This window comes from Apis cerana, linkage group LG7 (assembly GCF_029169275.1).
Source record: "Apis cerana isolate GH-2021 linkage group LG7, AcerK_1.0, whole genome shotgun sequence".
In the NCBI taxonomy this organism is placed as follows: Eukaryota; Metazoa; Arthropoda; class Insecta; order Hymenoptera; family Apidae; genus Apis; species Apis cerana.
Genome location: NC_083858.1, coordinates 1,215,910 through 2,171,021, shown reverse-complemented (window position 1 = coordinate 2,171,021; position 955,112 = coordinate 1,215,910). Strand labels below are relative to the sequence as shown.

Below are 955,112 nucleotides of genomic sequence, written 5' to 3'. Positions count from 1 at the left end.
CGGTTTCCGTTTCGAGCGTAGGCGGTTTTATTGAAAAACCACGCGAAGATTCTAAATAACATTTATAAACATTCTTCGATACGTAATTTCGTAATCGTTTCAATCCTGCTTTAATTAAAACGCATTATTGTAGAAGAAGAAGAAGAAGAAGAAGAAGAAGAAGTTTGGAATAACATTATGGTTAATTCAATATCGGATATTGAATTTATATTCAGGGTGTTAATATATTCGTGAAACATCTTTGAAAAGCAAATTCTAGAAGCCAAAATAAGCATAAATATTAATGCACAAAAATGTCGATTGAGGCATATTTATTAAGTTATGCAGCAATTTGAGTTCGATGGGGCGAAAATAGAATGCAATGAAAATTATATAACGGAGATAGAAAAAGGTTTTAATGTATTTCCGGCTCGCTTCGTTTAATTTCCATTAATTATAACCTATGAATCAATCGAAATTTTTGTATAATTTTTATTTTTATTTTTATTTACCGATTTTTCCATGAATACATAAACACTTTTATATAAATACAGCAGAATAATATAAATTATGCTGTATATATTTGCATTAAATAATATATACAAATGATTATATGTGCATGGCAACACTATGTATACATTTTAGAATGAAAAGACATTGTGCGCTTGGAGCACTACTATTGCACGTGTATTGTATTATTCATACAACTAGGTCAACTTAGACGATGCAGAAAAAAAAAAACAACAAAAAAAAGATAAATTTCCAATTTAAAAAATTGTAACATGAAATCTTCGATATATTTTCATAGTCTGTATACACTATGCATTAAATCTTTTATATTTTATTAAATTATAAACCTTTTTTTATACGAAGCATCCTTCGTAAATTAAAATAAAATTGATAAAATTTCCATCGAAGATATTATTATTACCATTATCCATTCGAAGATGAAAGATTAGCCGCGATCTTCAAATTTTCAATAAACTCTACGCCCGTTTTTACAACGGCCCGTTGCTCGAAAAGACTTTGTTCAATGAAAAAAAAAAAGAAGAAAAGAAAGAAAGAAACAGGAGCCCGGCAACGAGGCTTCTTTCTTGCGCATAATAATCTGGTCGCATCCACGGCCCCAACAATGAAGATCGATAATTCGAAATGGTCGAGTAGCCGTGCCGTTGAAAAAGGCTCGCGGGGGCTAACGGAAGTCTTGCAGCCCACCGGGCGAAGAAACACACCGAGGCAGTGCAACCTCGTATTTCAAAGGATTCCATGACAATTCAGCCTTCCCGCGAGAGCTTTGTTATCGCCTTTTGCCTCCCTGCGGGTACCTGTTCGCTTTCCACCAGACATTCTAGGTCAACATTGGTCAAACTATGATCCTCGCCCTCTGTCAATCGAATTGGAATAAAGTTTCTTTCGGGGATCGTAATCGTGTTTCTGTCTAGCATATGTAGAATAAGTAAGAATCTTTTTTTTTTCCTGTTCTCGATAAATGGATATTTTTATAACTGTTAAAATAAGGATTTTTTTGATCGAGAAACTTTACGACAAGACACTTAAAAATTATTGTTTTTGTTAATTTCATGAATTTTTCGCAATTTCTTTTTTTTTTAGAATTTATTTATTCTTCATATTTTACAAGTAGTTGTTTAACTCTTCCTTACAAGTACAAGTCTTCGAATTTCGAATTTCTATGTCACGAGAAATCAAATATCTTTTCAACTATTAATTTTAACATATTGATAACATATTCATAGAATAACTTTTTTCTATTAATTGCTACGTTTACTCATTTAAAATTCCATATATCACAAGGAAACCAAATATTCGATTATATACATTTTATTCAAATAAAAAGAAAAAGAAGAAGAAGAAAACACTCGTTATCGGTTTACGTTGGTCAGGAACGAAGAGATCTCTCTTTTTTCCCTTCGAAAATTTTCTGCGTCGAATATGAATCGATGCTCGACGCCCGGAGCGCCCTCTAGAAATCACTAAGTCTGGGAAAAAAATCTCTCGATGTTTCACATATTATTGAGTGTTAAAGCAGCCCGGTGAGAAAATTCGAGAGCACAGTTTCGTGGACGTGGATGAAAATTCGATAAATTTCAATTTCCGACAAATAGCCTCGGCCAAGGTTCATCCACTTATTTTGCCTCCGATAAATTTTCAATATCCACGCCTCTATTGTACGCCAAACGTCCCGTTCCATCCCTTGTACCACTCTCTCTCCCTCTCCTTCCCTCCCTCTTTCTCTCTCTCTCTTTCTATCGCCTATTCTGACCCGTATACGGGACATTCTCATTCGTTTTGCACACGTGCCCGGATACACGTGTACACACGTTCGTTAATGCCGAAACGTTGTTTTGCATCTCAAACGTTGCTTACATCACGTTCGCCGACGATCGACAAGATGCTGATTTGCCTCGAAAAAGCGAACTATACACAAAGTAAACACGTCGAATTTGGAGAGACGTGTCTGATCCGATCGTTAGCACGCTTAATTCGTCGTGATAACGAAGCAAGGAAAAAAATGCTACGTTTTTAAGATTTAATGAGACTGAAATGCAATATTATTTGTCTATTGTTTAAATAGATAATACTCGAATTAATCGTTGTTATAATAAGTGGAATAAGTAGTAAGTAGTAATTCATTGTTTAACATCTTTCTTCGTTATGGTAATTAGAAATTTGTCTTTTTTCTTTTCTCGAAAAGTAGAGGCATAGGTCAATTAGTCTTTAAGAGCATTTGCTTTCCAAATTATACATTATACAAAAGATAACATATATTTTGTCAAAAGAACGTTGCTTCGTATTTGACGCGACAAATTTTTGTATCAGATATAGGCGGCATTTTGAACAGTGTTAAGTTTCCTGCCATCGATTTTCTGGAAATCGTAATCACGCTGTCAAATATCTTTAATATTTGACGTATAATCTGTTGTGCACGAGACCATTAGAAACATCAAAGGCGACGCCACTCTCGCCTTTACACAGCTATGATAGGTCGATGTGCAAATAAAACAACGTGACCCTCTCCCTTTCCTAGGAGAAATCGTTAGCGAGTGTCGAGAGGCTCCAGGAACGCGTTATTAGTGTACGTTAATTCGCGTATAATAAGCTCATTAAATCTTTTTATTCGAGCAAGTTGAAGAGACGTTGCTTTACTCTGCGTTTTATTTTCACTCTTCTTCCTTTCTCCTCCCCTCACACCTCTTTCACGAGACTTTTTGAATGGCGTTTATTAGGGCCACGAGTCCGCATCGAGAACTACTTCGAGGCTATAGTAACGTCGCGGAAGGATCATTAAATGAGGGGAGAAAAATTTACTCAAGCGTGATGAACTTTCACCGCAAAATTCATTTTGTTCCCTTATTTTTCTTTTTTCCCCCCCTCCCTTTTTTCCGCTTCTTTTTGTTTTCGGTCTTCGTTTCGAGCTGCCTTTTTTTTTTTTTTTTTACGATTCTCTTTTTCGATTAACTTTTGATTATGTAACTTCCTCGTTACAGTTCGATTCATTACCTAGTTCATTCCCGAGATACTTGACCTTACTTTGTAATTATCGACACTTGTTATATCGCGAATTTCCTTTAATACTTTATTATAAAAGTGAATTATTCAATATCGTTTTTTTGTTAGTGATTCTAATAAAATTTCAAGTTACGATTTTAAAGAGCTATTGGATGATATATATTTTTTCTTACTTTTAACTACATCTTTAATTTGTTCGTTTCATCCAGTATTAGTCTTTCTTTATTTTTTGGAAAATTATTTATTTTCGTAAATATCGATGTTTTCTTTATTAATCGGTCTCTAATGCAATCTCTCGTATTCACATTGATAAGAAAAGAATTTTCCATGTTAAAATTTTTGTTTCTTAATATCTGTGTGATCATAGATGTGCGCACAGATCATCAATCAGTTAGGATCAAATATTTTCATTTTTTAATAACCATTATGATGCCATACAGTTCGATACTAAATTATAACTAGGTGAATTCATTCGAATCACAGAAAAATATACATTATAAAGATTACACGTATATAAATATCAATGTGAAACGGATGTTCGGATAACAGAACTTTTAGATAATAGAATATTCGGATAATGGAAGTGAGGATTCTATTGTACCGTATTTTTTTCATTTTATATTTCTATATAAAATTTAATGAATGATAATAACAGAATTAAAATGACAGATATAAATATCATTATACGTATATCTACATGTATATATATATATTAAATTTTCGAGTCTTCGTGACTAAAAAAGCTTCCGGCGCAATAGCTTTGATGAAACGAATTCATATCTAAGATCGAATTTATCGAGAGGAACGTAGGCCAAGAAAAAGGGAAATTCCTTGGTAAGGTTAAATCGGATATCACTCGAACGTATCCTTTTGTCGAACGTCGACATTCGCAATCAAGTTATTTACAGTTCGTGGAGCAGAGATCCATAGTCATGGATAACCTTTTCTCTCGGTCGTAATAGGGTTTACGTAATCTCTGGTAATAAACGAATCCACTTTCTCATAAATAGATTTTTCCTAACCTTTTCGTTTTTTTTTTTTATTCGCTTAATATCCTGTCAATTGGATGAAATTTATAACGCAGCTAAAAATCGCCATACGATGATGCGCCATCCTGTCGTTCAATTGTCGCGTTAATCTCGACGATTCATCTCGAATTCATCTCGAATTGTTTTATTCGAAAGAAAAATGAAAGGGAACGATCTGATCCGAGAGTGGATGGAGTTAATGAAAATGAAAAAATTTTTTTTTCATTTTTTATTTCCTTCTTTGTGAAACGGACGGAATTTCTAAGGGACGCGATTCTTGAAATTAAAAATAATAAACAAAATTGTATTTTCAATCGATATATCAAGTGATCGAAGAATTCGGCTATCGAATACAAATGATTGTATTTCACATGCCTAGTTTATTGAAATTTGAGCCGATCGGAAATCGAATTTCCGAGCATTGATTCAGATTAATTGATTTGGAAGGAATCCAAAGATATTCATTTCAAGCATTCGACAGCAGATGTACAGAGCGTTTTAACGAAATTTATGAAATTATTTCTAAGAATTTATATAAATTACATCCAAAACCAGCAAAAATCGAATCAAAATTAATCGTAAAAATGATCGATAGCTCGTTTAATTATCAAGCGGAATTTAATTCTTAATTATTTTCCATTAAGAAAATGCATTTCTTATTAAAAAGTGTATTCTCTTTTAAATTTGAAAAATATTAACTTTAAAATTTTCGAATTTTGCATATGTTTTATACGAGGCTTGAAAAAAGAACGAAAGAAGGGAAAAGATTGATGACTCAGGTGTGTCAAGAAAAACAGGAAATATTAAAAAGAAAAGGACTTTTTTATGTACGTGTGAAATAAAAAGCACTCGAGCGATGAAATCATAATGGAATAGAAGATAAAACCTTCCAGTGATTTCGTGAGAAAGAAAAAAGGAAGAAAGAGGAAAGCATTGAGAGACAAATTCAAAGAAAATTACAGAGGGAAACATTGAATCGTGCGAGACACGCATGCGCTAAGAAGCTTTCTATAAATTTATTTGCTTGAGTTACCGACTGAGAACCATAATGTTGCTATTCTATATAACATTTTATTTCATGCTTATATTTAGGCTCTTCTTATATCGTAATTTAATAATTTAGGAATTGGTTTCCAAACAAAAATAGTTACTGATAAATATTTTAAAAATATTTAAAAAAATCAAGAAGAATTCACGATACAACGTTAGAAATTTTAGATATTACTCTTTTATCAATAATATTACGTAAAATAAGAAAAAAGTTTTTAATTAAATCTCACGATACAATTATATATTTTGATTATCACTATTGATAAAATGGAAATATTTATTGGTAAACAATATACATTAACGTGTAAATTTAAATTTTTTGAAGAAAAAAGTTTAAAAAACAAGTTATAAATAAAGTTTCTATACTTTGACTTTTAAAAAATATATATCCCATGGCGAACCGTCGATTATGCAGAACTTTACTTAGAAAACTTGTTCGAATCGATCAATCCTCTCTGCACACGTAACCATGAAATTTTAATGGAACTTTCGTTCAGTTCCAGATAGAATGTTGGAACTGAAAATGTTTGAAGATCAAAAAAGAAATTGTCGAAGGAAAAAATGAGCGGATAGGAAATAGGAAATCTTGTTAAAATTCTACAATAGCCTGTAAATTTCATAATACATATAATTTATTCATTATTTTGAACTGTCATTTTGAATATATTTAATTTTCAAGAAAGATTTAATTATTATTCCGAAATGAAAGTGTCGCGTCACAAGTGAACAAGGGTATGATTATAAATTCTGTAGAGAGCGTAACGAACCGTATTATCACCTTAACATCAAGTATCATGTCGTAAGCTCGTGGTCCGTGTAAAGTTTATGTAATAAATTCAACTTCACCATCCCGCAACAACTCATAAAATATTCAACGATGACCTACAATCTGTTTCATCATTTGAATATCGTGTCACGGACATAACAATATCCACTTCTGCACGGATTTCGTTATGATAATTCATGATTGTTGATACAGATAACAGATTTAACCGGGCTGACCATTCATACCGGTTATTAAGTTCGATGTAACTCGAAATATTATCACGCGCTGACGAAATATTTCATCGATATCGGCCCAATTAATCGCCAGTTTCTAACTAAGTTGAGAAATATTCCAAATATCTCGATAATTTGAAGAAACAAAATTAATACGAATATTTTCCACTTTTTCATTAATCTTATTTTCTTCATAGCCTCGCACAAAGGGTGTCTACTATGTTTTTAATCGTACAAGAGATTTATAAATCAAAATTTGAAGGAAAATTATACGCCACGTGTATTTTATTCTATTATTTGATATTAACTTTCAAAATCACAAAAAATTACTCTCATAACTTTAATCGTGCTTTTAAATTCATGAAATAATTAATTCTCAACTTGCTATAAATTTACCTTCCACAAATTAATTAATATAAATACAATATAAGTACAATATGCGATAACAAAGTTACATATTCATCTTAACGATACAAATTTATTCAAAATATATTATATTTATGTAATATCGTAATTCTCAATGATAGCGATATTAAACGTAAGATGGGCACTTCAAAGCCAAATTTAAATTTTCGAAAATCGAGCGGAGTTTCCTGATAGTCTTTATGCGCGCTTAATGTTTCAATGTTGGAATCGACGTATTGCCGACAAAGGTGGCCAAAAGTGCAAAGATACGTACGGCGACAGGAAAGAGAGGGGTTAAAAAGAAAAAAAAGATTGACCAGGGGAATTTGTAGTTGGAAGAATACAGAAGATATCTTTGGTATAGATCTGGCCACGGGTGACAATGGCGGCCACAGCTATTGGCCCGTTTCACAAGCACGGTCCATATCAATACCCCTTTGTTGCACATGACTGAGTCCGGGATAAAATCCTCCCCCTCTCTCTGTCTCCCTTTCTCTCTCTTTCTGTACCTCCTCCTATTTTCTTCGTGAAGGCAGAAAGCCGAGAAATAATGCGCAAACTTCTACGGACGAAATCCTTTGGAAAAATATTTCTTACGCTTCTATGGAACACTTGGAGCGTGCCGATGCGTTTTTGTTCGGAACGCTATACTTTCGACTGTGCGCCCTCTGGTTGTCTGACTCTGAAACAATAGGGATTTCCAACGGTATGATGTTTCCTCTTCCTTTTATTAAGTTTATAAATATATTACTTGGGGTATTGTCTGTAATAATAATTGAGAATTATGAAAGATGAGATGAAATGTTGTGTACTTACTTTAGTTGATAGGTGAAATTTTGTAGTTTTAGTTTTGGTAGTTAAAATAGATAATGAAATAGATATTTTACAATGTAAGAATTGTACTTGTGTGGTTAATACGTATAGTATACATAGGAAGGAACAAAGTATTGAATGATTCGGTTAACTGCATTTATATATAAGTAGAAGGAATTATTAAACAGAATTAAATAAAGAAACTTGTGAAAAAATTGTGATAGAATATTTAATTGTTGTAAAAGTAGTAATATATTTAAATTTTATTTTAATATTTCTTTATGCTAAAAATTCTTCTATTCTTATTATTTATTATTATTATTATTATTCATATGATCATTTTTCGCTTTCGTGGTTGTCTATATCTACCAATAATAAAAGAGGGATTTAATTTTTTTGAAAAATACAAAAAAAGATTCCTTTTTTTTTTTTCAGTAAATTTCAATTTAAAGAAAGGTTTCGTTGAACTTTTATTTTTCAAAAATTCGAAATTTGATGTTTGAAAATTCATTTGAATTAAACAGTCAATGATTACTGCATATGATTATATCAATATTAAATACTCTGATCGTCATTAGCGATAAGAATTTTTAACATTTGAAAAATATTTTGTAAAAAATTTAAACATAAACATTTTTGTGATTACGTGCCAGTGATTCACGTTTTCCGAGTAACGGAGTCGAATAAATCGCCTCTTTATTTCGTTTCGTGATTCAACTGTGAAATCGCGAGAATTCGCACGGTACGGCAAGCTGTTTTCAAGATAATTCGACACGCGCGCGCGCGCGCGCGCATTTAATCGAGCTTCGAGAAATAAAAAACGGAAAGAAATTTCTTAGTAAAGCAGGGAATATAAATGCATTTTTAATAAAACTTCTTGAATTCATGTTCTTATTTATTTATCGTTATTTATTTACTGTTAATGGCGAATTATTGAACCGAATAGCTGATTCAAGAGTTTATCTTTTTGATAAGATATTTTTTCCTTATTTAGAAAAATATAATTTAAATATACTTACGTGTACACGCAAAATGCAAAAATACCGATTTGCATTTTTTTCTTCTTCATGCGCTAAATTAAATTACAAAATTTAAAAAATTAAATTTAAAATAATAATTCCAAATTAATACAATTTTATAAATCGGATGGAAATAATTTTGTATCGAAAAATATATGGTTTTTTTTTTTTAGAAAAAAGTTGATTTCAAGTGATATTCCTTTGGAAGAAAGTAAATTTCTATTAGAAATATTTGTTGGAATAGTTTAAATTTTTTTTTTTTGCTCAGAATTATACAATATTCAATTTGAATTAGCTCATCTTTTAGATATTTAAAAATATTTGTACACCATAGAATTTGCAATAGAAGATAAACAATGGCTTGAAAAGTACAAATAAGAATTTTCAATGTCAAATGATATTGGTAAGATGTTTTTATTTTTTTTATTTCTTCGGTGAATTCCCAATAAATGTTTGCGTATATGTAGACAGGATGCATACGATCTTATATCATCTAAATATCGTCACTGGATATAAATAAAACGCAAAATGTAAAGATACGAAAACAAGATCTCACGTATAACACTAAAATATAAATTTTGTTTTAAAAATACTGTTAACGTCTGATTTTAAAATTTTGTTAAATTAGAATAAAAATAATTAATAGATAGTTTCTTAGATAAAAATTTCTCACATAAAAATAAGTATTTAATCAATACTGATATCATAAAACTGTTGATTGGCATTGAAATATTTTATGGAATTATATAATCCTAACACTGACAAATTATTAACTACTAGTTGAAGAGATATCTGTCTTAGTTTATTTCCGGTGATTCACGTCGTAGAAGATTTCTATTAATTGATATTTTTTTTCCCATTATTATTGAATTTATCTTTCATTATCTCTTGTCAATTGTAGCAATTAAAATATATCATCACTAAGTAAAGGATTAAAAGTAAACATTGATTTTCAAATTTCCTCTGTTAATTTTATTTATCATTAAGTTTCATCATGTATCATTAAGTTTCTATATGCAAAAAACTAATTAACGATAAAGTTATCAGAATGATACTTAAGTATAAATACAATTATAATATATCAATCATTCGATATAAAATAATGTTAATTTTTAAAATTCTCTATATAGAAAAATTCATATGAAATAATTCATAAAAGACCGAGAAACAAATTGCCTCAAACAAACATGGCTTCCCACTGTTTCAACGGACATATTATAAAAATCTTCCTCGATATTCTTCACATTCTTATCAAACTTCCAAACAATAGAATAACACTTGTCCGTAAAATCTCGGTATTGCATTTCATTGCACCCGTTTCAATACGTATTTTCCTATATCTCGTGATCCGTTAATAATAGGTTAAGTGTACCAGCGGAAGAAATTCAAGCGTGAAACCACTCGTTACACCATACTATATACTAAATGTTCCTTAATTTCCCAGCAGCCATCGGATTTGTGGTTTTTTCACGGGCCGCTAGAGGAGGCTATTAGCGGCGTGTCAGTGTGTGCACGTTGCCTCTATTGCATGTGTTGTGTAACGTTGCTTACACACACACACAGGTATACACATACACATATACGGTCGCATTATAATAACCGTGTTACCACAAAGGCGACAACTTACTTGCAGATTAGAAGAAGAAAAGTAGTACTTGAGCGGACTCTTGAGGCGTGCTGGTCTTTACCGTGGCGTGTTAAAGTCGACCGCACATATTTAAAGAGCGGCCGGTAAACTTTGCGAAAGGGAAAACCGTGTGAAAGCTCGCGAACCCCTCTTTTTTTTTTTTTTCTTTTCTAGTTACCCCTTCTACTAGGCATGCCAATTCACGTCCAATTAAACGTAATAACGATCCGTTGGCTTTGAACGCGAAAAGAACAACCGCACTTTGGATTACACGTTTTTACATCACGATCGTCGTGAGTGCTTTTTTCTCTCTCTCTCTCTCTTTCTCTCTTGTAAGGATACTTTTTGGGATGTTGTGTTTGGAATTAAATTTCGGTTCACGATACTTCAAAAGCTTCGATTTTTTTTTTCTTTTTTATGCTGGCGAAGAATAAAATGGTGGTAATTTTGAAATTGTTTTGTAAGTCGAAAAATTTGGATGAAATTTTTAATCTACACGTTCCATCTGTTGAACGAAATTTTAATTATAATTGTATCATATTTTATAATTCCGTAGGTAATTGATTAAATTATTTGACAACTTGAATGTAATTTTTAATTTAGATTATTTATATAAATATCTTCATTATTTATTTCCCAAGTTTACGCTATCGAATATTATCTGAATTATTGAATAATTCATCTCGATTCAAACACAATAAGATCTTTTTTATATTATCTTCCAGGTTAGTTTATAATAATAAGCCAATGAAAGCTTTCACGAATAACATCACCATTATAATATTATCTCCGTATTGCACAATGGACAGATATTTCACGGATATTTTATCTCCCAAAAGAAATTACTACTTCACCTAACCTAACAACCACACGGGGACATCGAAATCCCGTAACCTCGCAAAGCCTCGCATTTTTTCCATTTTCACCATTCACATTCATTTCAAAGAATTATATTGGAAAAATCGGCTCTGAAGATATGTAGGAACAAATAGCTGACTACACGAATAGATAGCCTAACACGTGATAGGCTGGGAATAGAATAAGAAAGAGAATTCGATGACAAAGCGGGTCGTGGGAGATAAGAATGATTGGGAAACGAGAGCAGAAATATATCTGGAAAAACAATTTATCGCGAAACAAGTTGCCGTGGCAAATAACGGAGTGCACTCTTGACCCAATAAGAAATGATACGCTTTGACGAACGAAACTGTGGGATTGGTTACCATCTTCTGGTCATCGTTGTTGCGATTCTCGTCAGATTAATCGCGCTCTTTATACTCATCTGCCGACTATATTGCATTCCGCGGATTTATTTCGCTTCACGATATCGACGAGTTATAGGGATGTTATAGTCTCACGAGAGTCGTATCGAGGATACGTGAATCGAGCGTCGTTATTATTTGTTTTCGTGTTTCGCGGACGTGATGTCTTGGTAATGAATAATTATTCAACAATGGAGTATTCACAACAGTAATTCTATTCGATCTTGTAAAGTTTGTTCGAAAAATGAATAATTCGTTAGATTTTTAGTTTTTTTTTTTTTTTTTTTTATATATCGTAGTATTGTGGATTGTTTCATAAACAGTGAAAAGTGAAATTTGAGAGAATTTTTTGGAAGCAAATTCGAATATGGCTGTGAATGATTTTATATATTTTTTTTTAATATAGATAGTTTCATAAGAAGTGAATATCAATTTAGCGTACAGAGATATATTTAGTGGAAAGTTTGTCAAAACGGTTTATGTAAATTCTTTTTGCAAAAGAAGTGATTAATTATTTTTTTATTAGTTATTTATATCCTGCAATTATCTCATATTTATCTTGTCTAGAAGATTATGGGTTGTACAAGTTTGTAAATTTCATATTTCATTATACAGATTTCCTTAAAAATGATCAGCAATTTCAACTTGATATATTAAAAAAGATCGAGATAAAAGAAAAGGATCTTCAATTTAAAGAATTTTCAAATTGAAAAGGTAATCTATATTCAGATTATACATTGTAATATTGGACATTTCACGAATAAACAAAGACAAATAGAGAAACATTACACTCATAATGATATATTTCTATGTTAAGGTTCTCGGTGATATCACAAAGATGAGATTTCAAGTTTATATTCTTCATCTTTGCTTCTTTATCCTTGTTGTGTTGACGTACCTTTCCCAGGGACAGTCCTACACCACAACTACAACCACAAGCACAACCGAGCAGCCTACTTTTCTACAAAAGATCCATGAAACGTTCAAAAAGGTGAAGGAAAACGCAAAAATTCATAATTTATATATTTTCGACCCGCCAACTTGGATTTACACAACAACTACGGAAAAACCAGTAGAATCAACTGAAAATTTTGATATAACGAACAGACAACTCATTACAGTACCTGTCAGATGTCCTCCCAATTACGACTTCATAAAGGGAAGATGTCGCGAGAAAATTCCATAAATTTTGAATTCTTTATTCCAATTTTTGATATATTTATCGTCATATAATGTATAATAAAATGCTAATTCTCATTTCTGTTTTATAAATAAGCCTTCTATAAATCGTAGAAATACACACGCAGGAAAAAGATAATTCTGTAACAACTTGTTATTAAATAAAATATAAAAAAATCGATACATTATTACACACACAGAGTTATTATATCATACGCAATTTCATTTTTGTTTTGAAACCTACGGTATATGATGTTATCGTACGATCGTACGATCATCACGTTTGATCATCCCGAGGGAGATTGGCGGCGAGATGCGACGTAATTATCGAACGCTTGTCTCGCGTGAGTTTCGTGGAACTTGACAGCAACGATGTAACTACGAATGAGATGCGAAAGGGAAGGGAAATATCGGGTAGAAGGAGGTAAGTTTACGAGGGCCGATGAATCTTGCGTGAAATGAAATGTGAAAAACTTATCGAATAAAGATTCCGTGTAATTTTACGGGGGCCAAGGAATCCTCCGCTAAATGAAATGTGAAATGACCTCTGAATGAAACCGTTTCTACTCGAGTAAGGCTTGATCTACAAAAGTTCCCACAGCCGATCCCGAATAACAACGATCGAGTAAAATTGGGATTAGAAAAGTTTCATTTATTTTTCACTTAATTTTTATGAATCTTACCTTTAATTTCAAGTTAACAAGCGAGCAGAATAATTGAGTTCCACGAAGCAAATGCACGTAACAAGTCGAGAAATTAATTAACAAAAATGAAATAAAGTTACGTAAAATTAATATAACTATCCTATAAGACTTCTTAAAAGTTATAAAAAAATATAACATAATTTATAATATTAATCGTTCATCAATTTGTGATCCGTAAAATTGTTGAAGTCTTATCTTTTCAAATTTTCGTATTAATCTAATCCACCTAATCCGATTCACGACAATTATAAAATCCCGCGCAAGAACAACGAATTCGATCAATTACCGGGTAAATTAATTCAGTTTCTCATGTTAGTCACCAGAACGGAGATATGATCTGATCCGATAAGGATCGAGGTCTGTCGGCAAATGCGACGAAGGCACGGAAGAAATGGCCGAAAATTCGCCGGTCCCACGCGCGACAACTTATCGTAATCGTTCATTAACCAAACACCACTTTTCTCGGCCAATTATCAATTACGATCCTTGTAACTTGATTCATGCTTGTTTCGCGTGACACACGTTTCCGCGAACGTGGCGCAACAAACTTCGAATTAAAATTCCACGATTACACGCCGATAATAACAAATACATATAGTAAGTAAATGCACATAATATAGTTTTGCACGGAATATATATATATATATATATACGCGAGATAGAAAAGAATGGCGAATGAATGAAAGGGGAGCAGCCGAATTTGCGTGATTGCTAATTGTGAACGTAGAACCTTTGGCGACGTACTCTCCCCTCCTTTTCCTCTTACTCGCGTATTCAAGTCAGCCAGATTTTGTACTCATTGTCAGAAAGTAAAGACCTCCTCGACACTTGTTGCTCGCCATCGACATTTGTCTGCGCGTTCCACTGTTATATACGCGTGTGCATTTCGCTTTCGCGGTTGCATTCTTTGTCGAGTTATATGTATAAATACGAATGACTCGAACATGTACGGGTGTACAAAGAAAAAGATGGAGAGAGAGAGAGAGAAAGAGGTAGTTAGGACGACTTGATAATACCTACTTGGTATTCTTCGTTTCTCTTATTTTCTCTGAATTGTGCGACAAATGTCTACGAAATAGGTATCCATTATTGTCAATTATATGTGTATTGTATCTCTGAGTGTTTAATTGAAACGATTCTTGGTGTGAAAAAAAGAAGAATTATATATATATATGTATACGATGAGCGAATTTTTCTGTATGTGGAATATTTTATTCTTTTCTTTTGCATTTTCATTTAATCGTCAACGAATGCAATTCCTTTTTCGTGTTTGAGGGTGGTTTAAAAGTGATAACGTTTGTTGGATTTGGGTTAAGTGTGAATCAAGAATAGATTAGATCAAACTTAACTAGTGCTTAGCTATGATACAGTTTCCTGATATTGCTCGTGATCACGTAACTGTAGAAAAATAGCAGAAGCAAACGATGAATAAGATCCATTACTTGTAGAATATTAGTTAAAGCAAATTTTTGGAATCTTTCTTCTTATTCCGTATAATTTTTTTAAAAAATTATACGTTTTTTATAATCGAATGGAATATATTTTTATAGAAGTATATTTACAAGTTATACTTACAAGTTGATGGATATAATTTGAAAGATATTCGAACTGAATTCGTCTGAAGCCCAGATCTGAAGTTAATCTAATTTAGAATATAATGGGAGAGTTAAGTATAGATTAGCATGAATTAGTAAGGATTAGACATAAATTAGATCTGGCTTAAGATATTGATCGCCTAAATTTCAGACTAAATTGTCCTAATAAAATTTTTATGCCGTTAAATTTTATATATACTTAATCAAATTATACGCTTGATCAATAAGCAGTTTCGCAAGATCAAGCGTTCAATTGTGTAATAACGGCTGACAATTTTTCGCCCGTAGGAAAAGTCATAAAATTAATTCGTATTTATTTTTAAAACAAATGAATCGAGCGAAAAATTTTATTTCTGGTTTATTGGATTTGGCTTCAATGTTTCAGAAAGATAACGTTTCGCACGCCAGAGTATATTTAACGAGGTGGTAAATACACGAGAGATATACAATATTCGATTCTATATAAACGCGTCATTTTCCAATTTGTCGATACGATATTTAAAAACTATAGTTTCATTAAACTTTTTTCTCTCTCTCTCTCTTTCTCTCTCTCTCTTTCCCTTCTTCTCGTAAATTCTATACATTCAATTCGGTTGATCCCAGTGTAAAATTTTCGAAAAAAATGCCGTAAGTGAAGGAAGCATTAAGGGATCGTCGTATGAGTGAATTTCAATTGAATTCGTTTAAATGGACAAAATTTTCTTTCGATCGCCATAATTTTTCAAATTATTATCCCAGTGTCGTTCAAAATTGCGAACACGAGGTAACGGTGAAAGAAAGAAGAAAAAAAAATAAAAGATTACCCTACGGTCGATGATTTCGTCGTGCCGTTTTCGTCGGGCACGGTTTGAAAGCGAGCCAAAAAATTTGCTCTGGCCAGCGTGGAAAAACACATAAAAATTCCGACAACGACGTAACTTCATTTGCATCACTAATGCCGTTGTCGAAACAAATTTCCTCGTTTTTCCCGCCTCTTTGTTCTGTCTTCTCTTTTCCGTACATTGTTTAGCCACGATAAAAAGAAAAGAAAAGAATAGAAGGGGGAGGGGATCAAGTGAAATCACATATAATGAAATTGAACGAGAATTCGAATGATCTTAATTTATAATTATATAAATTAATAAAATATCTTAAAAATATGCGAATCGAGTCTCAAATGGTGAATTATTGTCTTCTTTCTTTTTTTATGGAGGAGTATACGACGAAGTATCGTACTTTTTAATCAAATAATTTTATTTTGCATAACCAGTTCCATTTTATTTAATATCTATCCTTTTAAATTTATTTCATAAAATCGAAAAAATCCTTTTGTATTGTAAAAGAGTACATTTTGTTTTATAAAAAAAATTATGCATCACTTTCAAGATAGATTAATTTGAATCACAATTAATAAGGATATTAATTCAAATATTGAATATAAATTCAATATTAAAAGTTAATAAGAATCAATTTTATTTTATATTACATATATATATATTTTTATCGAAGGTGCAAAATTTTGGAGACAATTTAACTCGTGACGGCAGGAGAAACAGATGGGAGGTTATTGCGCTCAGAGCTGATAGTCGGATAATCCATAGTCGTTACTTTGTTACAGCGCACGTTATTGTCGTTAAAAGTAAGAATCTTGATACTTTTGTACTTTTATGAGACGCCATCTCTTTTTATCGGACGCTACGCGATTTTTTATTACTCCGCGAGAAGACAAATTTACTCGCTGTCTCAGCGAAAATATTTTCCTCGTCCTTGCATTATTCTCATTTTTTTTATTATCATTATTATTATAGTAGGTGAACGTCTATTCTTAAATGATAAATTGTCACAGTAATATTATCAGTTCCTTATAACACTTTACCTTATGATTTTCCCCATTTTAATTTCATTGAATCACATTTATGTTGAATTAATTCAAAAATCTTTTCTTTTCTTCAATTCATTTTATTTCTTATTTAATTTTGTTTTTAAGATTTTCGATAGTGAAAAGAGGCTAATTTCTTTTCAGGTTTATTAACTTTTGCGTTTGTTTCGGCCTCTAGAATCGGATCGTTCGAAGTTACATGAATATATTAACATCTACTAAAAAGTATTTTTATATTGTTATTAATTCGAGAATTTCCACTTCAGAGTAATCAGTTTATATAATTCTGTCAAGTTAAAATTTCAATAAATTTTGTTACAATTTTATTTTGTTGAAAGAAAGAATAAATATATAAGAAACAAGCAATAATTCGTATTAACAATGCAAATATTGTGAAATAAGAGTTTAAAGAAAAATTTAATAATTTTTTTATGAAATATTTGATGATATAAAATATAAATGATCCATTTCTCTTTCAAATTACATATTACATAATTTCTCGATGCTAAATGAACTCGAAATATTTCCTCCTTTTCATTAATATTTCCCTTTCGATATTAAAAACCAATCAAACCAACGTTTCGATCAATCAATTCTCCCAATTCAATATCAATGATCCGGCGTTCTTTCTCTAACGCTAATTTAAATATTTCCTCCTTTCGTTTTTTTGTGGTCGACATCCTTTCATAAAACATCATTGATTCTAAAATAATGAAAAATTTAATTAGTTTTTTTTTCATATATTAATTATTCGTGTGCATATGCAAAATATTCTAAAAAAAATTAAATACGGATTCCATCTTCTAATATGAATGTTGAGTCAAGATAAAAAATTCATAGAAAAGTATTAGGAGTACTTTAAATGAGGCAACTGCAAAAACACGAATTTTATAATTTAAAATTTTTTTAAATATAATAATTTAAATATATATGTTTTTTAATAAAATTATTATCATAAAATTATAATAATAATATGTATAATATATAGCTATAATTTATTCCAGATATTTCAAAAGCTTTTCTTCTTAAAATTAATTTTTAAAATATCGTGGTTATCCTTTCAAAAGTTGCAAAATAAAATTACCAGAATTATTTTTCAGAATCACTTTTCTGAAAGAATGGACGATCAATTAAACTAAAAAAAAAAAATAAATATTTCAAATATTATTCCATTTCGTTTAAAATGTTTATTCGTATCTCTATTTTTGTAAATATTTTTAATGTCACATACAAAATTTCATTAGAAACAAAAGTTTAATGAAATTTACACACGATTCTCATATCACGTACACCACACTCAATAAACGTGAAATTTTTAAAATATTTGCAATTTCTATTCGTTTCAGTTACGAATATAACATACAAATATCTCTATATATCAACTACACGCACACATACACACACACACACATATATATATACATAGAAATCAATATTTAACAATTCTCATATTGAAACACCTCACAATTCCAATCTCAACTTTTGAAACATCCTGTAAATACATATTAGGCAACTAGCGTACACAACGTCAATCAAAAAGTGCGGAAATAACGGAGGAGAAAAAGTAACGAGTAAATAAAAAAAGGGGAGGAAGGGAGGGGAGGGAAGAAAAAAGAAAGGGAGGAGGAAGCAAAACGAAAAATTACTCCATTCGATTCGACCAACTAAATACATCGGCCACGGTTGAAAGGGGATTCGAGAGGTAGAAAAAGAGGGTTGAAGAGCGTAGAGAGAGAGATAGGCGTGACACGAAAACGAATTCGTCTGCCCCCTTCTCCCTCCCTCTCCGTACCACTCGTCTCGTCAAACACCGGATTTTTCCTCTGGGCCAATATCGCAGGGTTTTTTGCATACCCATAAACGATCGCGACGTCGAACAGCATCGATAACCCATAATCATTGGTGTCCCGTCAGCCCGCTCCTTCTGGGCATGAATAAAACAAACATAAGTTTCGCAGCGAATTCAATATCCAGCGCCCCTATAACACGCCACGGTGGGGATAGAACCGCGATGGGACGAGCGGGAGCAATCAGTTGCACCCGCGTGCATAGACGTTCGAATGCATGGCGGTCAGGGTCCGAGTTGGGGCTCGAGTTTGCCGAAATTTATGACCGATTTTACGACGTGTTTGCGAAAAATGGCGGCAAATTTTTTTAAATACGAACTTCCAAATAAACGAACTTTCCGTTTCGGGCAAATTTTGGAATCATTTGTTTATTTCAATTAGATTTGTAATAGGATCGGATTTTAGAAATAGATCGAGATTAAACATCATTGAAATTTTTATTCTTTGTACGTGATATTTTTTGTTAGCCTTTATCGTTAATAATAATTGTAAAAATAAAAGTGTAACGGTGTACATAAATTACGCGAGTATAGATTTAATGAGGCACTCTTTATTCAGAGTGCATAGCTGATAAATCAAACATCACGACATTCACACGTGGAATCGTTGAATCGAGAATCAAGGTTCGAAAGGGATTTTTCCAGATCCAGGCGTGAAGGATCACTCTAAATTTCTTAGAACACTTCATTCCCGATTCGGAAAAGAACGGATTTCGTAAGAGAGAGCCGTGACATTCGCGATGATTGGCCCCATTATTTTGGAAGGATTGTTCAATCAGCAACCTAAAGGATTCTCGATCAAAAGTTTTGTCTTTTGGAGCAAGGAAGAAATTAGTGAGTCAAAGGATAAACGATTTATTAGAGATCATAAGAATTCTACAGTTAAATCTTAAAATCTTACTCAAGTCAGATTTTCAATTAATTCGCTTTCAATTGGAAAATTTCAGTTTTTCAACGAGTTCAGTCGGTCGGTTATCCCAATCGGAAGATTCACATTTTTCTCAAATCAGAATGTAGGTGATTGTTTAAAGGATTCTGATTTTAACAATTCTACTAATTTTACTTTTTTATATTATAGATTTATTGACATCTATATTTTGAAATGTCGTATAATAGAAAATATTATTTATTATGTAATATTGTGTTAATTATGTAAAAAAAAATTTTATGATAACTAGAAAAATTCGAATAGTAAATTTTAGGTTCATTCGGATATAAAGTTTTAAATATTTTAACTGCATTATTTTTCTTATCGAAGAAAAAGTTTTTTTTTAATAATTACTTTAAGAATTTATTGGATAATAAAGTAAAGATGATTAAAATAACTTAGGATTTTTTTAGGATTCTTAAAAATTCCAGAAAATATTTAAAGACTTTGAGATAGATAAAATGAATTTAAAAATGTTGAATTATTAGTAAAAAAAAAAAAGAAAAAGAGATATGATATGAAGAAATATATGCTACGACAGAGGATAATTTAATAAAAATAAATTAATAAAGGAAACGATGAGAAATTAATAGTTATTACTTCAAATAATTTTTAATATCGTATAACATAATTATTTATTACATTCATTATCATAAAAATCTAAGATTATTAGAAATAATATTTACAGAATAATATTTCAATTCTGTAGTAAACGAGCAGGCTGATTTGTTGATTATTTTTGTGTTTGATCAAATTCACTCTGTCTGGTTGAACTTTGCTAGAATTCTAAGTTTAGTATCTTGCATCTGTATGCAGTTTACGTTACTACACACGGAAGTTGATTGTTTGGAGGTAGCGAAGGTTTACGATGGAAACTCGTAATTCCAATTACTAATATCCGATCCGGATGGAAAAGATGGGAACTAAACCGCTCGACTTGTGTCTTCTGGCTTTATTAGAAATCGATATTTATTGTTCGGTATAATTAAACGCGCTCGTCTTGCATCTTAACCCTTTCCAAATTAAATTTTTTTTTTGTCAATAACTTCTTCGTATATTTCTTAATTCTGAAACGATGCAAAAATTTAAAAATTATTGAAAAAATGATCCTCAAATCATAAACGATCGCAGTTGTCGTCATTGTTCAGTATCTTAAAATTATAAGGTATAACGATTCGCTTTTTTTTTAGAATAAAAACTATAGTACAATCTGAAATTTTCTTAAAACTTTTTCCTAATTACGAACAAAATTTTAACTAATATGCTACGTTGTTAGAAGCCGCTGACTGGTGACTGGGTCAAAAATACGACAAATATCGTTAATGGGTATATGTTGCTGTGTCATACCGTGTTTCAAGGCCACGATCAACTTAGAATTCTCCATACCTTTGGTTCCACACGTTGGATATGGAATAGGGAGGGAAATGACGAGGCCTGGAAAGCGGCGTTTCGGGCAATGCCGCTTTGAAAATCGATAAACGGCTCCGCGTAGTCGACCAGTCAGGAGCTTTTCGGTGTATCCGCGCTGGAGATCCTGCCCTGGTCACGTGGCGCTGCTTACGTCCACGGAAATACCAGCCATCAGCTTAAAATTGCACACAATGTCCCTATCGACACACGGCCATCTCGAAAAGATCACGGACACGAATTGATCGTCCAGGGTCGAGTTAAGCTTAAGGAGATTAGGTCACCTATTTTGCTCTGTTTTTCTCACTGTAACGTTCGTACACGTATATATTGATTGCTGCTACGTTTTATAGGACGATTCGAAATTTAGGATAAACATCTATTAATCGTTTAAGGAATAAAAAGGCAATTTCGCTTTTTTTCAATGGACGATTAAAATGTGCGTGAAGGATTTTTAGGAAAATTAGTATTTAATTTTTCACGAATGATTAAAGTTGAAGAGTCATTGATTAATGTATATTTCTTATAAAGATCAAAGTTAGATCTTTATATTTTGCGAAAGAAAAGAATTTATAGGAGAATTCGTACATAGGATAATAGTATAAAATAAGATTTTGAAACGAAGGATAAAATTAGATATTTGTATCCGGAAAATAATTTAATTTCGAGAATAATTTGGATATATTTTTGTATCGCGTATCTCAATTAAATGATCGAAACGACGTTACAACTACGATTAAATTATTATTAACAAATACATCTATCGTTATTTTTAAAAATAAAACCTACAACTAGATCGCAGTTTCTAATTCGAGAATTGCCATTCTGTTTTTAAGGATTACAAAACGGTTCTCGATCGTTTCAATTGGTAGAATTGATCCGATTTATGATTCTCGTTGATTGAAAATTTTGATTTGTTTGAATATCGGTGAAATTGACACCACTCGTGGACAAGGCTGATCTAAGTGTGACAGTTTCTATCAAGCATGTCCTCTTCTATGACTCGATTACACAGCGTGTTGTAGAGATAGATCCGATTAAAACGTCCGATTAAAGGGGCTGTAAGTAATTGCATCCAGCAGATGACGCGGGATGATTGATCGAATTAATCAGCCCGGGTACTCGAACATCGCTAAAAAGCAACTGGCAAGTCGCGATAAATGGAACATGGACAACTCGAATGCGAACGAAACAACTGCATCGACCTAACTTATTCAATTTCAAAGTGAAAGCAATCAGTACTAGTATTTGCCTGGTTAAATTCGACAGCCTCGGTACTAACCATTCTGAATTTATCGACTCGGTGAGAGGGAAAAGCCTCTGGAAAGGAAACCTAAAAATGGGTCAACGGTGTGTCACTCAATCTAATCCTACTATTTTCACAGTCAATTTTAAGAATTTTAGATATTTCCAACAAGATGCTTAAGAGAGAGAAAAAAAAAATCTTGGTTAAGTGAATTTCATAAAAAGTTTCATTACTACTTAAAATCCTGAGCGAGAGGATCGTAATAAAATCTTTATCAAACCAACTTGGATGTTTGATGTAAGTATGAAAAAATTCGATTACATAGAATTATGTAATTTGAAGAGTAATAAGAGTAATTTGAATTAAAAGAAGATCATTTGTTAATTTATATGAGATTAAAAACTTTGGATTGTGTGATTACAATTGAAATATATCAAATTCAATGAATCAAAAAAAAAAAAAAGGATTTAAAATGAATTGAAAAATTTCCAGATTAAACGTGTGAAAATTCGCTAAGCAAATTCGGTATAATTAAATAAAAATTTGTAATTAAATTCTGGATTCAATCAGATTAAAGCAAAATGAAATTTAGAGTAATAACATTCTATTATTATAATTTATTGGTTCTAAAAAATTATTGATCACATTATAATAATAGAATAGATAAGAATATCATTCGTTTTACAACTATATTTAAATACATCTTGAAGGATGATAACATTAAATAATTTTAATCTGATTTATTGAATTAGTTAGAATTAGTAGAACGTAAAATTTAAAATAATTCATCCATTTCGAATAAAAATATAAAAGATCACTAATTGAATATGAAATAAAAATCCTAATGATATAAAATGGAAAATGGATCAAATAATTACGGTAATTAAATTTATAACGATTCAAATTGAAACTTAGATGAGAGTAATATTTAGAAAGAAAAAACTCGTCGATTTCAAATAAAAATACTTAATCAAATCCTATAAAAACGCCAATAATATTTAAAACCCAGAATTTCTTTGTACGATAGTACATCAATCAATAATAGTGATAAATTGTCAAAACACGAATTTTAGACTTTTGTTGCGCCAATAGTTTTTACAATTTTAAAATCCTACCTTGAATGGGACAATCAATTTTACCAATTTGTAATTGGTAAAATTCATTCGTAGAATTTTATTTGTTTCGTTATAAAATTTTATTGCTAGAAAATGTTGTGCAAGAAAATTTATTACTATTAATTTATCGAAAATAAATAATTATTAATGTTACTATATAACTTCGACATTATAAATAATAATAAAAATTATAAAAAAAATTTTCTATAAAAGTAATAAAAGTAACAAAAGTATTTTAACAAAAAATTGAACAAAAAATCAATTACAAGATATAATATATCTTTTTCCCATAATAATTGAGCTTGGTAATTGAAATTTTTTATCAAATTCGATCAAATCAAATTAGTAATTATCTAATTGTCTTATACAATTACAACTTAAAAAAATCTACAATCTACGATATATTAATCATCAATCGATCAATTTAGCAACTTATTTCCACGTAAAAAAAAAAAAATAAATAAATAAATAGAAAAAAAAGTTATTCTAATTTTAAACATTCCCTTTCACTTTGAATACTAATTCTATCGATGATCAACCGATTTAACCAATTTAACAAATTCGGATTAGGGAAGGATAGTAGAAAAATCGCGAGTAGGTCGCGGGCAAAGGGCACACAGGTGCGCCAGATCCCGAAGGAGGCTTCCATCCTCGCCTCGTCCTAGCCCGATAAAGTGCGCAGACGTCCTCGCACGCCGACGAGGATGGCCGAGTGGAAGAACAGTGGAGGCGCGAAACGCTCGTTCCCCCGTGTCCGGAAGCATCGATGTGGCCTGAACGTCGCACGAGGAGAGGCTGCCAGAGTGGGATGGAGCGATGGTGGAAACTAGCCTCATTCCCTATACGGCCGCGCGCGATGCGGGTGGGTGAGAGCGAGAGAAAAGGATAACGCGGCCGCGCACGCGCGCCACCAGCCTCCGGAACGGCCGACGAGAGATCTAGATGGAGTACGGATCGGGTGGGAGCGCGAGGAGGGGCGGAGAGAGGGAGAAGGAGGAACGTATACACTGGTCTCGTAGGGCAGTCGTTCCTCCTTCGTCGTTCCTTCGCAAAGGCGCAGACCGCTTTTAATAAAATTATTTTGCGCGACAGGGAGATATAAAAAAGGAAGAAAAGATCGCGAAACTATCCCTACGACCATTGTACGGTATTATATCGTTCAACGATACACATAAAACCGGTGTCTTTCGCTCGTTGCAGTATTATATCGGTCGCGTATCACGGTGTCGCTGCTCCCTCGTACCAGCAGTGCAAAGTGGTGGTGCCGGTGGCTAGACGAGAGGAGCAGGCGGAAGAAAGGCGGAGGAAGCTACGAGACGAAGCTCGTCGTCCTTTTCGTCGTCGCCGTCGTCGTGCACGGGGTCAGTATCGGGCCGAAGGAGCAAGTTGGAACTTTCCTTTTTCCTGCGATTTTTACGTATCTGGTACACGATATATAATCGGAGGAACCAAGTTCTCCGAGCAAAGTTAGTCCTGGAGGAGTGTTTTGGGGGAGAGATCCATCGCTAGGAAGGAGGTATCTTCTCCACGTCGCGTGTGCTTCAAGGAGATCTCTCCGACACGGTGGTCCTGATCGCCGTTTATTGATTTCAGCCAGGAGGTGCTCATAGCCTCTGCGTTTACTCGTCACGCGAAATTTTTGGCCGCACCATCGCGCGTTTTGCCGATCGATTCGCACGCTCGTCCTCCCACCAAGTCTCGCTCGCTCGCTCGCTCGCGACCCTATACGCTCGCCTCTCTCTTTCCTCCTCGTCCACGCTTTTCCATCGTTTCTTCGTTTGCTCGTTTGATCTTTCTCCGTCACCCTCGAGAGTCATGAATCGGTACCCGTGACGTCACGCGCGTCAATCGGCCGCGACCCGTGCCCTAAACCAGGGATCGTCTCGATCTAAACCACGACCCCACGATCGATCGTTTGACCGGACAGGATACTCGAACTACCCGTACATACGTACGTATATATATCTATCTATGTATGTATATATGTATGTATGTATGTACATTTTCGCGAGTGTGTGCACGGATAATGTGTACGATGCACCGTCACGATATACAGTGATATACTCGATTCATCCTTCTTATACGTGCTTATTCCTTCTCTGTTGGCCATTTTCCAAGAGTAGAGGAAGAACAAAGGATTGATCCGGACGCGGTACATCATCCATGAGGACGAGACGACGTAAGGATCGGAGGAGGCTAAACTCGTGAGTCGTCGAGTCGTTGCACTCAAGCTTGGGGTAAGATTTCGCTAATTGTTCCCTTTCGTTGTCTCAAGCGGGACCCGTTTCAGCCGCTACTCTTCAGACACACGGGTTAAAAAGGGTCTTCAGTGTTTTTTTTTCCCCTCCTCTCTCTCTCTTTCTCTCTCTCCGCTCTTCGGGTAACGGGTATCCCCAACGAATTAAACCCGGTGGTGGTAGCATTTCGAGCGTGAATCGAGCTCCCAACGAGGCACCACAAAAATCCATAGAGTTGATAATTGTGTTCGAGAGGCGCAATCGAACGAGAGGAGAGGCTCGCTCGATTAAACTCCGTCGACTATCATAGGGTCTTTGTAATAAATCCAACGGGATCAGTCGTGATCCGATAGGGTCTAATTAAAGATGAAGCAAGAGACGCTCGAATCCCAATCCCTGTTTCGTTACGCTTGATTCATTTCCGATACGAGATTTGTGAAAAGGTATTGGTACGTCGAACGTATACGTCGAGTTATGATTAATTTATTTAAACAAAATGCGATACGCGTAATATAGATTGAGATGTAGAAATTAACGTAGATATTGACTAATTTATATTTAAGGTATTTATTTATATATTCGTTTTAGAATCGATGAAATAAACGATTAATGATTTAATAATTGATGATATTTCAAGAATAGGTAGAAAAGGTGTCAACGTGTTAAGAAAAAACTTTCATACGAAATTGAAAAAACGAGATGATAAAGATTCTTTTTCACACTTAATCGAATTTTAAAAATTGGTCAACGATAGATAAACACGATAGAATAAAATAAAATAAAATATAGTGAATAGCAGAATTGTAATTTCAAAAAAAAAAAAGAAAAAATTTAGAGTACGAATATTAAATTTCGTTTCAATTAAATATATTTATTTCGTATTAAAAATTTAATCGAAGTTATAAATTTTTGTTTGTTAGTGTTTCGCCATCAACGAAACGTGATTATTTAAACTAATTGATATGATGACTTCGCTGTATGCCTGCTGTGTCGTTTATCCTGAAGGAATGTAGTATTCGTAATCCCACTTTATTCATAAACGACTAATGGTCGTTGGTCGAAACAGATGCTCTATTTCGACCATCTTCAAATTGCTAACTAAATATTCTATATATTCTATAATATACAACGTAATATTATAATATTACAAATATTCTGTTTGAATATGTAAATAACTTTTAATAATTTTCAGAATCTTGACTATTATTATACTAATTCATATAATGCCTTATTAAATGATCATTTATTATATTCGCTATTTCTTCGAGGTCACGTTATATCCATTTTATTTTTTTCCATGATATGGTAAAAACGAAAATTAAGGAAGGAAAAAATTTTAAAAAATAATTATTTTTTCTTTCTTGAGAGATTTGCTCTTTTAGTATTAGATGGAATACGTACTTTCAACTTTTCATTCGATACTTTTAATGGTTATATTATATATAATAAAATTTAAAGTTTGGAGTACTATCTTCAGTAGCTGGTATGATACTCTCAGAGGATATATATACTGTGATAATTTTATGAGTCTACGAACTTTGGGAAATACTCGATGCAGTAATGCCTCGTTAACTATCTTCAATTTGTATCTGTATAATTCAATATCTTCTATATTAGTGATCTATATTCATCACGATTACATTTGATCAATTCTCAATGAAAGAGATCAAGAAGAAAATCCTAACTTTTTCATATATTTTGAAAAAAATTAATGACAAGAAAGTATCGCATTCTTCAAAAACATATACATTTAAAGAAAGATACTTTGAGAAAAGATAAAATGAGAATGTGGATATAAATCTAAAATGAAAGTTAACACTAATCCATATAAACGCAGTGTCTTCTATATATCTTCTCCATTATTACAGAAACCTGACATGTTGTTTACCTACTTGGATACCTAACATCAAAGACTCATTTTACGAGTTTAGTGAGAAAATTCTTCGACGATCCATTAATGCAAAAGTCGATTTTGAAAAAATATTGTATTTCATCTCAGGTACGGATATCTCAAAAAAAAAAAGAAAAAAAAATTTTCTAAAACGAATACATTATAGATATCCTAAGCTACAGTCAGTTAAAGACTGATATGAATGAACGATACAATTTTGAGATTTTTTAAAAGAAGAAAAACACATGTGTAAGAACAAATTAGGAAAAATGTAAGAATTATTGAAGAATAAATTTTAACGTTTCAAAGAATCGAAACTAATTAAATTGTTATCCTTTTATTTTAATTATTAAATTTTGCTCGAATTAGGAAAATGACATTTAGAATCGAGAAATTATATTATATTAATTAAATGGAACTACATAAATTTAAATATTCAACACATGTATTCGAAAAATATTTAAATATGATTCTAATTCATTGATCAAGCTAGAACGTGTACATTCTCTTCGATACTAATTTAGCGGATACTGAACAAGCATTATCGGATTATTTTAATGTATATCGATTAAAGATAAGGGAAGAGACATCGATCCGCGATAAACTCGTCTTCGCGTTCTTGAACACAATACAAAATAATATTTCGTGAGTGCGTCCCTCCTATCCTTTATCCGGACACTTACGTTCCCTATCTACGAAGAGTCGCATAAAAAATGTGCGCGCTTTGATTCTATCCACGAAACGTGACGTCAAAGACGCGTATCCATTACTTTACATGGCCCTACGGCAAAGAGGCATCGCAGCAAGTAACGTTTCGTCGCGTACGCCTCGCTAATGCGACTCCCCGTAGATACCGAATCTCGTCGTGGAGGTTATAAAAATTCCAACGAACGATGGAATAACACAGATCGGATACACAGATTCTGCGACAGGAAACACGAACTCGTCAATGAAACTATGAAACTCCATGAGCAGAGATGGAAATAGAGCAAGATTACTCCGTTTACAAGTATCTTTCGAGATGGTAGAAATATTCTAACAGGAGAGGAGTAATCTAAGCCGGGTAGAAAAGAGAAAATTAATTCCAGCGAGACAGAGAGAATGGAATATAAGGACAAGGGGTGTTTCACCTCGTTATACATCGATCGATAATGTGGTGGTAAACGAAACATTTTGACCAACGATCGTAATCGTGGAAGGGAATGGTGGTTTGCCTGGATGTTCCCCGGGAAAGAAAAACGAGAGGCATATCCCAATGAGAGCCGAGTCATCGCACTTGCCGAGTGCCTCTTATCTTTCCGGCTGGTGGAAGTTCTGGTTGTAGGTTAGAGACACTCGTGGTGGATCGGAGAGGAGAGCGCGAGGAGAGCGAGATCGAATCGATCGATCGACGACTTTCGAAGGGAGCCTCTACTCGAGTTTTCCTGACCTAAGAACACAGGCCTGGTGTAGAGTGGCGTTGGAACGGGGTGGAGTGGGCTCTAACACAGAATGGGCCACCGGAGTGGGGGAAAGATGTTCGAGTGAGAGAATCTCACGATCCCCTTTCGAGCATCCTTCTCCCCTGCCATGCGACAACGACGATGACTGCAGATTTGTCTTTTCTTTCTCGTCCCGTGGATAGAGAACCTCGCGGCCTCTTATCACCCACGACACGCGTCCCCTCCCTTCCTCCCTCCCCCTCGTTGTTACGCTTAAGCCGGCTTTCTCGGATCGCGACGTGATGGCTAATTAAAAGTCCAAAGACATCGGCCGGATCGATCGAATCGCGTTCTTATCGTTCCTCGTCGAGAGACAGGATACCTTCTCACCTTCGCCCGGAAAGTTCGTTGCTTTCCTTTCGAGTGGAGTCGTCTGGTTGCTTCTGGATCGATCCGATTCTCGAGGGTCACGAGGAAGAGATAAATACGAGGTGGCTGGCAGGGTTGAGATCGCCACGTGGGAGGAACGATTCGTGCGATGATCGTATATATACTTTTGTCGAAGTGTGACGATCGACCGGTATCGTGTCCTCTCTCTCTTTTGCCCCGTAGAATCGAGCCGAATGATGCCCAATTGACGAAGACCGCGCAGTCCTAGGAATGGCCCCATTCAGTTCCGTCTTCCTGGGCGTCTGGGGAGTGTTCGTGATCGTCCTTATACAAGGTACACCGGCTCATCGTGTGTTTTTCTTTTTTTTTCCTTGCGTCCAAAGTAGTTCTTAACCTCTCTGCTCGAATTGCTTCGAATTCTTTCTTGCGCGTCGAGAACGAACGAATGAATAATTATAATAATGTAATTAATACGAATTTTTATCGTACTTTGATCTTTCGTTTGAATCGTTGACCATGCGAACACGTGTTCAATTGTATAACGAATGCTGTAGTTGGCGTTAATTGACGTCTCAAGGTCGTTGGAAGATAATTGGAAAATTTCAGAAATTCCTTCTTATTGTTATTGCTACCTTTGGCTCGTTTCCATCGGGACGAAGTGTATACGAGATGTATACTTTGTATGGAAAACGTGTCTTGAAAAAAGAGAGTGGAAGTGACCTTGAAGCGGACAATTGACTCGAGACAGACTATAGCAAGAAAGTGTATAATTGAGACGAGTGGCTCGTTATTCGGTGGAGTGTGGCCGAATATCCTTGCCACTCGACTCGCTGCAACTAGTTCTAGGTTAAGGACTGCTGTCGCATAAGTGACATCGTGCGGATTCTTGATAATGAACTATTTGCAGAATCTAGGCCCGTCAGCTGGGAGGAATGGTGGACCTATGACGGTATTTCCGGTAAGGGATTCCATACTCATGTCAATTAATAGAAAGACGTTTCGTTGTTCTATCGATCGACAATTGTATTATCCTCTTTTGAACTATTTATTTTCACTTTTTAAACATTCTCATCCTTCTTTCTTTCCACTTTCGTGTTTCCTTTTCTTACTTTCAAAATTTGTAAATCGTTTCGATCTGTTGAATATTTTTCAAATTTGGAAATTAGAAATCGTTCAGGAATTCTTTTCTCGAATCGTTTAAAATAATTGATATAATTATTCCTCTTCTATTTTTTTCTCTTTTTATCCTCTGAAACTCTAAAAATCCACTTACTCATAGAGAGAGTTACGTACTTCTTCGCACATCTTCACTACCAAGATGTCTATAAACCCAAACTTTCCAAAACATGACGAATCACACATTTCTTCTCACAAATACTGACCAACTCGTACGAATTATCTTTCCTCCAATGTTTTCCAAACACGTCCAATTTTTCACCGACTCCACACAAATCTAACCTCCCCCTATCCTCGATCCGCTAATTCTTTCCGGTTAAAGTCGAAAATCGCGTTCGACGTTTCGTTTAATCGATCTCGGGGTTCGAAGGTCCCGGGTTCTGGGGTCTGATCAATCCGGATTGGTGGCTGTGCCACAAGGGCAGACGTCAATCGCCGGTGAACCTGGAACCGTCCAGGCTCCTCTTCGACCCGAACCTGCAACCCCTTCACGTGGACAAGCACAGGGTAGGTGGTGTGCTGGCCAACACCGGCCACAGTGTAGTTTTCGCCGTGGACAATGACACGCGCCATCCGGTCAACATATCTGGTGGCCCGTTGAGTTATCGGTACCAGTTCCACGAGATACATTTGCATTTTGGATTGGATGATCGGACGGGCAGCGAGCACACCGTGGACGGACACGCGTTTCCCGCGGAGGTGAGTAACATTTTATTCCATGTATCAGTGTACAAAGTGTTATGCAGTGATAAGATAAGATAAAATCGTTGTAGCAACGATGTTTTCGATTAATGATCACGCGTGTTTGTTCGTGTGTGGTTTTATTTGAGGTATCATTTGTGGGAAAAAGAGTAGTGGAAATATTTATTTTTTTTTAAATTTGTTCTAAATTTTCCTTTTAAACGTATCACGAAAGGGAAACAATTTGTCGAATTGAACTCTAATTGCTGTTTAAATTCTTTTAAAAAACATTTTCCAATTTTCACTCATGACCGATTTCACGGCCGTATCGTCCAATCGATTTCGATTTCGAATATCATGCATGAATTATGTATTATGTATCGGATTGTATCACTATTCACGAATATCTTATCATCTTTTTTTTTTTTATAATCCAATCTTTTTCTTTTTCCAAAATGAAATAAAATTTCTTTCGTATCTCGTTAAAATCTTAGAAATTCTCTAACGATAGAAAACGTCTGAGACGTGATTTGGTTGTACTACTTTTCGCAGTAGTAAGATTCTTCTTCGAGCCTCGAAGAGCTAATATAACTTTGTTTGAAAATTGCAATAAATATTTGTTGTTAGTTGGAAATAATTGATATGTAAGGAATTGGGCTATCATAGTTAATGCGCCAAGTTTTCCCCTCCCTCTGATATAATCGATAATGTACGTGAATTTTCGTTATTGATTAGAACTGTCACATCTAATTGGATTAGATGTAACATGGCAAATAGCATGAACAGGACATAGACTGAATGGGATAATGATATATATTGATGATGTAGCGATAGTGCCAGCACATTACTAATTATTCGTGTTTTGGAGTTTTAAATAGAATTATATTTTAAATTTAAATTCAAATCTAATTCGAATCTCTTCATGGTGTGCCATATAATGAAGTTCAGTAATCCTGTACAGAGATATAATTTATGAATTTTGTTACGGTTAATGAGACCATCAATTCATTATTATTGTTGTTATTATTATTATTATTATCATTAATAGTGGATGAGTTACGTCAATAATTTAATAATGCAAGCGATAAACGCCAATACGTTGTAATTACTAATACAAAATTTCTATGATTTTACGAGGTATAAAATATTTTAATATTTATATGATAAACTATTTGTTTTCCTTTTTTTAATTTCGTTTCTTTAAGTATCTAAAAAAAAAAAAAAAAGAAAAATGTAAAAGATTCAGAAAGAAATAGTACAGATGTGAAAAATAATTAATCTTTAGAAGAGCTATAAAGTAAAATGGATAAAAATCCAAGTATGCAAATATTAAAATACGCATTATCCGTGAAGCGATATAATGATAAAACTTCCCCCGAAAAATCTTCCACGTACCAAAGATCCCGTAGCTAAATTCCGGTATTTATCTATCTTATTTCCAGGAAAAATTGTGCTTGCTCCAATTTTTTAGCGGTAAAAAATTTTTCTTACATGTATATTTTTTAACACATAACAGTTTCACGTTATTAAACCGAGGTAGGGCGATTCAATTTCGAAGAGATAGAAAAATAAAAGGAATGAATGAAGGGAACGAATGTTGCCTTGAAAAAACTCGAACCGACGTTAACTACTTCGCTCTATCTAACTTAACTTCGATAATCCATGGATCGAGTGGCCGAGGCTATCAGTTTCTATCGAAGGCCTAGCCCTACCAGACATCCATTATCGATCATCCACGATACGTATCCGAACCGTCTATCCAGATTCTTATACTCGTCGATTAGAACGACTTTTATTCACTTGATCACGTAACTGAAACTGATTAACGTGAAAGCACGTCTTCTATTTTTTTCCCCCTCCCCTTTCTTTCTTTTCTTTTCTTCTCTCTCTCTCCTCTCTCTCTCTCTCTTTTTTTTTTCACTCCCGTTCGAAGTATTAATCTTCGAACTGGGTCAGAACTAGCGAACTGGGTTACCGGTATACAATCGCGATATACGTGCAGCCCGCGAAAACGTATAGCTTTTAACAGTTTGCCAGTCTGCTACATCGACGTTGGGGAAAAGTTGGCCGACACGGAATTTGAAAAAATTATGAAACTTTCCCAATATATATGGGCCGGTTTTTTTAATTCGTCTCGCGTGTTCCTTTCCGAGTTTCTTTCTTTTTATTATTATTATTATTATTATTTTTGCGCGCGAAAATTTGGGCGCGTTTTCCCGCGTCGCGAAGAATTATTTTTTATTATATTTGGAAATTTGTGGAAAAATCGTGCGTCGAGAGAATTTTTCGAAAAGTTTTATTGTTATTCGCCGGCGGAAAAACGTTTCGAAAACGTGCTCGAGGCAACTGGGCGAGATCAATTGTCGAAACGATAAAATTTGTTTTTGTTATGAAGAACGTCCCTTGTAGCAGGAGGCGAGTAAAATGTATCGAACGTTTCAAAAAGTTGGGATCGAAATCCGGAAAGAGGCAATGTATAATATTTATTATGGACGGATGGAGAAAAATTTGTGATAACCGTGCATCGAGATATTATTTGTATACCTTTTTGCAGAGATTACGAAATAAAATTTTATAAAACGCGAGAGTGAATGGTTTTGAATCGATGCATGGGGATAGAGATATTTCAAAAATTCCAGAATCGTTTTTTACTTTTTCGAAAAGTTTTTTTATTAAATAAATACTTTTTTTTTTTTATTAACATAATAATAAAACGCATATATAATTCTATTCGAGAAGGTAAAAGCGAAATCTTAGAATTTATTTAGAAATTATGGATGGACGTGTTGATGAAAACTTTTACTTTTTTACTTATTAGTGACTTTTATTATTAATAAGATCATTTTCTAGTTAGAAATTCATCAGCAGTTAACGATTTCATCGCTTCACATTTAAGTAGAATGGATCCTCTTAAAGACAGCTTTTACTATTTAATCTGACAGAGTTATACGCATCATCTATTAAGCTGAATATTCCTTTGAGGATTTAAATATTTGAGCACTTTATTTTATTATTTTAATAAAACTCAGGAATCGATACTCGTATTAATCTTTATTCGATTTGTATTATAAATGACACAAAAGCTCAATTAAATTATTCACGCCTCAAACTAACTTGAAACTTTTATTATATTAAATGTATCACTTCGTTATTTTCAAATGGAATTACAGAATAATTCTATCGTGTTATTTACTATATTATTAGTTATATCCCAAATATCAGATTATTTAAAAAAGTTCCTTAAACCATTCATTTTTTGATGCCTGTTTTAAAATATTTCCATCCCATTACTTACTTTTCTACTATGCCTGACTATATATACCGTAAACTACTTGAAAGCTTTACATTGCTCAAGTCTCAATTTACCATTTTATTTACTTTTTCGGCACACTATTCATTCTCTGAATTACACTTTAAAAGACTCTAAATCGATGCAGCATAAAAAAAAAAAATAGGAAAAACATTCCACAAGTCATTCAAAAACTCATTTCAACGATTCACAATTGAAACTGTTAAATACACCATCAATTTTCTGTATCAATTTCTTACTTCTACTCATTTAATTATTACAATCAATCACTCATCGTTTACTCATCATAACTAATTCGATTATTTAATTTTTGTTTCGAAACAGTTGCAAATATTCGGCTTCAACTCGCAACTCTACAACAACTTCTCGGATGCGTTACAACGGGCACAAGGGATCGTGGCGTTGTCTCTTCTTCTCCAGGTACTATTAATCTGGTACTAATATCGTTCGTGCTCGTCGTCATGCTTTCCACGCCTTTCGTTTCGCGAAAGATCGAGCCGCGAACGTAACACGATCGAAGTAAGCGATACTCGATAGATATATAACCGATTCCGGTTACCTTTCAGGTTGGAGACCTCTCGAATCCAGAGCTTCGAATATTCACCGAGCAGCTGGATAAAATCAAATATGGAGGTGAGATCAACAGTAATTTAATACATTCAGCCGGACTCGAATTTCTCGACGAAATCGAGTTTCTCCCGATGTACTGTGCATGTGTCTCAAATGTATCCTTGATTGAACACGTTTAAGATATATATGTGTATATAGTTTCTGGTATAATGTCTGTTAATTAACAGATAGAACTGTTGATTGGATGGTTAAAAAGGGATTCGGATAAGAAGCTTCTTTTAAAATACTTTTAAAATTGATGATTGGATACGCGTACGGTGGAGGTTTTACAAAAGGGATTTTAGTCATTGAGTATAGAGTATCGAAAGAGGGGAAACTCGAACGTAAAAATAAGGTTGTTCGATCGGATTGTAAATCAAATTAAAGATTTCAATCGTCTTTCTCTTTTTTTCTTAATTTAAGTATTTAAATGGTAATTGGACGATATTTTGACATAAATATTCTTATTCTTATTAAAATTATCTTATTAAAATTAATATGGTAGGTTTAATTAGTTTTTTTAAATTATATTCGGGATAAATAGTTTAGAAATTTCATTCTTCTTCATGTGAATCGAGTTGGAGATTTTAATTTCGATCATGTTCTTTTAATTGGTAAGAGTGATTGATAAATATTGTAAAACAATATGTTTCAATTTAATTCTCCGATTATTATTATTATTTTTTTCTTTATTAAGATAATTCGCGAAAGAAATTTGATTAAATCATTTGAGGAATAAAATGTATCGATTTAATTAATCCTTTGATTAAATCCAAATACGAATTATTTAATTATCTTAAAATTATAATAATTTCGCAGAAAGTAATTTATTCAAAAAATAAAACTTGATTGTCGCAATGATTTTCGTAATAAAAAAAATTATAAGAAGAACTATATATAAAATATTATATATTAAAAGAAAAATAAAACTTGATTGTCGCAATGATTTTCGTAATAAAAAAAATTATAAGAAGAACTATATATAAAATATTATATATTAAAAGAAAAAAAGAAACTCTGAACGTGATTTTTAAATTCATTTATAGTTTCATACCATTTTCTTATATCTTTCTATAATTTTACATCGGCTTATACGAATATTAAATTAATAGAATAAAAAAAAAAGTGGATTTAAAATGTCCTTTACAAAATTAGATAAATATGCTCGAAGAGAATCTTTATCATTTTTTAATCTCTCACATTTTCAGGATTAATTATTTTATTAAAAATTTGGATCCAATCTTCTTTTTGTTATTTTTTTCTTCTTATTAATTTTCTCCTGAAGAGAAAATGTTCTCTTGTACATAAAATAAATGAAATCTATTTCGATTCTCATAAATTATTTTATTAAATTCTATGTTTAAGTACAGATTCCTCTCGTAAAATAATTTATTACCGTAGAATCTCTCGTATCCTTGATAACAGAGAAAAGAAATATCTGAATAATAAAACAATCTCGAATTTTATTTATTCCGAAAATTAACAAAATTGACTTTATTCCTTTTCTGCCGCGTAACTTTCAATATCATATTTTTGTTTTTTAATGTCTGTGGTTCTAGATAAGCCGATACCATATATTTTCTTATAATTTTACTGCATTTTCATACTCTTTAATTATTTTTATTTAGGATAGTTACAAAATTGAACATTTCCATTTACTTGCCATTGTGACACTGTACAATTTAACTTTATACTAAATTGTAATGATTACATTCAATACTGAAAGTGTATAATCGTATATAAATATCAAATTGATGAAATTCAAGTAACAGATAATACTTTATCGTAATTAGAATAATGGGACGTTTCAATATCAAAATTAACAATGATAACTATCACGACGAAAGAATTTTTTTTATAATTGATATCTCGTAATATAATTAATCTATATTTTTTAGAAAGAGTAATACAAGAATAATAGTTAATAATTGAATCTCTCAAATTTTGCTACTGATATCAGTTCGATTGTGAAAGGGAAAAAGTCAAAACGTGCGAGGATTAAAAATAAATAAAAAAAAAAAAAAAAAAAAGAGGAAAAGAAAATAAGAATTCTTATGAATTGTAATTAAGGCAAAGTTGCCTTTTCCACGATAAAGGATTTAATTGCAAATTAATTAACTTTAATTGCCGAGAGAAAGATCATCTATTTTTCGGAGATATATTCAGATCAAACAGAAAAAAAAAAAAGAATAATACAGAATTTTCTTTCGTATCAATTAATTAAAGATATTGTTTGATTAGACACGAAATGATTATCGAATTCGTATTTTTATCGATTTGGAAATAAATTTGTTTTTTTTGGCCCATCCTATTTATATTTTTCAGCACTTATAATTGGCTTTTGATCGAAAAAAATTAAACCAGGAGAGAAATAGAAAACGTAAATTTAAATAAATAAAATATAATAATAAAATATCTTGAAATTTTAAATAATCAACCATTTCTATAAATATGCGAATTTCAAATAAACACGTACGTTTTATGCACGTTTCATTCGTTATTAATTTGTATTATTAATTAAACATTTATAAAGGATAATTCCAATTACATAAGCTGTAACTGTTATAATTGATATTCTATTCTTGATTTCGAGGAAAAAATACCCAAATTAAAATTATGATCAATTGATTCTTTGTGTGCTTTATTCGCGCTCGTTTCGAAATTAAAATATATACATTTCGTGTATATATTTGTTTCAAATGATACTCTTTAAATTTTATTTTTAAATAATATCGCAGAATAAACACGTAAAAATTTAAATAATTAATCTTTCAGAATGCACATATTCCAAATGAAAACACGTTTTGTGTATTTTATATAACTTTATGAGGTCACAACAATAGCTTAAACATACATGCAATAATTAATTAATATTTTAAACAGCCATCAAACAGAAATGAATATTTTATCACGGTACATGCGGGATGGAACATCAGAAATTCTAACTAATCAATCCTTTATTACGCTTAAGGATGCTTAGATCGGTTCGGTGAATTTCATAATATGTTACATATACATACATTTACATACATACATAAGAAAATTTTAATTTTACCTAGTTAATTTAGAAATACGTTTTAATCGAAAAAAGATTCGATCTTTGCTCGATACAAACATGTAAGATAATTAATTGATATTTTGAACAGCATGCAAAGCAGCATATTATAGCCGTGATAGACATTATGAATTGCGTGTCGTCTACAAGTGATTCACGTCAGATTATTCAGCACACAAGGAATTAATATTTATGCATTAAAAAACAGTCGAACGTAACATTGACTAATCATGTCTTCTTAAACAACGTTCCAATATTTTATACATCACAATCAATTTCACCAAAAAATTCGATATATACAATATATCAAATCAAATTGAATCTCAACCGAGAAACGAAGATAAAAATTAAATCGATATTAAAATTAAATTACTTTCATTTTCTATATTCCATCTTTTATACGATTATAAGATGTCTTTCATATCTTCTTTATCCATCCCAGTGAATCGATCGAGCTTGGAACTTTATTCTCGGCTATATTAAAATCGCATAAAGTATAAAAGTAAGAATAATAACGTACGCGTGTGAGAAATATCGATGTTAATTGGGGTACGTATGCGCGTCACGGTTATTGTCGGATCATCACGTTATCGATCGAACTGATTGCACGCAGGCCAGGCGATGGAGATTAAACGTTTCGTGGTGCGGGAACTGCTACCGGACACGAAATATTACATGACGTACGACGGCTCCATCACGATGCCAGCCTGCCACGAGACCACCACGTGGATCATCCTGAACAAGCCGATATACATCACAAAGCAGCAGGTGAGGGAGAAACTATCTTGAAATACGTGTAGCTTATATACGTATGCGCGTTTGCGCGTGCGCGGATTATTATTCCTTTTTAATTTTCCCGCCCAATTTCCAATCTAACCGGATTCAAAGTAGAATAGAATTTAACAGGTTATTAAGATTATTTGTTATAGAAAGGATATTTTTTTAATTTTGTCTCAAAATTTCATCTTTTTTTTTTCTAGATACTTCAAGATATTTATGTTAACGAGATGTTAATATGTTTATTCGTGGAACAATTTTGAAGGATTTTAAAAGTAACACAAACTAGTTATAACTTCACGAATAAGCTTCGATATTTTTTATATATAAATGTTTGTATTCGCCTTTAGAATCGATTTTTTAAAATGGTATATTTTTTTTCGAGTGAAAGAAGACGTAATTTTACATCAGTGACAATTTAATAAAGTCAATAATAGTAAACGTATTATCATGAAATGCTAGTTGTCGAATATCACAAACTATCAGTTTACCAGAACTTCGCGAGAACTTACGTTGTTTACTTTGAACTTTCTATATAGGTATGCAATTTCTGCTGATCTCCATTTTCTATGACTGAGAATAAGGGTTAGTTTACAATTGTTCGATGACTAACTCGAAGTTGGCCGAAGAAAGGTTCTGTAATATGATTGTCGGAATGAATAGATGCTCAAAGATGTTGCGATATCGGTTGTTGTGCCAACATGGAAGAATTGAGGTTAGAATCAATTAAAACAAAGAAGAATACTCCGTTTTACCAAATTGTTATTTTTTTCGTTATTAACAAAATGTTGTAGAAAAAAAATGGTATTTAATCAACTCACAATTATTATCATTTTTATTTTATCCATGTTCCTTTTAGCAACAATTGAAAGTTTAATCGTTTTTCCGCAATCTAGAACGCTATTTCGTTTTCGTGGCTGTCACAGTTGGGATTCGTATCCGACGTTGGCACGGTTTGAAGAATCGCAGTAACTCACGCACGAAACCAGTTTCTGATGTTCTTTTAACGATTTCGCGTGGCCAAGGGTGAGCGAAATTTTGTGAACACGTAATGCTCACGGACCGAGGAAATTGGTTTACGGGTTGGGTTTCTTATCGTCTCGAAGCATATAGTGCTTTGATGTCTTAATACGTTTTCTTTTCATTCTTATCTCGTCTTTTATTTTGATTTTTCTTTTTTTTTTCGTTTTTCTAGGTTTAATTATAAGATGAACGAGAATTGGCAAATTGTATTAATTAATAATTTGATTGTTAATAATTTGATTAAAATCTTACGAAAAGAAGTGTGATAGCCAATTGTTAATCAATGATACTTAAAAATTTGTAAGTATAATCGTGAAACCATTTGGAATAGTTAATTCTTTTAATAATTTAACAATAATAATAATATCATAAAAAATAATAAAATGAAGAAAAATACAAATTAAATTCTATCGATTATAGATTACATTGAATTAGATTACTTTTAAACAATTTACTTTATACTTAAAAATAATGTAACCTGAAAACTGTTATTAACCAACTCGTCAAAATCCGAAACATCAGCAAAATTGAGGTTAACCAAACCCATTTGCCATTTCGGTTTCGTGAAAACGCATGGATACCGATCTTCGTTTCTCGCATCTTGGTCATAGATAATTTTTCAAAACATGCCAACAATGTGGTATCTTCATTCGCGGCATAATGGATCTGTATGGCGGCGGATCAATCAGCCAAATGGATCGTTTACGCGTGTGTTTGTACATCTCTCGAAAAACGGAAACGGAACGCCGTTCATCTCTTTTCGCCGTTCGTCTCCCCTGTTTTATCACCTCGTGTTTTAATATTACCGACCGAGGAATCGATGCGCGTGAGAGAAACTCGGTTTCGATATCGATATAGGGAGGGAAGGTAAACGTGCGTTTTGAAAAGAAAAAAAGAGAGGGGAAAGGAAAAGGGAAGAAAAGGGAGGGGGAAAAGGAAAAACAAACTCGTCGAGAAACAGCGTCTCGGGGAATAATGAACAGGGATCTATTGACTTGCCGGCGGAAAGGTCGTTTTGCCGGTCGAACGATTTCGAATTGCGCTCTTTAGAGCGGAGATTAATCTCGATGCCTCGGTGTACGAGATATGACTTTAATTCCGTTTGCGCCCGGGATAGAGCGCTCGATATGTTCAATGATATAAAATGGCGCTTTATTGGAGGGTAAAATTGAAAAATGGGAGCAGTGAATTTGTCTTTTCATAGAAGAATGGTATTTGGGGATGGAAGGGGAGGATGGACGAAAATGTGTTGTCGTTTGGGGTATGATAATTCGATGATTACGATACATTTATTATCCTTTGAAAATATATAGAAATTTTGGATAAAGGAGTTGCGTGTGCACGATCGCAATGGAGATAATATCGAGCCAGATGAAATGCAATTTTTCTAACGAAATTTTCAGTTTTTAACAGATTTATCGAAAGTAATTATGTATTAATTAAAATATGATTCAACAGGTTGTTTTGATCATAGTAAAACAACAATATAATTATTGTAAAAGTTAAATTTTTATTTGATTTTTCATTTTGTGGTAAAAAAAAATTGATGAAATATAACTGATTAATGTGTAATAAAATAAATATTATTCGATCAAATGTTTACTCTAAGAAATTAAAAAATTTTGAATAACGTTACATCAAATAATCTCACAATATTTTTTGAAATATGATTTAATCATATATTTTTTAACCAAGTGTTAATTTTAACGTTAAATATTACTTAAAAAAATAAACACCGGGTTACTTTTGCTGCGAAACACGATTCGAAGCCGAATAATTCTGATTTTAATAAACAGCAGACAGAAGATATCATGAAATTGATAAACTTTCGACATATCATAATACATGAGTTATCAATTTTGAATTTTAAGAATAAATAACTAGATATTGATTATAGTTATATAGGATATTATAAGAAAAATATAGGAAAAATAATATCATATATCAGAAACGATAAATTTTAAATTTAAATTCATCTATATAAATTTGTAATATCTCCATTAATCATAATATACTAAATAAATCCATAATTAATTCTACCTATTAATTAATTTCACTTGTTCTTCTTTCTCAACGGAGAATTTCATTGACGATTAACATAATTGATAACATATCGACAAGTGACCGAACGTGTAATTTCCTGATCGAGAGAACGAGAATATTGTTTTCTTATAAAATATAAGAAAATATAAATTCGATCGATCGTGAATTCTATTAATTTTTATTAATACTAATTACTCGTTCTAATATTAAATTCTTTCTCTTCTCTTTCCCTCGACAGTAAAATAATTTATAATAAATACCAATAAATATCAATTCCATACCGATTTTCACACCTACTGATCTAAATTAAATTTTAACAAATTCCAAATAACAAGAATAAAATGTTGGAGCCTTAAAAAAAGGAGAAAAAAAAAAGAAGAAGAAGAAGAAAAACCTTTAAAAGTTCTATGATCGAAAATTTCACGCGGAAAGTTCCGTGGCGAAACTAATTTATCCGCAACGATATATCGGAGGTCCACGAGGGGGTGGTTGATCGATGATTTAACAACCACTTTTCGCAAGATGATTTACGTATACAGGATGGCGGCGAATGCATTTTAATAAATTTATCGGGGACAGCGGCGGTGGCGTGCGAGGAATTATACTTGCTAAAGCGGAGCGTCGAGATTCCGCGGCTAGTATTTTTCGGGCCAAGTTGGCCGGCGGATGACATCAAAGGGATGCAAAATAACCGGCACACGAACGTTCACGCGCATACGGATGAGGACGTACACGCATGCAACGTATTGTTCGTTACCCTGAAAAGGAAAAAAAAAGGAGAGAGAGAGAGAGAGAGAAAAGGGGCAACCGAGGAAACCACCGGTGTGCACACAGTGTATCGAATATTTTAAAAAGCTTGCCCCATCCTCGTGGGCCTCCGTTGGAGCGAAAAGAGCGTCTCGGGATGTCAACGAGCCGATTATTAGCCAACGTTTCCAAACTTGATTTTTCTAATTTAGATGCAATCGTGTGAAACGTGTGATTACTGCCTCTTGTTCATTTTTCATTCGGATTTTTGGGTCAGTGGAATAGATAAGTATCTAGAGAGGATAGAGATAGGAGCGAATTAATGTTGGATCATTATTTTTTAGCATTTTTTGGATCTTTATTATTCGCAGGGTTTTGCTTTATGAATTTTTTTGTATTACTTATTTTGTATTTCGTCGTATTGTAGTAATGATAAGTTTATTTTTAAACAAATATGATTAAATTGACGTTAATAATATGTTGTTTTGATGTCGTTAAACAGTTTAGATTAAATTACATAAGGATATTTAATTTTAATTTGCGTGCTAATGTATTTCAAAGAGAGAAAGGCGATAACTTTGATCGTGCGAAATATAAAGTAGAAAATAAAATTATGAAGCAACGATAAGAAAATTAAGGATTAATATTTCAGATTTCTATCTCTAACTTTTTTTTTTTTTTTTTTCCTTTTTAATTTCGAACTTTTTCGAGTTTTCTCATTAATTCAAATGTTTTTTTATTCTCTTAATTTAATTTTTGAACTTCTTCAATCTCCTTATTTCTCAAATTAAAAATTAAATTGTAAATTGAAATTAAAAATACGATATTAATCATTCATACAGCTTTTACGATGTACGAATCTGTAATACCTGTTTTATTAAAAATTTTAACACATTTATGGAAAATTTAAATAAAACGAATCCATTTTTTCATCTGTGGCCATGAGAATATGAATTTACAATGAAAGTCCACAATCTAGAAAAATGGTTATCTATAAATTTTATTTAACGTTAATAAATAAAAATGCATTTAAAAATTGTCTATACTTGAAACTAAGTGGATTTTATTTAATTTTTTATCAGCTTAATTACAACTAACTTTACACCTGATTATTTAATCAAACGAGATTAAAATGAAAATTTAAAATACGAAAAGGGTACGTCGTCAAATATTCCGATGAAAATTTAAAGCGAGTACCTTAACTTTCAAGCAATTAAGCTGTTACGAGGAAAGGCCATTTCAAAAGAGCAGAATGCAAAGGCAATGAGAATAAGGACTTTTATCGTTGGCGTTAGAGTTTCTCAAAATTGAGGAATCGATAAATCAATATCTATAATGAACATTTTATTGGAGTTGTTGGTTCATTACAGATGCAAAGATGAAGGAAAAAACAGGATTTTTAATTTGTATTTAATTAAATTTAATCAAATTAATTTGCATTTGATATCTATAGTTATCATCTAAAATTCAAAAAACTTTTATTTTACATTTGTTTCTTACATTTAAAACAGAATGTTAAAATTATTCTGCTCGTTGTTTCAATGAAACTTTTATATGTGTTGTAGAATAAAGATTTCTGTTTTTAGATTTAATTTGATTTCTTTCTTTTTTGTAATAAAAAAAAGAAGAATTTAAATTTAATAAAATAAAATGAGAAAATACTAATTTCATTGATTATTTTAATATTTCTTAAAAATTGTTTTAAAATTAAATATTTATAGATTTTTTATTTTTTAAATTTTTGATTTTCAGATTATAAGAATCATCGAATTTTCACCTTTGTACAATATTTTGTAACTACAATCTATCAAAAACAAAATTCTAAGAAACAAAGCGCTCCATATTTCTCCAACTTTATTTCAATGATCTAATTAAAAATCCATTGCCAAATAACAAAAAAATCAATTTCCATGCAATCTCCTCCTTGCAATCTCAACATTCTCTCAATAGTATTGAGGTGATTTCATCCGAGTAAAGGAAAATATAAAGATATAAAGATGCAAGAAAGATTTTGAAGATATTCATTTCATTCCTTTGCAGCTTCTCGCGTTACGACAATTGATGCAAGGAGACAAGGATCATCCGAACGCGCCACTAGGGAATAATTTCAGACCGCCGCAGCCGCTTCATCATCGTCCCGTTCGAACAAACATCGACTTCAACGTTCAGGTAACCTTTCTCCCTACATTGTACGTATACACGAGCTTTTTGAACCTCACGATAACCCCGTATAATTGTCTGGAAACTTTTTCCTCTTCAGGGACCGAAGAACTGTCCGACGATGAATAGGGACATATACTACAAAGGTATGAAAAGCTGTATCCCACCTTGCTTCGCCACGTGAAATGGGAAAAGTTCGTTCGGATACAAAGCTCGAATGACTGTTACTCGCCCGTTTTGCCGACTAATTTTCTATAGTTTTCCAACGGGCAAAAGTGATCACAGAGTTGGCCGTTTTGTCTCGAGCCAGGTGATAACAGCTGTTGATGGGAATGGTAACAGTGGTGATACGGTTATTAGTACAGGATATGGATAACTTTTCGTGAATAGTGAGCTACAAATAGAATTGTCATACTGAGTAATCAAAATTTCAGTGTGGAGAGCAAGGAATGACAGAAAGTTTGATTTTAAAAAGACAATGAAAAGATTGAGCTTTTAGTTTTTATATTGTAAGGAAAATAATTTTTGTTGTTGGAGACGACGCTAGTTTATTAGAGGAGATTTAAAAAAATATCTATCAGTGTACGAGCTCTGGATTGATATGATGATCTTTGAATCGTAAAATTAAACAATCTATTTATCGTCAGAATTTTAAAAAGATGGGGATAATTTCACAATTCTTATACTTTACTTTTTATTCGTTTCTTATTCGAAATCAAACCATTCTTTTCGACTAATTTTTAATCTGACCAATTCTGGCTTTCGTATTCTAATGAACTTGATCTATTTTACCACAAAATATTCCATCATTATTCCTGTATTTGTTGCAGCCAACAGCTGGAAATAACCCCCTTGGCAAGTTATGGGGGTGGCTGGAGGTGAACTACGCTTTCCCTGGGTTAAACTGGAGCCACGCAGTTAAGAGGATAGAAACCCACTGACATATCAATTAATGAGCGCGACCAGTGGTCATCGTATCGATCAGATCGAGCAGAGGCCATCGTGGCGCGTATGGTTGAGAGGAAGAGTGAGAGAGCGAACGAAAGAAAGAGAGAATGAGAAAAGAAGAGAGGTCAGAATGTCGAGAAAAAGAGAGAAAGAGATTAAAAAGAAGAAAAATGCTTCGTTGTACTATTAGACGTGAACTGCCAAGTATGTTTCCAGTAACGAGAAAAAAAAAAACACACGCAAAGAACATGCAGATACACAGACAAGTACACAGAGAGACACATACAGAAGATATACCTATATATAGATTACAATTTAGCGGAGATAAGGTTAAAACAAAAAAAAAAAAAAACGTAAGATTAACACAAGATATATTATTATACGTATATCGATCAACTATCGAAAAAGCTATGACTATCGTGGCCTGTGTCGAGGTCGTTGATGACGATGATGAATAGAACTAGGGATGGGGATAGAAATGAAAGACACGAGATTTCTTTATGTATAAAAGATATTAAAAAAAGAAGAAGAAGAAGAAGAAGAAGAAACTAAAGATTCGTGCGTGATGGATGATCATGCGTACACGCCCACTCATTCCACCACTTGCATATACATGAATACATACGACATACATGCATACATACTATACATATACACACACATATCGAACGAAAGTTTATACTATATTCTTGTAATAAAATGCTGAAAAACGTAGACGGAAATGGCGACATCGAAACCCTATCTTCCGTGTACACATTCGTCCATGTAAGTAATCCCATCGATCTATTCCACATCCCTTTGCTTCACGCGCTTCGTCGACTTCGGGGATTCCCCTCCGAGTCTCGCACGCAGCGCCACCATTACGCATTACTTAAGTTGTTACTTCAGCCATCGTTGTGTCGATAAGTTAGAAATCGACCGTAAAAGAGGAACTAACGATGATAAGATGCTCCTACTTCGTACGCTCAGAATCGTGACTGAATATCGCCGCGTATTCCATCTTTTAGGTTATGTCTTCCAAAACAAAATTTATTCACGAACCGATATTCGTCGCCGTGTTTCCCTTGCAACGCACGATCGACGAAAATCGCGCTGCTGATCAAACTTTACGTTCAATTCGATGCTTACGAGAAATTGCAGCGAGCGTTGGTCTAAAGCGAAAAGGGAGGGGGGAGGAGATTGAGAAATTGTAGAGGTAGGCCAGAAGAGGGCGGTAGCGTGAGGAAAAGGAGAAATGGAAGCAGAATTCGACAGTGCTGCCCACGGATGGTTATGCGGCGCAAGAGGAGCAAAAGAGGACAGCTATGGGTAACGAGGAAGCAAGAGGGCGGTGAAACGACCGTCCACCATGATGGGCGAGGAAAAGGAGGGGGTTCTGATGATAGAGGGGTATGAAAGAGAAGGGGAAGCAAGAGGAACAGATACCGGGGATACGGAGGCACCGTGTCTCTTGCCTCTGCGGCAAATCTGCAGGTTTCGTGTGGCGTGTGCGTGGCATCGAATCGCGGGGATTTCGCAATCCTGGAACGCGTATGGTCGAAAGGGAGAGAGGTGTTCTCCCTCTGAATCTCCTTCGTGGTGAAAATCGTAACGCGTATTCGTGCATCTTTCCCTTGTTCGTGTGCGTGTGTCCCTGTGTACGTGTATGTGTGTATATGTGGGATCGTACTTGCCACCTCGTCTCTCGTGTGCCGTAGCGAGAACTTGGGGGATGAAGATCCTCAATGGAGCGGCGTGGTCGCTAGCTCTTCCCTCTCATCATCCCTTTCGAGATTCGAGGCTAGCCAAGAAGGAATAACGATAGTGGACTGTTGAGATGGTGGCTCGTTCTTATCCGCAAAAGGTCTTACACGACCGGATTGATTGATCGGCCGAGAGGATAATAGAAAAGAGCTCGTCGATGCCAGTCGACGACCCCGCGTACCAGGTGGGGGGTGTCCTCCCGTGAGAACGGGCGAATACACGTTCACGCGCCTCGAGACTACGCGTGGAGAGGAAGCTGACAAGTGCACCGTGTCGCTCCGTTTCTCGCTTTTCTGCGGGCTTCGTTTTTATTCGTTCGATCGAAAACCCAACACACATCAATCCTGTAAATGTGATCCGTATGCGTGATCTGCTCTACAACAGTGCGACTGTTCCCAACCGTTTGCTTATGTTTTTCCTCGATTTTCATCCGCCAGTGAAACAAAGCTGTTCGAAACGATTGTTCTTTGGTGCAAGTATAAACAAAAGGACGAGATTTAAGGAATAAAGGAGGAGGAGGAACAAAGTAAAGAGATACGGAAAGGGAAGGAAAGTGGGAAGACGGGATGAAGTAGGGATACAACGGTGTACAGTGTGCTCTCTCGCGTTTAATTTTTCAACGAGCCAGTGAACGGCGCCACGATTGGTCAGGCCAGGTCGCGAGGAACGTACGGATTTTTCGTCGCGTCCGCAGATTCTCATGCAAGTACGTGGTATAAGCGAATTTGCCGCGGTCGATGCACTCAAAAGCTCGCTCGGGGGAGTCGAGTGACACGTACATGACACCGTGAGGACCCGTGGCACAGTCGATTCGAGTAATCGAGCGTCGAATCGAGCGTCGAACCCGAACAGCCTGTGGCCACCCCTGCTTCCTGCTAACCAACCTGTATCAACCTAACCACCACCTTTTTAACGACCAGTACCATATTTTTCGTTTCACGAGTTTCTCTTTTTGTGTAAGATGCCGTCCTGTTTTAAACCATCGAGTAAGAACAGAGATGTAAATTTTATGAATTTGACGAATTCGACGCACACGATTCGATTCTGACGCGTCATACGTTAATTGTCATTTTGTCGCCAATCGTATTTTCGATTTGACAACTTTCGTCTCGTCGAAATTCCCATTGATATTGAGAGTTATTGGCCGGCTCCTGAGCGACTTTCCGACTAATTTATGATCGATATAAATTTTGCGGCGCATTACGCGTGCATGCCATTAGCGCACGTCAGCAATTAATACGTCTCTCAGCGGTGTGTGTTAGCTCGAAGCCGGGGTACACGTCCGTGGAATTTCTGCTTTTCGCCAAACCTTCAAAATTCCTCGCGAAAATCCCTCCTACAATTATAATTTCTCTGATAAATTTCTCCTTCTACGAGGGGGAAAAACCGCGTATATCGAAATTTTCATTTCGGTATTTCGATCAGAGGGATGGATAGAATGTTCGTTGACACGGTTCCTCCTTTTTTGTTATCATTATTATTATTATTATTTTCCAAAACTGAAATATTGCTTTACAGAGAAGAAACGTGTAGAGACAATAAGAAGATGCGCATAATCGTTGCAGGACGTGGATTTGTTTTCGTCGCAGATTAATCCTGGGGCCGGTGTGTGCGAACAGAGTTGTAATTGGAAAAGTGGGCCAGCGTGGAACGGTCGGCGCGGCTTAATCAGAATGAAATCTAAGAAGTCCCGGGCAACAATGGCTTTGTGATGCCCGAAGGAGGACCGTCGGCGAAATGAAAGCCCCTGAGAAACAATGGAAGCGTCCACGCAGGCATGACGGCCCCATTCAGATTCGCAGACGGCATGCTTAGTGGCGGCCAAAGGAGACGCTCAAGTAAGAATAAGCCGAGCATCGTTAGAGAAAGAGAGTGAGAGACTTCCGCTTTCCCTTGGATCGAATATCACGATATACCTCGTGGGCCTCGGTGTCTGCATGTATTATTTCTCTTGGATCATCCTCGTCCACGTTTCCTGTGCACACGTTTCCCTTGTAAACGAAGCCTCGTGTTTTTTTATTTTTATTATTCTTTTATTTTTGGGATACTCTCTCTCTCTCTCTCTCTCTCTCTCTCTTTTAACTTTATGCATAAGTTATAGAAAAATATAGCCGCAAAAACAGAATTCTGTGTGCAGAATATCTCATAAAATGTAGTATTTATGAATTTTTCTTTTACGACTCTGTTTTGAGGATTATCTATATAAATTCGTGTGAAAATTTCAATAGATGGATTTTTAAATTAAATAAAATATTAAGAATAATATCGCAGCATGGTGTGTATTCTAAATATATGCGACAATTTAAACGAGAAGGAAGTGACGCATTTTTATGAGAATTGAAGTCATTTGTCTAGTTTGCGTTAAATTGGGAGTTGTAACACGAGAAAGCCTGGGAAATTATTACACGGAACTGCTACTGCAATATTAGCAAAAAAGATGAATTAAAAAGACGAAGGACAGACTTTCTTTAAACAATTTTTAAAAACAACATTCGCGAGAATTGAATCATTTGAATTTAGACAAATAAATATAGACAATTGCTTAATTTTTATCCATTCACAAAGCGACGAGACGTTTCCTATTTCTGAAAAACTTTTATTTAGATACATCAAACACCTCGAATTGTTACCACCCCCAATATGACCCAACGCGATATCAATTCAGCGCTAAGAACATTCCCCTGGTATCGACGTTCCTAACTAAGTTGAGAAATATTATTCTTGACGAGTGTCCTACGCAGTGGTGGATCCTCCCCCCGCGGTTTGTTTCGAGAACAATATCCCACGTTGCCCGACGTAACGGCAAGTTGGGATTTGTCGGGGACAAATTCGATGCGACACGATGCATTTCGATTTTATGCTCGAGTCCATCCCATTCGAGCAACACATGTGCGACGAGTAATAAAAGGCAAAAGTGCTTCCAGGGATTCCGCGAGCTTTGATTCATCGATGTCGTTGCACCGCGAGTTTTTTTGCCACCTTTAATTCGATTCGTTTTCACGCTCGGCAACTTGGCTCCGGGGTGGAGGGGAGGGGGGGAGGGGGCATAGAACGAAAGCAGAAACGTTTAAAATACCTCCGGTGAACACTTACGGGGAAATTTCCATTTCAATTGCGATCGCATTAATATTCATAATCGTGTAAATAAATTACATCGGTTGTGTTACCGATGTAAACGATTAAGTATTTATTAGGTGTGCCATTTCATGGTGTATGGCTCCCTGGCCGTTGATTATCTCGCTTTCGACCAACCTCGAAAATTAAGTGTTAACAAGCTGTGTTATATCGTGCGGTTAATCTATGAGGTGGAGTTTGGAGTTTTTTTTTTTTTTTTGAGGTTTCTTAAATTTGTTTAAAAGGATAATATATGCGTGTGTAATATTATTATGATATTGTTTTACTCGGTTTTTAACCTATTTGCTATTTTCATATGAACGTTCTTACTTTTATCGGAGACACAATTTGTAGAACTTCTCTTTCTCATCAATTGGCCAAATTGATCCCCTCGATCGATAATGTATTATCATAAATTTAATGTGATAAAATTAGAAAAAAGACTTCGAAATCAAGGCTTGACCGTTTTTTTTAAAAGAATTTAAAATAATTTTAAAGTAATTTCAACCAGGTATATTTCATTCGCTAGATATTTTAATTTTGATCATATTCTGAGAAATTTAATTATGCAAATTTTGATATGATAAAAAGAGGGGAAAATTGTGAATATTTTTCGAACAATAGTAGTAGAATAACGCATTAAGAAACGGCCGTTTACCCTTAACGAGCGTAAACTATCCCGGAGAGTGTGTTAATCCGGAAATTATTACGCGTAATTTTATATACTCGTTACATACGTGATATTGTACCAGTTTATTGTACCATTTTGAAATGCAGAAAAATGATATTAGAAAGAAAGAATCTACGAATCTACTTTAAGAATAAATAATATTGTTTTATTTAAAAACTCAAGCGAATGTATATTTTTATTTTAAAATTCTAAATTTTATATATACATCGAGTATATATAAGATGAAAGATTCGTATGTAAATTGAGGTTTTCGGAATATTTTATAGAGGAGTAGTGAAGGATGTGAACGGTTGCACGTTACATAAAATGTTTGACTCATCTGTATTGCGTGTTCTTTTAATATATCTGCGAATATAAATAACGACATAAGAGATAAAATTTTTCAAATGCAATATACAAATATTTGAACGTAGAAATATAAAAATCTATGCGCAGAATCTTTCTTTTTTCTTGGACAATATATATTTCTATTGTTTAAAATAAGAAAAAAAAAGATACACGCTAGTAGAATTATTCTAGTTCCTTTCGATCGGATCATTTTACGCGCGCTTTTCAAATCGTGTTCAACGTGTATCACGTGTGCCGTTCGATCATCCCAGTAACTCACTCCTTCTTGAGCTCTTTTCCTCCCCTCATAATCGATAGATTCTTCTTTCTTTCTTTCTCTTTTTTCTTTTCTTTTCAATTTTCTTTTTAACAAATGTTTCCTTCCTTTTATCTTCCTTTTCCTCTGCCCCCAGTTTACACGGGGAAAAGAGACGAATTGTATTCGTTAATTAGCCTCCTTATTCTCATGTGAACGAGAAAAACAGGGGACGATGGGGATGAATAGAAATATCGGGGCGTTTCTCTCTCTTTCTCTCTTCTCTTTTTCTTCCTTTCTCTTGTTTCCTCCCGGTTTCCTGAAAAGTTCCGTTCGGTCTGTTTCGCGTTAGAGTCAACAGGTTCGAAGTTGTTTTTTAAGTGTGGCGGAGAAAATGTTTCGGGAGAATAATGCAGAATAATACGAACATACTGTAACAGGAACCAAGATCCCAGTCTTGTTTTCGTATCTTTCACATATACGCTCCAAGGGTTGACCTATTTCAATTTATGCGAGAACTTGGTGTTTTCGGCAAAAGTGAACTTAGTTGCGAAAGATTGACTATGCGCCGGTTAAAGAGGAAGTTCTCGAAATCTCGTTTGTTTACCCGCCATATAATTTATGACTTCCGATCATTCGAATCGTACAATTGAATATTACTGATTTATTAGTCGAGTCAGTAATTTCTAAAATCACAGTGATACGAATAAGTGAATCGTTCGAATCAACGCGATCATTAAAAATTCATTTACTTTTTTTAAAAAAAAATGGGAAGCTTGTAAATATTTAACAACGATTAACGAGATTTCGATTTTTGAGATATAAATATTTATGCAATTAAAATTTCGTCATTTACAATTTCTCGTTCGTTAATGTTATCAGTTTAAATTATTACACCGAGAGAATTAATTATTATACCGTTGTACGATAAACGAAGTAAAATCATTTAAATAATCGATATACTCGTCTTAATATCATTTAACTTCGATTTTTCCCTTTCCCCCCTAATCAAGTTTAAGGGCGACAGTGACGCGTAGATAACGGAAAAGTTTATGATTTTGCTCTTGTTAGGAATACGATAGGGGAATTATGTATTTTGAGGGAACCTTCGCTCACACGTATACACACGTATTTCCAACGGTCGAACTTCCTCGTTAATATTCTGACGCTCCCCTAGACCTTTAACCCCCATGTATCCACTTCTTCGACGACTTCGATAGAATCTGTAATATATTCGAAGACTGCCGCTTATACGGTGACCTTTAGAAAATCACCTGAACGTATGTCGAAGCGAAGAAATAACAAATTCGATTCTCAAATACACGAAGAATGCAGCGTGGCGGATTATAGGCAGAAATCGGTCGCCAATTGAGAGATTTCGAGTACTGCGTCGGGTAACGATTAAAAATAGGCCGAGGAAAATCGTTGAAAGATAGCGAAACTCGCGGTGTATTACTTCGATTCCATTGTCCTAATACCAGATATATATAACTGTTGATAAGAAATATATCGTAGTTATTTGAACGGATGTTACACGTTATTTTCTGTGTCTCAGGTTTCTAATCGACGGAGGGACCCACTAGAGAGGGACGACTAGCAGTAGCGGAAAGAGAAACGGATAGTGGCATGATAGGGACAAGGCACCACCCTCTGCGAGGGCGCATCCTGCTAGCCCTCTTCTTTCTACTCGGCACCCTTGCCTTGCTCTCGAAAGCGGCCGCGTTCCCAGACTGGACCGATTGTCCAGCCGTGTGCCGTTGCAAGTGGACGTCCGGGAAGAAATCCGCCTTATGCCCTGACGCCGGCCTAACCTCGCTCCCGGCCTCGCTGGACCCGGATATGCAGGTCCTTGACCTGTCCGGGAACAAGATCCCCGCGTTACAGTCGGAAATCTTCAAGCGTTCCGGCCTGCTGAATCTGCAGAGGGTCTTCCTGAGGAACGCCGGCATCTACAAGATCCACGCCGACTCGTTCAGGGACATGAGGATATTGGTAGAGATCGATTTGTCCGACAATCACGTGGAGATGCTCGAGCCGGACACGTTTCTGGGCAACGAAAGGCTGAGGATCTTAATCTTGAGCGGGAATCCATTGACGCGGTTGAGAAGCCATCAGTTCCCTCTGCTCCAACACTTGAGAAATTTGGAATTGCAGAGGTGTTCCCTATCCGAGATCCACGGGGAGGCGTTCGTCTATCTGACCGGTCTGGAGTCGTTGAGGTTAGACAAGAACGTTCTCGAGTACCTGGACGTGTCGGTGATATCGAGTCTGCCGCGTCTGAAAACTCTCACGTTGGACGGGAACCGGTGGAGTTGCGACTGCAGGCTCAGAGACTTTCGCACCTGGCTGATCCCCAATGGGCCCAGCAAATTGTATTCCGTGCCTCAAGCGTGTTCGTCGCCGATGAGATTGGAAGGTCGCAAGTGGGAGGACGTGAAACCTGTCGAGTTCGCCTGCGAGCCGGAGGTGTTCGTTCTGGCGAGCAGCATCCAAGAGGAGACGAACGGAAACTTGAGCCTGGCCTGTTTGGCCACCGGTGACCCGGAGCCCGAGGTTTGGTGGCAATTGAACGGAGGCCCGGTCAACGCGACCAAATTGACCGAGCAAATTTACTCGGGAACCTACGTAGGTTACGCGACGTCGGACGTGGACGCAGTGGCGTCGTACAACGAACGGCCATCCCCGTCATCGGGTAGGCTCGTCGACAGGTGGAACAACCTGACCGTCTACAACGCGAGTGACGGCGATGCCGGGGAGTACTCTTGTTTCGCGAAAAACATCGCAGGCCTGGCCAGGGATACGGTCAGTGTGGCGATCCCGCGCGTGTACACGGCGCCCACCCTCTCCCAGAGCGACAACTGGTTGCTCTGGGTGAGCCTGGCAGGCGGTGGCGCGGCCGCGTTGTGCGCTTCCATTTCCGCGGTTCTTCTAGCCCTGTGCGTGTGCGGCGGGACCAGGCGGCAGAGTGCTCGTGAAAAGGTGAAGCTCCAGAGCAGCACCAGTTTCGGTGACCAGGAGAAGAAGCTCCTCGACCTGTCCGTCACCACCACCACCACTCCCGGGAACAGCAACGATCGGGGAAGCGGGCACGGGAGCATAGTGGAAGGGTGCAGCACGGCCGACCTCGAGCTGGCCGAAAGGGGATCCATTTGCGATCCTATGAGCGCCGCCACCGTCACCGTAGAGAGGCTTCATCCAGAGATGAGCGGTGGCCCCGTGAACGCCATGAGAACCGTGCCGTGCGTGTTCCCGCCACCTCCGCCAGAGTTCACCAGCGGCGTTCTGCCGCCCGGGATATTCGGGAACATATTCATCTCCGTGGCGGTGCCGCAAGATGCCTCTGACCGTTGCTATCCCGATCTTTTGGACATTCCAGTTCACGCCACTGGCGGCGTGGTGAACAAAACGGCCCTTCCCCCGGCAACCAGCGTCTCCAGTTTCGCGACGCTGCCGCGACGAGCGCTGCGCTCCAGCGACCTCTGCTCGCCTTACGACAATATGGGGCCCCGTGTCACGGCCAACGGGAGCTCCGCGTTCTCGCTCACGGACGTGGACCTCAGATTATCACCGCCCCCGCCACCGCGAATCATTCAACCGCCTCACGAGTTCGTGTCTCTTTAAGGGATTCTGGAATGGAGATAGTCGGTATACTTGTCGAAAGCTCGTCCGTCGCTTCTTCCCCCCCCACCTCCTTGAAACATACACAACAACCGTCGTACTCAGTCGCGTGTGTCCTCTTCTCTCCCCCCTCCCCTGGATCTTGTTCGTTGTGTTCGTCGTTGATAGTACTTCACACTGTATTCGCATTTTATACAGTGAGCCGTGTGCCTACCAGGTGAAAAGAAACACTGGCGTTTCGATATACAGGAATTGTATAATCCAGAAAGGTAAAAAAAAGGTGTTTGCAATTTTTTACTGGTTGGCTTGTTCATAGAGCTCGTAGTTTGATTTTTATCGCCTGTGATATTCATCGTTGTTTTGTTCCTTTTTCTTCTTCTTCCATTCATTTTTTTTTTTTCGAAGTAATTTCGAAGTTGATCGATTCGCAAGAACGTTTTCATGATAGAATAAACATGGAAGACCAATAATCCCGTTGCCAAATGTAAGTTAAGGTAAAAAATAGGAGGAACACTTTTGTATATCTTGTACTTATATACCGTGAATGCTGTAATATACTATATGTAGTTAAGAATTGGTATCGTCACTTGGTAAGCGAATGGCTCACGTTTTTAAATCATCCGAAATCAAATCCTCGAGCGTACATTGATTAAGGTTGTATACATACAGGGACCTAGAAAGTTTGTATCTCATTGATATATTTAAAAAGACGTCCGGAGGTTGTCGAAAGTAGTATACAGTTATGTCTGTCCAACAACTTATTCGATTACGACGTCGAGTCTCGAAACTGCACGTTTCTTTTTTTCTTCCTTTCTTTCTTTCTTTTAAGAGAAGTTGTCGACACTGAGCGCCAATGATCGACGTCCGCCATTTGGAATTATCGACGAAACGAATCTTTTTCACCAATGAATCGAAACAATTTTTGTAGATAGCTCGAACAAATTAATTCGTTCGTTTGCTCAAGTATCAGAAACGAAAAGTGTCAGAAAGTTAAAACAATTTCTGATAGAATTCATAAGACTTGTGACTTTTTATAAGAAACGTAATATATGTACAGTCGATCCAATATTTTTTGATGTTGATCCTTTTAGAAGCTCGCTGTGCAATAATTTTAAGAATGTTATTCAGCATATATACTCGTATATTAATGGTTTTAGTTGAGCAGCAATTATGAGCAGCGTAGTTCCAATAGAGTATTGCGGTTATTTACTTTTCATTTAATTCTTTAATTAATCTTCGTTAATTGATTTCCTATTCTGAAAATGTTTAATTTATACGTAAATTAGTTTTCTTTGTGTATAGCGTCTAACTAACATCTTCCCTTATTATTCCAATATTTTAAATATTTTTTGCCTTTATTTTAAGTATAAGAATAAGATTTTCTCTAAGTTTTAATTTTAACTTAATTTTAAAACTATTAGAGATATTTGCTAGTAAAAAAATACTTCATTGATAAAATTCTCTTAATATTCCCTATTTTCCCAATTTTACTTTTTATCTTTCTGTTGCTTTTTCTTAATTTCAATTTCTATTATTTGCTCATGAAACACAATCCTCTTCCAGTTTCTAAATGTACAAAACTTCGCACAATATACGCTATTTAGTTATCCTTTAGATCTTTCAACACTCTTAATTTACAATTTCCAAAATTTTATCTCAAAATCCAAACCCAATTCCTCATCGAATTTTCTTACCTAATTCCTAAATGTATTCAAACTTCTTTTTTAAATAATTCTTTTTTAATTCCAATCTTTAAAATCTTTGCCTAACGAAAGTCATCTTCTCAATTTCCAAATTTCATAAAATCATCGTCAACGTTCCTCCAAATCATGATGATACAAACAACGTGGACACGTGCAGTTTCTAAGACGAGCCCCCTCGTGTCTGTATGTTCGCTTGTCTAACTGGCTTGCATGCTTGGTCGGCGTACAATGGCTGCTCGTACAATGACGAGTGCGTGTGTGATCGTTTTAGGACATAAGTCTCTCCTAGTTGCCAATATCCACGGATTCTGGTGGTTTGTAAATAATGATTAATAAAAATCACAAATCAGAAATGATAAATGGACGGAAAAAAAAAACGAAAAGAAAGGAACAAAAATAGAAGAAGATAAGGAAGAACGAGGGATATCCTCATGGCGGATGCAGAGGACGAAGTAATGTTATCTCCCCTAATCATTCTCGAGGTGTATCACTAGTTTGTTACGTACTTTACGTGTGCATGGTTTGTGGTACCGATATGGCGAGATCGTAAGAAATCGGTCAACCGTTAAATCTCGCGTCTCTCGAGCAATTTCGAAATATATAAGGGAAAATTGAAAGTTAGAATCTCTTCAGGGCTGTGCGACATTGAATTTTACTTGTTTCTTTTTTTTTTTTTTTTTTTTAGAATATTGTTGTATATATATATATATAATTTTCATTTAAAAAATTTGACATGATACATAATTTGGAAGATACATTATTTATTTTTCATTTAAGGATATCATATACAATAATTGGATCGTAAGTAATAGTTTATGTTAGAATATGTTTAATCGTTAAAAAGTACAAAATATATAACACGATAAGATATTACCTTTTTAATTCAAACTAATTTAAATTTCAAACAAACAATTTTATTGACAAATATATATTTATCCTGTTAAAAATGATTTTAAAATTTAATTTAATTCGAACTCTTGAATTATCGAGTCACGATTTTACTATTAAGTATTAATTAAATTATTCAAATGAAATATTGAACTTTTTGTAAGATATCCGTACAGCCCTGTACATGGTCACATCATTAAATATCATCATCACGTGTAATGTTTTTATTTGCGATTTCACCATTTCGATTCCGCCAACTGTACATATTTGTTATCGCAGTACACGTATTTAATAGCGTGGCCGACGCGTGCCGCGTCGCCGCCCATTATGAACACTTTGTCAATTAAATAAAACGATTGAATTTTACACATCATCGAATTATTGTTCTGACTTTTATTCCAACGAACGATCGAATGGAAAATCCGATCGATTCGGAAAGATTTTATGGGAGATGCTGGGGGTTGGGAGGGGGGGATGAAGAAGATTATAAGCGAAGGAACAGGTTAAAACAGGACGAGGGTCAAATGTTCAAATGTGTAAATTCGCGAGGAGAAATAAAATTTGAAAACTTAGTCTGGTAATTGACGATGACTGATTCTTGAGAAGTTCTTGCGAATTCCTTTTGAATTGTTAAGAAATTTTGAACTTTTTTCTTTTTTTTTAATTTTTGCGTCGTTATTAAATTTTGAAATGTTTCAAAATAAATTTTATTTTGTCAGTTTGTTAAATATAAAAATTTATAGGATCTCGTTGAGAAGAAATATTCTTTCAAGGTAAAAATTTTATCACGTTATTATTACGGAGATATAATTTCAAGTAGAGTAAAGAAGTATATTCAAATGATAATAGAGCATGATCGAAATAGGAATATTTTCTATTTCAAACTCCAAAAATCCAAATATTAAAGTATTAAAAATTTGTTTAAATTCAAATTGTCGGAATTAAAAGTATTCTTTTTTTATATTTAAAATTCTACATTTTATACATTGAAATATTTATTAAGAATGGTAAATTTAAGATTTAATTCTAACAAAATTCTATTAGTTTATGTAAATAGAATATTCATTTAGATTTTAATTAATTTAATTAATCTCTTAGAAATTCGTTTTCAAGATTTTCTTTTTTTATTCCTTTAAACTACATCTAGAAACTCTTTGAATAATGAAAATAACTATTAGCGCAAAGGCCAATCGTATCATAAGAATATTCAGGAGATTAAATGCAAATTGGCGAATCGACGGGCTGATTATAATCATTCACTCGTATCCATACAAATTAGAACTTTGAACTTGCGTAAATAACATGTGTATTGTTCGTTAAATCGACCCATTCTGTTAATTATACGTAATATCTAGAATTGTATCTGTGAATACAATTCGATTCGAATAGAGATGGGGATTATAAACATTTACAAATATTTGCTCAAGGAATAATATCTCGGAGGATAAATCGTATTTTCTAATTCTTGAATAAACAAAGGATGTAAAAATTCAGAGACTTTTGTCAATTTCGAAAGATTTCACTTTCTTCTACGTATCTTTATGTGTTTCACGTAAGAAGTGAAACGAGTCAATGATCGATCAGACGGGTGGAAACGATATTATAGATATTGAATTTTTGAATTTGAATTAACAATTTCGAAATGGATTTATAAGAATTATCTTTGTAAATTGGAAAAAGCACAAGAAATTTGTTTTAACTCCTTAATTATTGACTACGACTCGATTATATGTAAAATTTTTTTTAAAATATTGGACAATTTTTAAGACCATTATGAATACGTAAAAAGTTAAAGGAATTTTTCATCGTGAATTTCGTTGTATTATATGAATTCTTATCTTGAAAATAAACAAATTTATGACAAAAGTCACCGAGAACTCGTCTCGTATCGTTCAAAATTTTTAATATTTCTATTATATGCATCGATTGTATTTGAACGAATCATAAAAAAAAAAAGAAAAGGACCAAGAAAAAAGACAAAGATAAAAGTGTACACAGATTGATTTCATAAGGCAAATTAATCGCAAGAATTAAACGAACTTCATTACAATCCGAGGGGAGAAGCTTTTCCGCTTGAAACTTGGCCAACTTGGCTATCTTTCTATAATTTAATCGGTCGATTAACATCGATACAAAATATCCTCTTTTTCATTTGAAAACACGATTCGCTTATTGCGATGATCAAAAGAGGAATGTTCGTGTATTCCATTTTCAAACGAATAATTCAATAAACTACGAAAGGGAGGATATGAGTTTGTGACTGTTTGAAGAAAGAGAAAAATTTCTTCTTTTGAGGAGAAAAATTCTTCTGTTATAAAAAGAAAGGGGAAAAGAGAAGGGAAATTCTCGTATTTTACGATTAATCTTGGAACGTGAACCTTGACCATCGGTAAAAGAATGGATTCCTCTAACTTGCATTTATTATAATCGTTTCTGGAAAAAATTGTGTTCCAAAAATATTTTATAATACTTAAATTTTTTTTTACAAAGAGGAATTATTTTAAATCTTTCGAAAGAAAAAGATTTTAGTTGAATTTTAATTCACACAAATTAAGGAACAGTCGAAGGATGTTAATTTCAAAATTTTTGGAAAAATATTACAGATCGAGTAACGATATAATGAAAATAATTTATTCTTATAGAAAGAATATTTTATATGAAAATTTACATGATCGATTTCGTGTTAACTTCAAATTTATTTCATCGAGAGACTTGTTGTTGGTTATTTTCTTTTAATATAGTATTTTTTAATCAAAAGAATTCCATCATAATCAATATTCGGAAAATAAATAAAATGATACGTGAATAGCAATTTTTTATTTTTCCAACGAAGGAAATCGGCTTCGATAAAATAAGAAAAATTAAATTTAAGAAAAGATTACAAGAAAAGAAACTTTATATGTATATATATATCAATAAAGAAAATAATTTATCACAATCTCTTAAAACCACTAATGTCATCAATAACGATATATTTTTTATTTCAAAGGAGAAGCACGAAAATACGAGAAAAGTCGAAATCAACGCAGGGAGAGAGAAAAGAAAATTCGCAGGAGCAGGATGGATTTATCCAAGGGAAAAAAGTTGGTGTTCGAAAAGAAACATGGCCGTTTCACCAGCTTTATTACTCTCGTTCGTATGTCAGTGAAAATTCTACGGACCGTGTACACGTGGAAACTTCGATAAATTTTCTACAAACAATGGTTCCTGAAATGCTTCGCGAAAAAATCGATCCGTCCTTTTGTTATATACTCGACTTCTCCTCGTTCAAAGAAAGTTTCCTCCATTGTAGTAAGTAACTGGTTATTGGATAAAGAGATAGATTAGGTCAAGTCGCATGAATTCCGTTGAAGCGAAACCTGAAGGTCCTCGGTGACGATCATTTGCAGAGAATTCGATCAGCATCGTTCCCCCGGCCGAGTCTCGGCGTGTAACCGTTCACCTGACTGTTTCGAGAATCTGAAATTAACGAGGATACAGAAGATGGCATTATACGTGATTCCCATCGTGGAAGATTCGATTAGAATTTAACTGAAATTGTTCGAATTGAAATTGGATGGAGCACGATCTCTCGTATCAATTGTTCAGTGTTCTTGTTAGATTTAAAATATTTTTCATTTATATAAGTAATATTAATATCGTTATTTGTCTTCAATAGGTAAGTATGCGCCAATATTTACATACGTATTTTATTCTTTCCGTGTTATATATAGAAAAATAGTGTATGGAAAATTAGAATAAATTGTCGTAATTTGAGATGAATATGAAAGAAGAGTAATTGAAGTTTTATACGGATGGAATGAATGGATTCTAGATGTTTACAAGATTTTCTAAATTCTTTTTCAATGAGAGAAAGGATATTTGGAAGTGCATTGCTGAAGTGGATATAGAAAGTAATTTGTAATTTGAATGGAAGTAAGAATTAATTTATCTTGCAGAGTCTGTCTTCAAACTTCGCTTTAATTATCATACTAAAAGATGAACACTTTAGAGTAGAATTTTTATAGAATAATTCAAAAGGTAAAATCTTTTTATATTTATAATTCGTATAATTAAAAGATTTTCAAAAGTTGTTCAAATTCGCAGATTTACCTTTTGATAAATCACTTTTTATCTCTTTATTTATTAGCGAGCCAAATAACACGTAACTAAAATTTGTACGGGAAATCTAAAACGTTAATTGCTGTGCAGAATAAAATATCGAATGAAAATAAAATAAAATTAAATGGGTTTATAAAAACATTTTTTCGGAAAAAATTGTACTACAATTCTATCGTGACACCTATTCAATCTATTCCATTCAATTCAAAATTCGATACGAAACAAAACTTCGTAAACAAATCATTGTTCTAATTAAGAAATAGAGATAAACTCTGAAACATCTTTATCCATCCTAAAAATTAAAGCCTAAAAAATCAATACATCAAAACTATCACGATCAAAGCTTGTACAACGAAACTGGACAAAGATAATATTTCATCAAAATATTTCACATATCCAACTTAAAACGTATAATCAAAATAATTTTAAAGAAATGACCGATATTTCCTCCCTCTTTAAAGCCGGAACAAAAATTAAAATTATAAAACTCTACCCATCCCAACATCAAAAACCTGCCATAATTGTGAGACGGGCAACCATTTCATTATTGAGTTTCAACCGATATTAACGCATTAACGCATGTTTTATTCACCGCCACGAATCCGCTTTGCGCGTTACCATTCGGACGATGACAGAGTTGAAATAATACGAGGGGAAAAATTAAATTGGCATTTAGGCCACGTGTCAACAGAATATTCCAATATTTCGCGCTTTTGTTCCTCGTAGCCATGGCGTTCAACTTTCACTATATATATATATTTAAATGGCGAAACGTTGAAATAATAAAAATATTCGAAAAACGATCGAAAAACTATCGTTCAACTAACTCGAATAAATCAATAAATGGGGGAAAAATCACGTGAAATAAAAAGAAAATAAGAACGATAAACGTTACAGGATTCTAAGAAGAAAAATATCTAAACTTGTTACTTTGATCGATTTCATACCTGAATTCAATAGGAACGCGGCCGGATATACGGATCTTCCCTCGTCGATCTTCCAAGATCCATCTTTGGACGAACGAGGACGATCTGAGATTAGCCATGATGCCTCCTTAGGAATTCTGTCTGCGTGTTTAGCGTGCATCGATCTCCCGAGAGATTTTGGAGCTGGGGAATCTGGAGATAATTATGGTAATTTATGCCAACTCGAGGTAGCGATTTCAATGATTGTTGAAAATGAAATTGAGAAACTATCGTGGGACACGTTGTATAGAAATTGGATATCGAAGTTTCCCTTCTTCGATCTTTGATTTCGAGTCGTTGCCGAATTATTGATGCAATAGGGGAGAGTAGGACAAGTTACATTATTATTTGAAACTCAATGGAAGATCCTACTTCACCAAATTTGGGTACAGCAATTTCGATCGACGAAGAAAATATGTAACGAGTTAATTGATTTTCGTGGCTCAAAGGGAAAATAAATACTTTTTATTCGAATATCTTTTCAAATATATCGTGAACCGCGTCAGAAATATAAATTTTTGTAAATAACTACGCTGCGTTCTCGAGAAATTTTTTTGGAAAAGTAATTAAGTTATTAAACGATCATCCCTTTAATTCGATTAAAATACTTTATAATAAAAAATCTCATCGTAGAAATTCGCTACCTTTAAAATAATATCGGATGACGATTTATCATCCTAATTCCATATTATCGCATGACCACCAATCATCCACCATCTCTCTTCCCACCATCCAACCCCCAACTCCCTAACAAATATTACACTCCCCCTATTTATTTATAATCACAGAAATTATCACCCTACCCTCTCGATGTGTTCCGACAATTTTCAATCTTCTCGACGATCCTCGAAACGATCGGTGAAAACGTATAACGGGAAGATTGACGTGGAACGATTGGATATAAACGGATTATAAAACGGGATGTGAAAAATCGAGAAAATGGAAGGAAATCCTGGCCGGTTATCATTTAAGTGGGCCACTCTGTACGCAAAATGGCGCGTGACGGTATTGGCCATCTGTCACTAAACAAGACAAAGTACACGTGGAATGGGATTGCGGTGTAGGGTATGCGGGGGTGGCACGTTTCAATGTTATTGGCGATACTTCACCTTCGTAATCTTTGTCCGGGGCCTGGTCCAACTCGGCGCTGTAAAATTGAAAATCTGTGTCCGATTCCATGCCACGTCGGTTGAAATTCAGATTCGAAACGGGCGCATTCGATCGACCGATCCTTGGATAGGACAACAAACCGGACGCCCGTCTGATATTGGGCTTTAACTTCTCTCCCCCTGCGACATAAGTTTAAATCAATTTTTTCCCGATATTTCGATCGATGAGCTTCGAAAGGGAGTGTATATATATTCAATGATGATACGGTGATGAAATGTATACTCGTTCATCGTTGATCGTTGAGTTAAATATGTATGATATTACTGCAATACCATCTTTGAATTTCGTTATCGTCCGCTAAATTTAAAAGTGCGCGTGATAAAGTAGATCTCGTTTCTTTCGAATACGAATATTTGTATTAGGTTCATAAATAATTTTATCGATTATTATTATTATTAATATTCGAAAATGTGGTATATATATATTTCTTTCTTTGAATCTCGGGTAAAGAAAGTGCTTACATTCGCGCATAGACGAGTATTGTAAATAATAATTTTGATTTGGGGATTAAAATTACATGGGGGGAAAGCTATCTTTTTGTTGAAAATATAATGGAATTCGTATGTTGCAGCAAATAAAAGTACATAATTTTGATGAATATAATTAAACTCACGTGTTCAAAGAAGATCATTTCTTTTCTTTACTTTTCTTTTCTTTTTTTCTTTTTTTTTTTTTTCCTTCTGTTTATAACTTAATGAATGCAGATCCAATTAACCACAGTATATTCGAATATTTCTACTTCATTCCGCGGTAACTTTTTCTCCGCGGACGTGTTTTCCTTTCTAACAAAAACGTCAGAGAATTTCGTTTTTTCCTTTTTTTGAGAAACATGATCTTTTTTTTCTTCCCCTTCCCCCCTCCCTTTTTTCCTGTTTTGGTTTAATTAGAAATGAAAAAGGCGGAAAAGTAAAGGTCGTAGAGGGAGTAGATTTTTGTAAAATGTTCAAAGTGTTGCCGAATTTTTGGGATTAAAAAATTTTTGACCGGTCGATTTGAAATTTAATATAAATTAATAAAATGAAATATTCATTTGCGTATCGCGATTACACTCACTATCGATGAAACGAAATACGAAATTAGGGGGTTATATGAATTATCCGGTGTATTACCCTGTTTTATATTAAAAACTGTAGATATTATTAAAGTGAAATTAACGTTATTACAAAAAATATGAAAAAATTTATTTTCGTATTAAACTTAATCAAGAAGATAATAAATTGGTATTATAAAAAAAAAAAGAAAAAAAATTAGATATCGAATTTTCGAAATTTTTATAAAGAAGACAGCCTATTTCCTAAAATTGCCTATTATTAAATTTTACAATTCAATTAGTAGTGAAATTGTGAAATTTAAACGTCGACAAATTTTATCAATGAATTGATTTAAATGCAATAATATATTAAATTGCAGAAAAGAAGAGAAATATAAAACAAAATTCAAAAAAAGTGATATTCGTGCCTCTTTTAAATTCCAACTTGCGATCTTGCTCACATTGGGATACTAAAAAGACAAAATTCTTAAAAAAATTATTATTTCTCGCTCCAATTTTACGAATTTATAAGCTGCTTTCGATTAATTTAATTAGAATAAAAAAGAAAGTAGCATTAAATAAAAAGAAAACGTGAAATATAATAAGATGAGAAAGATCAATTAGTTCATAGAAAACCGGTTAATAAAATATCGATTGAAATTTAATTTTCGTTAATCGAATAAAAAGTTCGAAAAGATTAAATACAAAAAAAAATACAAAGAATGAAAAAAAATTAGTAAAATAAAAATTATTGCAATAAAGAATCTCAATAAAGAAAAGATATTAAGAGCTTAAGAAGAGGAATATTATCTTAATTATTAAAATAGGAATAAACAAAAAGTTACTGCAAAAGTTACTGAAAGGTAAAAAGCAAAGAAGAAAAGAAGCAATAAGATATAATACCGGCCCGTTTCTATAATAAACTAAGAATCATTTAAGAAGAATTTCCTAAAGAAAATGAAACATCAAGAAGAAGAAGAAGAAGAAGAAGAGTAATTTCACCATGGAGACTAAAACAAAAAATAATAAATACATCAAACCAGTATGCAAACGTTATAATACTAAAAAAAAAAGAAAGAAAAAGAATCACGGATCGCCTGCCTCTCCTTTAATAAATTAAACATCATCCCTCTTCGAACATTTCTCCCGTTCAAAGGAAGAAAAAAAAAAAATTAAAGACGTTACGAAGGGAAATAATTTCACCTCTCGAAACCAAAATAAAAAGGAACGCACGATAAAAAAAGAAAAACAAGATGTCATAATAATCCCTTTGGCGCGAAAACGAAAAGGATCCACGAGAAAAAAAAATACCCCTCTTCCAGTTCTCCAACGGACTGGAAAACGGACTGGACTGTTGCACTTACGGTTGAGAGAGACGGAAAATATTGAGAGGACGACGAGGAATACGAATAGATGATTTCTCATCGCGTTCTGATGGCGTGTACGGTCGCACGGAGATCAAGATCCAATGAAGTGATGTTGAGCCGAGCACGGGATCCGGTCCAACACTGAATAACCCCAGGTATCCGACGTCTGATTTTATACCTTGCGCCTCGGCCAGTTATCGGGGGGGAATGTGCAATCCAACCCCCCGGTCGGCTTCTCAACCCTCTCTTTTCGCATTCTCCGTACCCAACACGCCCCGTTTACCCTCCACGCGATCGGTGGTGATTCGATCCCTCGTCTCTCCATCCTGTTGCTACTTTCGATGCTGTGCATGGGAGGGGGAAGGTGATCTTGGTTCATCTTCGTTAATCGTGGCGAGGGTGGGCGAGGCTTTTTATTTAGGATTCGAGGAAAGGGAGGAAAAAGACGATGGCGAAAATCGTGCTTTCCAACGATTTCCAAGGGGAGAGGATGGGGAAGATCAAGCTAAGTTATCGATTATCTTTCTTCTCATTCGTTTTTATTTAAAGTGGATGACAAATCGAGGGATAAATAGTTTCTGGTTTCAAGATTGGAGAGAGAGAGAGAGAGGTGTGAGAGGTGTTTTGGGAAATTAAATAGTGGATATATTGGTAAATTATGTGTTTTTACAGTAGCGTAAAATTTAATAATTTGAAATTTGAGAATGAAAGAGAAACGGAAGAATATTTAATTGGGAAATTTAAATCAAATTTTCGACGAAGGTTTCATGGAGGCATTAGATAGATTATTGAATGTAGATATAAGAAATAGCCTGTGATTGATATTAATACAAATATTATAGTTTTTTAATATTATTTTATAATAGAATCTAGATAAAAGAAGAAATAAAAATGAAGAAAAGAAATATAGAGGGAATTCTTATATAGTTATTATATTACTAATAAATAAAATTCTATAACATAAAATGATAAGAGAAAAAAGAATTGCGAATGAAATGTCGCTTTAGCTAGCCTTTGGTTTAATATTCAGAATCATCGAAGTTTGATTTGAATTAAATTAATTTTTTAAAGGATATACCAGTTTCGAAGGATTTTCAGAAATTTTTTGAGATTTTAGGGCTGGGCGTGGAATATTGACGAAGAAAAAATGAGATTTTCTCATTATGTACATTTTTATATATATATATTTGTATTTAATTTATATTTAATTTATCTAAAATATTTATTACGAAAAGATATAATTCATAATAAACGGAATAAATTGAACCGCATTTGAAGATAGGAAATTCGAGATAAATTTTCAGTTGATAGAAGGAAGAACGTTTACTTTTTACTATCAGTTGATCGGAATCATATTCCACGGAATACAAATGTAAATATTGAGAGATATAAGAAAAATTTTTCATACATTGGAACGATATTTTAAATCATTGAATCATGAAAATTCTGCGAACTATACGATCTAACCAAAATATTTTATATATTTTTAACAAAATTTTTTTCTTTTAAAGTAAATCTTCCCCTATAAATGTTGTAACCAGTTGTTAATAATTAAAACATTTCCATGAATGATATATTTATACAAATTCATTTATATTTTTTAAAAAAAATTTTTAATTTTACGAATTAGAATGTCAAAAAAAATAAAATTTTGACGAACAAAATTTCATATTCTAATTAGAATATCTTTATTGTAGATTTTTTTTTCTTAATTTACACGAAATCTATTTTCCATTTTCATTATTTTATATATTTGTGTCATATATCGAATTAACTGAATTAATTTCATGTAAAACATTGTTTCTCTCGTTGTTTGTCATAAATTTTAATAATCCGTATTAAAATATTATCACAAATCCCGAAAATTAACATAGAATCAAATATTAAATTCACGTTTCGATTATCCTTACATCTTTCAAATTCAAACACATAAAAAAGTTATGCGACTATCATGAAGTATCATGAAGATTGTTTCATATTTAACTTGATAAATTTCTTTTCCCTTAATATGGCTTTCGATGATCGAGTTTGAAAATTTAAAGATACTTATGCTAATTTCAAACTTTGTAACAACCACATTTCACATGCACCATTCTGATAGTAAGAAACCAAATCCCTGGACGTCAATTTAAACGACTTAAATTGCAATCTGGAAATCTAATCTTCGTAGTTGAATTAAAATCAATTTTCTTACTATTAAAAAATTGAAAAAAGAAAAAAAATTGCGAATGAATTTTCACTATTCTCAAATAATTATTATTAACTACTTCTCTAATTTATATAAAATTGCAGGTATCGATGAAGATTCCTTTCAATTTAGATAGATCTTTTACATTAAAGATTAAAAGTGATCGTTTTCATAGATTCTTGAATTTTGTGAAATACATAATGATTTTAAATACGATGAATTTGAATTCAAAATTAATCTGAACATATATCTCTGAGATAATAAAATTTCAAATCAAATTTTTCTCTTAAATTCTTGGATCCTTGGAAAATTGTCATTCAATAAAATTTGATAGGTCTCTGATTAAAAGAAATCTTTTCTTTCCTATCCCAAATTTTCATCTTCAGCAATATATATGTGTACAAAATTTTAGGAAAATATTAACACAAATAATAAAGATTCTCATCTCATTCGTGATGTGAGAGAAAATAATTAATTAGAAAACTAAAAAGGAAAGGAAAAATGTGTAACAGATTATATAGAATGACAACGAGATTGGAAATCGAATTAAAGTTAAAACCGCTTTAATTGAGGCAACCGGCTATTACATATTTAAAATTTGTGGCCGCGATTTCCATAACGCGAAGAGTTGAATTAGCTATATCTGTCCGTTCGTGACGTGTACAGTGTCGTTTTTATTTTTTGGAGCAATTAAACCGCAGTCATTCTCGTGCACAATGGTGTTTCCCATTACGCGTTAGGTAACGGGCAAACAATTTTACGAATTATTTCGATATCGGATCATATTCACTCGTTTTCAATTTTCCTCCTGTTTAAAATTCATATTGACCATTTCTTTTCACGTTTTCTTTTTTTTTTTTTTTCGCGAATTAGAAATAAACTTTCAAAATTCGATAAATTTTCCAACGAATTATATCCTTTTTATTTATCATTTTTAATTGTTCGATCAAGTCTTTCATTTCAATTCACGAATTTTTCTAAAATTTATCATTCAAAATATAATATATTCATATTAATATTAATGTAAAGAGATCAAATAGTCGAGGAATGATATTAATTTTTATAATTATGGCAAAAATAAATTAGATTATAATACAATTATATTTTTTGAAATTTGACAAGAATGAAATATTTGTGTCGTTTTAATATACTGAGAAAAGAGAAAAATGTAAGAGAAAAAAAAAACAGAGAAGAAGATTCATAAAGAAAGTTAAACAAGAAATAAGATAGTTCTTTACTTCCTGAATCTATTTCCTTCTATGACTTCTTTTCTACCGAAAGAAACATTTGTAGAGTCCTACTTTTGATAAAGAAAACGACAGCTTTCAGTCTTGGAAACAAATGGATATGGTGAAAATTATGAAAAGAAATGAAGAAAAGAAACATTTTTAGCTGTTAATGTCGATTGTATAATGTTGGTAATGTATAAATATCGAATGAAAAGTAAAGATTTTTGCAAATATTAGTAGAAAAATATTTCTCAAATTAAAAGCAAAAAAAAAAAAGCAAATTAAAAGAAATAAGTTAATAAAAATGTATATTTTTAAAAAATAATTGCAAATATTTCTAATTATTATTTAATTTTTAGTTATGTTAGTTAACATCGTTAAAATTTTTTATTCTATATTTATTTATTAAAACATATTTGAATTTTCTCATTAGATTTTATTGCAATATATACAATTTCACGATCTCTTCTGTTTTTATAATTTATTTCAATAAAAAACAGCTGTTTTTATAGAATATATGAAAATTTATCGATAATTTATCGATAATTATATATTATTAAGATAAAAGATAAATAAGGACAAAAGAAAAATATCAAAATTACACGTGATTATTTTTTAATAATAAAGATGATTTCTCTTTAATCTTCTAAATTAGATATACAAAAACTTTTATTGAATTTTTGAAACAAATAGAAATAATTTTTCCAGATTTTCTTTATATTCAATTAAACGGATTACATTTAATAAATATCCTTTTCGTCAAAAGAGGAGAAAAAAGGCATCAAGTATCACGTTCGAGAGAAACGTAACGCGATTTTATAATTTATAACAACTCGAAACTGGTGACAGTAAAAGTCAGTGGAAACGATATTTTATCGTTGGCACGTTTCGTCGGCCAAAACTGTTCGAAGTTTCGCCGATGCAATTATATCGTAGCCGTAAACAAAAAGTTTATTCTTGGGGCAGTAAAGGCAGCGTTTACGAGTCGAATTGCGCTGGTTAATTACTCGAGAAAAATCTTAACGTGTTACGCGAGGATTTTCGTGGTGATCAACGGTCTTTTCGGCAATAATCATTCGTTTCGTGCCCCCTTAAAACATTTTAATCCTCGTCGTGAATTTATTTAAATTAAGGATTTTAATATAGGTTAAGTCGACGTAAGACGGACATGTTGTTCATTAAAGGATAATGGCCGATGTTCTTAAGAAGAGGCTTGTTCGCATCATTAGATATTTATGCATATACTTTGAAATTATACGTATGTTACGTAGATACATGTTAGTAGGAAAAAGAGAAATAATTTGATACGTATTTTTAATAAGAGATTTAATAAAAAAAAAAAATTTCTAAAAATGTTAAATATTTAATATTTAATAAATGCAAGAGGAGAAGAGAATAAGTGAGAATATAATATTAATTATATTCCTTTTAACTTTATGCTCTGTGCAGATAAAAAGTATGTAATACATGTATAATAGATATAATTTATTTTAATAAAATTTAATATTAATTTTATTAAAAAATCATGTGAATAATATTTAATTTTATTTTTAATTTATAATTCGTAGGTTTTCTCGTCTAAATAATATTAATATTAATAAAATTTATAAGGTATAATTCCAAAGTTTCTTGGTAAAAATTGGTAACAAGTTTTTTTGGTAAAATAAAAAGAATTTTTTTATATTGAGTTTGCTAAAAGTTAATATTTTATATTTCACCTAAAATAATAAAATTGTACTCACATCAAACTTGTTAATTCGATAATGATTTAATAAAAGATGGTGCAAAAAGGGTTCAATAATCTCTCGTTAAAAAATAAAACTATCTTCCATTCACTGTTGGTCACTTAATTCTTTCAGCTTTCTGCAACTTCTCGTTGAAAAGACATTGGTTTCAAACGATTGAAGAAATAAAAGAAAATAAAAAGACTGATCTAAAATCGATTCCTGAAAGTGCTTATAAAGAGAGCTTCCATAAATGGAAAAGCATTTGGAGTCGTGTATATTTACCGAAAGAAACCACTTTGAATGCGACTATTACAATGCAGATTTTCCAAATAAAAACGTTATACGCGTACACCTTTCTTATCAAGTCTCTTATTTACTACGCTAAATGATAACATAATAAAAAAAATTTGCAACTTAACAGAAATTAAATTTCAAAATAAAATTTATGAATATTTCTGATAAGAAAAATAGATGGAATAATAATAGAATTATCCAACACTGGTGTTCTCGATCAGGAAATAAAAAATTAATAATAATTATCGAATAATAATAATTTGTAATTTAAGAGAAATTAAATTTCAAAAGGTATTTGTGAATATTTCTGATAAGTAAAATAGATGGAATAATAATAGAATTATCCAACACTGGTGTTCTCGACCAGGAAATAAAAAATTAATAATAATTATCGAATAATAATAATTTGCAATTTAAAAGAAATTAAATTTCAAAAGGTATTTGTGAATATTTCTGATAAGAAAAATAGATGGAATAATAATAGAATTATCCAACACTGGTGTTCTCGATCAGGAAATAAAAAATTAATAATAATTATCGAATAATAAGGATTATTCTATTTATAAGACAAATGAATGTAATGATTATCCAGGATAATCCAAGTATACAATGACGCGTGTTGCCCGATCATGGGATCGTACAAGATTTATAAACGCGTGATATGCGCATAATAACGCAGATTATACTGTATTAATCGATGTTGCATATCCGAGTTCCTACGTATCAAGATGTTTTAATCTCTTCGATTTTTCATCGATAAAATCTACAACAAAGTACGATATTATAAATTTTTCTTTTTCGATGAATTCATTCAGTATAATATCTCGAAAAATCTTACGAGGATGGGAAAAAATAATCTGAATATTTTGTACTATAAATATACCTATAAATATTTCTTATTAATAATATATATTTTTATAATAACTTTTTTTTTTGATTTATTTCATTATTCAATCTATATGAACGAATTCATCTTGAAACGCGTTTTTGTTATACGATTGTTACATGATATGCAAAAATATGATTTATTCGTTTTAATTGCGTTTCATGTGTGAAAAATGAAAGGAAAATTGGGAAACAGAGAAAAGAAATAGATCTTTGAAGGGGATTCGGATTTTGTAATAAAAATGTCATATTTCCTGATCTATTTCGATTCATTCGTCGAATTCAATCTTAGTTTAGGCATATATTTTTCTCTTTTAAATTATTCTTTTTTTCAATCAATAGGGCTATACATCATCAAAATCATTATGTATTTTGCTTCTTAATTTGTCATAATCTAAAGCACTCATAATAAACGTTAAAGATTTTTAAAAAGTTATTTTCTTAAAGAAAAATGAATTATTTTGAAGCAGTTCCAATCTAATTTCCTTTTTACTATGTTAACGTTACGATACGTTATCATATTCTTTTTTTCTTAAAGGAACAATCCAAAAGACGCTACGAAATGCTACAATATTGTTAGAACTTCCTTGTTTCACATCATGAATCTTCAAGATAATCGTGCAACTTTCTTATGAGCTTAAACTCGCGAGAGAAGTTGAAAATTAATGATTAGAAAAAATTTATGCAAATCTTAGTATCGTTATCGATTTAAAAAATAAACTTGCTTAAGCAACAATGTATTACTATATAACGTAAACTAAATTACGAAGAATTATTCGAAAAATTAATAGAATTGATAAAAAAAAAAAATTAAATTTATAATCGATCGAACAACCCTCATGAAATGGAATCATTTTCGAATGCTCATTGATCGGTATTGTCTCTAAACTTTTAGATTTTTCTCTCTCATATTTTTCCTTCATGGACGCAATCTTCAAAAAGATTTTATGCGTCAACAAATTCATCGCCTCTCAATAAACGATCTCTTGACATTACTCGAAACATTACACACGAACAATATCTACTCGAGCATACCTGTTTTATATGTATATATATATATATATACACATATAGAAACACTCATTTCGGATGCAACAGATACACGTCGATACTCTAGCGGAGTGGCATCAATTCAGCTTGGATAACGCCGCGTTTCAATCTATTCCATACAAAATAATACTTCACCGATTCGCCATCATCCTGTACCTGATGCCTGTGCTTTCCTCGAGAACTGAGCATAGTAAAAAGTATCAAAAACCGTGCCGATCGATATGCAACGTGCCGATGTCCGCGGCATACCGAATAAGAAGAAACAAAATGGGAACAGGAGAAAAAAAAAGAGAGGGAAAAGTGTAAGAATGATGATATTTTCGTTCGACATTTTGAGTAAAATTACTTGGAAAATTATTATTATATCGGAATTGCACTGTCAGTTGTAAATAGAGGATTTGGATTTCAATATCGATTGAACGATAAATTCTTTGCTCAATTTTTCGGATGCTTATTAAAGAATAAAGAAGAATCTGTAGAAAATATAAAAATTCCCCAAGGTCGTCCTCGATTCTCCCTTATATATACTTACGTTCATCCCGATGGAAATTGTTTTCTACGGCGAAAGAAGCGCTCCTTATCCTTATTAGAGCGGCCATCCTAGTCCTAATTTATTCTCTCACGCATCGGGCACGCGTTTCGTTAAACAGCCCCCTCCTCGTTTGCATTCATTCGCGACTCATTTGAATACAAACTGCATTGATAATGGCGATGTGTTCAACGCCGCGTCCAAGATCTAACATGTTTTACGTTTTAATTAAACTAACTGGGATGCTGAAGAGATATTTCATGGTAAAAGGCCTATGGTTCTATTGGAATTATATATTTCAAATTTTTCACGTTTGTTCATTTATCTGTTTTTTTTTTTTAATAAAATTCGAAGGATTTGGAATGAAAGGAAAAGGAAATATGGTGAAACGTATAACAACAAATGGTTTATTAATAGAGATATTATACGTATATTTATACTTTAGATTTTATATTGGGTATTAATATTCCAATTATAGGCGAAAGGATCAGTTTCAGGGACTAAAACAAACACGAAAGTCAATATAGAAAAATGTTATTTATTATTAAAGTTGTAAGTGATTGAAATTAGATGAAAAGTGAGAAAGAGAGTGAGAGAAGCTTTGATTTCGTTACACTACTCGTTGTTGTACTTTGTTCCCACTTTGCTTCATTTAACTTAATTATTTATTACTTAATGAATAAGTTTTAACTAACGTTACTGTTTACCCATTTTGTTTTCATTTTGGCCTTTGGAATTAATCCTTCAAAAAATATTAATATTTTATGTAACAAATTAATTGATACATAAATAATCTCTTAAATATTTAATAATAAGTTGGCCAACCAAGGACAATTTGTCATTTTGATACAAATGTGTAAGAATCAAAAAGATATTTTCCTATTTCGCATAAACAAAACTATACTTTTGAACAACAATCCTTTAAATTTTTCTTTAACAAAAGTCGTAGAAATAAAGATTTTTGAAAAAAAATTAATGAAAAATCTTTAAAAAAGATCGTTATTTAACAGATCAATAATACCAGCCATCTCATTTTATTGGAAAATATTATACGCGTCAACCCTTGGAAAACGATCGAAAAAATGGAATATTTTTCTCTGTGGTCCGATTTCGAATTCCTCTATTTTTTTCCATCCCCCCCTCTCGTTCCCTATTTTTTCCTTCGACGAAAAACAGGTCGATCATTGTGTTAGGCACAATGAAAAGATCTATTATTGTTAGCAAAGGATCTCGTAACCGAAGCTTCCAAGCATGCAACGAAACAAATTTACGACGAATAGTAAATTCTCTGCTCTCCTTAATTTCGAAGCGGTAAGGAAATTCCGTTTATTCCCGTGCATCGTCAATTTCTTTGGATATTATAACCCATTACTTAGACAATGTTCTAATTACAGCACGCTATAAGACTCTATTAATTCATTTTTATATCAATAATATATTCTTTCTTATTCTTCCAAGTAATTTTTTTTTTTTTTATCTCAACAAAAATATTATTTCCATAATTATTATCTTTAATGCGTTGTAGTATCTTCACATTCATAATCGATAAAATCAAACGAAATCGCATCGAAACAAATTTTTACAAATTTTAAGAGAGAAAAAGGAGAAATTTCATTTATAATTTTAAAAGATTAAAAAAATTTTTTATTAAAATATAACAGATTCAAACAGAGAATTCACTCATTGAGAATCACTGTACTGGTAAAGTAGAGATATTAATAAATAATTTTGAATTGTTTCTAGAATTTTTGAGAGCGTAAAAAAAAAGTATTGTATACATTTATCGCGTAACACGACTCAAATAAATTTTATTTATCCGCGTTAAAATAATAAAAAAAATTATTCAGATCGTTAAAGTGAAATATATGCCGTACAATAATAATTATAATATTATATTATAAGAGAAAATGGTTTAAAAAAAAAATAATAAAATAATAATAATAAAATAAGAATTGGAAACGATTGATAAGAAGAAAATGGATTCGATCGATACGAACAGAATTTTAATCTTGGAACATAGTAAGTCTAATGTATAATTACGGATTCATTTCACTGGTATATATAATCCAATTGATTTATCCCAGCAACTTTCTGTGCACAGATATGAATCGCGTAAATTCATTATTATTCGCGTTATTTGCTCTTTGAACAGGAAATACGGATTCGATTTTATTTATTTCAGCATAATAAAAGTCTTCGAATATGTAAAAGATCGTTTCCGATATGATAACAGAAACTTATCTTGAAAATTTTAGAAAATTATAAAGCGACATTTTCTCGTGAAAAATGTTTAAAGTAAATCGATATCGAACATTCGTTAAGTATACTCGAGAATAAATTATACACGAATTATTACGAAATGTAATTTAAATATTAAAGAAATATTAAATATTTAATTTTTTCAAAAAGATGAAATATTATAATTTAATAAATATAAATATCAAAGTATCTTTGAATATATATATATATATATATATAGGTCGTAATGGTAAGATAACTTGAAACATGTTCCAATAAATTTTCAAAACTGGATCGTTCTTTGCTTATAAATATGTTCTGTGAATGTTTATGTATTTATGAGTATTTTAAAAACGAGAAAAAGAACAGGATGTGCATTATATGGAATCGATTGCAATTTTTTCATTCTTTAGATTAAAAATTAATATAATAATTATATAAACAAATTACTTGTACGTGTGCAATATAATAGTTACTAATTAATAATTAATTGTTGTCTATAAAATTATTTTTTCATTTAGTTCAATTCTGTTTTTTACGAGAATATCAATAAAAAATGTCTTTCCATTATTGATAATAAAAAAGAAAATAATAATAAAATTATGTAGCGTAACAATGTAGCAAATATATAATAATTTTTAGAAATAATTCAAATGTAAAATAATTTTACAATTTAAACGGAAAATTATTCTTTCATTCGAACAGATGAAAATACTCTGAAAAATATTTACAAAAGCGTAATGCATAATTCCTATTATATTATAATTATGAATAATTAATTCTATAATAAATATATTTATTATATAATATACTAAGTTATTTTTACGTAATATTACAAAAAAAAAGATATTGTGAGAAATCATTTTAACATTTTACATCAGACAATTTATTTTTTACTTCGTTCAAAAGTAATTCAAGTAGTTAAATTACAAAAAAAAAAATATGTCAAAAACGATACAGAAAATAATTTTCGTAAGAACTAATCTTCCATCTTAATTTTCCGAGATTGGAATAATTATACCGACAGATCTCTCTTGAAACACGAGATTACTTCGTAAAAGATGAGTAATTAATGTAAAATTCTAATTAGAATTTACTGTGAGATAATTCGAACTTTTCGATTCTGCTATGTCAACAAGGATTAATTTCGATACTTTTGAAACAAAATGTTAGACGGTAGATAATGACCACAATGAAGTAAGCGGTTTAGTAGGAGGTTACTAGTAGTCAGAATGAAAAATACCGCGGGGAATCCCGTGATTTGTCCGATGGAAAACTATATTGCATCGAGCAAATTATGACTAATGCCAAGAGAATAATTAATCTCATTTTTCTACGGAATCACGATACCATGATGTTTTATGATGGAAAAAATAAAATAATGATTATCTTAAATATTTAAGTGGAAAATTTACTGTAAAAATAAAAGATCTCTCAATTTTTAAAATAAAAGAAAGACACGTGAATAAAATTATTAAAAAAAAATTATGAAATATAAAAATTCTAGTGAAAATATGAAATTTAACGTTTAAATTTATAAAATTATTTTACAATAAAATGATATATTCGTTCTTTTAAACAAGAATTCCAAAAACAGACTGATTTTAAAGGTATGAAAGTATGAAAATGAAAATGAAAGCTTCATGTAGAAATTTTTCATATAAATTCAAATTCGTTCAACTTGCGACCAATTAATATCGTAAATTTGTTGAAAATATTTTATCCAAATGAACGGAAAATAATTAAAAATGAAGAGGAGAAAAGAACATATTCGTGTATGAAAATCTTTTGATTTTTTCCTCCTTTTTTTTTTATTCTCATGTAATATAATTCCCTCGTGCATAACGCGAGAATTTTATGCATGGCTACTTCAAAAATTCGTGAAAAAGAGATTAATCTATTCAAATGAAATTTGTGGATATTCATATAAAATGATAATATACAGGATCATCGACATATTCTATTCTATTGTGTTCCATTCGAACATAAGCTTGAAAAAGTTTCACTATCGATTATCTCATTCTCTCTATTCCTTCAAATATTATTCATATTTTCTGGCCTTGTTTAATATTTTTGCAAACTAATATTAATATTGTCAATGTTTTGTATATGATAAACGTTTGATTAAATTCTATTTGTAAATAATAGAATTATTAATGGAATTATAGTAGAATATTCAATTATCAACATATAATAAAATATAATAAAAAATAAAAAGATATTTTTTTATCTAATAAAATTGCAAAGCAACAACAAAGATAGTAAAATAAATTCTAAAATTACAAAATTTACAATAAATTTAAATAAAATATTAAATATTCTATAAATATTTTTATTTAAAAAAATAGAATTCCTATTTAAATTATAATGACAATATATGCAATAAATTTTATATAAATTTTTTTTATACTATTGAAAAGGAGATCACATCCACTAATCAATTAATATTTTCAATGATAATTTTATATTATCAAAAAAAAAAAAAATAAAATAAATTATTATATGTAAATATATTAATAGATATTATCATGTTCAACATCTTTAATTCGAATATTAACTTTTCAGATAATTATAAATGAAATATTATATCATTTGTATATTTTGTAATATATACATTTCATTTTATTTAACAATTTATATCATAACAATTAATCATTTTATTGTTACATGATATGTTATACAAATGAATTATATGTTTTATAAATATTTTTCACTCTGATATAAGATGAGATAGCCGTATTAATTTCTCGTCATTATTTCCATTTTTTTTTATAAATAATTTTTAAATTTTTCCTGTAAAATACAAAAATTTATCTCTCTAATATTATTAAAATATAAATTTCACGGAAAATATTTTGTTCTTACATTCAAAATTACAAACATATCAATTTTTCTGTATTTCCTGTATTCTTTATTTTTCTTTATTTTCTTTATTTTTTAAAAAAAAGAAACGAATTATACCTTTTGTTCTCAATTTTATTAGTGGCATTATAATTAATAATTATTTAATTAAAATTCATATAAATTATACATATTTATATTCAATTATGAATTACCATAATTTATCAAATCATGTTTATGATATTAATATTTATAAGGAAACATTACGCATCAATTTTCGCTTGAATAAATCCCCTACTCTAGAAATGCTGAAATAAATGTTATTTGTTAAGTAACAAGTTAATATAATTTTAATATAATTTTTATTTTTTATTTTAAATATAGCAACATTTTATAATTGTGAGATTATTCTAATCAAATTATTAATTTAATCGTATTCAATATTTTTTAATCTCGTTTATTAAATAATAAAGAAAAAATGTAAATCTAGAAGATATTAATGCAAGTCAAACATTGAGTAATTATATATTTGATAATTATCACTATGTCTTACTACAATATATCTTACTACAATAATCGTAATTACAATAATTTAATACTTTATATTATATATTTTATTCGCGTTTTAACTTTCAAAATACATCAAGAAATGAATCAAGGTAAAAGATAAAAATAAATTCATTATTTATAATATGCAAAAAGTATTCTTTTATTACTATCAGTTTTATAAAAATGACATTTATGTAAAAAATTTCTTAAATAATCTAACAATTAATATGTGATATTTAAATAATTTTCATACGTACAAATACGTACAATACGTTCAAACTGAAGATATATTTTCATTCGATTTATTCAGAATATGTTTTACGCTGTATTGATAAATAGCAGTATTGATTTTCTTTAGTCTATCAATTTCTTCCTTCATCTCAACAAGTTTCTGCGAATTTGAATCCTCTAATCTTGTCAGATCGACATTTTTTTCTGTATATAATTCAAAATTTAAAATATCCGCCAAATTTTGATTGTTTGAAATTACATCGATAGAACTTTCTTTCCCAGTATCATCAGATATTCTCTGTAGATTACACAATTGCAAGCATGGTTTAAGATTAGTGACCCGGAAATTCTCATAATATTTAGCAAAGAATGCTGCAGTGATTGGTCCCTTGTGATTGATTGTTCGAAGAATCTGATGACTGGCTATATCCCAAACATGAACCTCACCGCTTATCGAACCTGACAGCAGATATCGACAGTCGATCGATATCGACAACGATACTACGGTCGATTTGTGTCCCTGGAAAACTATCACGCCCTCCGAATTTCCGTCTTTCCGTATCTGCACATGATGTTCTATTCCACGTGGTGGCTCGTGTAAATTGAATCGATATATGTCACCGTCGGTACAACCCACAAATAAATCACTTTCACGGATGTTCATGGAAATGGAAGTGAGCGGTACGTCGAACACAAAGGTGAGCAATAGCGATCCACTACTAGGATCGTAAATGTTGCATGTTCGATCAAGAGATACGGAACACAGTCTTCCTCGTGATCCGGCATGACCGAATTGCAGATCTTTTATTGGTAACGAATGATGAGAGAAAGCATGTAATGGCGTAGGTTGTTCGTCATTCAACACGCGATATAACGACCAAACAAATACTAAACCATCTTCAGCACCACTGGCAAAAATTGAACCATCTTTAGTAAACGATAAACAACTCACTGTTTGATAATGTTGTGATAAGTTTCTTAGCAATCGTCCATTACAAGATTGCCAAATAAATAATTTTTCGGAAATTGCTGCAACAATGTAGGCACTATTCGGTGTAAATTTCAGAGCAGTAACTTTACCCGGTGTTGTTAATCTGAGGTTAGAGACAGGAGAATGATCGTTGAGTGGCCAAACGTATATACGCGGTTTTGTTAAATCAGCACCTACTATATAACTATCATTTAAAAGTTGAAGAGTTCGATGACTAAGAGTACCAGCATTTTTGTAGGTCGATAAAATAGAACCTGTCCGATGATCCCACACGGCAGCATTCCAATGTTCATTATTACTGTCACTAGTCACTATAATTTCCCTTGTATCAGCAATTCGTGACATTTTTGTAATATTATTATATTTAAAAATTATTAGAATTATTTTAACTTTAACATGACTTTTTATATATAAACGTATTCTTCTTTTTCTTGCTTTTTAATTGAATTTTAAATTTTCCGTAAAACACGTGTATTAACACTAGGTTAGATTTACAAAGTATATAAAGTATAATACGCCATAGAATATAACATTTCTAGAGCAGTTCATCGATATATTTTTTACACTAGAAAAACGATTAATTAATATTAATAATTTTATGAAATATATAAATTAAATAATAATGAAATATATGGATTAAATAATATAGACTAAATAAATAATTAAAAAAAAATTTTTTATTATATTTTTTTTATGAAGAACCTATGTGTGTATGTGTATATATATGTATATATAGTATATGTATAACAATTAAAAGATTAACTTTCAATTGATCATAACTTAACCTTATTAATTTATATTATTTATATGAAGTGATTTAAATATTTTAACAAGAGAAAGATGTAATGTAAAAATTCTTCAATAACAAAGTTTATAACTGAAGATATATATATATATATATATATATATATTCACTGTATGTGTATATATTTTATAACGATATTACAATTTTAAGTCTTCTATATTTTAAGGATATTTAAAATATTTAAAAAAAAGACATTATTTTTTATATAGTTTATTCACATTACAAATATAAATTATTTTAGTGGAATAAATCTTGAAGAATGAGTAGCACCAATACCCGGTCTACCGTGCTTTACAGGTTTATACGTAACAGAAAATTCTCCCAAATAATGACCGATCATTTCAGGTTTAATTTCAACTTGATTAAATGTTTTACCATTATAAACACCAACAATTGAACCTACCATTTCTGGTACAATAATCATATTACGTAAATGAGTTTTAACAATTTCTGGTTTTTCATTCGGTGGTGTTTCCTTTTTTGCTTTACGTAACTTTTTAACCAAAGCCATAGATTTTCTTTTTAGACCATGAGAAAATCGTCTTCGAGCACGGGCATGCATTAAAACCATAAGCTGTTCACTGGAGTAAATATGTAAATAATAATTAAAAAATAAAAATACATATATTTTATGAAATACAAAATCTTACTTTGGCATATCAAGGAGTTGATCAAGATCAACTCCCCGAAAGGTGAACTTTCGGAAAGTCCTCTTTTTCTTTTGAGTTTCTTCTGCCTGAAAATTATGAATATATAAGAGGTTATGTTATGAAAATATTTATTATTTTAAAATATAAAATATTTTACATATTAATATTATATCTTTCAAACAAAAAAAATACATATATCTTATTCTAAGATATTTATTTCTATTTTTTTATGCTAGATGAAAAAGATTTTATTGGATATATTCATCACATCATACCTCAGCCATGTTTTCAGCTCTTGAAAGAAACGACAACAAGAAACAGCGCCCTTCGTTCTATATTGTGATCGATTTCGGCACTAACTAAATATTACTAGATAAAAATCTAATGTAAATTTATAATATATATTTATTGACTTCTATTTTTTAAATATCTCATTTAAATTATATTATGAAATTAGCTTCATACGTTTGTTTATTTAAAAATATTTTAATGTTACTTCATATTTTTTATTTTTTTTAAATAAAAATATACTATATACCTCTAGCTTTTAGTAGCATATAGTATATTATTATAAATACAATATTTATTGTTCTTATTGTTTTCTTGTTCTTTATTGTTCTTAAAATTATTTACGATTTAAGAAAAAACTATAATTAGAGAAATAAAATCATATAATAAATTATAATATAATAAATTTTCTGTTATTTTATTATTTAAAATTTCATTTTCAAAGTATAAATAATTGGAATTTTGAGGTACGCATGTTTAATGCGTAGTATTTAAATATAAGTATTTTTTATATTTATATATTATAATTGTCATATTTATATGAAATTTTTAAAATAAATATTTTTCATCAAATCCTACAATTAATTATATATACATACAGTACACACACATTATTTATTAATTTTTATTTTTAAAAAGTATAAAATAAGTTATTATATTTTTTAGAAGATTTTAATAAAATATAATTGATATACTTTCATTACAAGAATTTTTTATAAATAGTATCATTAGCATATAAAAAACTATATATTTTTTCTAAATAATTATCTGTTTATTTGCATATAATGAATAGATTTCTTTTTATTTTTGTTTTTATGATGTATGTGGATAATAATTTTCAATTATTATGTCATATTTACTTCACTTGTTATTTCTAATCTTTATTATCGAATCAATATTAATTTTCTTCTAAATTATTTATTTAATTAAAAGACTGATCGTTTGAAAAATATTACATATTGGAATATATATGAGATATCAATGTTAATATATTTTATAGAATAATAATTCTATAAAAAATCTATAAATTTGATTGCATATTTCAGATTATGAAATAAAATAAAAATATTTTTATTTTTTAAATTTTTCAATAAATATATTAGATTGTTTTTTAACTTTGTTTAATTTTTGTTTTTTTTATTGGAAATTATTCATATAAAAAATAGATATATATATATATGTATATATATATCACATTTATGTTATTTATTTATTTTTTTAATAAGTAAAATAAAATAAAATTTTGTACATTGAATGAAAAATAAAATAAAAAACAAATGTAGAAACTTTCAGTAAATTATATGATATTATGATATTATATTATATAATATTACATTATAATAATGTTATAAAATTAAAAATTATAAAATATATGCATTTTAACATGTAATATATAATTAGTTATATATACTTTACAAACATTTTATTTTAATATTTGCTTGTAAGCAATAGATAGAAATTGTTTTGAAATATTTCCAAATTCAAAGTAACATGTGCTGCAAAACTTTATTTTAATTTTTATTTTTTTATTTTTCCATCATTTATTACACATGCAATCAATTTCATTTTCTGTTTTCTATCGTTTCTATTGTTTAAAAATTTAGATCTTCTTTAACTTGTAAATTTAATGATTTTATTAATAAGAAAATTGCTTATATAATATAATTTAATAATAACTAATTTAACTAATTAGTTAAATTTCTAAGATTCTTTAAATCATTTGCATCATTTAACGTTATTTCCTTTTTTATAATTTATTAATTTATGTATAATCATCCATATATTGTATGTTTAATCAATTACTTTTTTTAATTATTATTCAATCAGATTTTAATATTTTCAAAAATCTAATTTTGTAAATGAAATTGATTACATAATTTCATATTGATATTCCTCATGCAATTATTTCATCAAGCAATAAACTGTTGCTTTAACTCGTTATATGTTGTTATTGTAATGTTAATTCTCATTTTTTATTATAATTTAAAAAATAAGAATAGAAAATTTAAAATTATGATAAAATTGATATCTGTGCATTTATTATAAATAAGTGATTTTATAATATGAAGAACATTTAAAAAAATATTTTAAAATTAAATGTAACAATTTTTAATTAAAATTATTATTTTATTATTATTTTAATAAAAATTAATATTATTGAAACGTATAATTATTATTTATTATTATTTATCAATTTATTTTACACCAAAACTTTAGATGTCAATAATTTTATAATTATTTTTTTTTTAAATTTCATCCAAATTCAGAAATGATTTAAATATTTTAATAAATATAAAAATTACAAATTTATCAAAAACAAAATTTTTTAAAATTTCGAAATTTAATTTTAAATTTCTTATTTAAATAAAATTTAATTTTAATCTTCTATATACGAGGTAATATTATATGACAATAATCTTCTATGTACTAAAAGAGTATTTAAATAAACTTAAAATATTTAGAAAAAAAAATTTATTAATTTTTATACATTTTATTTATATTACAAATATAAGTTATTATAGTAAAATAAATTTTGAATTAATATTTGATTTATTCTGCTTTATAAGTTTGTAAGAGAAAATTCTTTGAATTACTTTGGTTTAATTTAATTAAATGTTTTACCATTGAAAACAGCAATTAATCCATTTATAATTAATTCATTTTTGGTACTATAATCATATTACGCAAATAAGTTTTAACAATTTTCGGCAATGTTTCTTTTTTTGCTTTACGCAACTTCTTTACTACAGCAAAACTGCATAAAGTAAAAAAAGAAATATCAACGAATGGATTTTGTTTTTAAATCATGAAAGAATTGCCTATGGATATACAACATAAGCTATACGCTGAAGCAAATATTATACAAGTTAAATAATATAAATTATATGTTACTTAAAGATTCATTGTTTTTTTAAATAAATTTTTTAAAACATAAAATTTTTATTTTCGAAATTAATTCTTTGAAAACTTTTCTCTTTTTCTTTTAACATAAGAGGTTATGTTAAAACCGGAAAATATTTATTTTTACACATTAATATTATATCTTTCAAACGAAGGTATCTATATATTATTTTAAGATATTTATTTTTTATCTTTTTATATCAGATTAAAAATATATTGGATAAATTTATTATTTTTATTAGGCATAGTCATATATTCAATTTTTCAAAGAAAAAACAAATAGGCACTTTTCGTTTTATGCGATTGATTCCGGCACTAACTAAATATTACTAGATGAAAATCTAATAAATAAAAAATTTAAATGTTGACTTCTATTGTTTAGGAAGAATATCATTCGAATTATATTATAAAATTATATTAATTGAATTTCAGTTCTAATACATATACATAACTTTAAAAATTTTTTCTTAAATTGATAAAATTTGATGAATAAATTTTAAAAATCATAATTTTAATATGAGGAATATAAATAATACATAGAGTAGAATCGAAAGTTATGCATGTTTAAAAATACTTTATTTTACAGGTTACATTGATTTATAATAATAAATATATATAATCATTAAGTTTAAAAATATTTATAATATATATTTTTTTATGAAACGATTATATATATTATGAAATTATTGAAATTATTATTTGATAAATTAATATTTATATGAAATAGTATTAGAATTTATAAGGAATATATTTTTATTTATACCATACCACATTTATACTATATAATATTGAATATAAATCATGTAATTTTATACGTTTCGATTATTTTATATATATATATATATATATATTTCATTATAATGAGTAAAAAAAACATTAATAATGAATTGAATTATTTTGTTTCTAGCACTTCTTATTTCATAATATTATTCTATTACTTAATGTTACATCATGGAGAAAACTATGTTGTTAATCTATGATCCATGTTTCAAAACACAAATGTATAAATCAACCAGAAGTTTCTTGATTGACCTTGATAGTGATTGTATATTATAATTGTAATTTTCAAGAATTAAACTGAAACACGACGGATTGTCTATATTGCCTTTTTTTATAGAATAATTTAGTTTTGTTATATTGGCCTTTTAGATGTTTGATATTTGATAACATAACCAATAAAAGGCTACTAGAGTGTGAAACAATATTTGTTTCATTTTTCTCATGGGCTTTATCGATGATGAATTGCAAGAAATATCAAAACTTTGTCAAAATGTTGTTGATGGTAGTCGCCTCGTTTCTTGTGTACGCACGATGGTGCGAGTGGAAATAACGTACGTTTAATTTTTTTAGATTATATCTATAATATAATTTATAGATAATATTATAAATTTTTTAACTTATTTGTAATATTTATCAAAATCACAGAAAAACAAAGTTCAAAACAATTGTCGCGTGCATCCAATTTTCTAAAGACTATCCCTATACTCCATTATTAATTGAGTTGAAAAGCAAAACTCTATCTGTGAAATTGCTTGATGGTTTAACAGAAGTCTGTGAAAAGGAATGCAAAAAATTATTAGGAAAAGCTCAGGTAAATAATTGAATTTATTAATTGAAACAATGTTTTCTATATGAATTTGTTTTCATAGGTGTTGCCAATATTAAAGTTCATTCGTAACTTTATTGATGAAAATCCTTTAATTTGTTGCTATGATGAAATCTCAGGCATAAAAAATATCTTAGAAAATAGTGATGAATTAAAATTGAAACAGAAACATTCTTGTATTGGTTTGAAAGTTCAACAAGGATTATATTATTTCAAGGCCAAAATTGAAATACCAGATAATTATCCAGTTGCTTGTGTAAAGTGTGTGTCAATGATGATTTAAAATATTAATTTTAATAATAATAAGTAAATAATTTAAATAATAATTAAATAAAAGTACATTTCTTTAAATAATTTTTTTCATATTTAGATTGGAAGATGCAGATACAAATTTTCCTCCATTGTTTACACGTCACTTCATTGGTCAAGGAAAAGAATTAGCTAGACAATGCGTAGAACCACCACTTAACAAAAAACAACAAATACCTTTTACACCTTCACCATCCTTAAAAGTTGTTACTACTTTCCTTATAAAGTATGTTTATTCGTTAATATTTATAATATATTAATATCATTATTATTCTGACTAAATTTTATTATCCAGGTGTGTAAAAACATTACCACAAGAACGTTGTCAATCATGCAGACAAATATGTTTGCCAACCAATCCAGAAAATGCAGAAATAAACGAAACTGCAAATATGCATGTAGAAAGACTTTATTGTGGACATTTATTTCATTTACAATGTCTTGTAACATTCATGAAGACTCCTCCATTCCATGGTAATTATTATTGTCATAACTAACTTTCATTTTTATTTTCATGTTATTAAAATAATATTTTATATTTTATTATAGGGGGTAAAAAATGTCCAACTTGTGGACAACGTATTTATCACGAAAAATGGGGAGTAAGCGATAAACTTGCGGAAGAACGTTGGGCACATCAACAAGCCCGAGCAAGAGAACTAGCAGAGGTAGAAGATTTCTTCAATTGAAATCGATAATTTTATTTGAATCATCTCAATAAGTGGTATTCCTACATAAAATGCAATATCATAATAATCCATCATCATGGATAAGAGTTTAAAGAAAGAAAGAAAAAGTAAGACAGGAGTGTAGGAAAATATCAAATTTTGTAAAATATTATTTATAATTCTACGCGTTTTTTAACATTCGCGATTGAATGTATGTAGGCCAGTTAAGAGAAGGTATTTTTTAATACCGTTAAATCTCTATTATAATATATACCAAACAATTTATATTTATATTACACTTTATAATAACTTTTCCTTAATATGGTGCTATTACTTTAAACTATTCATTTTTTATCGAATTAATATTTAAAAATTTCGTAATAAGATTTTGACTAAAAAATTCATTTAATGATTTTTTATAATTCTCTATGAATAATGTAAACAAAAATTTACGTGTTTAATAATTTTTTATATTGTGTATTTGAATTTGTATTTCGAAATAATTATAGGATAGTAAATTCAAATTAAATATTTATATCTAATTAAGATATTTGAAAAGACTAACTCTATCGAAAAAAGTGTTAATTTATAGTGTGTTAAAGTACTCACACAATTTGGTTATCAAGTGCCTTTTCATATTTTATTATTATAAGAATATTGGATATTGCTTGTAGAGTATTGTGAAGTGCGTTTTATGATTTTGTTCTCAATATTTGATATTAAATTGAATTAAATTGAATTAAATCAAATTATTGAATTAATTATGATTTTAAAAAATTATAATACAATTTTTTAATGATAATATCAATTTTCTATCGTTAAAAATCTCCCAATTTTTAAATAGAATATTCATGTGAAAAAATATTATTTAACATATTGACTGCAGCGCCATTCGCGTGGCAAAATCGGTCGATAATATCGAAAGCGACAAATGTTGCTTTTCTTGTAATGATAAATTTAAAAAAAAATTACAAAATTACATATAACAAAAAGAAGAAATGAATAAATATTTAATTTTTAATAACGGTAATAAAATGCAAAAATTGTTATTGTTTTTTTTATATATGATGTTTTGAAAGTACTTTTGCTTATAAATTTCGATATATGATTTCGATAATAAATAAATGCGAACAAACAAATTTTATTATATTATTAATTTTATTTCGAGCAAAAAGTATATATTTCATTTTTCGAAGTTAAAAAAAGATAAAAATTACAAATTATGTATAAATTGCAAATAATACTTAAATTATTTTTATCGTTCTGAATACAGTATTTTTTTATAATCGATAATCGAAAAATAATCGATATAGTGTAATAAATACATATCTATCGATTATGTATACGTATGTATTCTTCTGTATTTGTATTGTGGTTGTGACATATTGATCCTCGGTACCGACTACGGCGATCCTCTATTTATCTCGGTTCTGTGTTAGCTTTCACGGCCCAGTTTGTGCGAATATATTTTCATTTGTTCTGTAGTTTGTCTTTCTGGCTGACATTTTTTCCTTACATATTTCAAAATGATACGAACAATGATGTTTATGTGAAATCAAAGAAAAATAGAAAAATAAACTTTCACGAATGAACTGGTTATGATAACCTAATTTTAAAATCGTTTATTTGTTCCGGATTTATATCTTCATTTTCTGTTATAAAACTATTGATCGAAGTTTATTGAATTTTAATCGAAGCTAAGCTTTTGAATTTTTTTAAAAGTATGTTAAAAAACATTAATTTTCATATTAGTTATTTATTATTTTACCATATTATTTTAAATATAATGTAATGTATAATTGTAATTTAAAATATACATTTTTTTAATTTATAGGTCATACTTTAGATAAGGATCTCAATTTTAATAGTCTGTACATTAAAATTAAAAAATAAAATCCACAAGTTTACAGAAGGATTTTAATCTTGATTCGAAAATGTTTTTGGAAATTTATTTAAAACAGTCGATAATATCAAAACTGAAAATAACGACATTATCGATTTTTTAAATAAAAACTTGTCATTTATTCGAATAAAGTACTTTATTATTAAACTTAATATAAAAGGAAAAATCAAAAAATAATATTAATCTAATGATAATTTTCAGTCAGTAAGTGTGCATTAATTATATTTAACTTAATTACTTGCATGTTATAATTATTTTAACATGATTGGCAAGGTTTTTTTGCGTAGATGTATGTAAGTACATACTTGGTTCTGGCAGACAGCCTGTCAGACTAATTCCCAGTTATCGATTCCACGTATACGTGGAAACGCATCGTTGTGTTGCATTCATAGGGTGGGTGAACTGTGTCTTTCTTACATGCCACTTTACTCAAAATATATTAGAAATAATTATTACAATAATAATTTTATATTTTGCTAATTTATTTCACAAAAATTACTCAATATAAATATTTATATTTGTTCAATCCGAATGCGTTTACTCAAATAATAAAATAAATAATAATATTTCAAATTATACGAATCTCTAAATGAAGTTTTCTTAACAATTTTAACTTTAACGAATAATATATATAATTTAAATTCAAATTTCATTTTTTCTCATGTTAAATCGTGTCTAAACTTGACCAAATAAAATATAAATATTTTACAAATTCATTACATAAATTATATAATTTTATTATTGTCAGCATATAATATGTATAATATATGTAATAAGTATATTCTACTACAATGTTTACTATATGAAATTTGACCCGTTTTTCAAATTCTCCTAGGTGGGACAATTTTAAGCAACAGTACAACTGTCCTCAATAGCGCGTTTCTCAAGCGGCTATCGAAGAATTCGCGATTTCGATGTCGCGGCCAAATTTCGGAGATCGTCCTTGTACGCCGACGATCTATCCCCCGGCTATGCATGTACCAGGGTCGTATTATACACACGATACACCTATAATTGCACGTAGGGCGCTTCGTCGTAACGCTTCGTGGATCGATAGCTAGGAAATGGCCGGAAGCCAAGTCCGACGACGTCGTTTCGAGTTTTGCCGTTGTCACCGTATGGGACCTAACCCCTTTCTTGAATGTCCCACTTGTATCGGCCATCCCCCAACGCGGAACCCCTTCTCACTGCCCTCTTGTTTCTTCTTTGCGCGAGAAGAACTCGTATTTTCTTGTCATTCTTCCACGTGGTCTCTTCGAGGATACATGGAAGGGTCAGTGCATTAGATTCGCTTCACAAATTTATTTCGTTTATTGTCTTTCTTGATTCTTTTTAAACGAACAATGGACAACGATAGAATAGTTTTTGACATTATCACTTTTTCGAAAGTTTGATTCTACGGAAGCTTGAAAAAATTGAAATTGAAATTTATAATTTTTAAATATTCTGAAAATGATTTTTAATATATTTTTAATATAGATGTAATTTAATTTTAAAGTATGTTTAAAAAAATATTAATACTAAAACTTTTACCAACAATCGAATGTGAGCTCAAGAGCAGCAGTTATTTCACCTGTTCCCCCCAAGAATTCGTTGTTTGTCTTCCTTTATGCCTTCAATCATCGAGGTTTGAATCGCGATCCGGGCTGTGCAATAGGCGCAACGTGGGGTGCCGTTTATCCCAGTTTCTTTAAATTCTCAAGGGCAGCACCGGGGAAAACACCCCCCGGTGAAATTGTGATATCGAAATATGATGCTATATTTAACCAGTAGGGTATACTGCAGAATAATATACGCATTGTTTCTTTTTTCCTTCGCCTCGTTTGTTCCATCTATTTATTTAATTACCAGAAAATTTTACTCTCCTTTTTTTTTTTTTTTTTTCAATCGATACAATAAGCATATCGCAGAAATAGAATTTAATTATTAGATTTACTTTCAAAATTAAAAATATCGTTTATAGAAAATCAATTATTAAATATATTATGAGCTTTACAATACTTTGCTCCACATTGAAATAACTTTATAGCAAAAATCTTTTAATTTGCAATTAGATAATATAAGTACATCTCCAAAAATACATTAATCATCGAATCATCAATCAATTTTATATTATACATATCATATATCTATAATTATCAGTATTAAAAATTTTATAGATCTGCATACCACTCCAAAGCCAATTCCCAAGCAAAATTAACCATCATCAGTCGAAACGAATTTTACATATAAATCTTCCTTGACGTTATTCCTTGGCAACACCATTGCCAAAGTTGAATGGACACCACGACGTTCGATAGCCCATGGCCAGTGTTGAAAACAACATCAAAGGCGCCGTAAGATCTCTCTCTCTCTCTCTCTCTCTCCTTCATTCGTACGCAGAACGAGTAACATTCTAAAAAGTTCCCCCGCTCGCAGTAGGGAGGATTCCTTATCCGGGGGATCTGAAAGGCGACGGCTGGCCGCACGATGAAGAAAAAAGAAAGGTGGATCGTGGCGCGTGCCACACGAGGGGTGACCACACCGAGGCTCCTTTTTATTTTGCGGAAGATCGTCCACGTATACCTTTCACCGTGGACAATGGGGTCGTGGCTGAAGGACGTATCAGCTCTCAGCCAAGGGTAACGGGCATCGTAAATGATCCATGGAAAGCAGCTGCACATGTTTTCCCATTTTCACAAACTTTCTTGCTTAAACACGTGATAATCATGAATTTCGAAGAATCTTGTTCATATAATCATAGTTGTTAAAAATGGATTGTTTTATGGTAAATCAAAAATTATCCTTATGTCTGGCTCTCTGTATAAAAGCTTTCATCATTTATTCTATTTTCAGGCCGTTAAATGAAGCAATAAATATTCGTTAAAAATGGACAAAGACAACTTGTTATAAAATATATGTCGAATATTTAACGTGATTGGATATGAATTTTTCAAATCGATTATGATAGAAAACTATGCACATAAATAAAGCAAGAAAAAGGAATAATAAATTTCTAATTTCTCTGATCGTAAGTATATTTTATTAAATTTTCTGGATAAGAAAAACATCTCTTTTTAACTTATTATCATCGCGATATTAATCTTTTAAGAAAATATCACCAATATTCGATGAGTAACTAAAGCTAATTTTCTGTCTGATTTAATGTCTCTTTTCGATTTTCTTTCAGGATAAAAGGACACGATATCTCGCCAAAGATACGTTGAACCACTCAATGTATTACTAAAAATAAACAATACACAAATTAAATTACATACTAAATACCAAATTAAATCATCGAAACCAGCAAAAGTTGTTAATTAAACATTAATTAAACAGTTTAATGGTAACAAGTCAAGCACTCGAATGTTGCGACACCATAGAGACATTGGCAGAAAGGTTTCGGGGAGCCGCAACAACAAGTTGCAACCACCTGGCGAGGGCAATGCCGGCCACCCAGCGGCCTCCAGGTGCTCCCAAAACCCCCTGTCTCGTCCCGCATGCCTGCTGCCGACGTGGACGTCGTCGTTCATGGAAAAAGGAGCGCGATCCCGTGCACGAGACGCCATGCAACATCTCCCCGTGCCTCCCTGTCCAACGGGGGGCAACAGTGTCGTTCTGGAACACGCGCGAATCAACGTTCCAAAATCGATACGTACATCTGCCGCAACGTAGAGTCTATTGACTCCTCTGCTCGGAGCATCTCCAAGGCGACTCAGGATGGAACGCGCGGCGTGTCCCGCTTTCCACGGAAATCTCGTGGGAGAGCAGACGGTTCTCGTGGCGACTGGCGACTCCATGGTTTATTGATACCATTGTAGAGTGATCTGGAAGCGTTTCTGAATTTTTTTCACCATCCTAATTTAGGACAAATGGATTTTGGAAGGGAGCCGTCGTGGTGTGCGCCCGGACGACTTTGGGCTAGTTCGTCTTCAGGTTTGGATTATGCAATACGCTGTTTCGGATTGCGTCAGATGGATATTTCTTGCCGTTATATATCGAAGATTTGTATTAATCTCGTGTTCGTGATGAAATAGATTGTTATTATTCTCTTTTTTTCAGAGTCTTTAATCTGGGAGATGATTGATAATGCTCGCAACGTTCCAAGACTGGCCTGTATACGTACGTACTCTCGATTCGGTTGATTACTTCATTTTATTCCGATGGAGTCATTTTGTAGAGGCTTGGATATATATATCGGTCGAGTAATCCAACAAAGGGGCGTTTTACGTGTTCCGGGAGCCGTGTGCCAACTTTAAGAAAAGTGGACAAAAAGTCGCGATAAATTTTTATGGATCGCATTTACTTCGAATTATTTACTCCGCAGTAATAATATTATATCACCTGAATACATACATGATTATGTACATATAAGTGTAACGTTAAAGAGATATATTGTAATAATTGTATTTAATGATAATCGATTTCCAGGGAACTTAAAACTTTTGCGAATCCCAACGATTGTTTTATATATTTTTTTAAACTAGTAAGAAATCATGATTTTATAATACGAAAATACGACCGAGTTGAAAATGATTTAAAGAGAATGAAGAACGAAAGCGAAGCATGGCATTCGTTGTCGAAAAAGAATTTTGTTTGAATAATCGACGAGCGATCGACTGATCACTCTCGAAACAAGCGTATTTTACAAAACGCCAATTTCAGTGCAATTCCCTCATCGATGCAAGCTATTAGTTTCCGCGATCGATCCGTGTCACACGACACCGCCGTTCATGGTATACCATTCATGCAGCCCGCTGTAAAAAGAGAATACGTATCCGTTCGTCCACGGAGGAAAGATGCGATCCCCGATAAAACGATCAAAATTATCGCACTTATGCATCTCGTGAACCCAAACAAAGATTTATTATCGAACGCAATAAATAAAAAAATAGATTAATAATCAAACAACTTTTACAATCTCTTTAATGTTTTTCATCATATCACAATCTTGTTTTCATAATTCAAAGATTAAACTAGATTAAAATTTATCGTTTCGACAGTTTGTTTGCGTTACATTTTCAAACAGTTAAAGTATAAATCAAAAGTATAAAAAGATGGAAATCAAACGATACAAGGAAAGAGGAAAAATTAAGAATACCATCCAAAAAAAAAAGAAATACACGATCTTAATATAACAATCTCAGAAATATAACGAAATAAAAGAAGCTAGCGATCGCGATACAAAAGAAAAGATAGATGCATCGATTGATAGATAGAGGCAGCACCGCCCAAAAAGCGAAAGACCGACGGAAAGAGGCTTAACCGACACAGCGTAACGAGAAGGACGAGAAGGAGAAAGACACTGGTCGCCGCAGAGTAAAGAAGAGAACGAGTGGAGGGGGGCGCAGAGCGAAGGAGGGAGGAAAGAGCGTGCGAGCGTAGCAGCGCTCCGTTGATGGCACAGGTCGGGCAACGGGGGGTGGTTTCGAGACGTCGCGTTGCGGGGCATCGATTTCGGGCCAGGCCGATGGCATCGGCGGGGTATCGAGGGGCGTCCCGACGTGGTGGCGCGTCGCGGCGCTGCTGCTGCCACTGTCGTACCCGAAAGCTACACCGGCCTTCCAACTACCACCGCGGCTCTGCCCTCTCCTACCTCGAGGCTCCGTCCTGCTCTGCCCTCCTGTCCCCGCGGCGGGGCAGGGAGGAGGCGCACGGCTGGTATAGAGCGCGCTCGCGAAAGCCGGCTGCGCGCGAGTCGGCGGACGTGTGCGGCGGAGAGCGTTGCGGGCCGCACGAGCTCGCCACGGACGTAGCCGAACAACCGCTTGGCAGTCGCGCGACCAGAGACCACCGCGTCGTGGTGCTGCCAGCCTCGAGTGCCTCAGCTCAGAGCGCGAGGAGACTTGGCCTCTACTACTCTGGCTGGCACTGACGTACAGACACGGGGGACGACGCACGCGGGACCACGAGGTTCAGTACACGCCGACGAGTCCACGAGGACGGATCTATCCTATCCATCCGCGTTTCCAATCTTTTCTCTCCCGCTTCACACCACAATCATGAGCGGATACAGCGAATTTTCGGAGTCGCTCGTAAAATAGAAAACGATATATATTTGTATATACATGTATATGTATATATATATATATATATATATATATATATATATATATATCTCGCGTTTCTTATTAATTTTTTGTAATATTGGATTACGAGTCAGGAGTATCGGAGAGAAGTGAGAAGACGTGAACGGGCAGATACATATGGACGGAGTAAAAGTAGCCTAGGACGTGACTGCACGTTTCGTACACGAATGCGTGGTGTAGCCGGATGCGCCGGTGCACCACCAGCTGCAGCTGTCAGTGCCGCTACTACCACCACCGCTACCAGCACCGCCGGTGCTGCCTACCGCCGCCGCTGCTGCTGCCGCCGCCGCCGCCGTCGTCGCCGCTGTCTCGCTGGTGCTGCTGCCGCTGGCGGAGGCTCGCAGAGGTGTCCACCTCGTGGCAGTCGACACTTTCTGCCGGACGGTAGTGGTGTCCAGGCGCGCTGGACATACGACGAGCCGCAGCCGGTTGCCGCTGCGCCGTTGAAAGAGCGCAAGGACTAGGAGCGCGACTCGACGAAGGAAGGAAGGAAGGAAACAGCGGAGGGATAAGGTGCGGCGCGAAGGTGGTTGGTGGCACACGGGTGCTGTTCGCCGCTGCTCAATGGCGAGGACACTGTATTTTTGTCGGTGTTAGAGCAAGGATCGGCGGAGCGGGAAGAAGGAAAGGAAGAGGAAGGAAGGAGAGAAGGGCTCGGAGAAGGAGCAACGAGTGCGACGAACCCTTTCGTTACTCCCTTACACGCACGCAGGCTGCACACTCGTGCACGTACGCCGCGAGAGCCGCGACGTGTCGCCGGTAATACAGCGTGTACGCTTTCGTTTAAAGGGTTTCTTCCCTCCGACGTGAACGCGCCTAGGAGTGCCGGATCGCACGCGGTTCCTCCTCTTCACGAGTCGAGTTCCGTCGGGGTGACTTGCGTCGCGTCTACCTTTCGCGTAGTTCCTGTCCCTTCCTCCACCTCCCATTTTGCGATGTTGTCCAAGTGAACAGGACTGAAACAAAGAACGAAGAAACGGAGAAATGAAAGCGCCAGAGATCTACCGACAAATCTTACCTGTATAAACCACCTGTATAAACTACATACACACACACACACACGCGTATAACCGAAGAGGAAGAAAGTAATCTTCGCGAGAAACAACGAAGTTAAGAAAGTACTCCAAGTTATAAATTATTCGTCTCGGAAGAGGAACGAAGAAGAAGAGGGAGAAAGAGTCACGAGTTGGTGATCGGTGGCGGGCGTGTTGGTGGTGATCGGTTCGGCAGGTCGTGGTGATGCCTCTTAGCCGCGGATCCTCGAGATCGCTGGGTGTCGTAGGTAAGGACGCCGCAATCCCGGTCGCATACGGCGCCGTTGCGACGAGGACACGCTGACGAGTGCAGCACCCGGTGGCACGGCGGTGGTCGCTCCTCCAGGCCATGTATTACGGTCCGGCAACAGAGCATAGAATCGGCAGCAGCTGCAGTGTCAGCGACGTTCACAAGCCACCACGTCCGAGACGGCGTAGACGCGTTGCCGCGGCGTCCCGCGTCGCGGACGACGCCGAGAACGAGGACGAGCTCCCGTACCGAAGGGACGAACCACCGGCTTACGTGGTCCTCGACGTGCAAGCGAAGCGCGGGGGAGAACACGGGGATGGATGTCACGTCGCGCCGAGGCCGGGCAGAAGACGGGCTCGCGGAAACGCGATTAGGATACTGCTGCTCGCCACTGCCGCTGCCTTCCTCGCGCTCGCCGTCTCTCCTGGTAAGTTTCACCGGTTTCTTCGTAAAACCGCCGTAAAATATCTTTATGTATTTTTGTATCTCGTTTTGTATGCACGAACGTAAGTACGTTTGCTCGATCGTGGATTTTGACGAAAGGTTTGTTGTTGAATTAATTGGAATAATAAGGAGAAGGGTTAAAGGGTGTGGAGTGGAGCGATTCGCGGAATCAATCACCACTCAAGGCCGCTGCCCCACCAAAGGGTCGCGAACCGTCTCCACTCTAGCCATCCTCGATATTAACGCTTTTTCCCTCTCGATGTTTCGAGATGGTTTCTTCTTTTTTCTTTTTTTATGGCACGTGTACGGATGCAAATTACACGTTACAAGTACGTAATTAGATGTCGAAGAATTTTTCGAAGAATGTTTTTTTAGCGTCGAATTCGATGCGATTGAATAATTTAAGGATCGTGGTTTCTTTGTAATGTGAAGGTAAATAGAGGTACATCTTAAGATTAAAAAATTTTGTTTTTAAACAATTTTACGATGTAAAAAGTAGATTTCACGTGGAAAAATTTACTAGGTCGTTATGTAACGTGCGATACTTTAATTCTCTATCATCTTGAATATCTATTCATCTTGAATAGATTTGAACTAGTCGCATCAAAAATTCATTTTTAGTCGAAACGATAAAAAAAAAGAGATAAATTATCAATTAACGTTTGCGTTTACTTTTTAAGAATAACAATTAATAAGGAAGCGGGAATACTCAAAGATAAATAAAAACTAATAGTCAGAACGGAGAAGTAAATAGGATAATTGGACAATTTGGCAAACAAAACTATTAATTTTTCAATTGACAAGTATCGTCGATGCGAACTCGATTCGCTCGCAATGGAACAGTTACACCGTTTTAAACGTCGAACAAATTTTCTTAGATATCTCGTCCGAGAATTTTCTTCGAACAATAATAAATTTACATTCAGATTGATGCGAATCAACGAAGAAATCAAATTAAGTTAATAATTCGAAAGGAAAAATTCCAAATATATTCATTCGAGTTTATTCGAAAACTCTTTTACCAATCGCGCCTCGAAACCTCGTTTCGATTCATCTTTTCCGATCGTGAAATAAAATTTCGTCAAATAGAAGATTCACGGGATATCATGTTACATCGAGTGTACGAGATCGAAGAGTATCCGAAGTCGAAAAGCGCGAGGCACGCTGTCCGCCTGGTTGAAACGCGAAAAGTAAACAGCGCGGGCCTGTCTGCCGGGAAAATAAGAGAAATATTCACGGCATGTTGGCGCCTGCAACGTGTCCACTCGCGCGCGAGAGCATGCAGATATGTGTATTATTAAAATGCTGCTGCTCTGTTTCGCGATTCGTTACGCGCCTCCCTCGTCCTTTCCTTTCTCTCTCCCTCTCCCTCCCTCCTCTCTCTCTTTTCCTTCTTCTGTTTCCTCTTTTCGCGCTTCCTTTCATCCCGTCTCATTCGTCATGCGCGTAAAGAATCGGAAGAAATTAAGAGAGATTAATTAAGAGAGAGAGGGGAAGAGAGGGAGACAAAGAGGGAGAAGGCAGATGGGCCAGAAGCTAGATATGCATTCAGCGCTTTTTAGGTCGACTTTTTCTTCGGAGAATAGTCAAGTGGTGACAGTAACTATGTGACGCATTGCGTCAAAATCCAGTGTCGAGGAAACTGTTGCACCGAGATTCGTTAGGGCTCCCCAGTTTTTCCCGTTCGTGGATCGAACGAATCCTTCTTATTTCGAAACAAAGGGGAAGTTTCGATATATATTTTTAAATCATATATATATATATATATATATAATATCAAATTCTTACGTACAAAAAGTATCGCACATAAACGATAAGCTAGATCTAACAGGCTTGAATTTAATCGATACACAGCTTTTTCGCGCGTAAGTGAATACCTAAGATCTTTTACGAACGCAATTTTATCCTGGCTTCTAAACACATTTAGATATATAGATATATAGGTCCAGCGCACACGATGTACAATCCTGTTGGATTTACATTTCTAGGTTTACGACACAATGCGCAGATATCCAGGAATCTACGTGCGATAGCAATAAAAATGCCAAATTGTCGCTGGAAATCCGTATCTCGCGTCATATCGTGCAGACGTATAATATTTGGAGCGTGAATATATCCGAGAATTACTTTGGAAACCTTTCTATCTTTCCCCTCGAGTTTTCCAACGTTTCGTCGAAAAAGTTAAACTCTGGAAATGGATCTTTGCTTGGCCATTGTTCCCCGGATAATAATACCGTCAATAACAATTCTCTAAACAGTTCTTTCTTTTTTCTCTCTCAAACAGATCACACCCTAGGATCGTTTGCACCCTGAACGGGAATGCAGAATGTCGTGCACGATGTATAACAAGAACGCGCTACATTGTTTCCCCCCCGATGCGTGAAAAAGTGTTTAGGTGGCACGGTACGTGCTTGCAACTTGGCTTCGTTTTCCTCGGTTCCTTCTCATTCTTTTCGGTATTCGTGGCTGACTCGTTCCGGTGGAAACGTGGCGTGTGGCTCCGTAGACATCGGCGAGCCGCACCCACGCGCGCTATTTATCCCGTGGTGTGCCGAAGCCGAGTGCCAAGAGCGTATTTTTTCGCATACCGCTACTCCTCGCAGTGGCATATCTCCTCCTCTCCCCCTCTCGCCCTCTCTTTTCACCCACATCTTCCTTCTATTCGCCTATTCGTCTATTTCTAACGCCCGTGTAACTTCCCCTCCCTCCGCCTCTTTCTTCATTTTCCTCTCCTTTCGTTGCTCTTCCTCGCCTTTTCGCTCGATGGTTAATCAGGCTAAAGGGATAGCTGTGACTTACATTGGAAATGAAAAGAAATAAATAATCTTTTCGCCTTTAATTTCTTTTTTTAAAAGGATACTTAACCAGATACGTGGAGAAATATCGTTTCTTTCTCAATTTATTTTTACGCGTTCAAGAATCATTGGTTAATTGATCGCGCCACCCGCTTACCCCTCCTCACCGCGTTTTCCACGATTTAGAAGGATGGTGGAACGCGTGGTCCACAGAAACGAATCGTATCGAAGGAGACGTTGGTGGTGCCACTTCTTAAATTTAGATATCGTAGAGAGGAGCAATCTATCGCTCTCTTTCTCCCGTCGCCGAGAAACGGATATAATAGATTTTCTGCGTCGTTTCAACCGTCGTCACCTGGCTGCGATAAATTTTTGCTCGTTTTTTCATACACCATACACCTTCCAGTGTATCGCTCCACTTCGCGTGTGTTGGAATGAATGATTATGGGGAGGGGGGAGGGAGAAGTTTATCGAGCGAGAATTGCAAGATTTACGAAGAGGTAGCGGGTCGAGAGAAGTTTTACGTAATGCATCATTTTTTGGACGGCCCCTGATCGATAGCCACCGCTGTAGCGTGCGAAGTAGTTTGCGAACCTACGCTTTGGAGGGGATTGGGTCTAATTGGACGAGGGTGTTTTCTTCCTTTTCCTCTTTGTCTCTGTTGATTTTTTTAAACGATAAATTATATCTTATTTTCTTATTCCATTAATCATTTCTATCTTACAATTTTCTTTCTCCAATAGAATAGAATAAAATGCACGTTATTAGAGCGTTAGAGAAAATTATCTTCGATGGATCATAGAGAAATTGAGATTAAAAATTAAACTAACCAATCGTTGTAAATTAAAAGTAATCTGCATTTGTTATCTATGTCACGAGGATAATTTCTGTCGAATTAATTATTTTTCATGGAAATAGAATCTGCAGTAATGGAATTCCTAATTTCTCGATTCTTATCTTACACACGATTTATTCATATCCAAGTACGAGAAAATTAAAAAAGAAAGAATATTGTATCGATTAAAAACAAATTCTATTAGACATGCAATAAGAATATCGATTCTTTCATCATCAACGTTCGATAAGTTGTTGAGAACCAGCTTACTTCTATTTTCCCGTTTCTATTAGCGCAAACAATTTAGACAAAAAAGTGAAAAAAGTATTTTCTTTTGTTAAAACCGTATAAGTATAAACAAATGTTTGATATCCGTCGCGTTTCCCATTAGCATTATGCAATCCAAGTATCCTGATTATAAGTTAGGGGTCTTCCTTCCGTCTTGCGACGAATCCCACGAGACAAACGCGGTGTAAATGTGGACTTCTAAGAAAAACCGGGGACTTCTATGAGAGGTCGAACATTCGACGCTCGTAATTCTTTCTCACCGAGGGGTGAGTCAGAGACCATCACCGTCCCCCCCCCCTATCTTACGAGACACGAGCCGGTTTCCCGATTTTACTTTATCGTAAATTAGATACCCTTCGACGATAGATCGATATACGCGTTTCTTACGTATATGTTATTTAATATACGTAATTAATAATTAATAATTAATCGTGCGTTTAATTTTTGAGCCTCGTTTTAACGATAAATGGGATTCGATAGTTTGCAGTTCGTCTATCAATATCTCTTACGTTACGTAGAAAAACATTTAAAATTTACTCCAAGAAAAGAAAAATGAAATTTCATAAGAAATTTATGTAGAGGGGATTAATTCGAAATTCTTCTTATTTATTGTGAAGAGATGATTCGACGTGTTGCCAACTAGTTTATTATATAGCATTTTATTAAGTTCTAAGAAACATTGCGTTATAAATTAATAACGTAAGAGAAATCGAGGTTAAACGTAATCACCCAAAGTTATTATAGATCAAAGTTTCCTAGAATGAAATATTTATTGTGAATGGTGACGAATAGTTGGCAATGATTTAATTTTTAGAGCCACCCAAGCTCGGCTAAGTTCTCGATTGTCAAGGCCACTCAACTGCATCTCATAAATTTTATCGAAATAGAATATTGAAATTATCCCTCGCGGTGTTCGTGTCGGATCGATGAGCAAATTTTCTCACACCTTTTCATATCTTCCATTTATTCCCCCATATTATTTATTGCTGGTAGCGATAAGTGTTTCAGATGAAAGTTGAATGATGTCAAGAGGTGCATATTCTTATTTGTTCTTTCGTGGGCGGATGTGTGAGGGCTATATACGAAGATCAATATACTTTTTAATCGCGCCAATCGATACGCGGCTCGATATCCCCTGTAAAAAATATATAGATTACACATAAATTAGTTCAATAGTTTCAATTTGAATTTTTGTATAAAAATAATTGCACGGAAAGACAAGACATTTTTGTATTTCTTTCTTCTGTCGTGTAATAAATTTTATCTTTACGTGTCCATTCTCGAAAAAATTAGCAATTCCTTCAACTTTCGTACGAAACATTTTTCGTTACGATATTAATAATATCGAGAAGATGAAAGAAGATTAAAGATTCACTAGAATCACGAATAAAATGGTACAAAGTTTCGATTACGCCTTCGATTTCATCTCTCTCTCTCTCTTTTTCGAAATGTTTCATCATAAGTTATTCTGCGTCCATCATTCCGAAAACCGTGGCCTCGTTAAAATTCGCTCAGCGAAAAATTTCGTTCCTCCAATTATTATCCTATTTTTCCCCCAAAAATCTATAATATAAAAGAGTCAAATTAAATTATTATCATTATAGAATTTTCTAGGCAAATCATGTAATTATTTTCCAAATTGTTATTTCTTTTTTACAATTTTTTTCACTTAAAAAAAAAAATTAAGAATTAACTTGGCGCTATAAATAATGTTTTTATCGGGGATTTGAAGTTTTAAAAAATTCCATTAAGAAGAAAAATACTAGTGAAATTAATTGTGATAAAACATTTCTTATTACTACGTAATAACGAACGATTATTATTTAACAGTGAAATAATTATTACACGCTCCTCATGAGGAAATACACGCCATTAGTGTCACGAACATAATCGTAAAACGGTTAGGTATATATAAATCAATGTTTTTCTCGAATTATCACGATCGATATATTATTCAAATAAGTGGATCGCGCGATCATGATCCAGTCATTAAGTGTCTATGACAACCGACAAATGTTCCTTGTTCTTGAACTCTTTGCGACAATCTTAAGGGCGGTCTTTGTGAGCTTAGGCGCCAGACACCAGGCCAATGGGACCGGTTTATTGTAATGGGTTTGTACATTCACAGTATGATCATTGTACGCTTCCGTCTGCCATGCACAATAAACCGGTGGACAAGCATAATTCAGCCTGCAATAATAGGCACGATTAGATATGAGCCCCAAGTGTGAATAAGCCTTAATTTCACGTGGATACTTGCGAATCTACTCGTAGAATCGTTGTATGTATATACAGTGTGTCGAAATATAGAAAGACAATCTGGAGCTCTATCGAAAAGTGCTCCAAATGCGAAAAATGAATCTCGACGTTAAGAAAATTTACAGGGAATATTTATTCGTACGTAGAAATGAAGAGAATTCTGATTTTTGGATTCGAAAAAATATTTAATTTTCGCGTATCTTTTTTCTTTCTTTTTACAGCTACCGATATTTAATCCGATCGAATAATATTTGCATTTTGGAATATTAAAAATAATTTACTTTTGCGACTTCGTTTTTCTTCCTTGATAAACGTTCATATTTGAATTTTTTTTAGTTGTTTCATAACGTATCGACGAATTCGATTCTTCCCCATCGATTATTCGAAGAACCGCTTATCCGAATGGATTTGTCCTCAATTGCTTCGGCGATAATCGACGTAATTACCGTATAATTCCAGTGTAATTACGGTTCTAGGACGTTTGATAAACTAATTATACCTTTCTTGAAAATTTACAGCATTTTAACCTCAGACATAATTTGTTTTTGCTAAAAAAAAAAAAGAAATCTAAGTCTAATCGCATTGTTGCGATTTCTAATTTTAATTTGAAAATATTCGAAATATTAGTTTTCGAAGAAATGCTCGAAATGCTTCAGACTGATATTCAGAATTAAATAAAATAAATTTGGAAAGTAAAGCGCTTCCTCCGATCAATTGAGAATTGTTGTGCAGATTCGGAGATAAAAATCTTAGCTGGAATAAAACAGCATGGCGGTTGTGTTGGATATCAAGATAGCTGAAATACTGTTTTTGAACTGTTTTTCGGGGTTGCTGTGCTTTCTCATTCTCTTTCGACCCTCTTTCCACTCACACAATCTCGAAACACACACGTCTTGAACCAACGAAACTTCCCACGCCACAATTTCATAATACTCCTTCTAACTTTCTAACGGGATATATATATATATATATATTTTTTTCATTTTTTCCCTCACAAATTAATAAATCTTCTCAGACTATCAATTTATAAATTAATTGTTCAACGTATTTCATTTTCACGAATTTTTTCCCTTCTTTGTTAATCTTGTTACATGAATTAATTAAGAAATATATTTAAAGGATTGAGAGGATAATGTACAAAATTGATTAGAGAATAAAATTTCCGGATGCGAATTAATATTGTGATGATTTCGAGTGTTCGAGTTACAGCGAATGGACAAATTTTTGTTGTATAATCAAGTCAATCTAGATAGTAGTAGCCTACGTTTCAATTACTGTGTCAGCAGACGTCATTTCAAATTACATTAGGTCCGCTTAAGCTTATCTTTCAGCTATTTATCAGCACTTTTAGAAACGTTCGACAGGAGTGATATATATACTTTCATTGATAAGTAAAATATAGTAATATCGTTTCGAAGAAAAATAAATTTTCGAAATGTTTTATAATTTCCCTCGTGTTGGAAAAAGAAAAGAAACATTATTTTTAATTTCGATCAAATCTAAAAATCTATTAATTAATCTGAATTTTATTGATTTCACACGAAATGTCTTTTTTAAACAAAATCATCGAACGGAATAAGAATCGACGTAACGATTCATCCCCCAAAAATGAAAATTCCTGCGCGTTCAGATCTTTGTGGAGAGGATAAAAGCGCGTAACTTTTGCCATGTGGAAAGGAAAGGGTACACCACTTTCTCTGAAAGAGGCATTATCGTACCTGTCATCGCGGTTTTCACTCCATTCGAAAGGGATACGATTCTTCTTCCATTGTCGCGCCGCTCAGGTTCCCTCTGAACTGGTTTCAAAATAATAAAGGGCAACCCTTTCCGCCTGTACAAAAGACAGTGACCCAAATTCACTAGCCGAATCATAGATTTACGCGACCTCGAAATGGAAGAATGCAGTCTGCATCGTTGACGAGACGTCGAATTGTTTCTCGATTCGTCATCATAGAAATAATTCTTTTATACTACGAAACTTCTCTACGTAATTATAAAAAAAGAAAATTTCTCAAATCAAATTATTCTATATTTTCTACAATACTGATTGAACCTTTCCTAGAAGCTATGCTAATACAACACCACATAAATCACGTTACAAAAATTCGCATTATTCCAAAACTTGACAATTTCATTTCCAGTTAAAAATAAAATATTCACAAATCAACATCACGCGATTCCAGCATTATCGCAACCTTCCTCCCCTCTGAGTTATTCGCAACAATTTCTCCATTCTTCTCATCAGTTCCCCATAAAATCAATCCTTGTTGGAAGAATCGGTGGTGCCACGACACTTGGACGCATTCGAGAATTTCACCACGGTTCTCGGGGCAAACGTAGGTGAGCACATGGTCGAGGCACGATCCGTGACAGCAGCTGTCATGTACCGGTCGCACACCACCACCATAAACCATAAACCATGCTCTCCCACACCACGATCGCCTTTTTCTGCACCCTTGCATTTCTTTTCCCAACCATTTCTCTCTCCAATTCGTTTAATTAATAACGCGGACACGTAAACGCGAAGCAAAATGTGAATCACTGGCTAATTACGATCGAGAGATATAAGCTGCGCGACAATTGGGGTGGAAGATTATTTCTTTGGGGGCGGATAATTAAATGGAAGCGCGTACGGTTGATGGAGATTTACGGTGTCGGCTGGTGAAAAGTTGGGGGACGATATCAGGGGGATGAATGCTTTGGTGGAAGGATTGGAACGATCTGTTGTTTGGACGGAGTTGGAAAAAGGGGGTGCATTTAAGGAAGATTTTTATTTTGTATCGCGATATCTAAGAGCCAGAGTTTTCTGAATAATTTTATAGCTCGATTGGAAATTGGGAAATTCTCCAATTCATCTAATTTTTGTTGTGCAATGTCGAGTTTCTTGTAATTGCAGAGTAATTCTTTCAAACAATCTCCATAACTATTCTCTCTGAAAAGAAGAAAGAACACCCTTAAAAGCAACGACCTCAACAAACTTGATCGAAACTTTCTTCCCGAGCAAACTTCGTCGTAAACAAGGGAAACTTGTAGAAACTTGAGGGATCTTCAAACTTGAGAGATCCTCGAATGGCCAGAAATTGGATCATCCCTCCAAAGGGGAAGGAAAAGGGGAAAATAAAAATTTACAGCGAGGCTAAATCGGATCAACGCGTACTTTTCCTTTTTTTTTCCAAGAATTTCGAGGTGTTGGAGGATTACTCGGGTTGGCCACGCGGTCGCTAAAGTCTAAGCTAAAGTCTTGGCTTGGTGATGGTGGGTATGCCGGTGGGGGTGGCGGGAGGAGGCGAGCGGTTCGAGGGTTGCATAACACGCAGCGAGCATCGAGCTGGCAGGGCGTTGACTTTGCGAGGCGTTACGTTTCTTACGCTTTGCTTCTCCCTCTCCGTTGCTAATATCGCCGCTCGTCTCTTCGTTTCAACCCTCTGGATTTACCGCCCAAGGAAACCCTCTCCCCGCTTCCTCCTTTTCGATTATCGCGTGCCATGATTGAAAAACGAGTCTTTCCTTCTTACCGCATACGTGGTGGAACGGAAAATTGCTACACTAAAGAGTGAGAGAGAGAAAGAGAGAGAGAGAGTATGGCAATTCGAGGGAAATTGCGAGGAACGAGAGGAAATAGGGTAGGGGGTAGTTTGTGTACTTCAATGCGGGCCTGGGTTATTGTTGTTTGTCGAGGGATGCCGGTGAAATTAATGGGGGCAATTTTGTCTGGTTTTTCGTGAAGGAAGTGAAAAATGGGAAGGTCTTTTTTGCTTACACCTTTCGTGGTTACGATATCTATTTAGAAATGGTAAAAATGGACGAGAGCTTTTTCTTCGTATCTCTATATACGATTATTATTTTGAGATTTTCCAGTAGCTAGTTTCGAATCCGTACGAAGAATCAATAATTTTTATAACTTTTGGTTCGAATTGAAAAAGATTTCGACTCGTGTAATCTTGGAATCTTCGTAGAGAAAATATTTTCCACGGATATGTTCCAAGATATTTTCATTTTCCTCTGTGAATACTTGTGAAAAAAACGTATGATGGAACGTATTATCTCTTTTGGAAAGTGTTTGATCCAATCAATCTCGTTCACCTCGGAACCAACTACGATGGTTAAAAGAGTTGTGAAAGAACGTGGCCCTAATCGTAAATAACAAGCGAGTTTCGTTCCTATTTCTTCTCCTCCTTCTTCTTCCTCTTCGTGCCCATTCAAATGGCGCCGCGTAGAAGAGTTATAAATGTACGTGTCTTCGCGCTCGCTAAGTGCATTAAGGGTGTGCAAACAGAAGAAACGAAGTGGCAAGAGGGAAGGAAAGAGAGAACGAACGGGTATACGTTGGACTGAAGGCTCGTTGCTCGTTACACAACCCTTATTCGACAAACAGTCGCGTTATTGCCACCCTCCGCTGATGTAACTTTGTTGCAATTCAAATATGCCTCGACACTGCCTTTGCGACCAATGGAAATGGAATTAAATTCATTGGAACTCAGAAAGGAAAAAATGAAATTACTCCGTCACGCGTTGTCTCGTTTAAGGTAAACTTCCATTCCTTAACGAGCATATCTCAATTGATATTTTATTATTTTACCCGCTCTTATCTTCCGTTTCGACCTCTTTGAAACCGATTTCCCCCAAAATTTTCTCCTCGTTTTAACCGTTCGATGATACGTATTTGATTCGACAGATTTTAATTACAATAATCGACAGAACGAAGTTTCTACGGATAATCCAATAATTTCTAGTAATTTCGATTCTCCATTGATAATAATAATCATTGAAGCTTGAGCTCGGTATCGATCGACGATGACGTATCGAGTTTCTTTTATAGCACGCGATAGAATTAAGGTTTTCTTGGCCAGAAAATCGGTCTGTCCATTAAGCTCGCATGACCTGTCGCTTTTTCCTAATCCGAAAATGTAGAGCGAAAAACGCTTATTTCATTCCTTTATATTTCGATGAAAACGAAACACGGTGTATATATATAAATACATTGGATATTATTTTTATCCAATTATATAATATCTTATTTCTTCATACATATATACATACATAATTTCTCATGCGATTATATTTATTAATACTTCACACTTATTGTTATCCGTAATATATCAGATTTAACAGGCTTTTATCGATTGTTATAAATTTATTTCATGTTTTTTCACGTCGTTAAATAATTATTCTAAATTATTGTAAATTTCGTTTTCATCCGAATAATTGAAATTGCACCAATTGATCCCGTACGTCCGCTATTCATCCCTTGGAGGGCAAAGCTGTCCGCCGAGTCACGGGTTGCGAAACGTGATATCACACGGTCGATTTACAGGCTCGGAAGCGATTTGCAAGCTCGACGAAGTCAATGCCCTTCCGATTACGCTATACAATACCGTTTCTTGGAAAAGAATCTACGTAAATGGGGCGTCATTTATTTAAACGATCCTTCCGCTTTCCTTTCTCCGTTTCTCTCCATTTCTAACTTCTTCCGCGTGTCCTTTCTTCTCTATTTTTTTTTTTACCTCATTCGTTTGGATCTTTTATTTGTATGCCATATTTCGTAATCCCTTCAAGGGATTTCGGGATAATTTGAGATTAAAATTTGATGATAAAGCGAAGGATGAAATTTATTTTTCGAAAACATCGGGTTTGATGGAGAGACTTTTCCTTTTCAGTGGATGAATCGCTCGAGGGAGAATGTTATTTTTTTATAAGGAGAAAGAGAGAGAGTTTGGCCGATAAATTTCTCTTCCCTGGGCTCATCCTCTGCCATCCATGACTCTTATCCTCGTCCACGAATCATATCGTTTTCCGGTCAAACAGTTTTCTCTTAATTTTTTCCTAGCCAAAGTTTCTCGATGGAGAAATTGTAATCAGGAAAAAAATATATAATATATAAAGTTAACAACACTTACTGTCTCAAATCAAATATCTTCAACCCATCGTTCGTGTTTACTTACAACGAATCGTGAGATTTTGAATTTAAAAAAACCCCCGAGAACTGAATCCTCGACGAAGTTCGATATAGAAAACAAATTTTTACGAACGAAGAGAATCCAGAGAGAAGAACGAAATCGATCTCAAACAGGCTCTCTCACGATCAATTGATTTCCGATCGAATCGATTAGCACGAGTTCCAAACCCATCGAAATCGAGTCAATGATCAACTTGGCTTATTTCTTCTCCCACGAGAACGCGTTGGCGGCCGAATGGTGGATGTTCTCACGGGCTGGCGAAATTGCCAATATAGAAACGCGAGATGACGTGTGACATCATCAGCGGGGAATTCGAATTCAAAACGTGCGGCAACACACGTACAGAAAAGAGGCTTGATTCACCGCCAGGCAGCGTTTGATCTGCTGCCAAATCAGCCGGCCAATATTACTTCCATTTAAGAGTACCGTTCACGGCCGTTCCACGAGCATCGGATTCCTCCGATATCAATAAGTAATATGACATCCAGGCGAGGACGTATGTATACGCGGGGGTCACGGGCCCGGGCACAAAGGTCGATTGTTGCGTGCGTCTGCGTCCATTTTTCGACGGCCACCGAACTTCGCTACTCCTTTTTAATCGAGAGGGAATCTCGGGCGGCCACACACGCTGACCACCGTCCATCTTTTCATTCCGTCAAATTTGAACGATGACAAGTTTCGATTCGTCCGCACCAATTTTCTCTCGACTCGATTGAATCGACGGATTTTTAATGCGACAGGACATGGAGGGTGGTCGTTGGCGAGGGATTGTTGCTGGAGATTTTTTCAGACTCGTTTCAAATCGCTTATTAGTTCCACGTACGCGTCAGATTCATGTTTGTTTGTCAATCGAACGATGGAGTGGTTTCATTCAACAATTTCTGTTCGTTGCTTATCGAATCTTTGATATTTTTACTATAAGATATGTTATATAGTAAGAAGGGTTATATCTCGACTAATGCTTCAATATTTTTAAAATTCATTCCTGTCAGAATCTTGCTCTCGTTGCATATCACGTAATATCAATGTATCAAAAATTATTTAGAATCAAATCTATTTATTAATTATCAATGGAATATCTCTTTAAAAATGTACAAAGAAGGAAAAATTTGACGTGAATTCGAGAGAAATTCGCAAACTGAGATCGCACTTTCGCTCATTAACGATATTGGAGTAGAAAGGAATTGCAGAGGCGATAGGTGTGTAGCTAAAGTCGAGTGACCTGCTGCCCCCAGTCTATCACCCCTTACATCCACCGTTCTCCTCGTGGCACCCTCGTGGCGTACACTCCCCTCCGCCCCTCCCCCTGCGGCAACGTCCCTTCCACCTCCGCCGCCCAGCTTTTTCTCGGGGGTTCATCGATCGCCCCCAATCACCCACACCTGCCATCTTGCCTCTCTCCATCCCCTTAAAACCCTGAACGCTTTCTTACCTCGCTTCTTTCTTTCTTTCTTTCTTCCTTTTTCCTCTCTTCTTCTCCCCTTCGTGATGAAAATTTCTTTATCGAGCCTTCTACCAACCGCGAAACCTTCCTTCTGCCCCATTTCATATTTGAAGTCGCGACGTTTACTTGAATTGATTTCACCATTATTGATGTGGAGGAAGATCGTGACAAGTTTTTCAATCGAATAATTTAAATATCGGAATGATTCATTAAACCCTTTATTTATCTTTTGAACTTGGTTGAATCTCATTCCTTTTATATTTTATATTGTGATAGCTGTTATCGAAAATTTTTTAATTAGCATTCTTTTTTTATTCCAACATCTTCGTCCTTCGCATTCTTCCAGTTCTTTGAGCAGCCAAACCTCGGTTGGCCTCTTTATCTCGTGCAAACAGTGAGGTTTCATTTCACGGCTTTGTTCTCCCTCATCCCTTATTCCATTTCCGGTATCGGTCGGGCGTGAGTCTATCTTACTTTCCATCGAAATTAGTTTTTCTTCCAGATCGTTCACACTCCATTCCTCATTCCTTTCCACGATGAGAAAAATAAATGTTTGTTTGCCTTCTTTCGTTTTTCCTCCCCCATTATAATCCCCTTAAAATCCTCTACAATTATGAAAATTCCGAAGAACTTAGTAAAAAACAAAAAAGAAGCTTAAATCACGATTTAAAGTTTTGATAAATCCAATTCAAATTTTCAATTAATAAATGAAATCCTCTTTATTCGACTCTTTTAAAATCTATATAAATTATCCTATATTCTACTCTACTATATATATTACGAAGATGTAAATTTACACGAAGATTTGCAATCGATTAATACCTCCAGCCATAAGAAAAAAATTTAGGGAGCACGTTCCATTCCATTCCAAACGAAGAAATATAACATCCATCATCTATTATTATTCCAGCAATCCCTGTCCGCCATTTGTTTCGCGGGCGCCGCCAAAATTACGATCGATGGGCTTAGAAGCCGACCGATCCCGAGGGGTCACGGGGATAATATCGATGAGCCGAATATTAATGTCTGTTCGTCGGTGACGGCAATTGGTGCTAATTAGCGGCACGCATCTTCCTCAATTGAGGCTCGTTTCGACCGCCACCCTTCAGCCATCGCGCTTTCGACACGATGTTCGGCCTATACGTTCGGTAAGGTCACGGTCATTCCGACTAGCCTTAGAAATTTCAAAGTAGACCTCGTTCCCTATTCTTCTTCATTTCAATTTCTTTTGTATTCTTTCTTTTAAACGATTTCCAACGGAAATTAATCTTCGAAAATGTAAACTTTGTCAATTTGTTTCTGTTCAGTGATAAGGATTTATATATTTTCTTCATTTTCGTTCTTTTTCTCGCTTGTGTTGTTCCATTTATCATTCTAATCTTTGTAGGTAAATCGTATCGTATTGGGATGTAAGTGATACTTTCTTCTTCCTTCATTTTTTTCATATTGGAAATATTATAAAATTGTTCGTTTTCTTATGTTATGTTCTTTGTTGAAATGAATGGAAAATCAAAATTGGATTGTCTAAATATTTATAAATTTACATATATTTCAATTTGATATTTTCGTGTGGTGGATTTTCATCGTATTTATACGTCCAATGCGGTCGATGCATTATACATGTCATAAGAGTTCGATTTTGAAAGGTGTGCAAGTATCGGAATTGTGGTCGCATAAAACGATGAGAAACGGAAACGCCACGTTACCGTGATAACTTCTTACATATATACATACAACATTTACACCAGCTATTAGCGTACCCACATGTTACGGAAAGAAGTGATGAATTTACATGTATGGAACAATAAATATCCTATATCTCTTAGTTCCCTTCGAAGTATCGTAGATATGCAATGTGCGAATAATTTTCAATACATCACAGTTACTTGTTTGTAATTGTTTACATTATATTCAAGAATTGTCGTTATTGATGTTAATTTCATTGGATTTTTGATAATGTTCTGCATTTTAAAATTCAATAAAAATTGAATTTTGATTAACGAGAAGTTTTATTATGTTCTTATCTTATTTAGATGTTATTGGTTTTGAGGATCATTTGCGTCTTTTATTCATACTTATGTTTTTATTAAATAAGGAAACATCATTGGTAATTAATGATCATTTTTATTGTATATGAATTATATAATTCCAATTATACAATTAGAAGAATTATCATTATTTTATAATAAAATTAATTATAAATCTGACAATTGAATGTAAAATATTTATAAATATAAGGCTCTAAATAATACAGGAAATCATAAAATTATATTATATAAATTTCAATTATAATTATTAATTGTTTTCCAAAGAATTTTAATAGAAATTCTATTCTAATGAACAATTTGTATTCCTATTAAAATGTAATGTAACATTACATTTAACATTTTTTTATCATTTTAGATTTTAATTAAAGACTTTAATTAAAGACTTTTCTATTTCTAAATAATTTAATTACAAATTTTTACAATATTAATCAATAAATTTCTCTAGTTCCAAAATTATAAAAAAATAATAAATATATTTCTTGAATATATCCCTTGAATATGAAATTATATTCGTATATTTCCTTATTCAAAATATTTCAAATTCTAAGTTTTAAATTAATAAATGATCTTAAATTTTGAGTTCTGAATTAAAGATTTTTTTAAATTTTAGTTTCAAAAATTTCTCAAATCCTATTTATATATTCTCGAATCACAGACTTTTCAAATAGACGTTAGATTTTTTTTTTGAATCCCAAATCAAAATTTTGCATGATATGTTATCACGTCATTTAATATTTCCGGTCACGATATTCAGTGGAATAATATAACATATACGGCTCGTTTGACACGCTGCGACGAATATGACGCACGCAATTTTCTAGGTCGTCACGACGCAGCAGGGAAGGTCAGGATTGGTTCAAGTCCAAGCGAGTCGTCGCGGCCGTCAACGTCGATGGTAACGCGTTCGCCTTGTTGCTAGTTGAACTATAATTAGCGAATTTTGACACGGAGTTTCTTCAGTTCGCTGGAAACAGACCAAAGAAACATGCCTCTTCGATTTATCGTCATTGCCATTTCTCGTTAAATAGATATTGCTGTAACACGATGAAGATGTGAATCTTTCGTTAAAAGATATAAACCTTCTACGAGGTCGTTGCCAAGTTTAATAATCTGGTCATCTAGCAATTCCCATAAATGAATTTGATGTGTATCTTATCCAAAAATATGGACAACACATAAATATCATAAAACTGTTGTCATTTATTTCAACGTATTACACATTACAAATCATAAACATTAAATTTTCCTTTTTTTCAAAATAAATATAATAACTAGTCTAAGATTTTTGATTAGAAATATTCTTTAAAAAATTTGCTTCAAAAAGCATTTAGCGTTTTATAAAATGCTTAAAAAACGAAATGATGGAATAAATATAAATATTTTGTAGATAAAAAATATTTCTATGTATTTTTATATTAAATTGTTAGAATATGTGTTACGTTTAAAAAAAAAGATAAATTTTAATTAAATATAATGTAAGGTGTAACAGTATCATCGATAGTTTCAAAGATATTGCAGGGAATCGTAGATCTCCTTTGATTTATGTCTATTGCTTGGCTTATAATGATTCTATCCCACTGATTATTCAACCGTTCGAATATTATCCGACAGTTATACCATCTAGAATACCATGTAGATCCGATTTATCATAACAGACTTCGTTTTCTATTACAAATTATGTGTTATCTTGAGAATTCTTTAAACCTAAAATATTGTAAATAATTCAAATTGATTATTGATGATATTGATTAAAACTATAATAGAAATGATTATTAATAATATAATTATCAATAATACTCATCTTATATACGCAAATTAAGTCGTTGACGATCTGTGAACAATTTTATCCGTAACATTTTTTCAAATGTTTATTTACGGCAGATTAATAATCATTAGTATCAGAATTTTGAAGTGAAAAAAAATCTAATACAATATCTATCAGCATTACCATATGCGTTGACGTGTATACTCATACTCGAGAGCTTCACCCTTGACACCCCTTCTTCTTGCACTCAGCAGCCCACGCTCGCGATGAAGCTCCGCAGGTGGCCGGACGTCTTTAAAACGGTGTACCTCTATCATTCTGCGCTTTGATAATCTCAAGTTTCGCGAAATCATACTTTGATCTTATGATATCTTTTGATAATCTTCATAGATCGTTTTAGAAACTGTTGCTGAAATCTAATTACATCAAACATTAGGTTGTTTAAAATAAACTGTTTTTGAGGAAGATTTAATGCATTTTTTTACTTTTGATAATTATATTCATTCCATGAAAAGATAAATTAATATATAAAGTCTTGAAACATTTGTGATAAATTTTGATTTTGTAATTTGTATTTATACACAATTTATGTATAATTTATGAATATTTATTTTCGATATTTGCTTATATTTCTCGAAAGAGATAGAGTGGAAGTGTTTGCGAAGAAGAACAAGTTATTCTAGTTAACAACTAGTTGTTTAAAAATAACCTCTCAAAGTCGAAGGACAATTCAAAAATCGTATCGAATTTTCTTTATTTTAAATTTTTTAATTTCAAATAAATATTAATAATAAAACGAGGGATTAGTTCTAAACCATAATAAAAATTCAACTTCTTTCATTTTAGGTTAGGTTAGGATTCGCTTTTTTAAGGAAGCGAAAAGAATGAGATTCTGATACAAATTTTATGATACAATCTCGACAAACTATATTTTTATGTATTTAACTTTATTTCGATGCTTGTTTATATGTAAGTTATGATAATATTATCATACCGGAAGTCTTCGCAAACAACAACACATAATGTTTTTACGCGAAAAACGTTGCACCGTAACATTCGACTTCTGGCACGGTTGTTTAGTATCGAACATTGAAAAAATTCTAGCATTGCTTCAGCCTACGTGGTTTCCAGCTAGGCTAATAAAATATAAATATATAGACCTGGCCACCCTGTGACATTCTTTGAAATATTATTTTTGAGAATTTGTTATTTTCTAGTTCTAGTATTACTATCGTGTACACGAAACGATGATAAAGTGAAAAAATTTATTTGTGAATAAGAATTATAAGAATCAAACTAGATTCTAGATTATGCAATTATATTATTAAAATTTTAAAGATAAAAGATAAAATATTCGAAAGAAAATTAAGATGAGATTTAAATCTCGATTATCCGATAGATAAGACAAGCGTCATTTTTATATTATAATATAATTATCAATTGAATTACAATTTTTAAAGAAATTTTAAAATTCTAAATTTTAATTCGTAGAAATTAAATAATCATTTGTTGGCAATATTCTCGAATCTGCAATAACTAGCAGACAAGAACGTAAAGTAAAACGAACAACTTACTTTCTTCATGTTCCATACTCTCGTAACGAATTTTCAATTGCCATTAGAAGAAAAGCAGGAAATCGAAAGATGTATTTCGAGGTTATGTTCACTGCGTAACATTTGCAACGAACACTGCGACATGGAGGACGATCGAAGGATCTCGAGACTTACGTAAAACCTTTCGCGCTCGATCGAATTTCCTGACCACCCGGCGACAGTCTATACGACCATGTACGCCTATTACGTCGCCTTTACGATCTCCTCGTAAACGTCCAGGCCCGCGAAATTGATAGACCACTACGTTACACGAACGAACACACCCGTACACGCGATAGTCCCATCGTGGCAGCACGTACGATGTCTTCTTTCGACTCGATAGATCGTTCCTCTACCGTATTCTCGATTTCTATCATAAAAGATCGATAATCAATAGGACAATCGATTTTTCAAATAGATCTGAAACGAGTCGCATAAAGACATTCGAACAAAATGGCGTTTTGTGTTGTAACGAAAGTTATCTTGTCCATCTATTCAAAGCTACGAAACGATAGAAAAAGAATATTTCATAGTTCGAGGTTATTTGTTTCCTGTTTCACGTTGAATTATATAAAAAAAGAGGTTAGTATAAAATAATAAACTTTTACTAGAAATACTAGAAAACTATTGATACAGGTAATATCACATCAATTTTTCGTTAATTTGCTATTTTAAATAAATTTCGTTTTGGAATGTAAAAAATTATTAGTTTTTTTGCATCTTTTTATAGATATTGTATATCAATGAGAAATTTTTCGTATATATGAAAGATTATCGAATGATTTTCAAATCTTTTAAAATAGAGGTTAACTAGAGAGAGTAGAATAGTAAAAACAATTTTCATTTGAGAAGATTTTGATACTTACATTAATATAAAATATTCTGATAATTCTACATTATTCCATCACTTTTATCATGCAATGAGAATTTTGTACGTCAAGTAGGAAAAATCGTGCCAGAATATATTGCGTAGATGTATATAGATCACATAGTTCCGTTCTACATTATATAATAAATGATATTGATCAATCTTTGGATTGTGTGTGTCAAAGGAAGTATTAGGATAAACAAGTAAAAAAAGAAATTTCACTTTCAAGAAAAGAGATTCTCACAATTTACACAAAATATTCTGTCAGTTCCTCGTTAATTCGTCGCATTTATCGCGTAAATGTGAATTTTGTTTTGCCAAGGGAAAAGAACTGTGTCACCGGTGACAGCATCGTACATCCACGTTACAATGAAGCTTTCGAAAATGAGACAACACGAAAGTCAAGCGTCGTAAAAAGCACGTAATAGTTTCAACCGACCAATTCTGTAAGCGACTGATGACTTTACGAGCGAGACGCGACTCCAGACGCCGACCAGACGCGAATGGTTCAGCGCGAGTAAATCTAACCTCGCCTACGCTTGCTAAAACGGCGCCGGTGTCACGACGCGTAAAAATTATTTGCTACTAGTAGACAGCTACTGTTTTAAAAATACAGCGTCTAACTAACTGTTCTCGACATGGAGCACCTAGGATTTTTTATGGCACTGTGTGGATATGCAAACTGCTTTTACGATATGAAGTTTCTAACCAATAACATTTTCATAGTTTTTTTAATTTTTTAATTTGATTTTTTAATTATTTCAATTAAACAATCGTTTTAATTAAGGCAAAATATAAATATTTTAAAATCAAATTAAAATAAGTTAGGTTATAAAAAGAAAGGTAATGATTAGCGATGATCTATATATTTGATAGAGAGTCTCAGATTATACTTATTACTATGAATATTAATTAATCAAATTCAAATTTAAATCTCAAAAAAAAACACACACAAAATAAATGTTAAATTTAAATTTCAAATTAAATATAATAATTCAAATTATATATTAATACCACAATATTATATAAATTTCAGTTCACTATCGATGATGATATAAAGTCACTTGATGTTTTAATCGTTTCGATAATGATTATTGAATAACCAGTCGTTACTCCGTACGCGCGAAATTTAAATTTGCCAGACGTTCGTAGTAAAAAAAAAAAGTCAGAAGAGATGACGGAGAAGCGAATGAAGTGGCAGACGACGCGGACGACAAGAAGGGAATTGTAAAGTCGTCATAATTGATTGCATCTTTCGCAAGTAGAGAGGCGAAGCTCGAAGAGGAGGCTGAAAGGAAGAAGACAGTGGAAGAGGACGAGTGGCTCTCTAGCTGATACAAGAGCCGTTGACATTACCGCGTTGCTCCTCGTCGCGAAACCACGCGCCACCCACCGAGCACCGTGATTTTTATTTCGGCTGGCAATAAACAGATCCATCGTGACTTTTTTCTCTCTTTCTTCCTCTTCTCGCTTTATGATCTTTCTCCTCTTCTTTTCTCATTTTATTCTTTTTTTTTCTCATTTTCTTCTTTTATGACGATCGTTCTTCGACAACAGAGGATATTATCAATAGTAAAAGATGTATTATTTATAATAATTATAATTTCAGAGAGGTAGTTTATTATTCAATTATTCCACGAGTAAAGTGTTTCTTTCGTTTGAATTATATAAGTTGTTTCAAAATTAATATTAACGAGTTAATGAATGAAAATAAATTATCTTTATAATTTTTCCCCTTTCAATCAATTCAATTGAAAAATGAAAATGTTTTTGAAATGAAAATAATTTATTTGTAACATTATAATATATTGAAATATTGATTTTTTCTACTCTACTCTTTGTTTTTTATTTAATAAGTTTAATAGAAGGAAATTGGCACGTTTTAGTAGAAGGATTTTTCATTATGTGTTATTTATTTCAAATAGTAAACTTTTATAAACTTTTTGAAATCGTTATTTCAATAGGTGACAAAATCTAACTTAAAGTTTCGTCGAATATTTTTCTAATGCATTTTATTGTATCAATTTTCATTTAAACGTGCAGATAACAATGCCCGTCGAGACGAAACGCAATCGATGCCAGGCCACTGTTTTTCTCCTGTCTTTGAACGTGTGAATGTCTTCGCCATATCGCATCAAGGACGGATTGTCTCTTTCATAGTGTTTTCGTGAGACGAATTTCTGGAACGTTGTCTCTTTACAACCGTGTGAAAAGATCGAAACGGAAATAAAATCCTCCTCACTCCTAAAAATCGATTTTACTACCGTCCATGTTGGAAATTCCTTGCACGGAGAACAATGAAAATCCTCAAATAATATTCAAAAAGGTAATATATTAAAATATTTATTACTTGATATTTTATTTTATCATTGAGACATTTTATTATATGGATCTTCCACTATTCAAACATCTTGTACATTAGATTCTTCTTCTAAATAATCATAAAGCATCCAAAATTTGCCACTTATATTCGAATTTATTTACAACATATTAGATCTCATTTATATTTTATCCATGTTCAAGGGACGAAAGTTGGTATTACAAGTCCTCTATCTCATCAAATAGCCATAATAAAAGAAAGCTCTCCAACTTTTGGTCACATCGATAACCTTGAAATTCATACTGTTTTCCCTTATTACGAGCAACTAAAGAGTTCGTCAGAAGTTGTTATGATTTCTTTTAAGAAGCCCTTCGGAGAAATGGCGGGTGATTGATGTGAGACACACACAGATCACCCTGGGGGATCGACGATCCCGTTTCACCAACGACCTCGACTCATCAAGGACAATCCTTATCGGGGGTAATAGACACGAAGGATTTTCAAGCGAACCTACAGAAAAACAAAATCTAACGATGAATCGAGAGTATCCTCGAGAGCAAATGGGAGCACCCTCGTCAACCACAATTTTCCATCGAGTTCTTCTTACTGTCAAGGTCGAGGCAGATTGTCACAGCGAGGAGGGCACGATGATTATCGCGTATTACGAATCTCTCCACTATGGATCTGTCGACTACTGAGAAAATCTTCTCGAAGGGATGCCAGATTATCGCGATTGTTGCTCGAATTACTTCTGTTGAGCAAGAAGTTTGTCTGGTTGAATAATAATGGCTGCCAATGTTTATAACATTTCAAATATTACGTTATGTCGTGATACGGTTTGAACGATTGGATGCTTATCTTTGATCATTTTATCCTGGCAATTTCGAATACTACGTTTCGTAGAAATGTTGAATTGTTTATCGGCTTATTCTTAATGTTTCCTATAGTGTTTAGAATTTTATTTTATTTTTATTATATTCTAAATTCTAATTCCAAATTATGAAATATATAATTTGCTTGAATGGAGGCTAGAATAACGTTTACGAAAATATTATCATAATGTATGTTTATAAATCAGGACATTTAATTCGAGATAAAGATAAACGAGTATTAACAATAGTTACAAATTGAAATTGAAACTTATCAAATAACTTATATGTATATATATATATACTTTTTAAATCGTTACGTAGAAAACATACATTTTTATAGTATTTTTGTTTCTACGCTTAATGTAGGAATTACTAGAGAAGTTGGGAATCTAAGTTTAACCTTAAAATTTACTTGGTCCTACGGAGTCAAAGTAATGGGGAAAAAGATGATAAATAAAATAGAGAGAGAGGCTGTAAGAAGGAAAACGGCCGGTAGACGAATTATGGTCGAACGAAAGCGAATGCAATTAAGGGGGCCGTGGAAATGGGAAATAATGAATTCAAGCCCCGTTTCTGCCCGTGTGCTCCCGGGGGATTACCGTGTAGCCGTACGATTCAAGGGGTGGGAAGGAAGGTGAAGATTATTCCGGCCTGCAAAGGGAATCTGGAAGCTATGACCTACTTCAATTTGCCTTCTCCACATTCGTAGGCACTCCACGTTCTTCACTTTCCTCGTAGTTGTCGTCGTGCTTGTCGCTCGCCTTGTTGCTCTGCTCCCCCCTCCTCTCCCCTCGCCGCTTCCTTTTGCCACCAGGCAGTCGGAAAAAGAGAAAGAGAAGAAGAGTGGCGGTGGAATCGAATAATAAATTCGAGGGAACATTATTTTTGGCTCCCTGTTTCCTCGCCCAGCCGAACTCTCTTTTCACCGATTGTTGCTTTTAGGCTGGAGGGCTTGTTATATATGCGTTCGATAAATTGAACGCGATTCCCCCGTCCTTGTCGATGTTTTCGGTCTACTTTAAACTGTTTTCCTCGAGCAGTCTTATGGGGGATTGTTCCGCGGGGTTCCTTAAAATAACCGAATTTATCTTGTTCTGTGTATATTGTTGTATGTTGAGGATATATTTTCGAATCTTTGGGCAAATTTATGGGATGTGTATGTTTTTTCTTTCTTTTTTCTTTTCTTTCTTTTCTTTTTCTTTTTCTTTTTCTTTTTTTTTTTAAACAGAACAATCACAAAGAATCGTACAAGACGAGTGTAACACGGATACGTAACGATATAGTGCGATGATTATTAAAAAAATGCGATCTTCGAACCGTTTTTATTAAAATTATTAAAGAAACGTGATTTATTAATTTTTTTCTTTGTGAAGGAAGTTTGGAAGTTTGGAAGTTTCGAAGGTACTTGAGTTTGTTTGTTGGTTAGGGGGTGATTATTTCAAGAAACGTCTAATTTATGTGAATTCCATGGATATACCTCCCGCAAGGCAGGTGTTGCACAAGCAGATCGCGCCGCAACACCTGGCGCCCCATACATTCCCCATATGACAACTTCCCTTCCTCCATTTACCGCTAAATATAACAGGAACTAGTATTTCTGCCTCGTTAGAGGACTAATTACGAGAGAAATTCTTAAGTCTTGTTGGAAAATAAATATAATTTTTGTCTACTATAACTCAGATAGTCTAATCCCCTTAATGAGCATGTTCTTAAAACAAGCTGTATCGCTATAAATAAAAATTTCAAGGAAGAACAGGGAAAATATTATTTTACACTTACCATCAGTACTATCTTTTCATAATCATTAATAGATTATCAGTAATTTTTATTGAATGACTCTTACAACTTTATGCGTTAATATATTTCACTTGTAGATTTTTTTCTTTCTTAATTTAAATAATTTAATAATTATTTTATATTTATTTAATAGTCATTTCTTTTTTCATGCGGTTCATATAATTTTGAAGTTTGAATAAAATCTAATAAATTTTCAAACTTTAAATAATATCTTATTTTTATTTTATTACATGATTTTTTGACGTGTTATTTCATTGAGATCATTAGATATAAAATAATCCAGGATCATGACGTGCAAGGTAAAGAAACGTATCCTGGACAAACTATCTCCGTTGTGCTCTTGTTTGCTCTTAAAACAAGAAAAAATATAGATGAAAATCTATTCAGAATTCCATTGGCGTAACAACCCGTCCCTTTAACCGTATTAGTCTGTTTGCACCCGTTAAAGCTGTGACATCGCAGATCGGCTGATCCAACAAAATTGATTTCAACTGCTGTTTTCGAGAGAAGGTGTTCTAGAAACCGACAACGATCGTTCACGTTCAACCTGCATCGCTCGGAAGTAGGCTGAGGAAACGAGGACGTGTCCTGTAGGTGGCTGCATCCGCAATGAAAAACTCGTAATTGTGTCGAAGGAAATGAGAATCGCGCGTTATTGGTGCATCGATGCAGAGAATTTAGGGAATTTTTACATTAATTATTTGGATTAATTAGCTTTCGGTTTGTGAGTTAGAATTTTTTCTAATTCTGTAACGTAAAAAGCAATCGATGATCTCGAGAGTAACTATTAATTATTGAATTTTAAATTAATATAACTTCATTTGTCTGAATTCATTCGACAGTTTCCTCAGGTCAGATATGATTACTTGTTCAAATAGTAGAAATTCAGATAATTGAATTCAACGAGTAAAGAGTAACATTCAATAAATGTGGTTTTATCGTAAAACGAGAAATCGTGATCAATTATATTTTCTTTCTGCAAATAAAATTTTAATCGTAAAAATTAATATAATCTAATATCCGAGGGCAACTAATAATTTGAATAAATGTTATTTGAAGGAAAATCTTCATCAATCATCATATACAATTATATTTATTTATGTAGATCTTTTGCGTGGTTTCCACTCATATATCTTGAAAGCAACAAAACAATCTAAGCACTATATCTGATGTTTAGATGTTTCATTTATACTATTTATCGTTATTCCTATCTCAAACTCATCATCTTCAGTTCTAAAATATTATAGTAGTATAATTAGACGTGATAGACATAAAGTAATTTATTACATATCACTCAATAGTGTTTTTTTTATTTATATAAATAAGAGATTTATAATTTTCAAATATTTTCTATAACAATAATGTTATTATAATATTCAATATTAACAAAATTATATAATATTCATCCAATTTCATCCATTAATTCTGTTACTACTTTGTTTAAAAAACTAAATTAAATTAAAGTTTCCTTGTGTATTTTTCACATTGTTACGACATTTATTACATATTAAGATATAACAATATAACAATATTGACAAGTGTTGATTATCGGTTGCCTGTGGTTTAAACCTGTCTTCTTATATTATATATTCAGATATGTATATCGTAAATAGAAAAGATAGATTCGTGGAGGGTTCAAAAACTATTAAGCGAAAGATATGGGCGGCCGTTGTGTCCGGATTTTGCCGAGTTCACTGGCGCAATGCGGGGCGGCCAGACAACATGGCGCATCCTTTTCTGACGCGTTCAAATTACACGCATTCAATCGCAAACAAACACGTGTATAAAGATGCATCACGTTATTTGTTTCATCGTTCCATTGATCGTCGTGCAAAATCGATTAGCTGCTGATCCGTTCGAGTAACGATGACAAATTTATCAAATCTGATAAATCGATAAATTAAATTATTATGCATTCCATTGTGCGAACTTTGAATTCTAATTTTCTAATTTGGCCTCCATTCGGATTTGTTAATCTAAATTATATTTTGATGCACGCTAATCCGCTCCATGGATTAATTAATTTTCTAGATTATCGATTGCTGCGTCATTTCTTCTTTAAATCGATTTCGTACAGGTATTAAAAATTTGGGATATTTTTTTAGAAAATTGTTATCCGATTAGATGATTACGAGTGTCGAAAGATGAGGAATGAAATAAATGTTTTAAAAGAAAGGATTTTCGAAAAGGAAGCATTTTCATGATCGATGAATTAATATGGTCCTTGACCACGGATACAAAGGAACCCAGCTTCACGCATCGTTACCTTTCGAGCACTTTCTTTTTTCTCTCTCCTTGGCACGTGCCTGATGGGACCTTCTGTTCCCTTCCTGTCACGAATCATTTTTCTTACGCGCCACTACAGTAATTCGGAACAGGTGTTAACTAAAACGGGTTATTCACGCGTATATCAATTAGGCTTTTTCTTTCGAAGCGTTGGTACTATTAATTCAGTAATTAATTTCTTCTAATCAACGTGAAATTAAAATTTTTGCCAAATTAAAATTAACATTAACGCACTGTTATCGTGAACGAAGGATTGGATAGGACAAGAAGGATATTTTAATGAAAATATCGATTAAATCGAATTTCTCCTTCTTTTATTTGCATATACTCGTATTGGCGAGATTTTTTAACGAGAAAATTTGCTGGCTGCGAGGCTGAAAAGGCCTGTGCGCGCAATTATCGAGAGCAGTTCGAATCCTTTTCATCACGAACACCTGTTTTAACCAATTATTTCGACCTTGACCCAGGTTTAGGTTTAGCGGCACTCGAATTCTTCGACACGGAGTGGCGTTCTTCAATTTTCCACGCTACTCCTCGCGAATTTCGTTCGCTGCTTAACCTCAAATTCGTTTTGCACTTAAACCGAGGAAATGGCCTCAGATTTTATTATGTAGATATGTATATAAGTCCTCGTTTTCTCTTTAAAATTTATTTTAAAATTTATTTAATTTTAATCAGAGAAACATTTTGCCTCGATTTGAAATACGCGAATTATTATTCGAAGACGATTCTTCTCAAAGAAAAATGAATATTGACGAATAAAAAATTTCTTTTCTTCTTCGACAATAATTTTTAAATTATCTTATCCGTGTCCATTATCCGTAAAAATTCGTGACACGACGCGAGTATTCTCGATTCAAGTTCAACAATCGAAATGGGCCATTACGATTTCACGCGGGTATTTTTGGCACATTAAATCTAATTTGATCTCGATAAACATCTTTCATGAACATGCAGAATGCGGGGACGGCATCGATTATTTGAAGTTTGTCGATTATTTAAAGGGCGAGTCGCGGTAGCGTCCTCGAGTGCCTCGTCAATCGTCCTCAATCGAGTCTGGAGTGTGCAACATGGACGATGATTGACAGTTAATGGAAAAGGGTGGACCAAATAAATGACAACTATTCAGTTACTTCAATGTAAAATTCATATAACGAATCGCGAATTGAAAAAAGATTTCGAAGACTATATTCTCTAGATTTATATTCGATTGATTTAAACGATTACATATATTTTTTCCCTCTAATTTTATAAATAATAAACTTGTTAAATGTGTCATGACGAGTTTTCTATTGATTATTATTTACTTGGAATATAAATATAATACGTTCTTGGAATACTTCAATATTTATGCAATTTTTATGAAAAGAATATCAAAGAAGAATGGAATACGTCACGGAATATTCAAGTAAGATTCTTATTAATTCATTCGTTTAAAAATGAATAAAATAATATTACAAAAATTCCCAGAAACTCGTTTACAAAATTCCATCCTTTTACGTCTAATAATCATTCCCTATTATTCGTTGATTAGGCTAACTCAAATCAACACCATTATTAAAAATTCAGATTCGCTCCCAATCTTGAGAGAAACATTATCATTTCTACTCCCCAAAAAACAAGAAGAAGAAGAAGAAGAAGAAGAAGAAAAATCCTAATTTCCAGGAATTTCCATCTACCAAAAATTCGTGGAGAAAATAACCTCTGGCAATGACCATCCAACAGGATTCCCGCTGATCCACCGAAATTCAGTGAGCGCCACCCCAAAACGAGACGAAGCAGGCTAACGAACATACGGCGTGCCCCGGGAGAAGCGTCGCAGGAGGGGTGTGGAGATGCGGCACGCGTCAACGAAGGGTGGCACAAAAGGCTGGGAAATGGAGAGCGAATTGCTCATTATCGAGTGGTCAGGATGCGTCGAGGGGATTTCATCTAGGTTCCTCCTGGAAGGATAAAGAAAGGGGGGCTCGAGGAGACTTGGATCCGTCGGCGGAGGGAATGAATCGCGTGAAAATTGCCCACCCCAGTCGCGTGGGGAATTTTCTTTAAGGGAAAAGCTTCAAGCTTCCACTCTGTTTCATCCTGTGGGATCAATCGAGCACTCTTCTCTTCTATCTTCCACTTTCGCTCTTTCTCTTCTTTTTAACGAATTTTCGAAAGAAAAATTGCAACAATTAAACTTACCTCACGCGTTTCTTTTCTTTTGCTTATTCTGGGTGTCGATAGAGGAATTTGTAAACAATAATGTGATATAATTTTATTGATCGGTGCTGGATATTTGTAGCGGAATTATTAATTGATTACATAATGGAAAACAATAATTTCTTTTAATTTATTGGACGAGCGGCAGCATCAGGAACGGCGGAATAGCGTAATCGCAGAGAGATTTTAAAGGAATACCGTGCTTCAATTTCCAAGCAGGCTTTTAGCAAGCTTCCGGATTGACTCCTTCCCCGGAAGTTCTTTCCTTTTACGCCACGGACGAGTTCCAAATGGCCGTACTTCAGCGAACTGCTTTCTGAACACGCGTATCTTTTCATGTACACTACTCCACTTCCACCGGTGTTACTATCGCGATAATGTATTCGCGGTTCAGTGTACTCCAAGAGGAAGAAAGTAATTTGTCATTGTCTAGTTAATTTTGCCAATGTGAAAAACATATTTATCACATTTGTATCTTTGATAGCGCAATCTTTAATATTTTTATATGTTTGCAGGGAAATCAGATTTGATATGAAATATATAGATCGTGTGTTACAGTGATGCATGATATATATATAATCTATAATTTCTTCTTAGCTCGTGAGAAATGAGTGGCACGAAATCAACTTCGATTTCGGAAGGTAATTTTTTTTCTCTCTCTGAAAAATTTATTCCCCTATAATTAGATAAAAATCTTGTAATTTTAATAATAAAATAAGTCTCTAGAAAGCGGAATTGATTAATTTAGTGACTGAAAGTAGCTCGGTGAGAAGAGGAAGACAAATCGATTATTCGATTTCAATAAAAATATTCTTTTTCATCTTGAATATATTTACATTTCGGGATTAATGGGGGTATTTTAGTTACAAACTACAACGAGAATGGCTCTCGTGTTTCGTGCAAGGCCGTGGATAAAATCAGCGCAACTGTCGGACTTCCATCGTGGTTGTCAATATGCATTACGTATGCTGCACGATTAAATATTCAAGACACGTTTAAAAATTGACCGATAAAGATCGATCGATGTGAACACTTTGATCCTGTAGTTGGAGAATTATTTAAATTCACTTTTGAATTCATAAATTCGATCGGGCATCGATCAAAAAATTTTAGAACATCAAGGTTGAAATATCGAATTTCATTAATCATTAATCTCCACAGTTTCCCAAACTTTTTCCCCAACATTTTTACAACAAATTTTGGAAATCAATAGGTCGTCTTAATTATTTTGTAGGATGAATAAGTGTAAGTAATATTAAATATTTATTCTCGAGTGTTAATTACTTAAAATAAAACACAATTTTGATTTGGTTGCAGCATAACACGAAAATTCTGTCCATAAAAGTATGTAAGAAAAGTAAAACAATTGAAATACTCTTAAATTGATTAAAACTATTTAATAGTTGTTCCTTGTTTTCGTTTTCAGAGTCACTAATTAAACCAATTAAGAGTTTTCATAATCATGGAACAGTTGTTCACTTTTCTAATGGAACATCGGTACTCCATCGAAAATAGTTTGGTCTAGTTGAAAATCATTAAGTACTTTTATCTAAATGAAGTCACTTTCTAATCTCAAAAATATTGGAGTGTTAAAATATTTCTGCCTTTAAAGAAAAAAAATAAGATAATGCAATTTATAATACTTAATATCCATTCATTATAAGAATAAAAAAAAAAGTTTATATTCAAACCTTTGCAAAAAGGATGCTCATTATTTTTATTCCAACATGTTCCAAGCTTTGCTTAATCTCTATAGGCTCTTATCACAATAAAACACGATAACCTTCGTCACTTTGAATGCAATGAATCCTCATTAAAAGATTTTTCTGTATTTTTATTTTCATAAAAAATTTCAGTCGTTAGCCACCCTTTTTAAAATCGACGCCAATATTACATTCCTTTCGTCGCCTGTGTGATTCATCGTTCGAATGATCGAAAATAAAGTGAAATTGACGAATAAAAAAAAATATTTCCATCTGAAAAGTATTTTAGTCATAAATTTTTTAATAAATTGTCGTTTTTTCTTAATATTTTTCACGAATTTTTATTATGAAATAAATTATTATTGGTATTATTAATATTATTCCCGAAAGACGTACAAATCATGTGAATTTTATCGACTGATTTTATTATAAGTCAATATCTTGTTATGACTCTTCGTTACGTATCCCTATAAAATATTTTCGTGGTATCGAACATTTAGATGTGAACGATCTACGTGTGTGTTTTCATAAGGGGAATCATAAATTATCACTTATCATCAGCCAATAATTATATTTCCTATAAAAAGATTTGATAAAACTTCTAAATTCAATTTTATAAATTTCCAACGAGGATATTTTCCACTTTCGATGTAATTTCAGATTAGGTAAACATTTCTGTTACGTTTCTATTCTTACATACACTCTGTATTAACTGAAACATTAATAACAACACAGCAAAAGAAATATCAACAGTAACGTAGAGACAGGAACAAATAAATACACATAGTGGAAATGTGAAATGAGGGAATAAGGAAGAAATTGCGAATACAGAGATGGTTTGGTCGTTGCCAGTGACAAGCACGAATTTACGATAACTCGTTGCTGTTACAGAGTTGAGATTCTGAGCGTAACACAGGTCAGCCAATTGCAACAACACGTGCACCTGACGCGAATAATGGATAACTGGTATACATGGATTCGTCTCTGATTATGACGGAACACGAATGCCAATAGAATTTTATTCGTTTAATAATGCTTTTGATATCTTCTCTAGAAGTCTGAACGAGAGTTGTAAAACTTGTAAAATTAATCAAGGATAGATAATTATAGTTTCTGATAATTCTGGACAATTGAAACGTGGATTGACAATGATCTAATGAACCTAACCTTAAAGTTAAATGGTAATACAGTAAGTTCTATTTTTATAAACTTGAAGCGAATGATATCTCATGATATATCGATATATCTTGATCAATTACAAGACGATATTTCAATGTTACACATATTGATAGTAAAACATAGCATTTGATATTTTGTGTTTAATTTATTTTTCCGAAAGTTTCAAATTTTATTATCGTTTCGTTAGATGTATATGTAACAACGAGATACGTGTCGATTTAATTGTTGTTTATTCAAGATGAAGATTTTATTTAAGTTTTCCGATTCTTTTTTTCTTTTGAAGAAATTCAACGTCCAATCATCGAATCCCGTCAGACCATATCAATACCTTATTAATTCCAATACAAACTCCATCAATATCCATTGGAAGTACAAATTGCTCCGCAATCTAATCTATTCAGACAGTTAGAAACATTTATGAAAAGGAGAAATATATTATTCCATTCGTACTGTTAGAAATAATCCAAATTGATGGAACCAAATGTCAAAGGAATATACCAAATTTGAAAGAGATACGATAGATCAAAGGAGTTGCATTGGTGCAACATTGTGCACAACAGTACGAAACGGTTCGAAACGGTACGAAACGGTCGTGAACGGTACGGAAATGGAAAAGAGGCGGGATTTTCTCGATTTCGTTTTGGAGAATAGGAAAGAATCGCGATATGACTGGTCCTCTCGTAAAACGACGCCGTTCACTCTTGCGCGCGCGCGCGCGCTCCTCGAAAATAGTAGTCAGCTCGTAAAGTCTTTTGTTGCGACTGTGAAACATGCATTCTCACTGTCGTCTCTGCCGCGTCTCGTCGCCTTTCTTTTCTGTCTGACGGCCAGAGTCTCTGCCATTGGCGCCACGGTGACTTTGACCTTTCAACCCCATCGAGGAACTCACAGTTGTAACCCCTATATCGCAGGTATTTTACTTGTCATTATGATTTTAACGTGACTTTATCATTATCCTCATAATTACGAAATTCTATCGTTTTATGGGAATATTAACTAGATTCTTAAAGTTAATATGACGCGAATTTATAAATTAACACGGTTAATTGTAAAGAGAGAAGAGATTTATAAGGTGTTTACGAATTATGAATTGACATATATTTGTGTGATGTGTGATCAGATTTGGAACATAGAAATTAAGGGATATTTTATAAGAGAGTTTCATTAATTATGAAACGGATTTAATCTATTGAATACTAATGTGAACGTGTTAATCTCGATAATGGCGGAACGATAAAAATAGATATAGGGAAATAAGGATAGGTTTCATTCTTGGAGGAAATATAGTGTTTTGTGGGCGCAATAAAGGTTAATGACGGTTTCGAAACAATTCTTGAAAGAGAAGTTCTCGTGTATGGGTATTCTATCGATCGTACAGACAAAAATACACCGCTGATTTACGTAACGACGTACCATAAATTTTTCACACAGAAAGTTTTCATGTTACTTTGTAACGTAAATGCGGCACGCGACCGCAGAGTGGATTGCACGATAAAAATTTGACTCTGACATACAATGTTGCTTGACAACGAGCAACCTTGTCGTGAACCAATTCATTCTGAACATTTTTCCGAACAATGTTTACGATACGATATTTACATACGATGTACATATATGTTATTTTGATTTTTATTTTATATTCCAAAAATATTTATAATTTAACTTTAGTTTCGATAGTCAATAATTTTTCACTGTCTACTTGCACATCATTTGTACACAAAATTTATCGGATTGTTTACGTAAAATTACGATTCGATTCAATGCAACCATAGAAAATGTGAGGTTAGGTCGAGCAATGGCTCGAAATGCCATGGAGCTCAACACCAAAGGAACGACAAAGGCTGAATTCTCTTGCGACTGGTCGATCGAGCAACACCTCCATTAAGAATAGCACAGGATGGATTTAAATATACGTGGGGCTTTCGTCGAGGCGCAGCACCTGACTGTAACTCGCGAGTGAACACTCGACCACGGGGGAAAATAGCCTAATCTCTTTAGGCAAACGTGTGCACAGGCACAGGCGACTATCGCCAAATATTGACACGTCACGTTAATACTTGTCGTATAAACGTTGGAACAGAGTTTCCACGGGAAACATTTATATATCTCTTCCTGCTCTCCCTTATCTTTCACTCCAATCTCTGAAATCTTAAAGATCTTGGATCCAGATCTTTATCGCTGGTAGATTTTTGTCAAATAATATTTTTCGAACGCTGATAACATTTCTTAAAGAAAGGTAAAGATTTCATTTTATTTAATTGCTTAACTTTTCATTTTGGAGACTTTTCATTGTCACTGGTAAATAATTCTTGATACTAATTCTAAAGTTTCTCAGTATAAAATTTTTCATTAAAAATATTTCCTTTTGTTTAATCTTAATTTATTAATATTATCAATTAATCTTTGAAAGATTAGGTTATGTGAAATTCTTTGATAATACGAGTATACAATACTTTAAAATAAATTATTATATAAAACATAGAAATCGAATATATTAGAAAGTTTAGTCTTTGATTTTCGATTACATAGCAATATATCTCATTTAAATGTTTCCATGCCCGAAGTGTTCGACAATTTAAAATAGTACCTACAAGGCCGCAACCAACTGGAACAACCCTGTCTAATCGCCTTTGCGCGAGGAAGACCGCCTTAACACTGATACTTTTCCTCAATCACTCTGCTTTTATGCAGTGCATTGTCATCGATCGTCTTCATCGCGAAAACACCATTTCTTTCATGATAATTTTGCAAACTATCAAATTTTTATAGAAATTATTATAGATAATAATCACGAACTGATAACAAATATAAATATTTATATTTGTTTAATACATCATTATAAAATATTACATTTCATATTTTTAATCTTTTTTTATCTTCCGAAAAAAAAAGCGTTCGTATAATCATCGATATCATAATTCGCATTCTTTTTCTTATATAGAAACATTATAAACTTTAAGATATAAAAGATAAAAAACATATAATTTTCTGGAAATTTTTTATCTAGAATAAATAGCATTTTTCTCTCACTTAATTACTTTCAAGTTGTGTATTCAAAAAATTTAAAATTAATATTCCTAGAATTAATAAACACGTATTTATTACTATACATATATTGCAAAAGGGTTGAAACTCATAGGGAAAACCATAAGGGGGATACGAAAGTCACGAGAGGTCGCGGCAGAAGTAATATTCCAAGTTATCGACCACGAGTAGTTAACCACAACGACCTTGACCCTGGTCGTCAATGATCGAACCTCGTATGTTCTCACAAGAGGAGGCTGATTTTTTTTTTATCGGTATGATAGCAATTCTACGGGGGAAATTCCATTGCCGTTGACGGAAATCCGATGTATACCGTCTCTCACGTGTTCAGTTACGAGAAATTTTCAATGATCGCGCGAAATTCAGCGCGTGAAATCACGCCATAACGAAATGGTCGTCTTGAAATTCAATCATTCGATCGTGTCGCCACGTGGAATGAAAAGGAGGCGCGTGCCACTGTAACCGATGATGTTTCGCGTCTCGATTCCGGTTGATCAATGTCGCATTTGCCACGGAAAAGATTATGTCTGTTGGTTATGTCGATTTTATTTGTATTGATGATCAGCGCCGTCTCGTGTTGGTTACTTTTCATACTAATCGGTTTGACGCTTGGGGGCGCGCAGACGAGACATAGAACGATTAGAAGTGAGTAATACTTGCTTGACAAATTACTTATGGTTTTGAATAATAAAGTGATTGGATTTAGAAGAAAGAATACTTTCTTTTGTACGAATATATATTTACGAGATTAAAAATTATTAGTTAAATGTTGTTAGTTAATTGTAGATTATTAATGTGTATATTTTATCGGTTTGAAACATAGTAATAATTTTAAATTATAAATAGAAACGAAGAAAGTTGGCTTAATTAATCGAAGGCTCCAAAAAGTGATACGATATTTATTAATTTGTTCAAGATTTTTCAATCTAATGTATTTATAATATAAAAATTTCTATTTCCAATTCAATTCAAATATTCTAATATTCGATCTTTTTCTAATTGTTATGAAATATTTTTAATAATTGAGGAAACTTTTGTATTATAAGTATATTATCTATACGTGTAATCGTGAATTCAAATGAATAAGTGCATTAAAAAATTGTTATAAGTGGAAATAATATAATCTTGAAAAATAATTAAATAGAAGACTTAATACTATACGTTCTTGAAATATTTTGAATAGCTTGTCATCATAACCAAGTAAGTACTACTGTATATGCGGTTGTGAATAATTGAAAAGTATTGAATGAATTTCTATCGTGAATAGTAAACTTGAATCGAATAAATTTTCTTACTATTTGAAACATTTAACTATTCGTCGTGTTAAATTATCAAATGGTTTTTCATTATTTAGTTACTAAATAAACTTCTATTTTTTTTTATCGATTTTCATGCAATTGTCAAAATCATAATTGACTTCTTCAAATTTGCGTGTCGAATAAATTGATCCAATTATCTTTAATAGATTCTTTGAAGAAATTTCACGTTCGTGCATTCAATTATTATTATCGATTGCATGAAACAATAATAGACGAGTCGAATAGACTTTATATATCGATTCGTAAAACTAAAAAAAAAACTAGTATATTAAACTATGTAATAAATTATTAGAAATCTAAGATCTCGAAAGTTTTGAAAAATTCAAATTTTAATTTCATATAAATGATGATTCATACATGTGAATTCAATTCACATTTGAGATTCTGGGATTTTTCATTAAATTTGCATATCATCAAACTTACAATTTTTTTTATTATCTTTTAAAATATTAAAATCACTTAAAAAAATTTATTCTTTATTCAAAGATTATTAAAATCTTATATATTGAAAACTTAAAATACACAATATTCAATTTCAATTTCTTAAAAATCATTTTTAATTTAGTATTACTCAACTTTTCAAAAATAATTAGCCAAAATGAAGTTAGCTAATAATTTAATTTGACTATAATTCAGTTAATGTATTATATATTACAAAATAATATTAATAAATTAAATTAACATTTTATTCTAATGGTAAAATTATTGCAATATTCTAATTTGTAAATAAATTATTATTATCGACTATTTTTTTTATTATCCAAGAAGCATCTTTTGAAATATTGAAAAATATATGGATGTTTTGTCCAAGAAAAAAATATTTCGATAATTTACTTGTTATACTTATACTTCTAAAACTAATTATTCACTAATCTTTACCCACCATTACAACGTATTCAAAAGTTTTCAAAAGTTTCAATCCTCATTTGTGATATATCATCAACTCCAACCTCTTTCAATCAACCTTTTTCATTCTTCAAGTCTTAAAAGTATCTTAGAAACCGTCCATTAACGTCCAATCCTAATTTCACTAAAATTCTAGATTCTTCGATGATCCAAAATTACCCTTCGACTAATGACGATAATCACCGACGTCTGTCGGTCGCGTGATCGAGGGTGCGCGGCCTCGAGATTCTAGGAAGCCGCGAGCTTTCCAACAACGCGTCCAATCCGTGTGACGCGCGTATCTGGCAAAATTCATCGGCGTTTCCGGGGGCTGCGACCCCCATAGCCGTTTTCGACCGTAGCTGATCGATCGATGGAACACAGGTCGTGGAACACTATCGTCAGTGTACACGACGCTGACCGTCGCGCGATATCGATTCGACGATGCCAGTCCCTGGCATTCGTCGGAAGCGTTTCGTTTCTTTACTACGTTATGTGAATGAAAAATGCGGCGCGCGTTGCACGCATCGTGCTTAAAATAGAATTTCACCCTAAGAGATGGATGTCTCGGACTCGCGATTAGCCTCCATGCGGATCAACCTTTTTTCCAACGATGTCGATAATATGGGAATTGCGTGAGTTCAAATCGGGATGGAAGACGATTTATCGAGTTTTGAAGGTGAATTGAAATAGGAGGATCTTGTATATTTAAATAATTAAAGTTACTACGATAAAGTACTTCGATAGTTTATTATTCGAAGCATCGAATAATCGCAAATAAGACATCGAAATGAGGTTATAAAGTAAATATTATTCGAGCATTTTAAATAAATTCGTTACTTAAAGTAATTTTATTTTAAATTTTAATTATTTAATCGATTATTAGAAGATACACTTTTTTTAACTTTCATTATATTTTTCGGGTTGATTAATATGGATTGTTTCTATTCAGTAAAAAATTTTGGAAAGAAAGTCGTCAATATTGAAGATTTAGAGTCGAATAATCTACTTTTATTAATAATTTGGTAATTTATTGAAGATGTTTCAATATTCCAAGAAATTATTCATCTTGGAAATAATTCAATTTCGAGTGGACAGCCTTGAGTATCAATAACCAATAATCAATGTTCAAATTTATCAAGTAATCACGATATTGAAAACGGGACTTTAATGTCGCAGTAAAATCCCGTTTTATGCAATAATTGTCGTAATGTTGTTGCGGTGTGATTATGACGAAACCAACTAATCCGCAGAGTGTACCGGTTGGGAAATTCGATAACGTTAATAAAGGTTATATTAGGAACGTGAATTGTATTGTAAAGGGAGCGTTATGAATGATAAATGTGGGTGTTTGCGCGAGAGAACGTGAAAAGGTCATTATCCTCGCGTGCGGAACGTTTTCATTAAAAGGCATTCGCGCGATTCATTCGGTTCACGTGTTGCGATATATTGTCACAATCTTTGAATTCGCTTAATAATCGAAATAATAGCATTAATGATTTAAGATATTACCAAATATTTACGAATTTCATAAATCGTGATACGTGACTTTAATATTGTTTCATCGTGCATTAAATGAATCGTACGTGACGCGATCCAAACTAACCTCAAATACGATATTAATTTAAATCATTGGATGAAACGATTCATCGTTCAATGTATCTTAAATGTATCAAATTAATTATCCATTTCTAAATATCATTTGTAAATATAATTGAAAGAAATATTCATTTATATCCAATCCAAACCAAAAAATTATTCAAGCACGTTCCACGAAATAAAATTGCAATCGACTATCACGCGCATAGGAAGCACTTTGCCAAAATAATATACGACTTTCATGCCACTTCATCATCATCTATCCAATTTTAAATTCTACTCGTCGTTCCATCAACATTCATAAAAAAAGAAAATTCTAATCTTTAAAACCGTCCAACGATCCTCTCGCTCCTGACATCTACAAAAACTCCCGATATTGACACGGCCGTTAACATCAGCAGCGACATCTATTCAATATACAAACGACGCAAGGACACGTACCGTTAAACGTTCTCTCCACGATCATTTCTAAAAGAAACATATTATCCGAAAAAGAACGAAAAACGGGAAAAGTGAGAGAGAGAGAGAGAGAGAGATACTGAGGATAATAGCCAAACGAAACGATACAAGACCCATTGAGGCTCATCAGCGCTCACACTGAACTTGACATCACCACCACCAATCATACTCGAAACCCATCTTCACACGGAAGTCGAGGCATCTCGGGTAAGGTGCAGTCGTAAATATCGAAGGAATCCGTTGTGGTCAGGCTCGTTAATCATCATCACCAGCATCGAGATATTCGCACTGGTGTGTGCACGTGTGTCCGCGTGTGGGTGTCGTTTTACGAGTTATGCACATCCTCGTGCTCCACCCTGCTCTCTCGTCCCGTCTCTGTCGCTCAAGGCGGACGATAATGCCGCGTACGGTTCGATAGCGGGCGTCGCGACGCCCGGCAGTCTGCCACCGTCGTTCCATTCCATCCTTCGTTTCGTTCGGCGTCGGGCGACTACACACACGCGCGCGTATACATATACGCAAGGTATAAGCGCACATCCACGTGCATCCCAAGCGAGTACACGTATACGCACACACGGTGGCGCATGTTTTCGGTCGCAAGAAAGCATGGTCGCTCTTAGATGGGCATAGGCGCCGCCTTGCAGAAATTCGCCCGGTTCGTTAACCCTTTGCGACGAGAATGACAAATCGATGGGGGCTTGCGCCACTTTTCCGTTCTTTCCGCACTGTTTGCGACGACTTTATGCGCTCTGTTCTCGGTTAAAGGGAGGGAAATGGGAAGGAATTTATGCATGTGTCGGGATTTTTATGCGAGATGCATCTTAGGATTGATTGGAATCTTGGCTTTTTTTATTTATCGTCGGGATTGGATTGTCAAGCAGTGATTGGTTTTCGATAATGAAATAAGTTTCAAACGGTTTGATTCGAAAATAAAATTGAAAAAATTATATGTACGAGGGGAGTCTAGCGAAGAGGGCGAATTTTTGAATGATTGTTATTTATTAATAAATTATGTTCTATATTTTGAACAAGTTGAATATTTTTCTGTTATTTTTTTTTAAACACATTAAACACGTTTTGCTAAATTATCATTATTCTTCTATTTTCCAATATTAAATTTCTTTCAACAAAGCAGCTCCTATCTATAAAATAGAAGAATGGGTCGTTCCAATCTCAATTTAATCTGTTCTCAAATTATCACCTCGGAAAAGCAATTAGAAAGAGAGGTTCAATTTTCATTGAGAGGATTTTAGTGGAATTGATCGGGGAATCGGAGGTCAAAGAGGGATCTTTTCGTCCAACAAAAGGATTACGCCAATGGATCAAAGATGCAGCAGGCATGCGTTTGGCGGAACGGGCCGCTTTTAGCCGAGAATATGGCTGTACCAGCAGCGCTATTAATTTACCAGACGATTTGCCCCGATTAATGTCCACGGGAGTGTTCCGCGCGCAAAATCCTCCGATTGTTCCACAACTGGTGCGGAGGGAAAACGGTACTTTCCGCGTCGTCTCTTTTCGACGTCTCGTTACGCAATTAAAAAAAAGTTTCTCCGCTGAGCAAACCGATTCACGGACCGTTTTAGAAGCGTTCGCGGTGTTGTTTACGTTTTGTTGGTCCCGTTCCTCAACGCGGCTCCTCAATGGCCCCGTTGATTCGTCACTGAATCCCTTCCCTCTCCCCGAGTCAATTAGCGAACGAGCCTTTAGAATTCGAATTGGAATTTTTAAGTAGCTCGTTTCTTCGCCTCTTTGTATTTTTGCCCTTCCTTTTCGTTCCTTTTCTTTTTCCTTTTTCTTCTCTTTCTTGAATTCGTTGTATACGAAGTTGCTGAAGAAGTTTGGTCGAAAAAGCTCTTCTTTTTGAAATTGGAATGTGGAGAAGGAGATAGAATTAATTTACGATTTATCCCTTCGTTTCTTATCTTATCATTTATCAAACGATAAAAATAAAATTATAATTATGAAAATTTTTGACGAGTGATATATTTATAAATTTTTCTCTCTACGATTATTAATTTTTAAGCTACATCGAAAGTGAACCTTTCTATAATTACACGCATGGAATGATATTAAGTTTTATAGAACTTTAAGTACTCTAAAATTAAATAACCTAACCTAGATCCTTATGAATCACTTAGAATCAAATTGGATTAAAAGAACTCTTCAAACCTTACCTTTACAAAATCTTTCAAGAAATTCAATATATAGAATCAGTACTTACAATAGTTTAAAATGATTTCATTCTTAATTGCATTAAGTTAGTTATATTACCACTGTAAGGTTCGCAAGCTATTAGCTATAACCTATGTGGCGCCAATTGTCGACCTTCTAGTCGCACATTTAATATCTATAATATACTTCAATTATATTTCATTTTCAATGAGAAACATTTTTCCATGTGAAAAATTTCACGATATTATTTTTATCCTACGTACTCTTTCATAGAATAAATTATTATTTTCCTATTTCTATTTTACTTCTTTTCTATTATTCTCATATTATTATAATAACTCATACGATCATCTTTTTTTCCATATTAAAGCTAAAATACCTTTTTTCGAAAAAATTCTCGTCAAAATCAGAACACGACGTACATTTCCAACAACTACGACTCTTGGATGATCCATTTCCCGTTACTTATTATAAACTATAGAACATTCGATTTACCCTTACTCCTTCGTCTCGAACGAGCCGGTTTCACCACTTGAACAGCAATAAAGTTCAATAGCGTATTTCCACTCTTTATCCCTCTGAATAATGTTAAGTGCCGTTCGAGAAGCATTCATCCTCGAGGCGAGAGAATGGTAAAGAGACAGGAACAGAGAGAGAGAGAGAGAGAGAGAGGGAGGGAGAAAGAGAAGAGAGGAACCGATCGAACGGAAGAAGCAAGAGATAAGGAAAGAATAGGAAAAAGAGGCGGCAAGCTAACCCTCTCGAAGTAGCGTGCCGGTATCGATCGACTCTTCACAGTCGACGCTCGTTATCGGTGTTTCCATGCTTTTCCTCGTTTCCTTCAACCTTATCCTCGATCCCTCTTGCCAAACTCGTCATATCCTCTTCTCGTATTTTTACCTCAACTCCGTTCCCCTCGTAAACAGTGAACTATTTTGCTCGAACTTTACATGAAAAATTCATGTCGTGTAACGATGGCAGAATTCCTTTTGGAAAAAAGTTTTTCCATCTATCTTGATTTTTATTTTTTTTTTTTTTTTTCGTTTCACTTGTTTTCGTAAACCTGTCAATATCCTTTTATCTCAATCGGTGGCGGGTTATTCCCCGATGGATGACAATAGTTCACTGTATTAATAAAAGTATCTTCTTTCAACGAATGGCCGTCAGAGGGCAGGGGAAGCGGTTCGTTTGGGGAATTGAAAGTTCTGGCAGATAGATTGATGGGTTATTTTTTCTTTTTTTTTCCCCCGTTGAATGTTTTCTCGTTGTAGAGGTAAATGAAAGATCGTTTACAGATGGTATTGTACAAAATGTTTCAGTTTGATCGATTTGGGAGTTGGTGTTGGTGAATGACGGTCGTGTCAGGATTGCTTTTATTTTTTATAGCAGATTTGTAACAATTTCTAAGATTCTCCATTTAATTAATTCTCTTCAATTTTTTTTAGATTTCTTATATTTTCGTATTCACTAGTTAGAATTTCTTTTTTAATTACTACAATTCTTAGATAATAGATCAAAAATTTTTCTCTTCAAAATTTAAGAATTTTGAAAGGAACTAGAAGTGGAATTTAGAATATAGAATCATTCCAAAGATATATTAACATTCTGTATATAGATGCATTGGTTTGTAAATCAATTTCATGTTGTGGTTAATCTTTACAGAGCGTTGAGAAATGTTTAACGAGCAACGTGTTTCGATTTTACAGTGTCTGGCACGACAAACAAGAAAGAGGAAGAGACGGCGGTGGCTACTGTTGGCGTCACAGAGGAGAGCACTAGTGTCCTGGGCACGAGATCCAGGACAGGAAGCGATCCTGGTGGAGGTATAGATTTGTTGGCAGCGTTACAGCTGCACAACACAACACGACTGGGTGTTACACAGGTGCCAGGACTGGTTAGATTAAAACCAGCCTATTATCTTCAGGGTAAGTGTCATGTTCTTTCTTTTTATCTTTTATTTTTCTCCAAGTTCTCAAAATATAATTTTCAGATTAATTTCTTAACAAATATTTCACTAAGCAAGAATTACAAAAAGATAAAATATCACAAGCGGATTTTTAAAATTAGAATCTATATAGATATATTTAATTTTACAAAATCAAATAATATATCTAATGTCACGTCGTTGCCCAAGATACGTCATTTACATATCAAATCTTAAAAATTATATTCATCTTAATTTTATCTAACTACACACAAACAAGATAATTCACAAACGAAGAAGATGAAGCTATATATCTCAATCTTTAAAAATCTGAAAAAAATTGGACAGCTCGTATCAACATTGCTCGAAAGAATAGTTCAAAACGAGGGTGAAAAAGACGTAAATCATTTCATGCTATTTACATTGGGGTATGGCGTGCAGATTGTACGAGGCGCAGTAAATTTCACGAATAGTGTAGGAACCGAAACCTGTTTCTGCAAGGGGTTCTCTTAACCTGAATATATTCCTGTTTGCATATCAGAGGATCGTTTCGAACTGGCAGCTATCATCCTCTGGCGTTTTGAGACTGGATCGCCGGCTATAAAATCGATTATTCCTCTTTGCGTGTTACTTCCTCCATTTTCTGCATTCGTAATTAGATGTCTAAATAAATTTTCGTTTTGTTCGCTTTTCATTTTCGTATTTCAAACTTAGAAATTCATATTTAGAAATTGCAACGGGACAAAAATGATTGAATTGGAATATGGGGGGAAAAGTGATGATTCTAATAATCAGGAATATATATGATCGTTAACACTTTCCACTTTTAATTAAATAATCCTTTATTGCCAAGAGATTATTAAAATTTAAGCTTATTAAGATTATAAATTAATTTTATTCGAATTTGTATATCGTATTTTGTATTTTTAAAATTAAAACTTATTTTATTAGTAACATTATTATATGATATTTATTATACATTATTGTATGGTATTTTTAATGCAGAATTTTTGCAAATTATACATATATTAATCAACGAGATTTATAAAATAACTTCAAACGATATAGGGTGTGACCATATGGTACATCTTTGAGATTACGTGATAATTATTATATCAGAAATACTAATTATAAATTATCCAATAAGAATTCATAGATTTTATCTTTCTTTTTAAGTGTTTATTCGTTAATAAAAAATTGTTTCATACGCGATATACTTTTCTTCAATGATTTTCGAAAACGATGTTTTAATTATTTGTAGTAGATCAGTGCAACCGAAAAAGAAAAAATTGGCGTTGATCAGTTGAACTGTGATAGTTACATAACAACTGATTAATCGATATTACGAAAGGTCAGTTTCATAGCTGGCTTGTCTCCATTGGCAAACCTCTGGAGGGAATTCCCTCGTGGTCTAGTCGAGTATCGATTGTCCTTTCGAATTTCGAGCGAATTGACCCGGTATTTTCGCGGCATTTTCATTTTCTTGATTGTACGATTATATCGATTAACAATTTTAATTTAAGATACATGCATACGTTACGAAATCGCTATATATTTTATAATAAAAATTATTGTTTTAATATTTTTACTTTAATGAATAAACAATAATTAATTTTAATTATTTCATATACAAATTATTACGAATCAATTTCAATTTAAGCAAAAAAAAAGAAAAATTTTTTTAATAACAAAACGAAGAATACATTACGGCTCGAAAAATGTAATAAAATATTATAATATTAAATTCAATCTGTGTATCAGGAAATAATATAGTAAATATACTTGCTGATTCGTTTTTGTAAATAAAAACTCTCTCTTAAAATAATTAACAAACGATAAGAAAGATCTAATAACTTTCTCTTCTTAGTTTCAATTTTGGAAGAAAATCGTTCTCGATATATTATTTATAATCAAAATCAAATATTCTGTACACACCTACAGCAAACGAATGACGTATTCTTTTTCTTTTTTTTCCTCACGAATTCTCGACCCCAAAGAAACGTAGACGTGGTTAAAAGCGTGGGCGACGCGACAGTGCAACGTTCGCCAAAAGCGGGGGTGGTTGGCCCAAGGGCGTCAGCAGGGGTTTCCCCGAAAGAAATTTCAATTACCAGTCCGAACTGCACCCCCTGCCAATGGTTTCGTGGAAGTAACAATATTCTCTGCGGTTTGAAACGGTTTCAGCTAAAAGGGACCCCACCATTTTTCTCCCTCCCCTGATTTCCCCGTCATTGCAATACCTTGTAGCCTTATTTTCGCTCGTTTCTCTGTCTTTACGAGCTGAAATCGTTGTTATTCGAGTGAAATTTTCTTCACAGGAGTGTGAGTTCTTGGCAAACGATGATCACTGTTGTTTCCAAAGTGCCATTCGATTTGCATTTTTGAGATGAGGTTATTAAGTTGTAACACTATTGGATTGTAAAACTTCACATTATATAATGAATGGTTTTATTATTCTAGAGGGATGAGATTCGTTTCTTGATGTTAAAAATACTTTGTTATGATAGTCTGTGATAATGTCAAAATTTATAGATACGAAGGGAAATATTTTTAAATGTGTTCAATCATACTTGTGAATAATTATTCATAGGAATTAATTCATGGAAGAACAGTCGTCGATGCTTTATTATTTTTTCATTAATGTCAGCAGACGTATTTGTTCATTTCGCTCTTGTCTTCTTTGCCTCGATAAATATCCCTTTGAAGAATCGATCGAGGAAGAGGAAACGTCCTCGAAACTCGGTTTCATTCGGCTCGAATTGGGAGAGCATTGTAATCACCGAACAAAAGATACGAACGTATATGCCTGCACGTGTCAGAGTTTTCTCTGAACACGGAAAATAAGATTTTGCGATCCCCCTTTTGTAGTCTGATGGGGAACCAGACCTCGCTCCAGTCCTGAAATTGCTCCACCCTCCATGTCTCTCCCCTCTGTGGGGAACGCCCGATCTAATCTGTATGCTGTTTATTTCCGAAACGTATAACTTTCTCGCCGAATCATCCTCCATAGATGCTAAATTAATGCCACTTTTCCAAAAATTTCAATCAATATTACCTCCCATATCATCACAAATCAACTCGCCAAAACTTACAATTAAACCTATTTTCAACGACGAGCAATGTCGACGAGGAGTCATCGATATTTGTATCAATTTGCGTAGAAACGTTGATACCCGTTTCGAAGAGATCTGTTTACTCGTTAAGAAAATGTAGATACGGATAATTAAACAGCACGCTTACAGAGCTGCTGGTGTCTTGTTACCTTTTATTAAGCCTCTGAAATTTGAGGCCCCTGCAAGAAACCTGGCGCATGCGTACCACTTTCACGCGTGACAACGCACCGCTCGCGAGGGCAGTGAACAATTGGTCGTGGGTCCTGTCTTATTACACGGCTCGCTGGTGAGACCCATGCGAACGACTAATGCACTTAATCGACGAACGAAGGATCACCTTCACGCTAGCATTATGGCGCTTTCAGCGAAATTTCATCGCATGTGTCTTTATTGACGGAGTGCAAAGAGTGTCGTGTTACTGACCACGCGGCTAGATGACTCTAGTGTTCGATTAACCTAACACGAGAAATGAATAGAATAATTGTTGTATTATTATAGAAATAACTGTAAATCTAATTATAAATATTTATATGTTATTTTGTTTAGATATATAGAAAAGAAATATTTTATATAAATTAAAAATAGAAAAATAGAAAAAGATTGTGTTTTAAAATAAGAACACAGAAATTTTGTTCCAAGTTCTCGGGACGCTACGGAGCCAGCAAATGCGACCAATCGAATTTCCATGCCGACAGGATTACGTAACTGTACGAGTAGGAACCGTAAATTGGACAAATCGATGCAACCCTACCAAAAATTTTGTTTGACCTACATACGAGATCTGTGAAATCTTCAGCTGAACTTTAATTTTCAGAAGTTTTCAGAATTCGAATTTTTTTATTTTTTTAATATATTTCTACAGATATACAAATAATTCAAATTTTTGGATTGGTTAATTTTAAAGCATCGAATATCGAATTGGATAAAAAATTGGTACAATTTGTAAGAATTTTATTTTTAAACTATTAAATTCCAACAATTAAGATTATCATTCTCGAAATCTATAAAAGCATATAGAAATCCGAGAAATTGAATACGCCGAACTAAATCTTCCATCGATAAATTGAATAAGTTTGTTCCTGAACTTGTGTAAACTTCTTCGAGTTTCCATGATTGATTGCTTCCATTGAACTTAGAACTTCGTTTTGTCTATTGCTTGTGAAACTTTGAAAAGGAAAGTATTGAACTATTAACTCAAAACTATTCTACTAATTTCTGATAAATCATTAATAGTACAAAGAAGACGTTCAAGATAGTTGAACGTGCAATAAAATGGAGAGAGAAACTAGATAAGTGAATTATTCTGCAGACTATATAACATAACACCAAAAGAGAGATTATCAAAAAGAGATTATCTCTGTATCATTAAAATTATTCTACAATACGAGAAGACGTTTTCGAAAACTTAGTAATTTATTACAAAAATATCTGTATCTTTAATTAAATGATATATTTTTTAATAAAGTCCAAAATCTAAGAATACATTCACTTCTGACTCGACAAGAGTCTGCCCTATTTTTTGTAAAAAAAACAGAAAGAGAAATTGTTATCTCAATTTTTCAAGCTCTTCGAATAATCTGGTAAAAAAATATTTCGAACAAAAGAGTAAATCGATATAAATTGTGATAAAAAAAAATTCAAAAAAAATCGTTTGATCTTTTTCAATTGATATCGACAGACGTATTTTCGATTTCACGGTAATTTAACATCTGATACCAAAATGAAATTCGTAATAATTTTTAAGAACAAGAGATACGAAGAGATAATTAAATTTGATTACGATTCAACTGCAAATTAAATTACATAACATCCTTTTCCGAAACTAAAATGTATTGTTGGTATTATTAGTGACGATATTGTAGAATGGTAGAGTGGGGCGCAGAAATGATCGAGTTTTACTACTTCAGGCGAGGAGAGGGAGCTCCGACTGAACGAGGCGAGCTTCGAACGAGCGGCCACGCTACTCCGGCGGGTTCCGGAATTCACTATAGCCGCCGCTCTACGACAAGAGGAGGCCAATTCCGGGACAATCGTCGCCTTTTCACATGGGAACAATAGGTAGGAATCATGTGTGATTTCGTTCGATTCGAGAATTCGAAGCGACCCTACCGCTGTGGCGTTCGAACAATGTGTAAACAGGAGAAAATTTTAAAATGCCTTCCATTTTTCCTTTTCTTCTTTTTTCTCTGTACGTAATTTTTTAAAGAACGAAATTATATTATGTAAATTCGTTATCGATGTAAAGAAGAACAATTTTATTTTTAAAGATCACTTTTATTTATTATTTAAATTACTTCTCATTTCCATCTTTTCTTTCATTCTATATATATATATATGATTAAAATAAAATAATGAACGAATTACTTAAGCGATTAAATTACATCCAAACAATTCTAGTCTCACTTTTCTATTTATGTTTGTAAATATGAGAATCTATCTTCACGAACTCGCTACGTGTTTTTGTTTTATAAAATACAAGGAAGAAGAAAAGTATTAGTTAAATATATTAATTTCGTTCAATCCCAATTTGATTGTGGAATAATTACGATTGGAGAAATGAGTTGCCTTTAATAGAATTGACGAACTGAAAAAGGTAGGAGTCTTAAGGAAGTTACTGTGTCACAATTGTTGAGTTGGAACGAAGAAGAGCACTTAACCTCAAAGTAGTCACACCCTCTGTTGGCACACGAGTAGTGCAATCTAGTCGTTTTAATCTGGCTGACATAAATTAGATGCATGTATCCGCGTATTTAATTTACAATAATTAACACGCTTCGTGAAATCAGAGAAATCATTGCCAGAATTCAAGGGGAATTAAATTTAATTCGATATTCCTATGAAATGTAAATGTTATAAGTTGTAATCTTAATCTCGTTGATATATTTTATTTTATTCTATAGTATAATTTTATTCGAAGGGAAATTAAATTAGAGATGAATGTGGGGGATAAAGGCGATATTTATTAGAATTGGAATATCGATTGCATTTATTATTTTCAGGCTTTTAATCTCGATGTATTAGAGACGTGTGATAGATGGTAAAACGGAAGTTGCGATACGTACATACGCCATCAATTTCCTTCTCAATCGCGTAATCTATTTAATTCTGTGTATATGTTTCAATTAACAAGCTAAAATGGTTTTAATCGATACACGGTTGTATATCACGTTGCTTTATTGAACTTGCTCCATTAAATTGCTAAACAATTTCATACCAGATTAACCAGATTCTAGTAAATTTCTGATGATATATAATCTTATAATCTTATTCAAGTTCAACCAAGTTACACCTCTGTTTAATAAAAACGTAATCCAAGACAGAAAATTGGAACACAAAGTAGTAACAATAGATAAAAAATGAATAAATATTTCTAGAAAATTTATATTAATTTATCAAAAATGAAATAGCAAGAGATATTAATCTGACGAATAACCTAAACGAAATACGATATTTTTACTGAAAAATTATTTCGAATTTAATTAACGACAATTTAATAATTTCATAAATAATTGGAAACTTGTGAAATTATTAATTTAGAAAAATTTTTTTTCAATGTATTCAGATATTTGGAGCTGCAGAGCAGCGGCCGTAAAGACGAACTTCGACTGCATTATGTATCACGCCGGGACGGTAGTGTCCACGTGGAGGCGTTCCCTTTTCGTCTGGCCGACGGCGCTTGGCACAGGGTCGCCCTGAGTGTAAGCGGCTCGCAGGTCGAGCTGCTCGTCGACTGTCATCCTTTATACAGGCGGTTACTTAGGCCTGGACCACCTGACACCAATTTCACTTTGCCACAATTGCAACTCTGGGTTGGCCAGAGAAATGTCAGGCACTTTCTCTTTAAGGTACGATCTCCTCTTCTTAATCTTTCTTTATCTATTTCTCTTTTTAGCAAAATATTAATGATCGTATAAAAAAAAAAAAAAAAAAGAAAAATGAAACGCGATTATAATCTTTCTAAGAGTTTGAAAATTTTAATCAACTGAGATAAGTTCGTACGATTTTCGCGCCACAGGGTGCTTTGCAGGATGTGAAGCTGATACCAGGCCCCCATGGCTACCTTTCCCAATGTCCCCAACTCGATTCGTCTTGTCCCACTTGCGGTCAATTTTCTATATTACAAAACACGGTGGAACAGCTGATGCATAATCTGAACGAGCTCACGCGTAGGGTGAGTACATCTCTTCACCAGGTTCTGATTTACTTTTGACGATTTTGATCAAGTTTTTAATCATTATAAAAAAAAGAAAAAGTAATTGGATAACTTTGGTTTTCTCTCATTCCCATCCTTCCTTTTAGCTAGCCGCTGCAGAGGGCAGGATAAGCAAAGTGGAGGAGTGCGAGTGCCAAAAGTCGTGCAGGGCAAATGGCACCGTTCACGAGGATGGTGCGACCTGGGAAAAGGGTTGTCAACAGTGTTCCTGCGTTCATGGGGAGATTGAGTGCAGGCCGACACCCTGTGCGCCTGTAACCTGCAAGAATCCCGTCATTCCTCAAGGACAATGTTGTCCTATATGTTTAAGTAAGTATTACTTTTTTAAATTAAAAATTATAATCTCAAATTGTGCGTAAATGATCGAATTTTAATTAGAGGATAAAAGAAAGAAAGCTCAATTTTTATTTAGTCTGTCTGATTAAAAATAATTTGAGAACACTTTCCAAATTTTTTTTAAATGTGTTAATTATTAATATTAATATTATGCGATCAATAATTGCCTCCAGAGCAATGTTATTTGCACGGAGTAATTTACGATCACGGTGAGAAAGTTTCGCCGAAACAGTGCGTAGAATGCGACTGTTTCGATGGCAGCTTCACTTGCCAGAGATTCGACACTGAAACAAGATGTCCGCCATTGCCCTGTCCGCCGAGCGAACAGATCAGCGTAGCCGAAGAATGCTGCAAGTTCTGTCCGGGTATGGTTATTTATAGAAGCATATTTCAAATCATTAAATATTTTATGGTACTCATCATCGTGATTAATCTTCTTCGATGTTTACAAGAATACATCAACATTCAGTTGAGAGTGAATCGCAATCGTTCATACGTATGACGATAATATTTGATAGCTTAATCATTAAGTATTACTAATTTTAATTAATTTCGAAAAAGAAATCATTCATAGAAAACAACCCATAGCAAAAAATATTCACTAAGACAAAAGTCTTAAGAGATCAATATACTGAATCTATTCAATTTGTCATAGATTTTTTAATTGAAATATATATATATATTTTTATATATATTAAGCAAAATTTTGCTAAGGGCTGGATTCGATATTATGATTGAAATCGAATGAAAAGAACGATGCATGCCATTTTATGGTACTCACATTAAAAAATCCCTAGGCGAAATTTCCTTCTTTTCCGCTATAATATAATATTCGTATCCTAAATGGCATGGCAGACAAGCAATATCTAAAACCAAGAAAACGATTCTAACCATTTGATCCAACGCTAATAATTAAATTTTCTAACCATCTCTGCATTTTCCTGGCTAACCCAATTTAACCAGGGGTGGACTACTGTGCGAAGGGCCACAAGTGTCATGCTAATGCGTCCTGCCTGAATCTGCAGACAACGTACGCCTGCCATTGCGATATCGGTTTCCAGGGGGACGGTCATAACTGTCACGGTATCTAATGCTTCTCTAACTTTGCTCTCTCTCTTTTTATGTGTGTGTCTTTTCTTCTCTTTTTTTCTTTGCGTCGATATTTAATAGCCTTTAATTCAATTAAATCCACTGAGATGGCGATCGTGATATTTCCGTCGGTCGACCCTTCATCGTTAAATATATAGAAGATCGATGTTAGTACACACATAATCATATAACATGTGTTTGTTCATCCGTGATTTTATCGATAGTCATGTCAAAGAAATAAATTTTCCGTGATTGTGGTTACCAAAATTAATAATGCGTGCGTTCATGTTTCCGTAATATTTAGATTCAAATCGATTTGTTTGCGGATAATCGTTTGAGATTCGTGAAATAATAATTACTCGAATGAGTTTAAAGTCCTCACGTAACGATATGCATTAAAACAAAGATGGTTTTCGCAATTATGTAATAGAAATAAAAGCATATTTTTTTTTTTCTAGAATTATATCTTTGCATCTCAAAAATTATTCTCGTCGTTCTATTTATTTTAGTAGAATGTATATTTTTTTGACCTTCAAATGACCTCAAATAAAATGCTATTTTATTTATTTAATCTACATAGTATAGAATTGATCGGTTATTCGGATCATTTGAAGGTCTGTCTATTAAAGTAAATTAATTTAAAATAATTGATTAAATACGTTAACGTCACAGACATAGATGAATGCAAACAGCAAGGTGGCTCCGAGGGGCATCATTGTAACGCAAACACTAAATGCGTGAACGTGAACGGCTCTTACACGTGCGAGTGTCTTCCGGGTTACCACAGAGTAGACAAATTCAACTGCGCCGAGTTAGACGAGTGTGCGACTGGTCATCATGCGTGCGATGAGCACGCCACCTGCGTGAACACAGCAGGAAGTTACTATTGCATCTGTGAAGATGGCTACACTGGCGATGGTTACACATGCAAACGTATGTTTATTCTCTATAATGTTTTTCTCATGTCCTAATTCCGTCTTCCTGTTGTTTTAAATTAAAAAATTTTTTGTTCATCTTCTTTAGCTGTTTGCAATCAAACCTGTCAAAATGGCGGTGAATGCGTGGCGCCAGGAAGGTGTTCCTGTCGGCGTGGCTACATAGGCAATAGTTGTGAATTAGATTTGGACGAGTGTGCGAGTGATTTACATCGGTGTCATCAATCATCAACGTGTTTCAATATGCCCGGTTGGTATTATTGTCGTTGTAAACCGGGTTACAGAAGCGCCCTCCATGATAGTACTCAGGGTACACAATGTCTCGATATCGACGAGTGCAATGACCAAACGATCGAGAGGAGGCATACCTGTCATCCTAGCGCTAAGTGTGTCAATACCGAGGGTGGTTATGAATGTATTTGCCCGCCTCAAGAGGAAAATAGTACTATGGAGGAATGTAGACTGAGTAAGTATATATTTTTATATCATAACTCTAGGGATTTTTCCATTATCGAGTTTTAATGGTAAGAACTAGAAAAATATTTATAAGGGAGAAGTAAAGATATTGTATGGTTAATAGGTTGTTGGTTCGAAAATCAAGAAGTGAAAAACGGAGAAACTCTAGCACCAGCCGAAAATCCCTGTAGGAGATGCACTTGCAAAGATGGTGTTGTTACATGTAGGGACCCGATTTGCGATTGCAGCGCTCCGGGAAGTCATCGGGATAAATGTTGTCCGCAATGCGATCCTGCGGCTTCCTGCAGGCATCAAGAACTTCATCATCTAGTCTTCAGAAGTGGCGAACGATGGATATACCAATGTCAGACTTGTGAATGCCTGGTAATGGCGCTAATAAAAATGATATAGTCAATTTCATTTTTAATAACATACACTTTTAATCTTCTATGATCTAATCTTTGAAAACCATAAATGTTTATATTTATTCGGAATCATTATCTTAATTATAAAATAATATCGTTGCTCGATTTACAACTTAATAATTTTCAATTCGAAAACAAACTTAAGCCAAATAATATCTAAGCAATTCTGAGCGAGTTTTTTATTTCGGAACAACATTATATTCAAAAATAAGTGATCTGGATCATAAAGTTTTATCTTTTATTTATAAAAAATTAGATTCTATGTTATTTTTAATGATCATATTTAGTAGATTTTTTTATAATTTGAAATGAATTTAGAATTATTTTACATTGATTTATTTCAGTACGGCGAAGTAGACTGCTGGCAAATGGAATGTCCACCAGTGACTTGCTCAAACCCTGTGACAGAGGATGGGGACTGTTGTCCTCGTTGTGAAGACGATCCCTGCGCGAGAGAAACGTTTGGAAATGACACCTCTCTCTCGGTATTAACTAGGCCACAACCTTGCAGCTACTCTGGAATTATTCACGAGAGTGGCAGCTCCTGGCAGGATCCTCATGACAAGTGCACCACGTGCGAGTGCAAGGTAAGAAGGATGTCCGGCTGTGGTAACATCGGGGGACCGCAGAGTCGTTCGTCTCACAAGATACGAATAAGATAGGGGGGTTCGTGAGGAAAGAGAGACACGAATCGTTATGGAGAAACTGTGCCTTAGACAATAGATTTTAAAATTAATAATGTATAATCATTTTTTAGCAGAATATTCTTTTTTAATTTCTTTATGCTGATGAAAGAAGATATATTCTTTGTAATAAAATGTTGTTTAATAATACTTGTTTATAACATAGATAAACGTTAGAAAGAATTTCTTTTTATCGTGTTCTCTTTTCACATGAAATCAAGAACTCAAGGTCAGTAAATAAATAAAAAACTAAATATCGCCTTCATTTAGCCGTGGATCTGTCCTGCGTCTGATCAATTACGTTTACTGTGTTCCTACGAGGTGCGACCAGTTGCTGTGCGGGAAGCGATCATTTAAAATACATTGATATATTTACATACATGTGGCGGATTATAATATTGTACTCGAAATAATTTTATCTATATTTCCATAAGTTTTTAATCGCGATGACTTCAAATTCCGAAGTAAACTTTTAACATTATTTGCATTTTGTATGAATAGTAGTCATTAGGATATAATCATTTAACATATGTGTTTAGATAATTGTAAATATATTTGTTGAAATTTTTGAATTAATTAAAAAATGATATTTTATTATATAACTTTTTATATTTGTATTCCTTTCTTTTTAAACAATTTACCAAGTTTTTGTAAATTATTTGAAAATAATACCTATTATATGATCTTTAATTTATAACAAATTATCCGCCACATGTTTGATTAAAATCACACACATTAACATATAAATTTGTTTTTTTTTATCGTTTTTTTTTCCTCTTTGTTTTCGTCTCACTGTCATTTTTTTATCGTATTAGTAGGTAACCCTCGTATAATACAAGGTACCTATACATATATTGACTATCATTTATTTCCAGTATGCCATTATTTGCGGTGTGTATAACGCGAGTCAACTTTTTGCAAGCCTAATTGCGCTAAAATTTTATTCTTTATACGCTGAGAGAAAACTTGATTAAATTCTATCTCGGAATTTTCCTTAAAGTCTTTGAAGTACATATGAGCGATGACTTACGAATCATATAATAATCTCACTTATACACATAGTATAGTTTTAGTTCACATAATCATCAGATTAATTAGAGTAATTTAGAATGAACAATATAAAAATATAAAAATTAGATAATTATTAATATAAATTTAGAATGAATTGATTTAAGATGCAAGCATAGTTGCAAGCATAATTTAACCTTAACATTTAGTAGAATAAAATTTAAGCATAGAATAAAATTAAGCTAGGCTTAAGTTGGCATTAGAGTACTTAAAACTGATTAAGACTCATTTATATATATATATATATAGTTTAATAATTAAATTCGAATCTATTCGAATCAATCGAATTTAATCAAATTTAATATAGTATATATTAAGAATTACAGATAACCTGCTTCAAAGGCTGAACGAAGTCTTGGATTAAATTAAACTTATTTAAAAATATGTTCTCTCGGCGTGAGCTACCATTGCGTCGTGCTAATATTATGCAAATTATCTGATGCTGTATTCACCACTTGTAAATTATTTCAACTCGGATATCTGTTTTATCAATACTAGCGTACGAGATACGTTCAGGGGCGTCCCTAAGTTAGCGTAGACTATTATGTGCAATGTTTTTTCGTTAGCTGCCTTGCACGCGGCAGTGTTCATTATTGTTATTATTATTATTATTATTATTATTATTGTTATTATTATTATGATTATTATTATACTATTAATCTTTCACTTTAAGTAAGAGAGTAAGACATTTCTAATTCGGCACCGTATATTCATATGTGTATTTAATATGCATGTTTATTCGTGATCAAAATAATCACGTATTGTACGTAACGTAGAAAAGAAAATTATCGTTGTAATCATTATTATTATTATTATTATTATTATTATTTTGTAGTAATTTTTATTTAATCAATCGTACAATTATTACTCTCTTTTCTTTTCGTTTCAACCCTTGCTCACTGTATGAATCAGATATTAAATAGCTTGAACGAAAATCAAGAAAAATAGGTATCGATGGGTAAATCGTAAGTTTTATCGTATCGTTAGATTTTTCGCATATCACGGTGGTCATTTACATGTCGTATAAATACTTTTTTGAACACTGCCGCGTAGTATATATCGACCGAAATCATGCGCGCAAAACGTAAACCTCTGATCAATATTGATCATATCTTTTCATTATTATGATTCGAGTTAAAAAAAAACTCTTATTGCTTCGGGTCGGCCCTGCATGGATCGTGTTCAGTACGTATGTTCGTCTAATAACGACTAATTTTCAATTCGATTTCATTACAACTAAGCGTAGCATGACCTCCACCTCGTCAATTTATTACAATCTACATTAATAAATGAAAAAAAGGAAGAAAGAATCTATAGCAAAAATATTGATAATATTTAATATTTAATTTCCAAATAAACTTAATAGTAAATTATAAAATTGAGGAAATTATTAGAGGATAAATAAATAAACGAGTAAAAAGGGGGAAAAGTAATCCAGGATCTATAAACGGATTTTCAAAGAACAAAAAATATAATCAAGTCGGATATACGTGTTCAAACGTGAACGTGTGAAATAAATGGACGAGGAGAGATGGGCTGATGTGTTAAAATAAGATAATTAACATAAAAAGAGCGAACCAAGTGTTGTGTAATCATGCTGCGAAATTCTTAATCTCATATCATTTCATAACATGAACACACATCAGCCGTGAATGTCTAACCTGACTAGCCTAACGATGGGTATCCTTGCAGGTGCCGTACTGCGCCCAATTGGTGAGCAATAGCGCGTGTTGTGTGCATCGGTAATCACGTCACTTCTACCTCACCTATAATCTTCTCTACCCGCCTTTTCTTCTCTTTTATTTATTATTGTTAATGTTTGTTCTTTTATTCTTACTTCTCACTTGTCACTTCAGCTCGAATGCTTTTATTTTCTTCTATCCGCTTATTTCGAATAGCACTTGAATACCTACTTTTCTCTCCTTTTTGGCCATTGGCCAAATTAATCGCTTCTTATCTACAAGTCCTCGTTTCGATTTTACTTTCTCTGTCGTAATATCCGTTTAGAATCCATTAGAGGAAGTAATCTAGTAATATGTCCCTGGTTCATTCGTTCGTAGAGGTCTCTTGCGTTCGTTGATCGCCGCACGCTGGTCACCAGGCATGAACCTTTTTGGACGTTTTCTTGCGTTAGGTTACATGCACTGATCGTTTATGCCACGTGTATTTAAAATTCGTTTAAGTTTTTGGATAATGATCGGTGGAATTTTTTCTTTTCTTTTTTTTCTTTTTTGATTTATTTGATTCGTTTGAAATTTTTCAATAAAAGTGATCGTGATCGTGTAAGAAAAGAAGGTGGCGTTGATAAATATATTTATCATACGATCTTTTTGACAGCGTGTGGCATAGACAAATAGACATTGACACTGCGCAAGAAAGTTTTAACTCTAAGAGTAAATCGCGAGCACGTCGCATGTTTCGTATTAAGAATTATATTCAGAATTACTCTTGATCGATCCGAAGACGATTATTATCTTATTATTTAACGATTGATGATATATATTTATAAATATTCTGTATCGCGTTTAAGTTAATAATCAATTAGTGCTATTAGCGTTAAATTCAAAATATCAAATTTATTTATTATTAAAAAAAAAATTGAATGTTAATTATTTTTATCATTAAAAGTATAAAATATTTGTGCAATGGAAAGAAGTGAAACATTATTATTTAGAATTATATAAAATTGATTCCAATATTATTGATTGCACTTTTTTTTTCTTTCTCAAAAATAAAAGATAAATTTAAATCTATTGTATTATTATTGTTTGAATATTTCTTTCCGTCGATCGTTCGATCAAGAATGCTCAAATACGATCCTCCACTTTAATTACAGTGGTTGAATGCACGTTTACAATGATTCGCATGTACCGATTCATCTCACGTTTTTTTTTCTGACTAAAAAAATATAGTTAACGTCTCGATTCATTCGATTCAAAAACGCACATTAAAAATGCACTGTCGTTAAATTGAAAAAAAAAAAAATGAGATAAATTCGGATTTCTAAAATATTTGATATCGGTCGGGTGCACGACGCACGTGGTGACAGACACACGCTCACGTACAAATATACGTACACAGAATTGCATTATAATTCATTTTTTGTGTTTCCTTTATTATTATTGTTATTATTATTATTATTATTATTATTATTGTTATTATTATCATTATTATTATTATTACTATTATTATTATTATTACTACTATTATTATTATTATTATTATTATTATTATTATTATTACTATTACTACTACTATTACTATTATTATTATTATTATTATTATTATTATTATTATTATTATTATTATTATTATGATTTTGTTACATTTGAGCCTCTTTTGCACCCTCCTCTGATCTGCATTCGAGATTCGATAGAAGCACCAAGAATCTCTTTCTCTATCTATCGAGTATTATCTAGCAATGATTCTGGCAAGAAAAGGAAAATAAGATAAAAAATTTACTCATTCTTAAGAAAAAGATAAAATCTAAGATATAACGTTTGAAATAAAATTAGATTTTAAAAAAATTTTTTTATTCGAAAACTGCATCATTTTCTTTGTGAATTTTGTACAAATTACTGGTCAAAAGTCATAAGACTTAATCATTTTGCTAAAATCATTGTTGGAAGTAGTGATAACCTAGATATGGTATCCTCAAGGTATCAGATACATACTATGAAAATTCATTGTTTTGTTTCCCGAATGTCAGAGCATGATTGTTATGAGTCGAGTTCTTGTAATTTGTGCTTGTAAAAGCAATATTTTTATTAATCGTGCACGAGAAAGATCCATCGAATCTGGGTCATCATCACATATATAAGGGCGCAAATTTTCATCGCAAACGGATTCATCGTGCAATCGTCGTACGTGATATCGACGAAACAATGAATTACATATTATGTGGAGGATTACCTGAGTATCCCCTTCAGCAATGCGAAAAGTCTTGGGCCAACGAGTTACGAGTTAATCGGGATTATTACAATATCCGCGATTATTCTTCACACGCTTTCTCATAATAAATCAACGAATACCGATTCATATCATATACAACGAGCATTAGATTCATATAATTCGTTCTAAAAGTGAAGCGATCCTGCACGCTCATGAATTCAAAATCAGATGCACTTCCCTATGTGTCCCTAGGTTCTCTTATATAAATATAAATTAATAGATAAAATAAAATTATTATATCCTCTCTTTGAACTCGCAAAAGATATCTCGCCAAAATATTAAAAAACGATCACAGAATTGCAGATCACGCTAGATTTGTAAATCATATTTTATACAGTTTCAAAATTTCCCGCTTCTGACTATAACGCATCACGCACCCGATAGATGGTAGCACGCACGCGTATACCAAGACTTTTCGCGCGGGCAAGGGAGTATTCGCGTTGAATTTTGTAAAGAACGGAAAGAAAATAGAAATAAATTGATTGAAAAAGAAACGGAAGAGGGCGAAAGTCAGGCGAACACGATACAGTCGCTTGGTCCCGTTCGTTTCGCCGTTGGCTAACCCAGTGTCCAACGAACCTCTCCGTAGGACGGGCAGCTATGCTGCAGCTACGATTACGGCTGCGCTGGCGATCTGGGCAGCAACAAGCAGCAGCAACGTCCTCCAGTCGTTGTTCCTGAGCCTGTCGTACGCAGTCTACCGAGTTCTACGCGGTCACCGATGGTCGATGGTGCATCGGAAGCAGCTGTATCAGCGGTTACCGCTTCCGCTAGTGCAACACCAGTCACCAGCGCTCACCTCCTGTCGGCATCGTCTTCTTCCTCCTCATCCATTAACAACGCCGCCGCCGGTGGTGGGTCGACCATCAGAAAAATTCACTGGAACGTACAAAACAACCTGCCAAAACCATCCCAACAACAGAGGGACGGTCGTCACGTCAGAGTGCAAACACAGCAACAACAGCAAATTTTACCGACAGCCAGGTACCAGCTGGTTTCTGGAGCAGCGACGACGTCGTCGTCGGCGCCTGAACGCGTTGCATCCGCGTCGACGTCGTCGACGACGACGATTAAAGCTCCGAACACGAAATACGAGGGCAAATCACAGACGTCTGCATCGAGGCGTCAACGCGCTAAAGCGGCCAACAACAGTCTTGGGAACCTGCGTCAGCGCAGCAATGTGTCCTTCGTACCCTCCCCCTCCTCCGCCTCCTCCTCTTCCTCCTCCACGTCATCGCTATCGTTCTCGTCACCTCTCGCAATGCTGGTGCCATCTGGAGCAAACCTCGAGCCGCGAGCCGAGAACATCTCGGCCAGTAACAGCAACGGTACTAGCGAGAATGTGGTCACAAATGGTTACCGTCAGCCGGCATCAACAGGAGGGCACCATCGGCGTAGCGATGGCGGAGAATCCGTGGCGCGCAACAGTGGTGCCACCTGAGGCTGACGCTCGCGTGGACAGTTAGAAGAGAAAGAAATAAACACTGGCAAGGCATTCCAAGGGGTGTAGCACGGGAACTGGGCCGTGGCCCGATATAGGAGCGAGTTTGGAGAAGCGTTCTCTCTCTATGGTCATCTATGATCGTCTAATCGAGGGTGTTGTCGAGGGAAGCGAGTGCACTGAACAAGAGGAACGCGACCACGGAGTGAAACACTGAAAAGCACAACAAGGGGAGTCCGTTTGGATTTGATTGTTCGACGATCATGGGCAACGAGCGTGATAAACACGCTAAGGATGAAAACGTCCAGTTTCCTTGACGAGATCGATCCTCGTCCAACTTCCAGAAATCGTTGCGTATCTAGATCGTCTATCAAGATACATTTCTTATTATCTGTGGTCTGTGCTTGTCCGACTTGAGTCACGATAGGACGTGGAAAAAGCTATCGATACTCGAGTTTGGATATAGATTAGGTCAAGCTTGGCGCTTCGAGGACACAGTGTTCAGCGAGGAGTAATGATTGACCGGGGAAAGTTAGGTGTGCCAAAAATGTGAGCCAGCCAACATCGAGAACGAAGTTGAAGTTTCTGTTTGCGACGGCATACGCGGACTCGATATGTTCTCTCTGATTACTTTCTTTCTTTTTAAACTTTTTTCTTTCTTTCTTTTTTTTTCTTTTCTTTTCTTTTCTTGTCCCGAAGAGATCGAACAATCGAACAGAGGGCGGGTCCGTCATTGTCGTTGATCGTTGATCGGACGAAATGTCTTTCCTCGCGTTTTGAGCTGGGTCAAGCATAACACAAGTGAGAGAGAATCGAGAAACTGAGCCCGTGACGCGCGGTGTCCTTCGGAGCGTTCTCTAATAAAAAGCAACACCGATCACACGCTTTCGCGATTCCTTTCTTTGGCATAATTTCCATGTTGAACAGGTAGCGCACAATATTTGGGCCTTATAAAAATTATAAACAGGAAAACGAAAAAATAAAAAAAAATAAAAAAGGAAGGGTGTCTTTCTTCGTCTTTTCGCCAACGGAAAGGCTAATATGAATCGTGTAATTTGAATCGTGTTCTCTGTTTTTAAGGCAAGATGAGAATATAAAAAAAATAAAATGATAGGAATTAGTAATTTACCGTAAGGAATTGAATATCCCAACGAGAAGGACAAAGAAATAAAAATATCGAATTGCGTTAAAGAAGAGCTCCGTAATATACTTATTAATATATACAAATATATATATATGTATATTATATATATATGTATAAATATATATATACGCGATGTATATTCAATATACGGAATCATGCGTGAAACATAAACGATTCTATTTATAGAGTAATGTGAATCGAGATCGATCTTGTCGATTATAAGATAAAAAGAAAGGAAAAAGTACGTGTACACTTACATATATATATATATATATAAAAAAAAAAGAGTATTCTACAATGGATCATATCTCGACAATATAAGGTAAACGCGCGATATACACCAAATTATCATAATGCGGACATTATAGAGATCGTGTCTTCTTGGATAAAATGGAAGCGATTAATTAAAAGGGCAAAAAAAAAAAAAAAAAATAAAGTGGATAAAAAGTCGTATAGTCTTTACGCTTGAAACGTTAACGTTTAAGAGTCATCATCGTTATGTATTAGGATAACGCGAAGATTCCGATTCTCGTGAAGATCTTGAGAGAGAGAGATAGCAACACGCTTTTTTGTAGACAGCCAATTATAAGCCGGTTCAGTTTCTCTGGTTCTGAAACGCTGAATGGTTTATGCCTGATCCATATGTGTCGAATCATAGAGCGCGCAACCTGTGCCTCCGAGGATTCAACATCCATTTAGTCTTCACTATTTATATACAGTGAAAAATTAAACGTGTTCGTTCGATTGTTTCAAACAAAAATTACATTTCAGATATTATATTTGTACTTTATTACAATATTCTTTGATAATTGCGTATAAATATAAAGTCACTTGAATCCGTTAAAAAAACAGGTTAGAAAGTTTTCAGATTTGGTTTAGTTATAGTGACAAAATAAGGTGAGATGCTCAAGTAATATTTTGAAAAGTGCATTGTTATTAATTGAATTTATGCAATTTTTTCGGTTGAAATTAAGGATACGTTTAATTTTTTACAGATGTAATTGGGTATTCTGTTCAATTATAAGTTGCATACCGGACGATGAACGTGCCGGTTTGCTTGAACGATTCTTTATCTCGCTCAACCCAATGCGATCACTACGACTACATTCCTCCTTGATTAACAATAAGTAGGCACTAAAAAAATGAGAGAAACATATAAATATATATATATATATTTATATTTATAAATATTTATATATATATATATAAATATATAAATAAACGAAGAAATAAAAATGTGGATAAATTAATTAAGTAAAGAAGCAAGGAATGGATGGATAAATAAAATAAATAAATAAATAAATATAATATATATACACATATGTATATATAAATATATATAGTGTTGTATAAAAGTTTTAGGTCACTTATCAAACAAGAATATTTCGTTTTTATGATATTTAATATTAATATTATTTTAATTTTATCATTATTATTTAATTAAAAAATGTTTGATGCAAGAATTATTAATTAGTTTGAAAAATATAAATTAATCTAAAAAATAAATATTCTGTACGTGTTACTTTTATTTTTCTTTGCAATTGTTTTTTTCTTTTTTTTCTCTAAAATTGTTCTCCATTTTTCTATTTTATTGTAAACGGTATCATTTTCTATTATTTATTTTAATATTTTAATATTTTTGAATTAATATATTCAATAAGATAATGAACAAATATAGAAATTTATTTTCATGTGATAAAATATGAAATATTTCATATGTATGATACATATTTAGTTAACAATAATAAAATTAAGTAATATAAATGATCTAAGACTTTTTGTATAGTACAGTATATATATATATACAGGAAAAGAATTAATATAACATACATGTACGTATATATATATTTATATATATATACATATATAAAAATAAAGATGAAGCATTCAAATAATGAATCAATTAATGGCAAAAGAAGCGTACATTCGTAATCGTTTATTCGATGTGCAATAACGTAACGGTAACGGCTTAATTTGTAAAGAAAGCTATTAGATACGCGGAACCAGTGTTGCTCTATACATAACAAGGGAGGATTTTCATTAGTGTAACACGAACATTTGTTAGTCACAGTCGCGTGGCGGCTGTTACCCTCTAGTATTCCACTATGCTTAAACCTTTGATTTCTTTTTTTTCTTTCTTTCTTTTTTTTTTTTTTTTAATATATATTCAACGAAATTTCGAGGAATATCATTCTTAGGCATTTGAACTGACTCGTGGAAAAATTGTGGCGCGGAGGACAGCCATTTTGTATTATAAAAACAACGAAGAATTGACGTAAGATGGCGGCCAGTCATGCGACTTGGAAGTTCAGAGCACTCGTACGAAATGACGACGATTCGTTTCAATTTTTTTTATATATACAAGAATATATAATTTTCCATCGCGACCATTGAAAAGAAACGAAGAATAGAAAAGGTCGCAGGTAGTTCCTCAAGTTAAAGAAGAATTGAACAACGAGCCTTGTGCACTTCGTACGTGTACACGAACAAGATATATACACATATACACACGCATAAATATGATAAATGAGGGGGAAAAAGAAAACGTGCATTGGGTAGTAAATTAATCATTATTGATCGATGAACACGCTGCGTTGCTCTGATTGTATATAGGATGTGTAATATTAGACAACATATTAGCGAGGCGTACACACACATACATACATCAACAAGTTATAGAGAACCAGAAGGCTATTTCCTTCGTGGAAATTTAATTAACGAACGAATTAACACAATTTAATGACACCGAGTCAAAAATCAAGATCGATACATGACACGAATTTATTGATGTGTGACAAAAAGGATGATGATGAATGATGATGGATGATGAAGAGAGAAGGAAATTTTCTCCGATTATTTTCGATAAATTAACCTTTATTGCCACGTGAAATTTTCAAAAATTAAGACCAACGTTGAATTTTCTCTCTCTTTAAATCGTTTTATATATATTTATCGTTTTATACATTTTCTCTCTCTCTTTTTCTCTTTCTCTTTCTCTCTCTCTCTCTCTCTCTCTTGTTCTCTTCGCAATGTTTTTCAAAATTCCAAGACGAGAACGGGACAAAGAGATCGGCGCATCGTATCGTAAACTAGCATACAATTAATTGATAAATAAATAGAATTGTATTAATTATTGTATTATCGATAAATAATCGTGTTAAGCATTTACGACAAATTAATCTCGAGGAGTGGGGATAAGAAGAGGAAGGACGAGTCTAAATATTATATAAATGTATAAGTGGAAACGAAAGGAAAAAAAAGGACAAAAGAGGAAATATCAGAATCATTGAAAATTAGAGGCGATATTAATTATTAAAGATGTACTATGTTAGATGTAACGTTGCGTGGCCGGAAGAGGAGAGGAGAAGATGAATAGAATGTTCCGTTGCCAGTTTTAGTTTTCATGTAATAATATTTTCATATTATCACACATCGTAGTCTCTAAGAACATTCAACATTTTTTGAACGGACAAAAAATAAGGGAAAATTGATGAATTACCTCGTATTTTACGTTTGAGAAAACCGAAAATTATTCAACGAACTTCGATTTCGCCATGGATGGAATCATAAGTCTCCCCTTCGAGGGACAATTAAGAATTAACTTATTTCTGGCAACGTGGCATTTGTCCGCCATCATTCGTGCGTTGTCCTTTTATTCGATTAGACAAGATAGCCAAGACAGATCTCGTTATGAGGTAGATAGGACATGTAAGTATAAATCGTTAGGTAGGGTAGATACCTGAAAGCAGGGCGGCGATAAACTGAGCCAATGTCGCGTGCCATAGCGAGTTTAATCGTAATAGCATTCACTCGTTGCTCTTCGTACTTTGGATAGATTTGAAAACTCAGAAAAAAAAAAAGAAAAAAAGAAAAACAAAAAAAAAAGAAAAAAGAGACGAAATAATCGATAAAGGAAAACGACGAAATATGGAAAAACTTACCTACCTTTCACTGGGAAAATACAAAAAGGGAAACGAACTCTAAAAACTGTTGATAAAAAAAGAAAAAGGAAAGAAATAAGTAGTTAAGAAACAGCGAAAGAGATCAGCTGGAAGACCTCTTTTATAGTGTTACTTAATTATTAATAACAATTTACCACGTTATTCCTGACTATTGTTAGTTAAATGCCTAATTACTTATTATCGAAGTAATTAACTACACAACGATTAACTAGTAAGCGCTTTTAAATTAAAGAAATATTAACGAGGATCTAATTACAGCCAGCCTAGTCTCAGTTTACTCTGTGCTAACACGTAGACGTTTTTACCGTTACTATCTACTGGCACTAACTTGTTACCGTCATCATCATTGTTTCGTTCGATTTCGTCATGTACATGTGCGATCAGCGGAGTCTGCATTAACTTTCGTGGCCTAACCTTTGCAAATACGAAACAAATACGAAAGGGAAATTATTTTTTATCTTTTATTTATTTTTTTTTTTTCTAAGAATTGAATACATCGAGCAAATACTTTCTTAATCTTAATTTTCTCGATCCAAGGATTTTTTCCATTTTATTTCCATTTCTTCTATTCATCGCATTGTTATTTTATGGCCACAGAAGTGGCTGCAGCATCCCAGTCTATCTGGTACAACATCGAACCGGACGAATCAAACGAATCGTTGCTAGTATTATACTTGTCTCGATACGCATACTAATGGCTGGCGCAATCGTCACTGCCGAAATTATCATCGTCATCTTTGTTCATTTTGATTATATCCTATCAGGGTACAGGCGGTCGACAACTGAGCGTCGAGTTTGTAAAATTGTTAACCACGTGCTCTTTAAACTAACTAATTGTCATAACTATTGTCTAACTATTTACTAAACTTAACGCTGTCATTGAAATGGTCACAACTCGCGATATATAAATAGGTAATCTTGTTTCTTTTTTTTTTTTTTTTTCCGTACAAATCGATCGAGATTGTGAATCTTGGATCGATACACGAGCGTATTGAGACCGACACGACCGGGAAAAGAAGACGAAATCGAGTGTTTGCGTCTGCGCCGCCCTCTGCATATAGGTGTACGCTACCTGGTGATGTGACGTCGGTAAATTCAATTAGACTGTACGAACGTGGAAACGTGAAATTTCGCTCTTCCAAATGTGTATGTGTACTGATCACTCTTCGACTGCCGTACATTCAAATCCACTGTTTCGTCGAATCAACTTAGGCAAACGTATCGGGATACGTTTGGTTAAGGGGCAAATATAATCTTCGTTGATTTTTGAACGTTTATTCCAGCTACATGGAATTGTGAAACGATCAACATCACAATCTTACGATTCTTGTACCATTTATTCCATTTATGTGGGATGGGAATCGTTATGCGGGTGAAGTTCGCGCGAAATAGGTTAGGTCGACTTATGTTTGGTATATACGGCGAATAAAAGAAAAAAGAAAAAAGAAAAAAGAAAAGAAAAGATCAAAATAAGTAATTAATATCATAATCATCGGGGATTTATGATGTTTTGCCGATGTCATGTCACTAACATCATATTACCCCTCGGTATTTCCGCCTACCTTGTCCTTCCTCCTTCCCCTGACTCTTCCTTCAGTCGCCAGTATCAAGTCTCCTCGAGCGAACGAAACGTTCTCTGACCGAACTGAATTCGTTTCTACCCATTGCTCACGATTAACCCATGTATAATCATGAGACTGTTGACCAATACGAAACCGATCGTGTTGTCCAAGATGATTGACTGACTGAAAATTCTTGTTAACCCTCTATAGACAACATATAGTTCCTAGCTTAATTTCATCCCATCCAAAAATATAAACCATAATATAAGCCCAACTTTCTCATTCAGATTTAAAGGTAAAGGTTTTGAAAGGTAACGATGAAGTTGACTCAGGTTGTTTAACTAACGATGCGATATAGACATAGTCTATACTGAAACTTGTAAATTCATCCTAGATGAAATTCGTTGTAGTTCGGGTATAACTTAACATAACCTTAATCGAAACAACTTCAGAGACTTGTTATAGCGCTAGTTATATCAGGCCTAGCTTTAATCTCGGTATAATAGCGTTAATCTAACGTTAATCGTTATAAGGTTAAACCTATAAAAGGTTACATATGATCAAGGGTTAACGAAGCAACGATTCTTGGACTCGATCGTTTCCTGTTGGTCGTGCAAATCGTTTGTAACCGCGTGCAACGATTATCTTGAGCGTTTTATGTCGGTCATGGACTGAAGCTGGGTGCGGAAAGGAAGTATAAACGAATATTATATATGTAAATCTCGAATTTTTGGGATCCAGAATGCTATGATAAAAAAAGGAAAAGAAAAAAAAAACGTGTTTTCGAGCGTCGCCCGGATGAATAAAAAGCAATTACTATATCTATAGCTTTGTTTTTTTTTGTCTTATTAATAGTTAACCAGATTCACGTTCCTTCTCGAAAGTCTCATTCAATTTTTCATCAAAGAGTTTATCATCGAGAAATTTGATCGAAAGAAGAAGAAAAGAATAAAAAAAAGATAAATTAATTTATCAAAATTTTATCATCACATCAATCATCACGTTCCCATGCTTGTTGTGCGGCGAATGTTTTTACATATATGTACGAGTTCGATTCGATAGCCTACGAATCAGGGACGGATTCAGATTCGTAAAACAGGAGATCGCAACCTAACCTCTAAATCTTGATTACTAGTACCATCGACGAGTCGTTAGAAACGTAATATACTTACGTACGATTAAATTTCGTTTTCATTAAATTTAGTCAAATATATTTTATTTTTCGTTTTTTTTTTTCGTTTATGTTAGTTTTAAATAGCGCCAACGTTTCTTTTTCGCTTATGAATCCACTGGATTTGCTCACATATTACGTATAGTTATTGTACTGATTTATTGTACAGCTGTGTTATCAGTATAAAAGAATTGATTTTCTAGTCAAATCATGATTACGAATAATTTTAAGTTGGCAATCGATAATTTTTATACCGTTGTGAATATAATGTAAGATATTTTTCTCCCTCTTTTTCCACACTCTCTTTCTTTTTCTTTCCTTTTAATTTCTAAGTCGCACGCGGCTCGTCGTTAAAGAAAATTAATATTCATAAATAATATATCAAGAAATGATGAAGAGGATAATTATGAAATACGATTCAATGTATTAATCATTACGAATCATTATTATAATTCTTACAATTATGATTATCATTATTATTATTACGATGATTTTAATTATGATTATTAATTGATTGTCGATTATTAGTTATTACTACAATTATATAATACCTTTGTAAATGAGAATCAAGACATTGACGGATAGGTGAAAAACTTAATAAATTGAAATTCTATTAACCCAAACGCGTTCCATTGTTATTCCAATTCCCGTTGAATTATTTAATAACTTTTTAGAGATTGATAAATGAAACTTTTGTTTATATAAATTAACGTCTTTCCATAATGAGTAATATTTTTTCTATCAATTGAGAAATCTGAAGACAAAGTTATAGTATTATTAAGAGATATTAAGACTTTTATGATTGGCAATGTTTCAATAGAAATTGCGTAACGAATATGCAATGTTTTATTTTACTTTCTATTGTACTTAAATCTGAAAATTGAATCAAACAAGAAATTTTAGAAAAATTATTCTTGTTACATATTTTATTACATTCTTATCGCATATTTTATTTGATGAAACATGTTTTCGTATATTTGCTTTGAAGTATATGGAGAAATTTTAAAATATTAGTTAATAATTAATGGAAAGTGATACAGTTTAAATTTTATTTTTATATATCTTTTATTTTATTATTGTTTTCTTCTAATCTATATTTGAGATTCTGGTAAATATCATGGTACACAAATGAAATAAATAATAATATGGAAATTATATCTTTTAATTTTTTTATCTTTATGAAACCATGTTTATATATAAAAATTACGATTAATAAATAAAAATTATAAAATACACGAAGAAAATAATTGTTTATATATATAGTTGCAATAAAAGTAGAAATTTTATTACGTAATAAAAGAATAATAATTAAATAACAAGAGATGATAGAATTAATTAAAATTTCATTTTTCAACGTTTCATTTTTTTCATTTGTGGTATAGTTCTTGCATTGAACCACTCAATTGTGATCCATATATATGTAAACAAATCTACATATTCTATCGTTTAACTGGTATCGGTTTGGGTTATCGTTTATATTCTTCCTTATTGTTAAGCTGCTGAAAGAGTCGAATTCGTAAATTTTATAAGGCCACGACACTAGTTCTTTTGTGCAGCGTGATTTTCTAAATATTTTTTAGCCACGATAATAGAAATAAAAATTCAAAAGTTAAAATTTATTCTAAAATAAACACTTTTCCATGTTAATCTGTATTTTTACTATGCACTGTATAATAAAATTTATTGATATATATTAATTTATCGATATATATATATATTTCTGTTAATCACTCTTGAAAAAATAAATCAATGCACTTCATATTTTTGAATATAAATCAATTATTTTTAATGGATCATATATTATATAATAAAAAATTCTTCCATTATGAAAATTCCAAAGAATTATGAATAAATATTTAAAGAACTTTTAAATATTCACCATTTTGAAAATTCTTCAAATTTTTAAGAATCATAATTATTATAAACGAAATTAAGTAAATAAATAATAATTTGAATAAAGAATATTCAAAAATGATGAAAAATAATATTAAAAATTAATTGATATATAAAATAAATATATTCAAAAATTTTTTACTTGTTATAAATTAAGTGTGTGAAAAAATAAAACGAATTAAGTAATGGTTAAACATGATATTTTTCTTTAAATTTTATTATATCCATAAAATATTTTTGTTTTATATTTATTAAAAAAAAATCAGATTGCAAATATTTTAATAAATTTAAAAAGCAACATATATATACTTAATAATACTTGATAAAAACTTTTATCAAACTGTATATATATGTTGTATAAATATAAATAAATAAATATATATTTTATATTACATACGTAAATAATAATACTAATAATTATATATGATAATGATGTTATAATGAGTTACTATATCGTAAAAATACCTTAATTATAAAGTAAATAAAAATAAAAAATAAACATTAGCATATTAGTAAAAAACAGAATGAATAGAAAAATATTTAAATATTATTGTAACTCATGATGCAATTATCGATAATGCAAATTTTTTTATGGAACAATTTTTTTTCTAATACCAAATAAGACTTTTTACTCACATAACTTCGAGCACTCGATATAGTTCACAATGAGTTGGTTCACTATAAACTAGCAACGATCAAGACAGTCCTCTTCAAGCTACGATTAAGTCAATATGGCGATTCCCCTGGATTTGAGGGAAGCGACAACGGAACAGATGCAAGACTTCTTGAATTCGTTTGACATCATCTTCTGCGATTGCGATGGCGAGTTATCTTATTAATTTATTATTATTTATCATTACTACTTACGGTTGTTTATGCATTTATGTAAAATGTACGTACAATGAATGTAGAAAAAGATTTACATAATGCATGACATTCAAAAAAACACGAAATATAGAATTCAAACAATAAAGTATATTTTCATAAATTATATTTATAAAAATTTTGCATAAACATCCGTAATCTAGTTATTATCTTAGATATAACAATAGATATTATTCTTTTTGCATGTTTGATTCATTATCTTGCATATTTTTTTTTTTGTGGTGAACCAAAAGTAATATTAAAAAATATACGTGTCATATAGGTGTTATTTGGTATTTGTTAAACCCAATACCTGGAGCGATTTTGTCGCTTAGGAAGTTACAAGATTTGGGAAAAAAGCTGTATTTAGTGTCGAACAACAGTAATATAAGTATAGATGATTACATAAAAAATTTTAAGAAATATGGATTGAGTGTCGAGCCGGTGAGTTGATTTTTATGACGATGATTAAATTTATGTTTTAAAACTCTACAAAAATGGATTGACAATTATATTTTCCTAATAGAAAATCGAATTTTTGGCCAAAAGTTTCGATAGTTCGAACACTTGGAAATTTCCAAGAATCCAATCAGTTCCAAGAAATTTAGAGATTCCGAGAATTTAATGTCATTTCTTGGAAAAATTTTTCGATCGATCTCCTATCGTATCATGTTCTCCTGATACAAAGTCGAATTTTTGGACAAAAATTTTGCTATCGCTCGGGAAGTTTCGATATTAATCTTTTTTCTTAAATATCTCGTTTATCTTTCATAATATTAAAAAATGCTTCGAACAAAAGTTGAACGGTTTCGAAAGGACTATATTCTAGTGCTCTCAATTTTTTTGTAGGTGGACTCATAAAAAACTTCTCAAGCTTAACTTTATTTTTTTAAATGACATCATACATGTTTTAAAGTACTAGTAGATGTATTATACTATTTCCTATAAAAAAGTACTAAACCATAGCAAAAAATCATTAGATTAAAACGATTAGATAGATAGATTAGATTAAAAGATATTTGATTAAATTTATTTATTTTCTAAATTATAAATTTTTTGCTATATATGGCTTAATACTTTTTTATAGAGAATGCTAAGAGGCATCAACTAGTGTACAAAAAGGTGTCCTATTTAAAAAAATAGTCCTATTTAAAAAAACAACGTTCATTTTTATAAATTTTTTATGCATCTTTTTATAAAAAAATAAATAGCAACAGTATGTGCCCCTCTCGAAACTATGTAATTTTTATACGAAACATTTTTTAATATTTCCAAGAATTAGCGATATATCAGAATATATCAGATAATACTATTCGGACACCCGGTATATAATATATTATTCAATCGGATATTAAAAATAATGAAAATATTCCAAATAAATAAAATACAATGCATTTTTTTAAAAATTAAAAAACTGATAAAAAATGCATTTAAAATGATTAGTCCATAATTAATGGTAAGTGATGCAAAGATAAGTGTGCAAAAAATTATATCTCTAATTATATAAATTTAAAAAAAAATGTTTTAAGACTCTAAAAACGTAACAACACTAAGAAAAATAGTAAAAAAATAAGTATCAAAAACGGTATGATAGTGTGTAAAAACTTTTTAAAAATTTAATTTTTTTATTATATGAAATTTTTTAATGAAATTTTTTAAATTATATTCTCCTAATAGAAAATCGAATTTTTAGATAAAAATTTTATCACTTGGGGAGTTTCGACATTAATCTTTTTTCTTAAATATCTCATTTATCTTTCATAGTATTAAAAAATGCTTGGAACAAAAGTTGAATGGTTTCGAAAGAACTCTTTTCTTGTTTTTTTTAGTAGGTGGATAATAAAAAAACTTCTTAAAGTCAACTTTATTTTTTTAAATGACATCATAAACTTTTTAATACTATAATCTATGCATTCTGATATTTTCTGTAAAAATAGTGCTAAACAATTTATAGCAAAATATCATTGGTTTAAAAGATATTTAATTAAATTTATTTATTTTCTAAACTATAAGTTTTTTCCTATATATAACTTTAGGAGAATATAATAATGCAGTGACACTGGAACTTTTTGGTAAAATTTAAATTTTTAATGATTCTAGCTTAAAATTTTTACTTATTATTAAGAGAATATTTTTGCATAATATGTGGCACAGTAAAATTTTTCAGAATTTATGGGATAGGAATTTTTATTATATATATTATATATATTACTTAGCTGTAATATACCTACCTTTTGGATGCTTAGCCATTATAGTTATCATTTTTTGGGAAGATTTTTAATACTTTTTTATACAATTTTTTTAATTCTAGAAATACTTGCCTGTTTACTTATATATATTTTAGAATAAAAATTGCTATTTTTTTCATTAAATTTATATATTTTTTTCTATAAAATAAAAAATAAAAAGGTTTTTATAACAAAATTTTTCCATATATAAAAATTATAAGTGTAAGAAATTATTATATTATATACAGCCATTTTTATTTTGATAAATAATATAAATGTTAATGTACATGTATAAGAAGTTGAATTTTATTTCTTATTTTATTTCTTATATACACAATTTATGTTTACATTAGATGAAGAGGAGGCAGTATGTATTATCCTATTTCATCTTATGTAAATTTAAAATTGAAAATGAATAAGAGATATAGGATATGATATTTAAATATCAAACAAGAATATTTAACAAAACACATATTAAAAGGAGTTTAATATAATAATAAATAATATATAATTCATGTCTTATTAATAAATTAAATATAACATTATTTGTATCTTCATTTGTATCATCATTCAGGTTTTTTTCTCTATTTCTTTTTTTTTTTTTATATAATTTGAAATTATATTTCAGGAACAAATAATAACCAGTGTGAAGGTTATCAGCTCGCATCTGAAAAAGCTTAAAATTTCAGGAAAAGTGGTAGTTTTAGCTACATCACAGTTCCGAGAAAGTTTAAACAAGGATGGGTTTCATACAATATTGCCATCTGTAAGATCCAACAAAGATTTAAAATTTTATTATTTTATTTTTTAAATTCAAAAAACAAATAGTATAAATAATTATAACTTTAAGATAAAAGGAAATAAATTAAATTAATTCTTGAAATAAAAGAAAATAGAAATAATTGATAACACGTAAATAAATGTATTTGGAAGAAGTTAGTTTCTTATGTTAATTTTAATCACAATAATTTTTTTATCACAGTTTGAAATCAACGAACAAGATCCATTGAACACAATAAAAAATATTCATAATCAAGCATGTGTTGATGCAGTCGTTCTCGATTTTTGTAATTATGACTGGGGCTTAATAGTATTTCTTCTTAAATGCTTGAATAACGAATCTGTTCATTACATCACTGGTTGCACAGACGATTATATTTCTTACAGTTACAACGAGAAGATAATTGGTAAAAAAGTTTTAAGTATACCTAATATTCATAATTCGATTAATAGATTAATAGATTTTTGATTTACCCGATAACAATAATGAAAAAATGAAAATTGAATAAATTTGGATTTATTGATAGGAATATTTATATTTTAATTTAAACGTTATAATTTTAATTAAAATTTAACTTTATAATTTTAATTAAATATTGATTTGAATACTAATTATTTTATTTAAATATCGATTAAGATTGTCAAATATTTAAGCATTGACTCGAATATTTAATTGCAAAATAATTTTTATCAATGATTTATTTTTAATGTTTACAGTTATTACTTAATTTATAGGTTCTGGGCCCTTTATCGATATAATTTCTAAATACAGTAAAAGATCACCGATAAAATGCGCTAAACCTAGCCAAGTTTTAAAACAATATATTTTTGATACTTGTAACGTGCAAGATCCAGGAAGATGTTTATTTATAGGTGATTCGTAAGTGGATTTTAAGATTAATAAAATCAAGAATTTTTAAATCGATTCAAGATTAATAAATAAAACAAATTTCATTTTCATTGTTGTTTCAGAATAAAAACCGACATGAAATTTGCCCATATGTGCGGATTTAAAAAAATGTTCGTCGATACTGGTGTAGAAACTATAAAAAATGCGATAAAAAATGAAGAAGGTTGCCCGCATTTCTATCTCCCTAGTTTGGGGATGCTATACCCTATTATCGATTCATTGCAGAATATTTCTACCAAGCAGAATATTTAAAGTTAACACAAAGATAATACTGAAAAAGAAAAAATATCGAGAAAAAAATATGTATTAGCATGAATATACGAATAAAAATCATAATTAATAACCATATTTCTTACTTTTTTCAACATGTGAATGTAAAATATTAATATATCATCTTTGGGAGATCAATTTTTGAGATCAAAACAAATATGAATTATTATAATTGCCAAATTTAATTTTTTTAAATTAATAATATTATTATTGCTGCTATATATTTGCTTATAGCTTATTGCTTATATATTATATACTAATTTATCCATGACCAATATTCATATAAGTATTTTCTTGCATTATCCCATTAGTATAACAATTATCCTTATTAGTGTAACTATCATAATTTCTTTATATAGGTTATACACTAAGAAGCCAAGTAAATAGAGAAAAAATTAATAAAATTTTCGTACTGATACTAATCACTATTTATATTGATTATATTACTATTACTATTTTTTAAATAATCATTTAAAAAAATTGATGTAGAATAAATAAAAATGTATCACGTATTATCAATACAATAATAAATGTATTCTTTAAATCTTAAAATTTTTTTATTGCATTAACTATTATAAATATCATTTACAAATTATAAATATAGATAATACTATCAATAAATAACATCTAATTTCAAAATGAAGGAATTATTAACTTACCATTAATCCCACATACTCATCTATTATACAATCATCACAATTTAAATCTATTTATCTTTACAGTATACACTTATACAAACAAGTGTTTCTAGACAAGTCACTTTAACAATGTAAATGTAATAATAATAATAAATAAGCAATAAACAAATTCGAATATGACATTTATAAAGATTAAACTATTAATTTAAACGATATCTCTTCGATGATAAGTACAATCTATCAACCTTATCATCGAAACCAAAATTTCTTGGTTCAAGTATGATACTCGAGAGGAGCATTCGATCGTGGACAGAAGAAAGAAAAAAAAAACATTATCGGTCGAGGCGAGATAAAAACGTTCGTTCATTAGAAAAATGAGTTCCCATGTATGGCTTTCACACGTTCCAGACAACGACTGGCGCGCGCACAGCGAGTAATTGGCGGCATCATAGACCTGCGCCCGATAAATTCACGGACAGGGCGGAAAGGGGGCAGCACTAAGCCGGGTCATTGCATAATACCAGCAGCGACACGACACGGAGACCTGGTAATGATCGAGGAACGCGTCTGAGCCTGGAACGACGGTTTGCACGAGTGCCGGGACGAAGATCATGCAAGGACACCCGGTATGTATGTACTTTTACAATAATTCTTTGGATTGTTGAAGAGATTATACATTTCCTTTGAATTTCCCTTAATTTTGCCTATAAATTCTTCACACTTTGTGTGACGTTAAGTCAAAGTTGACAAGGATCATTTTAAGTGCTGAGATTGTGAATTAGAGATGAGAAATTGACAACATTCAGATCGATGAATAAGATATTATTTCGACTTAGAATTATTATTTGACGAAACTTCGATGAAAGTTGTGATAAGATAATTGATCAAGATATTTTATCAGACACGTGTAACGCGATAGGTGATCAGGATGGTAAGGCAATTTTTCAGTGATATTTTTGAAAAATATAATAATAGATCAGAATTCTCTGATGGGGTGAGGAGGGGGGAGGGGAGATGATCAAAAAACGGCGAAGAAATGAATAAGCCAAGTTAAGCCTGTTTGGAGCAAGAATTCGATTAGCAAACAATGACACAATGCACGATTGTGATGGCACGTGTTCATCGCGGTTTTAACTTCTCGAATGGCAAGTTTGTTTTGTAACAGACGTACAAATGAACTAGTTACATAGAAGGTATTAGAAGATATATGTATTTCGCATCGAGTTGTATATAAATGCACTGATAGTAAAAAAAGAAAATTGAAATAAATTAATATTGATGCTTATCTAATCTTCAAGAGGAAAATCACTGATGAACATTTCTATTTAACATTGCTTTAAATGAAAGAGATATAAAAAAGTGATTAATATAACGTAATATCATTATATAAAATTATTACATTTAAAGAAAAGGATGGAAAAAGAATAATTTAAAAGATAGAAAAAAATTTATATATTTAATTCAAAATACCATTGAAATTTGATTTATTATTTTATTAAAATTTTCTATAAAACGATGCACATTTTTTTATATTTTGGAATTTAAATTTTCCAATTAAATTATCTTTTATCTCTGTTAAAAATTTCCTAAAAAATTTTAATCTCTGTATTAAAATCCAAAACGTTCATTAAGAATATTTTGAACTGAATCATTTCCACATAAATTAACAGATACCTTACAATCATATAGTCTCATTTTAACTCAAGGTTAACTATCTTTTTCTAGGATTGGCGTTCGGCCGTTGCTGTAACGTGTAGCTTCATAATTATTCTCGTGGCAGTGGTATGGACCGCGAGAAAGACTTCCTATAAACGAAAGGAATCCCGAACAAATGAAACAGAGGAATCAGAAGAATCAGAGAACGTTGAAAAAAATGTCAATTGTGAGAATGATAACGTAAATCACGATAATGTAAATGACGATGAGAAAGATTGCAATGATGACACGATCCCCGAACTATCAAATCCAAACTGGGTAAAGGTGGGCCAGATTCAAGAATTGTACATGTATCCTCTGAAATCTGGGCGTGGAAAAACTTTGAGGGAATGTGACTTCACCCAATATGGAATTAGTTTAGAAGACAAGGGTAGATTCACCCTTAGAGACAGGTAATCAGACTTTTTATATCTATCTTTCCTCTTTCTTCTATTTCCATATATTTATTCTCATTTTTTATTTTTAAAAAATGAATTTTCTAGTAGTTTGTTAATTTATCCTACAAATATATTTTCATTTTTTTAAACTCAATATTAGATTAGATTGTCGGTCAAAAATAGTAATAATAATAATCACAATCTTTGTTTTATTTTACATAAGTTAAAATAAAGATAAGATAATTTAAGATAATTCGTTTTAACATTGACTGTCCCTTTCTTATAGCAAAAAGAGATATATACACGATCTTATCTATACTGTTCAGTAAATGAATCATATTATATAAACAAACGAAAGTACTTATAGTAAATACTTTATAAAATTAATACGAATTATTAAGATTATTCTTCGTTCTTAAACACAAGATTCATTTTACCTTACGTTCTTCATTCTAACTAATGAATAATTAAGATCATTTCCATCTTACTCGACCTCTAATAAAATTTTTAATAAAAATTAAAGACACACTAATTATTTCAATTATTTCGTAATAAAACATTTATTTTTTCCATATCACGAAACACCGTCAAATTTCCCCCACGTCATACTTTCACATTTTGTTTAATTTCACGTTTAAAAATATTAAAACTTGTTTACAAAAGAATTTCAACGTGATAGACTCAATAGACGCGATAACAAGAACCCAACGCCTCTATCCCAAAAGAACCAAAGATGAATCCCCATGCTGTTCATCAGAATGTTTCTAGTGTACAACGAGGAAACTGGCCGATTCCAGACCGGGAGGCAATACCCAACCTTGATCCTGATAAGTTTATCGGCGGTGGACGAGACCAAGGTGAAGCTGGAGGCCGTCGGGATGCCCAGCGTGATTTTCGAGGTTCCAAATTCATCTGAGAATGCTTCTGAAGCCGTTCAATGCACCATGTGGTGGGGAGAGCCGGTGAAGTGTATCGATTGTGGCACAGAACCCGCCGAATGGTTATCAAGGTCTCCATTTGTATCTTCTTATTCGATCAATTGTATATTCATTCTTTCTCCCCCCTTCTTTTTAACGAGTCTGTAATTTGAAATTGGATTATATAATTTAACTCTATCTATTTTCGGAATTAATAAGAACGAGAGTCAATTGCCATTCTTGATATTTGTGTTTGATATGAGTATTTTTGAAAAAATTATTTAATTTTATGTATAATGATTGTATATATGTATTGTTTTATATGTCGTGGTTTATTTCTCGTGAAAGGGGAAAATGATATGACAGAAGAAAATATAAGATCATTGTATTAGTTGTTTATTTGGAAAGCATGAAATATAAAATGTTCATTGATGAAATTTACGTTTTCTTCAGGTTTCTGACTGGAACCACTTCTGGCCTTCGATTAGGATGCACAATGATGGACAAAAGGAATCTGTTCGTGGAACCATGGAAAAAATTCACCCAAGTGTATCAAAAACTCAGGAACAAAGACACTGTAGTTTCTTTCGATATTTGACTCGATTCTTTTTCCCGTTTCGGCGCAATTATTTTGACGATCGAACAAATGTTTTCCAGGGATTGTTCAGTGATTTAACCAGTTATATGTTAATGACCACGCGATCTGTTGAAAAATTGAACGAAAAATTAGAAAGACCAGTTCCTACTCTACAATTTCGTCCAAATATTTTGGTCTCCACGCAACAACCGTTCGAGGAGGATAATTGGGAATGGATAAAAATTGGGGAACGCGTCGTGATTAGAAACGTGAAACCATGTTCACGGTATAGTAAAAGTATTTTCGATATCACAGATATATATATATATAAAATAATAAATAAGTAAAATTGAATAGTTATGATTCTGGAGATCAAAACAAATATAAAAATTGATAGACAAAAATGTCGATTGATAATGAGATTTATTTATTTTTATATTTAAATTACAAGCGTATATTAAATAAAGCAAAATGGAATCAAAACAAATCGATAATGTGTGATAAAAATAGACCTATCACATTCTAAACTTAATAAATAAGCTTTAATCGATTATTTATTATTAATATTTGTGTTCGTTGAGATTAAAATTTTTTTTTTAAAGTAGAATGAATTAGAAATTATTTCAATAATATAATTGGTCTTCTTATAGATGTAAATTCGTGGGCGTGAATCCAGAAAACGGAGTAATGGACAAGGAGGAACCGCTAAAGACTTTGAAATCGTACGAAAATCTTATCCTTCCTGAATAATATAAAGAAATCGAGTGTTATGGCATCGAGTATAGGAGTTCGCTTTTATGGAATTAGTTTTTAACTTTTTTTAGTTTCAGAGAACAAACTGATCCAGAACGGATTTCTCTCGAAGGAAAAGCGCCTGTTATGGGAATATACTGCGGATTATACATCCCTGGAAAAGTAAAAATCGGGGATGAGGTTTTTATTCATTCGTCCAGTGATTCAACTCGTCCAATGGTGGAATTGAATCATCGAGAAATAACAAGCTAGATAGAAAAATATTGAAAATTAACTCGCTTTGAATGGCCTTTCTTCATTCGAAAGTAGAAGTTTATATATAAAAAAAAAAAAAAAAAAAAATGAAAAGAGGTCAATGTACGTTTACATTTACAGAGGATAATTATGAGAAATAATATTTTGAGATGAGCGAATTAAATGATTCTTCGGATATTCATAAGACTTCGAGACAATATAATATTATATATTGCGCGATTTTTATGAGATTATATGAGTTAATTTCAAGCTATATGTAATTGTTATGATACGTTATATAGGTGTGATTGAAATAAGTGTGGCCAGTTTAAGTATTTCTGGTGTTACATATTTTGAGACATGCTATACATATGTTGAAATACTGTTACATTAAATAAAATTTTGATTGTTATAAAAGTTTTATCCTATTATTTCCTTAAAAAAAACAATCGACTCGTCTCGTATTTTTAATCAATTAATTAAATTAACTTTGTCAAATGTTATATCATGAACAACAATCATCTATCCCCATCATACAGCCATCTCTCTTTATTTAACATAAATTTAAATTATTTATAAAATCGATAAATAAACTTCACTCGACATTTACACCAACCTTTCTGTTTTGTTTTAATCTCTAAAATCAATTCTACTCTGTACGATCTCCTAGCTTCTCTCCTCTCATGATTCAAACGATGGGAGAAGTGGGGAAATAAGTCGTGAACAAGTTGTCCAGTCTTGTTGCAGATGATTGATAATCGCAGTGGTCAGAGACCTCATTAGATAAGGAGAAATGGTATAAGTGTAGGATGATAAGTAATGCGTTCACGACCTTCATCTCTTTCAGTCGTGTATATCTTCGAGGAGCGATACGTGCACGCAAGATGTTAATCTATTCATTACTCGTAGTTTTCCTTTTTGGATCTTTAACAGTTTTCTGTAACAATACAAATTCAAATGGTGAGAAGAACGATTTTTTTTTTCTAAATCTTTATTTTTTACATTTCTTTCTCTTTAATTTTTTTTTCTTTTTTGAATCATTTAAATTATTTCGTTGATAAATCGTTTCTCTTTTTAATTTAATGATGGTTTTCTGTCAGAATTCAAAGTGAAGTTGGCGAGCATCTTTATTTTTATATTTTTATTTTTTATTCAATATTTTAATGCATTCTTAATTTTAAAAAAATTATCTTTTAAAATTTGTGATGGTTAAAAATGAATAAATAGAATGAATTGAATTTTATATATGTAATTTCAATTTCATATTTTGTTTTAATCCAACATTTTTCAATATTTTTAATTCAATTATATTTTTAAAGTTTTTAAAGTTGCTCTTCTTTCTGTGATAATTTTTTGTAAAAATTTGAAATCAGATGATCTCCATTTTATACTACTCTGTTTTTTCTTTTCAGTTTAATATTTCTCGTTATTTTCAATTCAATAAACTATTATAAATTTTATAAAAAATCGTAATAACTACACAAAAAGTAAAATATTTTAATTATTAGCACGTGTAAACTGTTTTGTTTCATATTTCTTTGGTAATAAAATTAAATGGAAAATTTTATTTCTTGAAGTGATGATTTTTATCTGTATTACAATATCTGTAATAATATAGATAATATAATACAAATAACATTGTTTATTGATTTTTATCTAATTTCAAGAGATTTTAAATAAAAAGGAACGCAAATTGAAAAATTATTATTTAAAAGGACAGAGGTTTAAAATATTCTGAAACTGTTTCTTGTGTAAATTTTGTGTTCAAAAAAAAAAAAAATAGAAATATGAACAGCATTTCAGAATACTCTGAGTCACATTAGGCCTCGGATTTCATCGGAGGAACAAGCTGATGCAGCAACAGGTGTCGTTGAAAGATTATTGGGACCTGAACGTGCTAAAAATTTCGTAATGATGGTGAATCCTAATTTTACTTCTCCTGGAAAAGATTCTTTTTTGGTAAGTCGTATTTATAATACAATATAAATAGTATATACATTAAAATAATCTTGATTTGATTTGATTAAATATACATAATTCTAATTTTTCGTTCAGATGAATCCAATAAATTTAATCAAATTTCTGATGATATCATGATAAAAGAGACTGATTAGAAAATAATATACAAAATATGCATATGAAAGAATCTTCGAATTCGAATTCACATGAATACATTACATTATTATAATGTTTTAATTGAGAAACTATTCGAATCATTGGCAAAGATCATTGATCATTATCTCTCCATTAATGAAAAAGGATTTTCAAAATATAAACTCGAATGTATTAAAGATCTTTTCTATAAAATTTCAATTTTAAACAAAGCTATTTCTTAAAGTGCAATTATAGAGAAGTGGCAAAGAGATGAGAGAAGAGCAGGATTATCAGAAGAAATTTCTCAATGAAAGATTTTTCTTATATCATCTCACCATTATTATTATTACAAACATTTTTATTTTCAATTATATTGCATATAATACATCATCTTCCTCACAGTTTTCATCATTTCACTTGAATTTAGATTTTGGATTACTTATAAGGGATACTTAATCATGCCTTTTTCCTCTGAAATATTTAAGAAACAATAGAAAATATTAAAATTGACTCTAATACATGACTCGAATTTAAATTTTTCTAATTCTACTATCTTTCATATTCAATCTCAAATCAATCAGAATCTAGAAAAACTATCTTTAACTTTCTATATTCGATAATCTTATCTTCAACCAACGCTATCAGATAAAGAAAAATTCCATGGGTCAAGTCGAAATCCTTGGCACTTCCGGCGTGGCTGCAGCTTGGGGTCTACACTATTACCTCAAAACCTATTGCAACGTTCACATTTCATGGGAAGGAAATCAAGTCGAACTTCCTGATATCTTACCTGATGTTCGTGTAAAGATCAGCTCTAACGATAGGTACCAATATAGTGTGAAGTTAAAAATGCGAAAAATTTCTCTCTTTGGCACTCTACTCAATCCACGAATTGGACAGATTTAGATATTATCAGAATGTGTGCACTCTGGGTTATACTTCTGCATGGTGGCAGTGGGAAGATTGGGAAAAAAATATCGATTGGATGGCTCTTAATGGAATCAATTTGGCGCTTGCTTTTACTGGACAAGAAGCTATCTGGCAGAAAGTGTATCTTCGATTGAATTTCACTGTAGAGGAGATTAATGAACATTTTGGAGGGCCTGGATTTTTACCATGGTAATAGTTTTCAAAAATTATGGCAGATTCCTGTGAGATAAACTTGTGATTTAAGTGAAACGGGATTTTAATCTATATTCATTTTTTATCTATTCTTGGGGAAAAAGTCACATACTTGAATCTCGCTTTCTATCTCACGAACGATAACAATTGTATACAATAATTTTTTTTTGACTTTAACAATATTTACAATTGAATAATCAATATTCAATTCAGGGAATATATCTCTGATTTATTAATTTGATTATAAAAATAAAGAAAAAAAGATAATTAACAAAATAATTAAATGGTAGAATGATAATGTGAAATAAGAAATTACAATATAGTTTAACATGAAACATTGTATCGTATTAGCACATTAAAAAAAATAATTGGAATAGATGAAAAAATTTGTATTTTCTCTAAAAATATTCTTAATTTATTTTTTGATCAATTAAAATTCAATTCTATTGATAAAATTAAATCCAATTATGCCACTAAAAATACAAAATTTGATCAATGCTATTTTTGAAATTGAATTTATTACTTAAATATATTCAATAAAATTCTCATTGCAATTGTAATTACCTATTTAGGTCTAGAATGGGTAATATGCGAGGATTTGGAGGACCTTTAAACTCGAACTGGCACGAAAAATCGATTCGATTGCAACATCGAATTCTTGAGAGGATGAGGGCGTTAGGAATCATACCTGTTCTACCTGCTTTCGCGGGTCACGTGCCTAGAGCCTTCCTCAGGCTATTTCCCAAAGCTAATGTAACCAAAAGTGCGGTCTGGAATAACTTCTCAGATAAATATTGTTGGTAAGGAAATTAGAATAAATAGAAATTTATTCTATACGAGATTAATGAATAATGACCCGCAAATTACATATTTATCACTGTATTATAATTATTGATGACAATTATATTATTTTAATATGTTAATATTTTCTAGAAAATATTCTAGAAAAGAAGTGAAGAGTGAATTTACTTATTTTATAATCTTTGGAACTGGATAATATTGATATGATGAAATTGATTTATCAATACAATAAGATTATTGATAATGCCAATTAAAATATTGTTTATTTTTGGTTCTTTGATATCATTCAGAGATAAAATTAGATTTATTAATGACAAAATTGATATTTTGTTATTCTCTTTCTTCGCACTTTAAATTTCAAGATATTACTTTTGATCTATTCAATCTATCCATCAAAAATTATAAATTGTTATTCCTTGAAAATTCAAATCTTTATATTTTATTATTTTAAATAAAAGTGTATATATTTTTATCTCAGCCCTTATCTTTTGGAGCCTACAGATCCTCTATTCAAACAAATCGGGCAACAATTTTTAAAAACAGTAAGTAAAATTAAAAATCATAAAGAGAATGTCTATATTTGTCTATGTGTTTATATTCTCCAGTACATCGAAGAATTTGGGACTGATCATGTTTACAACTGCGACACTTTCAATGAGAATGAACCCTACACCAGTGAACTCAAATTCCTGAGGAACATAGGACACTCAATCTTCGAAGCTATGAATAACGTTGACTCAAAAGCGATATGGTATTGTAATTAGATAATTTTGTCTTCTAGATACTAGTAAAATAATTTAAAGACGAATTTGAATATTATTAAAAATTGAATATTATTGAATATTATAAAGATGGTGTATTGGATTATTCTTCAAGGTTAATGCAAGGATGGTTGTTTTATCACGATTCTGTTTTCTGGACAGAGCCAAGAACTCGAACATTTTTAACTTCAATCCCATTGGTACTGATCGTTCAATTAAATTTGAAAATTCCACTTAAATTAATATTAATTTTTAAAATTTTCAGAATTAATAGAATATTCATTTTTCTTTATTTAGGGAAGAATGATAGTACTGGATCTTCAATCAGAACAATTTCCACAATACAAGAGATTAAACTCTTATTATGGTCAGCCATTTATCTGGTGCATGTTGCACAACTTTGGTGGCACCCTTGGAATGTTTGGTTCTGCTGAAATTATCAATCATGTGAGCTTTTCATCTCTAAACAATACAGTTTTTTTTCTTCAGATGTGAATCACCCTATAAATTTTGATTTGAGAAAAAATCTCTTATTCTTAGATATTCGATCATCAATAATTTCCAAGATATCGATTTGAATGAAATATATTTTAAAAGAGATTTTCTGAAACTGAAATAGATCAGATACCGTATGAAAATCAAAATTGACTAACTTCCATTTTCCAGCGAGTTTTCGAAGCTAGAAATATGAATGGCAGCACAATGGTCGGGACAGGTCTAACACCGGAAGGTATAAACCAAAATTATGTCATCTACGAGTTGATGAACGAGATGGCTTATCGTAAAAAACCCGTCAACTTGGATAAATGGTAAGATTAAACGCTCATTATAGGAACGCTCCATAATAATATATTAAAACTGTATTTTTATGAATCGTTCTAGGTTCGAAAATTATGCCAATCGAAGATATGGCGATGCCAAAGGGAACGAACACACGGTTACAGCATGGAAAGGTTTTAAGAACACCGTGTATAATTTCTCAGACACCAGGAGAATTAGGGGGAAATACGTGATTACCATTCGACCAAACTTAAATTTCTTACCCTGGGTGAGCTATATTGATTATCACATCTGTTTGATACTTTTCTTTACACGTGGTGTCCTAATTTAATTTGTATAAATGATCGAGGGAGGACACTGTTTCTTGCAATTTTAAAAATAATAACAACGTAATACTAACAAAAGAATATAATTAAGTAAATTTATTTATCTCACAATAATGTTGAGTTTCTGTAATTTTTATGAATCGTTTCACTGGTATTCGATCGATTAAGGATAATAGTACATTTTCATGTTAAAAGAAAAGTTTTCTCGATTAAATTATTTATTTAATATTGACATATTACTGCTATTAGAGATGGTATAATAAAGATGCATTTATCTACTACTGGTACGTGTTGCTACAAGCGAGAGACTTGAAACGAAATAGCACCCTTTATCGACACGATGTTGTTGACGTTACTAGGCAGGCACTTCAATTGATAGCTGATGAAATTTATACTGATTTGATAGAATCGTTCAATAAGAAGAATATAGATTTGTTCAAGTAAGTTCTGGATCAGAAATTTACAAAGATTCGTATATTTCACATTTATCTATAACAGAATGTAAATCAGGCTTACTATCAATAATATATTAAAGCTAATCTATAATAAATCATAGTTTAATTATAAATCCAAGATAAAGTTCCAAGAGAAAGAAAGGTGGATTCTAAATATAAAATTTTTCAGCTTCAGCCAATTATTTTAAGATGGATAAAATAAAACTTTCAACATTTATTACAGAAACATGGTAACAATTCTATAAATTCTATAAATGTCATATATAATTCTATAATGCTTATCGTTGAAATTTTATGCGAATCATCCTATAAATATTGAGGCTGATATTACTGTAATTGTATTAATAACGGTTGTATCTGGATAGATAATATTTATAATTACGATGATGCTTTTTATTATTATTAATATCTGGAAAAATAATAATTTATCGAAGCTAAAAGTTTATACTTCGTGTCCATCAATCTTTTTGGAACTATATATCCAAGTATCTAATCGCAAGTTTTAATTTTAAACTCTGAAAAAATTGCATTAATCGCGATAGAATCGAAAGAGAGAATCCTAGAATTGTTAAGCAATTGTGATATTTCTTTGTTTAATTTTCAAACATTTGATCGCACAGGCAAAATGCCAAGCTGTTGCTGGCGTTATTCGACGATCTTGAGGAGATTTTAGCATCGAGTGAAGATTTTCTATTAGGAAAATGGTTGAAGATGGCGAAAGATTTGGCTACTGACGACGAAGAAGAGACATTGTACGAGTACAACGCGAGAAATCAAATTACATTGTGGGGGCCACTGGGAGAGATAAGGGATTATGCAAATAAACAATGGTCAGGAATTGTGGTGGATTATTTCAAGCCCCGTTGGGCTATTTTCTTGAACGAACTTGAAATTAGTTTGACCACTGGAACGAGAGTGAATATGACGGAGATTAATAAGCAGATATTCGAAAATGTTGAGAATGCTTTTACGTTCTCTAGAAAAATTTATCCGACAAAAGCAACAGGTAATTAACGACCTTAAGTTTTTTAGATCAGAATTTCTTGATATTATAATCAGAATATATTTAAAAAGAATTCAGATATAAAATTTTATCATGGTGTTTTGAAATTTTTAATTTTTACAATCTTTTCTTTTTCTGCAGGTGATTCAATCGATATAGCTGAAAGAATTCTATCCGAATGGTACGATCCGCATCTTTCTTTTCATAAAACTTTTCGTCGTAACTATAAACAGTATTGGTTGGATTCTTACTAATCACACCGATCATAAAATTAAAATCATTAAAATATCTAACGAATAATATTATTGTAAATACATTTTTAATAAAATTGTGACGAAATTTATAAATATTTCTAAGAAAAAAAAATATATGTACTGTAATTCTAGAAATTCTATATACGTTAAAAAAGAGAATTACAATATACAATCATCCATCTTCACGTTCTCTAGATTCAATGTTTATTGAAAAACCGAAGATATCTTGTATAAAGATCATTATTATTGATAAAAGGACATTTTACAACAATCGAGTAGAATTACAGAATTGGAAACAACGATAGATTCGAGCCAAGAGCAAAAAGAGAAAAATTTGACTACGAGTAATATAAAAAGGAATTATTACGATTCACGAACATTACTCACTTTATCAAGTACCATCGGCTGGAATAGAGGTGAATAGAAGTACATCGCTCCTTGCTCTCATCTTCGCTGGTCAAAATTATGGCAGTAGACGACTAAACGTAATCACTTTCCATTTAACTCTTTTCCTTTTCTCTTCGTTTATTAAAGAATCAAAATCGTCTATGAGACTGATTGTCGAGAAAATCAATGCATTATTAGTCGAAAACGCCACGTATAATTACTCAATTAATTGAGTCCGCCATTTTTCTGAAATTTGGCCACAGCGCTAATCAACGACCTCTCGCGGCGTTGATTTTTGACAAATCGTCGCTTCGCAATCATCGAATATAGGTCGATGATCAAACCCTCAATTGGCTAATACGTGAGAATCCTAATATAACTAATTGTTCGAGTGCAAATTTTTTGATTCGTTTCTCTTGTGATAGATTAAAATTTCTTATACGAGATATTTAAAGTTTTGTAATTACGTAATTGTTATCTATGTTAATAATTTCTAATTAAAATATTTAATGCTTTTATTATTTTTGTTCGTAAAATCGAATAAAAATGACTGTCAATTGAGGGTCAATTGATTCGATTTATTTTGTTACAAGTATAGATTAAGAAACAGTGTGCATCTAATAAGAGATACAAAATATCTTGTGCATTTCATAAGAATATATTCGTAATTTGTAAAATATATCTATTATACGTGATACAGGATACACCATCGTGGATAAAAGCGTCTCAAAAATTTGAACAACCGAAAAACGCTTCGCTTTTGTCAACGAGGGTTAGAAAAAATATTTCTGTAGATACGTAATATTTTTTTTTTTCGAGATCAATTGAAAATTGATAAACATTTTCTCGTTTATAACATCCTTTAATTCTATAAATCGTTACAGCTAATTATTAGAATCTTACAAGAAATTTTTTAAGCTCGAGAAAGTACTGATAAAATATTTTTTTTTTATTTTATATTTTTTTTTCCCTAGATTTTTAGATTATTTTAAGTATCGTAGTAAAATTTTAAAAATTTTTGGTGGTTAAGATGAGGAAAAGCGTAAGCTTTTAATATGTAAAAAAGCAAATGGTTCACAATAAGATTGGATTAAATTCATTGACTCGAAATATTACATACCATCAGAAATATTGTAAGATTCTAGTCTTATTATAACACACATACCCGTAACAATTAGACGTAAAAGGCCTATGCACCTTAAACGTCTTATGAGATCTCAATGCGATTGCAGCACAATCTACAGTTCAAATACTCGTACTGTCATCGCAAAGAATGTATCTTTCATCTTGTATCTCGTAATTACGAAACGTTCTGTACTTCAACATTATCGAAAACAAATATTTTACAATTTTAAGTAACTCTTCGGATTTCTTCGGATTTTTATTTATTTATTTTTTTTTTGTTTTTTATCTATTTATAAAAAAATATTCTACAATTTTACCAATGCCACCGTCGCAATCTAATGGCGTCTATTCACTGCGCTTACAACTACCATTAATTGCTAATAAACGTTAATAACATTGGAAAATGAATGTTTGTCACATGAACATGGTTGCATCATTTCGAGAAAATTTGTGAGGTCGGGGCATGATATGACTGTCGATATGAAATGTATCCGGTCGTGAGGTTAGATGGTTATCGATTAAATTAAAATACGCACTTATGGTCCCCCGGATATCAGTAAGATCCAACGAAATCACGAATCTGACTTTGGTTGCGTTCGTTTGGTCGCGTGCTTTGCACTCGAATTTGCAAGACTTAAATTTATACATTCTATGTACAACACGCACTTTATGAGTGCCTCCGTTTCATTTGATCCAAAAAAAGATCTTGCGATTTGAGGTTAGAATTTGCGATCTATCGATTACAGTGGAAGATATACTAAATTAAATCCTCTAATAGATAATTTATATTCCAAGATCTCAATAAATTTGTGATAAATCTGAATATCTTGCTTTTCATAGGAGTACTACCCTATCTAATTACCCTGTATAAATATCTATTGAATATTTATCGAAATCGCATGATCATTTTGTTAGATCCCAGATAGAATTTTTAAAAAATGTACAGAAAGAAAATAAAACGTTTATACATATACATATGAAATAGAAATATACGAAGGAAATGTTTTAATTTTTATCCAATAAATAAATTTGTAATTTTCTTTTTTATAATAAATAGAATTTAAAATATGGAATTAAAATTCGTTGATATAGGCACTCATATGGATAATATTAGAAACTTTATCGAATCATTTAAATCATTTACAAATACGAAACTGTGCATTATTATTAAATTATATAAAATCGAGGAAATAAAAAATAAAATATTCGCTGAAAATTATTATTTCATTCTCGTAAATATTCTTAAAGAGATATCGTTGTTTCAATAAACTGTTCTTCTAAACATTCTTTATATTCCGTGAATAGAAAGTATGTTTAATTCTTTCAACTCTCAACTGACAACATTTGCCCTCTATCTACAGCTATTTAATTAAAATTTGTAAGTAAAACGCCATCTGATTTTTCAAGTGTCTCATTAATCTCTTCAGAATTATTAATCCTTTCAACGAACTTTTTATTTCATAAATTGAAAGTTTTTAAAAAGTTTTAATATTTATTTTATTTCAATTGAATATTTCACTCATTTTACTTTTTCATTTTGAAAAATAAATTGAATTAAATTGTACAATGAAATTATTTATTAAGATAAAATAAATTGTATTTATTTAAATGGATCAAAACGAATATTATCCGAAGAGATAACTCGAGACAATTGAAAATTTCCATTATATTTAATTATTTTTAGAGTATAGATTAAGTTGTTTCTTACAACTACATTTAAAAATTCGGCTCAGCTAAAAATGATCTGACTTATCTTCTTATTTTATTCATTTAATCTGCATTAACAATTTCATAACGTTTCTTTAAATTAATTTTATTCCTTCTTTCAATAATTTGTTTAATTATTTGTAATATTATTTATAATTTCAATTTCGAAAATCGAGAAAGTACTACTGTTTCACCGTGTTGAAAAGTAAATTCATAAATGAACGTTGTTTGCTATCAAATCATTTGCAATTGTAATTAACACGACGAAATAATTGATTCAGAATAAATGAAAAATAATTGATACGCCAGAAGAATCATTATTGCTACATGATGCAACACTTTGAGATAAAGAATATAACTATTTTCGCCAAAAAAACGATTATTTTGAAGTTACTTAAAAAAAAATTTAATAATTTATTGCAATCATGTAACTAGATTTTTGAATTTTTAAATCGAAATTTTGTATATCCTTTACATATAATAATATTCTGTGTAAAAATATTCCTTCCAGATATCTATGATCAATTTTTAGTTGCTAGAAATTAAAGAAAAATAAAAAAATGAAATATGAATTTTCAAATATACAATGTATAATGTACAATAAGTATATAGAATTAATTTCATTTGGTCATTGAATGTTAAGTCGGCTCATACCGTTTTTATCAACTAATTGGTTAATTGTGGTTTTCTTCGTCACGTTGATCCGTGATATCACCGTTTCTCCATTTCCGTTTCCTGAATAGATGCTTCTGTCACCGGAGGTAGAGGACTTTCTGTAGATATTTGTCTGAAAGTATATCAGACACAGAAGAAAATAAAAATGACAATTTATCAAATATTTTAATACAAATGGAACATAAATATTATAAATTTCGTTTCAAATTTAAGTAAATTTTCGTGTTTGAGGAGAAAAATGGTTTCAACTGTCTTTTAAATCATTAAAATAGATCAATCGAAGGAGTTATCTCAAGATTCTTTTGAAAAATACGCATTCAAGCTTAATCGATAAAACAGAACTATCATGGAACGAAAAGCACATAGATCGGAAACGTTTACGTGAAAAATCTTGATAGATAAGATTCGTTTCAATATTTTTGATCTGCTCGAACGATATCGATATAAAATCGAAAAAAATCGATTGTGTTTACCTGCCATTTGTTTGCCAATCATAAGAATCCGGCGCGGAATTGCTTCTACCTGTTCTTTGAAACTGCTCCGTCTTTACGTTCCTGATTATTTTCTTCCCCGGTGAGATCTCCTCGGCTCTTTCCGATGGGGATAATTCTACGCTATCCGCCGTCGTATTCGCCGTTTTTCCACTCTTCTTCGGCAAGAATGGATTCTGAAATATCAAAAAATAACCTCTCTATTACACTTTCGTTAAAAAAAAAACGTATAGATGAGAGAAAAAGAAAAGAACAACAACAACAACAAGAATACAGATAATCTCCTTAAGATTTCGAAGCAATCGTTCTCGTGATATTTTCCACGATTTTTCGATTTATTTTCACGATATCGCGATGCTCCCTCGATGAGAAACTGATGAGAAAAGCAAAAGGGAGGGGGAGGAAAAGAGAGGGAAGAATATGAGAATGAAATATAAAACGAGGAAGGCGCTTCATGCTTTATGAGGCCGATACTCGACCGACGTTATTGCCGTGTTTACAGAGCCGTCAACCTTCCTTGAACTCGGTTGATATTGACTCAGGCCGCTCATCAAATAATAAGGGCAGAGACGTGGCATCGTGGCGAGAGGTGGGAGGCGGCTTTTCCACGCTATGGGAACAGTCGCGTCACGAACAGAAAAACATAAAAGGCTTGACCTCCTGCTGTTCATTGCTCGTGACGCGAGATCAAATGTCGGCCGCAATTGAAATTCAACGGGCGACCTCCTCTATCGTAACTGCGATCGAACCGTTGCCAACAACTTTATCATGCCCGATGAGAAATCTCGAGAGAAGAAGAAACTCAGCCGAGCTGATTCAATTACCTGATCGATCGTTCAAACTTTCGATCGAAAATTTCTATCGTATATAGCGATCAAATTGATTTGATGACGTAACGATCAATACAAAATCGCATTGAGCGAAGTTTTTTAACCGTTCGAAATTGCCAACATCTTCATAATGTTTAGGTTTCTATAGGTTTACACGATGAACGAGATAAAAATGCATTTTTAGATTCGTCGAATCATTTACGATTCGGGTATAGCTGGCTCTAGTTTTTCATCGATCAAATTTAATGCAATATTCTATTTTTTTTTCTTCTTCGATAGTTTTCCGCTCGTCGAGAATGGAATAAAAAATTAGAAAAAGTTACGAGGATATTTAGAGATATGAATGAAAATTGAGATATAAATTTTTATAATCATTCAAAGGAGGGAAGTTTTTCATTCAGTTTCATTTCGTTTCTCGTTCAGCAACTTTAAATTTAGAAAACTGATTACACTATTTTTGTGTTTGAACACTTTGACAGAGTTCATGATGTTTCTCTTTCTCTTTTATTTTTTCTCTTTATCCGCAACCACGAAGAATTTATGCAGTTGATGCGGGACACTCGAAGAATCACAACGAGGGAATTTTTACAAATGGCTGAGCTTTAACGCTGATGTCTACGTTATTTCCGCTTTTATCGCTTCACGATGTACATCAGCTCGAGATAAAGTGATGAACAATTTTACGCGGACGCAAAGACTCCATTTCTCTTCAATGCAATTATACGAGACTGTCTGGCAATAACTATCGTGTCGTCTTAATATTCTACAAACTGCGAATAAATGGGATCAGGGAATGAAAGGGAGGATAAGAAAATTTCCAAAGCTATAAAAGTCCCCTTAAGAACGTCGAGGCAAAGCCAAAGAAATAGAAGAAGTTTCGCAAGTACATAAACAAGTTTGCCAATTAAAATTAATGATTTTCTTTTTTTCATTTCCTACGTTTATAAAAATTAACTATCATTAGTTTGTACATTTGATAATGATTTAAAAAAGAAAAAGATACGTTAAATTTAATATTAAAATTATTGCAAAATTAATAGAGAAACCTTCTTTAATTTTGATAGTATTGAAGAAAACAATTTCAAGAATGGAAGGGATATATAAAATCTGAAAATATGCCTAGATGGCATAATCGTGTGTATAAAATTTATTATATAATTAAAATTAAACGAAATTTATTTATACGATATCCTGTTCGATTAAAATTCAAAAATACATCATAATTGAATGATCAGAGATAGAATCAATGATATTCAAACGCGTTGTGGAATTTATTAATTAAAGTTAATTAAAGATTAGAGAAGTTGATTAGCAGTTCGATGTTACATAGTACTAGTTTTGACTTTAAAGATCAGAACTAATTGCGAATTAAATTTGAATAAAAAAAAAAATACTAACTCATCCAAATACAAAAAAATTAAATTGAAAATTATCTAATAAAAGTTTGATTAATTAAATTTAAAAATAAGTATGAATATTAATTTTTATTTCATTTTTAATTATATCGATTAATATTAGTTTATCATTAAATTCAAAATTATTTTTAACTGTGTTAATAAGAAATTTCATTTTATGAGTGTCTTTAAATTTCACTTACTTGGAAACTGTGCTGCTTCAGCATAGTTTTGATAAGAATCAAAGTGTCCAGTTTGGGTATTCTCGTAACCACCCGTTCCACTTCCTCATCCGTAACGGTAACCGGAAGTCGACAGTTGTCAGCTTCGATTGGCAGTGGTTCAGCGCCACGATTGGTCAGCCAAACGTGTTCCTTCATCTCTGATAACGTAATTCTTTCAGCTGGATCTTTGGCTAGCATTTTTGAGATCAATTCGCGGAGATTTCGTGAAAGGGCTGGTTTCTCTGGAAATTTTAACGGTTCACTGCGTATTGCCGCTTGAACGCCAATTATACTTCCGGCTCCGTCCCAAGGTATTCTTCCGGTCACCAAACAATACAATGTTACTCCCATTGACCATACGTCACACAACTGAAATGTAATTTTATTTTTCTCTTTAATTTTTTATGTCATTAATGGTTTAACAATTGTCAAATCTTAAGTTAAGAACATTTATGAGAACCAATTAACGTGTTCGAATATATTAATACTCTTATTTTCAGATTAATATTATTATCTTTATATCTGTTACAAATTATACAATGTATATAATTATAATAATTATATACATTGTAGTATAATAGTATAATAATGTAATAATCTATAAAATTTAAGGATAATCGTAAGATTAAATCATTTGATAAAGATCTAATGTATATATTGACAAAAGTAGTAATTTTATATTTGATGTTACTTTGTGCGCAAGTTCAATATTAGGAATTGAATCATGTTAATCTATTCTTTACGAAAGTATATTGGATAGAAGAATATGCTTTTAAGAGATTATAGAAGATTGATGGAGATATCCCAAGATAAAAATAAATATTCAAACGTCACGTATTGCCATTATCTATTTACGTCATCCATTTCGAAAGTGACACAATTTAAATAACATTGTTTAAAAAATGCAAAAGGTACTATTGTATGTACAAGGTATTCATAAGAATTTGAGACACTTTTTACTCGATTCTAAAGACACTAAAACGAACGCTGAAAATTGATATCCAGAAATTTGTTATTAAAAGAAATCTACGTGCTTTCAATAACGATTGCAAGCAAAAATGAAAAATCCGAATTATTTCAATCAATGGTAATGTCAACTGTATCACTGATTGTTAATTACAGTTCTCGATGGAAATTGATTAATGTGTCATGGATATAGAGCTCTTTTCAACCAAGCGTTAAAAAGTTCACCAAATCGATCGAGTTGTCGATAAGGTCACCATTGGACTATAATCATGGAAATACACGTGAGAGAGAAATTATTCTATATTAAATTATACGTTTCCTCAACCGATCTACACGACAGAAACACACAGAATAACGCGTGTAAACATTAATCAGGCCATACTGTTTAAGTGAGAGCAGATATAATACTGTTTTCTCCTATTACCATTGTTTTGTTTTTAGATTGCTCGATAATAATCAATCGAAGTACGTCCACTCTTCTATAAACGAGTTTGATCATTAATTATAATTATTGATTATTAATTAATTCTTGGATTATTTTGATCCGCGGATTTAACCTGAGAGAGTAGATGAAATTTTAATTAAATCCTAATGGAATTATATTAACTTGACATTCTGATAATCAGTAATTTACTTGCTCCTTTTTTTTTTTTTAATTGAAATGCTCTTCCACAGGGATGAGCTTGAAAAGTTAATTGATTGCGGTTTCACGTTGTTAATATTAATTATAATACTTGCTTTAAAATATGTATATATAAATATAATATCTTCCTTGTATCTACCTGTTTCGAATTTTAAAATATTATTTATATTGTAACGAAAACACACGAAACTAGATTTTTAAATTTTTTAAAAGAACAATTTTTAAATGGAAGTTATTAATTTTTTTTATATTTATGTTATTTTTAATAATGTTAATATGAATATTTATCTTGCGATAAAATATTTTAAAACTTATATACATAATAATATATTATGTCAATTAAGATGAAAAATAAATTTATCTAACAAATTGCTTAATAATTTTTTTCTTTATAAAATATATATTCAATAAAACAACAAATTCCTTGTCACTTTTCAACTTATAACCTTTAAGATATATTGAACAAGATTCAGAAGATTAAGTAACAATTTTTCTCTCTAACTGATCATACAAATTCGCAACTTTGTCAGATAATCGATCTAAATCATATTTACCTACTCTCGATAATTTTATTGGATTCAATAAAATTTTTTAATCAGATGTAACAAGTGAAGGACAATATAAATTCAGCAAAGGAAAGAAACTTAAATTTGATTTCGCAAATTATTTACAAGTCAAGCGTGTCACGGTCGATCTAAATAAAATAGTGAAATGACGGTACGACTTAACTTTGTTATCAAAAAGTTTCAGGATACGTGTAATGTAATTATGTACATAGAAAGAGCGAAACACAATCAGAAAACTCGGATTGCGTTGCTCGACATCGATTTCTTAATGGCTTGTGAAATATGCAAGAGAACTTGCAATACAAAGAAACATTTTCCACTTGGATAATTGGGTTAAAGTTAGCTATTTCTTTTTGTTTTAATTCTGGAAAGATCTTAAATTGGCCTTAAATAAAAATAAAAAATAACCAGAAACAAGAATTTTTTCTAGAAAAAGCTTGTAACTCTATATGTATAGTATAATTATATTATTAGAATAACAATATATAATTGTTGAAAAAATTTTGAAACATTCAAATCACGATCATAATTCCAAGAAGCATGTAAGCAAAATAGATGAATAATCACTTTCTTGTGAAATTTCCAAATAATAGTTTTTATTTTAATAGAATATATTTTTGAATATCAAAACCAAACAGAAATTATATTTTTAACATTCGCTATAAAAAGTACCTGCGTATCATTATACATGGCATTACATTACATTTTGTTAGTATAACTTCTATTATTACAATATTTTCTATAAAAATATAATACCATAAAGACGAAGAAGATAAAAAAAAAACTCCATTCCATTTCATTTTATCAAAACCTACGCCATAACGTAATGCCACTTGAATTTCACAATTGGTTGTTCAATGAAAAACGAGAAATAAAGATCCATCGCGTTTAAATGATCTTCAACTCTCGAGCGATATTATCATCGAATGGTAACCTTCGGTTACGATCGAAAATTGGCGAAACTCGAGAGTAGCAAAGCGTTGGCCAAGGATTGGCGGCGTAATAATTCTTCGCCACCTATAAATACCGGGCAAAATTGAAAATCGATCAAACGATAGCCCCGATAGGATACTTACCGTCCCGGAATAATGGGCGCCAGGCGTGGTTGTTTCGGGTGCTGCGAACGCCGGTGTTCCGGCTGGCCCGGATAATAACTCTCCGGATGCCCTCAGCTCTGCACTGACGCCTAAATCAGCGATCTTGATCCGACCGTCGCTGTCTACCAACAGGTTGCTAGGTTTTATGTCGCGGTGGACTATCCTCTGATAGTGCACTGAAACAAATTCAAATTCGACGAATTAGACGAATACGAAGTTTTTCTGGACCGGAGCCGATCAAGATTTTAATCAGGCGATGAGTATTATGCGGTAAAATTAATATTATAATTGGGATAATAATAGTATCATCTGATATTCTCACGAATTTATCGTGATGTATTAAAATATTATAATTTATTAGTATCAAATGTGAATATAAATGCGAATTTTGTTATTATTGATATTAGAAAGTTGTTGAAATAAATTTAAAGGACAAGTATTCACGTTTTATTTGCAACAATCTGTATGCAGATATATATATGGAATACTCACGATATTCCACCCCCATTACAACATCACGAAAATTCTTCCTGGCAGTTTCCTCGTCAAGAGGTTTGTCGGTGGGCACCTGAAGGATCTCTCCCCTCTGGACCAATTCGAAAACAAGGTAAAGATTATCCTCGTCCGGGTCGTCGAGAACCTCGACCAATTTCACCACGTTTGGGTGATCCAATTTCTTCAACAACGCGATCTCCCTGTAAACTTTGGCCAAAGGGTTGGCCGCGCCCTTTCTCCCCGGAGCCATCCTACCGAATATTCCTGCCTTCTTCATCAGCTTCTTCTTGCTCAGGATCTTCATCGCGTATTGGGTCTCGTCTTCTTCGTTGTAAACTAGTTTCACAATCCCGTAGGAACCCTGTAAAACGAGAATGATAAAAGTCTTTCGAGTCTGTTAAAATAAAACGAGAGATCAAAGAATTTTAATTTTCAACCGATTTTCTTTTTGTTTTTTACTTTCATGCAGTTTTATTATTTCATACAACTTTCTTCGTTTCGAAACTTTATTTTTCTCCAAAGAGAAAATTGAAGAAATTGCTCGGTTGATCGACAGGTAGTTATTGAAAATATTTCTTCATCTACGTTTTTTTAAAATGTGATGTTCTAAAGAGAAATGGAAAAGGAACGTTTCTATGAAACAATGCTAATTCGTTAAAGTTAAAATTCACGATACTTCGATGTTCCCTGGAGTTTTTCTTTTCTTTGCATTAATTCTCCTTTTTTTATTTGGTATTATTTTCGTTTTGTTTATTTCGAGAAAATTCACGTTCAAAAAATACACACGGTATAATACATTTCTTAATTCTCTATATATTTTTTTAATCTAATTCACAATATTAAATTTTCTGAAAAATTAATTCAACATTCATAGTAATGATAATTGTTGTTTTTCCAAACTTTTGTTGATCGTTGTATGTTATAAATACTTACTTATATTAATATTTATTACTTATGATTATTATATTCGTAATTGACAATAATCGACATTACTTGAAATTATATAACACTTATGATTTTTCGCGAATTAATCAACGATTAAATTCCATTGTCAATCTTCAATTAAAAATTCTTCATTTTGTGCTCCAATAATCACTTCCATTCTTTGAAAGTAATTTAAATATTATTTAAATATTAACATTTTTAATACATTTTATAGCATTAACATTTATTCTAAATTATATTTCACATATGACTTTTAAGTAGAAATATATATAATTCAAAACTCTTTTAAATTTCACCAAATGAATTTATTAATCACTGATTGATTGTGAAACAGTAGATTGAAATTAATCTTAAATTTTATTATTTCTACTATTATATAACCAATATTATTATTATTATCATTGTCACTGTTATTATTACTGCTACTACTATATAACAACTATTTTTTGCAGATATTACTATTACACAATCAATATTATGAATAATAGAATATATATATATCAAAATTTTATCGTGCAAATTCAGAAATAACTTCCTTTTCAAATACAATAAATTTCAAATAGAAGAATTTAGTTTTTGACTCCTTGAGAATTGATAGAAACTTAATCTCGACCTATATATTTCGAAAAGATCAAACAGTGACCGAGAAAAAGTTCGAATCGATGCCGATGTTCAATTTAAAAGTGGCAAACGATATTTCTTCACGTTGAAATAGTTTCTTCATTTTTATCTTTTTCCTCGGAATTCAAGTGATTTCTAGAATTTTGCTTTATCAAATAGCGAAGAACGAAATTTTCAAACTTTCCAAGTTACATCTTATTCTTTTATTTTTGTGATTGGAATTGCATTCAATCAACAAAAACGAGAATTACATCTAACGAGTAGATACAAAGAAAGATACGTTTTAAGAATGAGAAACATCGAAAATGCAATTTCAAGAAAACTCTTTTGACGTTAAACTTTTAAAAAAACAACAGAATATCATAATTTTTATTTAAGAAACAACCGTAAAATTTTTTCATATTTGTTGAAATGTTTCCATATTTTAATAAATGTTTCTCATTTTCTCGTAAAAGATGTGGAGGACGAGAGAATTTCTGTCGAGGATAAATTTGTTAATACGATAATTGATTATTTCGCGTGTCAAAACGAATATAAAATAATTGAATAATTTAGGGAATTCCTATTAACAAACTGTAACAAATTTTCAAATAAAAATTCGTGTTCTCGAATAAAATTCCTTCGTCGGCTATTTCTTAACCAGGGAAAGAATTTCCTTCTAGGTGGAGAAGGTTTCTAGGTGAATGGGTAATTTACGAAATTGGAACAATTTATTCGACGATGTTGAAGCAAAGAAAAAGTAGAAAACTGGAAAAAAAAAGAAAAAGAAAGAAAAGGAGAGAAATAAGTCTCATTGTGGTTAGCAATGATAAGGAATAAATGAAAATACCGTTCCGTAGATTATTAAGTGTTATTTTTCATTGTTTCAATATAAAGTGAAATATGAAATGTGCGATATGAAAAGATATAAATATGCAATAGATAGAATATGCAAATGAGTTCGAAAATAACGAATCGTTTTAAAAATAACTTCATAAAATCGACGAGGATATTTAATCTGTTTTAACAGGAATGATACGTTAATGCGAGATTTTCTACGTATCGATGGTATAATTTCCAATGCTGATCAATTAAACGCGATTAGAACGAATCGTTACATTTCGAAATTGGCGTTAAAATTTCTCGTAACGAGTGAAAATAATTTAATAGAATATTTTTTATGCAAGAAAAAAATTATTCTTTATCTTCCAGCAGGGAATATTTCATTTATGGTTGCATTAGTTTGCTGCATTCGCGTTTATGTAGGTCGCGTTACGAGCGATACGTAAATTTTTCATGAGATAAAATCTGTCTAAAAGAGGGAATTAATTTATTATGATAATAAATATCACTGATATAAATATAATATAGTACCAATATAGTTGTATTATCATATAATGATGATATAATTGTATTATAATGATATTATAATGTTAATACAATTATATTATTATAATTATATTATACTATTATTAAACTTTTCAATAATAACTTTCCTCTGAAAACACGATTTCGATAGAACACAATGCAAAATGATAAAGCCTCTAATAAACGCAGACAAAATTAATTTAGTATAATTTAGTATTTATTGACATTTCTTTATAAGTTTCATTTAATATAATTTTGATACGAAACAAGAGTTAACTATATGTATTACTAGATATTAATAGAGAACAATTTAAACTTACTTGACCAATGTTGTCCAACAATTTATATTGATTCAGTTGAAGAGCCCCCTGTTTGTTGTCAATGGAAACTCTCCTGCTCTCCCTCAAAGGCCTCCTCCTGTTTCTGGGAGATCCCTGAGGACTTCCATACGGAGAATAAGGACAATAAGGATAAATAGGTCTCACAGAGACACTCGAGGCATCTCCAAGAAAACTCTGACTCGTCCCCACCTCTCCAGGTGAAATCGCTTTTCTAACGTTCGAATCGTCCGCAGTTTCACCACACGTCAACGTCTGGATGTCCCCAGAAGCGCTGCTCTTCAGCGTGAAAACGCTCGAAGACTTGTTCAAGGGATGTTTCGTCGAAGATATCACCGCAGTCGTGTCATCTTGTTTAGAAATTTGAAATATCCTTCTGTCCAACTGCAGCTCGCCCTCCCCTCTGTCTTCAGACTGGGTGGACAGTAATTGGTACATCTTGATCGGTCGTGGAACAATATTTTCTCCGACAGATTGCTTCATCGCAGTTTCTTCCTTCTTCTGAATCACAGAGATTTTCTCCAATGGTGACGCTTCGTTAATTTTTGACACGACAGTTCTGATTCTGTCAGAATTGATATCTTTCGATTGGTCGAGTGGCGTTGTGTGTTTATCGGTACTTCGAGAATCGTGGAACATGGTTGGCGTGGTGCAAAGAATAAATGGAGTTTGACTCCTCGAAGTTGGAGATATCGAAAAGCGGTTTATAGAATCGAAGATAGTCGATGATTCTTGGCATTTAATAGTGGATGGTACTTCTGATCTGTCTTTTGGAGAGCCGCCTCGATCTGGTAAATCGCTTAGACGACAATGCGTGGAGAACTCTTCTGTTGGAATGAATTATTATACGTGTGACGTGAATGTCATTTAATTATATCACATTGCAGAAGAATTATCTCTTTATTTAATGAAATTATAGGACTGAATCTTTAAATTTAGTTGTATTAAATATATTGAATGAAATTCTTTCGAATGTTTTAAATTTTAAATTCAGTAGATGTATCTTATTATCAACGCTATATATCACGAGTTAAAAATAAATTGAGATAATTTTTCTTGCATCATAATAATGAATTAGTAGAATCTTATTAATCTTTATGATTTCTACATTACATATTTAGAATACAAGAAGATCGTACTTCATTAATTTTGAGATTTATTTAACTAGTATAAATTTTCATAATTTAAAAAAAAATGGATCTACTATTCAATCAATAATAATACTAATTATTCATCATATAACTTACCAGAATTGATAGGTTTTGTCAATCCACACAAATTATCCAGACTCTCCTGCCTAGAAGGAGCTTCATCTCTGAGAATCTCCTTAACTTCCTCTATATTAGGCATCTCGAGTCCAGCTCCGGACACCTTTCTGTGCACCTCTGTGGTAGGCATGCTTCCAACCTCGACGTCCTCTGTCAAGCTTTCTTCAGCTCTCCCCAATATCACTCTCGAATTTAACCGTTTAGTCGTAGAGGATCTGCGCCTCTCCTTGAGGGAGGAGAAATCTTGCAACACGTCCACAGTCGACGAATTCCTCCTGTCCTCGTCGAACGTCCCCAAATTACTCGCGTATCCACTGCTCTCTCTCCTAGGCCTGACCACTCTTGGAGCCTTCGATTTCAAAATTTCTCGAAGAGTGGGCAACCCCTCGGGTTCCTCCAGAAACAAGGCACTGTCCTTTCTCACCTCGATGATCTCTCGATCAGAAATGTCCTCTGGACTGGATGGAATCCTGCTGGAATCCTCGTGATCTTTGCGTGATCCAAGCGTGGTCAATTCGTCAGATGGTAACTTGATGGTCACTTTCCCTTCCAAATCGGCGAATCTCTCTCTCGTTTGGTCCTTGTCTATGTCTGGTGATTTCTTTGATATCGGAAGTTTGGTTTGCTGTTGTTCCGGAGAACGGAAGGATTTGTTGAAAATGTTGAGGGATTCTCGTTTCGTCGATGGGTGTTGCAACTTGACGGATGATTCCTTGGACGACAGAATTGGTTTTGCTTCGAATCTTCGAACGGAAGGGTGTTGGTCGGCGGAGGCGCTGGAAGGCAATGGGAAAACGAGATTTTCTCTGTCCAGAGGAATGTCCAGGGTAGCGTCCCTCGAAGTTGGCGCGGCGATTGTCAACGACTTTGGGATGGAACCTGGAGACTCTTCGTCGATCGCGGTGTGTCTGAAAATAAAGGAAAAATTGAAATTAGAAATTTATAGAGAGGGGATTCATTTCCATTTTCTTTTCTTTCTTCTTTTGTTTCAATACTTTAGTCCTTGTACTTACAATTTCATTATTTTATTTATTAAATTATTAATATTTTCGTTTCTTGGTAAAAATTTGTATATCATTAAGATTAGTTAATTTTAGAATTTGTTGTTAGTATTCGTTTGGACTATATATTTTTCGAATTAATTCTATCAGTATTTGGAAATTCGTCATATAAAATGTTTTCAATGTTTCTTAATGTATTCATATATATTTTATGGATACAAATTTTAAAAAGCAATTTTTTATTATATACAATTAACTTTCAAATCAATAGATTTATAAGAAAATGTGTTAACATTTTTTGTAAAGATTAAGAAATTACTTCTGTCAAAATTATAAAACTAACGCGTAAAATTATATTCAGATTATACTGTTTACAATATCTTTTTTTTAATCATTTGAAACATACAACTTGTTCCAACTTGTTCTGTGGAACTTCATTATAAAGATATTCTTATAAATGGAATAACTTCAGACCATAAGATTTTAACTAAATAACCTAAGTTTCGTTTACATAAATGTTGAATTCTATTATTATATATATTAATGACTCCAAACTTGTACAAACGATATTTGTCGATTCGATCATCTCTTTCTCTCTCTTTCTCCTGTTTGTTTTACGAAACGAAGAAGTGAAAGAAACGTGTTTCATCGGAATCGATTACTGATGGAATTGTTAAGGGGGATGGAGACGAGGTGAATTGGATTTTCCTCGAAAACAAGCCGGACAACTTTTTCAAGTGTTCCGTCCGAAAGTCCACTAACACAACAACAATCTGATCTGCATTTGACATTTAATCGCTATTTCGTGCTCGACGTCCTCGTTTAGTTCCCTCAACATCCTGACGAATTCCACGAAATGAACTCGCTATAACTATTCATCGTTTCGTCGCTTTTTTTTTTTTAAATAGCAGTTGATTTGCAAGAAATTACAATAGGATACATACAAAGAAAAAAGTATCTTCAATTTTTCTCTGATTAAAAGAATAAAGTAAAAATGAATGAATTTTTTTTTAATTTTGATGGCCACTACTTGAAAGAATCGTTGAAAAGTTGAATTGAATTTGAAATAATATTGGAATTATTTCTTAAGTATTACAGATGGAAGTATTTCAAAATTAATACGTGGAGTTTTGTGCAGGACTATTAATCAGGTTTAAATTTTGTTGAAACTTAAAGTAAAATACCTAACAAATAAAAATCATACGTTCTTATGTAGCTGCTTTTACACTAGTTCATCGAAATAAGATATTCGATTAATGCGACAAGTGAAGATTACAAATTATTACGAATTCTTTTTGACAAAGAGACAAATGTTACGAGCTACATAAAAAGACGTTGAAAAATCGCCAATAATTATTCATCAAGGAACGTGGCGCCCTCACGTGTCTTTAAGACTACATTAACTCATTTCGACAAAGAAAATATTCTTCATCCTCGTCGTGCTTCTCCAAGAAGTTAGACTGTCGTCATTTAAATTTCATATTTTCGTCGTTTTAACCGACTCGATCTCAATTGCAAATCAACGATCCTCTAAGACATATAAGTGGGTTGAAGATTTAATGAACTTGGCGCTCTCTGGTGGCTAAAACTTTCGTATTATTATTGAAACTCCTTCATCGATCCATGGATCCTGGCTATATCGTAAATGAACCGTTCTTCTTATATTTCTTTTGTGTTTTCCAATCATATTTTCCTGTTTAGAAAAATACTTTGCAAAATTTTATTCTTTTCGACACATAATTAAAATTAAATAATTAAAATCGAAATTGAAAGATTTTAATCTAACCTTTACAATTAATTCTAATGATTCAAGCACGATTTTTAAATTATTTTTAAACAATTGTAGACATTGAACTCTTTAAGATTTATTTCGAAGAAAACTTTCTTCACCGCGTATATCGGCAATAAAGTAATTCTCAGAATGGATAGACATTAAGTGTACTCTCGAGATGCAATCAAATTGGAAAAAAATCTGAATTTTTCAACGGGAACGAGTAAAAGACCGATCTGACTTGGAAATAACGCGCCGTGGATCAATTGTTCGTTTCGAACTGGGGCGAAATGAATACGAAGACGCGATCTGCATTCACAGAGGGCGTGCGCCACGGTTATACTATCGTATATCAGCTTTCTAGCTCGTCATATACCTTCCTCCCAATTGGAACACCGCTTTGAACTCGGTGGCTATTAGTTTTCGGCCACTTTTCCGCGGTCAATTGAGATTTCAGTTGCCAGCCAATCTATCTCTACACGTTTTCGACCAATTGGGTCAATTTTCCAACGTGAGCCAATCAATCCAACTAACGTATATCGTCATCGACGAATCATCGATCACGATAAAATATAAGGATCACATTATATTTATTTGACAGTAATTGCTGTCTATTATCTTTGAATGTATGAAAAATTATAGAGATAGTGTAACTCTTTATTTAATCGAATTACAATTAAGAAAGATTATTATAAATTACGAGAAGATAAATATAAAAGAATGTGAGGTTAGAAAGTTAGTTAATCCTTATTAGAACGAGTTGCAAACAAGATAACAGTTAATTATAGCTAATAATAAATCAATCTACGAAATTTCTGTTAATTTTCTTATCACATAAGATTTTATAAGCAATTTTAATCATGTATTCTATTTTACGTCTTATGTTAATTTCGGTTCCATTAAATTATTTTATGCAATTATGGATACAAATTCTGGACTTTCTTTTGCCCAAAAACCCGATTTTAATACCGAGAAGCTTTATTTCAAATATATGTTATAGGCAATTATATATATATTACGTGGATTATTGCGAACTGAAACTGATGCGACTAATAATTCCATAATTAGGATCTTAAAATTTCTATCTTTTGTTTATAATTCGTACTTATCGGATTAACCGTATTACTCGTAACATCTGGTTACCAATTTGTTGTTTAGATACACAGATTAGAGAGGATTATTCGAAAATCCAATCGATTTCGGTTTACGTTTTCGATTTCAAATTGTACAAACAAATATTATACGTTATTCGAGGAATCTATACGATCTCGTTTTATTATCCAAGTTTTTGGTTCATAGGTGTTACTCGTAATTTCGAGCAAGATGCTTCATCGTTTTGTGCCATTATAAGCATAGAAACAGGATTCATTTTGGCGATATGAAAGGCTGAATGATGGATTCGAGATGAATGAAAGGAATGTGTTACTCCTTTCATAACGAGAACCATTTTAGGCACCATCTATTGAACACTGCCACATATTGAACAGATGGCGTTTCTGTAATATTTGATGAAAGCTTTTGAAAGCCTTAGGAACCTCGCTTCGCATAACTTTCATTATAAAGTACTTAAGCTTGGAATTCCGTTTTGTGGAAAGTCATTTTTCATGATGAAATTTAATTTTATCTTTAGTTAATTTAAATTAGTTTTAACTTTAATATCAAAGTCGTTTCAGTACTTATTCATTATGTAATATGATAATAAAGTTTCTTTCTCAAATAATTCGTGAATAATTATACAAAGATAGGACTAAATAAATAGAATGTGATAAAATGAAGTGATGAATAAATAACGAACAAGTGAACGAATATTAAAATTGAATCAATAAACGAATTTAGAAAACGAATAAAACGTTTTTCCTTCAATCGGATGAAAATTTATTCCATCTATCATTGCCATACGAGATCGTGATTGAGAAGCAAAAAAAGGTTTGATCAACTGCAACTTAAGTATCGCGCCATTCTAACATGGAATGCACATGTCGTTTTCTCCAGTAAGACCAGTAAGGTAAACGATAAAACGATCGAGATAAAAATCAGTTCCACGAACAGAAAAATCGAGATGTCACCATTTCGACAAATTATTCTTAAACCCACAAGGGAATCGCTGTAATGATTATTATTTTTTATTTTTCGTTTCATGAGACTAATAATTAAATTTTTTCCTTTTTATCAGCGCATGAGTAGAATTCATAAATCAGACATAACGAGTCGTGATTCACACACCTTTTTTCCATTACGTGTTCGTTTTACGTAAATATCAACTTGACGAAGCATATATATGTATTTTTTTTATTATAAACACGATTTTCTTGTTTTTTCTTAACTCTTTAAGCGGTTTAATCTCGTGTATATGTATCAGGAATAAATACACGTATATAAAGAAGCTAAGAAAAATACAAAAATATGATGAGATTTATTTATTTATTAGCTACGAGCGATTAAAATTTAGGTGTTAAACATAAAATGATAATAGATAAATGAAGTAATTAATTCTTCTTAATGTTTCTTCTACGCGTAATAATTCAAGAGCCGAAATAAAATAAATTCGATCATTTGTTACTTAATTAATAGTAATAAGATTTACGAAATTTGAAGTAAGGAAAATTAAGAAAAAATACGGTGTTTTTTCTGTTCGTTGATACACTGTGTTTTATTAAACGGGGCGTTAATTTTCTAACCAAATAACCGACGAATAGACAAATTCGGAATTACGTGGGGGTGCAATAGTAATATGCTTACCAACGCCCACTTGAGGATTCGTGGGAGTTGATACGTTTTCTCCCCCCGATTAATGACGAGATAATGGAAGATCCGTGCTCGAGGGGTTAACGAGGTGGGTTTATAACGCGGTGATCAGATAGTATTTAGACTTCATCGTTGTTAATTATAATTTAAATTTGGCCAAGTCGAAGCGTGTAAATGTCAAATATAAAATGCAGAGGTAAAAAATAAATTTTCTTCGCCAACGATCGCGTGAACCAAAATTACGTAGCTTAATAAGATTCAATTTTTGTACATTAATTGTTTAAATATGTGCTTTCTTTTTATCCACGAATATATCAACATCCTGTGTATATATGCTCGAATAATTTTATTTAAAATAATAATATTTGCGATTTATGATCGCGCAAGGTAGGATTTTAAACGGCTCACGCATTCTCTCGTCGGTAATCGTGCGATAACCTTTCTTTTCCCGTTTCACAATTTGCAATATAATAGATTACGGATCTACAGAAATATGAATTTGGTGATACTTTGCACGTGGTAAATTTTATAACGTAATAATATAAGAAAATTTCGCGTGGAATGCAGATTCGATGAAGAATCTGTGTATATCTATTTGTATCTGTGTATATCTACGCACGATAAATGGTATTTACATAAATCGAAACGTGTTCCTCTTCATTTAAAAAATAATTCGCTAAATAATTATTGATGAGTCGATGCCAATTAACTCTAACGAGTTCCTCCATGTATCACTCATGGAAAACGATCTGACAATTAACGTTTCTGCTCTAAATCTTCCTCTATTTCCAGCGTCTGTTAAGGAGATGAATGAAACGAGATTGAAAGAGGAGAGGCCTCGAAACAGGAGCGTCTCGCGGCGGCCTTTTTGAAATTGGATCGATTCCTCGATAGTTTACGAGACCTTCAGGAAATTCGAGGTGGGAGGAATTCGCGAATCTGGTGCAGACCCACGGCGAAATACGATCGACTCGAGAATTCTCTGCAAAGTTATATTAAAAATTAAAGTTTCTGATCGAATTGCAATAAAAAAAGAGAAGAAAGAATCCGCTTAATGAAATTTATCTTCGATAGTCGATTAAAAAGGATAAATTGATTTAATCGAGCGAATAAATACATACTAGTAGCTGCTTTATACTGTTGTGTCAATATTTAAGTATCCGGATTACTCTACATTCGCGTAATAAAATTGAAAATATATATCAAAATGAGAAATTAAATTATAGCGTGGAAAATTTTTGATATAAAGATTGAGGCAATTGTGAATCGTAATCGTTAATTGTTAATCGTTGATCTTGTTTGTCCTAATTCTTTTCGGGGTAATGGAATCTTAACAACCTCGAAGTGGGAGGCGGCAAGGCGTGTCGAGTGGATCGTTAAAAATGATCGATGTGCCCTGGCAAAAAATATGAGAAAATGTGACTTTCATTAAGATTCTTCCTCTGCAATTTGATCTGTATTTAAAATTATAAATCGTGCTTTAAAACTATCTTAATTAAAATTATTACGATCATTCATTGTTTCATTTATAAACGAAAAGGGAAATTGTGATTTTAATTTAAATTTAAATTTTGGCAAATTAAAACGAGTTGAAAAAGATTATTGCTATCAAGTAAAAATGAATTCGTATCCTCTCAAGTCACGAATTCTTTATTCTTTATCTGAATTTCGAGAGTCTCGAATCACACAAGTAGCAACAAGTTTTTTACTCGAAAGTCACATCCCCAATTATCTATCCTCCGTTTTATTCTCTATCTTCAGCTTATCTTTTCTTACGTACACATAAAATTTCACGACGAATCTTCTCAAAAACCTCTTCTCAAGAAGAAGAGGAAGAGGAAGAGAAAAAGGCCCAATCGCAGATCGCGAAATTTTCATAACCCAACAGAACGATCTCTTCCCTCTCCGCTACCATACAGATACACAAAACTCGTAATGATAATTCGTAATGATACGATAATTGGTATCGGTGTTAATGTAATGACGTTCGAGGCTGACCTCTTCCCATTTGACGCGCGCAGATAAACGAGGCAAACAAGGCGGCAGGCACGATATCGTTGCACGCGTGGGTTCGCGTAAGCACGTCGCTATTCAGATTGAAAAGAATGGCTTTGGTCGAGGCCTTCGCCTGGAAAATGTCACCGTTTAATTAACCATCCGTGGCCGTGGGTGGTGACGCGATGTCGCGATCGAGAAAACTTGATCGTTTCGAGAGGGAACACGAAGAGGCTAAATTGTTCTTGAGAGTTTGATATCTCGAGCATCGTTGGATCGTTGCGCATACGAAATCAGTTTACAGGGAATTTAATCGGGTTAAATTTTACGTTAATAATAGATGTGTTAAGTAAAATGATCTTTTCAATATCTATCAAGAGATATTTGAGGAATCAGGAAATTTTATTATTTTATTATTTATTGCAGTAATTGATATGTTAAATAAATGAGAAATGAAAATTAAGAAAAGAGATTCTATATCTGAAAACTTATAAAATTTTATTAAACGATTTTTGATGGATGCTTTGTTCTATGCAAGTCTTTTTGCTGATAAAAAAATAAAATTGAATTGATTATATTCGATATTGATAAGTCTATTTTTCATATAATATTCTATAAATCGATTCCATACATTTTTCGAATCCTATAAAATGTTTTCTAAATAAACAATAAGGAATCTCTGATTTTGTTTACCGAATCGAATCCAATAGAGCTTTGTTTATACGTACAAAATTGTTGAAACGAAAGGAACGACGTTTTCCAAAACATTTCAACAATGTGATATTTCCCTTTTTTCCTTCAATACGTTAAAACGCCCACTAACATATGGAAATTCCAACATTCGCAAGCATGGTCACGGATCGATCTTCGCTCGAACGTGGAAAAGTATTTGCATAATTCTTCCAATGTTCCGTTTCCTTGATATTCATTTTGCGCGAATATAATGTGAGCCAACAACGTCGAAAGATGCGCTAATTGAGTCAACTTTCGCACTTTCCTAGCGCGATAAAACTATGCGAGGAATTGCACAATATAAGGGTGATAGCTATGGAAATGGAGACTAGTTTTCAGAGATACGAGTTTTCGTCCATTTGTATCATTTCACATTGAATTTAAATTTAACGATCTTTGATATAATTAAAATTTGAATTAATAACTCTTTTGAGAAGGGAAAATTTTAAAATTTAAAAAGTAAATTTTAAATAATCTTGTTTCCAAAAGGAAAATTATTTGTATAATTAAAATCTGGATTAACAATGAATTTTCTTCTTTAGAAAAGAGGAAATTATTTTATTAAAGAATGGCTTTTAGTAATCTCTCTTTTTTTTTTTTTTTATTTTAAAAAGAAGAGAAATCGTTTGTATGCCATTTTTTTGAAAGGTAGATTTACGTTAGAATAACATTATTCTTTTGAAAAAGAGAAATTGTATGTTGTGATTAAAAGTTGGCTTAAACAATCTTGTTTTAAAAGAAAATCTTTTACGTGACTAAAATTCAAGTTGAAATCTCTTTATTTTTTAAAGAAGAACGGGGAACTACTTTGCATAATTACTTCTGGAAAGAAAGAATATTATTCTGCGTGACTGAAATTTGGATTCAAATAATCACTTGTTTTGGATTCAAATAAAATGAATCATAATAAATTAATACTTATTAATTGTAATTATCATTTCAATTATTTTCTTTTATCCGAAAGGAAAGAGAATGATTTTGTACGATCGAAATTTAATTTTTAAATAATTTTAAACAATATTCTATCGAAAAATGAAATAATTTATAAAACTGGATTTTACGATTATAATTATAAAAGTAAATGGTATATAACCTGCGTAATTGTAACGTAATCATACGAGATATCGGTTTATCTTCGCAAAGGAAAGCGCGTCTTTCGTGTCATTGGAGAATATCAACTAATCCTCGATCAGACACATTTTGGTAACGTTACGTCATTGATAACCTTGATACGAGTTGGATTGGCTAACGTCGAAATAATGCAATCGTCAATTAACAAATAATAAACAATAAAAACATAATACGTAACAAATTTAAATAACGAAAATTTTAAATGAATATTAATTTAAAAAAAGACGTTTAAAATCGACGGATTAAGATATGGAAATAATCGCAATTGATTTAATGGATCATCGTTTCGAAAACGAACTCTTCTATGGATTTTTACGCGAATAAAAATTATCATTAGACCTGTAAAAAAGAAAATTCTGTAGAACTCTAGGGACAGGCAACATGTCGTTTCGCGACATGTCACTCTCGTAAATTTTCAACACGAGGCCGTTAGCATCGAGTTTCTACATCGCAACAGACACTGACGCAAGCGGCCCCTATGGGAAGCGCGTTTTATGGAGACGCATAAATCTTAACGTCTGAGAACGCTGATTGGAAAATTGATTCCAGAGAAACCACATTTACGCTTGACAAACGGCCGCTAACCGGTATAGTCAAGTACCATTTAAAGTTTTATTTTGTATCTAAAGGACCGGTTAAAGATATTGATCTTGATGCCGTTTAAGCTTGTTCCATAATTTATATCACTGATATATAAAGAGTCAAAAAATTCTATTGATAGTTTCTATTGACACGAAATTTACAAGGATTGGATGTTAAATGTAAAATTTATATATTGAACAAATGTAAATTAATATACTCTTTACATCTAAATGTTAATCGTCTTCGTTTTTAAATTAGATTACAATTCTTCGTGATTGTCTTCAAAATATTTGTTTTCTACATCTTGTAATTCATATTTGAAGAGGCGTGCATTTTCCATTTCTCTAATTCTATTTCAATAATTCTTCTTCTCTTTCTATTTATATTATATATTACGATTTATATTTACAAGAAATTAGCTTGATTTTCGATACGAAAGTAGTCTTTGCTTCGAAATTTCACATGAAACACTCTCCAGACACTCGATCCTTAAAGACGATCGATATGTTTCATAGATAATTAAACAAATAGTTCCCTCATATAAGAAATAATATCTAGAGTCTAATCAAACTGTATAACGAATTTCACACGAACAATCATAGATTTGCAAAAAGAAAATAACCAATGTTGTAATTTCGATATTATTTCAATGGCATGATTAACAGCGAACGAGAGACGAATATATTCGCGTAAATACAGATCCCTGGTACAAAATACAACACTGGAAAAGCAAATCAAACTCGAAAACCACGTTGGCCAAACTTAACCTCCATGTAGGCATTAAGCCTGAATGGTAAGAGGACTAATTGGCATCGGTCACAGTTTAGTAAATGGCAACCTTGGAAAATCGCGCATCGTGGAAATTCGCGCCCAACCGAGCCCATTATCCATCCCCTCCCGGAGAATTCATGTCCTCCCATTGTTAAGAACTTGATATACGGCCACTCGTGGAAGTGTGTGCAGCTGTTCCAACTATTTGGACCGTTCTAAACGGCGGAATCCCTTGGAGCGTTAAGTTACACACCAACTTCCGTAACTGACTCGCTGTAAACATTATTCTTTATCACGTTGCGCGAGTTTCCGTGTCGGTAACGTTGCTATTCTTCCTTCGGATGATCGAGCTTCTTATTATTACCGAACGAGCTTCGTTTATCGTCGATATGTTAATATCGTCACGTGAGTGAGTGATTTTAACCTTTGAAATTTCTCTTGAAATTATTCTATTATTGAAAAGAATTAGTTGAAATTGAGATCAATGCCTTTCAATTTTTTATTTATTAAAGAAATTTTCTTTCAATGGGAAATTAGAAAGGGAATCTTAAAAAATTATGAAAGACGTTTCATTCACTTCTAGAAGTGTCAAAAAATAATTCGATCTGTTGAAGGATTAGAAAAAGGTTATTATATCTATATTATATCTGTTCCAGGCGAATATCTATAAACTTTCCACTATAAGTGATCGTACGCATTAAGTCGATTCATTATGCACTTATCGTTCGCTCAACTCGAAACCCAGATTTAGAATCATTACGCGGATCCACTCGAGACGATATCCGGTCCGCGTGTTTTACATATAAGTTGTAACTATTTTTGTGTTACGATGTTTACTGCTTGAGTTTCGTGGAAATTAAATTAAAGATCATTCGATATCTTCGTGTAAAAATCTTAATTTGTATAAAATATTCCTCATAATTATATTTTGTTTAAATTTATTTAATATCAGCGATTGAAAATATATCTTGTCATTCATGCAAAGAGAGCTTATCATAAAGAATAATGTTCTATCTGAAATTCTTTATGATATACAGGTGATCTTATGATGTAATATATTTTTTTTAATAAGTTTATATATTCTTGAATAAATATACTTAATAATAAAATATGTGAAGATTTATACCTAAAAAATGATTAAAATATAGAGACATATATAATTATATGGTATAATTATGTATGTAATTAAATCTTAAGTCCTTTAAAATTATATTTATATATTATATCATGTTATCTTTCACGCATAAGAAATGTTCTTTACATGTAATGAATTATAATAATATTTGATATTAAATTATTATTGAAACTCATTAAACTTCAATACAAAATCTAATTACCTCATTATGAAAGAATATCAGTATTACATCAACATAAGAATTCAATATTGTCACTAATTAATTACTATGTGAATAAATTACGAATATTTATGAATTTAATGTAAACCATAATTTACATATTTGAATATTTGCAAAATTTGAACGTATAAAAAGTTACGAAAAATATCCAAAGTATAATACTCATTGTGATATTTGAAGAACGAAACAAATCCCTATTTAACCTTCGTTTCTTTATTCATATTTTTGATTATAATTATAAGAATTTGATTATAAAAAAATGTAGCAATAACACATGTAAAATAAATTTCATAAAAAAAAAAGAAATAATAATAATAATAATAACAATGATGAAAACGTAGAAAGAAAATGCTAGAAAACACGTTCGCAAAGGAAGAATTCTTGGATTGTTGAAAATAAATTTTATTTTTATGGAAACGTATCACGTGAGATATTAAATAGAAAATTTTCTACGTCATGAAAGTTGATGTATAAAGCGAAATAAAATGTCGCAATTTCACGAGAGGCATCTTATCAAGGACGAGTAGTGAAACTCGCTTTAAAATTCGAGTAAAATATTCCATCGCCCAGTTCATTTCAATTTTCTTTCGTATTCCTTTCAGCAACATTGTTGAAATATTTAGATCTCTGTTTAGATAACTTTATGAAGTCTGTAATCGAGTCTGAACCAATTGTCTAATCATGTCATGATACCAATTGTCTATGATGTCATTTATATCTATTTGAATCGAAAGCATCAAAGTTGGAGACGTCGATGATAATTAGCATCGTTAGTTGTTCCGGTTTATTCCAATGACGAGACATAATAGGAGGAAAAAATCCATAATAGAACCGTAACGCGCACCTTGTTTCTATTATACCTTACATTAATGAATTATCGATCGTCCAAGAGACGACACATTTATTATTAGACACATCGATTAATTACGATAATTGCGTTATATGATTCGAAAATTTTGAGACGTGGAATTTTGTAAAAATCTTCTCCAATATTCAAATTAAATGAAAAGTCGAAGAAGGAACAATTCGAAATAAAATTTGAGAATTTTAAAATTGAAACTTTAGGAAACTTTAGGAATATTTTACAATTCAAATCCTAGAACATTGAAGTTGTACGTTTTCTGGATTCTAGAATTCGAAACTTTAGAATTAAAACTGATTTGGAATTCTAATACTTTGTATAGATTTAAATTCTGAATTTTGAAACTACGGAATCTCGATATTTTAAAATTGAATTCTCAAATTTTTAAAGCTTATTAACAATTTTGGAGCTCGGAGAATTTTACTATTCCATATAACTTGGATATTATAATTCTTATTATTCTAAAATTCCCAAAGCTCGAGAATTTAAAAATTCTAGAGTTTCAGAACGACATTTCAACTTTGATTTGCTCAACTTTGAACTTTGTTCAAATTCTAGAAATCCAAATTCATTAGCGAGCGGCCATTAAATTATGGCGCGAATTGTGAATCGATTTATTAGTGTTGTAATAAATCACGAAATACGATAACTAGCATCGATAGGTCGACACATATTGGTTACGCGTTGCACCGTTTGTCTTTCCTCGTGGCATCGTTCCCGACATCGAACAGATTCAATAACGTTTCGTCGATATACCGATTAAAGTGATATCATCGTTCACCATTTCCATGTATTATGCATGAAATTTCATCCCAGAAGAACGTGTTCTTCCATTCGTAACGCAATACCTCGACCAATCTTTTCAACAATGGAACACGAATCCGCAATTTTGCGGTATTTATCATTTTTATCTATGTTTCTGTAAAATGTAAAACATAATGTAAAATATTATTTCTTTTACATGTATGCAAATAATAAATGCATATTGTACGTTCTATGTATATATTGTTAGATATCAATAAATTTAAATGGAATAGAAAATTTTTAATTTTCCTTTGAAATTTTTACTCAATATTTATATGTTGAATAATCATTCTTATTTTATGTTAAATAGAATCATTTTATATACTAAAAGAAATCAATCGGTGAAAATATAAAAAGGGAATCGTGAAAAGAGTTTTAAAAATGAAAAAAATATTACTTTTAAGCAACGAAACAAAGTTATTTAAAGAGAAATTGTAGCAAAATAATAATTAAAGTGAAATTGAATTGAATTTAACCATCAAATTACATAATTATCCAAATTTTTACAAAATTTTAAATAGATCTAAGTCAGACATATAATTTCATTTTGTTCAAATAAAATCTGATATTATTCTAACTTTAGTTTATAATTCGTATTTATTAAAACTAAATGATTTATTTATGTGATTTTAATCAAAAGGTTAATAAAGAATAAAAATTCCTCGAAAAGATATCTCGTTTTTCCTTTCTGAATTAATCGTTGCATAAATAAGTTCCAAACAATAAAGATTCGATAATAAACGGATGGTGTTATTTTACTGTGCAAAAATGTTTTCTATTCTTTCGGATCGTTCAACCTAAAGATGATGGAAATTTGACTAGCTCCAAGATGAAATTTCTTCGAGATAATATACAGAATGAGTAAATCATTCTAATTTGAAATTCTAAATTTCAGAATTTTGAAACTCGAATAAAATAACAACCCGAGAGGAAAAAGAACTTTAACATTAAATGTTCGTGTAAATTCTGATAGGGAGTGCTATAAATAATGATAATATAGAAATATTGTAGAAATTTTAAAATAGTAAATCTGTTCTAATTTTACACATTAATTAAAAAAGACTTTCAAAATTTGTTAAAAACTTGAAAATTTTGAAAATTCGTGCTTCAGAATTTAAAAAATTCGAGAAATATTCAAATATTCTTGAAGATTAAAAACTCGAATATTAAAAATTATAAAGCTTGGTTGAGAATTTCAAGAATTCTGAAATTTCAAACATCAACAAACATTTATTAAATTTAATAATAAACTTATTATTTAATCGATTTGTTAATTTTTGATCCTATAATATTTCGAATTTACCTCTACAAATCACGTATAAACAAGCACGTAAGTAGATTAAACAGAACGTGTACAAACAAGAGATGAATCTGTATTTTCGATTGGCGCAGCAATTTTCAACTTCTCTCCGAGCTCTTTCCATGTATTTATCACAATATTTACACGTTACATGCATACAATAATTTTAATCAACAGTTACGAAAATAAATATATTTCCTTCAATGATGAAATTTTTTTAATGAACAGCAATAATCTTCCTTTCAATCGCCTTCAAACGGAAAAATACAAAAAAAAAACGTTACATAAATATATTTTTATACGTGCATATCGCTGTAATTGCCCATTATCTCGTTTTCGTTCCATTAGGCATATAATTCATTTTTCCCTCCCTGTTCATTCCCGACCATCGATTGCACGATTACAATTTACATTGGTTTGCAGCGAATATCGGCAACACGTGTGCAAACGTTCGGGTTATGTGTTAAACACAGCTGTGGAAACTAAACAAACCGTCAACATTGCGATATCAATTTAATGATATATGCACCGTTTATTTTATCATTGAAAATTAACATCTATCTTTCGTCTGTTTTTAAACGATACAATTTCTTTTTTTCTCTCTCTCTCTCTCTCTCTTCCTAATCTCGAGAATATTTTATACTTTATTATATTTATAATTATCGAACACGGGATATATTTCTTGTTTATTAAATTTCAACATCTCGAGATCACGTGAAAATCCCGATCGTTTATATCGATCATATAAATAAACAAATTTACATTCATATATGTAACGAAAATGATTTTGCAAATCGTCGAGGAAGCGATTCTCAAAGGTGTGAGTAAACGTGAAAAGAATATAATTTACGCGTATATTTTTAGATTTGACTTTTAAGCGATCGTGTTAAAGTTCAAAGAGGATGGATACTTACCGACACTAGAAATAATTCCATAAAATTTCTCGTGTATTGTACTCTTCGTAGTTGAGATTCAAAGTTGACCAACGTTAAAAGTTTATCGCAATTATGAAACAATGTTGATCAATAATTATTTTGGTGACAATTTTTGCAATTGTTATCTATAAAATATGTAAATACACAAAGTACATAGTTAAACGAATTCGCTTATTGATTTAAAAGTAAACAGAAATCTGGCTTGAAAATATTATTACGCTGAAGGAGAATAGATCAAAGATCATTCGTCAAAAGTTTATCTTTCGTCATGTTTGAACTTATAATAAGCACAAAAAAAAAAAAAGAAAACAAGAAAACAAATTGAGACTATGCATCAAAGTTTTGATTTAAATCACAGCACGATAATTATGTTTGTATGATAAATGTGAATCGATATCGGTAAACTGACCAACATCACTCGTTCTTGGAATGCTATGAAATCAAAATTAAATCACTTGTTATTTTTTTTAAAATAATCACTATTTCAGTCTTTTCTCTTTTTCGACGAAATTTTCTTCTTAAATAAATTAAAATATTGTTTTCTTCTTTCGGCATTCAATATCCACTCAAAGCAGCACTGTTTCAAGACAATTTTTCAACTGTTCAAAAATCCTAAGAAAAATGATTCTTTTCGGCGAATATTCTTCAATATCATGGCAAAAAATATTTCTTTCCAAGAAAATCTTCCAACTGTCCTGGATCATGAAAGAGCTCTTTTACCAAATGTCAAAAGATAGCATAAACAAAGATTCTTTTCCAACTGAATCTTCAAACTCTCCGAACTTTCACAAGAAAATTATCTTCTCGAAGACCCCCTCCAAGAACTTTCCAAACAGTTCTCACGAGAGAAGAAATTATCTCTCAAAATTATCCCATAAAATCCTCTTCTAAAATCCTCAAAATTTAATCCAAAATAAAAAGAAAGAAAGAAATTTTGAAAAAAATAATTCTTCAAAATCACTATCGATCTTAATACCTTCCAAGAGAATCCTTATAAATTATCCAAAAATCGCACAAAGAGATAGTCTTTGCCGAGCGAAGTCTTTCGACTGTCCAAGTTCTCAAAAGACGTAGTGTCGTATTCCAAGATTCTTCGAGTCAAGTCAGATTCCATCCGAAACTGGATATTTCGAAGCGGAGTATACCGATTCACAGTGACCGCTTCCGGCGAGCAGCCACACCGGAATCAGACTTGTGGTGTTGTTCATCGACTACGCGCTATAGCGACCGCGTGGCTCGTCCCACCACTTCGTTCCTCGATCATTGCTGCCGTGCATCTCTCGTCTACGAGATCTCGTCTTGAGATTGCGTAACGATGGAAAGGAAACGGTGGATGGAACAACCTTAACGACCTTTTTCTTCGTTTCAGAAGATCGCCCATGATTGACACGAGTTCCGTTTCTTTTTACCACGTTAGAATGGGATACGGTATTGGATCTGGAACGTTAGGAAGGTTATTATATATCTGGACGGAAGAGGAGATATAGAAAGGGTGATGGATGAGAAATTAAGATTAAAACGTTTAGGAGAGTTGGCCATTGTTTTGTTGCTCAAGATTGATAGTGGAGAGTAATTTTTTGAGGAAAAAAATGTAGAGAAATTTTTGGAATTGATCGTTTTCAATTCGTGTTTGTAATTTATATTTTTATTTGGGAATGTTTATAAATTGGCTATTTTAAATATGGAAATACGAGTAATAAAAATGGGAAAGTTAAAGTTTATATTTTGTACTTTCAATGGATTTTATGGAATAAATATGCATTAGGAAATGCAGATCGAATAATGTTATCTGATCTAAATTGTCACATCTTTGATTTCATAATTATTTTATTTTAATTATTAATTTGGATGGACTTTATTACATTTATTTTCAAATATTATATAAGTATTTATCGAAATATGTTGAAAGAGGATTTTACCAACAAATTCGATCCTGCCATTTCAACTATTCCAGATTCTAAGCCCTATAGATTGGAATACAAGATTTGCAAGGAATATAAAATTTCTTTCGAATCATCTTTAGGAAATGCCAGAAAAATCTAATTTCTGTGATAGAAAAAAAAATCCCTTCAAATAAGAATTCGAACACAAAGCAAAGATTTAGAATTTTCTAAGAATATTTGGCTTCTTTTCGAAAATGTTTGCACAAAACGTGAAAGATTAGAGAAATAAAAACACCGAAGAAAATACGCAAAGCATACATACATTTCGTTTCTTTTAGAACTTAGCATTAAAGTTAAAAATTGGAAAGGAATTTTTTTAGACACGTTAAGCAATTAAAATCTTTTTTTATAATAATAAATAAAACATGGACAAATAAATTAGCAATATGTTAAAGTTTAAAGTTCAATGATAAAATATTTTTACGAATATGAATGTTAAACAGTAACAACCTTGATATTTATAACAATTCTTAGCTAAATCAACAATAATAATCAGCATTGTTGCAAAATCAAAGCGAAATATATAGAATAAACGTTTTTTACATAATTTTTTTCTATTTCAAGATTTATGAATAAAAGGATATATTATATAAATTTTCAGTCTATAATAATCATTTCTCTCTGATACTTCTATCTATTCATATCAATTTTGATATGTTTCTTCTGAAATATTCAATATTTCAAATTTAGAAAATTTCAAAGAAACGCGCGATAATTAAAAACAATATGGCACCTATTCGAGCATGCGCATTTTATATTCTATATAAAACTGACAGCTATGAATTAATTAATATTCATATAAATTAATATAAATTTAACTTCTTTAATTATTTTAAAGATTCAACCGACTTTCAGAAACGAATGATAAAAGTTATAAGAAGTTATAACTGTTTCAAAACTTTTAGTTCGAAAGAAGATGGCGTAAATCCAAGATTTATCGCCATCTTTAAAGTGGTGGTATTGATGTTATAGGTTATTTTACAGGAGATTCGAAATTAAAGTCACGATGGAGAAATTAATTGTATGACACACTCATTAATTGTGAAAAAGGTTTGTAGCAGAGTAAAAAAAAAAAAAAAAGAGAAGAAAAAGAGGGAGAACAATTTACAACTTTGACCCTATTTTGGCCACGTGCCAAAATATTCCAAAGCTTCCATCTACCGACTTGTCGAACCATGACACATTTATCTCTAGTCTGTGAAATTTTATTGAACATTGTTATTCTTGACTCGAGAAACAATACAAACTTTTTTATTGTGTTGCATCTAGGATGCAATTTTTTTTTTATCTCCACCTCTATTTCTTTATTTCAAAGTAGTCCTCAAAAAAATCTATGAAAACAAAAAACTGTAAATCTTTACAGTGGAATAATCGTTATATCTTTGAATTTACAATATTAATTTTTTTAATTTTAGTAATGATATTAAAGTATCGAATTATATTATCAAAATTACTAAACTTCTTGGGATGAAAGAAAACTAAAAATATTCTAAAAATTTTTCTTCTCACTTTTTACGAATTTTTTACTATGTAGAAATTATTAATAAATTTCTCTGATTCATTCACTAATTATGAACAAACCATTATCTAGATTAATGAATTTTGTCTTTTCAGTAAAATTACAATAAAATCTCTATTAATAATGATACAGGTAGCGATAGACCTGATTATAATTGGATCAATCAGAAACAATGAGATTAATGTATGGTTCTTAATTAATTCATGTTTAAATCACTATCAGTTTTATCGTTGTAAAAATTATTCTAATAACATTTTCAAAACATTCTAAGAATATTCGTGAAAAATTATCTAAAATTTTATGAGGAATCGTTTTAAATATTTTTTCTAAGAATTTCTTCCCAAAAATTTTGTCTTTGGAAAGGTTATCTGAAAAATAAAAATAGAAAATAATTTTTGAAAAGAAAATTAAAAAAAACTTCTTAAGAATTGTATCTCAGGAAAAATCGTTTAAAAAGATTATTAATAAATTTCTTATAAATTTCACTTCCCTTTTCCTTTCTTTTTTTCGAAATAATATATTAATAAAATAACTTTATTAAACTTCTTTCTTCTTATAATCTTCTTTATTTCTAATTTTTATTATATACTTGATACCACATAAATCATCACATGTACACAATTAAAAATAAAACAAGAAAATTACCAATTACAATATACTTTTCATTACACTTTTATTTTCATATTGTCACTATTAATTTTCTACCTTCGTGTAATATTAACTATCAGTTCCATTAATAAGAAAAAAAAAGAAGAAGAAGAAGAAGAAAGGAAAAGGATAAACGAGCAAATAACACGATCATTGGAATTCACGTAATAAAAACATTTATATTCTTTCAACAATTTGTATAATTAAAGATTAAATTAAAACCATGTATGAAAACTATATATAGAAAGATCATTAATCATTACGATTGTAAACCGCGATAAACGGATTCACAAGTTTGAACGAGTGCACGAGTGGTCATAAGGAAGGAAATCGCGGTGGAATTCGCATGAGTGTCACGCAAGATGCAAATTTCATGTATTCCCCTCGATCTTGACGATCGTATCTTGATCAAACACAAGTTCAATTTTATGATCGCCTCGTAAATTTCATTGAATTATCCAGCAACATCGTATTATTCACTTAAGTGCGGCTAGGCGTGAAGACTGTTTAAATTTCTTTTCCACCATTTTATCGGGGCAACCGTGCCAATTTATCGATGCTCTCATGACTTCATTTAAAATATTTTCCATAATCGATGTTATAATGCAACTTTTTCTTATGTTCGTAACACTTGTAATCTTAATATAATTATTTATGACGAATGAATTTGATTTTCTTCCTTTCTTTTCTTTTTTGAAATCACTATTAACTTTCTTAACAGTTTGGAATTTTCAGAATTTTCAGGATTAAAATTGTTAGATTAAAGAGTTTTAAATTGAGAATTAATCTTAAAATTTTAAGAGACAAAAGAGATAAACAAGCAAATTTTAGTCGGTTACAATTTAATAAATAAGTGGGCATTTTTGATCTCTTAAAGAATCGATTCTTCAAAAGATGTTTCATAAATACAGTAACATTCTATATATAAGAGAGAAAGAACGGAGATAGCTGATGCATCGAACGTAACGCGATTCGCCGAACTGCAAAAATCGCGAATGCAGATTTGACGAAACGGATATTGAGTAGAGGGTTGAGAGTAAGAAAGGAATGGTAGAAAGGAAAATAATGATGTAGAAAAATCGAGGAATTTGAGAATTTCGAAAATATTTAAAGATCCAGAGAAGATCTAAGTATATAGATAAAAAAATTAAAGGATTTAAAGAATTAAGATTTAAAACTGAAAAAATTTTAACGAGAATTATTTACAAATTGATTGAAGATTCAAAGATGTGGAAATGTAAAAATGTGAAAAATATAGAAAAAGGGAAAAAAACAGGTTTGAAAGACTTTATAAATATGAAATTAAAAAATTTAGAAATATAAAAATATCTGAATATGTACAAAACTTAAAACCTCATAAATCTCAATCAATAAAACTAGAAAACTGTCTAAAAGTTTAAGACCATAAATTTATCCTCTGAATAAATTTAAGAAATTTAAGAACCCAAAAGATCTAACCCAAGTGATCCAGAAATAAACGATCGAGGACAAAAGTAAAAAAAAAAAACAAGATAATAGAAGAAGCAAACGCGTACAAAGAGAAAATGAGGGAAACCGGAAAAAGGAAAAAGACACTTGCGGACGAGGTTAACCTCCGGCGTATCCCGTTCTTTGTTCTTTGTCTCATCCGGTCGGTCTTCGTTCTATGATTAAAACGATTGAATCCAGGTTAACCTTCGACAATCGTGTACAGCGTAAATTGCCAACATGATACCATTCCCATCAATGCTGTGCCACACAGGCGAATAAAAAAAGAAAAAAAAAAGAAAAAAGAAGAAACGGAGGTAGAAATGGAATATAAGATAGTTGTTCGAGATAACAAAAGCAACGATGAAAATTGGGTCAAACGAGGTAAAAAAACGCGTCTGTTCATCCGGCATAAACGGTTCTTTTATTTTTCCTTTAATTGAAACAATTAATGAAAAGAATTTTCGCTATTCATAGAGTATTTCTGTCAACGTAGTTGTAGCGAAAGGTCACGTTCAACGAGCTCACTGACTCGGAACAGGTCACAATTCATTAAATTTTCCTAAGATCTATTATTATTTTCAATAGATTTTTTTAACGTACCACTTGTTCATGTATATCTTTATAATTTTTGAAGTTACAAAGCACTTTTATTTAATAATACGTTTCAAAAATTGTTACCAATAGATGCTCAATTAATCAGCACGTTTTTATCAAAATATCATATTAATCTTTTCGCGACTTTCCTCGAGTTAATAACAAAATATAAAAAAGATTTACCGCATCAACTATTCGCATATTTCTCTAAACTTCAAAATATCGTAAATACGAAACGATTATTTCTTCGAAATTACGCCAGAATTTGACAAATTTCAGAGCCACGTGCGATGCGAGATACCATTAATCATCGTCTAATCTTTCTCCCTTCCCCTTGGAATCCTCGAACGAGGAGGATTCCTCCATGGTGATGCGTCGTGTTAATAATCGTGTAAACTATAATTCAAACGCAACGACACGTTCGTTTCACGGAATTCGTACAACATGTTGCGATTCAACGTCGGGTGGGAAAGCTTAGAAGCGATTATGGGGCGCGATCATCGATTTTTACGCCTTCTCACCGCCTTCTCACGCCGTCGACCGAATAACGATGAAAGTGCTGTCGTTACAACTCGGCGGTGTAAACTTTGCCTGAAAGGAATATTACATCCTCTCGACGGAATCTTTGCAGACGGGAAGAACGGAAAATTTATTCCAGCGACGGTTATTCTACATCTAAGAATGTCGATATTTAATTACGGAACATTCTTTACTCCTCGAGAAAAATGGAACGAAAATTTGGGAAAATCGAAACTTCGCTTTAGGAATGGAAAATTGACGTTTGACGGATCGTGTATTAATAAGAGGCGATCGTAGAAGAACCGAAGGAATACGATGCTTCCGATATCGGAATTGTGGAAAGGGAGCGAGGAAAGGAACATCGGAATCCAATTGATGCGGGCATGAAGGAACAAAAATGATTTCCAACGTCGAGGAGGGGCAATTATTTAGACGAGTTTCGTGCCGGCTTCGTGGCTATCGATCGTCTTCGAGACAAGGTTAAAAATATCTATTTGCATGCCGAGATGCATTATACCAGATTAGGCCCTGTGGCTCCTTGCCTTCCCGCCTGCCTTTTTTCCCCCCTTCTCGTTTCGTTTCGTCGCGAAGGTCGCTGTTGATCGAACTGAAATTTATCGTTGGAACTTAGATTCCTAATCCGGTAATCCAATTACACGTAAATTTCACTGTTGCCAAGAAGAATTTATCAAAAGAACGAAGATTGGATAACCCGAAACCGAAGAAGTATTCATTTTGAGAGAATCTCAAGTTCATCTAGTAAGCAAAACTTATGTGTGCTATTTCTGTGTGGGAGAGTTGATCTCGAGTTTGAATAAAATTTCTCCCTCGATTATTTCACTTTATTTTTGTTTCGTTAATTAAATTATGACATGGTAAATTTGACTCTTGATCTGGTCTGTAACAAAATTGGAATTTTAAAGTAAAATCGTAAATTTAGTAGGAGATAATAGTAAATAACGAAAGAAAGATTTTTTTATTTTTCATAATATAAGTGATCTTGCTTCGTTTTTTACTTATTATAAGTATCATAGATGAAGATTTTAGAACAATCCAGTATTAAATTGGTTAATTAACTAAGAATGTTTCTACGGGATTTGAATAAAAGGATTTTGAGATTTCTACCTTGCAATTAAATTTTAACAATATCTTTGTTTCTTTATTAAGTAACAAAATATTAGAATAAAAATTTAATTCTGATAATAATATGTAAATTAATTTAAAATATAATCCAAAACTCGATGGAAAAAGTTTAAAGATTAATTAAAAATTATCGCAAAAATAATTATTATACCAATGATAATTCAATTGAAATCTTATAAATTTAAAGTTTCAATTTCGATTTGGCACAATTTTTAGATATGTGACGGATAAGAATTGCGCGCTTTTTCAGAGATCATCATCTCCCACATAATCCCAGTTGAACGGAAAATAAATTGTCGATGTATGAGAAATCAGATATCTCTGTAATGCGCAGCTCGTTTTACGAATTTATCGAACTTCGATTCAATCCTCGAACGACTTTTTACAACCGGAAGAATCGGAAATTGATTTTAGTTAGATATCTCTCGTTTTAAAGTTAGAATAACTTATCCATATTAAAATTTTATAATAAAGATATCGGTATAATTCACACCATTATCCCAATTTTAACCGAATATTATATTTTTGAATCATAATACACGCTTTCTTCATCTCATATTGTTTCTATTGAAGATACTTCAGAAGCTAAAAAATGATGAAAATACAAAAAAAAATTATTTGTTATATTATATGATATATTAGAAAATACCTGGATATCAAGAATGTAAAAATAATGACGCAACACGACCGAAATAAGTTTCATTGCTGAAGATATTGCTAGTAATATCTTATAATTCTGAAAAGTCTGCTATAATTTAAAATAAACAAATAAAATGTAATACATTAAAAATATTAATTTATGTGGTTCAGCAGCAAGCTACAATTAAAAAAATATTTTATTTATATCGTATTTTACTCTTCGTAATTGCATTATTCTTTTTGTAATAAATAATACACGTTCAAAAATTCCTTTAACTTAAACAGCCATGCCTTATTATATATTAAATAATTCTATTTAAATTTAAAGTTTAAATTTTAAATATTGCTATAATTAATTTTTGTAAATTAAAATATTTCTATAAAATCCGTACATCGAGATATTTCTTCTATATTCCTTTTATATCTGAAAATATGAAAATTCGAATATTTAAAGATTATTTAACTTTATTAAAAATTATTACTCACTTTGGAATATCGCCGATTTTCGGTGGCCGACATTTTCGCGGAGGAACGTTGCCCCATACGTTGCACGCTGGAAAAAAAATATTTTATTTGTTATTTACATATACTTAATATTTTACTTATCGTTTTCTATCCAACTTTTATTTTTACCTGTAACATCGCAATAATAAAAAATGATTAAAATTACGATATTACTTCGTCTTATATCTCTCACAAAAATATCGGATAAGAATTGTTTTATCATAAACAATTTTTATTACAAGCTGTGTGAATAGTTTCAAAAAGGATATTGAAAACTTGGATATGATTTTAAATTTGCTTCCTGAACGGAAACTGAAACTTCAATAATCGATCGATTTAATCTCAACAACTTTCAAACTTGCGAATTAACGCGTACATCTTCCAACTTCGCACAAGTTCAAAGTTCCTGTCAAAGCTTCCAAGGTATGCGAAAGTTTGTCTTGGATCTTCTATAGATTCGAAATCTTGGACAACAGAAATTTTCAAACTGTTGGAACAGATTAAACTCTAGAAATTCGACTGGTCAAGTTCAGAATTATGCCGACTCTAGAAATATCCTGTAAATTTAATCTACATATATTCGAGTTTAACGCTTGAGAAAGTCTTTCTCGTGGAATTTCTAACACTCTTTATCTTAGTGATAAAGTAAAATTGTTGTATATAATATGCGTCACATATGCGATATTCCTTAAGCCTTTATGACGAACATTGCTTATTAATTTTTTATTTTTAAATTGCGTGTTTCACATATAAAGATAATTATGCATAGATAATTGCATTCTTTCATATTTTTCCTATCGTGCAAAAATTAATAATCAAAGTGTTTCTTTTAACGGGGATAACAAACACGTCAAAAAAGAATAAAAAGTTATAAATATAGAATAGAAAAATTATTAATATACAAAATGTTTTGAATATTTGCTACTAACGAGAATGACAAAGTAAAATTTATTCGTGCAAAATTTTACGTGCGAATCGAATCGTTTGAAATCGCGAAATTAATTTCAATTACGATTATATTTGATTTGAGAATTTTTGAATAATTTTTATATAATTAAAATTAAAATTTGTATAAAATCTATTTCATAAAGATTATTTAAAATCACGTGAAATCACCATTCTTTTCACCATTATTACTCATCTACTCCATTTGTCCGCTTCTATTCATTTCATTGATCGCCCACCTTCGAAGGCATTTACTAATTGCAAGATTCTCTCTTTGAACACGTTTGCGATGCACTATGTCCTGCAATCGGGTCTTATTAAACCCAGAATGCGATTTTAATACGATTTAAACTCATTGATTCTTTGCTCTTAACGTTCCAATCCTTTCGCCACGAATTAAATATCACCGTTGATGAATTTTCTTTCGTTTCGTATCATGAATTTCTTCCGTTTAAATAAAAACGAAATCATATCGAAATGAAATATTTATATCTGCGTTAATTTATGCAGGATATATCATATTAGCAAAAGAGTTTTCATCGTGTTTCTAGATTCTTTGCATTGAAATTTTCAAGCGGAAACTTAACTTCACTGCAAGAAATATCATAAAAAAATTAAAGATTATATTATGTCGCATATAAAATATAATGTACAACATATAAGCAGAATATACAGTGAGATATCTTTCGAAAGTCAATTCTAGGGACAAAGAAAAAGTACAATAATTAGTATAAAAATATAATATATATAATATATATAATATATAAAAACACAAATAAATTTGCTTTATAACAGATAATCTTTTCTATATTTTTTACTAATTATAACATGTAATACATGATACTCTTATTTATTGTTAAAAAAACGTTTTAATGAATCATACATTATCATGGAATAATATTATATGAGTCGATAATGAGTCACTTTTTAGCGACGTGTATTTGAAAAAAACGTACAAGTCTATACTCGTGTATATAATTTAAAAAATCGACAAAGTTATTAATAGAGCTTATCTGTCGATCATTATAACTAATTTATAACTAACGATTAATACGTGTGAAAAACAAAAAATTCATTTTCACAATGGCGTAATGATATTTTCGTTCAAATTTCATTCCCTGTAAAAAAATATTCATTTCCATAAATTCGTTCAATCTATACTATCGTTAATACACTCGAAACTACTAATCTTTCGATAACACCTTGTTATCCACGCCTGGAGAAATTCACACGCAATTAAACAATCAGCCAAAGAAAAGAAACAATCAACTTCTAAGATGATTCTTACCTACCATTTCTCTGGCTTTTGCTTCTGGATCCATTATGATTACACCATGATTCGAGCCAGACAAGAAGCTGTCTGGCTTTGATCGACGACCTTTCAATTAATTATCCCTCGGTGTGTGCAATAGCACGGTAACGAAGTTTATCGATGCAGGGACGGGGAAGAAATTGCGAGAGAAGACGGATTTTCTTTTTTCGAATATCGATATCTGTCTAATCTGTAATAAATTTAAGTTTTTCGCTTTCGCGAGAAATTTTATCGACATAAGTTTGATAAGCGTCGAGGTGGAAAGGGGAGGAAGGATCGTTAACCAAGATGTTTCTATTTGTTTTCAATCATAAGCTTGATTTCATTCGTGATTCGATTACTTCCGATAAATTGGGTCTATGGGAGGAGGGGAGGATGAGGCGTCGTGTCACGCTTCGATTACTGATTTTTAATAAGTAGGGTGTGGTTGAGATTATGGCGATTTTGCTTTCGCAAAAATTTCTCTCTCTCTCTCTCTCTTTTTTTTTTTTTTTTAAGAATATTGATGATCAAATAGAAAATGTAATTTTCTATTATTAATTGTAATTTTTAATTGGAAATATTTTTTAAGGAAGATTGCGATAAAATAAATTTAATTAAATGTAGATAAAAGCAAAGAAATAAAATTTCATTGCTGTGTTTTATTTTTCAAAACAAATTTAAAAGTATTTCTTTTAAAAAGATTTCTGTAATAAAAAAAAATTATATAGTTAAAAAAATATCTATGGAGGATTAATTTAATTTTTAAGTAAATTCATGTAATTTTAAAATTTATTTATTTTAAAAATATGAAAGATTTAAATAAATTAACTTTCTTATTACTTACTTATATAATTCCGTCAAATTTAAGATATTTTATATATATCTGATATTTTGTAATTTAATATACCTATTCAAATCTAGAGAAATATATAATAATTTCGAGAAATTAATAAAATTAAATATCTATAAATTATTAATTAAAAAGAAACATAAAGTGTTATGTTTTAGGAGAAAATTAATCCTATCAATTTTTTCTAATAAAATAAAATTATTTTTCTGTATAATAATTTCTGTAGAAGATATAATATTTTATCAAAGTGTTTAATTTAACAGGAAATAATTTGAAAAGGAATATTTATGAAATGATAAAATCATATAGATATGTAAAAGAAATCTGTACAGAATCCGATACAATGCATCAGAGGATAATATATGATGCATATACACAAAGCAGTGCACAAAAAAGAGATAAATAAATCTGGATAATTTATAAGTGTCGTATTAAATATGATGTATGATAACACGCGTATTCGTGTCAATTGGGTTCGCTCCAAAATCTACGAGAACTGTCGCAGTCCAATTTTCCCTTTATTCGTCTCAAAACTTTCCGAATTTATGATACACGACTGTTTTATATCGAAAGAGTAGGAAGCCAACCGGCTAAACTTTCAACAATAAATTCCATTCTAGTGGAATTCGAAATAATCTCGAATTCTACATCGATTGGAGAAGTAAGTAACTGAAGCTTTGGATGATATCAATTTTAAAAATTTGAAAGGAAATTCTTTCGATTCTTTTGCATCTAATGCGAATGAAACGATTTTATGTATTTTTATATCTTTTATGCCTTTGTAACGTTGCTACTTCCTTCGAATCATTGTACCAGTTTGTAAGTTTGAAAAATATTGTGAATATATTTCACATTCATCCTGCATATATTTCTGCACATTTTGGTGTAATTTAGTGTAATTAAATAATAATCCAGCAATAAGGCATACGATCATATCTTTTATTTATATTATAACATCATTGTATTATTGCTTTCGTTTCACATAATTGATTTTATGATCATTGCTCTTATTTGTCCTTTATAAATTGTTTATTATTTTGAGTTATTTTGAGTTATATGAAAAAAGATTATTCGAATGATATGATTGATGATTGTAAATAATGGAATAACATTTACTAATAAAATTATTATGCAAAAAAAAAAATTCATTTGTATTAGATATTTATTAATCAATATAGTCATCATCAACAATAGCCAATCATAATATTTTTCTTACTATTGTTTCAGAAATTATTTAGAACATTATATTATATTATATTATCCTACATAACATTGAGACGATGCACAAGAATTTTCATAATAGAAATATGTCCATCATCTCTGCAATATAGTTACTTCGGTTATAACGTGTACATCATAGAATATAACCGCTTAAGGGATTAAAGGTTAATTATATTTTTCATAATAACATTGTAGAACTAAATGAGATATAAAATGGATATGGTGCTTAACCGAGGCTACATAAACTTTAATCAATTCTTCCAAAATTAATTATGTCTTAGATTATTTTTAGTACTCGAGAGAAAATTGAAATATTCGAAGTAAAGTTTGATAAAATGGAAATCGTAAAACTTATTTTATATTTTAATTACTTCTCTTGAAATTAATTACTTTCCTTTTTCCCCCCCTCATTTTTATCGTTTTTAATTATTTATGGTATCCAAAGGAAAGTTAAAATAAAATTAAAAATATGACAGCTGATGTATTAGGCAATTATTGTTTTCTTAATTATTATTTTTACTATAATAATAATTATTATTATTACAATACTTTTATGAGTATTTTTTTTTTAAATTTATCTTTAATAGAAGTTAAAATAAATTACAACATTCCTGTTAGAAGAAGAGGATTGAAAAGGATTGCTTGTACAGAAATTGCAATTAATAAAATTCATGATCGTTTTTGGATGATTGAAAAATATATAAATAAAACAATTTTCTGCTAATAAAATAGTATATGATGATACGTACGATATGATATTTAACGAGAATCGAAATTGTGAAAAATAATCGTGAATATTTCGTCTTTTTTAATTGGAACATCTTTAACCACTGGAAAAAAGCCGATCGATAGAACGATCTCTTCGGTGAAACATTCAGATACCATTAAGTTAAAGTGCCCCACGATAATTAATTAAGAACACTTCGTAACCTTTAATTAACAATTACGAACGATCGATCTCGTTTGAATGCAATGGTTTCGTAAACTTAAAACTTTGAAATAAAGTCACACCAAAGTACTTTGTCTTCGTATAGGCTTGAAGATGGAGTAATCGCTATTGGAGACTAATAAAATTAGAGAGAAAAGTTGCGAAAATTGCAAAAATTGTAAAAATATAAGAAAATAATATTAAAAGAAAAAGATTATAATTTCGAAATTTCTTATTTTCAAAAAAATAGAAAATATGTTTCTATCAGCACAATGATATTATATAATAAAATGCAAGTGTATGGTGACAAAATTAAGAGAAAATATATAAAAATATAGATAAAAAAGGAATAATAAATATAATATTTGCTTTTAATTCTAATATTCAATTTTCGAAAGCCTACGTACGAAAAGATTCTGTACACGTGACCTATAAAATCAGGCAATAGAATGATTCTTAATTCCCTCATTTTTCCTCGAGCTTAAAAAACTTTCATAACCTGCCTAAAATCTCCCTATTATCAATTCTCATCAATGAAGATTGAAAATCTCACAAAATTCATAAAATTATAAAATTATGTTTAAAAATTAATCGATTAATTTAATTTTCTCTTTCTCCTCTTTTTTTTTTTGCTAAGTAAATTCGAAATTATATTATATTTATATTTCATTCATATTAAAAAATTAAATACAAAATGGCAAATATGTAAGATACGATCTTTTAATCGATATTCGAATCAGATTTGTTTAAAATTTAATTCTCGTGTAATTATCTTAAATCTCGTTCGACGATTAACGATGTGTCGAATGCATCTTTTCGCAAAATTCATTAATCAATTAATCAATTAATTCTTGTTAAAAATTTTCATGGATAGCGCTCTTCCTATCTCCAAGTGTAACCTGTTGCCCCGTTTCCGGTTATACCGCGCGAAATTTCGTTACTATCCTGATGCACTCGCCAGATGATAATTAAAGGATAATTAATCTTCGTCAGAGGTGTATGATATATGTCGCATCCAGTTTTACCGTTATCAAGAATTTTGGCCAACTTTCTCATCAACTATCGAGATAGTCAACTGTGTGTGGAACACATTTTCTCGAGACAATATTATTATTAAATTTTAACAGATAATACTTAAATGAGTCTGGAACCTATTATTCTTATGAATTGTATTTTAAAAAATCAATGAAACATTGAACGTTGATTTTATGGTGATATGTTGCTAAAAAAAATTATCCTATATATATTTTACTCTATGTATATGCAAACTTTCATTAAAATCTGAATTTTATTAATTTGAATAAAGTTTCTAATAAGATAGTGTGATATGAGATTTTTTTAACCGACTATATATATAGAAAGTCGTAAAATAAAGATCTAAGCTATACATGGATGGGTCCAAAGATAAAATAACTAAATTGATCAAAAAATCTGAATTAGCTCTTAGATTCTCTCTTTCTTTATTTTTCCATTTTCTCTACTTCTTTTACACGATACAAGCATTTCTAAAAGGCACTCAGGTACACTCAGGTACAGATACTCTAGGAATAGCCATTAGTAGTCAAACGTTTTTCCTTGAAACAACGATTTACTTCAAATATTCTTTCTTCTTTGATATCAAAGTGAACATATATATTAATAATATTCAAACACTTTTCCTATTTCTTCCATCATATATATATATATGTTTAACTAACTAAAAGTCTAAAAAATGATAATATTTATATTAATATTTAATAAATTACTTCTTCAAGCTTGTTTAATTTCTTCTTTAATTTCTTCTGACAAAACAAACCTCTAATCCATAGTCAAGTATTTAAAATCGAAAAAATAAATACGAAAAAAATCACTAATCTATCCAATTACTTAAACTCATCCATAATTCAATGCCTGCACAATACTGAATCGACTCGAAATATCGTTCGTAAAAAAAGAAAGAAGGAAAAGATACGTTCATCAATCCCAACGAAAAAATCGAAGGTAAGGAGAGAAATCTAAAATCCAGGGGACAAAATCCATCACGATTTTCCTTCAATTTCTCGATCTGGAGGATCGTACGATACGATCCTCCGCGTCTCTAGGGGAAAGAATCGAATGGGAAAACTGAATGAGCATCGCGACGAAGCGTGTCGGGTCAGTTCCAATTACTCCGGTATACGATTCCTAGGCACAAGTCAATTGTTAAATCGCCAAGGGACCACGAATCGCTTCGAGCCGGATCCGTGTTCGCATTATCTCGGTCATATCCTCTTTTCCGTCCATAACGGCTGACTCTCCGGCTACTCAACGGCTGGAATCGTTCCAGTGACACATACACGCGTATATACACACACGCTCTCAGATATCGATCGCGATGACGAGGATGGAAAAATAATTGTCGAGATTCCAATCGCTCTACTTCGCGTAGATGTGCTCGAGACATTTCTCGGGTATAGAACGAGCAAATAACAAATCTATTGCGATGTTTATTTATTTCTGCGAAGATTATTGGGTAATTTGTAATATAAAAAAATTATTTTGCGTGTCGTTTTGTGATACGATAATACGTACGATAGAAATTATTTTATGTATCATTGTATCTATCATGATTTGATATTATGAAGATAAAATGCAGAATCTGATGTAAATATATAGATTTGTAATTATTATATATTTTGTTCTATTATTAATTATTTTATTAAAAAAAATAATAATTTGTTATAAATTTTGCAAAATTATTATAATAACGATATCAAATTCTCGATGTAAGTCGTTATAAATAAATGAGAGTATTTCTGTGATTTTTTTTATATAAATTTAAATTTAGAAAAAATATGGACTTGTTGAAAAAATATAGACTTTAACTTAATGGAGCAAATAAAATAAATAAATAATAAAATGACTAAATATGTATTTTCTAGAAATACCAACATTAAAGAGAAATGTATCGAAAAATACGTAATGAGGTTCATTATTAAAAAAATAAATTGATTTCATTAATTTTATTATTTTATTCAATTAATAATATTTAATTTGATTCTTGAAGTTTGGAATTTTTTTCGTATTTATTTTTCTAATCTCTATATCTTGATTTATTTAAAATGTAAACTAAAGTACATAAAAAAAAAATGAATATTTCCAGAAAATTAATTTAATCAAGTAATAATTAAACTTCTGACTTAAATTACTTTCATATTTTTTTTCATGATATAATCACCATTAAAGACTTCGAAATAAATAAAATTAAAAAAATTCTTTTTTAAAAGAAATTATTCTATTTTTGAATTGTTATTCTATTATATTTTATTATAAATTAATCTAAACTTGTAAAAATTTAAAAATTCTTTTTCCAACAAAGTAATTGTCCTATTTTTAAATATTATAAAAAATATCATAAATGATAAAAAAAATTACTCTTTTACAACAATTATCAACTTTCACATAAGATATATATATAATTTATTATACAACAATATAGCAATTCAAACAGAGAAAATTATTATAAATAACAATGCCTAAGAAATGATAATAAATAACAATTTTGTGACAATACCTTGGAACATGTGTAAATCGTGTTCTTTTTAAATTAAACTTTATCATCACTCTGCACAAGGATTTTTATGAATCAAAGGCAAGCATTTGCGCGATACGTTATATGCATATAACGTATATTACCTTGACACACTTCTGAAATTAAAGGGATACATGTGCGGATAACAAATACTTGGACTCCTTTATTATCCACGATACAGAACAAAATACTTTTGTAATTATACAATGACAAGAGACGATTTGAATCCAAGTTTTCATTGCCTATAGTTATTAGATCAATAAATGTAATGAAATCTCCTCCTTCTTTCCTGGAATATTAAATTTAATTGTTAAATACTACGTTAAAAAATATCGTGATAATTGAAAGCTTATCTATCCTGAATGCAATCAAGTTACATTCAGATATTATGAATATTACAATATTTCAAACGACGTATTCGTTTAAATGATTTTTTTAATTTATACGAATTTAATTAATATGAGAAAAAGTAAAAATCGTTGGAAATATTAGCGAGGAAAGGTAATATATGAATATCAAGATGTTTCGAACGACAATTATCGCGAATAATATAGAAAATATTAATAATACGTAATATTTTAGCATGGATTTAAAAAAAGGATGAAAATAATTTAGGAATTATTGAAAACATTTGGAAAAGAAAATGAATTTTAAGATAATTTAAAATTACGATTTTTATTGCATAAATTTAAATGGAACGATAAATATCAGAAAAATTGTCGAAAATATAAATTCAGCATTTAAAACAGAGAATTTAAATGTCAAAAACATTCAACACGGTTGATTTATGAAATTCAAAGAGGACGAGTTTTATTAATAAATGAACAAAGTGGACAATGTCGTTAACGATAATGTTTTCAGATACATGAATAAGTGATGTCTTACAATAATCAATAGGAAAAATAACTTTCCATGTGAAATTTTATTATTATTCTTTGATGTTTTTATATAGAGAAATTAAGGAAAGTAGAAAAATTTTGAGTTAAGCGACATCGCATATATTATCAATGATAACAATGATTAATGCTTATAAAAAGTTTAATAGAATTTCCGTGGAAATTTTTCTAATTGAAAATATTTGGAATCTTTTGTAGAAAGTACATTCAAATATACTTTCAAATATATATAATAAATTAATTAATTATTATTTTAACTATCATTTGAATAAAGAAGTAGTAAACAAAATTGAGAATATCTTCGTAATTTTTGAAAGTTCAAAACATTGGAAAAAATTGAATGTGGTGATAATAAAAACATTATAAAAAATAAAGCATTATAAAGGATTATGAGTTAAAAATAAAAATTCTGAATTTTTTCAATTAAATTTAAGTTAACATTTATACATTATATACATTTTGACCATGTCCTATTTCTAGCAAATTATAGTAATGTTTCCAATCCACTGCCAGACTTCTACTTAACGATCCTCTTTCTTACGAATTCTTTCTTATACCCTTATATCTATATATCTTTCTTATATTACCCTTTTCTTTCTTATATTCTTTCGCATATATATATATATATATATATACAACCGTAACATTTTCGAAATTACAATTCTATAAATTGAAAACTTACTTACTTGAAATACCATTGTTTATTAAAATTTTCTTATATTTAATTGAAATATGTCGTTGAGATATTATTTCTTCGTATAACTAAACTTCCAGAAGAAAAGAGAACATATATAAAATCTCATATCGCACATAAGGAATAAAAAGTAGTAATATTTCTATCTATTCCATCTTCAAAAACTTTTTCCCTATTTTCCCTAATGTTTTGACTATGATTCGATGAATATCAAGACGAGATAATATAAATGATAATATCGTCGACGATCGATTTTACGAGGAAATTCGATATAAACACAATACAAGGATAAATGGACGGGTTGGAATCATCATCGATAGGGGTGTTTACGTGTCTACGGTGGGGTTTATCGCGCCGTTTATATCGAGGCCTGGCTGTGATCGACAGCCAGGTCCATTAATCAACGCAAACTCGATTAAGAGTCACGAAACGGTTCTCTTTCAACCCTCTGCGATCCTCTTGCACAATCGAAGCCCAAGGGTAAGGATGAAAACGAACGATCATGGCGCGGTGTAATTGAAATCTACGAAATTTGTCGAGGTCGTATTTCGGCCTGATTCGAATTTATCGATGGAAATTAATTAAAGGATTAATTTCAGTCTAGCGGGAATGTTCACCAGGCTGCGTAAATATTTATAAAGTTGTTGAGACTTCGATCGATTAAATTAAATGAAGAAATTAAATATTTTATTTAAATATTTAAGTTGTATTTTATAAAAATACACGATGTAAAAGATGATATTATAAAAGAGATTCTGAATTAATTTATTGATTTTTATATATTTGCTTTAAAGTTGCGTAATTAAATGTCTAATACTTCTTAATATTATTTAATTTTTCATTTCAATAAATTCTTGGTAATAAAATTCTGTGTTCGAAATGTAAATCGAGGATAAATTTTTGAAGATATTTTTTAAAGAATACTTAAATACATAAATATTAATATGAAATATTAAATGAAATAGAATTGATAGAAATGATTCATTTAAAGAAAAAAATATTTAAGAAAAAAGTAATTACGTTAATTACGTTTGCCCTTGTATCGAATTGATCTCGATTTAGATTTAAATTATTCACTGGTAGAAAATTGTAATTAAAAAAATTAAAATCATATCCTGTTCATGAAATTATGAGAAAATATTTTTAATGAATGACTAGTTAGATCTGCATTGATGAGTGTGCACACACTCCAACATAATGAGACGTAATTCAATTTGCAGAGAGTATTACTTCCCTACGTTGATTAGACGATATTAATTAAAAGTTCGAAAGAAACTTATCTCTTAGATGTTCTCAACAAATTGTAATATCATTTCGATATTTTAAATACAATTCTGACGTAGTACGAATATCAGAGAAATTTTCTTTTAACTAATATATTTCTTGATCAAAAAACAATGTCTCTTCTCGAATTATAGTGATAAAGTAAGGAAGTTTCTTAACAAGAAAAAAGGTCAGAAAAAGTCAGAGGTTTATTCCTTAAACAACTTTCCCCACTCGAATTAAGACGATGAAATGTAATTTTTCTAACGACGAGAAAATGAAATAAGAAACTTTCGTAACGAGAAAAAGTTAGAGGCAATTAGATTCTTTTCGAAATATTTCTATTATTAAATAAGCACTTTAGCTCCGATTAATGCGATAATAGAATAATTGTTAATTAAATAAAAAATTCGAAAAGTTTTAAAATTTGATTAGTTTAGAATAATTGTTGTTAAACAACTTTACAATAACGAGCTAAATAAACCAAAGTGTAATATAATCTTCTGAAACGATTAAAATAAAAAATTACGATCCTCGTTTGGAATAATTATATCGATGAAATAATAAAACAAACGAAAAAAAAAATTGGAAAAAAATCATGATATGATTATTTTAGAACATATATATATATATAAATACTAAACTTAATTAATGAAATTTATTTTATCTAGTAAAAAAAAGTTAAAAATCTGAAATCGATTGTCTTCTTGATTAATTAACAATAATAAATGATAATAAATAAATAACCTGGGAATAATTCCCAGGATTAATCTTGTTTGATCGCAAAAATGCAGATAAATGCATTGTTAAATAAAGAACGGAGGTCGAGACAAAGGCAAGAAAATAGCGAAACGTCCAAGTCGAAATTGCACCATCCAATCTTCGTATAGTAGTCACGTTTCGTACTACTATATATATACTATATATATACTTTCCTGCCAACGTTTCGTAAACAGTGAAATTCACTTCGTAGTTTGACTGAATATTTGAATAACGAACAAGAGCATGTCAATAAGTTTGATGAGATAAACTGCGACATTCCCAGACTGGAAAACGTGACCACATTCCGGAAATCAATAAGCTTAAGAATAACCTGAACAAATGTAAACGTGTAATCAAATTTTTCTAGTTTAGGATTGGTATAAAAAAAGATGAATCGCAATCGCATTTCTATGTTATATTACACGTTATATTGCACGTTTTAGGATAATTTTACTCGTAGAGGATTTTAGAAAACTTCTATTTTAATTAGTTTGGTTCTTTGTTTAAATTATTTGAAATTTCTTGGGATTTCTTTTAGATTGTCTAATTCTAATTAATTAATTTAATATTATATTTTATATTCTTACACACAACTATTTTATAATATGTTTCTAGGATTTGTTATTAGAAGGCTGTACTGAAGTTTTTAAATTTGAAATTTTTATAAATTTTTTACATGTATAATAAATAAACTTTATAAATAAACTAATTGTATTATAAATTATTTCTTTTTTTTATATAAATGAAATATAAAATATATGAAGAATTTTTTGAAGAATTCTTCATTCATAACGTAGTCTTTTTAATATTAGAAAATACTAAAAATATATTTAAAAATACAGCCTTCTTAACAAAAAATCTTATCTCCAGAAAAATTAATAAAATATTAATTATTAGGGATATTTGAATTTCTCTATATTAAAATATCTCTATAATGAAATGATCGCAAAAAAAAAAAAAAATAAAATAAATTAAAACTACAATCAATGAGAATGAATAAGTACTTACACATTGCAACGAATTATAATATTCCAATACCAATCAACTGTACTTTTCTCTCTGCAAATATTTCTACAATAGTGACACTTCTTTAAAAAAATAAATCATTCTAATTATAATATTTCAATACCATTCAACTGAAACGTACTTTAATAATACTAAAAAGTATATTAACAACATTGATCAATAAATAAAACAAGTTTAATTATAATTCTAATTATAACATCCCAATTTCTACAATTGGAATACACTTCCTCCCTCTCTACGAATATTCCTGCAACAAATCGATCAAGAAGAATAAAACAAAAATCCTACTCACCATCCATAGTCATGTTATCCCCTAGCTTCATTTCGATGCTCACTGTTCCGAATGGATCCGCTGTTCCAGCCGACTTGTCTTCAATCGAGCCTTGCTAGATGGGAATGCGAATTATTATTTCTCCGCAACGTCACTTTTTCCCTTCTCCCTCTTTCTCTCTTCCTCCCTTGCCCTTAAATATAGATATCCAATTGCTAGGGATCCCTAGACGATCTCCTTTTTCCCCCAACGCGATTTCTTCGCGCTTGTTAGACGAATGGCCGCCGTGTCGCCGATTACACGCCTGTCTCTTGCCATGATTAACGTCGTTTCGCGGCAGAATAATGAAATTATCAAACGATTCGACGTTCCACTAGCCTGCTGACACACGGACCAATCGATAAATCGTTAGTTCTTCGAATCTTCGCCATGGACCATGATTCTTCCGCTTCCTTTGAGATCATCGTACTTGTCCAAAGGAAATCGAAATTTCTGATCGATAGACTCGAGTTGGGGTTCGGTTATCCTTCGGGCATTTATCATCGATGTTAGAGAGACTCGCAACTTCTCATCTTGGACCTGTGGACAGAAAAAAAGAATGTTAGTATCATGAATAATTTTTTAACCGTGTAAATAATGTCTTGGACACATTATTCAAAGATTTGATCGAGTATTAACTCTTTTTTAATATTATAATTATATATAATCAGTTATTAGAAAGTATGCTTGATATTCCAGAATATCAAAACTTTCCATGCTTCCTGGAGATATATGTTTCTTATGAGCTTTCTATCTGATTTTTAGTGGAGTATTTGAACTTTAATAATTAACATGATAATGGTAATATATTTAAAAAAAATATTTATATACAGAATATCTATTTTCAAAACTTCTTCGTTTTGCGTCGCAAACGAAAGAGCTTTAGAGTATTTATCTAATAGGTTTCAATAAAAAGATTCTTGTACGTATCAAATATTTAAGAGATAAATATTTAAATTAATTATCCATAATAAAATAAAATAATAAGTAAGTTTATTTTATAAAAATTCTAAAAAATTTCTTATTAAAGAAACGCGTTAAGTAATTTATTATTTTAACATTAAATACCTGACCCTTTCCATAATAACTTCTAATAAAGTTCTTGCTGATCGTTCATTAATTAAAATAGAGTTTAAAAAATTTTATTCAAAAATGAAACACCGAAATTCGAATCGGTAAATACTAATCACTTTGAATAATGAATCGAACTCTTTAGAGGATTCGTTGAAAATTAATCTCGATCCATCGAGCGCGTATAACATCGTTCTTTATTCATCTCTGGCCGACGAATATCCGGGAAACTGGGCCACAGAAACTCAATGGTCCTTCAATTCGGCCAAAGGACACGGCATCGTAATCCGTTGTGTTCCAAAGGGACTTAGTGTACTTAATTCGTTCACAATGACCTAAATATGTTTAGGTTTACGTCACACGTGACGCACACATGATTTCTAACACCTTCAACCATGTGCATCGTGACGTACGTAATGTTGATTGACAAGGATCGATGTAGCTATTATTATTACACATCGTCTTTGATGCTTTTACATCGAAACGAATGTTCATGGCAAAAATATTTGGATTTTAGATGCAGATAGTTAATGTGAAAAATTTGAGGAAAATGATTGTAAAGAAATTCGAACTATTTCGTTAGATATGATTATAATTTCATAAAGTTTTGATATCGAAATTTTGAGAATGAGTTATACAAAAGATAGAATACAGGAAGATAAAATTTTTTGACGTGTTGACACATAATTTTAGAAAGAAAGAAAAGTGAATTAAAGTATACTGGTTGAAGTATTTCATAATTCTTCATACTAAATAGAAAATATCTTTGTTAAGCATATTTCATAAGCAAATTTCATATAATATTATTATAAGAGTAAAAAATCCTATAAACTATCATTATAATGTTACACAAGTTCATTATAATGGTATCTAAAAATAACATTGATGATTAAATCAATGTTACAAGAAAGAAACATAATTTTATTTTATGATAATTATTTAATAATTATTATATTATCTTGAAATTTGAAATAATGTTTTTTCCTAAAATCATCCTAGCTGCTCATTTTTCATCGAATACTAAAAAATATGAGAGAAATAAATAAAGTAAATAGTAAGAAAAAAAAAGAAAAGAATGTTAATGAAACTTTTAATATTCTATTTCAATGAAAAAAAATCTATGAATGGATATTGCATAAAGTTGAAAAAGCTTTTTCGAATCGTAAAGTAAATCCTTATAAACAAAGTGTTTATTATTTCCGGCTATAATTTTGTTTCCGGTAAGAGTTCCTGAGTGCAAAGTGGCTAGAAATATAAATTTTTATTTTTTCCTAAAATCATTTATTCCTTCATTTTACAAAGAGAATTTTAATCGAACATTTACAAGAAATAATTGAAAGAAATACATTTCGAAAGATTGGCAATTTTATCTCATAAAATTGAGAAATTAATGGAAGATGAAATACGTAAGGCAATTCTTAATTTTTTAAAATATCATTATCGATTAATGTTTCAAGTTATTTGATGTTTCGATATTATTTTTCATCAAATAAATACATTCGCATATGCAACTATGCATATACTTCAACTTGTTGTTAAAATAAAAATTATATAAATTGCTATATTGTTGTTTACTTCGTCCCGTGAAAAGTACTTAGTTTATTTGAAAATTTCTTTTTATTCCATTATGAAAATTAGATTTAAAAAATCTAGAGAAGAAAATTCTAATATTTCGCGAAGAAAGAATATTGCTTCTTTTTTTCCTTTTTTAAAACGTCGTCTACAAAGTGATAAATATGTTGAGTCCTTAACAGACGGTAAAAATGTTATATGACTCCGTCTTTCAAAAATGGCACAGCAAAAGGGAATAGCGCGATATCACATAAAATTCATAGATACGTTGAAATTTATTCGATACTTAGAATTCTTGAACATACTTCGTGTCCTGACCCAATTCCATTTTCAAGATAATTTTTTTTTTATTTTTTTTTTTTTTTATTTTGATAAAGAGCAGGAACGAAATAATCTGTGTCTTTAAGATAAAAAAAAGAACGTAAGATTTAAGACACAAAAGACGTAATAAAATAAAAAAAAATAATAAAGATATAAGTATAGCAGTTAAAAAAAAATAAGAATAAGAGAAAATCGTGTAAGGAAAATTCCATAAATTTTTCGTTAAATAATCACCAATTAAAACGAAATTCATCAAACTCTCAGATATAGGTTCAAAATGTCCCATATTGGATCGCGTTAATTAAATCAATATTTATTTTTAATCGATCTCGACAAATACAAATCATCATTCTCTGCCAATCCCTTCGTAGAAACTAATCAGATCTTAATCAGATCTCTTCGACAACTACGTAGAAAATTCCATTTTGAAACAAAAAATAAAACTTCGATACAAAATTTTGTCTTATTATATTTGACATGCAAAGTTCATAAAATAAATAAATGCATCTATTTGAAAACGTACTTTATAATTTATATTCTTTTATACTTAATAATAACTTACTAATAAACTTTTATAATTTTAAATCAAGTAATGATACAAAATACAATCATTCCTTACTGAGTCATAATCTGCGATGATAAGATTTATTACTGTACATTCCTTTTTGTAAAGAAATTTACATTTATTTTGTTTTGTAGGAAAACTAGATGAACTTCAACAATCAAAAGTTTCTTACTTATCTTACATAAAAAGACTTTGCATAAAGTTAAATATAACATAAAATCAAAATATAAATATTCTCGTTAGAATCGCATTTTTGAAAAGGACAAAATGAAAATATGTATATAATCAAAACGAGACTCTGTACGATAATTATAATATTAACACGAACAAAAATACTGAATTGTTGTAGCAAATTAATTCGAATTACTTTAATAACAATATCCAGCTTGCAATAGTCGTCCAAAGTTTGAAATATCGAGTCTCATATCGCAAGCAGAGAACGAATAAAAGTCAACAGGAAGAGTTATATTAGAATTCTTGTGTCGTTCGTATTTAACAGACTTCTAGAAAAAGTAGCGCAAGTGGACAAAAACTTCCAGTTTGATAAAGTTTCGCGGGAGCCCAGTTCACGTTTTTACTCGGAATGCCATCCCTCAGGATTAAGTTTCGAGGTAAAATCACTCTACACAAGTTTAGCAGGCTGCATCAGCAGCGCCCTCTATCCGGTTCGACCATCTTGCATTATGGAATACCATCTGGTATTCCAACACACTTTTCGTATTCTGCAGACGTACCAAGCTGCTCGTAAATTCAGATCAGCTCCCGTTAAATAACCAAGAGACTTAAGATAGCTTCCTAAGTACGTCGCGTTGCGATTTCGTGCGTCAACATATACACATTTGATTGCGAGTGAGAGTTTTCCCTGATGGCGCCAGGATCGCTGATGAAATGAACCCTCTAATCCTCGGATCAACATGATTCGAGTATTTATTCATCAAATAAGGATCATCAGACGAATGAAAAAATATTTTGGAAAGAATATTTCGAAGATTTGTAAATTGTACAATAATTAAGAAAATTTGAAAATTTTTATAACAGCAATAAGGAAATGTGTTATAATAGGTAATTTTAATTGATTAATTTTAATTGAGAGAATCTATAATCTTGATTGAAATTTTAATCTTTACATTTGATAGTAATTTTGGAATTTATTCGAAGATTTTTTGAATATTATAAGTAGTCTGAAATCTTGGTTGTGAAGGGGATTCGAAAATAAAGAATAGGATTAAGTAAATTAAATTTTCATTAAGAAAATTAAAAACTTTTGTAATCAAGATAAAGTAAAAAATATAATAGTAGTGAAATTTGTAATTTAATATAAATAAAAAATGCTAGGAATAAAATAAGAAAAATTAGAAATAGCGATTATGAACTTCAAATAGGATATTTCCCTTTTTAAATATTTACCATAAGCGGGAAATATTTAATAAGTAGAATCATATTTCAATATTTAATTTTTATTCTCTATCATATTCTGAATAACATGTATCTATTTATTTTCATCAAGATACTTTAATTCTAGATAGATCAATTTTAATTAAAGATATGGAAGAAATTTTCTTTAAAATTTATATATTTAAATCTAAGAAATTAATAAGATTTATTATTGCTAATTCTGTATTCTCTTATGAGAAACAATATCAATGTGGAACAAATAATAACGTTTATTCCAAATGTAATGTATTGGAAAATTCCTGCGTTCATCCAACTAATTCTCTGAAACACATATAATATATTTTGAATTAATTAATTTTTACAATGTGCATATTAAAGTAAGCAAAATGATTATTACAGTTAATTTGAAAATTACACGTACAAGTATATTACATTATCATAAAATGACACGATTGTTTAAATATGTAAATACAATTAAAAGTTGCAGAAATGCATATAAAATTTTTAAATGAATTCCAATGATTCTGAATATTTTTCTAAAGAAAGAAGGATTTCATAACGATACATTGTTTTAATTAATCTATCTCAAAACACACAACTTTGAATCCACACGATTTCTCTTTCATGATCATTCTTTTTAATGAAATAATATTTGCGTTCTTCGAATTTCTTTTATTTTTCTATATCTTTATTAATTAATCAACAATATTGTGTTGCTTATTTTCTTCGAAGCTTCTTGATAAATCAATTACATTCGCCCAGGTACTGTGAGAATATTTTTTTAAACTCTTATTGAAATTTTTATATTTGTGTTCTTTTAAATTGTAAATAAAATTTAGAAAAAAAATATCCTGTGGTGTTTCGTGCGTGCTTTTGTTTCTCACGAAGAAATTTCACAAAGAGAGGAGAATTTTTTCCGATGTAAAAATTGTTTTCTCGAATTAAAAAAAAATCCCCCACCATCGTCCCCGAAAAAATTTCTCTTAACCCACTTTTCCGCAAAACCAGAACTTCCTTTCGACTTGTGCCGTAAAACCCTTAAGGCTGTACAAAGAATACGGTGAACCAAGGTGAAAAGAAAGAAAGAAGCTCGTTTGAAATCACCGAGTCATCAAACGAGAGAAAGAGAGAAAGAGAGAAAAATCATGTGAACGTTTGAAAAGCCGTGGCCTTGAACCTTACTATTCCTCGACCTCGTTACTATTTTCTTGGATTTCTATACAATATTCTATACAGCAAAAAGGAATACCACAGGTTGGACGGATCAGATAAGAAGAGATACGTACACGAACGAAACGGGTTGAAGAGAGAAGGGAAGAAGAAATTACGAGGAACAAAGGGGAATGGAACGAGGACTGAAAATAGTGGTGGAATGAAACGAATGCTAAATATAGGGAGGTTGAAGCAATCGCAAAAAAGAAGAATAGGATGAAAGAGACAAAGGGAGGGAATTTGGAAAAGGGAGGAAATTTGTGACATATGAAAGAGGGGGAAAGAGGCATGGGAATGTGAGTTATATACGAAGGACAGTCTTTGTTTTTAGAATGTGAGAAGATGAGTTTCCTTGGAATCTAGGCTGCTCGATTCGAAATTGCCTTTTTTTTTGTGGTTTAGAAGAGCCAGCTGTGAGAAATATTCAATTAGGGGCGGTATGGAAGGAAGGATCGAAGAAAGGATCGAAATCATAAAAAGTTGGACGGTGATTTTCTTCTGAAATTTCTTTTTTATATACTGAATACTGAAGACAGGATTTCCTTATTTTATATCGTGCAATTATTCGAGATCGAAAATGTTAGAAATTTATTTTTTTCAGTTATAAACGATTCAGCTTTTCATTAGAAACACTTATATATAGACGATGCAGTGCGGCATTCGTATTAATTATCTCCAATTTCTTCAATTCAACTTCAACTTTTAAGTTAATGGATCAGCAAAATTATATACATATAATTATAAAGAAAATAGTGAAAATAATCTTAAAAATATACCAAAGAAAAAAAGAAAGAAACGAAATATTATCATTTCAAAAACTGTATCATCTGTGACGGAAAGAAAAACTAAAAAATTTTTAATTTTATAACATTATCAATGATCGATTTTGTATAAACGATCGTTATTTTGGCATGGCGCGCCGAAAAGCACTAACTGTATGGAAATTTATAGACAAAAATTTGGCCGCAGAATAAACTTGATTCGTTTATTCGAATATTTCTCGTCGTGAAGACGAGCGGTGAGGCGGTATCCATTCGAGGGATTTTCATGAATTTTAACGCTGTTTAGCAGTGGAAAACGTGTCGGTGATACCATAAGTAATCGTGCCACCAGCCAAACCGGATTGGCAAGAAATCATCTTTTTCTGTTTTCCTCGGTGTTTCCAGTAATCAAATATTAAACTCGTTAAAACAAGTTTTTCGTTGTAATTTTTCTTAGCTGGAAAAAAAAGCGTTTTTTCCAGCTAAGAAACCGTGAAAATGAAATACCTCTCGACTGAGAAATTACGTGGGCATTTTATGCATAGAAAAAGAATTGGAAAATTTATTTTGAGAATGGTGTTTGAATGAAGTAATAAAAGAAACGAGAAAATTGTTTTACAGAGAGATCTATTTATTTACTTTTTTTTTTATATTATATATATGACGAAGGAATAATTTTAAAAGGATAAATATTTATTTTAATTATTACATTTTATGTAGATATATTTGTTTAAATATTTCTTTATTTCAGTAAATATTTTTAGTAAATATGATAACGCGTTAAAAGTTAATTTCGTTGTAGTTCAAACATTTTAGTATCCAATATTGGAATTCTATTATTCCAATATTATATTTTCTTATCTATTTTCTTTAATATACAAATAAATTAAGTCGCATGTCCTTATAATAATTCGTGTATATTGAAGATATATATATATTTTTTTAAGTATAATAATTATAAGAAAAGTGTTTTGCCATCCGAAAATTTCTTTAATCGAGTCATGCTTTCCTTATGGAAATTCTTATATGAATATATTACTTTTATCACTATATTCTTCCTCTTTTTCTCCATTTTTCACATCTCGATTAATTTAAGAAATATTGATAAATAAAGTGTAATATAGTTAGAAGAGTGTTAATATTCGTGAGATATATTTGAAGGATATTTGAAATATTTCTATAGGTCAAAATGAACAGAAAAGTTAATATATGTAGAAGAATGTCGATTAAGCTTTATTAATTAAGTTATAACCAATTGAAACTCGTATCAGATGAGATAGAAATGGAATGAGACAACATGATCTTCATTATCATCTTATTATAAGCAATTGGAATTTTTCGTTGGATAAAATATAGATAAAATGTTAAATGTAAATAAGCAAATCTCAATCAAAATTTTTATATACTAATCTTTATACTTGAACTCTAGAATCGATCTTTCAAAGATGTTCCACGAATATGTGTATAAATATATTTTCCGTATAAACTATAGGATTATACAGAAATATTTTATATCTATAACAATATTTGCAACGAGATCAAAGTTTTGCACGATCGCCTAATATTTGCTGAACAAGATTGATAAACGCCAATGAAATGCTATTAGGAATCGAGAGTCGGTGTTAAGAAGTAGATGACTACTATATAGATAAAGTTGACCGCGATCAGTTTAAATGGAGACAAACAACGCCAATTTAATCACGAATTGAGGTGTGGAAAATGCCATATGAATATCAATTTTGTTTATCTCGTTATTGTTTCTATTTCGTTCATTCCATTTTGGGCGCAAAATCACTTAAAAGAAATGAGATTCCACATCGTATTCCCTGTGAAATTTTTTTCAAAAATGCAATATATCGCTGACTAAAAACAATAAATAAAAATGTTTGAATGAATATATTTGATTATATGTAATTGCGCGTATCTGTTTACAAAACATTTGAAGTATGCGTATCGAGAAAAAGTGGTATTGCTAGCAACATTGAATAATAAAAACCACAAATAAAATTTCAGTGAACTTCAAATTCCATAACATCTATTTCTCATTTTTCCTTACTTGTTAAAAGATTTAAACGATTTCGGAATCAAATTTGCTTGAGAGATAAAGGAGAATTTCTTTTTATTAATTATTTATAATAGAAACGAATATTTTTACAATTTTAGGATAATATCAGAGAAGAATTATCGAAAGATTATAAAAGATGGCATCTTTTCTTTCTTTTTTGTGAAAAACAATTTTTTTACGTATTTGGCGTAGAAAAATTTAATACTAAAAAATATTAAATTTACAAATACGAATGAGATGTACACGTATATTGAAATTCAATAAAAGAATTTGCATAATTATAATTTTTCATATTTCAAGTAATTTCTCATGAAATTTCCACTCATTTTATTAAATTCTCTTTCTCTTTTCTCATTTTATTTATACAAATAAAACACACACGTATCATTAAAAAATAAATTGTAAATCCTAATGTTAATATGTTTTTTAAAAAATCAATCGCATACGAATCAATTTTCAATATATATATATATATATATTCGTCGATTCGATCAGTTTAAATATTCTCTCAAAAACGAGAAAAAAAAAAAAGAGAAAAAGACTACAATTTTTCATTCGAAAACACGAAAGTGTTCTAAGAAATATGTACGTACGACACAAGACTGAATCAGAAAGTAAACTGTTACCTTATTTCACTTTTCATTCTCTAAAACACTTCCGGCTGTAGCATCATCATCCACTGGGGTCAACAAAAGCGAGCTGTTTCGAGTGAAGAGGAAAGTTCTTGTGCTAGAAGTCGCACGTTCTATTCGAGCGAGCGAGATGCCTCAAGAAAATCGATAAACCCGGCCTTTAACCAAGGACATTCATCACCTCTCGTGCCATGTATTCTTCATTTTTTTCGGTTTTTTTTTTTTTTTTGATAATTGCTCGGAATAATTACAGAAAATATTTATCCTGACGGTATAACAGTCGATATTTGCGAGTGAATAACGAAGAGATGGAGAAAGTTGATAGGGAAAATGGAATCTGATGATTTTCTTCTTTGTATATTTTAGAATTTTGGGATAAATGAAGCATTTAACAGTATATATTTTAAAAGTTTAAATATTGGAATATATTTACTTGTATCTAAATTTTTAATTGTAAGTATTTAAAAGTATATGTATATCAATGATTAAAAGAATTAAATTAAAGAAGAATAATTATATAATATTAATCATTATATCGAAATATCTGAAGTCATTATCTTTTAATCTACAATATAAATAAGCGTTTAAAATAAATAATTATTATACCAAGTATTTTAAATAGAACTTCAAAATTATAAAATATTGTATTTCCATCACTAACAAATTTATATCTCTCTTTCTTCAAAACATTCTATACAGAGATTCACTAACAAGTCTATCAAAGTACCGAGGAAAGAAACTGCAGAAGCAATTCCCACATCCCAAGGAATTGGATCCATTCAGAATCCGCGTTTGCAGCTATTTTAAGACTCTATAAAAAAGATGCTTGTATAGAAATGTGAATGAGAAAAGATTAAACTAAACTATAATTGATCTATCTACTTATTTCTACTAAACTAACAAAATCTAATTATATTAAAAAACTAAGCAAAACCAAGCATGGAAAGAAATTTGATTTTAATAAAAGTTGATCAATACATTATATATACATGAAGATACATTTTATACAATTATTTGCTTTATTTCAACTAAAAATTCAACGGATTTTCAATTCAATATAGCTCAAAATTTTTCTATATTTATTTTCCAAATTTCCTCAACATCGTGCAATAACGCAACTTTTAATTCGCCCTGTTGCATTTATTATACTTTTAAAAGAAAAAGGAGTACGAATTGAATAAGAAAAAAGAACGGAATCAAAAGGGTTAAAACATCCTAAAAACGGCCACGTTGAGCTCGCGTAAAGCTCCGGACAAAAATAAAAGGGATTTTTTCTTGAGGGAATAGCCAGAGAGCTTCGGAATCTCTCGCAATAAGAATAAAGAGCACACGAATTTCACGGCAAGACGAGCTCTTAAACTCGAGTTAAGTTTATCATCGACGTTGTTGTTCGAGAGCACGTGCATTATCTTCATCGGTGAATCATGCCAAGAAATGGAAAAGAATGTATATATATATATATATATATACGCGTGGACGGAATAACGAGCAAATTTTAAAAGTCAACCCCACCCCCTCTTGTTTCTTCTCATCGATCAGATCCACGATATAGTGATAATACGAGTACTTTTAAAACTTGAGAAGAGGAAAAAATGTTCAGGAAGAAAATTTTCCCCGGCAAGGATATCTTAGAGGATCCATCGTGAAAGTTAAACGACAGACTGGAAGAGCTTCCCACAATGGAAATTCAATACGTGGAATTTCTTGTTATTCCATTAACAACTATGTAAATATTTTATCGCTCGAAATGTTTTGCTTTCTATTTTTTTTTTCTATAAGCTGTATTTCTTTCGTTTTTTCTCTTCTTTTTTTTTTTTTTTTGAACATGGGTGTATTTTTCATTCGGTTGAAAAAGGTTGTCTCATCTCTGAGGTCGGGTTTCGAGGCGGTTAGACTTTGAAGTTAGGTTTACGATGATCTTGGTTGTTATCGAATGGGATAAAGACAAACGTAAAAGAAGAGAAATGTAATAAGACACAAAGACGCTTGTGAAAGAAAAACTGATACAAAAGAAAGGCAAATATTATGTATGGATAACCCGTACGTAAAGTATGAAAACAAATTTGAAAATAGAAAAATATATTCTTTTAGGAAAGATATGGCAATTTAAGACAAGGGTAAATATAAAAGGTAAGGAAAATACATATTCCATGAATATACAAAAATAAAAGAAGAGAAATATATTGTGAAAATATAAGAAAATATATAAAAAAAGATAGAAAATTCTTTCTTCTTCGCGAAACGATTTTTCTAAATTGAAAAATATTAAAAAAAAAAAAATGATCGATTATACGTGTTTTTAACACAAACTATTCTATACTTTTTCAAATAAATCCCTTTCCGTTTATTTATTTTTCATATCTATTTTTTTACCCAAAACGAAATTCAATTGAAAATATTACAAAGTAATGATTAGTAATAAAAATTTTATATCAATTTGCTAATATCCTTCTCCGTCAATTTATCGACGATTCATTCGAAGAAAGAATAAAGTATCCGCGAAAACTCATCTCAGTTGCAATTTAGTCGATCCAATTACAAAAAGAAGTTTCTCAAACACTCACAACCTTTTGGGGTCGAGCTGCCGCGTATCCGACAGAGGCTTTTATCGAGCCAGATGGCCGACCTTGCACGGATCAAACTACTAGCCTCGAGGATCTTACTCTCCACTGTCACCGAGCTTTTTCTTCTTTTTGTACTCCTCGAGCGAGGAGTACAGTCACCCTACGTGAAACGAAGATTAACACGGAGAATTGTGCATGATTTATTTGCGTCACTCGAACGGACAGGCCTTCCATTTCTTTCTTTCTTTCTTTTTTTTTTTTTTTTTCCAATGTTTTGACATTTGCTATCGAATAAGTGGCCGAATGACGTAATTCATTGATAATTGAACGATATTCGATCGGCTGCCCCCTGTAGAGCGTCATACATACGGATCACGTTATCCTTATTTACAGTTTTATTTTTCGATCGAACGGAGATTGATCTCGAATTAGAATTATTATCGATTGATAGAAGTCAATGATGGATTATATTGTACATTATGAGCGATTCGTGGAGTAGTGGATAATCATATAATGCTTAATTGATGAATAGTATATTTCTTTTTTTCATGTTCGAATTATGGAAATTAATATCTTTTTTTTTTTTAATTTTTTTTTTAAATATAGGATTATTATGAATAATTATGTGATACAGAGTAAAATAGAGTAGTATGATAATTTTATTTAATATACTACAATGAACAAACAATTGATTTAAATATTTAAAGTTTACTGTAAAAACAAGTAATTGGAGAGAAGAAAATAATTATTTATTGTTATTAAAAAAATAATTTGTTATTCAAATTAATTTATAAACGCGTCTTGTGCTCTTGAAATTCTTTCCCCCGTGACAATGTCACGAATTTTCTCTCATTACTTCCTGAAAGCGTTTATTATCCAGGAATAATTTAACGTATAAACAAAGGATGTCGTCTGATTCTAAAGGATGGATTTATCTTCATAAATCTGGTTGATAAAAACAGCCTCGGCATGGTTATTCAATTAGAAGTTTAAGAGCTTTGTTTTAATTAGAAAAGAATGGATTAAACGAGAAGAATAAAAAATAAATAAAGAGATTAACTTAAAATACGTGTTATTATGTTTTAAGTTCATAACTTTTTAATTATGATTAATTAAATCTGTTTCTTAATCTCTTCAACAATTTTATAAATCTGTCAAGAAAAATATGCAACTTTTTGGTAAAATTTATACAATGAAATTTATACAATGATTTCACACTTAAAAAAAAATTCACGTCAGTGTTCTATTTTGAATTAAAAAAAATTTAAAAAAAATATAAGAAATCAATTTTCTTTTATCTCAAATTATTAAGATTATTGATTATTATCTTGAGATTATTATCTATCCGAAATTAATTACTTATCTAGAAATGTTTCAAAATAGTGATATAAATTAAAATTTAAAAAAATTAAAAAATAACTTTTCTCTTTTGACTCGTCATTTAATTTTTTCTATCCTTAAAATAACATCAACCTTTCAATCATTTACTCTCAAAGTGAAAGAATGCAATTCTCTTTTTTTTCTTTTAAAGACCAAAGCTTAATTATATCGTGTACATTTATTTCTACAAAGAAATTTCGAACGAGAGACAAAATAACGAAATCTAAATTCCTTTAGTTTTTTTATTTTTAAAATAATACTTATTCTTTAAAAATAACATCCCATCATCTAAAAAAAATAAATAATAATAATAATTAATATATACATATAATCTGTAACTCATTATCATAATCTGAAAAAAAACTTCAAAAAACAATCTTAATCACTCAAAAAAGAAAAAAAAAATCTGCACAAATTCAAATTAAATCCGAGAAACCAATTTCTCTTTTTTTCAAAGATAATAATTTTATTTCTTTAATCCCAACCAATGGAAATGGAAACACGCAAAAGTGTCATGTCGTCGGTCAATCCTCTATTTTTTCGTACTCGGTTTTATTATAAATCGATACACCGTGCAAAGAGAACGAACGACGAAACTGTGAAAGGTGAAAGAAAGAGAAACGTGAAAAAAAATCTTCGAAATGGATGAGTCGTTTCCTTTCGAGGAATCAACGATCTTTCTGCGAGGTCGTTGTGACTGCAAATAATTTGGTTACGTAAACGAAAGGAAAGCAAAATAAATCACGACTAATATCCCGATCCATCTGTTAGAATATTATATAAATGGCAATTTAGAAATGTACATGACAGAGAAGATCTAGAAAAATCTAGGAAAATATGAAGAAAGGTCAGTATTCTCTTTTATAGGATTTCGATATTCGAAGATGTCTTCGTTATATAATCATGAAATTTATAAATGTTTCCATTCTGTTTTTTGAACAATTTTTGATCATGGAGAATTCCATTTGATTTTTCAAATTTCTTTTTGTCGTGGTTGATCTTTTATATATTTAATGTCAAGAGAATGTACAATTATTGGAAACTCTTATTTGCAAAAGCTTGATTAGTCTGATGATTATGGTTGAAATATATGTTAAAATTAAATAAAATTAATTAAAATTTTAAAAAACTTTTATAAATTTTATATTTTTATCAAGAATTAAAATATGATGTTTAAAGCTAATCCATGCTTAAATTGATCTATTATATATACTATGAATATAATTACTTTAATATATGTAAATATTATGAATTTGATGGATACTTTGATATATTATTCATGTTATTTAAACATGTTAATTATATTTTGAAAATAATAATAATTATTTAATTACTAAGAATTGTATTTATATTTTACTAATTTGTTTAACTTACTAAATTGTATATTTTTATTTTTTTATATATTATTCACATTCTTTAAACGTAGAAAAATTGCTATTTTAATAAATTATGCAAATAATTTTGAAAAAAACGAAACTACATTTAAACATGCTATATAAATATATGAAAAAACAAACTCACTGCTTAAGGATACAAATATATGAAGAAATCCACCGTTCAGAAGGTTAACAAGCTCTATCACTCTGTATCATGATCTTTTCGCAAGTTCGTTAGTGGGTTCTATTTAAAAAGATAAAAATGACCTTGAAATCTTTGCGAAACATCTTTATTTCACATCGTGTTATAAACGATTCCAAATCGCTTATAATTTTAATTTTGCCTGATACAAAATTTTTTTCTATTTTCTATCGTTCTCTAACTATATCTCAACTCAGTTAATCCTAAAATTTTTGATACGTATAATTTTTTAATTACAAAACTGAGGATGAAAAGATAAAAAATTTATTTTTACTATTAAAAATTGTACTCGTTTTTTTCGAAATATTCGTTTTGATTTTAATATTCATAAAACTGTAGTTACTTAAGTTTTACAAAGATTACTAAGGCTTATTAAAGTTTATTAAGGTCCACTATGTACAAATCTATGATATCATATTATAAGGTAACTTGCATAAATATTGAAACATCTTCCAAAGAAATTCATCTAATCCAAAAATCCTGATTTTCATTAAAGTTTGTGCATATATATATAGAGTATATATATATAGAATATAATGAATTAGATGGATTTAATAAAATCCATATTCAAAATTCGAATCATTATGTTTCGAATAAAATGTTGCCTGGAAATATTTTTCACAATAGTTTGATAAAAATACTAAAAATCTAAATATTTTCTATATTTAAATTTTTTATCTAGTATTATTATAGAATTATATTTAAAAAAAAAATATCGAATCTTTAAAAATCCTCTCTCAAATTATCTCGATATTCTTGTCTTATATATATATAATTTCAACAATAATCTCGGAATTCTAAATCTAAATATATCTTATTATTACAAGTTTTATTTGCAAAAAATGATCCAATACTTTCGTGAGCCATTGTACTGTATATAATAAAATGTATAAAAGTCCGAATATAGCGTGTCTGAAAGAAAGTTTTAACGATAATTTGCGGTCGACGATCGCTTTTTTCGGTAGTGACTTATTTCCTTCGATCACGCCAGTAGTTAGATAAAAATAATTTGAAGTCCAGCTTAATTCACTGTAAATTAATAAAAATTGAAATAAAAAAAAAGTTTTTGATTATTTATTTTTAAATCGTATATTAGCAGTAACTAAATATTATTTCATTGGAATTCATATAAAATTCCGGTTCGGGAACGCAATAATAATTTTCGAGATTTTCATTCATGCCAAACATGAAATTTTTTTTATTAAAAGGAGATTTTATATCATGTGATTTTAATAAAAAAAATTCTTATACATTATTGATTAATTTTATTTTATTAATCTCAAAAAACGAAATTTAGGAAATTTCGAATTAATTTAATTAGATAAGATATAATAAGAATGAGATTTTTCGATATAAATTTTAAAATTGTTGAAAATTAATTATTGAGATAATTTTTATATAATATTTGTTTAATTTCAACGTTTCGGATTTGGCGAATCATACAACGAGAAAAAATTTAATATGTATATTCGTTCCAAAGAAAAAAAAGATCGAAGTTTCGCCTCAATAAATCCCAATAAAAACGACGAAAGAAACTTAATTAATAATGTAACTGAATTGACGTCCAATTCTGATAAAAAATTCAAACACTCATCATCGAGTTTCGTCTTCGATTCCATCGATTTTCCTCTCACGAGAACGCTCGAAAGTATCGACAAGAACATCGAGATGTTAAGTTTTTTTGCCTGAGAAACTTTCGTGCTGGCAAATAAAGCGTGACTAATTAAAAATGCATAAAGCACAAAAACACGTAACAGTTTATTTTCGTGCATCACGTATCGAGACGTAGGCGTGTGTAATTTGGTGTTAGTGAACAGATGCGGTGTCAATTTGTGGTTTCTTCCAATAGTCATAGGATCCAATTCCTCTAGAAATTACCATTTCCTTAGAAATGGTAAAAGAACATAAAATGTGACAGAAGCGATTTTCGAGAAGAATTTTGTGTTAGAAAATAATTCGATTCAAATGCTAATATGTAATTTACAATAAATAACATGAAGAGAAAAATAAAAATCAACGACGATGGCAAAAGAAAACATGGACAATAAACAAACGAAAGGAGACAATTAAAACTGATCAACAACGATAAAAATGGAATTATTATGAAAAATCCAATTATTCTTTTCGACAAATGTGAAACAATATGAAAAAGGAAAAAAGATAGTGATGCAAGCATTCGATATAAGATGATCTATTACAAGAGAAATTTATTCCATTGTTTACAGAGTTCCCACTGTTCGCCGATTTTAATCAAATTTATATATGTGGCAATACATTTTCTCGACACGAATCGAAAATAAGCAAGAATTTTTCTTTATTCAAAACCCATCGAAACGAAATAATTGATAGATCACGAAATGTATAGTTTTTTTTTCTCGAATAAAAGAAACGCAATTTGTTCTATTTATCTGTTTTTTATATATATATATGCGAATCGCAACATGTTGCAAACATGGAAATATCGCGCAGTGAATGGAAATTTTCACCGAGAAATACTCGGAAAATTTATTTTACATTCATTCTAACTAAATATTCCCTTGGTCGGTATTTATATAAAAATTCAGACAATGTTTCTTTAACCATACAAAATTCAAAAATTAAACAACATAGGGAGGAAAATATTATGTTTCGTAATAAATTTAAAAAAAAAAAAAAAGGAAATTATGATTTTTAATTCTTATTTAATCAACAAATAATTTTATAATTTATTTATTAGTATTATTAATATTATTAGTATAATTTATTTATCATTATAATGTATTATTTTTTAATAATTAAACGTTTACAAAAAATTATTTATAAAATTTGAAATTAGAACGAAATACCTTTATAAAATTTTCTCGAATAATGTCTATTTTTCATATAATAATTTCTAAATCCTACAATTAAGATATTTATCTTTTATTTCTTTTTTAAAAATTTAAGATTATTAATATTTTCATAATATCAAACATTAACTTTCGAGTTTTTTTCAAAATTATATTCTTGCTTTCAACTCTTTCTTCAAAAACCTAATATCAATTTTTAAAAATTAACACTTCTTTCTCCTTTACAAACGATGTTTCTTTAAATTAATTCTTATATATCAATTTTTAAGAATTAATAATTCTTTTTTCTTAATAAACAATCCCTCTCAATTTTTCAACGATCTCTCATTTTTTTTATCCTCCTTTAAATCCTTATAACGTCTCTTTACAAGAATCAATATCCCAATTTTCCTTCAAAAACGTATTTCTGTAATATTAATCATTAATCTTTGGTAATGTTTTAATTTCAAATTATCTCGCAAAGACTTGTACGCATCGATTTTAACAAGTTTTTCCGCACATTCAAGAAAGTAACGCCCACGAACCAGTCGCAATACGTTCCCCGCTTATATTCCAGGGTTTCCTAGTGCCAAACAGAATCTGTACAAGAGTAAAGAGTACATACTTACATAGTTAACTAATGATATCCAGAGATTTAACCAGTCACGCGAGATACCTTGTCAGCAGAGACAAGGCCTCTTAATTACGGTTTTATCGTGTAACATGATGCAAGTATTCGAACGAATTTACCTTTCGAGGTGAAACGTGAATTTGCGCCGAACTTTTGAATAATTCATTTATTCGTTGAGTAATTTGATTTGGATCGTGGATCGGGGAAAAAAATCTTGTATTTTATGACACAAGTTTTTGATATTTAATATAATTGTTCTTTGACAAAGAATATTGTGTAGAATAATAAATAAAAATTATTCTTATTTTTTAAATTTTGATAAAAGTTCGCGGTATTTCGAGTTTTAAAATGTTATATTGTACATGGATAGTGCGTAGAAAAAAGTTTGTAATATTTCAAATTTTTTTTTTTTTATTTTATGTTTGATAAAAATTCATGGTATTTCGAATTTTGTCCCCGACAAAAAATTTATGGAATTCGAAATAAAAGAATTTATGAAAAATTTAGAAAAAAAATATTTTATTTTTATATTTTCTCTATATGTTTTCATATTCTATTTCAATTATTCTATTTTTCGATTTTTATATTTGTCAAAAGATCAAATGAAATAAAAAAATTTTAAACAATTTTAGGTAATTTGAAAAAGCTACTGATTCGAAATAATCAACTTGATTATTAAATGATATTGTTGGATCGTAAGTGATGATAACAAATTTTCAGTTTTATAATTGGATTAAATTTCTTCATTTCTTAAAATAATGAGGAATAATGAGGAAATTTAATTTTTATTAATACTTTACTAAATTAATATTTTTTCATACATAATAGAGAAAATATGAAAATATAAATGAAATTTAAACTACTCCATAATTTATTCTTGTATGTTAATCAAAACTTAATGACATCAATTAAATAGCATTATTATTGTTTTATAATTATAATTATAATGATAATAATATTTTATAACATTAAATAAAATTAAAAAACAGTTTTGCAAAAGCAATCTTTTTATATATATATTTATTTTTTATCAAAAAAATATTTAATTTTTAATTATTAATTTTTTTATTAAACTTTTATTTCACGTACATAACATTTTGTTTCCGTTATATTTAAATTTTGTTTTCAAATATTTGCATCGAATTTATCTGATAATAATATTTGATAAAAATAATTTAATAATTTGAAAACTCTTTTTTGATTCATCAAATTTAAGTATTTTAATAATATTCTATTAACTCAAAAATAAAATTTATTACAAAACTATTTTTTTATGTATAAATATAGGAAAAGCTTTTAATGCAGTAGTTTTAATTTCGTAATAATTGCTTTTATTTCGTTATACTATTTAAATATTTTATTTTCTTTAAGATAATTATTCTCTGTGACATTATTGATGCAAAGCTTTTTAATATAATTCTAATTTCGAGAAAAAAAATTGTTCTTATTGGGATAAGAAAAAAAAAGAAAAAGAGGAATGTGAACATATCTAATATTTCTTATAATATGTCTTTCTGATTTAAATTACAAGAAATATATCATAATATAATTGTTTCTTTAAAATCTTATTATATTTGTCTATATATTATCAAATTATTATTATATTTCACATCATTATTTGTCAACACTAATCTATTTACTTTTTATAGTTAAATTCCTAGATTTTAGATTAGAAAACAAAATATAATGAATTATAATTTCTAAATATTTTTCTTTTATAATCAAATGAAATTCAGATCTATATAATGTATATGTGAAATTAATGATAAATGTGTCCCCCTAGCGGGCCCTGACTAAACCTATATATTTAAATTCATATAAAACCGCGCGCTTTCTTCCACCGCCATGTTTAATTTTCAAAACAAATCATCTATCATACTTCGCTTATTATTCGCTTGTTGTCCTTTCCAAACATTATATAAATGTATACACGCGATTATGCACAATGTTCCAATGTGTTTTAACAAGAATAATAACAAAAATCAAAATGGAAAATTAAGAGTTTCTTACCTCATCGCGATACGACGATACGGCATCATATACGTCGTTTCTTACTCATCCTTCTTCCTATTGAATCGAAAAGCAAATTTCTTCTTCTATAGATAAAAAGGGAAAGGAATTGTGTGTCCAATATACGTAATACACGGTCGATTAATCAAATTCTCGATTCGAATGGAATACCACATAAAATAAATGAAATAAAGATAACACTCACGATCGAAAGTACGAGGTAATAATAAGACGAAAAAACAACGTAAAAACTTCGAGTCGAACACAATTATTATTTTTCACGCTTGCACGTTATTAAATTTTACGTTTTTTCTTTCGTTTCGTGTTTATCCTTGTGTACACGTTGTTCGTTACACACTTATACCGACGATCAACAGGACACGTATTACTTGGTCGACTGACGAGCCTCGACTGCCGCCCCGATGCGAGGCTCACTTCATGGCATCCCTACTTGTGCCCGCTTCCCCCACTAAGGGTTCACAGTCTGATACGTAAGGTTATGAATTTCGTTGAATTTGTCTATCCTAAAATTCTAAATGTTTTAACGTTCCAAATATCGTTCCAAGAAATGAAATACGATGCATTATTTATATATAAGTATTTGCATAAAATACGTTTTATATTTAGACTGATTTAGAGAAGTTATATATAAAAATTGTGTCAATCTTGAATTCGAATTAAATAAAATAGGTTATAAATATTTTTTCGATGAAGACAATTTTAAGTGAGATGTAATGTTAGCTTCTTTTTTCTATTAGCAACGTAATATATTATTTTATTTACAATTTATACAATTTATACGATTTTGTCGAAAACATGAAAAATAAATGCAACGAATCTGTCTCGTTAAAACTTTTTACAAAATACTACAAAATAAATACAATTTTTTTTCTCCCAAATGTTAAAATTGTTTGTTTTTTTAATGTTGTAATTGTTTGTTTTTTATAAATAATAGAAATGTATATTAAAAAATAATCGATGATAAAATACACGACAAAAAATAATTATACCTTTTGGCTTATTTTTTTTCATATGAAAACTTTTTACACGATAAATTAATAATTCACGAGAATTGAATGCAACGCGAAAATAAAACAATCAATTAAAACGAGAAAAAACTATTTTTGATAAAATTGATTGCAAATATAGAAAACATACAAACAAAAAATAATAAAATATCAATATTATATGTATTTTTCAATTTGTATTCTATAATATATATTAAAAAATAAAGAATCTTTAAGAAAATATCAAAATATTCGTAAAGAATTTAAAGAATTAAAAAAAATATAAAAATAATATTTTTGATATTCAATTTTATTAATGATCAAGACTACATCGCGTTATATTAGATACGTATAGCATGAAATATGATGAATTTATTAATAAAACCATGAAAATATAATATATATCTCAATAGCATTAGTATTTTGATATTGAAATTCATTATGTAATGGAATTCACACGAACTATGAATAACATTGGTAGAATAAAGGCTCGCCGTATAGAAAATTAAATTTAAATAAAAATACAAATTTAAAAGAATTAGCATTAAAGAAGATTGATATAAACATACGCGTGAGAGTTGAATTTTCAATGAAGATATGAAATCGTATAAATGCTATTTTAATTATTATTGATTCGATAAAATGATCTAAATTCATTTTAAATTTATATTAAATTTTCTTCATATTTCATGGTTATTGGAAAAACGATGTTATAAATTGACGAATATTAATCAAAACGACTAAGTATCCGACCGTTTTCCAATAATGGAACGTTTCCTTTACCACGATTCATGTTTTCCACGAATCACTGTAACCGATAATTAGTTCCGACGGAAACTAAACCCAAGGATATATGTATACACAGTTCACAATGCATGTCACACTTTGAAACCGCGGAGGACTCGTTAAAACTTTAATATCGAATGCTTCTACAAAACCATTTTATGTACTTGCATTTACTGTTAACATTTCTCGCAACTCGTATAACACTTTTTAAAAATAAATTAACTGCTTAACTAACATTGGACGTGCTTAACTAACTTTATTTTACGACGTTATTTTACAAATAAATATGCAAATCAGAAATTGTTACTTGAGTTGAATGACAAACATTGTATAGAAATTAAGCAAAAAAAAAAAAAAGAAAAAAAAAAGATAATACAGAAAAAAAATCTCATTTCATGAAAATAATTTGAAAAAATGAGATTAATTTTGTGTGTGCTAAATTGTGTTAATTAAAGATTATTATATACAAATAATTTATTATTTAATTATTTGAGAAGCAAATTAATTTTAATAAAATTAAAGAAGAAACATTATACTCATCATTATTGTGCCCAAAATATCCTTTTCATTTGTTTTAGAATTTGATGTGACTATGATTTGATCTTCATGATTTTCTTCATTTTATTTTCTGTTCATAAATATAATTATTTTTTTCTAATAAAAATTAATATACTTTAAATAATATAATTTTTGAAAAAACAATTTTTTTTTGTACTATAAAAACCAAATTAAGAAAATAATAATTTATAATTATCATAATTTTTTTTTCAAAAATTAACAGGATTTCTTTTGATTAATTCTATAATTTTTTCTTGATAGGAATAAAAGAATATTAAAAAAAAAGATTAGGCGAATCTACAAAAGAAATATATATCAATTAGTTAATTCAAATATAAAATTATAAATAAATGGATAAATAATTTTACCTTTCATTTACATTTAGTTACAAAAGAAAATTCACTCTTTATATTCATTATTCTTTATATTTTATTTTTAACATTATAACATAACATATAATATATAATATAATAATGTATATCGAGATTCTATAAATTTTTTTTTTTGTGAATTTCAATTTATGCTTCTTCATTTTATCGTATTATATTTTATCTAAAGTAAATAAAATATTTAAAAGTGATTCGAATGTTTAACTGTATACAAAAAGAATATTATATTTCATTGTGAAAATATTATCGAGTTTTTAATGATTCATACAAGTGATTGTAATATTATATCTTTTGACAGTTTTTTTCTATAAGTAATTTAAATTTATAACCAGTTGATTACATGAAAAATTTATTAATTTTGTGCGCCATAAAATACACAGCCACAAATTTCATTTAATAAATTGCACAATCTGTAAACTTTAATTTAAATTATTAAATGATTTATTTATAACAATTTATTTTTAAATTTTAAATTAAAAAGTTGTCCAATCAATTATAATCATTCTCATCTATATTAAAATTCTTATTAAAGAGGATCTATTAATTTTGCTTAAAAGAGTAATCCATTTTCACAATAATTCAGATAAAAATTCTTTTTTCAATATACATTCTTAATTAATTATGAATATTATATTTTTTTATTGAAATTTATTCTAAAAAAAAAAAGAATAAATCTTTATTATCCATTCTTGCTTTTTATAATATTCAAAATGTTAAAGGATTGTATATCATATGCAATATGATACAAGGAATTTTATAAAATTTGAAAATTCTTCAATAATTAGTTCCAATAGCATAATTCTAAAATTATTGATCCATTAAAGCATCACATAGAAGAAAGTATACAAAAAGAATTGAATGTTATCAAGGGCTTCTATTGTACTTATTCCAAAAGAATTTCTTCCTTGCTCAAAAGCTGCTTATTTATCGAAAATTTTCTCCTCGATCTCTAAAAGGTTATCAGAAGAATTTCTGTTTTTTTGTCTTTTTCGCACACGTTCCATGGGAATTGTCTACTTATACTTTATTTGCTCTCAATATTTTTTTCTCATTTTATCCTGTTCCGTTTTATTCCTCGATATTTCAATGTTGATGAAAAATTTCAGTTAAGTTCATCATCAATATCGGACATTTACCTTCCGTAATTCTTATTCATTAAACCAGTCAATTTTTTCACTTCGACAGTTGAACATTTGCTCGATGTGTTATTTATTGGAAAGAGATAAAAAATAAATTTGAATAAATGATAAAAAAATTCAAAAGAGGGAATAAACTTTATAATATAATAGAATATTTAAAATTGAAAATAATAAAATATTTTTCTCGAAAAAAAAAATAAAGAATCTCTTTATTCGCACATACACTTTACGATTTTTCTTTTTCTTCTTATTTTCCACGATTGATCGATTTTTCTTTATTTCGAAAAGAGTCATTCAGAATGTTTCTTAAATGAAAATCTTCCAAATACTTTAAAATAATCTCATATATTTATTATTATCATCTTCTAATCCAACGTTTTCCAATATAGATAGTGAAGAGCATTTTAAATATTTTGAAAACAATTGGAAAATGATTGTATTCATCATCCATCAGTAATTATTAAAAACATACAAAGTGTAACATTGAAATTTATTATTCATTCAACAAAATCAATTTTGCTTATGCTCTTCTCTTAAGTATCTACTTACATTATACTTTTCCAAAACTTGATAACAATTAATACGCTAGAAATATAAAAATCTTTGAGGTATTGAACTGAGATATGATTTAAAAAATAAAATTAAAGAATTAAAATAAAAAAATATCATCCCTTAATAATATCTTCTTCATTTTCTTCATTAAGAATCATCTATTCGTTTCCAACTATTTAACAATTTATTAAATCATCCGTTAAGTCCGTTTTCTAGGTCAGTTATAAAGCGTCTCTTTCTACTTTCGCCTGTATGCGGTGGGATAATCCGTCAAAATGCTGCCAGTTGAAAGAATGGCGCCTGGACCGCCCAAGAGTCCACCTTTGTTTGCCAACCATCCGTTTCCACCGAAAAATCCGGCTGGTTCCACTCTGTTGGTGTAAAACCCGGAATCAGTCAAACTGGCGAGATTCAATAAATTATTCGCGTTGCTTAATTGCTTCCCCTCCTCTTGATTCCGAAATCCAAGATTATTCAATGCCTGTTTGAGCTGAATGACACGATTCTGAAGAGTTTGAGGGTCGATCTGAAGATTCTGGACCAATGGCGTGAAAAACCAGGAGAAGAGGCTTGGTTTCGACGTGGTGGTTGTTTCAACCTGAAAATTAATGTTAGTTTGTTAGAAGAGCTATTTAATGATGGAATAATTTTATATGAATAAGTGGTAAGAAGAGCTTGATATAGAATATACTATTCGTTTGAAATGTAATCGAGTTTTATTTTTTTATTCGATGGAATTTAAATTATGGAAGAATTTGGGATGAAATATTTTTTATCATGTTGGAAAATTTAATAATTGGAACGAAGAATTTGGGAATTTGAAATATTCTTTTATATATTGGATTGATAAAATTGAGATGAAGAATTTGGTTGGTACAATTGAGATTCCTTTTTATTGGATTGATAGAATTTAATTTAATAAATGCAGCAAAAAATTTGGTGCATAATTGTAATTCTCTTTTTTTTTTATTGGATTTTAAAATTTGATTTAATAATTGGGATGGAATATTGATGTCCGTGAGAACTTTTCAAAAAGTTTTTTTATCGAGATAGAAGAATCTTGTAATTGGGATAATAGAGTGCAATTTAATTATATACAATGAAAAATTTGGAATGTAATAATTTAATTTAAGAAATAATTGAGAAATATGTAAATTAAATCAACGATTTAAAGATTTCCTTTTTTATAAAATTTATATTAAAATTTTTTTTAAATTGAGAAAAATAATTTAATAAAAGTTTCAAAACGTATAAATTCGGGAATATAATTTTATAATTAAGGATTAATATTATATATTATAACTATTTAAATAAGATGATTGTCTACAATTAAAATGAATAATAGAGCTACAGTTTCTTCGATTATATATTCGATTTCTTTATTTATTTGCAATGATAAAATAACAACTCCAATTTATGATAAAATATTTTTGTTATTTTTGTTTTATATCAGATCAGATCACATTTCAATTTGGATAAATCTATATGATATTTTTAAAAAACTTTTTTATACTTTTCCTCGAGGATTAAGGAGGATTATTCTTTTCTGTCGAACCTAAAAAAAAACTAAAATTTAAAATAACCATCGTAAATCTTGCGAAAAGCATGAAAAACTTGTGTTACGCACGTTTTATAATCCACATATAATCCACATACATATAAAGTAAAAACAGGATTTATAATCCCAGAAGTATTTTACTTTATTGTTACAAACAAAGTATTATATAGCAAGTACTTCACTGCTTTGTGCTTTGGCTATTGTATCCATTTTGCTTCTGTTTCCAATGTATATCTTCCTCGAATGAATCAATTATATACCTTCGATACTTACAGTTTGAATGTTCTTCAACGTTGATGTGATATTAGAATCTTCATCCAAAGTATCTGTCAATTTCACATCGTCAATTTTATCAGACGATTGATCTGGGGACTGAGCGTATGATCCAACAATCTAAATATTCAAAAAGAGAAAAAATAAAATAAATAATATTAAGTTCTTTCGAAATAATGAAATTAAAAATCCACTTGAACTGGATTAATTTGAATAAAATAGATCTTTTGGTGAACACACGATATCAGAAAGCATTAAAAATTATACAAATATCAAATTCCTTCGAAATAACAGTGATAGTAATCTAAATATTGGATAAAAAAATAAAAAGCTACAAAATACTATATTCTACAAAATTAAATTCACTTATAAATAAAATACATCCATAAACTTCTGTAAAAGAACACTCAAATATATATATATATATATTAAATTCTAACAATGATATATCGTGCACACATAATATCATCCCACGTAAATGAACATAAATAAGAAACGGATAATTCAGAAATACGATTTACCAGTAAGATCAACATCAAAACCGACGACATCGTTTCCAAAATCGATTTCCTCGACAATCCCAACTTCCGCCGAGGGAAAGCACTCACGTAAGTTTCCACGATGTGCAATAATCGAAATGCAACTGCGTGAATCGTTCCCGCATTCGACAGTCTATATACCATTTCCCCGTTGAACAAAATTTCTCTTATCGAATGGAGGTACCCTCATACGCTCAATACATTATTGATAACATTATGATTACCAAATTATACCAGTTTCACGTCACGGAAACTTGGACTAATCTTTTCTATCGCGTCTCAATTTGTTAATTAACGGAAATTAGTTAATTCTAGATGCTAAAAAAGTTGAAAAATCCTTAAGCAAAAAGAAGAAAAAATATCATTTTTGTTTCTTATTTAGGGACGTGTCATAAAATATGATATTTAAATGTAATTTTATACGTATTCACTTTCATTGTCATAAAATTTGTTCAGCAATAATATTTTTTCAAGCAAATTTAATTATACACAAGATTTTAATTTATATTTATTTATTTATTTATAAAGATTTAAGTAATTTAATTGATTAAATAAGATCACTTAATTTTTCTCTTTCGTTAGCTTTATTATTCTATTTTTATTATAAATAAATTATTTATAGGCATTTTTATATACTAAAATTTTCAGATAAGTAGGTATATTTATTAAAATTATTTATCATTTATTATTATCCGCCTACAAATTGAAAAATGAAACTTTACTTTCTCTTTTTTTATATCTTGTTAAATGAAATTTCATTCATTGAAACAAATCATGATCAAATTTTAAAAAAAATTCTAGAGAAATTCCTTCTAACCACAATTAAGTGAATCTCGAATAAAGCTTATTAGAATAAATTCTAAGCATGAATGGTATATTATTCATTTTATCAGCTTTTAGTAATTAAATAAGTAATTTTAGTAAATAAAATGCTAATTAATATGAGAGTGTGAAAAACAAAAAATAAATTCCACTTTCAAGTTAAAAAAAAAAATTCTCATTAAAATATATATAAATTATGAATTTACTGAAGCGAAATACGAGATTTATAATATTCCCAAGTACAGATGTTTTCCAAGAAGAGAAATAATTTCTCTGTACAATTTCTCCGAAAATAATTAATCTATTTCAAAAATAACATTTTTCAAAATAATTTTAACAATAACAATTATTATTATATTTAAATTATTACATTTAAAATAACTATTTCTTAGGCGGGTAAATCAATAAATTAAAAGTCACCTATTTTAAAGGTATCAATAAATTATTTTTATCAGGAAAATTTTAAAAGGAAAAAAATTTAAATTCCTTTTTAATATTCATGATATAATTTTAAATAAAATATATTAAAACTTCCATTATCCAAATATTCTAACATTTTTTCTACTAACCCATTATTTTGTTATGCCAATTATACATTACAACTCACAGCAATATAAACATCTTTCTTTTTATTTTATAAAATTTTGAAATTGACAAATTCATATTGTATCTGCCTGTTGATAATTCTATGTCGATATTAACAATTATTGAAACGAAACCGGAAATGCTCAAGAAATTAGAAACTGCTACAATGTTGATAAAAGTATAAAATATTAGAAAATCCTCAATTATTGACATATAATAGGAAAAAAGAAAATCAGAAGAATGAAATAGAAAATTATATGCAAAATGCACGTTTCTTTTATCCTTAAAAAATTTATACTCTCTCTAAAAAGTATAGAATCTCTAATTTTATAAAATATCAATTTTATTATGAATGAATAAGCATATCATTTTTCTCAAAATGTAGAATAATTCATTTAATAAAAGTCTATATTATCTTATATACTGTTATCTGAAAATTTATCCAAATAGTTCAAGATAATAGAGATACTATTATAACTAGAAATCTTCTTAATATTTCTAACAAACATATTAAAAAAAACACACACAAATTTTTTAATAGTTTTATCTCTCTGTTAATTCAGAGATTCTACTACCTAGAAGTCTTCTTAATACTTTCAACAAATATGCTAATAAAGACACAAATAGTCAGTGGACGAATAGAGATTCAGAGACTCGTGTTAAGAACCAGTCGGCCTTTTCACTATCGCGTACAATCTGGATCCACAACCGAATTACCTTGAAAGTGCAGTCATCGAACAGGATCCGCTGGTTCTCGTCCTTTTTCATTTACTCCTCGTGAAATCGTCATGACGGCCTTGTGCAAGGTCGCGGCCTTCCAAGAACGAAAGTTCCAATCATTTGATTGTTCTTCGTGATTCACTTTCGCTCCAACATATGTTCTACATTTGATTAAATTATTTAAATTAATCGTTCATTGTTAAAATGATGAAAAAACAAGATTCATGATTTCAAGAACGACGAGATATAAATCAAGGATGATTTATGATTTATATTATGATGATATATTATTATTATTATTATTATTATTATTATTATTATTATTATTATTATTATTAGATATTTTCTTCTTCTTCTTCTTTTTCTTTTTCTTTCTTTTTTATCTTTAAGAAATTAGTCGTAGTGTTATTTATACAGTGAATGGAATTAATTGATGCTCAAAGTTTTTTGTATTATAAATTAAAATATTTTTAGAGTTTTACCTGGAAAAAATTTTTAATTAATTGAAATTTTAAATATTATTTAGAATTATTTAGAATTATAAAATAATTACAAAAGTTAATATTTTCAATTAATTATGTATGCAATCGTAATATCTATGTTAAGATCCATTTTAACCAATCGATATATAAACAGCAAACTCAACAAATTTCAGTTCACACTAATTAGAAATTTCCATCCTCATTTGAAAGCATTTTACTGCAACAGTACTGCTTTTTACTTTAAAAATAATTTAAAAATATAATATACTCATTTCGTAATTTTTTAATTATAGTCGATTGTGAAAAGAATTAAAGTAAAAGAGGAATAGAATTTATTGTATTTATAACAAAATAAAAAATTGATCATGAACTTTGAAAATCAAGAAAAGAATTATTTCTTTGTAATAAAATTTTTTCTTCAAATGAGAATACTAAAATTTATTATTACATAGTAGCAAAAAACTAAATCCAAAATTCAAAAATTTGCGAATCCATTATGCAAATTATTTGACATAAATCAAAAGAAAAAAAATAATTCTTGCCGTACAAAATGGCAAAATTCTTTCTTATACATAACATTAATTCCTGAAAAAATAAAATAAAAATAAAATTAATTTACAATAATGTAATAATAAAGAACAAAGGATAAAGGATAAAGGATTATAATCAATCTCAAAAATTCAATTTCAAAAATTAATTATATAAAAACTATTATTTACACACCAAATCTAGAAGATTACAACAAATTTTATCATTCCACTTCAAATTTGAATATATTTGTATATATCCATTTATTCCAGTCTACAATTGCAGCAATAATTTCTTTCAATAATTCTTTTTTTTCATTCTATTCTTCTTTCCAGTCACCTTAAATTCAAATTTACATAATGTAATATAACATATCTATTTTATTTTTTTCACTCTTACCTCTACTCACCTCAAGCTCGAATCTATTACGTATCATTTTCATCAATAATTCTTTTCTTTCCTCGTTTCGCTCTTCTTAAATCTTACATCCGAATCTACATTTTGACACGATCTCTCTTCGATCGTTCTTAATTTTCCATCCCATCCCAATGTCCGAGCCGTGCGATTGTACCACTGCTCGGCTGAAACCGGAAACCAAAGGAAGCGAATCCACGCTCGGCCACGCTGCGTAGCGGAAAACCAAGCTCGGTTCACGCACGCGAGCCGAATACCGATCTCAACTTAATTCAAGTGTCACGCGTCTGCGTTCGCGAACCCTTGCGTGGCCTCTCGTTTCTTCCTCCTTGATTAACACTTCTGCTCTTTTCACGCTTAGAATGTACTGTGCGCGGCGATGGAACCGTTACCAGCCTTTTTCGAGACCAGTTCCTCGGCGACGCTCGGCCGCGAACCTTGATCCACGCGAGGAAAATCGACGAATCGAAGGAACAGGCGCTCTGGACCGGTCTGGATCGTTTCAGTTTCGATATAACGACGCTCTCACGCGGACTAATCGGATTTTTTCCCGGATCGGTTGATGATGGCGATCCTGTGATCTGGCGCGGTGGTGACATTCTTATTGGAAATAGTGTTTCTCGTGTTCGGGATACATTCGAGAGGTTGATACATTTCCAGAGCGAGAAAGGTAGCGATTATTCGAAGAGAGAGATCCGGAAAAGGCAATATGAAGATCTTTTATTGTTTTTTGGTGATCGTGCTGTCTCGACAGGTGAGATGATTTCGGTGCTGATATTTTATTATTTCATAGCGAATCGTTGTTAACCGACGCGTGAATGAGTTTGGAAAGTAATTTTGTTTAAAAGGGAGAAGGAGGAGAATGGTTTTTGTCGATCGAAAGTACCAATCATAACAGATTTTATTTAATTACGTTGTGAAGAGATTATAGAGATTTTGCAATAGGAATCTCAGCATCTTGTTTAATAATTAGATGAATAACATTATGAATTTTCGAGTTTGGAAAAGAAAATTTTATTTTATCTTCAAGATGGATCATTTATCGTATTGAAAAATTTAAATCATGTAATAAACACACTCAATGACTTAAGATGCTTGATGCAATTTATAATATGATTATTAGAATTATTTAGACATTATTTAAATTTATTTTTCTAAATTTTGTAATTATTAAATAAAATTCTAAGAATTAAAGAAAATGATTGATGTGGATTATAAAAAATATCATATTAAAACTATATAATATTGAAAATTAATATTTGTTAATATTTTAAACAATGATATATAATTATTGATATTATTAATAGTGTACTTCTCAAAAAAAGACTCAAATCAATATTTCTGTCATAAATATTTCTCGAGAAATGAACATCCTTTATCAGAAAAATTCGTTTCGATTAAATTTCACAAATTGCCAAAAATTAATACCGATGTTCTCTTTAAAAGTCTCATTAGCCATTTCATTCGCATTAGTTGCACAATTCAATTTCTTTTCCAAAAACTTGTACTTTAATTCTGATGAAAAAGGAGGGAAAAAGTTACCACTTACTTTGGCATAGATAGAAGGTCGAGTTTTAATTAACTCTCAGAGAGAAGTTTCACCAAAGTTTAAGCCGCCTCTTGTGTCGTTCTACCGTTCTCAAGAATCGTGGCCGACGATTTTCTGCCACGACAACTTTTCCTTCCTCTTAATTATCCTTTAAAGCAGCGATTCTTAACCTTTTGTCACCAATATTTTCTTTAAATAATTCTTTGCTGTCTTCTCAGGCTCTCATTTAGTTCCAAATAATATATGTTTCATGAAAAAATACATATAATTTAAGATTGTTAACTGTAATCCAAGTGAAATTTTACTAAAAATAAAACGGTTGTTAAGATTTCAAGCACAAGTACTATCTATATTCCTAAATAAAAATTATTAAGCAATAAAAATTTTCGAGAGAATCAAGATTATGATTTTCCTTTCTATAATTTTTTAAAAATTATGTATATTATGATAATTATAATTTTCTGCTTTAGGCTCTTTGTGGAATTCTAAGAAACCCACCTGCCTTCTCGAAGCCAGTTTACTCGGATTCCTATCTTCCTGCAGCTATGCAAGTGAGTATCATCATCATTCGAAAAGAAAGCTTCGTTCAACCTATAAAAAAAAAAAAATAACGTATATCAGATCAAATATAATCTTAAAAATTCTGTATACACTTATCTAATCAATCGTAATCCCACCAAAGGAATCTGTTTCTATCTTGCACAGGTGATATTCCACGCTGTCGAGCAATTGAAACTCCTCCAATCAGAAGAGATTATACACAGCTCGACCAACACAGCAAGTCCCTCGACCTCGCCGATCACCCTCACAGATCAAGATCAACAAACAACGTCTCAAGATTCTTCCACCTCGGTCACGATAACTCAAGAGGAGTCGAACGCGGAGGAGGAAGAATCCAACTCGGAAGACTCGTCGAGAAACAAGGAGGAGCAAACGTCCCAACAACCCCCGGAAAACAGACCGGTAGACTCCAAGATCGAGGAAGAAACGGAAGAAGCGAAAGTGGACGAGGCATCGACGGACGAAGTGGAGGGATCAAGAGTCGAAGAGACTTCGAAAGGTTCCAAAATTGAGGGGACGTCGAGCGATGAAGCGGGCGAGAAGAAAGCGAGCGAAACAAAAATGGACAAAATGGAAGGAACATCGAAGGACGCAACGGCGAAACCTGTAGAATCGACGGAGGATCGCACGGGAGTAGAAGAATCGCCAGAGTTGAACGAGGAAACCCCAGAAGCGAACTACGCGACGCCGGAAACGAATTACGAGAAACCGGAAGAGGTGCATGCCGTGGAAGAAACGAATCAAGAAGTTGAGGAGGAAAATCACGAATGGATTTCCTCGATCGATGCGGAAACGAGGGTGGAAGTGACGACAGCGTTGGCTAATGCTGCCGATTCGGATCGAGTGACGATCATTGGGAAACATGACGAGAAGAAAGAGCCGACGATCGACAGCGTGGTCCAAGGTGTCTACGAGATCTTGAAACCTACCACGTCGAAATTCGTGGATGAAGAACTGTTCGAGGAGTCGAAAAGCATCGTGGGAGTTTCGGTGGAGAAAATGGAGAGGGCCGAGGAGGAGAGTGACGAGAATAGGTAAGGTTTTTGTCGGCCAGATTATCCTTTTTTGAGAATGAGGGAATATGGAAGATACACAAGTCTACAGAAAGATGTAATTAATTGAAGAAATTAAAATACTTGTTGGGATGTTTAATGGATTAATATTTAAAATTTATATCTAGATTTATTATTTTTTTTTTAATTGTATTCATAAAAATATGAATTTTCATAGGTGTCATAGTGCAAATCATGTGGATTTCATTTATTTTAGATATTTTAGATAAATTGTTTATTATTTCTATATTTTTTAATTATGTTTTGTATAATGGAAAAAATTCGCTTTTTATATACTGCATCTACGTCGAAATATTTTCAACTATTGGGAACTTTTCTTATAAATATTCCTAGACATCGATTTTAAATTATTTTTTTATATTCTATTTAATTTTTTTAGAAAAAAGCATTTCTTTAATTAACTTCTTAATGTAGAAAAATGAAATTAGAGAAAGAAATTAATAGCTTAAAAAAAGGTAAAAATAAATAGCATTATTATTTCTAGGATAAAATTGAATTATTTGTAAAAACGTCTAAATATTGAAAAATCATTATTTAAAAAGATAATCGACAATTATGTCATTTATCGGATTAAATTAATTTAAATTGAATTTACAATTCAGATATTTTTATCAAATCTCGTATATAATATTATTTATCATTTTTTTGTTGTGTAAATATAGTAAATTCGATTTGATATAATATTTGGATCTATTATAAATAATATTTACAAGCGAGATAAATTTTCATTAATGTTTATTTCGAACTTGATACGAAGTAGATAAATAGTAGAGTGAGCCAACCGCAACAAGAATATTACTGTTCAGTATTCAGTTGAGATATCGATTCGAGTCTCATTAGAAACTTTATCTAACTAAATGTATACATAAACAGCAGTGATTACTTCGAGTATAAATGCTATATCAACTCGTTATAAAACTAAAAGGTGTGTATTCAATGAAATTTCTCCGTTACCTTTAGAATTTCGAATAATAATCCGATTAAACATGCTGTTTTTCTTCCGTTACTTTAAAATTAAAAAATTTATAATTGATCATTTCATAAAATGGAGATAAGTAAAGATAAGATAATTTAATTAAATTAATCAATATAAATTGAACAGCAATGACGCTGAATATTTTCAATTTTTCAAAATAAATCAATGAACGAAATTTAAATAAGCAACATGAATAAATTAATAAAAATCCTTTACAATAATTAAAAAAAAAAAAATAACAAAATCCCAAAAAACGTATTAAATAAATTAAATCAAAGACGATATAAAGAAATTCTTCTGTGAAATAAACTAACCAAAAATTAGATAACGAAAGGTAAAAGATAACTCGAACAAATGAACAGAAAAACTAATAAAAACAAAAATTTATCTTATCAATTAATTTTTTAACCATTTCTCTTCAGGTTTACACGTCTGGGCGAGAAGGTGACCCAAGTTCCAAGGCCGAGCTTGACCAGCTATCTAAGACGTTCCAAAGTACCACCCAGTGCCACTCTTCAACAACTTGCAAATCTTTACGACTCGTTGAGCAAGGATGCTAGAAAACAGGGATTTGGCAAATATACCGGATATTCCGACGAGGTTCTCAATACTTTGGAAACTTCGGCCGAGGGGGGTATAGGGCCACAGATGAAGAAGATTCTTTCCAAGGTGTTGGAACGAAACGAGTTGACCAGGGAAGACGCGAGAATGAGGGCGTCACAGGCTGTTCGAGATCTCGACAACCCTTCGAGCATGCTCAACAAGGATCTAAGAGCTGTGTTGCCTTTGCGTTATTCCCCGTAATCCTAGATATTAGATATGATCGATTCACACGCGTCCACGATTAATTCGATACGTTGATTTAAGGATTTGTTATTTTGAAGGGAAAATTGATATTCCGTAGCGTAGAGATTGATCGAATAAAGTGGAACGTCTAGTAGTAATACTCGTTTTGATTTGAAAATTTTATTACGGATTATTGGAATTGGAAATTGTTGAAAATTTTAAATAGAATTAAGTAATTATTTGAATTACCTGTTGAAATTTAGATTACACTTTCTTCGACAGTTGATTTCGAGCGTTGATAATACACGGTGGAAATAAAATTATTATTTTCTTTCTGTATAATTAATGATTCAATAAAACTTTTATACATAGTGGATTGGTCGATTCAATGATAACTATTGTTTTAAGTTAATGTGATTATATAAAAACTCTTGAATGACCTCTGATTTAACCTAGTATATCATTGAAATGATCTTCAAATGTCTTTGGAATGATTCTTAATACTCGTAAAATTACTTTTATTAATCTTGAAACTATCTTTATAGTAACATTCTAATGATTTTGAAATGGTCTTGATTGAATTCATATCTTTTTCAAATATTTTTTGAGCATTAAACAACATTTAAATAATTTTTAAATGATCTTAAAATAATTATTTTAAATATTATATCCTTAAAAAGTATTGGAGAAAAAATTGTCTTAAGAAATAAGAAAATTTAATAAAACATTTTCCAGGCATATTCCAATATAATTAGTACAAATAAAATATTCCTAGAATAACATTCTTTCAAAATTTTGACTAAATTATTCAAAACCACAGAAATTTAAAAGTGATTCAATAATTTTGAATACAATGAAGTTGATTCACAACCGATTTTTTTGGTAATGCATCATCATTATGATATTGACTCATACAAAGTTTTTGAGATAATGTCATTCTAAAGAATTGCACTATATATTGCATCTGAAGCAAAATGTAATCAAACAATTCCAGAATCTATAACATTTTGCAGGCACGCACCATTGAAAGTCTTTTTTTTTTTTGCCAATTTATAAACAATATTAATTCATTAAACAATAATTAATTATTATATTTGCAAAATTCACGTTTGTAATGTTTGACATTACATTATTATTCATTTAGAGAATATTTTTTTAATCGCTATTAATTAACAAAAAATCACACTTGATAGAAATTACAGTCCCTCTAAAAGAATAACCTAATTATACAAATCTACTTGATCTTGAACTCTAAATAAAATATAATACAAACATTGATCTTAAATCCCTAAACATCATAATAGAATAAATTAATTGCAAAGAATAAATTAACATTACCAACAAAAAATCCAAATTCACCTGAACAAGCTGTAGAAACATCAAACAATCTTAACTTTTTACAATCCACCACTATATTATTCGGCACTAAATATTAATTATATCAAAACGAAAATCTCGAGAATTTTTCCGTCTACCTTGACCCGTGGCACGATATTGTTTATTGCTCTAACGATATGAGCTGGCAAAGAATCCACGAAGCGACATTACGTGCTTCGAATATCAATCTCTATTGGGTAATCTCGCGACAATCGTTTGTCCAGGAGTCAATGGCGCGGACAGAAAACAATAGGGTCGTTGGAACCGAATTAGAAGCATCGAGACGCTACGCCTTTGCATTGCACACCGGTATAAATGAATTTTGAAATCAATGGATCCTTCAGTCGTTGCCTCGTCTTCGAAGAAAGAAATCATCGAAAGGGAACAACCGACTAGGGTTAAAACATCATGAAGATTCTATATTTTCTTGGATTTTGTCTTTTTTGCGTAAGTAGAAATTTAGTTTAATTATTAAAACAAAAATGGAAAAGATAAAATTTGATTGTTGATTTTTTTTTCTAAAATTGAAAAACGAATTAATAATAGCAAATTTTATTAATCACTAAAGTATTACACGATTATTTACCCTTGTCTTGGTTATGACACGTATATTTTTTTCATAAAAAGAATTTAAACATCGAAAGAGATGGAAGTTCCTTTAATTAAATTTTGTATAATTTGTAATATTTTCATTTATCTTTACTTTAATTTATTTAAAAATTATAGTGATTAATATATTTATAACATATAGAAATTATCTTTGGGGTAATAAATTTTCTTATATTGTTAATTACGTATTTTCAATAAAATTGGTTTCAAATTTTAATATATCTTTTTTATAAAACTAAGGAACGAAAATGTGTTTTTATTATAAATAATTGAATAAAGTTATAACAATTTAAAAATAGATTTGATTCATAAAAGATTAATTGCAATGAAAATTAAATGCAATAAATAAATTTTTGTTTGCGACAATGTTAAATAATTCAAAGAATTTCTCTATATGAAATTTTTCAAAAGAATTTTAATTTCTAAATGATTTCAAAGAATTTTTAAAAATTATCTAATTCGCTTGATAATCTTTTTAAAAAAATTTCATCAATCAAAATATTTTTAAGGAATTTAATTAATATTTTCAATTAATATCGCAAATAAATTAAAAAAATAATCCGAAAACGTTAATTTCCTATATCATAATTAATTGATCAAATTTTGGAAGGAAGAAAAGATAGAAAAAGCAAACAAAATGTATTTCAGCTCTCTATCCTGAGAGTGGAATCAAAGCCACAAATAACGAAACTGTTCCCGATCCCAGAAGAAACAAACGATCCTCCACAACGATCCGGCAACGATACGAAGCCTCTGGACAAATTATTCGGAAAATTGCGAGCCACGTACAACTTCGTGTTTCGAAAGCCAGAGAACATGAGCAACGTGGAGAAAATTTTGGCCAAGGATACACCTGACCCTGATATCGAAGCGCTTAAAGTAATCTGGTCTAATCGAATGCAATCGAATTCGAAGGAGGATTCAAAGAAGTCTCAACCCAAGGGAATGTATTTAGCGACAAACGACGAATGGGTGAATGATATTCAACCTTTGGATCATTTAGAGCCTCTAGAACCATTGGAATTGGAAGATGAAGTAGAAAATCATAAGGATCGAGAGGTAGAGATCGTTACACCAAGAACCAGTTTCCAGTTTCCGGTCACACTTAGTCGTCATCTCGTTGATTGGCTTGGATCACTTCTGGGAATTACTTATGGGATCTATTCTAAGTTAACCAGAGCTATTTATAGCAATAATACTGCAATACGTATTAGCTGATTGCAAGAAATATATATTTTATATTACTTTGGATTTTTGTTTGTATTAAAAATAATTGAATAAAATGAAAAATGACGGTTCATCCCAGGATCTGAAATACAATAGAAACATAGTAAAACTGCATTTATTTTAATCCAACAATCCATTTGATTAGAGTTCATTGATTTTCGTCAATTTTTTATAATTTTTCATTTGTATAATAGAAATTCATAAATGTGATTGAAATAAATGAAGCTTTACAGATAATACAAGTAAATTTTTTCTTTACATTTATTTTATTCAAAAATATCTTGGTCTGAAAAATACATGTGTTACCTTTTATCCATTCATCTTTTCTTTTTTTTTTCTTTTCTTTTTTGGCAATCATCATATTATACATAACAATCGTTCATCGAGTAACACCTTGTCGCGAATCCATTGTTAAAATATTTCAACACCTTCGTCACATCATTTTACGTATTGTAATGTCCGCGAGAAATTGCCACAAGAATGTGAACATCGATATCTTACGTACTATTTAATTAATTTTAATGGAAAGATTAGTACTGTTTCCTTAACCCAGGATAATGATACGATACTAGAAATTCTTGAAAATTAAGATAATTACAATAGTTATTCTTAGAAAGAAATCCATCAAAATTTTCAAGATATCATTGATAATTGTTTCTATCCAGGGCAAAGTAAAGCAGGAGTTTCAAGAAGTTCAGGAGGAAAAGACAAAATACTGTTATTCTCACGAATATTTAAAGTCTTTGGTTCTATTACAATGCGGTATGAGTCTTATATCTTTAGTGCCATCCGCAGTCATTCGTTCTAATTTTATGTATGCCTAGCAGACATTTCAAAGATGTTGGTCATAATTAAATGTAATCTCAAGTTCCAAAATTTATATGGAAATATTTAGAAGCATGTTCTATAGTAAATAGTAAATAGTAAATTGTCAAAAAATTATATTTTCAAAATTATAAATAAAATATATGTATATTTAAAATAATTTTACAAATAATAAAAAGAATAGTACAACAGATTTTTTTTTAAAAAAAGTACAAAAGTTCTTTTTTTAAAAAAAGAAATTAAAAAATAAATGAAGATCAATTTTATAAATTCTTATGTTTTTGACAATTTACTGTTTTTATTTCAAAATTATCTTTTGAGCAATTTTTTTTTATTATTTTTATTTAAGAAATTTCTGAGTAAATATAAGAAATTGTATGATAAAAATTTTACTTTAGAAATTTGATTTCTATGAAATGAACAGTACAGAAAGTTTCATTTTTAGTAAAATTCATTCGTGAATAAGTAAAAAATAATAAGAACTTCTTTGAATCTAAAATAAAAAATAAAAAAAAAAAAGATCAAAAATAATGTTATTCAAATAATAATATATTTTTTTCGTTCATTATTTAAACGCGAATATTCTTTGGTACGAAGAAAAACAAAAAGATTTTCAAGTCACTTTAAAATATTGAGCAAAGTAATCTTTCTTTCCTCTAATATCACTTCTCAAACTTTTACAAAAATTAATACATAATTTGCAACGTAAACTACATTACAAAAAAAAATTCTTAAAAAATATATAGTTATACTTTTTAATAAAAATTTCTTTTTTTTTTTGTTTTAGAAAATTCTAAAAAAATAATAAAAGTAAAAAAAAAATGATCATAATGGCATTTTTCATTGAAAATATTATTAAAAGACATCAAATGTATAAAAAATATGTTTGTCCAATTGGAATATGAAAAAAATTGAAAAGAAAAAACGATGAATTATATTATAGTAAATAATAAATGGTAAATAGCTTAATTAAAATACGTATGTATAGGTATGGTAAATATGAATACGGACGAATCAGAGATCAAGTTTTAAACAACATACCTACTGAGTCTCCATCAGGTAAAATTTGTATAGTACTTATATACAGAATTATTCTACAAATTTTTATAACCATATTTATTGGCAGTATACTATTACTCGTTCGTACTCGCTTTGAAATTATCCTAACGGCAGATTGGCATTGCGTATTTTTCAACGCTATCATTGTTTATTATTTTTGTTATACGTACTCCATTCTAGGACACAAACATGCACACTGAACTCGATTTATAAAAGAAAGAAAGAAAAAAAAATCTTTTATTACGAACACAATAAAAAAAAAAAAAATCAAGTTCAGTGATTTATGTCAAGTTTATATTTTGTGATCATAGACTAGAATCAATAAACAAACTATTTTCTTTATAGCTAATTTAAATAAGATAAACGATGTACTCTAATGCAAATTGATTGCTCGTTTTGTTTCGTATATTATTATTATTTTTTTTTTTATTATTTCAATTTATCTAAACTTATTGTTAGACTCACTCAGGCTTTGTAGCGGACTACTATTAAATGATACTATTTAATATGAATAATGAAACTTAATTATAGCTTATAATGTGTTCATTAAGAATATGAATATAAGGTACTGCTCACTGAATACTAATATTTCTTTGTGAAACGAAAAAAAATAGTTATGTTTCAAATTCATTGAAAATTTAATTGAAATTTAATCAGCTTAGAACTCAATCATTCAAACATCAATTATTATGAAAATCTATCATTAATGAATATTGATTAATCAATTGCACCTCAGTCTCTTAGTGCTGTCTTTTTCTCATCTTTTTTTTTTTTTCAAAAATTTCAATTTAAATTATAGAATAGGTTGCAATTCCTAATATATATTTAATCAATTTTCTATTTTGTGCTAACCACAACGCTCCCATATGAACAGCCTTTATTGCTTTGGATTTAGATGGACTTATTTATGACTAAGACGGCATTAAGTACCTTGTATTCTGAGGCAGAATTTCATTCATGTTGACTGCTTGTTGTTGTAATATATTCGTTTCTTTCATTGCTTGTTCCTTAAATGAGGAGAATGTGTGGATCAGATTCTGATCCTTTTGAAGATGTTGAATATACTGGAGAAAATTAGGCTCTTGTTTCATAAAACCATCTTTCAGCACAAAGCTTACATCTTGTTTAGATATTTCAGAAGCTTTATCGAAAGATTCTTTTTGTTCCATAAAAAAAGAATCTTTCTTTGTTCTATTTCTCCTAATTCCTAAGTGTGTTTGAGTATGTTTATTCAAGTGATCCTTCCTAGAGAAGGCTTTTTGACATACCGAACATGAAAAATTCTTATCGCCAGAATGAATCACATAATGCCTCGTTAAGTGTTCGTTTCTTTTAAATGCTTTTTGACATACTGGACATTTAAATGGTCTTTCATCTGAATGACCGCGCATATGCTGATCTAGATGCTCCTTTCGTTTTAACATTGCACCACATTCTTTACATTGATATTTGCGTTCCTATAAGATAAAAAGTTCATATTTATTTAATATATGTTTATTTATATAATAAACAATACATACTTGTATATGAGCTTGTATATGTTGTTCAATTTCTGCCTTATCCGGAAATGCCAAATTACATTCTGGACAACAATAAAGTGTCGAACCATCTAAAGCGACGCTGATTTTGATTTCTCCCGTTTTCGCTCGAAATTTCATTTTTTTTTCGGTCTTTGGCGAGTCTGTTTGTATTTGTTGTTCTACTTTAATAGTTTGCACTGTATTCTCATTTTCTTGTTGGTTTTCTATTTGAACATTTAGATCATTCGGATTTATAGATACTAGCATTTGATCTGAATTCATGAAGCTATTATTCCCATTCTGTAAATGAGTATTTCTAAATACTGAAACACTGGGAATGTTAAGAATATTGTTTTGTGTGTGCTCCACTTTCTCCTCTTCAGTCTTTTCTTTTTTCACCTGTTCTGTTTGTAATTTAATCAACTGTTGTAATGTTAATGGAAGTGTAGTAGCTTGTAATTTTTGAAAATATTCTGCCATGGCACTTTGTTGTTGAAGTTGTGAATCTTGCTGAAATATTAACTTTTTATTATATAAAAATATTAACTTTTTATTACATAAAAATATTAACTTTTTATTACATAAAAATACATAAATATATTATAAAATAATATGTATATAATAAATTTATAATAATTAATATATATATATATATATAACTATATATATATATATAGTTAGTTAGAATAAAAAAAGTCTATACCATTGTAGATATTTGTTTTCCATTTTCAATTCTTGTTTCTAACTCTTGTTTTATAATTTCTGATTGTGAAGTTGATGGTAAGTACATATTAGGTATAATCCTTACGGGTAAATTATTTGTCTGAACACTAAGTATTGGACTATTCTGATTGTAATTAGGAATGTTAATGGTTTGAATGCCTTGCTTTTCACAGAGTTGCATCAAAGTATTTGGATCTGGCCATGCTAATATTGGCCCCGTATATTTATTTGTTGAATTTATCTTAAAGAAAATGATAAATTAAGTACTTATAAATTAAGTAATTAATTATAAACATATTATAAATAAAGATAAAATAATAATAAATTTTACCAATAAACTTGGTTTTGTTTGATTCGATACAGCAGCAGTTGTATAAACTGATGTTTGTTCTACTTGAGTATTATCACTACTAGTAAATTTCGACGTGGAAACCGTGCTTGAACGAGACGTTAACTCCGAAAATTGTGGGAGTGCACCGTGGACTGTATTATTTCCGGAAAAATTCATTTTACCACAGATAAACGCGAAAGGTACGCGCGTTTGCGATTAAAGCATGCGAGCGTTTATAACCTATAATATCTTTTACAAACAATGAACAAATTATGTAGCTATTTTTATCTTTTTAGTTTCATATTTCTCACGTTATATAGAAATATAGGCTAATATCGAAACAAAACATCGATAAAAAAAAAAACACAAGACTAATTAAATTAAAAAATATTTGTCAAGCGACGGTACATTGTAACGTACGCCGCGTCCTATGCGTTGTTCCAACATGGCTACATTAAAGTACTATTTCCAAAATTCTATTTTCATTTTTTCTCCGAATAAATATAATTGATGTTTAAAAATATATAAAACATATCCTTTCCTATATAATTTAAAAAAATATATGTTTTGATAAATTAATAAATCATTTTTATTTAATTAAAGACAAATTTTTAAAGAAAAATAATTTTTGTTACGATGGCTAACCTGGATTATTTTCTGTTTACACTGGACGCTTGATAAACTTCAATTGATAAAATAAAAATAAACATGTTGGGATATTTTAAAACTAAAATATAAACATAATATTGATAATCTAGGAAAGCTAAAGATGTAAGAAAAGATAGTTAATAATCTTAAAATGAATTTAAATGTATATAATTTGTATATATATAATATAAAATGTAAAAAAACTTTTAATAACATTATTCGATTTTGTTGGTTTATTATTGTTTATTAATTTATTTCTAAATATGGTACAAAAGATATCTTATCAAATATAATAATAATAAAATCTTAAAAAATTTTACTTGCCTTTGAATATTCAATTATAAATTTTTCTTTAATTAATAGGTAATGTTTACTAAATATGTAATCATATGGATGAAACTTTAAACGAACGAATAGATAATTTACGTAAACGAAGTAGATTTTTATTAGCACAAGTAGATAAGAATTCTAAGAAAGTTAAAAACGAAATTAAAAAATTATACTCTCAAAATTTGTGAGTATTTAATGTTATATTTCATATTTATTACTAATATATTATAGTTTTACTAATATATTTAATTTATAAATTTCAATACATTTTTTTATAGGAAATGTAAAGAAGATTGTAAAAATCATGTTGGCAAAATAAATTCATCAAATATATGTTACAAAAAAAATAATAAATCATGGAAATTAAGAAATGATTCTAGTGGAGTGAATGAAGCTTTGCATTTAGATTATTTCCGTAATACCACTAATCAAACACTTACATCAATGCCCAACACAACGAATACCTCAACAACAAAAAAAACATTAATATCTTCAAAACATCATTCTAATAATCAGCATTGTTTAGACATTCGCAGAAAACCAGTAAAAGGATGTTATTGTTCTGAATTAAAAAAAATACAACAAAAATCAATAAAAACACAAAGTAAATCATGTACTTCTAGAAAATGCAAAAGTCATATTCTTCCTGCTATAGTAATAGAAAACAATTATGAAAAGTCAACTATATCTTCACCTATTAGTTGTGAAACATTGAGAAGAGTTCAAAAGATAGATTATGTACCTAAATCTCAATTTTTACGTAATGTCAGAAGCAAAATTTCTCTTCTGCAATCAGCAGCAGGAGATTGTCCACAGATTTGTTCTAGATCACAATGTTATCATGAACTTATGACCAAAAAAGATATATATAGTCCTCCATGTATTTGTGAATCCATAGATCAATTGAAAACAGATAATAAAATTCATGATTTAACAAAATCAAAAGTCAATGAAAAATATTCAAGTTCTGAAACTATAGAAAAAAGTGATAAAGGAATTCAAGTATCTTTAAGAAAAGAATCAAAGTCTCTTTCTTCAACATCTGTACCTTGTGTACCTAATATAACTATATGTGATATAAAAAAAACAGAAGATAAAATATCAGAAATAAAATGTCAATGTCAGAAAGAAAATTCAAAAGATTTAAAAAATGATTTAGAAAAGAAGGATAATGCTGATTCAGAAAAATGTGAAACCAAGTTTGTAAAAAAATCATTAGATAAAATTGAACAGAAACATCTTTCTGATAAAGAAATGAGAGATTTAAATAAATTTCGTGAAAAAAATTACTTTGACACGCACGGATCTAATGATATTTTAGTATCATCTAAATCTTCTGGTTCCTTGGAACAATATTTTTTAAATGAGAGATTATTTCCTGAACGATCAAGAAACATTCATAAGAAAGATTTGGTTGTAACAATGCCACCTTGCGTTACTACGCAATTAAAACGAATACATTATTTCCCTAGATATATCGTTCATCAAGAAAAAAATAATTTTAATACAACTTGCAAAAAGAAACGTTGTCAAACCTGTCCTTTGACTGGCCATGCCATAGATCTTGGTATTACAAAAATAAAAGTACCTTTAAACAGTTTAGCCCTTAAGTATCAAAAACGATTACCTTAATCAAAGAAACTATTTTTTTATTAATATTAATAAATAAAACTAAAAAGAAATAAGTAAAAGAAAATCTTAATAACTTAATTATATCTTTTTTTTTAATATCAATACAGAATTCTAGAAAATCCATTCCATTTACTTTATTCTAAATCTTTAATTTTGTATATATTTTTGAATATAAATTGTAATAATTAAATCAACCTCACATATTTTTACTCAAAACATACCAAGTTGTGATTGAGATTATTAATCACGTAATTATTGAGATTATTAATGTCTTGTAGAATGTATTTTACAGTTAAGTTTTATGTAAAACTCTTGATACGTGACATTTAATAACATGATTTAAACAAATATTTGGAATTGTTGTATGCTTTTTATTTTCATAAAAAAAAAAAAATAAATATGATATATGATATGATATATCATATATTTTATTATCTTATATATACACATTGTATTATTTTATATACACAAATAGAAATCATTATTTTTTTCGTTAGATCCGATGATTCCTGCAATCTTAATAAGTCGACAATCTATAATGAATTCAAATTCGTCAAATGAAAATATCTTTTGAATAAAAGATATGAAATTGTGATGTAATTTTGAATACTATTAAACAAATTAAGCAACATTATTTGATAGATTTTTTTCTTTGATATAGAACGATGATATAGAAAATATTATTGTACAATGTTTATCATCAATTTTTATAAATATTTATTTGTAATATTATTATGACTTTTTATATAATTATTTTAAATATATTATATTATTTGTATGATTTATATATAACATATTAATAATCGATGTAAAAATAAATTTTTTTATTAAATTGAGATGGAATAAAAAAAAATATGAAACTATAAATAAATTTGGTAAAGTATACATAATAATTGATTCATGTACTTTTCACTGTCCATTTTTTTTGTTTTTCGTTTTTAAATGGATAAAATTTCTTCGATTATGGATTTTAAAAAATAAAAATAAAATGTAAATTATAAAACTTAAATTATGATGAAAAGCAAATTGTTAAGATTGCAAAATTAAAACAAACTGTTCAATTTGCTAATTAAAAAATGAATAAAAAGAATCGATATTCTTTAATTTTTATCAATAAAAAACTAATAATTTTTTATTTTAAATAGAACAATATATTGAAATTGTTCAAAACATTATAAAATCATTCGAACAATATCTAAATATTAATATTTTTTTTTAAATTATACGATATAATTTTAATTTATAACAATTATAATAAATATAATAAAAAAAATTGTTTTATTATAAAAATATTCTTAAAATTGTTTAATTTGGAACTATTAAAATCTTGAATCGAATATAATGCTTTTAAATTTATAATTAAACATAATGGCACGTTAAATTATAATACCAGAGAATTCCGATCACAGTATAAATAATTAAATATTCGTTTGTAAAATAATGAACTTGTAATCGTTAATTTCAACAAGAGATTAGCGTGGAAGAAATGCTTTTCACACATAAAATGTTTCACATTTTCTCAAAGAATAAAAAGTTAAAAAATAAAGCGTTTATCTTAAGAATTTATTGAATTTAAAGTTTCAAATTTTGTATAATGATTTTTAAAAAAAATAATTTTTAAAGACAATTCTATATACAAAAAAGACAAAATTAAAAAAAATGAAATTACACTATTGATAATCAACTCAATTCATAAAATTAATAATGAATTGGTAATTTTCAGTTAAACAAAAAATAAAAATAAAAGTAATTTATCATTTCATAATTTGTTTTCTCTTACTTTTAGATAGATTATAAAAAACAATGCATATTACTGCATAAATTAAAAATAAAATGTTCGTATTTATTTTCTCGCATTCATGATGAATGCTTTCAACAAACGCTTCATCTGATTAGAAAATAAAAAAAAATAAAAAAAAATGAAACGAGAAGTGCACTTAAAAGTGGTTACCCTTGGTTGGATAATATTAAACATATTTTTCTGTCTAAACACTATCTTTTTACTTCTCATATATATTTCATCGAGATTTTAATCAATTATTTATTTAAAAAAAAAGTACCTTTGAAAAAAGTACCTTAAAAAAAAATAAAATAAGAATAAAATAAAATTTAAGTTTTATGCTATAAAATGCTATTTTAATATCATCCAATGAATATTGATTTTTTCATAAATTATTATGACTCATTTCCACTTTTATTTACTTATGACCTTATAATTATTTACATTAAATTCTTGATGAAAATTTAAGGAGGTCCATTGAAATGTTATGAGGCCATGAAAAATGGCAATGAACGAAATAAGTATAATAAATTCTTCCTAATAAAGAAATAAATAAAGAAATGATTAAGCGTTTCAAATTAAAATATTATATTGAATAATAATTTGTCTTGTTCCAACTAAAGAAAAAATTAAATTAAATAATATTCATCTTTTCTCAGAATTCTTTTACTTCCTTATGCAAAAATTTGTTTACATTAATGAAAAAATATATAGACATTTTAAATAATTGTTAATAAACCTTACCTAACATTCTTATGAAACTTATAATTATACTTTGAACTCGATTTGAATAAATTGTAAATTATAAGTATAAAATTAATTTTCTATCATTATTCCAGTTTTTTTGTTTTTTTTTTATTCTTAATGTCTTCATCTTAAATAAAAAAAAATTTAATATTTATTTACTGATATGAGTTTTTATTAGATATTTGAAAATTATAAATTAGTTAGAAACATTAACCATGGCATTATTCTAAATTCTTCTATTTTAAATTAAAAATTGCTAAAAAGATAATATTCATATAAAAATGGATGAAATTCATATTGCATTTCAAATAATATAAACCGATTATCCTACTTATAATTTCAAACGAATTACGTCGAATTACGTCACTAATAATAAGTGATTTTTTATTACGATTTATCTATTATCCATTATTATTTCAGTTTATTCATACATTGATCGTAAAATTATTAATAAACTTACATGCTATTTCACTTTTATTTTTTATTTCTCATTTGTTTTTCTTTTATTTAATTACTATTATTTTGTTTGATTTTATTACTTATATTGATCTATAGTAATAAATCATATTTTATTTATGTCGGAAACTACTCAAAAGATCATAAACAGTATAAACAAAATTTAAAAAAAGATAATCGAAAAAAATTATTATGAATTGGTAAATTATAAATTGTATTTAAATTTCTTGAATGTATGTATATGTAAAATTGTATGCAATTTTGTCATTATTTAAATAATTCATAGAATATATTAAACATCTTTCAGAATCTTGTAGTGTTATTAATTACCAATATTAATGACACATTCATTTTTCCAACATGTTTTTTGCTTTTGCATTATAACGTATTAAATGCTATTGAAATTCAATTAAAATTTCTGATGTATTATGTTAACGTATCATAAAACATATCGTTTAATATAGAATATAAATAAAATTAAGATTTAACGAGAAAAGATCAGTTTAATGTAAATGATTAATTAACATCTCTTTGTAAACGCGAAAAAAATATAAGAATCTATTAATATATGATGATGGTATTATTCAAATTTTATTATTCAAATTCATTATAATTTTAATAGATAAAAAAATTATTATAATATATATTACATAGAATATTTTTAAACATTTTTTTTCAAAATATTGCTTTCGATATTTTAATTATAATAATCAATGATAATAATCATCTATAACAAAAGAAAATAAAAAGTGGTTATGCGAACAAATATTTTTCAAAATATTTCTCAAAGTATTTAATGTAATCTCGTGTTTTATTCATAATCGGCAGATGATTTTGAGATCAGTGAACCTTGAAGCAATTTTTTATGACCTTGAAAGCTTAACCTTGTCAGACCTTCTCAGTTATCTTCGAGAAAGTTATGATGACATTTTAAACTGTTTCTTATGTCAATGTCATGTATCGTGCAACTGTTCAATGTTAGATTATTTAATCATAAACACGATCTCGCAATGAAGATTTCGTTTCGCGCCAAAAATGGAAGAATCGAACGATGGATCGATCAGCCGCTCTGTTATAAAAATGTAGATTTAGATCGTGACTGACAATTTCATTCGAGTCAATGTCGTTTGAATTTTAACTGAATCGACACAAGAACGATCATATAAGATGAGGAGATTAATTCTTAACGATATATTACGAGATAAATTATAATTTATGAAAAGAACAACGATTTTATGCGATGAAGAAATGATTTTACAATGATTTTAGAATGGAAAAACAAGTTTTAATAGTAAAGAGGGAATAATTTTCAACTTGTAAGAATAATTATGGAATGAAGGATAAAGAAAAGATATAGTAAATTTGCGAATAAATTGATTTTAAGTAATAAAAAAAAATTATTTTAAATGCTAAAAAAGTTCATGAAATAATGATTTCAAATGGGTTGATTTTATGCGATGAAGAAACGCTTTAGAATATTTATATAAAAGGGTAATTTTACTTTATTATGAATAATAAGAAAATAAAAATTTGTATATTTTTGCAATTCCATAAATCGTAAAAATATGAAAAATTTAAAATTTAGATAAATGAATTTAAAATTCGCTGATGAAAGAATAATTTTAATCGATGAAAATACAATACGTAATATGTAGTATAGAAGGATGATTTTAAACAATGAAAAAGTAATTTATCCTCTATAATTAGTAAATTTTCTTCAAGAGTGATCCTACGTGACAAGAAGCACGCTGCATTTAGGGAACAAAAATTAAAATTCTATTAAAACCTATCAAACTATTGAAATGAGATCCTACTAATGATATTATCTTTCCAATGAAGTACCTCATTATGGATCTTTATATATATCTTTCTTCCTTAATGTATCTTTTTGATGAAAATAACTTAAATATACTTGACTGTCAAATTTCTTGAATAATTTTAAAAAAATATTTATTCACATTGAATTTAAATATCACGTATAATTAATTAAAATACCGTAATTAACCTAATTCAAACATTAACGTTTCATAATATTTTTTAACAAATTTCCATGTTCTACGTAGATATAATTATATATGATATAATTTTTTTTTATTCGATGCAAATTTAAATGACCATTAACGCCGTTATATGTTATATGTCTAAATCTTCTTATTGTTTTGTTTGTTCTCTTAAATGATTCACTTCGAACGATTATACGTCCAGACCATTTACGAGATTTTCTTTCGGATCTTTTATTTAAAATTCCGATGCAACAAAAACTTTTATTTTGTTCAATTTAAATTCTGTGAATAATATAACATTGTTGTTTACTTGTATTTTATACTATTTTTTTATATTTTATATTATACAGAATTTTTATAAAAAAAAATTATACATTATTAATTTCCTTTTGTGCTACATTGTCATAAAAATTCTTTTAAAAATGATATTTATAAAAATTAGTAATATATTTATTTTATATTATAGAGGAATTGTTTTTAATTAAAAAAACGACAAGAAAATCTAGAATGTTTCATTAAATTTGTAATAAATAATTCATAGAATAATATTATGCAATATAAAAATCTTCGATTTATTTCATCAATCATTTTTAAAATTACAAATGAGAATATAATAAAATACATTATTAATTCCTACATTATAAATATTTAATATTATACCTGCTTGAATTTTAATTCAAAATTAAAATATTTGACTATAATAAATGAATTCGTTCAAATCTTTTACACGCATTAAGTAATTTTTAAAATATTCTTCCTCCAGTCGTTTGAATCAATTATAATTGTATAATTCAAATATAACATTATAATATTAATATTAAATATATTTTATAAAAATCCAATTTATATTAAATAAAATTTAACGTTTGAAGAAACATTGTTAATTTAATAACTTAGATTGACGAGTTAATCATAGTCGATAGAACACTATAAATAGTATAAATCTTCTCCCTAAAAAAAAAGGAACAGAACTTTCATACATAAAATATTCTGCATTTATTTTCAAAGTGAATGAATGCTTTCAATTGTGTACAAAACAATACACACAAGTAAGTATGCTGACTATATATACTGTGATCACAGAAAAATCTTTCTATCTTTTCTAATCATGTTTGTCAATATCTTTTTGTAAATATTTAATCGCTAAAACAGAAAAAAGTGTCAATAAAAAAAAAACAGCACAAAAAAAAGGAAGAAGAAAAATAGATGCAAAATTATGAATTTACATATATTACATATATATATATTTATTCTTTGTAAAAATATAAAAAAGAAGATGGAAAAAAATAATAATTCAATCTAATTGAATATAAGAATAAATGAAATATGGAAAAAAGAAATGCACGAAAAAAAGAAAGAAAAAGAAAAGAATTTTTACGATCTTCATTGAGAATATCTTTTTCATAAACGAGAGCATTGTAATTTTTTTTTTATGCAAAATATAAGATTTTCTATCGATAAGATCGGTATCGATATCTCCATTTATCATCAGCAATGAATCGTCTCGAGATTACATTAAACTAATTCACCACCACCACAATGTCTTCGCTTATTTAAAAGATTTTTTTGCATAATTTCATGGGAAGAGAGGTATACGTGAAGTACTTGGCCAGTAGTAAGTAGTGGGGCGATCCTTCTGCTTAAATAGACTGCATCAATGACCGTTTCTTCCAGTTCACCTTCTACAGTCCAAAGAAATTTCCATTCGGAGAAAAGAACAGTCGTTCATCGAATTTATCATGGGAAAAATAACAATAATCAGATTTTTCGTCTTGACAACGATGTTGATGATGGCCATTGCTGTCGAATTGCGTGAGTAGTTTTTATATTTTTTTAATTTTAATAATTGGTCGATATTCAAAATTAAATTTCGAAGATCTCTTTAACTCTTTAACTCTTCTATTTTTACAATAATCGTATGTATGTAATAATTTTTTATTAATTCCTCTTCGCTATCAAAATGATCCTCTTGATAATATTAAAAAAAAATGACTTTTATTAATGACTCGAGAAACTGTAACAAATTTCCCGCACAATCAATTTCTTTTTCTTTTAAAAACAAATTAATCAATCGTCCGTTCAACATCCAGTATTTTCTATTTAAACAAATTTTATTATTATTCTATCCTCATTTCTCATCTAATAATCAGAAACTATTAAAATCACTAGTTTCCTCTCTGCACTATTATCTGTGATATAAAATCTTAAAATGAAATCATTTTCATAAAAATTAATTAAAGGATATTGCTCTCGAATTCGATTTGTATTTATTTCAATGCAACAATCTATTATCTGTTATTAGTATGCAACTTTTAATATGATAAATAAACATTGTAAATATTTTTTAACTAAAATGATAAAAAAATTGATGTAAAATAAGATGAAATAATAAAAATATAAAACCAAAACCAATGCATATATTCAAATGTATTCTTATACTAACAGAATTCTGCAAATGTATATATTGTTAAACATATTTATTTTACTCGTACTTTGTTTGCTTACTTGTTAATAGCAGATATTTTTAATCATCTATCTACTAAAATCTTGGTAATGTTTATTGTAACACACTTGTAAAATATATTTGAAGATATATAATCTATAATATATTTTAAAATATAATACTTGATATATTTTTATCAAGGAAGTTACATTATGAAATATTACAAAATACGTTATATAATACATTTCTAAAAATATTATTATAACATTTATTATAATGATATATTTTATTCTTGAAATTTTTCACGATTTTTTATTTCAACAAATACATACAAACCATTGCACGTGGATCTAAAGAAACATTAAATGTCAATGTCAATGGATAATAAACAAACAGTTGTTACATAATTATAAAGGTAAATCGAAAACCGTCTCATTTCCACGAAACGATCGATCGAAAAATCATTAGAGCACATACGTTATATGGATACATGTAGGTCTGAAAGAGAAAGTCAACTCCGAGCTTCGTAACTGGTGTTGAACTTTATTGGATCCATTGCAATGCAATAACTTTTTACGTAATGCTTACATGCGACATTTTTTTCATTTTTCCTCCCTCTTTTTCTTACATTCTTTATTGCTTTTTTTCTTATAGCGAATAATTGGAGGATATGCGATAGATCTCTACCACAAAAGGAGTATAATCAGTGCATCGCCGATGCTGTAAAAGACGCGGTCGTTTCATTAGCCGGAGGTAAGAATTGCAATTTTTTCAATAATAAGTTTCAATTCTCATATTTATTTCCCTGATTTTAATTTCAATTCTATTTTTCCCCCTCAAATTTTATTCTTTATCAGTTAACGTTCGTTTTATTTCACTCGACCTTTTCTTTATCGATATAAAATTTTCGTATTAGTTTATATTTATTTTATTTATTCGTTGATATTTAGTTCTCTGTTTTCTTTTTTTTCTTATTGCGATATGAAAAGACAGAATTTACGACTTATAAAAATTTATAAATCATAAAAATTCGTAAAGAAACATAATTTGATTGACAAATATTTGAAAAATATATATATTTATTACGTATCGTTCAATCGAAAGAATAAAAAGTGTCATTTTATCCGATATAACTATTATTATTGGCAATAAAACATTCAATGATCGAATTAATTATAGCATTAATATTAAGAATAATATTAGAATAATATTAAATAATAAAAATAAAATAATAAAAAATTATTGTTAGCACATTAATTTCATTAATAATATTAATTAAGCTGAAAATATTATTCAATAAACTAGTAAACTACTTAAATCTAAATCTATTTGATCATCAATCATCTCTATTATTGCACAAAATCGTAAAAACCATACTGAATAATCATTATTTGTCCAGTTACGTAAACACTTCATCTGGCCAATCGTGACTGCCCACTTTAACATAATTTTCATTGAGAAGCTAATATCTTTAGTAACTATAAAACACTAATTTTCCGCGGATATTTCTAGCATTTCTAGCGTTTTAATTCTCTATTTCTTTTTTTTCAATTCGCGAATATATGGTAAAAGTCGATAATCAATTTTTTATTTTTAAAAATTATTAATAATATTAAATGTGTTTATTCTTATATATAATTTTTTTGCAGTTTTTTATCTAAATCTTGATATGAATATGCAAGTAAATATCCTTTATTAATCTTTAAATATTTCACTAAATAATAGCAAATTTCATTGAAGTACGGAAGAAATTTTCATGCATTATAAATTTTTATAATTATAACATATTTCTTCGAAGAGATTCTCATCTAAATGATTTACTACCTCATCAATATTTTTTCATCAATATTCAACAGTCTAAAAAAATATTTCTACATGTATACCATTTGTAATTATATTTTACATATACTATTATATAATATACCTCTTTATTTCATTTCTCTACAAATATATGCTAACAATATATGTATTATCAATTTTTTTTAACCAAAAAAATCCATAAAGAAACGTAGCCTCCAATGTAAAATCAGAAAAGAATCCAAAGATCAAAGATCTACAAAGTGTTATTTTATCGAGGAGTGTCAACTCTTCAGCTCGGCTGAAAAAAAATCCCAAGAAAATCCCAAGAACCCTTTTTCGACAACAAATTTCCAACCTCTCTCTCCTCTCGATTTTCGATTTATCAAAAATAAATTAAACAACGAAGTCACATTAAATCCCCGCTGATTTCACCAGAGCAATGCATGCTGCGTTTCCTCGAAACTAGCATTAATTTCTCTGGCATAATCACGCGTTGTAATTTACAGAAGTTCTCCTTGACTCGAGTCGACCGTCCCTTCGCTTTCTAGGCTCCCGACAAAAATTCACGCAAAGACTTAGAAACATTCCCACCCATGAATCTCGTAACTTGAAACGAAATATTTAAGAAATAACGGTTTCTCAAAGTATTTCAATATTAATCAATATTAATTATTAACTTCATACGTTAATATCGGTATATCCTTAAAATTTCCATTCATAGAGATGCCGATTGATTCTAATCATTAAGTGGTACGTATTTATAAAATTCATATACCGCTATATCATTAATTTTTATTTAAATGTATCTATTTGTGAATGTCGTTAACATGATACCATCGAAGTAAAGATATTTTAAAATTTGAATAATTATGAATTATATTAAATTCTTTAATATTTATTTACATTTTTTAATATACTTATTTCAATTCACTCTAATATATTTGAATTTGAATAATATTAATGTTGCTATTATTTTGAGTATTCGATTGCGTACTTATGTATCATTGTTATGTATCATACATTTCTTAATACGGTACATTTAAAATAATCATTACATCTTTGAAATAAAAAAAAGAAAAAAAAATTGAAAAATGCAATTGGAATATGAGAACACATTTTCTTTGTTCTATTTACTCTACAATTATAACGAGAATTTTTATATATTCACTTTTTTGATTACTTGAAAATCTATTTGAGGTATTTCGTATTTCAGAAATTGTTTCAAAAAACTTGTAAAAGCACGTAAAATTAAAAAAGAATATTTTTTATAAAGGTTTAAAGAGCTTCAAAATTCTGCCGATTGAACCATTGACCGTGGACAGCGTGAAAATCGGAGAATCGCAAGGATCGGTTACTTTGAGGCAAGAATATAAAAATATCAAGTTGTACGGACTCACGAAAAACCTTGAGGTTAAAAATTACAAGTAAGTTACGTTGTTCATTAGAAAATTTTTTGAAATTTCGAAATTAATTGACTTCCAAATTTAAAAAAAAAGAGTATAAATATAAATTAAATTTATTATTTTTAACTCGAATTAACAATATTAAATTGATTCATTAAAAGTAAATTTAATGCTTGCAAAGATTATGTTAATTATTATGATATACCGTGTACGAAAATAACAAAATAATTCAACGATATAAAATTCAATAATTCAATAATATTTAATATAAATGTTACACGTAAAATATTATGCAATGATTTAAAAGAATTTCATGTTTTTCACATTGGTTTCATGCTTCATTTTATACTCTAATTAAAATTCGAATATGGGTAAAACCGGTATGCCCAATACAGTAAAAATATAAATATTTCGCTGGTATCGAAAGTTGGATGTGAAAAAGAAGGTTTTCTTGATCATCTATAAAATTTATAAATGTAAAAAAAAAACAGTTACGATATACATATATAAATCATAAATATAAAATTCAGATTCAAAAAATTTACATTAAGATATAAAAAATTCCAGTCGATTACAATGTTAATTTTAATTTAAGATTATATTGTGTACGATAGAAAATTTAATCTCTAATTATCATATAAAACGTATCGTACATTGAAATATAGCGAATAAATTGAATATTGGCAGAAAATGTTCAGTTAATAATAATAATAATAATATTGACTCTTTAGCATAGACTGGGATAAATGTCTACTGTCATCGGATTCGTACAATCCTCAAGTAGACTTTGTCGCCGATTACAAAATCGAAGGAAAAGTGTTGCTTTTACCTGTCAGAGGAGCGGGAAAATCAAACATAACTATGTGTAAGTATATTTATTAATTTTTTTTTTCTTAAAATTTGAGTAACAATTTTGTAGACGAATATAAAATTCTTCGTGTACAATTATTTTAGATTTTTTTTGCAATATTTTGCCGATTTATTCTGTCTGCAAATAAAAATAAAAAGGATACAGATATTCAAAGATTAGATGTAAATGTTTCGTTAAAAAGTGACAATACGAAATGACAGAAGATTGATTTTTTATTCGATAAGATAGATTGATTTAACATGAGATACAAAAATTATATTTATATTTAAATAGATAACTAAAGTGATTTATGTTCGAAATTAATGATGCAAAACCGATAATTTATTTCGAATGAAAAATTAATCGATTGCCATTTCGTATTTTTATTGTGTATATATATATTTTTTTAATAAAATGCTGACAAAGTTTTAAAAAAAACTTTTATTTATCACTTAAACGTTTATTTCATTCAAATATATCTAGATGATTTAAAATCACACAACGATATATACTGTGAAAAATACGAAAAGAACGGAGAAACTTACTTGAGAATCAAGAAGCATGCGGTGAAATTCAATCCTGATAAAGTGAAGTTGCGATTTGAAAACCTGTTCGATGGCAATAAGGAACTAGGTATTTATTAAAAATTATTGCTGCAATTATTTCTCTCTATTTACAAATATCTGAATGCTTTGACCCATTTTTAATAATATATGGAATATTTATATTTCTGAGACACTTTTATAATTAATTCTGAATATAATAATAAAAGTCAATTCTGAAGGCTGTAATAATAAATATAAAAGTAATATAGTTTAGTATGTAAAAGTGTCAATCTATGATATATACACAAATGAGATCTATTAAGTCAGAAGTAACTTAAATACAATCTAACATTTTTATGTACTAACTCTACATTCTTTAAAAGTGTCTCACGAATATATTAACACGTTTGTATAAATATTATTAAAACATATAAACAATGATTAATATTAGTAAATAAAAATCAATACTTTCTTCGTTCGATTTTTTCATTTTTACAGCGGAATAAGAGAAACAATAATGCTTATGATAAAATTTAAAGAACGTAATAGAAAAATTCAAATGCATCAAATAATTTTTATTCCAAATGCATCGTGATGTTTTCACATAAAATTATGTGAGGGTTACTCATTAGAAACATTATTTACATACGAGTTTCAATCGTGTAGAACGATTGTTATTCCGCTCGTGAAAAAGAAATATAATCTTGGTTATCTGACGAGGTCATCCTGTTGAATAGAAAGAAGAATAATGCAACATCTAGTTGCTACACCATTAACCGATTCATAAAATATCGTTGATCTCGTGTCAGATTAGTCACGGTTGCATGAAAATTATTAGACAAACGTTTTTGTTTCTTTAGCTCTATGTCAGCGACAATATTTATAGTATTCTGATTTTATTTTTTATTAGGTTTATGGTTAATGGTTATATTTATAAATTACATATATAAGGTTGGTTTAGATTTCAAAACTTGTCATTTAAAATGAGTTAAATTTGATTTAAATTTTATGGAGATTATAAATCGATGAATTACGATTATTACATAATTGATCTAACCTAATAATTTTTTTGACTTAAACATGTATATCGATCATACATACAACCTTTGGCAGAAAGTATTCGATCACTCTTTAAAATCTATGCATTTTTGTATCGTTTGTCCTTTGTTTCTGCATTAAATTATTTCGAGAAAATTTTTAACATGTACATTTTACATATATAATTAATGATAAAAATTTACAAAATATATTATTTAATATTTCATTATAGACTCGGATAAAAAAATTTAGAAAAGCTACAATTTTCTTTATGATTGAGATCAATTGCAATTTTTTCAAAATTTTTCTTACATATCATTTAATAACTTAATTTTTCTAATTAAAAAAAAAAGTTGTTTTGTTCAATTTAAAAAAAAAAGCTACTTTAAAAGATAATCGAATACTTTTTGTCACTTGTATTAAAGTTAAATTACGTTTTAAATATAATATTTTGATTTTTTTTATAGGAGAACAAATGAATCGGTTTATAAATGAAAATTCCGAGTTAATTTTCAAAGAGCTCCAAACTGCTTACGAAGAAACCTTCAGTCTAGTTTTTACCAAAATCGACAACGAAATCTTCAATCGAATACCATTCGATAAAATTTTTCCGCCAAAATAGATCGAAATGAATTTTTTTCCTCAGGAAAAATCTTTTATCAACGTACAGTATAATAAAATACGATACAAAAAAAAATAATTTCGCAATGTACCAAAAATTTGTATGATTAGAATTATTTGTATATGAAAAAAATTTTTACAAATTATATTCAATTGTTATTGTAATATTGTAATATAATATTCTCTTTTTTTTCCTTTTTCTTCTTTTTCTTTAATAAAAAAATATTTTTATTAATTTTTAGTGATTTTTACATATCTATTTTCTCAATCATTTAAATCCTTATTAATCCTTCCTCTATTATATTATTATTTTACATTCATAATTTTATTAAAAAATTTGATTCTTCTATATTTATATTTATATTAAATGAGAAGAATGATAATCAATATTTCGAATTATAAAAATTTTTTATCAATAAATATGTATTTTGAAAGCTAGGAATAATATGTAAAGTGATTTATGAGATAATTTAATTTATGATTAATGAAATAAGTGATAGGTAGAATCGAACTTGTTTTTTTCAAGGTTTTATGACAGTATTTCATTTGAATAATGTTTATTTTTTGCAGATTTTATTTAAAATTATGCCACTTATATAGAATATAAAAAATTAATTATCATTAAAAAATATTTCAAAAGACAAATTATATATAAATAATATATAATTATAATAATATATAATATAATGATATAATAATTATAATAATTATATATTAATAATATATAATTATCCGTTTAAAGTAATTTGAAAACACTGATCATAGACAAATTAAATTAAACAAATTAAATGATTGAATAAATTGATACGAATCAAATATTTTCAAATGATTAAGAAAAAATTTAAAATAAAATAAAATTTTTATCTAGAGAAACTTAAATTTTATATTTTTAAAATATAAAAAAATTTTATAATTTTTAAAAGAATATTTAAATTCAAAAACAATTTTTCCAATCAAAAATAATTGCAAATATCATATATGAATATATGCCTCAAAATTATTTTAACAATAAAAATAGTTTTTAATTGTTATTAATTAAAAACAAAATCAGAAAACTACAAATAGTTTTTAGAAACAATTTTTTATTTTTAAATCTCGTTAAATTCTAATAATAAATTTTTTATAATAATATAATTTAAAATAAATTTTCAAAATATGAAACTAGTATAAAATAGAAGAAAAAAGAAAAGAAGAGCAAAAATGAGAATGCGAGAGAGAAAAAGAAATAGAATTTAGAAAAGTAGATTTTAGACATCATGTATTTTGACCGAATTTTGCAACAATTGCAAACTTTAAACAAATATAAATATATCGTTATTAGATCGTTATTAGAAATACAGAGTGTTTATTTTTGCAGAATTGATTCAAGAAGATAAAATAAACTCAAAAGATGATATACAAAAATGATAAACATTAATTTATAAATAATTAAAATTCGCATTAGATAAAGCAATGGAAACAAAATACGACAAAGATATAATAAAATTAGAACAACTTCAGTCTCTTTTTTCCGTAATATAATATTAAATCAAGTTCTTCGCATAAATTAATGTCTGATACTTAGTTACATAAGTTTAAGAATGCAAAATTATAAATAACGAAAAAATAAATTCAAGAAACGAATATTCGATAGATTATTCCTTTTCATTTACTTTATCGATAGAGAGATTGTTATTTACTTATTTTTAATTTAATATAATTTTTATTTTTCTATTTATTTATTTTTATTTAAATTTCAAAATCACTAACAATAAACAATACTCGTGTCGAGCATTCGAATAAAGAAATACTATAATTGTTTGTACTATTTTACAAATTTGTCATTTTAGAAATATATTATAAAACAGAAAATATAAAATCTATATTACTTAAAACAAAGATTAACATAACTAACAGTTTTGAAAAAGAAATGATGAAGAAAATATATTCAAATGTCACGCACCAAAATAAATATAGATAAAAAAAATAAATAATAAAAGAAAAATAGACAGAATAAAAATTAGGAAATTAACGCCATCTCTGAATACCTCAGATGAAATTAATACCATAAGAGAAACATTTTGTAGGACTTCACGTTTCTTATTCTGAAATACCGACCACTAAAAAATGTTTCTTACGCCCTCTACGATTTTCTACGACCAACATAGAAACTATATTCAATTAATTATACAAAATGATAAACATACACATACTAAATTTATTATATTTAGTATTTATATTATAAAAAAATCCTTATTTGCGAAGAAAAGTATCGCACAAATTAGAAATAATTGACAAAATACAATATCTGCGAGATAAAAATAAAAGTCACAGTTTATATTCCTACACAATATCTTCTGATTTAAATACAATTTATCTAACTATTGAAAATATGGAAAAATATTTGTTTTAACTGTATATATAAATATGTATAAATAATTATACTATAAATCTATGAATAAATAGAAGAAATAAAAGAAATTGTTCAAAATCGATAAAAAATATTTAACAATGATAAATATTATGAAGCTAATAGATACTTCGTGATACTTAAAAGTCAAAACGAAGACGTAACTTCCCAATAACCATTCTAATAACTTAAAAAGAAAAGATCTTAATAACTTAATATATAAAACTAATCGTGCAGCCAATTAGCTCATATTATTGGCTATAAAATTTATAACCGTATCTGCGATACGATTATGAATAATATAGTAAATAATAATGATTTCCCAGGTCTCACCACGTGGAGGTTGCTGCGAATTGGAGACCCACCCTATCCACGATCCCATCCACCCTCCTTTACGTAAAAATTCATTTAAAATCAATATAAACCTTCCTTTTGACTGTAAGATTGCAAAACGTTCGATCTTTGATCGTTGTGCAAAACAAACAGTAAAAGGAGTTTTTAGAGAAAACCGACGCGATGATCTAAACCTGGAAGTAAAAATTAAATTACATCTTATAATTATATATAACTCTATGTGAAAAGACACATACAGACACATACAAGCACACATGATATACATTACTTCGTACGTATATCGATATTTTATATTTTCATGAAAACAACCTATATATAAAATATTGATAATTACGAAGTTTAAAACAAGAACAAAAAAGGAATTTTTCACACAGAGTTATATTTATTTTATTAACCACCACCATAATACCACCATTTTTAATACCAACATTACTACTACTACTATGCATGCACTTACAAATAGATTCTACTTTAAGCAATATTTCTACAGCAGCAGTTCTACAAGCAGTTCTACAAGCAATTCTACTTATATTCTACTTATATTCTACTTATATTCTAAAACTTATATTTATTAAAACAAATTTAACGAATCCTTAAACTTAATTAAACTTAAACTTAAAAGTATCCTAATTGTAAATGTAATTTAATTAACGATCCTTAAGGAACATTGACTCAAAATAATTTTACTTAAATCTATAATTTTTTGTACTCCCTATTCACATATTGAAGTTAAATACCTTTTTAAATTTCTACTTAGCACACATCTAAAACTAATACCTTCCTTTTTATAATTTGAAGATTTGTTTAGGGAGTCTATCTATAGAAAAATCTCAATGAAATCAAGGGGATGAAATACAAATATCCTCCTTTATTGGTTTCACACTGATCTCTGAAACAAATAATACTACAAAAAATTAATAAAAATTTTTATTAACCACATGATTCCCACTTACATAGAAACTAAATATTTTTTCTCCTATTCTAATATTGAAACTGTAATATTTCTGTACTGTATCTGAAACCAGTTTATCGATAATTATCTGTGATAATTCAATACGTTGATATAATTATTCGTGATATTGTAATTAATCTAAGACTTAAGGGGCCCCTTCTACGGTAAAATATTAATAATTAAGGAAGGAAATCAAAGGAAAGGTAAAGGAATAATATATGAAATACGCATAGTCTTCAAGTTCTTCGATTTCACAATAGTTCCTGAAACAAATCAAACTACGAATAATTAATAAAATATCACAAGATATAATTACCAATAATTGATACATTTCAAAAAAATATTTGAGCCACCACCAATTTATTAATTGACGCTTCCTGAAAGTTCATATATCTGAAACAAACTTATTTAAAGGATTAATAAAAAAAGAAAAAACATTATGATCTAAAATAATTTAAAAAGATAAATTTTATAACGAACATTCACCATTATTTAATTTAAAAAAATTTAATAAGAAAAATTTAAATTTAAAAATTATTTTAAAAAATTGGATAAATCTTGATCAACGAGAAATACAAACATGTACATGTATTATAGCAAAATTTTCTGTAACAAACGTAGAATGTAAAAGGGTGCTGAAAAAGAAAAGAATTCAGTAGCCAGAAGGGCTACTAAAATAAGAATATTTTCCACTCGATATGAGTCCGAGCAAACCGCGAGTGGAATGTTTATTTTGTATCGCAACACTAATGAACTAATATTTTTTTATAAATCAATCGCGAAGAGTGCTTTATTGTATTTGCAATATTAATTAATTTTCAATAAAAAAAAATATACATATATATAAAAAAAAATATACATATAAAAAAGTTGAAAAATTCCCGAAATCAATTATTTACGCAACACTATACTCTATGCACTCAAATTTAAACAACGCAACACTAATGGCGAAAAATCCAGTGCAGTCTCCTTAATGACTGCTGTCGTATAGTCACCCTTGTAGCTTTTTTAGCCACTTAAGGTGATTCAGGAATATTTCCACAATCTTAGTGGAAATTTGGGCATTTAATATTCGCAACACTACTTGAAAAAACGCGATTATTTATAAACGCAACGCTACTTTTTAAAATAAATTCGATAAAAATCATTTTTCTACAATTAGAAAGCTATTAATAATTAAAAATAGACATTAGACAAATAGAAATTAATAATCAATGATATAAACTATAATACTATTTTATAAGAAACTGTAACAATTTATAATAAACAGAAATCGCGACATATTATAATTCGCAACACTAATGCAAACGCGATTTTCATTTAACGCAACACTAATGCAAAACGCGAAATTTAAAACGCAACTCTAATTCAACCCGTTATTATATAATCGCAACACTAATAAAAAATCGCGATGCCCATGATGACTGGATCTGGATGATGGGCCGGCATGCAAATCGGCCAGACAACACAACAACAATTACTACATATACTAAAACGAGCACAATGACAAAATAGTAACAATGACTTCCCATCCTTTGGACCCAAAACAGATCCAAAAGATGAGAAGCCATTCGTTGCAGCCCCTCTTCGTGACAGTTTGTCGAGGCCTCTTCGGTCTTCCTCCTTCGGGCGCGATGCCCGCTGAAACTTAAATCTAGGCTCGAGACTCACTAATCGCAAATCAAAGAAACACGAAAAAAAAAAGGCTAAATCGCGGAAGCTAAGTGCACACAGACGACCAACCATCAATTGTCGATCGTACACGTGCAGAATCTCGAGCGCAACGTTCGTTTCGAATTTACCTCGCGACCGCGACCGGAAATTCGAAAAATCGATGAATGAAGTCAAATACGAGTGGCATGCTCCATTCGTATATTCCAACTTCATCCTCGATTTTTCAAATTATATTTCCTGAAACAAGTTGTCACGCGAAAACGCGCCTACCCGACCAGAGACTGTGACAACTTGCCCGGCCCTACCTACTTATAATTAACACACACACCAGAAGTATACTACCTATCCTACCTAACCCTATATTTAAAAATATGGCAAAACAGGCATACCAACACATTCGTTCTACGATTCTCACGCATAACACTCGGGCGCAAAAGCCTACACTAGGGAAAGCGTCCCGGGACGCCTCCGACACCCGAGCTTGGCACACAACTCGCACACTCTAACTTTACGTACCATTTTCCTGAAATCGACTGACGATGGCTAGTGACCATTGCGTGAAATGCAAATAAAAACATGTACATCTTAATTCTAATTATAAATATTTATTATTAAATGAATATATCTTTTATAATATATCAATTGAATTATTAAAATAATGTAAATTTGATCATCATTGACCATTGTTATAATTTGAAAGTAAAAATTATAATATCGTGTACAAATATTGTTGTTGGAAATCGTAATGATATTAATCGTGAATATTTTAAATATTTCAAGTTATATTGTGTCATAGATAAATGAAACGACGCAATTCCACAGCCTAACCACACACACATAATGTGGAAAATACGTCGTGCACGATACACTAACGCATCGTCAGTCGCTAAAAAATGATTAGTAACTTATAAACTAAAGTCATCATGCCCATTGCCTCTCTCTCACCCAAGTAGCACTTGGGCACGTGAGTGAGATCCTGGCAATAAACATGGAAGGGGTTAAACCTGAAAATCCTGAGCTAAAAAAAAGTATTAGTGCGAATTAACGGGCTAAAATTATATCATTTTACTTCATTCTTTAATGAATGTTTTATTTAACAAATTTAATGAATTATTGAATTATTATTTTTAGAAAATAGCAATACAAAAAGATATTTATTTGTAATAATTAATAATAAAAAATAATTGACTCTAAATAAAATATTAATCAAAATAACCTCAGGCGATCTCTCCATCAAAGCATATATTCGAAAATAAAGAAACAATGTGCAAAACTTTTTGCCCTGATTCAGAGATCTACCTGTCGCGAAATATCTTCTTGCACATAATATTTCATACATTTCTTTTTACGGAGGAAATTAAATATTTTATAATTTAATTTAATTCAAATCATAGTTATTATATATTTATAATATATCAAATAATTATATATTATGATCAAAAGTAAAACTGAATTTGTTTTTATTACTACATTCATATAGTTATTCATATATAGTTTGATTCATATAGTTGTTTAATTTTTACTTTACAAATCATTGCGGAAATATTTTCAACTATAAACAATCAAACTAATTTGTATCATTCTAGCTAATCATATTAAAAAAAATCAGATATATATTATATAATATTAACTATCAATATCTTATCTTTAAAACGCGATGTGCAAGAAGATCTATCCTGATCTAGTAAATAAAACACAAAGAAATGTTACTATTCACGGGTATGATGAATACCCGCGGTCATTGTGCTCGTACAAAAATCTACGTATACAACCAATCACTCGTGTCGGTTCGGACTTTTTGTCCTACGACATGATTGAATGACCGGAGGAACATAAATGCATGCGACTCACCGATAGATGCGAAGAATCTGCATTGTCGTAGCCCAAGATGTCATCGCCAAAGTAGTCATCATCAGGAAGTGGAAACTGTAAGAAAACATGAAACATTTTAATTAAAACGCAATACTGATTATTTTAAAAAGTTGAACTGGAAAATATATATAAATAATTACCTCTTCGCGTGGTGGATGATTGTCCTATTCCTTTGAGAAACACTGACTCTACTCTGTACCGAAAACGAATATTAAAAATAAAAAAATAAAAATAAAAAACTACCATCGCGTCGATTTAAAACATCGGCGACGAACAAGCACTGATTCTAATTTCGCGAATAATTATGACAGTTTAATTATTAACAGTTATTATACATTAAAATATAAAAAATAAAAAAAAACTGTTACGGAACAAACACTGATTCTACAGACCGCATTGCACGCGGTCACAAAACGTTATTTAAAATTGAAATCCAACAGAAATGTTCACTGGCAAAGTCAGGCATCTTTAACAAAATATAAAGTGTTATGTGTAATTATTTTTTCAACAATACAATATCGATGATATAAAAATATTAAAATAATAAAAAAAATAGTTACCTCTTCGCGTGATGGATGACTGCCTTCTTCCTTAGAGAAACACTGACTCTACTCTGTACCGAAAACGAATATTAAAAATAAAAAAAATAAAAATAAAAAACTATTAACGCGTCCGTTTAATTTACAATCGGCGAATAAACACTGATTCTAATTTCCCGATTATAATAAGTAAATTTAATTAGAGCTATCGCGCTCTAAAATATTAAAAAACTGTTACGAAACAAACACTGAATCTACCGATCGCATTGCGCGCGATCACAATAATTGTCTGAAAATAAAACTGTATTAATAATGGGGGGGAATATAATAGAAAAAGAAGCAAAATATTTCTTCTTCTTCTTTCTATCATTTGTTTCAGAAAAAAATTGTCATTTTTATTGAAACTATGGATTCATTATTATCAATTTTTTTTATGAATAAAAAAATTTTATATACAAGAAAATAGTATATATATCATTAATACAAAACTATTAATATTTATGGTGAATGTTCATTATAAATATTCATTATAATATACTTTAAAATGATAAAGTATATCATAAAACCGATCGAATAAAAACAGAATAAATACATACAGTAAAATGAAACATCAAACTTTTTCTTCAAAAGTACGATGGCGTCCATATTGAAATTCTTCCCGCCTTTCAAATCATACCAATAATCGGGTAATAATCTGTACGAAAGAAAATAAGAATTTTCAAATATATATGTACATTAAATGAAATAAAATTAATCAATCATACATTAAAATAAAACGAAAATCAAACACAAATTCCATTTTAAAAAGGCATATATACGAATTAATTAAAATCTTAACTAAAATTCTAACCGTCGAATAAAAGATTATTATTACGATTGACGAATAGAGGGGGGGGGGGTATGCGCGCGCACGATAATTCGACAAGTCGAAACCTGTCGAAACTTGTCGAAGCATGAACTTTCAAATTCTTAGAAAAGCGATATTATGATATTATGAAAACAAATAATGAGCCTCGAGCATTGAACAAAAACTGAAAAAAAATATATAAACATTACGGAGAGATGCATTTAGAAACGAAATACATTTATAATACGTATATATATATATTATACGTACATATCGATATATTTCGAATATGATAAAATAAAATTGATTTTACACACGTTCGTTTCAATATGGATAAAAAAATTATAAAAATCTATTCCAAATAAATTTATTCTAATAAATTTGTTCGTTAAAAGGTATATTAACATGAAAATCATCAGTCATAAATCGTTGTAATGTGTCCATATCACGAAGCTATTTTTCCTTCCAAATTATCCCGACAATCGAGCGAACGAATTATTTCAAATAAAAATTAAAATTGTAAAACAAATCTATAAAAAAAACTATATTAAAATGAAGCAACAAGTGAATTCGAAACACGATTCAACGAAGCACGAAATACCGGTAATCTCGACGGAAACGATCGATGAAAAAAACACAAAAAAATCTCAAATACTAATTAATTTTGACACTACAATAATAAATAAATTATTAAATAAACGAAAATGATAATAATTTATAAAATTGATGATGAAATATGATCAAAATTACTTACTGCGTAGTAGAATTTTCGAAGCCGGCTGCGACGACACGTCCACTCACTATCACTTTCCACACAAAACTGATCCCTGCGCGCCAAAATTTACTTAGGAGCTTTCTGATTGGTTGGCATCGTACGATTCGATAATCGAAATTGCCCTGAAAATTAAAATATTCTATAATATATTTTATTTATTTTAATTAATAATATTAACTAAAAAATTAATTTACTTACATATTTTTAAATTTTAATCTATTATTTATTTTTCTAATTCTTATATTTATATATTTTTTATTAATTTATTTATTCATTAATTTATTATCGATATATCGATTATCGATTTATCCAATTTATTTACTGAATTATTTATTCCTTTAATGATTTATTTTTACATATTTTTATAAATTTATATTATAAATATATTATTATTTATATTATTATTTTTATAAATTTATATCATAAATTTATATTATTATTTTATTTTATAAATTTATTATCGATATATCGATTATCGATTTATCCAATTTATTTACTTAATTATTTATTCCTTTAATGATTTATTTTTACATATTTTTATAAATTTCTTTAAACTGCTCATTTATATACACAAAAAATTAATTATTTCTTAATTTGTCATTTTTTCTACAATTATTAATAAATTTATTTATATAATATAATTGTTTATATATTTATTTGTCTATACCTATTTGTTTAATTATTTATAAACATTTTTATGATATTTTTTTTCTGTTCATTCAATCATACATCTATTTATTTATTTATTTGCTCCTCATTTATTCCTTCATTTGCTATTTATATATTTCCTTTTATATATTTATTTATTCATTTGTGCAATGACTTATTTGTACACTTCATTAATTATATCCATTTATTCATCAATTCATTCATTCATTTATTTTACTCTTCACCTATTTATATTTATTAATTTATCCTTATTAATTCATTTATCTACTGACTTATTTATAATAAATTTCTTTATTTTATTCATTTATGTATACACATGAATATATTTCTTTTCTCTTTTATTCCTTCATTCATTTAGTTATTTTTTTTATTTCATTTATATATTTATTCACACATTTCTCTAATGAATAAATAAATATATAAATTATTAAACTAAAGTAATAAAAATTTCTTTATACATATCTTGATACATAATACATAATACATAAATGAACAAAATATAAAATCTATAAATAAATCTATAGAAGAATGAATGTATAATAGAATAAATATATAAATAATTAAATGAATAAATAAATAAATAATTTAATGCATGTATAAATGTCAAAAATAAATATATAAATGAATATTTTTATTGTTTCATATATAAGTATATATAAAACAAAAAAGTTTACAAATAAGTCATTAAACAAATGAATGAATAAATATATAAGTAATTAAATAAAGAAAAGAGTGAATAAATAAATAATTTGATATAAATAAGCAAAACAAAAAATCTACAAATAAATCAATAGACAAATGAATGAATAAAAAAATAAATGGATATATATATAAGCTAATAACTTAAGGAGTACTTACACAAATAACTTGATGCATATATAAATAAACAAAATAAAAAAGTCCAGAAATGAATCATTAATCAAATGAATAAATAAATATATACATTTATATAATAACTGATCAAAATAGTTAATGTATAAATGATTTGATACGTACACAAATGAACAAAATTACAAAAAAATTTATTATATGTATGATATTTGTTATTTCATTTGTATAATGATTTCTTTCTTGATTTTTTTGATTAGATTTTATTGTTTTATTCATTTATATCTACATCAATTTATTAATTTATTTATTTATTCTTTCACATATTAAACATTAATTTTGTCACAAAAGAATGAATATATAATTTTACAAATAGTTAAGAATGCAAATAAAAAAATATAAAATAAATAAATGTATAAATTTATATAATTGAAAGAATAAATAAATCAAAAGAAGAATATTTATATAAATATATAAAATAAGTGTACAAATAAATAAATAAATAAAGTGAATGATGAAAATTAATAAATAAACGAATGAAATAAAAATATTAAAAATTAAAAATAAATTAAGAAATAAATGTGCAAACAAATAAATAAGTAAAAATATAAATTAAAAAATAAATCAAGAAATAAATGTGGAAATAAGTAAATAAAAAAATATGAATTGAAAAATAAATGTTTAAATAAAAAAAATATGTAAATGATTAAACAATTAATAAAAATTTATTAAAAAGTAAGAATAAATAATATATAATGTATATGGCGATATATAATAAATGTATTAAAAATATTAATTTACAATAACGTTGAAAATTATTTATTATAAAATTAAAAAAATTTACAATTAAATTAAAACTTAAAAAATTTAATTAATATACTATAAAATCGATCTACTCGTCGACAAAGTTCGATAAGGAATGATTATTCCGTCCCGACCTGCTTTGTATTTATAGGACGCGAAGATATACGGAAACGTACGTACTTTGTCGATTGCTTTAAAATCGACATTTCGAATATAATTATTAATAATTTTCCAAATTTTCGATTTTTATCGTTAATTTACGCATTTAACAATTAATTACGATATTAAATGTAATAATTATTGTATATTTTTACAGACCAAGTTGCTGTTTTATGATGTTGATCTTCGATTTACTACTGTATTAAAATATTTTAAATATTTTGTGTAAATAATAAATATAGAGCAACTACAAATGAATTTATGAATATTAATTATTTAAAAATTACAATTATTAATTTATGAATCCAGTAATTCTTATAACAAATGTAATAATTTTTGGAAATTAGGTTATATATATATATATATATTTATTATTTTAATTATTTAATTATTTATATATTTATTACATATTATATATATATATATATATTTATTATTTTAATTATTTAATTATTTATATATTTATTCATCCATTTGACTAGTTTTCTTTTGAAGTTTTTATATTCACTTATATGTGTATACATATTAAATTATTTATGTATTTACCGTTTTAATTATTTATTTATTCACATATCTATTCAATTTTTTTATTCATATATTTCTCTAATGAGTTATTTTTTGACTTTTTGTCTCATTTGAGTATAAATTAATTTATTTATTTCTTTCTTTCTTTTTTCTTTTATTTAGTTATTTATGTGTTTATTCATACATTTATTTAGTTACTTATTTTCAGATTTTATATGTTGTTCATTTGTATATAAATTAATTGGTTTATTTATTTATTTCTTTTTTCTTTTATTTAGTTATTTATGTGTTTATTCATACATTTATTTAGTTACTTATTTTCAGATTTTATATGTTGTTCATTTGTATATAAATTAATTGGTTTATTTATTTATTTCTTTTTTCTTTTATTTAGTTATTTATGTGTTTATTCATACATTTATTTAGTTACTTATTTTCAGATTTTTTATCTTGTTCATTTGTATATAAATTAATTGATTTATTTTTTCATTTCTTTTCTTTTTATTTAATTATTTATGTGTTTATTCATACATTTTTTGTTTTACTCATACATATATTTATTTTTGACACTTATGTATCAAATTATTGATTTATCACTTCATTACATGTAATTATTCATACATTGATTCTTCTATACATTCATTTATTTCTTTTAAATATAGATTTATTTATAGATTTTTATTTTTCAATACATCAAATGATTTATATATATTAATTACTTTGATTATTTAATTATGCATATATTTATATTGTATAATTAAACAATGTTTTAAAACCATTAAATATATATTATAAATTTACATAATAATTTAGATATAAATTATGAACAAATGTATGAATAAAAAAATGAACAAATAATTAAATAAAATAAAAAGTGTAAGAATATATAAATAATTTGATACATATGTAAGTAAACAGAATAAAGAAATCTAAAATTAAGTCATTTATTAAATGAGTGATTAAATATATAAATTATTAAACTAATAAATATTTCTTTTCACATATTTTGATACATAATACATAATACATAAATGAACAAAATATAAAATCTATAAATAAATTTATAGAAAAAAAATGTATAGAAGAATAAATATATAAATAATTAAATAAATAAATACTTTAATACATATATAAATGTCAAAAATAAATATATAAATGAATATATTTTTATTGTTTCATATATAAGTATATATAAAACAAAAAAGTTTACAAATAAGTCATTAAACAAATGAATGAATAAATATATAAGTAATTAAATAAAGAAAAGAGTGAATAAATAAATAATTTAATATAAATAAGCAAAACAAAAAGTCTACAAATAAATTAATAGACAAATGAATGAATAAAAAAATAAATGGATATATATATAAGCTAATAACTTAAGGAGTACTTACACAAATAACTTGATGCATATATAAATAAACAAAATAAAAAAGTTCAGAAATGAATCATTAATCAAATGAATAAATAAATATATACATTTATACAATAACTGATCAAAATAGTTAATATATAAATGATTTGATACGTACACAAATGAACAAAATTACAAAAAAATTTATTATATGTATGATATTTGTTATTTCATTTGTATAATGATTTCTTTCTTGATTTTTTTGATTAGATTTTATTGTTTTATTCATTTATATCTACATTAATTTATTAATTTATTTATTTATTCTTTCACATATTAAACATTAATTTTGTCACAAAAGAATGAATATATAATTTTACAAATAGTTAAGAATGCAAATAAAAAAATATAAAATAAATAAATGTATAAATTTATATAATTGAAAGAATAAATAAATCAAAAGAAGAATATTTATATAAATATATAAAATAAGTGTACAAATAAATAAATAAATAAAGTGAATGATGAAAATTAATAAATAAACGAATGAAATAAAAATATTAAAAAATTAAAAAATAAATTAAGAAATAAATGTGCAAATAAATAAATAAGTAAAAATATAAATTAAAAAATAAATCAAGAAATAAATGTGGAAATAAGTAAATAAAAAAATATGAATTAAAAAATAAATGTTTAAATAAAAAAAATATGTAAATGATTAAACAATTAATAAAAATTTATTAAAAAGTAAGAATAAATAATATATAATGTATATGGCGATATATAATAAATGTATTAAAAATATTAATTTACAATAACGTTGAAAATTATTTATTATAAAATTAAAAAAATTTACAATTAAATTAAAACTTAAAAAATTTAATTAATATACTATAAAATCGATCTACTCGTCGACAAAGTTCGATAAGGAATGATTATTCCGTCCCGACCTGCTTTGTATTTATAGGACGCGAAGATATACGGAAACGTACGTACTTTGTCGATTGCTTTAAAATCGACATTTCGAATATAATTATTAATAATTTTCCAAATTTTCGATTTTTTATCGTTAATTTACGCATCTAACAATTAATTACGATATTAAATGTAATAATTATTGTATATTTTTACAGAGTTGCTGTTTTATGATGTTGATCTTCGATTTACTACTGTATTAAAATATTTTAAATATTTTGTATAAATAATAAATATAGAGCAACTACAAATGAATTTATGAATATTAATTATTTAAAAATTACAATTATTAATTTATGAATCCAGTAATTCTTATAACAAATGTAATAATTTTTAGAAATTAGGTTATATATATATATATATATATATATATATTCATTATTTTAATTATATAATTATTTATATATTTATTCATCCATTTGACTAGTTATTTTCTTTTGAAGTTTTTATATTCACTTATATATGTATACATATTAAATTATTTATGTATTTACCGTTTTAATTATTTATTTATTCACATATCTATTCAATTTTTTTATTCATATATTTCTCTAATGAGTTATTTTTTGACTTTTTGTCTCATTTGAGTATAAATTAATTTATTTATTTCTTTCTTTCTTTTTTCTTTTATTTAGTTATTTATGTGTTTATTCATACTTTTATTTAGTTACTTTTATTTAGTTATTAGTTTACTTATTTATTTAGTTGTTAGATTTTTTGTTCTATTCAAATATATATTTATTTTTTTATTATGTATGCATCAAATTATTTGTGTAAGTACTCCTTAAGTTATTAACATATTTATATATCCATATTTATTTTTTTATTCATTGAATTGTCTATTGATTTATTTGTAGACTTTTTATTTTATTCATTTATATCAAATTATTTATTTATACACTCTTTTCTGTATTTAATTACTTTTATTTATTTGTAAACTTTTTTGTTTTACATATACTTATATATGAAACAATAAAAATATATTCATTTATATATTTATTTTTGACATTTATATATGTATTAAAGTATTTATTTATTTAATTATTTATATATTTATTCTTCTATACATTTTTTTTCTATAAATTTATTTATAGATTTTATATTTTGTTCATTTATGTATTATGTATTATGTATCAAAATATGTGAAAAGAAATATTTATTAGTTTAATAATTTATATATTTAATCACTCATTTAATAAATGACTTAATTTTAGATTTCTTTATTCTGTTTACTTACATATGTATCAAATTATTTATATATTCTTACACTTTTTATTTTATTTAATTATTTGTTCATTTTTTTATTCATACATTTGTTCATAATTTATATCTAAATTATTATGTAAATTTATAATATATATTTAATGGTTTTAAAACATTGTTTAATTATACAATATAAATATATGCATAATTAAATAATCAAAGTAATTAATATATATAAATCATTTGATGTATTGAAAAAAATAAAAATCTATAAATAAATCTATATTTAAAAGAAATAAATGAATGTATAGAAGAATGAATGTATGAATAATTACATGTAATGAAGTGATAAATCAATAATTTGATACATAAGTGTCAAAAATAAATATATGTATGAGTAAAACAAAAAATGTATGAATAAACACATAAATAATTAAATAAAAAAGAAAAGAAATGAAAAAATAAATCAATTAATTTATATACAAATGAATAAGATAAAAAATCTGAAAATAAGTAACTAAATAAATGTATGAATAAACACATAAATAACTAAATAAAAGAAAAAAGAAATAAATAAATAAACCAATTAATTTATATACAAATGAACAAGATAAAAAATCTGAAAATAAGTAACTAAATAAATGTATGAATAAACACATAAATAACTAAATAAAAGAAAAAAGAAATAAATAAATAAACCAATTAATTTATATACAAATGAACAAGATAAAAAATCTGAAAATAAGTAACTAAATAAATGTATGAATAAACACATAAATAACTAAATAAAAGAAAAAAGAAAGAAAGAAATAAATAAATTAATTTATACTCAAATGAGACAAAAAGTCAAAAAATAACTCATTAGAGAAATATATGAATAAAAAAATTGAATAGATATGTGAATAAATAAATAATTAAAACGGTAAATACATAAATAATTTAATATGTATACATATATAAGTGAATATAAAAACTTCAAAAGAAAACTAGTCAAATGGATGAATAAATATATAAATAATTAAATAATTAAAATAATAAATATATATATATATATATATAATATATAATAAATATATAAATAATTAAATAATTAAAATAAATATATATATATATATATATATATAACCTAATTTCCAAAAATTATTACATTTGTTATAAGAATTACTGGATTCATAAATTAATAATTGTAATTTTTAAATAATTAATATTCATAAATTCATTTGTAGTTGCTCTATATTTATTATTTACACAAAATATTTAAAATATTTTAATACAGTAGTAAATCGAAGATCAACATCATAAAACAGCAACTTGGTCTGTAAAAATATACAATAATTATTACATTTAATATCGTAATTAATTGTTAGATGCGTAAATTAACGATAAAAAATCGAAAATTTGGAAAATTATTAATAATTATATTCGAAATGTCGATTTTAAAGCAATCGACAAAGTACGTACGTTTCCGTATATCTTCGCGTCCTATAAATACAAAGCAGGTCGGGACGGAATAATCATTCCTTATCGAACTTTGTCGACGAGTAGATCGATTTTATAGTATATTAATTAAATTTTTTAAGTTTTAATTTAATTGTAAATTTTTTAATTTTATAATAAATAATTTTCAACGTTATTGTAAATTAATATTTTTAATACATTTATTATATATCGCCATATACATTATATATTATTTATTCTTACTTTTTAATAAATTTTTATTAATTGTTTAATCATTTACATATTTTTTTTATTTAAACATTTATTTTTCAATTCATATTTTTTTTTATTTACTTATTTCCACATTTATTTCTTGATTTATTTTTTAATTTATATTTTTACTTATTTATTTGTTTGCACATTTATTTCTTAATTTATTTTTAATTTTTTAATATTTTTATTTCATTCGTTTATTTATTAATTTTCATCATTCACTTTATTTATTTATTTATTTGTACACTTATTTTATATATTTATATTATTCTTATTATAAATATTAATATTATTATAAATATATTATTATAAATATTCTTCTTTTGATTTATTTATTCTTTCAATTTTATAAATTTATACATTTATTTATTTTATATTTTTTATTTGCATTCTTAACTATTTGTAAAATTATATATTCATTCTTTTGTGACAAAATTAATGTTTAATATGTGAAAGAATAAATAAATAAATTAATAAATTGATGTAGATATAAATGAATAAAACAATAAAATCTAATCAAAAAAATCAAGAAAGAAATCATTATACAAATGAAATAACAAATATCATACATATAATAAATTTTTTGTAATTTTGTTCATTTGTGTACGTATCAAATCATTTATACATTAACTATTTTGATCAGTTATTATATAAATGTATATATTTATTTATTCATTTGATTAATGATTCATTTCTGGACTTTTTATTTTGTTTATTTATATATGCATCAAGTTATTTGTGTAAGTACTCCTTAAGTTATTAGCTTATATATATATCCATTTATTTTTATTCATTCATTTGTCTATTGATTTATTTGTAGATTTTTTGTTTTGCTTATTTATATCAAATTATTTATTTATTCACTCTTTTCTTTATTTAATTACTTATATATTTATTCATTCATTTGTTTAATGACTTATTTGTAAACTTTTTTGTTTTATATATACTTATATATGAAACAATAAAAATATATTCATTTATATATTTATTTTTGACATTTATACATGCATTAAATTATTTATTTATTTATTCATTTAATTATTTATATATTTATTCTTTTATACATTCATTTTTCTATAGATTTATTTATAGATTTTATATTTTGTTCATTTATGTATTATGTATTATGTATCAAGATATGTATAAAGAAATTTTTATTACTTTAGTTTAATAATTTATATATTTATTTATTCATTAGAGAAATGTGTGAATAAATATATAAATGAAATAAAAAAAATAACTAAATGAATGAAGAAATAAAAGAGAAAAGAAATATATTCATGTGTATACATAAATGAATAAAATAAAGAAATTTATTATAAATAAGTCAGTAGATAAATGAATTAATAAAAGAATAAATTAATAAATATAAATAGGTGAAGAAGTAAATAAATGAATGAATGAATTGATGAAATAAATGGATATAATTAATGAAGTGTACAAATAAGTCATTGCACAAATGAATAAATAAATATATAAAAATATATAAATAACCAAATGAAGGAATAAATGAGAGCAAATAAATAAATAAATAGATGCATGATTGAATGAACAGAAAAAAAATATCCATAAAAATGTTTATGAAATAATTAAACAAATGGGTATAGACAAATAAATATATAAACAATTATATTATATAAATAAATTTATTAATAATTGTAGAAAAAATGACAAATTAAGAAATAATTAATTTTTTGTGTATATAAATGAGCAGTTTAAAGAAATTTATAAAAATATGTAAAAATAAATCATTAAAGGAATAAATAATTAAGTAAATAAATTGGATAAATCGATAATCGATATATCGATAATAAATTTATAAAATAAAATAATAATATAAATTTATGATATGAATTTATAAAAATAATAATATAAATAATAATATATTTATAATATAAATTTATAAAAATATGTAAAAATAAATCATTAAAGGAATAAATAATTCAGTAAATAAATTGGATAAATCGATAATCGATATATCGATAATAAATTAATGAATAAATAAATTAATAAAAAAATATATAAATATAAGAATTAGAAAAATAAATAATAGATTAAAATTTAAAAATATGTAAGTAAATTAATTTTTTAGTTAATATTATTAATTAAAATAAATAAAATATATTATAGAATATTTTAATTTTCAGGGCAATTTCGATTATCGAATCGTACGATGCCAACCAATCAGAAAGCTCCTAAGTAAATTTTGGCGCGCAGGGATCAGTTTTGTGTGGAAAGTGATAGTGAGTGGACGTGTCGTCGCAGCCGGCTTCGAAAATTCTACTACGCAGTAAGTAATTTTGATCATATTTCATCATCAATTTTATAAATTATTATCATTTTCGTTTATTTAATAATTTATTTATTATTGTAGTGTCAAAATTAATTAGTATTTGAGATTTTTTTGTGTTTTTTTCATCGATCGTTTCCGTCGAGATTACCGGTATTTCGTGCTTCGTTGAATCGGGTTTCGAATTCACTTGTTGCTTCATTTTAATATAGTTTTTTTATAGATTTGTTTTACAATTTTAATTTTTATTTGAAATAATTCGTTCGCTCGATTGTCGGGATAATTTGGAAGGAAAAATAGCTTCGTGATATGGACACATTACAACGATTTATGACTGATGATTTTCATGTTAATATACCTTTTAACGAACAAATTTATTAGAATAAATTTATTTGGAATAGATTTTTATAATTTTTTATCCATATTGAAACGAACGTGTGTAAAATCAATTTTATTTTATCATATTCGAAATATATCGATATGTACGTATAATATATACGTATAATATATACGTATTATAAATGTATTTCGTTTCTAAATGCATCTCTCCGTAATGTTTATATTTTTTTTCAGTTTTTGTTCAATGCTCGAGGCTCATTATTTGTTTTCATAATATCATAATATCGCTTTTCTAAGAATTTGAAAGTTCATGCTTCGACAAGTTTCGACAGGTTTCGACTTGTCGAATTATCGTGCGCGCGCATACCCCCCCCCCTCTATTCGTCAATCGTAATAATAATCTTTTATTCGACGGTTAGAATTTTAGTTAAGATTTTAATTAATTCGTATATATGCCTTTTTAAAATGGAATTTGTGTTTGATTTTCGTTTTATTTTAATGTATGATTGATTAATTTTATTTCATTTAATGTACATATATATTTGAAAATTCTTATTTTCTTTCGTACAGATTATTACCCGATTATTGGTATGATTTGAAAGGCGGGAAGAATTTCAATATGGACGCCATCGTACTTTTTGAAGAAAAAGTTTGATGTTTCATTTTACTGTATGTATTTATTCTGTTTTTATTCGATCGGTTTTATGATATACTTTATCATTTTAAAGTATATTATAATGAATATTTATAATGAACATTCACCATAAATATTAATAGTTTTGTATTAATGATATATATACTATTTTCTTGTATATAAATTTTTTTATTCATAAAAAAAATTGATAATAATGAATCCATAGTTTCAATAAAAATGACAATTTTTTTCTGAAACAAATGATAGAAAGAAGAAGAAAAAAATATTTTGCTTCTTTTTCTATTATATTCCCCCCCATTATTAATACAGTTTTATTTTCAGACAATTATTGTGATCGCGCGCAATGCGATCGGTAGATTCAGTGTTTGTTTCGTAACAGTTTTTTAATATTTTAGAGCGCGATAGCTCTAATTAAATTTACTTATTATAATCGGGAAATTAGAATCAGTGTTTATTCGTCGATTGTAAATTAAACGGACGCGTTAATAGTTTTTATTTTTATTTTTTTATTCTTAATATTCGTTTTCGGTACAGAGTAGAGTCAGTGTTTCTCTAAGGAAGAAGGCAGTCATCCATCACGCGAAGAGGTAACTATTTTTTTTATTATTTTAATATTTTTATATCATCGATATTGTACTGTTGAAAAAATAATTACACATAACACTTTATATTTTGTTAAAGATGCCTGACTTTGCCAGTGAACATTTCTGTTGGATTTCAATTTTAAATAACGTTTTGTGACCGCGTGCAATGCGGTCTGTAGAATCAGTGTTTGTTCCGTAACAGTTTTTTTTTATTTTTTATATTTTAATGTATAATAACTGTTAATAATTAAACTGTCATAATTATTCGCGAAATTAGAATCAGTGCTTGTTCGTCGCCGATGTTTTAAATCGACGCGATGGTAGTTTTTTATTTTTATTTTTTTATTTTTAATATTCGTTTTCGGTACAGAGTAGAGTCAGTGTTTCTCAAAGGAATAGGACAATCATCCACCACGCGAAGAGGTAATTATTTATATATATTTTCCAGTTCAACTTTTTAAAATAATCAGTATTGCGTTTTAATTAAAATGTTTCATGTTTTCTTACAGTTTCCACTTCCTGATGATGACTACTTTGGCGATGACATCTTGGGCTACGACAATGCAGATTCTTCGCATCTATCGGTGAGTCGCATGCATTTATGTTCCTCCGGTCATTCAATCATGTCGTAGGACAAAAAGTCCGAACCGACACGAGTGATTGGTTGTATACGTAGATTTTTGTACGAGCACAATGACCGCGGGTATTCATCATACCCGTGAATAGTAACATTTCTTTGTGTTTTATTTACTAGATCAGGATAGATCTTCTTGCACATCGCGTTTTAAAGATAAGATATTGATAGTTAATATTATATAATATATACCTGATTTTTTTTAATATGATTAGCTAGAATGATACAAATTAGTTTGATTGTTTATAGTTGAAAATATTTCCGCAATGATTTGTAAAGTAAAAATTAAACAACTATATGAATCAAACTATATATGAATAACTATATGAATATAGTAATAAAAACAAATTCAGTTTTACTTTTGATCATAATATATAATTATTTGATATGTTATAAATATATAATAACTATGATTTGAATTAAATTAAATTATAAAATATTTAATTTCCTCCGTAAAAAAGAAATGTATGAAATATTATGTGCAAGAAGATATTTCGCGACAGGTAGATCTCTGAATCAGGGCAAAAAGTTTTGCACATTGTTTCTTTATTTTCGAATATATGCTTTGATGGAGAGATCGCCTGAGGTTATTTTGATTAATATTTTATTTAGAGTCAATTATTTTTTATTGTTAATTATTACAAATAAATATCTTTTTTTGTATTGCTATTTTCTAAAAATAATAATTCAATAATTCATTAAATTTGTTAAATAAAACATTCATTAAAGAATGAAGTAAAATGATATAATTTTAGCCCGTTAATTCGCACTAATACTTTTTTAGCTCAGGATTTTCAGGTTTAACCCCTTCCATGTTTATTGCCAGGATCTCACTCACGTGCCCAAGTGCTACTTGGGTGAGAGAGAGGCAATGGGCATGATGACTTTAGTTTATAAGTTACTAATCATTTTTTAGCGACTGACGATGCGTTAGTGTATCGTGCACGACGTATTTTCCACATTATGTGTGTGTGGTTAGGCTGTGGAATTGCGTCGTTTCATTTATCTATGACACAATATAACTTGAAATATTTAAAATATTCACGATTAATATCATTATGATTTCCAACAACAATATTTGTACACGATATTATAATTTTTACTTTCAAATTATAACAATGGTCAATGATGATCAAATTTACATTATTTTAATAATTCAATTGATATATTATAAAAGATATATTCATTTAATAATAAATATTTATAATTAGAATTAAGATGTACATGTTTTTATTTGCATTTCACGCAATGGTCACTAGCCATCGTCAGTCGATTTCAGGAAAATGGTACGTAAAGTTAGAGTGTGCGAGTTGTGTGCCAAGCTCGGGTGTCGGAGGCGTCCCGGGACGCTTTCCCTAGTGTAGGCTTTTGCGCCCGAGTGTTATGCGTGAGAATCGTAGAACGAATGTGTTGGTATGCCTGTTTTGCCATATTTTTAAATATAGGGTTAGGTAGGATAGGTAGTATACTTCTGGTGTGTGTGTTAATTATAAGTAGGTAGGGCCGGGCAAGTTGTCACAGTCTCTGGTCGGGTAGGCGCGTTTTCGCGTGACAACTTGTTTCAGGAAATATAATTTGAAAAATCGAGGATGAAGTTGGAATATACGAATGGAGCATGCCACTCGTATTTGACTTCATTCATCGATTTTTCGAATTTCCGCGGTCGCGATCGCGAGGTAAATTCGAAACGAACGTTGCGCTCGAGATTCTGCACGTGTACGATCGACAATTGATGGTTGGTCGTCTGTGTGCACTTAGCTTCCGCGATTTAGCCTTTTTTTTTTCGTTTTTTTTTCTTTGATTTGCGATTAGTGAGTCTCGAGCCTAGATTTAAGTTTCAGCGGGCATCGCGCCCGAAGGAGGAAGACCGAAGAGGCCTCGACAAACTGTCACGAAGAGGGGCTGCAACGAATGGCTTCTCATCTTTTGGATCTGTTTTGGGTCCAAAGGATGGGAAGTCATTGTTACTATTTTGTCATTGTGCTCGTTTTAGTATATGTAGTAATTGTTGTTGTGTTGTCTGGCCGATTTGCATGCCGGCCCATCATCCAGATCCAGTCATCATGGGCATCGCGATTTTTTATTAGTGTTGCGATTATATAATAACGGGTTGAATTAGAGTTGCGTTTTAAATTTCGCGTTTTGCATTAGTGTTGCGTTAAATGAAAATCGCGTTTGCATTAGTGTTGCGAATTATAATATGTCGCGATTTCTGTTTATTATAAATTGTTACAGTTTCTTATAAAATAGTATTATAGTTTATATCATTGATTATTAATTTCTATTTGTCTAATGTCTATTTTTAATTATTAATAGCTTTCTAATTGTAGAAAAATGATTTTTATCGAATTTATTTTAAAAAGTAGCGTTGCGTTTATAAATAATCGCGTTTTTTCAAGTAGTGTTGCGAATATTAAATGCCCAAATTTCCACTAAGATTGTGGAAATATTCCTGAATCACCTTAAGTGGCTAAAAAAGCTACAAGGGTGACTATACGACAGCAGTCATTAAGGAGACTGCACTGGATTTTTCGCCATTAGTGTTGCGTTGTTTAAATTTGAGTGCATAGAGTATAGTGTTGCGTAAATAATTGATTTCGGGAATTTTTCAACTTTTTTATATGTATATTTTTTTTTATATATATGTATATTTTTTTTTATTGAAAATTAATTAATATTGCAAATACAATAAAGCACTCTTCGCGATTGATTTATAAAAAAATATTAGTTCATTAGTGTTGCGATACAAAATAAACATTCCACTCGCGGTTTGCTCGGACTCATATCGAGTGGAAAATATTCTTATTTTAGTAGCCCTTCTGGCTACTGAATTCTTTTCTTTTTCAGCACCCTTTTACATTCTACGTTTGTTACAGAAAATTTTGCTATAATACATGTACATGTTTGTATTTCTCGTTGATCAAGATTTATCCAATTTTTAAAATAATTTTTAAATTTAAATTTTTCTTATTAAATTTTTTTAAATTAAATAATGGTGAATGTTCGTTATAAAATTTATCTTTTTAAATTATTTTAGATCATAATGTTTTTTCTTTTTTTATTAATCCTTTAAATAAGTTTGTTTCAGATATATGAACTTTCAGGAAGCGTCAATTAATAAATTGGTGGTGGCTCAAATATTTTTTTGAAATGTATCAATTATTGGTAATTATATCTTGTGATATTTTATTAATTATTCGTAGTTTGATTTGTTTCAGGAACTATTGTGAAATCGAAGAACTTGAAGACTATGCGTATTTCATATATTATTCCTTTACCTTTCCTTTGATTTCCTTCCTTAATTATTAATATTTTACCGTAGAAGGGGCCCCTTAAGTCTTAGATTAATTACAATATCACGAATAATTATATCAACGTATTGAATTATCACAGATAATTATCGATAAACTGGTTTCAGATACAGTACAGAAATATTACAGTTTCAATATTAGAATAGGAGAAAAATATTTAGTTTCTATGTAAGTGGGAATCATGTGGGAATCATAAAAATTTTTATTAATTTTTTGTAGTATTATTTGTTTCAGAGATCAGTGTGAAACCAATAAAGGAGGATATTTGTATTTCATCCCCTTGATTTCATTGAGATTTTTCTATAGATAGACTCCCTAAACAAATCTTCAAATTATAAAAAGGAAGGTATTAGTTTTAGATGTGTGCTAAGTAGAAATTTAAAAAGGTATTTAACTTCAATATGTGAATAGGGAGTACAAAAAATTATAGATTTAAGTAAAATTATTTTGAGTCAATGTTCCTTAAGGATCGTTAATTAAATTACATTTACAATTAGGATACTTTTAAGTTTAAGTTTAATTAAGTTTAAGGATTCGTTAAATTTGTTTTAATAAATATAAGTTTTAGAATATAAGTAGAATATAAGTAGAATATAAGTAGAATTGCTTGTAGAACTGCTTGTAGAACTGCTGCTGTAGAAATATTGCTTAAAGTAGAATCTATTTGTAAGTGCATGCATAGTAGTAGTAGTAGTAATGTTGGTATTAAAAATGGTGGTATTATGGTGGTGGTTAATAAAATAAATATAACTCTGTGTGAAAAATTCCTTTTTTGTTCTTGTTTTAAACTTCGTAATTATCAATATTTTATATATAGGTTGTTTTCATGAAAATATAAAATATCGATATACGTACGAAGTAATGTATATCATGTGTGCTTGTATGTGTCTGTATGTGTCTTTTCACATAGAGTTATATATAATTATAAGATGTAATTTAATTTTTACTTCCAGGTTTAGATCATCGCGTCGGTTTTCTCTAAAAACTCCTTTTACTGTTTGTTTTGCACAACGATCAAAGATCGAACGTTTTGCAATCTTACAGTCAAAAGGAAGGTTTATATTGATTTTAAATGAATTTTTACGTAAAGGAGGGTGGATGGGATCGTGGATAGGGTGGGTCTCCAATTCGCAGCAACCTCCACGTGGTGAGACCTGGGAAATCATTATTATTTACTATATTATTCATAATCGTATCGCAGATACGGTTATAAATTTTATAGCCAATAATATGAGCTAATTGGCTGCGCACGCGATTAGTTTTTGGTTAATAAGATTTTTGAGATTTTAATCCTCATTTTGATTTTTAGATATCGCGAAATGTCGTTTATTAATTATGATATTTGTGTTCATGTGTTTGTCACGAGATGGCACTGATATTCATTTTTTAGCCTTCTTTATGTGTCGTTAAAAACATGCTTTCTTCATTTGTCAAGAGATGGCATTGGCAATCATTTCTATCTTTGTTTAAATTCTTTGTACTATTTGTTTTTCCTATTTGTTTTTTGTTATTAAATTCATTCTAATTATGGAATCGATTTCCAAAATTGGTATTATTTCAAAAGACAGTTTTGATTTCTGATGGATGAAACAAGTCTCATCTCCATCTTCTTTCATCGAACGCAAATTTCTTTATTTAATAGTTCATCAGTTGATTTTTTTATATGAAAATTTCTCTGTCTCTTCAGAGATTCGTATTTCAAAAGTATATAATAAATAGAAATAATAATAAATTCATATAATAATATAACATTTATTAAACGATTTGTTACCAAGATAGATATTTATGTTTTTCTTGTAAGTTATTTTTAATATCTACTGTATTTTAATTTATGGAAGAAATATTTAATAGAGTCGTCGATAATAATGTCGTCGATAAAGTAGGCAATGGTAGAATCGTCGATAAGATAGATAATGTTAGAATTATTGTTAAAGTAGATACTGATGGAGCCGTCGATATGGTAGAGAATGATATATTCGCTAGTTTATTGTATCCTAGCCTATTCCTTTCGCCATGCGACGCTATTCCTTTCCAAATTCGTGAACGAACAACCACACTCGCGTAGTTTGCAACGGAGCATTTATACCGGTGGATTGTAACTAGTCGCTTTAGTCTCTTGTTGGGACGCGACGCGTGAGTATGGGGCATAAGTGCACCCCTAAAGATATGAACGGTACCACGCATTGAGAACAATCGTCGTGACGCGACAAAAAATTGCATAAATACTGCGTGAAGCGGATGTTTCATCCTCTATCCCATATTTATCGAGCTTTTGTTTCGGTGACATCGTACCGTATCCGCAAATGTCCCGTGAATCGATCGTGTAACACGCGATACTCCTAGACGATACGTATTGTCGTCTGATGAAAATTGACAGTCTTGTGCGCCACAGATCGAAACGATTTTAAGATTAAATCGTTCGTCGATGCGACACTCGTCGTTGCGTGTGCCTGTCAGGGATACGTGAAGAAGGTTTTTCTTTAAGGCACGTGAGAGAGGTGAGTGAAGAAAATATCAAATGTTTATTGATTTATTTGAACTGTTATTGCGCTTTAGTTTTTTGTCCTGCGTTTTTTACTCGACTTTTGAACATTTGACGCGTAACAGTCGATCGTGCATCTGATTAATCGGTCGTTGAATAATATTATTAATGACGATTTTAAATCAAATATGAGAACGATTTGTTATTTCGTGAATTTTCTTTAGATAATCCATGTAAAAATAAAATTAAAAGTTTTTTCGATTTTATCCTAGTGATAATGTACGAAATGAATATACGTGTAATATAATTTTTTGAATATAATTGTATATTCGTAGATTATCAAAATTTTGGTAGATCGAGCGTGGTTTCAGTAGTGTCAGAGACAGGTCAGCGATTTTTCAATTATCTCGGAAGCCGCAAGAAGAAATGCACGATAAGAAGCTTTTAAATACACATATAACGTATAATATACGCGCGATCTTTTTAACGTGACCATCGAAAAAGCCGCGAAGATGTCTCTGTCAAACAATATTTTTATTGATTTAGCGCGGCAAATGTTTGTCTTTGTGGTTACTCGTGATTGCTCGTCAAACAATCAATTGAGCGTTGCTTGTTTTAACATCGAGATAATTTTTCTTAATCAGAAACGCAAACTTTCTTTTTAATAGTAGCCTCAAATTAGTTCAAATTTTCGATCACCTATTGTTCAAAATACGATTAACAGAAGATTTGAAAAGCGTGGTGTTGATCTAATCGCGGGTATTTAAATTCAAAGTTATTTCAAAATCGTTTCTTTATTTTATTTTACCGCTTTATATATTGTATTAGATATTCCATTATTTTCTTCAATATCATTATCAATATTATCTTTCGTTATTTAAATGCGAAAGATCATTTTATGTCGGGTATCGGCATTTAAATATAGTTAGTCGATTATCCGATTATTTTTTGGGGATAATATCAAAATCTCTATCGATACGTTATCGATACACACGTTGCGATATTTCTTTCGAAAACGAACACGAATAATAAATTTGATGGAATAATAAATAGGGATTAAAAATGCAATAATTAACGAGGAAATAATTCACAAAGAAAAAAAAATAATAATAATAAGAACAAAATTATTTTGCATTCTGAATAATCTGATTAACGTTACATATCCTTTGAAAAATTGTTATTGACGTCTATTTTTAAGTTGCTTTACCTTAAAAGTCTTAATAAATTTTCCAAGAGCGCGACGCTGACTCACCTGTCCTTAGTGCGTTTAAAAACACGCTTAAAAGGCAAATGAGGCGATTAACGTATCAATGTATGGCTAGGCGAACAAATAAATCCCGCGCGTAATGACACTTCTTCGCAACGATGCAGCGATGATCTTTGCAACTGGGATAGATAAATCGCGGATTCTCGTGCGGAATCGTCGTATGTTTTGTCTCTGGGCGCGATACATTGTATCGATAGTGCGATCTAGTGCTTGTGTTTCATTGTAAACCATCTTATATCTATCTATTATGGGATAATTTATCTTTGTCGAGGTTTTATAATCGTATTTTTTCTTGGAAATTGATCGATGTTTACTTATTTTGCAATTTATTCACATCTTTTTTTCTTTTTTATCGACCATTCTTCTTCTTCTCTAAATAGATAATGCAAGAAAAGATTATTAAAAATTTACATTTTTCAAGTTTCTTCCTATGTTTTATACTTTTCTTCGACTTGTCATTACTTTATAATGTTTGTTCTATAAAAATTCTTCTGTTGTACTTGCCACATATTTAAATCACAAATTAAAAAAAAAAAAAGAAAATAAAGGAAGTTAAGATGCGAAAAAACATGTTTAATCTTATTTCTTAATTTCTTCAGGGACGAATTTTAATTTCCTACTTATGCTTGAAAACAATATACTTATGAATATTATCGTGCTTAAATATTATCATATGAATTTAACATTGAAAATAATATTAGAAGATAATTTCAAAAGCTCTAAGAAAAATTATATACCCGTATGTAATTATCGTACGCTCGCATATCTTTAAACAAAAGATACATAAACGCGTGTGTCATTACTTCATAAAAAGATCGTTATTCCGTACCATCGAGTAGGCTACATCCAATGAAAAGACAATTCATTTATGAGGTTATCTTCAATTCTTCGATATCATTATACGCATTATATCTCTATAATTGTTCAACCCGTCGTATTCGACGACGAGGGAAGCGACGATTAGATTTATTTTCAATTTTCAAACGCCAACTTTGTTTCTCGGTGTTTCTCGATGCGTTTTGTAAATCAAGATGAAGAGGACAAAGGTCCTTGTTGCGCCAACAAAACGTGAGAGATACTTGGCCGATAATTCGATAATACTCTCCAATATACTTGCCAGATGCACTTTTGCGATAATCGAGGATCTTTCGAAAGCTGTGTAAAAACGTGATTCTAAACCAATGATGAATAATCGACGCGGTTTGGTAATTTGCCAAATAACTTTTCTATAGGAATTTTGAAACTTTTAACAATGTACTTTCCGGGAAAATTGAATAATTCTCGAAAAATTATACATAGTATACATTTTCTTTATTTATTTTATTAATTCTTTTTTTTGAAGATTATTTTTGTGTTAATTTTTTTTTAATTTCTTTTATTCTTTCTTAAAGAACTTTTAAATTTCGTCGATTTGAAAAGTTTCATTGGACGGCTAACATAGCGAACAATAACGTAGAAGGATTCGTGTCGGATTACGGGCACAATAGAGAAAGCGGAAGAGATTAATGGAATGAAAACGGAGAGCGAAAATTATAATAAATAGCGGTAATAAGAAGAAAGGAGGCGCCGGGTGGGCAAGGTAAGTAGACGTCTTTACGAAGATGGATGCTCTGTAACGGGAGATGGCCGATAGAGAGAGAGACACAGGGACGGGACATTTGCATATTATGTCTTGATACACAGGTTCCGGGAATGCAAATAAGGCGGTTAAGAAAACTAGTAGGCAATCGTGTGCGCGTAAACAATGGCGATGAAAATATTTGCGCGGCCAGAGGGAAAGTTACGTTGTTGGTAAACGCACAGTGATGAGAAATCAAACGTATTTTTCTAAATAATAAAAATAATTTATTGCGTAGTTGATATATCGTGATATATATAATCTCGATTAGAGACGTTTTCTTTTATTTTGATTTTAAGTAAATAATGTACAGTAATTATTGTGATGTTGTTAGATAAGCAATTGTTTATCTGTTTGGATAAATATAGAGAATGTATTTTTTTTTTACATTCATTTAGCAATTGACACGTGTCATTAAGTTTCATCGAGAAAGTAAATTATAGTCAGTTTAGATTAGCCATTTCAAAATTTATTTGAAATTTATTTGAAATTTGTAAACATTTGTGATAAGTTTCAATAATTAATTAGATTATTATAACATCGTCAAATTAAAAGTATATTTTTCTTCGATACAATTGTATCGTGTATTATCGAATGATAATTCCGTTTATCGTAATCATATTAATCACGTACATAATATATAAATCTCAACACGATATAATCTTATATAGTATATGTAGATCCATGTGAAAAATCTATGTGAATTGTAAACATTTCGATGAAAGGATGTAGACAAAAGACAGATAGGAAAACACATACACGAATAAGTTAGGAAGATTCTTATTATACTTACATAACACGTATGTATATAACTGTTTCATTAAATTTAATAGCGTTATATCACATTTAAAGGAGCGGTGGCACGTTGATTTTCATTTGAAATAATTTTTCATATTTGTCGAAAGTTCTTCGTGTCAGGCCTTCGATAAAAATCCACGAATTGATCTAAAAACGTGTTCGTCTACCTCCAGCAGAGCGCAACATAGTGTCGTGTGCGCATTCCAGCGAGTCCGGTTAAAAGTGAATGGAGAAGCAACTCATTCACAAGATTTTCTGTCGGTTGGTCGGTCGGTTCAGTTTCGCCGCGGTGTGCGTACGGACACGGCGCATGCGCAATCGAACGTCCCTTGCACGCACGCACGCACGCGCAGTCGCGGGATCGTGCGCTTGCGCACACGTGCACTTCGCACGCGCTTCTGTTCAAATAAATTCCACGCGTGCTTGGTTCGCCTTCGTCGCGGGACGTCTATTTTCGATCCGGTGTGCTTGTTTCCTTTTTTTTTCGTGATATTTGTCAGCAAAGAACGTCTTTACCTTCTCGTTGTTTTGTTTTTAAATTAGACGAGCGATTGGAGGAACGAGGATTGCTAGAAGGCTCGTATATATGGATTTTTGATTCTTTTCTTTTTTTTTTTTTTTTTGTGATCTTCCAGCGTTTGATGTTTGAAAACGGAACATTTGATACGTTGTATTTTAGAACAAGAAAAGATGGAAATTATGAAAATTTGGATTTAGATCATGTTGAGAATGTTTTCTTAAATATGTCGATAGGTTAAAGAGTATAATATTTTTACAAATATCATTAGGTTACGCTTAAATTAAGTTACTCAAATTAATAGAACTCATGAATTCTTTAAGAGTCAATCACTCAGTTTTTAATAAAATATTCTCTCTTTTTCCTCTTTTTATCAACAAGTTCTATTAACCAGTTAAAGTTAATTATTATTAAAAACTTTTTTCTCATTTAAAGTTTCAACCAACAAAAATCTATCCTTGCAGAGATATCCTTTGCAAGAAAAAAAAAAAAAAACACAAGAATATATAAAATATATAAAAGACGATGGATGACATAAATAACTTTGACATTATCAAATCAAATGGCAGTTGTAAATCTATTCCCCGTCGACGTGTTTCTTAATATTTATCTTGACAAATAATTTATAGTCGAAACCACTAGGCAATGGTATTATCGCCGTAAAAAGTCGAGTGGCCAATGCGAATCGATAATACTGATGGATTCCATAGTCGTATATACCTGCTAAATTCGTATTTGTTTACCAATCTCGATCGATCATTCGGCAGCGCCGTTCCAACGAGCTCCCTTATCGTGTCGTTGTATATTTTAACATTTTACCAGAGAATTTTTATCTTTGATTTCAAGCTGCCGAACACCTTTCTATTTTACAAAGTATATCTCGTTCCGTCTGCATTTATAACGTGTCCAATTCGATCACGGTCTATGGCTTACTTACTTAATAAAGACATTGTACAAGCAACGACAAACTGTCATAGATTTCTATTGGTAGATATTTCTGGCAAATACGGATTCCTGAAGATAAGTGTTTCTGTAGAATCGAGCTAAATGAAATTGCTGCGAAAGAAGTATGCGAAAGATTTATAGACGGGCAAAATATGAACAGGAGAAAAGTTATATTTTCGTAGAGATTGAAAATAGAATAAAGGGATAAATTATTTTTAAAGAGACGGAGAGGGAGAGATAGTTTCGTAAAAATAAAAATTTAACTTCCTTCGAAACTGAACTAAGTAACAGATTTCTAAGTAAATAGAGAAACGTGAAAGTTTTATAAAACTAGAAATTTAATTTCCGTAATCGAAATAAAATGGAATAAATTTCTTAGAAATATACGGAAAACCGAGATTTTGAAAGGAGTAATTATAAATGTGATTGTAATATGAAATTAGAGTATAGAAACTAGAAATAAAATCCCTACAAGATGGAAGAAATAAATAAGAAAAATGAAAATAAAAAAAAAGAAAGAATCTCAAAATAAGAAAAAATAAATAAATAAAAATCGAGATCTTACGAAATCTTAAAATTTCCACGGCCTAACCCTTCTTCTAAAATATCCCATGGAGCGAAATGAAACGAGGTATTTAATCGAATTACGTCCCATTCCACGAGAAAAGTTGCCACGGTTTACGCTTCTGACAAAGTCGTTAAGATCGTACTTACGATTCGCGCCTCTTATTCTCCTCTCTCTCTCTCTCTCTCTCCTCCTTTGAATCTCTCTTATCTCTCGTTTCAATGAAAACCGACTCATACCCGCCACGGATCGATAAGAATCTAAGCGGTGTCGGTCGTTAAGAATAAGGACAGCTTTTGCATAATCCGATTCACGAAGCGAGAAACTATTCTCGTCGCGAATACTTCGCCTCGGAATTCGCGTTTACCCTGTGCGCGACTGTTGCAAATTGCACTTGCCGCCGCATTAGAATTTATAAGATCGTTGCGCGCGCGTGTGTCTGTGTAATTATCGGTGGACCAAAGTGGGTTTGTAACGAGGACAATCGTGGAAACTGACTTTTCTTTGCTTCGAGGCAATTTAGATCGAATGGTTAGATCGATGAAGGGTTGGGAAGAATATAAGGAAGTGTTGGATACAATTTTTTTTTTTTAGAATTTCGTCTTAGCGTTGGAAGTAAATTAACAGAAAAATGTGTTAAACTGATCTCAATGGAAATGTGAGAGATAGTTTTCGAGATAGATCATTTATTTATCGCAGAATGAAGAAATTTTGTAAAGTTAAATGTCGAAATATTATGTACTCGAGAGATTTAAAGGGTGTTAAAAGAAAACTATTTTTCCTTTGATAATACAGAATTCAATTGTAATATCTGCAATAAAATGTTATTGTTGAGAATAATTCATGACGGATCGTAAGAAAGTAAGGCATTTATTCTACTATTGTTAGAGATCAATTCTCCGCCTACGGAATGATTCACTCTGGATCATAGGATAAATTGTTCTGGGGATGCAATAACAATAAAATTAGTCATTGCTGGTTTCTCTTCGGATCAAGAGTCCATCCGTATTATTTATTTCATCTTCAGGATATTAATATAATAAGAAAATGTTAATTAAAGCTTATTTATTAAATTAGGAACAATTTGTATTAAAAGTTATCTCCAAATATATTCCATGAACGTATTAACATTTTATAAATGAAATTTTTTAAAACTTATATCGTTATTGTCGAACACGAATTTTATCAATTTCTTTTTAAAATTACTCCCCAATTATTCGTTTCTAAAAAATAATTACACAATCTTTTTAAAATTCTCTGCGACGAATAACAATTCCATCTCATTTAAATATCTCGGAAAATTCTCGAGAGGAAAAGAAAAATCATTCGTGAAAAAAGCTTAACGATTATTATTTCGACGATGAGACATGATATACGCGAAGCAGAAAACAGAAAAGTGTGTATTTGAGAAAACGACTAATATCGATCGGTGCGTGCGCGATGATGAACGAGCATAGAAATGTTTCGGACGTTATCGCTATTGGACCGATACGAGATATATCCTGTATCCGCGACGTGTTCTCGCGTTCTACGGCATTATGATGCAGGCATTTGGAGAGCGCGGCTCGGAGCCTCTGGGCGATTTGCATTCGAGGCGCATGCCACCGACGTACGACGAAACAGGTTCATTTTCTCGTCTCGAATGAATGAAATCGTTCCATGTTACGACACGCGTTTCGTTCCTGCTTTTTTCACGCGTATATTTTATATTTTACAATATAATTACATAATCACACGTACAAGAATAACTTTCTAACAATGTTTTTATAATTTGAAAGTTTTTACCGGTATGGTAAAGCATAGCTACAAGTGCGGTTATTTAATCGGATTAATTTTGTTAATAATAATTTGCGTGATTACATTTTTTCTTTTTTAATAATGCACAGCGCTTAATGCTTCGTTTCTTTTTTTTTTTTTTCCTTCCTTTCCTTTCCTTAATATAAGAAAGAATCGAGAATAATGTTTTTTGTCTTAGTTTAGAAGAAAAAGAAATTGCCGATGTTTTAAAATCCTACATAAGTAATATTTCAGATTTCAGTAGTATTTATTACTTACTTAATATCAATTATTAAACGATACAAGAGGAACATTAATATGGGTTAACTTCCTGTCATATGACTAGAATCCTCTTTGTTTATGGGAGAAGAAAGTTTATGGTTACATGTTTACGATTGTGGTTTATTAGATTTTTGATTCGATGCGAAGTGTAGAAAGTAAGAACTACTGTAAAAAAACAAAAAAAAAATAGCATATAAAATTGATGTAATAATTTAGGAAAATAATACAGTTGACAGTTAATAGAGTTTTGCGCCTCAAATCCGATTTGTTATCACGTATATTTAGTATCGTTTAATTATCGAGAATGGTTTAACCAATAGATCCGTGGTATAGAAATGCGTCGTCAAGAGGCAATTTGTTTGATTTTATGATTTTCTAGTATTACATAAGCCCAGTCGTCGTAATCTCGTCTTAAAATTTTCATTTTTTTTTTTTTTTTTTTCCTTTATAGTCTTCCTCCTCTTCAAAATATTATTTTACGATCAGGTTTCAGATTTTAATAATTCTTCTTTTTCTTGTGTTTTAAATTTTCAACGAATTTTTCTTTTCTATTTTTATTTTTTTCTATTTTACGTATCATGAATAGCCAAAAGTTTCGATATTCTTTCCTTATTTTTTATTTCATCGTACAATCTAAATCTCAGGATTTAGATTGTAGGATTTTCTCCTAACTTCGTTCTTTCATCTTATATATATATACATATTATACATATTATCGTGTAATAATGCAAGTTCTGAAATTATTTTTTCATCTTTCGTCTGCTCGTTATTACTCGAAGAAAAAATTGTTTGCCTTTTATTTTACACCGTGTACTATTTTTATACTTATATTTATATCGTAATATCAAACCCCCGATTTAAATTCTCTATAATTATCGAAAAGTGCATGCGCATAAATTCTTTAAATAATGATAAATCGTTATCAAAATTTATAATTTGCTAAATTACTCAACAACCGAGTCACGTATTCAATAACACCTTCTCGTTTATGGCACATGATCCGAGCGGCACATGATCGTCAAACTGGCATTATACCATAAAGATAATTATTATTACTACATGTCGAACGGGGGATTATTACGTGAATTGACACTCGGAACTAATTATCAAGCCACTCGAAATAAACAATCAAGATACTTTTGCTCAATTTGAATGATTCCAGTGGCAAAAGGCGGGAAAGGGTAGGCGATAAAAAATTATAGATAATCTAATCTCTTGACATTTAACTCGCTGCAAATCAAAGTTAATTATAATATTTCGTTAAATTTGATCACCTTTCCTCGAATTTAATCTTATCCCGATTTAATACGCTATTATTTCGGATTAAACAATCAGAAAAATTATTCGATAGATTATACGATTAATACGAGGTACGAGTTTATTCTGCGATCCAATATAATCCAATCTGGTGTTATTAATTATTTAAATTGGAAAATTCGACGTTATTATTCACTTGGAAAATATAATATTTCAAAAATATTTAATTCAATTTAATTAAATTTAACGTTGATTTACATTGATAGGAGTACATTTTCATAAAACATGTATTATATATTATAAAATCACATTAAAATACAAAGTTAAAAAGCAGAAAGTAAAAACGAAATATCTAATCGATACTCTTTTCTCTCTCTCGCGGTATATTTTAAATTGCAGGTAATTTTAAACGGTGATCGCGTGAGCTCGCCGACGAGATGGTAGGTTTTTATTATTCCATTGAACCGCGCGAAAGGGACGGAATATCAAAAGGTGCGTGGCCCTTGGTATGAAAGAGCCAGTTCGTAAGTTTACCTACGTGAGCGTACTTTAAAGGCGTACTTACCTCGGTTGTAACGGTATATCGTGCGATGTACAGAACTATGAACAGGGAGGGATGGAGGGAGAGAGAGAGAAGGAAGGAAGGAAAGAAAGAGACAAGCGTTTGTGGAGTGCATGCACTGCGCCACTCGGTGAACGAGTGGAAGAGCAGATAGGAATAGGAAAACAGAAAGTGAGAGAGGAACGATAAGTCCCTTCTTATGCGTCTTGTTAGTTGACGAATCTTTCTTTACTTTTCTCGATTTTGTATAAAAGTGTCATTTCTATTTCTTAGATGTAATTTTATATATATTGTGTAAACACAGGTAATACAGTTACTGTCAAGTTTAATTTTAAAAAGTACTTATAATTTAAACGGATATTTAGAATTAATCTCGTTCAATTTTCCAAAAATTTCTCTCTCTCTTCTTCTTTCGAAAGATATTTGAAGAAAAGCGATTTATAACGATCGTTTTGAACCGATCGATCAAATGGAAAGTAATTCGCGAGCGAATTCAATTATTCCATTCAACATAACAAGAATTCCATTAACAAGAAACTCCCGTGAAATCGAGCTTCCGAAGGAGATAACCTTCGCATTTCGAACCGGTGATATATAACTCCCATAACTCGATTCGACTTAATCATATCCACGTTTACCTTTTACCACGATCCTACTACGATCATTCTATACGTAATAAAGATACATCCAAGTGAAAATCGTGGAACGAACGCGTGAGAATTACGCTCGTTCCTTTCCACGTAAATGGATCGCCTCTCTCGTCATTGTTTCTCCCTTGAGATTCGTGTCTCTTGGAACGAGTAATGAGGTTAATTGGGAACGTAAAAACGAACGGATGAATGAACGGATGAATGGACGAGGCGTTGTGAATGAAAACGAGGGTTCGTGGATAATTTGTGCTGGATTAATTATCGTTCGATAATTTTTTTTTATCCCTTTAAATAATTCTTAATTTCGAATAATCTCGTTTTTCACCGATATGTGAGAAATAATTAAAATAATTCATTTTAGGGGGAGGATAAAAGGGGAAGAGGAGGTAGGGTTCGTTTTCGAAGATGAAAAATATAAAAAATGATCAAAAGATTCGTTACAAATATTCGTTTCAAAGAGTTTTCTTCTTTCTCGTAAATTTTGAAAATAGTTAGGTAATGTGTTTTAAAATTTCCAAGGGTTTTAGATGAAAGTTTAATTGTAGTTCTCCGTCAAAGTTTAACTTTGCCCATAGTTTCTTACGAAAGTTTAACTTCTACGAAAGTATTTTGCTACTTTAAAGTTTGGAGGAGAATAGATTTGGTCTATCGGTGAAAGTTTAATTTTATCTTTTAATTTTTTATCGAAATTTCGTCCGTTATGTTGCTTATAATAATGTATTTCAACATTTTTTCAAGTATCATGATTTTTCTTAATTCTTAAGTTAAACTTATGATATTATAAAAAGAATTTCCTCACTTTTATAGTTACGTCCTTTTTATCTGACACGCTCGATCAATCGTTAATTATGTAGAAAGCAATTAAAAAGATAGTTATTGGCATTAATGAGGGAAAAAGGACGAGAAGCGAAATGAAATTTTTGCTAATTTTAAACATTGAATCGAACTTGAATAATATTTGTCAATTTTCATTTTTTTTTATATACACATATATTTCTCATCTTTTCTTTTTTTGCGGACATTTTGGACATTTTTTTCTTAATGGGATTTTTAACGTTTATATCTTTGGTCTTTATTTTAATCAACGAAATATCGAGATTCGGTATAATGAATTTGAAGGATTTTTATTCCCTGTATATTTTATTATTTGAAAAAAGTGAAAGTTTTTAACATATTGCGCAAAGAGAATATATATTTATGTAATATTCACCTATGATGCAATTTTATTATTGTTCTCGCGTCATTTTTTTGTTTTTTTCTTTCTTCTTACTTAAATTTTTGTGTCAATAAATTTTATTTATTATTACTTTCCCAACAATCTATACACTAAAACATTGTTTCGTCTAATTTATATTCTTTTTTACCGTGAGAAATTTCGAATATTTAAAATTTAAATTTTAATAATTCGGTAAATCGTTAACCACAACTATTTGAATTCACCTCGCAATTTCTTCTGAAACAACGAATTACGTGTTATTACACATTCCAAATTCTAATACCATTTTCAATTTAACACGACTATGATCCATCATTCGAAGATTTATCCAATCTCATCCAATTTCCGCGAAACCAAAATCTTCGCTTCCTGTCTAAAAAGTTATCGAAACTCCAGGAATACTCTCAAAATTAATCGGGACAAAGAAAAAAAATTGATCGAGACTTGGGATCGGTTCGTACCCATCGCTACTCCCATGGAACGCGCGTGGCCAAAGGCATTGATTTAGCAACTCCCTCGTTTGGTTTCGCGATAACGCGCGCCTCTATTGACTGCGCGCTAACCGTAAATTAGAGGCTAACCTTCCGAGCTTCAGCTCGTGTGTCCGCCTTTTCTCTCCTCTTCCCCTCCCCCCTCGCTTTCTCGCGAGGAAAACTCGGCTCTCGATATCACGGCTCTCCTTATTCCATTGCTCGTCTGAGCGGCGCAGATGTGCTAAACAGATATGATCGATTGACAAGCTGTCATTTCGCGTAAAAAGGTCTTGGAATACATTATCGACCACTTTTACATTACGCAAAACGTAAGGTTTCTGGAACGACCGTGGGTAAACACACTTTTACCTCGCGGACTGAAGTGGAACGTACTAGAAAATTAGATTAGAAAATCGCGTATTACGTTTCGTAAAACGATATTCGACAATGGATTCGTTTCGTGTTTTATTCCGTCCGTTTATTTATCGTCTGGCTCTGTTTTTAATTACACTCCCAACTTGTTTGTATACGTTATTATCTTTCGTCCGTTCGTATTTACTTTCGTATCCGCTTCTTGCCTTTCGTGCCCTGAAATAAACAAACAAAACATATATCCGCGAGATTTTTCGACCAATTTTTCCATCGAACTGCGCGAAAATGTAATAACAATTTTTAAATTATTGTGTATCCACGGATTTACAAGAGGCGGGAAGCTGGCACAATGGCTGGCGGTGAACGACGAGGCGCGAAGTAACCCGAAAGGACGCAAGATGGAAGGAACGGGCAACGATCCATAGATCATCGGCGTCGCGCAAGGAACGACGAAGGCATAAATCGAATCTTTTATTACGTCCAGGTGGAAAAATCGGAGGGAGACGCCGAATGGAACAGCGACGAGATAGCGATCGCGTTTTCCTGTGAAAGTGTTGGTGGCATGGAAACGAGATTCTCGTTTTACGAAACGTTGCCCACTTCCCGAATCCTCTCCGCTCGATTGAAATTTCCCAACTTCTTGTTGCTTTCCATAAAGGAAATCGAAAGTTTTCACGCATTTTTTGTTTTTCTTCACACCTCGATGTGGGAAAGTGAGCGGCGCGAGATCCAACGTTTCGTAATAAATGGACTTTTTTGAGAAAGTTGCATCTATTGTATATCGAAAATGCATTGCGATGTTTCGAGGAAAATCGAAGGCTGATTCGAAGAATTTTTAGTAGGATTCTTAGTGGAAATCGTGTAATCTCGGATCGTTCGGATAATCCATTTGAAAAATTTTTCCTTGATACTCTAAAAGCGATGAAAAGTAAATTGAAACTCGAATCTTTCACTTTTCGATGCCGATTTCATTTTGATCGGTTTATTTGAACAAAATTACAGGAAGAAAGAAAAATCGGCCACTTTCTCAGTCATCAAATTACATTCTACGAAAACTACGAAAGCTTCGCACTTTGCCATTTAAACATAGGTAATGCGTTTGAGCTATAGAATTCTTAAACGTAAATCACGAATTGGATCCATGGAAACGATACTTTTTCCCCAGTCTTTAATCCAGATTGCCGATAAAAGCGCACGAACCATTACGATTTCCTCCCTCTTGTCATTCCTTCTTCTCTTCTTTCTTTTATCTCTTGGCATCCCTTTATTCGCGGTCTCTTATTAAGACTGAACGATCGATGAAGCTTTGGATGCGATTCTGTGACATCTAGTCTCTTTGATCGCGAATTTTTCAACGCTGATTTCCCAGAGAAGCGTGATTAAGATTGAACGACGCGATTAGACTCGACTTGGGATGGAATTGTTTTATGGATTCGAAAGGGTTAGGAATAGTTTGTAGGAGTGGTTTAATGGATGATTGAAAATCGTTTTCATCGATGATGAAATTATTATCGAGGTCGAATTGAGATTATTAAAATTACTTTAAAATTGTTTTCATTCGTCGTTTATTAATTCAATATTGGCGAACGATTATTAGCATTCAGAATTTTTGTAGATCGTTTTAAAGATGTTTCTTTTTATTTGAAAACGTCAATTTTTATTAATTACGTTAACGTAGTGCGAATAAAAGTCGTTTGGATCGTTGGTTGCAATTAGAATAGGGAATAGAATTGTTAGAAACGTTTTAAAGTGTTTCTCAATTTCAAAGATTGTACAAGATCGATTTCAAATTCCTTGGTTAAAATATCACGGTATTTAAAACTAGATAAACTTATACGAGTGAGATATACTCCCGCTAAATTAGACCGTTAAAATGCAAATCTAACGGAATTTATGGATTAACAAAGCTGAATTATCAAACTATAGAAATACTGGATCTGTATATGCTAAAACTAAACTTATCACGCACGTAATTAATAGACTGGATTCTAAAGTGGGTAGTACCAGGTCTCATTTATTTATAGCCGGAATTGTTAACCTATTGAATTATAAAATAATATCATTGCGATCTTACGATATTCGTTTCTATTATTAAGATTAAAAATCAATAAAACCGGGCTGTAAATTGCTAGAATTCAGATCGCTTGAAAACCTATGAGAACTAGAATTCGAATAATATATCTAATATATTGACAAAAACGTAAATCTACTAATCTAATTTAAAATAAATAAAATTTCTCTATTTAAATTTATATCATCGATAATTCTTTTACTTCTTTCGAATCTGCGCAAAATTCGCTCCAAAAAATTCCACTCCCAAATCGAGAGAAAAGCCACGAAATGGATTCAAAAAAGATAGGAAAACAGTTACAAATAAATTGAAAGGACGCGTCTATCGCTCAACGAAAAAAGATAACTCGCACACTTATATATACACATACATATCAAACTCCATCCAACGTACAAACACCATCGATCAAATACCCAACGAAATTGGAGCCTAAATCTACGAGAGGGAAAAAAGAATCCTATCCTGTTTCGTTAACGTGTAAAGCAAATAGAAATCCCCTGGCCTCATAATCGGGAGGGACGCGTCAGAGAGTCCATTCGATGGAGAATCATCGTTTTGTGAGAGCGATTTACAAGGATAGGCAGGGAGGGGTGCATCGAGCGCGATATGGCACGGGTTCTCGGATACATTGTGCGACGGTAGACGTTTCTGTGGGGCGGTTAAACCGGTATATTCCCGTAGGAAGGGGTTAGAACGTTGTACGGTCGACGAGGACAACGAGGCGACTATTGTTTCGCAAATCCCATGAAATTTTATTGCTCCGTACCTGTTGTCGAATCACTTACACCTATTGAATCGCTTTGGGAAAATGACATTTTGGATCCTGGTTGAAAATTAGCTTCTATTCTTCCTTTGGATGGGATTAATAAACAGGTATTCTGGGTTTTGACAAAATTGTGTACTTGGCGCAACAAAGTTTTTGAATTCATCGCAGGTTTCTTATGAAATTGAATTGTTTGTATTCGATTCCTCTCTCCACAATAATAAGAAATATCCAGTTCTAAATCGTTCGTTTCTTCGAAGTAACGGAATCGTTATTTCCTCTCGCATCGTCGAGTCGAAGAATTTTTCACGAAAAAGTAAATGATTCAGGTTTAATCCGGTTTTGTCACAATTTCTCTCAATTACTGTATTATTGTATTACTAATAGTATTTGTATAACAATATATCTTCTGAATCACAATCGGTGACTTGGCCAACGACTTGCAAAACGAATTATTCCGGGTGTTAATAATCATGGAAAAGGAAACAAATTTTACCATTGTTCCATTTTACTTTGTACTTAACCAGTCGTAAAATTTTTCTGTGAAAGGTTGATAAGAAATCTTAAGAATGGTTAGGTCAGTTGGAAAAGCTCGTAAAGCTATTCAACCCCCAGGTAACGAATACCGAAATCAAAAAGGATTTTTACGGTATTTCGAAAGCGTGTTGATTGGACGTTTTAGGAAAACTAATCGGTTTGTACACTTTTCGAAGGTGTCAGTTTCTCTTGGTCGTTCGAGGAAGACGGGTCGTTCGAGCAAGACGAGTCGTTTGAATTATTCGCTAATTCGTTTTTTCTATCTTCATTCGTACGATTCCTTGCGAAAAGTGGAATTATACTCAGGTAATTTTTTAAATTCAAAATAAAAATTCGTGTTTTGTGCAACAGGATGGTCTTTAATACAGTTTCGATCGCAAAAGTGGTGCAAATTTATGGCGGATTTTCCAAGAAAAGTGAGAAAAGATTTTCCACGTATTTCTTTCTGCGTGTGTTTCTGTCGGTGCAAGTGTAATCGAATATTTTAATAAACAGTCGTAGTACGAATGTTTTCATTGCATTGTTTTGCATTGTTATCGCATCGTCGACATTCCTCGGATTTCTATTAGTTTTGTATTGGTCTCGATTTCGATACAAAGGGGAACGAATGAATCGCGTTGTAAAAGGATCGAATAATCAAGTTACTTAAATATTCAGATTTTTTTTAAGTTAATAATAAGCGATCTCTGAGAATGACTCAACCGGAAAGATTGATTTGGCGAGCGATAGATCACAAAAGATCTCTTTAAAAAATGATCTTAATAATTCTTTCTAAAAGATAATTGTGTGTGTCACGTTGTAGAATTGTCAAATTTATCAATAAGAGAGAATTATATTATGTGATAAATTTGGCGAAACGATACTTAAACTAATTTCTACCACGAATTTCACGGTCGATAAAAGGATATTAAATTCTTACCATGTTAGTTAGCTGTATGCTAAACCGCAAAGTCCATAACCGTTTGTATTCAATCAGTCACGACCCACTCGAATTCATAAACCAATCTATAAATAAAATCGAACTGAATTAAACGTTCGTACTCGATCCATTTCCAGTTTCGATATATATATATATATATAAATAAATAGACGAGTATGTATTATTTTAAATATTTTATTACAACCCTTTCGCCTAATTAAGCAGAACATTAATACATAGAGTGTTAGAAAGAGAGATTTTAAACGCGAGGAAGGAAGAAAGTAATAAATTGTTTGATATAAAATCACGAATGAGTTTGCTCGCGACACATTTTATGTCGTATAAATACACGATACTTTAAAAGTGATACGAGATTGTTAAAACAAGATAATCTATAACGATCGATAAAAATTATTCCATGAATTGTAACGATAAATTTCCCTTTTTTTCTCTACGACAAACACTCGATATATTTTCCATTCGTTGCACAATTCACATCGATCGGATAATCATAGGATCGTCGTACATCTAAATATTCTTTTCGAACCTCGCCACGTCGTAAGAATAAACACCGCTAAATGGATACAGTAAATTTGTATTACATTCGTGTCTATGAAGCAATATCTTTGTTGACGTTAGTGTCCAATAATATGTTGGCGAACTCGAACGTATTTCTAAATCAATTCCTCTCTTTTCGAACGATTGTCGCGAATAAGAAGGGAATGATTTGCAAATAATCGGTGAATAACTTTAAATCCTCTTTCAAACGCGCGTTTGTAAATAAATTTCGCAGAATAAGTCGCGAAACGAACTTTATCCCGCTTCGAAGGAGATAAATGAAGTAAGTATTGGCGCAAATGTAGAGATATTCCGTGAACTCAAAGTGCGATCGACGGATGTTTCAGGTATCGCGGAGGCAATATGTCGGTGCTTCTGGAAGCGAGGTCTTACAGGCCTTTCAAGTCCTCGGAGGAGTATCTGATCGCGATGAAAGAGGATCTGGCCGAGTGGTTGAACGCGCTGTATCCGGAGTTGAGAATCAACGTTGACAATTTTATGGACAGGCTGGACACCGGCGTCGCCCTCTGCAAAGTAAGTGGCCGTGGAACGATTTATATATCTCCCAGAAGCATAAACCACCATTAACTTAAACGTCTCCCTTCCGTTTAAATAGAATTTGGGGAAAATATTTCCAATCCATTAAAAATATTTTCCCTTCTCGACTCTGGCATTTCTAATTTCGATTTTTCTAACGCCTTTCTTTTTCTTTCGATAATATGTATTTCTCCTATTATTACAATCCGGCCGCGTGTGAGATTAAAAAATCGAAAGTAGGTTTGAAAAATCGAAGGAACTGGTTTTAAAAATCGTGCTGAGGGGTCTTGTCAAGAGGAATTCTACTCGTAATTCAATTCTACCGATATTTCCGACCATTAAGCTCGTAGATTATTTAAGCTCGAGGAAGCAGAACAGAGGAGAGACATTCGAAGATGCTTTTGGAAATTTTCAATCGAAGCACGCGATAACGTTGATATGACGAAGATATTTCAAAAAATTCGTATTATTTAAAAAAGGGAAGGTTCGAATGGAATGGAAGACTTGACGTTGACCCGACGGTTCCCAGAAACTTCTTGAAAATTCTGCTCGTGAGTAACGTTAAAACGACGCATGCGACAACTGTACAGAGGCGACGTATAGAGAAACATGGTCACAGCAACAGTGTTGAAGCGTTAAATGGAAACGCATAGAAGGCACGTTCCTCGGCCTCGGTCGTGAAACGGAGGAAGAAGGATGCGTGTGACGTCCACCGGAAGCTGTTGCCTCGACGCCGCTTGAATCACGAATCGAGTCGGCGCGTGTGACGCGAAAGAAAGAGACAGAAGAGCTCCTCGCGTGCCCTGTTTCCCCCTTTTTTCTCCCCTCCAACCTTCCGTTACAACGGGAAAATCCGGATTTCGTACCCTCCCCTCCAAATGTCGGGCAGAAATACGATTCTGAAACGATCAAGGTTGCGTCGCGTAAAATAAAAGCCTTGCTAATTTTTCCGCCGAATTCCCCTCGCGCGAAATAATCAGGGCCCACTCGTCGTTTCGAAACGGGTTCTCCTTTGCCGTGGTTTCGTCGATAAAGCGCCAGGCGAGGCGAGGCGAGTCGAGTCGGGAATGTCGAGTGGAGGCGATCATTAGTCGGATCGAAAGAGCCGCGAAAACCGAGAAAAATGGCGGCCGTCTGGAACTGGAATATACACACACACGCGTGTTATATGCAGTTTACTCTCGAGTTACGCGCTGTACGAAAGGAAGGGGTCGAAGAATCCGCGATAAATTTCGCGGAATTTACTATCTAGATAAACGAAGGGAATTTGCATGGAGTGAAAATAAGTGGTCGCGTAACTCGGCTCTGTTTATAGGCAGGAGACTGGTTCGACTGGACGCGTGCAAACCGTGTCGCCAAAATGTTGACCAACGATCGATACGAAGTCGTTGCGTATCTTTGGAACGGATCGTGTCAGCTTTTCGATCTTTTCCATTACGGGAGCTGTTTGCTACAGGGTGTGTTTAAGATGAATGGATTCGATAGGCTTTGAATTACTCGGATCAAGGATAGTGTGGATAGTGAAGGAGCGTGAAATATTTTTACTGGCGGGATAGTTAAAAAGAAGCCACGATCGTATAATCAAACTTTTTCCATCTTCCCTTCGAATTTATATACAGTCATCGCTCGCTGAACAATTTTTCTTATTTATATTCACACGATTACTTGTGTGTCGTTTCATCTATCGCGTTACCCCTTTTATTTTACACCTCCTAAAATTGTAACATATCTCTCATGCATTCTCCAATTTCCATTTACACCTCTCTGATCGAAATCTCGATAACCCTTCCCCTGGAAATATTCAAATTACCGAGATTCGATGTAAAATTGAGGCATCCTCGCTTGAAATTAATCGATTATTCGAGGAGCAAGGTGTCGACCAAAACTGTGACAACTAAATTCCGCTGTCGTATCTCCGTCGTACGATCGCACGCCAACGATAGAGCAGCGTTGGACGCGGCGTGGTGCAAAACCGAGTTCGACTTTCACTGATCTACGAGGAGCGTGGACTCGATTCCCCGCAAAACTGTCACAGCCACGCCGCGTAAAATCGACTTTTGGCTCGAATCGAATAATCGGCCTCCATTCACGCTCCGAGTCGGTCGCGTGGGCTTTCGATTACTCGATAGAAAGCAAAATTTATACGCTGCACCGGTTTGATTTACTTTTCTTTGGGGGATACTTTTCTCTGGTGGGACGAAAGATTATATAATTTGTCCCCATCGTTTTTTCTTCGAACAATTCTTGACCTTTTCCATCTAACTTACCGTCGATCGTTGGTCTCGCGACTCTTCTTTTCATTAATATATAATCTATCAATCGCTTTCCTTCTTCTCTTTTCGTCATCTTCGATCCACAAACAAACTAGATTCAACACGCTCGAAATCGTTCCATCGATTGTTACAAAAAAATGGCTCATAGAGAAAATTCTATATTCAGACTTGTTGTCGTTGGTGCACCTTTTTCTACCTTGCGCTCTCGTCACGGCTCGTAAAGTCGACGTGGAAGTCGCAGAAGGTGGCGAACAGGCCTCAGGATTGGAAATTCTACTTGGGGCCGAACGAAGAGAGGCGCGATGGGGGCCTCCCTTCCGCTCCTTTATCGCGGCTGCCTACTCTAAATATTTCTCTGGCATAAATTTATAACGACGACCACCGCTAATAACGACTCACGACACGATATTGCTTGTCAGCCAGGGTTAGGCTGATGTGTGGCTCGCGCAGAGGAGGTGTTTGTGGGTGTTGCGTGTCTGGATTTCGATCTCCAATCGATTCCATTCCGAGTTGGGATTTTGGAAAAATTGGATACGCGTATTTTTAAATTTTTATATCAAGATACGGCGTGACTGTACACTTTTGGCACCGTGGGATTACGCGTTATAAATTAGAATTTGTAATGTTTGTAATATTTTTTAGAATTCATCGTTGAATTTTTGATCACACCTCTCGATGAAATTGGATGCTATTCCACTAAAATTCGATACAAAAAGCCTCGTCCATTGGATTAATCAAGCGTAATTGCGTACATCTGCTTTCCTTGTCCCTTATTTCGAGGTGAATTAGAATTTACGGCTGCTCCATCGAGGTCTCGACTCGCGTAAACGCGCGTGTCCCCCTTTTTCAACTTCCAAGAATCGCTTTCCTGGACGAAGATGATTTTTTACCAATTAGCGGAATGGAAGAAACTCGAACCGTAATTGGGATTAAACGATGCTTGTCCTTACTCGATCGAAGCGCGAATCATGCAAATTAATTGTGTCACGTTTAGAGGATAATCGGAGGGGGTCCTCGGTTTTCTGGACAGCTGTCTTCTCGACCAATCTCTTCCGAATCTTTAATTGGAACGTTTCGACAAAAATTTGCTTGCTGAGAAAGTAACTTTTTTTTTAAGTCTCTTTTTCTTTTTTTTTTTTTTCGATTGACAAAAGACAGAAATTTTAGGCAATTTGGTGATTTCGAAAATTGAGAGATGATTCGTGGTTTTTGGGGATCGATCGAATTATTGAAAAAAAATCCTCTCGATTAGAATTGTTAATTATTGTAGAAAATCGTAGTTAAGGATTGCAGATTATATTAAGACCTTTCGCTCAGGATCGTAAATTATCGTGCTACAACTTTGCAATTAAGAATCGTAAATTAAAATCTTTCCAATTAGTGCCTTGAATTATGAGATACACGTTTAAGATATATAAATTATTGTAAAAAAAGCCTCGTGATAATTAGTTATTCTAGAATTCTACAATTTAAGAATTCTATTACCTGGAAGATTATCTTGTAATCTTTAATTATTTTTTTAATTCAAAATCTTAACTTCTGTTTGATAAAATTATGCACTCGAGATCACAATTGAACGAACCAGGAACATAAATAATCCAAAATTTTATAGAAATCATATTATTTTGTTTATCTATTTAACTATTTAAAAATATTCGCAACCGAAATTAAAACATATTTTCATCTTCAAGAAAAGTAAAAGATGAAACGAGAATCGTTCCACGATCTTCTTACTCTTAAAACCATTTAATCCACGTCGTTCGAAATGGAAAAAAACCTGAAATGAGAAATTCCATATAGCACGAAACTGTCACGAGAATCGCGTAATAAGGATCGTTCGCGACTCGCATTCTGACACGTGTATTTCCCTATCTGGCCCAGGATATCTTGTTTTCCGCGCGCTGTATCTACGCCATTTTACATACATTTACATATAAGAGGACATTCAGCCGGCCGTCCTTGCCTGGCTTATTATCCTTTTCGGAAGGCCATGCATTTTTCTCCCCCCCCCCCTTTTTTTCTCTCCGTCCATCGAGGTCGAATCTAATCGGTGGATTATTCTTTCAGTTCCTATCAACCCTTTGAATAATTTATCGGGCTCGTTAACACGTATGTGTTACGCATACGTGTACAGGTTAGATATGTGTTCGATACGGGTTATAAAGATATCATAAATTAATGGTGCTGGGTACATTTGCATAATTTATGAACGATATTATTGATCTCAGCTTTGTTTTACTTCGAACGCAATTATTCGGAAATGATATTTCATATATAACGATTTTTATTAATAATTTGTTCACTTTTTATTTAATTCCCCTTAATTGGAGACGTTATTAAGATTATGGACTTACGAATATTGATCAATTTAAGGAAATAATACTCGTACTTTCTTGTTTCTTCTGCTCGAAGAAAATAAAGTTTGAGAGATATTCTAATGCATCAACGATTCCGAAGCAAAACGAAAGAGACCACGTATTATTATCCTGGTGAATTATAAGATCGAAAGAAGTAAATATATGCAAATTCTCAAAGTTCCTAGACAGTTGTGCTCCATTGCCCACAGTTCTATTTTCGTCGGTTGTTTTTCCCTACAACCCTATCCACTGCGCCTTTCGAACTTGGGGGAGGAATTGGTATATTTAGATGAAAAAAAGGCCGGATGGAAGGACGACTGTCTGTTTATTTTCGGTACACTCGAAAAAAGGAAGAGAAAGAAAGAAAAGAAAGAAAATGTTGGACTAGACCAGCCAACAACAAATCGTTTCACCACGATTTCCTCCCTCGCAAAGGGTGGCTCTGGTGCAAACATAATTTTGATTCTTTCTCGTTTTTTCTCTTTTTAATCTTATTTTCGAAGGTAAAAAGTTTGTTGCAAAAATGATAGAACAGTTTGATAAAATGTACTTGGTACATTTTTGTCGATAAAAATAAAAGCTTTACAGATCTTAACACGTACGTTGCTTGTGATGTAATGATATCACAAGTTAAATTAGAAGAACTATTTACACGTGGAAAGAGAAATTGTAATTAATATGAAAAGCAATTGGCCGACAGACATATCGTTTGATCTTTCAACAGTTGTTTATTACCAATCTTCGTTATGCTTCGATAATTAAGATTAATCACCGTGATCTACGGCAGCTATATTACCGTGTAACTTTTTGCGATCGATCAACATCTACTTCGACTCAATAATATAACAAATTGAATCCAATCTTTCTATTTACGAACGCATGATTTTTTGGACAACTTTTATTGTTTTTTCCTTTCCAAAAATTTTCATTTTTATCGCAGAAAACTGAACGTTTGGCTAAACTATCGCTTATATGGTAAATAAGGAAATGTGTAATAAGAGTATCTCAACAATTTTATAGTTCAAAATAATAAAAAATTTCGAATTTTCACGTTTCTCCTTTCGATTCAATTTTCTCGATTATCTTTTCCTTCGCTCGACAATTCGGCTCTCAAATTGAACTGTTGTCGATGATCGATCGTAGAAGCCTAAAGCCGTGTTATCTCGAGATTTAAAAGACAAATTGTCGGCGAAAACGCTGTGACACGGGCGTCGTCCCGTCACAATGCCGTTTGAAACGATTCTCTGCCTCGTCGGGAAGGATTTAGCCGATGGAAAGTGCGCTTCATTCGGCGTAAAGTGGCCGTTGCATTCATTGCACGAAAGCGAAACGGGGCTGAGAATTTCCCTCGAATAGAAACCGCTTCTTGTATTCTCAAACAGTCGACTATGGAAACTTGCGAATTATTTTTATTAAACAATCGTTGTTTCGTCCGTCTTAATTGATAAATTCAAACTACCGAATTTAGATGGACAAATATCCGGACAGAGTTTCGTTCGAATCAATAAATGGATCTCCATTGAAATTTTTTTGCACATCAACTTTCAGATGTTTGATTCGACCAAACATGTTTCGAGGCTCAAACATGTTGCGCGAATATTACACTCTGTATAAATAAGTTGGACAAACTGGGACTAGACTAAACTACAAACTCTTATATCTAATGGCACGACTTGAACATCGAGGGTCAAACAATCAACGATGTTTCTACGATCCTAACCTCAACAAAGCTCGGTAATCGTTTAATCGAAATATTTAATAAGTTCATGAATCAAATTTTAAAATCGATATTACGAATTTTTTTTTTCCTTTTTTCTTACAAATATACAAATCTCAGGAATGAAATCCACGATCCTAATCCCTAATTCAAACGCGAATATTTTTTGCCAAGGCGCTCGCGTGTCATTTTCTGCATTCCTCCATTGTTAGGCGAGGCGAGACGAATCGAACGAGTCGATCGAATCACGTCATAAATATCTATTTACCGGCGGTATTGATTTCCCTGTAATGTATTGCGGTGTTGGACCGGTCGAAGGCAGTTTTCCCAGCCCGTGTGTCGCGTAGTAATCGACATCAGCTGCCTATTAAGTAATTGAGCGCACAATTGCCCGAGCAAAATGATCCGTGTAATTAACGACAACATGTTTATTCGAGATAAGCGCATCGTGACACGTTTTTGTGGGATTTTGTTTTAGGACCATGATCAAAGTTTGCGAAAGATTGTTTGTGATAAGAGAGAAGGAGTGAAATAGTAATTTGATTTATAATGAAGATTGATTCGAGAGGTTAAACTCTCTTATTGTTAATGTTATTTGTAATGGATCGTTGAATGAAGTGTATGCGTTTATTGATGCAACAGGCATGATATGAATCAGATCGAGATTGTATATGCTCGCGTTGTTAGGAATTGTTTAGAATTCTCGTTATTTGGCCGATTAACAATCGCACGATTCTTTCGACATCTCTATGCTTTCTACGTCTTTTATTCATTTTACACGAAATAAAGAAGAAGTTTTAGAACTTTTTTTTTTTAAAGGATTTAATACATTTTTAATAAATTGAAACTCTCTAAAATTTGAAACATTTAATTTTCTCTAATTTCTAATACTTTTAAATTTCTAGCTTAATCGAAACTTCTGTCTAACAGTTAACATATATTAAATTTGCTACGTTGAACGTCTCTAATTTTTCTTTATCGATTTAACAAATTTTTCGAATCGAAAATTGTCGTTCTCCCTCGTTTGTGATATTTTTGAATATCGTTGAAATTGTACAAATTCTACGGGGAACAATATTGGTTAAACGACGCTTTTGTCAAAATTTTACGCACTTTCTAATCAAAGATATCAAAGTGAAAGGAAAAATGGATGACGAGATTCGCTCCAAAACGCGGATAACGAACCTGGTGGTATAATAAGAATAGATTTCGAGCGTGAAAGAGTAGTCGGCGGTTTTCTACCACGGGTTACCTTGCACGGTAGAACGAGTTAAAAAGCGGATGTTTTCTATTCTTATGGGGCAATGCGTGTTTCCCCTTTTCGTCGTGTCCTTCTAGTAGAAACTATACTTTTCCGGCTTTCCATTTTCCGTGTGTAAAAACTGCCAATTAAAATTAACCATTGTGCGCCGAACGAAAGACAAACGCAAGAGGTTTTTTCGCCTCGATTTCCGTGACACACAAAAAACGGGAAGATGATTCACGACACTTGTGTCAGCCACAAATTACACCGTGAAATGTGAAAGTTTTAATATATCTATTATCTCTGGCAGGTTTGGAATTTGTTTGAAATTGACAATGACTTTTATGATTTTTTCTTTCTTTCTTTTTCTTTTTTTTTTTTGTAGATATATTTAAAATTCGAATATTTGTTATTAATCGATTAAATTCGATAAAATTTTAATAATTATTATTTGTGGTTAAAGGTTTCTGTTAAATTATTTTTCGAAAAATATTTTTTCCCGAATGTTCAAGAAGTTTTAAAAGTTTTTATAAATCATCTTCTAATAAATTCCGTTTTCAGAAAGTTAATTGAATAAAAAATTTATTGTTACAACAAAATATTCTCGAACAACTACTCTCGTAGAAGAAACGAAAAAAAAAAAAAAAGACCGGGCAATTGCATGGAAACTCTGCCCCGAAAATAGGAAAGAATAATTTGAAAAAAAGAGGAAAAATTAAAATGGGAAAACGAGAAGGAGATCTCTTCTGAAATTAAAAATTTCTCTTTCTCCCAATGCCTTTAGGAGATCAGCCTCATTAATAAACTGCGGATTTTTATGCAAATACGACGATATATTTTTCCTCTAACTCGTTATAACAATCGAATGTAATAAACAAATTCATTCGTAATATCCCGAAATTAAAATTAAAAAATATATAGAGATAGAACAATTTCTTCGTGTAAACAACACCAAAAACTTTAAAGATTGCGTTAAATATACATTACACAACATATTCTCCATTTTACAAAAAAACAAATCCCCGTTCTTCTACCGTTCGTACACAGATATCGTGAAATCCTCCGAATCGCGATTTCCACGATTCTCACGTGAAGAACAAAAATGGAGAAAGAAAATGAACAGAAAGGGAGAGAGAGAAATGACGATAAATTTAAACGGAAGATCCCACGATCGGCAGGGGGCGAAAGAGGAAGCGAAACAAATAAATAAAACAAAACAAACCGCGTCGCGTCACGCTTTTCTCCGCGGTATTACGGTTAACGACGCGTTGCTCTTCTCCCTCCCCCGCGCTCCGGACTCCGCTCTAATTTACGATGTTGAATGTGCACCAGCCATTTTCATTAAGCGCGTTTGCTCACGTTGGATCACGCAGACGGCACAGATGCCGGGACACGAACGGTATCGAAGGAGGGGGGTAAGAGTAAGAGGGGGTAGGGGGGTCAGAGGGCACGGTAATGTGACATCCTGCCGTCAAACTCTCATCTGCCGGCCATATTACCATATACGAGGCGTTTCTCCTCTCCCCTTTCTCGTCCCCTTCCCTCCTTCTCCTCTCCACCGGGCCCAGTGACTCTCATTTCGTGAAAAACCTCTTAAAAGTCACGAGTTTATTTCAACGAGTTTCGGGGTTTTTTTTTACCTCGAGTGTTGTGCATATAATTGCCACTTCGGAGGTAGTCTCTTTGGCGTGAGCCGTTGATGTATTTGATCTTTTTTTTTTTTTTAATCCCTCTTTGGCTTGGTACAACTCGAGGACGTTTATGGTGAGGTGGTTTTAGGAGAGTCGGTTTAGCCAGCTCCTTAGTGGCTGGATGGTAGTTGGTGGTTGGTGGCTTCTCAAATATATTCGGATAGTCGAGTATTCGAGTATTGTTTCGAGAATATATTTAAAGAGATTTCGGAGATTTGATGTAAAGGTTAGGTTTATTTCGTAATTTGAAACTTTTAGCTTGGAAGAGATAATGATAAGATAAGATCGATATCATAGAATTTTTTTTATCAATATTGAATTTTTAAAGTTTTAAAAATATTAGATATTAATTAGGTTAAGTCAATGATTTGGGATATTATTAGTGTTGAAGTAATAATGATAAATACAGAGATTGTTCTCTTTTTTCCTTATCTCCCGATATCCAAGTACAACAAATTCCCGAGGCGTAGAAAATATTAAAGATTTCATCGATTCAGATATATTTTTAAAATTATTTCATTATCGAAAATTTAAAATGCGATATTCGACGTTTTCCTCCTTTCTCGTAATGATCTACCTCAAACATGTATAATTTAACAACATGTTATAATTGTAATTCCCCGATTATTCGAACGAAAGAAACGCGAGAATCTCGCGCAATTTCCTCGATAAACGAATTAATCGTTACGAGAGACGAGGATTTGGGGCGGTTGGAAGGGCTCGATCGTGCACGTGATACCCATAAGGCGATGGTATGCGAGCGGTTGGAGCCAACAGTCGTAAAAATTCTATCTAATAGCATCCGGTCGGTTGTCCCGGCCAGATACCTCCCCGGGGATAATATAGAGATTAGGCGAACGTGTCAACGGCCTAACCAACCGTCTCCTCGCCTTCTCGGCTGGAAATCCACCCAACTCGACGAGAGTGGGCGCGATCCTTTTTGTCACGCTCCGTATTAATGTTAACACTCGATTAAAAATTCTTCGATACGACAATTGCGGATGATGAGGTTAATTCTTAAATTCCACCAATATTGCGGTATGTAAGTATTTATGATATATTGATATCCAAGTATGAGGTGATCGTGTAAAGGAACTGATACAATTGAAATTCGTGATTTAGGTATATCGAGAAGACAATAAGAGGTTATGTTACAAATAATTAGTTTGAGCTTTCGAATGGAGACGCGTGTGTTATAATTTTTTATCCTTTTGGGATATATATATGTGTATTTTTGGAATAATGTAATTATTTCTGGATTGAACATTAGTGGAAAAGTATATACGGTATAAATTTATATAATATTGACATTCTCCACCACGAAATCATTACGTGGGATTTTTGATTAAGTACACAAGTTTCACATATTGCGTGTTCTTATTTCGTAATTTGAATATCGACGAAGGTGATACAAAATTTAAATTGATTTTTGAAAGTTTCTAGTTGCTTTCGATTTGGGTGTAGGGAACGGGTTATCGATCGACGGTACATCGTTGATTTCGGAAATTTGCCGTTTACGACGGAAATTAATTCCAGGAACAGTTATGTCCTATTCCAATTTCAGATTTGAAACCGTTTCTCTCGCATTTCCAGCAAATGTTTAACTTTCGATAATAATAAAGGCGCGTTCGGAATCTCGTTTGACATGGTTTCGATCCAAGAAATAATAATAATAAAGCTACAAAAAAATTTTCTACTTCTTCTTTACTAATTTTTAGCTACGAGAATAATCTTAATCGAATTTACTTATAAAAATAATTATTATTTATTTAATTTTAAACTCTAAACGCTTTAGTTCAAGTTTCAAATTTTCGAAAACTCGTTTAACTTTTCAAAAAAAATTGCAACAAAAATTCAGAGAAAACAGTAGAAAACGGAGAAAAGGATATTTTTCGATACTTTTCTTAAAAAAGTAAAAGGAGAAATCGAAATTGCGGATGGAGCGAAGAAGAAAACAAAGAAATGGTTAAATTAGTCGGAAGGGAAAAGTATTAGCGTGGTTCGGTACTATGCCCCCGTCGGGGATTATTGAAATTCATGGTAGCGTATCGAGACAGGAAATGAAGAATTACGGAACAATCGATCAGCGTCTACCAGCTGACCTCTTTAACTGCTTTATCAAGCCGGCTGTAGTCGGATTAACAGTGTAGCGACGCTGGCAGATACGCGGCATGAATCGTACAAGAAGTTCGTTCAATAGAAAACGGCCGCTTCTGTATAATTGAGTTTTGAAATGCTCCAATTGCATAATCAACGGCTTCGTAGATCGTTTCTTCGTGCTTAGAAATTCAATCTTCGTTCCAACGCGCTCCACCATTTATCGAATCATTTTTAATCGTTATTTTAAACGGTCGAAATAAATTTTTCTTTCTAAACGATTTCGAAACGATTCGATTTGCCAACCGACCGGAATGAAAGTTTAAAAAGGGATTAATTGATTGATTTTACGAAGGATAAGACGCAAGTAGAGTGTAATTATACGGGTAAAACTCGAGTACAGTTTCGTAGTTTAAGGTTAATCAACGAAGAGCGAGTATGTAGTACGGTGAAAGTGAGATGAGAAGACACATTAATCCGCGTAACATTGACCTCGCGAGCATCGTGATCAGCCGAATGGATAAAGGAAACGAGGAAAGAAAAGGAAGGGAAAGAAAGAAAGGAAACACGAGGAATAATAAAAATTTCACGAGATAGGAATAATTAATTTATACCGATTTCTTTCTCTTTCCTCTTATATTCAAATTCAAAGAGGAATATCAAATATCGAGAGTTTTCCGCTGCTGCTGCGTGAGATCGTATAGATACAAGTTTCAAATTCGGAATAAATATGAAATTGAACTTAAAATTGATAAAAATTTCAAATAATATTGATTATTTGATGTATTCTTCTTTTTTATTCTTTTTTAACGAAACGAATTATATTTAGTTTGATAATATGAGTCTTTCGTTCGAGTCGTGCTTTAACTATTCGAGATATAATATATGAAATATGTATATCGATTTTTCAAATAATTTACTCCTATTTATTGTACTTTTTTAAAAACTCAATCGAAACGATGCAATTATACTCAGATTTCGAGCATCGATCGATTCTTAGTTTATTTATTCAATTTTTATCGTCGATCGTATTTTATAAAAAAAAATTACATCTCAAAATCTTCCATTCATTCGTTCAGAAACAATGGCCATCCTTATTTATCCATCCATTGATATATATACATCAAGAACCAAGCTTTCATTATCCAATTCTTTTATTCGCGAAAATGTTAAACGATATGAATTGCGATACTCACTTTTTTTATCAATTACTTTATTATGCGTAAATAATAAATTACGAATTAAAATTCTCTTTTAGAAAAATTATTCTCTTGGACTCGTATTACCCCAAAATCGTGTAGCGCGATAATTATTTTCCGACTAATCGATGAAGAAAAGTTGAAGGGTCCCCTCGATTCGATATCGAGCGATAGATCGAACGCTTGTAAAACCTGTTATTAGACGTAGGGCGTAGTCGGATGGCGTAGCGTTACTCCAAGCTCATTTACATCGTCTCGATATCCAATTATCGGTTACTTAAGCAGCTCTCTAAGTCAATGATGAAAGCGCGCGCGTACGCTACTTTATGTATAGAAAAGTTGGCGGCTTATCGCTCGCGTGAATGTTCGATCGGAGGGGAAGGGAGGCGTGCAATGTTATTAATGGAACAATTAGTATCATGGGTGTTAAGATGATATCGGCGGTGTACGCTACGACTCCTTAATCGGCGAATGGATCGGCCGTAACGGTGAATGTCAGCCGTACCGATTGCGCGATTCGTTCGCAAGGAAAGTAGCAATGCGAATCGCACGGTTTACTATCCTGCAACTCACTATAAAATCGAGGAAGAAACTAATATTTTTGGAATCGTTGGGGATATAAATCCTTGAACGAGGGTTGAAGAAATAGAGCTTCGAATCGCATCGTTTATTATTCTGCAACTGACTATAAAATCAAGGAAAAAACTAATATAATCGTTGGGGATATAAATGTTCGAGCAAGGGTTGAAGAAATAGAGTTTCGAACCGCATCGTTTACTATCCTGCAACTCACTATAAAATCGAGGAAAAAACTAATATTTTTGGAATCGTTGGGGATATAAATGCTTGAACGAGGGTTGAAGAAATAAAGTTTCGAATCGCACGGTTTACTATCCTGCGACTCACTATAAAATCGAGAACGAAACTAATATTTTTAGAATCGTTGGGGATATAAATGTTTGAGCAAGGGTTGAAGAAATAGAGTTTCGAACGTGTGAGAAATTTGGAAGGAAAAAAAATAGTGAATCACATCATTTACTATTCTGCAACTAACTATAAAATCAAGGAAAAAAACTAATATTTTTAGAATCGTTGGGGATATAAATGTTCGAGCAAGGGTTGAAGAAATAGAATTTCGAATCGCACGGTTTACTATCCTGCAACTCACTATAAAATCGAGGACGAAATTAATATTTTTAGAATCGTTGGGGATATAAATGTTCGAGCAAGGGTTGAAGAAATAGAGTTTGGAACGTGTGAGAAATTCGGTAGAAAGGAAAGTAGTGAATCGCACCATTTACTATTCTGCAACTGACTATAAAATCGAGGACGAAACTAATATTCTTAGAATCGTTGGGGATATAAATATTCGAACGAGGGTTGAAGAAATAGAGTTTCGAATCGCATCGTTTACTATTCTGCAACCGACAATATAATCTAGGACGAAACTAGTATTTTTAGAATCGCATCGAATTATATCGGGGAATGTAAATGTTTGAACAAGGATTGAAGACACTTGAGTGTTCTTAAATTAGAATTTCGAACGTGTGAGAAATTTGGTAGGAAGGAAAGTAGTGAATCGCACTATTTACTATTCTGCAACTGACTATAAAATCGAGGACGAAACTAATATTTTTAGAATCGCATGCAATTCTATCGGGCGATGTTTGATCAAGGATTGAAGAAATAGTTTCGAAACTCCTATGTTAATTAAATAACTTAAATAAACATAAACATCGAACTTTGGAAAATTTAATTCGCACACTTCTATTCAAATTACCACTAAATTTCCATCTAAATATCTATTTTACATAATTGAAACGATAATAATAATAATAATAAGTAAACAACTTGCCCCAGTAGTTAAAACTGGAACGAATATGAAGAGACACGATGTAAAAATTGGATCTTGTTGTGTGTTCCCAGCACGCGAACAACGTACGCAAGTCGGCGGCGGAATACGTGGCGCGGCGTCAGGCGCGCAAGATCTCGATGACACGATCGATGACCTCGTCTCTGGCTGTGCCGATGAGCCAGCTGAGCGACGTGGCCTTCTTGCCGAACGCGAAGGCCGGCACCTTCTTCGCCCGTGACAACGTGTCCAACTTCATCGGTTGGTGCCGCAACAGCTTGGGTATCATCGAGTGCCTGTTATTCGAGACCGACGACCTGATTATGCGCAAGAACGAGCGACACGTGATCCTCTGTTTGCTGGAGGTGGCGAGGCGGGGCGCGAAATTCGGTATGCTGGCGCCGATGCTGGTCCAGATGGAGAGGCAGATAGATAGGGAGATAGCGGCGGAGAATAAGGCGGCGAACGGGGCCCATGGAAATTCCGGGAACGAGGAGAGCGACGACGAGTACGCCGATATGCAGCAGGAGGAGCCGTGCCTCATATACGGACCCCAGCCACAGATCGTCACCAACGATCTGAAGAGCTTGGACGAGATGGTGAGTTTTTCTCCATTCATATATTCCGTTAAATTGTCGATCGAGTGTTATTGAGATCGTTGGATCGTCTTATAAAAGAGAGCATTGAAAGATTATTATTCTTTCTTACGAAGAATCTGAGAGATATCAGAAACCTGGCTTTGTATTTTTAAAAGGCGCGTCTGTAACGTTCCCAGACTATGAAAATAACTCGCGCCCTTAGGTATTTATGGCGTTACTCCCCGCTGAATATCACGAGATGAGGAATAAGAGAGCGGGTTATTCGTATTTCGGCGTTGAAAGGTAAAAGAATCATCGTGCGTTCCGTGATTTCGTTAAAGATTTTGAAATAGATCCGTGCGAATAATTAAAAAGTTGATTAGAAAATTTTTTTATCCTCGACACGAATTTTTATTCCAATTTATACATTTTTTCGCACAACTTCCAAATCCATTAATCCATTAATTTTGATCCATACGAATTTTCGCTCGATCGATACCAGACGCACGACTGTTACGAGATAGAAATTTCTAATTTTAAATTCAGAGGAGATCACCTGTGTTCAATGATGTACGGTCGTCGCAGGTGGCCTAACGGTTTTTCAAAAGAGAAAAAGAAAATTGGCCTACACGCGAGGAACGGACGGTTTAAAATGTCGTCTTGATAACTCTCTTCCGCTCGCGACCCGTGGACTCGTAAATCGTGTTAGCATGACACCGAAACGAAAACCGTCTCGCTTCCATCTCGAACCGCGTTTTCCACCGCTAAATGGATTTAAACGGTCACTAAATCAGCCTGGTAAAACGCAACGCGTCACGTGGGCAGAACAAGCGTAATTGCCCGATCTCGAAACCGATTTCGTTCTCGTTACACGCCGATCGTAAATACTTATGCGCGCATAGTCCTCGCGTCGTGTTACGTGTGGGAATCGGTCGTTCGCTCCCGACTTGTCCACTTTTCCACGCGCTCTGCCGCTCGGTCACGCGGTGTTAGAGGTTATAGGAGGAATTTCGCGGACAGAAGTTTCCCTGAACGGTCGCTAGAGAGCAATTTATAGCCGCATTGTGAGTCACTTGTAATACCGCGGTTAGTTCAAAACTTCGAATACGGGGACGCTATATATTAAATGAATTCTACGCTTGGCGTCGTTTTATATTTTGTTGCAGAGTCTTGCTCGTCGGATTGAAGTGATTTTATAATCGGATGGGATAAACTTGTGGAAAAAATGGACGAATCGGTCACTTTCGTATTATTTATTCCTTGCTGGTTGAAATACGTGATGATTCGTGGCAAAGTTTTTACATCTTCTGTTTACTTACTTCTATTCTCCCATCGTGTGGGAAACGTCGGATAGCGAGTGATGTTTCTCACGGTTTATAAAAGTAAATTTTTTCGGATCGGTCGCATCCCGGCTGGAGAATTAAAATGACAAAGGGTCCGCGTATCTTTTGTGTAGTTATCCGTGCTATGCGCTTTAAAAACACGCTTAGGCATCCGAGGGATTTAGCCAGTCGTTGTTCGAATGTAGTCGACCTCAGACCACGCTTGCGCCGCTTGAATAGGAAAAGAGCAATCTGCTGATACGTCCTCGCAAGAATTCATACACCGCCGCCTCGAAATCCGACGCGTTATTCTTAACGGGTTCCAGATTTCCGAATAACTCGAGAAGAAGTCGACGTTTAATTCTTCATCCTTTAAATATATGTACACGGTATATAAAACTATTAGGAGAGAATTTTAACGTGAAGCTTTTTAAAAGAGATATCTTTCTCTTTTTTTAAGTTCTTTTTTTAGGTTAGGAAGTAAGGTTAAGATAGGTTAGAATCAAAATGGTGGTGTATGTAGAGGTTGAAAATGGCCGACTTTTCAGTCCCTTCTTTTTAAGAAGAAAGGAGCAATATAGATGTAAAAAAGATGATAAATTTTTAATATTTCCAATTTTTAGATTAGAAGAGTAGATATCTGAAACTAGTTAGCTTTTATAATCGGGTAGATATAAAGAGGAACATATAATAAAGAAACAATGTATTTATGAGAATTTGCAATGTATCTTACGTTCACTCCTAAATCTAAATCACTCAACTTTGACGCTAGAAACCCAGTCAAATGCCCGTTTCAATCACGTGAAGCAATAAAATTGACAAGTAGGAAGGGGGGAAAAACAATTCTATTAAATTAAACCTCGCATTATTAAAGACCAGTGTTCGAAGTTGTTCGGTTTCTAGAGGGAGAATGTTCGCCAATTCTCAGACACTGCACAGGGAGGAGGATAACAGGATCGCGCTAGGGAATTTTTTCGCATGGCGGTTGAACGAGGCTGCTCAAAAAGAATCCGCCGTGTTTTCCACCGTGTTTGAACCGGAACTAACGGCGTCTGGCTGCTTTAACGCCAGACTAAGAGGTGTGTTCTCGAAAGCGACAAGGAACGCTTAATTTGCCCCATCGGAATACACACAGCTCACTTTTCCTTTCCGTTAAATCTAGGCTGGTTCTTGTTTCTGTCTGAGATTCGATACATCCTCTCGCGCTCGAAATAATTGATTGGTTGCAGGAAAATTTCGCGAAACGAACAGAAAGTTTGATGATATAGTCGAATACGATGTTCTCATTGTTACAAATAAATTTAGATGGAGATTAAGATATAGTCTATGGAAACATGAAAATTTGGCCTAAATTGGTTGCGATAAAATGTTGGATGCAGTTCAGATTGAGTAAATTGGGGAACAAATTTTTTGTTATTTTGGTTAATATTCTTTCGTACTCTCTACTTTCTACTTTTGTTATCCTGCAAAATTTCTTTCTTTTTCTTCTAGCTTTGCTCTCTAAAAAAATTTGGAATATTTAACGCGACTTTCTCGTTAATTTCAGAACAAAATCTTACAGATCGCTACCTAATGTTAATAATCTGTCACGAAATTTCTTTCTTTACTTCTTTATTTACTTTTCTTCCAAACATACACGAACATTTATTGGGAAATTTTCGAAAACCTTTTGTCCGCAAACAGTTTGCAACAGTTGCAAGGTTGGAGCCAAGTTGGTTCAATTTGCATTTATGACACGATTTCTTATGGATGCATGAATGCAAACAGCATTTCTCCACTGCTGTGCGTTTCATAAAAGACGAGAGAGAAATTTGCGCGATCGTTTTCGTGAAAAAACACGTGTTTTCAAGATATTTCCCCAAGGTGGAGGACACCGTGATGAATAATCGAATTCGATAAATTCGATAATGCGATAGCTTTCGTGTTTCCGCAAACTTGTTGAATCGTGATTCGTTGGAAATAATATTTTATCGTTTCTAGAAAGAAGTTGCATGATCGATAATTTAACATTTTAAGCACATTTTAAAATATTTTATTCCTCTGTCGAAGCTTTGAAAACAGTAAGTGTAGTAAAAAAATTAAAGGAAATAAAAGTAAAAGTTGATAAAACATACTCGTTCGAATCGTGTTTTTCAAGTTATAATTTAATTTAATTTTGGATTAAATAAAGCGAAATATTAGATATGTTTCTTATTGTGGGACTAAGTTCGGGTTAATTGAAAGTAACGAGTGAATTTTTGTTTAGAAATAGATCAAAAGTGAAAAAATTAAGAGAATAATTTTAAAAGTCTGACGTATAAATTAAATTAATGAAAAATTCCAATGAGTGAACAACGAAAATAGAACGATTACAATTCGAGTCTTTGTGGGATCCGGCATTGCGCAATAATCGAAACTATTTCAATGAATCAAAGCGTTATTTTATAAAAATATGCCGAATTCTATTTTTAGATCATCGAAAGAATCATCAATAACTCATTGTTTCCGGTTAAGACGTAAGCCAAAACCTTTAAAAGTTTTTAACAGCTACGTAAACAGAAGAGCTTACGTAATCATGTGCAGAATGTGTATCGCTCCTGCAATGGAATTTTATATTTCTCTGCAAACCCGATAATTGGCTATAATTTAACGGTAACGACTTTATTGATTGACTTAGTTAATGAATTAAATAAAAGAATGTTCGTAAAAAAAAAAACGATCGTTTCCTTGAATGGAGCTTAGATAACGAATGGTTTAAGCGAGATGATATTTAATTCCATCCAATAATTCCACTAGATTTTTCGATTCCTTTTTTCTTTTTATAAAAACACGTCAATATTTCTTCTAAATATATCTTCTGAATACATTTTATTTTAAGCCGAAACATTTATTTATGATGATATTATTAAACAAATTTTAAATCTATGTTTGATACGCGAATAGTATACAAAATGTATTGTCCATTTGTAAAATTTGGATTAATATAAAATCCCTTCGTTACACGCTTTTTTAAATCAGGAATTGCGTGCAAGAGAGAAAAGTGCACAAAGCTCGTGGAGTATCGATTAGGGAAGGACTGGCAAACGTGGTTGTCTTATCTGACAACCACGCGGTAAAACATGCTGTGTTTACTCTTATTTAAGGTGAATCATTGGAACAACCCAATCCCTGGTATCGCGGAACAACACATTGGATTCCTTGGAGATTTGCAATTAGCATAGAGGGAGATTCTCAATACTCGTGAAATTGACAGTCATTGAAACAAATATGGTTAGATGTACGTATTTCATCTATCACAATTCAAGTAATTTTTTTTTTTTTTTTTTGAATCAATATATATGCAACTTGACACTTTTCATCAAATTTCGAACGAGATATAATATATTGGTTGTTTTATCTTCTGTAGAATTATGTAAAAATCTACGATATCTTAATTGTATTATAAACATTTTTTTATCGATTATTTTCCAACAAAATAATTCAATTTTGCTTCGATTTATTATTATTTTTTTTTTTTTTTACATGTTAAAGAAATTTCTATACCATATTTATCTATATCATCTATTATTTATATTAGTATAAAAATCATAAATAAAAGTTGAGATTGGTTGATAATGGAAGAATTTATTTCCATTACATGTTTAAAATTTTTATTATTAAATATACGGACATGTCAAAGATTAGAGAGAGAAATTAATTATTATAATATCTTTTCATGTTCATCTCTTCATCTTTTCGAATCGATCGAAATTCCATTCAATTCGAATTCTCAGTTTGTCAGTTCAAGCCTTTCCATTGCTTTTCAATTCAAATCCCTTCTTTCTTTGTCTTTATTTTTCTTTAAGAAAAAAGACTCCAGCAAATCTAAATATATCAACTGTAACTCGTTCAAATTTCACTTTTTATTTATTTATTCTTTTTATATATCTATGGCAATTCCCAAGCTGATAACAAGCATGGTGGCTCGCTTTAAGGTTCCAGGGTGGTCTCTCTGCAGGCCATGCTAGCCAGAGCTTTGCCTCGCAAGCGCCGAAAGCTCGTATTGATCGCCTTTAGCCCATTTCGTATCAAGTTCAAGCGCAAGTCCTTAAGTTTTCTACGAAGGACGAACTCCTTTCTCCTCGAGAACATTGACGACATAAAGTGGACGAAGAAGGTTGCTCGATCGAAAGAACAAGAAGAGAAAGTGCTCTCCTCCCTTTTCTTTTCGTAATTGTTTCTTGGCAGAAAAGTGACGATCCTTAATCAACGTTTCATTAGGAAATTTGGGTTAAGTATACCGGTGCGAGGAATTTTAAATGTGGTAAATGTTATAAGGGGATTCATAAAATAATAATATATTATATTTAATAAAATAAACTTATTTTTGTTACGGTATTTGGTATACAAACCTTTATTTGTCTTTTTATAAAAATATAAATTTTGCACATTAGTATTAAATTCGTTCACAATTTAATCGTAATCACATTCATTCTCACTTTGATCTTATCTTCTAGTGGGTCCTTGAAGCTGACAATATTTCGATATATCGTACGAACGTATTGTAAATCAAAATTTTGCCCGATTTTCGTTATCTATTCACATTTTCGTCAACGATAAAGTTCGATCGATTTTCAAATTCATCCTCACGAAAAAAAAAATCATTATCGAGGAAAAAAATATTTGCTCACCTTTTCCGCGATATTTTTCTACGGATATTTGGCCTACGCTTCATTTCCGGCGATAATATCCGTACATGTGAATGTTCCTCTCTTTTTCAAGTTTTTTTTGATACGTTTCTACGTAAATATTTGCTTTCTCCAATGTTGAAAATATTTCCACTTGGCTCGAAACACAAATATTTTTTAAAATACATGGCGATGAACGAAGCAAAGTACGAATTACGTTTATTAGAACGATCGTAATTACATTCTGGAATGTATGTTTCGTTGTAGCACTATCGATGTTTATTTTGGTATGTGATAAAAGATAATCTCTTTTTCAAACGCATACAATGTAAACTTTGCTCATCTTACGTGTCTGAGAAATCTAAAATTTTTAGATTAATGAAAAAATTGTAATATTATTAGCTCCAAAATAAAAAGTATGAATTTTCGAAATTTCTTCAAAATAGTCGATGTAGAAGAAAGAAAATTTGTCAAATCATTAAAAATGACGTATTACGTTCTCTCGATTATTCTATTCAATTATTCAAATCTACGTTTGTTGTAGCATTATACTTTTTTCTAAAACACTTGATTCGTGCTTTTGATATCGTAGCATCGTTTCAATATTTATAATATAAATTAATCACAAAACAAATTGTAAAGTACGATCATCAGAGGAAATGACGAAACATTTTTAACGCGAGAGATTGATTCGTAACGTAACCTCAAAATATATACTTACGTACTGCTTCGTTTATCCGTCAAATGATTTGATCTTTTCTAAATATAATGAAGCCAGTATGACAACCATTCCGAGTAATGTTGTTAACAGTGACTTATCCAACGTTCTGAAAATTCGTATGATTCATTTAGACCCTATCTCCATAGGCTAAAGTTAGTGGCCATGCTCTATATTCGAGCATCTCGATGTTATCGTTAATATGAATCTTATTTATCTCTCTTAGTCACCAAAATGTTCCCGTTTCATTTTCACTGAAATCATCAATATAATTGCTCCAAGTATTTTATATATGATATTGTAATTAAGTAAGATTAAATAATTTAAAATAAGTAACAATTATCTTATCTTAAAAGTCTCGTTCCATTCGAAAGAAATCACGAGAATTCTTGAAACAGGTTTGAACGTAGTTTGAAATTGTTAGGCTTCGATGTCTTTAAAGTATCGGAAACCGATCTTATAATTATACTCTTTCATCGATCGTATAATAGGTATAATCTGATTAATCTAATATACGAGCTTTAAAAAGAAAAAATACTGTTCAACGTTGCTCCGAATAAATTAAATACCTTTTGTATACAAAATTTCTTAGAATTACCATCAATCGTTTCATCCCAATCTTCGTGAATTAACATATAAAAATGCGCGTAGTTCAATCACGATCATTCGCTACATCTCGACCAGCCTTAAATATCCAACCCTTAAAAAACGTTCCGTCTTGATCCAAGAATTCTTCGACCTCGTTCAAAAAAAAAAAAAAAAAAATTCCATCACACCGAGTCGACCACAAATCACACCTCCCTTATTTCGCAGACGCAACAATCATCAAAACCTATTTTCACGCAATCTAAAAAATTCTCCACGCCCGTAGTGGTGTATTCGCAACACAGAGGCGAATCTAGGTCGTTCGCGCTAACCCATGCCCAAGGCGGTGAGCTCTCTCTCTCTCTCTCTCGTCATTACAGGCCGTTAATTACTCTGGCGAGGAAAGGGGGCGCTTCGTGACACGATCGAGAGAAGATATTGTTAAATTCCTTCCCTTTTCGGGCACCATTTTCCCATTCTTCTTCTTCCTTTTTTCGCATTTCTTTTTTTCCCGTTGGTCCAATTCGATCCACGACAATGAGACAAAGAAAAAGAGGGAAAAAGAAGAACCGACGCCGTCCCCTTTGATCCAGCGAGCCTGTCCACGAGAAACAACCATAAATGGCGTTGAAGTCTCGAGCCCAGGCGTGTTAGTTATTACGTGCAATTAGCCCGAGAAGAGAGAAGGCTACGAGCCGTGCAAGGTCTGGCTGCGGTCTAACTCTTAGCTAATCCACTGTTTATCGCCGACTTTCAACGGCGGAGACACTCGTTCGAAGCAGCGGCGTTCGGTTCCCCGGCCTCTGTGCGGCTTGAGTCACTCGGCTGCTTTTGGTTGCACCTTTTAATGGCGCGTCGTTCTATCAAAAGAGAGCTAACTCGATTGTCCACGGATTGAAAAAGGGATTCTTGCCTCTTGCTGCATGTTTTTGAAGGGAATAACAAGGAGAATAAAAAACGATCTATTCTTGTCTATTCCTGTTTCTTAGATTATAATTTTAAGGATATTTTTATTATATGGAATGGTTAAATTGTTGTTTAATTGGTAAATCTTTTTGGATGAATGTAACAAGAAATAAAGTTATTGGATTTCTTGAGATTAGAATTGTTCAATTCGTCGAAATATTGGATTCTATTGACATTTTATCATGTTGTTGTTCAGAATCCTTCGAGTGCAAGAATATTATCAGTCGATAACAATAATAATAATAAAGCCCCTGTGGGTTCGGGGAGTAGAATAGGCCCACGGTAATCCCTGCCTGTCGTAAGAGGCGACTAAAAGGGAAAAAATTCACGAATAGTGTTACAATAACTGTTTGTAATTCTAAAAACATATAGATCTTATTATACACAACTTAAATCCACTGTAAACATTGTTATTCAAATAATAACATCTATTCTTTCCTTTCTATCATTAAAATTTTGAAACAGATTTTTATTTTTTATTTTCAAGATATAAATAGAATGATTCGTTAATAATAAACGTTTCGATTCACCCGTATCTCGAAACCACAATTCTCGACCTTCGTTCGGCAAACTCTCGAGTTAAAAAAGAAAAATTAAGAAAGGGAAACCTGGTAACTATGCCCCACGGCCCTCTCTCGAGGGTCCTGAAGCGGAATCGACATGGTTACTGTCTATCGTGTACCGTTCCATCTAGGTTATTCCAATAAACTGCACTCCAAGAGCTTCTAAACGGCTTTGATTATCGTCTCGGGGCGTGACATCGAGGGTGCGCTGACCAGAAATCGAATCTTACAACGTAGGTCGTGATAACTGCATCCAAAATGTGTAACGATTTTTCTTGATGGAACGAATGGTTCAGCGAAGCGCGAAACGATGTGACTATTATCGGGAATGGTGCTTTTTGGGGGGAAATGAAAGTCACTAGGGAAATGTCGGAATTGATTTTACGAATTTCGTTTGATTTTTCCTCTCCCTTTTCGATCTTTTATCGTAAATATAATGATAAAGAATATTTTTTTTGTTTTTAATTTATTTCGTCGTGTTCCATATATTTTTTTTTCTTTTCGTTCTTAAAGAAATTTCTATGGTAAATGTATTTTTGAATAGTAGTTCATTAATTGGTAATTTATAAGGTTCATTTATTTTTATCCAACTATGTTTCATCATATTCTTTGATGATCTTCTTTTCTTTTCGTATAATTTCATTCTATTTTTTATTTTTTTTATTTTCGAGACTAAATGAATAGAGTAAAGTTTTATTAACTTTGATAGTTGTAAGTCAATTGTAAGTCAATTTAATTTTAGATGAGATAAAAATATCTAAAGACTTAATCTTCGTCGAAGAAATATTCTTCTCGAGAAATGTTTCCTCCATTTTTCCAATTGTTATTTTTATAATGTTTTCGATTCGAATCACGATTCCGTGGAGATGAAAAGGTGACGGGAGATAAAATGAATGGCAGTTCTCAATAAAGGGCGTGACAAGTGGCGCTCTAGGTTCGCATCATTGAAATTCATCTTTCTCGTTAATTTTCCACTCTCGTACGCGTTTTAGCATACAATGTTTCGGTTTCTGAGGAACGTGCAGATACGGCGACCATTTATTCTTTTTCTGCCGAATTTTTTTAGGATTGCAAACTGGTACTGAATACCGAAAGGTAAAAGTGAATTATTATAATAGAATTCAGAGGTGGCAGTCCTTTCTCTGCTTGTAATTTGCATTGAAATGTGAATCAATATGACAAATGAGTTATAATAAGCGTCGAATAATTAATTACTGATAAATAAAATTAAATATAATTTAACTTACTGTTTCTTTATATTGATTCTTTAAAATTTTAAGTATTCATAAAACATTTGAAGTTTTAGTGAAGTTTATAAAAGATAATTGAAGAAATTAAGAAAAACGAAGAGCAGTAGGGTTGTGTATTCTTGTTTCTTGTGTTTATATATAAATGCCAATAAAGATTAAAAATATCAAATTCATCAAAACATATTGTCCATAGAAATAGCAAAGAAACCTGTATCTTCGATTTCAAAATTAAGGTGTCCAAACGTTCAGGATAAATGACCCATAGAAATATTCCATAGAAATTTGAAAATCTCTATCATCTCTATCCTTCTTGATCTCTGAATTCGAATAAATTCGAAAATCGTCTCAACCGAAAATAAATTCCCTCGATATACAAGTTTGCATAATACACATCCATGATCAGTCAAAGAAATATTCCATAAAAATTCGAAAATCCCTATAACCCTCTCCAATGTCTTAACATCTCGAATAAATTCCAAAATAAATTCTCTCGGTTTGTATAATACATCCACGACTCATAGAAATATTCCATAAAAATTCGAAAATCCCTATAACCCTCTCCAATGTCTTAACATCTCGAATAAATTCCAAAATCGACGAATTGGTCGCCTCAACTCGCCTCGCCTCATAATACACATCCACGACTCATAGAAATATTCCATAGAAATTTGAAAATCTCTATCATCTCTATCCTTCTTGATCTCTGAACTCGAATAAATTCGAAAATCGTCTCAACTAAAAATAAATTCCCTCGATATACAAGTTTGCATAATACACATCCACGACTCATAGAAATATTCCACAGAAATTCGAAATTCCCTATAACCCTCTCCAATGTCTTAACATCTCGGATAAATTCCAAAATCGTTTCAACCGAAAACAAGTTCCCTCGGTTTACAAGTTTGCATAATACACATCCATGATCACTCATAGAAATCTTCCATAGAAATTCGAAATTCCCTATAACCCTCCCCAATGTCTTAACGTCTCGGATAAATTCCAAAATCGACGAATTGGTCGGCTCAACGCGGAGCAGCCGAAAACAAGTTCCCTCGGTTTACAAGTTGGCATAATACGACCCATAGAAATATTCCATAGAAATTCGAAATTCCCTATAACCCTGCTCGATCCAGGCGTCTGGATGTCTCGGATAAATTGGAGAATCGGACAAATTGGTCGGCTGGATGCGGAAATAAGGGAGTCGAAGGGAGAGAGAGGTTGTGGAGGTCTCGCGGGTAGCGCCGCGACGTATTGATTGCAGAGACGCCGGCGCCGCGACGCTGGCCTCCGCCATAAAACCTGCGCCACGGGGCGTCGTGTTTGCGGGAATTCACCTGTCCTACGCGCCACCCGATAAACCGCCCGAGAATCGGAAAAGCGGGGAAAGAAACGAGGATTTCCTTTCGAAAGTCGATTTTTTTTTTTCAACGCGTTCAAGTTTTTCCTCCGTGATTTGACGTTCGTACTGTGCACGTATATGCTCGATAATACACCAGAAGTGAAAGATTTTCATGTTTCGTGTCTTTTTTAGTTGATAAGTTATATATTTATCGTAGATTTTGAGCATCTTTCAGGGAGAATAGTTGAAAAGGATACGTGTTGAATATTTGATGTGTTTTTCTTACTTGAGGGTTTTAGAATTTTTCGAAAATTCATGCAACGATATATTTTGGAAAAAGTCGGTTTTCGTTCTAATGAAAAAAGTAATATTCTTTATACTTTATTTTAGAGTTTCGTGAATAATTTTTGTGAATGTTTCTTTAGCTTTTTAAGTTTGTTCGATCGAAATATTTTCCGTTTACTTGAACTTTTCGGTTTTGATATATTGGACGATTGTAAAAAAATGCCGCAGATATTTCTGATCTTGAAGTAGAAGTGGAATAAAAGTAGATTTGTTTTTTAAATTAGATTAAAAAGAAAACACGAATATAAAAAACTGTGAGAAAGTTTAACGATAAAAAGTTTGGAATAAATAACGAAATAAGAACAGATGGTTTTACATTTTTAAACAAGTTCCCCACTCAGAAATTCCGTATAAGAAATCCCCCTCGAAATTTTATTTATGGTCCGTCTCGCAGAAGCGTGAGTGAAGAATTCGGGGAAATGAAATTTCGTTCCAACACGCGTTTTCTAGAAACCTTTGAGCAGATTCGAACTAAAATATTCGTAAAATTGATAACAATAATCCGTAAATAGAAAATTTCAGGGAAAGAGTTTCTCTAAAGTTTATTTAAAATTCTTCTCTACTCTTAGAAAAGATCTTCAAAAGATTTTTTTTTATAAATTTTTGAGTTGTATATAAATAAACAATTTCAAGAGAAATAAAAAAATTTTATGCAACCTGTTCGTTCGAACGATCTCTAAAATATCTATTTTTAATTAATTTTAGTTAATTTAAAAATATGGAAATAATAATTTATTAAGAAATTCACTTACGTTTTAATTAAAAAAAAAAAAAAAAAAAACAAAAAAGTCATCAACACTATTTTTATAAACATTAGCATTAGCAAACACTGATGATGAATAAAAACTCGATTTTTTTACGATTTCATTATCTTCGATTCCATCTAGTAACTATTTATTATTAACTCTATCGATGTTTTTTTTCATCGTGTTTAGAATTATCGGATAATTACGCAGGTATAAAGAAACAGCGTCTCGCCTTTAAAATCATTCCATTATACAATCTGCAATCGTACTGGATATTTTCTTGTGATTTAGATCGATCGAATTAACGAAATCTGTTATTATTCATCGAGAAAATTATTTGGGAAAAAATTTCGATCGAATATTAAAATACGTAAAAATGTATTTTCTATGTTGAATCGAAGAAAGAAATTTAAAAAAAGGGAAAAAGAGAAAAAGCAATTGCAGAGTATTTGCCGAGCAAATAAAAATTTATTTGCTTGGATTTTTATATCGATGCGGAGGTTTATGTTAACTTTTCAAAGTATTCGAATTGCGATTTGTTTATTTTAATATGTGAACATTAATGAAATGGATAAATTCAATGAAAATCGTAAAAAATTAATTCTACAAAGTGTTTCAAAACACGGTGCTAATGATTTTTCTTGGAAAAAAAAATCATAATCAAAAAAAAAAAAAAAAAAAAAAAGAAGGTACATTAAAAGAAGGCTTTAATTTTTTAAAAAGAATAAAAAGTAAAATTAATATTTTTCTGAGAATAGCGTTTAGAGTTATTTTATTACTCGTTAAATTGAAAAAAATTACAATTTTAGAAAAACAATACAAATTTTCTAAGAACAGTAATTTTAAAATTACTTACAATCGCTATTATTACTCGATATTAATTTTTAATTCTCTAAAACAAAAATAAATTTTCTTTCTGAAATACCATTTCAGAAATTATTTCAATTTATCCGAGAAATTGTCGTTCAATTAGCCATATTTGAAATTATTAATGAATAATTATACGTTAAATTGAAAATATTCTAAAATATTTTTTACAACACTATATTTCTTCCACGAATAATCCCATCTTTAAACGACTTTTACCGCTTAATTTTAACATTTAATCAAAATAATTCTAGTTAATCAATTCCACATTATTAAATGGAAATAAACATTATTTTATAATTATTTTATAATTTAACGGCTTGCTTCGGTTAGAACTACCAAAGGTATTAATCTAAACTTTTCCAACTCTCGCATCGTACGCATTGCGTGCTCGCATGAACAAGCCCCATTGTACGGAATCGATCGATCGGCAATCATTGAGAGGAATGCACGGACAAGTACTTGGCGATGTTTTTCGCGCGATTTTTATTGCATTGACACGGTGTTTCGCGGAAAAATGAAGTCGAGATTCTGTGAAGTGCACGAACGTGACAAGAAATATTCCATTTTATTTGTCCACCCGTATTTGCTTGCTTCGATAATATAATATAAAGTAGTTATTAAATTTCACTTGTTCTCATCATTAAATTACAATTCGTATTATTTTCCAATATTACATAATAATTGGAAAATTAAAATATTCATACATTCATAAATATAGAATTTTAAGTTTCTTCTAGAACTTTCCTTCTCTTTAGAGCTTTCTCAATACTCGACAATTTCTTCCTTTTCGTTAATTTTTGTAATATAATTTTCCTTTTACACGTGTAATAGAACTATTCCCACAAATTATTTCACAAATTACATTTAAAAAAATCCCTTGTATCGAAAATTACTTATATACGTCTTTCCAAAACGCGTATAATCGATAGTACGATTTATCCCCTTCTCGAAACCATCCCCAATTCTCATTACGCCATTAATATTGCCTGGAGGAGGTATATTTTCTTGGAAATAGTTCACGGAGAAGGTTGGACACGAAGAACAAGAAGAAGCGAGTAGGATCGTGTTCTGCTCGCGCGATTTTTGCCGGCCGCAAAAACCGCAAGCTGGGCAGGATAACAAAAAGAAAGAGGAACGAGAAAGAAAAGGGTCGCGTGGGCGGGCCACGCCTTGGCGCTCGCACGACTTTTAATAATCGGCCCCGATTTATCAACGCGGCCCTAATTAGTGAGCAGCCACGTTTCTTTTCCAGCCGTGGTGCAACTTGCACGTCCCCTTCGGGGCCTTAATTCCTCTCCAAAGAGGGGGTTGTATCTTGAACAAGTGCATTTTTTTCTTCCAATATCTCGTTCTCTTGATAATTATAAGGGATAGGTGTTGCCATCGGTTTTCAAAGTGATTTTTTTATCTGAGAGTATTTTTTTATCAAAAGAAAGATTTGAAGTTAAAGGATAGAGAGAAATTTTCTGAAATGATATTCAAGAATTTTTTCCTTATCTCGCGTAATGATATTACGAGGTTTGACACAATATGGAATGTCGTGAATAATAATAACGCGAGTACGAGTACAATATGGATTGTTATTGATAACCAAAATATTGATTTAACGGAGTCGTGTTTCGAGCGCCGAGCAGAGCGGACGTATCGCTCCTCGCAGAAATATTGTACTGTTTAATAAAGTAATCTTGTGTTAAATAATTAGTTGATAAATTAATTTATATTATTGTGGAAAGTATAAATAAAAATATATGTTACGAAAAAACGAAATATTATATAATTTATATAATAATATGTAGGAGGAATTTAAAAAATCGCTCCTCGCAGAAATATTGTTTAATAAAGTAATCTTGCGTTAAATAATTAGTTGATAAATTAATTTATATTATTGTGGAAAGTATAAATAAAAATATATGTTACGAAAAAACGAAATATTATATAATTTATATAATAATATGTAGAAGGAATTTAAAAAATCGCTCCTCGCAGAAATATTGTTTAATAAAGTAATCTTGTGTTAAATAATTAGTTAATAAATTAATTGATATTATTGTGGAAAGTGTAAATAACGTTACATATTATTATACGTAAATTTTTTAATTCTTTATGAAATTTCTTCTTATTCGTTATTTTTACAGGTGAAATAAATAATTCGATGAAATTTTACTTGGAATACGAATAATTAAAAAATATTCAATACGGTATTTAAAAAACAAACATGTATATTATAAGATAAATTTTTAACAAAGCTGAAAGAGACGAATGTAACGAACGTATAAGCCAGTTGATAGAACAAGCGTACGTCGAAAACACTCGTCAGAACCGGAAGATAAGAGAAGAAAGAAATCTAGGAAAGCATCCGCCAGCTGAAAAGCTAGATATCCGTCGAGCAGACTTTTTTTCATCGCAGCTGCGATCAGACCGCGTTTTCTTTATCTAAAAGTTTCGACGGTACGCGTGGAAAGACAAAAGTGCCTCTGTGTGCGCTGTTCAACTGGAACAAAGATTTTTACCAGCCTTTCGTTTCGTCTTTAATGTGCCATTCCGGCATAAAAACGGGAAATAGGTTGTGCCGAAATAGGACGTTAAGTAACTTTCGGGAAGAAAATCAACTCGAACAAACTTGCCACTCTCTCTTTGATATTTAATATATAAAACAATGTTACGATGACAGTTTGACAGATCTTGAATAGAAAATAGCACGATTGGTATGATTTACAATTATATTAATTTATAAATTCATTTTTTCGAAATTCTTAAATTTCTACATTTTCCTCTCATTTTCAAACGCTTTTATCGTTTTCTAAGTTATTCTACGACTTCTCAAATTTCCTTCCTTAATATCATATAAAAGATATCTCTCATCCCATCCGAAGCACCGAGATAACGCCACGCGTAACAGTGCTAAGGAGAAGGGGCACTGGTTCTCCACCTGACCTTGAGCGCCTTTCTGTCCCACGCAAGGTATAGCAAGCGCAGGAATAGCCATGATGGATGTCGTTCCGAGACTTTCATTCTCTCTCCCCGGAAAAGAGGCAGCCGCTCATTTTCACGATCAAGAATCACAATCACGGAACTGCGAAGCGCGCCTCGAATATCTCTCTCTCCCTCTCTCTTCTTCCCACGAACCTCCACCGATCATCATGGGAAGATCGGCTGCCGGCGATAGCGGTGTGAGATAGCAATCAGAATCTCGACTGCCGAGGTTCCGTCACTTTCTCTATCGTGTGTGTGCTGTGTTAATAAATGTTGAGGACAGTTCTTTCTCTTTTTGTTGGAACGAATTACGTAACGATTTTTTATTGTCTAAATAGCATCTCTTCGTCTCAGAGTCAACTTGGGTGATCCTCTTTTCTTTTTCCTTCGCGTGGAATGTCTGTGCGAGGTTAAGTAAATTTTTTTAAAGTGGAAAAGCTAGGATAAAGTTTGGTTAGGTTAGGTTTTAGATTAAATTATATTGATTTTGACAGTTTGATAATTGAAAAATAAAGCTGATGCGACGAAATAGTAGAGTAGATTTTAAAATAAAAGTGATTAATTAGATTAGGTTATAAAAATTAATTACAAGTAAGTCTGGTTGAAAATGTTCTGAAATGTTCTCGGTTGTCGATCGATACGAAATTTGGAGGGATAATAAGGTAGAGAGGTCTATCTCGATGTTATCAATACGATCTTCATTTTAATAATCGAGTAACTGATGACATCTAATTACTCGTTCTAAAAAGATTAAACACGAATGGATCAATTATATCACGTTAATTAAAATTTAAAAATAGTGATCTACTATTTACTTTTTTTGAGATATATCGAAGAAATTTGGGTTAAAAATCAATCGATAATTACCGACATTCTATGTGAAAGTGATTACAAAACGATATATAAATTTATAAAACAATGAAGCAAGGACAGGATTTTCGATCGGCTGGCAATATTCACAAAGGTGTCGAAACCGAGACGAATCTTCTAAATGCAATAATCGTAAAATCCTCTCCTGCGCTTAACGCTCTCCTCTTTTCCTTGAAATATTTTCCACGATCTTACATTCCCAAATGTGTATGGCGATGACCACCGGAGAGAGAGAAGAAAAGGTCAAAATGTCGGGTCGTTCTAAGCTCGTGGGACACTTCTCGTTTGTTGAACAACCTTTCGTACCTGTGTCGTGATGATACTTCCGCATGTCGACGTATCCATTAACATAACAACGAGCCTGGAAAACTAATCCCGCCGGGATTTAGACGGGACTTTCCTTCATTCGCCCGATCCCTCTATCTGACCCCATGTCGTTTCCTCTGTGAAATGCCTTTTTCGTGCATCCATCATATTTATTATCTTCTACACGAAATCTTCGTTTAAACTCTTTTTAGTTGAAAAAAGAAAATTGTTTCACAAGATTTGTAGGCGAGAAGCGAAAGGTTAGGTTGGAAAAGTGTTGGAAAGAGACAATTTAATAATGATTTATTTTATATAATAAGAGTGAATGTAATGAAATAAAAGGATATCGATAGACGTAGAAGGAAAGGGGAATAATGAGAGAGAGAGAGAGAGAAAATGGAGGCAGGAGAGGCAGTTAAACCGTTCACTACCCACGCATATATATAAGCGTCGAATTAATTCCTGAATTTTTCTCCAGGTCGTTTCACCTTACTCGCAGAATTATTCCACTCCGCTTTGCTTCTCTCCCGACTTCCGGTATAAAGTGCGCGATTTGTTCTCCACTGTTTCCTTTCTTACTGCACAGCGCAACGATACAACGCGATGGAAGTATCATTTTTCGGTGTGTATGTGTATTATAGAACGTATCGTGAATTATTTTAAGTATTGCTTCAGTTTTAACATTTCAATTTTAAAACAGATCGATTAAATTAGGGAATTCTTTTTCTACTGCAATGAAAAATTTTAGTTCGAATTTGATTACTTAATCGAAGTTGTAACGTTATCACTTGTGATTACGTATAATTTCATCGACTGAAATTATTCGTCGTGAAGATCAATCTTGCAAATTATCAACGATATAATATATTCGAAGCTATTAAGTAGGCTATAAAAGAAAAATTACAACGCGTATTTATAGCGTAAATATCTTAATAAATATCTGGTAAACGATAGTCCATAATTTTTGTACAAAATGTTCGTCTTAAATATCAATTTGTTCAGAGTTTCTAGGGTACCCTAGGATTCGATTTAGGGTTGAACTGCTCGCGGCCATTTTCTCGTTCGATTCGATCAATTTTCCATTTGCGTCACTGTTCCAGGGAAAGTCGATTGAACGGGTCGAGGAAAAAAGAAAAAACGATTTCACAAGAAAACGGAAGGTTGAAATCGATCCGTAATGGCTGGATAATTCCTCGTATCGCGAGTAATTACCGTTTACGCGATCTCATGATGCTGTTACGATAACAACGCGACTCGTCCATTTTTCATTAACTATCGGTGTACGAAGCTGTCAATGTCAGTCATCTTGGCTCGAGCTTTCTGAAAATTGAAAAAAACTGATGCACGTCTTTGGAGGAAGAAACGCGTCGAGGGAAAAAAGATAAAAGAGTAAGAGAGTTAATGTATGCTTGTCAGAATTTCCCTCGGTGGCCAAGAAAGGAAATAAAAAAAAATGTTGCGCGTGCTCTTTAATCTGTTCGCATTTCGAGGTTATATTATGCTTCTTCTAAGTTGAATGACAGATAGATTTTTTTTTGGCAAAATTGACGAGTGATTACTTATGATTGGCTCTCTCTTGCAAAAACTTTTTCTGGTTAGTCACAGAGAATGAAAAATACAATTTCTTAAATATATTGCACTTTTTATTATTTATATTCTCTCCTTATAGTATCTTTACATTGTCAATAGCAGCAGCAGATTAATTTGAATGACATTAATTTAACAATATTACAATCCATTTATTGATTTCAATTTTTATTAATATTTAAAAATCCAGCTGTAAAAATATAAAAATATATTTTTTTTCACTTATCTAGACATAATTAAAATATTTCCAACATAAAATTCTCAATATTATTCTTTAATATTATTAATTATCTTGGTGTATCGCGTGATGACCAGTCTTGCCAACTAACTAACTAAGCTTTTCCTATGAACCTTTCTAAACGATTGCATCGATAACAAACCGTGTTCCGTATCGTTAGGTTAGGCTCTATTACGTAAGCCGTAGCGGCCTTGCATTATAGCATCATAACCATTCATCCTGTCCGCTCACCTGCAATGCGCCATACTATTTGTTCCGAGCGATACGTGAGCCACATTGTACCGTCTAAATTCTGGAAACTATTACTTCAATGTTAACGACTCTTCAATATCTAGTTTATTTAGGAACTTTTTTTTTAGATATCTAGTTACCAAGTTTCATCTAGTTATATTACGTTAGCACAATAAATGTTAATAGATCACTAGAAACTTGGGGACATTATTAAAATTTATTTAATAATACTTAATAGAGTCTAGGAAATTTAGTTTATAAATTTTACGTATAATTTTTTCATTATTTTCTTTCATTTTCACTTAATTATCAAAATAAATGAACAATAATTGATTATTAACAATACTTTTAAAAATCAGGAATCGCGATTATCTTTATTTTTTATTCTATCCACAACTTGTTTTGAACGAATGTATCTAAATGGAAAACATATAGCCTAGAAAGTTACTGAGTCGTAGACAATCGATGTGTCGCAAAAGCAAATGAGAAAATGTCGGCAACACGAGCGATGTTACTGAAATCGATCCGAACGAAATTCATCGAGCCAATGAATCTTTCGTTTCCAAATCTGGGTATAATTAACTACCATTAACCGCAATATCAATCACCAATGATAATAATGCTGGTAATAATGCTGTAAAACTTGGATGGAATTGCTTAGAGACATGTACGAATCCTGACAGATGATGGATTTGCATAATTCGATAATTACTATGGGGCGAACACATCCTGTCTTTGAAACGTCGAAGCAGGTCCGCGTGAAATGAAATATTTGGAACAAGAAACGATGTGACGCAAAGCGACCACGTCAACAGGAACACCGTTCCGTACGCTCCTAGAATTCCAATCAACCGATTTGCGACAATGATTTATCGTCCATCATTTCCTTTCCCTCGATTATTGTATCTCACTTTCGTATATTTCTCGTTTCAACAATGATTCTTCCTGTTTTATACATGTACACAGTATATGTGCATAGTTAATTGTACAATTGTAATTCGTTCTATATTTCTGGATTCTTCTTTTTGAATTATATTCTGTAGGGAGGATGCAATGACGATATATGTATTTAGCGTGGAAAATTTGCATGGAAAATGAATTAGAATATCGTTTTTTTCTTGTTCTTCTTTTTATAGCACGTTTCAAAATAATTGGTTGTCAAAGGCACACCCCTTCGCTTCAATCGATGCTTCGAGCGCCATCTTTTATAGTTTAAATAGCTTGTAATTGATACTTGACATTTCTAAAGTAAATGTCGTATTTCTACAGTATTTAGAAAGTGTTCTTTATACAATGTATAAAATGATATCCAGAAATAATCTCAGAAAGTAAATAATAATAATAAAAATCGAACTTTATTTGAATTTAAAAATTAAATTTTTAAAGTTTTCCATACCTCGATGCTGATATCTTCCAACTCTACCAATTGATTATCATTAATAAATATAAATAAAAATAAAACAAACATACATATCAATAATCACATCGTCAAATTCAACACCATACATCACATAACCTCTTTCTTCCGACTCAATCACAAAACATCCATGCTCCATGGCAGTCCAATCGATTGTTCCTTCCATTCTAGTGATATTCTATATTGGTAGAAATTTCAGGAAATTATACCTATATGCATTTGTGTAAAATTGGTGTAAATCATCGGCGGCGAGAAATGTTGTCATGGACAGACATGGAATAGTAGAGAGGAGAGGTTGGTGGTGCGCGCAAGAAAGTATGCGAGCGCCACCACGTTCAGAAATCCCGAACCGTGTGGATGCAACGATCCAGCGATAAATAATTTTCACCGTTCCACTGTCAAAAGCTCGCCTGTGGGTGTTCGCACGTAAATGATATATATTTATCCCTGGCTGATTCGCCATGGCGATAACAGGAGCGTAATCAATAACGCGGGCGACTTAATACGTCGGGAGAAGAAAGTTTGGTTGCGGCTGGAATAACGGGGTCTCTTTCCAAGTGACTCGAGATAATTGGTTCGAGTCTTTTCTGATATTTTTTTCCCTCCTACTGTCAGGAATTTCTTTTATCTTCGGAAATCGTATATTTAGTTGGAAAATTGATAGATATGGATAGTTCGATCTAGTAATTTTTTTGTTCTAGTTAATTTTAGTTTGCAGTTACGACGAATCAGAAGAGTTTCCTTTTGTATATTTTAATAAATACGAGATCTCTATATTCGCAAATATTTTTACATTTCGAATTTTAGGATCCAAGTGGGCACGTGGTATTTAATACGGTTTATGTGTTTTAATTAAAAATCGTATAATTATCATCGAAAAGATAACGAAAAGATGTTTCGTAATGCAAAACTGTTATAATTCAAATAACGTGAATAATACGTTTTCAAGCATCATTTCCTCGAATAATAATTCATCTAGTGTGGAAATATTTTTAGAATGTAGAAGCAGGAAGTATTGCCCGCGTCATGGCGGGTGAGAACAAAATTAACAACCGGTTAAAAGTCGATAAAATTTAAATCCTTTAGAGGGATCTCGCAGTGCCGCGAGCATATTTGACGGACGGACAGATAGGGCGCAGTACTGCTTTCACTTCGCCGCATTGAAAATCCAGAAAAATGTAGACATACCCAAAGGCGAATGGTGAAGAGCATTATCCAACGGGAACTGATATCATTTTTATTTGGATCGTTGAATCGTTTTGTTCAAAATATTCGTTTTGTTCAGCTAATTATCGTGTATGTAAATATCAGACAGGAAAATCCACTGATTCGTATTTTTCTTTTTCTCTTTCTTTCTTTTTTTTTCTTTGTTACAGGAAAAAAGATATTTAGAGTGTAATTCAAAAGGAATTATTTTATTAATTGTGATTCTTGAATACAAGAAAAAGATATTTAAAATAACATATTAAACGAGAAGGTAAATATAAAAATGTATTTAGTGCTTCCAATTTTGATTGAAAGATAAGAGAAATTTTTTAACTATATTTTTATTTCTTTAAAAAGCTTTATTGCTTTGGTTTCTTTGAGAAAAATTTGTTCTGAAATATAAGAAGATATGCTAGTGCGAAATTCATATATAATAGTGAAAAGATTAAATCGATTGTTTTCACAAGATATTTACTTAATCTAGTTACTTTCCAACCTTTTGTATCTCTTAACATCGCGTTTAAGATTAGAATCTAAATCTATCCTACATCGAAATACATGTTGTAAGAAAACGTGAAATATCAGTTGATCCGATTATGTTTGTAATCTAATTAGTCGAGTATTTCGAAGTCTCTACGATCGCTTGAAATTCCATAACAATGATTTAACACACATTTAACGGATAAATTTTCTCGCAACTGTTCATAATAATTGTATACCAAAAAAAAAAAATGTATATTTTAAATATTCCTTTGTATTTTTTTTTAAAATTCAAAATTTCACAGAAATATTTTTTTCACGCATCTTTTCGTTATTTAACATTTTTTAAATTTGCACAGTAAAATTTTTTTTATAGCGTTTTAATACGAATTCTTCTACACATTTAACTCGATCCATTTGTGTGATAGATATTTAAAAAGGTAAAAATTGAAACTATTAAAAATCCATTCTTGAATAATTTTCAAATATCTTTATAATTCCCCCAAAATTTTTAATAACACGTTGCTATTTTTATATTTCAGGTTCGTGATTTGGTAGAAAGGTGCACATGCCCCACTCAATTCCCTATGATTCGCGTTTCCGAAGGGAAATATCGAATCGGAGACACGAAAGTGTTGATATTCGTGCGAATCCTTCGAAGCCACGTTATGGTTCGAGTAGGTGGAGGTTGGGACACCCTTAGCCATTATTTGGATAAACACGATCCATGTCGATGCAGAACTTGTAAGTGAATCTTTCAATATTTCTCACGCAATCTCTTTACTTTTTATTTATTCTTTTTTTTCGTATTATTCTTTTCCTTTTTTTTTCCTTTTTTCTTTTTGATGGCGCTAATCGTGAAACATATAAAAAAATATGGGACAACGGTGACAGTTTAAACAAGGATGAGCTCATTGTCGTCGAAAATAAAGATGATGATCGGAGACTTTCGGAGATTTTGTTACGTGTTACGAGTTTGTTAAAGATGGACTGTTCTTTCTTTATTTTTTTTGTGGTCGCAAATTTACGAACTGTCAGATTTGTATTTGTTTTAAAAAAATATGATGATTCGAGGAGTTTCTTTTTTTTTTTTTTATCGAAAATAAATAGTAAGATCGATGATTTAATAGGTCTTAATTTTAAATTAACAACAAGTGGCAAATATTTACGTTTCTTTGATCGTAAGATATTTCTTTTATTAACTTATAATTTTAACTTAATTTTATTTATTTTTTGAATTCTTTCCCAATTGAGATTTTTTATTAAATATTTCTTTGAGTGTTTCTTATAATATTTTTATTACATCTTAATATCCGAGATTCACAGTTCTCTCAATCATCTTCTTTATCATAAAATATATCCCACGAATCTCCTCATTACATCACAGATTAAATCCTTTCCTTCTTAAATCATGACAAAAGAACAAAATAACAAAAAAAAAAGACTACTTCTATTCATTTCCATTCATTCTTATCCCTCAACACGATTAAAACACATTCAATTTTTATTTATAAACGTTTTAATCCTTTTCCATGCATTGAAGTCAACTTGCTTACAGATATCTATTAGCACTAAATGACGTTCCAATCCTTTAACGACCATCTAGCAAAAACCAGACGAAAAACGAATATCGTGACCAATTGTGCAATCAGGATGCATAACTTTGCACGCGCGATCGCAAATGTTTTTTTTTCTTTTTCTATTTTTATAATTTTTTCTTTTTTTTCTTTTTTTTGCAGCACATCGCTCGATGATCTCAGCAAAATTGATTCAAAAGGCTGGAGGGTCGTTCGACCTTGGCAGCGCGCAGGTACATTACGAAAGGTGAGTAATTTTCTTCTTCCAAGGTGTCATTTGCCTGTCTGCAGTCATTCGTTTCAAAGCAAAGATTTTCTACCGCTTCCTTAATAATAAAAGATTATGCACCTGAGATTATGATTGTTGCGTTGTTAGAATGAGAAGAATCCTGGATTTAAGGATAAAAATATCTTCGTATTCTGAACTAAAGATATATATCTTTCTTTGTTACCTTAAATTAACTTTCAAAACATTTATAAGAAATTTTAAAAGATCTCTCTTCATCGTTTACATCTCTATTCTGTCGAATAGATTATTTATATTTTAATATATTGAATCAATACCCTTTTATGTCGACTGATCTATCCCATTAAAATCTAATATTTCTAATTCACAATTTCTCGCTAATATCTAAATCATCTCAATTCAAATGACTAACATTCAAAGTAGAACATAACTAACACGTTGAAGCTATTTTACGATATAGAAGGATAGGCAAGATATGCATTGAAGGGCAAAAGATTTCAAAAGCCCGGTCATATAATTAAAACTAAAAAGAAAAAAGAACAAATAAACAAATAAAAAACTCTGAAATGTACATAAAAAAAAAGAATGCAAAGCGTAGAATGTCCTCCAGCTTGCATAATTGCCTGCCCCACAACCCGTTAGAGAAAAATCCGGTTGCTGATCCGCAGATCACCCCCTAGAACTCGACGGAGTTCGGCGTCGAGCGTCGGCTCGTGCGCGGGCACGATGCAGAATCAGCAATCGGCGCACGCTGCCAAGGGCGTTTCCAGCAACCGCTCCCGATCGCCCACGCCCCACCAGCTCGGTGGCAATAAGCAACAACAGCAACAAACGACGACGGGCGGCGACGAGCAACGAAAGATCAATCGATCGAGAAGCCCAACGCCACAGAGGAAGTTCTTGGGCAGCCCTGTTCATCAGTCAGATTTTGGCAAGCAACGCTCGAGATCCCCAACACCGAAGGCTCAACTGAGGTCCAACAGCCCGACGACGAAAGTGGACAGCGCGAAGGGTGGATCTGCGGTGGATTCGGCTGGCAGAGGCCTCTACGAAGAGGCTCGTTCACCGACCCATCATGGAAGGCAGCATCAGGAAGCAAAGGTAATTTTGAGGAATTATGGGTGAGCAGGAGTTATTTATATGGACGTTGGGTCAAGGATAACAGATAAGATCAAAATTGAGAAAATATAACCAATTATACTTCTCAAGAAACGAATAATAAACTCGTTATTCAAAAGGTTGACACAAATTGCCACTGGAGAAAATTCTCAACGAAAACTGAACATTTCCCCGAAACATTTTTCCAGGATGCGAAGAAGGATCTCCATCAAGAAATCCGCACGAAAGTCCCCCTAACAGAGGAATTCACGAGACGATACGTTGTCGACGGTGGCGTGGCACGCAGGGCAGTGGAGAAAGACGACACGCCGAAATACGAGCCGACGATTTACAACTACAAGTGTCGCGAGGACTCGAGTAGTCGCAGCCCGACCCCTAGTCCACCGGCAATCAAGGAGGAGCCCGTGTTGGAGAATTTCAGCAAAGACGTAACGGGGAACGTACATTACACCAAGTCGCCGCACGACGGAGAGCACTCTGACAATTGCAGCGAAGTGTCCGACGAAGGTTACAGAAGCTTAGGAGCAGTCCAGCCAACTGGTGGAAACGGAAATTCCGGGACTTGCACGCAAGGGTCGCCCACGGTTGCCGATTGTCAAAGTAAGCAAGATTCTCGTTTCATTTCTGCTATTTTCGAGTCGGAAACTTTCTTTTTCGTGCTCGCGTTATTTCGCGCGTTGGGATTTATGGGCTGTCAAGGCTGCGTGGGTTGGCACGCCTGTTACGCGAATACCGTGTTGTAATACCGTTGGCCGGGTCGAGGTTGCGATGGAAATTCGTGAATGGCGAAAGTTTTTGGGGGAATGTGTGTTGGTGTTTTCGATTGTTAGAATCGTTTAAGGTTAGGGTTTCGAAAATCACTTTGACGAACGATCCCCTGTGACTGTGGTTATTAGTTAAAGGAGATTAGAGTGGTTATGTAAACCAATCCAAATCTTTTTAAAGTATTGTTGAAGGAAAAAGTTTTTTACGAATTCGTTTTCAGATCAGAAATGAATACGATCTTTTCTAATTCCGTTCAGGAGAAATGACGAAAGTTGAGAGTCGTGGATTTTTTGAATACGTACAATTACAAAGAACGTACAATTGGTATAATAAGGCATTCATCGCTTCTCGTATCCTTTGATAAATTTTTTCAAGATCGTTATTTATTAGCTATTTATTTTTACTTGAAATTTTTTTAAATAAATAACGATTATCGATTCTTTGGCAAAATGATTAGAGCATAAAATTATATCCAACTTGCTATATTCCGTTCTGAAAAATTCTTTTCCAATACAAATGACAAATCATTAAATAGAAAGATAAAAGGAAGAAAGAGAATATTGGTTAAATAGACTCTTAGCATATAGGCCGTTTCATTACTGTAAGTCGAGTGAAATCGTCGAACGATCGTGATAATCGCATCCCGCTGCGAAGAAAACGCATGATTCTCGCGTGGCTTTTCGATCAAAGCGAGTCATTCAGTTTAATACGAACGTATCAAGGATGGACGAACAAAACGAACTATTGTACAAGTACATATCCTCTTGCGTTTCAAACTTTCTCGAGCTCTCGATATTTTTCTTATTTCCCTCTTTTCTTCGTTTACTTATTTTCTTTCTTAACATGATTTACGCATTGAATTTATTGCAACATTTCTCTTTTTAATTTCCCATTTCAAGTTTTAACAAACGTAATTATTCGTTTATTGTATTTAGAGATTCTAAAAATTAATATTCGTTTATCTAGTAACTTTATTATCTGAGATTGTCCAGCCTGGTAACAAGAATTTAATTCGCGTTCGAGCTCTATAAATCTTCGCTGTCCCACTCCTCAGATTCTTTCGTCGGTGTATAGAATTGCCTTGTATGCTTGTTTTTATCGTGTTTTGTCCCATTCCAGCGTAGCATAGAATATTTTCATCAATCAAAAATTCTAATCCGGGAAAGTCGCTTGGATATCAGAGAAAATTACAAAACAATTATGGAATATATAATATTTTAATCGAAAACTGAAAAATTGTTTAAATTCAAGAGGAAATATATTAAAAAATATTCGAATAAACATGCATAAATTTGAAAATCGTAATGTTTACAATTACGAAAAAGGAAAGGAAATACGAATCGTCACACTTTCGTTCGAATTATTTCTCTTTAAAAAGAAGAAGAAGGAAAAAAAATTAAATTTTGAAACGCAAATAAAGGGAAATACGAAGGTAGCAGTGCGCGGAAACCGTTGTCCCGAGCATAGAAAGATGTGGAGTATGTGTCAAGTGCGTGAATCACGGTATTGGAGGCAAAACGTTATCGAGGATCGACCGTTGGCGATTGTTCCGTGGACAGGTTGCTGTTGAAGATCGCCCACGCTTGGCGATACACGCACACAGATACCCCTTTCTTCGCGTAATCCTTCACAGTCGGTTAAATGTCAGGTTAAGTGTACACGTGTGTTCGTGTAGATTGAATATTAATGAGCTACAAGGTGGTCCAAAATGTATTGGACGGTGTATAATAAAATACGAAGAGGAGCTCTCGATTACGTAGGATATCATATACGTTTTATTATGCGTTTTATTTATGTTAGGGGTATGACGTAAGTGGAGCTACCGTGATCCACTTCTAAATAATGATTCGATTTCCTTTCTCGTCTCGACCGTGGGAGGAAGGTGGTAAGGTGATTTTGAAAAAGGAAGTATCTATGGAAGATTGGGAATTGTATATTCGATAGTGGGTATTTAAAAGGTAATGCAATATTGAAATTTCTAATTAGATTGGAATTTTTTTTTTTTTAGAATTTTAATATTATCAAGGATACGGCAATGTGTGAGAATTAAAACAATGGAGAATATTAAATTTTAAATAGCGCATTCTATTATTAGAAAATCAAAGTTAGTCGTAGTTAAAATGAATTATTTCGATTATTATATTATCGAGCATCCAAATTGGAATAATCGTTGAATCGACTATTTTCTATTATAATATATCAATTCAAACTACTTTGAACGTCAATTTACTTGTTACAATTTATTTTTCGAGAGGAATAGTGTCATCGAGAAATTATGCCGATTATCTTGGAACACGTCCAGATCGCGTAAAATATTTCCTTGAAATAATATTTGTAAAAATTGTTTTTGGCAATGTATTTCGCGTACCATTAAAAATGCGTTCCACGACTTTTTTGAATGTTCTCGCGTTTATTATTATCTAATTGATAAACTTCCACCAATAACTTTCTTTACCCCCTATAAAGTCAGAATATAATCGTTCTCTGCGTCGCGCAACAAACGTTATTACCGAAATTATGCAATCGTAATATCTTCGATTAAAATTGAGCACCGATGCCGTAGAAGCATATCGCGAGGATAAGAAGAAAGTGGGGAATAAAATTTTCATTTTCAGGGGGGAGGAAGAATTCGAATAATAAGATAATTGCTCGAAGAGAACGAGGAGTTAAATTAAAAAAATTAAAGATATTTGTTTCGTTTTCGCGAGTGAAAATTTTGATTACTATTTTTACCTTTCGATTGTATAAAGTGCATATAAGAACGAATTCGATTAACAAAAAGCGCGCAAAAATCGCTCGTTCTTCACTCGTAAAGAATGTGACGTAAAGAAGTCGGACGCGATTATCTTGATCGTAAATTCGGCCAATTGCCCACGCACCGTTCTCGTCGAATCCTAAATCTCGTCGAAAACCGAGAGCTGGAGAATAAACAAGCCGGTGACATTTACGCGAGATCGCATGCGGAAGTCGTAGTTACGCAATCGATTTACATCCAATTCAACCAACATCCAACAACCGTATTCGTAACTTTAATAAACGCCACGGCGAGAATAGGAAGAAAATGTCCCCTTTAAATCGAATAAATAAACTCTTAAACCAAGGTTAATCCACGGTTAATCCGCATCGTCTGGTTGCATCCCCTGTTGCAGAGCAACCCTCGAAGCCAGAGCCAGAGGAGAGGTCGTGCGTGGAAACGGAGAGCATCGAAACGGGTCTGCGCAAGATCCGTATCGGCCCACCCAGTCCTCTTCGAGCCTCCCCCTCGAGAAGCGTGGCCTCCTCCTCCGGGGACCGTACCCCTCGCGCCAACTCGATCGTGCGTGAGAACAGCAACGTTTCCAGAGCCTCGTCCGGAAGCAGAACGCCCAGGGACAGCAACTCGAGCCCAGAAGGAAGTCCCTTGAAACGCGGCACTATAAGGAACAGCTTACGCAAGCCGCCAACGGGAAGTCTGAGCAAGGCGTCGGCGGTGATCGCCGGCGGTAAAAGCTGTCAGAGTCCAGTGAGCGGTAGCAACACGTGGAACGGTAGGCAGGCGAGGCAGAGGCCCAGCATTCAATCCGACACTTTCCTGAACCCCCAAGGCTCGTCGGCCAACAATTGTGCAACGACGGCGGCGACGACGACGACGACAGCCCCCAACTTCAGCAGGAAGAGTCCAGCCAGGCAGAGCCTGCCCAGGCAAAGTTCGAACGGCGGTGGTATGCAGTACGATAGGAACGGGAGGAGGATGAAGACAGCTACTGGATCGCTTCAATCCTCGCCGACCAAGGTGGCCAATCCCCTCCTCGAGCAGATCCTTCAGAAAGTGGGCCATTTGCAGGACGAGCGCGAGGTGGTGCAGAAGCTCCAGGACCTGTTGAGGGATTACCAGGCCCACGGTTCCGGGGAGGGAGTGCCGAACATGGAGTTCACCAGGGCGTGGATCGACGGTAACGGGACCGTGGCGTTGCCCCAGGACAATCAGATGACGGCCAGTCCCAGGAAGGATCCCAAGTCGGTGTCGGAGAGGGGAGGTTTCTCCAGGATACCGGCCCCCGTTTACAAGAGGCCGATGTCCGTCGCGTCCGACAGCGTGTGAAGTCTCTCTCGCGGCTGTCGAACAACGTCTAGGGGACGGTGTAGATGATGACGATGAAGAGGATGAGGATGGTGACGACGATGATGAAGCTGGTTCGAAGCGTGTCCTCGAGGTCATCGGGCTCCTCGATCGCAGGCCAAGAGGACCGTGTCGGAGCTTCGCGAGAGCTCGTGACGCCCTCGATTTCAGAGATATTTGTGCCGATTACGACGCGATCACCACGTGGATACGTGCAACTACGCGCGAGTAGAGATAGAAGAGAGCGATTGGCGTCCAGGAGAGGGTGTTTAAATTGGAGCGTGGGGATAAGATCGTTTCATTTTTTTTTTTTAAGGTTATTTTCCTGGGTAATGCTCCGCTTGGAAAACCTCTCTTTATCCACGGACGGACAGTCTCTCTTGACGGAAAATTTAATCTTATTTTAAGATGCTAAGTCGACGATTATTATATTTTTCTATCGAACATGGATACTTGGCTCTCGAAGCGACATCACCGTATGAGATAACCCGATAATTTTGGAAAAAATGTTTTGACGGTGCTTGAAGGATTTCTTTTTTCTTAAAACTATCTCTGATGTGTACAACGACACTGTGATTGAAAATTTTATCTCATCTCAAGGAGGAATAGAAATCATCTTACTCTTTTTTCTTTCTTTCGCGAGTTCTTTAGTCGCGCGCGAAAAATTCTCCGATATTTTTTTCTCGAAAGGGAAGAAAAAAGAAAGGTTCCACATTTCCGCGATGGCAGATCGAAGGCGTCCGATTAGAGGCGAAGCTTAACGGGCCTTAACGGTACGAGGTCGATCGGTTAGCTCGTAGGAGTCGCGTGTGTATCGGGGTGGTGCTCGGATGGTGCTGAACGTGAGATGACGTTCGTGATGCAAATAAGATTATAAGACGACCAAAAAAAAAATAAAAAAGGAAAAAAAAAAGAAAAAAGAAAAAAAGAAAAAAATTAACAAAAGGAAAGAGAGGGAAAAAGGAAAGACATGAAAAGAGGATGGACAGAGGAGGCGAGGAGGAAGGAGATAGGTAGGTATAGGAGTAGGTAGGTAGGTGGACGAGAGAGAAAATTCGTCTCGTCGACGATTAACAATAATTTCGATTGATGAACAGAGCGAGTATTCGAGCGAGCAATTAGCCTGGTGTGCGTTAATAGCTTCCCGATCGATTTGCTTCCAGTCAATTGCATCCCCGGCTGACGGCTCGTCGATTGATCCAAGACGAGAGATTACACCTTGCACGTTGGTCACGAACGACGAGCGATCTCTCTTCTTTGTCGTGATATTTTTCTTTCTCTCTCTCTCTCTCTTTTTCTCGTATATCGTAATCGATAAGTCGATTTTTCTTTTTTTTTTTTTTTTATTAGATTCTTTTATCACGAAACGAAATACAATAGTTAGGATTCTGTGACTCGAGAAATATCGGAAAACGGATAAATTGGAAAAGGTTCGAAGAAGATTAGGAGAGAAGAGGAGAACGAATCGTTGGAAATGTGAGTTGAAAAATAAGAAAAAAGAAAAAGCTAATGAGTTATCACGACAAAATGGAACAATCGCGACATCTTGTGATCAGTTTTCTTAGCTTAACGCATATCGACGAGTGTAAATCTCGATTTCTTGAGACGATTCATCGAGAGATTCGTTGAAAAAGAGGTCTCGGAATTTCTACGTTCAATCGTTCGCCACGGGTGCTAGGCCGTGCGAAAAATTATTTATTTATATAGTCTATCGGTTGTATTTATTGAAGACGATTTATTTGCGCGTTGCAAGTTCGCTTGAGGGAGGATACAGGATAACGCAAGAAACGATAACGATAAGGATAGAAAAAAAGAGGCGGTGCTTAAGAAGAAGGGAGATTCGACAGGAAAAATTAACCCCCCCCCCCCAAAAAAAAAAAAAAAAAAGAAAGAACAGACTGCATTAATGTAGATAGCGACGATATAGTTGAACGAAACTCCATTCCAATGTTTCACTATGTTTTTTATACCATAAACGCGAGCGTAGCGGCATTTTGTATCAAGTGTCTTGAGGGGAAGATGGAATTCGTGCGGGACGTGTTCTCGCGTTTCGTTAGAAGATAGAAAGATGAAAATTTAGAGGGGGTAGGGGAATATTTTGCATAGAAATTGTAGATAGTAGATAAGGTGCAAAATTAAAGATCTGTAACTAAGTTTATTATTGCTCAATAAAGTAGTGAGTGAATATCGGAGCGAAGAGGAATATTTGACGCGATTCGAATGGAAGAGTTCAAGTAATTCGGATTACGTTCAATTTTTCAATATGAAAAGACTCATTTGCGCGGAGAGAATGAACGTAGAATTGATGGAAGAATTTTTTGTGTGGAATCTTTTTTAAATCGCTGCGAAATCTCAAAAAAATTTGTAAGGCTTTTAAATTTTCAATTTTGTAATATAGAATACAAAAAGAATGTACAGATGAAAATGAATATATAACGAAAAATTATAAACTTCTATATCCACTTCTGTATATCGAGTGAATCAAAATCGTAAAGATACTTGAAAATATCGTAATATGGAGTAGCATTTCGAGAAATATTTTTGAATGAAACGCAACAGATTCAAGGTGGAGGAGGCGGTCGAATATTTTTTATAATTATCTAATAAAAGAAATTGTGTCCACACGGCCTAAAATCGGCCTCTCGATATTTATCGAAGTTTCGTTTCCTCTCGAAGTTTCCTCGAACGAGTACGTCCCGCCACGGAAACCACGACACCCATTGATTACGAATTAAGAAGTACACTTCCGGTAGGGAAGCAGAGAAGAAGTTTATTTTGTTGACCAGATGTTCGAGTAGAGATTGTAACACGAAACGTAATAATACTCGAAACAAGAAAAGAAAAGAAAAGAAAAGAAAAAAAAAAAGAATAAGAATAATGGAATTATTTTTTAGTGAAACGCGTTAGGTGCACTTTCCGGAAATTGCTGTGGTCTCTGTAATGTTCGAACGATGCGTGGATTATTTTCCCTATTATTATTGCTATTTAATTATTTGCTATATCGAAAATAAGAGCATCGAAGTTACGTTTAATTTGTACGGAATGTCTGAGAATTGTATCTTATAATTATATAAGAAAAGAAGTTTTTCTCTTCGCATTTTCAATTCATTTATGATATTATAAAATTTTTATTCCCTCCTAGTATAATTTTACGTTATAAAAATACATTTTTCTTTTACGAAAGATACAAAAAGATGAAAAAAATGTATATAAAAAAATTATTCGTCCAAAAAATACCAATATTTCCCGTCCAAAAGTTCTCGATAAACTGAATTCGACAAAACGCTGTTTCCCTGATCGAGGAACGTCCGAACTATTCGTCGTACAAAATATTTGAAAAAAGAAGAAGAAGAAGAAGAAGAAGAGACCACAGTTCGTTCCGAAAGATATATTAAAAAAAAAATTGCTCGTAGATTTTCAAGTCTCGAATGTGGGGGTAAAACTCTTTCGTGTTTTTAAACCTAAGCTTCATAACCCCAAGCAGCCGCGGTTTTACCGCTATGATGAAAATAAAAAAGGAAAAAAATAAAAAAAAAACAATAACGATGATTACAAATATTAATATTATTGCAAGAACTGCAAACTATCGCTATTATTCTGATTAAGAATGATTATTATTATTATTGCGATGATTATTATTATTATTACGATTATTATTATCATCATTGCGAATGAAGATGATGATTGATTATTATGATTATTATATGCAACGTTGAGTATGTTACGTTATATCATTTTATCTACGAGAAGTTGTAAATTGAAAATTTGCATAAAAAAAAAAAAAAATAAAAAAAATAAAAAGCTTTAACGAAACGATCGTGAGATTCTTTCTTCGAATCCTTCGAAACGCGTGGAATATAAAAATCCAATATAAAATCATCCCAGGAATAATAATATATTTTAATTTATGGAAAAACCTAAATTGAAACATTCCTAACTCCTTGGTTTTTCAATATCACGAATACGATAATAAATATATTAATCGTAATCCAGAACACATTCTACCATCGTTCACCATCCTTGTACTTTCCTCCAATTCCAAAGGCTCTAAGCGCGGGTAAAGGTGCGCGTAAGGCCCATTACGAGGCCCAATACACCGCAGTCATCGGCGTCCTTGCCGCATATGGCGAGACAGCTCTCGTTCTCGGACAGCAGCAGCCACCAACAATGGTCCACGCCGTGGGTCCGTGCACGTGTCTATACGTGAGTCAGCACGCGGCTCCCTCTGTCTGGGCCTGTCGGCTCTACGTACAATACAACAGGATCTCGGAAGGGAGGCGGCATTTTTGAAACGTCCGCGAGCCGTGAGATTTATGACGGACACCGTGGCGATAATAACAGCGACGATTCCATCGTGCATGCTGAAAATAATGGAGACGATTAGCAAACGTTTCGTGAGGCATCGGCGGTGTACTTTTCTTCGGTATCGATATCGGTTAAGTAATTTGAAGTATCGGGTAAGTAAGGAGAATCTCGAAGAGTTGTATTGGAATATGGGGAATTTTAGATTTGAGATATAGGGAAGTTTGGGATAATCTTGATTAAACTAGAGAGATGGAATATCAAAATATAAGCGTATAAAAAAAAATGTTGAGACAGCTTTACGATCTATGGAAATCTTAATCTAATGAGGATATCATTAGGAAAATTTTAATTCTAACGAGATAAAGAAAAATTTAAACTCGAATTGGAAGATCAGAATCAATGTAATTTCGAAATAATTAGGGAAAGAATTCGAAAGTAGAAACGTTGTAAATACTACTAAATAATTGGATTTCGGAAGGTACTAATAATCCTTTTCCATTAACAAATATACCGGGAATCATGTTAAAAAGAAAAAGGCATCGTGAAAACACGTTATATCTCATTCAAACTCGTCGTTTATCACGTGGTATTGCGGCAACGATATAATTTAGTTCATGCCAGCTGGTTCATAGCCGCAACGACAAATTGTTTACCGGCCGTAATTGCCGATGCAAAGTAACCGCGTAAAAATAATGGCGGCAATTAGAAAATCCACTTAAGTCGATCTAATGATTCTCATTTAACACGTCGAACGATATCTATGTATGGTGCGTCGTTGCTCATTATGCATTCGGTTTGGTATTCCCCGGGATCTCGTGGAAATTGCAGCATATGTTCTCTGTACACAAATCTTAATGCGTACATGTATTTTCCAGATTCCTGAGAACGGTTGCATGTTTAATTTATCATCACGCAATATATCGATAGTTTAAATAGTTGATCAATCTATCCTCAATGGATATCCCCTTTGCCTCGAAACTTAGTCAAATCGAAGCTAGTTAAAATCACTTTATAAAGTTAAACCTGTTCCTCTTATTTATGTAAATTTCGTTGTACTTTCAAGTTTGACGCTCTTTTAAGTATCTCTTGAGAATTTTTTCCTATTACCAGAGATGAATTCGTTGAATATTTTTTTGAAATTCCCAAATTTCAAATTAACTCGTACGAACAAATACAAAGTCAAGCTTTGACTAAGCTGTGTAAGATTTAAAAAAAAACAGGCACGTTTTAAGATGGCCGTGTGATAAATGCTCGGTGGCATTCGTTTCGCAATTGAATATGTTTTCAAAACCCCCTCCTTTTTCTCTCTCGTGAATTTTCACGTATGAAAATCGTCGAGGCGAATTCGGTAAGTAAGCGTCGTCGACAACGTGGGAGGACTTTCACCTCTCGGCGTTCGTTACACGGGATAAAAACGCGCAATACTTGGCCATCGTTAAAATTCCGAACGTTGACAAATCGGCGCGAAACGCCACCGTCAAAAAGTTTTACAAGTTTCGTTCGTTGTTGCATTAATCAACGTTGTATATCGTTGCCACTCTGTGGTTATTTTATATTTCGATGAAAAATTATTATCGTCATCTGTACACGGATACGAGAAAATGATCTCAAATAATTCGAGTCGAAGGAACTTTTCATTTTTAATCAATGCTCGATGGTTTTTTTTTCTTCTTCTTTCCTTTTATTATCGATGACAGAAAAGATACCGTGCAATGTTGATAGTAAGGTCGTGAGTAAAATTATAAGTTCAATTTGTCACGCCCACGAGCACTCTGTCCACATTACGGTATGCAAATTTCTTAATCTCTGGAGGGGGGACGCTTCTTCGTTTTCCTCTCTCTCTTAAACGCGTATCTCGGTCGAGGTGCTTGGCCTAATTGGTGAAATTCGCGGCGTATCGTCGATCAAGTTTTAATAAAACGATAAAATGACGTTTAAGCGAGTCCCTGGGTTAAAAGGATTTCTTAAATCTTTTAAAAAAAATATCGTTAAAAGCAATTACAGTTAGAATCTACTATTCCCTAATACACTTTCATAAACCTGAATTTGGAATAAATTAAAATGTATTTTTTCGAAATTTCTAGGAATTTAGGATATCGCTGTCTTGTCACATATTTCAAGTCATCGTATTTAAAATCACGTAAATTATCGAGGCAATATGTTGATAAATAAAGTACGAAAGATTCGAAATATAAAGAATAACTCAGATATTGTTCAAAGCAATTAAAAAATTGTCGTGCTTCCATTGAATCATAAATCAACGAAATAGCGTGAACGTGAAAAACATTGATTACGTTTAATCTCGAAGATAAGAAAATCGGAGTTGGAGAGAGATTTGTCGAAAATGCGAGGGATCGCAAGGAGATGCAATATTTATAGCCACCCTTAATAACCTCGTCCCGCCCCCTGGTTGGCCGTCACGAAGGAAGGAAGAGGCGAGCCAAAGTGGCGCAACGGATGTGATGTATTGGCCAGTTAAGGGTTAAGATGTTCACCGTTTCTCGAGTAATATCCACCGACCTCCAGCGTCTGGGATACACCGGGCCCTTGGCGTTCTCCTCCTCTTCTTCTTCTCGTGGGCGGTGTGCAGGTGCCTCTGGTTCCTTTTCACAAGTGGTCCCAACCGCGTAACAACTGCCCACGCCCTTCCACCATTGAATCATTGCACGTTCGGGAACGATCGAGCTAACAGCCGGAGCTTTACGATCGAGCATCGTTCCTTGCCTCGCATCGAGTTTTATGTTCCTTTGTTTCGTTCGCCTCTCGACTCTTTGGCTGAGAGTTGGCGCGAATACCTCGCGTAGGAATGTGATTTTCATTCATAGAAACGGTGCTATATATATATCTACTGGTATTAATAGGATAAAAGGTGATAAAAATTGTGCTCTTTTGAGGAAGAAACTTACGGCTGCATCGATGAGTGGGTATGCTATTCTTCTCGCCGAATCTCTCGTCTCTTTGCAACTTCGAGACGTTTCTCAAGATTCTTTAAACATAGAAGAAGATATCGAGGCGTTGGAATTTTTAATAGAGAGATTTGGAGTTTCATAAATAATATAAAAAGAGTTGCAGACGATCGAATAATCGGATAGACACATCAGCAATGCAGATGAAAGATGGTTTCACGGTCGTGACGGAGCGATAGCGTGTACAGGGAGGAGGAACTGTGCTCCGTCGTAGGTCTTCGAGTCAAAGTCTTGATTCTTCGATGTAACGGACTTCCTTGCGCCGGCGAATCGAACTTTCTCGAGGAAGTAAGGGTGGCACGATTCTTCAGCCTATTATCACGTTAAGTCGATTAACGGTAAGGTCGTTGACGTCGATTTGTCGTCAGATCGAAAATATCTTTTTCTACGTCGCACAAGTGTTATGCTTCTCTTGAAATTACACGAGATAGTTTATAATTTGTTCAAGAGAAGATGCCTTTTCTTTCACCTGTTCAATTATTTTTCTAATCTAAGTTTCGATCGTCGAGAAAGATACCACTGTGGTGTTCTCCTTCTAGGAATCGATACTTTATTTTATTTACGATTTATAAATTTACGAATTTATGTGACTCGGTTAAAAGAAAGCCTGGCGTAATTGTAACTTTTTCTTAAAAGCAAAAGATTTCTCCACCTTTCGTCCCTCTCCATAACTCGGTGGATTAACGATCAATAAACAATGACGAAGTTGTATTTTCCAATAATCCGCGCGCAACGGAAGTGATGTCGCGTTAGAAATCACACTTGCGCCCAAAGGAGATTGTAATACTTGGCTCGAAACGCCAGATGTGGTACACGCACACGAGATGAAATAGAATATTGAAATTGCATGGGATATGCAAATAATCGTGGATACACCAGATCATGCCAATGATCATTGGGAGAACGGTACGCGAAAATTATTTCTCCCACGAATCGAGCCGTGGAAAATACGAATCGTGGCTAGCTTTTATATCATAATATGTTATCGGTGTTTATTGCGAACCCGCCTGCAACCAATGGATAGTAAACCTCTCGGATCGCGAATTTTTTATTCTCTTTTTCCTTCATTTCCAGGTTACGTCGATTTGGGGAAAGATTAAGGATTTTTAGAAACGGGTTATCCCTAGGGGAAACTTAGAATTGGGGAATAGTGACGTTAATAATTTTTTATCAATGGTGATACTTTCCATTGGAAAATGAGATTCGAAGGGAGAAGTAATAATGTATTCCGAGCGCAATAATAATACGTTCTGCACAAAAGGATCGGTAAAAGAGAGAATAACAGTTATTATACGTGGACGTTATTACTGTACTCCGCGTTAATCGCGGTTAATAAGTTGTTCTGGAGTCGATGCTAGCGCTAATCAACCACAGCTGGACGACAGACGTTCCTATAAGCTTACTGCAATTTGGTGAATTGTTTTATAGATACACATTTCTTCCACTCGAAATATAGCGTTAAATAAAGATACGACGGGTGAGGAACATTAAATCCTATTAAATTACAGAGAATTCGAAATTGATCCGCTCGAATTTGATTCTTAAAATCGTTGATCCAATTCTTTTACATATTATTTCGAGAAAAAAAAATTTCAAAGAAGCAATTCGATCTTCCGCAGACTTGGTTGTTTCGAACAGAAGAGGTCGTAGTTCTCCGGAGAACAGAGAGAGACTGTCAGGGTCGTCGATGACAGGCGGTAAAGGATGAGGCTCGTAGTAGGTTACGTGCTTTCCATATCGGTCGAAAGAACCGACAACCTTGGGGGTCCTTGCTCGAGCGAAGGCCTACGAAATTGCAAACAACGGGCGATCGCGATGCTCGACGAGCTACTTTTTTCTCTCTCTCTCTCCTTCCCACACTCATGAATTTACAATCGCTAACAGGGCGACCGTGTAACTCATGAATGAAAGAACCAACAGTCGCTTTATTTCTGTCAAAGAGTCGTGTATTTACTTACTAATCGCGGCTAATCGTCTCTTTGTCGATGTCACATTTTGAATAGGAAAGAAAAAAAGTAATCTCTTTCTTCTCCTCTGATTGATTTTTCGGGATTCTTTTCAAGACTTTTTCTTTCTTCTTTCTTTTTTGCCGATTTCATTTCTGTCCCCTTGAAAAGGATGGTATCATCGCATCGTAGAATTGAAAATAAGATCTCGAAAAAATTCGTTTAAGACTTGGATCAATTCGATACTTTCTCAATAGGACTAGCATTTTAAACGCTGATAGGGTTCGGGGAGACAATTTTTGATGAGATGCATTCGGTGTGACCGAATAGAAGAGAATACACGTCGCAATGCGTTAATAAAGCACACCGACTTCCGTGGTCGCGAGGTCACGACCTTCCAATTAAAACGTTGACCCGAGCTATCCACCGGCGAAAATGCAGTCGACGAGGAAAGCTGAATGGTCTGAGCGCGGTTTCGTGGAAAGTGTCAGCGTGCGATGCTAATGAGAAGTTAATGGCGCGGCCCGCGACTCTGTCTGAACGGCAGAAGTGGCGTTAGTTCTTCAGACTCGGACAACGAGCTGGTTAAGAGGGCTTCGAGGACGCGGGTCCATTGAGAAAATCGTCGATTCGTGCGAAACCGCGATTAAAGGCGGCCATTTTTAAATTTTTATCCAAACCTCCAAAGGTATTTATAACTGAATATTTAATTTCTCGATAAGGTTAAATAAAATACCTTTTTTTCTTTTTGGAATAATCGCAAAATATTCGAGAGATATAAAATATAGAGATAGAAATTCTTTATATTATATTACTTTACAGCTCGTTGGTCAAAATATAAGACGTACAATTTAAGGATGATGATAATTAGAGGAAAATTTGTTTTAAAAATGATGGCAAGTATAATACGAGTGAAATGTGTGATATTTCGAAAAAAAGATTGGTCTTCTTTCGAAAGAAGGATCAATCGAGACGAATAATTATGAATAAAAGTTTAAGGGAAAGGATGGTTTTAATTGTACGCGATAAGTTATAATTAAAAATGTACATGGAGATGGATGATTAATAATAATCGCTGTTGCACGTCGACACGTACTCGCGTAACGAACCTTTATGCAGTTTTATTGATGATGCGGTAAATTGCAACGTCTCGAAGGAAGCTTTGAGCGTGACGCTCGCAACAAGGTTACGAATGAAAAATGAAATTAAAAGAAAGGGGCTCCCTTTTCGTCCGGGAGCGCACGAATTTGATTTACACGTTCGCCTTCGAGCTCGTAATTCACTCAGTCTCGTTTCAATTTATTTTCAATTTGCACAACCGTGTTTCGATATTCGCCTACTAATATACTCACAACTATGCTGCTCGTGAAATATCAAACAGACCTAATCGGTCGCTGATACAAACAAATCCAACCTATGATTAACAAATTCTTCCCTTTTACAATTCTAAAATTAATTACTTCTTTGATACAAAATTCTCGTCGTTGCGATCCAAATTCTTCTCTTCGCATCGAGTAAGTGATGGAAAGAAAAGGAAAAAGAATTCGGCCAAAGAAGAAATCCATCCGAAGCGATCGTATCGCCGATTGCAACGCGTATTCCGATGAAATTCATCGGGGCACGAATTTCTTGGCGACCGGTTGCCTGAAAATGATTAATACGCCCGGCCCGTGTACCACGCATTTTGACGATGGCGTGGAGGCAGCGAGCGAGATTTCAATGAATATCGTTGGCGTAAGTCGGTGCAATTAGAATTGACAGACGGAACAATGGCGCGCGGATCGCGGTGGCACCGCGTGTGCACGCTGTACGCATACCTCTGGATTACGGCGAGGAACCGCTGACAAACATGTTGCCGGCCCACACGGCGATCGGAATTTTTTAGGCAACAATTTCTAAGCGTATCGTAATCTGGTGACCGGGGCCGGATGTCGACATCGAAGACCCAGTTTTCTACCAGACTTCGGTGTGTGCTAATAACAGGTTCCTCGGGAGATCGTAGGAAGCTGATTCGTGCGATTTTTTTTTCAGGGGGGGGGGAGAGAGAGGAGATCCGGAACACGGAGTGAACGTGGATAAAGGATTGTATCGAAAGCCGGTAGGAATATTGCATGTTGAAAAGATACGAGGATACGCGAATATTTGGTCGTTGAAGGTGTTAAGCGTAAGTACACAAACCTGTTATTATATATCTGTGGGCAATTTTATCTGTTTCTTTGAATTTTTTAATACAAGCAGAGATAACGATCTAATCCTGGTTTCACCGCGATACGATGTTAGATACGACTCGAAATTATTATTATTTTACGATATTCCTCAAGTTTTCGATTTTCTTTTCCAACCCCGTTCGTTCGAACTTTTAAAAATTCTACTATAAAATCGAAACAAACATTCTTTTTCCATTCTGACTGTATTTCAAATCGCATCGTGATAATAAGATTGATCTAATTGGAGCAAGCTGAGACGGAGAAAAAAAGAAAAAGGAAAAAATTGATTCGCGCGACACGTACGGCCCGTATCGTGTTTGTTTAATTAAACGTCTGACGATATCCTTTATTATTTGCATGCACTCGATCGGGACTGTCGTGTTGCGTCGTGATTGACGCCGATGATGCATGCCGACGCGCCGGTATAGACACGCCTCGATTTCGTCGCGCGATATAACCTATATATATATACGTATAAACGTGTGCTCGAACTATAATAAATGCAAACGAGTATCGAGCGGCGGGACGACATTTCCGTTTTCATTCGGTGCGCAGACCACTTTTCTTGCACGCAAATCCATCGCGTGCAACCAGTCTCGCTTCGACAAATCACTCGGTCATGCCTGCCAACCCGCGGAAAGTGTGTACACTTGATCCAATAATTGCTTTGAACTCCGTTCCTTCCTTCGATTCGTCCTGGAAATCTGAAAGTGGTCTCCATATTTTTTTCTTCTCGATTTGAGACCCTTTTAGGTTAGGTTTCTCTCTTGTATCATTTTCAGGTTTTTATTAGCAAGGTTTCTAAATTTCTTAATATTTCCAGCAATGATCCAGTTTCTTATTTCGTTAATGGAGCTACGAATTTCAATTTTCCGTATCTCGAAAGTGGTCTCGACATTTTTTTATTCTGGATTTGAGACCCTTTTAGGTTAGGTTTCTCTCTTGTATCACTTTCAGGTTTCTAAATTTAATATTTCCAGCAATGATCCAGTTTCTTATTTCGTTAATGGAGCTACGAATTTCAATTTTCCGTATCTCGAAAGTGGTCTCGACATTTTTTTATTCTGGATTTGAGACCCTTTTAGGTTAGGTTTCTCTCTTGTATCACTTTCAGGTTTCTAAATTTAATATTTCCAGCAATGATCCAGTTTCTTATTTCGTTAATGGAGCTACGAATTTCAATTTTCCGTATCTCGAAAGTGGTCTAGACATTTTTTTCTTCTGGATTTGAGACCCTTTTAGGTTAGGTTTTTCTCTTGTATCACTTTCAGGTTTCTAAATTTAATATTTCCAGCAATGATCCAGTTTCTTATTTCGTTAATGGAGCTACGAATTTCAATTTTTCTATAAAAATCAAGTAAGATGCAAGAGGATTATTTATCGATATATCCAAGCTTTTTAAGCGATTATTAAAAAGCTTATTTAACAAGATAAACAAGACGATAATGAAACTAAATACAAGATCACCCAATCGCTTCGATTATTTTCGTAACAAAAATTGGAAAAATCGTAAAATTGTTTAATCAAAAAGGAGCGATCGTTCACCCAACAAGATTCGAGAGAAAATCTCTCGTCCAGCCGACCTCATTATCATCATCGATCCGGTATGCGATGGCCGAAAGAAGCGGCGAATTCCGCTCGAGTCATGCGCGCCGCACGCGGAACAAAACGATTAAAGTTCGCCAGTCTATTTCTGCTGTCACCTCGAGGGAACAAACTCGATTAAATCGAGCTCGATCGTCATCCCGCCACCACGAGGCGTGCTCGGCCGTGTTGGCGCCTGCCGATCACGTATATGGCGATCGAAGGTCCTGAGCGAGAAGAGCCGATTCGATGACGGGCGCGCGAAACCTCTCCGCGGATCGAGGAGGAGGGATGGGAGGGGAAGAAAGAAGGGACACGCGGAAGTGCGGGACCTTGGGCCCGCCATTTCGGGACGCAGTCCTCGTGTCGATCCGTATAAAGCCTCCGCCACACTCGCCTCTGGTAATCCTAGAATTAGTTCTCGCCGAGGACCATTCTCGGTGATCTTTTTTAAAAAAGGAAGCGATCCGACTTCTCTCGTTTCTCCCGACGATTTAGATTAGATTTTTGAGAGAGAGAGATTGTAAAAGACTCTTTTCGTACAATTATATCAAATTTGTTATCGTTAAAGGATTATTTCCTAATGTTAGAAATGAAAATTTGCAGAAAGATTAAATCTCGGATGTATATTCATTCGATGATTATCGTGAATTTGTTCGTTTTACGTCGCAATTTTTCAATCGTAAACGTGGAACTGGCCGTTTCATAAGGTGCACAAAATTCGCGTTAGGTATATCCTTCGAGAGCGAGAGCATAAATCTCCGGAACGATCGCTCTCGAGACGACGTCCCCTTCCTTTTTTAACCGTGAGATGCAAAAAGGATTGCGCCTTCGCCTTCCCTTCTCGTCGAACGCGTAATAAAAATTTTACGATAACTCGCTCGTTAGCGCGATTTTACGGTTCGTGAAATCGACCCGCCATGTTGAAAGGGACGCTCGTGATCCTCGAATCAGTCCTCTACACCAATTTGTCCATCCGGTTTACAACGTGAAATTGGGAATTATTTACCGTCTAACCTGCTCGATGTATTAATAAACAAAATTGAGGTACTTGGAATAATTGATGCCGGCGACGTTGATAAGATTGAAAGGTTAAAGGAGCATTTCGGTGAGAGAAGCTGGCTTGCGTAACAGTGTGCATAACATTCGCTCGTAAATATGAATAAAATATAATAACGTATCATTATTCCGTGATTTAAAGAGTTTTCATCCTCCGAGTCATCTTATTAATTTAAATTGGACGTAAAGAGTCACGGGTATGTGTACGAGCTGTAAATAATAATTACGATAAATAACCTTTCATGGAGGATACGCCGATATCGCTGCACCACTCTTCTGTATAAATTAAAAAGAGTCGCAAATAAATTCAAACCGAATCTCTCCGTTCTTTTCGATTTTGGAAATTTTCAATCTCTAATTAACCTCCAAAAAATTGTCCACCGAAACGTACGTTACTCCATCGAAAAGATTAAATCGTATCAAGAATCTCGAGGAAAGGTACGAGGAAACGCGCGACACAACGTGGACACGAATAATACGTCAGCGATACATGGAAAAACACGTTCGTAAACAGGCCCGGTCTATTTAACTCGTTGTACCGTGCCAGACAGCCATTGACGTTTTTACTTCGCTCGTTGATTTGTTATTCGCCGTGGCGTGGCGCTGCGACAAGTGGAAACGGCGCGGACCGGTCTCCAACCGTGGCTTCGTGTTACCTAAAAGAAGATATTAAATCGGTCTGCTTCGTTCGGGAGTATGTTAATTAGGCGGATCGTGTGGCGGTGTAGCAACTCGCGTGCGTCACCACGCTTCTTTTTGATCTGCTTTCAGTAACTTATTGCCTCATGGTTAAGGGGGATACGCATGGAATGATGAATGCGAGGCGGACACAGCTGTGCGAACACGCCGTGAGAAACGTGGAGACGGTTACGTTGTTTCGCTTTGAGAGATCGCCCCGTAAACGAGAATTAATTTAAACGAAATGAATAAAGTTCCGTTTCTGACGTATCGTATAAATCTAATTTTTGATATTTTTTTTTTTGAACGCAGATACGAACGATCTATCGAAATTAGAGATAATATGGACAGAGACTTATTTGGAATTATCGATTTAATTTTCTTCGAAGTTTAACGATGTATTGAAATATTTATACTATTCCAATTGATTAGTTTTCGCGCTCTGGTCTAAAACGACATTTAAATTAGTTTATTTACATTTTGCATTTTGATAAAGATGCAATGTTTCGAACAACGACGCAATTGAGAAAATGGATTCGATATTAATCAACTATGAATAAGAATCGAATGTATATTTAACGACGCAAGAGAACGAGGAAGCATGCACGCGGAATCTTTAGAATCTCTCTTACCTTCCTTCTTTAATAATAAAAAACCTGCCACCACCGAGAATCGCGGAATACAAAAATTAATTTAATTTCCGCAAAATCAAGAGGACACGATAACTGGAGAATTTCGAACGAGTCGAAGTGATGGAAAAAAAAAAAAATAATAAAACTTGGATGCACCTCAGCTTCAATACTTTCTATCCAAGAAAGTGGAATGTCATTCTCGGAATGTCACTTGTTGCCGCCACTCGATGCTTTAATTTAGAACTTTGGTACATCGTGGAGGTTGGTATATACTAAACAGAGTTTCTTCCGGCACGGTCCATGGCGGCCAGCTGGTATGCCGAGTTCGCACTCCTTTTTGTCGTTCCCCTTTTGGCGGACGCGCATACGCCGCAGGTCGAAAGTTCGTGCGACCGTGCTCGATTATTTTCAACCCGGAACGAGCTGGCCTTTAGAATTCCTTGACGCGTCTCGTCAGTGGGGACCAGACTTGTATCTCTTCTCTACCTCGTTCATAGAGGGCAGGATTGAGTTTATCGATTGGATCTGAACGATGCAAGATTACCGATTAGATTTCACCGAGATTTCGTTTAAGATTCATAGTTATTTTTGAAAATAATAGGATACTTTAAAATTAATATAGGATGAAAGTTTTTTAAATTTAGACAAGATTTGAAGATTGAAACCCGGTTTCTATTTTTTTATTTTTGAACTTTTTTAAATTTCGAATATTTCATATATAAGTATATTTATTTGTGACAAGAGTTTGAATTAAAATCCAGCGAAAAGAGAAACAGTCTTTCGATTTTTTTCTCTTGTCGGAGGATCAGATACAAAGAGTTTTCAACGGATGCATGCACGATCTGCAACCAGATCAACCGGATGATTTGATAAATCTTCTTGTCATTTCGCATGTCACCCAAAAATGGCGATTCTGAATTAGTCGGAGATACGATACGCTGTTCGTCATTCCTAATATAGCGAAGGGGGAAAAAACAGTCGCAGTTCGATATAAATAGTGTAGTTACAAGATCTGTGGGTGCAAACACCCAACAAAGTGGCCGTTACTGAGGCGGGAACGGCAAGTGAACAGTTCTAGGGACACCTATGTAAGGATAATCGTACACTCTTTAATGATTCCAGCTCGAGTTTCCATTACAGATATGCCAACTCGAGCAAGAATAAAGAGATCTCATAAAAATTTCATGAGGTTCGTAGTAGGAACAACGATTTTTATCGAGCGATCACTGTCAACCGATAACGAAATCTTGTTCTTATTTGTTTCGCTCGACATTTTTTATCATTCGTTTTATTACCTATTCAACAATTTTTTCTCAAAAACTTTGAAAATTGCACCTATTACGTGTTTTAAATTTTTAACCTAATTTTTAGAGAAATTTATACATATAAAAAATAATATCCAATACTTTACGCGCGACTATTTCATATTTCTTCAAACTTAATTCATCGAGGAGCGAGCAACGATACATCAAAGTTAAATCGATGCTAAACAATTTGAAATAAATAAATATTTTAAAATTACAAGCGTTGCTTACTACCACCTCACGAAATAGTGAATGCCAAATCCTTGAAATCCCCTTGTGCAATGGCCAAATGCAAATCGACCAAAGAAAATTGCAAATGGGATCTCGCATTATCCCTTAACAGATCGAACCAGCCAAAAACTCGGCCACGATTCCCGAACGGATTTACAAATGCGACCTAGCAAACCAATTTTTTCAACTTGATTTAAACTCAAAAAAAAAAAGGGAATAGAAGTCGTGGAGTAATTTGCATCTCGCAATTGGCCCGATCGGTGGTGGTTATATTTCGGAAGTGGCCTTCGCGAAACGACGACCGGTCGCGTTGCGAGATACGCCTTAATCCTTATACGGATCGGTCACGGTGGCGCTAATAGGAAGCGTATCCTTGCCGGGTGATCCGTTCGTGGCCACCAATTCCTCTGAAAAAATGCTGCCATCTAGGGGAGTCCTAAGGACCGAAGCGCGCGTCCTCCATGCACGGCCGATGGGATCGCGGGCAATTCTTAAAAATTAGTCACGCGGTCAACGCCGTGTGCGCCGAAGGACGCTTTCGATGACTCGTACCCGCGCTTTTCAGCACGATTTTTGCACCATTTTTGGTACTAGTTCGACACTATTTCTCCTTTCATGAAGGAAGTCATTGAGTTTATTATTATTGGGGATTTTATATATGTATATATATATATATAGGGAGGGACCTTCGGATTTTTTAATTTACCATTTCGACGTTATCTCTCTTGCTGTTTCTTCGCTCGAGGGCAAGTCATTGGATCTGTTATTGGGAGGGGGGGTTATTGGAAGAGTTGGTTCGAACCTTCAAATTTTTTTTTAACTCTTCGATCTTTGGGGGATTTATCATTTATTACGGGCAATTGTTGGAGGAGTGGAGTTTATGGAATTTAAAAATTTAAGGTAACAGTTCTTTTTACACCATTGCCCTCTAAACATTTTCTCGTCTAGACAAGTTTACTTTTATTTATTATCGAGAGTCGTTAGAGGTAATTTCTATTTGGAATTTGGGTTGGATAAAAAAAGGGGGAAAAAATGACGGCAGAGCGGTTAAGAGTATAACGTTGTCCGAGGTATATGTTTGTTTGGAGAGGCGTGTTACGCGGACAGAGCCGCGACGTTGGAAAGGCAGCGCGACGAAGCGCTCTTTAACGAGCGTAAAAATTACTGGCACATAAATTCATACTGCGGTTTACATACCTGGTAGCTAAAAGTCACACTGAAAGGCATTAAGGCTGGCATGCACGAGACTCGGGCGTCATATCGTAAATGCTAATACGAATTAAAATACAGAACGCAGATATTTAAGATATCGTACTACCTATGAAACGCTAAAATACAAACTCGATAAATATTAATAAAGCAAAAACGAGTCGTATTCACCTTGCACCTCGGATGAAGTTGCACGTATAAATCACGCGTTTACAATAATTAATCAAACCTTAAACCTCCGAAGTACGATTTAAATTAAGGCAAAAAGGAAGATTTTTGGATAGGAACGCGTGTAAACTCGAGAGAGGAGGCATCATCCTCGAAGAGATCTCGTACCGGAACCTTCTTCCGAGGAGTCTTGGAAAGAAGAAAGGCGCGTTCGTTACGTTAAAGCTCGCAAAAAAAGATGGCCGTGCTCATTACGCTGTGCCAAGTTACACGTTTCCTGGCTATTAAATATCCCTTGGAACGGCGCAAGAAATGGCCGTCCTCGCGAGTCCTCGGAGAAACATAGAGGAGGGAAGAAAACTTGGGACGGCGCGTTCGAATCAAGAGATCATTCGAGGAGCCACGCAACGTGGCGAAAAAGTTTCGAAAAATTGGAGTCGTGGCGCCTTGGACGAATTAAAATATCTCGAATAAAGGGGTGTGAAACTGTGGTGGATTAGATTCTTTTTTATTTTTTTCACATTTAGGAAATAGACTTAATTAAAAGTCAATTGATCAAGCAAGAAACAAAGCAGCGAGATAAGAGAATGAAATGACACACACAATAAACAAGATTTCTCGTATCTCTGATAGAGAAGTTCTTAAGTGCAAGGTCATTTCAAGGTTTTCTTTGAATACTAGAATCTTGAAATTAATCAGCGTTGAGTCACACATCGATTAAAATTATACAGCGTTGTTTAATTTCCTTCATTCGTTTCATTTCATGAAGAAAAAAAAATCGATTAATCTCCAAAAATTAAAATATTCCCGATATTCTTGGGATATTATATTAAAGATAAGAACGAGAGAACAAAGAATTCATTTATTCATCTCAATAAAATATCGATTCCCCTCTTTCTTCGATTCAACATATTTACACGTTCCGTTTCGTTAAAATTTTCAGAAAATCTCGTGAACCGGTCAGCGCGTATCTTTTTTCCTCCTATAGCAAAGAGAGAAAGAGAAGAAGAGAGAGAGAAGGGGGGGAAAAAACGAGGTAAAGGCGGCTCTGGTTTCTTGCGATCGGTGCCCTTCAATTATCCGAGTGTATTTTATTTTAAGAAACCGCCGCCTCCCTTTTCCCGGACCATGACTTTTCGCATTCCGCTCGCGATTAATGGATGAACACGGCGAGCTTTGCCTCCGCGTTACCGTTAAATCGAAATAAAAAGGAGCGAGCGGAGGGATGGGCGAAGGGGGAGGTGGAGGGATGAAAGGTTCGTCAGGGCGGAGGAGCGATAATTGGCACTCGCTTTAAGACTCCTTGTACCCTTAGTGCCATTATAACCCGCGAACCCTCGCGACAAATGAGGCGAAACGCCTGCAAAATGTGGCCGGCAATCCGAAAAAGTCCAAGAGCAGCTGTTAAGACCTGGCTTCCTTGGTGGGCCTCTTCCCTGATCGAAGGGGTTCGTACGTTTTCATATTCCGCTCGTGGAAATTATGAATGAAATTAACCAACTAATTTTGTAGTAACTATACCTGTATGCTCGATCTCGATACAGTTTTCCATCGTTTCATTCACGTGACACTGTCTTTTCCACTCTTTATACTTTCTTTTGATCCCGGATTAATTGGAAATTTTCTTTTAATATACCACATTTTCTCGTGTATTGAATAGAGATTAAGGAAAATAAGGTTAGTAGAAGGATAAAGAAGGTTTTATCATTTAGCTAATAAGTTTTAGTAATCGTGTATTGCACGTGTCAATTTTCGTAATAAATTGGATTAAAAGCCTGGTTGTATCAAACTGTGGCAGAGAGTAGATTAATTAATTAATTAATTAACTAATTATTTCTAAAATATCAAAAAGAAAAAGGCTCCTGAGTGACTCATCGATCAATATTTCCCTCGCAATATTCTTCTACGATAATAATATTCAATTTATCTAAAAAGATTCCACCAAGAGGATCAATCGAATTTTTCCTCCATCAGTTTTCATCCTTTCGTCGTGCCAATACTCAAACAAATATATTTTTACGCGATCCTTTTTCCGATCCTCGCAGTTGAGCGATCCTCTGTCGAAGCTCGACGAAGTCAGTGGGGCGGTGAGGATCAACCGACATTGCCGCGGCATAACGACGATCGAAGTTAGCGATCCATGGATCCGTACCGATATTACCAACTGTTTTGCGGCATCAAGGCCGCCTCCTTACTCGAGATCTTGTCTCTCACGATGACTCACACGCCTAGGCTGCCTGCTGCCTCGCTCTTGCCTTCCTTCTCTCTCTCTCTCTCCGTTGTGGAAGGAAGAAACGATCGGTCGAATAGAGATGGAGAGAGATTAGGGCGGAAAAGAAGAAAGGAGAGTTGCACGGTTTAGTTTATGGACGCGTTATAGATCCTCCAATCGTTAGATGGATTATGAAACGTAGAAGGAAGCTCTTCTGGCTCTTAAGAGGAATGATTACTTTCATCGATCAAAGTTTTAATTTTAGGTAGAATCTGCAATTCGATGGAACAGTGCAGATTTCAACTTGCATCTCTCTCTGTCCAGTCACAGCTGGAACGCGAAAATTATTTCGAATGGCAAAGTTGAGTCGATAAAATAGGGAGGACACTTATTCGATCTCAACTTCGGCTCTTCTCCACTGTTATCGAACAGTGTCTTCGCAATGACAATCATCGAGGAATTGCTCGATGATTGGAGGGAAATTGAAGCAAGATTTATTTGGCACTTTTATGGGTGTAAAAAGGAAGAAGAAGAAGGTTGTCGTTAATCGTTTGATTACGTGGACGGGTGAAAGTCGCGATTAGTCGCGTCTTCGAATGATCGCCATGCCTCAGAGTTTGAGCTAATCGATATGCAGATCGGGTTTGGAGAATGTGGGCAGATATATTATCCTTCAAACTTCGATTTCTCGGGTTAAATACGATTTTTTTGCCAACGAGTAGCAGCTCGTCGAGGACGACTAACTTTCACGTGTCAATGTGGAATATCACTGTATCGTACGTGCTGTTCATTTGGATATTGGTCGCAGACAAATATTTGATCATTTTTGTTAATATCTAAGTTTTTTCCCTTTCTTTTTGTTAAGCATTAAACCAGAAATGGATTGATTTATTTATTACGCGAAAACAACTCGAAAGAATAAAAAGGGTAATTCGAAATTATCGAATTTAGAATAACGTAAACGTAAAAAGAAATGAATGAAATTAATTTTTCTCCGTTGATCTATTCTTCCATGAAAATTTACGATATAACAAAAATTAATATCTATTGATATTCCACACTTAATTAACCCTCAAGCTGATTTTGTCCATTTTCTCCCATTTTCAAAATTTCCAATAAAATTTAATCACCTCATTTATAACGTAATATCTATTGACAGATTTTTCAAATAATCACTAAAAATTTTCCTCTTAATAAAACAAACATGAGAACAAGGGACGAACAATTTTATTTAAAAAAAGAAAAAAATACCGTCCCATTACTACCGCGCGTCCCAACGATCAATGTAAACCAGCCATTATGCGCGTATACAGTTAAAAAAAAAAAGAAAAGAAAAGAAGAAACCGAAGAGTCCGACGAAGGTCTCACGAAGGTTTTTTTCACGATTTTGGTGAAACGATGGTGCGCGTAATAAACGTTTGATAAACGTCGATGGGTTGTCCAGATGCCGGCCGTTTCGATTTAATATCATACGATGTGCCCGCTCGTCGGAACGCAACATATTTGGACGTGGAGCGGTGAGAATGGAGAGAAAGGGACGCGCGATGCTTTTCTTGCCCGTCAAACCGAGAAATCTGGGGGCGCGTGGATTGCGAAAAAATGCGGGAAAGTGCGCGGGCCAACCTTCGCGAATCCGTGAAATTTCGACGATTGAAAACGGCGCAGGCATACGGAATTCGAGCGAAACGAAAACGCGGTTATCTCTCTCTCTCGCTCTGTGCGTTATGGCGGACGACAAGACATCTACATCTCTGGACGTGGCTTCGCATACGAATGAATATTCGATTTTTCAAGATCGACGGGGTGTGTGTTGTAAACAAGGGTTCGTTTCTGATGTTGAAACCGGTTTTAAATCTCTTGAACTTTTTTTCTTAAACTTTATTACATTATTAGTTTACATTGGAAAGAGGTTAGAAAGATGCCAGGTAGAATTGCAATTCCTGTCAGATCCAATTGTCAGTTTAAATAATTCACGTATTTGAATTATATTTCTTTGTCTTGTAATCCGAAGAATTAGGATTATTAGAATTATTAGAATAGGATTTTTAATTGTGTAATAAAATTATAGTATAATAATATATAAATATAATGGTATTGTATTAATTAATTAATTTAGCTCGAGATCTTCAAGAATAGTTTCAATCTTTATATCTTTTGTAAATCATCAAATGTATCTCTATTGTGTTAGGTTTTGTAGTTTAAGTGTATAATATAAGTAAAAAGATTGAAATTGTGACATTTGTTATTTGATTATGTTAGAAATATATTAATCTTCTTTGTGAAAGAAGATAATTATAAATCACGTTTCAAGTGGATAATTTTTCTATTTTCTTCTAAAATTTTATTTATCTTTTTCTACTTACATAGAAATAGCGTTATATCTAACGATGGAAATATTAAATAAAAAATATAAAATCATTATCAGATTTCCTCTGTAATCTCAATTTTTTCCCAGCATCAATGATAATTGCTTTATAAGTAGTTTGATTTATTTGATTTATATTGTTCTTAAAATTAATGATTTGTGTATTTAATGATTAGAGTGAAGAATGGATTTACGTAAACAAATCAGATTAAAGAAACAATTATTTGAAGTGGTAATTATCTCAAATCTACAAGACTTGAATCACGTTCGCAATATTCCGCTATATGTTTCATTAGACGTCAATCAAATACGATCAACTACAAAATTACCATAAAACTTTTCTATCTTCGAAAAAAATAGTAGAAAAAAAATTGAGTTATCGATAGATTACGAATACAACTCATTCTCAACTTCTTTTTCTTAACTTAATCAATATTTAATGGATCCTCTTTTTTTTGCCGGACAAAAAAATTCTCATTGATTTCGAAAATGCTATGTAACATTTTTGATTTTCAAAGATGTCGATCGCATCGTTTCCACTAACCTCACGAATCGTTGGTTTCCATAGTGGCGCTGCCATCTCGAGAAACGGCCTTGCGAAAGGCAAATCGCAACAACACACGGGACAACAGGATATACATTCGTAGGCATCGTGGGCAGCCTTGTCGCGACGTCCATGTCGGAAAACACCTGCGTTTCAACGGCCTAGAGCAGCAGACAATCCTTTACGTCGGCGACCTTCCGCAAAGTATTGCGAAACTATCGTCCGCTGTAAACGCAACCTATGCCATCGAGATGCATAGAGATTGCCCATTTGATTCTGCTTGCACGAATGTCTAACGTGCATTGTCACACGACGACAGCCCACCGTTTGTTTCGCCAGAGTGGTTCAACGTTATCCGTATATCTTGTTCTAATACCGGAATATCGAGGTTAATATTTTCGGTTTCAAATTGAATTGAAACAGGAACGAATGCTTTCTTACTTTTTCCACTCGCGATATGGCAATAAGTCGATCCGTGCAATTAACGGAACGCAAAAATATGTGCGGTAAGTAAATAAAGTAAGTAAATAAACGTTATAAAAGTAATAAGTTGAAATGCTTTAGACTTCATTTCAAGAGTTTTATAAATGGAATAACAAGTTGTCAGCTTGTGACTTGAGAATAATTTTAAGTTGATAATTTATAAATATTTAATTAAAAGGTAAGTAGCTGTTGATTGTTATTAGAAATTGTGTGATTAGAATGTAAGTATAATTAATATGTTAATATTTTTCAAATAGGTAAAAATTTGGCAAAAGTGGCCTTTTTCGATACTATCGAGACGTCCAGCAGTTTTCATTTTCTTTTTAAACGAACATTTATGACCGATACACGTCAAGGTGTAATTCTTTGATACAATATTGATGGTGTTCGGCATCCCCCATGGCGAGAAGCGATTCTAAAAAATTCGACATGGGCAGAGCTAAAGGAAAGAAGGAAAAAGCAGTCATTGCCAAAAAAAGACACATCGTAGCAGATGTATTGGATGGTACAGAAAAATAAGGGACATGAATGAGCTCGTTATCGATTCGGCATCGGAATTGCTCAATTTACTCATTCAGGGACCTACATACGTTTTTGCGGGACAAAAATGTTTAAGGATAATATTGTATAAATACCTAGCTTTATATTTGTATTAAGATATAAATTGGATAATTTTTCCTTTCCATTTCGATGATAATTAAATAATTAAATCGTATTTTCTAGACAATATTTACCATGTATAATCAACATTTATAAAAATCATTTAGAAAATTAAATGGTGAAATAAGACGAAATATATGATCAAAGAGCAAATGTTTTGCAGATATATTCGAAATTTTAATTTATGAAAAATAATTTTTCGTTAAAATTAAATTCTTGTTTCACATTTAATATATTTTAACTATACGTTTTAAGAATGCTTCGCAAAGAATATTTGATAGAACTTTTTTTTAAATGTTTTAGAATTCTGTCCTATTCCCTTTGTTGACAGTTAAATTTTCGTTTGTTTAAATCCCGTCCTTACATTGTCACCAAAACAGTGCCTCGAGTCATTTATTATTTTTTACAAAGTCATCGTTCACATTTTAAAACCGAAAGTGTAATATCTGTACATTTGAATTGAAAATTAAAGTACATTGTAGTTTTGAGAAAGAAATGATGGATGAAACGAAATATTCGATTCCGCGTGATCGCGCCAAAAGTATAGAGAAAGAAAGCAAATAATGAAAGAAGGACAGAGATAGAGTAAAAATTAGGAAATCAGCGCCATCTGTTGAATGTCTTAGCTGAAACAAATGTAGACAAAGAAAACAAATGGCAGGAAAAGGATAGAGATAGAATAAGAGTTGATCGCTAGTGCCATCTTTCGGATGATAACAACTTCTTTGAAAGCAAGATAAAGTAGAACAAGAATTGAAGATCAGCATCATCTTTTGTGTACTTCTCTTTGTAACAAAAAAATGTGTCTTTTGATATCTAAGAGACGGCGTTGATCCTTAATCCATTTTATCTTACCTATTTTTAAAGTAAAAATTGACCATCTTGTTTATAAAGAAATATCTTTATCATCCGAAAGATGGCACTAGCGATCAACTCTTATTCTATCTCTATCCTTTTCCTACCATTTTTTTTCTTTGTCTACATTTGTTCTAGCTAAGACATTCAACAGATGGCGCTGATTTCCTAATTTTTACTCTATCTCTGTCCTTTTCTTATTATTTGCTTTCTTTGTCTATACTTTTGGCGCGTGATTACAAACGCGATATGGGATATCGAAAAAGATTTAAAGTAAAGGAAAAAAAAAATATATTAAACAATGAATTTATTCTATAACATTTTGTACTAATAATTATTAATAATTAAATAATAAAATAACATAATTAGTTTTCATTTTATTAGCATAAAATACTATAGTTTTTATGCTAATAATAAAAAATAATTAAATGCACATTATTGATTTTAACATATAATAATAATGATATATTTGGATTGAAAACAAGTGTTCTGTATCAACTTAATAATATATCGATGTATATCAAATATATGATACAACGTTTCATAAGAAACGTATATTACATACTTGTTATATTTTTTATTAAAAATAAACGTATTAATTACAGCTAGTAACCTTTAAAATTTTTCATTCGAACGACAGGTGCAACAAATATATGGGGTTGCGTTATGGGGAATTACTATGGAAACCTATAGAATGCTCTACAGTTGACTAATGGAAATTGAACTTTGCTGCACGTACTTTGACGTTAAACGTCGAACTCAAAGGGTTATTGAAACCAATTTCTCGTCTAATTAGCGACAATTTACGGATAATTAATTACGCCGATGTGCGCCAATAGCGATAATAGTGTTAAAACAAGGAATGATACGTCGAAGAAGAAAGTGGTATCCGCACAAAATTTATTTATGAAACCATTATTGAGGTTGAAACAGCAAGAACATATTCTTGATAAAGGATTAATTAGCGCAATTAAAAATATGAAAATAGACTCGAATTTATTACAAGATATCACGCACCAACATACAGAGTTGTCCTTAAGAAGGTAAATTACGTCATATGTATAATATTTTAATATTTTAATATTTTATTATTACGCTATTCAAATTAATTCAAATTAATTCGAATTTCTCATAATAAAGAATTAATCATTTCCAACACGTTTCCATGCGTATATAAGAAATAAAATTCGAGTATTAAAAATATACACAAATTCGAATATATCTACAAATCTATACTATTTTTAAATATAAATAAATGTTTAATTTATTTTGTGTGATGATATTTGGCAGACACAATTATTTAGATACAATGTATAAAAATATAGAAAATATTATTTCCGATTTGGATTCTGTAAAAAATATCGTTAAAAATCCGGAAGAAATTAAGAAATTAGGTAAATAAATATATATTCGTTCTAAAAATTATTTCTATCCTAATAAATTATTTATATTTAAAATACTTGTATTTATATTTAGATGTAAAAATGTACAAATCAAAATTGATCAAACTTTCGCAAAATATGCAGGATTTCAAAAAATCTTATCCCATTCAAACTTTAAAAGAGGAAGGGGATGCTTTAAATTCTGAATTTCAAGAATGTAACTTCAATTTGGATAAATATGAGAAGGCGCAGAAGAAAAATGCAACACGCACTCCACTGTTGTGTAAAACTAAAACGGAAAATAAAAAGGAAAAAATCGAATTTAAAGACGTGGATGATTTTCATGACCTTGTTGCGATAACAGGTAATAGAAATACTTACGTGTTCGTCAAAGATTAAAAATCTTTTTAAAATATTCCAAATTCGAAACAGGTCACACGGAAAATTGGACGTTGGATGATCACTTGTTTTTTTTAAAAATGAGGAAAAAGTGCAAAAGCATTCCAACTCTTGTTACAACGATTCAAAAAAAGTGTCCAGATTTAACGGCTGAAAGCATAGTGAATCACGAGGCATGGTACAAACATTACGAAGATTTGCGTGAAAGACAAAGGATGGCGGTGAAGGAATGGCGTCGACAAAAAGAATTAGAGAAAAAAACAAATATCGATGAAATTGGGAAAGAAATTGAGCATTGGCACGAAAAGGAAGATTTCCAAAACGAAATTGTCGAAGAGAAAACGATAAAAGTTTTTAAAAAGACAAGTCATTCGGAAACTAACAGCAGTGCAAGTTCGAATAATAACAATGAGAAAAAAGAATTGATTAAAAAGTGGAAAATTGAGAAGGAAAATAAACGTTTTATGGATGAAGAACAGATGAAAGTGCAAATGAAGTTGAAGAAAGAAAGGGAAGAAAATAAAAGAAAGAAACGTCAAGAGAAGATTCAGGAATCTTTGGAAGAATACAAAAAGAAAAAATCAATGGAAAATACTTTGAAAGAAATGAACAAAGTTTACAAAGAGAAATGTAAATATAACACAATTTTGATTAGAGCGTTTAGGTAAAATTTCAATGTTATAATAAATAGCAAAATGAATAAATCAAATAAACAAATAATTTAGAAGAGAAATTTTTCTCGCAGGGAGCAGGATAAAGAATATACTGAGAAAAGGAAAAATTTGATTCTACGTTCAAAGAAGCCAAAGAAAAGCGACTTGGTGGATGTAAAAAGGGTGGAACTCGTTGAAACGCGAAATTATTCGACATTGTTAAATAGCACGAAGGTTTGGAGGGAGAAATGTAAAATCGACGATTCGACAAAACATATCAACGAATTTCGATATATCAAGGATATCCCAAAAATGTGAGTAATTAGATATTATTATTAAACCGTTTGTTTATTTACATATGGATGGTATTACAGGTGTATCCGATGGAGGAACGAAGAATCGGAGGATCTAAAAGTCTAATAAGAAATATACCGATTAAAAAATGTAAAAGACATTAGTATAAATGATCGTACGTATTATCGTATATGCCTAATTTATTGTACTCGTAAAAGTTTTATCATTTTTATGGATAACACGCTAACGCGACTCAAAGTACGTATAAATATACAATTTCTTTTTCACACGTGAATTTTACAGAATTTTTCTTTAATTTTAATTTTTTTCTAAAACAATATTCAACGATAATCATGCAATTGATCGAACGCAACTTAAAAATTACCTAATTCCCTGTTTAATCAAAAATACAATCGTTATTATTTCCTTTTTTTTCTCTCTTTTCTTTTTTCTTTTTTTTTTTTTTCCCTTCAATCAATCAATGCTTGGATATACAGGTATTCAAGAGAATTGAAGAGGAAAATTATTACAGCTAAAAAATATACGATATGTTTTTTTACTCCTCCGCTCGTTTATACCATAACTTCAATAAATTAATTAAATCGAACAGAGCATACTCTTAGAGCAGCAAATATTTAACACAATTACTGCATAATAATTTATATATTAGTCAATTATATTTGAAAGTATTTATTTACAGTAATTGTACTTACTTCCTGTTCGAATATCCCCAAACTCTTCGGAACTCATTCTTCACTAGAGGCGAACGAAATCTCGGTGTCTGTTTTTGTACTTCGTTTCCGAATTGGTATACTAAAAGTATTCTCCTATAATAGTAACAGTCTTCCATGAGAAAGTATCCACGAAACGCGACAGTTCGACCAAATTTGATGGAGCTAAACCATGAGACCGTGTCTCGTGGTTGATCCATTTTTTTTTTTTTTTAATATTAATTATTATACTTCGAGATTGTTACTATCCATCACTCTGTTATTTACAATCTTCGCTAAAATCTTCGAATTACAAATAATCCATATTACTTGTCGTCTATTGCCACGGAGGAAATTCGTACGATAGAAACTCGCCATAATATTGGCTATACAAATTGATCTGTTCTGAAAATTATACAAGATTATTGGATTCATTTTGAAAACGCGGCCTCAGCACAACACGACGCAACTTTATCAAACTTGTTAAAAAATTTTATACAGATCTCTTTTTATTTATTTTTTCTTTCTTTCTTTCTTTTAACTTTAATTTTGAAATATAATTTTTCAATTGTAAAAAAAAAAAAAAATCAATTGAAAAGTAGACGCCATATTGAACGAGTGCGCTCGTCAAAATGAGATGAAAGGGCAAGTGGAAATGAACGAAACCGATTGATATATACTTATGTTTATTTTTCTTTTACGAACGTATCGGTTTTCTTCAGACGATGTACATAATAAGTTATGAGTAAAAGAGTGTTGGTTTTATCCAAGACCGTTCATTTTATTCGCCTGTATTCAAAGTGGACTATTAATAATTAATTCCCCCCTAAACCCCATGTTACCTGAGCGTGAATGTGTGTATGTGTGTGTGTGTGTTTTGTGTGTGTATGGGTATATCGAATGCAAATAAACGGGCACAAAAGATCGGAGAAAAAGAACGAAGAGAGGAAAAAATTAAACAAATACGTACAAGGGACGAAAATTATGACTCAGTCCAGCCATGGATAATACCAATTCTCAACGATTTTACTCAAATATATAATATACTTTCTATTAACCTTTTGTTCGTTAATTCGATATTCTTTTTTGTAGATTTTTTTTTTCTTCTTTCCTTTTCGTCTTTCGTTAGATTACCAAATACAAAAACATAGGTGATACAATATATATATTTATATATATATGTATTTATATATATATATATAATATGTATAATGTTATAATACAAATGTGCCTCGTACTGTGCTGAGTACGATAGATCGATCAGAATCGACGAGTGTCTATAATTCATTTTTATTTTTTTTTTTTTTTTTTTTTGTCCACCTATTTATCTTTATTTCCTGTCCACAACTTCCGCTTCCTCTCCATCTTTCTCGCGAAACTTTACAATTCACAATCATCCTATCTTCCATTCACATCCTCGCGGGCATACCGATACGAGTTAAACGCCACACCATAGCAATATTAAATATCTTCATCGATTTCCCTCCCTTCGAGCTATGTATATATACACATATATCAATTTATATATGTATATATGCACAAAGAAATATAACCGTTTAGAATTCTTCTCTCTTTAATAATGCATATCATTTCTCTAGAAGTTTATTACAACGAACAATAAAATGTTTAATGAAACGTTCCATCTTCCTGACTCGTTCAACCATATGATCACTCACCCCCATCTTGTTCCACTTTGCTACGCACACGTACATAGATACATACTCACTCGCGCACACATTCACACATACACTTGTTCTTATTCATCCTTTCGTTCTCGTATCATCCTCCATCGAAACAAGGACTGCCAGACGATTCGACACTGTTTTCTTCCACACTGTTCGCCATTTTCTTCTTCATAATTCTTCATCTTTCCCCTCCCCCCCTTTTTTATAATAAATATGTACACACCTTGAACATTTGTACAAGTTTAAAGATCTTCTCATTCAGCCTTTTACTATTAGTTTATTCCTCCCTCCCCCTTCTCCTTCTAACAATATTTATCATCGTTAACCTCAAACGCGATATCTTATCCTCCATCTTCTTTTATCCTATTACTTTCTTTTCTTTCTCTTGCGTAACTATATAGGCGCAACAGGTGTGTATTCGATCCTTTTCTTTTCCTTTTCTTCGCCTCGAACGATCAAACAGTCAGGATCGATCGATAATTCCGTTTGCAACGAACGACTCTTGTCCTAGCGATCGAAAAATGTGCGTGTCCCTTTTCTCTCTTGAACTGTCCGAGAAACAGCGTCGTTTACGGCGTACGCGATTTCACAGACTTCAACACTCGTCACGGATAGTCTACTACGAGTTTCTCTAATTTCTAGCATTGCACACGGTTCGGGGACGGTAATGAATCGGACTCGGTATCCTCTAGATTGAGATCAATCCTCGTCAGATGAAGAATCGCGTCGTTCAAAGAAGGCTTCAAGACAAAAGGGAACGCGATCGATAAAAGCGATTCGTATAATTTTCTAGAATCAATATGATATCGATGTCAGAATTTTTTTTTTTTTCTTTTCTTTTTTTTTTTTTTTTTTACAAAATTTTTAATCGAATCGATTTTTTGGAGGTTTCTAAGGATTCACGACGATTTTCGAGAACGTTTTATTAATCTAGAAGCAAGAAATGTACACGGATTAAATCAACCTTTCTTTCTTTCTATATGATTAAATCGATAATCAAATGAAATCGTGTTATTTTTGTAAACTAAATATAAATTGTATTGGATATTAAACGGAAAGAAAATATAATTTATTATCGAAATTGGAATCCACGTATATTTCTTGCGAGATGAGACTCTTAATAACTAATCGAATGAATTCCATACTTCTTTTGCTGCCAGATTTATTGATGAGATATAGATGAATGTACATCTGGACCCCAATAGAGTGCTACTTTAAATCGAGATTAAAACGAAAGAAGCGTTTATCATCCTAGATCATTTTGTTTGCGTTCGTTCATCGACGGTTTCACGGTTTCTAACCTCAATAGATCCGTTGAACAACCAGCGATTTTTTTTTCCTTTTGTAATCATTTTTATTTTCTTCCCATAAGAAATAAACGACCAACTGTAAATGCAATAATGATTGACGATGATCGTAAAATGGTAACGTTCTCGCAGGACGAAAAAGATGATTCACGTTTAAAGTAAAAACCTTATATCTTTCCATCCATGTTTGTCGCAGTCTTTCGATCACCAGCCAAGGCTTTCGGTTCACGCAGTCATTCTTCGATCAATTCACTCGTTTCCTCCGTGTTTCAACTAACCTCGACGGGACACAAACGTATCAAGCTAGCGTTCTAAAGAATGTGGACGATGATATCGCATGATTTCGCTTTCACTGAAACATCATATGTAATGTGGTCTACACCGTTAAATATCTCATTTCCATTTTAACCAAGTTATATATAAACTTGGAACGTATATACGTGTGCATGATAAATGTTATATTCGACTATCCAGGACAACGAGTAACCTCAAATTACTTGTTCCGATAGAATGTTTATCGATGATGACCGATGGATTTTCTATAAACGTATAAAAAAGACGAATTATATCGCGATGAAAAGAGCGATGCACGCATCCCTGCTTCAATATTAAAGATCACAGCTGTATCTCGATCGATTTTTGAATCGGGGACACGATGAAAATGTTTATACGCGAATTTCACACTACAATCATGATGCTCGGTCCTAGACAGTCAAAACGGCATATAGCGCCATCACGAAGGAAACGAGTAATTAAAGAACTGCATGATCCGTCGAAGATCTCGCGTTACTCTCTCAACCACGAGTTTTTTTTTCACAGGTTTTTCCTTCTCGTCTGCCTCTCTTCCTTGATCTCATCCTATCCTCACCCATAATTTCGTTCATTCTCCATCGAAAATTAGTAGATCGCATTTCTTTTCTTTCTGTATTCTTTCAATTATCCTTTTTCCTCGTATTTTTCCTCTTTCTTTTCGTTCTGCACTTTTTTATTTTTATTTCATTTATTCCTAAGCTTGTATAAAAACGATAGTTCTTTTTTTTTTTTTTTTTAATTACACCAAAAGACGAGTTGTGTGCATAAAGCAAACTATATTGGGACAACATGAATTCTGAATAAATACTTAATATTACAACAAAATTTTAAGTATTCTTTCGTAATGTCATCGCTATATAGTTTGTAAGAAAATAAGATACTTTACTTGAAATTTGTATGTACAGATATTACAAACAACGTTTTTTTGTTTTCTTCTCTCTCTCTCTCTCTCTCTCTCTCCCTCTCTCTCATAATGCATAGGCAATGTGTTTCTGTTTTCTTTCATTTTGTTTCTTTTTTCTTGTTTTAATCTCTTTTAACTACACTTGTCTATTATACATTACTGTGGAGCAAGTCTAAACGGATCCACTCTTCTATGCGTTTCCATTCTCTCTCTCTCTCTCCCTCTCTCTCTCTCTCTCTCAGAATTTTTCTTTTTCTTTTACTATTGGCTCTTTTTCTCGTTGTTTTCCCGAGTTTTTGAGAATGACTTTTTGTCTACTTTTTTTTTTCAAAATGAAAATATATAATACCAATTTTTTCCTTTTAAATTCATTCTTTTCTCAATAATGAATTCGAATTGATCTCTTTCTTTTTTACTTCCGTAAAAAGAAAACTAAAATTTTGTATCAATTTTACTATTATTATTCAATATTATTTACATTGACAATTCGTTCGTTTGAATAAAACGTGATGTATTCCAAGAAAACTTTACAACTCGGGATCTCTGTTTGAAACTGGTTCTTTCCTAATTTGAAACTTGGTTCGATTTATTCTTCATCGATCTAGTTCAATTCTATCGAACTTTATTTTTAAAAAAAAATTATATGATTAAATAATATATATATTATTAGATATATATATTATATATATTTATATTTATAATATGTATTTTATATATATATCTATATTTTAAAAAATATAGATATCTATAAATATTATAAATATATATATATTATATTAATTTTCCTATATTGTTGAATAAGTATCTTTCGAAAACAAAAGAAAAAAATTCATTCTCATTGATCCTGCTTTTTGAGAATCGGGGAAAAAAAGGGATGAGAAAAAGACAAAAAAATGGAATTAAAGAAATTTTCCACAAGGAATTTTCCATTGATACACGAAGAAGAAAAAAAGAAATGAAACGATAGAAGCGACGATCGTGCAGCTCTTGTCTGAACCAAGTTCCTTACTCTAGTCTCGAAGATCGACATATCTCGAATAGTATAACATGGACTGAGAAATTTTAGACGTGCATCCACCACGTGTCCTAGTTAACAAGATAACATTAAGGGATCGCCTGGAGACGATCGATATTTAAAATCTCTCATTCGTCTAAATTCTTTCTTTCTCTCACACTCTCTCCCTCTCTCTCTCGTTCCCTCCCAATCAAATTATCGCAAACAAAATCGCACGCATTCCCACAGAGCACCACCATCCTCTGTACATCAGTATCGCTTTTATTCATATATCTTTCCCCCCCCTTTTTTGTTTAGTTTCGCTAAAAATTTTAGTCCATTTCCATGATCGATAAAGTCCGTCGCGACTTCAGAGCGTCCGGCACTGGTATTCTCTATAACATCAGTGTCATATATTCTATACCATATTTCTTTCTCTTCCTTCTGTTCCAATTTCGTTGCGCAAAAAAAGAAAAACAGAAGAGAAAACGGAACGCCTACACTTACGAGCGACACAAAACGCACCAAGAAAACGTCGCACGCATACCAGCACGCACATCAACCACGCGAAACACGCGTCAATTATCGTATTATTATTATAATTCTTGTAATTAGTATGTAATATGTACACAACGGACGCAGAGATACACCACTGCACTCACACTAAAAAGTCAGGATCACTGTAGTCCTCGCCGCTCTCGCTACTATCGGAAATTCTTCTCCTCTTCTTCTTCTTATGTTTTTTCACTTTTTCCGTTTTGTGCGCCCGGTGTTTACGATGTTCCTTCACTCCCTCTGGATGATGCGCGTGTATCGTCAGCTTGGGCACACGTGGTGATGCAATTTGCGATGCTGGCGCCGCGTTCACAGCAACTGGCGGTGATCTGTGGACAGGCATGGTGACCGGAATGGAACCACCAGTAGGCATCGAGTTTATCGAATTGTTCGGATGCTCGATCGACGAGTTCAAATTGGCTTGATATTGATTTACCATCTGGGGATTGGTCGTCACACTGATTTCCATTTTATTATCCGATTCGGACATTTTGTTAGAAACATCTATTGATTGTTTGCTACCTCCGCCACTCGTATCACCTTCGTTTCCATCTTCCTCCGGCTCTTCCAGATCAAATTTTAACATTAATTGCTTGAAATCCAAATATTCCTTCACTAGTTTTTTCCTGCCCTCGGCATCAAGTTCGACATTACTTACGCCTTCCCTTAATCTTTGCAGGGTAGCCTTTGGTTTGAACAGCAAGTTACTCTTACGGTTCACAGCTTTCTCGTACACCTTCGCTGCCTCTGTCGGCGAATACTGGCCAATTTTTTGGTCAGAAAAACCGTACAGATCTTTCAAATGTTGCCTTAAAGTGAGCAGCAACAAAAAACCTTGGCTGGCGGTGATATAATCCCTTAGCAACGTAGTGTCTCCTGGTAACCTTGCCAGTAACGATTCCTCATCCTCTTCATCATCCTCTTCATCTTCCAATACTGACAATAATTGTTCTGGTCGAGGCTGCCCATCCGATCCCAAAGATGTATGAATTTGTTGATGATGCTGATGGTATTGTTGCTGTTGTTGGTGATGATGATGTTGTTGCTGTTGTTGTTGTTGTTGTTGTTGTTGCTGTTGATGATGATGATGATGCTGCTGTGGTTGACAATTTCCTTCTTTTGGTAGTAATGCCTCCTTAAATGATTGCACAAGATTTGTACCGGACATGGAAATAATAATATCAATATGATGAATGATAAACAATGGCTCGTCTTGCACTTGATATGTAAAGTAAGCGAGATTGTCGGCCAAGTAGAGCATCTGTGATAAACTAGTTTTCGCAGATTCATCAAACTGTTTTAAGAAAGACAATACTATTGCTCTTCTTTGTTGTTTCGTGTTCCTCAAAATAGTATAAAGGAAACCATTTAACGCACCAGGAAATTCACCATCTTTGACCCTCATTCCTCTCACTGTGATATCAGTTTGAAGAATCTTCTGCAATCGATAGCTAAGCTTGATACCTAATTGGGATTTCATATGAATAAACCCAGGATATTTCTTCTCGATGTCTTGAAGTTGCTTATCCGCGCTATGACTGACTACTTTTTCGCAGTCTGTGCTCATGCAGATTAGATAGGGAACTATTTGAACCGGATGGACCAAACCTTGAGCCAGAATCAATTGGATCACTTTCAATGCTGCATGACGTACACTGATGTTTGCATGCAAAAAAGATTCTAAAATCTCTTTCACATACAACTGAATCACAGTACTAGCCATTCCTGATGAAACATCTCCCATTTCTTTTAAGTTTTCTTGTTTGGACATCTTCGCCCATTCCATATCCTGTTTGATCATTCTCTTGTCTTCTTCCAACAAGTATACCTCGATATTGTTCAATACTTGAATTCTCATATGAACTAAGGCATTCTCTGACGTAAGCAAATGATGATACAATTCTTTTAACTCAGGAAGTAACATGAATTCATAATGACGGATACATAAAGATCCAATTGCAGATAAAGTAAAGTGTCGAATATCGTCGTTATCCAGATGTACGAAGTAGTTCAACGTTTCAAATACCTGATCCTTTATATTTTCTGCTAGTCCCTCGATCACTTCTGGATCAGTAAAATTAAAGTGTCGCAGCAGCAAGCCAACAGTGAACAATGCTCTCCTGACAAATGGTCGATATTTTAAAAGCATAGGATTTGTAGGATCTTTCTCGTAAAAGGATTTGTACTCAGTCAGATGTCCATAATATTTTTTAAAACAGTCTCGTATTAATTTAAAATTCCTGGTTACATTGTTCACTATAGAGCCTAAACAGGACAAACAGCTAGCCACAACTGATCTATCGTGTTGCAGGATCAATTTTACCGAATCTTCTTCCAACTGTGCTAAAAAAGTCTCACTAGGATGTTCCATCAATGGTACGACCAATTCCAATGTGTGTGCTACGCTACTGATGATCTGATAATCACCCTGAGTTTGACATTTCAAGCTTAGATAAGGTTGTAACGTAATCGCGTGATTGACTAGCAATTGTGGCCGTATTTTCGCAAACAGATATAAGGTTGTCAAGCAAGCGACTAATCTTTGAGAGGATCCCTTTTTCTCTGTCTTCTCAGATTCTTCCAGATTCGTCTCTTCCAATCGAAGAACGTTCTCAATCAAGCAATCAACAATCTGTTTACACGCCGTTAATAATGCCTTTGGGGGCTCGGTTTGCATCTTTGTACTATCGTCTTTGTCCTCTTTGGGCTTGAACAAGCTAACCAGCAGCTGTTCGAACCATTCCAAACCCATATCTTTACTAGCTGCCACAACGTCCGTGATGTTCATTACTTTTCTCAGTAACGATTCGGAATCCAATGTGGGGCGTTCTCTGACAGGTGTGAACCACATATTCTGAAACACTTCCATTACCAATTTTCTAATACCTTCCTCGTCATTCACCCGCCTGATCATCTTTACGCAGATTTCAGGAATTTTAGGAAAGTCAGGACACTCCATACAGATATCCTTTAAAATTTTGATCACGCGCTTACGTACGCTAACACCAGTATCTAGAATTCTAGCCGACAGCATATCATAGTATTTATCTATTAATTCGGGCCTACTTAGTACAAATTTTCCTACTAGATCAACAGCCGCTTCGCGGACCGACGTCGCATGATCTAAAAACGAATGTTTCACACCCAATTGCATATCTACCCGCGCCAACACACTCGGATCTGCTTCAACGATCATCGTTAGGCATTTCATAGCCTTCGTCCTGATCGCGATAGACGACTCTGTAAGCACGTGCAGAATTTGTTTCAGGTACCGATCGAAACTCTGCGAAAACGGCCTTTTCGAGGCGAGATATTGCGATATTAGTTCCGCCGAATTATAATCAATATAAGTCTGAAGTATATCCGGTTTCGTGCCAGTACTGTACGGCCTTATTCTACTTATAATATACTTCTTTTTCTCCTCTATGATTCTGTATGCTTCCGAGTTCTTCTGTTCGTTATTGTCATTTTCGTCTGCATCCTGTTCATCCAGCTCTGATTCCGAGTCTTGGTCACTAGCGTGGTGTTTATTTTTCTTTTTTATCTTTTTCTTGTGCATCTTCTTACTTGGGCTGTTCTTCGTTTGACCGACCCTAGATTTTTCTACGGCACAATCTCTGTACCATTGTGCCAAATAAAAATGGCGAGCATAACCTAAGGCGGAATCCTTGGTTCCATTCACGGCCAAATAATCGAGGAGTACCTTCTGTAAAAAAACCGTCCGCTCCTCGTCTTCGTTTAAACCTATTATTTCTTTATCCTTTACCTGATCATAATCAGAATCTTTCTGCTGCTCGATTTTGATGTCCTTAATAATCTGATCGATGGTAGACAATTTGCATTGAGAACTAACTGCATCTTTCCTTAATCTTGCTGCTACAACACCTAGATAGTCGATAGAAGCCACTCTGAGTGCCATATCAGAACTTTTGTTAGAAAAATGACCTACTAACAAATTTCCAAGTAAACTGAGGAGCAACTCAGCCGCTGGCCATTCTGGTTTATTAACCGTGGCCAATAAATCTTGAACGAAATTCTCGAACAGTGGCCTGTAATCAATTTCTTCACCTTTGCTGCCGCATTTGTTCAGGAACACTGTTAAAAAATTTCCCGCTATTCTCGTAGCAGTCTCGTATTTATTAATGATTAAGACATCAGCATCAACATAACTGGTCTTTTTCTCTTCTTTCTTCTCCTCTTCATCTTGTGATTTCTTCTGTTGAGGGATTATATTGTCCGATAATACAACAACACATTGAATTAGCTGTAAAACCAAGGCTGTTAACATTTGTATATGATCTTCAGAATTTAACCTGTAAGTTCTAAGGCTTCTTTTGCTACTAGGAAGTCGAGCTATAGATGCCAAAATATCATCTAACAATAATCTTCTATGCTTCTCATATTTGGTGAATATTACTGTGACCAGTTTTAAAGCGCTCAATTGAAGATCGCTAACAGATTCAACAAAAAATGGTGCAACACCTAATGTAGAAGCATGTAAAACACTAGTGTCAGTGAGAACTTGAATATTTAATAATTCAGCAAGAAGACCAACTAATTCATGCATTTTATTATAAACCTGAAGGATACTTTTCTCTCGGACTTCTTTCATATGTCCCCTTTTCTTACGACCACTAGAATTATAATTGTCAGTCTTGTTTTTTGTATCTATTTTGTATACTGGATCAAACGAAGGATAAATAGTATTTTGTAACTGAAACTTCATGAAAAGGACTATTCTGTCGATCACATCTTCCAAGTAGACCATTTTTGGCATGTTACTGGACGTCATAATGTGTAATGCAATTAAAGAAGCATCTACTGCACGCTGTACTCTTTCCATAGCTAATTGCGTCCATAATCGACTCTCATCGACGTCATCATCCGGATCCGCCAGCGGAGATACTTTAGCTCCGTCCCGAATATTCTTCTCTAAAATGTTTAATAATCTAACCAATCTATCTGCTGGAATCGATTCCATTGCTCCTAATGCCTTCAGCTTGGCTGCTTCTGTACATAAATCATGTAATTGATATTTAGGAATTAACAATTCTGGAGGCACATCACCATCATCTTCTAATTCAGCATTGGTTGCTACATCTTCTGTATTTTCGAATATCGTTTCTATAGTTGTGTTAAAACGTTGATACGTATTCGTTTCCATTAATTCTTCCACACTGAGTTTAGCTAAAACAGGAACGAGTTTCTTTTCAATTTTTCTGATTTTTGGTTTCGAGGGTGTAAGAGGTTCCTTTTTATCATCTTCCTCGTCGTCATCCAATACCCTTCTTCGTCTACGACTTTTATCTTCACTTTTTTTCCTCTCAGCTTTTTCTTTTTCTCTTTGGACTTGGCGTTCTTTTGCACGCGCTTTGAAATATTTGTTATTTTTACCTATTTCTTCCTCGCTTTCTGACTCGGACTTTACATCCTCGCGATTAGAAATCCCCATTTTTGCAGCTCGACTTGGGGATTTTTCAGCAAATGCGGCTATACTCTTCTGCATTAAAGCTTGATCTGCTAAAGATAATCTATCTAACATGACAATCGGTTCTTTTAATTTCTCTGGCAAAGGAGCAGGTATTTTCATTCCTTTTTCTGAATTATTGTTTTGCTGGTGTTGTATCATCGTTGTTGGCGTAGTATTCAACGGATTGATCATAGGACTGGTATCCATACTTGGATAAGATGTGGTTTGCGTTGCAGATAAGAGATGTTGCGTCGCATTATCTATACTTTGTTTCGCTTCGATATTTTCAATCGGTATATCGATATCAGGAAGACCTGTTACTGGATCAAGTAAAAATTGTTGATTTTCTTGTACTGTACTTTCCATCTCCATTGGTTGATGATTTCCTAATGGATGATGCACTTGTTGATTCATCATGGGATCATACATATTTTGCTGAATATTAACAGGTTGATGTTGTTGTAAAGGTATATTAGCACGCATAGGAGATGCCATATGCATATTATGTTGAGGTGTCATACCAGCCATATTATGGTGTTGAGGTGTTACATTACCAAGAGTTGTTAGCGGCGTACCAGGAGAACTCATATGTGCCGGAGAATACATATTTGGTTGTGGGGTCATATTGGGTAGAGGATTTATACCAGTAGGCGGTGGTAGTACTGTTCTAGCAGCAGCAGGATGAGCTGGACTACCTTGAGGCGTTTGTCTTGACCCTGAAGAACTTGAATAGGATGGTGAAAATCGTCCATAATTAGCGGATGATTGATTGGTGTGCATCATAGGTGTGCCTTGGGTCCAATTTCTTGGTGAATTATATTGAGGCCCCTTAAACACATGTGGATTTATTTGCAAAATTGCCTTAAGTAATTCAGGAGTATTTTGCTCGGTTTCCATAGGCTGTTCTGTATTTGCATAATTATCTTTTAGTTCAATATGATCAGATGAGGTTTGAGATAAAGATAATATTAATTGGGGCACTAAGTTTTCATTTCGAACACTTAGTAATATTTGTGCTTCCTCTGCCACTCTTGGATGAAATAAAAGGGACTTGTTAGTTAAAGTCTGAGGCAGCGGTGTTGGCAGGGGCATTTCAGGTAACAAGTCAGTAAGACTCGCAATACCAGCGAGAGTTGTGATTGGCACACTCGGTATAACCCCGTTCATCTTGAATTTGACTTGTTCTGGCATTACAGCCTGGACAAAAAATATTATTAAAATTAGGTCCAGTGTCTTTACATGTACTCTGAGGTTCATAGAATTATCCAACGTAACAAACACTGCACTGACATATTATAAAAAGTCTTATTCACAGTATATGATAAATATAAATCAACAGAACATATCTAAATGCACTGTTACCACGAATGCTTAAAGAAATCATTGTTAAAATCTCTACACTCGTATTTTCAAGGCATTCCGACATAGGATATATTTCACTGATGAACAGAATTGTATCTAACGCTTGTTAAAGAACACTACCACTAAGACATATATTGGGAACTTAACAATGTCTCTTTTAAGTTCCCATGATGCACTAGAAATTATCAACCAAATTTTGATGAAGCACGTGGATCCTCCAATAAACGGTCCATTTTTAGAATTAATTTCTTGACCTGAAACAAATATAATAACAAATATGATATTCAAACTATTAATTTTTCATATCTTATGTGTATAAAATTTAAAATTCTATTAGAGAGATTTTGAGAGATTATTTTAAAATTTTAATATTTAAATAATAAATAAAAAAATTATTAATATTTTAATTTTTTAAATATATATTATAAAAAAATTCATTATTTAAAATAAAATTAGTACACATTTATGTAATGTCAAGTTAATGACATACTTTTATGATAGATGATTAATTTAAGATAAATATATTTTACAAACTTTATATTTTATAAAACTGATAAAAAAACCAGTTTAAATAAGAAATATAACATAATTATTGCATTATACACTTAAATATGACAAATATCAATAAGAAACTATTAATCTTTTTATAAAGGTTAGAGTAACTCCAAATAATTTTTTAAACGAAAATTTTAAAAAATTTAAAAAGATATTGTTTCAAATTTTATAAAATTACAATATATTGCTATTATATATACTGCAGAATGTAATTTCATTCATAGCGATTATAAAAATTATAATATACTTAGTTATGCATATATATATATCTATATCTATATCTATATGTATATGTATATTTATGTGTGTGTGTGTGTACGCGCGTATATGTACATATATGCATAAATATGCAATAAAAATAATATAATAAAAATATTATTAAATTATTTGTAATTATTAGCAATTATTTAAAACAATTATTTTAATATTTTTCACAAATATCCTCAATAATATCACTAACACATTAAATAGAGTACATTAAAAAATATTCTCATAAGATTCCAATGAAAATCGTTCCATCAATGTCACAACGAATATAAAACTAAAATGTCATTTTTTTTTTATACAAACCATATTTCTTTCAATGATTTTGATTATTTGTGTCACTCAAAGAAGTTTACAAAAAATATTTATTTAACATTCAATGATTAAATCACTAGCATCACACAATATTGTTATTATTACCTCCAGTTGTCGAGTATATACCATCCAACATTATACATATGATAACATGGCTTTAAGAAGGATGCTACAGGCTGGAAACCTCCCAAATGAACACAATTCCGCTAAATAAGAGAATTATTAAAGTCAATGATGATAACTGCGATGATTGTATGTCATTTAATAAACGAAAACAAAGTTCGGTTAAGGTTTTGTGTCAATTGCCTTACCTAGTTATGTACAACGATTATTTATACTGCAGAATGCAAGCAGTGAATGGAATTTTGGCGGGAGGTGTATCGATATCCAAGATCCCCGTGTCGTTCGACGCGTATAAACCGTCGATATTTACACGTCTACCAAAATAGCGACCCCGTTCGTGCGAGTTTGTTCGAAAAAGTTTTCGTCGTGAAAGATATTCACTCAATTGTCATCCGTGTTCTGGCCTATTTGGTTGGATGCGTTTTCTCGTCGATCACCGAGGAATGCACTTTGATTTGCGGCACAGCACGATTTTCACTTACATTTTTCACGGTACCGTGTAAACATCGCCATGTCAAAGGTGGTGCATCGCGGGGAAAACAGTATTTATAGTATGAATACGAGGAAAACAGACACAAAGGCGTCCATTTTGCTCAGCAGCGAGTTAGCGGAAGTTGCGTAGTAGATACAGGCTAGATACAGGTATACCGGCGCTACGGCGTCTTATTTCGAATTACACTAAACCGTTCGCATGAGAGCGATACAATTGATGATAGATATTATTAAATATTTATAAATAATAATATTTCTAAATACCAATATTTGTTATAATGAACTTTTACCATAATGCTTAATAAGAATCGTTACTTAATAATAATATTTTGACACACACAATTTTTACAATAATCAATTAACAAACGTATTTCATATACAAAATGATTTATTTATTTTTATTAAATTTTATATTGTAATTATTATTCATAAAATATTTAAATAAATTTAAATAAAATTATTCTATGAATTTAATATACGTATATTTATAGCTATATTTTCAATTATAATCTTCTGATTACATTTTGTTTCGTTTTATTAAATTGTCGCGTAAAAAACAGTTGGTAATATCCGTCATAGATTTTAAAACCGACTTTCGATACTATGTTTCAACAGCATATTCGATGATGCAATAAAAATGCTCGTAGGTGGCGCCACTAAGACCACTTTAATTGTACAACATTTCGGTAATTAACGTTTAAAAAGATATTTTCCAATTAATTACCGTTTCAATTTACTCACTTAGTGTCGATAAGTATTAATAGACTCAATTATTGTTCTCAAACGACATTTCTTAACCGAATGTTTACTGTATCCACGATCGCCCATTCCATACCAGGTATGTATCGAAGTTGTTTGACATTGAAAGTATTTTCTCATTTTAATCAATTTAATGTATATGCGCTATTTTACTAAAAACTTTTAAAAAATTTATTTTCTTTTGTGAACAAAAACAACTTTTCAAGTTTGAAAAATTTTATAAAATTTTAAACAAATGATTTTCGAACAAATTTTAGAACATCATTGTATCTTTCCTTAAGTAGGACGCTTTTCTATCATAAAATGTAAATTATTTTCTATGTGACTTATCGTATTTAACATATAAATTCATTGCTTTAATATAGTATGAACTCCTATTTCGTTGATTCTATGTTTAAGTAATGATTTTGATTTAAGAGTATGTATAAAACTACATGTACAGTTTTGATGTAAAAAATAAGTATAATTAAAAAGAAATGAAAGTTTTTACAATTCTTTTAATTTATGTTGAATATAATATTGAAATTTATAGATATTATATGAATATGGTAACTATAATTCATTTTAATGATAGAGTGTCAAAATAGAAAATAACAAACATGTTTAATAATATTTATAATGAATATACAAATATGTTTTCAATATATTTATATAGCAATGGAATTATCATATTTATTATATTCAATTTATTATGTTTGATAATAATGGATATTAGAAGTTTTTATAAATATTAAATTCTATAACCTGATCTTTACTATGTATAATTTTTTCAGGGAGTGACCCGAGCAAGATGACGCAGAAGCGTGGTGCAAGCATGTCACATGTTGGGTAAGTTTTAAAATTATTATTTTTTTATATATTACAACAATTAAATGTTATTAAACTATGTTATTAAATTATTTAAATTATTTTATATTTTTTTAATCAAATTTGATCAAATTTTCTAAATTTTACTTCAAAATTTTCATTTTTAAATACAAAATGTAATCAAATTTGTCATTCAAACGTTCATGTTATCTTTTATACTTAATTCATTTAATAGCATTAGATTTTTTTCAAAATTTAACTATATAAAAACTTTTAAAATATTTTTATATATTATTCAATTAATCAAATATTATTAATCAAATTTTTGTCCTTTTTTAGTAAGAATAGTAAGAAGTAAAGACAAATAAGAAAAATAAATAAAAAATATTTTGCAGTGAAATTTTGTTATGGATATCATTATTTATCTAATGACGTATTTTAATATTTTACTAATCATATATTATAAAGCAGACTAAGTTTTAAGTTTTAAGTTTTAAGTTCTCAATTAACACAATTCCAAGAAACGATATAGTGGTGACAATGAGCCAGATTACGATGTCTAACAATGGTAGGTGACTTCTGAGTTGTCGATGTCCGCTAATATTCCTTTACACCAGCGATTGCGACATCGCGTCAGAAACATTTTGTTATCGTAAGCGTTGCATACTTTTACCTTGTAAATGTACGTTGTACGATTCTTGAATGTTATACGATATCTTGGTGGATGGCTCCTTGAAATAGAATTTGCATGTTAATCGCCTATAAACGATTATGAGATAAGTTTGCTCTTGATCGAAGTAGCAAATGTTTAAAGATGAAATATTTAAATTTCCAAAATATTTTTAAAAGAGGTAGAAAGTATTTCTTTAAAGAATTCTTCTTTTCTTGATATTTCTTTAATAATTAATAATTCATTTAACATTTTTAATTCTTGTGATATTTATTATAAAATCGTTGAGCGAGAATAATTTCATTATATTAAAAATCTTTTGCACGAAAGGAACTTAAGAAATCGTTACAAATGATAGATGTTTTAATAAAAAGAATTTCACATTGTGATTTGTTTATATTTATATTAAGTTTGTTATGTTTCTCGATAAAAGGAAGTATTATATAAAGAAAATAAAAATATAATACTGCTTAAATCACGTATAAAAAATAATACATATATTATATAAATGTCTATTACATAAAATATACATTATCTGAAACGATAACTACACCAACGATTCGATGTAATAACTTACTTCCTTCGATGGCTCTCATTAGTTTGTCTCATTTTAATCTAATAAGTCGTTTCATCTGTCTAATAGGTAACACAATAGACAAAGTAAATTTTCGATTAAGATGTTGTTATCGTTTCTTTCAGATTGGAGAAGGAAATTAAATTTTCATTTATTAATAAAAGTAAGTGCTTTTTTGATTAAATTTTATGATATTTATCAAAATTTAATACGATTTTTATTATAATAATTTAATATAATAAGTTGATATAAAAGAAACTTTTGTATCAAAGTTCGAACGAAAGTTTATATGAAAATTTAATGAAAACTCTCAAATTAAAAGATTGTACACATCCCTGATTTGTTAAAAATTAAATTGCGCAAGAAATCTGCTCAAAAATCCTCACTTTTCCGCAATAATGAAGAATCTTTTACAAAAAGAATTTAAAGAATCACAAACATCAAAGAAAGCTTAAGAAAAGTGCGTAGAAAAGGAAAAAAAATCCTCATTTTATAAAATAAAAAATTCGATTCCAAAGAGGAATCTCGGAGAAAAAATTGCGTCTCTTCCAAAAGAAAAAAATTTAAAGAATCGCAAGAATCTTTCTCTCGCGAAAAAGTGCCCTCGGAACTTTCCATAAAAAATCAAATTGACAAGAATTATACAATATTTTGTCACAAAAAAGAAAAATAAGAGAGATTTTCAAAAGTCCCTTCGCAAAAAGTCTCCAATCCCCTTGATAATCTTCAAAAAATAAAATCCACGAAACCGTTCGATCTTCGGCCACGAATCGGATTCCTCCTGTTGATCCTCCACCGTCACCGAGCGAAATCCCCCCCGATCCTGTTCCTGTCCTCCTCACGAGCGTGTAACGTGTTGAACGAGGACGAATGCATCCCGGTTAAAAGTCATGCTTTACACAGTGGCTGTGTTCCGTGGCTCTCTGGTGGGAGAAGTGATAGTCCTTACCGGGGTATAGCACAGCGGCACATTATGCGGCTATGGTGGAATCAGTCACTGGCGAGTTGTGGGTGGTGACTAGTCGTCGACCCATCCGTCCGTCTACGTAAACGTGTTTCCGCGTAACGTTCTGCCGTCTCCTCCTCGTTTCACGTGGCCAAAATCCCGTAGATCGCGATCGAAGCCATCGATCCGTCCTCTTCCCCCTCCTCTCTCCCTCTCTCTCTCTATCTATCTGTCTATCTCTATCTCTCTTGCTCGGAGCACCGCCGCGGTGCACGATCGCGCACGTGCCGTGGCGTATCCTCCGCCTCGAAAACTCGGTTGATCCCGTTCAATCCTCGTTCCATCTATGGGTGTTGGGGATCCACGGATAATTATCGGTCTCCCGAGCCATGGATGGAAATTTTATCGGTCGTGAAGGAAAAAAGTGTAATGGTGAAGTTTCGTCGGTGATAGGATTTTAATCGCGATCGAGTGAGAGAGGATTTTTTGGAGAGGGATTTATACCGGAAGAAAAGTATTTTTACGAGTAAAGTTTTCGAGTAATCTTTTTCTTCTTTTTTCCTGGATCTTTGAGGAGACATCGAATCGATATTGGAAATAATAGAATAATAATAGCAAGATTTATATTTTGTTCGTCTCCGATGGGATAGTTGATGGAACAGTCGACTCAAATTTTGTATCTTACGCGAGATACGCGCGAGTAGCAAGTGGCGAGTTGAGGCAAGACTTTGTTGTTCGTCTTTTATTGGAATTAAAACTCTTGTGAGAAGTCGGGTGCTTCGAGCGTTGGGGAAACTGGATTCGAAAGGACGGAAATCGATCGATGATCTTCTCTGATGGAGCCAAGAACGAGGATCGTCTTCGAGGAAACTCTGTTTGTTTCGATGTCGTTCGTGCGTGCGATTTCCAAGACGCATATCAGAATTGCCGGTGTCGATCACGATTTGACTAATCACGCTGGAAATTAAGTTTCGATCAAATTGATGAAATCTTCAACTTCTACTTCCCGTATAAAATACGTGGCGGAGCAAAATTTTCATAAAACTATTCGTCCTTGAAATATCTGTTGCCTGAGAGTGAAAATTCGGATTATTTGATCGGTACAAGTGTAATTAAAAGACTATTAAGCAAAAAAAAAGAGGAGGGGAAATTCTCATTGGAGATAAGAATAGCATTGACCAAACTTTGAAAGAACTGAAATTTTATCACAGAAATTGTTTATCACGTTACAAATGTATAAAGTGACCGGAGAGAAAATTTCGAGAAAACGAATCGAGAGATAAGAAACTCGAAGTTTCGGAACAAAGGTGAACGAGTTGTAGTCAATTCCTGCGCGCGTCATCCGTTGGATCTCTAAGAGAATATTCGATATCTGGCGAAAAGATTCCACTGTGAACAGGGTGTAAAGTATCGAAGATCTTTTGAAGTATCGCAGATCCCTCCAGGAATCGGATGACACGATAACTTGCAGCGTGAATGGACGATCCCCGTAATCCTATTGCGACCTTCGAATCCAGTATTTAGTTATCGAATTCAATGCGTAGAATAATCGTGGAACAAAATGATGGAATGTTGATAATAAATAAGAAACTTCCTGTGTAAGAGGTGTGGAGAGTTGTGATGATAGAAAGAAATTTGGAAGAATTATGGAGAAAGAAACGTGAAAAATTCGTTGGAGAGAAAGCGAAAGGAGAGAAGAAGGATGTTGAACAGTAGTTGAACTTGGTATCGGTTTAGAAAAAAATGGTGGAACCAAGGAGATCTAGGTAATACCCTAGAGGACACTTGCTGTGCAATCTACGAGCCATCTTCCGTGGTTCGAGATTTCGCGATAACCAGAGGAATGGAGGAAAGTTTATTTTAAACTTAACCACGTAGAATCTCTCTTTAAGATTAGAGGTAACGATGAACCGATTTGGGAATAACGAATAATTTAATTCTTACAGCGTATGTGTACGATTAAAACAAAAAAGAGGATGAACAGATCCAACCATTTCTCCCTCTAAGAAACATCTCAAAATTCCAACAACTGAAAAGAGAAGGAGAGAAGAGAGGAAAGAAATGCTTTATACATAGATTCAACAAAATCTCCAAGCACGCCCAATAATAGGAATAAAACAAGCGATCAACTTACCTTTCTTCTGTTCAAATTTTCAAGGAACATCGTGATAACAGTATTGTAAATAACAAATATCTCGTCGTTCTCCAATTTCGTCTCCAAGATGAACGCTTGAATCCATCTTCCATAGTTACGCGAACCGAAACTCTGCCGTTTACGTACAATTTCCCTCTTGATCAAAGTGGCAAAATAGCCGACAAAATAGAGTATCCGGGTGGAAGCGGTATGTACGGGGGTGGCACGGGTAGCGGGGGGTATGGAGTGGGTTTGGGCCCAGGAGCGGGCCCGTCGCATTACATACCCTCCGCCACGTCCGTCGGCTACCAACTGCCACCCCCGCCGCCCCCACCGGCCTGCCCAAGCGCCGGAAATCAGCTGCTCACTTACGGGACCAACTTATCGCCCCATCACATGCAGCAGACCCATGCAGGAGAGGCGCAACAGTCCAAAAGGCGGAGGTAAATTGCGTGTATTATCTTTCCTTTTTTTTTTTCCTTCTCTCTTTTAACTCTCTTTTATGTTTGTGATTCTTTTGAGGACGAAGCGGAGACGAAAAATCGTGCAGAGATCGTTCTTTTTCAGAGGGAAGAGATTAGGTTTATTGTTATACGTTGTGGATTTGTGGATGGAATGTAAATTGGAAATTCGGATTTTATAAGAGAAGGTATTATAATGATTTAATATGAAATAGAAGATATATGGATTTTTTTATGAAGAGAAATTATGATTCTTCGAATAGGTTTTCTTTTTAAGGAGTGAATTTGGAAAATTAATTTTCAGCTGTTGTAGTACAGTAAATAGTAGAAATAGAGGTTTTTAAAGAGCTTATGGAAGATTTGCTCCATTTTGAAGTATTTAATTTTATTAAAACAAGAGGAGTTGGTATCTTGTAATTTGAAAATTATTCAATTTTGGTGGGAAATCATAAAAATGTTATGGTTTGTGGAAAAGCGTGTTCCCGAAAGAGGATTTTGAGAAAGAAAAGGTTCAGAAAAGGATCGATACGGAATAGTTATAATTAGCACAAAAAGATGGCCAAGTGAATTCTTGACCTATATGCTTATAATTACGTTGATGTACTCTTGCTTATGATTTGAAAGATGCAGTGTTGAAAAAGATGAAAAACGCCGCGGCTTTTTTAAGAAGAAAGAGCTTCATCATACATATTTCGCTCTCAAACAAAGAGGCCTCATTGTATCACAAGAGTCATATGAATCACTTCCATTATCCGTTTCAATTCATGACTCGCCTATTAAAATTCTTCGATCTTCAACATTTTATTATTATCAATCCCTAAAGAAGATGAGAACGATCATATTTCCACTTCTTATTATTCTCTTCCTCAAATCACTCCCTTAAAATTCGGAGACTTAAAATCGATAGATCAGGCAACAAAATCTCTCCCACTCGTTTAATAACTCGTTTTCCATTTATCTGTCTCTCCCCACCAACCGAGAGAGTTCTCGAATTTAAGAGAAAGAAAAAGCAACAACACGTTCAACCGTTCAATATTTCCAAATTGCATAAATAACCGTCGTTATTGTTAACGAGGCACAAGAAAGAAAGAAAGAAAGAAGGAGAGGATAGAATAAAAATAAGAGGGAGAGGTGAAAGAATTCGAGGCTAGGCTGCGCCTCGTCTAGTTCGGTCTAGTTTCGAGTTGGGATCGTGACCGATTGTTCTCGCAATTGCTTATTGAAATTGAGAGAGTCGAAGCGTGTGTTAGCGGTCATGGATTCGCTGTTCCCTTAAATCAATAGCCCACGGGGGAAACTTTAACCGTTTGGGAATTTCTTCTCTTCTTCTTTCCATTCTTCGTGCCGATGTTTAATCCAAGATCGAAGGGGATCGAAACGATCCCTCTCCTTCGTCCTTTCGATCGACATCCGTTTGAAAATTGATAATAGGTAATAGGAAGAACGTTTGTGCGCTTGAATGCACAACAAATTTGCAACGTGCGTGTACGGCGTCGCGATGTTTAAAAAGAGATTCCACTGCTCGGAATTCCAATTCGTTTATCCACGCTGGGGAAACATTTCTAATGAATTTCGATCATGGACAATTGGAAGAGGAAAAAATTTCACGATTTCTGTTGTAAAATCGAAAGAGGAGCTTAAAATTATTTTAGAGAAAATTTAGATGTGAAATAAGAGATAATTCGATCGAGAGTTGATGAATTTTTGAAAATGAGAGATTGGTGAGAGAAAAAATTTTTTCTTACTTGAGTTGCGTGTATCTTATTTTACCAGTCGCAAAATTTTAATTAACGAGGGAAAGGTTTTTGAACGAATTTAGTTTTTCGTTTTTTATACCAAGATTTTATTATTGATTTATCGCACAATCAAATGATTAGAAATTTCTCGTAGAATTAAAGATACCAACGATGAATTTTAATTAGAATAAGTAGAACAAGTAGAGACTTTAAAATTTCACCGTATCGATATCAATAAACGAGGGACGTCAAGTGAAATATATTAAAAAAATATTTAGAAGAAAATACACTTCGATTTCTAATCTCGATATTCCACCAGACTTGTAATTATTAATTTCCTCAAAATCTTCGGAATCTCCTCGAGTTCAATTCGAGATCTCTCGATTCGAACTACTAATCCCTCGATTATCTCTAAAAATCGATCGAGATTCCACGTGAAAACGTTGCTCTCCAACATCGATCGTTATCTCGATGATAAATTTTAATAAATCGGCGAAGGAAAGAACAATGGAGGGAGATAAGAGAAGGCAAGGTGAGGGACGATCGAAAGGAGTAGTTTTAATTGACCAAGTGAACTTTGATAGGCGACGATCGTCGAAATAGCATGTCAAGTTCTCCATGAAATTTATCAGGTATCGTGTTATCAATGACAAAACAATCCCACCGTATCGGCAATAATTTTCGCCCGGCGCGACGATTGGTCGGAAATGGTAGCGGTTATGCTGTCTTTGAATCGAGATAGCCGGATTATCGGTGAAACCCGCGTAAAAACAACGTGGACCATCGTAAAACCGCTTTACCGCTACCACGTGAACGGAAACGCGGATATCATGGGCCCGATAGCGGGTTCGAAAGCGTACAATGTTGGTACTTATATTTCTGTATTTGTATTTCAGTCTTATTATTTCTTTTCTTCGACATTTTATAATTTTTATTTCTGTTTTGTTTTTCTTTATTTTTTTCTTTTTTCTTGTACTAATTAGCAGGCGTTTGTGCTCTTAGAGTTGGAAGAGATTCGTTGGGAATAATGTAGATTCGAGTATATTCTGGAAAGTTATGTTACTTAAGGATTTAGGAAAAGATGATTGGACTTAGGACGTTGATTAATTGAAACGCGATTTGATTTTTCATGATTTAGAAAAAGAAAAGTAGTTTTGCAAAATTTCCAATTTTAACAAAGAATGAAACGTGTTATGAACGTGTTGATAATCTTCCCTTATTTTTAAATAAAAAAGAAAAAATAGAATATCGCATTTTCATCCAATCCATTGTTTCGATTCATTAGAATGTCGGTGATCACCCGGTGTTGCTTGGTGTGCAAGTTGTTATTAAAAGATCGGCAACTTTTTCCAGTGAAATCCAAAACACGTTGACGAGACGAATTTATAAATAATGTCACGTTTTGACGGAAGTAAATTGCTTCATTATTGTACAATGTCTTGCGTAACCATCGTTGGACTTCATTATATATGTATACAAAAGGATTGAAAAACGATTGTGCGTACGACTTCCTCATACTTCGGCCCCGATACCAACACGAAGTTATAATGTTTATTGCGTGACTGTTTTTCAATCGACACTGTATGTATCGTGTTCTTATATTCGTTTCTACGAATTCTTCTTTTACCTTTCGTTATTTAATTCTAAATAAAAACTTTTTCCAAAGAAATTAAAAATTGAAAGAAAAAGGGAAGAAAAGAAAAATGGGAGAGGAAATTACTCGATCGGTAAGGAGGAAATCGAATTATTTTCAAAAAAGAATTTAATGAATATATTTCAATCATCTTCCCGGTTAATGACTCGATCTAAATACTTATCTTCCCTCTATCTTCGATTCTTAACAACTTTTCCACGAACAAATGATAAATTATTAGAGAATCCAAACTTTTTCAAAACGAAAAATGAACGAGAAGACTCTCGCACATTTCAAAGAAACCGAGTCGAATAGTGCGATTTCAATCATTTTCCCGGCTAATGACTCGATCTAAATACTATTCCTCCTCCCTTAACAACTTTTCCAAACATATAATAAATTATTAGAGAATCCTTCCTTCTAATTTCTCAATCCAAACTTTTTCAAAACGAAAACGAAGGGGAGAGTCTCGCACATTTCAAATTTCAAAGAAACCGAGTTCAGTGCGATTTCAATCATTTTCCCGGCTGATGACTCGATCTAAATACTTACCTTCCCTCCATCTTCGATTCTTAACAACTTTTCCGCGAAACAAATGACAACTTCCTTCTAATTTCCCAATCGAAACTTTTTCAAAACGAAAACGAAAGATGAAGAGTTTATGATATCCCACGATGAGGGTGGGGAAGGATCGTAAAAATTCTTGCGAAGGAAAAAGAGCGGATTAGAGCTCTGTGTAGCGTAAAAAACTCGATCTATCGAAAGAGCGGCACGGCCGTTCCCGATGATACATTCGTCGAAGGGTGTTTTTTCCACCACCGCCTCCGCAATCCTCTACGCGGTTTTTCCTCCACTACTCGTCTTCCCATTATCCTCGCCGGTTTATTCTCACTTTCGTCGAATCCGGACGAGTCACGCTCGATCGACTTCTTCTTCTTCTTCTTCCTCCACCTCTTCTTTTTTCTTCCTCTCTTATTCTTGTCAACTCCAACATTCTTAAGGGGCTCGCACACGATCCGCAATGAGTCGATGCGATTATCGAATGAGATCGGAATGCGAAGTTGTATTGTTTTTCTCTTCCGTAAAGCATTCTATTTTGTTTGAATAGATAACAAAGGTTTCTGTAATAAATAGATGCAATGTGATATTTTTTTAAAGAAGTAATCGTTACTATCACGATCTGTTTATGGAACAACACGTTAAAAGTGAGACTGGATAAGGGAAAGTATTATATTAACCTCCAATGCAAACTTAAATTTTGCTTACGATAAATAAATATTCGTTTTTAGCGAATATATTAATATTCTGATAATAAACTCGTGGATAAATCTAATAAGTAAAGTTATTCGTAAAAATCTTCAGTGTTTAATTATCAATATTTTCAACGAATAGGAATATTGTCGACAGCATCGTTGGTCGTGTGCGAACCCCTTTAAGGTTCTTCGTGCCACGAACGAATCTTTTCCAAGTCAACGTAACAGTCGATCTGGTTGGTTTTTACGAGATGAACGTCCTGGTGGAGGGATAGTAACAACCATTTCGATTTCCACGGATCGTGATTCGTTTCTCCTTTTCCTTTTTCTCCATTACATTACTGCTCTTCTTTTGGCCACTAATTAACGACCGTTTTAATCCGTTAACTGGGTCATTTCTTAGTCAGAAGAGTTTAGTTCATGGAACGGGATCAAAAGATTTTTACCGATGCATTTCTCCTTTTAGTTTTACCAAAAATATAAACAATTAATATATTAACGTCCTCCCTTCGATCGATCAACCTTTCAATTGTGACGTAAACTGTAAATATTATCGTCTATAAATATACACGTATACAGTAGATATAGTGATATTTTCATGAATCAATCTTCACTTTTAATTGAAAGGGCAATAAATCTAAAGCAAATTGAATCCGAGACGGGAATGATAGTCGTTGAATTAAACCATTAAATGAAATTTCCTTCGATTGATGGTTAACGAGAAGTCGCCGTTTGGTATTTCAATTAACGAGGATTGAACACGGATAATCATTACGTTTCTAATGCGTTGATTTCGCTGGACGAGGCTTCGTGTGAAGGTGCGTGTCGATACACGGTGTATGACATAAATATGCATTACACGCTGCGTTTAGCGAGCGTTACTAATAAGCACTTAATTATGAACGAAAATAATAAGCACGACCGCTTCAATCTCGAAACACACTTTCCTCGTCGTCCTGTCCATCCGGTTCAACGACTCCTCCTGGAGAGCAATCGTTTTTTTCTTCTTCTTCTTTTCTTTTTTGTTGTTGTTGCACAAATTTATTTTGCGAAACGAAAATATTTTGGAAAGAAAAAAGGGATAACATGTTTCGAACAAATTTTTTCGCTTTGATTCGAGTAATTGATTAAAATTAATTTATGGTAATATCGGTTCGATGATTCGATCGATAATTTTGGAAAGAAGTTAAAATATTTAATATTTGGCTGGTTTATATTTCTTCGAAATGGCTTCACCGTGAAATAAATTCGATATCAGTTACGTTAATTTTCCGCTCCGTTATTTAGTGGAGAAATTTTATCGATTTTTGGAAAGGAACAATTGCGCGTGAAGAAATAACGCTTCGAGATAACGCTCTTCCACTCGTAGAATATACGATTCTCCGTAATTCTCGCTTAACCAAGAATAATTAGATCCCGAACCGTGGCAGCATTCCGAAAAAAACGGGTGGTCGAGGTGAAAAATTCTTCGTAGTCGGGGGTTATGTAACATAATGATCTGGTAATCGGCCTCATGAATTCACAAACGGCCGCAAATCTCCTCTACGTGACGAATTCCGCGAGCACCGGGTTTTGTTTGGTCGACGCGTACCGCGTTAAGCTGGCATTAGGCGGACAGCTCGACGGCTGTCATTGGCGCAGCTTGTGTTCCCTGTGCGGTATTTAAGAGGAATCCACCGATAACGAAACTTTTTTCCGTGTTTTCCTTTTTTTTCTCTTTTTCTTTCCTGTTGGATTTTTTCCCCCCTTTGATTTGAAAATTTTTTGCCAAAGATTAATCTTGAATCTTGAACGAAATTTACTTGTTTCGAATCCATGACATATTCCTCCCTTCCTTCTCTTTGTTACGTTCAACGCATGTATCTCATATAAAAAGATAAAGGATGTCTTTCTCAATCAATATAAAAGTATACGTTTAACAATGGAATTGAAATACACGATCTAACCGATCTAACCTTATTCGACAACAACACGGATCATGGTGAACGTCCAATTAAAACGTTAAAAAGTAAAAATCCGAAAAATCGGTCATTAATTACAGAGGGGGAAAAAAAGAGAAAAACTTTTCCAACTTGCGAAGCTAAACGCTCTCTAAAAGTGGCGTAATCGTTCTTAAACGAGCGTGTAATAACGCTAAAAGAAGAGGGGAGGAGGAGGGAAATGAAATTACAGGGGGAGGGGAGGAAGAGTAGCCGATCGAGCAGAGTTTACACGGTGCATGAACAGCGGAGGGGTAGCAAACGCTTCGCCGGCAATTAACCGGATCTCCCTCTCTTATTTCCTCTTCCTTTTCGCGTTTTGGTCGCGTGACTTTCCGCTCGAGGCGAACCCCCTCCTCCGAAACAGCAATAAGAGTTTCCTCACCCGTGAGAATCCCCCCTTCCTCGTCCTCTTTTCTCCTCGCTCTACCGTGAAATTCGGCCGTTTCTCCTCCACCGGACGAAAATCCACCCCCTCGATTTTTCCCTCTCTTCTTCTCCTCGTGTAATTCCATTTGTATACGATCTCGTTCCCCCAACTGTTTCCCAATTAACGAACCGAAACGATCGAGATAAATTGGTGTATTTTTGCCGGGCCAGGTTTTATCGCGTAAAAAAGATCGGCTTTGTTTGCTCGTTTCGTCGGGAACGAGGTGAAAAGAGGCGCGAGAGATCGGTTCATTGAATCTGCCGAGGGTGAGGGTTTTTGCTCCTCCGGAGAGAGCAACAGGTATCGAGGCGGTTTTCACGGGATCGAACGTGAAGAGTATTTCGGGAGCGAGGATTTTCGTTTACCCGTGGGGAGATGATGTATCGGTGTTCCGTTTAAAAAGAAAATGGATGAAAAATGCATGGTATCTCTCTGACAGGGTTGAGAAAACAATCGAACGACGTGGACAGTTTACAAATTATACGTACCTTTACGCGGTTTAACTAGATTAGATTGGAAAAACCAAAATTCTCGAGCACTTTCTCATCAACCCCAAGTTGATCGAAGCAAATCGAAATCCGAAATATCGTCTGAAAACATCCCGTCCATCCGTGTCGCCCGAAGGTAGAACTTTTCCAAGTGGTCGAGCCAACCACGAGGCGACCCGAACGTCCACGTCCGTGCGGAATCGTTTGGAAAACTCGGTGCAAGAAGCGGCGTGCAAGAAGAGGGTCGGTAGGAACGATCGGAGGGAGGCGGTGACCAATAAGGTCGGCGGAGAGCGGATAAGAGTCCCAGAGTCGGAGAGCGATGGACCGCCTCCCGGGCCCATTCCACGGGCCCGCCAATAGCTTTGCTCTCTCCTTTTAATATGCGAACACTCGCCGCCGTTCGATCCCCGTTCTCCTAATGAAAAAAGTCTATCTATCGGATAGGTGTTAGATTCTTAGTCACCGTCGCTGGACACTTCCCCCCGCCCTCCTCCTCCTCCTCTTCTTCTCCCCCGACCGTCCGTTACGTGTCGTCTGTTCCTCTTCTTTCTCTCTCAGCCTTGCCTCCCTTCTTTTCCGATCGCTGGATGCTGGTGGCGCGGGGTGCGTCGAGGTTAATCGAGCCTCGGACCCAATGGAATGAAGATACGTTTCGATTTTTCTTTTAACGATTTTAACGTTGCGTTCCCAGAACGGTTGGAATGTTTGTTGTGTTAAAATTTCCGCCCTAATTCGTTCCAAGGATAGCGGACGATTAACTTTTCGCGCAAGTCCCGAGGAAGCTTCTGCTGATGAACCATTTTCGTATCGTCTTTGTAACAATCGGACAGTTTTATTGTTACCCCGTGGAATATCTTTCCAAATAGGATTCTTCGATTGTTCCCTCTTTTCTGCCGCTTTGCGTTTCACCAAATCGTGTTTAATAAAGCGTAGTACACCAGAGAGACCACCTCTGTCCAAAGTGCACGGCTGTAGATGCGAGGCGAGCGTTGGAGGCAGCACACGTGGACGTAGAGGAATGGCGAACGTAAATGTACGAGGACGATCGCGGACAACGTGGGGAAAAAGGGGGAGGAACGGAGGGGACAAGGGGGTCAAAGTCGTGAGCACGGTGTCGGGCTGGAAAAATGCAAAAAGGCGCCACTGTAACCTGAACGGAGCCCTCCGTATCACGTGACTATTCCTCTTCCCCTCCTGTTTTTGTTCCACCCATTATTTCGATTATTCTTCGCGCCATTTCTTTCTTTAACCTTCGTTATTTCTTTTATTTCTCCAACGCGTATTTCAATAACGAAAACTTGAAATCTCAAGTTAAAGAGAATTAAAATGTCGGATTTCAAATATTCGAGGATCGTAATAAATGAAGGAGAAGTTGAGAACTGTCGAAGAAACGTGTAAAATAAATAGTTAATAAATAGAATTCTAGGGTAAGAAAGCTCTGTTACACGTTGCCTCGTTAAGAGCCTGATGACCTATTGATACTAGCTCGGTTGCTACTTTTTCTCTTTTTGCCCGCCACGATGCCCGGATTAGCCGCTAATATATTGTAACCTCGTGTCGCTAACGGATTCTTGGATTAACAAGGGGCTTTTTGTCAATTAAGATCCCTTCGATAAGATTCTACGTCGAACACCTATCTGTTTCAACAATCTAACATGGAACATATATCCCTACCATCAACTCGAAGCGTTCAACTCATCTTGTACATATTCCAAATAATTTCTAGGCTGTGTCAAAAATCTAAGAAACAATTTCCGTCTTTCTTCCAAGTTTTACTCCGTTAACTCCCACGCTACATTACCTGTGGACAGGTAAAAATTGATACGTTGTACGTGCATTTTCCATGCACCAAGAAATGAACGAATGTATAATATTATACTCTTCATAAATATACAATAATATATTCGATGTACAATTAACATTCGTAATCTTATGTGATTCAAAAGTACGGATAAAATAATAATACAACTCAATCCTTTGTAGATTTGAGACAACCTTTTTATCGACAATAATATTTTCCAAATCGATCTTAACCAAAAGGAAGAAACAAGGTCCATCATCATTCTCCAAATTTTTAATCGATCTATCCGCCGATATCGATCGATCGGGGACAGGAATCCGCGAACGGATGCGTTGCTATTCGCCGCGTGTTGAGATCAATCGCATACGCGTGTAACGATGCATCTCATTAACGCAACGCGATACGAAGGGGAGAAGGGAACCGGTCGAGGAAGGGTTATCAAGACATTATTACGATCCTTGTGCGCAGGATAATGGCCGATCAGGCAACGTTCCCGGATTAACGAACCTATAACGTGGCTTCGTATTATATTCTCCTTTTTTTGCGTGCTTACTCGGATTGGCCGAGATTCGCGCGTTTGCGAGATCGTTAAGATGCTGGACGGGTGTTTTTGCGCGATTTTCTAAAATGGAATAAAAAGGAAGTGGGTGAAGAAAGAGAATGTATTTATCGATAATTTTTCAAGAGTTTGTTTATTTGTATAATAAATAAATTCAGCTTTAAGAAATAGTATGAGCTTCACTCTGATTTAACTCAGATTTGTAGAGTGTTATTCGTTTGAATTTTATTGGATCGGTGCGGTCATCGAAGATGAAACTTTTCTAAAATGAAATAAGAAGAAAGACACGTGGATTAGAAAAGAGAAATTCTAATATAGGAATAATAAAGCAGAAATGAAACTGGTGCGAAAAGGTGGAAGGGTTGAAGTGGCGATATTTCCTCGTTTCTAGCGCGCGAGCCATCCAGCGCGTTACCTCTTTCCGATGATTTAGTATCCAGATAAAGGAGATAAAAATCGGGATAGGTGCTCCATTCCCACGGCGTTCGCGGCTACAAATTATCGAATGCTCCAAGATCCGAGAAATACAGAGATTTGTGATCTGACTGCAAAATCTACACGTGCGCGGTCCCCCTCTGAATCACTAGGCCTATAGACACTTTCACCGTGTTCCACGATCGATATCCAAAATGTCGTAGCCAACAACTTCCAACACGTTCACCAAACGTTGGGTCATAAATTATTAAAATAAAAAACGACATCTCTGAGATCACACAACATTAACCATTTAGAGAAAGTTAATTCTTTCTTTGATTTTTCCCAAAAAATAAATCGACAACCTCTTGTACCTTTTTTAATTTCTCAAAAATTCTTAAACAATCCCAGAAGAAACCAACGAATCTCAAACGAGATCTACGATATTCCCAAAACCCCTTCCAGCGTGGAAAGAGTTGGATATCCAAGGGACGCCTAGCATGCCACCATAAATATATTAAATCGACGTAATACCGCGTTCATCGTGCACTCCATAAGTCTCCTATCATCTCTCCTCGTCTCGTCGACTTCTCGGGAAAAAGAAAGAAAAAGGAGAAGAAGAAGAAAGGAGAGCAGAGAAAAAGAGGTTGAAAGCGGGCAAACACACGCGGAGAGTATAGAAGGAAAAAAAAGGGGGTAGGGAAGGGGAACGGCGAAGGAATATGGGGCCTTCTCGTTGTACCCGGATACACTGCGGGCCCTACACCACCCCCACCCCGACTCTCCGTTACTCCGGCGCGGTGGTGGGGGGCAGATGCTGGCTGTAGCTCGGCGTAACGCTCGCCGGGGCAAAGAAAGAGAAAAAGAAGAAGGGGACAGAGGGAGGGGGTAGAGGAAGGGGAACTCGGTTTTTCGCTCAGGGTCAGAGGCGTACATCACCCGAGTGCTCGCGCGCGCGCGCGCGCTCATGCTGCTGTAATAGACTGACGATAGGATTTCTATGTGTACCGCCAACCTCCAATGGGAGTATAATTTTCTATCCCGTGGTTAATACCGATCGCGCTCGATCGAGGGAACAAGAGCGACGGGTAACGAGATGTCAGTAAGGGATTTATACGATAATTCTTTGTATCGCATATCTCTTTCTTTCGATTTCTTATACATTATTTATCGTGGTTTTATTTATTTTTTTTATTTTCTTCGAAAAAACTCGAAGCGATACACCTCTTATAACTATAATTATAAAGACAATATGAAAAAATCAAAAGAGTTTCTAAAAAGTTAGAACTTTATTTTTCTGAGAATAGAAAATTTTGAATAGTTTCTCTAATTTTTTTTCCGTGTTCATATAAATAATTACAAGAAGAAATTAAAATGAAACAAAATGACACGCAAAAAGTTTTCGTTTTCTTGATTAGAAAATGTGAAAATAGTCTAAACTTTTTAAATCTTGTTTAAAAATTGGCTAACAATTTAAAAATTGTTGAAGAAAAAATCCATCTGAATTATTTCACTTAATTATATCGTTTATAATTACCATCGTTCTTGAATTGTATATCATTTTATTTTATTTACAAATATATAAAACTGTGATAATTTTTATTTTATTTACAAAATGTCATATATATTGGAATATAGAAATTAGTGTACAAAAATATTAGTTGAGATTTGTAAAACTTTAAGAGACTTGTGTAAAATCATTGATTGATCAAGATTTTAAAAATAAACAAAGATTTATTTTTAATATCTGGATATTTATTTAATTTTCTACTAGTTTACTAACAAAAGCTTATATCTTTGTCCATTAAATACATTTATTCCTTTTACAAAATTTATTAAATAATATTAAATAATTAAAAAAATGTGTACGATACTTAACTACGTGTAATCGTGCATATGTGAGAAGCATTTATTCGTGCATTTCGTTTCCTGTAATTCGGCTTGTAATTCTAAGTCTTCCCTTAAGAACGAGAAGAAAAAATAATTATACTCACTCAATGCCAATCGGTCTCTTCCCATTTCCAAGATAAGATAAATCGTTTATCGCGATAAAGAAGGATTAATAAATCGAAATCCATATTTATCCACCGGTCTCGACCACGTGGTCATATTATAGAGAGCAGAATGCTCGCGTGAATATTGCATGAGGAATAACCCTCTCTGCTCGCGCTTACTGTTACACGATACGCTCTAGATTTGGGGAAGTTGGATAGGCGACGACCAATTTTGTAACGTGCCCGTGTCGCGTTTGGTAATCCGGAAGTGATTACACTACGGCGTATCGGCGACGCGACATTTATTCGCTACGTACGTGGAATATTCGATCGTTTGGAACGGCAGATGGACCTCGGTGAACGACAACGTTCCCCAACAACGAAGGTCGTACGAGGAACAGGAGTTTTTCGCGTCACTTTTTGCGCAACGAGTCGAACCTCCATCGTCATTGGATCGGCAATGGCCGATTGCCACGTGGTGCCTTGCTGTTTTCATCTTCATTTTTCTTCCTTTCTTAATCTTTTGCTCTTCGATTTTTTCTCTTTCGCGTGAAGATAATATTAATATCTAATCGTTGTATCTATCAAATGGATCGGTGGAAGAACGAGGTAAATGTAAGAAATGACAGATAAGATTTGTGTCCAGGGAATTATTTATTATGAATTATTACGAGCATAGATATACTTGGATCCATAAATGATGATGATACATTTTTTCGTTCGTAATTTTTCCTTTCTTCCTTCTTCCTAATTTTGTTAGAATTTTAATAAATTTTCCAGAATTCGAGATCATCGATCATTCGATCATCCATTTTTCATATTCGTTAATAATAATAATAATATATAATTTCGTTTACGAGGAATTCTCCGTACTATCGTAACGATGAATGCAAATAACTGTACCGATAATTACACGTTATTCTAAATGCTTATATCTTTACAGATCCGACGAGGATGATCCCAGTGGGTGTAAATATAGAAGGTTGGAGAACGAGAATGTACAGGACAAAGAAAGATTTGCGAGGTGAGTGTCAGGCTCGACTTGCATGCTCTTCGTCTTACGATAATAAATGAGAGGAGTCGGTGAATGGGTTGAACATTTTCTTTCATTCTTTTTTTCCTATCAGAAATATGCGTTCTATTCCTAGATTTTTATCTATTGGGAATAGACATTTAATATCGGGGAGATTGTTCGGTCAGAAATGTCTGGCTTTCGACGGAAGAATCGTTCGTTGTACGATTTTAAAGCGGTTAACAAAAGTTTTCGGATATCATCGGAGAAGAATATTAAATTATGTTAAATTATAGAGGGGAAAAGGAAATTGGTATGTAAAATGGAAGGTAATTATTTTTACACGTGTTGGAATATCGGTATCTCGATCGTTATCATCATTTTCCAACTTTTCTTCCAAAGGAGAAACATTGTGAGATTTAATTTTCCCGCCTTTTTCTCTTAAACCAATCGTGATAAATCGACAATCGACGACATGCCGCGATGATAAATATAATTTTATTTTTTTATCTTGAGAAAAATTAATGAAACGTATACATCAATAACAGTGTTAAAAATTAGCATCTAAATTATGCATATAAGATGGGAAATTTATGATAGGAGATTTATGTTGATTAGACATTATTTTTTTTTTTTATTGCCTTCGATAATAATACGTTCAAGAAATCTTAGATCTCATTTTTCTGCAATCTCCTTTCGCATCTCGAATCTTTTATATCACCGATTTATTCCCTATAGATAACGATATCTAAAATGTTCCTCGAAAGATCGTTACTGTTATTTTTATCTATAATATAAATATTTTCTCCCGTTACAGATCTCTTTGTCGTACGTATCTCTTTTTTCAAAAACATTTATCTTTGTCTATTACTACATTTTACAAACGAATAAAAGACGCGATACGCTTAATATCATTTCTCACAATTTCTACGCTTCTACATTTCCAAAACCTATTATTATTATCAATCGAGAAAATGTGAGAATTCAGAGTGAATGAACGGGACGGTAGAAAATACAGAGGAATCGTTGGAACGCAATTAGCATACGTTGTTTGGAAAGATCAAAACAAGTGGAGTAATGGAAAACTGCTTGTCCTCCTCTATGTTCGACAACGAATTTAACTTCGGTTTGACGAATGTGAAAGAAAGACAGGGATAAAGAGATAGCGAGGAGAGGCTTGCTCCTCCCTCCCCGGCGCGGAGGACGTGATTGTTAATTCGTCTCACGAAATCGTGGGCCAATATGTTCCACCGGTACACCCTGTACATGGCCGGCCAAGTACGAAGATACATACATACCTACATGATACCCGCCAATGTGAGTCGATAGCGGAATGGGAAGCCCTCCAGGCTGCTCCAGCGTGGGAACACGGGGCCCACTTGTACGCGCGCAAAGTCCCATCCGCGGCGAAGACACCGATCTCGCGACACGTCGACGCGATATCCTTCGAAGTAATATATCAACGTTTCGTTCGGAAACGAAGCTTTCCTCCGACGAATAAATGAACCAGGTTGGATGAGATTTTCTTGGAAATATTTTGTAGCAGAAAATTAGGCGTAGATGGAATTTTTGATAATTTTTTGGAACGACAACTCGACTTCTTCGAGAAGAAGTAGCTTGAAAGAAGACGTAATCCCATCTCGAAAGAACTCGAATGCAACATCCAATCCAAAGGTATACTCTGTGGACAAGAGAGAGAGAGGGGGGGAGGCAAAGGTGGAATTTGCTTTGTATTTTGCATTCGCCCCGGCTCGAGGGGAAACTAGAGGGAGTAGTGATTGCAGGTATGGCCACTGGTGCGCGTTTCATGGAAAAGTTGTGGCTGCGATGTCGCTCTCGAGCACCTCACTTTCAACTTAATAACGCAATTACCGCCTCCCGCCGCAAGCCAACCCTCTTATACTCGTTCCACCATTTTCTTCCTTTCCACCGCTGTTTCTCTCGCTGTTTTCGGCGCGGGATAAACCGCCGGTGTAATTTCTCTCTCTCTGTTTAAACGGATGCTTCGATAAATTTTTAAAATTCGGGGAATTTGCGAGTTTAAATTGGTAAGATTAGATTCTGATCCTGTTGCGAAATGAAACGGAGGTTGAAGAGGATATTTCCAGAGAGGAAAGATAATTTTATGTGGGATAAATTGAAAGACTGATTCTAAGGTTTTTAGTTTTTTCTTCCTTTCTTTTTTTTCTTTTTTTCTTTTTTTCTAATTGTTCGATCGAGAAAGAAGTGCGGTGGTCATGGAAAGAGAGACGGAGAACAATTCGAGATGCAATTTTATTGGAAGCCATAAACGCGATAAGATGTTTCATTGCGCGTGGGGATAATAGAGAAATATTATTTGAACGAGAAAAAAAAATCAGGATTTACCGATGGAAATGATTTTCAAGCTGGTTACAGTCATTAAATCCTTACGGTCTTCCATTATCTATAATGTCAGGCCTGGTCTTGCCAAGCATAATGGAATTATAAGACGTACGGTTAATGGTGTTCAATGACAAAATGAATAAAGAGAAGAGCGTATTTGAAAAATAGCAAAGAAGAATTTCAAAATCGTCGTTTATCCTCTGTTTATCCTCTGTAACCTGTAGTTATATAAGAGAAATATCCTTTTTTTTTTCTTCTCCTTTTTACAAATTATCTTCGAGATAAATTTAATAATATTAATAGAAATATATATAACTGGACATACAATTATCCAGGGAAGGATAGGAAGCAAGAAGTTGAATCAATCAGCACAGATATATATATATACATATACGATACCATGTGATGATTAATTATTTATGATAATTTTCAACGTATTGCATTTAGAAAAAAGAAAAGATTGCCTCTTCCACCACGTTGGAACGTTGTAAAATGTGTACATCGTATAGGGTCAAAGTAGAACTATTGAAACGATCAATTGGTCAAGTTACGGTTGCACGGCAGTAAACTTGGAGGTGGGAGTAAATTTATCGTTCGACTCTCGCCGAGATTATAACATCTTCGTTCGAAAATGATTTAAACGGCACTCAACGAATCGCATATTCGACGCGAAATTGCCTATTCCGACATTCTATTATTTTATGAGCCTGTTTATGACATAGTACACAGAACGCAGGCGCGATTGGTGACACTTTTATTAACCGATGGTAATGTGCCAAGGTTCTTGATCAATTTTCTTAAGTTGTTTTCGTATTGAAAGTGGATTTTTTTTATTAGACATTTCTTTCCAATATTAAAAAAATATTACTCTTCTCGCCGGGAAACATCATTGTTACATCTCCAATGTCTCTCAACTTTCAATATATATATATATATATATTCGATTTTAAAAAGATCCATCTATTAATCAGACAATAAAAGTATTCATTAATAAACATCCTTACTGATCCACGCCTCAAACCATATACTTTTTCAAATTCTAAGCTATCCGTTACACGAGCGAAACAATCATCATTTTCGCTCTGAATAGCCAATGCATTATCGTCGCGACGCAATCTATTTCCACGGAGATAAGAAAGAAAGGGAAAAATCGATCGATAATTTCCGAGCATCCGGGACATCCATTAGCGTCGGGAATATTAAGATTTGGCATAAATCAATCGATGCCCACTGCTCGTTAGCATACGTCCACGGCTCGAATATATTCGATAACGAATAGGATCGCATTAAACGCTCCTCAGTCGATTCATAATTCATTGTTCGAACGGAGGGAGGAATATATATATATATACAGGTTCTAAGTTCTATCGACACTCGTATGTACACCGTGGATCGTTAGACGAATCCATAATTCACGGTGCGGACATTGTCATTTATAGGATTGCCTCGTATCGACGACGATGACGACTCGGCCGAGATCTCCTTTTCCTATCTACGTGCGATCCACGTGTACGTACCCTCGCGTGTGTCGAGGAACTCGTTTTTTCCCCCCTTAGAACGATTTTATGTGTGCGGTACGTGCATTTCAGTGCCGACTTTGTATCATCGCAATGCAGAAATCGATGCACGGGGTGGCCGTTTACTTTCCTACTCCTGGCCGGACGAATATCTCGTGAAAACGAAAGTGTCCGAGGGACGATTAACGTGGTAATTGTATCTCGTGCGAATTCTAGAGAAGGAATCTCGATCCTCAACAACTTCGTACGAGATACACGTTAAAGCCTGTTTATCGACTTGAATTGTTCCTACGTTTGACTCTCGAGGAAAGGAGAGGGAAAAGGAAGGAAAGAAATCTCGGAGCACCCTGTATAGCGCTCGCTGGACCCACGGAGCGAGCGGGCAACTTCGGAACGTCTGACCCTTGACCCAGGAGGTTCTCTCCGTCCTGCTCTCGTTGGATCGCGTTCCTCTCCCCCTTTCCCCTCCCCGCCACTCTTCTACATACCCCGCTTTATACTTGCGCTTTAAGGCGCCCTGGCCTCTTTTAAATAGCGGCCCCGAACGGGAGAGAGAGGACTTGCAAGGTAACGGTGGACCATCGAGAGGCATACGACGATTTTTTGGGGAACAGAGAGTTGGTATAAATTGGAATTTCTTTCTGAAATTTAAAGGGACGAAGGGAAAAAGCAAAATTATGGATATAAAAGTTGAGAAATATGATGACGTGTTTCTAATCGTCCTCTCTTAATTCCGATTTCGATCGGCTCAAGTTTTATCTTCCGTTAATTATCCTGTGGTTTTACTCGACTCGAAACAGGCCTTTCCACGCGAGGCAAAGTGGAGAACACGATTTTTCCCACACGGGGTCGCGGCGGTGTTTGAGACGGGGTGGACGTCCTAGACGCGGAACTTAACAAGAGGTCAATGCTCACGAACACATCAGTCTCGCGTCAACTACGCCAATATTTTACCTCAGAGTCCAAAAGCAGAGTCTGAAAGCAAACTAGTCCATTGAAAAAAAAAGAACTCGATGACAGTGATAACAATAAAACTATAACGAACTTATTTTCCTCGAAATTATGGAATATCTTCAATAGTGAAAGAGATCTTAAACGCAGGAATACGCGAGACGAAGGAATGAAAATGAATGTGACAAGTAGAGAAACAAGTGTTATAAATTATGTACAATTTTTTAATTTGAATTTGAACTCGAAATAAAAAAATTTAGTAAAGAAAAATGAATTAGGAGGATAAAATATATGATATACAATATTCGGTTTCTTTTGAAGTAAAATCAACTAAATATTAACTCCAATCGCAATTGGATACAGGAAAAAGGAAGAATACGGGATGGAAAATGATCGCATCTTGAAATAAGCACGAGATAATAGTTCCTGATGGACCTGAAACGAGATGGAGGCTCTTATCTCGGTAGTAAACGGAAAGGGAAGTTCTGCAGCCCCCAAGAAAGAAACACACCCGGATACAACCAGAAGATCTAGAAAATAAACGAGTTTCATTCATCCATTTCAGATATACCTTGTATATTTAAGACTGGATGTGTTTCAAATTCCTTTATACAATTTTTAATTACCTTAAATATCCATAGATTTCGAATTTGATCGAAAATTTTCCCAAGTTTCAAGCTTTTTATCATCACTCCTTTCCATTCTTCGAAATAAGAATAATCGTATTAATTGTACTTCTCTGGACTTTCTACGGTTATTCAACGCCCGTCCTAATCAAAGAAGGGATCATTCAACAAAAATTTATTATCGAGATAGCATTTCACTCTGATCTCACGCGCGTTTTTCTTAGATTCGTGACATACGTTCGAGCGAAAATTATCAGGAATTAAATGCCATTAAATTTACAATTGCTGGCCGACAATTACCGTGGAAAGCTGGGAAGGAAGACGCGCGCGCCGGTTATCCTTTGGTGGCGGTAATAACAGGGGAGGTCTGAAATTGTGGTTTCACCCGATACCACTTTTTTCTCGATAGCTGGATCGTGTCAGGATTTTGATTGATCAGAAACACGCTTATCAGTAGTTCGTCCCATTCGTGGATAGCAGTTTTCCTGCTGCGTTTCATATATGTACGTGTCATTATTTTGGAAAAAGTTTGTCATCCTACGTTTAACGGTTAAGGATAAATAAATAGTTGCCTTTGGTATTTTAATATACACGCGTTTTTATCGATTGGTAGTTTTTCGAATTCATAATTCAGAAGGTGGATCGTTGTTAACGAGTAGATGTTCTTCAAAATTTTTTGATAAAAGATTTGGTAAGTTCGAGTTTAAATAGTTTTCTTCAGTATTTTTTATATATTCTTTGAGATTCGTTTAATACGATTGGCAAGGATATGGTTTAATAGATAAATGTTTCTAATATTTAATTAATCAAAAGAGATTTTTACGAACTTTAAATGATTGATTTAAAACCTTGGTTCCTAAGATTTCGTTAATCTTTAATTTCGAAAACAAACCCTACGAATTATCCCTACAAATAAAGAATAGCAAATCAGACGTTTTTAATTCTTAAATCTCCAGATTCGTTTACGCACAGAATCACAGTCGGATGGGTATTACTTACAACATTCAGCCTCTTCGATTGTCCAATTCCGTGCGTTAAAATCGTCTAGCAGTTATCCACACGGTTCGCCGTCTATAAAAAAATAATAGCGGCATAAGACGTTGGTGTATTTCGTGTCTCTGAATTATGGAAATGAACAGCACGCACAAGATTGGCGCCGTGCACTTCCATAATCACGGTCAAGTTTCCTTTACCAAACGGATAAACGATCCCTCAAGGATCACACGTTAGGGATACCGGGGATAATATCCGTGTTTATAGACGGTTACGAGAACTGTTTGCTGATAAATATTTGTTTGAAACTGAATATTCGTTCCGTGAGATTCTTTTTAAATCGGAATACGTTATTTTTTAAAAACGGTAAAATGTTAATGCTCTATCGTTAAAAATATTTGGAACGGTTGTTAACGGTTTATTAAGCGATAATAATTGCGAAACGAACGAAACAGTTTTTATTGTTTCTTTTTTTTTAAATAAATTTGGATAAAGAAGCTTATAAATCGATGAGAAAAAATGAGATGTGGGAAGAGAAAGTCATTTATATCGCTTTTAGCGATCATTAATGATTTAATAATCGCGAAACGAACGAAACAATTTTTAAATCTCTTTTTTTATTCTTGCTTCTTTTTATTTTTTTAAATAAATTTAGGTAAAGAAGCTTATAAATCGATGAGAAAAAATCTTTTATATCATCGCTTTAGCGATCATTAATGATTTAATAATCGCGAAACGAACGAAACAATTTTTAAATCTCTTTTTTTATTCTTGCTTCTTTTTATTTTAAATAAATTTAAGAAGCTTATAAATCGATGAGAAAAAATGAGATGTGGGAAGAGAAAGTCATTTATATTATCGCTTTTAGCGATCATTAATAATGATTTTCAATGTATTTCGTTACTTATTCTCAGTCTGGTAAATATGAAATTCTTTCAACTATTTAGAATTACTTTGTTTCGATCAAATCGTCATCCTTTTAAAATTAATGTTGGCATTAATTCAAAATTGAAAAGGCACTTTTCCACGGAAAAAAGAATTTCATATCAAGATTCGTTGGCCAATAATCGACCTATAATTCATCGAACTATGCAATTACCTTGGTTTCGTCTTGCGACTTACTGCAGGGAGAATCATTGCGAAATTGAGCGGCGGCGGCGGAACAAAATGACCGCCTATATCACCGAATTGTCCGACATGGTGCCGACGTGTTCAGCCCTAGCCAGGAAACCGGACAAATTGACCATACTCAGGATGGCGGTCGCCCATATGAGAAACCTCAGAGGTGAGTACTTTCCTCTTAGTACTTTCTTTCTCCTCCACTCGAAGAAAATTCGAAACGAATCCTCGTTAATTTTCTACCAATTCTTTTTCAAATTTCCCTCCTTAAAGCTTAACTTACGATTGTTTCCAGTGGATTCTACTGGAATTTTATTAATTAACGGATTAAATAAGAGAGGAAAGACAATATATCGGAGGGATTTTACAGATTTGGAAATGATCGTTCGTTATTCCATGAGTTAATTACGAACAATTTCGATCCGATATTCTCCATCTCCGTATCGAAGGAATCGAATAAACTGTATTCGAGCGTAATTCAATCGGTGCGAGTCAAAGCGTAAAGATCGCGTTGCCAAAGTTATTTTGCTGCTCGTGACGGATAACTCAAACAACGGCGATGCTTAATCGTCACGTCCCGCATTGAACTAACTTTGTGCCTTATCGGACGGCCGGCGACTCGTTGAAAATGTATATTTCCATGTCAAAAACAATTCTGCACATGTAATTCTTTCGAAAACAATGGGTTGCGCTTTAACCTTTCGGTATTAAACAAAAATCTCTGCAATTATGTTTCCATCGTTAATTGTTGATAAAGTGTTGTCGATGATTGATGTAAAAAAAGTAAAAATTTGGTCAAAGATTCGTAACAATACGTTGTGCAATGTGAAAGGTGAAATAGAATCATGTGTTAAGTTATTAATCAAATACATTAGTTATTCCGAAAAATGATAAGAAATTGAATTTCAAATCGATTTTTATATTCCTCTATAGAAGCTGCTCGAACAATTTTTTTATCATTGATGAAGAAATCTATCTACACGATCGTATCCGTAAATAATATTCATGCTGTCTTATATAAAAATGACACGATTTTACGTCAGCAACTGCATCGTATTAAACTAATCCAGCCAACTGCTAACCTTGTAATTTACACTCTGAATCATTATTCAAAAATCCGGTCGTTAGCTTAGAACTCATTAAACTCATTTTCCCTGGGAAATGATAAAAAAATCGATCAAATCAAACCCTTCGAAATTTCTCGAGAATTGGAAAACTAAAAAAACCAACTCGCTATGTCATAATAATCCTTAAAAGAGGAACAATAACGTAACGTAAATTCTTTCTGCGTACAATACGACGCTGCTGCTCGTCTCTCCTATCACATCCTATCATCCCAAAGATCGACAACGTTCTTTCCACGTATGCACACGTATCGAAAAGGGGATGTCCACCCGGGGAGGCGCACCGCCGCTCTCTCCTGCCTCTTGGAGGATCCATCCGGCAGGATGGAGGAGTAGCGACACCGGAACGGTCGTAATTCACCGAAGGTTTCGTCGGGTCATATCGAATGCAGAAAGCGCGATATATGCTTCCGGTGCAAGAATGGGTGGAGTTGCCCCGTCGGCTGTCCCTTTAGCCCCGGCTCCCTTCCTCGTGCTGCGTGCACACACGCGGTCATACGGCCTCTCCTCACCCCCCTTCACCACCCTTCCTTCTCCTCCTCTCTTCTCTTCCTTCCTCTTAGGTGTGCCTACCTTTACGCCTCTCTTTCATCGTTCCACCGCGATGTTGGATATATGTGTGTGTGCGTGTGTGTCTGTATGTATATATATATATATATGTATCGGTGTGCGTGCCGTGATTCCAGCTAAGTATTGGTGGTGCGTCGCATTGTTTATAGCCACTTCTCCTCTTTCCCGACAACAGGGCCGCTGAATACAAATTGCTCGAACCGGAGAGCTTCTCTCCTGTTCTTGCTCGTCTCGGCCTCTCCTCCTCCTCCTTCTCCGCCGCTGTCTTTACCTGGAGAGGAGAGAGGAGAGAGGCGATCGCCTCCGGGATACGTCGCGCGCGTACACCCACCCTCGGCCGCGCGGTGCACCCGTGAGACGTGGGACAGACGCTTTTCCGTCGAGTTTTTCCCGCTCCTCTTATATTTTTCTTCTCTTCTCTCTTCTTTTTTCGAAGTAGTCGCTTCAAATTTTCCAGTTTCTTTTTTTCGTTTTTGAGTAGGTGAGCAGCGAATTGGTAATTAGTAGTTGTAGATGGTTTTACATTTTTCTTTCTTCTCTTTTCTCTTTCAAAGTAGTTACTGTGAAAAAAATTTTCGAATTTTTTAAACGTTCTTTTTATTTAAGCAAATGCGCAGCAAATTGATAGTTAGTAGTGGTATTTTCTTTTCTTTTTTAAAGTAGTTACTTCAATTAGAAATTTTCAAATTTTTTTTAAGTAAATGGGCAGCAAATCGATAATTAGTTGTAGATATTTTTCGCTGTTCTTCTTATATTTTTCTTTTCTTCTCTTTTCTTTTTCAAAGTAGCTACTTCAAAATTTTCGAATTTCTTTTCTTTTTAAGTAAATGAAGCAAATTGTAATAATATTGTAATAATAATTAATTAGTAATTAATTGGTAATTAATTAGTTATAGATACTTTTCTCTGTTCTTATACTTTTTTTTCTTTTCTTTTCTTTTTTCAAAATAGCTACTTCAAAATTTTGAAGGGTTCTTTTTATTTAAGTAAATGCGCAGCAAATTGATAGTTAGTAGTGGTATTTTCTTTTCTTTTTCAAAGTAGTTACTTCAATAGAAATTTTCAAATTTTTTAAAGGTTTTTTTTAAGTAAATGAGCAGCAAATTGGTAATTAATTAGTTATAGATACTTTTCTCTGTTCTTATACTTTTTTTTCTTTTCTTTTCTTTTTTCAAAATAGCTACTTCAAAATTTTGAAGGGTTCTTTTTATTTAAGTAAATGCACACCAAATTAATAGTTAATAGTGATATTTTCTTTTCTTTTTCGAAATAGTTACTCCAATAGACATTTTCGAATTTTTTAAGGATTCTTTTTTTAAGTAAATGCGCAGCAAATTGGTAATTAATAGTGGTAATTATATTTTTTCCTTTTCTTTTTCAAACTAGTTATTTCAACAGAAATTTTCGAATTTTTTAAGGATTCTTTTTATTCAGCAGTGGTATTTTCTTTTCTTCTTCAAAATAGTTTACTCCAATAGAAATTTTCAAATTTTATATAATAAGTTAGTAATGATAGACACTTTTCCCTGCTCTTCTTATATTTTTCTTTTCTTTTCTTTTCTTTTCTTTTCTTTTTCAAAATAGTTACTCCAAAGAAATTTTCGAATTTTTTAAATAAATGCGCAGCAAATTAGCAATTAGCAGTGATAGCTTTGGTGGCTGATTGATTAATTGAGCTGGTAAAATCTTTCTAATTGTACCCTCGTTGAAACTAAGAGTTTATGGGATTTTGATCGACGTTCGTTTGATGTGCTTGCGTCTATCCGCGGATATTAAGATACAATGATTGTTAAAATCGCGTTTCTTTTTCTTTTTTTTCTTTTTTTTTTTTGTAAGATAGAATTGACTCATACATCGAGGTAAATTTCTATTTCGAGATCATGTCTTTTTACGAGATAAAGGTGATTTTTGCTTTTGTAATATTACGTCATCTCATGAAAAATGTTTAATTTATAACTACATAAAACTATAATATAACTATTACGACCTAAAGCTATTTTCATAACTGATTACCAATATTATCGATGTAATATTACGTCTGTATAAGAGACTTAACCGATTGTTGTCGATGAAATACGCCTTTTTATAAACTACGATTGATTTACGTTCGCATAAAATTACGTTTCTTGATAAAATGTACCCGCTTACGCCTCTCCTAATCTATAATCGATTCATGTTAATGTGAAGTATTATAACCTCTTCCTAAAGTTGAAATTATATCTTTTCACAAGATAACAGAAAATTTAAACATGTAAATTACTGTCCAGTAGAAGACATTAGTTTCGAAGAAATAATTTTATAATAAGACAGAAGAGAGCAACGATTTGGGTTTCTCTGATTCTTCTTCGAGTTTCACTTTTTATAGCAAATGATTGGTTAATAAAAATTGTTTCCTTGAATCGATAGATCGAATCGATTTCCGGTGTCTCTACTGTACAAGAATTAAATTCCAATGAAACTTTACGATAAGTAGAATTTCCTTTTTAAATTAATTCGTTCATTTATTTAATTACGATCAATTTGGATATATTCAGCGTGTAAATTTATGAATGATCAATCATAATTTCTCTACTCTTCTTTCATTATCCCTTCCTTTAAATATCATAAACCATCCCTTTTATTGCACTATACTTTATTGTTCCACAATTAGAATTTATAGCAATTTCGCGTGATACGTCGAGCATTGATATAAAAATTTTAAAATCCCATCGAATTGTCCTATCTTTTAATCAAACTAATCTTAAATTCTGCTCAATTAAACGCCAAATTTTATTACATTAGAAGAGCATCGAGAAAATAATAATGAAAGAAGTACGTTCAAATCAATCCCACAACGTGTTTCTTCAACGATAAAAAAGATAAATCGTAACTCACAAGCTTCCTCAAATTTCACCACCAGTGAACTCTCTTCCTCGACATAACGAGAAAAACAACAAGGAAGAGAAACCCATCTTTCTCCTCTCCTTCCAATCCAAAAGTAAAACCAACCCCACAGACGAGAAACAAGAAACGGAAGAAACATTTATCGCAATAAAACTCGATGCCACGCGGGGATCGTGTATCGTTAGATGGGTCAAGGGGAGCATCTTCTTTCGATGGAAGGAAATCGAGTAGAATCACGCCGGCATTAATGTCCATCGAAAGACCGTTCCACTACGTGGAAGGTAATGGTAACGAAGGTCACCCGGGGTCTTCCATAGATCTTGTTTGGAAGTCGTTAAAGTACCTCTTCCCGGAATTTCTCCGTATATCGGGGTAAAGATCGCATCGCCCCCTCCTCTCCCTCCCTTCTCTCTCTCTCTCTCTCTCTTGCCTTTTGCTCGCAGGATCCTGTCCGCTTTGCAATTCCGATCTTGCACCTCGATAGTTACCTACGCTGCTGAGCTGCCCCGTCCTCATTTTTGGTACCGTACCTCCTTCCTACTCCCCTCTCTCCTCCTTTGAGTTTGTTTGTTTGTTGGTTGGTTGGTTTGTCTTTTTTCACGTGTGTGTGGGCGTTTTTCTTTCCGAGTTGTTCGTTTCTCTTCCGGAAAATTTTGCTCATCGAAGATGATTTGAATTGATTTGAATTGATGAAGAATTTAATATATATCTCGTTTTGTCGAGATATATTTTGGAATTGTTTTTGGGTGAGAGGATAAAATTTTGGGAAAATGAATAAGTTCGTGGATCGAATATTTTCGATGATTTTTATTTCGAAACGACGAGTACTTTGTTTTGAACAAATGTTGAAATGTGACGATAGTTTGAGTTGAGATTATTTTTTAACGAGTGTTATTAATTTTTTACGCTACTTGGTCTGATTTTTTTAATCGAGCGATGTTAAAAATCGATTTTTAAAATTCTTGTAACCGATCGTTTAACGAAATCTTAGGATTCTACTCTTCTGAAATGGATATTATTATTCTCGACATGAGATTTCATTAAACTGGGCACACTTGAAAAAAGAAGATGGTCTACACGTGAAGAAGTAGTAACACGTATCCCTGAACAAGCATTCGTTTCGCTTGAAAAGTGTTCCTCGTTACATGTGCATTCGATGTCGGACAATCGGGTAGATCACTCGATCGATACGAACGTCAAATGTAGAAAAGTTCAATCTCTGCGAAATAGAAGAAATGGAAAGCACGAAATTGATAATCAATTTTTTTTTTTACTAGAAGATCAATTTAAAATTAAAGTTGCATTAATATCGAAGACCGATACGTAAGAATTAATTTTTTACTTAATATTAATTAATAGATATGTTAATTAATTTTATTAAATCGAAACAAATTAAATCTCCCAATTATTAAAGTTAAATAAATATGGTGAAAAATATGAAATTCTCTTTTCAATTGGGATAAATTAGAACAAAACTGTTCTATTTTAGGAACCGGAAACACAAGCTCAGATGGCGCGTACAAACCCTCCTTTCTCACCGATCAAGAGCTGAAACACCTGATCCTCGAAGCAGCGGATGGCTTTCTGTTCGTAGTCAGCTGCAACAGCGGAACGATCATCTACGTATCCGATTCTGTGGCACCAGTTTTGAATTACACGCAAAATGATTGGTACGGCACCAGCCTCTATTCGCAGGTTCATCCGGACGACACAGAAAAAGTAAAGGAACAATTGAGCGGTGCTGAGCCGGAAAATGGAGGCAGAGTGCTGGACCTGAAAACGGGGACAGTAAAAAAGGAAGGACAGTGTAAGCATATTTTTTTTTCTTTTCGTATAATGCATGTTTAAATAATTTATAGGAATATCTCGAACTTGTTTTTTTGTTTTTTAAAACATTTGCCTTCTATTTCCAAAAATTCTTGTTCTAAAAGAATTCCGTCGTATTATTAAGCCTCATTCTAAACTGCATCAAATTTCTTAATATCCTGTATTCATCAAATTCTAGTAATTAAATTATTATAATAATAATTGTCCACACTTAAATTACAAGCTAACTATATTGAACTTACATTGTACAATCATAGAGAATACCAATAAATCGCAACTATTTCAATTAATTATCAAATTTCCGAAACTACGTTAAACTTAACCTAACCTAACTTCACAGCATCGATGAGACTATGCATGGGATCGAGGAGAGGCTTCATTTGTCGCATGAAGGTGGGCAACATGCAGACGACAGGCGACATGGCGGCCGCTCATGGCCTCCATCACGTAAAACAGAGGAATTCGCTCGGTCCACCGGCCCGCGATGGCCAAAATTACGCGGTGGTTCATTGTACAGGGTACATCAAAAGCTGGCCCCCAAACGGTAAGTTCGATACGGGTCGCGGCATCGATCTACCTTGTTCCGAATGATCAGGATGATGATGTACATAACGTCGTCAACGTATAACGGGTCCCGGTCTGTTGATGGCCGCGCGCGAGACGTAGCGCCAACTTTCTATTTTAAAGCCGAGGGAGACGTCGGCGTGCACCAAGAATATGAACGAACCAGGCGGCTTCGTAGAATACACGAGGATAACGACGTTTGTACTATAAATTAAGGGGGCCGGCACTCGGTGGCGAGCACGGATAGTATGATCGGTTTATAAAGAATGAATGGAATCGTCTTGACCTAACAGCCGACAAGAATGGCTGGAATACCGATAAACTATGTCGAGACAGGGAATTCGTATATTCTTATCCGCGGACCCCGATGCATAATAACGATGCGAACGATTTTCGCACGTTTCCGCCTTCGACTCTACCTCTTTCGAATTTTATTCTCTCGTCGAGTTTTTGTGGTAATATTCTATTTGTGAGAGGTTTGAAAAAGATTTTTTAAGCTTGGAGGAAATAATTTAAAATAATCTATCGTTAAAATTGATTGTAAATTTTATACACGTGTTTAGCGATATGTTTACTAGAAATTTTGATTGTACAAAATTAATCGTATAGAATCGTCGAGAAGAGTTACTTTTGAAGTTGAATTATTATATTATTATTTCATCGCCATCGAGCGCTTCGAGATACTGTTTTAAGGAAAATCAATTTTTCCTTAAAGAATTTATATTTAAAGTAAGAATTAAAATAATTCCAAGATGGATAGAAATTGAATAAAATTATCTGACATAAAATTTGAAAAAATATTGTAAAAATATAATTAATATTGAAGTAGAATAATTATCCGATTCCATCCATCTTAAACACCATGTATATAGCAGCATGTAAATCATAATCATTTATCGATTATGAGGAACCATGGACTGATTTATCGTTTTACGCTGTAGGTGATTTTGTTCCCCCATGTGTACCAGGTATGGGACTAGCTGATAGAGAGGCTGCCGGTGTTCCAGTTGGACCTGATGGTGTAGTTACAGACGAGAATGTTAGCAGTCACTGCTGTCTGGTTGCCATTGGGCGACTACAGGTCACTAGCACGCCAAATAGTAGCGATTTAGCGGGTTCAAATAGCAATAACGGTAAGTATTAAGTGTCCTCATTATCGAACAAGAATATTTTAAATCAAGATCAATTAATTCTCGCTCTCCGATGTTTCAGAATTTATTTCGCGTCATTCAGCAGAAGGTAAATTTACCTTTGTAGACCAAAGAGTCGGAGGAATTTTAGGGTACACACCTTCCGAGCTCTTAGGTCATCCGTGCTATGAATTCTTTCATCCTGAGGATTTAACGCATATGCGAGAAAGTTTCGAACAAGGTAAAAATTTTTCAAAAGAATTAATTGTACGCATGTTCCTTATTGTTAATAGATATCTGTTGTTACAGTACTAAAGCTGAAAGGACAAGTGGTGTCTGTAATGTATAGATTTCGAGCCAAAAATCGTGACTGGGTATGGTTAAGGACGTCTGCATTTGCATTTTTAAATCCGTACAATGATGACGTTGAATATATCGTCTGCACAAATACACATGCCAAGTATGAATCCGTTATACCGGATATTAAAAAGTTTATTTCTTTTATTTTGTATCATACAGATGTATTCTTCAATTTTAACACGACCACTTCATCCTTATTTTTCTTATTTATTTTCTTTATTAAATTTTGTAATAAAAATTTTTCTATATCATGTATAACTTAAAGAACTGTGATCGTGTTAAATAAAAGGCGAAAATAATAAATCGAATCATTTGTATTTTAATTTCAAGGTCATTCCATCCTGGTAGTGATGGTCAGACAGAAAATGAAGCTGTACCTGCTTATGGACAACCTGGTTTGGATTATTCCCTTCAAAGACATCCTGCTAGGGATCCTCTCTATTCTGGGCATCATATGATGCAACATCCAGCGACTGTTGCTACAGCTGGTAAATTATTTAATACATTAAACTAATAATATTAATTAATAATATACAAAATATTATATAATGTAATAATAGTGTACTAAATTTTATATTATTTTATCATCATTATTATTATTATCATCATTGTTATTATTATTGTTGTTATTGTTATTATTATTCTTATTATTAAGTCTATAATTGTATTATATTAATATAATCATAAATTCATTAGGTCCCCAGCAACCTAGGCCGTCCAGTACACAAAATGTTTATCAGGGATATGAAACAACACAATCGCCTATAGCTTACGGCTCACCTGGTCAGCAAAGTGCATCTTCATCAGTTTTAAGTAGAATTCAAAAACCAGCTAATACATCGCCAACTCCAGTACAACAAGCATGGGCTATTGGAAGACAGGTAACGTAGTAATAATAAAGTTATGTTAAATAAAAAAAATATTATGAAAAATGACTTTACAATATTATTTATTATATTAGCAACCTGTAACAGAAGGATATCAGTACAATCAGTTAAGTCCTTCGAGGTCACCAAATGGACCAACTTATACTCAATTAAGTAGCGGTGCTAGAACACCGGCTACGCAATATCATGCAGTCACAACAGTACCTAATAATCCCGGTAATTTTAATTTAAATAAAAAATTATTTATCTGAATAATTAATAATAAGAATAAAAAAATAAATAATTTTTTAGGCATGTGGGGATGGCAAAGCCAGCAACATCAAGCACCTCAACAGGACGGTGGACAATCAAATCCTCAAGTGACTGGACAAGCACAACAACCTCATCCTTCTCAAGGTGGACCTGGCACGCAACCTCAAGAATTATCAGATATGTTACAGATGCTACAAGATCAGGGTGGAGCGTCTGGTTTCGAGGAATTAAATATGTTTAATACTAATTTCGAGTAGCGACAACAAAATAATATGGAAGATAAACATCTACCTTAAAAGAGCTTTAAGGTTCGAATTTCATTGATAAAAGGATTGTTTCGTAAATCACTCTTACTTCAGCATTTAATGGTGATATGAGAATTCGCCAATCAGCACCTCATACATAAACTTTAATTGAATTGATTAATTTACCATAGATTCATCTGACTTTTATAATTAATTTATGAGTGCTTCCGTTTTGCGAGAAGTTTTTATTTTATTGGTTTACAATACGATTTTAATAACCGTATCAAAGTTTGCGCAATTAAATTATTCAAAATTCGTGAATATCATTTTGTGAAAGTGCCATTAAATGTTCTATTTGAAAAATAGAATATGTAAAGTGGAAACTTATAATACGCACAGATGGATCATTTGATAAAATTTAAAAAGATTTTAACGAAATACGAGGTTTTTAGCGTTTGATATGACAAATAAATAACAGAATAGAATCATTTTCAACAGGAAATTAATTAATTTATATTTTTAAGTTTTTCTCTTTTTTTTTCTTGTAATTAAAATATAGATTAGTATTGAACGAATGATTTTTTTTTATCATTTTTTTCTATTGATTTAATCTTAAAATAAAAAAAACAATTTAAAAAAAGACAGTGTAAATTAAGAAATGACTTTTTAACTCCTCTCACTGTTAAAGAAAGAAAGAAAATGCAATTATAGTAACGTAAGTTATATTTAAATTGTATATGAAGTTTCAAGAACGATAAGATAATAGAGAGTTTGAAGTTTCATTGAATTGTTGTTAAATGAATGTAAGTATATGTATAAAATTTTGGATAAAAAAGAAAGGGCAAAAAATGCGTGTAAGATTTGTAATTGTTTAAGAAAAAGTGATTCTTCATTAAGATTTCAAATGAAAATATATCGGATTATATGTATTTTGTATGATTATTATCACTTTACATTTTTATAGAATTTTAACGTGCTCATCTGTGCTTATTAATAAGTAATAGAGAGTAATTTCTCTCCTTTTTTACGTAGCGATTTTATTTCAGAGAGAAAACTAGCATACTTCGATAAACGTTTAGAAAAATGCATTCTAAACGATAAGAAAAAAACAAAAATAAAACAAAGTATTTTTAAAAATTTCTTAATCAAACTTAAACATAAATCATGGTAATTTTAATACCAGCTTATGATTAGATTTTTAAGATTAGCTTAGTTATTTTATTTTAGATCTTTGTAATTATAAATAGTGCAATCGTCAAAATCGACGCTGAACGAAAAATATTGTTTGAATTCACCAACAACAATAATGTACAAAAAGTTATGTAATCCACTTTGCTTCTCTGTGCGAACAAAAAAAGGCAAACATCATTTTTAGATATTTCTAAAGAAAATATAGATAATGTTACACATACAAAAGCATAATTGCATTTATAAGTAACCGCGTGTGATTTAGTGCATTGTAGATGTACATGTTTAGCAAATTCTTATTAAGTAGAATGAAAGAACAGTTGCAGCATATCATGATGAATTGGGAACATTTGTCACTAATATATATAAAAATTTACATTACACGTATAATTCTTTTTAATCATCCTTTGTCGAAAGTAGCTACGATTACTGACAATAATTAACATATTGAAGTCGACGAAGGCATCAATATGTATAACGCAATTAATTGATTAAACTTCAAAACATACTTGTGAAGCATTCTATAATCCTTTCTCCTTTTTAATATTAAGATTATTCTTTTCTCACTTTTAGTAAAAATATCTTATAAAAAGTATTTTTGTTTTAAAGAAAAAATCTGTATAAAATGAACTTATTTACTTATTACATTTTATGTAAAGGAAAAAAAAAATAGGTTGCAAAAAATTAAATATCAATTATACAATATCTTTAATTTATATATAAATATTTGTACAAAAATTATAATTTTAATTTTTTTGCAGATAAAGTATTTTTTTGTTTTTTCTTAGTATCTGTATTAATTTTTGCTTTAATGTGACTTTTCACTTCATCTTGTAATTGAGTGAAAAAGGCTGTCGAAGTTTTTGGAGCTTTGAAACTTGACTCATCCATTCTTATAATATTTCGATTTTTGCTTAATTTCTTTGCCAATTCTGTTGCCTTTTCTTTCTTATATTTCTTAGCAATACCCGGCTTGATTGCATTCAATTTCTCCTTTTTCTCTATAGCTTGTTGCCGCGCACGTTGTCTCATCTTCTTACGTCTTCGTTCACGTTTCATATCCGTTTTGCTTCTTTCTGCTTTACCAATCAAATCACCTCGCGGTTTCGCTAAAAAAGTAATTAAAAACATAATTAAATTTTATATAAATATATTTAAATTTATTATTCGATTCTTTTTATTATTAAACATACCTTTAATTTCTTCTGGAGCTAATAAAGCAGCATCACTCATTCCAATTGGAGCTACTTCTTCCATGTTAATTGCAGGCATATTATTAATAATTTTAATCTCTGGTTGAACCTAAAAAAAAAATTCAATATTAATTATTAATAAAAATATAAAAAATTGCAATATAAAAGAAATTTTTTTTTAATAATACTCATACCTGTTTTGGTGTATAATGGAAATTAGACAAAGCATCTAACTTAGAAAACACTGAATGCATCATTTCACGGATTTCTGTATGCAATTTTGGTTCTTCTTCTTCCTTTTCAGTATTATCCGGATTTAAAGTTTCTTTCTGTTTAAGATATTCATTTTCATAAATTTGAGATAAACTTTCTTTACTTTTTTCTTGATTCAAGATCAATTTTTTCTTGTACTCTAAAGGAGTTTCAACTGGTTTAAATTTTTTCTCAACATCATCCCAAGCTTTGTCCTTTATCCTTTGCTTAATTATATCTTCTAATTTAAGTGTTGTTTGTTCAGTAATCACAGGCGGAGGTCTAGTTGTAATATCAAATTCCACGAATTCTTCTAGTAAAGAATTCTGTGGTCTATTTGATGCACTAACTTCACCCCTCAATTGCCAAGGTTTCTCTGCAAGAGCTTCTTCTTCTAATTTTCCAATTTTATTTTTTAATCTCTCTTGTCGCATTTCTAAAGAAGATTTAATTTCTACATCAACTTCGTTATTGATATTTTTATTTTCTAAACTATCTGTTTCATCAGAATCATTTGTAAGATTAAATGTAACTTTCTTTTTGGAAGAACTTTTTTCTTCCATTTCATTATCAACATCCATTTCATTATTTGAATCACTATCTAGTGATTCCAGTAATTCATTATCATCTAATTCATTTTCCTCTAATTCTTCATCATTTGTTTCTATATATTGTAGAGAATTATCAAGATTTTCATCTTCACTTTCTGGACTATCAAAAAAGTCTGCATATTTTAATAATTTTACTTCTTCAGTTTTATTATCATTATCAGAAAAATCATTGAACAAATCTACAGATTCATCATCGGATTTTTCTTCATATTTTTCATTTTGTTTCTCTTTCTTTTCCTCTTTTGTTAAATATTCATCTAGTTCTTCTAATTTAAAGAACTTGTCATCTACTATTGATGATTTTTTTTTTCTTTTCTTTACATCCTTTTTTTGTTTTTTTAAATTATTTTTAAATTCCTCATCATCCTCGGATGTTTCTTCTTCTACTATTTTTTTTTCTTTTTCTGATAAATCTTCTTCATTATTATATACAGATTTTGATTTTGTTATACTAATTGTCAACTTTTTATTTTCAGCTAAAGATTTAGAAATACCATCAATTAAGTAATCAAGTTCACCTTCATTCTGCAATTCAATTTGCTGCCAGATTTGTTCTTCATCAAAACCTTCTGTAATAAGTTCTGGTAAAGCAATTGTGTTTCTTTGTGTTTCTAATTTTGTAAAATCATATAAACACTTTAGGGAATTTTTAAAATTAACAGCAACTTCATTTTGTATGCTATAGATAAAATTATTATTGTTATTACTTTGTAATAATATAGGTTAGAACAAAAAAATATTGAAAATATATTTACCTTAAAAATTGTTCCGGTTTTTTAGTATTATGATCAATTGTATTTATAACACTATTAAGTATTTCTACATCTGCCATATTATATATTTACATTTATTTTTGAATTAACAAAAAAATATTTAATTGAGGTTATGTTCTCGTTTGTAAAGAAGTCAGCATTAATTGTGGTTATGTTATAACATATATTTATGATATATCAATAATTATTAATGAATATTATTGATTGATATTTAATTATTTTTCATTGAATATATTATTAACAATCGTTAATTTCTTAATATAAAATAAAATAGACTTAATATTCAAGATAAAATTCTATCAAATATTAGCACAAATATTAAATCAATTTTGTATTTTGTGTGATAAAAAATATATTTATTGATAATTTTAAATTAAAAATATTAGAAAATATATTTATGAAAATAAAAAATTCTTGTTAAGATTTATAATAAATTATTTAAATTATTTATTTTCAAAAATATTATTTGAATTCTATTAAAATTTAATAATAAATATAGAATTATAAAATTATAGATTTATATAAAATATTACTTATAATTATTATATTTTTAAAAATTTCTATAACAATAATATAATAAAATACATAGAAATTAAATTAAATTTAAATTAAAATAATAAAAAATTTTAATTGAAATTTTGAAATCAGCCAATAAAAACTAAATTTAATTTTATTCTCTGTTCATAGATGGCATGGTTTGGTCGACAATCTTTGTTAAATGCTGCCGATCCAACCGGAACAGTGAGGTGGGGTGAGTCCCAGAAGGAACTTCAGAACAGCTTGGGGAAGGGCGGCGGGAACTAAGACGAAGAACCGCTTGGAGTTCGAAGCCGCAAACGCATTGTTGCAGACCTCGGTACGGTTCACATTACCGCCAGTACAAAATTGAAGCGTGCGTTTTTTTTCAGTTCGTATCGTGTGCATGTGTGTTTATTATATTTCATATCAAATTTAAAGACAAAAACTAAGTGCTTTTTTAGTGCATTCAGTGTGTTTAGAAAGTGTGTTTGATATAGTGTTCCTAATCCCGGATTCATCAGGTGTTTTTGCGTTTTGGATAAGTTTCGTATATACGTCGAAAAGGTATGTATTTAAAAAATTATCATCTTTTTACGAAACAATTGATCGTACTGTATGTCTTATTGAACGATCTATTCCGACATACGTTTGATTTATATTTGTAAGATATATCTTGCAAAGAATAATTTCATATAATGAATGAAAGAAAAGAAGAAAATTTTATAGTTTACATGTTAACCAAATTAAGGTTTCAAATTTGTTTATTATCCTTGAACTGTTTAGTCGACACACAGAAAGTTTACGCGCGCAAAGGTCGATGGATCACGTGGGACATTTCATATAAATGATTGTAATCCGTTTTATCAAAAAAAAATCGTCGTGTACAAAAATTCTTGTGTATTTAAGGTTTTCTTTTATTATATCTTTATGGAATAATAATTTTTATGGAATGGATTTATTGAATTAATTTATTAAATTATGAAGATTATTCTTTATTTTTTAGAGATTAGCTTTTTAAAGATAAGTCGCAATAATTTTTAAATTTTTTTTTTCAATATTCTTTTTACATTACTTTTTTGATATATTTATTAATTCTTGTTTATTAATTTAAATATTATAGAAAACCATCGTTATTTTATTTCGTTTTCTTCATATTATTTTATTAAATAACTGATTAAAAATATTAGAAATAATATACTGTTAAAGACATACTGTTTAAGACAGAACAAAGGATTCGATACCTGAAAATCATGCAAAAATGTTCCATCATTCCACTCGTATTGAACTTCATCTCTCAAGAATTTTTTTTTATAATTTCATATTAATGATATTGTGATATATCCATATATACTATTTATATCATAATTAATATTTTCAAAATTTTTTTTTATATACTTTAATTTAATTTTTTTATTATTTTATTAATATAAACATAATAATATCAAATAATTAAGAACTATTATTTTGAAATATCTTTTTCATTTAATTTCGATTAATAATTTTACAATTAAAATTAATTGCGATATTTTCATATATCTCATTCTGTTTCATGAATTTAAAAATTGAATTTGATCGATTTTATATAATGAAAAACTCGATATTGATTTTTTCCGAAGATGTCTCCACCACCAGTACCCCTGTTCTTTGAAAAGCATTATCACGTGTGCGTTTGTGTACAGTCATTCCGTTACGAGGTCAGAATTCCTCGCGGAGGAGAACTGGTCGTTTGTAAAGGTCGCTCGACGGACAGCTGGAAAACCACGCGCGCGCGCGGACTTGTATTCATAGAAGGAAGTACAGACCGGTGGAGATTTTCTTTTTCCCCCCATGGTCGGAACAAGTTCTCTGTGTTCAAGCGAAACGATCATAACGGGGCGCTGGTGTCGTTGCACGTGAAATTGGAGCGGACTTCGATCCTTTCCCGAACGGTACCCGGCATTTGATCAGCATTAGCCCCTACGTTCCACGAGGAAATAATATTACGCGCGCGCGCCGCCGTACTGCCTCGAGTTTCTAATGAGCCCCTCCAAGCTTCAACACTCGACCATCGGTCCGTTCCTCTAGTCGACGAATACCGTAATTCTCAATGGATGTCGTTTTTTCTTTCTTTCTCACTTCTTCTCTATCATTGCCTCTCTTTCTGAGAGTCGTTTTTCCTGCCTCCTCTCCCTTTATCCCCACCACTAGTTCTTTTTGCGTTCTCTCTACTAGTGGTCCCTTTCCACGAGCGTCTCGCGGCGAAAGTCGTATGCGTGAAGTTAGCGATGGGATTGACCTTTTGTAGGTAAATTTGTTTGGAATACAATATGAAAAATAGTATTTAGATAATTAGATATAATTTTAATTTAAAATTAATGTGTTGAATTCGTTTTCAATATAATTGGAAATAGAAATATGAAAATATAAAAAAATGTAAAGGTAAATATGTTAGGTTATATAATCAAATGAATTATGAAAAGAATCATATTATTTAATAGAAGAAGACATTAATAAAAATAGTTTGTAATATTTAGAAGTATTGTTACTTTTGAAAAAAATTAATTTATTAAATTGTTATAGACACAATATAGATTGATAGATGACAAATTTTTAAACAGAATTGTGAAATTTATAAATTGTCGATTGAAAAAATTATTAGATATAAAAAATATTACTTCCGAAATATTGTATTTGCGTGATTAAAATAGATTTAAAAATACTCGGTTTGAAGACTCATCAACATGCAAATGTAAGCATAGATTAAATATCGTTCAGTTTGTACACTTATTCTTTTAGTCATTTCAAGGTCCTACTTCCTGAATGGCCGAATTTCATAAAACATAATTATTAAATATTTAACATAAAAAATAAATACGGAATAAAAAACATCTTAAAAATAACGATATATCATTATATATGAATCATTATGTACATGACTATATATAGGAATTGTTTACAAGCAATGTGTACAATACATTGTTATGTATAATTCTTTCTAAATCAAACAGTAACTTTTACATTGGTATTTCAATGATTTCATATATATTACACACACAATGTATTATGTAATTAATTTAAATCAATTTTAATTATTAAATCCATATGAAATAAATATAAGTATGTACATCACTCTCATCGCTATACAACGTTAGTTAGAATATTACTAACGAAACGTACATTTCTCATATGTGCGCGCGGGCGCACACACATTTTCTGGGGGAGTTGCTGGACCGCTCTAAAAGTCCCCTTTCCTCTCTTTATTTTTTTCGTTCACCGCGCGTAGCAGACACGAAGAGGAGAAGAAAGAAAGAAAAAGACAAAGAAAAAGATCCTTGGCAAGTCCTGGAACCCAAGACGAGCGAATAACCCAAGACTTCGGTTACATACTTCAAGGCTTAAGGCGTTATTTCTATGTTCCGTCAATCATGCATTTACGAATAACCACTAGAAAAAAATTCTCGCATGCTATATTATTGTTTCAAATATTGTCATTACTATCAAACTATTTTAAATTGCACAATGGTAAGAGAAATATTATGCAACTAGAGTAAATTAGGAATTTAGGATACACGAATAATGAAATATAGGACAGAGTTATAGCTTATTTTTTCCAAGGTAATAATATAGATTTTAATTTGTTTTTGAAATTTTTTATAGATAAAATTATATTTCTTTAAATTTCTTTAAATTTTTAATTTTTTTAAAATAAGCATTCTCCATAAAAAAAATAGAACAGAATATAATTTGGTGTGTATCAGTTCATTCAGATGTAGTGATTTCAATTTATATCATCTTTCACAAATTGTTTCTATTTTTCGTATAATTGTTTTCAATTTTTTTTATTCAAATAACATAAAAACGAGAGATAAATTTTAGTCATATATTTTGAACGACATCTCTCATTGGCGTAATTAGTTGTAAGTTCTCTATACGTGACACGTCGGAACGCGTTAACAGAATACGATATAAAGGAATGAAGTTTTATCTGGTGGATATACGGGGCGGTTAGACTCTTCTAGTAGATGGTCACGGCGCGACGGTGAATGTAAAACTACCAGAACGCATGCAGGAATGTAGATTTTTCTTGTCAACTTTCTACACGCCTCTGACGTCACTACAGGAATCATTGTTCAATACAATAGATGTTTTAAAAGTTAAATTTTCATTAATTATTAAATTTAAACAAAATTAAAAAATATATATCAAATATTTGTTTTATTTAAATAATAATTTTTTTTTTTGAAAAAAAAAATCAATAATAAAATAATATTTTGAAATATATCATTATGTGATAATGTAATAAAATCTTAGTATAAAAATAAAAGAAATGATAAAATGATAAAAGAGAAAAATGAACAAGTAAATAGGTGTCTAAATCGTTTAAGATTCCGTATAATTAATGCAGGAATGACGATAAGATAAAGGAATAAATAGTTTTCAATTGGTTAACTGTAGCATTGCTATCTATAACCTGGTAGCGTGAAATTATTATTATTCAATGCTTAACTCTTGGTCGTATATTCGAGATAACCTCAACAATGCAAAAAGAGAATAATGAAAATTATTATATTAAATAGTCATGGATTTTTCCAATTTTCTTATTGCATTTATATATTTTTGCACATTATTTTCTATTTTTTGAAGAACATTTCTTTCATAACTTAATTAAATTATTGTCATTCATTAAATAAGAATATAAAAATTATTTTGATCAATAACGCCATTCGAATTACTCAATATGACGAAACAGTTTATTATCATTCAGTGTATTTTTTTCCATAATCAAATAAAAATTATACCAATTGGATTTCATTTCACTTTTCATCGTTCATTTTATTTGATGGTCATTTCTTCTCTAATTTGATGGAATCTTCATGACGTATTTAGCAGTTTTTTTATAATATATTCGAAAAACTCTTTTTCGTATTATCAATAAATAATCTTATTTTATGGTAAGCAACTTTGTACATTTTTATAATTTTTTATTTTTTATAATTTTACCAACATAATATTATTTTTTAAATATTTTTAATAAATTTAAGTTATATATATATATATATATATTGTATATATTATACAAGATAGAATAGTAACTTTGATCAGTCTTGAATATCTTATTTATTTTTAAAAGAAATAGAGAAATTTTGTTAATAAAAATTATATAATACAACATAATATGATAGTAATAATTTTTTTATAGATGAAGAATTTTTGAAAATTAAATTTTCAAAAAAATAAAAATTTCAAAGTCATTTTTATATTTTTAAGTTGCTATGCTATATTTTATTTTCAATAAAGTAGCAAATGTTTAGATGATTCGGACGACTTCTATATAGGTTATGCAATAAAAGATAATAGGGCCAACATGAAACGTTATAAGAGATGTTCAAAGTGGTGTCTGTTTGCATCGATTTGCACTATATTAAAATTGTTACATTATTGAAGTTTATACATTTATTATCACTTCTGGATTGATTATAGAATGTTGCAAAATGCAAAATAATAATCATATTTTGACTTTTACATATAAATTTTAGCTAATAAATTTTTATATCTCTACAAAATCAAAGATATTCAATGTGGTTAAAGTTAAGTTTATTAATAAAATAAAAAATAAGTTTAAAAGTTTAGTTAGTTAATCTTAAACAATACTTTGATTCAATTATATACATTATTAGCAAATTTCCAATTTTAATTTACATGAATATAATATTTCATTCTTCAACATTCATTGAAAAATATTCAAATTTATATTTACTCTTAGTAATTTGATTAAAAAAAGAGATATTAAAAAAATTATCAGAGGAAATTTTTTTGATTGTTAAAACAAATACATCTTTGTATTACATATTTTTTTCGCATAACAGTGATGTAATGATCCGTTTCGATTTCCGCTCGAGAGAGTATACAAATTTATAATATTTTTATACTCTCTAACGGTGAATTTCATCGATCGCAACTTTTTCAACGGCACATAGTAAACATAATGCAGTTTTGTTAAAATTCAATGGTCCGTTAGAGATGCATAGGCAGACTTAGAAATTTGTCGAGCGAATCAGAGCGATAGAGCGGAAACTGCAATCACTATGATTCCATCAAGATTTTCTTATTTTTATATTCGATTTAGATGAATGATAGAATGCGCGATAAAAAAAAAGATCAATAAGGGTACTTACCCCAAGATCTTAATTAATTATAAATAAATTAATTAATAAATTTATGTTGAATTAAACATTAAATTAAATGTATTTATGGGGATTGATGAATATTCAATATATAATTCTCAATAGATCAGAAATAAAAAAATATATATTTACAGAATTTATTTACATTTAATTAGAGACATACACTGAAAATGTTATTTAATAAAATCAGAAGATGTTTTTTCTTTTAAAGTCAATAAATATTTTTTTGATGCATAATCATGTAAATTTCTTAATGCCACTAAATCATTCTTTAAAATATCACTTTGTTGTTCAAAATAGTTTATTAGTTTTTCTAACATTTCTGCTGCTTCAAGATGATTTATATGTGTTATTTTTTGATGATATTTATCATTGAAAGTATTTTGAATGTCCTCTTCATCTTCAGTGGATAAACACACAGTTACAATATCATTTTCTAGCACTAATTGATTTGAACTGTCATTAGTAACTGCATCTTCTAATAAGTTTTCACTGCAAAGAGTTAGTCTTATTCCATGACGGGCTTTCCATCTACCTAACCACCCTACACTTGCTGTAAAAGTAGGATCACCACCTAGCTTTTTATTAAGACTAAGAGCCTTTTTTCTAAGAATAGGTCCTGACACTGGTATACCATTTTCACGTTCTTGAATATACCACACATAGAGTGCATCATCCAATGTTACATTCTTTGCTTTTTTTATTGTTCCTCTATTACCTAAACTATCTCTAGAAACCATTTTAGCACAAAATTCTTCAATTTCCTTTCGATTCTTTTTCCAATCAGAAACAGTAGATGTTCCTACCCCTAAATCAACAGCAACACTTTTCATTGGCTCACCTTTATCGATTCTGAATAGAGCTTCTAACTTCTTTTCTATAGTCACAGTAACTTTCTTCCTTTTTCCTGACATACCTGTAAATGTCAAATATAAAAAATAATATAGTCTGTATAATAGATATTCTAGAAATAATTTAATGATCTTATAATAGATAATATTGACCTACTTGTAATATTCCTGTTTGCTGCATACTAATTAATCATACTAGTATTGTGATGTAATGAAGAATTAATCTGATGAACCAACTATAAACATAATTTTTCAAGAAACAAATATTTTTGAAAGTAAATTTCAATGCAATTAATTGAAAACTAAAATATATAAATTTTTATAGTATATATTTTATTATTTCTTTTAAAATTGAAATTGGTATATTTTTATTATATTGAGTGATTTTCTTATTGTTTCTATTTTTTGAAAAAAATAGAATTAATGAGAAAATAAATAAACTATATAATTGAAAAAAATAAAATAAATTTATCATAAAAAAAAAAGATATGTTTTTCAATCTCTAAAAAAAGAAAATATCTTTCAATCAATGTTTGTTAATGAATTTACATAATTATTAATAAATATTAAAATTGTTATTTTATTGATTAACAAATCTTTCTTTATAGGTTATGTCATCTAACCTTATTATAAATGTTTGAATTAATCAGTCCATGAAAATCAAAGGAAAATGAAACATAGTAATCATAAAAACTTACTTTATGCAAGATTTAATTATTTGTATAATGCAAACACATTTGAATTCCCACTCAAAATATCATTTAGTCATTGATTAAAAGGAAAAGAATATTTCGTTCGCAACGTCCTCTGGTATTCATAATTAAAAATATAGATAAAAAATATATTATCAAAGAGAAAATTAATGAATAAAATTTTTAAATATTGCATGTTTCATATGTAAATTTTTCATTACAAATTTTTATCATCTTTTAATACATTATATTTCTTATTATATTAATCCATATATTATATTAATGATCGTGTCCAATCTGATTTAATTCTGATTTAATTCGCTTTGCATTAGCAAAAAAAGAAAGACTCTCTATATTATGTGACAATTTCTGTTCGAAAAGACAAGTTCATTAAAATTCAAATCAGCCGCTTGAAGAATATCTGAATAATTTCAGTCCATTGTATTCATATACTGGTAAATTCCATGGTGAATTCGTGCCTCTAAGTAGAGAATGAAATGTGGCCTAATGTAGCGCGTGGGAGTTTACGCGAAAGTTACAAAAGACACCGCAAGCTATGATGTTGCGTAGACAAGAAATGCAACTAACAGTGACGTTAGTGATTAAAATGATACATAAGTAATCATTTTCTGTAAAATAATACGTTTTATTCACATTTTTGATAATATATAGATATCGATTCATAAATTATATATGTATTATATATACATATATAATAAGGTAATTGAGAGATATTTGAGATAATGAGATTAAAAAATATAATAGATGAGTACAAAATATTTTAATATATAAAAATATGAACCTGAATAAAATATAAAAATAAATATAAATATGTTTTTTTAAAATTCAATTTAGATTAAATCTTTATAAAATAAATAAAGATATGCATGTAAATAATAAAATACTTGAATTCTTTGATTTTAAAGAATCTTTTTTTTTTTTCATCTTTCAAAATTGAGAATATAAATAATTACATAATATAACTTGTTACTCAATCTATTGCATGAAAGTTATAACTTTATAATTACATTTGCAAAGAAAATCGAATGACTCACTAGTACTTTGCAAATATAATTCTTGTATAAAATTCTTTTCCAAATATAAATTATTATGAATTCCGTTTATTGAATTGAATGTGATTTGCCTTTTATTATTATTATTATTATTATTATTATTATTATTATTATTATTATTATTATATTTAATGATGAATATTAGTGGTATAATATGAGAAATCGTATAAAATAATTACTTTTCATTGTGCTATTATTGTAATAAGTAATTTTCTGTGACGAGGTCTTTGTTTCTTAATTAAATAAGAATTTAAATGATTATGAAGTTCGTAATAAATAAATCATTACATATATATATATATGTAACATATATATATATATATGTGTGTATATATATATATATATATGTTACAATTTCGTATGCGGTTTTTTCTTAAAAGTTTTTAAACATTATAAAATATAAACAATATTTCGAATTCATAAATTCATAATTCTATAATTTTTCATAATTTTTGAATTTTTGAATTTTTAATTCTTTGAATAATATATTTTTAAGTATTTAAATTTTAAAATTTAAATAAAATATATATGTTACTGTAAATAAAAATATATGTTATTATCTCAATTAAGGAATGAAAATAAAAATGAATTGGAAATGATTTTTTGTGTCACTTCACCAAACATCACGGCGCCAGTTTTCAATTATCAAGCTTGCGCATCATAATACCATGAAATTAAAATTAAATGTCGACAATATGTGCAAATTTCCGAGAAACTAATGATGTCATCTGAATTAACAAGTGTCGACTGATTAAATAAAGTACAGCTAAAGTACAGTACTCGTTTGAGATGAAACGTTTTATAATTATGTAAATATTATTTTTGTAATTATATATAAAAAATTATCTTCTATCTAGTAAAACAAAAAAATTATGTAGAAACTATTTTATGTAAAATTGATATGAATAATTGTTCGATAACTTTAATAGTGTAACTAATTAGTGATTTAAATGATAAAAATAATCAGTTACACCGTTTCAAAACTGTTATGCAAAGCAAAGCAATCACACTGCATTTTTATTCTCACTTTTAGCTTATCAGTAATTATGTGATTCAATGCTAGTAATATTATACAAGATTGGGATCATAAATGTTATTCCAAGAACTGATTTCATTTCTAAATTAAAACAGAATTACGTCAAATAACGTCATTATCTTTCGTTTCAAAAGCAAAAACAGTTTCAAGTTCCAAATGTTATTATTGTTATTCTCTTGATAAGTAATATTATTTAATTTATTCAAAGATTATGTATACATTTGACTTGTTTTTTTATAATATTATTGTTTTTTTATTCTTATTATATAATTTTCAAACACAATATATAATTTGATATTTTAAATTCATTCATACGATAACAGTATGTTTTTTTATATATTTCCTATAATAAAAAAGCATTTCCGGTAAGAAATTGTTATATTAAACCAGTGAACGAAGAGCACGTATATGATATATTGTAAAAAAAAGATTATATTTCTTCTAGTTTGCTGAATTTTTTATTCAATTAACATTTTATAATCTTGTTATTAATAAAATAGAAATTTATCAATTTGTTTTTCAATTTTATAATATAAATTTTAAACAATATATAATTTCTATTAATAATTTTAATATAATCATACTTCTTTAGAGAATAAAAAATATAATAATATTATTTCTTTATTTTTAATATCTTATATATACATATAGCTAAATTTTAAAAAAAAATATTAAAATAAATTATAAACTTTGATCATTTTTATATCACATATATTGTTGTCATATATATAGTATTTCAATTCTAGGGATTTTTTTTTCTTTCTCAATAGTTAACCTCACATGGAACATATTTTATTTATTATTATTATAAATAAGTTAAAAAATTGAATATAAGAATTTTTAAATTTTTAATTTTATTAAATAATCTAATTATCGATTTTAATAATATTTAATATCGGATTCATAATCAAAAAAATATTTAATTGACAATAAGTATTATTGAATAGCAGAGAATTATCGAAGTGACTCGTTCACATCGGTACTAGTTGATGCCCAAATATAGACATGTCGTCATATCGTTTGAACTTACTAAAGCTTGCCACATCCTTTATTTCTTTTCCCTTTGGCGTACACGCGTGTAGTACGCCGGATGAATGTTTGCACGAGCTATCAGTGTCAATAGAACGTTGGTGTCTCTTTTCGAACTGACATGAGTTGAGACGAGTCTCGATAATAATACGGTTCAGATTTCACCTGGTCTCTTCTGCCATAGTCTTCTCGACCCATCGTTGCATATACCGTATTTCCGGGGCAATTTCGTACTTCCTGGCAATGATCAGCCATGTTCTAAGTTCTTCAAACGCTTTGTTTTCATTTAGTTTCTTTTTTTTTTTAACTATTTTATTATTTTATTACTTTTTATAATCTTATATTGATAAAGTTTCATTAAAATTTTGACAATGTAAATATTTAATAATTAAGATTTTAATTATTATTTAATAATTGTTTATTTTATACTCATTAATAATTTAGAAATTTTTTCTTTGTAAAGTAAAAGAAAATAGATGGATTTTATGCATAAAAAAGTATTTATTTTTCTAATTCTAAAAATTGATTAGTGGTTTAAATAACTAAAGCTCTTTGAGATTGAAAAATCTATCTTAAAGATTTACTATATTTTCAATCGATTACAAAAAAACTGTCGATTTTTATTTGAATGTTATTGCAATTCATTGAAATGTTTTTCTAATAATGGTGTGGAGCATACAGCGTACTTCCGGTTAAACCTCGAACTTCCTATTCATTGGCCGAATAAACGAGTTCATATACTATCTATTGCAACCGAAGCTGAACGATGAAAGTTAATTCGAGTGAAAATTGATGTAGCATATAAACATCAAGAAGGAAGTAATTAAACCTCTAAATTAATTCATAAATTTCTCCTTAAAATTTATAAATATAATTAATGTTTTGCAAGAAATGAAAAAAAAATAATAGATCTTGAATTTCGTTTTACTTTCTGTTATGTTTCGTGTGAACGATTAGTTGAAAGTAAATAATGATTGAAAAAATATATGTATGTTATAAATAAATAATAAATAAATAAATAATGTAATAAATAATTCTCAATTTAACGTTGAAAATGTTTTTCTTCATACATTTTATTTCTTCTCTTTTTTTTTTCTCATCATCAACATCAATGTTATCAAAAGAAGAAGTAGTAGAAGTAAGATGGATCCATAAATCATAATGTCATTGCCACTTTGTCAGATAATCGTCTGTCTGATATACGAAATAATTTAACGTCGTCAAGTTCACTTTTTAAACGTAAGATGTTTTTTAGTTGATATTTGGTATCAGTAATCGGAATTTAGATTGTAGGTTACTATAATATTTGAAAAGTTATTTGTAGAAATAACGACGATTACAGTGAAATATCAACGATATTGAAAATTCTGGAAATATAGGGAATTTGAAATTTTGATACAATTGAAATTGTTGATAGATTTCGTTGATAATGAAAACTATAGAAAAATGACATTCATTATTGAAAATGATAGTAGCAAATATTAAAAATGTTAACGAATGTAGATAAAATGTTGATAAATATTGAAGATGCTGATGAGCCAATTGAAAACATTTTTGAATTCTAAAGTTCTTGTCTATAGTAGATATTTATGAATGTCGACAAGTTTTCTAATATTAAAGATAAAAAAAATGCACTAAATACATACATAATAAATATTAAATATAAATATTAAATATTTCACATGATTAAGAGAATGGAATGCATTTTTTCTTTAATATCTATTTATATTTTCGTAATTATTTTCTGTCATATTGATGAACATGTTAATAATTCTATATGTTTATGCAATTATATCACAAAGTGACGACAAATTAATATCATAAAAGTGTATTTACTTAATCTATTTTTATCTCATGACATCAGATGATTCCGTCATTTTAAATGATTTGTTTTTCTTAAATATTGAATTTAAAACATAACAAATAAAAAATTATAAAAATTTCAAAATTTGTACCCTTAACAAGATGCAAACTACATTCATGCATTCATTCATTAAAAGTTGTTCTAATTTCTTTATCATGATTTTGCATCGATTAATTTATGCAAATTTCATTCTAATATGTACATTGCACAATCTGCATCTTTATAAAAATATTCTATGCTCAACTGCATAATTGTATTATAGTTTATATACAAATGATCATCTAATTAATTCAAAAACAATTCATAAATTTCACGAATATATCATTATATTATATCGTATATTATATCGTATATATATCGTATGTATTTTATATATATATATATATATCGTATGTATATTATATATATATATTATTAGAAAATATTATCAATATCAATTTATTATTATCATTATTATCAATTATTAGACGTATTAGGATTTTGAAAAGATATAAAAATTCACAATGTTAGCCAATAAATAAATTATCATGTCACTGTTCATATTGCACCAGACAAAAGTTTGGTTGTTTGTTTTTATTTAAGAGTATATTTTATATTTATTTTGATTAGAAAATTATGTATAAAAAAATTTAGCGATATTATTCTTTCTAATTTATATATATATAAATATATATATACAAATTATTCAATATTATAAATATTCAATATTCAAAGATATAATTGTTACTATGTATATAATAAAAAAATAATACTGCATATACTTAATTAACTTGTATTAATTTAAACATTTTGATAAAGTTCATGTATTATGCTGTAAATTGATTAAAGTATCATGTGTATACAAAACGTATATGCTCATATTTCGTTCCTACTATATAAACGAATAGTGGACACACATACTCGCAATATGCGATAAGAATCCTGACAGTCAGTGGTCTTGGGCTAACAGCTGAATCAGTTCAGTGTCGCCATTCGTAGACGTTTAAACGTTCTTGATTTCTCTCACTTTTGTTATCGTTATCATTAAAATCTTATTTTTTCGAACGAAAATATTTCAATAAAATTAACGTCATGTTAATACAGTGGATAGAAGGGATAGACGATTAAAATAAGAAGAGCCATGTCACACAGTTATTATAATGGTATGTTAAATTGGAATAGTAATTATTCAATTTGTAATTTAATTAATAAGTTATGGAGTTTAAATAAAATATGTTTAAATTTTTAATTAAATTCTTGATTAAAAATATTGGTTATAAATTAATTCAAATAAATATTTTAAAATTCTTTTATCATTTTATTGAAAGGAATATTACAAAGCATTCATGATGTGAGATAGGGCGATCTGAAAATAACTATACCTGTATATGAGATTATCTGCGTAGATAGATTATCTATCGATGTTCTGTCATGCATTCCATGTAATTAGACCTTCAAGGAGTGTCGTTTGTTGATTAGACGTTCGTCGACTTAGGTTATTCGTAGCTGGATTCTATCGATGGAGTATCTTTTAATGTTTAATAACTTTTAAGAATATTTTTAAATAGGAGTAGTAAAAGTTTGTTTAGTTTGATGAAATTTGACCAGATTTAATCAATTCGGTAATTGGTTATGTTCATTTTAAATCAGAAGTGAATCAAAATATTTGTTAAAAAAGATCATGTTTTTAAAATTATTTAATTAAATATTTCTTTCAATATTCTTAAATTGTAATAATAAATAATTTCCTTTCATTTACATTCAATTTCTATTTCAAATAATTGTTTTATGAAATTTCATTAATATGTTATTGTTTTTATTTAGATTAAAATTTTTTTTATAATTTAAATTTTTTTTCAAAATAAAAGCATGAAGAATTCCATTTTTTATTATATTATATAATTCATCATAAAATATTTTAAAAATTATTTTCAATTTTAATAATCATGCAAGTTTCATTTCTTACCTAACCTATTTGTGTATATTTATGTATTAATTTAAAATTTAATTTAATATTTAATAAGAATTTAATATATGAATAACTTGAAATTTATTTCTAAAAAAAACTACATTTCTTGCTTTTTAAACTTTTGAAACAGTTCAGAAACAAAATTTATTTAAAATCACAAACGACGCGTATATTTTGTTTGCAGACATTTTACTCAAAGAATCCGTAAGCGTATACACGGGCACGCGTTACAATCGCGTTACATGGTTTCTAGCGGCTTAGAAACGCGACGAACAGCTTTTCACAAAGAAGGGTTTAAGCACTCTAATCAAATCTACGATGTTAGTTTCTTGCCATTGCCCTCTTGGTTTGCACGCAAAAGTCTATTGGCACGTTTTTCAACGCAAACATGAACTAACTACTGAAGTTGCTGTTCCATTAGTATAGCTATTTTATTTTCTACTCTTGAAAATTTAGACATTTAAATTTTTTATTTTTTTCTCTTATTCTTCTATGTAATGTAATAATATTTATTCTATTAAAAATATTCTTTGAAAAAAAAATGTTTACAATAATTTTGATTACATTTAACTTTATGAATATTTTAGGTTAGATTTAAATTCTGGAAGTTCTAGGTTAAATTTCGTTTACATGTCAGATATATGCTTTTTGCGTTTCTTTCTTATCTTTTAAAAATAATATAATAATAAATAATAACATTTTTGCTAAATTTTTTAAAAAAATTTATATATTTTATTATCAATTTTAAAAATTACTTTAAAATTGTAAAAAAGATAATAACGATCAACATTATTATTTTATTTTTCAATGTCATTTTATTTATTTTTAAAAAAAATATAATATAAATTATATATAAATTCACAAAAATTGTTTTGATAAAATAAACAATATGAATTATTGATTTATCACTAATGAATTATATCACTATGATAACGCGTATCGTAATTTGAATGTGTCCAACTTTGATAGCTATGTTCTTAAGAAGACTCAACTAAATTTTTTTTATCTCCATAATAATCTAAAATAATCTTTTCTTCTAATCATCCTATATATTTAATCCAAAAGATTATATTATTATATCAAGTTTTATATGTTGAAAGATATATAAGATTAGATTTAATTCTATTGAATTCTATTGAAGAAAAAATTAAAAATACATTTTATTGATATATTATTTATTTGTAATAGATAAGTTATTATCAGTTGATTTTTATGATATTAATTTATTAGATAGTAGATTTAATGGATAATAATAAAATTAATAAAAAATAAATATTAAATAAAAACTTGTAAAATTTTGAATATTCTTTATGATTTCAATTTTATTATCAATTTATTAATCAATAATTAAAACAAAGTTTCAAGTTCTAATCAATAACCTCAAAAAATTATTAAAAAATATAAATAAAATTGTAATTTCTTAATAACATGTAAGTTTTAATATTAACATATATTTTTGATTTAGGAATGAAGTATTTATTTTACATAACCTAACCTGAAATACTTTCAAAAATTAATCTAAAATGTTACTAAAAATCTATTAAAATTACTAATTAAAATGATTAAATTTATAATCAACTTTTTATTTTAAATCATTTTACTTTAAAAGAAATCTTGTTTTATGATTTATGAATTAAATCGCCAGTTAAATTAATAATACGTATTGTCCGTATACAATGGCGGACATAGTTACTAGGGAAAAAAGAGGGCGGTATTGTAGTAAAACGCGTGCAAAGTAAATAAAGAACAAGCGCGAATAACGTTTACCTGGTAAAACCATTTTGTTTTTTACTAGCGTTCGTGACTCGACAAGATTATTGTCCCCGCTTTATCGTTGCTATCGTCAGCGAACAAGCATGTATCATAAATTTTTCTCCGTCTTATAAGGAATGAACAACAGTCGAATAAACATGTATGCGAATGTGAATTGCTTGTTTAGTGTATACATATGTGGAAAAACTAGGATCTTAATAGAACTGCCATTTCTTTTCTATTGTAGAATGAGGTAAAGTGATAAAATTGTTTTCCTCGATTTTTAATCTTAAAGTTAAGATCAAATGAAATATTTTGTTTTTTATAATATATATTTAATATAAAGAAACTTCTTATTTTTAAAATAATATAAATAATTAACATCTTGATAATATTAGAAATTTATTTAATTTTTAATATTAGTACATCAATATATCAAAAATATTTATGATTGATATTTATATTTATGTTAAAATCAATTTTGAGTAGAAATAAATAAAGAAGAGCTAGAAAAAAACTAATATTAAGAGAAAGGATTAATATTAGAATTATAAATGATATAGGAAAGTCTTAAAATATATATAAAATTGAAAAATTAAAAAATTTTTTTAGTTTTTCTAACATTTCGTTTTTATGAATATTTCTTTGAAATGGAAATAGAAATTTCCATTTTCGCTGCACATGCTTCTTAAATCCTCAAACAGGATGTTATGTTCAAAATCTAATTTTGGTAAAATGTTTAATTCCAGGGGCGCAGTATGTGCCCGGCGTTGGGCTTGGCGCTGCACCCCAAAACAGGAGCTTCAATTTCGAATATATATCGAGTTATCCACCGACCAGAATCGACAAATATAGGGGTGGTTCTGGTATACAAAAGAGAATGACTCAAAGGGAAGATACGTTGAGATTCGAGCAGGGCCGTATTAAGGCCTTGCAGGAAGAACGTTTGCATATACAGAAGAAAACATTTACTAAATGGATTAATTCATTTTTATTGAAGGTATCATAATTTTTTAAAATATTTTAATGATATTAATTACTTAAGAAAATTATATTTGCTATTTTATGAATATGTTATGAATATTTTTTCATATTCTGAAAATTAGTGAAAAAAAGTTTAAAAATAATATTTAGATAATATTGAAGATATTTATAAAAATGACTCACGTTATTTCATATTGTCGCTAGAATATCTGCGCAGAAAAAAATCCAGCTCGTTGAATCGATTACTTTCACTTTGCAGGCACGTATGGAAGTAGATGATTTATTCACGGATCTAGCAGACGGCAAGAAGTTATTGAAATTGCTGGAGATCATCTCTGGTGAACGATTGGCCAAACCTAACAATGGTCGTATGCGAGTACACAAAATCGAGAACGTGAACAAATCTCTAGCATTTCTTCATACAAAGGTAGGATTAATTAATTGCTTTCTCACATATTATTTAAATTAGCATTAATTTTTCCGCATTGCAAACATGCGTTCGAGACAATGCGTTTCGTTCCCATTATATGATCATTAAATTAATTAATAATCATACGTGAATCTTAAAAATATTTTTAAATAAATAGTATAAAATTTTATATTTTTTTGAAAAATATAAATTTAGGATTTAGATCTTTTAAACTTTTTAAAAGATTTAGAATTTTATAATCATTCTAAAATTCCTTAGATTTAAATAATATACAAACTAATACATTACGTTTCTAATTTCTTGAATAATTATAAAACTAGGGAAATTTAGAAAATACAACTTTCTAAAGTTGAGAAAAAAAAATAATGTCTAAGAAAATTTAAAATATTGAATTTCACATTTCTTGAAAGAACAGAAAATTATACTTTATAATCAATTTCGGAGAACTGAGAGTTTTCTCTTTGTTCTTTACTTATTGTTAGTCTCAATAAACGCTATTAATATCTCTGAATTTTTTTCAACAGTCTACCAATATTTGCAATTCATTTTACAAATAAGATTTACTATTCTCGGTATGATTAAATAAAAGTCAATTTCTTTGAAACTTTTTTTTTTCTATTTTAATTCCAACATATTCTTTAAATATAAATGATTTATCATATTCAATATCTTCTTAATGAAAATTAAAAAATTTCTTTTGGAGATACAATCCTCAGCATTTTTATCCATTATATCGATGAATCTAATTATTCATTAGGAAATAATTCTCACAGTTTCACAATTGTCTCTTATTTCGCGTTAGCATTATAATCAATTATAAAGTTATATAAGGGATGCTGTTGCGCAAACAAAATTTGAAATATTCTTCAATAAAACTTTTCCTCATTAAATATTAATAAATAACTATATCCAGTTTCTGATTTTCATTTATTTGATCATTTTATATTCAAACTATTAGCCGTTTTAACAATTGAGGTTATAAATTATTACATATATTAATTATAAGTATATGAATAATTGTAGATAAAAAATTGATTAAAAGTAATTAAGTATTGAATTTTAAACTCATTATAAAATTAAAAAAAAACATCAAAATTTTGAAAAAAATTTTTATATATTTATATGATGCTGGTAGTACTTATTTTTAATAACAAAGAAATTTATTCGTAATTATCTATTATCAATATATCATAAATCTAAAACATTTAACCAAAAAAAAAATATAGACTTCTTTTTACAAATATAGCGCTTTACAATTTTTTTGAAAAAATGTAAAATCTAAATTTATAATGCAATTCAGGTTTTAAAAAAAAAAAAACATAAAACTAACAAAAATATATAACGAATATTTTATATTTCTTAGAGCGTAAAGCTCTTTCCAACAAAATATCTTCCGATTTTCCATGTGATTGCATAAGAATAAATTACAAAAGTCACAATACTTGGAAGTAATGTCTTTCAAACACGTCTTGCGCCTACGATCCCGTAAGTGCATTATGTCGCACCATATGCAGCACACATAAAACTATTATGTCATAAGCTACGAAGCGTAGAGGCCATTCACGAGGACTTTGCACTTGTAAGGATTCGCCACGAGTTCCGTGTACACGTAGGACGTCTTTTCTAACCTTTATGGTTATATACTTATCGATTATAAAAAGTGCATATAAACAATATATATATAAATTTCATTAGAAAATAATAATCAATATAATAAAATTTCATTTCATAATATTTTAGAAATAATTGAGAAGAAAATTTTGTTAATTTACAAAAACCAAAATTTATTACTTTTTTAATTATATAAAAATTTCGTAGGAAATAATATCTTATTATTTTTTTTTTTAGAAGTAATTATATTTTTTTTATCTTCTAACCTATAATTAAGGATACTATTTATTATATTTTCAGAAATAAATATAACCTATCTCATCATTGCTCTACTTATTTGACCCGGATTGATGCGAAATTCAATTAGTTGAATTCGAACGAAAGGAGAGAACTCGAAGAAATGAAAATACACACCGTGTCTTGCGAAATGTCAGGTCAACTTTCGTCAAATACTTTCGCGATTTGAAATTCGTCGCGCTTGCCGCGCCGATTTTCCCTAACTTTCTAAGCTGGATGAAAAATCATCGAAACGTTCGTGAAATATATTTGCATTAGCCAAGTATCATCTTTGAAAAATAATCCATATTCTATCGAGCAATCTAAGTAGAAAACATTGATCATCATTATTCAATGACATATCACGTGATAAAATATATCGTGATTGATTTGCGCGCCGAATTCGATTAGGTGTGGTTGTTCATGAATTTGGACGTTAAATATAGTTATTACGCTACTTCAAATAATTATTGATGATTTATTACTTGAATTTATCATGATCTTATCAAGTACAATTTAAGATGTTTGATTAACTTTATAACTTTATAACAATGTTATAAAGTTAATAATGTTATAAAAATTATCTGAAATTAAGAAAACAATTTTTATAAATATTAAACAATTGAATGATTGAGATAATAGGATAAAATAATACGATAGAAATTTTTTTATTATTATTTAAAAAATAATTCTTAAACAAAAATTATAACTTTAATCCATAAGTAATTTTTTTTTTAACTTATTTCTTTATCGAAAAATTGATCGAGTGAATAATTTGCAAATGAAAAGTTATTCATGGAAAAGATATGTTTTACGCGTACTTATTACCGCTCCTTCTTGTTACGCGATTTGTGACGTTACGTAAAGCATTTTGCTAATCGCGTATAAAAAGTGTAAAATATGCGGACGTGATCTTAAACGAGCATTAAATTTATATACCTATCTCGTAATCGACGCTGAAGTTTTCAATTTAAATTCTACATATTGTAATTGTAATTACAATCCATGTAATTACATACCTTCTGTCTGTTGTTTTATTTCCCAATAATAACTATTTATAGCTACACGAATAACATTGCTTAATTCAATAGTAAATAATATAACAACTTTTTGTTATTTCTAATCTATTGATGAAAATTTACAGGTAGTATTGGTATAATGTCGATAAGAGAATTTTGTAGAAATTTCTTTTGAAATTCAAATATATTATTCTCTGCTAATTTAAACATATAATATTATAATTAAAGCATAGTAATTGTCATTTTTTATTATGATTCATTATATTAAAACAATTTTTTTAAAAGAAAATTTGTAAAAATTTTATTCATGGGAAATATCAATAAAAATTAGAATTTTGAAGATTGATATGTAATATGATAAAGAGAAAGAGAATTTTATGCTGAAACTTGTAAACTATTCTTAGGATAATGTAAAGTTCGAGAAGTATTTTATAACTATGCCTTCAAGACTGATAATAGTGGATGCCTCTCGCTAAGGGCTGTTCCCATGACTGAAAGAATCCGTGCCGATTGTAATTAGGGGGATATCCTTAGGCCATTCTAAGAAACTATAGTTTCCGTGAAACTTAAAATAGTCATGAGAACAATATTTCTCATTGTCAATGTCTAATCTTAAAGAAGAACGTAGATAGAGATGAAGAAAAAAAATTTCCTATATTAATATAATTATATCATTATAAAATTGTTGTAAAATATATTAAAGAAATTAAATATATTATAGAAATATTAAATTATCGAGTTATTAAAATATTATAACATTTAAATAACTACTAATATATAATTATGTCTCCTATGTATTGAAGTTTAAAATGTTAAATAATTAATTATTCGAGCATTGAAATATCGACAAAAAAAATTTTGGATAAAGTTTAAGTTTAGAGGAAAAACTAAAAGCTAGAAGAGCTAGGAGAGCTAGGAGAGCTAATAAAAAAGTGAACAACTATTGTGTAATAAAAAAAAGGAAGAGAGGGTAAAAAAGGATTCGCAAAAAAATGAAATAGCAAAAAGAATTACATAATAATAACAAAAAAAATTTTTATTCAATATTATCGCAATAATCACCATATCTTATTCAAGAACAAACGAAAGAAATTGAAATCAAAGAATCAAAAACAGAAAAATAATTTCTGGAAGAAGGACAGAAGGACAAACCATAGGCAGGATCAAAGGAATGAAACTCACAGAAAGAGAGAAGGAAGGGTCAGCGACCGAGGCGAAACTTGCTAGACCGTGAGTCCCGCAGATGTGAAATGAAACCAGACGGCACATACGTTGCTGGTGTGTTGATCATTTCACGTTAGACACTATTCCGCCATAACCACTTACAAGAGCCTGTCCACAGTCTGGACCAACGCCTCTGGCTACCTGTGAACATTCAATGACACTGATTCCCTGATATTTTTCTCATGAAACCTATGATTCAATTACATTGATCGAGAATCATGTTTTATATATTGATTTTGTTTTAAAAAGATTAAAAACCTAAATAATGTTAGAATATGATTGAAAATTAATTCATGTTTTAATTCTAAAAATTGAATAATTAAATATCTTAAATTATTTGATTTAATTTAATTTAAATTAGAATATTGGAAAATAATATTAAAATTGTATTTGATAAGAAAATAGATATTAAAATTGATAAATTTGCTTTTAAAAAAATAAAATTTAAAATAAAATTGCTTTTAAAATAATATTATATTATGTACAATTATTAATTATAAACAATTAAGTTTACAATCTTACTCCACATCATGTTTCAATCTACATATTTATAATACATATATTAATTGCCATTTTATAAATATCATTTAGTAGGTTATTATATTATTTTTATCTAATCAATAATATACTTATATCAATATAAAATATTTTATCATATTATTATATTTATATTTTTATTTTATATTTATATTTTATATTTTTGTTATATTTTTTTCATATGCATGTGTACACACATATACATACATATATACATATATATATATAATTAAAAGCATGCTTGAAAAAACTGAGCAAAAAGTTTTGGTGAAAGTACAGACAGGAGAACGTGTGACTTGCATTTCTTAACAATTATCGTGAAAGGAACTGAGAATCAGAACAAACGTGTCACATTATATATATTTAGCAAAGAAAAAAAAAAAGAATTTGAATAACTGTATGATAACCTTCGTTTTGAAACCACGATAAAATAAGAATCTGGTAAACAATAAATTGGAACAATCTCGTGTTATCAGCAGTAAGCTAATGTCACGAGAATAATTGGAATGGGGATATAGTACAAAGATCAGGAAAATAATTATAAAGAATTTTGTACAATGAGTTAAAATATTTTTATTTTTGACAATGATATAAAATCATTGTTATTAATTTATTTAGCTGTTTAAAGAAGAATTTGTATTTTTTTCAAAAGAAAATGATATCACCAGCATTTATAGGATTTACGTAGGAAGCATGATTCAATGTTATTATGAATCGACTTTGATGTGAAATAATCATTGGAATTCGTCTTCTTTTTGCTATATATTCAGTACATAATATATTTTTTGAAGTATATATTCTGTAATTTTTTTTCTTTTTGAAATCAATAAATTTAGAATACCAATAAATAATAGAAAACCAATAGAAAACCAATAAATAAAATATAAAATTTTTAATTATTAAAAATTAAAATAGATATTATTTTTTAATAATAATTCGATAATTCATAAATTTCTTATATTTTTTTTAATTTTTAACTTAACCATGATTTTATATTGGTGACCTCGTACGTATTTCCCAAGTTTCTCTTTTTAATATCCGCAGAGAAAGCAATATAACGATGTTTCAAAATTCTATTTATATTTCTATTCATTATTAAACAAAAATATACAGGATTTAATATTCAAAAATATTGATAATGAAAATCTTACCACAGAAAATCATATATGAAAATATTTTATTGATGAACAAACAGCTAGATTTTGAAACGATCTTTATATTTTATTTTATTTCATTTTTGCTATTATATTTTTGTATTTATTCAAATTTTTCTGAAGTATAGATTTTTTTTTAAAATAATTTCATTATAAGACAGTAATTCGCGAAATAAATGAATCATCGTAAAATCAAACACAATCCTAACCTAACTTCCTTCTAATAGATATTTCTTCATTGTTGAATTTCTTATGCAATTATTGTTTATCAATTGTTTAATATTGTTTTATATTCTGTTGCATAAAATTTTTTGTAAATAGTATTTACATAATTTAAAAATTTTAAATTGCTCTCTGTCATAATAAATATTAATATTTCAAAATAAATGATAAATAATTTTGAGATAATTTTGAAAAATTATTATAAATTAATATTTAATTTTTTTAGTTTTTAATATCTTATATTTTCATTTTTTTTTCTTTTTTAAAATATATTTATATTTTATTTAATTTATGTCTTAATTTATTGAAAAATTGAGATTAAGAAATAGAGTTAAAAAAATTGTATAAAAAATATTAATATCTTATTTAATAATAATCAAATATTTAACGCAAATGAAGTATTGAATTTTTCAAGAAGAAAAATTATCATCTTAAATTTGCTATAGCATTACCATCTGCAAATCGTTGCATTGCCATTGGCCAGGAACGAAATATTGCGGAATTGCTGATCAGAGAGTGGAACAGCGTTTCTCGGTCGGTTCATCATTATGAAAGTTGATTTATTTATTTCGTAGTTGTATTATCGGGATATTATAAAAGATTTTTCAATCAATTTTGTATATTATATTTGAATATACAAGATATTTTTGATTAAAAAATCATATAGCATTATTATTATTATATTATATATTTTTTTCTTTTTTTCTTTTTTTTTTATTTAAAGTAGAACGTAGATGGAAAAAGACAAAAAGATCACGTAAATAATTGTTAAAAAATTTAAATAAATAATTCATTACAAAAAAAACAAACAAGTAAGATATAAGATAAAAAAGATATTAATTTCCTGTTTTTAATAATTTTTATTACTAAGTTATTTGATTTAACAAAAATTGGAAATTATATTTATCATTTACTTGAAAAAATGTAAATATTTAAATTTATATGAAAATTAAATTATTTATTCATTATTGTCACTTTAAGATAAAAAAAAAATAAATAAGAATCATAATTCTTTTTAAGATATTTTTATTGCTGTAAAAAAAATAATAAAGAATTTAATAATTATGTTCTTTAAGAGATAAGTTTTATGTTTGGTAAGTCAATAATTTGAAGAAAGCAGGAATTTCTCATATTTATAGTATCTTATGCAATAAAGTTTATTTATTAATTTTTTAATACTATAATACTAAAGAGATACAAACTTCAATATTCAAGTTATAATATCGTTAAAATTGATAAGAAAAATATATGTAATAGTTCAAAAATATTTTATTCAATTTTACTAAATATTATTAATATTTTTAATAATTGAAGATCTGATATTGTCACAATGATTACAATAATTCATATTTTTTAATATAATTTTTTAATATAATTGTGATATAATTCATATATCACAATAACATATATTTCAAATGTCTTTGTATATGCAATGTATTTTATATTTCCAATATTTTTTTTTTATTTTTTTAATAAAATTTTCGGATATAAGATTATATGGAAATTATATTACAATAATCTATATCGAAACTTTTTATCATTTTTTTTCATAATCTTTTATCTTAACCTTATATTTTTATTCCAAGCAAATCAAATGATTTTAAATTAACGCCATCTAAGTGAAAACATGATTTGTCAACATTACTCAAAGTAAAGAAGGCAAGAGGGCAGCATATTTCAAATTCACTAGTAATTTTCATCCACTAGATCTTTCCTTTTTCTCCTGTTTGCAAGACTCCTATTTAAGTCAGGCCGCGTAGCGGTTTTCCTACAGCATCGTTTACAACTTGCGACGTGCATTCTTGGCAGGATTGTGGAATGTGGATCGAAGGCACGCGAATGTAAGCTCACAAAAGGACATTCTTGATCATGACCGTGCAACACATGTGGTGCACCACGAGAGTTCCGATGTTTCGCCATCGTTTAAGGAATTGAACGCTTCAGATGAGCTGCTTATTCGCTTTTACCGTTAAATCTGTTGAACATTCTGTGTAATCTTTCCGAGTTGTTATCATTTTTTTATCCTGAGTTATTTCTGTGCTTATTTATTGTGATTGTGTTTAAAATATCTTAACAAATATAATTTCTAAACCTTTTTTATAGTTTCAATAATATCAACGTAAAAAGTGCTTTTGAAATACGTAGTATTTTATCTTCTAATTTTTGTTCAACAATAGTTGTGGTAAGTGCAATTAGTTTAAAATTATTTAATCTTTTTGTTTTTAAATCATTTTTAAATTTTTTGTAATATACAATTATATTAAAAATGTTCTAATTTAATATGTCATAGATATGTCTATTTTGATTAAAGTCAAATTATAATATATATTATGATTTCTTTTGTCCAAGTCAATTTACGAATAAATATGAATATAACAATTGTTATAATTTATATTTTAGTAATTTGTTTCTTTTTTGATTTTTATTTTGATTTTTGCATAACTTTTTAAATCGAATACTTATAAATTATTGAAATAATGGTCACATTGCCGGTTATGATATATTTGTTTTATGCTGGTTTTTGCACGCTTAAAAAGTTATATTATAAATTATAGCGATATTGTAGCTACTTAACATCCGACAAAACAAGTGTTCATAAATAAATATAGTATAGTGATAGTCGATCTAGTGAATATAGGAGTTGCATTCTACTAAATGCATTAAGAATGATTAGTCTCATTTCATAGGCTTCATGTAGTCTGTGGACTCGTTTGTTTATTACAATTCTGATGGAATTAATTTCATTTCTTGATTCATTCTGAACATATGGTTTATTAATTTTTATTTTAAATTTTAGAGAATTTTCAAATTCTTGTCAAATCTATATAAATATATAATACTAAAAAGCTAATTATAACTAATATTATAATTAAAATACTATAATTAAAATTATAATTAAAAATTAATATAATAAAATATTATTTATTTGCCCAAAATTTTTCTATATAATTATTATTTATACAATTTTATTCTCCGATATTCTTTTTTTACACGTACATATTTTTTAATTTCTTAACTAATCTCACTTTTTCAAGTACATAAATTTACTTGTATAACATGATCTACATTAAAAAAAAACCTATATTTTTATAAAAAAGTTAAGATAGCATTCCTCAGATTAAACACAGTTCGATAACGGTGTACTTAATTAAGCGAAATAAATGAACGAATAATCGGATAAATGTTATGAAATATATGATGTGTTTAAGGATTCATATTTAAACAGGATAACAACCTGTCTAACAAGAAAATGATGCGTAAAGTTACCGGAAAGGATCCTTGAAATTAATCGGTTAATACTTGTTATTTGGTAATTTACTGTGCAAAATTTGATAGTTTATGGAAGACATTAAATCGTACGCGATCTTATAGATTATTAATTTAAATAAATAAATATGAATATATTTCTTTTAAATATCCTTTTAATAGATAAATATATCAATAAGATTTTTTGATAAAATCAATTAAGATTCAATTATTATGATATATTTTCTAGTGATTAGAATCTATTCTTTTCTTAAAGATATACATAACCTAAAATATAAAAATTTTAAATGTCATAACTTGATCATAAAAAATTCACTCATTTAGCTCTTTTAAAAATTTCTAATTTTTTCAACAAATTTTTTAAACGTATATTTTATATTACATTGAGAGTATCCTATATATAAAATATACTCGAATATATCTAATATAATCGAAATTTTTGTTAAAGAATATTTTCATTAAATATGTCCTTGATTTTTTTCTTGATTCAATTAAATTCATAAAGAATAAAAAAGAAAAATGAAAGAAGAAAATAAGAAAAACCGTTTTGCTGATCGGTAAAATGGTACTCGAGCTGCTGACGTACCGTGGCTTATAACAAAAAGCAATCGGCCGATGAAACGAGTACCGGTTATTTAACGCCGTTGCCTTTATACCTGCTTATTGGTTGGCCGTCTTGTTGCACGAGTTTTAACTGTGCAACCCCACCTTTTCACTGGATGTAACAGTACCGTATTCCCAGTCTTACTATGCAGTCCAAGGCTCATTCATTATTCATACACCATTCGCTGATACTCTGGCTGTTTATAACGTGATCGTATGCAGTTTAGATAATGGAAATTTGAAAATCGATCTCCGTGTACCTAAAATTATCAACAAAATATAACAAATATCAATTTATCAATAAAATTATAATATAAAATAATCATAATCTTTTATGTACAAATGAGTGTATAAAACAAAATTTTACATAAATTGTTAACTTGCTAAAATAATAATATAATAAGATAAATGTTATCTTTATTTTTAAAAATTTTTTTGAAATTGTAATATGAAATATTACATAAATTATATTTAGTTATTGTTTCTTCAATTATAAATTCTTGATATTTATAATCATACAAAATGAATAAAACTAAGAAAAGTCATTCTTGTATTTTGTATATTACATGAGAATTGTAACATTGATAATGACTCATCATCCAGTTATCCTTTCAATCCTGATTCTATGAAACATTAGGAGCAATCAGAGTTTGATGAATTAAGTGGTAAAAAATAATAAACGAGATAGTGATGTGGCTAATGTTTGCTTCGTTAATTATTATGTAGATTCTCAGATCCACTATTAACAAGTGATCACATTGATCGTTATGCATATGAGTATTACAAATTATATGACAGGAAGTAACATATTTGCTTTACTATATAATGTACATTCTATAAATTCACTGTTGTGCTCAGCTAATCAGTGAATGTACAATGATTGATTCTAACACATAATTTACATTGATCTACAAGGTACTTGAGATAAAAACTTGTCTTTCTTTATTATATTGCTAATTAATAATAAATAAAATAATAAATAGTATGTAATGATTTTATATTTATTTATTTTTTTTAGAATATGTTATTTTGAATATTTATTTAAGTATTCCATAATTGTTTATAAAATTATGACATGTGCATATATTATGGACTGAAATAAAAACGGTTTTGGCAATTCAGTATAAGAACAACGCTAACTTGACATACAATTTCATTTTATGAACTTTTTTATCATTCATATCATTATTATTATATTTTATCATTATTATATCATTCATATCAGTCATTGTTGAATTAAGTTTGATTTTTAAAATGCATTTTATTTTTATATTGACTTATGTTTATTTACTTCTTACCTATATCTTTTCTGTTGACGTAAATACTTACTGTTCCATATTATGGATTCCACAAGATGTCAGTTAACCAGAAAGAAACGATTTTCATTTCCCAATGGCCTTGATAGACCGGCATAAGTGATCAGACGACATTCCAGCAATCGCGAGAACGTCGCGCTTCGGGCGCGCACTGCGATTAAATATAATAATGTAGTCGAGCCGTTTGTTGGCCCATGAGCATTTCTTCGGGCCCCAATCATCGTTCATAAGATCATTCGATCGAATATATCGGAGAAATCAATGAAGTTATAAATTAAAAAGATATCGAAATACGACTATAACTTTATTATAGAATTTATTATATTAACTTTATTATATTAAATTGATCAATAAATAAATATTATTATACATTTTTAATTAATTATAAATAAATAAATTTTTTTATTTTATAACTTTTTATTATTGCTTAATTATTATCATAAAATTAAATATCATTTAATATTTTTTATTTTTATTCTAATTAATATATTATATTCATTTATAAATATAATATAAATAATATTAAAGTTAATTATTTATATAGAATATTATAAGGAAATTAATTTTTTATTTTAGATAATGGAATTATATATTGAGTTTTAATATTTATTATATATTTTATGAATTATTTTATTATAATCAGTAATAATTATCAGTATATAAAAATCTACACTATATACTTTAATTACACATTAAATACTTTTTCATATTTTAGTAAAGCGCTATTAAATTATGCTTATCTTATTTGATTTCCATATTGATTTTCATATATATTCTTCAACTATTTAAACTATCAAAATTAAAAATGATTGATTGTTCAACTTAAAATATTTACTTTTAAAAATTTATGACAAACAGAAGTGGATGATCCAATCTATCTCATTTCTTATTTTCAATAAGCGCATTATCATAATATGTTTTCTCAAGGCTGTCTAGCAGTTGTTACTTTTCACATGATGCAATGCAATTGAATGTTCATTTTATCATAGCAAGATGCTCATATACAGGCGCCTATTAAGGCCCACTGTTTACGCAATACATACGATGCCAATAGCCAACATGCATTCCGCTCTTTTACTTACTCATGCACGCGGATACATATATACGTGTGTACGTTGGAATGCGAATACATTGTGCCAGAAGTCCACCGATCCCTTCTCATAAATTCTGCGATTATATTATACAATTACATTCACTTAATTCAAAAATTGAAAGCTTTTATAAAATTTTATAAAATTTAGAAAAAAATTAAAGTAAAGTTGTGAGAATTTTAGGAAGTAATTAAATGATTATATATATATATAAATAATTTTAAATTTATATTGAAAATTTGAATTATAATATTAATTTATTTTATTGCAATTTATAGGTTCGTTTGGAAAGTATAGGAGCAGAAGATATAGTAGATGGAAATCCAAGATTAATATTGGGTTTAATCTGGACCATTATTTTGAGATTCCAAATTCAAGAGATAGAAATTGATGTAGATGAAGAAAATGATAGTAGTGAAAAGAAATCAGCCAAAGATGCTTTGTTACTCTGGTGTCAGAGAAAAACTAATGGATACCCTGGTGTTAACATCCAAGATTTCACTGGTAAGTGTAACATTTTTAGTATCATAATTATTAATTATAAAATTGATTAACAATTTATATTAATATGTTAATATAATTGATTGTAGGATCATGGAGAAGTGGTCTTGGTTTCAATGCCCTTATTCATGCTCACAGACCAGATTTGGTTAATTGGTCAGAACTTCAACAAAACAAAAATATCGACAATCTTAATTATGCCTTCGACGTGGCCAATTCAGAACTTGGAATTCCACGACTATTGGACGCGGAGGATGTTGATACTGCCAGACCCGATGAAAAATCTATTATTACTTATGTTGCTTCTTATTATCATACTTTCGCAAGGATGAAAAACGAGATCAAAAGTGGTAAAAGAATTGCTAACGTAAGTAAGCGTTCTTCTACTACATCTCTTAGTTTTATTGATATAATTATTATACAATTAAGACATTTAAAATAGTAATTTTAACAATCACAGATTGTGGGACAAATGATGGATGCTGATAAAATGAAGATTCACTATGAAAAGCTCACAACAGATTTATTAGAATGGATCAAAATGAAGATAGGAATTCTAGAGAACAGGAATTTTCCTAATTCCTTGGAGGGCATTCAGAGAGAATTATTAGCGTTCAAGCAATATAGAACAGTAGAGAAACCACCAAAGTACAAGGAAAGATCAGAAATAGAAGCTCTATACTTTCATATAAACACTCAGTTAAAATCATTAAATCAACCTGCGTTTACTCCTCAAGAAGGTCAATTAATACATGATATTGAAAGAAATTGGGTAGAATTAGAGCGGGCTGAGCATCGTCGAGAAGTTGCCTTAAGAACTGAACTTCTCAGACAAGAAAGATTAGAGCAATTAAATTACAAATTTGAAAGAAAAAGTGTACTAAGAGAAGGTTATTTAAAAGAAATGATTCAAGTTTTAACAGATCCTAGATATGGTAGCAATTTAGCTCAAGTAGATGCTACAGTGAAGAAACACGAAGCTATTAGTGCAGATATCTTAGCTCGTGAAGAACGTTTTCATGATTTGACTAACATGTCGGAAGAATTAGTAAGAGAAAATTATCATGGGTTAGAAAGAGTGCGAATCAGAGAACAAGAAGTACTTCAGAGGTGGAAAGAACTTTTAACTCTTCTAGATCATCACAAATCTAATTTAGTTGCTTTAAGTTCTCTTATGAGTCTTATGCGAGAGATTGATACAACTTTGGCTTCTATTCAAGAGCTGCAACTGAACTTTCAAAGTACAGATGTTGGCCCACATCTATTGGGAGTTGAAGATTTGTTACAGAAACATAGTTTGCAAGAGTTGCAAGTAACTGCTCTAGGAGAGACTCAAAGAAGATTAGGTAGACAAGCTGCTCAGCATTTAGCACAGCCTCAGAGTAAAGAAGTTCCTTTATTACAACAAAAATTAGAAATGTTAAATCGAGCTTATGATGACTTAGTAGAATATAGTAAAGAACGCAAAGCTCGGCTAGAAGATGCTAGGAATTTCTTCCATTTTCTTCAAGATCATGAGGATGAAGAATCTTGGTTGATTGAGAAACAACGTATTTGTAAAGCTGGAATATCGGCCAAAGATTTACGTGCTGTAATTTCATTACAACAAAAACATAAAGCTCTTCAGGACGAAATGAAAGTACGGAGACCGAAGTCTGAACAGTTATGTGACGCTGGTAGAAAATTAATAGCTGATAATCATCCTTCAGCTTTGGAAATTCAAAATCGTATTGATTCGTTGCAAGAACATTGGAAAGTATTGGAGGAGTTAGCTGCTCTGAGAAAAAAACAGTTAGATGATGCAGCAGAAGCTTTTCAATTTTATGCAGATGCAAATGAGGCGGATTCCTGGATGAATGAGAAAATGGCTCTTGTGGCTTCTGAAGATTATGGCGTTGACGAACCTAGTGCTCAAGCTTTATTACAAAGACATAAGGATTTGGAAGGAGAACTCAATGCTTATAAGGGTGATGTACAATCATTAAATATGCAGGCTGAGAAGCTTATAAAATCTGGAATTTCTACACTTGAATTATCTGCTGATCCAGAACCTGTTGCAGAATTAGAACAAGAGGAATGGAGTAAGTTTTTTTTTTAATTAAAATTTAAAAAAAAATTTTTTTAAGGAAATAAATTAAAAAATTCTGTTTTATTTTAGGTAAAGAAATAAGGCTAGTTCCTCAAGATGAATGGGTGGATGAAATTGTAGAAAGACTAGAATCTAGAACGGTTCTTGAAGGAAGATTAGTACCTCAAGTAAAAAGTTTGTATCCATTTAGTGGTCAAGGTATGCACATGGTAAAAGGCGAAGTAATGTTCTTATTAAATAAAACAAATCCTGATTGGTGGAGTGTCAGAAAAGCAGATGGTACAGATGGATTTGTACCAGCGAATTATGTTCGTGAATTAGAACCCAAAATAATACATGTTCAGGTGAGAAGACCAGAAAAAGTTAGAGTAACACAGAGAGTGAAAAAAACAAAGATGGTTAAACAATTAGTTCCTGTAAGAAGAGTAAAATCTATAAAATCAACAGTGAAACCAGTTAAAAGAAAAATTGCTACTGATGGAGATAGCGTTGAAAAGCGACAAAAAAAGATTAATGAAACTTATAGTGAACTTCAAGAATTAGCACTAAAACGACATGCATTATTAGAGGATGCTATAAGACTTTATGGTTTTTATCGTGAGTGTGATGATTTTGAGAAATGGATTAAAGATAAAGAAAAAATGTTGAGAACTGATGACCCACGGGATAATGTTGAAACTGCTAAAAGAAAATATGAAAAGTTCCTTACAGATCTTTCAGCATCAGGAAAAAGAGTAGAAGCCATAGATGCAGCTGTTGATGAATTTGTTAGACAAGGACATAGTCAGTTGGATAAAGTTAAAGCTAGACAGAGACACATTCATCAACTTTGGGATCATTTGAATTGGCTGAAGACACAGAAAGAAAAAAGTTTAGAAGGAGCTTCCAGTGTAGAATTGTTTAACAGAACTTGTGATGAAGCTCATGATTGGATGTTAGAAAAAATTACTCAATTGGACACTGCAGAACTTGGACCAGATTTAAAAACAGTTCAGGCTCTTCAAAGAAGACATCAACATTTGGAAAGAGAATTGGCACCAGTTGAAGAAAAAGTACGAAAAGTAAATTTATTAGCAAATAGCGTAAAGAGTTCTTATCCACATGAATTAAATAACGTAAATGCTAGACAAAATGAAATAAAAGAATTATGGAATCAAGTTCAAACAAAAGCTAAAGAACGTAGATCCAGATTGGAAGATGCAGTGGGTCAACAGATTTTCATGAATAGCTCAAAGAATTTAATAAATTGGGCTGTGGATATACAAGAAACGATGAAAGTTGAAGAACCTGTTAGGGATGTTGCTACAGCTGAACAACTTAGAAAACACCATATAGAGCTTGGAGAAGACATACGAACTCGAGAAGATGAGTAAGCATTTAAATTTCAATATCGATTTTTAAAATTAATTTAGATAAAGATATAAACAATTTTATTTTGCAGATTTCGTGAGGTAGAAGAACTTGGAAACCAATTATTGCGTCGTAATCCGACTCTAGTAGATGTCAGTGAACGCTTAGATAAATTGCATGGCTTATATCAAGCTGTAACATCAGATTGGATTGCAAAAGAAGCTTGGTTGCAACAATGTTTAGACTTACAGCAATTTAATCGCGAAGCTGATCAAATTGAAGCTACTACTAGTTCTCATGAAGCGTTCCTAGAGTTTACTGATTTGGGAGAATCCTTAGATGATGTTGAAGCCTTGTTAAAACAACATGAAAAATTTGAGAATACTCTCCATGCACAAGATGATAGATTAAAAGCGTTTAGTGATACTGCAGATAAATTAATCGCTCAAAATCATTATGATAAAGATTATATCAATGATAGAAGAAATCAAGTCTTAGCTCGAAGGAATCAAGTAAAAAATGCTGCACAACGTCGTCGCGCAGCTCTTAAAGCCTCGGAACATTATCAACAATTTTCTGCAGAAGTGGATGATCTAAGAGATTGGCTAGGTGACAAAATGAAGACAGCATCCGATGAAAGTTATCGAGACTTAAATAATCTTGAACGAAAACTTCAAAAGCATGAAGCATTTGAAAGAGAATTAAGAGCTAATGAAGGGCAATTAAGAGCGGTGAATAAAGCTGGAAAAGCTTTGATATCTGAAGAAAATTACAGATCAGACGATGTAGGAGAAATTTTAAAAGAATTAAATGATCAATGGACTCAATTAGTAGATTTATCTTTGGAAAAAGGTCGTCGATTAAGACAAGCTGCTTGTCAACATGGTTATAATCGAACAATGGAAGATGCTAGATTGAAACTGGAAGAAATAGAAAATTGTTTGCAAAGTAAACAAGTAGGAGTAGATCTTAGAAGTTGTAAAGAATTGTTGAAAAAACATCAGACACTTGAAAGCGATATGTGTCAATGGGAGCAAAAAGTGGATGATTTAGTTGCCATGGGCGAAGAAATGGCTCATGAAGGTCATTTTGACGCCGCAAATATATTAAAAACTAGCCAAGCGACACAAAAAAAGTACGTAATATTTTGAATTTTATAAATAGCATGAAAAAAAGTTAAAAATTAAAGTTAAAAATCAAAGAGTTAATTTTATATTTTTTAATAGATTCCGTAGCTTAAAAGAACCAGCTAAAAGAAGACGAGAAACATTAGAAGAAAGTTTACGTTTTCATAAATTCGGTTTCGAATTAGATGCTGAATTACAATGGATAAAAGATCACCTTCCTCAAGCATCCTCGACGACTCTTGGACAAAATTTGCATCAAGCTCAAACATTGCATAAGAAACACAAAAAATTAGAAGCTGAAATTATTGGCCATCAACCAATGATTGACAAAACATTGGCTTCTGGGCAAGCTTTGATTGATCAGGCCCATCCAGAGAAGAAGAAGGTAATGATACATATAATAAAAACAATTATTTGAAAACATTTTTAGGAAAAACAGATATATATATTTTCTCTATTATTGTCTTTTTACAAATATGAATTTGAAATAAAAATTTATAATTTTTGCACAGTTGGGACTGTTATTAGAAGAATATTGGGTCAGCAGAGGTAAGGTTGGCACAAATGCATGAATAGTGTTGTTTTGTTTGAAAGTAACAATGTAATTTGCTAAATAGCTAAATAGCTGTCTAAATCTAATTTATAATAATAAAATTTTTTTAAAAAGTTTTTTCAAGAAATTTTTTCAAAAAAATAAGAAAGATTAAAAATTTTAAATGTATATTTTAGGTAAAAACGAAAATTTTTTACAGCATGCATGTGCTTGTCTTACATAATTTATTTCAAGATTAAAATATATTTTTTAAAATAATATAGCATCTTTTATTATTATGTTTTAAAATATTATATATATATATATATATATATATATATATATATGATGTTAATAGAATTTTGTTTTATTTACTTTTTTCTGATTAAAAAATTATATCTAAAATAAAAAATAATTTAATAATACTGGTATCTTATGTTTTTATTTTAATATAATTAAGTAATAAATTATACTAAATCTATAATTAAAATTTATAATTAAAAAATTTTATTTATGTACAGATACGAGAATTATGCGATGTACTCGACGAAGCATGGAGAGGACTCCAAGAAAAGGCCGCAGAACGAAACAAAGATTTAGAATTGTCTTTAAAAGCACAAGAATTCTTCTTTGAAGCAGGGGAAGTTGAAAGTTGGCTGAATGAAAAGAATGATGTTCTCAGTTCTACTGATTATGGCAGAGATCGTGATGCTGCCACAAAATTATTAACAAAACATAAGGTGAATTTTTATAATATTTTTAAAAAAGGTATATATTTAACATTTTATTAAAAATTATTGTTTCTACAGGCAGTCGAATTAGAATTAGATACTTACAATGGTATTGTAACAGAAATGGGACATACTGCTGCCACTATGATTAATGCAAAACATCCTGACAGCAAAGCAATAGCAAATAAACAGCAAGCAATTGCTCAACAAATGCGGGCATTACAAAGATTGGCTACAGTAAGACAACAACGGTTGATGGAAAGTATGTATCGTCATGAATATTTTCTAGAAAGCAGAGAATTAGAACAATGGATTAAGGAACAGGAACAAGCGGCCGCTTCTGAAGATTATGGCCAAGATTATGAACATTTGTTGATACTACAAGCTAAATTCAATGATTTTAAACACAGAATAGAAGCTGGTTCTGAAAGATTTAATCAATGTGAAGAGTTGGCTAGAAAATTAATTACTAATGAAAGTCCTTATATTCAAGATATCGAGAAACGACAAGAGCAATTAGGGTAAGATTTTAAATATAACTTAATTTCAATAATATATATAATATAGATTTAATATAGACTTATAATATAGATATAGAATTTTGTATAAGTTACATAAAATCTCTAATTTCACTAAATGCATGTGCACTTTCTTGAATTTTGTAATAATAAATACTAGCACAATTTTTGCTAATATATTTTTTAATATGGTTGTAAAAGGGTAATATAATAAAGGTATAATTATATCGGTGTTGGGTTATTAACAGCATTTTTGTACATATATTTAATACAGACCAGACGATGATGATCCTGTAAGACAGGTGCAAAAACAGCATGATCTTATTAAGTAAGTATATATTGATGGATTTTATAACACTGTTTAATGTAAAAATTATGCATGTTTCATAATTCTATCGAAATATGTATAATTGATAAAAATATTTTAATGATAAAATTTAATTAATTAGGGAGTCTTGGAAACATCTTCTTGGTCTTATTCGAAATCGTGAGCAAAGATTACAAGCTGCTGGTGAAATTCATAGATTCCATCGAGATGTAGCTGAAGCTTTATCTCGTATACAAGAAAAAGAGGCAGCTTTACCAGAAGATTTAGGACGCGATTTAAATTCTGTACTTGCATTAATTAGACGTCACGAAGGTTTTGAAAACGATTTAGTCGCTTTGGAAGCACAACTTCAAGTTCTGGTTGAAGATGCATCTAGATTGCAAGCACACTATCCAGGAAATAACGCAGTACATATTGATCAACAACAACAAATTGTTGTTGCTCATTGGGAAGAGTTGAAAGAAAGATCTGCTCTTAGAAGAGATCAATTACAAGCAAGTTGTGATCTACAACGATTTTTGACACAGGTCAGAGATTTGATGAATTGGGCAGCTGGACTTCGTGCCGCAATGTCAACGGAAGATAAAGTAAGAGATGCAGCTAGTGCACAAATCTTAAAAGCAGAACATGAAGCTTTAAAAGGAGAAATCGAAGCTAGAGAAGATAGTTTTAGTTCAGTTCTTGATTTGGGCGAAGCTATGGTTCAAACTGGGCATTATGCTGCTTTAGAAGTTGAAGAAAAATGTAATCAATTATTAGATGAAAGACAAAAATTACATACTGCTTGGCAACAAAAAAAAGTACATTTAGATCAATTAATAGATCTACATTTCTTTTTACGAGATGCGAAACAATTGGACAATTTATCGACCACTCAAGAAGCTGCACTGAGTGGCGATAATTTTGGTGACTCTGTTGAAGAAGTAGATGCCCAAGTAAAAAAGCATAATGAATTCGAAAAATTATTAGTAACGCAAGAAGAAAAGTTAACCGCTTTACAAGAACATGGAGATAAGCTTTTAGCTCAGAACCACTTTGACTCTCCTACAATTGCTAGGAGATTAAGCGAAGTTGTACAAAGACGAGCAAGAATTCGAAATCTTTGCGATGCACGAAGAAGAAGATTAGAAGCTGGGTTGTTACATGCTCAATTCGTCAGAGATGTTGCAGAAGCTGAATCTTGGATTGGTGAAAAACAAAAGAAACTTGAGGCCGAGGCATCTAAAGGAGAAGTATCTAGTTTGGAAGATAAAATCAAGAAACTACAGAAACATCAAGCATTTCAAGCTGAATTAGCAGCAAATCAAAGCAGAATCGAAGAGATAAAGACTAAAGGAGAGAGATTGCTTCAACAGAAGCATCCAGCAAGTACTGAAATTCGACAACAACTAGAACATCTTCATGCTTCATGGAGAAAATTGCTATTGGAATCTGGAAATCGTGGTAGAGGCTTAGAAGAAGCTCAAGATATTTTAGAATTCAACAATCAAGTAGAGAAGATAGAAGCCTGGATAAGAGATAAAGAAATGATGGTTCAAGCTGGAGATACTGGAAAAGATTATGAACACTGTTTAAGTCTTCAAAGAAAACTTGATGATGTAGACAGTGATATGAGAGTAGATGATTCTAGAATAAAGACAATTAATGCTTTAGCTGATAAATTAATTAAACAAGGTAGAGACAATGAATCAAAAGCTATTCAACAACGTCGCGACGGCTTTAATAATAAATGGAAAGGCTTGCAAGGAGCATTGAGCACTTATAGAGAAATGCTAGCTGGAGCTTTAGAAATTCATTTGTTTAATAGAGATATAGATGACACAAGTCAAAGAGTCATTGAAAAATCAGTTGCTATGAATACTACTGATATTGGTAAGGATCTACCTGCTGTTGAACATTTACAAAGAAAACAAGAAGCAATGGAGCGTGATATGACTGCCATTGAAGGAAAATTGAAAGAACACAAAGCAGAAGCTAGAGAATTATCATTGAAATATCCAGACAAGGCACCTCAGATAAATGGAATATTATCAGAATTACAATCTAATTGGGACGATTTACAACGATTTACTCAACATCGTCGTGAAGCTTTAAATCAAGCTTATACTCTACACAAATTCCAAGCTGATTTACATGAGTTAGAACTTTGGGTAGCTGATACAATTAAACGTATGGATGAATCTGAACCACCAACAACCATATCTGAAGCTGAAGCTTTATTAGAACTTCATCAAGAAAGGAAAGCAGAAATTGATGGTAGACAGGATACATTCAAAGCCTTGAAAGAGCATGGACAGAAGCTTTTAACTATTAATGAAGATGTTAAAGATAATTTGGAACATCTAGAGAAACTTAGACAAGGATTGACTAATGCTTGGGAAACTAAAAGACAAAAATTAACACAAGCACATCAATTGCAATTATTCAAAGAACAGGCAGATCAAGCAGATAGTTGGTTAGCAACAAAAGAAGCATTTCTTAACAATGACGATCTTGGTGAATCCCTATCTGGCGTAGAAGCATTATTACGTAAACATGAGGAATTTGAAAAAATGCTGATTTCTCAATTAAGTCGTATTGAAGAATTGGAAAAATTTGCAAATGAAATTTTATCGAAAGAACATGCAGATGCTAGCGTTATTAAGCAACGATTAGCATCTGTTTGTACTAGAAGAGATAAATTACAGAATAATGCAAGAGCAAGAAGAAAGAAATTATTGGAAAGTCATCATTTACATCAATTTCTTCGAAATATATACGAAGTTGAAGGTTGGCTTCATCAAAAACAACAAGTAGCAAGTGATGAAAGTTATAGAGATTCGTCTAATTTGCAGAGTAAAATTCAAAAACATGTTGCATTTGAAAGTGAACTTATGGCAAATAAAGGACGAGTAGCAGCAGTAGTCAATGAAGGTAATATAATATTAATATAGAATAATTCAATGATATCTAAAAATTAGCTAATATCATCATATATTTTTAAATATATAATATGTTTCTTATTGAAAATTGTTCTTAATTTTAATAATTTTTTTATTAGGTGAGGCGCTAATTGAAGAAAACCATTATGCTTCAAGTAGTATTCAAGAACGTTTAGATGAATTAGAAGCTGAGTGGCGTTTGCTTCAAGAAACCAGTGAATTAAAAAAGAATAGATTAAACGATGCTTACCAAGCTTTACTCTTCGGACGAACTTTGGATGAATTCGAGACATGGATGGATGAAATAGAAACTCAATTGCAATCAGAAGATCATGGAAAAGATCTTTCTAGTGTAGCTAACTTATTAAAGAGACATACAAACTTGGAAAACGATGTTTTAGGTCATAACGAAGCTTGTGAATCAATTAAAGAAACAGCGACTAGTTTTCAGAAATCGAATCACTTTATGTGTGATGAAATACAGGACAGAGCGATGGCTACAATAAATAGATACAATAGTTTACAAGAACCAATGCAGATAAGAAGAGATAATTTAGAAGATGCTAAATTATTACATCAATTTGCAAGGGATGTTGAAGATGAACTGCATTGGTTATCAGAAAAAGAACTTTTAGCTGGAAGCAATGATTTAGGAAGCTCTTTGACGACTGTACAACGATTGCAGAAAAAACATCAAGCTTTGGAGGCAGAATTAATTTCCAGAGAACCTGTGGTCGCGTCTCTAGTTAGCAGAGCTACAGTTATGGTGAGAAGCAGTCATTTTGCTTCAGAAAAAATTGAAAAATTGTCACAAGAATTACAAGATAAACTTTCACATCTTAAAGATTTAGCTAGTGTTAGAAAATTACGTTTACTCGATGCTGTTGAATCACAAATGGTAATAATCATTTTTATTAATTTATAGAAACTAATTTATTAGACAGGTAATTATAATGTTTTAATATTTGTTTACTAGTTTTATGCTGAAGCAACAGAAGCTGAACAGTGGATTAAAGAGAAATATCCACAATTAACTGCTACAGATTATGGAAAAGATGAAGATTCTGTTCAATCATTATTGAAGAAATTAGAGGAAATAGAACGAGATTTAATTGGTTTTGAGAATAATACTATTGAAAATTTAAGGAAACTTTCACATGGACTTATAGATAGACATCATTTTGATAGTAATAATATCACACAGAAACAAACAGAAATCGAACAAAGATTCAAGGAATTACAAAAATTAAAAGAATATCGATTTCAACGATTACGTGAAAGCGAGAAATTCTTTAAGTTTATTAGACAAGCAGATGAAGTTATTGAATGGATTGGAGATCAAACAACTGTAAGTTTCTGGTACAAAAGCTTTATTTACAATATATTACAGATTAATTTTATTGTTATAATATAAAATTAAATTTTTTCCAGGTTGCAGCTTCAGAAGATTATGGTCGCGATGTAGAACATGTAGAGCTTCTCATTCAGATATTTGATAACTTTTTAGCCGGTTTAACAACAAGTGAAGGTCGAGTATCAGCAGTATTAGATGAAGGACAAAAATTAATTCAAGAAAATAATCAAGAAAAAACTAAAATTTTAATGAAAATCGACGAAACAAAGCAACAGTGGGAAGATTTAAAAGAATTAGCGCATGCTCGACAAGATGCATTGGCAGGTGCAAAACAAGTGCATATGTTCGATAGAACTGCTGATGAAACTATTTCTTGGATTCAAGAAAAAGAAACTGCTCTTAGTTCTGATGGTTATGGCCATGATTTGGAAACAATTCAAGCATTGGTAAGAAAGCATCAAGGATTTGAAACAGATTTGGGTGCTGTTAAAGAACAGGTATTTCATAAATATCTCTTTTGATGTAAATATAAATTCAAAGTACAAACTAAAAGAATTTTGTTGTCAGGTTGAATTGCTGATGGACGAAGCTTCTAGATTAATTGAATTATTCCCAGACGCTCGTTCACATATAGAAGTAAAACATCAAGAAGCTGAAGCAGCTTGGAATGAATTATTAGAGAAAGCAGCTCAAAGAAGAAGCAAACTCTCTCAAGCAGAACAACTGCAGGCATACTTGGGTGAATACCGAGACTTGATGTCCTGGATAAATGAAATGGTAGCCAAAGTAACAGCTCCTGAACTAGCTCGTGACGTGCCAGGTGCTGAAGCATTGATATTGAGACACAATGAATATAAAACAGAAATTGAAACACGCAACGAAGCATTTGATAAATTTTACAAAACGGGTCAGGAATTGATAGAAGAAGGACATTTTATGGCAAGGGAAATAGAGGAGAAAATATCTGTTTTACAACACAGACAACAGTTCCTGAAGGATACGTGGGAACAGAGAAGATACATCTATGAACAGAATCTAGATACTCAATTGTTCAAACGTGATGCAGAAACATTGGAAAATTGGATTGTGAGTAGAGAACCTATGTTGAACGATGGTAAGTTAGGAGAAAGTATTTCTCAAGTAGAAGAATTAATACGGAAGCATGAAGATTTTGAGAAGACTATTGAAGCGCAGGAAGAAAGATTCAATGCTCTTAAGCGTATAACTATGTTAGAAAAAGCATTCCAAAAGCAGCAAAAGGCAGAAATGGCTGCCAGACAAGCAGAAAAAGAAAGAATAGAACGTGCACGTCTCGAAGAGCGAAAACGCAAGGAAGTACAAAGGATAACTGAGGAAAGGAAACGTGAAGAAGAACGAAGAAGACTACTTGATAGTCCTCATCATGCTGTGCGTGATGAATTTAATGGAACAACTGAAGAACATGAATCTATTAATAAACTATCGCCTCTGAAAGCTTCAACCACAACTGAAGGTTTAGATTCGACACCAGTGCAAAAATCACATGGTATTTCTCATGTATTTGGTGAGAAGTTGAGAAGAACAACTCCTGATATTAAACGAGCAGAGAGTATGAAGGTAGATACAAAGAAACCGAAAAGAACACCTAGTTTCACGACTAGAAGAAGAACTCAGAGCTTTAGGAAACTTCAGAGAATGGAAAATATGGATGCTCTTCCACCAGTAGAAATTCAAGGTCTATTAGAGAGAAAACATGAACTTCAGAGTGCTGGTAAAAAGGCAGCTGTACGTTCATGGAAGCAATACTATACAGTATTATGTGGACAGCTTCTGTGTTTCTTTAAAGATATGGAGGATTTCACATCAAGTAAAGCAGCCACTGCTCCTATTACTATTTTCAATGCCATATGTGAAAAAGCAGATGATTATACCAAAAAGAAAAACGTGTTTAGATTGAAATGCACTGATGGATCAGAATTTTTATTCTTAGCTCCAAGTCAACAAGAAATGGAAGATTGGGTCAATAAAATATCATTTCACGCTAAATTACCACCAAGTCTACAATTATTAAGTTATGATGAATCGCAAAAGGAAGGTCTGGAAAGATTACAGAATGTAACTATAGATCATGTTGATGATACTATTTCAACTGGTAGCAGTCGTGCTTCGACTCCGGAATTAGAACGAAAAAATTCTGTAATCAGACGTGATATATCAAATCAATATTCGCCAAATAGTGTACAAATTGAATTTCTTCAAATGCATAGACAAAATCAACAAAAACGCGATCTGCAAAGTAATACTGAATTTTTAGCTGCTCAGAGGAATGAATCACCTCAGACGCAGACAGAATTCTTACAAATGCATAGACAACAACAATTAGCACAGCAGCAACAATTACTACAACAAGAACAATTGGCAAGTCAGAGAGATCAATATCAATCAAATTCCGGAGAAAAGCCACCTATTCCTCCAAGAGGAGCACCTCCTCCTATTCCAATGAGATCTCCTAGTTCAGAAACTATTTCGCAATATAGACGTGATGGTACATAACTTAAATAAATTTTCTTTAGATAAAAAATTTTATGGAAATAATAAGAAAAATATAATATGATATGATTTTTTTGATTTTATAGATATAGAGCAAATTCAAGGAAGATCTGGTTTTTATCAACAACGTAATATAACATTAAATCACAATGGATCCAATCAATATTCATCTAATACAAACTGGCATAGACAGAGTGTTGATCTTAATACACAACATCAAGGTATTATTTAGAAAAACTTTTTATATATGTGTGGAAGATCCCTTTTGTTTATTGAATGTCATTGTTTTGTAGAGTTAGCACCTCCCTTGCCATCAAGTGCCCCTCCACCAACCAGAATAGCTCAATGGGGTGTTCCTCATGATTCTGGTTAGTCATTGTTAATTGTTTATCAACAATTTATTCTTCTATGTTTTATTCAATCTTCCATTTGTTTTTTTACCCTGTATTTTCTTATCCTGAATAGTCTTCCTAATATTTATGTTACATGAATTCAATTAAAAATATAAATTCTTTGTATAAATAATTATGTACAAAAATTAAATTATACGAAAATATAACAAAAAATTATACGAAAATAAATATGTTGCAGCTTATGGAAACGTTCCCATAAATTCCAGACAGGTAATCAATATCATTTATATTATTTATATTTTTTTATTTAATGAAAATATATTTATTAAAGATAAAAAAATAGATTAATTAGATAAAAAACACTCGTTTATAAGTTATAAAGATTTTTAATATAATAATATTATAAATAACATTATCATTATCATAACAATATTAATGCATTTGTTATAGGGTATGCAGCAAAATAATTCCTTCACAGGTAGACCAATATCTTTACCAGCATACGTGGATCCTCCAACGATTCCACAAAATTCTCAAACTCTCTCAAATATAGATAGTAGAAGAGCTAGCGAAAGTGGATCAGAAAGTGAACATAGCGTGGGTAGTAATCGCAAAGATCGTGATTATAAACGAAGTTCTGTTTTAAGCAATTTATTTGGCAGACGTAAGAAACCTCAATCATAATAGTGACGATAATATTCACGCTTTACAGAATTTAATATATCTGTAATAAGCGTACAAATTTTTACGGAACAAAAAAAAAATAAAACCCTTTCAGATTAAAAAAAAGCGTATATATGTTACTTTTGTAGCATAATATATGAAATATTTCACACAAAATTTGTGTACTATAACATATACAAATTTTATTTTCTCGATCGTATTATTTAATAACGCGTTGAGCTAATGTACAAAAAAAAAGGCTATACACAACTATAACAAACTATAACTGAACAAAGAAAAAATATTTTATTCAAATAGTTAATGAAGTTACAATTTGACTTAATTTGGAAACAATATATTATAATGAACATATATATTTTAAAGTAAATCTTTTTTCTTAAAAAATTAATTCCCTGATATTAGTCTATATACAATAAAAAAATATATAATAACTGTAGATTCAATTTGTTTGATGAAATTTAAAAGTTGCTCTTATAATAATTTCTGAAAATATATGACATAATTCAAATATTAATTTAATTTAATTCAAATATTAAATCGAAAGTTATCAAATATATAGATATAAAACAACACTAATATATATATGGACAATTTGTATCTTCATATTATTTGTCTTAAAATGTGCAAATGTACCTTATATATCAGGGATTAAAAAAGATTAAGACAAAAAAAAAAGAATCATTAAACAAAGAATTTTTAAAAAATCATTGTTATGTTATAAAGATTGATTTTCCATTTTGGAAAAATCTGTTATGCAACATATAAATTTTATAATAATAAGAATTTATTATTATAATTACTACGATTGTTAAATAAATTGTTTCATAAATTTCTTTAGATGCACCATAAAGCTACAAAGGACAGAATTATGCTAGAATTATACCTTACACGCGATGAATGTTATTGAATTAATTTAAAGTGTGTACCTGACTTTAAGAGGAATGTTGAATATGTATGGAAGAGAAATATGCAATTGCGTGAATAATGTAAGGTTTAAGTTTTATAAATATCAGTAATATATCAGTTGCAAATAATTATATATTTTAAAAATGCCTGTTCAGGACCAATGATCTTATAATTTAATTAAAATGCTAGAAATATGTATACATATTTTTTGAAAAAATCAAGAAATTATACCATCTTAAAGTTTAATGATAATACCATTTTTTTTATAGTAAAATAATGTTACAATGTGTAAAGTGTATTTAATATTACATAAAGATTAATTATATGTATTATGTAGATTGTAAGAATTATTATAATTAAGTACATAGAACATCACTTTTTGCGCTAAAATATCACCGAGATCGAGAAAAAGATTATATAAATAAAAAAAAATTTAAATTGATGAATTATATTTTTAAAATCCCAATAATTATTATTACAAAATTGATTAAATATTTTTTAAATTATGCTTAGAATTAATAATATATTAAATTAACAGGATGCAATAATACATTATTGCACTGAATATATTGAATATATCTTATTAATTAACATTATATTAACAGATTTTATTTTAGAATGCAAAATTCGTCGCATGCTATGTATTAAAATTAAATTAAAATTAATTAAGTATTTCTTAATATTAAACGACATTTTCTTTCTAATAATTTAATATATACATATATTTATTTGGCATTACCTCTATTTTACATAAAAATATAATTGCAAAACTAAATATCGATACAAGAGAAATAAGGTTTTTTTATTCTAATAAAAAATATTATAATAAAAAAAAGAGATCAATTACACAAATGCTAAAGATGTAATTTGAGTACACCAAACTTATGTTGTACAAAGTTTACAGATGTTATGTTTACAGATTTTCATATTTATTTACTATGTAAATTAAACTTAATAAAGCTTAAAGTAAATCTCAAATGCAACAGTAATAACAACAAATAATTTAAATTCTACAAAATAAAACAAAATTTCTTAAAATCAATCAAACTTTCAATATTCAGTATTATAATGAATATTTATAATGAAATTATCACATCCATTGATTTAAAAAAAAATAAACTTTACAATGATCATTAGTAATTTACACTAAAAAAAAAATTCGTATTTTTAATCATAAATAATAAAAAAAGTTTTCAATAAGAATAAGTTTATACATAATATAACCGGCATGTAACAAACAGATCACAATAAAATGGGGTATATTATTAGTTATTAATAATCATCATGGCAATGGACACGTTAACAATTACACAATGGTTGGTGGTTGAAGAACAGCTGGTGCCCGTCTGACTTTTAGCGCTTCTGGACTTATGGCGCGCACCTGCTTGGTGATCTGATCATAGTCATATGTGACAGCCAATCCACCCTCCGAGTTCATTTTTCTTGTGTATTCTTTATTCTGAGACAAGTTTATATTTTTTTGTCTGTCTGTCGTAGGCGTATTACTATAAAATGCGTCTGCAGCAATACTACCCTCTTCTTCTTCTTGACGATATTGTCTACTTTTTAATCTTAACACTGAATATACAGCAATAGATATTAAAAGAAGAAGAAACAATAATCCTACTGCAGCTGCTGCTGCAATTACTCTCATCTCCGTTGGATCACGAATAATTAATTTGATATTAGTGGAATCTCTGCCTTTTTCACTTTCTACTAACAAGGTATATATTCTAGCATCCTCTGTTTGGAGATCTTTGATTACCAATTTTGCCCAATAGCAATTCGTTGGTATTTCGTTTTCTTTGATATGCTCTAACGATAACGCTTCATATTTTGGATGAATACTTTCCCCTGAACAGAAAAAAGTAATTGACGTATAATTAATGATATTCTTTATAAAATTTAATTTCTTATTTTTAGAGAAGATAAAAAGATATCGATTAATTCTTTTTCTAAATTCTAACATCTCCATCGAAGGATTCATTCGATAAATACATTTTGAATTTAATATTTACCAGCTCTGATATGCGAGCTTCCCCATTGCCAAGCAACGAGTCTAGGTGGAGGTCTCGAACAAAAACGAGATTTCAAAATATGTTCCGGTTCGCCAGCCCATCCCAGCGACTCGTAAATGCCCTTTCCACCGGAAGAAGGCCTCGCCTGGATCTCAGGAGGTCCGGTTACGTGAAGCAAATAACGAGCCTCGCTGGGCATTTCTCTCCGCACTCCGTTGATCACGTTGAATGCCACACATCGATATTCTCCTTCGTCGGACCACATTACATTCTCCAAACGCAATCGTTTACCACCATCTTTGGGCTGCAATGAATTCTCGATGGTCTCTGTTACGCCACCGCGAAGATGCATCCATCTGTACTGAGCTGGAGGATTTGCTTCAAAGTCTGTACACTCAAAAGGTTCTAAACTTGTACCGAGTAGAGTAGTCTCTTCGAATTTTTTAATGGTATTATTATGAACAGGATCCTCTGAATTTAACCTCGGTCCATCTAAAAAATAAAAAATTTAAACATAGATACATTGATATTTAGAGGAAAATGTTTCTAAATTTATCATTTAGAAAAATAACTAACTAAAAGAACTAACTACGAAAGAAATCACAATTTCTAAAAATTGATTACAAAGAGAAATTTAATAGTTGTTAATTTAATCAAATCATGATACCACTAATAAGTGACAAACAAATGTTCACGTCGATGAGCATATGATTGTTCTATCATTACTCTATCTTTTCCTTCTTTGAAAAGCGGTTAATATAAAGAAATGGTCATTAATCAAGGAAAGTAGTCAAATTGACGTGTTCTCATAACTGATCACAGTTATTGTTCACGAAGGAAAAAGAAAAAAAGGAAAAAAGTAGATAACACAGTAAAAGTCGGACTACGAACATTGTACATCCAGCCTATAGTTAGCCGCGGTGCTTTCACCAATAATGTTGACCGCCTTGCAAGAATAGAGACCAGCGTCGTTTCTCTTGACCGGCTCGAATCTTAGCTCGGAGCCGGTCATCGTGCCGTTCTGCTGCGTTCTGTTTAGCATCAACGTTACTATGTTGCTTGTTACCGCGATGGGAGCTGAATCCTTGAACCACTTGATCGTTCCGCTGGGATTGCCGTCCGCGAAGCATTTCAGGCTCATAAAACTGGCCGAATCCTCAAGGGCTGAAACTAGAAGTTGTGGCTTCGTCTCTAATCTCACTTCAGGAGAATCTGAAAATTAATTTAACAATAATTTCTTTTTAAGAGGCAATAAAAAATATAGTTAATTTTTTTAATTTTGTATATAAAATTTATGAGATTTTAACATATATAAATGCAAAATGTATTTCTTGATAATTTTTATAAAGAGACTAAAAATCCATCTTTGGAAATTTTGTATAATATAATTCTGATATAGATCTATTATTTTTCAATATTTAAAAAAAAAACAAATTCGTCGAATCATCTTCATAATTTCAATTGCTACTCAAATTCTCGTTTAACTTTTATTTTATTGAAGGAATTATCATCATTATCACTCATCGTGTGTACACGTCATTTCATCAAGAGCAATCTATTCACTAGAATAGTTAAAAGTGAAGTGTAGCGTGAATTACAAACGCAGTTGTTTCCATTCTGTATAAGTAAAAACTTGTCTATACTTGTACAAATATACGCGAAATATACATACAATGCACATCCAATCGTGTTTCCGCAGAAGCTGGAACGATACTGGATGGATGCATCGTGATGCACTGAATCGGCAGACCATGGTTCTCCCTTTGTCCACGAACTCGGAGAAGGCTGTGGGCTGCTGAAGTTTTTGGACTGTCCACTTCCGTTGCATTCGTTTGTTCTCTCAAGGGTTCTATTTCATCTCCTCCTATATACCTGTATAAACAACAAATAATTATTATTTGAAAATCTCTATTTTATATTTTAATAAAATAGATGTTCTGTTCTCATTAGAAAATTTTTTTTGCAGATATATTTTTCACTTATGTGAAAGTCTCAGAAGAGTCTTCTGAAAAGTAGAAGAAATAAGAGAAATAAAGGAAAATTATAATCAAGCAGAAATTAATTAAATTCAATACAAAATTTTCTACAATTCTTATATTATTGATTGAAAAATTTTGTCACTATGTCTATAAACAACAATTACGTTCAAGTTTCCGGAAAGCCATTTAAGAATTTCTCACGAATACCGATATTCAAGGTTTATACCCTTTCTAGAGTGATTCACGGGGCGACTATGCCTGCAGCTAGTTTCTCCGCTTCTACGACTACAATCTGCATAATTACGATTGCCACTGTATCTTCAGTGCAACGAAGCAAAGGAAATGAGACAGAGAGTAAAAGAAAAAAATATAAGAAACGACAAAATAGACAGCATGCCTATTAAAGGTTGTAAAAGAATCGTTGGAAGTTTGCTCCGTTACAATAGTCAACATAATTTCTACGAATGCAAGACAAAGTGTGAAATTAGGTACTGTTCTGGCTTTCTTCTTTCCATATTCGATTCATTTCTGCGAAAAAAAAAATGTTTGCTAACAGAAGCATCTATTATGTGAGTTGTAGAGTAAGTGCGTTTGCTACGAGTCGTTCTTTTGCAAGCGTTGATGTCACAAAAGATATGGAAACTAGCAAAAAATTATGATTTGAAAATTATGGTTTGAATGAAAATTTGATCAAAAGAGAAATTTGATTAGTGTTTGAAATATTTTTAATTTAATAGAAAAAGATAAAATATTTAAAATTTTTTATATAATGAACTAAATGAATTAGTCATTTAAATTTTTTGTATTTTACTGGATATATTGGTTTTATTTTTATTTTAGAAAAAGAATTATGTTATAAATTTCATCATTTTAGAAAAAATGAATTTCAAAGAAGAGAGAATATTTTTTTTCTTTTTTTTTTTTGTATTAAATATTTGAGAGATATAATTCCATGAAAAATGAAACGGATCGGATTCGATTCACGGACAATTACCAGTGAAACTTGTCCCCCATTTGTACGATTTCCTCTTTCAACTAAATCGTTTGCGCTTTCTAAGTATCGATTAATGATATTTAACAATTGACTATATAGAAAATTCCTTCTTTCAAAGAGAAACAATACAATTACGATTCCACATATCCAATTACAATTAATTAACTATGTTTTTCGAGTTGGAAGTTATACGAGTTTCTAATTCTATTAATATATAAACTTTAAGGATTATACTTTAAAGATAATGAAATAAAAGCGATAATTTATAATCCGCAATTAGGATAATTTATAATCTTAAAGTCAGATGAGAATGTGTTTACACCGCATAACACGTGCATTCACAAATGCCAGGGGATCGTGGAAATTGTAACGCTGCTCATGCAAACATGATGATCAGTATAGAGTGAGTTTTATGTTATAAGAATTTAGATGAGGTGTGGCTAACTGATCACTAGACCATGACATAAAAAAAGTTGCTGGCAAACTTCTCTGCTGTACAAACACCGCATTATAGCTTCTTATTTCATCTATTGCCTTTGTGAATTGCGTTTTTTACATCTCTCGATGAAACTGTATTTTCATGAAAGTAGAAAATCTGTGAAGATAAAGAATGCATCAGTGTCTAGTCACAGAAACGAGGAAACTTTTTAGGAAATTTTTTTTTGTTTTGTCTTGAAATATTCCACTATCTGATTGATCTATGATAAAACAGAATTATATTAATTTAATTCTTGTGGTTTATCTATGTCCCTTATTAATCTTTTTATGTAAATTTATTTATAGAAAATAATAATATAATTTCATCTACAGTTAGCATAATTCTAAATGAAAATCATTGCAAAAACAATAGGAATTTAGCGAGTACCGTTCTCAGCAAGTGTTTTGTTGTTGAATATAATTGAAATGAACGAGAGGAGAAAAGTGAATTGACAAAAATGCATTTATTCGTCTCATCATCTTGATAAAATTGTTATTTATAAACTAAAGTTTGAAAAAACGGAATCTTAATGATTTTTAAATATATTTATTGAAATAATGTGTGCATTAAATTTAGCCTTTGAAAAAAAAATTAATTAGACTCACCATTTGATAAGGGCTGGTGGGTTTCCATATCTTGATACACAGGAAATGGTAACTTCCTGACCTTCCCTTAAAGTTAGGGCGGAATTTAAAATTGTCCCTCCGTATTCCAACCGTGGCTTTCGGGGTTTTACTGAAATTCATACAGAAGACAATAATATAAAAATATAATATAAATAAAAGACAAACTTTAAATTTCTTCTCTCAACAATGATTGTATTTAAACATTTTTTTCACGTTTTCATTTCACTTTTATTCTTTCATTTCTCTTCATATTACACAAATAATAAATAAAATTTTTCATAATTTATTAAAAATTATACACGTAACGATTAATATTCATATAATAATTTCTTTATTTTCCAATCAATATAAATTATTAGTTTATTGTATTATATGATATATTGTATAAATATTGGACTCGTAAATTCAATTTGGCAGAAAATTGCGTCATTAACGCGAAATTTTGTTGCAAAAATTCAATGGGAGAAAGAAAAGTAGAACGGCTGGTTCGCGTTACATCATATCGTGCCCGTGTTTAGTAAATTTCAAGCACCGCCAAATCTACATCGTTCCGTTGAGAAGGCGTCAGAATCTGATTATCCATACATATGATTCGTCAAGGATCACTCACGGCGAGGAAAGCGATATTTTTCTAGTGACGTAAAAACCCAACGTTGCGTTAAAACTAGTGTTAAAAAAGTGTATACACTTATTTTACGCTTTAACGTTTCGCGGAACGTTGAAGATCATTACAGTAATCTCTTTTGATTTCATAATTGCCACTTAACTACATTACATTAATATGCGATCCATTAGAAACAGTAATTTTAACCGTGTTTTTAGAAAAATTGGTTTACCGGGTTAAACTTGAAGTAATTTCCCAGACATAGATTTTTTCGTTAGAAAAAGCAGGCAATCTGTTCCTTTTCTTTTTTTTTTAGGTAGAGGCTTTTTTTTAGGCTATTTTAAGATGATAATATCGTGCACACATACAAGCTGGTATCGAAGATTCTTAAGTGGGTGAAAAAATTCTTGGTCTGATACAAGTCTGGGAAATTTAGTCGGTAGTCGTTTGATATAGTGAAGAGGAAGTTTTTTTCAAAGCATAAAACATGATATTATTCATATGGCATTAGAGACTAGTGAATATAAAAAAAAAAAACATTTTAGGAAATCAGAGATTTTTCTTCGGTATCTAATATATCGTATTTCATATTAATGAGAGAACAAATATTGAAAATAAATTAGAAACATAAAAATAGTATAGAAAAAAATATTTGAAATAAATTAAAAAAAAAGAAAAGAAACAAATAATGAAAAAATTAATTAAAAATATGAAATAATTAGTAAACAAATTAAGTAACAACTACAAAAAAAGAGATTATAAGAATGATATAAAAATATAATTTTTATATATTTTATATGGAATTATTCAATTGTTACAAACTTGCGAGAATTAAGTATCATCTCTTTAACGGCAATTCATTATAATCCTATTTTTAAGTATCGTCAATTTATTTTAAAAGTTTTAATTATTCAAAGTTCATCAATTATTCATTCATTGAACAAACTTTACCTCTAACTAAAAGACGAGATGGTAAAGAGGTTAATGCATCCTGTCGTGTAAAATCGCCAGAAGTAACTTGACATTCCCAGTAGCCGTCATCGAAATCAAGGGAGGCTCTTCTGATAAGGAGGGTGCAATCACTACCACGTCCACTGGCCCATTCGTATTTATCCGGATGCATACCTACTGGTTTCCGGTCTTTTTGCCAAATACACTGACCTCGTTTGTCTTGCACTCTGCATCGTAATTGCACATCATCACCGGAGGAAACTTCTTGATATAACGCTGGTGTCTCTGCGAATCTTTGCTCAGCATTAATACGAGCAGTGATTATAAATATGATCACAGTGATGCTTTGAAAATAAATGAAGTTCATTTTGAAGATCGTAATTGTGATTAGATAAGTATCGGTAATTTTTAGAATTTCGTTTATAAAAATTTTATTATATATTTACATATAACCTTTGGAATACTCATTATCGATAATACTTTGACACTTGTTTTTATTATCGATTTTGAGATGAATTTCTTATTATACAATATTATTGAATTTTGTTGAAATAAGTTCGTTGTAAACTGTATCACAAGTGACGGTTTTTCGTTGAAATAATCGATGATATAAAATTATTCGATATATTAATAATATTATAAATCGATCGATGAATCGATTTCTGAGCGGCATAAAAAATTGGCGCCGAACAAATCGAAGATAAAATATTTTGAAAACATAACACGTAACAATATTTATATATTTGTAACAATATTTATATTTCTTTCATATTCATAATTAATTAATGATTTTAACTTTTTAAAATATTTGTTTATCAATGAAAACTTTAAAATTTAAATTTTTTAAATCTTCTTTCGATAAAATATTTTCACTACACTTCAGTTGTGATGGAATTTAAAACACAAAATATTAAACACTCGAATATAAAACACAAAATTTAAATGTTATCATATTCAATAAAAATTGATTATGTAGATTCAAAATTATAGTTTTGACGAAGACATTAATATTCATAATAGATCTAATTTATAACAAACATTGAGAATCTCTCCGTTGAAGAATATGAGACGAAGTGTGCGTGAACTGTTGTGAAATTCGAATGAAACTCCGTGACAGCATAGAACTTGTAGCGCCATCATCGGTGGTTGACTGAAACATTTTTACATCCCTTATAAAATTCAAATTTTTTTTGCGTTTTTTTACTACGCGAAACAAAATATTTGTATAAATTCAAAACATTTTTTAGAAAATATAAACTTTTGTATTTCCATAGGTAAAATAGCCTGGATTAGATTGAATAATGTTTGATTTCATTAAAACTTTCATAAATTATAACGGTCATCACTTTCATTATCATTCGTAGCGGAAAATTAAATTCTATTTCTATTTAATTTTAACATCTATATATGTCTATTATCTACATGTCACCATAATTCTTAGAAATTCTCACTTTTTATCTATTTTATTTATTCCATATTTTTATTTGTATGTCTGATCTCTTAAAATTTTAAATTTTAAAATTCTTTAAGTCACAATCACAATCATAAATTTAAATGAATAAAATTTTCCATTAAAAAAAAATTAGATTTTCTTTCACAAAACACTTTTTTCTTTTCAAATGTTTTCATAAAAGCAAATTATCGAATGGAGTATTAAGTTGTTGAAAATTATAATTTGAAGAATAGGTGGATCATGCACGGGAAGCGAACGATGCCTGAGAAACAAGAAAAGAAAACAGTCTCGTACACAAAATCAAGTATATCTAGGACGTCAGAGTACAATGCTGTAAGCACGTAGTGGAACTGAACCAGAGTTAAAGCCAGAACATTCACCGGAATGGAAGCGGAAGACGGGCCCCAAACGCAGGCCCACGCGTGCGTATCCAACCCTGTCTCCTCTGTTGGCTATCCTTATTATTCGAGCGTGTTATCATTATGCCATGCTATGGCGAGTTTAGCCGCCCATTTGTTCTACGTACTCTTTATTTTGCGCTTACCTAGCATAAACTATCATCACGCCCTCTTCAATTGATCCCCAAACTTGTCACAATGAAATTTCGGATCTTTATAGATCGATATTAAATGCAATTTAACTAATGGATACTTTTGATAAATTTTTAAAGAAGGAGATATGTAACATTTAATGATTTATTCTATTTTTAAATTTATCTTCACAAAGAATAAAATATTTATATCTATTAATCTATTATATGAATTAAAATAAATTAGAAACATGTTATTTTTTATTTCCAATATATATGTCAAAATTCAATCAAGAGAATATATTGCAAGATTTTTTTTTAAAAAATAATTTACATTTAGTACTATAATATGTTTTGTTAATAGTATTATTATTTTATAATACTATTAAGTTATAATAATTTAATTATTATAAGTTAATAAATCATTTTAATAAATCATCAATTTGATAAATCGATAGCTTAATAAAGCAATTTCAAGAAATCGATGAATAATTTTATCATGAAGATAGATATTAATGATTGTGTTAATGAGCTGTTAATTGATTTACTCATTCATCCATCTTATCGACATAACCATTTTGATGAGATTATAATGATCGATATAAGCTATTAAAGAAAAATATCAAGAATTAATTTAGATAATTCATTGTAACTACGAACTAAGTCAATTCTTGAAAAAACGAGTTTTTCTTTATGAGAAAAAAATATTATGAATCCCTTCATTTTTAGCGGAAATCTTTGGAATGATATATAAAGTCATATAATAGAATATACATTATAATATATTCTTTGTATATACTATTTATTATTTTAATAATTAATAAAATAAAATAAATTATTTGACTATTTATTTACTATTAAGAAAAGATAATTTAATTCAATTATTTTTTAAAAATTATATTTGATGTTAAATATATTTATAATTATTTTATTATAAAAAAGATCTTACACTACAAATTAGATACAAGAATAAATTAATTGTGCAATATATTTTTATGATTTAAAAATGAGATTTAAATTAATGAGATTTAAAGACCTATTATTATTTTCATATTATTGTTATCAAGACCGTAGAATTATGGCGGGATTCTGGGTATTTATTCTGGCGGGAATTATAAATAATGCAATGAATTAAATAAATGATACATATCTAATAATAAAAATATAAAATAATTAATTGTATAAGATCATGGCAAAATAACAACGAAAAAAAAAAGATTAAAATTTCTTTAAAATTTTTTTAAGAATTATTGTTGATTAATTAATGATCAATTATTATATTATAATAAATAATATATGTTATTATATAAATATATATTTTTTTTAAAAAATTAATAATTTTATAGAAGAGATATAAAAATTAAGTTATCTGAGTATAATTTTTTGAATAAAAAAAAATAAAAGAAATCATATAGAGCAAATATATATATATATAAAGAGAGAGAGAAAGAAAGAGAGACAAATAATGAAAAATTTTAATGAGAAACATAGCAATATTCTTTGTATAGTTCAGATCTTTTCCTATATAATTCTCATGTATTTAAGCCAACAAAAAAAATTTTTCAAACTAAAAATACGGCTTTGATAAAGAAGTGCAATATGAAAATGATTACAATTACAAATTAGTTTTTTAATTGTACTTACTATAGAAAAATTGTGATGTGATAAGTATTTTAAACATGATTATATAGAAAAATTATATAGAAAAATAATAAAATTTATTTTTAAATAAAATAAACAATTTTCTTTAAATAATGAATATTTCATTTTTCTTTAATATAAATATAACTTAATTTTAACTCTCTTTAGTAAGAAAAAAAATACGACTTTAAGTGTGCTTAATGTAAAATGTAAAATCGATTGATCGATATTGCAAGGATTGCTTGCTTAGTCGTAAATCGTAACTAATTTCAGAGCTGTTGTGAACAATGGCGACGTTTCGACGAAAGTGACATTCTGACGAACAAATGTGTTTTCACACTTTAACATTAATCTTCTTTTGTAGATATTAATTACGCTCATTAGCTGCTAAATCAGCAGAAATCCGTGTTTTAGAATGGCTTTGAACGCTAACGCGTTATCCAGTGACATAAGCCGAAGAAATCCACAAGATGAATACGAACTCATTCAGAGGATAGGCAGCGGAACGTACGGAGATGTTTACAAGGTTCGTGGATTTATATATTTTTATATATTCATATTTAAATGCATTGTATTTACAAACAATTCGATTTTTTTATAGGCCAAAAGACTTTCCACGAATGATCTCGCTGCAATTAAGGTTATCAAATTGGAACCAGGTATGTTCATTCAGTTTTTCCGCCTTTTTTTACAAATTTTCCGAGTTTTTATTCATTAAAGATTTTATGGAATACAATAAATTTCATGAATACAAATAATAATAATTATATGTTTAATTTATTTTGTACAATTTAGAAAAATTAATTGTTAGATTTCAGATTGTTTCTTATATAGCATTTTGCAATTAAATTATAATTAGGTAAATAATTATTATATATATCGTTTTTTCGCTTTTTCTTTTTCATATTTATATTTTTTTTCATTAAAATATATTTTAAAAACATTTGCATATTTATATATTTAAGTTTCATTATAAAAAGTTAAAAATATATTAATATATTCTTTTATTAATAAATGAATTATATTTCTTTAAGATTATTTATTCATGCATATAATCAAAACAAAATAAATACATTAATATGGTTTCTTTGATTTACTATTATTTAAAGATATATTAAAGAAAATTCAATGCAAATTCTATTCAAATAATAATTTAATAAATATTTTTATTAATGAATGTTATAAAATTATAGAATGTGAATATATTTTTATATCATGCATTATTTAAATGTTTTAGGAGATGATTTTGCAATAATTCAACAAGAAATTTTAATGATGAAAGATTGCAGACATCCTAATATTATTGCCTATTATGGAAGTTATTTGAGAAGAGATAAATTATGGATTTGTATGGAATATTGTGGAGGTGGTTCTTTACAAGATATATATCACAGTAAGTTTTTTTATTAATATTTTTTTATGATGCCTTAATTTACATAATTTATAATATTTAAATTAGATATTTATAATAAAAATTACTTATTCTTATGATATATTGCAATATTAAAAATATATCATAATACAATTAATATTTTATAATAATGTTATAGTTACTGGGCCTTTGTCAGAAATACAAATAGCATACATGTGTCGAGAAACACTTTTGGGATTGGCTTATTTGCATAGTATGGGCAAAATGCATCGTGATATTAAAGGTGCCAATATATTATTAACCGAAGCTGGGGATGTCAAATTAGCTGATTTTGGTGTATCGGCACAAATTACTGCAACTATTAATAAAAGGAAGAGTTTCATTGGTACTCCTTATTGGATGGCACCTGAGGTATCCTGATTTGATTGAATAATTTTTATGAAAATGTTTTAGAAATTTACATTTTAATTCAAATTTGCAGGTTGCAGCTGTAGAAAGAAAGGGTGGTTATAATCAACTTTGTGATATTTGGGCATGTGGAATTACTGCAATAGAGTTAGCTGAATTGCAACCACCTATGTTTGATTTACATCCTATGAGAGCACTTTTTCTTATGTCCAAATCTGGATTTAAACCACCTACGTTAAAAGATCGTGACAAGTGGAGTCCAACATTCCATAATTTCGTAAAAATTGCTCTAACTAAAAATCCTAAGAAAAGACCAACTGCTGAAAAATTATTACAGGTTATTATTTTTCTTTAATTAATAGATAATATATGAATATTAAAATAAATTAAAATTAGATGGAAAATACTTTAAATAAAAATTTTCGTTTCAGCATACATTTTTTCAAGGAGAAATGAATAAACGTTTAGCTCTAGAATTATTGCAAAAAGTATCGAATCCTAGTCATATGTTCACTGAATTAGAAGCAGATGAAGATGGAGCTGTACCTAATGTTCCACAGAGGATAGCATCGCGTCATACTGCAAGACCTAGACCAAAAAGTCCTATACCACAATTAGATAGCGACGGTAAAAAGCTTGATTGCAATGATATATATGTATGATATATATGTTTTTCCTATAAATATAAATTATATATATTACAGATCAAATTAATCTTGATGGAACATTGCAAAGAGATGTGATTTCTCCATCTGTAGATACTAATCCATCATGGGATATCATGGATATTATGAATAATGTCAAGGTATTATATTTATATTTATCATGAAAATATTTTTTACATATAATATTTAAAATAGCATTATGTATTTAATTATTCAGTCAGTTCATAACTGCGATGTTCATCCAGATTGTGGTATTGGCACAGCATTTGAAGATGTACAAGAAAAGTAAGTATATTTAAAATAAATATATTTAATCATACAAGTAAAGAAATATATTATTCTGGAAAAATGAGAGAGGGAATGCTTTGAAATCTTTCTGCTAATATAATAATTGCTGTTTTGCTCAGAATCTTCTTTTATCTTTTAAATAGAATATTAATTATTAATTATTATCTATAAGATTATAAATATAATATAAATTTTAATTTTATTATATACTTCAGAATTATGTACAACAAAACAGCAATTTTGGTCTAACAAACATCAAGCTGCATATGGCACGTCTGCTTCTGCTTTGCATATAATGCATTAATTATTGAAAACAGCAAAAAGTAAAAGTGAATTTGAAAATTTAAATATGTTTCTTCAGATTCAATTTATAATAATTTGATTTATTTTTAAAAAATACTTTTTAAAGAAAATTATAGCAATTTTTACTATTAACAAATAGTGCAATTTTTTTTAAATAATTTATATTCTTTATGCAATATAAAAAATTAAGAAAAATTACAAAAAAATTACAATTCTAGTTGCTTTAAATAATAATTTTGTCATTAATGTCACTGTATAGTTTTCCTAGACATGACATAGTTTATTTTTGTATCAGTCCTGTTGGCGCGAACGTTACAACAGATAATAGAGAGTCGCGTCGAAGCAAAACAGGCACAGAGATATTTCATATGAGTTTAAGGTAATAAAATGCAGGTAGTTTGGTGTGAACACATGCGGTTTTGAATTGAAATTCAGTGAAATTTAACATTATTATCATTTCCATTGAATATGTTAAATATGTACAAAAAATGGAATGAGTTTTTTTTATTTAATTTAAAAAATGTATTTTATTTTCCTAAAATAGATATGCATGTCATTTTAATTATTATTAATATAGGACATGAAAAAATTTAAGAATTTAAAGCATGAAGCTAGTGATTACATTTTTTCTTTATATTTTTTATTTTTTTTATAGATATTATAGTTTATATATATATAATATTAAATATATATATATATTTATATTTGATTATACTTTAATAAATAATTAATTTTTTTAAATAATATATATTACAAAATATGCATGATAATCGATATAAAATTTAAATACTGCATGTTTAGAATGAAAGTTAAAAGGTCCTGATGTATATACTAATCCTATTGTGCGTAAGTATTATTATCACATTTGTATTTTATTCTTATATGCAAATCTTTTTGCCTTGTTAAATTTATTTTTATATTTTTATTTAAAATATTTTTTAAAAATAAATAATATTTTGTATATATTTTTCATTAGTATCTCTGCATTTGTTAATTTTAATAGAATAATACGATTTAATAAGAAATAATAAAATTTGTATCAAATATGGCATATGTTATACAGTATATTTTATCTAAATTTAATAAATTTAATTATTAAATCGTAATTTTTTTAATTAGTATGATATCTCAAAATAATAATTATTTTATCCTTTTATATTTATATCTGATTTTTATTAAAATTTCATGGCTCATTTCAATTTTCATAGCTTTAATTTCTCTGATCAGTTTGTAATTTTAATAATTTCTCCCAACAGGAGTCTATTGCAGTACATTGATGAGGAGTTGTTGCTAAGGTATTGGCAGGTAACCCTTTTCCCTTGCACCTTGCACCTTGCACATATATTTCCTTATGCCTTGCATTAAAATTATTTAGTTTTTACTGCAGCTTCATGCTAATTTATTAATCTATTTTCTAATATTCTTAACATATTTTTTTGCATTTTTATTTAAAGCATTCAAATTAATTAAAGCTTCTTTTGCATTACGTATTTCTTTGATTTATTCTATTAGCTACTTTTTATTTATATATTCTATAATATTTTTAATAAATATTAATATTCAAAATTTATATGTAAATAGTATAATTTTGGAGTTCATACTTTTGAAATATAACTTTTTAGTCATAAATATTTTTAGTATTTTTCATTGCATGCAATTTTTTTTTGTAGTATAAGTTTTAAACTGTTAACCAGGTGGTGGAAATTTATGTATCTTTTGTAGAAATTATTATCAATTTTTAATACATATACAAATTATATTTTTGTGATTTAATAATGGTAAGAAAACTGTGATAAATGAAATGATATCAATATGGTAATATATTATTATATGAAATCATATAATAATTAATGTTTAAGTAACGTTATAATGATTATTTGATTGAAAAAATTATCCTTACATTCCTTAAAATGAATGAATTATTTCATATATAAAACAATTAATTATAAAACGTTGACAAAAAAATTTCGCAGGATTAATAATAAAAATTAATAATAAAACAAAAAAATGTGTTTTTATAGTATATGATTATAGTTTCATATGTGCAGGGGGAATGCAATGTCGATGGTTGGTGGGCATTGCGACCAGCTATATTCCCTGCAGTAAGTAAATGATAAAATAATAGTAGGTTGTTTAATCTTTTGGTTGTAGATACAATGATTATTTCTGTTACTTTTGGCTGAAAGTAACACATGCCTTTTATTCAGAATAAATAATTTTAATAAATATTTAAAAATATTTAAATCTTCAAATAATAATTCTTTTTAATATATTTTTTATTAATAATTAAATAAGATGATAAATATTTATACTAAAAAATTATGGAAAATCAGACATTCTGATATGAAAATTCATATAGTTTAAGTATTTAGTTTTTAAGTATTAATATTTTAAAATTTTTTTTAAAATTTATTTATTAATAAATATTGGATTAATATATGTACAATTATATACTATATTTCATTTTTCCTAAACACCACCTTTTATAAAATATTTTATGCTCTTCCAAGAGAGAGAACACTTTAAAATTTAAATATTAAATAATGTGATAATAAGTGCTTTAAAACTATAAAATATAAAAATTTTATATATATTGATTTTATCTACTATAATTCTTTAATCTTCTAACATTTTTTTGCATTTTGTCAATTTTATAAATGATGCTATATTTTTTTTAATTCTTGACTAATTGTTATTGTTATTAATAACTTATTTTCTGATTATTATTTAAAAATTATTTATAATCTACTAACACCAGTAGCACTTGTTTTTAAAAGAAGAAAATTTCTAATATACATTTTCCCTGATATATAATATTTCTTAACACTTGGTGGTCTATTTATTCTTTTTCAGAGCTACACTTCCTCTTGGAGAATCATCAAATGATTGTGAAGTGCATGGCGCATATTACAATATATCAGGTAAATATATATTTTTATAGTTTATTTCTTATAATTTTTTATCAAACTTTATATCATACAAGATTTTATATTAATTTTTGTTAATTATTTCTTACAAATTTAAAAAATTAAAGATCAATCAAATTAAAATAATAATTGCATTAATTCACAAATTTAAAATCGTAGTTTGATATTATTTCAGATTTAGAAATACTGAAAGATTTTAAATTATTGAAACAATAATATATAAAAATTAAATTTGATTAGGATCACAAGCAAGTCCAAGACGCCATAGCTCTGTAGATGAATTATATGGTTTAGTAAACAGTACTCAATCTTTGGCTGCTATGAATGGACAACGTCAACGATCTCTTTCGGATAGTGGTCCTAGAGATGAATCTCCTCAATCAAATGGTAGGACTATATCAATTTTTAAACTAAAATATTATATAAATTAAAATTAATTTTTATTAATTAAAAACAATTAATATAATGTGGATAAATAATATAATGAATAAAAAATTTTTCCTAGGTCAAAATGAGATGTCAGGCGAGGGAGATCGAGAAGGTATGAGCCCAGATTTATTATCCGATACTCCTCCTGTTCCTCCGAGAAGAAGGGATAGAAAACGTCATACACCTCCTAGACCTATCAGCAATGGACTGCCACCAACACCTAAAGTTCATATGGGAGCATGTTTTTCGAAAGTTAGTATAATTTATGTATTTTCATTTTATTTCAATTAATTGAAGAAATTATTAATATTAATATATTAGTCAAAACAAAATTGAAATTTTTAAATAAATTTTTTTATATAGGTATTTAATGGTTGTCCATTAAGAATACATTGTACTGCAAGTTGGATTCATCCAGATACAAGGGATCAGCATTTATTAATTGCAGCAGAAGAAGGAATTTATAATTTAAATTTAAATGAACTTCATGAAACTGCAATAGATCAATTATATCCAAGACGAACTATTTGGATGTATGTCATCAAAGATGTTCTCATGTCTTTATCTGGTAAGAAATATATTAATTATTAAATTATTTTATTATTTAAATATTATATATTTCTTAATTATTATATATATAGTATTAATTTTAAATTTTAGGAAAAACTCCTCAATTATATAGACATGATTTATTAGCAATGCAAAGCAAACAAACCCATAGGTTTTCATTACACATGAATAAAATACCTGAAAGATTAGTCCCTAGAAAATTTGCCCTAACTACAAAAGTACCAGACACAAAAGGTTGTACTAAATGCTGTGTAGGAAGAAATCCATATAATGGGTAAGTAAATAAATTTTATATTTTTTTGTACATTATTGATAATAAAAATATTTAATGCAGATATAAATATTTATGTGGTGCAATGCCAACTGGAATATTTTTAATGCAATGGTATGATCCTCTTAATAAATTCATGTTGTTAAAGCATTTTGATTGTACATTACCAACACCACTAAATGTATTTGAAATTATTATTACACCTGAAATGGAATATCCAATGGTGTGTGTATCTGTGAAACAACCATATCAACAAAATAAATTAAAATTGGATTTAATCAATATGAATTCAGGAGCAAGTTGGTTTCATAGTGATGAATTGGAAGATATGGATGGTTCTGGTATCTTTTTTTTATTTTACTTTTATGCATTAAATAAATTGATTAAATATTTCTATTATTTTTTTTTAATTTAAAATTTTATATTTTTATAGCTACTGTGATACCAAGAAGAGAAAATCTTCATGTTATCAATGTTACACAGTTAGAAAAAAATGCAATATTAGTCTGTTACGATAGTAAGTATAAAAAAATCTTTGTACAATATTCTTTGATAATCTATTATATTTCTGTCTATTATAATGTATTTATATTTTTATTTTAGATGTAGTAAAAGTGGTAACATTGCAAGGAAAACCTAGATCAAGCAGAAAGCACATGTCAGAATTACATTTTAATTTTCAAATTGAATCCATTAGTAAGATCATTTAAAACAAGTAACGTAGTTTATTTTGTTGTTAATATTAAAATAAATGTTATTATAATCATTTTCTTTGGTTTTAGTTTGTTTACCAGATAGTGTGCTAGCATTTCATAAACATGGTATGCAAGGTAGAAGTTTCAAAAACGGTGAAGTTACACAAGAAATCAGTGATCCGAGTAGAACATACAGATTACTTGGATCAGATAAGTATGTATTTTTGTATGTGTACTTAAATAATTTTAAGATATTAAAAAATAAAATGTTTATAAATTTAAAAATATAAAAATTAAATATTTGAAAATAAAAAAAGATTTCGATTTTTTTTTAATAGAGTTGTGATGCTGGAAAGCCATTTAGTTCAATCAGGCACACTGACTGAATCCGAAGGCGCGGATTTGTATATACTTGCTGGACACGAAGCCAGTTATTAAACTATCTTCCAACTGTAAATGTGCAGACATAATGTGTCACGAGTGATTTGTGATTCCAATGACTGCATATAAAGTAAAATATGACTGAGAGGCAGTGGTCGATGTTGGTAAGAGAATTGCTATTAACCTGTTTTAAAGAACATATGGATAAAACCAACATAATATCAACATATATATATATATACACACACATACGTCATTTGTCACTGTTCTCTATATAGTTATTGCTGCATAGACTGGTTATTTGCCGAGAAAAAACTTTTTAATGAAGATATAGAATTAATGATCTTCGAAGTCTGAAACTGAAGATCATAATGGAACAGATTAAGAAGAAGCATGATATATTTAAAGTAATATGTGAATTCGCCTAAATGCCTGACAAAATAAAACTTATACTAATTTTCTTAAAAAACATTTATATTGTTATAAAATTAATATTTTCTCGACATTCTTTATAATAGTAAATGTCTAGTAATCAGTAAATCTAAAATTTGATTTTTAACAATTTTTTCCATTTTTTTAATTCAACTTTTTACATTTACGGGTTTTAAACAACTAGAGAACTATTCATATATAACAATATTTACTTATAGATATATGAATATTTATATTTTTAGAATAATTTTTAGATAATATAAAAAATCTTTACAATATGGAAAATAAATTAATTGTATCAACATAAGCTTTTTGTCTAAACTTTATACAAGTTATAGAAAATATTGGCCAAAGATAGTTTAAGTAGATTAATATATTTGAAACGAAGACAACGATTTAAATACAAATTAATTATCAAAAATATATTTATCAAATGGCATTTCCAATATATTTTTCTTGTATGAATAAAAAACGAAAAGAAAAGAAATGTAAAATTAAAATGCGTATACTCAATATAATGTATATCCTGTTCTTTTGTATATGTTTTATTTTGATAGGCATTGGGCTCTTACATCAAAGTTACTTTAATAAGACATTGCGTTCATCAGTGTCTCTAATTTTGGATGATTGTACTATAAATACACAGTATAAATTTGTAAAGTAGTTTATGATGGCAATCATAAATTATTTATTTTATAAAATATGTATGAAAAATCTTAGCTATTAATTCATACAAAACAACCATTTTTAGTAGATTCATAAATTTTTAACTATATGCACCATGGAATGCTTTATGTTTATAATATTAACTAGCAAATCTAATATTGATAATATTGATTGGAAGTTTAAAAAAGCGATTATGGTAAAAATCTCTGCATAATTTTTTCTTAAAAATATGTGGCTTTGATGGATATATATTATAAATATCCAAAACAATTTCTTCATATTGTACATGAATTCAAATTTTAGGAGCACAATATGTCTACATATAGTATATATTTGAATTTCAATGAAATATATTAGCATCTTACTTCTTCAAGATAATGATATTAAGTGCATTTTGTGTGATGGCTATCAAGACTGGGAGAAATGTGATATTTCTCATTTGTGAAAGACTTTTTAATGTGAACTGTATTCAGGAGGAAGAGTGCTGGATGAAATAGAGCTTATGAAGAACGCAAATATTACGCTAAGTATTTTTGCTTTTTTAAATTAATTTTCGTTTAAAATTTGAGATTTTTTATTTAATCTAAAATAAACAAAATAATATTTTATGATTAATTAATTGATATCATTAATAACAATTAATGTTAGTATCAATTGATACTATGTGATATACTATTATAATTTCGTTACAGAGAATAACGTCCGTATCTTTAATTAACAATTGTGCCTAAAAATTTTAGAAATTTATTATTATTATTTATTTATAGAATAGTATTTCTTTTATTTACATTATGTTAACAATATTTATTTCAAACTTTTTTGGAATAACATAAAATAAAACGACCAATTTAAATATATCTTTTATGAATGTAAAAATTTACATTTTTGCATGCTATGAATAATATAAAATAAAAGATATATTAGAATTTAAATAAAAGAAAAATTTTTAGTTTAAATCGTTATAATAAAATATTATTCTTTAAAAATTTAATTATTTTTAAAATATTGCATGTTAAATATTAGTAAAAAAGAATAAAAGAAGAAAATTAAGCTAAACTAAATAAAAAAAAAATTAACTTAAAAATTGCAATTTACAAGTTGGAAATAATAGAAAATAAATAATAGAAAATAAATTTCTTTAAATATTATTTTAAAATATAGTTTTTATTAAAATGAAGTTTATAAAAAAATGGTCAGTTATTAATATTAAAATGAATAAAATTTACAAAGAATTAATAGAAACAATGGATAATGTTTCAAAATGAAAGTTTTAGTAATTATTATTCAAAATTTAAGTAATTAAAGTTAAAATATTAAAAAAAATAAATTATAAATACATAGTTTTTTACATAGTTTAAATTTTATTAGAATAGATAGAATTCATATTTTGATATTATTACCACACAGTAATATTAATTAAATATTAATTAATATAATTTGGTCAAGTATGATAATTAAATATAACTTATAGCAATTAATAAATGAATTATTAATATCAAGTAAAATTAAATATGTTAAAAATATTTGAATTCAATTATGAATTCAGTGCGCTTTAGATATTATCATTTAGTAAATTTACGAATATCTGGCACTTTTCCATCCATTATTGATGTCTATAGCTTGCAAACCAAAGTTATTGATTTGCAGTGGCAAGTATGAAATGTAAATTGAAATAAGAAGGATTGAGAGAGTAAAATTATCTTGGAAATGTTGAAATATTTTGGTATTTTATATGAAGATTTGCTGTGTAAATAGGTAGGATTACTAAAGAAAGTATTATGCTATGAAAAATTTGCTATAATAGTAACATTATAGTAAATAATATCTGACTGCTTATTGTTTGTGGTAAATAATTATATAAATATTTTATCTATTGCTAATAGCATAAGTGGTATGATTAAACTTTTATTACAATTTATTTTTTTATTAGAAAAATTTTTTATTACAAGTTTAATTATTTTATTTATTAAATGCTTCTTTTCAGCAATCATCAGATTTTTAATTTGAACATTTTTTAGCAAGCAAAGAGACATTACAGTATTTTATTTTAATACAAAATAAAATATTATATGGGTACTAAATATATACCACTTATGTTAAAGCAAAATTAAAGACTTAACATTAATGATTTATTATTGTGAAGATAAAGTAAAATTATTCTTAACTAAAAAATATTTTATGCTGAATATTTTAAATGATAAAAAATAGATATGATAATGTGTTCACAATATGTCCAAGATAGTTCACTTTATCATTTTAAATATCACTCTTGTCTTGTGTATTACTTTTAGATATCAATTTCTATATATTTGTTCAATGTTTCATTCCAAAAAGTGAACTAGAATTTATTTGTTTATCTTAAAGCTTACGTGCATGCGAGCGAACAAAGTGATAATTAATTAGTTTAAGTCCTATTATTAAATGCATTAATTAAATACATTTGTTGAATTAACAATTCTTAAAGCATTAAGAGCATTCTTAAGCATTCTTAAAGTAATACTAGTAAGTTTTTTAAGAGAATACATACAGATATAGCTTTTTAAAGACAAGAGAGATGTTTCTTCAGGGAATAAAATTAAGCAGATTCATATATCAGTATATTTACTCGTTTTTGTCAACAATTTAGTATGCAATTACAATCAGTGCTTGAGCAATCAAATATGAAATGTTTAATCAAATTATATAACAACATAATTAGAGAAGTCTAATAAGATGTTGTTTATATGAATTGATAATTCTTGTACAGGAATGGTATGTAAAGCAATGTCTTCCTTATATTGCTATGTTAAGCATATACCATTAGAAGATATTGAGTGCTCGCAATGTGGGCATTTGAAAGAATTGTTTTGTATTATTTATCAATTTTTAATTTTACTAATTATTTAATATATTCAATTTCGTTTATTATATCACTCAAGTTATTAATTTACTTTTCATTTTTATTATTCAATACATAAATATAGAAATATTAAAGAAATCTTTTACATATATTATATAGGATGTTAATGTATTCATGAGAAGATTTCTAAAGATTTTAAATGGATAGATTCTAGAGATTAAAGCAAATGCAAATTTGATATACAAAAATGTTGATTAAGACTTATTAATTAAATTATAAACAATTAAAGTTTGCATAAAGAAAATAGAAATGTGAATTGTTTCATATTTTTTAGTTTCTCTCGCTTTATCTGATGCGAACTTAAATTGTTTATAATTTAATAAATAAAATCTTAATCAACATTTGTATGTTAATTTTTATATTTGTATTATTCTCTAAAATGATTATTCAAAATATTACAGAAAAATATTAACATCTCATATACTATACAAGCATTTACGAAATGAATACTTTTTGTAAAAAATTATTTTAGAAAATTATTTAAATCGTTTTAATTGTACAGTATATTTTATTTTCTGTATACATATAATCAATATTTTCCAATTTTTTAAAAATAAGTTTCGGGTAAATTTACAATGGTGTGATATAGATTACTAGAACTAATGAAAGATAAAAATTCTATATACTTTCATTGAAAATAGATGTATTTGAATGTTATGTATGAAAACATTTTTAATGTTTTATACACATATGTTCTTTTAATAATTTTTGTCGAAAGTGTAAAAATTTACATAACAAAAATTGAATGTTTATTTCGATAAGTCGTAATAATGATACTGCAACGTTACCTGGCAAATTTTTCTATTATTATGAAGACAATAATTTCATTCATGACATAAAAGTGCAAAATGCATACACTGGAAAAGTGCAAGAATGTTTATGCTAACTTCTGAACAATGGAAAAGAGAAAAAAAAATAATTATATAAATACTCAATGACAGACCAACTATTAGAAAATATAAATTTAGGAGAACAAAAACAGAAAAATTCAGAAGTATATTACATGCAAATTTTACATATCCATAGTCTACTTATGAGCATAAAATTTTAAATAGATTTTTCAAGAATGTTTTGTTGAATGTACTGCATAGCTGAAGATATTTAATTTTAATTGAATCTTCCTGTATATGTATGCTATGTACATATAAAATTAAAATTGTTGGTTTCATAAAAAAAATTTATATTTTGTATAGATATTAATATTTTTTATGTAACCAACAATATTTTTGTTTAATTCACACGTAATATAGATCTATTCTATAGCAGTAGGACAAATAGTACGATAACATGTACCTGTCCATATTGACCAGATTAATGACTTTGCCTCTATTAATGAATAAAGAATATATAATTATCTGAAAGTATTACAGTATTATATTTACAGAAATATAAAAAGTAAATATTTTTGTTTTTTATTTTGTAATACTTTTAGATCTTATATTCTATATAATTTTATTTTTCTTATTTTTTTAATAAAAATAATATTATGGTATCCCGAGAGTGATACTGATAAAATTTAATATTTTTCCTTAATTAAGAATATTTAAAGAATTTTTTTGATTTTAATTCTTTTCATCGTTTTTATTATTTTTTTATTTTATTTCTTTCAAAATTAAATAGTTCTGATTTAATAAAAATATAGTTAATATAGAATATAGTATTACAGTAGTACTCTCAGGATTCATAAATCGTGAATTTTCACAGGTGCTGTTCTATCATCAAGTTATAAAAATTGATTCGGTTTTCTGTTCAGCTATGTATTATGTTTTTCATTAAAAAATATATGTAAATATGTAAACCAAAATTGGAATATTTTAAGAGGCAAATTCGTGTTGTAAAAATGACGACTTAGAAAAAATGAGACAAAGAAAAGGAAATGCGTGAAAAAGAGGTATATATAAATATAAATATATATATATTTAATAAAAAATGTCCTTCGAAAAAAAAATATAAGTTCAAAGAAATATAAGAATTAGCATAAACAACGATATCGAGATTTCGTTAGTTTATGCTATTTCATAAGAGAGAAGAAAAAAGAAACTATAATTATCAATACTCTCAATAATATGTTATTAACCAAAGTTTTAGTTACGAATAGAAACAATAATGAAAATATTCTTATGAATGAAATTATAAAAAAAAAAATGTATTATTATCATATAAATAAATTCTAGCTTTAGAGAGCTTCTCGATAAGATGTTGTATAGAACAAAAGAAATAAAATAACTCATTAAAGTTTTTGTGCATTTGTAACAATGTTTTTCATACTCCTTATAAAAAATACTTTCTAGTATTTTAATATTTTATGAAATTTTTTGAAAACTTGCACAAGACTATGATGTTCATATTTTAAGTTCTTTTTTATACTATTTAATTGAATTATGAGGAGTTCAAAAAATAATTTTGATTGGAAAACATTGATATCTTGTTTGTTTGATGTTTGTTTTCTCTACATTGTCATTAGTAATAACGAAATTTATATATTTTATTTAAAAATATATTAATAGATGGCATTATAGTATATTAAATATAAACAAACAAAATAGAAGAAATTTTTTAAATTATGGAGCATTTGAATGATATTGATTTCAGTACTTATTACATAATGATTTTGTTATTAAAAATTTTAAAAAAATGAACAATAAGAAATGATTTTTATGTCAAAAGGATCATAATAATAAAATATTTTTTCTTCTTATTATGTATAAGAATTGTTTTATATAAATGTAATTATTATATTTCTGTACAACATCAATCGCAGAAACTTTGTAAACAAAATAAATCTTAATTTATTCTTTATATTTATATATGCAGCAGGAACTAATGGAGATTTGAAAAAAAAAGATTTTTAATTGAAAATAATAATCAATTAATGTATTATATAGTTGTATATAATGTGTATAATGAATAATCTTATTTTTCAGTTCATTAAATTTTTCATTTTTTAATTAATTTTTTAATTTTTCTTTTCATCTTTTTTGTATACATGCAGTATTGCAAAACTAATTTATGAATATAATGTATAATTTACTCTTGTATTTGTAAACATGACTAGCCGAAGTCTCTTGTAAATAGACATTTCTCGTAATAAAACCTACCTGAAATAATATTTACATCCTTTATATTTACATCAGTGAAGATCTAAACCTTTGATTATATTTTTGAATTAAATTTAATTTTAATAATTTTTTTATATTTCTATTGAAAAAGAATAACAAAAATTGATAATAATTAAGTTGATTGATTATTTAGATATTAGTTTTTTAAATAGTGTAATTACAAATAAATCACAAACTCATTTTATGTCATATTATTTTATTATCGTCTAATTGTTAAATATACGATAGATTCTTTTCTGTTTTAAAAAAGAAATGTAATAACGATATTTAACTTGTTAGGTTTTAAGAATAAATAAAAGATAACATTTTTTTTAACGAAATTATTATTGAAAAATATAATAATAATTATGTTGAAACCCTAACAAGTTAATGCAAGTACATTAACGATTGAAATATTCAGTCGATATGTACATACATATATCGATTTATAAATCTGACTGACGACATTGAAATATAAAAATTTATTATTTTTTTCCTTTTTTCTTTTTTTCTTTTTTTTTTTTTTTTTTGAAAAAATTTATAACAATACAGGGCGATCATTTTTTGATAAATTCTTGATCATAATAATTCATTCACATCGTAAACATCTTTTTTTACTAAAAAAAAATAAATTTTATTTAAATATTTAATAGTTATTAGATCATTAATTCTTTTTTTCTTATGTATGAAAATTTTAATTTTAATAATTTTTTTCAATTATCCTGTATTATTAATATAAAATTTATATATAACACGGATTATTACGACATACGATAATTGAAAATTGGTTATAATGTTTTGTTTTTTTATCACTAATTTACGAAATATAAGAAATTATTCGGCAGTATCTGTTTCAATGTTGTACGATATACACGTGCGCTTCAACACTAGAACTTCATATTTGCGCGAGAAATAATTTATTCAAGGCACGAATAATAATACCTTTCGATGAACGTAATGTGTACATGATAATTTTGATCAAATATAAACATTAAAAAAGAATTTCTCAAATTAATTTATTATATATATATATTTTTTCCATTGAAATATTTAACATTTCATTAATGTTATTCTTTATACAATATCTTGCTTTTATTTATTTTCAATCTTTCTTTTTTTCTTCTATTGTACTAATACAATATAATCTCAAAGATTGTACTTTGCAGATCACTTAAAAACCTTAGTAGTTCGTGATTATGCAAATGAATATTATTAATCTGAATAATAATAACTATTTAATCTTTTCGAATATATATTTCTAAAAATTGTTAATTTTTCTATCACGCATATTTTTTTCATTAAGTATGCAAATTAAATTCTAAAATCTACAATGGGATCTATTAATTTCAAAAGGATTAAAAACATTAACAAACGTGAAATTCCCGTGTTCAAAGCTTCAGTTACAAGATTTGTACATTTTCATTGGCATTAAATTATGTTTCAATGTGACCTTGTAACTGATCCACTATTTTTTTTACCCAGCCAGCTTGGCTTTGTCCCGCCGATACATCGTCTTTCTCTTCGCCACAGTTCTGTGCGCAATTATTTTGTAAACTATTTTTAGAACAATATATTCCATTTTCAGATACACAAGACTTCTCCAAAACTTTACAGTCCAATTCTTGCTGCCCTTTCAAGAAAACTGATTTCACTTTTAAATATTCAGGTTTTTGAGCTATATTAGGTTTATACTTTGTTATTGTAACATTATTTCCTGAAGGATTTATCGTTGTAATTGATTCTGTTCTTTTTTTCGCTGGAACAGGTGGTGCCAGCTTATTCTTGAATGACGCACAATCCTCAAAAGGTTGACTTGAAAGTGGCCTAGCCACCAGAACTTCTTCGATATCGCTAAATATTGCACTATCCCGGAACGCGTCATCAACATCTGCATCCACATAGTTCTCAATCGTCTCGAATGATTTTTCATAAAAACTATCCGTTTCACTTTCTCGGTTTTCTATACTTTCTTCATCTTCCTTTTTTTCCTCTTTAGCTTGAGACTGACTATTCATTAACTGACGCTTACTTTCGAAAAATAATAAAGCTGGATCTGCATAATCAGACTGAGCAATTCGAGCACCTAGACTCGAACTTCCTTGCTTATAATACAATGAAGGAATTCTTAAATCTGAATTTCCTTTTGCTGTACATCCCACAAACTCCTCTATATCTGAAGAAGATTCTCTTGATTGCTTCATCTTGCTTTTCTTCTTTAACTTACCTGTACTTAAAGAACGAAAGTATTTGGTCCTTTCTAATTCTTCATTACACTCTAAAGTCTCTGTACTCATAGTATTTCTTAGACCCTGAAGACGATTTCCAGCTTTAGAAAGAACATTTTTAAATATGGTGCTCCCACTATTATTCGCTCTATAGATTTTGTGATCAGGATGTATATTTGTAATTGTAGAAGATATATGGATTTCCGAATAAGCGTCTGTTAACGTATCATCCAAAGAACAAAAGAATGTTGATGTAGAAGTTGAAACAGAAGTCGGAAATTTAGCGATTCTTCCTTCTGGTTGGCATGTAGCAGCGTATCTTTCCATATCTTCTAAATTAATTTCTGCTGGTTTATCTGAAGCTATAGTAAATGGTCTCTCGCTCATAGGTTTACCATCCCTTTGTAAAAAGCGTGACTTTGTTACATTCTGATTGGTATTAGGATGGATTTGAAAACTACGTGGAAGAGAACCGCATTTTTGAGGCGAAACTGGTAATCCTTCACATAATTTAGTTAACCAAACTGCTGGACGAGTTGGACTATCATTTCCATCCAAGTCTTTTTCTTCTTGTAGAACTTCCCATACATGCTGTAAGTTGTCATAGTTTCCAAAACCTTTAGATTGTTCTTTATTAACTTCATTTGTATATTCATTATTTTCTGTTTTATCTTTATCGTTTTCTACAATTTGAACTTCAATCTCTTTCGGAACTTGAGCTGTTGATGATTGAATAATTGTTTCTTCCTTTCTCGAATTTGAATTGTCTCTTATTCTAAGCGCAGTCTTGATAATTTTACTTTCCGTTACAATACTTTGTTTTTTAAATGCTTTCGAAATACTTTGTTTCTCAAACAACGCTTTCTTCTCTTGTACAAAATTGATCTTATTTTTCGAATTACTATCCACTGATTTATTATTTTCAGTTTTATTTAGATTATCATATAGCAATTGCAGACTAGATTGATGGTCACGAGTTAAAGATAATGAGTTCCAAGTATTATTCGTTTTAACAAAACGTTCTCGATGGCCTGTTCGAATACGCGATATCCTATTATTAATTGAATTATGTGCAATATAATTTGTGTTTTCTGAATCACTTTCAGTAGATGCATCAGTTGATTCATCAGAAATATGTTTATTAAAACGTTGCTGTTGTCTGACATTAATTATACTGTTCGTTCGTTGTTTCTCAAGAAGTTTTTGAAATTCTTGATTTTGCATCAGAATATGGCCAACTATTTCCTTAACTGTTTGAGTCTGTTGTTCATTATTGTCTTTGGTTTCGGACGATAGAGAGTTTGTATGCTCGTTTTCAATAATCGCGCACTCGGTTTCAACTGTGGCTGATTCTGTATCACCTGTATCCTCTTTCTGCTCTTCATCAGATTGGTTAAGACATACATAAGATTGAAAGCCTGGTTCTGATTTCCTTCTCCAACCAGTAAAGCGATCCTGAACAAAATATATGTTTCTCATAGTCATCATTTCTATATTTGATAAAGAAAAATAAAATAACTTCTTTTTGAAGTTTTTATAAATTTAAATACCTTAACTTTTGATCCGCGTCCATCTGAACCTTTAAATCCTTCTCTAGAATCATTGGTGCTAGAATCTTCGTTTTGATTTTTTCGTGACGATGCTGGAGAATCCTATTTAAAGTAAGAATTAAATTAAATATAATGAAAAAAATGAATGTATAAAAAATATTTGGAAGTATTTTTACCTCATTTGTAGTCTCAGATTTTCTGCCACTTTTTTTAAATTTCTGCTTCAGTCCTGTTTCAGATCTTCGTCTCTCTTTTTCTTGTTTTCGTTTTTCTAAATACTCTGGTGCAGAATACTGTTTTTTCGCCAATCCTCTATCTGCCAAAGCCTCTTCTAAATAATAACAATTTTATTATCACTACACATTTTATAATAATATTGATTATAAGATATTATTGAATTATTTAACACGTAAACGTACCTTCTGGTTGCGTCTGGCCAAGCTGTAAAACCAACTGTCTCGCATGCGAAGGTATAACTGCATTATAATTTTCTAAAATCACCCTTTTTATTTGTAAAGTCCATTCTCTCTTTTGTTCCAAATTTCGTGCCTAATAAAAATAAATATATCATATTTAATTGAAAAGATAATAATTTATAATCATATATAAATGTTATCTTACTTGTAAAGTATATTGCAATCTAGGATTATTAAAAGGAATTACGTGAAAACTAAGTGATTCGCCTGGTATGCTTTCAATAAGCATTAAATTTGAACACTGTAAATATAAAATTAAATGTATATAATATAAAACATTAATAAAATAATCTTATATATATATATTATATTAAAAAAATAAAATATTACCATAATATGAGCTTTATAGACTAGAAGCCCATCTTCTTTTTTTTTAGTGAGCAGAAGCATGCGATCAAATAAGAAAACGTGTCTAGGAGCTTTTGCCCCCCGCATTCTAAATCTTCCTTCCGCTACCAACTCTCCACTAGTAGTTAAATCTGGACCAGGCCAGCCATACAAAAGGGACTGAATTTCTTGAACACGCACTGCGTGCTCGTGTCTTCGTTTCATTGCGTTTATATGCTTTGCAATATCAGTCATGGCAGCTAAAGCCGCTTCAATCGCTTTGCTACCTTCAGTCTTATTTTCTCTTACTTCACAGTCTGCTGCATATTCTTTTGATAAGTTCTGTAAATGATCAATTGAATTTTTATTCATTCATGTCATCTTAGATCAAAGATTCTCAATTTTTTATAAATATATATCACCAAAATCAAAAATTTCGATTCCACTATCATATATCATCAAAATATAGAAATATAATTTATAATTATTAACTTATAATTATATTATTTATAATAATGTCGTTTTTTTAATTTTAGTATATTTAAAATACAGTTCTCTAATAGTTATTATTAAAAATAATTATTATATATTAAAAAAGTAATTTTATTATACAATTGAAAAAAATGAATATTTATACTTTTACTAATCATCCAAAATAGTATATATTTGGATTATTTGAAGTTATTCTGAATTGAAAATAAGAAAATGAATTTTTTGATCAAATATATTGTATAAATTATCTATATATTATTTAATTGTTTACTTCTGTATTGCCATTTGATCTCAATCTTTGATCTCAAATGGAGACAAAATTGAAAATATAATTTACCTCCAGAAGTAAGTGATACTTGAGAATCCTCTGAACAGGTGTTAAAAGGAATGATCCAAGAGGTAATGCATGTTTTAATGCAGCTTGTCTTTCTTGAAATGCGCATGCAGTTTTTTCTTGGCTCATTAGATCGGTCAGAACGGAAACTGTGCTAAAATAAATTGTAATATTAAGTTATGGACAGAATAAATTAAATTTTGTTAAATAACAATTGAATCGAATAATTTTATTGTTAAATTTTACCTTGGATAATTGGTACAGTACTCTGTATACACTTTAAATCCTGACTTGTGCTTTATGAATGTATTAGCCACACTAACTGGATCTAGACCACATTCCTCTATTTCTTTCAGGAACTCTCTGAAATAAAATCAAATATAGATAATAACATAATGTAAGTATTTAGAATTTATTGAAGAAAATATTTAATTAAAAATTAATAATAATATTTAATTAATTAATTTACCTGTTAAACTCAAAAATATCCTCAATATTACTAAATAAGTTACTCAGCTGTGTTTGATCCATAAACGATGCCGAATCATTTCTCCAAAATATAAGGTAACCCTAATAAAATCATTAAATTAAGTTTTATGATTTATATTTTAATTAATTATGTTTTATGACAATATTTACTTGGATAACTTGTCGTAGATGTTCCACGTATATCGCTTCAGTATCGACTATTTCAAGGAGCACCCTTTCCATAGGATTCCTATGGGGATCGCAGTAACGTGGCCTATGGGATAGTGGACTCTCCTCTGCACTATTTCTTCTTTGATCACTGTCATCGTCTCCTATTCGACAATTTGTCTCTGATACTGTCACTACTCCACTATCTCCGGAACCTGTTCATTTTATCATTTATTTATTGAGAAATAAAAATATAACAAATTAATTTAAATTTATTTTTATTATAGATCTTTATTTATTTCTGTTGTATTTATTTGAAATTTTTAAAAAAATTCTGCATAAATTACAAATATGTACAATCAAATATTACAATATGCACAATAAATCCTAAAAATTAATTTATCTGATTAAATTGATTTAACTGATTAATTAATAAATTACTTAATTTATTTTCGTTCACAAGATTAATATTTAAGAATTTATCTTCGATACAACAGAAATAAAATTTACAAATATGATCTTATTTTTTTAAGCTGATTTTAACTAGTATCAAATAAAAACGAAAGTGAAAAAATCGATGAAATGATCATTTTCCTATATAATATACTATCAAATAAATAATGTTCAATTCCTCAAATACAAGTATTTATTTGCAATTCAAGTCAGGACAATGGTTATCCTTAACGATGACTACGAAATACCGAGAGAGAAGTTTATTACCACTGCTATTATTATTACTATCATTGTCGTTGATTATGCTACAATCGAAGGAGAAAGTCGAAGGCCTTGGAATCTCTTCCGACTAATACAAACAGATTTCTAAGATATTTTTTTAGTTTCTTAGATCTTAATATTTACTCATTTACTAGCCTATGTAAAACTTCAAAATGATTTTAACAAAATAAGATTTAGAAGATAAAAACCGTGTTCAAAAAAAATCCAAGATTCTAAAGAAAAATTAATTTATTGGTTTTCTTAAACCAAAATAAATATTTCTTTTTAGGAACAAAAAGAATAAATAGAAAAGTATATTTAATTATATTTACGATAACACTCGAAAATAATGATTTTTTAATGATACAATATATTATCAATGAAGATAAAAATATTTAAAATATATCCTTTTAAAAGCTGATGACAAATCTTCACCAAAATTATCTCTGCATAATCTTAATCTTTAGTGCTCCCTAGAATCTCTCCAAACAAAACTTCCAAAATCATTAATTTTCTCAATAACTTCATCAAACCATTTGGAACCCTCACCTTGCGAACTGGCACAAGTATCTGCCAGCGATTCAACCGATGCCAAATAAGGGTTGATAGCGCATGTATTTCCCTGATTGCTGCATCCGCTGGAGGATGTACTGGACGCAACTGAGCTTCCAGACAACGGTCTTCCAGAGTTTCTGCACCGTCTATTATACCTGAGTGGCGTCAAGTTATTGCTTTCGCGTCTATAAGGCTTCTCCTCGACCGTACACTCTTTTCTATCCTCTTGCCGATTGTTCTTCAATATCTGAAACGCGTCATTCTTCTTTTCAGGCATAACATCATCGGATACAATAATGTCCACGGTGTTCTCTGGAGTTGGCTGTTCGGCCATAGCGTCATCCGATTGAGATTTCGACAATTCAGGATGGAATTGGCCGAATATAGAGCCTCTATGAGATACCAAACTCAAACGCTTCTGCAATGCCGCTGGTATGTTGCAGGCAGACGGAAGTACCACGTGATCGGTATAGCCATTGCCTCGACGAGCTAGCTCGTCGAACATCCCTAACAATTGGGGCACCAGGTCCGTGGTTGTTCCTAAAACATAAAGTAAATGGAAGAAATTAGACTGTTGGATGACGAAATTATTTTGCAATTTGTGAAATAACGATCAGTGTATAAATATATTAAATATTTTATAAATTGATTAACGAACAAAATCTATGAACGAGATATCTCTTATCGATTTAATGAATAATTAATGCATTGAAAAGAATTTTTGGTATTACCGAGTTTTATTTCAGAATTACTTAATTCAGAATTCGGCTTTAATTATTAATTAATTCGATAAAGAACATAGAAAAGCAGTTTAGTGATCCCTAGGACCATTGTAATCTGTCTAGTGAATATCTTCACGATCTGGTGATATTCAACAGTCTTATGTTTCAAGATATTTATGTTTCAAAATATTTTTAAAAATTTTATATTATTAAAACGTAATATATTTATCGCAAAAGATTTAGTAGCCATTTCAAACAATGGAACGCACCAAAATCTGGTTATAATATCTCCACTTATATCAGAGATGGAAAACAATTTTATTAATTATCCTTCCACCCGATACGAGATAAAATCGAAAGAAGAATATATGCATTTTACTCTACTTATTGACAATCTGATTTCGCACGTGTAATAGGAAATTTCGTTTATTGCGAATATCGTGTGTCTGGTAAGCAGAAAGCTCGTGCTTTTACTTCGAGGGAAGCATAACAATATCGTATAAACAAACGAGCAGCCTTGATGGTTTCCAATTCCCTACGAGGCAGGCGTGAATCAACTGGTCCAATGAACTTGTACACACGCGGTTTTTGCATTTCGCGCGCGCTGAAACACTATAGGGTGATCCAGAGAGAAAGTCCCCCGGCGAAAGTGGCGGATTTTTAAGTTTTCTCAAATAACAATCTAAGATTTTCGTTTCTAACTTGGATTTCAGATCATCGATCATTCAACTTCAATCAATTTTTGCGGATTTCAATTTTTTTGAAAATTATTTTCAGTAAGTTTTTTTATAATTTTATAATTATAAAGAACAGTGAATTTCTTTTCTCATAATTATCAATTTTTTGGGATATTTTTTCTCGTCAATATAAATATCTAAGAATGTTTTTATTGCAATTTAGCTTGACTTTCCACAAGACAATTAACTCGAGGGAGGAAGGGGTTCCACGTTATGTACGAAAAAGTTTCAATGGTAATGAAACCCAGTAAAATATACTGAACCCTCGGCTCAAGACCCAGAGCAGAGGAAGTTATTCTTTCAGGATTTGCAGCTGTGTCGAGCATAAATGCAAACACGGCTCATAAAGAACGCGCAAAGAAAGCAAACCGTATTTTTGCATCGTGGGATTTATCGGTGGACCAATTTTCTTACATTAGACATTCGCCCTCGCACAAGTGTTCCTTCCCTAAAATTTTTCTACTTATTCTCCGTTACTTTTCTACTTTTCTTATTTTCTTTTGTTTTTTTTTTCCATAAAAAAAATTCCTTCTTTCAAACACATTATTCAATTATACTCGCTCAAATATTAATTTTACCTTTTTACCAATATTTATATTTTTTTTTTCAAAATTCTTCCAAAAATTTCTAAAATTCCTCACAATCTATCTTACATATCGTTTTATTTCGAAGACTTTTTTTTTTTTTATACTTTATCTTTCTTTAGTGATCTAGATATTCCATCTTGAAACGTTTCTCGATGAATCTGAATCTTGACACAATCAGTTCATCCATCTTCAGTCTCGTATCGAGGTCTAGAGAGGGGAAAAAAGAACTAAATCGGGGAATCTAGGAACGTGGAGAGTCGGATCAGGCGGTATCTCCCTCACTCCCCTCCTTTCCGCTCCGCCCCGCTTTGCCCGTTGCTGGCCATATGCGTTCCTGCCCCGATCGCGATGTTGCACTTGGCTGGAACTCGGCTAATAATAGAACGGGACCAACTTTCGTCTCGACTTTGCGTGCACCAGCTTGTCACGCTCGAGATCGATGACACGTTTCACTGTCTCACCTCGAATTCAAATTAACACTTCTAATATTCGTAGGAAGAATGATTCGTAAAATTCACACATACAGGCTTTTTAGCACGATTTATATTAAGTTATCCTGTGAGTAATATTTATTTTCGATACATTTAGATGCAAATTAAAAGGTATTTGTCGGTAATTAGTTAGTGGCGCATAATTGTATACGAGTGTTTGTTATTTTTAAGTGTTACGAAACAACTGTTGTCGTATAAAACGTGTTCAATTAATATTGAAATTGAAGAAAAATGGAATTTTGAGGAGATTATGATCGATTATAATCAAACGTTATTGCATTGTGGGATTTCTTTTTCGTTAAAATTAATCATTTTCTTTCTATTGGATTTAATTAAGAGAATTAAATATATAAGAAAAAGTGTAAAATAAAAATAAAAATTAGAAGTTTTTTAAGAATAACTGGAAATTATTAATTACTCGGCTTAAGGGTTAAAGCAGCGATGAATATATTGTGTCAAGTGTGTTAAGATCATTGATTTCCGGTGTGAGATAAATAGCGGAGGGTGAAATTAAGATTTAAACCTGTGACCTGGTTTCCTGACTCGTTATGTGATCTTGCGGGAGATGAAGTAATCCTTGAATTAGATGATAGATGGAGCAGAGTGCTTTAAAATAGGATCTGTGAAATCTTTAAAATTAAATGATTTAGTCTCTTATCTTAAAAAAGAAGAGCCTTACGAACTTTTTAAATATATTTTTATCCTTGGGAAATAGAATACGATGACCAAAGTTTGGTTATCTTTTTCCTTGAACACTCTGTATATAAACTTGATAAAATATATGAGCATTCGAAGAATTAACTTTTTTTCATTGCGATGAAATTAACGTGAGGGATAACAGTTTCTCTTTAATAACAAATTAAAATTTATTTTTATTTTTTAAGAGTAGAAATTATAATTATTTAGATCAATATTATAGTAAAAATTTCGAAAATTTAGAATTGCAGTTTCATTGTGTCTTCTAATATTTTTTTGTCTATATTATTTTGTATTCCTCATCTGAAGATAATCAAATTATTGATTCTTAACAACATTTTCATACTTTCTCGATTACTTTACTTATGGAATATCGCTTTTCCTAAGTTTAACCATATGATTTATCCATGAAAGATGATGGATTTATGCATCTTTGAATGAGGAATCGTGGGAAAAGTTGGAAATCACCAGACAGCTCAAGTACATTGAACTTCACGTGAAGGCACGGTGAAGAACGACTATGTTGACATTTATACTTTTTATCGTGAACAGGGCTCACTGTATTGCGGGTGGGTATTCTACAGGGTGGTCTAAAAATCTAAAATTCTAAGAGTTTCTTTAAAAAGAATCTTAACAACTTATTAACCAGTAATTTTTTTCTTTATTATTCTTGTAATAATTTTCATTTCATCTTTTATAGAATTATTCAATATTGATATGTTTATTTTTATAAGAAGCAACGTTAAACGTTCTCAATTATACCGAAAGTTTGTAATCGGATTAAATTGAAGGTACAAATAAAACGATCAATTTCACATTTGATCAGTTTATAAATGATATTCTGATACTCTTCTCTCAAGGTTTGGATTTACTGCGATCCACTTTTATGCTCCATCTTACTCAGTCAGACGCTTTCCTCTCGGTTATTCACCTCGAGATATGCCCAGAACGACCCTGTTTCTCATCTTTGCGCTCAGATTAATTTTTTTACTTCATAAAATAATACGAATCGGGCGTTAAAGAATGGGGAGGAAAAAATATTCTTCTCCTCCTCGGAACAAACCTAACAGTTATAAATAATTAGAATTCAAATTTTCAATCAATTTGCAAATATTAATTTTCCCAGATTCATATTTCAACGATCTCTAATCTTTTTTAACCCTCAAATATTTTTATCGAATTGTGGAAAAAAAGAAAAAAAAAACCATCAGATTTCTCCATTAAACATCCCTCAGCACCAAGCATCTCTAAGTACCTTGTATATCTAAAAACAAAAAAGAATATTCCTATGCCATCATCTAACTCAACGATTCGAATTTAAATCCTCGGCTAACGACCACAACAGTCGTTACTGATTAACGCAAAAACGAACCAACCGATCTATTAAAAACCAGCCTTAACGACTTGTATATCCACCGAGCAAGCTACGAATGTAACATCCAATACACGATTAACAACCCCACGCTTCGACCACGATTAATCCTTTTGTCAAACATCGAACGTAAATTGCCCCGCAATCACGAATTACGTCACGTGATTACGGATCCGCCTTAATGGCCGCCCCAGTGCACAACAGAATGATTCATTTTCCGGCAAAAGTTCTCCAGGTAAGAACGTTCCACGGTAATCTGGGACCAGTTTTCGTCGGGATTCGAAATGGTCGTGCGACAAAAGGTCGCGGTGAGAGGCTACAAAGACCAATTAAGTAACCGCCGTTTATCACCACCGATTTATAGTGTTACACAGTAGTTACGAAACGATTATCCGTGGTCGCGCTGTGGCACGAATTATGTGAAACGAGCGGAAAAAAAAAAAAAGAAACTTTCACGGATAACTAGTTATTCGTTCGTTGGATATTTTAATTTCGACCGGACCGAACGTTTTATTTCTTCTGTAAAAGTTTCTAGGGGAAAGATGAAAGTCACTAGGTTTATTTTATCCAGCTTAAAAGGAAAAGTCTTGAAAAGCCTCTCGGATTGAATATTTTGATGAATATTTTTATGGCGTTTAAAATATTCTTTCTTCAGAGGATATTATTATATTCGTGTTTCGATTTTTTTGAAAACCATCGCAAAACGTGACAAAACAAAGAAATAAAGAAACGTGTAATTATATGATAATCCATGCATCTAAACCAAGTTATTTTCCAAAGAAATTCTAATATAGTCTTTCTCTCTCTTTCTCTTACTATGTATACTCACATTGACCAATTTCCAGGAGATCTCATGTGAGATCTAACTCTTCAAGGCTTACAACCGGCCGTTAGCATTCATAATCGTGTCACATAATCGCGCGTATGTCAACCGAGGCTTAAGCAGCTGCGTGCAGCATGCAAATAAAATGTTTCCATGTCGAAAGCAGGAGTTCCCCAGCATCGGTGGTATTTTCACCGGCCATTCTTGTCGACCAGGACACACATGGGTTTCTTTAGTCATCCGGTACGATACTCGGGACCACGACGACGACAGTCTTATACCACGTTGTTGTCGCATTTCCGTGACTCACGACAACGTGGTAAGCATACGAAAGCATCACACACACGCACACACACACAGTCAGTCGAGACGGGCCTTTTCTATTGCTTTTCGTCAATGAACCGACATTTTCCCTTTCTTCGCTCCTCGTTCGCTATTTTTATCGTCTCACCCTGGCGCCACGCGGGGCCGCCATGTTTCCTCTTCGATTATTCAACAAGGTCTTTGGTAGAATCGAAATCGATGATCGAGAATTTTCAAGAATCTGATAAATTGAATTTCATTTCGAATTTACGAATCTTTTGGAATAAAAGATTTCGATTTGTTTCTGAACAACATTCTTTTGCTTGTTTGTAGATTTAGATTTGTTTATTTACATGTGCAATTGATGTTACATACGATTCTTTAGATTTTTCATATAATGATAAAAAAAGTTTTTAATTCTTCAAGCATCATGTTACAAGTATTCTAATTTGCAAATAAATTTTTAATTATCTTTTTTTTTTTATCCATTCTTTTCCACGCTTAATAATTTTAAAACTGTACATATTATCATAATATGTTCAGCAATTTAATAAAACATTCATAAAATGTATCAAGGAATACTGCAAAATCAAATCAACTCACGAAGTGTAAAATAGGCGATCACGAAAGCGTTAACGATCGTATGTATTAACAATAATAAAAAAAAAAACAGCGTTAAAAAAAGAAAGAGAGAAATAAAAGAGAAAAAGTAAAAAGAAAATACACACAATTCGGAGATCGACCGGTTAATTGCTTTGAATTCTAATGCAAATAGGTTAACGTGCCATCACGATTAATGTTCATTGCTCACGCACGTTTACCATTGGGAACGCCACCATAAACTGTCTCGTTATCGTTGTAGTCATTGCGATTCCTCGCGATTATTTCGACCTCCCGAGGAACAACCGGTCGATCTGTGACTTTCGATCGAGTTTCAGTTTTATCTCGCCCACGAAGCGATCGAAAACCCGTTTCATTCGACTTTATCCTGTGCTATGCAACAGGAGAGAATTCCGAACGTGATTGAGATAATTCGGAATCTAAGGCGCCATCTTGAAATTGCGGAGGACAGGTGGCGCTAGTGGTGAATTCAAATCAATTTTTATATTCCTTTGGATATTTTGTTTGAAAAAGTGAGGTTAAAATGTTTTTATTTGAAGATATTCGGAATATTTGATGATATTCTAGATTAATTCTAGGTTCAAGTACTTATATTAAAGATTTGAAATTAGATTAAACTTCTTATTCGTCATATCGTAGTTATAAATATGATTTAATATTACAATGAATTTATTAATGTCGATATAAAAAAGATTATGATATTATCATATAATCAAACTTTGAATGAACGATTAAAGGAGTACATAATTTTAGAAAGTATTAAATAATAATCTTTTATGATATATAAATAATAAATAAAGATATAATATCATTAACTGTCAACAATACAATTTACAGTAAACATTAACATTTCCATCCGCTACTTTCGCTCGTTACTTTCATAAATCACGTTTTAGATGACGTAGTGGTTTCTATTTGCTTGGTACTGATTCAATTGAATAACTTAAGGAGGAAAAAATTTGCTGAATTGCCATTATAATTTGTATACGACTTTGTATGAAAAAATATTCATACATAAAATATTCAATGACTAAGATCAACTTTTTATCGATGAATTGTTATTTCAAATGGTTGTATTACGTAGTTTCTTTGATATTTTTCTTTTAAAACTTGATGTAATACCGAGTGCATGTACAAATTTTATTTTTCAAAATAAACTGTTCACCTTTTTATCGAACAAACTGTTGCAACCGCATGATCTTCACGGTGCAGTTTCTTTTAACGCGCTCAGTCTTTTTCTATGAATCATTCGAATTCCTCTATATTCTTCGTTTGCGCTTGTTTCGCGCATTCTTTTTATGAAATGTTGTTTTAGATTTTATTTGTTAAAAAATTCTGTTCCCTGTATCATATAAATTATTAAATTTTTAAAATTGTTTTCACGAATCCGAAATTCTAATCGAATCTATCGAAATTTCTTCTTCAAGATACCTTCTTCAAGATAAATAATCAAGATAAATCTCGATTATTAAATATTCCTTCCTCAAATTTCCATCGAAATCGTTCGAAAAAATTCTAAAAATTCTCATCGAAGCACCAATCAATTCCGTCAATAATCACAACAAAAAATTTTCTCATCCTGTCCACAGAGTGACAATTCAATTTGAATCCAACGAAAAAAAAAATTCCATTCCAATTTCAAAACCAAACATTCTCCAAGTGTCGAAACGATCTCGTTCGATTTCCAAACCACCCTATTCCCCAGAAGCCTATTATTATCCTTGACCAAACAAATTCCCTCGATCCACCACCCTATACTCACGATTCACATCCCTCCTCTCCTTCCACCGAGGAAAGAATTCCCTTATCCCGTTGGCCAGCGTCCAAATTTCACGTGGAATCGAGCTCGAAGGCAAAGCTGAAAACCTAATGGCTCCGTGAATCCTCTGGTCACGTATAGAGCACGATCGGACTTCAGGTTGCAGGGAATGCCGGAAAAGACAGAAAAGCAACGACGAAAGAGCAGGGAGAGGGAGGGAGAGATCGCATTCGCGTCACGTAGAGAACAACGCGAGGATCACGTTTAAACCAACTGTGGGACTCTTTTGCTCCGGAATTCCAGACCCTGCCTTTTGTAACTCCTTATCTCTTCCCGGAGATGCACCCGGAAGCCGTTGCATTCCGCGGGATAATGCAACGTGACCAAGTCAAACCGTGTCCACTCTCTCTCTTTTCGATCACCGAGAGCCTGTTTAGGATGATTTGGCTACCTGGAAACTCTGATTCTCATCTGGGAAGCTCTTTAAGCTAGGTTTTGAGGAGAGAGGGTCGAAGGGTTTTGGTGGTAGAAAGTTCGAAAAGGCTCGAGTTATTTGGCCTTTGGCGTGAGAATGCAAGAAACGATGTGATTTTATGGATAATTCTAATTTGAATGAAATTTGGTGATAATAATTTTAATTTTGAGAATAAATATTCAGCCATTTACGAGGAAAATTTATAATTTAAAATTGTATAGCTTATTCTTTTTTTATATAATAAATTACAAATTATTAATATTGACAATATTAAAAGTACTATAGATTCATACTTCAATTAGAATTATCAGGGCTTTTGTAAATAATATTAATATGTAATATAATGTTAACGAATATAATTTTAAATAAAGTGAATCAAAAGATATAGAAATTTATAAAATTTATGTATTTGTAAAATTTAATTTATTATCAAATTTATTAGAATTGGTAATTTGTATTAATCAGACTTGAATCTTATTGTTAGTCTGATTATATAAGTAAATCTAAAAATTTTTTTCACTAATAATATTCAATGAAATATTTTCCAGAGATATATAAGAGATATAAAAAATATGATAACGATTAATTGTTAGAATGTTCATGGAATTTGCATCTATCATCATCTCTTATTCTTTCGCAATCGAGTAAATCTATAAAGAAAGTTGCGTGGAAACGATATTTGAATAACGATAACCTGAATTATTGATATCTGAATTATCAAGTAGATAATTGATCCACCGAATGATAACTGTTATCAACGATAACAATAATCAGTCTGAAATTGTGATTATATAAGTATTTTATTTAAAATTTGGAATTAATCAATAAGATATAAATATATTCTTGTTTATATATATATATATATATATATAATTATTAAATAAAATATTTATATAATTTATCACAATTAAAATTAATTCTTCTTACAAATTTTGGTATAAATTACGTCATTTTATAAGGTAACAAAAAAATGTAAGAAGACAAATATTAACGAATTTAAAGATTTTTTCCTTAATATTCATATTTTCAGTTTTAAAAAAAAAAAGAAGAAATAATCGATAAGATAATGTTGATAGATAAAATTTCTTTGTATTTTTAATTATTTTATTTGTTTCATTATAATTGGTTTGATTGCATTCTATATGCAAAATTATCTAGTGGAGGTTAAATATGATGTTAATAATTTTATAAACCGGAAATATGTCGCCGACAGGCATCCCACGATAACGACCATTAGACTGTGACTGTTCCAATGAATCACTTTATCTTATGGTTTCAAATAGATACAAAGTCTTATGTTAAAAATTGAAATAAGAATAACGACAATCTGAATTATCAAAATTTATAATATTATCTTCGAAATCTCTGAGATTATTAATGTCAACAATCGAACTATCATTACTTTTAAAAATATCTTTATATATCAAATATCTTGTTACGTTATGAAAAAAAAATTATATATAAAATTATAATTCTATACATTACGATTTTTATTGTTTATCTAACCTAAATATCAACTAATTTCCTACTTTTTTCAAACTTAAAACACATACAGTCCACGTTTTCAAACTTTACATAATATTTTTATATTATTCAAAATTCAAAATATCTACTCACCAAAACAATCAGAAAATAAATCACGATCAAAATACCATATTTGCTGTCATCTTAATCGAAGTCCTTGTAATGGTCAGGAAGCAATTAATTCAAACGGCAAGAAATAAGTACGCGCGCATGCGTGTCATTGCAACTGTCGATCGTAGTTTCACGGAAAAGAATCACGCACTACTGTTCTTCGAAGAACGATTTTGATCACAAATTAAATGATTCACTGTTTGATCTATTAGAAGTTTGAATAGGTAAACTATACATATTCGCAATGAAATAATATTATCACAAACACTGACGAATATTTTGAAACAAAGTAATTCTATAGATTAGGTGCGCAAATTGTATGAAGACGAATAAGTAGCAGGTAGCGCGCAGCCTTCGCTGCTCGAGCAACAGGTAGACACTGTGGAGAGAGGCGAAGATGGGAATGGAGCGAGTGTGCCACTCAGATAGACGGATCCAAATACCGAAGAGCGGGAATGAACGTAAAGCAGCGTTCACAATGACGAATGGCGCTCAGATCTTTAGATTCTCAATAGTGTCATTAGAATAACCTTAAAGAATCTTTTATAACCTAAAAAATGTTTAAACATCTTATCATATTTTTTAATTTGTTTAGTAATTTTGAATTATTTTTCTATATTTAGCAAATAATTAAGTTTTGTTGGAAAATAATAGTAACGATACTCTGTCTCTAGTATCAAAGAAAATTTGGTTAGCGAAAATAGAATTGTCACAAAAAGTTTGTAGAAGGAATTTTTATCACAAAAATCATCTAAATTCTATAAATATATTTATATTTATTTTTTTATGCTTCGTTTTCAATTATTTGAAAATTGTCAATTGTAATTAATTGTATACTTATTGAATGTATAATACAAGTTTCATTTTAAAAATCATGCTATTTTCAAATTTAAATTTGAAACAAACTACAAATTCATTGTATATTCTGATTCTTCCTACTAAATGAAATTATATCAAGAAAACGAAATCTTCTACGAGAATTTTCGAATTCTCTCTATGAACTTATGCGTTTACGAAACTTTGATGTGTAGAGGGGAATGGACCTTATCTGTCTGGCTGCTACACAATGTAACGCAGTCTCTGTTATCGTTCCTATTAATCATTCAACGAGCGTAATGTGGTTGCATGAAATGGAAAGAACGTATCGCGCAATTGTACGTAACGAGAAGGTTAACAAATTATGCAGCTAAGGATGTCATCTATCAGATCGTGTTATGATTATCACATAATCTGTCTTTCGTGTCATACATCTCTGATACACTTTACATCTCTTTCAATAAATATATAACTAACAACATATTTTTATTATATCGTTCTATATTATTATATTACATTATATATAAAAATATAGATCATAAAATTAATAAAGCATAAAATATATAATTCTATTTTTAAATCACTAAAAATAATTAAATATTGAAATATTTCTTCAATAATGATTCCAGATATAAAAGTGAAATTTTACTGTTGCTTATAACAAACTCAATGATCATTTACATTTTTATTATTTTTTTGGTAGTATTAGAGAAATAAAGTTAATTATTCGCGAAGTTTCGTGATGATTTCATAATTATAATAAAAAGTAGGTTGATTCGTGCAGGTAGTAGAAGCGTAGCAGGTTAGATTCAATTAACAGAGCTCTCATACGTGACTGGCTAGTAGAGATTTGCTTTCTATTGAAATCGACCATCTCGAAATCTAGCACGGAATTATCTTGGAGTTAATCGAAGCTTCATCAGACTTTCGATCTATCTTAGACGGAAATATTGCTCAAAGTTTGCTTTATTAGAATACAGATTATAAAGAGGATAGAATTTTAACTGGTGTTTTTACTTTTTATGTACAAATTCATATTAAATTAATTAGACATAAATTAAAGATTTCTTATGAAAAAAAAAAGAAAAGAAATGAGAATAAAAAAATATTGTAAATGTTAAGATTTGCACAACTTCTTTAGTCTTCTCCCACATAAAGAACTATAATTTATTCTTTCACAAGGAACTCCACAACTGAAATTCATTAGGATTCATCAATTACCTTTAGATTTCATTATACTGTAATAGTAAATACATAATAGCATAATAATATATTTACTGTACAAAAGACAGACATTTCCATATATTAAATTAAAAGTGTGTGTGTATAACGAATTTTCACACTCTATAATAGTAGGCACATTGTATGCAACACACCTTTGTTAGAACATTATATTTCTTCATGCATAATAATAATAAATGTAAGATAATAAGAGAAAATATATTACCATGTTAAAATAATATTTATATTACATGAAACATACCTTTATATTATATTAGCAAATATAACAAATGAGGACATTTTTAAAGATTTTTTAATGATCATTGATCATAGATGCATATAGAACACTTATAGATGATATTCTTATAGATGATATTAAACATATTATATAATATTATACTTATTATATAACTTATTGTTGAAATATCTTTGCATCCATGCAATATATTATATATATTTTATAAATATATAATAAATTAAAAATATAATATATTTCTCTATATTTTACAATATAATATAATCACAAACATTTCCAACATATCTTATATATCTCTCAAAATACGTCTTTATATAGAAACATATTTTTCAAGAACACTTAATTCACTATTCTCATTGTATGAATATTATTTCTTTATTATGTCAATAAATATACTAAATTCCATTTTCTATAAACATAACTATCTATATCTCATTCTAAACATCTTTCCATGTAGTACAACATTAAACTACATTCACATTGAACAACTTAAAATAAACAATTTATCATATTGAACAACTTAATTACTCAATTTGTTATTCCAATATATACATACCATTTCTATCCTATGAATAAATATATTAATCATTATTCAGCATTCTACAATAGATAATTATATTATAAAATTCCATAATGTTATACAAAAAAAAACTTATCTTTAAATCACATTGAACAACTCAATCTGCCACCTTAATTGCATCCATACGGGGAAAAAATGAATAAACAAGAAACTCAATCACCACCACCGAGCTTTCTGATCAATCGAAAGTGCAAGCGAAGAAAAACAGCTGGTTCCAGGGTCACCGAGTTCGTTCGTTGTGAATGGACCCGTACTCGAGGAACAGTTGGTAGTGGGGGTTCAATCATCGCAATGAATTACAACGAGCCAGTCACCGAGAGTGACTCACTACGTTGCTCTAGCCGTTGCAGCTCGATAAAACTCTTTTTCTTTGCCCTTCTCGTGCCGAAGGAATTCGAGAGTGGCCGGGAACAGAAAGAGAGACGCTTGAGAAGCCAACGAGAAGCGGTCGCTTATGAATCACTTGAGTACGCGAGCTAAATGCTTTGTAGAAGGGACATAGTAGGAGAATAAGAGGATTTTCGTTCGTTGGTATTGCCAACCTAACGGGATTTCTAGTGGTCTTAATGGGTTGATGGTAATTCTTTGTTGTTGCAGCTGGATAAGTAAATTTTTAGATAGATGGTAAATAGAAATGCTCGATAACGATATTTTTACATTTGAATAATATTTTAATTTGGTTTTTTAATTATGAGAATCTGGCGTAAAGATAAAATATAGGGAATTTAAAGTTGCTAAAAATTTGTACAGAAATAGAAAGTATATTTTTTATCTATATGTTATAATTATTTAATATATTCATATAATTATTCTTATATCCATAAAGTTTATCTGGCTAGTTTTTATATACTTATAAAGAAATAAATAATAACATAAATGAAGAACAAACTTAATTTTTCTGGCGAAGAAAATGCATTTTCAGTACAGTGACCTTAAACCATTAAAATTCTCAACTCTATGAGAATATATCTACAGCAGAATCGAAGAACTTCGACTAGCTGCAAAAGCTAGCTAACATGAAACTAAAATTAAAATTCTATTCCTGTCCTAAGCGAAATTATTACGAAACGCACTAGAATCAACCAGGTAGAGTAAACAAACCAGGACCCATAAAATTCGCACGACATTAGAAACTAGAAACCTAACCTAACCTTCACTGAACCTCGCATTAGTGACCAATTCCTATGTATCCTGCTACCGTAAAGATTCATTTCACGGCGTTTCGCCAGAATTCATATCGGTTTGTTGGAGAGCCGTGAAAAATCGTAATCCACGTGATCCAGCTCCTTAAGTATCACCTCGGTTTTTTTTTCTTTCTTTTTTTCAGAGCTCTCTCGGACCGCGCATACCGTGCCAATTATTCTCCGCACGGAAGTTCCATGGCTTGGCGTGAGAGATTGATGCGAGAGTCGATGCACTCCACGCTTATGTTTTATTCATACCTTTCACCAGGTTCGATAAGAAAATTATATTTAAAAGGCGGACGCAAACTGATGTCGCGGAAAAAGAGAAAATCAATTCGATACTTGTCACTCGTGGAAAATAATATATATAGATATTATTATATATAGAGATGGTTTTTGATTTGCTATTTTGATTGCTTTTGTGTTTCTGCGATTATATTCTGATATATATATATAAGAATATAATAAGAGTATAAATATTGTTTCTCTTGAGAGAACAATTTTGAAAGATTATGGTACAATATCCTATATTTAATGAAATATATTTAATGAATATATATATTTCAATATATTTTGTTTATTTCAAATTTGTTCAATACTCCAGACATTTAAAAACTTTGAGAAAACTTAATAACATTTTCATTTTATTATTCAATAGATTTTTAAAATGTTGAAATACAAAGAAGAAGTATATATATTGAAATTCAGAAAAAAAACATTGCTCTATATCCTTATTATTCTATAGGTTTGCACAAAACTTTCACAGAATGAAAATAAATGACGCACATGGGAAACAGAGAATGTAAAATGCATCCTAAGCAATTTATGCAAGACCCAGAGAAGTAATTAGGTGATTGTAGGTACTAATGTGCATTTAAATATGGACAAAGCCTTGCCAATTGTTATCTCAATGAAAGTCTATTTCTACGAATTGATCTTGGGAATACGTTTCATTGAACTATAGTATTCACAGTAATTTTTTAATCACTTTTTCCTTTCTTTTGAAATGAAATGAAAATTTAAGTTTATTCTTTCCTGTAATTTCAAACAATAAAGAGATTAATTTTTCTTCGATATAAATAAAAACATTCGAAATTTTTATATTTTATTATTACATGAGAAATAAATTAACAAAAATGTGTATTCATACCGTATAAATCACTATAACAAGGGACCATTTCTCATGAATCACTTCTTCCGATTACGAAACACGTATGACTTGATTATCGAACAATGTCAACTGCCATGCATTAAAAATCCTTCGAGAACACTACAAATCAGAGATAACGTATTGTCAAGGTTACCAATTTTCTGTATTTAACATTAAAATAATGCTCAACAATCATAGATATTTCATATTTTTATTTTATTTATTTAAAAAAAAAAAAAAAAAAGAAAACGAGAAAATTTTCAACGAAATCTTGATTTTCCTTAAAAAAAACAAATAAAAGAAATAAATAAAAAAAAATAAGACTATAAAATTAACCAATAATTATAATTTATCATTTTAAGATCAATTTTATTAAATACACAATTCAATAATTCAATAATATTCCGGAAAGTTCGATTTCACGCGATACGAATCAACCTTTAAAAATTCTCGGATCATTACATATTGTAAGATTTACACGACAATACAAACTAATAAAGTATCTCGTTCGCAGGATTTTATCATTATTTACAAGCATTATTCACCACAAAATGGACGTTGAAACTGTAATTTTCACGACGAAGGCGTGTTCCGCGCCTCGATTCCACTCTCCGCGTGAAAAAACTCTTCTACAAGCTCTATATTTATCAACACGTTGGATACTTTCGACGTTGGAGTCCAAACTAACCCTCGACATTCTTAAGAACTGGAGGATGATGCCTATAATTTCGAAAAAGACACGTGGAGATTAAAAATTAATTAATATTCAAGTATATATATATATAAAATATTTGGAATTCTCTTCATTGTCAAGTGATGAATTGATTTCTTCGATAACTAAAGGATAGATTATTATATTATTCGAGATATTATTATTAGATTTGAGTTTGAATATTTTTAGAATAATAAAAAGATTTTAAATTTAATTTATGTTTAAAATACTTTTAGCAATCCTTATAATTATCAAAAATAAAAATTACTTTTTTATTTTTATTTATAAAAATTTAATATTCCTCTCAATGGTTTAGATTTAACTTAAATTATATTAAATTAAAGAAATTAACATTACTATGAAGAGATAATGAAAATCAAATTATCTCAATAATTAAATAAATTACTTTTTTAAATTAAATTTTCTTAAATTATATAGAATACAAGTACTTTTGAAGAATTGGATTATATTTATTCCTTTAAAGCCTCTGAATAAGAAAACTGTAATTATCTATCATTAATCTGATTTACCAAATTATTTCAATATGAATCAATAAGGCAATTTGCAAGAAAGGAACATAAAGTACTGAGAAGATCGCACTTAAATATGAAGTTGAGGAAACCATAAATTGATGAAACGAATAAATTATAACGAAAGTTATAATAATGAGACAGAGGTGAAAATTTCACCTGAGAGTTGTGGACGATCAATTCGATCGTGGTTAAGAATCATATGATTCTTTTCCCGTTTTATGCCTGGCGCCAGGCCGAAGTAGGCCATCGTGCCAGCGAGTAGCACGCGGAATACTCGTTGAAGATCATTAATTCATGGAATATGGCTTGCATACAATTTTGTTTCTTATGATAATTCTACAAACATTAAATTATATTCATATAAAAATATAAGATATAAAATTTTTATTATTTTCAATAGTGATAGATATTTCTGGAAATTTTTAGAATTTTTAATTATTATTAAAGAACATTCTCAAAATAATAAAAATTTAAAAAAATTTAATCAATTTATTGCAATAAAAAATTTAATTATCTTATGGAAACATTTTATAGTTTCATTTCTTGCAATAATAATATAAAATTTTTATTTTAGAAAATTGGCATTGATAATGAAAAGTTCTAGAGAATTGTGAAACATGTGGAAAATTAATTTTTTATAAGTGTAATTAACACGAATAGATTTATAATTACAAGTTGATTGGAACAATTATTGGACTAGTTGTTAGAAGGGAAACTTGCTACCAGTAAATGAATTGTGTGATTAGAGATTATTATGAAAATTAATTCCTGTATCCAATTTTATAGAAAATACGATTTTTAAATGTTCTCATCTCTTTTCAACCTTTGAAGAAATCATATTATTATTAGAATTTTAAATCTCTAGAATTTTCAGGATTTAAAATTTTTTTTCCTTCAATGCCCTCTGATCTTTGAAAAGTCTTTAAATATCTACAAATCTTAAAATCTTTGAAATACCATTAGAAACTTTAATTAAACTTCAAATGAATTTTCAAATCTATGTATCTTTATGGACTCTAAAAATTTTCAAAATTAAAGAACTTAGTCGCTTTCATTTATTGCTTTTAAATTTCAATCTTTCAATCTATTTCAAATCCATCTATTAAGATACACAAAATTAGAAAGCAATACCTCTCTAAAGGCATAAAAACCATTACTTTTCTCCCTATTTTTCTTCCTAATTCCCACTATAACTTGCAACGAATAGTTCTGTCGCTATAAACTACAATCACGCGGTTCTTATCTTTCGAACCTGTTACCCGAACCTGTCCAGGTTCACACGAACGTTTCCAGTGTACCGTACGCGTATACGCACCGGTCACGTGCCAGAGCGGGTATCCTCTCCCAGAAAGCGGGCCCATGCCTCGTGCCGCGGCACAGATCGACGCGGAAAAATGCGCGTGGAATAATGCGTGCAGCAGGACGGCGCCAGTGCGTTCTGCACCGCGCCCCTCCCACCCTCTCCGACGACGCCGCGCGTCTTGCGGAGAGGAGGGGTGGGGAGGATGCTCGAGAGGAAGGGTTAAGAGAGAGGCACCGATGAAGAAGCGAGTTTGTGAAAGAAGAATATGAACGTGCGGCGTAACTTGGTTATGGAGAGGGAGAGAAAAACGTTGCGTATAATTGAGAAAAGTGGAAGTATTGTTGGAGGGAACGGGAGGTGAAAAGGTGAGATTAGGAAAGAGAAATCGTCCAATCGAATGGAAATTCCGATCGAATTTTCACTTTAATCCTTGCAGATATTTCCGATTATATCCGATTAAAAATAATCCGCCCCTACGATGTTAAGAAGAGGCATGGGTGAAAAGTTCTATGATGAAATTTTAAATTGATAAAAATAAGGAAGAGGAGGAATTGATAAAAATAAAGAAAAGGAGAAATTAATAAAAATAAAGAAGAGGAGGAATTGATAAATTTTTGGAATGGGAGGTGAAAAGGTAAGATTAGGAAAGAGAAATTCAAAAGAAAGAGATTATATCCGATTAAAAATAATCCGTTCTTACGATGTTAAGAAGAGGCATGGCACGATGAAAAATTCTATGGTGAAATTTTAAAATGATAAAAATAAGAAGGAGGAGGAATTGCTAAAAATAAAGAAGAGGAGGAATTGATAAAAATAAGGAGGAGGAGGAATTGATAAAAATAAAGAGGAGGAATTGATAAAAATAAAGAGAAGGAGGAATTGATAAATTTTTTGAAAATGTTTTTGTAAATAGAGAAAAGATTGATAGAAAGAAATTTTATAATTTTTGGATAAATGAAGAAAAGGAAATATAATTGAGAAGATGGAAATATTGTTAGAGAATAGAAAGTATCAGAAAAAAGAAATCGAGAAGAAATGTAAAAGAAAAGATAATATTTTTTAAAGAGTAGTAAACAAATGAAATTAAAAAAAAAGAAAATAGAAAAAAAATTATATCGTACTCAATATACGATAAAAGATAAAGGAAGAAAAGAAAAACAAGAATAAACAGAAATTTAAAATCTAATCTCCAAATAAAAAGTAATAAACTAAGAATCGAAAAAAAGATATACAATAAAAAAAAGTAAGAAAAATCTGTTTTTCTTAAAGTCTATCAAACCAAAAAAAGGGGGAAAGAAATTGTCCAGATAAAAATAAGAATAAAAAAATACAAAGACCAAATATATAAGACAAAAGTAGAAAAAAGATATAAATGGTCATCGAAAAGGATTAAACGGGAAGAATATAGCAAGAGAAGAAACGAAGAAACATGACAAACGGATCAGGGCGAAAAAGAGGGAAAAATGAAAAAGACTGGAGAGACTGAGAGACAGGAGGAGAAAGACGAGAAGAAATGGTAAGAAAAAGAAAGCAAGTTGTCTCGGATGTCTGCTCGCCAGATCGTTTTTCTTCGAGCAGCGGCGCCTCCGTATGGGATTGCTCGTTCTGATCATTCTCCGCGGTGTTGTCGGCATGGAAAAAACGTCGATGAGCGAACGCTGTTTTCATCAAATCCTTTCTATACAGTAGCTGTCGAACAAGGAAAAATCGTTTGAATAATTTCGAACGCATAACGATGGCATAATTAATAAAGATTAAGAAGAAATTTTTAAAACAATGTCAATATTTTTTTGACACTTTTTGACTAAATAGCATATTTAATAGATCTATAATCTATTTGAAAATTATTTGATAATATTAAATTATTATTATTATTATTTCTTTTTACTAATATTTTTACTAATATTTTTTTTTTTTTTACAGAGAAAATTGTTCAAATATAATATGAGATAAAAATCAATACAAATTATAAATATTATTATAATAATACTTTTTTTGAGATAATGATATTTATTATTACAAGACGATTAGAAGAGAATTTTAATTTTTAGGAGAGAAGCCATTAAATTTTGAAACTATAAGGGAGATGGCATTATAATGATAGAAATTAAATTGGGTTCAATGGAGATAAGATAAATTTGTGGATCCTATTTTGCAGCAGAGATACGAAAATTGTTCTAAGAATAGCCTTCCCTAATCAAAGTCAAGTTCATTCGATAGAAAGATAGCGAGAAATTGAGACAGTCGTTACACGACTCACCAAACCGTGATGTAATTTCCAACAAATGCCTTTTCCTCTGCCTGCCTTTGCGTATGATTCTAACATCTCATTAAACTTCTCTTTACTTTCAATTTTTTGCTACTTTCTACATTGCATAATAAGTACTACATAATACATAACAAATACTACATAATATTGTAAAAAATTAAAACTTTAATGCATATAATGTATATAATCTTCTAAATAATAAAAATTGCCATTTAAAACTCAAAGTCATTGACAAAAAGCCAAAAACAAAACAAAAAAAGTACACGTCACACATGAAGGCATATTCATAGAAATGGATAACAATGGAAAAGAATTCGCTTTCGGCAGAAAATTCGTAGAAAATTGTGCACGATTAAATGAAGCGAAACAACTGGGGGCTGGGTCGAGCAATCACAGGAGCATTTACCATTAAATGGCATCGGTGTGGCTGAACGAAATTTGTCAAGGGAAAGGGCGCGTCACTTTCTCCGCAGTCAGGAGTAATTCAAGCGAGAAGAAGCAACGTCGAGCCAAAAAAGAGGAAGATCATCGGTTTGAGTAACGAAAATAACTCGAATCGATTTTTCAGTGGGGTTCCGTCGGTTTCCAAAAAAGGGCACAAATGCATTCTCGTGCGCATGCGTCGTTAACCTACAATTTTAAAAGCCGGTCACCTCTTTCCACCTGAACACCCGAGCTGGCAAGTGGAACGTCCTGTTCACAGGTGCACTTGGATCAAGAAGGTGTTGGCGTTTTTAAAATACACGTAGCACGTATGGAATTTTGTTAGTTTTTGAATTTCGCGCCAATTTTCTAGGAAACAAAATAAAATTGAACATTTTGATTCATTAATTACAGAAAAGGCAAAATTTCAAAGAAATTTTTGGAAGAATGAACAAAATTGAATATAGACAAATTTGTTAATTATAGACAAAATAAAATTTTAAAAAGAAAAATTTCTTATAGAATTTATATAATTTTATTAGATTTGAATTTTTATTTCTTATTTATGATATATTTTTTAAATTTTTTATATATTTTTAAAATTTTTTAATTTCGTGTCAATTGGAATTAATATTTCAATTATTATAAAAATTTTTAATATCTATATTTATTCCAATCGAAGTTTCTGCTAACTTCTTAAATAAAATTAAATTTCAAAATCCAAGATTTAAATTACTCACAAGATTTCAAATTTCCCGCCAATTCATGAAGGACTTGTATTCAAACTTTCTTTTTCTACAGTTAATTATGAAAGAATATTATGAGCCAGAAGCTAGTGCTTGAAGAAGGTAATACGGGTATTTTTAGTGTTTATAGGATAACAGAGGGGTCTGGCATGATAGCGTTCGATGTCAGGAAATCGCGAATAGTCTGGCTGACTACTGAATGGCTCTTTCAGCGCCTTCGACGGGACATTCAATAAATACGACAATTAGAAACGTCGCGTTCGTTCGAATGTAATTTTTATTACTTGCCAACCAGCCGGTTACTAACGGGAATATTTAATAAATACTTGGAACGTGCCCCTAATAAATTGCTTCGTTTTACTTCCGAACGATTAGGTTTTCTGCCAACTTTTTGAACAATTCTCTTCCAACGAATTTTTATAATATATTATTATTCTTACTGTAATATATATAATTTCCACTTTATTTTTATATTTCAGGATTTATTCTTTATACAATTTGCTATGTAATTTTTTAAGCATAATAATGAAAATGAAAATATAAATTATAGTCTATTTTCTTCGTTTTTCTTAGAAATATTTTATTATAATCAGAAAAAAAAGAATAATTTTACATACTCACTTGGACCATCCTACATTAGCATTTAATGAGCAATATTATTTATAAAATCTTCTATTCTTAGAAAGGAAAAGACTGGTTCAACGTCCAACCTCGTGAGAAATAGAAAATCGATCGCCGATGAAATTAGCCTAAGCACAGCTTCCGAGTAACTCGATCGGTTCGTTACGTGAAGGTTCGCGTCCTCTAGGAAATACTCTCACTTTTATCCTTTTTTTCGTTTCCTGACAAAGGAGGAGTAATGAAAGTAATGTATTAATTTCAATTGAAATTTTAAAAAAGAAAAAAGATTCATAAGAATAAAAGTTTTACAGAAATTAAAAAAATTTGTGAATTCACCTACAGATAAAAGAGTTTTTTTTAAAGATAATTTTTGAGATTTCGTTAAAGATCCTGGCCACAGGAAGAATGGCGAGGATTAGGATTGCTAATACCTAGAGATAAATGTGGCGAGCTAACTAATTAAGGACGGCGATTGATCACGCTTTGGCTAATGTCGAATTTTGCATATCACTATTCTATGGGAAAGATCGATTGTAATGGACCCAATCAGCTTTGGTTAATTAACACCCAAATTACTCCTAAAGAAGTAACCAATTGTTGAAACACTTCCTTTATATTTTTTTATCTTTATATTTTTGTTCTGTGAGAAGAAAAAAAGAAATGATTATAGTCGAATATCATTCTAATTAGATTCAAACAATTATTGCAAATATTTTTAATTATTTATACTGTGAAATGATTTTAATACATATTCAAGTAATAATATAATAATGAAATAGAAAATTTGATAAAATCCTTGAATTTTGATAAATGTTTGAAACATCTTTGACAAATAATTTAACTTTGACAAGTTTTAATAAATGAAATTAATAATAATTTAAACATTTATAATTCAATTAGAAAAAAATTTCTCACCTTAAAATGGCATAAATATCTTTAATATCGTTCCAAGTTCAACATAAAGTTAACACAATATGATAATGATAATTATTGTTTCTTTAAAATGATTTCTAAACTGACGATCGATGACAATAGTTGCAGAATAAAGTTCACTGAAAGACTAGCCCAACGATTATCCTTCGTTATCAAAGCTAGTTATCCCATTGATCCATAAGAAAAACCAAGCATGAGTGAACGTTGCAATTCAATTGTTCAAGACCTACTTGCAACTCGCTAATTGCAAAACAAACGCACCGATTCCGCGTAAATGCGCGTATGTGCTTTCTAATTACACGCGTCAATCCATCGTTCCACCATATTAGTTCCGTCAAATATCACGAATGGAATTGCGGTTATGAATTTAATTCTCGTATTTAGCGTGAAGGAAAATGCATGATGTTTAATCCTCTTTTCTTTTTTTTTTTTTTTCTGTCGCAATATTGTTGCCTAAGAGAATGAATCTTGAATGAGGTTAGGAACACCAATTTCTTGCATAGTTAAAAATTACTGTGCAATTTTTAATTTTTCAAGAATTAATCAGATCCATATTGTTCAAAAACCATATATATTATAAAATTAGAACAAATAAATATAATAATACTATATTACGATATTACAAAATAAAAATTGTCATATTAACAGATTTACTATTAATACGCCATCTATGATTTAACGATACTAATTAAAGGTTAAGTATTATAACGACTAATAATATGAATCATCCTGTACAAAATAAAAATCTCTTTTTCTTTGAATCGACAATATTTCAAATGAAATCAGATTATTTAAAAGCATATGCTAATAATAAATCCGACATCTTTGTTTCATTTCTATTATTAACAATCGACCTTAATTTCACGTGCAGTTCGAAAACGTTCGTCGCGAGCACCGTAGGGCCACAGTTTCCAAGTAGTCACTGGTTACCATCACGTTAATCGTTCTCCCAGTCTTACGTATATGTCTAAGAACAATGACAGCCAATTGTCGTAATTAGAACGTTGAGTTTACCGTACGAATCAAACGCAGCTGTTCGTTCGTGCATACGTATACGTATATGTGATGTACGCTTGCAGAAATTTTCGTAGAGAACAGGCGCCCTCTGCTGAATAAACCGATCCCTTCGCATCCGCCATTTTTCACTTCTAAATTGATATTTGAGCATTCTTAGGAAATGTTATATATATATATATTTTAAATGTGTTTAATATAAAAGTGCATCTTTTAAAGATTTAATAATATTTAAATTATCAGAAGTTGATGATTTTTATATTTATTTTAATTTATTTAATATATCAAAAAAATATTTTAAAGAACTCGATTAACAATTATATAACTCAAAAATGATCTTTTTTTAAATGATATATTTTTGATCTAGTAATAAATTTTAGTAATAAATTCTAAAGACAGCATATGCATATCTCAATTATCTATATTTTAAGAACGAATACATTAAAAACAATTTTCAATTTCTAAAGTGAAATTTAAAATTCTTTCCAGAATAATTTCGAAATAAGAAATAACTAAAACCAGCATTAAATTACATCACAACATTTCAAACTAGGAATTCTAACCTCGTAAAATATAAATTTCATTTTGTAACATAGATAAAAATAAACAAAAATTCATGAGTTAAATTTCTATTTCCTAATGTGAAATTTGTTTTATTTCTTTTTCACTTTTCAGCAAAGAAAATAACTAGTGAATATTTTACTATTTTCTAACGAAGAAGTCGATTGGTATAACGAAGGTCGTGGTGTTTCTGGCCTCCAACGCGGTACCCGTGGCTTTTCGTTGGCTTCCACAGAGATATTAGCTAAGCGAACAGCTACGTACATATATGGAGGTGAAACAGCCGGTTCACAAAGGACATTCCATTCCATCTTACGCTAGCTGCATTAGCTTTGAACCACCATGGGTCCCACAGTCAGAAGATTGAAACGTGTGTCTCCAGTAGAAAGAATTCAGAGCTTTCATTCCAAACAAGAATTTTATAAAAAAAAAAAAAAGAAAAATTTTCATTAACTTTCTATTTGAGTTCTATTCATTTTAATTAAGTATTTAGAACTTAATAAAATTTTTTGGATAGAATGTATTGAAATATTTAAATATTTATGTTATTTTTTAATTTTAGTAAAATTTCTTAAATGGATAGTCAAAAAAAAAGAAGAAAAGAATTCGAATCAATATTTATAAATTTGTAAAATTTATAAAAAAAATTATTTTAAAAAAATATATCTAAATGAAAAAGAAAAAATTATATTTGATTACTAATAGTTACTAATAGTAATAGTAAAAGTTTACACAAAAGATAAATTAAATTAAATACTTTTGATAAAAATGACGAAAAATAAAAAAATGTGGATCACTAATAATTCTAATTATCAATTCTTCTACTTTCACATTACTCTAACAATTTAGATAAACATGATTTCATAAGAACTTAGTCAATAACCTAACCTAACTATATAACTATATATACGAATAATCTGACTTCTGTTAATTTTTAATCGTTATAAAAATCTGAATTTCTTTGTTTCGAAAATTTCATGCCCAAATTCATTTAAAATAATTCTAAATAATTAACAACAATCGACAATAAAAAATAAATTTTCCATTTTTTCCAAATACAAAAAATTAAAAAATATTTTTAAAAATCAAATACTTTTAAATTAATTAAAACATTAAAAAAATATAAAATTTCTAAAAGAATAAAAAGTAATACAAAAAGAATAAAATGATCTAATTTAAATAACATTTTCATTAAATAAAAAAACTTTTTTATTTCAAGAAATTTGAAAAATATTATACATTAGTCCTAAATTGAATTTTTTATGAGAAATTTGATGAACTATGACAAATTCTTTTTAATCTTTATTGAAAATTCTCAATAACACATACGATATCTTGTCTTTAGTTGTCGATTGCGAAACTTATGTTCTGTTTACAACGCGGCTTTCTGACCAGTGTGTAATATATGCGCGCGTGAAAGTGGTTGTCGTATTCGTAGTTGAAGTTGTCGTCATAATGTCATAAAGGGAAAGAAAAAAGACAGACGTGTTTAGTAATGACCTAATACTAAGTCGGTATTAAATTTGAACGAACAGGGACTGTCTAACGATACCGAACACCAAGCTATTCGATATTGCAAACTGGCAATGACTCTCGTGTTCGATTAATCGTATACAACATTACTTACGTGACAAAAATTAAAAAAAAGAAGAAAAAAATGAACTAATAATGAAATAAAAATATAAAAATAATAATAAAAAAAAGTGGTTTTTTCAGTGGTATTAATGAATCTGTGAGTACATTTATATATAATTACATAACTAACCTATAAAATTTTATCCCAATAATGTTATTAATCTGATTTTAATCTATTATTATACGTATGGATATTTTATCCAAAAATTATTCATATAATGTTGTAAAGATTTTTAAAAGTTAAAATTTTTAAATCTTTGAAATATTCATTATGTTTAAATATCATTTGTTTGTAATGTAATAAGTTTTTGAAAATTTATTTTTCTTATCTTTTCATGAAGTTTTATTTCATTTGGTTTTATTTAATTGAATATTTAATTAGACAGAATTAATTACACATACAGGATGTTTAAAAAATAAAGTTTAGAGATTTAGCCACATTGCCTATCATGCGGTATACATGCCACATGCTGAACTTTCTGTTCTGTTGTAAGATTATTTTCGTTACTAAATCTGGCCTAATATGTTTTGTGAAATCATACGTTGATGTTTAAGTATCAACAATTTTTGTTTCATAGCAATTTTAAGCATTGTATACTTTTCTTGCCAAAAATGACTTCTGCAATCTTATTAATAGTAGTATAATTAGTTTCACGTTAAATATATATATATTCATAACGTAATAGAATTAAAATAATACTGAAAAAAACGCAAATATAAAATAAGTTAGAAATATTTGAAAATATGCATATTAATATTTATCAATACATTATCAAAATCTTTTAATTTAGTGCCATTTTTAATTGGAAAGTAAAATTTATATCTGATTACCAATTTATTTGAATAATCAATATAATCAATATAAAAATTTTACTATGGAAATAAAAATATGTCTATTATTGGGACACTAATATATTTACTAAATATATATGGAAATGATTATAGAATTATTATTAATAGAATTTTAAATAAAATTTAACATCAATAAAATAGAATTTGATATAAGTTGTATAATTCTTTGTTTCTTAATTATAGATAACAAAATAATATCTCTTTTTTTCTCCTTCTTAGGAAGGAGTATACTAAGGAATGTCGCATAGTGGAAAAATTGTTCTGCGTGATGGGGAAATCAACTATTATCTCAAGGGATTGAAATCTTCGACGCAAACTATAATCGCCATAATTTGCATGTAATATTAAAACGTTCATGCTAATTACATATCATGTATAATAAAAATCCATAGAAAACATTAAGTTCATCGAACTTGCGAATCACAGAAGCTAACGTTCTCTTTTTTCCAAGTGTAAGAATTGTTCGCCTTTAGAATTACGATTTTTCATCGGTATCGATACGATGCAGTATAATGGAACGAAATTAATTTGCAAACAATCGCAATTTTCACCGCGCTAAAAGCACTTTCTCCCTTTCTGTCGTAACTGTTTCTCAAGCTTCTCCGACATTTTTATTTTTTACGAATATATTCATTTTACGAAATTCAGCATCATTTTTCAATCTTTTTGTGAAAGTGCCAACAATCAAAGGTTTCAACGATATACACACCGTTTGAATTTCGACGCTTATAAATCAAACTCTACCCTTTGAATGCATTGATGTTTTAACGTATACAAATATCAATTAACGATCGGACGAACGAGAGAATTGTTTTCCAAGCGTCCAATCGAGCGTAACAATGAACAGTATATTAAAATCGTATGCACGCAGCTAATTTCTCATTCTACCGGCTCATTATGTCCGGCAATGCGAGACCAGTATGAATGAAACATAAGGCCCGATGTTTATCATCCTCCGACGAAGTTCAACCCCGCTAGCTATGAATATTCATCGAGGACGCGAGCTTCGGCCATGATAATAATAATAAAATCTCGATGAAATAAGGAACGAGGCGAAAAATAAGTTCACGATGGTCGAAGAAACGACGCCCTGGAGGGGGATCGCCCACGATCTATCCTTATACCGCGAATTATATCATTGAACGATTAACATAATTCCGTCATCCGTCCTCTCGATGCAGAGACAATTACACACGAGGAATTGTCGTGAGAAATTTGCATGATACCTTGAAAAGATACTTGTATAACAACATATATATATTTCAAGTGGTTATTTAATTTTTAATTAATCAACAACTACATTATTAAACCTCAATAATATTCTAAATGTGGAAAATATTACCTTCACGATCCTCGTCCTCGATGTTCAAAATTATCTGTTTCCTCGATTTACTGAATTTTTATAAAATCAAAAGTTGTAATAGAAAAAAAAAAGAGAGAAGAAAACACCCACGATTTTCCTCATTACCTCTATCTTACACATTTGAACGATTCTTCGCGTTTCAGACGATTCAGACGATCAATGGCGTCCAGAGAAACCGGTAACAGAGGAGAGGAGACGTGTGGAGATAGGCGTCGCCATCAGGACAGCACGATAAATACTGAGGATGGTACCAGTGCGGGAGACTTCTAAGCCTTGTGCACCGTTTCTGTCTCGCATAAGGTTCACGTGGTACAGGAATACCACCGCGGAGTCACGGGGTGCGGTCTCGTTTCGCCGCGGCACTTTTCTGTCTCCGCTCAGAACTACGAGCAGAACCGGTCCCTCTTCGAACGAACGAGTCCACGCCACGAGTTGTTTCTTTCTTTCTCTCCCTTCTTCCCTTCGATGACTTCTCGAACACGTTCGCGATTCTCGAGGATCAGCTGCTCCTGTCGTCGCACCCACACGATCTCTTGCGTCAGAGATCGAGATCGATACGATTTTTCCCTTTCGTTCGACAGATTTTTATGGATTTTCTTTTCTTTTCTTTGGAATTTTTCACGTCTTATTTTTTAGGGAATTTTATTAAACCGATTCTGAAAACTTTTCTGTCTCTTTCGATTTCGTTCAAGGGGATGAAGTAGATTTGATGCTTTTTAACCTTTTTCCTTATCTTTTCTTATATTTTATTTATTTTTCCTAGACGGATTAATTCTCTTTTAATATATATCCCTTCAATAAGCAAAATTTCGGTTATTTTTTACATTTGCTTTCACTTGTCTTTTCTAAAAAAGAAGAATCATTCAATGGTATAGGAAGAAAAATCGCAAAATATTAGAATGTTTATAAACAGCGATAATTACAGTGTGTTTATCATCATTGGAAAGAGCCGATAAAATTTTAACGTATCTATCGGTGACTGGATCGAGGGAACGAGATTCCACAAGTCGAAAGGAATTCATAAAGAAGAAGAAGAAAAAAAAATAGCGGAGCAACGATACAAGCTTCTTGTAACCTTAACGCGCTTCTCATCTCCGTAGTATAAAACGATCGCTTTTAATAACTAGTTTCGCGTTTCGCCGATAACAAGTTAACCGAACAGGTTTATTCCCTCTCGTCCCAGGGTGTCCTTCTTTTCCGAGTTTGTTTACTGGTTACGCCACTCTATGCTCGCCTAAGATCGCGGGTATATTTCGCCTCCCACGTGCCACGCAACTCAAAATACCGATCTCGAGGAGAGAAATCGTTGGTCAAAGGTGCACGTGCCGCCCAATCTGATAACAAATATCGAACGACCAATACAAAATATTTCCCTCGTTCTATGTAAATTTTCCTTTAAACGAAAAAAAAAAAATTGGTATTTCATCCCACTTTCCAATTATTTCCCTTTCATCGTTATTTCGCAATTATTTTAACGAACAATTTCTAATGTTTTAGTTTTCGTTATATTTTGTACAATTTATTCGTGTACGGATATACGTAATGAAATAATATTTTATTTTTGAACAGTATATTTGTGGCTGAAGCAAGCTGGCAAGTCTCTTCCGGGGAATATCGGCCTATTTCCGGTAGATGGACTAATTTCTAATCTCTAACTTCGTTGGAATCCATTCTGATAACGATCAATTGCGCAATATAGAGGGAATTGCGAGGATTCTTCATTGTTCCGTATGATTCACGAAACAATTTAATCAAGTTAATATATCCTTTATTCGTGAATTTTTCAATTTTCCATCAATTTATTCATCGAGAATTTCACTATCAAAATTTGACCATTTTCCACTATAAAATATTATATATTAAAACACAATAAAACTTGAATCATCCTCTGCTTGAAAACCCTTCCGGACCGCTCTTCCGGATAGAAAAAAAAAATTTCCAGACAACATTCTTCCCTAAAAATCCAAACATCTCCCTGAGCAAAAAGTAAGTAAGCCAAGTAAGTTTTCCTTCAGGAAATTCGAGTACCTTTCGAAAGGCGTATAAAGCATCCTTCCTCCTCCTGAAAAATACAAGCATCCTTTGCAAAAGCCAAGCATCCTCGATGGGTCACTGCACTCGCATTCGAGGAGACTACAAACATGACCGAACCAACCGAGATGAACAATGAGAGAGAGAGAGAGAGAGAGAGAGAGAGAGAGAGCGAGAGAGAGAGAGAAGTACGTATCGAAGAACCCTAGGAACAAACAGGAAAGGCGCCGGTGGGCTGCCGGCGGCCGATTGTATTGCTGGTTGGTGGCCGTGTGTGTTGCTGGTAAACCTAAGAGGAGAGGAGCTGGAGAGAACCTCGGCGAACCGTTAGACGCGGCTACTAAATCTGCTCGATCGGCCGCGCTTAGCGTACAACACAGTAGGATCGAAGAATCTTCTCGCCTCTGCTCGTCGAATCCTTCTCCGGGTTCTCTCTGTCGCAGGAAATCGTGCGGCTCGGTATGCGGTTTCCTGGAAAAGCCATCGGGGCCGCGGGGAAAAAAATAGTTGCCCCGGATACGGGCGCACGCTTCTCGGATTGATTTCTCCGACGCGAAGGAAAAGGAAGGTTTTCAACCCTTGCGCGGTGTGCCAGTTTAAAACTCGGTTGGAAAACGAGCGTTACGTAAACGCTTCTATTTCTGGACTTCTTTTTCTTTGTTTCTAGACTTTTTCCCCCTTCTTTCCTTCTTTCTCACTTCTTTGTTTCTTTTTCCTGTTCTTGTTCTTGTTCTGAGGTCAGAGTTATTATTATTGCGTTGGCTTGGAATGGTCGGTTCTTGCGGGAGGCGATGGTGCTCAACCGTTGGTAAAAAATGATTATGATGATTTGTTTCCATCTATTTCTTTTCATTATATTATATTATATTAATGATTCAGAAAGATACAAGATTTTTCTTTTATATAGTATTTTTTTAAAAATCGTAATTTCAAAATCGTTATTCTCTATTCTGTTAAAATTCACCTTCTCTCGAGAGAAAGATTAAATTTCTCTCGTCACCCCGCATCGATAGTTTTCTCGATATGTTTCACCGCTTATACCTCTCCAATTAATACAAAGTTCAAAGCTGGATCCTAATTATAGGATTAACATACGCTCCATTCTTCAGAAAAGTTTTACTCTCGTAACACGTTCATCCATCACAATGAAATTACGCGAAGCGTATCATTATACCCGTAACGCGATATCACAATAGCCAACCTCTCTAAACGACACGTTTCTAGAAGAAGAAGAAGAAGAAAAAACGCAAAGCGAAACCATAATCCAGAAATAAAAGGAGAGGAGAGAAAAAAAAACCTTTCGAGCAGCATAGCAGACAGGTTAAATTTAATTCGACGTAAGAGCCGAGTAAGGGTTAATGGTCGGCTCGAGAAATGAAAATTATGATTAATACCCCTCCTCTCGCGAGGAACGCGAAATCCACGGGAACGCATAGCGTTCAGACTTTCGCTAACACGACACTAATTGCATCGTCGCAGCGTGACGTCGTCGACATCCGTACGTTAGATTCTCGTGCAACGCTCGCTCAAAACAAAAGGAAGTTGGGAGAACGAAGGATACCAAGAGACACGCGAATCTCTAATAAAATGTAATATTCCATTGTTGCGCTTTGGACGGAGCGGTATTCGCGGATTAACTAGGCCGGTACGGGCTCGACATATATTCTAAACTATTAATAGTGGAGGTACGACACACGTACCCCTCTCGGATTTCGTTGTAAACGTGACAAGACAGATCGATGAAAGTACAGGGAAAAATCGTCCACGTTTCTACGTGAAATATTTTCTTTTGTAGTTTGTAAAAATGTTTCGAGTTTCTTTAGGGTACAGTTTTTAATTTTAGAATCTTTGGAAGTATCAGTTTTAGCAATGTTATCGATAATTGGATTTGAGAAATCTAGTGAGTTTGTCGAGGCTAGTAACTTTGTGAAAAATGTGGGAATTTATTATTACTGTTATTGTACTATTGCTAGTGATATTATCGTTAAGATCGAGTTTAGTAACTTGTAGTGAAACGTTGTCAATGTTTGTCTGTAACTCGTGTTAATTTTGAAATTATGTAAATGTATTATGTGTAATTTGAAAAATTATTATCAATCATTTCTCATTTTAATTAAGAAAAATTTAAGTTGCTCGATGTTTGCTAATTCTAATCTACGAAATAAATATTGTTTTCATTCTGAACAATCGAACATTAATTCAAATGCGAACAATTTTGAAACAATACTATTATAAACATCAGTGTAGAGGAAACATCAAGGAAGCCGTTCTATTTGAGTTTATTTTATCAACTTCTTAAATGTAACACATCGCGTATTGCCTGCCAAGCCCATTGGCCAGCCGTCAAATGACAGTTTTTCTCGTTGTGCCCACTTTCCACCCATATAATCCTCGAGATAAAAGCAACACACCATGCTATGCACCACCTCATTGCCCACGCGGTATTAAATAATATTTTTTTTTTAAACTGAATCCGGCATACGTATTTTGATTGCTTCGCCCTCCGACTAACTCATGAAATGAAACGTGTATTTACATAGAAATCGTTCGATCTTCGAGAAATAAATATAAAGTTATAAATATATTTAAAAAAAAACGGTGTCATAATATGTCAGAATATCATAATATTGATGAGTGAAAAATTAATGAAAAAAGATTCAATGAATATATTTATTAAAAATTTGAAATGAATATTTTTGTTTAGAGAAAAAATTCTATATTTTATAGAATAAAATTTAGAATTTAAAGAATATACAAATTTTTCAAAATTTTTTTTAAATTAATATCTCTATATATTTTAAAACATCCTCTAGAATTTCTATAGAAGGAAAAAAGAAAAATATGACATCAAATAAATTAAACATATATTCAGCCAAACTTAGAAGAACCGGAAACCCCCCTCTAATCAGAATTCAAACTCACACTCCTAGACAAGCTTACCCAAAACACACCCTTATTTTACATACTGGTTTTCTCATCATTCTTATTATCTTTATTCCATCAGTAAAATTATTTAGTATCTTTTAAGAATACTCAAACGATAAAATTATTCATCTTCATTTGTACATCCGAATGACACCGGAAACTGAAAACTTAATTTGTACCATGACAGAGAATCCCTAAAATATTAATTGCCGTTCGAAATTAACATTTCGAAATATTCGAAGAATAAGATTTCATCATTTTTCTTCTTTACTGTCATTGTTATCATAACAATAAATATCACTGTTGTTTTTTCGTATTTATAATATGATTTCTATATATTTATACCTGTAAAAAAGCTTCAAAAAATTCATTGATATACATTCTTTCAAATATCTACTATTTGGCAGCTATTTGGCATTCAAAACAAATTTTATTTGCAACTATTTTACAAAATATTTTACCAGTCTAAAGAAAAACCCTAGTATAATATAATTACAGATTTAAATCTCAAATTTGATCACAAATATCTATCATTCGAAAGAATATCGTCACTTCTCAAGATTGAAACACAATCTCGATCATCTTCATCGACAACGAACCCGGAAGTTTGATGCTAGAAACATTCCTCAGTCATTCAGGGACAAACTAAACGCATAGGGGAAAAATGGTCGTGGCGCTGGTGACAAACTAGAACCGTTCATGCGGGACAACACACCCGTGACGCCTACGCGAACGCATTCGAAACGATTTCAACTAGGCACAAAAGACAGGCCTCGGGACAAAAGAGTCACGCGAAATCGTTTCAATTCACACACGGCGGTTTAGCCTCTTGGCGGAACACGCTTTGACCGAGTCAACGAGTTTTCTTGGAATTACGAATTTGGCCCGTGTCACGTGCGGTAGATATACATACATGTAGAGTCAGTCACAAAAGAGCTTGTACATTACTTTACAAAGAAATTCATTTAACTCGAAAATCCTGATTTTTATACGTATATATACGTATATATAGAACATTACGCTGTATATCCAAATATTTATAACAGAATCATAAAAAGTTAATCTTATTCCTGTGAAATAATATTTCGTTAATAAAAAGAATTATTATAAAATAGATTTATCGATTAATTTTAATAATACAAATTATTGAATTCGTATTATAAGTTGTGAAGATTTCTCTGATTGTAAATAATTTTTCTTATAATTTTGAAATTAAAAAATTAGTATTAGAAGAGAAAGATCTTTCTTGTGATTTTACTTTCATACATTTTTTAATTTTAAAAAAGTTTCGGAAAGAGATTTCTGAAGATTTAAAAGATTTAAATGAATGCTGTGGTAAGTTGCAAAAAATTAGACTTATTCATCATCATAAACATTCACCAGAAATGAATCAAAGGATTAAGTGTATTTTATAGGGTGAGGTGTATAATTTTGGATACAAAATTCTTGTAGATTTATTCTTGAACACTATTTTAATTTTTCTTCTTATAAAGAGTTTTCTTATTTATACTTAATTCTAAAAAGAAAGAAATTAATCATTTTTATAAGTAAGTACATTTTATTTTCTTTATTTTTGCATACATTCTCAAAATTTTCTTTTTTTTTCTTTAAAAAAAATATGAATAAAAATTAATTATTAAAAATCTATTATTAGAAATAAAACAAACATATGTAGATAAAGATAAAGAGATTAGACATTATATTAATGAAAATTTATGTTATTTCAATTTATATTCATTTTTGCAAGTATTGAGATTGAAATCGCGTGAAAAAGATGCAATCACATACTCGTAAATATTGAAAAGCTTCTGAAAGATTAAAATCCATGAAGCGAAAAGCGAGTCTAATCGAAAGGAAATTCTTGTCTCGTCACACTTTTGGCTGGGCTGTTAAATTAATCGTGTACACGCTCTCGAGAGTATAAGTCACCTTTTTGGGCCACGTTAAAAGTGAATATATCGATGTTCTATTTTAGAATCATTTATCATCTATCGTAAAATGATCCAAAATAAAATTCGAAATACAAAAAAGTTATTTTAATAAAAATAGGCCAGAAATATCAAACAAATTTTTATTTATAACTTTAATCGAATTCAAAATTATTTAATATATTTAAAAATTAAAATAAAATATTTCATGAATTTTTGAAAACTGAAAATTTGAAAATAATTGTATATTATACAGATTTTTAGAAAACTTTTTTTCTAAATTATATCTCAGTCTTTGAAATGTCTTTTCTATGTCATTGAGATTTTGAAAAATATAGAGCATTAGATATATGCTAATAGTTTCAATAAGAAATTCTTTGTTCGGTTGTCGGCAAGGATCACGCGCTATCATAGCTTGGCTAATTATCACAATTCAATGTAGCAGAACGCGTGGGAAGCGTTATAACTAATGTATGTAAGTATAAGCTACTTATATTTTCCTTCGCCACTGTGAAACTACTAACGGGTTGATTTGCATTTAAAATATCAATCGCACGCGCTCCCAGATCTAGACACATTATTTGGATTACAAGCTTGAAAATGCAACTTATTCAATCCTCTGAGTCACATTGTTAACATCCTACTTCAAACGCATTTGATTTAGAAAGTTATTGAATCCAATTTATATATATAAAAAAAATATTGCAAATAAAAATATTAATCTTTTTATATATTAATTATATATTATAAAAATTTATTCATATTTTAATTTAATTTGAATTTTCGCAGATTAGAAAAATGATTATTTATTTATAATCAATAATAAATTCTTTAATAAAAATAAAATAAATAATATATATAAGAAAATATCGATTTTTAGGAAAATAAAAACAAATTTTTTATTCATTTTCCATTGAATAAAATAATTTTTCAATTGTATGAATTAGTCCGATTATTAATTATTCCAATATATTTCTTTTCTATACATTTCATAAATCACGAAGATAGGACATCGATTATAATGATACGAGAAAAGATTTGATCACAGCAAAAACCGAACATGTCTGCGGATAATTGTATTACGTGCAGAAATCCACAATGAATTGCGCACAATTAAGGGGCCGGGAATAATTCAATATGTTCATCTTCTCGCGTTAATATATGACATCGTGATAATTAAATATCACGGACCGTGGCAAATAAATTAAGGAAGAAATCGAGCAGCCAAGCAAACGTGTGATTATAATCGCATGAGTGATTTAGAATACATTGTATTATTTGCCTTAAGGCAAATTTATCCATTATCAATACGATCAATGAATTAAATTATCAGAACGGTAGACGATAGATCGTATTCCTAAAAGTTAATAAAATCACTTAAAGATAGGATCGTTTTATCGAGAAATATCAAGAAATATTGTGAATTGTACGAGAAATATTTTGAAATAATTTTATTACAATTATTATATTATTGATTTAAATTTTATTTTTATCATTTAAATTTAATTATTAATAATCATAATTATATCACAATTGCAACGTGAACCAATATCTAAAATCGTAATTCGTCCCATAACCTATACATACTAAATATTCTTCTTACGAACCAGTAGTAAACCAATGTGAAAATCCTTAGCTGCATTAAGTCTGATGCGTATATTTTCTTTCTTCTCCTTAACTTTGTTCACAACATTCTTAAGTTAGTTGAGTTACGAGCTATTCTTCTCCGTGAAAAACGTTAATAAAATTCCTCGGGACGTTCCCGCACGCAGTGGCTGATTAAAACGCGTAGTCGCGACGACGCGTGCGCGTCTAATGCGCGCGCAGACAAAAGTGTCCCGACGCTGACGATTTACGAGTTCGTTCACACTGTTCACACTCTCGTTGCATATTAGGCACGCCATCGGTGCACATGGAACTAACCTCTACACTGTTTTTCCTTGTAAAGATGCACAATAGCGCATCTCGTTAAATAATCAGAGTTCCTTCTAGCGATAAGCTGTATAAAGGTGCAATAACGCTTATCTTATGCGTTCTTTGCATTATTAAGAAAGATACTGTTATTTTCTCAATTTATAAGATTAACTTTAATAAACTTCTTTCAACTTTCATTTATTTTCAATTATTTTCAAATATTTAAAAATTCAATTTTTATACTTCTAATAAAAATACACGATATTAAAATAGATATATAGAAATCAAAGAAATATTTTATGTTTTTTGTATTTAGAAATCTTATTTTTATTGCAATTTTTTACCAGATATATTGCATATATCTGATTGCATACTGTTTTGATGATTTCATTTATATGATAACGCATGATGCAAAAAGATATAAAATGTAAACATAAATATTTAAATTAAATCATTAATTAAATATGATACATTTGATTTAATATACAATCAATGTATTTTGCAATAAATATATATATATATATATACATATAGAACAACAAAAAATTATTTAAAAGGAATAAAGAAAAGATAAAAACTGCTATCTTATCAGCTTTCTAATGGGAAACTAACATATTCTTAAGAAATATTTCTATATGCTATATTATATACAAACGAATTTAAATATATATATTCCTTTTGTATCTATACAAATTAATAACTTATCTATTTCTATAATTTACAATATTACAGTAATAAAAATTTCAAATGAAAATCTTTATTTCTTCTTTTCTTTTATTTAACTATTCCGAGTTTTTCTAAATTAAAAGATAAAATGAATAGATACTTGATATTGTTATCATCCTTTCTATCTCTATATTTATTCTTAAAAATAGTTGTAGAATATATGTACATACATACTTTCTCAAAAGAAATTTTTAAATTTTCTCTTATTCTTAACAATTTTATTTAAAAAACTAGCACGACAAAATATGACGATACCGTAAATCTAAATTATTAAATTCTTATTTGTTTTATAAAAGAATTGCAAGTATTACACATACTTTTTTCTTTGTTTTATATAATGTCATGTGCATGCAATATATTTTATTATTATGACGAAAGACAATATTATTGTCTCAGAAAAGTCGATCGCAATCACAATGTGATGTAACTCGCTATTGGTGCGGCGGCCGAATATATTTTGAATAGCGTCACGCAAAGTTTACAGCGACGGTGAAAAATGCGCGCGAAAAGACGTGACACTTTCGCGGGGCGCTAACAAATTGCAAAAGGAACAGCGCCTGTTAAAGGCAACGCGTACATTGTATAACGAACACTGTTCTACATATTCCGCGCGTTAGTCATACCTTTGTACTTCGACTTGTACAAGCGGACCCAGAAAGATAACGAACCGGTGAGGAAACGACAAATCCTGCTTGACACCTTTTAGAAATATTTCTTTTAATGTTCATTGTGAAATACTTTATCGAGACATAGAAGTTTAAAAACGTTTGGGAAATTAGTTACAAAAATCTTCGATTCGAATATATTTATTCCATCAATTTTAAATTTCCACCATTTTTTTGAAATTTAAGGAATAACTTTTCACAATCGCGAATTTTAATTATTCAGATTACTAAGAAGATCAGGTTATCCTCTCAGAAGGGTGGGGAAAGCCCCTTTCATACGAAATCCAACGTAAAAACATACGATTGTCCACGAGGGAGGATCCCGCAAGGACTGCTCGTTCCGTCCCTCGATCACGACGGCATCACAAGGATTTTTCTCTCATTAACGGCATCATTGAGCGGATCGTGGAAGAAAGGAACGGTGAACGGTCTCTCCTCGAGACCCGGCCACAGCTTTAGTGTAAACGAACCTTTATCTCAATCCCTCGGCGCGTTACATATAAGGGAATCGTAACGAGTAACGACATTAGGCATCGGGCTTTTGCCTGCGTACATGGCAGCAGTCAGCTTAACCCCTCGTGCGGAGATCCGGTTTTATCAGCCATATTGGATGCACGCGCGGTCAATTGTGGACTTAAGAAGCGTGGGTCGGCCGACCCTGCCGAGACGACACCGGCCCGCTTTTTCTTCCACCTCACCTCGTTGTCCATCTCTCCCTTCCTTCCCCCGTGATTCGGTCTAACTGTAGTGCGGAATGCCGATCGACGCGGAATTGGCCGAGAAACGAGGGGGAGGGGGCAAAGAGGTTGAAGGAAGACGAATTTGAAGGGGTACGTAATACTTTGTGTAGTCGGATGAAAGGTATATCTCCAGGGAAAATTTGTATATTTATTAATATTATCTTAGATTCGTGTTGGTATAGATGGTAGAAAGAGATGCGAATATAAACGAATCTTATATTTTTCAAAATCTATGTCATAAATATTTTTGAATTTGTTTCTTGATATATAATCTTAATCTTAATCTAAACGACAATTTTGAGATATATCGCGTATTTGAGTTAGAAGAGCATTAGTTAGCTGAGACATAAAACGTTGAAGATAATTTTCGCGTGGAAACGATATTGCTCACGCGTATGATTCAATATGTGGGCGAATAGGATTAAAAAAGTCGGGTAGATACGTGAAACGTTATGAAGCTCGTAAACATCCTCTGAGCAACGTGCTCCCATTGTTGTTTATTATAGGAAAAGGATGTGCCCCGATTCCGTTTAGATTATTAATTATCATCCATTTTTCTTCTCTTTCTTTTTCTTCTTCACTCGGCAGAGTAATCCTCCCCGTGATCGTCTGATACAAGTAAATAATCTATTCTTGTTTTTAAAAAAGAGATAGAGCAATATACGAATCGAAAATTGTTTCAATCTTTAAGAGAAAATTACGTAAATATTATCAGATCAATTTTGTCGAAAAATTTTGTAATGATATACTTTTGAATCGTACTGTACCGGAGTACAGTCGTGGTCGCGCTAGTTCCAGTTCTAGATCCACTATAATCAACGTATTAGATTTCAATATAGAAATCTTGGTTACGTAAAATAAATGCACATGCGAGAGATACAAGCGACCGCAAAACAATACAAGCAACGAAGAACGGACTTTCCACGCGATTGATAATCCTTCTTGTTCGTTATTCTCCTATATTAGCGAGCATAAATCCGCTTGTAAAATGATTTCTCTCCATTGTGCGATAGAATTAATTATCTTTTATCTTTCTTTCGTTTAATCACGAAGATAAGAATCTCGATGGTTATCTCGTACACGATTAGATGAGTATAATAATGTTTGAAAATGAATCATTTAGCGCGCTAATTTAATTCTTCATTTTATGACGTTCAAACTGTTTTATCGATATAAAATAAAAACAGGTTTAAACGAATTCTAAATATAAACGACAAACGACTCGGCAAATGAATAGAACTTGTAATGTATAAATTATTGCATGCGCTAATTTAATTCCTCATTTTATGACGTTCAAGCTATTTTATTGATATAAAACAAAAACAGCTTTAAACGAATTCTAAATATAAACGACAGAACTTGGTAAAGATATAATAGAACTCGTAATTTATAAATTATGAATGTTGCCTATAAATTAAAGAATAATTAATAAAGATAATTAATTAAATAGAAATAATTATTAGATCGCTAAATCATTCTTAAACTTCGCTATCATTAATTAAATATTTTCAAAACTTCCAGCGAGTTGGAAGAACACCAATCGAGAGTACATTTTCAGAGAGTAAATTCGTTTATCGTAGTGAAAGTACACTATTTCAGGATTCGAATAACAAAGAAGCATGCGTGCTTTAAGGAAGAAGTAAAACGAAGAACGCGATGAGAAAAAAGAGAGAGAGAGAGAAAAGAAGGAGGGAAGGGGAGGGGAAAAAAGGAAAGAAAGACTGAAAATCCGCAAGAGACTCGACCCGTTCTCAAGATCCATATGCAATCCCAGGCCTGGAAATACGTGAGACAGCGTCGAGGGCAACGCCGTTCTCCTTTGGAGTTTCTGCACGTGCAACCACGGGGACCTGGTGTCGGGAAATCAAGTTCAATGGCGTCTCGTTGGACGAGCATCGATCCCCGTCCGCATACGAGCACGTTTTCGTGAACGCGACGACGGAACAATCTATTCCGAGGAACTGAAAGTTCAACAGGATTTTGAGGAGCTTGCATCGTATGATTCGTTCAGGATTTATGAAAATCGTTTATTAGTTATAAAAAGATCATTTTTTATTCACCTTTAGGATAAGGTTTTTAATAATATTTAATTAGCTTCTTGATTAATCAAAGTCCATGGATTGAATATTCACCATTTTTTGAAAATGGTAATTAGAGTTAAATGTTGAGGATAATTCTTGAATTTGTTGCAGTTTTTATCCTTTTTTTTCAATTTGTGCTTGGCCTGAATAGTTAGAATACGTTATTGGGATACTAATTAGTAACTATTTTATATCTGCAATTTGAGATATCTTTAAGTTTCAAGTTTTAGAATTGTTGATATTTAATTTAATAATTAAAAATCAATTTAATTATCGTTTGTAATTTTGAGCAATAATTGAAAACTATCCTTGACTTTATGCGCAGAATTGAGAATTGAGGTTAAATATTTGATTATATTAATAATGATGCTATTAATATAGAATTTTTTTACAGAAATTGACTCAAAATATAAAAAACAATTGTGTAGAATATAACAAAATTATAAATAATTTAAATATGTGATGATATTATAGTAATAATAAATAAGCTTCATTTTTATATATTAACTTTTATGTTCGTTTCGGCCTTTAGAATTGACTCTTCAAAGATGTCACTCGAATGAATTAACACCATGTAGAAGTATCCCCAAGAAACATAATACAGATGCCTCATTAAGGGTTCAAGCAACCCTTACTGATAGAGCGTAAACCTCGCATCTTCTTTCCACGGAATATTCATATCTAAGGCTTCCAAACTTTAACACGTGCTCTGTACAACACCACGCATAACAAGATCCAATTATCAACAGAACTTAATTCTCAATTTTAATTCAACGAACTGCATTCAACCAGCTCATCCATAACCAAAATATTCTTTATATCTGTAGAAAACAAAGAATTTAATTTACAAGAGTTGATGAACAGAATGAAATAAAAAAAAATATCAATAATTATTAAATTAAAGAGAACACAAATTTCTACAAAAAGTTGTATAATAACTTGAGATAGAATCTCAATAAAAAATTATATTAAAAATCATACAGGTATTATCAAAAATTGTAAAATGATAAAAAGAATTTAAAATATTATAAAAAAACCTTATAAATTATGATAAATTTGAAAAATTTACCAGATAAAATAATTGACTTATATTTTTCTATAAAATCTTAATTAAATCTTATCTTATTTATATATTAATATTATCTTAAATCTTACAATTAATTTTATTTCAATATTCTTCAAAACTTTATTTCCTTAGCGATCATACTTTCTTCCAGCATAACCTTATTGCCACGCAAATACCATCGTCCTCCACTCTATGTCGCCCACTTGTTCTCAGCCACGTCGTGTGATACAGGTTGCCTCTTCCGTGTGAACTCTATCCACGCCAGATCTCTCTATTTAAACGAATTTGTCCGACATACTGTGACATGGTCCTATGCAAGCAATGACGAAAAACAGGTATACTCGACGTGTGATAAATCTCTCTAAAAGAACTCTTTCAAAGCAATAAGAGCGTAATATCAAAATTACACGTGCTTACTATGTCACTCATTTTATGATTATAGATGAAAGCGGTTGTATAGGAAGAAGTATAATTAAATTCGACTTTTTATTGTCACTTTTATTATTGTCACGAGAAAACAAAAGGAAACATATAATGTATATTTACCTTTAAAGGAAGATAAGAAAAAAAATGAAAATTCTCAAGTTTAATGATAATAATGTTTAATGATTAGATTAAAGTAGTTTATTAAGAAAGGAGAAACAAAAGAATTTAAATTAATTTAAATAAAAATTAAATTTATTGTACAGATGAAAAAGATTAATAAAATTAATAGAACAAAATATCTAATTTCAGATTATAATTATAATTTATTTTAAGAGGAAAGAATAATTTGAACCATCAAAATTGTACTCACTGTAATTCCATTAAAAATCTAGTAAAACTATTAAAATATCTTTCAAATGTTTTTCCTATCTTGAAGATAATATAATATACACTTTTATATAAGTAAAATATGAATCAGCCTATATAAGTACGATAAAGGAATGATAAACTGTGGTCTTTAAACTGATACTCGGTTACAAATGAGTCTGCAATAAGCATTAGAGATAATATTTCGTCTTATCTTCATCTGTTTTGAAATGCAGGATTAATGGACATAATGTGAATCAGCCTGTAGATGCACCTACGAGTATATTCGCCGGCCAGGCACTTGGCGTTACAAATGCAGTCGGAGGAGCATGACACGCCTACGCTTTACTAAGCCCACACGAGCACAGGGCCGTAGATATTGTGACCCAAGTGTCACATCTTGGAATGTTATTCATCAACTAGTCGTTCGTAACAGGAATGTTACCAATTACGAGGATACAGTTATTTTGAGGCGATTATAATAAAACTGTCACTATAAGCGATAGTGATGATTTGTGCAATAACCTTGTAAGATTAATTAAGAGGTTCACATTCAATGACAAACGTAGTCGTGCAAAAAAGAAAAAGAAATTAAACGTGAAAATAAACGTGATAACGATCGCAAGTAAACAATTTCTTTTACTAATTTACCGTATATATATATATATATATGTATGTGTGTGTGTAACGTCCGCTGACATTTAAGTTCGCAAAAACTTCAAAGTGCACCGCTTTATGCGGATAAGATTTCAGAAACTTCAAAGACAGTTTCGTGGAAACCGCATTAACGATCAGCGAAACACGCGATTCATTTCATACATGTTTGCTACACTTGTTCTAAATCCTATAATATCAAACCGTAACATAATTCTTACAAAAGACATATTTTTGTTATAAATAATATGTTTGTCAATGAACATTAATTATTAAAAATAATTAACGATCAAAGAAATTTGAAGAAAGTAAAAGTTTCTTATTTCTATATCCCGTCGTGGAAGAGGTTAAAGAAGAAAACCGTGTTAATAACTTAAGCAATTCAATTCGATTATTTCGACGAATCGTAATCAGTTTCGGACCTAGACCGGCCCTATAAAAATCCAGACGGAACAAAGAGTCGGTTGCTCGATTTTTCGGTGTGCACACGACGAGAATATATGCAACACATATATGCACGCGCACGCGGTACAGATCCGCGCATACACATAAGCGAATCGAGGAAAGCATCGACGCTCTCTAAGCTGCATCCGGTAGCGGTGGTTTTTTGTGCATTGCATTGCGTCGCATCCTCAAGTTCGCCACACTTGTTTCGCGAGTAGCCGTCTCCTTTTCGCGACTATCGTTCGCAAAGGAATAGCAAGATGTGCTTTATTGATGCAGAATTCAGAAATTTCTATGCGATGATAAATCTCACGAGATAATCTTTTATTCTAAATTTTGTTGTATCTTTTTTCGAATGATACTAAGATCTAGAACGTTTGAAAGAAAGGGCGGGAAATTTGAATTTTCTTTTCAATACTCTCTATTATATATTATTTCGCTCGATTTGTCAAAATTGATTTGAAATGAGTTATATTTTATTTTAGTTATTATATTCAAAGGAAATATTACGATGAAGGTAAATTAAATTTGAGATGATGGAAATCATTTATTATCTTATTAATCTAAGATCTATTTTGGCAAGATTTATAATTTTTTTTATTCTTTTTTTATAAACTTAAACTAAATATCAAAATATTGTTAAAAGTGTATAAAATAAAGAAAGGAGAAAAGAGAAAAAAACAGAGCAATATTTATTTTCGCTTTTTATAAATAGAAAGTAGTAATGTTAACTATCGCTCTGTTTCTTTTGGGGAAATCCTTAATTGGTATCAATATACTTTTTTCTAATAGTTTCTCTCTTATTCCGTTTACGATGCAATTCGCGTTATACACTAATAGCATGCGAGATAACAAATCAAAAAATGAACAAAACGAAACTACAAGTTGCTTTAAACTGACTAATATAAATAAAAAAGAAACAAAAATCTATTATAAATTACCTGTTTCAAGAAATTTTTTTCAGATTACTTAAAATTATATAAATTCATTTTAATGAATAAATTAGATTATATTTTATATTTATAAATAGATTTTTAAAATAAATATAATTAAAAAGATAAAAAATATTGATAAAAAATTTTAATTCGCACAATTCATATTTTTGTTTTGGTAATTACACAAATTTTCTTTCTTTTTTTATTTCTTTAGGTAATAATAAAATGAACATATAATTTAAGAATCGCTATTAAATTTATCGAACTAATATTTGTCATTTTTGTTGATAATATCGATGTCCGCAATAGCTGTTATCAATATGAAGTATGAATTTTTGACTTTACAATTCAAAGAAATCAATGCTCAATTTTTCTTTTCGTTTTGTAAATTAATATCTTATATTTACTAGTTTTTAAATTAAAAACATTTTATAAAAAAAAATTTATCTATTATATCTTATTCTTATTCTTAAAGAAATTCTAAGAAATGAATCATTTCTTCGTCTTAACAACAAAGATTAAAGATAATGAAAACCTATATCAAAATTTTAAAAAAAGTAAAAAAAAAGAAAAATACAATAGATAACTGACTCATATACGTATCCAATCCTGAAATCAAGTAGTAAAATTTATATTTGTTATCTTTATATTAAAAGTTATTTTATATCTAATATTATCTCTAATTCTAATATTTTTAAATCTTAAGAAAGATAAATTCTGAATCATATTGGATTTTTTATATTATAGAAAAAAAATATTTCAATTTAATGTATCTTGTTATAGTATTTTAATTAACTATTCTAAATAAATTTTACAATTGTACAAATTATGATTTCTCATAATTTACATTCTCATAATACATTTAATTTTGTCAAAATGCATTCAATAATTAATACATTTCTTTTTCTACTTTTATATGTATTCTGTATTTATGTATCATATCACATTACCCTCATTCCGACAATGAGACGAATTATCCACTCGAAACAAGACGCGCGATTGCATTAGAGACAATAAACATGCGACGATCGTTTACAAGCGTCATGATTGGCGCTTTCTTTTCGCTACCGTTCGTGAATTATTATCGACACAAAGTGACAAAATATGTCATTTTCATCTTTATTATATGGAATTCAATTAAAATATTATGTTTCTTTAATAAAAGACACATTCTATTTGCAATGTTTTTCTAATAATATGTACATATAACCTAATAATAACTATACACGTGTTCGTGATAAAAAACTGGCGCGAAATCAACATCGAGTTACATCGTAGAAATCTGAAAACCATTGTTTATTTATAACTTTAAGAAATAACATAAGAAAAAAAAAATCTAAGAACATGATCTTGATATTTTATTTTATTGTTTTATTTCAATTCAGAAGCCTCATCTAATGAAATAACATCAACATAAGAATATATAAGATATTGTCTTCACGAAGATAAAACAAATTATATTCACGTTTACGTATATAACATATATATAAACTAACTCTAATTATTTAGAAACATAAAGTATAAACATTGTATCAAATTAACTTACCGAAAAAATCCTCCCAACTAACGGATCCATCCGAATCCACGGCGTTGGTAGCCGTGGTCTCCGTGTCCGCCTCGCTGCCCATCTCGTCACATCAAATCCTCTCGATTTTCCCCGCAAACAATCACACAAAAGCGTCAAACAATTCTTTCTTGTTGTCACTGGTCCATGGAAAAGAAGGAAGATAACACAGAATCGTCTTTATGAGTGCTATCCTGATTGTCGATCCATTGAATACGTCACATTTCGCGTGCGCGCGCCACCGATTTATCCGTTATACATCAATATCGCAAAAAACTAAATAATCGTGAAAAACAAACAAAACACGATTGGTTAATTGGTTAATTAGGTTCACAGAAGGGAGAGAAGAAACGACATCCCCTTAGCACGCGGTCGCGAGACAGACTGAGAGAGTGGCAGCATTCGACTCGAGCCGACCGACCGTGCCGGCAAGTCAACGAATCGGCAAACAGCCGCCACCAACCCATACACTAAACTGTTTGCTTGCTCTCTCGCGCGCTCCTCCGCTCTAGTCGCCGGCGAGTCGCTCAATGCAACGACTGTCCTCGACGAAGGCGAGCACCGTTCATGTAAATCGCCGCTGGTCATTGAATTAGGACCATCGAATATGTATTTTTAACCCTTCACGGTGGACCGATGCCTGCCTGGTTGATGCTATTATTTTTTATTTTCTGTCTTTTTTCGATTTATGTGTTTTTTCATGTGATACATAACTGAAATTATTGAAAAACATATTTATATTTATATGAAATTACATAGTTGATGCGTTAAGATTCGAAAGAGAAGATGTCGCTCGTGGAAGTTCTATAAGTTAATTGATCTGAATAATTTTAGAATAATCGTGATTAGTTGTTTTGAAAGAGATAGAAAAGAAATAAATAAAATTTGGAAAAATACGTACTTGTATATTTCATAGAAAATCTATATTTTATAAATCTGAATTTTATCTATATTTTGTTGAAATCAAATATCTCGTAATGAAAAAATAATCGCTAAATATTCTGGACAACATGCCGTCATAATATAGCTATTTAATAAATTTTTTATAATTACAAATTTTTTTAATATCTCATTGAAACAAACGAAATAAATAATTCTAATAACAAAAAATATTTAATCATATTTAAAAAATATAAAAGACTATAATTATATATTATTGAATATAAGAATATTCAATTGAAATTAAGAATATTCAATAAAAATTATTTTGCATGTATTTTTATTGATATTTTGACAATATTGAAAATTACTATTATTAGTAATCGAATGAATTGAATATAGGATTTGAATATAGGACAAATATATTATAAAATATATAACATATATCGATTATATATATCAATATACATTTGTTTAACGATTATTACCTATAATCTGTATTATTTTTAAATAAATAAATACTTATACTGAATTGCGATTATGAAAGCACATACGAAACATTCGAATGAAAGATGTATATGGACTAACAGTAATTTTCCCCCACTGAGTTTAAAGTCTATTCCCCCACTGTAGATTTTCATTGAATGCGCATGTGCGAGAGAAATTAGAAAATTTCAACATGACGCTCATAATTTAAAAATAGTATTATATAAAGTTGAATTCAAATAAAGTCTAACATATAATGATATTTTATAAAATCTTTTTTTATTAATATAATATTCTGGTATTATCAATTCATATATTTAATATTGTCCAAAATATAAAAGTTTCATTTTAAATTATTAACATATATGTTTATGAAAATAATAATAATTTTTAATAATTTTCTTTTAATATATTTGAATATTTGTTGTTAAAGAGTTATAAAAAAAAATATTTAAATATTTTTGAAGAATACATCTTCGTTACCGATTGTGCTGAGATCTTTTTACCATAAGGGATTGATAAAAACTTCATCAATGTAACATGTGGCGCAACGATCTCAAATCAAATGAATTAAATAATTTTTATTAAAAAAAATGAATGATAAAATTTCTTTCTCTATCAAAATTAATTAAAAATAAAGAAATAATTTTTTCTAATTGAATAATTTGTTATTGCTATTCATGTTTATTTTTAAACAATATTTAAACATAACAACATTAGATTTTAAGATTCAAAAATAAAAAATTTCCAAATTAGAAATTTCAAAGTTAAAATATTTTGAATTTTTTTAAAATCAAGCATAATCGATTTTAAGCCTTTAAGTACAAGTTAATAATCTTCACTTTCTACGATCCGTGGTTGACAATTCACAAATTCTGGCATCAAAGCTCAATAATATTGAATTTCTGTAGTCACGTGATTAAAATTTAAAATTCGAAATTCAAATTAACAAAAACTATATAGAAATAATCAAATATTTAATAATTAATAATATCAAGAAATCTGAGAAATTCCATTTCTATAAACATTGTTAATATTGTTTAAATATAGATCTAAAATTCATATAAAAAAGTCTGCAACTTGGAAATATATATATGAATTTATTAGCAGTAAATAAACTAAATAATTGTAATTTTTTTATAAATAATTACGTTTTTAAGTCAATGAAAAATTTTAAACAAAAATCAAGTTCAAGATCACATTAGTTTTTCACAGTAACGCGAAAATTGCATCTTAATGATAGCGTGTTACGGCGCTACAAAGGCGAAAGACCCTTGATATCGATTTTCAAGGACACTTAATGAATATATTCACAAAATTACTATTCATACATACATGTCGATTTGTTTCACCAAGAAACAATGGGAAAATCATTCTTTAAAAATATTGTCATACGCAATATTTCTGCTAATATTTTTATAATGGATAATATTAATTTTTCTGATTCATTTTCAGATAAGCAAGAATTAAATAATATAGAAATAATAACATAATTAATCATATCATATTTATGATTAAGATTAAACAAATACAGAATACTAAAAATTTCGAATTTAAATGAAAATACTAATAATTAATCTTTTTTATTACATTAATTTAATTTAATTTATAAAATGTACCAAAATTATGATAAAAATGATGGAAAAATATATTATTTTATTATTTTTAAACTATATATGTAAATATATCATTATTAATAGTAATGGTATAATATTTCGTTTTATTAAAAAATTTTTTAAATAAAATAAAAAAAAATTATGAAAATTAAAATCCGATAATGGATATTAATCAATAGTTTGATATCTGATACTATAATAATTATTATAACGAAATACAATATAGAAAATAACAAAGATAAAAAAATAAAAAAAGATATGATATATATGAAATTGATAAAAAAGATAAACACATGGATACGTAATTTGAAGAACTTAATAAATATAAATTAAATAGATATCGAAAAACATCCAGTGTTATAGAGACTTAATAATAAAATTTTAGGTCACGTTCGATAGTCTATTCTTTCCATATCTTTGACTCGGTTGCAACCCTAAATTCATCGGTTTAATTGGATGCCATCAATTCAAACTATAATATCACCTTTCACCTATATTAGATGCGCATATTACTTAATGCCCCCGCTCATTATCTCTTCGTTCCTTTGATTTTTGCGGTCACGCTAACAGCCACCTTTTCGATGATATTTTATCCATATTTTTTTCTATTCTTCATCTCTTTTCCTTTATCTTATCCATTTTAACAATTTACGTCTGAAAATAGCGATTCTATTCTTGAAGTTTCACTTAAGAAAATTAAAGAATATTTAATAAAGAAATCCTCGTTTTTAGGTATTATAAATCGAATCGAAGTTAAATGAACATGACATGATTCAGCGACCAACATTTTATGAAGATTGTTATGTTCTTTCTCTTTTCATTCAACATATCATTGATTTTTGTTCTTTTTTGATTACGATAAACATTTCACGCATTCTTGCTCATAAATAAATTTTGCATAGTTTTATGAGATTTGATTTGATTTTTTTTTTTTATTAAAGAATTACAAAAATTGATTTTAAGTTAATATTTCGTGCAGCTTTTGCATGTTTAAGCATTGATATTAATATGTAAATATTATTATGTAAAACATTAATAAACATGAAATAAAATTTTCCAATATAGGCTAACTTAATTGAATTTCTCCGAAAGACATTATCGGTATGATTACCTTTGTAAAAGTAACGAAAAAATATTATTTATCATATTGAATTTCTTAAATATATTCTATGTCAAAATTCAACACATTAATTTATCTATTCCCTTCTTTTAAAACTTTAAAAATAAACTAATAAAATTAAATTTGTACATGCTATTTCTACATGCTAGTTTATAACACTCAATCTAGAAATAAACAGAATCAATTTCCGTTCATGATAATCTATTCCTAAATTATCTCAGTCTATTCCAAATCAACATCCAATCTATTCAGCACAACCATAAAGTACACAAATCTATTCTTACCACCTAACATGATTATCCAAGGAGTTAACTCGATTAATTTTAGATTACGACTACCAATTATTAATTCAGACTATGAATGCAAATTAAAATTATAATATTAGCTTTTTGAATAACATTTATCATATCCACAAATATTAATTATTATTTTATAGCCCAAAAGATAAATCAATCTAAACAAATCTAAATTCACATACATCTAATTCTTTTCCTACATTCCTCTAAATTCAAATCCTTTCTAAACATAAAACATCGAACACCCCAAACACCAAATGTTCTAACAACAAGGGGTGAACCCATGGCTAACACGCGACTTTGAACGACGCAAGAAAGCCGCAAGTGAAAGAGCGCAGGTCTCGAGGCTGAGGAGGAGAAACTGGCCGCGGGTGGTCGAATGAAGTCACGCAAGGGTTGAACTGAGACCCCAGAGTAAAGCCGCCGATTGTTTCCGTGGCAAATCAGTCAGTCTGCAGAATGAAGTGTCCCGCGTGGCTGTTTTTCGCGTTGTTCCCGCGATTTTTTGCCGTGTTACCGGTCACCAATTCTCAGAGGACCCATGCAAGACAGGGATTGGGCCGTGAACAACCTGTGGTCGAGATCTCCGAGCAAGGAACAGTCGTTGGCAAGGAGGTGCGACGATTTTATTCTGATTTAGACTCCGTGATTTTCTTCCTCGTTCCTGTAACATTGATACATTGTGTTAACGAGCAGAAAATGATTCATGTATATAAATCTGATTGAAATCTTTATCGGTAGATTCGTGACAATCGCCAACCAGAAACCTATTGCTGCGTCATTGAAATTTTGTAATAGTAATGATGTATAATTCGACAAGTTGTCTATGCTTCTAATAATGTAGGACAAGCATGCGATTTCTTCGTTGTAAATATAAAACTATTAAATTGCATATTATATTTCTCTTTTTCTTTTTTTGGAAGTATTTTGTTGTTTTTATAAAATAGTTTAAATAAGAGGAATTAATGATAAGTTGATAAAATAGATATCTTTTTTATACGAATTTCTTTGTGAAGAAAGATTAAATTGTCAATTTTTATTATTCACGAGCGAGTAGAAAATTATCATACATATATATTTTTCCATGTGATTCGATGCATTGAATTAAATAAATCTGAAATATTTACCGAACTTATATATATATCAAGTTTTATTTGTACAAATAATTTAAGTTGACGTGTTTGCTAGGAAATCGAATGGAAAGTTTTATTACGAAGATATTAGGTGATTCTTTTGGAAAGAATGATAAAACTTAATTTATTGTTTTAATCGAAAGAAATTTTAAAATAATAAAAATCATTATACTAGATTAATGCATTATAAAATATTTTTATAGATTTGAAACTAATTAAAGACAAAATATTATAATCTTTTTCAAATTTTCTATTTTTTTTATAGAAGATATTCATAATTATATTCATATTCGTATTAGAGAAGAGATTAAAAGAAATTCTTTATCTTTTATTTTTCTTTGAAAAAATTTTTGATTAAATAATTATTTATTTAAATGGGAGTGTTTATTACAAAGCTTAGATTGAAGAATTAAATCGAGAATTAAATATTACTATTATTATTGAAAAGATGAGATTTTTTAGATTTTAAATTTCTTAAATTTAAACAATTTTTTAGATTTTAAAAATCAGAAATCTAGGTGGATTTTATTTTACGATAATTTATTTTCTTAGAATTTAAAAATTTTAAAAATATCTTTCAAGCACTCTTAAATTTTTCATGTAAATTTTTATCTGAAAAATCTTTTATAATAAAAATTATGATAAATTATAATTTATATTACTACATTTCTGCTTTTTTTAATCATCATTTTTGCATAACAAACGAGCTCCATATGACAGAAATTCATATATCATTGTGCCATATAGAAACATTAAAGTGAAAAATCTGCATTTGAATAAGTATTTGACATTTTAACCGCATGAGTAACAATTACATGCGAGCACCGTAAGTTTCAATTGTTCAACTAAATATATGTAGATAATATGCACAATGAATACTAATTTTTAACATTTATGAATTTTAATACTACACTATTTTTTACCTTTTCCTTTTTCATTTTTGCGAAATTCGTGCAATTATGAAATTTCAGGAAAATAGAAGAAAAAATTTTTTGAATTTATGATATTTCAATCTCATGCAATCACATATTCCTTTCTTCCTAAAAAAACTATTACTTTTTATGAATTATATATTCTATAAACTAGTACTAAATTTACATTTATTTTTTAAATAGAATATTTTATAAATGATTTTATCTTTTTAATATCTTTTAATTAGCAAATATATTTGGATTAATTAAATATATGTCTTATTATACAGTATAATTAACTATATTCGGCAACTATATTCGACAACTATATTCGATTTATCAGAAATAATCAATTAGATTAGATTAGCATTTGTTCTGCATATAATTGTTTCATTAATTTAAATTATCTATTTATCAATTCAAAAAAATCATTCTAATTAATAGAATTATAATTGATATATACATTTTTCAAAAGTAATGTGTATAAAAAAATACAAAAAAAAATTAATTTATATTAAAGTAACGATAGTATCGTGACTATAAATTTAAGATATATTCATAAATAAAATTTGAAATTAAGTTAAAAATTTTCCATAAAAGTATCAATCTTTGCAATTTTATTTTATGCGATAAGAAATCGTAATATAGCTTCGATAAAAATCACAAGTTACGTGAACTATGAGTAATGTAATTTTGATTACCTTTAAAAAATGAATCCACGATTGTATTGTGCTCGAACCTGATGTTAAGTTTAAGTAGTTTGAAGTTTTGATTGCAGACTAGGCACAATTATTTTTCACTACATATGGAAGAATAATTTGTCACATGTAAATTCATGTTTCATCAAGAAATATTCAGTTTTTCCTTAAAAGTCATAATATCAGTAATTAATGTGAAATAACGTGAATTATTTCTTTTTATATTCTTAAAACAGTTATTTGATAAAAGTTTGAATATCTAATATCATTTTCTTCTTAAAGAAATTTTTATTTGACGACTGCTCTAATTTTTGAGATTTAAAAAATTCTCTTTTTAAAAATATAAAAATAATAAACTTAATTTTTTTTTCAAAACAAATTAAAAACTATTTCTTCATTTATATTGCAGGTATTTTTAAGTGTTACTCAAAAGGTGATACAATATTTAGGAATACCTTATGCTCAGCCACCGTTAGGAAAATTACGTTTCACTATTCCTGTTACCGAACCGCTCCCATCATGGAATGGTATACGAAATGCAACACAATTTGCATCATCCTGCCAGCAAATGACAAATCGTTTGAAGCTCCATGAAAAACTTTATAAAAGATTGTTACCACCTGATCAACTTGATCCTGGAGTTAGCGAAGATTGTCTCTATTTGAATATCTACACTCCTGATGGTAAGTAAAATTACCAATAGTTTCTATAAAGTTACTATCTAGTAATCTAGTAATTTAATTACTAAGTAATTATTAAAGTTTTTCGGAAATAAAATAATTTTTTCTTAAAAATAATAAAATTAATATAAAAGGAATAATATAAAAATAAATCGTAAATCAAGATTTATAGTGTAATTATTTTTAAAAAAATATACTCATAAAAATCACTATATTTTTAATTACTTATTTGCAATCTTAATATCAATTTAATTTCCAATAAAAACTATTTTATTTAAAATTTCTTACTCTTATTATAAATTATTTCCAATTATTTATTTTAATAATCAATTTCAATTAAAAAAAAATTTGATTTATACTTCTTAAATAATTTCAATATTATAAACTATATAAAATTTTCATAATTTTTTAACATGTTTAACAAACTGAAAGACAATCAATTTACTTCACCTTTCATTTCAAATAATCAGTTATTATAACATTTTAAATTAGTTACAGTTAGTTACTCCTCATTAACCAGCAATGTAGCATTATTAAAAAACAAATCACGTTCATTATTTTGTTCAACTTAAAGTTGCGCGTAATCGTAATACATAATGTTGTTAATATCAGACAAAATCTGAGATTTTTGATATTCAACACGTGATCGTTTTTTCTCGTGCGAACAACACGCAATGACAATAATCATCTACATCCATTTATTTCTTAATTTATCGATATATCGTACAAAAAGATAGTGTGACTTGAATGCCTCGTGTCGAAGAAAACTTGTGATTAGAACATCATCAAGGACTGAAGAAAATTATTTCTGTTTTTTTCCAAATTCATGTGGAAAATTAATAACATTGTATGTATATATAATTTAGTTTATAACAAATTGAATTGTCAAAATTGGACTAATGCAAATTATCTTATGTTTGAGGTTATTTGATAATTAAAAGATTAAAAGATTAAATGTTTCTTATTTAAATAAAAAAAATAAAAGAATTTAGTAGTATTATAGAATTTGATCAGGAATTCTTATAAATATTTTAGATTTCAGTTATAGCTTAATTAAAATCAATAAATATTCAAATCTATCAAGGTAAATTACTCTCATTTCATCTATCTTTCTAATCCTATTGTTTATTTAGAAAATATATTCTTGCTCTCTGCAATATTTTGGCGCAATAATATTGTTATATTTTAACTATAATTTTTATTTGTGTATATTTTATTATATTCTTTTTGAATATTTTATGTAAAAAACTTATCATGACTTATCATGACTATAACTTTTCCCGTTTCAATTTCTCAATTGACAATAAATGCAACGATCTGCGTGTCGACGATATGTAAATCTCGTAGTTCTTGGATGTCGGTTAAGGACTAGGCTAATAGCGGCATTACAAGCATCATTTTTAGCTAATTTCGAATGTCAGATTTACTATGGTGTTCGTAAATCACAAAGTTCGGAACTTTCAGAAGTCGCGATCTGTAACCTAACCTCTTTCAAAATATATAATAATATGACATTATTCATTAAAAATATATATTTTTTTTAAAAACTTTTAACATTTCCGTTTATATTTATTTATATTTACATTTTATGTCTTATTCTTGTTAAACTTTAAATTTTTACAGTATAAAAATAAATAATGTAAGTGGAAATTGAATTTTTATTTTATTAATAATATTTACTTGGGATAGATTACGACCTAAGTGACATATATTATATATATATATATATATATATATATACTTCTGATACGATATTTTGATGAATTATATCTCGACAATCATTATCGAAATTAAGTGTAATATAGAATAAGTATCAGGCCAGAAAATTTGAACACTATAATTTCATGTAGTTTAAGGAAATCTTTGATATAGTTTGCTTCTGAGATTATCATTTTGATATTTTTATAAATATAAGTCGAGGATGTTGAATATGATTTTTTTGTTAATATAGTTTCGTTATAAAGTATGGAAAAAAAAAAGTAAAAATTATAACTGTAAGAAACTGATAAAGATATGAAAAATTTTATTTGAATAATAGATATATACAGTAGATGTAGAAAATAAAAATTATAAGATTGCTTATGAAGATTTATTAACGAGAAGGAAACATATATATGGAAGTGTAAATCATATCGATCAATCACATAGGACAGGTTTATGATAATACTTATTGCTAATAAAAGGGTCAATTTACGAAATATTTCATTCTTTCCATCTATAAAATGAAAAGGTTAGGAACATACTAAATCATATGTAGATTCCTCAATTTGATTATTCAAAAATTCTAACAAATAGACAATAATTTAGAAAGTAATTTTAGGTTATACAAAATTTTTATAATTATATATTATATAAATTTAAAAAAATAATTTTAGGTTTATATGTAAATTAATATAAATTCAAAATATAAAATTAAATTTATAATTATTATCGAGATAAACTTATTTATGTATTTTCTTGTAACAGAAAAAATTTATATCTAAAATCCGAGATCTTAATGTAATTTTTATATTATAAAATATTATATAGAATGATTCAATGATGAATCCTAATAATATATATGTCTATTATAGAATTTCAATTACAAACTATCAATCAACACAATTTAAATCAATTTGTGATCTTTCGTAGCATTCAAAATGATAATAATTTCAGATTATTTTCTATAAAATTTAATTTGTAATGATTCTACTTACTTAACATTTTCCAAATTTATATTAACTATTTTTTAAAATAATATTTTACTTCTTAAAATAAAAAAGTATATAATTTTCAAGTCACCTTGTAAAATTTCTAAGAAGAAATAAACACGTACAAGAAATATATCAGGTAATATAGTAGATTCAAAAAAAGAGAAAATTGGATAGGGGACAACCGGTAAATCGGGAAATCGTGTCGATTCCACAAAGCTAACTCCGGTCGATATAGAAACAAGGAACAAGAGTAACAGTAACTGGCGCACGTCATAGCACGCGATCTTTTAGAGTTGGTCGAGATGTTAAGATACTGTTGAGGCCGGTCACGAAACCATCCCCGTCACTCTGTCCTAACCCTTTGCCCCTTCTGCCATTGTAATCAAATCTTTCAAATCGGTATATTTTTTTAAAAAATTTTTTTTTAATTACCAAAATTTTACATAAATTTGTTAAATAAATTAATTTCTTATGAACTTTCGAACAAAAAAGATATATAATAAATGACATTTTTAAATAGATTTAGAATCAAAATTAAAACTCATTATTTATTTTCATATTTACTTTTTTTATTAAAGCTACTATTTTTATGAAGTTTTAAAATAAAAAAAATTACCAAGATTTTATAAGTATTATAAAATTGCTACTTTTTTTTTAATATGTTTAGATAATACTTAAAAAATTTTAAATCATATTTAGATACTTAATTAAACTTTATAGATAAAATATTGAATAAATATCTTTAAAATTGAGTTATATGATGTGCATGAATTGTCTTTATTTTTAAACTTTATATTGTGCATTGTAGAATGTTTTATATTTTTTTTAAATTTGAGGATATAGATTTATGTTTAGAAAATATATAATTAAACTATTTAAGTATTTTTATTTTTCAACAATTATACCATTTCTGATTACAGCATCTTTTGTTTTACATCCTTCTCTTTCTTATTTCATTTATCTCATTTTTCACCAACTTACCTGAATAATTAACGTCTAATTTTTGAACAATTATTTAAAAACATTTACATAATCACTTCCAAACAAACATGCAAATATTTTCCATGAATCCTGTTCAATAAAATTTCACTATTCTCTTACATCTGTAGTTTATCTTCTTAAATCATTAAATTTTAAATTCATTCTTATAAAATATCTTCTCCTGACCTATGTAATCGAAAGCTTATAATTAATAATCAATTCTTTCGTCCAAACAATTAACCCGACTTGTAGACTTTTGTTAGAAAAAGATTCGTGCCATGTGCAATCGCGATAAGCGTCTAATGAATCGTTGTGGCAAAGTTGTATCCCGAAGAAAGGTTATTCTTGGACAATTCAGACACCATCATAGGGAGCACGATAACGAAGATAACCAAGCCAAACTTCTAAACTTCTATCGTCTACTTATACTTATCGTATCATCTAAAGTTTTATCCTACCGAGCAATGGCCTGAATTTTCCTCGACCTTGGCACGCTTCAAAAACCGACCACACGCCACATGTTATACAGCCCGTTGGAAGAAATCGCCGAAATTAATTATTCAAACGATAGCCAGATGGGCTTTGTACCTTTCAACTGATACTATTTCACGAAAGTTTTTCAGCTTTTCAATTTAATATTATATATATATATAATTATTAAATGCATCATAATTAATATTTCGCCAATATAGATTTTTTTTTTGAACTTTTTGAATTGTTAATTTAATTATATTGATTTTAGGATTCTAATTTTCTGTTATAGGACGTCGATATTAATAATTATATAAGTAGAGAGAATTAATTGTAATATTAGATAAGTTCTTTAGAAATTTGTTCTTTAAATATTTTACGAAGTTTTTCAATATTTCTCAAGTTTTTATTAATGACTTCGATAAAGATTTTTAATATAGTTAATCATTTGAATCATTTCAATTATATTTTTGAATTATTGCTATATATTTAACTTATTCTATTATTGTCCAATTTCTTATATCTTTTAAATATAAACTTCTATTCTACAATAATTATAATTTTATTTCTTATTTTAAATATTAATAATCTTCATTACTTTCTAAAAATTTGGTCATTGTAATGATTGTAACCATTTACAATAGATCATTGCTGAAAGAATGATGATATGCAAATTTTGTCACGATTCTCCAGTTTGACGAAAATGAGAATGCATACTTGTGATCACGCACGCGTTTTTCAACATCTTCAGAATTTTATGAATGTTGTGAATTCCTCAGAAATGTCATGAAATATCATTAACAACTTTTAACAACTATTTTTTTTCTCCCACTTTGTTAATTGCTTCTTGAAACAATAAATAATAAAAGAATTTTATAAAATAATAATAAATAACTATGGTTTACAATTAACAAGTAATAAAATGGGAAACGCATTAAGTCTTTTTAATTTTAAATTATACAGAAGTTTGGAAATGTAAATCGTTATCATTCAATATTATTTAAATAAGTAAATCGCATTGTGTTGTAAATATTTTATATTATATAGATTTTGATTCCTATAGGTAACAGACCAGACGATGGATGGCCTGTTATGGTGTGGTTTCATGGTGGTGATTTTAACACTGGCACTCCAGCTATATGGGATGCATCATTTTTCGTTAACAAACATAAAGTAAGTTACTTAACATATTAAATGCTAAAAAGTTTTTAAAATTATAATTTTCACTTATTACATAACTCGATTTCAAAAATGGTTAAAAATATAACAAACAGTTATAAAATTACATATTTTTAATTATCTAGAATAAAAAATCTAAATTTAAATTAATTTATAATAAAAAGGAAATGTGACTGTGATTTTTTTACATTTTGCAAATATTATTTAACAAGCTTGGTTTTATTATTTTTTACATTGGAAGATCACGTTTTATGATTAGCAAATGATATTTTGACCTTATAATTCTGTACATAAAGGAAAAGAATTTCAAATCGTGAATCAATCGGAGCTAACGATGAAAGTCGACAGAAAATCGAACGAAATTAGGATGTTTCTTGCGTGCTTTAGCTAATCCAAAGTAAATTTAACCTTTGGAATCGCACAGACAACGGTCCATCTATGATGCATACCTTAGGTAACGCTGTAAATGTTAATTCAGGAACAACGGCCAAGAAAACATTAACGTTGAATTCATTGTTGAGGGAACACGTTTAACGATTCTTAAAAATTGTTATAGAAACATACAACGATATATTATACAGTAATACAAGAGACCTCATAATCTAACTATATTATAAGAACATATCTAACACTACTAATTCATTTATAGTCTTACAAAGCAATGTAAAAACGACGTTATAATAGAAAATCTTATATAGACAATATTAATAATCTACCTTATAAACATCTTCCTATCTAACATATTATTTAAAGCAGAATGAATCATATAGATTAACTCGTAACTTAACATTCACACGTTCCTAATCTCTCAAAGCTCCTTTTTCTTCAAATATCTGATCTACAGAAAGTTGAAAAAAAGAAAAAATTGATTCAGAAAATATAAACCGCAATCTTTCGCAGTTAAAGATCCTAACCCCTCTAAGAAGGAACATGTAACTTCGAAAACTCTTAATCTATCCATTAACAATATTGCCTCTCGCTCATCTTCTCAAAAAAATTCTTTGTAATCTCTAATTCTAACACGCTAACGATTTAATTGATCTTTTTCAGATCATGGTGGTCACGGTGGCTTATCGTCTCAATATCCTTGGTTTCTTCACAACCACGGACGCAGAGGCTCCAGGTAATTATGGCATGTTCGATCAAATAGCAGCACTGGACTGGATTCAGAAGAAGATCAAGAATTTTGGTGGTTCTCCATCCAATGTGATAATATATGGCCATAGTTCTGGTGCCATAAGTGTAGGTTTGCACCTGGTTAGTCCTCTGAGCAGAGGTAAATTCTCCAAGGCCATTGCCATGAGCGGAGACGCAGTAAGCTCTGTGGGTTTACCACAAACGGAATTACCGGTGGTTGATATCATCGCCGAAAAATTTGGTTGTTATCGACAACCCACATCAGCTTTGATGGAGTGTCTTCGTCGAGTAGACGTAAACATCCTGGTCCGTGAATCCTCAGAAATAGAAACGTGGGGTCCTATCGTTGATTATACAACTAATAACTCCACAGAACCGTTTCTATCTATGCATCCGAGGGATGCATTAGACAGTGGCACTTTGAATTCTGTTCCTCTACTCGTTGGTTATACGAATAATGAACAGGCATTGGCTTACATAGAGTCCCTAAGCAAGGAGAACGCAGATGGTAAACTTTCGTTTAACAAGTTCGAGATGCTAATCACTGACGAATTTGTATCATTGGTCCAGAGCCCGGAAGACAATAGTACCTGCGACCTGAAGCCAGAAATGGTCGCCGAGGCGGTATTATTTTTTTATAAACCTCATCCGCCGAGCAAGGATCAAGGTGTGCTTCGGGATAGATACTTGGACTTGCAAACGGAGAAAAATTTTGCAGCTGGCCTTACTCTGTTAGCTGATAAGGTATCCAAGGAGAAGTTGGCATTCGTTTATAGATTTGACTATAGGCCCAAGACACAATCTATCATTAAAGATGTGCCTGAATGGGCTGGTGTTCCCCACATGTTTGAGCTACCATTTGTCTGGGGACTTCCCCTATTAGTTAACAGCCCTGTTCAATGGAACTTCGCTGACAAAAAAATGGCTGACGTGATGATGACGATGTTGGCTAGTTTTGCCAGGGTTGGCAATCCATCCCTGAGTAATGTTAAATGGGAATCATACACTGAGGAAGAGCCTGGAATCTTGATTATCGATAGGAATATCGATATGAGCAATTCCAATGCAATTGATTACAAAGCATTGGCTTTCTGGAACGAATATTATCCGATGGTTCTTGAAGAGGCAAGGAATAATTGTTGTAATATAACCAGCCAATCTATTGTATTGAGGAAAGCTTCTTATGAGGTTGTTTTGAGTGGTTTTGCTCTTGTCATAATGTTTTGGTACATAGAATTATAATTAATGGTATGAATTATTTTCCTTTGGATATACTTTTTGCACTTTCTTTTGTACAAACAGATATAGGGCATTCTGGTTTGTTTAAACTTCTTGAGATGACGAATTGTAATACAATTTATTCTTGCTTCAATAAAATTCCATTTTGTGCTTAATCATGTTTAATTGGCTATATTATCGTGGTTCCTAATTTCAATTAACTTGAATTGTCTTCATAGCAAGCGATGGATACATGAAAGAGACCTAAATAAGAAAATATAGACGAATGAATATCGCTTAACATTTTATATAAATTATAGAGGTAAAAAAAGATAGATCGACGTTAAAAGAGATATTGAGAAATTGAGAAGACAAATGGTATATATTCATAAAGTTCCAAACTAATTAATTTGTACGCTTCGAACAATATTTATTGCAAAAATTAAATTTTAAATGGCTTAAATGTGAACTTAAATCATAAAAAAAGAGGAGGAAAAAATGAGGTGTTTTGGATGTAATAATGAGGAGGAGAACCAGAGAGCCTGGGCTTTTTACTTTGTTTAGTCTTTTTTATCTTTTTCTTAACATTCACTGAGAGATTTTTTATTATTTGCTTTAATACGGAGAGATATAGAAAAAACATATATTGTTCGAGAAACAAACGATTGATAACTTATGAATATTTTGATGCTTCGATAATAATAATTAATAATAATAATAATAGTAATAATAATCATTCGTGTGTATGTCTGTCTGTCTGTGTGTTTTTTCTTCATTGTGTGTATGTGTACCGTCTATGTATAATTATTTTATATATATATATAATCTTATATATATATATACATATATATATATATATATAAAAGATATATATATATATATATATATAAATATATATATAAGAGAGGTGCGCGGCGGGCGATGCATGGGGGCTGGTGGCCTGCGCACGCGCACGTCCAAACATTTTTCTTTTCTTTTTTCATTCTTTTTTCCTAATATGTATATATACATTTATATATTTTTATATAAATATATAAATATATATACAATCATTACTTAATCATATTTTATTTTTCATCCATATTTGTTTTTCTTTCTTGTCTCTCCTTTTTTTTCTTGTTTTTTTCTTTAATGCAAAACTTCTACTATAATGATAACTGACGTCGCGGGGTCTCGTTAACACTAAAAATTCTTTGTGCGCCTCTGTATTTGCGCGTGCACACGAACCACCCCGGGACCAACGTATGTACAACATTATTAGTCCTTTTTTTTTATATTTTTTACTCGCTGTTTATATCCTCCCCTCTCTCTAATTCTCTGTTTTATTTTTCCAACTTTCTTTTTCATTCTTTGATTCTTTCATACTTTTTTCTTTGCCTCTCATTGTCATCTTCATCTTCTATACTTTTTTTCCTCTCCTTGATATTTTGCGATTTCTTCTTGTGTGTATCTTTCCTTTTTTCGTTTATTTATTTATAATTCCGTCAGCCCCCTCCTTGTCAGCTAGCTTTAGTTTTCTCCGTGGTCACCTGAACCCCTGTATCATCTGTTGGTTGTATCCGGACTTGTTGCTGGTTATTAGTTAATTTATTTCCTTTTTCTGTGAATTTATTCATGCAGGAGAGTACAGGCTTCTGCTAGATCTACCTTACAGAAGTAGGCACAGCGATTTCTTTTTCTGCTTCATCTTCTTCTCTGGTGATTTTTTGTTTATTTGTCGTACCAGGTCATAGAAAATCTGTAACAGAAATAAGTTTTTATTGATTGATGTATGATATATTATCATGAATGACTTTAAATTGCTGCTGTAATAAAATTTTATTTCTATTTTGCTAATAATAATTATAACAATAGATTTTTTTAAACATTAAGCCAATATTGAAAGTGATTAAATGCTAAATTCAAATTTAAATACTTGATTATATAATACTATTATGATTTATTAAAAAAAGTAATTGGTTATTTAATAAAATATGTGAACAATGTGAACAAAAATAGTAACTCAATTAATTCAAAAAGATTTAGATTTTATGCATAAAAATGAATTGCAACAGATGTATAAACAGAATTTATCAAATTATTTTAGAAACTATTGTTTATGAATTATTTATGTTTTTTATATCTATTGATGAGATAAAAACTAGTCTCTATTTTAGCTATGATAGTACAAAAAGTTACTATTTCTGGAAATAATTTATTTATATTAAATCAAAATCATATGTAATTAATAATAGAATGAAATGAAAATGCTTCAAATGTATGTGTGTGTAACGGAAAGATATAAAAAATAAATACTGTATTGAATTCTGTTAAATTCCAAGTTGCAGATACAAATGTAAATAAAAATTTATTTCAAATATTCTATGAAGATTTATTTAATTAATCTCTTTAAAAAATTATTTATTTAAGTTCAAATTTACTTTCTTCTTAATCATTAATCATTTTTTTTTATATTTATAACAAATAAAATCATATATAATATATTTAGTTTCGAGGAAGACCAAAAGAATCATGCTTCTAATTATATAACTAATTTGCAGTTTCAGATGAAACAAGACAAAAGTTATTTCATAATCAAATACAAATATATAAATTCTTCAAGAAAGGAGAAGTTATTCAGAACTGATTGAAATATAATTTACTGTGAAATCTTTAGAAAGTTTTCTAGACTTTCTTCAGGAAGAAAGGAAACATCAAAAGTTTAAAGATTAATTTATTAATGTGATGATTTTAAAATAATTTCATATAATAATTTCTAAGACAAAATTTCGACAAAATTATTTTTAAAATTTTTCATAAAGAGAAAGTTTTTAATATAAAATTAACTTATTGAGAATCATTTTATTTGTAATTTTTCTAATTTATATTACTGAATTTTGTTTTTTATATTATTACAATTAATATTACAATTATGAAATAAAATTGACATGATTATTATTATTTTTTTATTTATATTTTATAATTTTAAAAAAAGTTTTGAAGTTTAAGAGAATTAAATTATTTATAGTATTATAACAAGTTATTTTTTTAATCTTTGTAGTAAATTTCTATAATACCTATTACTCTAATAAAGTTATTTTTTTATTTTAAATTAAAACAATAAATAATTTATATTTTATTTACATTTTTCAATAATATTGAGTTTATATAATATAAATTTTACATATTGAATTAATCAAAATAATGGAAATAGATATGATTAAATGATTCTCATAATTTTTCGTTTTTTCTTTTGTTTTTTTAAGCACTGTTTTATACACACTTTAGAAAATAGTATCGTGTGAATCATTCTTATACTTAGGCTATTACATTCCCACATTTAATTAGAATACCTCAACCTTTGTAACGGTTTTGAACTCCTACACATAGTATTATTCAAAATCAACAATAGTTCTCTCAGACATCTCTGTTCAATCAATTACTGTTATTTACTGTAATAGCACAATGATTTTTTTTTATTCGTCTAGAACTAAAAAAGATTCTAAAAAAATTTAACATACATATCTCTGAATTGTATCTACTACTTACATCGTTAACATTAATTTTGGCTTTGGCAGAAGTCTCCATGAACGCGCAATTAAATTGCCGGGCAAGATTGACGCCCTGGTCTTTGCCCACTACCCTCTCATCTTCCAAATCACACTTGTTGCCCACCAGCACCATAGGCACGTCATCTGTGTCCTTCACCCGTAGAATCTGCTCCCTGAGATCTTGCAAGTCGTTGAATGTCGATTGCGCCGTTATCGAATATACTAATACAAATCCCTGGCCATTTTTCATGTAAAGGTCCCTCATAGCTGTGAATTGTTCCTGTGAGAAGAAGTAGAGAGATGTTAATTTATGATCTCTATCTCAGAATACACAATCTTTTGTGAACTTAAGGTAAATAATTTTTTTTAAATAAAGATCATTAATTTCAGAAGTTTAATCGAGAATAAATTGAAATTTCTTTTGGATTGCTATCTTGAGAAGGTTTATAATTTTCCAAGATGCTAGTTCTCTTAAGATGTTTTTTAATAATGTGTTAAAATATTATGGTATTTGAAAAATTATTTTATATAAAATATATAATGCTTAATATCTAAAATTATTATCTGTTTATATATAGAAAAAAAATATTATTTAGAATTTATTATTTTATTTTATTGTATATATAAAATTTAATTAAATTAACAAAAAATATTTTAAAAGAAATTTCAAAAAATATCTTTAAAGTAATTTTATTATACAATTTAAATTATACCATTCTTTAATAGTGTTTTTTATGGATGAAATAATGACTAAAATGATAGTGTAAAGAATATGGTAGAAAACTCACCGTTCCGGCTGTGTCTAGGATTTCTAACATACATTGTTGACCGTCGACCTCGACCTGTTTGCGGTAACTGTCCTCGATCGTCGGATCGTACTTCTCGACGAAGATTCCTTGTACGAACTGGACAGTGAGGGCGGACTTGCCTACACCTCCACTGCCCAACACTACTATTTTATATTCACGCATTTCCTTGCCCTAATTCTCTGTGCGCCTCTGGTCACAGCCGAGGGGTCACCGAATCCGCCACGTTTTGCTCCTCTTTGCTTTCAGTTACACCAGACCTGCTGATGACAAAAGGGTACTTTTACTTCCTTTCTCTTTTACGCCTGTCAACTTTTTTTTCTTTACTTTTTCATTTAGTAACTTTTATAATTTCTTATGCATATATCCTAAAGTTTTTATATCTTTAACTTTCCTTTAAATTTCCTTAAATTTTTTTTTTCATTTTCATTTAACTTTTTTGCTTTCTTCTTTTTTACTTTTTTTTAGAAATTAATATTATTGAATTTTCACGTTGAATTTTTTTAAAACTAACATTTTATAATGATAAAATTATTTTATTTAAAATATGAAATGTAAAAAAAATGAAGATAGAAACCCACGATTTTTATAATATATTTTTCAAATCGTATTTGTATTATAAATTATATATAAAATGGATCGTTTTTCTGATTGAAAATTTTCTCAGAAATTCGTAATCCAATTCTTTTTATACAACGTTAAAAAATATCTGACTAGAAATCCAAATTAAAACCATAAAATATTTTCATTCTCTACGAAACGTAAGATTTCTCAGAGATGGAATTACGAAATTTCATTCATGATGAATGATAGGAAAAAAAAAAAAGATAGAGAAAGAGAGAAAGAAAGAGAGAGAAAGGGGTGAAAAAGAGGATCGAGAGTTCTGCGTGCTTTTTCCACGATTCCATTGTCTTCGCTTCAAAAACTTTTTCCTGAACCTTTGTTTGTAAATGAAGGATAGTCTGCCCGAGGGGTTCACCCACTTTTTTCATAGAGCCACAGAACAATATAACGTCGCATTTCCGGTTTCCCCTTCCTACACAGACGATAATAGTTATTGTAAATCACTTCGAATTAATCCTCTCTCCCATTTTTTCGTGAATTAATAAAAATCACAATCGTTTCTTTCGCTACTTGCATCTTTTTTCTATGATGGAAAAAAAAGAAAGAATAAAAATATTTTATAAGCTTTTGTGCTTTAATATTTTCATTTTATATTTTGTTTATTCTTCTTCTTAAATCGGTGAGCTAAATAAAAATATAAAAGAATTTTGTCATGAGGAGAACGAAAAAAAAATGGATTAAATAAATCAAATCAATTGCGTTGACTGATTGTGCTGATTGTGTTGAGAAAAAAAAAGACATAAATAAATAAAAGAAAATATTCCTAATATAATTTGAAATTTTGAAAAATGATTAATGAAAATTTTTATTAATTTTAAAATTATTTAAATTTTAATTATTTTATAATAATAGAATGATCAATATTTTGTCTCTATATACGAATATCTATTGATCATAATAAATGTATATTTTACATGAAAAAATTTAAATAGAAAATATTTTAAATCTGCCGCCCTAATTTCTTCGCGACAGATAATAATAAATCGATTATCGAAATGCTTTATATTTTACGTTATATCGATATATATCGATTGATTTAATATTAATCAAGTGCTCGTTGAAAACAGTCAATTAATAATTAATAAAACTATTTTATCGACTTAAAAAGAACAATATAGTTAGGTATCAAGTCAAATTTGACATTCAGGGCGTTTAACATTCGATCGAAGAGATTCATGGTTCAAATTCACGTGTCGAGATTGCTTTCAAAGTTTCTTAGGTTCATCGTTTAGCTAGCGCACTGCGCCTGTCCGGTGCACGCAATGCGCCATTTGTCTTAAAAACTAGACAAACTCACTGAATTGCAATGTGAATGACTCGTCATAATGAGAATTGGAACACGTTTTATGTACTGTCTTAGGAAGAAAGATTCTATGTTGGATTACTTCTAGGAGAAACAATGTCGACTCTGGTATGAATTATACTTGATGTTTGGATAAAATTTAGGTTAGGTGTCAAAGTTCTGAGATGTGAATCCATATATCCGAGGTTTTTGTTAAGCCTGAATTAAATTTGGATAAATTTAGATTTGGTTTAAATTTCAATTACATTTTGATTAAATTTATATTAAGTTTGGATTACACTTACAAACGAAAATTGAATTGTTTTAAATTTGTATTGATTTAGGTTAAGTTTCGTTTGCTTAGGTTAGATTTGAAATTAATATATATAAGTTAAATAAACGTTTACAATAAATAAAAATTTTTGCAAGATTGATCGAATCTTGCGATTATCGAAATCGAAAATAAAGAAATATAACGAGAAGTGGAAAAGACTCGAAACTTTTTAAAACTATACCGAAAAAGTAAAAAATATAATAAAATCAAAAGCAAATACTACAACATTAGACAAAAAAAATCCAGAGAAATCTGATTGGATGCTAAATCTAGGGAAAATTCTAGAGAAAAGAAGTTCATCCTAAAAGAATCATCCTAAAAAGAAAAAAAAAACGATAAACCGCTAGCTTTGAAATGCTAAACAGAAGAAAGAAAGAAGAAGAGAATCAAGGAAATATAAAAACAAAGGAAGACAGAAAAGACAAAGAAGCTTGGGAAATGGAGAGAGAAGGAAAGAGTCGGCCACGAGTGCAGAAGCTGTGGAAAACGAGGCGAACACAGGGATTGGCCAGTGATGCCATCATGGCGACGATATGCGTCCAATCCGCAGCCACGAATTTCCTTCTACCAATCCGTCATTGATTTTAGGTTTATGAATGGGATCGCTTACGTTACCCACGTCTCTTTCAAGATACTACGAGTTCTGGGAACAGTATCTCGACTTGAAGAGAATCTTACACTCAATCTATTCATATTCTTTTATTTAAGGCATATTAAAATTAAAAACGTTCGTTTAACAAGTTTAAAAAGTACGAGATAATTATGAGAAATTTTAAGAAATTTAATTTTTTTAAAGAATTTCATGTTATATATTCAATTTTTTGATTAAAATTTTTTCATCTGAAATAGAATTACATCGAATTAAAAAGATTCCTTTGATAAAAATAATTTATAATAACGATGAAATAATTTCTTAAAGAAGATATAACCTTAAATTAAAATGAACTCATAATCTTTAATTTAAGCAACATTAAAATTGAAAGGATCTGTTTAAAAAATTAATAAAGAAATTCTTTCTAAATATACAATGGAATTATTTGAAATTTAATAATATAATCAATCAAACAACTTTGAAAAATGTAATATATTTTTCCTACATTTTTCGATAGCAGTTTACGTATCATTTCTTTGATGTCACTTTCCAAGTATGCATAAAATTTTATCTTGCAGTATTTACCTTCCAACTCTTACACAATTTTCAAAAATTTTCTACAATCAAATATAAAACATCCCATTAACAACAAGATCCCACACAATGTAATATAAATTCCTCCAAATTGTTCAACTTGCATTTTTGATCAATTTTCTTTCTTAAAATCACCCATCCGTTTAAACTCTATTCTTCATCCAAGTCAAATAAAATAAAACATTTCCATTCTGCGTGATTCAAAAATTCACCTCTTATAAATTTATTACACATCAAAGTCCTATATTAAACAATTCTTTCACGCTCCCAAAGCTCACATTTTTATCCACATTTTTAATACGCTAACCAGAGCTAATACTTTTTTTTCCCTCGGTATAATATTTAACGAGAAAATGTAACCGTATTTTCAGTTGAACCGACCCTCGATGAAAACATGCAGCCTCTGGAGAGGGGTTAAAGCGTTTCTAGGGTTAGTTGGGAAGAGGGAAGAAGGTCGGTCGGTTGGTTGGTAGTGAAGTGTTGGGCTCCCTTTTCGTGGAAGGAAGACACTTCTACGAGTTGAACGATTCCATTTGCAACAGTCACGTGGGCATGTTCGATTTTCTCGCTCTATATCGATATTTTAGAGCGAGAGGGACGTTGAGATTGATGAAAAGGGGTGGACGGAGACTGGCGGAGTAATTTAATATTCGAAACGGTTTCCTAAGTAATTTTAGACGGTACGGCTGTACTTCTGGTGATGGTGCTTGTGAAATTGTGAAGGTATTCGAGAGAGTAGGGGGTTAAAATTGAGGTTTTAATGGCGGTTTTGGTTGTTGGGAAAATGAAATAGAAGTGTGATTTTGATTGAAATATTATGTTGGAATAGTATTGAAGCTAATGGAATATTCGAAATTCGTCGGGGAATTTTTGTTGTCGCCGATATCCGATAAAATTAGAATACTAAAAATATATCGCAATGGAATCGAATTTATAAGATACTTTGGATTTATGTAACGGAATTGAAATGCTCGAATATATATATATCGGAATTCTAATATTATTCTCGATCATATCGAAACTCCAAAATAACTCTAAATTCGACGAAATCAAAGAATGTAGTCTCCAACGAATAATCAAAATATGCTATCGCATTAATAAATCCAGATATCGATCGTTATCTATTCTAGAAAATCAGAGACAAAATATTTCGATATCGCAATAAATTAAAAATTCACATCGATTTGTGCAATCGATTCCCTGTACTTTGAATAAAATTACAATTAAAAATATTTCGAACGCTTGGACGATATTCAAATAATCCAGATATCCAAGGAATAATCCGAAATTTCGGAGAAACAGAGAGAGACTGGAGGGAGAGGAGGAGGAGGAGGAGAGGAGCGACCGACTGGAAGCTTAACACAAGCGATCGGGATGTCCAGCTTCTTCGAATTCCTGATCAAAGCGATTTTATGCATGCAGGTCAAGAATTTCACGACTGTATACTTGATAGCTCGTGGACTGCAATTAACCCTGTTTTCAGCTAACGTATAGGATGAGTAGAAAAAAAAAGAGTCGCGTTTCAGTCGAGCCAATCTTTCTCTCACGAATCCCCAAGTTTCCTTCATTTCCATTTTTGAAAAATCGAGAAAGTAATTTTTTCTTATTAAATTAAATTTACCATCCAAATATACGTAAATTAATCACTTTAAAAATTCGAAATTCAAAAATCGAGATAAATCGAGTAATATCGTCGTTGGAATGATATCGCGATGGAGGGAAGGGGGGGAAAAAAAATTGGAAAGAAATTGATGAAATCGCATGACGGGAACGATCATCCTCTAATTGGATCGGAGTCGTGTATCAGCAACAAGTCGATGGAATCGAGCCTATCCCTTTTTGGCACGCGTCCAAAAAACTTCTCCCCCCTCTCCGTTGGCGAAAAATATATCGGTATCCGCATACTGGTCCGCAGAGGACGTTCGACCCGTGACCCAATTTATAGGCCACCCTCCCGCCCCGCGGCCGAATTTCCAACAATTAAAACATCCCTCCACTCGTCTCTCCTCCTCTTCGTCGCTCGAAGAGATTCAAGAATTGGGGATTTCTTTTGAAAGCGACAGATAACGCGCTCTTGGCGCGGGAAAAATTGACTCGCTCGGGCGGAATGAAAGCGTATCGAAAGGGTTGGAGATTGGAATTTAGATCGTAAGAGAGATGGAATTGAAAGATTAATCGAATGTATGAGCGGATATTTTCTTTTAATCTCGAAAGATTCTTAGAGAGGTAATTTTAAAAATAAACATAATTATAGAATTCGTGGAATGGATTAATCGTAGATGAAAAAAGGTTTAATTTGAAATTTATCAAAAGTATTAGATCCGAGTTTCCTTTCTTTTATTCCGTCATCTTCTTTCGCGGATCGCTCGATTTTTTTTTTTTTTAGAGTACCAGTCGACAGTGTCATTTTCGTCACTCGACTTTGATGAACCCTGATCAACCTTCATCGCCTTTAATTAAACGCATCAGTGTCAAGATGTCCGCCAGAGACAATTGCGGCCTTTTAATGCGCAGGCACGCGACGTCTAAATTTCTTCCATCGAAAGAAAAAAAAAAAAAGAAGAAGAAACGTTTCGCACGACAATTTATATAAAATTGTTTATATTCCACGAGAAATATTCAGTGAAGAAAATGTGAAAAGATTCTCAAAAAATAAAATTAATCGGTTTAATTAATTTATCACATGGAATTATGTAAAAAAAAGAAATCGAATTCTTTCGATATATATATATATATAAATAATTGACTTTTATTAATTATACGGAATGGTAATAAGTTATATCATCAGCTCAATTGAACAAAAAATAGAGGAATTAATTCAAAAGTGTTGGTTCAAGGTTGTCGATGCAAGATATATGCGAATAAAGATTATCTTATAGATGCAAAATTGCATTACTTTTGTTAAAAACTTGTAAATTTCATTGTTTCGAAATTGGAGGATTGAAAACTATTTAAAAATTACACTGAAAAATTGGAGCCTTTAATTAATTAAACTGAACAATTTTAAAGTTTGAAAAAGTAATTACTTAATTCTTAAAATTAGAATTAGAATTTTTGAAGAATTAGAGACACGAGGCCTACATTTATGGATAAACGATCGCATGATTTTTCAATTTAGGATCTCGGTTATACGATGATCCATTTGAGTGGACGGTACATCATCGCATTCAGATGGAAAACAGAGGCGTGTATTTTTTTTTTTTTTTTTTTCGAACGAAAATTGAAAGATTGATCGCACGCCGCAGGCGATTTAATTTTCACGAGTTCACCATTGATGTCGCCGTGAGTCAGGTTGAAATGATGATCCATAGATGCTAATTGAGTGGAGAGCGTGGTTAACTGTCGTGGATAAAGAGATACGGATGTAAAGGAGAAAAATCGAGGCTTGTTGGATCGAACAAAATTGTACCGTTGACGCTAATCGAGTGATTGTAGAATTTAAATCAGGATTGTAATTTCAGTTTTTCGAGTCATTACAACATTGTACAACAATGTTCAATAATAATCTTATCAAATAAGAATACAAACACGTGAAAAGTCCAATGAAATTACAAACCAGCCCCTAAAATCAAATACACATAACATCAGTTAACACCTATATTCCTAATATTCCTAAACTCGCTCCCTTATATAAATTACAAATTATTAAAACTTTGTTACCTTGTACATACACCTGCCAACATACAATATCTAGAATCCCCCTAAAGCCTTTCTAAATTACAAGATTAATTCAATTAACTCGATCCCCTAATTTTCCAGGGGGCGTTATTACATCCCTGCATAAATCGAAATCACTTTCTCACACAAACATTTTTATTATTATTATTATTATTATTTGAGATTATTTCGTTCCTTCTTCTTCTTCTTCTTTTTTATTGCAAAGATGGCGTTGGAAGGAGGGTTGGCCGGCGATTTTCACGCGATCGAGAGCACGCTCATCGGTCTTTTCAAGCTCGTAATACGCGGAGTCCCGAATCAACGGACCGTTAATTGGTTTCGAGAATAACGCGAAGGAAAAACGGCACGCTAATTGCGCGGCCAACTATTGTTTCTCTCTCTCTCTCCCTCCTCCTTCTGTGAAACGCGGTGGAAAATATCGCGCAACACACTCGTGACACACATTTGAAAAAAAAAAAAAATGACGATGATGATGAAATTCCATTTATGAATTGCTCTTTTATTTATTTATTTTTTTCTGCCCCCTTCTTCTCTGTTTTTCGTGTCTCAATTATTATCGAGTCATTTGCACGAGTAAATTAAATTTTGAAATGAATTTGAATCAAGATATTTTGTTTGGATTATTAAGTGTTCGAGTAATTGCTTTTTGTATTTTTTTTTTTTTTTAATATCAAGGTTATATCGATAAGATATAATTCAGAGTGATTTGATTGTTTTGTTAACCGTTTCTGGCTGTTCAACAGGTTTGTAAAAATAAAAGAATATAAGAAAGTAAGGGGTTGAAGAGGATTTATAAATGTTGTTGAAATATGCGATGCCAGTCGAATTATTAAAGGCGTTATTAATGATTTAAAAGGAAAGTTTAGGAAGGATCCAATCTTAAATTACTTGACTTTTCTCCCGGTGAAAACCGAGACTCGGCTAATTTTATCGCTTGTCCGAGAGTTTCGTCGCTATTTTTCGCTCCTCTTCGCGACATCCTGTCCCGTGAAATTCAACAAACTCAAAGTTTCTTCCGTTTCTCACCAACGCGCAACATTCTTATTATCCCTACGGGAAAATTTTATTAGCAAACTTGGATCGAAATATGAAGGAATGATACCAAAAAGACAATTAACATTATCCCTTTCTTTCTTTAAATGCAACAAGATGGAATAATTTTTAAAAATTTCCCTCGACAATTATTGGAATCACGAGGCAAGACGTGTTGCGTTCGAAGATCGATATCTCGATTATTTAAAAAAATGGCAGGGGCGCATGCGCGATTATTTCAGTTCTCTTTTTCACTCTAAAGTTGGCTCTCCTGTTTTTCTATGCAATTTCTCACTTCCCTCCTTCCACTTTTTTCTTCTTCTTCTTCTTCTTTTTTTTCTTTTTACTAAAAAAGTATAACAGAATCGACCTGACCTGACCCGACATCGTTGGATTTTTTCTTTTTTATTTTTCCTTTTCCTTCCGGAGATTCAGCTAATGGAAACGACAAGAGCAAACGCGTGCGGATATGAAAAATAGAAATCCACGATGAAATTATACATTCGAGATCGAAGTAATTAATCGAGGTCGATGTATCAGAGGTTAAAAATGGATCGAGATAAAAATCTTGTTGCATAACGGCATAAATTGTTCGGTTAAATTAAACGTCGTGGTCGGGAAACAAGATGAATGTTTTTTTTCCAACGTTATAACGGGTGGAAAGCAGTATCAGCAGTGATACAGAGGGACCCTTGATACGAGAATGGAAAGAAAATCTACGATATTTGCAAAAGTATTGCGTTCTCTTATTCTGTGTACATTGAAGTATTATGTTTTGAACTTTTCGTAGGAATCTAGCTGAAATTCTCGGAAGAAAAATATCTCAACAACATCTCGTTATTTACATACATACATATTCTTGATATTCCGTATCATTGCTTATCTGAGAAGAATCAACATCTGCTTCAAGAGATCATTCCTCTCCAAAGAAAATAATCTAAAAAACATTCGTGCAACATTTTCCTTCGAGACACGGAACTAAGCTATCCTTAATTAAATATTACACAAAAATTTCCTCGAGACTTATCATCACCTTTCGTCCTCTCCAATTATTTTTTAACGAATAAATCAAAATCGTAATCGCCTCCCTTCCTTCGAAACGATCGAAAATTATCACTTCTTCTCGAAAAATTAAAAGAAACACTCTTTTAAGATCATCATTACCCTCTCTCATCTTCACGAACGAAGAAATCAACCCATCAAACATCTTCCATCCCCAATTTCCAACTTTCCTCGTCGTTATCCAATTAAATTTCCCCGATGTTTAATACGAGATCGGCGAAGGGCAAGGGCGATTAAAAATGAACGTCGGAGGTGTGTGGATACCTTTAAGACGGGGAGGAAGAATGGCCGAGGGAAGGGGTGGATCAGGGAGTGAAAACGGTGGACTGCTCTATTGTGCGAAACTGTGTCACAGGGACTCGGTATCCGTTAAGGCGAGCGAGCGAGCGAGCGAAAGAAAGAGCGAGAGCGAAAGAAAAAGCGGGAGCGAAAGAAAGAAAGAGCGAGAGCGAAAGAAAGAGCGAGAGCGAAAGAAAGAAAGAGCGAGAGCGAAAGAAAGAGCGAGAGCGAAAGAAAGAAAGAGCGAGCGAGCGAGCGAGAGAGAAAGAGAGAGAGAAAGCGGCGAAGCGAAGAGGCCGCTTCTCTCTCGGTCGTCCATTTTTCATCTCCGAATGATTTCTGCGTCGTATCATTGTGCGCGAAACACTTCGGGATGGGGGAAGAAGAGGGTTGGTTCTCCACGGTCCTCGTGAAAGATCAGAGCCTACGATGCATAATCGCGCCGCGGGTGAAATTCCTTTAGGCCGTCTCCTTTTTTTTCCTTTTTCTTTTCCCGGATATCATCGAGGCGCCTTCGAGTGGGCCGCTCTCGAGAAGAGAAAAATTTTCTTCGAGTCGAAACTCTCTGATGAAGACGAATTGTATTTTTTCTTTTTTTCAGTGTAACGTAAACTTGTTTCTTATCTTTTCTTCTCCTCCTCTTGGAATATTTTTTTATTTAATGTTATACGACGCTGGTATTGTAAAATCGGGGAAAATGTTTTTTCGAGAAAGAGAAAAGAATTTAAGTATTTTTAATGTATTATTTCGTATTTATTTCAATCTCTTAATTGGACGATTCTCTTCCGTTACGGGTTAAAAATTTATGAGAAATATTCGATTTTTTTTTTTTTTTTTTTTGAAACGAAATTCCACGGATATACAAATTCGTTTAATTTATTAATTTCATCCTTTCCGCATCTCTACTTCAACTCGTTATTGGTTATCCTGTCTTGGTATTTTTTTCTTTTTTTAGGTCGATACTTGGGATGGTTCGAGTGTTTGATTTTTCGAACTCGATGAATTGATTCGAAAGGAGGGGATGAAAAAGCATATGCATGTATCGATGGCACTTTTTTTTTTTTTTTTGAGATGAATAACTCTCTCGAGCTATATCGTCGATGTTAAAAACGGAACGTTGAATAAATTAAAAAAAAAAAAAAAAGAGTCTTAAAGCATCTCCTTAATTCTTTAATCCAAACAATTTTAAATTCTGCTCCAACGCGTTTAACAATTATTTCAAAACTTAAAACTTAAATTAGATAACTAGTATAATAATTCGAATCAGAATTAACCTTAACGTTGAATCAATTTCAATTCCAAACTAAAATCGAATAAACGAATCGAAACTATCTCACATTCCAAACAATCGATAATTAAAAAATATATATATAAAATTACAAGAAAATCGACGCAGATATCAAAACTAAGATAACGAATCCAATTATCCGTTTGTTTAACCGTGACCTAAAATTAAAGAAAAATTACTCGATCGATATTGGAGAAAAATCGTTGAATAAAACGGGCAATAATGGAAACAGGGTGGAGGAGGAGGAAATCGAAAACGGATTCAGAAGTCACGGGGTAAGCGCGTAACAAATATACAGAGGAGGATTTTCTCGAGGAGCGATTTCTCTCTCGTTCACCTTGCGCAGGGAATTTCCACGGCATTGAAAAAGCGCGTTATGAAACGCGAAAATCCTTCCATGTACCCGATATACGAAGCCGTAAGAAGTTTCTTCTTTCTTTTCTTTTCTTTTCTTTTTTTCTCGCCAAAAAGAAATTTTCTTAACTTAATTTTCTTAACAATTTTCTTAAATTTTCTTAACCGTTTCATATTGTCGGTAGAAGTAGAAACAGGAAATCTTGGTTCGAGGAGAAGTTGGATCGATTTGAGGGCCGAGAAAGTTGGAGAAAGTTATTTTTCGAATGGATGAATTTTTATGGGGAATCGTTTTATCGATTAATCCGTTTGAAAAATCTGATAGATAAAGGAAAGGAAAATAAAAGAATATATATCGGTTTGACCCGATATAATCTCGTTGGCTTATATTAGAATAAGGGTTGTTCGAGGAACCTCCTTTTCTTTCTTTCATTAGACTTTAATTATACGCAGTCTCCATTTTTTTTTTTACTAAAAATATCTCGATAAATAATCTTAGTTTTTCGGCCAAGTTTTTACGCCTCGAAGGTTTTTTTCAAAGAATCAAATTTTTGCAAGAAATTCCCCAAGTTTTTTCGCATCGGAGGAAAATTGTTTCTGATCACAGAGTCGCGATCGAAGGTAAATTTGCGTGATCAAGGGTAAAACTGGCGCGGCTCTTAAATCTGGAAAAATTATATAATCCTCAAAGCAATTTCTATTAAAGCGACGGAAATTGGATTACTATTCGCATTACAGGCGAGACCCAACCACCCTCCCCTCCTCCGACACTTTCTTCCTTCCTTTCTTTTTCTCCCCTCTCCTTTCTTTCTTTTTTTTTTTTTTTTCTTTACCCATCGGTGTCGCTGAAATAAATTGCACTCGCCAAGTGCTCGAGGAAGTAATTTTTACGCCAAGATATCGCGCTTTTTATCGTGATATATCCGCAGAGATGAGTTACAACCGTTAGAGAAAGGTAGCAGTGGATGAATGAGCGGAAGAGACGTATCGATTCCGATCACTTTTGCGATACTTGATCGTTCTTTTTTTCAAAATACTTCGCACAAAGGAATATTCGCAACGATATTCTTCAAAAAACAATTCCTCCAAGTTTAAATCCAAAATCTTGTGAAAAATCCATCCTGTTCCCCCTGTTTCCATCAGGATATAAAAAAACGCGAGGCGTGAAAGGATCGATCTTTGAAAGAACAAGGCGCGTTTCCAGCGGCGCCTCGATAAAAGGACACGTGAAAATTGCGAAAAAATTTGAATATTCCTCGTTATATGTGATTCACGCGTGGAATTGCAGCTGAAGGAGGGAGGGCGAGGCTTGGATCAATTTCTGTTTCGCGGAGAGGCGGCCAATTGCATTTTCAACCCCAACGACGGCTTCTAATTAACATAAACACCCAGGCACCCAGTCTCTACGTTTGCAGAGAGTTCATTGTGCCGGCCACTCGCCAGCCTCTTTGCAAATATTGACGCATGGTGGATTTTATGGGCGGATTATGGTTCCGGGAAAGGGGGTGGAAAGGGGTAGTTTGTTGGTTTACACGCGAAAAATTTGTCGTTTCTTTCTTTCCTTCTCGATCAAACGTTTGAAATGCGAGTGTTTTCGGATTTTTTCCCCTTTTTCTGTTAAATCAGACAAGGTTCCTTCCTTCAAGAGATCATTATATCAATAATTTTTCTCGTTTTGTATATTTTTGATTTCTTTCTGCAGCATGGTTTTACTCACCGTAAGGGATCAAACGAGTCAAAGTTGAATTTTAATGCGTGAAATTCGTTAAAGAAACTCACCGTCAGGAAACGAAGGGAACCGCAATCGATGAGCCACTAGAAGAATATTCGAGTCGAGCACCTTCGCTCAACCTTGCCACCCTCTTCTTGCTAATTCACGCAACGCCACTTCTCTGAAACGGGAACAATGGAGACGTGTAAAGAAATCTGATGTTTAAGATCTTGTTTCTTGTTAAATACTTGGAAAAGCAAGATAAGTGGCGTTTAAATTAAGAGACGTAGAGTTGTATCAAAATATCGTGTCATAAGTTAAACCGTATCCGTGAGCTTGAATTACGCGAATCTGATTCGTGTTCGATTCCTTTTTTCTCTTGCAACAATTATTACTATCGTTCGTAAAAATTTATTTCATTTTATGAATCTTATATAAAATCAACCGAGCCGATCAAACAATCGAAAAGCTCAAATTTAAGATTAATTTGATATATTTTCCCTCCAGTTTTCCAATCGTTTTTAGAAAATTTCTTGGAATTGTAAAAATTGGGAAGCGAGGATTATGTTGGAAAGGTTCCAACGTTGCAAGGATTATTATATTTAAGGGGCACGTTATTATATTCCCCGTGGCGTGACGCTATGTCAGAAGTAAGTTGATTCTTTGGAGTTTAATCATTGCTGAACAAGCTACAGATTCCTTCCTTTGCTCGCTTGCCCCGCGTTAAGATCCTTCGAGAGGATTCCTCTCACGGCATGCTTCCATTACAATTTAATACACTCGGTGTTATCTCCTGCAGAACGATTTATAAAACGATCGATCGAGTCGGTCGAAGAAAAATTTCTCTTAGCAGAGTATCGAGAGAATTTATCTCCCTCGTTTCTTTTATCAAATATCATCAGAAACGTGTAAATTTAAAATATATATATATATATATATATTCAGAGTTACGAAATTAAATCGTGAGAATTATTGTATCTTTCGTATCCCACGTTATTTTATCGGGATATTTTTCAAGTAAAAGAGAAAAAATTCTTCTTCCTCCAAATTCTTCCACTAATTTCGTCATCTCGTTTGTTTTCTCAACTCTGCTTCTACGATATATCGTAATCAATCTTGATACGACTTTATCTTTTTTCGGTTATATAACGATATATATAAAGTGATAATTCCATCGTATATATATATATATATATTATAAAAATATCTTTCAGAAAAACTCGTATATTCTCCATATATGGAATATAAGGAGTGTAAGGGTAGAGGAAACGGAGAGAGAGAGAGAGAAAAAAGAAATAACGTGTTTCAGCGTCAGCATGCGCTCTCCCTCGCTGACTCATCTCGATTCCAACTCGCGAGGAATTATACTTCGATCGTGCGAGCTGAAGAATTAACGCGTTTCGCTTGCGTCGCGTCATCGCCTCTTTGTTTTTACGGTATGTTCCCTCCTCGATTTCCGGTTATTTGCCACGGCGTCGTTACTCCAAGTTTTACAATGTGCTAACGTGACAGTATGCTTCTTGGATGAGTGTTTACGATAAGGAATAATTTTTCGAACGTTAAATCGAAACTGAAATAACAGTTAAGCATTGAAAAAATTCTTTCAGCTTTTGAAAGGGGAGAAAGGAATGGGCGATGAATGTAAAGTCCGTGTCTTGAATTATTCGAATTAATTTTCCTTTCATCTCTTTGGGGAGGAAGAGGGAAAGAGAGGAAGGAAGGAAGGAAGGGGAAAAAGATAAAATAAAATATGGAAAAATAAAAGTGGAGAATGATAGCACAATCTAACCTCCTGTTTTATAGCCTGCCATTTTTACGGAAGATTAGTCGGTATTATTATTGACTTTTTCGTCCACTCGCTAATTAAGGACGCTGTCAGCGGTCCATTAAAGCATTATGAACCGCTTCTAACAAGTTTCGTACCCTACAAAAGACTTTTAACAACCACGACGAGCTCTTAGCCTCTTTGGCCATTCACTCTCTTTACAATGGATCATCAGGAGGAAATGGGGTACCAAAAAAAAAAAAAAAGGAAAAATTGAACGTGATATCGATGTATTACTTGAGTCATCCGTGTTAAATAAATATCATTAAACGCGTGATATTATCGATCTTCGTATAAAGAGCGATACTTCAAATTACGTATTGTTATTTATCAAGAATCTTCTTCTCTGAAAAAAGAGAAAAAAATCTCTTATTTCGTAATTCACGATAAGAAATGTGTAGTAATTACGGCCCAGTTCAACCGAGATATTTTAAGAAGTAGATCGCGTCAGATGCGTCTACGAGACGTCTCTCCGCTTCTAATTTCATACCAAGGCTCCATTACGAAAATGATAATTAAAATCGAAACAACCGAATCCATTGGAAACGGATGGACGACTATATTTTTCGTGATTATTGCACGTAACCTGTATCTTCTTTTCCACGAATAACATTACTCTGCGATCGTTTTCAATACGTAAAATTTACGAGGCGCATCGAAAAAATAATTAATATATTCCGTGTTATTTGGAGATTCCGTTAACACGCTCGAAGATGAATATTTTCGCTGTTGCGCTTCGTTCACGCGACGAAGGCAATGGGACGAGTTGAAAAAATAATCGTAACGTGGGCGGATTTGAAAAATTCACGCCACGAATACCAGCCTACACGTAACACAAGTGTGCTCATTTTTATTTTCAGTCCAGAGGCGTCATCCGCCGTTTTTCTAAGACTGCGGCACGAACGAAATGATCACAAAAGAAATAGGAAAAGAAAAGAAAAAGATTCGAAAGAGATTCGAAATAAGAAGGGAAAAATTAACAAACGATCGATTTGACGATATTTTAGACTTATTAAAACGTGTATCTTTTGTATAAATATATTTATCAATATAATAATAATAATAATTTATATATAATCAAATAAAATTTTCAAATATTATTTTCTTATTTTTTCGTGTCTGTAAAAATAAATATTTTAACAAGTTCAAATTATTCTTATCTCTTACGTTACGCAAGAGAGAGAGAGAGAAAAGAAAAGTGGAAACATTTTAATGTAACATGGAGAAATAACAAGATATAACTGTTTAAAAATTTTATCGTAAATCAATAAACAATAATAGATAAAATATATGCACGCAGAAGCGAAGAATTGTAATTTAGAATTATCGTAGTATTGTTAAAATTAATCAATTATTACGTATAATTTTAATAAGTTATTCTGGAAAGCAATAATCGCGCGTAAACGCAACCGAGCGCTAGGAGTAGTGGTGGGGGGAATCGAAATGTATATAAGGGAGCGGCGACGTTTACGAGCGCTTTTACTATTCCGACGCTCTTAGAGGTCGGATGTTTAAATGAATACGGTTTGAGGAAAGGAATCGTTTTCAAATATTAACAGAGTGGACACAAGTGCTATTGTTATACAGTAGTAAATATCGTAGAGGCCTTAAAAAGAAATATTTAAAAAATTTTTATCAATATTTATAAATTATACATTTATACATTATTTTTTATTATATTTATATATATTCAATATTTATAATATTACAAATTTTTTTTAACAGGATTAAGACAAGATTTCGATACCGAAATTGAATTTCGACGATATATCTTTACGATATCTTCCACGAAATTTTTACACGTTTCCTCGTACCATCAAGGATCGTCAATAAATTCCGAACACAGAGAAATTAATTTATTACATCTCCGCATTATAAAAAAAATTGGAACAATTCCAATACTACAGATGTAACGTTGGAAATTTTTAAATTTCTGGATATCTGTATTAATCCATATATATGCATCGAAAAATTATTAAAATAATCTTTGAAACACTAAAAACAATCGATTGAGATAAATTTTTTGAAATTCGATCGAAAAAGAGAAACGAATACAATCGATCGATAACTATGATAATCTTACGTTCCAGCGCGATTTCCGCTTCCAGCCAGCGATTTCCGTCATTCCAGCGTCACGTCGGTCGCCGCCTCGCGCTTTTGGGACGCGGATTGACCCAGTTGTCTCCAGCACGAATATCCGAATGCCGAACGAAACGCAGTGGCCGATGCCGTTTCTTTGACGTTTCCCTGGCACCAAGCCGGTTTAATTTATCGCCCTTCCTTTTATTCCATTTTCCGTTCGTAGAACGAAATTTTCGTTTCGCGACATATCGGAACGGCTCCGTGCTTTCGAAATTTGAACAAACGATTTCCCTTTTTTCTTCTTTGCAATTTATATTCACGTTTTAAAAATATTACTCACGGAACATCGTTGAAAGAAAGGTTGAAAAATTTTCTTGTCGAAGAATATATATAAATCGGTAGAATATTTAATCTTCGATACAAATTTTCATCGTCTCCTCCTATAATCTAATAATTATCATATTTATCCTCTTCGATATCCATTCCCAATGCCAGATTATTTTCCAATCTTGTGTATCCTCTTCACTCTATCCAATCTTACACACTCCACTATCTATCCCAATATTCACATCCCCCCTTATCCACTAAATAAATATTCATCCCTATTTAAAAAGAACAATCTTTCCAAATTTCTTCTCTACAATTAATTTCCCTTCCTCTCTCTCTCTCTCTCTGGAAAACCGTTGGATCATTTTCCAAGACACGTTGGAGAGGCGACGCGTTAATCGGCGATCAAGGTTCGTTATGCCGTGGAGCAAGAATGCGCTCGAGCATTAATTGATCGGACCTGATTGCACAGGAAGCGAGTCGCCTCCGTGCGGGCTGTGTGTGGCGCATCTAGGGCACACGTATATTACGCGTCATCCTCGTGAACGATGATTCGAAAGTGCGTGTGGAACGCCTCTACGAATCGTCCACTCCGTTTTCCTCGTCCCGTTCGCACGGGGAACGATGCCCAATTAACGATGCAGCAAGAAATCGTTCGAGAAATCTTTCTTTCCGAACGATTTACATTTTATGGCCGATCGAATGGACACGTACGCAGGGAGGATAATTGGGGCTTGACTTCGAGAGTTAAAACATCGGGGTCGATTTTTCTTTTTCTTTTTGATTCGCCCTTCTCTTTCTTCATTTTTAAAAAATATATATATATCATTGAAAGATCTTTGGTCTATTTCTGGAGCAGTGCTTCGAATATTCATCGTCGTTTTCGATCGATAATTTGAAAAATATTCCAGAGATGAATTAACAGGTTATTTTTCTTTTTCGAGAATAAATTTGAAAATAAAATAGAAGGTTGTTGGGAAGAGTTAAGGTGTGCCCAGAGCAAGCGAAATCTTCTATCGGTATATCTTATCTGATAAACGAATTAAGATCAATACGCGTGAGAATCTCGATAAATGGATTTGTTCGATTCAGGATTATGATGGGTAAAATGTTGAGGATAAAATGCGAGCAAATGCAACAAATCTCCTGGACGGATTCGAGAAAAAGCCAAATATGGTATTCGAATATTTTTCGCTTTAAACGGGCATTCGATTTCGAAAAGACAGAATTGCGGAGGGAATAGTAATTTATTATTATTATTATTATTATTATTTTCTTTTATCATTGCCAGGAGAGAGGCTGGAATATATTTGGCGAAAAGGTTACGAAGGACGGTTTATTATATTGGAAAAAAAAGTGGTTAAGAAAATAATCGTGCAATTTATTACATTAAGACGATCTTTTTATAATTTCGTATTTGAGATTGCGTTGATACGTTGTCGGGGTTTAATTTCAATTGAATATTATATTATAAGAAGAAGAAGAAAATGTTCAATTTCAAAGTTTTCTTCTGCCTTCTTGAAAAATCAATTTTTCTTTCTTAAAATTGCGAATCGCGATCCTTTTATTTTCAAGAGATTGAAAATTCCTCCGTTGGAAAAAATTCCAACGACGCTGCAATATTAATTTTTCGTGTACATATATATATTAATCGCGCAATTTTAATTTCATTGTCGCTCCAGAAACTCCAGATTTCCAGTTTAATTAATTTTTCTTCGATTAAAAAATTTCAATTCCCTTTAATCTCGATCCAATTATCGCGAAATGGGAACTTTTGCAATAATAATAAAAATAAATAAAAAAAAAAAAAACTCGTGGATCAATTATTTCATTACCTGCGAAATTAATCTCTCTTTGACCGAAGGAAAAAGAAAAATCACAATTTCAATCGAATTTCAATAAGCTTCCCTAAAGAAGGACCCACCCACAAGAATTCCATTCCAAGGATGATAATTAATAATTTCCCCCTTCCCATTCCCGGCCAACTTGATCTCTTCTTTCCCTTCATCGTTATCCACGTCAAATCCTGACACGTTTTAACATTTTAAATCCCCCTCAAAGATGCGACAGAGAGAAAAAAAGGAAGCAAGATCAGCAAAAAGCCTCGTATCGTCGCAAATTCTTGAAGAAAGAGAGAGAGAGAGAGCCAGATTTTTGGTGCTGTTTCCATTCCTCGAGATCGTCACACGAGGACCTCTATCTAGGATTAACGTCTAATTAACATCGCCCGGTAATTGTCCACCCCCTAAGCGGATCAAAGTAATCTTGATCGTCAAATCTCTTGTACCTGTATTGTACGTGTAATCGATAATCGGAACATAGATGATGTAATTTCCAGAGAAATTATTCCCGGATAACAATTAATAATCGCGCGAGCTATGGAGGGAATGTATCGTTTGGGAAAAATATGAAATTTTATTATACACCGTGTTTAGAAAAAATATAAATAAGGAACTAATGGGAGAGAGGCAGATTCTCGTTATGGTTTTCATGAAAGGGTATTATAATAATTTTATACGCGTAAATATGGTCGATAAAGGGGGTTGAAAAGTTTCGCAAGATTAGCTTCCTCGATACTTTAACTTCAATATCGAATTAATAAGTAAAAAGGAAGAGAAAAGTTGTCGATTGATCCTTGGTCGATTATTCTTTTTTTTTTTTATTTAGTAAGAGACATAAGGTAGGTAAATAATTAGAAAAATTGAGAGGAAGTAGAGACACAGAATATTGGAAAGCGAATAAAGTGGAAGCTTTAATGGAAATCAAAGCATCCGCGTAATGATCGTGATTAATGATTGAAATCGAGTAACGCTTCCTCACGCTTTTAACATTGAAACGTAAAACGTTGAAACGATCGAAATCGTTTAATGAATTTCAATTGAAAAACATGTTAAATGGAGCTGATGATAAATCCACACGTGTCCCGTTGTTGCGTTTTCGATGAAGTTCAAATTGATCAAGTTGGAAACAAATGAAATACAGAAGATCAAGATCGAAATTCCTTTCTGAACATTTCGAAGGATAGATCGGTCTTTGTTGTGAAATAAAATACTTCTTACGAAAGTAAAGATTAATAAAGAAGAAATTTCCAATTTATCAAAATATAATAAAGACAATAATTGTTATAATTGAACAACGAATTTAGAAATGTGAAATAATTAAAAGGAGAATTATCGTTTGTTAAAATTTCGCAACAAGAAGGATAATTTGTTATCTAAAAGAATTTAAGGATGTATTATTTTATTGGACTTCTCTCTCTCTATCCAGGCCCAGTTTAACCTCTAATAATTTCTAATTCAGCCAATAAAGGCTGATCTCACACCGTGGCGGATCTAACATCTCGGCAACGATCGTTACACGCGGCGTTTGATTTATTTCTCAAATTAAATATTAAAAATGTTCCGTGAAATTTATCCGTGAAAGTTAAAATTTGAAGGTTGTTAATAATCGGTTCGTATAATCCTTTCCACTTGCCTCCAATTTCGAATATATTTTTTATAAAAATTTATCCCTCAAATGAATGTAGAGATCGGTTCGTTTTAAGGAATAAAGAAAAATATTTAAAATTCTTTCATTCTTCACATGCACAAAGATTCTCTGTACGTGAAGCGAAGGAATTTAAAATTTAAACAAGTTTAAAATCATTATTTTGACAGTATGTTCGTTTTAAGGATCTAATTTTTCTAATTTTTTTAATCTGATGAAATATAATAAAATATTTCGAGAACGCATCCTTCTCCTCTTCCTGCCTCGGCCATTTTCCACGTCCTGGAAACGCAACCGACGACATTTCGTAACGAACGAGCTGCAACGTAACAGGTATCTCGCACGAACTTCAACATTTTGTTACATAAAACAAAATTATATCGAATATTGACAAATATGTAGAACCTAAAATTATAAAAGAAAATGAACAAAATGTGCATATTCGCAAATATTTTGCACAAAAAGATACAACAGATATTCACAAATCTGTTAAAAATTTACAAGATTCTTACGAAAAAATTAAAAAAAATGAATGTAAAACCATGATGACTGAAACACTTAAGAATACAATAGAAACAAATTGAAACTAATAATAAAAATAATCAAAATCATTTTTCTCATCAACAAAAAGAATTTTCTTCTTATTCAAAAATAGCATAAACGAAACAACAAAACCTGTTGTGCTTAGCTCAATTCCTATTGATATAGAAATTAAAAATAAACAATTATATACCTTACAAAATTCAAAAGTCCAATAATACTGTGAATTTTTTCCTTCCATCTAAAATCCACGAAGATTCTTCTATCGATCACGTTTTCCAAAATATCCATTTATATACTTTTTAACTACTTTCGTAACATATTTTTTTAACATCTCTTTACAAAAATTAAAAAGGCTATATTGAAAGGTGCAAATACAATTAATTGAAAAGAAGATGGAGAATTAACAGAGTGCTTTTTTTTTAGAGACACCGTTTAGAAACAAAGGAACCTTACGATTTACTTTTGAATTTCACACAAAATTGTACAAAGAAATTATTATATTACATTCGGAAATATATCTTTAGGAATCAAACTTTTGCAAATAAATTTTCGTATTTGCGTACGATGAACGATTAGAGAAAAAAAATAGAGAGGAGATAATTAGAGTGATTAATTATGAACCGCTTACCGATATGTTCTGTAATATAAAATCGATGGAGCCTACTACTAACCTCATTAAACTCTGCATTATCAAAATTACCATCCCTCTACTTCGCTTAATATTATATGTAGAGCATCGGGCCATTCTTAGATAATATACGGGGTGTCGGGAACTTTGCTGATTAAAGTGGAACATTTGGAAAGCAAGGATTCCGGCGGGACCAAGCGACCAATTTAGAAATGAATCCTCCATCTTTTCCAAGTTTTTAAATAAAATCAAACAAAATTTCCAATCCCCCATTTACAGAGTCGACCCGAGATTAAAGTGGAAATATCCAAATAAATTACGAAAAGAAAGAAACGAAATTTTTAAACAATCTTTCGCTATGATATTAAAAAAAAGAATACTTGGAATTCTTCGTTTACCTAGAATAATTAAAAAAAAATTGAACCGTAACCTTAAACTAATCTTCTTTCACAAATCGATGTAATAATAAAAAAAAAAGAAGCATAAGGATAGAGAAAAGATGATTCTCGGGGTTATCGCAATCGTGGAAAAAGAAAAAAGAAAAAAAAAAAAGGAGAAACACGAAAAGAGAAGAGAAAACAGAAACTTGAAGGTTGAACGATATCGTGACAGTTCTTGGAAGCACCAGCGATGCGTTACATGGTCAGCGAAGAAAATTGTGGGGCTTACATGCCCCGTGTCATTGCGTGACGCGAAATGACTCATGGGTTCGTGAACCTTATGGCGAGAGCTAATGGGTTCCCTTAAATCCTCTTTTTTTTCGATATATCCTTTGTTATTTTCAACAGTCACAATTCACCTCGGTATTATCTTACATTTCATTCTCTTTATATTCCGTCCCCATACGTGTCGTGCAAGTGACACATTTTGATGAGCGCATAAAATAACGCTCGAAAAATATAAGTACAATATAAGTGTAATAAAAATGGCGGTGTCTACGATTCGTTATGGGCGAACGTTTATTATACAACGTGGTATTACAATTTTCAATTCAACTGTTGATGCTGTTAACCGGGCTCAGAATGACTCAACTTTGAAAACGATACGCCGCATGACTTTGAACTCGATACCGCAGACTGCAGGTTTAAAAATCTATACGATTCCCCGCTCGTGTTCCTCGCGATGATACGCCACCGACTATCGATTTGTCTCGGCCGAGGTAATACGATATCGCGTATTCGTTGATCCTGATCGATTTAATGCCTAGGGTTTTTCTCTCCTCGCGCTAGGGGAATTGGGCCGGCGGCGGCCGGTCTAGGGCTTTTTTCCTAACTATGGCGGAGAGATGAAACACGAGAATGAAAGCTTCGATAGCTACGGCGATGATGAAACGGTAATTGAGGAAAAATAATCTTATTGTAATAAGTAATGTATATATATAATAGTAGCATCATTAATAATTGTAACAGAGATTTTAGCAAATGGTAATAATTATTACGATATTATTGGTGGCGTTATAAAAATTTTTCATCGCTTATACCGATAAATTATATACGATATATAATTATATGTAATTTTTATAATAATAATAATAGCGATGCCAGAAATGACAACAATGATGACAGAAATAATATTGGTAATCCAAATAACACTAGCAATGACAACAATAATAGCACTGTCTACGTTAGTAGATAGTAATAATAACAATACTAGCAATGTCACTAGCTGTATCTAAGATAACTTATTGCTATCAATGATAGAAATAACGCTACGATAATAGACGCAGCTGAAACAGCAGTTGCGATAAAGCAATTAAGGAATAAATGGACAATTGTATTGTCAGCTGGAATAACCGTGACATTAATACAAATAATATTACAACAATTAATAACAACAACAATATTTAAATAATTGAGGATCTTCGATTAAATTTAACTTGTAAAAAATTTCAATCGAATATTATTTAGAGGATTACAAATTCTAGGGAGTTAAAATGATTGTTTTTAATTGAAATTATTTCCATCGAAATGTTTTCGATATACTTATTATAAGATTTCCTTATTTATTTCATATTCTATTCCTGACCCAATCCAACTTAATATCAAGAGTTGTAAATCCTAGAGAATTTCAATAATTATTTCCCGTCAATATTATTATTCTACGAAAAATTTCATTAGAAAGAATTTTTAATTTATTCCATATTTACACAAAATTAATTTTCAAATAAATATAAAGAGAAAATTCGTGGATTATTTATCCATTGTAAGAAAGGATATGCTACTCAAAAAGAAAACGTTGAGAAACAACGTTTTAAAAGATGTAACGTAAGTCATAATTAATTGATACGATAGAACACATTTCATAGCCTAATAAAAATCGGGTGAAAGCGGATGAATAAAATTAAATGTGTAATATCCTTCTTCCTTCGTCTCTCGAAAATTTAGTAAATGGCAATTTATGCGAGTTGAAAATCGTATTAAAAAAAAAAAAGGAAAAAAAAACCGAAGGAATGGAATTATTCATTCCGTTGAAGACTCGTTTGCAAACGATTTCCATATCGAACGGTTTGCGTCGCACAATACCCTTCTCTAACTGCAACGATGAAATTAACCGTGCACATTAAACGCGATAACATCGATGGAATCCGAGCAGAGATCGCAGCTAATCTCGATAAGATGCATTCGTTTACATAACATTCATTGGTTTAAAAAGGATTTATTTTATGTCATGCTCGATGATATTCAAAAATAAAAATTTAAAGGTGTAATACTCTTTGTGGAATTTAATTTTGCGGCGAATAATTTTCAATTTTGTGGAATTTTTCAATTTTCGATTTTAAGAAATTGAAAAGAAATTCGAAATGGAAAAATTTCAAATGCGCTACGAATGAATTTGTTATTTTTACATGCTGTTACTTCATTCGAATACGTTTATTTATCAAAAATTTTGTCTCTATTTTTAATATTGGATATTCTTAAAAAAAATTACATCCATAAAATTTAAGTGTTTATAAAATACAGGGCATTCGAAAATATTTCATGCACGTAAAATTCTTTCTCAATCCGATACTTATAAAATTCTAAAAATTTTGTGTCCATAGAATTTCAAAGATCCCATAAATTCTACTTATAAAATTATTAAAATTTAAAAGACCCTAAAAATTTTCTACCTATAAAATTTTATACATCGAAATCTGGTGGAAGATTCTACCAGAAATCTTTTATATAAATAAATAAATTTTTTTAAATCAATAACTTATTATTAAAAAAAAAAAAATTAAAAAATATAAGTGTAATAATAAAGAACAAGAATAAAATTCGGTCGACCTTGTTGATAAGAATTTCCCTTGAGAAATTTTAATTTTTAATTGCTAGAATGTTCTGGATCGAAGCTTTTGAAAAATTACAAATGATTGAACAGAAACATGTTTCTAACACTCTTTACGGAATTTTTATAATCAAGGTAAAGTCTGTTATCATTTCGTTTCCCGTTGTGGAAATAAAACAAGTTAAAAATAATCGTAATATAAATAGCATTACGATTAAGAAAAAAATTTTAATATTTCTCAACTTGTAGATGTTCTAGCTGTTATAGAAAATTGATTCATTTCACATTTATTATATTTTCCGTAAAGAGATGTAAAACAATTGATTATTTAAATTCAATTATAACAATTTTTCATTAAGCAGTTTCTCGTATAATTATAGAATTTAAATTTCCTGTCATATTCGGCACCAGTTGTGTGATAAATTTTTTCCGATCTAGTGAAAAATTCTCATTTTCTAGGTTATACTTCAAAATCAAGAAGTCTTATTCCCGATTCAAAAATGTAAAGATACAATATCAAAGACGAAATATCCACAAAAGAAGATTTAAAAAATTGTCTAGAAACACCCAATAGATTTCGTGGAACTCGAGGTAACAGCATAATCGTGCTATAGCAATCGGGATATAGCCGAGACTAGTCCGAAACTATCGATTACAAAGGCATAATACGCGTGCATCTATATCAACCATTTTAGTAGCAAGCTATGTATCGCTCTTTGAAATATAGCTCACAGCCAGAAGTACCATCAAGGATATATCGTCGCTTCCATAACCGTTTAAATGACCATTGCTAATTTATAATGCTCTTTTTCCCTCCCTTCAATTGTACTTAGATTCTTTACCTTTCTACCAAGTTATATTAAGCCACTTACAGACAATGGCAATTGCTTCTTTCAATTCCATTTATGTTATCCTATTTTTTAATTTGGAAATTACTTATTTTAAGTTATTCTGGATCATTTTTATTGGAGGGAAGATGTTAAATTTCATTTTAAAAAATTATCATTAACAGAGATCATCATTTCAAAATTTAATTTTTAATCCAGTTAGAATTGTAGATATAACCTAAGGTTAAAATCTTTGTTTCTAGATCTTTTTATACGGAATAGTTTAAAAATAAAAAGATCTTTTTAAAAATAGATACTAAATCTTTAACGAGATTTTCTTAAGTTACGCTCGATGCAAAGCGTTTCGCTAAGCCAAACCATAAGTATCGATAAGTATCGATAACCATTTATTCGTCAAAGTCTGTGGAACGAGTTTACACTATAAATAAAGAACCGATAACTTATAAATAAGCGTCGAGTTATCAAGGGTAGGCAAATTCGATAGAATTTTCTAAAGAAAAAGCAAACACGCATGTCGTGAAAGTAAATTACAAATGGAAACTTGGAATTAGAATTAATAAAATTCATCACGCCATTCAAACATTTATTTTTATCCTCTATATCCCATTTAAATATTCAAATTTGGACAAAATTTTGAAATACTACTTTTTCTTCAAAAAAAAAAAAAAAGATAAATTTAATTTTTATTTTTGCTCTATATATCATGCTACTGATGATCTTTATGTGTTTAAGGAACACAATTCAAAAAATTGAAATTAAATGGATCATCCATAAAACTCATTGATATTAATAAAATAAGAGTAGAATTTCTGGTTAAAAAAGATTTTTAAAAATTAATAAGTAAAAACTATTTTCATAATATCGTATGTTTTATCCTTGACTAATAATTTAATATGTTATTTAATCTATAATGGAATATATCATAATTATTTAAATTCAAAATAGAAAGGATATTTTAATAAACAAAATGATTTGTTCCGCTTATCTAAATGTGAAGGTGTTTCAAAGATTTCAATACGGAGAGCGATAAAATACGGACAGATAGATGGGGATCGAACCAGCGTGAGCAAAGCAGTAATGCGATAAAATGTGGAAAAGTGTCATACAACAACGCGGATATGACGCGATACGTTTTTCGTTACGTCATTTCTCGCGTACCGAGTGTTACGAATGATTGCATTAGTTCATGAGTCACTCTCGTCTCGCCAAGTGAACGTAATAGTAATTTTGCACGAAACCTTACTCTATGAACACTAGTAAAGCTATGTTTTATTTGAAGATATAATACAAATATCTGTATAATTGGTATTTATGGATATTTAATTTTCGCGACAGTATTTTTTATTATTTGAATAGGAATGAATGTTGTTCAATTCATTTATATAAAATTAAATATATAATTTTTCATAATTTAAAAAAAAATTCAAAAAAACAAAATTTGAAAAAATAAGAAGATATTCAGGAAAAATAATTTATAAAAACTTTAAATTTAAAATAAAATTTGTGAAAATGAAATGATTGTGAAATTTACGAAAATTTCCAAGATTTCGAATTTTAAGTTAAGAAAAATAGAATAAAAAAAATAATTGAAAAATACTATATAGATTGTATAATATACTCTTCCTATTTATAGAAACCGAGGTCGATATTTATCTCAATCAGCATGCATTCAAATGATATGCAATGAAATCATCTTCGTTAGTTTTATTCTTCGATGACGTACAATGTCATCGTGAAATTCGAAATATTTTTATTGTGCTTACAAAAGTTGCACATCCATCTGCTGACTTGGTTAAAATATACAAAGTAATGATAAATTTTTATTAAAAACATTCATTTTGAGTCAAAGTAATAGTTAACTTTATCAATTTTTATCAAAATAATTTATATCAAGAAATATTTACAAAATATTTTTCATTAACCATTAATTATTGATTTAAATTGCTTGCTTTTATTTTGATATTATAGATTATGAAATAAAAATTGATCACGAAATTGATATCCAAATATCTCTGCTATTTTCTAAACTGATCGTTATAATTTAATTTAAATATAAAAATTAAAAGTATAAAAAATCATATTTTTCTAATCTCTTTCTTCCTTTATCTTATTAGTACGAAACGAAATATCAAAAATGTTCAACAATTTGTCAATCTGTCAATTTCTTCCATATCGAATTTCATCATTAGTATAGGTATTCCATTTTTCAAACACATTCTCTCATGTATTTATCTCAAGGAACAAAAATGTGCTATCCAAACGTGTTTTTTTCTAATCCGACGAATTTGTTTCTCCCCATATGTCCGGCTCCTTCTCGTTATCTCGTATCTCGGATATTGCGTCACGCCCGAAAATATGTGCGAAATTTCCAGGACTTTATAAGTTAGTTCGTTCGCCGATTGGAATTTGCTTTTTTATCAGAGAAAACACACATACACATTCACACGTGCGCACATACACGGCAGCAACAGCAACGGCAATATTGTTCAGGGAATCATCTTTATTCATACTATAATTTAAATCGAACCGAACGTGATGAAATATATAATACAGATACAAATATATCTCCTATTATCTCCAAATGAAAATAATACAAAATATTTGTCGAATCTGTATACGTGGTTTTTAACGAATAATTTATTTATGATGTTAAAAAAAAATTGACGACAAAATTCTGTTTTTACAGCATAGTTAATATCTTCTTTTTTTATTGAAAATAAAAATTTATTATTCAAAATATAAAATACTTGATCACCTAATCAATATATAATTGCATTAATAAATTTTATTTTTTATATTTTTTTTTTCGATGTGCAATATTAAAAATTCTGACATTAAATAATGAACATTAACTATTGCAAGAATAATGAAACATTTTCTAGTTAGTTGCATTCAATTGTAAAAATTGTAAAAAAAAATATTAAGATAAATATTTAAAAAGTTTTTTGTAGAACGCATTTCTTTTCTTTTATTTGCAGGATTGTTATTAATATTGTTCAAAAATAATAATTTATTATTAAAATAATTATTTTAATTTAGCTGATTTATTCTATCAGCTAAATACGGATATAAAATAAACCGACCGTATGGAATGTCAAAAAGGCGACTAAAAATAACTCATTAAATTAGCTACGAGGCTTTCGGACTCGTTATCTATTTTGTCTCTGATAACTTCCATACCACCTTCACCATTTTTGTTTTCAATGTTATTTTCTACAAGTTTCATTATTTTATATTATTTTAATTTATTATATAAATAGTAAATCACAAATTTTCAAAAATAAAATACTATTAATGAATGTTTGATAAACTATAAATAACAAATAATAAATACAAATAAATATACATATTTAATAATTAATTTAATAATTAAAATAATTATTTTTCATAAATGATTTAAGCAGAACATGAAATACAATTTCCACGAAAATGATTGCTCATGACTGCCATAGAAACAGAATTTACAGGTCACATGACAGTACACTGCATTCTTCATCGCATTGATTCAACAGCGCCAATAATTAGTTGCTCTTATAGCTCAATTGTCGATGTATCAATAAATCTTAAATGGTAGCTAATCTACTATGTCAAATTCGATGGGCTAAGAACATCAACAATGGATTAACCAATTATAACGAAAATTATAATCTTCGAAGCACAAAATTGATCATGCGCCATAATTTTTTACTACGTAACACATTGTTTTTACATGAAGAAAATTCATGCGCGATTAATATAGAATTATATTGTACTCAAATCGATAAAGATCCTATTCGAGAATCTCGAACGCATAGAACGAATCAAATTGCAAATATATATTCTAACATAGCTTCTGAACACGAGAAACAAATATTCGAGACACAAAGCAATACCGTTGCACGTTGCCGGGTTTCTTTCTTCTCGAGTCACTTCCTGCGCCACCAGTGACTCACGTGAATCATCGAACAGTCAAGAAAAACGAACAGGCGAAAGTATTCGACAAAGAGTCTCTATAGTCGGTTTGTCCTTGCCGATATATTATAACTAAACTTTTGCTTTTCGCGCGAATCTCAATTATTACGTTTATCGCGAATTCGATAAATCGAAACGTTACGATAGAAGAGATAGACGAACCTAACCTGTAAGAAAACCTGATTTCTTTTTAGCTATAGAGATATTCTTTGACACGAGAAATTGGCGTGGATAAGAAAGATCGTTATAAGAACACAAATAATAATCGAACGATACAGAAACAATTAATAAAAAAATAAATGAAACGAATAGATCTTTAATCTTAAAAATCAACGAAAGATCGGGCACCGCCTGAGAAAATGCGCGGGCGGCCACCGTGCATGATTTCCGGCGGCGTTTGCCTGGCGTGCCACGCCACGACGACCTCACGGGGGGTTGGACGCTGTTCTTTTTTTAGAAACTATATATCCCTATAGAGACATTGGTTTTTTCTTACCTTGCGTCTTCAAAATATTCGTTAAATTTGTTCACTGAACAATCGACGTATATACATCCGTGTACTCCTTGAATCTAATGGCCTTCTGTCGCACTCTATTCGTCTCTCTCTTTCTTCCTCGCGCACTCCTTCGTACACTGTCTCCCTCTCTTTCCCGTTCTCCGTCCTTGTTCACAGCCCACTATATCCCAATCTACAGAGATTCTCCGGCGATTACTCGCTTCCTACTCCTGTTCTGTTCGGTTCGTCGTCCCGTTGGCGTAACGAACACATCGAAAGCAATTGAAGAGAATCCGTGGACTGGTGCCGAGTAATATAGAGCCACGAAATAAAGTTAAAAACGAAACGAACGTATCACTGGCTCAGAAATTCCGCACTGGTCGAATGTCTCGCGCGGCGCGGGTGCACCAAAGCTCCTCGGGGCACGGTCCTCTTGTTCGGTCGTCTCGAAAAACCGATAATCACTGGCTCAAGACGACTGTTCACACACCATGAGAAAACAATCTTAATTCGGATGACGATTCTTCTTCTCGCGAATGATTTCGTTACGTTTCTTTTGGTTTTCAAGCACTTTCGCGAAAAAACAGCACGACACCAGCCCACGATTCTACCGTTATCTAGGGCGATGCCTCTCTGCTGCTCGCCGCTTTGGCCTCTGCCCGTGACTATATAACTATAACTATATAGATGGCGTGCTCAATGCAAGAAATGCATCATACATCTGCTTTATCTACGCGTAAGAGAACTCCATTGATCGATAATAATTGAAATATGAATTTCAAGTTAAAAAAATTATAGTGGTTTATATTAGAGCGTTTATAATATAATCTATTAATTGCGTTTCTTATCTTAGAAAATATTCATGATCATATAATTTAAATTTTTTAGACTTATTTTATTTTTTATTTTTTTTTATTTGTTTATGCTTTGTTTTTTATTTCATTATTATTTATATATATATTTCTAATACTATAAAAAAAATAAATAAATAAATAGTATTAGTTAATAATTAAAAAATTAATATATTTTGTTTTAATTTTTTAATTAACATAGGGTAACAAAATGTTACGACATTGGTAAGTTTTTATTATTAAAATTTTATATATTGTTTTATATATTTAAAAAAAAATCTTATTTATTAAGAAAATTTTTTTTTAAAAATAAAAATTTGTTTTATATTTGCTCTATGTATGTTAAACATTATATTTAATATTATTATATATTAATATTTTAATATATTTCAAACTTACATAAATTTAAATTATGTAAATTTGTGTATATTATTTTAAAATTTTAGGTTTAAAATTGTTTAATATTATGAAAATTAAAATACAAACAAAAAATATCGTAAATTAAAATTATTATTTAAAATAGTTTTTGCTTAACAAAAATTTGTTTCACAATGATTGTGCGCGTCATGAATGATGTTTTTTACAGTAATGAATATCATAATTTGATGATATTTCTTAATTCTTATGAAACATCTAATAGTTTTTATTATTTCTATAATATTTAATACATAATAAGTATGTATTTTTATTGTAATAATATTAAAAGTGAATAGCACAGAAAGTGAAAAAATTTTTCTAAATATTTGAGGTTATATTAGATTGTTTTGAAAAATAATCTTCCTTATTAATATTCATTAATTATATATTATCTTTAATATTGATAATTACAATCCTTGTGTTTAATTGTTTAACTTAACAATATTAATTTAACAATATTATTATATATTTTTAATAAAATTAAAAAAATTATTTCCCAATTATGGAAATAAAAAAAAAATATCGGAAATTAAATATCGCAAGTCAAGCCGAAATTCTACGATCACATCAAAGAGATGATGACTTTGTTAAATATTTACGAGAAAAAGTTATCGATATCTTACAAATTTTGCAAAGGAAAACGGGTTTATTACCCTTTATTCACTCTGATATTCCGTTTAAATTAGTTTATTTTTTTTTTACATCGGGAATGGGCAATCAAACGTTGGGTGAAGAATATACTGGACTTGTGCAAGCCAATTTAAAAGCTTATAAAGTTCCATCTATATATGTATGTAGCTAAAATATTATTAATAAATACAATATATTTTTTTAATATGCATTATCTACTTATTATTATTATTTAGGCAAGAATATTGGCAGTAATTTTAGAATGTTTTGGTGAAAAAGCATTGATAAAATTATTAAAACAATTGGAATTATCAATTAATCATCCTCATAGTAAATTAACTCCTACAACTGTAACATTTTTAAATTCTTTCATATCAAAAATGTATACTATAATACCTATTTTTATATTATTGCATAAAGGATTATTTTATATATTTGGTCGATACTATAGTTTAAGTAAAAGAATAGCAGGAATAGATTATGCAAAGGTAATTACTATAAAATATTGTTACAATAATATTTGATGTTTGCCATTATTTTTTTGCAAATTTGAAGGTGTATGGTCATCGCCCTATTGATACTATCAGTTCAGGATTGAGACTATTAGGAATTGCTACACTTATACAGTGTATGTTGAAAATCTGGCAAAATTACAAAAGTGAAAATCATTTTGAGAAATATTCAATACTTGATGAGAAACATAATAAGTTGATGTGCCAGTTGTGTCTTGAAAAAGTGCCAACAACTACCACACCCTGTGGTCATTTGTTTTGTTGGTTTTGTCTTACTGATTGGTTGCATACTAAACCACAATGTCCACTGTGTAGAGAACATGTTGTACCTTCTAGGATTGTACATGTAATGAACTTGTAATATTGTTTTTAAATATTTAAAAAGATAAATTAATAAAAACGATATGCAAATGTTTCTTTTTTAAGTAATTATTAAGTTAAGGATAAATGATTCATTAGAACTATTTTATGCGTTTTAATATTATAATTTATACTTATAATTTGTTTGTGAACATCAATTACTATGCATCTGTGCTAATAATAATCTTATACAGATGGCAGTCATTGTAATACACATATATATGTATCGAGAATAAATGTAAAGCAAAACCAGAACACGCGCACATTTATACACACTCATACATATATATATGTATATATATATATATAAATATATATATATACATATAAATATTATATATATATATATACAAAAATATCAAGTTTTTATTCATAATACGCGTATACGCGCTATTATTTTTGTATAACAACACATTATTCACATAAATGATAATGTACAATTGTTTTATTTTCATTGTATAGCATTTTTATAAAATTCTAACTTGAATCAAGGAGTCAATAACAATAAACTCATAATTGTGGGAAGAGGGATGAGAGGTAAATGACGTTATAGTCATAAGGATGTGCGCTGAACGGAAAGAATTCCTACTTTTTCAGCAAAGTTACCGAGTAATTGACCAAAGCCACTCGATTCGGAATTATCTTTCATTCGAAACCCAACAGTATGACTATAAGCATTATAAAATATTCTTCTTAAGCATTGTAATTTTTCTTTGCGAGATCTAAAACACGACATTAAAATTATAGAATTTATAATTTTTTTATAATAATTTTGATAATAATATGATACTTACTGTGCCGTCGACGCACAAACTTCATCCTCAATAATTGTCGTACTCGATTCTTGAGATGTATGTCCCGTAAAAGTTTCAGAATTAGTCTTATAAGTTGAACTAGTTGTCAGTCCATCTGTGAGCGGGGCATTAGCTGTTGTGGAACCACGTAAACTTCCGGTTCCAGATATCATCTGCCAAGAGCCACCCGACGAAGAGGATTCATTTCGTTGTCGAAGACGTCCAGGTACAGGAACCGCAACAGGAGAAGTTCGATTGTGTGGTAAAGGTGATCGTGATCCATGTGCAATTCCTTCTTTATTTGGAGAAGGATAAAATGACCATGGTACAACGTTCCTATAAAAGAAGCAATTATAGAAAAATATTATATACGTAAAAAATAAATATATTTTACCCGTTACTCTGACTGTCATCTTGAGGTTCTGTGGAAGAACAGTGAAACACCGCTGGTGGATTATTATCTTGACTGTCTCTGCTATTTTGACTAACAGAACTACACCAACTATTCAGACTTAAGTTAGAACTGACTGAGCTCAATGTCACTACCGATTCGCTATCGAACATAACGTTATCTAATTGTGAATCACTGTCGTTGCGTAGAACTGTATGTCTAGATTTGTTATGACGCGGATGAATACTAAATTCTTCATCATGAATGTGCTTTAAAAAATAAAAACAAAAGAAGAATATTTCCTCTCCTTTACTTAGTCGATCTTCTAAATCATGGCCGAACAGCATCCAATCGTACGCTATCGTCAAATAAAGAACTTGAAATGCGTTCAGTGATGTATGAATTACACCATCAGCCCATAAACTGATTCTTAATAATGAAATAAATAAAGGTGTGCGATCCCATCCTATAAATAGTGTATGTATTATTAATTACATAAGATTAAATATTACATTATAAAAATTATATTATCGCAAAAAAAATATACCTGAGATACAATGAATTAATATTCCATTACCACTGTCACTTAAATATCGTATTATAAGTTTCAAATAATTTTGAGTTAATTTTACTAAGTCCCAAACTTGATATTCATCCCAATTGATTCGTAATTGTGCAGAAATTGAATCTTCTGGCACTCCGATTTGCGCATCTACGTGTGTCTGAGACCAATCAAATACTAAACCCTTGGCCAAATAATCATTCTCTCTAAACTCCTTAAAGAATTCACATCCAGGATATGGTAATGAAATCAAGGTAAATTCGGAATACCTCTTCTCTTTGTCTACTTTCTCTGAGGATGTCACACTGAGTATTGAATAAAAAAGCTTTGTTTAAAGTTCTTTAAAAAGTGAATTCATAGAATAAAAAAATAATTATACTATTAATTGTTATGAAACTTTATTGATTCTGTGAAGAAATGAAAGTTGCTTTCTTAATTTTTTTTATAATTCTTTTTTTTTTTTCTTCAAATCTCTGTATCCAATTATATTTTGATCATAAGAGAACTGAATGAAAATTTATTCTATTATTTTAATAAAATAACAAAAATTTTTAATATATGAAAATATATTCTATGATAATATATTTACTCTAAAATTCATTTCAAAATATAGTACACATAATATATAAATATTTAATACTAATTATTTCTATTAATTATCTTCAATATTATAAATAATGTTTAAAAAAGTACAATATAATTTATTTCAAATAAAAGACATATCTCATAATAAAAAACAGATAATATTTTCAATCAATTTTTTCAATTAATGCATGCATCAAATATTATCAATTAAAATTGATTTACTTACTTTACTCCAAATTTAACTTTCTTCTTTTCAACCATGAAGTCAATAATAGTTCCTACTTTGAGAAATTTCAGAAGCTTGATGTCATGATGCCTAACTTTATCAAACAATTGCCACTCACTAAGTACAGAATCACTTCCACGAGCTTCATCTACTTGATGTTGAATGGAAACTACACCTTCACTACCAGCAAATAAATAATCTAGCCCAGATCTACCATAAATTTCTGGTCCTCCAGATAGAGTAGCTGATCTGCATACATGTCTACCTTTATACATTATTACGGGCAGTGGAAATCGAGAACGACACCTAGCAAATCTAGCTTGTTTTATCAAATCCTTCAATCTGTTAGAGTCAAAAGTGTTTTCATATATAGTTTCTGTTGTGCGAGGCAGTGGTGGCGGCGTATCACACATATTTGGATTCCTACTCTTCTCACCATCTAAAATAATAAGATGGCTAGGATAATGTGCACTGAGATCACCATCATTATTGCTTATGATATAATGAGTGTAATCTAAATCAACAAGCAGAACACATCTCTGCATAATTGCTTGACTCTAAAAAAAAAATATTATTTAGAATTATAAAGAAAAAAGATTAATCCATTGGAATATATGTACATATATATATATATGTATATATATATGTATATGTATATATATAAATATATAAAAAAGTTACCGTGCTATCTGCATCCTTGGCTCTATAAGTATTTTTTGAGAAATATACGAGAAGCTTCTGTAAATCTTGAATGATGATTTCTGTCATGATTGAAGTAAATTTTTTGAGAATATAATATCCAAAAATTTTAACTAAAAGACAATTTATTTCTTTCTCTAGAATGGTCCTAAGTTTCTATAATTTTTATATGAATGCTTATGAATTGTTAACTGTAGCCAATATCTTGCATATGAGAGGAATGGCACAAACACTATTTGAAATATACCACATTACAATTTATAGATTTTTTTTTTGTTTGTCATGATTTCTTCTTAAGTTTAAAGGACGTTACTTTCAATGTAAACATAACAAGTTTATAGGTCTATGAGAACATGATATTGTATAAAATACATAAAAGTTTAAATTCTAGAATATAATGATGATTTTATTAATAAAATATTTATAAAATAAACTCATGCTGTGTAATTCAAAAAATAAAAAGTAGCAATAATTAAGATTATAGAAGAAAGCATGAATTTCATTTTAAAAATGTTTTAATATTTGTACAATTTGTTTAAATAAATATAAATGATTATTATAAAATATTGTTAAACAGACATTATACAGTTGTAAATTATAATATTAGCACTATATTTAAAAAGAAAATTTATATTTAAACATATATTTCTTTGATTATTCATTTTAGAAACATATATTTCTCTTTTAATTATATTAAAATATTATAAATAAAGTATCTTTAAATTTATAAACTATTGTTTTATAAAGTAAATTTTTAATTTTCATATATAACTTAAAGAAGTAATGAAATCAGTAATGTCTTGATTATGAGAGTCCAAATATTATATAGTATATTTCGTTTATTTTCCTTAGTTCAATAATTTACACTTGTTTCACTTCTTCAATTAAATGTATATTTTTTCTTATTTTTTTCTTTTTTTTTTTTTACATTCAATCATAAATTTAATTCAAATTATTTTCTTCTTGTTGCAATTTTTTTTATTTATTAATATAACAGATGCTGAACAGAAGGAATTTTTCATTTACAGAAATTTTTAGCAGGAATTTGAGCAATTATTTCGTCATAACAATAGTAGAGAACGCTTCATAGAACTGCTTAACCTGAGTTCAAGTCAAGCACGTTGTTTCCATTGTAGCAAACATATCAATTAATGCTTGATAACATTCATAAAATGTTCATCAGATGACGTAGTTGAAAATGAAAACGGAAAGTTTATCACCGGGTATATCCATGGCATCTCATCGTTTTTCAATCTCAATAAAGATCCAATGAGATAACCTAAACATCACACCCGAAAAAATATGTTTTACATTACGCGCAGTAATTCGAATCTGTTTTGAATAAACAGTCATCCTTTTTTATTTTGTTCACAACGTTTTTTCGGCTATACACCGAAAAATCTGTTATCTCCTTATCACCACGTTCACGTGTCGCATTTAAAGATAATTATTAAAAGGACGAGAATGTCCCTCTTCGCTGTCGATCTGATTATCACGATCAGTACATCGACCTTGATGTCTTATCCTTTCACCCACGCGGTAATAAACACGGGAAAACAATCGCGTTTTAACAAAACAAAAATATTTTTTTCTTATGATTTACAAACGAAGCGGAAATCAGTCGTCTAGCAAGACGAAAGTACGAAGTGAAACGCAGCGTAGAAAGATAACCTATTTTTGTAATGTGGAGACCGCGTGTTTTGCTCTGATGGTATTGTAAATTTACATTTAATAAATACCCAAAATATTATTTGAGATATATCGAAATGTAATCATTTATGATTTTTTAACATAATTTATAAATATTTTTAAAATATATGCTAAATTTAGAAAATAATTTTATTATTATGTATTTATTTATTCAAAATAATTCTAGAAACTCTCTGAAGGCAATAATGAAATATGAAATTTGTAATTATTTATTCCCTTTACTAAAATTTATATAATATTTGCGTAATAAATATATATTAAGTACATGTAAATATTCTGATATATGAAACAAATTTTCAAAATTTAACACATCGTTATTTCTATTGTTTCAAAAATATAAACAATCTTATCGGGAAAAAAATGTAATCTAAACAAAAAACATAACTGAAAATATTCTATATTTAAATTTGATGTCCTTGTTTATATTTGAATCTTCAAATATCAACATTTCTTTAAAAAATAATAATACTGAAAGATTTACCTATAATTAATAAGAATAAGTAATTCATAAATTGATATAAAGTGTAAAAGAAATAATATATAAAATTTAAATCAAATAATTCGATTTATTGAGAAAATAAAAATCGAAAAAGAAAACATATCATTTGAATATTTCAATTCGAGATGGCGTAGTTCGCTACGATAACGACAGCAGTAATAAACCCACTCCAGTTCCAGCGAACCAACGAAACACGCATGCGCAATTAAGTATTTCTGGACAAACGATTCGATGGAATTGGAACAGGAACGATCGTGAATCAGGACTGACACGAGCCGAGAGGTGGCAATAGATGCAAGATGGCGAATACACGATGAAACGGTGTTGTTTCGTGGATGATTCTTCGTTGATTTTTCACGGACAGAGTGTCCGTCCTATGTGATATTCGTGTTGGATATGGGGCTGGGGGCGTTTCTATGTGTGCCGCGTGCTGATAGTGGACGCGCGTGCCATTTGTGATCTCGTTGATCTCGTCGAAAGAAACGTTCGTGAGACCAGTATCGAACGAGATAGGACGAAAACGTGTGTGCGCGCTCAGTGAAAGTAAACAAACGGTATGAGTACGGTACTGGGAAGTGTCGGTGACCCGGCCGGTCTTTTGGACCCCGATGTCGAGAGTATCCTTGAAGAGAAAAATCAATTAATCAGTCGACAATATGCAGAAATCGAGAGGTTGCAACGTGAACTTTCGGAGGTCATTGGCGAACGTGACGCCCTGCTTTGTGAGGTGTCAAAATTCAAGTTTGAGCGCGAGATGACTGATCTAACACGTCTACTAGATGACAGGTATTTATTTTAATTATTTTGATTTATTTTAATTAAAATAATAAATATCATAAAGTTATTTATCATTAAAATATATGATACATATACATGTAAAGCATTTGCTTGCAATTAGAAACGTGAATCATAAAGCGTTGTTTCAAATCGTGAAAATATCATAGTACGTAATATGATTGCAATTAGCACAATGACATTTAGTTTCTGTTGTGGAAAAGAATATTGACACCGATAATGTTAACGTGGTTACATCGGTATAAATGAAAATTTCGTGATATAATTCAACGAACAAAGCCTTTGCATGCCTACAAATGTATATGCATATCGTGGAGTCGCAGTGGCGTATAAATAATGGATTTTTTTACTTCTGATATCTTTTGCAATATTTATCGATATGCGATTCAAATTAATATTTTTAGTTAGAATGTTGTTTGTTAATGCAAGTATATTAAATACTCGATAACATTTGTTTTATTTTATTATATTCATATCATTATTTCTATTTCTATTAATTAAAGTATAATTAGAATTATTCATAACGGAATATTATTCGTAATATCGATATATATCGTATAATCGAGATTATCAATATGGATTGCTTTTGTTGATCAAAGATGAAATTATGCAGGTTATGGAATTTTTTAGCTAGTTTTGATCAAATAAAAAGTTCATAATAGAATTTATTCTTTATTGATTTACAGTAACGTCAGAATACATCTATATTGTAGAATTTTATACGATATTAAAATTAATTTAAATATATTTTATTAATTTTTATTATAATATAATATAAAAACAGAAATTTTTATATTATATTATATTTAAAAAAATATTTATCATTTGATTGATTTCATATAATTTAATAATTATATATAATAGTGCAAATTACGTCATTTCAAATTTTTATTCGAATATTATTGCATGAATTTTCTCTATTGTTGTAGTATATTATATTATTCATTTCACAGAGTTAAGTTTATCCATACACTTTTTAATTAGATTATATGTATAATATAAATATTTTAATATGATATATACTGTGAATAACAATCAGGAATAATTAGCTGTTAACGTCATTTCATTAATTAATTATCATAAAATTCTAATATAAATTCTAATTAAACATAAATTTAATTATATTATTTAAAATTTCATATATTCACTTTTCAAATAATTCAGATAATTTGAAAAATTAAAAACATAAATATAGTATTATTTTATAATATTATAAAATAACATAAATATCGAGAATTAAGTGATAATATCACGTAAATGATAAAAATGATAAAAAAATGGTACAATTAGTTTTTTCGAATTACAGCAACTAATAGATAAACAATTAACCTTGATTGCAGTTAGACTAACTTTTCTATTGATTATCTATGACACAAGATAATACCTTTCTCATGTTATATTGTATTTAAATTAAATTGAGTAAATCATTCTGCGTTATCTAAAATTATATTATTATCGAACAATCGATAATATGTTCGGAAAAACTAACTGTGATTTTCTATCAGATCGATTTCATATGCGTGCGAAGTTTTTCTGTCCGTGATACGATCGTCCTCAGGTTGTAGGAAACTATCGTGTTTCATCGTTCTTTGAGACGATCTCTTGTTAGGTTAGGTTAGATACAGTGAAAAAATTTGCGTAATAATTTTTTTATACTTGCAAAGGAGCAGGATAATTGAAATTTGAGAAGGGTGAAAGTTGTCTCGTTGAGTTTTGAATTCGGTTTAGCTCGGTGTGGTTAGATTTGAATATAAAAGGGAATTTCTGCATTCACGCCGGAAGTTGAGCCATTTGAATCATAGAATTTATCCACATTATCATGGAAATTGATTCAAATTTTAAATTAATCTTATAATTTTTCGATTTATAAATTTTCAAATTTCTTAAATTTTTTTGAATTTAATATTTTTCAGTTTAAATTTTTCAAGATAATTATAGGATGGATACTTTTAATCATTTTAATCTTAATATATGTCATCAAGGACATCAAGAACAATAATTTTTCCTTATATAACTTAATCGGCGATCTCTTACAATTTTCTAAATATTAGATTCTTTGTAAAAAAAAATACTTACGAATTTTTAAAACTTAAAATTTATCGGTCAGTGCCAAATTTTCGAAATATTTGAATACTCAAAAAAAAAAATTTTAAATCGCTTAATAATAGAATTTTTCAAGATAATTCCCATCCATCCTAAGGATGCGAATTTAACTCGCTGAGGCTTGTGTTCCCTAAATATGGCCTGTTCACGGTTGTGTGCATACGAGGGTACACACCAAGCCGACGATTTCTCACAAAGCCACGGGTGTGGATGTGTGAACTCGCAAGGTTAAGCACGCTTTGAGCTCCATATCGTCCATCTAAAGGAGCAAAATAGAAAGAAATGAATCGTTCCCACAGGTTGAGTCAGACGGATGTAACTACAATTCGTGCTCCTAGATTTACTTGCCATTACGAAACTAATTAATCATCGATTTTAATGTATAATAATTTGTATTATTAATTTCATTCGATTAAATAAATTTCAGAAATTTTTATAAATAAGATTTTTGATAATTCAAAAAATTGTTCACCAAAATTTTTTTATATTGGAAAAAATAAATGAAGAGTTTCCAATTATTTTTTTTTTTTTTATAATTCGTAACAATCTTGTCTATAATAGATTTATTTCAGATTTCTAACTCGAGCACGTGACATTTCAAAGCACAATCGCGTCTATTTTTACCCCATTCTGTTAGCAGATCGATCGATTATCTCTGGCAAGATGTACCATTGATAAAACTACTCCCAAGAATACCTTTCATAAAGTTCATAAACTCGTAGCCTCGAGTTCTCGAATCCCTTTAACGATATCTACGGTATCGGTTGACATTGGACACGTCAAAAAATCAGAGTGTTAAAAAATATATATGTGTACAAACAAGTGGCGAATGTGTGTCAAATTTCTCCGAGTTTCCAATCGTGGCAGGCCAATTACCAGGTGTGGATATATTTGGTGTGACCGGTTAACCTCGGTGTGCTTGCACAATATTGCAATCGAAAGCGTGCAATTCTTTCTACGTATCAGCCAGTTCTGGCTAAAATCGATATCCTATTCGAATCTGTCTCTACCTCTCGATGGATTCGTATGCCCTTCTAGTCTAGTTTTAACCATTTCAACGTCTTGGTCATTAGTTTCCTTTATGGCGTTCATTCTTCGTTATATTCTGTGTCTTTCGATTTTCTAGGATTTTTTTTTTTAGGTTAGGTTTCGTAATTTATAATATATTTCGGTATTACGAAGTAGATATATTTGTCTATTTTATAATATATTGCGGAAATATTTCACGATCTTTGCATTTCTTTTTAAGATAATAATGCGAAATTCTAAAATTTGGCCTTTTTTTTCGAAAATATGTTTATCCTTCATCGTATTTTCGATTCGCCATTTTGTATCAATTTCTTTTCAGACATATAACAGCTGCGCAAACGAAGTTCGATCGCGATAAGGTTCGATATATCGTCGAGAACTATCGAACAGCTGCTACTATTATTGACTTGGCAGACTGTTTATTAATACTTGGAAAGTTCGAAGTTAATTAAGAGCGTACGAAGTATTAGACACGCGAAGTTATATGATACAGAACCATGATCTTGTATAAGGAAACTTTTAAATGATATTTTTTATCTCTCTCTCTCTCTCTCTCTCTCTCTCTCTCTCTCTCTCTCTCTCTCTCTCTCTCTCTCTCTCTCTCTCTCTCTCTCTCTCTCTGGAATAAGATGATGGATTGTTCCGTTAACTGAATATACGCTATTCAAGATAGAAGATATATTGGATATAAATTGATCCTCTTTATAAATATTTCAATGTAATTCCATTTTAGATGAAAATATAACTCAATCTCGATGCATTGGAATGCATGCTCTTTTCGTATGTCCAGGCCTCAATTTATCATCTGCATTCGTGTTTCTTGAATACGCAAACGTATAATCGGATACAGATTTGTTGTATTTATATCAGTTGTCTTGTTGAATTGAGTAATGATCTTTAAATGATTTCCTATTATACATTTTATTATTAATAAATAATTAAAATAAATATTGTAAAATGTTAAATTTATTTTATATTTTTAAAATAAAAATATTAAATATGTAAATATAAAATATTTTACACTCGAGTTTTCTTTATCAATTTTCTATATAATTTTCCTTCGTTAATTCACATTCATTTGCAATCGTCTTCATCGCACGATCTAACGCATTATCTTAATTTGCAATTCTATTCGTTGAGAACGAAATGTCTCTATTCATCTGTAATCTAGAATCTTCAATCTTACATTTGAAAAAAAAAGTACTTTTAATTTTATCCTCAATTTTCTTCCATCGTTTCTTTCCAATATGTTCTACAATACGTTTTAATTCTTTCTAGGGGCTAGGGAATTTTTATAGGGATTTTCAAGTCATTACAATTTTTTTGATTTAATATTCCATTAGAAATTAAGGAATTGTTAATCTTACATTAAAAATTAGATTCAATCTGTTTTCAATTAATTTATTATACTGTATTCATTACCAAAAAAAAATCCTCCTGTCATCATTTTTCCATTTTTGCTTCAAAAACAATAATATTCCATTCCATTCGTTCTTATTTATATTAATTTCTGATAATTTTTTCCCCTATATCTTACGAATACATTTCGATATCTCTTTATATAAAATTGAAATTTTTCTTCGTTGCTTATAATAAATTGACGTCGAGACCGTATTCTCCACTCATCCTTATCAATCTCACTTTATTTCCCCACTTTATTTTATACAGAATATTCTTTGATAATAGAGGTTTTAAACTTTCTCGATCGGTCAATAATCAAGGTAAATTTTCCTCGGTACCTGATCTCTGCGAACAAAATGTCCCTAGATAATAGGTTAGAAAACGATGGGTGGGCATCGATGGAACCGATTCGAACAGACAGTTAATTCGACGTTTAAACAGAAGAGTTGGATATAAAAGTTAGAAATGTGAGTCGTGCTAGATTATGGTCACACGTTGTTGGCTTCTCTGTGATTTCTCTCCATCATTACAAAGGGAAATGAAAAGGAAAATTGTGTGGCTGTGATTTGATGTAGCGTGAACGTGATCTTTTTTTTTTTTTTTTTGAAAGAAATTTTAATCCGTTGTTGATTTCGCTCTTTCGTGATAAATTTCTCATGAATTTGTTTTTTTTTTCTGATATTCGAAGAATTTATAATAGTTAAAAAAAAGTTAGCGAAAAATAATTTTAGAAAAACTTGGATAAATTTAAATTTTTGGAAAAGTATATAAATCGTAAAAAAAGTCAAATAAAAGACGATTGAACGTGTAGATTTTATAAGGAGATAAATTGAACGAAGAATGGCGAAGGATTGCCAAGAAATATAATAACTTGTATAAGAACTTGTATTAATTGAATACATATACTCTAGTTCTTGAGTATGCTTCAAGGTTTTTATGACCTTTTTCCTCGATAAAAATGCAACTGCACACTTTCTAACATTTTTGGAACCATGCCATATCGATCACGACTAGTAAGGTCACACATGAAACCCTACCCTTGTTCCATTCTAAATATTCCTTTTTATCCCTTGGAGAGACATCGTAAAAATTTTAATTTCAAATATGTAAAATTTTAAAAATAGATGTGTGAATTAAAATTTAAGATAATTTTAAGGATTAATTATTGGAGAAATCTTAAAAAATTTTAATAATTTCAAATTTAAAAAAATAAGAAATTTTTAAAAATTGACAAAATTATTAATAATTGTTTAATCAAAAAAAAAATCAAGCAATTAATTCATACATCATACAAATTTTGGCAATTCCAAAAAAAATTAAAAAATTCTCAGAGAAATATAAGTAGGAAAAAGTAATCAAAGATATTTAGGAATATTATAGGAAATTATAATTCGCAAGATAACCTGAAAAACAGGTTATAAGGTCTCCTTACAATTAATATACTCATGAAAGTATAATTTTCGATGAATTTTTTTTTCGATATCTACATTTCGATATCTGATCATTTGCCAAACTTGCTTTTCTGCTAAATATCATAGGTCACCAATACTAGCTTTTATTTTCTCCACAATTTTATTCGTTTTATCTTACTTTTTAAATGATCTCTTGATTCAGGTAATCCTTTGTTCGAATTATCCTAATTGTTCATTAAAAACGAGCAAGAAATCTCAACGTCTTGGAATCTTAATTGTTTGAGTTTGAAGCTTTCATACTTGAGGATAGATAAATTAAATCTCTAGGAACTTTTCGAGTGCCAACACTGCTAAATGTTGTTCGATTTTTGTTAAACTGATTAATCACGTCTTCGAATTTTTTTATACGTTTTACGAAGTATAAAGTATCCAAAAAATATAGAAATTTAAACTAACTTCAATTAAACTAATCTCTAGGGAAGATTTTTACAAATTTATATATACTAGTTAATAGCTTCAACTTTGAAATCTGTTTAACAGAATGAATCAAATTTCATTTGTTGAATCTAGAATTTTATTAACAAAATTTTAACGTAGTTGAATAAATCCAAAATTATAATAAAAAAAAGAAAAAACTAGGATACTAAAGCAGTATTACATAGAAGATTATATATAGTAAATTTTTATAAAATTTCAATGATCAAATTTACTGCTCTTCTCCATTTTTCTTTTTCGTTCTTAACCCGTTTGATTTGATTAATAAATAAATAATTAACAAAAAATTTATTTCCATTCGAAGAAACAATTATTCACTGCCACTCTATCGTTATATATTCACTCGTACATTCTCAGCTAAAATCCCGTTCATCTGATTTGAAACGAAAGTTTCAAGAAGCGAACGAAAAACGAAACCCTTGGAAATCTTGTGGAAAAAATTTCGAGAGAAGTATCCTAACGGCCAAAAACCAATGAATCCCTCCGTTTGTTCCGTGTAGGACAAGAACACATCTGTTGGACGCGTGTAAGTCGTCGACCGTGCGAAACGGCAATTACTCCTGACCATTCTGCGGGGACAAATCTTTCGACCCATCGAAGACGTCGTAACCGACACGTTCCCTCCAGATGGAAGCTGGATGGGATACACTTGTATAGGAAACTTATGTGGGACACCTCTTGGAAAGATTCGTGGAATCGTAAACCTCTTTCCTCGATGGTAAAAAAGAGGAAAAATACGTTTTCGGCTTTTGTCTCTTCGGGTTTCTCGTTTCCTTTCCTCTCTCTCGAATTCCAACCACTATTCTCAATTCTTTTAAGTGGAAAGTTTCCCTGGCTCGGTTTTCAACTATTTCTTCGTTTTCTTGTTAAAGGAGCAAATTCAGAGAAGCTCGTTTTTCGATATTAAAAGCACGTTTAAACAAATAATAATAGGAAATAATCGTTGAAGAGAGATTTCAATCCATTGCTTCTTGGATTGAACATCTACAAGATATTTATGTTATATTAGAGTAGGAAATTTGTTTTATAAAGTGTTTTGTTTATAGACGTTAAATTTGTATCAAACAAAAAACGATAAATTAAAATTAAAATGAAAATTTGTTTTGATTATTTTATTAAATACTTATCAATACTTATCAATATTTATGAGAGAGTATTTATAATCGATGCTTCGAGCGTTATTTTAATCTTTGTCCTCTCTTTCCTTTGTGTTCGAATTTTCGTAACTGCGTTTTTGAGATAAAAGTTATCGTGTAAAAAAATATATGGGATGTTTTTTTCATTTTTTTCGATAATTTTTTTCATCTTGTCGTATAAATAACAATCTATCATTAGAGGAAATTTTACCGTATTATTTGTAATTGGTAATCAGATAATACATTGTGTGCAATATATCTTTGGAATAATCGTTAATTCGTTTTTTTAGAAGATTTAGATCTACGAAACGTGAAATATTTTTTTGCTAGGAACTGTCGTTAAAACTGTCGTTGCACGCGAACCATACTATGTAATCGTGAAATTCGAACTACTAATTACGGAATAATAATTAGGATCTCATAAAAGAAAAAAATAACTGCAACATGGAAAAATTTCACCAACATTTTGTCCACGATAGTACTTCGTTCTTCAAAATCGATATTCAAAATAATGTATAATTTGTTACTCGTTACGTACCAAACTTTCCTTTAATGGATATTCGTTTGCGTTTATGTAAAATTTCAACGTAACCAAAATGCAAGCAAAAAGATACAAAATATCCATAATAAAATACATCTCTTTTATCCCCAATGACTGTTTAATTGGCGCTTATTCGAAGGATCTTCGTGAGTATTTGGAAAGATATTCCACACAGTGCAATAAAACTATCGAATTATTAAAAGTAATAGAAAAATGGTTTATTAAAGAAATTATTTAGAACGTAAAATTTCAAAGCATTCTATACGAAGCTGAAGTTGCTCGGGACAATTTGGACAAAAAGTTGTTGTCTGCTATCTTTCGACATTGGAACGAATTAGGGCAGAAATTTTAAGCAGTTATACCACTCGTTACTCGGCAAACATTCGAACTGTTCGCGTGGAGCGGTGAGGCGACGAGCGAGGGCAGCAATGTAACGATGGAAACAAATGATGCGAGAGATTATTCTTGCGATATACCAGCGACTCGCATCGCTAAAATATCGGTGGGAGTACCTAGCAGGGAGCACGCTTGGTAGAGCGGCGCGCGCAGCAGTCAACGCGTTAAAAGGGGAAACAAGGAAAGAAAGAGCGTTGGAAATTCGCAACATTCCAACGAATCTCGATCGAACGATCCTTCTTTCCCCTTTCTTCGCCTCGAAGATTTCGTGAACGCCTCGCTCGATGTACGCACGTTGTTCGAATCGTTTCGAAATTAATTGGAATCGACGTCAAAAATAATTTTGCAGCGATATCGGTGAGCATCGTCTGCCTATATTTCTCTTTCTCTCTCCTCGTTTCGTTTTCTTTCGTTGGTGAGAGGGCTTCGAAGGAGGATAAAAGCCTCGAAGATTTCGAACATATACGCGTTTCGAAATTAATTGGAAACGACGTCAGAAATAATTTTCGTTGCAGCGATGTCGGCGAACATCGTCTGCCTATCTCGTTTCCTCCTCTCTCTTTCTCCTCGTTTCGTTTTCTTTCGTTAGTGAGAGGGCTTCGAAGGAGGATAAAAATAGTTCGTTCTCCTCCTCCTCATTCGTGGACCACTGCAAAGAGAACTTTGGATTTTTTCAAACCCCGGAGTGCTTCTTCCGTTTCCCTCTCCCCTTTCTCCTACACCCCCCCTTCTCCATCGCCATTACCCACTGTGTCTCGCGTTTTAAAAGCCTTCCTCTTCATGAATTTTTCATTTTTCCCAACCTCTGCGCGCACTGCCTGGTTATTCCTACTACTGTGCGCGTGTTTTTCTTTTTTTTTATGGAAACGTGATATCGAAGGAAAAAAAAAAAAAGGGAAGGAGGGGAAGGAGTGAACGTTCTCGAAGTTTCTTCCGATCTGATTTCGTATAGAACGCGACGATTCCATTATTGAATTTAACGCTATCATGAAACCACTCGTCAGTTTGATGGATCTCAGATTTTGCGTTTAAAAATTCAGACTATTTTGTTAAATTGTATATAGATCTTTATTAAATTGTATATAGATAATATTGTGTCTATAGAAATTGTTTGTTGTATCAGTTGTTATAAATAAATAATAAATGTATATTCCTGTTCCTGGTGAAACAGAATTTTATAGATACATTGCGTATATATTCTTTGCAAAAATATCAATATTTGGTCTTGGAATCGATGGTGTTTGATTTTTAAAATTGTTGAATTTTTCAAAACTAGAGATTTTTATTTTTATCGAAAAAAACTTTCACAAATATTTGATTTACTCTGAATTCTCCAGCGAGCAATCATAATTTTTTTTTCGAGCTGTGCAAAGATTGGATCTTTTATTTCCATATTTTTCTTTTTATTGTTTTAAATAAAACTTCAATAAAATCTGACAAAAAATCGAAGTATTCTCATAGTTCGAATATTTAAATTTTTCCCCCCGTTAAATAAAAATAAATATTCATTTTAAGAAAAATTTAACTTTGGACCAAATATTTCTTAGAATTCCATATTGTAGAAGATTTTGTTCGAATATTAATTTAGAAACAAATTCTTCTCGTCGTCGCAAGTTTTTTTTTTTAGTAGCTATTTTCGTCGTATTTAACAATATAAATTTAAATCAAAGAAGCGTTTGATAATGTAATTGGAAATTTTGGAGATACTGGAGGTTTGATAATCTAAAAATGAAATTGATTCGATTCGATTATCGAACGTTTAAAGTAACTTTTTTGTAGTATTTTGTAGAATGATTTTCAGACTTATATCTTATCCAAGTATAAAAATATGAATTTAATGTGAATGTGTGATACGAATCAAAAAACACATCTTGTCCTTGATTCGCTCATGATTCCAAGAATACTTCACAATTTCGATAATAAAGATAATTCCGAACTTTGAGAAATTTGCTAATTTTACACGAATTTCTATCTTAAAAAATCATGAATAGAAATAGAAATTCACGATGTATCATTAAAAACATAAACAGAAAGAAATAAAAATTGAAATTAAAATTCATCCAGCAAAAACAATATTCTATTCTTTCTTTATTATCAAGATGATATTAATAAACGAAAAATTCTAAAAACATGTAAAACTTATATTTTCCTAACATTCTTTCTCTGCCCCCTAAAATTTATCACAACAACGTTCCTCGAACAAAGACCAAGTCGCGTTGGGTGGCCATCCACCGATCGATCCATATGTCGAAAGATAAAGATAACAAAACTGATAAACCGTGTTTTTTACCTGATAGTGGCTTTTAAATATCCGATAGAAATTACGCTCGCGCGTACGCCGCGGTGCTTTTATCGATCACTCGGGCCGTTCCACGAAAAAAAAAAAAAGAAAAAAAGGAAACAAGCTGAAAAAACGTGAAAAGTTTCCACTTTGATACGGCAAAATTGTTCTAATTCACCCCCCCTTTTGTTCCCGCGATCGAACACCGCAACTGGGCCAATCCGCCCCGATTTTCGGGTGGCCCATTTTGCTTCTAAAATTAGTTGCGAAAGATTAGACGTTTCGAGAGAAAGAGGAGATGCAAAGGGTCGTGTATCCAAGTATATTCCTTGTAGAAAGTGTTTTCTCGAGTTGGAATATAAACAGAATTGAAATCAACGCAGGGGGGGATGATATTGTTAAAGTAAAAAAAATTCGATCTATGATTTTTCGTATAAAATGTAACATATTTCAAAATATACGATCTAAAATGTTGAAAGGTTACAATTAATTAATATCGAACAGTTTTCCATGTTAAATTTGAGTAAGGTTTGATAATACATAAAAGAAATTGATTAAAATTGAATATCGTATAGGTTATTCGTGCATCTGTGCTGTGGACGTTGAAACGTTACAAAATTTTTGCAAAATCGAAATTGGGACAAAGAATTTATTATTTTCCTTTCTGAGATATCGCCATCAGGATTCGTCACACTTTCACTTAATATCGGTGATAATATCATTATTTTTATTGTACGCGTTGATTTTTATATTTTATATATTGAGAAATAAATGTAAGCCTCTTACGGAATAGGATGGATGAATTGCGAGGAAGGATCGTAAACCGTGTCAATGGACAATTATAAATATTAGAATCTTTGGTATAAATCTATTGACTCGTGATATCCCCATTATAAAGATGAATTCAAATAACAAACCTTGTCTTCCCTCTCAAGAGAGTACTGATAAGTAGTCTCCCTAGGTTTACTTTACCCATAAAATACGTAATAGTACGCCAGCGGTCATTAACCCTTCGCATCCCATTGTCTTACTAACATCGTAATACTCTTGGGTTCACTTTGCCCGCCAGAAATTTTTCCCAACGTTTTTTCCCAAACCCCTTAAAAATTCTTATTTTGAACATAAAACGTTTTACCTTCGTTTCGATTTTGGAATTTATTTTCGAAATAACGTCTTATTATTTCAGATAAAATTATTCTAAAACAACGTAAAAGTTGATTGGATATTGCAACTTTTATCTCTCGGTGTCCTCGAACGTTTCTTTTGATCGATGCAGGTTAAAAGGAATCTTTTTTCAATCAGTAAGTGGATACATCTGGAAGAGTGTGCGTTCGATTTTTAAGAGGTCGAATATACTATATCTCTTTATGAACTCTCTATTTAATTTTTCTTTTAAAATAAATCCGACGATACCTATATCTATTTTACTTGACGCTATTCACATATTCATGTATGATTGTAGATGAATAATTTCCAATTTTATAATTTATATAAAATTATTCCGTCAAATGATGAAAAATATATCAAGAGAATAGTATCAGAATTTTGAAAAAACGTTCAACGCGATGAGCGCGAACCTTTCAATAGACTACCAGTTCTACGAGCGTGTTATTTAACGTATAACGTTGCACGCGCATTTATCTATATCTTCCACCGCTCCGCATACAATTCTTTAAATAAAACGCTCTATACATTTGGATAATAACACGCCACAACATCCCCAAATAAGAACAAGAACCAATCGTTGTTGTATAACCTCACCTCACCTTACCCAACCTGAATTATCCTTGTACTGAAACCACCCTAAGGGATTGAGCACGAATCTTTGAAAGAAAGAGGTTTACAGAGGGTTGCGGTACCGGTTACATAAGTCGATTTTCATATACGTATACGAATACAGGGTGAACTAAAATTTTTCAATACGTTTATTCCGACGTTGATTCGAAATATTTTTTAATCCAGTTTGAATCGGATTTCTCGAGTTCCTCGGTTAAATTAAATTTCACGTAAAGAAAAAAAAAAGAAACTCAATTGAAATGCAGAAGAATTATTAATCGTAGATTTTTCGTAGTAGTTTAGTATATGCCAACTTTCTTATTCTGTATTATATTATGTAAAAAATAGATCATTAGATAAAATACCAAAAGCGTCGTTTCGTACGAAAAAACTATACGAGATACGTATCTTGATTAAAATATAATAAATACGAATAAATGATGATATTTGTGATTACACGTTTGAAAAAGAAATAAATATATTTTATCGTTTGAATAACGAAATCAATATTACAAATTTCAAAATCTAAATTTAATCAATTCCATTAATTCTCTCTCCAAAAATTACATCATCGTTCCCTTAACCTCAAAAGAGAAGAGCTTCGCTTGTAAAAATTTCATTCAACAACGTACTGTAGAAATGGAATTCTCTCTTTCTCTATCCTTGTTGTGTTCAATTCAATTCTTATGACTTCAATTACGAAATTTAAAGAAATTACGTCGGAAACGTGACGCAATGAGGGGAAGGGAATTACCACCCTTCGTCAAAATTATATACAGGCCACGAAAATAAATTCCAGGCCACCCTGTGTACAGCAAGCGTACAATCGAAACGAAGAACGCGTCGCCGCGTTCGCCTTTCTGATTCGTCGGCCGATGAGTGGCCGGTCCGGTGTGGAGGGGGAAGGGAGGGGGGCTCGTGAGAAAAGCGAAGCGCGCACCCTCCGCCGGCGCGCGTAATTACGCGCGCGTTTAAATGCCTTTGGCCACGCGAGTCCACGGGGTCGCCGACCTTTTTTCCTTTTTCTTCTTTTTCTCCTTTCCCAATCCTTTCTCAATCCATCTCTTCTCTCTCCCTCCCCCCTCCCCCGTTTTCCCTCCTCTTCTCTTTCGTTTATTATTACGAACGAACAACGCTCTCCTACGAAGCCTTTGTAGCTTCGGAATTTCTATTCCTTTTGAAACACGGCTGCGTTTCAGGTTAGTTGGCGAATGAAAACGGATTATTGGAAGGCGTCGCCCACGATAATCCGATTAAATTTCTCCCTTCGAATACGTGTAACTGTAACATAATTTGTATTGTAGCTATTGTTGATATACATATATATAAAGATGTGCACGGCTTGATTTTGAGAATTAATTTGTGCAAGTGTGCAAGAGTGGGGGAATGGAGGGGAGTAGTCGTGCGTTTGGCAACAGGTTGGCGAATGAATTTATTGTTGATGACACGATTTTTTTTTCCTTCCAACGAGCAATTTTTTGTTAATTCTTTTTCCAATTAATCTCGTCTTCCACGATCGATAATTATTCAACGCAAAAATTATCCATGTAGATTATATTACACGCGAAGTAGCATTTTCCTTTTAAAATAGGAAATACACGTATTTTATTATCTCGTTGAAAATTGTTACACGTTTTTAATACATTATATAAATCGTGCATTACGTATTTCGAATTAATTAATTTCAAAGTAAGATTAATCGTTACAATAGCTATTTATATTACGTTAATAACCATTGAATTAATCAGTGAAGCAAATTAAAGCATTTCACGTATCGCGTATCACGATATGCGATTGTACTTACTTCGAGCAGCAGCAGCTGCACCATTGTTTCCTATATTCCAAATTAATATAGTCACCAGTATTTATTACCAAGCAATATCTACTACTGCATATATATACAAGGATTTAACGTTCATTACTATACATGCCATACGAACAATTTGTACTTTTACGATACTGGTCAATAATCTGTCGATATTTCTAAGTATCCCCCTCCAAGCAAATGTATCAACTCTGCGCTTGAATGATGACTCTCGGCCATCATTTGGATCGATGCTGCAATTCGAACGGCGACAATATTTATTTACGTTTGATTCTTTTAAAATATTGCGAATAGATTCCTAAATTCTTGTATAATCTTCCATAAAACGAAAGAATAATATATTATCGAATGGTTAGGTTTTTTTTATCTCATTACATTTTAGGCATTTGTCCAATAGAAATATAATTTTCAAAGTGTTTCAGTTTTGAAATACAAATAATGAAATTAATTCGAGCGAAGATGAGTTTGATTAAATAACGAAATTATTTCTATTCATCAAAAGATTGACGATAGAGACAAGGAAAATAGCAAAATAGAGAAGGTGAAGCTGAATGTGAGAGCATATTATTGTAAAGTTTGTTCTCAATGAAATAAGAAAGTTATCGAACGACATTTTATCGCGATACTCGCCCTGACAAATCCATCTTGATAATTTCCTCGTTATTAAAATATCAAACGAACGATATAGACTTTAATATTCGACAAATTTTCTTTTCTTTATACGTAAAGATACGTAAAATACCAATATATAAAATTTTTATTCGTTAATTTATATGTGAAATCATTTTAAGTTCTGGAATTATTGATTCGGCTTGGAGCGCAAACGTATTGACATTCTTCAGAATCTTCGAAAAAAAAAAAAAAAAGAAAAAAACTTCCTGTAAAATATATATATATATATATATATTTTTAAACCGAATATATCTCAACTCTCGTCGTCGAAAACAAAGACTGAAACTTCAATTTTGCGTTGCAAGCCGAGATAAGGCCGGCCAATAGTTCCGCTCGAATAAAAAGGTTAAAGCGGACGCGTACACGAGTCCGCGTAAATATTTACACGTTGCTCCCGCGAGAAACGCTCGAACGATCCTTCTTTTCTTCGCGCGACATCCAGATGACGAGCACGGTAAGAATCCCGAGTAAACTGGGATTCTGTTACACAATGGATGATAGTGCGCTCGATATTCTCTCGCGAGAATGAAGATTTTCATTAGATCGAGGGAAAGGAAAGGGAGGGGGAAGAGGGATTGTACGGATAGTTTTGAGAAAGTTTATTGGGGTGAGATTTTTCTTATTTGAAAGAAGAGCGTTCACACGTGTGGAAGGAGAAGAGAAAATAATGGATGGATGGATAATGAATGAGAGATGGTGATTTAATAATTCAGGTTTTACGAATGTTATTTTAAATGATTTTAAATGATGGTTACGTTTTGATATTGTTAATGCATTTTGTATTATATGTAGTGCGGTATTATGAGAATATTATGAGAAATTTTATTTTTTGTATTTATATAACGTTTATTAATTTTAAATTCAATTTTTATAGTTGTGGCTATTTAATAGTACTGAATGATAATACGTATTGGATTTCTTGATATTTTTAATGAATTTCGACAAATTCAACAGATTCATATACTACGAATTATAGATATAATTTTAGATATCATATTCAAGAGTTCAAAAAGCATAACGTATTCTTATGCTAAGTATTCAATCCATTCAAGAAATATTTTTTCTTACATATTTTCTGTTATTAAATAATATTTGCCGCATAGAAGAAGAATCTTCTAATGGTTCGTTGTTTTAGAATATTTTTCAAAATGATTACGATTCAAGGTTATTATTGGAATTAACTGTAATCTAAAAATAATTTATATACCTTCGTAGATACATATGATTCAATGATTGAATCGACTCGAAAGATTAGATAACGAAAGTTACATAAGATTGAAAATAAACCAAGAGATTCGATTTAATTTAAAAATTTCGAAACAACAAGTTTATAGCAATTTAAAAAATATAAAACAAAAGAATTAAGATAGAAACTCTGAGAAAAGTAAGAAATCAAATGTCTATTACATTACTTTTCGCAAAAATAATTACAAATAGAATTTCTTCGTCCAACTTGCCATTCTAAAGCCACTTTCATCTTTCTCCCCTTCTCATCATTCACAAAGCATCTTGCACACTTCAAATACTTCCTGCATCACAAGAAAAAAATTTTTTCATCTCATCGTGAACACAGCAGATTCTATTGCCTTAATCACTTATCTTTCGCAAAAATAATTACAATTTTATATTAAAAATCCTCCATTCATTGCTCTTATCCCAATTATAAATCCAAATTTATATTTTTACCTATTTTCCCCTTCCATTACTCACGAAATCACATCTCAAATTATCAGACAAAAACTTATCTCGATCCCTTATATATAAAACTCTATCCCTATCGTAAACACGAATAAGATCTATTAATTATTCATTTTCCGCAAAAATTACGATTATATAAACACATCTTGTTTATCCTTCATTGCTTCGATCTCCTTGGAAATAATTTTTCCAACAACTTTTCCTATTCCGTCACTCTGAACGTAACATTAAACCCTTGTCGCTTGTCTTCCTTTTTCATCACAATTTTACGAATACATATATTCCTTCCGGTTTAATTCCTCCACAAAGCACATCTCCAGTACGCCAGCAGGTCGCGAGACGAGAACTTTTCAAGTCCCATCATGTCCACGGGAGAAACGTAGTAGGCCTTCGTTGACAAAGGAGGCGTCGAATTACAACGGAGAAGGCGGCGGAGCGCGACGACGACGGGTCTCTTACCATCGCAACTATTAAGTGTGCAAATAAGTTCTTTTCTTTCCAAATTCAAGATTTTATTACACAATCAGACACAAAATTATCCAATTGTTTCGGCCAGATACCGCTTGTCCGGCGATTCCCAATCGTTCTGTCAATTCTTCTCTGGATCGGATTTTCTTCTAACTCATCTCCTCATCGAACTTTCTCGATGCACTTGAACGATCGTCATCTTTCAAATTAAAATTTCCGGCTTTAAATCTTTGATACGACTTTTCGCACGTTCTGTCAATAAGATACAGCGTTCTCTTTTAATAATCATTTTAGGTAGCTTTGACAACCGATTTTTTAAGCTGGAATGCAAAAAGTAACGACGCAAAACACGCCATATCGTTCGAAATTATTGCATTGGACTGGAAACTCTTGGAGCGCTCATTGCGACTCTTCTTGAAAACAAAAGAACGCTCTTTCAGATGGCGCCACGAACTGGAAGTAATTCGAATTCGGTCAGAAGTTACGATCGTAACGAAAAAGGGAACTTATTTGCACACCTAATACTGCAACTTTGTGTTAGCGTTCTATCTTGCAAAGGGAGGAGCGAGAAAGAGGCTACGATACGCTTGTGTGGTGGATGTCCACGAAAGGGGTGGGAGAGAGGGAGATTCGTAGGGAATAAAGGGACGTCGCGACAGCGCAGACTCGGGATATGGGCGTCGAGACGCTTCCTCGTCCCCTTGACAGTGCCGCTCTAACGATTCACGAGTCGTGCTTTCGCCATTCATCGTGATATACTCGATCTCTCTTCTCTGTTTCCATCTTTGAAAGATACATACACATACACACATATATATACTAGGTACACACACACATACACACGCATGCATATGTATACATATGTATTTATCACGTTACGACAGTGGCTTTTTTCGCGTATGATGCCTCTTCGTTATGTACTTGGAAAAACATACGAAATAATAATTTGTGGTTGTGTAATATAATCTCTTTAAGATCTATCTCGGATCAATTTCGTTTATCATTAAAGATAGAAAGTGAGTAGTTCTCTATTTAATTTCGCGATTATTTTATCGCTCGTGACGTTATATAATATATTGAAAATTGAACACGATGAAATAAAAAGTAGTGAAAAACAAAGTTCTTAACTTAAAGTCACTGTCACGGTTACAAATATATATATGTATGCAAAGATACGTATAAATACACGCGTACATATACATAAAGAGTCTTATATAGTTTCTCATAGTCTGGCTCCCCTCTCTCCCCGTGCGTCTATCCGAACGCACACATAGCTCCACCGTGCACATACCTGTGCACACATGGCGCACACCTGCACGCGCGTATAGATGTAGGCGTGCTCCTTCAACGATCCTTGCTGCCTCGCTGCCGGTAAGATCGTCACTTTCTGTCCGACTATTGTGTCTACGTGTACAGTACGTGTATTACGTATTATACTCCATCATCGTGGAATCTCTTTGAAGCAGATCTCGTGACTCTGTCTATTGCGCGCGGTATCGAGTTGTACATGAGAAAATACGAGACGCGTGTCTGGCTGGTTGAAAGAGGAGATTGCGAGCTTTGGCTGATTTATTTTTATTTTTTTTTGTTTTTCGCTGTTTTCTTTCGATCGGTGTTGTTTCGGGTTATTGTTGATCCGAGTTCCATTTACACACGCGTTGAATTTACCACGAGATAGGGAGATTGGAAACGCGCGCAGACAGCAAATAGTCGCGGCGTTTACCAACATTTGCCAATGTTTGAGGTAATGCTGGGGTGGGTCAAAGAGAATTCGCTGCTTGCTTGCTTACTTGCTTGCTTGTTTGCTTGCGTTGGATAATGTTATTGTTGTTACCAGAAGAACTTTATTCTTCTCTCTAATTCCATTTTTTATCGCGTTTATTCCTTTTCCAACTCGACGAAAGAAAATTTTCTTATTTCTTGAGAATAAAAGAGATCTTGAGATTCTTAATATCTTTGATAATTTTATTATAAAGAGAAATGTCTTTGAAACGATCGAAATGTAGATTGTGTAATTTGACGGAGATTGGCCTGAAAATATCAACAGTTATTCCATTCAATAATTGATTTTCAATTCTTGGCTAAATATTTTTAACTTCGATACCAGTTATACGGAATAATTTCGATATCTTTGACATTGTCGTGATACTTGATACGATGTGCATGGATCGTGTAACGCGCATACTCTTCGATACGAATCGATAATTATTTGAATTGCTCGAGAAACGCGAGAAAGATATTAGGATATTTAACTTACGCAATGCGTACAATGCGAGGATATATATATATATATATACATATATGGAGGATGGTGCACTGATACCTTAATAATCGGATCCTTTGGGCGCGATTTATAGATTTACATACAGAAATCGATCGGATTCGATTGGACTAATCGCGTGTCCGGGTATGGGCAAGATTGGATGGAAATTCGAAAGGGAGGGAATTGTAGTTCTGGAACGTTCCACCCTTATAAGGCCATTTAAATTTTTCTATTTGCTCGTTCGATTTTTTAATTAATTTTAATAAGAAAAATGTTTATTCGATTTTTTCAGTTATCCTCCAACGTGCATCTTATCAATTAAGCAATGTTTTTTAAACGGAAATTATCTCGTCTCGAAACTTGTTAACATTCGAATTATATTGATTTATTATTTTATTACGATGGTTTTACAAATCGAATTACATCCTCGAAGCTAAACACATCGTCTTCAACAATATATCAACGTAGTAGCGTCATCAAGTGGGAAGAGAAATAATACATATGAGAGTTTCTAAGAATACTTAATTCAGCATTTTAATACAAGTCGTTACCAGGATAATTAACTAGAAAGTATTGCAAGACGACGATTAACACAAGACTCGCTTCTTTGAGAAAATAAAATTTTCTCGCGTTCGATAATTATTTCTCGATCATTTAAAAAGTTGCGACGCTAATTTTTTTAAAAATATACTCACGAGTTCGATTTCATATTCTCAAACCGAGTAAAAAAAAAAAAGAAGAAAAAATATCCCCAGACACTTGAACTTAGAAACCAAATAGAATTACATTCCGAGTTGCAATATTTGGGATTGGACGAATACGGGTTCGTTGCGAAACAAGAGCACGAGATTTCGCTGAGCTCTCGATCGGGCGATACACTATACTAAATTAGGAGATAAAGAACAAACACGCGATTGTCGGTTGGCCAATTGCCGGCTTAACGAGGTGTGCAGAAAATTCGAACGATGCGTCAAGGTGAATACGAGATGAGTTTCACTTCTCGGAGGAAAGGGAGCTTTCGAACGAATCGCTCTCCTTCGCAAGCTCCCTCCCCCCTCCCCACTCGAGCGTCTCTTACTTTCCTTCGCGTGCCAGCAATCGTACGTAAATCGTAGACCGGCCGTTATTTATTCGCAGCGATCCTCTCGCAAAGAATTCTCCGATTTTCTTTTTTAACTCAGTACACATTTTTTTTTTTTTTTTTTTGAGGAAGAAGGAACGTTAGAATTTAGAATTTCGAATAATTTTTTTTTTTTTTTTTTAGAAGAAGAAGAAAGAGTGATTGCGCGGAGTTTTTGAACAAATCTTCGGAAGCGAATATTAAATTGGAAAAGAAACGATAACACGAACGTGAATGAAATTTATTTATGATAACGATATCGCTGTGTTGGAGGAAAAAGAAAAATATTTCTTCAGCCAATGTATCAAATAATCGTGTAAACGATAAGATTTTGTTTGTCCCGGTAGCTTTTCTTTATTTTTTTGTCGTTTAAACGATGAAAACGACGATTCTTCTATTCCGTTTTTTTTTTTTTTTTTTAATTATCGACTTGTTATAATTACATCGCGTGTCGACTTTCGTCGATTCGCTGGATCATTAAACGAGTTCGTATTTTGAATATGCGAATAAATTAATATCACAACTTAAAGAAAATTGAATTATATTTTATTATAAGTCTATTTTGAAAGGGGAAAAAAGGAAATAGATAAAGTAAGAAGAGTTTATAATGCGTAGTGTATTAATGAAATTATTCAAACGGTAATTATTTTTAATTATATACCGAAAATGCATTCGAAGAAACGAGGGGTCGTTTTATTAAGAATCATCTTTTAAAGGCTCGTTTCCAAGCTGTCTCTAAAATAAGCACGGAGAAAGCACTGTTTATCGAAGAACTGTTTCCCGCAGAAACGAAAGAGTTTCTTCAACGTGAAGCATGTTGTTGTCGAATATTCTGGAAAAATATCAACCAGATATTTCTGCTGAGAGATCATCTTGGAATAGACATTCGCTGCTTTTCGCATATTTGAACGAATATTTTTATACATTTCCACATGATGAACAAAATAAATTCAATTTCCACTTATTTTATCTATCGAAATATCTATTTTTTTTTAAATTCAATTTCGAATTCGTTTTGAATATTTTTCAAATTTCATCGATTTATTATCTTCTTGAAACGAATTACAATTTCAAAGAAATCGTCCTCGCCCTGGATTTATTTTTAATCCAAGTTTGTCTCAAAATCAGAACCAGAGAGGAAGTTGGAATCACGGACAGGTTATCCACGCGGATGGAACTGGCATCGATAGAGGTCCGTAACCACCCTTTTTCTTGTCTTCCCCATTTTAACGCGGTTTTAACCGCAACCTTTCACGACTCTTCTCTCCTCTCCCCGAATCGATCGAGAAACTCCCTTTCGCGTCGTCGATTCTCTCGTTCCTATCTTTTTGAAGGAAAAAATTAACGATTAAACAATTTCTATGGTCGTGTTTGGAAAAATTTGACTAGATCGCTCGGCTCGTTGTAACGAGTTATTGATTGAAAACCGGAGATGAAATTGGATATTTCGTATGGTGATTACTCTTTCGAAATGTGGGATTTTACTTTACGCGTTATTTTTTCGCGGCTCGACGCTCGAATTGGAAATTTATTATACGGATCTGTGATTAAAAAAAAAAAGTTTGAAATGGAAAATAGATTTTATACTCGATATTGCGGGCTGGAAATTAATTACGAATTTTGCGATATTAGATCAATTCGATTCGTTTAAAAAGTTTTAAGGGACAGAAAACTGTCAATTGCTCGTTTCAATCATCTCGCTTTTGTGCAATTTCCTTGTATAAAAATCTCGACTTTTAAAAACATTTTTCACAACGTAAAACTATCTTATAATTTTTCCATTATACAATCCCCTTTAAAGAATACCTCTTCTTATCCCTATCTCTCTCTCTCCCTCTTTCTCCAAGAAATCTCACTGTTTCGACTCCCCAGAAAAGAAACCCCGGCAAAGTACATATTCTTCTTTCTATTGTGGACGATATTTTCATACTTTTTTATGGGAAATTTCGATCGCGTTGTCTAACGCCAGGACACGGTATTGCGCCTGGAACTGGTTTAGCCGCCATTTAATCCGCGGCGTGGGCCGTGGTTTCGCCACGAGTAAAAGGATCTCTCGCCCCTCGTTTTCCTTCCACGCTCGTGGAAAATATCCTCGGTTATTAAATTTACTTAACCCTTTAACTTTTGCGATTTATAAATCGTGTAATTAAAATATGCATACATTTACAGGGTGTATTAATTTTTGCTAAAATTTGTCTATCGTGCGTGCTCTTTATTTTTCTTTTTTATCCTATTTTTAGAGATGAAAGTTTATAGTCTTGGAGATTGCTGTTCCAGTCTCTTTCAAAGTATAATGTGGACAAGGTTTTAATTCTAACTTCACAAGTTATACGCTTTGTTATACACTCTTAATTTCTATACTTTTCGTAATTTATGAAATAATTTGATTTTAGTTATAAATACTTTTGTTTTTGCGTTTAGATCGGCTAAAAGTATATTCGCAGTTGAATGGTTAATAAGTTGGTTATATTTTCGCGTTATTACACCGTTTCATTATTGCTTGCTTGGACGCGATTGTGTTGCCTAATGGAGTAAAAAAGGGAAACAAAGTATTTTCGTATCGAATAAAATATAAATGAGTAATTAATCTTTTTTTTTCGTGGCAAAAGATTCTTCGTGTTCACAGTGTAGTATTTATAAGAAATATTTGCACGTTTTTATCGTTAAAATGCTTCAGGAAAAAAACAATAATAATATTATTTTTATTTTACAGCGATCTAACGATTCGTAAAGAAAATGGAATTCTCTTATAATTAATTTCACAATAATGACACAATATTTTTGCTTCTTCATTTTTTCGAGCACTCTTTTCCCTTTCGATTCTTTTTCGATACTTGTTGAATTACATCATAACAAATCACTTATGAATAATTCTTATTTCAAATACGGTACGTGCACACATTCTTTTTTCCTTCCATTGTGGACGATATTTTCATACTTTTTTATGGGAGGCTGCAGGATATGCCGTGGTCGTTTTCGTGATGATTGTTCGCTTCATTTCCTGCGTCCTGTTGTCTCCTTGCAGCTCTATCGATCGGCCATTGTCCGCGTTTTTTCTGGGAATAATAAACGGGCGCGGCCCAATTTGCTTTCAAACGTGCCTTCTCTTTCGTTTTGAACTTTGTTTTACACTCGTGTTTCTACATCGCCGTGCGTCGATGGATAGATTCGAAATTTTATTTTTCGATAATTTTTTTCCAATAATGGAAGAAACGTATTGAAATTTGGAAAAGCAATTGAGTAAACAATAACAGTTATCTTTGCACGTGTTCTATTTGTATTTTCCTTATCTCTTCGATCGAGTAAAAAGATTACGGATGTTTGTCCAAAATCAAATTTTTATCGACGATGTTTGAAGAAACGGATTTATTCCTCGAATATAAATAATGGTATATTTTTTATTTTTTCTCGCATGTCATCCGCCCATTATAAATTTTTCTACTTTCAAATTTTGCATAATCGAAATCTATTAAGAAGAGGAATCAGGGAGAAAGTGATTATATAATAATTAATAATTCTGCTTCTTTCGTCATTAAAATTTTTGAAATCTCTTATGTCAGACAATAGAAAGTATAATATTTTCAACTTTTCATAACAAATTGTAATAATTGCACTGCAATTCAACATGCAATTCATTGAAAGGATTTAATAATCGTCTGTTATCGTGGAAATAGAAAAATAGAATTTCAATGCGAAGATTTCACGTCTTAAAATTTTTTCGCAACGAGAAGGGGATGGAAAACGATTATCTCTGAAACTTGAAATTTTCTTTCCTCAACGTTTTAAAGAAAGAAGAAAGCATCGAAGATTTAAAATGTTATCGCGATAAAATGAAGAGCCGAGTAGAAATTAGTTCCTTGGTTGGTCTCTCGGTTGGGGCGAAAGATAGATAAGAGGAAGGGTAATTGATCGATACTTTTTCTATATGGCGGTGGAAAAATTGAAAGGCCACGCGGATAGGGTTGAAAAGGTTGCTATAGGAACCATAGGCATACCTGTGAACTTTTTATCGCGTTATCTCATCGATATTCAATCCCCGTCTTTGAAAAGTTCGACGTAAAAAAGAATCCGTGTACGTAAGAATTTTCGATTAATAACATTGGAGATAGAAACGATGGATCGCTAGAAAATACAAATTGGAAATATTCCAAAACCGAAGATCAATAATAAAACACTGCGACACTTCCAATACTGCATACTAAACTGTAATACTATCGATAGATATCACCGTCGAAAACCGCTGCAACCGCTGAATTCTTTTCGACTCACGCACCGACTCGTTTCGTTCGATCAAGAATTCATCGTGCTTAAGAATCCTCCTTATATATATATATATATATATATCCTTATTCACAGCCGCATTCGTAATCTAGCATATAATATAACGATAGAAAAGCCACAGTTGGTCGGCAGAGTTCTTACCACCGTTGCTTTTACAACCGGGTAGACGTTGCCGTGGCAGAAATAACGGGGCTCTTTTTATACACTCTGGTCGGGGCTACCACACGCGTGTTCAGAGACACTCTCTCTGAAGCACGCGCGTGTGGCGTGGCGCAGCCTCGCGGCCGTGCAATGAACAACACCGATTTCACCGTGGGCCGTCCGACCGTTCCAATCGTTCGACGTAATAACTTTTTCTTCCCTCGCGTTTCTCCCCAACTCGATGACGGTACATTTGTTGGCGGGGATGATCGCGTAGTTTTCCAATGTTTCATCGTTTTGGATTTGGGTTGTGAAATTTTTTCAAGTTTTTGTAATTTTATAACGTCGCGGTGGGATCCGTGTGACGCGCTTTAATACGCAATAGAAATTCAGATAATGATGTGGAATAACATCTATCCTATTTGCATGTGTAGGACGTAGTAAAATACGTTGGGTTAAGAAACTGAAGGATCCTTGGAGATATACGTGGGCTAAATTACTGTTAATTCGATCGATTCCGTTCGTTCGTTGTTTATATATAAATTTGAAAACCAAGCGGAAAATCTCTTTCCAGTAATAATTATCGAAAACGTTCGCTATTTCCAATTGCAATTTAACAAATTTCCAAATAAAAAGAATACATATAAAAATACATATATATATATCAATTTTAAATTCTCTCGAACCTAATCTAAAAAAAAAAGGGTTTAAAGGATCTCCTCCATCATCGGTCCACGAGGCATTTTCTCTCCCGTTACTATTTTCGTGGCGTGCATCGTGCTATTTTCGCGGTGGCGAGTCGGAGAAAAGAGGGTTGACGAGGCGATAAAACGCACCCCGGACGAATCCCCCCCTTCCTGAGGACTGTTGGGGTGGTCTCAATCGATAATGGTCGCACGTGTGCGAAGGCTGAGCACGTTGTTGCCCCCTTAGTTAAAAAGGAATGCTCCTCCTCGTAGTATCGCTCGCCCCAAGGTCGTAAGTTGGGACGGAATCTGGGCGAATCGCGCGCGCGCGACCGTTTTCATTCACCCGTCTTGGAAATCGAAACGGAGGATAATATTTGCTTCTTCGAGCTGATACGTAAGAGAATAATGGAGATCGTGGACGGTGGATAATGAGTGGCAATGGGGATATCGTGGTGAAGGAAGGATATAATAATCGTGAAATACATCGGGCGATTGATAAATACTCGCGTGGGCATCGCGTGAAAGGCCCACACGCCGATTTAATTTTATGCGAGTCGATTACACGACCGACTTTTGAGATAAAGGTGAGGAGATGAAGTTTTTTTTATTTTATTATTACTATTATTGTTGTTGTTGTGTTGGATATGTTTTCTTTAATTTTGAGACGGAAAAAGATCTCATTTCCAGAAGAAAATAGTAAAACACCAAAAACGATCTAAAAAAAAAAAAAATAATTCTTCTCATTTGTATACATTAATAACTCGTAAATTGATCGTAAATTGGTTCGTCATCGATGATTCGTAAAAAGAAACCGATCCAAACCGATACTTCTGGCAGCTTGTATTCGCGAATATTCAACGATGTTTTTGCCAGCGGAGGGTGGCGGGGAGGTGTCTAAGGAGCATCGTGCACTTGGAACTGTGCCAATCCTCGAAACCGAGTTCCGCCGGCCACATAATAAAACGATCGGATCCCCGTGGAAAAGGGCCAATGTCAATATCTCGAATCGTACGCGAGCCACTTGGAATGCGCGTGGGCTCATTCAACGCCTCATCCCAACGTTTTGCAACCTCCCCCCTCCCTCGACGCGGATGAAAACTTGTAAACAATGTCCCTTATCCCTATCCCCTTGAAATATTCGCAGAATTTGTCGCGAGTAGGGTATTGTGTATCGCTGCCTTTGATAAAAAAAAGAAGAAAAATCGATATGAGAATTTTTAAACGATATAATATATCGAAGATGCAGGGGATATAAAAATTCTGATACGAGAATACAGTGGAGATTTTATGTAATAGAGTAGAAAGTAAATATGATAAATAAAGGAAAAAATATGTACAGATATGAAATGACGCATAATCCTTATGTTACGTGCTATCTGTTAAATCACAAATATTAAGATAAAAGGAATAATAGAATTATATTATATCGATTTTATACAATTTTTATACGTGTGCCAAGTATTGTTGTGTCAAATTTTTTTTGAATAGTTTTAATTATTAAAATGATAATAACAATAGTAACTTTTCCAATCGATTCGCAAAACTTACAATTTTCTAAATCTTTCAGGAGGTGGAAAACGAAAATGTGGAAAATAAATGTTCGGGACGGAAAATTCTCGGCTATATATACTTGGAATGTTGGCACCCCTGCGTTGTTCGAGGATGCCAACGCGTTATCCCAAAAATAGTTACCATAATCCAAAAAAAATAACGAATCGACACGAGATGTCCTATTTTTTTTCTTTTTACATCGATCACGTGACTCCCCGGTGTCTCGTAATCGGGAAACGCGCGGACAAGAAGTTCCAGGAACGGCGCTATTGATTTTTGGCTGCTCCTTTTTCCGACCCCATCCGTCTGCGATTCTGTCCCCTCGAATCATTCGCCATCGCTTCGACTGCACACTCACACACACACACACACACATACCCTTCGATACGTGCATTTTTATTCCCCCGCCACGTTTCCACGGGGAAATAAGTGGCTTGGAAAGAGCTACGCCTTCTAATTGCGCTCTCTGAAAACGCCGCGTGTTTGAAAAATATCGTTGGAAAAACTCGATCCCAGTCTTTCGAAACTTGCGTTTTCAATATTAAATGTTTCCACTATGATTTTTATTTTTACGTTTCCTGCTTGAGAATGAAGATTCGATCCCTTTTTATCTTGTTCTAGTTGTTTCGTGAAACGAATTTTATCGATCGGTCGAAGAAAAGAGGATTCGTTATGAAATATACGAAAGATGTACGAAATTTGGCGACAACGATGCATCTGATAATTTATATTTAACAGGATTCTTATCACATTTCCAAATTCTAGAATTTATTGAACCCGATTTTTCGATGTCTACGAATATAATATTCGTATACATTTTCCAACTATGGGAAATGGTTTTTTGATTCGAGTTTGAAAAATCAAGCAAAGCCCTCGAATCGATCTTTATTTCCCAGTTATTTTAATATGAACGCGTATCGAAACCGTAAAGGAATTATAGAAGTAATTCCGATATTTTCGTTTTACAGACTCGTGGCCGGAGGCGTTCGCAGAATTAAATTTTTGCTTGCAAATTCTCTCGGGCGTACGTTTGTTTTCCTTTATTATTTTTTTTTTTGACAACTCCCCCCTTTTTTCGACGAAACAGTTAGTTGGAGTACTGGAGGCACTCTCTGTATAAATGCAACAGCATACAAACACTGTGCAAAATCTAGATTCAAAGAAACGAGTGAAAGAAAAGAAGCAACGACTTCCCATCCAATGTAACGTACATAATTATTTTCATCATTTTATATATCGAGATAGGCTTCGATTAAAAAAGAAAATCTCGTTGAATCAAATGATAGAAAAAAATCGAAGCGACTATTTTTCTTCCTTTTTCGATCGAAACGAAAAGCATAAAAGGAAATAATCCATAAGTGGTTTACGACATTTGTGATTGGAATGCACGAACCGATTTGACCGGAATCAGGGGGGCGGGGAGGGGGGAAACGGGGAGAGCAGTCGCGCAGGAAGGAGGCTGACGGGAAACAAATCGAGGAGAGACAGTGGTACGCGGCATGGGTGGCGTAATATTGATCGACGGAGGAGAGAGGGCTTTAATAACGTGCGTACCACCCTCGCGCAACATATATAATTTTGTACTGCACAACGCTGCTGCGCGCTTCCCCGTCAAACGAGCAACCTTATCTCTCAAGTACTCGCCAATTATCCATTTTCCTTCCTTCCTTCTTCCCTCCAATGTCGTCGATAATCCGTGCCACAATTATTATGATTCTCTTGTTTCCTCATTTTTCGAGGCAGCATCGAAAACTCGAATTTTGGAGAATGAAGTGTTGGAGATGACACAGCGTAAAGTGGGAGGAGGAAGATCAATCGAGGGGCGTGATTCGTCTATCGATACGATTGTGTTAAAAATAATATCGTTCCCCAACGAGGCGATGAATCATTGGGAGGCGTGATTTCATTTATCAAAGAATGCTCCAGTACTTTTTTCCGTATAATAAAACCAGAGCTCCGTCTCGTAAGATATCGATTTTTCTCGATCTTCCCTTTGTCGAAACTGCAATTGTTCAATCCTTTCTTCGAATGAAGTTTTTCGATATCCAAAGCAACAAATTTCTCTCGTTACGAATCGGATAATAACAAAATTCCCCAAAACTCCGGATAAATAATCTTTTATCATCGAACGCGCATCCAAACTTGCGCAAGAATCGCAACACCTTCGATAAACTTCTTCATTTTGAAACTACTGGAACGGCCGCCATCGAAACACTAATCATCGAGATCGCAGGCCTTGCTTCCACGTTACACGTGAAACGCTGAATCGGCTTTTTCTCCGCGAGACCAATATATCGCGAGACGATAAAGATAAGATAAAGCAGCGCGACTTTTTTTTCTTTTTTCCACACACACACGTATATATATATATATATATATTTTTCTTTTCTTACATTCATAACACGTAGACATTCTCGCGAACGTCGTCGCGCGCTTCGTCGTTCTCTTTCCCTCTTGTTCATCCTCCTTTCTCCTTTTTTTAATTTTCTGTTCGGTATTTTTTTTTTTTTTCTGTTTGCATGTCGTGCTTTCGATCGATCAATGGGTTTCCGGGTATAGGGGATATTCTGGGTATCATGTGCTTCCCGGACGTGTTTCAGCGGAAATACAGGTAAACGAGGCGAAGTGACGGCTTATTTAGTTTCGAGGACAAGGAATCGCGTTGTTATCTCGTTTCAATTAATCGTTGAACAGGGGGATAATTGTGCGATGCACAAGCGTAATCGAAAGGGATTAGTAGGCGTATCTTGTGATTGTGGAACGAGAAACGTGAAATTTATTTTCGACGAGTGTTTTTGTGATCTTTAATCGAAAGATCGAACCAAAGATCGATGTTTGAATTTTAAAAGATTGATATTATAAATATGATTTTTTTCGTAGTTAATTTTCCATAACGAAATTTTGATTCGATTCTTCTTGTTTGTTGCAGGTAAGCATCATCCTTATGGAAAAGCGTGTCTACTTTGTCCAATTTTGAAGATATTAGCATATAAAGTGAGTAGTAACAACTACGAACCGCAATGAGTTTATTAATAAGAGATTGCTTCCACGCTTCGCTCGTAGAGAGGGCGTGCTCTGATATCGTCGAGTTGCAGTAATTATGCATCTGTGTCGACGGACCGATATTAATTTAACGTAAGAATGGATAGAAATTCGAGGTTTGTTCGTTTATTTGGAAAGTAAATTACGATAATTATTTATAATTTTTTTTAACAATCGTCTTTTAAGGAATCTTTCTTTTTTTTTTTTTTTCTCCCCTTGTTGAAGTTGAGAATTTCTTTCGCCCATTCTCATTACAACGCAGTAGTCGTAAAATCGATTGACACAGTTAGTTAATTATAAAAAAAACTCTATTTCAATTGTAAACGTTACATTAATGAATCCCGTCGAATTAATTTTCTAAATTAATGCATTTGATAATTTGATGAGCTGATATGAGTTGTATAAATACTTTTCAAAAATTGAAAGCATGCTCGGTCTGAGAGAGAGAGAGAAAGAGAGACTGTGTGTTAAATATAATTAGAAGGTTGAAGAGTAGATTCGTGTATTGAAATATGAAATTGAGCACTCGAATCTTTAAGATATGTCTTATCTTTATTTTCTTTTCGCATTCATGCGAATTAGCATGCACGTTGGTATATTTTTTTTATTTTTTTACATCTTTATAAAAATCTTAATGTATCTTGCTATATTATAAATCTTTATTTTTAAGCTTCTTCGAAACATTGCATAATACGATACACGAAAGCAGGTATGCACTGTCGAGTTTTCATCGAATCGAAGGAAAAAAAGAGTCGCCCATTAAAACGATATCGAATTCTTGCTAGCCTCTCCGAGAGCCAACCCTCTTTCAATCGATGCACAACCTCCATTTTATTTCATCTCTCGTAACGCTATAAAATGTCGCATATTCATCGGGCAATTATTACATTCTTTTACGTAACAAATGGAAAACAAATTTTTCTTCGTTTTACAATTTTATTAACGATTCTTGGGTCCTGGTTTTCGAGAGGAGGAATACCGAATGCGTGAAAAATCCAAGTGTTGTTATCCCTTTTAAATATAACGTAACACAACATTATTATACAATTATTACACTTCCTGGTAATCTAATGGATGTATTAAAATTAACAATTCTTCGATCCCCTCCCTTCCTTTCTCTCTCTCTCTTTCTTTCTTTCACCTTGGAAAAATCCAAGTTACAATCCAAGTAACTTGTAATTAACATTTAAAACATGGAAATATATCATAAAATATATCGTTTCACGGTTCATTAACACGCTTGGTAAAGTAACACGGCAACCCTTTTAATTCCCACGAAAGACACCACAGCCTGTTTCGACCAATGAGGTTAGACCGGCGAGTATTCGAGTCTATTTGGCGCGAAACAGCGCGGGGGAAACGCGAGCAGAGGGGAATATTACAATTCACAACCGCGTTACGATTCACCGTGCTGCGAACGGACGAAACACGATGAAACGATGTTACAATTCTGTGGGAAAAAAGGAAAACTCGGTTTGATATGGATATATTAATAAAATAATAATTTTTATTAAAATACGTTTATAATAAAATGTTTAGCAGATAAGTGTGCAAGTCCCTTTATATAGTAAAAGTGGTTAATAATATTGTTCACTTTATTTTCCACGTAATTACAAAATTTATTTCTCTGTTATTCTGAAAAACATACTGAAACTCCTCCTATTTATGGACGGCAGTAAACTTCCGCCGAATTATGTGTTTAATAATACTTAAGTGTGTATGTATATATATATATATATATGCATATGTGTATATTACATAATTAATAAACTCAAAATATTTTATTGAAAAAAAATTAGCAACGAAATTATTGGAAATGGTACGATATATATAACAATATCTAATTTTCTCATAGTCCTCGACTTACAAAAAAAAAGAAAAAAAATAACTAAATCGCCTAGTAATAATTTTTAATCCATATCCGTACATATATATACATATATATATTATTGTCAATAAAATTTTACGATAATATAATCCTCGATTACACGTACCAATAAATTTCCATATAAAATATTATTCACCGAAAACTAACTAGCACACATATTCTCTATCTATCAGCATTAGATACATTAATTTACTAATTCACCATATTTATAATTTTTCAACGACATTAACATTCTTCCCGCTATCGCGTTCCAATATTTGAATTAAAGGGGATAAACGACGATTCGTAATGCGTTTTGACTCTGGGAGTTTATAAGAACGACACGCCAGACACCGCTGTCCTAGAAAGTCGCGGATTCGTTGGAAACGGCGGCGATAGTTTATTCGTGTCACAACGCGGCCAACGTTGCCGCGATCGATAACACGTTACACGATTTCGTCGATGGAATCGAAACTCGATTCCTCGGCCGTGCTCGAGTTTCCACGAATCCGTCGTTCGATTCGTTGGGAGGGTTTCCTAGGGAATTTCGATTCGCCTCGGGGGAACATGGGTGTTGAAGGAGGTGGCTGATTGGATTTGGATTTGCAAGTGGTTCGCTCTTACGATAAACGAACGAATTGTTGACTTTTTAACGCGAGAAGAAGGACGCTGAATTTAGCGATCGTGAAAATGGTACGTCGTTGAATCGTGAAATTGTGAAATTGTGAAATAGTAAATTTTGTTTTTGATTAAAAATTTTCGCAGTCCCAGAGATTCGTTTATCCTCCCTGTTGGAACAAATTGATTAGGTTAGGTTTAAATTTTCGCGAAAATTTTATATTATTAGAATTTTTTGTGAAAAAATAAAATGCTATATATGATAATTGTTGAATTTTCTTCATAAGAATTTTTCTCGAGACAAATTATTATAGGAAAATGATATAAATAGGTTACACATTGTAATAAAAATTAGGATTAAATTAAGATTTTACGTAGAAAAGTAATAATAATAAGCTTTTTAATGTTATTTTCATTACTTACCACGAGAAGAAATTTAACTGCTCGACCAAATAGGAATATTCTTCATTGATTTATGCGGTTCATATTGGGATGTTTTATAGCGATGATATTGAGGTTATAGGTTAAACAAGTCAACTATATTCTAGCTTATGTTTGCTCCATTTAAGACATAACTATATCCTATCTTTTTTTTCATTTCACATTTCAATCCGGTTTTAAATAAGAATCTCGTGTTGTAAAATCCATTAGATTCCAGATGTTCAACTGGATTATAGATCGAAGTATTCTTTTTTACGAATATTACTACGAGGTTAAGAAAATATTTTAAACGATGAAATATTCTTCCGTACACACTCGAACAAGGATATATAAATTTCATTATTTTATGGAAAATAAGAAAGGAAAAAGTATAATAACAATTTAAAAAAAAAAAAAACATTACAAATTTTATTTCTTCTCTAGGAATTTTCTAATTTTTCCCCTAGAAAAATGTTTGTCAAATTTATACATCCATTCCAACTTTAAAAATCCATAAAGAAAATAAAACCTAGATCACAAACACAAAATCAATTAAACGCCAAATTTCAATTTATTCTTTCTTCTTTCCCTGAAACCGAAGAAAGGAGGAGGGAGAGGAGGAACGAAATGGCATCGTATACAAAGTTACCAGCATTTTGAGGAGCTCGTATAAACGCTCGTGAGAAAAATGGTTGTTGTATTTTGCGCGTGGTGGCAGCATCGTTGGTAGCGTGTAATGGCGAAGAAGAAGGGAGCGTGAACAGAGCGACAGAAGGCGAGATAATTCTCTTCCTTAAACAGCTGCAATCTTCGTGGAACGATCGTTGGTTGGTTATCGTTCTGTTAAACATATATATCCGGGGTTTTATTGCTACTTGTATTTGCCTGATGTTTTACGAGATTGTTAGGAGAAACTGCGAATAAAATCGGAGAACGATGATACCCAGCTACGATCATCGAAAGATTCATAATGGCGCGTTAGATGGATATGAGAAGAGGTGTGAAAGTTTTATGAAGCTGTTTCGGCAATTGGCTTTAGGTTTTATGATTTCAGGGTTGGATTTCGTTGAACGATCAATGGAACGAATGTTCCCGATTGCTTTGGTGGATTGTGGATTTTGCGAAACGGGGATATGCATGTGATTTATTTTAAAGGCATTCATTAATAATCCTTCGAACGATTATTACATTCTATTTAAAATCGTTGTATAAACACTGGGAACGAGGATTATGAACATTTTTTTTTCTATTCATTTCTATTTCGTTCGGTGTATTCGTATATACGAGCGTGTAATAATAATAATAATATATATATATATATATTTTTATGGAAGAAGAATATTTTCAAATTTAAATAAAAATCGATTTAGATCCTTTTCAAAATTTTTTCAAGAAAAATTGAGATATTGGAAAAAGATGTTTAAATTTTCAAGAAAATTTGAACATCGGCGAGAAAAATTATAGACTTTCCGGTCGAGTTTTATTAGCGTAACGAGAAACGCCGCGTTCTTCCGTTCGAGGCGTGTGTCAGCAAGAATCGAGGATAGAATTATCGATATCCGTGTTTCACTAGAAAGTAGCCTAGGTTACGATTGAAAACGATTGTTCCTCGAGCGTGTTATTTTATTGACCAGGCTGCTACTGGCGGGAAATTCAATCTTGTTATCGTTCTATAAATTTCACTAGTATTTCTTTTTATCGTTAAATAAATTTCATTCAGAATCACAAGAGATATCATCCCTGATTCTTATTTCATTCAATTATTACGTTAAAACTTTTTCTCGGGAATTATTAAATATACGTATATATATATATATATCGTTACAAAATTTTAAAACTAATTTCTTAAAAAGAAAAAAATTATACCTCTTCGTTTCTTAATTTGAAATTAAAGTTTTCTTCAAAATATTAAAATTACTTTTATTTGTTGGAACTGAGAGGATAATAAAAGAGATATAAAAAATTGGAAATTCCAATTTACGTGACCATTCGCAAGATTTGCCAATTTAGTGTTGAATTACCGCGAAAATAATCGATGGGTTCCGGAAACCACGATGCGATTGTCTTTAACTTGTGTCGCGTAGAAGGCCAAAGTGAATCGAGGCTTGTTAACATCGTTACGCCCGTGGGAGTACAGTTCATCGCGCATTTATCGAGTTATATCTTCAATGGGAGTATTATTAAACAAAATTATTCCATGCTAGAATTAATATTAATTTTACCAGAGATAATCGATTGCTATTTAAAATTGATCAAATTTAACGATTCGATCGACTTTTTTTCATATCAGATCAAATTCCATCAAATCCTTGGATCGATATTTAACACAGATTACAATCTTTCCAGAGATGTAATCTAATTTTTTTTTAAATTTTATCACCGATACTCAAGCAGATAGCACATTGAAAGACACACTTTTGCGAAGTTGTGACGTCATTCTCGCATAATGATTAGCTTACGCAAATATATAATTGTAGAATTAACCATAAGTTTTGGAATTTGATTATAAAAAAATTACGAAGAGAGACGTGGAATCGTTAGAAAACGCTCATCAAATTGTTTAAATGCTTAATTAAAAACAATCGGAACGTTTGAAACATTCTCGAAACTTTCAATTATTTAATTATCTCTCCCCCTTTAATTCCCTCGATTATCGCCGCTTTAAATAATAATAAAATGAAATAAAAAAAGAGAGAAATATTACATCGACAGGTCGATGAAGAATTAACGAAACTTCCGGATTGATTCATATTCCGTCCAATCGATTAAAATTTTTATCACGTCCCTCGTTCGCCTTCCTCCATTTACGTCACGCATAATATTTGTTTACACGTTGATATCTTATTCGCGGATTAAAACCCCGTGTCATAAGAGTAAACCGATTAATGTGGAACAGGAAGAGAAAGTGCTTTTACAGCGCGCTGTTATGTTTCATTAAATCCACCGGATATTTCGAATTTGTGTAATTAATTCACATTACGAAATAATAATCGATTGGCCTTCGATTTTAGTGCGTGCGTGTGCGCGTGTGTAATTATTAAATTAAATGGATACGAAATCAGAGATTTATTTTTATGTAATTGTAAAAAAAGAAAGAGGAGCAATTGATCAGATCAGCGGTTTTAGAAAGGAAAAATATGATTTTATTTATTGAATATTTCCTTCTTATTTCAATTTTTTTAGAAACGGCGATAATCCGATAATGCAGTTTATTATTATTATTATTATCGATGAAATAAGTATTTGTTTTCGATACTTTTGTTATGTGGATCTGTTTAACAGTATTTTTTTTTTCGTTCTTTTGGATTCTCGAATTGAAAGAATCTAATATATCAAATAATCGTTTCCATTTTTTCGAAAATTATCTTCGATAATCGATCCGAAAAAGTAAATTTCATCGACGTTCTTTAAATCATCGAATAGAAAAAACTATGGCCTACAAAGAGTTCAGGGTTAAACAAACGTTTATTACGCATGCCGTGAAACTCTACTTCAACATTGCAATTTTCTCTCTTGAAATGTATTTTATCCTTCGCATTTCTCCCTTTTGTTTGTTTCTTTCCTTTCTAATGGATATTCGAGAGTCAATTACCAATTAAGACCAACAGAGTCTGAATTCTCAGGCAATATTATATTAATATTAATATTAATATTAATATTAATAGCAAGAATTTTCAACTTCCGATCGGGGAACGATCATTGTCGACCGGCAAGTCTCTAACGGTGCTCTCTATTTTCATATGAAAAGAGAATAAGGGAAGAGAAACCGTGGCTGGCTAAAATTGTCGAAAGTTGACTTTGCGCCAACTTCACGGGGAATATCTTGGCTCATATTTCTTCGGAAACTTCGAATCTTGCGCGAAATATCTTCAAATATTATTTCTCCATTTTACGAAATTAAATTTTCGAATCGAATTTCGTTTCGATTAATATTCGAAAATTTAAATGTAAAGAAAAACGATTATTAACATCCAAGTTCAAACAAAATAAATATAATTCGTCGCATCCGAATTAAAACACGCGTTTTTGTCTCGATAGAGAGTCGAGCGTTTATTAATCCCGCGTGAAAGGGTTTTCGTTTCAGGGAATATGCAGTGCAGTGGATCCGTAGGCGGTCCGGAAATTGCGCGCTATTATCGTCATTGGCCAGTTTTCCACGTTTCTGCAACTTTCACCACACGTGGCCACGTGACGTTGGAACGAGCTCTGAACGTGCGTGCCGCTCGTGCCGTGACAACGATGGATTTTTCTTCCAACGCGCGGGGAAATCGTTTCGTTTCGATTGCAATCGTGCCCGAGATACCCTTTTCCCCGTATCACACCGTTCATCGTCCGCGCAATCTGGAAAATTGGCCGACCATCGATACCGAGACGAAACGTTTCGTTTGTAATAACAAAGTTGTTTTTCAATTCCGGCCACGACAATTCTGTCGTCGAATCCCGTATGAATGTCCAATTATCGCAGGATCGACGAGATATTTTGTATTCGTTTCTACAGGAATAACATTTAACAATAACTCGAAAAAATTATTTCGAATTTTTCAACAAGTAGTTTTTTGTTTCCTCGAATGCAAACTCGAATTTATATTTTCGCGCAAATATATCTTATCTTTGTATGAATAATTTTCTACGCGAATATCGCACGAGATACGACAACATATAACAAATTACTCGAAATCGAGAGTGAAGATCGGGTTTACTTGGAGAAAGAAATTCGAAATATGAATTCGTTCGAAGGATACTCTCATCCAGGTATTTCATTCATCGGTTCACTCATTCATTCATTCATTTTTTCTTTTTTTTTTTTCTCTTTCCCAACAACTCGAGAAATCGAGTGAAACCGCGTTCGATTTATCCGCGCTCGATCCACCACGGCTACTTCTCCCTTCCCCCTCCCCACGCCGTGCGCGCGCAATATTGCATTCGTTCGACGAGAGAGGTGTTACCCCTGCCCATCCCCTCCCCATCTAGGTTTCTCAATTACCACGACGACGACACGCTCGTTGCGATCGTTGCGCCTTAAAGCTCGTTTCACAGCTCGCGTACCACGACCTCGATTCCATTGCGCACGAGAACGAATCATTCTTCCCCATCGGTCTCCCCTTTTTTCATTCCGCTTTCCTCCTTTGTCGAGCGTGCAAAGGATTAAAAGAAGGAAGGGAGCAAGTACGGCTTCGAACAGAAGAATTTTCCAATTTCTCGAAAAGCTTTTTAATTTTCACTCGCTCGATGAGTTTCGTCCGAATCTATCCTTCATGTTACACGAAGTAATATTAATATGGATCGAGTTATAGATGGAGTTAGGTGCGTTTGTTAGGTTAGATCTCATCTTTCCATACTCCACGAAACTTTTTAACCTTTTGTCTACGGATAATTATTTAAGAAAGATCGTCAGTGGTCGCGTTTACGGCATTTTTTTTGTGATTTTTATTATCGAGAAATCTCGCGAGAAACAAATGCTACATTTCCAAAGAAAGATACTCGATGTACAATAACTTCAATCGTTATACGTACGATACGCTGCATCTTATAGAGAACGATTATAGTCGCCCGTAGTAACGAAATAAGGTTAAGATATACAATTATGTTTTTAATTTTGTTCAGAATTCTAATCGGTATTTCATTTAATTTGGAAACGTATATAACGTATAAAACGTATATTTTTTTTTTAAAGAAAAAGAAAAATTTATTTTAAATATAAATATAAAATCGTAAGATTTGAATATAAGAATTATATAAACTTCGTTCGCATTCATCGAGTATTTGTTTCAAGATTTTGAGATTTCGCGGAAAGGTTAACTGGATTAATAAATCAAATTTCTTAGAGGAATATTCGTGAGAAAATAAAACCAACGTGGAATCGCGTCACCCATCGCGAACGAAAATTAAATTAACTTGGTTTCTTAAACAAACTCAATGAGATCAATTAAGGGGCTGTTTTATTCGCTGAAATTGGTACCAAGACAGCGTGTACTTTGATTTTTAGACGGCGCCATCGGGATCATTCCTCTCTCGACTCGAGACGTCGACATCAATGATTCGTACGAATTTATATAGGGATTAATTTAGAAATTGACCTATGTTTCAGATTTTAAAATTTTCTTTCTATTTAATCGAAGAGTGGAATGAAAAACTATATAAATTTTAATTTTTTTTGAACCTCGATCAATAATAAATCGTGCATGTTTTATCGAATATACAAAGAAATAATAGAATGTCACTTAAACATTTATTGGACAAATAAATTATCAGATAGTTGCTCTGCATTCAGTGATAGATATAATATCACTGAACTGTAATAAAAATTTAATGGTAGCTTTCATAATTTTTTTTTTAATGAAAACGAAAGTTTTATTACAAACAAATACTATAGAAAAAAAGAAATTGCCAGATCGTATAAGTGCAAATCTCGAAGAATACGTTATACGTAAAGAAATGATGAAAGTGAAAAAAGAGAGGAAAGAAAAAAATAATAGAATTTAATAAGCGCTTAGTAACAAATCGAAAGTCACTAGCGGTATTTTATAGCGGATAGATCGAAAGGATAGTATCGAGTTCCTTTTTCTGCCGCGATCCATTAACCTCCACGAATGCAAATGATCATTCGAGCAAAGGCCAAGCTCTCTCACTCTTCCAGACATTCTAATTTCAAAGCGAAAGTCAACTCGTTGAATTATGCGACGCGTAAAATCGATCTTATCGAAACTTTGTCCTTTTTTTTTTGAAAATTATCTATTAATTCTAAAAAAAAGAAATTTTCATTTGGAAGTCGATCGTTCGATTCGATTTTCGAATAATAATTCGTTTTCGATTCGTACAATCGCTACTGTAAGGAAAGAAGCACTGTGAAAATTCAAACTGAAATTAAAACTTAAAAGAAATTTTTCCTCGAAATTTACGAGATAACAAAATTATACATCGAGCCTCATCCATCTAACCATCCATCATGATGATGAATTTTCAACCTTGATACCGATGTATTAAACGCCTCTTCCCATTGTCTCCTCACCGCGTCTTGACCCTCGATCCTCTTAATCTCGGTGTGCGATTCGCGAAACGCTCCTTGGCATTTCTTCCCGTCATGGCCCGTCTCCGCCTGGTACGAGCTAATCAGAACTCGTTACGTAAAGAACTCGCGGCAGAGAGACGGCACGTTTGATTTTCCGCTCGCGGCCATGGCACGAGTAAACTTTGTTAACGAATAGCCCCCTTGGGGGCGCGCCACCAACCGGATGGAAGCTGAAGCAACGTGCGAGGTTATGCGTTAAGCCTCTTGACGTACGTGTCGTCGGTTTTGTGAATTTGGTGTCGAAAAGGCGTGGAAACTACCTCTCCTTTATCCTTTCTCTCGTTCGAGACGGAATATTCGAGTTGAAGAGAGGAAAGAAATATTTTTTTCGATCGGTTTTAACGAGTTATCTCCTACGATATTTTCATCGATTCGTTATCTGATTGTGGAAATAGCTAATTTTAGATGTAACTTTGAACATTTTTCTTCTTTTCGTCGATTGCTTGTAATTGCGTGATTCTCTTTGTTGTAATTGGAATGAAAAAAGTTGAAAAAAATTATCTTGCCCGTTACCTTGTAAATACGTCTTAATATTTGAGGTTAACCTTTGCAATCGAGAAATGTATCCCAGACGTTCTTATAATAATTTCGAAAATTAATTTCTATACACTTTCTCCGTTTTATTATCTGACGCACATTCGTTCTTAATTCAGCTAAGTAAAGAAATTTAATTGCTTTTCCTTTGAATTAAAGAAATAGAGAATCTGAATTCGATAAAGCTAAGTTAACCTATACCGTGTTTCCTCCACGGAGAAATAAAGATAGAAAGTCGACTTGCAGTGTATAACCCTTGTAAATTTATGATTCTAGTACAATAATATATATATCAACAACGTATTTATCCTACTTACACCATGCATTTAACACCAATTATAACGAAAAAGAACATTATCAAGGATAAGCATACTTTTATCGTGTCTAAACAAATACGAACCAATTCTTTCGATCGACGAATCGTTTATCGCGTCCAAAAAAACAAAAGAAAGAGAGGATTCGATGGATGGGAGATGACAGGATTTAATGCGGAAGTTCGTGCGCGATAACGAAGGGGAAACGAGATCGAGGATAAGAGTTGGCGTTCGGATGCTCGGTTGGAGAGGCGGCGACAACCCGCTTCTTTCCCATTTGCTTTCGAAACTTTCGCTCATTGTTAAACGGCTTCACGCTCGAATTCTCTACGTGGACATCCCGTTTCGATCTCTATTCGACCGACTGTATGCGACGACAATCGTGCGTGGAAAAAAGCGTTATGGCTTTTAAAGAGGGGATCGTTTCTACTGCGATTTGCATTCGAATGGTGCGGGTACCGTTATCGCAATTGAACGAGTTTGTGAACGATTAGTGAACGATATCGATGAAATTGAGGAAGAAAAATGCGATGAGATTCGATCATCGTTGGAATCGGAAGACGTGAAGGTGAAATCGTGATTCGAAATGAGAAATTCGAAGCTCGGTTTTATAGAAATTGTGCGATTGTGCGTATTTGATATGATATGAAGCGTATATGGAATAACACGATAAAAAAAATTTGGCAACGCGTTTTGTAAAAGCATTGTAGCGACAGGATTGTTGTCGCGTCGCGGAAATGAAACATCGGTGACATCGATCAGTGTTATGCAAATTTTAGCGGTAATATTCCAGCTTCCGTGTTTTGCTCATTTAAATTCACGTGACTCTTTTTTCTCTTTCTCTAAAAAAAGAAAAATCAAAAGGCATCGCGCAACAGTCATTCTTTCGATGCATTCAAGGTAAATACATTCAGAACCGATCTCTTCGAAGAACCAGGATTATATATTTTTCGTAATAGAAATATCCTGAAATATTTGAATTTCGACAACTAATGAAGTTGCTTCTTTGTTCAATCATCGAATACGCGTAAGACAGTTGGAATCGAAAATATGTTATTCCAACTTTCTACGTACAATACAAAATCATCGCTCTCGAAATCCAAACACCTCCAAGCAAACCGAACCGAAGATCTCGTTCGAGGAGATCGCGATACGGCTATATCGGTCTTGAAAATGGCAAATTTTCACGTTTCATCGCGAACTTTATTAAAAGAGGAAAGAAAGGAAAATAAAAGAGGAGAATTTTCGAGAAGAGACGGGAGAGCCGGTAGAGCGACGCAAGACCCACGTCACGTCGCGTCCATCGAGGTGGGGTGCAGCCGTTCGTCGTCGGTTTCACGGCGAACATCGAAGCGAGTTGCGGCGAGCGAACCGAGCCAGTCAACCTGAAACCGCGAACAACCGCGACATCGCGTGTCTCGTTGCTCCGCGCGCGCACTCGATGGCGCCAGCCCTCCTCCTTTTAAACGCCTCCTGTAAACATTGCGATTTCGCCGCGGCCACCGATGGACACACGCGATTCACGGCGCGCAAATTGGACCTCGTGGCTGTGATCGTTGGTTAACAGTGGCGGCGGGAGTGTTAACGCGCGTAGTGTGGATTTTTCGAAATCGAGGCCAGGGAGTAAATAGTAACGAAAGTTGGAAAGAATTATTCGCATCGATCTTTCGAATTAAAACACCGACCTTGGGAGGAAAAAAGAAGTGCGCGGCCCCGTGAAGGAAATCGCGTGGTGACCGAAATCTCGGCTAAAATTCGAGGAGGAGAAGGAGGGGGAGGGGGAGGAGGCGAACCGCGGCCCGAAGAGATCGGATGGAAAGCGAGGCGAGCTTCGATCGATCGTTTCGAAGGAAGGGAAGAAGAACCGGTCGGTGGGAATCGAGGATGCGGCGAAAGCTCGATTCCAAGTTCAAAGGATAGGTGGTATCGTGTCGAGCGTGTTTTGCTTTCGCGTTGCTTATCCGTGGAAAGTCAAACGTATCGAGGGAAAAGCGAGGAGGGAGGGAGAGAAGGGAAGGACACACGGAGACTTGTTGCACGCCGCGGACTTTCACATCGTTCTTTCCTCTCTCGATTCACGATCACAAAAATTACTAATCGTCGGCTATCTCGTGTACGGGGAGAGAAGGGAAGGATGAATCGATTGTTGATTTCGATCGATCGATCGTCGTCGATGAAAATTGTAAACGCGCGTAAAATGTGGTGAGGGTGAGAGGGGAGGGGAGAAGAAGATGGTGGTACGTGGTGGAACTATAGCCAGCGGGCTACGACGCGACTGTTCGATTGTCTTTATATAATCGGGAGAACGGATGGAATTTTGTTGTTGTTGTTGGACGTGAAAGAAAGAAAGCAAATGGGTGGATCTATGAGGGGAGGAGACGGTTGAAATTTTTTCAGTGAAATCGTCGAAGCGAAGTTTTTTTTTCTTTTTTTTTTTTTTTGGCAAATCGTCTCTTCCGTCTCGATTATCGAGAAAGTGATTTCGAGTGCGCGAAGGTTTGTGAGTTATGAGATAGATGGATACGAAAATTGAACGAGCGAGTATATAAGTAAACAGGTGAAATATGAGATAGCTGATAGAAGAAAGTGCTACTTAAAATAAATGTTAATTGAATGGCAGTGTGTTTTTTTTTCTTAAAAAAAAACTTGAGCCAAAGCTAGAAAATACTTTGCTTTCACCAAAATATATCCATCGTGAGAAACTTTAAGTAGCTCGATACTCTCCATTCTCTACTGGAATCTCTCTTGGCAATGAACGTTCAATAAACCGATTATCGATTAATACTTCGAGCATTCTTTGAAAAGAGTGTAAAAAGAAAAAGAAAGAAAGGAAAAAGAAGAGGAAAATTTACATAAATTCTCAAATCGTCGATATGTAATTCCCCAAGTTTCATTAGTTCCCCAAGAGTCCTTAGAATTTGATCGATTGCAACGAAGCTTTGAAATAAAACGACGGGGATACGAGCGAGAGAAATGAATTATTCCGGAGAAGCTGTGGCAAAAAATTAAGAAAGGAAGAAAGCGCGGGATAAAACGAGACACGAAACGAAGAAACCGGGAACAAGGATAGGAGATAAATAAGAGAAATACAGGAGGAGGGAAGAAACATGGAAGAAATCGATTATACAGTGATCAATGGCGGAAAATTGGGCGGCGGACACGTTTATTGGCTGTGGCGGCCATAATAACTACGCGATAATAACGCGCATTATATTCACGGCTCGTGCGTCATAAGGCTTCGGACTGTCGGCACGGCGGTGACATCGATTCAGCAGACTGTCCAACGCGGTTAAAATCTAATTATTCGAGCGACCCGTGTGATGCGCCTCGAAACGAAAACGCGAATTCACTCGCGTGGAGGAAGCCGACTCCGTGGAACGCCGACTTGTTCCATCTCTTTTCTTTCGTACATCATCGATCGTTCGCGGTGCGGTGTTAGTGATCAGTGTCACTTGGTGATGCATGTCAAAATTGGCTTTGGAATCGTGTCACTTGGAAACACCAACCAGCAGGTATATTCTCGCGTCGCGTGTATACGAAATATTCGACGACTTTTTTTCTCGCGAAACTTCTTCAACGAGTTTGTCATACGAATTTGTATTATTTTTAATTCGTTGCGACCCTTTCTTCGCGAGGAATTTCGAGAAACAAATTTATCGAATTTACATTTGATTCTTATTCTTATAACTTTTGTGTGTCTAGGGAATTTCGAGTGTAGTTCAGAATATGAGTTAGTTTCGATGAAGTTTTATACGTTTATTTGCCTGTCTAGTGTTACTATTTATTTATGGCCTTGGTAGTTGTCTCGACGAATCGAATTCGTTTTACCAGTTCGACCACTGACCAAACGAGACAGCGTTCGAATAAACACGATTAGAAATTCAGATGGCAAGTCGTATTGATTATAAATATATATATTCCACACGTAAATACGATTCTTATGGATATTATTTTACCGTATTTCATTCGAATATATTAATTTAATTCTTTTATTATCATTCGTTTCTAAAATTAACAAATATCCAGTGAAATAAGTTCGAGCTTTGACGGATCGATCGATTTTTTTCCTCTTCCGCTTATCTCTTTTCTACTCTTGCTTCTCGTTTTTTGCACAAGTTTCACACACACGCGCGCGCGTGCGCAGTATCGAACACCGCTTTTTTTCCCCTTCGTTGCGCAAAATGTCAGTTTGACATTTTGCTCGGTCATCAAAGACGCGCAATTATTGTTTAATTGCGTCACGACACAATGGATGAAATAAAATATTTCTTTTCCCTCTTTAATACACTTTCCACGTGTTGAAAATGCACACTCTTTGTACTCGTTGCGAGTCGCGTGGAGACTTGTGGAAAAAAGAAAAAAAATCACGCTTTCTAATTATTAACTTTTAACGCAAAGTTATAAAAATGCGGGATCGATGGAAAAATGGAGGCCCGTTACGTTACGAGAATCTCGTTCCAATAATCGTGTCACGTATAAAATTTATTTATTTTTCTTGGACGAGGAGATAGCGGGGAATATAGGAACGTGGTTTTCCACGGTGGTCCCGAATTATAACCGACGTTTACGAGGGAATTAGTCGCGCGAAACGCGGCGTGAAACATAGAAACGAGAGGACAAAGAGTCGGACTCGTTCTTCTTAGTTCCATGCGTTTCACGCTTCATCATTCCCTCGTTCCTCGTTCCTGTTTTTCGAACCGTTGTGACCATAGGATTAGAAAGTGGGCGGCCATTTTTTTCTTTTCTTTTTCTCTCTCTTTCTCTCTCGATCTTAATCGTCGCTCGAACGAATAGTTGCTTGTTTTTCGTCCCTTCTTTTGAATTGAAAATAAATCATTTTCGACGAGAATCGTTGATTTATAGATTTTATATATATATATATATATATATATATAGCGAGAAGAATTTTATAATTTCTCGAATTTTAACGTGGCTCGATCTGGTGAAAACACATCCAACTTGTAATCCCTTCTATATATTTCATTGACCTATTTCTTTCGCAATATCGATCGCAAAATTGTCTCGTAAATTAAATTACAAAACGCGTTTTCCATAACATACATAATTCATTCATTCAACGCCGTACTGAATCGAAAAATTGTATTTATTCCATATACAATATTCTCGCGTGATTTTTCGAATTCCTTCTTCTCGAAATTCTAAGATTCATCGCTTCTCAAACTTCGAACGTAATATATCTCCTCGAATTTTTCGATTCGACGAGCCACATCGCTATCGGATGAAAATACACGAATACCTTTTCCAATACCGTCGCGGAAAACAGGATAAAGAAGAACAACTACGAGGAGGAAGCGTTATCGATAACAAAATGCGATAACTGTGTTAACAGGCGGTCTATACACGCATCGAACACGTGGCGTGGAAACGAAGCGAGTGTACGGATAGCATTGCTGGTAATATACCGTTAGGCGGGGACTCGGTGTACAGTACCGTTCACAAAATAGGTGTCGATGCGTCCAAATTCGTGTCAGAAGGAATGCCACTTTTCGAACGATGAAATTCGCTCGGCTGGACTTAACCGATGGGATCGACGGCTCAGTGAAAGTCGACGGATGGCCGATCCTCCTTCTAATCGTCACTTCTGTCGATACCATTCTCGATTTCCGCTCGATCGAGCTTCGAATCGAGAGGAATTAACAGGCCATGATATATAATCGAATATTTGCTTGGTGGAAAAATGCGGGATATTTAAATCAATGTATATTTTTTTCGATACGACGAAACGAGTAGGAACGAATAGTTCGAAAGGATTCCTATAGATGAGCATTGTATTTACTTTGGTAAATTTATCACGAAGGAATTAAAATACGATCGTGGTAGCTTTTATAGCTTATTGAATAAAAATATTGATTTAGATAAGCGGCTAGCTTTGGAAAATGACCGTGTAATAATACATCGTGTGGGAATAAAAATATGTGAAACAGTCGAAGGAAAATTGATCGTCTCGAGTATTCAGAGATTATTAAATGTGAATTGATAATTTAGTATCTCTTCGAATTATCGAAGCCTATCTATCTTTGTTATTTTTTTTTTTCTTCGACCATATATTGCTTGCAATAAATTGCGATTTGAATACGGTCTCAAGATATCTCTTTATTCGAGAATTTTAGAATTCTGAATCGTTTTTCGTCCCGTAGCTTTAAATTAAAATTTGCAAAGATCTTTAATTTTGAATTTAAATCGAAAGTCGAGGTTGGATTGAACGTCGAATTTCGGATATAATGTTGACTTGGATTATACAAGCGTTGATAGCAAGTTTTTGAAGAAGTATTTGCAAAATTCGAATAGGAAAATTTCGATAAATTTGTGTGAAAAAACTAATAATAACAGTAATCGTGCATGGTTCGTGAAGAAAACGGTAGAACAGCTAAGGAGTTGCGCATACGATTATTCAGCGAGCATCGATGACGCGATCTCTTCGTTTTTCCTTGAGAACAGCCTCGGACACGATGCAACAATCGAGTCCGTTGCTTTCGTTTTAAACGTTGCTCGCGTCTCTGATCCTTTATCTCTGGTTTCTCAGCGTTTCTGCTATTTTTCTTTTTTTCTTTATGAGAAATCTTTTAAAAGAATGATTTTTTTAAGGAAATATATATAATAATTCACGAATAAAAGGAAAATAAGAGAAAAACTTTATTGCATAAATAAAATATTTTTTATGCTTCCAAAATCAAAAGTAAAAATTATTTTTCTATTAAAAATATCAAGCGAAATATCTTCAATTATTTGAAGTGATTCTTAAATAAAAAAAAGAATGAAAAAACGAAGAAAGGAAAAATCTATAACGAATTCAATCTACGCTTCATAATTTTATCTAAATCGAGTAAAATTCCATTGTATTGAAATAATTTGATCAGATAATAAATACAATGAACCGTGGCAAAAAAAAAAAATTCTTTTAGAAGCATAAAATCCGCGAGGGAAAATTATATCGGTTAAAGAGATTAACCGCAAGGTAAATAAGGAGGTAATAGGATTTTAAAGCGTAGAGTCGTTTCAGAAGTTGAGTTGCAGAAATGCTCAGAGACAAATGAGTCGATGACTCACTTGTAGACTTTCGCAAACTATAGTTGTGTGGAAAACCGGTGGAAAAAGAACGCAACATGAAAACGACATTGGGAGGGAAATAATACTTGTTGATTAATTCGTATAAATAGAAAATCTTCTCGTTCAACTCGTCAACGATTCCTTGAAATTCTGTATATAATCCATACGATCCAATTATCCGAACCAAAACTCGATACAAATTATAAGAAATAAAAAATATAAAAATAAAAATCTAAATTTAGAAACGAGCAACGAATTTCCAAGAATTACGAATTTATCATGGCCGAGGATCCAAGTTTTTATTTTAACCCGTTCAGTTCATCTTGATTCGGCTGAACATGGCGAAAAGTGATCCTCGCGTTTCCATATTTGTCGAATCGCGCATATCTCTTCGTCAGAAATCAAAAGGGGCAATTAGATATTCCTTTTCAAGCGTTTTATCCTGCATCGCTTTTACCTTTCCTTCCGATGAACGTTCGTTGTTGGACGATGATAAAAGCGTTAAGAAAAAGCCGTTTCACCGTTTTTTTTTCCCCCTTCCCTCCATGGAGATACATTTCTATGGATCTGGCACATCGAACCGGAACCGAATGCTGAAAATCGAAGTTGTGCAAACTAAAAGAACGAGCTCTTAGTTCCTTTTATAAACGCGAAGTTAAAGCATTCTGTTATTCCGGATAACAATTCAATTAGAATATTTTAATATTCAAAGGAAATTGTAGGAAATTAGTTTGTTGAAATTACCAATTGAACCAGAGGTTAATTTATTTCTTATTGTTAGAATCGATAGTTCGAAAAGTTGTTTAAAATTATTAATTTTTGCCTTCGATAAAAATCACTTCAATTACTTGGCTTCTTAGTCTCTGAAGAATAACAATTTTCCTTTTTTATATCGTATACCAATGACTAGAATAATTAAAAATATACGTATATCAATTTCAATTTCGAATTTTCACCTCTTTTCGATCTATCGAGTAATTTCTCTCCATAAACTTGCACGATAAATGAATAAATCCATGGGTCGCGAAAAGTGTCGTGAAATTTAAAATACGAACTCTTTCCATGATGAAACGATTTACAACCGAAATTCTCTCTCTCTCTTTCTCTCTCTGCGCCGGATCGTATTACCATGACTCGTTAAGTTAGTTGCACACGCCGAGGCTAACGCCCGTATTCTGTGAACAGCGTTCTGGTGGGTGATGTCGCTACTGGTCACGATCGAACCGATGGTTAAAACGGGCAAAAACCCTGGATTATATTATATTATACGGGGGCTTTCTTAGATCGCGTGCTGCGATCTTATTAGCCTACATCGAAGCAACGAGCGGCTTCGACTTCTTATTAGAGTGTGACGTATCGTCTAAGTGAACTTGAACGATGACGATTTCATCATGGCGAAATTCGTTCTCGATTCTTCGATCGGATTTGGATTCATAATTTTAATGGTGAATTGATAGAGCTTCTGGTGGAAATACGATTCGAAAGATTTATTTACTTATTTACTTTTTTTTGATTATATCTTTCGTTTCGCAAATTTAATTTCAAATTTTGGGATATGTAATTGGATCACGATATATCCGTACGAATGTTTAATAAGAAAATAATTATATCTCGACATTTCTTAAAACTATTCAACAGTGACGTTTCGATAATTGAACAAGTTGTGCTCGTAAATATAAGAAAATTTATTTGTAATTCTAAATCGTGAAACTGTGAAGTATTAGGGCCAACTCTGGCATTGACCAAAAGCTAACCTCTAAATTTCTTGTATCTATATTAAACATAAAGTGACTTATCTTACGTGTAAATAATCAAAGTATGGATTAAACTAATCGTTAAATCGATATATAATAAAATTTTTAATGTGTAATGTAATGTGTATGTAGGGAATTTTATGGAAAACGATGTTACCGTGCCACGCAGATCAAAAGACCCAAATTACGCGACGAAATGCTTGTTAGCGGTTACGAGATTACATTTGCGTTAATATATTACCAATACTAATGAGGAAATAGCAATTCCAATGAAATTATTGCGGATTCCATTATACATAGTACACGAAATACTATCTGCGAATTCGTGTTCACGACCGCGACGTTGAGAAGGTTAATCGAGATGACTGTCGAAATATGTCGATGAGAATCGTCGCTACATTCCACAACGATCGAAAGTATCACGAGAGTACGCGTTATTAAATGCGTTAGAATACTCAATCTGTCTTCTCTCGAGGCTATCGTTTCTTTACGATAATTTTAAAAGACTGTATGGATAATCGATTTAGCGAGACGTATTCTTTTGATTGGAAATCGTAGGCTGATGTAACAGTAGAGATTTTTCCACGAATATGAAAATTTAATTTTTTATAAATTTCCAGTCGCATTTCATGTAAGAAATTTGATTCATTATGGGTATATATATAATTATGATTTGGAATATATTATAATATTTGATGATTGAGATTCGAGAATATATTTATATTTTAAAGTGAATCTAATAACGTGAATTAATCTCCAAGATTAATAAAACGTTTGAACACAGAACAAATGACTGTAATAGTTGATTCAAATTTTTTATTAAATCCCCTATTTATTCCTAGAATAAACAAATAAATCACCCCACATTTCAATAAACTTATATTATAAAAATATAACCATATATCTAAATATTCGAAAAATTTTTCAATTTTATCCCTAGATTCCAGAAATCCCTTAAAATTTTTAACAATTCTCAATTTTTCGCAACTGCACAGATTAAAAATTCATCGTGCTTTCTCATCCCGCATAAATTCGTTTCGAGATGAAACAACACACTTTGCATGTCCTAATTGCATTTCGAGAGCGAAACACTATCGAACCTTTCCTTCGAAATGGGTTAACCTTTCTCAAACAGGCGACAATATCTCTCTCTCTCTCTCTCTCTCTCTCTCTCTTTCTTTCTTTCTTTCTTTCTTTCTTTCTCGAGTAGATGTCTAAGCATGCGGAGATAACCGAGGCTTTCTCCCCATTGCCTGACTTTTACTTTTGCCACGAGCGTCGAAGATCCACGCGTGAATTTGCATCGAGCACGAGCGTGACCCGCGCATAACATAGTTTCTGTAACATAGTTAACTAAATTGGGAGAACTGGGTTGTACGGTTGGGAAGAAAGTCTGCTGATGACTGGTGGCATCGTCACGAAAATGGAAATAAGAAAAAATTTCAAAGATCGAGACAAACTTTTTGTGTGTAATAATGATGAGATTAAAAAAGGAGAGCAATTCTTAATTTTTTCTCGTGAGATATATACTAAAAAAGTATTACTGGAAGATACGAATTCAATGAAAGTGTCCAAGATGACGTAAAAAAAGGAATTGTGAACGTGCTCGTGAGACGCTACTACTACTAAATAACAAAGTAAATTATTTTCCATTATATTCATGGCCACTTCGCTAAAAATTATTTATTGGCTTTTACGCTATGTATGTTTTACATATATATTCCTATAATCGTAAAACAAAATTTTGCAATAATCAACTCTAAATAAGAATTCTTGTTTTTTTTTAAATATCAAAACTATATCCAATATAAATATAATGATAAACATTTTGAAGAAAACGATGAATTAGGCTCGTTGAACAAACTCTTGGAAAAAATGACGACGAGGTATAACGAAACCAGGACTGCAACCAGGAAAGAAAATAAAATCAAATCGCTATTTTATTCGATAAGAGATCTCTGGTTGCGCGAAACAGCTGGTGCGAAATTGTATCGTCGTTGACGGTGACGAAACTCGTGAAATCCGTGGCGAAATGTTCGATCTTCGATAACGGAAAGCGTGCTCGAAGATTTTTCCCATTCTTTTCTTTTTTCGTATTTCTTTCGATCGCGAAATATCCTTATCGCGGCCGAATTTAATACGCGTGAAAGCTACGCGCCTGGAACTCGACAGTTTTTCTAGCCACGGTTCAGTTGCGAGCGGCCAGGCGACACGATCACGACCGGCAGCGCCTCTCGCTTCGTTTCCGCACACTTCGCCTGTGTTGTGGAAATTCACTAGGACTTCTCCTATGATTTTGATTTACGATGCGAGGCCAACGAGGCGAGGAATAAATGGAAGGATCTTTGCTCCGTGAAGGTCGAGATTCGAGGCCGATCCAAGGTTTTCTCGAATTTGTTATTTATTGGGTAGGCGTGTACGGAATTGAAATACGGATGATTGTGTATTTCGAGCAATTGATTTCACCTCGTTCATTTCTTAGAACTTAAATATCGAATGCTTGTATAAATTTTAACATAAGCTCTAAATGTTGCTTTTTTTTTTTAAATCGAAAGAACTTTTCCTCGATTAAAGACACCACTAAAATAAGAAAAAAGAGATGAACGAGATATACGAGCTCATTGAGTAAATGGGGGGGATATAATCCCAAGAGCGTGTTATTTTTTCACTCTAATCAAGCCCCATTTGTTTCCTTTACCTAAGTGGATCAAGTCCAGTGAAATTTATTTTGGCCATAGTGAATCGAATCTCCTCCTCCCCGCACAGATAGACACTCGACATTTTCGTTATATTAAATTAATCTTTATCTTTCAAAATTTTCCCCAATTTTAAATAACTTCCCTGTTGGAATCTTTGAAACAGGTTCACCGATAATTGGAATTTTTCGAATTGGTAAACTCTCTCGAATAATCTCTTTCCCATCCATTCCCTCCGCTTAAATCGGCCTCCTCCGCTATTCTGGAACGGTGATGCTCGAGGCTGCACATTGTGTACACGCATCAGGGAGTCATCGGTGGGAGGAGGAGGCGCGCCGCGCTCCACCTTTCATTTGACTTTGACAGTTCCATTATGGTATCGAAGCTAACGGCAAACAGTACCGTACTTGACGCTAGTGTGAATCAACGCGCGTGCCGATATGCCGAGGTATTTTCATCGTTCCTCGTCCCTCGCCGTGTCGGGGATCGATCCTGATAAGCGTTATCGAATAAGTGTATCGTTCCTCGAAAATATCTTCTTGAACCGTGTCGAGGATAAGATGCAGCGGCTCGTTCCAACCTTTCTTTCTTCTTTATCGTGAGAATTAAAATTTTCGATCGGACTTCATTTTTTCTTTCTCTCTTTAAGAAAAAGAGTTTTATCGTTATAAGTGAAGTTTTTAGTAATAATGTCATTCGTTTCGGTGATTTCATTAGTGAATTCGTCGCCGTGTGATTATTAATTTCAAATCGTCAGTTTTGGTATTGATTTCGTTATTGGAACGAAGAGATTGAAAAGGGAGGACGGTTATCCCTTATAGATTTCGAAATTGTTGATCGTTTCCGTCATTTTTTTTTTATTTGTATTAATTCAAATAGAAGAATCACAAAAGAAAAAACGAATGTAAGTAAAGAAGCAAAGTTTTCACAAGTTTCACCTGAAATTCCAAACTGCACGTTTCTAACCTCAAAGAAAGCGGCAAGATATTTTTCAAACCAGAGATCTCTCCAAGCAAACGAAAAAAAATATGGTATTCCCATTTTCACGACTCGAATCGTACCTTTGTTTAAAAAAAACAATCTCTGATTATTTTCAACAATAAATCATTCGACACGGTAAATCAATTACGAGCCATTAATTAATCTAATGGCGGCTTAATGGCATACTAATCCATCGAACCGGACGACCGACAATTCTGTTTTATCATTCTCATTGATGATAAAAAAATTCTGAAAATGAAATGGAAAAAAAAGAAAAAATGCAACTCTCCGATCATAAAAGGCGATAGAGTTTCTTTGTATTTTCAACCAACTTGGTGTTTCCAACTTCGAGGTCGATTAATTCCTTCGCGACCGGAAAACGAGAACGCGCCATGATATTCAACGCGCCTTTTACGGATTCGAGAGAGGCTCTCGCGAACCGTTAAAGGGTTTAATCAGTTGTTTCTAAAAAGGATCCTCTAAATTTAAACTGTTAACACGATTCCTTTTCTTAGCTAATCGTTTTCGCGTTCTATTAATTCCTTCACCTTTCTAGGAAAATTTTTTAAGGAAAATTTTTCTTCTATTAACTTCAATTGTTAACGACAGAAACATTTTTTTCTTTTAATTTGTTATTACTTAATCATTCAATAGGTGCATAACGTGTAAAGGGTATTAAAAAAAGATTTGCAATCTTTTTATTTATGTTATTATATTTATAGAATTGAATTCTATATTTTAACGTTGTAATTGAGAATCATTAAAATTTGTTTAATTATTTCTTCTCGTTTAAATTCTACAATTTTGCAAAATTCGAGAAAATTGAAGTATTATGTGATAAATAATCTATTCTCTCTTTATGCAAATATTTTTCTTTCGTATTCTATCTATCTGGCGCAATATCTTGCAAGATATTTATTCTATCTTTTTTATTTTCGCTTCAATGGCGTAACGTGTTACGTTGTTTTTAAACATTACTTCATTGTTATTATTTATATTTAACGAGTTAATTAAATTTGCAAGTCTTCCTCCACGTTCAAAGAAATTTACCATGCTCGAAGAGCTAACAAAAAAGAGTAGATTAATTCCTGAACAGAAACGAGCGTAGCTTCTTCTTCTGTATAGTTCTTATGAATTTTAATTTTGTAATCATTAATGGGTTTCGTTCTCCTCGAAGAATTTGTAGTCTGCTTTCCAGAGAAAGGAATAAATATTATATATATATTTATTTATTTATTTATTTCATTTAAAAAAAAAAAGAAGATATCGTAAAATCGAATGATTTTTATTCTTCTTTTTTTCTTTCTTTCTTTTAATAAGCAACATATTAATATTAGAGACGATAAATTTTTTGAAAGTATCATACTTCATCTCTTGAAAATGTCAGCTATCTTCGTTAATGGGACGCATTACCGAATGCTTGGCAAATTTAGATAATATTTAAATGAGAGATAATAGGATTAAAGACTCTTCGTTTACGCTTCCCTTCCTCGTTTTAAAATTAAAATAATGAAAAAGTGAAAAACGTGCAATGGATGGGTAAGGAATATTAAAAGTGATTAAAAAAACATCGAATCGAGTTAATCAATCAATTTTTTTTTCTCTTTTGCGATCCATTATTCATCGAATATTTCATATTATTTTATACCAATTGAAAACAAATGTCGAAACAAACAATCGAAAGGAACGAATTTATATATCTATTTATAAATCATAAATTATTGCACGATATCTTAACGAATCAAAATATTATATAATTCAATTCTCGAGGATCAAAATTAGAACGAAAAACAAAGAACTATTTTAAAATATCGGGGGATGATCTCCTTTGGACCAGTCTTTCTTTTAGCACAAAATTTTTGTTCACTCAATATATCATACCAACTCTTTTTCCTCGAGATTAAAACTCGAACTCGTTCCTTCTCTCTTTAAAGTTGCGGAATATTTTTAATTAAGATTAATTTCAAAAAACAGTCGAATATATTAAAATCGAATATATCGAAATTCGATTCGTCGCCAAGTTTTCAAGAGGTTCTTTTTATTTCGTGGCATCGTTGACACGATTATATATATATAAAAAAAAAAATCATTCGCATACAATTAGTTTATGCTCGTGTAACTAGAACGTGTCAGTGGATACCGTTTGTTCCTCTTTAACTGGATCGAGGCCTCACGTACGAAAAATGCGTTGGAATAGCAATGAGCCATCGGTGGTGATCGGTATTTTAACGCGGTAAAAAAAATTCCTGTGTTTCGATGCTTATAAATTTGTTAAAACAAACATCGTTTCGTTTCTCTCTCTCTTTTTATTACGCTGATCTGTCAATTGAGTCGATCAATCTTTGAAGCGAAAGATAGATAGAAGATTTTATTGGTATTGATTTTATGAAAAAAAAAATATATATATATATTAAACGGATATTTCGATAAATTATATTCTTAATAAAATCGTCGATGATCAAATTTCTCTTTTTTTTTTTTTAATTTTCCTTTATATTTATATTATGCGAATATAACAGAGATTAATAACAATAGAGTGATTAAATAAAATAGAAAAAGCTAATTATATAGCGCCGACATTATTATGGCAACGTTGGAGGAGATACAATAAAGAGATTCGTAATTATCGAATACAATTAAGTATCATAAGCTGTGCCATTAATTACGAGATATTTCAGTGTGCAACGGCCATGTTTAAACGTGTTCGCGGGAGATTACAAAAACGATTTAATTCGAGCGTCGCCAACAAAACGCGATTAATTACAGGGAATAAAGCGGTGACGGAAAATCGTTTTCGTATAAAATTAATAATCCGTTGGAAATCGGGCACAATGGGAGAATAATGGAAGAATAATGGAAGAAAATAAAAGTCTGATTATTATCGGCAAATAGATGCGGCAAATTTTGCCGCGGAATGTTAGGTTATGTTTTTCAATTTCGTCTTTTTCCTTTTTTTTTTTTATTTTCAATGGACATTTTTATTACATATTTCTTTAATTCATTCGTATTTGATATTCTTCGATTATAATTATGAAATTTTTAGTTTTTTTTTTCAATTTATAAATATCAAGAATCGTATTAATTTTTCAATCATCTATAATATCATTTTTCGAAAGTTTGGCCTTTTTCACGGAAGATTGCAAAAATCGAATTGCGAAATGAAAAAGTAATTTCATTTCTATTATCCGGTCCACGTTTCGCGCTCATGCATATTAATCATTAGATTGTCGTTAGAAAGTCGCGATCGGTGATGGTTAATTAATCGGAAAAAAAACATCAGTGAAAACGATATTTTTCATTCATATTAAGTTTCATTCTTCGAAACAAATAATAGAAAAGAAGAGGGAAGAAAGATATAAATTTGAATACAATACGAGAGTTAATTATTAAGTAATTGTGAAAAATATTATATCTATTGATGGAGATGAACTTTCTTCGAGTGAGTTGCGACGAGTGATTTAATGCGATTGGTAAATATTCTTCTTCTAGCACGATGCTAAATTTAATTTCATTACGGTTTCATTGAAATGGTAAAGTATGGTAATGGAGAGAAATAAAAATGGTGTTTTTCATTAAATGGTTAAAAAATGTTAATTAATACTGTCGATTTTGACGATAAAAGAGTTATTCTGCTATTCTTTCCTATAATCAGATCGAGTGTTTTTAGTTTGAATCAACGTGCAATAGGTGAACTGAAAAAAAATGGAAATTATATTTTTAGAATTATAAAGAAAATTATAATTATATAAGTTCGTTCATTAAACAAAACTTTTCTAAATTTTATATTTAGTTATATAGTTCTGAGCTGCTTTTCGATTTATTTTATTTCACGTTAAGAAATCCCTGGGCATTCAATTAATCAAATCAACTACTAAGTATCTTCAGACCAACTACTAAGGATTAAAATTTCAAGCAACCATTGCTTCGATATCCAAGTTAAACTTCCGACTTCCACTTCTAGTTTCCACTAGAAATCCTGCCAACTTTAATCGCAATTTATCGCTCGAACTTATTCTCTTCTCCGAAGAAAGAAATTTAAAAAATAATTTTTCGTCCTTTCTTGAAAATTTATTTTAAAGTCGTCGGATATTTCGTTCTTTGTTCCTTTTTGAAAGAAATATGTACAATCTTTCTTACTTTTCTACAAACTTCAGGTCTATTGGATACCGAAATGTATCTCGAATAATTAAGACGTTTTCGATATTTACGAGACAAACCAAAGAATATTGTGATAATTAGAGACGGTGGTATACGTTATACGAAATAACGAAAGAGATAAAAATATGAAAGTGAGTGAGGGAGTGATAAACAGCGAGACCACATTCTGTGATAAAAGTGATTGGTGGTGATCGGTGAAAGTAATCATGTTCATGATGATCGAGCCAAGAAGCGACAGGGTGGTCAACACCCAAACGAAACATCACTGTTACCAAGTAATCAGAACCACTAAGGTGCACCAGAGTTCTAAGAGTTCCAGGATTGTCACCGTTCAGGAGAAGGTGATCAGATCGCGGCTGCAGATGGGCTATTCCACGCCTACCAATTTCATCAACCGGTACTTATATCACTATATCTTCATATATCTTTATAATACGTCGATAATGATCGTCGTCATCATTATTATTATTATTATTATTATTATTATTGTTTAATCTTTGAATATTTAGAATTGATATTTTTATCTCAAATTTACAGGATTCCATGAATAAAAAATTCCCTATTGTTTGAAACTTGCAAATTACCAGATATATCACTAGAATCCTCTCTAGAAAAGTAACTAAAAATTAACCGCAAGAGATCTATGATCCTAGTAATTTATTGAAAAAAAAAAGAAAGAAAGAGACGTAGATACGTCGGTAAGATTGAACAATTGAACAATCGTATAAATATAATTTATGATTCGTAATTCGCAGCGTGTCCTAATTCATGGTTCACTTCCGGGCGATGGCTCGTTTCGAGCTCGCGCTACACAGGCTCGAGTTACGCAAACAGTTTCCGGCTATTTTATGGAAATTTTTCACCCAAAGAACCCCTCCAGACCGGGCTCTGCTGTGACTTATTCGCGTTAATTATATGCATAAAAGGGAACAGAATATCTGTCGAGTGTGGATCGCGTTCCCACGAGACATTTTACACGCGTAAATCTTCTCTCGAAATATACACGATGGAATATTCGAGTGCAATTTTATCTTCCGCGAGATAACCCTGCTATATGTAGCGGTTGCAAGAGGGAAAGATCTTTCAGATCAAATAAACGTTAAATTATAAGATAAAATATCGACGTACAATTTTGCATTTTTTAATTTTGATTATTAAAATATTTCCAATTTAATAATCGATCTTTAGAGTTCGATTCTAAACTATAAACAACAAGGTAATTCCCTAGATCCTAGTGCCTTTATCCTGGAATTTCCATTCTCCAGATTTTTAGTAACTTTCTAATTTCCAAATCAACCATCGGTTGATTACCTCCCCGATTAAATATTCGTTCAACTTGTGTTAACCTCAAATTCACCGTATTATTTTTATCTCAGAGTAGATCATTATAAAAATTAAATTCCATATCTCTGAGTAGAATAAAGAAAGAAAGGAACCAGTTGCGTTATCGACACAAAACACGAAGAGGGGGCTCGTTGATTTTCATCACGCGGAAGAAGCCACGCACGGTGTCCCGAATTCATTAAAGGAATTATCAAGGCGTGCTCCATTACCACAACTCCGCTTCTTCGCGTCTCAGCTAATTATCATTGAACAATTAACAACCGTTGATTGCCATTAACGGTTGCGAGCGCGTGTTCGCGGATTCAAACGATCCCCCCAGTTGCGTGAAATAATTTCCTCCAGTAGTAGCACGCGAGCTACTAGCGTTCCCGCTCTCTCGAGCAAAACTAGAGGGGAAAAAAACGAGAAAATATTGGAAGCGATTTCATCGTTAACGAAACAATTAATTAATATTAACGATTTTCCTTCTTTTTTCCTTTCTATTTAAATCTACGGAATTTTCTACTCGATTCTGAATCTGAAATTATAGAATTATAAATTTTCGCAGGTAATAGACAACAAAATTTTCCACTCGCGTATCTTTAAATATATTTTCCTTTCATTTTTTATAAAAATTTATGTCCCCTTTTGTTTTACGTCTCGCGTGTATTAACTTCGCAAAACTAGGGGGAATTTTGCGATTGTTAATTTAAAAAGATATTTTTTTCAGGAAAATTGCCCGTGACTTTTTACAAATACTTTTACGAACAAAATACTTGGACCGAAAAATATATATACGTAATATCATATATACGTTATAATCGATTCCTCTTCCTCGTTATATAATTAGAATGCATATGATTATCGATTGCGCAATGTCCGGTGTCTATAAATATAAAATATCCAAAGTTGCAAGTTGGCAGAGAACCGTGAAACAATCGTTTGAAAAGCGAACCTGCTAACGAAATAGCTTCTTTAGCATCACTCGCACGAAATGATCCGTGAAAAGGCGCAATGGTTTACTTTTTCAACAGCTTGTTTCCCGATTTAAAGCGAGCCGCTTTGCCTCTTTAAAAAAAAAAATGTTCACAAAAGATTCTCCCCTTTCTTTCTTCTCTTTTTTTCTTTTCCTTTCTCGAAATCTACGCTAGATTTCAAGCGGAGAAACGCACAGAGAGAACGAGCAAAAGGGAGGAGAATTCTCGTGAGCACCGAGCGAGTGCCTCGCACACGAATCCACTTTTGCACGCGACGCCGTTTAATTACGTGACGTTAATTTCGCGTATGCACGTAACGTGAATCGCGCGATTTCACGAGAGATTGCGCCTCCTCATCCACTTTTCTGTCTTTGTCTTCAATGAACCCCAGTTTTTCGAATCTAGCCGGGAGAAAATCTCTTTCGAGATTTATTAAATCGAGTGGAAAAAAACTTTGTACAATTTTTTTATGATGAAACAAAAGGTTCAGATATTGGGAAATTGAATCCCTTGCAGTTTTTAAGACTTGTCAATCGTGAGTAAATGTAAATGAATGTAAAAAAAAGTCTTTAAATTGATAATGCTAATCTATGATATTCCTTATTGATGAGAATTTTTCAATATTGAAATAAATAATAATTGTGAAAGTTTTGTATAAAGAATAAATTAATTTTGTATAAAGAAAATAATTTCACAGAAAATAAAGAATTGCTCCGTTTTTCCGTATTAACAGAGCAGGATATATAAGATAAAAAAGAAGAAAGTTGTAAAATAAAAAATTAGAGAAATTGAAAATCAAAGCGTTACAATCTTCCACGCAAGTGAAGTTCTATCAGAGAAGGAAGAAAGGAAAGAAGGAAGGAAGAGAGCGAAGAAGAAGAAGGAGAAAAAAAAAGGATAAGGAAACACAGTAGAGGCTTCTATGGCGCGTGTCCAAGTGGCAGCTGATGCACTCCACCTGAAGCCTACGCGTCTGAGGGTTTTGTCTTCCTATGAACGCACGAGTGGCTATGTGCTAGAACATCTCTCTTTCAATCCCCCCCTCTCTCTCTCTCTCTGTCTCTCTCTCTCTTCTCGTCTGCCGCGATAAAGTAGACGCCGTCCAACGTCAAACGCCGCTCTAAGACAATAGAGAAGTCGCTTCTAAGAATTTATCGAGGGCGCAAACTGCGAGAGCAGGCTCGATGAAAGGGCGTTTGTTTTCCACGACGAGTCGGTTGAGAGAGACTCGTATTCACTTTCCGCTTCGAGGCTATTATTTTCACTCCTGTGAATGCAACATTTTCCATCGCGTCGCGATACGATATATAATATATATATATATATATATTTTGAAAAGAAAATGAAATGAATTGATTTCCTGGTTACCTACTGATAATAAAGCTGTTATCGATTGTTGGTAAAAAAATTTTTTTGAATTTGTTTCGTTAATTGGATCCTTAATATTGTGGAAAAATTCACCAATTTGTATTCCTAAAAGTATCACTTTGTTTGGAGAATTTATATTTTGTTTTTCTCCAAAACTGTTATTATTCAAAAACCTAACCTAATTTCTTCAATCTCGTTCAACAATGCATCGGAATCAATTAAAACAAGATTTAGATTAGATATAAAGAATTCAATCAATTCCAATTCATAATTACCATCATTAGCTCACTACTTCTGCTCGAGAATCAACATTCTAGGGAACAGAAATCTCACTATCGTAATTCTCAAACATTATGCGCGATCTCCAACACGGTGAAGCAGATATTGCGTCTATTGCACTTTCACGTATATAAATATATATATATATATATACACGGAACAAACAAGTTTCTCGTAGAAACGATGCCATTAGAAGGCGGTCTTTCGTTCTTTCGTTGGAGATATATTGAGAGGCAGGGTGGAATTTTTTTTTTAAAGCCTCCCAAGAGTCGAAACATCTGCTTGTCGGCTGTTGCACGGAGCTCGTGCCGGTGGATGTACGCGTGCTATTGCCTCGTTTGCACGCGTGTGCGTGCGCATACAACAAACGGAGCTCAACACCTGGCTCCGTGTTTTTTAATCAAAGTGGCTCCGCCAATATCCTCTCTCTCTCTCTCTCTTCGATCCCTCAACCGCTCTTGTTCTTCCTCCTCAATGAAGCACTTTGTAAAAAAATACAAAGCGTTTACGTGACTCGTTGCTCATCTTTTTTTTTTTTTTTTTGCGATCTTTAAACAACTTGAATCCATAAAGATATGCGCCGAGTAATCGTTTCGGTTGCTTCCATTTGTCTAGGGACAATTTTGAAATATCCCTATATCGGGTCGATTATTAATTTATAGAATTCATAAGTTGGAAGGATTGAGAAGAATAAAATTGTGCTCGATATTAATAATATCAAATTTCTTGTCGATGTATAATTCGATGATTCAATGCAATTATACATTAAATTTCGAAGGCTCTGTCAGAATATGTGGATCGATCGATCTTGAGTATATGCACACGCTTTAATTTCTCCTTCGACTTTTCCCGCAATTACGTTTCGTTTAAGACGGTCGCAAGAAAAATCCACTTTGATGGAAAAAAACGGTGCGCAAAGTGACGTGCTTTTCATTCGCCAAGGAAATTAATTCTTCCTCTTAAAAATTTGTACAAGAATGTACATTAAATGGAATTTTAATCTGGGAAATTTGGAAAATAGAAAAAGCAAAAAATCTTGCTTTCCCATATTTTTTTCAAATCAAAATAAATTCTTTAAAAAATCCTGACATATTAAGATATTGAAGAATACTCAGTTCCCAATGAAAAAGAAAGAAACGTAGACCATCTAATTCGCATGACTCATCGACCCTGGCAAAATCCAATCAACGAGGGAACTTTTCAGACTTCTCAGTGTGTAAGCCATAAACTTGCATACGTTACGTAAGTCGTTTAATTGAACGAAGCATATTGCATAAGGATATGGAAGGTTTGAGTGTCACGGCCATCATCATTATTATTATTATCATCATCGTCATCGTTCGATATCTTCCATCGCGTACCTGCTGACACACATGTGAAAATCGATACACGTTTTCAAGGACTGCTTGAAAAGGTAGCATCCCTTTACCCTTCTCCACTTCTGGCGAAATAACGAAGCTCACCAGGGTACACAAGCCATTTATCCTCGAGTGTCTCTTAACCCATTTCGAATTAATTTTTTCTTCTCGATATTGCATACATATTTCATTATAATAGATGAGGAAGTTGTGGATTTTGTTCTCGTTTAAAAAATTTGATAAAGATAAAAAAAAAAGGATTAGAATCGTGTTCGTTAATTTTTTACCAATATTTCTATTTTATTCTATTTCCTGTTATTTTTATCGTAAACTGCTCAATATTTTATCGTACGTAAATATATCAAATTAAATAATTATTTTAAAATTTATTTAAGACAGTTTACAAACATGGGAGAAAGAAGGTAAAACAAGGAAGTTGTCCTCTTTCTTCTCCCCTTTCAAAAAAGAATTTCGTAGAGAATACAGCGTTGAAGAGATTATCCAACGAGAGAAGGAGAAATAGAAAGTTGCACGCAAACTGGCTTGGCCGACGTGTACACGTGCTCTCGTATCACTCGTTCCCCGACTGTCACTGATTTCCGATCCTCGAGGACGAAGAATGCCCGTGGCTGCCAGCTGCTCGCGCGATCCTCGATCACCTTAACCCACCCTACTAGGATCTCTCAAACTGTCACGACCCTTCCTCCAGTTCGCATCGAACCTTCCAACCGTTCCTTCCTTCCTTTTCATCCAGCTCGAACCGTCCACGATTCTCCAAATTCACCCTTCCCTCCGAATAGAGATTATCCTTGTAAAATTAACTTAATCGATTATTATTAAAAATTCTGGAGTAATCTAAAATCTTATATCTTCCGATATTGAATTCCCTTAGAAATTTCCTCCGAAAGTTTTCAAAGTTTTCAATCGAGAACTCCTCAATGTCCGCAAATCTTAAAAATTAAATTTTTTCACGAAGAAAGAAATTATTATCTCTTGATTATCATCCAAAAATCCTAAAAAATCTTTAAATCTTTCCCTATTTTCCCTTCTTACGAGAGTGAAGAATATTAATCTGAAAAAAAATGTGGTGTTCGAGAGACGTTTGAAGCGGTGGATTAAAATCGAATAATCGAATAATCAGCGTGATCGAGGGAGAAGGAGTCGACATGGTGGTCTGCGTGGCAGGATTTCTCACGGGGTAGGTTGTTATCCTGCAATTGTACGGGGGTGAATTTCGAGGTATGATTCATCGCGTGTGATTCACGAAGCGCGAAACAGTCCCTCGAATGGTAATTGCCTGCAGCTGGTGAACAGAAGTGGCGTTTTTCCTCGCGACCATTCACCGCGATGTTTCGTTGTAGTTACGATGTCTCGTTGTGGTTGGCAGGCTTATTTCTGGTAAATTTCTTCCCCAGAATCTCTCACAATCCTTAGAATTATAATTAGTTTCGAGTGGATTTCCATTTTTACTCTCGTCGGAAAATTTACGACACGATGACCAGAATAAGAGTAAAATTTTTCGTTGTTAACTCGTTTCGCTAGTTTGGTTCTTTTCTCTTTAAAAATAATATTCAATTGCGTCAAATGATTTAATTCTCGTAAATGTTAGAAAACGCGTTTCAATAGAACTTGATTTATCTGGCCCGGCAAGCGAGATCTCCGGAAATCACGTTTGCCAATCACGTGGCGGGCGGATATTCAATAAACCAATCACGGTGCTCGTGTGCGCGATCAAGACGAGTCCGCGAGATTAACCTGCAAATCTTCGTTTAACATAACCTCATTTATTATATTGCACATACGCGCTATCAAATATATGCCAATATATTAAAATTAAAAAATTCCACTAGATTTACGATATTCTGTAAATACAATCAAACTAAATCCCTCGAAATCCTCTAAGTGGATTCCTTAAGTTAACTAAATCCAAACTTATCTAATTTTCATTGATATTAACATTGACAGTTGGACGAAAGATGTACCCGTCGTCCATCAATTTTGACAATCTCCCGTAACGACGAACCGTTATGTAACCATTCTATTTTTCTTTTTTTTTTTTCATTGCAGTTTCCCGCAAAAGATGGAAAGGCCGTCGCAGCACACGGCAAACGTGAGCCAAATGCACGGAAGTGGTATGCACGGCGTGTACTCGTCCAGCAGTCAAACATCACTGACCACGTCTTATATCACGGGCCAGTCGTACGTTCAGAGCCAAAACTACGCTCACGGTCCTTACAATTCAACGTCCAACGTGAGGGTATACGCTCACGCGGGATATAACCAGCCGCAAAGCTACGGCACCATGGTGCAGGGATATGGCGGTCAGCCACAAGCTACAGGGTATCAACAGAATCACCTTAAAAAAGGACCTGTACGTAACGGAGACGTGCTGAAGAGATGCAGGCTACAGAATGCGTAAGATCAAACATCTGATTTCATCGTTCCTTCCATTTTTCTTTCATTTTTTTTTTTTTTACTTAACAATCGAAAAATTAATTAACGACAAATTTGATCGTTTCTCCCGTTTCTCTTTTGTAATTTGAAGATGGAATTTTTCTTAACATTTGAAAGAACGAGAAGATTTGGGATTTACAGAGAGATTCTTTAAGAAAATGTATATATATATATTGTTATTATTAAATATTTATACAAGTTATCTTTTTTGAAAATTCCCCATAAAAGATCAATCGTAATACGAAACTTTGTAAATCAATTTGTAAAATTTCGAACGGTTGAAAATTTTTTGATTTTCGTTATCTAAGAATTTTATACATTGATCTTTACGTTGTTTGTGGCTATTAAAAAGAAGTGAATTTTCTCAGAACGCACGTCTTCGTTCATAGTTCGATTTATAATTCAAGCTTCAACTTTTTAATTCTTCTCTTTAGCTATTTCTTAATATAAATCCTATCCAAAAAAATATTTAATAGAAAGATAAAAGTCAAACAAATCTTGTAAATCTTATAGTTCAGAACTTTGATTTGAACAGAGTAAGTTCCATCATCTGATTACAATTTTTGCTTTTGAAACAGGTATGAATTGTCTCAGGATCTGCTGGATAAACAGATAGAGATGCTGGAACGAAAATACGGTGGCGTAAAAGCGAGAAATGCTGCACTGACTATTCAAAGAGCTTTTAGAAGATACACTCTGTTAAAGAAATTCGCAGCTATCACCGCCATGGCGAAAGCAGAGAAACGCCTTAGCAGAAAACTGCAAGAGACATCGGAGAGAGTTCCAAACGCAAACGAGCACGAAAGGATGGTTTATCACAGTCAAATTTATATACAACAACCACAGACAGCAAACAGGCCAATGCCTATCAGAAGCATGTCTCTGAGAGAGAGGAGGCACGTGGAGAACTCGCAGTCACCGATACCGAGGAGCCAAAGCGGCAGGTGCGAAGTTCAAATCGCTGGTCATCCACACGCGAATCATAATATACATCAAAGTGGCAGACACACGCCTTCTCTGGCTCCCAGTCCTTGCAACAGACACCAACAATTACCACCGAGTCCATGCTGGGAGTCCAGCTCCCAAGAAAGCGGATCTAGTATGCATTATTACAATCCACAGGTGATTTACATCTTATCTTATCTTATGATTGATTATGATTTCTTTGGAATTTGGAATTTTGAATTTGAAAAGATATGAGACATTGTAAAACGTAAATTCTTTCAGTTTATTCAAATTTTAATGAAATTTGATATTTGATTTATATTGATTATTGTTATATATTATGAAATTTTAAATAGGATGAAAGGAAATTAAATTAAGATAAAATTTGATCAAAATACAGTAATTTAGAATTATATTTTTTATCTCAATTATATTAATTAATTATAATCGTATTTATGTAATTAGTTAGAAACAATAAAGAGGACCAAATTCTCTACCAAAAATAGAAAAAAATCTTCTTGTAAAAAATCAGATCAAATATCTATTAGACGAAAGCATAACACTAGATACATGATTACATAGATTAACTAATGAATGTATGCATTTATTAAGATTTTATTAAAGATATCCATTATACATAAAAATGTCTATTATTTTTAAAAATTAAAAAATATTTATATATTGATTCTCTAATAAATGTAGCTATATATTTAAAAATTAATAAATTTATTGTAATATATCAAGTCGTTACTATCATAACGTGCATGGAACAAAAATATTTCTATTTTTTCTTTTAATTTTAAAGTTTATAAAATTCTGTAAAATTTGTTTATGTATGTAAATATAATAACAATAAAAAGAATGATTCCTATTCTGTTTTCCAGGAAACACTATGTAGCATCAGACAAGAGACACCGCCGAGAGATCTACTACGAACACCATGCACATCACCATCGACGCCTCATAATCTTCAAACACAAGTGGTTCAAAACTGGAATAGCGCTGGTCATCTTGGTTCCGCTGGTAGAACGAGAGGATCAGCGAAAAAAGTACCGCCGGAAGTGCCAAAAAGAACGTCTTCCATTACGTCCAGATCTATGGAACCACGTCACAATGGTCTTAGCAAAAGCGTTGAAAATGGTAGCCTAAGTTCGGTTCAGAGTTCTGGAAGCGATTCCACTAATTGCGAGAGTTCTGAAGGAGACGCTCAAAGAGGATCACCTGTGTGGAAACATAAAGGAATCGTGAGTTTTTTTCTATTCTGGGTCTATGATTCTTTTTTATTTTTTTAAAATCTTTTTTAAAGAAATTAATTTAGTCACTTTCGCAATTGATAAATTAAGAATATAAAATTTATATATATATATATATTATTTTATTTTTAATTTCTTTTAAATCTAACTTTATCTTTTTTTTTTACAGTCAAGTTCACCAGAGCATCAGGAGTGCACTAACCATACTACAGATTCTAACGCTATGATAAATAGCGTAAAAGATCTTGGTCATTCACATGCCAGTTCCGGTTATCAACTTCCGCTCATGGATCATCCGGAAAATATACCTCAAACAAGCTATAAAGTATCGGAAACGGTTAGGAAACGTCAATATCGAGTGGGCTTAAATTTATTTAATAAGAAACCAGAACGTGGGATTAGTTATTTGATCAGAAGAGGATTCTTGGAAAATAGTCCTCAGGGTGTGGCTAGATTTTTGATTAGTAGAAAAGGATTATCCAAACAAATGATAGGAGAATATCTTGGAAATCTTCAAAATCCCTTCAATATGGCTGTACTTGAGTAAGTATCGTTTTATACTTTTATACTATGTATATTTTATTTTTTTGTGAAAAAAAAAATATATAACTGAAGAATATAATGGCACATTCAAAATTAATTTATTTATTTATCATGATCAGTAATTGAAAACACGCAGTTTAGATTCATTGTTCGTTTTTTTTCTTATTATTATCTTTCTAAAAACGCAATTGATTTCATTTCTATATTCGATTCTTTGATAGATACGAAAGATAATTCTGTGAAAAAATCGCTGTGAAAGGAATACTAAAAATGGTATTGATCTATTTACAACCAGTCGTTTTGTAATTTCGAAAAAAAATTTAGGTCAAGGTGGATTGGTAACAGATAACTTTACTCGCGGTTGTGCAGCTATTAACATTCATGATATTAAAATAAATTTTAAGAAAATATGAAAATTAATTTTCTTCTTGAAATCTAAAATAAAATATTAATTTGAAATATCTCTAAATATCTCTAAATAATATAAATAAGTAAATAGATTTTGTCACTAAAAAAATCATAATTTAAATTCAAATTATAATATTATTGATTTTTTATATAATCGTATTATTTATTAACGCTTAATTATTAATTACAATATATTTTAATTATAATATATTTTAAAATAAAATAAAATAAAAATAATTTTTAACAATTTCTTTTTTAGATGTTTTTCGCATGAATTGGACCTATCAGGAATGCAAGTAGATGTTGCCTTGAGAAAATTTCAAGCATACTTTCGAATGCCTGGCGAAGCTCAAAAAATAGAGAGATTAATGGAGGTGTTTAGCCAACGTTATTGCCAATGTAATCCCGATGTAGTATCCAGGCTACGCTCAGCGGACACTGTCTTTGTATTGGCCTTTGCAATAATCATGCTGAATACTGATTTGCATACACCAAATTTAAAACCAGAGCGTAGAATGAGGCTGGATGATTTTATCAAGAATCTTAGAGGAATAGATGATTGTGGAGATATTGATAAAGACATATTAGTTGGAATTTATGAGAGAGTGAAAGAAAATGAATTCAAACCTGGCTCAGACCATGTTTCTCAAGTAATGAAAGTTCAAGCGACGATAGTTGGTAAAAAACCTAATATGGCTTTACCACATAGAAGATTAGTTTGTTACTGCAGATTGTACGAGATCCCAGATATTCACAAAAAAGAAAGACCGGGTGTACATCAACGAGAAGTATTTCTCTTCAATGATCTTCTCGTTGTGACAAAGATTCTGAGTAAGAAGAAAAACAGTGTTACTTACACATTTAGACAAAGTTTTCCATTGTGCGGAATGGTGGTTACACTGTTTGAAGTTCCTCGTGAGTTTCGTATTTAAAATCATTTATATCATAATATTATGATGATATACTCTTATATCAACATAATAATTAACTAAATATTTAATAATTAAATAAAAATGTTTTATTTGTACTATCAAATTTTTTTTTGCTTTTTTTTGTTATTCTAACTTTTTTCCCCTAATGAAATATTTTATTATAATTTTTTATAAACAATTATTATATTTTTGAATTCTGTCATCTACTATTCTGTTTTTTTTTTCAGATTATCCGTATGGAATTAGACTCTCTCAACGCGTGGATGGAAAAGTATTGGTCACATTTAATGCGAGAAACGCACACGATAGATGCAAGTTTGTTGAGGATCTTAGAGAATCTATCAGTGAAATGGACGAGATGGAAACCTTACGGATTGAGACGGAACTAGAACGACAGAAAAGCAGTAGAAGCGCTAGAGGTGGTGCTGAAAATAGAGATTCTGGAGTGGCAGACGTTGAGATATGTCCTTGCCCGGGGCCTTGTTCCGAAAGATCGGAAACTACCGACATGGACACTCAATTGAAACGCTCTGCACTTAGTAATTCTCTTTTGGATATACATGAACAATGTAAATATTATTTTTCAATATTTTATATATAGATTAATTTTTCAAAAATTAATTCCAAAACGTATCGATTGAGAAGATTTAGGTAATATTTGCAATAAATCAATATAAAAAAATAATATTTGAAATTTAATTTAATTCGTACTTTTATATTTTTTCACAGTTGCTGGTGAAAAACCACAGCGACGTGGAAGCGTGGGTTCACTTGATAGTGGTATGTCGATTTCTTTTCAATCTACATCTGCCAGCTCAATGAGCCAAGGCATTAAACATCCTGGACAAGTTCATCCTATACATCCAGGGGCTACAATCCCTGGTGGTGTTAAAGGATTGGCTCAGCAGCCATCTTTTTTAGGAGGTCTATTCACCAAACGAGAACGAAAACTTTCACAATCGGAGGAATCCAACCCATACAGTCGGACTACGGAAGTATAATATATTCTTTCGGTACTATCTAAGAAATAACAGACCGAAATTCCTCAAAAAAACACATAGAGTAATATTATCTTACATAGAATATATTTCAAGTACATAGAATATAGTATTCAAAATTTCATGAGAAAATAAAATCATGTTTAAAATATTTTCTATATATTTATATATATCATAGCATTCATTATAATAATATTATGGCTATGATATTATATATAATTATGTAGACTATAGTAAAAATATTAAATCTTGAATATATACATTTTCTTGTGAAAACTCGAATAATATATTTTAAGTATTTGCTGCCAAACATGACTGGATAATTCAAATATCCAGTCTTCTTATTAGATGGAACACATGAATTCTTTTGCTTTCAATTTTAAGGAAGTAAATGGATTTATGGTGCTTTTATACGTGATTAAAGAAGCCAACTTATCTTCAAGATAAAGAAAAAAAGACAAGTGATTCCCTAGTTAAAATTCAAAAGCGTGCTTCAGGAAGCAACGCAATGAAGGAAAAGAAGAAGAAATAAATAAAATGCAACAAAAAATAAGAAAGATCTAAAAATAAAAGATCTAAAAGACCTAAGCAATTGAATGTATAAATTTATTAGATTGGGCAGGATCCAATCACAGTCAAAACATAAAAAAAAAAATTAAATTTGGCAAGATGATAAAAATAAAATAATTTCTATAGAGGCGCGTGTATAGTATTTATTCATTCAAAAGTAAAAAAAAACATTAATTTGATTCATTTTTCTTATACTATTTATAATTATTTCTAATAGAGAGTTGTATTCCCTTTATGTATGTAGATAATGTTCAGTTGGTCATTTAAACTTTATAACAGTTATTGATAAATCAAGATTATTAAATAATGAATTAAAATCTTTTTAATAATTGAATCTTTTTAATAATTTAAAGAAAAATTAAAGAAAAAAAAATAAAAAAGGAATCGTTTATGGAAAAAGAGTGGTTCTAGTGTAATATCGTGTTCTTTTCGAGCAAGTATGGATGTAGCTATACTTGAACGATTGTATATAAAAAATATATAATAGATATATAATGATAATTGTATGATTACAATGATAATGAAAATTCTGTAACAAAAATAGAACCGTAGCCTAAGAAAACTGATAAGCAATCTTCATCTCAATATTAGGTGCATGTCAATGTTTAACAAATTTTTAATATCACAATAATGGACAAACAAAAATGTAGCAATCTTTATAAGCATTAATATTTAAAACCGAAAAATGAGGCGTTTTTGTTGTAAAAATACATAATTAAAATGCGAATGTTTATGCAAATGCATAAATTTTCATAGAAAATATCTACAACAATAAAACTTGAATAGAAATATTTTTTTCATAATTAAAAATATATTTTTTATTTTGCATAATACATATGCTTTGCATATTTATATTTAACATATATAGCATGTGCAAAAATATATTGTATATGTTATTTATGCATATGCATATATTATGTTTATATACTTATAACTTTACTGTAACTTTTCATTGATTAACAAATTAATATCATTCGTAAAAAGAATTTTTTTTATTTTTATATCACTTCATATTGAAGCATATTAAAAAATATTTAAAAAAATTATTTTTTTAACGAAATCTATTTTAATTAGATAAGATATGCAGATTAAAACAATATTATTTTATATTGAAAATTTTAAGAAGACGAAAATTTATCAAATTATTTTTTTTAAATAATCAAAAATGATAAAATAAATTTTGAAGCTCTATCTATTTAATTCTATGTTAATAAATAATTTAAATTTAAAAAAAGAATTGCAATTAAGATTACATAAGAAGTATTCTAACATAATGAAATTAGACAAAATTTAATATTCATTAAAATTCATTTGGATATTTTGATAAAGGAATTTTTGGTTCTTTTTTCATTAAACGATTCAATAAAGATATTTTAAGTGAATAATTATCTTATTCATTTAAAAAATATTTCTGATGATTTCTGATAAAAAATAAAGTGAAATAAAAATTAATTAGAAAAATATATAGAATTTACTGCGTTAATTAAAATTTCTCAAATATTTTAATGAATTCATATAAAAATCGATAAATGCGCCACAATAGATGCGTCACAATATTAATGAAATAAATTTAAATATGTATTAATTATTAATTATTTATATTGTATCATAAAAGCATCATTTTCCATATAAAAATGAATTTTTATCAATAAATGTTATCATTTAACGCTATTAAATTTAGAGAAAATGCTTGTAATTTATTATAATTCAAATAATTCAAATCAAGTATATCATAATAATTGCAAAACATATTCTTAATATTTGATACATTACATTAATATGTATACATAATACATTATAATACATTGTATGTATTATATCTTATATTGTACATTATAAATATGTATTTTTTACAGATATACAAATTTTTTTATTCATATTTACATATTTTTCATGTATAAGTATCATATGCTTTTTACATATTTATCAAGCATAAACATTCGCAATCTCATTCGTCATGTTTCACAAGTTTTGCTTGAGTATTCGAATCTTTAAGCAATCTTTTTTTTCCAAAGCAGTGTAAGTACTAATGAAAAATTTAAATTAATTGAGTAGTTGGTTTCTCGTCTCGTAATGTATAAATAAAACTCTCAGCATCATCTTAAATAATGTTACAAAAATCTACTATAAGTACTATAACTTTAGGAGGCGGTTTAAGAAGAAAACTTGTATGCCTTATATACTGCCACATCTTATTGTTAAGAGATGAGAAACTGACCGAACATTTTAAAGATTATGTAATAGAAGTCTTTTTGAAGGCTACAGAACTATATTTGGAAATATATATATTAGTAATCACAATATCAATTAATAATACTTAAAAAAAAATTTATTAATTTCAATTCAAAATAATAAACCAATAAAATTTGATATGATAAATTATAATTCATTCAGAATTTAGGAATTTCTTTATATCATGTTTAATGTTACATATTTAATCGTTTAATAATTTTTGTATAAATTTTTAAATTTATTTTCATATTATTTTGATAAAAATCTTAGAATATAACTTTTTGTAATGCTATTGATGAGCATTCTAATGTCTGATTATAAATTACATTTCCTTATGTTTATATAGTTTAAATTCTTCAGCTGTTTCAAAAATATGATTTTGAATTAATAGCTTATTTTTAATGAAGGTAAAAAAAAAAAAATACACATTTAAAATAAAAAGAAAGATACATATTTGAAATAAAAATGATAGATTTTCAGATATAGTTAAAGTTTTTTACATTTTACATTTTATATTTCTTATATAAAATTATAGAATTTGGCTTCTATCATATTTCTTACTCTATTTTACAAATAAAAAAATAACTTATAATAATTACATATTAAATATTTATAAAATTTAAAAATATTTAGTCATATTGTTAAAACAAGAATTGGTATTATATTTCACAGTTGAAAAAAACAAAATCTTGAGAACTTGAACACAACTGAAATGATTGATTGGTTCATTGTACATAAGTTTCCAAACAAGTCTGTAGTCTTCAGCTTTATTAAATCTAGTCTTTCTCATCAGGAGAGTTTTCTGATTATATCATAATATTTGCAAAAGAGAATAATAATTCCATTAAAGTTTGGCAGAAAAATCTTATAGCTTTTAAGGATATGGTTTACAATAAAGAATGTGAGATCAATTTAATAAAAACTAAAGGATCGCGTCAATTTACGTGAATAATGAAATAAATTATTCATTTGAATTTCTGAAACAAAAAAGAAATCAGCATAGAAATTTTTCTGTGATAATCTTATGAATGAAAAAAAAAAAAAAGAAAAGACTGATTAAAAAGATCATTTTCTAAGTCGTGTTTAGAGAGAAATATTTATAAGAAAGTTTAAAAAAGAAAAAGGAATCATCATAAACATTCTTACAAGCTCATTTATTATTTGCTGATTTCTATAAATATACATATGCATTTCCATTTTTATTTAAAAATGACGAAATTATTCATTAACTTTTACTTCTTGTATGGAAACAAAAAAACAAGATTTTTCAATCATATTTATAAACACAGTTCAGTATTCTCCAAACTTGTTTCTGCATATATAGTTATTTTATATCTTACAATAATTTTATACAATTCAATTGAATTGTATAAAAGTGAAGTGGAAGATCTCATATATAGTAAGTGAAAAATATAAATTTCAATTTGACATTAGTAAAATTAGTGAGAAATATTACCAAAGTAGAAATATTATAAATTCCTTTAGAATAATTTACTTCAAAAAAAAAATCGGAACAGTTTGGGAATTGCAAGAACAAAAAAAAAGTAGTAACACTATATATAAAGCAATATTAAAAACCATCATTAATACGAATTTAATATATACTCGCGAATTTATAATAACATTGTTAGATTTGATTCAATTTGACGCGATCTTCAAAAAATAACTTGTAAAAATAGTATCGATAAACTTTTATGCATCAAAAGAAAATATTTGATGAGAAAGTAAATAATTACATTATTAATTAAGAAATAACAATCGCTCTTCATACGAAAATATCGCCTCTTTTGTTAATCTAATCTGCTGTATGCACATTGTGTTAATAAAGAACTATGAGTCTGAAACAAATCTAACCAACTTTATTTTTGTTAAATGAAATAAAACAAATCATTCAAAGAAAATTCATTAAAAAAAAATTACTATTTTTATTTATTAATAATTAGCAATTTTTAGTAATTTTGTATACATTTTTTATTCTTTTGTTTTAAAATTGTATTTCTGTTATAATAGTGATGTGAAGAAATAGAAAAAAAATCATCATTTTTTAAAATTCTAAGGCATTTACATCTATTTAATATATGTGTTAAATTTATGTGGAATTACACTGATTAATTGAAATGAATAAAAAATAATTGAACCAAATAATTATTTCAATAATTAAAGTTCAATTATTTAATTTTAAAATTAAACATAAATAATATTGAAAAAAAAATATTTAAAATTTATTCTAAATTAAAAAATAATCAAACAGTGAGAAATTAATTTAATGTTTCCTTCGTTTATCGCGATCATCTCTTCGTTGTTCCCGTTCATCTTTACGTTTTGTAGTTGCAGTAGTAGAACTGCTTGCACGTTTGGCTTGCTTCAAGAACTGATCTAAACCAAAAGGATCTTCTTCATCTTTCTCAAACTGAACTGGCCCAGATCGTGTCGTCGATCTATCAGTTCCACTGAATTCCTTATCCGGAACGAATCTAAAATTATAAAAAAAATATTTTATTATAAGAATATTTAAATATTTTTTTCTATCATTTTAATTATTTCTAAAGATATTTATTAATTTAATCAACAGAAAAATACCTGTTTGTCTTAACAAGCTTTTCCAAATCATCTCCATAAGTATCTTTATCGATATTTTTACTGGGACGATATATATGCGAACCAATAGAGTTAGAATCTTTCCAGGGTTTATCATAAACATTATATTCATCATCGTGTCCAAATCCACTATCCATTCCTTTGCTAGTATTAAATAGTCGTTGATCGAACTGTGCTTCTCCACTATTTGGAATACTTTTTGCTGGTAAACCAAGTGCAATCTGTTCACTGATATCTCGTTCTCTTTCACGTTGCAATCTAGAACGCTTATCAGGTGCAGCACGCGCTAAATTCCGCTCTCGAGCTCGATCTTTATGTCGTTCTTGTCTAAGTTGATCTCTTTCCCGTGACTCTTCCGATTTTTCTATATAATACAAAAAAGACATAAACTAAAAGTTTTGGTATTAAACTTATTTTCAATATATTAATATATAAATAAAGTTATAAATACATAAATATATAAATGAATGCAATATGAAGTATATAAAATACATGTACAAACCCATTGCAGCTGATTTCAATCCAGCACGCTCTTCTCTGGCTTTTTGCGCTAATTGTCTTAAATGGTCTTCTTTCTTCTCTTTTTCTTTTTGAGCTAATTTCTTCTCAAGCTGTGCTCGCATCTCTACTGCTTCTCGAGCTTTTCTATCTGCGATATAAAGAGCCTCGGCTAACTTAGCAAAATTTTCATTTATGTGAACCTGCTGCAATCCACGACCGTCTGCAGCTAGACGTTTGTCAAGCGGTATTGTGTATCCCTGAAAATAAATTATTTATTTGTAAAATTTCAATCATTGACAATATAAAAATTGATTTACTTTTGCATTCTTCCAATTACTAATACAAGGTGGTATTTTCCATTCTTTCTGTTCTTTTACTGTTACTTTCCTTGTAGGTGAGTGCATAACAGGTGCTGGAGGTGATGGAGGTCCTCGTGGTATTTTCTTGTTAATTCTATTAAATTAAATACTATATTATTCATAATATAAGAAATAATTTTTAATAATTTAAAAGTATTAAATTTTTTAAATTTAATATTTAAAATATAATTCATTCAATATTTTATTCCAAGTAAATTCATATTATAAAACTTACTTAAATTTAGGTGGTTCTAAAGGATCTATCTGAGCCTCAACCATTCTAATTACTCTTTGTTTAGCTCCAGAATTAAATGATTGTCCTTGTTGTGATGGTGTATATCGAATATATTGTGCTGGTGCTTGTTTCTCTGCACATCTTACTGGCATTGCTGCAGCTATTTTTGATCTTGTTATTTTTTCCAAAGCTTTCTTAGTTTTCTCTGTCAATTCCTCAATCTCTTCATTTGGTGGACGCTGTAAACTAGGATCTTCTTCATTTGTAATTTCTGAAGGTAATAAGTCACTCAATTTACTATAAACAATCTGTAAAAAAATATGAAATAAAATAAAGATAAATCAAATATATTTAATATTTATATAAAGGAAGAAGTGCATTGCATTACCTTATCTTTAGAATGACCTTGTCTAGCAATAACATCATATTTCACTTTTCCCTGAGCATCAAGCTGAACTGCTAAAGCATTACTGGTTGTTTCTTTTCCTTTCATTCCCATTCCAAGTGGATATTGGGCCACATGAATTTCTGGGAATGCTCCACCATCTCCAAAATCCTGAGAAACAATTCAAAAAATATAAAAAAAACTAAAAAAAGTTATTTTTATTAATATTTATGTATATAAAATATATTTTATTAAAATATTATAACTGTATATAAAATATTAATTACTTCTGGATTTCTTGGTACCCATCCTTTACGTTGGCCATATGGTGGAGCAGTAATAACTGCTTTAACAAGAGCAGATACAGGTCTTTGCCGTAATTTTTGTTCTCTTGCTTCATCCTCTCTGTCCCATACAACCTGTGATGGTGCAGGTAATAAACTGTAAAAAAAATTATTTATAAATATTTATATAATTTAATGAATAATATATTTAATAAAATTATAAAAAAAATATTTATAAATACTAAAATTATTATAATAATCATACAATTTTAGATATAATTATATCTTTTATTTTGTTTAACAAATATCAAATTTTATTTCAATAACCTAAAATGCATTATTCGAAAAATTGTAATGCTTCAAATATTTTGCATAATAAAAATTGTATAATACAAAACTTGATATATAATAAAAAATAATTTTGAAATAATCATTAACCTTGTTAGCGACATTTCATCAATCGTAAAACGTAATAATATCACTAATTATGGGAACATTTATGTATGTACTAAGCAAGTTACTTATCATAACAACGAAAATAGATATAAGTTAAGAAATAGTGCATTACCGTAAAAAAATTCCCTAGAACTTAATTCAATAAAATCTCTATAAAATTGCAATATTTATATTTTTTTAAAATATAAAAAAAAGATTTTTTATTTTTAAAATCTCAAAAGAATTTTCAATTAGAATTGAATTTTTGATTTAACTTTTGAAATATTAGAATTCTTTATCTAAAATGCAATTTGAATTTGATATATATTAACATTTCTATTGTTAAATTTCTATTGTCCAATCAATTTGAATAAAAACTCGTTAATATAATTCGCAAAAATTCCTAATAATGTAAAATTTTATATGCAAATAATTTTTAAACCACTGAATTCCGAAATAATTAAAAACATCATTTTTATATTTATTTTGTATCAATGTTTATAAAAATATATTTTAAAAATGGCTCAAAATTTTAAAATTCTAAATTATAATTTATCTAATTAAGATTCCAAATTATAACTTATCTAATTTTTCATATATTGTTAATATAATGTTACAAAAATTTGTAAATTTATTGAAAATCTTTTATTTATATGAATCATACATAAATAATGATAAAATAATTACAGCCATGATTTAAAAAATTACTTATATTATTTCCATTAAAATATTTCATTAAAATATAAAATATAATATTTTAATATTTTTTATGCTAATTAAGCATTGAATAAATTCTCGATAGGACGTTACTACATCTACCTTCCACTTTAATTTTTGCAAGATTATCTACTCTAGTTTTTCCAATATTTAATATAGCTATAGGTTTTCCAATATTATTAGCTTGTAATGCTATTCGATAGCTAGAAAATGTAGTTAATGTAGTACCTATAATTAAAAGGGAATCTGAATGCTCAATATTATATTTTATATTTTCTACAATTTGATGTGGAACATTATCACCAAAGAAAATTATATCTGGTTTAAGAATACCATCACATTTTTCACATATTGGAACTTTAAATTTTTCTACTTGCTCCTAAAATATAAATCATTTAAAATAAATTTCTTTAATTTATACTTGAATTTTTTTAATTATTTGTTATATTATTTACTTGTGTCAATTCCACATCTCCATCAGGTCTGATCATTTGACTAGTTACTGTCATATTTGGATTAATTCTATCAAAAATATCTTGCAAATAATATCTGCATATTCTTTCATTACAATTAAGGCACATTACTCTAAATGCTGTTCCATGTAATTCTATCACTTTTTTGCTACCTGCTTTTGTATGCAAATTATCAACATTTTGGGTAACAATATATCTTATTTTATTTGCATTTTCTAATTTTGTTAATATTTTATGTGTATTGTTTGGTTTGATAGAAGAAAATCTATAAAATTAATATTTTTTTAAAATATTAAAGTTATGTACAATAATTTTTTAAAATCATTTTTATGAAAAAAATTACAACCTTGGCCAACCTATATAATTTCTAGCCCAATATCGTCTTCTAATAGCATCACTATTACAAAAATCTTTATAAAGAACTGGTTTATGATTACTTCTTGCATAAAGACCAACATCTTGAGATCTATAATCAGGAATACCACTTTCTGTCGATATTCCTGCTCCTGTTAGTACACAGATATTATTATGATTATCAATAAAATCTTTTAATTTTAATAAATATGATTCCTTTATAGGTTCACATTTAGGAACAAATGAAAAATCTGATATATATCTTCTACCTATAATATAATTTCAATAATAATTTATATTATTAATATAAACTGGTAATGTAAATTAATATCTATTTAAATGAAATAATAATATTAATATTAAAATAACTTACACAATAAGGTTTCTATTATATTAGCACTTTTATATGATCTCATACATATAATACTCATTGTAAAGAATGAAATCTTTTATGCTTATGATAATTATGTTAAAAATATTAATTTTACAATTTCATTTAAAATTTAAAATTAATTTCATCAATCATTGTTTTATTTATTATAATAACTTATATGATATAATCTTTTAACATTAAAAGTATTACTTAAAACATATTCCTGTATATGCAACTATGATAAGTATTTAAAAATCTTTATTTAATTTATTAATTTTATATATTTTTTTCATAAATCGTAATTCATAAATAGTTATGAATATATTTAAAAGACGAGCACAGTATATTATTTTTTTTACTATTAAAAGTTTCTTGTTGAAGTCAAACATTGCATCGTATCACATGATTTTTTTATCTAATATAGTAATATTGGAATGATGTTATATATTATCCTTTTGCAGAAATTCACAGAAAAATTGAATTATTTTTAGTATATCATATTCATCCGACAACTATGATTTTGAAAATAAAAAAGAAATTAATTGGGGAAAAAAAATAACATTTTGACATTTATTTCATCAAACATAAGTGACATCACATCTTATCTTTACTTCAACTTCACTCTTTATACATAGGCCATATTTATATATATTAATATATATAATATGCATATATAAATATATTATATATATTATATATATATATATATCATATGTATATATATATATATATATATATACATATGATATATATATGATCTAAAGTTCATTGTCCATGATAATAATAAAATTTTTATTAAAGATTATTTTTAAATTAAATTTAACATTAAATTAATTATAAATTAAAAAAATGTTTTTTTAAATTAAATATTGTTATTAGCATTATAAGATTTTATTTAATGAGTTTTTCAATTTTCAATGATAAATATTGTAACTTCCAGAAACTACAAGTTCCTAAAAGTTCCTAGAATAGTTAATAATTTACATTATTCGGATGAGAAGCCATTGACGAAAGTTACGTATTGAAAGGCTACGCTATAAGTTGTTTTTATTGTATCTTCGAAATGGCTGCAATTAGTTTGTTAAATCCCAAAGCCGAATTTGCTAGGGCCGCTCAAGCATTGGCCGTTAATATATCTGCCGCAAAAGGAATACAGGATGTAATGAAAACGAATCTTGGACCGAAAGGAACCATGAAAATGTACGTATATTAATGTTCACGTGTAAATTTAATAATTATTTAATTATTAAAATTACTTTATTTAACTTATGTGAGTTATTAATTTATATAAAATTAAATACGTAAAAAATTAAATAAGATATATAAAATTATAAAAAAATTTTATATCTATTATTTTATATAACAATTATATGCATTTGAAAAATTGTATAAATTTATATTAAGTATTTATAGTTATATTATTAAGTAAAAGTGACTTTTTTGTAAAATATTGATAATTATATAAATATATATAAAAATTCTCAATTTATTAAATCAATTTAATAAATTATTAAAACAACAATTATTAAATTAATAATTTATAATTTACTTATATAGAATATTTTATATATAAAGTTAGAATTTTAAAAAATTCTAACTTTAAAAAAATTATATTATAAAATATTTGCATCAATTCCAAAAAATTTAATACAAATCTTTTCCTTTTCTTTAAATTTACATTATTTCTCTTTTTATCTTTATCTCTTAGATTTTTATGATTTCTTTATTTTAGATTTTTGTTTATTTCAAGTATTTGTCAAATTTAATATAATTTAATATATCTGAAATAATACATGAATATATATGTCAACATTAATTGTTAAATCTCAATCAAAATCTCAATCTTTATTCAAAATATTGATATAATTTTATTTTTTTAAGGCTTGTTTCTGGTGCAGGTGACATTAAAATCACAAAAGATGGAAATGTATTATTACATGAAATGCAAATTCAACATCCAACAGCTTCTCTAATTGCCAAAGCATCTACTGCTCAAGATGATGTTACTGGAGATGGTACAACTAGTACTGTTTTGATTATTGCAGAACTTTTAAAACAAGCTGATATTTATATTTCTGAAGGTCTTCATCCTAGAGTACTTACAGAAGGTTTTGAATTAGCTAGAATCAAAACTTTAGAAGTATTAGACTCTTTGAAAATACCAATTGAGCCTTCAAAAGAAAACTTAATGAATGTTGCTAGAACATCACTTAGAACTAAAATCCATCCATCTATAGCTGATAAATTGACAGAAATATGTGTGGATGCAGTTTTGGCTATTAGACAAAAAGATCAGGAAATCGATTTACATATGATTGAATTAATGGAAATGCAACATAGAACTGCAGCAGATACTAGTTTGATTCTTGGTATTGTAACTGATCATGGATCTAGACATCCAGATATGCCTAAAAGAGTAGAAAATGCTTATATATTGACTTGTAATGTTAGTTTAGAATATGAAAAAAGTGAGGTAAATGAATTAATTTAAAAGAAGGATTTATCATATTTATTATAATTTATAGTAGATATATTTACATATATTCAAATAATGAAATAATATTTATTATAAAGGTAAACAGTGGATTCTTTTATAAAACTGCTGAAGAACGAGAGAAATTAGTCGCTGCAGAGCGTGAATTTATTGATAATCGAGTAAAAAAAATAATTGAATTAAAAAAGAAATTATGCGATGGAACAGATAAATCATTTGTTGTTATAAATCAAAAAGGCATTGATCCACCATCTTTGGATATGCTTGCACGAGAAAACATTTTGGCTTTGCGTAGAGCAAAACGTAGAAATATGGAACGTTTAGCACTGGCTTGTGGTGGAATTGCTATGAATTCTTTTGATGATATAAAGGAAGAACATTTAGGATGGGCTGGACTTGTATATGAACATGTATTGGTAAATATTTTTTGATATAATACATAATAATTATTTTATTAATAATAATATTATAGTAAAATAAAAAATATTTTTTTATTTTTTATATTTTTATAGGGAGAGACAAAATATACATTTATTGAAGAATGCAAGAAACCAAATTCTGTAACAATTCTATTGAAGGTAAAATTATAAATAAATTAAATTAGTGAATTCTTTTTTATTTTTTTAATATAAGAAATTTTTAGGGGCCAAATAAATATACTTTGGAACAATTAAAAGATGCTGTAAGAGATGGTCTAAGAGCTATTAAAAATGCTATTGATGATTGTGCTGTTATTCCTGGTGCTGGTGCTTTTGAAGTAGCTGCTAGTCAAACACTTCACCAATATAAAGAAAAAGTGAAAGGAAAACAACGTTTAGGTGTACAAGCTTACGCGGAAGCTATACTCATCATTCCAAAAACTCTTGGTAAAGATTTTTTGAATTAACTTTATTTATATAACGTATTAAAGTTCGTTTATTTTATTATTCGTATATTTTAATATTCATAATAATCATCATTTAGCTGTAAATAGTGGATTCGATGCACAAGATACAATTGTTAAATTATTAGAAGAAAGATCTACATTGGGTGAAGCAGTAGGATTAGATATTTCTACAGATGAAGCATTAAAACCCACGGATGCTGGTATTTATGATAATTACAATGTAAAAAAGCAAATTATTAATTCATGGTAAGCATACTTATAAAATTCTATTTAAATTAAAATAGAATTTATTATAACAATTTACTATTATATTTTTTCTGAAATATTTTTTATTTATAGCACGATCATCGCCAGTAATCTTCTTTTAGTAGATGAAATTATGAGAGCAGGATTATCTTCTTTAAAAGGTTAAATCAAAATAAATTTTTCATGATTTTCATGATTTGAAGTTCTTTCATTTAATTTAAATTTTATATATGCTCGATTTTTATGAATTTTTTGCGTAATTTTTGAATTTATTTGCTTTGAATAATAAAAGAATTACTCAGCATAAAAAATAAAAGTACTTTATATAAAAGAAATGTAGTACTTTTATGTTATTTAAAAATGATAAAAATATTTATTCTTGAACTTTTTATTATTCACTAAGATGTATAATTCCAGATTACAAGATATTCATCTCGATTTATTGTAATAATTAATGATATAAATAAAAAAAATTAATTCTATAAATATTATTTTCTTAATTTTAAGTAACTGTGTTATAAAAAAATGTAAAATAGAAATGATGACCACTATTATTATAAAAATCAAAAATATTTATGTGAAATTTTATATTTACAATTTTACAATATTTACAGTATTTTTCTTATAAACTACTTACAGGACATTCAGTCTTGTTTTTTTATTTTACGTTCGATATTAAAAGATTGATTTTAAAAATATCGAACAAAAACTTATGTGCAAAATATATATTTTATATACATAGTTTTCGTTCGAAATAATATATCAAATATGATATAATTATTAACATGTAAAATTCTTACTTATCGATACTTTCATAAAAAGAAATTATAACTTTTAAATCTTACAAAATAAATTTGTAAATAAATATTGTATTATTATTTATATAATCGATAATTATTTTTAATATCGATAAATATAAAATTTCAAATGTTAAATTTATTTTATTGATTTCTCACACATATCATTTTTATAAAATTATTTTTAACTTTACTATACCAATTATTCTTGAGTTGAAATAATTAATTTTTTTTATAAACAATTTAACAAACGTTTCAAATTAACTTGATATTAAATATAAGTACTTAAAAATATTACATATTATAATAATACTATTTGTAAAAAAAAAAAATATTAGATACACAAAAGATTTTTCAAAATAAATCAATTTAATAATTTATCTTTTCGAATTATCTAACGAATATTAATCTAATGAATATTAATATATTTTTATTTATAATTTTTCATTTTGATTTTTAGAATAATTTTTTATCAATGTTACATTACATGTTGTTATTTATAAAAAAAAATGAACATGTTTATATTAAAAGATTTTACATATTTCAAAATAAATTAATTTAATAATTCATTTTTTTGAATTATCTAAAATTATATCTCTGATTTCAATATATTTTTAATATTATATATTTATAATATTATAATTTTGCATTTTAATTTTTAGGATAATTTTTTATAAAATCAATAACATGGCACAATTTATCTTCTTAGTTAACAAATTTTCATAATTTTTTTAGAATTAGAAATATATGTGCAGAATTTATATATTCTCTATATGTATGTGTTAAATGTAGTGTGTATATACACATTACATTGATATACAGTGCTGATAGTAAATTGATATTATATTAATTGAATATAATTATTATTATATTTAAGTATGAAAAATTTTCTTTTTTTTTTTATCTAAATTTAATTGTCCAGTAAGGTTATTTATAAAAGGACAACATAATATTACAGCAAATATAAATACAGTAATGCAGGCTTAACTTGCGAAATTATCATCAATTTTTGAAATTACCATGAATAAGCATGTATGCTATCTTCTTTTTATTTCATTCGTATGTGATGTTTGTTATTTCAATCTAGCATCAGTAAAGCATGCATTATTGTATTTTTCTTTTATATTTCAGAATTTCTAAATGTACACTAACAACAAGTAGAAGCTCAAAATATAATTATAGAACAATCAACTTTGTATTATACATTTCTCACCTCATAACATGCGATGAGAAAATAATGAATTTTATAAAAATCCATTAATCATAATGTTTGCTAAATGTCACAGAAAAGCATATTAATATCGTGAAAATTACTTTGGTTATTAGTGATCATTTTAACAATAATGATCATATAATAAATATTTATACATCATAAATTAAACAGCGTCGTTAGAATGGGAAATAATATTTCCTTCTGTACTTCCATTCGTTATTTCAATTTCTTAAATGTTGCAATATTTTTAATATCATTCTTGAGATCTTTTAATATTATCTTCGGATCGATGTTAATTAACTGTGCAAGAGTAGTACAGTTTACTTTCATACGATGCCCACCGACTACCATATATGTATTCAATTTACCTAAATTAATAGGGCTTCTAGGAACACCATAATAGGAAAATTGTTTATTTTTCATTTCTTGTTCTTTATTATGTATTTTATGATTAGCAAGATATCTCGAATGTGGATTAGTAGATTTTCTAGCTACTGCCTTTATCCTATAAGGAATAATATTTGATCGAAATGCACTTTTAGTTGTAGATTTTTTAGCTACTGCGTGATTTTTTGGCGATGATTCTATTGAAATTTCATTTTTATCAGCACTTTGTCCGGATTTTTGCCATTTGACTTTAACCATAACCTTCTCAAGTAAAGTCTCATAATTCTGTATACTTTCTATTTTCAATTCCATATCAGGATGTTCTTCAGTATTATGTGTGGAAACTTCAGAAGGACAACTAAAAGTTTTATCACAATATTTACATTTAAATAGATTTATATGTTTTGACACATGGTTTTTCATTACATTAATAAATGTTGTGGTGAATGAACATTCCGGACAAACATATCCTCGAGATATTTTAGTTTTTTCTTGTTTTTTAAAATTTAATGGTAAGTGAGAATGGAACATACTATGATGTGTTTTCATTTTAACTTCGGAATCACATAATTCATTACACCATTGACAAATCCAACCTTCTTGCTTTAATCCAGAAGCTTCGATTTCTTGTACATCACTATTATGCGATTGCTGTAAATATAATTCATAAGAACTTTCCGTTTGAGTTTTCGAACATTGTGGTTTAATGAGCGATTTTTCCGAAGATACGCGCATTTCTTTGTATCTAAATGGATAATTTGATTTCATTTTTGTAGAATCATTTTGTAATGAATCATTGTGCATCATATTCCAATGATTTTGAACTGTATTCAAAGATTTACTACGAAAAGAACAATAGAAACAATAATAAATAGAATCTTCTTCCCTAATGTCAGAGATTTCCTCCTCTATATCATTGTTATAATCATCATTAATAACCTTTTTATTAAGTTCAATTTCTGTGGATTCACCAGATGATTCAGATGGTGATATATCTTCAACTTTAAATGGTGAAAATGGATGATTAATTTCCCAATGTTCCCAGACTTCTGAGTTTGTTGCTGCAGTAAAAGTACAATAAGAACATTTCAAAGTATTTTTCGTTGCATGTATCCTCATATGTATTTTGAGTCCGGTCATATTCATGGCGGTGAAGTTGCAGATGCTGCATTTTTCTTGAGGTTCAATTTGACATTGATTATCACTTTTTTCCACAACTTCTTCTCCGCTAATTTTTCTCTTTCGTTTTCTATATCTTTTTGGAAAGACGATTCCATATTCTTGTTGCCAAAATTCTTCTGGTAATTCCGGTTCACCTGCTGCTGGATTCTCAACTATTTTTTCAAGACAACCAGGATGTTTAGAACGAATATGTTGACGCATTAAACCCTCCGAATTTGTGCTACGATCACAATAAGGACAAATAAATCCAAGTCGCTTTAAATGTGTCAATTGTATATGTAATTTAAAACCACGCCATCGGAAAAATGTCATTTTGCAATGTTTACAAGTAAATGGTTTTTCTTGTTCTTCTTCTGGTCCAACTATATTAAAGATTGAATTTTAATATTATAATTTTAAAATAATACAAAATTTTTTGCATTTATTTTAATTTATTTTATTTAAGATATTTACCTTTTTCAACATCCATAGTCTTCACAGTTTTTTCTTTCATTGATATATTATCTTTCTTTATATCAATAGAATTATCTTTATTACATTCATTTTGAACTTCTAAATTAATTTGTGTAATTTCTTTTTTATTATCTTGTTTATTAAAAGATTTATCAGTAACATTTGTAGTTTTTAGAGTTTTTGTAACAGTATTTTGAGTGACTTTTGTGAAACATGTTTTTGAATCATTTCCAATTGTGTTTGTAATTGCAGAATTTTCTACATTATTTACATTTTGTTTGGTTAATAACCCTTTTATCATTAATGTTTGTCTCTTCAATAATGTACCAACCTGAATATTAGAACATTAATTGTTTTATTAAAAATAATGCAATAAATGTTTTATTACATATAAAATATTTAAAATAATTTTGTATATATAAAGATTAAATTACCCATTCTTCAATATCATCATCCGGTGATAGTGGCTCATGATTAGGACGTTCTCCATTATGATGTTTAGTAAAGTGTTTTAATAGAGCATTACGATTTACGGATAAATATCCACATTCTTTACAGTGCCATCTATAATATTTTAATATCATTAAATGAATATCATTAATATTATTAAATGAAGGAAAATATTCTGCAATGATATAAATTCACAAAAATACTTGCCTAGCGTAATTTAATTCTCTATAGAGATGATCTCTCATATCATGTTTATATTTTGTTTTAAATTGTGTACATAAAGTACAGACATACATATTCCCATCTGCTTTTCCATAAGGACCAAATCTTCCAATATCACATTCATTGAGATCATTATCTTCAATTGATTTAGATTTCGTTTCTTTGGACTTATCTACCGTATTAGAAATGTTACTTGCATTTTCCATTTCTGTTGATACTTTATCACAAGACAATGATCGCTTAGATTTTTCTTTTGTTTGCTTTGTACCATCTAAAGAACCAGATTTTCCTGGTTTTATTTTAGCCGGTTTAGTACTTGATAATTCTGCATCACTTTTCCGTTTTCCTATTTTTAAAGAAGATTCTGTTGATATTTCATCTTCTTCTTCAAGAAGAATTCCGCGAATATGTCTAATTCGAGGCATATCTCTTCTCCAAAGAGGAGTAGTGTCAAAAGGTTCTTCTTGTCCACTTTGTTCTATATTGTCTGTATTTTTTTTATTTATACCTTTTATTCGTTGATATATTAAAATATAATCAACATTTGAGTCACTAGAATGTTTGCTAGTAACATGTTGTTCAAACATAATTTTGCCACCAGTTTTAAAAGAACATGAGTTACATTTGTATTGACATTTTTCATCATGTGTATTAGATGTATGATTAACCATATCTGCTTTATACACACATTTATAATCACATATGTTGCATTTCCAATGATTTCCATCCGGATCTGGTATTTCTTCTTCTATCTCTTCTTGAATAGATTGTTGACTGTTCTCTGTGTTTTCTAGTTCTCTAATTACTTTTACAAAAGGTCTTTTTTCAGGATGTTTATCGGAAAGATGTCTCTCTACAACATGCCTAGTAAATAATTTATTACTATTAAAAAGCATAGAAAATGAACTATGAAAAGTAAAAATTTATTTAAACATTTGACAAACAATATGAAAAATAAGATTATATAATATTATACTATAATCTAAATATATATATAATATAATCTAAAATTAAAGATTAATATTAAAAAATATTTTACAAAAGTTTTAAAATTTTGAAAACAAAAATTTTTGATACATTATCAAAGAGCATTTGATATATTTAGAATTTTTGTAATTTTAATTTTAATTTTTTTAAATTTTTTAAATATATTTTTAATCAATATAAATTATTATTTTTTATAAATTATTAACTTCTAATAACTTCTAATATCCTTCAAAATTATTAAATTTTTATCTGAAACATTTTTCAATATAATCAATAATTTAAAAAATATTTCAGTTTCCAATTTCAGATTTTACATATGTATCTTAATAATGTTTATTTTATATACTTGTCAAATGTTTAAAAAAATGTTTAAAAAATATATCTTTTTTAAATTCGTGCTTAAAATTTGTAAACCATATGATGCATTATAAACCAAATGTGAGGCATAAATATCATTATACCTATGATAATGATGATGATTGCAGTGAGAACATTTATAAAGTCTAGTATCGTGCATTTTCAAATGAACGCCCATTTTATCAATTGCTATATTTAATCCTTCTTGACCTGGTGGTAGTTGTGGACAATGAGGACATCGAAAATATAATTCCTCAGAATGCAAAGCCTTTAAATGACATCTTAACATTGCTTCATCAACTGTTAAATAATTGCATTCAGCTACACCACATACATATCTATTATGAGAAAACATTACCATTTTTTATATCTCTTTCAATTCATTTTTAAAATTTCCAAATTGAATAAAAAAAAACATTTAACGCTTTTATATATGATAAAATCACTCTCATTCTTACAAAAATATATTATTATTATTATAACATATTATTATGACACAATTTAAAAAAAAATTATTTCATACCTCTTATGCTCCGGTATAAATTTTGGAATAAATTCGTCATCGTTATTTTTATTACTCTCTTTTGGTTTTCCTCCCATTCGACCATTTTGATGAGAACTACTTGCTAAATTCACCATTTTATCGAACATTCGTTCCTTTTTATCTAAGCAAGGTACAGGATTAACAGGACCACTTTCTGGCACACTTTCATCTTTTGCATGCAATCGCAAATGTCTGATAATGTTCGTACGAACTTTTGTCGTGTAAGGACACATTGCACATTGCACTTCCCGGTTATAAATAGCTTGAAGTGGGAGAGATTCTATTTCATCAGGACCAAAAGTAAATTTTTCAATATCTGTTGTTATCTTCTCAATATCTTTTTCAGTTGATTTTGTACTAGTTTTACGTTTCTTTCCTTTACGTTCTCCACTTTGGCGCTATAGAAAAATAGATAAAATATTTATATACATAAAACTTCATGTACTTACTAAATATTGTAAAGTATTACTTACAATAGGTTGCACAATAAATAATCCATCTACAGATGGATTCTTTGGATCAGCTGGAACTAACTTACTATAAGTATATTTATGTTTCATTTTCATGTGTGCCATTGCTTGATAACCTACTGTACATCTCATTTTGCACAACGAACAACCAAATCGTTTTAGTCCGTGTGATTTTAAATGTTCTAATAAAAATCCAATTTTCAAAAAACGTTTTTTACAATGAGCGCATGCTAAATTTTTATTTTCATTCCCTAAAGAACATTCTTTTACATGTATTCTTAATTGTGCAGCGGTTTGCGCACCATAATCACACGTCTCATAACCACACTTATATAATTTCATTCCTGAAAAACCAGTATCCTTAATATCATCCAGAGTCAATGGTTTATCAGCTTTCACGATATTATTAGAATTTTCGTTAGTGTTTATATCTTTAACATCACTACGCAATTGTTCTTTTATATTGTTTTCTGGATTCACTTTTACTTTTTCATTTGTATCAATGCTATCTTTTTTATTTAATTCGGATTTTATATTTTTTGCCGGAATTTCCGTATCGTCAACGTCTACTATTTCAATATCACTATCTTCCATCTTACTTTTGTTAATAGTCAAATTATCAATTATAGATATGTTAGAATGAGTGTTAATTTTTTTTAGAAAATCAGGATTGTCCAATAAATTGATATTTATAAATTCATCATTGCAATCAAATGTTCCTTCACTGCGTTCAATTGAACTTCTATCAGACTGAGCACTTTTTTTTTTAGATTTGTTTAATAAATTTTTATCTGTTGATTCTCTATTCGAAATTGATGTTACAGAGACATCAGAATCATTTATTAAATTTCCAAACATTTTATTTATTGCACTATCATTTAAACCTTCGTTTTTTGGTTTTTCATTTTGTAACAAATTTGAAGAAAAATTGATGGAATTATTTGAATTATTGCTAATTCCAAATATACTAGATGTCGATTTATTTAATACATTATTTTCATCTTTATCCAACATAATTACATCTTTAGACAATTGAGAACAAAGTATCTTATGAGATGGAGATGTGCTAACAACATTTATCACATCTTTATTATCTTTTCCATCATTTTCCACATCAATTATTTCTCCTGTGATTTTAAAAGTATCATCTAACGTTCTTATAATTAATTGATCTATTACATCTTTATTTCGTACTGGCTGAAATAAAATAATAATTATAAAAAATTTATATCATTTATAATTTATTGATTCGATAATTCATTAATAATATCTTATTATAATACCTGAGGAGGAAGAGACCTTTCAAGAACTTGTGGTAATCGATCGCAATGAAATGTACTAAGATGACTATGCATTTCAGTAAAGTAATCCGAACCATGCAAACAATATAAGCATTGGTATTTATAAAATCCATGAATTTTATAATGCTATAAATATAATTTCATAAAAATAAGTTTAAAAATTAAGCAATTATTAAGAAAGCAATTAATTTAATAAATAATGTTACCGCAAGTAGCTGATCTATTTTCATAAATGTAACACGACACACATGACATTTATAAGTAGAAAGATTTGCACCATGTTTATTTTTCAAATGCGCCATAAAAGATTCAGGAACAAAGAAAAATTTTCCGCAATCTATAAATATATTTTTAACTTCATTACATATTCAAAAAAATTTAAATTTCACTTATTCAAATTTCATTTCATTCAAAATGAAAAATAATATAAAAATCGCACCATGTTGACAGACATAAGGAAATACATTCTCATGTCGATTAAATTCTTCTTTTAAAGGTATTTCTTTCATAAGTTTACCAAGTAAAATACCATGATGTCCACGATGAGCTACTGCCTATAAATAAGACAAATGATAAAAACAAAAATTAAATTATTACAAAATAATTTTTTGATATTTATTGATAAATACCTGATGTATTTGCACATAAGAAGGAACAACAGCTCTATAAAAGCAATAAATACATTGATAACGACAATGCGCGTGTTTTTCATCGATATGTATTTTCATTTGATTCCAATCCTCCAATATCATGTGACAATAAGCACATTTCTGGTAATCAAATGGTGGTGATAACTTTTTTTTCTCTGCCTCATTTGCATGTTGAAGATAATGTTGATGATATTGTGCTAATATATCAGTAGTAAAGCGACAAGCCATACATTTATATAAATGAATCAATTTTGTAGCTTTTAACATTGTATTGTATGCATCTGCAGATTTTAATTTAATTGCTGTAGGTGGAGGTATAGATTCTTTTGGTTTTAAAATAGTTGGAGTTCGAACGACTTTCAAAATTTTATAGTTTAAATTTGAAGATTGTGGTGACCCAGCAACATTCACAGTTCGTGTACTGATTGGAGTCATTATTGAATTCTTAGTTGTAGAAATAGGAAAAGATAATTTATTGTCTACTTGAATAATTTTTGACTTTGGAGCAATTGGAATGAAATTGGTTGTAAGTTGCGTGGTAGTTACAGAAACTGGAGAAGGAGATATACTTTTTACTGGAATCAATTTTACTGTTTCTGGTGTAGATTGCACTACTGTTTGAATATTTTTCGTTAATGGTTGTGTAATAGTTACGGTATTAAGTCTTTTTAAAATTAAAGGCGAATTAGATTTTTTTAGTAAAGATACACCTTTATTTTTTATAGGAGATGTTTCAACTGCTTTCCTTATATCATGTACCTATAAAAATAATACAATATATAATTTGAAATGAAAAAATTTTAAGCGAATTCATATCTCATCACTTACAATAGGACTTTCGGCACCATCGTTATCAGCTCTTGGTGCAAGACTAACTACATTTTCGATTTTCAAAAAAGAACATTCTTCATCCATATCTGATTTTAATACGGAATCCATTTTATCTGGAGTTGATTGATTTACATCTATTTGATAAAATAGTTTTATGTACTTTTATATAATGACAAAAATAATTCATATATTATTATATTATTTATATATATATATATACATACTGTTTTTTGATAATGATACATCTTGAAAATCAAAAGACTGTATGGGTACAGACAACATATCTCCACTAAGACGTCTCAATCGGATAAAATTTTTAGGTGGATTACTCTCATCTTGTAATTCATGTGATATCTCATGAAATCTATTTTCTTTTTTTCCAATAAATTTCTTAATACTTGATATCGGAACAACATCTGGTGGTTTAGGAATAGAACTAGAAGGAGAAGTTCTCTTAGATTCCTTAGGTTTAGAACAATCAGTTTTAGAACAATTTTCTTCTTTACATTTTTCAAGTGGTTTTGCAGCTTGGAGTTGAGCAGCAAGTCTCTGAATAGTGGTAAGCATTGGATCTTTCGAAGATGCATTAATATTTGAAGTTTCTTTCAAAATGACATTAACATCTGTTGGCAGTTCACTATCTGATTGTTCACTACTAGAATCAGAATCATAAATAGGAGCAGTATCTTTCGTATTGTCGTTATCACTGATTTCTGCATCACTTTCTCCATCCTTTTTCTGATCCAATGTTATCAAAGGATCTTTAATCTTTGAATTTGTTGGATCTTTTTCAGTTTTAGAATCACAATCTATGATAGATTGTTGCGTTTGTGTACAATCATTAGGTTTCATATTATTTGAAGTTTCTTCAGATGATAGCTTATTCTCTGTATCTATTATAGATGAAACTTCAGAATTTTGAGGTAAATTAACAATATTATTTTTAGATAATGAAATCGTGGAATTAATTGGACTTTTATTTGGAGAATTGATATTATTGATATTATTTGATATTATATTAGAATCAATTTCATTATTTACTATATTAGTCTTCATTTTATCTTTTAATTTATCTATAATGGATAAACCTTTTTTGGATGCATCTTTTTGTAATCTAATACCAATATTTTGAATAATTTCTTGCATTTTCCTTTTCCGTTCTAATTGAATTTCTACTTCTTTTTTTTCTAATTCTGGTGGGCAAACGAACACACTCAAATTTCCTGATGGCAAACTAGAATCTATATCTGCTTGTGGAGATTTCTTTTCATCATTAGTACCTCGTAATTCAGAACAATTATCTTGTGATTTAACTTCAAGTATATCTTTAACTTTGTTAATCTCATTTTCAGAAGTTTTATTATTCTTTATTATTCTTATTTCAGTCACATCATCATCATTCTGTTCAACAGAAGTTACTACATTGTTTGTCATATTATTTATTTCTTCTGCTTTTACTGAATTTGCTTGAATTGATTCTAATTTTACTTTAGGTTCTTCTTCAACAGATTCTAATGACATGTTTATCTTAATAATCTTAACACTCAAATCATTCTTATGCCACAGATCAACATGTTCCTCTACATTGGATTTCTTTAATTGAACATAATTACAATATGAACATAAATAACCATAAATACGATTTTCATTAGGTATTTCATCTTCAGTTATTGCTTCAGCAAAAGTATCCTTAAATTTTCGACATACTTTATAATAATGAGTCCTCATGGAAGATTTAGCTACTGCCTGATAAGGGCAACTGTTACATCGAAATCTATATTCACCTGTATGCGTTGTACAATGTTCATAAAATGCTTCCATTGCAACTTTAACAGCACCTTCAATAAATAACGAGCAAAATCTACAACGAAATTTACAAACTTCTTCTGTAAGAAGTTCTCTTGATATATTTTCTATATTATTATCATTTGCATCTTGAATAGCTAACAAAGCATCTGAAACTTTCAATCTAGAAATCAGAATTTCTTTTCCAGGATGGCTCAATTTATAATGATGAACAATATTTTTTCCCATAAAAAAACAGAGCAAGCATTTATATCTTTCTTGTCCTGTCCAAACATAATCAATTAATTTTTTTATATCTAAATCAGAAAATGATTTTTCTTCTTCATTTTTATTTTTAACCACATTTTTTGTAATATTAATAAGAGGCTTTTCTATAACTTTTTCTTCTTTAACTTCCGATAATTCTTCAGTAAGATCAATTTTAGATAAAGATTTTTTTTTCTCTATGAAATCAGATGTTAATAATAATTCTGTTTTTTGATCTTTTAAATTTTCTTGACAAATTGAAGTATCTTTAATATTATCTTCAAAAGTTTGATTTGTCTGATTATTTGATGAATTAGTATCTTTGTTTATTGTATTTTCTGGAACTGAGATATTATCCATTTTAATGGAAGTATCCATTTCACAATCACCTTTAGGAGAAGAAGTTATAAGAGTTTTCTTTCTCCTCTTTTTAGATAAAATACCCATCTGCCACTTTTTCTTCTTCTTTTTTATTGAACCTTTTTTAGTATTTGTTTCAGTTGGTACTTGATCGTTAATATCATCGTCTACGTCTGCATCGCTTCCTTTATCTGCCACTGATGAGTCTTTATCTACTTCGCTTCCTTTATCTGCTATTGATGAGTCTTTATCTACTTCATTTTTTACAGATACTAATCCCACTAAAATATTGCTTAATAATTTTTCGTTGCTATTGATTTCTATTTTAGTTGTATTATTATCTGTTTTTTTCCCAGAAATTATACTACTTGACATGGAAATATCGGAAGTAATACTTTCTTCATCAGTAAATTGAATATCATCTTTACTTTCATTCATCAATTCAGTTCCTTTTTTTCTTGTAGACTTTCTAAAAGAAATTTGATTAAACTTTTTTTTCTCTGTGGATTCTGTTGCCTCTGGTTCAAGTTGTTTATCAGGATGAAGTGAGATATCTACAGCAGCTGCCAATTCAGATACATCTATTCCAAAACTCTCATCGGATGAGCTATCAAACATCATTTTAGAACATTCTAACTTAGAAATATCTGTTTTCTCAACAACTACACGCGGTTCTTTTATCACTTCTTTATTAATAATACGTTTGCTTCGCCTTAATACTTCAGAATCATTATTTACAATTTGATTGGAGTTTTGAACCAGTTCTGTTCTTAATGCCAATGGTTGATCTTCTTCACTGTCTGAACTATGATTATACTGTTTCGAACGCTGTCGAGTAATACGTTGCACTTCTTTTTTCAGTTTCACTTTAGATTTATTTGATTCCTCTGAAACACGTGATTTTATAAATTTTTTTTGTTTCAAAGAAGTTCCCGATGTGTCTTCTACATCAAGATCTACCTCCAAATCACGTTTATTCGATTCATCTTTTTTAATAATTGAAATATTCTGATTGGAAGTACTAGCAGTATTATTTTGATTTTCTTTTTGTGTTCTACATAATCGATGACCAGTTGCTGCAACAACACCATCACTGATAAACATTTCCCTAATATCTTCTTGTAACATTTCCAAAGAATTCCTTCTTTTTGCTTTAACTTTTGGTATTTTATTAATAATTTCTTTATCTTCAATTAAATCTTCTTTAACATTCTCCTTAATTTCCTTAGAAATTTCTTGAATACTTGAAATACTTTCTTTTTTCTCGATACTTGTTTCGGAATTTGACTCTTTTTCTTCAACAATGTTTTGAATTTCTGATATAATTTCTTTTTGAATAATAGAATCTTTACCATCTAATTCTTTTTCTAAAAGATCTGAAGATTTAATTTCAAGAGATAATCTTTTATTGTTTTTATTTTTTTCTTGTTTCTGGTCATTTATATTTTGAATTTCTTTATTTGGCGTATTCAAAATACCAAGTCTTTCAGCAAGAGACTCTTCATCTGAACTGTCTGAAACTATTACTCGTCGTTTCTTTCTTATTTGAACTTTTTTTGTTTCAGAAGTATCATCTTTATCTGAACTACTACTCTCTGATTCTGATTCAATGATTTTCTTAATTTTCTTCAACTTCTTTGCTTGCAATACTTCACCCAACTTTTGCATGAATTTCGCCTGTTCAACAAATTTCTTTCCCTCTCCAAATTCAAAAGATTTTCTAATTAAAGCTTCTATCCATTCTTGCGTTACCTCGTCTTTTGATTTGGATCCTTCAGATTCTACTTCTTCTTTCTTAAGTTTTTCAATATTTCCAGATAATTTAGAAGAAGTAATAGTGATAGAATCTGACTCTGCAATATTCATATCATTTTTATCTTCTATAGATTCTTTAGAAATATTATCTTCCTTTAATTCTTCTTTCTTGTCAACAATGACATTATTTTCATTCCAATTTTCAAGAGAAATTTTTCCATCACTGCTGCTACTTACTTCTGCTGTAGTATCTTCCTTATCTTTTTTAGTAATTTTATCATCTTGTTTTTCCAAAAGACACTCTTTTTCCTCAGAAACATGACTTGAAGTAGGTGATTCGGAAGGTTCATTACGTTTTATTTTAGGAATTTTAAAATTCTGTAAACTATATCCTTGTGCAGACTTTGCTTTTGTGTCAATAACTCCATATAAACTTTCTAGAGGCGATTGCATTTTATCTTTTGCCGTTTTCTCTTGCATTTGCTTGTTATTATTTTCTACGTTTTCGATACGTTTATAACTGTCTGTTGGTTTTGAAGGTGATTTAGGTTTTTCTTTAGTCTTCCTAAATGTTGATGCAATAAATGATGATGCCGCAGAACGTTTTCTAGGATCTCTTTCGTTATAATTACCATCTTTACCTTTAGTAATGGAAAAATGCTTATCTTTAGCCAATCGTGGATCTCTAGCTAAGGTACTATTATCTCTCGATTGGCCAGAACTCTGATTAATTACATTATGATCTATGCGTACGCGTGGATCGCGATCAGATATATTTCTAGCATCCCTACTAAAACGATTACAATCCCAATCATTATGATTATCCCTAGACCATTCAGACCTGCGAGTATCGCGACTAAAATTATTCCTCGATTCTCCTCTATTTCTTTCATTGTAATAAGAATTACGACCTCTACCTATATTACGATCTCTATCTCTATTCCAAGGACAAGGTGTACTAGGTCTTGGATATGATGGCCCTGAAGGACCTTCCGCGGGCCCTATCATACCACAAGGAACGTCATTTTCTGTTCTATAAGATACATCATTCGATCGATTAACTGGAGAATCCCATGGCTGTCTCTGATGAGAATATTCCATTCCTCTATCAAAAGATGGATCATAAGATCTATTTTCACCTTGAAAATTTCTGTATTGTGGTCCAACAGAAAATCTCGTAGGTGATATTAAAGGCTGTATAGTTGATACATTAGCAACATCAATATTAGGCATATCATCTGGTCGAGGAATATGATTCAAATCTTGAGGTCTTGTGTTTGGGCTCATTAGAGGCCTGATACCAGTATTCATATTTGAAGAAAACTGATTAGCCCTCATCTGACTTTCGTTCATTTGATGGGGATCCATATGAATGGATTCCCTATTAGAACCTATATTCCACATTTCTTGGTGTGAAATACCGATTGCATGTTGATATGTTTGGGCAGGAGACACACCGCTAAAATTGGAAGATGGTGGCCATTGATTGTTGCAAAAATCATTAGTATTAACAGAGAGATGCATAGAGGGCCAATGTCCTTGGTTAGATATTGGTCTATTAAAATATTCAGAACTCTCTATTCTGAATTCTGTGTCTATTCTAGATGGTACTAATTCAGGACCGATATTATTTTGACGTCTCTGGTACAATACAGCGTTCCTATCATCCGACTTAACCGAATTGCCATGATGCATAGGAATCTGATTGGATATGTCGTCATCAGATCGACAATGCATATTATGTATATTAGTTTTGTCTTTATCATGATTCTGGTTGTCACGTGACTGACGAGAATGTCGCTCATAATTATCCGCGAAACGTGGTTCCGTTTTGGAACCAGGCGAAGATGATAAAATTCTGTTATCAATTAATGTACTTGTCGTAAAAGAACTTGATGTATGACTTAAATTATTTTGAGATGGTCCCTTAATTTCATTAGACTTCAAAGCATCGACTTTCGTCATCGACGTAGAACTTGAACCACTAGGTAAACATTTTCTACTGGTTAACTTAACTATATGCTTATCTATTTCCTCCCAACGTCTCTCACTTTCACTGTCAATATCCTCTTGTGTTAACAAAAATGATTTAGATGCTTTTATATCCTTATTATTTCCACTTAATGTGTTTAATTCATGTTTTTCTTTCTTGAACTTCCCCGCATCATCTCTTAATCTATCATTCTTCTTTTCCATTTTATTATCATCTTCTTCATTCAGAAGTTCTGCCAAATCTTCCATAGATAATGGTGGTTCCGTAAAAACTGGAGGTGGTGAAAGTAATAATGGTGCTGAAGGTTTCGAAGTTGGTTTAGAAATCGAATCTTTTGATTTTAATGACGAGTTCTTACAGATTTTAGAAAATAAAATCTCCGAGTCTGGTGATTTCAATCTTGTATCAGATACATTTACCGGTGATTCTGATCTAGAGTCCGATGAAACTTGTTCCGTTAATCGATTCTTCTCCAATATGGATGATAATCTTCTAGAACCACCTGCAGAAGAAATTTGTCGAGAAGAAGATATTGGCATAGATATAACTCTCCCATCGTTCATTTTTTGAGGCAGATTATTTCCGACCATTTTAACTGAAATCGTATCGTGATTGGAAGTAATAATCGTTTGCCAATTTTTATTTCTTGAAATTTGATTCTCGTTTTCTTCAAGCATCTCCCATTCAGTAAACGATATATCATCCGTGTTTTTGCACAAACCAAGTTGTGGAGAAAGAGTTAAATCGTTGCTTGTTCTCTCCGTAGGTATGATAATAGGAGCTTTCGTTGGTAAAGTTTCGATAGGATCAGGAGAAGCTGGTTTACTATCAGATTTATCATCAAAGTCAATGCTACGTTCTGTGGGAATTATTATCGGTTCCACTTGTGAACCTGAATCTGGACTAACTGGAGGACTCGGACTGGCCGGCGTCTCGTGAATTTCTCGATCTTCCATTACATCTTCTATATGCTGAAATTTCGCATCTTCTATATATTGAGGTTTTGTGTCTTCTGTATATTGAGACTTTATCTCTTCAGGCATGCTGAAATGGGATTCATATTGATGTTTACAATATCTTTCAAATTTTTTTTTACAACATTTTGTAAACAATATATCTTAACAATATATCTTTTGTAACAATATCATTTTAGATTTACAGTGATATTTTTTTCTTAACAATGATGTTTAAATTAAATTTTTTGAATTTACAAAACTTAATAAACTAACATTAATTTTGTAAAAATAAATAATTTAATTTAAAAAATTTTGAAGATTGAAAATGAATTGTTATAAAAAAAACTTAAGAAAACAAATTGTTAAAAAAAGAAATTTTAAAACAAGATTAAGAAGAAAATAATTATAATATATGCAATGCTTCATTATAAAAAAAAAAACTTTATATCTATATTTTGACATTTTGACTATGACAGAACAGACAAACGAAATTTTGTAAATGAAATGCTTATATTTATATTCTCAAAAGTTTAATTTATTATGTTTTTTTAGGATTTTTAAGATTTTTAAAAATTACTTATTTAATCTTAAAAGTATGAAAAATATGAATCTTAAAAATCTTAAAAATATGAAAAACTTTAACTACTTTAAAAGATGTGTAGGCTATAATATTCTATATAGACGAATAAAAAACATGTCGAAAATAATGATTAATGAAAACAAAGATTTAAAAAAATTTTAAAAATTGCAAAACTTTTAAAATTTATAAACAAAAATTTAATTTGTGAACACCACTGCTTTACAAAATTAAACAAATTTAAATATAAATAGTTTAATTTTAATTTTAGAAATATGTTGCTATATTATATATAACAAGTAATAAATGATGGAATTCTTCTACAAACTCTTGTACAACGTATTCACTTACTTTGAAGATTGTGTGGAGCTAGCATCGTTTTTCTTATGAGGAAAATGTAAACCAGGCGTATTTCCCTGAAACTCGTGTCAGATTAGAATGATTAAAATAACAAAAACAATACATGCACTACGGAAGCCTGAAAACATTCAAAAGAACAGAAAGTAAAGAGAAATTTAAAGCAACTATGTCTATCTACTAAAAGATACTAATAATAGAAATTAATAGAAATTTAATAGAAATAATAGTAGAAATTTCCGTGAACTATTTATTCTACGAACATCTATTATTAATATATTTAAATCTATTTTACATAAGATTCCAACTATAAATATTTCTACGAATAAATTCCAGAAATTTCGATTATACTAATTTTATGAAAAAATCATACAAATGCCATTAGAAAAGACCAATATACATAATGCATTTTAGATGCAACAGTTACAATTCTATTAAAGCATCGTAATGTAATATCTACAATATTTTATGAAACAATATAAAAGAGCTGTTTTTCAAAATATTGCAACTTTGTTTTTATTTTCTTAATTTTTCTTTTTTTTTAATTTTAAAAATAACAATATGTTAAATATAAAAAATTTAAATATAAAAAAATAAACATTTTTATATTCATTATATCATTTATGTAGTTTTGATCCATAATAAAAAATCTTCTAATTAGAAATAATTTATCATCTTATTTTTTTTTTTTGAAATTGCTTACAAAATGAGAGATTGAGTGAGAAGTCTATAAAAACGAAAAATTATAAATTTTTACATTCATTCGGAATCATTTAATGATAGAACGAAATATCAGATTATTTTTTTCGTAACTTTAAATTTTTTTTAAATAATATTGTTCAGAATTATTATTTTCTTATCCCATTTGAGGATGAAATCAAGCTAAATAATATATTGCTTCGATGGAGTTATTTATTTTGGAACAAAACTATATAATCATTGCTGAAAGAATTTTTCATAAATTCTCGTTTATATGTTTCATTTGTGAATACAGATGGCCCTAGTTTAAAAGCACTAATTTTTTATATAGAGAATGTGCATAAAATTGTGCATATATAATTATGTGTAATCTTACAATAAAATAAATATATAAAATTAAATAGAAAATTAATATAATTAAGCAAAATATAAGAAAAAGAAAATACATATGTGATACATAATGGATTCAACGAAAATATTATGCGTGTATGTAGATATAACTTATTCGGTTATTACTTATTAATTAATATTATAATAATTTCGAAATTTGTCAGAAGGAAAATTCATATATAATTTTAATCTTTCAATTGTTTAAGGGCCAGCTGCATAGTGCACATTAATAATACAGAACAAAAAGCCAAACACTACGCTTTGGTTCACTGAATTTTCAAACTAAATAATAATTTACTGATTTAATTATTATTAATAAATATTTGCTCTTTAATAAAATATAGTAAAAAACTCTAAATAATTCAGTGTACCATATAATAAAAATTTGTTATAGCGATTGATATATCTACCTTTTCTACTCTGTTGTGTAACTTTTGCAGAACATCTTCGCATCGCTGCAATGTCTCGATCTTCAGCCTATTTCATCGATAACACAATGATTAATTGTTTCACATTTTTGTTTCTACTTTTATACACAATTATGAAAAATATATTTCACAGTATACGATGATAAAATAATAAATTACTATGAAAATAAAAAAAATGTAAATTAATAAAAATAAAATTGAAAATTTATAAATAAAATTTAAGTAGCAAAAATATAAAATTAATTTTTTGTTTCATATTTTAATTTTTTTATTATGTCAATGTATTTAATATCATCACGTTATGATGACTAAAAGAAACTCTTTTATTTTATATATGTCTAAACATCTTTCATATGACAAAACATACTTTCTTTTGCTGTTTGATAAGATCCCGTGTAGACTTTGCATTTTCTGCAGTTGTACTTCTCGCGATTTATCCTTAACGTTTTGCAATCGCTCTATCATCGCTTCCAAAAACGGAATGTATTTTTGCATTTCAGCAAATTTCTTATCATACTCGTCCATCTCGCTTGTCGTATATCGCTCACCTGTACCGAGAGAAGAAATTCTTTATACTTACAAATATCTCTCGATTATCAAACCGATTATATCATTTATTTCTTCTATATTTTCTTACTAATTTTCATAATATTTTTTTTCATGTTATTCTATGATTTCTTTTTATTTTTATTTCATTTTTCTAATATTTGTTTCAATAATCAAAATTATTCAAATTTAAAGTTTCATTAATAATTCGAAGATTTATATCGCTTAACATTGTAGTTAGCCATCAAATTTAACTGTGAACAAACTAAGTTCCGATTTATTATGTATTATGTATTTAACATGTATTACATACATATGTATTTAATATATTTCAGTAATTCAAATTTTTATATTTTTGACAATTTAATAAAAAAAAATACATTTAAACAAAACATTATATAACATAATAAATTATCAAAATATCATAAAATATCATATTTAAATAAAGATTAGTTTAAGATATTTGATCTTTCGTTTAATAAATATTTTTTAATAAAAATTGTTTGTGATAATTTTTAAATCATTCAACTTTATTTGACTTCATTCTAATATCTATATTTTTTCAGCATTGTAAACTGATCCATTATATAACATTATATTTTCTTGTTATAGATTAATACTTATTAAACAAAAATATAAGACTTCAAACTGAATAATCTATTCAGATTAGATTAATTAGATCATTTAGATTCGAATATTAATTTGATATTATTTTTTACAATTAAAATATTATTTGTATTATCTCGAAATGTTTATTCGTTATTATTTTTATTTAATTCGTTATTCATAGACATTCTTACAAATAATCAATAGAAATAATGAATGACACATTGTATAAAATGCATATGTATGAAAGAAAGAAATATTACGATTCATATATATTATTTATTCTTTATATGTATTTATATATAAAAAATCTTATTTATGTAAATATTATAACATAAGATATAATATTAATTATACTAATTGATTAATTATTAAATTTAAATAATGGCATTTAATTAATCGATCATCACATCACTTTAGTGATAATTGAACTCTCTGGAAATATAATTTCAATATTATCATATATCAAAGCTATTTCATATTAAATCGTTTCACTTTTTGAATTTTTCTTTAAATATATTTTTTTACATAATTCATAGAATCATCAATAATAAAGAAACACGTGATTATTTTTTCAATCGGAAACATTCTTTCATTTTTCTTTTTTAATTTTATCAAAAATATTTTTTTTATAAATTGTGCAATATATAAGCATGTGAATAAAAAACGATTTACGATTAAAAAAATACACGTCGTGAATTCTACAATTTTTACGCTTATTAACTGCAATGCACATGCGTATTAAGCACTTTGCACATTTTATCTTTTAAGTAAAAATACTTCAAAATTTAAATATTTAATAATTAATGCCATTTTTTATGACATTATTTTTAACTATAATATTATTAATATTAAAAGTATTTAAATTATTAAGAAAAATATTTAAAAATTTTGTGACAAGAATCACAACTATTGACGAATAATTGACGAATAAATGTATTGCACTTACATATTTTATTGAATTTTATTGAATTTTTCAAGTATACGAATCTATTCGAATTATTCACTGGAAATAAATTACCGAAATTGAAAGACTTAATCAGCTTATTTTCAAAGAAATGACTTCCTAGTAACGATTGTATGATGGAACTTATTTTAAGTAATTATTAATATAGTTTGTACGTACCGAATGATTTTTATGATTTTATTTTATCGTAAACTTGAACGCATATTTATGACGAACTTAACAGGACAAGAAAAAAACATATCTAAGAAACGTTTCCCTCGTTACATTTTATCCAATATACGTAGTTTCATCATCTTGAGAAAGAGAGAGGAAGTAGATGGAAGCACAATCAAAAAGATTTGAAATCATAGATAGCAGTGCAGTAGCAAATATGGCGACCAAACGATATTATACAATATTGTTCAGTATAATTCTATCCAACTTAAAATTTTTAAAGATAAATTATTAAGGATTATAATGATATTTTATAATGATAAAGTAACTAGAATAATAATTGGATAGATATAATTTTATATGATTATAATAGATCGAAGATATTGCAGTGTTTCATTATATCGGTAACTTATTACATGATCGTATTTATGAAAATGGTTCTCAGAAGAATACGATTCTATATAAATATGGATTTTATTATTTAAATATATACTAATATTATATTCAATGACTATATATAATTATTACATATTATATATTATATATAAATTAGAAATAATATTAACGGAAATGCTTCTACTTAGGAAAATATCACTAACAATGTCATTGTTACTATAGAATACTAGTGATAACTAGAAATACAATATTTGTATTTAAATGAAATAAATATATAAAAAGATATATGTAAGTTTTTTTGATGTCCAATTATATGTTTCCAATTATATGGTGCAATTAAATAAGATAATATTTGAACAATAATTATAATAATTATAATACATCAAATTATTATTAGATTAGAATGTATATAAGCAAAAATTAATATATTTTTAAAATCTGTTATGGAAGATTATTTAAATAGAGCTTATAAATCTAAAATGATTTTTAATCAAATGAATTTTTTTATATTAAATTTTACATTTTTATAAAAATTTATATAACTTGAATGTCGAATATTCTTATATACAAGATATAGATAATTTACATTCGACCATTCTCTTTCTCATTGCTTCTCTGTCTTTATTTTCTTTTTTTTTCTCTTTCACTTTTCTTCGACATTAACTTCACAAATGATATAATATATATTTTTGATTATAATTTTTTTTATATAATTATTTTTTTCTTAAAAAACTTTTAATTTATAAATTTTAAAAATTTACTATTTAAATATTTTTTATATGAAATATTTTGTATCGTATTATATAAAATAAAGCATACCACTGCATTCAATAATGGCCATATTATTTGTTAAAACAAAAAATGCAACAATTTTCCAAGAACCTTTTTCCATTCCAAGATTATGATTCACATATTTCTTAACATAAATAACAGATAAATATCCTATTTCTTACCAAAGAATAAATTTTTTTATCTACGACGACACACCTGATAAAACATTACACAGCAGAATATCGCCGTATGCATTGATCTTCTCTCGCCGTTTCCCCGATCCTGCGTCCTGAAATCTCGACACAGCAACTCGACCGAAGAAAGGTGTGAAATACTGAGATCCCGCCGTTAATGCACGTATACGTGCACGCACTGCATGGAATTGCTTAACTCTTTCACAATGTCGTAGTTACGTTGGAACTGACACTTTTTTTCAAGTTCTGCAGCGCGCTCTATAATTCTGCATCACAAGCTAGAGAACTATACTATTACGATGAATATTTAAGCATCAAAAGTACTGATTTGACGTACTAAAAGTTTAATTATTCAATAAAACGTCACTTCCTACAATGCACGCACAAGACACATTTATCTTATGTCCACCTTTCGACATTCCTGAAAAAGTATATGTCAATTTTCAGAATCGCATACAGGTATCTCTAAACCGTCACTTTCGATAGATCTATTATTTAAATTATAATCACGATTCTACTTTCAATAATTTCATATTAAATTATATTATAATTCTCTGAATGCGAAATTCATTTTAATTTATTTAAGTTTTCCTAACACCGATACGTTTCTCGAAAGTTGTTACACTTTGAAGTTCTATTACGAGACTTCGAATGAGCGCTGTTTTTCGGTCTTCAATAATGCGTGGTGGTTCATCATTCATTTCTGAATATATATATACACATCGTAAAGATGACAGCAGATATATGAACACGCAATTATTTTTCTATATACCATAGATTAACGGCATTATTACAAGAGAACTTTTTTCAAAATATAAAAAAAATTTCCTTAAAATATTAGAAAATATTCTTCTGCGGAAGATATTTCTTTATAATTTCAATCACACTATCTACAAAGAAACAAACGAAATGACAACCCTGAAGGGCGCACGATATACGTACAATGGCTGCCATTAATGGCTGCACTAAGCTAAATGATTTCACGTGGTTTTGTCAATACATATTCCGCCATATGTTACTTACCTTTTATCACGTTCACATTCTATTTATGATAGAAATTTAATATATTTCTTTTTCTTTTCTTTCTTTAAGGAAATTATTGAACTATGAAATAATACATTTAATAATTTTAATAAGACAAAGTTGATTTTATTATTTATCGAATTAATTTCATATCGAGCACAACACTATTAATTACATATCTCACAAGGAATTTCTAATAATAATTAATAATAATATTATATTTTGAAATTTTAAAGATAAATAAATATCGCACAAATGTAATATAATTCTTTTAACAATATATCTATTCATACCTACGACCTAAAGTGATAAAATAGAAAACAAAAATCAAACGTGCATTTCCGTGTATGCATTTATTGTATAAAAATTATTCTTAAAATAGGATTTGTGGAGTAAAAAACTTTTTCTAAATAAAAAATTTGATAAGTATTTTAATTATTTCCCTAATAATTCAAGATTTCACCAAAAATCGATGTTCCAGAATTAATTGAAGATTTAATTATGCCACCTTTTGTATGTTTTGACGATTTATATATTCAACAATTTTATATTTCAGAGGATAAGAAAGTACCTCCAACTATGAAGATCCGCCATTTATAACTCGTAAGTATTCATTTCTTCTAATATCCACTTGGTTCGAGAATTCTCGATTGAGAAACGAGTTTAGACGGAAACACCCGAAGTTTATACATCAAATTCGATTATTCTCTTGTAGTTCACATAGATACAATTATACATTATATAATTAATATAAATATAAAAACTCTTATTAAATAAAACATTTCATTAAAAAGAATATAATATTATTAAAAAAATATTCTATAAAAAATATTTATCTTTATATAAAATCATATTTGTATCGTTTGTGACAAAGATGATGTGAAAAAAAAAATACATAGCAACAAAAAATAAAAAATTAATTTACTCTAATATATAAATTTAAATTAAATTTAGTATATAAAAACAATATTGCATAAAATATTAAGGTTTCAATAATATCTTACAATAAAATACACCACGAAAATGTTAGATTTTAGTTATTACTATATTGATTTTAATTCATTTCAGTAAATAAATGAAATGACTAAATTACAATTATAATTCTTTGTATTTATTTGTGACGTTTTCCTCGATTTTATATAATGTAATATTTAATAACTTTATTTACAAATTATCAGCTCAATTAATGAACTAATAAACTTTAGTTTGCATAGGATTTGATTATTTACAAAAATTTTTGAATTATGGAACAATCTTCCAATTCATGAATTCATGGGACAAAATTCTTTTTCACAATATTATAATCAATAAAGCGCCAAACACTATTACCTTTCCTTTTATTTTTAAAAAAGTGAATTAAAAGTTCTTTACAATTTTGTAAGAAACATTTTCCACCAAGGTGGTCAAGCATTACTATTTTTATAAATGAATCTAATGTAAATGCAATTTCCTTCATGAAGAACATTTCATTTAAGTTGTTCTTGTTATATTTATACGTTTTTTATATAGATCTCAATTATAATAGCCTCTCTTAAGGCAACAATGTTGTCTGCAAGTGATATTTGAGAACAAATGTCACTGTCTAATTCTTTTTTTTGGTACTTAATAACACTAATATGTTGTTGGCAGTACATGTAATTACATTCCCGGTAAATAATTTCCAATAGTTTTGGTTTTATAGCACAGTTTTGCATAATTATGCACATATTATGTAAGTCTAAACATGAACTGACATTGATTGAATAATTAAAAATTAAATCTGAACATTACGCATTTTTCGTATCGAAAAACATTCGAACAATAGAAATATTAAAAATTAGATTTTTAATCATACTGAATAATACAATATATTACATATTTCGCTAAATTTTTTTTGTTTTAATTAAATGAAAATTATATGCTTAGCCTCGAAAAGTTTTATCGCATTTCCCACGAGTTATATAATTGCCTGCAGCACAGCTACAATATATTTTATGAAATTTTTATATTACTCTTCAAAATTTGTTTTCTAATATGTTGTTTTATAATAAACTCAGTAGTTTTTGTCAATTATTTTTGTAATCAACATTTAGTGTACAATTACATGATTGCACGATAAATTTTCATAAATACATTCATGATTATTGAAGACATTCTTAATTATGAAGCACTCATTTCAATAAAAAATCATATAAATATTTTTACGAAATTCCGAAAAAACTTTAAATTAAGTAAAAAGACGGAATAAGTATATTCAAATATGGAAATTAATTTTATTAAATAGTGTATTGTAAAACAAGATATAGATTTAACAGAAGTTCAGAAATACTATAATTCAATGAAATTATGTAAATGTTACTTTATATTATATTCGAACACAAAATTAAATTTAAAAAAATATTTCTTGATCATTAACACCATGTCAGATTTTTTTAATGTCCTTATTCAGTTCAAGAATATTAAAAAGTATATAAATAGAATTCATTCTTAAATTAGAGGAAAATGCAATTTCGTACAACTGACGAGACCTCGATTGATTAATTATTATTAACCAAATAACAAATTAGATCAAAAGAAAATAAAAAAAAAAAAGAAAAACAAATTTCTGTGTTATTATTGCTATATGTCAAATATAAATATGATTGTACGAAAAATGTAATCACAAAAATAACGAGTTAATTACGAAGCAAACACACAATTGGCAGCAATATCGATATTGAATCTTTTCAATTTATAAATATGTTTCGTTTATTTTGTCTCATTATAAACCGGTGGAATGTTCTCTCTTTTCTGTTTCTTTCTTTCCTTTCTCCTTCCTTTCTATAAATTTTGCAAATGCTTTTTTTATATATCTGCCAAGGCTGCTTTTGTTTTAGCTTTCGCTTTCAAACATGATAATAACACAGTACCTTCACGCGTGCTTCTACAAAGTAATATATATTATATATTTATTTCCTTAATATATGCAAGATTTGATGAATACTTGCTCTTGTTTCGCTATCGCATGTTCATTCTATTCATACGACCACATTGTCCGTAATAGTATAAGTAGAATATAATATGACACTTTTTTTCTGTATATGTAACTGTATTCACATATGTTGCAATTTGCAACTTTCTTGAGGTTTAATCATAATTATTTACCTAAAGGACTCTGCAAACTTTATGCTGAGAAAATAAATGGTCAAAAATGTTATTAAATTAATAACATTGCAATTCAATAATAAGTGAAGACACGATAATAATAAATAAGTTTCAAAATTGAACCATAATTACAGTAATTTATAAATAAAGTCTTGCTGTCCATAGGCAAATAATTTTCACTTTTACTGCCATTTAGAAACTATGCATAGTGAAATAGTATTTTGTTTTTTCATATTCAATACTAAGAATTTTCATATTTTTTTTCAGTCTTATAAGCAATAAATCTCTTTTTCATAGAAAGATGTTCAATTAGATTTGTTTTTAAATGGCTTATCTTTTTTTAATTATTTTCGATTTTATATCATTATTTCATATTCCTCTGTACATTTGTAGTTTTTTAATTAATACCTTTTGTAAAATTTGTTATAAATAAGCCATAAGTTATTCAAAAGAAAAAAATATTTCCTATCTTTAGAAAGGAAATACTATTCAATTAATCTATCGTGTCCAAAATGTCTCTTATCAAAGTAGATCTTATATAGCTAAACCTTACTTCCATTAAGGTTTATTACCTAAATGACTTTGTATATGCAAGCCGGATTTTTTATTCTTTACTGAAATGGATTTCTTCTTAATTAAAGTGAATCTTCATACTGACTGTTTAATATGAAAAGCCATCTAATTTAAAATATATAAGTTATTAGAGCAATAAACTGCGCCGATAGGATCCTGTGCTTGCATTTAAACAGATGAAAAGTTATAATATAAATCTAATTATGCACTGTAGTTGATGCATGTTGAAGTCTTTCTAATTCCTCCAATGATAAAACATTTGTCTGGACAAGCTCTGGTAGCTTACCAGCTCGAGCTTGTGCAAGAAGTTCTGGACTAAACCATCGTGCCAACTGATTTGAAGTTGGTGAAAGATCTCCACCATTGCTACCCACGTATCCTAAACCTGGTGATGCTTGCCGACCTACGGGCATATTCAATTGCTGCGACCGCATTACTCGCCCATCTGTGAAAAATATTTGTCAGTGTTCATTTTGATAAAAGTGATATCAATGTATCGGAAAAATGTAATGCCGTAATGTTTTGAATCGTATTAGCAAGGAAAAGAATAGCTTATATAATTTAAAAAAAAGACAGCCTAAATTATCAGCGTTAGATGATTACTTTAATTTCGATCCAAAGATAAATGCTGTCTAGACGATTTAAATAAGAGGAACGGCTAAAATGTGATATCTAATTATTCCAATTTCTGAACACCATTGCATGCAATTTGATTAGACAAGAGGTAGACACCTGAAAATATTTTAGAATTATTAATTATAAAATTAATGTAACAGCTTCAAAACAGGAAACATTCTGTTCTTAGTAAACAAAATTATATTAGTAAATTATAAAACATTAATTGTTAAATTTCCATCTCCATTTATGTCAATCTATAGAATATGAATTATAATTACCTGCACGACTGGAGTTATAGTTTTGATTTAAGACCATTTGCATTTGTGAATTAAGAATCCGTTGTTGTTGCTGCGGTGGTTGATGTTGCATATTAGCTAGATGTGATGGAGCTTGTTGTATCTTCATTTGATTATTCATACTATTCGACCTCTGATTTATCATTGAATTTTGAGCAACATTGTATTGTGGAACATTATGATGTGCTATGGAACTAGTCATAGTATGTTTGGAGCGTGCAGGATTACCATACACGCTTGAAACCGTTCTATGTTGTTGCTGTTGTTGTTGCTGCTGCTGTTGGAAATCTGAGTTTCCACCGTATTGGAATTGATTACCACCATTACCACCACCACCACCACCACCTTTTACTATAGGTCGACCTATGACAATTAATATAAATATTATATTAAATATTCGTTTTAACAAGAATATTTAAATATGATAAAAAAAAAACTTAAACATTCATAATGTTTAATATACCTGGATGTTGTTTTATAGTTGGATTTGACCAAGTAGATTGAACAGACTGTGGTCGTAAAGTATTATGTCGAGAAAGAACTCCTTGTGTTAACAATTGAACTGCAGATTGCATTTGTTGCATTTGAGATGTTTGTGATTGAGTTCCCAATTTCGATGGATCATTACTATTACCTATATAAAAATAGAAAATAAATTAGACAACATTATGAATTTAATAACTTCTCCATTATATTATATTATGAATATATATACAAATTAATAAAAAAGATATGGCCTATCAATATACAATATAATTCTATATATAACACAATGAAATATGATGAAAAACGTTCAATTTTAAGATAAAAATGTAACAATTTCTATTTTATACAGATTTATTAATAAATAAAATTAAATAAATAAGGATTTTTAAAAAATACGAACCATTATCTTTCATTTCATTCGAATTGTGTGAAAAGAAAAAAAAATATTGTTTCTTATTACATGCATTTCTTTTCCTTGCAATACATCATAAAAGCTTTAAAAATTTTAGCGCATGCATTAAAGTACAAAATTATCATGTAACATTCCATTAAAGGAAAAAAGAAAATGTGTAAAGGAAAACTTAAAGCATGAAATATACTTATAAAGCGTTTTATTATAAAACTATTCCAACATACTTTCTCTCGTTATATGTTTATATATCAATCTATGTAGAAAAATATAATTTATAGTATTAATTGTATTTCTTCTTTTCTGTTTTTCAGTAATATTAATATTTATATTTGATATTAAAAAAATCATTTTGTATATAAGACTTTGTATAAAGATTCATATTATTTTTATATATAATTTGCATACAGACAAATTAAATTTCAAACATATTAAAGGTGTCAAGCAAAAAGAAAGGAAAGAAAACAAAATTATCATTCCTCATTTTAATACAAAAATAAAAAAATAATATTACAATAGATAATAGTCACAAACTTATGAATTCTTTTTTCTATATGAAGTTTTCAAAATATTAATAGTTTAAATCACAATTTCATCATTCTGTAAAATTGATATCTTATTTTCCTCTATTTTTTCTAATATATTATTATTATCGACTATTATCGTTTCGATTTCAAATTGCTCTGTTAATAGTTTGTCAAGAATAAGAGGACTATTATTATTATTAGTATCATTTGTGTTCGATTCTTTATTAATATTTTCATTCAATTTTTTAGTTTCATAAACAAAATTCTGTTCTACGTTTAGATCCGAATTATTATTACTATCTTTTTGTTGTTGAAAAGAAGAAGAATATTTATCTTTTAATGCGGATTCTTCTATTTCTATGTTATTATTACTGTTATTATTTAACTCATGTAAATTTTTCGAAGTGCCAATTTCAGAAATACTACCATGCTTTATATGATTAGTAAGCTCAATTGCATTATTGTAAAAAGCAGATTTTTGTGTATAAATATTCTTTTTTAAATTAAATGCATTATGATAAATGTTATTACGATTTTCATTAATTATGGATGAATATAAGTAATTCGATTCTAGTTGATGATTAGACTGATTCGCACCCTCAGGTTCCTTATCGGCAGTCATTTTACGTAACACTGATGTCGGAGTAAAAGCAAGTGGTGTTGGACTCATAGTTTGTTTTGCTGGTGAGTTAACAGGACTTGATGCTCTTTGTTGAGCTTGTTGTTGTTGTTGCTGTTGTTGTTGATCTTGTCGCTTTCGGAAGTTTTCACGTTGTTCCTCCAACTTTTTCTTAATTAAAGCACTTTGCATTATAGATTGAGCATGCATAACAATTTCCCGCGGTGAAGGAACCCTATGCTGCATCACTGTTAAAATAATAAAAATTCGAGCATACTTTAAATGAAAAAAATATTATCCTGCTAATTGCATTAAATTTTTATATAAAGCAAAATTTATAATTATAATTGCTTTATATCTATTTTTATAATCTATATTTTGTTGATTTACTTATTTAATTCCTTTTCACTCATTTTTCTATACTTGGAATATTGCTTGGTTATTATTAAATTATAGTTAAATTTTATTTATAAAATAATAAAATAAAATTACAACATAAAAAAGACTTTTATTATTTTATCTACCTGGATGCTGTACTGTTAATGTACTGGGACTAGCAGTCAAATTTGGAGATATTATTGAAGGTGGACAATAAGCTGCATCCCAAACAACATAATACTATATTTATTCTATAACTACATTATTTTATATATTTTTAATAAAAAATTTATATATATATATATATATATTTAGCAATTTTTAATAATAAAATAAAATAATTCATAATTGATTATATAATTTTATATTAATTATAAAGAAATCAAAAATTTCAAATAATTAATGAAAAAAATTTAAAATAAAAAAAAATAATTTAATAATTTTATCAATAATAAAGATATATAAATATAACGAAAACAAATTTTTTTTATATAAATTATATTTAAGTAAAAAAATAGATTTAACTCACCATTATTCATAGGAGATGGAATCCTTTGTTGTTGCTGCTGATATAACATTTGTTGCAAAATATGATCTTGAGGTGTAGGTGCACTAGGATGCGGACTTATAGTACGCGGCGTAGTGCCACCATACATTTTCAAAATATTTACTAAGACTTCCCTGTGACGATGTTGCATGGCTGGATTCTATTGTATCATTATTATAATTTAATGTATTAAAAATTCGAATATAAATTTTCTAATTAATAAAGCAAACCTGTAATTGTTGTATAAGATGTTGTCTAGTTATTTCTCCTTGTTGTAGACCTTGAATAATTGCTTGAGCTTCCGGTCTTTGGAGAAGTTCCTGACTTGTTGGAGCATTACTCAACATTATTTGCATTTCCGGAGGAACGGGACTCATACCTAACATTCGTTGACCACCCATCATCATAGATAACATATCTGAATGCTGTTGTTGTTGATGATGTTGTTTCTGTTGTTGCTATAAAAATAATTAATATTTAGAAATATAATTATTTTTCTTTTTTTATTATATTAGAATAACTTTCATTACTAACTTGAATCTGTAATACTTTCATTAAATTTTCATGTTGCATTTGTGCCTGATGTGGATGTTGAGTTGGCCCAATAGAACCAACATGATTAAATGTTGTAGTATGCATTGGTTCCGGAACTGACTGTTGGGGAGCAATTGGTTGTGTTTTCAGTTGTGAGTTAAGTAACTACAGGAAAAATATATATTATTTTAAATGAAATAAAATTTCTTCTAATGCCAAGTAAAAAAATTATAAAAGTTATAAAGATCTCACTTGTATGAGTGTTACAGGTTGTTTTTGTGAAATAGGACCGTTTGCCGCTGGTATAGCCTGTCCTCCAGTTACTTGAGCAAGCTAAATATAATATTATATATTATATATATAACATTGATTCTTTGGAAGATTGATTTTAAAAATTAATAAACATAAAAGTTAATATATAAAAATCGATTAAGATTTGGTCAGTTAAGATTTATTTAGTAAATTAAATAATTGAAATTTACATTAAATGGCATGAGACAAAAATAGAATAAGATTGCTCTATTATTATTACTCTATTATTACAACAATGTTACATTCCTAACCCACATTATTTAAAATGTTTTTAAATAATATTTATTTTGTATATTAATATATTAATATATAGTTATATATTTATTAAGATATATATACTTATTAAATAAGTGATATTTTTTTTTATTAATATACCAATTTTTGTTTTAATTTTTAAAATCGATCTTTTAAAGATATCTCACAAATATATTAACATTCTATATATATAATTGTAATATTTTTATTTATTATATAAAATATATATTACCAATTTTTTAAACGCAGAGAGATCTTCTTCAGTCTTATTTACATGAGGTTGATCAGTCGAAGAAGTAGGTGGGGGAACGCCACCCCGCATACGTGCTTCTAATTCTTCAAGACTATGCACAATTTTTCCACCAACTTCTGTAAAAAATTTTCAGTATTAAATACACATTATGTAAAAAAATACATACAATGTTTTATGGTAATTTATAATAATAATAATATTCCAAAATATGATAATAATAATAAAAATTAAACAAATTCATATTCAAATTCTCACCCATATCTTTAATGGATGAACTTTTCATCATTGGTATGACAGTATTAGCTGCATCTCCTTGTCCATTCTGACTTGATTTGTTTCCACGCTGCAGCATTTCTAGCAATTTTACGCTAGTAGTGTTAGATGTAGTATTATTTGTTGTTGTTGTATTAGCAGGAGAAATGGGAGCAAAATATGTATTAGATTCTGTCACTGACGGAATTTGAATATTTGGCTCAGTAATATCATTAAGAAGATTATTCAATATATCATCCTGTATAGAAGTTCTACGACTATCCACTTGTTGAACTGGACTTTCTCTTTTAAACCATTGACTAAATCGGGAACAAGAACCTCCATTTGAACCGACTCCATTCTATATAAATTAAATATAGTTGAATATTTTATTGTTTTTGTATTTATAATCTTTTTATATAAATCCAAAAATAAAACTTACAGTTAAAAGCCCAGGTACGCCAGGGAATGTATCAGATTTTAAAAATTCATCAAGATTGAAATCAGGATGACTATCCTCTTGGTTTTGATTAATGGTACTAGAATTATCCGTTGTCTCACAACTTTGTTCAGTCATGGCACTCACATTAGAATCGTGATTAGTTTTTTGTACAAGAGATGATGATTCATTTTGTTCTGAAATCGGCGAATGGGGCGCGACTACAACATTTAAAGATTGATCCATCGTAGTCGGTGTACTTCGTCCTTTCGGACCTGTTGAATTTTCATTTTGCTTTTCATCTTTTTCCAATGAATTTTTCTTTCCGCGCTTTTTCTGAACTGGAGTTTGTTTTTTATTTTTAGTATTGCTATTGTTATTGTTCACCGCTTTTTCTTCAGGGATATCTTCAAAACCTCTTAATTCAATAGTATCATGTTGAGATGTTGGTCCAGAACTAAACCATTCTGGTTCATCCGCATCACTACGATTTTCGCTATAAGTTCGTCTACGATCATTACTAAATCTTCGTTCGCGACCGCGATCTTTATCACGTTCCGATTGATGATTACGATCATTTCGTTCAGTTGCTCTATCTCGATCTCGTTCTCTTTCTCTATCACTATAATCACGACCAAAAGATCGTCTTTCGAACCGTTCGTTTCTCTCATCTCGTTCACGCAAATTATCGCGATCACGATCTCTTTCTCTCGCATTCTCTCGATCTTTTCCATCACGAATATCCCTGTTATCACGATCACGCATAGAAGTACCACCTGCTCCAGATCGAAAAGCAGGTTCTAATTTCTCATTCTCTGGTCTAAAGTCCCATATATCGCGAGTTAAAATTCTACCGCTTCCTATTCGTCGAACAGGTTCTCTATGGCTAACCTATAAATCATTTTTTGTTATATTATTACTTTGTTATAATTTTAATATTGATATAATTTTTAATATTTCAATTTTAATATTTCGAAATATACTTTTATATATGTATATAATCTTATTATATGATTTTAATAAATTTAATATTTCATTTTAAAATTTATGTGACCTCTGTTTTTCCTATTGGACTTTCAGGACGTCGATTCGAAGGTTGATTCACGTTGACAAAACAACCTGAATTAAAACTTCTACGTTGAGGACTCAATACTATTCCATCTTGTTCCTTACGAATTCGTTCACGTGGATCTCCATTGCGACGTTTGTTATGATTTTCAGTAACTTGATCACCACGTCCAGTTCTTTCATCTTTCGGTGGTGTATCGCTTCGCTTCCTACCCGAATGCCAACGTTCAGGATCCCACACACCACGCGAACTAAATATAAAAAAAAAAAAAAAAAAAAAATATTATAATATATATATTTATGTAATATTATATATATATATTTTTATAATTATTATATATTTTTAATATTATATACATTTATATATATTTATAATATTTATAATCTAATATAATATAATATAAATATAATTCATAAAAGGCAATAATAAAATTCAAAAATCATCAAAATAATAAAAAAAATAGTAAAATGAATATGAAATTTATATAATATAACATAAATATAAAACATACTTGTTATATGAGGTATCTAAGAAATCAGGTCTCCTCTTAGATAATGGCAAACTCTTTATCAGCATTAATTCCTCCTACAAATAAATTCATCAACTATTTCATCAATTTTACGATATACAATAAACATTCAACCTTTTATACAGGAAAATAAGTTTTGCATATTTTTTTTTAAATAGGAAATAATATTCTATAATTTAAAATTCAATATTATAAAAATTAATAAATTAATAAATTTAAAATATGTGTATACAAAAAAAATTTTTTTAATAAAATAGACATTTCATCATATAAATAATGTAATATGATAATAATCAATAATAATCAAAATAAAAACATAAAATATAAATACAAAAACTTAAAACATAAGTTCATAAATTTAGTTTAAATATAGATGATAACATAGATTTATTCAAATTTGCACATAATCATCTTTTTATATAATATGCTTGTAATAATATGAATAATTTGTCACAGCAGATATATTTGTTCTTTCTGTTTAAAAGGTTAATTATAAATAATGTATTAAATAGAGAAAATATTTTATATAAACGAATAGTAAAAGTACATCATACCCGGGAATATTGGAATTGAGGTCTTGAACGGCCTACTTCCATAATTGAAGTGTCGGTTACTTCCCCGGCTACCGACATAGATATAATTGCTTCATCTCCTAAAAAAACAATTAAAATAACGAATATAAATTCGTATAATATATTTCTATATATTTCTCAAAAAATATTAAAAATAAAACATGAATAATATTTTATTAATTTATAAAATTATATTATTTGTTAAATTTATTGTAAAATTTTTAATTTTTTTATATTTAAAATATCATAAAATATAATATATATAATAATTAATTTTAATTTTATAATAATCAATTAACTAATTGCCATTATTGAACATGTTTTAAAATATATATTGAATAAATTATTTTAAAACAAACTGTAAGGATAACGAACTTTTAACTTCCACTATTGATGTAGATTTTAGCAACAACTTTAACGCATGATTGGATGGATTTCTTTTAACTTTTAGTTTCAAAGTGAGTTATATATTACGGAAGTACTTACGAAATGTGACTCGCTTTGTAATGTTGACAGATTTATTTTTGCGAAACCATCGAAAAGCTCTAGTTTGCACAGCTAAAGTCGCGTCTAGGAGAGGAGACCCTGTGGGTCCTACCAGCGGACGTTTTCGTGGTCGACGATACCAATTCGAACTAATAACACCGCGTGTGTCTAGCTTCATTTTAACAAAATTTCTTCAAATTTACTCTTTACTTTTATCAACACTTTTGGTTTACTGGTTTTAACCGTATCAAATAGTCGAAAGATATTATCAAATAAATATTTATCAATGAAGGACAAAACGGACAAAGAATTACCGTTTCAAACCGAATTAGTAAAAGTATAGTGAAAAATGAAATAAGGTAAAATTAAATGAAATATATAATTATAAATAGAAGATAATCGAGGATATTCACTTCATGAAAACATTGATGTTCCAATTGATGAAAATATAAAAATATCGAAATCCGTGACACTCATGTAAAATTATTTTATAAATAGCAATTAAATGATTCATATACTTTCGCACTATTAAACGAAATCATATAAATCTGTTAATTTTTCTAATTATATAATATCTGTGTAACACTTCTAAGAAATTAAATTTTTAATTTTCATAGATACTACACGTCGTATAGCAAGATACAAACTAACTAAGAGGCAGTCGGTTTTTAGGCGGGTAAAGTTTACAATCCAATCAAGTACGTCCCTAAGAACGTTATTGTCAACTTTATGTCTTATTGGTTTTGTTTGTAGATATGTTTAAACTGATATTTGTAACTGATATTCTTTGAATAAATATTCAAATATTTTGACATACTGATAAATAGATTTTTTAATTTGAAATAATTATTAAAATTTTATTAGTATCATAAAAGCATTAGATATGATACTAACATATATTGAATGAATCACAAAAAATATTTCATATTATAAAATAATCTATTTACCTTTTAATTGAATTATGTTATATATTATTGTTTATAATTATTATAAGATATATAATTTATATATATAAATATATAATATTTCTCAATTTATGTTAAAGATAATTTGATTTACAAATCAATATTTTAGAACAAATATGATTATCTTTATAAGAAATTTTCTCTTTAATAATATTTATATATTATTATAATATAATTCTATAGCTGTTAATATTTATTTATATACCTAATAAATTAGAAAAAAATACACAATAAGAATTTTCATATAAACTTCTTATTTTAATGTCAATATGAGAATCTTTACTTCATTAAATTTTATATTTATAATTTATTACTTTTAAATATATAAACAGGTAATAATCAATACTTTTCTAAAAAGAAACAATTACATAAAAAAGAACATAATTTTAAATTTTATATTATTAACAAAAAATTATAATTTGTTACTTTTATTTAACATTGTCTAAGCATAAGCATATATCATATATATATATTTTCATATACAAAAAATAAATATACATAAAAACCTAGTAATTGATATCATTATTAGATTTATATATTAAATTTCTAGAATCATATCATTGCTAAATTATCATTATTATTTTTTAAATAATGGTTTAAGATTAATGATTTTTATTGAAATAAAACTTTAATGCATACTTTAATAAGTAATAAATAAATATATAAATATATAATATAAAAATATTTGTATAATTATATTACATGAAAAATTATTTTAAAAAAAGACAGAAATAAATATTTTTAAAAATGAAATAATAAGATTTATAAAATATAAATAAAAAGTACATTATATATAATTTAAATATTTTATTATGTTTGATTTTTAATTAGGAATTAAAATTTTCATTAAAAATATTGCATAATAACATTATAATGATAGACTTTGAAGATATTAACAAATTAAACAATAGAAATTATTTTAATATATAAAACTAAATAAACTTATGTGGATTTTTCTTTTCTTCTAAATTTTATATTCATTTAAAAAAATATCATGTTTATAGAACATTATCTATATATATCTATATATTTATATATATAATATATGTATATAAAATTATTATTATTTATTTATAATTAAATATTTATTATGTATTAAACATACATATGCAACACACATATATGCATGTGAAAACCACACACGCACACACACGCACACACACACACGACGCATACGCACACAGCAAAATGAATAAAGTATAAGATAAACTAGTGAATCTCATACCTTTATCTTTGGAAGTTGATAGTTGTTTGTCATTTGTCACAGATTCCTGAGACATTGTGTTCTTCACCACGTTTATTCCTCGAATAAGGTAAATTCACAGCACACACTATATGGACTTTATTTTTTTTAGATCTTTTATGTGATCTATCTACGTCTCATACGCCATACACACGTACATCTAATTGAAGAGTTTATATTCTAGCTATATACCTTAGTACTGTTTAGTATCACAGACTGGTTTTCCTTTCTATATCTCAGTTTTATCTTTAAGCGAGGAAAGAATTGCGATCGGACAAAATGATAGTAATGTCGATTGCCAGTAACAGTTCCAATACGATAGCTTGGCCACTCTCACTCGTTGAAAAGAGAAATGAAGAAAAAGTGTTTACGTGCTACGAGCTACGGGTTTACGCACAGTTATATAGAAGATAAACGCAAAAAAAATTAATTGCGTGAGATTCGAAGCACGTGTTTCCGAATATCATTTCATTACATCGACACGTCCTCCGTCAATTATTAATAATCCATCGATTTATCACACAAAATGTACACACACAACATTAGTTCACTGCTATACAAAAATAGAAAATGGCGCACGATCCCCACTTCCGCCGTTGTTTCTCACTGCTTCCTTGATCCACAACGGAGAGCGTTCTAGCTTGCTACAATCTTATAGATAGCACTACGTCATCTTTACATGCGAACATTGCATTAATCGAGCGCCATCTTCTTAAGGATTTATCACAAAGGAGCATTTACAAAATTTCTAGAAACAAAATTTAATATATTAATCATAAGATCTTAAATTATTTTTATAAATAAAAGATACAATATTTTATATTATTACTACTTTTTAATGTATAAAAATATTGAAAAATTATAAAAATAACTTGACAAAAATCATGAAATCATTAACTTTGATATAAGTATTATAGCAAAATATTAATTTTATACAAAATTAGTTAAAATATCAAAATAAAAAATAAAATATATTTGTAACAAACTTATCAGTATTCTAATAAATAATATATATGATTTTATTATAAAAATAAAATTGAAGTTTAAATTTAAGCGCGAAAATTGAAATAATTTCACGATTCAATTTTGTTTAATTCAATTTTTGTATATATAATAGGAGAATTTTTATAATTTTTTATTTTTCAAAATGTATTATTACATATTTTTGAAAATTACTGTAACCATTTATTTATTACACAAATATTACTATTAATAATAATATACTTAATAGTCTATATATACATATAATAATGTAAATATTTTTATATTTACATTAAACAAAATAAGAAAAACAAAAATTTATAAAAATATTTATAAAAGATTTTACTTTTATTTAAATAAAACTATAGTATAATTGAAAAAGTATATATATATATATATATATATATATATATATATGTATTATTATTATTATTATTATTATTATTATTACTTAAAATATGCATTAATATAGGTTATATTAATCTATGCAATTACAATTACAGCAATTGCTTAAAAAATTCTAACTGATATGACATAAATTAATTTTAGTTCAATTAAAAAGGAAATAATAAATAAATAGTAAATTATTTTTTATTACAAAAACTTGAATGTTGAATTATTAAAATAAAAGCATGTTAAAGTATTTTTAATAATACTTGATTAATTATTTTTTTTAATTATTTTATAAATATTATTTCATAAATATATTTACGAAATATATTTGTACCAATTTGTGGATTTATGCACGTATATATAAATATATTAAATATTAAGTATGCGAACATTATATTATAATGTAAAATCTTATTATTAAAAATACTAAATATATTAAATTATATCTGGATAAAAAAAAATATTTTTAAATAAAATATAATTTATCCCAGAAATAATATATTTTCGTCAAATATTAAAAATAATTTTACTATAAAAAAAAAAAACACAAAAATGTAAATATTATAAACTATTAATCATAATCAAATTATTAATATGAATGTAAATATTTATTTAACTCAAAATAATTCAATATAAAAAGAGTTACTTATATTTTTTTCTTATTCTTTTTCAATGTTTGTAGAATTTCATTCAAAAATATTTACTTAATAATTATAAAAATATAATAAAAAACAACAACTGTGGTTATTTATGATAATCTGTGTTTGATATACTACAGAACATTATAAAATATGCTTTGTTGGTATAATTTATATATAAATCTTTTGATACATTTCAACTTTTATCTTTAAATAAAATTAAAGATAATTAAGAAAATTGAAAAAAATGTTTTTTAGCAATATACTATTGAAAAACACTGGCATTCCTGTGTTAGAAATGAATTTAATTATCAATGATTATTTTTAAAATTTAGTAGAACTATTATAGAAATATATTAAGAAATATTTTTATGTATCATTAAAAATAACATTTTTTCGTCATTAAATCTCTTATATTAACAAGAGGATTTCAAAATTATATTATCAAAATACTTCAAAGAAAACGCAAGAATAATCATGTTGCAAAATATTGTTTACATATTTAACCAAAATGTATTATTGAAGTTTTAAAACATATATTTCTTTAGTATTCCTAAACACAGAAATACTCATAGATATTTTTATCTTTATCAAATATATTAAAATATTAATGATATATTTTTTTCAAGAAACATGTCAAAAAAAAAATAGAACATACAGCATTAAATTTCTTCTTCATGTACTGATGTACTTATTATATTATTTTCATTTATTTGATTCTTAATCACAAGTGTTTCATCTGTCTTTTTAGGTATTCCTGACATTTTAATGTACATTTTGTTTGTTTCTTCTTTTTCTGAATCTAGCTTTTTATCAATATCTTCTTCTGATGATTTTTGCACATTGTTATTACTAATTAATATTTCTGATGAATTATTTTCCGAGATTTTTCCTCGTCCTCTTTTTGTAGTAGCTATTGAAGATATAAATTCTTTATTTGTTTTCTTTTGTATTTCTTTAATTGCTTTTGTTACATCAGTATCATCTTCATTTGAACCAGCATCAATATTACGATTAATAGTTTTACCACGCATTTTAGTAATTTTCTTTGGTAATGTTTCTTTTTTCTTTACATTTCTTCCCTTTTTAGTAGTTTGAATTGATTCTGTTTCTTCTGATTGATTATTTTGAATTTCTTGATTTTCATTATCACTAGTTTGCATTAATTCTGAGGATGATTCTTCTATTGCTTTTGATTCTCCATCATCTTTTGAGATATTTTCAGCATTAATTTCATTTTTACGGCCTCTTTTTTTTCTTGCTACTGTAATTTTTGTGGATTTATCATCAATTGACTTTTTATTTGTTTTTATAGATATTATAGATTCTTCAGTTTTATCATTATTTTCAGTCTCATTATTAATAGCAGTTTTACTTCTATTAGTACCTTTACTGGCACCTTTACCTTTTATTTCAGTATCTATATTAGTTTGTTTCTTTATTATTTTTGTTTTAGGATTACTATCCTTTGATACTACTTCAATATTTGCAGACTTTTTTTTAATAGTTGGTGCTTCTAAATTTTCAATATTTTCATTGACAGCTTCTTTTTTGGCTTTTCCCTTTGATCTTCCCCTAGCTAAAATAAAAATATAATTATTATATATATAAATAAATAAATATAGATTATATATATATTCATTACATTATTATATTAACATATATTAATATATTATAATTCCTCATATATATATATATATATTTATGAAGGAACTTTTATAAATATTCTTATTTATTATATATATCCTAAATAACTTAATATACTAAAATTTTTATACTTTAAAATAAAGAATTTTTTTATATGATTATATATATTTAAAGAACTTGTCCAAAATTTATTATTATATAATCATCATGTTACATTAAAAATCAAATAAGTAGCAAAATATTGATAAAGAAGACATTATTATATTTATGTTTTCATAAATTATTACTTAAATACGAATAATAATATTAAAATTCGTAAAGAAATTTTAAATACGTACATTCTTCATCCACATCTATTCCCGCCTTTTTTATCGTAGCTTTGGTACGTGTCTTTTTTATTTCAGTTTCTTCAGTATTTTTTGCAATATCTATATTCACAGAACTTGCATTAAGTTTTTCTTCTATTTCTTTACTCTTCTTTACCATAGACTTGACTTTAGAGTTCGTTTTTGCGGATGCCGAAGCATTTTTAGCAATCGATGATGTCTTAGTTTTTGTTTTCGTATTTTTAGTTGTGGTTGAACTCGTATCTGTGGTTTCTATTTGCTCGATTTTCGTAGATTTTGCAGCTCTTGGCAGTCTAATTTGCCTCTCTTCATCGTTTTTATTCACACTCTTTGCAACGGCTTTTCTTCTTTTCGGAGGCGACACATCGCCGGCTTCCGCTGCTCTGTCTACAACCTCTGTATCTGAATGTTTTGCAGCTTTACGGGGTGCCATATCATTCCACAATTTCAAGAATTATCTAAAAACAAATTTTATATAACTTTATTATATTTTAAATATACAATGAATTTTAAAGACGATAAACGATTCACTACATCAACCGATTACTTACCGGTGTACAACGTGCATTAACGTGTCCGTTGCATTAACTGGTGTTCGCAAGTTACATGACTAACATAGTAGCAGATCGGCAGCTTCAAGTTTGGAATAGATTTGATAATCGACAATCGATTTTTGGATTGACAAATGGCGTCAGAATATCAATGGATCAAATTTTCAATAACTGAAATTTCTAAATATATGCAATTATATCTTACAAAACTTTATAATTAAGTAAACAAATTATTTTATAAAATTTTTTTTATATCACTTAAGAATCGAGCCTAAGGACTTATAGTTTTACATTCTTTTAATTAATTCAAAATTCTAGTAATTATAGTGTAAGATATTTTATTTTAATGTAAAATTAAATAATTTTAATTTTTTATCAATGTCTTTTATATAATTAAATATTGTATAATTAAATATTTTGCAGGATATTTATATAATTAATTAATATTTCAAGTCAGAAATATTCGCTGTATTACGAAAAGTATAGAATATTCATATTTTTTAATTTATTTTATTTAATTCTAAATAAGTTTTCTTTTAATATTTATATTGGCAGTATTATAATTTAATATTACAAATTAAAATTTATTTTAAAAATATTTTCTATGTACATTATATTATAATGTAATTTTAAATAATTTTAAATAATATATAAAAGAATGAAATCTTATACATTTTCAATTTTATTAAAGTTATTTATTTATGAATTGTATTTCTTATAGTTAATCATTATAAAAAAAATAATAAAAATTAATTAATATAATAGAAATAATAAGAAATATAATAGAAATAGAATAGAAATTAATATAGAAATATGTATATTATACAAATTAACTTTTCAAAAATATTATGTTACTAAAATTAAATTGTATTTAATATTTAATATTAATTATTATATTTAATTATTATATTTAATAGAAATAAATTAATTAAAAATAGAATTCAATAAGTTAAATCATTAAAAACTATGATTTTGTTGTTACTATTATTTGCAATTTTTATCTAAATATTTTTATATTTTGATTTTTATTAAATTTTCATTTTTATCAAATATAAGAACCAGAAATTAAAAAATACTAAAAAATGTTAATATTAAAGATATTAAAAAGCATGATATAAGCAGAGATTATATTATAAAGTCACATAATAATATTCGAAATAGTATTTTTAGAATATATAAAATTTAATGACAAAATTTAATATTTTGAATATATAAAATTTAAATTTATTTTTTATTTATATTTGTAAAAAAAGAATATTAATGTTATTCTTAATATTAATAAATAAATATTGTATTTATCTAGTTTTTTTCTTTTTTTATATAACCAGAAGAATTATTTCTTTTAATGTTCTCTTGTTTTCATTTTTTTAATTAAATTATTTATAATCATTATAAAAATATATTTATAATATTCATTTAAATAATATAAGTGATATTTATGTAACTTTAATTAATTCTTATAATATAATGTGAATTTTGATTTTTTTTATTCGAAAAATAGTATGCTTAAGATTAATGATTTGATATATTGGTATGAGATATCATTCATGCTGTTTTTCTCATAAATAAAATATTAAATATATGTTATTTAAAATTAGAGTTCTAAAAAATACATTATTATAAATTTATATATATATATATGTATGTGTGTGTATGTGTGTGTGTTGTGTGTATATTATAATTATATATTTTGATATTAAAATTTATATCTCAAATACCGTAAATGTTAGTAATCTATTATAACCTATAATTTATGTTTCACTCAATGTTGTACTCAAATATAAAATACAAATCATAAATATTATGTGACATTATCGAGATTTTTTAAATTAGTTTGTATTATTTTCAAGTGAAATTGAATTATATTAATATTTTAACAGATTTATTCAATGATGAATAATACAAAAAAAATCAATGTAAATTTTTCATCTCTTGTGGGTTTAAAAGCAGAACTTTTAAAAAAACAACATGAAGTAAATGAAGCAAAATTAAAATCAGAAACAATTTATAGTATTCCAAAATTGCAGAAAAAAAAATCCTCAAAAACTGAAGAGGAACATAAAAATGAAAATTTGAAAAAATTAGAGTATATTGAAGATATTGATACTCATAAAAAGTCAAAATTAATGTTAACAGCAAAGGCAAGGTTGTATGACCAATTAAAAAAATCTAAAACTACCAATGAAAATTTTCTTGTTGATTTCACAAATAAATCAGATGAATCTGAAGAAGAATTATTACAAAAAGATGAAGAAAATGATGCAATATTAGAAAATGAAGATGACTGGGTAGAATATGAAGATTGTTTTGGTCGCACAAGAAAATGTTTACGTGAAGATTTATGTTTAATGCAAGAAAAAGATCAATTAATAAAACAACAAATAATAAATAAAAAAGGAATTGATCCAAAAACAAATAATATTATTGAACAAAATTATACTCAAGAAGAAAAAGAACCTGAAATAGAAATTATGAGAAGAAAATGGGAAGAACAAACAAAAAAATTAACTGATAAAGTAAATATACATTATCAAGATATTTTATTTGATGAAGCCAGAACCCATGGTGTTGGTTATTATGCATTTTCACAAGATGAAGAAGAAAGAATCAAGCAACAGGAAAATTTATTCAATTTAAGGAAGGAAACGGAAAGAAAACAGAAAGAAATAAAAGAATTAAAAGAATTGAAAGAAAAAATGGAATATAATAGATTAAAAGCAGCTAAAATTAGACAGCGTATTAGAGCAGGATTACCAATAGATACAGTAGAAGAAGAATTCAGAAAAAAAAATAGTGAATATAATCAAAATACATCAGATAATATACATATTGCAGAAAAAAATTTGATTGAAATTAAAGAAAAAGAAAGTAATGAAAATCAAAATATAGAAATAAATAAAGAAATAGAAAAAGAAAATAAAATAAAAATTTTAGGAGAATTTTTAGGAAAAAGAACTCATTGGTATGAAATGTCTCAGGAAGAATGGATTCACAAATGTAGAAAAATTAGGGTTAATGAATTTGGACCAGTATATGAAAATTTCAAAAGTGCTGGTTATTTAAACTCTGAAAATATTAATGTAGCATTAAGAATTAATAATAATGAGAAATTTCAACCATATGAAATGAATATTCAGAGTAATATAAAAACTAATAATAAAGTAAATATAGATACTTATAATATACCACTTCCTCCTAATTTAATTATAAATGATTCTAATATTGAGGATAATAAAACAATAAATCAAAATAATTTTACCCAACAAATTCAGCTTAGACAACAAGAATCCAATAATATATTACAGAATCAGATGATACCAAATAGAAATATAGATGAAGCAAGTATAGCAGCTGGTCTTAAATATTTGAGAGAAAAATTTGAAAAAAGTCAAAACACTTGAGATATCTATAAAATTTATATAATAATATGTTTAAATATAATATATGTTTGTAACAATATACATATAGACATTATCATATATCATTCTCTTTATACCAAAGAATGCAATTTGACTTATAAGGATTCATATTTTAAATATGAAAATAATTATTAAGAGTAACATTTTTGAGGTGTAATATTTATTTCAAAATGCAATTTTATAAACTATTTTATCATTATAAATTGAAGTTAACTATAAAAAAACATCAAATAGAAAATTTACATTTGTGCTTCTGGCATAAAAGAGATGATAGATGATTAAAATATTATAATAGAATTATTTACGATAATAAAATATATTTATAAAAAATATTTTACAGTTTAATTATATTTAATTTTTTCTTGAGAATTTTTTATTTTCTTGAGATAATTTTATTTTATCCATACTTTCTTCTGCTAGATCACAGTCATCTGATATACCTATAAATATTAATTTTATTTATAAAAAGTAAAGAATTCATTAATTTTATTCATAAAAAAATAACATTACCAGATAAATCAATATCTGAAATCATTGTGTTGCAATTAGAACACTTTATGGAATTATAAATCATAATAAATTTCTTTAAACAATATAAGTGAAAAAAAGTTTCACAATTATTACATTTTTTACCCTAATTAATAAAAATAAATATTAGTAGGAAATCTTACATAATTTATTTAATGACATAATATATTTAATGACATAATCAATAACATACATGAAAAATAATCTGTTTGCAAAGATTACAAATATTTAAATTATTTTCATAAGTAGCTTTAAAATATGGCATTAATTCTGTTATACTTCTTACACCCATATAATAATAACCATCCTATAAATATCATAAAATCATAATATCAATAAAACGCTAATTAATTATAGAATTATATATTAATATTAAATAATAAAAATAGAATAATAATATATTGATGTTTGTTACCTTATAAGCCAACCATTTTCTATTAACTATATCATCAAGAAATTCTTCGGCTTTTGCTTTTGATATTTTTACATCTGGCAAAGAACATAAATTTAAACATATTGTACTTTGTATACATCCATTATTTGATGTTATAATTTCAGAAAATATAGTTCTTAATAAAGCTAATTGATCTTTTGAAAATTCAGATTGAAATCTAAAAAAATTTTAATAAATTATAAGAAATATTTTTATAAATATTATTATTTAATAATTAGAAAAATAAAATAAAAATATCAATTTATTTATTTATAAATTTGTTCATTATAAATTCTAGATAAAATAAAAAAAAATGTTTTTAACAAATTAAATAATTACAATTAATATTAATATTAATAAAATATATAAAAACAAATATATTGATGTTATTTTAATTTCAAATATACCTGGTTATTTCATCAAATACAGTGCTTATTAAAATCCAATATATCTGGCCTGTAATTTCACACCATGCTTTTTTAATTAACATATTTAAAGGTTGTAATTGCTCATTTATTTGATTTATTATTATTGATACTTTATCATTATCTGAAATATACAATTTTATTTATAATATGTATGAAAGTTATTTTAAATAAATGTAAATATATATGAAATTGAATTCTTATTTAAAATTAAATAAGAATTTACTTACTAAATAATTTGATAACGAATTCTTTTGCTTTATTTTCATTTAAAAAACCTTCATTCATAAGTATTTGTAAAATTATTTTGTGGTTATTGCTATAAACCATGTTTTATTTATCTGATAAATATGTAATATATGTAAATAAAATTATCAAAATTATTTTATTTTTTAAATTATTAATTGTTTATTTTTGTTAAAATCGCAATATTTTGTAAGTAAATAACTATAAAATTTTAATAAATATTCTGATAATTTATTATTATTATTATTATTATTATTATTATTATATTGACATTACCATCTTCGATCATTTATCAGGATTTAATATGTATATTTAAAAAATTACTATATGTAAGTATATATGTATATATATATATATATATGCTAGGAACAAAAAATTTTATACGTATTTATGATAGTACTATTAAAGGATATTTTTTTATTTTTACGATTTCATGGTACTTTTTTTTAATTCACAAAAATATCTTTATTATTTTTTATGGATACAAAATACAAAATATAATGAATAAAATGAAAAAATAATTTTGAAATATATTTCTTAATGTTTTTCAAATTATATCAAAAAAAGATAATTTTTTTCAGAAAAAAATGCAATTATAAAATAAAAAGAATAAGTAAATAATTTTCATAAAATTAAACAGTTGTTATATAAAATTTTTACTTATTACTTAATTTTATATTTATTATTTATTCATTCATTTATTATTTATTTATTATAAAATTATTTATTTAAACTAAAACTTACTGTTGCATTATACTGCATTTCTACTATTATCTTTGATGAATGTAATGAGTATAGGACTATGACTAGTTAAAACGCGATAGTATAGAGTATTAGAGAGTCTTATGAGAATATTATGAGAGAAAAGCAATGAATGAAAGATGTGTAGTTAAGGGTTGAACATGATCCATTTGAATATTAACATCTATTTATTAAAAATGACAAAGGAAATATCGCCATATGATAAATGGATTAAAAATTAAAGAATTAGTACGTACACATCAGAACTATCTGCTGCATAGTACAAGTTGTATCGCGAGGGCGCGAGGCCGCGACCCTGAGCCTGATACGCGGAATAGAACGTTTTAGTAGCAGAATAGTGCGCGAATACGTGTCAAACTCGGTCCACGGATAAGCATAAAGTGGAACATCGTAGTGTACAGCTATCTGCTATCGTTTCATGCAGAAAGGTCGAGAGTTCATGATCATACATTGCTTTAAAACGATGATTTTACGAAGTGTTTGACGACGATCTCTTTTTCTTTATTATCACTGCCAACTGATCAGAAATTACAGACATTGAAGTTTTTCTTTATATCTTTTTGTGTGAATATCTTTTTGGTTAACAAACGCATAACCTGTTAAATTTTAGAAGATTATTATAAAAGATTTAGGGATTTGAAATTAAGTGTGTGGAAATTATACTATAATAATATAATCCGAAGATGCCACTCTTCGGTAAAAAAGATTCGAACAAGAAGATTAAAAAAGATGGAAAAGATGATAAATCGCCGTCTGTTGAGGACAAATACATCCTAAAGGAATTACTTGGAACGTATGTATATTATATATGTATATCAATACGGATTACATATCAAAAAATAATAGAATCATTTGCATGAGATTTTTATATTTATATTCTTTATATTATATTTAAATTAAATTTTAAATAATCTTTTAATTAATAACATGATTAATTATAAATTTTATGTAATATTACGTTTTTATCATTAAACATTACATTTATCATTAAAATTTATATAAAAAATTAATAAAACTATTTTTTTTTAATATTATAAAGATATTTATATACAAATTTTGAACCATATAATAAATGGATCTTTTTTAATATTTATTTTTCATAAAAAATAGATTCATTTTGTGGCATTTAATAATTACTAATATTTATTGGCACAATTTAATTCCTATATGCATGTATATTTCTTATATATGTAATTTTAAATTTTGTATATTTTATTTTATGTTTAAATTAGAATCTAAATTATAAATATACAATAAAACAAAAAAATAAAACATATTCAATAAAACAAGCAAAGCAATAGCGAGTTATATTTGGTATATTTATAAAGAAAATTTAATTTTTAATTAACTTGATAATTTTTTTTAATTAATTTAATTTGTGTTATATATTTTTTAATATTATTATATTGTATAATAAATATATTATATATTTTTAATATTTAGAAAAAAGAAAGTATTTCTTGTTAGAAACAAATATTAATTAACTATTAACTATTAATTTTTAAATATTTTATTAATTTTATTTAAATTTTATTTATTTTATTTAAATTATAATCTTCATAAATTTACATCTCAGATTCATCAGATTTAATCACAATATTATAAATTCACAATATCTAACATGTGATATTATATTCATTAAAAATTCTATTATCATATTGGAATTCTTTTTTTATTATGATTTAAATAATATAAGCAAAGTTAATTATAATTAATTGTAACTAGATAATAATGTTGTTATATATATATTATTGTTATAATATGCAATAATAAATAAAAATATAAATAATTGCATAAATCTTGCATTATTTATATTATGTGATGTGACAAATATGTGATACTTTAATTTATTTGTTCATATTTATTTATATAGAGGTGCTTTTTCTGAAGTACGTTTGGCAGAAAGTAAGGAAAAACCTGGACAAATGTTTGCTGTAAAGATTATTGATAAAAAAGCATTAAAAGGAAAAGAAGATTCTTTAGAAAATGAAATTAGAGTTTTACGAAGGTATATTTTTAATTTTCTTGAATAAATTTATTTAGTTTCTTTTCACTATTAATAATTTCATATTTATTTTAATTATAATTATATTTTTTCAGGTTAACGCATCCTAATATTGTTCAGTTATTGGAAACATTTGAAGATAAACATAAAGTTTATTTAGTTATGGAATTGTAAGTAGTTAAATTAAATACAAATATTTATAAAATATTATTTTCTTAAATATTTATGAATTACTATTTATAAATATATATCTAATATTTTTTCTCTTAGAGTTACTGGTGGAGAATTATTTGATAGAATTGTTGAAAAAGGTTCCTATACAGAGAAAGATGCCTCAGGTTTAATAAGACAAGTTTTAGAAGCTGTTGATTATATGCATGATCAAGGTGTAGTACATAGGGATCTTAAACCCGAGAATCTTTTATATTATAATCCAGATGAAGATAGTAAGATTATGATTAGTGATTTTGGTCTATCAAAAATGGAAGATTCTGGTATTATGGCAACTGCTTGTGGTACACCAGGATATGTTGGTATGATTTAATTTTATTAATCTACATACATAGAATAATATTTAGGATATCTAGGGGAGTGAATTCTATAACAAAAAATATAGTATAAAAAAAATATTGAAAACTTATTAAGTTTCAAGTTATTAAATTATTAGCAGTTTAACTATTTTACTTTATTTAATGCAAATTTAAATTATTTAAAATTTAATAAATAAGTATATTAAATAAATTGTTTAATTGATATTTTTTGTATGTTTATGTTTATTCTAATCTTTAAATTGATTTCAAAGATGTTTTATAAATATATTAATATTATATATAGATTTATTCATTATGGTTTTATATTATAGATTATTCATTATATTTGCGATATATTGAATCAATTGTTTTTCTTAAAAATGGTAAATTTTTAAAAAAGTTTTTGACAGAAAAAAAAGTTTAGTGATTCTTATAGTAATCTTTAGTAATATGATAATATATACAATTTTTTTATATTTGCAATGTTATTCAAGAAAGAAAAGTAAATTTTTATTTTTTAAATGAAATATATAAAATTTCACATCAAGACAAATTCTTGATGTGACGTGTAACATATATATTATGACTTTCAAAGTTAGAGAAAATCAGAATGAATAAAAAAAAATCAAATATTATATTTACTATTAATAAATTAATAATTTCAAACAATACAATATATTAGTAAATATAATAGTAAGAAACATTTATTTATTTCATTTTTCATCTTTTCTTTTTTCATCTTCTGAGTCTAATATGGAATATATTTAAATTCATTTTATATAATTTTATATGATATAAAAAAATTTATATTATTTCATTTAAAAAATTGTTTTTTTATTTTTATCTTTTGAATAAATTACAAATATGTAAAATTCATTATACATTATTACATTCACCATGAAAAATATTAAAATTTTTCTCTTTATTATTTTTTTTTAAAACTTATTATTTTCGAGAAAAACCAATTTAATATCAAATATTTTATGCATGATTTAATTTTTTTTATAAAATTTAAATATATATTTTTTTTATTTATAGCTCCAGAAGTCTTAGCACAAAAACCATATGGAAAAGCTGTGGATGTATGGAGTATAGGAGTCATTTCTTATATTTTATTATGCGGCTATCCGCCATTTTATGATGAAAACGATGCGAACCTGTTTGCACAAATTTTAAAAGGTAACAAACCTATTTTAAAGTTTAAATTTTTTTAGAATTTGAAAGGATTGTACTATGATTTCACTAGTGCTATTTTTAAGCTTGACAAACACATGCAGCTATCAATTAACTTAAAATTTTCATTTTTAAGGTACTATTCTAGTTTTAGTATGCTGTTATATACATGCTAGTGTAGTAAGTAAATAATCTTTCGTGTATGTCCACAGCTTGTGGAAGTCATTAATTGTTTAAATTTCAAAAATTAAGATTAAAAATTTAATTCTATATCAATATCTGATAATAAAATAATATCTCTAAATAAAAAAATGAAAGCATAAAAATTTTATAGTCAATTATAAGAAACAAATTTATTTTATAGTGTGAAATGAATAATATTTTTTCCAAATAAAGTAATTTATACAAAAAGCAAATAAATCATAATAAAATCATTTGTTCTATACCAAGAAGCTAACCAGACTGTTATAGGTGAATTTGAATTTGATTCACCGTACTGGGACGATATCAGTGACTCTGCAAAGGATTTTATTCACAAATTGATGTGCGTCAATGTTGAAGAACGTTATACTTGCAAACAAGCCCTTGCACATCCTTGGTAAGATCATTATTGTATTCAGATATCATATATAACTTGTTTTATTAAAATTATTGTATCTTCCTCATTAAAGTATTTGTAATATTTTGAACATGTTTTAAATATATTTTTAAATTTCAAATAGTTATATTTTTAAATTTAAGTAATGAAAATATTACAGGAAATTTAATTTGTATTATTAATAATAAAATAGGTATTGATTAAGTAAGTAGAAGGATTATATTAATCTCATTACATATTAATATGAATTTATTCTTTTACAAAATTAATTATTAAATTATATATGGATTGAATATATAATAAAGTAAGAAAGTAAGAATATATAATAATAAAGTTCATTTTAAATTAAAAATAAAATTTTTATAACTCTCATATTAAAATTTTTAATAATTCTTACATATAAATAAATATTTTAACATTATAAAAATGAATACAATACAAATAATTAATAAATATAATAGCTAACTAATAAATAAAAAAATATAAAAAGGAATATATTTTATTTAATTATATTTCATATCTAACATAGTATCGTGAAATTGATATTTTTCAGGATATCCGGCAATGCAGCTAGCAATAAAAATATCCATGGTACTGTATCGGAACAACTTAAAAAAAATTTCGCCAAATCAAGGTGGAAGGTTAGTATGATTATATGATTATCAAGCTGCTGATTGTATGTGTTTGCTCGCCAGGCTCCGTAGGAAAGTCTTCCTCTTCTCTCATGGTTGCAGCAAGCCTATCACGCAGCCACGGTTATACGTCAAATGCAACGGTTGGCGCTCAACAGCGGTCAACAGCAACAGGGCCCAGGATCAACAGGCCCCTCCAGCGGCAATCTCATGCCATACCCCGATCAATCGCAATCCAACCCCAGTCATCAATCCAGATCAGTGGAGTCTCCAACCAATCACAATTGAAGGAAATACGCGAGTCACCATTGTCAATGTCAAGCTTGGTGGCCTCGAATCCTATTCCCATTCCAATCACTCCAAGTTCACCATTATACTTACGCAACAAACGCTTCAAGCTGTGGGGTAGCACACGCACTGCTCTGTCTACTCTATTTCAAACGAATATATCGTATCTTAGAAAACAAAGAAAGTATAAGAAAAGTTGAGTCATATTAAGTTTCTTCTAATGAGAAACTGTTGGACGACTGGTTATTTTCTTGCCGAATATTCTAATTCTGGTAAGAATTTGTATAGATTTCAGCTAACTTGCTTTATTGTGGTCTCCTGTGATATGGTTGCCACCGATTATATATATATATTACAAAAGTACACATCATAATTCCTTTTCCCCTCTCCTCTTCCTCTTCCTCCCCTACCCTTCTCCTCCTCTCCTCCACTTCCCTCTATCATACAGCCCGCGCGATATAAGGCGATTTTTTAAATTTTCTCGTTTTATCGCGCTTCTTAGTTTTACAAGCTTTATTTCGAAATTCTAAATAGACTTATCTATGTTGATATGTATTTACAGTAAAATTAAATCCTATAGTTAATAGAGATTTTAAACAATAATAAAACATTGATCAAGCAAAAATAATAATTGATAATTTAAATAAACTTAATGCTAATTGTGAAATTTTGTGACACACGGAAAATTTTGCTCGATCAAATCTATTAAATATATATATAAAAGAAAAAAAAAAAGAAGAAATAATGTGAACAGTACAACGACATGTTTTTATCTTTTATAAAATTTGGTGTAATGAATAGTAGTTGTTTAGATGATTCTTTGCGATATAAACATTTTACTGTATTCTAGTTAAATATGTTTTAAATTTCACGAACCAATATGCAGTTTTTTGCCCGGTACTTTTCGATAAATGGTACGATTGAATATAATATATATATTATTTAAAGTAGTTTTTCAAGAAATATAATACAAAAGACAAACTAAATAAGCTTTTTATAAAATAGGTTACAAGGAGAAAAAAATTCTTGCCATATGAAATCGTGTTGTGTAAGATCTGTATAAGATTTGATTTTATTGATATTTGTTTTTATGTTTTTTTTATAATTAAAATATATTTTATTTTACGATAAACAAAATTATTTATGTACAGTTATGTACAGTATATTGCAAAATATTATATATATATATATACACTATATACAGATATTCTGTTACGTATATTTTATTACATAGTGATACTAGTAAAAATTTAAAAATTCCAGAACAGAAATATATTAATTAGATTTAATATATGTATATTACTCTGCTCATATTTTTATCAATATATTGCAGTAAAATTTAATGAGAAATGTATATAATTCATACAAGATTCTTCATCTCTTTGCAAGATGCAAATATAAAGAGCAAATATTATGTATAAATTATAAATTATATATAAGATTGAATTTTTAATTTTTTTACAATTTTTTAAGGGCAATTATATTTTTATATAATTCATATTTCGATTTAATTATATTTTATCATTGTATTTCTATTTTATTAGAAATTAATATATTTTTTTAAATAATATATAAAATGAAATTGATTTATTTTTGAAAAAATAAAAAAGCACAAATTTGAATATAATTGATTAAGAACTAATCATTTATATTCAAGAAATTATTTCATTATATGAATTTTATTAGTTAAAAACTAATGATTTTTACATTACAAACGAATGTACATACTATTAATATACGTTATATTTCTTAATATAAGTGTATAAGTACTTTTGATATTTTATGTATTATTAACAAATCAATATAAATATTTTCGTATTTAATATTTTCTTATAAAATATTGCGATTATATATTACACATTACAATCGAATCTCTATATGCGTCATTAATCCGTTTTTAAAAAATAGATGAAATCGAATTAAATAAATATAAAATTAATTTTTTCAATAAAAATTGATTGAAAAAAAAATAATCAGTTTTGAATTCAAGAAAATAAATAAAATTAAGCAGAAATTTAATTTTTATTGAAAAATAAATGACAAAAAATAAATCTTATAGTAAGAAGTTTTTGATGAGTAATGGATTTTTAAACGAATATTTAAGCAAACAAAAATATTTAAATATATTGAAACATTTTTTTGCCGAAAAAATGTAACGAATATTAGAATATTGTATATAAGATCTAAAAAGATAATATATAATTAGCTATTTATATTTGTATCTTATAATCAAAAAGATTAACAAATCATATGCAGTATTCAATATTTGAATTATAACAGGTATTTTAATGAAATTTTCGAAAATATTTTTAATATTATTTTGTTTTTTTATAAATTACCATAATAATTTTAAGATAATAATATTTTAACTATACTTTATTTCAGTGATATATGAATATAAAAAAAAATTACAATAATATAATATTTAATTTTGAAATAAAAAATAAATTCCTTTCAATTGGAATGTGTCAAATAATAATTTTTCATAGTTATGATCGATTTTAATTTATTTCAAAAATATTTTTAGATTTCATTATATTGATAAAAAAATCCATTACATATTAATATGCGAAAAACTGTATTAATGATAATTCAGTGTTTTCTCGTGTTTTTTTGAAATAAATATAAATTATATTCATTGAATTTATAAAATTATGTATTACATAGAAAGAAAATTATTGCTATTTATCGAGCGGGCATTCCTTTTATCATAAATTACTCTTTCTCTTTAACTTTAAACAATAAATACGATAATCACTTTGAAATATATTAGACATCCGTCCGTGTACCGGGCACTATTTGTGTAGTTAATATTATAAAAAAATTCGTGTTAATGCTACGTAATAATTTTGAAATCGATAATAATTATATTAATTATAAGATATATATATTGTGCTAATAAAAAAAAAGAAAATATATATAAATTGATTTAGAATGACGCGTGCAGTCGAATTTAAGATATATTCAATGATTATTATTTATTCTTCTGGAAATATTATAATATATCAAAATTTCAATTAATAACAGGTTTTTCATTGCAAAATAACGTACCATTCTAAAGTGCCTTGGATGACGCGATGATGGAATATCAAAAAAAAAAAAAAATTAAAATATATTTTTCAAAAATTAGTATCATTTACTCTTTATTTAGGAAATTATTTTACTCGATTTATTTTTATTTGAAATAAAAATATTTAATAAACGATAATAAAGTTTACCAATAATTAAATTAATGAAATTTTTATTATAATTTTTATAACCAGCATCGTGTCATCTAATAAGAAAGGTTCGTTAATAAACATTTTTTTACGCTAAATATTTATGCGTTATTGATGAGCTTGTAATTTAAAATCTTAGAAGGAAATTAAAAGAGCTTAATTTGTATTTAAAAATGAAGAAACAAAAATGATAAAACCGTGCCACATGAATAAACATATCGGCAGGAACATTGTAAAATGTGATTATAAAAATAAGTTGATTTTAAATAGTGATGAAAAAACAACTTGTTATTGCAGTTTTATTCAATGAAAGAAAAAACAACGCCAGACTGATAGAGTGTATGGAATGCAAGAAAAAAAGAATGAAAGAAAAAAAGAGAGCGAGGGAGGGAGAATGTTAAAATATTTTAATTGTTGCCTCTAAATTAAGCGTAATTTACGCTTCTATATTTATTAATTGATTATAGGAATAACTTCTTCCTATTGTAACTTTTCTCATTGCACAAGCCTTGTAATTGTTATGCTTACATTTGTGGAAACGATTATTCAGATGTTTCATTGTTAAATTATAATTAATACAGAAAATCAATGTTAGAAAAATTATTGAAAAGAGTTTATCAATCCTATACAGAAGATTTTAATATTCAGAATATATTAACTTAATTTACAGTGCCAATATATATTACACATATTATATGCTAAAAAATTAAAAAAAATGTGTTAAAATTATTGAGATCGCCAATTTTTCGAAAACATATAAAATATCTAATTTTTATTTTATAATTTCTATTTCTAAATTAAACATATTACAATTAATATTTTCAAAAATAAGAAAAATATAAATATAAAAAGTAAATATTGATTTTTTGAATTTAACATATTAATTTTTTTAATTTCTTAATTATGGTGCTATACATGAAGTATTCGATATTTCATGAGATATTGATGAATAAAATATATATATATATATTTATAAAACTATACAAATATCAATATAAATATATATTTTTATTAGCTATCTTAACTTTTTTGATTATCACATTAATATACTCATTTCTTTAAATGACATTAAGTTGCAAGATTATTAAAAATAAAATAAAAATATCAGAAGATAAATTATGGAACAAGTAATTACACTTTAATTTAATGCATATTTAATGATATTTTCATTTCGGACATGAAAACGAACATATAGTTGATGTAAATGGTAATAATAATAATGATAAATAAATTTACAAAATTATGTTTCTGTATGCTTAAAATTAAGCTATCTTTTTTATACAAATTATTTTAAATGCATTAAAAATTATATAATTTAATTTATAATTTGTTAACTAATAAATGTTGTAATAATTTTAGTTTGTATATAATAAAGACAAAATATAAATTTACAATATAGTGGCTGCCTTTATAAAATATAAAATTATGGATCAACTTATGATTTATGATGATTATGTTGATTTTTTTAAACCAATTTTCAAAAATGTTTCAAAAATCAATTAATTTAGAATAAGAATAGTTTAATAAATAAATACTTATTAAATAACTTGCTAAAAAAAGTTTACATTACATAATATAATTAATTTTTTTACAGTTATTTATATTTTACTTGATTGTAATATAATTTTTTTTCTTATTCTTTTAATTCATGATAATATATTCGTGAAATCTTTACAATATTTTAAATTATTTTACAATAATTACATGATTCATACATAGATACATATTAATAAATAATATTAATATTTATTAACTATTATTATGATATATAAAAAAATTAATAAAAAATAATAAACTATACAGAATATATTTATTATAAAATGTAATGTAAACTTTTGTACTAGATTATAATTTAATATAATCTAGTTTCTACTTATATGTTGATTTTAATAATGTTTAAAATTTGGTTTATCGGATTTGTTAATATCATATAGTAAAATATATAAATGACATATTAGATATTGTATACACTTAATAACAAAATTATGGTTAAACTAATATTCGTAATTAAAGTATGTGAATAAAAAGTTACAAAATATTTTTTTAAATTTTAAAAAATAGCAGCCACGAAAGAGTAACATTAATATTGATACACAATGCATATCAATATTGATATTGATATGCACATTATTATGCATCGTTAATAATATCGCTTAGTAGATGCTAATTTTCTCTTTTTAAATAATAATATTTCATTTATTTTAATTTATTTTAATTTAGATTAATATCATTTTCTTTTGTTTGAATAGTTGTATTAAAGATATCTAATCATATAATTGAAATAAGTAATGATAAAATATTATAAATAGAAAATATATTTGCATATTTTTATATATGTTATACTTTTGATACTAATATCTGAAAATAAATTATTGGCCCCTTTATGCAATTTATAAAATTAATGTTATCACTTAATTAAACAAAGTATGTTTAAAATTTCATACAGTTTATACATTTTGAATATTACATATTATACCAAATGATATTATAAACGAAGCAATCTTAAACTGCATCTCCTTTGAAGCAATAATGAAGAATATTTTATTGATATTTTATGTTTCTTGAAAAAATTACCACTTGTTACGAATATTTCTACAGATTTTTTTCATATTTACTGTTTTCAACAAACATTTTTATTCGAAATATAAAATAAAGATAAAAAAAAATAGGAAATGATAACTTTGATAAGAGAAACAAATTCTTCTCTGAAGAATTTTTAGTATATATACTTTATGATAATGTATAATTTTGTTAATATCAATGCAATTTTTTTATAAAAATATACATTAAAAAAGTATATCAATGAAGAGAATAAGAATTTCCTACAGCTAGAAATCGTTTTATAAATGATATTGCTGATCTATTTGTATCAATTTTTCATATAAGATCGATGAAATATCTGAAATGTATAAATATTCTTAATTTGTTTTGATTATATGAAATTTAAAAATATCGTTTATTTGTTAATAAATAATCATTATGTTTCAATTCATTTATAAATTGCATGTTTCCAAATTTCTAAAATTTAAACTGTGAACTTTGTTGAATCCATATTTTTCGTTTCTTTTTTTTTTTTTACTAATAACAATAAATTATGCAATTGCAAGATGCAAATTTTTTACTGATTTTATCTTTAGTAACAATAAATTGATTTGGGTGTGGTCAATTTATTATTAGTTAAAAAATAAATAAAAAAAAATAGTCTTGAAATCAAAACAAAAGATGAATATTTTGTAGATTATATAGCTTATATACAAAAGTTTCTATAAATAAGTAATGTTATAAATATCTTAGTAGATATATCAACAAGAAACAATAAAAAATTCCTTAATATTGCTTCAATGGATACATAACTTTATATTAAATTAGATATATATTTTACTCTTCATATGCATTTAACGCTTCCCGTAATTTATCTACTATTTTTTGATAAAAACTAATTTGCTCTGTAAGATGTGTTTTCATGGTTTGAGTTAAATAAATCTCTTGTTCTGTCTGAAAATGCATTTCTTCGGCGAGAAGAGCACGTGCAATTACATCTGTTCGATGAGACAGATCTCGTAATTGTTGCGGCTCCATTTTGTGTTCACTTACTAATTTTTCATAATCTTTTCGTTTTTGAACAGCAGTCTAAAAAAATTAATGAAAGAAAACAAAAAAAATTAAAATTTTTATCATTAATAAAATTATATCAATAATAAAGAATAAAATTTTTTTTTACCTTATGTATACTAATTACATCTGGAAAACTATTGATAATTCCTTTATAAATATGAAATTTATCAGCAAGAGGTTCCCAATCAAATTTAGGTTGTTCTTCATATAACTTGCCTATGTCATTATAAGCATCTCCTGTCACCTTTAATGCATAAGTTAATCTTCCTCGACTACTGTCATCTCCTTCCAATGCATGGCTTAATGCATTAAAACTTTGACCAATTTTCTGAAATTCTCTTTTATATAGAACTTGGTTTTTCTTTGTTTGATCAACAGCCATAGCCATAAAATTTTTAACTACTGGATCTAATCCACTTATAAATCTACTGAAAGTATCTGTTTGAATTTCTACTTTTATAACATCTAGAGTTGTTTCAGGACATTGAATAGCATTAAAATAATTTACACCTAACAATTCATCTTTTTCTGCTTGTCTTTTGCCAGCCTTCCATCTTTTCTCATCTGTACATGTTATAAAATGTTCCCAGACGCGACTACGCGCCAACACAGGATGTCTACAAACATAATCAACAAATTCCTGCAGTTGTGTGCGTCTATGTTCAATAAATTGTTCTTCATATCTTCCAGATATTTGTTTATCTGGTAATGGTGGAATAGGAATAAAGCAATATTTTTCTTCCAAACGTTCATGTAACCAATCAAAATGTTTATATCTTCTTGAAACTTGAATATTGTTAAACTATAATGAGGAATATAATTAATATTATTTGTATATTCTTCTATTAAAATAATATAAAATACAAAATTATATACCGTTGGGGTAAGTTGGTAAACTATAAAACTCTTAAGACCCTTGAGTTTAGATTCTTTTTTGGGAGATGTAACTACACAACTATAAAGTTCTCCTCTTGAAACCCATCTATGACGTCCATTTTCATTTTCATCAATATATATTTTTTCACTTTCAGGAACATTTGCTACTTTCATTCCTAATAAAAAGCTATCTTCTCCAGATTTTATTAATGTAGAAAATTTATTGTTTTTCTTTGGTATATTAGGTATAGGCCTTTCAGGTATCACAGAATGAATAGTTTGTATAGAAACTAAATCTCCGTAATCAACACTATGATGCTGTGATAATTGTAACATATGTTGTTGTTGTTGTTGTTGTTGTTGTTGTTGAGGAATGTATGCTTGTGTTTGACCAACTTCAGAATCATCATCCCAATCATCATCCCAATAATCTCCGGAACTCTGTTGGGATGATATCATGACATCTAATACATACGAGAATTTAAATATAATAATCTTTTAAATCAATATATCTAATTACAAATTTGTTATATATAATAAAGCAATAAATATACTAGGAACAGATGTTGGAGTCTCAATAATTTGAACATATGCTGCTGGAAACAATCCAGATTTTCCACTCTGATTAAAACCTTCACACCATCCATCACCCACATTATCTCTCATAACAGACAATACTTCTCCTGCTGTAATAGACAATTCTGATGTTCCTGGTTCTCCTGTGAAATCGTATAGCGCTCTTACCTAGAAAAAAACATCAAGTGAGAATGCGGCAAAAATATATTCGAAAAAGAACAAAATTATCCGTCACTATCGCATAAAGAATGAGTCATGATACAAAGAATTGATCAAACTATTGTAATGACAAATTGATCATTTTTGTCTTCATAACTTCTTTTTCTTAAAGTTTATGTACCTGGTGGCCTTCCATTGTAAGTACATATACTAATAATAATTTCGAATTTTAATGACAAATTTTCTTTATTTCAAATTATTTAATTGCGCCCGGTCACATAATACATTGATCTACTTAGCCATATGATTGACATTTACGTATTTGCGTTTTAACGTGTGTGCGATTCTGTGCCACATAAATGAAAAACTTAAACGACTGTACCACTACTATCTATCGCACATAATACTCTTTTAGTACAATGTACTTTTTAAATATAAAACATATCTGTATTTAAATCGAAAACAAATTCTAAATATAGAGATAAATAAATAAATGGAATATAATTCAATAAAAAAATATACAAAAAATTATTCTGTAATTGGAGGTTAGATATGAAACATAGGGTACATGAAATTACAATCCGATACTGATTTCGGATCCGCCTCTATGAATTAACTTTTATATCATACGTCCTGTATTATACTTTTGTCTGGAAATGTACATTTAAATAAACCAAAATACCATTTATACAATTACAAATATAAAATTAAAAAAGAAAATTATTTTACAATTGTGAAACTTTATATAAGTACAATTAAATTGTGAAACTTTATATAAATTCATTTTTAGATTATATATATAATTAAAAAGAAATTAAATAGAAATTTATCATATATATAAATATTTCATGAGTATTTTTATATTGAATATTGTTTATATTTTCTTTATATTATGTTAATTTTTTATAAATATATAAAAATTTGCAATTTGTTAGAATACATAAAATAAAAAAAACTAAATTATTTATTTATTAATAAATTTTAATTATTGATTTTATAAATTTTTTTAAATGTTAAATATTCATTATAATGTATACAGTTTTATGTAATATATATATATATATATATATATAATCTTTAACATATATAATATAAATATAAAATATATTTAATATGTAAAGCAATAATTTCATAAGAATAACATTTTTTTGAGTTTTCCTTTTTTTTTTATAGATAATAAAAACTTTCAAACTAGAAATAATAATAATATTAAAAAAAAAGAAGATAAATATGAATATTTTCTTATGAAATTTTATTATTTTAAGTATTATTTTTTTATTATAAACTTTTAAATTACAGTCATAGAAATAATTTAATGTGAAGATTTTGATTCCTTCGCATTTTGAAGACTTTGAGTAATGTACAATTTTGCTAAACTTTGAGCACAAAATTGTGAAATGTGTTCACTGTATGTATTAATCTGTCCAGCAACAATCATTGGATTTAATCTAGGTGGAACAGGTAATGGTCTCATCAATTTGTTTATATCATCATCTGGTAATGGAGGCTCATCTTTTGCAGCTCTAGCAGCATTTTCTTGAGCTCTTTTAGCTAAAAGTCTATTTTTTTCTTGCTGTTGACGAACAACCAGTTGTTGATATCTATTAAATTTCATAGCTTCTTGATTTAATTCATCTACACGATCCATTAAACAACGTAATTGATTTTCCAAGACTGTAGCTGTTCCAAGATCTAAATATTTGGTACCTTCTTCTTCTGGAATCATTTCCTCCAATTCAGACATCATTATATTAGTTAAATTACTATTTTTTATCACAACTGGAATCTCAATAAATAAATTCTCATAACCAATTTTTAAAGTACGTAATGCTTCTGGTGTAAATTCACCTTCCTTGTACATTTGTATAGCTTGTGGAGTAAGTCTGTATGCTTTCAATGTCAAAAAACCTCTAGCTGATTTAGCTGTATCATATATAAGTACCACTGATTCTTCAATGGAAGTTTGATAATGATATTGTGATTCTAATAGAGATACATTTAAAAAATTACCAACATCTGCACTTTGATACCATCCAACATGAAAATGATCAACATTTACCCTGAAAAAAATTACAAATTAAAAATTATGTTTATCTATTGTACATTTAGTTTTAAGTTGAATATAATTTACCAACGAAGACGACGCATCATAGCAAGTTGATATTCTTCTTCGTCCATAATTTCATCATTTTTAGGAAAAGGAAAACAATTCGTAATTTCAAGACGATTTTGAACAACTAAACCGAGAAGAGCTCCTTGAGCAACATCCATATTACTCATTGATTCTTCATGACAATGTTTTACCATTTTCATGACTACTAATCCGTCACATTGCACATAATCTATTCTAGGCTCTACTTCAGGAATTCTTCTAGTTTGAGTTCTTGAATTCATTTTTAATTAAAAATTCGTATTGATTTAAAATAAACTTTTTAGCATACGTTTTCAGTTATTTTTCTATTAATCTAAGTTAAGTTAAAAAGAATCTAATGCTTAAAAAAGCAAAGCATAGAAAAATAAATAGTATAGATATGGAACTAATCGTTTAATATTATAGTATAATACTTTAATATAAATTTTAATATTAGAATTTTTGCTAATGTAAGGAATAATATTTTTAATAAAAAGAATTAATTTCTGTATCTATAATATTTAATCATGATTAAATAATGATTATAATAAATCAAAAATTTTGATATTATATGAGTATAAGTTACATATACTATATATATTTATTTTATGACATATTTCCACCGCGTAAATGTGAAATGATCTGCAACCTTCTTTACTGGTTTACTGTGTATATAATTGGTTGTAAAATTTAATACTAATTGAAAAAATGGATAATATAGAGGGAAAAATAAAAAAATGGATTATACTAATTCAAACAGAAAAATTAAATGATGTAATAGAAGATATACAGGTTTGAAATATTTTTTTAATAAAATTTCATTCATTGTTCTAATATTGAATTATAAATTTTATATTTTTTTAAATAAATGAATTTCATACTTCATTTTTACAGGCAAATGTGCTTAATCAAAATGAAAAAATTAATAAACATATTTTCAAATTATTATTATATCTTTCACATACTGCAGACAAATGTGATAAACAAAATTACACCATAGGAAAAGAAATATATAAATTGACTTGTACTTTATGTTCAAATTTGATTGATGTACCAGATAATAATAGATTTGTTTCCAGTTTATTTCATATAATTCGTTGTTTATTAACAATGTATATGTTTAATGAGGCATATAATATATGTTCTTATTTAAAAACAGAAACATTACATTCTTATTGTTCTGACAATGTGAGTGATATATTAGTAAAAATAGCTTATTTATGGCATAATGCAATTAATAATGAATTTATCATTTTACAACAAGATTTATTAAATTTGAAACATAATTTACAATTAAGAAATATCATTAAATATGAATTGGAAGTAATACAAATTGTATATAAAAATCCTACTAAACCTTTACTTACAAAAATTAGTTCGTATTTAGATAAAATTGCATTGATAAATATAAAACCAAATACATATTTTTCTGATTTCTATGAATTTATTATTGATTATTTATTACAAATAAAATTATTTTTAAATATTGAAGATAAACATGTCATATGTCGTCATATGCTTCATATAACAAGCAGATTTATATGTGAAAATATTAATCAAGAATTAGTATTAAATATTTTAAATACTATAAGTAATTATTTCAAAAAAATTTTAATAGATGATGAAGAATGTTATCAGTGTTTTCTATTCTTTGAATCTGTGTGCCTTACATTTGTGAAACCAATTGATTATTTAATAAATAGTGTTAAAAAAATTCAAGAATTAAATGATAATTATTTAAAACTTACAAATAAATATGGATATATAGGTCCTGTTAAATGGATGACATTTAGTATTGTTCAGATTTTACAAACTTTGTTTATATATTGGGAAACATGTATAAAAATTGAGAAAAAAATATATCTAAAAAATGATTTATTATTAGAAACAATAAAGCTAATTGGACATATTAGTATATGTTTTCTTAAGCAAACATCAGACAAATGTAAATCTTGTCAAAATGAAAATTGTATGGTTAAGAAAGATATTTATAATGCAGTAGTGGTAAAAACTACATGTATCAATTTCATTAGCAAATTTCCTAAAAGTGATTTATCAAAGGATATTTATGTACTTATTAGAAAATTTTTTGAACAAAATATAGTATTCATTCATGAATTGAAAAAATGTAAATGCAAATGTTGGACATATTTATGGTCTACTTCTAGTGCTTTGATTTATAATTTAGGTATAATGACTGATTGTTTTTATGAAGAAAGTGTATCTTTATTTTCCTTGTTATTTACTTCTATTATACAATTTGATGGAATTGAATCAAAGTCACAGTATATTAATCTTCAGAATCCTATTAGTTTTACATTACATAGAATAAGTTTTCTTCATTATAATCATAATATGTATAGAGAAGCAATGACTGCAACTGCATTAAATGCCCTACTGAGTTATAATGATCCAGATTCAAAAGCATTTCGAATGTGGGCAAATATAAAACATAAGTCAGTGACTTCCAAAGAAATTATGGAAATGACTATACTAGCCTGTTTACAGAAAGATAAATCAAAGATAGAAGAATTAGGATTATTTATTGAATTATCAAAATATGATCTTATTGAAATATGCTTAAAAGAGGCAAAAGGTTTGCAAGAAGCAAAAGTTAATCTCACTGCTGCTATTCAAAAAGTTCTTAATGAAATGAAAATATTACAAACAAATCCGATACAATATGCTCGTGTGGTACAAATGTTAGTATATCATTCATTACATTTTGATTACAATGAAGATATTTTAGAATATATTAAAGAAGCTCTTTCAAGTTTGAAACAAATTAAGATAGATAAATCTGTTTTGTATTTGCAAGGCAATTTAGAATTTTATATTTTTGTAACACAATTACGTATAATAAATAAAAAGACTCAAGAAGAAATAGAAAATATGAAATTTACATTATATGCTACAAAATTAAATGAAATTGGGGAGAATGAATCTCATGATGTAATCCCAGCTTATAGCATGATAAATATTAAAGAAGATTCTAGACTTATGATGTATCTACAGACAGCATTAAAAAAATGGGGAAAATATTTAAAGCAAAATTTAGTAAGTTTAATGAATGAATGGAAGTTTAATATATATATATTTTTATAAAATTAATTTATTATTATTTATTAAACATTTGTTAATAGAAAGAAATTACAAATGGATATGAACCATTAATAACTTTACGAACATTAATAATAGCGGGTGAATATGCTCATTTGTACAGATATCAAGAATGTGAAATCAATATATGGAAATTTGCATATACATTAGCATTTGAATTACAAGACAATTCAACAATTATTTATGGTATAAGAATTAAAATTTATTTTTTTAATTTATTATAAAATTTATTGTAAAAAATATAAAATTTTAATCAAATTATCATTATAGTTATTGGACGTTGCATATCATTGAGGTATATCAATTATGAATGGATTACTATTGCTAAAAATCTTGCCTTTAAATTGAAAGATACTAATGATGAAGATACAATTTATGCAATTGCTATTTTTTGGATAAGTTTATCAGATTTTTACTTTGAATGTAATATGGTAAGTTTATTATTTATGGACAATTAAAAACATGTAATTATTTTATATTTTATTTTTAGCATGATGAAGCTAGAAAGTTACTTGATGAATCCAGAAAACTACCAGGAATTTCTTTCTTCAGTAATATAGCTGTATATTTATATAGTCTTGATAGAATTTTGTACAATTGTTACTTGTACAAAGAAACTATTAAACATGAAGAGTATACTCGATACATTGTTGAAACTTTATATACTCTAGTTAATTTAAATGAGGAACTTTCTACAAGAAAATGTAAACTTTTTATTTATATTTAGAAATTATTTAAAAATACTAAAATATTCAAAAAAATATGAATTTTTTAATATTATATTTTAATATTTTCTTAGGGAAACCACAAGATAAACATCTTTTTGGATTTGATATTTTATTATCTACGACTGTTAATTTATCTCTCCGAATGAATAGTTTATTATCTTTTAGAGAAATCAGTGCACATTTAGTACGACGACTAAAAACTGCACAAATTTTGGGGGCAACTATAAGAGTTGCAGAAATTTTAAAATGCCTCTGTTATATTGATTTATCACGTGAACAATTAAGTGATTGTGAAATAAAACTTCAAGGATTGGAACATATTTTAAATATTGAAACATTTAAGGTATCTATGAACAGTAATATTTCAAAAATCAATCCAGAAAATGTTTTAATAACACCAACCCGAGCTATAGATCCTATCAGAGATATTCCCCAAAATAATACTTCTCCAATTCTTCAAAATAAAGTATTCAATTTGCCTGAATTTATATACCATAAAGGCTGTAATTGTTATATCTGTCAAAATATATCGTATCATTATTTGGTATTTATAAGTACACATATCAGAGCACAATTATATGCATTACAAAAAAATATCACAGCCTCATTGCAACATTTTCATGGAGCATTTAAGATAAAAGAAAACTTGATGAAAACAAAAAAATTATGTAATAATGAATATCTCCCTTGGCAAGAACGTTTTTACAGTATAGATTATATATTATTATTAATAAACTTTTCTTTCTTCTTAAGAAGTTATTTTCATACAAAGCAAGAAAAAATAATAAGCATTATGTCATTAGTGGTTCATTTATGCGACATATATAAATTGAAAGGACATCCAATTTTTATGGCTGTTGAAGAATTAATGCTTGATTATCGTTTTCAAAAAATATTTAATTCTTCTGACGACGCAGGTAAGTATTTACATATAATTATAAAAAAGATATTTATATATTTGAAAACATAAATTATATTTAAATTTTTTGCAGAATTTATGGTTTCTGATTCTTCTGATATCGATATAAGTAAATATGTGCAAAACGTGAATATTGAAGGAACTATTTGTGTAACACCAACTATTAAAAATACTCGTGTGAAAAAACCTATTACTCTTCGACGTAATCGAACTCCTCCTCTTTTAAAATTAACCAAGGTTAATATGAACTTCAGTGATGATGAAGATATTTCTTTGCCATCATCAGAGTATAAAATTACAAGATCACGTAGTAAATTAACGAGAAGAAAAATTTTAGATGAAGAATATTCTGCTACTGTTAGTCAAACAGAAGAGGAAACAAATCAATTCAAAGCTAATTTGTTATTACAGGAGTTAATTGATATAAAAAAACACAATTCGAATGTTTCAATAAAAGAAATAATTGAAAAGATCGCATTATTAGCACCAGATATATCAGAATATTTATATAAAATAGTAGATAAGATAAATGAACCAGCGACAACTAAAAATATGCGAAAATTAATCAATGCAATAGAAAATCTTAAAGTGAATACAATTTCACAAGAAAATATTAGAAAAACTCGAAATTCAAAAAAAATAATTTCGATTGATTGTAATAAAATTAATCAAGTAATTGCATTATTTAAAGATTTTAATATTAATGAAGAAAGATAGTATTGATTAAATGAACAAAAAAGATAATATTTGAAATTTCTAAAGAATTCTATCTTGTAACAACAAATATTTTATTATGATAAAAAGCAATAGAATTAGTGAGGAAAATATAAAATAATTACAGCAAAATAATGTAAACAATTAAAAAAGATCCATGAATGAAAATATTATTAGAAATTTCAATATTTTAAACAAAAAATTATATAATATAAACTAAAAAATTAAAAGAAAATTTATTATAATATAATTTTGTAATAAAACATTGCTAATATTTTATATATAATATTAAATATTAAAAGTTAGATTATATACATTGGTATTATGTATTTTATCAAGGATTAAAATTACCTTATAGTGAAAAATATCAAAAATTATTTAAAAATTTTTTCTTTTTTAATTATATTTTATATATTATGAATTAATTAAATACATCTTATAAAATTTTAAAAAATATTTATTAAAATATTTCACATATGTACACATCTAGTAAAAAATAGTAGGAGTTAAAATTATAATTAATGATATTACAAATGAAAATTTTTTATTTTATGTATATCTATTACTTTTCCTTTGTAACATTTTATAAATAATAATCATATTTATTCCAATTAAATACTTTACAAACTTCATTCATATTTTGGAAAAAAAATTTATTTGTAAATCTTTCTAATATTCTAAATATCACACAATTTTTTTATTATTATATAGTATGATAATAAATAAACTTTTGCATCATTATCTAAAAGGAAAATGTAATATTTTATAACTTCATTAAATGAAAAATCAAATGTAGAAAATTGCATTAAAATATCAATTATATCAAAATTTTCTCTTGCAATAATATGAAGATATGAATATTAATGAAAATAATTGAATAAGTGCAAAGTTAACAGTTATCATATCAGATATTTTCATATAACTTGAATGCAAAAATAATTAATAAAAAGAAAATAATTTTTAAAATTTCTGTTAAATTGGATGAATGATCAAATAATCTATTTTTATATATATTTAAAATTAAAAGTATATAAGAACTTGTATTGTAAACAATCTTTTCAGAACATTTCATTAAATGGTAAATTATGTATTAATAACAAACACAAATAAGATTTGTAAAGTATAATTTAAATATACATAGAATAATTTTTAATTTTTTATATAACTTATTTTGCTTTCTTTTTTTGTTCTGATAAAAATTTTGAAATAAATAAAAAATATTTTCATATATTTAAATGTTAAAGTTATATACTCATTGTTTATATAAGTTGAGAAAAATTTTTTATGAAAATTACTTTGGTAATTGTATACAAATACAATAGTAATATCTACGTGAAATTGAAGCTTTATAATATTATTTTATCAAATTAAAAATATCTTGCAGAATTAAATTTATGAAAAGAAATATGTATTTTTATACATAAATCATTTTTTTTAAAAAGAAAAAACAAAAAGATCAGAAACGAAAAAAGAAAAAAATATTTTCAGATTTTTACTCTTAATATTAATAATGGCATAAAGTCATAACATGTAGTTTTGTAGTAAAATACTAATAAATGGTCAACATAATAAACTGTAACATTATAATGTAATTAGAAAAGTATCAAAGAAAATTGTAAAAAATGCTATTTGATAATGTTAACAAGAAAGGCAGATTTGAATTTTTCATTATCATGTTCAAAAATGAACTTCATTATGACAATAAATGCATTTTTATTCTTTTCTGCCATACAAAAATAATACGAAACTATAATAGCCAGTAATCACAGTCTATAAATGGGTATAATTCAGCTCAGAGTTAACGTAGAATTCATCTTTATTCTGTTTAAAATTCACATTTCTTCCTGTCTCTTCTTGATTTTTAGCTAATTCCATCAAAGCTAAAGCTCCTAACCATTTTTGACTATCCTCTGGAATTGGTAACTTGATAATATTATCCTCCTGCTTAACAACAACTACTTTTAATCCTGTTTCAGATTTTATTGGTGATAATTTTGAAATAGTATCTTTATTATTGTTATTATTATTATTGTTATTATTGTTGTTATTATTATTAAAACTTCCAGCTAACATCAAAACAGTCGGTCTTGTTACATTTTCACTAATATGAGAATTTATAAATGTATTTTGTTTGGAAATATTTTTTTGACCAAAATCTTGAATTGTTATATTGGATTGATTCAGTGGAGATTTAGATATTTCATTTGTTAAATTATTATTCCAATATATATTATTTGAATTTTCAGAAGACTCAAGTTTACAAGTAGAATGATTAATATTAGTTTTTATTTGATTTATATCATCTGAAAAATTATTCACATGATGTGAAGAATTCCAATTACTTTGAGGCAATATATTTGATGTTTGAAATACATATTTTTGTTCTTCTTTTACTGGTGGCTCTAGAGATTCATTTTCTACAGTTGTATCCCATATTTGGGTAGATGCATAAGAGGCATCTACATCTGATTTTGTAAGTTCAATTTCTTTACATGCATTTAAACATGAATTATCTAACAAAGTAGATGAATTATGAACAGGTGAACTCCAATGCATTTGGTTATCATTAATTTTAAATGAAATAGTTGTAGGTACATTAATAGATTTAGTGTCCCAATTTAAAGGTTTTGCTAATTGTTGTTCTAAACAAGCTTCACGTAACCACCTTTTCTTTGGCTGAAGTCTATCTAATGGTCTTCTTAAAGGAGTAATTGCTAATTTTGTTCCTATTTCTTCATCTTCAGATGTTTGTAATACTGTTGGATCTTCATCTTGACTTTCTTCTTGACTATCCTGACTTTCTCCACAATACAATCTTTGATTAGATTGTTTACAATCTAAATTTTCTTGTTCCCCTGTTGCATCCATCATCAAACCTTTTCTAGATTTAACTCTTTTGTGATTTTCTGAACTACTCTTCCATGTTTTTTTTTTACGTTCATTCTTTCCTGTAGGTGTTCTATCTTCTCTTTCTCTAGACATTTTATAACGTTCTAGCCATCTGGTAACATCATGAGGTAACTCAGTATTTTCTGATACTGGTTTTAACACAAAATCATCAGATCGTGTAAGAGTAGCATATGGATGATCTGGACAATGTCTATTAGCATGTGTAAATCGCATTTCACAGCCAGGTTCTGTACATAAAAATGGTTTTTCTCCAGTATGTAATCGCTGGTGGGTTTTTAATTGTCCTGATTGTGTAAAAGCTTTTGTACATCCAGGATAATCACATGGATATGGCCGTTCCCCTAGAATAATAATTTATTTATATAATAAAAATATATAAAAATATTTTTTTTACTTATTGATTTTTATCATCTAAAAATATATATGCAAATCAATATCTCCTCTGTGTTCATAAATAAGAAAAAATACTTTTAGTTAAATTTATTAATGTGTCAACTATTAATAATAATTAAAATATGAATATATATTATGAAATATTTTTCACATAAATTTATAAACAATAATTATTTATTATTAATAATTTATTAATAATTATATTATTAATAATATAATAATAATAACTATTTAACATAAAAAATTATAATTGAAAAATTAATTTTTTACAAGTATAAAATAATAAATTATCTTTTATAAAATAAAATATATAACAAGGAGAATTTAAATAATTTGCTATTCAATAAAGTAATTTAAATAAAAAAAACTATGAATCACTTTTTTCTTTCAAACAAAGAAAATTTTAAAATTTGTTTATTATACAAAATATATTTTTTTTTCCATTAAATAATATTAGAATATAAGTAATACAAGAAGTATTATGAATATTTTATATTTAATGATGTAGTATCATATCATTCATGCTAAATTATTTTTATAAATAAGCCATTTAATTATTTAAAATGCGCGTGATGGCGAATGGCGGGACGCGTGATCATATAGAATCATACAAATCGTTGAAATCATATGGCTCTATGAATTATTGATGAAATGTATAGGAAGTTTCTTCACAGAAACTTTTATTAAAATTTTTTATATTTCCATAAAACATGGAAAAATTATTAGATTAATAACCGAAACAATAAACAATGCATACCTGTATGGGTACGCAAATGTGCTTGAAGACTTTTTTCTCGTGGAAATACACGGCTACAATAAGTACATTTTATACTACTTGGTGAAGTACTTCCTTGCATCATAAGATTCGAAAGAGCATCAGCTCTCGGTCGACCACGACGATGACTTTCTGAACCTCCAGAACGTGATCGAGGTCCGGATCGCGTGGCTACCACGCTATTTTCTCTATATTCTGGTGAAGAACATGAGCTACCCGGACTAAGATTTACATTTCTCGCCTCTTCACTCCAATTCCACGGATAAAGCATACTATCGCACATCGGAGGGCTACACGGCAACGCTTCTAAGGGACGCGTTTCACGCTTCGGCGTGTGCAATTCCATTTCACGTTTTTCACTTCACTATACACCTCGCCCGCCACCTTTGAAGTTCGTATTAATACAACCACCTACTCTCTCTTTACCACTTTCCGTGTGCCGCGTGCAACTAGTGAACCGCCAAAATGAATACCCGGTACTATGTATATATGTATATGTGTATATGTATAAGTACGTATAGTTCGTGCTCACAATATTACAAAAAGTTATTCAAAATTCAAGACTATGAAAATAATCGATTAAAAAGTTAAATTTCTTTCACTGCAAAGAAAAATAATTACGTTTTGTCTCACTTCTTGTATTGTTGGCATCGTCTTACCGACTGTTTTCTACACGCGGCTTCATTCTCGTGCGCGCGCATTCTTTTCTTTGTAAAAGCTTGACCAATCAAAGACTTGTCAGAAAAAGAAACGCGTAATACAAACTTAGCCTATTAAGACTGTTGTTTGCATAATGCATTATTTAATTATCATCATAAAATTAATTGTTATCTTTTGTAAATATCTTTATATCATATATATAAATTTTAAATGCTTATAAAAATTAATGCTTTTAAATATTTTTCCACGTAAAAGATACGTAATATACATTTCATAAAATTTTGTATATTTTTTAATAAAATATAAATAAAAGAATAATAAAAATAAAAAAAAATTATGTTATAAACAATAAATAAAATATATTATTTAAATTAAGTATATTCAAAATATATTATTACAAAAAAAAATATTATTACTCAATATGCATAAAATATATTTTTATATATAAGAAATAATTAGAAAATAATTAAAAAGCAATATATATTTATGAATAATTATATTTTTAAATTATTTATATTAATATTATATTTTGTATTGAAAGTTTTAATTTTAAAACTTTTTAATATTTAATTTATATTTTACATAAAAATGCGGCATAATAATTTCATAAATGGTTTACGTTAGAATGATATGTATATGTATAAAACATAAATTAAAAAAAATATTATGGACTATTAATAAAATTTTATTATCATGTAATACTATATAATAATATAGTTTTAATATTATATTTTTATATTCAACTATTATAATTTATGTATTCAAGATTTAATTCGATATAATATATTACTTTTTTAATATATTTTATCATTTATTTTATTAATTAGATGTTTGTGTCTTATTCTTTAAATTTTAATATGTATATTAATTAAAATTTTATTTCTTATATATTGTTTAAGAAATAAATAAAGAATAATATAGCTTCATTTTATATATTTCATATTTTACATATATTTTTATATATTAATATAAATAAAAAATTAAAAATATATATAATTTTAGATAAACTTTAAATATATTTATTTTTATGCTTAAAATGAATTTATGAATAATACAAATGCTAATACATTGAAAATATTTATGTTTAAATAAAATAAATAATAATAATATTTAAATAAAATAATAATATAAAAATTATTACAATTAGAGAATAATAAATTTACGAAGAATAGAACTATTAAAAAATTTTTAAGTATAGTACATTTTTGCGTAATGTAAAAACAGAGATTTTCAATTGTTGAATAAATTATAACTATTGAGAATAGAACATCATATTATTAGTTTTCATTTTTATTCAAATGACATGAAATATGATATATGATTAAAATAGCAGATTGGTATATAAATATTATTGTACGACAATAAGATAAAGTATAAAAGATAAGAAAATCTATTCAGTTGGTGTGTTAAGTAATTCATGGAAATAATGCCGGTTTCTTTGAGAACGACAATTGCGAAAGTATATTGCTTTATTGCTGGATATTAGTTATTTTAAAAATGCAATGTAATTAAAATTAAAAACTCGATTTTAGACAATATTTTATGATTTGAAATCATATAAAATTAAAGATATAAATAATATTGGTGGGGAGGTGGCGCGCTGGGTGCAAGACAATTATGCGGTCCCTCCCTGAGCACAGACCTCGTGGTGAACTATCTCCGACTCAGCCATATTGAAATATTGAATGTCTCTGTTACACAAGGGCTCAAGAGTAGCCGTGAAATTTTCGCGTGATCCTCGACGAAGAGAGGATAAGAGACATCATGGAAAATATGTACAGCATTGCCGTTACCAACAAATTCTCGTTAGCGTTGGGTGATGACGAAGATCCACATGAAAAGCTTAGAGAAGAGGAACTAAAGAAGGAAGCTAGGAAAAAGGAGAAGCTTTCGGAGAAAGAGAATAAGAGTAAGCAGACGGACGCACAAAAAGGAACCGGTAATAAAACGCAAAAAAACCGCGTGATCAAAGATTCTCAGCAACAACCGTCTAAAGTGCAAGATTTAAAGAAAGATCAAGGTTAGTAATTTTTCATTACAATCTTGCCTCGTGCGCGGTATTATGGCCGTCGCCCCTAGTCCTCGTGGGTCCATGTGCTTTTGATATTTTGCCGCATAATAAATGATTTTTTTATTTCACTAGCAATCATTTATTTTTAATTTTTAATTTTTTCAATTAGTATTATTTTATAAATTCAAACTATTTGTGCAAATTTTAATTTTCTACTACCTATTTCTTGTAACTTTTTTGAAAATTATTTATACTTTATAATGTAATATTCTTGTACTATAAAAAAAATTTATCGATGGATAACTTCGTATTTAATAAAAAAGAATATAATAAGAATATGATTTCCAAAATTTTACACAATTGTAAAATAGGTAATTTTAATGTAATTTAAGTATTTAATTTAGTATAATTTTAGTACAATTTAAGATTAGTAAATGATAGTAAATTATTACATTTTATTAATTAATGATTTATATAAGTATTTTTGCTGTAAATAATCAATATATTTTATTAAAATTAGATGGTTTTGTATTTAAAGTATATATGTCAAATTAAATTAATAAAATCAAAGAATTTATATATTTTCAAGATATAATATTTATTATAATATTTATATAATCTTTTATTTAAAAAATATATTTTTATGTTTATATTTTATATAAATAATATATCAAGATATTATTTAACTAAGAGTATGAATATATATTCTTATTTAAATTAATAATTTTTTACAATTAATTTACATTTATTAATTATAGCAATTTTATTTTATAGTTATTCTTAAACTTGTAAAATTTTGATATACAGGAGATAAAAAACCATCTCAATCAAGAACTGGTGGTGGAGATCGTAATGTGAAATTCTCCGGAGAAAGTAGAGAAGAGCGCAATAACAGACGTAATCGCGAAGATGGTGAAAGAACGCCTCGTGGTCAGGGAGAATTAAGACGAGGACCTCCTGGGTTAGTATTATATTTATATTATAGTATATTATATAAAATATAATAAGATGAAATTGACATTATTTTTTCCCAACTTTTAAATTCTTTTATTAATTTTTTAGTGAGGGACGTGAAACTCGAGAATTCCGAAATTCTAATGATAATCAACGTGGGGATTATGGAGAACGTAGGGGTCGTGGCGGAATGCGCGGAATGGTACGTGGACGTGGGGGATCACGTGGTCGTGGAGGATATGATTATCGTGGAAAACGTGAATTCGATCGTCAATCTGGTTCCGATAAAACGTAATCTTTTATTTATTATTATTTTACTTTAAGTATTTTTAATATTAATAAATATAAAAAATTAAATTAAAAATTTATTTATATTTGTTCAAGCAGTGGAATTAAACCAGTGGATAAAAAGGATGGTGCTGGTAGCCATAATTGGGGTACCCACAATGATGAAATTGAGTAAATATTATTTATAACAAAACTTTTTAAGATTTAAAAGATATTCATATTTTAAGATTTTGTTTTTTCTTATATTGTTTTCAGAGAAAGTTTAAATCAAGAAAGTCAAGATTGGACTAATGAAAAATCTGATGGAGATACTAACCAAACAACTACAGAGATAAAGGAAGGAGAAACAACTACAGATACAGTAGAAGAAAAACCGGTTGAAGAAGAATCTCGTGAATTGACATTGGATGAATGGAAAGCTTTACGTAATAACAGAGTTAAGCCTCAATATAATTTGCGTAAGGCTGGAGAAGGTGAAGATTTAACTCGCTGGAAGAAAATGTATGCTTTGGAAAGAAAGAAAGAAGGCGCTGATGATGAAGAAGAAGAAGAGGAAGAATATGATGCCGCAGCAGAGTATCCTCAACGCGTTGGAAGGCAAAAACGTGTGTTAGGCATTGAAATACAATTCAGTGATTCTCGACGTGGTTCTGGTGGACGTGGTCGAGGACGAGGTCGTGGAGAACGTGCAAATGGTCGCGGATTTGGTAATCGTGGTGCTCCCAGAGATGGAGATTCACGTGGTCCTGTAAGTATTTGCATTTATTTTCGATTGATACTTATAAATAGAAGATAAATATAATATATATTAATTATGCATTCTCAAATTTTAGGCTTCACAATCTGAACAAAGGTCGCCTCGAGGACGCCAAAATGCTCCAAAAGTAGATGATGAGAATGACTTTCCCTCATTAGGATAGATGGTTTTGCTTGTCATCTACAATAGAATATCCCACCATTACCACCAGCATCAGTACTACTATCACAGATAAAATTACCACTAATACTAAAACTATTACTATCAACATTTTTGCGTCAGTGACAACGTTATTAATGCATAATACAGTACACCCTTGCAAAATGAGATACGTAATTTATCTAAATAAATCGTAGCGCTTTGAATGCGCTCTTACATATTGACATGTTAAACGTACACATAAGAAGTCGCATGAAACAATGTAGATCACGATCCTTTTTTGTACTTGTAATAACTCAATTTGTTCGTGGCTAGTTTTAAAACTAGTTCACAGATGAACGATATTAAAAACGAGGCTGGATATTCATGGACTTGTCGAATAATCGTAAAACTTGGATGCTAGACAAAAATATAGCTGAAAGACTTTAAGCGGACCAGCGGGAATATAAATATCAAAAGATATTCATTTTACATAATGTAGTTTAAAGCTGCTTAAATCCGAGTGAAACAAAGTTCCAAATGAAAATAGACAAAAAAAAAAATGTATCCACCTGAATATCAGGAGGTAAGGCAGTTTAGCCTAGATTTTAATTTCAATATCTTACATTAAAGGCCTAAGGAGGCTGGCCACAGCACCGACTCTTATGAACACATGTATAATAACTTGTTAGGCGGTAAATTTTAAACATTCTTTCTGTTTTATAATTTTTATACGGTGTTTGGAGAAGCCTTCCTTGTAATTGACAAAATATTACTTGTCATACATAAAACATAAGAGACTTTTAAAAAAGTGTGTATTTCTATCTGATATTAAAAATATCTACTTAGGTATGCTAAGTTTGGCTTATATAGAAATATATAGATTTTTCCTTTCAAAGATGTAACCGGTCTGTAAGAAGTTAACATTTAAGTAAATATTATAGACACACAAACACAGATATACAGCTTTACATATATATTGTATAACGAGATTAAAAGAACGGTCGAAAAAACGTTCAGAGGGCAGATAGGATGAATCCAGTCTTACATAGTTACGTTATATGTCTATCATCATGTTCTTAATTATGACCTGCTACATTAGTTATCTATTGTATTTGTTACATGTAAAATGAAGACATACCATAGCCAAAAAATCCAAACCCTCTCCATAAATGCGAAAAAAGAAAAATATAAAGCTTTCGAAGCTTAGATATATGTGTAAATAACATATTTACAATAATAAATCGTGACACATACACGATTCATTTTGGACTTGACTACTTAACCAGTCGACTTACGAAAAGATATTCTAGGAGTTTTTATTTGTGCAGTATGTAAAGAATGTAAGTACAAAGGAGATAAAAAAATATACCATCTTAATTAAAGCCTTTGTGATAAAATGTAATAAAAGACGTCAGGAAAAGCTATATGGAGAGAAAAAAAAGAAAACATGAGAGGTGCTGTATCCAATAAAGTTATGAATCGAATTTCATTGTAAGCATCTTGTTGTTATTAAATAATACCGGCTATATTTCGTTCGTTCAATATTACATATAAAATTTTTCTTTTTGTATATAAGTAAATAGTATTATTTCTTTTTTCTTCTGTTTCTTTCAAATTGGACGGTTTTCTAAACTTTAAAGCATTGAGGATATAGATCTGATAAATTCAAAATTGTTACAATACGTTTTACCATTGAAGCATATAAACAGTACAAGTTTTCATCCGCGGGAGGACGCGATATCTGTAGTTTGATATCATACAACCAAAAGAAAGAAAAAGAAGGTTAAAAAGAGAGAGAGTGATAGAACTAGTCAAGAAGAGACACTGAACCGTGGGAAAAGCTTGATGAGAGCAAGAAAGAGAGAAAGATAATGAACAAGCGGCGCATGCCGTAGCCACGGCCCCCAACTTGCTCTAAACTCGTGCAGCCTGTCGCTGTCGGTCGAATTTTAATGGCGGCTCATTCTGATTTCATGTTTAGTGTTATTATCAAGTGACGGTATTTGTATTTTTTATGTATTATTAAAGAGAACAATAGCAAATTCTATTGAATTTCGAGTGTATGATATTTCATGATTTGAAGATTGTATCGGAAATTCGTATCAAAGACAGTGCATATTCGTGATGTGTAGCGACTCTAGCGCACGAACATTCCATCGTGTAGTCGTATTATACATTTTGTCTTTTTCATGAAAAAGTGGTTGTATGTGACAAATTGAAGTGGATTGGTTTTATTTTATACATTACATATACTGATATATATATATATATTATATATATATAGATATAGATATATATATATATATATATATATATATATAGAAGAAAAATTACACGAGCAAATTAATGGTCATATCAGATCGAACGAATCGAAGCTGCAAACTTTTCTCAGCTTGAAGGTAATTTTTTTCTTTTTGAGTAATTATTCCAAAATATATTCATATTCTTGTGGTTATTTTGAAAATATCTATGAATTTATGAAATTTTATCATATATTTTAACTAATTCGTTCTGTTTGTATTTTGTTAGACAATTATTGATAAGTAATAGAATATTCTTGTCTTTGTGTAAAGACACTGGCTCTAACTGTCAAGTGCAGCTATGCTGCTTACACTAATGAAGGGCGGTGCGTGCAACGAAGTTACTCAAAAAGTGTGGAGCCATCTGCCCTAGCCTGACATCGACGAAATGTTTTAGTATCGAAATCGGTCAGTGATATTATTTACATTTATTGATAATTATTTCAATTATTAAAATTATCAATTATATATATTTAGTTTTTAGAAAAGTATTATAAATTTGATAATATATAAATCTTTGAAACAGTTTAATATATTTCGATTATTTTAATGTATTTTTCGTTTTTTTTCACAATATTTTATTAATAATTATTATTATATTTTTTTGTATGAATCAATTATTTTATAAATTTAAAAATTATTATATAATTTTTTTATTAATTGATAAAATATGTATGTATTGTATTTTAAATTTTTTTTAAAAATAAATTGGTTTTGAAATATTTCAGAAGTGCCAGGCAATGTGCATCATGTCGGTGCCTGGATACATATACAACTGGTAGTACTGTACGATACTAGCCTTCTTCAGTGGGATATATACCCTTATTATACTTTCTAAGCTTCCTACCCTAAACTTGTATATGCACAAACGCACACGCATAGCGTGTGCGCATGTGCTTTATCAACTTTTGCCTACACATCATGAGATTCTTGGGATTTATATCATTTCCCATTTCGGCTACTGTGTTATCTTTTAAATTGCTGTTACCACTTCATCGATTATTCTTTTCATCCATGTCTGTTGCCACTTGGTTTCTGTTGGTATTGGTAACTGCAGCCATAGATACACCTGCTAGTACTGTTCCATCTGTGCAAGAAAATAGATCTTTACATATTATAACACAGTTTCCTATGGGAGATAGTCAGAGATATGGATTTTATCCTTTAGATCCAAATACAACGAGAGAAGGTGCCCTTCGATTTAATCACCTTACTATAGATCCTGTAACAGGAAGATTATATGCAGGTGCCATCAATAGACTTTTACAATTAGATTCTAATCTCAGACTGGAGGAATATGTTTCAACAGGTAAATATTATTTCTTTTTGTGAACTATATATTTTATAAAAGAATTTTAATTAAAATTGCTAAAAAAATAATTCTTATAAATTATTATCTTCAGGACCAAGATTGGATAACCCTCAGTGCCATGCAACAGGCTGTCCTTCTAGAGATATAACTACATCTTTAATGGATAATGTAAACAAACTATTAATTGCTGATCTTGAATCACAAACATTAATTGCATGTGGTTCCCTTCTTCAAGGTGCTTGTGAAAAGTACAAAATGTCAAACATATCTATTAAACCGGAGTTCATTCCTCATAGTGTAGCAGCAAATGATGAAAATTCTTCTACGTATGCTTTTATTGGACCTGAAAGATACAATGCTTGGGGACAAACAAATATACTTTATGTTGGTACTACATTTACTAATAGAGGAGATTACAGACACGATGTGCCTGCTATTTCCAGTAGAAATCTTCATAATTTAGAATTTGCAGAATATACATTTAATAAACAGTCGATTGTATACATCGATGTAAAATATCGAGATCATTTTTTAGTTAAATATGTGTATGGTTTCAATGCCAGCGATTATGCGTATTTCGTATTGGTACAAAAGCAATCTCATCTTCCTGAGGAAGAGGAAAAGGGTTATATTTCTAGATTGGCTCGGAGTTGTATCAGTGATCCAAATTATGATAGTTATACAGAAGTGACACTACAATGTACTGTCGATTTAGGAGATGGGAAACCACAGTTTTATAATTTAGTACAAGATGCAAAAGTAGCACCAGCTGGTAGTGATATAGCTACACAACTTGGTATTTCAGTTGGTGATCCTATTTTTGTTTCTGTATTTTCGCCAAGTAGAGGGATTACAAATGAACCACTTTCTCGCTCAGCACTTTGTGTTTATAGTTTACAAAATATTGAAACAAAATTCACTGAAAATATTCATATGTGTTTTAATGGTAGTACTAAATACAGAAATATGGGCTATGTCAGTGGTCCTATACAAGATGGAAAATGTCCCACAGCAGGAGTAAGTATAAAATATAAAAAATTTTTTTTATAAAAATATTATATATTATAAGTATATATTTTATATTATTATTATTATTTTATTAATTCGTATTTTATTAATTTTCATATATATTCAGACAACAGGAAATATCTTGAATTTCTGTGAAGTGGGTTTGAAGATTTCTGGAATGTCGCCAATTGTGGGAGAAGCAATTTTATATTTTCCCGACGAATTCATCACTTCTGTAACAATAGCTAATACAGAAAGTCACACCGTTGCATTCTTAGGTACTAATGATGGCGTCCTCAAAAAAGTTTTACTTTCTGGAAACGAAGCATTCGTCTATGAAAGCATTATAATTGATAAAGGAAATAGATTGATGCCCGATACTTTAATTTCACCAGATGGAGAACATATTTACGTTTTATCAACTTCTAAAATTTCTAAGGTTCAAGTGGAGCATTGCAGTAGTTATATTAATTGTAGTAGTTGTTTAGATGCAAAAGATCCTTATTGTGGATGGTGTTCATTAGAGAAAAGGTAAATATGCATGGTATTTTATATTTTATTATATACATAAATATTTTTTTTTTAGATGTACAGTCAGAGGAGATTGTCAGAAAGCAAGTCACAGTAGTCCAAGGTGGTTGTCTTTAGGTACAGGACAACAATGTATTGACTTTGAGCAAGTTCTTCCAGATCGTATGCCTATCAATCAAATGACCACAGTTCATTTAACAATTCGAACTTTACCCGAATTACCAGCGGGAGCGAACTATAAATGCGTTTTTGGTAACGCAGAACCTATAGATGCATTAATGACCGGATTTGGATTATCATGTCCTACACCATCTGTTATTGAAAGACCAAATATACCAGACGGAGCCGATCATGTTCTAGTACCTTTATCCGTGCGTTCTAGTGAAACTAATAAAGATTTTGTCTCACGAAATTTCGCATTCTTTGATTGCTCTAGACATACTGTTTGTACAGAATGTGTAAAATCTCAATGGGCATGTAGTTGGTGTGTATATGATAATAAATGTACACACAATACAAGCTGTCAAGGTATCATTTCAGGAGAAAACGTAAGTTAATATAAAGATTGTACAGAATATAATTGTATTAATTGTTCTTAAAAAAATGTTTATATTTATAGAATCAAGCGAATTTGGCCGCGCATGGTGCACAGTACTGTCCCAGATTTGTGCAACGCGAAGAACCATTGATGTTACCTAATAGTGTACCTAAAGAGATAATGCTTGAAGTTGAAAATTTACCACATCCCCAAGTAGGACACACTGGTTTTCAATGCATCGTTTCTATTGAAGGTGCCAATTTAAAGGTACAAGCTCGTGTTGATAGCAGTCGTTTTATAGTTTGTGATAAAACGGTTTATTCGTACGAAGCAGCCACTGGTGAATATGAAGCAGAAATAACTGTTGTTTGGAATATTAACCATCACGTGGATAAAACTACTATTGTTCTTTATAAATGTGAAGTGTTAGGTTCGCATCGTGAACATGCAGATTGTTCCCTTTGCGTGACCAGAGATGCACGCTTCGAATGTACTTGGTGTGGTAATAGTTGTGTGTATCGACATTCTTGTTTACACTCCCCATTTACAGAGTGCCCAAAACCGAGGATAGATATGATTAAACCTTTAAGTGGACCGATCGAAGGTGGTACATTAGTCACTATTGAAGGTAGTAATCTAGGGCTAAAAGAAAGTGATGTGGATGGAAAAATACATATTGGTAATACTCCATGCATATTAGTTGACTATGAAGTATCTGTACGCATTGTATGCCGTACTGGAAGACACGAAGCAACAGATACTGCTTCTGTAGTTGTTGGTAATGATGCTGGATATACTGAAAGTGCAGTATTATTTAATTATAAAGATATAAGATTATCTGGTGTTTATCCATCTGTTGGTCCACAAAGTGGTGGGACTCAACTTGCTATTACTGGAATGTATTTGAACATTGGTAGTACTATTTCAGCTTATTTGGATGAATTACCGTGCCATGTTAATGCCACGCAAGCGAGCAGCACAAGATTAACTTGTGTAACAAGTAAATCTGACAGAGTAAGAAAAATTGACAGACTGACTCTTAGTATAGATGGTGCAAATCGCACCTTAGTTGGTAATCCTTATAATTACACTCACGATCCTACTATTATGGAGATTAAGCCACTAACAAGTTTTGCTTCCGGTGGTCGTATGATTACCGTACATGGTACCAATTTAGATACAATTCAAAAACCTGAAATGGAGGTTTACTTTGATAATGAATTGCTACCTGTGAATAGAACAATTTGTACAGTATTAAATCCGACACAGATGGAATGTCCAAGTCCAAGCGTTGCTAAGCGTTTTATGACTCTTCGTCGCAATGAGCGTGCTACTGTTAATGGTCAAAGTACACCATCTCAGTCATTAAAATTAAAAGAATCTCAGTTATCCTTAAAAATAGCATTCATTATGGATAATGTAGAAAGTGTTCGAGATTTGGAAAAACATTTTAAAAGTCTTAGAAATCGTTTACTTTATGTGGAAGATCCGAAATTCTTCGCCTTTCCACGGAACATCAAATTATATAAAGGAGATACATTAGTTATTGAAGGAGAAAATTTGATTTTTGCTAGTGATGAATCAGATGTAAATGTCACAGTTGGAACAATGCCATGTAATGTGACATCACTTGCTTTAACTCAATTAGTTTGCATTCCTCCTGATCAACAACCATCTGATACAGACGAACTCGGAATTAAAACTGAAAATAATCTACCTTTAGTAGTAGTACGTGTAGGTCGTAGTCTGAGGTTTCCTATTGGTTATCTGCATTATGAAGTGATTAAATCTTATCCAATTCCACCGGAAGCCATTGCTGGAATAGCTGCTGGCACTTTTGGTCTTGTATTTTTATTTGTTTTAGTGTTAATAATATATAGAAGAAAAAGCACACAAGCAGAAAGAGAATATAAAAGAATACAAATACAGATGGATACTCTAGAAAGCAATGTTAGAATGGAATGCAAACAGGCATTTGCAGAATTACAGACTGATATGACTGATTTAACTGCAGATTTGGAATCATCTGGTATTCCAACTCTAGATCACAAGAATTACATCATGAAAGTATTTTTTCCTGGTGTTACACATCATCCCATATTAAATGATCCTAGATCGCGTAGTAATATATCTCGAACAAATTATGACGCTGCCATGATCCAGTTTGAACAGTTAATTAATAATAAATACTTTGTATTAACTTTTATTGAAACTTTAGAGGCTCAAAAAGACTTTAATATTAGAGATAAAGTGAACGTTGCATCATTACTTATGGTCGTCCTGATGGGTAAGATGGAATATGCAACTGACATACTTATGAATCTTTTATTAAGACTTATTGAGAAGGCGGTAAATACGAAACATCCGCAATTAATGCTTCGAAGAACTGAATCTGTGGTAGAAAAAATGTTAACGAATTGGATGGCACTTTGTATGTATAATTATCTTAAAGATTATGCAGGTTCCTCTCTATTTTTATTATTCAAGGCAATAAAACATCAAATAGAAAAAGGTCCCGTGGACGTAATTACACATGATGCTAGATATTCGTTATCTGAAGAGAGACTGCTTCGTGAACAAATTGAACATAGTGTAGTTACTCTTCATGTCGTCCAAGATGATCTCGATGAAAAAATTCAATGTAAGGTATTAGATTGTGATACTATAAATCAAGTGAAGTCCAAGATTTTAGATGCTCTCTACAAAAATACTCCTTTTTCGCTGAGGCCGTCCGTTCATGACGTAGATTTGGAATGGAGACACGGTAGAGGCGGTCATTTAACTCTTCAAGATGAAGATCTCACAACAAAATGTAGCGGCGAGTGGAAAAAAATAAATACACTGGCACATTATGGTGTCAAGGAATCAGCAGTAATGTCATTAATTCCTAGACAGAATGATAGTTTTTCTGTCGCCTGTAAACCACCATGTCACAATTGCAAACCATCGCATTATCATCATCAACAACAATCTATTCATCATACCCATCATCACCATTTGCATCGTCATGCAAATCATTGTTCGTCCACACATCTTCCATCCACACCTAATCACAACTTAATTACTCCTGTAATGTATAATCATCCAGTCAGTGGTTTATACTTCGAATCTCATTCACCACCGATTATAACAGCAAACGGTGACGTAGAAAGTGGTCATGGTGGTAATCAACGATTATATCATTTGGTAAGGCCTATAGAAGAAAGTCATTATCCGCCAGGTATGGGTTTTACTGGTAGCAAGCATCATCATCCGGAACGAACACACAAAGCTATCCCTGAAATATTTTTAACAAGATTATTATCGACGAAGGGTACTGTTCAGAAATTCGTTGACGATTTTTTGAATACAATATTAACAGCGAATGAAGCATTACCTAGTGCTGTAAAGTGGTTGTTCGATCTTTTGGACGATGCCGCGAAGCAACATGGAATTGTTGATCCGGAAGTGCCACATGCATGGAAATCGAACAGTTTACCTCTAAGATTTTGGGTGAATTTTATTAAGAATCCAGACTTCATGTTTGATATTAATAAATCAACTACGGTTGACTCAAGTCTATCCGTGATCGCACAAACATTCATGGATTCCTGTTCAATGACGGAGCATAGACTTGGAAAGGACTCACCGTCGAATAAATTACTTTTTGCTAAAGACATACCACATTATCGAGAAAAAGTAGGTCGTTTTTACACAGATGTACAAAGACTGCCACAAATCACTGATCAAGAAATGTCTAGTGCCATGCAACAACTAAGTGCATCACATGCGAACGAATTTGATGTGATCGCAGCACTGAAAGAACTTTATATCTATGTCAGCAAATATTATGAACAAGTAAGTATCAATAAAATAGAATTAATATTTTATTATTATTGAATTCTATTTATTAGGATTTCTAGTTTATCGATAATTTAATTAATATTATAACATTATAATATATCATATAGATCCTAGAGGCCTTGGAGACAGACGCGGGCTGTCGCAAATTACATCTAGCTCACAGGCTAGAAAATGTGGCGTGCACACTTGAAGGAGAGGAAACCAGTGCCTGCTGACATAACCTTCTCATTGCCATCCCAGGACCCGTCAATCTCTCCAGAAATACTGATTAGTGCCTCCATTTCATGCATCAGATACACCTCGTTACATATGTACAAATCTACATCATGTGAATAACAATGCCGTAAAAAAATTTGTGCGATTTCGTTAAGGCTAGTCAGGCGATAGTTTTTCTCAGGATAACTTATCCTGATTGTAGTATTTACGTCTATATGTCATAGCCGTATCGAAATACGCTCGTAAACACGTATAGATATTAGTAAAATGATAAAAGGAAAAATGACTTTATCCTTTAAATTAGATTTTTTTATTAATGTTATATATTTCATTTATTTTAATATATATATATATATATATATATATATTTTCTTTATGTTTAGTCAACATTTTTTTGGCATTTTTTTAGCATAATATAATAAAAAAAAATATTTTAAATAAAAATTTATCAGTTTCTGATTGGATGTATAAAAATATTAACATGTTTTTTTTACATAAAATAACCAAAATAGTCAAATGACATATTTTTAATATTACAATAAATTTAATCTAAAATCTAGTATATTGTGGCCTTAAGATAATTATATATATTATTAATAAATAATATTATTAAATAAATCCAACAGTATCAACAAAATTGTAATTATTATATATATTTAAAACAATACTTAAATGAAATACTTAATTAAAATGAAAATTAATATTAGAAAAAACCTCTGGAAATATAAAATATATGTATGTAATGGAATATATATCAAAATGCTTTATTTGAGATGACAATTAAAAGTGTAATGCACAGATTATATAGAAGATGAATTACAATTTGAAAATAGATTATAAAAATTTATTGTATTTATCATATTACTTATTATTACTTATTTATTTCGTTTATATGTTCTGTTAACATTGATGTTTATAAATTTTGTTACAAATTTCCTATTATTTTAATTATATAAATATAATTATTGTTACTGTTGGATTTATTTAATAATATTATTTTAAATATGTAATTTAATTTAAATAAATAATTTTCCATTAATATACATTTGTGTTGATTAGACTTAAATTTTTAAATTCAAGGTCATAGTTGTATTTATGTTGTTAATTATAATTTTGTTATATCTCATGATCATGAATATGCAACAATTTTTTATGAAAACAAATTTTTGAAAATTTTAAATATATTAATATGTAACATAACTGATCAGAAACTGAAAAATTTTTATCTATAACATTTTTTTATCATATTATCAGAAATGCCTGAAAAATTCTAACTAAAAATATATAAAGAATATATCTTATAGAATGTTAATATATTCGTGAAATAGAATTTTTGAAAGGTTGATTCTAAAGATCAAAACAAAATTAATTTACAAAAATGTTGAAAATGTGAGACATGAATATAGTACAATGATGTAATAGAAATAGAGCAGTTTTTTTTTTTATTTCTTTATTTTATTTTTAATTCACTAATATAAATTTTAATTGCTTATAATTTAATAAATAAATCTTAATCAATATTTTTGCAATTAATTTTCGTAATATTTAATCTTTAAAGTTAACTTTTTTAAAATATTAATATAACGAATAAATTAACAATCTATATATATAATTTTATATATATATATATATATATATATATATATATATATATATAATTTAATATTTGTAAGAAATTATAAAAAAATAATAAAGAATCTCAATGCAATCAGTAAAATTTCCATTAAATAAAAAATTAAATAAAAAACGTAATTTGTCATATAATAAAAAGTATATCTTTTCAATGATGTAACTAAATATTAATATTAATTTAATCATTGCATTTAAGATTTGAAATGCAAAATTCATGTAAAATATTTATAACAAAGAAAAAAAAAGTAAAGAAAATTAATGTTTTCATTTTTATTGTTGGCCAAATGTCTGTACGTGTATACGTAATATATATAACAGGAAAAGAATATAATGTGTAAAAATTTAAGTGAGAAAAAAGCCATAGTGTCCATCAGACTGTCTGTACAAAAGAAGTACGGCAGCAAGTAGTCTGTGATCCGAACACAAGTGGCTATGCCTACTATCTTCATTATGATATATATTATTAATATGTTATATATTATATATATATATACATAAAAAATGTGTAAAGCAAAGATCACAACATACATCTTCATGGATTATAGTGAGCTAGTTAGAGAGGATCTATATATGTATTATAATATATAATTGAGAGTGAAAAATTCTTTCAAAGATGACAAAAGAATGAATGTGTGAGAGAAAGAGAGAGAGAGAGAGAGAGAGAGAGAGAGAGAGAGAGAGAGAGAGAGAGAGAGAGAGAGAGAGAGAGAGAGAGAGAGAGAGAGAGAGAGAGAGAGAGAGAGAGAGAGAGAGAGAGAGAACAATATTAACTTAAGGCAGTTAATAGTTAAATGAAAGAAAAAATTGGGAAAATAAAAAAAATTGTGAGAGAAGTTCAGACTACTCTAGGCCTATATATATCAATATATATATATATAAGATATATAATTATATATATATATATATATATATATATATATATAAAATATGTAAAAAAAAAGAAAAAACAATTTTTTTATTAATTTTCTTTTGTTTATCTTTTAACATTATTTTTGTTTATTTTACACAACTACATTTATATGAATATGACTGTTGCTATGATTTGTAAGATCACTATATAGATCATATAATGATTTTACAACTATTATAGGAGCTATATTATAATTATTATTGCTCTTACTACAATAGTTATATAATAAGTTATATTATTATATATATAGGTACAATTATCTATTAATTGTCTATTCAACAATAGTTATTATGGTATATCGTTAAGCGTGAAACACATAATAGTTACAAAAATAAAAAAAATCTTTTATATTGTATATCAGCAAAGAACGATTTCTAGACTCTTACAAATACAGATTAAAAAAAAAGAAAGAAAATAAAAAAAAGAAAATGCAGTAGAAACAAATTTTATACATGTCCAGTTATATTTTTGCCGTTCATTAGATGTTTGAGATTTTTCGCCAGTTTCAATAATATCATAATTAAATGCATTTAAAAAAAAGGATATTTAAAAAAGAAGATACAACGATAAACAGTATTTTTTTGCGATTTATTATTTTCAATATTTTCTTTTATCTAAGACTCCTTCAGTTTAAAAATTGCATCTTTTAATAAAATATTATCTCTGAAATTATTTATTATTCTGATATATATTAGTATTTAACAGTTTAATTCACTGCCCATTGCGCACTGCCAATTTTTCTCCATGCGCTTTTAGAAACTGTTATATTGAAATAGACTTATTTAATATTCGAACTACAAAAATTATTTGATAATTTAAATGGTAGGTCTAGGGATGCTGAGATTTAAGCTCATTCTTGTACTTAATTAACATTTTTGTGTATTTTATCTATTCTACAACCTCTCAGCTTCCCTGTCATTGACTTATGTATCTTTCTGTTTTATATGAATTGTATTTATTTATATTTCTGACAGATATTGAATTATCTATACGAAAATAGTACGTCAATCTGCTCTATGTGATTTATTATATTATATATATATTTTACTTATGTATATACTTTATATACTATATATATGAGTAATCATTTTTTAAAAAATATTAAATTGTTTTATTGAATTTTTTTTTGTTTATGTAAAATGATGATGGAACATTGCAAATATTCTATTATATTCAAATTTAATTGGATTTAATCCATATCAAAATTATATAATGATTTAATTTCATATATATCATATTATTTCATTATATATTTCATACAATATAATATTACAGAATATTAAGAATATATGATATAAATGATAACAGAATAGAAATGAAACTTGCAATTATCGATAAATTATGATCATATATATCTGTTCTATTATTATTTTTTTTGTAATATTTTAGAAATATTATTTTGTATATATTTCAATCTAATTTTTTTACAAAATTAAAATTTTCAATATTGATATTGAATATCACTATAGAATAGGTATGATATTATAATATACCATAGATTTGAAAATTATTTTGCTAAGTATTTTTATTTATGGAACATATTTTATTTGTATAATGAATTTATAGTAAAAAATATAAAAATTATTTTTATTTCGTAATTAAAGACAATGCAAAAAAGATTTAATCCAAATGATTCTATATATGATAAAAATTTCAGCAAAAAAATAACATTTATTAAAATTAAAGAAAAATATTTATAAATATAGTTTATTAACTTCATTTAAAATATTCTTTTTTTATTTTGTTTATAAATTTAATTGTAGGAAAATTTAGAACATTTTAATAATTATACAAAATTTGTTTATGACAAAATTTGTTAAACAAATAAAGTTATGAAAAATATTTTTGTGAATAATATTTGTAATTCAGTTATATTAAATTATTGATGAGTCTTCCAAAATTAATTAATTTTGACTTTTAATTAGCATCATTTTATTATAATTTTTTATGCAAATTGTATGCTTAGTACAAATATTTATATTATAATTAAAAATTATGCAAATATATATATATAAACACACATATACAAAATTTAATTTTAATAATATTAGTATTTAATTTAATAATATTTTAATAATTTTTATTATTAAATTACTTTTTTTATCATTTCTTTAAAATATTTTTAATCTAATAAATTATTTATAATAAAATGTATTGAAATGAATTGAAACAAATTGAAACAATCGTTTGAAAATCGCTATTTACATTATTTAAATAAGATGTTTATTATATATATTTATTCTATTTCAATAAATATATATTAATATTGAATATTTTTATGCAATATTTTGGAAATAGAAATAGTATTCATATATTAATGATAATGAATTATGAAAAACAAGTAATTTGCATTACTGCAATGCTGGAAAGTTTATTACTTAAAAATTTAATAAAATAATTATAAATTTTTTTTTATTAAATATTTTCGAAATTATGAATTTTTTTTTATTTAAATTTTATTAATTTAATGATTGAAATAAAATGAAATAAAATATTATATTTCTATTTAAATATAAAAAAAGTTTGTTCTAATAATTATTATAATATAAAAATATAATTACAACAAAAATATACACGAATACTATTTCTTTCATAGATTAATATATTTTTAAATTATTATACATTAAAGTAATATATTGTACAAAACAAATAATGAAAATATTTGATAAAGAACGATAATTAGTATTGTAATTAAATCGTTATGCATAAATACGAACATATTAACGATATAATGAATTAAATAAATAGTAAAAAAATCCTTTTGTGGATGATATGTTTCTAATTGTATATATTCAATAAAATGTTCATTATATTGTCATTATTATTAATATCAATATTTTTATATTATCGAAACATGTAAGAATTAGTAAAAAAGTAATGTATATTATAAAAGCTATTAGAATTGTAAAATTGACTTGGAATTTTCTAAAGTAGGTTTATACATTATTCGAATAATGTTATATAACGTCCACAGTAAGGATCGATGTTTTTATTACGGTATATTAAACTCTTTTATGTGTATATTATTTTACATAGCACAGATTGACGTATATTAATATATTTGCATATATATTCTTATATACGTACGTTTTGTCTCTATTAGCTAAAAATTAGAAGATTTTTATGTGTGATTTACATTTTTAGCAATTAAAATATTAATTTCCAAAAATTATAGTTCAAAAATTATAATGTAGAATATCTTGTATGATACGTGAAAAACATAATATGTTCGAGCGCAATTCGAAAGCTGTAATATGCTACATTTTTTAATGTATATTGTACACATACAAAATTTTTCGATGAAATTCTGTTGTTTCCTTAAAGCATTTAAAATATTCTAATAGTGTATAAAATATTTGTATATTAATGAAAAAAATATTTTAAAAAAAAATTGCACTAATAATTAATTTTAAATCGAAAATACTATTAATTATTTCTCGAGTCATTTATCAATTTGTTTAAAATTAATTGAACACAAAAAAATTTAGAATACATAAGCATTAATTTTTATTTATCTTTCAATATAATTAATATAAAAATATTATTTATTGCTTGAAATATCGAAGAAAGCTAGTCTCAGAATTTGTGACATTTAAATATTTTCAATATATTACGAAAAATATATTGCAATTTAAGTATAATATTGAGAATTGCTTATGATATAGCAGAATTTCTCGATAATTTGTACTCTCGATAATTGACTCCATCCATCTGAAAAGCTTGTCAATTCCGCATTCAACATATGTATTGTATTGTAATTAATGGAGGAAATGTTCAACGGTTTTATGAATTAGTAATGTCATGCTTCGTAGTATAGATGATTCCAAACATCATGTCAAATTTAAGATTATTCTTTGTTAAGCTTCCGAAAAAATGGATGGGGGGAAGGAGAGTAATTGTTCCCTTTAAGAATAGCTTAAATATATTTAACTCGGGAACTATATAAGAAAAAAATATAAAATGGGCTCATTTTCATTCCCATGAATTTTTGAATGTATCTTTTGTGGTTGTATATTATAAGTGAAGAATGCAATGTATGTATGAATGTAATACTGCTTTATTTGTGCGTATGTTGTGCGGATGTATGAGCGTATATCTATTAATATACGCATATAGATGCAATCCCGAAAAGCCCTATGTAAATAGAATTCAACCCCCCCATCTCGCATACAAGTAGATTATAAGTAATATTCGAGAATGAAATGACTCTTGCTAAATTTTCAATGGGATGTAGGGATAAACAAATAAGCATTTGAAAAATTGCAAAAATATATTGGTATTATAAATGAATTTGTAAAATTTATTTTGAAGTACCCATAATTAATGTTATTTTTTTTATTTTAGGTTTTTTGAAATTTTATAAAAATTTAATTGCATATTTTGATTTATATATTTAAATTAATGTATGTTTGTACAAAAAATTATATTTTTTAAATGTTAAATGTTATAATATCAAATTACATTGCGTCACAATTCGTTATTTCATAACAAATTATATTAAAAAAAATTATCTAAGTATTTCTAACGAAAATATATAATAATATAAAAAGTAAAAATCTTAGCTAGCAAAAAATCGGGAATTACTGCGGTATGAAATATTAACATTATTTGTTCAAAGATTATACTATTTTTGACAAAATATATCGATTTTGATATCAGAATATCTGATTAGTATTATTAATTTTAAAGATTTTCTCAATTAATTAATCAACTTGTAACGTCGAAATTATAAAATTTGTTTAAGTCTTTTACACATTATAAAATATTGTCATAATATATATATAAGTGCTTCATTCTACACCTGATTTGATTTTATATACTAGTGATTTTTCCTGAGATTTTGTTGAAGACAATGCTGGTGAATTAGATGAAGAATTTTTTTTTGAACTTTGAGTAATATTTGTGCTTCGTTTATCTTGTTTAGCTTTTTTCATCATATCTTTTAATCTTCTATCTGCACTTATAATATGAATATTTGGTGTTATTTTGTTTCCACCACCTATTTAAAGAAATAGTAGCTGTTTTTTTTCTTTCTTTGAATATACAATAAATTTTTAAAATTTTTTATAAAAAAAAAATTTTTTAAATATATTTTTTAATATTGAGAACTTACTTAAATTGGATTTTTTTTGTTCTTTAGATTTATTTTCTATCACTGTTTTTGGTGAACTCCTTTCTTTTGAAACCTATAAATTAAAAGAAAAATTTATTTTCATTTCATATTTATTTTTTTTTTCTATAATTCTTTAATACAAATCAAAAATATATTTTTAAATATAAAAATATAATAAATTATAATGTGAGTGAATACACACACCTGAGATTTGGAACAGTTTGAACAATACCACACCAATCCTGGTACATCTATTTGAGAATCTAAAATATGTGGAACATGACATTCTTGGTGATATAAGGAATGACATTCTAAACATTCAACAAGTCTGTTTCTTGCACCAACATCCATTCCTTTGCAAATTACACATGTCAGATCATCTTCTAATATTTCTAATGCTAAAGTATTATCAGTCTGAATAATATCAGGTGGTGTGTCACGGGTTGGTAAATTTACAGGAGAATTGTTTTTGCTTGATTTACTTGAATGTTTGGAAGAAGAAGAAGAAGAACTTTTGCTCTTTTTACTACTGCTGCTATGGTCACTTAATACTGGTTCCTCCATCATATACTAAAAACAGAAAATTCAAAAGATAGAAATTCAAAAAATGAATGATAATGATGGTGCATACAGAGGGATCAAATACTGGATATCTTTTTACGTGAATGAAATCTCCTATGCTTCATGAGTGCCCTGATATCAGAACTAATTCTGTAAGTATAATAACTTAATTAATATAAAACACTTTGATTTACTCTTTTTTTTCTTGATAACCCTCAAAATGTGTTTAAATTAGTTATTATCTAATTACCTTTTTATGTAATACATTCGATAACATTTTTGATGGTCCATATTTTTGTTTGATTGCTTCATCTAGAAGAGCTCGTAATTGTTCTGCAGAATCTTTATTAGTGGAATGTAAAAGATGTAAACCTTGTGTAAATTGAGGATCTAACTCCAATTGTGACATTTTTATATGACTTACTTTAATCTGTAAAATATAAGATAATTATATGAAAAATTTTTAACAATAAAAAATAAAAAATACATAAATAATAAATTTGTTAATAAAATAAATATCTGATTTGAATATTTTTTTCATATCAAATAATATTTAAACTATAATTATTCAAAATATAAAAAAATTAAAAAAAAATCCTAGGTTATATTTACTTTATTAATTATCTATATTAAATTATATTAAATTGTCATTTTTTTTAATATATTATAGTTAAAATTAAATTTATTACTATTATAAAAAAATATATATGAAATATAATCAATTATCATATAATTATCATATATCTAATCTTTAAGTAATATGAAATCTTACACATTTAAATGTCTACATAAATGTAATATCTATGTTAATTTGCGTTAAATAACTCATGCAATTAAAAAATAACACAAAAATTTAAATTTTTCATTGCATATTTTTCCTAAACAACATCTATGAAACATCGATAATTTATATATGTTTAAATTAAACATTTATATAAACACGAATACATTATTATTTAGTCAAATTTTTAATTTTCTTCAATGTTATTTTATATTTTAAAAATACCGCTTGGAAAATATTTCTATACATGAGAACTGTATATTGTATATAAAGTAAAAAATAATGAAAGTTAAAGAACATAGGCACTGCTATTACTTGATTCGTCCCTGGTCTCGCGTATTCCAAATTTAATTTTACAGAGTTTTGATTCTGCGTTAAATAAATGCAGCCTCTATCTAGGGAGATATTATCGTGAATAAAAGTTTACTAAAAGAATAAATAAAGGTATGCATTTAGATATGAATACTTACGTTAAAGCTTCAAAAGAATGGTGAAAATACAAGCAAAGAAAGACCAAAATAGTAACCCTGCAGGCGATCAAGTGTAAGGAACAAGTCAAGTACGCCTGGTGTGCTCTTTCCATCTTTTTCTATTTATCGGAAAAGGTATGAACGCTTCCTTCTCGAGGCGCGTTAAAACGATGTCTAACTTTCGACGGACAGTTGGCAGCCGTGCGTAAAAGAAATAAATAATCAAAGCGACCATGAAGTGACAAATAAAGTTGGAGAACAATGCTCGCGAATGGCAAAGAAATTTGAGTGCAGCGTGCATTGGCCCCTGTTCTATGTTTTGGATACATCTTTTGTGGTTACAACGTGGTGTTCCGTACAACATTAAAGCCGGAGATACGCTATGTACTCGCTGCAGAGACGGGGCTGACATTTAGATATTTTCTTCATCCCGATACCTTCGTGGTACTGGTCTTACTTTCATATTCTTATATCAGTCGCCCGCTGACAACCGTGATTCCTCCATGCGTAGGAATCCGATTCTGCGGTTAGCTAGACTAAATGACTGAAAACGCGCTGAATCGGCGGTCACCAGAACTTCTATCATCAGAGAAATAATATAGATTCACAGAAACATGCCTTCCTCGAGAGTGCTGTTATACATGGTTTTTTAAGGACATGCTTGTACCGTACCGGTCAATGATATTTCGTTGTTAACCTCTACTATTGTTTCGAATGCATTGTTACACCGCATGTTGCGGATGATAGTGGCCATGTGTTTAATCTTTATTCACCTGAATAAAGTCTGACAGGATAATTTATCCAATAAGCTTCAAACATGAAAACAGAAAAAAAGCCTAACGAACCAAGTTGTGTACCAACCACTGTTGTTAAAGAGGAACCTGATACGGATCCAGTTAAAATCAAAGAAGAGGGTTCCGGAGGTAATAATGATGATACAACTGGAGAGGACACAACAGAGTGTTCTAGGGATCCTTGTTTGGATCCTTCTAATGGAGAAGGTACATTATCAGGGGAGAATCAAAATAATAGTGCAAATCAACCAATTCTAAATTCAGTGAAGCAAGAAGGTGATCATAATAATCCCACGGATGATATACCTGGTAAATATAAATTTAATTTTTATATTCTATTAATTATCTATATTTTTAATATAATTTAACATTTTTTTTTATTTTATTTCATTCATTTTGTTGTAGATTGTAGTGGTAATGTGATTACTGCAGATGGTATTCAACCATTAGTTAGTAATGTTCTTGGAAAACAGATGGGAACTAGTACTGGAAGTGGTGAAGCTCAGTATATGCAACAACAAAGTCAAATTTTTGTATTTTCTACAACATTAGCAAATAAAGGTGCAGATGCAGTGTTACAAGGGCAATATCCATCAATTATTGCTTATCATTGTGCACAACCAGGCACTAAAAAATATTTAGAAGTATGTAATTTAATTAATTTTTTAATTTAATTAAATTTTATACAAAAATTTATATTATTTTTATGTTTATTAATAAAATGCAATATATTATTATTTCAGAAACATCCAAATAAAGTAAACCAATTCCGTCAAAACCCTGCACAATGGTTAAACAATCTTGCAATGATGAAACAAAAAACTCACCAAGGAGGTACAAATAATTTTCAAAATGAACAACCTCCTGATTTACCAGCTCTTGATCCTAATGCTCCTCCATTCTGGAATGAGCAACCTAATCTAAGAAATTTAAATGGTGGTAATACTCTTGGCAATTCTGAACCATCATTGGATGATGCAAATATAGATGTGCCTTGCCTTGTACCAAATTCACCTGGTAATTCAGGTAATATGTAGTATTGCATTTTGTATTATAATTGAAAATATTTTCATTTTTTTAATATTTTTTTGTATATATTTCATGTTAAAACTATGTCTTTTATTACAGCAAACCCTCAACCTCCGAATAATACTACAATGGGTCATAGTCCTAATTTATTAGGAGGTACTACCAGTCCAGGTCCAGGCAGTTTACAGCCATCTTTACAAGGTGTCAAAGTTCCAGATGAAAATTTAACTCCTCAACAAAGGCAACATCGAGAGGTTCAATTAGCAACCATTAGAAAAATGCAAATGATGTTATTTCCTGAACATAAAGAAGAAACTACTAATACACTAGATACAACACAAGGAACAGCGGTATCAACATGTCCTCCAACAAATGTTCCTTCAGTTGTACCAACTCAATGTCCTCCAACTATGGATTGGCATAAATTACAACATCAATTTCTTGATGGAAAAAATAAAGTAAAATGATTAAAAAAAACAATTAAAAATATTTTTAAAATATTAACATATCTATTTAATATAATATATTATTTATATTGCAGACCAGTGTTGGAAGTCCTGGAACGGGAGTTCCATTACGAGGTGCTAATATGGTAGGAGTTCCACGTAGTCAAGGACCACCACCACCATATCATCAAACAACTCGATCTGCGAGTGTGCCAATTGCAATACAAAGTCCAAATCCTTCTTCACCTAATAATCCAACTAGCAATTTGTCTCTACCATCACCTCGCGCAAGTTCAGCTCTAAATTCACCTGCAGATTGCAATAGACAATTTCAACTCAGTAATCAGAGAACTAGCCATCTACAAGGACAAAGTCCAACAAGTCAAGACTCTCCAAATCCAACAGTTGGGAATGCAACAGCTGTATCAACAACGAGACTTAATCATAGTAATCCAGGAACGCCTGTTTCTCATTCGCATATCTCAACACTTAGTCCTAGTGGAACGACTGCTCAAAAAGATTCTTCTTTAGACTTTCCCACCAGTCAACCTCCAAATGGTAAGATCAAGCAATAAAATAATTATTTTATTATTGTAGGCATTTTATTGTAGATTGTATGTTTTAAAATATGTTTAATATATTAAATGATATTTGACATTAAATTGCATTCAAAGGATTTTAATACAACAACTAAGTAACGATGATTATTTTAATTATTACATAAAATATTTTAAAAGTTCACTGCTTAAAAATATTATGCAGTGAATTGATCATGTTATATGTTACAACATAGTGGATGGTATGTTTTGCCGCACGCTGCAATCCTTAGCCCAGCAAAAGCAGCAGCATACTGGAGCAGTAAATGCAACAGGTGTGAAGGAAGCAAATCTGATGCCGGTTCCGAGTCCTCAACAGATTCAATATCTTAATACTTTCGAAGGACAAGAACTAACAATACAAAAACAACCAAATACAAGTTTAAAAGATGGCAATTTATCTACGTAAGTATATTTAATAATTATTTACTTCTTAATATAAATATATTTCATATCATTTTGTGCTTTTTTTTTAGAAACACAGCCAGCAATACAGAGATACCGAACAGAATTTTGCCAGGAGCTTTGGACAATAGTAATCAATTTCCTACTAGATCCGAAGGTGCGAGTCCAGTTCAGATGGATATGAATCGTGGCTTTACAGGTTCTTTACATAGTCCACATACTCCTCATACTCCGCATACACCAGGCAATGGTGCTCCACATACTCCAGCTGATCCTGGAAAACCTGGAAATAAATCTAGTGCAAGTGCACAAAGTAGTCCAGCACCGCACAATGCAAATATACCGGATAGTATGGGTCCTCCAAGAACAGTACCAGCATCACCTACTACAAAACCTGATACATCACCGCCATCGACAAAAGATACTCAACAACAACAAACTCAACCTCAACAACAAACACAACAGCAACCGCAACAACAACCGCAACAGCCTTCTCAACAACAACAATCTACAGTTGCAAATCCAAATAATACTGGAAATACAACAGTGGTGCCTCCTCTGGGAGGTCCAAATGCTCCCTTTCCTTGCGGAAGACCATCTATTAATGTGAGTCAACCTTCAGACAATGTGCCTCTTAATCCCAACAATATCGGAGGGCGACTCGGCAGTTTAACCGCAATGAGTACAAATCATTTCGATCCTATAACTTCCTTAGCTCAGATGAGTCAGCAACTTACCAACACAGCAGCTAGCAATTCATTAGGTAATGAAGGACCTATTCATTCTGGAAATACTGGAATGATGCAATTCGGCAATCCGCATAGTATGCATATGATGCAAATAGGCGGTGAAATGAATGGAAGTTGTCATATGGGTGGTCCAACCAATGAACCAAACGAAGTAGGAGGAATGTGTATGGGTCTCGCGGGACCACCAACGAGTTATAGTCCGACAACTTCGCATACAGGAAGTCCTGGTGTACCTAGCAAAATAGGTCATCCTATAATGGGACATGGTATGATGAGTAGTCATTCAGGTAATGCAGCAAGTGCGTATCCTGGTGGCGATCCTCATGCACCACCGCCAAGATTAATGACAGGTCACGTAACTGGTCCTAGTCCTTACAATGGAGCGAATGTTCAAGTAAAACCTAGTGCTCCGAACACAATACAATATTTACCAGCTAGGCCTAATGTTGGTCATACTCCTAGAGGGCCACCAAGCTTGGACTTCCTTCAACGATTTACAAATCCCTTATCTAATTTAGAATCAAAGATGGGCACTCCATCTGTAAATCTTCAGTACTTCCCGAATGGTTGTGTACCAAATAGTATGGGCCCACATAGTGGTATGCCATCAACCATGAGCGGTGGACTTCCTGGCATGGGAGGTTCTCCAAGGATGGACGGACAATCGATGAATACATCTGTTGGTGTACATCCTTCGATGAGACCTGTTGGCAATATGAGACCTCAGCCTAATTTAATGCGAATGCAACACATGGTTGGTGGCGGTGTCTTTCCAGGAGGTTCAATGGATCCAGATAAAGTCTTCCCACCTGACATGGTATCGCAAGTTCCCAGTCAACCAAATCCTGGTATGTACGTATCTGGTAGTAAAGGTAGTCCTATGGGATTAGGACCTCCCCCAGATGCGACTCAGCCATTACCTCCGAGCATGGGTGGTGCTACTAGTAATTTCAAGAATAGTCCTTTCGTCGGTAGTGGTCCAAGCATGTCGGATCCAAATTATGCTCAACAATTCCACAACTTCCAGCAACAACTTTATGCTACCGGGACGAGAGGTAGTGGTCCGCCACATCCTAATTTACATCCGCCGCCAAACTCGCATTCGCATCAGCAGTTCTTTATGCCGAAATAAAATGTGTTATCTGCCTGATCGAAGATAAATATCGCGACGGCGATAATTTATGATTGTGGTGGCCTTTTTGTGTCCTTTTTGACAATTACGTTTATTAATCTTGAGAACAATTTCATAAAATGAAATATAAAAATGATTACAAAAATGAACACGCATTTTCGGAGAATGTAAAACTTTATATAAAATTATTGCGTGCAAACTTGTAAAGGATAAAGAAGTCGAATTTGTTAAGATTCTATGTTGATGTGATGAATAATTATGAAAAATAATTAATGACGTACCATTTTTTGTGAAATGGTTTATCATGACTGGCGGTGGTAACGAGATTCTCGTTCAATTCTTTATTTACGAAGTTGTTTATGTATGTGTTATTATATCGATAAGCGTTTTATTCATAAATCATGACATTAAAGTCTTTAATGTCTCTCGCGTCTCTAAAATCTGTTCCATCGTCTTAGAAAATATCGTTTTCGTATCAGAATTCACTCTGTAAATTGGAAACATTACAAATATCGCGTAGCGTTACGCGAATCATGTAAATACTAATGTAAAATCTGATTTCTTTGTAGTAATCGTTATTTCGTCGATCGGAATATACGGTGATCGTTGCTAGAGATTTTTCGTGGATCAGAAAAAAAGAAAGAAAGAACGTAAACAAAAAAAAGGCAAAGATTCTTCTCTTCCTTTTTATTCGAATAATTGCTCGTGATAAAATATTGTGCGAGAAATAATGAAGTATTTGAAGAAATGACATAAAAATATGCCGGTGAAAAATTTATCCTTCCTTTTATCACTAAATAATTGAAAAAAACGCAGTCAAACAAGCTCAAATTCATAATTGTACATATATACGATATATATTCCTGTTGCAACATACTCCTTAAAATAATATTGCCCGTCCCTTATATTCCCTTCACCGATTCCCTCGTGACCAACACTGTGCATAATCATGACCCCACGTAGCGTAATGATATAAGAGAAAAAGAATAATTGACTAAGAACAATTATGTTGTTGATGAATGATTTTTATTATAAATGAAAAATAAAGATATTTACAAGAAGTCAGTATCAGAATTGATCGATAATAAGTTTCGTGATTATTTGAAAACGGACATTAGATTTTTTTTTAATTGTTATATTTTTTCTGTCCGTTTAAAACTGAATGAAAGTTTTTTTAAATATGATGAGCTCATAATTTTTTTTTTCATTTCAAAAAACAGGCTGCTTCCAACTTACTCGGATCTGTGATAGTCAAACAAGAAAATGTATCCTTTTTTCTTCTTTCTGAAGACATCAATACATATCTATATTCATTAAGGAATGATTTTTTAATACTATAATATGTTTATTTAATCGTTAGATGTTATGCATGAAGAGAAAAAAAAGAATGAATGAGAAAATTAGAGAAAGACGAAGCGAGAAAATAAACTAAAAAAAAAATTTTTTTCGAAGCAGCTTGAGCAATATTTTAAGCGATTTAGCGCAAAATGATGAATTTTGTGATAACATAAAGAACATTTCTAAATATGTGACATGATGATAGAGAGCTTTCTCGAAGACTTTATATTTTCAGTTAGAAATAAGATTTCATCTATGTTCATAATTCAAAGTTTTTACAACGAGTCGTGTAACATATCATCCATAAAATTATGTCAATATTACAGATTTCATTCTGTTTTTCTGTTTTTTGTTTTAATTTCATTTACTAGAGAAATATTCTACCTGCGCCAAGTATTTTACGAATTTCCACATTACTATGCAATATTTAGGACAATATTGCGCAAATAAGTAACCTACATTTCACTCTCCATCCATTGAGTCAAATGAAGCTATGAGCTCAGTCACGAAATGTAAAGCTTATTTGTAATCGATTCCCCTTGCAATAAGTTGTATATATTGTTCATCACTTTATCCAAAGGTGCTCACTAAATCACTAAATTTGTTGCGTTGTGTTATATCTCTTGTTGTCGAGAATTTGTCATTCTTGAAATTTCCTTTCACCTGTAAAAAAATCATTTATTTAACAAGTATTGTATTATGAATTTCTTCAAATTTGTTGAATCTATTTCTTCATTCATCTATGCCATTATTCAACTCAACATTTATTGATTTACAATAAGGGATACGATAATACTGTATCTAAGAAATTTTAAGAGAAAACTGTTCAACAATTTCATTGATTAATATTACGATTCATTGTTGCAACCAATTTTATACCCGAAACCTAAGTCAAACCTTTCCTTCTGCACATATTTTCATTGACTAGATGTTCCCGAATCGCGCCAGTCATCTTTGTCTCTGTGAAAAAAACATGCTTATATAAAAATAATGTTTTTACAATAATTATATGATAATATTCTTATCCATAATTATTTTTATTATTGATTTAATAGAAAAAATTTACTGAATGATTTAAGTTTTTTAATTATATCATTATTTGTTATTACCTTGATTGTTGTTCTTCTGAAGACACAGTGCTCCCATTTGTACTGAAAATTAACAGTATGTATTGTATTCACTACAGAAGTATTAATCATGTGAAAATTTACTTTTTCTTAACTGCAAAGTCATCCCATTCACTAAGATCATATTTAGATAAATCACCATCTTCTTCATCATCTTCCTCTTCTTCATCTTCATCCTAAAATTTCAATATATTTATATATATATGTGCGCGTGTGCATGCGTGCGTGCGCGCGCGCGCACGTGTGTATATACATATATATTATGTATATATAATATTTTCAATTTTCACTAAAAGTATATTCAATTACATTTTGATCTTCTTCTACTTCGTTTCTATCATCTTCATCTTTAGACTTATTATGTGGTGGACTGCTATACCTAGAATCTTTGGAATCGTCATCTGAACGGTTTTCAATTTTTCGTTTCTTTCTACGACGTCCAAATTCATCGTATTCGTCATCATCGTCTCTCCTTTCTTTATATTCAACAACTCCTCGGTCGTTATATCCTCCGCCGTATCCTGTGCGTTCTTCAATTTCTCCAAATTTTGGTGCATTACACATGTTACATTGTTGTCGTCGAGCCCAATTTACGTTTCCACACTTACTGCACTGCCAATCATCAGCACTAAAAATATTATAAAATAAAATTGTTTATTCTATATCTAGTATTTACTTATTGTACATATTTTATAAGAATACTAGATATATTGAAGTTAAAGAAAAATATACAATATATTGTACAACTCTGTATATTATTAAAATCAAAATATCAATTTAAATAAAACTGATCAAATTAAAATTTTTATTATATTATTTCTAAATATTATTTTTAAAATATTTATTTCATATATATAAAATAACTTATGGATAATATTTTTTTGTATTATATTCTTATTATTTTTATTATTTACCTAAACAAACCTCTACTTTTTTCTGCAGCTGCTTTGCCAATTTCTTGTCCTAATTTTTTTTTCTTAGGACATTCTCCCCTATCTGAATAAAAATATCTTGTTAATTATTATATGAAATATTTTATGTATTCTATAATGTTGATAAAACAATATTAAAGATATATAATTCATGAAACATCATTTTAAAAAAAATTATATACAAATTACCATATTAATTTTTATATACCTTTTCCACATCGATTACAAGAATTTCTCCTTGCAAAATTTACATTGGCACATCTGAAATATTAAACACTATCAAAACATCTCATATAACATTAAATTTATATAATTTTATCTATTTTCATATTAACATTTAAATAGATACACTAATATCTTAAAACCTAAAAATTATATGAATAATATTTTTAAATTAAATATTTTGTTTTATTTTCTTTATCAAATATTATAAAGTATAAATGTAATATAAATAATAAAAATAAACTATTAGTATAATTGATATATTAATATATTCATTAAATTTAATTAAATTACATTTATTCATATTACAATTTATTCATAAACAATACATTTATTCATATTATTCATTTAAATTTTATTCTTTTTTTAATTAATATTTTAATTAATATTAAAATTTTAAAAAAATAACATTATATACCAAATGCATATATTTATAATAAAATTTATGCTATTAGTTAATTGTGTTACTAATTAAAATAAATATTACGATTGAATATAAAATTCAAATATAAAACGTAAGGCTGATTTTATACAAGATAATGTTATCTTTAAAAAAATCTACGTACTGAGAATCGGGACAAATCCAATCCCCATCATTAATATTACGTTGATTTTCGTCCTCCACTTTATTATTATCCATTTTGCACTTGGCTATATTCTTTGTATGTAAGCTTGAGATCTAATTTATCAAAGTTGCATGAAACTTTGCGGTTGGTTGTTCTTTAATAATTGTATCTAACCTTTATAATTCGTTTTTTATTTTTATATTGTTTAAATCATATCAAAAGAATCAACTTTTCTCAGATTTTATAAATGTGTAACTTATTAAAACACGTTCTACGCGCTACTATCTATTGCATTGTATCGTAGATATAAATTAATGCACCGAAACTATGGAGTGCAACACACTAATGCAACATTAACGGCACAATCATACTACTTACGAAGCGATAAGCCGTAACGTGGCGATCTCAAAAATTTGATCATGGAAAACTTTTTATTTGGTTGATAAAAAACACAACAATAAAGATAACCATTAATTGACATTGATTAATTCTATTTTTTCATATAATTATTATAATCAAATATTTAACGTATGTAAATTGTATTCATTCTAGTATGTTTTTAATTGTTCACTAATCACAATAATGTATTAATTTATTAAATAGAATAAGAACAAAAAATATTTTAATTGAAAATATTTAAAAAGAAATTATATATATGTGTATATATATAATAAAAATTGTATCTTTTATATATATATATATATAAAATATATATATATAAAGTACGCAAATTGAATTACATGATATACATCATAAATTGCAAAAATTATATATTATCATAATGAAGATAGGCACATAAGGTATAACATTTTTAATCGAATAGTTTTAAAGAATATTTTTAATACATTTAAATATCTCGATTATAAAAATTTTTATCTTTCAATTTTCATTATTTAATCATTAAAATTAATAAGATTAATAACATCAAATAAATTAAAAAATTGAATTGAACTCATTATATTTTTAAATTAATTCTTAATTTTATTCTGAATACTTTCATTAAATTTATTGAAATTTCTTCAAATTCATTATTAAAAAAAATTTATTAAAATATATGAAATATTTATTTATAAATATTATATAATATATTTTGTATTAAAATATAATAATATAGAAATGAGAAAATTTTTGATTACAATATAATCATTGATTTCTTTTATAAATATATGTAATACATTTTTTAAATTTTAATAAAATAAATTATAATTATTTTAATTACTAGTTATTTATTTAAATAGTAAGATTTTTTAAATATTTTTTTTTAATAAATTTAAGAAAATTTTTAACAGTATAACATCTAATTTTTACATATGTGTATTATACACACGTTATATACCGCTTATTTCATGTAAAATGTTAAATGCAGAGTTGTCAGACTTGCCAGTATACGAGACAAAATGGTCGACAGTGATGTAAAAAAGGAGAGTAGCAGTATTATTATATTATATGTATGATTAGTATATTTTTTTTTATAGAATTTGAAAGATTTAAAAGGAAAGTAGTAGGAGAAAAGAAAAATGATTATGATTTATAACTCAGTAATGGTGTTTTTAATAAGAGATATTAAATACTAAAGATAATATAGATAACATAGATGAAATGCTTATATGAAATCATGAAGATGCTGAAAGAAAGAAAAAATCCCTTGTTAAGAGATGAAATTTTTAATAAAATTCTAAATAAAATTATGTTATTATAAGATGAGATTTATCATATCATATCGTATCATAATGATTTCTTTATCGAAATCATATAATATAATGGTATATATATATTGCTCTCTTACTTTTTTATTTTATATCATTATCAGCTATTTTGTTCCGCATGCTGGCAATTCTGATTGAGTCGAATGTCTTACATTGCATAGTAGAAAATACTCCACGTCTGATTGAGGTTAATGTTTTTTTCAAAGTGAAATATATATATATGAATAATTCATTTTTTGACAAAATACTATTTAATAATTATTGATAAATATAATTATGGCGTACGTATTCTGATTTACAAAATCCTCAAAAAGATAACATAAAAAAAAGATTATAGACAAACTATCATGATTCTAAAATGTGTATACAGTTTTCTATAAACATATGTTTTTATAAAGATTATGATTCAATTTGATAACTAATAATGAGAATTTTATTTTGTTACAGGTCTAAAGTTACTTTTAAAATAACTCTGACATCTGATCCAAAACTTCCTTTTAAAGTGTAAGTTTATGATGTGATTTATTATTTCATTAAAATTTTAAAACATATTTTATGTTTACATAAAATAATATGAACATGTCAGAGCTTGATTTTCTCGAAATATTGAAAATGTTTAATGCGTTTCTTGTATTCATAGAGAATTCAAATGTTTGCGAAGAAATAAACACTGAAAATGTTATAAAAATTTTCCAGTGTGCTCAATTTATTGAAATTACAATTGCTAAAGCATATGAAATAGGGAAAGAAAATGTACTTGATAATAATCTTCACAGTCATTGGTTGAAAGAAGGTAGATCAAATTTATATAAATGTTCTGAATTGAAATATGCCTGTGATAAATTATTAGAAATATATTTGAAAGATACTAATATTTCAACTGATATTATAGATGAATTTTTAAAATTATACATTGAATATTGTGGCATTGATAGATTCAATAATTTTCTTAAAAATATATTAATTAATGGAATATGTACAAATATAATTATAGATTCTTTTGAAAAATTGGACATCTCTGCTTCAAATATACAAGATGAAGCTTTAATTATGTCTTGGGAATTTTTAATTGGCAATAATGAATATGAAGTTTTACAATGTATTCATAAAATGTTTGATGATGGTTTTTATTTAAAACTAATTCAATTTGCTGATAATTTAGATAATAACAATAAAATTAAACAAATAATAGTTCAACTATTATCAAACAAGCTTATTCAAAATGATGCAAATCTTTGCTTAATTTTTATAAATATAAAACAAACATTACTTTGGAATTTTATGCAAAAAAATCCAGAGCTTTATACAAATTTTCTTGATAGTATATTTTATTTTGCACGTCATATGAAACAAATTGAAAATCATTGGATATCGAATTATGAATTTAAATATGAACATCTTGTCAAAATAGTAGAAATATTATTACATGGTCCTACAGAAATTTCAGATATAATATACAACAGAATGAAATTAGTAAAAACACATCCCAATGGTACAATATGGCAAAAAATTGAAAAAGATATTGGATGGTAATAGCATAATCTTTGTATCATAATTTTTTTAATCATTAAAGGAAAATGAGAGTTCATATAAAATTAATTACATTAATTATTTTTTATTTATTTTATTTATTATTTATATAAACTCTCATTTTTTAAAGTCAATATTTAATTTAGTTTCTAAATTAAATTAGATTTTTGAAGATTTTATAAGTATTATATATTTATAATTGCAGACTTAGTGTACCAGATAACACTCCGTTTACTGCTGTATTAAAATTTGCTGCAGAAGAATTCAAAGTATCTCCATCAACATCTGCAATAATCACAGATGATGGAATAGGTATCAATCCACAACAAACAGCAGGTAAATTTTTTATATTATAGAAAAATATAGGAAATATATTAAATAATCAATTATGTTAATATAATTAATTTCAGGAAACGTTTTTCTTAAACATGGATCTGAATTGAGATTAATTCCTAGAGATCGAGTTGGATATGGTAGATAATTTGCACAAGTTTCAATAAGAATTCATTGTTTATAAAATTTTCATTTATATATGAATTATTTCTTTGTTATATTTTTCATTAACAGAAAAAACAAATTACTTTTTCATATAAAATTTGATTCATATAAAATTTAAATAAAACCTTATTTAATTCCTTAAGTTTTATAAATTGTACTGTTCAATGAAATTGTATTAATAATTTTTATAAATTATAAATATTCATAATTTTTTATTTTAAAATTAAATTACAAATAATATGAAGGAAATTTATAAAAACACATTAGATACATATATTTGATAAAAAGATTTTATAAGTGAAATACATGTATAAGGTCGATACAAAGATATATTACTACATGATAAAATTACTTAGCGATCAGTCATAGCGCAATATTACCAAGAAACTTCCTGTTGCAATCAAAATAATTTTTTAAAATAAGATCTTTAAATCACAGTTAACGAAAATTCATATTAATTATTGAATAATTATCAAAATTAACAATATTTTATGATAATTTTATCCATTTATTGAAATTTTATTATATCTATTGTTTTATTTTAAAATATTATAAAAAAATTTAGAAATTTAAAAAATTTTTAAAAATAATTTTTCGAGATATTGTTTTTATATAATTTTTCTATATATATTCTAATTTATTTATCAAATATATAAAGTATAATAGTAAATAAAAATATAGTTAATAAAATATGCAACAATGACGTTTCTTAGTTTTAGAATATTTGAATATTTATAATTATTTAACATACAAATGTGAATTGCGGACGATTAGCAGTTATATATTTTTTTTCAGCAAAGTATTATTGTTTTTTTTCGCTTTTTTTTCATTTCGATATTTATAAAAGTTTTATCGTTACTTTTGATCTACGAAAGAAAACATTATATTTCTAAAAATGGTATAAATGTGTAATACATATGTAAGAAATTCAGAGAAAAATATATTTTTTTTAAATGCTTAATATATTTAGTTTATTATATAAAGAACTTAATTCAAATATTTTTTTCTTTCTTTTAATTGTTGTATGAAACTTTTGGCACCTATTTAATTTTTTGTGAATGATAATTTTATTTATTCTTATGATAAAATACAAAATTGGAATGTTATTTGTTTTTAAAGCATTGAGCAAACTGAATAATGATCATGTTTTTTGTTAATTTTATTATTGTATTTATGATAACTACAGACTAAAATTTGTCGAAATAACACAGCACCATTAGATTTATTTTTTTTTATATATGATTATTAAATTATCGATGTTTGGTAATATAAAATTAATATAAAGGTATAAAATGTGCGTGATTACATGGAAGCGTAAATTCCATGTTTGCTTGTAGACATATTTAAAAATTATTACAAATGGAGGGATCTTTATGTTTATTTTTATTTATATAATATTGTTTATATAAAAGTTTCAATCGCACGAATAGGAACGCTATTATATTTTTTCTAGTTATGAAAAACTATCATTCAAGATGATTATATCATTCTAGTATATGATAAAAAATGTTTATTTAATGGAGTAGAATATATTTAAAATTGTAAACGAATATATTTTATAAAAATGATAAATTATTTTATTTATTCTCTTAATTTATTATTTAATATTAAACTATTAAAAAATACAAAGTCAGTATATACTATATAGAGAAAATAGGCATTTTTACACTTTTTATAATCTAAAATTTTTTTTTCTGACTACTAATAAATATGGAATTTACGCTTTTACGTTTTAATCATACATGCATAATGAATTGGAAAATTGTTTTCAAGTACAATACATTTCGAATTTGATCGTAATTTTTTTTTTTACAAATATTTTGTTGAAATTGAAAGTATATAAAAATTAATTTATTAGTTATATTCAATAGAATCATTGAATAATTTGTTATTACCGAGTATATATTTTACTATACTATATAAGTATTAATTAAGTAAATATTAATTTACTTAAATGACGATTTACTAATATGTAATTTTTCTATTATTTATCTTTGTGCGTGTGTGTATTACGATATTCTGTAAAAATTTTTGACCTTCGATTCATGAAAAAAAATATCGTTCGCTAGTATCACACGTATGATGATTACATTACAGTAGCATATGTACTAAGAATATCATTCATAATATTAAATAAAAAAAGATACGATACATTTATATTATATAAATCATATATAATTTTTTCAAAACTAATTATTTTATGAATTATTACATATTGTTATATTTAACAAAAGAAAAGAACAGTGTTTGTTGAATAATATTAATTTATAATTGTTTAGAAATATTAAACAATTTTTCAAAAAATATTTATTCAAATGATTTTAATTTTAACAAATATGATTTTGTATATCTATGTTACAAAAAATTATTAAAAATAATTTGTGAAAGAAATTAAAAATTTATTCATGCATTACGCAATACTTATTTCTAATACACTGAACTTTTCTATATTTTCATAAAATTTATAAATAACATATTTTTAAATTTTAAAAATAAAAAAAAATTATTCAGTAGATTTATTTTCACAGATATTATTTTCACAAAAATATATTTTGAGATAATATTGATGACTTTAAAATCGTAAAAATAATCAAAACTTTGTCAAATTCTGATAAGTTTTGATCAATAATTATAAATATAAATTTTTAATGTATTCTTATAATATTCATTTTATGCATTTATCTTCAATATTAAAATTATAAAATGACAATTAATAAAAATTATTTATAAAAAGAATTACAAATTTTTTACAAGGATTTTTACTGAATTATAAGAATTAAATCACAAAAATAATATTAATAAAGTTAAAAATATTTTAATATTTAGTCCCTTATATTTTTCAAACTAAATTTATATGATAAATTCAATATTAAAAAAGAAAATAAAAAAGGAAATAAAAAGGAATAAAAAATTTTTTTAAAACTGCAATTATAATATTATTGCAATTATAAATATCTCTCAACATGTATGATATTAATTATTGAAATATTTTTGTTTATATTATGATTTTTAACTTATAAATAAGTTATGTTTCAAACAGTTATATTTAAATTTATTTCATCTTACCTTTTTTTTTTATATGATTATTTACCTATCGGTACCAATTTTTACTCATCCTGTAATTAAAATAATTAAATCATCAATATATAAAAATTATATATGTTTGAAATTATTTATAAAAATTATTTTATTTACCCACCCATTCGTGTTCCTCTACACCTTCCATGTGATCTTGTTCCAAGGAGCACTGTATTACATCACCCACAAAATTACTCATAGTTTTTTGGATCTATCACATACATATTAATACAAATTTTTCTTCTAATAATTTTTTTATTTGCAATAAAAATTATTAAAAAATAAACGATAATTATTTGCAATTAAAATGAGATTTTTATATTTAATAACAATATTATAGATATTTTTCATAATAATACTATATGCATTTCATTTATATTGAATTATTTTTAAATACCTCTTCTTGTTTAGCTTTCACATCAGGATTCCATCCTAGTCTATTGAAAGATTGAGCAGATACAGAAAATGGTGTTGTTGATTGTTGTTTTACAATAGGTGCTGTAACTATTCCTTGTCCTTGATTTTCAGTTACTATACATAAAACATAAATACTTATAACATTAAAAAAAAAAATTATTAATTTTTACTTACAGTTGTCCATGCCAGGTGGTTTTAGACTTATTCTATATGCTTGCTTGTTAGCACCATTAAACCATTCAGTAGCAGTCATAGTTGGTTTCCATGTAATTTTAGTTGGTGGAAATAAATCATCTTGGAATAATTCACTCTAAAAGATAGTTAAAATTAATTTATTTATTTTTTTTTTTTTTTTAGAAGTTTTAACTTTGTATTAAATTTACCTTTATACGTGGAACAGTAAAACTCAAAGGTTCTATTGTATTATTTGTTAATCTTAATGCTGATGCAAATTCTACACTAGCAACATCGCATTTATTCTTAGGAAGAAATGATAAACCTTGATGCAAAGTACTACATCGATGATGACTAAGTGGACAACAATATGGAGGTTCTTCTGTTACTTCAAAAGCGTATATTGTAGAATCACCCTGTAAATATATTTTTTTATGAAAAAATATTTTTTGTTATTTCAAATAACTTAATAAGAAATGATATTCTTACACGTCCTGTTAAGAAAAGTGTGGAACTGTCTTCATCATAATATGGCATTAAAATTGCAGGCGACACATCTAATCCAACTGTTGTCAATGGTGTATTAAGATTATCCGTTTTAAAAACATATATTTGTCTTTCCGAAACTCTAAAAAAAAATATAGATAGTAAAAAATTATTGCTTAATGATTCTAAAAAATTTTATAAGTACTTAATGCTGTATATACTTGTCAAAACCTAATACAACAAGAAATTGTCCTTTCAATGCCCATATAACTCGTGCACCTCTAGTACCAACAGGTCCTTTCCCAGTTTTAATTGGTACATCGTTAGATCTTGGTTTGTAAATTCGTAATTTCCCATCTTTACATGTACTTGCAAGATATTGACCACATGGTGACCATGCAAGACTAAAAATTTGATCGGTATGACACATTAGTGTTATTTTCGCAACTGCTGTATCACAAGATGACAAAAGCGTCAAATCCCAAATTTTCACAGTCATATCATAAGATGCTGATGCAAGAACATCTGATGCTAGTGGATGAAATTTAATTAAATATATTTTATCAGTATGAGCCTTTATAATATATTTTGGTTCGTTTGTTGGTTCTAATAATCCAGATTCTGGTATTTCCCATAACCGAATCATTCCATCATCACATGCTATTATAAGTAATAATAATAGATATTATTTAATAAATATTTTTATTATTAAATATCTTAACAATTTAATAATATTAATAGTTTCTTTACCAACAGCTAATCGTTGATTATCAAATGGATTCCATTGAAAATCCATTACAGTAGCACCATGTACTAATGCTGGCATTACACCATCTGGTAATCTTCCGGTTTTCTTCAATTCTAAAACTGCTATTTTGCCACCTGGTCCACTAAGTGGTACCGCAACGCGATCGGAATTAGCTGTAATCACATGTTAATTCAATTTAAAAATAAATATATAAATATATATATATGTAAATATGTATAAATATTTTATACAAATTACCATGAAAACCATCACATTCTCCAGATATTTGACGACTAATATTTCTTATATTTTCAATATGAGTAGATTTGTGACCAGGTGTACCTTTTAAATGTCGAAATTTTGATACTCTACCTATATATAATAAACATAATTAATACAACAATATATACTGTAATGATTAGACTATAATTTTTGTAACAAATAATGATTTTAAATTATTAATAAGAAGAAAGAATAAAGCCAAAAAGATAACATGACAAAGTTAGAATATTAAATGATAATAAAGTTAAATAATAAAACAGAATTGAATTTAAACTTTATTAGATTTTAAATGTATTAAGTATATTTCATAAAAAATTTTTATATTTTTCTTACCAAATACAGTTGATGTTCTCTTTGGCGTTGGCGTCACAGAATTATCCACTTTTTCCAATCGCGGATCCATACTTTGCTGCCGCAACATTGAAATAACTTTTTTAACTTCATCTTCTTTAATTACCTCACTTTTGGTTTTAAAGGAATCTCTACGTCTCAACATTGTTGGCGAACCCATTGCTTTCTCTGCTAAATTTCCATCAGTTACAGATACAGAACGACTTTCGTAAAGTCTTCTTCTCTCAGCAATAGAATTTCTGTTTGTATTGCCTCGTTCGAAATTTCCTAATTCTTCATTTTCTGGTGATTCATCTTTACTCTTTATTTCAAAAACTTTGCGTCTTTCTGCAGTACTTGGTGTTTTTGGTTTGTAACCAGAATCACTTGAATTTGCATCTTCTTCTAAAGAACTGGAATCACTTTTCCCATTTTCCGTTTCTTTGATGCGTTCATTATTAAATGATGGTGATTTCTCTGGTTCAATATTATTCTCTATTTGATTATTTAAATCATTTTGATAACCATTTGTGTCATTATTTGGAGCAATAGGAACCGAAAAAATCTTGTCAAAAGAAAATTCTTGACTACCTGATTTTGCTTGAAACGGTTTTGGTCCAAGTCGAGGCTAAAAAAATGAAAAATAAAATTACATTTTTTTTTTTAAATGAAAATCTCATGATAAATTATTTATGATGATATTATAATTATAATGAGAAAAATGAAATAGTGAAGAAGAATATTATCAAGCATACAGAAGTAGAACATTTTTTTTTTAAATAAAATTCTGTTCGTAACGCTATTATTTTTTCTTATACCAGATTACAACCTTATATCCCCCAATCGCATTAGGATTCACGGATGTAACTACTGAGCCCATATTTGGCGATGTTCGAGGACGTGCGACTGGCTTCGGTTCATCTTCGGAAATACTATTAGTTCTTGATGACCTTGGCAAAGGTTTTGGTGGAATCATTTGACCTCCATTCTGTACTTTATTTTTATCATCTTCAATTTCCATTTTCTTTGGATCTTCTAATTTTTCAATATCATCCTCAGATAGTAATTCTTTGTCATTCTCTTCTTGCGTTTTTATATAAACTTTTGATGCAGCAATAGTTATGGATTTCAATTGTTTCTGCTCTATTTTTATTTCTCGTTCATTTTCTTTGAGTGTTGCTAAGTTTCCTTTATGTACCTAAGAGTATGGTAAATTCCTTAATGGTACAAACTATTTTCATCAATAAATTCCACTTTCAAAATTTTTATTTTACATTAATGCTATAAAATTTCTACAAACATTGCAGATTGTAACATTGTATATTATCTGCACATTGCAATTGTAGAAAATACATAAAAAACAACAAAAACACGATAATTTCTTTTTATATCAAAGTTCCTACTTTGTTTTTACATCTATGCATAACAAAAAGATTCAATAATTCAAATATGTACAAAAAGAAAGAATATATTGAAGCATTTGCTTAAAAACACAAGAGCTATATTACGCGCATACTTAAGATTACTTACGCTGATATAATAAGCTACAGAACATCAATTGCCATTTAAATTACACGTGCCAGGAATAACACTTTGAATGGTGCTAATGTATAAACTATAAAACATACATTGGATATCTGAAATGTGAAAAAATATACACAGAGCATGAGGAAATGAAATTAAATAATGCAAAATGAAACGTATTCATTATCAGCCAAAAGAAAATGCATAAAGAAGTTTCTAAATATAAGTAATAAAAATATTTAAATTATGTTCTACTTCTATATTACTTTCTTATGTACTTATGTATATAAATATACAATCAGCAAAGTATCAGAAAACAATAATTTATAAATTTGAATTATATATTTATCAAACTTCCATTAATTAATTACATTATCTGATACATTGCTAGTATTTATTTAATATTAATCTATAATAAAAGTTAAACATAAATAGAACATCACACAGTACAAAAATAGAAAGAAAAATGCTTTTAAAAACTTATTTCAAACTGGCAAACACAATAGCAAAAAGGATAATAAAATGAAATGATGATGATAAGCGTGCAATTTAATAACATCACATCATAAAAAATTATAAGTTTTAATAAAATTAATCAATATTTTTCTATATTTATTAGAAAAAATTCTACTATATTTTATACATTTTAAGTTTTTTACATTTTTTAAAGATGCTAAAAAAAACATAGAAGTATTTACTTACAGTAATGGATTCTTCCCCCTTATTTCTCTTAGCAGGATCTAAAGATATTTTAGGAACAGACATATTATGTCCTTTAATCCAACCTGCTGCGTTATTTTGTGCAACACATCCTATTGTATCTGGATAAATGTCAGCATGAAAATCTCTGTATGTCTAAAATTAAAATTTCACAATTTTTAATTTTAAGAAATACATTATAGTATTTCTTAATTACATTTTTAAAGTATACTTACTTTTCGTGGAACTTGATACATAATAGGTATTACCATAGTGGAAGTAAGTTGTAATAATCTATTAACTTCAGCTTGCATCACAGTTAGTGCTCGTTTTGGCACTAAACATACTCCTTTTGTTTGTTCTCCACTGTGACGAATACCTTCAACTAAAAATGGATCTTTGTCCATAACTTCCATGTACATAATAGTAGTATCTCCTTTTCCAGCCAAAAAAAGCATATTTGTATCAGGATCAAAAAGAGGCATTAGAATACTGTGAAATATAATTTATATTGTATTTTTATATATTATTTATATTTTTATATTATATAATTTATAAAATATAAAATATTATAAAATATTATAAAATATTAATTATAGAATGATATAATTATTTAAAAAAAAAATCATTAAGACATTCTTAAAATAATAAAATAATTTCAGAAAATAAACTATTAATCAATTCTTACCCTGTACTACAATCCAATTCTAAGGTTTTTACAGGTTCATTTAAATGCCTCAAATCTCTTATATAAATCTGTCTTAATCTTGCTGCATCAAATCCTGTAGTGAGTATTCTATCACTGTTATTCAACCAAACACATCTAGAATCTTTGATACTTTGATGACTGGAACAGGAATTGACAATGCAAGTAGAAGCACGAGGATCTATGATTCTTACTTGTTTATCTTTGCAAGATGTAGCTAAAAGTATACCATCTTGCTTCCAACTTAAAGATTGAATAACATCTGTATGTTCATTATTAGCTGTAACATAATAAAGTAATATTATATAAATTAAAAATTATTAGAAAATGTTTTATCTAGCACTGAAATATGATATTTTTTATTTACAAAATAATTCTTGTTGTGAAATCACATCCCATAGAGATAAATTTGTATATGATACTGTTGTAAGAAGATGTTCTGCTGAAGGATGCCAACACACCACTTCCACTCTTCTTTGACGATGAGAAAATGTACATTCAGGATTACACAAAGGTTCCTCTAAGCCAGCTTCTGGAATATGCCATAGCTTAACCTATAATAAGAAAATTATAGTAATTTATAATATAATTAATTATATAATATAAATAATTATGCAATTATTTATAATTTATTGATAAACATTTTTAAAATATTATGACTTACAAGACAATCCTGGGAACCAGTGGCTAATAAACCATCATGAAATGGAGAAAAATCCATATCGGTTACTGTATCTGCATGAGCATGAAGTAAAGGCATAGTTTTGCTTTTTCTTCCATAATCTTCCAATGGTAATACAGCAAGATTAGATCCTAATTTAAAAAAAGAAAGCAAAAAGAATGTAATATAAAAATATAAAAAATATGATATATATCTTATATAAAGACATAAATATACCATTATGATCTACATTAAATGCCATAAATGCAGCAGATGCTGTAATATTATTGCCATAAGTTTGATAGGAACCAACTGAAATGTCCCTAATACAAGCTTCTGGTTTAGGAACAATAGGAGCTGCATTTTTATATTTAGATGCTTTAAAACGCCAAGCCATTTTGACGTTTTCAATTATAACTTTCAGATCAATTTATGCTTAAATCATGTAATCTAATAAAAATAATAATACATATAAATTATTTATTTTAGAGTATTTTAATTTATACACTATTCAAAAAAAAAAATTTTTAAAAATAGAAAATAAAATATTTTTATTATGTTTAAATTTTTTAATTATATTTCCAAGATTAAATAAGTTATTATTACTTTAATTATTATTATAGATATATAGAAAAAACTTAATGAAGTTCAAGTTTCAAGTTTCAAGTTAGTATAAAACTATGCATGACTAATAATTTGGGGGTGAGAATCACCCCACCCTTGTTGCAACTTCGCAAGTAATAACAATAACAGTCAATATTTTTAAAATAAAAACAAGTAAAATCGATTGATGTATTCTACTCACAAGTTTCTATTCGGCGTGGCTTTGCACGCTTTTCACAAAATATTAATGAAGAATTAAATTCAGCAAAAAATCAGCTATTATAAACACAACGACGATGGCAGATAGGCGTCTCTGATTTCTAGCAGTCTACGGCTGACAGGCGGAAACAGGAAAGTCCCCCTCCAAGAGACTTCTTCTATCTCTGTCAATCACAAGCAAATTATATAATGTGTTCCAAAAGAATATTTAACAAAATAATATTTAAGAATATTTAAACAAAAAATAAAAAGTCTCGAATTATAATAAAAATTTATATTAATCGAAACATGATTATAATGCTATTGTATATTATTTATAATGCTTTTTAATATTTAGAATATTAATATTTAAAATATTCTAAAATGTGCGATTTTAAAGGAATATATTACAATAATTAAATAATAATAATAATAATAATAATATATAATAATGTATAATAATAATGTATAGTAATAAATAATTAAAAATATATTTTGAATTCAATATATAGTAAAATATATATAAAAAAAAATAACAATTTGAATATCTATTATATAAAATTAATTTTATATTAATAATTATTAAAATTAAACTAAAATAAATAAATTCATTTATCAAATTAAACTTTTTTCAATTTTATATTCTATTAAATTGTTTATAAGACACACATTCATAGAATATTTTTATTATTGAACACACATACATTCGTATTTATAAGCTACCATGTATATGTGCAGTTACATTCCGAAATCAGCTGCAAGTACAGGCCCAATATTGGTCGTTATTCCAGCGATAATAATGTGTGAAGAAAGTGATAATAATTTTAACACTGATGAAATCAATAATGTTAAAAAATTTATGTATTCTTTAAATTACTCAGTTTTTCATATATTATACTTATATTTAATGTTATGTTTGAATTTTCATAATAGCTATTTATGAAAAAAATCATGAAAAAAAGATATCAGTTTGCACCAACATAAAAGAAAAGATTATTCCTATTTAAATTTTAAATTTTTAAATTTTCATTTATTTTTTTTTTTCATTTTATATTATTCTCTTAATAAAGCCAATTGCAATAATGGAACAACCTTTAAAGAAGATAAATCTGCCAAGACAGCCTGAAAATAAAAAATTAATAACAGAGTTTTCTTATAAATAATTAACGAAATAATTATTTTACCTCTACACTTTGTTGATTATTGACTTGCATCAAATTTTCTTTTCGGAAACTTAATATAGTGACTGCAAGTAAAGGGATAATTTCTAATGAATCGTATCCTAAAATTAGATCCCAAAGACAAAGCAATTGTTCTGGTGGCAAATGGCCACTGAAACCTCTCATGATCCATTTAAAAACAATTCTAATCCTATAAAATATTTTATTCAAAGCATTAATTATTTCTGATAATGGTATAAATATAGAATATAAATTAAACTTACGGTTGTATATGAATGTTTCTAAAATGAATCCAAAGCAAAGGTTCGTGACATTGTAGTAATCTCTCAAAGAGCAAACACAATGCTACAATACCTTGTTCGTGGCTAGAAACGGTGTGCAATCGAAACCAATACCGCAAATAAAAAGCTCGAAAGGTATAATACATTGCACACGGATCGTCATATAAGTAACAAAACGGTGTAGCTAATATTAAAATTAATATTAAATTATATATATTTTAATAATAAATCAATTAATTTTGTTTAAATATCTATAAATTTTCACAAATTTTTTTATATTAATTTCAAATTAGTTTTTGTACCATACATCGTAAAGCCATGAAATGGAATCACACCACTTGGTGGAAAAACTAGAGTATTTTCCAAAGTGGCTGGCTTTCCTTGTAAAACAGCATGTATTACTTGACCTCCAGCACTTCTATCAGTTGTAACAGGTGCTAATACTTCCGAATCACGAGAAAAACATAACATTGTTTTATATAAAACGTCTTCAAATACAAAATATTGATCATCATTTCTAGCTGTTAGCTGCACGTCCTGAAATAAAAAACAAATCATAAAAATAATCAAAAAAAAAATTTAAGAAAAATTCTTAATAAAAAAAAAAAAATAAAAATTATTTAAAAGAAATTATTTAAAAGAAATTATTTAAAAATGATAAAAGAGATCTATTACCTTTATTATTAATTTATCTATAACAATATCATATTGTAATACCATATTTTTTAATTCTTCATAATATTCTAAATCCTAAAAAAATATTCAAATTTTAATTCTTTCTATTTTTCTTTTTTTTTATATAATAGAATAATGGAATTTTTACATTCTGTTTTACTGCGGATCCCAGCACAAGGGACCATAGACGACCACGAAGAGCTCGAGGTGCTCCACGTTTCAAAAATTCTTGTGCAATTGGAGCATGATTCGATTTTAATATTTTCTCACCAATGTAAATTCTTTCTTCTTCTAGATTTGCAAAATTTTCTGAACTTGGCATATCGGGATTCACTCCTAATAATGGCATACCTTTTGCCAATTCCACATACAAACATCTCTATTCAAAAAATAATAATGATAACAATTTATCATGTAATAATATAATATAATGTATATATAATGTAATATTTAATATATAATATAGTGTAATATTTAAATATTTATACACATTAATTTAAATACATTTATTTTTTAAAAAAGTATAATAAAGAAAAATACCAGTTGCATGAGTGTTTTTACGCGAATTTCTATGTGGCTGAATTCCCAATTCAATTCATCTCTGAAAAATTATTTTTATTAAAATGGAAAAAAATTACGAAATATTTATTAAGAAATAATAAATATGTACGGCTGTTTTTTAAAGAAAGGATTTCGAATAGAAAATAGCACATCCAGGAAGTCTTTTGGGGCGTAAAGAGGTCTATATTGTGACAAATCTAAATATTAAATTGAAAATTTAAATTTATTATAATTGCTTTTTTTACATTTTTATTAGAATTTTTATTCAATAAATCAATATTAAGATCACCAATATCATAAGTGCTTAATTCATTCCATTTTTCAGCAAGTTCTTCGCGATCTGCGTTTGGTCTTATACGTGCCAATGGCACATTTAATTCATTGCATGTTGAATTTAAAGATTTTTGTATTCTACGCTCCCATTGAATTTGAGCTTTTTTTAAATAAGTTAAATCCACTTCGTTCGTGGTTGATTCTGATGCAGCAGATAAAGAACCCTTACAAAATATTTAATTAAAGATTCTCATTAAAAAAAATATTTTTAATAAAAATGATATATACTTGCGATCTGACCCAATGAAATACTGTATTTCTAATTTCTGTTTCTAAACCATTACTTTTTAATGCGTCTAATAACGTATTTTTAAAATCTTCTCTTTTTACTGCAGTAGAAGCAACGAGTTTCTAAAAAAACAAAAGTAATAATTATTAGTTGTGTTTTTGATTTTTCGAATATTTTGTATTTCCGGTTTTTGTATTAAAAACGAATTCGAATTGTAATTGCTTTTTTGAATCAAAGTATAATTAAAATTTCTTTCTTATATGATAAATAAATATTTTTCTAAAATGTAAATGAATATGAAATTTCTTGTTTTTAAAAATTTTTGTATGATTGGATACTTTGTGTGTACCTGAATTTCAGTATAAAGACTTTTATAATTAGCCATACTTTGTATTTCTTCTGTTAATTTTTCTGCAGATTTTTTTAACGATGTTTTTTTGGATTCTTCAGTATGTTTGGATTCTTCTATATTGTCAGTCATGTTTATATTTTTTGAAAATTTCTATTTGGTCCGAATTGTTTTGTAATAAATCCGAAAAGTGGTCGCCATTTGTAAATAAATACATTTCCGCAGTCACAGTGATGAATACAGGGGTGAGTTGCGTTTACATTTGCGCAATCGAATATTCAAAATTAAAAATTGTTATTATATTATTGATTTATACGTTATAAAATTTCCAATATTTTGTGTATATTATAAAAACTTCTTTTTTAAATTATAGGAAGAAATATTTCTAAAAGTGATACATTTATTGAAATCTTTTAATAAAAATGATTATTAAAAGTAACATAAGTTTCTTTATCTCTACAACGATTTGGAGTCGCACAAATAGGGTATTATCTTTGAAATATGTACATTTTTTTGAATGTTCGAACGTCCCGTGCCAAAATTTTAGGCCGGTGCGCTTGCAGGAAAATGGCGGCGCGATAACCTGTGTTTTGAAACGTAACGTTAGACGTGATCGTGATCGGAAACACGTCAAGAATGGATATTTCAAGTATGCTTGAAGTACAAGTGAATGAAGTGAAGGAAGTAGACAGTAAAGAAAATGGTGAGATTGTGGAGTTTTAAAGGACGAGTTTGTACGAGATATCGTGAAATATATAATGTGTCTAACCTACTTCATATTGCAGTAACTCCCAGAGAACTACTTCCAAGTACGACAAATGTACCAGTATCTATTTCTCAAGAGGAGTGTAGCTATTATAAACTTATGTTTGGCAATGGTAAGTTCATAAAATTTATATATACTCAATTTATATTGTCTGTTAATTTGCTATTTCAACAAATTTGTCTACAATATCATTTGATACAGCATGCCACTTGTCATATTTTTACTGTGTATAAAAAATATTGTAATTTTAAAATAATAAAAAAAAAACAGCAAAAGTTATGTTCTAGAGTATTAACAATAATTTTTTATTTTATGAAATTTTTAGTAAAAAATTTCAATATTAATCTAATGATCATATAATTTTTTGTTTATTTTCTATATTGTTTCTAATGCAAAAATATTTCATCAAAGATTAAAATTTAAATTTTAAAAAAATATAAATATTAAATTTTTAAATTAAAAAAGTAAATTTTTTAAAAAATTTAAAAAAATGTGAAAATATATGATTTTAAATTTATATAATTCAGAGATCTCAGCAGTACGCTTTCAAAGATTACATTGCACAGCATGCGATGCACATATTGGATCTGCACCAGCAGATTCTCATAATATGTTTGAACATCCTGTACTACATACATTGCTGTGTGCAAAATGCAGAGATTTCTATGGAGATGGCACTTTTGAACAAGGTATTATATTATTATTGATACTTGCAAAAATTAATTCAAATTTTATATTTTTTTAATTGTATTTTATAGGTGATGACGCAACAGATATGTTTTGTAGATGGTGTGCAAATGGTGGTAATTTATATTGCTGCTCTTTTTGTAGTAATACATTTTGTTACAAATGTATTAAAAGAAATTTTGATCCTATATTGAGGAAAAAGATTGAAGCAGATGAAAAATGGAAATGCTTCGTCTGTGATCCCAGAGATTTATATAATTTAAGAGGAACTTGTTGGGCTTTGCTACAACATATTCAGACAATGAATAGGTAAACAAGATTAAAAATTAACATAAAAAAGATATTTAAGATTAAATATAATTATATATATCATATATGTTTAAATTTTTTTAGATTATTTCAAAATAATTGTAATATGTCTCAAGAAGAAATAGACGAAAAAATAAATACTGATGAATCAAAATGCTGTCCACGTAGAAGAAAACGAAAGCGTCGACGAAATGGTTCAAATTCAGAAGAAGATGATGAAACGTATACACCCAAGCAAATAGTATCAAATGTTCTTTCCAAACGTAAAAAAAGAGGTCGAAAAGTAAGGTTTTCCGATGGAAATAATACATCTCTATCTAATAATTATCATAGCGGAATATCAGATGATACAACTATGGATCATAACGAAATACTACCATCTTTACTTTCATGCGAGCAAACAATGGTTGAATGTGAAAATGTGACTGTTAATGGAGACGGTATGGTTATAGCGCAACCTCGAGTATATCCTGGTCGAGTAAATTCTACAATTGCTCGCCAATCAACAATGTGTAGCACATCTGTCGTAAGCGTCGTTACAAATCCAAAATTTGTACAACTTGCAACTCCCATTGTACCTCTTCGTCATACTTCTAATTCACTAAATCAAATGAATCAAATGAATTTATATCAGACATTACATTCTGCGCCAACTCCAATGGTTACCATACCTAATCAGAACATTAATATATTAAGTCGATCACGGTTCCCTTTACCCGAGTCGCATACATCATGTATAACTGCAAATTCAAATATTATAGAGATTGAAAGTGATTCAGAAGATATAGCAGTTGTTGGTCCATCACAAATTCCACGTTCTAAGAATTTTATTACTAATAATAAAGCAGTACCTGTTGCTCTTGTAAGTTCAAAAAATAATTATAATAATGTAAAGAGACAAGAAATACAAGAGCGGCGCAATATAAAAACGTTAAACCAAAGGTTATTTCCTCATGGTAAAGAGATCAATAATATTTTAGTTAATCTAAAAACTAAATTCCAAGGTTTATTTGAGACATCTCAACGAGAGGAACTTAAAAAGTATGAATTAAACGATGCTCGTCTTTTAATTAAACAATTTCATTGCGATATACGCGATACTATAACTCAATTAGCATATATTAATGACAGAATAATACGGGAATATAATAGATGGAAAAGATACCAAACAAAAGTAGGAATTATTCATTGTTCAAGTGAAAATAATACTCGTAAAAAAGTTAATTGTGAAGAAATACCTCTTGATATGATTTGTACAAATGAATCTGATTCGGACACTAATATTGATAACGAAATAGAATATAGCATTATGGATCCATCTGATCTGATTGGCACTACAAACGTGGTCGATGGAATAAATTTTTTCAAAAAGAGAAACACTATAGACCGAGCCGTAGGGAACCATTCTGCTCTCTTAGCAGATAAATCGGTGCAAATAAATACTATGGAATTACAAGATTATGATCGATGTATAAGCTATTTTGCATTGAAAAAGGTGACTCAACAATCAGAGAAAAGAAATATTTCTATATCATCTGTTAAACAAATTAATAAGTCACTTGGAAATTATGAAGATCATTTTATTCAATTCTTACAAAAGCAAAATATAAAATCTCGAATTATACAAACTGAAAACTTTAAAGAGTTACCTGATCCAAATGAAACATCGTTAAAGGATTTAATAGAAGCTAATTCGCCATTTATTTCTGAAATGTTAGGAACTATGGAATCAAATGTTTCAAGCAACAGTAATTCAAATATTTCTGTTAAAAAGGAAAGCGATCTAAAATCCTATGAATCGCAACGGGGAAATTCAATTACCTGCAAAGCTGTTGATGATCTTGTGAAAATGGTTAGTAATATAAACGATGATTTAGATAAAAAGACTGCCGCGAATGAATTTATCGACGATTTAAAAAATCAAATTGAAACTCAAAAAAAACATTTCTCTATTGCTGATAATCTTGGTGTATTAAATACGTCAAATAATGAACAGAATTCCAACAAATCTATTGCCATAGGATCTGAAAGCAGCAATGAAGATGACTGTACTATTATTGACGATTAATTAAATAATAGTTATTCAATATCTTTCGTGAGTTTTATTAGTACTTTAATCATTTATCTACTTATTATTTTTTATTAATCAGTTGTATGAATATTGCATATAAGTATTGAAATCAATGAAAAATTACATGATAAATAAATTCAGTGATAAATTAAATTTAATATGATAAAAACAGTTCATTGTTATATACTTCTATTTTATATTTTATAATTTTCTTTAATCTTTTAGTCTTTTCTAATAAGTCTTTAACTATTATGGATTTATTTCATCTCTTCAAAATATTCATTAAAATATCTGAAATTTATTGGCAATTTTCGTATTTTGATCATATTAAAAAATTTCTAATTGAGATATTTAGATTTAAGATATTTAAACGTAGATTTTTTATGAAAATTTAAGAACTTTTGTTAATTTATTAAATATTGTATGTTGCATAAGTAATACTGATTAATAGAATAAAAATATTAATAAAAATGCTTAAATAAGTAGAAAGTTGTCATAGTTTGTTTTGTACAGATAGTATGTAATGAATAATGTAAAAATTTTAGTTTCTTTTAAATTATTTTTAAATTATTTTTATATATATTGGTAATTTTTTCTATAAATTGAGAAATTTCTTTACTTATTTTTATAATTTTCAATTAAAATTCATTTTCAAAATTATTAAATAATAATAGTAAAGTTTGAAAATTTTTTCAAATTTTTTGATCAAGTTTTTACTGTATTTATATGACATTTCTATTCATATAAAGATATTTCATATAAATATTTCATATATTTAATAGCTATATTTATTTAAATAATGTATGATTGTAATGCAGAAAATGGTAATAAATGCCATAAAATTGTTGATAGTATTTTATATGTCTTAATATATTTGATCTGGGATGTCATTAAAATGATCACTTAATCTATAATAAATAATAAATAATAAATTTATCTATTAAATAAAGCTAAATCTAAAGAATACTTTTTTACAAAATATTTAAAATAATAGTTATCTTTTTTTATAGATTTTATAGCATTTTGTTTTATTTATTTTTCATTTAAAGAAAAGATTTAAAAAATAGAAGTAACTTCTGAAATATATAAAAATATAGGTGAAAATAATAAATGCTGATTATATTTTCTTTAATTAGTTTTAATCATATTTTGAATTTCAAAGTTCAAGTTTTGTTTAATTTTATTTATTTTTTTCATATATACATATATTGATTCCAAAAATCAATATATTATTTTTTAACTTTAAATTAACTATCCTATGTATTATATCCTATGTATACAGGTAAATATTTATCTCTAGATACATACAACAAGTCTGTAAAAATTTTTTTTTGCAAACATTTTATGAATATCTATATATGCAGTCAAATATATAAAGGAAACGCAACAAAGTTATGAAATTTGTAGCGTTTCGCAATATTAAAATGTCGTCTGTATATTTATAAAGAATATTTAAAATTAAAAAGATGAAAGTATTTTAAATGTTATATTTAAAATAATAATTTTGGTAATTATTCATTGATACTTTAAATTAAAATTATTAAATAAATAATTTTTTTAATTACATTTTTTTAAATGAAAATAAAATTAAAATGATTTTTAAATAGAAAACAATTTTATTTTTTCTTGTTAAGAAAAATCAAATTTATGTTTATATATACATATAAAGTTACTTTCGTTTATATATATATATATATATATATATATATATAAATGAAACTAACTAAAGAAAGAAATAATAAAAAAATGCTTTTAGAATTTGAATACTTCTATTTTCTTTTATAATCTCATTTCGATAATAAAGATAGTAAAACCTCGCTTCAATATTTCAATTTGAAATACACTTGAGCAAATCAATTCTTAGAAATTGCTTATATAAAAAAAAATCAAAAATTTTGTCTCAAAAGTTATAATTTTGTCTCAAGAATTTAAATATGAAGAAATTTTAAAGGCTGCGCGGTGAAAAGCGCATTTTTTATACGCATATTATATAACAATGACATTTTTTTGTTTTAATTGCAACAATCTAATTACTAGCACCGTAATATTTAAAATGTCATTAAGTGTTCTTCTTTTTTTTCTTTCCTTAATTTTTCAATAGCGAAATTGACCTTTTCTGCCCATACCGTTGTGGTAAACTCTGAGCGGTGTATAATTTCCATTTCCGTTCATCGCTATATAAAAAAACGAGAAGAAAAAGATATAATAAAATTTATATTGAAATCTACAAAGTAATAAAATAAATCATTAAACATTCGAAATATAATGTATGTATATAATGTAACAATACTATAAAATAAATAAATTATTAAAGATTCACTCACTTAATTCATATTCCTTAATAGCAGCTTGCATAATAAAACACATTAATTAAAATAGTATATAAATACAAATCATCATACTTACCTTGTACAACAGTAGGAGGTTGTCGTGGTCCTTGTATGATATGTGCATGACATCGTGGCTTCAATATACCATGGTACAAAATAAAATATAAACCAGCAACAGCTGCGGCAGCAACGGCCATGCAACGATAAACAAATCTCAATGAATCGATGATATCAGAGCTATTGACATTGATGTAAGCACCAATTACGGCTCCGATGCATCGACCTGAATCAAATTAAAAGAATTAAAAGTAATATTATAAAAATAAATAAATTTAATTCAAATTTATCGAATATATATATATATATATTCAATATGAATACATGCCGATACAGAAATGTGCAATCACAGGCAGTGCTTGAGCAGTTACTGTTAAATGACGTGGTACGAGATGTCTCAGATAAAGAATGGCAGTAATCCACATAATTCCTAATGTAAAGACTTCGAGGCCTTCCGAAATTAAAGACCACCAAGGTTCTGCTATGAGGCTTAAACCAGTAAACCTAAAAATTTTAATTTTAAAAAATATATAAATTAAAAAATATTTCAATATATCATAACATAATATAAATTAGTAACATTATACAAAAACTTACCTACCTAATAATATACACAGTAAAGGCAGTGATAAGAAGATTACTGTGACCACAGTAATCAACTAAATGTTCAGACTTCCAAAGGAATAAAAATGCTGGAATTGCTCCAATTGTCATAGCTACACCAATGGGAAGTTCATCACCTCCCAACTTTTGTAAATGTCTAAATATAAAAATACGAACTAATTTTTATTATATAAATATATTTAAACAACACTTAAATGATCTTAAAATTAATTCCATCACTAATCCAATAATTTCAGATTAATTTTATTGTTCTTATAATAATGTAAAATAATTAATAAAAAATCTTACAAAGGCAAATAACTATCCATGGCGCTCCAGAAAGTTCCCATAACGATGAGTACAATTACAAGAGCGGCAGTTTCACTGCCATATCTTTTGATAGCGCTCATGGGAAGTGCCAGCATGCCGCTTCTGGTATGCCACCACCATTCCGGTGGACTAAGTGGCATGCCGTTAGCACAAAAAGCTACAAGAGCTGCCAAAAGCATCATTACAGCATGTATACCAATTGGCAGATAGTAGAAAGAATTCAAGTTTTCCATAAGTGTGCATAAATAACCAGTTAAGGGACCAAAGATAGCAAATCCAAGAGAACCGAAAGCTAATTGACGCCCCACATCTCCACGTCCACAGGATGTTTCTCTAGTAACTATAACAACTGCTGCATCAATTAAAGCTACAGCTGTCGTTGGGAAAATATCAGCGACTGATCGAATAGTTAAGTATGTCCAGAAAACTAAATAAGACCAATCTTCTGTCTGTTGACATTGGCTTTCTATGAGGATGCTATCTAAAATCAAAATTGTTATATTAAAAAATTATTTTTTTTTATCAATTATCACGATGATATTGATATTAACATCATATTAAAAAATAATATTACCTGGAAGAGTATATGGATCAACTAAATCACATTCAATAGTACAACTCTGAAAAATTTCTGCCATTCTGGTTTCCAATTCTAAAGGTATGCGACAAGTAAAATATTCAGCCAAGGGATATACACACCAATCTTGATCACTTTTATTGTTTAAGGCTTGTCTTAAAGTGGCATTTATGGCCAAATTGCCTGAATACTTAGTATAAACGTGACAAATAATATTGTCACCCTCTTTAAAACATAAATGAGGTGGTTCGTTATGAGGCATGGCAAATCTTCGCATTTTTTTGATTTCCTCTTGTTCCTATAATATATTTTATGAATTTTAATTATTTTTGTTATATATTGACAATTATTATTTAAATTATTATCTAAATATTTACCTGAGAATATATTTCACTTTCAAGAGGAATCACTGTCGTTTCGCCACTGCCATCTAGAACAATTATATCAGAATCGGTTGTTGCAAAAGTAGTGGATCCATCATTATTGTCAGAATGCCATCGTTTTAATCCTGTAGGGTAACAAGCATAATCGCAACCTTCTAAAAGCAATGAACCAATTCTGCTTTCGTCAGACCATCTATGGCAAGAAATATGATTTTTACATTTTTCTTGCAATACCACTGCCCCTGTTTGATCACAATTAAACTTCAGGCCTGGTCTTCTTTCTCTTGGTAGTTCAATACGGTTAACCGTTGGAATCAATAAGAGAAAAGCATAAAAAATGGCAGATAAAATGCAGGCTATAGCAATCATCAATCTTAGATAACGACCTGTCGATTTATCATTTCTTCCCTGATGATCTGCTAATTTATCTGCAATAGGAGCGGCAATCAGAGGTCCCAGAATTGCGATTGCTGGCGAAATTATTGAGATCATACGAATTTGGTCGATACTCAATCCCATTTCCGTCATATGTAAGGGAAGAAAGGGGAAGAGACATCCCATTCCTGATAAAATAATTATGATGATGATATATTTTACAATTTATTTATTTTTTAAAACAAAATATTTTTGATAAATTCAATACTCGTAATACATATTTATTAATTACTTATTCGTTATTCGTTTTAAATATACCTCCAAAAAAGAGGAATAATAGAAGTTTTAATGAAAGAAGATTAATGTTAATAAATTTCTTTTTCGGTAAATCCTTAGTTGTTTCCATTCTTTCCATAGAAGCCGTGATTGACATCTTGAGTATAATTATAACGTTTCTTTTAAAAACAGGTACAAATAATTTCAAAGATACTGACGACCATTGATCGTCTATTAAGCTAATGATCCTCCTTTAATTTCCATTTTTTTGAATTCATTTTTTGTCTATAAAAATAAAAAGTTTTTTTGAAATAAGGATATTTTTTTATAATTCATATAATTTTATAACAATTAGAATAACAATTGTAATAATTATTTATGATTCATCGATATATTTTTTAGGATATATTTCACAATTTAGAAATTATTATAATATTTTCATTCTGAAAAAGGCATCGGTCATACGATCGCGATACAAGTTGTATATATAAATAACTGATCATTCAATCACATGACCATAAAAAAGTTCCTTCTTATCTACACGAAGCACGAAACGATCAAAGACACCGCTACACCGGAAAAATGAGAACTCGTCATTCATATATTATAAAGAAATTAATGAAAAAAAATAGTTCAAGGATATCTATTTTTTGATTTCATTAAGGAATTGTTTCTTTTATTAATAAAAAAAAAGGAAGATACTATTTATATATCCTGGAATATATATATATTTAAATATTTTATATTATTTATATATTTAAAAAAATTCATTAGATAATGCATTTTAAAAGAATATTAGTCATATGTTATGAATCTTAATTTTTAATAAGTAATTAATTATTAGTAAATTATTATTTTATACAAAAGAACAATGAAGACGTAGATATATTATGTTTTCATTTCATTATATAATAAAGTATAATATTTATCATAATTATTATTAAACACATTCATCATATCAATTGTTTTATAATTTTCTAATATATTACTTTTTCTCAAAAATTAGTAGACATTGTAATTTAAAACCATCATTTCAGTTTTTCCATTATCGGCATTAGAAAATTTATATGTTAGTTTTCTTGAGACTGACATTTAATTTCAAATTTCTTAATTTTTCAATTTAATAATTGCAATTTACTTTCATTGCGTTACAGAAATATAATTTCCTTCAAAAAAGCTCTTCGTTTTTATCTGCATTGTTTTTTATTTGCATTCGTATTGTATATCTTATTCTATATTGGATTTTTTTTTTAGAACGAATATTTGAAAATTCTAATCGATAAAGAAATCTCCAAAATTATATCTTTGAAATAAAATTTCGAGAAATTATGAGACAGAATACATTAAATAGAATATATAAAATGATCATGGGAATGAAATCATGCAAACATCAATCAATTTGCAAAAATTGATAAAAATAAATTAAATGTATAATTGCAAAATCGATTTTATAATTTAATCCTGTATACATTTTTCAGTTTATTTTTCATTCAATCTTTACATTAATGAATACATCATTAATGAATTATTTAATCAGTATGCAGTATTATTTATTGCGTTATTATTCTACATAATTCTTTTTTATTGTCAATAATTTATTTTATACACTGTTTCAAAATTGTTTATTGTGTAAAATTTATATTACTGAAGTTCATTATTTTTTCCTTTTAAAATTCATCCATTTTTTTTTTCATTATTGCAACCATAGAATTCTACCTTTAAAGAAAGTTATAGTTAGCAAAATATAAGTATGCAATTGACATTATCAGACTTGTCTTTCCATTATACGGTAACGTCATCGTTGCAAAGAAATCAGGCGATGACGACATAGGATCTCGTCACCTAACTCGTTTTCATTCATCCTCCTACGTACTCTTCACAATTAAACGCTCGTCCGTTTCGTTCAATTATTCTCCTCCCTCGCGGATGTTACCACCGGTTAGCAACCATCTTAATGTCTTTGAGAAGGAAACGAGAATTATAGTAATGCTTATATAGTTCACTGATATACGTAGTATATCTCATTGTTTTTTTGTTTCCAAAATATTTATTTTCCATAAGAATTTATAATTTGCGTATTAGATTTTTTTTTTATAAAAAATAGAAAATGGAATATAATTTTAACATTTGATAATCAAATGAAATTATAAATATTCATTATATATATATCATAATTTTTTTATACTTAATATTATTGTTTGTTTTTGTAGAAGAAAAATAAGGATTAAAAGAAAACTTTAAATTTAAAAGTTTGTTAACTTATTTATAAAATATAAATTAATATTAGTATATATATATATATATATATTTCTTTGTTTCTTATATTATAAAACTTATAAAACTAAAAATAAAAAATATATTGTCAAAATAATCAAACATAGAATTTTTTATATTATATTTGCAAAAAAAAGAACATTCATACCATATATTATCAGTTATAACATTTTTTATCTATGTAATACTTCTCTCGTATTTGTTTATGCTAAAAATATTTTATATAGTTATAGTACATATTATTGTCATAATTTTTTTGAATACATTATGATAATATATTAAATTATTATTTATATAAGTTAATAAATTTTTTCTTATTTAGATTCATTTCTATATGTCTCGTATTAATTTAATGTATATCTGTTATTTTCATTTGATATTTTAATATAACATTTTCTGTTAGAAAATAAAATCTATAATCTATAATAAATATTTAATCAATCGATCGATAATTAAATTTAAAAATACGATTCGAAATGAATAAGATTGATTATTTATAAGAAGTGTTTACTTTTATTTTCAATACTTTCTTTATAAAGAATATTTTCGATGTTTTGTTTCTAAAATATTGATTTACAACAATAGATTAACTGAGTCATCCCTATGACCTAGAAAATCCGGAAGTCAGAGACCGATTAGTGAATGTATCAGTTTACACTAATCGATGCAAATTTCATCGAATATCGAATGTCTATAAATTTTTAATACTTTCAATATAGAAAATAAAGGATATAAGCAATAAATTTTTTTATACAATGCAAATAAATACTATTTAACAATAAATGATATATTGTATGTTCAGAAATAAGATATTGTTATCAATCCAGAAAAATACTATTGTATTTTGTAAATCAACCAACTTTATATTTATATGAATATACGATCGTTTATTTTGATATTGCAAATAGGATATTAATCTTGAAATTTTTATTATATCCATGAATATTTTTATAATATTCATAAAAATTTGAAAAATGTAAGATTAATCCATCGATGAATAAGAAAAAAATCGATTAAAAAAGCTTTTTGTTATAAAAAATATACGACATTAAATATTGAATTAGAAAATGAATTATTCACACATTATTGAGCAGATCATTAAATAATTGGCAAAATAAACGTGAGTAAAACATTGCACGAATTAGCGCAATTGTCGCATAATTTTATCCGATTGAATTCACTTTTACATGATAGCTTTATTATACCGTGCGAAACTGAAGATTATTTTTTACATTTTTTTCTTTTTATACTATAGCAACATTATATTTTTCCTAAGTAAATAAATTTTTTCAATAAAATAAAATATACATATAAATATTATATTTGAAAGAAATCTGATTTTTCAAATTTAAAAAGAATCATATCAACTCAATAAAAAAGTCTTGAAAAACATTCATGAAACTTGAATCTCAAACTTTTTCTTTTATTTCTTCCTATATCTCTTTTTATCTTCTAAATTTTTGACCAATTCGGAAACAACCAAGCAAATTTAGTAGTCTTCAATTCGATCAATTGTTCAACTGTATTTCCACGACGAAGATTAGAATTCTTTACTATTGTTAAATTAACGAGTGTTCTCTATTTTCTATTTTTCTCTTCAAGGTTTCCTCTGCACTAGTTCGTGTCTATTGCTACTATTCCAATTATTTCGCAATCAATTTTCGAGTATGGAATAAACGTGGTGGAACCTGTAATGAGTGCGTGTACTGGAATGGCAATCCTAACTAGGTTAACGACAGGTCACGAAACCTCGAATGTTTTCTTTTAATACAAACATTTTCTACACATATTTTTAAAGCTTACCGTTAAAATATCGCAATACTAAATAAAATAAAATTGCGTACTGTGATATTTTTTAGCTGTAGAAATTTGCGATAGTTGTATAAATTATTCCGACAAAAATTCTGATAAAATTATAATTAATGTCCCACTGTCACTTATTGTGAAAATATTTTTTCTATATAACAAGAGCTTATTATTACATACAATTCCAATTTTCAATTCCTAAGAATTAACAATAAGTCGAAAACTCAATATAATAGAAAGTTTAAAAATATTAATAAATATGTTAAAAAAAAAGAAATTTGTTGAATTATTAATTGACGAATAATTTGGAATAATTGCATCATCTAATAACAAATTAGTTAATTATGAAAGAAAAAATTTCTATAAAATAATTTATATAATATATTTTCAAGTCGTATGCATGATTATTGATTTATATTCAAATTTTTAATGATTTAGAAAAATCTATCGCTTTTATATTTTTAATAAATTAAAAAGAGAAAGTAATAGAATTCAAGTTAAGCATATGTAAGCATTATCAAACATAACAAAAACAATTTAAATTAATGATCTATAGTCTTTCTTAGGAAATTTTTCAGAAATTACGAAACTCATCATTCGTTCACGCTATAATTTAAATCAATTATTTTTTTCCATTGTAAATATATTTATCCTGGTTATAAATAGTTATGTACGAATAGTCGCCTTTTAAGCGGGTGGGATTCATTTAATGGTTTGCTGGTCCGCACTACGGAGAACGGAAGTGGCGATTGTGATTATGCATATACAATAAATATACCGCAATTGAATATCATAGCAGCATCACTATCCATTTTTAGTTAAACGATATTATATTACATTAAATACATTTCCATTATTCCATTATTCTTTTGTTTTACAATTAAAATTAATTTAAAATAAAAAAATCAAGAATAAAATATTAAAAGAAATTAAAGAATTATTCTCTTTGTTTACTTATTTTTAATTTTTTTTTAATAATTTAATTTAGTTTTTTTTTCATAACAATATATTTCGTGTAACATGAAAATGAATATTGAATGTTCAAAAAATATAAAGAAACTAAGAGAATATGTATATATAAAAAAAGAATAAATTTTTTCAGAAATGGATATATATACGAAATTTTTCTTTGGTTATGGGGTCTGTGTGTCCTGTACAACTAGTTTCTTACGTCATCGGGAACAAGTTGTCGATTATATCACAATCATACCTTGAAATGTAGTCTTACATTTGATGTTACCGTAATTAATGCAATTGTTCTCTAAAAACTATAAAAAATATGTACATAAATATGTTTTAATTTTTTAACATTACAGATACGGAAACTAAAATTATATACAATATAAAATACAATATAAAATTATATTGTATTATGTTATATAGATATTTTTAGAAATTTTCTTTATATAAAAACTTAATATATAATATAATAATAATAATAATAATAATAATAATAATATAATTAAATCTTTGATATTAAATCTTTTAATTAATTAAATTTATTTATATAAATTTCATTTCTTTATATAAATTCTGTCGTAGATGAATAAGAAAAATAGTTTTTTTGAAAGAAGCTTTACATTTATTTCTTGCTATTTTAAAAAAAAAGTTTTAGAATAAATATGAATTTCTACTAAATATGTATCTTATTTAAAAATGAAGAATTTTTTTTAACATTAAAATATAATGATATTATATTAATTTAATAAATATTAATCTTTAATATTAATGATATAATACTAGTAAACTAAACTATGCAATTAAATATAATTAAAAAATATTTAATATATTTATAAAATACTTTAATATAATATTATTATATATTTTATTTTAATATTTATCAAAAAAGAGAAAAAATTGAAAATAACTCATAGTATCTATCAATGAATAATTACAAAATATTCATTAAGAATTATCTCTCCTCACCTATAATTTTTGAAAATTTTTGTAAGGGACTATACAATAGATATTCATATTCATCCCTGTCTGTCGGTTGTCCAATCTCGTAATGGCATGTCTTAACAATGCAAGAATACTAGTCAGGAAAATGAGTTTTTCATTGAGAATCTGAATATCTCTGCTGAATAAGTATTCCCAGTGATTTAATTTGAATTCTCTTAGATCTCTCATACTTACTGTCCTTTATGAATGTAATTTCAGATTTTTATTACAACTGAATGTAAATTAAAATTTTTTTTCGAGTATATATATATACACCACCAATATATATGAAAATTAATCAATTTACTTTTAAGAAATATTTTATCTTATTATAGATAAATTTGAATAATTAAATTTGCGAGGAAAAATTTGAAATATTGTTGAATTAATCTCATTACAAAATATATTTTTATAAAGAATTTCGATATAATCATGGTGATATTTGTTCAGTATTAAATCTTTGATTACCAACATTGAACAAGATAAACTATTTAATCTTTCGCTTCCACAATTTCATTAATCTAATTTTGAAGATTGTTATATATGTATAGTTATCGTGTTAGGGTGATGCGTAGGTAGGATACGCATATTTTTTTATAGAAGAGTCTCGTTTGCATCCAGGTATCATATATACATATATCCAACCATATACTTTGTAATTTTTAATTAATTAATAATTAATTTATAATATTTATAGAAATACTAATATAATAATTTATCGATACATAGATATCCTCTAATGAATATATAATTGAATAAAAATTATATTAACTAACATAAAATTCTCTAAAAATTTAGAATCAATAATTTTAATATTAAAAAAAAAAAATTAAAAATATTAAAAATTTATATATAATTTTTTGTGATTTTAAACGCATATTAAAAATATCATACTATTAAAATATATAATGTATTAATTAATATCTTTTGTGACAATATGTGTTAATTGAATTTAAATATTAAATAATATATGTTTGAGTCTGTTATTTTTCGAGAAATAATTATTATTTTATATTAATTTGCGATTAATATAAAATGATTTACAGTATTAGAAAAACTGAACATTACATAAATCTTTGAGATAATTAGAAGTACAAGAAGTTCGTTTCAATCCAAAATTCTAATTATTCCATTTTCAATTCTCACTGAAGAAAAAAAATTTTATATGAAATATTAGTTCACCCAAATATTTTAAATTCTTAATTTTTTTAAAATATTTTTCACATATTTTAAAATGAATAATATTCTAAATACAATTTTAAATCTTTAAATATTTATAATTACTCTAAAAAAAATTTTTGTCTAAATAAAATAAACATAATATAGTTATAATTTAATTTTTTATATAACATACCTTCTATAAAATTTATATACATCCAATCATCAACAATTATAACATTAAAACAATTATAATATATCTTAAACGCAATAATACATGTTTAAGTTTATTCGAAAAGAATTATTTTAGAGATTTAAATTTAATTTTAAGAATCCACAGAATCTTACACAGAATCCATATTCAGTCTTAAAACGAATCTAGAACAATCATTGTGATATTAGACATTAAATTTTCGACATAATTTAATACTAATGATATACGTTTCTTTAACCGAAATGACTGGTTTATCCTTGAGAGACAAGACTATGCTGGGAATCGTAAACTGGAGATTGAGTAGTGTGAATCTGTTTGTAGAACTCGAGAATCTATAGCAAGCGATGACGTTAAATCGAGATGAGAAGAGATTGGTTTTTTCCTTTGTATAGTTACGAGAGAGAAAAAGAAAAAGAAAGAGAAAGAGAAAGAGACAGAGAGAGAGAGACACAAAATTTATAAGCGATTTGAATTCGATTGAACTCATTCATACGACTCAATCCTAATTAAATCCCATCATCCAAAATCTCACAGTTCTAGATTATGGTTTCTCTATTTGTTCCAGCAATAATGTTTTGTGCATCACTTTGACGATAGCAAAAAGCTATGGATACGAATATAAAACTTATAAAATATATAAAAACTTATTATTTATATTATATATATATATATAATATAATATAATAAATATAGTATATATTAAAACAAACATAAAGAAAAATAATAAATATATCATAATAAATTAATGAAAACACTTCAGATAAGATAGAAGAATTCTTGAATATGTGAACACAATTTACAATCTTATTATAAAAGATCCCATCCATTTTCTTTTATATCCATTATGTATCCTATAAATTCTAACCTAATATTAATCAATAATAATAATTTATTGAATAATCAATAAATAATGAATAAATCAAAAGTTGGATAAAAAATTTCAATATAAAATAACGATTTCATGCCCACCTGTATACATGTATTATATTGATAACGTATTTTGTTGCATACGTTGTTTATTTTCACTAGAAGTAAACGCATAAGATGTTCGATGTGTACTTACTGTGGATAACGGAACTTTATTGCGCGCGCGAGTTCGAGCGAGAAAACGGGACGACTATATGCGAAGAAAACGACGCGAAGGATGGGAAGAAACGAGGAAGAACTTGTATAATATTTATTGTCATCTGAACGAACGGGTTCTCAGAGAACTTCTTCGAACGAAGATTACTATATTCATTTGTGGTAAAAATAAAATTACCTTATTCGTACCTCCAAATATAATTAATTTTATCATATTATATTTGCTTGATTGTTTTTGACGAGTAACGGTAGTTGAGGTTATACTCGTATCGATCTAAAAAATTTTATCGTGCTACAATTTATATAATTCGATATCTCAAACGATTTAATAAAAAAATTCGAAATTGATTGCAAAAAATAAATGACAATTAATAATAGATATTTAATTCTATTACAAAACTTTCTTTATAAATAATATAAATAAAATGTAATAAAATGTAAAATAATATAAATATTAATCATTACTATTTATTTTTAAATAGAATCAATTAATTTTATTTTCATTAAAGTTCATAAGTACTTTTTTATAACTATACTTAATTTTTAATACAAAATTATATTTCATTCTTTATATTTTTCCATAAAAACTATTTTTGTATTATTATAATTTTATACAATAATAACATACTTACTTCGTTTCAAATTCAGTTTTAAAATATGAAATTTCTATAAATTTAATAATTTTTACTAATTAAATTTTAATGTTTTGGTTACATTCTCATAAATTTACAATATTCGTCTTGTTGCCGTAATAAGAATAGACCAATACAAATAGTAATTAATGGAAAAAGTATTGACAAAAAGTTCAACGGCTTGAGCTAAATTTAATTAATAACTATGGAACATGACTCGTATATAGTGAGTGCAAGAACAGAATAATTTTTCCTCGGTAACCGCATTTTTAAAATTAATTTCTGCTCGCGACAACTTATGTCATTCTTGATATTTCTGACAATTTCCGCAATGAAGAACTTAATGATCCTTCAGCGTATTCCCAAAGCGACTTTTCATCATTGGAATCAAATAGTACATGGACTCTATTGCCACGATCAATACGAAATCACAAAAATTAGAATTGCAATTGATGAGAAAAAGAAGTGAGACTATTATCGGTTATTTTTTAAATTTTATTTCAAAATTCTTAATCTTGTTGATAATATAATTGAATACCTTCAAATGAAAAAATCTTTTTCTTTTCCTGAATCAATTTTGCAGAATATGATGAATATTTATTTTATTTTCATTATTTATTATAAACTATTTATTTATACTTATTTAACATATTATTTTATTTAAATTTCAATAAAATATCATTAATAATTAAACATAATTACAAATAGAATTGATCATTATGTTTGAAAAATTATAAGAATAATTTCTATGTTAATATAATAGCATTATTTTAAATTTTATAAAAATATAATTCAATATATTGTATATTATGTCGTTAGAAAATTTAATTAAAAATATCAATCATATTATTATAAAAAAAAAATTAAAATATTTTTATGAATTTAAATTATTTGAAATCGTGCGTTTCACGCTTCAATAAAAAAAATTGAAATGTGTCATTCAATTTAAAATAATGTCAAAAAATACGAATACTTCCATGTTTTATTTTTATATATTTTATATATTCCTTTTTTTAATATTGGTGATAATTTTATATGTTACAATTACAATAATATTTAGTTTTCAATTAATATTCTTAATAATTATTATTTTATTATTACTAAGAATATTAATTGAAAACTAAATATTATTGTAATTGTAACATATAAAATTTTATTACATAAACATATTATTAATAATTATTATTTATTATTATTTATATTTTATTCTATATTATCTATTCTATATTATTCTATATTTTATAATCAACATAAAACATTTATTAAATTTATTTCAATAAAGGATTTGTTTATTTGAAAAAAATTAGATTCAGAAATAAGAATTAAAAAATAGAGCAAAACAAATATAAAGAATAATTCATATGATTATTTTCATGGACATTTTGATACATATACGCATTAACTTGTTTATTCGTTGTACTGTTATTAAATGTTCCAACTATTTCAGAGAATGTCAAATGTATAATTAAATTATCCACTTCAATCAGCGTTCTTTTCAATTTCTTATAATTACATATGTAAGTAAAATATTGTAATCCTGTATGAAACGTTTCAGAAATTTCGATCGATAACAATCACTCGCGGCTTTTTGCATGTAAAAACACTCATGATAGAAAATATAAACAATACAAATGCCGAAAAACAATACAAAATTAATAATAATCTAATCAAACTCTTATAATAGAATAATATAACAAACATATAATTTTTTAGTATGCTTGTAAATGAAACATAACAATTTAATTAAATTACTTCAAATTGAAAAGACCATTTGAATAAATTATCATTATTATATTAAAATATGAGACAGAATAATTATACATTTTTAATCACGAACATGTAAAATAAGATGGATATAAATCACTCTTGTCATATTTTTGTTAATTAAACTGAATTAAGATGTGAATAAAAAAAAATGTCTATTTCTCTATCGTAATTAGTTAAGAAATTCACCATGGAGGATGTCATCCGTTAAAAACAATTGACTATGATTTAAGACGAAAACGGGGTCACGTAGATCCGAGTGGAACGAGAGAATCGACATTCGCGGTACGCGTGTACTAAGATACATACTTCGATCAACATATCGAAGGGTTGCTGCCCGGACCATCGGGTTTCCGCGATTATAATGAAAGAAATATATATAAAATCACTTACTTTAATAACTAATTCCACAATATTTTTCTTCGAAATGATGTTTCTAATAAGTTTTTTTGGTTTCGAATCACGAAATATCACGAAAGCACCAAATCATAGCTTCAATGATTGTTCCAGCACGAAGTCTGGTGAGCGACTGTTGCGTCCCGGTTCGTTCATGACACGACTACGACTCTGCACACCGGCTTGCGCTTCTCCGCGCGTAAACGTCAATGCGAGTTGCTCTCTAGCATCAACCCACCTTTGCAACATTTTTCATGCACCTTCGGCATTCTCTTTAATTATTTCCTGATTCACTTATAAACAAAAACGTTTTCGTTCATAAACTGATTTTTTTGTATTATTTTTAAAAGTAAGTTTATTTTCGTCAATATATGTATATTCATAAAATGGTGATTTATATATATATTATATATATAATTTTAATGAACAAAAAATAGATTAATTTAAAGATATAAAGAAATATAAATAAAATTGTTTATAAAAATGATTTTTTTTTTAAAAGTTATTTTTCACTTGAAAAAAACAATTATTTATAAAAAAAATCATATAATTTTTTTAAATAAATTGAGAATTGTTTACAAATTTTAGAGTATTTTTTAATATTATATTTTAAGATATAATGACTATGTAAATATGATCTACATATATAAAAATTACTGTTATAATTTTTTAATTCACAGACAATTCATATCTGTTATAATTTACTATAAGATAGAACTTATGTAAGATAATGTTCATAAAATTGAAATTGAAAATTATTTTAATAAAAACATTTTAATATTATATTTTAAAATTATTTTAATAATATTTTTAAAATTATTTTAATATTATTTTTATTAGAAATTTTATATTTATTTTTTATCTTAGAAAAAATGTTATTTTTCTTACAAATTCTTTTTTAACATTTATAATAGAATACAATGGCAATTTTCATCCAATAGATTAATTCTTTTATATCATCGATTTAGATTATATCATAAAAATAAATAATTATAATAATATTTAATAATCAGAATTCAATCAATTGCTTATTTAGAAGAGATTTTGTTGAGATTTTCATGTTGGCGCTTAATTTCGCCGCTTGTTCTGCATTTCCTATATCGTTTTTCTTCCATTTCCGCTTCGATAACCTCATTCGATGGAAGCACTAGAAAAGCACGGTATGTATATACAAGCTGGTTAAATATTCTCGACCAATGGCGTTTCTGCGCAAGGCAGCCTAGGATCGACGCGCTGCGATAGTCGTAACAATTTCGGACAGTTCGTTCCCCGTTTTCACGCCATTATGGATTCGTTAGCGAATTACGCTAGTGACGGGGACAATAGTAATAATTCAGAAGATCCAAAGGTGAGTATTTACATATTGACAAATGTTAGAATATTTTATAATTATTTTGTTGATATCTCATTTTCACTGCGGCATCTATAATACTTAAGAAACTTTCATGTACATACACGACATGGCTTCTCCTAGAATAGGTTTTTAAGTCAATATAATTTTTTAATTATTCATAGTACAATTTTTACATTTAATAATCTTATCTCAGAAAATTGAATTAATTATTTATAATATATATTTATATATTTTTTAACTGTAAATTTAATAAACCTATGACACGTTTACTTAACATATAAATTACACGTAATCATTGTTCTTATTTCTACAATTGTAGAGGTACAAAATTTTTTATAAATTACTAATTTATTTATCGAAGTTTTAAGAAATTATTTGATATTTTTGAATATGAATAATTTATTTATTTTGAGATTATTATTAATATAATATCAATAATAATAATAATAATAATAATAATAATAATAATAATAATAATAATAGTAATAATAATATTGATAATATATATTATGATTTTTAAATTATTTAGTGGTTTATCACCAATATTGTGTTTCTAAGATATCATATGGGATGCATGGTGATACCAATAAAAGAGCCAGTGACGCAAACTACGATCCAGTACAAATGGACATGAGTGAGGTATAGTAAAATTGAATGTTTGTAAATGCTTTTTTGTAATATTAAGTACAGAATGTTACAACGAATAATAGGAAAATGTGGTATCTTTATGAGGGCTATACATACATATAGGTTCATGACATATAAAAAAATGATTTAATTTTGGTTTTCAGAGGTCATGTCAAAACTATACAAAAGCTATATAAATAGAATGCAATTTCACAATAACATTATAGCATTTATTTTATATTAAATATTCAAAAACAATTAAAATAAAACTTTTTTACATTGAAATTGATAAGAAAAGATTATTTTATAAAGGTTTATACGAATTGAAACAATTTTTATTAATTATTTTTTATTTGTAAAAATTTTAATAATTTTAATAATTTTAATAATCATTGACAATTCTTTTTTTATCTTTATTTTGAACATTAATAACAATATAATGTTATCATTATTGTTTTCATTATATATATTATAAATATTTATATTTATATATATATACTTATTCTTTATTTATATATATATGACTTATCCTTTATTTTTGTATCGTTTTTTTTTAATACATTATAAAAATATTATCAAAATATAATTTATGAAATAAAATTTTTTGACAAGTTTAAGACATGACCTTAAAGCCTTATCATGTGGCAGAAACAATGAGAGTAAAGATTGAAATATTTAAAATTTAAATAATAAGTAAATGGGAATAGTGCCATTTCGTGAGAAAATATTAACACGTAGCTCTGTTGGTAATACATGATACAATATCTACGCACCTCGGCAAGGTCTATGCTGTGTGAGGGTCTTTCAAGACTACCCCAAGTCCTATTGAGAAGACAAAGGTGAGTAGAGGAAGCTGGAAGAAGGTAACACTAATAAAAAATCAACCATCAAAGAAACCACATGTACAAACATATTCGGGTAATATAACTAACTGTTAAAACAGATAAATGTGAAGGGCCCTCATATTCCTGTTTCTCTTTTATTCTATTCTCCAAAATCTAACTGAAAAAAATGTACAATGAAATTTACAATGTACATTTACAATATAAATTTTTATGTTATAAAATTTTTGTATCAAGTACAACCAAGGATGTGAGAATTTATTTTTTATAAAAGTTACTATTATAATAGTTTTAAGAATATTCTCTATTATTTTTAAATATTATGATTTAAATACCAAAAATATTAGGATGTAGTAATTTTTATCTGGTAATTACAAATATTGCAAAATTCAATCTTTACATGTACATACCGAAATTCGTTTTTTTATAAATTTTTTTATAAATTTTATAATTTTAAAATAAGTATATTTGTTAGAAACTATTAAAGTCATTAATAAAAGATTGATTTTTGTTAAATTGTGAGGGTATTAAAAAAAATGTTTGATTTAAGATATCTAGTTCTTGTAATGTAAATTGAAATTTATGTTTTATTTAATAAAATATATAAAATGCATATTAATGTGAATAATTTTTATTTCTTAGGAAAGCAACAACAACAATTCGTCTAGAGAATCCAGTAGTGAAAGAGCACAGAGTCCAGCAGCACAATCAAAAACAGACTCATCTCGATCATTACCTTCTCCCTCAGACCAGAGGTAAGCTGGTTTGTTTGTAAGCTTATTCTCCTCTGAATTTAAATTAATATATTTCTTTGAACTTTATAAGAGAAAAAACAAACAAACTTGCAACATACTTACCACATAATGTTTCCCTTACATGCAAAATAATAATACGAATCTGTGTGGTATATCCTGCAGAACGTAATCGTTTTACAGGCGATCTGATCATGAAAATCACACAGCAAATTCAAAAGACGAGCACAAACGAGGAGATAGATCTGACCGTAGTAGACACATGAGTGATAAAGGACGACGACCATCATACGATGATAGAAGACAACGAGAAAACAGTCATAGAGATAGAGATATAAAAAGGAATCGGGATGATGACAGAAAATCCCGTGACGATGATAAAAAGAAAGAAAAGAGTTCATTAGGATCAAGTAGAGATGAGAAAAGTGATGATAGAGAAAAGAGCGACAAAGATCATCACTATCGTGATGATCGAAGAGATCGAAATCGTGATAGAAGTGACAGAGATAGACGCAGAGATAGGGACAGAGATCGAGATCGCCGACATTCTAGAGATGATAGATCGAAAGATCGATATCGAGACGATCGATCTAGTTATCATAAAGAAAAAGATCGTGCAAGATCAAGATCTAGATCGAGAGACCGAGCTCCGCCTCTTTTTCGAACAATGAGTTATAGGGAAGAAAAAGGTAGAAATAAATTAGCCCAATTAGAAAAGTTAGGAATTGAACTTAAAGCACCAGAAGGAGACACTACTACACCAGGCATTCAAAATGAACAGAATTATTATAATCCTTTAGCCACAGCAACGCAAGGAAAATATGCGGAACAGATACAAAAGAGAAAACTATTATGGGCAAATAAGGTAATTAATTATTAATTCATTTTCATGTTAATTTTATACCAAAATATTTTTTCTTTAAATTATTTAAAATTTTATATATATATATATATATTTATTTATTTTACAGTCAAAACAAGACGAAGGTAAAACATCTACAGCAGCTTCCACTGCAAACACTTGGGTAGGAACAACATTCACTCACGATCAGGATGGGAAAGTAACAGCAAAGTTTAAGCGATTAATGGGCATCAAAGACGATTTACCAATTGCTCCAACAGCGGGTACCAAACCAGATATATTAAAAAAACAAGAAGAAATGTTTAATAACATGGAACAACAGTACGAGGTAGCACGTGCTACTACACACACACAACGAGGTGTCGGACTTGGTTATGCTACTGGTGGCTATCAATTTCCTCGATAAAATGTGTTGAAACTTTTGAACGACATTGAGTTAAGATTAATAACAAGTCTAACACAGGTGCAACTCGATTTTTGATTTTATAATCTCATCAAATCGATTACAAAACAGAGTTTTTATTTCAAAGTCGTTATATATAGGAATTATAGAGTAATTACAAAGCTTATCAAACAAAGATTTGAATGATCTTGTTATAGTTATATATTATATTATAAACATTTAAAAAAATAAATTTATTAAGAATCTGGAAGAAGAACTCTGTGTTTTCGATTTGATGATAAATATTCTTGATTAATTTTTGTTTGACAAAAAATATGAAAAGACAAGAAATCTTTGTTTGTTACGAATGTGCTTGTAACATCAATTTATATAATAATTTCATTGTACCTATATACTGTATGTACAAATAAGAGATACATTGACACAAATGATGTTTTTTTCTCTCTCTTTTTTTAATAAATGTCAAATGATTTTTGAAATTTTTTTTTAAATTCCTTTCTTTTTTAATATAAAGCCAAACTTTAGAATATAAATTTATTCATAGTAATCAATATATTTCAGATTTATTGAAAACTTGTACTTAATATTGGTTTTATTATATTTATATTAATTTATCTATATCATACATAATATAATAACTAATATATAATATATTAATTACAATTAATAATTTTAATTAAAACATGGACGAGGTTATCTTTTTGATTAAAAATATAATTAATTTGCTTTATGATAGCAATTATGGTTTTTAAGTATATATTAAAATAGCATAAAAGCGCGGGTTTAGAAGCAACACCTGTATTTTCGCAAAAGCGGAATATTTTTACGAAATAACCTGAATATTACGATATTCGTTCGGATTGGCTATGACAAAGCCGACTTGTTACGGAACAAACCGAACACTGAACATTCAAACATGTTTATCAATATGGCGTACCGACATTTGAATTTAATCGTTACGTGACGGTATACTGGAAAAATTTGTGAAATATATGTGAAATTTTATTATATTTGAATTATATTAGACATTAGAATTTAGAAAAATATACACAGATTAGAATTTTAAGCGTTCTTTCAATATGGAGAATTTTGTGAAGATTGAAAAAATCGGCGAAGGTGAATGTTATAATACCTTGCAGATTATTCTTGTCTAATTAATATTTTTTTTATTATATTTTTCAAGATTCATTTTATTTATAATCTAAAAATATTTTTGATAAATTTGTATCAAAATTTAATCGATTAATTTATAATAGATTTTGTACAAATTTTAGTCTTGTATTTTTAATTACAGGATTTTAATTACAAGGTTATTAAAAGATAATTATTTCAAAAATCATAATTATTTTATTATTAAGCAGTTTGTTTAGAGTAAAATAACTATTCATGAGTACACATATATATTCATTTATAGAATAAAAATTATTATTCTTGTTATTTTGTGATATTAAAGAAAATTTAAAACATCACAAAAAATTTATAGCATCACAAAAAAAATTTCACAGGTACTTATGGAGTAGTGTATAAGGGAAAGCATAAGAAGACTGGAGAAATTGTAGCCATGAAAAAAATTCGTTTGGAAAGTGATGATGAAGGAATACCATCAACAGCAATTCGTGAAATTTCTTTACTTAAAGAATTGCCACATCCCAATATTGTTAGACTAATGGATGTTTTAATGGAAGAAACTAGATTATATCTTATTTTTGAATATCTTACTATGGATTTAAAAAAATATATGGATAATTTAGGTACTGGAAAATTAATGGAGCCAAAAATGGTTAAATCTTATTTATATCAGGTTTGAAATTATTTTAATATATAATATAAAATATAATAATTTTATTACAATAATATTATTATAATATTATTTATATATAATTATACATAAATTATTATTACACATAAAATTATTTTATAATATGAATTAATAAATATCAAAATATTTTATAAAAGTTAAAATATATGTAATCCTTTTTTTAGATTACACGTGCTATTTTATTCTGTCATAAACGTAGAATATTTCATCGTGATCTGAAACCACAAAATTTATTGATTGACAAATCAGGATTGATCAAGGTAGCAGATTTTGGACTTGGAAGAGCATTTGGAATACCAGTTAGAGTATATACACATGAAGTAGTCACTTTATGGTATAGAGCTCCAGAAATTCTTCTTGGTGCCAATAGATATTCATGTGCCATTGATATCTGGAGCATAGGTTGTATATTTGCTGAAATGGCAACCAAAAAACCATTATTCCAAGGAGATAGTGAAATTGATCAATTATTTAGAATATTTCGGTAAATTGATTTTAAAATTAATATTATATATTAGATTGTAATATAAGAACTTGAATTAATAATAAATATTTTACAGGATATTAAGAACTCCTACAGAAGAAATATGGCCTGGTGTAACACAGTTATCAGATTATAAGGCCACATTTCCAAATTGGATAACTAATAATTTAGAATCACAAGTTAAAACATTAGATAATGATGGGCTTGATCTTTTGCAAATGATGCTTATTTATGATCCTGTGCATAGAATATCAGCACGAGCTGCTCTAAAACATCCTTATTTTAATGACTTGGATATTTCTAAATTGCCACCGGAATAATGCAGAAAAATAAAACGAATGGATAAGTGTATGGTACACAGATATTATGACTACATAAATTATGTCTCAGGGTATATTGAAATATTAAATTATTCATACATACAAAAGCAAACATTTAATGTTTTTTTTTCAATGACTTTGTTCATCATGTGTAATGAAAATTATATTCAGAAGAATATTATGTTTAATCAGCAAAGATAATTTTTCTATAAAAATTTCGAAGAGGAAAATAATTTTTGTACTATATTTGTACAAAAGATGTTTTGTAGCAATTTGATATTTGAATAATTCATCTATTCGTTTAACTTCAGATTTTTTTGCGCTTATTACTTATTCATTTTAAAAAAAATATTGTGGTATTATAAATATTCTTAGATATCATTCTATCATATATTGAATTAGAAAATGATGTTTTTACTATTTGAAATAAATATTCTAAATGTTTTAATTTTAAGATAGGTAGTACATTTGGTATTATTAGGAATTCAGCTGAAGATATATGCTATTATTTTCTGTAAATATTACTGAAAAATTCACATGCTTATTAAAAATATATCTTTTGTATTTTTATAATAAAAATAAACGACGATAGTTTATTTATATGTTCTTCGATACAGGAGAAATCTCGGTATCTTCATCATAATTTATCATTTTTATATTTTTAAAGTTTCTGTATTTATATTGATATTTTTTCATAATGTGACTTTTCTTTTAATACATAATATGTAAATTAAATTACAAATTAAACTACAGAAAAGCAAAAGAATGAAATCGTATATATTATTCCTAGAATGACTAACTTGATTCGTCGGACGAAAATGACTCATCGTAAGCAAATGTAATAAAATTACATGGTATTCGTATCTTCAGCTTTTTTTTATAAATCGTTTTTTCTAAAAAAATACATGTATAATCTAGATATTTTCATTTCATTCTTTTTTTATAATTATTATTAAATACTATATAACAGTGAATTATTACCAAATTAATTATAAATTTTATATCATAAGATATCTTATATTTACAATTTTTTATATTCTAATAAAAATATCTATAAAAAATTTTATTGTTTTTAATTTCTTTATAAATATAATATAATGTGATTTCAAAATAATGCTACAAAATATAAAAAAACATATTATTTTTTATTATTCCTGTAAATAATTTGATATTGTAGAGTATAATAATAATATAAAAAGTTATATAAAATTGACTCATTTCTACGAATTCTTTAGAAATAACGTATTTGATCATGTTATGATCAATTATATTCAAAGTATATATGACCCATAATTGGATTGAGAGGGGAGTATGTCTCATAAAATTCTTCTCCACTGTGCTACTGTTTAGTTTACTAGTTCAGAGTCTGACAACATCATCTCACGGTGAGTATCTTAATGGTCATTTAAGATATCAAGTGTATTGCATACTAATATTATTTCATAATTATATATCATAATATTATATAAAATATATTATGACTCTATTTATATTTGCATTTATATCTACAATTTAAATATATTGTAAAAAAGGTTAATTGACTTTAATACAAATAGTAAAACTTAAAAGTTTTCGTATCTTGAAAGAAAATTCATCTAACCCAAAAATTTTGACTTTAATGAAAATTGTATATATATATATAAAGCTTAATGGATATTTATATATGGATATTATATATAGAGTAATATAGTTATAAATTATATACGGAGTATACACAAATTGACATTAAAATTAAAATTTTTGAATAAAGTGAATTTTCTTATAAAATAATATCCGAAAACTTTTGTTAGATAATATTTAAACAGAATTTTCATATACCATAAAATGATTTTGTCGCGATATTAATTAATTAATTTTAATGATATATAAATTTATATTTCCATTAAATATTTTTAAAAAAAATTTGTAGTTAGAAAGAAATATTTACATAAAAAATTATTAATTTAATTTATATTATTTATATTATATTATTTATACAATATATAATATTATTATAATATATAATATATTGTAATATTATTTATACAATATATAATATTATTATAATATATAATATATTGTAATATTATTTATACAATATTTTATAATTTTTTTTTGATATATAAATGATAATAATTAATAATAGATTTCAAATGAAAACAATATTAATGAAGTTTCGATTCGATATTTTATACGAATTATAGTTCTCCATCTTGTATTTTATTATGATTAATGTTATAAATATATATAATTAGTGTTAATAATATATATATATATATCATTATATTATCTATAGATAATAAAAGAAAAATAATTTTTTAAAGTCTCTACAAAGAAGAGTGAGGTCAAAGTTGACTTTATACTATGTATAATTTTTTTTTTGATATAGAAAATTTAAACTTTGAAAAAATTCAAACTGAATGTACAATGGACTTTACTTTTTACTTGAGTTCAAGAACATTATTCATTATTGTATTATTCATAAATAATAATTGTATATAATTAAATATTTTAAACATCATTTTATAATTACAAGTTTTAATTATTTATTTTATTAAAGATTTATTTGACTAAAATAAGACAATATCTTTATGTATTCGATGTATTTTTAAACAATGATAAAATTACAATTGCTATCAGAAAATCATTAATTCTGCAATATTTTTATACAACATATAAAGAATAGATTAATATTATTTTTTTTCAAATAATATAAACTTTTTTTATAGATGAAGATATTATCTCTAGCATTCTTACTAGGATGTTTTGTTCTCGTCAAAACACACACATATCACGTGGGACCTTGTCCCATTGTGGAACCAATGCAGGGATTTCAAATAAACAAAGTAAGTTTATAATTCTATTGTATGTATTATATACAAATAAAAATATTTTTATATTAAATTATTTTTTTGTTCATTTATAGTAAATTAGAAATTTTAGTTTTTAGGTATATGGTACGTAATTCAGAAAACTTCCACTGCTAGCAAATGTATTACTTATAATTATACTCGTGGAGAGGAACCGGGTGAATACATTCTAAAACAGGATTCCGACCATCCTGTATTAAGTAAGATAAAAAGATTTAAAATTGAAAAAAAATTTTTTTAATGATAAAAATTAAGGAAAATAAAGAAAATTTAAAAAATTATATATAAGCAAAAATGTTTTGAAATAGTCTTCAACTTAAAATTTAAAGAATTGAGATTAAAAAGATAATCCGATATTCTTTTTTTGTGGAACTTTTTTTCTCTTTGTTCAACATTAAACAAAGAGAATACTGCGAAAAATTTTATAAACGATGAGATCTATTAGTAACATACATATATATTGTTGAAAGCTTTTGAATTAATAAAGAAGAACGTCGGATCCCATCGAGACTCATAAAAGCATGTCAATAGAATAACTGTCTGACAAATAGGATGAATTATCCATAATGAAGCGACGTTTCTATGCACAGGTCTTACGTCATTGAAGCATGAGTACCATTACACCGGTGAATTGACCATACCGAATCCGAGTACGCCGGCTCTAATGAAAGTTCGTTTTCCTCTTAGTAAGTAAACTGTGTTTATGATAAAATAAATTAATCATATTTTTCAATTGTTCAAGAGGAAATTGACAATTTAAAAAAACGTTTAGAGAATTATTTTGAAAGATATTTGGATAATTCGATCTGGAATATTAAGAATTTTTTGAAATTTTGAAATTAGAGAATTTAGTAAAAATTTTTATTTGTTATCAAAGTTCAAAAATATAAACGGTATGTAATATCAGGGAAATAATAAATGAAATATTTAAATATATAAAATAATGAATGAAATATAGAACTTTAAAAAGCAAAATATATAATGAAATATATATTATTTAAGAAATAAATACGAAGAAAAAGCATAAAGAGGCATTGTACATATAAATTTATATATATATAGAATGTATACAAATTTTTGTGTATATATATATATATATATATACTTCACACACACACACACACACACACACACACACACACACACACACACACACACACACACACACACACACACACACACACACACACACACACACACACACACACACACACACACACACACACACACACACACACACACACACACACACACACACACACACACACACACACACACACACACACACACACACACACGTATATGAAGTATATACAAAAATTTTTTAATAGATAAATTCTTTTTTATTTTAAAAATTTAAAAAATTTTAAAAATTAAACAATCGTTTAAATAAACGAATATGCATATAAATTTTCTTTATTTTTTAAAATTTTTTAAAAATTCTTTTTCTTTTAAATAAACTTTTATAGATATAAAATATTTTCATATAAAAATTAAGAGTTTTTTGAATTAATTAAAATTTTTTCAAATTCAAAAATTCCTTTATTTCTTTTATAAGGTTTTAAAAAAAAATGAAAAAACACTTTTTGTTAAATATATTTGTAAACAGTTCTATAAAAGAAAGACATAATAATTAAAACAAAGTAGAAAATATAGAAATATAGGAATTTCAATGAAAAAAATAAATTGCATGACTTCATTAAATATTTCAAAGAATCTCCAACGAATTTTTCAATTATATTTATTCTAATTATCAATTTATCGTATTTAAAGGTGTAGCCGGAAGTGCATCGCATGTAGTGTTCGCCACGGATTACGATAATTATGCGGGTGTTTTTACATGTCAGAAGCTGACATTTGCTCATCGTCAGAGTGCAACAATCCTTTCCAGAAATCGAGAATTAGATAAGACTTCTATAGACAATTTACGACAAAAATTATCCGATTTTGGTGTGAATCCCTTTGATTTGAGCATTATTAGTCAAATCAAATGTTCACATGGTAATAATTCATTGGATATTACGGTGGATCCATCGACTTTCACAAGTCAAAATATTGGCAATTTAGTTCGCAAAGCTGGAGAAAAAGTAGGCGATGGTGTCGAGTGGGTAGCTAACATGGGAAGCAAGGTCTATCATAAATTGACTGGAAGTGAAGAGAAAATTACGAGTAAACCAGAAGAAAACACTGAAAAAAACTTAATGAGGCATTATGAAGAAACGAATGAAGTTGAATGGATCCCTTAGATTTTTGATTTTAAAAAGTTTATTTAATATAATTTGATCCTAAGAATTAATGCTTTTTCTCGTTTTTTTCAATACTCATTTTCTTGGAGAGAATAAATATAATTATTATAAATAATGCTATTTTCTCCTTTGATTCTATTTGATATAATTTTAATGAGAATTTTAAGATAAGTATGAAGTTGTATATTATAATTAAAAAATGACACGAGAATAGATAATTATATATATATATATATATAAACAAAATAATATTCTTAATTTTTTAATATGATTATGAAAATAAAATAAATTAATAAAGTAAATATCTTAAAAAATTATTTTAATTATTTTAAAAATAAATTTTGATTTATTTTTTACAAAATATTATTTCTTTAAAAAAACAAATTATATATATAAAAATTATTTTATATAAATTTATAATAAGTTTTTAATCATTTTCAATTATGCTTTCAATTCGCAGCAATGGCTAATTCGCAGCTGTCATCGATATTTAATAATAAGAAAATTCACACTTCTTACTTCTATCTTTAATTGGTTTGTATCGAGGGATATTAAAATATGAAATGATTGCAAAATCTCTGGAAGGAAAAACATTGTCAGCATGTTCTGTACTGTCGACAAATTAATTCGATCTATTTACAACAGAAGTTATATATTGTACGGTTGCAAACATGTGGCATATCACGTGATTTGGAATCTCCCCCGTGTAATCTGGATCACGGGTTTATATATGTATGCCACATAATATTAGTATCCTGACGACCCGTTTCAACGATCAGTTTGATAGCGGCCGTTGAGGAGAGATAAAGCGAATTTTTTAGAAAAAAATCTTGCACAACTACTCTATTTTGAGATTCACGATTCTGTGCAACCACAGAAATTCTTTGTTGAAAGATCATAATCCTGTGAAGACAGGAAAAATTATTGATCATCGTCCACGAGAGTTATAAAACTTCAATGTATGTATATTAATTCATTATATTTTTGTCTTTTTCTTTTATTTCTTTAATTCTAATTCTATATCTTTATTTATTATATCTTTAATTATTTAAAAGATCAGATTGATAATAATTGCTCTGATTATAATTATTATTTAATTTTGAAAAATATGATATGATATTTTAATTATTTAAAAATTATATTGTCTTATAATAGTAAAAATTGTTTAGTTTGAAATAATGAAACATATAGTTTGAAAATACATCTATTTTAAAGGTATACATTATTCAAAATATATTTTCTTTAATATGTATACATGCGAGAAATCGATAAATGATATTCCTGAAAAATATGCTTTTCGAATAGCGCGAATCTACTACGCAAATAGAATTTTTTATAATAGTCTAGGAAGCAGAATTATACACAAGTATTGAATTTCATATAAATTGAATGAAAGGAAACTCAGTACGAGATTGTATTCTCCTTTGAAATTGGTAATATTGGTGAAATTACACACCCATTAAAATATGTTAAAAATGTATCTATTACATTGTAATGATGATTATGATATATATTCTGAAATCATGAATATTTAATTAACAATGGAGATATATATCAAAAATAATAAATTTGGATGTTTAAATCATTAAAGTTTAAACTTGAAGAATTTAAAAAATTTTTAATATGTTTTTCAACAATAATTTCAAAACAATTCAATTGGTAAAATTAATAATTTCAAAACATTAAAATTGTTTCTAATCGTATTTTTATTACCTTTAAATTTCACAAGATCGGTGTCGGTCAGTTGAGGGGTTGTTGCGCACTGCAGCAGCTCGAGTCGCGTTGCGGTTTCTGGGGTTGCGTAGCTGGTGGTGGGGGTTAGTTGGCAGCTAGTTGCGCACTTGTTCTTTTAGTGAGTTTCGCGTTATTCCTTCGACTCGAACATATCTCGATTTCTTTGATTTTCCAAACAGTTTCATTAAATTCATGTTTAAATCAATCTACTTTGCAACAACGTATTCGTCTGAAACAGTTTTATTATTTGCCTGGTTGAGATTGAATGTTTCATTCTTTGTGATCGTGATATTGTAATAAACATGCTCACCACTGCACGTGTACGACTTTTCCACAGGGTAATTGATCGATTAAGCGGCGCGTGCAACGCGTATATTGCAACGAGTAGCGATTTCTCGTGAATTGTTCTTGACATCTTGACTGATCGTTAATTTGCTAATTCGTTGGCGACTCGTTGCGATATTTTGCTGTGCTTTATATTTTTGTTTTATGTTTTTATTTTATATGTTTTTATCATAGTTAATTTCTTTTATAATTCACTAACATATTATAATCTTATTGTAATGATCATTATTTCCTTTTTTTCTTTTTTATAATAAATTTTCTTTTAATATTGAATGCTAGATGAAACAAGTAAAAAAAAACTTAGAAGATTAAACATTACATTGAATTATAAATTTTTTGATTTTTATGTTCTTATGAAGAATTATTTACATATTTTTGAAAAGAGATAATAGGAATTATCGTTAAAAGTTAATTTTATAGAAATTGATGTTTGTATTAACTATTATTTTTAAATCTACAATTATTATTTATTATGATTTTATATTTATTATACGATCATTATATTAAAGCTTTTTTTTCATATAACAATTTTTTTAATGCATTTTTCCATAATAAATAATTTCTGATAATAATTCTTTTCAATTATTCCTAAAGATTTTTTATTAGAAAAAAAAAATAAAAAATAAAAATTTAATAATTGAATCAATAAGTAAACATTCATTCATTTTGGTGAAAAGTTAGCAGTATCTGATTAAACAAGATATAATGATGACTTTTATATATGGATAAAGATGGGTTAGTGTAGTTGAATTATATAGATTTATCAGTTGGTTATAGAATTATTTGGTTTAAATTGGCACAGGTTCAAGGGACAAGTTCGTCAATGAAGTTGACTGACCCAGATTTTCGATATTTGGTTCAATTTCACGACGAGGGTTAGTAAAATTCACAGGATCTATCACCTCTCTAAACTGGGACGATCTAATTAAATTAAATTTATCGATCAAACGTCGTACTATTGAACAGTATTAATCTTTATCGATAATAATATTAGATAAAATAATTATTATATTTATAATTTTTTTATTTAGTTTTATCTATTATATCTTATTATATACGTATAATATATTGTCTTATATTCCTTGCAATCTTTTTACTTTTTATTAATTTTGCATATCAAATCAATTATATGATTTTTTTTATTAAGAAACCAAATTCAATTGCAGGTTTCCTATCAAACTATAGAAATAACTATAAATATTAATAAATTATTATGCAAAAAAAAATAAATAATAAATATAAAAATAAATGAAAACAAATGGAATTTGTTGATCTAATTCAATTTTATTATATAAATAAATTAATAAAGATAGAATAAAAAAATCAGAGAAATTATCTAGATATCTAGACATGATAGATTATAAATAAATTTCAATGGAAATTGAAATTCAAACAACATAATTTATATCTTAAGATTTTTTTATCATTTTATATTCTTCTTTATACAATCACATAGAAAAGATTGGCGTAGAAATCAGTAATTTCCGCCAATCTCTAAAGATTACTTAAGAGTCATTTAAAATCATATCATATCGAATCTCTAGTGATTCTCACAGTGATTTGTAAGGTCGTTCATCACTCTTGTCTTTCAACATATATTTTTCGTTTTTCTTTTCGAATTAATTTCTTTCGCGATTTCGATGCGTCAGAGGGAAGGACAGCCAGTGAGGAATCGTCAAGGTTTGGTTTTTGTTCCTTATTTTTTCTGTGACCTTAAGAGAACTGTTGTCCTTGAAGGATCTTTTGAAATGATTCTCGAGAAAGGTAAAACACTATTAGTCGTTCAACGTTCCTCGAAACCACTGCTTCGGGTGCGATTGAATCGTAGATGTCGAATCTAGAAGATTTTTCTCTTTTTTTATAAGTTCTCGAGAGAATTAACATTTTTTTAATAGAAAAATTGAAAATTTTATATATTTTATGCTTAAATTTTTTTATAATGTGAAAGTTTTTTATTTTACCGTGATAAATTATGGTGATAAATTATGATGTGATATGATAGATATATATTCCAATTTGACATTCATTTAGAAAAATTTCATTATCATATATAGTGGCTATTTTAACAATGTTTTGATTTCGATAAATCAACTGTAAGTGCTTTTGTATTGTCTCATTGCAATGAGTATTATTTTATTGAGTGAATCACTTGATATATTTGCGCAGATAGAATTATTATTAATAATTAGATATATAAAAAATATATACAATAAAAAAAATACATAATAAAAAAATTTTTACGTTCTTTTTTTTTTGCTATAAAGTAATATCAGTATAATGTAAAAATTATTATAAATTAAAACTTGATTAATATATTTAATGGATAATGTTTTTGCAAGAAAAAAAATAATTGCTTGTGTAGATGCAAATATAATCATGTTTATTAATATCTTTGATTCTAATTTGTTTCTTATTATCTTATCATTTCAGAAATGTTGATCTTCTAATAAAAATGATAAATTGAACTTTAATCTTAAAACGTCAACATTTAAAATACAACAAAACAATTGCGTAGAAATTTAATAAATAATGCTTAAAAAAGGATAAATTGAAATTGTGCAAATGTTGTTTGATCAATGCGTCAAGGAAAGAAAAAGAAAAAAATATGATTATGAATGTCTGGTAATGAAATAACCAAGTAAAATCTCATCATGGATATGATAGATACAGCAATGAACGCATCATTTTATGACATTTAATTGGTATACCCTCCAACTTGCTCGTTAAAACGACCGGAATTCCTGTATGTCGATTTATCTGATTGGTTACTTCAACAAGCAATAATTAATTTTAAATTAAGAAAAAAAACGTCACATTATTCTATTTATAATTAGTTTTCATTAGATCCGCATCAATAATAAAAGATTCTTCTAGTCCTAATTGAAAGAACGTATTAGTAACGTAGAGTGTTGAGAGTTTAATCTGAAAATGAAAATATTATTTCATGGAAATTGTTTCTCTGATAAAAAATATTAAAAAAAAAATTATAAAAAATATATATAGATATATAATATTATAATATATAAATAATATTGTATAGAAGATTATATATATATTTTAATAATTACTATTTTTTTTAATATTAAAAAATATTCATTTTTTACATTATTTAATTTAGATTCTAGTCAAAAAAATGATTATTATTGATTAAAATACTTTTCCTTAAAATAAACCTTATATGCATAAAAAATATTCAGATTTTGCGTGGGAGTTAGTATTATGTGTTTAAGTGAAACTGAGGACAAAATATGACTAGACTATAATAATATTAGTATATGTACACTTCGATATATTTACAGAAAAGTTAGGAAATGTTTGCGCATTGTCGACCTACTATCCTCATTGGAAATGTTTATGTACAAGTTTGATTTTGAGTTTTTAGAAGACAGGAAGATTAGGCAAAGGATTTTTTTTTATTGAAAATCAACTATACATTCATTGTTTTACGAAATAGTAAAATTAAATATTTAAGGATATTTGATTCTCTTTTCGATAATTGTTATTATTATTATTATAAATATATATATATTTATAGCAATGAATGAACATATTTATAGCAATGAACGTTTAATTTATTTTTGTTAAATTATTTTTAAATTTGAATAAAAAAAAATTTAAATTTCTATGCGATTTCTGTGATATATTAAATCATAATATACATATTTATAATTTATATACAGGATTCTTCTACCAAAATATATAACGCTAAAAATAATGAAAAATTTAAAACTGATTCTGATTTAATATCCTTTAAACGTTTATTTCATTTTTTTGTAAAAATTATTTTGATTGATAGATGCTTGCAGTATTTCTATTACTTATACCAACACTCTGGGGGGGTGAAATTGAGGCTAGTGTTCTCGTGGCAGATACCACTATGTCAAGAATGGTGGAATTAAATGCGGATGCGCCCTTCTGTGCCTTGTACACCGATCGTGGTGTTATTCAAAAAATGGTTCTTGGTGCTGACCCAAAAAAAGTCCGTCAAATGTCAAGCAATCTCGTAGCAGATTTGGAAGAAACGTGTAAAGCCTCTCGAGACAAGGGAAAGGTACTAAATAATCTTTTCAGATGTTAAACTATAGATATCAAGCAAGATCATAATTAATTCGCTTAATGTAGAATATAACTTCGTACAAAGATAATTACATCATTAAGTAAAATTTTTAATAGTAAATATTTCACTGTTATTTATGTATTAAATAAATCTTGAAAAATTATAAAAATAAAAATATAAAATTAAAAATATAAAAAAATAAATTCACTTTGTTACAGAATCAACCTCCAGGAGGTGGATTGATTTATCCAGGTACAAAATGGTGTGGCCCAGGTACTTTAGCGAAATCGTACGATGATCTCGGACACCATGCAGCCGAGGATGCATGTTGTAGAGAACACGACCATTGTCCTATCACTATATCTCCTAAGAAGTGCATTCATGGTATATGCAACAACTCGCCTTTCACACGATCTCACTGTGACTGCGATGCGAAGTTCCGTAGATGTTTGCAGAATCTTAATTCGGAAGTCGCGAATACTCTTGGTGCTCTTTTTTTTAATGTGATACAAGTAACTTGTTTTAAGGAGAGACGTCCCTGTTCACAGTGGCAAAGGTAAGTTTTGGAAAACAATTCTGTAAAAATAAAATTTATTTAGTTAGGATCTTTTCAAATCTCTCTGCTTTCCAAAATAAAAAATTATTAAAAATTGTATTGCCTATATAAAATATTTACCGAGAGAAGAATTTTTATAATGGCTCAATTCTTTTAAAAATTACATCAAGATATATAAATATCAATATAATCAATTATATTAAATAATAATCAATATAATAAATGTAAATTTAATATTTAATATTAATAAAATAAATATCATTTAATATTTTATTTGAAGAAAGAAGAATTTTTTCATTATTTTTCTTATTTTCTGAGATATTCAATATATTGTCAAAAAATAATTTTTTTTTCAAAGTGATTGAATGAAATGAAACGATTAAACATATTTCTAATGATTAAATCATCAATTCTCTTCAGTTGTCCTCTGATTTGGATGAATTCGACGCGATACGAGTATATTAATTCATCACGAGATTATTATATCTACAAGATGTTTTTCTACAAGATGCTACAGGCAATGCGTGACATCTTCCAACAGAAACAATTATCATCATGGTTGCACATGAGCTTCGATTGAATGTAATTTATTATAAATTTATTCTCACAAACGATCGGTTATTGATGATAATTGTGGTGGTGGTGTTTATGCTTTATCTTCGATACCACTTTAACAATTTTTCCGTTTTATTTCCATCTTTCTTGTAAAATTTCGTAATGATCGTGTTCGTAATCGTTATGTTGTTGATGTGTTACAGAAATGGTTATACGGAATCGGTATCGAACCGATTGTGCTCCCAGTACAAATTCAGACCAAGCGACAAATACGTGCCGTTGATGCCCTTGAACGTGAACTAGCTATTGCGGAAACGCAAGAAGAACGGACCAGACAGCCTTTGAAGTGATGCCAGTTAACAGAGTTCTAATGAATGGGATAATTGCACGCGTTTCAACCGCGTTCCTTGCGCGCCCCTTTCTTTCACGCTGATCCAACCTGTCTGGGAACAATAGAACGAAATGTTCTTTCCCGATCATTCATGAATATTGTTACAGATCATTATTTTTCATGGAATGTCATTTTTTTTTTCTGACTTTTACTTGATAAAAAAAATTATTCTCTTTTTGGTAGCTTCGATCAATTTTTCTGCAAGATCAATCTAAAATAATAAATAGAAAATTAGTCTCCGAAAATTCCATAGCTAAGAAGTATCCAAGAAATATTTTTTAATATTTTTTTTAAAATATAAAAATATATCAGATATTTTTTTATTCTTTTCCTTTGGTCTCGAATGAAGTTATACTTAAATATAAGCAGATGGATTTTTTTTAGTTACTCTTAAAAAATTAAAAATTTCTTTTATGATATATTTTATATATCATAAATATGAGAAACATTAGAAAACTTTTTTTTTATTTTTTTGTTTAGTCGTTTTTTCAATTAATTTTGAAAATAAAAAGTGGAATAAATAGCTTAAAATGGTCAGCTTGAAAGTAAGAAATAGTTATGCAAATATTAGTAGCTATCATCTTTGCAACATAAAAGTCAATACGTATTGTTATAAAAAGTTTTTTGTTTTTCGCTTCGTAATATGTGAAATGATATCCAGAAAAAAAATATATATATATACATATATACATATATATAGATATACTATATAAAAAAAATTCTTAAGAAGGAATCGGTGTGAAATTTGAATAAAGATTGATTTCGAAAGAATTGCGAATTTACATTCGCAAATGATTTACGATTTTACTGCTCAATATTACTTTTCTAACATGTTTTTAACTCTAAAAGTAATAGTTTAAATGATTGATCTTTTTAAGAAAAAAAAGGAAGTTACAAATACGCAATATGAAATGAAAACTATTTGATAAATTTATATTGATTACTGCTAAACTAAAGATAGTAATGAAGAAAAAGATTATAGTTATAATTGATTAAATAATTGATTTATCGAACATAAAACAAAGGAAGATTTTACTGGAACTATATCACCGAAACAAGGTTCGCATTTCTTGCATATCATTCGTCGTTATTGCAGTTGCGCAAAAATGCATACAATTGCATAAAATCGCGTAGCATTTTCTACGATTTTCCTTAGATTTTTAATCCTTAGATTAAGATTTTTCATCAAGTTGATACGGAAGTAATTAAAATATATATTAAATGTAGATATGATACCATAACTTTTTGAATTAAATTTCAAATAAAATATTATTATATTTGAGATATATATATACTTTCTAAATAATGAATGCTATAGTATCAACTTGATGAATTTACAACGTACCAATAAATTTCACAATGTCTGCGATTTTTCTATCATTTTTGATAGCTTTTGAATTTTTAAATTCAAAATTTTTAAATTTTGAAACTCGTGCGTTCAACGAATCTTTATTTGTTTTAAGACATTTTTAAAGTCGTTTGTATATATAAATTAAAAATTAACGACATGATAATGTTGCAGCTCAAATATGCAAGAATCATGAAAGAACTTGATTCATTCGATGCAAACTGCTCAAAATAATATGAAAAATACAAAATGATTGAACAAAATTTCCTCATGCATGAAAATATTTTATTTGAAAAATATATTAAATTGAAAAATTAATCAACAAATTGACAACAAACATTTTCGCAATTTTTTATAAAACAATATGGAAATTTCAACAATTAAGTTTAATTTGTTTTTTATAAGTTATATGATAATGACCAATCCAATCAATTATATATATATATATATATAGAATTGTATAACTTAGAATTTGAAAAATGAAATTGACCTTTAAATGCTCTTGACAATCTTATTTTGTAAATTGCAATCTTTATTTTATGATACATTCGTTATTTTTTTTCTTAAATGATACGAAAAAAATGATTTACTAATTATTTTGAGCAGTAATAAAAAAAGAAATGAAATGAATGAAATGATTAAAAGAAACGAAGATCCTGCACAATCTTTACTGTGATCAAAATTACTCAGATATGTAAGCTTGCTATGTAGTTTTTACTTATAGAGTAATCATTTGTTATTTGTGCTCTTCATGCTCAAATAATTAATGCGACCTGAGAGAACCGGAAGTTGTCGCTAGACAATCGAAGATTATCCGGATTTTGTAAATATCTCGAGAAGGTCAGCCGGGAAAACGTGCAATCGATTGAATATGTCACATTGATATATATACTAGAAGTAGCTCAGTGACATTTAGTTTCCTGAAGACCTTCGATTGACCATCAGTATAGTGAAATCTAACAAATTTTAACTAAATTAAAAAAATTGTTTTACATATCATTTTTAAGAATATATATATTTTTCAAGATTATTTTTTTTTTTGAAGTAATAATATTGTATTAAAATAGTAAATTCGATCTTTTAGGAAATCTTGTAGTTCAAAATTAAGTTTAAATTATTTACTTCAAAGTAAAATTATAAATATAATATTTAATATTAAATATACAAGTAATTTTTGTAATAAGTTAAATTATGTTTTGGATATTTTGAATATTAATGATTTAAATTATGAATTTTATCATTTAAAATTTGTTTTTTAAGATTAAATTGTACTGATGAATATGAGATAGATATGTATTTATATATATTCAAATTAGTTTTTAATTACTATATGATATAATATAATCAACATTTTTAACATTTGCATGCGATAATATTGTTTATATTATATTACTAATATATATATTTTAGTCTAAAATGGATCTCTTGGATACTTTCTGGAAAATATTTATATTATATATTATAAAGAAACTATAATTAATTTTCTACATTTATCTTTGAAATCTTACAATTTCCAATCACTTTATCATATATATTTGCACTTCTCATACATCAAAAACTAATTTAATATATATATTTGAAAAATTGTATCTATGTTGATTTGAAAGACCAAATATTTTAAAAAATAAAGAACTACCTCTACATAAACTACTTGTTTTTTTCATTTTAAAAAAATTAATTTTTAATGTTACAAAATTTTAATAGAATTAAATCTTAGAAAATGTTTATCAATTATTGATTAGAAGTTATTTCAAGAATACTAATAATTGCTGTTAAATAAATTTAAAAAAAGAAATTAATTTAAAAAAATTTTAAACAAAATTTAAAAAAATTTTTTTATTATCGAAAATAATGTAACTTTTAAAGATTATTTTATTCTTAAATGAAAAGAATATCTTATTTTATCATATTTAATATCATATTTTATTTAAAAATAATTTGTATTGTAACATAAAAATTTTCAGTTTTATGAATATCAAATTTCCCGCCATTGCGCAATGTCCATCGCATTAAGAATGGATTTCGAATCTGTTTACTATGTATTCAATGATCAAAGCGCGGAGTGGGAGTGTGTCAGTTCTACCTAAATGCTGTGATGGATGAAGTTTCGTCAAACGGTACGTCTTTTTCGGCAATGTAAATTATTACTTTTGAACGGATTGACTGAATTCATAATATAGTATGTATAATTCTTCGAGTTGTGTATATGACAAATGAATTGATCGATGATTTTTTGTGTACGCTTGATCCTTTGTAGATCGCGTGGGCGTCCTGTCTTCCAAGTCTCTTGGCCCACGCTCTTCAAGAAACTTTATTTACGCATTCATTTAAACTATATTTTTCCGATCATTAATAAACAAACAATGCTTCGAAAAGTATTTTATAATTTCAGTGATGTGATTCTTTCATTGACAAGCTTTAATCATCTTAGAATTAGCCAATTTATTGTCAGCTGGTTGATAAACTGCTTTCTTAACGCTTACCTAATGTCAACCGTGAATCACATTTCCTTCCTACTATACGTCCCTGACGCGTTCTGTTTTCCGTGTGACTGCGTTATATTTGTTTTTGTAACTGCGACAAATTCGAAATATATAAAATTTAATATTCAATAAAATTTCTATTATCGGGTTACTTTCACGCGAAAATTACGCAAATATGCATGGGGTAAATATTTAATGTAAATATATGATACAGATAGAATGTTTGAAATCATAAAAGAGATTCTAACGAGAAATTATAAAAGTAAAAAATAATTCATATCAATTTCACATATAAGTGGTTTTTCAATTAAATTTGTTTTTAATATTTTCTAGATCTGGGAAGTAGGGAAAGTAGTGGGAAATTACCATGTGCTGGATGTCTCAATGCAATTGATGAAGATGAATTCATACAGGCATTATATCAAGAATGGCATATTGATTGTTTTCGGTAAAAATATAAATAATAATAATAATAACAAAATAACAAAACAATATTGATAAGAATAAATTATTCATAAAATTGTGATTTTTTAGGTGCTCTGCATGTGATATTGGTCTCTCCACATGGTACTTTGAGAAAGATGGTTTACTTTTTTGTAAAGATGATTATTGGGCTGCTTATGGAGAAGCTTGTCAAGGTTGTGGTCAAATCATTACAGGTCCTGTCATGTTGGCAGGTGATCACAAATTTCACCCAGAATGTTTTGCCTGTAATTCTTGTGGAGCTTTCATTGGAGATGGAGAAAGTTATGCATTAGTTGAGAGATCCAAACTATATTGTGGAAGTTGTTATAAGAGACAAATGCAGCCAATTAATAGAGCACCTAATTATCCATTCACACGGAAACCACACAGTATCAGATTAGTGGAAATACCTCCAAATACTTCTGATCCTGAAAAACAGAGAGGAATCAAATTGACATTAGATACAACTCCTAGTCCTCGAAATTGTGGTGCTTTACTTCGTATATCTGAGTATGTATAATAATATATTTCTGTTTCTATTTTTATTATGGGTAAATTAAGATTAAAATTTAAAACAAATATTGTCAATTTTTATAATATTTTAAAACAAACGTGCAAAACAAAAAACAAAAATATAAATAATAATATCATTGCAAAATTATATGATTAAGCTGAAATTATATTGTTTTCTTAACACTATGCATGAATGTGATTATTTAAAAATAAATAAATAAACAAAATAAAATAGATAAGCAGCCTCTAATAACTTTAAACTAAAATGCAGGTTAATGAGAAATGTTCGTGGAAAAATCAGTAAGCTGCTGGCCTCTGTGATGGAGGTTCTATTTAGACTATGCTGCCACTTCTCTAATCATAGGTACAGCATAACAAATAAATAATATGCATTAGATATTGTATTTGTTATAGATTAGATTGTCCTTCAATGTTTGCACGCTAAAATATACTTTGTGCAAAATAATTTTCTTGTATCTAATATTATTTGTTTATTTCATAATATGTGCTGCATAGATGTGTAAGCATGATGTATTTAGAAGTGAAATGAAAATTTATGCTTTACAGAACATGCATTTAAAATAATATATAGTAGTATATGTTATGTAATAGTATGATTATATTTTGTATTTTATAACATATATGATATAATAATAATGCAAAAAAATTTGCTGGATTAAAAATAAATATGGATATTAGTTCTACTATTTAATTTCATTTATAATATTTAAATCAAATATGAACTAAATGCACGCAAAGTTTTGCATGTTTTGTTTAAAAAATGTACATACATATATATCTATCAAAACATTGGAGATATCACATGAAATGTGTTACAGACTGAATATGTCCAGTGATCTCATATCTTTGCATATCGGTGATCGTATACTCGAAGTAAATGGTACCCCAGTTAAAGATCAGCCAATAGAGAGTATTGAAAATCTTATACAGTATTCTGATACAGTTTTACAGGTAATTCTATATATAATATTTACATATATAATTTATGCATATTTAAGTATTATATTATATTTATTAATAACATTCACATGTATATAGTACATAGTACATGTATATATCATAATAAATATAGAAATTTTAATAAACATAATTAAATCTAATAAATGTATAATTAAATATAAAAAAAATAAAATTAAACATTTTGAATATTTTAGCTAACTATTGAACACGATCCGGATACAGTTTCTCGACAACTCACGTATTCATCACCGTCTGCAGCGATGTTGACGTCGATTTCGAGTTCTAAAACAAGCCCTGAAAATAAAGAACGTTTATTTAAACGGCGAGATGAAGGTTACATCAGTGGAACGCGAAGCAGGCAATTGCGAAGAACCAGAGATCCTATGCATAAAGAACGTAGTAGTTCTATGTCGCGATTACTTGATGGGTATAGTTTAAGTTTTGAATGAAATATTTCTATAATGATTAAAAATACTTGAACATTTATTTTATAAATTCGTTCTTATTTTGATGTGTTTATAGATCTTCACCCACAAATCTTACATGTGACTTAAGCAGAACTAGATCATTTCGTGTCGAACCAAAGAATCAAAGAATATTCCGTGCTAGTGATTTAGTGAAAGGTGAATTGCTAGGTACAGGATTTTTTGGACAAGTGTTCAAAGTTACACATAGAGATACTAACGAAGTTATGGTGCTAAAAGAATTATATAGAGTTGATGAAGAAGCTCAAAAGAATTTTCTAAAAGAGGTAAATTTTTTTATGTTAAAAAATATAATTATTTTATCAGTGATTATTCTATATTTATTCATATTATTTTATTTTATTTTTATTTTATATAAATTTAACAGGTTGCCGTTTTACGTTCGCTACATCACAACAATGTTCTCCGATTCATCGGTGTTCTTTACAAAGATAAAAAGTTACATTTGGTCACTGAGTATATAGCAGGAGGAACTCTAAGAGCTCTGCTACATGATACAAATGAAATCTTACCGTGGGAACAAAGAACATCATTTGCTAAAGATATAGCTGCTGGTATGGCTTACTTACATTCCATGAATATTATTCACCGAGATTTAAACTCGCATAATTGTCTTGTACGCGAGGATAAGACTGTAGTCGTAGCCGATTTTGGCTTAGCAAGGATAATACAGAATGGTAACTCCCCTGATAATCGCAAATACAGTAGACATTCCGAGGGAGAAACGAAAACGTCAAAGAAAGAACGAAAGAAAAGATACACAGTAGTAGGAAATCCATATTGGATGGCGCCTGAAATGATGAAGGGTAACAAATATGATGAAAAAGTTGATATATTCAGTTTTGGTATTGTTGTTTGTGAAATTATTGGACGTGTTCAAGCAGATCCTGATTACTTACCACGATCTTCAGATTTCGGGCTGAATCAGAATGTATTTAAGGAGAAATTTTGTTCTAATTGTCCGGAAATGTTTTATATGATCGCCTTTCTTTGTTGTGATCTAAATCCCGATAAGAGACCACCTTTTGAAATAATGCAATTATGGTTGGAAGGACTGGCAATGCATTTATCGATGGGTGCAGAATTACCATCGAATTTGGAATACGATATCAGAAATTATATAGGACCTAGCACAAGTACTAGTGAATCCACAACTCCAGAGAGTTTGGCACCGCAATTGAAGCCTATTAAAGAAGGTCAAGTACACCAAGAGAAGAAACGATGCAGCGGTTGTAATGACAGTACGTTGGAACGTGAAGAAACGGAATCTAATAATATTCTTCAAGTGCCTGATGTAATAAATTCTCGAGGAAAATATATAAGGCAGAACAGCAAAACAAATGATTCGCCTGGAACCTCGAGTCGTTATTCGAGACAAAACTCACGATCTAAGGAAGTTTCAATTGAAAAACCAGAAATTGTTATTTCTCCAGATTCTAGTGGATTTACTGGTTGCTTTCCGAGACAAAATATCAAATCAAATGAATCAGCTGTCTATAATTTCAATGATAAACAAGATTCGTATTTGAAAAAGGATTTAACAGAATGCAATTTGAGAAGGATACCTACTATTGAAAAAATGCGCTATGTGGGCAGAACAAATCCGTGCTCTTTATCAGATACTCCTGAATATATTATTGATAACAAAGTGTTATGTAAAGTAAACAATTGTTTAAATTTCAAATCAGCGGAAAAATCTAATGAATATAATTCAATTGGAGATAGTCATTCGAGAATTAAGCTGGAAAATAAGTTTAAAATGTCAGATACGAATTCTGTTAGTTCTTATTTAAAACAAATTGGAAAATCTATAAATGTTGTAGAAAAAGAAAATAAAATCGACGGTCAAAATGATAATGACACAAAGAAAATCACAGCTGAAACTTCAAAATCATCGGGAGGCTCTTATTTAAGAAGAACAAAGATTTCTCCCACAAAGGAGACACCAAAGGATGCATTTTTGTCACAAAAGAATAGTCAATCTGAAGCTATTTCATTTTCGTTGCAATCAAAAGCAGAAATTACTGAAGATAAGTCTATCAATGATAAGCTAATCAGACAAGAAAGTAATATTTCAGATATTGGAAGTATATTATCTAGACAAGGAAGTCTCACAGTACTAGATTGTACAGCAAAGCATAAAGATCAAATATATAAAGATTATTCGTCTTTTAACACTTTACAAAAAGAAGATTTTCATAAAGAAGGAAATTTCAAGAAAAATACGATGTTTTATTATACAGATAATCTCTATTCAAATTCCAGTCTTTCCAAAAACGATGATTTTCTTTCCTACAATACACGAAATGAAACTAATATAGATAATGAAAAAGACTATACTACTGAAGATTGTACCAAATTCAAATCCGATGATTCTAAGAAAACAGTAATCGAAACGATACCTGTATATGATGGAAAATTGCCTAATTCTTTGACAGAATACACAGGATGTTATAAAAATGTGGATTTATGTAGACAGGATAGTTTTGGTTCTGATAGTGCAGTTGGTACCATGAGAAGTAATTTTTTTGCAGATTTAGAGTTCGTTCATTTAAGAGACGGTAGGCATACACCGGATTTGTGCCATACTCCTGAACGATGTTGTACTCCTAATCGAGCTACGTCACCTATAGAAAGCACAGCTTTATGAAATTTCCATGTTAATGAAATAACGCATCATGTTCATAATGAAACAAATCTCGTATTTTATTAATTTGATTTTTTTTTCGCTTAACGATAATCTAATAATTTAAGTTGTTTAGTTTTTCATTTCTCTTTTTAATTCTCATACTCTTAAACTGATCATATCAAATGTTAAACTTTTTTTTTGCGTGTTGCAGTATTGCGTAATAATATCTAAAATAAGTATTATTAATAATTTGATGTCCAGTATTAATGAATTTCATTGCTATTTTTTTTGCTTTCAATTTCTATGAGTTTGAAATATCTTGGATGGTGCGTGCAATGGTGCCCTCCGACGAACTCGCATAAGAAAGTTCGCATTCTTGCAAAATTTTGCCTTGTGGTTCTTATAAGCGGGAATTTAAGTAATTATAAGACTAACGAAAACATTCCATCCACAATCTTATCTGATACATCCAGAATCAGTAGGATTAATACGTGGTTTTCTTGAATGGTGTCCGTAACGTGCCGATCACGTGTAATAATTTTTGACACGTGTTCTCGAGAACACAAAAACGAAAATCTGGATCGATACATCTCCAGTTCTTTTTTTTTTTTTTGAAAATACGGGGTTATATTGAAGAAGTTGTAAACATTATTGTAGAGTCAGTTTTGTAGAATAGAATGTAAAAAAAAATGATATTCTTTATCAAACATATATGTACATCATACTGTAAAATATTATCCACATGATGGTGATGTGCATGTATAAATTATCGACATGTATAAATTTGAATTCATCAGTTATATCTTTGTTATTTGCATAAAAAATAGAATTTCACTTATTTGATATTGATATTTTCTTCATGTTCTTAAAATTATTATTTATATTTTCTGTAGTATTGTATTTGTATTTGTATTTTCTATTTCATATTATTTTTAATTTGTAAATTGCATTTTATTTTTATTTAACTTAATTTTCATAAATATATTAACAAAGATATAAATGATGATATAGTATGATGTGTATAATATAAAAATGTACATATATTTTGTATATATACATATATTCCAATATTTGTCATGTTCAAAATACTGTTTACAGAATATATATTAACAGTAAGAAACTTTATATTGATAATGTAGAGACAAAAGTTCTTTTGATACTATTAAAAAAGTTGTATTTCTATTATATTCTAATTATAAGAACATTGTTCTCTAATTTGATCAAGATAGAGTCAAAGTAAAATAAAAGATTTAAATCAATTATAATTTAATTTTGAATCATATTCCAAAAAAAAGTATTATTAATATTTTTTGCAAAAATTAATTAGCATTTCACTTTATATTATGTACAAAAATTTGTTCACTTTGTTATTCATATTTTTTTGCCATTCAACTTTTAATTTAGATGATTGGAGATGTATTACTATTATTTTCTTTATTTTGAGAAATATTTTATATTATATATAATTTGAATACTGTTGTTATTGAAAGCACTTTGATTCATTACACCAAATAAATGTTTATTATCTGTGATAGAAAGTGTTTTGAAGCTGTCTATAATTAAAAAATTTTACAGGAAGCAACTGAAGAAATATTATTAAAATAAAGAAACCCCAATTCTTATTCTTTAATATAATATTAAATTGAAATCATATTAATGAAAACAAAAAAAAAATAATTTTTCAAATATTAATTTTAATGGACAATACGTGCAATAAATAATTCTACATATAAAATTTGTATTTCAAAATATAAGTAAGCATAATTAAAAAATGAATACATGCAAAAATAATAAAAAATATTTAATTTACATAATGTTTAAATGAAAGATTTGATGTAAACTATTGAAACATTCGAATAAATTTTTAAATAATAATATTTTTAAAACATTTTTTTTTTAAAACATTTAAAACAATTTAACTGAAAAGTTTCAATCTCTCAAATTTTTAAATCAAACTGCTAAAATCAAATGTTGGATCGAATGTTTCAAAGTTTGAATAAATATAAACTACACATACCGAATGTACACATATTTAAAAATGTCTGCGTAATGAATAATCTTCAAGTTGTAATATATAAATAATTGCGTGCATATATAAAACGACGAGTACTACTCGTCGTATATCGATTTTCAAACAAACAGTATTAGTCTCGTTATTGTTGCTTACTTATGAATATCGTAGTAAACAAGTAGAAAACGTTATAGACACACGTGACGGGCACAATAAGAATTATGTAAACTTTTGTAAAAAAAAAAAAGAAAAAAAAAAAAAAAGAAAAAAAAAAAGATGAAGAAGAAAACCTTTGGAATAGTAGACACATTATTTTTATAGTCTCTGTAAATTATTAAGCTCCTTTTGTTCAACATATTGGGAGACACAAGGAGCATTCATAAATCAATCCCATGCAAATTATTTTTCTTCACTCCGATAATGAAAACATGATAGAATCAGAGCATATTTCGTATACTACACTTTGTTATGGAATAAAATGCATCACAAAAAATTTCCGAGGAAATTCCGAGGCTTTGTGGAAAATTAACAGGTTAAACATGAAATAATTTCTTAATAATAATATTTTTGTAGGAAAAGATTCTGGAACAGAAATTTTTATATAAAAAATATTTTTATTATATATTTTTAAATCGATAAATTCATCAGATTTCTTTATATCTTTAATTAAAAAGTTTATGCTTGATTGTGTACTTAATTATTATATATATATATATATTTTAATCCAATACCACATTTTGTATTGAATTTGAGGTTACGTTAAACTTATAATAAAATTTGTTAAAATCATATATGATGCGATTGCTCAGTAAAATATTAAAATATTAAATTTCATTTTATGGATATAAACTATAATGAAATAAATTTCTTTCGAGAATCTATTTCCCAAGATTACAAAATGTAAATTAACAGACAGTAATAAATGTACGAATGTCGAAAAAAAAATATTTGAAAGAGACTGAGTAACCGCGCATGTTATTTTTTTATAGCATATTTATTGAAAGATGAACGGTAATTTTTTATGAAGAAAAAAATCATTTCAATAGATTATATATTAGTTTCTGATACGATTATTCGTTCTGGTAATTGCTCAAAATTTTTAATCGACAAAATTAATTATTAAATGAACATTTTTGTATAATTTTTTAGTACTTATTAATTGTGATTTCGAACTATTTTTCATGCTGAAATTTATATGAATAGAGAACAATGGTTTTGTTTAACGTTTTAGTTATAATAGAGAAAAAAGAAAAAAATAAATGGTTGAGAATATAAATAATGTCGTTTTTGTTTTTTATAACATTTTTCAGAAATTTAAGTGATGATTATTTATTAAAAATGTATTTAAGATTAAAATATTTAAAATTTATTGAAATTTTAAAAATTCTGTGTTATCAACTGTCGATAATTAAATTCAATTCATTAAATAGCTTTCATGTTTAAAGAATAATATATAGATAGCAGCACATATCACTTTCATTTTTCAAAAATGAATCTATATACATTCTATAATATATTGTGAATATAATATATATTAAATTTGACTTCCATTAAAAAATATATATAAAAAGTTTAGACTATTTTAAAATTTGTTAAAATTTTGCAAATGTGTAATATATACAAAAATATATTTATAATTTTATAATTTTCTTTATAAGGCATCTAAAAATAATAAAAAGATATATAAATTAGTACACATTTAAAAAGATAAATACAAAAAATATATATATATACAATTTAAAAATATTTTTATATTCGTAGTGCGATGTTAATAAATTGATCATCATATTAAATAAGATGAATATTTACTTATATTTTACTTATAATAATAACAAAAAATTATCTTTCAAAATATTTTCACTTTTTTTATTAACTTTTTTTATTAAAATTTTTTTTATTAACAATTTATTTAATTCTTAATTTGTGTTTTATTTTTAATTATAGATATAATTAAAATATAATAATAATACATATGAAACATAAAAAACAAAAATGACTTATTATTATTATTTTTATTACTATTTTGTTGAATAGCAAATGTTTGTAAATGCCATTTATTAATATTGATTATTATATAAATTAAAATTATTATATAAATTAAAAATTTAATATTTTGAATCTGAATATAATTATTATAAAATTTTAAAATAAATGAGATACAAAAAAGATTTGAAAGAAAATCTCATTCAGTCCAAAAGGCAATAAAATCTTAAAATTTTTTTACAAAACAAAATAAAAAACAAGGGATATCAAGAAAATCGCTGAAGAATTTGAAAGAGATCTAAATATATATATAAATATATATATATTTTAGTTATAAATTGAGTTGTTTATTTTTATTTTTAAAATCTTTTATTGATGTTGTAAATTTGATTATTAAATACATCTATTGTATCTATTATATCTATACATTTTTTAATAATAATAAGACATTTTTTTTATAATAATGTTTAGAATCTAAATCAACCAATGATAGCATTGTTAATGACATATAATATTCGCAAATTATCTATTTTTTGAAAATGAAATTAATACTTTTTTTTAAAGTATTAATATACATATAATTTATCTTTTTTATATTTACTATGAAAATTTTTTCATAAAAAATTTGAATTGTGAAAGATATAATAGATATAATAGAAAATTTTTAATGTATTATTCGTTTTATTAAATTTTATAAAGTATCATTGAATTGTGTTTCTAATAAAATTATATATTAAATGAATTTTTATAGAAAACATAAAAAAAAACATTTTAAAATATAAAATGCAAAGCATCTTTTTAATGTTACTTTCTGAAATGAATTATATTTCAATGAAAACACTGTCTGTAAATTGTCATTGTGAATACAGTTAACTAAACATATATATATATATATCAAATGCAAAAAAATACCAGAAACTATTTTTAAATTTGTTTTTTATATTGTTACAATTATTTTTTATTCTAAAACACTTGCTATATTACACACTTTTGTCATTCAAACCACATAACCTCACTAAATTAATATTATAACAAAGAAAATATCATCGATAGAATTAAATAATACATATAGTATCGATCCATTCAATCGATTACTCGCAAATGAAGCAAAAGTATTAATTTGTTCTCGATTGATCTCAAAAAAAAAAATAAGTGACAAAACGATTTTTAATGAACTTCATTGAATTAATATTATAACAGAAAATATCATCGATACAACTAAATAGTGCATATAGTATCGATCTATTCAATCGATTACTCGGAACTAAAATAAGTACAAGTATTACTCGTTCTCGATTGATCTCGAGAAAAATAAGTAGCGAAACGGTTTTTAGTGAATTTTTCGCGAGAATGCTGTTGGTGTTATTTGTCAAGCGTGACCGAAGGAAAGAGCAGCGGTTTCGAATGAGAAAATTTATGGGTCGCAATGTGTCGACGGAAACCTTAAATTTTAACGTCCCTGTCGCGTACTCGGTTGCGTCCTGCCTTGCCTGTTAAGAACCTTGCGAAGGGGGATTACGAGTTGACTGCCACGAAGCGAACATGGAACATCAAGGGGTGGTTCCACTCTCTCCACGGTGGGGGAGAATCAGAAGTATGGTGGTGGTTCTATGGTAGGGAGATGTGTAGACGGTGCCACAGGAAAAGGTGTAGGGAAGAGGGTAGGTTATGGGGTATAACGCGACGAAGAACATCCGAATAAAATAATAATAAACCACGGATACGTTTCAGCGCACGTTGCTCCTTCTTCCTTCCTGATGCTTTGCTTGTGTCTCTTCCTACGCTGAATATTTTTCTTTTTGTGTTGCTCGAAATAAATAAATCGGGTTTAACCGTTTGAGTCAAATGAGCATAATAAATAAAGGTTTGTTCAATTTTTTATTTGTTTTTTAAATTATTTATTTTATAATATATTTATTTTTTATCTAATAATTTGACAATTCATTTTTCTGTCATTTCATTTGTTTTTTTGTGGTTCTTTTTTATGTTAGCAGATATATAAATAGTTTATGCGAGATAAATCTATTTAAAATGGTTATTTTTTTTTTAATATGAGCAATAAAAAAAATATTTATTTATTTAACAGAGAAATATTTTTAGAATTTTTGAATATGTAAAATAATGAATTAACTTTCTTCTTATCAATTCTTATATCTTTGCTAATGAAATCTTTTCCGTACAAAATGTTATCTTTATTTATTCATAAAAAAATTATCAAGTTAATTTGAAAATTTTATGCATTTTGGCTGTTTGGTAAACGCAAGACCACCAGTAGACTGATTATGCAAATGAATGCTACATTTTAAGGCTTGCATGTCATGGATCGATATAATTTTCTGTGATTTAGATCGTTACAAAAAAACATGGATTCCGGGTACTTGGATTAAAAAGATTAATTACACTGTGAAATGATAATATATATCTTTAAACAGTTTATAAATGAAATCCATAACAAGAATTAAAAACAAACTTATTAGCATAATTTATTTTTAGATATATTTAACTCGTTACAATTTAATTATATAGAAAATACTTTAGCAATTAATGATAAAAGAAAATCTTAAGAAATTTATGAATTCATAAAATCTTAAGAAATAAAAAGAATTTTTTCAGAAAGTTATCCATTATTTTATCGATCAATTGAACCAAACAATTGATCTGGCTTGAAAGTTTCCAAGATTTCTGAATGGTTGAATTGTTGTGAGCCATAGCGATCATCCAATAGATTCGCAGATCATATATTTATCGTGACTGTACGAAAAGCTCATCGAGATATTTCTTCTTAGAGACAAATCAATGGGGCTGTCGAGTCGGCGGTCGCTGTTTGATGTCAAGAAAGAGCTCGACCTGCTCAGATTCAGCTATCTCGATGTCGTCGCCGACAACGGCATCCTACTGCGATAACGCCATTATGCGAATTCGAGATTTGCATATTTCAGAAAGTGCTGCACAGGAAAGCATAAACAACTCTGGTCGCTCTGCGCAACGAGAGCGTTGTGGCTTCCTCGTCAGAAGAGTTACACGCATGGAAGATTTACGGAGAATCCAACGGTTTTCCTTTTCCCTTCCTCCACCTTTTTTCCACTTTTTTCTCCCGTCGTTTTTTTGCTATCTTTGTTATTCTTTTTTTTTCTCTTTGTTTTTATTTTTTTTATTTTTTTTTGTAGGAAATCTCTTCTTACACTTTGTATTCAGACATAAATGCATGATGACGCGAAATGGAAATTGGTTGAATACCTTCAGATGATCATTTCGGAATGGAGGACGAAAGAACCGGTTCAACAATTTTGAACTAAACTGAAACTTGCGGTTTTCGGATTGAATTTTAACTAATATTTGGACAACGATTTTTCGGCATGTTAATTGCCAATGCATCTTAAAATAGGTAAGAAGATTGTTACATATGATTTTGATTTAATTATAAGATTTGATATCTCATAGTGTGAAGTATATAGATTATTGAAGTATAAAAAATGTTGTTTCCTTTTTTTCTTATCTTTCACATATTAGAATTAGAATTAACTTATCTAGGAATTTTATAAATATTTAATTCAGATTAATGCTGGTTTTAATTCAATCATGGAGCAATATGAATTTAAGAAAAGAGTACCGTTTAAGGTGTGAATGAATATCAATTTAAGATAAGACATAACATTTTTAAATTATAAATATTTTATTATTATATTATTATATTATTATATCTTATTTTATCATGAAAATTTATATAGATGTCTCACTTCCATTCACCAATGCTGACAAGCAAGCAAAACAGTAAGCATGAGACCACCAACAGATAAGAGTTGGTCGGGTAGATCGCGTTTTCCACGCATTTTAATGTGAATAGTCGCTTATCAGGACAGCATAAAGCGTTTCAATGCTAGTTTCACCGCGTAAATGGTGGAACGCGCGAAAACCGCGCGTCACTTACATAAGTAATATAATTGATTCGTTACAAGCGCTCCTACACGGCAGATAAGTTTATCTGCAACACGCATCGACGAAACCGGTTAGATAACGAGCACTGCTACATCATATAATAAGCTTTAATTATTCGGATAATGAGGCTCGCTATCCTCTTCTAATGACAAATAGCACCGCTTCAGCCATAAGCCACTACGCACTACCATAAAATCTGCATGTCGGAACTATCAAACGAAAAATGACACTGATCTTTCCTCGAATCTTTTATATCACGATTTAATTTACTCCGTTATTACCCATTACATTAGCTATATGTCTTATGTTTATCTTAAAGAAATATTCGGGAAAATATCCTGCATCTTATATCTTTATAAGATGATTGGAATTGAGAGAAAATACGAAGCGACATAAATATAATTTAATCTTAAATTTCGACGTTACAGAAAACTATTATCTCGAATTACATAGGAAACGTGTGTGTCTAATTTGTATAAGTTGCAAGTTTTGTATCATTTTGTTTCATTCTGTTTCAGTTGTTAATTAATTCAAAGAAATCGTGAACAAATTTATTTATAAAGTCATCGAACGAGATAAAGTCATTTGAAAAACAAATTGATCTTGGGCCAAATGACAAAACTCCTCAACATTAATATCTAAACGAGCAACCATTTTAATAAACTCGTCACAATGGTGGCAAGAGTCAAGACGGAGGACCTTTCCGACTTGAATTTCAATTTTCACGCGATAGTCCATAAAGCATCCGAAAAAGAAGGAACGCCGAGATCGGGTAAGGAATCGCTGGGAAAGATCTTATGGAACGAAAAACGCGTTTGCCGTCGAATTCCAGCGATCAAGCGAAAAGAAAGGAAGCTGGATGATATACCGGTGGATCCACGTTCCACGCCGGATATTTACGTGTAGCCCGATGGCCGAACTGCTGTCGAACATCGGGTTTTACAGCGTCGAGCAACGGCGTATCGTGGACATCATCGAGAGCCAAGGATCCGGCGACTGGTTACACGCAAGTAGATGGATGAAGGTGGCTGGAACAAGGTGGCGGCTGATGGGTGTAAATTCGAGATACGATCTTCTCTCTTCTGTGTCCCTTTCCAAACGGATTTACCGACTACTGCGCATTCTGCCTGCTTGGTTTTACTTGGTTTTTAATTATCCCCAGGGTTTCCGAGACAAAGGCGTCGCCGCCGTTGTTACCCAGGTAAACGTTGCTTTATTCTATCTTCACTGGAAAACGAGGAAAATCAGAGAAGTCTGACGAATCTTTTCGAGCTTTTCCCCCTTTTTTTTTAGATATGATGCATCGGCATTGGAGAAGTTGAAGAATTTCAGGAATGAATCGATTCAATATGTAAATGTGTTTCTGAATTATTTGAAAGAAATTTGAAAAACGAAGATAACTGTTAAGGAGATGAGAATCAACGGTTGTGCTTTAATTTATAAATTGATACGAGTATCGAATGTTTAGAAGAGATGAGGAATTTCGGGAGAGATAACGTGATTATGAAATATTAATATTGTTCATCGATTCGTCGGCGGCAACGGTAATACAAGTTTAATCGTTGGATTAGATACTTGCATCAGTTTTAACGAAATTGTTTACCATTTAAATCCCGATATGAAATTGGCGATGATTCTCATAGAATTACGTTAGAGCGTTAATAAAAGATGTCTCCTGGCTGGCCGCATTATCATTTTAATTGCTTCGTTTTGTGTTGAACCTTTTTGCCAGATCCTTATCTCCGCGTCGGGACAAATTAGCACCCCGACTGTGTGTTCGGTTGAAACCTGTTCGCTGGAATCTGCAAATTACCTTTTCTGCCGCCTCGATATAAAGGACGCCGGACATTCGGAATGGTGCGAGCCAGCCTTTTACGCCAGCGATCTTGCACGAGTGTTGCAAGTACAAATGAGCGAATTTACGTTTCGACTCTTGCTGTCGATGCATGTTAAGGAAGTAGCAATAGATTTTCCAATTGATAATCTTCAACGTATGTATTATTAGATTTTTCGTGGTTTTATCGATAGAAAAGTTTTGTAATCCAGACTCGAATCTTTTCAATCAAATAGAATTTTCTTGATAAGGAATTATGTACAAGAATATAGTCTTTAAACTTTCTTTTCTCTTTTCTTTTTCATAACCGAGCAATATCTAGACATAGATTGACTTTTTCACTGTTTCAGGAGTCGAAAACACGACGAAAGTGACGAGTGGTGAAAGATGTAAAACACTGTTATTCGTGCGATATTGGAATCAGTTGACTTCCCAAAAGGTTCTCAAGCTCCCAATACTTTTATTAAAGCGAAGATTTTGACACGGAGTCAGCCCATGGCAGAAAATATTTACAATGTCATCTTATTTAAATTGGACTTTTTCTTAGTCACTTTAAATGATCACCAGTTTCTCTTCTCTTTTTAATTATCATGACATTTATTTTTTTCTTCAGTTATAATATTCTTTCATTTGTTTTTGATTATAGGAAATGGAAACACGAGAAGAAAGTATTGAGCAAGATTGATTAGAGATATTGTTGAAGTATCCATTTCAAGACAGACTCTTAAGTGCATGTTGGAACAACAGCTTTATTGTTGTATTAAACACTTGAAAAGATTTAGGATTTTTCTTTTTATTTTGTTCACCGTGAATCTAGTTTACCAAGATTATACCGAAGATTATGGTTCTATGCAATATGCAAAAGGATTCCATTCACCGATAGCTAGGAAAATCCTAGAGGTAAGCTTATTGCGACAATATTTGTCGTAGTTTCCCATTCAGGCAGAGAACAAGTTTGAAGAGATTATCTATTAATTATAGATCCCTGTAAATCCTGTTTTTCGCGTGACCAAGTTTCCTTTTCCTTGAGTGATTCGTTTATCTTGATAAAAGATAATTGGGAAAAAGATAGATAGCCACAGGATATTGGAGAAGATCTAAGAAATGTCTAATATTCATTGAATGATAGTTAGAATCAGTTGAACTCGATGAATTCTAAGAAGTTTTCAACATCGACGAGCAGCAGAGACACTGATTCCCTGACGGTGGTTAATTACGACGTTCGCTCGTTAATTCACCGGAGTTGATTCGCGATAGCGACAAGCAAAGAAAAGTGGGAGACGACAAACAACTCCTACGAGGAATAACTTCTCATTTCCTACTTACTGTCAATTATTTGGTTAGAGAGCCAATTAACTCGGCTCTCCTCGCGAGCCGTAGCGAGCGACGACGATGCTCGATCAACGAATCGAAGAACGTCTCCTATTCTGCTTACGACTTAATTAATGCGAGCCTCGTCGTTTCATTGTTCTCGATATTTGCATGGAATCCCCGGCCCCTGTTACTAAATTATACGCCATATCTGTTTAACCATGCCGATGCATACTGTACGTGCAATATTCTATTGTTCGAACCACTGCAGCATTAGATGCGTTTATTAAAATTTCGTCTGCCTGAGTTTTTAGCTGCAACCTCGATTTGAGAACTGTCCTTTAGTCTCCAATTTTTCTGATGCTTTTAACAATTTTAATTGAATATTGTATTCTTTTTCTTTTTTCAGGTGCTGAAGATTACGATTTATACGAGAGTGAGATATATTATTTATCGAATAATCATGTTTCCTATTCTTGTAATTCTTACAATTTCGAAATAGAAGATTTCTATATATTTGTACTCCGATCATGAAAGTAAGTAAATATAGAGTTTAAATAATTAAAAACAATTAATTTTATTAACATTGCGAATATTATATCCCGAACAATTTAATTAAATGTTCTTGATTTTTTCATAACAGAAAATAACAAAAAAAATATGTATATATATTTAAATATCAAAAATTATTTTTCATTATTTATACTTCATGTCATTATCTCTAAACTTAAATTAATATTTTTTAGATTTCATTTTAATTCTCATGCCACCAAGAAAAAATTACTATCTGCTTTTGTATGAAAAGCATGGTTTCTGAATGGCCATTTGACTGTTTCACAGCAGAAAGACAATAATTACAATCGTCTAAATGAATTAACATCAGGATACGATTCGAGTACTATGTTGGTAAATTCAGTCGAAATATTTGATCGATTTCTCAATATGGATCTGGTTACAGACAACTCGCGTGCCCATGATAACGAAGGCGAGGAATCGGGAAAAGGAAAACCGGCCGTTCCTCATCGTTCTTTCGTACGGTGTTGTTGTCAATCGTCGAAACGAATTTTCGACAGAGGACGCAAAGAGGACCGATGTCGGGCCCCCTGCTGGGGTATCGGTTACGCTTAAACCGCGTTTAGGGCTCTCGAATGCCGGCTTTTTGAGACCGTGACAGCAACCCGATTGTTGTAGTGATGGATTGAAGAAACAACGAATCATCATTGAGTTCTTTTTGTTTTTAACCGTTGGTGGAATGTGGGAAATGTTTTAAATGTTTATGAATACAAGATGCTGAAGAAAGGAGAAGATATAGAATGTGTATCTATACAGATTATTATAGAAGGGAGAATTGCATGAATAATTATATGTATGCACTACTTGCAAAACTTTATTTTATTAGATTACTTAATGATAATAACGTAATCAATTATATTCTAATATTTCCTTTTTTACAGGAAGAAATTTTAATACCATCATGTGCTTTGGATCATTTTTACTCTTAATTTTCTATTCTTAAAAGAATTCTATAGTTTGGGATTAAAGAAATTATCACAGAAGATGAATATGATAAAAATTTGATTTCAAGTTTTCTATTTTTAGTCCTAAATATTTGAATCTAAAGGATGTTATAAAGATTAAAAAAGAAAGGAGAAAATACATCTTAAGAATTATTTTATCGCTAATAATAATGATAAACATGAGGCAGCTAAGTCGAGGCGCAATTAAACTACATGAAAGTTTGCGAGATCGAAAAATAGAGAAATGGAGCCATCGCTACTTGCATGGCCCTGTGGCGAAGGGCCCGGGAGACGGTGGCGCCAAGAAGATCCGTATCTTGGCGCGGGGCACCGAGAAAGGGCCTCCGGCTTCCCCCCACCAGCGGCAGCCCTCGTCAAAGATAACATCTGATTCCGAATCGTCCGTTCGCTCGTGTAGGCTTCCATGTAGCCCGACTCGTTTTCTCGGGCCCCGGTACGAATGTCATCGTGTTCGCTTCTTACAAGCGGAACGGGGCTTCGAAAGCGGCCCAACCCTCTCCCCCGCTCCCGTCAGCCCCACTACTACGTCGCGTCAGGTGCCTTCGTCAGCGCCGAATTAACGACTGTGCAGGCCCACGGCAGCATGCTATAGGAACAAGATCGAGATTAATTGCTAGCCATGAATCGAAAGAAAAGCCCCCGATCGTGGTCTCGTATTCAAGCCCGATTGTCCCTGAGAGTTTCGTTAATTTATTGGTTAATGCTCGATATGTTTCATGGATGGGAATTTGATGAAGGACCAATGATGCTACATGATGACAGTTTGGTGTTCTTTTGAAGTTTGGTTGAGAGGATGTCGTGTGGAGTTTAATTCTTTAAAAGTTAATATTGATTCAACATTTCATTTATAGTTTTTTTTTTCTAGTTAATATCTTATATATGTTATCGAGCTCCATTTTTTAACGTTATACTTATGAAAAGGATTTCCAAGAATTGAATTTTTCTTCCTCTTCTTTTTAATTATTTAATTATTTAATTAAATTTTATATATTATGGATCGAAGCGAGAATTTATATTTACTCTTCACAAAAATCACTTTTCACAAAAATATTATAAATTATATAAGAAAATCAATAAGAGAATCAATAATATAGAGAAATTTTTTGAAAAAGAATGTGTAAATTTAATTTAAAAAGTAGTTTATAGTCTAATTCATAGATGGTAGTAATATCTATTCGAAATGATTGACTTGAATATAGGTGTAATTTATTGCGCATGCGCATGATAGACTGCGACATCTATCTCATAAATAATTATAGAATGTTGTGGACGTGATTTTTGTGAAGTGGTGAATTTTTAAAAGAAATTGTTCAAGAAATAGATTTTCTGGATCTTAGTAGTATCGAATAAAGTGCATTGACGTTTATAAAAATCATATTGAAAAGATACAGTATAAGTTTATAGATAATTTTATGCTTTCACTATCAAATCGTGAATTTTTCGAAATGTAGTAATATCTATTCGAAATGATTGACTTGAATATAGCCACAGTTTATTGCGCATGCGCATGATAGACTGCGACATCTATCTCATAAATAATTATAGAATTTTGTGGACGTGATTTTTGTGAAGTGGTGAATTTTTAAAAGAAATTGTTCAAGAAATAGATTTTCTGGATCTTAGTAGTATCGAATAAAGTGCATTGACGTTTATAAAAATTATATTGAAAAGGTATAGTATGAGTTTATAGATAATTTTATGTTTTCACTATCAAATCGCGAATTTTTCGAATTGTAATAATATCTATTCGAAATAATTGTCTTGAATAGGTACAGTTTATTGCGCATGATAGACTGTGATATTTATCTTTTAAATAATTATAGAATTTTGTCGATTTTTGTGAAGTTGTGAATTTTTAAAAAAAATTAAAAAATTTTAAATAATAAAATTTTAAATAGCTTTTCTGGATCTTAGTTTCGAATAAAATGCATTGACGTTCGTTAAAATCATATTGAAAACGTATAGTATAAGTTTATCGATAATTTTATGCTTTCATTATCAAATCGCGAATTTTTCGAATTGTAGTAATATCTATTCAAAATAATTGTCTTGAATATAGGCACAGTTTATTGCGCATGCGCATGATAGACTGCGACATCTATCTCATAAATAATTATAGAATTTTGTCGACGTAATTTTTGTGAAATAGTGAATTTTTAAAAGAAATTGTTCAAGAAACAGATTTTCTGGATCTTAGTAGTATCGAATAAAGTGCATTGACGTTTATAAAAATCATATTGAAAAGGTATAGTATAAGTTATAGATAATTTTATGCTTTCACTATCAAATCGTAAATTTTCGAATTGTAGTAATATCTATTCGAAATAATTGTCTTGAATATAGGCACAGTTTATTGCGCATGCGGATGTTAGACTGCGACATCTATCTCATAAATAATTATAGAATTTTGTCGACGTGGTTTTTGGCGAAGTAGTGAATTTTTAAAAGAAATTGTTCAAGAAATATCAAGAAATAGTTTTTCTGGATTTTAGTAGTGTCGAATAAAGTGCATTGACGTTCATAAAAATCGTATTGAAAAGGTGTAGTGTGAGTTTATGGATAATTTTATGCTTTCACTATCAAGCCGCGAATTTTTCGAATTTCTCTTTAGTAGTTTTCCCACGTAACTTTACATGCCCAATAAATATTGCGATTTCGAAAGATTGAATTAATTATGAATTTTAAATATATTTGATAGAATCATATAATTATTACGTTTATTATTATCGTATTGTTCTTATATTACGATCAACGTACCATTTATCGAAGATGGAACTTACAGCCAGAGAAAAAAGCTTCGTAGGCGCGGTTAACAAAAAGTGAACACCGCTGGAAAAAATCAAGCATTTGTATTCCGCGGAGATTTTTCAACGGCGGCCGGACAGTTTTCTCATTTCGTTTATGGCCAGCCATAACATAACTCCGGGACCTACTACCGCCGCTCGACAAACACCGAAATTTCGAGCGGCAAAACACAAAATCAGACACGACTATGCGTGGGTGGAATGGAGTAGCATCCTGGCAACACTTTGCCAAGCAAGAAGACGTCGCTCCGTTTTATTCATAACATTGTCTAGGTAATTGTTAAATTCAAGATAACTGCGTAATTTATACAAATATTTCATAATATTAATTTTTGCTAAATAATTGTATTTTATGTTTTTTTAAGATTATCTATAACGAATTTGAAGATAGAATAACACTTGAACATACACAAGTTATTATCACTTCTATCTGAATATTAAATAGTAAGTTTTCTTTTTAAATATTATACAGTATTTAAAAAAATATTGATCTAATTTTAATCAAATATTTTGTGGAACAATTATGATCATTATCATTTTTCGATTTTTTCCAGACTATTATTCAACGAATTCACGTTTTGAAGACATTAAATCTCTCCATTTACGGACAAATGTCTACAATTTTATCATATAAATGCTGTAAGTAATGTTTTTTTTATGATATTCAGTTTCAATAGTATAAAGTACAACAATAGTGATTTTATAAGTAAACAAGGGGATATTTATCGATATTTATCACATTTTCTATGATCGTTAACCAAAGGACATAATATTTTGAAAATATCAATCCACTCTTTTCACTATATGACGCATCTCTCATTTCCCATGACGAAAAATGTTTATCACTAGACTGAACATTTTTGAAAATGAAACAGCCAGTTCGAAACGGAGACAGGTTCACGCTAAATGGCGGTCAGACGAGGCATGTCGCGCGCCACGGGGTTCCCGGTCAAAGGCGCCGGCGATCCTGCTAACCCCTTCCATTTCGGTCGGCCCTGTCACCCCTTTTCCCTCGGCTGGCATTCGTTTTCGGGGTCCCGGTATGCGGCCACGATATTCTAATGGCGTCAGCGCATGCGTTACGCGGCTGCCCGTCGCGGAACACCAAGATAACTTGATTTTTATCGGTCAATCGTGCCAGCATTCGCAGAATAGCGCATCTCGAGATTCGCGCATTCGTGCAACGAGGCAACGTTCATTGTGATTACTATATGCGAGGTGTAATGATTTAAACGATAGTAGGAAAGTATTCGTTGAAAGTATGGTTCTGATAAATTGGACGAATTATGGATCAAATTCTAAATAATATCTTTCTATTTAGAAAGAATTTATTTTCGTAACGATTGTTAAAAAGAGGGATAATATTGTGAAAGCTTTCAGCGCCAATATGGTATAAGATTCAAAAATCCCCGTAATTATGAGAAAAACTGTACAATAAAAAGAGATTCACGATACAAGGATTCAGGCACAAATTTAACATCGGTTTATCGACGCAATTTACAAATTGGCTTCCGTTTCTTAGGCATCCAGTAATCATTAGACCTCGCTGGACGGGATACCGTCTACTCGAGTTTGCTTCTGGGAGCAGCTTGTATTAGTATTTCTGCCTCCACCCTCGTTGGATAGCATATGGTTAACCGAAATCTTCTGAATCTCCCATTAACATAACGTCGATGCGCACCTGCTCGACGAAAAACGTAAATTGAACGATCAAAAATGTTCTGGTCTAACGATTTGTTTGCTTGCCCATCAATAACAACTCCAATTCAAATATCCTCTCAATCTCAATTGATTGATATTTCTTATTTACATTGCACTTAAAAACTCATCCATACCTCATCCTTCATTCCCTTTCGAATCTTTTCTTCTCTGTTGCAATTGTCTTAAAGATCACAATTAATTTTCAATATTTATAATAGTCTCGGATATTACTGCTTTTTTTAGAATCAAATGGACTTTCCACTATCATCCCATCGGATACCCTTCAATTCTTCGAATCAACCCCTCGAAGAAGGACCACCAAAAACAAAACTCGTCCAGGACAAGCGTATCCAATGTAACCCACACTTGAACAATCCTCAGTCCGGCCGTTTACCAGACGAATCCCCCCTTTTTTCAAGGGTAAGTCTCGGGGATTCTATCTGAAATCGATGCTTTCGTCGCGCGCGCGCGACCTCCTTCTCCCCCGCCCCACCCTTGATGATCCAGAGGCTGCTTTTTCTCCGGAAGGCCGCCACATAAATACGGCAAGATTAATACGCGGCCCACAAATCCCAAACAGGCCTTTGTAGTTTATTGTCTGATACATCTGCGGGCTACCGTGGGACGCGTGTAATAAAACGACCACGGGTTTGCGTGAGCGGGCTCCTTATCTCGAACGCTGACCGGATCGAATGTGTGACAGACTGCCGACAATATTGCACATTCCTAGCCGTCTATGAATTCGGCTAGGAGTTTCTTCTCTCCCCATCCCCGCGCAACAACAAGCCAATCCTCGTCTATTTGTCAGGGTCTGTTGAGGGTTCCATCTATATACATCGTTTATCGCCACTGTGACGAATTTATAAGTCGTTATTTGATTGCTTTTATTACGTTGGATACGTGTTTTGGTTGCTCGCTTCAGGATCACGCCCTTATTACATTTATTGGCCACCGAGTGATTGATTTTTTTCCGTTTGGTTTAGGCTTCAGAAGTCATGGGGTAGAATTTCATGGACTTTTGAAAATTAGGAATTCGGATGATCGAGGTTTATAATTTGGGCAATATTTCCTCGAGTCGTCACATCAAGGACTTTGGATATTGTTAATGTTTAATTGTATTTATTAACCGTTTAATTATCAGATAGACATGTATAGTTAGTTAGTAGTTAATAGAAAAAGTTTATCAGTCTGATTTGTTGATTAAAGATTAAGATGCTCGGTGTTTGTATCTAAAATAAAAATTAAATTGTATTGTTTCTAATTACACGATATTCACAGAGAAAAATATAATTCTACTTTTGATGGATTGCCGTAAAATTAATCAAATTCGCCAATATTTATTCAAATATTATAAAATAGAAACAAGTTAAATTTATTATCGAAAGCAATAGATGCTTTCTTTCTAAAAAGCAAAACACAAACTAATTTACCGTTTATCTTACTCACGTTTCTTCCAATTGCAGATCCACGAGAGGGATATTTCTTCTGGCGCATGATCTTTTCACCTGTCATCGGCCTCCTATGATCGCCGAAACATTGGAACCCGAAGACTCTTCGTTAACATATGATGATAAATCGTAAGAAAATCATTGCTGCAATCGTAAGTAACTTACACTTGTTTTCCTTTTGGATTCCTTTACCGAATATTTCTCAGAACTCATTAAAAACAGGAAATAGACATATTTTCAATCGAAACGAATCTTAACAAACAGGATAATTATAATTCGTCACAGAAATTTTCCACTGCGAATCACAACCGAGTTTCATAGACTCCCATTCTTTTTCGTAATACCACATATTTATAATTCAATTAGATAGACAGACAATCGAAACAACTTACAGAAACTCACGACTTCCCCTTCCCTCCACCTTATATACCTGCTCAATACGGCGAGAATTAAATTTTCCTTACCCGGAACTGGCTCAAAGTCGACAAAGAGGCAACTGCCCCCGATCGTTCCCACATCACAGCGACGTAGCTGCATAGCCAGCGCCCCAATCGACATTCCAATCCCTCCATAATTCTCGTGCGCAACTTCTAACGCAGATTCGACATTTCGATACCCGCCAACTTCCTCCTCCCGTGGACAACCCCTAATTACGCAAAATAAAAGCCGTGGGATCTGCAGTCGGGAGAGAGAAAGAGGGGGAGAGCTTACCTTTTACGATTTCTGGGACGCAAGGAGTCCCAGCCTCGTTTTCGTCGTCGGAGGAATCCATTCGATTCGAGCGAGCACGTCCAATAGCTCGGCGGATAGACGGAGCTGTACGGGCGACGGACAGATGAATCGGGCTAAGTCGCGCGGCAAGCCTCGGGGAAATGGCCGAAAGGACGGGCTAATGGACAGCGCCGCGGTCAATTAGCCATCCCGGCCGCATTCGCGGTTATTAATAGAGGATCGTGATCCAGCGAGATTGAGATCTCGAACACGCCGGCTCGTCTCTTCTTCAAGAAGCGTTCCAGCTTGTGGCCCCGTGAAAAGGGAAACGGGGAGCCGCCATTATCGAGGAAGGAAATCGAGAGAGAGAGGAACGGTTGTTCCTGCTGAGGGACAGTTGGACGGATTGAACTCTTGAACTTGCCGGATAAGGTGAAGCGAATGTTTATGGTAATTTAACGGTTCGTTGGTGAAAGGTTTGGATGTTTGTAGAATCGTGGATTATGTAGGATGATTGTTTTTAGGGAAAAGGTAGATTTTCTTCGTAAAGGTTTGTTTTATTCTGTAGGAGAAGGGATGAACGATTTGTCAGTAGTCGAGTTCCTTGAGGAGTTATTTTCAGGAATATAAAATATTTGCAATTTGTTATTTTTTATTGTAGCTCTCTTGCTTCATTATGTCGCAACCGTTTAAGGGATTAAGATAATAGGAGTTGCGATAATGAGATAATGAATAGATCTATCAGTTTAGATTGTTCATAATTGTAAGGAAATCTCAGCTGATATTACAAGTCTCGTTTCAATACGATTATAAATAACAGATCGAATGATTATCAGAATTATCTAATAAATCCAAGAATCTGAACCGAATAAAGATCTCGAGTTAGAGCGAAACTTTTTCATAATATGCAAGTACAGGACGTTCCAAAAGTGATTGAAAACATCCACTGAAACGATTCAATCGATAAACTAAAGAGAAATTTTCTCAACACTCCGATATACCTTTGCATATCAACGCACATTGCACAAACTATTTTCTATTCGTACATACGATCAATCGTAAAGAAAATCCTCGAGGTTTCGTTCATTTTTCAAAAAAAGAAGAAGAAATCTTTTGGAAATCGAAAAGGGAGCATCACCTTCCCTCGAGGCTTTCCTCGCGATAGCCACACGCGGGAAGTTGGCGAAGTAGAGGCCAGGCTCCCGGTGACGGACCACCGGGGAGCCGCCACGCCCCCGGTGGGTCACGTTTTACCCACGCGATCCGGCACGTCGCACGCGCTCGAACCGCTTTTAAACGCGAGGATAGGTGGTGCGGCCACAACGCGCGGAATCGCGCGAACTTGGCCCCCGGGAGGGCGAGAATAAAAAAGCTGGGAATCGAATAAAGGAACGAAGGGGGCCGAAGGGGTGGCAGCCGCGATGGCGGATCGGGGGATCGAGAGGCGTGCCACCGCGGGGTGAAGAAAGGGGTAATCCTTCCTTCCTTTATTCCCTTTTTTAGGAAGATTTCTTCCTCCTTCTTCTCATTCTATGATTCTATCGAATAAAATGAATAAGGTGAAAGATCAATCTGAAAGTAAAATTGGGAGTTGGTGTCCGTTTGAATTAGAGCAATTGAATAATGCCGATAAGTATAAATATGGGAGACGTTGTATACATTTTCAAATGTATATGTGTTGAAAAAAAAATCTTTCGTTCGAAGATGTGTAATTTTTCAAATAATAATACAAGTTCCTTGAATCGCGTCACCATTTTGGAACAAGGGTGTGTTTCGAATGAGAATTTAATGCACGTTAGATAATTTTCTTTTGGGCTTACTTTAACTTGGGTGGATTATAGCGTGGATAATAGAGAAGGGAGAATTACGGGAGATACAAAACTTCTTTTTTGGCTTAATTAGTTTGAAAGAAACTCGGTTTTCCTTAGAATTTTGGACGGCGGCCAAACTTGTCCCTCTTAGCGGCCAACTTTCCTCTCTTTCCAAATCCGATTTGGAAACAGATCCGCGGAGGGAAGCACACAATTTTCACTAATTATGACGTTTAATCGAGCAAATTATAGCTTTTTCCTTTAGCTTCTCGAAACTTTAATAATCCCACGGAAGTCCTCCTTCATCCTGATTTCTCAACGGCAGACGATTCACTCGCGTAAAATTTCCTTCCATTTCTCCATCTATTTATTTCGCCGATTACGCCAATGGTCCGGTAACTATCGTGTAACAAACTTGGAGCTTCGTCCCACGTTCTCTTCTCCCCCTCCCTCTGCCCATCCTTCGATCACGAATATTGGACCTCACATCGTGAACGAAACGCTCGTCGTGTCGTGCTTAACATCGTGCGATCAAAGTATATTTTCGTGAGTGTGTACCCCTTTATAGGGATAATAAATTCGTACTTGCGACGACATTGATATTTTCTCATTCTTATCAATTTCCTCGACGACGGGTAAAGATCGTTCAAACAAAATAGAACAGTTGTATTAATAATTAATTAATATCCAAAATATCAAAGATGAAATCCGTGAACGTGAGGATATAATCTCGGTGCAATTTCATCGACGAATAATAAAATTGCCAGAGCAAATTTTTAGGATGAAAGAAATAGAACAGGTTCAATGAAGTAAAGATAGACGTGCAAATTTTCCATCTGGCCATGATGGTACACATAGAAGAAGATGGTTAACGGTCGGATAACGCGACAAATATCGACGAGGTACCACGAATTCGTGTCTAAAGGTACCTGGTGCTTGTAACCGGCAATTCCGCGCGATTTTTTACGAGATCCCGCTCAAGCCCACCTCCTCGTTTTCTAAGGTAGTATTTCTCGGTCATTCCGAAACGAGATAATCGTGGAGTGGGTCCACGACCGAAACGGTGACCGATCCTCGTAAAACTGCTTCCTAGGCTGTTCGCGGAACAGCTATCGAACAGGCAGCCACTATTTCATTCCTTCCTTCGTTCCTTCTGTCTTGACGAAACACGTTCGTGTATTTGTTCGACTGTTAATTTTTCTTCTTTTTCTTTCCGTTAAATCGTTCGAGAAAGGCTAAATTCTCTCGAAAAATTCGATCCATATTTTCTTTATCCCTGAATCGTTATATATCCGGGGCTATTGTAATAATTTCGTTTCTCATGAATATTAATAAAGACGGAGACGTGGAAAGGGACGATCACACATTTGGATTTTTGATTTAACCGCCGGCCCCAACCGCACGTTCTGAACCGATGATGTAATTTCCATCATCGGTTTCGAGGGAACGTTCTTCCATTAAAAGAAAAAAAAAAAAAAATTTCCTCGAAGTGACTGATTTCCTCTCGTTCCATCCACAGTTTCTCGCGCTCTCCATAAAAATCGGGCCTTAAAAATCGAATAAATTCTCTTCCAATTTTGTTTAATATCGAACGTGTTAACGTGATTCGTTCTTTCCATATTGGTTGGACCACCCACCGATATGTGTTGCTTCGATATTGCAAGAATTGGAGGAATGGGAGACATTTTTTTTAAATTCAAATGCACGGTAAAATAGTTAACATTATTTACGACTATTGAACGGTTATCGTTTAACTGTTTCATTACTTGGCTAATCATTAAGAAAAACTCGGTACACTTTTGACAAGATTTTCAGCGAAAATGGAAATATAATTAAGTGCATTATTCAATTTGATTTTATTACTTTAATCATATCATTCAACGTGTACACTATTTAATTATCTACGCTTATTACAATCGGTAAAAATAGTATCGAGATATGGTTGTAATAAAATCAAATTACGATGTTAAATAATTACCTTAATAACTGTTTACTACTATTAAACCGATGATTCAATAACAAGATAATCACATACAATTTTTTAGCGCTAGCTACATTTTGCTCACAAATTTCAAAATAATCCATCTTCGTGCTTATTTATCTAAAAAAAAAAAATAATAATAATAATTCTTCGAGCCTTGACTCCAATTTCTTACTCACGTACAAAGAAATGAAATAATCCTTCGATCGTCCACATACATCGATCTCCCTCGAACTCTCGCGTCAAACGATGCGTCAATTTCATGAGTTTTCTGGGTCGTTCGGGGGGAGGGAGAAGGGGCCTGGTGTCAGAGAGACAACGTCGAAAGAGAAAGGCACGGCCGATGAGCGGAAGGCGCCGCGTTAATTTCACTTCGAAAAATCGTAAAATGTGAACGAAAGATCCGCGTGGGGAGGATCGGTGGGCCCCTCGATTGGCAAATTGCGAGAGAAGGCAGCGCTCGCGCGCGCGACGTGGCGCCCAAGGTGGTCGAGTAATTTCGCCCGTTCATCTCTCTCTCTGTCTCTGTCCTCCTCCTTCTTCCTCCATTTCTGAACCAGAACGAAGGAGGAAAAAAAAGAGGATGGAAAAGGAAAGGAGAGAGAAGGAGGAGGGACACGCGGTGTGTAAAGTGGATGGAGAGAGCGTGTGGTTCGCCATTCAGTAGAGTGGAGTTTGGCCGCGGGACATAAAAATGTGTTGATTATATGTTGCCGCGGTTCCTCGAGCCCGTGGTGTCGTTAAGAAAACACACGACCTGCTGATCCGGCCAGTCGTTAAACGGTGAGATGTTCGTGGCTCTGCCATTAGGAGGATGACGCCGGTCATCGGCCACCATGACGATTATGGGCACGATAACGACGCCGATGATGACGTTTGCCCCTCTTCGCGCCGAGGCAACGCGCTGCTTTTTGGCGACCAGCATCGTAGGTGGCGAACGGATTTCTTTTTTCTTTTTCCAACCGTTATTTCGATTTGGAGAATATTGGGAGGAGACTTTTTTCTTTTTCGAAAAAAACTGACCGGTCTTTTAAGAATTTCTCCCCGATCTCTTCTGTTGAAAACGTATGATTTGGATTTGACGATTATATTTGGTACGATATGTATATATATATATAAGGATATATAGTTACAGTTATAAAAGGATAAATGCTTGCGTTATTTTTATACGCAATAACACAGAGGGGAACGAAGAGTTTGAGTATTACTCGTCGTTGAGCGTTTACTCGTCCAACTGGAAAAGAATTTTTACTATACTGGCGTCTCACAACTCGCGAATTCGTCCCAAGAAACGGTCGCTCCTTCGGAAGCGGATCCGATACCCTTTTCCTTCGATACTCTCGCCCCTAACAGAACGTGACCATTCCCAATTAGCGAAACGCATCAGCTGTCGAGGAAAATTATCAACCGCGCGAAAGGCCCAAAATCGGACGACCCATAAATCGGAGCGGAGTCGCGAAGATTGGCCCGTTAATCCCGTTGAAACTAATGAATCGCGAGAGAGACGCGGTCGAGGGAAGGGAAGGGGCCCTTGGGCCCCTGGGGCCCGGATGTGGGCCCACCGACCGTCCTAGCCCTGTCTGCCGTAGCTGCCCGATCTCGAATAAATAAAAGGCAATAAGTGCGGGGCCCCGCGCGCGCGAAACCCGTCATTACGCGAGGCGGGCCCGGCTTGTTAGCCCGCCGGGGCCCGCTATCCAGCCGCTCATTCACCCGTCTTCCTCTCGTAGGAGAGCTGGCGCCTGCGCCGTTAAAATTGGCCGAAATTCGGGGAATCCCTATTCCCTCGTTTCGTTCATCCCTCTCGCAACACGCCCCCCTCCACTCGACTTTCCTCGCCGATGCGATTCACGGGGCCTGTGACGAGGGAGGGTTTGGGTCGGGTTTGGGTTTGGTTCATTGATAATTCGCCGTGCTAATCTAGCACCGGTTCTGCCGCCCCCTCTTTTTCTTCTTCTTTCTCTTCTCCTACTTCTTTTAATTTTGTTTTATTTCTCGTTTACTCTTTTCGTTGGTTAAGTTCAAGTCGGAGAAGACGTTTATGAATGGAACGGGTCGAATCGGGAAGAGGTCGGTTTCTAAGAGGGTTGACGTTAGAAATAACGTTCGTATTCTCGAATTTTGTTGGAACAAGAGCGCATCCGTTCCAATTATCCCCGGCTCTACCACGTTTTTTGCATGCAAATCGAAAGCAACTGGGAAGCAAACCGTGCCAACTCCCCTACCCAGCCATGCCGATTCGAAACAGGCCGCGTAAGAATGGCCGCGACGAATCGACTCCACCACTCCCCTGCCCCTCTTTATTATCCTTATTATTCGAGGGAAATTATACCTTTGGATCGAAGTTTAACCGTGTCATCGTCGACACGTATCGTCGGACCTTTCCAACATCCTCTCCAACCGAACGTCGTCCCGATCCTCGGCTTCTTCCTCGGCTTCCGCCCGGAGGAGGGCGAGCGCGCGGCGTAGGAGTTGTTGCGCGGCGATCGACGACGACGGTAATGGGTGGTAATTGGACAAAGCAGCCGCAAATTGGACCACCGGCCGAGGGGTCGCCGGGTCGCCGGACGCTAATCGTCATCCTCGTTATTTGCATCTGCCGATACTTTGCGTTCGGCCACGTATATGCCCTCCGCGATACGTACGTCGATGCGAGGCATCGCGAGCCGGGAAGACAGAAATAGAGATGACCGGCTTCTATTCGAGGACCACGAAATGTCGCCGCCCTCTCCTATCTCGTATCTTTAGATCCCTTAAGACGATCTCCAACTCTCTCCCCTCCTGTCGAGATGCTGCGGTGGACGGAGTTTCGTACGGTGGACGGATGGGTGGATCAATCAGGCTTTCATTTCGGCGTCGTTCGCGACAAGGGGGTGCTTGTCTCGCGGTGTTTAAACCTTCATATAACGTGATCCTTTTCTTTTATAAATGGGTATAAAGGTTTTACGTGTTTTGCAACGATTGAAGCGATTCCTATAGAACGCTTGGACGAACGGTTTTGATTTAAGGGGACGTTAAAGGATTAACGCATCGCAATTGAAATATTTTCGTGATGCTTCCACGATTTATGAAACGCAGCCGTCACGTATATATATGTATGTAGCTTATTTAGGGATAATAAGATTCGATCAACGAGGTTCGAAGGAATGGGACGAAAAGAGTGGAGCGAGATACGTTTGACTTGGATTGGTGGGGGGAGGAAAACGGAAAGCAGACCGGATAATAGGCCGAGTGAATTCATCGATGGCCATCAAGATGTCCGCGTCTACGCATCCGGCCATCGCGGCCCCATCAATTGATCGGCCTGGGCAATTGCGATGTTAGAATCGACGCGTCATTTATTAATTACGCGTCGACGTTGCGCCGCGTGATATTTATCGTCCATTTCGAAATTCGTGTACGCAAACAACGTTCGACGACGTTGTTCGATGATTCCGCTTGTACACAACCAGACCAGTTTTCAGACCCGTTCGAATTATAAAAATTCGAGTCCACGCGAACCCCTTAAATTGCCATTGGCCTCGCCAGCAACAAGATGCCGTTTCGAGATCATCTCGCGCAGGTTCTAATTACGGTAATGAGGCAGCGCAGGATCGTCAGATTTCATCCATACTAGCGATAGCCTCGAGTATTGATCGATTATTTTCGTGAGATTTAGTTGGAAATATATTTGAAAACACGTTTCTGCGTGAAAATGAGTTGACACGCGCAATAACAGCATGAAAATTGTTAGTTTGAAATTTTAATACCATTAATCAATCGAAAACAGCCAGCCTCTTCTTCTTCACCTTCTTTCGCTCATAAATAAACCCTTTGAAATATGAAATTTCATCACGTCCCCTCTCGTGGAAATCAGAAACACTCGTCGTTATTTTTGCATCCAAGTGTACAAACTATACGTACTTTCCACTTTACCTGGAGGAATTACGGTGGAGGATGGAGTTGGAAACAGTAGCCATCTCTTTTTTAGAGTTTTGTAGCCGTGTCGGTTGGCCTGGCACTTTGAGCTGGCCACGGAAGCCGCTCCCGATCCGATAAGATAAACCTCGTCACCCTTCCTCCGCCCCTCCGCGGGGACATTTTATCCTTGGCCGTCGAGTCATCGAGTTACAAGCGCGTCACGATGCAGCTTCTTTGCGTCGTCGTCGACGCCGTCGTCGAGCCGATCGCCTCGAAAGATACGATGATCTATGTCGCGCGGCTTGCTCCACGCTTTTGCCAGCTCGGACGGCTCTGGTTACATGGAGGGTCTCTCTTCGATTCTCTCTCAACCTCTCTCAAGCGACCAGAGAATCGAATTTGCCACGATATTTCATATCTTTGATCGCGCGAAAAAGGAAAATCGAATTGCTCGATCAAGGAGGAATCGATTTCCCGACAGACGAGAGGTGTTACGGTTTTACGATTAGCGTCTGCCTCGAGGAATCGATGAACTGAGTAGATTAGTTGTGTAACCGGCCTGAGCTCCCGCGATGCAACCGGTCGAGAGGCATTAGGTCAAGCAAAGTAATCTCTTAGCGGTCACGGCAGCCACCCCTCTCAGACGGATATATATCCTGATTGCTTTCCGTCCCCTTTCATCGTCCCCTCGGCCCATTTTCGATATTAACGCTAATCGCGCCGTCCACCATGCGAGGTGAACCCCTTTTCGTGGCCGAAAATAGACGCTACGAAAGTTTCTCGAACGAAACACGCGCAGCATCGAGGAACAATGCAATAATTTCCAAGTTTCGCCTCGATATTTATCACGCCCCCCCCGTTTCGAGGCAGAGCTGCCGGTGCCCATAATGCAATCGGTGCCATGCCCATCACGAATCAGCGTGCCGCGGACGGACGATGCGACGTGCGTAGGAGCGACGTGATCCTTTTGATCCTTTGCCGCTCTACGTGCGTCCACGGCGCGCTATTAACCACGCTCCCCCCTCCTCCCCTTTCTACGCGGCGAAATTTCGGTGAAAGGTCGGACGCCGGAGTCGCGACGAGGGAATACGTGCGGGCGCGGCCGATGGATTCGGCCGGAGGCTGATTCCAGGTGGCGAGAAACCAGGGCTCGATGCTCCAAGACGTCGCGAGCGATCGTGACCGTCATCCTAACACCGGCTCCCCTTCCCCCCACGCTCCTCGATGACGAAACCCTCTTCGTCCCGCGATCGTACGCGATTCCAACGCGCACGCCCGTTGAATACCGAAACGGGAGGACTTGACTCGATTTGACGAGCAAGGAAAGAAACTGCGCGGGTTTTAATTGCGTGCAATTGTCCGCCGGATGGTTCGATCGGTCGGATCGAATCCGGGTGCCCACGTCGAGTGGATCCTCTTGTGCTGTTTAGGATTCAGGGGTTATTGGATCGAGGCGTGATAATTGGTGCTTCTTCCAACCTGTCCTTTCCCATTTTTGGGGGGATACTGAGTTAATAGTTGCGCGACTGATTGCTTTAAAGGAGGTTCAGATTACTTCTCGTTGCGCTCTAGTTTCTCACAAGAGTCTCGCATTCGTGAAAACGAGGCTGATTTATGGCGCAACGACGAATCGGGTGGAAGAGGGAAAAACGGAGGGGGAGGGGAATTGCCGAGTTTCTTGCGGGTTGGAATTTTGCACGAAATTGGAGATCGGCTCGAAAAAAGTCGATTCCCCGTGTTCGAATAAGCGCCGCGTGAGAAATCGTCGGCCGAGTGAAAGTAAATTGACTCGAGTCCTTTTCCGCGAGTATTCACAGATGGAATTGGCATCTCGAACGGGACGCGTCCATCCCGGATCCGAGGGAAGCCTGATATTTTTATTTACAAACGCGATGCGTGGAAGCGTAATTTCAATGTATCGAGAAGAAAAAGAAATTCGAACTTTGTCCATCGACGAATGACACGATTGCTTCGCGAGGAAAGTAAATAAATCTCGACAAAACGATTATCGAAAACGTATCCTCCCCGAAGAATCCCCGTGGGTTTGGCGGGGCGACGGAAAAAGTCGCGGAGACGGTAGCAAAACAGTAAACCGAGCCCGTCCCCCGGCTAATTACAGGAGCCGTAGCCTCGGCAATCAACGCTGCGGCTCGATGTGTGGTCCCTGCCGATGTTATCCGAGCCTCCACCGAGTATCAACGGTATCATAACTATTCATGAGGGGAGGATATGATCGACGGGGTGTAGTTGGTCGATCGAAGGGGGTAGCGCATAAAGGGAACCCGCTGGCGAGTGAAAGAGACGATTTCGCGTTTGTACTCGGGCCGCACATCCGGCGGCCGATTCTTGCGGATCCGCCAGGACAATGCGGCTCCTTTTTATTCCTCCTCTCCTCCTCCTCCCCCTCCACGCGCGTGTGAATTTCGTTTTTGCCCTCCTCCTCCTTCCTTCCTTCCTTCCTTCCTATCCTCCTTTCGCGTCCCGGCTGGTTGTGTAGTTGGCGGGTCGCGGGCTCTCGGCCAAGGTCCGAAAGGACGCGGGCAACAGGAGCCCCCGAACGGGGGGACAAACGCACAGAAGTATGATCCAAGATGAAAGGGCGCCGACGGACCGGCATTGGAGATGGTCGTCCCCTGGCGTACTCAAATTTGGATTTATGCAGGGCCAGCCGCGCCGCTCGTTTGCCACGCATGCAAATCGGCACTGCGAGCTCGGTGAGCCGCCACGCAGAGACGGGAGATGTTACCGTTGATTTCGATGTATCGGGGATAGGATCGATATCGGGGGATGATTCCACGAGTGGAGTTTTAAGATTTTTGGCAGTGAGTTTCGTTCTGCTTCCTTCGTGGGTATTGTCTTATGCGAGATGAAGATTTTTAAGACGGTTGAGTTTGATTAATTCTTAACATAGCTGCTTTCTTCGTGGATATTATTTTATTGCGAGATGAAAATTGGGGTTTAAGGTTGGCAGAGAGCTTCATTCTGCTTCCTTCGTGGATATTATCTTATATGAAAATTGGAGGATGGTTCCACGAGTTAGGTTGAGTTTGATTAATTCTTAATATCGTGATGTGTCATTCGTGGATATTATTTTCTTACAAGATGAAAATTGGAGTTTAAGATTAGCAGAAAGTTTCATTCTGTTTCCTTCGTAGATATTATCTTATACGAGATGAAAATTGGAGGATGATTCCACGAGTTGGCAGTGAGTTTGATTCTTAAAATCGTGATGTACCATTCGTGGATATTATTTTATACAAGATGAAAATTGGAGGATGATTCCACGAGTTAAGGTTGGCAGACAGTTTTATTCTGTTTCCTTCGTGGGTATTATTTTATTGCGATATGAAAATTGGAGGATGATTCCACGAGTTAGGTTGGCAGTGAGTTTGATTCTTAAAATCGTGATGTATCATTCGTGGATATTATTTTATACAAGATGAAAATTGGAGTTTAATGTTAGCAGAAAGTTTCATTCTGTTTCCTTCGTAGATATTATCTTATACGAGATGAAAATTATACGAGGATGATTCCGACGAGTTAGGTTGAGTTTGATTAATTCTTAATATCGTGATGTGTCATTCGTGGATATTATTTTCTTACAAGATGAAAATTGGAGGATGATTCCACGAGTTGGCAGTGAGTTTGATTCTTAAAATCGTGATGTACCATTCGTGGATATTATTTTATACAAGATGAAAATTGGAGGATGATTCCACGAGTTAAGGTTGGCAGACAGTTTTATTCTGTTTCCTTCGTGGGTATTATTTTATTGCGATATGAAAATTGGAGGATGATTCCACGAGTTAGGTTGGCAGTGAGTTTGATTCTTAAAATCGTGATGTATCATTCGTGGATATTATTTTATACAAGATGAAAATTGAAGATTTAAGGTTGGCAGAAAGTTTCATTCTGTTTCCTTCGTAGATATTATCTTATACGAGATGAAAATTATACGAGGATGATTCCGACGAGTTAGGTTGAGTTTGATTAATTCTTAATATCGTGATGTGATATTATATCATTCGTGGATATTATTTTCTTACAAGATGAAAATTGGAGGATGATTCCACGAGTTGGCAGTGAGTTTGATTCTTAAAATCGTGATGTACCATTCGTGGATATTATTTTATACAAGATGAAAATTGGAGGATGATTCCACGAGTTAGGTTGGCAGTGAGTTTGATTCTTAAAATCGTGATGTATCATTCGTGGATATTATTTTATACAAGATGAAAATTGGAGGATGATTCCACGAATTTAAGATTAGCAGAAAGTTTCATTCTGTTTCCTTCGTAGATATTATCTTATACGAGATGAAAATTATACGAGGATGATTCCGACGAGTTAGGCAGTGAGTTTGATTCTTAAAATCGTGTATCATTCGTGGATATTATTTTCTTACAAGAAATTTAAAAATTGAAAATGATTTATATTTTCTGTCTTAAGAGTTTCTTTCCAATCGTATTATCGTAAAATTAAATGATATTTCATGCTTTATCCCTTCTTCTTATCCCTCATTTATATACATCTCATTTATACATATTTTAAATATATTTCTAAATATATTATTATATATATATATATACATACCGATGAAAAATATATTTCGAAATATATCATTTAAATAATAATTTCCTTTCACAAATTCGCCATGATAAACCATTATCAACCACGAACGACTCGTTTGTATCCGAACAACAACAACAACAACTAGTGAGCAGCTACGAAAACAGCCTCCTCCCTCCTCCCCCTCAAACGTGCTTTATTCGTTCACGTTCCACGTTCCAGTTTCCGGTACATATTTGTTCGAATCGCGTTTACCAGGGGGAGGCGGAGAGGCTTCGTATTCTTTCGCGTTGCACGCGTCCACCACGTGATCGCGATACCGATTCCATATTCCCTCCCCCGGGAATATATACCGGGAATTTAAGTGTTTGCGGTGGCTAGATCGTTGGCTAGGTGAACAGCGGGACGGGGATTGGCCGGTTCGACGGTGGAAAATTAGCTTCGTTAGCTGATCGAGTTAGCCGGGGCTAACTCGCGGTCACCGCTGATTAGAACAAACTGACCGGCCTACGCCGCTTGATTGCGAAACCTGGGGACACGGACGAGGGGGTACGAGATCGAGTCGAGTTGATGGGGATAAGAGACCGGCCGGTCTCCGTGTTTGCCCGGATGTTTGCCTCTTTAACGACCGCTCCACCGGATTTTAAGGGTTATCTTTAGCGGTTAATTGTTCGCTATCGCCAGTGCTTCGAGGCGTGGATTTAAGTGAGTTTTGCTAATTCTCGAGGAGGGGAATTATTAACCCTTTTCGAATGGCGTCCCTCGGATCAATTCTGAACGGCGACGATTTATTCACGTTTCGTTCTTGCCAAGTATCATCTTGAGAGAATATAATATCGAGAGTTTATTTATTTTCTCAAATTTTAGACCGAGTTCGACAGTCCTGATAGAAATATCATTTTTCTGTTAATGTTATATTTCTGTCAAGAGATTAGAGACTTCTGATAGAGAGAGGGATGCATTTTGGCAATTACTTTATCATTTAAATATCACGAAAAAACGATATAGAAAATATCGGAATATAGAAGTTTTATACGCGTTCGAAATCATTTTAAGTTAGAGCGAGAAAGGCTTGTAGCCCAGAGGATTAATGGAACGCGTTTTAAAATTTTAAGTACAATTTTACTGCAAAATTAGCGTATAACTAAGAAGATTAAATAAGACGTTATTAAAAATGAACGCAATACTCTACTACCGCTCCTTTACTGGAGTATGCTATTTTATCTTCCCGATATCCGATTACCAATTCGAACGGGGCATATAATCGTGTCGTAAAAGCTGTTCGATCGAATTTTCGTTCGTGAAAACGGGTAAACATCGTTCTGGATGAATGGTGGCCTCGCCTATTCATACCATCCGGTAAAGACCGTCGACAGAAGAAGCGTCTTCGAGCGGTTCGACTTGACTAATTGGCGATACTCGACCGCCGAACGTGGCCATAAACGAGGACCACGCTCGATCGAGCCACGCGGGGAATTAAGCTCAAAGACGCGGCTTTCCCCTCCCCTTCTCGTGGCAGTTTCCATGATCCGACCGATGGATTTACACGATCGACGCTCATCGTCGAACCCCTTTGGGAAGGAGATGTATACCGAAAAGTTCTCGTTATTGTTCGAATTTTAATTTCGCTCGTTCTTGCCGATAGATTCTTAAATCGGTTCAAAAAACGTTCGGGCTTCCCTTTGATTTCTATATTATCGTTCTAAAAATATCGAACGATGAATCATGAATTTCGAACGAGTTGAGATATCATTTAAAATGCAAGTATATAATATTAAATCGAACGTGGATGATTTTCAATTTTGGGATTTCTATCTATCGAATAGAGATCGAGAACACGATTTTTGGGGATCAACGAAATGACGACGAGCAAAAGTAAAGATCGACGGATAAACGATTCGTAGCTGGAATTAAGCGTAAACGAGTTCGGGCTCCTGATAGCCGCGCAGGAACGTTTCCACGGGCTGGATTTGCAGGAGGTCTCTCGAAAGGAGCATTACGAATCATTGGAAATGGGCGAAGGCAAAGATGGATTTATAGTCGGCACTTATTAAGGAAATTCGAATTTCGAGATTTTTCAACATCAAACTTTGACGATGCTCGATTTTGACAATACATCTCGATGAAGTTTCGTTTTTTCAAAAGTAATAAATTCTTCTAATAAAAATTTCTCATTCAAATTCTTGAGCACGCAACGAAATCAACGCGCATCTACGGGAACTGAGGAGAATCGATCCACTTCGTTCGTTCCTGCAAATGGAAAACATTTCGATTCCGTATTATTCCCCAATGCAAATCTTTTCCGCCGTTCGTCGCGGAGAGAAATTTTTCAATCTGCAATTAAGATCTTGATGAGAAGAAAGTGAAAAAAACAAAACGAAGAAAAATAAGGAAAAAAAGAGGGAGGGGAACAGAGGTAAGAAAAACAGAGGGAGAAATTTCCTCGGTGGAGCTTTGGATCCGCTCGAGCCGATCGAGGCCTCGAGGTAGGCGGAGAGTCGATAATGAATTCGATGGCAGAAACCTTTCGACTCGTCGTCCTCGTCGTCCTCGTCGTCCTCGTCCTCGTGGTCGGCC

General features: G+C 30.3%; 61 protein-coding genes and 21 long non-coding RNA genes across 213 annotated transcripts; 43 read left to right on the top strand and 39 right to left on the bottom strand.

Moving 5' to 3' along the window:
- Nucleotides 1-6,199: 6,199 nt before the first annotated feature.
- LOC107993667 (uncharacterized) lies at nt 6,200-10,252 on the bottom strand. Its single transcript, XR_009830684.1, has 3 exons — nt 10,194-10,252; nt 8,822-8,874; nt 6,200-7,671 (listed from the first exon to the last, which is right to left on the bottom strand). It is a non-coding gene; the product is annotated as an uncharacterized LOC107993667 (long non-coding RNA).
- LOC107993663 (carbonic anhydrase-related protein 10) lies at nt 8,978-46,770 on the top strand. Of its 13 annotated transcripts, XM_062077603.1 has the most exons (14): nt 8,986-10,741; nt 11,174-11,880; nt 12,326-12,424; nt 12,528-25,539; nt 25,712-25,825; nt 29,750-29,861; nt 30,435-30,485; nt 31,074-31,402; nt 35,019-35,114; nt 35,261-35,327; nt 38,972-39,126; nt 44,989-45,117; nt 45,209-45,254; nt 45,939-46,770. In XM_062077603.1, exons 6-14 carry the CDS (start codon nt 29,798-29,800, stop codon nt 45,953-45,955), a joined length of 954 nt encoding a protein of 317 aa, XP_061933587.1. In that variant the 5' UTR covers nt 8,986-10,741; nt 11,174-11,880; nt 12,326-12,424; nt 12,528-25,539; nt 25,712-25,825; nt 29,750-29,797; the 3' UTR covers nt 45,956-46,770. The 13 variants fall into 13 exon arrangements, with proteins under 13 accessions (XP_061933583.1, XP_061933582.1, XP_061933581.1 ...); XM_062077601.1 differs by having other exon boundaries at nt 8,985-10,741; nt 12,528-25,825; XM_062077600.1 differs by lacking the exon at nt 25,712-25,825 and having other exon boundaries at nt 8,988-10,741; nt 12,528-24,949.
- Nucleotides 46,771-48,305: 1,535 nt separating this feature from the next.
- On the top strand, nt 48,306-58,769 carry LOC107993662 (leucine-rich repeat-containing protein 24-like). Of its 2 annotated transcripts, none has more exons than XM_017050190.3 (3): nt 48,306-48,505; nt 49,365-49,637; nt 53,743-58,769. In XM_017050190.3, the coding sequence occupies exon 3, from the start codon at nt 53,814-53,816 to the stop codon at nt 55,806-55,808; it is 1,995 nt and encodes a 664-aa protein (XP_016905679.2). In that variant the 5' UTR covers nt 48,306-48,505; nt 49,365-49,637; nt 53,743-53,813; the 3' UTR covers nt 55,809-58,769. The 2 variants fall into 2 exon arrangements, with proteins under 2 accessions (XP_016905679.2, XP_016905680.2); XM_017050191.3 differs by having other exon boundaries at nt 49,318-49,637.
- Nucleotides 58,770-61,502: 2,733 nt separating this feature from the next.
- LOC107993664 (CAPA peptides-like) lies at nt 61,503-67,525 on the bottom strand. Its single transcript, XM_017050201.3, has 4 exons — nt 67,027-67,525; nt 64,572-64,751; nt 63,445-63,615; nt 61,503-61,855 (listed from the first exon to the last, which is right to left on the bottom strand). The coding sequence occupies exons 1-4, from the start codon at nt 67,085-67,087 to the stop codon at nt 61,776-61,778; spliced, it is 492 nt and encodes a 163-aa protein (XP_016905690.1). The 5' UTR covers nt 67,088-67,525; the 3' UTR covers nt 61,503-61,775.
- A 13,169-nt stretch (nt 67,526-80,694) lies between these two features.
- LOC107993649 (WD repeat-containing protein 18) lies at nt 80,695-82,442 on the bottom strand. Its single transcript, XM_017050176.3, has one exon. The coding sequence runs from the start codon at nt 82,124-82,126 to the stop codon at nt 80,834-80,836; it is 1,293 nt and encodes a 430-aa protein (XP_016905665.1). The 5' UTR covers nt 82,127-82,442; the 3' UTR covers nt 80,695-80,833.
- Nucleotides 82,443-82,780: 338 nt separating this feature from the next.
- Nucleotides 82,781-86,745, bottom strand: LOC107993648 (small ribosomal subunit protein uS19). 5 transcript variants are annotated; one of them, XM_062077588.1, is made up of 5 exons: nt 86,147-86,741; nt 83,775-83,883; nt 83,512-83,617; nt 83,237-83,322; nt 82,781-83,167 (listed from the first exon to the last, which is right to left on the bottom strand). In XM_062077588.1, exons 3-5 carry the CDS (start codon nt 83,518-83,520, stop codon nt 82,819-82,821), a joined length of 444 nt encoding a protein of 147 aa, XP_061933572.1. In that variant the 5' UTR covers nt 83,521-83,617; nt 83,775-83,883; nt 86,147-86,741; the 3' UTR covers nt 82,781-82,818. The 5 variants fall into 5 exon arrangements, with proteins under 5 accessions (XP_061933572.1, XP_061933569.1, XP_061933573.1 ...); XM_062077585.1 differs by lacking the exon at nt 83,775-83,883 and having other exon boundaries at nt 86,713-86,745; XM_062077589.1 differs by lacking the exon at nt 83,775-83,883 and having other exon boundaries at nt 83,512-83,605; nt 86,713-86,737.
- Nucleotides 86,746-86,860: 115 nt separating this feature from the next.
- Nucleotides 86,861-89,757, top strand: LOC108003439 (uncharacterized). The gene is made up of 6 exons (XM_017065677.3): nt 86,861-87,756; nt 87,851-88,016; nt 88,075-88,292; nt 88,402-88,566; nt 88,636-88,814; nt 88,890-89,757. The coding sequence occupies exons 1-6, from the start codon at nt 87,647-87,649 to the stop codon at nt 89,027-89,029; spliced, it is 978 nt and encodes a 325-aa protein (XP_016921166.1). The 5' UTR covers nt 86,861-87,646; the 3' UTR covers nt 89,030-89,757.
- An 833-nt stretch (nt 89,758-90,590) lies between these two features.
- On the top strand, nt 90,591-167,523 carry LOC107993655 (protein kinase C-binding protein NELL1). 7 transcript variants are annotated; one of them, XM_062077578.1, is made up of 20 exons: nt 90,591-90,729; nt 90,843-91,115; nt 91,199-93,247; nt 93,330-93,678; nt 93,747-93,921; nt 94,081-94,826; nt 94,953-98,690; nt 142,103-142,321; nt 147,341-147,491; nt 148,996-149,278; nt 149,449-149,604; nt 149,733-149,955; nt 150,156-150,347; nt 150,946-151,065; nt 151,744-152,004; nt 152,095-152,472; nt 152,587-152,846; nt 153,232-153,474; nt 156,331-156,380; nt 159,179-167,523. In XM_062077578.1, the coding sequence occupies exons 7-20, from the start codon at nt 98,363-98,365 to the stop codon at nt 160,053-160,055; spliced, it is 3,741 nt and encodes a 1,246-aa protein (XP_061933562.1). In that variant the 5' UTR covers nt 90,591-90,729; nt 90,843-91,115; nt 91,199-93,247; nt 93,330-93,678; nt 93,747-93,921; nt 94,081-94,826; nt 94,953-98,362; the 3' UTR covers nt 160,056-167,523. The 7 variants fall into 7 exon arrangements, 6 of the variants coding, with proteins under 6 accessions (XP_061933562.1, XP_061933564.1, XP_061933566.1 ...); XR_009830676.1 differs by lacking the exon at nt 90,591-90,729 and having other exon boundaries at nt 91,079-93,247; nt 159,179-162,071; nt 162,170-167,523; XM_062077579.1 differs by lacking the exons at nt 90,591-90,729; nt 90,843-91,115 and having other exon boundaries at nt 92,788-93,247; nt 94,953-95,012; nt 95,071-98,690.
- On the bottom strand, nt 114,390-119,061 carry LOC133666480 (uncharacterized). 4 transcript variants are annotated; one of them, XR_009830680.1, is made up of 4 exons: nt 118,803-119,061; nt 118,557-118,689; nt 117,673-118,060; nt 114,390-116,514 (listed from the first exon to the last, which is right to left on the bottom strand). It is a non-coding gene; the product is annotated as an uncharacterized LOC133666480 (long non-coding RNA). The 4 variants fall into 4 exon arrangements; XR_009830678.1 differs by having other exon boundaries at nt 114,390-116,164; nt 116,282-116,514; nt 118,557-119,057; XR_009830679.1 differs by having other exon boundaries at nt 114,390-115,297; nt 116,282-116,514; nt 118,557-119,056.
- LOC107993660 (uncharacterized) lies at nt 118,052-123,503 on the top strand. Its single transcript, XR_001765135.3, has 3 exons — nt 118,052-118,272; nt 120,602-120,884; nt 121,082-123,503. It is a non-coding gene; the product is annotated as an uncharacterized LOC107993660 (long non-coding RNA).
- Nucleotides 148,374-151,853, bottom strand: LOC107993661 (uncharacterized). Its single transcript, XR_003696537.2, has 4 exons — nt 151,731-151,853; nt 150,909-151,209; nt 150,764-150,848; nt 148,374-149,905 (listed from the first exon to the last, which is right to left on the bottom strand). It is a non-coding gene; the product is annotated as an uncharacterized LOC107993661 (long non-coding RNA).
- Nucleotides 158,096-159,705, bottom strand: LOC133666481 (uncharacterized). The gene is made up of 2 exons (XR_009830681.1): nt 159,564-159,705; nt 158,096-159,468 (listed from the first exon to the last, which is right to left on the bottom strand). It is a non-coding gene; the product is annotated as an uncharacterized LOC133666481 (long non-coding RNA).
- A 2,864-nt stretch (nt 167,524-170,387) lies between the features above and the next one.
- Nucleotides 170,388-174,887, top strand: LOC107993659 (uncharacterized). The gene is made up of 6 exons (XM_017050189.3): nt 170,388-170,584; nt 170,910-171,070; nt 173,483-173,620; nt 173,837-174,041; nt 174,370-174,514; nt 174,607-174,887. Exons 1-6 carry the CDS (start codon nt 170,494-170,496, stop codon nt 174,794-174,796), a joined length of 930 nt encoding a protein of 309 aa, XP_016905678.1. The 5' UTR covers nt 170,388-170,493; the 3' UTR covers nt 174,797-174,887.
- A 467-nt stretch (nt 174,888-175,354) lies between these two features.
- On the top strand, nt 175,355-180,443 carry LOC107993658 (mitochondrial amidoxime-reducing component 1). Of its 2 annotated transcripts, none has more exons than XM_017050187.3 (7): nt 175,355-176,078; nt 177,178-177,560; nt 178,303-178,554; nt 178,916-179,039; nt 179,120-179,325; nt 179,690-179,761; nt 179,870-180,443. In XM_017050187.3, the coding sequence occupies exons 1-7, from the start codon at nt 176,064-176,066 to the stop codon at nt 180,042-180,044; spliced, it is 1,227 nt and encodes a 408-aa protein (XP_016905676.1). In that variant the 5' UTR covers nt 175,355-176,063; the 3' UTR covers nt 180,045-180,443. The 2 variants fall into 2 exon arrangements, with proteins under 2 accessions (XP_016905676.1, XP_016905675.1); XM_017050186.3 differs by having other exon boundaries at nt 179,864-180,443.
- LOC107993656 (probable serine/threonine-protein kinase dyrk2) lies at nt 177,741-262,435 on the bottom strand. 3 transcript variants are annotated; one of them, XR_009830674.1, is made up of 11 exons: nt 262,008-262,435; nt 241,426-241,983; nt 227,687-227,753; nt 202,721-203,649; nt 201,456-202,300; nt 198,220-198,583; nt 197,707-197,903; nt 194,435-194,824; nt 191,990-192,183; nt 188,010-191,628; nt 177,741-178,624 (listed from the first exon to the last, which is right to left on the bottom strand). XR_009830674.1 is itself a non-coding variant. In XM_017050184.3 (10 exons), exons 2-10 carry the CDS (start codon nt 241,454-241,456, stop codon nt 191,553-191,555), a joined length of 3,093 nt encoding a protein of 1,030 aa, XP_016905673.2. In that variant the 5' UTR covers nt 241,457-241,983; nt 262,008-262,435; the 3' UTR covers nt 187,847-191,552. The 3 variants fall into 3 exon arrangements, 1 of the variants encoding a protein (XP_016905673.2); XR_001765133.3 differs by lacking the exon at nt 177,741-178,624 and having other exon boundaries at nt 187,847-191,376; nt 191,496-191,628; XM_017050184.3 differs by lacking the exon at nt 177,741-178,624 and having other exon boundaries at nt 187,847-191,628.
- On the top strand, nt 180,776-187,639 carry LOC107993657 (alpha-N-acetylglucosaminidase). Its single transcript, XM_017050185.3, has 14 exons — nt 180,776-180,986; nt 181,822-181,985; nt 182,766-182,944; nt 183,021-183,239; nt 183,815-184,042; nt 184,522-184,585; nt 184,649-184,794; nt 184,920-185,004; nt 185,102-185,251; nt 185,471-185,613; nt 185,687-185,852; nt 186,160-186,350; nt 186,986-187,371; nt 187,510-187,639. Exons 1-14 carry the CDS (start codon nt 180,836-180,838, stop codon nt 187,620-187,622), a joined length of 2,385 nt encoding a protein of 794 aa, XP_016905674.1. The 5' UTR covers nt 180,776-180,835; the 3' UTR covers nt 187,623-187,639.
- LOC133666479 (uncharacterized) lies at nt 215,022-220,318 on the bottom strand. The gene is made up of 2 exons (XR_009830675.1): nt 218,705-220,318; nt 215,022-216,605 (listed from the first exon to the last, which is right to left on the bottom strand). It is a non-coding gene; the product is annotated as an uncharacterized LOC133666479 (long non-coding RNA).
- Nucleotides 262,436-266,212: 3,777 nt separating the features above from the next.
- LOC107993653 (uncharacterized) lies at nt 266,213-269,107 on the bottom strand. The gene is made up of 3 exons (XM_017050179.3): nt 268,791-269,107; nt 268,270-268,389; nt 266,213-267,036 (listed from the first exon to the last, which is right to left on the bottom strand). Exons 1-3 carry the CDS (start codon nt 268,950-268,952, stop codon nt 266,677-266,679), a joined length of 642 nt encoding a protein of 213 aa, XP_016905668.1. The 5' UTR covers nt 268,953-269,107; the 3' UTR covers nt 266,213-266,676.
- Nucleotides 269,108-272,249: 3,142 nt separating this feature from the next.
- Nucleotides 272,250-272,594, bottom strand: LOC133666478 (uncharacterized). Its single transcript, XR_009830673.1, has 2 exons — nt 272,355-272,594; nt 272,250-272,284 (listed from the first exon to the last, which is right to left on the bottom strand). It is a non-coding gene; the product is annotated as an uncharacterized LOC133666478 (long non-coding RNA).
- Nucleotides 272,595-272,723: 129 nt separating this feature from the next.
- LOC107993669 (uncharacterized) lies at nt 272,724-277,678 on the top strand. The gene is made up of 4 exons (XM_017050209.3): nt 272,724-273,113; nt 274,379-274,459; nt 274,614-275,503; nt 276,941-277,678. Exons 1-4 carry the CDS (start codon nt 273,069-273,071, stop codon nt 277,320-277,322), a joined length of 1,398 nt encoding a protein of 465 aa, XP_016905698.2. The 5' UTR covers nt 272,724-273,068; the 3' UTR covers nt 277,323-277,678.
- Nucleotides 277,679-278,976: 1,298 nt separating this feature from the next.
- LOC107993654 (uncharacterized) lies at nt 278,977-280,590 on the top strand. The gene is made up of 2 exons (XM_017050182.3): nt 278,977-279,128; nt 279,939-280,590. Exons 1-2 carry the CDS (start codon nt 279,090-279,092, stop codon nt 280,506-280,508), a joined length of 609 nt encoding a protein of 202 aa, XP_016905671.1. The 5' UTR covers nt 278,977-279,089; the 3' UTR covers nt 280,509-280,590.
- A 170-nt stretch (nt 280,591-280,760) lies between these two features.
- LOC107993647 (zinc finger protein 616-like) lies at nt 280,761-285,409 on the bottom strand. The gene is made up of 4 exons (XM_017050173.3): nt 284,976-285,409; nt 284,625-284,885; nt 283,922-284,431; nt 280,761-283,858 (listed from the first exon to the last, which is right to left on the bottom strand). The coding sequence occupies exons 1-4, from the start codon at nt 285,150-285,152 to the stop codon at nt 283,313-283,315; spliced, it is 1,494 nt and encodes a 497-aa protein (XP_016905662.1). The 5' UTR covers nt 285,153-285,409; the 3' UTR covers nt 280,761-283,312.
- Nucleotides 285,410-285,448: 39 nt separating this feature from the next.
- Nucleotides 285,449-288,475, top strand: LOC107993650 (uncharacterized). 3 transcript variants are annotated; one of them, XM_017050177.3, is made up of 3 exons: nt 285,449-285,746; nt 285,987-286,137; nt 286,232-288,475. In XM_017050177.3, exons 2-3 carry the CDS (start codon nt 286,013-286,015, stop codon nt 287,583-287,585), a joined length of 1,479 nt encoding a protein of 492 aa, XP_016905666.1. In that variant the 5' UTR covers nt 285,449-285,746; nt 285,987-286,012; the 3' UTR covers nt 287,586-288,475. The 3 variants fall into 3 exon arrangements, with proteins under 3 accessions (XP_016905666.1, XP_061933557.1, XP_061933558.1); XM_062077573.1 differs by having other exon boundaries at nt 285,663-285,889; XM_062077574.1 differs by lacking the exon at nt 285,449-285,746 and adding an exon at nt 285,778-285,797.
- A 5,680-nt stretch (nt 288,476-294,155) lies between these two features.
- Nucleotides 294,156-301,506, top strand: LOC107993668 (protein takeout). Its single transcript, XM_017050208.3, has 6 exons — nt 294,156-294,383; nt 295,669-295,767; nt 298,088-298,238; nt 298,949-299,082; nt 299,551-299,700; nt 301,118-301,506. The coding sequence occupies exons 1-6, from the start codon at nt 294,311-294,313 to the stop codon at nt 301,270-301,272; spliced, it is 762 nt and encodes a 253-aa protein (XP_016905697.2). The 5' UTR covers nt 294,156-294,310; the 3' UTR covers nt 301,273-301,506.
- A 6,675-nt stretch (nt 301,507-308,181) lies between these two features.
- Nucleotides 308,182-309,376, bottom strand: LOC133666383 (uncharacterized). Its single transcript, XR_009830476.1, has 3 exons — nt 309,073-309,376; nt 308,653-308,978; nt 308,182-308,566 (listed from the first exon to the last, which is right to left on the bottom strand). It is a non-coding gene; the product is annotated as an uncharacterized LOC133666383 (long non-coding RNA).
- A 13,339-nt stretch (nt 309,377-322,715) lies between these two features.
- LOC133666385 (uncharacterized) lies at nt 322,716-323,600 on the top strand. Its single transcript, XR_009830478.1, has 3 exons — nt 322,716-322,771; nt 322,866-323,191; nt 323,278-323,600. It is a non-coding gene; the product is annotated as an uncharacterized LOC133666385 (long non-coding RNA).
- A 20,918-nt stretch (nt 323,601-344,518) lies between these two features.
- LOC107993717 (GAS2-like protein pickled eggs) lies at nt 344,519-394,793 on the top strand. Of its 2 annotated transcripts, none has more exons than XM_028664759.2 (8): nt 344,519-346,624; nt 346,689-346,875; nt 361,382-361,906; nt 385,086-385,287; nt 386,283-386,367; nt 387,048-387,468; nt 387,675-388,086; nt 391,401-394,793. In XM_028664759.2, the coding sequence occupies exons 1-8, from the start codon at nt 346,620-346,622 to the stop codon at nt 392,330-392,332; spliced, it is 2,769 nt and encodes a 922-aa protein (XP_028520560.2). In that variant the 5' UTR covers nt 344,519-346,619; the 3' UTR covers nt 392,333-394,793. The 2 variants fall into 2 exon arrangements, with proteins under 2 accessions (XP_028520560.2, XP_028520559.2); XM_028664758.2 differs by having other exon boundaries at nt 387,036-387,468.
- Nucleotides 361,957-367,563, top strand: LOC133666477 (uncharacterized). The gene is made up of 2 exons (XR_009830671.1): nt 361,957-366,463; nt 367,161-367,563. It is a non-coding gene; the product is annotated as an uncharacterized LOC133666477 (long non-coding RNA).
- A 1,433-nt stretch (nt 394,794-396,226) lies between the features above and the next one.
- Nucleotides 396,227-399,398, bottom strand: LOC107993702 (uncharacterized). The gene is made up of 2 exons (XM_028664757.2): nt 399,176-399,398; nt 396,227-396,711 (listed from the first exon to the last, which is right to left on the bottom strand). The coding sequence occupies exons 1-2, from the start codon at nt 399,367-399,369 to the stop codon at nt 396,453-396,455; spliced, it is 453 nt and encodes a 150-aa protein (XP_028520558.2). The 5' UTR covers nt 399,370-399,398; the 3' UTR covers nt 396,227-396,452.
- A 16,020-nt stretch (nt 399,399-415,418) lies between these two features.
- On the top strand, nt 415,419-415,848 carry LOC107993703 (uncharacterized). The gene is made up of 2 exons (XR_009830672.1): nt 415,419-415,448; nt 415,785-415,848. It is a non-coding gene; the product is annotated as an uncharacterized LOC107993703 (long non-coding RNA).
- A 1,734-nt stretch (nt 415,849-417,582) lies between these two features.
- LOC107993700 (coiled-coil domain-containing protein 112-like) lies at nt 417,583-425,236 on the top strand. Its single transcript, XM_017050254.3, has 6 exons — nt 417,583-418,801; nt 419,049-419,152; nt 419,235-419,504; nt 419,573-420,203; nt 420,285-420,506; nt 420,567-425,236. The coding sequence occupies exons 1-6, from the start codon at nt 418,584-418,586 to the stop codon at nt 420,610-420,612; spliced, it is 1,491 nt and encodes a 496-aa protein (XP_016905743.2). The 5' UTR covers nt 417,583-418,583; the 3' UTR covers nt 420,613-425,236.
- On the bottom strand, nt 421,866-435,666 carry LOC107993718 (nipped-B protein). Of its 2 annotated transcripts, XM_017050290.3 has the most exons (3): nt 435,231-435,666; nt 435,025-435,125; nt 421,866-434,039 (listed from the first exon to the last, which is right to left on the bottom strand). In XM_017050290.3, the coding sequence occupies exon 3, from the start codon at nt 433,678-433,680 to the stop codon at nt 427,057-427,059; it is 6,624 nt and encodes a 2,207-aa protein (XP_016905779.1). In that variant the 5' UTR covers nt 433,681-434,039; nt 435,025-435,125; nt 435,231-435,666; the 3' UTR covers nt 421,866-427,056. The 2 variants fall into 2 exon arrangements, with proteins under 2 accessions (XP_016905779.1, XP_061933555.1); XM_062077571.1 differs by lacking the exon at nt 435,025-435,125.
- Nucleotides 435,667-436,155: 489 nt separating this feature from the next.
- Nucleotides 436,156-474,295, top strand: LOC107993706 (aryl hydrocarbon receptor nuclear translocator homolog). Of its 8 annotated transcripts, none has more exons than XM_017050266.3 (13): nt 436,156-436,372; nt 437,067-437,121; nt 455,119-455,199; nt 462,763-462,923; nt 468,824-469,141; nt 469,502-469,705; nt 470,667-470,858; nt 470,938-471,096; nt 471,165-471,315; nt 471,546-471,703; nt 471,912-472,096; nt 472,177-472,318; nt 472,394-474,295. In XM_017050266.3, exons 1-13 carry the CDS (start codon nt 436,336-436,338, stop codon nt 472,609-472,611), a joined length of 2,061 nt encoding a protein of 686 aa, XP_016905755.1. In that variant the 5' UTR covers nt 436,156-436,335; the 3' UTR covers nt 472,612-474,295. The 8 variants fall into 8 exon arrangements, with proteins under 8 accessions (XP_016905755.1, XP_061933544.1, XP_028520554.1 ...); XM_062077560.1 differs by having other exon boundaries at nt 436,164-436,372; nt 462,766-462,923; nt 470,694-470,858; XM_028664753.2 differs by having other exon boundaries at nt 436,164-436,372; nt 462,766-462,923.
- Nucleotides 474,296-474,471: 176 nt separating this feature from the next.
- LOC107993707 (U3 small nucleolar ribonucleoprotein protein MPP10) lies at nt 474,472-477,274 on the bottom strand. Its single transcript, XM_017050268.3, has 4 exons — nt 476,599-477,274; nt 475,175-476,522; nt 474,981-475,089; nt 474,472-474,896 (listed from the first exon to the last, which is right to left on the bottom strand). The coding sequence occupies exons 1-4, from the start codon at nt 476,673-476,675 to the stop codon at nt 474,526-474,528; spliced, it is 1,905 nt and encodes a 634-aa protein (XP_016905757.2). The 5' UTR covers nt 476,676-477,274; the 3' UTR covers nt 474,472-474,525.
- Nucleotides 477,275-483,401: 6,127 nt separating this feature from the next.
- On the bottom strand, nt 483,402-491,341 carry LOC107993708 (jerky protein homolog-like). Of its 5 annotated transcripts, none has more exons than XM_017050269.3 (2): nt 491,206-491,341; nt 483,402-484,215 (listed from the first exon to the last, which is right to left on the bottom strand). In XM_017050269.3, exons 1-2 carry the CDS (start codon nt 491,258-491,260, stop codon nt 483,473-483,475), a joined length of 798 nt encoding a protein of 265 aa, XP_016905758.1. In that variant the 5' UTR covers nt 491,261-491,341; the 3' UTR covers nt 483,402-483,472. The 5 variants fall into 5 exon arrangements, with proteins under 5 accessions (XP_016905758.1, XP_061933547.1, XP_016905760.1 ...); XM_062077563.1 differs by lacking the exon at nt 491,206-491,341 and adding an exon at nt 484,849-488,471 and having other exon boundaries at nt 483,402-484,386; XM_017050271.3 differs by lacking the exon at nt 491,206-491,341 and adding an exon at nt 484,849-488,471.
- On the top strand, nt 490,747-522,380 carry LOC107993704 (spectrin beta chain, non-erythrocytic 5). 3 transcript variants are annotated; one of them, XM_017050257.3, is made up of 21 exons: nt 490,747-490,986; nt 494,294-494,544; nt 494,788-494,955; nt 507,557-507,782; nt 507,869-508,146; nt 508,240-509,860; nt 509,938-511,237; nt 511,310-512,353; nt 512,445-512,730; nt 513,399-513,617; nt 513,687-514,129; nt 514,401-514,454; nt 514,576-517,367; nt 517,495-518,273; nt 518,352-518,723; nt 518,807-519,226; nt 519,297-521,253; nt 521,345-521,479; nt 521,552-521,626; nt 521,850-521,881; nt 522,062-522,380. In XM_017050257.3, the coding sequence occupies exons 1-21, from the start codon at nt 490,965-490,967 to the stop codon at nt 522,293-522,295; spliced, it is 12,708 nt and encodes a 4,235-aa protein (XP_016905746.2). In that variant the 5' UTR covers nt 490,747-490,964; the 3' UTR covers nt 522,296-522,380. The 3 variants fall into 3 exon arrangements, with proteins under 3 accessions (XP_016905746.2, XP_016905747.2, XP_016905748.2); XM_017050258.3 differs by lacking the exon at nt 514,401-514,454; XM_017050259.3 differs by lacking the exon at nt 521,552-521,626.
- On the top strand, nt 491,304-492,704 carry LOC133666475 (uncharacterized). The gene is made up of 2 exons (XR_009830668.1): nt 491,304-491,445; nt 491,977-492,704. It is a non-coding gene; the product is annotated as an uncharacterized LOC133666475 (long non-coding RNA).
- On the bottom strand, nt 498,880-499,994 carry LOC133666476 (uncharacterized). Of its 2 annotated transcripts, none has more exons than XR_009830669.1 (2): nt 499,833-499,994; nt 498,880-499,229 (listed from the first exon to the last, which is right to left on the bottom strand). It is a non-coding gene; the product is annotated as an uncharacterized LOC133666476 (long non-coding RNA). The 2 variants fall into 2 exon arrangements; XR_009830670.1 differs by having other exon boundaries at nt 498,880-499,225.
- An 833-nt stretch (nt 522,381-523,213) lies between the features above and the next one.
- Nucleotides 523,214-534,629, bottom strand: LOC107993701 (hemicentin-2-like). 2 transcript variants are annotated; one of them, XM_017050255.3, is made up of 7 exons: nt 534,478-534,629; nt 530,852-532,001; nt 529,276-529,405; nt 526,892-527,091; nt 526,111-526,431; nt 525,220-525,711; nt 523,214-525,055 (listed from the first exon to the last, which is right to left on the bottom strand). In XM_017050255.3, exons 2-7 carry the CDS (start codon nt 531,216-531,218, stop codon nt 524,508-524,510), a joined length of 2,058 nt encoding a protein of 685 aa, XP_016905744.1. In that variant the 5' UTR covers nt 531,219-532,001; nt 534,478-534,629; the 3' UTR covers nt 523,214-524,507. The 2 variants fall into 2 exon arrangements, with proteins under 2 accessions (XP_016905744.1, XP_061933546.1); XM_062077562.1 differs by lacking the exon at nt 534,478-534,629 and adding an exon at nt 532,303-532,975.
- Nucleotides 534,630-534,731: 102 nt separating this feature from the next.
- Nucleotides 534,732-553,564, top strand: LOC107993712 (mitogen-activated protein kinase kinase kinase kinase 5). 8 transcript variants are annotated; one of them, XR_001765146.3, is made up of 22 exons: nt 534,732-535,000; nt 535,076-535,133; nt 535,712-535,867; nt 536,025-536,257; nt 536,328-536,591; nt 536,686-536,881; nt 536,959-537,059; nt 537,137-537,204; nt 537,806-537,889; nt 538,767-538,805; nt 539,559-539,612; nt 540,364-540,431; nt 540,678-540,824; nt 540,943-541,118; nt 541,230-541,434; nt 541,527-541,710; nt 541,771-542,048; nt 542,141-542,224; nt 542,311-542,403; nt 542,490-542,616; nt 542,741-542,947; nt 543,062-553,564. XR_001765146.3 is itself a non-coding variant. In XM_017050278.3 (21 exons), the coding sequence occupies exons 1-21, from the start codon at nt 534,890-534,892 to the stop codon at nt 542,838-542,840; spliced, it is 2,826 nt and encodes a 941-aa protein (XP_016905767.1). In that variant the 5' UTR covers nt 534,732-534,889; the 3' UTR covers nt 542,841-553,564. The 8 variants fall into 8 exon arrangements, 7 of the variants coding, with proteins under 7 accessions (XP_016905767.1, XP_016905771.1, XP_016905769.1 ...); XM_017050278.3 differs by having other exon boundaries at nt 542,741-553,564; XM_017050282.3 differs by lacking the exon at nt 537,806-537,889 and having other exon boundaries at nt 542,741-553,564.
- LOC107993710 (uncharacterized) lies at nt 550,875-605,507 on the bottom strand. Of its 3 annotated transcripts, none has more exons than XM_028664761.2 (12): nt 604,028-605,507; nt 557,182-557,727; nt 555,922-556,133; nt 555,752-555,852; nt 555,529-555,645; nt 555,286-555,436; nt 554,460-554,798; nt 554,275-554,370; nt 554,073-554,202; nt 553,830-553,984; nt 553,654-553,755; nt 550,875-553,558 (listed from the first exon to the last, which is right to left on the bottom strand). In XM_028664761.2, exons 1-12 carry the CDS (start codon nt 604,107-604,109, stop codon nt 551,312-551,314), a joined length of 4,278 nt encoding a protein of 1,425 aa, XP_028520562.1. In that variant the 5' UTR covers nt 604,110-605,507; the 3' UTR covers nt 550,875-551,311. The 3 variants fall into 3 exon arrangements, with proteins under 3 accessions (XP_028520562.1, XP_016905766.1, XP_016905765.1); XM_017050277.3 differs by lacking the exon at nt 604,028-605,507 and adding an exon at nt 594,072-594,428; XM_017050276.3 differs by lacking the exon at nt 604,028-605,507 and adding an exon at nt 567,391-567,905.
- LOC133666474 (uncharacterized) lies at nt 569,650-573,541 on the top strand. 13 transcript variants are annotated; one of them, XR_009830666.1, is made up of 4 exons: nt 569,650-570,905; nt 571,609-571,733; nt 572,211-572,321; nt 573,130-573,541. XR_009830666.1 is itself a non-coding variant. In XM_062077569.1 (3 exons), the coding sequence occupies exons 1-3, from the start codon at nt 571,466-571,468 to the stop codon at nt 573,365-573,367; spliced, it is 417 nt and encodes a 138-aa protein (XP_061933553.1). In that variant the 5' UTR covers nt 571,399-571,465; the 3' UTR covers nt 573,368-573,541. The 13 variants fall into 13 exon arrangements, 1 of the variants encoding a protein (XP_061933553.1); XR_009830661.1 differs by lacking the exon at nt 569,650-570,905 and adding an exon at nt 571,008-571,367 and having other exon boundaries at nt 572,211-572,325; XR_009830663.1 differs by lacking the exon at nt 569,650-570,905 and adding an exon at nt 571,019-571,367 and having other exon boundaries at nt 572,211-572,315.
- Nucleotides 572,964-582,545, bottom strand: LOC107993716 (uncharacterized). Its single transcript, XR_001765151.3, has 6 exons — nt 582,488-582,545; nt 581,010-582,128; nt 580,138-580,608; nt 579,563-579,862; nt 579,223-579,443; nt 572,964-576,852 (listed from the first exon to the last, which is right to left on the bottom strand). It is a non-coding gene; the product is annotated as an uncharacterized LOC107993716 (long non-coding RNA).
- Nucleotides 583,096-585,484, top strand: LOC107993715 (uncharacterized). The gene is made up of 2 exons (XR_001765149.3): nt 583,096-583,462; nt 584,437-585,484. It is a non-coding gene; the product is annotated as an uncharacterized LOC107993715 (long non-coding RNA).
- Nucleotides 605,508-607,945: 2,438 nt separating the features above from the next.
- On the top strand, nt 607,946-619,876 carry LOC107993699 (carboxylesterase 5A). The gene is made up of 4 exons (XM_028664752.2): nt 607,946-609,057; nt 611,594-611,867; nt 617,073-617,182; nt 618,239-619,876. The coding sequence occupies exons 1-4, from the start codon at nt 608,902-608,904 to the stop codon at nt 619,565-619,567; spliced, it is 1,869 nt and encodes a 622-aa protein (XP_028520553.2). The 5' UTR covers nt 607,946-608,901; the 3' UTR covers nt 619,568-619,876.
- Nucleotides 619,877-620,976: 1,100 nt separating this feature from the next.
- On the bottom strand, nt 620,977-654,845 carry LOC107997692 (ras-related protein Rap1). Of its 4 annotated transcripts, none has more exons than XM_062077565.1 (5): nt 654,163-654,843; nt 636,778-636,890; nt 623,862-624,142; nt 623,072-623,353; nt 620,977-621,281 (listed from the first exon to the last, which is right to left on the bottom strand). In XM_062077565.1, exons 3-5 carry the CDS (start codon nt 624,042-624,044, stop codon nt 621,192-621,194), a joined length of 555 nt encoding a protein of 184 aa, XP_061933549.1. In that variant the 5' UTR covers nt 624,045-624,142; nt 636,778-636,890; nt 654,163-654,843; the 3' UTR covers nt 620,977-621,191. The 4 variants fall into 4 exon arrangements, with proteins under 4 accessions (XP_061933549.1, XP_061933550.1, XP_061933551.1 ...); XM_062077566.1 differs by having other exon boundaries at nt 623,862-624,139; XM_062077567.1 differs by lacking the exon at nt 636,778-636,890 and having other exon boundaries at nt 623,862-624,139; nt 654,163-654,845.
- On the top strand, nt 639,857-641,027 carry LOC114578110 (uncharacterized). The gene is made up of 2 exons (XR_003698748.2): nt 639,857-640,123; nt 640,260-641,027. It is a non-coding gene; the product is annotated as an uncharacterized LOC114578110 (long non-coding RNA).
- Nucleotides 654,833-656,987, top strand: LOC108002494 (peroxisome assembly protein 10-B). Its single transcript, XM_017064212.3, has 3 exons — nt 654,833-656,220; nt 656,297-656,548; nt 656,616-656,987. Exons 1-3 carry the CDS (start codon nt 655,933-655,935, stop codon nt 656,931-656,933), a joined length of 858 nt encoding a protein of 285 aa, XP_016919701.1. The 5' UTR covers nt 654,833-655,932; the 3' UTR covers nt 656,934-656,987.
- Nucleotides 656,988-657,265: 278 nt separating this feature from the next.
- Nucleotides 657,266-661,891, bottom strand: LOC108002493 (myotubularin-related protein 14). Its single transcript, XM_017064211.3, has 6 exons — nt 660,172-661,891; nt 659,491-660,047; nt 658,665-658,984; nt 658,121-658,583; nt 657,727-658,062; nt 657,266-657,654 (listed from the first exon to the last, which is right to left on the bottom strand). The coding sequence occupies exons 1-6, from the start codon at nt 660,256-660,258 to the stop codon at nt 657,486-657,488; spliced, it is 1,932 nt and encodes a 643-aa protein (XP_016919700.1). The 5' UTR covers nt 660,259-661,891; the 3' UTR covers nt 657,266-657,485.
- Nucleotides 661,892-662,647: 756 nt separating this feature from the next.
- LOC108002473 (IQ motif and SEC7 domain-containing protein 2) lies at nt 662,648-738,480 on the top strand. Of its 9 annotated transcripts, none has more exons than XM_017064183.3 (9): nt 662,648-663,184; nt 728,365-728,712; nt 729,330-729,873; nt 730,581-730,940; nt 731,119-731,492; nt 732,160-732,815; nt 733,060-733,401; nt 733,562-733,612; nt 733,754-738,480. In XM_017064183.3, the coding sequence occupies exons 1-9, from the start codon at nt 662,955-662,957 to the stop codon at nt 733,831-733,833; spliced, it is 2,985 nt and encodes a 994-aa protein (XP_016919672.1). In that variant the 5' UTR covers nt 662,648-662,954; the 3' UTR covers nt 733,834-738,480. The 9 variants fall into 9 exon arrangements, with proteins under 9 accessions (XP_016919672.1, XP_016919669.1, XP_016919671.1 ...); XM_062077554.1 differs by lacking the exon at nt 662,648-663,184 and adding exons at nt 716,364-716,757; nt 720,989-721,389 and having other exon boundaries at nt 733,562-738,480; XM_062077555.1 differs by lacking the exon at nt 662,648-663,184 and adding exons at nt 719,859-720,304; nt 720,989-721,389 and having other exon boundaries at nt 733,562-738,480.
- On the bottom strand, nt 676,228-686,528 carry LOC133666473 (uncharacterized). Its single transcript, XR_009830655.1, has 2 exons — nt 677,568-686,528; nt 676,228-677,044 (listed from the first exon to the last, which is right to left on the bottom strand). It is a non-coding gene; the product is annotated as an uncharacterized LOC133666473 (long non-coding RNA).
- Nucleotides 738,481-738,533: 53 nt separating the features above from the next.
- On the bottom strand, nt 738,534-741,572 carry LOC108002449 (puff-specific protein Bx42). Its single transcript, XM_017064135.3, has 8 exons — nt 741,433-741,572; nt 740,998-741,151; nt 740,714-740,881; nt 740,326-740,633; nt 740,049-740,184; nt 739,733-739,988; nt 739,213-739,594; nt 738,534-739,106 (listed from the first exon to the last, which is right to left on the bottom strand). The coding sequence occupies exons 1-8, from the start codon at nt 741,444-741,446 to the stop codon at nt 738,896-738,898; spliced, it is 1,629 nt and encodes a 542-aa protein (XP_016919624.1). The 5' UTR covers nt 741,447-741,572; the 3' UTR covers nt 738,534-738,895.
- Nucleotides 741,573-742,051: 479 nt separating this feature from the next.
- On the bottom strand, nt 742,052-743,994 carry LOC108002450 (NAD-dependent protein deacylase Sirt4-like). Its single transcript, XM_017064137.3, has 4 exons — nt 743,347-743,994; nt 742,966-743,242; nt 742,602-742,884; nt 742,052-742,525 (listed from the first exon to the last, which is right to left on the bottom strand). Exons 1-4 carry the CDS (start codon nt 743,402-743,404, stop codon nt 742,202-742,204), a joined length of 942 nt encoding a protein of 313 aa, XP_016919626.1. The 5' UTR covers nt 743,405-743,994; the 3' UTR covers nt 742,052-742,201.
- A 296-nt stretch (nt 743,995-744,290) lies between these two features.
- Nucleotides 744,291-747,458, top strand: LOC108002499 (T-complex protein 1 subunit zeta). The gene is made up of 7 exons (XM_017064220.3): nt 744,291-744,546; nt 745,228-745,819; nt 745,921-746,256; nt 746,353-746,418; nt 746,484-746,706; nt 746,804-746,972; nt 747,066-747,458. The coding sequence occupies exons 1-7, from the start codon at nt 744,410-744,412 to the stop codon at nt 747,136-747,138; spliced, it is 1,596 nt and encodes a 531-aa protein (XP_016919709.1). The 5' UTR covers nt 744,291-744,409; the 3' UTR covers nt 747,139-747,458.
- Nucleotides 747,459-747,523: 65 nt separating this feature from the next.
- LOC108002459 (uncharacterized) lies at nt 747,524-771,180 on the bottom strand. 6 transcript variants are annotated; one of them, XM_017064147.3, is made up of 18 exons: nt 771,040-771,180; nt 768,662-770,437; nt 766,751-766,931; nt 766,366-766,432; nt 764,861-764,931; nt 757,041-764,020; nt 756,814-756,950; nt 755,965-756,744; nt 755,775-755,889; nt 755,542-755,672; nt 755,318-755,461; nt 754,038-755,231; nt 753,544-753,962; nt 753,125-753,358; nt 751,662-752,540; nt 751,439-751,568; nt 751,005-751,335; nt 747,524-750,913 (listed from the first exon to the last, which is right to left on the bottom strand). In XM_017064147.3, exons 3-18 carry the CDS (start codon nt 766,906-766,908, stop codon nt 749,199-749,201), a joined length of 13,485 nt encoding a protein of 4,494 aa, XP_016919636.1. In that variant the 5' UTR covers nt 766,909-766,931; nt 768,662-770,437; nt 771,040-771,180; the 3' UTR covers nt 747,524-749,198. The 6 variants fall into 6 exon arrangements, with proteins under 6 accessions (XP_016919636.1, XP_061933527.1, XP_061933528.1 ...); XM_062077543.1 differs by having other exon boundaries at nt 770,005-770,437; XM_062077544.1 differs by lacking the exon at nt 771,040-771,180 and having other exon boundaries at nt 764,861-764,925; nt 770,005-770,583.
- On the bottom strand, nt 771,144-786,555 carry LOC108002448 (eukaryotic translation initiation factor 4E transporter). Of its 9 annotated transcripts, XR_009830653.1 has the most exons (17): nt 783,317-783,648; nt 782,813-782,910; nt 782,241-782,314; nt 781,715-781,979; nt 780,664-781,551; nt 780,225-780,582; nt 779,949-780,085; nt 779,402-779,482; nt 779,150-779,314; nt 778,846-779,073; nt 778,598-778,775; nt 778,215-778,286; nt 777,669-777,938; nt 776,113-776,283; nt 775,632-776,012; nt 775,339-775,467; nt 775,041-775,180 (listed from the first exon to the last, which is right to left on the bottom strand). XR_009830653.1 is itself a non-coding variant. In XM_062077550.1 (16 exons), exons 1-16 carry the CDS (start codon nt 785,559-785,561, stop codon nt 774,933-774,935), a joined length of 3,669 nt encoding a protein of 1,222 aa, XP_061933534.1. In that variant the 5' UTR covers nt 785,562-786,555; the 3' UTR covers nt 771,144-774,932. The 9 variants fall into 9 exon arrangements, 8 of the variants coding, with proteins under 8 accessions (XP_061933534.1, XP_061933535.1, XP_061933530.1 ...); XM_062077550.1 differs by lacking the exons at nt 775,339-775,467; nt 783,317-783,648 and adding an exon at nt 785,507-786,555 and having other exon boundaries at nt 771,144-775,180; XM_062077551.1 differs by lacking the exons at nt 775,339-775,467; nt 783,317-783,648 and adding an exon at nt 785,507-786,555 and having other exon boundaries at nt 771,144-775,180; nt 779,949-780,082.
- Nucleotides 786,556-787,487: 932 nt separating this feature from the next.
- LOC108002455 (myb-like protein X) lies at nt 787,488-790,221 on the bottom strand. The gene is made up of 3 exons (XM_017064140.3): nt 790,082-790,221; nt 789,522-789,988; nt 787,488-789,115 (listed from the first exon to the last, which is right to left on the bottom strand). Exons 2-3 carry the CDS (start codon nt 789,961-789,963, stop codon nt 788,199-788,201), a joined length of 1,359 nt encoding a protein of 452 aa, XP_016919629.1. The 5' UTR covers nt 789,964-789,988; nt 790,082-790,221; the 3' UTR covers nt 787,488-788,198.
- Nucleotides 790,222-791,606: 1,385 nt separating this feature from the next.
- Nucleotides 791,607-793,832, top strand: LOC108002454 (coiled-coil domain-containing protein 174). The gene is made up of 2 exons (XM_017064139.3): nt 791,607-791,806; nt 791,962-793,832. The coding sequence occupies exons 1-2, from the start codon at nt 791,735-791,737 to the stop codon at nt 793,480-793,482; spliced, it is 1,593 nt and encodes a 530-aa protein (XP_016919628.2). The 5' UTR covers nt 791,607-791,734; the 3' UTR covers nt 793,483-793,832.
- LOC108002458 (non-structural maintenance of chromosomes element 1 homolog) lies at nt 791,915-796,269 on the bottom strand. 5 transcript variants are annotated; one of them, XM_062077541.1, is made up of 7 exons: nt 796,131-796,269; nt 795,117-795,205; nt 794,869-795,010; nt 794,444-794,639; nt 794,222-794,335; nt 794,011-794,134; nt 791,915-793,940 (listed from the first exon to the last, which is right to left on the bottom strand). In XM_062077541.1, the coding sequence occupies exons 2-7, from the start codon at nt 795,172-795,174 to the stop codon at nt 793,852-793,854; spliced, it is 723 nt and encodes a 240-aa protein (XP_061933525.1). In that variant the 5' UTR covers nt 795,175-795,205; nt 796,131-796,269; the 3' UTR covers nt 791,915-793,851. The 5 variants fall into 5 exon arrangements, with proteins under 5 accessions (XP_061933525.1, XP_061933524.1, XP_028524857.1 ...); XM_062077540.1 differs by lacking the exon at nt 796,131-796,269 and adding an exon at nt 795,877-796,018; XM_028669056.2 differs by lacking the exon at nt 796,131-796,269 and adding an exon at nt 795,877-796,015 and having other exon boundaries at nt 795,117-795,227.
- A 275-nt stretch (nt 796,270-796,544) lies between these two features.
- LOC108002457 (calcium/calmodulin-dependent protein kinase type 1) lies at nt 796,545-801,745 on the top strand. 2 transcript variants are annotated; one of them, XM_017064141.2, is made up of 8 exons: nt 796,545-796,687; nt 797,768-797,902; nt 797,995-798,069; nt 798,170-798,432; nt 799,468-799,608; nt 800,074-800,200; nt 800,754-800,791; nt 800,896-801,745. In XM_017064141.2, exons 1-8 carry the CDS (start codon nt 796,578-796,580, stop codon nt 801,318-801,320), a joined length of 1,314 nt encoding a protein of 437 aa, XP_016919630.1. In that variant the 5' UTR covers nt 796,545-796,577; the 3' UTR covers nt 801,321-801,745. The 2 variants fall into 2 exon arrangements, with proteins under 2 accessions (XP_016919630.1, XP_016919631.1); XM_017064142.2 differs by having other exon boundaries at nt 800,754-800,841; nt 800,935-801,745.
- Nucleotides 801,746-804,580: 2,835 nt separating this feature from the next.
- LOC108002503 (sorting nexin lst-4) lies at nt 804,581-810,673 on the bottom strand. Of its 2 annotated transcripts, none has more exons than XM_017064226.3 (5): nt 809,746-810,673; nt 809,384-809,573; nt 808,830-809,293; nt 808,060-808,755; nt 804,581-807,968 (listed from the first exon to the last, which is right to left on the bottom strand). In XM_017064226.3, the coding sequence occupies exons 1-5, from the start codon at nt 809,758-809,760 to the stop codon at nt 807,717-807,719; spliced, it is 1,617 nt and encodes a 538-aa protein (XP_016919715.2). In that variant the 5' UTR covers nt 809,761-810,673; the 3' UTR covers nt 804,581-807,716. The 2 variants fall into 2 exon arrangements, with proteins under 2 accessions (XP_016919715.2, XP_061933522.1); XM_062077538.1 differs by having other exon boundaries at nt 808,830-809,270.
- Nucleotides 810,674-810,799: 126 nt separating this feature from the next.
- LOC108002489 (eukaryotic translation initiation factor 3 subunit H) lies at nt 810,800-812,098 on the bottom strand. Its single transcript, XM_017064205.3, has 2 exons — nt 811,696-812,098; nt 810,800-811,624 (listed from the first exon to the last, which is right to left on the bottom strand). The coding sequence occupies exons 1-2, from the start codon at nt 811,956-811,958 to the stop codon at nt 810,877-810,879; spliced, it is 1,011 nt and encodes a 336-aa protein (XP_016919694.1). The 5' UTR covers nt 811,959-812,098; the 3' UTR covers nt 810,800-810,876.
- Nucleotides 812,099-812,150: 52 nt separating this feature from the next.
- On the top strand, nt 812,151-817,814 carry LOC108002487 (uncharacterized). The gene is made up of 7 exons (XM_017064203.3): nt 812,151-812,487; nt 812,590-814,752; nt 814,839-815,001; nt 815,086-815,246; nt 815,306-815,519; nt 815,615-816,460; nt 816,536-817,814. Exons 1-7 carry the CDS (start codon nt 812,404-812,406, stop codon nt 817,177-817,179), a joined length of 4,275 nt encoding a protein of 1,424 aa, XP_016919692.1. The 5' UTR covers nt 812,151-812,403; the 3' UTR covers nt 817,180-817,814.
- LOC108002488 (putative uncharacterized protein DDB_G0286333) lies at nt 817,616-822,132 on the bottom strand. Its single transcript, XM_017064204.3, has 2 exons — nt 821,237-822,132; nt 817,616-820,427 (listed from the first exon to the last, which is right to left on the bottom strand). The coding sequence occupies exons 1-2, from the start codon at nt 821,598-821,600 to the stop codon at nt 818,947-818,949; spliced, it is 1,845 nt and encodes a 614-aa protein (XP_016919693.1). The 5' UTR covers nt 821,601-822,132; the 3' UTR covers nt 817,616-818,946.
- Nucleotides 822,133-823,287: 1,155 nt separating this feature from the next.
- LOC108002482 (SERPINE1 mRNA-binding protein 1) lies at nt 823,288-827,560 on the top strand. Of its 2 annotated transcripts, none has more exons than XM_017064195.2 (6): nt 823,288-823,934; nt 824,733-824,886; nt 824,988-825,170; nt 825,267-825,338; nt 825,423-825,915; nt 826,001-827,560. In XM_017064195.2, exons 1-6 carry the CDS (start codon nt 823,679-823,681, stop codon nt 826,085-826,087), a joined length of 1,245 nt encoding a protein of 414 aa, XP_016919684.1. In that variant the 5' UTR covers nt 823,288-823,678; the 3' UTR covers nt 826,088-827,560. The 2 variants fall into 2 exon arrangements, with proteins under 2 accessions (XP_016919684.1, XP_028524874.1); XM_028669073.2 differs by having other exon boundaries at nt 825,264-825,338.
- Nucleotides 827,561-827,710: 150 nt separating this feature from the next.
- LOC108002480 (plexin-B) lies at nt 827,711-838,209 on the top strand. 2 transcript variants are annotated; one of them, XM_017064192.3, is made up of 8 exons: nt 827,711-828,464; nt 828,639-828,773; nt 829,094-829,674; nt 829,769-830,694; nt 830,813-831,216; nt 831,272-831,764; nt 831,836-835,591; nt 835,705-838,209. In XM_017064192.3, the coding sequence occupies exons 3-8, from the start codon at nt 829,257-829,259 to the stop codon at nt 835,810-835,812; spliced, it is 6,105 nt and encodes a 2,034-aa protein (XP_016919681.1). In that variant the 5' UTR covers nt 827,711-828,464; nt 828,639-828,773; nt 829,094-829,256; the 3' UTR covers nt 835,813-838,209. The 2 variants fall into 2 exon arrangements, with proteins under 2 accessions (XP_016919681.1, XP_016919682.1); XM_017064193.3 differs by having other exon boundaries at nt 828,595-828,773.
- Nucleotides 838,210-842,606: 4,397 nt separating this feature from the next.
- LOC108002466 (integrator complex subunit 12) lies at nt 842,607-845,420 on the bottom strand. Of its 4 annotated transcripts, XM_017064160.3 has the most exons (6): nt 845,281-845,393; nt 845,126-845,201; nt 844,280-844,459; nt 843,673-844,038; nt 843,469-843,541; nt 842,607-843,354 (listed from the first exon to the last, which is right to left on the bottom strand). In XM_017064160.3, exons 1-6 carry the CDS (start codon nt 845,391-845,393, stop codon nt 843,146-843,148), a joined length of 1,017 nt encoding a protein of 338 aa, XP_016919649.1. In that variant the 3' UTR covers nt 842,607-843,145. The 4 variants fall into 4 exon arrangements, with proteins under 4 accessions (XP_016919649.1, XP_061933518.1, XP_061933519.1 ...); XM_062077534.1 differs by lacking the exon at nt 845,126-845,201 and having other exon boundaries at nt 845,281-845,420; XM_062077535.1 differs by lacking the exons at nt 845,126-845,201; nt 845,281-845,393 and adding an exon at nt 844,802-845,059.
- Nucleotides 845,421-845,498: 78 nt separating this feature from the next.
- On the top strand, nt 845,499-851,492 carry LOC108002465 (protein BCL9 homolog). 2 transcript variants are annotated; one of them, XM_017064159.3, is made up of 7 exons: nt 845,499-846,383; nt 846,480-846,718; nt 846,818-847,100; nt 847,203-847,561; nt 847,645-848,107; nt 848,379-848,550; nt 848,622-851,492. In XM_017064159.3, the coding sequence occupies exons 1-7, from the start codon at nt 846,098-846,100 to the stop codon at nt 850,429-850,431; spliced, it is 3,612 nt and encodes a 1,203-aa protein (XP_016919648.1). In that variant the 5' UTR covers nt 845,499-846,097; the 3' UTR covers nt 850,432-851,492. The 2 variants fall into 2 exon arrangements, with proteins under 2 accessions (XP_016919648.1, XP_016919646.1); XM_017064157.3 differs by having other exon boundaries at nt 848,343-848,550.
- On the bottom strand, nt 851,441-855,292 carry LOC108002467 (zinc finger Ran-binding domain-containing protein 2). 3 transcript variants are annotated; one of them, XM_017064165.3, is made up of 8 exons: nt 854,617-855,287; nt 854,037-854,089; nt 853,811-853,892; nt 853,206-853,524; nt 852,981-853,072; nt 852,879-852,920; nt 852,667-852,729; nt 851,441-852,432 (listed from the first exon to the last, which is right to left on the bottom strand). In XM_017064165.3, the coding sequence occupies exons 1-7, from the start codon at nt 854,688-854,690 to the stop codon at nt 852,687-852,689; spliced, it is 705 nt and encodes a 234-aa protein (XP_016919654.1). In that variant the 5' UTR covers nt 854,691-855,287; the 3' UTR covers nt 851,441-852,432; nt 852,667-852,686. The 3 variants fall into 3 exon arrangements, with proteins under 3 accessions (XP_016919654.1, XP_016919656.1, XP_016919653.1); XM_017064167.3 differs by having other exon boundaries at nt 853,276-853,524; XM_017064164.3 differs by having other exon boundaries at nt 851,441-852,729; nt 854,617-855,292.
- A 670-nt stretch (nt 855,293-855,962) lies between these two features.
- LOC108002469 (ubiquitin-fold modifier 1) lies at nt 855,963-859,311 on the top strand. Of its 3 annotated transcripts, none has more exons than XM_017064174.3 (4): nt 855,963-856,603; nt 856,770-856,826; nt 858,058-858,188; nt 858,263-859,311. In XM_017064174.3, exons 1-4 carry the CDS (start codon nt 856,599-856,601, stop codon nt 858,331-858,333), a joined length of 264 nt encoding a protein of 87 aa, XP_016919663.1. In that variant the 5' UTR covers nt 855,963-856,598; the 3' UTR covers nt 858,334-859,311. The 3 variants fall into 3 exon arrangements, with proteins under 3 accessions (XP_016919663.1, XP_016919664.1, XP_028524870.1); XM_017064175.3 differs by having other exon boundaries at nt 855,987-856,682; XM_028669069.2 differs by lacking the exons at nt 855,963-856,603; nt 856,770-856,826; nt 858,263-859,311 and adding an exon at nt 856,837-857,851 and having other exon boundaries at nt 858,058-858,194.
- Nucleotides 858,625-871,998, bottom strand: LOC108002500 (TBC1 domain family member 19). 4 transcript variants are annotated; one of them, XM_017064221.3, is made up of 19 exons: nt 869,441-869,560; nt 868,261-868,441; nt 867,693-867,905; nt 867,459-867,607; nt 867,162-867,348; nt 866,777-867,074; nt 866,325-866,580; nt 866,092-866,244; nt 864,695-865,063; nt 863,869-864,493; nt 863,512-863,625; nt 863,256-863,426; nt 862,727-863,165; nt 862,509-862,647; nt 862,229-862,435; nt 862,020-862,155; nt 861,826-861,959; nt 861,550-861,639; nt 858,625-861,466 (listed from the first exon to the last, which is right to left on the bottom strand). In XM_017064221.3, exons 3-19 carry the CDS (start codon nt 867,850-867,852, stop codon nt 861,458-861,460), a joined length of 3,636 nt encoding a protein of 1,211 aa, XP_016919710.1. In that variant the 5' UTR covers nt 867,853-867,905; nt 868,261-868,441; nt 869,441-869,560; the 3' UTR covers nt 858,625-861,457. The 4 variants fall into 4 exon arrangements, with proteins under 4 accessions (XP_016919710.1, XP_061933514.1, XP_016919712.1 ...); XM_062077530.1 differs by lacking the exon at nt 867,693-867,905; XM_017064223.3 differs by lacking the exon at nt 864,695-865,063 and having other exon boundaries at nt 869,441-869,557.
- A 427-nt stretch (nt 871,999-872,425) lies between these two features.
- Nucleotides 872,426-875,834, top strand: LOC108002501 (uncharacterized). Its single transcript, XM_028669059.2, has 5 exons — nt 872,426-872,568; nt 872,651-872,743; nt 873,159-873,320; nt 873,390-873,627; nt 873,712-875,834. The coding sequence occupies exons 1-5, from the start codon at nt 872,502-872,504 to the stop codon at nt 875,693-875,695; spliced, it is 2,544 nt and encodes an 847-aa protein (XP_028524860.2). The 5' UTR covers nt 872,426-872,501; the 3' UTR covers nt 875,696-875,834.
- Nucleotides 875,835-876,820: 986 nt separating this feature from the next.
- On the bottom strand, nt 876,821-892,064 carry LOC108002495 (uncharacterized). 5 transcript variants are annotated; one of them, XM_017064214.3, is made up of 10 exons: nt 891,895-892,064; nt 880,672-880,914; nt 879,973-880,541; nt 879,593-879,893; nt 878,998-879,499; nt 878,687-878,845; nt 878,414-878,589; nt 878,105-878,311; nt 878,023-878,046; nt 876,821-877,872 (listed from the first exon to the last, which is right to left on the bottom strand). In XM_017064214.3, the coding sequence occupies exons 2-10, from the start codon at nt 880,784-880,786 to the stop codon at nt 877,793-877,795; spliced, it is 2,133 nt and encodes a 710-aa protein (XP_016919703.1). In that variant the 5' UTR covers nt 880,787-880,914; nt 891,895-892,064; the 3' UTR covers nt 876,821-877,792. The 5 variants fall into 5 exon arrangements, with proteins under 5 accessions (XP_016919703.1, XP_061933515.1, XP_016919702.1 ...); XM_062077531.1 differs by lacking the exon at nt 891,895-892,064 and adding an exon at nt 888,992-889,130 and having other exon boundaries at nt 880,646-880,914; XM_017064213.3 differs by lacking the exon at nt 891,895-892,064 and adding an exon at nt 888,992-889,130.
- A 950-nt stretch (nt 892,065-893,014) lies between these two features.
- LOC108002475 (arginine/serine-rich coiled-coil protein 2) lies at nt 893,015-897,216 on the top strand. 2 transcript variants are annotated; one of them, XM_017064185.3, is made up of 5 exons: nt 893,015-893,245; nt 893,810-893,890; nt 895,363-895,475; nt 895,656-896,337; nt 896,444-897,216. In XM_017064185.3, exons 1-5 carry the CDS (start codon nt 893,183-893,185, stop codon nt 896,738-896,740), a joined length of 1,236 nt encoding a protein of 411 aa, XP_016919674.1. In that variant the 5' UTR covers nt 893,015-893,182; the 3' UTR covers nt 896,741-897,216. The 2 variants fall into 2 exon arrangements, with proteins under 2 accessions (XP_016919674.1, XP_061933503.1); XM_062077519.1 differs by lacking the exon at nt 893,015-893,245 and adding an exon at nt 893,358-893,572 and having other exon boundaries at nt 893,781-893,890.
- A 425-nt stretch (nt 897,217-897,641) lies between these two features.
- On the top strand, nt 897,642-900,279 carry LOC108002476 (cyclin-dependent kinase 1). Its single transcript, XM_017064188.3, has 4 exons — nt 897,642-897,853; nt 898,243-898,538; nt 898,721-899,040; nt 899,117-900,279. The coding sequence occupies exons 1-4, from the start codon at nt 897,817-897,819 to the stop codon at nt 899,358-899,360; spliced, it is 897 nt and encodes a 298-aa protein (XP_016919677.1). The 5' UTR covers nt 897,642-897,816; the 3' UTR covers nt 899,361-900,279.
- LOC108002479 (uncharacterized) lies at nt 898,535-907,459 on the bottom strand. The gene is made up of 4 exons (XR_001766868.3): nt 907,373-907,459; nt 906,500-906,809; nt 906,169-906,418; nt 898,535-898,970 (listed from the first exon to the last, which is right to left on the bottom strand). It is a non-coding gene; the product is annotated as an uncharacterized LOC108002479 (long non-coding RNA).
- On the top strand, nt 900,590-904,769 carry LOC108002477 (apolipoprotein D-like). Of its 2 annotated transcripts, none has more exons than XM_062077520.1 (5): nt 900,590-900,745; nt 902,069-902,185; nt 902,283-902,409; nt 902,800-902,895; nt 903,983-904,769. In XM_062077520.1, exons 2-5 carry the CDS (start codon nt 902,069-902,071, stop codon nt 904,453-904,455), a joined length of 813 nt encoding a protein of 270 aa, XP_061933504.1. In that variant the 5' UTR covers nt 900,590-900,745; the 3' UTR covers nt 904,456-904,769. The 2 variants fall into 2 exon arrangements, with proteins under 2 accessions (XP_061933504.1, XP_061933505.1); XM_062077521.1 differs by lacking the exon at nt 900,590-900,745 and adding an exon at nt 901,563-901,683.
- LOC108002478 (acidic phospholipase A2 PA4) lies at nt 904,910-915,088 on the top strand. Of its 9 annotated transcripts, XM_062077526.1 has the most exons (6): nt 904,910-905,414; nt 908,965-909,236; nt 910,331-910,585; nt 910,810-911,147; nt 911,568-911,729; nt 911,906-915,088. In XM_062077526.1, exons 3-5 carry the CDS (start codon nt 910,331-910,333, stop codon nt 911,725-911,727), a joined length of 753 nt encoding a protein of 250 aa, XP_061933510.1. In that variant the 5' UTR covers nt 904,910-905,414; nt 908,965-909,236; the 3' UTR covers nt 911,728-911,729; nt 911,906-915,088. The 9 variants fall into 9 exon arrangements, with proteins under 9 accessions (XP_061933510.1, XP_061933507.1, XP_016919680.1 ...); XM_062077523.1 differs by lacking the exon at nt 908,965-909,236; XM_062077522.1 differs by lacking the exons at nt 904,910-905,414; nt 908,965-909,236 and adding an exon at nt 906,385-906,527.
- On the bottom strand, nt 909,818-911,571 carry LOC114578112 (uncharacterized). The gene is made up of 2 exons (XR_003698754.2): nt 911,268-911,571; nt 909,818-911,167 (listed from the first exon to the last, which is right to left on the bottom strand). It is a non-coding gene; the product is annotated as an uncharacterized LOC114578112 (long non-coding RNA).
- Nucleotides 915,089-915,404: 316 nt separating the features above from the next.
- LOC108002491 (LIM domain kinase 1) lies at nt 915,405-923,964 on the top strand. Of its 3 annotated transcripts, none has more exons than XM_017064206.3 (8): nt 915,405-915,558; nt 916,258-916,372; nt 916,459-916,899; nt 917,174-917,266; nt 917,742-917,874; nt 918,078-918,310; nt 918,406-918,634; nt 918,736-923,964. In XM_017064206.3, exons 1-8 carry the CDS (start codon nt 915,537-915,539, stop codon nt 921,016-921,018), a joined length of 3,549 nt encoding a protein of 1,182 aa, XP_016919695.2. In that variant the 5' UTR covers nt 915,405-915,536; the 3' UTR covers nt 921,019-923,964. The 3 variants fall into 3 exon arrangements, with proteins under 3 accessions (XP_016919695.2, XP_016919696.2, XP_061933502.1); XM_062077518.1 differs by having other exon boundaries at nt 915,544-915,620; XM_017064207.3 differs by lacking the exon at nt 917,174-917,266.
- A 2,021-nt stretch (nt 923,965-925,985) lies between these two features.
- LOC108002452 (uncharacterized) lies at nt 925,986-934,540 on the top strand. 4 transcript variants are annotated; one of them, XR_009830651.1, is made up of 11 exons: nt 925,988-926,652; nt 926,723-926,855; nt 927,778-928,376; nt 929,446-929,699; nt 929,760-930,128; nt 930,221-930,471; nt 930,660-930,918; nt 931,112-931,200; nt 931,408-931,661; nt 932,482-932,608; nt 932,819-934,540. It is a non-coding gene; the product is annotated as an uncharacterized LOC108002452 (long non-coding RNA). The 4 variants fall into 4 exon arrangements; XR_009830650.1 differs by having other exon boundaries at nt 929,446-930,128; nt 932,819-932,974; nt 933,031-934,540; XR_009830649.1 differs by having other exon boundaries at nt 925,990-926,652; nt 929,446-930,128; nt 932,819-933,438; nt 933,527-934,540.
- Nucleotides 934,541-935,744: 1,204 nt separating this feature from the next.
- Nucleotides 935,745-939,905, top strand: LOC114578111 (uncharacterized). The gene is made up of 5 exons (XR_009830473.1): nt 935,745-936,687; nt 936,780-936,858; nt 936,969-937,053; nt 938,359-938,535; nt 939,579-939,905. It is a non-coding gene; the product is annotated as an uncharacterized LOC114578111 (long non-coding RNA).
- The last annotated feature ends 15,207 nt before the right edge of the window (nt 939,906-955,112 follow it).

Excerpts from the sequence above, each read along its gene's own strand:
- LOC107993663 (XM_062077599.1), top strand. The coding sequence starts at position 29,798 with ATGGCCCCATTCAGTTCCGTCTTCCTGGGCGTCTGGGGAGTGTTCGTG. Across the intron at positions 29,862-30,434 it reads CGTGATCGTCCTTATACAAG|AATCTAGGCCCGTCAGCTGG; the intron begins GTACACCGGCTC and ends AACTATTTGCAG. Across the intron at positions 30,486-31,073 it reads GACCTATGACGGTATTTCCG|GTCCCGGGTTCTGGGGTCTG; the intron begins GTAAGGGATTCC and ends CGGGGTTCGAAG.
- LOC107993662 (XM_017050190.3), top strand. The coding sequence starts at position 53,814 with ATGATAGGGACAAGGCACCACCCTCTGCGAGGGCGCATCCTGCTAGCC.
- LOC107993664 (XM_017050201.3), bottom strand. The coding sequence starts at position 67,087 with ATGAGAAATCATCTATTCGTATTCCTCGTCGTCCTCTCAATATTTTCC. Across the intron at positions 64,752-67,026 it reads ATTTTCCGTCTCTCTCAACC|GGGGAGAGAAGTTAAAGCCC; the intron begins GTAAGTGCAACA and ends CTTATGTCGCAG. Across the intron at positions 61,856-63,444 it reads CGCGTTCCTATTGAATTCAG|ATTCTCGAAACAGTCAGGTG; the intron begins GTATGAAATCGA and ends CGTTAATTTCAG.
- LOC107993649 (XM_017050176.3), bottom strand. The coding sequence starts at position 82,126 with ATGTCACGAATTGCTGATACAAGGGAAATTATAGTGACTAGTGACAGT.
- LOC107993648 (XM_062077585.1), bottom strand. Across the intron at positions 83,168-83,236 it reads CAACTCCTTGATATGCCAAA|TGAACAGCTTATGGTTTTAA; the intron begins GTAAGATTTTGT and ends TATTTACTCCAG.
- LOC108003439 (XM_017065677.3), top strand. The coding sequence starts at position 87,647 with ATGGGCTTTATCGATGATGAATTGCAAGAAATATCAAAACTTTGTCAA. Across the intron at positions 88,017-88,074 it reads AATTATTAGGAAAAGCTCAG|GTGTTGCCAATATTAAAGTT; the intron begins GTAAATAATTGA and ends TTGTTTTCATAG. Across the intron at positions 88,815-88,889 it reads GAAGACTCCTCCATTCCATG|GGGGTAAAAAATGTCCAACT; the intron begins GTAATTATTATT and ends ATTTTATTATAG.
- LOC107993655 (XM_062077578.1), top strand. The coding sequence starts at position 98,363 with ATGTATTACGGTCCGGCAACAGAGCATAGAATCGGCAGCAGCTGCAGT. Across the intron at positions 98,691-142,102 it reads CGCGCTCGCCGTCTCTCCTG|TGTCTGGCACGACAAACAAG; the intron begins GTAAGTTTCACC and ends TCGATTTTACAG. Across the intron at positions 149,279-149,448 it reads TCAGGCACTTTCTCTTTAAG|GGTGCTTTGCAGGATGTGAA; the intron begins GTACGATCTCCT and ends TTCGCGCCACAG.
- LOC107993659 (XM_017050189.3), top strand. The coding sequence starts at position 170,494 with ATGGCGATTCCCCTGGATTTGAGGGAAGCGACAACGGAACAGATGCAA. Across the intron at positions 171,071-173,482 it reads ATGGATTGAGTGTCGAGCCG|GAACAAATAATAACCAGTGT; the intron begins GTGAGTTGATTT and ends ATTATATTTCAG. Across the intron at positions 173,621-173,836 it reads TTCATACAATATTGCCATCT|TTTGAAATCAACGAACAAGA; the intron begins GTAAGATCCAAC and ends TTTTTATCACAG.
- LOC107993658 (XM_017050186.3), top strand. Across the intron at positions 179,326-179,689 it reads AACGTGAAACCATGTTCACG|ATGTAAATTCGTGGGCGTGA; the intron begins GTATAGTAAAAG and ends GTCTTCTTATAG. Across the intron at positions 179,762-179,863 it reads CCGCTAAAGACTTTGAAATC|TTTCAGAGAACAAACTGATC; the intron begins GTACGAAAATCT and ends AACTTTTTTTAG.
- LOC107993657 (XM_017050185.3), top strand. The coding sequence starts at position 180,836 with ATGATAAGTAATGCGTTCACGACCTTCATCTCTTTCAGTCGTGTATAT. Across the intron at positions 185,614-185,686 it reads CCCGTCAACTTGGATAAATG|GTTCGAAAATTATGCCAATC; the intron begins GTAAGATTAAAC and ends GAATCGTTCTAG. Across the intron at positions 185,853-186,159 it reads ACTTAAATTTCTTACCCTGG|AGATGGTATAATAAAGATGC; the intron begins GTGAGCTATATT and ends TACTGCTATTAG.
- LOC107993656 (XM_017050184.3), bottom strand. The coding sequence starts at position 241,456 with ATGAAGCTAGGGGATAACATGACTATGGATG. Across the intron at positions 202,301-202,720 it reads GACAAAACCTATCAATTCTG|AAGAGTTCTCCACGCATTGT; the intron begins GTAAGTTATATG and ends TCATTCCAACAG. Across the intron at positions 194,825-197,706 it reads GCGCCCATTATTCCGGGACG|TTGTGTGACGTATGGTCAAT; the intron begins GTAAGTATCCTA and ends ATTACATTTCAG.
- LOC107993653 (XM_017050179.3), bottom strand. The coding sequence starts at position 268,952 with ATGGTATATAGACTGTCGAATGCGGGAACGATTCACGCAGTTGCATTT. Across the intron at positions 268,390-268,790 it reads TTTTGATGTTGATCTTACTG|ATTGTTGGATCATACGCTCA; the intron begins GTAAATCGTATT and ends TTGAATATTTAG. Across the intron at positions 267,037-268,269 it reads CGTTGAAGAACATTCAAACT|GTTGAAACAACCACCACGTC; the intron begins GTAAGTATCGAA and ends ATTAATTTTCAG.
- LOC107993669 (XM_017050209.3), top strand. The coding sequence starts at position 273,069 with ATGAAGATCTTTTATTGTTTTTTGGTGATCGTGCTGTCTCGACAG. Across the intron at positions 273,114-274,378 it reads TGATCGTGCTGTCTCGACAG|GCTCTTTGTGGAATTCTAAG; the intron begins GTGAGATGATTT and ends TTTCTGCTTTAG. Across the intron at positions 275,504-276,940 it reads GAGGAGAGTGACGAGAATAG|GTTTACACGTCTGGGCGAGA; the intron begins GTAAGGTTTTTG and ends ATTTCTCTTCAG.
- LOC107993654 (XM_017050182.3), top strand. The coding sequence starts at position 279,090 with ATGAAGATTCTATATTTTCTTGGATTTTGTCTTTTTTGC. Across the intron at positions 279,129-279,938 it reads TTGGATTTTGTCTTTTTTGC|CTCTCTATCCTGAGAGTGGA; the intron begins GTAAGTAGAAAT and ends AATGTATTTCAG.
- LOC107993647 (XM_017050173.3), bottom strand. The coding sequence starts at position 285,152 with ATGAATTTTTCCGGAAATAATACAGTCCACGGTGCACTCCCACAATTT. Across the intron at positions 284,886-284,975 it reads AAACAAAACCAAGTTTATTG|ATAAATTCAACAAATAAATA; the intron begins GTAAAATTTATT and ends ATTTTCTTTAAG. Across the intron at positions 284,432-284,624 it reads GAAAACAAATATCTACAATG|CAAGATTCACAACTTCAACA; the intron begins GTATAGACTTTT and ends TTAATATTTCAG.
- LOC107993650 (XM_017050177.3), top strand. The coding sequence starts at position 286,013 with ATGGATGAAACTTTAAACGAACGAATAGATAATTTACGTAAACGAAGT. Across the intron at positions 286,138-286,231 it reads AAATTATACTCTCAAAATTT|GAAATGTAAAGAAGATTGTA; the intron begins GTGAGTATTTAA and ends ATTTTTTTATAG.
- LOC107993668 (XM_017050208.3), top strand. The coding sequence starts at position 294,311 with ATGGGAAAAATAACAATAATCAGATTTTTCGTCTTGACAACGATGTTG. Across the intron at positions 298,239-298,948 it reads CTTGAGGTTAAAAATTACAA|CATAGACTGGGATAAATGTC; the intron begins GTAAGTTACGTT and ends TTGACTCTTTAG. Across the intron at positions 299,701-301,117 it reads CGATGGCAATAAGGAACTAG|GAGAACAAATGAATCGGTTT; the intron begins GTATTTATTAAA and ends TTTTTTTTATAG.
- LOC107993717 (XM_028664758.2), top strand. Across the intron at positions 346,876-361,381 it reads CCGGCGTCGCCCTCTGCAAA|CACGCGAACAACGTACGCAA; the intron begins GTAAGTGGCCGT and ends GTGTGTTCCCAG. Across the intron at positions 385,288-386,282 it reads TCCATGTCGATGCAGAACTT|CACATCGCTCGATGATCTCA; the intron begins GTAAGTGAATCT and ends TTTTTTTTGCAG.
- LOC107993702 (XM_028664757.2), bottom strand. The coding sequence starts at position 399,369 with ATGCTCGATCGTAAAGCTCCGGCTGTTAGCTCGATCGTTCCCGAACGT. Across the intron at positions 396,712-399,175 it reads GTGTATCCCAGACGCTGGAG|CATGCACGATGGAATCGTCG; the intron begins GTCGGTGGATAT and ends CATTATTTTCAG.
- LOC107993700 (XM_017050254.3), top strand. The coding sequence starts at position 418,584 with ATGTGCGCCAATAGCGATAATAGTGTTAAAACAAGGAATGATACGTCG. Across the intron at positions 418,802-419,048 it reads ACAGAGTTGTCCTTAAGAAG|ACACAATTATTTAGATACAA; the intron begins GTAAATTACGTC and ends GATATTTGGCAG. Across the intron at positions 419,153-419,234 it reads GGAAGAAATTAAGAAATTAG|ATGTAAAAATGTACAAATCA; the intron begins GTAAATAAATAT and ends ATTTATATTTAG.
- LOC107993718 (XM_017050290.3), bottom strand. The coding sequence starts at position 433,680 with ATGAACCTCAGAGTACATGTAAAGACACTGGACCTAATTTTAATAATA.
- LOC107993706 (XM_017050263.3), top strand. The coding sequence starts at position 441,635 with ATGTACGGGGGTGGCACGGGTAGCGGGGGGTATGGAGTGGGTTTGGGC. Across the intron at positions 455,200-462,762 it reads GACAAAGAAAGATTTGCGAG|CAGGGAGAATCATTGCGAAA; the intron begins GTGAGTGTCAGG and ends TGCGACTTACTG. Across the intron at positions 469,706-470,666 it reads CAAAAGCTGGCCCCCAAACG|GTGATTTTGTTCCCCCATGT; the intron begins GTAAGTTCGATA and ends TTTACGCTGTAG.
- LOC107993707 (XM_017050268.3), bottom strand. The coding sequence starts at position 476,675 with ATGGCAGATGTAGAAATACTTAATAGTGTTATAAATACAATTGATCAT. Across the intron at positions 476,523-476,598 it reads AAACCGGAACAATTTTTAAG|CATACAAAATGAAGTTGCTG; the intron begins GTAAATATATTT and ends TTTTATCTATAG. Across the intron at positions 474,897-474,980 it reads AGCTCCAGAAGAAATTAAAG|CGAAACCGCGAGGTGATTTG; the intron begins GTATGTTTAATA and ends TTACTTTTTTAG.
- LOC107993704 (XM_017050257.3), top strand. The coding sequence starts at position 490,965 with ATGTCACACAGTTATTATAATG. Across the intron at positions 508,147-508,239 it reads GTGGTAAAAGAATTGCTAAC|ATTGTGGGACAAATGATGGA; the intron begins GTAAGTAAGCGT and ends TAACAATCACAG. Across the intron at positions 521,882-522,061 it reads TTCCCATAAATTCCAGACAG|GGTATGCAGCAAAATAATTC; the intron begins GTAATCAATATC and ends CATTTGTTATAG.
- LOC107993708 (XM_017050269.3), bottom strand. The coding sequence starts at position 491,260 with ATGCATGACAGAACATCGATAGATAATCTATCTACGCAGATAATCTCA. Across the intron at positions 484,216-491,205 it reads GCAGATAATCTCATATACAG|GTATGTCAGGAAAAAGGAAG; the intron begins GTATAGTTATTT and ends TGACATTTACAG.
- LOC107993701 (XM_017050255.3), bottom strand. The coding sequence starts at position 531,218 with ATGAACTTCATTTATTTTCAAAGCATCACTGTGATCATATTTATAATC. Across the intron at positions 527,092-529,275 it reads CCACCAGCCCTTATCAAATG|GTATATAGGAGGAGATGAAA; the intron begins GTGAGTCTAATT and ends TTGTTTATACAG. Across the intron at positions 525,712-526,110 it reads CTATAGGCTGGATGTACAAT|ATGGACCGAGGTTAAATTCA; the intron begins GTTCGTAGTCCG and ends TTTATTTTTTAG.
- LOC107993712 (XM_017050278.3), top strand. The coding sequence starts at position 534,890 with ATGGCTTTGAACGCTAACGCGTTATCCAGTGACATAAGCCGAAGAAAT. Across the intron at positions 542,049-542,140 it reads GGAAGATATGGATGGTTCTG|CTACTGTGATACCAAGAAGA; the intron begins GTATCTTTTTTT and ends ATATTTTTATAG. Across the intron at positions 542,404-542,489 it reads TTTTCAAATTGAATCCATTA|TTTGTTTACCAGATAGTGTG; the intron begins GTAAGATCATTT and ends CTTTGGTTTTAG.
- LOC133666474 (XM_062077569.1), top strand. The coding sequence starts at position 571,466 with ATGTATCCTGCTACCGTAAAGATTCATTTCACGGCGTTTCGCCAGAAT. Across the intron at positions 571,522-571,608 it reads TTTCGCCAGAATTCATATCG|AGCTCTCTCGGACCGCGCAT; the intron begins GTTTGTTGGAGA and ends TCTTTTTTTCAG. Across the intron at positions 571,735-573,132 it reads TATTCATACCTTTCACCAGG|TTTATCATTATTTACAAGCA; the intron begins TTCGATAAGAAA and ends CGTTCGCAGGAT.
- LOC107993710 (XM_028664761.2), bottom strand. The coding sequence starts at position 604,109 with ATGGGCAGCGAGGCGGACACGGAGACCACGGCTACCAACGCCGTGGAT. Across the intron at positions 554,371-554,459 it reads TCTATAAAGCTCATATTATG|TGTTCAAATTTAATGCTTAT; the intron begins GTAATATTTTAT and ends TTATATTTACAG. Across the intron at positions 553,985-554,072 it reads TGGCCAGACGCAACCAGAAG|AAGAGGCTTTGGCAGATAGA; the intron begins GTACGTTTACGT and ends GTTATTATTTAG.
- LOC107993699 (XM_028664752.2), top strand. The coding sequence starts at position 608,902 with ATGAAGTGTCCCGCGTGGCTGTTTTTCGCGTTGTTCCCGCGATTTTTT. Across the intron at positions 609,058-611,593 it reads GAACAGTCGTTGGCAAGGAG|GTATTTTTAAGTGTTACTCA; the intron begins GTGCGACGATTT and ends TTTATATTGCAG. Across the intron at positions 617,183-618,238 it reads TTTTCGTTAACAAACATAAA|ATCATGGTGGTCACGGTGGC; the intron begins GTAAGTTACTTA and ends GATCTTTTTCAG.
- LOC107997692 (XM_062077567.1), bottom strand. The coding sequence starts at position 624,044 with ATGCGTGAATATAAAATAGTAGTGTTGGGCAGTGGAGGTGTAGGCAAG. Across the intron at positions 623,354-623,861 it reads TCCTAGACACAGCCGGAACG|GAACAATTCACAGCTATGAG; the intron begins GTGAGTTTTCTA and ends TTCTTCTCACAG. Across the intron at positions 621,282-623,071 it reads CCAAAATTAATGTTAACGAT|ATTTTCTATGACCTGGTACG; the intron begins GTAAGTAGTAGA and ends TTTCTGTTACAG.
- LOC108002494 (XM_017064212.3), top strand. The coding sequence starts at position 655,933 with ATGGAAATAAAAAAAAAATATCGGAAATTAAATATCGCAAGTCAAGCC. Across the intron at positions 656,221-656,296 it reads ATAAAGTTCCATCTATATAT|GCAAGAATATTGGCAGTAAT; the intron begins GTATGTAGCTAA and ends ATTATTATTTAG. Across the intron at positions 656,549-656,615 it reads CAGGAATAGATTATGCAAAG|GTGTATGGTCATCGCCCTAT; the intron begins GTAATTACTATA and ends GCAAATTTGAAG.
- LOC108002493 (XM_017064211.3), bottom strand. The coding sequence starts at position 660,258 with ATGACAGAAATCATCATTCAAGATTTACAGAAGCTTCTCGTATATTTC. Across the intron at positions 658,584-658,664 it reads ATTAATTCATTGTATCTCAG|GATGGGATCGCACACCTTTA; the intron begins GTATATTTTTTT and ends CACTATTTATAG. Across the intron at positions 657,655-657,726 it reads GTTTGTGCGTCGACGGCACA|ATCTCGCAAAGAAAAATTAC; the intron begins GTAAGTATCATA and ends GTCGTGTTTTAG.
- LOC108002473 (XM_017064180.3), top strand. The coding sequence starts at position 662,955 with ATGAGTACGGTACTGGGAAGTGTCGGTGACCCGGCCGGTCTTTTGGAC. Across the intron at positions 663,185-728,364 it reads ACACGTCTACTAGATGACAG|TTTCCCGCAAAAGATGGAAA; the intron begins GTATTTATTTTA and ends TTTTCATTGCAG. Across the intron at positions 733,402-733,561 it reads TTTGGATATACATGAACAAT|TTGCTGGTGAAAAACCACAG; the intron begins GTAAATATTATT and ends ATTTTTTCACAG.
- LOC108002449 (XM_017064135.3), bottom strand. Across the intron at positions 740,882-740,997 it reads GGGTACCAAGAAATCCAGAA|GATTTTGGAGATGGTGGAGC; the intron begins GTAATTAATATT and ends ATTGTTTCTCAG. Across the intron at positions 740,634-740,713 it reads AAGGTCATTCTAAAGATAAG|ATTGTTTATAGTAAATTGAG; the intron begins GTAATGCAATGC and ends ATTTTTTTACAG.
- LOC108002450 (XM_017064137.3), bottom strand. The coding sequence starts at position 743,404 with ATGAGTATTATATGTATGAGATCATATAAAAGTGCTAATATAATAGAA. Across the intron at positions 743,243-743,346 it reads TATAATAGAAACCTTATTGT|GTAGAAGATATATATCAGAT; the intron begins GTAAGTTATTTT and ends ATTATATTATAG. Across the intron at positions 742,885-742,965 it reads AATTATATAGGTTGGCCAAG|ATTTTCTTCTATCAAACCAA; the intron begins GTTGTAATTTTT and ends TTAATTTTATAG.
- LOC108002499 (XM_017064220.3), top strand. The coding sequence starts at position 744,410 with ATGGCTGCAATTAGTTTGTTAAATCCCAAAGCCGAATTTGCTAGGGCC. Across the intron at positions 746,419-746,483 it reads CTGTAACAATTCTATTGAAG|GGGCCAAATAAATATACTTT; the intron begins GTAAAATTATAA and ends AGAAATTTTTAG. Across the intron at positions 746,707-746,803 it reads CATCATTCCAAAAACTCTTG|CTGTAAATAGTGGATTCGAT; the intron begins GTAAAGATTTTT and ends ATCATCATTTAG.
- LOC108002459 (XM_017064147.3), bottom strand. The coding sequence starts at position 766,908 with ATGGACGAGTATGATAAGAAATTTGCTGAAATGCAAAAATACATTCCG. Across the intron at positions 764,932-766,365 it reads TACACAACAGAGTAGAAAAG|TTTCAGGGAAATACGCCTGG; the intron begins GTAGATATATCA and ends ATCTGACACGAG. Across the intron at positions 755,673-755,774 it reads TCCTTATGTCTGTCAACATG|ATTGCGGAAAATTTTTCTTT; the intron begins GTGCGATTTTTA and ends ATATATTTATAG.
- LOC108002448 (XM_062077546.1), bottom strand. The coding sequence starts at position 783,494 with ATGAAGCTAGACACACGCGGTGTTATTAGTTCGAATTGGTATCGTCGA. Across the intron at positions 779,483-779,948 it reads TCTCTGCGTTTAAAAAATTG|CTTGCTCAAGTAACTGGAGG; the intron begins GTAATATATATT and ends TATTATATTTAG. Across the intron at positions 778,776-778,845 it reads ATCTTATACAACAATTACAG|AATCCAGCCATGCAACATCG; the intron begins GTTTGCTTTATT and ends ATGATACAATAG.
- LOC108002455 (XM_017064140.3), bottom strand. The coding sequence starts at position 789,963 with ATGGCACCCCGTAAAGCTGCAAAACATTCAGATACAGAGGTTGTAGAC. Across the intron at positions 789,116-789,521 it reads AATAGATGTGGATGAAGAAT|CTAGGGGAAGATCAAAGGGA; the intron begins GTACGTATTTAA and ends TTTTTATTTTAG.
- LOC108002454 (XM_017064139.3), top strand. The coding sequence starts at position 791,735 with ATGTGTGTGTGTTGTGTGTATATTATAATTATATATTTTGATATTAAA. Across the intron at positions 791,807-791,961 it reads ATATCTCAAATACCGTAAAT|ATTTATTCAATGATGAATAA; the intron begins GTTAGTAATCTA and ends ATATTTTAACAG.
- LOC108002458 (XM_028669056.2), bottom strand. The coding sequence starts at position 795,216 with ATGGTTTATAGCAATAACCACAAAATAATTTTACAAATACTTATGAAT. Across the intron at positions 794,640-794,868 it reads GTATTTGATGAAATAACCAG|ATTTCAATCTGAATTTTCAA; the intron begins GTATATTTGAAA and ends AAATTTTTTTAG. Across the intron at positions 793,941-794,010 it reads TTCAGATATTGATTTATCTG|GTATATCAGATGACTGTGAT; the intron begins GTAATGTTATTT and ends TAATATTTATAG.
- LOC108002457 (XM_017064141.2), top strand. The coding sequence starts at position 796,578 with ATGCCACTCTTCGGTAAAAAAGATTCGAACAAGAAGATTAAAAAAGAT. Across the intron at positions 796,688-797,767 it reads CTAAAGGAATTACTTGGAAC|AGGTGCTTTTTCTGAAGTAC; the intron begins GTATGTATATTA and ends TTATTTATATAG. Across the intron at positions 798,433-799,467 it reads TGGTACACCAGGATATGTTG|CTCCAGAAGTCTTAGCACAA; the intron begins GTATGATTTAAT and ends TTTTATTTATAG.
- LOC108002503 (XM_017064226.3), bottom strand. Across the intron at positions 809,294-809,383 it reads GACTCCAACATCTGTTCCTA|ATGTCATGATATCATCCCAA; the intron begins GTATATTTATTG and ends CGTATGTATTAG. Across the intron at positions 807,969-808,059 it reads ATGTAATTAGTATACATAAG|ACTGCTGTTCAAAAACGAAA; the intron begins GTAAAAAAAAAT and ends TAATTTTTTTAG.
- LOC108002489 (XM_017064205.3), bottom strand. The coding sequence starts at position 811,958 with ATGAATTCAAGAACTCAAACTAGAAGAATTCCTGAAGTAGAGCCTAGA. Across the intron at positions 811,625-811,695 it reads ATGATGCGTCGTCTTCGTTG|GGTAAATGTTGATCATTTTC; the intron begins GTAAATTATATT and ends AATTTTTTTCAG.
- LOC108002487 (XM_017064203.3), top strand. The coding sequence starts at position 812,404 with ATGGATAATATAGAGGGAAAAATAAAAAAATGGATTATACTAATTCAA. Across the intron at positions 812,488-812,589 it reads ATGTAATAGAAGATATACAG|GCAAATGTGCTTAATCAAAA; the intron begins GTTTGAAATATT and ends TCATTTTTACAG. Across the intron at positions 815,247-815,305 it reads TTTACTTTGAATGTAATATG|CATGATGAAGCTAGAAAGTT; the intron begins GTAAGTTTATTA and ends TTTTATTTTTAG.
- LOC108002488 (XM_017064204.3), bottom strand. The coding sequence starts at position 821,600 with ATGGAATTGCACACGCCGAAGCGTGAAACGCGTCCCTTAGAAGCGTTG. Across the intron at positions 820,428-821,236 it reads ACATTTGCGTACCCATACAG|GGGAACGGCCATATCCATGT; the intron begins GTATGCATTGTT and ends TTATTATTCTAG.
- LOC108002482 (XM_028669073.2), top strand. The coding sequence starts at position 823,679 with ATGGAAAATATGTACAGCATTGCCGTTACCAACAAATTCTCGTTAGCG. Across the intron at positions 823,935-824,732 it reads AGATTTAAAGAAAGATCAAG|GAGATAAAAAACCATCTCAA; the intron begins GTTAGTAATTTT and ends TTTGATATACAG. Across the intron at positions 824,887-824,987 it reads TTAAGACGAGGACCTCCTGG|TGAGGGACGTGAAACTCGAG; the intron begins GTTAGTATTATA and ends TTAATTTTTTAG.
- LOC108002480 (XM_017064192.3), top strand. The coding sequence starts at position 829,257 with ATGTGCTTTATCAACTTTTGCCTACACATCATGAGATTCTTGGGATTT. Across the intron at positions 831,217-831,271 it reads TGGTGTTCATTAGAGAAAAG|ATGTACAGTCAGAGGAGATT; the intron begins GTAAATATGCAT and ends TTTTTTTTTTAG. Across the intron at positions 831,765-831,835 it reads GTATCATTTCAGGAGAAAAC|AATCAAGCGAATTTGGCCGC; the intron begins GTAAGTTAATAT and ends TTATATTTATAG.
- LOC108002466 (XM_017064160.3), bottom strand. The coding sequence starts at position 845,393 with ATGGAAAGAGCACACCAGGCGTACTTGACTTGTTCCTTACACTTGATC. Across the intron at positions 845,202-845,280 it reads CATTCTTTTGAAGCTTTAAC|AGGCTGCATTTATTTAACGC; the intron begins GTAAGTATTCAT and ends CTCCCTAGATAG. Across the intron at positions 843,355-843,468 it reads ACAAAAAAAATCCAATTTAA|GTGGTGGAAACAAAATAACA; the intron begins GTAAGTTCTCAA and ends TTCTTTAAATAG.
- LOC108002465 (XM_017064157.3), top strand. The coding sequence starts at position 846,098 with ATGAAAACAGAAAAAAAGCCTAACGAACCAAGTTGTGTACCAACCACT. Across the intron at positions 847,101-847,202 it reads AAATTCACCTGGTAATTCAG|CAAACCCTCAACCTCCGAAT; the intron begins GTAATATGTAGT and ends CTTTTATTACAG. Across the intron at positions 847,562-847,644 it reads TTCTTGATGGAAAAAATAAA|ACCAGTGTTGGAAGTCCTGG; the intron begins GTAAAATGATTA and ends TTTATATTGCAG.
- LOC108002467 (XM_017064164.3), bottom strand. The coding sequence starts at position 854,690 with ATGGATAATAATAAAGTGGAGGACGAAAATCAACGTAATATTAATGAT. Across the intron at positions 853,525-853,810 it reads AAAAGTAGAGGTTTGTTTAG|TGCTGATGATTGGCAGTGCA; the intron begins GTAAATAATAAA and ends TAATATTTTTAG. Across the intron at positions 853,073-853,205 it reads AAGTAGAAGAAGATCAAAAT|GATGAAGATGAAGAAGAGGA; the intron begins GTAATTGAATAT and ends TTGAAATTTTAG.
- LOC108002469 (XM_028669069.2), top strand. The coding sequence starts at position 856,896 with ATGAACATGTCAGAGCTTGATTTTCTCGAAATATTGAAAATGTTTAAT.
- LOC108002500 (XM_017064221.3), bottom strand. The coding sequence starts at position 867,852 with ATGGCTTGGCGTTTTAAAGCATCTAAATATAAAAATGCAGCTCCTATT. Across the intron at positions 867,075-867,161 it reads TTCACAACAAGAATTATTTT|CTAATAATGAACATACAGAT; the intron begins GTAAATAAAAAA and ends ATTATGTTACAG. Across the intron at positions 864,494-864,694 it reads ATGCGATTGGGGGATATAAG|CCTCGACTTGGACCAAAACC; the intron begins GTTGTAATCTGG and ends TCATTTTTTTAG.
- LOC108002501 (XM_028669059.2), top strand. The coding sequence starts at position 872,502 with ATGGATATTTCAAGTATGCTTGAAGTACAAGTGAATGAAGTGAAGGAA. Across the intron at positions 872,744-873,158 it reads TAAACTTATGTTTGGCAATG|AGATCTCAGCAGTACGCTTT; the intron begins GTAAGTTCATAA and ends TATATAATTCAG. Across the intron at positions 873,321-873,389 it reads AGATGGCACTTTTGAACAAG|GTGATGACGCAACAGATATG; the intron begins GTATTATATTAT and ends TGTATTTTATAG.
- LOC108002495 (XM_017064214.3), bottom strand. The coding sequence starts at position 880,786 with ATGTCAATCACGGCTTCTATGGAAAGAATGGAAACAACTAAGGATTTA. Across the intron at positions 880,542-880,671 it reads ATTATTCCTCTTTTTTGGAG|GAATGGGATGTCTCTTCCCC; the intron begins GTATATTTAAAA and ends TTATTTTATCAG. Across the intron at positions 878,846-878,997 it reads ATGGATAGTTATTTGCCTTT|ACATTTACAAAAGTTGGGAG; the intron begins GTAAGATTTTTT and ends TTTTATATTTAG.
- LOC108002475 (XM_017064185.3), top strand. The coding sequence starts at position 893,183 with ATGGATTCGTTAGCGAATTACGCTAGTGACGGGGACAATAGTAATAAT. Across the intron at positions 893,891-895,362 it reads TACAAATGGACATGAGTGAG|GAAAGCAACAACAACAATTC; the intron begins GTATAGTAAAAT and ends TTTATTTCTTAG. Across the intron at positions 896,338-896,443 it reads AACTATTATGGGCAAATAAG|TCAAAACAAGACGAAGGTAA; the intron begins GTAATTAATTAT and ends TTTATTTTACAG.
- LOC108002476 (XM_017064188.3), top strand. The coding sequence starts at position 897,817 with ATGGAGAATTTTGTGAAGATTGAAAAAATCGGCGAAG. Across the intron at positions 897,854-898,242 it reads GATTGAAAAAATCGGCGAAG|GTACTTATGGAGTAGTGTAT; the intron begins GTGAATGTTATA and ends AAAATTTCACAG. Across the intron at positions 899,041-899,116 it reads CAATTATTTAGAATATTTCG|GATATTAAGAACTCCTACAG; the intron begins GTAAATTGATTT and ends AATATTTTACAG.
- LOC108002477 (XM_062077520.1), top strand. The coding sequence starts at position 902,069 with ATGAAGATATTATCTCTAGCATTCTTACTAGGATGTTTTGTTCTCGTC. Across the intron at positions 902,410-902,799 it reads TTCCGACCATCCTGTATTAA|GTCTTACGTCATTGAAGCAT; the intron begins GTAAGATAAAAA and ends TTCTATGCACAG. Across the intron at positions 902,896-903,982 it reads GAAAGTTCGTTTTCCTCTTA|GTGTAGCCGGAAGTGCATCG; the intron begins GTAAGTAAACTG and ends TCGTATTTAAAG.
- LOC108002478 (XM_062077522.1), top strand. The coding sequence starts at position 906,492 with ATGCTCACCACTGCACGTGTACGACTTTTCCACAGG. Across the intron at positions 910,586-910,809 it reads CCTCTCGAGACAAGGGAAAG|AATCAACCTCCAGGAGGTGG; the intron begins GTACTAAATAAT and ends ACTTTGTTACAG. Across the intron at positions 911,148-911,567 it reads CCCTGTTCACAGTGGCAAAG|TTGTCCTCTGATTTGGATGA; the intron begins GTAAGTTTTGGA and ends AATTCTCTTCAG.
- LOC108002491 (XM_017064206.3), top strand. The coding sequence starts at position 915,537 with ATGGATGAAGTTTCGTCAAACG. Across the intron at positions 916,373-916,458 it reads TGGCATATTGATTGTTTTCG|GTGCTCTGCATGTGATATTG; the intron begins GTAAAAATATAA and ends GTGATTTTTTAG. Across the intron at positions 917,267-917,741 it reads TGCCACTTCTCTAATCATAG|ACTGAATATGTCCAGTGATC; the intron begins GTACAGCATAAC and ends AATGTGTTACAG.